The following is a 1,064,716-nucleotide window of genomic DNA, read 5'->3' as shown; positions in this document are numbered from 1 at the left end:
ATGGCTAATCCTTTTGGAGCGCTTCCTGTAATCTGATATTTTACTTCTTTACGTCGCTGATCAGAGGCCAACAGTTCTTGGTTAGTCAACTTTCTACGTCCAGCAACACCATTGCTAATCTTCGTCTGTTTTTTCTTTTTTCTTGTTGTATACGTTTTTCTATGTTTATCAATGCAAATCTCCCTTTGCTTTTCTTTACTTGTTAAGTAGGTCTGATGTTTTAATTCTTTACGTCGCTGTTCAGAGGCCAACTGTTCTTGGTTAGTCAACTTTCTACGTCCAACAACACCCTAGCAAATCTTCGTCTGTTTTATTTTGCTCTTCCGTTCTTGTTTAATACGTTTTCTACGTTTATCAATGTAAGACTTCCTTCGCTTTTCTTTATTTCTTAAATATGTCTGATGTTGTAGTTCTTTACGTCGTTATTCAGAGGCCAATTGTTCTTGGTCACTCAAGTTTCTACGTCCAACCCCACCCTTACAAATCTTCGTCTGCTTTTATTCCCTTCTGCTCTTATTGAATACGTTTTTCTACGTTTATCAAAGTAAGTCTTCCTTCGCTTTTCTTTATTTCTTAAATATGTCTGATGTAGTTCTTTACGTCACTGTTCAGAGGTCAACAGTCAACTTTTCACGTCCAGCCCCACCCCTGCAAATATTCGTCTTAAAATCGATCATAAAGTCAGTTTTCATAATAGTTTTCGTAATCGTAATATATCGAATGAGTATCAGTTTACCTTGTTGGAGTACTTCAAATACTTGATAACGTCTTCTTTCACTTTTATGATGTTTTAGGCCAACTGTCAGTCAATATTCAAGAATGCTAAGTGCTCCTTCTGGAGCAGTGATAATACGACTGGCTTGATATTTTTTAATTTCTTTGTTGTGAAGCGTTATTTGTTTACTCGGCATTGTTGTGTTCCACAACAATGCCGAGTAAACAAATATCTGTTAGCATTGTTGATGACGTCATTTTTTGATGACAACGAGGAATCACAAATTTTTATTTCTATATAACACAACACAACAATTCAACCCCTCCAAAGAAATTTCGAACATAATCATAGGCAAATATAATCATGGACATTATCTTTTAAATTTTGAAACGAATTGTGCTGATATACAAGAAGAAAGTCACTCTTAGTGACGCTTCTGGTGTCGACTTGTAACATTTAACGCCACAAAGGAGTGGCGACCAACTCTTTAGTAGAGAGCATAAGCATATCCCAACCGTATATAACGCAAAACCGAACATTACAATAAAATAACTTGAACATTTTGTAAAACATTGGCCTGCTGCGTTTTCTGTTCAAGAGAATTATCATTTGACTACATTTATGAAATGTCAATTTACATAATATTTAATTCCACACCGGTGGCTGTTCACTAGAACTTCGATTTGTATTATTCCATACGTAAAAAGTTCTGTTCGCATTAATACACTATTTAATTAATTAATCTTGTCCGTCTAATCACAATTTAAAATTTAAAATTAAGATAGTTAAAATACCATGTGATGCTACTTATCGAAACATTCGATTTACATTTGGAACATCAATTTCTCACTACATGTTTCGGTTCTTAGATGAACCATCTTCAGGTGTGTAAAAATTACAATTATATAAACTTAAAACTTAATCATAATTTTTTATATGCACCACTAATAACTGATAAACAACTACAAAAAAGTTGCATATAAGAAATTATGATTAAGTTTTAAGTTTATATAATTGTAATTTTTACACACCTGAAGATGGTTCATCTAAGAACCGAAACATGTAGTGAGAAAGTGATGTTCCAAATGTAAATCGAATGTTTCGATAAGGAGCATCACATGGTATTTTAACTATCTTAATTTTAAATTGTGATTAGACGGACAAGATTAATTATTTAAATATATATTTTCACAATATGACGCAACTCTATCATCTTATTAATACACTAGTCAAATTTCGTGCCAACTTTACGTAAGCCAAGGAATCAAGACACTTGTAAGGAAGCACAAAACTCAATTAATGCTTCCTGGCAGAAAACCACGTAACATCTGTTTGACACGCATTTGAAACTAAATGAATACTGAAAATGGGACAGTAAGGGCCGCATTCGACCGGCGGGGTCGAATCTGACTTGCCTACGTCACCAATTATTTTAAAGAACGGTATAACACGTCTTATAATTGCATGGAAAATGCAATTCTACATAGCGGTCCTTTTGTGTTGTAAGAAGAGTTCTGGTCGTTTACGGATCTTAACCCAGTGGCTTTGGAGCCGTCTGGTTCAAGGGGAGTGAACACGGCCATGTTATTAAAATTGTTAATTTTTGCAGTTTCAGAGACCCTATGACTTCACCTCTAAATTAAATATGGAAAATGCTAACATAGACTTAGGCCTGAATTTATTGCAGTTAAGAGGCAATGGGAGGGCAGGATTTTTACGTTTGCAACAACGTCCACACCGGATCTGGGACCCACTCAATTTCCTAATCAATGGGTACCGGGTTCTTCCCTCAGGGGCGAAGCGACCGTGGCGTATAGCTGTCCACTCACCTCAATTTAGTACTGAGGATAAGCGTAGATCTATGCTTCCATTCCCCCATAAATATACGTAGTGCTTAGTTAAGTGCCAGAGACAACTTTAACTTACCAAAAAATAAATCCTATCAAATTTACGAAGGCGAGTGGCGCGCAGAGATAGGGCGAAATAGAAACTGCGATGCGCTTCAAAATCTTATATCGCACGTTCCAGAAGTTAGCTCTTGAATTTGACAATGTTTTGACTGACATACCGGGTCTGATCTCACGCTTGAAGTACCTGAATAACTGATAGCCAACTACCCGAAGCTGATTGGCTGACAAGGGCACGTGACAGCAGATGCGCAGGCGCGTTCAAAACCCAGTCGCCATGGTCTGTGTCAGTATAGCTCACAAATGAAGCCAACATAAAAATAAGCGAAATTCTCATTTAGAACGTAGCGTTGATTGTATTGTCACGCAAAGTGAAAATGTTTACTTACTATATGAGATCTGAGGTAGCGACAGCGAAGATGTTGATTGGTATTCTGGGTAATAACATCTTACGTACTTGCAGGCAGATACCAAAATTTCGTAGAAGACCAGCATCGATACATGTACTTACTTTTTTCAAAAAATATGGATGTTATTTGAAAATTACATAAGTGTCGGTTTAGTTCACCAGTCAAGACACATATTCCACCCCCCAGACATCTCTGAACAAGTGGAACTCCGCAGTGTAATTACAATTATTTGCGAAAATTGCATTGCACTGTTTCCAATGAAGTGTTCAGGACAGGAAACAAACTTGACACATTGAGCATTGAGACACGTGACTGACAACACGTGTAACTCCTGCTGTTCTATAGGATTATAGCTCGCTCTAGAAGGCCAGATTTTGTCGAGTTCGTAAAGTTCTGGGAGTCAGTGAAACAGCAGGTCCCTACGTTAAAAGACAAAGCTTTGTTTCGTACGTACACTGTAGTTAGACGAGCAAGAAACTTGCCCCTTGAAACTTTCCATATTCTTTTCGATGCTAATCTTCTGGGTAGTAACGCGGCGCCAATTTGTAGGTACCCACGTTTCAGAGAAACAGTCCTGAAGATGGAGACTGGCAAGACAGTCCAGTCCCTGGCATCTTTGAGGATGCATCGCACATTATTATTTGCTCTGCAAACATTCGCATCATGGCGTCAGAAACCACTCTCTAGCAGATTCGAAGGGATTAAATAATGCACGGCCAGACCAGAGAAGTAATTTTCATGTAAGGGGAAATATCACGAGGACCTCTTCTTTTAAATTAAGTGAAAAACGGAGTTGCTGAAAGAATGGGCATTTCTCGCGTTAGCATGCAGCCTACATTATGCTTGCTGTCACTCTCAGGTGAGATTGCTTTGTCAGAATAGGAGTCCACAATTAGACAGTATTGATTTTTCATGATACACCTTAAAATTCGCGCCATTATAACAAGAAGAAATTTGTATTTAGCTGGGAGAACTACATTTATACTATTTCTCCACTATCCAACCTTGAGTACGGTTTCAGATTCTGGATTTACCACCCTAAGATTGCACTCATCGTCTCATCCCCTTTCCGCCGACAAACTTTCAAAGCTGTCTGCGGCAAAATATAAAGTAATGATCCTAATGTTCGTCTGTGCATTAAAAAATTCTAACAGTGCTATGGTTTACTACTCCCCCAAATTCATCCACTGCCATCCCCTCACCACTGGCGAATTACAAACAGTCAGAGCAGCAAACTACAAACACATGATGTAGAATACTTTCTATATTAAAAAATGCTTACAAAGCTCTGGTCTACCCCAAAAATCACTGACCACCTCATCCGTTCACCGCTGGCAAAGTACAAGTACATGAGTGAAATATTATTTATATAGGCATTTTGAGTATTCCTTCTACTGTACATTCAGATACCAATGTCCAGATCTTGAATGAGCGTGACATCATGTCCACGTGATTATCTTTAAAAATAATCTTCGCATGGTCAGTAATGATTAATAAATCACATCTGGGAAGTATAGGTCAATACTCTACATAGCTATGGCCAATATTACGATGTCAGAACTGCTATCAAATTGCTATAAATAAATGCCTTCTTTTGAGGTACTCTAGGGCATATGTAAAGCTCTAGGACAACGCAAGTCCAGATGGAACACGCCCAAAATGTGCGATACACGGACTATGTAGAAAATCATCGGCCTATCGTATCGTTTTCTTTGGCTAATTATTATGCGTTATTACGAGATTTGTTTCTGGCGCATTATGCGAGTTTGTATCATGATGGTTGTTTTCATTACTGGAAATATGTTATTTATAGAAATCGGTTTATTGAAGTTACACATCGCTGACACTGCCCATTAGACTCTTTGACTCAACAAAATACGATATCTCGAATGTATCCGGCTTCATGGTAAATACGGACATTGCGGGATGCGGTGAATGTTGTTTTTGGAATATGTTAGTACATAGAATCGTTCTGTAGATTAGTTAATAATATGAATGGCAGAATCGATTGGTAGAAGTTGTGAGTGTAATATAAAAATGGAACATTATCACGTATGCCAGTACATTACGTAAACTGTAAAAGTATGATTTTGGTTATGAAATAATGTGCCTGAGAAAGGCGCTAGGAAATTGTAAGATTGGTGTGCACAAGTGACCAAACTGCATTCCTTAAGCATAGGGTAAACCATAAAATGAGAATTTATTTCTTCCAGCGTTGCTTCCGTCCGAAAATTTTGGGGTCCTTATTTTTTGCTTTTACATGTTTCACACTGTTAAGTGAAATATTTAGATGGCGAAATACGTGGAATTCGCCTTCAATGTTGCATTCATCTCGCCACAATGCTGTCTTGCCCAGTGGAGAACGCTTCACATCACGAATCCCACCACAGGTTCCTAACCATACCACTTTTGTACCAGGACAATTTCTCAGAGGTATGTTCCCCCAAAATGAGAGTTACTGCCAGTTTAATTATGGGGCTCCAGAACATTTTAACTGGACGGATAATTACATTGCCTTTAGTCCAGAACTTGGTGAGATGGGGCCTTTTCGTGTTATCTACAATGTTATCAAAGTATCTGATAATATGGCAAGCAATGGTCCAGTTACAAAATTTGGTGTTACTTACTGTACACATGCCACACCAGAATTTCTATACCATATTGTTGAAGTAGTTCAGCGCTGGGATGGGCCAGTGAGTTTGGCTGTATATGCCCCATGCACAGATGCAGGGCTCAGCCTTAAAATTATGCATCACCTGTGTCGGTGCCTTCCTGAAATGTCTAGACTATCCATACATTTAATTTTCCCAATAACACACCCTCCAGTTTTCACATCAACTGCCTTCCCCAGTTGTTATGATTCAAATTCAAATGTTCATCAGTACCCAACTTTCACTGACTGTTCAGCACCAGAAGCTCTGCTTGACGGGAAACTCAAAACTTTCCGACAAAGGGAGGGTCTCACTTATCCTGTTAATGTGGCACGGAATGTCGCAAGGAAGGCAGCCGAGACCTCCCATATCCTGGTTTCTGACGTGGAACTTCTGCCAAGCCGAGACTTAGTTTCCGCTTTCCTTTCAATGCTGTCAAGATTCCAAAAGCAACATGCTGAAGGTGATGAAGATGATTTTGACCTTAATCGCCCATTATCAATCATGCATGAATTTCACATGAAGAAATATGTGTTTGTATTACCTGTATTTGAAGTGGATGATAGAGAATCAAATGTGCCCAGTACAAAAGAAGAACTCTTGGAGCTGTATACACAGAACAAGGCTGTATACTTCCATCGCTGGATCTGCCTTCATTGCCAGAGGTTTCCTGGAATACAGAGGTGGCTCCAACAGAAACCATCTACCGAAAGGCCAAAAGTCATTCAGGTTTTGTTTGTCCTCTTTCTGGCTGGTCAAAATGCTTTTGCTCAAATGTTTACTTGTTCACGGTGCTGTATCATATTATTTTGTAGCAAAGTCTCTTAATTCTGTAAAATAAACGTTTGTCTACAATGTGTAGAAATGAAGGAACCATTTTATCTTCTCACAGTTTTGCATGCCTGCAATTTTTAATGTCATGGAATGTTTGTGCAGCATGAAGGTCTGTGTGACACAGGAATGTTTTGTAATTGGAAGTTATTAAATAATTAATCTAATAAAGATAAACCACTTAAGAAGCATGTCAGCTCTAAAGACGAAACAGGCAAGAAGACGGCCATCTTCGTATTTTCCACAATTAAAGCCCCAAATCCTGCTTATAGAAGGTTGGTGGTTTTCAAGAAGAAAATAAAAAATGAATACAAGAAAATAGTGAAGAAAATAACATACTGCAGTAACACCCTAAATACAGATGTGTAGCATGAATCTCTTGTGATTATAAATCCATTTTTAGGTGTATAGTGTTCTCAGTTTTTTACTTAGAAGTAAAAAGTGGAGGCTTGACTGGAAAGGAAAAACATTTGGGTCCTTTAAGATTGTATTAGAAACAGGTTTCAGTGTTACTAGTTTTGAAAATGAAATATGATCAACAGAACAGAATCTACATTTCATAGGCAAAGGATGTCGAACATGTAATAGCACAAATACAATACTTCTTTCTAATACAAATATAAATTACATAGTTATGACAGTAATTTACAGATAGCTACAGTATTACCACAAAAATAATTACGCAGGAAAGTATAACCACTATTGCTTAAATGTATTTATAATAGCTGAGAATTTTTGGTTGAGGTAAATTCTTATATCATATGGCATATCAAGATTTGAAAGTTCAATTGGTGAGTGAGCCAATGTCCTCTTCCTATCTTTTCTTTCTTTCACCACTCGGTTCAAAATTTTGAAGCAGTCGTAACTATTTAATTTGCATACTATTTCCTTCCAACTCCTGACAATTTTTGTCAAAAGTCTTTGTATTAATTCTTGATAAAACATTTTTACATATCTAGCTTCAAACTGTTGTAGTTATAACTGCATTTACTTTAATACAGAATGAACCGTGTCATAATATTGTCAGTAAAGCCTACCAAAGAATCCAGAACATTAGGTAAACCCTGATCCAGTGCGGGTATTTCCCTGAGAATGGCACATTAAATAAATTAGCATAGATCAGACTTAAAGCTTTATGGACTAGATGGACCATGTGAACGTGTTTACATAAAATCTGCCTTTGTTATCAACGTTTGTAGAATATTTATATACACGTGCATGCATACATGCATGAATACACACGTGCTAAACACAAATGAATATTAGCTCTTCTGCCTCCATCTCTCGTATCATGAAACCCTTTCTGTCCACATTACTTTGTAAGCTCAGAACTTTCTTCCTGAACTGTGGAAAAGCCCATGGAATTGTACATGACTTCTGGCTAAAAACATTACCAGCATGCATTCATAATAAATGTTTCCACTTCATTCCATGCCATTCTGATAACATGAGTGCAGTCTTTGATGTTGTATGCTTTCCAAAACTGTTTTAATTTGTCAAAACATCGTCTGTAGTTTTAATTGCATACCTGTAGACATTTTGAGGCAGTAATATATTCAGACTTACTGCATTTGAAAAATAATTGTTTGCATTAGTTCTTGCATGCATAAGGAAGTTAAGAGAAGGCTAAATGTGTTTGAGAATGGTGCTGAGGAGAATATTAGGATCTAAGACAGATGAAGTCGTGGGAGGCTGGAGAAAACTGTGTGATTATGAGCTTCATAGTTATAGTTTATCAAATGTTAGGGTGATTATCGAAGAAGGATGAGATGGACAGGACATGTAATGTACATGCTGGAGATAAGAAATGCATACAAAAGTTTGGTTGGAAAGCCTGAAGGAAGAGACCATTTGGAAAACCTAGACAGAGATGGGAGTATTAAAATGGACCTTTGAAATAGAGTTTTGGGGGTGGAATTTCTTAACTAACTGAGCATACTACTCTGCTTCATGGAATTTGTGTTTAGGTGTACACACAAATCCATGTTGGACAAATACACAATGGACAAGGGTTTATTTAATTCCTTTTAATTAGAGTAAGAGATGTAAGTGGGGGAAAATGTCCTATTCTTTTTGTTGGGGAAGAAACCATAGTTTTTTTTGGAGGGAATATACTAAACTTTGTAATTATAATTATTTTCACATTAGCAAATTTGTAGGACTGCTTGTACAATTTCCAGGTCAGTTCTGGGAAGGTACATATCTGCATTAATTTCTTGTATGATACCTCACTATTAAGGTAAGAATTAACTTATGTCACTGTATGATTCTGAGGGCACACTTGAAATATATTCCAATGTAACTGACTGACTCATTAATTGGAACAGTAATCCTTGAGAAGGTCATAGTATGCTCAACTATTCATGAAATTACCCATCATTTATGTAATCAAAGTGTTCGATACTGTGTTCAAAAGACCCCACCACTGGCCCCTATCCTGACCTGTTGAATCCAGTCTGCATCCTCCAATCCTATTTCCCTAAGTTTGAAGGTTATCCTCCCATTTATTCCCAATTCTTTAAAGTGGCTCCTACTCTTCAGGCTTTCCAACCAAATTTTTACATATTTCTCATCACGCCCCACATATCTGATCCTTCTGAATTTGATCATCCGAGTAATACCTGGTGAAGCACACGCACTCTACAACAAAAACCAGGTGCTTGAAGTTTTCTAAGTCCCAAACCAGAAATGTTTTAAGTGTACAGCTGGCATCATAATTCATTTTGTTGTGTCGTGTTGGTATGTGGCTTTTTTCTGCCTTCCATTAACTATGATGATTTATGCCAGCTGTCTATTAAACAAGGGTACCAATCTCTGCCCAATTTTATAAAAAAATAGGATTAATGTTAATGAATGCTACGTATTGCTCTGTTGGCTGTGTTCTCTCGTAGGCAAATACATCAAAAATGGGAAGTACGTCAGACAGACCTATAGGAACTTTAATAAAGGTTTCAAACTCATTTTACTTAGCTGAACTAGTTTCACAGGTAGCATAGCATACTGACTTCAATGAGAATGTTGTGTAATAATGAATCAAGACTACTTTAAATTTACAAATAGCTTCTATATTACCTCATTTGACTTCCATTTTTTTTAAGCATCTGACAAATGCAAATTATCTGATCAGAAACAGTTTTGCTGCATTGAAATCCACACTGATAATATCCAGTAATTTGGTTTGCATATGGAGTTTACCTTGACAATTTTGTATGGAGTTAGTATTAGTGACATTCCTTGATAATTACCACATTTCATTTTTTCACTTTTCTGATGAATAGATACATTAGATTCTTTCCATTGCACATGTCCCTGATATTTTTGTTCTTACTGTTTTTAAAGCCCATTAATTTGGTCTTTCAGATATTTTCTTTTTCTAGTCATGAAAGTTCTACTAGTTTCATGTCTTGCATTGTCCATATTATTGCCATTAATTTGATTTTTGCATTCACTGCATTTTAACCTACTTCCTTCTGTCTAATAATTTTGAACATTCTTTGTCAAACCATGGTTTATGATGCTTCTGTTCACGATGACCTGGACTCATATTTGCTAAAATTTTGATAGTCTAATATTTTCGTAAGCCCTATCGACGTCCACGTTATTGTTCAAGTTTTCCGGATCTATGAACGTGTTTGAGCTGACAGTCCCTGAACTAATGCGCCGTATAGATTTTTGGGATAAAATCACTGCATAATATTACATTTACTGGATGAAGTAGCGTATCCTCCCCCCCTCACAGTGGTGCCAGTATGCTGAATTTAGATATGTTCTACAGACAGAAACAACACTCTTTTGGGTCCTTGCTGTAAGCTCTTTGAAAATCATCAAACTTTGGAGAGGGTGACAAAAAGCTGTACTTAGCTGAGGAATGGATCTTATCCCCATCACTGAACTTCCATTTTGTAAATGTCCTGACATTGGACTGGAAAATTTAAATGCAGCTTATAAAAGTTTGTGCTGAATTACATGTTCAGTAGGTTTGTTACAGGAGAGAATCCAATAATGTTTTGGGTCAGAGTAATGGAAATATCTATTATGACTTACTGTAATTACTGTCTGAGGCATCTGATGTATTCGCAAGGTTTCCAGATTCCACAGTTGTCTTCGGCTTCATAGTTTTCTTGGACTGTAGTTTTCCTCATCCCAGCATGGTTTCTAAAACCAGTAATTTGTTCATTGTTAGAAGTTTTGGATAACAGCAACCCCTTGATTGGAACTTATTATCTAAGAGTTTTTGAATCTTAAGGGATGAAATTGGCTAAGTGTTTATACTCCGGTGGAGTCCACATATTTTCCAAATGAAATGTTTGGAAGTTGTCACACTGGTGTATGTGAATTGTGATCTTCTGAATTAACATTATTTAATTGTATTACATGGTTACCAACATTTTGTAGAAACATATTGCTTCCATCTGTGGGGTGGGAGTAGATATGGAAACATTGGCAACCACCCGCAATACAGCACAACATCAAAACTCGGAAGATCACAAACAAAGAAACATTTTTTGCAGTTCTATCTCAGTGGCCTTGATGTTCATTTATTTTGAGACAAATCTAAAGATGATCAAATTACATGAAATAAATAATTGTATTTCTTTGTACCTTGTTAAATATTCACCTTATTGAAAAATTCTGTAGATCTTAAACAAGTTTATGTTTTGTGCTGTACCAGTCACTTTATATGATTATTATCAAAATTGACATCTGTCAATAAAGATGCCTGTGAAAGAGGCTTTCAGAAAATGTGGGTATCCTACAGAATAGAAGCAGAGAACAAGATGTGTAAATAGTGAAACAGTAATGCAGTTCCAGCTTTTAAAGAGAGAAACATTGGAATCTGTTCATAAAGACAATGATACCAACAATAACTTTAACTCATTTTCGTATATGTTTCTAAATATATTTGAAGCTAGTTTTCCAATTAAATATAAAAGTATAGGCAAAATAAAGAATGACTGGATTACACAGGGAATAAAAATATCTTGCAAATGTGAAAAGAGTGTATATATCTACAGTAAGAACAGTAATGATAAGAGCATTTTGTATTAAGTATTGTAAAATCCTGAATAATGTTATAAAAGAGATTAAAAATCAGTATTACAGTAGACTTATAGGAAAATCAAACAATAAGATAAGAACATGGAATATAATAAAAAGGGAGACAGGAAAAATACATTTAACTGAACAAATGCTGTCTGTTCTTACAAGCAATGAAAAAGTAAAGGATCGAAGAGCAGGTCAATTTTTTTTCTAACAATTAATAAAAGCTTAAATTTACATCAAGTTGGGAGAGAAGATGCTATTTCATTTTTAAAAATGCATTTTCTTGTAAAATTTCATGTTATCAAAATTATTCCAAGCATTGAAACAGATAAATATACTACATTCCCTCAAATAAAAAAATTATAGTGCATTCTTTACCCATATCTTTTACGCGTGTCTTGGCATTGCACATTTTAATAAAATGTCTAATGATTGCTTAATATGTGATATATTTAACGAGGTTTATCAACTACAGTAAGAAGGAAGAAGAGAAACATATGAACATGAGCTCTGTAATCTGTATTCTTAGCACTTAATAGCAAGGAGATTGAGATGAGTGAGGCAAGAAATACATTAATTTAATGTAATTTTGTTCCCAGCCCTTGCTGGTGGTGCGACGTGAGTTCCCATATCATCGCTGGGAACCTGTTTACATTGGAACCAATGAAGAACCTCTCTACAGTGAACAATTGACATGGGAAGGGCAACAGGATAAGATGACTCAGGTGATTACAGATTGAACTGGAATCCATTTGTGAAATTAACAAATGCATATTCTCTACCACTTCAGCTTCTCGAAGTTGGTTATATTACACTAAAACTCATAGTAAATCTGCATGTACAGGATGGAACGAAATTCACGCACAAGATCTCCATACTGAGCTTCCTTGTTAAGAAATAAGTCGAAAATGTTATACAACGTATGTTCTGAGATTAACTTCAAAGGGTTCTTTCCCGTGGAGACACCTGAAGGAGCATGTTTACGCAGCACCTCCGAGGAATATTGAAGATCAAATGGAAATACTTCAAGTAGCTCTGACAATGGTTGATGCTAACATGTTAAGACGTGTTGCGGAGAATGCCATTTGGCGCATTGCCGTCTGATTTGAAGTGGACAGAGGTTGCTTGGAACACCATTGTAACTATGACGCACTTATTGTCTGATCGTTTGATAGCTGGCGCCATTTGACGCTGTTGTGTATCATGGAAACTAAGAATGATGGAAGAATGTTCCCAAGAATTAAATTGTTTGTTTTGATGAGGAGATTACAGGAACAATGGCCACAACCACAAAAAAAACTGTCCTGGTGTTCGAGTCCTGTGAATGTTTTCTGTAGCTTAGAAACTAATAAGGGAATGGTTCAGTTTGTCAGGTTGAAACCTTGCCTGAAATTTTGCTTGTATACACAGAAATTTTTGTAAACAAAATTTCAGTAGCACACATAGAAAGAAAGAATTGTAGGAAATTTTGTGATGATTTTAATATGTGATTTTTGTTTCAACAGATGAATGAGATGTGCCTTCAAGGTTACCGGTTTGTGATTTTGGATGGAGCATTTCTTGTTCACGTTCCTGGGATCAAGCGTCGATCAGAAATTACAGTGGATCGAACTGCCTGGCGCCGTCCTTATGAACATCATAACACTAAAATATATCATTCAATTACTATGAAAATGATGCGCAAGTATAGAACAAATACACGCTGCAAATTATAGCGTAGCGGGTTTTATTGTGTACTTTGGTTTATGTTGGTAATTAGTTTTATTGACTCTTTCCTTCATTTTATCTTATTAATAACATCGTTCATTAACTTATGGTATTCTTTTTTACTTATTACTCATGCCGAAACTACTGCTGCTGCTACTGCTTATTCTTTATCCTATTTTCCTCCTTCTCAGGAGACTCAGAATTACTTTCGCATTCATTGAGTTGTTATTCTCCCCTGAGGTTTTTAATTATGAACTTTTTTGGCAAGTCTTGCATCTTCCATCCGTACTTTTTACATATTCCGTCCACTGTACTGAGTGTTTTCCATTATCTTTTACTGTGGTTCTTACTTTCAGTTGTTGGGTTCTTTAACCTTTATTGTAGGTTATAGTATATTTAATTGCCCTCACCACTAGATTTGGAGCCAATGAGCCGGGATAGCTCAGTCAGTATAGTGACTAGCTACGGGCTGGACGACCGGGGTTCGATCCCCGACGGGGGCAGAGGATTCTTCCTCTAGCCTCTGCGTCCAGACCGGCTCTGGGGCCCACCCAGCCTCCTCTACAATGGGTACCGGGGTCCTTTCCCGGGGGTAAAGCCGGCCGGGGCGTGATGCTGACCACTCACCCCCATCTAGTGCCGAGGTCAAGGAAGAGAGGAGCTATACCTCCACTCACCCCAAACGCCTACATGGCGTGTAGTGGGACAAACTTTACTTTACTTTACTTTTACTAGATTTGGAGCCAGATTTGGGGATTTAACTAGTAACGGTATTAATATTGACAAAATGTGTATCTATGAAACTGTTACTCCTACGTTAGTGTAGTAAAAGTTTCTTGAAAGAAAATATATTTCCCAGTTCTTTAGTTTTATATATTAATACTATAAAATAGATTTTTTTCTAAAACAAGTTATAGATTGCTAAATTAAGTATAGAATATATAAATACAAATGTTCTGCACTTGCATGAGTAAGTGTTCTTTCCACAGTGTAACAGAAGGTTCATTTAGACTGTACTTTTGTATGGAAAATATGAAAAACACAGGTCTATGTGCAAGTGCACTGAAAATTTGTAATTTTTCTTTTTATCTTGATTGATAAGGGAATGGTGTGGTTGGTCACATCGAGACCTCATCTGAAAGATTGCATGTTTACAGAGCTCGTCTAGTAATGATAGACAAAATTTCAGCTGCTCACGTGCTGTGGAAGGGTGTGAAAAGATTCTTTGAAATTGGAAAGTACAGTTAAGATGTGTGCCATCACACCTGGTGTGTGCACGTGCGCATGTACACATGTTTAGAGAGAGAGTACATATATACACAGGAACCGTACATAATTTTATATTTGAAACCAAGCAGGGCTCACAGAATGTTTAGAAACAAATTATGTACAAAATTATGTTGTGTAATTATCACAGAAGCATATATTCATTTTACACCAAAAACATAAAATTAAAATGTTTATTTGCACGTTTCTCTAATTTACAACCTTGTCTTTTTGCGCACGTAGGGAACTATGCTGGTGTTAAAAACACTTGAGATAGCAGATCGATGTAAGGGATAAGCAGACGTGACAAGCTCATAAACTAGAAGGATGTGCCAAATATACCGTTGATTCGACGTTCACGATACAAATTGAATATATGCTCGAAACATTCATGCTCAAATTTCTGTGACAATCGTGTATAATTTTATACATAATATTTCATGTACATTCTGTGAGCTCTGCTTTGATTCCTAATGTAAAATGTCTGGTTTATATTTATGTACTTATTCAGTATAAGAAGATACGTGCGTGACGTTTCTCAAGTCTTTCGTATCAGATCCTGGCCCATAAACTCTGCACTGGTAAATACCACGCCTTTGATGGGCATTCTGCCATCTTGTGCATGTCACTGGCACAAATTTGATCTTTAATTTCCAAATATAAGTAATTTTCTTGCACCCTAACACAACGTACTGGCAGCTGAAGTTTTCTGTACAGTCAATTCTAGATGGGCTCTGTATATTAAAGCTAAGGTTTTGACTTAACCGACCAGTCCGTTCCCTTGTGTGCGTTACGCGTTATCGTACAGCTGGCATTTGCCCGTTGCGTCAAGTTTTAAATTACTGCCGTCAAGTTACCTCACACTCAGCATTTACGTCACCCCATTCGAAATTTAGTGTCTTGTCGTCAGAGTCCCCCAGTATTCCGTCACAGATCTTTCTGACAGTTCCACAAAAGTTGATAGCTCTTGTATGCTTATAATTAAATAAATATGGAAAAAATCAAAATTTGTCTGTGTGAAGTTTATGTCCACGCCCTTCCCCTCTCCTGTTGAGTAGTTGTCATCTGTGTTACATTTTTCTGTCCTTTCTAAACTAACCAGTTTGTAAATCTTCATATTAAAGTGTTTATCTTTCTTGGGGATATTTGCTTGAAAGTTACTTTCTCTTCGAACGGCAAAGTGATTTTGCCACCGTTACTCGTTCAGGTCCCTCACAGGGGCGTAGAATCTTTCCTCTAGCCTCTGCATCCAGACCGGCTCTGGGGCCCACCCAACCTCCTATCCAATTGGTACCGAGGTCCTTTCCCCGAGGATAAAGCGGGGCTGGGGCGTGACGCTGACCGCTCACCCCCATCTAGTGTCCACTGATAACTCAAATGAATGGACGAATACCACCAGAATTATGTGGATAATGTGGTCTTCACCTTACTTTATCTAGGCTTCGCGTCGCACTGTCATCACCCACTTCATCAAGATCGGTTTCACTGTCGGATGACATTTCTTTATCAGATTCAGTGTCCGGAATTAGCGCCTGTTCAGTTTCTGTTGTTCCTTAAACTTTGATTTATTATTACGAGGAGAAAATTATTCTGTTGAGGGAAATAACATTTTCTACTAGTCACTACTGGAATATACAGGGTGAGTCAGAAGTATGTTTAAAAACTTTCTGTACGTGTTCCAGGATCAAAAATGAAACATCTGCGGCTCGATGTTCATAGAAACATTTTTTCTTATTTTTGATCCTGGAACGCGCACACGAAGTTTGTAAACATACTTCTGACTCACCCTGTATAATAGAATATATGTCAGCTTCTGCATTTAGAATTTGTAATAACGCTCTCGTACTGAAAATACCCTCTACCTCATACCCTCGGAGCTGTCAAACTACAAACACGGGATGTGGCAGTCTACGGATATGATGTAAGTAATTTTCTTTATTCATAACTTCTACCAGTTCTCTGGTATTTCCTCAGACACACCCAGTGCCTCAGCCCCTCACTACCAGCAAACTACAGATATGAGTAGAATATTATTTATTCTGCGTGACTGGAAACAGACAGTCTTTATGTGAAAGTAATATTCTTAGAACTGCACAGGCTTAGGTTAGGTTTGATGTCTTTGGGAGACACCCATTTAAAATTTGTCTCGAGTTTTCCGTCTATAGGGTGATTCAAAATGTTAGGGCCAAACTTAAGGAGCATATAGAGGGACTCAAGAGAGAACAACTTTCGAATAGGAATCCACGTCCTCCGAAGTTATCCTGAGTCAGTCGAGGCCATTGAAGGTAGGAAAGTCTGATAACATATCGCTGAAATATACTTTGCTATTCTCCTACCAGCTTAATTTTGTTTTTTAATGTACAAGGATTACATTAGCAATCTTAGAAACCAAATTATTACATTCTAATGAAGCAAACAAATAATGTTTTAAATATGCACGTAAATATACTAGTAGCAATAGCAAAGCATCATCTATGAAGGTAAGTCATTAAATGTTTTAGTTACTGCAGAGTCGTGTGAGCAAGAATGGATTAAGTGACACTGTGTGTCTTCCAAATGGTCTCTTCCCTTGAAGATTTCAGGATTAAAATTTTGTCTGCATTTCTCTTGTGCGTGCTACATTTCCGCCAGATTATATTCTTGGTGAAGAGTTCAAATTACACATCGCTGACTCGGTAATTGAACAAATTTGATCGTATATGCTACTCTGCATGGCTTGTGTGAGTGTCTGGTTAATCTTAGGGGATACATTACTAGTCCCCCTTTGCAAATAATGATGGCAGTTGTGAGTGTCTGGGGAGCTAATCATGCCGCGTCTGTTTAATGCGAAGTACACGCACCAAGGAGATTCTACATCCGGCAAACTTTATCGTATAAACACTGGCGGGCCTTGAAGGGATCTGAACAGGTGTTAATAAATCACTTGCTGTTATGAAACCCCGACTGTCAGTTGTAGACGGCACAACACTTGTTGCTGGAAATTGTCCTGAAGGATTTAAATTAATACACTATCGAGTTTCCGCTTATCAATTTTAATATTACCATCCCGTCAGCATGTCTGTCTATCTGGTATTGGGAAATTCTGTGAGAGGTGGTAAGACTGTAACTTTGAAGTTCAGGCAAACTGCCTATTTAACATATTCGCAGATAACATCCTTCTTTGGAATAGATCAAATATTCTTTTTAGTAATTTCCTTGACACTTTAAACTGCTGACATATTATATGAATTTCCTTTCTTTTTTGAAGACCCAAATTAATATTTTCCTCCCATCTCCTTAGTTTTCCAATTACAGAGTTTGATAAAATTCTACATGCATTCCTGTGGCTCCCCACGCTAACCACACGTGAAGCCCATCGCTTGACTTCAGCGCCCTAAAACACCGTGTCCAACATGGAAACCAATGTTTTCGTTATACATTATCATAATTCACTCATTCAGAGTGAAAGGCCATAGCAGCTAACGTCGCCGGAATGGAAACAAGTCTCCACACACCAAAGTATGCGAAAGTTTCAGATAAGTTCTGTTTTTGTAATAGAAACGAAACACATTATACAGTGTACGCTTAATTATTTTATAAACTCTCACTATATTCTTAAGTTCCGGTTACTCTTGGCCGCTGATGTGACTGCTAATTTGAAGTACTTAGTTTGAGTGACGTCAGCCCTAATTATGGTCATCACGTGAAAGTTTTAAAATGCTTTTTCGTCATCTTCCCTTTCATGTAGCGCCATGATGACGTCAAGTGGTGACGACTTTATTCTGTTCCTGGCTGACGAGTGAGTACAACCACGAAATTTATCCTGAAAAACATGTATTGAGGACTGCTTAATCTGTACGTTTAACCTGAAATCGTAGCGAAAAACAGAAGAATGAGACGTGTCCCGCGTAAGGGGAAACGAAAAATACTTTTAAAAATTTTGGTTCGGATATCTGTTACACAGGCTTATATGTGAGGATAATATTGAAGTGGATCTTACAGATAGAGATTGTGAATGTGTGGAGTGGTTTAAACAGTGCCAAGACAAAGATCAAAGGTGGGCTCTTCTGAACAGGCAATAAATATTTGTTGTTCAGTGAACCAGTTCTCTCTCTTTTGAGACAAATTACTGACTGGACGAATAGGTTCTTTTCAGTGACGAGACATGCATTATGGAGTTGGTTAAACATTTTTAAACGATGTATAAAGTTACACGGTAGAAACGTGGAACTTCCATTTTAATGGTCTGCTACATGGCGTATGTTGAGGGCATGGAGATACGAGTACAATTTTAAGATTGAGGTTGTAGAATGTGTTGTGTGGATGCGAGTGGTTCAAGATCATGTCTAGTAACGGGCTCTCTGTATTGTCAGTTATCTGGTGATAAAGGCAGAAAGGACCTCTGAAACGTCGGTAAACTTCTACCAGACTACACAGCGCAACAACCCAGAATACAGCCATCTTGAGACTCACCGCCATGAAAACTTCAAATCCTACTATAATCACAGCCTTTCATTTGAGAGTTAATGGAACTATATACAGCCTGTATTCAGAACTACTAAAATATATGGATTAGTTACGATGTTGCTCAGCTGTTAAACAGATTCCACCTTTTCGTGTAGACATAACTCAAGGGTTCATCGCCATGTTCATGAACTCCGCTATAGCCTGTCTTAGCATCTTCATTCCAGTCCGAACCCAAACAATTGTTTTACTAAGATATATTTTAATACCTTCCTATGCACATCGAGATACCCTAAATTAGAACTTCCTTTGAGATTTTCTAACCAAATTCGTATTAACATTTATCACTGCCTCCATATATGCTTCATGTCCCACTTCACTCATCCTGCTTCATTTAACCACTTCTAACATCAATTGAAGAGTACAAATTATGAAGTTCCACACTGAGTAATTTTCTCAGTTCACTTGTTATTCTCTGTTATTAAAACAATACCAGCGCAGAAAACATATTTCGCATGCACTTTAAAGTTTCGTGATTCACCTCTAGAACAGTTCATTGTCTGTCGTCACATCAAACATCGTGTATACTAACCTCGGACCAGCACTGCGGTGTAAATGTCTACAGAAAGAAGCATACATTGTGTACTTACAGTTCGGAGACAAACCGTGTAGCAGCGGTGCAGCTCGCCTGAGCACTGATCAGTGTGTGAAGATGGAAGACTCATAACAGGCCTCGCCGGAAATACGTCAAATTACAGTTGTGCTATCACCAGGATCAACGTCCTTGATTTGTGCTTTAGCACTCACACCAAGAATTCGGAAGCGTTCCTACAGGGTGAATAATAACTCAGAGTAACAGGTTGATATAACATCGCTAAATTACCACCAAGTAACCTGTTCAGTGAAGTTCACACTCTCACAGTTCGTGTTCTTTCGTCCATTTCCGTTCTTTGTTTTCGTATCAGTGGAATTAAAATGTGACCGAACAGTACATAATCAACCAACCATCTACAATAGCATTTATAGACAGGCGTTTAGAAATTGTTGTTTACTCTCCACAGAATTCTATTCAAAACATTGTTAATTCGTCGTTCATTGTTGTCTTCCTTAGATATAAGTTACATTTACGAGGCAAATTCCGGCAACAGTGCATAGATGAAATGCTACGAAACCGTGGTTTATCGCTTACTTTTTCCTCTGCAACTGCCAGCACGAGTCGATGAATTATCGAGGCCAGAATCCAATGTCCGCCATCACGCTAATAATGATAATGAAACAAATAAGGAACTGACGAAACAAAACAGGGCTGTACAATGCTGACGAAAGAATAAGGATAAAACGTTTAAGTGGACCAACAGCCCGCAAAGATATGAAATATTATACTGAAAATTGCTGATGTTTGACAACTTAAATATTTTTAATTTTTTACAGGAAAAGGAACAAGTCTTCTGCAAAACATTTACAGCGCGCACTAGACCATCTGCATATAGGTCACCAAAGAATTGATGACGTTTATGACAATCAACTCAAATTTAATAACTTAGAGCACAATAAAAGATATAGGATTTGAGGCGAGTACAATCAATAACACAGGCGACTTCCGAGGTATCCAGTCACATCAGAACCCTGATGATAGAGACAGAATTAGTTCCCAAAACGTCGGTTTACTACGATAACCAGTTAACGCGGCTGATCGCCCGAGAAGATCTTATTCACAATAAAAGAGATTATAAAAGCCGAGTAATTTCAAACGATTAATCGATGTGACCTTCCAGCTGACTAATTAGAAACTACTTTTTATACATCATTACCAATCTGATTCGTCTATTAACAGAAGCCTATTATGCATTTACTAATAGATTATGACTCTCCTCTGACTGATAGTCTAGAATTAGCTACTGTTTCGAAGGGAATATTATTGGTAATTCAATACGATTTTATAATAGCCATCTATGAAGTAACGCTAGATGAATTTTTGAAACAAAATTAAGAAGCAGCTCATATGCACTGCTACCTCAGAGCCTTAATAATATTGAGAATTTAAGAGTTTCTTCCTCCTTAAAGGCGATTATTATTTCTAGATACACTAGGAGAACTTATACCTAGACTTAACACCTCAAAAGAAAATATTCATTCTTTAGCTGCCACCAGAAGGTCATTTAGTTCACATTTTATGAACGTAATTGAGGGGTACACAATTTTGATTCTACAATATTTTGGGAGCAGAAAGGAGCCGGTTTTGAAGAGTAGGCTACAAGTGACAAAATGGCGGACATTTAAAACAGTTACCTAGTTAATTCTCTTCTTCTGCGTTTGCAAAATCTGACATTTTTTTCGTGTGTTTTAAACAAAATTCTTGAACGTAGTTTTTTTTACGCAATTAAAATGAAATAATTTCGAACGTAACCCAGGGTTTCCATTTCTGTGGACGGCGTAAAACCACGTGACAGAACGCAAAGACACAGAAACGGAATAAATATTTCGACATAATGAATTCTGTAAAGAAAATATACAAAGTACGTTTCTAAGAAACTATTTGAAACCAAATCATTAATTTACCTTCATGTTTGTGTAGCACTGAAGAAATATAATTTTTTTACGAAATTCAACTCATACAAGTTTAGTTGTACCTTTCCTGAACAACGTATACGAAACATAGTCCAATTTTGCGATCGCATCTTCGAATGTGCAATGCTGAAAAACTATGACTCAGAAGACATCAAAGGAAAACTTCGTTTGGAGTTACTATACAAACAACATGTCTACCACTTTTGAACAGACGTATAAAGTGGCTAATTTAGTTTGCATCCCGTCGAACGAAGTTTCTCAGCCCACCAAAGATCAGCCAGGAAAAAGATTGAGTCATCTCTCTCTGTTTTAAATGAAGAAAGACTTAGTTACAGACTTCAAGAAGACAAATATCCATTACCAGGTCACAGAAAGTTCACGGTAGTGGACAGGAGAGCAGTTCCATTTCAAGTAATCAATAAATATCAGGTAAAACTTTCGAAATGAATTCTCCTGTGGCTGGATAATGATGTACGTTTATGGTGTTTGCACGTGTTAAAAATAATTTGAGATTAAATTACTTCATAACACAACAGCAGAATAACAATAACCAAAAAAATACCTGAGCATCATAGAAAAAACACTTGCGAAAATTTAATAATATCGCATTTACACATGACCAAATTTGCAGACAAAGATTTGCCACTGGATTACTTGCACGAACCAACGTTTATACACGACGTGATAGATTCTAGAAATTAATAAAGGTCGTGTCAGATATCATCGTCGATAGATATTAATGGATGCTGATTAAGAGCAGGTCTATACATCATCAGGTTTTCACAGCGGTGAAAATGTGAACTATAGTGCTCTGTGTCATGACGACGTCAGACTCGTGGCTTCGAGAGATTTAAAATTCTCACAGTGGCGATTATGAATATGTTATGTGTTTTTGTAGCGTATAATCTGGTAGAAATTTATAAAACATTTTAGATATGTTTACTGCCTCAGTCATTAGGGTTCTGATGATGGAGACAGCCAAAACCTCTGAAACGTCAACAAACATCTACCATCCGTGGCATCCCAACAATTACTCCATTCACACATAGAAGAAGGCAATGGCAAACCACTTCTGGATCATCTGCCAAGAGCGTATATGAACATGTCCCAGTCCGAGAAAAGGATGGAAGGATCCTGTTCATATGGACCTGTCGTCAGACAGAACACTAAATAAATAAATGATGGCCACGGTGGTCTAGCGGTTAGAACGCTGGATTCGGGTTCGATTCCCGGCGGTGCCAGAATTTATAACTTGTGTTGGGCAAGGCCGTGGTCTAGGCAACACGGAGTTTTCCTCCGGGGGCTTCCCCGGTTTCTCCGTGGCATCCCATTCACACACAGAAGAAGGCAATGGCAAACCACTTCTGGATCATCTGCCAAGAACGTATATGAACAGGTCCCAGTCCGAGAAAAGGATGGAAGGATCCTGTTCATATGGACCTGTCGTCAGACAGAACACTAAATAAATAAATGATGGCCACGGTGGTCTAGCGGTTAGAACGCTGGATTCGGGCTCGATTCCCGGCGGTGCCAGAATTTATAACTTGTGTTGGGCAAGGCCGTGGTCTAGGCAACACGGAGTTTTCCTCCGGGGTCTTCCCCGGTTTCTCCGTGGCATCCCAACAATTACTCCATTCACACACACAGAAGAAAGCAATGGCAAACCACTTCTGGATCATCTGCCAAGAACGTATATGAACAGGTGCCAGTCCGAGAAAAGGATGGAAGGATCCTGTTCATATGGACCTGTCGTCAGACAGAACACTAAATAAAATAATAACAACAAGGCGCAAGAACCGAGGAGACGCTAACTAAATCATCTTCAAACACGCAATTGGTTAGTTACCTTATTCCCACTGTCGTTGCAACAGGAAGTTGTGACGCATTCCGTGTATTGAAATAATTGTAACCATGGTGACACGTACAACGTAACTCAAATTTATCGTTTTTATGATGTCCTAAGGTACATGACATTTTATAAAAAAAAGACAACTTCCTTATTCACAGCGACCTTTTATATACCGAGCTCCTCATTAGGAAAGTATTCTTTGTTTTCCGTTCTGTTTTGTAGTAACATTCAAATTAGCCATCATTTGAAGAAGTTGCAAAGGAGATATGAATGTCAGGTGGGTGTAGAACCAAAATTTCAAAGCGATAATTATAGCGAGGATATTTTAGTTAAAAACCAGTGACAGATTTGCAGTAGTATTGAACGCATATATATGTTACACGTATTGATGAAAATGTTTTCCAACGACTCTGTAACATTCCGTACACGTTCTAAACTGATTCTGTCTCACTCTCTCTAGTTGTATAGCTTTACGATGAATGATTTACTGAGTCATTTCGCATGCGAGATTGGAATTTTTTTAAGACTTAAATTTAAATTATCCCCATTCACTGAAGATGTCTGTCACAGAGCTGAATTCTGTCTACTGAACCACGTGACTGTAGCGAGTGGACTAATGTGGTTTTGTATAATAATTTTGTAACTTTTCTCGATGTCCCTTTTTATACTCCAATTTCTTATGCAAGACGCTTTCTAGGCGAGTGTTTAAATCGAGTTCCGATTTTATCCAAAATTTCTTCAGTTATTATTAATCGTTGAAACCTTTGTTTCTTATCTTAACACGCCAGTTGCTATTACCATTTTATGAAGATCTTGAATATCGTTCCTGTTAGGAAATCTAACGTCGTGGAGATTTTTTTTCTTAATTTTATCTGATCTTTAGTTGCGGAGTTTATACTTCACATAAGAGTTTTACAAAAACATAAAACATTTTGGTGTGATCTTCTTGTACACGAAGGTACCTCGAGCAGCAATGTGCCACGTCCTTGCTGACTCACAGCGACTCCTGGCAACCGACGGACTGACCACACATCGCGGGAAAATCCTGATTCACTGTAGCCACCAAAAATCCTCTCTGTATACATTTTCAGAGCGTGGAAAATGTTGACCACTTCAGTCCGCCCAATTGACCTCGTGCGTGTATCACGTGTTTTTTTATGAAATATATGGGTTCTCTAAAGACGTTGTAGTAATTTATCTTAGAATGAAACGAATTTTTGTGTACGATGAATTGATTTATTTAAAAAATCCTTTACATTTTATTAAGTTATCTGACGTAAAATTATATGATATTTATAAATGATAAATTGGTAAAATGTCAGTGTATTTGCTGACACACTGAGGATGAAACCAGTGACGGGTTCTTTGTCAGCGATGTTGGAACTTCGGGTTTTATTTTCCAAAGATGATATTCCTATTTCACACTCCTGACATCTGTTATCGTTAGAATAAACCATATTATACATACTCTGGATGTCATAAACGAACTCACTCTGTTTGTGAGATTAATGCATGATTGTAAATATAATGAATGTGATATGACACTGAAATTTTAACGCGTGTATCCAAATGAGCAATTACTTTTGAACATTTTCATACTAGCTTTTATTGAGAGTAACGTTTTCTTGTTGATATGTTCCAGCTATAAAGTATAGGTTAATTATTGTAGCTTATAAGTTAATTTTAACTTGGAAGTGTTTCAAGATGGCGGGACACATGTTTCATTGTTCTGTTAGAATAGCAAATAAATCCATATGAGAATCCCCAGTGACTCAGTCAAATATACCAAACGTGTCATGGATTTGTGTTCCGTACCCTTGCAAATACTGGATAATACTTCCAGCTTATTAGACACAAAATGTGTAACAAATGAAATAGCTGACGATGAAGGAGGATAACTGTGAACATATTGAATAAGCCTACAAGGGGTGGTACTCCAGTTTGGGTGCATTACTTCGCCTTGCCCAACACAATTTATAACTTGTGTTGGGCAAGGCCGTGGTCTAGGCAACACGGAGTTTTCCTCCGGGGGCTTCCCCGGTTTCTCCGTGGCATCCCAACAATTACTCCATTCACACACAGAAGAAGGCAATGGCAAACCACTTCTGGATCGTCAGACAGAACACTAAATAATAATAAGATGAGGTGGTCTAGCGGTTAGAACGCTGGCCTTGTAATCCTGGGGTCACGGGTTCGATTCCCGGCGGTGCCCGAATTTATAACTTGTGTTGGGCAAGGCCGTGGTCTAGGCATCACGGAGTTTTCCTCCGTGGCATCCCAACAATTATTCCATTCACACACAGAAGAAGGCAATGGCAAACCACTTTTGGATCATTTGCCAAGAACGTATATGAACAGGTGCCAGTCCGAGAAAAGGACGGAAGGATCCTGTTCATATGGACCTGTCGTCAGACAGAACACTAAATAAAATAATAAATACAAGACCAACACGTCACGAAATGTTACGCAGGGCCTCGGGACTTTTAGAAATGTTTTGGAACGACATGTACGCAACTGGACATGATGTTTGAAAACTGGAAAGTTTTCTTTCGAAAGCTGAGGGTAAGGATCGGTGGTTGGTTTTTGAGACCACGATAATGAACATAAGGTTTCGATAAGAAGCGGGAATTACTTCACTAGCTGAGCGACTGTCAGCTTCTCAGTATGGACTCTGTTTCATCGAATTACGAAAAATGTATAAAACTGTAACGTTACTGGTGCCTGTTTTATAAGTTAGAGTTAATTACTAGACTGAGTAAGGGAAGAAGATATATTGAGCTTGTTTAAAGATGAATCTCTGTACCGAAAAACGGGAATTAACAGAAAAGAGGGAAATCGTGTACAGCGAAGAGCTTCGTAATTTATACACTTTGCCAAGTGCTAGTTATTTTCGTTCGATATGAGCCAAAATTGGAGCATGGCGATACATTTTAGTATAACTCAGCAATATGAAATTCTACAGAGTTTTTTTTCTAGTCAATCCACAGTTACTACATACGGATAAGGAACAAACAGATGGACTGATACACCTTGACAGCTGTTTCACAGGGATGTCTGAGACGGAGGTCATACGGCCTCCGTCATCAGAGTATGAAGATTTCTGTCTTCTGGGTTGTTGCGCCTTGTTGTATGGTCGATGTTTACCAATGTTTCAGAGGTCATACTGCCTCCGTCATCAGGGCGATGAGTATGAAGATTTCTGTCTTCTGGGTTGTTGCGCTGTGTAGTCTGGTCGATGTTTACCAACGTTTCAGAGGTCATACTGCCTCCATCATCAGGGCGATGAATATGAAGATTTCTGTCTTCTGGGTTGTTGCGCTGTGTAGTCTGGTAGATGTTTACCAACGTTTCAAAGGTCATACTGCCTCCGGCATCAGGGCGATGAATTCATCGCCCTGATGACGTTGGTTAACATCGACCAGACTACACGGTGCAACAACCCAGAAGAGAGAAATCTTCATTTAACAACCAATTTTTCTAAACTTTTAGTTTAGTGTTAATATAATCTCATTTTATAAGGAAAAACGGGCTTTCGGAATACTGTCTTTAATGATAACACCTTAACCTTGAGTGATGCACAGTGTAAGGACCTAAGGACGCTAGGTAGGTCACAGTTTATGTCGAATTTTATATCCAGACCGAACCCTTTGCAGGGACAGAAGACAACATACATTCATTCATGATCTTCTCGTTTCTGGTTTAACGTGTCTGATTCTGAGATTGAGCATCGTATCACGAAACCGTATAGCTCTCGCGGAAGAGACATCACACGGATTTGAAGGTATCTCTCGTTACTATCAAATTCTCTGCTACCAACTGCATAACCCATAGCCAATTTAGATGCCATCGTCGGAAACTGAATCTCACCCTTCGATTCCTTCCTTTGACAGATTGACCTTAGGTGATTATTATGATCTCTCACACCTGTAAATCATTATGGTTTTTCTATCTATCGCTTCTCACAAGCTCCACAGACAACTAAAAGTGGTCTAGCAAAACCGAAGGTTCACCACCATTTATAAAAAAATCATCCATTGGATACGATCTAGAAACAATTCCACCCTCAAAACGTCTTTTCCCAACATATCTATGATGCTACAGGGTGTCTAGTTTATCATGAGTCCGGGTCCCATTTGAAGGCCGAAGGCGATTTTTCCTCCTACAGTATAAACTATCTCACTTTAAAGTAGAGCTTCTAAGTACCGTCCTTCTACGTCTATGCAGGTCCCACATCTTGAAAAGACGTTTCTAGAAAAAAATGGTGAAATTGATATCTTGGAACAACGGAAATTTTCTGTTAAATATAATTCTCTTCCAATTCTAATATTTAATGAGAATAATTCATAGACGCTTAATCTGTTAGCTTGACACACGAATGAAAACAAAAAGAATTTAAATCGGGTGAGCAGACAGGACAAAGTCCTTGACTTATCTATCAAGTACTTCATATCAGCTGTGTGGGTCGAAGTTCTGTTCTGCTGAAAATTCGTCTTCAGTCAACTGATCAAGAAAGGGTGTCAAAATTAAATCTTATATATCGTTTGTAATTTGATGTTTCGTAAAGAAATTGACCATTTAATACTCCGACTACTAATTGCAGTCAGATATTTATATTGTGTTCAGTCAATTCTCGAACAGCAAAGGAATTTTCTGTGAACCAGTTTCTAGGCTACTGTTCTGACTTTCCGCGTACTAACTCACGGTAAACCATCTACTCTAAGTTCTGCGTCAAGATGATCGTTAAACATGGATTCCTGAAACCACCTACAGTGTCGAATTCTTGCTTCGCACTCTGAAGTCAGAAACTATGCACAACTGTAGTTTTGAAAGGCCGTAACTTTAAAACAATTTCGTTGTAACATCAAGTGAATTTTCTAGACATTCCACACTAAAGATAAAAGAGATGTAACATCCTAATCGAACACGCGGCCTGCGGACATCAGTTTATTTTTTGCGACTCTGTAACTAATTTCATTTCAACAATATAATGTGACCTGGCTTGATGTCCACGAATCTTTTTATCTGAAGAATTATAAAAGATTTTGTCGCTGGCCGAAAAAGTTCGAAAGTTTTTTTTCTATCTCTGCTTCAGGGACGTCGCAGCTGTTCTATCAGGTCTCAGGTAGAAAAGGACAGAGCGCCGCGAACACGTGTGAAGGAAAACGACAGAGGGTTAATGACCGCGGCTGAATGTTTTTAGAGGCTCTTTTTCCTGATTCCTCGATGCTTGAGAGCAAAGAATGAATAACATAACATTGTGTTAACACCACAGATTATAATACATATTGGTCAGAATAATTGATACGCCATGCAAAGCGATATATAACACATTATGCAACAGGACAAGGCTCGTTTGGTAACCGTGTCTTCTGATATTCGCTGTTACTCTCTTCGATCTAGACTTTCGCTGTTATTCTCATCGGTCTAGTCCAGAGGTTCCCAAAGTGTGCCCCCTCCGTGGGGGCTGTTGTTTGTATGAAAAACTTTTTTTAACGAAATATGGAGAAACATTTTTAACATCCTTCGCTTGATTGAGGCAGTTCAGCAGTGGCAGCCATCAAAACAAAGTATCGTTCTACGATGAACCCGGAAAACGACCTTTGAGCGGTCATTTCAAAACTCCAAACCTCGGTATGATAAATTATGTTCACAGAAGCAACCACATCCCTCCCACTAATCCTGGTATGAAGCTTATATTTTATTACATTTTTTTAAAGTAAATGCATTGAATAATATATACTAAATTATAACAAAATGTATACTCATAGCTAAATTTTATGTCAAATCTGTTTGCTTGCACTTGTTCTGGAAGGGGGGCGTGAAATTTATGAAATGTTTTAAGGGGGGGCGCAAGGTATAAAAGTTTGGGAACCTCTGGTCTAGTCTGTCAGATAAAGTCTCATTTCTCAAATGAGTTTTGTCGTGTTGCATGTTGCTGTAGAACCTGCCTTAACAGGAGCTTTCGTCAACCTTACCCCACGAAACTGTCGCGAGATTTACAGATTCATTCATTCATCCTGTCATCTCGTTTTTGGGTACGCCGTAGGTTTGGGCGAGTTCACATTCCGGCATTGCTGCACAGAGGGGTGTTTTTGGGTTAGCTACGCTCCAATTACTGACACTGTCGAGTTGTGGAAAACATTCGGTCGCTTTTGAGATGAAGGCAAAGTTATTCAGAGCAAAACACGAGACGTTGAGGTAAATGTTTATAAACTCCTGAAAAGAGATGCTGATTTATGAATTATACTTGCGGCTACCACCTTATTAGCCATAACTAAATCAATCTTAGTAAATTTTAATAAGTGGCGTTCAGAATGGAAGACGTAAGAAACTTGAAGATGAGAAATGTATTTCAGCCAGCAAAAACGACTTAAGAGCAAAGTATAATCAATGTTGCTATAGAAAATCTATAGGTCGCTAACAAATTCCTTTTTGACGAAGATGAGGAAAATGTTGTTCTTGTGAGGGATGGAAGTTTTGAAAGTGACAACAATTTGGACACGAGGGAACATGGAAACAATGTACCTGATTAACATGGTGCTGGTTTATAATCAGTAACTTAGGTACCTCCTAGAAATTCTGACAACAGGGAGACCGACCAATAATGAGTAGAGTGTCTTGAAGAGATCTTATTACAGCTGCACTAGAGTGCGTTCGATAACCCGGAGTTATTCTTGCGTGTCTGGGACGTACGACAGATTATTTCATTGCACACTAGCTGGCCTTGTAATCCTTGGGTCTCGGGTTCGATTCCCGGCGGTGCCCGAATTTATAACTTGTGTTGGGCAAGCCCGTGGTCTAGGCAACACGGAGTTTTCCTCCGGGGGCTTCCCCGGTTTCAATTACTCCATTCACACACAGAAGAAGGCAATGGCAAACCACTTCTGGATCATCTGCCAAGAACGTATATGAACAGGTCCCAGTCCGAGAAAAGGATGGAAGGATCCTGTTCATATGGACCTGTCGTCAGAGAGAACACTAAATAATAATAAGATGAGGTGGTCTAGCGGTTATAACGCTGGCCTTGTAATCCTGGGGTCTCGGGTTCGATTCCCGGTGGTGCCCAAATTTATAACTTGTGTTAGGCAAGGCCGTGGTCTAGACAACACGGAGTTTTCCTCCGTGGCATCCCAACAATTACTCCATTCACACACAGAAGAAGGCAATGGCAAACCACTTCTGGATCATCTGCCAAGAACGTATATGAACAGGTCCCAGTCCGAGAAAAGGACGGAAGGATCCTGTTCATATGGACCTGTAGTCAGACAGAACACTAAATAATAATAAGATGAGGTGGTCTAGCGCTTAGAACGGTGGCCTTGTAATCCTGGGGTCTCGGGTTCGATTCCCGGCTGTGCCCGAATTTATAACTTGTGTTGGGCAAGGCCGTGGTCTAGGCAACACGGAGTTTTCCTCCGGGGGCTTCCCCGGTTTCTCCGTGGCATCCCAACAATTACTCCATTCACACACAGAAGAAGGCAATGGCAAACCACTTCTGGATCACCTGCCAAGAACGTATATGAACAGGTCCCAGTCCGAGAAAAGGATGGAAGGATCCTGTTCATATGGACCTGTCGTCAGACAGAACACTAAATAATAATAATAATAATAATAATAATAATAACACTAGCATGTCGAAGCTTCTTAAATTGAAAGATGGAAAGATTGAAACTACGTTTCTAACCAAGAATACCACTGCACTATTTCAGCCAATTGATCAGATCATCATTCAATACCGGGAAGACTACAATCGCGGTAAGCTTCTTCGTGGTCATACAAAATCTGAACTGCAGAATTTCTGAAGATATTAACGTTAAAGGATGCTACAGACAGCACTGGGTTTTCTTGGGGTAAAATTATGTTAACTATTATTAAAAACTGCTGGGGAAAAAGTGTTCTGGAAACGATGACGTCATGAGAGACGAGACGAAGTTAATTAAATTTTTAAAACAAGGTTTGAAAGCTGAGTGTTATGTATTGGATACTAATTTGCAACGACCTGGAGGCTTAGGTCGTGGTACATAAGGAAACTCCATTCGTGAAACATCTCTTACTAAAGAGGATATCGAAGCTTCTGTGACAACTGACGAAATTGGAGTCATAGACTCAGAAGATAATGGTGATGATCCCTGCGAGGCAGTAAAAAGTAAAGTAAAGTTTGTCCCACTATACGCCATGTAGGCGTTTGGGGTGAGTGGAGGTATAGCTCCTCTCTTCCTTGACCTCGGCACTAGATGGGGGTGAGTGGTCAGCATCACGCCCCGGCCGGCTTTACCCCCGGGAAAGGACCCCGGTACCCATTGTAGAGGAGGCTGGGTGGGCCCCAGAGCCGGTCTGGACGCAGAGGCTAGAGGAAAAATCCTCTGCCCCCGTCGGGGATCGAACCCCGGCCGTCCAGCCCGTAGCTAGTCACTATACTGACTGAGCTATCCCGGCTCATCCCTGCGAGGCAGTGATCTGGTTAATAAAGTAATTTGTTCTGAAGAACGCAAACATCGGATCCCACAAACTTTGCATAACTATAGGAATCATAAATATAAGCATTTCCCAGTGGTCTATGCCCCAGTAGCACTGGTCTGACATGTTCCATGAATGTAATGTATAAGTGACTTCACTTGTAAACGGAGGTAGCTTATGACGCGAGTACAGTAGCTCCCACCCTCAACGGCGTTGTGTCGTGGTTGGGCTACACTAATGAGGTGGGTTGTCACAGTAATGGCAGCATGTCAGTATGAAAGTGTTTTTATGTCAGCTGCTAAATTTCAAAAGCAGCATGTCCGTAAGGGTCTCGTTTAATGATATTATATGGTTGGTAGGCCCGCAAACCCTTTTGAAATGTTGTATAAACAGTTTACTGTTGGCGTTCTGCTTGTTGATGGTGTTTCTATTATATATTGACTCAAGAAACTTCAGTTTCAATTAATTGTCTAGCGCCGTCGACAGTATGGACTATTAAAATATTGTAATTCTTAAAAATGCGAAGTAAGATGTTTTCAAACTTCAAAAACTTTTAATTCAATGGTATTTATATTTTTAAAATATCTGAAATTTTGAAAATTATGAGTGTTCTCAAATTTGAAATTATTTTATTTTTGTAATTCTTAAAAATGCGAAGTAAGATTTTTTCAAACTTCAAAAACTTTTAATTCAATGGTATTTATATTTTTAAAATATCTGAAATTTTGAAAATTATGAGTGTTCTCAAATTTGAAATTATTTTATTTTTGTAATTCTTAAAAATGCGAAGTAAGATTTTTTCAAACTTCAAAAACTTTTAATTCAATGGTATTTATATTTTTAAAATATCTGAAATTTTGAAAATTATGAGTGTTCTCAGATTTGAAATTATTTTATTTTTGTAATTCGTAAAAATGCGAAGTAAGATTTTTTCAAACTTCAAAAACTTTTAATTCCATGGTATTTATATTTTTAAAACATCTGAAATTTTTAAAATTATGTGTGTTCTCAAATTTGAAATTACTTTATTTTTGTAATTCGTAAATTTTACTTTTTTTATATTTGTGTAGCCTTTGGTTAGGTTATGTGAGTTTTAGGCACGTTAAACTAGGTTAGGTTAGGTGAAGGTTAGGTTAGTCTAAGTTGGTTTACTTTAGATTAGATTAGGTTAAGTCAGATGTCAGGAAGAGATAAATCGTGAGCTTACCATGGTTACGATGGTTAACATGGTTACTGGAAGGATTTCGATGAAATTTGGTATTGCAACCTATAAACAACGCTGCCATGTTTCTATTGGTAAATACGAGTGGCGGGAGGAAGCCCGCAGAGTGGAAGATATTACCTCTTAGTTCTATTAGGTAGGGAGCTTAATTGGACTTACATCACGTTAGTTCGGTCAAAGGTCAGGTTTGGTTTGGTTAGGTTGGATCGGGTGGCTTTAGCTTGTGTTTGGTTATCATAGGTTGGGTAGGTTTTCATAAAGTTAGGTTATGAGGGGTTTAAGTTTTGGTAGGTTTAGATTACTTTTAGTTTTCGTGTGGTGGATTAATTAAGGTACCTGAAACAATCGAATAGAGCTAATTTTCTGTAGCTAGAAAATTTTTGGTTATATCGGGGGGGGGGGGGGGGAGGGCTAATATAATATTTTTTATGTGTGTGGCAAAGAACGCATGGGGAATTTCTGTGTAGTCCGGTAAGAAGTACACTTTACTGACTTTTTGCCAACCCCTCCCCCTCCCCGGCTATCAATATCGCCAATATGCGTTTTCCAATAAAATTTGAAATAAATTCTCTGCCTTACCAACTTTGGGATTTTAAAATAATTGTGTCACGCAGTAAAAACTAACGGTTGTAAATATCTGGATAATTTTATTTTCTTCTGTTTCATTCTTGGATTTCAGACAGCTTCAATCCAAAAGGCAGAATTATTTGGCACATTTGCGTTGTAAATAAATATCCGTCACGTACGCGGCCTGGTAGTATTGATGTGCGCATGCGCAACTCCGCTTTACGTAGCTGAGAAAATTCGTCTTTAGTGCAAAGATATTTCTCTCAGGTGTTTCTTGTTTTGTGCTCCTCCACCCTTCGTAGTATCGTTATTCATTTGTTTTTGCAATTACTGTTTTAATTGAAAACAGTAAGAAGCTGTCTCACTATACTCCATATAAGGTATCCTACTAATTCTTAACCTCGGCACCAGATGGGGTGTGAGTGGTCAGTATCACGTTCCGGCCGCTCTTTACCCCCGGGAAAGGATCCCGGTACCCATCAGATAGGAGACTGGATGGACCCCAGAGCTGGAGGATAAATCCTCTGCCCCCCGCTAGGGATTGAACCTCGATCGTCCAGTCATTAAATCGAATAAATAAGACGAAAACGTCTTGCGTAGTAATGCATCACGTGACTCTCAAGGCTGTATACGTCACAGATACTTTACTCTCGCGAACAGTACTACCAAATACGGTTGAGCTCCAAAAAGAAAATTACTAACCTCATGATTAAAACTTGTCGTTAATCGCTTTATAATACTTCACAAAGAAAACCTACATAAAGACGCATTTCTCACTGTAATATATTTGAAATAATGAAAGTACTGTGTACGTGTTCTGCACCGGTAAGAGGTTAATCCCTCTCCACCGATCGACCCTCCCCGTCGTTATAATGTTTGCCTCGTGTCTCAGGTGTCTGGGAATCGCGTGTGAGTAACCAAACAACGCAGTTGTGTGTTGTCTCTTCACCGAGCCCTTCTCCGGTTGTTGACGTGAGTTACAAACTGAATTTGACTGTTTAAGAGACCTTGTATCTTCGTGTCTACATAGAAGAGGTGGAAAACATATATATATTTTTTTTATTTTGTGAAAATGTTTCTCAATGTCAGTGTCAAATTGAAGAGGAAATTGAAATACGAGGGAAATGTATTTAAAGACAAATGGAAAAAAATATTATTTATTTAGTATAGTTCGAGATAAAATAGATTAAATCATTTGTAATAGGAGAATCTGTGACTATGGAGTAAAATAACATCGTAATTATAAAACAATGCCCACAAAGAAATTTGGTAATCTCAAATTCAACGTTTTTAAATCAGATCTGCAATTGCAACGTAACGCATTTACTGTGGCTAATGAATCAGGAGGATTATGTAAATTGTAAATTACTGCAAAATAATCGAAACCATTTAGGGACGGTTTGTTTGTGAGGGGATGCAAATCGTGGGCAACAGAAACTGTTTTTCTCGGAAACAGCAGCTTTTTAAATGTATCAGTCTGTCTGCAAATACATTACCAGTTCGTGTCTATGACTTGACGGGGGTACAAATTATCAGCTTAAAGAAGAATGTAAAAATTTTGTGGCTTATTTAATTGAAATTGATAAGAGTAAAGACAGTCAACACATTACAACTGCTTGCTGTTTGTATTGGAGGTGTTACAGTAGAGGAGGAACTTTTAAAAAATATGTGGAGTGTTATACCATATTTAATAAGGAATGTTTTGAAACGAAATTTCATTAACTTCATTCTTACTTGACAAAAATAAATTTCACGAACTCGGATGTCTTGTCAAATCTAAAAGTTCTTGAACATGGTAATGAGTGATTTGAATAAATTTTTTCTTGGATATTATCCATCGTCTAGTAAAATATAAAACGTAAAACGACGTCAATTAATTTGAAATATACAAGAACTTGTTATTTCTTACAGATTCAATGCAAATTATAGAACACATTAAACTTTAAACGCACTAAAATCTTTGCACTTTACAGGTTTGGGTGACACATGGAATTTTACACATTGTAAAAAACCCTGCGTTATTCTTACATTTGTGTTCTTAAAGCGAATGACTGACATAACCTTACTATTACTTTGGAACTATAGAGTGATCGATTGATGCATTAAACTGTTGCTAAGCAACGTAACACCAGCGCTTACTGGTCAGACGGACGCTTAGGGAAATGCAGGCTACAGCAGATGAAATTTCTCCTTTCAACTTATTTTATTCAATTTTCCCTCAGTCCCCTCTTCGTGCGTCACAACATAATTTTCCAACCCTTCCCCAAAGATGTAATACAGAATGAACACTGTTCTACGTGGGTGCAATTCGTGTTATCTATTTTCATGTAGCATATACCACTTATTTTTAACTTCTCCCCCAATCATATTAGGGCGGTGCCTCGTGTTCTAATTCCTTATTGGACGGTGCGAATTTTCCCCTCGTGGTCTAGTGCGCATGCTCAGTGGTGCGTAGGATTTCAACTCGAGGCTGCATATGGGTTTAGGGGGGCAGTAAGGTTGGAGATATAAACCCGGCTCCCGGCCAACAGACCCTACGCAGCCACTCGACGCCGATCAAGACGAATCAACACCTGTTGGAAAACCATGAGGACGTATCTTTTTGTTCTGGCCTGCGCTATTCTGATCCTCGGGCAGTTCGTAATGCCAACGACCGCTGGTCCGTATCTGGAAGACGATGGTGAGTCATTGTTTCTATTATTTTCTCCCCATTCGTATGTTTACACATTACGCTTCTCGTAGTTCAGGCGATTTTAGACTTTGAAATTTTCCAGCTACATCTGGATTACTGAGAGACTTTTTATAAGAATTACTTTCAAAATAAACGCCACAGTGCTATTACATATCGAATTCAACTATTTATGTCTACAACTTATTACCACATACTGGGGTTTGCGTTGAAGTCGTTTGCTTTGAAAAGTTGTCAAGCATGTTTAGTGTCAACGAATGAGGTTATGTCACTGTTGGTTTTAATTTAGCCTTAATGTGCGTAAACATTTCTGTCACAATCTTCGTAATTCTGTGATGAACTTAAAATGCTATTAATATGAATACAATACAACGATTAATATTTTATTTCATATGCTCTTTTTTTGACGTTAGTATATATATTTTCTTAATTATTATAATTACTTGAAACAGAAACTTGTATACTTTTACAAAAATTAAAAGAAAATCAACAAAATTATATTACGATTTTCAGGCAAGAAGGAAGGGAAATATATATATTTTTTTTAACAAATTAGTGCTTATAAAGTTTAAGTACTGACTAATTTACGATGTCAGTAAGGTTTACTGACTATTGACATTGAATTAAGTTTTGGAGGGAACCGCACTGAACTTCACTAAGTTACAAGAAGGCAAGGAGTAAACTTCTTACACACACTCACAGTTTCTATGAAGTTTGACGGCAATATAAATTGTAAAACTAATTAATTTAAAATTCGTTAATGAAATAACACTAATAAACGATGAAAGAATATTACTGAAGTTTATAATATTTATGAAATTAATATAATTATGATTACTACACCCATTCTTAGAATTTTAACCAAACTGAATTGTTATTGAAGCCAAATTTTTAATAACAAAAATTAATCATGACAGTTACAGCAGTAATATCAGCTTTAATATTATTCTATAATTTACGTGTGTGTTGTTTTAGATTTATCATGCCACTACGCAGGTGGTTGTTGGCTATATTATGAAAATCCGGTTTTAATTCCTATAAAATTATACAAGGCCATTTCAAGTATTAAGCGTCTACTTATCCCATTATAATAACAATTAAATGTAGTTTATTATTATAAAGTTTTCCCTTTATACTTATTGAGAATTTCTGCAGTATGTATCAGTAAAATCTGTTGAAACGGTTTTGAAATTAATAGCAAATAAAAGCCTTTTTGGAATGTAATATTTTGTTAGAGAAAATAAAAGAGACATAATTTGGAATTTCTTCACACTAAAATTTATAAATTAATTATTTTCAAACTACGTACGTAATTAACTTCATGGGGAAGAATGCTTCTTCAGAAATAAATAATGGCCGCTGTTTTGACGTTTTCTTGAGCTGTATTCAATCAAATTCAAAAATGAACTACAAGATAGTTGATGATAATAATAATAATAATTACAATACTTTTGCAATTTTTCTTAACACTTACGTGAATTAAAAGAACGAGTATAATATCAGATTTGCTGAAGATGTTTGTGAGTTCTGGAGCAAAGATTGACAGAGTCAGTTAAATTTTAAATTAAAATAGACTAACGTGCTCCTTTAAATAACTGACATATAATACACGGCGAATTGTCAGATATTTATGATTTTTATTTCACTTCTTGTGTAGACTTTATTCAAAAAATTATGATGATTCGGGATTATGTGATAAGTAGAACGTTTATTAGACAAATTATATTTTGTCTCTCAAATAATATATTATTCAAATATGTTAACTTATTTATTTTGAGAATCTGGCTGCTATCGTCTGGTATGCTGCACCCTGTAATCTACTAGATATAGACTGACATTTCAGAGCAATTTTATGCCTCCATCTTCAGGACGATGACAACGCGGTACAACATCCCAAAGTGTCTTCACGATTAACCTGATTTTTACTGTATTCTAACAACACGAAGTCTTGAGAGATGTATTTTATGGCTCCACTTTAAATGCCTTCCACTCCAAAATTAATAGATTTGTTTACAACATCTGCAAATTAAACTAGATATTCTTTTAATACATAGTGACGTTTTAATTAAACCTGATGTTAATTTTGCACACTCTTTTAACATTTGCTTCTTGAATTTGTATCACCGCAAATGATCCACTCCGACTTGCAATTGCTCTAATTAGAATGCGTGAGGTGTGCCCGAAGACGCTGGAGACCTTCTTCCAGCGATGAAAGCAAGAAAGAAAATTAAAGTTAATAGGTGCTTTGGTATTTGCAGTCTGTAGCACAATCGTCCACACAAATTTGAATATTTAATTTGTATCAACATCGACTATTCTCAACTTTTGACTTTGTAAAATTACTCGTAAACAAAATAATGATTTACAAAAGGGGTTATGAGAACATGATGTGGTTTGAAGCACTATGACCATTGAAATAAATGAACATGACACTTTTTATCTTGAACCACTCAATAAAACAACGAAAAACTTTGTCCGAAAGGAATTCCTCTTGTATGGAGACAGATCATTAACACAGATCGGCCTAATAATTCTGTGTGTAACAACTTTGATAAATATGCAAGACTTTACATCAAATTTAATAAATTTCGAAATATTTCTTCTCGTTAACATATAAAAGACTGTTTCACACAGAATGTTTTAATATTACCTTTCCATGTCTTATTCAGCCTCACAAGCGGAGATTTTCAAAGTGGTATCACTGACAAAATTATTATGTATTTCTTGTTTCTCTCAAACAATTAAGATACCCAAAACCTCGTACTTTTTATTTTATGTACTTATCACACTAAGTGGCGTAAATATATTACAAAATTCCTTTTTCCTTTAAGGAACAAATATTTTCTTGTGTAGTCTGTGTCTGTACTTGGTAATTTATTTTACTGTATCAATATAAGACTACGTTTAACATCCATGAAAAATAACTCTCTAACTTGTTCTCATCTTCAACATTTCACAAAGCGGATGATAGTTAACTGTTGTGAAAATAATAATAATATGTAGTCATCCCTAACAATAAAACTATATAATACGTGTAGCACGTATTAAAAACAAAATGCATTTCGAAAATAGCTATTTACCTTAGGGACAAGGTCTGTGTCGGGTACATGGAAGTAAATACCATATAAAGTTTTGAATAGATGAGATAATAATAATATATTCTATTTAGATTTTTATTATGAAGTTATTTTTATTTATTAATGTTCTTTATAGACACCTAATGCTAAAACAATTGTGCTTAGTTCTTACGGCTTTACGGTAACTTTGATTTCGTGTTATGTCCAAATATTCACCTATCTAAGTAGCATATTAATTTGTGACAATGCTATTATTATTATTATTATCCAAAATAGAATGTTGCACTACACATTTTTCCCACAGGTTTCTATGTCTGCCTAGGTGTATTGTGTTCTAAATTAAATTGTGGAGTTCCGCATTCAACGACTCGCTCGCATATCCCATACCAAGACCTTGTATCGGGCTGTAGTGTCACTTCGTTATCGCTACTGCGTCTTGTCACTCGTCCACTCTTCAGAACACTTTCCAGGAAGGGGCATCGTCGCCCACTCGGGTCCTCGTCCTGCACACACAATATCGATCTCGACGCCGCGCTCTGCCTATTAGGGTCCACGTCTACTTGTGGTTTCCAAAACTTCCCTCTGCACCAACCCCTACTAATTACGAGTGCGAATAAACTGAACAGTATTATTTTCTGGCAATGTTACAGAAGACGAAGATGTCTGTCTTCTGGGTTGTTGCGCTGTGTAGTCTGGTCGATGTTTGCCGACGTTTCAGAGGTCATACTGCCTCCATCATCAGGGCGATGAGTATGAAGATTTCTGTCTTCTGGGTTGTTGCGATGTGTAGTCTGGTCGATGTTAACCAACGTTTTAGAGGTCATACTGCCTCCGTCATCAGGGCGATGAATCGCCCTGATGACGGAGGTGTAACATGGAGCACCGATGGACATGTAAACTATTAAAGGGCAAAAATCTATTAGGTCAAAGGTGAAAATAATGCATAAGATGTCAGCGTGGACCTGACCTATCCTTTTTGTCAGATATACTCGCCATTTCGTTTTGCTATTCGAAACTGTCTCATATGCGAAAAAGCGACAGACGTTGGCTGAAATTTCTAGTGCTTTAACTATGAACACTTACAATTATTCGAGAAATCAAATTATGAGAACATGCAAGAGTTAAACAGAATTTAACAAATTTCACTAGCAGTATGTGCTTATAGTGTATCTATGGAGGCTGAAAGTACAAGAACAAATTAAGCTCCTAATTTACAACTACTTACATTTTCTATAAATACACGAACTATAGATCGATGTTGTGATCCATATAAGATTAAATATCTATAAGATAAAAATTAACTGTCTTCAAGAATATAAAAATATTTATGGAATTAATATGTCGCAAACCTCTGGGGTTTGATTTATTTCAACAGCGTTGTTATTTGGTAAAATTTGTCAAATAACTTATAAGAATGCATAATTCAAAACACATGGCAAATATTTCGAATTTTACAAATGTGAACCACGAGGATGTAAAGGAAATATGCGAAACGTTGGTTTTTTTGTATTAATAACACATTATAACGTATTTGTAGAGCCTGAACGCAGAGGTTTACAGACTGGGACACTAGAGGCGCTTGAATGCGGCAGTTAAGAAAAGTAGGGTTATGTCAGAAATACTTAATAGCAAAGACGAGATGAAAGTTAAGGAAAATTAGTGATGAATTATAAAAAGGATACGAATAATGTGGGTAATAAAAGAAAGACGAGATTGAAAAAGGGAAAGAACAAGAATAAGTTACAACAGGAGACGAAAAATGACGAGGAGAAAAAGAAGAAAGATTCGTTCAATGTTTTTATGTTGTTTCCAAATTTTAATTTTCATTACGTCACGCTTTTATTATATGGATCTGAAAGGGGTGATTCATTAATTTACAACTACCCGCTTCATCCACAGCCCGATGATTGCTGAAGTGATAACAGAATGACAGGGACGTTCCCATTTTCACATTGTACCTTGCGCTCCTACTCCATATTTCGTAAACGTTCTCCGTAGAAACAGGTCCGAGTTCTAGGACTGAATATGCAAAATAGCTTCCAGTGGAGCGAGGGTATACGCGTTGTTTGTTACGAGTTAATGGAAACTGACGCTTCTGTAATTAAAACAACGACGAATCCTTTAATCAGAACTACATCACATCACGTCACAATGAATGGACAGTGCACATGTGATCAAAGTGTTTGTTTGTGTTGACGGTAGAGTGCGTGCCTGCTTGATTATGAAGCGAAACACGTCTATTGACGGACATTTTTTAATGTATAAGAGATTTTATTTAGCACAATGCAACTCGCTAATTTATAAGAAAAGAGCTTTGCGGATTGGTCTATCCACCATTAATTTTGAGCCATGTTTCGCATATTCATGGGACGTTGCTCATTTGCAGAAGACAGTAATGAAAATCTTTATTCCAGTCGCTGGAGAGATAAGGCAATAACAGAGAATAAGAACTATGGACTAAGACACACACAAACTAATGATTTGAACGTTTAAAAAAATTGCTCGTATTTAGTAACATCTACGCGACGTAGAGACATCAAACTTCCAGCACTGAAAGGAAAACTTTAAATAGTTTTTGTAGCATGCAGGATAATTGATGTATCTCTAACGGGTAATTCAATAACTGACATTATATTTGACATTAGAGATACTTAATTTGACGCGAGATGAAGAGACTGTTGAGCGTTGGGACTGATGAAAAGTGACATGCATTATGCCGTGAGCTAAAGAAACAAGTTGAACATGGTTATGTCGGAGTTTTTAATTTTAATTTAGACCATAGGAAGGACAGAATTTGGTCGAATTTTGATGTGAAGAGGGAAAATGACTTGGCCCAACTTAGGGAAATTCATTCAGGGCAGAAAAAACTCACGGAAAACCTTCATGGAGTTTTCAGTTGGCGGGACCTTCTCGATACAAACTAACTTCTACCAACGATCTTTTTTTTTTTATAAGGCCAGCGTTCTAACCGCTAGACCACCTCATATTATTATTATTTAGTGTTCTGTCTGAGGACAGGTCCATATGAACAGGATCCTTCCATCCTTTTCTCGGACTGGGACCTGTTCATATACGTTCTTGGCAGATGATCCAGAAGTGGTTTGCCATTACCTTCTTCTGTGTGTGAATGGAGTAATTGTTGGGATGCCACGGAGGAAAACTCCGTGTTGCCTAGACCACGGCCTTGCCCAACACAAGTTATAAATTCGGGGACCGCCGGGAATCGAACCCGAGACCCCAGGATTACAAGGCCAGCGTTCTAACCGCTAGACCACCGTATCAGACCAACGATATTTCCAAATATTTAACAGATTTGTTTAACACACGTTTGCTGTTTGTGTATGATTCGGATGAGAAACGAAAACCAATCATAAATCATATGTACCCAGTTTGTCCTTGGTGGTTATCTCCATTTCTTTAGATCCGTTGATGTCACCGCCTGCGGCCTCGATCCTCAGGGATTCACCCAAAATTTGGCTGCATGTAACGAGATCTTCAGTCAGTCTGATGTTAAAATGTTTCTGAGCGAGTGAGAATTTAAGAAATAGTGTGTTTCGAGGTTAGGTTAGCATTTGGGAACTGCATTATGAGTTCTATTCTGACAGACTTAAAAACAGATGACTGCTTATGTATTCATAATGGTTTGCCGGATCAGTTATATTAAAATGACAGTTCGTGGACGTAGATATTCATCACTGACGAGACAAGAGTGTCATCATTTTTGAATTTATCGGTTCTCGCTGCTGACCGACTGCAGTCGCTATCCCCATGATACTATTTTTATTAATTAAATTCCATTCCGCTTGTGTAGAATGTTTATTGATTTTGCCTTATGAAATTTTGTTATTGTTCTGATGCCTTTGTTTTGAAATTCCTTTGATTTATTTATGTAAACTTGTTCAGAAAGTTTCAGGAGGGGGGCCAGTGCGTCAGCGAGGACAAGAACAGTGATTTATAAACTAAATATAGATTTACATCAACGGTGGAGGATTAGTTTAATATCGGAAACATTTACCTAAGACTGACGTAAGCTTCACAAAACATGCAGAACATGTTAATTATTTTGGTTCATTTGTCAACGTTACGTTTTCATTAAAAATCTTTACTGGATGAAAGTTATTGCAGTGTAAACAACGAAACTGTTTTGAAAACAAAAGTTATAGTGCATTTGTGTGTGTCAATCTTTAACCTCCGTTTATGAAACCGCGATTCTAGAAGGCCTGTTTGTTTGGTTTAATTTTGCATCAGCTGCTGATGTGTGACCAAACATTAATATTCGTGTCATGAGGATAGACTGAAATGCCTACGTTAGAATCATTTTAAATAGATGAAATATCAATAATGTTTTTATAACGTGTGGGGCCCGAATGAGTTTCCCTTGGGAACTCCCATGCGTAATAGAGAGTGATCGATTTTTGGGATAACTATGAATTATACATAGTAGGCGAGACTTAACATTGCCTGTAATAACTTTTACAATTAGCCCTGTGGTCAGTATTTTATCAAAATCTCTCCAGTATGTAGAACATTGACACTGTGGCTTTGTTATTGTCGAGGACATGAGTAATGCGTTCTATACTTCAGCAATGTATGTTCTGGAATGTTCTCTTTTAAAGCGATATTTGTTACTCCTAATAATTTGGAATTCCAGGAGCTTAAAATGTAATATTTTCAAAACGTTTATTTCTCAAATGCTTTACCGAGGAAGAATTGTGTGTTTATTGGTACATAATTCAATGGAGAAGCGTGGTCATTGCCCTCTTTCAGGACTACTAATTTTTTTCTCTCTATTATAAAGGGAAATACTGTAATGGTAATGACTTATAAATAATTTTTTTGCAATAAATTTGAAAACTAGAAGCAGCTGACTTAAGTATGATGTTCTAAATCCCATAACGCTGCAGTGATCAGCCGTATCGGGTTCAGAACCCTGATGATGGGAACAGAGATAGTCACTGAAACGTCGGTTTCATCGTTTAACCGTCTAACGCTGCTGATCACCAGAGAATATTTTATTGAAATATCGACTGGTTTTACTAAAGTCTGCAAAGTGTTTAACCGCTACATCAGTTTAACTAATAGAGAAGTTAGATTACTTACAACATAGTTCTTGTTAAATTCTAAGTTTGCTTCACTATAGATAACATTTGCTTAACTTATACCACTTTTGATGGATCACGTAATTACTAGGTTGTGGTTGTGGTCGGATGCAAAGAATGCCTAGTTTACCTATGAATTACTGGGGAGTTTTCAACGTTGCTGATAAAGACGACGCCTAGGACATCCGCGTCACTCTGTGGGGAAATGCGTGGGGTGGAATATCAGCAGATATCGGTCGATGAAGTTAATTTATAATAGTTCGATAGAGTTTACTTGGCGGTATAGTTTTTCCCAAAGTTCCATAAGACGTGCTTGGCGCTGAAGTCACTTCAACTATTACTATTACCAGTAGCAAATAGGAAGTCGAGGTCTCGTTCTGTAATTCCTATTGGTGGATTATAGAACGAAATTAAAATATGGATTCCTAATTAATTTTGAGCCAGAAAGCTGTCGCTTCCACACGTTGCAGATTAGGAAGGAGACGTTCAAAATAAAGATTGCTGTCTTGTGGGTTGTTGTAGTCTGGTAGAAGTTTACCGACGTTTCAAGGGTCTTTGCTACCGCCATCATCAGGGCGATTATATATAGTTAAAATAATATCGCTTAAAAATTGTTTCAGGAGAACAACAATTAAATATATGAACCAAGATACATATTACATAATTTAAATGTCTCCGCAGAAATCCGTTGTCATTTAAATGTATCCTTTATGACAACAACATGCAATGACCATATATCTTCAATTATCTCGCACTCATAATATAAAAATGAAAAAAAAAACATAAAACTCCAATAAGTTTCTAAAAAATAACGAGTTTTATAAACAATGTATTATTAAGCCAGCGAACGTTTAGAATAATGCAGGCTAAGTAAGAACACAGGTTCGTTCTCCCAACATAAAGTCAGGCCAACATAAATTCTGAAGCTCAGCTACTGAGATACAAATCACGTGACGGGCAGAAGAACGTGCAGTGAGAGATAAGATACGTATTAAAAAGATCAGTGTAATAAAATATAATTACAACCTACAAAAGGAAACAATGTATTTTATTCATATATTGATTAACATTTTCATATTAATATATTCATTCATTCACTACATATCCAAATGCAATAATAAAATTTTAGGGGCCCGGAAGGAAATAGATTTGCCCGTTGACAGGATGCAAATGAACGGACTGCCAACATTGCTGATGAAGTACAAACCGACTAGAATATGACTCCAATTCTTATTACAGTTAAGGACACTGTAAAACAATCACGGCCTTAAGGACCGACAATGAACTCAACTCTTTGACAACTTGATGATTAATAAATTGGTTTACTCACGAGAGTTTTTCGAAAATTACATTTTTATAACTTTCTTTTTTTATTGACGAGCTGAAAAGGTTAATGTAACGGTAACATTCTTAGGAACCAAGTTGAAATATATTCTTGGCTACTGGCCATCTTGACAAAAATCTTTTCTGATGTTGGTTTGTCCACGACTGCTGTGACAGTATATTCTGGCCTCTCCTTTCAGATCCCTGTCGAACGTGTCATTCATGATTTCCGCGCTATACATTTGAAACAGTGCAATTACGTCCTTGCTCAATTCAATAGAAGTTGCGTGTAAGTAATTCTTAAGAGAACGGAAAGAAATATATAATTCAATTAATTTATTCATGTGCATGATAACAACCAAACAAGGAAAATTATATCCAAGCAAAAATAAACAGTAATATCAATTAATACTGTGTGAAGACAAACAAACAATAATAAATCAGAAAAATTGTGCAAAATGAAATACCACAAAATACGGACACAAAAGAAATATTTTAAATATTATAAATACCTGAATTCCACAAATCCTTTATTAAATTGTTTGCCACCAGTAAAGAGCCAATAACAGATAAACACTAATGAGGGGCGGGGGGAATTAAAACCTAGGAAATTTAGCCAATACCAATATTAAGAGCAAGTAATAGTAACTGAATAGGATACTGTCAACTCAGAAATTAGATATAAGAAATGAGGTATAAAATTGTGATACGTAAAACTAACCATTACAAATAATGTTACGAGATATGTCAGCAAAATAAAATCCTTATTAAAGAAGTCGATGTTTCTGCAAATAGCTTTGGCAGCAGAACCACAAGGGAAAGTAAAATATAACAAAGTTAAATAACGGTACGAATAATTTAAAAATTAGAAAACTTGCGTAGAGTATTTTTAGAAACTTAATAACAAAGAATTACCAACTTCAGTTGGCAGTCTTGAGTCTAAAATAATTGCTGATGTGATTACCAAGAACTTAATGACTAGAGTCGAAACTGACTTCTTTGTGAGCCATTCTCTCTAATTTGAATTAAACAAGAGTGGGTTGAATAATAAGCTTATTCCTTCTTTTCGAAATTTTACATATTATAAAGTTCACATTTTAATTTCGTCAGGAAGTGGAAAAGTGCTGATTAAAAACGCCAGAGTTCAAACTGGCGAATGCAACATCAATTTTATTCCATAAACTAATATAAGAGATGTGTTCAGTGGCAAACAAGCGGAACCTAACACACTTAAAAATCTTTTCCAAAAACGAATAGAGCTGTTTCAATTTTTAGCAAATTTATGCAGTTTAATGTAAAAGTTTATGGGTTTAATAAAGAGTATTTAAATTAATTTTCTTTACGACAAAGTACAAATTTCTTTTTTGTCTGACATTCCAGAAGTTATTTTACACAAAACAGTACATCTGCCTTTTATTTTGGAGGTCCTTGGTTAGGTTAGGAACCGAGAGTCGATCAAATTTAAGTTTTTTGCAAAAATTCTGTTAAGTGGGTTCGCGTGTTATAACATGAACATTCGACGCATGGTCGAACACCATACCCATGTTAATGTTCAGCGATTAAACAAATAAAATATTTTGCTGTTGACTTGGGTTACCTGAAATTTTGGTTTTATTTCACAATTTTAGTGTAGCTATTATATACGTTAATATAGGTTCCAAATTCAGCCCTGCATTCCGCTTAGCCAAAAATAATTCGCTTTAAGTAAATCTAAAACTTTTCAGCTTTTATTTTTAATTACTTAATTTCGCTGAACCCTACCCCAAGTGCCCCCATCACACTGCTCATTTCCTAAGTTGAAACACTTCTGTCTCTCGTTCGATTTTCCTTCGTTCCTGTAGCAAATGCACGTGACGTCAGCAAACTACACAAAACATGTCTGCCGGTATTTAACTCGAATACATTTCCCGCCGGTGACAGCAGGACAATTCGCCCCCACCATCTTCATCTTGTAGTGTGAGGTCCACGTTGTTGCTTCCGACGTCACCAATCTCCACATCAGCTGTTGCTCGTTACGTCACTGGTGTTCCATCGTCTTGTTTTGCTTTCCTTACTTGATGTGACGTATTTCCGCCCTGGTCGGCTTCCCTCTTCGCCCTTCCTACTCGTGAAATTCTTGCTTTTGTGTTTGGATCGAACTCTTGACTCAATTTCTGTACCTTCGACACGTGCGAGGCTGTCCCGTAATTGGCGTCTCTTATTGCATATAAAAATTCTTCTTCAGGTATTCTGTTCCATCATTCTGTCCTTTTCTAGAAATTATATATTTGCCTTGTCACCTGGCATCCTTCATTACCTCGTATATTTATTTCATATAAATTTTTAGTTCCTTTCAGAAGTTTTACTTTTTTTATTATGAAGTGAATCTTACGGAAAATCGCTCCAGAATATATTTTCATTCCTATTTTAATTTCGCTGTTTAAGTGTCAATTCATTATATATACCTTAATTTTCATTCAGAAAAAGTCTTCAGTAATTTTAAGCTTGTCAAAACATGATTCATTTTGGGTTCGCCTATTGCAAATATCAGAAAATTGTTTTTCCTACGCCAGTCCACCATCAAACTTCTATTCCTTTCTGGTACACTTCTCAACAAAACCAAAATTTTTAATCCTATTTGTCTTTTTATCATTGTTTTTGCCGATCCACTCAGTACCAAATTACTTTATACTCATTTACAATATCTTTAAGTTAGTCTTATTTTTCTCTAATAGTTTTCATATAATTGTATCTTCTTCACATCGTGCCATGAACTAAGTTTTTCCTTCGTCTCCTCCATTTTTGGACCGAGATTTCTTTAAATTCCCCAGTAACAAACGTCATTGCTATCAAAATTGCAAAAAAAAAAAAAAAAACCCTCCCAAATTCATTTCACTTTTCATCTTAATGCCAGCTGTACCTCAATCCTGTTTCCCTGAAGAGTACACTCCTGGCTTTATACACCCCTAAACAAGTGACTTTTACTAAAAAGTTTCACTTTCGTCTGGACAACATCGTCTGAATTGCAAGTCCATGTGATTTTACTATATGCTTCAAGAACTGAAGGTCGTAACACTTTGACAAATGATAGTCTTATTAGACTGCTTCTGAATTTGAGTATATATCTTTTATATACAATACGTAGGCCGTGTTAAATTGGTCATTTCTCAAGACGTCATGGCACGTCCTTAAGTTCCGGATATAGAAGATGGCCTCATGTATAGAGGGTAGCTATAATAACATTGAATAAGTAATCGAGGACAGGCAACACGGAGTAGTCATTCAGCTTGGGGATTTGGAGGGTGTCTAACAACTTCCCATCGTAAAACTAGCTTGTTACGAATTGTCACTCGAGTCCTCGAGATTCAACGAACGAATAGATTTGGAATTTTTGATGTCAGGTGTGTACGTTGATCAGTTTCTCTGGAAGAATTGGAAAGAGAAGTATTAAAATGTTATATTAAGTGGTAGTCAGATGAGACAAGGTTGGAACCGAACGCCCAGATTATTCATTCAAAATGTAAAGGAGGTTAATAAATTCTCTGAAAATATAACAAGATACGGATAATTGAGAACGAATTTAAAATATTACAGTTCCATTCACAAAGAAAAATTCAGATCAGATAAGAGTCGGAAAGTGCTTTTCACAGTGTATTCGGGGGTTTGGAGGTTCAAGTGTCTAGCAAGAGATCGGCTGTCCTGATAAGTTTTTCGTCAGTCCCTCCAGGAAAATACGAAGATTTACATTAAGTTAGCTCACGACTATCCAGTTCCTAATTCGTTTTAATTTATTAATCATCCAATCATTCGACGATATTAAATCGCGATTAAAAAATGTAATTATCGACACAAACCAATGTTGGGAAAATTTGTCTTGAAGAAGGAAACAACCAGGTTCTCCGAAACGACTGCACGTTACTCCATTACAGCATTTTATAATCACTAATTTAAAATAAACAATATTCGTCCAAAATCGTTGTGAAAGTCTGAGGAACTACGTAAGATGTTTATTAAGCGAGAGATGCCTTTAGTTAGTTAATTACTTAGACTCTTAATAGGCTAGCATAGACGTAGATGGGAGGATAATCTCAGGCGGGATCTATGGGAGATAGGAGTTGAAGGAGACTGGATTTTGTTGGCCCAGGACAGGGTCCGGTGGAGGGCTTTGGTTAATTCGGTGATGAACCTTTGTGTTCGCTAAGCCATCTGGTTGGTTGGGTCCACTATTTGGGAAGCCTGAGGGGAAGAGACCGCTGGGGAGACCTAGACGTAGATGGGAGGATAATCTCAGGCGGGATCTATGGGAGATAGGAGTTGAAGGAGACTGGATTTTGTTGGCCCAGGACAAGGTCCGGTGGAGGGCTTTGGTTAATTCGGTGATGAACCTTTGTGTTCGCTAAGCCATCTGGTTAGTTAGTTAGTTATAGGCTAGCAAGTTACAGTGACTGATGCAGTACGTTAATGAGGTAATTAATGCTTCACCATTATAGGAAGAGACATGGTATAGATGAGAGATATTTGTGCCCCTGCCTGGAATTAAAGCCCGGTCATCCAGTGAGTAAGCAACCAGTTTACTGAACCTGGCGGAGGTGAAACAGAGAGTGACCATTTAATTAGTGGAGCAGACTTACGTGTCCCATTTCCAAACCGCAGAGCTGTTTCATTTGACCTTTAGTTTTTCCCTGTTTCTCAACATTACACCACAAATGCAGACACCTCAACTTCTGGTATTCTGAGGCGTCAGGGTAATTAAATTGCAGCTCTGACCATCGTTCCTCGCTGGTCGGAGGAAATACGCGAACTGTAATCTAATGAGGGGCTCGCTACAAGCTTCTAGGTCGTGGTTTGCTTCTCTTTTCGTGCCCTCGACAAAAAGGAAGCTTTGGAATAACGCGTAAAAGTCCAGCCAACCGCTGTTGTCATCCACAGTTTACGCCTCCTAGTCTGCAACCCGCCCGACAGTAGTGTCGCTTGTGTCACGGGGCTCGCAGGCGCGTCTGAATAATATCCCCGTACGACTACTCCGTCGATTCTACAAAATTTAACCGTACATCTTAACACAATCCAGTCACGACTCAAACCTGGGAAATGTCTAGCCCAGAAACGAATGCTTGTTAGCTTCCTTTGCCCTGTGTTGTCTCGTAATGTCAGATGAAATGGTCCTTGTAATTTTAATTGCCTCTGGAAGTCGTAATTGCATATTTTAACGTCAGCATTGCGGTAGAACTCATGTTGACTCTTCAGGGACTCTAGAAAGGTTAAGTGTGGTTACCATACGGAAGGAGCAAACACTTGTCTACAATTGTTTTAGGTTTTGACAGCGTTCAGAAAGAAAATATATGTCTTCTGGGCTCTAGTGCCGTGTAGTCTGGTATAAATTATAAAAACCTTTTGGTTTATATAAAACACACGAAGTTAAAAATATGTGTGTGGAGACAATTGAAAAAATTATCTTCAAAACTGTAATCTTCATCAAATATTATTAAAATGACCAAATTAAAGGAGATGAGATTGGACAAGGATTGAAGTTTGCATGGGGGAGACAATACATGCATACAAAATTTTGGTTTTAAAGCCTGAATGGAGGATACAGTCGGAGGACTTGGGAGTCGACGAAAGGACAATATTAAGATGACTATAAGAGGAAAAGTGTATTAAAGTGTGGAATGGGTTTATCTCGCCGAGGACAGGAGCATTTTGTTGTCAACACGGTAATGAACATTTTGGTTCCTAAACGACGTGGAATTTGTTCGCTGGTTGAGTATTCTGTTAGCTTTTTAATTTTTATATATATATATATATATATATATATATATATATATACACATAGAGAGAGAGAGAAAAAAAAGAAGAAATATAACATGAATGGAATCGTAGACTTTCAAAATGCTTTTATAATAAATCAAATCAAAAATTGTTACAACAGATGTGTATTCATCCATTTCGGTTCAGTTTAATAAGTGCATCCAGCTACAAATTTCTGTCAAGACGAGACACTGTATTCAACTGTCTCCTTCCTTGCCACACCCAGCTACAAGAGACATAATCGATAGTAAAACAGCTCTTGTCACTTGTAATCTCGAAGTTCCCAATAACTAAACCAAACAAAACTTTACCACAACCAGTATTGGAACTAATCATCGTCTAGCTGAATGAGTTTTATAAATTTACACATCTCAGTGGTTGTATTCCGATGAACGAAGAAAAGTAACTGGCATACTTTAAGAAGCATTTTTTCATCATATAATTTAATTAATCACATTAATTATTTGTTCAAATTTAATATGTCATAACATCAAAGTTTCACCGGAATAGAAACATTTCAAAATAAGAAAATATTCATTCATTAGTTTCATAAAATTAATCTAATTTCTTATGTGTAAAAGAAATATTTTTATTTAAACTTTTAAATTGCTTAAAATGTTCTTTTTTGTAGCAACAAGAAGGAATATAACCAATTTTTATAAAGATATTTTTGATGTTAGCGTCTAATAAAATACCTACCAAAATTTGACGCGTACGAATGTAACACTCTGGTGTAGGCAACACTTTCGTCTGTGACGTAGGTAGTCAGCTACAGGACTTCACGATGTCATAATCCATAACGCAAAAATTCAGACAGTCAGGGTCATGAGAATCTAATATCGCATTTGTTAACTGTTTCATATTGTATCCAAGTACAGACTTCGCGTGAAAACATAAGCGGCATATGTCTGAAAACAAATAGCAAATTATTAGACTACTTTTATATTTCAGAGATCCATCGTTAATACCTTGATTTAATTACTTCGTTTAGTGCAGTTTCGGGACAAACCATGGCTTAAGCGAGAGGAATGCATCTAACACGTAAGAACAAGAATTTGAAGTAGATGGTTCTTATAAAACGTAAATTTTTAAGACAAAGAGAAATGTGTAGGATAATGCAGATTCTGATATTAGAACGTAGAAGATGACTGGAAAAATGTAAAAGAAATTCTTGGATACAAATCCATAGGAAGAGTAATTGGATTAGGTCTTGGAAGAAGAAATGGAATCGATAAAAGATGAAAAGAAAAATGCATACAAAAAATATTTTCAAGGCAGACTGTGTTATTTAACGAGCTTAAGTCTGGAAATTATCAAAGAACCACAAAAAGACAAGATTGTGATGTGTTAGGTAAACCAATGGAATAAGAAATAACTGAATAAAAATTTACTTGGATATTATCCATCGTCTAGTAATAAAACGTAAAAAACGTAAGACGACGTTTCGGAGATGGGGCTCTATCTCTATCCCTATCTCCGGAGATAGGGATTAGCTCTATCTAGTGGGCCCAACTGAGTAGGAACCTGAAGACGGAGATAGAGCCCCATCTCCGAAACGTCGTCTTACGTTTTTTACGTTTTATTACTAGACGATGGATAATATCCAAGTAAATTTTTATTCAATTGACTCTTCACCATCGTCAAGAAGTTTTAGATAAGAAATAACTGGTGTACAAGGAATAGGATTTAAAATATTTCAAAAATTAAAATGGAGGGGAACGTTGAAATAAAATTAAATTTAGTACCTAAAGACGCCTGGAAAATACATTTGATGGAATTATGGAATACAGAAACAATCAATGAAGAAAGCACAGAAGAAATCAAGAAGAGTTAGAAATAGTAACAGTTGACGGAAAAGAGGCTTCAAATAGGAGACGAGTCCGCCATTACTAATCTATTCAACAATCACGATTATTCTCCATGCACTGCGAAGTAGTCTCTGCATTTGAAAGCGCCATTTACGATCAAGCAAGTTGCGCCTTCCTGCTTGGTAAAAATCAACTGTGGTAAGGTGCAGAGGCACTAAACAGATTTGTACCGCAAGCTCGTAATTCGGTTCTCTTGAGATCTGAAACTGGTTCGCCCGCTCCTATTCCAGGACGTCGTACTTCAACGGTTCGAAGTCTCTCATGACTGCAAATGACGTAGCAATCAATGGAGAGCTATCGAGAAGATGGAATCACGTTTCATTGCAAGTTATCTCGCATTTCGGTTTGATCTCAGATGTCTTTAGACGATCCTCCTTCTTACCCAATATGAATACCAACTACATCAGACCTCATTACAGACATGAAAAAATAAGACACTTTCGTCCTACGTTTTACGATACCTACTACGTCACTTCTCGGGTTCTCCGTATCAAACCATAATCAAAGAAGAGTTGTTGAAAATAAGTTAGGTTTCTTGTATTCGTTATAAGCCAGGAGGCTGCATTGGGGCAGACATGTACAAAGGACGGGGAAACAAGGAATGCATGAAGAATTTTTGATCGCAAAACTCTTCGAATCCTTGTATGATTTGAGGTTTTCACAGCGGTGATTATGAAGATTTCTGTCTTCTGGGTTGTTCCGTTGTATAATCTGATATATCGCCCTGATGACGGAGGCAGTATGACCTCTGAAACGTCGGTAAACATCTACCAAACTACACAGCGCAACAACCCAGAAGACAGAAATCTTCATACTCATCGCCCTGATGACGGAGGCAGTATGACCTCCGAAACGTCGGTAAACATCTATCAGACTACACAGCGCAACAACCCAGAAGATAGAAATCTTCATACTCATCGCCCTGATGATGGAGGCAGTATGACCTCTGAAACGTTGGTTAACATCGACCAGACTACACAGCGCAACAACTCAGAAGACAGAAATCTTCATACTCATCGCCCTGATGACGGAGGCAGTATGACCTCTGAAACGTCGGTAAACATCTATCAGACTACACAGCGCAACAACCCAGAAGACAGAAATCTTCATACTCATCGCCCTGATGATGGAGGCAGTATGACCTCTGAAACGTTGGTTATCATCGACCAGACTACACAGCGCAACAACCCAGAAGACAGAAATCTTCATACTCATCGCCCTGATGACGGAGGCAGTATGACCTCTGAAACGTCGGTAAACATCTATCAGACTACACAGCGCAACAACCCAAAAGACAGAAATCTTCATACTCTGATGACGGAGGCAGTATGACCTCTGAAACGTTGTTAAACATCTACCTGACTACACAGCGCAACAACTCAGAAGACAGAAATCTTCATACTCATCGCCCTGATGACGGAGGCAGTATGACCTCTGAAACGTCGGTAAACATCTATCAGACTACACAGCGCAACAACCCAAAAGACAGAAATCTTCATACTCTGATGACGGAGGCAGTATGACCTCTGAAACGTTGTTAAACATCTACCTGACTACACAGCGCAACAACCCAGAAGACAGAAATCTTCATACTCATCGCCCTGATGACGGAGGCAGTATGACCTCTGAAACGTTGGTAAACATCTACCAGACTACACGGCGCAACAACCCAGAAGACAGAAATCTTCATACTCATCGCCCTGATGATGGAGGCAGTATGACCTCTGAAACGTTGGTTAACATCGACCAGACTACACAGCGCAACAACCCAAAAGACAGAAATCTTCATACTCTGATGACGGAGGCAGTATGACCTCTGAAACGTTGTTAAACATCTACCTGACTACACAGCGCAACAACCCAGAAGACAGAAAACTTCATACTCTGATGACGGAGGCAGTATGACCTCTGAAACGTTGTTAAACATCTACCTGACTACACAGCGCAACAACTCAGAAGACAGAAATCTTCATACTCATCGCCCTGATGACGGAGGCAGTATGACCTCTGAAACGTCGGTAAACATCTATCAGACTACACAGCGCAACAACCCAGAAGACAGAAATCTTCATACTCATCGCCCTGATGATGGAGGCAGTATGACCTCTGAAACGTTGGTTATCATCGACCAGACTACACAGCGCAACAACCCAGAAGACAGAAATCTTCATACTCATCGCCCTGATGACGGAGGCAGTATGACCTCTGAAACGTCGGTAAACATCTATCAGACTACACAGCGCAACAACCCAAAAGACAGAAATCTTCATACTCTGATGACGGAGGCAGTATGACCTCTGAAACGTTGTTAAACATCTACCTGACTACACAGCGCAACAACTCAGAAGACAGAAATCTTCATACTCATCGCCCTGATGACGGAGGCAGTATGACCTCTGAAACGTCGGTAAACATCTATCAGACTACACAGCGCAACAACCCAGAAGACAGAAATCTTCATACTCATCGCCCTGATGATGGAGGCAGTATGACCTCTGAAACGTTGGTAAACATCGACCAGACTACACAGCGCAACAACTCAGAAGACAGAAATCTTCATACTCATCGCCCTGATGACGGAGGCAGTATGACCTCTGAAACGTCGGTAAACATCTATCAGACTACACAGCGCAACAACCCAAAAGACAGAAATCTTCATACTCTGATGACGGAGGCAGTATGACCTCTGAAACGTTGTTAAACATCTACCTGACTACACAGCGCAACAACCCAGAAGACAGAAATCTTCTTCGAATCCCTCTTTGATGATAACATAAAACGATGGTAGAAGCCATCTTAAGGAGTGATTTTGAGGACCGGAGGATGGTAAAACCTCCTCAGAATTGTGTCTTACCGCTACATTGAAGTTGGAGAGGCCATCTACACCTATAAAGCTTAATAATACACAGTTAATATCATTCTTGCATATTTAATTTTAACTGTCCGAAGATTACAGCTCCGACCGTCTTAGCCATTCCACCTTCTTTCGACGTTGGTATTGGCCATTGAAAGTCGTTCTTTCCAAATGTTTAACGGGTGTAGAAAGATAAGTTATTTGTGTTCTGCTGCTCGCGGGTGCAATAGACAACTGGATTAGTGCATAAATGGCCGGAGACTGGGTTCATACGAAGTGGGAGGTTATTTGAAAGGTTTGTCGGGTAGGATCTTGTAAGTGTTGGTTCAGCGGCCTCGTATAACGACACAACGACACGTAACGATGTTTTGTTATCATCTCTTAAGGTATTATTTATTTATAGACACTGTAATATGTCTTACTTCCATTCTTCGGTGATTGTTCGCGAGACGACAGGCGATGTAAGGACGTCAACACCTATGACGCTCTGTCGCAGTTCGACGCTCCACCGCTGATAAACGAAGGGTGTCATTGGCCATATCTACTAATTTTGCCCCGACATGAACCTATTGTTACGTTATTCAAACCACGTTTAGTGATTATTTATTATTTAGTGTTCTGTCTGACGACAGGTCCATATGAACAGGATTCTTCCATCCTTTTCTCGGACTGGGACCTGTTCATATACGTTCTTGGCAGATGATCCAGAAGTGGTTTGCCATTGCCTTCTTCTGTGTGTGAATGGAGTAATTATTGGGATGCCACGGAGGAAAACTCCGTGTTGCCTAGACCACGGCCTTGCCCAACACAAGTTATAAATTCGGGCACCGCCAGGAATCGAACCCGAGACCCCAGGATTACAAGGCCAGCGTTCTAACCGCTAGACCACCTCATCTTATTATTATTTAGTGTTCTGTCTGACGCAAGGTCCATATGAACAGGATCCTTCCATCCTTTTCTCGGACTGGGACCTGTTCATATACGTTCTTGGCAGATGATCCAGAAGTGGTTTGCCATTGCCTTCTTCTGTGTGTGAATGGAGTAATTGTTGGGATGCCACGGAGGAAAACTCCGTGTTGCCTAGACCACGGCCTTGCCCAACACTAGTTATAAATTCGGTCACCGCCAGGAATCGAACCCGAGACCCCAGGATTACGAGGCCAACGTTCTAACCGCTAGACCACCGTGGCGGTATTTAGTGATTGTAAATTCCACCATTTTGCTATGAGTTTCTAGTTGTTCCATCCCGAGAAGCCTAATTTGTTCTTCGGGAAAAAGAAAGACTTTACGGAGTCTACAAGCGGCATATGTTTTTTATAAAATCTTTGCAAATTGGTACTCCGTGCCTATCAAAAACTCTAATTCAGACAAGCCTGTTATAAACTGCGTAATTCATAAAGATTTCTATAGCGATGTCTATAGTTAGCAACAGTGACGTGGATCTTGGATGATCCCAATCTGAATGAGGCGGATCTGTGACTTTGCCTTTAGTTAACAAGCACCAGTTTCATTGACTGAAATTCATACTCTTCATAAATGTTTATCCCTAACCACATATATTTATAAAATTATGAAGGCTCTCGATTACACAATGATGATATTGTATTTAGATACGTCTACATTTATTGAATATTCTTTTGATAAAATTATGTCGTCAGCTGTCAGTTTCGGGGAATTTTCTTGAAGTGAGAGTTATGAAAATTTGCTGGAAATATTATTTTATTTTTTACTTGTTCGTAATTTATTAACGACGAAATAGACGTTGAAGAATTTCATTGCAGGCAGACTTTTAAACTGCTTTGAAAATTACCGTGTACTTGTATTTTTGTAAACATACCCACACATACGTATTGTTAAATTTGTCCTTTAAATTACATGATATGCAGATGATTATTCATAATATTACATTGGTAAATACATTACATTTATGTCTAACGTAACTGAAAGTATGTATAGCAAATAATGCTTTAATTTAATATTAGACTTAAAATGTCATATGTTACTTGTACCTGTTTTGTTTACGAAACTGACTAGTGCGTCGTTGATCCACACCCCCAGTGCCAAGACGTAGGTCCTCTAAAAGAACTTTCTTTTCATCACGTGAACGAGGTTCGGGTTGGCATTTGAATGTGAATTTGCGCGTTTCTTGATAATGCGAACAGAAACTGACAAGAATGGGGATACACGAATTAAATTATTTCATTTCTCTTTGAATTCTGCAGCTCAGGTGGCAGAAACGTATTCCGTGCTTTCGAAAGTGGACTTCCTCTTGCGACTGTCAGCACATGAAAAATTAAGCTGACACTGAAATAAATAAAAAATGTAGAATTTGAGGTTTTTACAGCTGCGAGTATGAAGATTTCTGTCTTCTGGGTTGTTGCGCTGTGTAGTCTGGTCGATGTTAACTAACGTTTCAGAGGTCATACTGCCTCCGTCATCAGGGCGATGAGTATGAAGATTTCTGTCTTCTGGGTTGTTGCGTTGTGTAGTCTGGTAGATGTTAACCAACGTTTCAGAGGTCATACTGCCTCCGTCATCAGGGCGATGAGCATGAAGATTTCCGTCTTCTGGGTTGTTGCGCTGTGTAGTCTGGTAGATGTTAACCAACGTTTCAGAGGTCATACTGCCTCCGTCATCAGGGCGATGAGTATGAAGATTTCTGTCTTCTGGGTTGTTGCGTTGTGTAGTCTGGTAGATGTTAACCAACGTTTCAGAGGTCATACTGCCTCCGTCATCAGGGCGATGAGTATGAAGATTTCTGTCTTCTGGGTTGTTGCGTTGTGTAGTCTGGTAGATGTTAACCAACGTTTCAGAGGTCATACTGCCTCCGTCATCAGGGCGATGAGCATGAAGATTTCCGTCTTCTGGGTTGTTGCGCTGTGTAGTCTGGTCGATGTTAACCAACGTTTCAGAGGTCATACTGCCTCCGTCATCAGGGCGATGAGTATGAAGATTTCTGTCTTCTGGGTTGTTGCGCTGTGTAGTCTGGTAGATGTTTACCAACGTTTCAGAGGTCATACTGCCTCCGTCATCAGGGCGATGAGTATGAAGATTTCTGTCTTCTGGGTTGTTGCGCTGTGTAGTCTGGTCGATGTTTAGCAACGTTTCAGATGTCATACTGCCTCCGTCATCAGGGCGATGAGTATGAAGATTTCTGTCTTCTGGGTTGTTGCGTTGTGTAGTCTGGTAGATGTTAACCAACGTTTCAGAGGTCATACTGCCTCCGTCATCAGGGCGATGAGTATGAAGATTTCTGTCTTCTGGGTTGTTGCGTTGTGTAGTCTGGTAGATGTTAACCAACGTTTCAGAGGTCATACTGCCTCCGTCATCAGGGCGATGAGCATGAAGATTTCCGTCTTCTGGGTTGTTGCGCTGTGTAGTCTGGTCGATGTTAACCAACGTTTCAGAGGTCATACTGCCTCCGTCATCAGGGCGATGAGTATGAAGATTTCTGTCTTCTGGGTTGTTGCGTTGTGTAGTCTGGTAGATGTTTACCAACGTTTCAGAGGTCATACTGCCTCCGTCATCAGGGCGATGAGTATGAAGATTTCTGTCTTCTGGGTTGTTGCGCTGTGTAGTCTGGTCGATGTTTAGCAACGTTTCAGATGTCATACTGCCTCCGTCATCAGGGCGATGAGTATGAAGATTTCTGTCTTCTGGGTTGTTGCGCTGTGTAGAACTCACGCAGAAGGAAAAAATAATCCCATGGGATTCATTTTTATTCTTAAGAGAATGGACGAATAACACAAAATAATGTGTCTTTTCTCTTGTGAAAATTCGTCCTTTACGCTTACGTCAGAAGTTGCAGTGCTTGATTGTGTTCATTTAGAATCTTTGTTGCTGTTTGGCGTCATTTATATTCTACAGAAATGTCTGGCTCTGTCAGATTTTTTAGTTCTATCCGATTCTGTGCAAGACAGGGCCGCTATTTTTGACCGAGCTGGGTATTTTTTTTTGGGGGGGGGGCAGCGTGCGTTTAGTCAGTTTTTGATATGTGTATCAGACTTCTAAGAAACAAAAAACGATCAGTACCGGACTAGAACAAGGCAGAAGATTCAACGAGCAAAAATTTATGACTCATAACTGTAAAGAACAGGAACGTAATCTTTTTTCAGTCATTTTGAAATACGGAAGTCCACATTTGAAAGAACCCAGTGAGCCTAATGGTGATATCTGTCACAATAATTTTACAGTATTTTCAACTGAAGAATGTCCAAGAAGGAACTGAGACCCACTGGTCTTTATGCCACAATGTTAAATTAACAGCGTCGGTCAATTGTGGACAGGGTTAAATCGGTTCTTAAAGAACTATTTAACTTCACAAGACAATAAATTTGAAGGATTTCAGGTTCGTTAAAATATGCACGGTTAGGTTCTGTTTTCAGTTTAAATTTCGGCTCAAAATCCTGATTTTTAAACACGTGGGATCTAAATTCACATTTGTCCGTCAATGTACGAGGTTGTGAGGTACTCGTTAGCTCAGAGCGGTTAACGTGTTTCGTTTATGTTAGCGCAGATTGAGTTTAAAAAAACTCTTGTGTCTGCTGGCTTCATGTACGAGCGCGTCCTCAAAGTAAGTTTCCCACTCGTCCCACAGCTAGCAAACCTTATATTGCGCGAAGCGACTGTGCATACGTGATAGAGCAATGACGTAGCATGGCGCATGCACTAACGGTACTTCCCGCGTTCTCACAGTAGCATTGTTGCAGCTGTTGAAGATGGAGGTTCTTATTCCAGCTCCCGCCGACTGTGAAGTGCGGTCAGTGATAACGCTAGGCCGCACACGGCTCGACGGACAGCAAGTCTCCTGCAGGAGTTCAGCTGGGAGGTGTTTAATCATTCACCCTACAGCCCGGACCTCGCTCCCAGTGATTTCCATCTTTTCCTACACCTCAAGAAATTCCTGTCCGGTCAGCGTCAGCGTTTTGAGAATGACAGAGAGGCGGAGATGGTTGTCACACAGTGGTTCCAATCCCAGACGGCAGACTTCTACGACACAGGTATTCCCACGGTATGACAAATGTCTCAATTCCGGTGGCGAATATGTTGAAAAATAGCTGGACACTTGCTGTATCTGTTGCAATAAATATTTCCATGAAATTGTGTTTTGTTTCTGTAAACGGCCCCAGGGAAACTTACTTTGTGGACGAGCCTCGTAGAACCGATGAGAAGTTATGACCCTCTCCCTTTTAATCAAATTTACGAGACGTTAACGCGAGGTTCAGACTTGTTAGGAATTTGGTTCCGTGGAGCCTTTTCTGTAGCTCGGAAAATGGATGATTTCTTCTGCGTCTTTTGCTATTGCCTTGTTAATTTTACATGCATCGATACATATAATCTGAATCATTCTTCTTACCTGCATTTATTCAGTAGATTATTAAGAAATGCTTAATAAGATTTATTACATCGTGTAGATGTGTAATAGATCCTACCGACGCCCACAATCGACGTCTCTCATTGTTTGGCTTGTATTTGTCTTCTTGTGGCTGTATTTACTTTTGGATATTTTCTTATTCTCGTAATCTGCATTGCCTTTCTTTCAACAACAATATTTTACTTCTCGAAGAATATTTATTTTAGCAGTAAATAATCCCCTCCGAATTAAGCTGGAATATTAACAAATCTAAAACTTCTTGACGATGGTGAAGAGTCAATTGAATAAAAATTTTCTTGGATATTATCCATCGTCTAGTAAATATAAAACGTAGGGATTAGCTCTATCTAGTGGGCCCAACTGTGTAAGAACCTGAAGACGGAGATAAGAGTCCCATCTCCGAAACGTCGTTTTACGTTTTATATTTACTAGACGATGGATAATATCCAAGAAAATTTTTATTCAATTGGAATATTAACGCTTTATTGCAAAGGAAATCTGACTTTCATTGGTGGTATTGAGTGTTTCTGTAAGAACTTTGTACTTCAGATGCCCTGGTATTTTGAACAGCGCGTTCTCCTGGCGATTATTTAACACAAAAATTATTTTACGAACTATTCTAGGAAAAAATGAGAAACATTACTGTGATGATAGATAACTAATTTTCTCTCGTCCTTCAGAGATTTTCGTTTTTGGGAAAACAGACTTATTTGCAAAACAATTTTCAGTTTTCCTTAAAAGGACAGCAGTATTTTCAGTTACAGGGATGACATGAAATATGACCCATTTACATTTGTTTTATTCGTACTTGTCTTCATATGTTTTAATGGTTAGTGCGTGATGTTTCGCTCCCACATTTCCTTCGTAACATGGCTTACTCTCCTAACGTGATAATGGCCACCAGCTGTTCTATTGTGGTTTTATTATGGTTGCCTACTGTTGTCGTGACATAACCCTCCTACTCCAAGATGTTTTAATGTTTGTGGTTTGTGTTCATGGGAACTAATTTCAGTACAAACTGTTTCTCCCTTCCCTACTTTGATCTTTTATGTTCTGTGATGATTACCATTATCTCTTGTACTTCTGGACCAAACTCTGAGACCAAAAACTTCGTAAAACTTGATGAATGTGCCCTGCTCACTTAAGGAGACGTCCGATGTACAAACTTGACGTAGAAATTTAAAAATTAAAATTTTATTAATATAAATGTGTACTGGAACAATTTCTGAGACTAAGGGATACCAAACTTGAACATAAAATTTCCCATAACGCCACTCCTATGAAGCGCGACCAAGCATTTCGCTCGACGGCTGAAAACTTCAGCGAAAACAAAACATACACGACCACGCGCAGCGATGACATGAACGTCGCGTGATGTGAAGGTGTGGAGCTCTGAGTCTCTTCCACGTAATTCTGTGCGTTCTGCGGAAGACAACGTGTGGCACGCACAGCACGACACGGCACGTACTAAAACCTGAAGCAACAGTCAACAGATTCAATGTAACTTTACCTGGAATCAACACCACGTACCTTTCCGGAAGTGAGTTTGAAAACGCGACATTTCGAAGAAGTAAACGTACAATAATAAAATTTTATTTAAACCGTGGAAAATCAGCAGCTGCTGCTATAAAAATGAGATTTTTGTCCGGTTAAATTCATAAATCTAATAGCTGTTTGTCTGTCGTATTATTTGGTCTAAGTCGTGGATACTTCGCCCGAGAGCACGTGACTTTTTACGTTCTGCCCCTCAAAGCTTGTCTAACGGAAAAAATCTGCCGTTCATCTCCCGTTCACCTTCCTCTGAGGAGAATCCTAATAAATTTAAATACGAGGTGCGATCGGAAAGTTTCAAGACTGCGCGTATAAAAACCCGTACACTTATCTCAGGTATTAAATTCATCCATCACCCTCGAAGTAGTTCCCCTGGGAGTGAACACAACGATCCCAGCGCCGCTGCCAAGCCTGGAAGCATCCCTGGAAATCTTTCTTTGTCAGCCTGTCAAGCACCATCTGCGATTCTGCCTGAATCTCTTCTATCGTCTCAAATCTCCTTCCCTTTAGCTGAATTTTCATCTTTGGGAAGAGGAAGAAGTCACACGGAGCTAAGGAGGGTGCGGGATGACGGCCATGGTGTTTGAGGCCAAAAACTGCCGAACTTTGAGGGCGGTGTGCGCTGGCGCGTTGTCATGATGCAGCAGCCAGTTGTGGTTGCGCCACTTTGACGGCCGCTTCCGTCTCACATCTTCACGCAACCGCCTCAGGACCCCACAGTAAAATTCAGCATTGACCGTCTGACCTGCAGGAAGAAACTCCCTATGGACGATCCCCTCCTGGTCGAAAAAACAGATCAGCATTGACTTCACATTACTCTTGACCTGTCTTGCCTTCTTCGGTCGTGGTGACGATGGGCTCTTCCATTGTGAAGATTGCTGCTTCGTTTCCGGACTCCCCAAATGCTTGCTTTAGCATTTCATAGGTTTCCGTAGCCGTTTTTGGCGAGTCTTTGGCAAAATTTGATGCACACGCCATTCCGAAATCGCAGGAGGGTCGGTGTAATGCACTATCAAAACGCCCGTAACTAAGAAACAAATGCTAATTCGATGATGCCGGCTGGCACACTGATTCACTATGAATGTAGGCCGCACCCCCTAGCGGCAGAAGCTCGTACTACATCCGGTTCGCCCTCTATTGACACAGTCTTGAAACTTTCCGATCGCACCTCGTAGGATCGAACGTCCTATAGTCTTCATTCTTGGTGTGTGGATGAGTGGATTTACCTTTCCTTTCTCTGGCTTTGATTCTGAGTAAAAGTGTTTGCCGAAGAGAGAAGCTTCCTTCTGGGTTGTATACGTCCCTTAAGTATGCCCCTTTTCATTCGTAGACTTCAGGCCTCTAGTGCTGTACAGGAAGAAACAATTACGTTTTCCGCACTGGCAACTTCTTGTTTGTGGGGAAACTAGATTTACTTCATTTGGTGTATTCATTGGAATTCGAATCGAATGTATAAAGGTCGTGACAGCAGACGATTGCTGTCTTCTGGGTTGTTGCGCAGTGAAAACCTCAAATCCTACGTCATGATACCATTTGATAACTTCATCGCCAAGTATCGAACTACTAAGGTTTCATCCTCATGATCAGGAGATTCTCGAGGGACAAGTGATGTCTTAGACAACCGAAGATCCCCTGAAGTTCATCCTTAATAAAATCTACTCGGAATAGGGAGAGGGGGGGGGGATAAGTTCACCAAGTTGGATAACACGACTTAATTCAATCCTTTAAAGGTGAACATCGTTCAAATACACAATACGTCTCCATGTCAGCGATTCATTGGTTATTACTGTTTATGGAAGTATTAGCTGTTTACACTGAACCACAGAAAAACCACAAATACAATACGCAGATTTACTGAGCTTTAAATTAAGACAATACATACATTTTTCTCCAGGTTTTAAAGGTTTAATAATGACAGATCACTATTATTTTATGTATTTTAACGAGTTAAATTTTTTTTAGGAATTCAAAGACATTAAAATATAATTATTCGTGCTTCTTCCGTCTAATCACAATTGCATATAAATAAAATTTGTACATAAGATATTAAAATATCATTTACATATTTGGTACATCTTTTACTACATGTTTCGGTTACATTGAACCATCTTCAGGTGTAAAGTTAAAAGTTAAAAATTATAATCTTATATCTTATGTACCAAATATGTAAATGATATTTTAATATCTTACGTATAAATTTTATTTATATACAATTGTGATTAGACGGAAGAAGCATGAGTAATTAAATTTTAATTCACAATGTGACGCAATTATATCAACTCACATTAAAATATGTTAATTAATACAAAACAGAATCTCTCTAGATTTTTCACTTTCGATACTTCTTTCGAAAAATACTCTTGTGATTATGAGGTATATTAAGTTCCCACTATAATTGGAATTCCACGCTTATTTGGTTATTACTTACATAGGTCACGTATTCAACAACTTCAGAAGACAATGACAAACGTTATTACAATTTATATAGAATATTGTTACTTTAAAAATATTCGAACAAATTTAACTTGCGTTATGTTTCTCATTGTCATTGCAAAATAAAATAAAGTGATTCCAATATACAACTACATTTTTTATAGCAGTGTCTATTAATACGTAGTACCAAACGGAATTGAACAGAGGCCTACGCGAATGAATCACAGTCTATTTCCCAGAGGTCGCTTATTTTGAAGGGAAAAGCTCGTGTTATGTTCCGGTAAATCACGTAAACGCATACGATCTGATTGTTTAATACAACATTAACAAGATCATTCTTCTCGCGAAATTTAATTACCAACTCTGATGACTGTTATTCAGAGAGTGACCAGAATCAAATTGTATCTGCAATACGTGGTGTTTGCCCGTCCTCTGCGCGTCTCTACTCAGTTTACCCTTGCAAATCCCTTCAGGGCCATGCCGAATGCAAGAATTGTGCTTTGAAAATACAGAATGGGCCACTGAGTACGAGGCCCTCGCATGTTCATGTAACCTGATTGTGTGGAAGATTCTGTTAAGCCTGGGGCATTGAAGCCCAGGATTGTTGCATTCTGAAGGTCAGAGGTTATAGTTGATGTGGTCACAAACTGTTAACACATCGAACAACCTGCCGAGTAAAACGTGCTTTATTTCTTTCTCCGTTGAGCAGATATTACTCAGTAACCAGCTGAAAACCTAGATATCATTCAGTAATTCACGGAAAACCTAGATACCATTCAGTAATCCGCGGAAAACCTAGTTAGAACTCAGTAATCCGCGGAAAACCTAGATACCATTCAGTAATCCGCGGAAAACCTAGATCTCATTCAGTAATCAGCAGGAAACCTAGATATCATTCAGTAATTCACGGAAAACCTAGATACCACTCAGTAATCCGTGGAAAACCTAGATATCATTCAGTAATCAGCGGAAAACCTAGATATCATTCAGTAATCCGTGGAAAACCTAGATACCATTCAGTAATCAGCGGGAAACCTAGATACCATTCAGTAATCAGCGGAAAACCTAGATACCATTCAGTAATCCGTGGAAAACCTAGATATCATTCAGTAATCCGTGGAAAACCTAGATACCATTCAGTAATCCGTGGAAAACCTAGATATCATTCAGTAATCAGCGGAAAACCTAGATATCATTCAGTAATCCGTGGAAAACCTAGATACCATTCAGTAATCAGCGGAAAACCTAGATACCATTCAGTAATCAGCGGAAAACCTAGATACCATTCAGTAATCAGCGGAAAACCTAGATACCATTCAGTAATCCGTGGAAAACCTAGATATCATTCAGTAATCAGCGGAAAACCTAGATATCATTCAGTAATCAGCGGAAAACCTAGATACCATTCAGTAATCCGTTGAAAACCTAGATATCATTCAGTAATCCGCTGAAAACCAGCAGAATTCCTTCATCACGGAATTTCGTGAAAGTATTAGTTTAGTAAAAATAGCGCAAGGCTGTCCCACTATACTCCATGTAGGCGCTTGGGGGAAGACGTGATATAGTTCCTATTCATTTTGACCTCGGCCTTATATGGGGGTGAGTGGTCAGCGTCACGTCCAGGCCGTGGGGGATCGAACCTCGGTAATCCAGTCCGTAACCAGTCACTACACTGACTGAGCTACCCCCATACATTATATCAGCTGAGTTACTTTTACAAAATATTTGTTTGTCTAAAATGAATTGTGCACGTTTAATAAAAAACAAATTAGTAGACGAGAAAGCTCTAAGTTCCTGTTGGCTTTACATGTATTCATTGTTACTAGAACAATTCCTCGTTAGATTGAAGCGTGCTTTTACTGTATGAGATTCGAGGGTAGAACGTGTATCGTGCTTAACACTGTTTCCACTTCAAATCCACTTACTGTCCTCCTGTATTTCAGTATAACTGTGCCTTGTGATAAGAAGCAGGTAAAATGAACTTAATATTGTTTGTCATCTTAAAATGGACCAGTAATCTTATTGTATTTATCTGTTTCTTCTATACTTTAAAAATACTTTGTTCTACGCTGAAAATTTTATTTCACAGTTTTGTCAAACTGACTAATATTTGTATATTACACCAAGTTTTATTTACATACAAAAGTGTGGTAACAGCCATGAACCATTAAAATTTCAAACTGTCACTTCTAGTAATATTTCTCCTTTTTAATGTTCTTTCATTAAATACTTTGGAACGGTGCTTGATATTCCATAATAAATTGTAAATTTAAGCCAGTTAAAATGTGGATTTTTTTTATTAAAATGTAATTAAAATCACACAATGAATTAGAGTTTTTATTTTGGTAATTATTTACGCTAATAATTCCACGCGTGAATCGTTGTCCTTTCTATTTCAGAAAATAGTTAATTGAGGTTTAAAAACAACCTCAAACGTACTTCCAAGTCTTTTATAAGAATAATTATCCTTGGCTGTTACGCATTTCACATGAATGGTCGTTGTTTCCAGTTTGCATACTGCGGTGGTGTAAGGAGAAATTCGTATCTGTCCATCTAAGGTCGAATAAAAAGTCTTAATTATGTTGTGTTGGGAGGAAAATACTAAAAACTGTTGACAAACAGTAATTTTTCTTTTTCTTGGTGCAATCCAGTTCCCTAACAGTTTTCTAAAATACGGCTCATCTCTCCATCATACAAAACGTTTCTACATGACATAAAGGAGACGTAACTCAGATATTCTGTATTTAATTTTAACAATTTTCGTTATAGTAAACACTGAACCAAAGTACAAGGAAATCTGCTTCGTCTCTCTGTCTATTGTCATAGGTTTAGTGTGATTACCTTTGTAACAATAGATATGTATCTTTTATAACTGAACGTGAAGACCAATTCTTGTTATACACATGATATTTTAAATTTAATTTTGTTTTCGCTTTGATCTCAGCAGGGCAGAATTTTGAAATATTTAAAATGGTCCATGTAGGACTTGAGGTTTTCACGGCGGTGAGTCTGAAGATTGCAGTCTTATGAGTTGTTGCGCCCTGATGATGGAGGCAGCAAGGACCTCTGAAACGTCGGTAAACTTCTACCACACTACACGGCGAAACAACCCAGAAGACAGCCATCTTCAAAAACTGAATTCCCCTGATTGTCCAGTATTTTTTAATTAAGCTTCTTAGAAACAAGTTGTCTTGTAATTGTACGAAGTTCCTTACAAACTTCTCGAGTCTTCGAAGCTTCACCTTCTCTCTCAATCTGTAGTCTGAAGACCAAAGATGTTTTCTTTGCTACTGTAAGCTCGTAAGAAGATTATTTGTCTTTCCATCATTACTGTTAAAAATTCTTGCAACCCACGTGATTGTGAAAAGCTGATGAAATATCTACAGAACATTCAAGTATAGAAAACAGGGGTAGGTAAACAGAGAGAAATCCAATACGACCCCTGTCTATGTTTACGTGTTAATATATCGGTTCTATATAACTCCTTATAAATATCGTATAAAGTAACCTGATCACTTAAGTATATACATTATAGAACATTTTAAGTTAAGTTTTCTGCCAAAACATTACATTCTTCTCTTATCTTTTTGATTATTTCCATATTTTCTTTTTTATTCTGTTAAACTGACCAGCTGAATATTCATTGGCTACCATTTCTAAGCAGCATTCATTTAGAAATAAGTTCATGAACATAGAACATAATTTATTTTACGTAATATCTGATCCATTGTGACATGTTTTTGGGCAAAGTTGCCCATCTTCAGACTATTTCCAGTGAACATTTATACTATTAGATAATATGTTGATGTGTCGTTCTACCATACACAATTAAGATTATTAGAAATTAAGTACAAATTAAAATGATTCTTCGTTGTGTTACATGTACGATTGGGTTACCTTATTCTTTATCTCCTAATCAATTTTGTTTGCTATCATTTGGTTTATGTTACTGAGTAAATGTTTTCCTGTTGTCTGTGTCATTAAGGCTACATATTCCACTAATTAGCGTCAGTAAAGCTTTGTTATTGATATTTATATCTCTAGTAAGTGCGCTAATTTGTACCAAGACCCACTCTTAAAATGTGGCGTTATACTTATTATATTTTATTTAGTGTTCTGTCTGACGACAGGTCCATATGAACAGGATCCTTCCGTCCTTTTCTCGGACTGGGACCTGTTCATATACGTTCTTGGCAGATGATCCAGAAGTGGTTTGCCATTGCCTTCTTCTGTGTGTGAATAGAGTAATTGTTGGGATGCCACGGAGAAACCGGGGAAGCCCCCGGAGGAAACCTCCGTGTTGCCTAGACCACGGCCTTGCCCAACACAAGTTATACATTCGGGCACCGCCGGGAATCGAACCCGAGACCCCAGGATTACAAGGCCAGCGTTCTAACCGCTAGACGACAGTAAAATTTATTATCGAAGGATGATAATCCTAAATTTAAATAAACGATAATAAGAAATGTAATTAAAGCAATGCAGTGCCCCTCTGTAACAAATAATACGATTGGCTCCCCGATATCTTTACATCCATTAAAATTATAATTTATGGTGCACGTCTGTGTGATTGCCTAATAAGCGTTCAATTCTTGTATATGCTGACATTTTACCACGAAAGAAAGTTACATTTCTTGCCACATATTTGCATTTCTCAATACGGGAAACGCAACATTAAACCGGTTTAGCTGCGACCAACGAGTGCAGTTATGCGAAAATTATCACATCATCATCATCGTTTTCTACCAAACGACGAGTTAGGCCACTTTTTTTACATATTCCAGCATTAGTCGTAGTCATAGGAAACAGCAAGGCTTTGAATTGCGTTAAATTTTGTGTCTTCATGTACATGTTACATCACAGTACTCTGGAAGGAACATTTTTTTTGCATAAAAGTGTATAATAAATTCCGTCTTGGGTAGTTCCATATTCCAGACGCGACACGTAAGGCATGCCTGCTAGGAGGAGCTTTGTACACCTGTCATGTACATACTGTGACGTAGACACGAACGCAAAACTAAAAAAGGGCACATCTAACAGTCTTCAGCTAGTAATAGTCGTTCACGTGTCCCAGAAAGTCCCTGTTTTATAGACTCCGAAGGATCATTATACCATATTCTTAAGAGCCTGTAAATTGAACGTATCTTGTGCCAATTTAATGAAATCCAGACCTTGACACTTAACGCCAAGATGAACTTCTACAGATGTACAATCTTTCCATCTACTTCTAAGTCTAAAAGTGGTTCTTTTCCTTTAGGTTCCCCGGTTAAATTATGTTTAAATTATCAATATAATGAAGATTTCTGTCGGAGACAGTGTGACATCTGAAACGTCGATAAACTTCTACCAGACTATACGGCGCAACAACTTAGAAAACAGAAATCTTCATACTCGCCGCTGTTAAAACATCAAATCGTACATATCATTATTTCTAAGTGTCCAGCCAATCTTGTTTTTCTTGATTTTATCTCTGAAATACTATTTGGTTTTGACAATAAAATTCTAAACTCCATTTTGTCCAGCATCTTGATTTTTTCCTCTTAGGCCAAATACGACTACGACGTTACCAGTGGCTTTCATTGAACGCTCTAGAATAGAAAAAAAAAATAAAGCCGAACTGTAAACAGAACATTTTCTACGCATCAGCCCTTAACGTCGTCTCGTGTAGGTGCAAACAGAGTGACATTAATTATGTAGACCCGTGGGGTATTTATATTTCTGTCTGTTTTGGTTTGGTGTGTCGGAATCCATTCTTAAGGGATGTTTGTCGACGTCTGTGCTGAACAAAAACTTGTTGCCTTATGGAAGAACGCCTGTCATGCACTGTTTAACGGGCTGCAGAATACAAAAGTGAAACTCAAACTGATTGGAGAAGTTTTTCTTAAGTTATGTGCTTCTGGACAAGGTTCAAAAATCCGCCCGTCTGTCACATCGTAACGGCCAACAAAGTGCTTCACCAGTTTCGACCAGACTTGTTATGATACAGGCATATCTGCACTAAATTTTGTCGAATCTCTTTGCCTTGCAGGAGTTAATATCGTTTCAAGGACAACTATTTTCGAGGTGATACATTATTTCGCAACTCTCATCAACATTCAACATAACCTAAAACTTCTGAAGAATATATTCAAGCTAGTATCCCCACTGCAGTTAATAGTATAAATTGCGTATTTTCCCATTATAAAATAGCGAATTCGATCAAAAAGGACGCAATCCGTGCACTTGCACTGATACTGAACAAATTATCGTTGATTCTGAAGACGATTCAGGCTATAGGGGCGAGACTGGTTAGGTTAGGTTAGGTTAGGTTAGGTTAAGTTAAGTTAGGTTAGGTTAGGTTAGGTTAGGTTAGGTTAGGTTCCTTCAGTGATGAGCCAGTTAAGAAGAGACAATTTATAATTGACTAGACAATTACAAGACCACCACGGTGGTCTAGCGGTTAGAACGCTGGCCTTGTAATCCCGGGGTCTCGGGTTCGATTCCCGGCGGTGCCCGAATTTAAACTTGTGTTGGGCAATACCGTGGTCTAGGCAACACGGAGTTTTCCTCCGTGGCATCCCAACAATTAATCCATTCACACACAGAAGAAGGCAATGGCAAACCACTTCTGGATCATCTGCCAAGAACGTATATAAACAGGTCCCAGTCCGAGAAAAGGAGGGAAGGATCCTGTTCATATGGACCTGTCGTCAGACAGAACACTACAAATAAAAAAAAAGACAATTACAGTTCTTCTAATAGTGACAATGAGATGATTCAAACATAAATATTCTATGGTCTGATGTAAAGCCTGGGTTCCAAATATGGAAGTCTGTACTTGCAAGGAAGTTCGTGAATGATTATTAACCAGCTGATTGAGATTTATTCAGATTTAGACTCATTCACGAAACAGTTACTATAGAGTTCATCGACATCTTTATTTAATAATAAACGTCTCAAGAGTAATTAAGCAAAGAATAATCAATAATGTCTCATAACAAATGCTTATGAAACCATACCACCTGTGGAACAACCCTTTGCATTGCGTTCCAATAGTCTTCCACCAATCAACTTCCACTGCATAAGTTATCGAAACACTGAAAATGCTAATTCGCTACGGAAAAGCTAGTTAACGTCTCCCAAGATGGCTGCACATCTCGCTAGTTACTTCCGTGAAATTTTAAGCTGGTGTTATCGACTGTGATCGAAGGATCGTAAATGGCATCGACCTTCTCCGACGTTTCGTTCGCTCTATTGAAATTGGGCAGTTATAAAGGGTGATTCCAGATTGGACGTAAATACTTTTAGTACTGAGTTGTGCCCCCAAAAACAGCGATATAGTTCACATGGGTTCGAAAATCCTTATTTTTTTAATTTAGGGACCTTCCTGCATGTTTCAATTTGACAAGCAAAGGACCTGGTAATAATAAATAGTGGCCGTACACCGGCTGTACGATATATATTTTTTACCGTACAGTGGTGGCTTAAACAAGGCATCATAAATGTACCAGGTGGCGCCGGTCACAATCTGGTAGGCAATTCTAGTACAACCAAGCGTTAGATATGTTTACGAGCAGTATTTATGCTCACCACGTGCTTTGTCCATGAAATATTAGCAAGGAAAAAGGGCCCTAACTTAAAAAAAGTACCTTCGGACACGTGAATACCTACATGATTGTTGTTGGATGTACAACTCACCACTAAAATTTGTACGACAAACATTCAATTACTCTGTACATGCGAATTGGTTGTAACCAGTTGTGTCGACAGCTGAAGTTGATAGGCGGCAGCTAAGGAGACAAAGATTCATTGTTAAATTCATTACGTGTTTATTGAAACCTAAATAGAACAAAAATTTGCATTTGTCTTTACAGAAATAATTCCGTATTTGGAGACGGAGCACAGTAAGTTAATTACTCTTGACTATTGTTACTATTGTCGTCAGAAGTAGGATTGTAATTTGATCTAAAATTATAAACAATTATGGATAAATTACATAAGATGCTCGCCGGCCCAGAAGAACTTATATATGACATGATTACTAGCTAAGGTTAGGAAAGGAACGCACAAGAACTGTAAGCGATATACGTAATATCAGGTATGATGAGAACAAAATTAAAATAAATTACGTAGACTAAATAAATTTGTGCGAATTCGTCTGTTTCGGTTCCGAGAAGCCGTTCGCCGCCTTCAGGCTTTCATCTAGTCGCTACTTCAACGTCGTCTCACTCGCCCTAGTCCTGGCTTGTGGTTCCTCAAATCCATCGACTCCTTTTATGTTACACGTTGGCAATAGCTGGAGGGTTGATATTAATAGAACCATTTAACCTCATTTAATTGAATTAAGTCTATCAAAATTATATTAGAAGGAAACTTATGTTAGAGAAGATTCAGTGAACTTAATCATGATTAAGACTGAGAGATATCGCAGGATGGTTTGCGTTATTTGCATTTTAATTGAATCCATTAAAATTCGCTGGATAGTAAATTAAAACTGGACCAAGAGGTCTATTCCGACTGGCTACATATTGATTAGTAATATACTTGGCGCTGTATAGCATAAAAAACACTACCCTAATTATACTGTACACAGCAATCAGAGACCGGCGCTCGAATACTCTGAGAGACGAGTTTGTTACTTAGCCTGAATGTTACATTAGGACTGCTTGAGAATCGTAATGTGTTACCAAACATCTCCACCTCTGTGACGAGTAGGATAATACTGCAGTGTGCCGACATATGAGACTTACCGGCTCGCCACGGGTCCTCAACTTCCAGCTCATCTGTGAGGGCCCAAAGTCCTTCTATAATCGTAGTCGGTCATAAGGGCGAAGGTGGCGCGTCATGCATAAACCACATACGGGAACGTGTGTCTAATGGAATGTCATCCTGAGTTACTGAAGTTCTGTTTGTAGGAACTTTAAATAGATAACACCTGTGATACCAGCGGACGAAATGAGAGCAGAATGATAAGGTCACTCAGATGGCCTGCCTATCCACAGAGCAACTCAGGGATGATGCTCATGCCTTGCGAAATTCGTGATGTGTTGGATTTTCTCCTCCGAATTGTGTTCACTGCTCTAGTCCACTGTCCCATCTCGTCCAAAACTTTCCTTATCTGTATGAGCAAATCTTGTTTTCACACTGCTGACAGCCGTCAACAAAATACAGCTGACAGTGGACCGTCCGTCTGTCACAAGAAACACATACATATTTATTTATTACATTACATGAATCCACAAGTTAGTAATAAGCCAAAAGGATGTGGAATACGTCATGATAATACAATTCACATTTTCAAGCATAAGTCCGTATAGTGACTGGCTACCAGGGTTCGATCCCCGACGGGGGCAGAGGATTTTTCCTCTAGTCTCTGCGTCCAGATCGGCTCTGGGGCCCACTCAGTCTCATATCCAATGGGTACCGAGGTCATTTCCTGGGGGTATAGCGTGACGCTGACCACTCACCCCCATCTACTGCCGAGGTTAAAAATGAGTAGGAGCTATAATTCCTCTCTCTCTGTTACAAATAAATTAACCCGATATATACAGCAGACAAATGTTACTACACGCATGTTCAGATGATGACATCGAGGTAGCTTTTATAGAAATAGCCTGTTTGATGCACACGTGAGTGGGTGTAGAGGTGTGCTCAGGCACTAGACAGACAGTTGTGAAAAAGGCGAGCACAAATGTAATCGAAAAGGAAGACAGAAAACAAATGTTTCTTTGTTTTTTTGTGAAAAGCGTATTTGTTATGTTCAGGAAAACACCACTCCACGAAAATGACTTTTCCATGTTACATGCGTCTGAAAGAGTTATAAGCTTCAGCAATTCGTCTTTGCTATGAGACAAATAAAATATTAGACATACAGTTCCTTGACCCAACCCCGTGAAACAACTTTCTCCTTACATATAAATAACCCTCAAATAACATACATACACCAGTTACAGATTATCTTCACCAGCTATCAGACGTAAGTCACTCCGCACAACACATCTTGGTATGTTTTCGTTATATTTTACATTTATATTTTCTATTTATTTATTTCCTATGTCAATTCCATACTCATTTTCATGATAATAATTAAACATTAATTCCACAGAAAATAAACGTCTGACTACAAAACAAACAACTCATCATGAAAATAGAAAATCTACAAACAAACCACAGATCAATATAATACATTGCATAAAAATATCTAATAATTTTAAAATATTATAAAATTGATATAAACCTGAAGATGAGGTCTTATCCATCGAAACATGTCGTTTAATAAATAAAAAAGCGCCAAAATATAATATTTTATACTACATAATGTTTTAATATTATATAATTTTAACAACATCATTTTAACTTCAACGTTTGTGTATAGACTGTGAAAATAAATATATATGAAAAGTTGTTATTATTTACGAAGTCAGATTTCAGAAGGTTTGCATATTATATCCGATCATTTCAGGTTAGCTGAATTAATAGTTTTTTATATAACATGTGTTCTTTAAATTCATAGTCTCGTACTAGCTACTGACACCTGTGTGGGGCATAAGACATTATACATTTACTACTTGAAGAATCTGTAACCTGGGATTGCGTTGTTAACCGTCTGTCTCTAGAGGTTAAAAGTCATTCAAATGATCGATGCTGGCAGCTTGGAACAGTAATATGTATTAGTTTAACCATCATAAGTTATAGTTTTCACCATATGCCAAGCTCAGGAAGCTTTTACGTTAACCGTGTCAGCCGTGTTAGAATTGCTAACACGTCGAAAATCAAAAACAAATGTCTCCTGTCTTATTTTTGTAGTTCAGTCGTACTCTAAACCCTGGAAGACAGCAGACCAATTCATACAAAACGTTAGATGGCTAGAGCTGGCTAACCACGCAGAGGACAGAGGACTTTATGTTTAGTTTTTCAAAGTGTTGGTCTGTCTAACACGGTTAACACGAAAGCTAAGCCCCTGTACATGAAACAGTTATATTTGACGTCAGCTGTCTACCAATGGGAAAATTAACTACAAAAGTGTTTATTACCAGGACCCATTTTAAATAAGAATTCAGAAACAATAAGTCATAGCAGACTAATTCTTTAAACGAATATCTGAGCGTGATATAAGCCGAAGTTTGTAAAACTTTAAGACAAAAAGATATTTCTGCTTTCGTGAGAGTCAAACCTATCCACTCTAATTTTTTGGTATACTCGTATGACTCCACGCGAAAATCAGTGGAAAATATTTGAATGTCTTCAGGCCTTCATAACTTATCAGACCAGTGACACTCCATATTCATGTGTGTGAGTGAACAACAACATTTTTAGCATTGTAAAATACAATTTTTGCACAAAAAATTGCAAATTAAAAAAAAACTACGAAAAATTTACGTTTTTATATTAAAACCGCTGACTTCCAAACAACAGCTGAGTATCACTTCGTCACTTAGCAGCATTAGATAATTCTTCCCTTTCGATATATTATTTTCTATCTCAAGAGGTCCTAAACTATTACATTTCCCCAATAAATCCCTCACTTGCGAGATACCTAAGACCAGACAATATGAGTTTATTTATTTATTCAGTGTATTGTCTGACGACAGGTCCGTATGAACAGGATCCTTCCATCCTTTTCTCGGACTGGGACCTGTTCATATACGTTCTTGGCAGATGATCCAGAAGTGGTTTGCCATTGCCTTGTTCTGTGTGTGAATGGAGTAATTGTTGGGATGCCACGGAGGAAAACTCCGTGTTGCCTAGACCACGGCCTTGAACAACACAAGTTATAAATTCGGGCACCGCCGGGAATCGAACCCGAGACCCCAGGATTACAAGGCCAGCGTTATAACCGCTAGACCACCTCATCTTATTATTATTTAGTGTTCTGTCTGACGACAGGTCCATATGAACAGGATCCTTCCATCCTTTTCTCGGACTGGGACCTGTTCATATACGTTCTTGGCAGATGATCCAGAAGTGGTTTGCCATTGCCTTCTTCTGTGTGTGAATGGAGTAATTGTTGAGATGCCACGGAGGAAAACTCCGTGTTGCCTAGACCACGGCCTTGCCCAACACAAGTTATAAATTCGGGCACCGCCGGGAATCGAACCCGAAACCCCAGGATTACAAGGCCAGCGTTCTAACCGCTAGACCACCGTGGCTATCACAATACGAGTACTTACCAGTAATTATTAGACACTGATAAATTTAAGAACGTAACTAAAAAGTCAGTCAGTAAAGAGTGGCTAAAAACCGCGTTATCTGAGGGACTGGACTGTTACAGGTACCCAACAGTGGGGCATGACCGAACACAAGACTCTTTTACAAGAACGTGTAAAATCTGATTCGTTGAGAAGCAAACTTGGTCCACAGATCAAACCATTTTGTTTATATTTTGTTTTCCTCGTGTATAGATCATATAAATGTTACAAATACACACCAAGGCTTAAATATCACACGACAATAAATTATAAGCGGCGCGAATGTAAATTTAAATGCGTTCTACTCTTCGACGCAAAGTGGAGGTGAGTTATCAGCTTCATTTCTCGTCTGACTTGTGGAACGCTGTCAGTATAAAATATAAGCCGGGAGGGAGAGCACGTGGAAGAAATCTGGAATTGGCAGAGAGGAGAAAGTCCTGTAACCTTATCAAAAATCGAATCCCATGGGAGTTAGAGTAAATAACCTGACAAAATATCGTCAAACTTAATTTCTTGCCTTACGTAACTTTCGAAGAGATTGAGTGTTGGGTAACGCCACGTGACAGAAAGGCTGTTCACAACGCAGTTTAATACTTTCGTGGTTGCAGATCCCAGGAGGTTCCTAGTAATTTCATTTTATAGGACAGAAAATACTGTTTAAGCTCTTCGTATGGATAACTGTCATGAATATTGATGATAAAACGCACAGCTTCGAGGGTTCCGTCCCTGTTAAAATCTTCTTTCGCCATTAAAGCAATGAAAACAATATTCATGCCTGTACTGGACCGTTCCAGTTTCCGCGTCTCAAAATAACAGATTACTCAGAATTGCACAGATGTTCGTGTGGTAAGGTCAGAGAAATATTTGAAGTTCGTGACATGTCTTGGGATTTGTATATAGAGGATACTAGTCTCTTGTGTATTCACTGGTTATAAATACTACGTATATCTGCCTTCCTACTTCATGTTTATTATGCGTCATTTCGCACGAAGACCAAAAGGTCGCACACAGGCTGGTCGGTCCTGTTTGTCTGTCTCTCCTCATGATTCAACTCCAGAACTGCTAGATAGATTTGGATGAAATTTGCTGATGAGCAGTCGTCTAAAATGGTTTTCGGCTACTGGATAGGGCAGAACCCTCTTGGTTAGATGGGACCCGAAAAAGCGACGTGTGTGGGGTGCAATATAGGGTGACCCTGGTACAGCTGAACCACTGACCGGAGGAAACATCAGTAGATGTCTGGGGTCAAAGCCCCTATTGGGGCTGAGCGCCCAACAACATCAAGATATTTTTAGAGTGATGTCTCAAGGGTGGGACAGTTCCCCTTTGGTGGGGTGCAGGCCACCTGGTGGGACGGAGGCCCAAGAGAGGAATATGCGTTTGGGGTGGTGCCCACCGGTTTGAAAGGAGCCGTCATGTGGATTAGGTTAGGTTAAGAAGCTCTAGGCTAGACTAGGTTAGGTTAGGTAAGATAGGGTTAAATGCATTTAAAATTCTCCACGAACACATGCGGAACCTTTGTGTATTCCGGGTCGTATTACGCCTTTACGGACTTCTCTGTTCCTAGTAGTTCTGCCGCAACCGTCGACCTCCGCCCTAGATCTTAAACTAACCATGTCTACGTCATAAGAATTACGGAGAACTGAAGTGACGCCCGAGTTATTTAGATGTGTTTCGTCCCGTAAAATGAGATTGGAAGGAATTCAGAAGTAATAAAACTTCATTATTAACTCTGCACACAGTTTTCATTAGCAGGGCCTACACATTCCCGTTTTGTTAAGTTTGTCAGTTATAATCCCAAGATGTCGCGCCTTTGATAATTAATTCATACGGGAATGCGTACCCTGTCATCTACTTCCTCACCTTATTTAATATTCATACCTGCAGTGGTTCATTTGTTACTGCGGCCGAACTCAATTAAAATACAGAATTTTCATTATCGTCATGTCTACATTATACGGAAAGAATTATTTTCACTGTAGTTCCATGGGTTTTGAAGGTACACAAATACAAATTTTCTGGATCGCAATCCCATGGAGATGCTGTCGTTCAAACCTCGGATGATGGAACGGCTGCCATATTAGTAAAGTGCTTTGTAGGATATTAGTAAAGTTTAGTAGCCTACAGTCGAATGATATTTATACCAGACACACAAATTTGTGATATTCTTTATTTGCACCTAAACTAAATATTGGATGATTAAATGATATATGCAGCGTATTGTAATAAACTAGTTCACAGTGAAGTATAATGACTTTAGTGACCAGGATTTATGGTCCTTCCAGCATACAAAGTTTTGTAAGAAATGTGTTCCTTTGTAGTTAGGTTAGTTACAGAGAAATAATTTAGAGAGTTAATTGTTTGTTTATTTTAACCGTCTAATCACAATAAAATATTTTATTAAATATTAAAATATTATTGTTACAATTAACATTTAATATTTAAATATTTAAAATATATTAAAATGATGCTCTTTCTATCGAAATGTTCGATTTACAATTAGAGCATCATCATTTTCACGACATGTTTCGGTTTTCAATGAACCATCTTCAGGTGTATAATCGATATAAATTTAAATGTAATGTTCTAAATGCAATCCTTCGTCAGATGTCCATTAAATATCGGAAAGTTATCCTCTTCTAGATCATTTGTACTTTGTTATCACATTCAATGTTGTTTCGTAAATGTATGTCGCGTATAGCGTGATCTTGCGTGGGTGAAATGTTTGTAGTGGTTTTTTATAATCGGCCAGATATGAAGAGTGACGAAGGATTGCATTTAGAATATTACATTTAAATTTATATCGATTATACACCTGAAGATGGTTCATTGAAAACCGAAACATGTCGTGAAAATGATGATGCTCTAATTGTAAATCGAACATTTCGATAAAAAGAGCATCATTTTAATATATATTTTAATATATTTTAAATATTTTAAATATTAAATGTTAATTACAGTAATAATATTTTAATATTTAATAAAATATTTTATTGTGATTAGACGGTTAAAATAAACAATTATAATCATCACAATATGACGCAACAATATCACCTCATGATTAGAGAGTTAAGTGAAATCTCGTTGTTATGTAATCAATACAATTATATATAACTGCAAATTCAAAAAGACATCATGGATGCACTTTCGTTCATGGTGATTTGCCTTTGATGACGTAGGCCTATGTTAATGTGTGTCGGTTTGCTCTGTTACAGACGAGGGCCTGGAAGACTACAGTGAGAATAATCTGGAGAGATTACTTCAAGCCCCGGCTCACAAGTGAGTACTTCGAACAATGTCACCAGTCCTACCACTTCCCCTATCTAAAATAATAGAAACATGGCGGCAGTCTTTAACTACTTAACCAAAATACTATGTTAATAAATAATTAGGCCCATGAATTTAACGTACTGAATAAATTACACCTCATTTGTTGAAGTAATAATTTTCGTAAAAGTCCACTTGGGCCCCTGCTCTGAGCTAGACAGACGAATGTAGTCTGCATGCTCCTACCACTTTCATTATCATTTTAATATTAACCTACCATCTACTCCTAAGTTTTCCAAGTTGCCTCTTCCCGTCAGGTTTTCAGACTAGAATCATGTACAATCTGTGTAACAAAATTCAAGCGCTTGAAGTTTTCCAGACCGGAAGTGACGTAAGCTTAGTTACTGGCGTCATTATGACAGTAATTTATAATCCCCTTGTGTTTGTCCCAACGTGAATTTTATTAATTCGCATTACCTACCAGCAAAGACTACAATACACCTGACTAATATGAAGAAGCACTTGAATTAATGTTAGGATACACAGCGAAATGAAGGTTATGTCTTCAGACGGATGTAATATTCGTTGGCGGACGAGTTGATAGTTTGATATGCAGACCATACGAAAGTTCGTGACCTCGTATGTTTATTTTGGATGAAATTTTATATTCTCGAAAGTATTCATTTCAACTACGCACATGTGTTATTTGCAAATAATTGTCTAAATTTTAAGTATGGAACTTATACCACGAGAAACTTAAAATACGAAAATATTTACACAGCGATGTTCGAAAAAAAAATAATATGTGACTGTTATCGTTTGTGAATGATACACAGTTCAATAGTTTCTGTTATCAATCATTAAACAATCATCGTTTGTATCATCAGCATACTAAGAGTGCTTCATTGGCGACGCTGGAAGTGTCGTGGCAGCAGATATTTATTTTATTATTCCGTGATGTTTTAAACGTCCCAATTTCAGATTTTACTGAACAAAAATTGTATCTGTAAAAACAAAAAACAAAAGAAAACACTTTACAACCGTTATTATTTCGTGATGTACATCAGTTACTTTAAAAAAACATGAACCAACATGTTGGCACTTGGAACAGCTGTTTTAAGGACCTGGCATATTTAGTAAGACGTCAGAATTTCTGACTTTCAACCAGGGACCTGATTCGTCTCGGCATGGAAACAATTATAGATCGAGCACAACGTTCAGACGAGGAGACTTCAATGTTAATGAACCTCGTATTAAGCTCTTAGCGACTTTGGGTCGATTTATGTAACAGACACTCGGAGATACGTTCATGGTCACAAAGAGTACTCGTTTGTACACGTCTTAAAGCGTAACGGTAGGTTACATAATCCTTAGAAGGGCATGCCCTCGATTAGGGTCCCGTTCTGCAGTGAATCAGTGGACTCTACTACAATTTCCTGGCCAAAAAATTAAGTGTCGAACTTCCGTTGCTTCTTTTTAAATACACAGTTTCATTTTAATTCGTCCACCTTTAGTTCTAAATTCTCCTGACAGCTCGCCTACTTACGCTGTCAAATATAATTCATGTATGACTTAAGGTTCTCACAGCGGTGAGAGATTTCTGTCTTCTGGGTTGTTGCGCTGTGTAGTCTGGTCGATGTTTACCAAAGTTTCAGAGGTCATACTGCCTCCATCATCAGAGTATGAAGATTTCTGTCTTCTGGGTTGTTGCGCCGTGTAGTCTGGTCGATGTTTACCAACGTTTCAGAGGTCATACTGCCTCCATCATCAGGGCGATGAGTATGAAGATTTCTGTCTTCTGGGTTGTTGCGCTGTGTAGTCTGGTCGATGTTAACCAACGTTTCAGAGGTCATACTGCCTCCATCATCAGGGCGATGAGTATGAAGATTTCCGTCTTCTGGGTTGTTGCGCCGTGTAGTCTGGTCGATGTTAACCAAAGTTTCAGAGGTCATACTGCCTCCATCATCAGGGCGATGAGTATGAAGATTTCTGTGTTCTGGGTTGTTGCGCCGTGTAGTCTGGTCGATGTTTACCAACGTTTCAGAGGTCATACTGCCTCCATCATCAGGGCGATGAGTATGAAGATTTCTGTCTTCTGGGTTGTTGCGCTGTGTAGTCTGGTCGATGTTTACCAACGTTTCAGAGGTCATACTGCCTCCATCATCAGGGCGATGAGTATGAAGATTTCCGTCTTCTGGGTTGTTGCGCTGTGTAGTCTGGTCGATATTAACCAACGTTTCAGAGGTCATAATGCCTCCGTCATCAGGGCGATGAGTATGAAGATTTCTGTCTTCTGGGTTATTGCGCTGTGTAGTCTGGTCGATGTTAACCAACGTTTCAGAGGTCATACTGCCTCCGTCATCAGGGCGATGAGTATGAAGATTTCTGTCTTCTGGGTTGTTGCGCTGTGTAGTCTGGTCGATGTCCACCAACGTTTCAGAGGTCATACTGCCTCCGTCATCAGGGCGATGAGTATGAAGATTTCTGTCTTCTGGGTTGTTGCGCTGTGTAGTCTGGTCGATGTTAACCAACGTTTCAGGGGTCATAATGCCTCCGTCATCAGGGCGATGAGTATGAAGATTTCTGTCTTCTGGGTTATTGCGCTGTGTAGTCTGGTCGATGTTAACCAACGTTTCAGAGGTCATACTGCCTCCGTCATCAGGGCGATGAGTATGAAGATTTCTGTCTTCTGGGTTGTTGCGCTGTGTAGTCTGGTCGATGTCCACCAACGTTTCAGAGGTCATACTGCCTCTGTCATCAGGGCGATGAGTATGAAGATTTCTGTCTTCTGGGTTGTTGCGCTGTGTAGTCTGGTCGATGTTAACCAACGTTTCAGGGGTCATAATGCCTCCGTCATCAGGGCGATGAGTATGAAGATTTCTGTCTTCTGGGTTATTGCGCTGTGTAGTCTGGTCGATGTTAACCAACGTTTCAGAGGTCATACTGCCTCCGTCATCAGGGCGATGAGTATGAAGATTTCTGTCTTCTGGGTTGTTGCGCTGTGTAGTCTGGTCGATGTTAACCAACGTTTCAGAGGTCATACTGCCTCCGTCATCAGGGCGATGAGTATGAAGATTTCTGTCTTCTGGGTTGTTGCGCTGTGTAGTCTGGTCGATGTCCACCAACGTTTCAGAGGTCATACTGCCTCCGTCATCAGGGCGATGAGTATGAAGATTTCTGTCTTCTGGGTTGTTGCGCTGTGTAGTCTGGTCGATGTCCACCAACGTTTCAGAGGTCATACTGCCTCCGTCATCAGGGCGATGAGTATGAAGATTTCTGTCTTCTGGGTTGTTGCGCTGTGTAGTCTGGTCGATGTCCACCAACGTTTCAGAGGTCATACTGCCTCCGTCATCAGGGCGATGAGTATGAAGATTTCTGTCTTCTGGGTTGTTGCACTGTGTAGTCAGGTCGATGTCCACCAACGTTTCAGAGGTCATACTGCCTCCGTCAGAAGACAGAAATCTTCAATTATAGTTCAGTTGGTAGTTTGTTTACCTACGGGACGGGAGGTTAGAGCTTAAGTTTTAGTGAAGTAGTTTTTGCTTGAGGAGCTCCAACAGCTGCCACTTCACCAGACATCCAAACAGCAGAGAAGATCTCCCTCAGTCCCGCAATAACAAGTCGTCAAAGTCGACTCCGATCCGCTATCTGCGTGTGTGTTGATGTGAAAAGGCGTTATTTACAGAGGAGACGACGAAGGAGAGTTGATGTGGGATATATTTATGGCAATAGTTAAAATTTTATCGAATATGGGGTTTTATTTTTCTGTGTGCATTGCTACAAGGGATCTAGGTGTTTGCCATTTCTGGCTGTTTTTTATGACGTGAATGTGTTCCTGGTACTAATTTTAAAATTACGGCCAGTGCTGCCTATAAACTGCACCTCGTTTTGGGTATCATAAAGATAGAAGGCGTGTATCAGCTGGAGTAACACTGGTTGGGATGAATGAACTGTCACGATTTATGAGAAATAAATTACAAAAAAGAAATCAGGTACTCCACAAGGTTTGTTATTGGATCGTTCGATGAAACTGAACATATTTTAATTCTTGAATCACACACATTTCATTACAGACCCATTGAGAACTAGAGATGAATGTTCAGAAAATTCGATATTAACAGCTGAAACAATCTTAAAATGACGTGATCAGAAATTAAAATATTTTTATTTGTGGTATTAAAATATTTGTACAATAAATGTTTATCTTCACGTTTTGTTCCACCTCAGCTTGGCCAGACCTGATAACACTCTTGTCTATGCTGATTTTGTGTTGGATGAAACTTTTCATATATTACATTTTAATAGTATTAAATTATATGGACATTTGTTCAACTGTTATTAAGTTTCGGGACATGTAGAGACTGATGTTAAAACAGAACAATTTAGTAGACGCTTTGAAGATTTGAAAACACGTTAATACATAGTAATAAAGTAATTTCTTATTCATAAGTTGATATACTTGCGTCATATTGTGAATTAAAATTTAATTATTCGTGTTTTTCCGTCTAATCAACCAAATATGTAAATGCTATTTTAATATCTTATGTATAATTTTTATTTATATACAATTGTGATTAGACGGAAAAAACACGAATAATAATAAATTTCTTATTCGTTAAACGCAACATTTTATGTTTTGAAATATGCAGTGTCCTTTCAGAACATGTGGTTGCTAGTTTCGGCATTTTTAATTAAATAATCAGACCATAGTTTGGACACGACGTTTAAGTAAATGTGCTTACTGTAACGTTTTTCCACATTTATATGGTCTATAAATTATGAAACAAAGTTGACAATGCGTTGGAACGGTTCACCACAGCCTGAGACCACAAATTCAGTGCCACACAATAGATGGCCATAAAGTGCACTTCGCCTGTAATAAAAGAAGCCTTCAGAAATATAAACACTTGCTGAACCATCTTAGCAGGGACAAATATAAAATGTTAACACCTAAAGAGGTTCAAACTTCAGCGTCTGCAATGAAAAATAAGAATAAGAAATCCCAGACCTCTTACGAGTAATCTCTCCGAAGGTCTAGACCTTTACGTGGGAAGTATCTACTTGGAGTCTTTATATAAATGTCTACTATCCGTACCGTGTTTTCATGCTGGGGAGGATTTTAAATAGGCCACGACTTTTTCCTTCCCCGTCTTTTCCAATTGTATCGTTTGGCATAAAAGGTTGCCCACACTTGAGTCGCCACCTCTAAATGATTGTTATGCCACGCCCTTCATGACATTCGGCACAAAATTTTGCGATGCTTTAAAAAAATATTTTAACCATTAAAAGTAACCAACAGGACACTTTAACATATCCACAAGTAGTGCGGACTAATTAAACTATTTTTACTATTATACTGATGACGCCATATCAGAAACTGTTTTTCATTCTTGATCATTCGGGTCCTTTTGAAGCGAACGCATGATCTGGAGGTCCTATCTTCCTGTCCCTCTCTGCGTCTTTCGTCCGCATGTTTCATATCCGAAGCCACTGAATGGATTCCAATTAATTTAGAATTCTACACAAGTTACTTCGGTTATAATGAATCCAATGTGTCACTTGCTTTATATGAAGCTTAGTCGAAACGTTATTACTTTTGTCGATAACTGTTCGTATCGTTACAAAACTTAAATACATACATCGATTGGGACAATTTTCGAAAATGTAAATATTTTTGAAAAAAATACGAAAGAATATTTTTCTTGTAACTATGTACTGTGATTAGCTGCCCAGAATTGAGGATTTATCTATAGAAACACGTGACCTTCAAGACCAGCAATATATGAAAAATCACAAAGAATATTTTTTCCCTTTGTTTCGTAAAAAAAAATAATAATAATAAAGTTAACTTCGGTCTGGCAGGAGATGTCGATATTCAGCACGCAAGAAGGCAATATAAAATATCTCATAACTCATCTTCTTTGTCATAAGGGTATAGCGGTCAGACCACGTATTCTGTATATCTGTTTCATGTATTTTCGGAAGGAAACACAAAGAGCTTTTCTATGGTTTTCTATGGTTCATGTAATGACATTGGCAGAACTCTGGGGAACCTTTGTGTTTCGTTATACGAAATATGAGAATCAATGTCGTACAGTATATACCAGTGGTGGGCAATCCACTTCTTGCAGAATTTCGTGGGCAAATTCCATGACAGCGTCTCTGAAATATTGTCAACAGATAAAAGTATATTGCGAAGATATTTAAAACTGAAAGTCATAGGTGTGTTCATTATACATTTCCCTTGCTTCTACATAGATATTCCTTTTTAGCTTAAAAATATTTTGTTGAAGAAAATTAAACATTTATTGCTGTATTTTCTGCTACGTTCAGATAATTATTTTGTAAACTGTAAATTGCATCTGATGGAAATGATTTCTCACCACTGGTATGACCAATGTGTTTCTTAACTATCACAGATAATTCTAATTTCCTTGCAGACGTTCTTCTCTAATTTACCTTTTCAGACGGGCGTGTGTCAGACGAGGTGGAAACTGCGATCACAGGCCGAAGGACTGCTGTTACAACAGCTCCTGCCGTTGCAACCTGTGGGGCGCAAACTGCCGGTGCCAGCGCATGGGCCTCTTCCAAAAATGGGGAAAATAAGTGGAGGAATTCGTGCCAAATGTCGCAGCGAGCAACCTACATCTCACCTTCCACAAATTAATGGTCGTCATGTTGAGAACACTGGACAATAATGCATCGCTGCGATTGACAGACACACGATGTGATACTTGATGATATCTCAATTTTAATTATGTAAAATTAAATCATTTCCTTCTTTATTTTAGTTTCAAATTGATTAATCAGAATTATTTCATTTATCTGCTTTGCTATACGGAATCAAATTTAACTCTATTTTTTGTTAAAATAATCCACATTATTTTAATAACAAATAAATTAAATATATTAAAGTAATTTTTCCGTCTACACAAATTTTTATCTTATATACCTACTAATTATGTACTAATTAGGGCCACTAATTGATTCTGTATCTTTTACAACCATTATCAGGCAGAAAACAATGCATGATGAAGTGATAATAATTGAACTGAATGGCAATGTTTTGATTTGAACGTTTAAAGAGAAAAATAATAAAACATCAAATCCTATCGTGAATTTGATGGGTAGTATATTTAAGTTTAATTTACATAACGCTATAGATACCAAAAAAAATTATAGCTGGATTCGATGTTTACTTATTTTAACAAAACATTCAAATGAAAACATTGTCATACGTTTCGATTTATATCGCGTATTTTATGTCATCTGAAGATGGTCGTGAAAAAGACCGAAATATTTTGCGGCCGTATTTGGTATATAATTAGTATACAATTAAAATGTACTCTGTAAAAGAAATTAATTAAAAACATATTACGCAACAGATGTCTCATTTCAAGATAAATATAAATTAAATTATACAAATATCTAGTTTGTGAAAAGTCTCAGTATTATCTTGTCACTTGAAACTTATTTAAAACTTTAATTGTATGTTTAGATGCTACAAAACTTAGACTCTTTTACAGGTCTGTTGTTAATTAAACAAAATGGAACTTTCACCAGCAATGAATCTTAAGTTATATAGAAATCGTAACTATCCTGTGCTTGAAGTAATATTAATATTTGTGTTTTAAAAAATTGTATTATTGTAAAAACCGAGCGTAGATTAATTTTAATTTGTACACATCTGATTAAACTCAAATGTAATGCGAAATAAGCAACATATTTACATAATAGCGCTCTGTAATATATAACATTTGAATAATTGTGTCAATTAAATCCCCAGTTAAAGAAATAGCAACTGAATTGTTTTCCAGATCTGAGATTCTCACGGCCTTAAAGATGTCGCGTGATCTTGTAGGCGATTACCAACGTTCAGAGGAACATACGAGGCTGAAGACAGAAAAGATACGTTTCTCCGTGGTAGATCTGTAAATTATAAATGGGATGGACGCATAACCGACCCATGCACCACCGCCATTTCATCGTGTTCCATTCCAACTTTCACCTTAACCTTCTAACAGCCTTGTACCTCCCATAAAGTTCAGTGTTTTTCATAGCTAGATGCATTTCAATCGAAGAACTATTTTATTGGTGGCCGTAATTAGGGTCTCAAGTCTCGTAGCGTTCCTGGGTCATATTTAACTAGGGCATTGCCCTCAAACACTGGTCTTTTAGGCACCATGGTCAGGGTCTCCATAGACTTTGGAAAGGCCATGTATTCCTGGTGCCATAAGCCCTCGGTAGTAGTTTTTGTTCTTCGTGGTTTTACTCTCCTCCTAACCCTTCCTCCTTGGTTCCTTTGTAACCATATACAAGTACAATCAAATATATCGCGACCGACAACTAAAATGTGGTACATATATATCGACGGTAAAATGTAATGAAATTTGCATAATTATATTCATACAAACATAAAATGAAACGTGTAGAAATTAGAGAAGGCCTATAACATGACCGTTGTTTCTGTACGGTGGACGTCCTTGCATTAACATTTATTTCCTTTTTAAAAATAAATTTTATTTTATACCAATTGTGTGTTAAACGTGGGCACGAAATGTTTTGGTCACACACGACAATCGTTACGTGGTTTAAAATCAGTATAAAAATAAAAACCTGAACTGTAATGCAATGTTTTAAATATTATTAAATGTCAAACAACAAGTATTAAAATATCAAAATCTCGTCCACAAGCCACATTTAACACACAAGTAATGTACAATAAAATTCATTGTCAAGACGAAAATAGTATTTCAACAAATCATATAACACAATACGATGTCTCATTTTAAGAAGGATATTCCCTTAAGAAGGACGTGTGTCGAATTGGACTGGACAGTTCTTCACAATTACATTCTTACTTCAATAAACAGGTTATGAATTTTCAATAATCTATAAAATAAGTTCAGTTATGGCATTATTTAATCTCAGATTTGTTTCAGAATATGTGGAAAAGGTTCTGAAGACGGGTATAATTTTTCAGTCAAAAGAAAATAAACGAATATACTTTTCTTTAAATGAAAATTTCTTGTACCATATGCCAACTCATATTTTAAATTCTTTTAAAAGGGCTTTCCGCTATAATTCTGGTTTATTTTAATATCTTCAGACTTCAATATGCAATTATAAAGCCCCCCCGAATTGACTGAATCTCAAAATACCATCCTTGTCGCGTACATGCCAAGATTTTCAATCAATGGAAGGGCTTTGTACATAAGAAAATAATTTTTACATAAATATCTAATTGCCCATAATACGCTCTGATCAAACATATGAGTACTATGACTATCAGAACAGTAATTGGTTTATCAAAATAGATCACGGATCATGAATTAGAACAAAGAAAATATTAAATAAAATAGAGTTTTATATGCAACAGGTTCCTTCTGACTTGAGATTAGCCAATCAGATGGCATGTCCGTTGCGTACAATAAATTCAATTATATTTGAGATAAAAATAAAGACAGTAGATATGTATGTATATAATTTACAACTATATAACCTGTGTAATTACAGGATGTGTCCTGTAGTATATGCTAATAAATGCTTCAATATAATTCTAATACTTGAGCACTGTCTGTATTAGCAACTATTTTCCAGTTTTCATAACACATTAAAGACTTCTGCCTATTTAATTTATATAATACGTTGTATTTAACGTAATCTGCGGAGGCTCGAGACCTACGTGGTGGGAGCACTCCTTTTACTCGTCTGCCTTGCATTATGGACCTACCAACATACTTCATAAAATGCGATTAAATTGAGTTAACCAAGCAATTAGTCTTAACCATTAATCACGTAAATTGCCGTCAGTCATTTAGAACATTTAATACAGAGTAAGTAAATTATAGGCAGTCAGGTGTCATGGTGACGCCCTGGCACATTTCATAGAACGCTGACGTCAAACACCGTCGTTAAATATCACACAATCCATCAACTTTATTACTTATTAAGCTCACACACGTCTGTAGTCCTAGAAAGTTTTAGTATTCCTTTGAGTTCATTCAACCTAATTGAGGATATCACATGTTCCAAAGCTCTTTTGTTCGTAACATTCATCTCTGGAGATGTGTCTTATTACTCAGTGGCAGACAGTCGAAAGTCTAACGGTGGAACATCGGACTTACAGATCAATATTAAACCAGGTACATCATTCAAATAATCTATTTCGTATGGGACATATGTACCTGTCTCATTACTCCAGCCCACAAGCATTCAGTGAGCTGAGTTCAGTTTAAATGTAACAAGAAATTACTTGGCACCAAAATTACTATCATTTCGAGTATATTCACGCAAACAGGATTTTCATCGGACTTTTGGAAATCCCTTTGAACTGTGTACACGCGCTTGTGGAATGGAACTAAAGCTTACAAAACGCAAACCAAATAGAGATAATGGAAAGACAAGTACACAGAAGGGAAGATTTGTATAATAACCAGGCCTGGAGGTGTAATCCGTCTCGTTATTACATCTCTACATGCGTCTTTTGCAACTCGGGTTATAAATTAATGCATGAGGTTAGCCCTCCGAAATAAATTTGTGCAAAAACGTCAATATTTGTAACTTAACACTCAATGTTTTCTGACCTCTTCAAATCTTGATCCGACTTACCCAATCTGGCCCATTCTATACTGACCTAAACCAAACCCTACTTAAACACACTAACTTATCTAACAAACAGGTAAACCCCAGCGCCAAAATTTAAATTTAATGGAACCTAACAACAGCTAAAATAACTCGACTTAACCTCACCCATTTTGCATTGATTCGTTCTAACCTAACCTAAACAAATCAGTTGTTACCTAACCTAAATTTTACCGAAGATAACCAAACTATCATGTCAATCCCTAACTTAACCTAACCTTACATACCCTATAACACGAATAATCAAATTAAACAGTCCCTAATTTACCTGATCATCCCAAATCTCACCCCACATAACCTAATCTAACCCCTCCCATGCCAAAGTTACCTAGATCATCCTACGCATGTAAACTTAACGCAACCTAACCTAACCTAATCTAACCTAACCTAACCTAACATAACCCAGACTAACCTAATAAAAACCCATCTAGCCTCCTTACCTAAACCAACCCAGAGGTAATCTCCCCTTATCCTGTGGGCTGCGTCTCACCGCACGTCTTAACCAAGGTAAAGATGACAACCTTGATTATGATGTCCAGTCATACCAATTTTTATCTAAATCCGTTCAGTAACCATCGTGGCGCTGGATACACACTTTAAGAAGGCACACAGAGATCCGATCCTTGCTTAGGTGTGTAAGGTTACATTCGAATATCTGCTGCCACTATGTTTGTCATCGTAACAAATGTCTTCTGCTTACTTTTGCGTATGTGTGAGGCGTCGATAATATGTTCTTAAGTGTGATGACAAAACTACTTAAGGAATTATTCTCTTCCTAAGATATGTTAAATTGTGGTTGAACCTTAATCTTATTTCCTTTTTGCATGCCAAAATTTTTCAGCTGCATTTCTATTTCCTAATCGATTTAGTTGTTAAATCCTCATCACGTGGTTTTATTTGAGGACTCGTGACTTCCTTTATGGGTTTCGCTAAGAGCACGAATCCTCTCGACAGTTTCAGAGAAAAAATTTGACCTTGAATTATTTATATTATTAAAACTGACCCTTTCATGGAACCCAGCCTAGATTGCCGGATAATCTTAATTGTATTAATTATAGATTATCCAATTTCGTTAATCTTTATATATCAAGGGAGGCGTCTTTAAAGATTTTGAGTAACTTTGAACACGTCGTATAAATACTTCGGAGGTGTTCCAAGGGTCGTTGGCATTTTGAACTGAATAACTGAATTCATGTCAAGTAATTGGAAGGAGTTTTTCAGTGTTAAATGAACAACAAACTTAAGTAAATTGAATTATTCGTGTTTTTTCCGTCTAATCACAATTGTATATAAATAAAATTATACATAAGATATTAAAATATCATTTACATATTTGGTACAAAGTAAAAAGATGTACCAAATATGTAAATGATATTTTAATATCTCATGTATAATTTTATTTATATACAATTGTGATTAGACGGAAAAAAACACGAATAATTAAATTTTAATTCACAATATGACGCAATTATATCAACTTAAGTAAATTGACAAAATTCATTTAGATTTATACCGAAGAGCTTCCTAAACTTACTGACCATATGTTCTTGAAGTCAATGACTTTGGTCACGTAATTCAAAAAGTAATAAGGGGATACTCAGTCTCATTTTCGTCTGAACTCGTCCAATTAAAATCGAATTATACCTAAATCCAAATGCAACTTCACTATATACGGTGTTCAGAAAATCCATTTATTAGATCAGTTTAATGACGCCCACACGTTGCTTTTCTAAATCAAATTGCAATATTGTCGTACCTCCTACGCCTTCGAGCACCAAGAAGAATTCCTTAACATTTTTCCTGTGACCAATTCCCTTTATACATTACTCTTGAGCCATAAACCTACCGTCTATCCTGTTTTACTATATTTATTCTTCCGCGTATACCACAATAACTATAATTAAACATCCCGCAGTAAATACACAAGAATAGTTTTCTGATGAAACTCTATCGGTCTCACCGACCTCTCGTGTTCCTAGCAAGTATAGGAATACATTCGTGTTTAAAAATACAGTTTATAATTCCGTTGTCATTGTCGACCGTCCATTACATACATAAAATAAACTTCTCACACGAATTCTCCTACTTGTCTATTCCCTCTATAAATTGACATAAATAATATTTTAAATATATTTATTTCTGTGACCACAAAAGTCGAAATGTATCTGGTTATAAATTGACTGAACGGCAGATGACACATTGAGAGTTATAAAGTGGATGCATTCTACCACTTAACTCTTCACACAAAGCACGTTTCGTCATAGGCAAAGATTACATTAATAGCACAAATGGGAGAGACAAGACAGGGACACAAAATTTTAGTCAGGAAATCTGAAGGGAAGGAACAACTTCGGAGATCTAGGGGTAGATTTTACGATACTTTTAAAATGTGTATTGAAGAAATAGCCTCTGGACCGGATCAACTGACTCTGAAAAGAGCTGCTTTATAAATTTTCGGGTACCGGAAAAGGGAACAATTTGAAGTCCATCTGAGCGATTATCAACTTCTCAAGAAGGATTTTGTTGCATTGATTTACATTGTTCACCCAACAATTCCACTGTGGAGTCTGGACATCGTAATATCCGACAAAGTTTAATATTATAACAATTAAATCAAAAAAAAATATATACAAGAGAATCGATTAAATAGGATTACCACACCACAACATTCATTTCAGTTTTAATAACATGACGATCGCCCTGATGATGGAGGCAGCAAGGGCCTCTGAAACGTCGGTAAACTTCTACCAGACTACATGGCACAACCCAGAAGACCTCAAATCCTACTCAGTTTTTAAGCTTTATACAAGAGGCAGAAAGAAAAACTATTTTGAATTGAATGGCAGCCCCAATCTTCAAGCTTAAACAATTCTTGTTTCCGTCAACGCGCCTCGCCCACGCACAGGACGTGACGTCAGTATGACGCCAGGCGTCACATGATTCGTTTGAGCGAGATCCCACTCAGGTTTCGAAACAATTGTATCCGCACGCCTCATATTTTATTCAAACCCGCCTTGTGTTTGTGAAAGCTTTCGAAACGAACCACTAACATCACGTAAAACATTTTAGACTAACCGTATTGATTGGACGTGTCTAACACGTTAAATGGTTATATAATAATACCATGACGTCATCGCATATTTTTTTTCAAGTATTCGCAGACACGTTCTTCAGTCTTCGCGGAAAACTTCGTGGGCATGGAAATTTTTCTTGGCAAGTGAAAATTAACATGAAATATCTTGGATGACGTTAGGTAAGTTTTATTATTATTATTATTATTATTATTATTATTAGTGTTCTGTCTGAGGACAGGTCCATATGAACAGGATCCTTCGATCCTTTTCTCGGACTGGGACCTGTTCATATACGTTCTTGGCAGATGATCCAGAAGTGGTTTGCCATTGCCTTCTTCTGTGTGTGAATGGAGTAATTGTTGGGATGCCACGGAGAAACCGAGGAAGCCCCCGGAGGAAAACTCCGTGTTGCCTAGACCACGGCCTTGCCCAACACAAGTTATAAATTCGGGCACCGTCGGGAATCGAAACCGAGACCCCCCAGGATTACAAGGCCAGCGTTCTAACCGCTAGACCACCTCATCTTATTATTATTTAGTGTTCTGTCTGACGACAGGTCCATATGAACAGGATCCTTCGATCCTTTTCTCCGACTGGGACCTGTTCATATACGTTCTTGGCAGATGATCCAGAAGTGGTTTGCCATTGCCTTCTTCTGTGTGTGAATGGAGTAATTGTTGGGATGCCACGGAGAAACCGGGGAAGAAATGGCAAAGAATTTTACTCCAAATTCTGCACCAGTGAGGGAGAAAGTCTTGAATCTGTAAAAGTTCACTCCTTACTAAGTTATTTACTGACTACCTCTCTGACTCTCTGACTTACTGTCTTACTCAGTCACTCGCTGTGAGAATTACTCACAAATGGCTCACAAACTAACAAACGACTAATTGATCAACTGATCGTCTCATATAATCACCAAGTAACATTTGAACAACTGAAAACTTCTACGTGTTTTACATTCAAAAGGGGCCTATTTGTTTCCATAAAGACAAAACAATATTTAAAGATTCAAAATTGACAAGTTCTGTATTGAAGCTTAATTTAGTTTACGTACTGTTAGTTTTAAAATTATTCGACACTTCGATTAATTCTGTATTACAATGGAGCAGTGCAAGTAATAAACCAAGTTGCTAGACTCAATTTGGTTCAGAAACATTCAAGCGCCATGAGTATTTATGGCAATGCATCTTGGGCTCTTTACAGATGACGTAAAAGCAGGATCATGGCGATAAAAATGAACCTATGAGAGAAATTTAGATATAATAAATTAAGATAGTGCAGTTGCGTCATATTGTGATTTATTAAATTAAAATTAAATTATTTGGTTATTCCGTCAAATCACAATGTATTTAAAATAAGATAATTAAAATAATTAAAATATCATTCTGTGTTCCATATCGAATAATCGATTTACAATTGGAACATTTACAACATGTTTCGGTTTTATTAAACCATCATCAGTAATAAACCTTGTTTGGATACGGTAATACTTCTGGATCACCTCCAGACACATTATGCGTTGTCTACTATTTCATCTCTGACCGATGTAAACATCAAAAGCATCACTTCAAACAATAAAGTTGATCCATTATATGAAAATATCTAGACACGACCTCCAAAAAACTACACTACGAAAAAATTGTAAAAAATTATAATTGAGTTTTAAATTTAATATAATTTTACACCTGATGATGGTTTAATAAAACCGAAACATGTTGTAACTGTTCCAATTGTAAATCGATTATTCGATATGGAACACAGAATGATATTTTAATTATCTTATTTTAAATACATTGTGATTTGACGGAATAACCAAATAATTTAATTTTAATATAATAAATTAAGTAAATATATAGCCCATCATGAAGTTTAGGTTCTCACGTTAGTGAAGATGATAAAGTTTTTGTGTGATGTAACTCCGTGCAGACTCCTGAGAAGATGGATCTTCAGTAATCAGTCAATACACAAGAATAAAACTGTTTAATACCACTAATACAACACCAACTTCATTAAAATTTCTTCTAATGCAAAACAGTTATACACCATATGATTCCCAGCACATGTTTCGGTCCCTATAAACTGTCTTCAAGGGGGAATTAACTCAAACATGAAGCACACTGTGTAACGTATTACGTATGTATGGTGTGCTAGTTACTGATGATAAAAAGTACTGTTTTTGATACACTAAAATATAAAATAATAAAAACTTACTGAAACCAATTTAAGTCCGTTAAGAACGTATTATGAGGTATTTGAAATATAAAATAAACACAGTTATTGCATACTAGAGACAAACCGGTGATATTCCATTAATGTCACTAATCTCACGAGTATAAACTCGACTCATTTTGACCGAATAGGTTACATCTGAAGTTAGTTTCCTATGGAACACTAAACCGGCAATCAACAAAATTAAATGCATTTTGAGAATCACCAGGGCCCATGAGCAATTGTAATTTAGGATTTACAGAAAGTCCAAGGCTATCCAAATTCTGGTTCATAAGAATTTTTGTCATCCTACTGCCGGTATAAACTACCCGTATATGATCAATAGAATAAGAACTTGCCCTGACTTTAACCACAGAAACGGAAAATAAATACAAGCAGTAGATTACATTCTTAACGATCAACAGTTATCACCATATTAGGGTACTGGATCAAATTCAACGTGACCATGAACATAAACGTAATTAATCAACGAACAAAGACAATATACCTGATAAACTGGTCACCTTCAACAAATAGTTCAAAGGCGACAACACAAAATATCATCCCAAACTTAATACACACTAGAAAATAATATCTGACCTTAAAGAAGAGTTAGTTATCCATACGATAATATCAAAATTAAAAACTGGGCATACTTTTAGGATTACGTACAATAAGTAAGTATGGGCTTTAATTGCAACGAAAGGACAGAATATTCTGACCAGATTCTGAACGCGGGTCATCAGTTCAATAATTACAAGATACGAGGTGCGATCGGAAAGTTTCAAGACTGTGTCAATAGCGGGCGAACCGGATATAGTACGAGCTTCTGCCGCTAGTGGGTGCGGCCTACATTCATAGTGAATCAGTGTGCCAGCCAGCATCATCGAATTAGCATTTGTTTCTTAGTTACGGGCGTTTTGGTAGTGCATTACACCGACCCTCCTGCGATTTCGGAATGGCGTGTGCATCAAATTTTGCCAAAGACTCGCCAAAACGGCTACGGAAACCTATGAAATGCTAAAGCAAGCATTTGGGGAGTTCGCAATGGGTCGTGCACAAACTTTTGTGTGGCATTCACGTTTTAAAAATGGCCGAACCTCTGTCGATGATGACGAGCGTTCTGGACGACCATCTTCGAGCACAACACCCGAAAATGTTACGAAGATTCGGCAGGCCATTCACGAAGATCGACGTCGTACCATCAACGACTTGTGCGACATTGTTGGGATAGGCTATGGGACTTGTCAGCTGATTCTAAAGGAAGAACTCCACATGCGACGCATCGCAGCCAAGTTTGTGCCAAGGCTCCTGTCTGAGGACCAGAAGCAGAATCGACTTCTCGTTTGTCAGGAGCTCAAAGATCTTGCAAGAACCGACCCCAACTTCCTTTCTAAGCTCCGTGTGACTTCTTCCTCTTCCCAAAGATGAAAATTCAGCTAAGACGATAGAAGAGATTCAGGCAGAATCGCAGACGGTGCTTGACAGGCTGGCAAGAAAGATTTCCAGGGATGCTTCCAGGCTTGGCAGCGGCGCTGGGATCGTTGTGTTCACTCCCAGGGGAACTACTTCGAGGGTGATGGATTAATTTAATACCTGAGATAAGTGTACGGGTTTTTATAGGCGCAGTCTAAAAACTTTCCGATCGCAACTCGTATATTAAAAAATATCAATTTCTGACAAACAAGTCAATGTCTCGATACATTGGAAACGTTTAATTTGTATGACTACAAAACAGGTACGCTGCTTAATAACGTTTACGCCGACCTCTATAATTCAATATATGAAATACAAATTGATCGTTCCCAGTCGTAGTTCTCGCATTACTCCGACTCAGTTTGTTTCCGACAGCTGTGGCATGCACTTCGTTTAGGGGTAAGTATTTTGCATTTTCTATGTAGCACATGCCACTTAATGTGATTTTCCGCGTTTCCAACAGCCCTCAGTTATTCAGTATACATTACGTACGCCGGCCACGTGTAAAACTGTAAGAAATGTCACTAAACTCCGCACATTTTAACCTTTTCAATTCCTTTGTAATAAGTTATTCATGAATTTTTGTTAAGTTATGTCTACACGTTTTCCAATACAAAGAACACAGGACTAAAGCACGTAATTAATATCTCATAATATATGCTTACAGCTGTTTCAGACTTTTAAGTTGTAGGGCTTAGTGTATTTTATTTGGTTTTAATATTTTTTTGTTCATATAAAAGTTTATCTTAAATAATACCATTTACTAGTGAATACAACGACTGAATTACGATACACAGAGAGCACTCGTGACTGAGTTCATTGCTAGCTCAAGATATTCTAAAGGGGCCGAAATATTAGGTAGTAATCACATGGTACGTTTATGGTTTTTATCATCAGAATTTAAATAATATTGATGTTACTGGTATGAAATGTGGTATTGCTGCTTATTTACGCACTACTAAAGATACTTTTTAAACAGGATACTTAGGTAGAAATTTGGTATGTGTGAGGCATCACCATTTCAGTGACCTCAACGTGACATGAGTACATTCACTCAGATACTTACAGTTCGGAAGAAATTTGGAGGACAATAAATGTGCAAAATGTGATTTTGAAAATTAAACTTCGTGGACCTGACCAAACCTAACCTAATGCAACCCATACTGATCCGATCTCACAAAATTTAAACTAACCTAAATTAACTTAAACTAACCTAACCTAACCCAATCTAACCTAAAATAACCCAAGCTGACTTAACCTATCCTTACCCAACCTAACCCAACCCACACTGATCCGATCTCACATAATTTAAACTAACCTAAATTAACCCAACCTAACCTAACCCAACCCAATCTAATCTAATCTAATCTAACCTAACCCAACCCAACCTAACGTAACGTAATATATCCCTATCTAACTTAGCCACTGTGTTTATATTGTGACCTTCGTATGACCTTGAATTATCTGTGACCTCTAAATGACTTTAGGAGTGTCACTCAGATTCCTTCAGTCCTCTACGTATATGCGTGAGAGAATATTACTATAAAATAACCTTGAAATATTTCAGGCCTTTAACTCTCAAACGGTTTGCGTGATCTTGTCGTGGTCTCGACATGATCTTGGCCTATTAGCGAAATAATTATGACATGAGTATGACCAAAATGTCACTTACGGTTTGGCAGAAATAAGCGTGATAACAAATGACCTTGAGAAACTTAAAGACTTGTATCTCGCAAACAATTCGACTGATTTTGTCGTGACTTCCATATGACTTTGACCTATACGTGACCTATTATATACATGAGTATTGTAAGTCAGAGTCTCACTACAAACATATGGGCTCAAGTGGAATATTTCAGAAGCTGATGGAAAAGACTGGAAACGTGTGTGTAACAATTACAAGAAGTATAAATAAGGACTCTGTAGAGCAGGGGGGTCAGTTTGTGTTGAACAAACTGCGATAAGTTAAGTGCAAAACCGGTAAGCAAGAATGTTCAATTAACAGCGTGGCAATGCCGTGTGAAATCAGTGTGGGCAGTGGAGGAGTGTGTGACTGGGAGTGGCACAGCAGGCGCGCAGTACCGTGTTCGATGCTCGTGAAGTGAAATAATCTCCGATGGGAGAAGTTTGTTGACTATGAAGTTCTAAGCCAAAGCCCCAAATTGGTCAGATTTAATGTGTAATCAAACCACAAATGGTTGTGAGGAAGACTGTGGTTATGCAAACTGGATGCATCTGGATGTTAAAAATTTAAACAGCATCGTATTCTCTCCTGCAGGCATATATTAGACTCCAAATTAAAAATATAATGTAACCTAAACCGTGCTATGGAGTAAGAGAACTGGTGACATCATCCAATTAAGAGGGAGTCCAAGAGGATATCTCTGGCGAATTTTGTATGTGGTGCAAAAGCCACTGCAACTTTTCTATTCCGTTTCCGAGATAGTGACATCCCCTTCAAAGACTCCGCTGCGAAATCTTCGCTCTTTCCCTCAAAGTACTTACGCTGCTAATCCTCGTAACTTCATAGCTTCTGATCGCCTCATTTCTTGAAAAACATCGAACGACAAAAATAAACACAATTTTCGCGGAAAACAGGGAAGTGAAAAGTGAACTCCAATGCTGCACACTATTTTTATTTATTTAGTGTTCTGTCTGACGACAGGTCCATATGAACAGGATCCTTCCATCCTTTTCTCGGACTGGGACCTGTTCATATACGTTCTTGGCAGATGATCCAGAAGTGGTTTGCCATTGCCTTCTTCTGTGTGTGAATGGAGTAATTGTTGGGATGCCACGGAGAAACCGGGGAAGCCCCCGGAGGAAAACTCCGTGTTGCCTAGACTACGGCCTTGCCCAACACAAGTTATAAATTCGGGCACCGCCGGGAATCGAACCCGAGACCCCCCAGGATTACAAGGCCGGCGTTCTAACCGCTAGACCTCTGTGAAACAAAAATCAAGAGCTCGAAATTTCGTACGTCTCAGATCAGATGTGACGTAAGTGTACAGATGGCATCATTAAAATTATTACTGTATTATTTGTGTTGCATTGACGAGGCTAGAAGTGAGAGGGAAGTAGGTTTTTCTGGAATTCTCCGTGAAATTTTGCTAATCAGCATTCTGATTAAAAAATTCGTGTTCCAATGTTTCCACAGACAAACGATTTTATTTGTAAACACACATATTTCAGAATTTATTGCAGCCATCAATAAATACTTCGTGTAATTTTTCTATCAGCCAATAATATCCGTACAAAACTAGACGTCTGACAGTGTACTTAATCAGAAAACATTCAAACAGAAGTTGCAGAAAGCAATCAGCGAGTACGTCATCAACTTGCGTCTGTGGGCTTTGCGAACGCGACCATTCTCCAGTGTCTGGAACCGAATTCACAGGCAACTATAAAATATATTCCCAATATCTTCGACTCTAAATAACTGTTGGGCGGGCTTCCGTCTGGGTTAAATCGGGTAAAAATTTCATTCGACTAATTTTTACAAATTACTTTTCGCTTCTTCGGGGACTACCCTCTTGCAGTGGTCGGCCGATGCGACATCCACCAGATAATTTATACGTTTTCCCCCCTATTTTTGTTTTTGGAGGCTGTTAACCCAGATTTTTGATCGCATCAGCTGTTTTGAGGGTTTATTTTATTTCTTATTCTTCCCTGGCATTAGAACGTGTTACAGTTATTTTACTTATATTCTATTAAATTTCATAATATGTGCACACTTTATTTGTTAAATTACTTTCTACTTCATTTTCTAAATAATTTTGAAATGGTGGTTGATTCCTTTAGATACACGAACCAGTCAGAGATGGTACAATTTTTTTTACAAGTCCTATGTACGAGGAGCCATTTCTGTAAAAAGTCGATAAAATTTGGTATTACCTTCGTGTAACATGAGAGTTATACTGAATCGATGTTAAACAGCATTAAATGTTAGCACAACTTGTAGTGTAGACCACAAAAAATATGGGATTTTCTTTTTCGAATTTCTTTTAGTGGATAAACCAGAATATCTGATTCAGCGTTACTCTTGTACAACTGAAAGTAAGTTTTATGTATTTAGGGGACTTACCCCTTGGGATCTGTGAACAGAAGTCGGTCTGTAAGTTCGAACTTCATTTCTACGTCACTCAGTACCTTAGTTCTGCAGTCTCTCAGCGCGCATGCCCAAGGGACTGAAATATCGTATTAAGGGAAAAAAAAATATATCCATTTTACTTGTTACATTTATTCAGCGTCATGTAACTTTAATCTTCACAAAAGTTTTTGTAACTTTTAAAACATTTCCTGTGCCTCTGAAACGAAAAAAGAGTTTAAAAAATCTTGTGGTTGCAGATAAATGTACCTGTTGTATACTTAAGACTTTTGGTGACCTGTTCTTTTTAGAAGTAATTACAGAAAATTAAAAAAATATATACGTGAAATTAATCTACCTAAAGCGTGAGATTGGTGATGCGGTTATACCTAGCATTTATAAACTTGTGTTACGTTGTTTAACAATTTTTAGCCGCATAATTTACATACTGAAAGCAGACATGACATTTGAGAGTTCCTCCCAAGAGAAATTAAAAGCAAGTAAAATCTCGAAGATATTCAACCTTCTTTCGAGCTTTAAATCTGGAACCGACTTAAAACAAAGCCATTCGTGTGACGTTCGATTGAAAGATATTGATTTGGATTGTAAGCAAATAGTGGATTAGATCCATCAAGTTCTTCCGAACACAGAATAAAGAAACGAGAAATGTCTTCTTGGTCGTTGTGTTCAAAGGATTATATATAGGAATACATCATTTCTTAACCGAACGTCTTGGTTTAATTTGGTTCAAGATTGACAGTAAATTGTTATATATTTCATATATAAGTCTTATACACAGAGACAATCATATTTAAGTCAGAAATTTCAACTTTAACAAAAAGTAATAGACAAGTGGGGCTAGAAGTAAATTCAGAAAAAACTAAGTACATGTTAGTATCTCGTCATCAGAAGACAGGCGGGCAAAATTATTTTAGGGTGGCTAATAAATCCTTTGAAAGGGTTACAAAGTTCAAATATTTGGGAACAACAATTATTATTATTATTATTATTATTCAGTGTTCTGTCTTACGACAGGTCCATTGCTCTGCCCAAAAAGAGCTCTCCAGTTGTCCCTATTCTCGGCTTCTCATTTTAATTCCTGGAACGTCATATTCTTTCCTTGAACAACAAAATAACAAATCAAAATGACACTCATGAGGAAGTTAGGAGGAGATTAAATTCCAGTTCAAAATATTTTGTCTTCCCGTCTGATTTCTAAGAACCTGAAAATTAAAGTATACAAAACAATAATTTTGCCTGTTGTTTTGTATGGGTGCGAAACATGGTCTCTCACTCAGAGGGAGGAACACAGATTGCAGGTGTTTGAGAATCGGGTGTTGAGGAGGATATTTGGGCCTAAGAGGGAAGACGATGGGGCGTGGAGAAAACTGCATAATGACGAGCTTAAAAATCTGTACTCCTCCCCCAATATTGTCAGGGTGATTATGTCAAGAAGAATGAGATGGGCGGGGCATGTAGCGCGCATGGATGGGACAAGAGGTGTGCACCGGGTATTGGTTGTGAAGCCTGAGGGGAAGAGACCGCTGGGGAGACCTAGACGTAGATGGGAGGAAAATGTCAGGGGGGATCTATGGGAGATAGGAGTTGAAGGAGACTGGATTTTGTTGGCCCAGGACAGGGTCCGGTGGAGGGCTTTGGTTAATTCGGTGATGAACCTTCGGGTTCGGTAAGCCATCTAGTTAGTTAGTTAGTTAGTTAATGCTCCTTTCTATATCCGAATTGCTATCAGAAATGTTCCATAGCTCTAACTGAAAAAACACACGTAAATTAGTCACGTGTTAATCCGTACTAATTAACATAAATTTTCACCGTCTCCATTAATACTGGAAGAAAATCTGTCACGTTTTCATTTAAAGGAAGATTCCTACAAGATACATTAAATAAATCACGAATTATATTTTTAAGGTCCGAGAGACCTTCGTTCTTGTTATTGCAGAAGGTCCTGTGTAAGACAGAATAGGTCGTGACATCTTCCTCGACGCCTCCAATACGCGACATTTTCAACTAGGGAGTCCTTACAACCTAACTTGTCTTTAGCACTACTTTCGGCTCAAATTAAAAATATATTACGAATATTATTTTTGAGACTTAAATATTTCCGTTTAAAACATTTCATATTAATTAAAAGTTGGCGCACTATATATATAACTTTGAATGACCCAAACACGGCATATTTAACGTCAAAGCAGGTCGTAAAAATGCCGTGAACTAATTTATATATGAAAATTAATTGTTCTGTGGATGGCAATAAATAATGGAATTGAAAAAATTACAATCGGAATGCTACAATATAATGTTTTTATTAATGGAAACTGAACTGGAAGAATTCTGTCTCACGAGTTGTTCCATGCATGGTGGTGACAACAGCGTGTGTTTCCTTTTAAAAATAATTTGTGGCCAGTGATATCTAAAAATTTGCGATTTTCCACACATATTTGTTCTGTCCTCTACATGTGTTAGAACTTACGAGAAGTTTCTCGCAAGGAGGCTTAATTTCTTCAGCAGATGTTGGCGACACAAATGCTGTTTGATTCTCCCCTCTACCGGCCGTTTTCTCATTCAACATGAATCCACGTCTCACCACTTTTCCAGTCATGGCGTCCTGCAGTCGCTGAAAGTCCACAAACTCGTCTGTAGAAAGAAACTGATATTTCCATCACAGGAGTAAGAAGGCACTTTGGCATATTTTCTATCACAGTGATTTTAGTTTAATATTTCACAGCAATCTCCTTATCTCTAACATTTCGCAGGTAAGTAGCATCAGCAAGATTACGTGTTGGTAAATATTTGTCAGACCTTCAGAGAGAGAAAGACGTATGTTTACTTTAAGTTTGTCACAAGTGTCCTATTTCGGTGCTTTTATAGTAAATGTTAGATGTAAGAGGATTTATAAACTATCTACTGACTGTTCTACTGTTAATGCATAACTTCTTGTACCGTTCAGACTTGTTTGGTTAAGAACATAATAAGATGGCGGTTCAATTTTATCGGACTGAGATTTAGTGTATTATTGTAAGCGTCATGATGGTGCCTGTGGTCACCACCACAGGTTGTTCAAGAAAGTGAAGCCGGTGAGATCATGATAGTGATGAAATTGAGAGGCTCATCCAGAATTTTCGAAAAACTGTTTTTTTTAATCACAGAAATTTATAAACGTTGTTTTTGCCTTGAAACTACATCTTTTCTATGTGAGAATCCTGAATTTTTAAGTAATATTTTAGAAAACGTTCTCTCCTTTCTTACATTTTCATTTACGTATTTGGTTGAATTTTCTTCCTTCGACAAGTTTCACCTCCTCCTGTTCAAGGTTATCCCATTTTTTTATGGTTTGGTTAACAAAAAATTGAAAATAATATTAAACTTCTGACGTCAATCATAACGCGACTTCTATTGCTTCTAACCACTGCATTAGTTTCTTTAACACGACAAAGGAAAGAGAAGAGCAGCTGAATAATAATTAACAGACAAAGAAAACTATTATTAATATATTTAATTAACTGAACTGCGAGTTCCAATTATTTGTCTGTTCGTCTGAACAGTGTGCAGTGCTGCGCGCTGACGACGACTCACAGAACTACCTGGTGACTTCACTGGGCCGATCGCTACTCCACATATCTGGCTTGAACCTTCAACCGACATATTTTTGCCCCGTGATGCATTGTTCCATTCACAGCTAGACCCCCCCCCTCCACCCCAAGGTCCGACGGTCCTTTGTTTCTATTTCGCATCTTCTTCAATATTTCCCTTTTGTCATTTATTTCCCTCATTTCCCCTCCAAATACTCTTGACAGGCTGACTGCAGCCATCACCGATGTTTTCCGCTCCTATATACATGTCCTCTGAGCTGGACTGAAAGTAATAAAGATAAGAGAACAGTAGTTGATCTCCCTCTTTAGAACTCACTATTGCACTCGTCCTCAGGAATTACAGCGACGGGATAATTAGTCTTATCACATCACAACGGAAACCTAGCTTCGTTACAAGCAGTTTTAATTAAAACAAAGCACTAATGGAATGACAGAACACAACAACGCTTCAGCACCGGAGGGACTCGTTTAATTTCACACTTAACAAGAATCGAAGAAGTCAGATCGATTAGATTAATTGAACGCGACAAAGTGATAGACGTGGACGTAGAGAGAATGTTTAATCCAATTTGTGACATCTTCAAAGCTTATATAACACAAGCTTCGTACGTTCTTGCGCTTTGGCAACATGGTGATATTACGTGTTGACGTCTCTCCACGCTTGACGTAAATTCATACATCAACTACACGAGCGAGAGTACAGAAAGTGACTGGAGCTGATTGGCTGACAAAGTCACGTGACAGTATATGCTCAGAAGGAAGTGCAAAACACAACATTGGTGAAATTTTGCGGTCGCTATACACTCATAAAGGGGGGGGGGTGAAGGGGTGGTTGAAGTGGGCCTCACACCTATATTTGCTTGTATCGGAGTTGCCTTTCTTTCCTTATATTGTTGGCTTACGTATATTTGTAGCTGATGTTGTCAGCAGTGGAAAAGGAATTTGTCAATTTTTCTATGAAAGCCAGTGGACAGGAAACGACAATATAAACGACTTCCGGATTCTGTTGTTGACGGCACAATCATTTCGTACTGCGCCAACAATGATGTTCTATTCGGAGTTCAACCAGTGGCGTTGTCGTTTGGGTTTATATGTTCATGTTATGTAAATAAGACACAGTTTTCTCGAGACTGTAGATGCTCTTAATTTAAATATGTTTTTATTATTGTAGGACCAAGAAACTTGTGGGGAAGATAAGTCAGTCGCAATTGAGCTGTGGTAGTTAGAGGGCTGTGTGTTTTGTTCAGTGCGATGTTGTGTGTCAAACAGGATTGTGGTTTCGGAAGAAAATTTTAAACCGGTGAGTTTAAAACAACAGAGCGTCTGAGTTCAAGCAATAATTAAGGCTGTAACTTAACAAATGACAATCATGAATAGGTATGTCGATTGTGGAGAGGAATTTTTCAAACCATTAGAATTATAATAATTTAAATCACATAAAATGCTTTACATGTAATCTTTTCTTAAGGGGCCTCGCTAATTAATCTCGCCCATTGGTTCCCGCTTCACTGTGTGCATTCCATTTTTATACGACGTAAAAAGCAAACAGTATTCTAAGAAACAAATGAAAAATACTGCGTATTCGAAGTTTATTCGCAGGAAGTTGAGAAAGCCCGTCGGCTATAACAGAATTCTACAACATTTTTTAACCCATGGCAAACCTTTATATGTCAAAGACACAACATAATTTCACTTCACGTTAAGGAGGTACGAAACTTCAAAAATAAGACACAAGTAGAATTCTCATTTGAACAGAATTACTTACATGACGGAGACAACTAGAAAGATAAGTTAGCCCACATAATATATTCATCACAAACGTGCATACAAGTTAAGCAGAACTAAGGTTGAAATCCCGAATGATAGGTCAGACTTCACACACAAAATGACAGATGGAATACACTTCAATCTCAAACATCGCAGAATCATTTGTAAACAACTCCAACACAAAACCGAGCCTCAGAGACTGGGTCGTATGATATCGACGAAGGCTTCAACCTGCTTCCCCGTCGGCCCTAATCAAGGTTAATTGTTCCTCTCCTTCGCACCCAACGCTTTGTTCTCGTGTCCTGCTCATCCCTTGTCTTTCATTCCACTTTATTCTATTTGTACGAAGTGTGCCTCCTCACAGCAGTAGCTTAAATGCTGCACCTCGAGGGAAAGCAGACTGGAAACTAGTGGTTGCAGGATACGAGAAAAAAAAAGCAAGTTTGTCTGAGTCTCTCAGGGACGTTCCAGCCGCATGCGTGGAGAAGGTCATGGTTTTCAGGCTCAAAGGACATCTAACCCTTCGTGGTGGAAGTCACGAGAGAGCAAATATGTTTACAATAAAGAAGTGGTCTTGCGGACACAGACCCTGAGTACAAACATGCTGGAGGATGCCCACAGTGTTGAAGCCCAGTCACTAACTAACTTACTAGATGGCTTACCGAACCCGAAAGTTCATCACCGAACTAACCAAAGCTCTCCACCGGTCCCTTTCCTAGGTCTCCTTCAACTCCTATCTCCCATAGATCCCGCCTGAGATTATCCTCCCATCTACGTCTAGGTCTCCCCAGAGGCCTCTTCCCCTCAGGCTTCCCAAATAGTGGACCCAACCAACCAGATGGCTTACCGAACCCGAAGGTTCATCACCGAATTAACCAAAGCCCTCCACCGGACCCTGTCCTGGGCCAACAAAATCCAGTCTCCTTCAACTTCTATCTCCCATAGATCCCGCCTGAGATTATCCTCCCATCTACGTCTAGGTCTCTCCAGCGGTCTCTTCCCCTCAGGTTTCCCAACCAATACCCAGTGCACAACTCTTGTCCCATCCATGCACGCTGCATGCCCTTCCCATCTCTTTTCTTCTCGACGTAATCACCCTGACAATACTGGGGGAGGAGTACAGATTTTTAAGCTTATCATTATGCAGTTTTCTCCATGCCCCATCGTCTTCTCTCCTAGGCCCAAATATCCTCCTCAAACACCTGCAATCTGTGTTCCTCCCTCTGAGTGAGAGACCATGTTTCGCACCCATACAAAACAACAGGCAAAATTATTGTTTTGTATACTTTAATTTTCAAGTTCCTAGAAATCAGACGGGAAGACAAAATATTTTGAACCGAGAAGTAGCAAGCATTTCCGGAATTTAGTCTCCTCCTAAGTTCCTCGTAAATATTATTTTGATTTGTTATTGTTGTTCCCAAATATTTGAACTCTACTACAGGACCAAAACGTCCTACAGGGAGCAGACGTGGAAAGCCGTATCACGCTGTCCTCAAGGGGGCGTAGTCCCGTGGTTATGCCCCTAGGGAACTCTCTCAGTCCTTCACATGTGATCTAACTTGAGATGTTGGAATCGCAGAGGTTCCAAGCCCGCGAAGTTGTCTTCGGAAGGGGTTACGGGCAAAGCAACAGGGAGCTCTCCTGTGGTACGTTCCCTTTGCACCTTAGGGATACCCACTTGACTTGGACGAGCCCATAAGACACTCATCTTTCAATTGGATTTAGTGTACCAAAGGAATTCTTCAGGCTAATAAAATATGTTTTTATGAATTCGCATTTTAGTATCGTCGGTGAATCAAGCCTCCGCGTCTCTCCGGTAACTGCAAGAGTGCGGTAGCAAACTCGCTGACCTTAGGAGACCGGAGTGACAGGATCAAGGGCGAAGCTGCACAGTGAGAAGCATCAGAAGTTTTACTGTTCATCAAATATTATCTTGATAATGAACTCGAAGAATATGAAATGGGCGGTGAATATAGGGCACATGGGGAGATGAGAAGTGCGTGCAGAATTATGGATTGGAAACTGTATTGACTTAGTTGCAGGATAATATTAAAATAGATCTTGAGGAAATCATTTTGGACGTCGTTGACTGAATTCATTTTGACATAGACGAGCCTTTGGATTTCGTAAAATACAGAATTTTCTTGACTAACAGAGCGTAATCGGATCTTCCGAAAAGGCTCTGTACTCCATGGAGTTCGTTATTTTCCTATTAAACTTAACACCACGTGGCGGCCGTGTCGCTGTCGGACGTGGAAGATTGGTAAAATGTTTCGTAATGTGTGGCCCCTCATAAATTTTCGAAAAAAAAGGCCATCTTTCCATCCTTATTTTTCGTGGTACCAAAAGAAACATGTCTGCCGCGCGAATTCTATAATTCGGTGTCTGTTTATTCGTCATATATTTCGATCAAATGAGACTAGAAATGAAAAAGTTTGTGTGGAGACACGTATTAAACGCACGTCCCTTTCAATTCTCTTTGAGCTGTGCTTTGAATGTTAAGAATTAAAACTTTAGATTTTACGAAACTTTTGATTGACATTTGACTGATTTAAACTTATAAATAAGTGTGATGGTTAAATACAGACACAGCGTAGTACAAACATTCGTCACTGAATTGCACAATTATTAGTTTGAAATGCGTACCAGCGACAAGATGTTTATTCAAGCATCAGAATTAATTAAAATAAAAGACTCCTTTCTGTACAATTTTACGTTCTAGAGGGTATATATTTTTTTTTATATATTTTAAATCTTGTCCGTCTAATCACAATAAATTCTTATTAAATATTAAAATATTACAATAATTAACATTTAAAATATTTAAAATATATAAAATTATGTTCTTTATCGAAATATTCGATTTACATTAGACCATCATTTTTCAGTTCAAACACGGCAATACTTCCAGACAGATGTAACTCCTCTACAACTTACATTTCTGGCTGATACAAAAAACACCAAAAACGTTCACCCACACTAAAGTCATATTGAGCATGATGTACATATACAGAACAACATCGAGTATGTTATTAAAATGGAATAAAATCTGGAAAAGAATATCATTTGATATCTGATAAAATGTACGCTAAAATAATATATAGAAATTGTATTTAAGTTATTATTGATTTGAATCTTTATATAATTATATTCACCTGAAGATAGTTCTTTTAGGAACTGAAACATGTCGTGAAAAATGATGGTCTAATGTAAATCGAAAATTTCGATAAAGAATATCATTTGATATATTTTAAATATTTTAAATATTAATTATTGTAATATTTTAATATTTAATAACAAGATTTAAAATATATATTTATTATATCGCAATATGACGCAACTTTACCATCTCATGTTCTAGATGGTGTTAATATATGTTGCAGAATCATTATAAACTTTCACTAATTTCTGTTTTTAATGAAAAATTTTTGTCCCAAAAGAAAACTCACAAAATAAAATTTATCGTCTTGTTAACACGTCACAAGACCCACTAGTTGCAAACCCCGGACTGGGTGTTATACGACGTCTTTTCTTGGCGTGTGGGATAGGGTTAACAGGAGGTCACGTCCACATGGCATAACGTGACTGTTTAGGGTCAGGAGGTCATCGAGTAGTGTGAAGTGGATTGCCACTTGAACCTGCACTAAAGTCAAACACTTGTTCAGCTTTGAAATAGGTATTTGAGCTCTCTGCAATAATTCTGCCTCCTTCTTCCCACAAAGAACATGACGTGAGCACGTGCACAGTGTTTCGTTTCCGTCCACATGTTGTGGCCAATAAATCACTCAACAGATTTCCATTAAATTTGGCATTGAACCCGAATTTATTTTTATCCGTATCGCTTCAATACAGGGATCAAAACCTTAATATTCAGAGCAAATTAAATTTGTTCTTGTGACGAAACATCACGTTTTGAAGACGTGTTAATGGAGGGAGATCTCTGGGTGTTATTTGTTCTCGGAGAAATCTCCGACGGGTTCTTCAAAAGAGAACTCAATAAGCTATCTCTAATTTGTAAGAATATGAAGATTCCTGTCTTCTGGGTTGTTGCGCCGTGTAATATGGTAGATGTTTACCGACGTTTCGGAGGTCATACTGCCTCCGTCATCAGGGCGATGAGTATGAAGATTCCTTTCTTCTGGGTTGTTGCGCCGTGTAGTCTGGTAGATGTTTACCGACGTTTCGGAGGTCATACTGCCTCTGTCATCAGGGCGATGAGTATGAAGATTTCTGTCTTCTGGGTTGTTGCGCCGTGTAATATGGTAGATGTTACCGACGTTTCGGAGGTCATACTGCCTCCGTCATCAGGGCGATGATTATGAAGATTCCTGTCTTCTGGGTTGTTGCGCCGTGTAATATGGTAGATGTTTACCGACGTTTCGGAGGTCATACTGCCTCCGTCATCAGGGCGATGAGTATGAAGATTCCTTTCTTCTGGGTTGTTGCGCCGTGTAGTCTGGTAGATGTTTACCGACGTTTCGGAGGTCATACTGCCTCTGTCATCAGGGCGATGAGTATGAAGATTTCTGTCTTCTGGGTTGTTGCGCCGTGTAGTCTGGTCGACGTTAACCAACGTTTCAGAGGTCATACTGCCTCCGTCATCAGAGTATGAAGATTCCTGTCTTCTGGGTTGTTGCGCCGTGTAGTCTGTTAGATGTTTACCAACGTTTCGGAGGTCATACTGCCTCTGTCATCAGGGCGATATACTCACCGCTGTGAAAACCTCAAATCTTACGTTGTATGAAGCTGTTTCACATAGAGGGGGGAAATCATTAATGCCTAAAAATGTTATATCTTAAGGTAGACAACCAGTTATAATTTTTTTGTGAGGGTAAATATTTAACGAAACAGCGGGACGTAATCATTTGTGATGATGAAATGTTACCAGCAGCGTAAATAAACTTCAAGGACGTGTATGATTGGCATTGCATCAATACATTTTTCACGACAGACCGTCTTTGCTGAAGTATATAATGGGTTTTGCAACTTGCAGGAAATGACCATTACTTCCCTATAAGAACAAATTTCGTTGTCGTGTTGTTAACATTGCCGCTTCAAAATTGGAAGGTCGCCTGTTCAAATCTTGGCACGGAGACCAGGTGTCCTCAGTGACTTTCATGTGAATTTTCTCACACAATGTGGGAGGGGGTTATATATTGAATCGTGCCTTTCCAATTATTTCTATCTTTCATAGCTATAATTTGAGTTGCTGGTAGTATCTTCACGTAAATCATAATTTATAAATGACGGTAAGTTACGAAAAATTTATACTTCAATCACTCAACAAATTGGAAACCAAACAAAAACAAGGAACCAACGTAATTCTGTTATAGTGTTGTGGTCTGTGAGTACAAAAAGTGACACGAGAAAATCTCGTCTAAAACAGAGCAGAATAGAATACGCAAATTCAAGAATTTTTACATCGCGAATTCTTTAAATTTACACGTGGAAACATAACTACTTTTAAAGTTTGTTCAATGAGACATGCCAACATACCGGTATACAATATCTGTAAGGAAATTGTGTCGTAAAAGGCTTTGTTAAAATTCGTTAAGAGGTCCGTAGAATCGATTTTAATTAAAATTTTCAATGTGTGCACACAATGTCGGTAAGAAGTTGTTCGTTCATCGTTTACCCAACATCCCCAGAGATGACGCTGTAAGATATTAAGATGAACGAGCCATGCGTTAAAACGTAAAGAACCCCTTTCTATTCTCATTTACGTAGGAAAGTTTAGAATATTCTTCTTGAGATGATAAAGTTGCGTCATATTGTGATAAATATATATTTCTTTAAATCTTGTCAGTCTAATCACAATAAAATTCCTATTAAATATTAAAATATTATCATAATTAACATTTAAATATTTAAAATATATTAATATATTTTAAATATTTTAAATATATTAATATATTTTAAATATTTAAATGTTAATTATGATAATATTTAAATATTAATAGTAATTTTGATTAGACTGACAAGATTTAAACAAATATTCTTCTTGCTTTATCGCTTAAACCTACTATTGTACCAGATTTATTGTCGTGTATCTTCCATATTTCTCCGCAGAGAATGATCGAGGTTAGTATTAACAATTCTGAAGCATATGCGATTAACTAAATATGAATTAACACATAAATATAGAACGAATTTTTTAGGTGCTAAAAATTTAAACAAATATTTAATTCTTTAAGATTAAAAGAAATAAGCAGACATTATTTTTAAAGTACCCATGATTGTACAAATTACTCAGGAAAAATTGCTGTTTTTTGGGTTGTAGCACCGTGTAGTCTGGTAAAAGTTAACCAACGATTCAGAGATCTTTCATGTCTCAATCATCACGGCGCGATCTACCTGATTATGGAGGCAGCAAGGACCAACCAGAACCCAGAATACAGCTATTTCTGGACTAACCGTCGTGAAAATTCTTCTCACTAAAAGCCTTCAGTATCTCAGACAGAAAGTGAGTCTCTTTTGCAGAGAACCACGAAAAGTCATCTTCAAATTGAATCGTAAATCTGTCAGTAATCACGGAAGTAATTTGTATTTAGAAGAATTACGTCGTATCAGCCTTGCATACATGTAACAGATTATTTAACTAACATTAAATTCTTTCCTCCCAAATCTGTCGCAAAAGTTACAAAATTGCAAATTGCTGAAGAAGAATTTGCAGCAGAATGTGTCGAGTGGTCATTACGCAATCAGTAGCAGTTGTTTTGTTTGCCATCCGGATTAATTTGAAACGGCAAACATTACACGGAGTGTCACTTATGCTCTTCCTACATTCAAATAGCTGGAGTTCCCAGCGTCATTACAAAGCGATGGGTATTTATCGGAAAACGTATCGCGAAACTGAAAGTGCTGAAAACAGCCCACACAGACGTGTGGAATATCCATTTACACAGTATTCAGGGTGTGTGTAATCCAAAATATTTATTTGCATAAATAAATGTAGAAATAATGTGTTTTAAGTGGCGTAAAACTCTATAAGTTGTAACTTGAACATTCTTGAGATTTTATATCTGCAAAGATTTTTTCCAGCTAGAAATACGTTTACTCTATTAACTAACAAATTCGTTGCTGTTGACACGAAAGCCATGATTTCATAATTCTAGGACGGTTCATTGGCTGCTAGGTAATTAGTTTCTTGATGTCCTGGTAATTTGTATGGTAATTTTACATTTGTTTGCTGAGTTCGTTGTTGGTTGGATGGTAAATTTGCGTATTGACCGCTTATTATGGTTTATTTTTGTGATGGTTGGTAGCTGGTTGTTTACTTACTGTGTTATTTCTCACTGACAGGTATTTCATGTCCTAGTCTTTTGTTGGATTGTTTTGTTGTTTATGTTTGTTTGTGGTTCAACCTTTCCTTCCGAGTTCCAGGTTTTTGTCTTATAGCAAGAGTTTACCAAGTGATCTCCATTTTCTACGCACTTTGGAACGTTTCTACGCTCCCCCAATTTAATTTTGAACTTCAGAACAAAGTCATGTAAAAACCAACGTAGTTTTCTACCTACATAAACAAAGTTGTTAACTTCAAAATTGAGTGGTCTTTTTCTGAGCCATAAACTTCTCTTACGGAAAACAACACTGTGTTTGTGAGACTGAGGGGAAACACATATCGTACACAAGGAAATGAGCAGAACAGAGCAATTATAATATTAATTACATTATAATTACTGCTTTTTCAAGGTAGAGGTAAAACTTAAGACAATAGGTTGAGTTTCTTAGGATTTGAAGTCTTCACGGCGGTGAGTCCGAAGATGGCTGTCTTCTGAGTTGTAGCGCCTTGTAGTCTGGTAGAAGGTTACCGACGTTTCAGAGGGTACAATCCATAAGACCGAGCTTCGTTTGGGAGCTTTCTGCCCAAAACGGATAGCGCACCGTCAGGTTAAAGATAAAACGACCTATAGATGTCTTGAGTAACTGTAACAACTGACAAAGGACTTTAGACGCTGCGGGTAGCGTCGGAAATAGACGGATATGGTCCGACGGCGGGTTAACAAGTTAATGAACATTAACCTTCTGCCAAAATAGTGAATTTTTTTATCAGCTGAACTATTATCCGTTACCAAATAATGACTGTGCTCCATGAAGTTAACATTGTTTACTATGTAATCTAATTAGTCACGCTGGCCTTGTAATCCTGGGGTCTCGGGTTCGATTCCCGGCGGTGCCCCGAATTTATAACTTGTGTTGGGCAAGGCCGTGGTCTAGGCAACACGGAGTTTTCCTCCGGGGGCTTCCCCGGTTTCTCCGTGGCATCCTAACAATTACTCCATTCACACACAGAAGAAGGCGATGGCAAACCACTTCTAGATCATCTGCCAAGAACGTATATGAACAGGTCCCAGTCCGAGAAAAGGATGGAAGGATCCTGTTCATATGGACCTGTCGTCAGACAAAACACTAAATAATAATAAGATGAGGTGGTCTAGCGGTTAGAACGCTGGCCTTGTAATCCTGGGATCTCGGGTTCGATTCCCTGCGGTCCCCGAATTTATAACTTGTGTTGGGCAAGGCCGTGGTCTAGGCAACACGAAGTTTTCCTCCGTGGCATCCCAACAATTACTCCATTCACACACAGAAGAAGGCAATGGCAAACCACTTTTGGATCATCTGCCAAGAACGTATATGAACAGGTCCCAGTCCGAGAAAAGGATGGAAGGATCCTGTCCCAATTTTCGTTGGCTCTGATCTATAGACATTTGGTAGAACTCCTTCGATGAGTGATCGGCCCGTCGCAAGATAATCAATACATTCTCTTAAAAAGGATTACAGGCTTTAAGGATGTAGTCACTTAAAAACAAAATTTTATTTTGGAAGCGTAAAGATTAGAAATCATTGGGAAGAATTAGGCACGGGTGATAGGATTACATTAAAATGTATTTTAGGGAAATCGCGTTCGGATTTATTGGTAGGGACTACTGAACGAGGTAATGAACCTTCGAGTTCCATACAAGATGGAAAATTTCTTCACTAGGGAAACTTGTTTTCCACGAAATTAACTCCAAAAATGTTAGCTTAATAGATGACAGAAAGGCTCGCTTGAAAATCATTTCCTATTCATGACGTCTTCAGTTGAAGAACAGATTCAAATTAAAATTAAAATTATTATGGAACTTCATTAAGTGATAAGTACTCCCTACGTATGTGGCAATTCAGTGGGTTTTTTTTTCAGTTCCAAGTATGCAGACGTGTTATGACCTAATTTTTTTCAATTACTCTTGATTGTTAACGAAGCGTATTCAAAGAAGGTTACGGATGGATGTCATATAGTTCATGCTCTCCTTTCTTACTAAAGAAGTTTATCTAAACGTTTTCAAATCTCTGTCTGATCGGAATAGCGAAGTGACACGACTTTGCCTTAATCTTTCTGAACATGAATTCATTACGCTCTCTTTACAAAACATAAAATTTTGTGATGGTTGATTCTGACCGCGTAATATTTGCCTAAATAAATAGATTATGCACACTAAGTGAATTTTGTTCAAATTAGGTACTTACTGCTAGGTCTACACTAAACTTTGATGATCTGAATCCCTCCTCAGTATAAATATAATACTAACTTCGAATTACAATCTTCCATTCCTTATTGTCTTGTACGTGGTTATCTACGTTTCTGAAGAAACTATTGCCTTCATCTCTAGGGTTATTTCTACCGTGAAAATGGAAGCGATACACAGCGCCTCAAAATCCTCAAATCTAATCCATTTTCTTTAAGAAAACACTAAAATACACAACTATAATATTTAAATAGTATTAAAATATATTAAAATTGTCCGTCAATCACAATAAAGTAATATAAGATAATTAGATGGTTAAAATATTATCCTTTGTTCCGTATCGAGTACTCGATTTACATATGGAACATTCTCGACATGTTTCGGCTTTCATAGAGCCGTCATCAGGTGTATGTTATAAACTCTTAATTCAATTACTAATTTTTAAGAGTTTATAACATACACCTGATGACGGCTCTATGAAAGCCGAAACATGTCGAGAATGTTCCATATGTAAATCGAGTACTCGATACGGAACAAAGGATAATATTTTAACCATCTAATTATCTTATATTACTTTATTGTGATTGACGGACAATTTTAATATATTTTAATACTATTTAAATAAAATCACAATATAACGCACCTACAATATCTTATAACTATAATATTGTATCTTTGACAGTTTTTTATAAGACATAATAACTTTTCTTAAAACTATTGTGTGAAATCGTGAAAAGAAAAGTATTTAATGAGTGTGAATGGATATCAAATATTATATCTCACTGTTAAAATATAAATTGAGTTCCGACACTCACTATCTGTTAAATTATAAAAGTTTTGAGGATGGCTGTCTTCTGGTAGTCTGGTAAAAGTTTGTTGCGTTTATAATATTTTTTGTTTTTAACTCAAATTCCTTTCGCTTCTCGATATCACTCGACGAATGTGAATTTACGGCCGATCTAGGATTATTAAATAGCTTACACATCAACAGAAGTAAATTTCTACCGGAATATATCGTGAAAAGTTCCTAAGTCGGCCACATTGTGGTTATTTAAACCAGGTTTATTTATCTTCATGTTTTCAAATTTGTTTTCGATATCTCACACCACATCTGAATCGTGAGGCTGTCTTAAAGCCCACATATAGTATAATTTAGTAGGAAAATATACATTAAGAGAATCCTCTCTTTCTGTATTGGTGTATCTCGTAAAGAGACCCATCTTATATTCGCTTGAAAACTATTAGAAATTTTTATTACATTTGGAAAAAAATTTACTTTAAAGATAATGTGTCACGTACACTGATTTTATGGAATTTACCTAGAAATGGCAGTATGGGTATGAATTAGGAAGGACACAGAATCAAGGTAATTATCGTGACACCAGCCTAATGCATATTGGGGCTTAGGGCAAAATTATCGAAATACGAGAAATTTTTACAGACCTCGAAATTATTCGCACAGGAACAGTTAGTATTTGCGTAATTGTAATTGATGGTTATTTCTGGATTACAACTTCCTAAAATGCTATAAATCTATGAAAGCAACGATAAATTATTTGGAATAATTTCGAAAATCGGCCATGGTACAGTAAAAGCGAACTGCACTTTTATATTGCTTGGCTGGCAAATGATAAAAAAATGAGGTAACTTCGAAGATTTTCTTACGCACTCTTCGATTTGGACTGCGCAGTTGAAATCCCTGCCAGCACAGTTGAGATTAAGAAAAACTTTGCTCGTGTAAGCCCCTTTAGAGCAGTGGTATTCAACCTTTTTTGTTCTCGTACCCCCAGATATAATTTCTCTTCAACTTTGTACACCCAAAGTTGTTGGTGTATAATTCAAGTTATACATAGTATATAATCTACATCTAAAATAAATTAAATAAATTACATTACTGATTATTCAGTGTTTATCATAAAATATATATATTTTAAAAAATTTCATGTACCCCCTAAGATGTCTTCGCCTACCCCCAGATATAATTTATCTTCAATTTTGTACCCCCAAAGTTGTTGGTGTATAATTCAAGTTATACATAGTATATAATCTACATCTAAAATAAATTAAATAAATTACATTACTGATTATTCAGTGTTTATCATAAAATATATATTTTTTAAAAAATTTCATGTACCCCCTAAGATGTCTTCGCGTACCCCCAGATATAATTTCTCTTCAACTTTGTACCCCCAAAGGTGTATAATTCAAGTTATACATAGTATATAATCTACATCTAAAATAAATTAAATAAATTACATTACTGATTATTCAGTGTTTATCATAAAATAATATATTTTTTTAATTTCACGTACCCCCTAAGATGTCTTCGCGTACCCCCAGATATAATTTCTCTTCAACTTTGTACCCCCAAAGTTGTTGGTGTATAATTCAAGTTATACATAGTATATAATCTACATCTAAAATAAATTAAATAAACTACATTACTGATTATTCAGTGTTTATCATAAAATAATATATTTTTTTTAAATTTCACGTACCCCTTAAGATGTCTTCGCGTACCCCAGGTTGAATACCACTGCTTTAGGGTATTTGCTATTAAGTTCCCATACACTACGCTCTCTTTCAACAGTTGTCCGGATAATTCTGCGCTGTTAACACTGCTAGTGAGTGGATGGACCAAAAATGATCCCTCCCAAGAAAATACATGTTTGAAATCTGGAACGAGGAAAGTAAAGTGAGCTTTATTCTTCGGTGCATGTATCTACCGGATACGGTACGAAGGCAGTGTGTGATGTCAGCCATTGTAATATTTCTGCCACGCGTTCGTCTCTTGCATCATGTAACGTTAAACCTTTCGACGCAAAGTCTGAGCCAGCCTGTTTCTAGCTCGTCTCCGGCGAGTGGAATTCTTGTCGTACCAGCTGTTTCCAGAGAACACTGCGTTTGATAAGTCGTGTTTTCTGTATTCATTAATAGTAGAACACGGTAGGGTTCATACTCGAGTTCATTCTATAAAATCTCGTCTTTGGAGAATTGAATAAGTGGAACACAATGACGAGCTCAAGAGAGACTGTGGATAAATTATGAGATGTTCGTTTTCCTGCCATCTTCTGGATGGCCTACAGTTGAATATTCTGTGCCAGGTAGTAAGTACATTGCCCCTGGATGTACGGTTTCAGAAATGCATTTTGGATGTTGTCCAATTTCGATGCAGGCGGATTATGAAGTGTGTCCGAGAGGAAAATTGACTTAACCTTGAAGCCATGATGTCATGCTGAATGCTATCTTACGCACATTTTCTCTCACTAAAAATGTTCCAACTCTCGGAGCAGTGTGGATGATATATGATACTAATGGGTACTTTACCCCATGTATGATGAGGGTCCCTCTTACCACCGCATATCTCCTCCTCAGGTTGTGGATAGAGGGACGGCCTCCAGGTAAGGAGGTTATTGAATGAGCAGTCGTGGACAGTGGTAGAGGGGTGATCCTCCAGCTTGGGGGTTGGGCGTAAAGATAACAACCTTTCACCGTAAAAAATCATTGTTACGAACACATTAAGCCTGGGAAGGCTTTGGTTAATTCGGTGATGAACCTTCGAGTTCGGTAAGCCATCTACTTGGTTGGGTCCACTATTTGGGAAGCCTGAGGGGAAGAGACCGCTGGGGAGACCTAGACGTAGATGGGAGGATAATCTCAGGCGGGATCTATGGGAGATAGGAGTTGAAGGAGACTGGATTTTGTTGGCCCAGGACAGGGTCCGGTGGAGGGCTTTGGTTAATTCGGTGATGAACCTTCGGGTTCGCTAAGCCATCTGGTTGGTTGGGTCCACTATGTGGGAAGCCTGAGGGGAAGAGACCGCTGGGGAGACCTAGACGTAGATGGGAGGATAATGTCAGGCGGGATCTATGGGAGATAGGAGTTGAAGGAGACTGGATTTTGTTGGCCCAGGACAGGGTCCGGTGGAGGGCTTTGGTTAATTCGGTGATAAACCTTCGGGTTCGCTAAGCCATCTGGTTGGTTGGGTCCACTATGTGGGAAGCCTGAGGGGAAGAGACCCCTGGGGAGACCTAGACGTAGATAGGAGGATAATCTCAGGCGGGATCTATGGGAGATAGGAGTCGAAGGAGACTGGATTTTGGTGGCCCAGGACAGGGTCTGGTGGAGGGCTTTGGTTAATTCGGTGATGAACCTTCGGGTTCCGTAAGCCATCTGATTGGTTGGGTCCACTATTTGGGAAGCCTGAGGGGAAGAGACCGCTGGGGAGACCTAGACGTAGATGGGAGAATAATCTCAGGCGGGATCTATGGGAGATAGGAGTTGAAGGAGATCTAGGAAAGGGACCGGTGGAGTGCTTTGGTTAGTTCGGTGATGAACTTTTGGGTTTTGTAAGCCATCTAGTTAGTTAATGGGTGCTTTATTAGTGACTCGACAAACAAAAATTGTGTGGAACTATGGAATACTAAAAATGCAAGAATGATACGAATCACCAGAAATATATAATGACGGAGAACTGAGATTAAGCCGATGTTTCTGCACCGCGTAATAGAACGGTTGTGCGCCTGCGCAGATGGGTACTGCAGACAGTGTTTTCCATCAACTGTCCCTGAACAGTTGGGAATAGCCCAAATCTTTTCAAGCCTTCCGCTCATACTCGGTGCTGGGAACTGAATCGTTCCTTCCTTTATATATTCTTAGTTGTGGAAGATGAAGGGTATCATTGATTGATGATATTTTTTTAGCACGATAGCCTTGAGGGTGAATCAATAGTGCTTTCGCTCTTGTCAACGCCAGGGCCTCGTGGCCTTTCCTGAAGGAATGACGTCTACTCAACGGTCTTCATCGAGAGCTCGTCGTTGTTCAGGGCCTCAACGTCATTCCCTGCAGCAGAGACGCGATATGTGCGATGGTGTATTACAAAAGTGAACAGTCTGCTTGATGTCTAAGAAGCTGAGGATGACGTCAATTGCAGAATCCAAAACAAGCCCAAGATATTGCTGAAAAATTGATGATTGATGTTTTGTTTGAACGTGAATAGGCGTACAATATTACGTCTCGCCAATGGCGGTGAACCTAACCTCTCTTAAACACTAAAAAAATTATGACCTTGATGTTCAACCGATAATGGAACTTCCGGTTGAACAGATGTCAGTAGCCTTAACAATTTAGCAACTCGTGTCCTGTTACTTCTGCACTTGGCCCTAATACTGATTGTCAATTTTTAAATGATTAGATATATTTTTTGTATAAAAATGCTTGTTTTTATGACAAGTTTAATTTATTGTCTCATTAATACATATAGTTAATTGAGATTTTTACGTATATCTGTTCCGAAAGAAAAAAAACAATTACAATGTCGGTCACTTGTCTACTTTCATAAAATTTCTTCTCAAGGTCAAGGCATTTTAATAATAAAATCCAATGCTTGCGGAGAGATTTTATTTTCAAATCTTAATTTATGCTGATGGCAAACAAAACGTAACATCACAGTAAGTCTTTAGTGAGGTATACAATTGCCATCAGCAGTGTTACCAGTGACAGTAGTTGGAACTATGCTTCTTCAGCCATTCTTAAGCAATGAAACGAATACCTGAACCAAGTCTTAACTCGTTGACAAGGTTTAAGTGGGAAAACTAATTTAATTTCATCAACTAATCCTTGTACCACACTGAACAACTGTTTTTTTCATTCGGGAACAAATACCACAATAGAATCTAGCTACTCTAACTGACGTCAATAAACGTGGTTCTCCTCAGTCTCTTGAGATAAATACCTGTAAATAGGATCTGACTCTTTGCTTTCACACCCTTTCTAATCCATTATTCACTAATCATCTGATCATTTGACCTGAGATATTGACAGCGTCGTTAAATAAAACATAAATAACAAGGTATAATATTAGCATTTGATAAAGTGTTCAATAAGCTAAGAAACAACCAGACACGTCTGAGGTCAATTTCTTCATAAAAGACGATGTAAAATATACTTAGTTATCCATCCACTGCCTCTGGTTTAATTGTCATTTGAGTCAATTGGTTCAAACAGCCATGGTTAAACAGACAAGGACAAAAAGAAATCAGTACGAATTCAAAGTTTCTGTTCAAAGTGTGCAGAAAACTAATGAACAGAGTTCGTTTCATTAATCCCTCAGAATATTATTTGGGAGATGGATGACATCTGTTACTTAAACCACGGAATGTAAACTGCACAAGAATTATTACGTCATCACAGAAGGCCGGATGTCGGGACCTTGTGCTAAGGCGATGGTTGGATCAGACCACGACCCGACGACCTGCTCTGCTGGCAGTTTCTGTCTGTGGCTCTCCTCAGTTCATCCAGACGAAATACCTGGACAGAACCACACCATTCGATAAACATGTGAACTTATTTTTCATTAATCATCCTATCAGGAAATGGAGACGATTCAATCTTTGAATTTTCACCTGTAAAACTGGACGTAGTCGGAAATGGATTACTAAATCAGTCTTACCAACAGTGAAAAGATTTTTCCATAGTTAAAACAAACTTTTTTAAGACGTGTCAGTTCATTGATCTTCAACATCAGATAAATTCAAACCCGAAATCGTGTGGTAAGTATGGAAAGGAATGTGAAATATGTAAGTTTATTAACTTTTCTCTGTTATTTGTTGCTTGAATTTCCGATCACCGTAGGGAAATCGACAATAACAGCTAGCCTAGGGTTGGACAGACTGAGACGTAAACAGCTGAATCGTCCAATGAAATAAAACTACAAAACACCAACAATACACACGCAGTTTCTCTTACTGTTGAGTAAAAAGTGAAAAATAACACATCTGAGGCTCGACTTAGTGTTTACCTCGAATACAAAACAACGCTGAAGTTGTATAATATTTTGTACTGTTGCGCATGGCAACTAGCCGTCTTGTGATGTGTTTCAAATAGTCAGGCGCCCGCCAAGAGGCTAGACCAGGTAAGCTGTCGTGTGGAAGAGTGGGAGGTTAGGAGACGGATGCGAAGCTAATTCAGTGTGCCATGACAACATGGCTGCTATTAGAAATATCCCGTTTCAGAACAGTTTTGGGAAATATGCCAATTTTTGTCATCCAGATTATCTCTTCGTAAAAACAATGTTTTATTGTGCTGTTATAACAGAGTGAGAAACATCCTGATTAAATAGATAGGGATTAAGTACATTTTATAAGTTGTAAGAATGGACAATTGTTTGAAATAACATCTTATCTGTACCAAAATAAGAACCACTAGTGTACGCTCCATTTTGCACATTCTGCATTCAGACACTCGTGCGTACTACAGAGGGAGGTTTTATTTTGCACTGAAATAACAAAGACGTCGTGAATGAGTGGCAAATAAATACTTCCTGGGAGCCTCAAATCTTAAATGAGTGTTTTTTTGAAGAAAAAAAACATAAATATACTAAACTTATATGTAAACATCATTCAAATTAACATCTGAGACATGAAAAGTCACCAACACACGATAAAAGTGGTGAACTTACAATAGTTAAATTAATAAAATAGATCGACACATTAATACAGAATTATGTTTACATCATGGCGTTGTTTACTAAATGTGTCTTGAGTTGAATGAATTATAAATTGATTGATGAGTGGAACGTTAGATAGGCTGTATTAAAGAAAAATTGGATAATAACGTACATTAAACCTAAGCAGTGGAGGAATAATGAACACATTGATAAAAAATTGTATGAAGTTTTCACTTGAAAGGAAGACTGATTAAGCATTAATAAAAGTATAACTAAACTGGCGTCAGTTGGTATCGTGTCTTGTGAAGCGCACTCTACCTACAGCGGGACTCGATATAACTCAACATAGTTATATTCCCCTTACCCCTTCTACTATGTCTGACTTCCCCACCTCTCCAATACGTCATGCAAGGTGGTTTCAAAACTTGGTCCTCTCTTGTTTGCCAGTTCATTACGAGACTTTTGCATAGACGGTGTAAGTAGTAATTGCAACGACGTTGATCGCGGAATGGCGGCAACTCGCTGTCACTTGTTTTTAGTTTGTTTACCATAGAGTGTTTTTCGTGTGTCTCTACGCGTGCTGGTGTCACAGCAGTGTGCTAAGCACGTTCTGGCAATCTTACACTGAGGAATGTTTTTCCAGTAGTGATGACGTATGACTTACGTTCTATAAGTATTTTAGAAGCACACGGGAAGGACGAGAAATAAACATCACCGAGGCTTCGCTAGTAGTTAATTTTCTGCAGCGCTCAACAATCGGTGTACGTGATGACTATGTTTTCCCTCTTCTACGTCATTCGCTTTGAGGAACAAAAGTTATATATGCGTATGAACTCAAAATATTCTGTCATCAGCAGTTTGTGTTAGTTGAATTGTGTAAAACAACTGGATACATTTGAGAAGCTCGATTGTTTTATAACATTGCAAGGAGACTTGAAGTGATTCAACGATGAAAGTTCTAGAACTAAGTCTTTCAAGTGATCTGTGACTGCAGGATATCTGGTTCATTGCAGGAAGTCTGGTTCTAGAACCAGATTTTCTTTTTCAAATTTAAGTGTGAAATGTAAGAGACTTGGTAACTGGATAGTATACTCTTAGGTGCTATCAGTTTCCCTTTTATGTTCACAAACACGCCCATACTCTTTCATTTGTTTTGTATTTTACCTTTCCCCCGCCCATCTTAGTAAAATAGGCAACATATGGCTTTCCGGATAAAATTAACAGCTATAGTGAAAACGACGCAAGTAACAAGTGTAGATGTTTCAGTTATGAATGAAATGCAGCAAACTGGTTGTCTTTCCTGTTAGTTTCTTTTGTGTACAATTTATAAAAGTGAATTGGAAACTCATTTTCTGTATGCATGTGTTATTAATCGAAATGAAAGTCAGCCCATATTGTTATTGCCTACTCTTTGACGAGAAGGGCAGTGGTTTGTGTCTGCGGTTCAGAATGCATCATTGGTGAGAGACGAAGTGGTTTTCCCCACATTTGCAAATTGTGCTTCGTTTGTTTTGTAATAAAAACACATCATAGGCGTTGTTGCCTTCACAAAAGCAATTGGTTATGTTTACCTTGACGTGAACACAGACGATCAAATTCGTGTTGCATGGCAAAACAAGATTCTCGCAGAATTGGAGTGATTCAGTGCATCTCTGAAGGGTTTCGTACTGTGTGATGTGATATGTGAGTGCTTGTGTTTTACCTTCAGCATGAGGTTTCAATTATGGCCGATCAGAATAAAAAGAAGGCTCTGTACTCTTCTGCGGTGGCCTGTTTAGGTTTCATCTGTTTTGCTGTTGGCGCTGCAGCTGTTGGACTACCGACGTGGGGTTACTTCAACAATTCACAAGGTTAGAATACTGTTTTTAACACATTTCTGAAATGTTATTTTTTCAGGTGAAACTCGAAACTGGTGTGACTCTTTTTTTACAATATATTCAGTTGAATGTACTTTGGAGAATCATGTCAAGTAGTTCAGTATTTTGCTTCTATACTGTATCGTTACCAAGTTTAGACTGTGATTATTAATTCATGTTGTATGTTTTCTTCGTAATCTGTGCATATTAGAATTTGTAGACTTTCCTATAGACGCCGTGGACTTTGCTACTACACAGCGAGGTGTTTGTTAAATTTACGTTCTTAAATATCGACCAAGAAATGAACATATGCATCACAGAGGTAGAATCGGTGAATCACTTTGTAACATCTTCATTCTTTGAGTAGTCCCCGCGGAAATTAAGTTGACACGTGTTGCAATGAAAACCACTTACAGACAGACTGTACATCGTGAACTTGCCGCGGCGCTAGTGAAGTAGACTCAACACCTAGCCTCCAAGTAGCTGGATTAAAGGAGTACGCTAAAGATTGAAATTTTAACAATATATTTTTGGAAAGCTTGAAGGAAGATATAGATGTAGATAGGAGGATAATACCAAAATGGATGTTAGGGAAGGTAGTTTGAAGGTTGTGGGTTGGATTCGTCTGGATTAGGATAGTGATTGTTTTCACGCTGTAGTAGCAATCGAAACTTTACACGGGGGTGGTCAAGGTGAGATTTGTGACGACGATGTATTATTTAATTCTGGGAAGTTGATTTAGGAAGAATTATACTGTCATCTTGTGGAGTTTTGAAACAAGTTTCTTAGGAAACCGGATTAAACATGAAAAAAAAATGTTTATTTGTGTTTCCTGGGGTCGGTATTACAGGATGAAAATCAATGAACGTTTCTGTTCTAAATAAAAAAAAGCTATTTTACCCTTAATTGATGAGAAAAAACAATGACGCAGCGGTAATAATCTGAGTTAAGCGTTGCTTTCTGTTTCAGCCTCTTTCGTGATATTTGTGTGGTAAGGAACGTTCGTGTCACAAATAGGGAAGCATTAAGCCAGACAGTGGAGTAGAATAAACAGAGAAAGACACGAAGGAAGGTAATGAAAGCAATTCCGGTGAGGGGGGAACATCAGAGAAGGGAGGTGAGACGAATCAAGAAAGAGGGGTGGTGTGTGTTTTGTTCACCGTTGCGTGGTAACCCTGTGTCGCACGCGTAAATGCAGGGAGATTGTTTTGATGTAGCAGCTCCGTAAACTGGTTGGAATGTTCTAGGCCAACCGTGTTATGCGGGTGAACTATCTAACTGGAGAAAATGTTCGTTGCATCAGACTCCCGTTGTAAAAAAATGTTGGTATACCTGATTTGTTCTTACTAAAACAACTGCGCACAGCTTTGCGCTTTGATAACCTTGAATTTAACAATAATGGAATCCTTTGCTTGCCTCTTATACGTACGTTCTCGATTCGTATCAGTATTTTTATAAGGTATCTAACAACAGAGCTGTGATTAATTTTTGTGTACGTATAAAAACTAACGGATGTGTGAAGCCAGGTTTTCGCTTGTCCGGATGTGACGTTACATCAAGGCTTCTCAACTGATACATTTATGGACCGGGCGATTCTCGACGTATAACTAGAAATTAGACACGGTGATCGGTAGTAACCATTTTCTCTCACTCGTGTTTCATATAATAAGCATGAGAACTAGGCGGATATAAAAGATGTGTGACAGGGATTGAATATGACTGATTGTTCTCAAAGATACGAAAACGTCATTAACGTAAGATAGTGCTGATTTGTTTAATGTGTAACAACTGAAGTAATTTGTATTTTATATGATTGTTCCCAGTTGTGTGTGTTTAGCTTATGGCATCGCATATAGAGGTTTATAATGAAATTAAGAGAAGAATTTATTTTGAAAATGTTTCTGTTTATGATAAAGATTATATTAAAATATTTTTAACCCGTACAATTTCTAAAACGCAGATCAGAATAGGGCCCTAACAAAGTGATTTTACGAGTTGATTGAATTGGTGTGAAACAGGATCTCCTGCCATGGTAGAAAATCATACATTGCCGTTGATATTTCAGATTCTCACGGTAACGAAGGTGATATGCTCACCATCAAATAATTCTGACATAAGTTTTACATTAAAATTCGATATAATCCTTATGAGTTCCCCGTTTTACGCGATTTTATTATACGCGGCGATCAGCATAACGAGAGTCGCCTGTTCAGTAAGATGGAACTATTTTTCCTTTGGCCTTGTAAGCAAAACATTCACGAACTTAGCTCTTAATTCTGCTGTTGACGAAGACCCAAACGTAGAATTTCGTAAACTGTCACTTTGATTTGAACAACAGAGACGTGTTAATCTGTGAAGAGTAGTAACTAAGCAGCTACGTGTTTCGGTCTGTGTAGTTGCGTCTTTTGTGTTGGTTAAGCAAATAAGACAGTAGTGGGGAAGCAGTGACGGAGTTAGAGGAGCGTGCGGTTTCGTCCTCGCTGTACATTGAGTGACAGGTTGCTGGAGGAACGCGTAAACTTTTAGTTCAGTGCAGAGTTAGGCAGAGGCGCTAGTGTAACTTTGCAGATGCTAACAGAGACTTTTGATGCCGATGCTATGAAAAAATAGAGTGTCTCTGAGTGACTTAAAGGTGACGAAAAGGCACGCATGTGACAAGCCCAGGTGAAGACAACGAAATTTTATTATTTTTTTTTGGTCACAAGGGTATTGTTCGTTTTGGGTTTGTTAAACAAGGTAGAACAGTGAACCAACATTGTCATTTGAAAATATTAGTTCACAACAAGAGACACTATTGAAAAATACCACATACAACAAACATTCAAACAAAATATTTGCTTAAACGACAATAATATTTATCTTAATAACCCTATCTTTAATTCCCTTCAAACACTTAACTCCACCCCCAACAACCTACTTTCACTTACCCCACCTACAAACAACCACGATCAATAACGAACCTATTCAGTTCCAACACAACATTACTTCTAGACGAACCTCCTCAACTCTTCATTTCTGGTATGTTTTTAAAATTAAAATTCCTCAATATATTATTTTGTTTTCTATCTCTAATATTCATTTAGTCTTTATAACAATTATTATTTAATTTACAGACCGATTATAAAAAAACCACTACAAACATTTCACCCACGCAAGATCACGCTATACGCGACATACATTTACGAAACAACATTGAATGTGATAACAAAGTACAATTGATCTAGAAGAGGATAACTTTCCGATATTTAATGGACATTCTGACGAAGGATTGCATTTAGAATATTACATTTGAATTTATATCGATTATACACCTGAAGATGGTTCATTGAAAACCGAAACATGTCGTGAAAAAGATGATGCTCTAATTGTAAATCGAACATTTCGATAGAAAGAGCATCATTTTAATATATTTTAAATATTAAATGTTAATTGTAGTAATAATATTTTAATATTTAATAAAATATTTTATTGTGATTAGACGGTTAAAATTAAACAATTATATTAGAAGGGTTACGTGAGGTAGTTCGACGAAGAAGGCATGAAATTTGGCTTGATACTTGGATCTTGCATCATGACATGCTAACTGTACGGGAGTTTTTGGGCCAAGAAAATCGATTTTAAAATTGGACCATCCACCATGTGATTGGCTATTTCCAAAAGTGAAGATCACATTCAGGGATATGCGACTATCATCCTGAATAGGAGGTCTAGAAATGTTTTGAGCAGTGCATGCACCTTCTTATTAAGAGTAACGAGACTGCTTCAAAAGTCACAGCAACCATTAGTGTTGAAGTAATTAATTACTGGTCATTCCGGGAACTTACTTGTCACACCCCGCGTACACTGAATTTATTGATCAGTAATACAAAGTCAAATTCATCTGTGCTGTTCCCCCATAAATCAGTTTTGGATAAAATTTGAACCATTAGAGAAAAATAAATAACGTTTAAATTTACGTACATTTTGGAACGTATATGCATTATGTGGCAGTTCGATCGTCTTTTGTTGTTAAGCTTTAATAAGGAGATAAGGTAATAAATATTACGTCGAAAAGATATGCTTGTGTTTCTGTGAGTGATAAACTGATGGTAACACTAGCAAGGATTACATAATTTAATAAGGATTTCGACAGTTAGTTGCGGTTCACGCCGCCAGGACTCCATAACCTATAAAACGTACGGCTATAACAGAAAAATGTCCAATTTTCCAATAATTTGTTTTCCTCCGATAGTGAAGAATTGAAAGCATCCAACATATCGATATACATTTTTTTACACATTTTGTGGAGGGCGGGGGCGGTGTCTGTCCGTCCATCTGTCCGCTTCAATGCGCATCTTATCTCTGAATCTATCGAAACGTCGACTGATTTAATATTCTTCTTGTGGTCCCTCCTTTTCAACTACGATACAAACTTACAGAATATACATAAAAGGATTTATCATATAAAAAATTGCATGAAATATTCAATTTTTTTACATCGTGCAGTGATAACACGAAATAAATAAATTCATTACTTAGTGTGAGATTTACTTTTTGAATTAGGCGAAGGTTTCTCAGCATCTGGGTACTTCAACCCACTTCTGGTTGCCAGGTTCTGCAGCCTCGTGAAAAGTGTGAGTACATTTTATCGTAGAGGATGGTTCCAACTGTTTCTCGTCAGTATACAGCGGATTTGTTGTAAAAATAAGCGACCTCCATACAAAAAAGGATTGTTAGTTTCAGTTACAAACATTTGTTTAGGTTAGGTATGAACTCAGTGAAACGCGGTATCGTTGAGGCCTTGAAGTAGTGGTTAGTCGACTGCGCAGCGGCTTCTGCGCAGAAACCTATGCGCAGAGATTTCTGCACAGAAACTTTATGCTAGCTCACAGCTCCAAACACCTCAAAGTACCCAGTTTATTGCCTTGTTTATTAGTCTGGTACATTTACGAAATGAGAGTGTAAACACGTCTTTGTAGAAGAATTACAATTCTGATAAAAAAATAATACGTAACAAAGTCTAAAACAGCTTTCAGATGTGGAAAGGAGAGGTTAGTTTTGCATAAAAGACAACTAACATTTGGAAGCGGCACGTAAGCCCATTGCTGGGATTTTCAGAATTGAATAATCAAAGAAATATTATGTTAAGGGGAATGCAAGTTCAAAGTCTTGTGAAAGACACGTGATTACCAAGAAAACTGAAAAATGTTGTAAAAATAATGCAAATAAATTTTAAGCTGGCACTATAACACGAAATCCACTGGCAATGTAAGTAGTAGGATTAAAAGACTGTCTCCTCGGAGCGAGGAGATAACGAGAAATATATTTTTTCTGAGGAAACTAGAAACAGATTAACACCTGCTAATAAACATTTGTTTTTGGTTACTTACGTTAATAACCTTCCATTTTTATTTTTAAACACTGCAAGCAGAATTTGCAGAACACGTTTGTATGCCAATGTTTGAAAAATATTGTAACTGACAAGTAATTATATTTGAATACAAATTGGATGTAGTGGAGTGGAAGCAGATTAAAACAAAAAAAAGCTGTCCCACTATACATCATGTAGGCGCTTGTAAAGGACCTCGGTACCCATCGGATAGGAGGCTGGGTGGGCCCCAGAAATGGTCTGGACGCAGAGGCTTGAGGAATAATCTCCTGCCCCCACCGGGGATCGAACCCCGGTCTTCTAGTCTGTAGCCAGTCACTATACTGACTGAGCACATTATTTGTATTAAATTTAGTTTTCACGTGTCATTATTTTAACATGTTTGTTAATTCTGTCATGTATTAATTTCGGAATAACCTTCCCAGCTGAATATTTTTTTACATCCAACCGTTATATCTTTTTTAACAAAAATGTGTAACACAGGCAGTCTGACGTTTACATGGGAACATTTTTGGAACAAATCCAATATATTGCATTCTCTTGCAGTATTCATTCAGTGAAAGGCTGTGATGAGAGTCCACCAAATTCCGCAGGTTATCGCTGGCATATGAAGACGATGTCTTTTTTATTCTCGGACTAAATGGTAATTGATGATCACAGTGGCTGCGAGGTCTGACACTGGGACCACGGGTTCGATTCCCACTCAAAGCATGGATGTTTGTCGGCGTCTTTGTGTCGTAGTGTCGTGTGTCCGATGGGCTTATCACTCACCCATGGAGTCTTACGAAATGTCTAAATAGATTGAATGAATGAATAAATACCTCGACACCTGAAATAAAGAAAGAATAAATGGGAATCTGCCACCCTGTAATTTTTTTTTTTTTGGGGGGGGGGAGACTTGATAGGCCGAGATAATTGTGCCTCGCACAATTTTTTATGTATTTTACGTTGCTTGGTATCAAATTCTGTTCCCAAGGTCGTATATAAGACGTGAGGCTTTTTTTCTCGTACCTTAGTTGGGTCACCATCTGATCTCTGAAGCCAACGTGCAGATGGTGATTTTAAAGTCAGCATGACAACAGCGTTTTTTCAGAACATTCCGTGGTCAAAAACAGAAATCAATTTACCAGGTTTGGAAGATGCAATAACATCAAATCACTATTCGGGATGGTAGAATGATGATGTTTTTTTCTGTTTCGCCCATTCAAGGCGAAGTCCCTTTCACAGGGCGGGAAACTGGTTAGTTTTGCTGAAGAGTTTTGAGGCTGATAAATACTGGAACAGACAGCGTGTTCCGGTTTTTTTGTCTAGTACCAACTACAAGTGTTATTTCTGCCGTCCAGGTGGCAGCACTTAGTAACATATTAAGGTATTTCCGCTGAGCCTTTTTTGTAAATTCTCATGCCAGAAACACTTAAGTGCATCATTCGAATTTGTATCGTGAATTGTCAGGTTGTAGGAAGAATACTTTCTTTGATAAAATACTGATTAGTTGTTACGGTGAAACAGAAAAGAATTTGTTGGTGTTGTATAAAACGATGTACCTTCCATTTCGATTTGTCATTTCTGTATCTTCTACTAAGGGGCCTTGTATGTCGCGTCATCTTTCATATGATATAATTTGTCCTGAGCCTCAATATCTGTGTACTTTCTTTCAGTGTCTGATAAAAGAAGATTAAGATATTGTAGGTGCGTCATATTGTGATTTTATTTAAAAATAGTATTAAAATATATTAAAATTGTCCGTCAATCACAATAAAGTAATATAAGATAATTAAATGGTTAAAATATTATATACGAAGAAATGATAAGAAAATTAAAAATTAGTAATTGAATTAAGATTTTATAACATACACCTGATGACGGCTCTATGAAAGCCGAAACATGTCGAAAATGTTCCATATGTAAATCGAGTACTCGATACGGAACAAAGGATAATATTTTAACCATATAATTATCTTATATTACTTTATTGTGATTGACGGACAATTTTAATATATTTTAATACTATTTTTAAAAGAAGATTAGTGAACAGTTTCTTATTAACAGTTGAAAATATCTCTATAAGTATTCTTGAAGCTCGCAACATTTGGATGTATTTCTTTCAATTTGTCGAACAGTGTAAGAAAATATCCCGCGAATTTACCGTACTACAGTGGATTTTATATCTTGAAAGTGATTTCGCGTGTTTTCTGATGGCGTCGTTAGCGGCGCTAGGAGCAACTACCGTGTTTTACTCGCTCGTCGTATAATTCTCCATCCCCTTTAATTTTTTTTTGCTATAGTTTTTAAAGAGTACGAGACGTTACGTGATATACGTCACACGATTTTTTTAACGTAACCTGATACGTAGTGGAATTTGACGTAAGAAAATGTCTGAACTTGCACTGCATGCGACAGACAGCTTCATTGACGTATTTTAGATTTACGTATTCGAATTTCATGCAGATATACCCAAACAGCGTTGTCTAGTTGTATTAGTTAAACTTATAGGAATGTTGGAAGTTTTCTGGAATCAAAAATAATTTGAACAGCTGTAGAGTGGAGCCTATAAAAGTATAAAGAAAGTCTTAATTATTATAAATGTAACATAAGTGAAGTTAATTGTTTTCTATACATGGGAATACTTTAAAGTTAAATGTTCTGAATTTTACTGTCATCTGAGATATTGAACCGTGTAGTTTGGTAGTTTAATGATGCTTCAGAGGTCTTGCTGTCTCCATCATCAGGGCCTTCATAATGGAGAACCTGAAATATCGCCAACGAAATGGTTTATCTCCTGGGTTACAGCCTTGTTCTGTTCATTCGCTTCATTTGGCTGTAACTTTCCAGCATTATTCTTGCCCCCTCCTTGAAATATAAGGATTTCGAAAGTCTCTGAAGGCTTTCGGTTTCTGATCTGCCTTTTTCCTGTCTTACGTTTTTTCAATTCTGCTGCATACAAACACTCCTCGAGTCTTCCCCCCTCCCCTTCACTTTTAGGGACCCAAGGGAAATGTTTGGAACGAGGCCCCCCCACGAAAGAATGAAATATTGCATAAATAAAATGATCTTCATACAATTTCAGTTTTCATTTTGTTCAGTCTCGTTCTGTAAGTTTGACTCCAGAATCCTCCTTAAGAAGCTAACACTCGCTAGCTAGTTTATAAAGTCGACTTCAGAGACGTCTAGAAATGAAAATTAATCGAGTTATTCTTTTATTTAAAGCATGTTGGAATTTTACCAGAGATAATTTGATTTTTGAAGCAGGTTGTGGAGTATGATCCACAGTGCATGTCAGAGGAATACCAAAGATTTCACACCATTTAACTGAATCTTCTAATTGCATAGCACAAATTATGTTTATATAATATAAAGACGTTTGTCATATTCTAGAAGTTGCAGATGTTATGCAAATTGTTTAAAGAATACACTTAGAAGTTGAATAACGCAAAGTTTCTGAGCAGTTAACGTTCAAACTCAGTTGACAGTTGGCATCATTGAAATAAGCTCAAAATTAAGTATGCCGGTGCGCAAATTAAGAGTTTTATCACCAGGAGGTTTTAACGACATTGGCGTTCAGTGTAATAGAAAACAAAATTTCGTGAATATTCACCAACATTACATTTACAGGCAACTCTCGGTTAACGAAGTTTCGATTTACAAAAATTCGCTATAACGAACGTCATAATTCATTCAAAATTTCTTAAATTCGCCAATAGATAGAGTTCCTTATAAAACGAAATGGCAAACGTATAGTGAACATAAATGTAAGATTTAAATACACAAACTTTTTAAAAAATGTATTTATTACAATGATTATCATAGAATTATTACATGGTAATTATACTGAATTGTTCTTGGATATTAAAACTAATCATGTCAGTAAAAAACACTGGTTTACATGCCACGCCGCGTAGAATGTTTTCTCGTGGGAAAGAAATCTGTGATTTCCCCTATTATAATATAATAGGATCATCACTTGCTTTGTCTAGGTTATCTTAGACGGTCAATTGTAGTTCTGCATCTGGTGACTTAAATATATATTTTTAAAAATTTAAACGGTCAAGGGTCCAATGCGCATACATACATTATAATAAAAAGTATTGTATAGACCATTCGATGTTTAGTACATGGTTTTAATGCTTTAAAATGGCTGCTAACGTATACGATACGTATCGTAAGAGCTCAGGAATGCAAGATACACATAACGAACAACGTCTTGGAACGGAACTCGTTCATAAACCGAGAGTTGCCTGTATTTGTGTGGTTTCTTGTTGAGTGAAATCGTATTAATTAGTTCATTAATTACTGATATTTTTAACATATTGTGTTTATTGTGCTGTACTAGTTATTTATGGCCACGGTGGTCTAGCGGTCAGAACACTAGCCTTGTAAGCCTGGGGTCCCGGGTTCAATTCCAGGTGGTGCTCAAATTTATAACTTGTGTTGGGTAAGGCCGTGGTCTAGGCAACACGGAGTTTTCCTCCGTGGCATCCCAACAATTACTCCATTCACACACAGAAGAAGGCAATGGCAAACCACTTCTGGATCATCTGCCAAGAACGTATATGAACAGGTCCCAGTCCGAGAAAAGGATGGAAGGATCCTGTTCATATGGACCTGTCGTCAGACAGAACACTACAAATAAATAAACTAGTTATTTATGTGTCGATTTATTTTGTTGTGGTCAACAATTAGTTTTGTTTCCTTGAGGCCCAAAGATATTGATGTGTCATCTTTGGCTGATCCGGAAATTAAGTTGCTGAAAATTGTGGGTTTTAGCCTTGTTCTCCTTTAACGTATAATGCGATAGTTGCATTCCTGGAAAAATTGCATTATAGAAACAGTTGATTCGGTTGAAATTAAGGGGCTACGAGTAGAGAGTTCTTGTGCATTCTTTTATATTAAAAACCATCACCGGAAATCGTTCCATGTTTTATTAATATGCACCACACGAAGTTACAGTGTTAACCCAAAGCGAAATGCTGACAGTTCCCTGACATTAACTAGAAGTCAAAAGACTTTAGTATTTGTGTATTCGTAGCGAAGTCAGAAGAATTTGAACCCTTTTTCATACTTTAATTGTTTATATCGATTTTATATCATATCCAGTATGCAGCCGCGTTGTGGAAGCTGATTTCTTCTGTTATGAAATTACGTATTGTAGGAAAATTGACAGTGTTTAATTTTTTGTGGACAGAACAGTTTTTGTAAGCCAAAAATTTGACTTGTTAAAAGACTAGAACGAGCAGGACATTTGGACAGACAAAGGACACATTGAACAACTCGATGGCTGAGTGCACTTAAGATTTCGAAGGATTGGAATTAGTTCTTAAATTTTTAAACGATATCGTCTCAAGTTAATGTGACTGGGAATTATGTGAAAGGAAGTAAACGTGACCCTTTCGAAGACACCAGTTTCAAGAGAGACCTGAAGATACGCTGTGAAGACAGCCATCTTGAGGAGAGTCGAACCGGGATCTCACGAATACGAATCAGGAATGCTAACTACTACATTGTGATGGTATTTTAGGATTTAAATAAACTTGAGAGCTGTTAATAGTAAAGGTATCGTTTCTTCTAAGCCTATGATTTAGATATTTGGGGTTATTTGGAAGACGGATTATATGCAAAGATAATATTTATTAGACGTACGATGTCGAATCGATTTGGGTTGCTAAAGATGAGGTCCTGTAGTCGGCTGTGTTAAAAAAACGGCAATGATTCTGAGGGTTCCATAAATGATGGTGATATTTCATCATCAACCGAGTACAATCAACTTCAGGTGTTATTTCATTAAGACAATGGTGTTTATTGTGATCTTATGGATTGTGATGGCTTGGGTTTCATAATTTTGGAGGAATATACTGATTCTGTCTTCAAGTATATCTGAGTTATGTAATTACACAGGTTTCGAAGGTCAAGTTACGACACATTTATAATTTTCGTACTTCCTTGAACAAAATACATTCAGAAGTTTTATATTTAACATATTTTTGCATCAGATTCGATGGCTCTCGTAGCTGAGTTGGTGAGGAGAATAATCTCTGTCCGTACCGGGATTCAAACACGACATTGCGGAGTGCACTAACTGAAATCTCGAGGCTGAATGGATATAGAAGTGAACATGCATTACCCTCTAATCACCCATAGAGTAAATCCAATTTACTGTGAAAGCAATGCCAAGAAACTTTCAGCTTGAAGATGATTTGAGCTTCGTGCAGCCAATGAAACGTCATAGGATTACGTGGCTCTTCTAATTACAGAGGCACTGGACGTTGCGTAAAAGGTCGGAAGTGGTTTATGAGATTTTGAGCTAATGCAACAAGGGGAAGGCAGTACAAGGTGACGAGAAATATGGATCACTTTGGAGGAAATCGAAATTCTGATTGTTTGATTATTTATTTTTTTTTATATAAAACGATGTTTATGAGGCGATAAACTCGAGAGATATTAAATATACGAACATAGGAGAGAATAAAGAAAATTTACTAAGCTTTAACGAAGACATTTATAATATTTACTTCTCACTAAGGATTTTTACGGAGATTGAATGAAAATGGTTAACGTTTAGATAAGGAATACGTATGGAATTTCGATTGGAACAGGTCATAGAAAGAGTTAAACCCGGAAGACAGACGTAGACAGGAGCGTAATATTGAAGCGTTTGTTAAGAAAATGCGTTAGTGTCTTGCGAGCTTAGACTACCGCATTGAAAATACCAATCAGAACTAGCAGATTATAAATGTTGTCTCTCCATTTTTAATCGGAATAGACAAATCCTATCAAAATGTTCGAGGAAATTTCCGGCTATAATTCCTTACACACTTTGGTCTACATAGTTCATCCCCTCTTCACACTAAATTGAAAAAAACTAACTCCTCCTGTGAAAGAACGCGGTAATTATAAGCCTTACGCACATGATTATTTTAAAACTAAAAAATTGACACCGTCATTTCGTCATGAAGAACGCTGTAATCTGTGTAGCGCCATGTAGTCAGGTAGAGGATTACCAACTTTTCAGAGGTCCTTGCTGCCTCCGTCATCAGGGTGATCATATTCCCCGCTGCGAGGACCTGAAATGCTACTAATTTTATTATTTACATTCATTTGTTATGGAAAAATATAGGGTTATGCAAATATTAATAAAATCAATGTTTGGTGAGCGATAGGTTTTCTTGTTTGGAAGTGAAATTAATTTTTTAGTCGTCTCTTTGGCCCTGAAATTCTACCCTCGTGGTATGAATGAGCGTTATAATTGTTAAATTCACTGGCTGCGTGTCTGTGTAGTAGTAACTAGGCATATATTTCGTAGGAATGCAGATTTAAACATGACGTTTTAAACTAAATTTGTTGATGGGATAGAAGTTAAGTCTAAAAGGCGCTCTCTCGAAGTACCATAATATGTCTTTAGTCGAAATCCAGTTAGTAGTTTCGGAAATCAAACACTGGGTTGGATTCACGAGACCTCCACACTTTTTCACGTACAAACTTCATCCAAATAAAATAAAGTAAAATATCCAGATCCTACCTCAGTTAAAACACGCCGAGTATCCAATACAAATATAAATTGGTTTATGCTGTTAAGGGGAATTCATGTTTATTCTTTGAATAATACGAAACTAATTAATACTGACTCTTAAAGCCGGATGGCATAGTTAGTACTATGAGTTAAATATTCCATTGGTTCACTGGTTACTTACTAAAGGTGAATTTAACTTGAACGTGACACTCCTTAAGACTAAAGTTACGGCAGAGATAAAATGGAGCTCTGTTAAGCGCTTAGGTTGACAGAATTGTCAGCACAGATAACACACTACAAGTACGTCAAATCAGCCATTATGGGTACATTATGGGCCGAAAGTGCTGTTTGTTAATACAGACTGATCACAAAGTAATGCTACGCATATTAAAATATTTGTTGATGCAATTTAATACAACTAAATTTTATTTAATAAGCAACTGCAAGCAGTGTCCATTGTCGAACACTACCTGACATCTAGTTATTAATTAACTTGCCAGAATGTGTTCAGGGACACAGAAAAAGAGTGACATTTTCAAAAATTTTTGTAGAATTGATTTTTGTTTTCTGGTTTCAATGTTGTTTATATTCTGACAAATAGAACAGATTACCAATCCGTTGTCGGGACTGAAGTAACAGCCTCAGGGCTGACGAATGACAACTCCATAAACCGATACGACAAAACGGTCTCCTGTTAAGTTGCTGGAAGAGATATCTCAAATTATTAAAGTCCTGTCAGTACTCCGAATTTAGTCAAGTCCAGCAGTAATAACTTTTGTTTTGGAGGTCCTGGGTCTTAATGAGACGGATAGAAATGTTTAACAAAGCGAAACATACAAATTAAAACCATCTCTGCTTAATTACGAAAGTTGACGAAAATTAACACGTAAATATCTGTGAACAATAATTTATTTCAGTTCCCCCTTTTTTTACAAAGCAGTATGTACAAATTAAAATTACGTAATGCTGTATATTATGAAAACATTAACATCATTACTTAACTTTGCTTAATTAAAAAGTATAATACTAATTCATGTACCGCAAACACAAATATGATTGTATAACGAGTTTTTAATAATTGTGCTACGTTCTAGTACAGTAATAGGTCTTTCGAAACAGCGTTACCACGACAACGGTTATACCGAATCTCCTCAGATTTTAAAATTTCTGTAATCCGAGTGCATCTTACATTTTATCACGTCTCAGAATTTATATAATGTCTTTTTCCCCCCTGAAAATCGGCTACTAAATCGATAGTGCGTCTTACAATCGATGACGAGGAATTTCTGTAATGTAATATTTTATGGCCCAAAATCCCGTGACATCGAATGATGATGACTATGCCATGTCAATGATTATTACTCACGTTATTTTATGACATTTTCAGTAGGTCTAATATAAATAACAGGATTTGTCACTTTTTTAAATGTTTATTTCAGTATTCAGGTATTAACTTTGTACAAATTTTCAATGCAATACTGTACACGGACTAATAACTCTTTTATCACAAGCGGAAGATAATTTAAAAGAATATATAAGGAATTCTATCAAATAATAAGTACGTATAACGCATATAAACTTTATTATTATTATTATTATTATTATTTAGTGTTCTGTCTGACGACAGGTCCATATGAACAGGATCCTTCAATCCTTTTCTCGGACTGGAATCTGTTCATATACGTTCTTGGCAGATGATCCAGAAGTGGTTTGCCATTGCCTTCTTCTGTGTGTGAATGGAGTAATTGTTGGGATGCCACGGAGGAAAACTCCGTGTTGCCTAGACCACGGCCTTGCTCAACACAAGTTATAAATTCGGGCACCGCCGGGAATAGAACCCGAGACCCCAGGATTACAAGGCCAGCGTTCTAACCGCTAGACCACCGTGGCGAATTATGGTGTAATGTGCTAAGAAAGAAGCAGTTAGATTCCCGCAGTGTTTGTCGGACAGTCATGCATGAAAACATTATGATATTCATTACAGTTCTCCGCACAGTGTGATGTTCTCTTCGGAATGTACTCCCAAGAGCAGAAAACCGTTACGCTGAAAGTCACTCTGACCATTCAAACAGCAGCGCTTTGTTAACAGAGTTCACTCGTGCGTTGACAGTATTCGCTATTTGCTTTGCGTTTGTTTATTTGTAGTATTCTGTGGTGATAATGGAACATTATGTACAACGGATGTTTATAAACCCGCCCTCAGGGTGACCATTGGTAAATTTGGGCTCACCACCCAAGTCACCAAGGGCAAATAAATTCCGCTCGAAATGGAAATATTTTACACACATTACGAACTACACAGAGGATAGTCCTTTTTTGAGAAGGTAATTACAGGTCGCTCACTTAATCAAAACAATGCTCGTCTTTTATGGAACTCTTAGTGTATTACTGGGTTTTTTGAGAGCCCGCCAGAGGACATTATTGTGAGCTGAGTGTCTACAGTTCACATCCTCAGGCCATGATTTTAAGGTGGGTGGGTCTACATTTTAATATTATCCACGTACCTACTACCAGGTCTTCTACGTGATACATTCCCTGTTGAAATTTTGAATGCTGTGGGTTCCTTTTCTCCATACATAGCCTCTCGTTTCTTCCTCATCGAAATTGATCATCCTAATAACAGGTCTGTTCGGAAAACTAACACTTCTCATTATATATTTTCTCCATCGTAAGAAGATTTCTGTCTTCTGGGTTGTTGCGCTGTGTAGTCCGGTCGATGTTAACCAACGTTTCAGAGGTCATACTGCCTCCATCATCAGGGCGATGAGTATGAAGATTTCTGTCTTCTTGGTTGTGACGCCGTGTAGTCTGGTCGATGTTAGCCAACGTTTCAGAGGTCATACTGCCTCCATCATCAGGGCGATGAGTATGAAGATTTCTGTCTTCTGGGTTGTTACGCCGTGTAGTCTGGTCGATGTTAGCCAACGTTTCAGAGGTCATACTGCCTCCATCATCAGATCGATGAGTATGAAGATTTCTGTCTTCTGGGTTGTTGCGCTGTGTAGTCTGGTCGATGTTAACCAACGTTTCAGAGGTCATACTGCCTCCATCATCAGGGCGATGAGTATGAAGATTTCTGTCTTCTGGGTTGTTGCGCTGTGTAGTCTGGTCGATGTTAACCAACGTTTCAGAGGTCATACTGCCTCCATCATCAGGGCGATGAGTATGAAGATTTCTGTCTTCTGGGTTGTTACGCCGTGTAGTCTGGTCGATGTTAGCCAACGTTTCAGAGGTCATACTGCCTCCATCATCAGATCGATGAGTATGAAGATTTCTGTCTTCTGGGTTGTTGCGCTGTGTAGTCTGGTCGATGTTAACCAACGTTTCAGAGGTCATACTGCCTCCATCATCAGGGCGATGAGTATGAAGATTTCTGTCTTCTTGGTTGTGACGCCGTGTAGTCTGGTCGATGTTAGCCAACGTTTCAGAGGTCATACTGCCTCCATCATCAGGGCGATGAGTATGAAGATTTCTGTCTTCTGGGTTGTTACGCCGTGTAGTCTGGTCGATGTTAGCCAACGTTTCAGAGGTCATACTGCCTCCATCATCAGATCGATGAGTATGAAGATTTCTGTCTTCTGGGTTGTTGCGCTGTGTAGTCTGGTCGATGTTAACCAACGTTTCAGAGGTCATACTGCCTCCATCATCAGGGCGATGAGTATGAAGATTTCTGTCTTCTGGGTTGTTGCGCTGTGTAGTCTGGTCGATGTTAACCAACGTTTCAGAGGTCATACTGCCTCCATCATCAGGGCGATGAGTATGAAGATTTCTGTCTTCTGGGTTGTTGCGCTGTGTAGTCTGGTCGATGTTAACCAACGTTTCAGAGGTCATACTGCCTCCGTCATCAGGGCGATGAGTATGAAGATTTCTGTCTTCTGGGTTGTTGCGCTGTGTAGTCTGGTCGATGTTAACCAACGTTTCAGAGGTCATACTGCCTCCATCATCAGGGCGATGAGTATGAAGATTTCTGTCTTCTGGGTTGTTGCGCTGTGTAGTCTGGTCGATGTTAACCAACGTTTCAGAGGTCATACTGCCTCCGTCATCAGGGCGATGAGTATGAAGATTTCTGTCTTCTGGGTTGTTGCGCTGTGTAGTCCGGTCGATGTTAACCAACGTTTCAGAGGTCATACTGCCTCCATCATCAGATCGATGAGTATGAAGATTTCTGTCTTCTGGGTTGTTGCGCTGTGTAGTCTGGTCGATGTTAACCAACGTTTCAGAGGTCATACTGCCTCCATCATCAGATCGATGAGTATGAAGATTTCTGTCTTCTGGGTTGTTGCGCTGTGTAGTCTGGTCGATGTTAACCAACGTTTCAGAGGTCATACTGCCTCCATCATCAGATCGATGAGTATGAAGATTTCTGTCTTCTGGGTTGTTGCGCTGTGTAGTCTGGTCGATGTTTACCAACGTTTCAGAGGTCATACTGCCTCCGTCATCAGGGCGATGAGTATGAAGATTTCTGTCTTCTGGGTTGTTGCGCTGTGTAGTCTGGTCGATGTTTACCAACGTTTCAGAGGTCATACTGCCTCCGTCATCAGGGCGATGAGTATGAAGATTTCTGTCTTCTGGGTTGTTGCGCTGTGTAGTCTGGTCGATGTTTACCAACGTTTCAGAGATCATACTGCCTCCATCATCAGGGTGATGCATCAGACTACACAGCGCAACAACCCAGAAGACAGGAATCTTCATACTCGCCGCTGTGAGAACCTCAAATCTTACACATTTTCATTTGTCCCAATGTTATGAATTTGCATAGGCAAATAGTTACGCCAACTGCGTCCTTTTCTTTTGGTCTTTATCTGTCATCTGTTGAAGGTTTTCGTAAGTCTTCTAAATTAAGGACGGGTCTGCGTTCGTCTTCTTCGGCTGCAGAAAGAGTCGCCTGCTTTGTTGGAATCGGGCAGAACGAGTTCTCGATCTGTGGACGAAATTTTCAGTACTCCAAAATAATGGCAGCAGTAATATGATACATTCGTCACAGACACCCCAAAAAATAAAGGACTTATTTTTTTCAGTTTTAAATGAAAAATGATATTTTCTTTGAAGATTTAAAATTATTCATTATAATTTCAAGTTATACGAATCGAATTTGTTTCGATTGTTCAAATTGGTTAAAATTTATCACAGTGTTTGGTGAATAACACTAGTTTGTCGTTACTTCTGAAATATCCAGATATCTACGTAGTTCTTATTCTTGTATGGATGACGTTCCGTTAAGCTCCGACGTCTTAACGGAGTCTGAACGCCATTAAAACTGTCATCTGCTTCAACAAGTTTGCTCATCAGACACTTCAACTCCAGAAGTGTCTGCTTTTCGCTTTTGTGCATCTCGCTCGATTTTCTGAGTTAATTTCATAATTGTAAAGCATAATCTTGTATCTTTCTGACAAGTTGAAGGACGAAATGTGACAAATGATACTGTGGTGTCAACTGTTAGAAGCAAACATAAAATTAAATTGCCCGAAGACAGCCAAAGTTCCTAACAGGACTATAGGCGTAAGTGTTTTGTTTTCATGTTAGACCGAGTTAGATGAAACATCAGACTGGAATAGGGCTTTGGCAATATGGATGCTGTGGATAAAGTGAAAGCACTAGAGACGATGTAGGGGAGAAATCGAACTTCTAACCTCGGCCTTCGCCCTGCATAAGAATGTCTGAGCCCATCGCGAAAAGGTCTTTCAGCAAGATACTAACATTTTTCATATTTGAACTTGGTACGAAGCAGTAGATCAAATCTCACTTCAGGCAGTCAAAAAGATGAACTGTGTTATATTTAAGTAGAAGGTTCGTTGTCTTGTTCAATACGAGGTGCGATCGGAAAGTTTCAAGACTGTGTCAATAGCTGATTCTAAAGGAAGAACTCCACATGCGACGCATCCTGTCTGAGGACCAGAAGCAGAATCGACTTCTCGTTTGTCAGGAGCTCAAAGATCTTGCAAGAACCGACCCCAACTTCCTTTCTAAGCTCCGTGTGACTTCTTCCTCTTCCCAAAGATGAAAATTCAGCTAAAGGGAAGGAGATTTGAGACGATAGAAGAGATTCAGGCAGAATCGCAGATGGTGCTTGACAGGCTGACAAAGAAAGATTTCCAGGGATGCTTCCAGGCTTGGCAGCGGCGCTGGGATCGTTGTGTTCACTCCCAGGGGAACTACTTCGAGGGTGATGGATGAATTTAATACCTGAGATAAGTGTACGGGTTTTTATACGCGCTGTCTGGAAACTTTCCGAATGTTAAATAGAGTCGCCTTGCGAACGTTAATTTGGAAACGACGCTTAAAATAATATATTGAAATTCCGTGTGGTATTACGTGCTAACGAACACGCGCTCTGACGTTCGTATTTTTCTTACAATAAACATAACCGAAATAACTGAAGATATTTTCCCGTTGAACCTTCCAAGATGTGGTTCTGAACGTGCCCGTATTTCGGCTGTGGATTCTTAAAAAATATCGTTTTAAAAACGGAAGAAGTGATTTGATACTTCCCATCATGCCACACAGTGATGGCTGCCAACCGTTGAACAGTGACTACTCTTACGTACTGTAAAATAGTTTATGGTCGCCTAGCAACTATAAGAGATGCGAGCATGGAAGATAACTCGATAAACGAAAGGATTTTATACAGAGTGTTTCACGAGTCCATTGTCTTGTAGACAAGAAACAAGAAATGCTACACTTCCCGTGTATTGATGTTTTTACGGGAGATCGTGCCAAATTATATACTTATAATACGATACAAATGTCAGTAGCACATTTATTTTGATGTTTTTTTTATTTATTTATTTATTTAGTGTTCTGTCTGACGACAGGTCCATATGAACAGGATCCTTCCATCCTTTTCTCGGACTGGGACCTGTTCATATACGTTCTTGGCAGATGATCCAGAAGTGGTTTGCCATTGCCTTCTGTGTGTGAATGGAGTAATTGTTGGGATGCCACGGAGAAACCGGGGAAGCCCCCGGAGGAAAACTCCGTGTTGCCTAGACCACGGCCTTGCCCAACACAAGTTATAAATTCGGGCACCGCCGGGAATAAAACCCGGGACCCCACCAAAAGTCCTGTCCTATCATATTTAGATATTTTTCACAACAGTTGTAACAAATTCATGAGACATTTTGACGTCATGATGACCCATCGTGTAATGTGTATATATTACTGTCACGCCCAGACTGAAAAATGTTGAAAAATGTTCGGACTTGCAAACTTAACGTTCGCTCGATGTAAGAACTCCGCCAGGTTCCGAAATCGACCAAAAAAATTTGAGACAAGATTCCGGAAACATTATCCCATGTTTCAAGATGGCGTGGCGACTGCATTTTCACTGTGGCAATGAATGTACCGAGGTGAGATTCAGTCGGCGCCTCGTGACGTAACAAATTAATAGAAGGTTTGTGAAAATGTTATTGTTTCGTTTTATAGATGTCGTATTCTTGTCTCTAAATCGAATACCAAAGACTTTTACCAATGTTTAACTGTGTTAAAGCTACAGTGTGCCCCAACTGAACAGGTGGTGTCTCACGTGGGACTTCTAAGTTCCGCTTCTCACAACTTTCTTTCGAGACATTAATAAATCCCTCAGCAACTCGTCGACGTTTTTGAACACCAGAGGAGAGATCGGTCTCCTAGTTACAAGGTGTCGGAAATTGAACACGTTTAATATCTAATGGACAATTAGTTTAATAAGTCTGTGTTCTCTTCAAAATAATTGTTACGTTTCAGTTTAATAACGTTAATATAATGAGAGATTTTCGTCTTTTGTGTCGTAATCACTCATTATTTAACTTAAACTTTACTTTGTCTTCCTAATATTTCTTATGAGTTTGTAAGTAAACCGGAGATGAGTAATTGAATTTAAAAATAATGAAGACTTCTCCAGTTCTAAAAGGCAAGTTAATGACGGAGTCATTCCAAAGGAATGGAAACTATCCATTCACTGAAAAAGAACGAGTTCTTCAATCCTGAGGTATCTTCTGCTCAGCTCTTGTGTCACACAATTCCAGTAGCACACACCTCACACCGCGAATTAAAGATCAACTCCAGCACAGATAATTCCAACCGCAACTGACAATCTTTGCCGGAAGCTGGATTCACTTTGATATAAAATCAATTCATTGAAACTTATTTTTGGCTATTATTTCGAAAATGAAACATTTGCGACCCCATGTTCATAGGAAATTTTTTTCTCTTATTTTTAATCCTGGAACATGCACACTAAGTTTGTAAATATACATCTGACTCATCCTGTATAGTCTGAGCTACTGAAAAACGTCGTTAAATAAACTACAGATAATACAAATACAGTTTAAGAATACGAGTTCCTGTAGAATTCTAATCCTTGTAAATTTTACCAACAAAGTTACTTAATCAGATTATAAGTGACATCATCAAATTTATGCTGGAAGTGTGTGCAACTGAGGAATTATGGAACGAGTCTCTGGGAATTCCTCATCTATTTTTTTATTTAGTGTTCTGTCTGACGACAGGTCCATATGAACAGGATCCTTCCATCCTTTTCTCGGACTGGGACCTGTTCATATACGTTCTTGGCAGATGATCCAGAAGTGGTTTGCCATTGCCTTCTTCTGTGTGTGAATGGAGTAATTGTTGGGATGCTACGGAGGAAAACTCCGTGTTGCCTAGACCACGGCCTTGCCCAACACAAATTCCTCATCTACCGGAACGAAATTGGGTGTACTAGTTCCAACCAGAGAACTAGTCGGGACCATCAATATTCTAAACAGAATGTGCGCCTGCTTCTTCTCAGCAGACCCTTGCGCTGATTGGACCCTCGCAAAGAGCATAACTCTACTCCTTTTAAAAAACACTTCAGAGGAGTGTCGTGTCAATTGGTTACACAAGGTAGGTATCGTCTGTGGTTACAAGCAATGGTAAAGCAAAGGTCACTTTCTGTTTACATGCCATCACCCGAACAAAACACATTCAAAAACTTTGGAATAGAAAAAGTTTTAAAAATAATACAGAGTATTGATTTGGAACTAGGGAACCAATCTCGGAGAATGACGAAGAAAATATGTTGCGCGAAGTACTTCCGTTGTCATCGAACTGGCTGAGGAGAGGAATGTGTTGAGATCCGAACGTAAACCTATGTCTTCGTAAAGTCAGTACGTAACTGGTCCCTGCCTCAACTTCCCCTCTCACTGAACCCACTTGTCTGGTACTATGAGACTTAAGGGCGGTATCGCACTAGGATGCCATGGCAGCGACACCAACAGCGATGCCATGGCGTCCAGCTGCCAGAAAAAGACGCCAGACAAGCTGCCAGCTTTCGACGCCAGTCGAGCGAACAAATGGATCAACATTATGAGATCACGAAATGAAGGGGTATTAGCAAGGAGAAATGTCCACTTTTATCACTTTTGAGAAAATGAGATTTACCTTTATCAAAACTACATACCTGGAGTGAATTTCAATTCTGTAACAAAGAAATAAGTAAGAAAAATTCTCCATACACACACTTTGCACGTCCATACCATTATTGAATTTGAAATATTTCAGTTCTTGCAAATCACATGTAATATTACATGAACAAACTTTATTTAATAAAACATTATAAAAGCAGGTTTCTTCTTAATTCACATTATTTGTGATATATAGATAGATATATAGATTGCTAAACAAAAAAACTTAAAAATCAAGTTGCCATATTGGAAAGCGGCCCCACAAATAAAGCAATAGAAACACTTCTTAGCTAATTCTTTCTTTTCTACTGTAAATAAATCTCCTCCAAATATTTCCACAAGTTCTACCCAGTGTTTTTTTTCAAGTCCCGGTTTGCGTATTCAATAGCAGATGAATCCCATAGTCGGGACTGAATTTCAATTATCAATCTTTCGGTGTCGAAATTATCCACGTTTGGAAGAAACAGAAATACACACAAGCACATTCACGCACGGACGTCAATGGACTGGCCAGACTGTCATGTGATGTTGATTTGGCCTTGGCCGTGGCAGCGATGCCAGTAATATTTGAACTTGGCATCTTGGTTGGCAGCGATGCCACGTTGGAAGCGCTGCCAGACGGATGCCAGGTGCGTTATATGACTACTAAATTAATGCATTGAGTTTGGCCGAGATGCTGGCAGCTGCGCCATGGCCTCCCGTTGGCATCCAAGTGCGATACTGCCCTTAGAGGGAGGTTAGGGACGTCAATCACACGGGAGTGGACCTGATTTTGATTTTATTTTTTGTGTCAAAGGACATTCTGTGCAACAAAAGCCAAGTTCTTGAAATTCTGAGTCTGAAACTGGAAATTATGTTACCACTGAAATGGAGAATATGGAGTTTTGGTGTGTTTCACCGTGCCCGTCACGAGTGGGTAAGCGGATCTGTATGGCGAACAAGTAGGTCCTTGGAAGACACGTGTGTATGTGACTATTCATTTCGTATACCCTCGTGCATACATTTAAATTTCGAACTTCAGTGTTGATTCACACAAAGTCGTTAATTATGTGATAAATGAGAAAGTCGAGATTTGCTAATAGTGTTGCAGTTGTAGACTTGTAGTGTAGAATGTGACACAGATAGGTACGGCCTACGCAAGTGTATCTGGCACCCTAAAAAATGAAAATAATATTAAGTGCATCGTCACTATTCTACACTTTAAACAAATATGTACTAAAGGAATACATATCACAAATCAGAAGTTTATTCACAGAGGAACCATCTTGTTTCCTTCGATATCTTCAGCTTGTCGTTTATGATATTGTTCCACAGAATGTTTTTTTTTTCCTATCTAACATGATTCTGCGTCAATTTAAAGAGGATTTTACATTTCTCACGCCTCAGGGATATGCAGTAAAGTTCTTCCTTGAGTTTCTACAAAGCAGTTTTATCTGATACAATTCTTCGTAAATGTACGTGCATCCATTTGTTTGCAACATTAAGTCTGTTAAAAAAAATTAATAATGCAGATGGGTTACCGGTCCCTCAAAAACCGTTGCTATCTGTAAAAAAAGTGAACCATGCCAATAATAAAGTATCTTCCTTGAAAAGTCAATAATTTATCATTTGTACAAAAAGTTCCCATGACATGTGAAATATGAAAATTTATCACCGAATCCGTGGCATCCCAACAATTACTCCATTCACACACACAAGAAGGCAATGGCAAACCACTTCTGGATCATCTGCCAAGAACGTATATGAACAGGTCCCAGTCCGAGAAAAGGATGGAAGGATGCTGTTCATATGGACCTGTCGTCAGACAGAACACTAAATAATAATAAGATGAGGTGGTCTAGCGGTTAGAACGCTGGCCTTGTAGTCCTGGGGGGTCTCGGGTTCGATTCCCGGCGGTGCCCGAATTTATAACTTGTGTTGGGCAAGGCCGTGGTCTAGGCAACACGGAGTTTTCCTCCGGGGGCTTCCCCGGTTTCTCCGTGGCATCCCAACAATTACTCCATTCACACACAGAAGAAGGCAATGGCAAACCACTTCTGGATCATCTGCCAAGAACGTATATGAACAGGTCCCAGTCCGAGAAAAGGATGGAAGGATCCTGTTCATATGGACCTGTCGTCACACAGAACACTAAATAATAATAAGATGAGGTGGTCTAGCGGTTAGAACGCTGGCCTTGTAATCCTGGGGGGTCTCGGGTTCGATTCCCGGCGGTGCCCGAATTTATAACTTGTGTCGGGCAAGGCCGTGGTCTAGGCAACACGGAGTTTTCCTCCGGGGGCTTCCCCGGTTTCTCCGTGGCATTCCAACAATTACTCCATTCACACACAGAAGAAGGCAATGGCAAACTACTTCTGGATCATCTGCCAAGAACGTATATGAACAGGTCCCAGTCCGAGAAAAGGATGGAAGGATCCTGTTCATATGGACCTGTCGTCAGACAGAACACTAAATAAATAAATAAGAGGGTAAAGTTTGGAAAAGCCTTTACAACGTCTGTTCCTTCATTCTTTCCTGTATTGATAACGAACTTCCCCAGAATTTGTAACATATTCACATATTTTCTGATGCTTGCGTAGGCGAGATGAATGAGTGACCCCGTTGTAAGGTTCGTCCTGGCCGTCTAAGCAGGAAAATTAGAAACACTAAGTCACTACTTTTCCTTAAGTGAGGATATAAATAAATCCTTTCTGTCAGAGACTTTACAGGAATGAATAGAAACTCAAATTAGCTGATGATGTTACACTGTGTGACAGTGTGTCACTTCCGGGCAAGAAAGCCTATGACTGTCATTTTCCAGGAAGGTCGCTGACCTTAGAAAGATGAAGAATTGCATCCCTCAGGAGCACAAGGAGATCTATAGCGAAATGCTACAGTGACAGTAGCAGATGATGAATGATACATCAATCCATCCGTCCAGAGGCCTTTGCCTTCTCAGTTTTCTGGCTCCATGTCGCTCTATCCTTTGAAGCCATTTCCCAGTTAAGCCACTGGATCATCCCGACAGCATCTCGTCGGGGTCATATCATTGGAAAAGATGTTGTCATAGGCTTTTTCAAGTTCTTGGAGGAAACTGGCATTAATCAATTCCTGTTTATTCCCCGTGGGGGCGTAAGAATTGATTATAGATTAACTGAAAAATTTAGTTTTAAGGCGTAATATGCATATCGTGTCATTGATTGTATTGAAATTAATTATAGTTTTTTCATCGCTTTGTCGCCTATAAATGATATTCCTGCTTGTTTATTTCCACTGTTAAAAATCGTGCTTGTTTTAATGTCCCATATTCCATTAACTTGTCTCCTGCATTGCCATGACTTTAAGTATTTCTGAATTTGTTGGATTAACGTCTTCAGGGCTCTTGATCTATGCTCAATATCCATATTCCTTTGCCCGTGTCGTCCGAAGCTTATCTTGAGATTCTGTATCAATTTTTGGTACGTTGATCTCATTTTTAAAACATCAGAATTCATAAAGATTTGATTTGACGTATGAAACAGGGGGTACATTTAACCGATGCTGACCAAAAGTAGATTGAATGTGTAACTTTGGTTTTCGGAAATGAGCTGGGACGAATGTTTTAGGTTATTAGACGTTTCGGTAAACGTTGCACTCGACTTCTGTGTTGTTCACAATGTAAACAAAAATCATGTAAATGCTGAGGCTGATTTTGGCCATGAACAAGTCTGGTCGCCTACAATTTGGTACGGATGGTCACCAAACATTACCTTATGTATAACATTAGTAAACACAGTTAAGTCACACAAAGATGTTTACACGGCAGCTGGATTGTGTACGAGTCTGCGGCCATTTTGTAAAGACGGTGGTCATGCATGTTTTTTCCCTGATCTGTGCTCGTACTTTCGAACTGCATTCTTTGTGATTAATTATTTGAAAATCTGTCGTTTTAAACAAAACTGATATCACTGTAGATATTACACGTAATACAGCCAGAAAGTGAATCTCGTTATATTAGAACACCCTTCAAGCGAAGTAGATATTACATTAGACTGAAACAAACCAAAATTAAATTCGATCCAGAACTTTAGTCTAAACTTTTAGTAACAAATTTAATGACAATTTCAAGAAAATATTTTGACAGGTACGTGAGCTATGCCAGATAAACGAAAACAAACGAGTAACCTGGTAGGTCTGATTGTCACAACACCAAAACCAAAGACACAGAGGGAAGGTTTGACAGACGTAAACCTGTTCATGGTAAACCTGTGACGAAACAGCATTAGAAGTGAGAATGATAAACAGAGAAAACAGCAGTAATCTCCATCTTTAGTAACATAATTATAGACATGTGTTAAGGTTATGCTCACAGTAGGGGAACTTCTCTTCTGGTAGCCATGAAGACAGCGAAAATTGATTTATCATTATCCGAGCTGCCAAAAGATTGAATACCTCAAATATAAATGAAGTTCCACAGATCAATGAATGTAGTGGGGTTATTTACAGAGCTGAATATTAAAATATTTCATAGTACCTAATTCTGAAAGCTTAATTAAGAAGAACGCTGTAATTGGTCTTCATATTCAAGCACTCCAGAGCTAATCAGCACTGGACTCTTACAAATTATACTCTTTGCTTATGGTAGAATATTTCTTCGTGGTGGTTTCCTTTGAGTTTTGATTAACATAAACTGTAAAGATAGCTATATTTTTGGGATGTTTCTCCGTGTATTCTCGTGATAGTGCCCTAGGTTTTAGAGTTTCTTACTGTCTGGATCATCAGGGTGATAAAGGCAGTAAGCTCCTCTGAAACGTCCGCCAATATATACCGTATTACGCGGTGCAACATCCCAGAACACAACTATCTTCATATTCGTCTTCTTGAAAATGTAAAAATTTACCCTAAAATGCCCTAGGTTTTAGAGTTTCTTACTGTCTGGATCATCAGGGTGATAAAGGTAGTAAGCTCCTCTGAAACGTCCGCCAATATATACCGTATTACGCGGTGCAACATCCCAGAAGACAGCTATCTTCATATTCGTCTTCTTGAAAATGTAAAAATTTACCCTAAAATGCCCTAGGTTTTAGAGTTTCTTACTGTCTGGATCATCAGGGTGATAAAGGCAGTAAGCTCCTCTGAAACGTCCGCCAATATATACCGTATTACACGGTGCAACATCCCAGAAGACAGCTATATTCATATTCGTCTTCTTGAAAATGTAAATATTTGCCCTAAAATACGCTAATTTTTATGGAGTAATAATTTGAATGATGGCAGGTATGCCTATTGGAAGTGAAATTCACTGTAATCATTACAGCAAAGGACTTTTTTGGGATCCATGAAAGCAAGGCATTTCTTAACCGGGCGAATGACTACGAAACGATCCGAAGTATATAAATCATTGAGTAGCTTAGTCAGAAAGGGAAGGGTGCCAGATTATTACACGCCGGCCAACAGAGAGGGAGGTGTACACGTACAGTCCGCAGACCAGGATAAAATCCCTGCTAGGAATTTGATATACGCGCATGCGCAAGATTTTGCGGTGAGTGACGACCCATCCTAAAAGCATTCGTTCCACAACCACTGAACGAACAACAGACAACAATCTTTCATGTGTTTTAATGGCTACAGCTTTAAGATTACCTCACAGTGGCACAGTGATTTAATCTAGAATATTATCGCAACACCCACAGAACACATTAAAAGTGCGCTCACTATACGCTACTCTTAACGGCTTGATGTTTTCAGTCTGTGTAGTAGCGTAAAACTCTGACGTATCACACTTCCCACCAATAGCAGCCCTCTAGGCCACTTGGTCAGGTAGGAAGGAAAGCGGATAAACAGACTAATAACTTACACATAGATTCACAGAGACAAAGGCGCTTTTTATGTGTAGTAAAGAGTTTCTAGGATTTAGTGGCAAAATGAAAACAGCTACACAAAGTTTTCGTCGTTCACAGTTGTGGGTATGACCCAGATGAGAACACGAAATAAGTACTTCCTGTATTCACGGTGGTACCGTTAGGTTGCCCACGGCTCACTTACGTCGCTTGTTCTTCGTGTTAGTGCTTCAACTGTTCTATTTTAAACTGTCGTAAACGGGCAGTCTCTCATTTCGGTAAATGGAAACTTAAGAAAAATGTCTCGTCTGATGTTCTGTGATGCAATTCACAAAAGTTTGCCAAAAGCTGTTATTAAGTGCCTTTCATCTACGCTAACTGTAACTGTCGGTATTTTAGATCTCCACACTGAATCATGCCAAAAAGCTTTAAGAAATGAGAGATGAGGTCCATTAGCTCTCTCTGAAAGCTTCAGTAATTGACCGTCAAGTATTTACTGTTCCGTGTGGCTCTCGGGGTCTGCAGTGGCCGCGCTGTCGCTGGGACCGTGGGTTCGAATCCCACTCAAGCCATGGATGTTTGTCCGCGTTTTTCTGTGTTGTGTTGTCCTGTGTACAGGTAGAGGCCTCGCGACGGGCCGATCCCTCATCTAAGGAGTCCTACCAAAATGTCTATAGATCAAAACCAACGAAAAATTTGGGACCCGCAGTGCTCAGGCACTTGAAGAACGGGTCGTTCCCAATATCCAAGCTATGTGTTCATATATGAATGTTATTGAAATGTACACATTTTTACCAGTCAATAATATAACAATTTTTTTATATTAATCAAATTAATTTGCGACAATTTACACAACATGAAGAGGATATTTGTGTTGGTACAAATAGTGCTGTTGTGTTCACTGTAATTAACACAATATAGTAGAGATGTGTAACAGCAATAATTAGTAAATGTTTATTAAATTTTGCGAAGTTAAAAATATTTTGGTACTACAGTTATTTTATTTAGTGTTCTGTCTGACGACAGGTCCATATGAACAGGATCGTTCCATCCTTTTCTCGGACTGGGACCTGTTCATATACGTTCTTGGCAGATGATCCAGAAGTGGTTTGCCATTGCCTTCTTCTGTGTGTGAATGGAGTAATTGTTGGGATGCCACGGAGAAACCGGGGAAGCTCCCGGAGGAAAACTCCGTGTTGCCTAGACCACGGCCTTGCCCAACACAAGTTATAAATTCGGGCACCGCAGGGAATCGAACCCGAGACCCCAGGATTACAAGGCCAGCGTTCTAACCGCTAGACCACCGTGGCTTGGTACTACAGTAACATGTCAAAATGTATCTATTATTAAATGAAGAACCTATTGGAGTCGGCCACGTCACAAATGAAATACAGATGTGAATTGTAAAGTTATTTTACTTGTTTGTGCTATATATATTAAAAAAATTAGGATCTTTGAAAAGAATTAAATATTTTAGCATCGTAATTCCTCAAGAAAATCAGCGATTTAACGTAATATGAAATAAATAATTTGTTTTTAAACGTATTTTACATTTGAATTAACTGACGTTATATAAAATATTTTAAAATGATGCACGTTTATTTTCGGGTGTTTACTGTATTGGTTCAATGCTAGAATCTTTTCTTACATAGTGTGATCTCCTGATATAATGACATTCTTTACTTATGACTGAAAACCTCGGTATAATAGAGTAATATCTATATTTTAATATTTTCCGTCAAATCACAATTTTAATAAGATAATAAAATATATAAAATATTTAAAATATCATTTCACGTTCCGCATCGAATGATCGATTTACAAATTGGAACGTCTCTTACGACCTGTTTCGGTTATATTTAACCGTCCTCAGGTATAAATTAGATTGGTAAAATTTAAAACTCGAATTACAATCATTTACAATGTTATGCAATTTATTGAAATGTTCTTATCAGATTACTCTTATATATTAGAACGAAGGTATTGTTTTTTATATGGCTTGGTTCATCTGATGTTCAATATTAGGTCTGTAAAGCAATGATTTAAATAAATACGCGAAATGATATTTTAAATATTTTATATTTTATTATCTTATTAAAATTGTGATTTGACGGAAAATATTAAAATATTAACCTAATTCACAATATGACGCAAATATACTACCTTAAGAGTAATATCTGTTACAGAGTGGGTCGAAAGCCTAATGCGTGTAACAAAACAAGACACTTCTCAGCTTAATTCTGAATCCGTTTCATACATTTTTACCACGTTTGTGCGTGCGTCCATTCGCGTGTAAGGTTGATACGAGGGTGGGACTGTGTTACTCCGTGTGACTACGTACTCTTCTGTGTTATTTGATTCCTGGGGTCGTGGTATTATTTCCCAGTACCAACGTCATAATGTCGAAAACAGCTGTGACATATCCTGTCTTCTGTGTTGTGGGAACCTCAAGACTTCTCTGTGCCGTAGGGAGAGGAAGTTTACTGGCGTCTGGTACGGACATTAAGAACAACTATAGCTTGTCCTCATTAGCGAAGTGACGCTTCTTTGTCTCCGCTGTAATCTCAGCTACGTCTTAGTCAAATTTATATTACGTGCGGTTCGTAATGTTTTTTTTTTCTCATCGCTTTGTTAGCCTGGTTTATGAAAGCGAGATCAAACAGTAGATTTGATTTTCATATCCAGACTGTTCCTTTGTTTACGTATTTAGACTTCTCCAGTTATGGTGACGGGTTATACAGGACTACGCAGTCGTAATTTCCGCCTCTTCTGAGAAACTGTATTAATAAAACAGGGAAAATGCCGGAAACTTCTGATTGTGAACTTAATGGTTATTAATTAAACTAATTAAACCTCTCCTAAGAAAGCAGATGTCATCGGTGTCGCATTTAAGAGGAGATCCGAAAATGGAAAGAGATTATGAATCATAAGAGAACGGAATATCGCAGCCGAGTTGTGATCACTTGTATGTCGTATTCAAGAGGCCCTGGGTTTGAATCCCGTTACGGAGGTCGGCTATCGTGACAGTCTGTTCGTGGTTATCCTTAAGGTACAATTTGGCTGCACGCGACAGAGACAAGCGACCGAGGCAGGCGACAGAATTGCGACACCGAGACTGGTCACTTGTCTCTGTCTGCTCTCTGTACAATCGTATGAAGTACAATTACGAGCGCGAGACAAAGACAGGCGACAGAGACAAAGCACAGGAGACCGCTCTCGGACCAGTAGTGTCTCGCGACGGGCTCAGGCAGCACGTGTGTTGTTGAGTAAAGTATTGGCGGAAATTAAATTTACTGGTGACCAAGATGAGCAATTGGTAGAATTAGTAGCAGAAAATGATAAATGATTCTCTATTAACAGACAGAAAGATCCTTCTTTACGTCTGGTTTTGAATATTGAACTCGTAGGTTTTCTTTGTTTCTTTCGCAACAAATAACACAGCAACACATCATCTTCTTCTTATTCTTCGAGTAACCTTTCTAGAAGCATTTTTGTACTTATTTTTCACAGAATATGTGCACTTATGTCTCAACAAAACAAAGAAAACAAACACTTTGCCGCATGTCTCGGTCGTCACCTCAAAAGTGTGTGGCGACAAGCTGCGATGTGTCCGTCTCCCGTCTCGGTCGCGTGCAGCGAAATTGTACCTTTAGTCCTGTCACGAAAATGACCGCCTCTGTTCAAGCCAATTCTGATTCATTATTAATTATTCATACTGTCATCCGCCACTGTCAGAGCTGCTAAATGACAGATAAAGTAAATAAATAAATAAATAAATAGACATGGAACAGTAGTGACTTATTTTCGAAACCGACCCTTCCTGCTAGGAAGCGTTGGTTCTTTGTTTCAACGAGAGCTGAGAACGTGTTCATGACGTAAGCGTCCCGGTAGGCAAGTGATGTGCGCATGCGTGACGTGTCCTGTTTTCAAGTGATATGCGCATGCGTATAAAGTTACTTCTCATTCGTGTTTGTTGTTTTCCGTTGTTCCTCTTTGCGTAGTATTGTTTATACATTTGTTTTTGTTGTTGTTCTTATTTTTAATAGTTCCAGTGTCTATGTCGCGTGTTCGTGATGAGATTATTGACAAAGTGAGATAACTTTTTAGGAAGACAATTCAGTGTTTTTTATTAGGAAGCGTCTAATATGGGATTACTTGTTCCTACAAGCTGTCTAATATGCAAGGCATGATGACAGAGTTAGATAATGAAATTTACGAGAAAGACCAAGAACTGGGTACGCCTGGGAAGAAAATGGGTGATACTGCCGATAACTTTGACCACGTGTTATAAGATACAGAATTCAAGAAATGTATGTGGGACAGAAGACGGTGCCATTTTGTAGAAAGCTGCTTCCAGCTTGCTATGAGCTGCTCTAAACTGATATATATTACGCGAGTAGTGTGCGCATTCTTTGCACAGAGTCTTTGAAACAGTACGTGTGTTGTATCCAAATGTAGACAAGTTTGTGGATAATAGAAACAAAGCTGGAGTCACATCAATCCCTCCAAATCCAGAAATAACACGTTGGGTTAACTGGCTCTATGCCATTGTTCATTATGTAGAAAACTTAAAAATCGTTTGTTCCTGTTAAATTAGCTTGGCAGGCAGGATGGTTCCTTTTCGGGACTGCAAGACATATTCAAGGACTCTGATGAGTTGAAGGCGCTTTGTAACTGACGGCCTACATTTATGGAGTTTTAATTTTCTGTCGTCCTCTGTAACAAAGTTGGAAAAGGCCTTACATTTGTTGTCAGAAACAATCAGAGAAATGAATGCCACGTGCATTTTACTTATCTGTCGCAGATAAGCATATTATAGGCCAGTGGTATTCAACCTGGGGTACGCGTACCCCCGGGGGTACGTGAATTTTTTTTTAAAAAAATATTATTTTATGATAAACACTGAATAATCAGTAATATAATTTATTTATTTTATTTTAGATGTAGATTATATACTATGTATAACTTGAATTATACACCAACAACTTTGGGGATACAAAGTTGAAGAGAAATTATATCTGGGGGTACGCGAAGACATCTTAGGGGGTACGTGAAATTTTAAAAAATATTTATTATTTTATGATAAACACTGAATAATCAGTAATGTAATTTATTTAATTTATTTTAGATGTAGATTGTATACTATGTATAACTTGAATTATACACCAACAACTTTGGGGGTACAAAGTTGAAGAGAAATTATATCTGGGGGTACGCGAAGACATCTTAGGGGGTACGTGAAATTTTAAAAAATATTTATTATTTTATGATAAACACTGAATAATCAGTAATGTAATTTATTTAATTTATTTTAGATGTAGATTGTATACTATGTATAACTTGAATTATACACCAACAACTTTGGGGGTACAAAGTTGAAGAGAAATTATATCTGGGGGTACGCGAAGACATCTTAAGGGGTTCGCGAAATTTAAAAAAAATATATATTATTTTATGATAAACATTGAATAATCAGTAATGTAATTTATTTAATTTATTTTAGATGTAGATTATATACTATGTATAACTTGAATTATACACCAACAACTTTGGGGGTACAAAGTTGAAGAGAAATTATATCTGGGGGTACGCGAACAAAAAAGGTTGAATACCACTGTTATAGGCTACTGGTGGATGGTTCTAATAGTTAGGCTCGTTGATTGAAGTTGTCCCTAAGCACCATGACAAGAAGGCGTATAGAAGACCCGAAAGTGAGGAATATAAATGCAAATATTTCGGTCGCTTCATCCCCAGTAATTCTTGAGCAGGAGGTCGGGAGGTCCCCAGAGCCGAGTTTAACCCGGCGATAAGTAAGTTGTCAGGTAAAGACTGCTATGTACCGGGCTGTAAGTCGATATGTGACTTAGGATGGGGCATAACTGACGTCCGAGGCGGGATATCAGAGGCTACTGGCTGGTCGGTTCGAGTTCGATTCCTTGCAATTGCAACGTCGTCCCATATTACACGGCGCAGCGTCGCGGAAGACATTTATCTTTGCAATCGACACCTTGAAAACCTGAAATCTCCGTTGTAGAAGTTTTGCTGTTCCTTCAGACTCGTTGAAAATCATTCGCTTATCTAGAGAGTGCCGGTGGCAAAGCGATCGGAGCGTGAAGGTGACCGACCCCTCACCTCGAGAGGGTGCCGAATGCATGGGAACTTCCTTCTGGCCTATTGTGAGGATCTTGAAGATGTTTTTTCCAGCGTCGACAGATTCTTAATGGAAACATTCCGGAACTGACGGGGCAGCCTTTCAGAGGGGAGTTCGCTGAACATTCCGGAGTGCAGGATATGGCTTACTAGCACAGGCAGTCTTGTTTACTTTACCGGAGTGATTCTCCTTTGTTTTGCTTTTATGATCCATCTCTTTTTTTCTACAGATTACATCAGCTTCGCGACATCGCGTCAGACTTGTTTGTACTCTGACAATACAGATTTTATGTCTTCTTCAGGAGACGTTAGGTTAACCTATCTCACAATTCTCGTAGTTTTTCATTACTTCAGGCATTTATGGGGGTTATTCTTTGAAATAAGTCGCATGATGTGGAACCGAAAATGTCCGATTCACTATTTATAATCGTTCTCCCATGTCAGATATTGTCTTGGGTTTTCACAGCGTTAGGAAATAACTACATCCCTTTTGTAGGATGTTTATCAAAGAGACCGCGTTATTCGTTCTTATCAGCTTTTGTAACAGCGCCATATTATACGATATTAATCTATTCTGTAATCTTATTTTTGGAGCACAACACGTACAAAGTTTGGAAATATATTTTGTGCCCTCATCTCCTGTTAAGTTGTATCTTAACTATTTCATTAGTTGCTTGTCAGCTGTTCGCAATCGCTTGTTACATCCAAATAACGTTGAAAGTATTACAACCAGGATTATCAAATAGGTTAGAATGTGATAGGCGGAACATCTAACGTCCAGGAGGGAGATGGGAAATTCATGCAGTTGATTTGCTGTATACAGAAAGCGAAAAGTCTGTTCCAGATACGTGGGCGTATAAATGAGGATAATATTAGAAAATGATCTTGAAGAACAGGGTGTGGTAATATGGATTGGGTTTACCCGTCTCAGGATTGGCGCCAGTGGCGGTCTCTTTGGAAGACGATAATAATAACCCAGTGGGGAATGTTTTACCATCAGAGTGACTGTAACGTATTCGAGAAAGACATTGCCTTAGACAGTTTGTATTCCGATGTGCACACGCGACCTTACATGGCGGGTTGAAGAAAAACTGACACGGACTGTGTACGAACGTTCTTATGTAAAGCGAAATGATGCTTACCATCAATTTTACTGCCCTCATTATTCATCGTCTCTCCCTTCCTTGGGTCGTTTACCTCGAATTTCCTTCCACCACTTCGCAAAGCAGCGGTGAATTTCCAGACTTTTATTTATGATTAGACCGGATCAAATCTCTACTGGGTTTCCGGCTATCCTGACTCGGTATTTATTGTTTCCTCTGTCTACAGGCGAACATTGGTAGAATGCCTTAAAATGTATCCCGAAGGCTGTGGCCACCTCGCGCACTGATGGGCGATAAAACTGTAAGGCAATGTCCTACGTAAGCGATAACAAACGAGCTGTGCGAGCTGCATAAGCATCGCTTGTTGTGTCCTACGTGAGAGATTGCAATAGAAACACACGGTCTTTCTGCGCATGCCCATTCCCTGTACTGCAAAGTCAGAGCTTCCTTGCGCATGCGCCTTACTGGCCAGCCCAGCGACCTGCGCGAAAATATCAAAATATTAGATCTCGGACGTTTTCCGCTGACCGCTTCGCTGTAACATAGGACAGCGCCACACAAACAGCCAGTTTGATATTTCCGCTTCACCCACGCAACTCGCACCGCTCGCATTTAATCGCTCACGTAGGACACCGGATAAAAGCTGACCACTCACTATCCCCACTGAAATTAATCCTATAAGAGAATCTGATAGTCGCTTAGTTAGTCAAGGTATTTCCCGTTTGATGTTGTTATCATGTTCACAAGAGGCCTCCACTGCATCCTGTCACGAGCAAGCTTAATCCAATCTAAATCCACCAGACTCAATTCCCTTAAGAATTATTTTAATCCTCCAATCTATTCTCACCCAGGACAGTCGACATTGCACAAAGAAGCAATGGGACAGGTTTCTTTACGAGTGCTTCGGTTTATTAAGCCAGAAAAGAAATCAATGCTGCTCCATATTTACTCATGCATAATCTGGGGGGTGACCGACGGTGGTCTAGCGGTTAGAACGCTGGCCTTGTAATCCTCGGGTCTCGGGTTCGATTCTCGGGGTGCCCGAATTTATAACTTGTGTTGGGCAAGGCCGTGGTCTAGGCAACACGGAGTTTTCCTCCGGGGGCTTCCCCGGTTTCTCCGTGGCATCCCAACAATTACTCTATTCACACACAGAAGAAGGCAATGGCAAACCACTTTTGGATCATCTGCCAAGAACGTATATGAACAGGTCCCAGTCCGAGAAAAGGATGGAAGGATCCTGTTCATATGGACCTGTCGTCAGACAGAACACTAAATAATAATAAGATGACGTGGTCTAGCGGTTAGAACGCTGGCCTTGTAATCCTCGGGTTCGATTCCCAGCGGTGCCCGAATTTATAACTTGTGTTGGGCAAGGCCGTGGTCTAGGCAACACGGAGTTTTCCTCCGTGGCATCCCAACAATTACTACATTCACACACAGAAGAAGGCAATGGCAAACTACTTCTGGATCATCTGCCAAGAACGTATATGAACAGGTCCCAGTCCGAGAAAAGGATGGAAGGATCCTGTTCATATGGACCTGTCGTCAGACAGAACACTAAATAATAATAAGATGAGGTGGTCTAGCGGTTAGAACGCTGGCCTTGTAATCCTCGGGTTCGATTCCCAGCGGTGCCCGAATTTATAACTTGTGTTGGGCAAGGCCGTGGTCTAGGCAACACGGAGTTTTCCTCCGTGGCATCCCAACAATTACTACATTCACACACAGAAGAAGGCAATGGCAAACCACTTCTGGATCATCTGCCAAGCACGTATATGAACAGGTCCCAGTCCTAGAAAAGGATGGAAGGATCCTGTTCATATGGACCTGTCGTCAGACAGAACACTAAATAATAATATCATGAGGTGGTCTAGCGGTTAGAACGCTGGTCTTGTAATCCTGGGGTCTCGGGTTCGATTCCCGGCGGTGCCCGAATTTATAACTTGTGTTGGGCAAGGCCGTGGTCTAGGCAACACGGAGTTTTCCTCCGGGGGCTTCCCCGGTTTCTCCGTGGCATCCCAACAATTACTCCATTCACACACAGAAGAAGGCAATGGCAAACTACTTCTGGATCATCTGCCAAGAACGTATATGAACAGGTCCCAGTCCGAGAAAAGGATGGAAGGATCCTGTTCATATGGACCTGTCGTCAGACAGAACACTACAAAAAAAAATCTGGGGGATGGATATTGGCAGATATCCCTCCTGTACAGAAACATAGTCTCATCCCGTTGAAACAATAAAAACACGTTTAAAACTCTCTACTAATCCCTTCCCTCCAGGTTTTGCGTCTCTCCCATGCATGCTACATGCCTCGCCCCGTCGCATCGTAGCTGACAACATCATCGTCCGTTGACGACGTTCAAAATCTGTAGACTTTTACACCCACGCTCTGTATTCGGCTTCATGGCTGCCTGCAATAGCACGAGGTGAACCTTGAATAAGAAAGCGGTTTTAGGTGGTTCTGAATTCTGTGTAAGAGTGAACTGAGTTTCTGAACCGTGTTTGGCCGTCAGAGGGGTGGAGCTGAGAGCCGAGCTTGGAATTTTATTACGAGTAAGAAAGCTGGCGAGGTGCAAGCTAATAAAAGCTGCTCAGTGACTTGGGTATGTCCAACCGCCTCAACCGGTTTGTAAGGCGCGCAGTGTTCGTGATGCGTGTCACGAGGCTGCTAGGGGCAGAACTACAAGTATCGACTGTTCGCTCCCCGCCAAGACACGGACCGTAGCCTCTCTGCGAGGTGCATTATATAATACGCCTGTAGTTTTCATTAGCAACAAGCAGACAATGCGAAGATGGAAAGACGGTGACTAACGGAAAGGTGTGATGAGGACTTTGGTAATTCTTATTCGTCACCAAACAGGCCCGTTGTTACAGCGTGACGTATCGCGAATGAGGATCATGAAAAGTGCTTACACGATACTGTAATAGTAGGAGAGGTCTGAAAGGAAGAGTTATCTTGGGGTAAAAATATCAGATCTGTCGTAAAGAAAGCCCACAGGTTCTGTGAACATTAAAATTTGAGTATCAACTATCTATTTTAGTTGGAAGATGTGACGTTGCAGACCAGGGATCCTTCATACCCAGCCCTTTGAAATATATCACACCCACCCATTCTCTCGTATCATGGGGGGGGGGGGGGGGAATTATAACACGACCAGTTTTTATGTTTTATTCTTTTGTGACGGCAATTCTCTGTACCTAGATTTATGGTCTTGTGGAACCCAACTTGAATCTCGACCTGGTTATTGGCTTGTGTTTTAGCTTGAATTTTCCACACCCGATTAGAAGGTTAGGTAGGCAACGTCATTTAGAGCTGTCACTAGTGTCGCGAGGCACTGCGCCATCTTTAAATTTTTATAAGCCAATGACAGAAAATCGAAGTCAGTAATCGGGTTTTTTCTGGCTCCAAGCTGTCTGTTTTTTTTAATTAACATTTTTGCCACTTGGTGGGAACTATTATACATGTACCAACTGTTCAGTAATAAACAAATCTGAGTTTTACCCACGATGTTTATTTGTCGATTTCATAAGATTTACAGAGTAAATAATTGTTATTTACTTAAACAGCATTAACCACTTGACCTTTTCGTGTTTTCTTTGCGGTAAGGACTGAATTCTTAAATAGTATTTTGGCGAGTTTTAGCTTCAGGAGTTAATGAGAATGTACTGTTCTGGGATTACAGTGAAATCTATATTTTAATATGCTTGTATGTGGGATCTGGATATTGGCTATGAATGAAATTGCCGTAGGATCGTGTTCACTGCAGAGCCGTGACACTTATGATGTGTTGAACCTTCCACTTTTCTTCCTGGAGTTAATTATCTCCCTGAGATTGCTTGTATTTAATTAGAAGTCCCAAGAGATTTTATTTAAAGAACTGTTAAGAACTGTAAAGAAACTTGGTACGTCCTATGGAGTTATTAAATCTGAGTAAGTTAAAGGTGATAGGTCACTAAGTGGGGGTTCGATTCTCGATTGATTCGTCGGGGTTTATCTGTTAAGTGTAACCAGAAATGTCGTTTGCTTCTTCAATTCTGTAGTGATATTAAACGTAGGAGCACGAAATTGTTACTAACTATTCAGAATGTTGGGAGCCAATTCAATTTTCACATTTGATTGAATTTTTTCGCTGTGAAAACCGATAAGCATACATCCAATCACATAATTTCTGTCATTATTCCAATCAGATAACGACCAGTAAGGTTAAAATTATAAAGAATGTAAACTCTCGGAAAGTCACAGCTACCAAGTTTAAAGTAAGGTCAAAGGTCGAGCATTACCATTACAGAACTGCGAAACTTTAATCGGTTTGTTACGTGGGTGTTACATGTCTCTACCCAATGATATATGAGACTGCAGTGTAGATATATCTTAGGAAATGCGATTTGAGGACGGAGAATAAGTGTAACACGTGTAACCTTTTTTGTTATTGGGTGAGGCTATATCCCTGTGAAACTACTGCACTGCAGTTGCCCAAATTTCTCTTGGTGTTCTGTGAGTGAGTGTGGCGTAGTAGTGGGAAATCGAAGGACCGTGCTGAATGTCGCTGTGTCTACCACAAATCCCACATGGACTGCAGTGACAGCGAACACCAGTCCGACGTTAAAAACCAGCGACTATCTTCCTGACGGTCACAAGCAACCTTCGGTCGAATAACAACTCTGCTCTCTGGAGTTAGTCGCTGAACCTCATAGCTTCTGCCACTAGCAAAGCAGAACGTGGACTGTCAGATAAGAAAGATCGTTGTTTCTCCCCCATTAAAGGGGAAAACGCCTCTGAAGCATTTTAAAACTCGGTGCTTTCGTCAGAGGATCTCGCCGTATCAGAGCTAACTATCTGCAGTGACATCTGTTACTTATTCTGAGAACCAAATGAAATGTACAGTCCACTCTTTGAGCAAAGGCTAAAGAGTGATCTGTCCGTTCCTTACTCAAAAGAGGAGCTTTAACGTATTCAGATATAATCGTTGCTGAATAGGATCTGAGACAGGGAGTTAAGAAGTACTGTCGCTGGGGAATACGAGGTGCGATCGGAAAGTTTCCAGACTGCGCGTATAAAAACCCGTACACTTATCTCAGGTATTAAATTCATCCATCACCCTCGAAGTAGTTCCCCTGGGAGTGAACACAACGATCCCAGCGCCGCTGCCAAGCCTGGAAGCATCCCTGGAAATCTTTCTTTGTCAGCCTGTCAAGCACCATCTGCGATTCTGCCTGAATCTCTTCTATCGTCTCATATCTCCTTCCCTTTAGCTGAATTTTCATCTTTGGGAAGAGGAAGAAGTCACACGGAGCTAAGGAGGGTGCGGGATGACGGCCATGGTGTTTGAGGCCAAAAACTGCCGAACTGCTTCTGGTCCTCAGACAGGATGCGTCGCATGTGGAGTTCTTCCTTTAGAATCAGCTGACAGGTCCCATAGCCTATCCCAACAATGTCGCACAAGTCGTTGATGGTACGACGTCGATCTTCGTGAATGGCCTGCCGAATCTTCGTAACATTTTCGGGCGTTGTGCTCGAAGATGGTCGTCCAGAACGCTCGTCATCATCGACAGAGGTTCGGCCATTTTTAAAACGTGAATGCCACACAAAAGTTTGCGGACTCCCCAAATGCTTGCTTTAGCATTTCATAGGTTTCCGTAGCCGTTTTGGCGAGTCTTTGGCAAAATTTGATGCACACGCCATTCCGAAATCGCAGGAGGGTCGGTGTAATGCACTACCAAAACGCCCGTAACTAAGAAACAAATGCTAATTCGATGATGCCGGCTGGCACACTGATTCACTATGAATGTAGGCCGCACCCCCTAGCGGCAGAAGCTCGTACTACATCCGGTTCGCCCTCTATTGACACAGTCTTGAAACTTTCCGATCGCACTTCGTAATGTTAAATGTATGATTCGTCATCTGTACTCTGTACTCTGTTTCCGTGCTGTTTGCTTGTAATGGACGTTGGACGCACGTTTTCGTACCGACAACTGTACCTTCGAACTGATTGATTTTAGCATTCCTTTAACGACTAAGTTCATGGTCAGTTTAGATTCTATTTTTTTTTTTTTGCTGAACTGAACCAGAGGCTTCTATTATCAGATGGACAGACAGATGTTCACGACTTCCCCATTGTCCGTTTATCGCACACGCTGAATGTAAAAAAAACGTATATAATTTATCCTGTAGAAAGAAAAAATGAAATTGTAGTTCACGTTTAGAAATCTTCCTTGCAGGGTTACAAGTTTACAGAAGCCTCTGTTCAGTGCTTGGCTGTGTATCGATTTGTTGTGGAGTTGAATCTGTTCCGAAGTTGGTTGATATTTATAATCGGTTGAAAGTACGTCCTTTCTCCTTCTGTAGTCACAGCGGCGCCACTGTCCAATAATCCAGATTCTTAAATCTGAGTTTCTTGAGGAATTGTACCTTACTCCAGTCCTGATTACATAAACGTTGTGCAAGGAGTGGATAGGGTAATCGTTACCAGCGAAAGCTGAGATAGTGAAGATACTCGCAAGTACACGTAACTCGTAGTTTCATGAATTTTCGTTGAAATAAATCCTCACGTTAACGAAATGGAAAAGTCAGTGTCCATTTATCGGTCATCGGTGAAATTTCATTTCAAGGAAATAAGCCAACCTTAATCTCCTTTCGTATAAGTTGATGAATCACCATCTCCCGTTGATGTTGACGGTTTCAATTAGTCTTCCATTTTTGTTACCTTTTGCTTGTTTCACTGTTCGTGTGGTCCTCGTACCAGATTAAGTAAGATGATTATTATTATTTAGTGTTCTGTGTGACGACAGGACCATATGAACAGGATCCTTCCATCCGTTTCTCGGACTGGGACCTGTTCATATACGTTCTTGGCAGATGATCCAGAAGTGGTTTGCCATTGCCTTCTTCTGTGTGTGAATGGAGTAATTGTTGGGATGCCACGGAGAAACCGGGGAAGCCCCCGGAGGACAACTCCGTGTTGCCTAGACCACGGCCTTGCCCAACACAAGTTATAAATTCGGGCACCGCCGGGAATCGAACCCGAGACCCCAGGATTACAAGGCCAGCGTTCTAACCGCTAGATCACCGTGGCTAAGTAAGATGATAGGAGGTGTTAAACATGCAGCACGCATGTCAGATGCATGAGAATATAAAAACGGGGAACTTTGAATTGAGACCCCAACTTCGTAGACTTCCGCAGATGTAATGATAATATTAAAATGGGTTTGCGAGATGTAAAATTTGTGGTAATGGATTGTGTAAAGCGGTTTGGGATAGGCCAGTGGTCGGCACTTTTAACATTACAGTTAACCCTAGGTTTACATAAAATATAGATTCTCTGAGATGATAATGTTGCGTCATATTGTGTTGAATATATACTTGTTCAATTTTTATATCAGTCTAATCACAATAAAATATTATTATTAAATATTAAAATATTATTACAATTAACATTTAAATATTTAAATATATATTAAAATGATGCTCTCTATCGAAATGTTCGATTTACATTAGAGCATCATCTTTTACATTACATGTTTCGGTTCTAAATGAACCATCTTCAGGTGTATAATCCATATAAACTCAAATGTAATATCCTAAGTGCAATCCTTCGTCAGATGTCCATCAAAATATCAGAAACAAGTATATAGATTCTCTGTTGCCTGCGTCTCAAAGCGAAATCCCGGTTGAACCAGAGAAGCCACTTCGGTATTTCATCTTTTGTAAGAGGCATTGCATCACGTCTCTCCGACCTCTAGCCTTTTCCCCGTGCCAATAATTCCACTAATCTTCAAGAACTGATATTCTTAACTTTCGATATTGTTTTATCAATTAAAAATAATCTTTTGCCTTAAATATAAACGATACTTTTGATTAAATAAAGACGTAGGATGAGGCATATGACTTAAATAAAGTTATTTATTGTGTAACAATACCATCACTTCCTAGTTCGTACTTTATTTAACGGTGGTCTAGCGGTTAGAACGCTGGCCTTGTAATCCTGGGGTTCCGGGTTCGATTCCCGGCGGTGTTCGAATTTATAACTTGTGTTGGGCAAGGCCGTGGTCTGGGCAACACGGAGTTTTCCTCCGGGGGCTTCCCCGGTTTCTCCGTGGCATCCCAACAATTACTCCATTCACACACAGAAGAAGGCAATGGCAAACCATTTCTGGATCATCTGCCAAGAACGTATATGAACAGGTCCCAGTCCGAGAAAAGGATGGAACGATCCTGTTCATATAGACCTGTCGTCAGACAGAACACTAAATAATAATAATAATAATATGAGGTGGTCTAGCGATTAGAACGCTGGCCTTGTAATCCTGGGGTCTCGGGTTCGATTCCCGGCGGTGCCCGAATTTATAACTCGTGTTGGGCAAGACCGTGGTCTAGGCAACACGGAGTTTTCCTCCGTGGCATCTCAACAATTACTCCATTCACACACAGAAGAAGGCAATGGCAAACCACTTCTGGATCATCTGCCAAGAACGTATATGAACAGGTCCCAGTCCGAGAAAAGGATGGAAGGATCCTGTTCATATGGACCTGTCGTCAGACAGAACACTGAATAAATAATTGTTTATCTGGAGAGGTTATAGCCTACATGTTGCCGAGTGACCAATCGACCAGTCTGAAAACTGAAGACTGAGTACACGCACAAGCGAGAGACGTTTTCCCAAGCGAGGTTAGATCATTCCTGTGAGCAGAACCCATTTCTGGAATTACTAGCAGGACGCCTGGGGATGTCTTACGTTAACGGGGTTGTTATCTTCGCTGAGGACTCTGACATGTTCAGATTATGTGTGGAATTTTTCTACTGGTGGGAGTTTAATCCCACCAGGCAGCTTGTCCTTTGCGAAAAGAAGTGTGGTTGAACTCAGAAGTGTTGTAATCTCTTGGCCTGAAGGCCTCTGCGACTTGAGGGCAGGGAAATTACTTTGGCTGAAGGTCGCCATAATCAGGAATAGGCGGGCTATGACCCTTTCGAGCACATTAGCATTTCTTTTAAGGCTGAGGAAAGGCACGGAATATGGTATCTCGTCTGGAGTGTAGTTGCGTGACGTGGAAGACCGTGGATCTCTCTGAAATCAGCCTCGGGGTAGCCGAATAGTGTTAGAAAACATTGGGTGCTTTGATTTGGCCGCCCTGTGAGAGGCAGCGTCTACTGGTCCGCTGAGCGTCGGTCCTCATCGGTAGGCAAACGTTCTTTAAAAGTTTCCGAAAATAATTTCTTCCTCACATCAGCGAACTTTGAGTCGAAGCTGTCAGTTAATGATCTGATATGCAGGCGTAAAATTACGTCCACAGGTCCTCGTTAATTTGCCTGTTACTAACGTATCTAGGTACGTTGTTCGCAGTGAAAAGACGCTTGGATTGCAATCCTTGAAGCTACCAGCGTTCTTTGAAATCGGACACGCATAGTCAATCGTAGGATGCTTCATTTGCTTCTAATACAGCACAGATTTCCTGATGACCAGGGCGCTTATATTAAAGAGGGCCCAATTTTTTAATTGCCTCATACGTGTTTGTCGTCTACCGTGTTGGCCAAGGTCACTCCAAGATACCGGACTGCTTAGACCCTGAAGATAAAAACTGCACGGGTCTTGGCTTTCGGATGCGTCATGTGTTAGCAAAAAAGGACTCCGGTCCTATTTGAGACATCGATAGGAATCCTCCAGTGCTCAAGTCTGTTGACGGAAGTCTCCAGATAACCGACGAGAAGCGTGGCTAAGGGAGACTTGCCGAGGGATTTCGTCGTAACCAAGAAGACCGCTCTGGTTAATCTTCTATAGTCGCTTGTTTAATTTTACCATGATGGTGGGACGCGCTGTCTGCGGAGGTCTGCGTTGACCACTCGCGTAGGGAAGGTGTTCTTGCCCTTTGGTAGATGCCTCAGGACCGTGTTCGGACCCGGATCACTGTTAGGCTTGATTCCTTTGATGGCCCATAGGACCGAGAGGAGGTTGACCTGATATTCCAGAACGGGATCCTTCGTAACTTTCCATTGCCTCTTCAAGCGCGTTTCATCCTGAGTACTAGAGGAAGGGGCTTTTGGACGGCGTTGATAAGTTGCTGAAACCACTTGCAGTTTCTCGCCTTGTCGTTTTCTACGGAATTCTTCGGAAGTCCCTCTTCGTAGGCATGTAGATATTGATTCTCCGTCTTCACAAAATAGTTTGTAAATAAATAACTTTACTTAATTTCGTTATTTATTTGATATTATTCGGTTGTTATGAAATGTTTCTGATGACTACACGTTATCATATCAGATAACTTTTACCATTTTCGTTACACATATATAATTCATGCTCCTTGTAGCGTTTATACGAGATGATAGAAATGTCACGCAAGCGAATTCCTTACACATGTTCTATTTGTCGAAAAATAGATTACATTGATGTAAGAAAACAAAATACAATTTTGTTAATTGTAGGAAATGTCCAGAGAGTAACAGAGTTTAACGGTCACGGAACTGGTTCACCAGACGAGATAACGCCGATTTGATCAACACAGTCCTAATTCTAGTGTTGAATTAATAATTATATTAGTATAATAAATCTGTCTTTTGCAAATAACGCGCCGTGTAACCTTTATTTACGCGGTGAAATACGTGGAAAGATTTATATTTATTAAAATAATATAATGCCGTGGTAAATGACTTATAAAGGTACTGTTACGTTATTAAAAGAATTAAAAATGCAGTCATGAAGTGTCTCATTGCTGTTGTTACAAATTAAAATGTTGTAGGATCTTGCAATGAGTTTATCCTCAAAGCGTTCACCTCGCGTGATCCAACTGTTCGTGTTGTAACGTTACATCATTTTGATGTGAACTTGAAACACGCAATTTGGCTGCAATGGTTCGATATAAGGTGTCAGGGTCGGAAAATAATTTTCATTGATTCGTGACAGTCAAACGGGGAAAGGAAGAGGATACAATCGCTTTTGAACTGAGTAGATCCTAGTGAACGTCTTCACCGCTGCCAGGAACGTTCGATTTTATGAAGATGACGTAAAATTATCGGAATAGAAATTCTGCTCTGTAATCACACGAAATGAACTGTAGTTCGGTCTTTGAAACTGTAATCGGCGATTGATGAAGTGTCTTTAGTTCATCTAGAAATACTTTGGTAATAGTTGCAGTGACACCGAAGTCAACCAGCTGCTCAGAAATGAGTGATGTATAGATACTCTGGTTAATTCAAGTGAATCCTCCTATGCACCCATACATGCTAGAAGATTTATAAAATTTCTGGGGTCTCGGGTTCGATTCCCGGCGGTGCCCGAATTTATAACTTGTGTTGGACAAGGCCGTGGTCTAGGCAACACGGAGTTTTCCTCCGGGGGCTTCCCCGGTTTCTCCGTGGCATCCCAACAATTACTCCATTCACACACAGAAGAAGGCAATGGCAAACCACTTCTGGATCATCTGCCAAGAACGTATATGAACAGGTCCCAGTCCGAGAAAAGGATGGAAGGATCCTGTTCATATGGACCTGTCATCAGACAGAACACTAAATAAATAAATAATCACGTTTATTAAAATAACGCCACAAGTACAAATATAGTCAAGAGTCCAAAAACATGTTAGTTGTATGTAAAATGTTGTACATAAATGTAAAATGGATGCTCTTGGTTCGAAATACTGTCTCAAAACGTGAGAAAGCAAATGTATGAATATGCATTACGTGCTAGGAATGTTGTAATAACGGTATTCATATCGTGAAGAGCACCAAGCAGGTCGCAGACTTTAGATATGTAGTGTAAGCCCAGAGTAAGTCAAGGAGTGTGTGTATTGAGATAACAAACGATCCACGACAGCTCAGTTAGGTCTCCAGGTTCAGTAAATCATCTCTTTGAGACTTGTTGTTGTTCAGCCACTTATTCAATTGATTTTTGTCATTGGTTCAAGAATGAAATTATCATCCGTAGACCACGACATTTGTTTGGAATAAAACATTGTGGGTGGGTCTGTAAATTTGTCATTAACCAAAGATTATCTTTCATAGTTGTGAAGTGTGCTGAACAGAAGCCCTCATAACTGATATAATATGACAGAGTTCATATTAGAATTCTATTCTTAGGCATTTCAAACAACGGAATGTGGACTTTTGTCAAACTTCAACCTTTGTAGTTAACAAAACACCGTTTATAGAAAGAATATTTATAACAAAATAATTTTAAATCAGATTAAATTAATAAAATTATAAATATAATTAATTAAATAGCATGTTATTGTGTTCTGCAGCTTTATTCAGCATTCGTATTGAATTTGGTAAATGAATTAAACTATTTGGGCTATTTAAATTTGCTTAAAGGAATCCTATGTTCAAAATTGTATATATAGAAATTTATCTGATGCTATTAGGAATGTACGAGGCTCGTCCACAAAGTAAGTTTCCCTGGGGCCGTTTACAGAAACAAAACACAATTTCATGGAAATATTTATTGCAACAGATACAGCAAGTGTCCAGCTATTTTTCAACATATTCGCCACCGGAATTGAGACATTTGTCATACCGTGGGACCAACTTTTGAATACCTGTGTCGTAGAAGTCTGCCGCCTGGGATTGGAACCACTGTGTGACAACCATCTCCGCCTCTCTGTCATTCTCAAAACGCTGACGCTGACCGGACAGGAATTTCTTGAGGTGTAGGAAAAGATGGAAATCACTGGGAGCGAGGTCCGGGCTGTAGGGTGAATGATTAAGCACCTCCCAGCTGAACTCCTGCAGGAGACTTGCTGTCCGTCGAGCCGTGTGCGGCCTAGCGTTATCACTGACCGCACTTCACAGTCGGCGGGAGCTGGAATAAGAACCTCCATCTTCAACAGCTGCAACGATGCTACTGTGAGAACGCGGGAAGTGCCGTTAGTGCATGCGCCATGCTATGTCATTGCTCTATCACGTACGCACAGTCGCTTCGCGCAATATAAGGTTTGCTAGCTGTGGGACGAGTGGGAAACTTACTTTGTGGACGCGCCTCGTACAAGAAAACCAGGAGGGTTTGTAATTTAACGAATATGTTAATAAATGTCATAAAGACGAAAAAAAAAACAGATTTCTATTCTCTACTACAACAAACTACATGCCTCGTCAGCAGAGTGAATGAAATCACGTGTTGTTTTTCTAAGACGAATTCTAGACTCCGGAAGGAAGGTTGTAGCAGATTCAAAATTGGAGTTAGGTCACTCGACCGCGCTAAGAAGCCTAGATGAGATGTGTGGAAACTTCCATTGAGGATGCTTTGGTTCAGCTTGTATCCTACAAAGTTTAACAGCGTCTTGGAAACTTCGAGACGTGCGCAGTGAGCATCATTATCCCGTTGCGATAACGGATTATTGCCAGTCAATAGGAGACTGATTGCTCTCGCTTGAACTGGTTTGTTTATTCAAAAAGTGGAATAAGTCCCAGTCTGATTGACTGATTACAGCGTCAGTTTTGAATTTCTTTTCTTGAAAGCGGGCAAACGTTGTCTTGGCGTAACTCTAAAACAATTTACGGGCCAAAAACTTTACAGGACACACTGAACTTCACGTCGCTGTTCATTATAGATTTTTATAAAAATAATAATTAGGAATTCAATTTAAAAATTACGCTTTATGTATATTTACAATAAGTAAAATGAACTAGAGCAGTGGTATTCAACCTGGGGTACGCGTACCCCCGGGGGGTACGTGAAATTTTTTAAAAATATATATATTATTTTATGATAAACATTGAATAATCAGTAATGTAATTTATTTAATTTATTTTAGATGTAGATTATATACTATGTATAACTTGAATTATACACCAACAACTTTGGGGGTATAAAGTTGAAGAGAAATTATATCTGGGGGTACGCGAAGACATCTTAGGGGGTACGTAAAATTTTAAAAAAAATATATTATTTTATGATAAACACTGAATAATCAGTAATGTAATTTATTTAATTCATTTTAGATGTAGATTATATACTATGTATAACGTGAATTATACACCAACAACTTTGGGGGTACAAAGTTAAAGAGAAATTATATCTGGGGGTACGCGAACAAAAAATGGTTGAATACCACTGAACTAGAAAATCCCTGAGAAATTAAATATATCTACCGCCTCCCACCTGACTTGAACAACACAACAGTTCAATGCGTGTGCTAACAACGTCAATTTTGTGTACTGTAAAACCTGGCCGTGTATTCGGGGTTTCTATGTTACTATTAATAATAAAGATTGTGATGATGTAGGCAGAAAGAACCTTTGAAACGTCGGTAAATTTCTACCAGACTACGCGGCGCAACAACCCAGAAGACTTACCGACGTGAAAACATCAAACTCTACATTAATAATAAACAATATCATCTCAATTATTACTCTGTATCTGAAATCCGTGTTTCCTGAGATGCTCTCATGAACTGACTGCTCTATAGCAAGCCCTAATCTTTAACATTCTCTTCTGACCGACTTTTACAGGGAAAACGACAAATCAGCAACCGTTTCGGTATATTATTAAAGTAGTGAGAAGTTCAGGTGGTTTTTTTTAATTATTATTTAGTGTTCTGTCTGACGACAGGTCCATATGAACAGGATCCTTCCATCCTTTTCTCGGACTGGGACCTGTTCATATACGTTCTTGGCAGATGATCCAGAAGTGGTTTGCCATTGCCTTCTTCTGTGTGTGAATGGAGTAATTGTTGGGATGCCACGGAGAAACCGGGGAAGCCCGCGGAGGAAAACTCCGTGTTGCCCAGACCACGGCCTTGCCCAACACAAGTTATAAATTCGGGCGCCGCCGGGAATCGAACCCGGGACCCCAGGATTACAAGACCAGCGTTCTAACCGCTAGAGAGTTATATCATTTTAGCATGTGACACAGTTCAAATGGTTGGAGAGTTGTCACTTGAGAACTGCATTCACCAATAAAAATACAGCGGACTCCAGTTCAGAATCTTTTATCTTCCCAAGGACGCAAAAATTAAGATGTATAGAATATTAATTTAAGTTGTTGTTTCTTAAGGGCGCGAAACTGGTCTTCGGCGTTTTTGGAGTAGAGGTTCCTCAGGAGAATATTTGGACCATTTGAACCTAAGAGAGGTGACGTGATTGGAGGCTGTAGAAAATTACATTATGAGGAGCGTCATAGCTTCTGTTCTTCTTAAGATGTTATGGTGTTCAAATCAAGCAGGATGAAATCAGCGGGGATTGTACCGCCCACGAAGACAATGAAAATTTTGGCTGGAAATCCCGAAGATCTACGAGAATATGAAAGGGTAATATTAAAATGGATCTTAGGGAAATAGGAATTGGGGTGATGATTGGATTAATCTAACTCAGGGCAGGAACCCGTGACGGGCTTTTGTAATGTATTTTCGGTTTCATAAAAGTTGAGGATTTTTTTTGAGTAACTGACTGTACAGGCAACTCTCGATTTACGAACGAGTTCCGTTCCTCGACGTTATTCGTTATACGTTTTATTATAATGTATGTATCTCGCTTTGGACCCATTATCGCTCAAATGTTTAAAAATACATATTTAAGTCACCAGATGTAGAAATACAATTGACCGTCTAAGATAACCTAGACAAAGCAAGTGATGATCCTATTATATTATAATAGGGAAAACACCGATTTCTTTCCCACGAGAAAACATTTTACGCGACGTGGCATGTAAACCAGTGTTTTTTACTGACTTGATTAGTTTTAATATCCAAGAACAGTTTAGTATAATTACCATGTAATAATTCTGATAATTATTGTAATAAATATATTTCTTTATAAATTTATCTATTTAAATCTTACAATTATTTTCACTATTCGTTTGGCATTTCTTTTTATAAGGAACTCTATCTATTGGCGACTTTAAGAAATTTTGAATGAATTGTGACGTTCGTTATAGCGAATATTTGTAAACCGAGAGTTGCCTTGTATACCCGCAGGTTATCGGAAAAGTCTTCCTAGTGGTGATTCTGTCCGGTTGCTTCAAGGTGGCGCGAGCAGGCGTTGTGGTGACTGTTCAGAAAACATCGGTCGAATGTACCCTCCCCTTACGTGCTGTGTTTCTCTTTGTTGAATATGCTTCTGATGGTGTTAGATGTTGACGTAAATGTCGCTACTGTGAAAAACTGGTCGAAGGATCGAAGCGTACCAAACTTGTACAGAAACATTTTTCGTATTCGAACTTACTGCCCGCTCGTTCGGAGATTTTAAACCCTTTACTCGTGACCCTGATGTTGGAGGCAGCAAATATCTCCGAAAGTTTGACATTCCGGAACACATTGCTCTAATGAAATGAAGAGTTGGAATAACTGCGTTGATGAATTGTGTAGATATTAAAAAAACAAAAGAAGGAAAATATGCGTGACATAATTCTTCAATACAAGTGATGTTTATAAAATTCACAGGACCTTCTTCCCTCGTCTTCAGCTTTCGTTGTTTATCATTACCTTTCCATTACCAACGTTCATAATCAGTGCAGTTCAGACAATGCCTTTAAGTAATACGAGTCCGCTATAAGTTTGATGCACCACAACTGAGAAAATCTTTACCCGTCATTCCCCGTTCTGTGTTCCATAAACGACATCGAATGTTTTTTCTACTCACGTAGTTTAAAGTGCGCACAGTGGCATGCGTGTTCAGCATCGGAGCTGTCTCCCCCCCACCCGCGTCGTAGTGGTGTGTTGACCCGTGTTCTCCCGACATTCGTGCCAACATTCGAGTCCCAAGTTGAAGGAAGTTCATTCGCCTCTGAACCTGGTTCCCGTGAACATTTAAGCCAGCGCAGGTGTAACTAAGAGACCAATTAATTTCTCATGAACACAGGGCAGCAGCTTCGATGTTTCTCTAGCCGGATTCTTGTACCAGAAAGCTTATAAGCTTTCGGAAGAATTGGTACTCATTCAAGCTTTGTCTTCTAGTGTGAGGTTAAAGCTGACTCATTATGAACAATAGCATTTGTAGGAGGAGAAACCTTCGACAATCAGCAGGGACGCAGTTCAATATAACTGTGCGTTCGGCGACCGTCACAGTCTGTCTGCTGCCGACGTGAACAGTTGGTAATATTCGACAATAGACTGCTCGCTCACGGAGTTACAAGACGTGAACACCGACTGACTCAAAAAGTTTGTTCGACTTTAGATATGGAGTCTTGTACGTTTGATGGTCCCTTTGCAAGGCCCCTACAGGGGAACACAGGCCCACTGGAAATGCCTTTTGGTTCAAAGCAAGACAATTTTTTACTGATAGACGTAGGTAAAATACGTTATTTAATAATAACATTGTAAAGGATATAATTAATACAGGACTAAACTAATGCCATAAAGACATCAGAAACTATCGGCTGGTGTTTAGCAAGAATAACTGATAAAGAAGGCGAAGGTTTTATGACGTAATTGATAACGTGTATGAGAAAGAATTTAAGTGAAGACACACGAGCGAAACGGAGATTATGGGGATTAGAGAATGGATGAAAATAAATATTGTACGGGGGAGATTTTGTAGCAAAGAATGAAGGACACGTAGATTTACTTCGAATGTGATAGCCGAGCTGGAGATTGGAAGAGGTAGTGGGCGACTGGGGGGGGGGGGGGCTTTTTATTGTATTTGGCTGTGATGAATAAGGAAGGACAAAGTATTATGAATGACGGATAATTTAAAATCTGCAAGTTCATAAAATAAATTGAAAGAGGGATTAGATGAAGGGAGATTTTGACTTATTTGGCAAGATGAACAGAGTAATGTGATTAGGACATTTAAAGTACGGTATTACAGACAGACGTAATGATACAGAACGATAATTTGCTTGCAAATATGAGTAATATACCGTTAATACTTTATAGTAAAATTAGGCTGGAGAGGGGTAAGGAAGACTACAGAGTTTTTCTGTGCAAGAAATGAGAGAAATTGGTTAGCACGGTTTAAAACTGGTGTTTACAAATTGGGAGGTTTGAAGTGAGGATCTGAGAACGACAGGAAAGAGGAAGATGTTATATACGTAGTATTAAAATGTTCGTAAACCAAGAAATAAGCCAAAAGTTTTTGAATAGTAAATAGCTTGATATGTAGGTTATAAGAAGAATAATTTGTGGTAGTGTTGGAGATTTATGAAATAAAGGAAATACTTTTAAAGACAGATGTTAATGGGAGAATTTAATTGGATAGAAAATCACGAATTTGGGCGGGGGGAGAGTAGAATAATGGTTATAAGAGTTGGTATTGTGATATTAGGCGAGTAGCGTTTGGTGCTATGAGAGGTGTGGACGGCAAAAGCTGAGTGTTAAACGGACTCATGTCTTTTGTGTAAATATTTTCAGATTAATAAGTGATTTGATTTGACTCGTTCTGATTTGCCTGCACTCGCTGTGAGATCTGAAAAAGTGCACAAATTCGAGAGTGCAGTTTAGACTCACAGAATACGAATTTAGAATGTTTACAATTCGTGCTATTAAAATTAATTACGGTCAAATTAAAGGACGTATAGAGTAGTGAATTGAACAACAACAAAAAATTTAATATAAAAATAGTACTGCAAACATTTTAGTACTTCGCCCAATATACGTACATTAGATCAAAAGTGCGTATCACAACTTTCATTACTAATTGGCATTTTTGAGTCAGTGGACAAATTTAATCGTTCAATAAAACAAATGAATAACAAACCGAGGTATTCAATTGATAATTTACAAAGAGCCAGTGGAATAAGTGGATCACGGAATCGAATGAATGAATTCAGTGAAATGTAAAACGTGCGTTAACTCTAAACTGAACATTCCCTCATGTGCAGACATCAGCTTGCCTTTGCTTTTGCCATTTGAACTTGATATCTACTCTTTGCCTTGTTTGCCTTTCCTTCCGACCATTTCCGATGGCGATGTAACTCCAAGACATTGGTAAAAACAACTCTGATGATATTTGCTCCTTTGGCCAAGAAATTTCCGCTGGATTAGCGAGCATAAGGACCACAAAGGCATTCCATCTGGCGGTATTCTGAACCATACGGATTCAGTTTACTCGTCACTTCTCTAAGATCAAATATGATACGTAGGTATTTTATCTCAAATCTAAAACTTCTTGACGATGGTGAAGAGTCAATTGAATAAAAATTTTCTTGGATATTATCCATCGTCTAGTAAATATAAAACGTAAAACGACGTTTCGGAGATGGGGATTAGCTCTATCTAGTGGGCCCAACTGTGTAGGAACCTGAAGACGGAGATAGATTCCCATCTCCGAAACGTCGTTTTACGTTTTATATTTACTAGACGATGGATAATATCCAAGAAAATTTTTATTCAAATATTTTATCCTTTCATAGATTCGAATTTTTTCCAGCGTGATCATTTTCATTCATGTTTTCGAAGAAAAAAAATTGTATGAGTGATAAAATATTATTATCTGAATGATAATTGTTCCCCGAATTGTATTTTGTCTTAATATCATAATAAAAAAATTAGGATTTTTTACTGTTCTTTTCTAGGACTTGAAATTTGTCAGTTTTTATATTATATGAGGGATTTGGGGTAATATATAATAGTGAGATACCCTTCTATTTAATGTACATCTGAACGGAAGTTGAATAAATAATCAGAGATGCTATCCTAGAAAGTTCTGAAAGGTCCTTTCAGCACGATGACGATCAAAGGACATCAGAAAGACAACAAGAAGAATGTTACGGATAAATATGACGACGTAAAAACTGTAATGGTCCTTACAGGCGCCTACGAGCGCTGACCCTCGGTCTCAGTGGGCCCTGTACGTCGTAAATTCTGTGTTTGCAATAAATATTTTAATTTTGTGTTTTTTATTCAGTTACTAGCAGTGTACCGACGGTGCTGCTACGGGGAACTTGACAGGTTTTCCACAGACGTGACCACCATTCGATACGCGCTGCTGAATGTCACAGGCGGGGAAAATTATCACGACTCAAAATCTTTACCGGGACACGCACCCAAACATATTTCGGATTTGTGACCTTAGATACTTCAATATCCTGGCCTAAACAAACTACAAGCGAATATAGTCATATATACATACAGTCATGTCAGTTATTTCTAATCTTAATGTTATCTTATAGTATAGGACTGTAAGTTAAAATGTGTGGACGTGCCGATTTGGACCAGACTCGGTTTACTTATTCTTTGAGACTAGGAAGAGAACTCACGGAGGCCAAAAGTGTCCTGAGTTTGATTCCCGGTGAGGGCGTTTTTTTCAGCTCGGAAACCAAGCACGATAGACGAACACCGCTTGGAAGAAGAGGTTTTAGAAACAAAGACCAGATCCGAAAAGCTGTACTGGGTTCGGTTCCTGGTGAAGATCGTTTCTGTAGATAGGAAAGTAAGCACTGTACAAGATCGACGTTACGAGAAAAGCTGTTTGCTTCGGCGAGGAGACCGCAGAAACAAAGGAAAAGTGTCCTAGGTTCGATTCCCGGTGATGGTAATTTCGTAACTCGGAGACGACGCACGATAGAAGATTTGCATCAAAACCAAAGTTATATGCTTCGAAGAGTAGATTTCAGAAACGGTCAGTGTGCAGGAAAACATTTAGTTTTATTCTCTCTGAAATTTGTTTTTCTAGCTCGGAAACCAAGCACGATACAGGAACTGTACGAATATTAAAATATTTGTTTTGAAAAGGCGATTATAGGGTAGAAGGGCACAACATGGGTTCAATTGTGATGATTTCTGTTGCTGATAAACTCTGCACGAGAGAAGAAGGCGAAATTTATTTCGACGAGGAGGTTATAGAAAAGAAGTTCGCAAACCCGCAAACCATCCTGGGGTCCAATTCTGACGTTTGTTTCATTAACGCGGAAACTAATCGCTAAATAAATTACCTGCTTTAACGATGATATTACAGGAGCTAAGGTTAAAACTGCCTTGGGGTTCAGTCTCGGCGAAGATGCTGGATTTAGGGATAATGATTTTTCTGTGAAAATCTTTCCTGAAATAACAATTTGTAATAAATAGAAGTATTTGTCGAATTTCTCTGCAGTAACACTGGGAGCGCTCTGCTACTGTAAGGAAGGAGAATTGGAGGTCCTCTTTCTGACGTCATCTGGACCCGTACAATCCTCGCTACGGCCATATCTTAATCGAATAAAGCTTGAATAGGGCAGTAATTGACACTAACTAGGAACAAGACGGCATTGCAGCAACTCGATATTATATTGCCTTTCTTCCGAAAATTTTATAGGATAAAATTTCTTTTTATTTTCTAGGGGAAATAATATTGTATACACTGGAATCCAAGAAGACGGCTGAAGAACGGGAGTTGGGGAATCCTTTCTGTTGCCAAGGCAGATCTAAAGCTGAAGGGACATTCCGCGTCAGTGGCCGATCTGAATGTTTATCTATTTTCTTTTGTTACGATTTCTAAAGTTAAAGGATATTTTCTGAAGAAAATGCAGTGTCGAAGTGTATTGTGTGGATATAAGTATTTCTGGCTTGAATATTTTTCAGTTAGTTGATATAAATATAATAATGAATAACAGCTGCGATATGAAATTTAGGAACTATGTTATTGTCCCAAGACACACATTAGTGTTCTGCATCCCGGTGATGAGACATGATGATGATTAGACCCGTATCTTAAGTAGGCTACTATGAAAAATAAGAACAATATCAAATGTTTCATCATCATATGGATCTATATGTTACTTTACAAATAAACTTCCTAACTAATTAACCAATCACTCGTGTGGAAAATACTCTGAAGGTTCAAAGCACATATTTCCCAGCCTTCTCTCATCTTCATAGCAGAATATATCCTAATATCTCTCCATATGCTTCTTGGTGTTTACAAATTTCTACAGATCAAGAGTAGATGAGTTTACCGCATCCAATAGACTAGGTGATCCTAAGTCCTTTATGCATGTTGAGAAGGGACGATCGATTCTTCGAAACGTATTGTTTTAAATAATTAAAATTTAAACTGAAGACAGACAGTGTCTCAGATAAAGATATTAATAATACAGAGACGTCTGCGAACGAACTTGAAGAACTCGTGATTGGTTTTACAAGACTCACGTTCTTGGCAAATTTTTGAATTTTAATGAAAGTTTACATCAGTTAGACAATTTTAGTTTCAAACTGTGCATATCATGTGGTCTTGATATCTGCTCTTAACAACCATAAATCAACAACTCTGCGTCACAAGGCGTGTTATCATTCTGGGGGCATACCAGACTCATAAGATCGAACTTCTTTGCTTTAATTTGTCCGCCATGTTGTTATTTCGCATTGTACAAAAATCTACAACCATACACCATTACTTTGCAAGTGGCGCTGTTGTCGATTCAACATCACAAGTTTGTTCGTGCACCATATTTGTATTACCCATTCGAGGAAATTGAAAATTACGATTTTTCGGTAGTGCCTAACCAAACTAAATTTCGTCCAAATGTGTTCAGCGGTTCTCGATTTGAATCATAACGTGAGGGCTGGTGTATGCAAATGGGTTATGAAGGAAACGAAGGTAATGTTGGTATAACCTGAAATTTGTGTTGGTAACGATTAAATTACGATGTTCTCCGGAGCACATTTTGCCCCCTTAATATACGTCATGCCCTTCGTATTTTATTTTATTGAAACCTAATGAAACAAACAGTTCTGGGAATTAACTTCTACCTGCCTTCGATTTCTATCAGTTACAGTGTATGTAGTTAGGCAGCTTAAGCTATAAATTGAATATAATTCAGTGATAAATTTCTGTGCACAATTCTGCAGGTATACATTTCAGCTGTATTCAGTTTGATTAAATATATTTATTTTGTACAGTCTATACACAAACGTTTGAAGTTTATTGGTGTTGTAAAAATTATATAATATTAAAACATTTTGTTGTGTAAAATATTATATTAGCGCTCTTAATCTTAAATACGATTTTACATTATATTTTAGCGCTTTTATTAAAACGACATGTTTCGACGGGTAATACCGTCGTCTTCAGGTTTTTATCAATTTAAAATATTTTAAAAACTATTAGATATTTGAGGCAATATATTATGTTGGTAACGATTAAATTACGGTGTTCTCCGGAGCACATTTTGCCCCCTTAATATACGTCATGCCCTTCGTATTTTATTTTATTGAAACCTAATGAAACAAACAGTTCTTGGAATTAACTTGCACCTGCCTTCGATTTCTATCAGTTACAGTGTATGTAGCTAGGCAGGATAAGCTATAAATTGAATATAATTCAGTGTTAAATTTCTGTGCACAGTTTGTTACATAATTCCTCAGAGCCTCGAACTCCCTATGGTTCTGCAGTCTTTAAACCGAATGGATTTCTCTCAGCCGCCATCTTCTAGTTTTATACAAACTAACAAAGAATTTAATAGTTTTCGGAGATCTAGCAGTACGTAGAGACCGTTCATTATCTAGCGGTAATGACATTTCGAAATTGTAATTGTTAATAGCAAAGTTCAGAGTTGTTCGTATTAGTTATTTGTAATATCTTCTCTGCAGGAAGTTCATAAAATGAATACAAAATTCGAAGGCCGTGTCGGATCTACCGTTCATCCGCACGTTTGACTTTCCAAACCACTGAACATGATTTGGTTTGTGGGTGATTAAGTAAATAAGAATGAGATGGGCTGGGCATGTAGCGCGCATTGATGGGACAAGAGGTGTGCACCGGGTATTGGACGGGAAGCCTGAGGGGAAGAGACCGCTGGGGAGACCTAGACGTAGATGGTAGGATAATGTCAGGCGGGATCTATGAGAGATAGGAATTGAAGGAGACTGGATTTTGTTGGCCCAGGACAGGGTCCGGTGGAGGGCTTTGGTTAATTCGGTGATGAACCTTCGGGTTCGGTAAGCCATCTGGTTGGTTGGGTCCACTATCTGGGAAGCCTGAGAGGAAGAGACCACTGGGGAGACCTAGACGTAGATGGGAGGATAATGTCAGGCGGGATCTATGGGAGATAGGAGTTGAAGGAGACTGGATTTTGTTGGCCCAGGACAGGGTCCGGTGGAGAGCTTTGGTTAGTTCAGTGATGAACCTTAGAGTTCCGTAAGCCATCTGGTTGGTTGGGTCCACTATTTTGGAAGCCTGAGGGGAAGAGGCCTCTGGGGAGACCTAGACATAGATGGGAGGATAATATCAGGCGGGATCTGTGGGAGATAGGAGTTGAAGGCATTGGATTTTGTTGGGTCAGGACAGGGACCGGTGGAGGGCTTTGGTTAATTCGGTGATGAACCTATGTGTTCGCTAAGCCATCTGGTTGGTTGGGTCCACTATTTGGGAAGCCTGAGGGGAAGAGACCTCTGGTGAGACCTAGACGTAGATGGGAGGATAATCTCAGGCGGGATCTATGGGAGATAGGAGTTGAAGGAGACTGGATTTTGTTGGGTCAGGACAGGGTTCGGTGGAGGGCTTTGGTTAATTCGGTGATGAACCTTCGGGTTCCCTAAGCCAGCTAGTAAGTTAGTTAGGAAGTAGTAGTTTACACTGTAAGTTTTGATTCATTGAAGTCATTAATTTGTAAGAAATTCAAACTAAAATTAACAGAAATGGCAATCAGGGGTTCCCGCGTACATTATTACAACCCAGAAGACAGAAACCTTCATACTCACCGCTGTAAAAACCTCAAATCATAAACATTAACGATGATGTTATAACTGCGAAGATAATGCGGATTTTTTTTGTAGCAAAGGTGATTAAGACTCTGGAGTAGGAGATTCTTTGGAAAGTGAACTCTGAGGTTCTAACTCAGATGATGATGTCGGTATTGATCATCGGGGTTGTAACGCCATTTGAACTTTCTGGTAGAGTAATTCTAATACTTGGTTCCTATCAACGATTCCACACGGCATTACTACTCCGAAGATAAATACCGACGATTGGGTAAGAGTTGGTCATGGCCCAATTCAAATTGCCATCCACACTGGGTAGTCTCGAGAGACATTCTTTACTCTGTGTGTCCTATAGTTTGACGGGAAATCGAACCAGGTACCTCCCTACTGTAAGTCCCACTCTAACTATACAATAGGTAAAGTCCGGTTATAAATAATATTTCAGTTATAATTTATAAAATATATAATTTTATAAGAATCAACTTTAATCTTGGCACATGTTATCGTGGGTTCGCGGTCCAGGGTCTTGGAATTACTTTGTAAGACTTAATTACGACAACAATAAACAATATACGAATTACAATCTTGTCTCTGTTCAGACTTCGAGAGAGCTCATTAAATGTGCATTTTATAGTCTCCGCACTAGATTAAAGGTTTTGATTTATTAACTTGTTCGTGTAGATAGGTAATACAACACAGTCTTCGCATCGATTTTGTAATAAATATGGAATCCCTGTTACCTTACTGAAAGAGCCTTGCACAATTTGAATGGATAATAACGAAAGTTTATACCACAGATATTATCCGTACCAGCGCAGGCACGAAACAAATGGGGGATGGGAAGATTTCAATGGACTCTGTGGATACGAGGAAGTTTCACATCATCCATAACTTCTGGCGTAAGTCTTCTACGACTACCCCATGCATATTCAACAGTTAAAATATTATTACTGTCTTGCACATTGCACAGGTCTTAGACTCGCACCTACGGAATATGGCAGGGCTCCGCAGACCAGCTGTCAGAGACGCTCAGGCAATTTTTTTTATTTTCATTTCAGTTATGGTGGCACGCGTGTATCCGTTTAGATAAAAAGTATTAATTATTTCCAATTAACCGCCTGTAAATAAATACGAGCTAAATGGTAACATATATATGCCACGGTGGTCTAGCGGTTAGAACGCTGGCCTTGTAATCCTGGGGTCTCGGGTTCGATTCCCGGCAGTGCCCGAATTTATAACTTCTGTTGGGCAAGGCCGTGGTCTAGGCTTCCCCGGTTTCTCCGTGGCATCCCAACAATTACTCCATTCACACACAGAAGAAGGCAATGGCAAACCACTTCTGGATCATCTGTCAAGAACGTATATGAACAGGTCCCAGTCCGAGAAAAGGATCGAAGGATCCTGTTCATATGGACCTGACGTCACACAGAACACTAAATAAATAAATAATCTAGCGGTTAGAACGCTGGCCTTGTAATCCTGGGGTCTCGGGTTCGATGCCGGAATTTATAACTTGTGTTGGGCAAGGCCGTAGTCTAGGCAACACGGAGTTTTCCTCCGTGGCATCCCAACAATTACTCCATTCACACACAGAAGAAGGCAATGGCAAACCACTTCTGGATCATCTGCCAAGAACGTATATGAACAGGTCCCAGTCCGAGAAAAGGATGGAAGGATCCTGTTCATATGGACCTGTCGTCAGACAGAACACTAAATAAATAAAAATAAATATGCTAGATTGCAGGATCAGAAACCAACAATAAGTCTGAGATTACGAAAAATTCACATCGTTTTGTCTGAAACGAACCAGCTGTTATGATTTACATAAAAGGTTGTGTTTTCGAAATGCATTCTTTGTGAATTTTCACACCTCTTTGACAATGATGTATATTTATTGCATTACAAATTAATGTCTTCGTTTATTTAATCTTAACTTGGTATAGTTGCGTCATATTGTGAAGATATATATTTAATTAATTATTCTTGTCCGTCTATTCACAATTTAAAATTTAAAATTAAGATAATTAAAATATCATGTGATGTTCCTTATCGATACATTCGATTTACATTTAGAACATATTTTTCTTATGTTCTAAATGTAAATCGAATGTATCGATAAGGAACATCACATGATATTTTAATTATCTTAATTTTAAATTGTGAATAGACGGACAAGAATAATTAATTAAATATTAATCTTAACTGTTTTCTGCAGAAAGAGCCATTAGGTTTAACGACCATAAAAAATAAAATTATGCTCTTGTCACAGATGTACATAAAAATAGTTTAATAATTTTTCTTTTAACTTCAATGATTATTTTGACGTTATGAATCCATTATAGTTACAGCGGACTGATTTTAATTTGAATGTGGTATAATATATTTAACAATTACCATTTATTTTCGAATTTGTCTAGGCCATCACTCCTGTGACGAAGGCAAGTAATATAAAATTATCCTGTCTTGTTGAAGATTATATAATTCTGTCATTGCATTTCGTTACAGGCCTGCCATTTCAATAAATATTTAAAACAAACGCTGTAGACTTTAATAAGGTTATGTTAATTTTTTCAACATTTTATATCGCACCTTTTTAAATTACTCCGAGGCCAACGTATTTTAAATTACTAATTAATGGAATTGTATTAAAAGTGTAAAGACGTTCACATATAACAAAGTAACGTGCCTTAACAAGTCTGTTGACTTCATGAATTATTCACTTGAAACTAAATATATAAATTAAGGGGAACGTGTCAGTACTCGGGAAGAAATGCAATTTCTGGACCGTAAAAGATTGCAGATGATATTTTCTTAATGATATCTTACATATTCATCTCAGAAGATCGCACTTGGAGGTCAGATTTTCTGTTGGCGTTCTTCGGCGTCGTGTACACTCGTCGGAAGAAGAACATTATCATCGTCTTCGCTGCTGAGACAACTCCAAGTCTCACAAAGATTTTCTCTCGTATAAAAATGTCCCAAGCACATTAGGCAACATAATATGAACTGGATGTAAATTTGTTTTATTTATTACACTTTGCAGTTTTCTCTATTTCTTTCTATCAGTTCGTTTTTTTTTCATTTCCTCTGTCTTCACCCTTTAATCACGCCATTAACGTGGGCCAACGATGTTCTTCGTAGAGGGTTTCATTAAATACTACGTTGAATAACAGCATATGACAGCATTCCAGCGTCGTATTCTCGACTTTAGGGTTTCGATTATCGACCTTGTTTGTGTTCACTGAATTGTCGATTTCTTTTGTTTATTACCCCTGTTACTACTACTCTTACTACCATTAATGTTATTGCTGAGACTACCACATAAATTCAGCACCATTTTTGTAACCCGAAGATACATTTCCTCGTACACAAAAGCCTCCAAAGCTCGAGCACGTCTTGAGTTACATGAATTCGGTTCAACTCCACAATCTGTTTCTTAAATACCCTTATACTTAGGTTTACGTATCCAAGCATTTTCTTCGTGTCATATTTTTTAATTACGAGGGTGAGTCAAATGAAAATCGTAAAACTGAGATAAAAATTCGAAATATCGCGCCATTGTCCTATAAGTTGGCAGACATGTTACCAATGCTATAAAGAGTATCCTATAGGTGGTAGTATAATGCAGACAAACATAACGCCATCACAGTGCCAGTTTGAAGATGGCTGCTCCACTAGTTATATGCACGAAAGGAGAACAACGTTCTGTAATTCGTTTTTTGATCAGTGAAGAATCTTGAAGAATCATCTTCGACCTGCAGTCAGATCAAAGCGACGTGGACTTTTGACTAGAGGTGTCCTTGACATGACAATGCTCGGCCCCATACTGCCCGTGCAACAGTTACAAAAATCCAAGACTTGCACTTTGAGTGTCTTCCACATCCGCCATAGTCACTAGACCTAGCCCCAAGTGATTACCACATGTTTGGGCCAATCAAAGAGGCGATGGGAGGAAAGAAGTTCCGTTCTGACGAAGAGATACAGCAGGCGGTGCATGAGTGGTTGCGCAGACAACCACAAGAATTTTTTTCTAGAGGAATCCATACACTTCGTAAACGCTGGAGGGCCTGTATTGAACGAAATGTAGACTATGTAGAAAAATGATATAGTTGTGTACCGCTTTCACTAAATAAATTAAATTTAAAAAAAAATTACGGTTTTCATTTGACTCACCCTCGTAAGTTTCTGTTTTTTGCATTTCCCTCCATTGCGTGTTCGATGGTCCACCCATGTCACGTTTTGTAGCTTGAGCATTCTAAAATTTTTTTATGAAAACTAGGTCCACGCCTTGTCATAGGTCAGGCACCTAGACTGTGGCTTCCCGATTTCGGGTTCAGTCTCGTGGTAGAGTTTCAGAGTTCTTCGGTTTTACCATGGCTTCATCTCTGATTCTACACTCGCCTAGTCACAGAGAGAAAGTAGTTTAGTTTTCAGTGGCATACAAAGTAAGAAGTTCTTCATTTTGAATTTTCTATATTCTCCTATCACTCATCGTTACAGATGTTTTACTCTGTACCCAGTTCTCAAAAACCATCTCTTGTATGAGACTTGAAGTTTTTACTGTGATAACGTTGTCAATTTTGGTCTTCTGGGTTGTACCGCTGTGTAGACTTTTAATTAAATACTAACTTTTTTGAACATGAAGATGGAGGCAGTTTTAAATATCATAGGTTACTTTTATGCGTCCAAAAAGGACGTGTGACAAAATATACATCACGAGATTCAGTATAATTGTTTCCAGCACGCAGAAAATTAAACCTTAAATTTGTTTCAACGTACCCCGGATTCCCCTACTGCCCCACATTAACCTTGTTATTATGAGAATTATCTTTGTACGTTGTTGTTCCTAAGCTCCTGAAATAAGGCTAGATTTTTTTGTTTATGTAGACTACGTGCTAGGCCAGACAAGTTTAATGGCGGCAATATAATTCCCTGCAGAGACGTATTTAAATTACGCTGATTACACGTCGCTCAGAATTGCTTCGCAAAATGAATGCCAACATTTCCAGTTCCGCTACACTGTTAACACTTTTATTGGCGAAAGGGTAGCTAATGTTTAATTCTTATAACATATATTTTAATTAAAAAAATTCATCGTACGTAGATAAGTGGAGATGGGCTACATACATATAGTACCTTCGCGACCACGTACTAAAACATCTGAAGAATGTGTGCGTTCTTTTTTTTTGAATTTGTCTCATATTTTTAATTTCTGGTATATTTTTAATTTATTTTTTATATTTCGTCTCAATGTTTCTCATTTATTCCCCTCTTTGTATGTCTTCGTCCTTACTTTTATTTGTCTCTCCTACTTTGTGTTTCCGTTTTATCGCGTGTTGCCTCAACATCACACGAGTAAACACGTGCAGATGATGAACTAGATGCTTCATGTAGACACCGTTTACTGTTATTACATGCAAAAAAAAATTTAAACATACCAAAACCTCACCCGTAATTTTATAAAAGCGTGTTTAATATACGCTTCAAACACCATTAACAAATTTCATCCGCGTCTTTTTTCTTTTGGGTAGGAACGGAATTTTTATTTAAAATTCTGGTTTCCACAAAACATTCACAAAAATGTCTGTTCTCGTTGCTAGTTTATTTTATGAGATGATAAAGTTGCGTCATATTGTGATAAATATATATTTGTTTAAATCTTGTCAGTCTAATCACAATAAAATTCCTATTAAATATTAAAATATTGCTATAATTAACATTTAAATATTTAAAATATATTAAAATGATGCTCTCTATCGAAATGTTCGATTTACAATTAGAACATCACATTTCACACGACATGTTGTAATTGTAAATGGAACATTTCGATAGAGAACATCATTTTAATATATTTTAAATATTTAAATGTTAATTATAGCAATATTTTAATATTTAATAGGAATTTTATTGTGATTAGACTGACAAGATTAAACAAATATAGTTTATTTTATGTTTTAATAAAACGACTCGCGTTCACTTGCCGGGTAACAAAAATTTTCTCAGTGGCTTCGCCATGTCTGTCCATCATCATCATCAATAAGTTGACAGTCGCAGAACGGATTACAATGAAATGTGTCCAGTGATTCAAAATTTGGTTAGAAATGGACAATTACAGTGGACATTTTGAAGGAAGAGTTGCATGCCTTCGTTGGCTTGTCTTGAGCGTAACACGAAAAATATTTGTCGGAGATAGAAATGTTTTGATTCAGCGTTCTAGAGAGAAATGAAACGGAAGTTTTATATAAGTCTTGCAGTTTTCCAGATAAAGGAAACGATGTCATTATAAAAGTCGTCTTATAACTCGGGAATCGTAAGACTGGCTTTGTCCAGATCTTATATTGAAAGTCTTTGCGTCCTTAGTTGTCCGCCTCGTCTGTATATAGCAAACCAGACAATTGTGACGTCACTAACACAATTCGTACGTGTCATAAAATTATTTATATGAATTGCGATTTTCCGAGGAAACCACTGAAACTTTTGTAAAATGTACCAAATAAAAATATTAATTTTGCAGGTATTCTGGGAATTTGCTATGTGATCGTTGTTTATGCAAGAAATTTAGCTTTTTTACATTTTTGACATTTAATTTTAATGTTTATTCAGCCATTTATACAACTATTTTCTCTTGTATTAACTGATATAATTTCAAAAGAGCATTTATTCTATCAGGTAATTTGGTCGATAAAACCTGCCCGGTCCTAATGGCAATTAAAATCTTTGAAAAAGTTTAATACATTTCTCTATAGAGTTTTAAATATGTAATTGAAATCAGTTCGTATATTATCGTGTTGTTACAAGCGTAAGGAGATGTTTAAGATGCTCGTATTTCAGTGATTCATCACACTCGATCATACTCGTTCAGAACACAGACTAAAATTCACGATAAGATACGATTATTTATTTATTTAGTGTTCTGTCTGACGACAGGTCCATATGAACAGGATCCTTCGATCCTTTTCTCGGACTGGGACCTGTTCATATACGTTCTTGGCAGATGATCCAGAAGTGGTTTGCCATTACCTTCTTCTGTGTGTGAATGGAGTAATTGTTGGGATGCCACGGAGAAACCGGGGAAGCTCCCGGAGGAAAACTCCGTGTTGCCTAGACCACGGCCTTGCCCAACACAAGTTATAAATTCGGGAACCGCCGGGAATCGAACCCGAGACCCCAGGATTACAAGACCAGCGTTTTAACCGCTAGACCACCGTGGCGTTAAGACACGATTAATAAGACAAAACTATGACATCGTGGTTTCTAGAGTGTCAGGTTATGTACCGCATCGGTTCCTATGAACTCGCTGTTAATATATGAATTTCCAGAACGTAGAAGTCAAACACGCTTCTCGTGAAAATGAAAGCCAGCCAGGAAATGTACGCGAGATGCAAGAGTTCTGGCGCGTTCGCCAGATGGCGAGTGGCATTCGACTTATGTCAATGTCACCAGAGACGACAGAGTTTTCTGCCGTTAACCTGTGAGCGGACGAGATGTCTGGCTGGATGATGGCGTCATCGCGAACATTCTCCGCGAGTTTGCCCCGTTACCTGGTACATGAGAATTTCCCGCCCAGTTATTTCGAAAATAAAAATGCAAAAAGTGAGTTATGCAGTGTCTGGTATTGTACGATTTGAATAATAACTGGAATGTGTCGACAGATTTTATTAAAACTCACGTCTTTGCATACTAGGACCATGGTACCAGCGCCTGAAAATAGGATCTACACCAATAAAAAATGTAATGGAAATTCTTCAACAGTTATCGAGTTGTTACATGCTTACAGATGGACAATTAGATCGACTCGCCTAAATATACATTTAAAAGAACGTTTATCGAATTTGGTTGCTATCAGTTTTTATGTATTTTATACACACAAGAGATCCCAATAAATGGAACCGTAATTTCACAGTTCAGTTCATTTATGTAGGCACAAATTACAAAGAAATCTTTTGGTATGTCCTGTGCATCACTTTCAAACACAGTGAGAAAATAATTAGGGCTTCGTTGGTACTTTAGATGTTCAGACTTTGGTAAACATTGGTTAGTACAAATAGTTCATGGAATTCTGTTCACGTAAATCAAAACTGATTTGAATCTTTGGTGCTTTGTGACAATTTACTGCTGAGGTTATAGGTCGTGCAAATAGGTAATGTAGTCTGCGTATTGAATAAGGGACTGATCATTCCAATGACGAGTAGACAGACAATCTTATATGATTAGAGGTTTTCACAGCGGTGAGTATGAAGATTTCTGTATTCTGGGTTGTTGCACTGTGTAGTCTGGTAGATGTTTACCAACGCCCTGATGACGGAGGCAGTATGACCTCTGAAACGTCGGTAAACATCTACCAGACTACACAGCGCAACAACCCAGAAGACAGAAATCTTCATACTCATCGCCCTGATGACGGAGGCAGTATGACCTCTGAAACGTCGGTAAACATCTACCAGACTACACAGCGCAACAACGCAGAAGACAGAAATCTTCATACTCATCACCCTGATGACGGAGGCAGTATGACCTCTGAAACGTCGGTAAACATCGACCAGACTACACAGCGCAACAACCCAGAAGACAGAAATCTTCATACTCATCGCCCTGATGATGGAGGCAGTATGACCCCTGAAACGTTGGTTAACATCGACCAGACTACACAGCGCAACAACCCAGAAGACAGAAATATTCATACTCATCGCCCTGATGACGGAGGCAGTATGACCTCTGAAACGTTGGTGGACATCGACCAGACTACACGGCGCAACAACCCAGATGACAGAAATCTTCATACTCATCGCCCTGATGATGGAGGCAGTATGACCCCTGAAACGTTGGTTAACATCGACCAGACTACACAGCGCAACAACCCAGAAGACAGAAATCTTCATACTCATCGCCCTGATGACGGAGGCAGTATGACCTCTGAAACGTCGGTAAGCATCTACCAGACTACACAGCGCAACAACCCAGAAGACAGAAATCTTCATACTCATCGCCCTGATGACGGAGGCAGTATGACCTCTGAAACGTTGGTGGACATCGACCAGACTACACGGCGCAACAACCCAGATGACAGAAATCTTCATACTCATCGCCCTGATGATGGAGGCAGTATGACCCCTGAAACGTTGGTTAACATCGACCAGACTACACAGCGCAACAACCCAGAAGACAGAAATATTCATACTCATCGCCCTGATGACGGAGGCAGTATGACCTCTGAAACGTTGGTGGACATCGACCAGACTACACGGCGCAACAACCCAGATGACAGAAATCTTCATACTCATCGCCCTGATGATGGAGGCAGTATGACCCCTGAAACGTTGGTTAACATCGACCAGACTACACAGCGCAACAACCCAGAAGACAGAAATATTCATACTCATCGCCCTGATGACGGAGGCAGTATGACCTCTGAAACGTTGGTGGACATCGACCAGACTACACGGCGCAACAACCCAGATGACAGAAATCTTCATACTCATCGCCCTGATGATGGAGGCAGTATGACCCCTGAAACGTTGGTTAACATCGACCAGACTACACAGCGCAACAACCCAGAAGACAGAAATCTTCATACTCATCGCCCTGATGACGGAGGCAGTATGACCTCTGAAACGTCGGTAAGCATCTACCAGACTACACAGCGCAACAACCCAGAAGACAGAAATCTTCATACTCATCGCCCTGATGACGGAGGCAGTATGACCTCTGAAACGTCGGTAAACATCTACCAGACTACACAGCGCAACAGCCCAGAAGACAGAAATCTTCATACTCATCGCCCTGATGACGGAGGCAGTATGACCTCTGAAACGTCGGTAAGCATCTACCAGACTACACAGCGCAACAACCCAGAAGACAGAAATCTTCATACTCATCGCCCTGATGACGGAGGCAGTATGACCTCTGAAACGTCGGTAAACATCTACCAGACTACACGGCGCAATAACCCAGAAGACAGAAATCTTCACAGATAATCTTATTTACGAAAAAAACATACTTTAGAAACGATTTTTGTAAAGAATACAAATTTCTTACACAAAATACGACGTAATATGTTGGCACTTAAAAGGGCTGTTTTAACCTGGTGTCCTTATTAAGATGTCCAGAATCCATGAGCTTCAAGGACGAATCTCATACGTCTCGCCGTGGACTCCGTTACCCACGTAACACAAAGCGACTAACGGAAGACGAACCAATTTCGATGTTAATCGATCCTGGATCATCGACGTCAGGACGCGGACCGTAGATGTGCCGAGTGGATGCTGTTTTATTCAGGTGGTCGTAACGTGTTGGAAATATATTGAGTTACCCTCGGGATCAACACCCTGTTATTTTTTTCTCTTTTTAATAAACACGGAAGTGATAACCACCGGTCTGATGGAAAGTGTTTATTTGTCGATTTTGTCCGCGGAAACACAATAAACGTTGATGTTTATTCCCAAAGTATGTTTCAAACAAGTGGTTCGCGATCAGGGTGGGACAGAATAGTTTCAGTGGAATAAATTGTTTTGTGTTACGTTTCAGAATATGTCTATAAAGATGTATAATTGTGAAGCTTATGAAGTTACTTATGACAAAATTTGTGATAATTAATTTTAGACATTTTGATGTGTGAACTAAACAGAATGGGACGATTGCAAGGGAGGGTTAGAAGGGCCGAGGAGTTTGAGGGTAGAAGAAAATACGGGAGAATGGACGGAAGGAGATAAAAGTATGGAAGATATAAAGAAAGGAAAAACGAAGATGAAGGATTAAGATACGAAGTGAATAACTTCACGTTCAAATTTTCGTTTTACACTATTTTATTAACATTTTTTTCTTTAATCAGACAGGTTCAACCAAGAGTGTTAAATTGAGTACAGGATTTTAATTCGAGTATGTAGGTTCAGTCGGTTCGAATCTCGACCGGACAACAAGCTACACTGATTGCAATTTGTTGTGTTATTTTATTGTCAAATAGTTCATAATGTATTTCGTTATAATCTGGCAAATTATATCATTCTAATAAAAGTCACGATGGAAACTGTCGAATGATACATTGGATAGTTACATTCTATTTATTTGTTTGTGGTGTGTTTAATAACGCTCTCTTTAGCTTCGAAAGGATAATTAATTGGAAAGAATTTGGAAGGAAGCAATCTTGGTATTTGCTTGGAAGGACTGAGGAAGACCAGGAATCTAAGTCGTGTCAACCGGTCTCTCAGAAGATTTTAACCTCATACGTAATGAATACGAAGCAAGAGTGCTAACCACTCGGCCGCGACGCTCTGTATTCGATAGTACGATTCATCGATTTATTTTCGTGTACTCGAAACACCGTCAGTCATGCTTGAATTTCAAATCGTATAAACTGCAACACCCTGTAGCAAAGAAATATTTTGAATCTATGTTTTAATTCCTTCTTCACACACCATTTATTCTCGCCCTCATAGATGAGATTTCTGTTGCGATGTTGTAATGCAGTAATTACAGCTTAAAATCTTGGATTTCATGGAATGCAGCAATTCCCAGTGCCGTGGACATTCATGTAATGAGAAAAGTTTCACATGCTTTAGGCCTAATTTTGTGTCAAGTAGCAAGATTCAGTCCTCAGCTTGTGGTATGTGCACTCGTCAGAAGCGGATTCTTCTCTGTATTTCGAGTAGGTTGTATGTGTTTGTAACAGACCCACGCAAGATGGCATGTAGTCCTACACAGACATATTTAATGTACGCGGGCAGCTAAATTCGTGATGTTCTGGAACTTGTCCGAGTGTAGTGTCACGAACGTAGTTCTCTGGTTCAGTTTGCAAACGGTTGCGTGTGAGAAACCTCGAATGAGGAAAGTTGTGTGCTGTAGAAGCATCGCCTTTTCGTATGCAACCTGCAGTAAGTAGTTTTTAAGACACGTGACTGCGCCTGCGCGAGGTGACAGCAAAGAGCAGTGGATTTCCTTCCATATGCAAGTGTCGTGGGAAAGTTGGCGATACGATCGTCAGCCATTTCTATGGGCTGGCCACATTAAACTCAGGTAGCGTATTGATTTTTGGACATTGTCCATCGTCTGATGTAATAAAACGCTCCGAGAACTGGATCTGTCCTTGTCTTCATGTGTAATCAAGCGGGAACGTTCTCTGTGGAGCCCGTTAGAATGAGCTACAGTCCACGACTGTAATCTTGAGACTTGCGGGGTGAGGAAGTGCCTTTAACGCTACGGATTTCCTGCATTCCTTGCAAGTCTCAAGATTACTGTAATCCCAATCACTGGATTACATTTACAGACTGATACATGGAAATGTAATGTAAACTTATTAAATACGAGCTCAGTGCCACACTTTCTTAACATAATTGGTTTTTATTTACGTTACATGATAACATGAGAATTTAAGATAGTATGCAGTGTTTCCAAGCTACTGGTAGTGTGTAGCATAAACAGTGCGTATCATTACTGATTGAAGATATTATGAGTGATGACGTCTTCAGATAACGTCCTGTAACTTTGTTCATGTGACCAATCACAGATGGCACAGCTAATTGTTCCAAGGGCGAAGTTGGGACAAAGTGAAAGAGTAACAAGGACTACGCCCCACGAAGCAAAGTTTCAGGGCGGATTAGGTCTGTGAAGCCCCTGGGGTGTTAACCTTAGTTTGGATCAGGATTGGTGGGCCTAATCCCTTGGGTGGCCAAGTCCATCGAGAGCGGTTCCGATGTGGCCCAATCCGTTGTAATGGAAGCCTTGGGGTGTCTAAGCCCTGCGACGGCAAATCTTTTGATTTTTAAAGCAAACGTAGGAAATGGAATCTTGTGCTTCTCTCGATATTTAGCTCAAGTTCAGGTGATCTATTGTTTCAGCTGGTCCTGGAAGTGAGTCTGGTTACTTCGGACCCTGGCAACTCTGCAAGTATTTGCTCTACGGCAGAGAGAGATGCGGCCCTTCCGTCACCAGATTCAAGCCCGTCTGTAAGTACAAATACAGTCTGAATATTCTCATGGTTCTTGCGCTGCTAGTCTCTGGCTTGAAGTTAGCTGCGCGGTAGTAAGACTTTTGACGTCAGAAGAAACCTAAACAGTCAGCGCCATCCATATTTCAGTGGGGCCAAACGACACTTTCTCTCGCACCTTCGACGATCTTAATGTGACAAAGATGAACATGGAAAAACAAAAATTTTATATGTTGTTTTGTGTGGGCATTTCATTTCGCCTCTTACGTTAACAGAACATACGCTGAGGATGTTTAACTCAAGGCTATGCAGGAGAATATTTGGAACTAAGAGGAATTAAGTAAAAGGGAGCTGGAGGAAATTTCATATTGAGGGTTTTCGTAAATTGTACTTTTCACTGAAAGAAAATTTCATGGGCGTGGCATGTAACGTGCATGGAGAAGATAATAAATACGTGAAAATGTTTGGTTGGAAAGCCTGAAGCGACCGCTCAGAAGACCTAGTCGTTTGTGGAAGGATAATATTAAAATAAATCTGAGTGAAATAAGTTTTGAAAGTATGGTTTGGATTTTTTATGGTTCAGGATAGGGACCGTCGGCAGGAGGTTGGCAGAGTGAAGGACGCCTCGATCACGAGCTTGCCCATAAAATATTTCACTTCTTTCTACTTTCTCTGATTGCATTGTGTTTGAGGTAGAGGCAGAATTGTGTTTTTGGTTTTGAAAGGCTTGCAATCTCCAAAAAAATTTCTACATTTTAGCATCACAGTTGGTGCATTAGAATGAAATTTAAACAGAAGACACTCAGGACAGAAACAATTTAGGTCTGTCTCAGCGCCACAGGTAAAGTTTGAATCAAGTCATATAGACAGGCAGGTATAGGACACGCGAGTAGTCGTGGCTCCTAAATGCGCGATGTGTAAGCCGAGAGAGGGGAGTTTATTAGTAGTGGGGGTCGCACAGTCTCAGCTGCGGTGACGCACCGAACTAAACACAGCTAGAGCTACAATCCAACTGAAGCTGACACCCCTCTAGCGCGTGCTTTGGACGGGTCCATCTCATACGACCAAAATCAGTCCTTTGCGCATGTGCCAGCACTTCTCGCTCGACCTATACATGGTGGTAATACTGGTGAGGGGAAAGAAGGAGAGTTTTGACGTGAAAACGTATTTAAAATCGATGCCGGGTGTGGGGAGGCAATCGCGCCCAAATGAGCGACACTTTCTGTCGAAGTAATTTAAAACTTATATAACTCGGCTACAAATAGACATAGCGCCGCCATCTTAGTCTCGTTTTAAAGAGGAAGGATGAAAGTTTGTGCCAGTACCGCTTCGACATTCGTGGCGGCCGGACGTCGCGAACTGCGCACGCGCAAAGTGAAGCCACGATTTTCGACTTTCCGGATTCGACACGTGTCCATAAACGGGATCATATCTCAGAGACTAATTATCCGATCCGAGCGAACCAAGTGTTGTTTTGAAGAGGAGTGCATATGTTACAACTCATCCTGGCCTCCAAGTGTGTATCTCAAAAACTCAAAAAGATACGAGGCTGTGAATTTGAAAAAGTTTGAAAATTTCCTGATTTTCTTAAAATGTCGCGATATATGAGGGCAAAGTACAACCAGAATTACAAAAATCGGGCACGAATGCGTAGAGCACAAAATTTCAAAGAGAATGACACCGAAAACGCCGGGCCCGGACCCAAAACCAACGCGCAGTACCGCCGCGAATATGGGCAACGTAAGCGCGCTCGGACAACTCAGGCGGCATCTGACGAGCCTGGGCCAAGTATGGATGTGTACCGATTAAGAAATAATCATTTCCTGTATTCAATAAATGTAAGTTGAAAATGAATTAAACGATTCAAAACAAAAATTTTGTTTAATTTCAATATGCTATACACGATTGACGTTTTCACGAAAATAACTGCGGCAGTGTCCGACACTGATTATCAGTTTTTTTAATCTTAACTTTTTCTTATGCCAAAGTACGTAAGTGGTTTTTGGAGTCGAAAGCTGTTTGGTAGAAATAATACACTGTATTTTGTCGTTTCGTGTTTAACATACTGCAATGACTTTGATGTTTTAGTGGCAGTATGGCTGGCAGGATTGGTGGCGGTGATAGCAGTAGCCATCTTGGGCGTGTTCTGCGTGCTCAGCGTGTTTCAGTTAGCCATGGTGATGTCACGGGAGCGTGTTGTGATGTCATACAGCGTAGCGGTGATTGCGAAACTAGCTCTTGTTCTCTTGGCCAGTAAGTATTCATTTTGTTACGTACTTTTTTTCTAAAAGTTAGAAAATTATTTTTGTGTCTACCTTAATTTATGATAAAAATCACTAAAATATACACGTATTCCCTGTTAAATTTTAATTTCTCATCCATTTATCTATCCAAATTAGTTGTGCTGCAATCTTGCGACAAGAATGAACTCAGAAGTTGGAAAACTGTCGTACAAAGCTGATTTAGTTAATTATTAAGAATTGATGAAACAATTTTGCATAAGTAGCTTCTTTAAGTAGGAAAATTTGCCCAAACCCAGTGTGGTCTATACTTTGATAGCTGATTCACGCGAAGAGAAACACGGCCGTAGGCCCGGTGGTCAAACCCACCGCCTCCACGGGCGAACAATCCGCGTCTACCGACCGGCACAGCCACCCTGAGGTTGGCGCTGCGAACGCCGGGGTAGTGGCCGGGCTACCGTTTGAAGGATTGAATGACGTCCTTGACATAGTACATGACAAGGTCTTCTCATTCTACCGGTGCATCTGACTCACCGTTGGCACTCACCTCAGAATACTTCCTTATCCTGACCGAGACAGCATCCTTTCAAAACCTACCTGACCTCCCGAATGTACTCGGATGCATTATAGGCTTACTTTTAAGACAGACCCCCAGGGAATCTCGTGGTAAATGAGAAGGCAAACGATAGGACCGTCGAGGAACTGACCAGCGCCTTCCAAGAGGTCTCACATCTGCTCCCAAGAGTGGAACATCGGCCCCCTTGCTCACTAGTATTCAGGATGAAATACGCCAGAAGTGGCCTATGCCTCATCTTTGGTACCCCCTAATTTATGATTTAACCCCTCCCCACTTTTCATCTCTGACCTTTTTCGTTTCTCTTTATATTTTCTTAAATGTAATCCGACTTTCTGGCTCGCTACTATTGAATCTTTTGTCTACAAGCTCTGCTCTTCAGGTTACAATTTTCTGACGTGTCAGCATCTGGCTTCAGTCTTGTTTCATAGGACACATTCCCTGGTTCGTACACCCCAAACAGTCCTGGGTGGATGATTCCCAATTACTCTTCAATCCATTGAAGTCTTCACGAGCAATCTGCCGAGTCAGGTCGCAATAAAACCGACGTCTTGAAAGTCGTCTTGGCCTTCATCAAGGATACGAGGTGCGATCGGAAAGTTTTATCAACTTCTTAAAATCTTTGCCGATATGTAAGGCCTGTCAGTACAACTTTTTCTTTGTTATTTGTTCTTTGTAGTCTTCTTACACACCCATTCACATTACTCGTTTACGAAACAACTCGTGGAATTTCCGTTTCCTTCTAAACATCTTCCGGTCCCCAAATTTCCACCTCTGTCATGATGCTGAACTCTACTAGCAATTTATATAATTTCTCTAAAACTTTGACGTGAATATTATCCAATTCGCTTCGTCGATTCCTCTCTCCCTAAAGTCCATCTTAATGTTATCCTCTCACCACTTACGTATTGCAGAAAAATACGTAAGCACAATCAATAACTGGTTCCACATATTACATCAAGAAATACATTTTTTGACCAGAAGTAATGATTTTAAATGAGACGAAGTTTTTAATTGTCTTGATGAACAGACAAGGACATACAAATTGTACATTCTTATAATCTCTGAAGATGAAGAACATTTTCTTTCGTTGTCTGAGTCATATATAGTATATTCGTGATTATATTCTATTCCGTAAAATCGGTGTGAATAATTGCATTCGATCGCATTGCTGTTGAAAACTTACATGAACAGAATTTCATCCTACACTCTTCATGTTGACGCGAGATATCAGACACTTTTAAGCCCAAATTCTGTTGCCGTTGCACGAACGCTATAAGTGTTCAATTGAGTTATTCATGTTGTTTTAAGATTGAAAGTTCCTGGACACAGTTTTCTAGCGCGGTCCATCTAGATATCTTCTAGGACTGTTTTGAAAAGAAAAACTTCGAAATCTCAGGACTGAATTAACATATTCACATGCAGATAGTATAAAAGTTCACTGAATGCTGATAAAATATTGAAAAAAGAGTGTTTACTCTTTCGTAGTCTCTCATATGACGCGATGGAACAGAATCTTATGTGTTAACGCTCGACAGTGTTAACTCGAGACAACTTTCTTAAGTCTTATCGCAAAAATTTATGTTCACACAAATACCGAGACTATTTTCGAGTGCATATTTCCGTATTAGCGGTCTCGTTAATTTGCAATTTTAATACCTTACAGAATTTTACAGGTGTCATTAATGATTTAGGAGCTTTAGGACGTAATAATGAGATAAAGAGGTCTCATGAACGGAAGTACGTAAATGATTCTCATTATCAATAAAATCTTCTCGGGAGAACAGCCGCGTCAACTGGTTACTGTAGTAAACCGACGTTTCGGGAACCAACTCTGTCCCCATCATCAGGGTTCTGATGTGACTGGATACCTCGGAAGTTGCCCTGATCATGGGGACAGAGTTTTTTTCCCGAAACGTCGGTTTACTACGGTAACCAGTTGACGCGGCAGATCAAAACTGGAAAAAAAACAGCCAGAAATATGCAAAACAGACAAGCTACCTGGACGAACAGAATAATTTCAATATGGCTATAGGGTGTTTCCAAAGGACGTACAATAAATGATACGAAAGCTTCAAGTTGTCAATATGAGTCAAACGTCCAACGAATTTATGTCATGAATTGCTTCTGTAAAAAGTTACAAACGAAATTGTTCAGCATCTCCGAAATTAATAACGCTCAATTGAGTTAGGATTTACTTCAATTATTTATTTTAATCCGTCTGATCACAATATAATTTTATTTAAAATTTCTTATAATTAATATAATAAAATATCATTCATGTTCCTTATCGATTGATCGATTTACATTTCGGAACATTTACACAACATGTTTCAGTTTTTATAAAACCATCATCGATCAATCGATAAGGAACATGAATGATATTTTATTATCTTAATTATAAGAAATTTTAAATAAAATTATATTGTGATCAGACGGATTAAAATAATTAATTGATATAATATTCATAATATGACGCAATTACACTATCTTAGGATTTAATTGTTACATATTTTGCAACAAATGGCCGATATTCTCCTCCATGGTCATCTAAGACATACGTCACCACGATGTCGAAACGAGGCTCGGAAGTGCTCGAACACCCTAGGTATGGTAGGAAACTCGTTTAATCAATCCTGTATGCGATGTCGAAGTTGCTGTCTCGTGTCATTTTTGTTGGCGTAAACCGCTCTTTTTATGGAACCACAACGCAGGAACTTTGGGACCACGACCGATCCAACATCCAGGGTAATGCATGACTAACCACTCCCTTACAGACTTGACTGTGCTGGAGTACCATCATGATAAATGGACACCCGTCATCCTGTGCTTAAGAAAATATATTTCGACAGTTGAGGTGAACGTCTACAGAGAAATCGCAGACACCAAGTACCACTGAGTTTTTTTTAAGATACAGGGATCAGTGAGACCAGGGGTGGCCAACCCGCGGCCCGCGGGCCGCATGTGGCCCGCCTTGAACATTTTTCCGGCCCGCGAGATTCATCACAGTTTTACAAAATATATTTATTTTATAATATTATCTATGTTTACATGTAAGAATAATAGTAAACACAATAATAATAACTCATTATGTTTCAATTTTTCACTCCAAAAAAATGTCTATAGTGTATCTAAATCTAATATGGGGATATATAATTTTATATGTGGCCCGCGGAGTTATGATGCATTTCCAAAGTGGCCCGAAAGATCATTTGGGTTGGCCATCCCTGAGTGAGACGGTCTGTTGTGTTTGTGGCCCACACGTTGAACAACTTCGCGCATCCTACTGACTGAACCAGATTTATAAAATAACATGCTGTTCAACATTTATCCTCTGTGTATTCCAACAGAAGGTTTTTCAGACATATTTTCAATGAATATTTTGACTCATATTAAAGTCCTGAAACATCGCTGTCCTAAATGACACGTAATTAAAATTTTTTTTTAACCCTTTAAAGCTGCTGTAAAGCGTAATATTAAATTCCTGTCAGTTTTCGGTATCGAGGGAATTTTTTCTCTGCCGGCACGTGTAAAAAACCTGGGGCCCCACTCTACATTCTCCACGCCCACAACGGGTAATTTGTTCTTTGTTTTGATTTCATTATCTTGATTTATATTGGCTGAAGAGAGATGCGGAGGTAATACTGGGTTAAATAATTCGAAAACCCACATATCTGCATGGCAACGAAGTCTTCTCGTTCGTATGAGGTCTTCGACTAAAAATGCTTTTCCCACAAATTCGTGCTGACACGATGAAACAAGACGTCATTTAATCGTTTTAGACGTCCTTAACGTCATTTGTGGTTAACTGTGGAAATATTTGTCGTGCAATTACGTCGCTTTACTTGGTTATTGTATTTGTTGGTCGAATTGTTAGCTCAGGATGTCTGTAGTCTCGACAATCCGCGTTCATGGACGGTGATTGTGTTTGTATCAAAGGCGATGGCTTTCTTTACCGATAATAGCACGCTTTCTGGCTCAGTCACCTCGAAACTTGGTGAATATCTATCTCTATATATTGTTGTACCAATATTTTATATATTATAATAGAACACAACAATCAAATTGGTTGTTTATAATAGAACACAACAATGGCGAGTAAACAAATGGCTACAAATTGGTTGGTTATAATAGAACACAACAATCAAACTGGTTGGTTATAATAGAACACAACAATGGCGAGTAAACAAATGGCTACAAATTGGTTGGTTATAATAGAACACAACAATCAAATTGGTTGGTTATAATAGAACACAACAATGGCGAGTAAACAAATGGCTACAAATTGGTTGGTTATAATAGAACACAACAATCAAATTGGTTGGTTATAATAGAACACAACAATCAAATTGGTTCGTTATAATAGAACACAACAATGACGAGTAAACAAATGGCTACAAATTGGTTGGTTATAATAGAACACAACAATCAAATTGGTTGGTTACAATAGAACACGTCATCAAACAAACATTTGTTTACTCGGCATTGTTGCGTATACCAACACAACAACACTGTTGTACCAACACAACAATGCCGAAGTCAAGTGTTTTAATCCCCCATTCGGAGGGTTTGGTTTAGTTTCTTACACAAGATTTTAAAACGCAACCAACCCCCCGAGGAGCTCCGAAAGGAGCGCTCTGCTCTAGTATTATTAAAATGGTTAACCAACTAAGAATGACAAAATAAATTCCACTGGTTTAGATTATCCCGTCAAGCAATTTGTCCTTTGTGAGAATAATTTTGGTTGGGTGGTTCTCTGGGATTTTGACGCTGAATTGTTTTCTATCGTTTTCCTTCATGGTCTCTGGTACGTACACTCTGCCATTTGCCTTACAACTGAGGAAAATAACGGAAAACCTCGGTCAGGGTAGCCAAATAGATAGACCAATCTTTGCGATAACTTGGTTGTCTTTTCTATGACGGCCTCGGCTGGTCTCCTGAACGTCAGCCTCCTCTCGGTCGTCCGTGGGTGACCTCAGTCAGCACAGGTACGAACTAATTAATAATTATGGAGAAATTAATAACATATATTTGATATTCCTGGATAAGATTGATCAGATTTTGCTACAATGAACGTAAATTCCAACAGACCCAACTGAAAATGATGTGACTTAAAGCAGCAGTGATGTAGTTTAACATTGAATTGCAATACCTAAGTAAAATAGTGAGTGAACACGAGTGACGTAATAAAATATAGTGCAGCGTTCTAAATTGACAGCTTTTGGTAATTTAATAAGTTATAACATGCTAAATAATACGTTTATTTAAACTTGATATACGGTGAGATTTCAACGTATCTAAGTCTTTAGATTGTTTGGTGATGCGTTGACAGAAGACGATAATTATGGCCTGTGGACGAAATACGTTTGTGTAAGTAATTTGACAACCAGTGCGATTGGAAGGTGTTAGTATATGAAAATGTTTTGTAACTTAACTTAGCCTACGTCATTTCAGACATATTCAAATTGACTTTTCGCTTTTCAATCATTACGCTCTACATAATTAGCTGACGAGGACGATACATTGAAAATACGAGGTGCGATCGAAAGGTTTCCAGACTGCGCGTATAAAAACCCGTACACTTATCTCAGGTATTAAATTCATCCATCACCCTCGAAGTAGTTCCCCTGGGAGTGAACACAACGATCTCAGCGCCGCTGCCAAGCCTGGAAGCATCCCTGGAAATCTTTCTTTGTCAGCCTGTCAATCACCATCTGCGATTCTGCCTGAATCTCTTCTATCGTCTCAAATCTCCTTCCCTTTAGCTGAATTTTCATCTTTGGGAAGAGGAAGAAGTCTCACGGAGCTAAGGAGGGTGCGGGATGACGGCCATGGTGTTTGAGGCCAAAAACTGCCGAACTTTGAGGGCGGTGTGCGCTGGCGCGTTGTCATGATGCGTCGGATGTGGAGTTCTTCCTTTAGAATCAGCTGACAGGTCCCATAGCCTATCCCAACAATGTCGCACAAGTCGTTGATGGTACGACGTCGATCTTCGTGAATGGCCTGCCGAATCTTCGTAACATTTTCGGGCGTTGTGCTCGAAGATGGTCGTCCAGAACGCTCGTCATCATCGACAGAGGTTCGGCCATTTTTAAAACGTGAATGCCACACAAAAGTTTGTGCACGACCCATTGCGGACTCCCCAAATGCTTGCTTTAGCATTTCATAGGTTTCCGTAGCCGTTTTGGCGAGTCTTTGGCAAAATTTGATGCACACGCCATTCCGAAATCGCAGGAGGGTCGGTGTAATGCACTACCAAAACGCCCGTAACTAAGAAACAAATGCTAATTCGATGATGCCGGCTGGCACTGATTCACTATGAATGTAGGCCGCACCCCCTAGCGGCAGAAGCTCGTACTACATCCGGTTCGCCCTCTATTGACACAGTCTTGAAACTTTCCGATCGCACCTCGTAGAGGCTGTTCTGGTAGACGGAATATTCTAATCACTCTGAACGACTCAGTTTTGTGATAAACGGGAATTCGTAACTAGGATAATGCGAAATAAAGTCATTCTGAAAGTTTTTTTGGGGGGGTTGGATATTGATACATGCCCGATTCCTTCCAGATTCGTTATTAAAAATTCGTTTATTCGACGTTTTATGCAGTTGTAAAAGAGTCGTTAAGTAAAGCAAGACTCAGTTGTGACATTTTAAGAAAATTGTAGTGTCACGTTTGACGACATTTTCAGGAACTCAATAGAGAAAATGGAAGTTATTCGTCGAAATCCATCCTCAGTGCTGCTTCAGGCTAAAAAAAGACGTCGTTCTATTTCCACTCACACGCAATTGTCACCAGAACGGATTTTAATTTCCTGTCTCTTTAATGGCTGGTATATCCAGTCGCTTGATGAAGGAGGCGTTAGCTCTAGAGTACGTCCTGTCGATACAGTGTTGATGATAATGCCGTAAGAGCGCACTACGTTCTTTGTGTAGCGTCTGGAGGCCGGGCGTCTGTAGAATTCCAGCGATTGCAACACAGTTTATTTTTATCCCACGAAACGTCGTGGTAGTGATTAACATTCTTGCTTGATTATCGACGTATTATTTAGTGTTCTGTCTGACGACAGGTCCATATGAACAGGATCCTTCCATCCTTTTCTCGGACTGGGACCTGTTCATATACATTCTTGGCAGATGATCCAGAAGTGGTTTGCCATTGCCTTCTTCTGTGTGTGAGTGGAGTAATTGTTGGGATGCCACGGAGAAACCGGGGAAGCCCCCGGAGGAAAACTCAGTGTTGCCTAGACCACGGCCTTGCCCAACACAAGTTATAAATTCGGGCACCCCCGGGAATCGAACCCGAGACCCCAGTATTACAAGGTCAGCGTTCTAACCGCTAGACCACCGTGGCTTGAAGATTATCGGCTATAACGACGAAAGCTGTCACATATAATTACCCTGGCGGTTAGTTAAAACAGGCCACGACATTATTATTCTCAACGTCTACGGGTAATCAATATTTGGTGCTAATAAGTGCGAAAAATGTGCTAACTATTCTGTACTTTGCGTTTATGATTAAATCAAAGGCTTTAATATCTGCTGAGCTGGTCTGATGAAGTGAGTCATGCTTTTGCAATGTTGAACCCTGAAACTTTTAGACTTCAATGACGACACGTTTTGAGAGACCTAGGCTCACGTTGAAGACAATGTTACACGTTAGCAAATACATGCATAGCATGACAAAAATAGCATGTGATCGGAAATTTGCCAGATGTTAGAGAATGCCGAAAAGGAATAAATAATAATTTAAGTTTACTATTTATTTTTATTTTATAATTGTTACTCGATCCGGTGACGTCAGTAAGAATGTCAGTGATGTTAAGAAAAGTAACTATGGTATCTAAAATAATTAACCTGAACATGACAACATTGGTTAGCACTAAGAGGCTGGTTTGTGGGTTCTTAGGCCGTGTAGTCTGGTAAAAGTTTACCAACGTTCCAGAGGTTCTTGGTACCTCAGTCATCAGGGTGACGACTTATCGCCTTGATGATGGACGTAGAAACACAGAATACAGCGATCTTCAAGGCGAATAATTAATAAATATATAAGATCTAAACATTTTGAACATTATCGAGGATCTAGGAGCTTAGCTCCTGCTTGCGTCCTTATCTTCTATCCTTCCATCAGCTTTATTGTATTTTCCTGCTTATAGAATTTAGGGACCAAAAATGTACATAAATCTGAGTAATAGTTTGTAAGCTGTATCTGTTGAAATAATGTGTCAGGGTTGTTCGTTAGAAGTAAACCGGTCTACGAAATACCCGATCTTTGACGGTACGTCTCTACAAAGACCGGGTTAGGAAAGACCGAGTCCGTCAGAGACCGGGTGACACAGACACCGAGTCCGGTGTGCAGAGACCGGATCTGAAAGAGACCGGTCCTGGAACGGATCGTGAAGGGAAAATTTTGAATTTTTTTTCTTCAAATTCTGCGAAATTATCGAAACATCAGAATATGTTGGAAATTTTATAAAACGAACAAAACCAAAAAAATTTCGAAGTATTTTTAAAAATTTTAGAAGTTGAAATTTTTCTTGAAATTTCAGTTTTTGCGCTCTTTGGACAATTTGAAGCATTTTTTAATTAGAAAATTTTGAAAAAATTGATATTTTTTAAATTCTCCTCACCCGATATGCCAGAACCGGCCTCCGCCGAACACGGTCTTTGCTAAAAAATTTCTCTGCCGGATTCTGTACCTGCATGACTCGGTCTTTGAATGACCCGGTGTGTGACGGGACATCTGTGCAATGTCCGGGTCCGGCAGAGACTGGTGAGGTATAGACCGAGGCCGTCAGAAATCGGGTGAGGCAGGGACAGAGGCTTCCAGAGACGGAATTAGTCTGACACCGAGTCCGACATTCAGCGGTGAGGTACAGGACGAGTCCGTCAGAGACCGGCTAAAGAGAGACGGAGTCTGGCTAAGACCAGGTCCGGAAGAAACCGGTTCCGGATGGGGTAGTGTTGGGATAGTTTTCAAAAAAAATTTCAAATTCTTCAAAATTTTCGAAAAATCTAAAAATGTTGTAAATTGCCTACAAAGCGAACAAAACTTAAGAATTTTGAAAAATTTTAACATCAATTTTTCAAAATTTTCGAACAATTTTGGTCTTTCACGCCAATCAGAAAATTTCCTGCAATTTTTATTTTTCGACAATTTTTAAAAAATGATTTTTTTCCTTGAAAATGTACCCACCTGTTCCACACCAGAACCGGTTTCTAGCAAACCCGGTTTCAGACAGACACGCTGTCTTTTCAAACTATGACTCAAGCGCTCTGTGCTAGAAACGGTCTCTGCCTGTCCCGGTCTCTCTAAGACTCCGTCTCTGTGTCACGTTTTCTGCGCCACACGCCCGATGCCGGACTCGGTCTATGCCACACCCGTCTTTTCCTGTAACGGGTCTGAGTATAGACGGCCCGTTGGAGACAGGCTCTTACATAGACCGGGTCTCTCTGACACCGAGTGCGTCGGAGGCGGTGCGCGTAAAAGCCGACGTCCAGCTGGAGAACGTTTGTGGCAGTGGTAGGATAAGGTCATATTTGAAAAAATTTCAAAATTTCCAAAAAATCGAAATATGCTGGAAATTGTCCAAAAAGCGCACAAAACTCAAAAAGTTTAAAAAAAATTGCCTTCAAAATTTTTATCAATTTTTTCGAAAATTTTCGGTTTTGTGCGCGAATCAGACAATTTCCTGCATTTTTTGATTTCTCGATGATTTTAAATTTTTTTGTCAAAATTGTACCCAACTGATACACATCAGAACCGGTATGTAGCAAATGCGGATTCAGACACACGCTGTCTTCTCAGACTGACTCAAGCGGTCTGTGCAAGACACGGTCTCTGCCTGTCTCAGTCAATGTAAGACTCCGTCTCTGTGTCACGTTTTCTGAGCCACACGTCCGCCAACGGGCTCGGTCTATACCACGCCCGGCTTTTGCTGTAAGGAGTCTGTGTATAGACGGCCCGTTGGAGACAGGCTCTTACATAGGCCGGGTCTCGCTGTCACCGAGTGCGTCGGAGACGGTGCGCGTCAAAGACGACGACCAGCTGGGCACTGTTTGTAACAGTGGGAAGATGGGCACATGTGAAAAAATTTCGAAATTTTGAAAATTTCCAAAAAAATCGAAATATGCTGGAAATTGTCCAAATCGCGCACAAAACGCAAAATTTTTGAAAATTTTTGAATTTAATTTTTTTTCAGTTTTTTCGAAAATTTTCGTTTTTCTGCGCGAATCAGACAATTTCCTGCATTTTTTTATTTTTCGATAATTTTGAAAAATTTGAAAATTTTTGTCAAAATTGTACTCACCTGTACACACCAGAACCGGTCTGTAGCAAATGCGGATTAAGACAGACACGCTGTCTTCTCAGACTGACCCAAGCGGTCTGTGCAAGACACGGTCTCTGCCTGTCTCAGTCAATGTAAGACTCCGTCTCTGTGTCACGTTTTCTGAGCCACACGTCCGCCAACGGGCTCGGTCTATACCACGCCCGGCTTTTGCTGTAAGGGGTCTGTGTATAGACGGCCCGTTGGAGACAGGCTCTTACATAGGCCGGGTCTCGCTGTAACCGAGTGCGTCGGAGACGATGCTCTTCAAAGACGACGTCCAGCGTGGAACTGTTTGTGAAAGTGGCAGGATGGGGACATGTGAAGAATTTCGAAATTTTGAAAATTTCCAAAAAAACGAAATATGCTGGAAATTGTCCAAAAAGCGCACAAAACTCAAAAGTTTTGAAAAATTTTGACTTCAAAATTTTTATCAATTTTTTCGAAAATTTTCGATTTTGTGCGCGAATCAGACAATTTCCTGCATTTTTTGGTTTTTCGATAATTTTGAAAAATTTGAAAATTTTTGTCAAAATTGTACCCACCTGATACACATCAGAACCGGTATGTAGCAAATGCGGATTCAGACAGACACGCTGTCTTCTCAACTATGACTCAAGCGCTCTGTGCTAGAAACGGTCTCTGCCTGTTCCGGTCTCTGTAGGACTCCGTCTCTGTGTCACGTTTTCTGCACCACGTGCGCTAATGGGCTCGGTCTATACCACGCCCGGCTTTTGCTGTAAGGGGTCTGTGTATAGACGGCCCGTTAGAGACAGGCTCTTACATAGGCCGGGTCTCGCTGTCACAGAGTGCGTCGGAGACGGTTCGCGTCAAAGACGACGTGCAGCGGGGCACTGTTTGTAACAGTGGGAAGATGGGCACATGTGAAAAAATTTCGAAATTTTGAAAATTTCGAAAGAAATCGAAATATGCTGGAAATTGTCCAAATCGCGCACAAAACGCAAAATGTTTGAAAAATTTTGAATTTAATTTTTTTTCAGTTTTTTCGAAAATTTTCGTTTTTCTGCGCGAATCAGACAATTTCCTGCATTTTTTGATTTTTCGATAATTTTGAAAAATTTGAAAATTTTTGTCAAAATTGTACTCACCTGTACACACCAGAACCGGTCTGTAGCAAATGCGGATTAAGACAGACACGCTGTCTTCTCAGACTGACCCAAGCGGTCTGTGCAAGACACGGTCTCTGCCTGTCTCAGTCAATGTAAGACTCCGTCTCTATGTCACGTTTTCTGAGCCACACGTCTGCCAACGGGCTCGGTCTATACCACGCCCGGCTTTTGCTGTAAGGGGTCTGTGTACAGACGGCCCGTTGGAGACAGGCTCTTACATAGGCCGGGTCACGCTGTAACCGAGTGCGTCGGAGACGATGCTCTTCAAAGACGACGTCCAGCGTGGAATTGTTTGTGAAAGTGGCAGGATGGGACATGTGAAAAATTTCGAAATTTTTAAAGTTTCCAAAAAACGAAATATGCTGGAAATCGTCCAAATCGCGCACAAAACGCAGTGTTTGAAAAATTTTGAATTTAATTTTTTTCAGTTTTTTCGAAAATTTTCGTTTTTCTGCAAGAATCAGACAATTTCCTGCATTTTTTGATTTTTCGATAATTTTGAAAAATTTGAAAATTTTTGTCAAAATTGTACTCACCTGTACACACCAGAACCGGTCTGTAGCAAATGCGGATTAAGACAGACACGCTGTCTTCTCAGACTGACCCAAGCGGTCTGTGCAAGACACGGTCTCTGCCTGTCTCAGTCAATGTAAGACTCCGTCTCTGTGTCACGTTTTCTGAGCCACACGTCCGCCAACGGGCTCGGTCTATACCACGCCCGGCTTTTTCTGTAAGGGGTCTGTATATAGACGGCCCGTTGGAGACAGGCTCTTACATAGGCCGGGTCTCGCTGTAACCGAGTGCGTCGGAGACGATGCTCTTCAAAGACGACGTCCAGCGTGAAATTGTTTGTGAAAGTGGCAGGATGGGGACATGTGAAGAATTTCGAAATTTTGAAAATTTCCAAAAAATCGAAATATGCTGGAAATTGTCCAAATCGCGCACAAAACGCAAAATTTTTGAAAATTTTTGAATTTAAATTTTTTCAGTTTTTTCGAAAATTTTCGTTTTTCTGCGCGAATCAGACAATTTCCTGCATTTTTGATTTTTCGATAATTTTGAAAAATTTGAAAATTTTTGTCAAAACTGTACTCACCTGTACACACCAGACCCGGTCTGTAGCAAATGCGGATTAAGACAGACACGCTCTCTTCTCAGACTGACCCAAGCGGTCTGTGCAAGACACGGTCTCTGCCTGTCTCAGTCAATGTAAGACTCCGTCTCTGTGTCACGTTTTCTGAACCACACGTCCGCCAACGGGCTCGGTCTATACCACGCCCGGCTTTTGCTGTAAGGGGTCTGTGTATAGACGGCCCGTTAGAGACAGGCTCTTACATACGCCGGGTCTCGCTGTCACCGAGTGCGTCGGAGACGGTGCGCGTCAAAGACGACGTCCAGCTGGGCATTGTTTGTAACAGTGGGAGGATGGGCACATGTGAAAAAATTTCGAAATTTAAATTTCCAAAAAAATCGAAATATGCTGGAAATTGTCCAAATCGCGCACAAAACGCAAAATGTTTGAAAAATTTTTAATTTAAATTTTTTTCAGTTTTTTCGAAAATTTTCGTTTTTCTGCGCGAATCAGACAATTTCCTGCATTTTTTGATTTTTCGATAATTTTGAAAAAATTGAAAATTTTTGTCAAAATTGTACTCACCTGTACACACCAGAACCGGTCTGTAGCAAATGCGGATTAAGACAGACACGCTGTCTTCTCAGACTGACCCAAGCGGTCTGTGCAAGACACGGTCTCTGCCTGTCTCAGTCAATGTAAGACTGTGTCACGTTTTCTGAGCCACACGTCCGCCAACGGGCTCGGTCTATACCACGCCCGGCTTTTGCTGTAAGGGGTCTGTGGCCCGTTGGAGACAGGTTCTTACATAGGCCGGGTCTCGCTGTAACCGAGTGCGTCGGAGACGATGCTCTTCAAAGACGACGTCCAGCGTGGAACTGTTTGTGAAAGTGGCAGGATGGGGACATGTGAAGAATTTCGAAATTTTGAAAATTTCCAAAAAAACGAAATATGCTGGAAATTGTCCAAAAAGCGCACAAAACTCAAAAGTTTTGAAAAATTTTGACTTCAAAATTTTTATCAATTTTTTCGAAAATTTTCGGTTTTGTGCGCGAATCAGACAATTTCCTGCATTTTTTGATTTTTCGATAATTTTGAAAAATTTGAAAATTTTTGTCAAAATTGTACCCACCTGATACACATCAGAACCGGTATGTAGCAAATGCGGATTCAGACAGACACGCTGTCTTCTCAACTATGACTCAAGCGCTCTGTGCTAGAAACGGTCTCTGCCTGTTCCGGTCTCTGTAAGACTCCGTCTCTGTGTCACGTTTTCTGCACCCCACGTGCGCTAATGGGCTCGGTCTATACCACGCCCGGCTTTTGCTGTAAGGGGTCTGTGTATAGACGGCCCGTTAGAGACAGGCTCTTACATAGGCCGGGTCTCGCTGTCACCGAGTGCGTCGGAGACGGTTCGCGTCAAAGACGACGTCCAGCGGGGCACTATTTGTAACAGTGGGAAGATGGGCACATGTGAAAAAATTTCGAAATTTTGAAAATTTCCAAAAAAATCGAAATATGCTGGAAATTGTCCAAATCGCGCACAAAACGCAAAATTTTTGAAAAATTTTGAATTTAAATTTTTTTCAGTTTTTTCGAAAATTTTCGTTTTTCTGCGCGAATCAAACAATTTCCTGCATTTTTTGATTTTTCGATAATTTTGAAAAATTTGAAAATTTTTGTCAAAATTGTACACACCTGTACACACCAGAACCGGTCTGTAGCAAATGCGGATTAAGACAGACACGCTGTCTTCTCAGACTGACCCAAGCGGTCTGTGCAAGACACGGTCTCTGCCTGTCTCAGTCAATGTAAGACTCCGTCTCTGTGTCACGTTTTCTGAGCCACACGTCCGCCAACGGGCTCGGTCTATACCACGCCCGGCTTTTGCTGTAAGGGGTCTGTGTATAGACGGCCCGTTAGAGACAGGCTCTTACATAGGCCGGGTCTCGCTGTAACCGAGTGCGTCGGAGACGATGCTCTTCAAAGACGACGTCCAGCGTGGAACTGTTTGTGAAAGTGGCAGGATGGGGACATGTGAAGAATTTCGAAATTTTGAAAATTTCCAAAAAAACGAAATATGCTGGAAATTGTCCAAAAAGCGCACAAAACTCAAAAGTTTTGAAAAATTTTGACTTCAAAATTTTTATCAATTTTTTCGAAAATTTTCGGTTTTGTGCGCGAATCAGACAATTTCCTGCATTTTTTGATTTTTCGATAATTTTGAAAAATTTGAAAATTTTTGTCAAAATTGTACCCACCTGATACACATCAGAACCGGTATGTAGCAAATGCGGATTCAGACAGACACGCTGTCTTCTCAACTATGACCCAAGCGCTCTGTGCTAGAAACGGTCTCTGCCTGTTCCGGTCTCTGTAAGACTCCGTCTCTGTGTCACGTTTTCTGCACCCCACGTGCGCTAATGGCCTCGGTCTATACCACGCCCGGCTTTTGCTGTAAGGGGTCTGTGTATAGACGGCCCGTTAGAGACAGGCTCTTACATAGGCCGGGTCTCGCTGTCACCGAGTGCGTCGGAGACGGTTCGCGTCAAAGACGACGTCCAGCGGGGCACTGTTTGTAACAGTGGGAAGATGGGCACATGTGAAAAAATTTCGAAATTTTGAAAATTTCCAAAAAAATCGAAATATGCTGGAAATTGTCCAAATCGCGCACAAAACGCAAAATTTTTGAAAAATTTTGAATTTAAATTTTTTTCAGTTTTTTCGAAAATTTTCGTTTTTCTGCGCGAATCAAACAATTTCCTGCATTTTTTGATTTTTCGATAATTTTGAAAAATTTGAAAATTTTTGTCAAAATTGTACACACCTGTACACACCAGAACCGGTCTGTAGCAAATACGGATTCAGACACACGCTGTCTTCTCAGACTGACTCAAGCGGTCTGTGCAAGACACGGTCTCTGCCTGTCTCAGTCAATGTAAGACTCCGTTTCTGTGTCACGTTTTCTGAGCCACACGTCCGCCAACGGGCTCGGTCTATACCACGCCCGGCTTTTGCTGTAAGGGGTCTGTGTATAGTCGGCCCGTTGGAGACAGGCTCTTACATAGGCCGGGTCTCGCTGTAACCGAGTGCGTCGGAGACGATGCTCTTCAAAGACGACGTCCAGCGTGGAACTGTTTGTGAAAGTGGCAGGATGGGGACATGTGAAGAATTTCGAAATTTTGAAAATTTCCAAAAAAACGAAATATGCTGGAAATTGTCCAAAAAGCGCACAAAACTCAAAAGTTTTGAAAAATTTTGACTTCAAAATTTTTATCAATTTTTTCGAAAATTTTCGGTTTTGTGCGCGAATCAGACAATTTCCTGCATTTTTTGATTTTTCGATAATTTTGAAAAATTTGAAAATTTTTGTCAAAATTGTACCCACCTGATACACATCAGAACCGGTATGTAGCAAATGCGGATTCAGACAGACACGCTGTCTTCTCAACTATGACTCAAGCGCTCTGTGCTAGAAACGGTCTCTGCCTGTTCCGGTCTCTGTAAGACTCCGTCTCTGTGTCACGTTTTCTGCACCACACGTGCGCTAATGGGCTCGGTCTATACCACGCCCGGCTTTTGCTGTAAGGGGTCTGTGTATAGACGGCCGTTAGAGACAGGCTCTTACATACGCCGGGTCTCGCTGTCACCGAGTGCGTCGGAGACGGATCGCGTCAAAGACGACGTCCAGCGGGGCACTGTTTGTAACAGTGGGAAGATGGGCACATGTGAAAAAATTTCGAAATTTTGAAAATTTCCAAAAAAATCGAAATATGCTGGAAATTGTCCAAATCGCGCACAAAACGGAAAATTTTTGAAAAATTTTGAATTTAAATTTTTTTCAGTTTTTTCGAAAATTTTCGTTTTTCTGCGCGAATCAGACAATTTCCTGCATTCTTTGATTTTTCGATAATTTTGAAAAATTTGAAAATTTTTCTCAAAATTGTACTCACCTGTACACACCAGAACCGGTCTGTAGCAAATGCGGATTAAGACGGACACGCTGTCTTCTCAGACTGACCCAAGCGGTCTGTGCAAGACACGGTCTCTGCCTGTCTCAGTCAATGTAAGACTCCGTCTCTGTGTCACGTTTTCTGAGCCACACGTCCGCCAACGGGCTCGGTCTATACCACGCCCGGCTTTTGCTGTAAGGGGTCTGTGTATAGACGGCCCGTTGGAGACAGGCTCTTACATAGGCCGGGTCTCGCTGTAACCGAGTGCGTCGGAGACGATGCTCTTCAAAGACGACGTCCAGCGTGGAATTGTTCGTGAAAGTGGCAGGATGGGGACATGTGAAAAATTTCGAAATTTTTAAAATTTCCAAAAAAACGAAATATGCTGGAAATTGTCCAAATCGCGCACAAAACGCAAAATGTTTGAAGAATTTTGAATTTAATTTTTTTTCAGTTTTTTCGAAAATTTTCATTTTTCTGCGCGAATCAGACAATTTCCTGCATTTTTTGATTTTTCGATAATTTTGAAAAATTTGAAAATTTCTTTCAAAATTGTACTCACCTGTACACACCAGAACCGGTCTGTAGCAAATGCGGATTAAGACAGACACGCTGTCTTCTCAGACTGACCCAAGCGGTCTGTGCAAGACACGGTCTCTGCCTGTCTCAGTCAATGTAAGACTCCGTCTCTGTGTCACGTTTTCTGAGCCACACGTCCGCCAACGGGCTCGGTCTATACCACGCCCGGCTTTTGCTGTAAGGGGTCTGTGTATAGACGGCCCGTTGGAGACAGGCTCTTACATAGGTCGGGTCTCGCTGTAACCGAGTGCGTCGGAGACGATGCTCTTCAAAGACGACGTCCAGCGTGGAATTGTTTGTGAAAGTGGAAAGATGGGGACACGTGAAAAATTTCGAAATTTTGAAAATTTCCAAAAAAACAAAATATGCTGGAAATTGTCCAAATCGCGCACAAAACGCAAAATTTTTGAAAACTTTTGAATTTAAATTTTTTTCAGTTTTTTCGAAAATTTTCGTTTTTCTGCGCGAATCAGACAATTTCCTGCATTTTTTTGATTTTTCGATAATTTTGAAAAATTTGAAAATTTTTGTCAAAATTGTACCCACCTGATACACATCAGAACCGGTATGTAGCAAATGCGGATTCAGACAGACACGCTGTCTTCTCAACTATGACTCAAGCGCTCTGTGCTAGAAACGGTCTCTGCCTGTTCCGGTCTCTGTAGGACTCCGTCTCTGTGTCACGTTTTCTGCACCACGTGCGCTAATGGGCTCGGTCTATACCACGCCCGGCTTTTGCTGTAAGGGGTCTGTGTATAGACGGCCCGTTAGAGACAGGCTCTTACATAGGCCGGGTCTCGCTGTCACAGAGTGCGTCGGAGACGGTTCGCGTCAAAGACGACGTGCAGCGGGGCACTGTTTGTAACAGTGGGAAGATGGGCACATGTGAAAAAATTTCGAAATTTTGAAAATTTCGAAAGAAATCGAAATATGCTGGAAATTGTCCAAATCGCGCACAAAACGCAAAATGTTTGAAAAATTTTGAATTTAATTTTTTTTCAGTTTTTTCGAAAATTTTCGTTTTTCTGCGCGAATCAGACAATTTCCTGCATTTTTTGATTTTTCGATAATTTTGAAAAATTTGAAATTTTTTGTCAAAATTGTACTCACCTGTACACACCAGAACCGGTCTGTAGCAAATGCGGATTAAGACAGACACGCTGTCTTCTCAGACTGACCCAAGCGGTCTGTGCAAGACACGGTCTCTGCCTGTCTCAGTCAATGTAAGACTCCGTCTCTATGTCACGTTTTCTGAGCCACACGTCTGCCAACGGGCTCGGTCTATACCACGCCCGGCTTTTGCTGTAAGGGGTCTGTGTACAGACGGCCCGTTGGAGACAGGCTCTTACATAGGCCGGGTCACGCTGTAACCGAGTGCGTCGGAGACGATGCTCTTCAAAGACGACGTCCAGCGTGGAATTGTTTGTGAAAGTGGCAGGATGGGACATGTGAAAAATTTCGAAATTTTTAAAATTTCCAAAAAACGAAATATGCTGGAAATCGTCCAAATCGCGCACAAAACGCAGTGTTTGAAAAATTTTGAATTTAATTTTTTTCAGTTTTTTCGAAAATTTTCGTTTTTCTGCAAGAATCAGACAATTTCCTGCATTTTTTGATTTTTCGATAATTTTGAAAAATTTGAAAATTTTTGTCAAAATTGTACTCACCTGTACACACCAGAACCGGTCTGTAGCAAATGCGGATTAAGACAGACACGCTGTCTTCTCAGACTGACCCAAGCGGTCTGTGCAAGACACGGTCTCTGCCTGTCTCAGTCAATGTAAGACTCCGTCTCTGTGTCACGTTTTCTGAGCCACACGTCCGCCAACGGGCTCGGTCTATACCACGCCCGGCTTTTTCTGTAAGGGGTCTGTATATAGACGGCCCGTTGGAGACAGGCTCTTACATAGGCCGGGTCTCGCTGTAACCGAGTGCGTCGGAGACGATGCTCTTCAAAGACGACGTCCAGCGTGAAATTGTTTGTGAAAGTGGCAGGATGGGGACATGTGAAGAATTTCGAAATTTTGAAAATTTCCAAAAAATCGAAATATGCTGGAAATTGTCCAAATCGCGCACAAAACGCAAAATTTTTGAAAATTTTTGAATTTAAATTTTTTCAGTTTTTTCGAAAATTTTCGTTTTTCTGCGCGAATCAGACAATTTCCTGCATTTTTGATTTTTCGATAATTTTGAAAAATTTGAAAATTTTTGTCAAAACTGTACTCACCTGTACACACCAGACCCGGTCTGTAGCAAATGCGGATTAAGACAGACACGCTCTCTTCTCAGACTGACCCAAGCGGTCTGTGCAAGACACGGTCTCTGCCTGTCTCAGTCAATGTAAGACTCCGTCTCTGTGTCACGTTTTCTGAACCACACGTCCGCCAACGGGCTCGGTCTATACCACGCCCGGCTTTTGCTGTAAGGGGTCTGTGTATAGACGGCCCGTTAGAGACAGGCTCTTACATACGCCGGGTCTCGCTGTCACCGAGTGCGTCGGAGACGGTGCGCGTCAAAGACGACGTCCAGCTGGGCATTGTTTGTAACAGTGGGAGGATGGGCACATGTGAAAAAATTTCGAAATTTAAATTTCCAAAAAAATCGAAATATGCTGGAAATTGTCCAAATCGCGCACAAAACGCAAAATGTTTGAAAAATTTTTAATTTAAATTTTTTTCAGTTTTTTCGAAAATTTTCGTTTTTCTGCGCGAATCAGACAATTTCCTGCATTTTTTGATTTTTCGATAATTTTGAAAAAATTGAAAATTTTTGTCAAAATTGTACTCACCTGTACACACCAGAACCGGTCTGTAGCAAATGCGGATTAAGACAGACACGCTGTCTTCTCAGACTGACCCAAGCGGTCTGTGCAAGACACGGTCTCTGCCTGTCTCAGTCAATGTAAGACTGTGTCACGTTTTCTGAGCCACACGTCCGCCAACGGGCTCGGTCTATACCACGCCCGGCTTTTGCTGTAAGGGGTCTGTGGCCCGTTGGAGACAGGTTCTTACATAGGCCGGGTCTCGCTGTAACCGAGTGCGTCGGAGACGATGCTCTTCAAAGACGACGTCCAGCGTGGAACTGTTTGTGAAAGTGGCAGGATGGGGACATGTGAAGAATTTCGAAATTTTGAAAATTTCCAAAAAAACGAAATATGCTGGAAATTGTCCAAAAAGCGCACAAAACTCAAAAGTTTTGAAAAATTTTGACTTCAAAATTTTTATCAATTTTTTCGAAAATTTTCGGTTTTGTGCGCGAATCAGACAATTTCCTGCATTTTTTGATTTTTCGATAATTTTGAAAAATTTGAAAATTTTTGTCAAAATTGTACCCACCTGATACACATCAGAACCGGTATGTAGCAAATGCGGATTCAGACAGACACGCTGTCTTCTCAACTATGACTCAAGCGCTCTGTGCTAGAAACGGTCTCTGCCTGTTCCGGTCTCTGTAAGACTCCGTCTCTGTGTCACGTTTTCTGCACCCCACGTGCGCTAATGGGCTCGGTCTATACCACGCCCGGCTTTTGCTGTAAGGGGTCTGTGTATAGACGGCCCGTTAGAGACAGGCTCTTACATAGGCCGGGTCTCGCTGTCACCGAGTGCGTCGGAGACGGTTCGCGTCAAAGACGACGTCCAGCGGGGCACTATTTGTAACAGTGGGAAGATGGGCACATGTGAAAAAATTTCGAAATTTTGAAAATTTCCAAAAAAATCGAAATATGCTGGAAATTGTCCAAATCGCGCACAAAACGCAAAATTTTTGAAAAATTTTGAATTTAAATTTTTTTCAGTTTTTTCGAAAATTTTCGTTTTTCTGCGCGAATCAAACAATTTCCTGCATTTTTTGATTTTTCGATAATTTTGAAAAATTTGAAAATTTTTGTCAAAATTGTACACACCTGTACACACCAGAACCGGTCTGTAGCAAATGCGGATTAAGACAGACACGCTGTCTTCTCAGACTGACCCAAGCGGTCTGTGCAAGACACGGTCTCTGCCTGTCTCAGTCAATGTAAGACTCCGTCTCTGTGTCACGTTTTCTGAGCCACACGTCCGCCAACGGGCTCGGTCTATACCACGCCCGGCTTTTGCTGTAAGGGGTCTGTGTATAGACGGCCCGTTAGAGACAGGCTCTTACATAGGCCGGGTCTCGCTGTAACCGAGTGCGTCGGAGACGATGCTCTTCAAAGACGACGTCCAGCGTGGAACTGTTTGTGAAAGTGGCAGGATGGGGACATGTGAAGAATTTCGAAATTTTGAAAATTTCCAAAAAAACGAAATATGCTGGAAATTGTCCAAAAAGCGCACAAAACTCAAAAGTTTTGAAAAATTTTGACTTCAAAATTTTTATCAATTTTTTCGAAAATTTTCGGTTTTGTGCGCGAATCAGACAATTTCCTGCATTTTTTGATTTTTCGATAATTTTGAAAAATTTGAAAATTTTTGTCAAAATTGTACCCACCTGATACACATCAGAACCGGTATGTAGCAAATGCGGATTCAGACAGACACGCTGTCTTCTCAACTATGACCCAAGCGCTCTGTGCTAGAAACGGTCTCTGCCTGTTCCGGTCTCTGTAAGACTCCGTCTCTGTGTCACGTTTTCTGCACCCCACGTGCGCTAATGGGCTCGGTCTATACCACGCCCGGCTTTTGCTGTAAGGGGTCTGTGTATAGACGGCCCGTTAGAGACAGGCTCTTACATAGGCCGGGTCTCGCTGTCACCGAGTGCGTCGGAGACGGTTCGCGTCAAAGACGACGTCCAGCGGGGCACTGTTTGTAACAGTGGGAAGATGGGCACATGTGAAAAAATTTCGAAATTTTGAAAATTTCCAAAAAAATCGAAATATGCTGGAAATTGTCCAAATCGCGCACAAAACGCAAAATTTTTGAAAAATTTTGAATTTAAATTTTTTTCAGTTTTTTCGAAAATTTTCGTTTTTCTGCGCGAATCAAACAATTTCCTGCATTTTTTGATTTTTCGATAATTTTGAAAAATTTGAAAATTTTTGTCAAAATTGTACACACCTGTACACACCAGAACCGGTCTGTAGCAAATGCGGATTCAGACACACGCTGTCTTCTCAGACTGACTCAAGCGGTCTGTGCAAGACACGGTCTCTGCCTGTCTCAGTCAATGTAAGACTCCGTTTCTGTGTCACGTTTTCTGAGCCACACGTCCGCCAACGGGCTCGGTCTATACCACGCCCGGCTTTTGCTGTAAGGGGTCTGTGTATAGTCGGCCCGTTGGAGACAGGCTCTTACATAGGCCGGGTCTCGCTGTAACCGAGTGCGTCGGAGACGATGCTCTTCAAAGACGACGTCCAGCGTGGAACTGTTTGTGAAAGTGGCAGGATGGGGACATGTGAAGAATTTCGAAATTTTGAAAATTTCCAAAAAAACGAAATATGCTGGAAATTGTCCAAAAAGCGCACAAAACTCAAAAGTTTTGAAAAATTTTGACTTCAAAATTTTTATCAATTTTTTCGAAAATTTTCGGTTTTGTGCGCGAATCAGACAATTTCCTGCATTTTTTGATTTTTCGATAATTTTGAAAAATTTGAAAATTTTTGTCAAAATTGTACCCACCTGATACACATCAGAACCGGTATGTAGCAAATGCGGATTCAGACAGACACGCTGTCTTCTCAACTATGACTCAAGCGCTCTGTGCTAGAAACGGTCTCTGCCTGTTCCGGTCTCTGTAAGACTCCGTCTCTGTGTCACGTTTTCTGCACCACACGTGCGCTAATGGGCTCGGTCTATACCACGCCCGGCTTTTGCTGTAAGGGGTCTGTGTATAGACGGCCGTTAGAGACAGGCTCTTACATACGCCGGGTCTCGCTGTCACCGAGTGCGTCGGAGACGGATCGCGTCAAAGACGACGTCCAGCGGGGCACTGTTTGTAACAGTGGGAAGATGGGCACATGTGAAAAAATTTCGAAATTTTGAAAATTTCCAAAAAAATCGAAATATGCTAGTAATTGTCCAAATCGCGCACAAAACGGAAAATTTTTGAAAAATTTTGAATTTAAATTTTTTTCAGTTTTTTCGAAAATTTTCGTTTTTCTGCGCGAATCAGACAATTTCCTGCATTCTTTGATTTTTCGATAATTTTGAAAAATTTGAAAATTTTTCTCAAAATTGTACTCACCTGTACACACCAGAACCGGTCTGTAGCAAATGCGGATTAAGACAGACACGCTGTCTTCTCAGACTGACCCAAGCGGTCTGTGCAAGACACGGTCTCTGCCTGTCTCAGTCAATGTAAGACTCCGTCTCTGTGTCACGTTTTCTGAGCCACACGTCCGCCAACGGGCTCGGTCTATACCACGCCCGGCTTTTGCTGTAAGGGGTCTGTGTATAGACGGCCCGTTGGAGACAGGCTCTTACATAGGCCGGGTCTCGCTGTAACCGAGTGCGTCGGAGACGATGCTCTTCAAAGACGACGTCCAGCGTGGAATTGTTCGTGAAAGTGGCAGGATGGGGACATGTGAAAAATTTCGAAATTTTTAAAATTTCCAAAAAAACGAAATATGCTGGAAATTGTCCAAATCGCGCACAAAACGCAAAATGTTTGAAGAATTTTGAATTTAATTTTTTTTCAGTTTTTTCGAAAATTTTCATTTTTCTGCGCGAATCAGACAATTTCCTGCATTTTTTGATTTTTCGATAATTTTGAAAAATTTGAAAATTTCTTTCAAAATTGTACTCACCTGTACACACCAGAACCGGTCTGTAGCAAATGCGGATTAAGACAGACACGCTGTCTTCTCAGACTGACCCAAGCGGTCTGTGCAAGACACGGTCTCTGCCTGTCTCAGTCAATGTAAGACTCCGTCTCTGTGTCACGTTTTCTGAGCCACACGTCCGCCAACGGGCTCGGTCTATACCACGCCCGGCTTTTGCTGTAAGGGGTCTGTGTATAGACGGCCCGTTGGAGACAGGCTCTTACATAGGTCGGGTCTCGCTGTAACCGAGTGCGTCGGAGACGATGCTCTTCAAAGACGACGTCCAGCGTGGAATTGTTTGTGAAAGTGGAAAGATGGGGACACGTGAAAAATTTCGAAATTTTGAAAATTTCCAAAAAAACAAAATATGCTGGAAATTGTCCAAATCGCGCACAAAACGCAAAATTTTTGAAAACTTTTGAATTTAAATTTTTTTCAGTTTTTTCGAAAATTTTCGTTTTTCTGCGCGAATCAGACAATTTCCTGCATTTTTTTGATTTTTCGATAATTTTGAAAAATTTGAAAATTTTTGTCAAAATTGTACTCACCTGTACACACCAGAACCGGTCTGTAGCAAATGCGGTTTAAGACAGACACGCTGTCTTCTCAGACTGACCCAAGCGGTCTGTGCAAGACACAGTCTCTGCCTGTCTCAGTCAATGTAAGACTCCGTCTCTGTGTCACGTTTTCTGAACCACACGTCCGCCAACGGGCTCGGTCTATACCACGCCCGGCTTTTGCTGTAAGGGGTCTGTGTAGAGACGGCCCGTTGGAGACAGGCTCTTACATAGGCCGTGTCTCGCTGTAACCGAGTGCATCGGAGACGATGCTCTTCAAAGACGACGTCAAGCGTGGAACTGTTTGTGAAAGTGGCAGGATGGGGACATGTGAAATATTTCGAAATTTTGAAAATTTCCAAAAAAACGAAATATGCTGGAAATTGTCCTAATCGCGCACAAAACGCAAAATTTTTGAATTTAAATTTTTTCAGTTTTTTCGAAAATTTTCGTTTTTCTGCGCGAATCAGACAATTTCCTGCATTTTTTGATTTTTCGATAATTTTTAAAAATTTGAAAATTTTTGTCAAAACTGTACTCACCTGTACACACCAGAACCGGTCTGTAGCAAATGCGGATTAAGACAGACACGCTCTCTTCTCAGACTGACCCAAGCGGTCTGTGCAAGACACGGTCTCTGCCTGCCTCAGTCAATGTAAGACTCCGTCTCTGTGTCACGTTTTCTGAACCACACGTCCGCCAACGGGCTCGGTCTATACCACACCCGGCTTTTGCTGTAAGGGGTCTGTGTATAGACGGCCCGTTAGAGACAGGCTCTTACATACGCCGTGTCTCGCTGTCACCGAGGGCGTCGGAGACGGTTCGCGTCAAAGACGACGTCCAGCGGGGCACTGTTTGTAACAGTGGTAAGATGGGCACATGTGAAAAAATTTCGAAATTTTGAAAATTTCCAAAAAAATCGAAATATGCTGGAAATTGTCCAAATCGCGCACAAAACGCAAAATTTTTGAAAAAGTTTGAATTTAAATTTTTTCCAGTTTTTTCGAAAATTTTCGTTTTTCTGCGCGAATCAGACAATTTCCTGCATTTTTTGATTTTTCGATAATTTTGAAAAATTTGAAAATTTTTGTCAAAATTGTACTCACCTGTACACACCAGAACCGTTCTGTAGCAAATGCGGATTCAGACACACGCTGTCTTCTCAGACTGACTCAAGCGGTCTGTCCAAGACACGGTCTCTGCCTGTCTCAGTCAATGTAAGACTCCGTTTCTGTGTCACGTTTTCTGAGCCACACGTCCGCCAACGGGCTCGGTCTATACCACGCCCGGCTTTTGCTGTAAGGGGTCTGTGTATAGACGGCCCGTTGGAGACAGGCTCTTACATAGGCCGGGTCTCGCTGTAACCGAGTGCGTCGGAGACGATGCTCTTCAAAGACGACGTCCAGCGTGGAACTGTTTGTGAAAGTGGCAGGAATTGGACATGTGAAGAATTTCGAAATTTTGAAAATTTCCAAAAAAACGAAATATGCTGGAAATTGTCCAAAAAGCGCACAAAACTCAAAAGTTTTGAAAAATTTTGACTTCAAAATTTTTATCAATTTTTTCGAAAATTTTCGGTTTTGTGCGCGAATCAGACAATTTCCTGCATTTTTTGATTTTTCGATAATTTTGAAAAATTTGAAAATTTTTGTCAAAATTGTACCCACCTGATACACATCAGAACCTGTATGTAGCAAATGCGGATTCAGACAGACACGCTGTCTTCTCAACTATGACTCAAGCGCTCTGTGCTAGAAACGGTCTCTGCCTGTTCGGGTCTCTGTAAGACTCCGTCTCTGTGTCACGTTTTCTGCACCACACGTCCGCCAACGGGCTCGGTCTATACCACGCCCGGCTTTTGCTGTAAGGAGTCTGTGTATAGACTGCCCGTTGGAGACAGGCTCTTACATAGGCCGGGTCTCGCTGTCACCGAGTGCGTCGGAGACGGTGCGCGTCAAAGGCGACGACCAGCTGGGCACTGTTTGTAACAGTGGGAAGATGGGCACATGTGAAAAAATTTCGAAATTTTGAAAATTTCCAAAAAAATCGAAATATGCTGGAAATTGTCCAAATCGCGCTCAAAACGGAAATTTTTTGAAAAATTTTGAATTTAAATTTTTTTCAGTTTTTTCGAAAATTTTCGTTTTTCTGCGCGAATCAGACAATTTCCTGCATTCTTTGATTTTTCGATAATTTTGAAAAATTTCAAAATTTTTGTCAAAATTGTACTCACCTGTACACACCAGAACCGGTCTGTAGCAAATGCGGATTAAGACAGACACGCTGTCTTCTCAGACTGACCCAAGCGGTCTGTGCAAGACACGGTCTCTGCCTGTCTCAGTCAATGTAAGACGCCGTCTCTGTGTCACGTTTTCTGAGCCACACGTCCGCCAACGGGCTCGGTCTATACCACGCCCGGCTTTTGCTGTAAGGGGTCTGTGTATAGACGGCTCGTTGGAGACAGGCTCTTACATCGACCGGGTCTCGCTGTAACCGAGTGCGTCGGAGACGATGCTCTTCAAAGACGACGTCCAGCGTGGAATTGTTTGTGAAAGTGGCAGGATGGGGACATGTGAAATATTTCGAAATTTTGAAAATTTCCAAAAAAACGAAATATGCTGGAAATTGTCCAAATCGCGCACAAAACGCAAAATTTTTGAAAACTTTTGAATTTAAATTTTTTTCAGTTTTTTCGAAAATTTTCGTTTTTCTGCGCGAATCAGACAATTTCCTGCATTTCTTGATTTTTCGATAATTCTGAAAAATTTGAAAATTTTTGTCAAAATTGTACTCACCTGTACACACCAGAACCGGTCTGTAGCAAATGCGGATTAAGACAGACACGCTGTCTTCTCAGACTGACCCAAGCGGTCTGTGCAAGACACGGTCTCTGCCTGTCTCAGTCAATGTAAGACTCCGTCTCTGTGTCACGTTTTCTGAGCCACACGTCCGCCAACGGGCTCGGTCTATACCACGCCCGGCTTTTTCTGTAAGGGGTCTGTGTATAGACGGCCCGTTGGAGACAGGCTCTTACTTAGGCCGGGTCTCGCTGTAACCGAGTGCGTCGGAGACGATGCTCTTCAAAGACGACGTCCAGCGTGGAATTGTTTGTGAAAGTGGCAGGATGGGGACATGTGAAAAATTTCGAAATTTTTAAAATTTCCAAAAAAACGAAATATGCTGGAAATTGTCCAAATCGCGCACAAAACGCAAAATGTTTGCAAAATTTTGAATTTAAATTTTTATCAGTTTTTTCGAAAATTTTCGTCTTTCCGCGCGAATCAGACAATTTCCTGCATTTTTTGATTTTTCGATAATTTTGAAAAATTTGAAAATTTTTGTCAAAACTGTACTCACCTGTACACACCAGAACCGGTCTGTAGCAAATGCGGATTAAGACAGACACGCTGTCTTCTCAGACTGACCCAAGCGGTCTGTGCAAGACACGGTCTCTGCCTGCCTCAGTCAATGTAAGACTCCGTCTCTGTGTCACGTTTTCTGAACCACACGTCCGCCAACGGGCTCGGTCTATACCACGCCCGGCTTTTGCTGTAAGGGGTCTGTGTATAGACGGCCCGTTAGAGACAGGCTCTTACATACGCCGTGTCTCGCTGTCACCGAGGGCGTCGGAGACGGTTCGCATCAAAGACGACGTCCAGCGGGGCACTGTTTGTAACAGTGGTAAGATGGGCACATGTGAAAAAATTTCGAAATTTTGAAAATTTCCAAAAAAATCGAAATATGCTGGAAATTGTCCAAATCGCGCACAAAACGCAAAATTTTTGAAAAAGTTTGAATTTAAATTTTTTTCAATTTTTTCGAAAATTTTCGTTTTTCTGCGCGAATCAGACAATTTCCTGCATTTTTTGATTTTTCGATAATTTTGAAAAATTTCAAAATTTTTGTCAAAATTGTACTCACCTGTACACACCAGAACCGGTCTGTAGCAAATGCGGATTAAGACAGACACGCTGTCTTCTCAGACTGACCCAAGCGGTCTGTGCAAGACACGGTCTCTGCCTGTCTCAGTCAATGTAAGACTCCGTCTCTGTGTCACGTTTTCTGAGCCACACGTCCGCCAACGGGCTCGGTCTATACCACGCCCGGCTTTTGCTGTAAGGGGTCTGTGTATAGACGGCCCGTTGGAGACAGGCTCTTACATAGGCCGGGTCTCGCTGTAACCGAGTGCGTCGGAGACGATGCTCTTCAAAGACGACGTCCAGCGTGGAATTGTTTGTGAAAGTGGCAGGATGGGGACATGTGAAAAATTTCGAAATTTTTAAAATTTCCAAAAAAACGAAATATGCTAGAAATTGTCCAAATCGCGCACAAAACGCAAAATGTTTGCAAAATTTTGAATTTAAATTTTTATCAGTTTTTTCGAAAATTTTCGTCTTTCCGCGCGAATCAGACAATTTCCTGCATTTTTTGATTTTTCGATAATTTTGAAAAATTTGAAAATTTTTGTCAAAACTGTACTCACCTGTACACACCAGAACCGGTCTGTAGCAAATGCGGATTAAGACAGACACGCTGTCTTCTCAGACTGACCCAAGCGGTCTGTGCAAGACACGGTCTCTGCCTGCCTCAGTCAATGTAAGACTCCGTCTCTGTGTCACGTTTTCTGAACCACACGTCCGCCAACGGGCTCGGTCTATACCACGCCCGGCTTTTGCTGTAAGGGGTCTGTGTATAGACGGCCCGTTAGAGACAGGCTCTTACATACGCCGTGTCTCGCTGTCACCGAGGGCGTCGGAGACGGTTCGCATCAAAGACGACGTCCAGCGGGGCACTGTTTGTAACAGTGGTAAGATGGGCACATGTGAAAAAATTTCGAAATTTTGAAAATTTCCAAAAAAATCGAAATATGCTGGAAATTGTCCAAATCGCGCACAAAACGCAAAATTTTTGAAAAAGTTTGAATTTAAATTTTTTTCAATTTTTTCGAAAATTTTCGTTTTTCTGCGCGAATCAGACAATTTCCTGCATTTTTTGATTTTTCGATAATTTTGAAAAATTTCAAAATTTTTGTCAAAATTGTACTCACCTGTACACACCAGAACCGGTCTGTAGCAAATGCGGATTAAGACAGACACGCTGTCTTCTCAGACTGACCCAAGCGGTCTGTGCAAGACACGGTCTCTGCCTGTCTCAGTCAATGTAAGACTCCGTCTCTGTGTCACGTTTTCTGAGCCACACGTCCGCCAACGGGCTCGGTCTATACCACGCCCGGCTTTTGCTGTAAGGGGTCTGTGTATAGACGGCCCGTTGGAGACAGGCTCTTACATAGGCCGGGTCTCGCTGTAACCGAGTGCGTCGGAGACGATGCTCTTCAAAGACGACGTCCAGCGTGGAATTGTTTGTGAAAGTGGCAGGATGGGGACATGTGAAAAATTTCGAAATTTTTAAAATTTCCAAAAAAACGAAATATGCTGGAAATTGTCCAAATCGCGCACAAAACGCAAAAAGTTTGAAAAATTTTGAATTTAATTTTTTTTCAGTTTTTTCGAAAATTTCCGTTTTTATGCGCGAATCAGACAATTTCCTGCATTTTTTGATTTTTCGATAATTTTGAAAAATTTGAAAATTTTTGTCAAAACTGTACTCACCTGTACACACCAGAACCGGTCTGTAGCAAATGCGGATTAAGACAGACACGCTGTCTTCTCAGACTGACCCAAGCGGTCTGTGCAAGACACGGTCTCTGCCTGCCTCAGTCAATGTAAGACTCCGTCTCTGTGTCACGTTTTCTGAACCACACGTCCGCCAACGGGCTCGGTCTATACCACTCCCGGCTTTTGCTGTAAGGGGTCTGTGTATAGACGGCCCGTTAGAGACAGGCTCTTACATACGCCGTGTCTCGCTGTCACCGAGGGCGTCGGAGACGTTTCGCATCAAAGACGACGTCCAGCGGGGCACTGTTTGTAACAGTGGTAAGATGGGCACATGTGAAAAAATTTCGAAATTTTGAAAATTTCCAAAAAAATCGAAATATGCTGGAAATTGTCCAAATCGCGCACAAAACGCAAAATTTTTGAAAAAGTTTGAATTTAAATTTTTTTCAATTTTTTCGAAAATTTTCGTTTTTCTGCGCGAATCAGACAATTTCCTGCATTTTTGATTTTTCGATAATTTTGAAAAATTTCAAAATTTTTGTCAAAATTGTACTCACCTGTACACACCAGAACCGGTCTGTAGCAAATGCGGATTAAGACAGACACGCTGTCTTCTCAGACTGACCCAAGCGGTCTGTGCAAGACACGGTCTCTGCCTGTCTCAGTCAATGTAAGACTCCGTCTCTGTGTCACGTTTTCTGAGCCACACGTCCGCCAACGGGCTCGGTCTATACCACGCCCGGCTTTTGCTGTAAGGGGTCTGTGTATAGACGGCCCGTTGGAGACAGGCTCTTACATAGGCCGGGTCTCGCTGTAACCGACTGCGTCGGAGACGATGCTCTTCAAAGACGACGTCCAGCGTGGAATTGTTTGTGAAAGTGGCAGGATGGGGACATGTGAAAAATTTCGAAATTTTTAAAATTTCCAAAAAAACGAAATATGCTGGAAATTGTCCAAATCGCGCACAAAACGCAAAATGTTTGAAAAATTTTGAATTTAAATTTTTTTCAGTTTTTTCGAAAATTTCCGTTTTTCTGCGCGAATCAGACAATTTCCTGCATTTTTTGATTTTTCGATAATTTTGAAAAATTTGAAAATTTTTGTCAAAATTGTACTCACCTGTACACACCAGAACCGGTCTGTAGCAAATGCGGATTAAGACAGACACGCTGTCTTCTCAGACTGACCCAAGCGGTCTGTGCAAGACACGGTCTCTGCCTGTCTCAGTCAATGTAAGACTCCGTCTCTGTGTCACGTTTTCTGAGCCACACGTCCGCCAACGGGCTCGGTCTATAACACGCCCGGCTTTTGCTGTAAGGGGTCTGTGTATAGACGGCCCGTTGGAGACAGGCTCTTACATAGGCCGGGTCTCGCTGTAACCGAGTGCGTCGGAGACGATGCTCTTCAAAGACGACGTCCAGCGTGGAACTGTTTGTGAAAGTGGCAGGATGGGGACATGTGAAGAATTTCGAAATTTTGAAAATTTCCAAAAAAACGAAAATGCTGGAAATTGTCCAAAAAGCGCACAAAACTCAAAAGTTTTGAAAAATTTTGACTTCAAACTTTTTATCAATTTTTTCGAAAATTTTCGGTTTTGTGCGCGAATCAGACAATTTCCTGCATTTTTTGATTTTTCGATAATTTTGAAAAATTTGAAAATTTTTGTCAAAATTGTACCCACCTGATACACATCAGAACCGGTATGTAGCAAACGCGGATTCAGACAGACACGCTGTCTTCTCAACTATGACTCAAGCGCTCTGTGCTAGAAACGGTCTCTGCCTGTTCCGGTCTCTGTAAGACTCCGTCTCTGTGTCACGTTTTCTGCACCACACGTGCGCTAATGGGCTCGGTCTATACCACGCCCGGCTTTTGCTGTAAGGGGTCTGTGTATAGACGGCCCGTTATAGACAGGCTCTTACATACGCCGGGTCTCGCTGTCACCGAGGTCGTCGGAGACGGTTCGCGTCAAAGACGACGTCCAGCGGGGCACTGTTTGTAACAGTGGGAAGATGGGCACATGTGAAAAAATTTCGAAATTTTGAAAATTTCCATAAAAATCGAAATATGCTGGAAATTGTCCAAATCGCGCACAAAACGCAAAATTTTTGAAAACTTTTGAATTTAAATTTTTTTCAGTTTTTTCGAAAATTTTCGTTTTTCTGCGCGAATCAGACAATTTCCTGCATTTTTGATTTTTCGATAATTTTGAAAAATTTGAAAATTTTTGTCAAAATTGTACTCACCTGTACACACCAGAACCGGTCTGTAGCAAATGCGGATTAAGACAGACACGCTCTCTTCTCAGACTGACCCAAGCGGTCTGTGCAAGACACGGTCTCTGCCTGCCTCAGTCAATGTAAGACTCCGTCTCTGTGTCACGTTTTCTGAACCACACGTCCGCCAACGGGCTCGGTCTATACCACACCCGGCTTTTGCTGTAAGGGGTCTGTGTATAGACGGCCCGTTAGAGACAGGCTCTTACATACGCCGTGTCTCGCTGTCACCGAGGGCGTCGGAGACGGTTCGCGTCAAAGACGACGTCCAGCGGGGCACTGTTTGTAACAGTGGTAAGATGGGCACATGTGAAAAAATTTCGAAATTTTGATAATTTCCAAAAAAATCGAAATATGCTGGAAATTGTCCAAATCGAGCACAAAACGAAAATTTTTGAAAAATTTTGAACTTAATTTTTTTCAGTTTTTTCGAAAATTTTCGTTTTTCTGCGCGAATCAAACAATTTATTGCATTTTTTGATTTTTCGATAATTTTGAAAAATTTGAAAATTTTTGTCAAAATTGTACACAACTGTACACACCAGAACCGGTCTGTAGCAAATGCGGATTCAGACAGACACGCTGTCTTCTCAGACTGACCCAAGCGGTCTGTGCAAGACACGGTCTCTGCCTGTCTCAGTCAATGTAAGACTCCGTCTCTGTGTAACGTTTTCTGAGCCACACGTCCGCCAACGGGCTCGGTCTATACCACTCCCGGCTTTTGCTGTAAGGAGTCTGTGTATAGACGGCCCGTTGGAGACAGGCTCTTACATAGGCCGGGTCTCGCTGTCACCGAGTGCGTCGGAGACGGTGCGCGTCAAAGACGACGTCCAGCTGGGCTCTGTTTGTAACAGTGGGAGGATGGGCACATGTGAAAAAATTTCGAAATTTTGAAAATTTCAAAAAAAATCGAAATATGCTGGAAATTGTCCAAATCGCGCACAAAACGCAAAATTTTTGAAAAAGTTTGAATTTAAATTTTTTCCAGTTTTTTCGAAAATTTTCGTTTTTCTGCGCGAATCAGACAATTTCCTGCATTTTTTGATTTTTCGATAATTTTGAAAAATTTGAAAATTTTTGTCAAAATTGTACTCACCTGTACACACCAGAACCGGTCTGTAGCAAATGCGGATTCAGACACACGCTGTCTTCTCAGACTGACTCAAGCGGTCTGTCCAAGACACGGTCTCTGCCTGTCTCAGTCAATGTAAGACTCCGTCTCTGTGTCACGTTTTCTGAGCCACACGTCCGCCAACGGGCTCGGTCTATACCACGCCCGGCTTTTGCTGTAAGGGGTCTGTGTATAGACGGCCCGTTGGAGACAGGCTCTTGCATCGGCCGGGTCTCGCTGTAACCGAGTGCGTCGGAGACGATGCTCTTCAAAGACGACGTCCAGCGTGGAATTGTTTGTGAAAGTGGCAAGATGGGGACATGTGAAAAATTTCGAAATTTTGAAAATTTCCAAAAAAACGAAATATGCTGGAAATTGTCCAAATCGCGCACAAAACGCAAAATTTTTGAAAACTTTTGAATTTAAATTTTTTTCAGTTTTTTCGAAAATTTTCGTTTTTCTGCGCGAATCAGACAATTTCCTGCATTTTTGATTTTTCGATCATTTTGAAAAATTTGAAAATTTTTGTCAAAATTGTACTCACCTGTACACACCAGAACCGGTCTGTAGCAAATGCGGATTAAGACAGACATGCTGTCTTCTCAGACTGACCCAAGCGGTCTGTGCAAGACACAGTCTCTGCCTGTCTCAGTCAATGTAAGACTCCGTCTCTGTGTCACGTTTTCTGAACCACACGTCCGCCAACGGGCTCGGTCTATACCACGCCCGGCTTTTGCTGTAAGGGGTCTGTGTATAGACGGCCCGTTGGAGACAGGCTCTTACATAGGCCGGGTCTCGCTGTAACCGAGTGCGTCGGAGACGATGCTCTTCAAAGACGACGTCAAGCGTGGAACTGTTTGTGAAAGTGGCAGGATGGGGACATGTGAAATATTTCGAAATTTTGAAAATTTCCAAAAAAACGAAATATGCTGGAAATTGTCCTAATCGCGCACAAAACGCAAAATTTTTGAATTTAAATTTTTTCAGTTTTTTCGAAAATTTTCGTTTTTCTGCGCGAATCAGACAATTTCCTGCATTTTTTGATTTTTCGATAATTTTTAAAAATTTGAAAATTTTTGTCAAAACTGTACTCACCTGTACACACCAGAACCGGTCTGTAGCAAATGCGGATTAAGACAGACACGCTCTCTTCTCAGACTGACCCAAGCGGTCTGTGCAAGACACGGTCTCTGCCTGCCTCAGTCAATGTAAGACTCCGTCTCTGTGTCACGTTTTCTGAACCACACGTCCGCCAACGGGCTCGGTCTATACCACACCCGGCTTTTGCTGTAAGGGGTCTGTGTATAGACGGCCCGTTAGAGACAGGCTCTTACATACGCCGTGTCTCGCAGTCACCGAGGGCGTCGGAGACGGTTCGTGTCAAAGACGACGTCCAGCGGGGCACTGTTTGTAACAGTGGTAAGATGGGCACATGTGAAAAAATTTCGAAATTTTGAAAATTTCCAAAAAAATCGAAATATGCTGGAAATTGTCCAAATCGCGCACAAAACGCAAAATTTTTGAAAAAGTTTGAATTTAAATTTTTTCCAGTTTTTTCGAAAATTTTCGTTTTTCTGCGCGAATCAGACAATTTCCTGCATTTTTTGATTTTTCGATAATTTTGAAAAATTTGAAAATTTTTGTCAAAATTGTACTCACCTGTACACACCAGAACCGGTCTGTAGCAAATGCGGATTCAGACACACGCTGTCTTCTCAGACTGACTCAAGCGGTCTGTCCAAGACACGGTCTCTGCCTGTCTCAGTCAATGTAAGACTCCGTTTCTGTGTCACGTTTTCTGAGCCACACGTCCGCCAACGGGCTCGGTCTATACCACGCCCGGCTTTTGCTGTAAGGGGTCTGTGTATAGACGGCCCGTTGGAGACAGGCTCTTACATAGGCCGGGTCTCGCTGTAACCGAGTGCGTCGGAGACGATGCTCTTCAAAGACGACGTCCAGCGTGGAACTGTTTGTGAAAGTGGCAGGATGGGGACATGTGAAGAATTTCGAAATTTTGAAAATTTCCAAAAAAACGAAATATGCTGGAAATTGTCCAAAAAGCGCACAAAACTCAAAAGTTTTGAAAAATTTTGACTTCAAAATTTTTATCAATTTTTTCGAAAATTTTCGGTTTTGTGCGCGAATCAGACAATTTCCTGCATTTTTTGATTTTTCGATAATTTTGAAAAATTTGAAAATTTTTGTCAAAATTGTACTCACCTGTACACACCAGAACCGGTCTGTAGCAAATGCGGATTAAGACAGACACGCTGTCTTCTCAGACTGACCCAAGCGGTCTGTGCAAGACACGGTCTCTGCCTGTCTCAGTCAATGTAAGACTCCGTCTCTGTGTCACGTTTTCTGAACCACACGTCCGCCAACGGGCTCGGTCTATACCACGCCCGGCTTTTGCAGTAAGGGGTCTGTGTATAGACGGCCCGTTAGAGACAGGCTCTTACATACGCCGTGTCTCGCTGTCACCGAGGGCGTCGGAGACGGTTCGCATCAAAGACGACGTCCAGCGGGGCACTGTTTGTAACAGTGGTAAGATGGGCACATGTGAAAAAATTTCGAAATTTTGAAAATTTCCAAAAAAATCGAAATATGCTGGAAATTGTCCAAATCGCGCACAAAACGCAAAATTTTTGAAAAAGTTTGAATTTAAATTTTTTTCAATTTTTTCGAAAATTTTCGTTTTTCTGCGCGAATCAGACAATTTCCTGCATTTTTTGATTTTTCGATAATTTTGAAAAATTTCAAAATTTTTGTCAAAATTGTACTCACCTGTACACACCAGAACCGGTCTGTAGCAAATGCGGATTAAGACAGACACGCTGTCTTCTCAGACTGACCCAAGCGGTCTGTGCAAGACACGGTCTCTGCCTGTCTCAGTCAATGTAAGACTCCGTCTCTGTGTCACGTTTTCTGAGCCCACACGTCCGCCAACGGGCTCGGTCTATACCACGCCCGGCTTTTGCTGTAAGGGGTCTGTGTATAGACGGCCCGTTGGAGACAGGCTCTTACATAGGCCGGGTCTCGCTGTAACCGAGTGCGTCGGAGACGATGCTCTTCAAAGACGACGTCCAGCGTGGAATTGTTTGTGAAAGTGGCAGGATGGGGACATGTGAAAAATTTCGAAATTTTTAAAATTTCCAAAAAAACGAAATATGCTGGAAATTGTCCAAATCGCGCACAAAAAGCAAAATGTTTGAAAAATTTTGAATTTAAATTTTTTCAGTTTTTTCGAAAATTTCCGTTTTTATGCGCGAATCAGACAATTTCCTGCATTTTTTGATTTTTCGATAATTTTGAAAAATTTGAAAATTTTTGTCAAAATTGTACTCACCTGTACACACCAGAACCGGTCTGTAGCAAATGCGGATTAAGACAGACACGCTGTCTTCTCAGACTGACCCAAGCGGTCTGTGCAAGACACGGTCTCTGCCTGTCTCAGTCAATGTAAGACTCCGTCTCTGTGTCACGTTTTCTGAGCCACACGTCCGCCAACGGGCTCGGTCTATAACACGCCCGGCTTTTGCTGTAAGGGGTCTGTGTATAGACGGCCCGTTGGAGACAGGCTCTTACATAGGCCGGGTCTCGCTGTAACCGAGTGCGTCGGAGACGATGCTCTTCAAAGACGACGTCCAGCGTGGAATTGTTTGTGAAAGTGGCAGGATGGGGACATGTGAAAAATTTCGAAATTTTTAAAATTTCCAAAAAAACGAAATATGCTGGAAATTGTCCAAATCGCGCACAAAACGCAAAATGTTTGCAAAATTTTGAATTTAAATTTTTATCAGTTTTTTCGAAAATTTTCGTCTTTCCGCGCGAATCAGACAATTTCCTGCATTTTTTGATTTTTCGATAATTTTGAAAAATTTGAAAATTTTTGTCAAAACTGTACTCACCTGTACACACCAGAACCGGTCTGTAGCAAATGCGGATTAAGACAGACACGCTGTCTTCTCAGACTGACCCAAGCGGTCTGTGCAAGACACGGTCTCTGCCTGCCTCAGTCAGTGTAAGACTCCGTCTCTGTGTCACGTTTTCTGAACCACACGTCCGCCAACGGGCTCGGTCTATACCACGCCCGGCTTTTGCTGTAAGGGGTCTGTGTATAGACGGCCCGTTAGAGACAGGCTCTTACATACGCCGTGTCTCGCTGTCACCGAGGGCGTCGGAGACGGTTCGCATCAAAGACGACGTCCAGCGGGGCACTGTTTGTAACAGTGGTAAGATGGGCACATGTGAAAAAATTTCGAAATTTTGAAAATTTCCAAAAAAATCGAAATATGCTGGAAATTGTCCAAATCGCGCACAAAACGCAAAATTTTTGAAAAAGTTTGAATTTAAATTTTTTTCAATTTTTTCGAAAATTTTCGTTTTTCTGCGCGAATCAGACAATTTCCTGCATTTTTGATTTTTCGATAATTTTGAAAAATTTCAAAAATTTTGTCAAAATTGTACTCACCTGTACACACCAGAACCGGTCTGTAGCAAATGCGGATTAAGACAGACACGCTGTCTTCTCAGACTGACCCAAGCGGTCTGTGCAAGACACGGTCTCTGCCTGTCTCAGTCAATGTAAGACTCCGTCTCTGTGTCACGTTTTCTGAGCCACACGTCCGCCAACGGGCTCGGTCTATACCACGCCCGGCTTTTGCTGTAAGGGGTCTGTGTATAGACGGCCCGTTGGAGACAGGCTCTTACATAGGCCGGGTCTCGCTGTAACCGACTGCGTCGGAGACGATGCTCTTCAAAGACGACGTCCAGCGTGGAATTGTTTGTGAAAGTGGCAGGATGGGGACATGTGAAAAATTTCGAAATTTTTAAAATTTCCAAAAAAACGAAATATGCTGGAAATTGTCCAAATCGCGCACAAAACGCAAAATGTTTGAAAAATTTTGAATTTAAATTTTTTTCAGTTTTTTCGAAAATTTCCGTTTTTCTGCGCGAATCAGACAATTTCCTGCATTTTTTGATTTTTCGATAATTTTGAAAAATTTGAAAATTTTTGTCAAAATTGTACTCACCTGTACACACCAGAACCGGTCTGTAGCAAATGCGGATTAAGACAGACACGCTGTCTTCTCAGACTGACCCAAGCGGTCTGTGCAAGACACGGTCTCTGCCTGTCTCAGTCAATGTAAGACTCCGTCTCTGTGTCACGTTTTCTGAGCCACACGTCCGCCAACGGGCTCGGTCTATAACACGCCCGGCTTTTGCTGTAAGGGGTCTGTGTATAGACGGCCCGTTGGAGACAGGCTCTTACATAGGCCGGGTCTCGCTGTAACCGAGTGCGTCGGAGACGATGCTCTTCAAAGACGACGTCCAGCGTGGAACTGTTTGTGAAAGTGGCAGGATGGGGACATGTGAAGAATTTCGAAATTTTGAAAATTTCCAAAAAAACGAAAATGCTGGAAATTGTCCAAAAAGCGCACAAAACTCAAAAGTTTTGAAAAATTTTGACTTCAAACTTTTTATCAATTTTTTCGAAAATTTTCGGTTTTGTGCGCGAATCAGACAATTTCCTGCATTTTTTGATTTTTCGATAATTTTGAAAAATTTGAAAATTTTTGTCAAAATTGTACCCACCTGATACACATCAGAACCGGTATGTAGCAAACGCGGATTCAGACAGACACGCTGTCTTCTCAACTATGACTCAAGCGCTCTGTGCTAGAAACGGTCTCTGCCTGTTCCGGTCTCTGTAAGACTCCGTCTCTGTGTCACGTTTTCTGCACCACACGTGCGCTAATGGGCTCGGTCTATACCACGCCCGGCTTTTGCTGTAAGGGGTCTGTGTATAGACGGCCCGTTATAGACAGGCTCTTACATACGCCGGGTCTCGCTGTCACCGAGGTCGTCGGAGACGGTTCGCGTCAAAGACGACGTCCAGCGGGGCACTGTTTGTAACAGTGGGAAGATGGGCACATGTGAAAAAATTTCGAAATTTTGAAAATTTCCAAAAAAATCGAAATATGCTGGAAATTGTCCAAATCGCGCACAAAACGCAAAATTTTTGAAAAATTTTGAATTTAAATTTTTTTCAGTTTTTTCGAAAATTTTCGTTTTTCTGCGCGAATCAAACAATTTCCTGCATTTTTTGATTTTTCGATAATTTTGAAAAATTTGAAAATTTTTGTCAAAATTGTACACAACTGTACACACCAGAACCGGTCTGTAGCAAATGCGGATTCAGACACACGCTGTCTTCTCAGACTGACTCAAGCGGTCTGTGCAAGACACGGTCTCTGCCTGTCTCAGTCATTGTAAGACTCCGTCTCTGTGTCACGTTTTCTGAGCCACACGTCCGCCAACGGGCTCGGTCTATACCACGCCCGGCTTTTGCTGTAAGGAGTCTGTGTATAGACGGCCCGTTGGAGACAGGCTCTTACATACGCCGTGTCTCGCTGTCACCGAGGGCGTCGGAGACGGTTCGCGTCAAAGACGACGTCCAGCGGGGCACTGTTTGTAACAGTGGTAAGATGGGCACATGTGAAAAAATTTCGAAATTTTGAAAATTTCCAAAAAAATCGAAATATGCTGGAAATTGTCCAAATCGCGCACAAAACGAAAATTTTTGAAAAATTTTGAACTTAATTTTTTTTCAGTTTTTTCGAAAATTTTCGTTTTTCTGCGCGAATCAAACAATTTATTGCATTTTTTGATTTCTCGATAATTTTGAAAAATTTGAAAATTTTTGTCAAAATTGTACACAACTGTACACACCAGAACCGGTCTGTAGCAAATGCGGATTCAGACAGACACGCTGTCTTCTCAGACTGACTCAAGCGGTCTGTGCAAGACACGGTCTCTGCCTGTCTCAGTCAATGTAAGACTCCGTCTCTGTGTAACGTTTTCTGAGCCACACGTCCGCCAACGGGCTCGGTCTATACCACTCCCGGCTTTTGCTGTAAGGAGTCTGTGTATAGACGGCCCGTTGGAGACAGGCTCTTACATAGGCCGGGTCTCGCTGTCACCGAGTGCGTCGGAGACGGTGCGCGTCAAAGACGACGTCCAGCTGGGCACTGTTTGTAACAGTGGGAGGATGGGCACATGTGAAAAAATTTCGAAATTTTGAAAATTTCCAAAAAAATCGAAATATGCTGGAAATTGTCCAAATCGCGCACAAAACGCAAAATGTTTGAAAAATTTTGAATTTAAATTTTTTTCAGTTTTTTCGAAAATTTTCGTTTTTCTGCGCGAATCAGACAATTTCCTGCATTTTTTGATTTTTCGATAATTTTGAAAAATTTGAAAATTTTTGTCAAAATTGTACTCACCTGTACACACCAGAACCGGTCTGTAGCAAATGCGGATTAAGACAGACACGCTGTCTTCTCAGACTGACCCAAGCGGTCTGTGCAAGACACGGTCTCTGCCTGTCTCAGTCAATGTAAGACTCCGTCTCTGTGTCACGTTTTCTGAGCCACACGTCCGCCAACGGGCTCGGTCTATACCACGCCCGGCTTTTGCTGTAAGGGATCTGTGTATAGACGGCCCGTTGGAGACAGGCTCTTACACAGGCCGGGTCTCGCTGTAACGGGGTGCGTCGGAGACGATGCTCTTCAAAGACGGCGTCCAGCGTGGAACTGTTTGTGAAAGTGGCAGGATGGGGACATGTGAAGAATTTCGAAATTTTGAAAATTTCCAAAAAAACGAAAATGCTGGAAATTGTCCAAAAAGCGCACAAAACTCAAAAGTTTTGAAAAATTTTGACTTCAAACTTTTTATCAATTTTTTCGAAAATTTTCGGTTTTGTGCGCGAATCAGACAATTTCCTGCATTTTTTGATTTTTCGATAATTTTGAAAAATTTGAAAATTTTTGTCAAAATTGTACCCACCTGATACACATCAGAACCGGTATGTAGCAAACGCGGATTCAGACAGACACGCTGTCTTCTCAACTATGACTCAAGCGCTCTGTGCTAGAAACGGTCTCTGCCTGTTCCGGTCTCTGTAAGACTCCGTCTCTGTGTCACGTTTTCTGCACCACACGTGCGCTAATGGGCTCGGTCTATTTTGCTGTAAGGGGTCTGTGTATAGACGGCCCGTTGGAGACAGGCTCTTACATAGGCCGGGTCTCGCTGTCACCGAGTGCGTCGGAGACGGTGCGCGTCAAAGACGACGTCCAGCTTTGCACTGTTTGTAACAGTGGGAGGATGGGCACATGTGAAAAAATTTCGAAATTTTGAAAATTTCCAAAAAAATCGAAATATGCTGGAAATTGTCCAAATCGCGCACAAAACGCAAAATTTTTGAAAAATTTTGAATTTAAATTTTTTTCAGTTTTTTCGATAATTTTCGTTTTTCTGCGCGAATCAGACAATTTCCTGCATTTTTTGATTTTTGGATAATTTTGAAAAATTTGAAAATTTTTGTCAAAACTGTACTCACCTGTACACACCAGAACCGGTCTGTAGCAAATGCGCATTAAGACAGACACGCTCTCTTCTCAGACTGACCCAAGCGGTCTGTGCAAGACACGGTCTCTGCCTGCCTCAGTCAATGTAAGACTCCGTCTCTGTGTCACGTTTTCTGAACCACACGTCCGCCAACGGGCTCGGTCTATACCACGCCCGGCTTTTGCTGTAAGGGGTCTGTGTATAGACGGCCCGTTACAGACAGGCTCTTACATACGCCGTGTCTCGCTGTCACCGAGGGCGTCGGAGACGGTTCGCGTCAAAGACGACGTCCAGCGGGGCACTGTTTGTAACAGTGGTAAGATGGGCACATGTGAAAAAATTTCGAAATTTTGAAAATTTCCAAAAAAATCGAAATATGCTGGAAATTGTCCAAATCGCGCACAAAACGAAAATTTTTGAAAAATTTTGAACTTAATTTTTTTTCAGTTTTTTCGAAAATTTTCGTTTTTCTGCGCGAATCAAATAATTTATTGCATTTTTTGATTTTTCGATAATTTTGAAAAATTTGAAAATTTTTGTCAAAATTGTACACAACTGTACACACCAGAACCGGTCTGTAGCAAATGCGGATTCAGACAGACACGCTGTCTTCTCAGACTGACTGAAGCGGTCTGTGCAAGACACGGTCTCTGCCTGTCTCAGTCAATGTAAGACTCCGTCTCTGTGTAACGTTTTCTGAGCCACACGTCCGCCAACGGGCTCGGTCTATACCACTCCCGGCTTTTGCTGTAAGGAGTCTGTGTATAGACGGCCCGTTGGAGACAGGCTCTTACATAGGCCGGGTCTCGCTGTCACCGAGTGCGTCGGAGACGGTGCGCGTCAAAGACGACGTCCAGCTGGGCACTGTTTGTAACAGTGGGAGGATGGGCACATGTGAAAAAATTTCGAAATTTTGAAAATTTCCAAAAAAATCGAAATATGCTGGAAATTGTCCAAATCGCGCACAAAACGCAAAATGTTTGAAAAATTTTGAATTTAAATTTTTTTCAGTTTTTTCGAAAATTTTCGTTTTTCTGCGCGAATCAGACAATTTCCTGCATTTTTTGATTTTTCGATAATTTTGAAAAATTTGAAAATTTTTGTCAAAATTGTACTCACCTGTACACACCAGAACCGGTCTGTAGCAAATGCGGATTAAGACAGACACGCTGTCTTCTCAGACTGACCCAAGCGGTCTGTGCAAGACACGGTCTCTGCCTGTCTCAGTCAATGTAAGACTCCGTCTCTGTGTCACGTTTTCTGAGCCACACGTCCGCCAACGGGCTCGGTCTATACCACGCCCGGCTTTTGCTGTAAGGGATCTGTGTATAGACGGCCCGTTGGAGACAGGCTCTTACACAGGCCGGGTCTCGCTGTAACGGGGTGCGTCGGAGACGATGCTCTTCAAAGACGGCGTCCAGCGTGGAACTGTTTGTGAAAGTGGCAGGATGGGGACATGTGAAGAATTTCGAAATTTTGAAAATTTCCAAAAAAACGAAAATGCTGGAAATTGTCCAAAAAGCGCACAAAACTCAAAAGTTTTGAAAAATTTTGACTTCAAACTTTTTATCAATTTTTTCGAAAATTTTCGGTTTTGTGCGCGAATCAGACAATTTCCTGCATTTTTTGATTTTTCGATAATTTTGAAAAATTTGAAAATTTTTGTCAAAATTGTACCCACCTGATACACATCAGAACCGGTATGTAGCAAACGCGGATTCAGACAGACACGCTGTCTTCTCAACTATGACTCAAGCGCTCTGTGCTAGAAACGGTCTCTGCCTGTTCCGGTCTCTGTAAGACTCCGTCTCTGTGTCACGTTTTCTGCACCACACGTGCGCTAATGGGCTCGGTCTATTTTGCTGTAAGGGGTCTGTGTATAGACGGCCCGTTGGAGACAGGCTCTTACATAGGCCGGGTCTCGCTGTCACCGAGTGCGTCGGAGACGGTGCGCGTCAAAGACGACGTCCAGCTTTGCACTGTTTGTAACAGTGGGAGGATGGGCACATGTGAAAAAATTTCGAAATTTTGAAAATTTCCAAAAAAATCGAAATATGCTGGAAATTGTCCAAATCGCGCACAAAACGCAAAATTTTTGAAAAATTTTGAATTTAAATTTTTTTCAGTTTTTTCGATAATTTTCGTTTTTCTGCGCGAATCAGACAATTTCCTGCATTTTTTGATTTTTGGATAATTTTGAAAAATTTGAAAATTTTTGTCAAAACTGTACTCACCTGTACACACCAGAACCGGTCTGTAGCAAATGCGCATTAAGACAGACACGCTCTCTTCTCAGACTGACCCAAGCGGTCTGTGCAAGACACGGTCTCTGCCTGCCTCAGTCAATGTAAGACTCCGTCTCTGTGTCACGTTTTCTGAACCACACGTCCGCCAACGGGCTCGGTCTATACCACGCCCGGCTTTTGCTGTAAGGGGTCTGTGTATAGACGGCCCGTTACAGACAGGCTCTTACATACGCCGTGTCTCGCTGTCACCGAGGGCGTCGGAGACGGTTCGCGTCAAAGACGACGTCCAGCGGGGCACTGTTTGTAACAGTGGTAAGATGGGCACATGTGAAAAAATTTCGAAATTTTGAAAATTTCCAAAAAAATCGAAATATGCTGGAAATTGTCCAAATCGCGCACAAAACGAAAATTTTTGAAAAATTTTGAACTTAATTTTTTTTCAGTTTTTTCGAAAATTTTCGTTTTTCTGCGCGAATCAAATAATTTATTGCATTTTTTGATTTTTCGATAATTTTGAAAAATTTGAAAATTTTTGTCAAAATTGTACACAACTGTACACACCAGAACCGGTCTGTAGCAAATGCGGATTCAGACAGACACGCTGTCTTCTCAGACTGACTGAAGCGGTCTGTGCAAGACACGGTCTCTGCCTGTCTCAGTCAATGTAAGACTCCGTCTCTGTGTAACGTTTTCTGAGCCACACGTCCGCCAACGGGCTCGGTCTATACCACTCCCGGCTTTTGCTGTAAGGAGTCTGTGTATAGACGGCCCGTTGGAGACAGGCTCTTACATAGGCCGGGTCTCGCTGTCACCGAGTGCGTCGGAGACGGTGCGCGTCAAAGACGACGTCCAGCTGGGCACTGTTTGTAACAGTGGGAGGATGGGCACATGTGAAAAAATTTCGAAATTTTGAAAATTTCCAAAAAAATCGAAATATGCTGGAAATTGTCCAAATCGCGCACAAAACGCAAAATTTTTGAAAAATTTTGAATTTAAATTTTTTTCAGTTTTTTCGAAAATTTTCGTTTTTCTGCGCGAATCAGACAATTTCCTGCATTTTTTGATTTTTCGATAATTTTGAAAAATTTCAAAATTTTTGTCAAAATTGTACTCACCTGTACACACCAGAACCGGTCTGTAGCAAATGCGGATTAAGACAGACACGCTGTCTTCTCAGACTGACCCAAGCGGTCTGTGCAAGACACGGTCTCTGCCTGTCTCAGTCAATGTAAGACTCCGTCTCTGTGTCACGTTTTCTGAGCCACACGTCCGCCAACGGGCTCGGTCTATACCACGCCCGGCTTTTGCTGTAAGGGGTCTGTGTATAGACGGCCCGTTGGAGACAGGCTCTTACATAGGCCGGGTCTCGCTGTAACCGAGTGCGTCGGAGACGATGCTCTTCAAAGACGACGTCCACCGTGGAATTGTTTGTGAAAGTGGCAGGATGGGGACATGTGAAGAATTTCGAAATTTTGAAAATTTCCAAAAAAACGAAAATGCTGGAAATTGTCCAAAAAGCGCACAAAACTCAAAAGTTTTGAAAAATTTTGACTTCAAACTTTTTATCAATTTTTTCGAAAATTTTCGGTTTTGTGCGCGAATCAGACAATTTCCTGCATTTTTTGATTTTTCGATAATTTTGAAAAATTTGAAAATTTTTGTCAAAATTGTACCCACCTGATACACATCAGAACCGGTATGTAGCAAACGCGGATTCAGACAGACACGCTGTCTTCTCAACTATGACTCAAGCGCTCTGTGCTAGAAACGGTCTCTGCCTGTTCCGGTCTCTGTAAGACTCCGTCTCTGTGTCACGTTTTCTGCACCACACGTGCGCTAATGGGCTCGGTCTATACAACGCCCGGCTTTTGCTGTAAGGGGTCTGTGTATAGACGGCCCGTTAGAGACAGGCCCTTACATACGCCGGGTCTCGCTGTCACCGAGGTCGTCGGAGACGGTTCGCGTCAAAGACGACGTCCAGCGGGGCACTGTTTGTAACAGTGGGAAGATGGGCACATGTGAAAAAATTTCGAAATTTTGAAAATTTCCAAAAAAATCGAAATATGCTGGAAATTGTCCAAATCGCGCACAAAACGCAAAATTTTTGAAAAATTTTGAATTTAAATTTTCTTCAGTTTTTCGAAAATTTTCGTTTTTCTGCAAGAATCAGACAATTTCCTGCATTTTTTATTTTTCGATAATTTTGAAAAATTTGAAAATTTTTGTCAAGATTGTACACACCTGTACACACTGGAACCGGTCTGTAGCAAATGCGGATTCAGACAGACACGCTGTCTTCTCAGACTGACTCAAGCGGTCTGTGCAAGACACGGTCTCTGCCTGTCTCAGTCAATGTAAGACTCCGTCTCTGTGTCACGTTTTCTGAGCCACACGTCCGCCAACGGGCTCGGTCTATACCACGCCCGGCTTTTGCTGTAAGGAGTCTGTATATAGACGGCCCGTTGGAGACAGGCTCTTACATAGGCCGGGTCTCGCTGTAACCGAGTGCGTCGGAGACGATGCTCTTCAAAGACGACGTCCAGCGTGGAACTGTTTGTGAAAGTGGCAGGATGGGGACATGTGAAGAATTTCGAAATTTTGAAAATTTCCATAAAAACGAAATATGCTGGAAATTGTCCAAAAAGCACACAAAACTCAAAATTTTTATCAATTTTTTCGAAAATTTTCGGTTTTGTGCGCGAATCAGACAATTTCCTGCATTTTTTGATTTTTCGATAATTTTGAAAAATTTGAAAATTTTTGTTAAAATTGTACCCACCTGATACACATCAGAACCGGTATGTAGCGAATGCGGATTCAGACAGACACGCTGTCTTATCAACTATGACTCAAGCGCTCTGTGCTAGAACCGGTCTCTGTAAGACTCCGTCTCTGTGTCACGTTTTCTGCACCACACGTGCGCTAATGGGCTCGGTCTATACCACGCCCGGCTTTTGCTGTAAGGGGTCTGTGTATAGACGGCCCGTTAGAGACAGGCTCTTACATAGGCCGGGTCTCGCTGTCACCGAGTGCGTCGGAGACGGTTCGCGTCCAAGACGACGTCCAGCGGGGCACTGTTTGTAACAGTGGGAAGATGGGCACATGTGAAAAAATTTCGAAATTTTGAAAATTTCAGCATTATTTTTTTTTGATTTTTCGAATATTTCGACCTTTTTGCGATCCCGGATTACATTCGCACTGTAACTTGAACATGTGAGAAGCGATTTTTAAGTTTATTCCCATTAAAGGAAACTTTGCATGTCTTATCCTTGAAACAAAGGACTGGCGATTACGCGTTTATGCCTGCCATATAGCCCAGTTTTAATCAGCTATAAGCTGCATGTGAAAAACACTACGAAGGTGGAAAAAAGTAATGCCAACCTCTTCTTTCCAGCACTACTTACCATTGTGGCTGCCAGTCTGTTCGCGCTACAGACGGACGACAGAGAGAACGGCTTTCAGGTCAACCGAGGAGAAGCATTCTACATCCAGGTAAGCTTATCAATGCCACAGCCAAAATTTTTTGGGACACTCTGAAGTGGAAATATAAATGGAATTACATACTTCGGAGGTTCAGAGTGGAGATTGATAGATAGACCAGTTCATAATTAAATCCAGTAAACGCATTTGTATTAACGGTGTGGTACTTAATGTTAGTGTTCCATAACAACAGTCATTATCATGAAGAGCTTTACGTATAGTACATAAAGGCGACAATGTAATCTTGTAAGTTATTTAACCATAGTAACTGAATTACGACGTTAACTATAAACAAGCATTTGCTGGAAACTTATTCCGACAGTAGAGTTTGCTAGTGTCGACATGCCTGTAAACAGGTTAACGGGCACAACGTAAACTCGTTTAAAGTCACGAAATACGTTTTGCATTCTTTGAACGTGAGCATACATCAAGTCCACTCTCCTTTCATTACCGTGTTTATGAGAGCCTGCCCAATGGTCCCTAAGATAAATCCAGTTTATGCCCTTAAAACTTGTTTTGTAATGATCTATTTCAGTATTATCTTTCAATCTGTGCCTAAGTCTTCCCAGTGCCGTCTTTCGTGCATTCTCTATGTAATCCGTTCATCTTATCCTCCTTGATTTTCTTCATGCAAATAACATTTGGTGAATAATACAAATCATGCAACTGATATGTAATTGTCTCCACCCTCCAGTCCCTTCACCCCACTTAGGTACAAATGTTCTCCGAAGCACCCGCGGATATGTTCTTCCCTGACGTGACGTCTCGCCCATAGCAAAGGTGTTGAGGTTTGAAAGCTAGAAGACCAACGCACGCCATCTCTGAACTAAAACCTGATCTATCTTTCTTTTCTGTACCCATGATTCCGTTTAATAAAACATGTGAGTGTGTAAGGGAAACATGGCGACTCCACTTCAATCTACGACAGAAGGCTACATTAAATTTTCGTATGTTTTAATGTTTACGATCTTAGGTAGCAGGTTTTGAACTAAACGATTAGCAAGCATTCTTCGAATTTTTAACATTCTCGTCAATGTCAGATAACTTACTATGTAACAGTTGACAGACAAATCTCAGGGCATTATTCTTAAAGAACGTCTTTCCTCGAAAACAGTTGTACGTGGTAGCAAGGGCCGAAACGTTTCAGCTCTATAAAAATACTTCTCATGTCCAACAAATCCTACAAGTGGAGAATATTGCTGAATAATTCAGACCAAGAGCGAATTTTCACGCTTGTCGAGTGTTAACTTCTCTGTCTGCTGTGAAAATGTTATATATGGCGCGGCAGTTCACTTATCTTTACATTAGTTCATGTCACTGCCAATACAGGGCGAAGCAGGTTACATAGCTTTGAGTTTTCGACGTTTCGGGTTACAGGATACCCAAGGAGGTTAACGGGCCAGAAAATGTTCGCGGGCCCATTAGTTCATACCTTCCCAACAGATGGCGTGGCAATTCACTTATCTTTACATTAGTTCATGCCCTCGCCAATACAGGCAACTCTCGGGTTACGAAGGAGTTCCATTCCAAGACGTTCGTTATGTGTATCTTGCTATCCTGAGCTTTTGAGATTCGTATCGTATACGTTAGCAGCCATTTTAAAGCATTAAAACCATGTGCTAAACATCGAATGGTCTATACAATACCTTTTATTATAATGTATGTATGCGCATTGGACCCTTGACCGCTTAAATTTTTAAAAATATATATTTAAGTCACCAGATGCAGATCTACAATTGACCTAGACAAAGCAAGTGATGATCCTATTATATTATAATAGGCTAAATCACCGATTTCGTTCCCACGAGAAAACATTCTACGCGGCGTGGCATGTAAACCAGTGTTTTTTACTGGCTTGATTAGTTTTAATATCCAAGAACAGTTCAGTATAATTACCATGTAATAATCTGATAATTATTGTAATAAATATATTTCTTTATAAATTTAATTATTTAAATCTTACATTTATGTTCTCTATACGTTTGGCATTTTGTTTTATAAGGAACTCTATCTATTGGCGAATTTAAGAAATTTTGAATGAATTGTGACGTTCGTTATAACGAATGTTTGTAAAACGCGTTTTCTATATTATGGTGCATAAGATTGTAGTAATACAAAGCATTGCCGTTAGGTGGCTCCTTCAGTAATAGTGATGGTGACAAATTCGACCGGCAGATAGCTCTACCAACAAAGAAATGAAATGTACAGTCCACAGACCAGGAGAAAATCCCTGCTAGGAATTCGATATACGCGCATGCGCAAGATTTCGCGGTGAGTGACGACCCATCCTAAAAGCATTCGTTCCACAACCACTGAACGAACAACAGACGACAGGCTTTCATGTGTTCTAATGGGCATTGCTTTAACATTACCTCACAGTGATTTAATATAGAATATTATCACAACACCCGCAGAACACATTAGAGGTGCACTCACTACACGCTACTCTTAATTGCTTGATGTTGTCAGTCTGTGTGTAGTAGTGTTAAACTCTGACGTATCACACTTCCCACCAATAGCAGCCCTCTAGTCCACCTGATAAGAAACATTACCTCTGCACCGCACCAGAAACGACTTCCCCCCTCAGGGCTTTTTTCGTGGTCGGTGGACAGTAATTGTAGTGCTTCAGTTTATGGCAACCAGGACTATAAAGGCGGTGGAGGAAATTGGACAGACACGCTGGTGTTAAGTGTCCATGTGAGTAGTAATAAACACATTCCATAACCGTAAGTTCTCTGTAGAGTTACCGGCAGAACAAGTGCCTCTAGTCTCTGCTTATTTTCGAAATAAATTTTAACAAAATCTACAAGAACAGGTACCGGGTCTACAATTTATGAGGCTGCGGTCGTGCTTACATTGCGTGGTCGGCCGGCGCTCTGTTGATGTGGGCGGGAGTCGTGCGCGTTCTTCCGGTGGGTGACCGGCGAATCAGTTTCAGTGCCGCTGGTAACAGCGAACTACGAATATTTCTCGTCATTAATACATGTTATTACATTAATTGTTCTTACCTTAAATCACAAAAGATGTTCAAAGTGACTTCCTTGTGCTCGCAGGCAACTTCACACGTCGTTAATCGAAATACTCGACTAAGCTCTTCTTGGGAAATTGCCGAATATTTTCTTTAAGTGCTTCTGCAGTGTGCGGATAAATTGTGAACGTTGTGTAAATTTAATACTTAGACCCTTTTTCCAAGAAATGACCGATGAAGAAAAGACTTACGGTTTCTTCATGCAAGACAGTTCTACAGCTCGATGTTAGCATTAAGAGAAGTGTTTGGTGAACAAGTAATCGATCAGTGGCCTCCGCGTTCCCCAGACTTAAACCTGTGCGATTTTTACCTGTGGGTCATGCTGAAGAACAGGGTTTCTGTAAACAATCCGCACACTGCAGAAGAACTTAAAGAAAATATTCGACAACTGATTTCGGCAATTACCCCCAGAAGAGCTTCGTCGAGTATTTAGAAATATGTTAACGAGATGTGAAGCTTGCCTGCAAGCACAAGGAAGTCACTTTGAACATCTTTTGTGATTTAAGGTAAGAAAATTAATGTAATAACATGTGTTAGTGACGAGAAATATTCGTAGTTCGCTGTTACTAGCGGCACTGAAACTGATTCGCCGGTCACCCACCGGAAGAACGCGCACGACTCTCGCCCACATCAACAGAGCGCCGGCCGACCACGCAATGCAAGCACGACCGCAGCCTCATAAATTGTAGACCCGGTACTGCAGATAAAGGAAAGTGCACTGTGGTGGTTCATGAATCCAAGTACAAGGATAAGTTAACCTTAATCATCTCTTGCATCACATCTTATGTTCAGTGCAGTTTCACGTGTGTTGCAGTAGCATGAAGTTGAAATCTGGTTTACACCTTTTCCCTTACAACAAATTGAAACACTTTGCTACAGTCTGGAGTTCATAAACACTTGACCAAAGTTCCCATAGCTAAAGTTCAGAGGCAAGTGCCATAACTTCTTTTGGATCACAAACATGGTCTTTAGTGCAAGCTAAATCTTATGGATGGTCACCATATTGTAAACTTGTTCCATAAAATGTAAAAATTGCACAATTTTATGGTATTAGTTGGCTTAATGCGAAGACAGCTGTACTGATAATTCACAACTGCAAACCCTTTAGAGCAACCAAACATTTAAAGTTACTAAATTTTGGTACCTGCACCAGAATTAATGGTTGTGACACCAATTCATCATTGCCAGGGACTCATTAGTGAAATTAGGAACACAATGTAATGGGGAGTATGGCCTTAAAGTATTTATTTAAGAATGCTTTATACCTGGTACTAGGCAGCAAGAAATGCATATAGAATTTTGGTGGTAATATCTCATATAAGGAAGTCATTTGGAAGACTGAGAAGGGGATGATATGATAATATAGGATCCATTTTAAAATACATATTGTGAGGATTTAAACCAGGGGTGGCCAACCCAAATGATCTTTCGGGCCACTTTGGAAATGCATCATAACTCCGCGGGCCACATATAAAATTATATATCCCCATATTATTATTAATATTAATATTATTTTAAAATCAAAGTTAATTTTTTCTCATAATTTCGACAGATAATTTTTGAATATATGGATGCACAAATAATGTATTTTTTTTTAATAAATTGGTTTTCACTACTTTGGCCATTATAAAATAAATATATTTTGTAAAAGTGTGATGAATCTCGCGGGCCGGAAAAATGTTCAAGGCGGGCCACATGCGGCCCGCGGGTTGGCCACCCCTGATTTAAACCATGGCGTGAGTAACCACAAAACTGACGTGAAGCTGAAACTAATTTTTCTTCTGTTCTGTGCATTTTCTGGCAGGTTGTATCAATTATCCTCAACTTTCTCGCCTTCATAATGTCTCTGTATGATATCATCATTTGGCGAAACAGTGGAGATCCAACAATGCCCCATGGTCATGATCCTACAGGCGAGGATGCTACCACTTTCAACAACCCTGGTTTCCGAGACCGACGCATCAACAACTCTGGCGGAATTTCTATGACGGATGCAAGTGGTAAACCGTATGTCCACTCACCTGGCAGCAGTCATCAGCAGAATGCAGCAAATGGCAGTATCATCTCGATGACCACCGCAACATCCTCAAACGGCTCTACAGGTGGATCGGTAACGAGGAGTCCGCTGAGATCCAGTCTCAAGAAACCGAGACCAAAACAAGATGGTATGGGAATCCAGAACCCAGGGTTCAGTGGACATTCACCAACTCTTTCAAGAAATGGCAGCATGAAGAAAGTTCGTATTCAGACGCACAGTACAGCTGTGTGAAATAAGAAAGTACTTTCAGAATTTATGAGACTCATGTGCATGAGATAATGAACTTAAAGTTCATATGTACATAAATGCTTATTGGCAGAAGAGCACGTCACTTTTGTTATAGCACTTTTTAAAGCAGCCGATATGGCAGCAGGTGTGGGATTCTGGGAAACATTCATCTCGTCATTATGATGTCTTATCGGGTGTCACGGAACAAGATCATTCAGAAGAAAGTGATTTAAAAATTCATTTATTCTTATATTGTCATTTGTAGGGCTCCAGGTATAGAACTAGTCCCTTAATAAAAGCTACTGACAACATTGCAAATATTTTTAATTTCCTTTCTAACTTTACACATGGCAGTCAGTCAACTCATTATTAATTATATTTTACTTTACTTAGATTGACGTTAAAAGTGTACTTATAATAAGTCTGTGTTATGTTTCCCACAGAGAATGCATATTTCTGGAGCTCTGATCGCGTTCCAGACATTTAATCCAAAATTAATGGGGCTCATTTTTAACTGTAGAATTGAATTATTGTTGTACAGAATCGTATGAGTGTGCACAATGTCAAGGAATAAAATATACTACCAGTATTTCAAATGAACTTGCTGCCTCCTTCTGCAGGATCAACTCTGTTTCCTTGATTCAACATTATACTCATAGGATGTCCAGATGCAGTTATATTTTGTAGGTTCTAATTAGACTGCATATATCACTGATTGTTAGCGTCTTTACTAATGGTAATGGTACGTAAAGTAGAGAAGCCTTATATAAATTGTGTATGTAGTGACTGTGTCTGTGCCAAGTTCTCAAATTCCAGGATGAAGAAATTAGAATGGTAAAGCAGCTGAGTTAGTATTCTCTCCTCTGCAACCAATGAAAATGTTTTATCAAAAGGCGATATCAACTAAATAATGAATGTAAACACTTGTTAACACATTTACTGCCATGCACTAGGGCCTTGTGGCAGCCATTTTTAATTGTGGGAATGTGTTTAACGTGATAGGAAAAACCCAAATATCATAGAAACTATTTGAAGTAACCGGACGACATTTTCAGGTTACCTTCGATACCATTTTAAAGCGCGATATCTCGTGTAGCTATTCACTTCAACATAAATATTTTTCTTTTCTGCACTCCACATCAGTCATCTTTATATACAACGCAACCACAAAATTTCAAAGGAACAGGAAGTTATTTTGTGAGAGAATATTGCCTGTAAATAAATAAATTGACATATCAAAGCTTTCTGCATGATCTGACGTGGTTTGTATTTGACAAACGTCTGTACGAGATGTAAACAGTTACGTGTGTATCGGCACTAAAACATTGGAACACTTGACTTTGAATGCAGAACATGTGTAAACTAATTCAGTGTTTTGTGGTGAAGGAGACTAGTTCACAAAGTTAGAGTTCTGTTGATAAAAAATTATCCCTTTTTCCTTGTAGCCAATCTGAGATTCGCTACAGCCACAGCCACTAGTCACAGAGGCAAATTTTTTTTTTTCTAAATTGCTTTTTAAACCTTTCCATGCTAATTATTTTCGATGGCAGGACTCTTTGTCCTTAAATCACATGTTGGCATGGAAATGGTTAAATACCACAGCACAAATTTATTAAATTTTGACACCTTTTTATCTTATAACAAAACTAATGGTCTCAGGGACAACATTAAAATCTCTTTTATGATTTACTGGGTTTATTCCCAAACTGGTTGTGAATATAGGCGTTTCTATGCACATTGCACATAGTGAAATCTTCACTTGTGTTTTAAGAGTTTATAAATTTGGAATGTGTCAAGTTTTGGTTTCCATGTTAAGCTCTGGGTAGGTACACTGTGGCCTTTATCCTGGATATAGCACAATGGGCTCCTTTTCCTCACCTGGTTGAGCATAGGCCAAGAAGGTATACGAGTCTATTACTATAGGCATTTGCCACAAACTTGATAGGTAACATTTAAAATATGATAGCCTTTTCTTTGTGTCATATAAGATACAATTTTCAAATATATTCAAGCTGTTACTATTGCATGCCATTTCCGCAATAAAACATGTGTACGTAAGTGACACCAGATGGCAGGAGAGCACATCTGAATGAGAAAAATAATAATTTCCTATTCTGACACAGGAAGTTTCAAGATAGTCTTTTTATAATTTGAATATCTTAATCTAATCAAGCAAAACTTAATTTTTTTTAAATCTGTTTCCTACATAATCAAGTTTTGTTATCGTGGAATAGTTTTCTATCACAGTGTAGTCTTGCAGTATAAGATGGAGGTAATGTGACTGACATGCCTAAAAAAATTTAAAATTCACCACATTCTTTGCTTAGTAGGAGTTATCCAGAGTAATTTTAAAAAAATATATTATATAATGAAGTTTCATCAATTGCTAATATTAAAAATATTATACTATACCGACTGCAAAATGCATTCCCTCGAGAAAATGTGTATATTTTCTGCAAATACATTCCATTGTTATTTTTGCTGTAACTAATAATTGTAATTACATGCTATGGAATAAGGTAATGGTGAGGAAAATCACAAATAGAAACAAAAATGCTTGCCAAAATTTAGCTGTTGTAGATGTTAGCACACGCTGGCAAAATGCATGTTAAAAAGTGGTACTGTATATAAATAACAAATCATGTCACCATCTCATTACAATGTTGTGATGTTTATTGAGAACTTAGATGTTAAATTGAGAGCTACATGTGGGTCTTCAGGCTCTGAATATACATAATGTAAAAGTTGAGTATTTATGTAACACATACGTAATAGCAAACTTAACTGCTTTCTTAAGTGTCGGAGTATTAAATATTATAAGGTAAAAGCATCAAATAAAATTAAAAATTAAAATTGAATGTTGTGGAAGCAAGTCTGATGCTACAGACATGTTATTATGTAATGCTATAAGGAATTTCCATTGTCTTGTAGTAATTTTGCTCTGATATGGCAAGTTCTTCGTGATGATTGAAGCCTCGCCGTGAGAGAGGATTTAAACATCTAACACAGGATTAGATGGAAAGTCTTTTCACTGAGTAATGTGGATGTTCCTCTCACGAACAGTCTACACTGCTAGCAAAGCCATGGAGATCAATTAACCAGAAAGGCAGAAGCCTAGGAAGAGAAATGCAACGTCTAGACGCAGTGAATGTGAACGTCGTGGGCGCCTAACTGACCATTTCCTGATATTTTATGCTCTCCAATCCACTAGTAGCCCCATACCTCCAAAGATATACAGAAGATTTTGCAGTGGATCTCACGACAGTAACCTGTTTTCATGATAATCTTGCCCAAATGATGGGTTTTTAATTTGGTTTAAGGCCCTACAGTCACATAGGATATGTGAGCCTGTTTCTATTTCATCATGGCGACTTACTGTTGGGGGGGTGTTTGCTATCCCCAGTTTGAAGAGGTCTCGTTTTAGATGATAGTGCTCTATTAACAGTCCTGTCACCTGTCTTGCCTCAATTCAAGAATCAATAAATTTTTCAGCGTTGTTGAAATAAAACAGCCACACTGCAAGGATATTGGGGTTGTTGAAAATACAATGAGGTGGGCCCATAATTTCAAAGTCACCCAGGTGCTGTGGTTAAAAATTATGTGCAAATGATCCTGCTGTGGTTACTACAAGGAAAAACCACAATATTATGCAGCCGTGGGAATCGCACAATGCCACTGAAGCCAAGAAGAGGAAACCGACCGAATCATACACTAGCACCAGTTTGCAAACCAGAGGATTTACCTCTTCTGTACAGTGTGCCATTTTATATTGGTAAAGAAAAGAAAGCCAATCTGCCTTGATATGTGCAGTTACCTGCCAGACAAATTACATGAATTTTATAGGTGTGTGCCCTCCGATAAGTAACATTTTAATTTTTACTTCACCTAGTTTGCATAAATACTGCCATGGTGGTCTAGCGGTTAGAACGCTGGCCTTGTAATCCTGGGATCCCGTGTTCGATTCCTGGTGGTGCCTGAATTTATAACTTGTTTGGGCAAGGCCGTGGTCTAGGCAACTCAGAGTTTTCCTCCGAGGCTTCCCCGGTCTCTCCGTGGCATCCCAACAATTACTCCATTCACACACACAAGAAGGCAATGGCAAACCACTTCTGGATCACCTGCCTAAAAAAACTTATATGAATTGGTCCCAGTCCGAGAAAAGGATGAAAGGATCCTGTTCATAATATGCCGCCAACCTCCTGTAAAGGAGACGGCGTAATAAAGAAGTAGTCTGCATAAGTAATATCTTAATATTACAGCCTCTCTACATTATGTATGTTGCCATATTAGGGCTACTGAACATTTGATTATGAAGGGACACGTTCAGATACCTCCCACGCCAAACTGCGGCATACGCTGGTCCCTATGTGTCAAAGCATAAACTGGGGTTCAATCCCTGATGGGTGCAGAGGATTTTTTCTCTAGCCACTGCGTCTAGACCGGATCTGGGGCCCACCCAACCTCCTACCCAATGGGTACCATGGTCCTTTCCCTGGGGTAAAGCGCAGCCGGGGCACGATACTGACCACTCACCCCCATCTAGTGCTGAGGTCAATAAAGTGTAGGAGCTATGCCTCCATTCCCCGCAAACGACCTACATGGCGTGTAGCTGGATGGGTTTACATTACTTTATAAAATATAAAACAGACCTTATTAATAAAACAGAACATAACAGCTCACACTTGTGACATCATACGTGTGCAACTTGATTCACATGTTACATCTGAATTTTTATAACGAGGCCATAATACATTTCATAGGTAAAATACAATTATTATATTCCTTAAGAGATCCCTATATACCTTTATAAACAAATATTATACATACTTCCACAACATTCAGTTTTAATTTTATTCATTGTTTTAATCTTTACGTTTTAACACACACACACACACTAATAACACTAATAAGAAATCAGTTATGTTTGCAATATGTTATGCAAACACTCTGACCTCTGATTATGCATATTTAGAGCCTTAAAATACACAGCAGATTGCATGAGATTAATATTAAAAAGTGGATTTTCAGAATGAATGAATGAATGAACAGTCAAGATTAAGGAAGAGATTTCCTTTAAAATGTAAAGTTACAATTAAATGCAGGTTTAAACTTGAAGAAGAAAATTTGTCATTTGACATAATGTATGTCTATCAGCGTCATTAGTAATAATTCACATTTAATATCTTGTATGCTTTAAATTGTACATTTCAAGCTGGATAACAGTACTAAAATCTTTTCCATGCTGACTTTTCAAGAAAGCAACACCTTCATTATTTACATATCTCCATGGTAAAGACCTATTAGCCTAAGAACACGGCAGGGGTTTGTTTTTACCGACAGCACTAAATAAAAAAATTTTGATGGACAGGAGTAAATATTATTGAACAGTGTGCATTATTTTAATTTTTCAGCAGTTAATTGTACATAAGGCTATGGCTACCTGAAAAAGACAGGGCCAACAAGTTATCAAGTCTAATGTTTTTCTTTTCACTATGGCCATGATTCAGGCAAGGATTAAAGTATGATATGAGGTCGTGGCAGAGATGATCAATAGAAAGCAAGAGTGATAGTAGTTCCCCCTATGTATACATCCAAGTGAATTTTTTGAATCAGTATTAACTGTTGGTCTCAAAATATTTCTGTGTATTCGTATGTATATTTTCTATCACTCATATTTCATACATACATAAACATTATCTTCAGTTGTTTTCTTTAATTATTTTTTTTGAAATGTGTTATCAATGTAGCGAGGTTCACTGTGAAGGATTAATAAGTATGGGCATATGCATGCCTGCATCATGCTAGGCACAAACCAGATTTTATCAGGTTTATTAATTGTGTTAAAACTTTGCATACCGTGTAGTGTATTAGAATATCAAATAAGCAACAAACAACTATTAACACTATAAAAAAGACACTATCATGATGATGACCTCTTGAGGTTGAAACACATATATCAATAGTGTCTTTTTTATAGTGTTAATAGTTGTTTGTTACTTATTTGATATTATTAATAGTGGTTCATCTTTACAGAAATACATACAGTATGTTGAAAAATATGTATTTAATTGAAATCTGTAATTTCCGTCCAGAACATTGTTTTATTTTGTATATGTTTAATAAAATATGAAAAGTAATACAGCAATTAGTGTGGACCTTCACTGTTGAATTTCAGTCATAACAATCAAGAAGTTTCAGAGATAAAATGTGCAGGCCCTTTCAAAACATTCATCTTATGAACTATGTGTGGAATTAAACCAATTTACATCCAGGGAAAGTGAGAGTTTAGAAATCTTGTAAATTTTGAAATTGAGAAATCTTGTATTACTTTACTGAGAATCTCATACTGTAGGGTAGTGATGTTCCTTGAACCTCAAGTAAGTGCTAAATTAAAGTCATTTATGGGCAGATTAACCAAGGTCTGTCTCGTTTAAATGAAAATAAAAATAATTAATTTTGAAAAACTGTTGTAAAACTTGTGTGTGCATGTGCACACACACATTTTCATCACACTCAAAGCTAAAGGAAAATAAATACCATAGAATACAAGATTCTCTGTTGGTACCAACAACATATATATTTTTGAAACATAACAAATTAAATGAAAATGTAAAATGTAGGATTTGAGATTCTCATGACAGAAAAAACAAAGATGGCTGCCTTCTGGGTTACTGCCTTACTGTCTTGTACAGGTTTAATGAAGTTTCAGAGGTACTTCACTCATTACCCTGACAAGGCAAATATTTAATCAGACTTTGACACCCAGCTTCTCACCATTTAAAAACAAAAAGAAAATTTAATGAAGAATACTGGAAAATAAAGTTATCACAGAATTTTGACTTCTCTTAAGGGTATAAGAAATTTTCAACATGCACTGTCTATGCAAATTTCTTCTGTCAAACAGGATACATTAATTATCAAATCATAAGAGTTTCAGATATTGGTTCGTCTTTTGCAGAATATACTATTATTCTGCGCAATTAGGTAAAGTTGGAATGTTTACATTAACTATACAGAAATGGTGTAAGTAAGAGTTTAAGGTTTGTAGTGTGTACCAGTTTTGGTCAAAGGACATGTTCATGATGATGATAAGAAAAGGATTACTTTAACCCCTAAATACAGAGGTGAGGTCTCTCAGACCATGTGCGAAGTTAACGATTCCATTTTGCCACATTTTATCCTTTCATTAGTTTTTCACACATATCTTACCTTGTTTCATTTGACACAACAGTGATTGAATCAGAAAAGATAAAAAAAACATGAGATCACAAGAACATTACTTGCTACAGACAGCACTGGGATGAAAAGAGATTTCAAATACTGACAGTTCTTCAGGTTGATAATGCAAAAAGTCATAGTCTGCAGCCCCCGTCTCTCAGCTCAGACGTTTTTAAATAACTGTCATACAGTATATACTCTATGGGCAGTTGTGCATGTGTTGACAAAATGTTGGGTGAGCTTCCATGGACAATGTCAGTTCAAAGCATTTATGCCAAGTGATAATGACCCATGGCACAAAAGTCATGTGCCCCACTGATGCAAAAAATTCTTACAATCGGTACATTTATGTTGGCAAGGATTCAGATGGTACAAACCAAAATCTATTTGTGATACACTTTCTCTACATTTACAAGAACAAACTTCAATATAAACAAGCTAAACCCCAAGAACTGTTCTGGGTTCGAGTCTTGTGAAGAGACACGTATCTATATGTATAGTGTGATTAGTTTTCATGCAATAAAATTTATAAGAAATGCAATCATTATCTACGATACAAGTACGCTGCTGGTCATGGATAAAGGCAAAGAAAACAATCGACATACCATGCCGGATTCCTGAGACAGCTGAAGAATTTCATGTCTGCCCCTGGATTCACTTTAATCCAGAGATGAGGCATTTTTAAAAAGCAATGCACAAATCACGAACACATTGTACCTAAAGGCAGACTAGAAACTCAGCACATAAAATCAAAACTTACCTTCCTTGTAAATTATCCCGATTTATTGGAAAGCAACTTCAGCCAACAGTTTCTTTCGACCACTAAATAAGTCAATTGATTCACTCGTCTACGGTGAGAATCAAATACGCAGCTCATGCCAATATATGGCGCGGCAGTTCACTTATCTTTACATTAGTTCATGTCCCTGCCAATACAGGGCGAAGCAGGTTACATAGCTTTGAGTTTTCGACGTTTCTATGCGGGTTACAGGATACTCAAGGAGGTTAACGGGCCAGAAAATGTTCGCGGGCCCATTAGTTTATACCTTCCCAACAGATTGCGCGGCAATTCACTTATCTTTACATTAGTTCATGCTCTCGCCATTACAGGCAACTCTCAGTTTACGAACGAGTTCCATTCCAAGACGTTCGTTATGTGTATCTTACTTTAGCTTTTACGATTTGTATCGTATACGTTAGCAGCCATTTTAAAGCATTAAAACCATGTACTAAACATCGAATGGTCTATACAATACTTTTTATTATAATGTATGTATGCGCATTGGACCCTTGACCGCTTAAATTTTTAAAAATATATATTTAAGTCACCAGATGCAGAACTACAATTGACCTAGACAAAGCAAGTGATGATCCTATTATATTATAATAGGCTAAATCACCGATTTCTTTCCCACGAGAAAACATTGTACGCGGCGTGGCATGTAAACCAGTGTTTTTTACTGACTTGATTAGTTTTAATATCCAAGAACATTTCAGTATATTTACCATGTAATAATTCTCTGATAATCATTGTAATAAATACATTTAAAAAAGTTTATGTATTTAAATCTTACATTTATGCTCACTATACGTTTGGCATTTCGTTTTATAAGGAACTCTATCTATTGGCGAATTTAAGAGATTTTGTGACGTTCGTTAAAGCGAATGTTTGTAAACCAAGTTGCCTGTATTATGGTGCATGAAATTGTAGTAATACAAAGCATTGCCGTTAGGTAGCTCCTTCAGTAATAGTGATGGTGACAAATTCTACCGGCAGATAGCTCTAACAACAAAGACATCAAATTTGATTGTAGTGCTTCCAGTTTATGGCAACCAGGACTGTGAAGGCGGCGAAAAATTCTATTGGTAAATAGCTCTACCAACGAAGAAATGATATGTAATTGTAGTGCTTCAGTTTATGGCAACCAGGACTATGAAGGCGGTGGAGGAAATTGGACAGAGACGCTGGTGTTAAGTGTCCATGTGAGTAGTAATAAACACATTCCATAACTGTACGTTTTCTGTAGAGTTACCGGCAGAACGAGTGCCTCTAGTCTCTGCTTATGATTGAAATAAATTTTAACAAAATCTATCAGAACAGGTACTTACAGATTCTAAGGAAAGAATTCTCAAGAAGGGTCTAAGTTTTTCTGCAAGCAAAACACACCTCCAGTGACTTTCCCATGAGATGCTGCTGTTAAAAATAATCAATAAAACCTAAACAGATGAAACAAACACCAAATCGCTGTTATGGTACAAATCAGGACCACGTAAATGTGGAAACCCGTGGAGAAATTTAATTTGTAAATAGTGCAGATTTACAAAGGGAGGTATTACTTGTCTAGGTACAACATATCTTGCAGCTTCTTAGTGACAGAAAGGTGTCATGAGAGAGATATTACAATATCATGTGTTGGTTTGTATTTGTTAAATAAACTTGAAATTAGCTGTATCATGTTTATTTATTGTGAATTAAGTCAAGAACATGACATCAAGAATGCCAAAGAAATTAGCATGTACCTGTGGGGTACATAATGCACCCCAGTGGTAATTTAAGGGCTAGAAGAAAAGTTCAAAGGTAGAAAATCTTTCAAACCCAACAAAGATATTAATGTACTACAGGCAGATAAAGTAAAGTTCACTGTGGTGGTCCATGAATCCAAGTACAAGGATAAGTTAACCTTAATCATCCTTGCATCACATCTTATGTGCAGTGAAGTTTCACGTGTGTTGCAGTAGAATGAAGTTAAAATCTGGTTCACACCTTTTCCCTTACATCAAATTTAAACACTTTGCTACAGTCTGGAGTTCATAAACACTTGACAAAAGATTCCATATCTAAAGTTCAGAGGCAAGTGCCATAACTTCTTTTGGATCACAAAAATGGTCTTTAATGCAAACTGAATCTTATGGATGGTCACCATATTATAAACTTGTTCCATAAAATGTAAAAATTGCACAATATTATATTATTAGTTGGCTTAATGTGAAGACAGCTGTACTGATAATTCACAACTGCAAACCCTTTAGAGCAACCAAACATTTAAAGTTACTAAATTTTGGTAGTTGCACCAGAATTAATGGTTGTGACACCAAATCATCATTGCCAGGGACTCATTTGTGAAATTAGGTACACAATGTAATGGGGAGTATGGCCTTAAAGTATTTATTTAAGAATGCTTTATACCTGGTACTAGGCAGCAAGAAATGCATATAGAATTTTGGTGGTAATATCTCATATAAGGAAGTCATTTGGAAGACTGAGAAGGGATTGAGATTATAGTATAGGGTTCAATTTAAAAGACATATTGTGAGGATTTAAACCATGGCATGAGTAACCACAAAACTGACGTGAAGCTGAAAGTAATCCTTCTTCTGTTCTGTGCATTTTCTGGCAGGTTACGGCATTTATCCTCAACTTTCTTGCCCTCATAATGTATCTGGATGAGCTCATCATCGATAATCGACGCCGTGGAGATCCAACAATGCCCCATGGTCATGATCCTACAGGCGAGGATGGCACCAATTTCAACAACCCCGGTTTCCGAGCCCGACGCATCAACAACTCTGGCTGAATCTCAATGACGGATGCAAGTGGTAAACCGGATGACCACCGCAACATCCTCAAACGGCTCTGAAGGTGGATCAGAAAGAAGTTGTCCGCTGATACATGACCAACCCTAAATGCATTCATTTCATACACATTATGTTAAGAACACATAACAAGATATCAGAGTTATGTATTGTTAAATTACACTGGGCTGTAAATGGCTGATGTTACCAAGAATCAAAATAAGAATTGTACAGTGAGATATTACTTTACCTGTACTAAGTGTTTGTACAAATGTCTTTCGGTTTGGTAACCTAACTCAATAAAAGTAATATCTATTTTCTTGCAAAATAATATGAAATAAAGTCTTAACTTTCAATGTCTTCTTCTTGGAAATGGAAAAAAAAAATTTCAATTCACACTTTCCTTAAAACAAGTTATGTGAGTCACATTTGTATGACATCACGTTCTCATTATTAATGTCCATCTTCCCATAAATCACAAATCTAACAAATTCTGGGCTCTGAGTAATATAAATTAATTTAAGGATTCAGTCATTAAATCTGTATTTTCATATCAGCTTTAAATACACACTTACTTGTAAGTGCTGGCCAAGTGATTAAAATATACCATCAGTGAAGTAAACTGGAAAGGACAAAAATATACTGTAAGAGACGTTTAATTACGCTAAACTTAAAGGACTATAATGAAAATAGATCCCACTACCTTTGGAATTAATTTTAGATAGACTATGGTAACTCTGCAAACACTCATTACTTTGTTCTCACCTCTGTAAAAAGAATCTTCCCACTAGTGTTATTAATCAGAAGATTGAAGAAGGCTGTCTTCTGGGTTGTTGCGCTGTGCAGTCAGGTAAAAGTTTACATCCTTTCAAAGGTCCTGGCTGCCTCCATCATTGCCCTGATGATGGAGGCAGCAACGACCTCTGAAACGATAACTTCTACCAGACTACACAGCGCAACAACCCAGAAGACAGAAATCTTCAAACTCATCGCCCTGATGACGGAGGCAGTATGACCTCTGAAACGTTGGTTAACATCGACCAGACTACACAGTACAACAACCCAGAAGACAGCCATCTTCAAACTCACCACCGTGAATACTGCAAATCCTACAATCAGAAGGTTGCTGTCAATTTAAAATCTCAAAAATTCCATACATTAAATAACATTACTTTTTTAAGAAATATCTTGCTTTCATAAATTCTTATTTATCTTAGCTAGGTTTATAAATGTTTGGAGCAAATGCAAGTCTTAATACATTTTATTAACATCATTCATGTGTGTGCTCATATTAGGACTTTGATTTTAACATTGAGAAACAAAATTAAGGGTCTCTGGTACACAGACAAGTTTGTTGCATGAATATGGTTCTTAAGAAGAAAAGAGGCCTACAGCAGAGGTTATAACATTACTAGAATGAAACTTATGGGATGCACACAGCCTAGGGTTGCTTTTGAAAGCTACAATTGGGGAATTTACAAAAAAATATATAAACTTTTTTATGATTAATTAATATTACTAATAAATTCTCTATGCATAGCAGTTTATAACTATATATATATATATTAACTCTTATTTATATATTTAATCAAATGCATTTTCACAGTGTTCTTTAAATATACATTTCTCTTATTAAAATTCATTATCAATAAAACTTATTCACTAATTTGTTTGTTGCTAGCATATGTGTTTCATCTTGCAAGCCGTCATTAATATTTTCCCTATGAATGTGTTTGGCAAGAAAGGCTGTAATAAACAAATATTATTATCTAAATTGTCTTTTTTTATATATAATTTTTAAAATCATTTACTCATTTTTATACAATAATTTAACATAATAAATTACATATAAAGTCATTATATCTAAAAGTTTTCAAACTGCTTGTACATTACACGTAATTTATTATTTTAAAATATTGTAAAATAAGAGCTGGATTTAATGACTTAGACTTACGAAGATCATGATCATTATGAAATTATAGTCTTCAACATGTTCATATATTATGTGACAGATTTTACACATTATGTAATGAAGGACATTGTACAATATGAAATTTACAATGTACATATTGAGCTTTAAAACACTATTATGTAGGGCAGCTTAGAAGATGGCTAAATAAATCCCAGGTGCCTAGAAATGTCATAGTACCCCATATTTTTTAGAGCAATTATGTTTAGTTCATGTCTGTTTTGCTCTTATGAAACCCCAGCTCAAATATTATTCCATCACATAACTGCTCGTCGCAGGTAGCAATTTCAACACCAAAAGCTTTGTTTATGGTCATCTGCAATCATACGTATGATGATAAATAGATGGTAGACATCTGACAAATTTCTTTCAAGTTCTATCACAAAGAAGAAATTTTCACTGTTATATGAAATCAAACAGGAAAATACAAATGAGTAATCAGAAAATACAAGTGCAGTGAAACTGACTAAAATATTGGCAATTGAATTTAATCACAGCACGGGTTTTGCAGTATTGCAGCTTAGAATTTGAAGACTGAAATTTTTGCTTTGACATGAATTTACCATCAGTGACGATATTTATTCTTCATTTCCAAATCATCAAGAAATGTTCATATTCAGATGAAACCATACCAGAAATACTGGACTTGAGCATTGTACCAATGCCCCTGAAGAAGCTTTAAAGTCTGATGTTTCCTTCCTATGAAACTAGAGGATTATGAGAAACAGGATTTTCTTTACACATGTAGTATTACAGTAGCTGTACAGCAGTGTTGAGTCATTGGAGGAAGGAAGAACAAATTTAATTTTTATGTACTCCTTCAAAATACAAATTACTTACTCCAACGGTTTGAGTGGGGGAGATGAAAAATTCACAATTAAATTTATACCACTATGACAATGAGCTGCTAGAACACCTATAACAAAATTACAGTACTATCATCGAATATATTTCTTTTTCCTGTACACGGTAAAACGTTAGCATGCTTTGTGAAGTTTCTGTAATTCGAAGTATCAACAAGTGACAGTAACTGGCTGTTCCAACAATATTGGTAATAAGGTACCTAAATCTGCTTGTACATGACCGTCAATGACGTAACATACAGTAATTACGCTATATGAGGTTATGATATGAGTGAGTGCACGTTGTCAATACTGTAAAAGACAGATGACATAAACAGAGTACACATCAGCAATGATAACGAGAACGAAATTAAGAGAGACTGTTACAATTACAGAATGTATCAAACGTGAATGTAACCAAGAATGGGTACGGAGTTACTGACGCAGCTAATATGATTGAATCTGAGACATCTTTAAATTTATTTTATTCTCTCTCTCTTTTTATTTCAAAACTGAGGGGTAAGAAAGAAAAAAACAAAGAGAAAGAATCTCTGTGTAATAGAACATGATTAGAAAAGTAGTTAAAATTTCCTAACCTAAATGAATACTAAATTGGCGCAAAACAAGTTCATAAAATTCTCCAGTACTAAATTTTATTAATATCAGATTATTCATTTTCATGTGCATGAGCAGACAGATTGATGAAGTGAATTTAATAGGTGCTTCATACAATCTTGTTCACCTGAAAAGGCAATACATCCCATGCATTAGTGGCACGCTGAAATCCTTTTGCTTGTCATTAAAATATAAAATCATGATGGTGAATAATCATCTGGTTCCTAAATTTTTTGGGTTTGCTCCTAGTTCACAAGACAAATTGTCATACCCTGACTTAGAAAGCTTAACAACAAATAAATTTGCGAGTAAGTGTTGACAGTAATCAGTTGTAATAAAAATATTTTAGGTTATGTATTGCAATGAACAGTTAATAATAACAAAAGAGATAGCATTTGCTGCAAGAATTATGCCACCTATCATAGAGTGTTCAAGATCAAGATAAATTTATGTCATGCAGCATCCAGTTCACATACATAATCACCCAGTACAAATATTGGAGTTTAGTGCACACTTATGATCGTGATTTCGTAAATTATGTTAAACCATCATAGACAAAATTCTTCCTGGTAACACTTCTTTGTAATTCAACCTTTTCCTAAATATTAGGGGTCTAAAACTTAAAGTTATCGGAGAAGCTTTTAAGATAATTATCTCATATTCTAGTGTTCTGAGACAGCTATAAATTTATACCTCTGCTGCTGTTCAAGAGGCTTTGCTTCACTGATGTAAGTGAATGACAAGGGACAGGTTTGATTCGCAACAAAAGTGTAACTTATGACATTATTAGTGCAGATAAAATTTAGGATAACTGCATTTTTTTTATTCTGGCACATACAACAAACCCCCAATAATATGACACAAAAACAGACCATTTATCTGTGAGATAAGACGTTTGCTGCAGTTGAATGTAATTTAATATGGAAGTAGGGATACCAGAAAAAATACATTCCACCAAATGTGTTATAACTAAAGAAATAGGTTCTTCTATGCGACAGAAATTGCTCTCCTGTTCACTCTTAATGGAGGCGGCTCATAGGAAATCACATGTTTGAGACCCCCAGTCTTTATCTCCAGTTTCAAAAAAATTCTGCATAATGAAATTATGAAGTCAGCAGCTTGCAATTTATGTTTGCAGAAAAACCTTTATGATACTTTAATTCAATCAATTTATGGTACTCTACAGGATTTACAATTTATAATCTTTGGCATATATAAGAAATATTACATTTATATAACATAAGCCTATATACAGTTTGACAATGGCATAATATTAATTACATCAGAATAATAAAAAAAAATGTGGCTGTTGTTTTAATGTTGTAGTTTTACACATCAGAAACATGAATGTGTTCACCGTTCTTATCAGCATCTCGTACTAATATGTATTACGATAACACTGTTTCATTTTCAACTTGATTCATGAAGTTTAAATAAAGTAATATCGGTTTAATTCATCCTAATATTCTTAGTTCATTTATCAAATTTACTCTGTTTATACAGATATGCGCACACACACACACACACACACATACATGTACACAAACTGTATACGAGCCGGCAATATACATGATCACAAATTAATTTCAATCAGCTATTCACACATGAATGTTTACATGTTTTAAGAAGAGACTGAACAAAACAGGCAGTAGTTACAAACAACTATGCGTTCACATTTTAAATAGTAAAATATTCACTGGAATATTTCACTGAAAATAAAAACCCATATTTTTCAATATTGCAGTGGATCACACATCCCTTAAAAAAAAACACCCTGTGAACATTTGGCACTGTGCACAGTGGTATATTTGAAAATAAACCATGACTTCTGGGCCATCTGGAACATGGCAAATTTAATTATTATTATTATTATTTAGTACAGTCTCTCCCCTCATAGCTGGTACAGCAATTCACATTCTTTCTGAGCTGATATAATAAGCATACATGCCACTCTGGTAAAAATAAAATTAATTACTATACTAATGCATCCTTCTCAACCACTCAGTAGAGACTTTTCAATCCAAGCCTTCTTTTGCTTACACCGAGACTTCAGAATGTGACAGGAGCCTTGATTTCTGAATCTGGAATAACGCTTTTGTGTTGAATGTTTTGCTAAAACGTATCTTATTACTAACGAGTCAAAATTTAGTCTACTGAAATCATTATCGGAAGAAACAATACATCTACAACTTTTAAAATTATATGTAGGACAGCGTTAATACCGTGTTCAAGATGCCACTTCTCACTTTGTGCAGCTATAATCAAAACAACTACATAACCTTACTTATGGGAAGATGAGAATAATTAGTAAATTCTAGCTTGGAAATTTGTTATGGCACTACTAACATCATGAAGCAAGGATTTTCTTGAAAAGTCGTGCTCAGTCAGTCAAGAAGTGCCTCGCACAGGTTTATGACTGTGTTCGAAAAGGCCTGCCATCGGAAACTATCCTGAGCCACGATCACAGAAATTCAGCAAACCTCTTTCTTTGAACTTACAACTGTTGCAGTAACTCTTCTAAGATGAGATCCAAATTCTAACTTGATTGTTTCAATAAAATCAAATAATATATTAGTAGTTGCTTTCACTTCAATACAACGAGAAACTGAGAGTGCAATCGGCCACTGTGAAGTCCTAGGACTATGGAAACTCAGGAAACAAGGCTACAAATGCCAATTCTTGTGGAGTGCTACGCGTTATATGCGATTATTTGCTGTTGCTGAGACAATGTTTCAATACAAGCACAGCATTAACCAATCACAATAACATTTAATACCAACTGATTAAAGTTAATTCAGAAAATAGAGAACACTCCATTGTTCCTCTTTCATGCCTGTACCTCTAGCAGTTCCAGTCTTCACACAAATTCTTCATTATTTCATTGTGTGAAGTAAAGTTTAAATTAACCTATCATAAATGTTTAACTTCACAAATTGTGTTTCAACTCTGAGGTGACAGAGATGATATTGTGGACAGCAATGATTGTTATGAGCTGAGATGCTTTCAAGGAGACAGATATTGCGGAGTTGGTAGAACCAGTGACAGGGTCAGCATGGATCTTCTCAGTGGAAAATGACCTCTCCTGCGTGTAGTCGCTGAATCCTGCCGCATTCCAAGTTGCAACACGCACAACATATTGTGTGTTTTGGCTGAGGCCAGAGAGGATGTATGGTGATTCAGCTATGGCAAAAAAAATTAGTTACCAAATTAAATCAAACACCATTCCTGTTAAAAAAAATGTGAACCTCCTTATGGCAACCATAATTGGATTTAATATGTTGTTGAAAATATGCTTTACGTTTGTACATACCATTTATATGAGTGCACAGAATTAACACATCATAGAAATATTGTCTGTCTGTCCACCTGTTAAACCACGTTTCATCTCCGAAGCTACCTAACTGATCCTGATGAAATATGGTATTGTTAGTACATAATAAATAAAACACATATATAACAAATATTATATGAATTCCACACCAGATTTCTAAATATACTCTTCAAAGAAAATCAAACTTTATATTTGTTTGTATTTATCTGATTATTGTTACTAACTGTCCAGGGCAAGGGGTGAGCACTGAAATAAGTAGTAGTAGTAGTGGAGGCCGAGCGAGAACTGCTGGCACATGTGTAAAGGACTGATTTTGGTCGTATGAGATGGACTCGTCCGAATCACGCGCTAGAGGGGTGTCAGCTTCAGTTGGTTTGTAGCTCTAGCTGTGTTTAGTTCGGTGCGTCACCGCAGCTGAGGCTGTGCGACCCCCACTGCTACTGAACTCCCCTCTCTCGACTTACACATCGCTCATTTAGGTGCCACCACTACTCGAACGACCTCTAGTAATATATCAGTCTTCTTCTTCTTCACTTCAGGGATTAGGCTAAAGCCTGTTCCAACTTCACTCATAATATATCAGTTTTTAGATTAAATTTACAACATAGCAAGCGAAAGGACACATCAACAAGTATCAAAGAAAACATGCAATTAATACAGTTATTATCTGATCAGAAACGTGGAAACTTACCCTTATTAAATTTCACCTCCTGTGCTGAATCCCACCCTTTGTGCATTTCCTGTCTCTTGAGGTACTGGACACGGTACCCAAGGGTACCGAGCTCCTCATTCTCTGGACCTTCAATGTCAATCTGGACAGAGTCATGTCTTGCTCCACGGACAGACATCTTTGGTACTGCTGGCTTTGAGACTTCAATAAGTGTAATCACTTGCTCCATCTTACCCAGGCTGTTAGATGCTTTGCATATGTAGTCTCCAAAGGCATTCTTACTGCTGACTTGTACCTATACGGCAGCAATAATAAACACAGTACAATGTCTATCTTGTATACAGGCACTGTTTATAATAGCAGGGGTCCGCAGTGGCCGCGTGGTCTGAGGCTTGAGCCTTGTGCCGCTTGGTCGCTCAAGCCATGGATGTTTGTCAGCGTTTTTCTGTGTTGTGATGTCCTGTGTACAGGTAGAGGCCTTGCGACGGGCCGATCCCTCGTCAAAGGAGTCCTACCAACTGTCCATAGATCAAGCCAATGAAAAGTTGGGACCCGCAGTGCTCAGGCACTTGAAGAACGGGTAGTTCCCAGTATCCCAGTTTATAATAGCAAGCATTTTTAATGAGCCAGCCTTTCATTACCAAGAACAAGACGAATCCAAGATTATTTTAAATTTTAAAATTATAAAATATTATTTATGATAATTCAAATAACAAAAGGAAAGTTGTAATCAGTCATGTGGCTTGAAAGCCTTACTTGCCTATATGTACTTTGCTGCAGGAGTAGAGGAAGGAATTCCTCAGGAAATTTGTTTATTTGATTTGTAGAGTTGTTTCCTAAGCGTAAATAATGTTATAACCGCCCAGCTTAGGTGATTTAATTTAGGGTTTGTGTAAATCAGTGAGCTGAGTCCTTTCCGGGAATATGCGTGGTTGCACCACTAACGGTGCGCGGTTTGAATAAATAATTTCACAAATGATCTTTGATGATATTTGGCTGAAGTTTATTTTATTTAAAGTTGATTGCAGCGGTTGCTGAAATCGGTCTAATTTTGCGAAACAATTTGGAAACGACCGTCAGTGAAACGTGCCTGCACCCTCCAAACTGTGCAGACAAAGCGTCGATCCAAGCCAACACACACGTGTGGTGGAAAAATGACATCTGGAAGTCATGGCGTACAAACTGGAAATAACACCAAACATCCATTTTTTGTCTATCTTGGGCACCCTGTCCGGAATTGAAGTCAGGACTGGCAGGCACAATGTATAATTGATTTTAATAATATGGAAGGTGCTTGGAATTTTGCATTCTTGTTATATTTATAGTCATTTCTATTCTTGTTATTGTGATCATTAGTAATGACCAAAGCAGTTAAAACAATTAAATAACTTGAGACAAACTTCAAGCGTACCATCACATAAGGCAATTTTCTTTCTGGCTACTGTAATGTTTTTAACAGTAATAAAATGTCATTAAATAAAGGATTTCAGATTGTTAGAATGAATGACAGGAACTTTGTAATCCAGTACATCTTCTGTGCTTTGATGATTAAAAAATATTATTTTCTGTTTTATTAAGAGATATACCTGCAATATAGTGCGAAATTCCTCCTGAAAGATGGTGGCATTTTCCTGTGATTTCAGTGTTTTACTTCCCTTCAGCCATTCAAATTTAGGTTTCGGTTCTGCAGTAACTTCACATGTTAGGTTGGCAGTACCAGAAATGAATGCGTAAGACTTCTCATATCCCTCCTCACCACGCCAAACTGGCTTGTCTGTCAAAGATACATCCACATTTTGTATTTCAAATTTAATTAAAGACACTCAGTGGTACAGAATAACAACAAGGGAAAGTAATAATATAAATACACGTAGACTGTGGGTAGTACGTACAAATTGAACCTGTAAAGCTTAGTCTCCCATATCATCAAAATAAATCTTATCAATAAAACCTACAAAAACACAAAGTACATTACCAATACTTACGTTCGATGTTGAGAATGATCGTACGAACCAGCACGTTGCTTTTGACACTAGACAGTTGGTATGCACGACATTTGTATTCACCTTTATCTTCTAATGTTACATTTTCAATGCACAGGCCATCTGCGACCACTTTGTACTTGGGCCCTGTAAGATTCATATTTTTAAGTTTACAGTGCTTAACTACATTAAATTAATAAATTCTTGGCTCATGGGTTCTCCAATTATGAAATGTTGTTTCTGAACGCGTGGCAAGATTTATTATTTATTATCTAACATATTCTTGGTTTTATCTGCAAAAAAAGGATGAGTATTTAATTTCATAACAAATGCCAAAAAGATATTACATCCTTTTTTGATATTCTGATACTCCTGCTCTAAATTCTAACTGCGCCCACAACAAAATCATCTCCAGGATCATAGCAAGATAATCAAAGAAGCTGCAAAGTGGCTGTCCTAAATACATATCACAGCATCAATATTTCTGTACTTTCCAGTGCCGTAATTAAATTCTTTCTTTAATTTGAACAATTTGTCTTCAAATACAAAGAAAGCGATCATTAAGAAATGTGAGAAAATCATGCAATGTCAATAATCCATATCATAAATCTGATCTATATTAAAATTACTCTCAAATTACTTTTGTTTCAATTTTAATTATGGAACAGTGAGCATGTGCAAATGAAACAATGAAAGACAGTAATTTTCTTTAAAATGTAACCAATATTAAAGTATAACAAATAGTAAAAAAATTGTGTTAATGACAAATGTTCATTATAGTCTGCCATATCGACTCCTCACAAACTGCAAAGATGAATAAATAATATCAAAAACCTTCACTTACCTTGAGGCAACTTCCCATTAACAGTCCAATTTATTTCGGGTTCTGGATCACCATCCACCTCACACGGCACAACCACGTTCTGGTATTCGCTAACAGTCTGCACTGTTGCAGTGTCCGCAAATTTGATGGGCTCTAACACGATACAAATAATCGCTATTAGCCACTGTATCTAGTTTTGGCTAGTCTCTCTATAAATTTAATTCTTTGTTATTTAGAAAGAGGAAAGGGGAAAGATAATCCAATCAATTAACAGTTTTAAATAACATAAGCCCCACTTAATGGTACCTGCACCTTGGGGTGGTGGGGCTTGAGTACCTCAGTGACCGCAAGAGCTACTGGTAGGGCCTCCCTAGCCAGATTGGTCGAGGGGGAGAGGTCAGACTAAGACAGGTACCCTGGTCCTCCAGGTTGGGGGTTGGTCGCAAGGCTAACAACCTTGCACCGTAAAAAGGAAGATGTTTTGAAACCTCAACCAAAGCCTCGGACAGACGGACCTAACTGAAGACTGAGTGGAAGAGGAGAATTGAGGAGGCCATGGACCGAATACGGACCGGAGAGCCATAGAAGAAGAAATAACATAAGTCATAAATTTTACAGATAAACTAACATAAAAGTAGAAAAAATATTAAATTACGAACATAGATAGCAGTTTGTACACTTTATTTGAGGTAAACCAATGAGATGATGTAGCAATCACAAGGGGGGAGAAGAGAAAAATCAACATTACTGCAAATTACAGAGGAGAGTAAATAGAGAAGAAGAAAAGTTATGAGACACTGCTACGACATGATATATTCATTCTGAAGATATACGAATTCCTTTTAATATATTCTGATTATCTGGATATATATACTCTTTTCCACACTGTACTGCTCTGACGCTGGTCAGCGTTGCAGCCACTCTCCTGCGATGTACGCAGTCACAGTGACGTCTGTACATGTGCAATGCATTTGATTAATTGGATAACTCTCTTAAGGTACAGAATAGAATTTATTTATATTCCACAGATCCTTCACAAAATATCGTAATAAAAATACACTAATTAATATTAACATAAAAACAAAAAGTTATTGTAACAAGCATCTAGATATATCATAAGTATGTTATATTATACACATAAAAATAATTATGTCAAAGGAAATATTTTCTTTAGCTATGGTGACAAACTACTGAGTAAAAGACAAAATATTTATTTAAAATCTATTTCAATACTGTTAATTGTAGTCTTTTAGATTGTGATGCAGCGTATTATTGTGTAGTTTGTTAAAACAGTCTGTGGTGTTTCATTCCATCGCATTACTACAAACCGTGTTCAGGAAAATGTTATAGACAGCTAAAATGTTAGGAAAACTTACTTATGACTATGAGCACGAAGCTAGCCTGAACTTCCTTGCCATCCACCATTGCTTTACAAGTGTAGTTCCCCTTGTCTTTTGTCTCTATAGACTCAAAGACGAGTGCCAAGCCAGGGCCTGCTCGAGACTCCTCTATATGGATTCTGAAAATTAAAAATTTAATTATTACTTTTACCCAATATTAAAAATAAACAATAGATTGGATAATAGAAAAACGTTTTGCTTGAGGACAATGTAATCTTATGCATTCTACATTTTATTTGCGTTGAATAGAACGAGATTTAGTCTTGTAATGTGTGTGACACCCTCGACACTTGACCTAAGGTTCGCGGGTCGATGGATTTTTAAGGGTGATAAAAATCCGTAGCACAAATTCCTTCGGAGGGGAAGTGCACGATCCCATGTCGTACATTTACGACATGCAAAAGAACCTTACGAGCATGAATTATATGTTTCGTAAGCAAAAAAATTCAGCGGCCATTTCTCAACCCAAAAAGTTTCCTGATGTACTGCTAGATGGCTCTGGCAGTCAAATCAGGATTGAGTAGAAATTGTGTAGATGGAGTGGGCTGGTCATTCGCTACTCACAGGTGCACACTTCAAAGACTAGGAAACCTCTGAAATGAGGCGGCGAAGACCCACAGCTGGGTTGTGGAGCCACAGGAAGAAGAATGTGTGTGACACCGGCACATTTATTACGCGGCTTCTGGGGAATCATGAATGATATATCTGTATAGTACAAAAAGGCTGTTGTGCACTAGTCTAAGAAATCCAATATGCGCAGAAAGTTATATCCGTGGACAAAAGTTTGTGTTCAGGCTTAAAGACTGATGAATGTTCGTATCACGACCTTCACGTGAACGGCATACGAGGTGCGATCGGAAAGTTTCAAGACTGTGTCAATAGAGGGCGAACCGGATGTAGTACGAGCTTCTGCCGCTAGGGGGTGCGGCCTACATTCATAGCGAATCAGTGTGCCAGCCGGCATCATCGAATTAGCATTTGTTTCTTAGTTACGGGCGTTTTGGTAGTGCATTACACCGACCCTCCTGCGATTTCGGAATGGCGTGTGCATCAAATTTTGCCAAAGACTCGCCAAAACGGCTACGGAAACCTATGAAATGCTAAAGCAAGCATTTGGGGAGTCCGCAATGGGTCGTGCACAAACTTTCGTGTGGCATTCGCGTTTTAAAAATGGCCGAACCTCTGTCGATGATGACGAGCGTTCTGGACGACCATCTTCGAGCACAACGCCCGAAAATGTTACGAAGATCGACGCCGTACCATCAACGACTTGTGCGACATTGTTGGGATAGGCTATGGGACCTGTCAGCTGATTCTAAAGGAAGAACTCCACATGCGACGCATCCTGTCTGAGGAATAGAAGCAGAATCGACTTCTCGTTTGTCAGGAGCTCAAAGATCTTGCAAGAACCGACCCCAACTTCCTTTCTAAGCTCCGTGTGACTTCTTCCTCTTCCCAAAGATGAAAATTCAGCTAAAGGGAAGGAGATTTGAGACGATAGAAGAGATTCAGGCAGAATCGCAGATGGTGCTTGACAGGCTGACAAAGAAAGATTTCCAGGGATGCTTCCAGGCTTGGCAGCGGCGCTGGGATCGTTGTGTTCACTCCCAGGGGAACTACTTCGAATTTAATACCTGAGATAAGTGTACGGGTTTTCATACGAGCAGTCTGGAAACCTTTCGATCGCACCTCGTATATCGGAGAGGTGCACAATTGGGATGAAATCGCGGACTTAAGAGAGAGAAAGAAACTACCGGTACATTTGCTGATTCGATGGAGTTGAAAGACTGAGCTTTTAACTCCCTCATGGGCGGCGACTTGTCGACAAACGAAACCCACTCCCAGACCGTTCAGGTGAATGCGCTAATGTGCGGAGCGGTTGTGAGTAACTGAAAGGTGTGGTCTCCAGCGTATGGCGGGAAATGAACATCGGAGAAGACCAGGGGTTGGAGGATCAAATCATTGAGTGATGACTGAAGTTTGCAGACACACAGGCAATAGTGTTTCCTGATACTGAGGGACGACAAACTTGATACGTCACCGGACTTAAGCGGTGTTTGACCTTGAACTTTTAAGATCCGAGTTCTGCAAAGGCAAACGGGGCGTGGCAGATCACAGTTCAGCCCTTTGATCTCTAAAACACTCCGTTGACGTTCGGTTAACTCATGAGTTCTGCGGGCATCACGACGCCTACCTGGTGGACTTGTCTGATATCGTTAACAGCCGGATATTTTCCGTGGCACACAGCTAAGTCGCTGCCAAGTCCTTAAAAGATTCACTGTGTTCTGTGTTCCGCATCTGTCCCAGAATACTACACGGCCCTGATGTGGCTACTTTGTTAAGAAAGACCATGGAGGACGACATCGCTTTGTCCAGGGCATTCTGGGGCACAGTCTTGCGTCCTCCCTGCTGGTCGACACAGCATCAATCAACGAGACTACAAGAGCCACGCCCACCATCATGGTGTTCGGGGGTCGGGGGTGGCTAATTTCACGAGATTGTCGGATTGCGACTAAGTCTGATTTTACTACAGGAGCGAAGTCTCCTGAGCCCGAATCATCCTCGAAGGCCGACAAAGCGAACACCCAGATTCTGCCATGCGGTCTGATAGTTCCATAGATATCCTAGGACAAACAGCCTGAAGGAACGAGCAGCCATGAAGCACGGGGTACGTTGAGTGAACGAGTATGCGCGTATCTTAGTGTGGTACGAATTCTGACGAGCGGAATTCACATGATCAGTTTATTTCACGTCTACGAATTAGTAGGAATTGCTGACGCTTGGACAGTTCGTAGCAGAGATCGAAGTAGAAGGCGCAGTGTGTCTCTAAAAGCGAAGAGGCGATGCGAACTGAAGGCAAGAACGATTCATATCACTGCGCAATCTCTCCGAACTGACTCAGATCCTATTTAACAACGGTAATGAACTGAAGCAAGGACATAATTAATTATAATGCTTGAATAATAAATCTAAAATTTTAATATTATCAGTTCTTTTACATTATGTATTATTCCTGTAAGCCCAGTCAAATAAGGATTTTGAGTCTGTTGCAAACAAAAGAGTTGGATCATATTTTCGCTTTCTTATGAGAATATCTCGTTTAAAATAAAATGGCCACGCACTCAAAGAGTATTGAATAACTTGTCATACCTGCCCTTGTTTGCTGTGATTTCTTCTGTGCCATTTCGAGTCCATTTCATGTGAACTCCTCGTGGACTTTTACATGACACGATGTGTGAAGTGGACAGGTAGCTCTCCACTTCAGTGTCCGGGGGCGACAGAGTAATAGATGCCTCCTTTTTCTGGCTAACAACACCACCTGAAAGAGAGATGCGTCAGGATTCAGTTTGTCAGTGTTTATAATTCATTCTCCACATCCAAAGTATTATAGTATTCTATGCAACAGGGTGCAAGCTTTCTTTACACTACGATTTTCACATATTCATAACTATGGGACTAGTTTTCCGAATTTCTATGGCATGTCACAATCATATTTGATTAACCTCCATTAAAACAGGATAAATAAAAAAAAAACGATAATTTTAACACTTCCTTTTTCGATTTCCAACAAAATGGACGTTGTCTTTAAAGTTAATTAAGAGTGGAATATTTTTAATTAATGAATCAAACGACAGAATAATAACTTTTGTGTTTTAAATGCGTCGTTGCGATGAATTTACACACAAAGTAATAATCAGAAATGTTTTCGTTTACAACACAACACGTTCCTCAGTAAGGAATAAAAAATAACACTGGAAACACTTGTCTAAGTCTTGGTTCATGAATGTTATGTCCTCCTTTACTGAAACCACAGAAAAAAGAGATTTCTCTTACCATCTTAACACTTTACGTACTGCTACAAACCATGACTGCACTAATATATTGCAAAAGTTGCCTTTACCTAGACTGTTCTGTGGCGTAACAACAACTCACTTCATAAATTCAACATACATGACGTCACGCTCTCAGGGCCACGAATCAAACAACACCGTGGGAAGAGGATCCATTTTGTTGACGGGCGCCTCGAAGCTTCCACTGCTAACACTTGTGACACTGCCCTTTTAAGCCTGATCGTCCCAAATAGTACCTAGATATGGCGCCAAGTCTTTGAAAGTGTAACACCATGATCGTCGCCCTCGTAACTATACTGTTGACACAATGCTAGTAGATGGGATTTCTCTCGTTCAAATCTCTTTGGTGCGTCGGAAATATGCGTTGCTCAACTGTCTTCACATTCTGTTTCACTGCGCCACCCGACAGAGGGCAGGAGATTCAGAGGATAAAATACCTGTTGCATTAGTGTGGTGACTATGCCGCTCTGTATGGACACTGATATATAACACGTCCGTCTGTCACAGGGGCATGAACTGCTGTTGCCTTTTGGTTGTAGTAAGTTTATGCCTCCGGCCACTCAGTGAAGTACTCTGTGATAATCAGAGCCCAACTCAACCCAATCTAATTAACCTCACCGAACCAAACTGCCTAACCTAATCCAGTCTGTCGTGACCTAACCTAACCTATGCTAAACTAACACAGATTAGCATGACCTGGCCCAACCAAACTCAACTGCGTAACGTAACGGTGGGGGGGGGGGGAGCTACGCTCAAACATGGGGCTTCTGTAAAGCGTGTCCGCCTATTTTAATATACGGCATATGGAGTTATTTAGAGACGCTTAACAAATCGCTGATTGATCCTTATATATTTAATGACTCTCATAATGTAGGGTTATAGAGCGTCGAACGAGATGGGGAATATTATCGTGACTAGTCAGTAAATAAGGATTTGGAAGGAGTAGTCCGAGGAAAACTTTCATATTCTATTTAATATTCGTCCTGGTAGACTGAGTGAATCTACGAAATATCTCAATCAAATTATGTATCAACCCAGTCGAGATTCAAACAGGGTGTCTATCGAATTAAGGCCTAAATTTACAACAATGATCGATTGACACTCGAAATTAATCGATAAGCCTATTCATGACCGCAAATATGAAGAACATATCGATAATGGTCTTGTGAATCAAGACGCCGTGTAGTGGTGTAAGTTGTTACTAAATTTTTGCAGACAGAAATTGTCGCATCGACTTTCCACGTTGAAGATAGAGGCGATACCTTCCTGAACGCTGTAAAAATCACAAATCGACTTTAATAATATCCTTCCACCTACACACAGTTTCCTACATTGCTAATATTTCATAACATCGTTTATATTTCCAGTGTGCGCTTCTGAAATGCGGGAAAACAAGCGATCACTCTATGGAACTGCCAGAATTCAAAACGAAAGGGCTTAATACCCAAAGATAATACCAGACACAATAAAACTATCCGCAGAACAGTCGACGAGTTGGTAATTCAGAGCGTGTCACAGTAGACTGAACAAATAAGATACTCACAAATGTTCAAGGTGTGAAATTAACTGATTTGAAGCGTCCTCTATAGCTTTAATATGTAATTGGAAGCATGGAAAATGCACAGTAACTTCCAGGTTTAACGAACTGAAATGACGAACGAGAGGGTAATTTTGTATAGTACAGAATCTTTCAGTGATTTCGTGTTTGGTCTAGAAACAAACTTTGGAATTAACTGGCACTGACGAAGTATGCCGCCTGTTTCTAGAAACGTACGTACTCATCAAGGAAATGCGCATTGCACATGGCAATATGGAGTTCATCTCCGACATCTTGTTCAGAACCTACATTAATAGGAAGTTCTCAAATGTTGAATAATTAATTTGATCCATTAAAGGCTGGCTCTAATTATGGTTTTAATGTGTGCAGTTAGTATCATCACATCAGATTACCTGATGATAACAAATTGAGTTTATACTTGTCGGTGTACACTCGCAGAATCAAATTTTATGAAGACAGAGTAATAAATATCTTATGTTAATTAGTCCTAAAGATGGCTGTCTTCTGGGTTGCAGCGCTGTGTAGTCTGGTAGAAGTTTACTGACGTTTCAGAGGTCCTTACTGTCTCCATCATCAGGGCGATCATTATTATATTCACAATTATTTCGTGATTTCCTGGGAAATATAAGTTTTTTTTTAAAAAAGCCGAATTAAATGCCAGTCCCAACCTCACACACAGTGGGCTTTTTCGGTGCAGTATCTTGTAACAAGCCAATACGATTCAAGAGGTGTATTTCAGGACCCAAGCCATCCTCAGAGGGGCGCAAGACCCTGGGCGAAGAAGTCTATTGGAAGTTGTAAAAACAATCAAAGCCTGTGACCTGTCAACGATGGAGTCTGCACTGCAGAAAATACTGGAAGGATTGCAGGAGTTGAAACAGCTACAAGACAATCTAAGCGCCCTGAGGTGCAGCCAGGATCACCGACAACTTCGACAGACAGCTAAAGGGCGTGATGTCGGTTTTGAATCAGAAGACCGAGGTCCTGAGCGACGAGTTCGAGACACGGCTGCAGGCGGTGGAGGCCCGAACACGGCACGGAGGGGCCGGAACGTTCGTGGGTGGCACGGACCGTGTGAAACCGCCCAAGTTCGACGGATCCACATCTTGGACAGTATTCCATCGGCAGTTTCAGGCTGTGGCCAACCACAATGGCTGGACGCCTGACGAGAAGGTCACGCATCTCCTTGCCGTACTTCAGGGGCAAGCTGCTGACATCCTGCATGGCGTTCCTGTTGGGGCGGCCTACGACGACATCCTCAACGCATTAGAAGGCCGTTACGGGGACCATCAGCTGGCGGCGGTCTACCGATCTCAGTTGAAATCAAGGACGCAGAGGAAGGCCGCTCACGCTTTCGTCGACGGCCTGGGAGACCGGGAGATTAAGCAACACCTTCTAATGGGCGGGGACCGATCCCTCAATGAAGCACTGGGACAGGCCCGGAAGCTACAGGCAGCCGCAGGATCAAAACTAACGATGCGTCAAATACGGTCAAAGGAGTGCGGCGCCCCCGGCCATCTGATGAAAGAGTGTCCGCAGGTCTCCGCGAGGACCGACCAGGTCTTGGGAAATGAGTAATGACCGGCGTAAGGAGGGGATCGCCGGCCTCATCACCCCCTTCCCCTCACTAAAAGGAGTCACGACGGTCTGATCACCGAAGACTGGATTCGGGGAAGGCGCTGTAATGTGACCATCGCTAGGCCCGACGTCGTAGCGGCAGCCGAGCAGACCGTACGTGCTGCAGACAGCGTCCGGAGAAACCATCCCCGTTTTGAAAGAGGTGTTAGTTGGGCTAACGCTGGGGCAGAGTGTCATCCGCACATGGATTTTTGTAGCCGACATCACGGACGAGATCATCCTGGGGCTGGACGTCCTGCGAGCTTACGATGCGACGGTGGACCTAGGACGCCAAGTGCTGCGACTGGGCCAAGAAGAGATATCTCTGTGGGGCCCTCGGAGCAGACCCCGATCCACACGCCTGACATTAGCCAGCGAGGAAATGATACCGGCGCGGTGCTAGAGGGTGGTGATGGCACGGATGAACGGTCCCGTGGGAACGGCGAGCGGAATAATAGAACCTGGTGTGGACCCGTTACCACGAGAAGGACTATACGTAGCCAGGGCGCTAGTCCGCACCCGGGGCAGCGTGCCTGTGCGAATCGTGAACGTCGGGGATGGCGACCAAGTGCTGGCGGAAGGCACAACCCTCGGCCTGTGCGAACCGGTCACGTGGGCGGGCCCGGCTGGCAATACAGAACCTCCGTCGCAAAACAGAGAGCTGTGCAAGCCACTGCAGGGCATGGTCGCCGATGCTATCCCGAACCTGACGACAATGGAAGCCAGAGAGCTGAAGGCATTGGTCCTCGAGTTTCATGATGCCTTCGTGACAGAAAACAATGGTTATGGGCGGACGGACAGAGTGCTCCAACGCATCAGCACAGGCGATGCTCGTCCGATCCGTCAGCCTCCTCGAAGACTTCCGTTAGCGAAACAGGAAGAGGTGGACGGTATGTTAAGGGACATGGGGGAACGAGGTGTGATCGAGGCATCAGACAGCCCGTGGTCGTCGCCCGTCGTGCTTGTGCGGAAGAAGAACGGGGAACTGCGGTTCTGCGTTGACTACAGGAAGCTGAACAACGTCACCAAGAAGGATTGCTGCCCAGGATCGACATCGTGGTCTCTTACAATCCAACCAAGTTTACAGTCAGATCGAATTTGAGGTAGCATATCCCAGAATAAATCAAGGGTTGACAATCAAGGTCGTAAAAACCAACCCACGCGACAATATGTTTTAAAATACAAATTACCCGTCATGGTCGACACCAAGAGACAGCAAACAAGTGACAAACATTGCCGCGAAACCTTTTCGTTCGAATCAGGTTTATTTAAATATCAGCAGCAATATTGGAGTGTCTCTTAACAGTGCCAGTAGTCATTACACGCGTTATTAATTAAACATGAAAAACATTTTTCCAAGACTTCGATCACAAAACATTAGTAACTTTCTCGTCCTAAATACTTTTAGGCATTGTCACCATTGTGTCACAGTGTTCGCTCATAAACTACGCTGTTGTCAAATTGGGCAAAGGGGTTGGGGTCTCGGCCCGACCCTGCATGACCCGAGGCCTCATAAGTTTGGCATCCGATATATTTGTACCGTTCCTCATTAGTCAAAATAATCTCACGTGGTCTTAGAGTGTCATTAAATAATTCATTTAAGTATTACTAGCATTTACGTATTAAAAGAAACGTGTAATAATGATAAATACTCAGGGCAGATTGTAAATAGATCGGGCGTTATTTGAGTTCGAAAAAACGGATGTGGGGTCAAATGCTCTTCGGCAGGGTGCAATTCTAAAAGTTCGACCGGTACAGACCTCTATGAGAGGGGGAATGTGTCTCCCATCTCCGCTAAGCAAAAAAAATATTGGGCGGTGTACGTAACCACGTATTTAACCAGAAAATAGTACCACAGTTTTAATTTTTTAACACTGGGGCAAAATCTGCAGAGAAATCGCTTTCAATGGCAATTGCTGGACTCGTGAAATAATCTCCTAGCTGGTCTTGTATTATATTCACATCATTATGCGTTCTTTACACTATCTGCATAAAAATAACGCATGTAGAGATGATCGTGTCTGTCTGTCCGCATGATTCGACACGAGAACCAATGAGCGGATTTTCTTTTTTTGGTACATTTATACAACATTCGCGTGGTGAAACAACTCAGTCCCACTATGTTTTTATATCAGTAGTTGACGCAAGAAATATTCCCCAATCTCCACAAAAATACCACGTAATATAACTATATTTAATGATATCTGCCACTAGCTGTCAGATGATGTCGGATTTTGTTGAATGAATTTTAATTAAAAATAGTTGTATTAGATTGTAAACAAGTGATTTACTATGTATAATATAAGGGCATGTCCTTCAACTTTAAATCTGTTTATTTAATTTTATTTTTCCTTTCCTACATATTTTGATTTGAAAGAGATAAAGATAGGTTTATGAACGAAATAGACTAACTAAAAGAACTGGGAGAATAGATTACGAAAGTGTGAGCACATAAGAATGAGAGGAAAAAGTTAAGGATGATGGTGGATCCTATTAACTGATTCCCCAGCTGAATTTTATCTCTGCATTCGTCACGATTTGAAACTCACAGCTAATGTCTTGCAACATGGAGATTATTATTATTAATTAGTGTTCTGTCTGACGACAGGTCCATATGAACAGGATCCTTTCATCCTTTTCTCGGACTGGGACCTGTTCATATACGTTCTTGGCAGATGATCCAGAAGTGGTTTGCCATTGCCTTCTTCTGTGTGTATGGAGTATGGAGTAATTGTTGGGATGCCACGGAGAAATCGGGGAAGCCCCCGGAGGAAAACTCCGTGTTGCCTAGACCACGGCCTTGCCCAACACAAGTTATAAATTCGGGCACCGCCGGGAATCGAACCCGAGACCCCCAGGATTACAAGGCCAGCGTTCTAACCGCTAGACCACCGTGGCATACATGGAGATTAAAAAGCGAAAATTATCAAAACGCAATACGAAATGAAATGTCTGGAAGATCAAATTAACTGTGTTACGGGAATTACATAACTACCAAGTTACAAAGCCGACAAAAGGAACAGAATCATATTTGCGAAGACAAATTGTATGTCTCTAATTACTCGAGGCAGTTCTGCGATCCCTTCTACATATGCTTATAGTTCAGAATCAACGTTGTCTCTATTCTACGAACGTAACAAAGAAGAAGGGAGTGGGTACGAGAGACGACATCTAATTATGAATTCTGTTACGAGTAAGGAAATACATTAACATTGAGAAGGGGATGTTCAGTAGAATATTTAGATATGACATACAAATAAATATAGTGAATTAAAGAAAATTGTACCAATAGAATGCATAAAAATCAAATTTAATTTGTTGTTTTTGTATGGACATAATTTAGGTACGAACAATTTTTAGATTATAAAACGACGATGTGTTTCTACACTGGCATTGCAGATATTTTTTCACATCACATCACGAATGTGGACGTCAGCAGGGCAACTAAAGAAGGTCATAGTTGAAACAGTGTAAACAAACAATGACATCAGTTCGTAAAATAGTATTTAAACACTTAGTAGTTTGAAATTTTTGCTCAATTTATTCTACGGTGACATCTGGTCCCATTGTTCCCACACTGTGTTTATAATGACGTCGGTTTGTGTTGTAAAACAATGTTCTTCAACAAGGTGTTGTCTCGTTCTCAGGAAAATAAGACAGACACAGACGGGTCCATTAAATGTTCTTCCAGATACACCGGAACACATAATGTGCTCTTTCCTTGCCACTGTAAGTCTCCATTTTGTTTCCCACAATTCACAAGCGCTCTCAGCGGCAATGTGAAGAACTACAACAAACAAACGAAACTCGAGGTTACGCTCTACAGATATCTGCTGATATCAGCACATTTTGGCTGCAGGTAACACGGTTACAGTTCTCCAAATTTGTGCAGCTACTTTTGACTTATCCTGTATTATTTCACCTATTTTATATAAACAATTTCTATATCAGCTTTGAGCTTATGTAACGTCTCGGCTAAACACGGGATATAAACCGTTTTGAGTGCGGGGAAGATTTGTATGCATCCTTCAAATATTAAATATTATTATAATTATAAATTAAGCATGTGTCGACGCTAATATAATTCCGGGGATATTAAATAACTGAGTTGGTTATCATACCTACCCTACACAGACAGACATAATGGCGGACTTTTTGTAAATACTGATTCACTATTAATGTAGGCCTCACCCCCTAGCGGCAGAAGCTCGTACTACATCCGGTTCGCCCTCTATTGACACAGTCTTGAAACTTTCCGATCGCACCTCGTACACGATCGTTACATCAGGTGTGTTACAGGTTAATTATATATAAAAGAAGAGTTGTTTATAGCTTTTATATATATATTTTTTCTTGCTTAGCGTTAGACTAGTTATACCTTGTTTGAGAGCTCAAATACCGGGGTCGATTTGGGGCATGGGCAAGGACTCATATGCCATAGTCTCTGCTCCAGTATTTCTCATTACCCTGATACAAATTACGTACGGTCTAATTAAAACCACATGAGTGTAGTTCATATGTTTTTGTTATCCTGGAAGCCATTTAATTCGCCAAACTCGTCGTTCTATAGCAGCTGACTGCTGTGGGCCGCGTCTTCAACTTTGTGCCATTCATACCAAGCTTAAAAAGTTTTAATGAAATTGCGGAATATCCAGAATCCAGTGTCTGAGTGAGGGAGGAATTCTGTTGACGGGAATAACGTGGAACTGCTGCCACAAACATTGTGGAGATCAACTGTTCGTTCCTAGGAAACTGGAATGTCGTTATTGGTTGATCTGCAGTCAAACTTTCCGAATATCGAAAGAGATTGAGTCCTCTAGTTGTACAAGAATTTCAAAATGAATCTGCATGAATCAGTCACTGCGTGGTTACGGACTTCCATGTAATGGAATCTCAACGGATTAAAACGTTTTATTTTTTCCTTTTACTTACTATTTTATAAAAGTACTGTTCAGTGTATTTTCCAAATATTTATGACGCAAATACAAATAGGCACATCATATTAACGCGTGTATACTGCACTGTTACAAATTTTTTATCTTTATTTTTTTAGTGGTCCATTAAAGTGTTCCGTTCATAATTAGCCGGCTTAAAAGATCAAAAATGTCCATGAACATAAAACTAGGTATGAACCTTCGAGACCTCTCCTTTCCATTAATCTCTTAATTAATGACAAGCATTTTTACATTATCTTTCACCGCATAACTCCGGGACGGTACGTACATTCTGCTCAATGTAGACGTCGATTTCGCGTTAAAATTATTTCAGTAAACAGCGTTTGGGAAAACATATCAGACGATGTCTTCCCAAATTTTTTTTTCGGCGAATTGTTTTCTGTGAATGGTTTCAGACGCCGCGTCTGCCTTCGAAACGTCTTTAATTTCGTGCTAATATTGAATAAAGTCCAATAAAAATCTTCCCCCAAACAGCTCTTAATATTTGTGTCAACAGTGGAGAAACCACGGCCATGGTAAAATCTTCTTGGGCTATCAGTCATGTAAATTCCAGAGACTTTTGCTTCTATCAACAGGTAATAGGATGGTCATTATGTTGTGAGTTTATTTTCTGTTTGAATCTCAAAAGCAAAGTCCCTAAGAGTGTCTCTTGTTTTTAAAACTGTCCCAAGATTGTAGAGTTTCCTCATAAGTTAAACTTTTCAGAAATTCCCTCCATAACTAACTAACTAACTAGATGGCTTACCGAACCCGAAGGTTCATCACCGAATTAACCAAAGCCCTCCACCAGACCCTGTCCTGTGCCAGCAAAATCCAGTCTCCTTCAACTCCTATCTCCCATAGATCCCGCCTGAGATTATCCTCCCAACTACGTCTAGGTCTACCCAGCGGTCTCTTTCCCTCAGGCTTCCCAACCAATACCCGGTGCACACCTCTTGTCCCATCCTTGCGCGCTACATGCCCAGCCCATCTCATTCTTCTCGACTTAATCACCCTGACAATACTGGGGGAGGAGTACAGATTTTTAAGCTCATCATTATGCAGTTTTCTCCACGCCCCATCGTTTTCTCTCCTAGGCCCAAATATCCTCATCCACACCAGATTCTCAAACACCTGCAATCTGTGTTCCTCCCTCTGAGTGAGAGACCATGTTTCGCACCCGTACAAAACAACAGGAAAATTATTGTTTTGTATACATTAATTTTCAGGTTCTTAGAAATCAGACGGGAAGACAAAATATTTTGAATTGAGAAGTAGCAAGCATTTCCGGAATTTAATCTCCTCCTAACTTCCTCATGAGTGTCATTTTGATTTGTTATTGCTGTTCCCAAATATTTGAACTTTGTAACCCTTTCAAAGGGCTTATTAGCTACCCTAAGATAATTTTGCCCGCCTGTCTGCTGACGACGAGATACTAAAGATTCCCTCCATATAGGGGATAAACACAAAACAAACGGAATATTTTCCTGGAATTGAGAGCTGAAACACTGAACATCGGGGGTTTAACCACTGAGCTGAAAATTACGTCTCAGGTTATAAATTTAATCCGGCAGGTCTTGTTGATCTTGACATATGGAAGAGGCTCTAGGCGTTGAATCATCCCTCCTTTGACATCCGGTGGATGATTCGATTCAAAGTTTAAGTAACGGTAGTGTGGGTTGGTTTTCTATGAACCCTGGAAGTAAATTACATCCGTTTTCTGACGACAGAAACGTCCAGAAATGGAAACATTCTGTCCGATTCTATTTTAATGTCGAACTCATTGGAAGTTCTCAGACTACTGTGGTAGTTTCGGTGATACGATATATCCCAGAAACCGGACCTCGTTGAATGTCTGGTCCTTTTCTGAGTCGAGTTTTAGTCGAGCCATTTGGAACCTCCGAAATGTTATCTGCAGTTATCAACCTGTCCGGCCGACGACGACGACGACATCGCCCGGTTCTCTCAGTCAGTTTTCCTATGCTAGGCCCCCAGAACAGCCGGACGTTGCCGAAAGACATAAAGGAGAATTCCTACAGCCCCTCATCTGAGAAGAACGGTGTTCCCTCTTTGTCTCGGTGATGTAGGGACACTTCCCAGGTCCCTTCAGGTCCAAAGTAAAAAAATTGTTCATGCGAGTGAATCTACAGAATTGCTGGTCATCGATAGTGAGGAACAAACCTTCTTGGTGATATTATATAGCACCCTGTACTCCACGCAGAAGCCAAGATCAAACTTGTTCCTGCAAACGAGCACGACTGGATACAACAAACTGCTGTCCGACTCCTCGAGTTCTCCGGATGCTTCATCGACCATTCGGGAAAGTTTTATCTTACTAACATCCCTTGTATTAGATAATTAAAAGTTAACTTTACCAAGGTATTATTATTATTTAGTGTTCTGTCTGACGACAGGTCCATATGAACAGGATCCATCCATCCTTTTCTCGGACTGGGACCTGTTCATATACGTTCTTGGCAGATGATCCAGAAGTGGTTTGCCATTGCCTTCTTCTGTGTGTGAATGGAGTAATTATTGGGATGCCACGGAGAAACCGGGGAAGCCCCCGGAGGAAAACTCCGTGTTGCCTAGACCACGGCCTTGCCCAACACAAGTTATAAATTCGGGCACCGCCGGGAATCGAAACCGAGACCCCAGGATTACAAGGCCAGCGTTCTAACCGCTAGACCACCTCATCTTATTATTATTCAGTGTTCTGTCTGACGACAGGTCCATATGAACAGGATCCTTCCATCCTTTTCTCGGACTGGGACCTGTTCATATACGTTCTTGGCAGATGATCCAGAAATGGTTTGCCATTGCCTTCTTCTGTGTGTGAATGGAGTAATTGTTGGGATGCCACGGAGGAAAACTCCGTGTTGCCTAGACCACGGCCTTGCCCAACACAAGTTATAAATTCGGGCACCGCCGGGAATCGAACCCGAGACCCCAGGATTACAAGGCCAGCCTTCTAACCGCTAGACCACCGTGGCGGTCTTACCAGGGTGCTAATATATAATTATTTTCTGAGAACACAATTATAAGAATTAAAATTTTCATGACCGTATTTGTTATAAATGTTTTGCCGTGCAGTAGACTACACCTAACATCTGTGCTATGTTCTAAGTAAACTATGAGCTGTGAGAAGGGAGATTTTAAGATGTTACAAAATAGAGGTCTGTTGTGCGGCTGTGGACTGAGGATGGACTGAAAACTTGGAACGGACTGCCTTAGTTAAACTGTGTCCCGTTTATCTTCTTTCGCACAGGACAGCGTTGTTATAAAACGTAAGTTCTTCTACGTTCAAACACTCTGTTGGTCGAATTATAATGAGTGGTTATAATTGATAGCAGTCGAATGGATGAGTTGTTCAGATCATGAACACGTGTATATGTGTATGTAGCAATGTGTGTTTACACATAAATATCATCATATTTCGTGCTTTAGAAGGTATCATGTTGATAATATTTGCAAAAAAAAAAGGCAAATTAAGGATATCCGGACCACAAATGGAAAATCAGCCAGTACGTCGCGCATAGTAGGTAAGACGTTATCCCCACCCCAATGTTTTTATGACTGAGCCTTCATCAATAAATCGTATCACTTTTGCATTGCGATTGAATTCCAAAACACGGAATTATAACCTCATGTACCGGCTTCTTGCTAACCAGCCCGAATCTATACCATCTCGCTCCGTCCTCATTTACTTGAACACAATATTACAGTTTTAACATCGTATCATTAAGAAAGAAGCAATATTAACTATTAATACAAACAATAAGTCATTTGTATTGTACGAGAGAGTTTGTCTGTTGTGGTCTCTCTTTTTAATGACATAAAAATACTTTATATAACTCGAATATAATTTTTGAAACTTGTCTAGGCTGAAAATTGACTGAAATTTTGCTTAATTTTATGTGAAATATTTTATGTTCTTTAACATGGAACAATAACACCCTTTATCTGGTACTAATACAGTTTTTTTAAACAAACACTCCTCTTTTTTGGATTAATTTATTTTGAACGTATTTCAGCAATTCATTTACTGTATAATTGTAATTCGTTTGTAGGACAGTTCATATTTATAAATGAAATCGTGTAGAAATTATCGTATGTACCTATAAGTTGAGAACTGTAGGCGTAATAAATATCTGTTTATTCGCTCGAGTGGTTTGGAAAATTAATCGCTGACTGGCAATGGCAGCTTAATATAATTCCTTGTATTGTGTTTGCTTCAAATAAATTGCAGTTGTCCGATTGTGTCAGCTAAACTCATGATACAGAACGATAGTCAAATGGATTTCACTGTCAGACCATTCAATCTTCGCCGATTTCTCTCGGGTCAACAGATCCTGCAAAAGTGGAGACCTCGCGATGAACTGATCTCCCACCGAGAACATAAAAACGTGCCGGATGTTTACAAATTTAATAGCACAGGAACCACAACAGCAAAAGAGAAAAACACAGCGGAATAATTAAAGAGCGAACACAAGAAAATGTATACAGTTAGCTGCTTCAAAGCATCCAGCTTCAAAGGAGTAATTTATTTAAATCAATGAAAAAAAAATCCCTTGAAATACGATGAGGAATAATTTATTTCGTTCTACATCTCTTAACTCGTTTCTTACATTCCTTTATCCCTTTCGTACTACCATCTTCTTTCCCATTTTCTTCTCCAACCCCTTCCAAATTCGAACAACAACGAAAACTGTCAGAAATTACCTTATTTCAAAGCAAGCCTATTCGTCACCCACATTAATAGTCCAAAAAGTTATCTAAAGGTAGCAGCACTTATAAAATAGCTCAATGTGTCATGCGTGACTGACACAGTCAAATGCAAACCCTGCAGATAAAGTGTCAACAGTTCTAACGACGTCTTCAACGAAATCAAATCCCACACGACGACTCAGAATGGAATAAATCTTCAAGCGTCTTCAATATTGTGACGTTGTGTCGTCTTAAAGGTAATTACAAGCCTTTTGTGGTAACATGTCACCTACAGTTTAGGAGATGGTTACCACCGACAAGGGGCACATGGCGTCTCAGCACAGAAGAACACGACCAACAATTTTCACTGAAGTTAACGCCTAAAAGTCCATTACGTCATTATCATTTCGATTACAAAAAAATATTACATAGCCGTGTCTCTTTAGGCACACTGAGATAGGCTTCTACACTTTCAGGCTTTATATGGCGACTGCGAAGTCCTCTTACAGACTAAGCGTTTTAAGTACCGATATGAAATAATGTCTGCCTTCTTTTGTTTTCTCTGTCTCGTCCATTTTCACAAATTCTGTCAGCGATTTGTCCTGTGGCAACTTGAATGTTGTAATCGATTTCCTCGTCGTTTGAAATGGAACTGAACGCCCGAAGGAAGTAAATGAAACTCATTACTGAAGCGGTGTTTACTCTGAGAGAGCGATATCGCTAGAATTGCGTGGCTTGCAAATGTCAGGAGGATACGTGGCAAGTCTCTGATGATCGAGCCAAATGTAGTATCGAACCTGATCTCTTTTCCTTACTTAATTCCCCATATAAAATTATAATACTAAACACTTCGAAATTACTTATTTAGTAAATAATGTGATTGATGGAACATGTAGAACGCCTCCAGAGATAAAAAAAATTGCTAAAATTTGGTCGGAATGTAACCAGATTCAAAACCCACGCGATGAGAGATGATAAAATAAAAACAGGTCTTGTAAAAACTTATTTGAGAGTGATGATTTAACTTATTTATTTATTTAGTGTTCTGTCTGATGACAGGTCCATATGAACAGCATCCTTCCATCCTTTTCTCGGACTGGGACCTGTTCATATACGTTCTTGGCAGATGATCCAGAAGTGGTTTGCCATTGCCTTCTTCTGTGTGTGAATGCCACGGAGACACCGGGGAAGCCCCGGAGGAAAACTCCGTGTTGCCTAGACCACGGCCTTGCTCAACACAAGTTATAAATTCGGGCACCTCCGGAAATCGAACCCGAGACCCCAGGATTACAAGGCCAGCGTTCTAACCGCTAGACCAGCTCATCTTATTATTATTTAGTGTTCTGTCTGACGACAGGTCCATATGAACAGGATGCTTCCATCCTTTTCTCGGTCTGGGACCTTATCATATACGTTCTTGGCAGATGATCCAGAAGTGGTTTGCCACTGCCTTCTTCTGTGTGTGAATGGAGTAATTGTTGGGATGCCAAGGAGAAACCGGGGAAGCCCCCGGAGGAAAACTCCGTGTTGCCTAGACCACGGCCTTGCCCAACACAAGTTATAAATTCGGGCACCGCCGGGAATCGAACCCGAGACCCCAGGATTCCAAGGCCAGCGTTCTAACCGCTAGACCACCGTGGCTTGATTTAACTTAGGATAGGGAAAAGTCAGTGGCTTTTATGCACACGGCATTTTTATATGATTCAACAAGGAAGGATGAGTGCTTTACCCAGGCTGACTCACCTTCCACGGTGTCATTCTGAATGCGTATAAAAGAATAACGAGTTCAGAAGTTAATTTTGAATTACGACACGCCGTACGGCCTCATCCACAAGACACAGAAGGATAAGTTCTTTACCACAGTGGTAACTGTCCTTTTAGTTTGAATATTTAAACTGCTGTCAAGCATTTACGTCACGAAATTTTGGGGCTTTAATAACACCAGCATTCTTGCTGAAGTATCTGTAAAATGAACATTAAACACTCTGCGCAGAAGATATCTGGAAGATTCTAAGTCTGGTTACGAAGTTAACAACAGTTTGAATTTTTGAGGTTATTTAATATTTGCTTCCTAAACTCTACACAGTAGAGCCCTCCTTCAGACGCAAACAGTCGGTCAGCTAACCAATAATCTCTCCTCTTTTTTGCAAAAACCATAAGGTGCTAGTCCAAGTCTTCTACCAGATGAATCTAGTCTACGACCTCGCAAACTCTTTAATATTATCCTCTCCTCACATTTACTCTTAGGCCCTTCATTTGTTTTCTCACTTGACATTTCGCCAACAAAATTATAAAGGCCTACATATTTCTATCTGTCTTATGAGTAAAACGTGGCCAACGGTGGTCTAGCGGTTAGAACGCTGGCCTTGTAATCCTGGGGTCTCGGGTTCGATTCCCGACGGTGCCCGAATTTATAACTTGTGTTGGGCAAGGCCGTGGTCTAGGCAACACGGAGTTTTCCTCCGGGGGCTTCCCCGGTTTCTCCGTGGCATCCCAACAATTACTTCATTCACACACAGAAGAAGGCAATGGCAAACCACTTCTGGATCATCTGCCAAGAACGTATATGAACAGGTCCCAGTCCGAGAAAAGGATGGAATGATCCTGTTCATATGGACCTGTCGTCAGACAGAACACTAAATAAATAAATAAATGATGACCACGGTGGTCTAGCGGTTAGAACGCTGGCCTTGTAATACTGGGGTCTCGGGTTCGATTCCCGGCGGTGCCCGAATTTATAACTTGTGTTGGGCAAGGCCGTGGTCTAGGCAACACGGAGTTTTCCTCCGGGGGCTTCCCCGGTTTCTCCGTGGCATCCCATTCACACACAGAAGAAGGCAATGGCAAACCACTTCTGGATCATCTGCCAAGAACGTATATGAACAGGTCCCAGTCCGAGAAAAGGATGGAAGGATCCTGTTCATATGGACCTGTCGTCAGACAGAACACTACAAATAAATAATAATGAGTAAAACATGTCCTGTGCATGTAATTATTCTTGATCTGATAACCCTATAATAATACTAAGTGTTTATCACAAATTGTGAAGTCATTTTTCTAACTTCCTATTTATTCACACACCTTTAACATTTCTTATCCCCTTCGTAAGGAATCTCCTAAATGTCTCAATTTGAACGCTGTACAATGTGTTACGTCGTTTCGTAATGTACTTCCCTGTATTACGTCAGTCTTCAGCTATACGACGTGTTCTTGGGTCACGTGGATACTTCACATCTTGTGCTATGGTAACAGAGCAACGCTATAAAGAGAGAGAGAGAAAAGCTGCAGAAAGTGTCTTGAGTTACGGATCTTGATGGTATAGGACGTCTGAAGTAGGAGCCTCCACCCATCCGCCATCTTCAACCCACACAGCACTTTACACTTTACACTTTGAGCAGAGGAATGCAATTTCTGTTATATCAAAGTAAAGATTTCTCTCTGGAGCTGTTCCTTCTCTCGTTGCCTAGCAATAATATACACGAGTTGCCACAGCAGCAAACCTATCACTGAATGCAGAAATCCCCTGAGATGGGTGGATGTTGCTCGAAGCACACGTTCCAATATTGAATTCTGATAAAGGTGTTTGTGGTAACTTGAATTGCTCTAAAAAAATTTTATCTGAACTTTGATGTAGTGGCAGAACTTTACGAGAAAATTAACTTATTTTCTTGTTTATTCACGTTGAAAATGATTCTCAGTACTTCACATGAACTCATGTTTGCAGATATTTATGCTAGCACAAATAGAAGTTTTTATAGGAAAGTTAGGCCGCCACGGTGGTCTAGCGGTTAGAACGCTGGTCTTGTAATCCTGGGGTCCCGGGTTCGATTCCCGGCGGTGCCCGAATTTTTAACTTGTGTTGGGCAAGGCCGTGGTCTAGGCAACACGGAGTTTTCCTCCGGGGGCTTCCCCGGTTTCTCCGTGGCATCCCAACAATTACTCCATTCACACACAGAAGAAGGCAATGGCAAACCACTTCTGGATCATCTGCCAAGAACGTATATGAACAGGTCCCAGTCCGAGAAAAGGATGGAAGGATCCTGTTCATATGGACCTGTCGTCAGACAGAAAACTAAATAAATAAATAAAAATAGGAAAGTTAAAAGAATTCATATTAAATTGAAAATGTTTTCATTCCGATTTAAATTTTTACAGAACATGTTCCTACATTACCAAAGACGTTCATACAATTTTTAATTTCTGCCAGGATTATGAACACACCAGATTTACAAGACGTGTCGAATTTTGTATTTTAATGCATTCGTATGAAATAAAAAAAAAACTTGCGGACTGCTTACTTGTATGAAATCCGAAAAGTACAAATTTCCTTGTCCAAACGTTCCTCGTCTGTCTACGTTCACAGTAATTATTCAGGGCATGAAATCTTCTTAATATAGACGTAACAAATGAACAACAATAATAATAAATATCTAGAAAAAGAAATCAGTTCTAAATCTGACGTAATATTATATAAAGACAGTGACCAAATCCGTACGTTTTAATCGAATGAACACGAAGTCTTCCTACGACGTCTTATCAGCTCAGATTATGGCTCTCTGCTCGAAATGGAATATTTTGCTTGGAGTCTTGAACTGCATACCTGGGGCACATAACTTTAATGCATTCAAATAGCTTCATTTTATGCTCTGTGTATGCGTGCGAGAAGAACAAAGAATGGAATTAACGTGTCAACTCTTTATACTTCCCGTCTGTTAATCAGGGTTTGATAAAACTTGATGTGAAAATCCCAAGGATATGAAGTTCTGCTTAGCCTTAAAATTATGACTGACAGGTTGGCGAGACTAAAATAAATGTGTTTAAATTTTATGTCCTGTTAGAAAGAAAACAAATAATTCTTCAACGTTACTGACACTAATAAGCGTAAAACACGTATTTAATTGTAATGACAATTATGTTTTTTACTTAATTTTTATTAGGGAATAGTAATACCACAATATACTTTCTACTTTTAACATTCATCAATTCTGAATTTCTCAAAGAATATCAACCGACTGATCTTTGTAGTACAGATGCATTGTGTTATCTTTGAGATTAGAAATTAGTTTTTTTAAATTTTATTTAAATCTGCTTCAATATTCATAAGGCTTATCAACTTAACTCTTATTGTAAAATCCCTTTATTTTGTGGTAATTACTCCACGGAGTTTAATCTGTCTAATTTCAGGGAGTAATAACCTGGTTAAATACATACAACTGATAAGGATTAAAATTATATAGGAAAATGTAAATTTAAACAATGTTTTATTACTGCGTCTACAAGAAGAGGTGTCGATAGTCTAACCTTAGATTGCGCCATCAAAGTCTTTGGAACAAAAGAAAATTAAACTGTAACATAAAAATTTCCCAACGCCATTAGTAACGGGTAACAAAAATCCTTTGTTCACAGCACAGAAAACAAAAACTCACAGAAACACAGTATTTTATTCAATGTCTTCATAAAAAAAGAAACAAGGTATAAATTCAACGTTATTTGACTGGTATTAATATCGTACACTTTTTAGAAGTCAGACTGGAAATGCGACAGTTTTAAACAGACAACTCACAATAAAGTACAATTTAATTTAAACAGACTTCACCACATCAACATCTGGGGTAGAAAACGTAGGGTTGCTGGTTTCTTGTCTAAAGAATTATGTCATTTAAATGATGGATATTTTGTGCGAGAGCTAGTGATATTTATTTACGTCGCCCTGGTTAGCGTGTTCGCCACTGGACACAAGATTCGCGGGTTCAAACCCAGACGAGGTCGATGGATTTTTAAGGGTTATATAAAAATCCGGCGGTCCCATGTCGTAGATTTTCGGCATATGAAATAACCTTACGAGAATGAATGAGATGTTTCGTAAACAAAATTCAGATGCAATTTCTCACCCAAGTCTCTCCTGATTCACTACCAGATGGCTCTAGAAGACAAATCAGGATTGAGTAGAAATTGTGCAGAGGCAGTGGGCTGGTCGCTCAATGCTCATCAATGCACACTTCGAAAGACAAAGAAACCTACCACATGGGAGGAGACTTGCGTCATAGAATAATAATAATAATAATAATAAGCAATATTTACATTATGCCCCTCAAAGCGAGCCGTCGTAATTCTTTAAATAGGCAATGCAACACCTTTCTGGTTGGTTTCTGCTCTCAGGATGACTATGTCTGAAACGTCAGGTGGTGTGAATAATCTTATATTTCTCCCAAATTCTAGCTATTTTGATAGAACTCACAACTCTACTTGCAATTATGACCACGTCCATTTACTGAAATCATAATAAACTAACTACCTAAAGGCTTCCCCGATACAGAACAGCATGGAATTAAAGCATCACTTAACAGTGTAAGAAAACGTAGACATAATCACAGTCAAGTGTATGAAGGCAAGATCAAAACTCCTTCGTTTTGTGATTAGATAACAAGCTGGCAAATTTTTAGGGTTGTTTTTAGAGAAGATGGTTTCGAATACCCGAATTCCTCTGACCAAATATCACAAAATATTGGTCTCATTTGCTACAGCCTATCGCTCAAAGCCAAACAAAAGAAAAGCGAACTTTCACACTGCATGTAAGAAATTCTGTTTGTGACTCCTTCATATTTATAATAAATAACTTAATACATAACCCACTTAAAACATAGTGGGTGTTTAGTTTTGTTCAACATAATGTCCGTAAAAGAACAAACACGGTAAAATGATTAATCATCACTTTTGTCTTGTCTATTGTCTTTTATCTTACGAGCATTTTATGAGTAGTTCCTGGTATTCAAGCTACCAAGCTGAAAGACCACCTCTTGTCAGCTGTCCGCGTCTGCTTATTCAATACAGTAATAACATTCCATAACGCACCAACAAAAGTAATACGAGGTGCGATCGGAAGGTTTCAAGACTGCGCGTATAAAAACCCGTACACTTATCTCAGGTATTAAATTCATCCATCACCCTCGAAGTAGTTCCCCTGGGAGTGAACACAACGATCCCAGCGCCGCTGCCAAGCCTGAAAGCATCCCTGGAAATCTTTCTTTGTCAGCCTGTCAAGCACCATCTGCGATTCTGCCTGAATCTCTTCTATCGTCTCAAATCTCCTTCCCTTTAGCTGAATTTTCATCTCTGAGAAGAGGAAGAAGTCACACGGCGAATAAGGAGGGCGCGAGATGACGGCCATGGTGTTTAAGGCCAAAAACTGCCGAACTTTGAGGGCGGTGTGCGCTGGCGCGTTGTCATGATGCGTCGCATGTGGAGTTCTTCCTTTAGAATCAGCTGACAGGTCCCATAGCCTATCCCAACAATGTCGCACAAGTCGTTGATGGTACGACGTCGATCTTCGTGAATGGCCTGCCGAATCTTCGTAACATTTTCGGGCGTTGTGCTCGAAGATGGTCGTCCAGAACGCTCGTCATCATCGACAGAGTTTCGGCCATTTTTAAAAAGTGAATGCCACACAAAAGTTTGTGCACGACCCATTGCGGACTCCCCAAATGCTTGCTTTAGCATTTCATAGGTTTCCGTAGCCGTTTTGGCGAGTCTTTGGCAAGAGATTCAGGCAGAATCGCAGATGGTGCTTGACAGGCTGACAAAGAAAGATTTCCAGGGATGCTTCCAGGCTTGGCAGCGACGCTGGGATCGTTGTGTTCACTCCCAGGGGAACTACTTCGAGGGTGATGGATGAATTTAATACCTGAGATAAGTGTACGGGTTTTTATACGCGCAGTATGGAAAGTTTCCGATCGCACCTCGTATACATATGATGTGTAGTATATTTTACTTTTACGTTTTTTTTAGGTACGTGGGCTTTAGAATAAAATTTATCCGATCTGACTTGGCTCGCAATTTTTCGCATTTGTATAAAACCAGAACACGTGACTATCATATTTAAAGGAAGCCTTAACATGTGACCATATACAAGGTATGATAATCTTAACACACGGCGCGGTTTGTCTACCTTCTTGATATATGATACACTGTTAAGAGGAAACAAGCCTCTGGGGGGGTCATCTAAGTTTCATACTGATGAAACTTTAGCAGTTTCCACTTATGTTTTATAACAGGCGTTTCTACATGATGATGTATGAATCTTATGTCCCTGAGGGACGCAAAGAATACGGGGCAGACCTCGCCGGGGGCATCATGTGGTAGATGACACACTTTACACGTGTCGTCATCACTTAGTTCTTAGTACCCTCGCGGACCTGCAGAGCAAAGATCGGATGCTCTGCAGAACGGCTGTTAGCAGCGTCGATTGAGATGGCGTGTGAGCACAAGATTGTGTTGTAGAGCGGCGCGAAAAGAAAATTTGTATTGGGCGAACACAATGAAAACTGTGATTTGTGCATAGACACTTTTAATCAAGAAAATAATTAACTCTTATCAGTGTGTGACATAATTCATATTTCAATTTGAAGAACCCACAGTGTGATTACTGATAATCCATTACATCTGTCTGTATCTTGGTATGGAACCCTGCGTAGGATGTCGGAAACTTGTCTTTGCAGAATGACGAGAAGATGAGTGACCTCACAGGATGTCTGCTGTTGTGAAAAAGTCACGGTCTCGAAGTGGTGGTAGAATACTGTCCATCAACCAATGGAAGATTCGCCGTGCATTCGCTGGTTCCTGCGGCCCTACCACCTCAGGAATTTATTTGGATGTTCAGTGACATCAGGCGCGTCTGTTATTTCCGACGTCTCTAGTCTCTAGTCCAGTCGCTGTCCCTTGCAGTTCATTTCTAAACTTCTGGGCCTTCTGTTTGATCACCCTTAGAACGCCCTGTCACTGGTTACACTTAATTCGTTTCCTAATTCTTCAAGGACACCAGTCATTCACATCAATTTTAAATCCCAATTGTCCAACTCATCTTGGCTTCCTCTCAGATTTAAATTCTCCATTTTATGTTGCAATGTCGGGTTCATTTTCCTTGTCGCTTTTGACATCAGATGTAAAGGATTAACAGTGAATGCCATTTACAAATCACAGTATAATTTGCAGAAGCCAGACTTCACACCTATTTTTCTGATATTGGTCCAATATATCCATCAAATTGTAACAAGTAAAGATGTCAAATCAATGATTATACAAAAATTTCTCTTCATGTTTTGGCTATAAATAACCAGCTTCTGGTGTTAAATAATTAAAATTGACGGTGATTGCAAAACAGTCTCGAGGCTATATTTTATATCATATTTCATTCGTCCAGTGCTTAAGCAGATGCACACATTTATAGGTGACAATAAATATTGACAATATTTAGGTGGAACTACACATTTATATAAGATAAAAACTTATATATTTTAATTTTAATACGAAATAAGACAATACACAGACAGCGCTGAGCATCCAACCCCTTTGATGTTTACAATGCTTTGCACGTAACGCATCTGGAACAAAATCTGGGAATCAGTACTAATATTGATGTAGATTTATCATCCCTTTCACTGAAATTCTACGATCGAAAGTTTGAATCCTGTATCGATTATTCAGCTGTTCAAATCGAGAAAAGTGCGAAATAGCAGAAATGTTTATTTCCATTGGCTGATCACGAAATGAATAGATCTGAACAATGCAGCACATTCGTTGCCATTCCGGCTTCTTATTCTAGAACAACCGGGTTCAAATCTCGACACTGAGGCGGGCCATCCTGACAAGTTCTTCGTGATTTTTCTCAGCCCCTTCAAGCAAATGCCCTTATAGTTACTGAAATTTCACCACGACCTCTTAGCAATTTATCTTCCAATAACTGTCCTGTCAATACATCAACGGTGTTTGATAGGAGCTTTAGAAAGCGTAGTTAAATACACAAATAAAATAACACAGGAATACATTTACAATATGAATAGCAGAAGTCTTAAAACTTCAATTTTATATTTAAACTGAAAGTACTGTGTTGGTTATTTTAGACTGCGTAAGCCGAGGAGACAAGTGGATGAGAATAAATCTTTAATTTGGTAAGCTTGTTCAAAACTATCGGTAAATTACTTAAATTTCAATTAAATCTAAAGTGAATTCAAAATACGGACGGTGGATTGAGCCTTATTTATTTATTTATTATTTATTTAGTGTTCTGTCTGAGGACAGGTCCATATGAACAGGATCCTTCCATCCTTTTCTCGGACTGGGACCTGTTCATATACGTTCTTGGCAGATGATCCAGAAGTGGTTTGCCATTGCCTTCTTCTGTGTGTGAATGGAGTAATTGTTGGGATGCCACGGAGAAACCGGGGAAGCCCCCGGAGGAAAACTCCGTGTTGCCTAGACCACGGCCTTGCCCAACACAAGTTATAAATTCGGGCACCCCCGGGAATCGAACCCGAGACCCCAGGATTACATAAATGTTAAAGGAAGCAGAAGAACTTTCTGGTCCTGCAACTCGTATTTTGCTAACAGCAAATTTAGACATTTCATGTCAGCAACAGAATAATACATTCAATGTATCTGGTGGGTTCCTCCATAAATGATCCCATGACCAAATTTCTACTGCGAAGATTTTTATGCATTGACGTTAATATGTTGTCGGAGTAAAAATAAATAATAACAAATAATATTCGTGTACTGACCTATTCTACCCACACATTTCGTCGTATGGAATATATGTTCTGAATATATGAGGAAACCTAAAACGCATTACGTGTGTTATCAGTTTAATTGTTGATAAACTTATAAAAGTCACGGTGCGGTGGTTAGAACCACAACTTCGTACTCCGAAAATCTCGGGTTCGAATTTAGGCCGCTCACCGCCTATCCGTCATCTGTAGGCCTATAATACATTCAGGTTAATCAAAACTGACATGAGTTTTAGAAGCGAAACAACCCCCATAACACAGAAATGTTGGGAAACGAGTAGAACCAACGTTGATTACAAAATTCTTATAATTAAAGCTGTCTCAGAAAGCTCACTGAGCCAAATTTAGCTAAAATTAATAATAAAATACCCCATAACTAAGTCACTGAGTACAGTAATCATGCAGTATCAAAGTAAAATGGACAATTGGCGTGTGACAAATTAGGCAAATTTGAAGTCAGAAGTCACAAAGAGAATTCTTCGTCTGAGGTCTACACCAAACGCACGTAATGACAGATGTTAGACGAACACGAGGATGTAGCCACGATGACAACCGGAGAAAGTTTCTGGTGGCCAACAGTCTTTACCATCGTTCATAAGAGAAACTGGTATGAAAACGTGGGCGGGAGCCACACCGCAGGTAAAGACGGGAGTTTAATTCTGTAATAAAATCAGCCATGAGTATTGTGCCACGAAAATGGTGTATACACAAGTGGGCAGGAGATTCATTTGGTTATTCTGCGATCCTGAATTTGCCTCACACAAGACCAGAGACAGATGACGCAATCGTTAATAAGTATATTTCAGCTCTCTGGGGGTGAATAAGCGGGAGAGTTCGAATTGTCCACTTGAAAACTCCCCAGTCTAGTCACGTGAGAACAAAAATGGCAGCAGTGATGCTTGTGTAATCGGCCACTACACTACAAGTTATATAAAGTGGCAGAACACAAAAACTCCGTCCGAAACAAAGACCGACAGTCTTACACAGAAGAAAATACGCACAGAAATTGATCACGAAGTTGTATGATTATTATTTTGTAGTTCTCGTTGCAGTAGCTTAACGATACAGACTGAGTCACCTGAAAAAAAGATGGTTTAAGGACGTTTCATAACTGTCTCTTTCCACTGAGATGAAATGTCAATAAATCGCCATGAGGCATCTCGGTCAGCTCGTGTGTAAGGCGACCGGAATGTCACGCAACCCCACAACGACATGTTAATTGTTCGTTGCAATTCAATACAATTCAATTCAATTAATTTATTTACGTGTTTGCCAACAGCAAGAAGCCAATAACAGGCAAACACAGATCATTCAATTCAATCCAATTCAATTCATACAATAATAATAATAATAATAATAATAATAATAATAATAATAATATCGCCCCGACCGTACAAGAGCCCACTCAGTTGGCATCATGTTGCAACCTTATAGCACCAGTTCGTCAGTTGTCCTTCAACATTCGAAGTGCAAGGATGTCTTTTTCACAAGTGCAACGTGTATTCATTGCTTAAAACAATATCAAGAGAATTCGTTGTGTTGATGAAGAACAATTGCAGACAAAACGGACGTGTCCTCTAAACCTCATTTCATCAATTTCGTATTCTGCATGAACGACATTGGCTGCCTCTTTCCTCCACTCCTTGTCTGTCAGTGGATGAAGGATTGCTGTACTCATTATTCACAAAACCCTGACAACCGATGATGTCTCCAGTCGAGACATCGAAAACTGCATCATTCTAATGATGCATGTATTAGAACTGAAATATTCGATGACGTATTTCAATTTTCATCAAATTACTGTAAAGACTAGTTTGTTAAAATCGCAACGCGTTTTCGTCGTAAAAAAAACGACTGTATAAATCTGTTATTTCTGTTGGGATTTAGGAAGAATCATTTATCCAGACTTATAAGTCACGAAACTTCGCTACCCTATGAGGAATACATTCAAATACTTGATTATAAAAACAAAAGATTGGGCCTATAAATGCTACACAGTACTCATCATCACGATCAATAAATGTCTGATAGACGACGTTATCTTTATGTGACGTAGTCAGTATCATAAGCGCAGTTATATTATTATAATTCCTTATAATGTATGTGCCTATTTTCGAGATAACACAAAATGTTCAACCGAAACTATTCATGGTCTACCCACATCCCACTTTCCTCGAGATCTGTACCTGAAATCCCTTCTTTTATAGTCTATAGTATGGCATTGTGGTGCTACGGTGGTCTAGCGGTTAGAAGGCTGCCCTTGTACTCCTGGGGTCTCGGGTTCGATTCCCGGCGGTGCCCGAATTTATAACTTGTGTTTGGCAAGGCCGTGGTCTAGGCAACACGGAGTTTTCCTCCGTGGCATCCCAACAATTACTCCATTCACACACAGAAGAAGGCAATGGCAAACCACTTCTGGATCATCTGCCAAGAACGTATATGAACTGGTCCCAGTCCGAGAAAAGGATGGAAGGATTCTGTTCATATGGACCTGTCATCAGACAGAACACTACAAATAAAGTATGGCATTATCTAACTACTTATCATGACATTCCTTAATGTCATCTGTCATTTGTTTAACCTAAAATAAATTCTGTAAAGTACAACCGCCCTCAGATAGTGTTAGCTAATTTGCAGTCGATTATATTAGGATCACAATCGATGACAGATAATGTTATATGGAAAAATTAAGGTACCAATAAATGAAAAACACAGCACATTTCCTTAAAGAAAAGTGTTAGATTAGATTAAATCAAGTTAGGTTAGTTTAGGTTAGATTAGAGAAAAATTCCTTACAGGTACGTAACAATTCGTCTCACAGTTTTTCCAACTACAAACTCCATATGTGGTAAACAACTCAATAAAATAATTATTTCACTAAAGCATCCATTTATAACCTTAAACAGTACAATTAAATCATTGCAGTCATTTTTCTGACGTAGCAATTGGGGTGAATTTGACAATTGGGAGCAGATAGGCCCCTTACGTTGCTAAATGTGGTGTATAAAGCTCACATATGGAACATACCAAAATTTAACAATTCAGAATATAAAACTGTACAACTACTAGCAAAGTAACATGTAAATTAGACATCAAAAGTATATAAGATTGATAACATAATAAATCTCATTATGAAAATTAATTAAGAGATTAAATTCCGCTGTGGTGAGCAGTTAAGACAGCTTCACTACGCCGTCTCTCTCTCTCACACACAAAGTTACAAAATTTAATCTAAATAAAAATCTTATTTGTGCTGCTTAAATCTTCTGTTTATCTTTAGATGCCAGGTTCCAACATTAGTTTCCACATGCTACACTCTTTTGTGTGTCTTCATTATGAAATGTCAATTAGACTGCCTTACATATTCGTCTGTTATAATGTATTATGATTCCTCAAAATAAGTGTGACAATTTTTATTAATTATACCCACGTTACTTCGGAAGCTTGTCCATGAACTGAATTGTATCTGAGATAAACAAAAATTTCCGAAATTTGTTCTGTCTCAATTTCAGGCAATTGGCTGTCAATAGTCTTACAAGCTTTTATATTATGACAAACAGCGATAACTGGGATCGAATCCGACGTCTTCTGCATTTTTTTTTTATTATTTAGTGTTCTGTCTGACGACAGGTCCATATGAACAGGATCCTTCCATCCTTTTCTCGGACTGGGACCTGTTCATATACGTTCTTGGCAGATGATCCAGAAGTGGTTTGCCATTGCCTTCTTCTGTGTGTGAATGGAGTAATTGTTGGGATGCCACGGAGAAACCGGGGAAGCCCCCGGAGGAAAACTCCGTGTTGCCTAGACCACGGCCTTGCCCAACACAAGTTATAAATTCGGGCACCGCCGGGAATCGAACCCGAGACCCCAGGATTACAAGGCCAGCGTTCTAACCGCTAGACCAATCTTAAAATAAAACGAACGTATAAATACAATTACAAAAACTGACCTGGAGGCAGGAACACATCAAACTCGTGAATCATGAAATAGCCTGTAATTTACACACAGAGCAATGTAAAGCAAAGAGCAGTGTTTGTATAATAATTCAACATTAAACACGGGACCCATCAAACCACTGCTGTGAGGGTTTTAGGGGTTGTATGTGTATACACCGATATAGAAAAAGTTCGCTCTCAAAATTTTATACTTTAACGACTAACAAAAGAAATCAGTTTTCCGCTAATGAATGTGATAAACAACTTTCAGGTACGAGTAACCGTGTAAAGTACCTAATAAGAAACTTCATCCGTCTGTCTGTCCATACGAGAAACTGAAGTAAGAGTACCGATTTTGATTATATTTGAAGTTTGGAGAATTTTCCAGACTTTATTATGCCATTTAACCTTAATTTAGATCCAGTAAATCAGTTCACTTCATTATACACAGACATAGACAGAGATTTTGCCCCTTATGGCTTCATTCGCCAATGTGGAAGGGGGGAAGCACTCATCCTTCCCATTCTTACCCCAACCCCCTTTTTAAGGACTTACGGCCTACAAACTAAATAAATCAACATAAAAAATTAACAAAACCAGAGTTTAACTCACGTAAGCTACAAATCCAGAAGCCCATAACATTTCTTAAATTCATTCACATTTGCTACACGCTATATTTGTAATAATAATTCATGATCCAATTCCTATTACCATCCTCAGTATTCCCGCTTCTTCGTCGTCTTTTGTTTTTTTCCTAACTCATTATTTCTCCTAAAATAATTACACTCAGGATGATTACTGTTGTTTTTACTGTTCGCATAATTAGGTCCCCTACCACAACTAGCAAAATAATCCACCGGCTAACGTTTGGTATTACCATAAGCTCATGCAGAGTAGTGACATAATTTTCAAGGTATAAAGTGAAGAGAGAGAGTTATTCTAGGCATCACAGTACTTATTATTACTGCCAGAATCCTGGCAAACCATTTCTGTATTCAAATTATATCAATTCTCTCGCTCACTTATTCAGCCTAGGATGGAGGCAGACCCCAGGGATTCCCCAAAGGACAAAGTGAATCAAGGAGTAATCAGTTAGGTTAGTTTATCCCAACTTTAGCTTGCGTGTCTTCTGGGCTTTACCCACAGGGTTTTCTCCCATTCCCACACCGAGACTAGATAACCCATGCGAGGGACTTTGCCATCCAGGGGGTGAGGCTAACTCCAGAGACTACGTACCCTGTTGAAAGTCAAAGTTTTTTCACAAAACCTGCTCCTTTTAGGTTTTCAACCTCTGCAGGTTTAGCGCCCAGATATTTCTCCGGCAGAAACTGAAGGAAATTTCGATTACAAGATCCGGTACCGGTACCGGTACCAGTACCGGATATACCGGTACACAAATTTACTCTTTATTTGCAATTACGAGGCGCGTCCCAAAAGTAAGTTTCCCTGGGGCCGTTTACAGAAACAAAACACAATTTCATGGAAATATTTATTGCAACAGATACAGCAAGTGTCCAGCTATTTTTCAACATATTCGCCACCGGAATTGAGACATTGGTCATACCGTGGGACCAACTTTTGAATACCTGTGTCGTAGAAGTCTGCCGCCTGGGATTGGAACCACTGTGTGACAACCATCTCCGCCTCTCTGTCATTCTCAAAACGCTGACGCTGACCGGACAGGAATTTCTTGAGGTGTAGGAAAAGATGGAAATCACTGGGAGCGAGGTCCGGGCTGTAGGGTGAATGATTAAACACCTCCCAGCTGAACTCCTGCAGGAGACTTGCTGTCCGTCGAGCCGTGTGCGGCCTAGCGTTATCGTGCAGGAAGGCAATACCGGCACTAAGCATCCCGCGCCGCTTGTTCTGAATGGCCCGTCGGCGGGAGCTGGAATAAGAATCTCCATCTTCAACAGCAGCAACGATGTTACTGTGAGAACGCGGGAAGTACCGTTAGTGCATGCGCCATGCTACGTCATTGCTCTATCACGTACGCACAGTCGCTTCGCGCAATATAAGGTTTGCTAGCTGTGGGACGAGTGGGAAACTTACTTTTGGGACGCATCTCGTACATTAGGTTTGTTCTCAGTCACTACTGTGTACCTCTGTTCGTGCAGAATATTCCTTACATTACACGCACGCACACACAAATATCTTTGTGTGTGTGTATATCAAGTGCTTGAATTTTCTAATTATTCTGCAGGACGCAGTGTTCTGATATTAATTTTCTTCTGAACAATTACACAGGGGCATTAGCACTGATGTTCTACGCAATTACTTCCAAAATGTCATGTAATGAGAGAAAAGAACGACGAAACAAAATATGTCGCTGTGGAATAACAGCAAAAGCACCATTGTAATTCTCGCCACAGACTCGTAATGCCGGCCTGTTACACGGAGCGAAGAATTCGGGACGTAGCGTGGGGGTTGCCTACTAGAAAATGCAAAATGTAGCAGCTCCAACACAACGAAGATTTTCCCTTACATATTATGCATATTGCACGTCTGAAATACATAATGCCAATAATTTATGTTGCCAGTATATACCTACAACAGTTATATATTTGGTTCTATATATAGATCATCATGTCTGAACTTTTGTCTCTACATTCTTTTAACCCTTCTTTTCGGCTATTACTTGTTTCCGGTTCCCAACTGGAATGAATTTTTAAGACAATAATCCCAAGATAGTATAGTGTTTAGGTTATTATATAAGTAATAAACAAGCAGTAAAGTATTAAATAATTAAATTAAGATTTCTATCTTGGTTAACATCTACCAGACTACACAGCGCAACAACCCAGAAGACAGAAATCTTCATACTCATCGCCCTGATGATGGAGGAATTATGACCTCTGAAACGTTGGTAAACATCGACCAGACTACACAGCGCAACAACCCAGAAGACAGAAATCTTCATACTCATCGCCCTGATGATGGAGGCAGTATGACCTCTGAAACGTTGGTTAACATCTACCAGACTACACAGCGCAACAACCTAGAAGACGGAAATCTTCATACTCATCGCCCTGATGACGGAGGCAGTATGACCTCTGAAACGTTGGTAAACATCGACCAGACTACACAGCGCAACAACCCAGAAGATAGAAATCTTCGTACTCATCGCCCTGATGATGGAGGCAGTATGACCTCTGAAACGTTGGTAAACATCGACCAGACTACACAGCGCAACAACCCAGAAGACAGAAATCTTCATACTCATCGCCCTGATGATGGAGGCAGTATGACCTCTGAAACGTTGGTAAACATCGACCAGACTACACAGCGCAACAACCCAGAAGACAGATATATTCATACTCACCGCTGTGTAAACCTCAAATCTTACACGAATTAAATGCTCAATACTACACTTACAAACAACTCTTTATAACCTCGACAGAAGTGTAAACATCGTGCTAATTAACACAAAATTATCAACAAAGTGGTAGAAATTTGTTATTTGCGTTACAAATTCAAAAATTTAAACTACATAACATCACAATACATACCAAAACAATATATTTTATGGCTCAATGATCTAACTGGAATGGTGCAATAAATGAAGAAGCTTGTACTCTGACGCGTACTAAGTAGAATTTTGCAACAGAGAATCCGTTAGGGATTTCCGACTACAGTAGAATTTTTCAGGAACAAAACTAAGTCTTCGTGAATACGGGCAACAGTGGACTATCGGGTGTATCTTAAAGTAAAGCCGTACTTTTAATAGCACCATCACGTTCCGAAAACCTTTAGAGTCATAGCCTATTCATTTTCCCATAAAAGTTGTAAATGTAAACAACATATTTATGGCACGTTTGCACTTCTGCTGAGCTCCTATTAACTATAACAAATTTATAAATTGCCTTTAAAATTGCTTTAGATGTTCTAAAATCAACCAACTGTCTTTGGTAATACCATGTTCCATTATCAGGGCGATCGCCCTGATAACTGAGGCAGCAAGGACCTCTGAAACGTCGGTAAACAACCCAGAAAACAGCCATCTTCAGACTCACTATCGTGGAAACCTCAAATCCTAAATAGGAAAACACAAATTACACATGTCTGGTTATCGTTTCAGAAAGCTACTCAGAATAAAAATAACTCGACGTGAAGACACTACGAATAGATCCGTAGTTTCTTGGAAAGAGATTTAATTTAGGAAATATCTGACAACCTCATTTCAATTACTCACATATTACGAATTAATTACGATCGCTGAAAATTGAATTGCAATCTCATTAAAACCTAAATGAAGTGGGTGTGAAGATCGATTATAAAGGATCGAGTTAACTCGCTTTCGCCCCCCCCCCCCGTCGGCTTTGCCCGTTATTCTCGCTATTTTAAAAAAAAAAACATCAGAACTTACATTAAAAACATTTCTTTTACACATGACTTCCATTTACGAACCAATATAATTATTTTTCACTCCCAAATTCTTATTTTTATTTTCTGTTTCCTTAACAATTTATTGCCCCAAAAATTCTAGCTGTCACCTTTCTTTAACTATCGTTTGTCTTCTGCTGTTGTTTCTATACGCCAAGATCTTCTCAATCTGAAATCGTTGTACCCTTTCTGTAGGCGACCTACATTTATAAGTCAGACCAACTTAATGTCATCTGTTAGCACATCTCTGTTCCTTTACGCTGTGCCCGTGTGGGGGTTACTTTCGGGCTAACATTCTTTCCTACGCTCCAGCGCAGATGCTGGTAATTACAAGTAATTACAAACATGTTTTAATTTGCAACCAGAAAGAAGCATTTCAACAGAAACCCTGAGGAAAAAATGCATTAATACAGCACAGAAGATTTTTGTAACACGTGTAACCCAGTAAAGAGATGCTCTCTGCAATGAGATGGAACGTCCAGGCTAAAGGAAATCTGATGATTTTATTTTTTGTGCGCTAGAAACAGCTTCATTTGAGAGTGTCAGAAATAGAATTCGCGGAAACAGATCAAAGTGTCAAGTGGGTTGGATTCTCAGAAAAATCTGTCCTTTAGATTAAAGCCAAACGTTCTCTCAGGTTTGGGAATAGTAACTGCCTATCTTGGCAAAAACTCTATCTTGAAGGAAATGGTGATATGTTTCTCAATTTAGAGCTTACTATTGCAGAAAAAACTATTTAAGTATATTCAATTTATTCCATTCAACGCAAAACACCAAATTATTTCTCGCTTAGATTTTCTACAGTAGAATCAAAATTGTGTTCTGTCTGTCCAAGGGTGCTACTTCTTACCAAATTAACGTGTACACTTTTATTTAACTCTTATAAGATGAACGTAAGAGCCACGGTGGTCTAGCGGTTAGAACGCTGGCCTTGTAATCCTGGGGTCTCGGGTTCGATTCCCGGCGGTGCCCGAATTTATAACTTGTGTTGGGCAAGGCCGTGGTCTAGGCAACACGGAGTTTTCCTCCGTGGCATCCCAACAATTACTCCATTCACACACAGAAGAAGGCAATGGCAAACCACTTCTGGATCATCTGCCAAGAACGTATATGAACAGGTCCCAGTCCGAGAAAAGGATGGAAGGATCCTGTTCATATGGACCTGTCGTCAGACAGAACACTAAATAAATAAATGATGGCCATGGTGGTCTAGCGGTTAGAACGCCGGCCTTGTAATCCTGGGGTCTCGGGTTCGATTCCCGGCGGTGCCCGAATTTATAACTTGTGTTGGGCAAGGCCGTGGTCTAGGCAACACGGAGTTTTCCTCCGGGGGCTTCCCCGGTTTCTCCGTGGCATCACAACAATTACTCCATTCACACACAGAAGAAGGCAATGGCAAACCACTTCTGGATCATCTGCCAAGAACGTATATGAACAGGTCCCAGTCCGAGAAAAGGATGGAAGGATCCTGTTCATATGGACCTGTCGTCAGACAGAACACTAAAATAATAAATAAAGATGAACGTGTGGGCGAAGTGTGAGAACCTTATAACAAAATTACAATCTTTCTTTTATCCACTACTTTCACTTTGCGCCTACGTCATGTTTTATTTTCCATACTTTCTTTTCCGGCTTAAAAATATATAACAGATGCCATTTTAATCCATCAAAATTCATAGAATTCATCTTTATCCAAAGGTGAATGGCAATCTATGCGAGCTTATTCTGACAATTCTCGTTTAAATTTCGCACGGCGCGTTTTGAATAAAAAATAAAATTTGTTACAATTTATCCCTCGCCATTTTCCTTTTGTAACTTTCAATTATTTACAAGGCTTAATATTTTTACCAGTAATAGCTCTGTCAGAGTTCAGAGGATTTTAAGACGTAACACATGAATTCCAATTCAATGTACAACAAAAATTTAATCACACTTTTCCGTATCAGACAAATCTAATAAAACCTAGGGTTTACCAGACAAACCTAGGTTTTACCAAAGTGTTGGTAAAATTCCGAAAAAAAATAAATATTCGCGTCTTATTTCGGGGTCTTACTAACGGGTGTTGGTAAATGTTAGGATATATCATAAGTAGTAAAAAGTTTGGGTTAGGTTAGCAAAAATGTGCTTGTGCAAATCCTCTGGTATGTTATGCAATTTCAAACGTCATAAGAGCTCACCTTGTTGCAAAAAGTAAGTCTCGAAACAGTAGTAAAAAAAAAGTACTTTGATGATTGAAATATCAATTTGTTTATTTCATAATTTTTCTATTTCTTGCAATGTTTTTATCCATATTTTGACTTGTGTTAAACTTTTTAAAAATACAACTTAGATAAGGAATGTATGTTTCTAAACCCCGAAAATGGGGTTTTACCAACAGTGAATATCAAAACCCCAAAATAAGACTCGAATAGTTCCTTTTTCGGGTTCTTACCAACACCGTTTGGTAAAACCTAGGTTTGTCTGGTAAATCTTAGGTTTCACCAACATTTGGTCTTTTAAATATATAAATAAATGAGATGATAATGTTAATTTTAGTAATATTTTAATATTTAATAGGAATTTTATTGTGATTTGACTGACAAGATTTAAACAAATATATAAATAAATGTTTAATACGTAGTTATCAAGTCATGACAACTCATAATTTTCGGTGTAAATTATTTGTTCGTAATTTCAAACTGTTTAAAACTGAAATATCTATGGATATTAATATTAATGTTGAAAAGTGGTTGAATGGTTCCTGTCATAGTTCTTTCCGAAGAGGAGGCCAGTGCTGCAAATGGAGATATTTCGTGTGTAGAATGGAAAGGGTCAGCACTTTGATTAGATTAATATCTGCTGTTGATGGAACGCAGAAAATGACAAGCACTGAACAGAAGACTGATGTTTGCTTTGTTTTATGATGTAATGTGACTCCCGCCCACGAAAAACAAACAAAGTGACACATGAACTGCAAATACCCAACTGTCAAAACGCTCATAAAACATGGCCATGCATTCAACATTAGTTATTTCAGTTCGATTTCACGTGTGGGAAATGCAAATTCGTAGATTAGTTGATAATATACTAATATGCAATTTGATGTTTAATGAAATTTCATTTCATTATCGAGTATAATTTAAATTACACGTTTATCTTCACTCGGTAATTTGGACAGGTACTTCGGTGCGGATTAGCAGTAAATTATTTACGCACATTCATAAAGTCCCGATAAGCAACCATATTTAAACGTTTTCGTAGATTTGAATATATTCAATATTTAAACACTGCTGTTGTGATTTGCATGAAATATTTCGAGATTCTATCGGCTGTACGGTGATCGCCTGTCGCTGGACGTTTATAACAGTAAAAATGCAGTCTTATGATCTGAACATCGAAGTACTGATGAAGGCTCTATCGGAAGTCAAAAGCGACTGATCACGTACACAAAACCAAAATAATATGGAGTAAAAATCACTGTTCCTGTACTATTCATTTTCCTTTATAGCTGCAAAGTAAAAAGGGTTTTAAGATAGTAATTGCAGGTGTTTTATTATAGTTTGTAGGAGCCTAAAATTAGTTACCATACGAGAAAGTGCATCTGTAAAATATTTGAATACTTATTTCCAGTCTGGAAGAAAATGCAACATATGTCGATTATAGGAGCCACGGTGGTCTAGCGGATAGAACGCTGGCCTTGTAATCCTGGGGTCTCGGGTTCGATTCCCGGCGGTGCCCGAATTTATAACTTGTGTTGGGCAAGGCCGTGGTCTAGGCAACACGGAGTTTTCCTCCGGGGCATCCCATTCACACACAGAAGAAGGCAATGGCAAACCACTTCTGGATCATCTGCCAAGAACGTATATGAACAGGTCCCAGTCCGAGAAAAGGATGGAAGGATCCTGTTCATATGGACCTGTCGTCAGACAGAACACTAAATAAAAAAATAATAATGCCGATTATAAATATGAATTTGTTGATGTTCTTTGGGAAAGGAATATCTTTGGATACTTAGGAGCATCTGCACTTTGATTACAAAATGATTTAATGTTAAATCAGGCGAAACAAGGAGAACTTTGCTTTAAACGGTTTCACCTGCGAATAAATTTCTGAGTAGAATATCTGAATACAGATAATTAAGCTTGCGTAACAACTTTTGCCTAGTATGAAGAAAATATAGAAGACCTAAGCGTACATTGTATAATACTAAAATAGACCAAAATATCGCAGCCTCATAAAAATAAATTTCTGAAACAGATGGAATAATATCACGTGTCAGATGACCACTTTGTATCATGGAGTACTCCATCCACCTAATTTACAGCTTCAATATATTTCGAATAATGTGACGGCCCATATGACCTCAACAGGAAACCCAGGATTCGGGTTTCTGGCCGTCAACTTCTGTGCTCTCTGACTTTGTTATTAAGAATAATCCCAGAATTCTCTCGGCAGAAGACAGGCCGTGATCTCGTCACACTGTCACGCTGTTCTGACATTCCACGGGAACCACAAAAACCCTTACTCAGACAAGTTCCGTGCGCTATCAACACTTCATTCCACACAAATTGCTGTGCACATACTTGAGATTCCTTTGTGGGCGAAATTAGCCTCCGTGGGGGATCTAGCAGAGGCAGGAATTTCATACTGTACTTGGGAAAGGAAAGTTTCTTAAGTTGGCACATTAGTCAGCCACATGAAGTCGTCTTCCCATAAGCAATTCCTCCTATTCGTGGTCAGAGCTCTCAAAGCTTCAAACAGGGTACAAAGCAAGATCAGCTTGCCTTTGAGGCGTCTTACATGCTTAAACGTGTTTGCAGTATGTAGCTTCCGGTGGGAGGGAAGAAAAATGAATTTAGGACGGAGTAAGCCTACGCGCGGTTCACAAAACCAAAATATCTCATAATCTTTTAACATCCTGTACTTACTCAGCTAGTCAAGAAATTCCTTGTCCTTTATGGAATAGTAATTAGCGTTTCCATAATATCTCGTTCCTGAGCAATAGGATCCCAGTGAAATACTTCAAGCCCTGATAATCTAAATAATTTTATCAGTGTCCTCCATCCTCCATGTTGTCTCTTTCCATCAGATTTTGGGGCTAATAATCGCCAGTATATGGGTTTAAAAGTCAAAATCACAACAAAAGTTATGCTGTTGCTTTGGGCCCATATTTCACATTTTGTGTGTCCATTTCTACAAAACTAGCACTTCTGACTTTAAATTTGTGTCTAATTCTACAATCATAATTTTATTTTTTAATTAATCATTGTGACAGCCTTTCATTTAGTTTTTTCATAAAATATGACACACATACAAATTTCTCTGGTACGAGAACAATTACGAACCTCGTTCTCACATATTACTTCATCCAGCCTAATGTTACTCCCTTTCTCCTAGATTTAAATAATCCTATTCGCTTCAAGACCCTGCATTCAAATTCAATATTTGCTTTTCCTTAAAGATACATATATCCATAGGAACACGTGGTAAAAATTTAGTTCTCAATTTCACCGCTTCTCGTTCCTCATCTGTTACCTTTCCGTCAGGTGTGCGATGGCATTAGCCAAGCGACATGTTATCACACTCTGTATCGTAAGTAATGTCATCCATTTCTGAGCGGAACTTGGCTAGGCACAAAGAAAATGTATATTTTAAATTATCTGTTCTGGGATAGTAGGCGGTAAGATACAGGACTTACACGATTTTAATCTGCCCATAATATCTTCCCAAATTGGGAGTCATTTTGATTAGTTGGTGCCATTAAAATGTATTTGAATTTTCGATATTTTGGAAGTAAACTTATAAGATATTTTGCATTATGATTTTTTAAAATCAAGTTAATTAAATTTCTTTGCATTTATTTCAAGCCCAGTCTCCTTATGGTAAAGAAAGCGTGCTGAACATTTTCCGTTTTATTGGTACAAAAATAACCACTCTTTACATCGAAGAGACTGCAATTCTAGTCTCTGAATTAAACTCGCCACAGTTTATGTAGTATTGTGGTGATATTTACCCTGATTGAGTTTAATGTAGCTGCGACTTCATGTCCTAAGGAGAAAGTGGAAATCACAAACATTTGTTCAATACGTAAGTCGCCTTTTGTTTGTAGGAAATTTCTGTTTGTGACCGTGGTTTTGTTCGTGGATCGGCACCGGGTAGTGCCTGGGAGCAGATACCGATTGCCCACTCTTCAGCTCCTCGAGAAACTTTTCAATTTCTTTTTCCTCGTTTACCTTGGGATTGACCGCCACGGTGGTCCAGCGGTTAGAACGCTGGCCTTGTAATCCTGGGGTCTCGGGTTCGATTCCCGGCGGTGCCCGAATTTTTAACTTGTGTTGGGCAAGGCCGTGGTCTAGGCAACACGGAGTTTTCCTCCGGGGGCTTCCCCGGTTTCTCCGTGGCATCCCAACAATTACTCCATTCACACACAGAAGTAGGCAATGGCAAACCACTTCTGGATCATCTGCCAAGAACGTATATGAACAGGTCCCAGTCCGAGAAAAGGATGGAAGGATCCTGTTCATATGGACCTGTCGTCAGACAGAACACTAAATAAAAAAAAAATAATACCTTGGGATTCCCTAGGAGTCTTTGTTTAACGCAGGAGTGGAATGAAACCCAGTTCATTCCCGTGACATTGAAACAGAACGAACACGACTTTCCTTTCCTTAACTTACCATGAAGGCCTAGATAAATTTCGTAACTGCATTTTCTCTACGACCTACTATCATTTCGGAGTGTGAACAGCTGAAGAATACAAAACATCTCGTGCAACAAAGATAAAGAATTGGATATTTCCAAAAGTAACTTGGAAACATTCCAAATACTTCTGTCGTGGAAGTGTTAAAAATGGCCGAGTTAACGTCAACATTTGCTAAACTGAAGCCACGGATTTTTGAACAGTCAGAGAGGTCGTCGTATGTTTTAAGAAACTTCTTGTATACGTTCTCTGACATGCGATTCTTACTTTGTTTAAAAGTTTCTAAGGCGGCTTGGATTTCCTGTTAGTAGAGAGTCACATTTCACACGTGATTTGTGTGGTACTGTAGCGTACGTATCAGTTGTCTGAATTCATAGATCGGAAAAGGAGTCACAGATTTCTCATGATCAATATCCTTAATTCTATTCCTTTCAAGGACAAGTTTGCAAAATCATAAAATACCATATACAAACATGTAGATTAGCATGTAATAATTATAACCTTAATGCAATATTAAAATAAAATGGCAAGATTATTAACAATATATTTTATTAATTAGAATTTTGCAAAAGTTGGTGAAAAACAATTTCAATTGTCCTCCGAGGATCTGGGGTTGGCAACAGTGGTCCGTCGAAATATTTCCGATTTGCAGAGGCCAGCTCCTACACTTCGTATCTCCTTCCATTTGAGTGATCACTATATTAAACATGACAGAACGTAGAAAGTGTGGTGAGGTGATTCAGGCGAAATATGGGTTGTAATTTTTATAGCGGACATTGAGTAAGGTTTATTCTCGACGGAAACTGTTTTATCAACGGAACAGTAGGTCGAAGATGAGGACACGTTTGTTCTGTCGACTTTAACCTAAAAAATATGTAGACACTGACGACGGTGGATGCAAAGATAATCACTTTACTGTATGGATTGTTACATATACTTCATACACAATGATGTATACTAAAATACTTAACAGGGTTTATATTATTATTTAGTGTTCTGTCTGACGACTGGTCCATATGAACAGGATCCCTCCATCCTTTTCTCGGACTGGGACCTGTTCATATACGTTCTTGGCAGATGATCCAGAAGTGGTTTGCCATTGCCTTCTTCTGTGTGTGTGAATGGAGTAATTGTTGGGATGCTACAGAGGAAAACTCCGTTGCCTAGACCACGGCCTTGCCCAACACAAGTTAAAATTTGAGCACCGCCGGGAATTGAACCCGGACCCCAGGATTACAAGGCCAGCGTTCTAACCGCTAGACCACCATGGCCATCATTTATTTATTTAGTGTTCTGTCTGACGACAGGTCCATATGAACAGGATCCTTCCATCCTTTTCTCGGACTGGGACCTGTTCATATACGTTCTTGGCAGATGATCCAGAAGTGGTTTGCCATTGCCTTCTTCTGTGTGTGAATGAAGTAATTGTTGGGATGCCACGGAGAAACCGGGGAAGCCCCCGGAGGAAAACTCCGTGTTGCCTAGACCACGGCCTTGCCCAACACAAGTTATAAATTCGGGCACCGCCGGAAATCGAACCCGAGACCCCCAGGATTACAAGGCCAGCGTTCTAACCGTTAGACCAACATACATTTCTGGTGCGTGAATACAATCAGTCCACCGAGACATTTAACTATTTTGAAGCGGTTATAATGATGTATAGCCTTGAATTTGGGTTAGCTTGACTTGTAACTAGTAAACAGATCAGTACACAAAGCAACTTCCTCTAAACTTCCTTCGTCCAAGTGTTTTCTCGGGATGATTCCTAATTAATGGTTACATAGTGGACTTATTATTTCAGACTGGTAAAATTGACTTTTTCCTTGATTAATATCTGATGACCCACGAATCACAGCCATGACAAGGACTCAAATGTTCTCTTAATTATTTACGCCCTGAAATAAAGTGGTCATTAAAATTGGGCACTAGTGTGGTTCAACATTATTTCGTAATCTATTTATAGTTTTAAATACCATCCAAACTGTTTACCTCATCTCCGGTTGATTCCGGAGTAAATATAGACGAACGGACAGACAGAAAGAGGGAGCAGGTTTATGAACGCGTCTAAGAGAGACTCCTACTTTGTTTTAGAGTTATCAATATGTATGCACACGCGAGACCTCTCGTTACCACAACCACAAAGGTTGTCCCCGCAACTTTGGCACCGGACGGAGTTCTAACTCTATTTTGGGAGACTCCAGGCTTCGAGGGTATTTAACCACATGAATCGGCTGTTTAATTCTGAGATGCGTCACATGTCTGATCCTCTATAACTCCATATTTATCACACCTGTGGATGTTTAATGCATTACGTTGCAGGATAAAATTTAGGCTATGCAAAAACGTTGTAGTTAAAATGTAGTAGAAATACAGTTTTTTTTAAAATAAAATGTATATGTTCTAACGGAGAGAAACTAATTCTGATAAGAAACTTTATAATTAATTAATATATTTTATGTCTATCTTCTTTTATAATATAAAGATGGTACTTTCGAATTCATGACATTTGCAACACACATTTCAAACGTACTTTCTTCTCACCAAGTTAAATTCCATGGATCTAAGGTGACTGAAAGTATGTATTGCAAGTTTTCTCTGAAATTTTACAATATTAAATGATTAAATTTCTTTAAAATCATTCAAGATAAATCGATATTTCTTCTTCTCTTCTAAGCAGTTATTATTCGCATTGTTTCCTACACTGAAATTCCAGTTATCATAAATCTTCTTAACTAACCTTTTACGTAAGCTATTAGAAGTATAATATGTGAAACAATTCAAAAATAAAGATGGCTTTCTGCTGGGTTGTATCGCCGTGTAGTTTGGTAGAGGTTTAGCAACGTTTCAGAGGTCCTTGCTGCGTCCATCATCAGGGCGATTAGTAAGATTAATGAATATAATTGTTGATTGTATCTGGATAAGTTGTGTATTGCAGACTGAATCCTCGAATTCCTTGTCGGAATAATTAATTCGTGTAGTATATTTAAATTAGAGCTCGTACGCTTTGTGACTCCGCTGGAGATTTTCAGCAAACGAGTAGACGGAATGGGATATAAGAAAAGACTGTAGGAGTTCGAAGACATTGTATTTTGTAGCGAAATACTGGCCAACTTCAGTTCATACGGAAAATTAAAGATTTGGTTAGTTTGTTATAAAAGACAGATAATTTAAAATTTGAAATCTGAGCAAATAAATCGAAAGCGAAAATTGACTAATTAAGAACAGACAAAATAATGTAACTAATTCTAGGGGTTTCCACAATTTATAAGTACATTATTTGGGTTTGGGCGCCAGAGATATAAATTACACGTTGAAGGCTATGAAATAGATCAATCAGGTGATAAATGGTGTACTTTTCGACCAGAACTGGTAGATCGAGAAAGGATATCGTTGGCCGATGCACAATTGAATTAACGACATCGGAGATACTGATGATTGTGGAGCAATGCGAATTATTGGTGTTTACACACAAGAGTTATCCCGTTGACGATGCTGTGGTACAGAGTATCTAATGCCGAGTTCGCTAAAACGATGACGTCGAAATGCCAGATTAAAAACGCATTGTGGAGTCTTCTACGCGATTTCGAAAATTTTGTAACCCTTTGCTTTCCACTGGCTGGTCATAGTCAAAGACAGAGAGCTCTGATTGGTCAGCTTAACATCAATTTCAGGGCATAACATTCTCAGGCCGCTCGCCGGATATTTTACATATTCATACCTCCGAAATGGCGACTGTCTATTTGGACCTGCAATATCTCTATGCCTTTGTCGTGTGAGCAATTAAACGACACTTAAACTGAGAGATACACATCCCCTGAATGGTTGCAATTTACGACAACTAGTAATTTTCAGAAAGTGTTTGACCGATCGTACAGGCAGATAGACTATGCAAAAGCATCTCTCTAGAAGAAACTTGTGTCGACATTAAAGTCATCCAGTACCCTTGTGTTAGAACAACAAGCTAGAATTTATGTTAAAATGTTGTTATTCGGCTAAAATAAACAGATAACATAATGACGTCATGACGTCCTGATGACAGAGGTAGTATGACCTCTGAAACGTTGGTTGACATCGACCAGACTACACAGCGCAACAACCCAGAAGACAGAACTCTTCATACTCTGATGATGGAGGCAGTATGACCTCTGAAACGTTGGTAAACATCGACCAGACTACACAGCGCAACAACCCAGAAGACAGGAATCTTCAGACTCACCGCCCTGATGACGGAGGCAGTATGACCTCCGAAACGTTGGTTGACATCTACCTGACTACACAGCGCAACAACCCAGAAGACATAAATCTTCATACTCATCGCCCTGATGATGGAGGCAGTATGACCTCTGAAACGTTGGTTAACATCGACCAGACTACACAGAGTAACAACCCAGAAGACAGAAATCTTCATACTCTGATGACAGAGGCAGTATGACCTCTGAAACGTTGGTAAACATCTACCAAACTACACAGCGCAACAACCCAGAAGACAGAAATCTTCATCTTCAATTTACATTGTAATATAGTTCTGTTTCATTTAGATTCCGTAAGATATATGTGTGTATGCAGTAACATTTATGTGAATTGAATTATGAAATGATGTACGAAATTCAATATAAACCTATTAGTATGCGCTATATATTATTAAAATATTTTGCAAAAAATGTTTTCTCACAGCTACCAGTGAAGTAGACTGCTCTAATAACGCATATTAACCCCTTAATTTTTAACGCTCGTATATAAATATATTATCACAATAGTTCGTGCATTATACATACAAGTTTATCAATATATTGTATTAATATATTACAGAGTAAAGAAGCTTTAATTAAATCTGAGTTGTGTGGGCGGAGAATTCGAATACAGCCTCGCCCCTATTAAATGTCTAATGCTTCAGTTTTTGTATAAATTTCTTTCTTGTAACAGAAGATTTATGATCAATATTTTTTAGTGCCTGAAGGATGTAAAAGATGGCTTTAGTTCAGAAAGTTCTTTACGTGTTCCGTGCTTGGAATAAGCAGAGCTGGGGCTTAGAGTCCCCATTAATAATATATTGCTTTAATTTTATTTAAATATCTCCGCCTTAATATCTGCTATTATTACACATGTTTTCCGTGTTCAAGTACTTGTTATGCGGAAAGCATGTAATACGAGGCGCGTCCTCAAAGTAAGTTTCCCTGGGGCCGTTTACAGAAACAAAACACAATTTCATGGAAATATTTATTGCAACAGATACAGCAAGTGTCCAGCTATTTTTCAACATATTCGCCACCGGAATTCAGACATTTGTCATACCGTGGGACCAACTTTTGAATACCTGTGTCGTAGAAGTCTGCCGCCTGGGATTGGAACCACTGTGTGACAACCATCTCCGCCTCTCTGTCATTCTCAAAACGCTGACGCTGACCGGACAGGAATTTCTTGAGGTGTAGGAAAAGATGGAAATCACTGGGAGCGAGGTCCGGGCTGTAGGGTGAATGATTAAACACCTCCCAGCTGAACTCCTGCAGGAGACTTGCTGTCCGTCGAGCCGTTTGCGGCCTAGCGTTATCACTGACCGCACTTCATAGTCGGCGGGAGCTGGAATAAGAACCTCCATCTTCAACAGCTGCAACAATGCTACTGTGAGAACGCGGGAGGTGCCGTTAGTGCATGCGCCATGCTACGTCATTGCTCTATCACGTACGCACAGTCGCTTCGCGCAATATAAGGTTTGCTAGCTGTGGGACGAGTGGGAAACTTACTTTGAGGACGCGCCTCGTATGATGGTATTTATTCCCCTTGGGCAGTAGTTTTAAGAAATGGGACACAGTACATCATGTAGTCTTTCAGATGGCAGTATATGTGTCTCCGAAATATTGTTGATCCAATTTCCATTCTTGTTTTCGTGATTTCAGTCTGATTTTTCAGGCTACAGACATATTACTGCAATAACTTACTAAGAATGACGTAAGATAGTGTAGTTGCGTCATATTGTGACTTATTAAATTAAAATTAATTATTTGATTTTCCGTCAAATCACAATGTATTTAAAATAAGATAATTAAAATAATTAAAAATATCATTCTGTGTTCCATATCGAATAATCGAATTACAATTGGAACATTTACAACATGTTTCGGTTTTATTAAACCGTCATCAACCATTTTACACCTGATGATGGTTTAATAAAACCGAAACATGTTGTAAATGTTCCAATTGTAAATCGATTATTCGATATGGAACACAGAATAATATTTTTAATTATTTTAATTATCTTATTTTAAATACATTGTGATTTGACGGAAAACCAAATAATTAATTTTAATTTAAGAATGACGTATTTTTCACTCTTTGTTTCATCAAACTAACTACCATCCTTCTTCAACACTCAGAAATTCTGAATTTGGCTCACAAAGTGTATTTTAATTTTAATCTCATATTAAAAAGCTATAATTTCCTTTAACAGCATTAATCAATTCAAGTATGGCTTTATATAATTTGCCACGCGTTGTTTTAAGGTAAGAAATGAATCTGTAAGTATTCGGCCCATATGATGGAGGCAGCAAGGGCCCCTATAACTTAGGTAAACTACCAGACTATACGACGCTACAACCCAGAATACAACCATCTTCTATCTTCATTGTTGTTATCCTCAATGATTTACTGTCAAACTGTTCCTCGCCTCCGAGCTAGTCCATTTCGCTTCTATCTTTCACTAAAGTGTTATTAAAGTGAGGTTAGGATATTCTCTTTATCGTGGTATCCTTGTTGACAGACCTTAAACACAGATTTTGAGGTAGGATGAGATATTCCCTACGCAGAGAAGGACCTATCAAGGCTGAATTACTGAATCTCGCCACAGCAGACACATCCTTAAGGAAGAGGTGAGATATTCTCATTAACAGTAGATCACCCCTGACTATATTAATGTTGATTTTTAGGTTAGGGTTGTCCTCTCATTCATTCAGCCTCATGCTATGAAGTTGCAGGTCTACATAATAATTTTAATTGCACTAAAAAACACAGCACTCTAACAGAAATGTGAAATGAGGACAAACCAAGAAAAATAATGGAAAATGGCGAAGAGGATTAAATTGAGTAGGAGAATTTGAAAGTGAACATTCGTAAAATGGTAGGATATGAAGATTAATGAGGCCTGAAAGTGACGTTGTCTGCTGCTGTATAAGAATTTGCATATTCATAAGGAGTATGATCACAATTTCCGGGATAAATTTATGATAAGGCAGCGAAACTCTTTGCATTGATATTAAGTGACATACTTGGCAACTCTGATGATTTAAAGCTTCTAGCAATGACTTGTTATGAAGCCCCAGTCGATACAGCAAAGCTTATGCGAAATTACTGATTCTGAAATAGTGCACGAGACAAGGGGAGTCAGCAGAAAACCTATCAAATACTAACAACTGCACTGTAGATGAAACTATCAACCTTAAGATTACAATGGCCAATGCAATGAATTTGAACAACCTATCTGTTCATAAAATTCATTACCTGACTGAGGTCAATAACTCGTACGTTCAGTGTAAGTGTCGTTAAAATTTAAATTATAATTATTATATGGAAGTATATATGTTCGTGACAATTCTCAAACACCTGTTAATTGAATTAAACTATACCTCTTAAGTACATGATTAGTGGTCCATTCAACTAGCCCAATACTTGTAATCTGATACCTATTCGGATAATCAGAGACTAGCGATTTCTGTGTTCAAATCTGTACTGTAACCGACAATTGTTCAAAAAATATTTTAAGCAGGCGGAGATTATCCGCACACGATTCCCTTTTTCGGCAGTCAGTGCAGAAATTCCTACACGCATTATCGATTTACAAAGGCTATTTTAACAGACCTGCGCTATTTTGGTATAGAGAATTAGTTACGATGTACCAGTCCACGCAATGCGGTGGATTCTCTTTTAGCCAAATCACCAGAATTCCTCTGCATATCCATCAGGCTTTGCTATTGTGTTTCATTCTTTGTGCTCGGACTTATCTGGGTAGGGTTCGGTATACGTACGTACTTTGTCTGACGTCGTGTGACTCGTATAGTGCCGAATGTCGAGCTGTGGGAAGTCAGCGTTTCATGTAGGAGGAATTAGGCTCATTTTGCACCGGTAAACTCCCTTTCATAACGAGAACAGAGAAATTAGGAATCCACGTCATTCAAGAAGGATTTAAAAGCTGATATAAGAAGCACATCTTCTCTTTAACATTTCTGTGTTGTTCGGAATATAAGTCACAAGGCTCTTAGGCAAATCTATGAACACGACTGACACCGAACGTGGTGGTTGAGTGGGTAACACTCTTGCTTCGTGTTCGGGAGGTCCCGGCTTCAAATAACCTAACTGGGGGGGGGGGGGGGGGGGGGTTCAAAGTTTCTCTCAGTCTCTCCATGAAAATTTCGGGATATTATCTCAAAATTATACCACGACCGATTCCTTACAGATCCTTTCCTACGAATTATTCACTGACATCCTCTCATTCGACAATAAATTATCTGAGCTACTAAAATGCGTCGTTAATTAAACTATAAATAATAATATAATATGACTGACATAATTAAAAACAATGACATACAAAACTGGATATGAGTCCATTGTATTTTTATAAAGAGCATAACAAGTTAAACTCTGTAAGAAAATTGATGTTTCAGAAAACAACAAAATTTAGCTGTCCTTGGCATTGGATGCAAATGGAGAAAATTTCTTGTAGCCTTCCAGAAGCTACGAAGGTTTAAGAGGGCTTGTTGGTTTTATCTGTGGTGAGCTGGCATCTAACTGCCGGTCTGATAGAAGGGGCTGTCTGAGCCTCCGCCACGAATCAACGCGTTTGTCTGTTAAATCTCTCTCCAATCAACAATTCAGTGTCGTACAACATAGCACGGATTACGTATGCATCTGAACAGCGGGTATATTTTCCGCGGATCTGTTTTGTCTGGGAGAAAATTTCACAAAACAACTTCAAGGCCAATTTCCAGGTTACATCAAGTCGACAAAATTTCCATTAGAAAATTTTTCAATTGGAGAATAACAGTCATTATATCGTAGTAAGATCATATAAGAAATCAAACATTGGACCGCGACGACCCTTTCCACATAATATAGTGATTTTAATATGTTGGTTAACTCCTAAAACGAAGCTTTATTTGCATAAAATATCAAATAAAATCGAGCAGGAGCGGTTGGACACGTAGTGAGTAGAAACTGGAAACATAAAAGGTGTTACAAGAGTTAGAACGAGTACAAAATAAGTGAAAGTCCAGACGAATTGATGCTGAATGGAGAGGAAACTGAATTAGAATGAACAAAGGAAAAGGTACTTAAATATCAAAATGAGATTTCACTTAAAATTAAGCAGGATTTTTTTTTTGCAGACTTTGAAGAGAACTCCTGACTTCGCGGAAAGCAAGAGAGAATGTGAACTCGCATATTTCCACACTTGTAGATCCAGGCTTCTGTTTCAGAGAACTGAAATAAGATATTTTAGGAGTGAAAACTGAACAGGTTCAGAGTCAGGTGACTGTGAGTTTCAGCATTATAATTTAAGGACACGCCATCTTCTGTTGGCGAGAACCCAATAACCTATACAGAACCTATGGCTGAGCGGGTGTTCTATACCACAACGTCACAAAAGGATATTGCACAATTTCCCTCTTCTGAAGAAGATCGCGATATTTATATCTTTTTATTTTTATAGTATTTCCTTTACACTTTCCTTTCACAAACATAAACTGACTCACAGTTTATTATCCTCAATTTCTTATATTTTCTTCACTGGCGTCCTCTACCTGTGCGACTTATTCGTTTTATTTTCCTACTGAACGGACTACAATTCTCTATAACTCTACGTTTCAACAATTAATTCTTGCACATCGTATTATGTGCCAAGTAATTAACTTTCATTCAATTTTATCATCATCATCTTCTTCTTATTTTCACGAGATCTCCTTCCAAATTTTCAGAATTTGATTTTTATGGACAAACCCGCCCTCTTGAAACTATTATTTAATTTACTCTGTAGAATTGGTTAATTAGCAAATCATGTGATGACCCGCGCAGGGTCAAATGCGGACCGCAGTTTGCTAACCGCTAGCATAGACTGACGCATATTTCAGTATAATTTCGCTGAAAACCTTGTTTGTAGTTGCAGATATTTAAACATAAAGCCACAGGATAATGTATTTGTATTCGAGGTATTAATAATTATTAATACCTTAAATAAAAATACTTTATCCTGTTAATTATAATTAACGCCCAGCGAATGTTATCGTAGATTGTTTGCTATGGGCTGTTTGCAGCATTTGAATACCACACACATCTGTCCAATAAACATAATTTCACATTCATTGATGAACTATGTATAATTTTCTGATTTTGTCATTCATACGCGGATGTCAGTGAGGTTAAGAATGTCTCAATATTGGGTATGCTTTGAATTTTGATCAAAGGAAAGCTTAAACACGCCAGAGCAAGGTAGAAACATAAATTGTAGCGTTACATATACAATATAATTTTTTAAAACAATTACAGACTGTTCTTTCGTGTTTCAGGCAAATAATACGCCATTTTCTGTTCCACACTTGCGATGTATTAAATGCCCCGCGCTCACAGACAAATTTAGAACAGAACTATTTTTCGAGGCGTAAAATTATCGGATGCGTACGTCCTTGTTCTTCATTACTGACAAATGCAAATTAAATGCACTGAATTGTTTTGTCAAACAATTCACTGGCTGCGCCATAATTAAAATGATTCTTCCTGCATGGACTTTTAATTTAAATTCGACGAAGATGATTAGAGCTCTGGCGGATATTGATTTCTCGTAAAAGACAGAACGAGGTACTACATTCTGGATCGGATGATTTGCTCTAATTTGTGCGTAGGCTACAAATTGCGGACGTATACCTCCATTCTATCAGACATATCAATTGACCCCTGCAAAACGTTATCCTTGTTTTTACTTGAATTAATGACTTTTATTGAATTATTTAACTTTTATATGATCCTGAGATGGTAGTAGAAAAGTTAAACGCAATTCTTTGGTTCGTCTTCAAGTGGATATTCAGGAATCAGAATATTTATTCTAACTGAACTTGAAGTGGGGTAATTGTCCCTCAGGACAGAGGTGAAATGTTCCTCCAGAGCGTAAGTAACCCCACCAGATGATAACATTAAGATTTGTATTTTATGTAACGCGTACTTACAAAGTATCGAATGACGTGCTCTAAACATTGTGGGATACTGAGTACAGAACATAATGGCCTTTGGAAAGATATTAATCCTTGAGCCACGCGGAAAATATGAGGAAAATCACGAAATGCCTCAGTCAGGGTAACCAGAATTCGGGTTAATACTATGAGTTCCTCCCGATTACAAATTCCGAGCATTAACGTTTAGCTTAGAAATTTATTACTTTATTTAATTAATACTAATAAAAATGTTTTAAATTACATAAAATATCTGTAGATACCAGGTTTCACTCATACTGCTTTCTACATTACCACGAATGCTATTAGTTATTAAGTGTTTTCTCAGTTCAGTAAAATCTTCTGGGGCAATGATTCACGTCAATTGACTGCACGAAAATACCGACGTTTCGGGAATCACCCCCGTCCCAATCACCAGGGTTCCGATCAGGTATTTCCTGAAACGTCGGTCGCTTCGTGTAACCGATTAACGCGGCTGATTGCCCCAGAATATTTTACTGATTTTAGTCGCCGCGAAAGTTTCAATCATGTGTGATCTTAGTTTTTATACGCGGCGTTAGATCGATACGTAACACACAGCGGAGCATGAGATATTCCTGAAAATATTTCGTCCGAAACATCAACAGAAGAGAAAAATTGAGGTCCCTGTGTACAGATATAGGAAATGATCCCGAAAAAGAATATCTCCTCGCACGCACGCACGCAAGGACACAGTGGCCGCGCGGTCTGAGGCGTGGGACTCGGGCGTTTAGACACCGGGACCGTGGGTTTGAATCTCACTCGAGGCATGGATGTTTGTCGTCGTCTTTGCGTTGTGCTCTCTTATGTACAGATAGACACAGGCTTTGCGACTCGTCCAAGGAGCCATACGAAATGTCTAAATAGATTAAGTAACCACCAAGAGAGGCGACCAAGTTGCAGCGAAACAGATGATGATGATAATAAATATATACATAGAATTTGCTTCCTAAGAGTAAACTAATTAACAGTGTTGACATAAATGTTAAGCTAACGCGAGTACCAGCCTCTATCTGTTGGGAAATCTAAATGATTCCAAAGCGCTAAAGTCGAACTAAGTCCTTCGGTTCTTGTCGATCACACAAATTTATAGAAGATAGAGTTGCGTCATATTGTGAAAATATATATTTAATTAATTAATCTTGTCCGTCTAATCATAATTAAAATTTAAAATTAAGATAGTTAAAATACCATGTGATGCTCCTTATCGAAACATTCGATTTACATTTGGAACATCACTTTCTCACTACATGTTTCGGTTCTTAGATGAACCATCTTCAGGTGTGTAAAAATTACAATTATATAAACTTAAAACTTAATCATAATATTTAATATATGCAACTTTTTTGTAGTTGTTTATCAGTTATTAGTGGTGCATATAAAAAATTATGATTAAGTTTTAAGTTTATATAATTGTAATTTTTACACACCTGAAGATGGTTCATCTAAGAACCGAAACATGTAGTGAGAAAGTGATGTTCCAAATGTAAATCGAATGTTTCGATAAGGAGCATTACATGGTATTTTAACTATCTTAATTTTAAATTTTAAATTGTGATTAGACGGACAATATTAATTAATTAAATACAAATTTATAGAATAAAAAGAAAAGTTCAGTGCCCGGAAAGGTACATTCACAGCACGAACGTTTCAGTGCCCAAAAATTCAATTTTGACGCCTTCTAAGACTTCAGGAAAGGTTATTTTTATAAGTGGTAAAAAGTGCACCATTCGTTGGTTCAATAAGTACCAATTCCTTACACTTCCACCCTTAACATTCAAATTATTTTATTTTTTCGTTGGCTGGGTTCATTACCCTTCGAAACAAATCTTGTTAAACAAATCTTCCATTTTTCGAGGACTCAAAGTTACGAAACCCTTTTCTCCGGCAAGGAAAATATTAGCTGAAGAAGTTCAATAATTTGAAACCACTGACCGAGTCAACGATGAAAATATCAAAGTTCTCCAACTGGAAAGAGACAGTTAATATCAGGGGTCTCAGGTTTTGACACTTGGATTTGTCCCATAATAAAATGTAATTGAACTCATGAAACTTGAGCTCATTCATACACAAGATGACTGATTTGTTTGCATCAACGCGAGGTGTGGGGTGGTTTCAAATTTCAGCAACTCTTGACTGAAACATTACTCCAAAAAGATTAAATCAAAGTTCAATGACGCAGATATCTAGACAATATTACGTGCTGCTAAAAAAATGTAATTCTAATGCACATTCATGCATAAAATTATTGTGATTTTTTAACGTTGGTATCGAAGGGATAATCTAATATCAAACTTCAGTGATATTCGACTAAAACATTCCTTTCCAAAAGACAAATCTGATATCAAAGTGTAACATCCCACACATCGACACTTGGATCTGCATAGCTATAGAATATAACACGCCGATTCTTACATAAAATGACATCGAATGATAAATAGCCTGTTTCCACTTTCATCCAAGCAGAAATGAGATGCTGACGGAAGAGGTGGGTGGTGAAATTTGTGAGAAAGGGAGAGTGTGTGCGTTTATAATATGGAGGGCATATCAGCTGAGTTACTGATTCTCAGATGTCCAAATTCTTACGATTATTTATTTTGACAAATTTACGCCAAACATACGAGGTGCGATCGGAAGGTTTCCAGACTGCGCGTACAAAAACCAGTACACTTATCTCAGGTATTAAATTCATCCATCACCCTCGAAGTAGTTCCCCTGGGAGTGAACACAACGATCCCAGCGCCGCTGCCAAGCCTGGAAGCATCCCTGGAAATCTTTCTTTGTCAGCCTGTCAAGCACCATCTGCGATTCTGCCTGAATCTCTTGCCAAAGACTCGCCAAAACGGCTACGGAAACCTATGAAATGCTAAAGCAAGCATTTGGGGAGTCCGCAATGGGTCGTGCACAAACTTTTGTGTGGCATTCACGTTTTAAAAATGGCCGAACCTCTGTCGATGATGACGAGCGTTCTGGACGACCATCTTCGAGCACAACGCCCGAAAATGTTACGAAGATTCGGCAGGCCATTTACGAAGATCGACGTCGTACCATCAACGACTTGTGCGACATTGTTGGGATAGGCTATGGGACCTGTCAGCTGATTCTAAAGGAAGAACTCCACATGCGACGCATCATGACAACGCGCCAGCGCACACCGCCCTCAAAGTTCGGCAGTTTTTGGCCTCAAACACCATGGCCGTCATCCCGCGCCCTCCTTAGCTCCGCGTGACTTCTTCCTCTTCCCAAAGATGAAAATTCAGCTAAAGGGAAGGAGATTTGAGACGATAGAAGAGATTCAGGCAGAATCGCAGATGGTGCTTGACAGGCTGACAAAAAAGATTTCCAGGGATGCTTCCAGGCTTGGCAGTGGCGCTGGGATCGTTGTGTTCACTCCTAGGGGAACTACTTCGAGGGTGATAGATGAATGTAATACCTGAGATAAGTGTACGGGTTTTTTTTTATTTTTATACGCGCAGTCTTGAAACTTTCAGATCGCACCTTGTACCTATTTGCATGTATGTGTACAGCTGCAACAGACATAGGCCCTTCTAGCAAGACATCCATTCCACTATTGTTATATTCTATTTGCATAACAATTTTTGGGACAACAGGGAGATTTATACTAATTATCTTGAACAGAGTTAAGAGAGATCATTGCTAAAACACGCTATTACAACAACTGACCACACTATCGCACCTTTTAAAATGGATACCAGCGTTTACTTTGAGATCATAGTTGTAAAGTTACTTCTTTAAATTAAAATAAGGAAGTCCGCAAATTCCTTTGAGCCGCGGTTGTTAGCGAAGCAAATGTTGACGTCAGCTCAGTCAAGTTGTGTGACATACACTTTCAGAATTTAAGTGTACTCAAAGGAATACACGTATGAAAGCTTGTTTCTACAACAGACAGGGTAGGTACGCAATCAACGAGACTTTAATTTAAAGAGTAACATTTTAAAACTTTATTATACGAAATTTTTATTCTCGATGTACCTCGCTGATAAAACATTTGTAACATTACAGTTATTACTCTAAGGGTAGCTAGTGAAGAAATTTGTATTAAAAGAACGAATACAAAAATGTTAAAAATCAATATTAATGTATCAATTTTTTATTCTATACGCTTATGTTTTTAACAATTTATTACCATATGTGATTAATAAACACGTTACTTCCTACGAGCCTGTAAAATTAAATCATTTTTGCATGAGTATAGTTTAATTAACCTCAATTTTATTTGCATTGTAAACGAGATTTGTTTTATTTTTATTAGGAATATTTCATTTCATTTGCACGCATGAATAAACACTTCCATTAACTGAGCGTCTTTTATGTGATAATCGTTACGAGGCAACGTTTTCCCATACTTCAGTTCGTGATGAACACTGGAATAAAACGTAGATTTCTAATTAAGACAGAAAAGTTTGTACCACAACTGTCGCTTTCACACGTTTCAACATCAACTACCATTTCATTTTAAAATGCTGCATTGCGTTACTAACAAACATTCTAAAAATTCCAGACACCTAAATATATCATAAATTATTTTAAAAATCTTCTAATTTTATATAAAATTAAAAAAAACAGTTCAATTTCATAATTTATGGGAGATTCACAACCTAGACTACTGTCAGGTTTTCTCTCTTAGGTATAAACAATCATAACAAATCACCTCACCTGATATTGTTAGACGATTAAATCGAGGATGATGATGAGCTGGACATATGGCACGCATGGAGGAGGGCAGGATTGTTTATAAGGTATTAGTTGGGAGGCCTTAATGGAGGAGACCGCTGGAAAGACGAAGGCGTAGGTCGGAGGATAACGTTAACCTTAGGGAGACAGGAATCGATGAAGCGAACTGGACGCAGCTGGCTCAGGATAGAGTCCGGTAGCGGGCTTTTGTGAACACGGTGATGAACCATCGGTTGTCATAAAGAAAGTGAGCTATCCTCTCAAGCGCCTACATGTCGTATAGTGGGACAGCTTTACTTAAGACAATTGAGTTCAGGTTAGGTGGTAGGTCAGGGCACACTTTTTACAAATCGTGTTGTCCCCTTTCTTCCGTTGTATCTACTGTATTCCTCGATGAAATTTAATGTAATTCCCTTTTCACTTTATTCTCCTTCCTGAGCCCTCAAAACGCGAAAGAACTTCATCCTAATTTTCTGAGCTGCTATACATTTTCATCTACCTCCTGACTGCTTTTCTCGTCCAATGGCGTCATAAATTTGAAAATATTCTTACTTGCTTTAGTTTTCATTTTGTTTGAAACAGTTTAATGAATATGCGTAAGAAAGGAAGGATGTATAAAAGTAGAAAGAGCTCCTCTACTATTCTCTCAACGGGGCATCTCTCTCGTCTTATCTGTGCCCCCCACGTCTTTTCACAGTAAACTATGCCTGTTCCTTCGCCTTTTAAATTCTTCCCACTCTTATCTCTTCTGATAGCTGTGAATCTCTTTTAGTTGTCCCTGGACACAGCGCGACTATCTCCGGGCCACTGTGAAAAGATGTTCTCATGTATCAGGGTAACCTCACGTTCTGCATTTTGGAGAGACGGACATTATAGTTGCTGAATGCCATTAAAAATGTGACAAAAGTCTTTGGGTGAAATCAGCATTCCTGTTCTGATAGAAAGGTTAAAATAATATAATTACGAGTATAAATATATCAAAATTAATAAATTACTCAAATCGCAAAATGATACAACGTAATGGTTCAAAGACAATTTTTGGCCGTCATTATATATTTTTTTAATTTCTGATACGTTAACGAACACTTTACAAAAATATTACTTAAAATCAAAACCAACTGCACGGAACAGATTTATTTTTTAAAAGATGATAGTCGGTGAGCTGATCAATAAATTGAACTCCCTTCCCAACACGTGTTGAGACATTTTTGTTCCCAAATTTCCGGACCTCACTCGAAGAGAAATTTGTTATTTACAATGATAAATACGGATATTAAACTGCGTGACCATTCACTAATTCCCGAGGTATGGGAACTAGTTTAGGTATTTCTGGCATAATTACCTACGGATGTTCGGTTTCAACCTTCATCATATTCTCTGTCAATGAAATAAAAAAAAGTACTTGTATAGATTTATCAACAGTGGTCAAAAGTACAAGATGCGATGTTTCTAAAACAAGCAATTATACGGAAGAGAATTACCAATATTCTGTATATACATCCTGCCCTGCAAACGTGTGAATTTAGAACATACATATGAACTTGATAAAGCAAGAGATTCATCCCGAGTAATACGGATCAAATTTTACTAGAGCGATGCAGAGGTTTTGCTTCGTCAACGTCACACATTTTCAGCTTTCTTGTATACTCCAAGGGAAATGTTGCTGGAATATTTACGTTTCAGTCATATTACAAGACATTCTCCAAAAAGAACGTCATTGTACTTATTTAAAAAAAATACGTGAAGTTCATTTCAAAATATGCCATATATGCCTAATTTAAGATACTATCCCGGAATTAGCCTGGAGGGACTGAGTAATACCACGGAAAATCCTAGTCAGAATAGCTGGTGTCCGGGCCAAAATTTGAACCCGTGATCTCCCGAATACAAAGCACAAATTATTAACCACTGTACCATGGCCCTCGGCGATAATTACTGTTTGTCCATAAAAACGCAGTTAATTAATATTTTTGCTAACGAGCAAACGCTAGTCGTCAGCATCATCAATTGTTTACATTATGACCTTATTATTTTTGATGCATTGGCGAGGTTAGAAATGAGAGCGATGCAGGTATTTATTTTTCTTTTCAGATATAAATTATTTTGTTTATGGAGACCAACTTGTTTTAGTTATTTTCGTTCTGCTCAGGAAATATGATAGTAGCTTTAAGACCCCACGAACTGCTGAGGGAGTTTTATTTCTGTAGCCACGCTGGCCTTGTAATCCTGGGGTCTCGGGTTCGATTCCCGACGGTGCACAAATTTATAACTTGTGTTGGGCAAGGCCGTGGTCTAGGCAACACGGAGTTTTCCTCCGTGGCATCCCAACAATTACTCCATTCACATACAGAAGAAGGCAATGGCAAACCACTTCTGGATCATCTGCCAAGAACGTATATGAACAGGTCCCAGTCCGAGAAAAGGATGGAAGGATCCTGTTCATATGGACCTGACGTCAGACAGAACACTAAAAAAAAAAACTAAACTGTGGACACTAAGATTCAATGCCGCCTACTTTGCAACGAGAACATGTAACAGAGCTTCAACTTCATGGCGACTAAAAGTACCTCCCGCGGTAATCTAGAGACAAAAACGAACACAGAATGGTTCCATAATCATACGTCAATTATAGGAGATTTGATAATAACGTGATGTCCAAACACATCACCCCTACGTTATGACGTATAGCTTGCTGCTACACTTCTGAACGTAAATATTTTCGAGAACGCACAATCACCAAAGTGTGCAAACCCCTCTGGGTCTCCAGGACATAAATACAATAATACGCTTGTCCATTTCAAATAACATGACAAGATAACAAATGAATCCCATGATGAGTTTAGTAAAAGGTCCATTAACGATGACATTGCTTCGTCTGAACTTCGTGTTTTATTCGTAATTGATTTCGTATAAAATATATGCCATACCTCGAAATCAGCCCTTAAAAATACAACCACGGTAAATAACCGTCTGTAATTGTCCTTGGGACGGATAAATGTTGGAAATTCCAAAACACCGTGTCAGGTATTACCATTTAAAGAGCAGGGGTGTAGTACAATTATAATACTACAGCTACGGAGATCTTGGAGCAGAAGTACGAAAACTTTTTGGGATCGAAGATTGCTGTCTTCTGGGTTGAATTCATCGCCCTGATGACGAAGGCAGTATGACCTCTGAAACGTTGGTTAACATCGACCAGACTACACGGCGCAACAACCCAGAAGACAGAAATCTTCATACTCATCGCCCTGATGACGGAGGCAGTATGACCTCTAAAACGTTGGTTAACATCGACCAGACTACACGGCGCAACAACCCAGAAGACAGAAATCTTCATACTCATCGCCCTGATGACGGAGGCAGTATGACCTCTAAAACGTTGGTTAACATCGACCAGACTACACGGCGCAAGAACCCAGAAGACAGAAATCTTCAAACTCATCGCCCTGATGACGGAGGCAGTATGACCTCTGAAACGTTGGTTAACATCGACCAGACTACACAGCGCAACAACCCAGAAGACAGAAATCTTCATACTCATCGCCCTGATGACAGAGGCAGTATGACCTCTGAAACGTTGGCTAACATCGACCAGACTACACAGCGCAACAACCCAGAAGACAGAAATCTTCATACTCATCGATCTGATGATGGAGGCAGTATGACCTCTGAAACGTTGGTTAACATCGACCAGACTACACAGCGCAACAACCCAGAAGACAGAAATCTTCATACTATCGCCCCGAAGACGGAGGCAGTATGACCTCTGAAACGTTGGTTAACATCGACCAGACTACACAGCGCAACAACCCAGAAGACAGAAATCTTCATACTCATCGCCCTGATGACGGAGGCAGTATGACCTCTGTAACGTTGGTTATCATCGACCAGACTACACAGCGCAACAACCCAGAAGACGGAAATCTTCATACTCTGATGACGGAGGCAGTATGACCTCTGAAACGTTGGTTAACATCGACCAGACTACACAGCGCAACAACCCAGAAAACAGAAATCTTCATACTCATCGCCCTGATGACGGAGGCAGTATGACCTCTGAAACGTTGGTAAACATCGACCAGACTACACGTCGCAACAACCCAGAAGACAGAAATCTTCATACTCATCGCCCTGATGACGGAGGCAGTATGACCTCTGAAACGTTGGTTAACATCGACCAGACTACACAGCGCAACAACCCAGAAGACAGAAATCTTCATACTCATCGCCCTGATGACGGAGGCAGTATGACCTCTGAAACGTTGGTAAACATCTACCAGACTACACAGCGCAACAACCCAGAAGACAGAAATCTTCATACTCATCGCCCTGATGACAGAGGCAGTATGACCTCCGAAACGTTGGTAAAAATCGACCAGACTACACAACGCAACAACCCAGAATACAGAAATCTTCATACTCATCGCCCTGATGACGGAGGCAGTATGACCTCTGAAACGTCGGTTAACATCTACCAGACTACACAGCGCAACAACCCAGAAGACAGAAATCTTCATACTCATCGCCCTGATGACGGAGGCAGTATGACCTCTGAAACGTTGGTTAACATCGACCAGACTACACAGCGCAACAACCCAGAAGACAGAAATCTTCATACTCATCGCCCTGATGACGGAGGCAGTATGACCTCTGAAACGTTGGTAAACATCTACCAGACTACACAGCGCAACAACCCAGAAGACAGAAATCTTCATACTCATCGCCCTGATGACGGAGGCAGTATGACCTCTGAAACGTTGGTTAACATCGACCAGACTACACAGCGCAACAACCCAGAATACAGAAATCTTCATACTCATCGCCCTGATGACGGAGGCAGTATGACCTCTGAAACGTCGGTTAACATCGACCAGACTACACGTCGCAACAACCCAGAAGACAGAAATCTTCATACTCATCGCCCTGATGACGGAGGCAGTATGACCTCTGAAACGTTGGTTAACATCGACCAGACTACACAGCGCAACAACCCAGAAGACAGAAATCTTCATACTCATCGCCCTGATGACGGAGGCAGTATGACCTCTGAAACGTTGGTAAACATCTACCAGACTACACAGCGCAACAACCCAGAAGACAGAAATCTTCATACTCATCGCCCTGATGACGGAGGCAGTATGACCTCTGAAACGTTGGTAAACATCTACCAGACTACACAGCGCAACAACCCAGAAGACAGAAATCTTCATACTCATCGCCCTGATGACGGAGGCAGTATGACCTCCGAAACGTTGGTAAACATCTACCAGACTACACAGCGCAACAACCCAGAAGACAGAAATCTTCATACTATCGCCCCGAAGACGGAGGCAGTATGACCTCTGAAACGTTGGTTAACATCGACCAGACTACACAGCGCAACAACCCAGAAGACAGAAATCTTCATACTCATCGCCCTGATGACGGAGGCAGTATGACCTCTGAAACGTTGGTAAACATCTACCAGACTACACAGCGCAACAACCCAGAAGACAGAAATCTTCATACTCATCGCCCTGATGACGGAGGCAGTATGACCTCTGAAACGTTGGTAAACATCTACCAGACTACACAGCGCAACAACCCAGAAGACGGAAATCTTCATACTCATCGCCCTGATGACGGAGGCAGTATGACCTCTGAAACGTTGGTAAACATCTACCAGACTACACAGCGCAACAACCCAGAAGACAGAAATCTTCATACTATCGCCCCGAAGACGGAGGCAGTATGACCTCTGAAACGTTGGTTAACATCGACCAGACTACACAGCGCAACAACCCAGAAGACAGAAATCTTCATACTCATCGCCCTGATGACGGAGGCAGTATGACCTCTGAAACGTTGGTAAACATCTACCAGACTACACAGCGCAACAACCCAGAAGACAGAAATCTTCATACTATCGCCCCGAAGACGGAGGCAGTATGACCTCTGAAACGTTGGTTAACATCGACCAGACTACACAGCGCAACAACCCAGAAGACGGAAATCTTCATACTCATCGCCCTGATGACGGAGGCAGTATGACCTCTGAAACGTTGGTAAACATCTACCAGACTACACAGCGCAACAACCCAGAAGACAGAAATCTTCATACTATCGCCCCGAAGACGGAGGCAGTATGACCTCTGAAACGTTGGTTAACATCGACCAGACTACACAGCGCAACAACCCAGAAGACAGAAATCTTCATACTCATCGCCCTGATGACGGAGGCAGTATGACCTCTGAAACGTTGGTAAACATCTACCAGACTACACAGCGCAACAACCCAGAAGACAGAAATCTTCATACTCATCGCCCTGATGACGGAGGCAGTATGACCTCTGAAACGTTGGTAAACATCTACCAGACTACACAGCGCAACAACCCAGAAGACGGAAATCTTCATACTCATCGCCCTGATGACGGAGGCAGTATGACCTCCGAAACGTTGGTAAAAATCGACCAGACTACACAACGCAACAACCCAGAATACAGAAATCTTCATACTCATCGCCCTGATGACAGAGGCAGTATGACCTCTGAAACGTTGGTAAAAATCGACCAGACTACACAGCGCAACAACCCAGAAGACAGAAATCTTCATACTCACTGCCGTGAAAAACTCAAAATCTTTTTGGGATAATTTTTGGCTCGCGACATTAAACAATTTTAATTACGTAAATTAAACAATTTTTAACACTGATCCTGGTCACAATTTTAAATTAGAATAAGACCGGTCATATAAAGTTAAATTGGATGCGAGTGCGGCCAAAAGTCATTTTACATAAAATATATCACAGGTCTCAGACGAGTCATTAATATAAATTAGTTTATCATCAAATTAGGCAGATATATTGGTGTCCGTACTTTATATATATATATATCTGGCACAAATAACTAATTGCAATTAATGGAACGTAGTAAAATATAACATACGGACAGAAGGAAATTATAAAATATTTTTAATATGACGTCAGGTGCACGATTACATCATACCGGCTTCTTAGAAAATTTTAAGCTCTTGACTTTGTTGCACAGAGTGTACCATTCCAGTGTTTAGCTTGAAGAATACAAGTGTAGGCAGTCACAGCTACGCCATCTCGAAGTAATGTCTTGGAGACGTCCGGATGCGTTCGTGCTCGTTTCACTTCTGTTTTATGGTGTCAGGGCCATTCTTTTTGCTGCCATGTTTCTGGATTGGTGCGCCGAGTATCACTTCTGCACGAATATTTTTCTTTTGTTTCAGTTTCGAATGGGAGAAATACGTTTCACAAGTTCTCTTACGTTTTAGAAAATGCTCGATGTTATTTTGGGAACAAAACCAGAATTAATGTTTTAAGACGAAAACACGTCAAAATATATTCAGAATAGAAACATGAACTTTAAGATATAAAAAATATTAATAAATTAAAGTCTTATAATAAACTTCGTAAAGAAATATAATAATGTCACTATTACTGTTCACTGTGCTAAACGGATTGTTTCAGAACACAGTTAATAAATTCACGCATTTAGAAATACACAGTACAACATAATTATCTGAGGTTCAGTTAATTCTCCAACAACTTTATCCTTAATATAGAGTGGTAATTAAACGTACATATATGATTTGCTTTAACAGTCATAAAATGCATTATTCATAGAGATGTACTTAATTTTTTTTAATTCTTACGTATTTCAGAACTGTTAGAACGCTGGCCTTGTAATCCTGGGGTCTCGGGTTCGATTCCCGGCGGTGCCCGAATTTTTAACTTGTGTTGGGCAAGGCCGTGGTCTAGGCAACACGGAGTTTTCCTCCGGGGGCTTCCCCGGTTTCTCCGTGGCATCCCAACAATTACTCCATTCACACACAGAAGAAGGCAATGGCAAACCACTTCTGGATCATCTGCCAAGAACGTATATGAACAGGTCCCAGTCCGAGAAAAGGATGGAAGGATCCTGTTCATATGGACCGGTCGTCAGACAGAACACTAAATAAATAATAAATAAATAAATATTTCAGAATAATCTTTACTTCTCTTAACAGCATTAATCGATTGGTGGTGAGAGTAAAACTATGTTTTCTTTTGAACAAAAATAATTCATAAATGATATTTCCAATGCCTTCCTAAATTCAAAATTGAATATAGACTGTATATTTCAAGTAAAATGGCAGCTCATTATTTATTTATTTATTCATAAAGAGGACCTACAGCTAAAGCTACTCAACGAATTTTATCTTAGAATTTTATAGATGAGACAGAAAATAATATACATTAATCAAATGTCTGCAAGCACTTCCCAAATTTGTATTTTACTTTACCCCGTTGTGACTGTCGTTTCGAACTGACACGTTCGTTCACAATTAGACTACCTTGAAACTCAATATTCATCCTACATTCTTTACAAGACCAAAGCTCATGCAATCCAGAGCACTGGATTATAGTCTGAGTTCTGCGACATACAAGTGCAAATCTCACGAAATTATTATATTATTTCCAAATTAGATTTATATTTATTCATTTACCTGGTAAATAATTAAAATGAAAAAGCAACTGTAGGTTTTAAAACTTCCAGGGGCAACAATTTAACAGACACTGGCTTCAAAACTGTTCACATAATATTTCAGTTTGCCGGAACTACACGTTTCAGGTCACTGTTTCGACCTCGGATGAAATAGTAAATCAAGCAAAGCCACGTATGGGTCGTGACCTACCATTTGTTCCAACTCGTATAGCAGCTCGCGATGGTTAGAGTAAGAATGGACCTTAGGGACAGGTCCGTACTGTCACTTGTTTCTAACTGACCAGAGTTTAAATTTAAAAATTCTAGCCAATCAGGGACGTTCTCTGAAGGAAGGTATTTTAACTGTAAGAGACTGATTGAAAGTCATCCATCATGTGTGAGGGATTTCTAACCAGACCAGAAAATATGAAGTCGAGTTCGACTCTGTGGTCAACAAAGATTTTCTAAATCGCAAACACTAGGCTACCATGAATTCAACAGAAGATACGTGTCCCCGGAAGTCAGCATAAATTGTTATCTAAGATAATTCAGTATCAAAAAAGTATATTGTTTGTATGAATATTTTATAAGAATTTTTTTTATATAATATTTCGATTTTTTATTATGTTAATTTGAAATAATTTTGGCTGTAGCAAATCGAGTGAATATTAATCTGTTTCTGAAGGACTTCGATTTTAAAGATGTGCAATCTTTAGTAAACCTTGTGACCCGAAAATTTTGTGATCAGGCAAGAAGTAATATCTAGTTTCTGGGTGTGACCTAGTAACAATTTTGGCGGATTAAATATTTTTTCGTTGTAATTTATTTCTGAACAATCATGGCAGTATCTTCATCCAGTATCCACACGTCACCGCGTAAAATCTGAAGTTCATTTGTCCCATCACTTTCCTCACTATTGGACATAATTCTACCTTAGCGAAACACAAGGTTGACAGTCAGTTACAACATTTTTGACAAAACATACGTAGACTATGCTTCAAGGTTTCATGAGTTCGTGTGCAAACATTTTATATAAGCTTAATGGCCCCTCAATTTGAATTTATGTTAAGTATCTCGACTTTAATGTGTGCATTACGTATGAGAAAATGTACATTGATAAGAGAAAAGTTAACTTATATATAATAAGCTAATAAAGCCGCGGGCCGCACTGAATTTCCTCACGAACAGAATCTATATTAAAACAACTGCAGGCAGACTACGGTTTACTACAAAATGCAGTAATAACCAAGTTCTTACTTCAAAGACTAAAGCACAACTCTTATTAAAACAATATCTTAGCAAGACAAAATATTTAAGTTATAAAAAATAAATTTTTTCTTAGATTAAAGTCGGTTTTCCAAAAGCACTAAATATATTTTGTATGGCAGGATTCTACCCCAAATGATGGATTATAAGTTCCTACTTGAAAACGAGACATAATTATAATATTACACTCAAGATCAGCGGAAACAGGATTTTTGAAAGAAGTTAGTTCGTGTAGAGAAGCCGAAATTCTGTTTTCAAATATTATTATTCATAAATGATGACTTATAAAGAATCGATCTTCAAACCAATTTTTAAATTAATTGCAGAATGATACTGTTGTTACGGATAACAAGTTATCAATCCGTTCAAATAATCAAAGTACCGAGGTTAGTTTCAACAATCTTTAAAACTACCGAGTGGCTAAAAAAATATATAACTTTTTCAATATCGAATCCAAAATTTCGTTTTTATGGTTCGGTAACAGAGTGCTCGAAAAAATTATAAATCGTATATTCAGGAAAAGCAGTTTGGCCATAAATTCTTCAGTCTACCGACCTCATACTACAAATATAATCCAACAAAACTAATATGGGCCCATAGAAATAATAATGTTAAAGCAAGGAATATTTAACGTTTAAGCAGCGAGGGTTTGGCTAATGTAACTACTGGGAAGTGAGGAAAATGAACAGAAACACAGAAACACTGCAGCAAGAGATTTCGAAAATGAAACTGCGAGGACCAATTTAAGGAACGAATAATTGGAAAACCGGCCGATGAGATAAGTTCCAACAGCGACAGGAGCTGAAATTGAAATAAATTGACAAAGAAAGGCAGGTGAAGAGTACGTCCACGTTCTGTTCATTGTCGTTATTGTTTAATGCTGACAATAGAAACACTGCGCTATCTTAAGTTGAACCAACGACTAAATCATTATATGTAAATTACTTCCGTAATAATTAATTCTTCTCGGGCTATTAGCCGTGTCAGGTGATTTAATGGTACCCTGAGGAAGAAGACGAACATGGTTCTGAAAAATTGGTGTTTTCTCCATTAAACTACCTTAAAGGGCTGGTAAACCGCCGGTCTAGCGGTTAGAACGCTGGCCTTGTAATCCTGGGGTCTCGGGTTCGATTCCCGGCTGTGCCCGAATTTATAACTTGTGTTGGGCAAGGTCGTGGTCTAGGCAACACGGAGTTTTCCTCCGGGGGCTTCCCCGGTTTCTCCGTGGCATCCCAACAATTACTCCATTCACACACAGAAGAAGGCAATGGCAAACCACTTCTGGATCATCTGCCAAGAACGTATATGAACAGGTCCCAGTCCGAGAAAAGGATGGAAGGTTCCTGCTCATATGGACCTGTCGTCAGACAGAAAACTAAATAAATAAATGATGGCCACGGTGGTCTAGCGGTTAGAAAGCTGGCCTTGTAATCCTGGGGTCTCGGGTTCGATTCCCGGAGATGCCCCAATTTATAACTTGTGTTGGGCAAGGCCGTGGTCTAGGCAACACGGAGGTTTCCTCCGGGGGCTTCTTCCCCGGTTTCTCCGTGGCATCCCAACAATTACTCCATTCACACACAGAAGAAGGCAATGGCAAACCACTTCTGGATCATCTGCCAGGAACGTATATGAACAGGTCCCAGTCCGAGAAAAGGATGGAAGGATCCTGTTCATATGGACCTGTCGTCAGACAGAACACTAAATAAATAAAATAAAGAGCTGATATCCCGAGAAGATTATACTTAGCCGCCGTGAAACTTCAGATTATATTTCTGTAAGGCGTGCAACTGATCTGTCTGTAGCAATGACTCCTGAGAAGCTGGTAGTCATTAAGATTTGAATATGATGTTCACAACAGCCTATTACTGAATCTTACCTCATATCCAATCTTTCTAAGATGACTATTAATAATATCCTGCGATCTAAGCCTACTTAGAGACCGCATTTAATTTTATCACAAATATATACTTTTCCTTAAGGAGAATTTTACTCCTTTATTATAATATTAACCTCAAAATCTGGAAAGCTGTAGGATGCGTCGATTATTACAAACCTAAATGACAAATGTATCAAATTATTTAAGTATTCTTTTAGCAGTGGTGTTCCTGAGGAACGTTTAAGAACTTAATAACATTATATATACCTCATATAAAGATTAAAATTTCTGCACAGTTAACCATTTTGAATAAAATAAAATGTTGGGCTTTAATTCTATCCGAAATGGATATTAAATTGGTCCGAAAGGAACCGAAATTAAATTATCTCCGAAAACCACGGTGTGGAGCCCAAATTACCAAGTTTAACCACGAAGTACTACGCTCATAAATAATCCTTGTAATATTATACTGGGGAACTTCACACACCAATGAGAGGGAAATTTAAAAACTGAATTTTTTATTGAATCAAGAACATTCTTTAACATAATAAAGAATGATTTTTTAATATTTATTTAACAAAACACAATTTAAGAGCAATCAAACACAAACACACTCTGTAGGTACTGCAGACTAATCGACATCATTTCACTTTGTTCTTCGGAGAACAACACAACATCGGCCGAAAAGGGGTGTTGCAGTGTGAGAAACTCTCGAGCTTTGCGTTGTTCTTCACCTCACAGAAATTCTTGGGTGAGTTGTTTTATTCAAACACAGAGTTGGTATTGTTAACCTACGTTGATTACAACCAATGATCATTTGCAGACGACAGCCAAGAAAATGTTTTTGTCTTGAAATTCCTTTCCCTGTTTGCTGAAGTATTACCATATAAATCACTTCGTTGTCCCCTCATTGTAAGAAATAAATAAAGACTTACCCAAGGGTCTTCATTTGAAATCAATAATTTCTTTTGCAATATACTGTGTATTTCTTCTCAAGGTTTCAGCCATTTTAACTTGTTGCTATGAAGTGCAGATGATGCAGAAGTTCTCTGTGGTTATGTTCCTGTTCCTTCAATGGATCGGTTTTGCAAAATCCTTTATAAAGTAAACAGGAGGTATATAGCCATCATGTGCGTTTATTCCTACATATGACAATTCAGATACATTAAAAATGCTTTAATGTTGTGTACCATGTCAAGTTTAATCACACGCTTGTCTGCTTTTATAAAAATACACATCATAAAATTCCATCTCCCACAAAATGCAATCGGCTGCTAATCAATTGTACTGCATTTTGAAGGATGTACAAATAAGTGTACATAATGTTTCCATATTGTTACAAAAACAGCCTACGAGTACAACAAATGTTAAGAGCGTGTACTATACATATTTTTCGTTTTCCTTTGTTTTTGTAAAGTTGGCGTGTAAAAGGGAGGTAACGACTGTCAGTCCGCAAATTTCATTTTACAAACTAGTGAAGTGGTTTTTTTCAAACTAATTTTATGAACTGTTTCCTGTCTTCCATGGAGCCTATGGGTGGGAGGTGGGATGGTTTTTAGACTAATTACATTTAAATAATTTAAAATTTCACTACATTTCATGAAAATGTAACTCTAACTATGTGTCAGAAAGCAATCGTCAATGACAAATTACACATTTGGGTATTTCATTACCTGATTCACTTCATTTGACTTTAAGAAATACACGAATTCTCAGATTCATGCCTCTGGACCTCACTAAGACTGAATTTAATCCAGTTTCCAAGTTATTATTCTATATTACGAAAATCATTTGTAATTTACCAATCCCCTTTCGGCCTTGGCATCTCAGAAGGGTTGGCCGAGACTTGGGGTCAACATTTTTGTGTGCATATCACATCTAAAAGTTTACAATTTAAACATATTTACAATACTAGTTTCAAGATCAAATTTTAAGCTCTTGATTGTATAATTTCCTTCGCCCCATTCGTAACTACCTCATTATTAGGTCCAAAAATTTTCCTATGCATTTTCTTCTCAAGCATTCAGTGTATATATTCACTTCATAAAATCTACTGGATTCTCTCCACACTCCACTGTCCGTCCACAACTACTCACCTTCAAATGTTACTCATTCACAAACCAGAATACAAAGGTTAACAGTACAACAATAGAAAGTCCTGAAAAATTACTCAAAATAACATTATTTCATAAGAACATTACGTCAATCTGCGAGACTGTTTTGCGACATAGAAACACTGAAACAAACACTACTCAATTTTCTCTCAAATGACTTGGCGTTAGGTTTCTGTTCTTCAAAGCGAGGCGTTAAGGAGATGCTGAGATGGTAAAGACGGCTTTACATTCACCCTTCTCTCTTAGGAGAATATATTGTGGAGGTATTTATTTACAGAGATACGCTGAAGATTTCAACGTACATAAAGACGACTGGTCTCAGAATCTAAGACGATTGTCGGCTTAACCCATCTATCTTCATCCCCGAACTGTCGACTCCAAACAGACACCTTATTCTCTCAATGCGCTAAAATGTCATGATTCAAACGAGGGTTAAACAAAATGAACACACAAAGCCACACTCTAATAAATGTCTTAAGGATTTTAGTTAATTCACACAAATCTATAAGATATATCTTGAAAAAAATGTTTAATATTGATATTGTTAATTCAGCATATCGATATTTCGATGTCTTCGTAGAATAAGGTTACTCCGATTCATTCTAAAATACTATAAAACTGGAAGAATGCCCATTGCATAAAATTTGGAGGGATCTTTTAGACGGCTGTTAAAAAAAAATATTATAGGCCTATGTAAATAACAGTGAAAGTTGTGCGTAATTAAAATTAAAGCAGTGCACATTTGCTTTAGATTGAATTTTATTAGTTAAAGAATTTGAAAATATTAATTTTTTTATCCCAACTTACCAGTGAAATTTACATTAATCACAATAATTCCTAATTCAAATACATGCAATATGCAACGTTAAAGTCTGAATCTAATTACGCATTTAAGCGATTTAAAACCACCGAATCGATAACAGATTCGACATCGATATAAACATTTTTGGAAAACGTTGCGAAATTTCGTATTCATTCATACCCCTAATACGTTGCTATACATCACATAGGGATATTAATGTTTGTTGTTAACGTCACGTTTACACAGATGTTATTGTACCATTTTATGCATTTGTTGGTGTTTCTGTATTATTTACTTTGTATACACAACAGGAAACACAAAATATATCCATAACATCACCAATGAAAGTAACACTCATTAACCCGTAGAAAATTTTCACAATAAAGATTTTAAATTAAGCTATCTAGCACATATTTTATCCCAACTTCATTTTATTAAAAAAAACATGAGTTATATCTGTTTCTTACCAAGGTTCAGTGACTATGGTCATAAAATGAGATTGGAGACGAGGATATACTGCTGAAATATGTAGTTCGATACAGAAATAAATTCACAAAATAGCGGAATAGTAACAAAAAAAAATCAAGTGTCCAAACGAACACTCGGGATGATACATCACAGAATCACACAGAAGAAATATTTTGTCGAGTGCTTACGGACTGTCCATCCGCTCTCCGCCTTAGCAATGCAAAAAATATTCTACGCGTGCCCGCCCTCTGGAAACCACTCAGCTGTTATAACCGGTGCTGTCTGTCGACGCCGGATTAGAAATCGGTCGGTTAGCGTCGGTAGTTCTAGAATTGAGTATCAGAACCGTCTCTGGCTAAATAAACCGAAAGAATCAGATATCAGGTTATTGGCAAATGAAAGCGGCGGTCATGGAAAGTGGAGTCTGCATTCGTGCGCCGACAGAAAGCTGTATTACCGACTGGTGTCAGGTAGACAAGTAATGTGATTTGTGAGGCGACCACAATTTATCCAGGTAATAGAAAATAACTTGTGTTGGGCAAGGCCGTGGTCTAGGCAACACGGAGTTTTCCTCCGGGGGCTTCCCCGGTTTCTCCGTGGCATCCCAACAATTACTCCATTCACACACAGAAGAAGGCAATGGCAAACCACTTCTGGATCATCTGCCAAGAACGTATATGAACAGGTCCCAGTCCGAGAAAAGGATGGAAGGATCCTGTTCATATGGACCTGTCGTCAGACAGAACACTAAATAAATAAAATAGAAAATTATATTTTTTGTGAAACAAATCCGTCTTGAATTTCTAAGCAGAAAGCAAACTGCATGATTATCGACTAAGTTATAACACGAATTTCGCAACCACCTCACCAGAATTAATTTAACAAATCCCCAAACACATTACGTACATGTAGATATTCTCAATTATTGGCCACTTCTTTGTAATATTTCTAAAATTCTGTTCAGATCAGAATCGAGAAGTTAACAGCCCCTCATCTAAGCAATATATTTCCCGCTATTTAAGGAAGTTGGAAAAAAATCCCCGCGATGTTTTCTAGAACGTGTCACGTGACCTCATACTGAGCTAGACGAAACTTCTCCACATCTCCAAAACATTTTTCTCCGACTAAATATTTTAGCGTTATTCATCCAGCTTAGACTAGATCAATTACGAACGCTGGGAAATTCAACATTATTAAATTCCGACAACAAACAAACCGCAACGCTAGGGTATGACATTATTAATCCGGCGTTGTGTTGTATAGTAAAATATTCCTTTTCTCCAATTTTAGTAGTCTGGCGACGCACCACTAGCATTCGCCACTGGCATAGACCTCCCAGAAAAATATATTTCATGTGATTATCATCTTCACCATACGTGCTACATCCTTCCTGATTTTATTATATCAATGCTATTTTAAATTATGTTATTGTACCGGAATGGTAATTATAAGTTTTGATAAAACGTATTCACAAATGGAAGAAATGTGAATTTATAATCAGTTATCTATCCACAAAAACACAAGAGTGTGCGGTCTGAGCTTCCCTGAGTCCTAATATATGATATATTTGTTTAAGGCTTAAGATAATCAGGGACAGTGTATTCTCATTGCTAATAGATCTGAATAATTTATACTCGACGTCAGGAAAACAGAACATTACATGCATTAACATTGCACGCGAGGTCTTCAAATAAAATTACAGATTAAAGGACTTGAAACTTTTTATTCAGGTCACATACTTAAAAATCAAATAACTTCACATTGGTGCTCCAACGCTCGAGTCTGAATTCATAAGAATTCGTTTGATTTCAATGCATAATAAGATACACGTCCCATCTGAATGTAACCTCTTCCCATATTCTTCGCAAAAATTTGTACTGTTATCACGGATTGCATCCGATAACGGTTTTGACGGAAAGTACCATATGACACTTGATATCTGTAGTAAAACAACGTTATGTTTTCTTAGAGTAAGAACTCTGCAATTACCGAATTCTTCAGTTTAATATCACACGTAAATTAAAATTAATTATTTGGTTTTCCGTCAAATCACAATGTATTTAAAATAAGATAATTAAAATAATTAAAATATCATTCTGTGTTCCATATCGAATAATCGATTTACAATTGGAACATTTACAACATGTTTCGGTTTTATTAAACCATCATCAGTAATAAACCTTGTTCGGATACGGTAATACTTCTGGATCACCTCCAGACACATTATGCGTTGTCTACTATTTCATCTCTGACCGATGTAAACATCAAAAGCATCACTTCAAACAATAAAGTTGATCCATTATATGAAAATATCTGGACACGACCTCCAAAAAACTACACTACGAACAAAAAAATTGTAAAAAATTGTAATTGAGTTTTAAATTTATTAATATAATTTTACACCTGATGATGGTTTAATAAAACCGAAACATGTTGTAAATGTTCCAATTGTAAATCGATTATTCGATATGGAACACAGAATGATATTTTAATTATCTTATTTTAAATACATTGTGATTTGACGGAATAACCAAAAAATTTAATTTTAATTTAATAAGTCACAATATGACGCAAATACACTATCTTATCACACGTAAATATAAATTGATTTTATCTACTTTAAATTTTAGAACACTCTATTCCAGACGATAACATCTCGATGCTCTATTTCCTCTTAATGTTTTTGGGTACCCTTACATAAGAACGCGTATTCAAAATGTGAACGAATTCAGAATTTCCTTGCTTTTTAATAGTTTTATTGCAAACTACTGTAATGAATTTCACGCTAAATTAATTGAACCATGCAATACGATACTTCTCACAGCCCCGAATGTAGCGGGAGGCGATATATCATTGCTACCACTTCTCATTGTAATGAACGCGATTTGTACAAATAACACGTATTGCCTGTTGCCTACTGACAGTTCCTTGTTGCTAGATGCTTCGGTGTGAATGCTGCCTTGCGGTTTCTTGATTGTCGTATTCGATTTCCTTATATACATTCATCGTAAGCGAAATATAGAAGAGATTCCGATATTAAAAAATATATGTATGCTGAATCCAAAGAAAGATGGTGTAACCAATGCCATATGTCGTAACCGTTGGAAATATATGACAAATTCACAGAGCGCGGGACAGAATCAAGGCTTCATATTAAATTTGTAGTACAACTGTTATACATTTATTTGCCGATAAAGATGGAACATGTGTTCTGGTTTTCAGCACTATTAATTATAAAAACAACACAACCTATCTGATGCCTTTACCAACGATATATCCTGCGTGCCAATAGAATTAATTCTTTTATGAAGTCCTTGCTCACAGCTTTAAGCATTATTCATATCAAAAATGTATAATTATGGCTGAGAATAGGATATTTTTAATCAGTATATTTCCTTACAAATTTAAAATACTAATTCATAACATCAAACAAGGTCTTAGTAAATACTTCGCAGGCGTATGTCCTATATTCTACTCAGGCACTCTTACTTTTTTGATTGTGTAGGATTTATATTTTACATTGACAAACCATATTATGAATGGTCTGTCTCTGTATTTTAAGAAAATATATTGAATAAAAATTTTCTTGGATATTATCCATCGTCTAGTAAATATAAAACATAAAACGACGTTTCGGAGATGGGACTCTATCTCCGTATTCAGGTTCCTACACAGTTGGGCCCACTAGATAGAGCTAATCCCTACGTTTTATATTTACTAGACGATGGATAATATCCAAGAAAATTTTTATTCAATTGACTCTTCACCATCGTCAAGAAGTTTTAGATTTTATAAGAAAATATATAATTCGTTTGTAAATACGACTGCAGTATCGTTCAGCTTTCTATTGGAAACATGTGTCACTTTTGCCCTTATTACGTGCACTGACAGCACTTACTTTCATTGTCTTCCGCCATTTTATCATCAATCCACACCCGCACTTCGACGCTTAAAATGGCGATGACGTACAACAATATGTCACTGTCAACTGCAACAATGATCCTCGGAATTGTATTGATAATTTTAAGCAAACATATCCGACACATCTAATTGTTTTTATTTCAATTCATCTCACTCCAACGTTACTCTCTGTTCAGTGCTGTATCCATTGGGTGGTCTTTGATGGCGGGAGAGTGACGTGGCCTACAAACAGATGTCAGCACTGCACTCAGCTATCAACAATTCTTGAAAGTTCCACACTTGCATTCGAAACTGCATGGTCGAATAAATACACTTCACTTGTCAGTGAGATGTGGTCCATCACAACGCTAAACCATGAGGAAAATCTCAGTTTAATTTATAGATTATAACTTATGTTGAGTACAAATAAGATTGGAAATATTGTGAAATATAAAACTGGCATTGTTTGTCCTGCCCGGAACTCCTCGATATTTTTGTATACGAGGTGCGATCGGAAAGTTTCTAGACTGCGCCTATAAAAACCCGTACACTTATCTCAGGTATTAAATTCATCCATCACCCTCGAAGTAGTTCCCCTGGGAGTGAACACAACGATCCCAGCGCCGCTGCCAAGCCTGGAAGCATCCCTGGAAATCTTTCTTTGTCAGCCTGTCAAGCACCATCTGCGATTCTGCCTGAATCTCTTCTATCGTCTCAAATCTCCTTCCCTTTAGCTGAATTTTCATCTTTGGGAAGAGGAAGAAGTCACACGGAGCTTAGAAAGGAAGTTGGGGTCGGTTCTTGCAAGATCTTTGAGCTCCTGACAAACGAGAAGTCGATTCTGCTTCTGGTCCTCAGACAGGATACGTCGCATGTGGAGTTCTTCCTTTAGAATCAGCTGACAGGTCCCATAGCCTATCCCAACAATGTCGCACAAGTCGTTGATGGTACGACGTCGATCTTCGTGAATGGCCTGCCGAATCTTCGTAACATCTTCCGCCATTCCGAAATCGCAGGAGGGTCGGTGTAATGCACTACCAAAACGCCCGTAACTAAGAAACAAATGCTAATTCGATGATGCCGGCTGGCACACTGATTCACTATGAATGTAGGCCGCACCCCCTAGCGGCAGAAGCTCGTACTACATCCGGTTCGCCCGCTATTGACACAGTCTTGAAACTTTTCGATCGCACCTCGTACGTTCGTACAGATTTTTTACACTTCTTATAAAATCCATTTTCTATTTACCTTACCGAAGTATCAGTATAAAATAAAAGTGTTAGATTATCTTTATTTTACAGGTAGGATTTCAGTAGGCTTTTCCCTTATTTTAGTGTCCAACATGTACGAAAAACTAGTAATATTTTAACTACAAGAAATAAACTAGCCACTGAATATTAGTCCTCTACGAAAACCAATTTATACGCTTTATTTTAAAAAGTTAAAAATTCCCTAAAATTGTTAAAAATTAAAGTTTATACAGCTCTTACTAGTCAATAATAAATACCATTTTAATGAACTATTGAGGTCGAGTCCCTCCTGCCGGACATTCAATTTGCCTTCCATCTGTTTTCCAGGGCAAAATATTTCACCACTCTGGAATCTTTTTCTCCGAGGCATCGAAGACTCTCAGACGGAATAGAATCTTAATCAGTGTCGCCGCGTCCAATACGGGAAAGGCACAGATAAACACGTGCTTTAACCGCCTCCTCGATATTATTTTCCACGACGTGAAATTAAATTTCGTCTTTCCCTATTTAGACGCTTTGGTCATCCGTAGTGAAGACTTTAACCAACACCTCGACTTCGCGTTTCAGGATTGATTATTAAATCGTCTAAGGCCCCCAAGATATTTCGTTTAAAGGCCGTCATGATCGTCGTTGGGGATTTTAATTAACCCCGATCGTATTTAGTCTATCAGAAATTTCCTTCCCCGAAACATGTTAGGGACGTTGCTCGTCTTGTCGTGCTGAATTTCTATCATAAGTTAATTCCCCATTTTGCGAATTTTTCTTACCCAATATATAAAAATTTCGCTCTTAATAATTTGAATGCCTACATTTCGCTCTCCAATTGACTGATCCAGCCCGCAGAATGATACGGGCAGGGTAGCTCCGTTAGGTCCACGTCTTGTCTCAATATAAAACTGCACACGCTTATACGCATATTTCAATTGCGCACGCCAAAGCAATTGGTGTTCGGCTTACGAATTGAAGCAAAATGTAATCGTTTTGGCGTGAGAATCTGTCAATAACACAACCGTTTAATTACTATGAGGCGCATTATGTTTTAAGTAATGAAATATAGTCACAACAAGAAGTTATAAAAATGCGCTAATTTGCGTCATCATGTCTAAACTGCCTGTCTCAATGCAGACAACAGAAACCTACATGCGATGCAGATTAACAACTCGAGAACCGGAGATCTGATTTCCATAAAATTTCGTATTGGTCAGTTTGATTAAAATTCGTGTGTAACTTCCAGTTTTGGTCAACATCGGGCGACCATAACGGACAATTTCCATATCTTGAACATGACCCGCAACTTACTATTCATAGCAAAAATGTTTCCTATAAATTTTGCATAGAAAATAACCACATTTTATTACCACTGAATTTCATTCCTAATTTAACTGTTTTCGAGACAAGTATGATCTTACAATTCTATAACCGATTGACTAATTTTTAATAAAGTATTGATTTGAAATTCTTGAAACTATGTCTCAACTGTTTCGTGCTATTTGTGGCAAAGTTTCAAGATTTATCATCCATCAATTAAAAATGTAGACGCTGGTTACCATAAGCTCGCATTCCCTTACGTGGTGAATTTGCAAACAGTTCTCTGCAGATAATGAAAGACTCTCGGGTTATAGGCCGCGTCAGGTAACTGATTGGTGAATAAACCATATCGTCTGCCAAACGTTTCGAGAGCAATCTCTGCTCTCATCCTCAGGGCTGCTGCGTAACAAATCTGGTCCTTTGTAGCGCGCTCGCCGATTGGAACTGACGATGAGAGCAGAGATTGTTCTCGAAACGTTGGCAGAAGATAAGGTTTATTCAACATTCAGCCACCTGACGCGGCTTAACCCGAGAGTATTTCAACAAATTCAGCTTCACTTTATACATCAGTTATGTGCAGAATTACTGCAGGCAATTTTCCAAGTAGCAGCGAACACTTTCTACTACCTGTGTGATATTTTTGTCATGTTTTCTGTATGGAACAGGTAACGACGAACAAAATAAACTTATCCTACAAAATGGTACAAGTCAGTGCTTCCATTTTATGTGTAAAAAATGTGCCAAGTAATTATTTCAGATATACTTCCTGACTTTTAGCGTCTAAACATACTTAGAGTCTTTCAATGTTTGACGTATAATTTTTAGGGGTCGGTTCTACATTAAGAAAATGACCGTATGGACATGGATCCGTAAATTCTTAGTTTTCATGTTACGATCCTTTGTACATGCTGTAAAACGACCGACAAAGCACCATTTTTATGTAACTAGAAACCGTGCGTACATTCTTTGTCCGTACGCCAAATTGCCGACCTATGTCTTCCTTACGAGGAAACACATATCATAATCTTGCCTTCCAACATCTTTAACGTATAAACCCAGAAGACAGTACATATGGCCCCAAAATGTGGTTATATACACTGAGCTTTCTAAATGGGGTACGACATTTCTCTGCTATTTCAGGCAGCAAACGACTGGTTTATTCAACCCTGTGAACCTGGGGTAGTTCTACCCTACATAATATATAAAACCCCAATACCAGACACGTGAGATGCAAGATATTGTAATTGCGTCATATTGTGATTCGTATATTAAAATATATATTAAAAGTTACAGTCACTCACAATTATAATAATAAAATAATATTAAAAGAAAAAATGATGTTAAAAAAATGATGTGAAAAAATGAAAAAAATGATGTTTTAAATCTTTTAATATTATTTTATTATTATAATTGTGAGTGACTGTAACTTTTAAAATACGTGAGATGCATATCATACGTTTTCACAGTCCGAAAGTGCCTATAATTAAATGACAATTTCAGATTACATTTGAATTTTCCTACAACGAAGAAGTCTTTGTATTAATTTCTTTTCGTTTTACAATAAATTTTTTAAAGTAACCTGACGTAAAATTAATTAATATTTAAAAATGGATACAGTTAAATACTTATATGTGGACACAAAGCTGTCCAGAAACTCTGATTTGGACGAATCAGTCTATCAGCTTTAACGCAGTCGGTCGTCAGTAGCGTCACAACCAGCGTCAGAAAAGCCGGACGAAATGTGTGCTCTGTTTGCTTCATACATTATTCATCACGGAATATTGAGTATGGGTGTTTCTGCTCGCGAATGCCATAGCAGATTCATTTATCAACACTTTATTGTAAAATACAATGGGACTGAATCCCCTTCTGTTTTCAAAGACGTTTGGAACTGCGTCATGTCTTCGAAGAGCAGAGACTAAGCCGAAAGTCTGTGAATCCACACACTGAAACTACACCAGAGACCCTCACGTTATTGGAAAATACATTACTTCGTTTTCATCTTTCCAGTGAATGATTGCGAAGAGGAAATATTTCTAAAGTAAATATGTCTAAACGACAATGCTCTCTCCTTGGTTTAATGTGAGTTGCGTCCTAAGGGCAGAGCACAAGACGTTCATCTGTTTCGTATTATTTTCTAAAATAATAAAGGTCTCCTTCGACCAAGGACCTGAAATAATAATCCAAAAATAGGTCTAAAAAATCGCAAAATCCTTTAAACGAGATAAATGGAAGCATATAAATATTTAATAGTCTGAAGCCCCTAAGAGAAAAAGACAACATGCGGGCAGTTGTAAGAATCGCTACACTTGACCGGATAAAGGGAAATGTTCTCGTCTGTGAAAGTTCCCAGGTAGTGCGCGTTCGTCCTTCAAGTACAAGGGTCTATTTATATAGGAACGTAAAGATACCGACACGAGCCCTTGCCGATTTTTCAGAAAGTATTATTCAAAGTTTTTCAATGGAACTGTTTATATTGACTCCGAGCTCGTCCGTTCCACGGACGAGTCTCGCCCAACTTACGTCTCCAACGATATTTTTCCTAAACAGTTCCATTGAAAAACTTTGAATAATACTTTCTGAAAAATCGGCAAGGGCTCGTGTCGTGCTCGTGTCGTTATCTTTACGTTCCTATATAAATAGACCTTAAGTGAGTTAAAGTCAAGGTAAAGCGATGAGAACTGAAGAATACAGAATGATAAAAAGTGAACTGGGTAGATTCTGATGTTTTCAGGGCTGTGAGTCTGAAGATGGCTGTCTTCTGGGTTGTTTCACCGTGTAATCTGGTAGAAGTTTACCGACGTTTCAGACGTCATTGCTTTATCAAACATCAGGACTCATCGTCCAGATAATAGAGGCAGCTGAAACGTCGGTAAAGTACACGGCGCAACAACCCAGAAGACAGCCATCTTCAAAAGTTGACTGCTCTAAGTTATGAACAAAGGAAAGATTTTACTTCACTCTATCGGAATTCTGAATGTTGATATTAGCTTTCGAAGCTTAAAAAAACAGACTGCTTCAAGACGGAATTTTTACAATTTCATATAAATAAAAATATATCTCCTCGTCAACACTTACTGTGTTTCTGATTGTTAAATTTAGCGATTTATGATGATAGGTTACATCAGCGGGCCGGTCAGGGAAGTAAATTCTAAAGCAGAAACTAAATTGTATGGCGGGAATTACGTTCCTAAGAAAAGGACATGAGAAAAGTTTGGTACTACAGAAACGCCGGACACTTGTAACACTCTCCAAACAGTAAGATGTGTGTTTGTTCACTGAATACAAACAAATATGCAAGATTAAAACTGGCAAGACACAAAATCTAGTAAGTAAGAAACTCACGTTGGCATCAAACCAAGAAGGGAACGCTTATGTGTTTCTTGTTGACAGACCTGAGATAAAATATTCGTGGTAAAAAATTTAAAAACATCCGGTTTGCTTTCTGCTCATTTGTATGTGTGTATATAATTAAGAATGTGCGGTGTAGGGATATTCGGATTGTTTGTTACTCTATCTCCTAACTGCCAATTTCCCAAGAATTTGTACGCGCGAAGTCTCAGAGCGAAGTCAAACGGTGAGTATTTGTTACCTGGAAGTGGCCTACGTGAAATCCGTGTAACTGTTCTCAATAATTATGATATTATTATAATAAATCAAGTTTCTTAAACTCGCATATTAACACAGGTGTCTAGATTCTCCCATAGTAGTCTAGACCAGCGTTTATCAATCCATGGTACGCGTACCACTGGTGGTACGCGAGTCAATGTTGAGTGTTACGCGAACTAAGTTTTTATTTTTATTTGTAGTGTTCTGTCTGACGACAGGTCCATATATTATGAACAGGATCCTTCCAACCTCTTCAGGTTGTCAGGGACCTGCTCATACATATATATACATTCTTGGCAGAGATGATCAGAAGTGGTTTGCCATTGCCTTCTTCTGTGTGTGAGTGGAGTAATTGTTGGGATGCCACGGAGAAACCGGGGAAGCCCCCGGAGGAAAACTCCGTGATGCCTAGACCACGGCCTTGCCCAACACAAGTTATAAATTTGAGCACCACCGGGAATTGAACCCGGGACCCCAGGCTTACAAGGCTAGTGTTCTGACCGCTAGACCACCGTGGGCGAACTAAGTAAGAAAATCAAAAGATAATATTAACACAAATAAGTTTTCCCTGAACGAATTTGGTTAGTGGTATATTTAACGTGTTAAATTAGAATTAGTGGTACGTCAGCGAGCGGTTGAGAACCCCTGGTCCAGCCCTTGTGAGTATGAGGCTGTGTTGTTCGTAATCTGTTTGTGTGAGCTGGTTAAGTAGTTTTTTTAATCGTTAGGAGTTTAAGTTTGTAAGATACGCACGTTCGATCTGAAGGTTCGACAGATCTGTACAAGGATCTCTAATGTAAAGCACTTAAATTCAGAATTCAATTCTTTACTTTCCTTTAAAAATTACCTTCATTTTATGAACATATGTTTAAGTACAATTTTTGTTTCTATTTATTTATAAACATTTAAATCATATATCATTTGACAAGCTATTTATTCATTTCACGCATTTTCTTTAAGTGTGCTTTTCCCTAATTTCTTCATCTATCTAGTTTAATTTTACTTTCTCCTGATTCTATTTATTAATTTCCAACCCCCTGATATACGTCCATTAATTTTTCATTCCCTGTTAATCGTAATGCAGATTCTCGCTCGGTAATTAAAAATCTACCTCCACAACGAGAACGTTTTCTACATTCACGAAAATCTAAGTGCTACAAGAAATAACTTACAGATTTAAACACCGCACAGCGACCTGTCTGCCTTTAACGAGTGCATGTCTTGGTTACGATTGCACAGAACGTTCGAGACGTAGAACTGTATTGAAATATTTAATTTACCTTCAGTTTTATTGGATTTATCTTACTAAAAAACATTCATCGTCGATTTCTTTCGCATATCATACTTAGAATAATTTACATTCTCAGAGATATATTTTTTATGAAATTTTTTTTAAGATGGTAAAGTTGCGTCATATTGTGATATAATAAGTATATATTAAATCTTGTCCGTCTAATCACAATAATTCTCATTAAATATTAAAATATTACAATAATTAACATTTAAAATATTTAAAATATTAAATGATGTTCTTTATCGAAATATTCGATTTTACATTAGATCATCATTTTTCATGTTTCACGACATGTTTCAGTTCCTGTATATATATATATATATATATATATATATATATATATATATATATATATATACAGAACAACATCGAGTGTGTTATTTAAAATGGAATAAAAATCTGAAAAAGAACATCATTTGATATCTGGTAAAAAATCTGATAAAAATGTACGCTAGCATAATGTATGAAAATTGTATTCGAATTATTTATCGTTTTGAAGCTTTATATAATTATATACACCTGAGGATGGTTCTTTTAGGAACTGAAACATGTCGTGAAACATGAAAAATGATGGTCTAATGTAAAATCGAATATTTCGATAAAGAACATTTAATATTTTAAATGTTAATTATTATAATATTTTAATATTTAATAAGAATTATTGTGATTAGACGGGCAAGAAAATTTTTTTGTTGAAAAAAATATTCTTTTCTTGTCTTCAGTGTCGTGCAGCGTCCATATATCCACGGCATAAAAATTCCCTGTAAGATGTCAGAAGCTACTTGTTTATGATCATAGCAACTGCTACCAACTTACACCCAAGGAACATAAGTGACATTTCACTTCACGTCCAGGTCACGCTCCAAATCACTTGTATAATAAATAATTTCGATGACTCCAAATATAAGAAAAATGGTAATCGATTAGCCCTTGTTAGATTCTACTCAGGCACCTTCTGATACTTTCACATCATCTTTCATGACTTCTACTTAAACTTTTCGTTTAAAATAAGCAACCATTCACTTCGTACATCGCCTGTGTTTTGAATTCGCGTGTGTTGAACAAGTAGGCTGTTCGTACTGAAGACGGGATGATTTGAATTTGCAACTAATGCTTTGGGATTGATTCGTTACGCTTGTGGAATGTCAAGTGATTGGTGAAAGTAACCAGGTCACGTATGTGCAGAGTTTCTGGATATCCCAAAAGTGTTTAAGTCAGGTTCCGACAGAGGAGTGCTTAATCATGAACATGCCTGTGAAATACAAGTTCGTGTCTGGGGCAGACGAGCTAGGCAGGTTACAACGGCCACGATTTGCTTTAGATCAGTTATTCTGTGATGTAACTCAACGAATTTAACAATTCTGTTTCACCAGCATTCTTATTATCCAGGAACAGACACACACAAGAACGTAATTCAATTAACACGTATTATTTTAAATTATAAAAATACTTCCTCTATCACGAGAAATATCAAAGCCTTTATGACGGAGGCAATAAGAATCTGAAATATCGGTCAATTTCAACGAGACTACACTCCTCAACGCCCCAGAACGCAGTACGTAATCTTATATATAAATTGTGGATATGTAAGTTTTATGTACGAGGTGCGATCGGAAAGTTTCAAGACTGCGCCCATAAAAACCCGCACACTTATCTCAGGTATTAAATTCATCCATCACCCTCGAAGTAGTTCCCCTGGGAGTGAACAAAACGATCCCAGCGCCGCTGCCAAGCCTGGAAGCATCCCTGGAAATCTTTCTTTGTCAGCCTGTCAAGCACCATCTGCGATTCAGCCTGAATCTCTTCTATCGTCTCAAATCTCCTTCCCTTTAGCTGAATTTTCATCTTTGGGAAGAGGAAGAAGTCACACGGAGCTTAGAAAGGAAGTTGGGGTCGGTTCCTGCAAGATCTTTGAGCTCCTGACAAACGAGAAGTCGATTCTGCTTCTGGTCCTCAGACAGGATGCGTCGCATGTGGAGTTCTTCCTTTAGAATCAGCTGACAGGTCCCATAGCCTATCCCAACAATGTCGCACAAGTCGTTGATGGTACGACGTCGATCTTCGTGAATGGCCTGCCGAATCTTCGTAACATTTTCGGGCGTTGTGCTCGAAGATGGTCGTCCAGAACGCTCGTCATCATCGACAGAGGTTCGGCCATTTTTAAAACGTGAATGCCACACAAAAGTTTGTGCACGACCCATTCCGGACTCCCCAAATGCTTGCTTTAGCATTTCATAGGTTTCCGTAGCCGTTTTGGCGAGTCTTTGGCAAAATTTGATTTGTTCATGAAAATCCGCCATTCCGAAATCGCAGGAGGGTCGGTGTAATGCACTACCAAAACGCTCGTAACTAAGAAACAAATGCTAATTCGATGATGCCGGCTGGCACACTGATTCACTATGAATGTAGGCCGCACCTCCTAGCGGCAGAAGCTCGTACTACATCCGGTTCGCCCTCTATTGACACAGTCTGGAAACTTTCCGATCGCACCTCGTATGCTTATAGCTCGCGAGCGGACAAAAGGATTTTTACCAAACTCGGTATGTTTATTCATTCAGACCAATAACAGAATAGAGGTAGGTAAAAAGTTTATCACGAGTTCGAGTGCGGGTGAGGGCGGATTCTGTAACTCTGAAAAAGGTATGATAGATCGAGATTACCTTCTACGGGGCCCAACGTTGTCAGTTCACCTGATGGCTGTGGAAGACACATATTCCGAAACGCAGTGGTTTCAGAAAACACAATGACTATTGAAAAAATCCAGAGTTTTAAAATTGGTAATGTGTACGTTTATTACAAACTGTAGAGTAAATCACCAAGCTAATAATAAGATGTGGTAAACTGTCAACACCATCAACAGGAACACGCGGTCTCAATGGCTGAAGACCTATACTTCAGATTCAAGGACTTCTATCAATTAATCCTGACGACCCTTCAAGTGGACTGTCTCTGACTGGACACACATTCAATTTCACTTTAAGCTATTCCAGTAATGGCTTCCCCGAACCTCAACAACAATAATTACTTACAATCGCAGTTAGAATATTTAACAGAAATGTTATATAAATTATTTCTATTAATTTTACTGAAAATATATCCTGAGATTAACTTCCATAGACCATGAACACTAAGAAACTGATTATTTCTTGAGATTACACGAAGTCAACCGGGAATGGTGATTTATACTTTCACAACACACATCTTCAGCCACGCTTAAATGTACGTATCTGACACAAACTCTAGAAAGTCGTGGTCTATTATAATAAACTACCCCAGCGCTTTCTTGAAGTGACTGAGGGAAGAAACAAAGATTAGCGTATTTAAGGGCTCTGAGTCGCTTAATCCCGAACAAAGTGCAGAATATTAATCCCGTCCCATCTCTGCATTATAAGGGTCTATTTATATAGGAACGTAAAGATAACGACACGAGCACGACACGAGCCCTTGCCGATTTTTCAGAAAATATTATTCAACGTTTTTCAATGGAACTGTTTATATTGACTTCGAGCTCGTCCGTTCCACGGACGAGTCTCGCCCAACTTACGTCTCCAACGATATTTTTCCTAAACAGTTCCATTGAAAAACGTTGAATAATATTTTCTGAAAAATCGGCAAGGGCTCGTGTCGTGCTCGTGTCGTTATCTTTACGTTCCTATATAAATAGACCTTAATGTGTTGCCATGAAGTGTAGTGAGCAGACAGAGTAACTACAATTTGCATTATTCTAAACTTCTTGTGAGATACGTACTTTCAAAACATCCTGTACCATACTTTAGCCTTAAATTTTAGCAGACAAAGGATGGGAGTAGATTAAACTTGTTAACACTGATCCCACAGCAGGTATACAAGATTGGATGGCGCTCCCTGGAGTATTCCTATAATAGAGTACACTTAACTCGTCTAGTTTTGGTGTAATCATTTGTGGGCCCATTAACTTTCAAACTTGAAACCGTCAAAACTTCGCAAGACTGGGCAGAACTCCCAAGAGCGATGGGCAAATACTGTCTGTTCCCTCTGCTTCACCAACAACCAAAGATTATATCTTCCATTAGCTAGTTATTATGACAGATAAGAAATACAGAAAAAAGAAAATGAACAAAGATACACGAAACAAAACGGAAGAATAATATCATCGAAGGTTATGTGGGCCTTATAATATAAATTCGGCAAATAAACATAAAAAAATCAATGTTATAAGGACGTAAATTTGGGTGACAGTAATTATTACTGACAGACTTTTCATTACTGATCCAAAATAAAAGTAACAAACGACTTTTCCGCTGCTACATATTTTCCATACGAATAAAATATAATTATCACACGTACATGAACGTGACAAATTAGTATGTCCCATAAACATAAACATAATACTAACGTATGTAATGAACGTGTATATATATTGTTAGAACACTCTGTAGAACGCCATGATTTGACGTGTGTCCGTCCTGGACTCTGTGACTGAAATCTGAGTGTTTGAGAAGCGAGGTAAACAGTGACTCATACCTTGGCCCACGTGTCGATGTTTCTATGCGTTCTAAAACACCCTAAATGGCTATGAAACTGCTATGCAAGCAAGACTCGTTGCACAATAACTAAACATCAGAACACCGTATCACCACAGCACACGGCACGTTTTGGTCGGAATGATTCAAATCAACGTACGAGGAACGACCAGTGCGAGCCTTCGCCATTCCAAGATGCAACCGCACCCCCTGAGACCTAAAATATATAAAGAAAGCTTCGCTCAGAAACGAATATTAATAAGATTGTGACTAACAGTTGAGGTTAATAAATCTATTTAGTATCTACCTCGCCCAAAGGACCAACACAGACACATTGATTATTTGACATATTTAAAAATTGTTGTGTATTTCGTTCGGTAGGACAAGCGATGCTGTCTGCTAGTGGTAATAGCAAGGACGAGAGTTATGAACTTTAAAGTAGTCCCTGAGGACGTGTTATTGTGAACATGGCATTAAACTTTGTTTCCACGAAAGGCTGAAAATTATTTATTTGTTATTAATTAGGTCTGCTTCAGGACGTTGCTTGGAATAAGTTACTATACTTTTTTTTAAAAAAAGCGTGTGTAGATCTAATATTAACACCCACATAAGTTATATTCTTCTGTCTATACAGGCATATTGCACATAAAACAATTGTCTCCACTTTCAGAAACCTCGATGCCAACAATATTTCAGTTTCAAAACCGTTTTCTTTGTGTGTTCGTACGTGAACCTACCGATATTTGTCTCACTTTCCTCAAGCAATGGCATATCTTCATACATAGTCCTTATTTGTAGATTATAGAGCGTGATTTGTTTGATTGCTGATTATATCTAAGAAATCGCCCATACTAAAATAAAATATATATGAATTTGATTTTTAATAGCCCTTAACCTCACTTTAGTACAGCTCATTACGAAGCAGCCGGAAAGAATGGATCTTCCGATTTTAAAACCAAACATGACGAAAGTTCTACTTAATGTTCCGATCTACTGCGTTCTTAACTCTTGGGATCAGTAAAATAGGTTCTTTGAAAGTAAATTAACTTCGTTGAAGTGTAATCTACTTTACGAGTAAATTATGAGCCCGAAATACTGCCTCCAGGATTTTATAAGAAGCCAAAAATAATAAAGCACTTCCGTACTGAAGCAGAGATTGTCTGATTTAGGCGTGGCCTCTGACAACAGAAAGAATCGTTGAAATCTTTTATTTACTTTCCTAATAACCAAAGTTTCGCCCACTTTTCTCCCGTAGGTTGGAACTTTTTATTCAACTCGAGATCAATTATTCTCGTGTGGTACTCAACACGTCGCGTGACTTCACGTGCATTCACAGAACTTATTCAAGTACAATCAGCGAATCCAAACTTGGTTCGCAGAGAAATTTGATTAATCTCCGAATGCGAATAACATTTTTTGACGATGCCAGTCATAATTTTAAGGCTGAAAGTTTTGTTTATTGTTCTTTTAATGAACCTATTTTTTATCTTCTTTCAGGGTTACTGAAGACGTACGAGGTGCGATCGGAAAGTTTCTAGACTGCGCGTATAAAAACCCGTACACTTATCTCAGGTATTAAATTCATCCATCACCCTCGAAGTAGTTCCCCTGGGAGTGAACAAAACGATCCCAGCGCCGCTGCCAAGCCTGGAAGCATCCCTGGAAATCTTTCTTTGTCAGCCTGTCAAGCACCATCTGCGATTCTGCCTGAATCTCTTCTATCGTCTCAAATCTCCTTCCCTTTAGCTGAATTTTCATCTTTGGGAAGAGGAAGAAGTCACAAGGAGCTTAGAAAGGAAGTTGGAGTCGGTTCTTGCAAGATCTTTGAGCTCCTGACAAACGAGAAGTCGATTCTGCTTCTGGTCCTCAGACAGGATGCGTCGCATGTGGAGTTCTTCCTTTAGAATCAGCTGACAGGTCCCATAGCCTATCCCAACAATGTCGCACAAGTCGTTGATGGCACGACGTCGATCTTCGTTAATGGCCTGCCGAATCTTCGTAACATTTTCGGGCGTTGTGCTCGAAGATGGTCGTCCAGAACGCTCGTCATCATCGACAGAGGTTCGGCCATTTTTAAAACGTGAATGCCACACAAAAGTTTGTGCACGACCCATTGCGGACTCCCCAAATGCTTGCTTTAGCATTTCATAGGTTTCCGTAGCCGTTTTGGCGAGTCTTTGGCAAAATTTGATGCACACGCCATTCCGAAATCGCAGGAGGGTCGGTGTAATGCACTACCAAAACGCCCGTAACTAAGAAACAAATGCTAATTCGATGATGCCGGCTGGCACACTGATTTACTATGAATGCAGGCCGCACCCCCTAGCGGCAGAAGCTCGTACTACATCCGGTTCGCCCTCTATTGACACAGTCTTGAAACTTTCCGATCGCACCTCGTAGCTCTTAAAATGTATGTAAACTAGAAGATGCTGGACAGAATAAGTTCATTTTCTTGGAGACAAAAACCAAAAGACAATAGATTTGCTGGGGTAAGAACCAGGTGAAATATTAATATTATTTGTTTAATATCACGTGACCTCGGAAGAGAAAAGCAACTTAAACAAGTTTTGCGTGGAATGTTAAAGCATTTTCTAGCAAATGTTTGGTGTAATACGAAATACTTCAATTATATTTCGTCCGTTGCAGATAAAATATCAGCCCACTTCGGAAACATTTCATATTACCTGTAATTTTCCAAACTAGCTTTTCCAGACTTACGCTGATGTCAGAAATGTACAATTTTATTTGAACAACATTTTTTCAAGACTTAATAAACCTGCCTTTTAAGGACTCTCCGGAATTATTTTTCGTTTGACGAACTTTAAATATCTGTATCCTTTTACCTTTAAAACTGGAATTTTTCAAGGGTTAATTCTGCAGTAAAAAAAAAATAATTCTTACTGTGACGTTACGATGATACAGTTTGCAAATCTTGTAACAATACAAGGCAATTTAACGTCCACTGTACAAGGAGAGTCACCTAAGTCTAATTTTTGCTGATATCACGTTAATTCGACTGATCTCTGGGTGACATAAGATCTAACATTTTCGGGGTGAGGTTACAGTTCAGATTTCAGATTTGCGTTCTACTGCAGTGGTAAAATTTGTTGCAACAACTTTAGCGCTGACAGATTCGCGGTTTGCTTCAAGCTGAAATATGGTTTCATGCCAACTGAAGGACTATCAAAAGGAGGGATTACACACATTTTGACATCCTCGCTATTAAGGCCACAAGTTAAAAGGGAAAGAAATTACTGCCGAATCGGTTTCCGTTTGTCGGCTGCATTACTCGACCGCCAAGGCGCCATTACGTGGTTTAATTGTAAATTAGACTTCTCGTGAGCTCCTTGCATCTTTAATTACTCCTATTACAAGGGTTAATGCGACCGAAAAGGAAATGGTATTTTATTCTTATAATTAAGAACTTTATGAGCCAGAAAACAGGAAAACGAAAACGCCCCACACAGAAATAAATTGTGATTGCTTTACTGACTTCAGTCGGCACGAATTGTGTTCAAAAGCAATTATGCCTACCTCTAATGCAGTTAAATATATTCATGGTGTTAAATTCCTCGAGAACACGAGACAAATTTGTATTTGCACAAATATGTAGAAATTTTTTTCTATAATATCATTTGATATTAATTTAACGTTTCCAGTCCTAATACACTGGAAATTAAAACAGCAGTAGATCCGTCTATCTCCACGAGAAGATCTCTTTCTTGTCTGTTGTACGCGTAGAAAATATTTGCCTGACGTTACTATAACTTTTATAATTTGTAATACAGGACTAGTCTAAATGATGTTCCCGATTTGAACACATGTTACTCACGTTTAATGAAATTCAGATGCACAAAATTGGTACCGATGGAAAGAGATACTCTCTAGGACACAAAAGGTTCCCCTGTCTTCGATGGCAGCCATTTTCTTTCACATCGCCCCTGGCGGCGAACAGTGTTACTACAAGGCCGCGAAGTATACCAACATAAACTTGGAGAGTTTCTCTTTCCATCGATACCAATTTTGTGCATCTGAATTTAATTAAACGTGAGTGACATGTGTTTCAAATTGGTAACAACATTTAGACTAGCCATGTATTATCATAAGATACTGTTCAAGGTCACATTTACAAAATTAACTTGTTCCCACGCCACGCTGTGTGTTTCGTAGGCATGATTGTTTTAACGTAACAAGGGGTGATGGTCACACTTGTGCAGACCCCGCCATTAGTTTATTCTTTTGGTTGATTGGTTGATCCGCAGAAACATCAGATCCCTAATGAAGAGGATAGATACTGCTCTCGAAACGTCGGTTTTTAACTACAGACTCAAGCTGCTGATTGTTAGTGAATAATTTATTAAAGTCTAAAGCATTTTTATGGGTCTGCAAAAACTCACAAGTGGACTCTCATTGAATAACATTTTAACAGTGGGAACCACCATTCAATAAAATTTTAAATCTGTCGTGTTCCGGTTTAGACCATATCCAATTGTTTTCTCGACAGTTATCAGCAAAATGTAGAACCAACAAATGGTTTACCCTGCAGACATAGGTCCACAACGAATTTTATTGAAAAAGGGAGACTGACAAACCAACGCAACTCTATGAATCAACAAGTATTACCTATGGTACATCAGGTAACCTTATTCAGCCATCTGCTGTTTGCGCCAAATAGCAGAAGAAAGAATGCAAAAATATCATTCAACTCGTCTTGTAAGTGGATGGCGTACTAGGCGTTGCTGAGATTTCAGAAGAAATACTTGAAGATGAAACGCTGCTGCCCAGTGGAGGATTTACTCTTCGCAAATGGCGTCCAAGTCATCGTAAACCTGTAGAGAAAATATCAGATGGAAACGGAGAAACGATCTCGCAGCTACGAAAGTACAATGAATCTGGAGACACCGCGCCTCCTGTGGCGGAAAAACGCAACTACAATGTTTCAAGTCGAGAATCGTAAAAGATATCAAACAGACGAGCATCATCGTAACTAGCAGCAGTCCTGGACCACTTGGGACTTGTAAGTCCAATTCTAATTATGATATATTTTATTTCTATAAGACCTATCGTTGACTAAAATGGAACTGCATGATACATTTCCTCCAAATGTAACGTCATCATGGAAACAACTGCAGGCTACACGACGTAACAACCCAGAAGACAGCCATCTTTAGACTCGCCTCTGTGTAAACCTCAAATCCTGCAAGAAGGAAGTTCACAGTATCAGGAAGATAAATCTTCTGCGATCAGCTCTCACTCTTAACGCCAACCTTCACGAACATTATTATCCGGTACCTTACCTACCACACAATTCAAAACATAACAAAAACCGAATTTTAATTACGAGGTGCGATCGGAAAGTTTGTAGACTGCGCCTATAAAAACCCGTACACTTATCTCAGGTATTAAATTCATCCATCACCCTCTAAGTAGTTCCCCTGGGAGTGAACACAACGATCCCAGCGCCGCTGCCAAGCCTGGAAGCATCCCTGGAAATCTTTCTTTGTCAGCATGTCAAGCACCAGAACGCTCGTCATCATCGACAGAGGTTCGGCCATTTTTAAAACGTGAATGTCACACAAAAGTTTGTGCACGACCCATTGCGGACTCCCCAAATGCTTGCTTTAGCATTTCATAGGTTTCCGTAGCCGTTTTGGCGAGTCTTTGGCAAAATTTGATGCACACGCCATTCCGAAATCGCAGGAGGGTCGGTGTAATGCACTACCAAAACGCCCGTAACTAAGAAACAAATGCTAATTCGATAATGCCGGCTGGCACACTGATTCACTATGAATGTAGGCCGCACCCCCTAGCGGCAGAAGCTCGTACTACATCCGGTTCGCCCGCTATTGACACAGTCTGGAAACGTTCCGATCGCACCTCGTAAAGTAAGTTCGAAGAGCTTAAATTCAAGACAGTAATGGTTGAAGCGTGTGAAACCAAATACGCATGCAGGTACAGTATTAATTTCAGGATTATACAAAAAATAGATGACGATGGTCATTCTGAACTAAAAGCTCCAATGACATCAGCAGGGTAAACCACTAGAAATATCTATGTGGCCCACGTATCGTGGCTCCCAAAAGCAAATAAGTTAAAAGCTTGCAGCTGCCTCCTGATGAAGAGTCTGAAACATCGAATGGCTGTGATTGAGGAAGAGTACAGAAGTTTTCTAAAATTCTGCAAGGAGAAGAGCGAATTTAATAGGAGAGAATTGGTAAAATAGTGAAATTTAATTTATTAAAGTTAATTATTACCTCCTTTCAAAATCAGAAGAATCTTAACACAAAGGAAATGTATAATTCATTTCTGAAATTACTACTGTCGAAACGTCATTGTATTTTAAGCTACTCTCACAGAACATCGGAGTCAATCGTGCTTTGTAATCTGAAGATCCTGTAGACCAGCAATTCTGATAAATAGTTGTTTTCCTTAGACTCTCTTTGTAAATGACGGCGTTACCACTAACATAAATATATCTTAATACTTGTAATTTCTGTCTTTCAAAGTAACTTGTCTGTAAGTTCAGTAGTTTCCAAATTTAAAATCAGAAAACACAAAAAATATATATCGACATGGAATTTACAGATATTGAGTTAAGGGTGCATCAAGGTTGTGAAATATATTTACCTTAATTTACTTCTTTTTATTTGGTATTTTTAATGGTTAAATCCCCAGCTAAATTTATACAGATTTTATAACTGTTAAAATACAAAGCTTCTACTCCGATTACTGTCCAAATTCCCTTCTCTTAACAGAGAAATTCAGCTATTTGTAAACACGTTACAAGGCAGGTACCATGAGCTTGAATTCGTGAAATCGTATTAATTAGTAAGATTTGAGATTCTAACTGCATGACATGAAGAATTACTTCTTCCGGTTTGTAACGCCGTGCGTAATTGTAGGTAGACACCAAAATTTGAAAATGGTGACTATATTTCTCTGAATCCTTGATATCTACATGCATACAGCGTTCTAACCCAGTACACCAACATCGAAACATCCTAGAAGGTTTAAAGTTCATTCGTTCGGAGTAAATGCGACAATTATGGGAATGGTTTGTCCAACAATTTCAAGCACTAAGTTTGCTATTGATACAACCGTCTGAACCAGAAATTACTGCAGATTACAGCCAAACTTCGTACTTTGACTACTCACATTGCAAAGCAGACAGCTTAATCAGACCAGGGAGTAGAGGACAATGAACATGAAACAGTGGAAAGTAACTTCTGTGTGTGATGGAGACAGAGAGAGGTAGACAGAGAGGATCGTAGAAAGAAGGAAGGCAAAGATGTAAGGTGGAAGTTTAAAATTATATTCTGTTCAGCTGAAGAGACATATGTTTGTCTAGAACAACGAGGGAGTCTAGATCCGAGGTGGACCTCGCAATACAGCATTAATGGCATTTGTAACGACTCAGACAGTTACCACAGGAACGTTTTCCCAGATATCCCCAGGTGATCAGATCTGGTACTAACGAATCCGGTGCGACAACGTGACTATACTACGCAGTTCGCATTTTAGAAGCGGTCTTGAACACTTACCGCCCGAGGGTGTTTAAAAAACCTACGTTAAACATCAAACTGTTACAATCGAACCCAACTTTTCAGTATGCCTCAATGGAGAGGAAAATGAACGGGGATTTTTTTGTGTACAAATTTCGCATTGTGATAAAATGTTTGATTATTTTACGGTGTTGTCTCCGCTAACGATATTTGGTTCGCGTGGAATAACATAAAGCCATGAATATGGGTAGTGGATAAGTAAGGAAGAAGGACAGACATGACAGAAACTTTCAGACACAACTTGGTAATAAAAGATAAACGAGTGTGATGGGTCGACACACCAAAATGTTTGAAGTACTCAAATTATAGGAAGAAAATGTCGATTTCACATAAATTTTTTGTTCTCTCCTGTGTAAATGATCTTTCTTTTCGAGAAGTTTAAGTTGAAAAGGGTTTTATCGAAGTCGTCTCTGACATATCAGGTTGAACCATTACCTCCGAAAGTATTGGTCCAGTCGTATCAAACAGCATCTTTTACTAGATCCTGTTCAATTTCCTCTTGCCAAAGACAATGACGAAGGTCCACGGTGACCCTACTCAGTGAGATCCACCTGACACATAACCCAACTTTTTCAATCAATCTATTTCTCTTGTCAGCGATGTATTTGCCTGAGTCGACTCATAATCTCGGGTTTAATAGCGTGGTACTGGGCGGAATGTGGATTAGATAACTGTTTTAATATCATGATATTTGAGGTTATCACAGCGACGAAAATTTCGATTATGATCTTTCAGGATATGACGCAGTGCAGCGTTGTAGGTGATGTTTCGGTGGAAATTATCGACTCCAATTTCAGGACGGATATTATTTCTAGTCTAGTGGTCAGAAGACTGGCCTTGTAATCCTGGGGTCTCGGGTTCGATTCCCGGCGGTGCCCGAATTTATAACTTGTGTTGGGCAAGACCGTGGTCTAGGTATCACGGAGTTTTCCTCCGGGGGCTCCCCGGTTTCTCCGTGGCATCCCAACAATTACTCCATTCACACACACAGAAGAAGGCAATGGCAAACCACTTCTGGATCATCTGCCAAGAACGTATATGAACAGGTCCCAGTCCGAGAAAAGGATGAAGGATCCCGTTCATATGGACCTGTCGTCAGACAGAACACTAATAATAATAATAATAATAATAATAATAATAATTCATGAAAATTAAACAGATGAAATTGTCATGTCGATAATCATTGTATCAGACACAATGACGAAGCACATTTAACACTAAACACATGTGTGACTTCACTAATGTTGTTTAATAAATAATATGAATATCAATTTAACTTTCCTTCCTGATACCGATTAAATTATTGCGTGGGATGTGGATGATAAAGACAGGTGTCAAGACAACCCCTTATTCTTCCAAAATCGAACAGAGTAAGAACACTATTTTAGCCAATCGCAGAAGAGTTACGCCCAGCTTACTGTGCAGCGTTACTAGCTGTGCTGTGTTGCGAGTTCTGAGCTGTCGTCATTCGCCTGAGCTGTGGTATGGGCGATATTTGACCAAGGTCATTCTTTAAATTCGGCCAAGGCCCAAATTTGGGAATTCGCTGACAAAGGCCACTTACACACACATCTGATTGAGGAATAACTGGAGCGAAATTAAACAATGTCGAAACTCATATTTACGTAAACAGATCAATGATTCCCCAGTTAAATAAATAAATATATATATTGTTATTTTACTAGAAATGTTATTTCTATGTACAATATTTTATGTGGGTTAAGAATTATAACATTATTTATGGCATTTTGGGTGAAAACACAACACCCTACAAAGCAATTGACCATGCGTGTTACAAAACACTCAAATAAATGAATTGCGTGATGCGAAAATTATGCACAAGAGTAAATATTTGAATTTTAGAATTTTGTAGGTTAGATCAAAGTGTTGAATAAAGCACGGAAATTTTCACTAGTTTGATGATTTTCGCTTTGCTACGCGATTCGTAAGATCAAGATAGAGAGTGGGACGAGAAACGAGAGTAAGAAGAAATGTTTTCCAGAAAGAATATATTTGGCACGATTTCTTTGCTGAAGAATATTGAATTATCAGCGTCAGGCTTTCCGAGGCAGACTGGTTTGGTCTGTAACCTCATTACTGAACCACAGCTGAACGTGTCTGCTCCCAACTGTAAGTGCTGTGACATTAATAAATATTTTAAAATTGAAATAACTCGAGAACAGACAAACCGATTTTCATTAATTCTAAAACTGAAGAATTTTAAGAAAAATTGCGATCTTGTTTCAGTTTCCAATTAGTCAGGATAATTTTAACGAAAACTTTACATAAAATCATAAATACACAATCTTATCTCAGGCCATCCTACATTGAAAACTAATCCTTCGTTCGTAATAGAAAAACCATTATAGAGTACACATCGCGTTGAAACCGTCTTATATTGATAATTTAAAGTTCTACTACAATTTGGCTTCCGGACAAATATCTTATTAGACAAGTTAAGCCAACAACTCTCAGAAGATCTGGGTTTAAATGGACGATAATATTTAATCACCGATGACGTTGATCTGTGTTGTAAAGCCGCGTTGATTTGTGGGTAGACAACTACCAACGTCCCGTAGGAACATGGCACCTCCATTTCCAACTCTGAGAAACTCTGGCGTCTACGAGAACCTAAAATTTCAAGCGCTTCATTGTATATCATACATCGAAGAAGTGTGCACTGTTTCCATGTTGGTAAGAATATGTACCGTTAGCGAGTATTCGTAAACACAGTAAGGAATCATCGGGTCACATAAAATGGTAGAAATTTATGAACTAGTCAAGTGACTAGCAGCTTTAAATAAAAGAACTCTGCTCCATGGTATCACAGTTTTCCATCCACATAACAACCAATTATTTTATTAAGATGGCTGTCTTATAGGTTGTTGCACCATATAATCTAGTAGAAGTTGACCAACGCTTCGGAGGTCCTTGACTATCGCCCTGATGATGGAGGCAGCAAGCACCTCTGAAACGTTAGTAAACTTCTATCAGATCCACCGCCGTGAGAAACACAAATCCTACAACTATATTATTGATAGCAAACCAATTTTTTGTTACAAACAAAGGATTCGCTTATTCTGACGTCACTTAAACTGCACACGGCACTGAACAAGACGAATTAAGAAACAACCCACAGATTCGCCTTTGCTAGGAGTGACTGAGGAAAAATACGAAAAGGCCGCAGGCAAGACATAATGTAACTCAGCCGAGATTTTAACCAGGTAAGTCTTGTATGTAAGTCTAGACAATTACCGTCACAACTAACCTGTTCGATAATAACGCTGCTTTATTAGAGCATAGTTTTCATCCAATCACTTTTTCTTTAAAGGATAAATGTATGGCGAGATTATTCAGCGGCTGTGCCGCTGTTACTAAGAAAATCTGCAACCTACGCAGCAGTTACTCAGAGCAGAAAGACCGTGGTCTATCGGCAGTACGGCCGCTAAATTCTGTCACAATATAATCAAATCGATACCGACGAATAGCATGTTAATTCATTTTAAATTAAATCAATACGCTGTCAAGACAAAGATGTTGATCTTATTTACAAATTCGCCCTGATGACGGAGGCAGTATGACCTCTGAAACGTTGGCTAGCATCGACCAGACTACACGGCGCAACAACCCAGAAGACAGAAATCTTCATCCCCCTGATGATGTAGGCAGTATGACCTCTGAAACGTTGGTAAACATCGACCAGACTACACAGCGCAACAACCCAGAAGACAGAAATCTTCATACTCATCGCCCTGATGATGTAGGCAGTATGACCTCTGAAACGTTGGTAAACATCGACCATACTACACAGCGCAACAACCCAGAAGACAGAAATCTTCATATTTTTAATCGCCCTGATGACGGAGGCAGTATGACCTCTGAAACGTTGGTTAACATCGACCAGACTACACAGCGCAACAACCCAGAAGACATAAATCTTCATACTCATCGCCCTGATGACGGAGGCAGTATGACCTCTGAAACGTTGGTTAACACCGACCAGACTACACAGCGCAACAACCCAGAAGACAGAAATCTTCATACTCATCGCCCTGATGATGTAGGCAGTATGGCCTCTGAAACGTTGGTTAACATCGACCAGACTACACAGCGTCACAACCCAGAAGACAGAAATTTTCATACTCATCGCCCTGATGACGGAGGCAGTATGACCTCTGAAACGTTGGTAAACATCGACCATACTACACAGCGCAACAACCCAGAAGACAGAAATCTTCATACTCGCCGCTGTGAAAACCTCAAATCTTACAAGGATTCGATCCCTTCCCTCCATGCTTACTAGTCACCATCCCACCACAGATCTTCAGGTCCTTATGACGTATTATTATTGACTTACGGTACAAACAGAAGATTTTGAAACTTAAGTTTTCAATACCAGATTATTAATGCAATCTTTTATTGACAATTCATAATCTGCAAAGAACGCATTTGTGTATTCCGGAAAGGATTTTTACCTTTCCATCCTTGTTACGTTATCCTCCCATCTTCAAGTTTACAAATTAAAATTCGGTGAAGTCTACAAATTATAAAGTTCCTTATTGTGCAACTGTGTCTATATATTCTTCTCTTACATCTAAATGCTTTAATCGGAAATCGGTTCTAAAACGACCTCAGTTGACGATTTTCTTCATTTAAGGCAAGAAACGAAGTTAAACAACCACACAAAGTCAACAAGAAAAATTATGATGTGGTACATTTTAATATTTTCAGATTTTAGAAGCAGTCAGCACCAGAAAAAAATTCTCAAACAATATCAAAATTTAATCAACTCTTCCTTTTTTCGTGAAAACTGATTTGTTTTCTTCGTTCTTAGATATTTGATCTTCGAAACATTTTAAAATGATTTATTAGCTTTTCCTCTAGTATTACTTGTTTCTAATTATGTTAACGTTTTAGTACTTATAAAATGGCCTTCTCACTGCTGTCTAAAAGATGTCTTCTAACCTGCTTTACGGTATGCATGTCCCCCCCCCCAAAAAAAAAACTTTTGCAACAAGTATTCGAGATTATCATTTTATAATATTCTCCATTCTCTGCACACTCTTTCTTAGGCATGAATATTTTATCTGAACGCTTCATTCCAATATGTCTATCGTACGCTCTAAATTGTTTTTATAAATAACCGCCCGACGATGTAATATTTTTCAAATTACAAGCAAAAAAATGATCATCGCAAGTGTAAAGGTTTTGCATGGGATCAGCTTGTTCAGCGCTTTAGAATGCATTCATAATCAGGTGCCGGAAGCGAACCGGATTGGATCCAGAGAGTTTATACAGAATTCATAAGCATACAAGCTCTCACTTCCAGTGCGTAGCATAAATTTGGCTGAGCTCGCTGAGTAGCTATACCCCTGGGACATCTGTTGCCTTGCTTCACAGGGAGTGGATGAAGAGAGAAGGATAATAAAGGTTAATTTACTTAATGGTTTGAGAGAAGATGTGTTTCCTTCTATAAAGTTCGTGTGTTCCGGAAGGAATACGGCCTTCTGCAAGGATTAGTAGTCAATAACGTAAATTTTATTATATGCAACAAGAATATATAACCTCGATCTAAACTACTAATTTGAATTTTATAATAAAAGTGAAAACGTCAAAAGGCTAGGTATTATAAAATGTTCTTTAACAATAATATCTCCCTCACCATTATTTTTAATAATATGTGAAAATGAGAATATAAATATTAATTAGGTGGATCTGAAATTCTCAAGGCGGTGACTTTAAAGATGGCTGTCTTCCGGGTTGTAGCTCCTTGAAGTCTGGTAAAACCATCCCAGAAGACAGTCATCTTCATATTAATACGTTTTTTTGAGTTATGGTATTTTTGGTTATAACACTGTGAATATGACCTTGAACACAGAGGCCACATCTTCTTACTCCATCACGTTTGTAACCACTAACAAATTCATACGAGGTCAGATCTCAGGAGACCACAACCCACACATTCATCGCCGCGGAAACCACAAGTCTCATACATGATTTTACTCGAGACGTTATGAATCATACTGGAGGGAAATCACTGCATTGCACATTTATAAATAATTGCGCTGGATAACCGTGTGTCCATCTGCAATGCATGGGTGTTCCAAAATGGATTTCATATTAATAAGTGATTATATTCTGATGGCCGTGCATGTCACTGGAATGCGTGGATAAAACCCGGAGGGTTGCATACCCACAAGTGATAAAACTAGATTATCATGAATCACCCTGAAGTTCAAGGACTTACCAAAGTGAATGGCTCGTTCAAAAGAGATTACACTCCAGAAGACATGCGTGGTACTGAAGTGAAAATACATATCCGAGTGGACTGAGCGTTCATAAGTGATATATTCGTGTATCCGTTCATCAAATTGATGTACAGATATACCCCAATGGAATATATATTAACATATTTTTAAATTCGAGGACCGCACATCACATCTGGAGTATGAAGAGGTACCCCAGTGGAGTACACATTTATATTTTCCAATGTATATGACCGACTTACGTGTTCGTTCATTCATTGTCCATAAATGTTAGTTATTTTTTTAAACTAGTCGTAATCCCTGATAAAGAATTACACACGTTTAGTAAAGTATTTCTTTGTAGGATTTGAGGTTTTCACAGCGGCGAGTCTGAAGATTTCTGTCTTCTGGGTTGTTGCGCTGTGTTTACCGACGTTTCAGAGGTCATACAGTCGGCAGCGTGACCTCTGAAACGTTGGTGGACATCGACCAGACAACCCAGAAGACAGCAATCTTCGAAGTATTTCTTGTTATTATTCAAGACAATTGCACACTTTACATAAAATTTACCGTGTTTCTTTAATTATACTGTTGTGTTTTACTGGGACACAGATAGTTTAACGGAGCAAAATATTTCGGCAAATGTCTCCCACGAGGTTCACCTTTCAGATTCTGCACTAACTCAACAAACACTTTGACTTAAATTATTTAAATCAATCGGGTTCTTCTGTTTCTCGCTCTTTGATCGTCATTTGTTTTAACGTTATTTTGTTACTAATTGTTCTGTTCAACGAGATACGTTCTTTGTTGACTCATTCATTACACTCTCTGTTTTCGTTACCCTGTGTAGTGAAACGGTGTCAGTTCTTCCTTTCCGTCATCGAATTATGTTCCTTGATAAAGTATCCTTCTGTTCCGCGGTCAATCTGTACTTGGTAGAGATCACGTGTATGTGACAGTCTTCTGTGATGTGTAGTGTAACAGAAACTGACCGAAGGTTCAAAGCTACTTCCAGCCTTCAACTTCAGTTAGATGATGATGTTCACGGTTAGAATCTCACCAAAGTCCTTAAGTTTTCGTTGTTCTGTGTCTTTTAATTACGAATTCTACAATCTCCTGCAACACGTCAAGCCTTTTATGTAAATGGGCCACTGTTTTCATTACTAAATGTCAAAAACATTACGACCTATATTTCTTTCTGATGAATGACATTTTAGTAAATTAAATTTTACCAATCACGATGTGGTGATTATCAGGTAATGACGACTCTAATAAAATTCAGTGGCTAAAATACATAAAATTCAAAGGTAACCTGATTCAGATTAAATTATTATTTTATTCCTTTATTGTACTGGGGATACTGGGAACGACCCGTTCTTCAAGTTCAAGGCTTAATCTATAGACATTCAGTAAGACTCCTTGGACGAGGGATCGGCCCGTCGCAAGGCCTCTACCTGTACACAGGACAGCACAACACAGAAAAACGCGGACAAACATCCATCCATTGTACTATGTGTGATGATTTAATTTGCTAAGTGTTAGACCTGGTAAATATATTTATGTTTATTTATTCTCTTGCTGGAGCATCTCCGAGGTCCAGAAGGTCTGTACAAGTCTTACTGAACTCCCTAACTAGACCCTTTTATCAGTTAAAATCGCATATTGAAGTGGGCGTAACCAGCTTAATATACAACAATTTTCTCACTTCGAACGTTGGCATTTATCCAATACATTTAAATACATTACATTATCAGCGTTGTTATTATAATGGCGTCACTGCCATTCAGCTTCTGATAATATGTATTAACGACACATCATCAAACGATTTCCCATAAATTTTCAACGTTAATAAATTTATATATCTAAACCACATACACTTTTGTTAGAGGTGGTGAGCTCTTCCGAAATGTCGTTACAATGCAGAAACCAGAATCGTGTTGCGTTATATTTCTTTACCAACCACAATTAAAATCGGTCGAAACGATACCAGATATTATTATTTGTTGTATGAAATCGATAAAAACGTTAAAACGTGGGTTTTATTGAATGTGACAGCATATTTTGATTTTAACATAATTTCAGTAGCACATGAAAATAAAGAGACTCATTACAAATAATTTTGTATCACAGTGTGGTAAGTCTCCTACGTAGTGAATTATAACAGGAAGTGGAACACGTGGATAAATTTAAAAAAAAATTGCTATATATGAAAAAAAAAAATATATAGTCAGACATCAATTACCTGAAACAGGCCGTACCTACGTAATGCACTATCGATCGGTCGAATGATTGCGTAAACCCTAAAGTTCGAAATGACAGAATTTCCTGACAAACGTGGGTCTTCTCAAGTAATTTCCTGAATAGCAACTCAACACTTCGTAACCATCCAATCCACATCAACCCTGAACCATTATTCAAATCCAGAGAGATGTCTGTCTTCTGGGTTGTAGCTCCGTCAAAACCTCAAATTCTGCAACGCCAAAGGTATTCTGAGGTTACATGAATAAAACAGCCTATATTTTAGCATAGAGGCTGTTGGGTCCGTATGAAGAGGCTTGGACACAGGGGCGTAAAAACAACGGACAGATATTAGTTGTAAGCGTTTAAATAATCGTGTCAAATTACTTACTAAGGTTTATTGTCTCTAATGGATATTTTGAACTCTTCGTAAAATCCTTACTTTGCTCTCTAATATGCGACAGAAAATACTAAGTTGATAAATATACTTAAAATAATTATTATATTTGTTTACCGCCAAATCACAATAAAATAGTAAGATAAGATAATTAAAATGATTAAAATATCATTTTATGTTCCATATCGAGCATTCGATTTACATCGGAACACTTTTAAACTCAAATTACAATTATTTATAGTTTTTACAATTTTATAATTTTATCATCTTTCTCAGTATATTTTATGAAAGTTGTGTCTAGATATTATTAATATAACATTATTGTTGAGGTGGTGTTTTGATGTTTTACCAGTCATATATGAAACAGCAATCGGTTCAGATGTGTTCAGAGGAGAGATCCAGAAGTGTTACCATCTCAGAACGAGGTTCGTTATTGACTCAATGTAAATCGAATGCTCGATATGGAACATAAGATGATATTTTAATCATTTTAATTATCTTATCTTACTATTTTATTGTGATTTGACGGTAAACAAATATAATAATTATTTTAATTAATATCACAATATGACGCAACTATACTATCTCATCAAATATACTTAATTCTTATTTAATCAGAAATATATTTAAGATATAATTTTATAAAATGTAGCAGGCTACTAGGCCACAGCACAGTATCCTACACCTATGGCTAACAAGCAAGGGCATTGAAGAATGTTGGTGTACACATTCTCTATGTTAAAAATTCACGTGGATGAATAAACAAGTACATGAAGTTACAAAGAAACACAAGCAGCTGAATGAATTTTTAATTCCGGTACTGTACTGTGAATTGTGAATACAAACTGCAGACAAAAGCACGCTGATAGAATTTTGATCACATTTTACGAACCCATCGCAGTTCATTTCAGCAGCAGCTAACGATAAATATCTTACGAATGACGTTCATACTAAGCTGCACTCCGTGAACACTCCTCTTCCCAAAATCTAAACTCTCCCACATCGCTAATGTCAAAGTAGTTAACCCTTTGGATCACGTAGCAAGTCTTAAACGACATTTAAAACTAAGGTCGTACCTCAAAGAGAACAACGAAAGTCTCGCGTATACTGAAACGATTATCCGGTTATAATGTGTAGAGAAATATCAAACGACAGCCACAGATATTTTCTGCAAGTACAAGGAACAATTATTAAACGCTCAATTGGATGATGCAAATAGTTACAACTTCGTTTTCAGAAATCACAATCTCAGAACCAATACGTGATAGGGAAGTCTATTTGTGTGTGCACAGGACATAGTGTAAAATGTAACTGACCATTTTCAACTGTACAATTCAATCAACTCGAAAAAGGACGAATCGATTTTAATTAAATTCAACACTGCTGAGTTTCAACATAATTATTTAACAATTTCCATTTTGATTCATTTTTTTTTTCGGGACCCACAACTAACTTTTATTTTTACAAAAAAAACGCATGGGAAACCATTCACGACGATGGAGCCTTGCGCGCTTAGCGTTCAGAACAATAAATTAATATCGAAGAGCTTGATGATCTTAGATGAGATTTCTCTTGTTGTGTTTGCCTTTCTCCTATTACATTTAAAGTAATCGAATTATGACACGGTGTTTCCAGCGACACAGAATTTAACCGCAGACTAACGGACTATATTTCTATTTCTTATTTATTTATTTATTTCCAGAAGGAAGATACTCAATCCGTGCTCATAACTGATCAGGAAGTATTCATATCAGGCGACTGGTACACTTGGACAAGCATATTTACTAAAAGAATTTAAATATTCAGATTTATTTAGTATGACCTTGAACTCGTTTTACAAATAAATAATCTGGCTCGGTTACTCTACCCAAAAAAGATATGAGACAACTGCATGATGCGATTTACATGATGACACAATGAATTAAAAACTGTAGGTCCTATTTAAATTTATGCAAATTTGTTACAGTAGTCAATTTGGGCGCGTTCTCATCAGGTTGGAGCGCCTCTAAAATCCCACTGTTCGTTCGTCTGCACATATTTATAAACTACGACGTGACTAGGCAGGAAATTCCAAGCCCTTTACAAAGGTCAAAGGTGGTCTAATTCCCGCTTGGGGGGATCCCCGGCTGTTCACAAAAGTCAACCGCTGGTGAATTTTCACGTAATGAATTCCCAGCCCTCAAATTTAGAATTCTCCGGCCATTTACAATAGCAAAATGCAATATTATGGCGAGGTCGTCACAATTATTACGCTATGCGTACATTTAATGACATTTATTAAACAAGATGTAATTATATTTTAATCTGAATATGTAAGCATAATATCATTATAGTGTTAGGTTTTATTATATATATTTATTCCGCATATTTGGATAGACGTCATGACAGTTTTCATATATCGGCCACAACATAATCTGCCAGTTATCATTCATTATTTGTTGTGACCTCTGTCTCTCCTGTTCATTCATAAGATTCACACCAATGTAAAGCAAACATACGATAAATATAATATAAATAAAACACGCTGTTTGACGTATTTGTGAAGTCTGACATTATTTCACTTCGGTAAGCCAAAGTGATAATAAACCAACATGTAGGCCTTTCCTGTTTCATCCGTTTTTGAGAGATATTTGAAAACAGTTATATACAAAATGCAATAAGGTAATTAAAATAAAAAATTCAAAGACACCTAAAAGTAAGAAAATAAAAGGATTTGAGACTTTCGCGGCGAGTACAATCAATAAAATCTTCTCGGGCAATCAGTCGCGTCAACTGGTTACCGTAATAAACCGACGTTTCGGGAACCAACTATGTCCTCATCATCAGGGTTCTGATGTGATTCATTGAATCACATCAGGAGTTGGTTACCGAAACGTCGGTTTACTACGGTAACCAGTTGACGCGGCTGATTGCCCTAGAAAATTTTATTGAAGAAAATAAAAGATATATATATATATATATATATACGAAGAATGATGGAGAAATATTGTAATAACCATGGCAAAAGTGAGCAAACCGCTTGTTATATTGGGAAAATTAAGTTGGATAGGGAGGGTGGGAGACAAAGAATCGGAGAATCCGAGGGAGAAGTAATAAAACAATGAGAATAAGCGAAGGGACAGAAGGAGATTGTGGAGACATAAAACACGGAATTTAACAACCCGCATTGCATCTCTCACACAACAACGCGATCTTCGGTACGACAGATCCTGAGAGCACTCCGCGTTGAACTCGCAAGTGGAGGAGTTTCCGATGATCCTTACAGCATTACAACATCCCGTATCGACCGCGTGGGACTGCTAGTGCGAAAATCATGCACGCTGCGGGACGAACTGGGGAAAAGAATGACGCAAATTGCAATTCTGTGCTCCGCACCTGCGAACTACAACAGCTTCCTTTACGGTTGCCTTAAGGAACGTCTGAAAATTGGAAAACGTCTGTAACTATCGGAAGCGTCTTCCTGAAACCGATATTCCGTGAGGCTGTAGTTGACTTCCAAACAAGGTTTGTTATCTTTAGTTCTAAGGGTCAAACTTTATTGTATTAATTTATCGTCTGCTGGGGACATAACTCTCGCTAATAATCTTACTTCATTTAGTGAAATACACTTTCACGTTTAACGAAAATCCAGACCTTAATTAACCAAACTGCCTTCAATGTATCGTACTTCTTAATGTTATTTTTCGGAGGATGCCATAATTTGGGTTACGTTTTTAATACGATGTGTGATAAAGGTTTCTGAGTAGGAACGGAGTTATCTTATTACACATGAAGTAGCCTGAAGCTCTGGAATTATATCAGGGAATCTTAAAAAATTAAGGACCCCCATTTAATTACGTGTCTTTATAGGACACAATTCGGGTGTAAAAAAAGCCATCTACCGGTTAGCGGCTCTGTAGACTTACGTGACACATTTCGCAGTGAACACATTTTTTATGTCCAGTGGTTACACTTTAAATAAGATAGCAACCGATAGAATGGCCTGACGAGTGTCGAATTGTGAACAGTTACTAAATCAAATAAATTAAATCTAAAAATTGGCGAAATATTCGCTCAAATTAATTATAATATGAAATATATATAAGTAAGTTTATATGCTGAATTTAATAAAGTGTATAGTTAGGAAATGATCAAGGTCTTTCTGTAGTCTCAGGTAAAGTTAACAACTACGGGATAGCCTATTTATGTAGCAAATTCTCATTAAACTCGAAACTTGCCCCAAATAGGGATACAAGCTATTATGTAACAGTAACTTAACATGCAAATAAATCCGTAATGAATTTCCTGTCAAAGACAATTTTTCATCATAAGCTTTTTGAACCATAGGGATGTGACATGTAGCACTACATAATAGAAACAGACGGGCAGAGATTCCTATCTTGGATGAACTGAATCGAGGTTCTTTGAGTCGAGACTATCAATGCAGTATTGAACACTGAAATCCTATAACACGAGGAGGCTTTGCTTTTTGAGATTTTATCTAATGATGTCTACTTGCAGCATATTATATTGATATTTCTAACCACAAAAGAGGAAATGAAATTGATCAGGATGATATCTTGGAAACGCAATTAGGTTAAGCTTTGAAGCAGCTTTTAACGTTTGATTGGATATTAATAATAAAATAAGAATGGAATGTTTTGCTCACAATAAATAAATTGCTATTACGTAAGCGTTCATTGTAATTTTTCATACCTTTTTATTATGATATCCGCCGAACCCCTTACATTCGACAATAGAAATGATTTCTACCACGAGTTACAATAAATCGTTCAAGGTCGATTTATTGAACAGGATATTCGCAGTGATGCACAATTCGGTACTCTGCTTAAAGACGTTTACAACGCAAAGCATTTTGAGAATAAACTTCACTTACATACGAGCATTTTCCGACGTAGTTACTTATAAAACGAAACTTAACTATGAATGTCTGAATTTCTGTCCCCCTACATAAATTACTTACCTAACTGTGACTCCTAATGCAAAAATAAAATTTTCAAACAGGTCAAATGAAAGCAAAATTTCTTCGTCACCAAACCACATTCTGGGCGGCTTACTCATCGCCCTGATGATGGCAGCAAAGACCTTTGAAACGTCGGTAAACTTCTACCAGAATACACAGCGCAACAAACCATCAAAAAACATCTTATGTTCACAACGTTTTTCCACGTTCTAAGAAATATTCCAAATTTAAATTTAAACTCTACATTAGATGACAGAAAAATTCAGTGCTGAATTGCATATTTGAATCGCAGTGTTGACTCTCCGGCTAGTCTAAATTTACAAATGAAAAGTCAGAGTTAAAATTAGTTTCATGCGTCTCAGTAGTTATTAAAGTGAATAGTTTAAATAAATTAAAGAAAAAAACCTGATATCTGCATTAGAATTTAATGCATAGAGACCATCCATTTACCTATATGTGGGTCATATTTTGTTACAAAAATAGTCCTGTTTACATCTGAAACTTTAAAATATATACAAAATTAACCAACGTGAAGTCAAATTTAGATGTACTGTTTATCAGCGGACATAGTGGTACATAGATGTCAGAATATCTGTGTATATTGGGACACAATTTTGCACGAGTTGTGAGACTCGGACCAGCTGACGGTTCATAGGTTTGAATTAACAGCAAGCTCTGGATCTCCGTAATTACTGGTCTACTGTGTGTGCTGGCGAATGCAATTAGCTTATATTAATACGGTTAGCAACATCGTGATTTTCTAACGCGCTCTGTATTGCTATTGCGGTATTATTATTTCATACTCGTTAGGATGAGACGAAAAGCTACACTGACCCTTGATGTTTGTGAAGTTTGCTTGTTTACGTATTATATTAATGATACTACCATGATAAAATCCAATCCAATCATACGATATAATCGAACCACAAAAAACAATTTAAGAATAATTGGGAATACATAACGCTACGAAGAAAATACTTAAATTGAGGTAAAATAAATATTAAGTCATTAAGTAAGAAGTGAAAAAATTACATATTCAAAACCTGGTTGCCCAAGTCACAGCGGAAGAACACATTTCTTTGTATCACAAAGGGAGAATTTTGCTGTCTCGAACTGAGTGTATCACATAGTATGATACAAGGAATCTTGGGTATTACAAATGACACTAAATGTAGAAAGTGCCTCATCCAGCCTCCTAACCAATGGGTACCGGGATCCTTTCCCGGGGGTAAAGCCCGGTCACGGCGTGATGCTGACCACTCACCCCATCTGGTGCCGAGGTCGAGAATGACTAGGAGCTATACCCTATCTCCCCCAAGCGCCTACATGGCGTATAGTGGGGTAGTCTTTTGCGCCTTAATAAGCGTCAGAGGCACTTTCTAATTCTGGCTGATGATAATATAGTATCTTCTACAACACTGTGCCAAATAATGGTAACGATAACTAATACATTCCTTATCCATATATATTAAGCAATTTAATTCATACAGCGGACTATTGTCTTTTATAATACAGTAATTTCCGGTTAACTGGACCATCAGTTAATCGGGGCAGCCGTTTATTTGGGACACATCTTAAAGAACAAACAATTTTTAACTCATTACGTGGAACTTCGCCTGATTGGGACAGCTGCTTAATTGGGCCAAAGTTTTCTATTCCCGATGTCTCCCAATTAACCGGAATCCACTGGAAAATTAAGTGCGTTGTTTAGAGGTGAGAAAAATGTTGAAGAAATCAGGCAAGAGAGTAGCAGAAGTCACTCTGTATAAAAACTAAAACTTTATATCTGAATATTAGATGAAAGTCAATTTTTATTGTGCACTAGATCACACCCAATTACGGTTCAATTTTCACAAATACCTTAGAGGAATAAATTACAGTTCATACACCCTGTGAGTGTGTTTGTTTATTGAAGTCTCAGTTTAATATTCTAGGAAATATAAATAAATTAAAGAAATGTTCAAAAACACAGACACTCCACAAATCTGTATCAAAGCAACTCAAATTAATCTGGAATCCAGTACCACACAGAACAATACACATCGCTTCGTTTCTAAGTTCTTAGCGTAATCACATCCGTGCTGTAAGCAGCTTAAGGTTCGTGTGACAAATTGCATTTTAAGCCCTCTGAAAGATATACAGATGTGTTCTCATAGAACTGTGCTAGAGGGCAATGTATCTCTCAGTACAAAATACATATAAATATTTTGTTTGCTGTACTTGTGAAATCAATTTAATTCAATTCAATATGTAATTCTCGTTTATCCGGAATTTCGTTGGTAACATTAGCAAATGGTGAATGTTACAAAGGTATATATTTAGTGAAGATTTCCGTCTTCTGGGTTGTTGCGCTGTGTTGTCTGGTCGATGTTTAACAACGTTTCAGAGGTCATACTGCCTCCGTCATCAGGGCGATGAGTATGAAGATTTCTGTCTTCTGGGTTGTTGCGCTGTGTAGTCTGGTCGATGTTAACCAACGTTCAGAGGTCATACTGCCTCCGTCATCAGGGCGATGAGTATGAAGATTTCTGTCTTCTGGGTTGTTGCGCTGTGTAGTCTGGTCGATGTTAACCAACGTTTCAGAGGTCATACTGCCTCCGTCATCAGGGTGATGACGGAGGCAGTATGACCTCTGAAACGTTGGTTAACATCGACCAGACTACATAGCGCAACAACCCAGAAGACGGAAATCTTCATATTCACCGCTGTGAGAACCTCAAGTCTTACGTATTATTTAGTGTAATGAAATAGAACAGAGACAATACAATTGTTAATGCGTTATTAAAATATTAATTGCTGTTCGTGTAGTTTTGTTTTCTGTCCTTATGATTCAAGGCATTTTGATGTTTTGTGGGAAATGACATCTACAATAAAGGCCACTGTAAGAGTGTAATTGTAATTAATATCATTGAAATATAACTCCTAGTTTGTGTAAAGTCAAAATGCGCCTTTATAAATTTCTTAAAAGTGTAGGAACCTGAAGACGGAGATAGAGTCCCATCTCCGAAACGTCGTTTTTTACGTTTTATATTTACTAGACGATGGATAATATCCAAGGAAATTTTTATTCAATTGACTCTTCACCATCGTCAAGAAGTTTTAGATTTGATATTCTGAAAAGTAGCTTATCGTACAAAAATTATTAACGTTTTTGTAGGTTTACTTTTCGATTATAATCCACAGTAATAAATTTTATTCCTCTCGTTAGTGTAGAAATGCAATAACACTAGTAAATATTCACCGATCAAATAACATTCATCCCACTTTCAACGTGTATATTTATCGAGTTGCGCTTAAAACGGATAAATGTTATGCCGAATGGTACAATGAAGTAAATTAATACTTTTTTGTGCAGAAACATTGCGAAACATAACAATAAAATACATTAAAGTAATTTATCAAATATATTTAGTTGTTTTCCTTTGTTGGATGAACAGATAGACCAGACTTCCTTGCGCTCTCTTAAAATTTGTTACTTGAATAAAGAAAAATATATATAATTATTTTTCTAGCGATGGCTCACATTTCCCACAGCTACTGGTAATATGAGCACGATAATGATTCAGTCTGTTCTTGGTTGTAAAATGAGGTATATGACGTCAGTGGATATCACACTGGTACTGGAAATACGTCTTCATCTAATACTTAAGACTTAGGAATGTGAATCTTATCTGCCGCCTTCTATCTGAACTGAATGTCTGATATTTTAACCACCACCCCTTAATTGTGTTCGTATTTTATTCAGTTCCCCTGTAAATTAAAGTTAAGATTAATAGACTGTGAGAAAAAGTCAATGAATGCAATTTGAAAACATGAACTAAATTTGAGAACATATTTATTGACTTTTTACTATGAAAGTGATTCTATTTTCTAGTGCATGTACGAGATTAAATATTCTTCTTGTATCTTATATGCGTCATGTTTGTGTTTGATTAAATATATTTATTTTGTACAGTCTATACACAAACGTTCGAAGTTTATTGGTGTTGTAAAAATTATATAATTACTCTACACAACATCTCTTGATAAATATAACGTCTGACTACAATAAACAACTTACCATGAAAATGGAAAGCTACAAACAGAACTACGGATCATTATAATATATTGCATCAAATATCTAATAGTTTTTAAAATATTTTAAATTGATAAAAACCTGAAGACGACGGTATTACCCGTCGAAACACGTCGTTTTAATAAAAGCGCTAAAAAAATAATGTAAAATCGTATTTACGATTAAGAGCGCTAATATAATATTTTACACAATAAAATGTTTTAATATTATATAATTTTTACAACACCAATAAACATCAAAAGTTTGTGTATAGACTGTACAAAATAAATATATTAAATATTCTTCATTATTGTTATCAGATCTGAGAAAAGTAAATTACATGTTGTTACAGGTTATATATACATTGTAAAATTTCAATTCATGTTATGCAATCTCATACGATAGTCGCTTTATACTTGAGAACATCGGTACAACAGGAATTATATTTTTCCTTTCTATCTGCTCCCTTAATTCCGTGGCATAATCAATGCCTTCATTTCTGAATATAACTGTTAGTCACTACAAAGTTTTTAGAAAGGCGATACAGAATTAAACTAGGAACTGACTCCCATTGGTTTAATTCACAGTAAATATTACGGCAGTGCTAAATTTCCATATAAAACTCTCGAAAGAAGACACATACAAAAGACTGACAGGCTGTACAACATAACAGAATAGAAGGAACTGTCTGAATATTCACCCAATATAACATTCAAAAGCTAGGGATTTATCAGAAATGTTTAATATACCGCGTACTATATACGTCATACTCTAAAGTTCTAATACAGACAACCGAGGCCATATCATTCTCATATACGACACAGAATGATAACATTTCGTCGGGATGTCGACTGTTGGTATAATGAACTTTTATATCACACGTGATACACGATAAACATTGTCGGTGCTTAGTGATCTTGTATATTAATGCCCTATTGTCTTGAGGAATTACAACCGGAACAGTGCAATTCAAAAGAACGTCTCAGCTGCGTAGTGGATTACGAGAGATGACGTCAAATGGATTACTTAACGTGGGAGAAATATATACAGAAACAGTGTTCATATTTGAACAGTTATCTTGCAAAAAAAAAATACAGGGCTACCAATCTTGAAACGCTTTCGTATGTTTGTGGTGACGAAAGCTGGAGCTAAAGTCATATAGAGATTTAGTTTCGATAAGACATTAACTAAGTTAACTTAGAACAATATTCTTCTGTTCTTTTGTTGTAGTTTGTTATTTATTTGTAGGCATATGTAAATCATTTACATTTATATCAAAAGGAATGCTGCATGTTAATCGGTTCGAAGTTCTGAAATACAAATGTTTTTTACTGGAAAAGATTAAAGGAATTAAACAGAGCAAGTCTTAACATTTGTGCCAGGAACTCTTCTGAGGTAGCGTGCGGTTAAGACAGAAATTTCCTGATAAACTCTGGGTTTAAGCCCAATAAAGATATCGCGATTTGCAAAACCAAAGCCTTATAAGACACTAGAGGTTAAGTAACCTGTGACCGCTATTCGCCTAAGGAAAGCTAAAATAAAAATACGTCAAAAGATCAAAGATACGGGCTAATTAAAATCCCCTTTGACAACTTTGAGTACATGTTTAATGATCATAAACAAATAATCAGTTCTTATACACAATGACCCGGAGACGTCTGTGTTTACATCAACTTTAAACGTGTACGTATTAAAATAATTCTCGGTTGAAAATTTCTTGGTTAGTATGGAATTTGTCTGTGTTGGTAATATACTGATCACTTGTTTGTTATGTTTTGATATGGTGTGGGAGGTAACTCATATATGAGAAATGAATAGAAACGTATGATTTTAAGGTCATTGTACCTCGGTCTGAATGTGGAAGTGAAGGGGAGTGATTCTACGAAATTAACTACACAAACGAGAAATATGCAGATATGAATCTGATGACTGGTGAGGCACGTTGGTATTCAACTGAGTCAGGAGGGTTGTTCTCTGAAATGTTCCCCAAAAGCCTCATACCCTTTCGTCCCAGGCGTCATGCCATGCATCAGTGTTAAGAGACACTGGAATATTCCAAAAAAATGTAGCAGACTGTAGCATTGAATTTATTGCGGAAAAAGACATCCTTAATTACTCCCGAAATAGCACGAAGGGAGTTTCTTCGGTAATTCAAATTTTAAATTTATAGGTGGGGAGACTACCACATGAATTTTACCCCTATGATTTCCAACGTGTTAGAAACTTTACAATCAGAGATCTACATCTGCATCACGATTCTGCAGAATCCTGCTGAAGCTTTAAGAAGTGTACTTCATTACTACACAAAACAATTCGTTTACGATGGTTATTATGCCCATATTAATATATGCTGCTACTATCCTGACGAAATTAAGTGTTTCCCGAGCGATGAAAAGGAGGGCGGTGTCCTGTTCCTTGGCCATCACGATCGCCCGGTCTCAAATTCAAAAATTTTCTTCTGAAAAAGCGTAAATTTTTGTGTACGTTACCGAAATAGTCACCTGGGGATTTATGGGAAAATATTTACAATGCATTTGAATGTCTCTGTACACAATATTTTCGTTCTTGTACTGGGATTTATGTTCAATGTTGTTCAAATGGATTTTACTGCTAATTGGATGGATGACACTCCGGCTAGATGTCATTAGGAGTTATTACGTAGATTTGACAGCTAACGGAAATCATTCCAAACAACAGCTGTGAATAACTATTATTTCCCTATGGAATAAATAAATAATAAATTGTTTTTGTCATTTTTACTGTGTGTAATACCTGTTCTCAAAACATCAAAGCCTCTTTTACAGAACTGAGAAATTACACTGAAACAGGGCACAAACATGGAGTTATGATATTGTAGGATTACCTGTAGTTCATGTCGTAGTTAGGAGATTAATAATAATCCACACTTTCTACGCGTGGTTAGCACCAAAGCAAGCTCTAGGGTGTAATATACAGCCTTCGCATCCTATGTGCAAAAGACGGTTACATGAAGGGTGGACACATTTACGTGTACGCGCTTTTGTACGGTACAAGAAATTTGAGTCACGTATAAAGTTTAAACGACTGTACGAAAATCAAAATAGACTAACATTTCGTGACAAATATATTTTAGCATTTCTTAGTTGTTTATGGTTATACAGCAATACCCAAACTAGATACTGAATAACAGTGCATAAAATGCGTCTAAAAATATTGCAACTGTAAGATAGAAAACAGGATTCGAAAGTCATTACTTCAACGTCCGAACCACATATAAATAAATATCTTAGCACGACAGGTATCGATTTCCTTCCGTGTGTGCATAAGTTAAGACGTTGAATAAATAAAATACAATACCGCGGATAACAAAACTGTACAGGAATTGGAAACTGCGGGTGATGAAACCGTGGATGTCGAGAGAACACTATGTATAAGGAGTTTCGAGAGTATAATCTGCTGCCTTCTTCATGTTATTTGTCGTCATAAGACAAGGGCACAGGATTATTCCTTTGCGCTACGCAGTACAATGCCGATATTAAGGCCAACTCCCGAAACGTAGTCAATATCAAATATACACTGCAATATGAACGATGTCTAACACAATGGTGTTACAATGAGCTACGCTATCACAAAAGTTTAGAATAGGTTTATCACTATTACATCTGGCGAGATTTGAAAGGGAAAATTTCCGTCTGATAAGTGTGACGCATTTCGGTTACCAATTTTTGGCGACTTGGAGAAATCAATTGGAATTCTATTCGTGCCTAATCCCACACATTCTCTCTTTTGTTCCAAATCTATGATGTTCACATACACTCACGCCTGCAAGAATGACATTATACTACACGTAAGACAAATATGTCGTAGCGCTGCTGCTCAATAGGCCGTCGCTTTCCTCAGGTACACCGTAATTGCATGTGGGCCGTGACAAAGTTCAAGTGGTTTTTCATCTGCTTTTCATAACTCAGATTTTAATCGAGTCCTTTGTTTGTGTCATTCCACTGCTCCTCCATATTCACTTATGTATAGGTCGCGCGAGTAGTCGTGGCTCCTAAATGCGCGATGTGTAAGCCGAGAGAGGGGAGTTTATTAGTAGTGGGGGTCGTACAGTCTCAGCTGCGGTGACGCACCGAACTAAACACAGCTAGAGCTACAACCCAACTGAAGCTGACACCCCTCTAGCGCGTGATTCGGACAGGTCCATCTCATACGACCAAAATCAGTCCTTTGCGCATGTGCCAGCATTTCTCGCGCGACCTATATCATGACTTGGATGGACAACTGTCCTGTTGGAGGCTAAACTCCATTCAGATATAGTATCATCCTACAGCAGCGATAAAATCAACGCAGTTCCACTAAGCTAAGTAAAGTGAAATTATCCCATATAGGGTTGAAGATACAGACCACGTTTCTCGAAAACGGTATCTACATACAAGCCCACACTACGTCACAAACCAGAAGAAAGACATCGAAATGACTCATCTTATTACATGGACGAGTTCATAAAATTGACTAGAAAAGTTCACATAAACAATATAATTACAACAGGTTCATTCTACTGCGTATTTAGCCTATTATAAACTCTGTCGATTAAAGTTTTTTATATGAGGTATTGCGTAATTAAAGAAATCCAAATTTAAAATTTCATTTCAAAATTTCTTTTGTCAGATGTGGTCTAATAGCACAGCCTAGGTCGCACTTGTACCAAAATATCCAGGAAAGAGGAAATACATTCTAATATTGATTAGTACAGCACTCTTCATAAAAAAGGACACTTCATTTTATTAGTGCCCACATATATTTTCAGTGAGTATTGCAGTGATACAATATTTTAAATGAAATATAAGCACGTCTAATACGGTTAAGACTGAATAGAACTATTTACGTATGTGAAGCGCATTTAAACGTAGAAGTTTAAAAAAAAAATGACTACACCCCTGTAGGCAACATCAAAGAGGAGATAATAACATTTCTTTACCTTACGAAACGAAAACAAGCAGAATATACTCTGATGTGACTAAAAAAGTTTTATTTAATAAAACGTGACTAGGTTACCTCGTGTCTGATGTCAAAGCTTTGCATACATCTAAAGCGTCTGATGTGATGTCTCATACCTGCAAAAACAAACAAGAAATCATGTCATACAAAACACAAAGGCGGTGTATAATCTGCTTAGTGTTTAGTGACTGACAAGGAACGGATTACGGAACGTAAAATTGTTAGCTTTCTGCATTAATTCAGTTTCATTCTGTAAAGACATCAAAATATAGGAGAACAGCGACTATTAATCGGACACAAGTGTTAGTAAATAATATCGGGCATATATGTAATGAGAGGTGAATGTGGACGTTTTTAACTTCACGTGAAATTTCGACAAATAAATTTAAATAGTATTAAAAATATATTAAAATTGGCCGTCAATCACAATATAAGATAATTAAAAGATTAAAAAATCATTTTACGTTCCGTATCGAGTACTCGATTTACATGTGGAACATTTTACGACATGTTTCGGCTATATATAGCCATTATCAGATGTTATGTTATAAACTTTTTAACTGAATTACTGATTTTTACTGATTTTTAAGATTTTTAGTTTTCATTTTTCTTATCATGTTCACGTCCTTCATATTGTATCTTCATCCATAGTTATGTCACTAATATGATTGTATTTCGTAGTGATGCCAATGTTGTGCATATTGGACTGTGAAGTAAAGGTTTCAATACTATTAATGAAAATTGAATATAGAAAACAAAATAAATAGCTGAAAGTAATCATGTAAACTTACCCAAGAAGTAATATCGTAGCAGTATTAGGAGAGATTGGAGTTATACTGTATCGGATCGTGGCTGGTTACCGACTGCGGTGCTAGTGGGTGAAAGGTGGTTTGTCAGGGTTGAGGTCAAGGTACTGGAGTGCATTAAAAATGGGGTTGTTAAGTAAAATATTATTATCATTAAGGCATATGTTTTGTTTATATATATATATAAATAAATTTAGGATATACTAACACTACAGAGAGTGGTATTCCTTTGGGTGAAAATAAAGGAAAAATCACAAAAGGAAATAAACATAATTTGAAATAAATAAATATGTGGAAATTGAGTAAAGTTAAAAATGATAGTTTTATTTTTCATGATACTGGTAACAACACATTTAATAGATTATCTGAATAAACAGAGCTGAGAAACTTTCTAAACTGAGCGCTGACTATTTTATATGTACAAAATTCTAATTTCGATTCTAACAAAAACTTAAAATTTCGTGATGCATCCTTTCGTCTGGTTCTGTCGTCTTAGTAATGTAATGAATTAATGTATCCAGGATTTGTCACTGTTCTTCTAATGTGTGAGGGTTATTTTTGCAAAACATAATTTAAAAATCCTCTAAAATATGTAAATGAAGATAGATTTTGTATATAGGTGAGCACAGATTCCAAAAATAATGTAAACTTCACAAGATTACTGCAAATCACGATTTTGGTGTACAACATGATCTGGTGGAACTAACATTGTAATCCCAAACTTCCAGAACAGAAAGGATTGCCCGATATAACTGTTCTGCATTGTAGTACTAAAGGTGTCCATTCACACACAGACTGGGCGGAAGGCTACAGCCTGTCAGGCACAGACCGAAGGACTGAAGTTTATGATCAAAAGAGGACGAAGTCCGGTGCCCGAAGGCCCGATATCGGCAACTAATTTACTCAAGGCGATGGCATCGTTGACCACAAACTAACGAAGTATTGCACATAGTTACAGTGGTAAAGAGCAAGGCAAACGATATGAATGAACAGTGTTTGTGAACAACGTTGACAAACACTAAACGTTCTTACCAAAACTTCCTTTCAGAAACATTTATTCTCAAATATTCAGTTAGACAAACACTTTGTTTGAATTTTACAATCATTTACATTCCATATATTTCCCATAACGCGTAATTTTCTACTGAATGTAACATTTTTCCTTTGAATTATATAACATTCAAGCATAAATTAAGATATTAATAGGCTGCATTATTAAAATACAAATGAAAACAATTTCTTAACTGAAGACTGGATCTGCGTAAAATAATTATCAATTATAAATTACCGTTAGTGATCAGTAATTTACTGAATTATGTTCTGTTAACAAACATGGTCTCTCACTCAGAGGGAGGAACACAGATTGCAGGTGTTTGAGAACAGGGTGTTGAGGAGGATATTTGGGCCTAAGAGGGAAGACGATGGGACATGGAGAAAACTGCACAATGACGAGCTTAAAAATCTGTACTCCTCCCCCAGTATTGTCAGGGTGATTAAGTCGAGAAGAATGAGATGGGCTGAGCATGTAGCGAGCATGGATGGGACAAGAGGTGTGCACCGGGTATTGGTTGGGAAGCCTGAGAGGAAGAGATCGCTGAGGAGACCTGGACGTAGATGGGAGGATAATCTCAGGCAGGAGCTATGGGAGATAGGAGTCGAAGGAGACTGGATTTTGTTGGCCCAGGACAGGGTCCGGTGGAGGGCTTTGGTTAATTCGGTGATGAACCTTCGGGTTCCGTAAGCCATCTGGTTGGTTGGGTCCACTATTTGGGAAGCCTGAGGGGAAGAGACCGCTGGGGAGACCTAGACGTAGATGGGAGGATAATCTCAGGCGGGAGCTATGGGAGATAGGTGTTGAAGGAGACTGGATTTTGTTGGCCCAGGACAAGATCCGGTGGAGGGCTTTGGTTAATTCGGTGATGAACCTTTGTGTTCGCTAAGCCATCTGGTTGGTTGGGTCCACTATTTGGGAAGCCTGAGGGGAAAAGACCTCTGGGGAGACCTAGACGTAGATGGGAGGATAATCTCAGGCGGGATCTGTGGGAGATAGGAGTTGAGGGAGACTGGGTTTTGTTGGCCCAGGACAGGGACCGGTGGAGGGCTTTTGTTAATTCGGTGATGAACCTTCGGGTTCCGTAAGTCATCTGGTTGGTTGGGTCCACTATTTGGGAAGCCTGAGGGGAAGAGACCCCTGGGGAGACCTAGACGTAGATGGCAGGATAATCTCAGGCGGGATCTATGGGAGAGAGGAGTTGAAGGCGATTGGATTTTGTTGGCCCAGGACAGGGTCCGGTGGAGGGCTTTGGTTAATTCGGTGATGAACCTTCGGGTTCGGTAAGCCATCTAGTTAGTTAGTTATGTTCCTTCAACAACAAATTATGCATGTGGTAAGAGGACAAGCAATGTTCGCCTCTAACAACAACTCTTTGCTAAGAACATCAAACGTTCACAGGGACAATGTTCTCAAATCAGTAATTGTTCACAAGAAACGCCAATCAACGTTAATCTGATAAACAACGCTTGTGAACATTGTTCGGATCTGAGGTTCTCACGTCCGTGAATCTGAAGATAGCTGTCTTCTGGTCTGGTAGAAGATTCAGAGGTCTTTGATGTCTCAATCATCAGGGTGTCCCATATGTCGTTAATTAGAGAACGTTGCATTTAAAGTGAGGATTATTTTAAAAAATATTTAAGAATGAGCAATGAATATATTGAAATATTAATTTAGTTTACTCCCAAGAGTTTTCGTACTTGAACATGGATCAAACGTTTTATAATAACTGAACTGAACTAAACTGTCAGTTAATCGTATATCATACATCCTTTACTCAAGTCAGCTGGAAGGAGGTCGTACTTTCAAAAACCAATTTTTTTATATTTGTAACATTAATTTTAATTACAAAGTGTGCAGAAAGTGGAAATTAAACTGAAGTTTAATCAAGTGGATATGGAATTCAGTATGACGCTTTTGACTAAATCTAAACTAAAACCCTGCCCTAAAAGAGAAAACTTGTTGGCGTTATCTATTATTAGAATTTAAATAAAACATTCCTCCTGAAAATGATAAACGGTGTCTTATAAGCTTTAACTGGGAATATGCTTACGCTAAAGGCATTTATGTTGTGGTGGAAGGCCTCGACATGTTCAGACTACGGATTATTGCGACTGGTGGCAGAATTATCCCTTTACAAAACTTGTCCTTCACAAGAAATTTGGTCTGATTCACGTCTGGGAGTTGAACCCAGAATAGTTGTGAATTTCACGCTTTTGTTACAAGACAGAAATAGAATTTTTGACATGCCAGTTATTTTTAAAATGATCGAAAAGATTCAAGCCGTTTCTGAAAACGCGCAGACAGCGTTGTGTCTCACTGTTTGTAAGTCAAAGAACTGAGGACCTTCTTGGATGGGTTCTAAGCAGCAAACAGGCCTCACTAATGGGGGATTATTTGCGACCGGGAACGTCGTCTCATATCTTACGTCCGCGACGGTACTAATATCATAGCATTTTTACGTGTATCAACTGCTTACATCGGCGAAGAATATATGACAATATGGAGATGGCAGATCATAGAAATCTGTAAACGAAGACGGAAGCCATATAAGAAGCTACTTAACTCATTTGATAGTTGATCCCTCTCAGCAGGGATTCAGCAGTTACTGCTTACCACCTCGGGGAGTTGACACTAGCAGGCAACTTGCGAAAGCTGACTAAACAACCCGGAGCAGGGGTTAAACGGTCGTTAAAAAATCTTTTTGGGAGGCAGCAGTTCGCGCGCACTACCACAGGGATCTAACGGATGTACCAAACCTGAGGACTCGGTACAAATAGTTCTGGCATACCAACACGGGGAGCTATGGTTTCAGAAACTAAGGACGAAGACGACCTACAACCAGTGGATGCTCGTGAGTCTGAGTAGTTCTGCGCAAGACGGAAAAATCAGAATACAATTTCAACACATAACAATATAAATAAATGGAAAGTAAGTTTACACCAGGAGAAAACCCATACGTGCTCGACGATGTTTTAATTATTTGTAATTCCGGAAGGGGGCGGCCATGATTCTTTACATCATTTTTCACTCAAAGACAATTTATAAAAAGTAATTTGCCGTAACTATGACACACTTTCCTTTGATCATTATCAGAAGAAAAAATAGTCAGCGCACATAATTATTGAACACTCTACCAATAACCACGAATGTTTGTGATACAGAAACACATGGTACCGGGCAAATATGTTTATTATAAGCCGGCTGCGGGGACTGCAGCTCCGATACGCAATCTACCAATGAACTGCCCGCTATGCTCTCCTTGCAGCCGGGTAATATACCCGTCTGCTTAACACTCCTCGCCCGTGGTCTTACTATCAGTTCAGCCGATTAATGGATAATTACAACGTAAGGGGCAATATTAAAATAAATTTTCCAATTTTAGAAAAATTATAGGGGGTGCTGCATTTCTGCAGCTCTTATGGACGGACCGCCACTGTTTACAAGTCAGATTGACTTTTGTGGTACAGACCAAGTATCTGGGCGTGGCAGGAGAAAGTACATTAGTTTCAGGGCTAACAAAAACAGGGGATACAGTACTAAGTCCACGGAGGTCTGTCCAAGGCTCTCATAGGATCCAGGTTTGAGGACAGTAACCTATTTAAAGTAGCCAAACATCTCCAAGGACCCAAGAGATTCTTTGAAATAAGGCACAAACACAATGACTTTGATAACGACCGCCAATGAACGAGCTCTCTAAAACATAGCTTCAATCAGAATATTGATTTCTCTCAGCAGAGAGCCTAGAAGATGCTGAGAAGAATACCGGATGCAGGCACTGACCATGGTTCCTATCAGGCACAGGTCTCAGAACAGCATCTTAATTAAAGAAGCCAAATCTTCCAAAGAGACCAGGGACTCTATAAAATCAGGGACTTGTGTGAAAGGATTCTCCAAAGAAACAGAGCTTAGGACGTCGTATAAGACTGTAAGGCTTTAGCCGAACCAAGACTTCGTCACATGCGTAACCACCTCGTGAAACCAAAGGATAACTTCAAGATCCTGCTGTGTGAATTACTGTACTTTTTTGGATGTTCGGGATAGTCGAAGATCATAAAATGGCCGACGTGTAATAGTCAGTGGGATTGCCACTCCACTGACATGCATTCATTAATACCATCAGTTGTTGCGAGACTTGAAGTTATAAACACCGCGTATGTTTCTGCCTGTCACTGACATGGCTGCCACTTCTACACACAATTTATTGTAATTTTCCTCACAGCTGTTCACTTTCTGCATTTCCCTGAAGGAAACAAGGCAAATCCCATTTTGCTCGAGGTTTTCCAACGAATGTCACTTGCGTTCCCCAGGGATACAATCAGAATCACTCATGCAGAATGTTATGGAAAATTTTCAGTATTACTAATTTTCAATAGCAGTGTTGCGTAAAAATACCAATACAGGCAAATTTATCCACTTATAAGCCATACAAAAGCAAAGACAAACAGCTAAATGCTGTAAAATGTTGTAAAATAAACAACGCAGTACTCGAACACGAGACAAACAGATCCAACATCCAGTCAGAAGATAGTGGAAGCTCTTATCAATGATAAGCTTTCGTTCTTACTTTTAAATAGTAGTGTTTAGCTGTAAATCATGAATATGGTTGGCAAAGTCGGAATTAAGTATTTCCATAAGGCACAGTACTTTATTAAAATCTAACATTTACTCAGCTAGTCAAGAAAGTTTACAAAGTCTACAAAACAAGAAATTTCGTTTCTATGTTCAAATGAGCCCGCCACAAAACTCCATCCTGTCCCTGATTAATGAAGTCTGCAATCTCCCACTTGATTTGTTTGAAATCAATTTTAATATTATCGTCCCAATCAGACAACGTTTTTCGAACTCCTCGCTTCTCTCAGTCCACATTATTTAATCGTCGAGCTTAAGGCACCAAGTTTTGAGACCCATGGAAAGAGTAATGTAAGTTAATTCTCCCCGTGATTTGTGATGCTACAAAATTTAGACTCTGAAGTTAGTAGCACGAAAACAGACATAACTGCTCTCAAAATAAGAGATGTAAACAGTTTATTTACGCACTGGAGTAAAATGTCCTTCATGTTTACATATATATTTTGATCTATTATTATGCAGAATAAAGTTAATAAAATGTAAGATTTGAGTTTTTCACGGCGGTGAATCTGGGTTCTTGCGCTGTGTAGTCTGGTAGATGTTAACCAACGTTTCAGAGGTCATGCTGCCTCCATCATCAGGGCGAAGAGTATGAAGATTTCTGTCTTCTGGGTTGTTGCGCCGTGTAGTCTGGTCGATGTTTACCAACGTTTCAGAGGTCATGCTGCCTCCATCATCAGGGCGAAGAGTATGAATATTTCTGTCTTCTGGGTTGTTGCGCTGTGTAGTCTGGTAGTTGTTAACCAACGTTTTAGAGGTCATGCTGCCTCCATCATCAGGGCGAAGAGTATGAAGATTTCTGTCTTCTGGGTTGTTGCGCTGTGTAGTCTGGTAATTGTTAATCAACGTTTCAGAGGTCATGCTGCCTCCATCATCAGGGCGAAGAGTATGAAGATTTCTGTCTTCTGGGTTGTTGCGCCGTGTAGTCTGGTCGATGTTTACCAACGTTTCAGAGGTCATACTGCCTCCGTCATCAGGGCAAAGATTATGAAGATTTCTGTCTTCTGGGTTGTTGCGCCGTGTAGTCTGGTAGTTGTTAACCAACGTTTCAGAGGTCATGCTGCCTCCATTATCAGGGCGAAGAGTATGAAGATTTCTGTCTTCTGGGTTGTTGCGCTGTGTACTCTGGTCGATGTTAACCAACGTTTCGGAGGTCATACTGCCTCCGTCATCAGGGCGGTGAGTATGAAGATTTCTGTCTTCTGGGTTGTTGCGCTGTGTAGTCTGGTAGATGTTTACCGACGTTTTAGAAGTCTTTGCTGCCTCCATCATCAGGGCGATGAGTAAGCCGCGAGTATAGAAAACGACTGACTCCAAGATTACAAATCACACTGATGGTTCATACAAAGTGATTAACCATCGCTTCATGTAAGCAATGAAATTACATATGTGTTCTTCACGACATATTGCTACTGTAATTAAGGAAAGATCTGCGGAAAGTGTAACATGATTGGAGCAAATGTGTAGTAGGAAAAAACTTGAGGGAAGAAAAATACCAATTTCATGGAATAGACATAGATAGGTAATAAGAAAAGTGGATCTTAGACAAACAAGTTAAGAAAATGTTAAGTGGATCCTATTTTCTCGGGGCAGGAATTGTCACGGAAAAGAATCTGCTGCTCCAAAAGAAAGTTGGACGTTTTCCAGATGGATAAAAATAAATTTCTAAGGTAAGATCTTACATCGTCTTTATGGAAGAAACATATATCAATATGAACAACGCGCCCCTCGAGGAAACGGAGAATGTAATTCTGGAGACCATGAAGGCAAACCTCATATAATATTGACTAGTTGATAAGCAGTCTTCTACATATAAATATATAAAACCATGCGTACAAACAAAACTGTTTACACTTTGAAAAGACACTTAGTGCCGTACGCGTTACGACCTCAAGAGGTCATCATCAGTGGCACTAATTGTCTTTTCAAAGTGTACACAGTTTCGTTTGTATGCACGATTTTATATATTTAGATTTCACTCCACGTTATGTAAGGTTTTAAGACTCTTCTACTTATACTATAAATAACACATCATACTGTGACTTAAATTTTGCACGCTCATGGATGACATTTTGAGGACTCCATGTTAAATTCTGAATCTGAGAGCCGTGAAGTAATGACAATATAAATCGGCTTCAAAAATTTTGTACAGAAATGGCTTGCTTGCTTGTTCGATAATACCTTTAAGAAAAAAATTATAGACACACATTCACATGTTCTTCTTTGTATTGCTTTGATGTGCCTAACTTATCCTCTTATTATATTCATCTTTATGTTCCACTATATTGCTTCCACAGATAAAAGTCCAATGGAGTCAGGTCCGGTGACCTCGGTGGTCATGCTACTGGGCCACCGCGTCCAATCCATCGCTGAGGTTACTGTTCATTGAGATGATCTCTGACATGACAGGAAATATGTGTTGGGGCTCCGTTGTGCACAAACATTTGCCTTCTTGTATTCAGTGGTACATCTTCAAGGAGACGTGGCAAGTGTCTTCTTAAGAATCGCCGATATGAAGGTCCTCTTAAGACGCGATGGAAGCATGTGTGGACCAATAAACATGTCGCCAACAATTCCTGCCCAAACTTTAATTAAAGAACTTTGCTGGAAGCTGGATTCACTTTGATATAAAATCAATTAATTGAAACTTATTTTTGGCTGTTATTTCGAAAATGAAACATTTGCGACCCCATGTTAATAGGAACATTTTTTCTTATTTTTGATCCTGGAACACGCACACGAAGTTTGTAAACATGCTTTTGAATCAACCTGTATATATATATATATATATATATATATATATATATATACACACACACAAAAAAAAAATCCAGTCCCTGTGAATAATTTACATTTAACTGACCAACTTCATGAAGCAAAGTTCCAATTCAAGGTGGCCCAAAAATTCTCTGGCTTTTATGGAACGCGAAGTTCCAATCTTAATTTTTCTCACTGACTTTAAGGCGCGATCTTTTCAAACGAGTCCCTTTTAATCGGCTTTTCCGCCCACCAGAAAGTAAGTACCGTTAAGTTGTCTTCAATTTGTGTAGCCGCCAAGCACGTAGGAAAGAAACAAAAGAGAAACTATTGTGCGCAATATTCAGTCCATCATCCAAAGTTCTGAACATTTCCAGCAAAATAATTTTTTCCCCAATATATTATTCCTGCAACCTTACGAGAAGCGATTTTAGTGTTGGTGATAAAAAGTCTCAGTTACAATTAAACCAAACAAACTCCTTGTGTGTAACTGACCACATCTAACCTAGAAGATTTCAATGACTATCCTTAATTTTTAGTCTTCTGCAGAGGGATAAAGTAGGTGTCAGTAAGGCTAATTAAGTACGGTAACATCTAATACTTAATTCCAAACCATAGGCCGGAACAGAATACAAGGCGTATTGCTTCTGATGATATACGAGGCGCGTCCCAAAAGTAAGTTTCCCTGGGGCCGTTTACAGAAACAAAACACAATTTCATGGAAATATTTATTGCAACAGATACAGCAAGTGTCCAGCTATTTTTCAACATATTCGCCACCGGAATTGAGACATTTGTCATACCGTGGGACCAACTTTTGAATACCTGTGTCGTAGAAGTCTGCCGCCTGGGATTGGAACCACTGTATGACATCCATCTCCGCCTCTCTGTCATTCTCAAAACGCTGACGCTGACCGGACAGGAATTTCTTGAAGTGTAGGAAAAGATGGAAATCACTGGGAGCGAGGTCCGGGCTGTAGGGTGAATGATTAAACACCTCCCAGCTGAACTCCTGCAGGAGACTTGCTGTCCGTCGAGCCGTGTGCGGCCTAGCGTTATCACTGACCGCACTTCACAGTCGGCGGGAGCTGGAATAAGAACCTCCATCTTCAACAGCTGCAACGATGCTACTGTGAGAACGCTGGAAGTGCCGTTAGTGCATGCGCCATGCTACGTCATTGCTCTATCACGTATGCACAGTCGCTTCGCTCAATATAAGGTTTGCTAGCTGTGGGACGAGTGGGAAACTTACTTTTGAGGACGCGCCTCGTATTTCATCCCCTCTGTTTTATAATTCTTGTTTCAAAAAAGAACACGACTAGACAAGATCCCTTCGGAAAAAAGCGAATAAAAGAATATGACTTTCAAATGAGCTTGCGAAATGTAAAACCGAAAGAGAAAATGCATATTCTTCTCTCGCTCTTCTGCTACGTTCTTTCTTTTTCTCATTTATGTATTTTATTTTCGTTTATTTGTGGTTTTAACCTCCGTCTCTCTCATTTTCCTCACCTTTGCTGTCAATTCATTGATATCTCCGCTCCTCTAAAATCTAAGGTACAAATATCATATGGCAAAACAGAAAAAGATTATATTTTTTTTATTCAATACGTGTAAAGGTTTTGTATTACATAACGCGGTTATGATCCACAGCTGCACGTGTTCCATGCTTTCTGATTATATTCTGAATCGGAAGAGCGAGAAATGAGTCCCTGTTTCATGTAACCTGCCAGAGAAACTGTCGAAGAATAAATGGAGACGAGACGAATACAATTATAACAGAAGATTCTTTTCTCTGGATAACATATACATATACGTGAGTTGGAGCAAATATTTTTCCTGAATATCTTACCATATCATTACCATAACAAAGCGAATACGTCTGTTAGGATTTTCGACTTAGGATTTACAATTCAGAAAATTTATAAAAATTCCAAGGATGTTACTTCAACGCCTTCTATGCGCTTATTAAAATGTAGGTCATAAGTACACGTTTTTCTTAAAAGTGTAATCAATTTTTCTATATTACAATAAAATCTGGAAGAAAACATCATTTGAAATCTGATAAACATCTGACTAAAAGTTGCATTTAAGAAATTATATTTAAGTTTATATAATTTTATACATCTAATGATCTAATGTAAATCGAACATTTCGATAGAGAACATCATTTAATATATTTAAAATATTTAAATGTTAATTATAGTAATATTTTAATATTTAATAGAAAATTTTATTGTGATTAGACTGACAAGATTTAAACAAATATATATTTATCACAATATGACGCAACTTTATCATCTCATGAATTTTTCTAATTATATCACGAATTCAACAATAACAGTTAATAAATGTCTTGATAACGTAAAAAATAAGAGAATATGTTAACCTCTTATCTGAGAACTGAAAATTAGTGTGTTACAGAATAAGTAGGCCCTAAATTACAATAAATTCGTTTATTATTTAATTCCGGTTATAAAATCGAAAGGAAAATTTATAAAATATATTTCCCATTATTTACTATCCTGATGATCCATGCATGTGTACAGGTTTGATAACTAAATTCTCTGTTTAAACGCATTAAATTAAATATCATTTCTTACATACACAGCACAGATGGGCATAAATATATTGTTACACACTATACCATAATGGAATCTGGTCAAAAAATTATTGCCCTGATGATGGAGACAGCAAGGACCTCTGAAACGTTGGTAAACATCGACCAGACTACACGGCGCAACAACCCAGAAGACAGAAATCTTCATACTCTGATGATGGAGGCAGTATGACCTCTGAAACTTTGGTAAACATCGACCAGACTACACAGCGCAACAACCCAGAAGATAGAAATCTTCATACTCATCGCCCTGATGACGGAGGCAGTATGACCTCTAAAACGTTGGTAAACATCGACCAGACTACACAGCGCAACAACCCAGAAGACAGAAATCTTCATACTCATCGCCCTGATGACGGAGGCAGTATGACCTCTGAAACGTTGGTAAACATCGACCAGACTACACAGCGCAACAACCCAGAAGACAGAAATCTTCAAACTCATCGCCCTGATGACGGAGGCAGTATGACCTCTCAAACGTTGGTAAACATCGACCAGACTACACAGCGCAACAACCCAGAAGACAGAAATCTTCATACTCTTCGCCCTGATGATGGAGGCAGTATGACCTCTGAAACGTTGGTAAACATCGACCAGACTACACAGCGCAACAACCCAGAAGACAGAAATCTTCATACTCTTCGCCCTGATGATGGAGGCAGTATGACCTCTGAAACGTTGGTAAACATCGACCAGACTACACAGCGCAACAACCCAGAAGACAGAAATCTTCAAACTCATCGCCCTGATGACGGAGGCAGTATGACCTCTCAAACGTTGGTAAACATCGACCAGACTACACAGCGCAACAACCCAGAAGACAGAAATCTTCATACTCTTCGCCCTGATGATGGAGGCAGTATGACCTCTGAAACGTTGGTAAACATCGACCAGACTACACAGCGCAACAACCCAGAAGACAGAAATCTTCAAACTCATCGCCCTGATGACGGAGGCAGTATGACCTCTCAAACGTTGGTAAACATCGACCAGACTACACAGCGCAACAACCCAGAAGACAGAAATCTTCATACTCTTCGCCCTGATGATGGAGGCAGTATGACCTCTGAAACGTTGGTAAACATCGACCAGACTACACAGCGCAACAACCCAGAAGACAGAAATCTTCATACTCTTCGCCCTGATGATGGAGGCAGTATGACCTCTGAAACGTTGGTAAACATCGACCAGACTACACAGCGCAACAACCCAGAAGACAGAAATCTTCAAACTCATCGCCCTGATGACGGAGGCAGTATGACCTCTCAAACGTTGGTAAACATCGACCAGACTACACAGCGCAACAACCCAGAAGACAGAAATCTTCATACTCTTCGCCCTGATGATGGAGGCAGTATGACCTCTGAAACGTTGGTAAACATCGACCAGACTACACAGCGCAACAACCCAGAAGACAGAAATCTTCATACTCTTCGCCCTGATGATGGAGGCAGTATGACCTCTGAAACGTTGGTAAACATCGACCAGACTACACAGCGCAACAACCCAGAAGACAGAAATCTTCAAACTCATCGCCCTGATGACGGAGGCAGTAGGACCTCTGAAACGTTGGTTATCATCGACCAGACTACACAGTGCAACAACCCAGAAGACAGAAATCTTCATACTCATCGTCCTGATGACGAAGGCAGTATGACCTCTGAAACGTCGGTTAACATCGACCAGACTACACAGTGCAACAACCCAGAAGACAGAAACCTTCATACTCACCACCCTGATGATGGAGACAACAAGGACCTCTGAAACGTCGATAAATGTCTACCAGACTACACGGCGCAACAACCCCGAAGACAGATAACTTCTGTTAAAAAAGTTTATTTTTTTTTCTATTCGGTGCTTCAGTGCCTGTGGGACATTCCACTAAAGCGGTTATGTTCAACGCAGGTCCTATTATAGGCGTGAAAATAAATGCGAACAATTATTTGCGGAATGTGTAAAATTCAAATAAACGAGGTCTGCCAAACACGCTGTAGTAACATTTAAAAAAACCCTCTGTTATTCAAATAGCTCAAGACGGTTTAATGCCTCTGTATGTATTTATATAGCAAGCTTGTTTGCTTAATTCAGTTTATGTAGGCGTGCAAATATTCAGCTCAACTGTCGTCCCGGGACGTCTTCCCCCCCCTCCCTCACACCCCTTCTTCGTCATAAAAGCTACATGCAACCGTGGCCTGTTTCACTAAAGCTGTTACCGTGTTTTTTTTGTGTTGAATTTCTTTCCCGCATTTTATTGTTTATCATATAGTCCTTGAGCAGCATCGTGAAATCAAGGAGAAAGCTTAAAAGTGATACTAAAGCTAAGGCAAATCGTAATGTTACATGCAAATAAAGATCATATAGAACTTACGTGGTGAAATGAATACAGCTGCAGTTAACTTAACACTCCTATAAAGTAATATAAGATAATTAAATGGTTAAAATATTATCCTTTGTTCCGTATCGAGTACTCGATTTACATATGGAACATTCTCGACATGTTTCGGCTTTCATAGAGCCGTCATCAGGTACTCGATACGGAACAAAGGATAATATTTTAACCATTTAATTATCTTATATTACTTTATTGTGATTGACGGACAATTTTAATATATTTTAATACTATTTTTAAATAAAATCACAATATGACGCACCTACAATATATATTAACACTCCTGCTTAAGTTTCAATACTACTTCATTACATTACACAATTTTTTAAATAAATTATATAATTCAACATAACTATGATTTTTTTTATTTCCATATTTGTCAAACGTGGATTCCCTGAACGCGCTGAACTCACCCTCACCCCCAAGTTATATGAGGATTTACCCGTCTTTAATCGCTTAGTATGTGCCTCAGACTTACTACGTTGTCTCTAAACCAATATTTGTTAGCCTTCCACGTTGCAGTATTATACATCGAGTATATCACAATATTTCCTATGCTTTTGTGTAGGTTAGTATGAATTAATAAGACGTATCGAAAACGGTCACTGTTCAGAAGCCTCATTTCACAGCATCGTTACTTTAAAAATTATAATTTATATGCATTATATTCCAAATATTAATATTGTTATGACCTAAGGTTTAGGGTAAAAGTGTATTCCGTTAGGGATCCATTACCTCCACACTCCTAATCCTGTAATTAAGTCATAAGCTTTCCTTAACTACTTTAATAATATACTAAACAAAATAAATTTTAAAACTTCTTGACGATGGTGAAGAGTCAATTGAATAAAAATTTCCTTGAATATTATCCATCGTCTAGTAAATATAAAACGTAAAACGACGTTTCGGAGATGGGACTCTATCTCCGTCTTCAGGTTCCTACACAGTTGGGCCCACTAGATAGAGCTAATCCCTATCTCCGGACCACGTTTTATATTTACTAGACGATGGATAATATCCAAGGAAATTTTTATTCAAAATAAATTTTACTTTAAAGGTTACATTCCCATTAATATACCATGGGTTCGAAATACAAAACTAATATTTAGTACTTAATACCAATACAAATTACATCGGTTACTCACTTATAACTTATGGCCCAAAGGATCAGTCAGCTCTCTACTTACGTATATACCAGAATCTTGATAGTTACGTAATTCTGATGCCTTCTACCTTCATCTCAACACCAGTCCATCGAGCGCAAGACTAACGCAGACCTCCCCTAACGAAGATCACAGTGTCGTCTCTAGTAGTTGACGAGGATCAGAGAGTTTCCTCATCTCTTGGTAAGATTATAAAGGGTTTCTTTGTCCCGTGACTGGACATTTCATATTACACAATAATTTGGTACAAAACTCGCTATTGTAAATCCATCTTAAATTTCATTCCTCAAACTACGCTCCCAGTAAGATCAGACATCGTCTATGAACGTGGTTGTGATTCAAGTTTGGGTCAATTGGCCAATCCTCGATTGGTTCTTGGAATTATTTTTGTTAATAACTAATGACCACCACGGTGGTCTAGCGGTTAGAACGCTGGCCTTGTAAACCTGGGGTCTCGGGTTCGATTCCCGGCGGTGCCCGAATTTATAACTTGTGTTGGGCAAGGCCTTAGTCTAGGCAACACGGAGTTTTCCTCCGTGGCATCCCAACAATTACTCCATTCACACACAGAAGAAGGCAATGGCAAACCACTTCTTGATCATCTGCCAAGAACGTATATGAACAGGTCCCAGTCCGAGAAAAGGATGGAAGGATCCTGTTCATATGGACCTGTCCTCAGACAGAACACTAAATAAATAAATGATGGCCACGGTGGTCTAGCGTTTAGAACGCTGGCCTTGTAATCCTGGGGTCTCGGGTTCGATTCCCGGCGGTGCCCGAATTTATAACTTGTGTTGGGCAAGGCCGTGGTCTAGGCAACACGGAGTTTTCCTCCGGGGGCTTCCCCGGTTTCTCCGTGGCATCCCAACAATTACTCCATTCACACACAGAAGAAGGCAATGGCAAACCACTTCTGGATCATCTGCCAAGAACGTATATGAACAGGTCCCAGTCCGAGAAAAGGATGGAAGGATCCTGTTCATATGGACCTGTCCTCAGACAGAACACTAAATAATAATAATAATAACTAATGGACTGATGTGCAGTCAGAAAAACTGATAGCGCCACATGTCAGAATATGTAAAAATAAATGTTTTCGGAATATGTCAACGGCGTGAAGATTTATGTCTTCCGGGTTGTTGCGCCGTGTAGTCTGGTAGAAGCTTACCGACGTTTCGGAGGTCCTTGCTGCATCCATCATCAGAGAACAACCCAGAAGTCAGCCATCTTCAGACTCAACGCCGTGGAAACCTCAAATCTTACGTAAATGGCGTGTCTGGAAGAATTTGAATTAAGAATTCTGCCCTTGTATTTCTTGAAGCAACTGAAATGATTTTTCTTCTTAGTTGCATTACTTCCATTACTCTTGAAAGCCAATTGATTATCCAGGGATTTGTAAAAGGAAACCTGCTGATAAGGAGAATGGAATGGGAACTGAAGACAAATAATAATTTTCTCAGTTATAGGCGCACAGATGAATTCTTTTGTTTTCGATCGGCTTGATTACGCAAGACCCACCCATTACTGGAACGTTAACAGCGCAAGAAGAAATATCTCTTGCATAAACAAATTTTAACGACTTAAAAGAAATAAACATCAGAAATATTAATTAAACTTAAGTTTATTTTCTTTTAATTAATCTAAAGTTTCGTATCTTATGGTAAATTGTGAAAGAATTGTCATGGAAACAAATAAAATATATCTACTATATTTACATGAAGGATAATTTTAATTAATATTAAGGTTTCTTATGTTAATTAATCTTTAGGTTCTTACTGTATGGTAAATGGTGAAAGAATTGTCATGGAAACAAATTTTATCTCTTATATTCCCACCGCGATATCTTTCACAGTTCTTATCGTTTCTGTGGTAATTACAAGAAATTCTATCTACAGTATGGATGCATAAAGCATGTGAGATTAAAATGAACACTTAAAAACTGTAAAAACTGCTAAATTTTGTCAACGGGCTTACGGTATAACAGAATAGTAATAATTTAGTAGAGTTTGAGGTTTATACGACGATGATTCCGAAGACGACTGTCTCTTAGTAATGTTTAAGTGAAGGAAATTTTTAATAGCTCTATGATTTATCGGTCTGCATTTATAATATACGAGGTGCGATCGAAAGGTTTCAAGACTGCGCGTATAAAAACCCGTACACTTATCTCAGGTATTAAATTCATCCATCACCCTCGAAGTAGTTCCCCTGGGAGTGAACACAACGATCCCAGCGCCGCTGCCAAGCCTGAAAGCATCCCTGGAAATCTTTCTTTGTCAGCCTGTCAAGCACCATCTGCAATTCTGCCTGAATCTCTTCTATCGTCTCAAATCTCCTTCCCTTTAGCTGCATTTTCATCTTTGGGAAGAGGAAGAAGTCACACGGAGCTTAGAAAGGAAGTTGGGGTCGGTTCTTGCAAGATCTTTGAGCTCCTGACAAACGAGAAGTCGATTCTGCTTCTGGTCCTCAGACAGGATGCGTCGCATGTGGAGTTCTTCCTTTAGAATCAGCTGACAGGTCCCATAGCCTATCCCAACAATGTCGCACAAGTCGTTGATGGTACGACGTCGATCTTCGTGAATGGCCTGCCGAATCTTCGTAACATTTTCGGGCGTTGTGCTCGAAGATGGTCGTCCAGAACGCTCGTCATCATCATCGACAGAGGTTCGGCCATTTTTAAAACGTGAATGCCACACAAAAGTTTGTGCACGACCCATTGCGGACTCCCCAAATGCTTGCTTTAGCATTTCATAGGTTTCCGTAGCCTTTTTGGCGAGTCTTTGGCAAAATTTGATGCACACGCCATTCAGAAATCGCAGGAGGGTCGGTGTAATGCACTACCAAAACGCCCGTAACTAAGAAACAAATGCTAATTCGATGATGCCGGCTGGCATACTGATTCACAATGAATGTAGGCCGCACCCCCTAGCGGCTGAAGCTCGCACTACATCCGGTTCGCCCTCTATTGACACAGTCTTGAAACTTTCCGATCGCACCTCGTATCGTACACTAGTGCAAGCAGTCACGAATACATCAAAGCAACATGCATGAACGTGGAAATTATATAATAATAATTAACATGCATGTGATTTCCAGAATTATCCCTGCGGTAATATGAAATATTAAAATTTATACACCAACCCCATCTTGTTTTGTATACTGCGTAGTGAATGTTTTGTGGATTATGAAAGGATGAATGAATACCAAACACATTCACGTCACATAATTGAATTTCGTTAACAGAGCGATCCAACTATCCTTGCTTACGCATCCAGAAGTCTGACCTCCAGGCTAATTGCTACAGTCGTTAGTAAATAGTTAAGGAAGGCACAGCGGATGTAATTTTCAAAACAGCACAATTCTTTCCCAAGAAAGATTCAGATACATATATTCTTACCTCTTGGTAACACTGAGTTGATAATTATTCCACTGGATTTTATTAATCGTCTGAATATGTATAAACCGAACCTAAGTTTTGTCTTCCTATTTTCAGATGATTAGAGAGAGAATAAGAGCTTAGTCTGTTGGGCCCTCTAGTTGAACTTCTTCCAGTATTGGAACACTTCAACCTCCTCCCATGAGTGTAAACGTTTGTGATGCTTCTGGTCATGTTAAGATAAAAGTTTAACAAACGTAAGAAAGTTTAGTTTAAAACAATTCACACGATCGATATAGCCCAAGATCATAATTATACATACAATAACAACAGGTGAATATATTTTTTTATATATTACTTACATGTGTATTAAATGTCTTCAAGGCCGATGGATTTCTGAAAATCCTAAAAACGAATCTGGGAAATCTTTCCAAACATGATCTTCATTTTATTGACAACTTGTTCCTCTATAATGCTGGAAACTACCTATAAGAATAGATGGTGTCACAACTCAGAAGACCATAATTAATCTCGGTCGTGTGAACCACAAATCTGAAATTACGAGGCTCGTCCACAAAGTAAGTTTCCCTGGGGCCGTTTACAGAAACAAAACACAATTTCATGGAAATATTTATTGCAACAGATACAGCAAGTGTCCAACTATTTTTCAACATATTCGCCACCGGAATTGAGACATTTGTCATACCGTGGGACCAACTTTTGAATACCTGTGTCGTAGAAGTCTGCCGCCTGGGATTGGAACCACCGCCTCTCTGTCATTCTCAAAACGCTGACGCTGACCGGACAGGAATTTCTTGAGGTGTAGAAAAAGATGGAAATCACTGGGAGCGAGGCCCGGGCTGTAGGGTGAATGATTAAACACCTCCCAGCTGAACTCCTGCAGGAGACTTGCTGTCCGTCGAGCCGTGTGCGGCCTAGCGTTATCACTGACCGCACTTCACAGTCGGCGGGAGCTGGAATAAGAACCTCCATCTTCAACAGCTACAACGATGCTACTGTGAGAACGCGGGAAGTGCCGTTAGTGCATGCGCCATGCTACGTCATTGCTCTATCACGTACGCACAGTCGCTTCGCGCAATATAAGGTTTGCTAGCTGTGGGACGAGTGGGAAACTTACTTTGTGGACGCGCCTCGTATTTCACACACTTCTTTCCTACACACGAGATTTCGAAACATCTTACTTTTTACGGTGGAAGGTTGTTAGCCTTGCGACCACCCCCAACCTGGAGAACCAGGGTACCTGTCTTAGTCGGACCTCTCCCCCTAAGACAGTTACCCTAGTCCTCTAGGTTGGTGGTTGGTCGCAAGGCTAACAACCTTCCACCGTAAAAAGTAAGATCTAGAAGGTAAATTAATTTTAAACATCCTGTAGTATTATGTGGTGCTTATCTTGAAAGCCAGAAAAGTGCTGAGTAATGCGTGAAACAGGGGTCGTAAGGCAATGGAGCTTTCGGAACTGTAACTGACAGAAAGAGGTCTGCGTTAGTGCTGATACCACGGAATCTGACATTACCGAGGGCCACACAAATCCCCATGCGAAGTCTCTTTCCAGCTCAAAGCTGTCTGATTGATTGATTCATTCATTCAGACGCATGAATGCGACGAGTAACACTTTCCGTCTATCAGTTCCTAATACAAATTCAAGTAGATTTCTTGTAAGCGATCGCGTCAACGTGCCTCGATTATTACGAATCGATATAATTATAGTAAATGAGACTTTAAACTTACTAAAGAACACCTGTACGTAATGGAGACGAAGTAACAGAAGACATGAAATACAAAAGCTGTAAACCGAATCTTCCACTCTTGAAGAAGTGTTATTAAATTATCATTAAGTTTGGGCCACCTGATGCGGCTGATAGGCAGTGGAATCTTCAGACCACAAATCCAGAAACGTGTACCGTAATCTCTTGAAGCAAGAGATTTGCAAAAGAAACGACATTTCTCTCCCAAATCTGTACTCACCTGACATTGAACATCATTTATCTTATACAAAATCAGAGACCTTAGTCAAAATTTATAAAAATTAGAATGTTTAACTTGTGAGACATTTTAAATACGTCTTCAAGGTTCTTAACAGTTCCATGAGTTTCAAGACTTTTTAATATCTCCATTCATCAGCCATTCACCAGTTACAGGTGCACCCACGATATTCCTAGTTGTTTTATTTCTTTAATTCTTGAGATGATAAAGTTGCGTCATATTGTGATAAATATATATTTGTTTAAATCTTGTCAGTCTAATCACAATAAAATTCCTATTAAATATTAAAATATTACTATAACAAAAAACAACAAATATAATTTCTTAAATGCAACTTAATTATATTTAAGTTTATATAATTTTATACACCTGAAGATGATTCTTTTAGAATTGAAACATGTCGTGTAAAAACTGATGATCTAATGTAAATCGAACATTTCGATGAGAACATCATTTAAAATATTTTAAATATATTAAATGTTAATTATAGTAATATTTTAATATTTAATAGGAATTTTATTGTGATTAGACTGACAAGATTTAAACAAATAAATCTTTAATTCTTGTCAATTTTTGTCAAAACAATTCTCTGTTTTGCGGTAGTCCAGATACATTACTGCTCAAAATTCGACATTATGTCAATATTGATTATTTCACATTTTTCAGTTTGTGTAAAACTTCAAACAAATGGTATTTTAAGCTACTACACCATTTTATACATTCTTCAAAAGATGAGCACGAAATGAACCCCACATACAGCTAATGTGCCCGAATCCTCCAATATCGAATCGCTTGAAGAATCTTAATGGAACTTCGTGTGCGAGTTACGCCACTGTTATCCGCATTATATACATACCTACAAAAGCTCTACGGAGTGCATACAGCGACGGATGCATCCATTCTCAACTACACATTAATATTACCATGACAACTGTATTTGCCTGGTTTTACGCAGAGATACTCTGAAATTTTAATCATAAACATGACTGCAAATATGGCGACCCACATAATTTTAATCAAAGACGTGTTTATTGTAATTGAAATTTAGCAGCAACAATTTCTAAGTGACTTTTAATTCACTTATTTTAATTTTGTACTTTTATATGAACCAAATGAAGTGGCTTTACATATCTTATGTGACCTTAAATATAAATTCTTTACAATCGGAATCAAATTGTTTAACAAGAGTGTAGTAATACGTAATCAGTAATGCTCTGAATATGGTTTTATCACCAGAAACATGTCGTTACAAGTAAACCGAACACAATAAATAAACCGAAACTTGTATATACATGGATTATAACAATATTTTAGATAATTCTCACAACGTGACGCTCATATAGAAAACAAACGTTGTTTTAAGAAAGAACTTTTTCTTAAATTAAGAAGTTAAGAGAAATCACGGCGTATTGGGACTATATTTCACGCATTCTGTATGCATTGAATGATTTATAATATAGAAATACGGACAAGGCAATCTACCTAAAATTATTTTGTCAACAGTCAATTTCTGATAAATAAACGAAGTAAAGTTAAGAACGTTTGTCCGTGAACTGTAGTCATAATAATGGAGCGTTTCTCGATTGACTTAAAATGTTAAAGTTTTTTCGTGAATAAGTAGTTCATAGATAAATCTTATCGTACGTTCAAGACATGCTCCTACGTTTTTAAATCACTAACAATATATTGTTGCGACATATGGGCGCTACACTTGGTAATAGCTTCAAAGAAGTTATATTATTTACTGTAGTTTCCCGTTTCAGCTAGGAGCATTCCCAGTTTAAGGGTTAAAAAGATAAACGTAAACTGAGTACATATTTCCAATCTAGTCTTATCTACTGGAAGCCTGCATTTCATATTGTAACACGAAACTGTTATTTTAAATGAATCTCTCATAGATTGACAATGGCCATAAATTTTGTTGACGCGAACTTAAATTATGAAGGAAAAAAGTGATAATGGAACCACGGTTCCGGAGAATTAGACGTAAATACGTCTATACGGAAAGGAAGTTTATATATTGGCTTTATTCTAAATATTTCCTTTATGCATGCTTTACAATTGGGTAAAGTTTGATTAAGACATTGCTTATTTAACCTGAATTAGTTACGCTTAAGATGGGTCTGTGGTAGCTGAATGTAATGTAAAGTAATGTAAGGTATTGTTTTATAGGTAACAACAATGCCGAGTAAACAGATGACGTTTCCTAGGTAACAAAATGCTTGAATGCTTAACTTGAATTAGTTACGCTTAAGATGGGTCTGTGGTAGATGAATGTAATGAATGTAAGATAAGGTAATGTAATGTTTTATAGGTAACAACAATGCCGAGTAAACAATTGACGTTTCCAAGGTAACATAACAATGCAGTTACACTTTTTCGTTTCACTTTTTGCCGAATGACACTGACCCGAAAATATAGACGTATTTACGTCAAAACAGATTCTTACATTTATTATGCTCACTCGATAAGAAACGTTATCCCAATTAAACAGTTCACTTAAGCTTAGAAATCTGCTAGAAATCGAAAAACGTAAGTATGAGATACAAAATAAGTTAGAGGCAAAACTTATCAAAATGAAATTAATGAAAATATATTCAGCTGTCCTCGCGTTGTTTGAAGCATACGGACAGACAGAAAGACAGACAGAGTGAATCAATAGGCCGTCCACAAATACCATGAACGCACCTAAAAGGACACTTTGCTCAAGTACGCGACGAATGATAACGAACTCTATGAATAGGTTCAAGAACAAAAGAGTCTGAAACGCAATTAGAATGTTTCCAGCTCGACAAAATGGCGAACTTTTCAAATTATATAAAGCTTATTAATTGAGTTACTTCACCGTTCACAACATGCTTTTAACAAACAAGACACTGAAAACCATTCCAGGTTTAAAGCTTTAATAGAGCGGCCATGTCTTCTCTTCTGCTGTCTCTGCTATTATTACGGATGAAAGAACTCACTTGTTTTGTGGGGTAATGTTTATCGAAGCGACCCCCTCTTAAAACAACTTTTCCACTCAGCACTGAAGCATCACGTCCGGACATTCGACCGCTTGATGAATCGATGTTGGTTTGGCTTGATTTTAGCTGACTCGGAAACGAATTTCTCCCCCTCCCCCCCCTTCAATTTTTAAACCGTCTCTCATTTTAGTCAAGCAAACCGCAGCGATAAAACTGAACCTCTTTTTACCTGAGCTACGGTTTGGCTTTCTGCCCTGCAGCTAAACTAACTTACATTTTCTGTACCTGCTCAAATTCCAGCATTGACCGTACCGAATGTGGGGGTTCAGTGGTCGTCACTCCTACCGCATGATCGGGAGATCGTCGGTTAGATTCTCGTCCGGAGTCCGGATGTCGTAATCGAATTTTCCCGCGCACACTACATCCTCCAGAAAACAAATATAGTAGTCAGTAATAAGCACTGGTACGTCAACACGACTATGAGGTATAATTTTACTGATTAAAACAAGAATATACCGGCATACCTCGCTTTATCGCAGATATTGCGTTTTTTTACAAATTGAAGCTTTGTGGCAACCCTGCGTCGAGAAAGTCTATCGGCGCCATTTTTCCAACAGCACGTGCTCACTTCGTGTCTCTGTGTGACATTTTGGTAATTCTCGCAATGTTTTTGTAGACATAACGCTATTGCACACTTAATAGACTACAGTATAATGTAAATATAACTTTTATATACACTGGGAAACCAAAAAATTCGTGTGACTCGCTTTATTGCGGTGGTCTGGAACTGAACCCGCAATATCTCCGAGGTATGCCTGTACTACAATTTGTTTCGTCGTCAAAGACCCGGTGATTAAATATTATTTGGAAGACTGGAATATTCATGCATTCAGTAAAAGTAATGCAATTTTTATCATTAAATCAACACGGTTTAATTGCAAATAAAAGATTTACATGATGCCCTGGATATTTTGCTTCCAAATTCGTTGTATGAAATTTGGTGTAGATCTGTATACAGATCTGATTGAGAAAGCGTAATGAAATACACCTCGAAACAACAATTTGATAAGTTCAATATACACTTATTATCAATCTGAGCTATCGAAACTTGGTTGTGATGATTGCATTTCAGAATGTTGCGACAATTATATTCTGTTTATCCACAACGCACGAAACTCTTACAATTAGTGACAACAGAGATCATTATTTTGGAAAATATCCATTGCTATTTTTTCCTCTAGCCTCCTCCCATGTGGGAGGTTACTTAATCTATTTAGACATTTCGTAGGACTCCTTGGACGATTGGTCAGCCCGTCGCAAGGCCTCTACCTGTACACAGGACAGCATAACATAGAAAGACGCTGCCTTTAGTGGGATTCGAATCCACGGTCCCAGTGTCCAAGAGCAGGAGGCCCTCGCCTCAGGCCGCGCGGCCTCTGTTCATTGTCATTAAACATAGGCAAACTCGTTTTGAGGCTATAACCTTGAATCTTCTTGCTTAGTAAATATTCGGCCCTTGTACTATGACCATTTATCACCAACAAAAGCTACTAATTATATGTATCATTGTTTCTAGCGATAGTTTTATCTTAAATATTATTATTTTGAGCATTGCCGATCGAAAGAAGATTTTGTAAATGCGACGCGTTGGAAGACACCTATTTGTGTCATCAGATAATGGGGGTAGGAAGTTTCCGACTTCTTATACGCAAGAAAGAGCAAATCTCGAACCAGGAAACCATTTCTCTCTTTTACCTGATAACGGAAATCTATCCAGTTCCGAAACGTAACGTTTGAAAAACCAATATTTCCTCCTACCTGCTCCTAGGTTCTTCAACGTAATCTCTTGACTTGAAACTTCACAGTCCAAAATTATATTTGCATTTCTCAGTCACTTTTCGCGGTGCATAAATTTAATTAGCCGAAAATGTAAAAAAAATAGATGAGTTGGCGAGATTCTGGGGTTTTGGGAGTTGTAAACGTTTGGCTCTGTATAACTTCATTATAACTATTCACTTCAGTCTTAATAAAGGAGACAGTATATTTCGCCGAAACGGTATATATCCGAAATATTACATGATAAAATAACCCATAAGTTCATCATATATACTACACTTCTGTGAAATCTAAAATCCTTCAACATGGAAGAACTCAGAGGACAAAAGCACTGAAGTGCTTAGCGGCTTCATTATGAAGTACAGGGCGTACAAAGAGACACGAGTAGGCAATATTCTTGATCACGTTACTCCTAAAATTAGTCTCCTACTTCAATGACAAACTCTGTCGCCACAAATGATCCTTTCCAGTCTGGCTACTTTATTAAACCCAGTAAGACACGTGTCTTCTAGTGGTATCGAAAACCATGAAAAAAAGTAATCAGTACTGTTAATCGCGAAGCCGCCTTAATCAGAAAAATGAAAAATTCAGATTTTGCATTGCCGAACTAAATTATTATGAATGTTTAACTTTTACATATTCTTCTACTTTCGAAGGGCAATCCTAGAGGCCTATTCAAAGTTCAGTCAATAGTTTACATTGTCAATCAGTGGCCTCTGACATTCTGTCCAGATAGCCTGTCCAATTCTGTCTGTAAAAGTTTAATTTTTCTGTTATCGGAAATGTATTTAGTTCTAATAAATTCTTCTCGGGTGGTTTTGTTGAAGAAAACACAAACGTTTCGTCCTCAGATTACTGAGGACGGAGACGAAGATGGAGGTCGAAACGTTGATGTTTTTTTCATCAAGCCACCTTACATGGCTGGTAGCCCATGAAGAATATTATACTTAGTCGCCGTGAAAGCTTCATAAATATTTAGTTCATTTCTAACATCATCCGAACGAGTACATTCTTAGATAATTCTTAAGCTGTAATTTCAACAAAAAGGATCGTAATTTAGTATTTCTTCAAACTCAAGTTTTAATTACGTAGGACAGAGTAGGGATAAATTCTTGTATACACTCTTCTTTAGTGACATTTTATCGACTGCAAATTTCATTTAGTATCGATACAGTTTCTAGCTGTGATACGGAATAGAAGTGCCCGAATTTATAACTTGTGTTGGGCAAGGCCGTGGTCTAGGCAACACGGAGTTTTCCTCCGTGGCATCCCAACAATTGCACAGAAGAAGGCAATGGCAAACCACTTCTGGATCATCTGCCAAGAACGTATATGAACAGGTCCCAGTCCGAGAAAAGGATGGAAGGATCCTGTTCATATGGACCTGTCGTCAGACAGAACACTAAATAATAATAAGATGAGGTGGTCTAGCGGTTAGAACGCTGGCCTTGTAATCCTGGGGTCTCGGGTTCGATTCCCGGCGGTGCCCGAATTTATAACTTGTGTTGGGCAAGGCCGTGGTCTAGGCAACACGGAGGTTTCCGCCGGGGGCTTCCCCGGTTTCTCCGTGGCATCCCAACAATTACTCCGTTCACACACAGAAGAAGGCAATGGCAAACCACTTCTGGATCATCTGCCAAGAACGTATATGAACAGGTCCCAGTCCGAGAAAAGGATGGAAGGATCCTGTTCATATGGACCTGTCGTCAGACAGAACACTAAATAAATAAATAAATAAATACTATACCAACATCGAAGTACGAACCTTCCGTTCTATATCGTCACATTCCTTTTATATAATTCCAGTAAAATATAAGATAATATGAATGCGACATATATATATGGTCCACGTGGAATGTGGAAGATGGAATTCTGCATATTGCATGAAGCGAGCAAATTCTTAATGTGTTGTTGAAGTGAAAGTGCGTCGGAATGAGGAATTTGTAATTATAATATTTTCATGTGCGTGCGTGTTTTTGTAGGCCTCTTGTACTTGAGTACTCTTTGATCGAAACGGTTACTTAGATGCGTGCGATGTTGATGCGTGGAAGTCTTCAGATGAACTGTATGCTGGGAAAATTTGCAGATGGAAGTGTACGTAAGTGCTGCCACCTATCACTTTGTACGGTTGTGTCGAAAGTAGTTTTTTCATTTGGAGCATATATGTCGTTTGGGGTGTTGGCACACGTCCTTCTGTTTCATAAATGCGATATTTCTCTCGTGTTCACCTCCTTATTTGTACGCAATATATGAATGGTATCGTGTATAGTCCCATTAGAATGTCTGTTATCTAGAAGGTGATTGATTAGATTTATGGCATTGACGTGTTAGTCTTGTTTCTTGTTGGTTGTAAAACCTACGTGAACTAGATTTTTCTGGTCGAAATCTTTATATTATAATTGATAAATCTCACAGATGATCAGGATTTTAAGGTTACGTAAGTAATTTTGTATTATATTCGTAGTTTCAATTACTATTTTCAACTTCGTAATTTTAAATATTTTGGTTGTAGTCTTAGTCTTTTTATTATGTCTTTATCGATGTTTTTCTGTTATATTTAGTTATTTTAGTACTAATTTTATTTAAAGTGTGTTCAGGATACATATTTTTAATGATATGTTTTATTATATTAAATTTGTCAGTCTTTTTCTGTGTGAGATATGTGTTCATGCCATTAGTTAAGTAAAACTTTCGGACTGATATCGTCTGACCTTGACATGAGACTGGTTTCTTCGCGACTTCAAACTGGCATGCATAATATCATTCAAATTCCTACAAATCGGCATTAATAAGCGTTTGAAGAAATGACTTTCGATGACCTTGAAACTATAAAAGCCCTCTATATATTGTTACTGAAATGACCTTGACCTGTCTGCGACCTCAAGAATACGTGTTTTTGTTTAAGATACTTACGATTCGGCAGAATTAAGTGTGAGAAAATGTCGAAATAAAATGACCTTGAAATTTTTAAATGTTTTCATTCGGCAAAAAACTATTGTTGATATTGTCGTGAACTTGATATGACCTTGACAAGTACGTGATTTGAACTGATATATCCCATAATAACAAAACTAAAACAAGACAAACCCAAACCATACAACGCAACGTAAGGTTACGTAACCTTGTATTATAATTTACAATTAAAAATTATTTCGTCATTTATCATTTTCAGACAGCACTGGAGAACATCTGTAAGACTTAGGCCATCACTTGCACAGCTTGCAACGTGCTATTACTGTGAAGAAGCACCCAACTTCAAGATCATAAAAAATGAGCAATGTTTGTCGGTTGGGTTGTAGCGCCGTGTAAACCTCTACCAGAGTACACGGCGCTACAATCCAGAAGACAGAAATCTTCATACTCACCGCCCTGATGATGGAGGCAGCATGACCTCTGAAACGTTGGTAAACGTCGACCAGACTACACAGCGCAAGAACCCAGAAGACAGAAATCTTCATACTCATCGCCCTGATGACGGAGGCAGTATGACCTCTGAAACGTTGGTTAACATCGACCAGACTACACAGCGCAAGAACCCAGAAGACAGAAATCTTCATACTCATCGCCCTGATGACGGAGGCAGTATGACCTCTGAAACGTTGGTAAACATCGACCAGACTACACGTCGCAACAACCCAGAAGACAGAAATCTTCATACTCATCGCCCTGATGATGGAGGCAGTATGACCTCTGAAACGTTGGTTAACATCGACCAGACTACACAGCGCAACAACCCAGAAGACAGAAATCTTCATACTCACCGCCCTGATGATGGATGCAGTATGACCTCTGAAACGTTGGTAAACATCGACCAGACTACACGTCGCAACAACCCAGAAGACAGAAATCTTCATACTCATCGCCCTGATGACGGAGGCAGTATGACCTCTGAAACGTTGGTTAACATCGACCAGACTACACAGCGCAAGAACCCAGAAGACAGAAATCTTCATACTCATCGCCCTGATGACGGAGGCAGTATGACCTCTGAAACGTTGGTAAACATCGACCAGACTACACGTCGCAACAACCCAGAAGACAGAAATCTTCATACTCACCGCCCTGATGATGGAGGCAGCATGACCTCTGAAACGTTGGTAAACGTCGACCAGACTACACAGCGCAAGAACCCAGAAGACAGAAATCTTCATACTCATCGCCCTGATGACGGAGGCAGTATGACCTCTGAAACGTTGGTTAACATCGACCAGACTACACAGCGCAAGAACCCAGAAGACAGAAATCTTCATACTCATCGCCCTGATGACGGAGGCAGTATGACCTCTGAAACGTTGGTAAACATCGACCAGACTACACGTCGCAACAACCCAGAAGACAGAAATCTTCATACTCATCGCCCTGATGACGGAGGCAGTATGACCTCTGAAACGTTGGTTAACATCGACCAGACTACACGTCGCAACAACCCAGAAGACAGAAATCTTCATACTCATCGCCCTGATGACGGAGGCAGTATGACCTCTGAAACGTTGGTTAACATCGACCAGACTACACAGCGCAACAACCCAGAAGACAGAAATCTTCATACTCACCGCCCTGATGATGGATGCAGTATGACCTCTGAAACGTTGGTAAACATCGACCAGACTACACGTCGCAACAACCCAGAAGACAGAAATCTTCATACTCATCGCCCTGTTGACGGAGGCAGTATGACCTCTGAAACGTTGGTTAACATCGACCAGACTACACAGCGCAACAACCCAGAAGACAGAAATCTTCATACTCACCGCCCTGATGATGGATGCAGTATGACCTCTGAAACGTTGGTAAACATCGACCAGACTACACGTCGCAACAACCCAGAAGACAGAAATCTTCATACTCATCGCCCTGATGACGGAGGCAGTATGACCTCTGAAACGTTGGTTAACATCGACCAGACTACACAGCGCAAGAACCCAGAAGACAGAAATCTTCATACTCATCGCCCTGATGACGGAGGCAGTATGACCTCTGAAACGTTGGTAAACATCGACCAGACTACACGTCGCAACAACCCAGAAGACAGAAATCTTCATACTCATCGCCCTGATGACGGAGGCAGTATGACCTCTGAAACGTTGGTTAACATCGACCAGACTACACAGCGCAACAACCCAGAAGACAGAAATCTTCATACTCACCGCCCTGATGATGGATGCAGTATGACCTCTGAAACGTTGGTAAACATCGACCAGACTACACGTCGCAACAACCCAGAAGACAGAAATCTTCATACTCATCGCCCTGATGACGGAGGCAGTATGACCTCTGAAACGTTGGTTAACATCGACCAGACTACACAGCGCAAGAACCCAGAAGACAGAAATCTTCATACTCATCGCCCTGATGACGGAGGCAGTATGACCTCTGAAACGTTGGTAAACATCGACCAGACTACACGTCGCAACAACCCAGAAGACAGAAATCTTCATACTCATCGCCCTGATGACGGAGGCAGTATGACCTCTGAAACGTTGGTTAACATCGACCAGACTACACAGCGCAACAACCCAGAAGACGGAAATCTTCATACTCACCGCCCTGATGATGGATGCAGTATGACCTCTGAAACGTTGGTAAACATCGACCAGACTACACAACGCAACAACCCAGAAGACAGAAATCTTCATACTCACCGCTGTGAGAACCTCATATCCTACTTAAAATTATGTTCGGTAACTATGACCAGTGCAATAATTTTACTGATTGAGGGGTTAAATCTCTCTAGGGTTAATGTCCGGAGTGCAAGAACACGTATGTTTACATTCTCTTGTGCAGGGTAACACAATTTTTAGGGTGTATGTACTCGTATTACAAGCCCGAGAAGTCTTTCAGCTAACTGAGTCCTCCTTTCTGTTTGCAACGTCAAGTACAAAGACTTTTGTTGCAACAGATCTTACGTCCACACTACAATGTAACAAAACGTGTTTTTAGCAGAGTTAATTAAACTCTTCCTTTATCTACCACCTTTCTCGGGCTATGCAGGTGAATTCTCTGACACACAAACTTGTTTCTTTTTAAACGTACACTGTTTAAAACAATTACAATTTTTCGAGTCTGTAAACTTACGTTATGTGAGAGACAGAGAGCTCCATAATTCTAGGAATTTGTAATTTTATTGTATTCGTCTCCAGGTTGTTTTTCTCTGACGTCACATCAATTTATTACAAATATTTGTGTTAGATATCAATTAGTCAAAGGCTTATATGTCTGCGTAATTTGAAGAAAACATGAAATAATGATAACATTTCTTCCACGACAAAACGAAGGTGTATACTTCGCTCGGACATCCATATGTGTTCTCTCTAATGCATATATTGTGTTCATACAAACACTGAATTTAATCAGTGCATTTGCATGTTAGTCAGTTATTTTTAAATTTTCCATGTGGAAAGCATAACAAGTGTAATCTAAAATGGATACCAAAATATGAATACTGTGCAATACGAAATGGAATGTGTATACCTAATTATTATTTGTAAATCATACGCAATCCATTTCAGTAATTTTAAAAGCAATGGACGGTGTAACCATCCACATTATTCGTGAAACTTCTACAGCATTACTAAGGCTAGAGCGCATATATATTATTTTTAATTGGCTTTCTGATTTAACCGCCCCAGTTTTAAATCTCACAGTAGACCAACAGGTTTATTTACAGAAGAGATTTAATAAGTTTCCTTGCTTCTTAAATTAAAAATTTATTTATACAAAATATTAATTAATATGTTTGTCGCTCAATGGTAACTGTAATAACGAATAAGACCAATGGTTAAAGCTGAGGCATTCGGGACATTTTATTACAAATGCAAACACACTAAATTATATTTTTTATAAGTAATAGGTGAAATTTTGGGAACAAAATCGCTCGTAAAGCTTGCCTGTTGGAAACATACGTGCTTGCTTACAGTCAAATTGGAACATGGGGCCATGAAATGAGAATGTCAATAAACAAAATATCAAGGAAAAATAACTATCTGCTTCCATTCCATTCCTAACACTGCCAGTGCAACATAGATAATATATCGTTAATATTGTTAATAATACATACACTCTGAGGCCTAGGACAGAGGTCCGGTAGACCCCACATAGCTCAATTATATCTTGGAGTCCTCCCTTCCCTGAGCCTAAGCCAACGGCATTCCGCAAAGTCCGAGACATCGGGAAATATAATGCGTTAAATCTGGAATAATATAAAACAATAATACAACACAGGCGAAGTCTTGGACGAGGAGCCCGTCGCAAGGCCTCTACCTGTACACAGGACAGCACAACACAGAAAAACGCGGACAAACATACATTCCTTGAGTGGGATTCGAACCCACGAACTCAGTGACCGCGCGGCCACTGAGACGGCTTCAACCACATTATAAAAAATAAATATTCTAATACATGTGCACATCGTTTTTGATTTATCTTCAGTACTTAACTGAAATTATTAAACCTTAGACGTTTAATATGAATATTATTTTTCTTTCAGTAACTCGTGTTCTGTCGGCAGTCAGCTCTCGTCTAATTTTTCAGGCCTACGAATGCGTAGGGTCGTATGTAAAAGGGACTTTCACGCGGAGAATCGATACATGAAGTGATACATACTTTTACTTTGTTGGAAGGTTCAAGAGCGGTTGGAAGGACAGTATAACAGAAGAGAGAAACTCACTTATGGAGGTAGAAAGAATATCATTGAAACAGATGGTTCCCAGGCTTTGCCCGCTCATCCTTCCGGTAATGATACGAGGAGACCTAATACCTTTGGGAAATAAGAAGTAGAATATTGGGGCAGACACAACGGAATTTTGATCTTCTGACAAATGTTTTCTGGGGGGAAAAAAAAATTTAAGAATAAAATAAAAGTTTTGCGATTAAAATTCAAAAATATTTTTCTGTTATGTCAGAAATCAATTTTCTCCGATGCTTTGCATGATTTTTGTTCACACCAGGTGCAGTTCCATCAATGTTGATTCTCCAGTTGTCACAGATACGCTGATATATTTTATATTTAATCTCAAATCGGGCATTATTTCGTATTTTTCACTCTTTTCTAAACTTACCCCTAGCGCACAATTTTATCTCATCACTGACTGTACTGAATACAGTCTAATCACAAAAGTCAGTTCATAGATCATTGTCACTGGACCACTCTCTAAAACGTGTAGTGACACCACTAAAAATATTTTCAGTACGAAATAGGTAGAACCAGGAAGGTTTGATATTTCTTATATCCAATATTTTTAACGAAGGTAATAAGGTTTAGGTAAATTTATCTTGCCTTCCATTTCTTTACTTGTTTCCTATAAAAATATTCTTTTTTATAAGACTGAGCATTTGGTGAACGAATTCATGAACAGAATACAAGATAGTGAGGTGTTCTGACTGAATTTAACATTGAATGAATTACGAAATTTTTAAACTCAATAAATTGTTTGGTTTAGTACCAATTTCATAACTTACGTCGTTATTTCTCAGAAGTATAATGTGCAGATACTGAGGTCACCAAATTTTCTGACAAAACGAACTGAGGTTCGCTCTTGACTAGCTGTTTGGGACGCGACACATCATTCAGCTGTCGATGCAGCGGAACTCAAGTTTCCTATTGTCTTACCCAGGGGAGACAACGCTGCAGATTCATTCGTCTTTCAGCCGCTAGGAGCGTATCTGCCTCGGTTCTATGCTCTCATCTTTCACACGAACAATAAATCATTTTTGTTCCCCTTGTTACATTTTGTGCTTAGGAAATAAGATCAGTATATTATTTTGAGGTCTTCACCAATCCTTCTTATGGTACCAACGCAAACGTTTAAGACAAAGACGGCTGAACCCCTGTATAAATGCGACCAAACACCAATCGTCTATAAAAAATGTCTTCCCTCATTTTCTGACCAGTGTTAGATGTGCCATTTTGAATCGACCGATGGTAGTCATAATCAAATTTGAAGGGACACAAACTTCATATTGCTCAAGGTTTAATTAATTGCGTAGAACTCTATAATATAAAGCAGAACGGCAGAATCAGAAGGGCAAAGATGTCTGAAAATAGAAGATACTGTGGTGTGATTTAATGAGAAATTACAAATTAGTGTAGGTCGAGCCGTGTCATATAGCTCGGGAGGTTAGTTGCCGGCTTCTCACGGCGAAGATCAGGGTTCGAAGTCAGATCATTCGACCAAATGACACTGGGAATGTTTATCTCCAAACCTTCGGTGTTCCCCTGTCAATATTATCCCACCGATTCTCCATATCCACCCGTGTATCATTTGAGGGATGAACGATGAACCTGTTAGTGACCCAAATACACGGAGATGTGGTCTCCCTCCATCGTAACAGCTATAAGAGTGGTGTGAGCTGGCACCGTCTCTTGAGTATGACACACGATGGCTTCCATAACCCGTCTCAACTAGTCTCCGTTCAATAAATGTCACTCCGTGGGTAATATATAATACGTTTAAGTTACAAGCATAAGAATTTAATATTCGATACTTATTAAAATGTTAGCTAGTTTTGTTTGTAACTAGTCTGACTACAGGTAGATGGCACATTTGTGTGCTTTCAATATTATCTGTTTAAATAAGCTCTTTTTAATTATTGTCTACATCTGGAACAATATTAAATAGTATTAAATATTATCGACGACTCGGAGAAACACCCTTCTTCATTGTCTATGTGATGAAAAAATAGTGTAGGAGGACTGGTGCAGTTCATATAACAGACAGTTACGAGTTTAGAGTGGTTAGAACCATGCGAAACATAATAAACATGCGTTTGATTTTAAATGATTATCCACTCAAATTATAAATTTTCTAATGTTGCTGCCAACGTAGCACGGCAGGTCGTAAAACATTATTTCATCTATTTCGCAATTACTTTGCTGTACCCCCCTCCTAGGCAATGATTAATGACTGTTGTAATGTTGTCAGAGAAACTCTATTTCCCATCAATTCATTTAATTGAACAGGGCCTCAATATTGTACCTTACATCAGGTACACATAGTTTCGTGTTGAGAGTGTGGTTCAGTTTGAGTCCGTTTGTGTCGCGCTAGGCATGTGTAAATATGGCTACTCCAGTATAGGTTTGCACAGAAGTCGTGAAATATGCAGCATGCTGTAATTGGTCTTTTGTGGTCTGTAGAATTGAAAGGGTTAGACGATTAACGACGATTAGGTGGCCGGTATGAAAAGAACTGTTAGCTAAATCGATGTGTATGCTCGTATCGATATACCTATATCGAAAAAAAAATCGTCTCTCTTTGAGATAGTTCAGTCCAGTCGAATACAATTTGACATAATAAAAATTTCTGTGCTCACGAGACAAGTATCTTTACGCTCACAAACTTAGCACAAACGACTACAGCTGAACCGAGTATCAGCTTTCCACAGCGTGACCTTGAACAAATGTTTGACCAAGACTCACTAGTATTTAAGTAACAAAATTATATGTTATGAAGCTAATATTTTAAGGTAAGCCAAACCATCGAGATTTAAATATTAACACATGTTAATCTTATAGCTTAGGCAGACAAACTGTACCAAATTGCAATTTCTTGCTATTGTTAGGTTAGGTTAAAATTTACTCAGGTATTCTGGCTGGAGGTGATTAACGTATAAGAAGCTAATATTTGGATCTCCTCACATTTCCCCACATTTTTCGTAATAGGAAGGTTTATATTGCATTCACAAAACCCTTCCTACCATTTCGTATCCGGACAGAGACGAATTCAGTCCAAACCATCAACCCATCAGATAGTGATATCATTTCAGTTATATTTTTGGCATAGTTTTGTCGTTCGTACTCCAGTGGGAAATTCAAAATTGCTGAGATAACATTTGCCTACTTTCATCAGATGACAGATGGAATGTGGGGCACCATTATTCATTACTATGAAATCGTAAACACATACATGAAACTTTTGTTTATTCGTTACGTTTGTTATACTTATTAGTGCCCTGTTATTTTCATTTCACGCAAGTATTTCATTACTGAACCACAACGTATAATTTTAACTGTTGTTTTTATGGATTTTAAACACAGTACGAGACAGCGTGCTGAAGGAGGATATATGAACTTAAGTGACACGAAGCTGAAGAAATTTGCATAATAATGAAGAGCATATTTTATGCTTGTCATGAAACATTATTAAGATGGTAAAATCAATGATGAAATTGGCGGGACATGTAGTGTGCCTGGGGAAGATGAAAAATTAATACAAAATTAGCGAGAAAGGAAATTACCACTCGGAAAACCTAAACGCATGTGAGAATATTAAAATAAAACCTTTGGGAGAACGGGTTTGAGGTATGGATTGGATTCACATGGCTCAAGGTAGGGGACGGTGGCGAGCTGTTTGTAATCGGTAATCAACTATCTGGTTACAAGAAAGGCGGGTCATTTCTTGAATAACTTAGAGTAGTATCAGCTTTTGTGGAAGAACTCTGATTCATGTTGTTACTTCTGTTGAACTCCATTTTGCAATATATTATATTAGAAGACAGCCATTTTCAGACTCACCGTCATAAAATCCTTAAATCCTGCAATATTATAATACAATTGCTTATCATAATGAAGTTAAACTGAATATGCAATTATACTACCATTACATATATGATGATTCGTGCTTCTTCCCATAAAAATTTCTGTGTGTTTTGTATTTCGAGTGATCACAACACAGTGGTAGCGAGCTCCTGTTATGTTTCTAGGTCGCATCACAAGGGAATATTCAGATATATTCTTAGAAGGACCACATCTTGCGGTGGTTGTGAGTACAGAACGGACGTGTGAGGTGTAAGAACAGCTATGCATTAGTAAAGCCTTCAGGGTCATGAGTTCGTATAAGAATCCTCCTTGATCCGTGGATTGTATACTAGTCTCTTAGAATATTCTAGAAGGAAAAATACGTGTTATACCCAACCTATTTTGTTATAAATCACGATAAATAACAAACCCCAGTTCTTACAAAGCAGAAATAAGCGATGAAGGCGTAAAGGAATATCAGAGGTGAAGCTCTGCGCGTTCTTACCCTTGGCTGATAGTTTTCAGTGAAAAGTTAATTCTACGTTTGCCTTGTTCTTATTCCGATGTGAAAAACTATCGAGGCCTATTACACAGAAGACTAGAAGCAACATCATGATAAGGAAATAAAATACAAAGCAGAATCGATATCAAACTAAATTATATGAATCCTAAAAGTCTGGGAAACGGGAAAGAATTTCGGATGACCCTCAAAAAACTAGATTAATGCCTTCCTTCAAAAATGTATGCAGGTATCACATAATACAGACTTGAAGTTATGGCTTACTTCATTGTAACTGATGCTGCCTGTCTGCTTTTATGAATTAATATCAAGCTGTTTGTCACCATAAAGTCAGGGCAAATCAGAGAGAATATTAACGTGACAAAGTTGAATCCGCAGTGCTCATATAACACGTACGGCTAGTAACTCGCCAAAACCTGACTAATTCTACCACACGGAAACTGAGTTAATTAGTCCTCTAGGACTGAGATTCTGTTCATTAGTCGGAATTGTGTGCAGAACGTATAGAAATGCCGCCATAACCATGTCTCAATGCAGCGGCGTAATATACCGTCAATGAACCAAATACCAGCGAGTCCACTATTAATATTAAAATTAACTATTAATACGTGACCCTTCAATACAGACCGACCATAGAAATGCGTGATTCAACATGACAACTAGAGGAATACCGTGCCACATACAACATAGCACAGAAATATCTAGTTTTCGAGTAACATGACTTGTCTCTTAAAAGTAACCGAAAGCCGAACGTATAATGCAGCGAAATTTTTAACCAGCGTAACCGGAGTTGAAGGGAGGGAACGGAGTCTTCCACCCGAGAGGGCGCCAGCAAAAATCATCAATCTGTGTTACATCATCAGATTTAGGGAAGTTTAAAACGCAAATAACAGTAAAATATTAAATAAAATCGCGCTTAATATGATCTTACATACATCGACATACATTACGAAACAACCTTGAATGCGATATTAAAGTACAATAGGTCTGGAAGAGGAAAACTTTCTGATATTTGATGGACATCTGACGAAGGATTGCACTTAGGATATTACATTTGAGTTTGTATGGATTATACACCTGAAGATGGTTCATTTAGAACTGAAACATGTAGTGTAAAAGGTGATGCTCTAATGTAAATCGAACATTTCGATAGAGAGCATCATTTTAATATATTTCAAATATTTAAATGTTAATTGTAATAATATTTTAATATTTTAACATTTAATAATAATATTTTATTGTGATTAGACTGATAAAATTGAGCAAGTATATATTCAACACAATATGACGCAACATTATCATCTCATAATATAATTCCAGTTCATAAGAAAGTATTAACAAACACGTTAAGGAATAGGGATCTTCTTACGCGTTTAACGTAATCTGAAAATATGAAAAACCCTAAGAAATTACACGTACAGAAACAAAATCCTACAAAGAAAATGGCAGGAACGCAAACAAGAAGCCACAAGACAGTGAGACTGCATGTAACACTGATACTATCAGAGAGTCAGAAGACGACCTCAATGTCGTCTTTGAAAGTCGAACGGACGCAGTGCCAGAAGTGCAGAATATAGGACCATAAAACCACGTGCTGGAGCAGCCCGTAGGAAATATTAACTCATCGGAATAGCCCTGGAAAAAATCTTGACAACAAATAATTTTAAGTATAAACTACCGTCGTCAAAACCCTTTAGAATCGAATAACCCTTCCACTGATCCGAATTGACGTGCCATTTTGTAGAAAATTCCAATCATCATAAAACAGATAATTAGTACTTCAGCAAAAACAGTTCAATGTTTATATTTTTCGGGGTTCGACCTCCGACAGGGGCAGAGGTTTTTTCCTCTAAGCTCTGCTTCTAAACCGGCTCTGGGGCCCACCGAGCCTCCTAACCAATGGGTACCGGGTCCTTTCCCGGGGGTAAAGCTCGGCCGGGGCGTGACGCTGACAGCTCACCCCATCTAGTGTCGAGGTCAAGAATAAGTAAGAGCTATACAACTCTCCCCCCAAGCGCCTACATGGAGTATAGTGGGACAGCATTTACTTTGTAGGCGATAGCTGAAAGGTTTTGTAGCAAATTGAATGTGATGAAATGCATTTTGAGTATTTTTTGTTTGAACTGTAAATGACAGGAAAATCCCCGCCTTCTTCTACGTATATCAACAAAACAAAGTTTGCGATTCTGTATGTCTCGCTGAATTACGTAATAAATATTTGAAGAATAAATAATGCAGGCTTTTAGACTCCCGCCGAACAACTGACAAAACAAGGTCAGTATCAGAACTTTATTACGTACACCTGAAATCCACATTATTTACATATAACATGGGACGTATTGCAGCAGGAATTCCATAATTCAAACCTACAGATCGTCCGCCTTCAACAACTTAGGCCACACGGAATACACACAGCGAAATTCGCTGTCATTGTCAGCGAAATGCCAAAACGACTAAGACAAATCCAATTTGCTAGGTTTTACGCGGGGATGTTCTAAAATTTCGATTACATGCAAAGGAAATAATTCTTAACGCATTTGAGTCTACTACGTAACGAATCGGTCTATGGCGTGGAGTAACTGGGATTAGAGCTTACCCTCCCCACGCCCTAAAGTCAAATGAAGGACATTCCACGTTCATGTGGACAGAATTACAGGAATTCTGACTCTGCTACAGCGGCCAAATATTAAACTAATTTGGGTAGAATTGGCTGTGTTTAAATGTATGTTCCCTTCTTCCACCAAGTGTAACCAGAGGATCGGTTTAGAATTAATATCCAGTGGTTAACTGTTCGTGAATTTATCAGCCTATTACATTATAAAATTGGGTTACTTATATATTTATAAATCGTATTCCTTATGCCAGTGGATATACAATATAATGTATTCCTCTGTTATTATTTTTATTTTAAATTAATAAACATGTGTATCCAAAAAAATTTAACTTGTAATCTTTCCACAAATTCATTTGTTGCTTCAATTTTGTAAATTCCATCAGCGCATTTAAAAAGACTCATCAGAGCTTTTATTTGTTCTATCGTGACACGAAATTCATAAATTAAGCAAAACCCGAGCGTGGCATAATTAGACTATACATAAAACATGTAAATCTCGGTTCCATACAAATTTCTAGTTTGAAACAGTACGTGTGTGGTGAATATTTAACGAAATACAAGTATGAATAATTTATGGACCAGTAAATGAATGTAGTAGTGATACTAGCATAACAAAACATTTATATGACATAATATAAATGTATCTGAAAATTGTATCTATAAAAAAAATGAACAACTAGGCCACCATAAACTGAAAATGGCACACATATGACAAAAACAACTTCTTTACTTGGAATCACCTTTCTATTCTGTCACCTCATCCGAGCACAACTTACTCACACTCAACGATGAAAATGGAGCCCTATTTTACAAGTAACTGTCAACATGGCGTCGTCCTGATTATGGATGCAGCAAGGACCTTTGAAACGTCGGTAAACATCTATCAGACTACACGGCGCGACAACCCAGAAGACAGAAATCTTCATACTCATCGCCCTGATGATGGAGGCAGTATGACCTCTGAATCGTTGGTTAACATCGACCAGACTACACAGCGCAACAACCCAGAAGACAGAAATCTTCATACTCATCGCCCTGATAATGGAGGCAGTATGACCTCTGAAACGTTGGTAAACATCGACCAGACTACACAGCGCAACAACCCAGAAGACAGAAATCTTCATACTCATCGCCCTGATGATGGAGGCAGTATGACCTCTGAATCGTTGGTAAACATCTACCAGACTACACAGCGCAACAACCCAGAAGACAGAAATCTTCATACTCATCGCCCTGATGATGGAGGCAGTATGACCTCTGAATCGTTGGTTAACATCGACAAGACTACACAGCGCAAGAACCCAGAAGACAGAAATCTTCATACTCACTGCTGTGAAAACCTCAGATCAAACAGAATAAATACTAGTGAGATAAAGTAAACTAATTAATCCAATACTACATAATTTTCTTGACAGACAATTACCATCCCGAGCTTCTTAGTCAATCCAGTGATCATAAAAAGAACCCTCCTGCCTTAAAACGCAAATTCTACCACGTTGTACCGAGGCAGCTTATTTTATTTACAGACTTCTCAGAAATTCTACAAACGGAACAGTAGCGCATAAATAAGGAATGTGGAGAAAAATGATTCATGATTCTCAAAAGATTTGTTTTCTCAAACGCACTGGGGAATTTACCTCCATCTTTTGGGAAAGCAGTCGTGAGTAATTTGTCACATTCATACGAAAGCACATCACAAATTAGTCATAAGAGGAAAATCACTATCTGTGACAGGAACATCAAGATAACACCATGACTGAATTGTTTTCAAAAGACTGATTCGACGTGATCCAAAATATTTTTTTAAAACCGCTTGTATTTTATTCCCCACTTATCTATTCGTGAAACAATTATTAAACATCATCCGAATAATTCTTTGAAATCACAGTCTCACTTCTTTTTCACTTCCGGTTATTCAGTTCCATGACAAAAGCCCACACGAAAATTCCACACAGTAAAAACCCCACAGTCATAAATGCTCAGATTGAAAATGCTCACACGGATAAATTCTCACATTCACAATACTATCAAGTAATACACTCTTAATAAAGCGTTATGTGCATGCTATTAAGTAAAGACCAAACATACTATACATACTAACCTAACCTAAACTACCCTTGGCCCCGTTGGCGTTTTGAAATATGAAATAATTTGTTATTTGTAATCTAAAAATAATGTGAAAATTATCCTATGTGCGTATTATTCTGTATGAGCATCCGTCCGTGTGAGCAATTTTCCGTGAGGATATTTTTCATGTGAGCATTTATGACAGTGGGCTTTCTTCATATGCGCATTTATCTGGTCACCAGCTTATTCATGTAATTCTTTGTTCCACGTACTTTCATGTAGCTAGTTCACAATTCTCCTTTCCTTACTTTATTTGTAACTTGGCTGTTTTAATTCCAATTCTTCGGATAGGTGTCCCCGAATTAAAAAATTACAAGAAAGCCCAGAACTACCCCCCAAAAACAGAATCCTAATTTCTAAGACTCATAAAATTTATTTATATTACTTTTTATTGTATTCACGACCGTAAGAATCTCAAATCCTACAGAATGAAAGTCTTTGAGCACAGGGTCGCCACTTCAGTACACTCGTATGGACGTCAGAGTGATAAACCAAAGTTGAACCAGAGAAATTTCATGATGAATAACTCCATAATTTTCTCTTCAATATTAATATTATGACATTAAGGAAACTGAGATTGGCATAGCATGTAGTAGGCACAGGAGACATTCAAAATTCATGAGACGTTTCAGCTGGAAACCCTAACAGTACTTGGAAGGAGTAGTAGACGATAATATTAAAATGTATCTCAAGCAAAACGGTAGTGTGTGGATGAAATTAAAGTGTGTTAAGATGGAGGCCAGAAGCTGAGTTTGTAAAAATGACAATGAACTGTTCTTTTACATGAAAATTCGTGAAAGATGTTAAATACTTGAACTGTTCTTACTCTTCTCAAGAATGACTGCCCATCGTGTTAGTTTAATTGCGACAGTCTGAGGCTAGTTGACATTGCGAATAAAACAGTAGTGATAGAACAGAATTTTGCCTACAGATAACTCAGAACGTCTAACATCCCTTCAGAATCTCCTCTAAACTCGTCGGAAAATAGAGGAAAATCAAAGTCTGAAAATGAAACGCCTGAAGGCACAGGGAACAGGCACAAGGGAATCTGAAGCCTGAATTGCTGACAAGAATGACGACAATGATTGTCGTTGAGAAGAAAATATTTTTTGTGGCGAAATACTTTGAAAGCGATCCAGACAACCGCTGACCGATGCGTTGAAAAGAATTTAAAGAGAATTCCGACAGACCACTTCCAAGCTCCGTTCTTCTGTCAATGTGGACGAAAATACTGGCTGCAGGGGATGTTCCAAGAGATAATTAATCACTGCTCCAGGAACATTCCACTAGCAACGTCGTCGAAGGGCCTTCCATCACCCGGAACAATCAAAGTCAGTGTATTAAAGGAACGCGCTTGCAAACACAAACAAACAAATAAACAAGGTATCTTATGTCACTCTCCGTAACAACCGGTGGACTTATTGAAACGGGCGACAAATTACAAATTCCTGATATTTTGCGAGTTATAACCTGAAGAATGTGAAACCTTGAGGTCTGTGACAGATTCTTACTATGTTACTATACCTAGTTACGAGGTGCGATCGGAAAGTTTCAAGACTGCGCGTATAAAAACCCGTACACTTATCTCAGGTATTAAATTCATCTATCACCCTCGAAGTAGTTCCCCTGGGAGTGAACACAACGATCCCAGCGCCGCTGCCAAGCCTGGAAGCATCCCTGGAAATCTTTCTTTGTCAGCCTGTCATCCATACTTGAGTTACAATTATTACCTAGTGTTCTGAGATGTATCTGCTCCAATACTCGATGTTCCGGTAACTCATCTAAACGCGAAGAATGTACAACCAAGAATTAGGCACGAGAATTGTATGACCTGACCTGACCTGACCTTGTGTGACAGCGCTGTCAAATGCCCGGTTTTCTGAAAATTACCAATTCCCATCCTTGTCGGTAGTAATGAAAGTCGTGGTTTTCAAAACGGTGAAAATATATTCTTGTGTTTTTCCGGAATGTAACACTACTTGATAGCCGACGTTTCCGAAGAACGCCTAGCATTTATCTTTATCAACCTTGAAGATGGAGGCAATAGTTTCCTCCTGAAGGTTCGTAACCAAGTACAAAACCGCGCGGGGTCATAACACAGAAGATTACAATCCAAACTTTTGACATTAGACTTCTTAAAACTTAGAACTTGGGTCACAAAAGTATTTATTAAAAACTCATAAGATGAGAAGAGTGGAACATACAGCACAAATGAAGAATATGAGAAGTTCGTAAGGGGATTTAGTCGAAAAATCAAATGGGAAGATGCCATTTGGAAGATCTAAACGTAGAAGGAAAAACGTAATTAAAATTTATATTAATGAAACAGGGTGTGATGATGTTGAATGGTTTAGACAGAATACGTTCAGTGACTGGCTCTTGTGAACAAAGTGTTAATAATAAACCTTTTGGTTCCTTAACAAATCAGGCAATTTTTTAACTTACTGTGCAACTGTCGGATATCAAAACAGACTTTTCTTTAAGTTACAGCTTTACTAACAAAAAAGGACCGTCAGCTGTTGGATTACCAAATAATTTCGGGTTATAATTTCTATTTTGTGATAAGGACTAAACGTGTATTTGAAGTTTAGAGATTGTCTATAACTCTCTGTGTATTTTACGACATTCAATTAGGAATTCATGGCATCGAATCATGAAATATTAGTGAATAACTATTTACATATACTGCGGATTTAAGAGGTAATGTCTGAAGAACAGAAAAGAAAGATTAACCTTAACCAGCTTAAACGGTTCCTTAGTCTTCCTAAACATCTCATTCCCCTAGTCTTGTATGCAAAAAATCTGTTTTGTCGTATTTATTTACTTAGTGGTTTATTTAAGGAGTCTGTAGCTCAGGCTACGTACAGATAAATTATAGGATGATATAGGAAAATGAAAATTAGGAAGGAGGCGGTCGTGGTATAATTGAAGGCAATATCCCGGTATGAAAGACTAAGGAAAACCACGAAAAATTTAAATTGGAATATTTGTCTTTTACCGCCACGGTGGTCTAGCGGTCAGAACACTAGCCTTGTAAGCCTGGGGTCCCGGGTTCAATTCCCGGTGGTGCTCAAATTTATAACTTGTGTTCGGCAAGGCCGTGGTCTAGGCAACACGGAGTTTTCCTCCGGGGGCTTCCCCGGTTTCTCCGTGGCATCCCAACAATTATTCCATTCACACACAGAAGAAGGCAATGGCAAACCACTTCTGATCATCTCTGCCAAGAATGTATATATGTATGAGCAGGTCCCTGACAACCTGAAGAGGTTGGAAGGATCCTGTTCATAATATATGGACCTGTCGTCAGACAGAACACTACAAATAAAAATAAAATTTGTCTTTTAGCCGAGATATGAACCCGCGACATCCCGAAAACAAACAACTAGTGCGAACAACTCGACCACAAAGCTGGTATGTTTTGGAACGAAATTGACTTTAACAGATACAAGGTATAACAACATTCGTCTCTGCGCACTTACAGATTTAGTGTAAAATACATTCCGCATCTTGGCGAGGCGTATAGAAGCTGGTGACAAAATCCGGGCCACTCGTGTGGCGGAAACCAGAACCAAAATTGCGATGAATGATCTTGGGAGCGTCGTACCGCATGGAAATTGAACGCACTCACATCTTGACAGTCTGTGTGCAGACTTCATTAATGCCAAAGGTTCCCGTCGTATGCTTCACTTAGGGTTTTGTAGGGGTGACGCTATTGATTCAAAGCCGGAATGGACACAGCGGGCGTCAACAGGGCGTGGCCCCATTACACTGTCGCATCTGATCTCAGCAAACCACCCCTAACTAAAAATATTCTGCACTAGTGAGCCCACGAACATATACTACTATCATTGCTGTTTCTGGATGGCCTGAGGAACATTGTAAACCCTTCTACAAGAATAACCTTCCCTGGGACCAAAAATCGAAAACCCGAGTTTCCGAAAACCGACTACAATTTTGTTTATAAAAAAAAATTAAAATGGCTCAACAGAAGATATTGTTCACTTAGTTAGAATTTCATCCAAAATGTTCCGTAATTTATTCACATACTTCCTTTGAAAGTTTTACAAAGTTCAAATATTTGGGAACAACAATAACAAATAAAAATGACACTCATGAGGAAGTTAGGAGGAGATTAAATTCCGGAAATGCTTGCTACTTCTCAGTCCAAAATATTTTGTCTTCCCGTCTGATTTCTAAGAACCTGAAAATCAAAGTATACAAAACAATAATCTTACCTGTTGTTTTGTATGGGTGTGAAACATGGTCTCTCACTCAGAGGGAAGAACACAGATTGCAGGTGTTTGAGAATCGGGTGTGGAGGAGGATATTTGGGCTTAGGAGAGAAGACGATGGGGTCTGGAGAAAACTGCACAATGACGAGCTTAAAAATCTGTACTGCTCCCCCAGTATTGTCAGGGTGATTAAATCGAGAAGAATGAGATGGGCGGGGCATGTAGCGCGCATGGATGGGACAAGAGGTGTGCACCGGGTACTGGTTGGGAAACCTGAAGGGAAGAGACCGCTGGGGAGACCTAGACGTAGATGGGAGGATAATCTCAGGCGGGATCTGTGGGAGATAGAAGTTGAGGGAGACTGGGTTTTGTTGGCCCAGGACAGGGTCCGGTGGAGGGCTTTGGTTAATTCGGTGATGAACCTTCGGGTTCGGTAAGCCATCTAGTTAGTTAGTTAGTTACTTGTAAAATTGTCGTACACATTAGGGTGCTCAAGGATTTTGAAAAGTGGCTGATGTCATGAAACGTACGCTAAACTGTGATAGGATATTTCGGGCAGGAAAACACAGATTTGAAAAATGATAAAGTGAGTGGAATGAAAATCCGATTCTTTGTCAAAATATAAAATTTCATTTTGGCTGTCAAAGAAGCAGAACGTGTATAAATATCGGAAAAGGTAGCTTAATTATAAATTTCTATGCAAGAGAATAAAACCAATTGATACATACAGCGTTTCCGAAGGTAAGCCCTCTCTGCCATGTGAAAGCGCGTTATTATTATACACCCACACAAAATCGATGAAAATCCAATAGCTTTTTAAACATTCACTCGAAACTTGTCAAAAATCCATAAAACAAATAAGAATCATACAGAGAAACGGATAAATATGACCTCACACTTGCATAGAACGCGTGATGAAGTCAGAAGTTGCAAGAAAAGACGTAGTTTGTTCAAAAAGGTGCCCGGAAACCGACATATACTCTTAGCGAACGACAGTGCGTATTGCATCATGGGACAGCTTGCGGAAGAGCTCATTCAGCAGCTGACGCCACCCTGACGCCCGGAACAATATAAGTTTTGCGACCAGATTAAAGAAATCTGTGAAATTGCTTTATTTCGAGTAGCCACTATTGAGAGTTTTACTTACATCGTAGGCAGGGATAAGAAAAGTCTTCTGTTTCAATACATCGTTTCCATTCTGTGAGTCTTGCTAATATTTACACGTGATGTTAGTGTTTATTTTGAAATGCTATTTAATATCAATCTGATTCTTATTCTTCCTATTCGTTGTAAGGAAAGTGAATTTGTCTATAATGAGGAACAGCTTAAGTTCTATTAGACTAATATTCTTATTGATAGACTATTTTAAGCTCGTTGTTTGCAACATGCCCTTTCATAACGCCTTGAACACACAGATGTTGATGTTAAAAGAGAAGAGTTAGTCCCTCATTTCACACAGACTGTTAGCTTTACCCTACGACCGCAAGCAGTCTTGTGGGGATCTGAAGTTCTCACGGCAGTGTTTACAAAGATGGCTGCCTGGTAGATGACCAACGTTTCAGAAGTCCTTGCCTAATCATTATCAGGACGATAATTATGGAGGCAACAAGGACCTCTGAAACAATATTAAACTTCTAAACTTCTATTAGACTACACGGAGATACAACCCAGCAGACTTGATGTTCAGGTGTCCATGAATTCCTACTTACTGCATTCTGGCTATATTCTCATTACCAATAAAAATATTAAACTGAAGTTAATTTTATAGTTCCACAATTTTTATAGTCTTTTGTTACCTAAACCTCTTACATCTCAAAATTCAATTTCTAAGACTTGTGATATTTGACAAATTCACGTGTGATTTCTTATCCCTTTGGTTCGGAAGCCCTCACTCCACACTTATATTTATAATAGCATTTTCAATGACGGACCAATTCTGGTCTGCTACCTCTTCTGCTGGAATCAGAAAACGTCGATCACAATTATCACCGGAACACATCCATGATTACGCGAAAATCATCACTAGTTATAAAACAAGATGACGGAATGATTGTCCTCAATGTTTATTTTGCGAAATAAAGGCTGACCGCCAAAGAAAGGCAGACCAATATTTTCCATATTTATTTCTCGCCCGATCTGCTCGCGACATTCTGGATTATTACCCCGCCACTTAACTGTATGCTCTCGAAGACTGTCACACGTGTTGGCAATGAACACGTTTTTAAATTCGGAAACCGTGACACTTTTAAGCGATTTATTTAAGTGGTTCAAATGGGGAAAAAAACAGACCACACAGTAAATTGTTCTTGGATTGTTAAATGGGAATTTTTAAAGGGATTACGTTGTATTTTATTGGGAAGAACGATGATTTATTTTATTACAAATTTCTGAAGCACTGTGGGCGATATTATTATTTTGGAGTACATTTACAACCGTACTTTAATGTACAAGGCATTTTGTACGTCGCATCAGGTGCGTATGTACTTGGTTCTCATTAAACAAGCAAACGTACAAGTTAAATTAAAGTGTGGATCTGATTTTTCTCACTTAATTTCGGGTATTGCTTCTCAACGGGGCGCCGAAGAATTGGGAGAGTGGCGTCAAGGATATGAAAGAAGTTTCTCGACTACCTGTCTTTTCCTGGAGGAACTGAGTGAAATCACTTAAAGCCTTAAACAAGTAGTCGGCCCCTGGAGCGTCGTGGATGGTACATGCGACTTTCCTAAACAAAAGATTTGATACCCGAAAAAAAAATGGCTTCTAAAACTGTAGCGCAGCTGACACTCGTAGACTTGACAAATCTTAACAAATTTTGGAGGGAAGCGACTGAGTAAAATCATAAAACCAGCCCAACAAGACGGCCAGAATGTAGGATTTAACCCTTTGAAGCCGAAGATCGTCTGAATATTATTTATGAATTCAGTCCGTACCGCGAAGAAAACACTACACCTCACCATTACGAAAATCAGCTGGTTAACCCTTTGAAGCCGAAGCTCGTCTGAATATTATTTACGAATCCAGACCGTACCGCGAAGAAAACACTTCACTTAACCATTAGAAGTCGAATCAGGCGGTACCACATAAGATTTAACAACAGAACATCCCGGTCAAAGCCTTAAGGTTTTCACGGAGGCGACTCTGAAGATGGCTGTCTTCTGGGTTGTTGCGCCGTGTAGTCTGGTAGAAGTTCACCGACGTTGCAGAGGTCCTTGCTGCCTCCACTATCAAGGCGATGAGTCATCATTAAATGCGTATATTCCATACAAATAAAACAGATATTAAATAAGGAAATGTAGGAGAGAAGGCACGATGTTTACCTCCCACCTCCTCCTTCGTCGAGATTTAATGGAAGACGAAACAGTTATTTGTCCCGTTTAGAATAAATAACATTTACTTCATTAAATATAAATTTCTAGAATATCCGGGACATGAAGGTGAGCTAACTTCTTGCAAGGCTATTTTCTCCTGTCTTCTCTACAAACTCGATCTATTTATACAGATGGCCACAGAATCATTTTTTCACATAATAATTCTTGTAAAACTCAAGAAACAAGAAATACAGTTCTGGCTTCCGGTAAGCCACGGGGCCTTAGCAATTCTTAATAGCAGCACCACTACTCGCCCTATTGTCTTATCTTCCGTTCTGTTCTACTCAGAAACAGATATCAGAACTCTCGTCACGGATAAACACCATTACAAAAACTGAGAAATAAACCCGTGTTTATGACAGTTATTTCATTTATGTAAAAGGGTAACACATTAATTGATGTTGGTTTATTTAACGGCGCTCTATCAAACACTCATGCTATAATATTTAAATACAGAAGAATTACGGTGCTTTACAGTAGATTTGTGACAGTTTTTAGTTCACTGTGAAGCTGATGTTTTTGAAACTGTCCGTATCTGATTCATTTTAATCTATACGATGTTTCTAAAGGTACTCTTATAAAATGGATTTTAACTTACGTTCCTCGAGTCGGGTGAGGAACGTCTTCAAATGTTCCCTTTAGTTTTTTCAATTAATTTAATTTTTTTATTAGGAAATTAATTTTTGTAGGATTTCGGAATCAAAAATATTTACTAAAACCGGTGACTAAGAACCTTTGTCATTTTAAAAAAAGATGGAAGTCAGTTATCTCAAAAATTTCGTGACTGCTCGTAACAGCACGAGAAAGTTTGTTTGTAACAAATAATTGTTATATATTAACATTTTTATGCATATCGCATCTTATAATTCACATGTAATTATAAATATAATTGTGATTGTTGTCTCTTTATCATAGTAAGTGTTAAAATTTTCAACTTTCGTCTTTCTAACTTCCCTAGAGCCTGTTTGTTTAACCAGCAGTTCTGAATTCTGTCCTTGTCGGTATTCGTTTTACTCTTATGAATTTCGAGAATAATTCTGCGCTGCGGGTTTCGTGATATTGGTCGAAAGTAGTTTGGGGGTGGGGTGTCCATATGTGTCTATTGCTGCAATGAAGGTTTTCCACATTGAGCTTTTGCCAGAGGTTTTAGGACATTGGCCAGCAGCTGGTGCGCTGTGCTGTCAGAGCTTATAACCCCATAAATATTGTTGTGCCATTAATTCTGTGTGGCCCCAGCAAGAAAGATATCAAGTCGCTTACTTACCGGTTAAAGAAATAAACCATCTTCCTATGTGAATTCATAATAAAATATTTGCAACAGATACTTCAGAAGATAAGTCCTGAAAAATAACTGCATTTAATATTATATGTTTCTCTCGTTCGAAGTGACGCGACGAGTTGACAGTAATAATTATTTGGTTAATCAAGTCAAAAACAAAACAAAAAATCTGAAACGTCTCTTTAACACTGGATTACAATAATTAAACTCGGTGCTCAGTTACGAATCGTCTTTCGAGGTATAAATAAGCTTTAACATGGTCCAAGGATCAGCTAGTCATAAAAATTTGCATTTCACAACGAATGGTTTGTATTCAGCGTGTGAGAAATATTAAGGAACTTTAGCATCGTGGAGAAACTAAGGGGGGGGGGGGGGTTACAACAGAAGGGGCTTCTAGTATGACTAGAAATAACACAAATTTTAAGGGTAGAATTAGGAGAAAAAGTGACAGACAGAATATCAAATTTTACACAGAACTTCATTCTATCACCCACCCGCTGTCACTCTGAGGAAAAACTTTTTAGTTTGAACATGTTCTGAAAGTTGTTGTGTCAGTTTCCAACTTTATTTGACTTCATGGACTTTATTATCACTGTTAAAACAAGTTTTATCGAAAAAAGATACTGAATATGCAGACAAATTATACCATAGAAGTCCAGTGACAGTGTTAGGGGAGTGATAAAAATTTCTTAGGCTTCGAGGCTACAAATATAAAAGACTATAAATGAGAAAGGCAAGTTTTTGGCTGAAATTATTGATGAAAATGTCTTCGAGATTTTGTTTTGCTGCGTGATATCAGCCACCACAGAAATAACAAATACCAAACCTCAGGGTGAACGGAAATTCATTTCTAGTACTTTGGGCTATCACAGCTTTTAAAGTGAAACAAACTCTTTCGAAAAGGGTTGTAAATTGTTAATAAGTGCCATTTCATGCCATTTGCGTCATAAGGTTAGATGAGTAAGTATTACCTTTTCAATTGCCCGTGCTGCAGAAACAGTTGATGCCTGGCTGAGAATTTAGAAATGAAATGAAATTATTTTCATAGGATATTTTCTTTAGGAAGGTCATTTCCATTACACACATATATTTATCTATATTTTAAACTGTATCTTTCAACTGGCCATTTTGGCTAAAATCCGTGCTGCACCTTTGACCAGTTAGGGACTGTTTGCCAGCGACACAACTACGCATGCAAGGGTAAGGATACTGAAGGAAGCGGTCGTAGGCTACTTTAAAGAGGCTCTTACTTTAGATAGTAAACGAAATCATGAAACTCCTCAAACACAAGCCACAAACGAAGAATAATTTAGCTGGACCAATAACGGCACTCATGATAAAATCATATAAATTGATTGGTTTTCGCATAGAACGCACCACGTACCTGTTAAGACGTGTAAACGGATCGACAACATAGCATCATCAATTGTGGTCACTAACAGTACGAGTTCAAACTTCAGTTATGAACAGATACAATGAATATGTATGAAAGCACTTCTAATATTATGGTAAAATAATTTTGCCCTTTTATAACTTCAAAACGTGAACGAAATGTGTTTGTATACGTAATATCATAGATAACTTAGAAAAATCTGTTTACTGGTTCTTATCTGAAAGATATATATTAAGATAATTAAAATATTTGTAGAAATAACCCAGTACGGTCATAGGTTAACACCGTCTTGCTGATATAGCGTATCTGGAGAAACGTTTCTAATGAGTGGTGATGAATTGTTTAAAAAAATTAAACCAAAATAAACAGGACAATACCACAGAATAATGTTACAGAAGTTGTTACTGCAGTTTAACGAAGTGTCAAACAAACGAGCGCCGATTAATTTCGAGAAAATTATTTTTAATTAATTAATCTTGTCCGTCTAATCACAATTTAAAATTTAAAATTAAGATAGTTAAAATACCTTGTGATGCTCCTTATCGAAAAATTCGATTTACATTTATGTTTCTTTCAACGAAATGTCTTCCTTTTGTGTATCAACAGTTTCTAGGTCTTAATAAAACCATACTAATTAATAAAAGTACTTGATAAATATTTAATTTGTATGCAGTGTAAAAAAACATCCTGTTAGATTCTGAGATGTCTATTTATTCGAAGATGTGGATCCTTTCCAACCTTAAACTTTTAAGTTATTTCCCCAACTTATTTTACTTCAAAGTCAATCATATTCCTTCATTCTAAATACATTCGTTGTTAACGAAATTACAGCACTCCATCTGAAGTAGGAAAAATTATAAAATTTTCCAAAACGTAAGATTTCCTTATTTGATCAAGAAACATTAATTGTTAAATAATATCAAATGCCTCAGAAGGGTGACTCTCAGTAAAGGAATTTATCTTACTGAAACCTCTGAATTGCCTTCCTTACTCTCATTTTCTGAGATTTTTATGCTATCGTTTCGTACATCATTCTTGTTTCAGCAATAAAGTACCACGAAGGTCTTTCTTATGGGTATAGTACTAGAGTGAGTTCTGAACAGTTAAATGGGGAACGTTTAGGTCCTTAGGGCCCAAATCCTAATACAGTGCATCGCCAATCTGTCTTACTGGAATACAGGGCTTTTCACACGACTATTTACACATACAAAATGTAATTTTCAATTTGTATCTTATATGCGCCATGTTTGTGTTTGATTAAATATATTTATTTTGTACAGTCTATACACAAACGTTTTAATAAAAAGCGCTAAAAAATATAATGTAAAATCGTATTTACGATTAAGAGCGCTAATATAATATTTTACACAATAAAATGTTTTAATATTATATAATTTTTTACAACACCAATAAACTTCAAACGTTTGTGTATAGACTGTACAAAATAAATATATATAAAATGTAATTTTCATTACTCAACTACGTCTCCTTACAACAACTATGTTTGTCTGAGAGGCATTTCTGGGAAAATGCTAAATATAATAGTTAACGGCAGAAAGAAACGATTACCCAGACACTGAACCTCTCTTCGTACTCAGGGTACTTGCATGTAATGAACAGACAGGGTAATTTACATTAGTAACACTTTAATAGGTGGATTAAATATGTCTCTGTATCAACTACATTGTTAGTAGCCAAAGTCTTTCTATCGTACATCACAGACCTAAATGTCTCAACCAAGTCTTAGAACAACTGAGTATCAAACAAAGGAGTAAGAGACGATGTGTCATGACGTTCAAATTTCTCGTCTATTTAGCGACTGCCACTACAACTTCAAATAACCTCGTATAGCAGAGTTTTATTTATTTATATTTATTTAGTGTTCTGTCTGCCGACAGGTCCATATGAACAGGATCCTTCCATCCTTTTCTCGGACTGGGACCTGTTCATATACGTTCTTGGCAGATGATCCACAAGTGGTATGCCATTGCCTTCTTCTGTGTGTGAATGGAGTAATTGTTGGGATGCCACGGAGAAACCGGGGAAGCCCCCGGAGGAAAACTCCGTGATGCCTAGACCACGGCCTTGCCCAACACAAGTTATAAATTCGGGCACCGCCGGGAATCGAACCCGAGACTCCAGGATTACAAGGCCAGCGTTCTGACCGCTAGACCACCGTGGCGGCAGAGTACTAACTGAAAATCCAATAGTCTTCTGTTAGTCAAGAAATTCTGTAAGCTTTATGCTATCCGAAAATTTATTAAAGTCTTGAGAACAGTCCATCTGTTGACCCATATAAATTCAGACGTCTTCCTCACACAGCATCTGTTCAAGATCTGTTTTACGTAATGTGTCTTCCAAGTTTCCTCTATCCTCCACATTTTCTGATCAATATTTTTAATATATTTAGCATAACTCACATTCATACTACATGCCCTGACCATCCCATCCTCCTTGATTAGATAACCCGAACAATATTAGGAGTTTTTCCATCTTGTAATGTCCCCTGTCTTACGTCTAAACATTCTCTTCAATACCTTCGTAAATAACAACAAACATATTTATAATTTTCTGTATTTTATTCTTTGTTTCTTTCGAATAAAAATCGAAAATTTCTTAACCACACGGTAGCAAGCACTTCCGAAATTCAATCTACACTTATATGAAATTTGAGGTTTTTAAGGCGGTGAATTTGAAGATGGCTGTCTTCTGGGTTGTTGCGCCATGTAGTATGGTAAAAGTTAACCAACGTTTCAGAGGTCCTTGCTACTTCCATCATGAGGGCGATTTAAGTAAGTGACATTTTATATAACATTATATAAAATTCCTTGTACAATGCAAAACAAAAGCACATCGGACGCAGGAAAGCTCTGTTTTCATCTTCTGGTTTGATGACGACCTAAACATGTGAAATATCTTATAAAATATCTTTATATCTTAATAATTAGAAACATGATTAAGCACATGGTGATAAATTAGACAATGTTAAGACAGTCTAAATCTGCAATAGTGAAAATTATGGGGATAAGTCGATCATTACTTTGTATTTTCTGCTTGATAACTTTTATACATTCCTATAGACTGAAACGTGTGTGAGGTAAAGCAGGGGTCGTAAGTTCTTAAACAAATATTCTTGTTAATGGACAGAACAAATAAGTCAGTTGTAGCTAATAAAAACTTCTGCAAGAACTGACGTTAGCACCGACTTCTGTTTAGATAAGTCGAAAGAACGACAATAGTACAACGTAAATATAAATTAGTGACACTGAACTTTTACGATCGGAAGAAAATACCATTAACTAACTGTGATACGACATTAATAAAATGACATATCCATCAGTTAAGATAAACGGGGAATTAAGATGGAAGAGATAAACATTTATTAAGCTACTCTTGCAATCATGACTTGTCTGTTGGTAACGCTGCTTTCATGCGTACAGTTGCTACTTTTGCGGTTTAACCATTGCGAGTATAGCCTGAATCACCTCACATAGCTGTAAGATACGAGGTGCGATCGGAAAGTTTCAAGACTGTGTCAATAGCGGGCGAACCGGATGTAGTACGAGCTTCTGCCGCTAGGGGGTGCAGCCTACATTCATAGTGAATCAGTGTGCCAGCCGGCATCATCGAATTAGCATTTGTTTCTTAGTTATGGGCGTTTTGGTAGTGCATTACACCGACCCTCCTGCGATTTCGGAATGGCGTGTGCATCACATTTTGCCAAAGACTCGCCAAAACGGCTACGGAAACCTATGAAATGCTAAAGCAAGCATTTGGGGAGTCCGCAATGGGTCGTGCACAAACTTCTGTGTGGCATTCACGTTTTAAAAATGGCCGAAACTCTGTCGATGATGACGAGCGTTCTGGACGACCATCTTCGAGCACAACGCCCGAAAATGTTACGAAGATTCGGCAGGCCATTCACGAAGATCGACGTCGTACCATCAACGACTTGTGCGACATTGTTGGGATAGGCTATGGGACCTGTCAGCTGATTCTAAAGGAAGAACTCCACATGCGACGCATCATGACAACGCGCCAGCGCACACCGCCCTCAAAGTTCGGCAGTTTTTGGCCTCAAACACCATGGCCGTCATCCCGCACCATCCTTATTCGCCGTGTGACTTCTTCCTCTTTCCAAAGATGAAAATTCAGCTAAAGGGAAGGAGATTTGAGACGATAGAAGAGATTCAGGCAGAATTGCAGATGGTGCTTGACAGGCTGACAAAGAAAGATTTCCAGGGATGCTTCCAGGCTTGGCAGCGGCGCTGGGATCGTTGTGTTCACTCCCAGGGGAACTACTTCGAGGGTGATGGATGAATTTAATATCTGAGATAAGTGTACGGTTTTTTTTTTAATATACGCGCAGTCTTGAAACTTTCTGATCGCACCTTGTATACTTGACATCAATCGTGCGTTCGGCTCTGTAAAGCGACGAGGCCGAAATCGACCGAATTCGGCCCTCACACTCCGTTACACGGCCAACTCTGATTGCATTCTACCAAGCTTCAGTGACAAGGAACGCAGCGTAGAATAGAGGTTATTAGAAGGACAGAAGTTTTCATAAATTGAATTTTAGAACAGTAATTGATGTATATTGGCAAAGAAAAAGAAGGAAATGCAAATTTTATCTTCTATCTTCATGTCGACGTGTCTTCGGGTTCAATATCGGCCGAGTACGTCTTTAAAAGATCATTAGCATCCTATAACTTGTAGAGATGAGATATCTTATATCAATATAAATAAGTTTAATTTATATATTTCATCAGTTTCACATGTCCTAAAACAATTTCCTAAATGTTTAGAATACAACACATCGTAGCAGCACATGTTTCATCGTCTCCTTCCCGATATTTATTCAGAAACATTCAAACGCATTCAATAATTATTAGATTATTCTGGCATAGTACACGTCTCCGCAACTTACGAATCGTTTATGTTATTCTGATACGTTAATAATTGTATTTAGCGTGTATGCATGGCCCTAATCAAAATTCGCTAACTGGCTTAGCTTCTCCGTTTAACATGCATGGTCTGCCGTATAACGTGTGATAAATGATCAAATGCATGAGGTTTGATGCTAATGGACTGATGAAATGGAAATTTGAGATCTACGTATAAAGAGGTACGGACAGCGAGCGACATAATTAAATTTTAAGAGTTAAAATACAACAGGAACTTCTAATTACCCCGACCATCACATCGGTACCAATGCGGACATCGTATTGTTACGTAACTGCACATAGTGAAGCAAACTGTGGCACGTGAACACAGAACGGTATGGCAATAGGCCTACTGATTCTCGCGTTCCTGAGTTTGATTCCCATACGACAGACTGTTCAGTGCGTTGAAAGAATTCTAACGTTTTAGAAATTAGAACAAGCTACTACACAGTTACGTGTGCTTTATATTTGGGAGGTCCGGAGTTGAAACTAGGGAGGAGACCGAAAGTCGTCACTGAAATTTTACTTTAACACCACAGGCAAATACTGCGATATTAGACATACCTTAACTAGACCACAATTGTTCCTTTTACATCCTTCCATAATCATGGCTCATGTCTCCGTACATTCAACCAAACATAACTAATGCTATTGAAAATCGTCGTTAAATACATGAAGAAGAGACTCTAAGACACGCAGATACTAAAATTTCTGTCAACATAAAATATAAAAGTTGTAGTGGAGACTTCTGTACACTATTTAAATTCCATATTTAAGTACTGCGTCTTGCGTTCAACAAAACTGGAACATCACTAATTTTACCATTTCCGATGCATATCAGTTTCTTGAAGCACGATGTCGCTTAACACTGATTTCACTTTTCGACAACTGAACCAGCTGAACAAGGAAGTGATCCTATGGTTCGAAGACAATTATTCATATTGGAAATTTTGATAAACGGATAAGATAATTTGCATATTTTTTTACGGCAGAAGGAATTTACAACTTTTATTCCTTTCTTGGCATAAACTCCTCGATCCCAGACGAGCAGCAAACAAAAGTTAGTTTCAGAAAGCATCTGTATTAGACACACGTGTAAGAGTAAAATATTATCCAACTCATTTCATTATCTGTGGTGTCAGACAGTTAGGCATCACGCATTAGAGGTCGCGCGAGAAGTGGTGTCACATGCGCAAAGGACTGATTTTGGTCGTAGGAGATGGACCCGTCCGAGCACGCGCTAGAGGGGTGTCAGCTTCAGTTGGTTTGTAGCTCTAGCTGTGTTTAGTTCGGTGCGTCACCGCAGCTGAGACTGTGCGACCCCCCACTACTACTGAACTCCCCTCTCTCGGCTTACACATCGTGCATTTAGGAGCCACGACTACTCGCGTGACCTCTACACGCTGCATTGTACTCATTGTGACGTTTCATCTTCTTCCAACAGTCTGTAATATTATCATCCATCATCTTCATCCGGGCCATCTTACCATCCGTCTCCCATGTCAACTAGAATACCATTTCGTTCTTGAAAAATTATGTTTCTGCAAAATGCAGCTGTGGGTGAGAATATGGCGGCATGTGTCACGAAAGAAATACAACTTCACGCAGGTACAGTTTAAGGCATAAATAATGGCATGAGCTCAAGACTATATTCCGAGTCAACTTAGTTGGGACGACGGCGTAGAGACATGAAGGAGCTCAGTGTGCTGCCTGGCTTTGAAAAGAACGAATCATTTGAAAACGGTTAACTATTTCAGACAACCATTACCCATAGCGAGCATGCCCTTCCATCTTCAGTTCCCTCTTACTGTGACGTAAGAAAACAGGAATATGTAGCACATCATAGCACAACACACATTTGATTAGCTTGGCGGTAAATTCCACAGTGCCCAAATACAAGCGAGAAACATTGATTTCCAGGTGCATGTACCACATGTTAATAATCCTTTTCCGGTTCGAAGCTGGAGAGAGGATATAACAGAGTAATGAAGTTCTCGTTGTAATCAGCAGTGTCTTAACGCAACGCCAAGACGTTTTAAAACACGCCACGACAAACCCCTTCTTTCACAACATTTCTTCTATTATTTCTGCTATCACCACGAAAACCAATGATGATTCAATTCAATTCAATTAATTTATTTACGCGTTTGCCAACAGCAAGAAGCCAATAACAGGCAAACACTGATAATATATGCAATAATAGTGAAATAATAATGGATAATATTACACAAACGGATTAACTAAACTTATACATGTACAGTATTAAATATAACTGCCAAGTACAGGCAAACCCAAAATAGAAACAATATTAACACAGAGCAAAAAATGAAGAAATATAAATAAAAACAAATAATCCACCTAGGGAACACTAATATAAATGTACATCGTTAAAGAAATACAAAAAAAAAACAGATAACGAAGCTAGATCATCTACAAGACAACCTATCTAGATAATTTCCCTTGTTGAGAACGTTCGCTCAAGGGAGACAATGTTTATGCTAAATACGTCCAAAGATTTACATACGTCATTTGCAGCGATGACGCACCTCGCTGAAGGACTATATCTTAGCGCACTGCTCACACTAAAAGTAGAAAATTCTCTTATTTGCCTCGCCGGCACACGTAAACCAACAGCGTCCATAATGGAATGGCAATTTATTTTGCACTTAAATACATTAATAAGAAATAACGCATCGAGATGTCGTCGTCTGGAATAAAGTGTTCTAAAATTTAATGTATATATGATCAGTTCATATTTGCGGTGGATATTAAACTGGAAAAATCGGTAATTGCACAATAATAACAGACCTATTAATATTAATGCAATTCAATTCAATTCAATTCAATTCTTTATTATTTGTGTGCTGTATCAACAGCCTGGTGGCCAATTACAGATACAGCACAGAGATAAACTCACAAATACAGTAATAATAATATAAATAAGAAAAGTGAGGTGAACATTGTCAGGAAATTAAATCGACCTGTCGAGACACAATGTTTATAAACGTGTATTAGATATTATTTAAATATGATTTCTTATGTTTTGACATATATTTACAAATGTGTTATATTTAGTCAATGTTGATCTCTTTACAACGAATTCTACTATAAGCTGGTCATTGCACATAAATCGGAAAATTAGCGTAGTAATTTTTGAACATTAATTTTGAGAATGATTAACTCCCAGTTCCTTTTGTTAATCGCAAATAGTTTCTGATGAGCGATCCATATGAACAACGCAATCATTGTCTGATAATTTTATCTGACAACAGTAAAGATTTAGTGTGACTTTGTCTGTATTTTTCGCGGCTGGAGTTCAATGTATAACTTTGGCTCTTATCCACACATTACACACGTAGCATGTTACTGATGATCGATATATCGAAATATTATAACGTGAGGAAGGCAGGGAAATTTAGCATTTGTCTATCCTGAGACCACGTAAATAATTCCCATCGACCTGTCTCCCCCTCTAACTGTTAAGTTTATTCTGAATTCCCTGCATTCGCCAGAAAAAGCGATTTGGTCTCACTGACATTGGCGGGAGGGGAATAGTACATAAAGAAGTGAGAGGGGGGGTACCTCAAGATCCATTACTCGAACTATCAGTGGTACCACTTTACACTTCCCAAATATAATAATCCAACACCAACATGGCAACACATAACAATTTATGATTTGAAGATGGCTGTCTTCTAGGTTGTCGGTTGTAGGTTGTAGTCTGGTAGAAATTTATGGACGTTTCAGAGGTCCTTTCTGCCTCCATTATCAGGGCCATCTTGAGACTCACCGTCGTGAAAACCCCAAATCTTACAATTTATGATTTATTGGCGATAAGATTATTTCAGAGCTACATGATTTGGCGATACAGAACCACATTCAATCACTTTTAGATGTTTAAATTTAATAGAATATAACTTTTAAGTACACATTATGGCTTAAATTACCTAAATATTTTGGATTAGAGTATTTAGATTAATGTATTGCAAGTAAGCAAAAATAGATAAAAACATATGTTGATAAAATGTTCTCTGTTATATTATTAAAGACTTGATGTTAAATTTAATTTTCAATATAATTAATATGGCGTCATAAACATCCTTGTTATGTAAATAAAATGAGTATAACATGTAAAAAATACGTGGTTTGAAGTGACTATATTTTATTATTTGCAGTTCCCTTTTTATACATTAAACTTACTCTATATTGGTTTTGCGTGTTCCTCGGTCTAATACATAAAAAAGTAGAAAAGCAGGGAGTGAATGGGTTATATTGTATCGTTTTATTACATGGTGTATTGGACCTACAGTTACGTACGCTCTGATATCGGTCAATACATCGGAGGCAGAAGGCGTATATGGTACTGTGGTCCATGATGGATTAGATCGCTTGTGTATACTTTCTAGCTGGAAACCTACGCACGTGTAAGCTGCAAGATTATCATATCTGAGGTGTGTTTGAATTTATAAAACGTGATACAAGGTAGCACGGTTGTTTTATTCATATTCTATTGAATTTTTGACTGCCATATCCGGGCACAATTGAACGGGAAATGTCAACAAATTAAATATTAGTCTTCCCGTGCTCCAGCATCATTTGAAACTCTATATTAAATTTGGGGGTTTCCAAACATTAAAGTTTAAACTGTAATCATAGCCATACTGCAATGGTATTAATTAATTACGAGAAATATAATGCCTAAGATGCGTTCTTATAGTAAATCTTTTCTTTATTTATAAAGAACTCAGTTCAAAGTTTTTATACAAAATAAAATAATATGAGTCTTTCGTTTTGTATTTGTACTTCGATACTATAACAATATTTTAAATTCCATTTCATGCACAAGAAAATTAAGAAATTGTCACATAATTTTAAATGGTAAACCTAAAGGAAGCTCACTTACGACACCGTGTCATATCTAAAGACAGAAATCTCATCATATATCACGAATAAATAGAAGTCGAGGAAATAGATTGCATTCAACTGGCTGCAGTTAGAGTTCAATATGATTATGCTACAGGGAATATGTTTTATGTTATATTTCGTTCGATAACGCTTTGTGTACTACACATCACTAAAACTGTGATACGTCACGCAGGATTCACACCGGAGCGACAAACAAAAAAAACAACAATCAACAAGAATTATGATATCGCTTAGACAAACAGGAGTCAGGCGTTTCGAACGTCGACGTGGCGAGGCCTAACAAAGGATACCTCGATACTAAATTGCCATTGAAATACGCAGGACCTACAGCAAAGCCACAATGGATGTAAATCTGGTTGCAGACCTCTACCGGAACATACTTAGGGAAGCCTCCACTCGATACTGGCATATTGAGAGCCAATATGGTTTCCAGAGGGCTGATTTACTTTGTAGGAGTCAGTAGGGGAAAGCGGTGCAATAGGGGATAGTTTGGTAAGAAGGGGTACTTCCCCTATTTCAGTCACAAATTGCTGCATTCAATTGTTAGTGCCTGGAACTTGTCACCCACTTCAAATTCCTTGCGCGAGAAGCAATTGGAGATGGCGAAAACGCGTTCACATAATTATCAGTTCGATTTCTTTAATTTTTAATTTGGCTGACCTAATACCAAGATGCATTTTAACCAGCGCACTGAGTACTATGTTGCCAACTTACAAATATTTGACTAAATATTTTAAACGTGGTGTAATTGGTTGTGTGAGGATGAGCTTTGAACCGAACAGCTGCAGAGGATAACTATATTTGTCAAGGGTGTGCTGGGGGAACGATACAACGGGATATTATAAAATGTCATATAATATCCTGCGGATTTCCTGTCTTGTCAATAAACCTTTTCATAGTCGTATGAGCGTTTTGATTTTAACTTGATTTTTCAAATTCCAATAATATATATTACGAAATTTAACTCATATTTAGCATTATATTTGTTGCGAATATCCAAATAAAAACAAATATTTGAATTGTCTCTTTAATTAATTAGGGCAAAATCAATGTTAACATGGCAATTATAATATTATATTTACATTTGACTTGTTTGTAATTATATCAGGAACAATCAACGCATAAAGTAAGGAAGCAATGGGCCATGTTCCTGAGGAGTGACAGAAGGATTTATTTTCTATAAAAACGTATCTGTTGCATTCTTGATACGTCATACTACTCTAAAAAAGAAATTCAAATGTTCTAAGATTAATTCAACAGTTAAATATAAAAAAAATATTTGGATATTCAGTTTGATGTTATCCTTTGCAAATCCCTTTAAACCTTAACATTTCTGAAGATGGCTGCCTTCTGGGTTGTTTCGCCTTGTTGTCTGGTAGAAGTTTACTTACGTTTCAGAGGTCCTTGCTGCCTCCATCATCAGGGCGATGAGTCATCGTCCAGATGACGGATGTTACGAGGACCTCTGAAATGTCGGTAAACTTCTACCAGACTACGGCGAAACAACCGGGAAGACAGCCATATTCAGACTCACGGCCGTGAAAACCTTCAAATCCTACTTAGCACTCCTCTTTCCCCACCTTCCCCTATAGTTTGGGACCAAATGCATAAACAAGCAGGAACGTTATCGATTTCAGAACTGTGAGATTTTCAGACTCGTTCAACCAGCTAATTGCAAACCCAAACTGTTACATCGAATTAAAAATAAATGTAGTTTTAGTCCCACGAGCAATCAGCGTCAAATTTCTGCTTTCTAAATCGACAAACTGCAACCAGAAGCTTGTAGGAAAGCCACGGACAACACACGGGATCGTATTATAATTTTTAAAGTTAAGCTATCGGAGTTCCATCACTGTTTTTGTGGGGAAATTGAAAAAAAATATTAACACATTTTAATCAGTTTTTCCAAACGTTAGCCTGTCTTTAAATATGATAAAAAAAATATAATTCCTAAACCCCAGAACATTTGTCTTTACAATATTATCCAAAGTAATTAGTTTCATCACGACGCGTCGCTACTGCATGTATACAGCAGTTTGGCCCGTTCCAGCTCCTCATGTTAGTTGCAAAAGAAATTTGTTAAATTATAAAATTCATGCAAGATTTGAGGTTTTCAGAGCGGTGAGTATGACGTTTTCTGTCTTCTGGGTTGTTGTGCTGTGTAGTCTGGTAGATGCCTCAGTCACCAGGGCGATGAAATCATCGCCTTGATGACGGAGGCAGTATGACCTCCGAAACGTTGGTAAACATCGACCAGACTACACAGCGCAACAACCCAGAAGACAGAAATCTTCATGCTCATCGCCCTGATGATGGAGGCAGTATGACCTCCGAAACGTTGGTAAACATCGACCAGACTACACAGCGCAACAACCCAGAAGACAGAAATCTTCATGCTCATCGCCCTGATGATGGAGGCAGTATGACCTCTGAAACGTTGGTAAACATCTACCAGACTACACAGCGCAACAACCCAGAAGACAGAAATCTTCATACTCATCGCCCTGATGACGGAGGCAGTATGACCTCTGAAACGTTGGTTAACATCGACCAGACTACACAGCGCAACGACCCAGAAGACAGAAATCTTCATGCTCATCGCCCTGCTGATGGAGGCAGTATGACCTCTGAAAAGTTGGTAAACATCGACCAGACTACACAGCGCAACAACCCAGAAGACAGAAAACTTTATAAAATTCATTATTGCTACAACCACCATCTCAGAAAAGAGAGTAATTAAAATTTCACGTGGTAATCTCATTTATGAAATTAATTATTAGAATGTACAAAGCTAGATGCATAAGTCTGAATAAGATTTTAAATTTACAATTTTGTAATTCTTATGCTCCACACAAAAACTTAAACTCGTTGTTCTTGGGAATGCGAGTGTTCTAATGTCATTTCTTAGATAACTCCTTTATTAAATACAATAATTTATTTTCGCCTGTGTGCTGATGATGGAAGCACCAAGCACCTCCGAAACGTCGTTAAACTTCTACCAGACTACACGGCGCTACAACCCAGAAGACAGCCATCTTCACTTTACCTCTTGATGGCTTCTGGGCCGCATTGAGAGAGATCGACTGTTCTGAATCAGAAATTCTAGATTATTACGGCGGTAAAATGTGGGTTCTGGCCTTCCGAGTTGAGAGGCCGTACAGTCTTGCAACTGGTTACAAACCTTTCTGAAAACATCATCTTCCTCTTAACATCAGGACAGGGCACTAAAATGTTAGTTACCACATACGAGAACACATTCGTCCCAACACGTACGACTACAATCCATAATTCTAAATGTTTTTTGTGGTTTTTCTAGTCATCTATCACAAAGAACAACAAAATGGCTTCCGAACATCCTTCAATGACAGCGAAGTCTGGTAAATATTTTCGTATATACATAATATATACCATTTAGCAGTAACTATCTAGAAGAAACCATTTTTTCAGTTATTACTATACCTTCTCCTTTATTTCTTCTTTAAAAAAAGATTTTTTTTTCATTGCTTCACGTTAAGAAAGTGTTTTTCTTTATTTTTCATTGTTTTCCACCCTCCGTTTCTCATTATATTCACTCTGGTAAATAAAAGAGAAAAAACAATTATTTTTTCATGTAGAAGCGTATTCCAGGAAGCATAATTTCTCTAGTTACAAAGTACCACGGGAGACTCCAACGTTACAGTTACTAAAAATCTCTTAGAAGTAAATTAAAAAGAACGAAGCTGCTACGTTTTACATGTATATTACAGAAAACAAAGTAGTTATGACGTTTCAGAATTCCAAAACTAATCCCATTCTATGTAACCCTCAAGTAAATAAATATTACTTCCAGAGCTATAAAATTTTAAATTTGACGCATTTTTTTCAAACTTAAAGAGTCCGATATCAACGAACGTCGATAGTGAGTTTATACGTTGATATTACGAATAAAATATCTATCAGACCTCGCAACACCTCGCCTTGACATACGGAATGTTGTTACGTACGAAATTGGTAACGCTCTGTTACAATATTTGTAGCACATAATAACCGAAGTTATAACATGGAATGAGAAAATCTAATTAATTGTTCACGAGTAATATCATATGTATTCAAATTATCAGTGTTTATGTGATTTAAACATGCGCTATTTCAATCAATGTCAGATTTGTGCTATTTGCTTTATGAACACACTATTACGAAAAATGTAATAATTAATGTTTATTCTCAATGTACACTAATAATTACGAATAAACACATGAGTAACATACTACAGAAATTTATTAAAACTGTGGATGGTAATAATGAACTTTATAAACATTAAGAAGTTTTATTTGATTTAACAAAATTTAATAATCAATTATTTGTTTTAATACGTCTGATCACAATATAATTTTTATTTAAAATTTCTTATAATTAAGATAATAAAATATCATTCATGTTCGATATCGATTGATCGATTTACATTTCGGAACATTTACACAACATGTTTCGGTTTTTATAAAACCATCATCAGGTGTAAAATATATCTAAGAACTTAAAACTCAATTATGATTTCTGTAGTTTTTTGGTGATGTTTCATTACGTTTGTTTTTCCATTTTGGGCGAAGGTGTTGTTTTTCTTAAATGTTATTAGATGTACATATCGGCCAAAGATGTAGGAGTGAGTGTCCCGATATGTCCAGAAGTACTAGTGTCTTCGAATAGGTGTGGGTCAATTTAATAATAACCATCGATAATTCAGCTTTTGATATTCTCCCTTATGACAAGAGAAAGTTTTGTAAGTATGTAACAACTATTCGGTAGATCTAATGTTGAAGATGGACGATATATCGTCTTGTAGCAACAAACATGAGGGATGGAGTGATGTGGCCACTTCCAACACTTTATAAAACAAATGTAATTTAAATACAAATAGAACATTTGTAAGTATTCGGTTGCGTGACTTTTAGAACATCCTGTATTACTTCGTCGTGAAGAATGTTCCAATAAAATCTAACAGAAACGGTCAGAAAAACCTAGAAATAAATATATGTGACATGCAGTAAAATATCGCACGCATGAGAAAAAATAAATGCATATGAAATTTTGGTTTAAACGTTAAAGTGTAATTTTCACTTTGTAAAGAACACATAATGAATGTCCACACATAAAACACATGTTTTCACCATAAATCCACAAACTTGTGCATGACGTGTCATTAAACACTGGGCTGGCGACACGTTTCGAATTAATCAGCCCACTTACGGCCCCTAAATTTCAGCGAAAGTACACTGTTGTGTCGATACAAGACACGTGTTAGCACAGTTAGTTAATGGTAGAATATTTGAATGTGACAAAGTCTGCTCAGATTAACGCCTTCTTATAAAAAAAAATACTGCTGTATTTGTAAACAAAGCTAAAATATATTTTGTTGAATTAATGTTTCAGCACATAATACGTAAAAATATAAATGGCGTAAATTGAAGAATAAATTCAATTATCGAATACGAGGGTATGGCCAGGAATGAATTGCTAACAAAATGGTACAATGACGGACATTTGTATAATCGATTATTAATTCTCTGTTTCTGGTGCAAAAAAAAAAGTTGACAGTTTGATAGTCAAGCCTGGATGTGATTTACAGCGACATCTTCCGTCGACGACAGAAATGAGTTATTGGCTGAGCTAACTCTCTCCATAGAAAAGAACATGGATGAACAATGATTTCACATGAAGCATTTAAACAAGTTACGAAATTAAAAAAAAAACGATTAAAAATTCTTGTTTTGTCACTCTGTAAATTCCTCTAGATTTTAATTTTGCAAATTCTGACGCGTAATTACTCCTACTTCAGTTGCTTTTCAACGCCTTCTTTGCACTGTACAATTTATTCATAGCCTCTCCTTTGGTTCTTAGCTTAAGAGATGAGGCAGTATAAAACCACTTTTCTCTGTTTTCTCTAAAACCACAAGACTTAATGGAAGAAATGTAACGGACATAAAATATGTGTTTTATTTTTATAAACTTTTATCCAAAACACTTCACTTTGATAAAGAGCGAGAATAATGGGAATTTTTGCAACTTCCTTGGTAACTCGCCCAAAAAAAGGGACTGAAATATTATGTATTGTCCTATGTGAGTAATGCAGTTGAGAAACTAGATAAGATATTTTAAATGTAGGCAACAGGTTTGTACTCTAATTTCCAACAAGCTTATAAGAAGCGAAATTCGTCTCCATTTTAGCTCCCTTGGTAATTATTTAAGGCATTGCTGTAATATTCACTGGCATTCCTCCCCTAGCACCTAGCATTGCAATTCAAACCCTCAAAGCATTTAGTTACAGGCTAGTGTTACACGTAAAAGCCAGATCGTAAACCCGGTTGCAAAATAATACATCTCCGGGGCATGTAACTGACATTAGTAATGAATAACAAATGTTAATTTAATTAAGGTTTATGTTCCCAAATAAAAACGTTTATACAAGTATTACACTATTACTTATTGCTTACAAACTATACAATTGAAACCTACTCAATTTATTTACAATTTTTTTAAAAAAAGTATTTACGAAGAACGTTCACATGAAAGAAATAAAGATGTCGTATTACAGTAAAAGTACCATTAGTAAATTACAGTTAATGTTTCTGAAAAGACGTTTTCCGCATGGACATTAAGTATTTGTTAATGTTCTTCACAATTTTCAAAAACTTCATTCGCAAAAAATTTTCGACCAATTTTTTTCGCTAACATAATTCTCCTTGATCTGTATCGATTTTATTTCGCGAAAAATGACAGTAAGTTGACTCCATAAAATTTAAATCGCTTAATGTACGTTTCTAAAGCAACACAAAATACATCGATGGTACATGGCTACTCTTTGAATGTGGATATGTCTTTGGTTCCCGGTAAAAAAGACTTAAGTCCACATGATACCAAATACATATAACTATATTTTACTTAGTAGTAACATGCCTTTCATAGGTTTCGTGTTACAATAGTGGATGAACGCTCAAAGACAACTCACATTAAAATAAATTTAAAAAAATCGGTCCTCAAAATGAAGTCTAAACTTTTCCTAAAATTATTATAAAGACAATACTTTTAACGGTGATGCTATGGTAGACATCATAAATCCTGTTATGTCATGAGATCCCGGTTGCATGAAACTGTTTGAATAATTGAGCATGATGTACATATACAGAACAACATCGAATATGTTATTAAAATGGAATAAAATCTGGAAAAGAACATCGTTTAATATCTGATAAACATCTGATAAAAATGCACGCTAAAATAATATATAGAAATTGTATTTAAGTTATTATTGATTTGAATCTTTATATAATTATATACACCTGGAGATAGTTCTTTTAGGAACTGAAATATGTCGTGAAAAATGATGGTCTAATGTAAATCGAATATTTCGATAAAGAACATCATTTAATATTTTAAATCTTAATTATTGTAATATTTTAATATTTAATAAGAATTTATTGTGATTAGACGGACAACATTTAAATAATATATAATTAAAATAAAGCTAAATAGCAATTTCTCTTCGTGTAAGGCAAATCGACATTTTTAAGTTCGGTTCTGGGAGACTTACTATAAAATATATCTGAAGTCACATAAACGAAGCGCATTTTGGTTCGTTCAAAATTTCAGTCCTATAAAGTTTCGCCATAAACTTAAAGTAGGGGACAAAACCTGCAGAGCTACATTCTGAACTCGTGACAAAAAGTCCTCTGAAGTTTAATGCCCTTGGGTACTGTAACAAAGTTGTTTGTGCAAGCAGTGGATAAAACGCTGTTACCAGAAAACTACCACACAACACAAGGAATACTAAATCCAAACATTAAAAAAAGACTAATGACGAAAATCGCAAGGAACTGATTAAGCAATACGACCTAAATATAATTTATCGAAATTATACAATCCATAATACTCATTGATACCAGTGGAAGAATAATACACAAATTTTTAAAGTCTGCACTAAGGAATTCTTGGTTTATCTTCACGTCACCTTTCAAACATTTTGTCATGTCTCAAACCCAGTGTAAACTTACGTAGAGTAAAATCAAAAACACGACTTTTGTTACCTGTAATGAAATTGTTTCACTTAAAATTTGGAACAACCGCTTGCCTTAATCCAAAAAAGTCCACAAAAGTATCAGAATATCTACTGCATACATCCGTGGAGGGCCGTTAGCTAAAGATGTAAAATATCTGACATTAATTATCCTAATCAGCTCTTATGGATTAGGCTGTGTTCTGTGTCAATTCATAATTTCTTCTGATATTATGTATCATTTCCGGCATTTCAGACAGGCTTTGGTGACATCAATAACTAGACACACTAATTGTCTTTTAGTATTTACTTGCTAGGAAGAACTTTCAAATGAGCGTTACAGCAGATGTTGAATGTTAACACCACTTTCTGAGAACCTTAATGTACAGAAGTAATGTAAGCAGTCTGTGTACAGTGATTTTTTCGCAGTCCTTATGTCTTATTGCGTAAACTTTCTTGTCAGGATACACATTGCCAAACTCTTCAGGAAAAGCATATGATTCCAATTCGAAGCAGTCTTAATACTCGAGAATGAATACACGTTTTGTTCCGGAATATAAGTTTGCACAATCGCAATTTGCATTCGACTGGCATGAACAGCTGACTAGCAACACGTGTGTCCTTGATTGACTGGCATGAACAGCTGACTACCAACACGTGTGACCTTGACTGACTGGCATGAACAGCTGACTAGCAACACGTGTGACCTTGACTGACTGGCATGAACAGCTGACTACCAACACGTGTGACCTTGACTGACTGGCATGAACAGCTGACTAGCAACACGTGTGACCTTGACTGGATTGTAACGGTGGCACTAGGGTGGAGTCTATTTCATAGGCGAAGACCTGCTTCTGATTTGAATTTTCTGCTAAAGTACTTTTTTTGTGTGTGTGTGTGGGGGGGGGGTTATATTTGAATGGTACATCTGTAAATGGAAAACTCATAATATTTTCTAGAAATTTAAGTAAACCTGTGTCTGTCCTCAATAATAAACTGTGGTTTCTAACACAATCTGTCGCAACCACGTACGGCACATGAACATTATCTCTGTCATTAAGCATGCTACCAACATACGTATCCTAAAATATCTGTCTTATTTGTTTCCACTCTTTGAGTGTCCTTATTTAAATCGCACCGTCGTGATAAGGCCCACACAAAACATTAGACATTTGCACCACACACATTTTTGCTATTGTATTTCCGTGTTGTAAATTCCACAGATTAAGCACGTCTGTGAAAAATGTTTTATTTCATCACGCCTAAGATAAACATGCGAATAAAGAAATAAAAGAGTTAGCTTCTTTTATTTATTCTCCTCAAAATTTCAGGCCGAAACATTCCACACAATTGTAATAAGTCCTTGAAAAATAAATTATTCTCAGTCATTACATATTAACATAGTACATCAAAATAGAATACGAAATAATTTCTTCATGGCCTTAGAACAAATTAAGCTTGCCTACATGAATTTAATAATTTTCCTAAGCTTCACGATCTATGAAAAATACACTAACAACGATTATATTATGTTTGTGTAGGGGTCATGGGTACTAGAGACGTGTGCAGTTCTATTTTTGGTACATTCCGCTAGAGTGGGTGGCGATACTGCCCAGAAGACCAACATCGACATCTTCAAAACAGCGAGGAACTCAAAATTGAAATTTACATTAAATGCTTACCTCTTAAATCGAAACATTCTTTGAACAGGCTACTGGCTGCAGAGTTTTAAATCGGCTGCAAACACCCACTTACCTAGAATTACAAAAAACAAAAATAATTTAAGAACAGCTAATATTTACTGCAGAGAAATTCGAATCCAGGAGAGAGGAAATAACAAGGAGATGAAAAAAAAACTGAATGATGGTGAACTTTAATCAAATATTATTAGAATTTACAAGATAGTGTAATTGCGTCATATTGTGAATATTCTAACAATAATTTATTTTAATCAGTCTTATCACAATATTTTAAAATTTCTTATAATTAAGATAATAAAATATCATTGATGTTCCATATCGATTGATCGATTTACATTTTGAAACATGTAAATCGATCAATCGATATGGAACATCAATGATATTTTATTATCTTAATTACAAGAAATTTTAAAATATTGTGATAAAGACTGATTAAAATAAATAATTGTTAGAATTTACAAATTACAGGGGATATGATAAAAAAAATCCCATAGATTCATAGTCGGGAAACTCAAATAACCTTTCAGAATCCGGAAGGTTTATTACCGTGTTCACATCAGCTTGATGCTAGAATTAACAAGCATAAAAACTTGCATCCCATTCTTTAAGATCAAGTTCAATACTGTCGATCAAGGCAAGGGTTCTCTGCTTGATAAAATTATCCCAGACTTAAAAATATCGAGATCTATTTGTAATAAAGGGACTGTCGAAGTAATTAGTTTTCTCCAGTCGCGAGTATTTGTAAATGCGCATTGCTCTTTTGAGTATGAAAGTAGTAATACTTGCTTCTGGTATTCAAATTACAGGTTAATACTAACCACAGAATTATGTTTATATCTCTGGTTATTAGATGCTGACTTCTCACAGTAAACAATTGAGTTTTCTCCCGCGTAATTTCACGTGATGTTAGTGGTGGACAAAATAGCAACAGAGCAGGTTTTTCTTCGAGCATTTCGGTTTTCGTTGTCGTCATTCCATCATTGTTCCACACTCGTCTATTAGTATATAGCCCCCAAAAAGTTTCTGGTAGCCTGGAGTAAACAAAAATATTACCATAATATCCTCGCCTTAAGTTAATCCAACAGTGACCCGGAATAAAAACAAATTTTCTCAAACAAAAATATTTAGAAGAACAACCGTCAGTAGAAATTTGGATCTTTGCAAAGAAAAATCATGTCTGCATTGAAAGATTCATTTCGGCGAGAATTATAGAAACTTTCACGAAAGAAAAATGGCTTTATGACTTTCCTGTTTACAAGACATCTGCAAGCACAGCGACAATACGGTAGTCCAGTTTAAGATACTTTTCTAATATAGGCTGATTCCAAAGTTGCTTTCCAGTATTTAACACTTGTCGTTCCCCGCGCGGAAGTCGACTATCCTAAGTCAAGATCTTTATACATCTTTCATCAGACATCTACGTGCAGAACATTAACATAGATCAGACCATCCTTGACACATCTAGAATCTTGTAACCGTGTAAACCATAGTCGAAATTTGCAGAAAACGATCCTCACAGAAACATGGTTTTCCAACATGACGGTGCACCGTCAAACTTCAACGCGGATATACCTGAATTTGTTCGTATTTCCAGTTCCCAATTCGATATATAGGACGAGCTGTTATAATTTCGTGACCACCTTGTTCACCAGACCTCACGTCGATGAACTTCCTCGGGTGGTTCATTAAGCATCATGTTTACCAGTCACCATTACTAAGTCATCTTAAGCAATCAAAAGACTGTATTAATGCAGAAACTGAGAGGCTAGCCAGATATGTTGCAGCGAGTATGGCAAAAATACTGGCCACAGCTACGATATCTTACTTATATCACAGCTGCGTCACTGGTTGCAGCTGTATTGAATTGATGTTATCGTACAACGTCCAATAAAACTTTAGACTTCTACCCACAACATCGCTAATTAAATGATTCGAAACCCTTCAAAATTGTAACGCTTTTTCGAGTTATTCCATAGACAGTTAAAATGGCATCTTTAAACAATTGAAGACAAGATACGAGGTGCGATCGGAAAGTTTCAAGACTGTGTCAATAGAGGGCGAACCGGATGTAGTACGAGCTTCTGCCGCTAGGGGGTGCGGCCTACATTCATAGTGAATCAGTGTGCCAGCCGGCATCATCGAATTAGCATTTGTTTCTTAGTTACGGGCGTTTTGGTAGTGCATTACACCGACCCTCCTGCGATTTCGGACTGGCGTGTGCATCAAATTTTGCCAAAGACTCGCCAAAACGGCTACGGAAACCTATGAAATGCTAAAGCAAGCATTTGGGGAGTCCGCAATGGGTCGTGGACAAACTTTTGTGTGGCATTCACGTTTTAAAAATGGCCGAACCTCTGTCGATGATGACGAGCGTTCTGGACGACCATCTTCGAGCACAACGCCCGAAAATGTTACGAAGATTCGGCAGGCCATTCACGAAGATCGACGTCGTACCATCAACGACTTGTGCGACATTGTTGGGATAGGCTATGGGACCTGTCAGCTGATTCTAAAGGAAGAACTCCACATGCGACGCATCCTGTCTGAGGACCAGAAGCAGAATCGACTTATCGTTTGTCAGGAGCTCAAAGATCTTGCAAGAACCGACCCCAACTTCCTTTCTAAGCTCCGTGTGACTTCTTACTCTTCCCAAAGATGAAAATTCAGCTAATGGGAAGGAGATTTGAGACGATAGAAGAGATTCAGGCAGAATTGCAGATGGTGCTTGACAGGCTGACAAAGAAAGATTTCCAGGGATGCTTTCAGGCTTGGCAGCGGCGCTGGGATCGTTGTGTTCACTCCCAGGGGAACTACTTCGAGGGTGATGGATGAATTTAATACCTGAGATAAGTGTACGGGTTTTTATAGGCGCAGTCTTGAAACTTTCCGATCGCACCTCGTACTTTTAAAATCAGTGTCATGTAGTATCAAGGAAATGCGACATATTTCATTGTAAGCGTCCACTTCACATACGACGTCACAGCATACGTACTAATTAAGCATCGTGGCAAGTTTACCTTTCACCTCTGCCATTTTTGGCTTGCATAAGAAACATTACAATCTTTATTCCAAAAATGATCCTTCAACCGTCCTCATATTAAGTCACGGTGCAGAATGTAGCGTTCGTGGTGAGTAAAGTTATTCCAACTTCTAATTCTGTTCATGTAACTTTCTTTCGCCTTATATTCGTAATTCAGTACGTTAACATTTTCATCTTCGTCTCTCTTTTGAATGACTTTCACATTTGTAATATCAATAAAAGCATTTGCTTTCTTAACTCTTTGAAAGCCCAAAATGTCTAAATAATATTTGAAACGCTGTTCTAATTCAAGTTCTATTTTAAAGATCTGCAGTAAACATTCTTCTCCTTATTCTTAGAACCAAATAAAACATAAAAATACACTCTGTGGGCGAAAAGTTATCACCTATAAAAGGGTTTTTCTTTCAATCTTTAACATCATCATTTCGATAGTGTTAAAATAAATGTTTATCTCCTGATAAATATCCAAATAACATCGACACAGTCTACTTTAATAGAGTTTAGATCGTACTTTTACGTGGGTTTCTTTCTCAAGAAACGGAGTCACCACATTTCAAGAAGTCGTAGTTTACGTGATGAATTTATAGCAAGCAGTCAATGAGATTCTGAGAGGTGTAGATGTTTCACCGATTGAAATTCATCGGTGAATGAAAGCTATTTGGTTGATGGTTCCGCAGACAATAATACGTTTCGATGTCTGGCTGCACGTGTCTTCCATGGTAACTTCCCAATGCCAACCTGAATGACAAACAGCGTTCCGAACAGCAATCAACGAGGCACACCGAAATCTCGCTGATAACATGATCAAGATGATTAGCAAGGTACAGCCAACAAAATGTTTGACGTGAGCGAGTGAAGTAGATAATTATTGATCTCGAAGTTGGAATCCCAGATTGATCACTGAGGAGCTAAAACAGATGTGGCTGGAAATGTGTTGACAACTGTTCCTAAAAAAATTTGGTGGACCGGAAAAGTAACTATGTTGAGAAGTTATCGTATGAAATCACAGAATGAAGTTCAGGTAATTGAATAAAAATTTTCTTGGATATTATCCATCGTCTCCGGTCCGGAGATAGGGATTAGCTCTATCTAGTGGGCCCAACTGTGTAGGAACCTGAAGACGGAGATAGAGTCCCATCTCCTAAACGTCGTTTTACGTTTTATATTTACTAGACGATGGATAATAGCCAAGAAAATTTTTATTCAATTGACTTTTCACCATCGTCAAGAAGTTTTAGATTTGAAGTTCAGGTAGATTACCCATGATTGTTCCAATTATATATCCATGTCTGTTAGGAGCAATTTATATTCAGCATGCCTTCATAAGAAGAAGAAATATACTTCCACACGTTGTGGCTGAGCTGTGAGGTCTTTTCACAGACATAACCTCAAAATTTGCGCTAATGCGTTTTGTTATTTGAATATCAACCTTAAAACTCACTGTGGACATAGTAACATACTGACTGGTACGTGGTTATCACTTCTCATGTTCGATCGACTGTTAATCTGGTATTCTTTATAAATTTTGTTGCATCTCCCTCAGAATCTACACTTATTTCTTTCCTCACAGCCTGTGTTTAAAGTCTTATAACTGCCTATTTCATTCATCACCAGAGAATAGTTTCAAAATCTGTTCAGGCAACTTTGGTTCGTAATTCCTCCCAGATCCTACAGAATTTTAATATTTAACATATAACTTTGTTACATGAATCTTGGCGTTCTTTAATGAGTTCCAAACAAAAAATAGGACAAATACACAGTTGATGTGACAAAAAACTGTGAAATTCTCCACCTGATATCTACGTTTTCGTAAATCACTTTAAATCGAACGATCTTGAGCTACATGACAGGGTGATAGCTAGAATTTGGGCCACATTTTCGAAGGAACACAATTAACAGGCTTGAGTTCTGTTGATCACTCTCCAGAGGCAACATACTTTTCAGGCTATCGAGGTGATATTCAGAACTTATGAAGTCTTTGCACGGAGTACATAAAACCAAAAACGTCTAAAGGTAAACACTTTTTATCCATCAGCAAGCCTGCATATCGAATCAAAGAACAGCAGCATAGATTCTGGCGAAATTTAATATGAACGTTATGCTACCCCAAAACACGCAGACATTTTAACTTAAAATCAGAAATAGCATGCCACCGATGATATAGTACAGCCTGCGTATATTTCCCTTGCATGATAGACAATAGTTAAGTAACACCAGAGAACATGCTTTATACTCAACATAAGTATTTGGCAGTACTTCTCGCTATGACTAAGTAATCTAGAGAAAAATGCCAGTTTAAACCTGTCGATCAGCACTGATAGCATAGCATATTTATTTTTTATTTGTAGTGTTCTCTCTGACGACAGGTCCATATGAACAGGATCCTTCCATCCTTTTCTCGGACTGGGACCTGTTCATATACGTTCTTGGCAGATGATCCAGAAGTGGTTTGCCATTGCCTTCTTCTGTGTGTGAATGGAGTAATTGTTGGGATGCCACGGAGGAAAACTCCGTGTTGCCTAGACCACGGCCTTGCCCAACACAAGTTATAAATTCGGGCACCGCCGGGAATCGAACCCGAGACCCCAGGATTACAAGGCCAGCGTTCTAACCGCTAGACCACCGTGGCTCTAGCATAGCATATAAATGGCAGAAACACAAACTGAACATGGCACTGAAACATTACTCAAAAATAGTGTTAAATATCCCATTTCACGTAATGTTATCACCGGAAAAATCTCGCTGGTCTGTAGGCTCAAATTGCAACCTTTCACATTATCACATTCTCCTCAGATACAATTCTGAGACCTTTATTTCAGCTTGAATGTTCAATAAACTTCCAGAGCTCTGTATTTCTTCTGGTAAACTACGCTTGACCTAAGCTATGCATCACGTACCAAAGTTCACTGAACATCACTCGAGGCAAATCGGAAATATTGTCTTCCCACGGTACCATCCGGTTCCTCAGAATAAGGCAGTATATAACCCCTGCTGAAGTAATTGTTTTACATAAAACAGCTTATAAAATTCGACATTAGACATTCTTGAAAGAGTTTTGATTTTAATAAAAATCGACAACACAAAAATAGACTGTACTTAAACTGACACTAAAAGTGTATTTGTATGTGTAAATGTGTATTAATATTTAATAAAAATTTCAAACAATAGTCCTTTGTCCATAATTAAACAATAATCTAAATCTGTATTAGAGCATGTTTACAGTTCATGACAGCATAGGATTCCGTCAATAAATTCAAAATCTTAACAGAGCTTGTTCACATAACATTCCAATTAATTATTAATTACTGTATGTCCAATTAGTAAATCCAACACAGCAAAATTCCGAGTATCAATTATATCTGTCTATAATCATCGTCTGTACCTCAATGCGCCTAAACGTTTGCGTCCTAGGCTCGTATGTAGATGATCATAGGAACGAATCCCGCTCGAGTTACACTTTATATATTTCCAACTGTAGGTTACAGAATGTTGCTGATTTTTATTCATTTTTCAGATTTAGTTACCCTCAGTGTTTTTGGTTTTATGGTAACTTGTATTGTGAAACTGAATTCCTAATACTTTCTATGTCACTGTCTATACCTCAACATCTCATTTAATAACTTATTCAATCTTACAACTTATTCTGTAATTTGTTTAATACTATCTTTGAATTTTATATGCTGATATTATCCCCAAGGAACGCAATGGTTTTGTTCCACATACCTTGAAATTATCTCCTATTATGATAAAAAGTAAATTTCTATATGTTATTTTAAATATAAAGAAATATGAGAATTATAATTCAAAAAATATATTTCTCAATTACTTCAAGAGTTGCCCGCGTGTTTTCTGGTCGATCAATCTATAACTAAGAGCTACATATGGGCCTAATCTGAGGGATTCACTGTATCGTTAAATTATAAATCTTTAAATAAATTTTGTAACAGCTTATCTGCTAACAATTACGATTGATAAACTGATCAGATAATCTAAAACGGTTTATTCATGTACACAGATTCGAATGCGTTGAATATAATGGTAATTAACCACAAAGAGAGTGTTGATAAGGATTTGGAAGGCGATGATCTTTGCTTATTTACAAGCTACTACTTTATTAATCGCTTTGGGAGACAGGAAAATTAGAAATTCCGGAAATGTGTCCGTTGAGCCAACCGCATTTCGAATCGGATACCTCCAAGTATACTTAAAGAGTTTTACCGCTACATTAGCCTGCTCGATCATGTAAGAGCCTGCTTACGAATGACACCACACAACACCTATCAATTTAGTTCCAAATACATCTCATTCTTTCAAAGTCTTTTAAAATGTGTGTAAAGTTTACTTTTAATATTTAAAAAATATATATATGGGGCATCCAAATCATAACTTGGTTAATAATGACTTTCAGTTAATAATTACACTATTCTCGATTTAGGATTTACTTATGAGCTGCTGGTAACAACTTACTTGATGATTGGTTCACAGTGTGACTATGACAAACGCCGATTTAACTCATGAATATTTAAGCACAAAATCTGTTGGTACTTCAGACCACTGACTCACTAAGACGCTTCTGCAGAGAGTGTCTGACGTAACATATTCTACATATTACGTTAATAGACAGAATTTTATGTCCAAGAAGTAATTAGAAGAGAAGATGGTATCACGTTTGATGCAAAGGTTAACATTTAACTATGTGCACGTTCTATACTCCATGGAGATTAAGGAACATGTTTGCGTCAAAACAGAGAAACTTAAAGCAGTTCGAATTGTGAAAGAACAGTAAATCTAAGAGTCTGTATGGTAAACGTTAATGTCACTCTGACGTCGGAAAAATATATTTTTGCGACCAGACATAGGAAAACTGTGAAATTGTTTTATTTCAGGAAAAATAAATTGTTTATCAAGAGGATGTGAAAATTATTCTTTTGCTAAAATTTCAGGTTCTAAAGAAGACTATTATGAGGATCGATCTCATCTTGCTATACGGCGAAATATAACATAAACAGTTGGTACGTTTTTTTATATAGCTGCATTGTGGGTCATGTGCGAGCGAACGGATTTCCGTTTCACTGCATTGCTTCAATTCTGCGATTGCCGATAATATTTGGATATGAATATGTGAGATTAGTGTTATCGTCGGATGGAATTAAATTGGAAATCGTTGAATGAAAATAAAAATGTCCAAACAGACCAGTTCGATAAAATTGTATCGATGAGCTCTCTAATCTAAAACCAACAAGATAACTCAAATAAACATCTGATATGTACTTAATACAACGACATTAAAAATATTGAAACAACATGAATTCACGTCTCAAAAAATATAGGCGTTACACACAAAGGCGATTTGTTCTTACGAAAGAAACGTGTGAAAGAGGTAGGAATTCACAGTATTTTAGCTTCTCACTATTATGACAACCTGTAACCTGTTTAATAATGGCCTAAAAACAGTGACAGATGCAGTTCCCTAGGGACGCCTTTTCACAAAAAGCAGTTATGACATGCTGGGAAAAGTTGGGGCCATGATTATATAAGACGAAGGCTACAACACGATTAGATATCAGTCACGATTTAGCTCATACAAACGTGTAAGTTATTTTTGGATGCCAGGATTTTTGACAGAATGGCACATGTGCAATCATTTGGACATAGCTCTAGTAACATATGAGGTGCGATCGGAACGTTTCTAGACTGCGCCTATAAAAACCCGTACACTTATCTAAGGTATTAAATTCATCCATCACCCTCGAATTAGTTCCCCTGGGAGTGAACATAACGATCCCAGCGCCGCTGCCAAGCCTGGAAGCATCCCTGGAAATCTTTCTTTGTCAGCCTGTCAAGCACCATCTGCGATTCTGCCTGAATCTCTTCTATCGTCTCAAATATCCTTCCCTTTAGCTGAATTTTCATCTTTGGGAAGAGGAAGAAGTCACACGGAGCTAAATCCGGCGAAAAAGGAGGGTGCGGGATGACGGCCATGGTGTTTGGGGCCAAAAACTGCCGAACTTTGAGGGTGGTGTGCGCTGGCGCGTTGTCATGATGCGTCGCATGTGGAATTCTTCCTTTAGAATCAGCTGACAGGTCCCATAGCCTATCCCAACAATGTCGCACAAGTCGCTGATGGTACGACGTCGATCTTCGTGAATGGCCTGCCGAATCTTCGTAACATTTTCGGGCGTTGTGCTCGAAGATGGTCGTCCAGAACGCTCGTCATCATCGATGTAGGGGAATATTTCTTCGAACATGTCATCATTCAAAATGAGACCCGTACCCAAAATTCTGACCACAAAGAAAATACAAGTGATTTCAATGGAAAAACCTAGCATTTTCTTCATCGAAGAAATTCGAAACGCTGTCATCAGCTAGAAAATTTATGGTTACAATATACTACTACTACCAAGGTCTTGACGTTAAATATTATCAAGAAAGGAAAACCATTTAACAGTTGCAAGATATTGTGATACACTTGCGGAGATGAAATTTATGGCACGACATACTACTACCCACACAAAGGAATCCCTTCAGGAAATGAAATTTGAATCTGTGAACCATCCACCTTACAGTACAAAACTGCACGTTGCGATATTCATTTGTTTGTATCCTTGAAGGTTTTCAAAGGTCGCCGATTTGCGATTGATCGAGTAGAGGAGGTTGAACGTGATTGGCTCGTACTCGACCAATATTGGTTACTCTTAATGACATGAGAAAACCTGTGGACAGCTGGACTAACAGTATTCAGAATCAGTTACAGCGTGTACAGAAGTTATAAAATGTGCACATCCAAAACAAATAAATTATAAAGAAAATAATCATTACGGATACTGAATTTTGAAACGCCCTCGTAAGACTAAATCATTGCGTTTTTATCCTACTAATTGCATGAATGACTATACAACATCACAAAAATTAACGTTTTCCATATGAAACAATTCGGCGAGCCACCAAATCCCTGGACAGTAATTTCGTTCCGAGCTGCATTCTTGATATTTAGAGCGGAGGGTAATGGCTATCCCTGGAATAAAAAAATCTCAAAAATACGTCCTGACTCGTTGTTTGGAACGGGTCGGTCCCCCCACGTTAACATATTCCTCTTTATGTTCTTTCTACAAAAAACATTACACACGCACACTGAATTCCAGCTCATGTTCTATGCTTTGTTTATAAACACGTTTGTAATTAACGGGGGATATTTAAAAACAGAGTTAACCTGGAACTATAATTAGATATTTATGCATACGTGAACTCAAGAACACACACGAACGAGGCTCGTCCACAAAGTAAGTTTCCCTGGGGCCGTTTACAGAAACAAAACACAATTTCATGGAAATATTTATTGCAACAGATACAGCAAGCGTCCAGCTATTTTTCAACATATTCGCCACCGGAATTGAGACATTTGTCATACCGTGGGACCAACTTTTGAATACCTGTGTCGTAGAAGTCTGCCGCCTGGGATTGGAACCACTGTGTGACAACCATCTCCGCCTCTCTGTCATTCTCAAAACGCTGACGCTGACCACACAGGAATTTCTTGAGGTGTAGGAAAAGATGGAAATCACTGGGAGCGAGGCCCGGGCTGTAGGGTGAATGATTAAACACCTCCCAGCTGAACTCCTGCAGGAGACTTGCTGTCCGTCGAGCCGTGTGCGGCCTAGCGTTATCACTGACCGCACTTCACAGTCGGCGGGAGCTGGAATAAGAACCTCCATCTTCAACAGCTGCAACGATGCTACTGTGAGAACGCGGGAAGTACCGTTAGTGCATGCGCCATGCTATGTCATTGCTCTATCACGTACGCAAAGTCGCTTCGCGCAATATAAGGTTTCCTAGCTGTGGGACGAGTGGGAAACTTACTTTGTGGACGCGCCTCGTACATACATAAGTACGTACAAACATACATAATGCACACAGACAGACAGATAGACAGAAGAAAGACTTTTCGACGTGTGTAAAATCTGTAAATGTGTGAGTTGTTAACAGACGTTGACATTTTATGATGACAATTTACTGTTAAGGAATTTTGGTTGTTTATTTTATAATACTGTAATCAACGCAATGGCAACACTGCTAATAGAGGCCTTCTAAGTAACGTCATTACGAATTTAAAAAATTATATTCGAGACTGTTTAATATGAAAACGCATTATGTACTTTAATTATTTAAAAATAAATAAAAATACTAACGTTTGATTATAAACATCGGTTAATTCTAATGTTTATATCTTCACCTGTGGTCGTCCTTGTACGCACATGCAGGCTACCTCTGTATAACGCAGGAACACATGGTCAAATGTTAAAACTTTTCAGCTTTCGTAATCAAACAATGATAAATAATGATTTCAATCATGATACACTTCTATTATATGCCATTCCATAAAAATGTTCTATTTAATATTTCCCAGTTATTCTCGATGAAAATTCTCGATGAAATATAATAACCGACACAAAACGTGAATAACTTTGATCGGAAAATGTAACTGAAGGTTTCGGTTTGTTCTTCACATCAATTCACGTCATTTGGTCAAATTCCATCCATACTTAATTTAGCTCGGACACCAAATCAACGCATACAATTTTAAGAATCAAATCACGTGTTCAGGCTTTCCATAACAACACACGCTTAGAACACTCAGCGTCTGTTAACGTAACAAATTCTGATCACTTAATATTTATAAATAATGTTAGTCCCTTTTGTTCTTGCATGATCTAATTCTGATTATTCCCAAAGAAGAAATAATGTAGAAACACAAAAGCAAGATAAATTTAATAAACCAAGGAGTACATAATTTTGTAACGACTGTGGGGCAGATGGTGGCTCACATGCGTCTAATCCTGATGACGTCAGTGCGGTAGTTCTCTACTGGACCACTGCAATCGATAAGCGCTCCCCTTCCACTGAAACCCGAGATTCAGCCCGAAAGAGAACACAAAAGAAAGAAAGAATGAATGAAAGGAGTTCACGTGATCAGAATAGCTGGTAAGGAAGAGCAGTGATTTTGTCTTGTGTATTTCGTTCGTCGCGAAGATTCATTGATGACAACGGGCAATGAAACCGCTGACCCGTCCTTGGAGAGCTTACACAAGCGATTTTCAAAGTTTCTTCAGTCAAGAACAGCCCCCACAAGATCTCTCTCGTGACATTTCACACCACTCTTTTTCCTTCTGGAGTTGAAAGAGTGTTTCAGCCGGGATCTAATTTTTTTTAGTATCCGAAAAAGTAAAAGCGTATTTTGTGTTACTGGCGAAATAGAAACATACGAAACTCACGGCGCATTTAATTCAGTAGGAATGATATGGTAAAAGTGTTAGAACAGCGCAATAAGCTTAATGCTAGCTTTGTTTTTTCGTAATTCATCAAAGCTACAACAATTGTTTGTGGACAGAGCAAAGACCTTAGACCCAGCGGTGAGTATGAAGATTTCTGTCTTCTGGGTTGTTGCGCCGTGTAGTCTGGTCGATGTTTACCAACGTTTCAGAGGTCATACTGCCTCCATCATCAGGGCGATGAGTATGAAGATTTCTGTCTTCTGGGTTGTTGCGCCGTGTAGTCTGGTCGATGTTAACCAACGTTTCAGGGGTCATACTGCCTCCATCATCAGGGCGATGAGTATGAAGATTTCTGTCTTCTGTGTTATTGCGCTGTGTAGTCTGATCCATCGCCCTGATGATGGAGGCAGTATGACCTCTGAAACGTTGGTTAACATCGACCAGACTACACGGCGCAACAAGCCAGAAAACAGAAATCTTCATACTCATCGCCCTGATGATGGAGGCAGTATGACCTCTGAAACGTTGGTAAACATCGACCAGACTACACGGCGCAACAACCCAGAAGACAGAAATCTTCATACTCATCGCCCTGATGACGGAGGCAGTATGACCTCTGAAACGTTGGTTAACATCGACCAGACTACACAGCGCAACAACCCAGAAGACAGAAATCTTCACCTCAGTGTAGACGACAAACAACATATGTGGTCTTTCTAAGCTCCAATAGGAAGGTTAGCGTGGCGTATACAGCTCACTTTATCGATCGTTCCACGTAAGCCCAAAGTATTCAACAATGTCGACAGGACTTAGCTTTTTACGATCTCACTTAGTCGTCCAAGCTCTCGATCACTACCTACAGTAATGACAACGTTCTGGACTTGAACTCAGAAGGCACTTAATTTAAAGTGCTTTACAATATGCAACCACCGCTACTAAAGATACTGTAACATCCTCCTCTAATATTCATCACGAGTTCACAATCTGGGCACTTACACGTCAATTTAGGATCAGTTTATATTTTAGGGTCTCCTATTGGCACCGTGTAAGCAAATGTGATTTGTAAAAGACGAATTAAACATAAAAGAAAGTTGAAAATCACGAAAGTCCCAGAAAACAGATTATCTACGCTTTAGTTTAAGGAAATAATTGGAAAGCGATTTCATTGTTCAGTTCACTTTATGTGAGACTTGTTCACGTGATAGTGGAATAAGTCGATAGTCGAAAATTCGAAATGATTTAATGATTAATTTGAAGCCAAGTGAGAAGAATTCGCAATCTCTTATTATCGTACAACTAATAGTTATTAACTAAGAGTTACGTGAGCACAGCATTATTTAGCCTCTATAATTGTTATCCTCCCACTGTTTCATGGTCTTTCAGGAAGACGATTTCCAAGAGTTTCTGCACCAGAGTTCAGTGACCTATTACACATCAGCAAAATCTATTAGATCATTAAGTGCAGTTTCAGAGCATCTGTAGTTTTTTTACAATCCATGTAATTGTATTTACCATTGCATATGTTGCCTGTGCACGTTACAACAAAATCACAATATCTCCAGTCGGCTGATCTCTATGACCCAGTGTTGCTGATTCTGCTGATAATCTGTGAATTTCTGATTATGGCTTATGGATTATGACTTAACCACACATCATTTATTTATTTAGTGTTCTGTCTGACGACAGGTCCATATGAACAGGATCCTTCCATCCTTTTCTCGGACTGGGACCTGTTCATATACGTTCTTGGCAGATGATCCAGAAGTGGTTTGCCATTGCCTTCTTCTGTATGTGAATGGAGTAATTGTTGGGATGCCACGGAGAAACCGGGGTAGCACCCGGAGGAAAACTCCGGTGACTTTCCCGTAGAGCCCTAAAAGTACATAGGAAAGTATCTACAAACTTAGTATTAAACCTCATCCGCCTAGTTCTGTAAAACATAATCTCAGTTACAAAAGTTCTATCACCTGAGTCTCATATTTTTTTGTTCCATGCACATTTACGACGATTGCAACGCAACACCGACGCCGAATGATAAATATGACGTCGTATTTATGAACAGTTTGGAGGCTCAGTAAGCCTATACTGAATCTTGTTGTATGAAACTGTTACAGAGACTAAGAAGCAAGTTCGGTCTTCGAAGTTTTACTCTGAAAGCAATTTCCCAGCGACCCATGGATACGAGAAGCAGATTCTCCGAAACAAATCAGTTTTGGATCTCTATTTTACTGAGAAAATTCTCATTTGTTATTCCAGTTTTAAAGAAGAGGTTGTTTTACTGTTGTTTACATATATCTAAATCAAACTGCGGTTAAAATAAAAACTCCGGATTTTGTTTTAGCCCTCTTTTGATTAAATTATTCCCGTAACTTTAACGTACAAGACAAAGTTATTTCGGGCATCTGAATATGGAAATTTTGGATTGATGCTTTGGTTGAAGAAGCTCCCTCTGCCTACTGAAAACTTGCGGGTTAGTTGCTATGTTCTTGTGCCTCAAGGGGTGTTCTTTCACCCTCGGAAAGGAGATCCAGGGGTAGTTATTTACTGCTTCTAGGCCTATTTATGCTTCCACATTATTCAAACTGCATTCTTATTTGGCTACATCATACACATCGTTGAACCGTCTAACCCAGTTAATGGAATTTTTATTATGATAACTTAAAATTTCAAAAAAGTATGAAAAATGAATTTCATATCTGGCGTCCTTGGCAGTAATGGGGCTATTATTAAAACACAATCCACTGATTGCTTACATACATACATACATACGTCTTAATTAAATAACTAACTAGATGGCTTACCGAACCCGAAGGTTCATCACCGAATTAACCAAAGCCCTCCACCGGACCCTGTCCTGGGCCAACAAAATCCAGTTTCCTTCAATTCCTATCTCCCATAGATCCCGCCTGAGATTATCCTCCCATCTACGTCTAGGTCTCCCCAACGGTCTCTTCCCTTCAGGTTTCCCAACCAGTGCCCGGTGCACACCTCTTGTCCCATCCATGCGCGCTACATGTCCAGCCCATCTCATTCTTCTCGACTTAATCACCCTGACAATATTGGGGAAGGAGTACAGATTTTTAAGCTCGTCATTGTGCAGTTTTCTCCACGCCCCATCGTCTCCTCTCCTAGGCCCAAATATCCTCCTCAACACCCGATTCTCAAACACCTGCAATCTGTGTTCCTCCCTCTGAGTGAGAGACCATGTTTCACACCCAAACAAAACAACAGGCAATATTATTGTTTTGTATACTTTAATTTTCAGGTTCTTAGAAATCAGACGGGAAGACAAAATATTTTGAACTGAGAAGTAACAAGCATTTCTGGAATTTAATCTCCTCCTAACTTCCTCATGAGTGTCATTTTTATTTGTTATTATTGTTCCCAAATATTTGAACTTTGTAACCCTTTCAAAGGATTTATTAGCCACCCTAAGATAATTTTGCCCGCCTGTCTTCTGATGACGAGATACCAACATGTACTTAGTTTTTTTCTGAATTTACTTCTAGCCCTCATACGTCTTAATTACATTTCATAAATTCATGAATTAGTCAAATGACACTAGAGTGTTCAATAAGTGGTGATAATACAAATATATATTATACACGTTATAATACAATTCATTTTACTGCAATATTTAATATATTATAAAAAAAGTGTTCATATAATTAGTGATATGTTACAAATACATTTACCCGTAAAATACAGTGGATAAATTAAATTACACATTTATGTTGTACGAAAAGAAGATCATAGGTAGGCTGGCGAAATTTCGTTGTGATCGAGCTGAAGATAGAAGAATGGCTTAAATATGCATCACTTACCAGTACCTCTGAAGAGCTGACAGTGGACAGAGCAACGGCAGCTAGCCAAAAGCCACTGGGAGCAGCGAGAGGTCGCTGAGATCGTAAATCTTTCGTTTCATAATACATTAAAGAGCGTACAAACAAACTGTCAAAAACATCTATATGAAGGGAATGAACATAGCCATTTAATTCAACCACGTAATACGTACCATGGCTTACACCATAAGAATATTATTTGTTTCTGATTTTTTATGGTAATATATTGTGATTGGTAGCTGCTAGTTTTTCACGCCCAAGAGGACGTCACGCACGACGATTTAAATACAATTCAGTGACATAATGAAACTCAAGAGTCCCCTACATTATTTCACAGGCTTCTAAATTTATTTTTCCCCATGGAAATTGATGTTTGGCTACTTAGCCCAATTTCTTCGTTAACAACCCAGAAAATATGTTTCAAAAGTTAAAACTGGTGTTTAGAGAACATAACCCGTGAACATTTCGTTTAGACTACGCTCTATTGATTTAGGATTTGAGATTAAGTTATCCAGGCCAGTAGTATCGATTTTATTAACGTTGCAACTAGGTCGAAACGGAATGTTAACTTGCGTTCTGGCGTCTTCGTAACAGTTCATCCGTTGAACTTTTACCACAGAAATACGATTTCTGTCTTGGGAAAACTGAACATGCTTTATATAACTAAAGATTCCAATCTATATGGAATTTCGTATCGATATCAGAGGTGATAATATCGGTATGGAATATTATTTTGAGGTCTTACCAATGGGTGTTGGCAAATGTTAAGATTTACCATTAGCAGTTGGTAAAAGTCAGAAACGCATTTCGGGGTATTATCAATGGGTCTTGGTAAATGTTAGGATTTACCATAAGCAGGTAATAAAAGGTTAGGTTAGGTTAGGTTAGGTTAGGTTAGGTTAGGTTATATGTCTAATAATTTTTTATTTCACAATTTTTAAATTTCTTGCAATTTTTTTATCTATTAATTTGACTTCTGTTAAACTTTTTTAAAATACACCTTCGATAAGGAATGTATGTTTCTAAAGTTGTAATTTATGGAAAACGAAAATAGAAAAAAATCATGGATTACAAGAGTGAGTTACTACATTTATACTCTTCTCTTTACTTTAACCGTCTTCTCGTGGAATATGAGGTTTTACCAACACTGTTTGGTAAAACCTAGGTTTCACCAACATTCGGACTTTTACGGTAACATATACACCAAGAGAATATAAACACGGAACATTAGAGATTCGCGGTGTAATATTTAGCCTATTACAAATAGGCCTATAGGGAAGTAACACGTCTGAATGATCGATACGTTCCTATATAAATTATGCGATAAATCACAGATCGTCCTAAGACCGATGAGATGTTGGTACGGTTTCAACCCACGCAGTCGAAAAACACGAATCGATACACAGAGACGAGATGTTTACGTTCGGCGACACATTTATTACTGCTTATAAATGTTGCAAACGTAGGCGCTGATATCGGAAATGATAAATGATGCAACGGAACGAGTCCACGGCGCTGGAACGAGCAATGCTGAAAACAAATATTCACTACACCTCAACGAAAACACATCGTGTCTTCATTACAAACGGCAAATGTTGTGGAAATCTTTGCTTCATAGCTGTTTATTCTGAGTATCACAACGAATCTCACAAGAAACATCTGTGTGTATACTCAAGAGTAACCGAACTGCTGAAGCAGATGGTATAATATATACTTTACAGCAGTGGTATTCAACCTGGGGTACGCGAAGACATCTTAGGTGATATGTGAAATTTAAAAAAAAAATATATTATTTTATGATAAACACTGAATAATCAGTAATATAATTTATTTAATTTATTTTAGATGTAGATTATATACTATGTATAACTTGAATTATACACCAACAACTTTGGGGGTACAAAGTTCAAGAGAAATTATATCTGGGGGTGGGCGAAGACATCTTAAGGGGTATATGAAATTTAAAAAAAATATATTATTTTATGATAAACACTGAATAATCAGTAATATAATTTATTTAATTTATTTTAGATGTAGATTATATACTATGCATAACTTGAATTATACACCAACAACTTTGGGGGTACAAAGTTCAAGAGAAATTATATTTGGGGGTACGCGAAGAAAAAAGGTTGAATACCACTGCTTTAGAGAGTTAATACTGTTTGAAAACTCCAATGGAAAGTTCTGGGAAGAACTTATAAAGCCTATTTACCGCCAGATGCTTCCGATAATATTGTGAGTTCAACAGGAAATTGCTGGCTTGCCGCCATTAACAAGTGAAGAATTCATTGATCTATTTTCTGGTTACGTTTAAGTACCTCGCTGGTACATCTGTGAGACATAACATCAAAGGTATGAATCTTACCCATATTTTGTCATATTTAACATCTAACAAATTATGCTTATCGTAAAATACGCCTCGCTGTAATACGTCATGAAATATCGTAGTAGAACAAAATATGGAGGTCAAGGGAAAACTGAAAGCAACAGAGACAAAGCTAAGGAAACACGAAACAAATGAAGATAAAAAGAATCCAAGAAAGAGAGAAAGTGGTAATCGAAGACAGGAAGAATATAAAGAAAACATAGAAAAAACATAGATGAAACATAGAAAAAACATAGAAAAAACATAGATGAAACATGAGATGATAAAGTTGCGTCAAATTGTGATAAATATATATTTGTTTAAATCTTGTCAGTCTAATCACAATAAAATTCCTATTAAATATTAAAATATTACTATAATTAACATTTAAATATTTAAAATATATTAAGTGATGTTCTCTATCGAAATGTTCGATTTTACATTAGATCATCACATTTTTACATGTCATGTTTCAGTTCTAAAAGAACCATCTTCAGGTGTATAAAATTATATAAACTTAAATATAATTAAGTTGCATTTAAGAAATTATATTTAAGTTTATATAATTTTATACACCTGAAGATGGTTCTTTTAGAACTGAAACATGTCGTGTAAAAAAGTGATGATCTAATGTAAATCGAACATTTCGATAGAGAACATCATTTAATATATTTTAAATATTTAAATGTTAATTATAGTAATATTTTAATATTAATAGGAATTTTATTGTGATTAGACTGACAAGATTTAAACAAATATAGATGAAACATACAAATATGTAAGAGACCAGTACTGTTCAGCCTACATATTTAAATTATCCGTTACGTTTAGGCTGCTTGTATAAATCTGAAAGCTATGTATGTAAAGTTGAAGTACTCCTTGTAACCTAAGCAACATATCGTATAGGCGAAATGTAGGTACAAATCCAGGCATTCTCAAAAACAGTCAGCATTACGTCATAGGCTGATTAAATCCGAAAAAAAATGCAGGTCTCAATTTAACAGTAGGCTGCATTTGACCTCAGAACCAGTGTGGAAGTGGCTATAAATAAAAGAAAAATCCTGTCAATGTCAAGAATCTAACTCCGGCCTTCAAGCTAGTCGACAAATTACTTTACTTATTCCGTTGTTTCAGCTCACAATATGCATTTTTTATTTGAATTTAAACCCAGTATTTCTTAAAAATTTTACCTGCTCTAGGCCTAGAGTAGTCGTGTGAAACTCATATCTAATACTGGCAGCTTACAAAAGAGTTTACCTCCAGGCGACATCACGTGCATAGAAAAAAATCACAAATGCCTATTTTTACCAATTACAATCTTAAGCTTCGAACATTCTTGTTTCGTTCCTCTACTTAACCACAAGAACAAGAAAATATTAATTCCACTGGAACACATTTTCTATTTATTTATCTGAAATATAAAACATCTGTTCACAACCAGCTGTTTGGGATGCAAATAAAACATAAAATATATTATTTTATTTAAATCTTGTCCGTCTAATCACAATAAAGTCTTATTAATATATTACAATAATTAAAATTTAAAATATTTAAATATTTCGATATTTTAATATTTAATAAGACTTTATTGTGATTAGACGGACAAGACTTAAATAAAATAATATATATTTATTATATCACAATATGACGTAACTTTACCATCTCATAAAATATATTAAAAATTGGGTAGTTTACAATCGAGAACTGACTCGATCAGTATAAAATTACGAATTTAGCTACAAGTTTGACTCATTTTCCTACTTTGGTTTCTTGCTAAATTGGTTATAAAGCGAGGAATATGACGTGGTAAAATTTTGATAAACGAGGCTTTAGGAGGAAAAAAGTCGTGGCCTATTTTAACGTATTTCCTAAAACATATAGACTACTTAAGTCAGGATACGAGGTCACTTGGTCGAATCCTTAACCTCCCAATACAAATGACTGCTGAGGATTACTCCGCGTTGTTCTTTGCTGTGAAATGCATTGAGGTTGAAATTTGATAAGCGTTTCCATCTAGAAGTTACAAAAGTGCGGTAAATTTTAATTTCTTAAATGTACTTTAATCATACTCAGATTATTAAAACTGGAATCGTAAAGATCAGTTAGGAGCTTGTGTTATGACAACTATTTTCATACCGCAAAAATTGTAAACTAAGGTTTCAAACACCGCTCGTTGCACGATGAACCAAATTCGAATAAATTAATCAACTTTAAAACAAAACAAAGGCGAGAGGCACACAAAAGCAGAATTCGAGGCGCTATATTGTCGAAGACGAAACCGAGTCGGTTAACTGTATCAGACAAAAGGAACATACCGTCTATACGTACTAACAACTGTTCTATGTCGCTCACAAAGCAATTTAATCTGCGAGCTGCAACCTAATTAATTACAAAGGATGTTGTTCTCCACAGTTAGAATGTGAAGACGCAACGGAAAGAAAACGCAGGATGCAGGGAGTTCGAAGGTGTAGGAGGGGTTTACGTGGGTGGAAGGAAGCGAACATGTGAAGAGAATAAATGGCGAACCTAAAATCCTACTCCATTAGTAGCGTAGAAGCCCAGCCATTCGAAAAAGCCTTCCTTAACACGGGGATTTGCCGGTCAATGGATCGGTATTACATCCAAGAACCACCGTCCGCCCACTTTGTCCTTCTGTCTCCGTTCGATCGAAGTACGTGGAACAGCTATTATTTCTACTCAAGGACAGTTGTCGCCACTGTAGGAAGTTCTTTCGAAATAAAAGAGAGTGCAATGCACGTTATCAGTTAAACAAGAGTACAGCGTTACACACGGATTGTATGTCAAATTGGGTTTCATTTGTAGCCTAACTTTATGAATGTAAATGGTGTAAATACATAACAGAGTAACGCTACACGGAAGACGTCTTAGAAACGGGAGAGTTCTTCGTCTAATCAAGGAAATTTCTGACTTTTATGGAAGGCCGGTTATTACGCCACTGAACTATATCCTCAGCCAGATGAATCCATTCCAAACCTACTACCGTATTACATGAGTGAGAAAATAGTACTACGAATGACCTTGAAAAGTTTGAGGCCTCTTATTCTCAAACAGTTTGCGTGATCTTATCGTGGTCTTGCCATGTCCTTGACCCATCCGTGACCTCATTTTAACATGAATATAGTCAACCAAGTATTTACGGTTTGGGGAAAATAAACGTGAAAAGATATGACCTTGAGAATTTTAAAGATCCGTGTCTCGCAAACTATTCGGCCGATCTTGTGACTACCATGACCTTGACATATACATATACATGGCCTCATTTCAACATGAATATGGTTAACCAGCTATTGACCGTTTGGCAGATACAAGCATGATAATATATGACCTTGAGAAATTTAAAGACCTGTATCTGGGAAACTAGTGGGCCGATTTTGTCGTGACTTCCATATGACCTTGACCTACACATGGCCTCATTTTGACATGAGTATGGTCAACCAGGTATTTACGGTTTGGCAGACATAAGCGTAATAATATATGACCTTGAGAAACTTAAATACCTATATCTGGGAAACAAGTGGACCGATCTTTACGTGACCTCATTTTGACATGAGTATGGTCAACCAAGTATTTACGGTTTGGCAGAAATAAGCGTCAAGATATTTCGGCAGTATTAGGTTGATATTTCAAAAAAATTGCATTACAATGATAAAAATGTTGGTTTGATTCAACATACTTAACTGCAACATTCATTAACGAGTAATATTATTTCGTATGGTTAACGACATAATGTGGCAACGAGGATGCGAACAATGAAGATAAATGCTGATGAACGTTTTGGGCAAACAACAGCTCTAAAAAAACCACCGCGTTAGTATAATTTTCACAGAAATTACTGATTAACAATCACAAACAAACTTATGAACACATTTCGAAGTGCTGCATCTACTTTATATTCCTAGAAACAAAATTTGCAGTCTGAAATTGTAGATGATCCCCTTTAAAAGATTGTGGAAGCAAGTCACGTTTCCATTTCGTTGACTGTAATCGCTTTGCTCCATAAGGGGAACACAGTGAGGATAATGGGTCTGTAATGCAGGCAGAATTAACTGAATCAAATATCTAGCAAAAACATCCCGATTCCGAACACAGTAAGTAGAAAATCAGTTGGTATGTGCCACGTATACAGATCAAGAGAACGGGTTCCTGACCTCTGACCTCAATGCTGGGGATCAAATGCCAGTACGTTTTGTAAGGGTTTAGAAATAATTAGAGACAGAGTGATTTTCCTTTTCACTAGGTATTCTCATATACTTCTTCTGAATTTATAAACACAAATAGAGCGGTAAATATAAAGTACAGAAGGCTTAATCAATAAAATCTTCTCGGGCAAACAACCGCGTCAACTGGTTACCGTAGTAAACCGACGTTTCGGGAACCAACTCTGTCCTCATCATCAAGGTTCTGTTGATGGAGACAAAGTTGGTTCCCGAAACGTCGGTTTACGACGGTAACCAGTTGACGCGGTTGATTGCACGAGAAGATTTTATTGATTGTACTCGCCGCAAAAGTCTCAAAACCTATATAGAAGGCTTATTTAACATTATATTAAAATGGGAGAGATAAGGAATGCAAACAAAGTTTTGGCGCGGAAACTTTCACTTCGAATGCCAAGAAGGAAATTATAGGGTAACCTCAGAGAAATATGTTGTGATGAGTAAATTAATTAGGTTAGAATAATTTTTATTAGCGGGATTTAGTGTTATCGGCGTTTGTCATTCGGGTTAAGCGTATGAGTTTTGGTTAAATTTAAATCAAGGGATATTGATGCTGTATCCCACGAGAACGGATAATAATAAATGTACTTACAAAGCTAACCCAGGAAAAAGGAAAATAAAAGGGAGTTTGAGTGTAGAGCGCTGAAGAGTATTAAGGACCACTACGGTGTAAATTTCTATACATTCATTGAACAGAGTGTTAGAGGAGCATACGTTGAGTACTTCCATGTTCACCAAGCACCAAATTTCAACTTCCCAACTAATCAAGAAATTTAAGTTAAATTTTCCATTGGTCCGTCTGCATACGTATAGATTAACGTGTCGTAAAACGTAAGGATTTATCGTTGTGAAACAATATTTGATACAAACCGCACACAAATATATATATTGTGACTAAATTAATTGGGCCTGAACGTGACCAGGTTGCGGGCAGGGTAGACTTCTTAATAAGAGGCCAATAATTTCCACAACAACTCCGAGGTGATGATAATTAAATCTGCAGTAATCTTTGTATTCAGTTCATCAAAGTACTGAAATCATTGAACATACAGAATGTACTTCACAAAAACCCACAAAAAGTAATTCTGCGGAGTTACGTCCGGTGAATCTGGAGGCCAAGCATTAGGACGACCGCGAACACGACCAGATGATGGTCGTGTCTTTCAAGGATTTCTATCTTTTACCCGTACCCGACCTAAGCCCGATGTGCCCTGACTATCGTTTATCATTAATACACGTTTATTTTAATGAGTATATGCAGTAACCATTGAATTAAATATTAAAGGACGCTCTAAGAATATCTGAGATTATTTTGGTGTTTGAGAAAAAGTACAAATGTATCGGATAAAAAATTCGTAAGTTCCTATCCGATTTGTTTTTCAGGAGACAAATACGAAAATCCTCCAGAAAATGAAGTTGTTGGAATGTTACCGCAGCGAGAATGAGATTAGCGCAACTACGAATGAATTTCTCTTTGCTGAAAAATAATGTCCCGAGAAAGCCAGAAATGTTTTATATGTCGTTTGGTCACTGTCATTTGAACCAGGCCCGGACACGAACATTATCTCTGCTAACAAGCCCAGCACCAGGCCAATGCAGACGTCTCGTCTGCAATGTAATCTTGTTATGCATTCGCCGCTGTCTTCGATTTCTCATTATGATTTTCCGCGCATGCGCTGTGGCTACCGCGTCTCAAACTCTTAGTGTTTACATAGATATACAAGCAATAGGGTTATGCCACTTCACAACAAGGGAAATGATCTAGCTTCGTTATCTGTTTTTTTTGTATTTCTTTAACGATGTACATTTATATTAGTGTTCCCTAGGTGGATTATTTGTTTTTATTTTATATATTTCTTCATTTTTTGCTCTGTGTTAATATTGTTTCTATTTTGGGTTTGCCTGTACTTTGCAGTTATATTTAATACTGTACATGTATAAGTTTAGTTAGTCCGTTTGTGTAATATTATCCATTATTATTTCACTATTATTGTATATATTATCAGTGTTTGCCTGTTATTGGCTTCTTGCTGCTGGCAAACACGTAAATAAATTAATTTAAATTAATTGAATAAATAAATTAATTTTTATCCTGATCGGACCAAAATAACTCAAATCAAACTGTTTTCATTTACACACATACGATGTGGAACTCTTCAATATGACCTAAAACTTGTTTAATGTGCACCACACTTAACAAAACACAGGCAGATAGTATTACTACGTGGCGTCGGAAAAATAAATCACTTACCTAAGCCGATAATAAAAATACATCAACAGAATTACGTCACACAAATTATCAATGAAACTCGTGTGAAATGCATGAATTTTTCGTATTGGAGCATAACTAAAAATAACCGTGAAATCTTGAATAATTTTAAGATGGCTGTCTTCTGGGTTATTGAGCTGTGTAGTCTGGTAGACGTTTATCGACGTTTAAGAGGTCCTGATGGTGGAGGCAGCAAAAACCTCTGAAACGTCGGTAGACTTCTACCAGACTACACGCTGCAACAACCGAGAAGATATCTTCAGACTCACGGCCGTGAGAACCTCAAATCCTACTTGAATAATTTGAACGTTTGTAATTTGTCTGTTAAACATGTCAAAATAGAGGTGAAACTAACGTTTGATTTTAAATAGTTTATATTGTATTTAATTTCCTGTTTCTTATTCTTCTTCCTTCAAAGTGTAGACATTACTTCAGTCAAGCGATTATATGATTTATAAAATTATCTTCTTCCTCGTCGGAGATTGTTCAAATATAGAATATGTTAATAATCTTTTATCTTGAATTCTGTTCAGATGTTTTGTCCACCTCTGCTTCTAAATTCAGTTTCTATCCCATCGGAAATATATTCACTTCTTCTATGAAGCTACTGTTCCTTTTCCAATTTATCGAGTACATCCTTTCACAGCTACTTCTTGTTCCATAATTCATCGTGTTCGTTCTTGTAACTACAATGGTGAAGAGATATGTGTTTTATTTTAGTGTCGGATGGAACTAAATCGCCTTTCTCAAAGTAGCTTCCGCCTAAGAGTAGACCTGAATTACCGCGTCACACAGGGTTTAAAATCCGAGTCGTATTTCAGCAAGCTACTGAGCTTAATACTACTGGAAACGATTTGTCGGAAACCACAGAGCATCGAATCACGTCCATATTTCACTACTCAGATTGAATAACTTTAACACTCGTGTCTTCATCACTGTTAGATGGCCACATTATAAATCCTAAGACAGGTTAATATATTGTTTTCGTATTGTTCCCTTCGATTTAAACTCTCGAATTTCGATAGAGTACATAATATATTACATCGATAATACGTAGATCTCCAGGAGCTAAAAATTTCAATCGCGGCCTACTGGATAAATACTCCAAGTGGTCACCAAATGTTCGGAGAAAAATATAATCTCCATCACAAACCAAAATATTACATGTTTAAGGAAATTGTTATAATATAAAACTGGATACTATGAACAATTACCAACATGAGACTTCGTGCTGTAAGTCTTAAAAGTTTATTTACTACTCAATAGACCAAAGATGTTAAATTCGTTTATAAGGGAACACAAAGATATTTTACTTCCTTCTGAAATTTAGGACTTGTGGAGTTGATGACCGAGCACTGAAATTACAAAAACAATGTTTAACAACCCTAATTCAAAATATAAAGTAAATGTTTGCTTGTGAGATTTCAGGTTCTCATCTGAAGATGGACGCAGTAAGCACCCCGAAACTTAAGCATATTTCTACCAGATGGCAGTCATCTATATGCTCTGGTCCCCTCTCACATGCATGAACCAGAAACAAATCTTTGAAAGGAATTTCCTTTTCTGAAAATCTACCACGTCTTCACAATTTCAGATAATTTTTTACACATCACAAAGTGAACAGGCCTTCAATATGTCGTCATAGAAATATAAAATAAACCAATGTCTTTCTGGTATAAATATTAGTATAATAATGAGAATTTAGAGATACGTTTGTTAATTAATTATTCGGTTTTGGTCCGTCTAATCACAATTCAAATTTAAAAATTTACAATTAAGATAATTAAAATATCATTTGATGTTCCTCATCGAACAATCGATTTACATTTGGAACATCTTTTTACAACATGTTTCGGTTTCTATATAAACCATCTTCAGATGTAAAAGTTAAAATTATAAACTTAAAACCTAATTACAATTTCTGATGAATCATGATTCATGAATCTGGAAGTGAACATCACCAAAAAAGTTTCATATCAGAAATTGTAATTAGGTTTTAAGTTTATAATTTTAACTTTTACACCTGGAGATGGTTTATATAGAAAACCGAAACATGTAAAAAAGATGTTCCAAATGTAAATCGATTGTTCGATGAGGAACATCAAATGATATTTTAATTATCTTCATTGTAAATTTTTAAATTTGAATTTTGATTAGACGGACCAAAACCGAATAATTAATTAATATATGGTATCACAATATGACGCAACGTTAGATACGTTTGTGTTTATTTTTTGAAACACGGACATGATAACTCGAGTATGCGCGCTGCACATCTCCTCTACCTATATTCTCACCTATCGAAACATTTTAAAATGTTTTCGTAATCCTGGTGGCAAAATCGCGACGCTTAAAGCAACACAATCACATCATCGCACACACTTAATCTCTGAACGTGGTGATGAAGTTTTCTCTTTAACGCTCTCAGACAACAAACACAATGTAAAGGTTTTGACTATCCCACAATAAAATCCAACTTAATTAAGACGAAATGTGTGTATTTCTGCGCGCGCAGTTTGTTTTGAGGGAAACTTAAAACAGCTAAGCATCAGAGCCAAACGTTCTTGTGTTTCAACGTGCACTAAACTTTTTAACGACATGGATGATCTGCGAGCAAAACCAAAATTAATTACAAACGAACCCAACCCAGCGGACGAAGGCGTTAAACAAAAGGAGCCCATAAGAGACGTGGAACTGTTGGCGTTGTCTCTGACAGGATAAACAACAGACGAGAAGGGGAGAATCTAGATGTACAGTTTGCTCATTCATCTATGTTACCCACTGTAACATTCACTGCTCCAGAAATTATCTTCTTCGAATATAGACTGAGGACTTTTGTCATCAGAGAGCTCAGAAAAATATTTAAATGTAAGAAAGGAAAAATGACAGAAGTTATAAGAAAATGAATAACATGAACCTCATATAATTTGTTTAAATCTTGTCAGCCTAATCACAATAAAATTCCTATTAAATATTAAAATATTACCATAATTAACATTTAAATATTTAAAATATATTAAATGATATTCTCTATCGAAATTTTCGATTTACATTAGAACATGTTCTAATGTAAATCGAACATTTCGATAGAGAAATATTTAAATGTTAATTATGGTAATATTTTAATATTTAATAGGAATTTTATTGTGATTAGACTGACAAGATTTAAACAAATATATATTTATCACAATATGACGCAGCTTTATCAACTCATATAATTTGCAAAATTCAGCAAATATTATTAGAATTATAAAAAGCAACACGGAATAGGCGGGAGGACACATGAGAAACACATGCAAAATTTGAAAAATCCTAAAGGGAGAAGACCTGAACGCAGATGGAAGAATAATACTAAAACGGATTTAAAACTAGGATGGATATAAATTTAAATCGTGTACGTTTTGCACATCGACGCCAGTCTTTAAACTCTGAGATTTTAAAAAAAATGTTAAAACAACCTTAATTTTTTATAATTTTCAATAAATTTTAGTACGATGGTCAAAGATGGTAAAGTTGCGTCATATTGTGATATAATAAGTATATATTAAATCTACTCCGTCTAATCACAATAATTCTTATTAAATATTAAAATATTACAATAATTAACATTTTAACATTTAAAATATCTAAAATATTAAATGATGTTCTTTATCGAAATACGAATATTAAATGATGTTCTTTATCGAAATACGAATATTTCGATAAAAAACATCATTTAATATTTTAGATATTTTAAATGTTAAAATGTTAATTATTGTAATATTTTAATATTTAATAAGAATTATTGTGATTAGACGGAGAAGATTTAATATATACGATGATCAAACGAAAAAAAAGGATGGAATCAGCAAGAAATGTAGTACATGTAAGACAAATGAAAACTGCATTTTAATTTTAAGTCAGGAAATCTGGACCACAAAACAGATAAGGACATAGGAGATAGTTCAACAAATAAAATAAATCATAATAGATAGAGTTTTAAGTTGTCCATTTCAATTCATCTGCCTCAGGATATGGTCGAATGGCGGTGTCTGTTTGACACGACAATGAACCTTCGTGTTCCATATAAGGTCGCGAGCTTCTTTACCAACTGAGCGAATGTTACTACGAAATCGGCTTCCAAGAAGTTAGGTTTGAAAGGATATTCTTATTTAGACTAAAAGATTCATCTTATACGAGGCGCGTCCCAAAAGTAAGTTTCCCTGGGGCCGTTTACAGAAACAAAACACAATTTCATGGAAATATTTATTGCAACAGATACAGCAAGTGTCCAGCTATTTTTCAACGTATTCGCCACCGGAATTGAGACATTGGTCATACCGTGGGACCAACTTTTGAATACCTGTGTCGTAGAAGTCTGCCGCCTGGGATTGGAACCACTGTGTGACAACCATCTCCGCCTCTCTGTCATTCTCAAAACGCTGACGCTGACCGGACAGGAATTTCTTGAGGTGTAGGAAAAGATGGAAATCACTGGGAGCGAGGTCCGGGCTGTAGGGTGGATGATTAAACACCTCCCAGCTGAACTCCTGCAGGAGACTTGCTGTCCGTCGAGCCGTGTGCGGCCTAGCGTTATCACTGACCGCACTTCACAGTCGGCGGGAGCTGGAATAAGAACCTCCATCTTCAACAGCTGCAACGATGCTACTGTGAGAACGCGGGAAGTACCGTTAGTGCATGCGCCATGTTACGTCATTGCTCTATCACGTACGCACAGTCGCTTCGCGCAATATAAGGTTTGCTAGCTGTGGGACGAGTGGGAAACTTACTTTGTGGACGCGCCTCGTACGTTTCTACACATACGTCAGATATATCCTGATCATATAAATGAGTGTCAGAGACCCGTTCCACATCAATTCGACAGATGAGATAAAACAAAACCAATTTTGGTTGTGTTTACAACTGCACTGGTATGAATATTTTAAAACGGTAATATATTACAGGAATAAAACCAAGAGCTTAAAACAAAGTAACATAATTTACGTTTTAATAATGGAATTTCCTTTGCATCGCATGTAATAGTTACGCCGACATGACTGTTACCGTCTGGGAATTTATCGAATTACGAGTACAAGGCTTGTTCGCTAGAGCATACTTTGTGAGAAATTAAACAGATACTAGGATTAAGAAGCAGATACTCTTACCCGTTACATCGCGACAAAACTTTACATCGTAGCTTTGTAACTGCGTGATTTAATTCCGTTGTAATGTGGTGGATATATTCTGAAGTTTATGCTGAATGTTAAAATTTCTCAGACTTTCCGTCATGTCATTCGCTTTCAAATACTTCCAGATTCCATTATGATGAGATGAGTTGTAAACTCTACACTCTTTTGATTTAACGTATTTCATAGAGTCTCGTTTTCACTTCTCTTATTCGACGCATTATTTTTCAGCCAATTTTCAAAGTCTGTGGTTCCTTGAAACAAATTTCCTCCACTTTTTCTACACGAAATATGTAAGAACTTTCATATTTTAAAACCAGATCTTGAATTATATTCTTCTAGTACTACGACAAGCAAATAATTTTAGTCTTTCTCACTTTTCCAGTTACTGAGGTTTGCCAGATAAATCATAATTGATGGTAGCCATGTTTGTAAAGTTGACACAATTTTCAACTTTTTTCTGTGGAGACCAAAGGATTGACTCGGATAGCTTAGAGGCCTATCGCATATTTTTTTACCTATGACCGCCATCTTATATTTAAACTGAAAAATTTTAAACTACAAGATACGTCAAAATGTAAATGAATCTTTTGTCTGCCTGTCTGCAGTCTACAAATATAAAATACAATATTACCTGTTGTTTCGTATGGATGTAAAACTTTGTCTTTTACTCTCAAGAAAGAACACAGAATGTTGGTTTTGAGAACGGGGTATTTTAGAAAACATTTGGATCTACGAGGGATAAAATAACGAGAGGGTGGAGTAACCTGAAGAATGGGGGGGACCTTCATCAGATATTATCAGAATAAATCAAATCAAGGAGGATAAGATTGGCAGGACATTTAGAACGCATGAGGAAGATGAGAAATGCTTATACATTTCTGGTCGTCGAGCTCAAAGGCAAGAGATAATTCGGAAGACCCTGGAATGAGTGCAAGGACATTGTTCAAAGGATCTTAGGGAGAGAGCTGCAGAGTGTAAATTTGATCCATCTCACTCAGGACAGGAAGGAAACGGCGAAGGCCTCCTGTATACATTTTATCCGTTTCTAAAACTCTTTCCTCCTTCCCCCAGAGAATAAACCAGGCATTTCTTCCCCCTTCCTTGCAGTGCTACCACTGTTACAACAGTAAGACTCAGGAGTAATGTTAATTTTAAGATGTGCGAAGATTCACCATCTGAAATGGAATTGAATGAGGGCTTTCTAACTTAAAGAGGATTATAGAAATGGAACCTGTAATGCTTACAGAATGCAGATTAAACAACTATGGTCTGCGCTAACACGTATAATAATTTAGAATGAATGTCTGTTTCGGTATTGCCAACGTACACAAAACTACCCTGAAGAAGATTAAATAGGTTACAATTCGACATTGGAACGGATCATGTTACAGAGATATTATGCAATTTGTGTACAGTCTTAAGAAGATATAATACATTTCTCATGGGCTACCAGCCGTGTCGGGTGGCTTAACGGTGAAAAAACCAACGTTTCAACTACCATCTACGTCCTCGTCACCCTGAAGACGAGGACTAAAATGGTAGTCGAAACGTTGGTTTTTTCCTTCATTAAGCCAACTTACATGGCTGGTAGCCCGAGAAGAATCTTGTATACTTAATCGGCGTGAAAGATTCAGATGATTTAATTTTTACTAGCAAATAAAATTATGTTAAACAGACAGTTTAGAATATCAAAATGTTGGATATGTGCATTTTGTACATTATTCACAAGTTTAAATATATTATTTACTCCAAATTTGATGGATATGATATCACTTATAATGGCTACAGACAGATGACATCATAATAGCATGATTGCCGCTACAGACACACGGAGAGGACGTATAGTAAGCTTGCATGGTGCTTGACAGGCTGACAAAGAACGATTTCCAGGGATGCTTCCAGGCTTGGCAGCGGCGCTGGGATCGTTGTGTTCACTCCCAGGGGAACTACTTCGAGGGTGATGGATGAATTTAATACCTGAGATAAGTGTACGGGTTTTTATACGCGCAGTCTTTAAACTTTCCGATCGCACCTCGTATGTGATAAATATCGGGGTAATGAATAACTTTATCAAAGACGACAAATTTTAGCGTCCTTAATTTAGGTAATACTGTTTGCAGAAATTTATGAAGTCTGAGTTACAAGTAGCAGTTTCGAATGGCATAATATATGTAATTAAAGTCCATTAAGTCAATTTCAATGCATTTGCTTACATAACAACATCGGGGCGATGACATCATCTTTGGCGATGGCACGGAATTAAGAGGATTAAGAAATTTCTTATGACCTAAACTAATGAAACTTAAATATACATACCTACAGACTATTTAAGCTGTAAAATGACCATTTATGGGATGCGTTTCATCCTGGACCGAAAGACATCTTGTAATTTCTTCCTCATAACACATATAAGTGGGCTGATTGAGTGTTTGGTGGTTAACTCCACCCTACCATGGATAGATATTGATTTCTCCAAAGAATTTAACATTCTGGCTACATGCCAGTTAAACGTAATTAATTCAGACGTGTATAGATGACAGTCGAGAATTCAGGAGCACATACAAACATCCTTCGTTATTTGTTAAGATAAATAAAGACAAACCAAATTTGTGAAGTTCAATATGTTACCCACAGATACGTAACAAGGACATAATATATGTTCTTCATTATCCCAAACATGCGAGTTCTGGCAATTAAATAAGTAGGCTAAATATACGAGGTGCGATCGGAAAGTTTCAAGACTGCGCCTATAAAAACCCGTACACTTATCTCAGGTATTAAATTCATCCATCACCCTCGAAGTAGTTCCCCTGGGAGTGAACACAACGATCCCAGCGCCGCTGCCAAGCCTGGAAGCATCCCTGGAAATCTTTCTTTGTCAGCCTGTCAAGCACCACCTGCGATTCTGCCTGAATCTCTTCTATCGTCTCAAATCTCCTTCCCTTTAGCTCAAAGATCTTGCAAGAACCGACCCCAACTTCCTTTATAAGCTCCGTGTGACTTCTTCCTCTTCCCAAAGATGAAAATTCAGCTAAAGGGAAGGAGATTTGAGACGATAGAAGAGATTCAGGCAGAATCGCAGATGGTGCTTGACAGGCTGACAAAGAAAGATTTCCAGGGATGCTTCCAGGCTTGGCAGCGGCGCTGGGATCGTTGTGTTCACTCCCAGGGGAACTGCTTCGAGGGTGATGGATGAATTTAATACCTTAGATAAGTGTACGGGTTTTTATAGGCGCAGTCTAGAAACTTTCCGATCGCATCTCGTATATAAAAATACCAAAAATTCTTGACTATGGTCAACTTCAAACTTCTCAACTTAAGACTATTTAATAATCCCAGTTTCTCTGCCACGCATGGAGATAATAATAAAGACTTCCTCGAAGTGTGGTATCCACAAACTGCTCATAGACGTAACTGTTCCTTTGTTTAACTACACAGAAATTTACCATTTGCTTTTTCTTCGTAATCTTTCAGTTCCTCAGATTATACAGCGTCGGATGATAAGATTAATGGAGAAAGATGAACTGCAAGGAAGCTGTCGTGGCGTAATTAAATTTACCATACGGAAATTTGTCTGGAAGGAGCGAACCAAGATAATCTTAGTTAGAGTGGGTTTTCTGACCGAGATTTCGACCCAGGAGGTCCAGAGTGCAGGAAAACGATAGTGCTGCCGCGTCGACCGCAACATTTGGTGCCTTCACTATAGCGTTTCTTGCAATAGGTTAGGTTAGGTTAGGTTAGGTTAGGATTTAAGCCATGGCATGATGGCTAAGAATTGTGAGATCGATTCTGACTGTCAATTTCTCGTGACGTGCGATCGGAAGGTCCACAAAATAACCGAGTGACATTATAAACTAGAAAGAAATAAAGTAAAAATTAGTTCATTTTCTCTTATGTTTTGCTGAATGTTATTTCTGAAGTGAATTATTTGTGGATTCCGTTCTTGATTATCAGCGAGAGAGATGAGGTTGTGTTGGAAAAAAAAACCTTGTTTCTTGGGAACTGCGTCTTAATACTTCGTGCACTTCGTTAACACGAACACGTTTTTCCATCCATTCAAAAGCAATCTACATCCAGAAGCCACATATTCACATGCTCACTTTTTTTTATTATTATTATTAGTGTTCTGTCTGACGACAGGTCCATATGAACAGGATCCTTCCATCCTTTTCTCGGACTGGGACCTGTTCATATACGTTCTTGGCAGATGATCCAGAAGTGGTTTGCCATTGCCTTCTTCTGTGTGTGAATGGAGTAATTTTGGGATGCCACGGAGAAACCGGGGAATCCCCCGGAGGGAAACTCCGTGTTGCCTAGACCACGGCCTTGCCCAACACAAGTTATAAATTCGGGCACCGCCGGGAATCGAACCCGAGACCCCAGGATTATAAGGCCAGCGATCTAACCGCTAGACCACCGTGGCGGTCTACATGCTCACTACAGTACAAAAATGTAAGAAATTGAACGTTAAAAGAGGATTAGTGTAATTATAACAGATAACAAAGATAGACATAATTACCGATTTTAGAACGTAAAATGTTATATTTACAACAATTAGTAATCACTAGACTTCTAATTGAAGTAATTAAATAATAAATTACGTAAACCCTTTAACCGAATAATTCAATTAAACTACGAGGGTCGCTCATTAAGTAATGCCCCACATTTTTTTCCTCAGAACATATTTATTCAAGATGGCTCAAATTTAGTGACAATATAAATCAATGTTTCCTTTACACATACTATTTTTCCACATAGTCCCCATCAACTTGTACGGTTTTACGCCAGCGTGGAACAAGTGCATGCATGCCTTGCCGGTACCAGCTCTTGTCCTGTGCACGTAGCCATGTCCTCACTGCTTGAATCACGCTCTCGTCATCTTCAAATCTTGTTCCGCGGATAGCATCTTTAAGTGGCCCAAAGAGATGGAAGTCGGAGGGTGCCAGATCTGGACTGTAGGGTGGATGGGGTAGCACCGTCCAACCCAATTTGGTGATTTCTTCCCGGGTTCTCAGACTTGTGTGAGGGCGTGCATTGTCGTGCAGGAGCAAAATTTCTGCTGGATGCTTGTGAGGCCGAACTCGTCGAAAACGCTTCTTGAGGGTTTTCAGGGTCCTGATGTACGCGTCTGAATTGATGGTCGCACCTCTTGGCATCACATCCACAAGAATGACCCCATCACTGTCCCAAAAGACAGTCATCATGACTTTTCCGGCGGAGGGAGTTGTCTTGAATTTCTTCTTTCTCGGTGATTGAGGATGATGCCACTCCATTGACTGCCTTTTTGTCTCTGGCTCAAAGTGGTGTATCCAGGTTTCGTCACCTGTAATGATCCGGGACAGAAAGACCTCTCCCTCAGCATCAAAACGCTCCAACAATTCAGAAGAAATCGTTTTCCTTTGAATCCTGTGGTCTGCTGTGAGACTTCGTGGAACCCATCTTGCGCACACCTTCGAATATGCGAGAGCCTGGATAATTGCAATCACACTTCCATTGCTGACTGAAAGCTGTTGGGCCAATTGTCGAGTTGTGATGCGCCGATCCTCACGAATAATGGCATCCGCGCGGTTCAACATGTCTGGAGTGGTGGCTGTGGCAGGACGCCCAGAGCGCGGCAGATCACGGAGCTCGGTTTCTTCACTTCCTGAAGCTTTAACTCTCTTAGCCCAGCGACCAACGGTGCTCCTATCGACTGCACAGCTTCCATACACAGCACACAAACGTTTATGAATGTTCACCACCGTTTCTTTTTCAGCAACAAGGAATTCAATTGCTTGTAACGAGAGTCGTTCACAGACGCCATTTTAACAGTTCACTACAGCTCCGCTATCGGTTGGAATCATTTGAAACTCCGTACATGAACGCGGGAAACATCAAATCTCAAGCATGTAAAAGTGCACTTTTCTATCTTCATTATTGGCTGAGAAAAAAAATGTGGGGCATTACTTAATGAGCGACCCTCGTATATGAGAGATTGTTGCAATAGGCTTATTACTATTTTAATATAGTTTATTTCCCTTGATACAAAACCCCAGGAAAGCGATTTAGTTAATCGTTGATCTGTGCTTTCACTGGTGCAATGGCCAGAGCTTTGCAATTTTAAAATTTTCATACACGGTTCTGCTTTCGAATTGGCCGATAATAGTAATTATGGCACACGCAGCTGTATTATTAAGCCTACTGGACCCGTTAAAATAATCCCTTTAGACGACATTATGAACCGGATATCAGAATTGTTAGTTTGGGATTAAAATCCTCCATATTCCTTTTGTTGAGTCCATTATAAACAAGTCTTAAGCGAGAAGAGGATTAAAATATTTACACCTTACTCGCATATGTCACAGGCAACATTAGTGTAACATAGATTTCGAAACAAGTTTTGGGTGCTGTAGACCAGTGGTATTCAACCTTTTTTGTTCGCTTACCCCCAGATATAATTTCTCTTCAACTTTGTACCCCTAAAGTTGTCGGTGTATAATTCAAGTTATACATAGTATATAATCTACATTTAAAATAAATTAAATAAATTACATTACTGATTATTCAGTGTTTATCATGAAATAATATATATTTTTTAAAAATTTCACGTACCCCCTAAGATGTCTTCGCGTACCCCAGGTTGAATACCACTACTCTAGACAAATTAAAGAGTGAAATTATGATATCTTGTCTAAATTGAAATGGTTTCATGTAAGTAAGAAATGTTTCAGATATTGAACCATGAGCGAGGAAGGGAAGCCCGTACAAGGTATTTGTGCCAGTTGTAGATTGAATTGCAATCTGAAATTTATAGTAATATTCTGTACATAAATTGTTGTTTAAATGTATTTTGTCAACCATCTTCCTCAAAGCACAGTGATAACTTCCATGTATCAGCAACCTCAACTTTCAGCAACTGCTCATTTTCAAGAGTTTATTTATGGGTTTCCCATATTCTCAGAATGAACAGCGATTTTCACTAACCAACTTTAATCAGTTTATTTATATTTGTGACGGAAACGTGTTGCGTTTTTCCTCAGGAACTACATTTATAAGAATTATTAGCGGTTAGAATACAGCTTTTCTTGCTTTATTGGCTATAGAGTGAATGGTTACGTCACCAAAATAAACTCTGTTTGCTGCATAATGTTCATCATAATCTATGCACAGGGCTGGCAGTCGATTTTCGTATACAGGGTGATTCAAAAGTCGCTGTGGAGATCTGAAAAGGTCCTGGAATGAACCTCGAATCTCGGGCCGATCTGACCCGAAGGAATGGCCTCGGTCTGGTACCACATAAATTGTTCACGATCGGGTCTGGCTCAGGTGTCAATAATCAGACTTTACATACAACATTTCGGACTTTCTAAGGGAATTTTCGTATCGCTACCCTATCCCCCTCAGTAATAGTTCGATGTAACACCTTACAAGCCGGTCACAGCGGCCGCGCGGCTCGGGCCTCGTTCACTTGGGCACTGTGACCGTGGGTTCGAATCCCACTCAAGGCATGGATGTTTGTCGGCATCTTTCTGTGTTGTGCTGTCTTGTATACAGATAGAGAGACCTTGCGATGGGTGACCACTCATCCAAGGAGCCATTCAAAATGTCCAAATAGATCAAGACACCTCCAAATTGAGGAACACATGCTCCACATAGGAGCAAAAAGGGTATATATATATATATACACACCTCACAAACTTGGAATTAATTGTCTTTGTAACAAAACAACTGCATTTTATTTAAAACTCTCAGTTAATTAATACAACACGAACACTTGGAAAGGGAATAAACACTTTCATTCTAATGTATTAAGTCGCAAGAAGAAGATTGCCACAGGTTAAGATTTTTAAAATATTTCCGAAATAGGTTAACTACAATTCGAAAGCGCTGACAGCCACACACAAATCCGAAACGGATTTGAATTTTTGTTTCTAAGTCATTTACTCGGTGATTTATATCAGATAGCAATGCAAAATACAAAAGCCATTTTTCATCACTAAGTGTACACACAACTTTGCCTTCCTCATTCTACCTTCAAAGTTAAAGAAAGTTTTAAAACTGTCACACGGTTTAGAAATCGATGTTACATATCGTACAATACGTCTTCATAGCCAGCAACAATTTCCAAAGAATAAAATTTAAACTGGAAATTGTTAAGTCCATGTGGTCGACTAAAGTTCACAACTTTTAGAACATGTTTAAACTAAAATATTTACTTTAACAGAGTTATGGCGGATGTATGATGCAGTGAAGTTCAAATTTAAATTTGCGACGACTTTTTGTCCAATTCTCGCTTAATTCTACATATTTTAATATTTTCCGTCAAATCACAATTTTAATAAGATAATAAAATATTTAAAATATCATTTCACGTTCCGCATCGAATGATTATTATCTTATTAAAATTGTGATTTGACGGAAAATATTAAAATATTAACCTAATTCACAATATGACGCAAATATACTACCTTCATTTTACATGTCAAACCTATTTTCTTTCTAATTATATTGGAACCCAGTCTGTTGCCAACCTTTCAATTCTGCCCATGGTCGCTTCATGTTTTGTTATACTTCTACGTACTGTAAAAATACAATCTACCCTTCTGCCCCATCCATACGAACCCTTTAAGATTAACTTATTCTTCTACACCTAAAAAATTGTTTTATGTCTATATAATTAAATAATAAACTTTGTGGCTTGTGTTATTACTGTCATTGAATGCTAAACAAAAGCTTTTAAAGTATGATTTGAGGTTTTAAGGGCGTTTAGTATAAAGATGGTTGTCTTCTGTGTTAGAGGACTTCATCGCTCCGAAGATGGAGGCAGTAACGACCCCTAAGATGTTGGTAAACTTCTACTAGACCACATGGCGCTACAACGCAGAAGACATCCATCTTCACCAGCTTTCAAATTCTTTTTTTAAATAAATCACTAATAATATGTACAATTTTTTCATATTATTGTGGCCTAAGACAAACTTACATTATTAAAAGCAATTTCTTTTTCCAGACAAATCTCTTGTACCACGTTACGAGTATTTTCATACGAACTCCATCTTAAACTATTTGCTTTGTTTAGCCAACATATGAGCAACACTTGCCCGCAATGGAAAGAAACCATCAGCGCATTGTTTACTGGAAATATTTTATTGTGATCGAAGCCTCGTTTTTAAAACAACCAATTCTTCTCTTGTTTAACAGTCGACACAATTCTTGTGCGTTTGTTTGTGCTTGGAATTGTGATGCCTAGCAATGTTATATGCTTTTAAAACACATATTCCTTCACCACAAATAAACACAATTTATTTCCAAAAAATTGGAAAAAAAAATATTCGTCTGTCCACATATCCTGAAACTTTTCTAATGAGGGTTCACTTCAGGGGGTTTAAGATTAAATTTTTGTTTAATTCTGACCAGTTTTCATTATTTGTAGAGAGCCCAAAGTAGTTAATGCTGGAGAAACGTACTCCCTGCTTAAACTTCGTGCCACAGAACAGAAGAGAACTCTTGAAAAGTTTCAAATAGAATTTGGTTTTGTATGTCAAGGATCTGTCGCATTTCTGTCCAAACGAATACAGAAATAAATTAAATCGCTTCAATAACTTAGATTGGGAAAAGTTTGACATTTACTACAGTTGGCATTAACTTTACCACAGCCATACATCTAATTCTGTAATAAACACAACATAGACGTCTGGTTTATGTGGGCTAATCGATACTTTAAGAATACAACACAACTCAAATTTCCAAACAATGTGGAGTTCGCGAGTGTTCTGAATAGAAGTTTAGTGTCAATGTTACCGGCAAACTATAAAATCCGTCAATGTACAGAATGCCTAAAGTCAGTAGGAAAAGAATGAAATTCAGGCATTCTACGGAATTCCCAGGCATTTCATAAAATGCCTAGAACGTTTAGGCAGTGTATGAAACTAACAGTTTATTTTGTACTTTGCCTAGGTATTCTATAGAATACCTAGGAATTTTATAAAATGCCTCAGATTATTTAGGCAAATTATATAACAAAGAAGTTTCTATAATACGATTTATACAGTTTTATTTTATATTTGTAAAAAACATAATATAAAACTTCTTTTTTTTAATCTCAAAACGTTTGTTATGTTCAGATTGGTGTTTTCGTGACTATTTTGCACAACCTCCATCTTGACAGCTTACCCAATCGACTCTGATTAGATTAAATTTACACAACCAAAAAATAAGAACATTATAATTTATTTTCTACTTTTCATACTGACTTTAGGCATTCTATACATTGCCGGTAACATCAGTACTAAGTACTGAAATTCTGAAAGAGAATTGATAAGCAAATTCCTTCTCCAGAAGCTAAGTGGAATGTGTTGAATAATTAATCATATTTTTGGATTGTTACATTCCTATAAGGTAACTTACCACAGTCATAACAGAGTACTGTGGGGTCCTAGTCACGTTTTTTTGGTAACTGTAGTTGACACCCTGCCGTACCAGACACTGACCAAAAAATTGTATTGAATGAAATCACACAATCTAGTGCAGTGTTACCAAATTGAAAGATCTGGGTAATGAATCTAAGTGTGTTTCTTTATTTTATTTGAAATGTAAACCCTACTGAAAAATATAAGAAGAAAATATGAAAATCTTTTACGTTTTCTGGAAAATTTTTAAACTTCACAATTTTTTTTATAAACTTATAAAGTAATACTTCTAGATGTCTTCCGCCAGACATGTCATGTCTCTATCAACTCATCACCGACTAATATTGAACATCAGATGAACCACGCCATATAAAAAACAATACCTTCGTTCTAATATATAAGAGTAATCTGATAACAACATTTCAATAAAACTGCATAACATTGTAAATTATTGTAATTCGAGTTTTAAATTTACCAATCTAATTTATACCTGAGGACGGTTAAATATAACCGAAACATGTCGTAAGAGACGTTCCAATTTGTAAATCGATCATTCGATGCGGAACGTGAAATGATATTTTAAATATTTTATATTTTATTATCTTATTAAAATTGTGATTTGACGGAAAATATTAAAATATTAACCTAATTCACAATATGACGCAAATATACTACCTTATAAACTTATAAAATTATATAATTGATAATAAACCATTTGGGACCAACATTAATATTATTCATCAACACTTAACGCAGTTAAGAAATACAAATTTCATCGAAATCTTTTGAGTAATCTTGAATAAACATTCTGACAGACGTAAATCCAAGGTTTTCATAACCTTCAAACTCGTTTATTTAGTTTAAAGCACAAAACACGTTATTTCCTTCGTTTTGACAGATGATCTATAATTCCTCGCAACACTTACAACGATCTCTCATTCGTCTTTCAAAGGTCACTCGAGATTAGACATCTCTAACATCATCCAACCGTCACTACTCGTACTTTAGCTTGTGTGTACACAAGCTGGTTGCTTTCGAAATTCAATTTCCTTGTGCGCGTGTGCAGTCCCTAGGGACAACCGTCCCTTGTCGACTGACTGCGAGACAGCTGCATCGTCCAGGGGCTGCCCCGTCAGAATGTTTCCAAAACTATGGTTTCACTTCTCGAAAATATCGTGTTGCTTCCACAGGATGTATCATTTAAAAATGTAACTCTAACCTAACATTATTAGTAAGATTTAACACCAATAACAGAAAAAAAATAGAGTTTATGTTTAGTTTTTGGGGTTAAGAATAATAACTTACATTAACAGCTTCATTCGCTATTTTCACGACTTTTCAAAGTCTTTCTTCATCTCTGTTAGCAATAATGTGTTTCAGTTCCTCAATACCACGTGGGTTATTCCACCAAACTCTTTCTTTGAAAAGAATCTCTGGTGGGGTAAAATCTAGCGATGGCTGTGGCCAAGGGCCACGCCCAACAAACAGCTCACAAGAGAACACTTGAAATATCGTGTTGGCGGTGCGGGCGAACTCTCCATCATGTTTAAACCAGCAATAAATTTAATTCTCTTCAGACAGAGATATAAATTGGGTCAGATGATTCTGATACCGTTTCGCGTTGTCTTCTCAAAAAAACAAAAATTCTCTAGTTCTTATCGTAGACTCTGCGCACCAAACACCCAAATTCCAGTCACTAAAGACGAGATCTGTGCATTATCTGTGGGCTTTCAGCAAACTGGTTCAAGGTAGTATCTGATGAATGAATCTTGTGAACACGGTAACAATTTCTTGCTTTTATAAGTCATAGGATTTACTGAAAAACTGATGAACTGTCAACTTGTTATGAAAATCTCTACTACATTGGTATGTGCTCGTCTATAAGACGCGCCATGATTTTGAAACATATGTGCAAAACAAAATTTCTGTGGATAATTTATAGGCCTGCGCTAGATCTAATTTATTTACTAATAGTAAATTACTGCAATTTTACTAAGGGAAATTTGACAAAAATTCCATTTATTATAAATTTTCATTGGCCGAAAGTTTTTAATGGTCCTGATCATTCGATACGTAATGTTTTCATGGGAAATTATCTTCATCAAATTTCTCACTCAGGACAGAATTTCTCGATTACGAACATCCTCCATGCATTTTCCTTGCCAAAACAAACAACTTTCCAAAACCTTATCCTCGTTTCAAGAAAATAAATATTCCAGATCTGGAGGAAAGTTCATGAATAACCTCTTGAGCTATAAGCGAACCCACATACAGACCCACAAATCCAATTTTATATAGACTATGAGATTTACGTCTTCTAAAACGGAAACAAGCTTCAATAATAAAGAAATTATAAAGAGCAATGCATTTTAATTACTGAAAAATATTACGTTTTACTTATTCATTTACACATGGGCTTGATATATTATTTGGTTTATCTCAAGAGCGGGCAGTCAAATTTCACACCAAATCTCAAATGTACCCACTAATTGGGATGCTGACGGTACTTACATCACAAACTTTAAATGTGAAGAGGGAGGATTTCAATTTACACGACGTAAAATTTGCTTAACCATTTACAATAAAAAGATAGGTTAGGTTTATTCAACTACCCACATCTTTGGTGGTAACAACAGAACTCCTGGCGAAGAACACTTAAAACGAATCAAAACCAAACTTCTGCTTCTGTTAAGCCACAAGGTTTACCCGAAGATACAGTTATCGTACATTTTCCCTTTAACTGTAATCCTACCAGATAGCACTTCAAATAAATGGCGATTTTGGGCTTAATTTAAATCCTTCCGTCTTAAAATACAAGCTGACATAAATCAGAATTGTCCACACAAATTAGACACCTAACTTTACGCAAATATTCGACAAATCATGACTTTTCGCTGCCCAAGATATGTCAGAAATAACTCAAAATTACAATTACGAATTCACAAGTTATGAAAAGTTTTATGCTAATAAGATTTGATGTTAATATTTATTATTATTTAGTGTTCTGTCTGACGACAGGTTCATATGAACAGGATTCTTCCATCCTTTTCTCGGACTGGGACCTGTTCATATACGTTCTTGGCAGATGATCCAGAAGTGGTTTGCCATTGCCTTCTTCTGTGTGTGAATGGAGTAATTGTTGGGATGCCACGGAGGAAAACTCCATGTTGCCTAGACCACGGCCTTGCCCAACACAAGTTATAAATTCGGGCACCGCCGGGAATCGAACCCGAGACCCAGGATTACAAGGCCAGCGTTCTAACCGCTAGACCACCGTGGCTATGATGTCAATATAAAACATGTTATTTTCCATCATATACTTCTTCACCAATTACTCTGTCAACGGAAAAATTAACACACATTTCATTTCGTCGTCGTAGTTCCACACGAAGTGGCGTTAATTGTATATGTGTTGAACCTTTAAAGTACCAGGCTTTTAAATCCCTATAGCCCCTGTTTGCCAGATTTAAATTTCAGTTACGCTACGCTGTCCGCGTTTTTAGATAAAACAATGCATCTTTCTTAAAATTCCACATACAACAATAAAATAATTACATTGTTCAGAAGAGTTTACTTTACCAGCTGGAAAAAATACCTCAAGCTGCCATTCAACAAGATTACTTCTAATTTAAAGAATATCACACGTATTTACATTTTGTGTTATCATCAGATTTATGTTTTGAAAAATATTGTGATAAATTAATGCACTTGCCTTAAATATGAATGACTTGTGCATACGTTCCTCTGTCAAACGACTAAAGAATTCTTTATTCTTGCTATATATACACAATAACAGGATCTACCAACTTGTCTCCTCCATAATGCAGTCTACCACTTTCCAACACACTGAAATACACCAGGGACCTCCCAACAGTAAACACTCACTGGTTAGTGTTTCGTGTTAGACTTGGTCTATCTCGTACTCCCTTTCCAACGCAGTGAAAAGTTCACGGAGAAATCGTTTCCTGTACTGAAAGTGGGCAATTTCTCTTCATACGGCTTCTGTATTATAAAATAATGTACCAAACCAAGTGAATATCGTGTTATTACTATGATGTCTACTTACAATAGAATAAGAATGGACCTTAATATCAGGTTTTACATTATGGGCTAATCTAACGCTGGGTCTTATAAATCTTTGTACCTGTCTAATACAAATTCTGATTCCCATGTCCCAACATCTGAAAACTAATCTAATAATTTCTCTTTTGAATAAGAAAAGAACGTATTTTCCTGATCAGCAAATTCCTCTCCTGAATCATGTTTTAGATAGAGGTCATACCATATTTTCTTCACTCAAAATGGAGAATTTCCAAGGGATCTCCTAATTATTTATTAATAAAACTAAAGAAAACTAAATAAAATACATAAATGGACATCTAACCATAATTGCAGAGCACACACAAATGATAAAGGTATGGTAAAATGAACCACAAAATTAGAGCATGCAAATTTAGCGTGCCAGTAACTGACATGAAACTTCCTCGAATTTTTTTTGTAAACTAAACACGAAATTGAACAGTAAAATTATTAACAACAGCATTTAATAGCGTATAATCTTTAAATAAACAACAAATTAAAAATAAATACAAAAATGTAAATTGAAATGTTTCATGAATAGATATTTGTGCCCTTTCAGATTAAGTTGTTGAAACAATTTACAGCCGTGTACTCAAATGTTTATTTGAAAGTTACAGTCTACTGGCAAAACTAAGAATTAGCTGTTATTTGGTAAGGGAAGACGTTTAAAAGTATTTAATAAAGAATATAAAGGAATCTTTTACCAAGAGAATCTATTAAGGTCATAATATCGTCCTTCTAGAGTTCATTGGCATTGTTTTCGCGTACTAGAACTGAACACAATGACCACAAAATCATGTTACGTGACGTGATGCGAGCGGTTTCTTAAAGTCTACTAGCGACACCAGTGTCGAGTCTTGAAACACTTTTGTTAGGTTATGTTGACAACCAAATTAAAGCCACAAACAGATTTTAAGTGACATGCAGAGTTATACACGGAAATGTATCTGGCATACTTAGTAATCACTGACCTGTTAGCATGTTTGTATTCCATTAAACGACCTTACGTTAACTTTGCACCTGCTGTTATTATAAAACTTACACTAATTTCAAACACCGTCGCGAACTGACTGACAGTCACCACAATTCTCGAGATAATTCACGGCCGATCAACACACTACTGCTGTCTGGTGGCAAGCCATCGCACTATGAGAAAGTTCAATTGTTAATTTGATACAAATGGAGGACGTTCTTTAAATTGTTTCGTTCTGCAAAAATTTAATTAAAACAAAACGAAGAACATAAAACGACTCTCTGAAATTCCCTCTCAAGTTTCAAAGGTCAGACGCTCACTCAGGCAGCCAATGTAATGTTCGAGCGATAAGACGGCTCTAGATGTAATTTGATGTGGTTCGAATCTCAGTACAGGCTATCATGATTGGTGTTAGTCTTTTGTTATAGTAGCTGCAAAAGAACGCTGTAATAAAGCCTGCAAATTGATATAAACCGCCAACTACTTAATTATTTACTACTCACCATTTATTTCAAAAGTCTCATGAAGCTATATAAATTTTTCAGCTGAAAACTGTGATAAATAATTCAAAATTTAAAGAATAATTAAGCTTATATTATAGTCTCTCTTCTGGAATTTCTCTGTGAAATAAAAGTTTGACATGGAATAATCTGAAGTCTAATTCGAACAAATTGAAGATGTCATGATTAATTACTTCTTAATACTTTGATTTAATAAATAAAACCTGATAACATTTATGTTTCTTAATCTCGTTCATCAACTTTACTCGTATCTCCGACCAGGTCTAAACTCCAACCTTAAACAAGCAAACTACGTTGAGGTAACTTTGATGTAACACGAGATTTTTGGGGTTGAGTCCAAACTGGGTCGACACATCCATTATGCCCCCAGCTAACGGATACAGAAAAGTTTGTCGGTCGTTCATCATAACGTACGGTTATAGTTAGCCGTATCCCCCACCCCCACCCCCCGCAGGCGAATGTCTCAAAACTGACCGCAGCGCATTTTATGTTCTAACATTTAATGTTTTATAATTCTCCCTTCATACAAAAACCCTTTGTGAGACTGTTGTGAAAGAACATGTGTTTGAAATTTATTACGCCTGGAGCAAACGTAAAGCCATAAAGAATTGGATTCTAGAGTATTTGACCGTAGGGTTTATCGTTTTACATGAAATCAACTGCAGATAGGTTCAAGGTTTGGCTCTTTAAAGAAGTTTCATCACAGCGTTCCATTACTTAGAGCAGTGGTATTCAACCTTTTTTGTTCGCGTACCCCCAGATATAATTTCTCTTCGACTTTGTACCCCCAAAGTTGTTGGTGTATAATTAAAGTTATACATAGTACATCTAAAATAAATTAAATAAATTACATCCAAAATAATGTATTAAATCTCTCCCTGATTATTCAGTGTTTATCATAAAATAATATTTTTATTAAATTTCACGTACCCTTTAAGATGTCTTCGCGTACCCCAGGTTTGTTTATCACTGACTTAGATAAACATGCCATAAAATTTAACAATGTCTGAAGTATATTTGAAATTGTCGATAGAACTCGGACGATGTCCATCATAATATTCATAAAATTCAGTGGTTAATAACTGGAAACTAATTTAACACGCCAGCTCTAACAACAACGTGACATAATCTGATTAATTTTAAAAACGTACAGATTTTATTATGACAAAGAATTACATACAGCAGTCGGTTCGATTCCCGAAAGAGGCAGCAATCTTCCTATTTGTCACAACTGAGCCTATATCGGCTCTCAGATCCTCATATCCAATAGGCGCCTGGCGTTCTTAATCGTGGGGTAAAACAGATGGACACTGGAGCTGATTACTGACTTCTTTGTTTTAATTAATAGAGTCCAACCTTCCAGTCCCCAGTCCATCAGATCAAGTGTGAACTTCTTGGCACCTTTTCACGTTCCCTTACTTCTAATAAATTCAATAAATACTTCACATATGTGGGTGATGGACGCCAAGCTCCAGTGTGGTCAGCATCTCACTTTAAGCTGTAGATACATCACATTCTATTGGCCCTCAAAATTACTCTATCGTCGTGTGATAAATTGCGATCCAACTTAATGGGTATCCGTGTATAGAATGCATATTCTCCCTAGCAAACAGAGTAGAGGCTGTGTGGTCTAGGACCATAGCAGGAGTTATAAGCATAACAAAAATGTTACGTGGAGAGAGATTGTAATTTTAGGACTGATTATAATTTTTTACGAGTGAATTTTACGTTTGAAATATGGCAATAGTTGGGCAGTTTGACAAACATATCTGCACAATTTCAGTTATTACACAACAAAACTGCACACTAGTGAACATAGACACGCATAATTATTGTATAATTATGGATACAGGCCTATAACATCTACTGTCCTTTGTATACGGATGGCTAACTAGGCTGTTTAAGCGTCTGAAATTCTTGCTTAAACTTTAAAATATTTGTGCGTAAAGATATTATTGGCATATACGAGCGTAAAATGAATAAAACACAATATTTCCTTTTGAAATTTTTGAAGCAGTAGAATGACTCGCAAACATTAGTGACAATAACGTTTATTTCCAGTAATTTTAATAACTTCAAAACAATTACATTAAAGTTTGATTTGAACATCTATTTCTTATAACCAGAATTAGAGAAAAATCTAACAAACTAGCTCCCACCTTCAGTTCACCATCTACACACGACACACGTCTGATGGTATCGGTTAGCAATATTTCTAAGATAATTCAGATCTGCAAAATTCTAGTGGAAGATCACGATATTATCTTTGTGTAGTCAGTATAACAGATCTGTAGTTCGCGTATATTTATCACAGTTCAGTGATAAATTTCACAGGTCTCTAGATTGTTAAAAGTAATGTAGGCCAAATGAGTGTCATTTGCATCCTAGCTTCGATTTCTATAATCTACCTACACAGTCCTTTAAGGACTTTGTAACTTTCAACTGTTACTGCTCTATTCATGGATGTGATATCAGTGCCTCTAACAGGCACACTAATAATAAACTTACCCTTCTAATATATTCAGGTAATACGAAATGTAGTATTAATATTCAGATAGGAAAATCCTGCCTATGTGTATAAAATCGAAAATATATTTTTACTTTTAAACAACTTGGAATAGCTGATTAAAATAATTACAGAATAGGATTCTAAAATTTTTCAGGTATTAATAAAAATATGCTTATTAATTTATTTATACTTTTTTTATATGGCTCACTGAAGTTTGATTAATAACGAATATTAGGTGAAAAAATACATACGGGGCAGATTTAATCCATCAGGCATTGTGAATCCGCGTTTTTGTGAACCGCTGGACCGATATGTTCGCGGATTTATATAAACTTTCTACATTACTTAGCATTTGGTTTTATACGCTCTCAGCCCTGCAATGCATTTAAAGCTAACAACAAAATCATTTTTTAATGTACGATGTTTTCTCATATCCAGAAAATTCACACGCATTCCACCAACAACACAGTTTTCAAATTTCTTCCAGACATTAAATTGGGTTTAAGCGTCGACTAGGCTTAAAATAGGACGATGAGATAATGATAAGAGGAGCACCGGACAGAAGCCTGCAATTTTAATATCAGCTTGAGAGCATGTTCTACTAACACATAATTTAAAACCAATCGATAACTGCAAACTGCAATTTTAATGTACGACGCCAGTGCAACTATCGATTTGGTTCTTCTCGCCGTATATATATATATAGAATTCTGGAATTGACGTCACTTAGAAGTCTACGAAAATAGATTTCGCGATCGGACATACAAAGCTGTTAAATTACGTTACCACTGATTACCGTCGTCCACAGCCTTTAACACGAATGAATCTGCTTCGCCGCGTTGTATAAAAGTATATAATAACTTAGACCATAAATAAGGAAAAATATTCATTGCCTCAACGTGTTGTCTCCATTTCTTGATTGTTTGTGGATTGCAAAATGTGAACTTAACGACTGTCATGTAATTTGAACTAGGCCCCTATATATCCAAAGAGACCGGTTCAGTAAAGTTGTGTCCAAAATATTTTTAATTTAAAATCGTTAGATATCTAATACGCAGAACAGCCATCTTGACGTAAAAGTGTTTTGTTAAAATTACAGTTGATTCTGGAGTCTTTTTTTATTTATTATTAGTGTTAAAATATTCTTGTGTTGTATAACACCCATTTAGCAAAGTATTGTGTGTACATCTTTTTAAGTAATATCGCATTATTATTATTATACTACACAGGCATACCTCGGAGATATTGCGGATTCGGTTCCGGACCACCGCAATAAAGCGAGTCACACGATTTTCTTGGTTTCCCAGTGCATTTAAAAGTTATGTTTACATTATACTCTAGTCTATTAAGTGTGCAATAGCGTTATGTCTAAAGAAACATTGCGAGAATTACCAAAATGTGACACAGAGACACGAAGTGAGCACATGCTGTTGGAAAAATGACGCCCGATAGACTTGCTCGACGCAGGGTTACCACAAAGCTTCAATTTGTAAAAAAAACGCAATATCTGCGAAGCGCAATAAAACGAGGTATGCCTGTATAAACAAAAATTCGAAATTTCGATCATTTGCATCCACCTTTTTCTAACATACGGAACAAATTCTCTTTTGAGAAGCTTATTGTCGCTGAGGTAGTCAAGAATTTGCATATCTTTTATGGGCATTACTATGTTTACACAGCCCACCACCGATCCTTACCCTGAGCTACTTTATAAAAATATATTCAAATGTTATCCATCCAACTGCTTAAAAGCTTTAAGACCTTTACCGGAAAATTCGACAGCCACGCCCACAAAATCCTCAAACAACGAGTACCAAATTCTTCTTTCTCTCGCATTGTTTGGAAGAATGACTAAATCAGAATATCGCTAAATTTTGAAAAAAATTCAGCTTTAGGTGAATATAAATTTTTATTGCTTGATGGTAGTCGTTTTATTTACATGTGTGTGCAAATATTTCACCAGAAAATAGCTGCTTAGGCCTCAGTCTTTCCATCTGCCCCTTTACACAATTGTACTTACGCAGAACGCTTGTAATCGGTATTCACCAATATTTGAGGGAATTATTTTGTCGAATTGATTAGGACGGACGGCGATGTCTCACAGACGTAGGAAGAAAGGTCTGCAATGCCCTAGGCCTGGTACCACAGACAATTTTCGGGTTGGGGCCTAGTTTAAATGACAGCAATCAAAATGTTCTAGCTTATCAGTTGCGCTTGTCTTGTGCTCCTAACACATTGAGACTCCGGAAACTAATCCGAGCGACTTCATTTCCACGGGGATTTCCGAATCTGCCCTCCCCGAAATAGTTTGAGAAAATTTCTTAAGAACTTAGCTTACGGTGAAGGTTTACGGTTCCCCAAAATCCAAAATAAATTCTAATGTTCATAGAACGTCTTCAAATAATTCTTTTAAGAAATACTGACATTTGTGCATTATCAAAATTTTATTAACTGTGAAATTCTAAAATTTCAAACCCGGTCAGACCTCTAATATCAGAGACAATAAGTTATATTGTATATTTTAAATAAAATTATAAGTCACAACTTTTAACTAGTTTTATTATATTTTACATTAGTCTTATAATGTTCTAATGTTAACATAACCTCTGTCGGGATAAACATAAGAATGTCTGTACAAAAATTTAGCCTCATTTTGACATAGCCCTTAATAGACGCTGTAACATAAAGTTCACATCAATCAATAAAATGACACAGGCTAATTGAAATGGTAATTTTTAATTTAGTTTGAACCGTAAACATAACTATATGAAATATATTGAACCAGGACTGCATATAAAAATGCTTTGTACATGAAATGTTATTATTATTATTAGTGTTCTGTCTGACAACAGGTCCATATGAACAGGATCCTTCCAACCTTTTCTCGGACTGGGACCTGTTCATATACGTTCTTGGCAGATGATCCAGAAGTGGTTTGCCATTACCTTCTTCTGTGTGTGAATGGAGTAATTGTTGGGGTGCCACGGAGAAAACGGGGAAGCCCCCGGAGGAAAACTCCGTGTTGCCTAGACCACGGCCTTGCCCAACACAAGTTATAAATTCGGGCACCGCCGGGAATCGAACCCGAGACCCCAGGATTACACAGATAAAATTATAAAGGTGTTAGTTATCAAATACCTCAGCATCGTCCACATCAGGTGACTTTACAGGTTTGATGAATTATTTCAGGCTGTTCTAAAAGGTGTGGTTCACTGTGATCTAGATTAAATCCTATAGTTCAGGAAAGATTTTATGTAAAAGAGTTTTATTACGTGGTCGACCACATTTCTTAAATAGATTTCTATGACATCTCATTAGACGCGTATTTCAAATACATCGTATCTTGCTTTATCTCCTTGAATCTTAAAGTATAGTACTTCTAAAACAAAGGCTTTTCCCAAGGTCACGTATCTTTTATGTAATAAAACTGGTAATGTACGCTTACAAACAAAATCATAGCTGTAAGATAAAATTATTTTCTTCAGTTGCACCTGAATACACTCTAACGCCACTGAACTGTATAATAAACAGCCTGACTCGGATTCTTTGAGAATTTCTCAAATGTTGCCATGTCACGATCATATGATAGGTCACACTCACAGATTTGAAACCAATATGTCACGTGCGTTCCAGTTCTTTTTCTGTCCTGGGCAGTTATCAGACTACGTGCCTGTACGAATACGCGAGGGCGAAGCTTCTATGAGCTGTAAACGAGAAGTCTGAGAGACGAGATTGATATATAGCGACTGAGAGTGGAAGAAGATTGGGGCTTTTAAGAAACTTTTAGGGATATCTAGATTTTCAGAGAACAGGGTTGCTAAACTAGAGATGGACAAGGTAATAGGAAGAAATGGTATTGTGTTTAGTTGTGAAATACATGTTAAGAATTTTACATATGGAAGTATGAAAAAAAAATCATTGGGGGAAGAATTTATTAAAATAGGACTGGAATGTATTTGACAAGACTCAAAATGGAGCAGTGTGAGTAGGATTTAAAAAAATAAAGAAACATATATTTGCACAGAATGACAGAATGTTTACAAATATGAGAGAGAATAGGTCATTTTTATTTTACTGTGGGGTGAATCTATGCTTGGGAAGAACACAAAATGTTTTGAACAAAGGATGTTAAAAGTGAATCCGCAATGTTCAGAATTGTTATTTGGAAGCTCATAGGAATGAAGAAATAAATTCAGAAAGGAAGATGCCTTCTGTGTGTCGAGAATGAAGATGATTTATATTTTGGAATAAAGAGATGGAGAGAGCTAGTCTTGAATAGAAAATGGTTTATTGTTATAGAAGAGTTAGTTTACAAGAAAATAAATTTTACTAATGGTGTAGAATCTAGACATGAGGAAACTGCTTTTACAAAATTCAATGTAAACGTGACAGAACACAGTAAGAAGTTTATAATTTAAATTGGGGTAGAAGGAGTAGAATTATGGTGATAAGGACAAATACATATGCGGGATAGTGGTGCAATTAGAGCTGTGTACCGCAACAAAATCGGGGTTACGTGGACAAATCTTTTGTACAGAGATCTCTCAACTAAATAGATGATTTTATATATGAATTTGTGCAATCCTGGGGAATAACTTAATAGATTTAAGATTTCGGGTGTTTTATCACTTTTTCTGTTCGCAGTTGCTTCGTTCCACGTAACTACGTGCCACTTACCAGACATATTGTTCTAAAATGCGTATACTGGTGTATGTAAGTTTTTCTTGTGCTGTATTATTAATAACATTCTGCCACATTTGTCTACATTCTTTGATATATTAACATTCTCATCATACAAAGGTGCATGTAAGTTGTACTTGGCTTCTGTGTTCAGCTGTAATTTGTTTGTAAAAAGACCGCTACAGGTTTTTCGGAACAACTGGTCGGGTGGCTGATGGTATAAAATTGTCACTTGTATTGGAGGAATCTTGTAGACATCACACATAAAACCTTGAATCCTTGAAATGACGAGTGCATTAAGATGAACTTAAGGAAATGAAAGACCGACTACATTCGCTTATTTATTTGGAAAGGGCGACTTTAATCTAAGAAAATAAGGAACATGGACGCGCCGCGCTGGGATGGCAACTTCTCTGACAGGCGAAATACGCGTGTAGTCTACCGTCACTCAACAGGCGATTGTATATTTCACAATTAACCCAATGCAGTATAAGTTCAGTCGACTCGTTTCGCCGCAACTCTAACCATTTCACTATAATATTCAACCTCGAGTATTATTTCGTATTACTGTCTTGTTTTCATGAAGTCAGTCCAAACGTTCCGTGCCAAAGTTTCAGTTCAGAACTTATGAATAATTCATATTCGAACATTTTCGTAGTTTTGTTCGGTATTTCCAGAACAGAATCACCTATCAAATTTCTTCCCAGTTCGTCATTTGACCCCTGTCATTCTGCGATGTTGATAGACCATGATTAAAAATATACAAAAACTTAACAAAACAATTCAAGTTTGTTTAGAGTAAACCCTGGCCTGTAGTACATTGTACTGTTTGTGTTCATCATCAACAATTTAAAGTAAGTAGACTTTTTTCCAGAAAGTAGTTTGTATCTGATACAGAGTCGTCGAAAAGTCACGCAACTCATTCCTGGCATATCTTCTGGCAAAAATATGTTACACTAAATTAAAAAATGTGTTATTAAGTGCTGAAAACGTCCTTAGTGTTCAGAGATACATTTATTCCTATCCTCATGCCTGATGCAATCGGTAAAGAATTTCTGTAATTACGTTTGAAATTCACAGCTCAATGTTTTCTTTCAATTCTTCTAATGGGTCGTTTCTTAAAAGAACTCTTTCAAAAAACATCAAAGCAGAAATCCTGTGGCGACAATCGAATTGTACTGAATAACAAACATTAATAAACATTTGAATATGAGTTGCGTGATTTTACAGTCACCCTGTATGAACAAGGGGGTACGAAGCGCACGCAATGGAGACAACCGGAAGGCACAGAGACTGCAACGAATGTACTGGACCCCAGCCAACCAAGCTAAAATAATTAATGGTACACAGAGGAAGCGTACTCTGCTTAATGACGCATATTTTAACTCTTAGACAAATATACAGACCATAGTAAATGTCGCGTAAACACCCTACTCTTAAAAATACGAAGTTCCTGAAACCTCAAGAAAGATTTGGCATTAAGTACTATATACAATAATCCTATTATAGTTATGTTGAATATATTTTAATCTGTACGTATTTCCATAGTGGGCGGGAGGACTAAGTAAAGATTCTAGAATAAATTTTATCAAGTAGGCCTATTTTCTGAATATAATACGCTCGTAAATTCTCGTCAATGTAATTTTCATACTTTTTTCGATTTCCTTCATTTTACTTCATACATACAAAATCAAGCTCCAAACAGGATGGCATCTGAAGGAAGTCAATTAAATCTCGTACACCGTGAGTATGGCCACGGTGGTCTAGCGGTTAGAACGCTGGCCTTGTAATCCTGGGGGTCTCGGGTTCGATTCCCGGCGGTGCCCGAATTTATAACTTGTGTTGGGCAAGGCCGTTGTCTAGGCAACACGGAGTTTTCCTCCGGGGGCTTCCCCGGTTTCTCCGTGGCATCCCAACAATTACTCCATTCACACACAGAAGAAGGCAATGGCAAACCACTTCTGGATCATCTGCCAAGAACGTATATGAACAGGTCCCAGTCCGAGAAAAGGATGGAAGGATCCTGTTCATATGGACCTGTCGTCAGACAGAACACTAAATAATAATAAGATGAGGTGGTCTAGCGGTTAGAACGCTGGCCTTGTAATCCTGGGGTCTCGGGTTCGATTTCCGGCGGTGCCCGAATTTGTAACTTGTGTTGGGCAAGGCCGTGGTCTAGGCAACACGGAGTTTTCCTCCGTGGCATCCCAACAATTACTCCATTCACACACAGAAGAAGGCAATGGCAAACCACTTCTGGATCATCTGCCAAGAACGTATATGAACAGGTCCCAGTCCGAGAAAAGGATGGAAGGATCCTGTTCATATGGACCTGTCGTCAGACAGAACACTAAATAAATAAAAAACACCGTGAGTAACTGGCGATTCTGTTAACGAAACCAGTGATGGAATTCCATTAAAGATCTTTAGACTGTCCAACATATTGTAGTCTCGATACTAAGTCGTTTTTATGTACACAAAATCCAAAGTGGCCTCTTCTTGGAAATCCACAAAGACAAACTGATCGGCCTCTGTAAATGTTAATAGCTGACACAAAATCAGTATTCCCTTTTTACAGAGAACTTTATCATCTACTTTTATTGAAATGGAATTCAAATTGTATTGAACAGTGTATTTAAAATCGACGAACAAACTGACAGTACTGATTCAAAGCTGTCGGTATTTTAATACATTTTTAGTACATCAAAGAAAATTTAAATTAAACGTTCTGGATCACAGGCCGTAATTAAATACTTCCCACACCGCAAAATAGCTAAATTATGTAACCGCAGATGGGAGGACAGTATTAAAATTAATCTCAAAAACATAATTTTGATTGGCGATGCCAAAACTCCGTCCAAGAACTTTTTTGTGACGTTTCGTGACACACAAGTTTCTAACGGTGGGAAGTTCTCAGCAGCGCCAAACACTTCTTGCTGACTGTCCACAGCTGCGTATTTAATGAAAGGCAATTGGATTGTTTTCTGCATCTGGAGACAGTCTCATTTATCCACACTCTAAAAAGCGAAAGTAGTTGATAAAAATTGAAAGTGAGAGGAAAAGAGAGTGATAAATGGAGAGTAAGAGGAAAATTTTGGCGAGAGAATTAAGAAGACGGAGAAAGTAACAGGAGTAGGAGAGAATTACTTAATGAGGAACATCATAACCTTTATTCTTCACAAGGCATTATTACGGTGGACAAACCAAGTAAGATTGATCGGTGTGACATCTATTACGCTTGGCGGAGATTACAAAAATCATAATATCTGAAGGGAAAATTAGTTGTCTAATCCAGGCGTAGAGATCGCGCGAGTAATGGTGGCACCTAAATGCGCGATGTGTAAGCCGAGAGAGGGGAGTTCAGTAGTAGTGGGGGGTCGCACAACCTCAGCTGCGGTGACGCACCGAACTAAACACAGCTAGAGCTACAAACCAACTGAAGCTGACACCCCTCTAGCGCGTGATTCGGACGGGTCCATCTCATACGACCATAATCAGTCCTTTGCGCAAGTAACAACACTTCTCGCACGCAGTCTAGAAGCGAGGATATTATTAATATTGAAATTAAAGAAATGTAGTGTGGAATACATTCAACTGGCTCGGGATGTAATTTAGTAGCGGGATCTTGTGATCACAATAATGAAACTTCCTGTTCAGTAAAAGGCGGTAAATTTCTTGGTCAGATGAACAAGCTCACAAGAAAGGCTTCGCTCTATGAAATAAGTCGGTTATCTTACTTAATCAGTCCGATAGTTGACTTCTTGGCTAGAATCCCACGTACTGAGAGTGTTTTTGTAAGTTATCTACAGACACTAGTGAGCAGAAATATGTCAGTCCATGACGAATACAGACCTGCGCTGTAGACACATTCGCATTTGTGATTGCACTACACACCCTGAAGCTATTCAGAAACTTAGACTTGACCTAAATAAATTTCAAATCAACTGTCACTGTAGGTACAGACTCACGACATGAGGGGTAACTGTGGCATTCTAACAAATAATCTAAACCAGCCGGAAGTAGACCGAGACAATTGAATATATAGGATTTAAGGTTTTCACGGCGGTGAGACTGAAGATTACTGTCTTCTGGGTTGTTGCGACACGTAGTCTGATAACGGTTTTCCGACGTTTCAGAAGACCTTGCCGCTGCCATTATCAGAACGGCGCAACAACCCAGAAGACAGCCATCTTCAGACAACAGAATTTTAACAAATTTCTTCTAAATCTTCGGCGTCTGTAAACAACATATTTTCTATTTTTTAAATTGTTAGGATAAGCAATGAATATCTCTAAATAATCGAGGTTATAATTAAGAGTTAGTTCTCTTTGTATGGAACAATAAAACCTTCTTAAAATCTAATTCTAATGACTGTAATGTAGTCATCTTTGTTATTATAACTAATTAGATTAAGGAAAGAAGATCATATATTTAGAATTTTACAGTAAACACACCGTGTGGCAAGTGCTAGAGAATTTTTATTATTTTGCTATATTAAATTTCTCGAGGGCATTAGAACAGAAATAACTGAAATTTCCAATTTTATCTATGCCTGCGATAAGACTACCGGGTCACTATGGCAGCAAGGCTCCTGTTAATCGTCATCGCACAGGGTAAGTGATGATTTTGCTTTGAGGGTAATTTGATGTTATTTGTAACATCTGCTTAATGCTGATAATGGTAATTCAGATTTGTAAACTGATTTTTTAAATAACGTGTAACGTTACAAAACTTGAAGGAACATTCCATAGTTACTATTAATTTTAAAATTTCAATATTATTTTCTTAATTTTGTTTATTTCTTTACATGTTTGTTTTATCACTGAGTTGTTTCAATAAAAATATTAGTGATTTTTTCATGAAACAGGTTTGTTATGAAGCATGATTGCAGAGTGTCTAATTAAATCCCTAAGCAGCAAATTTCTCACCCGCCAAACCCAGCAGAGGGACGGTTAGTAAAGGTAAAATTAATTTCAGAATTCGTTCCCAAAATACCACTGGCTTCAAGGCGGAGGCCATTGGAAAATCAACCTTTGGAAATAAATATAAAGTTCTTTAGAAGCGTAAATTGTAGCCTGGTGCTGTAAATAGGCATACTGAAAATGAGTTGGTGACCAACACCTAACCTCGCTACGTGAGAGGGGCATTCACTTGACGGCAGAGGTCGTCAGTTCGAGGGCAATGATTTAAGACCAAGGCAAAAATTCCAACCCCAATCATTACAATGTATGAATGGAACGAGTGAAGGCGTTGTTATTAAATTAAAAATATTAACGCCAGTTTTTTAACTTGGAAATAGCCCCTACACTAATTTGGAAATGAATGCCAGACATAAACACCATTGTGAAAATATTTCAGACTTTAGAAGTCTTGGAAACAAATAAAACACAAACAGTTCGAAAACAACTGAAAACAACCAAGGGAAGGCAACTGAAACCATTTGAATCGAACTCACGTTAATTCAACTCAATAAAATCCAGAGAAAATCCAACTAAATCTAACTGTAGGAAGTAAAAAAAATAAAATAAGTTACCTGAATGCAACGGAACAAAACAATTCAACCCACCACAATCGAAAGCATCGGAAAGAACACCAACACAGAAAATCTTCCTAACTGAACTCCTACCGATACAAGGAAACTCGACTATCAACCAGAAATCTAGCCAGCCAAATCTAACTGAATTGAACGGAAAATGAACTATTTCAACCCAACTAGTCCGTATTTTCAGCCAGACACATAAGCCATTCTTCCATTGAACTGTCTCTATTCGGTTAGAAAACCACAACGTTCATAGTTGTATGTCCTATCAGCTGAAAAATATGGAGGCAAGGAATATAATGAGGAAACTGAGACAAAATTATAGTATTATATCTGAAGATAGAACCAGAAAAAGGCACAATTGTGTAATTCAGACCTTGTACAATTAAAACCAACCTAAAAATTGGATACCCAGATCGACTATGCTGAAATTGTTCGTTAAAGGTTCCAGTCTGGAACTACGGGCATATAAGACCATCGGTCAATGACCACGTTCCATCAGTTCCCATCTAGAATTTGTTCCAACTCCTTAATTATTTAACGGGATCCATTTGGTCGAAATTTTTGAAATCGATTGGCTAATCCGGTTTATTACCTGGACAGATTCCTTAAGTTTTCTATATGTCTTTTGATTTTAATTTACAGAATTTCCACCCCTCTTCACCTTATCATCGTTCATAAGTGTGTTTGGCTATTTTAGATAATTTCTCCGTTCAGACCTTCTCTAAGGTTTCCGTGTCTTCTTGAAAGAGCACGTCTGATGGTCTCTAGTTCCACTTCGCTCACATAGCTCCTGCTGATTACAAGGAAATATTTGGGCGAAATTTGTTGCTTAAAATTTCCTTCGTGGTCACATGAACGAATTCCTTAAAGTATGTTTTGATTGAATTCTGCCTGTTGTTTTGTATGGGTGCGAAACGTGGCCCCTCACTCTGAGGGAGGAACACAGATTGCAGGTGTTTGAGAATCGGGTGTTGAGGAGGATATTTCGGCCTAGGAGGGAAGACGATGGGGCGTGGAGAAAACTGCATAATGATGAGCTTAAATATCTGTACTCCTCCCCCAATATTGTCGGGGTGATTAAGTCCAGAAGAATGAGATGGGCGGGGCATGTGGCACGCATGGATGGGACAAGAATTGTGCACCGGGTATTGGTTGGGAAGCCTGAGAGAAAGAGACCACTGGGGAGACCTAGACGTAGATGGGAGGATAATCTCAGGCGGGATCTATGGGAGATAGGAGTTGAAGGAGACTGGATTTTGTTGGCTCAGGACAGGGTCCGGTGGAGGGCTTTTGTTAATTCGGTGATGAACCTACGGGTTCCGTAAGTCATCTGGTTGGTTGGGTCCACTATTTGGGAAGCCTGAGTGGAAGAGACAGCTGGGGAGACCTAGACGTAGATGGGAGGATAATCTCAGGCGGGATCTATGGGAGATAGGAGTTGAAGGAGACTGGATTTTGTTGGCCCAGGACAGGGTCCGGTGGAGGGCTTTTGTTAATTCGGTGATGAACCTACGGGTTCCGTAAGTCATCTAGTTAGTTAGCAAGTGTTTTTATTGAAAGAGAGTTTTGACGTGTAATTGGTCGCTGATCCATTTGAATATGTTCTTAATTCTTTCACACATGGGATTAACACAACAGTAGAAACAATTTTTATGAAGCAATTATCAAGTTCTACCATAGACAATCAGCGATCCTACAAATAGACAATACGAGATGTGAGATTGGACAGGTTTTTGAAGGAAAATTATATAAAGTATATCTCAATACCAAAAGTTTGCCACTACAAGAAAACAAATGTCATCTTATACGTCTGAGCGCTTATTATACAAAGAGTAGAATGTTCCTCTCATCAAATTGTGCTGACTACGCGGTTGCCATTTGTAGAATACTCGTTGCTGTATATTAAATACGATAGTACATAACGAAACTTTAAGTGTACTCATTCGACAAATAATCTCGCAGTTTTGAGCTCTCTACTATCCTACAATGCTCAAAACTAAGTAAAAGTTTGTACGTGTCCAAATACTGATGGCGGATTACATTCTACTACTGGAGCATTAGAATAATAATCTCACGTTTTGAAACGTGATTAAATTTTCAAAAGAACTAAAACGTGCAATAACACAATATATCGCACGAACACGAATGTAAAATATATTTTATAAATTATATTTCGCGTTGTTTAACAAGTCGAACTCAAACTGATAATCACACATAAATAAAGACGATAAATATAACAATTATTAACTGCTTTAAACAAAAAATATACGTCGTTACCGAAACTAAAATAGATACTTGTGGGTTATCGGGACACGTCGCTTTAAAAATAGGTTAGGTTAGGTTAGGTTAGGTTAGGTTAGGTTAGGTTAGGTTAGTTTAGTTTAGGTTAGGTTAGGTTACATTAGTTTATGTTAGTTTAGGTTAGGTTAGGTTAGGTTAGGTTAGATTATGTTAGGTTAGGTTAGATTAGGTTAGGTTACATTAGTTTATGTTAGTTTAGGTTAGGTTAGATTAGGTTAGGTTAGGTTAGGTTAGGTTACATTAGTTTATGTTAGTTTAGGTTAGGTTAGATTAGGTTAGGTTAGGTTACATTAGTTTATGTTAGTTTAGGTTAGGTAAGATTAGGTTAGGTTAGGTTAGGTTAATGTGTGTGGATAAATGACATATACTTAAAAGTTATTATATTTTATTTCAATAAATGACAACTAACCTAACCTAACCTAACCTATTTTTAAAGCGGTGTGTCTCGATAACCCACAAGTACCCTAAAATATAATTTCCATATGTAGCAGTCTAATAGAGAGCAGAACTTTGAACTTTATTTACGTTCCTTCAATAATATATACGCTTTCTGAGATACGTTTACCTACGTGACATTTACAGGTAAAATCTTTCCGAAATGAAAGATAAAAAACATCATCTGTCTTGGTTTCACGAGCCGGTAGCAACCAACCACTGGCACAGATCAATAAACCCACAGACCCAGGCATAACAGCACACTCGTATGTTGGTGGAAGGGAAGTTCGGTGATATTTCGTTGACGTGGAAGCAAGTAACACAGTAACACACTTAACTTGGTTTATCCATTTTCACAACATCACTAATTCCGTTATTACATTAGTTTCTGTAATTGAACTATGAAACAAGCCGTTCTTCAGCTGACTGAAACCTTTCATGTCACGGTCAAAGTTCCAGGAACGAACATGGTTTTCACAAAGGCCAATTTATTACTAAATATTATAGATTAATAAACTTTAAAACTTGGACGGTTGCTCTCTTTCTGCATCAAATCTAATATGACTTCAAATTTCTGAACAGTTAACAAACCGTAAGCAATTACGAAGTACAAGTTGACCTTATCAAACAGACCCAATTAATTTATACAGCTTCAACTTCTCCCCAAACACAAGTTATGCAAGTATCTTCGTCGTTGAAAAGCGTATAAGCCATTATAAACAAAACACAGCTCCAGAAATTCCAGCATCGAAGCCCTTCCTATGAATTTGGTTAAGTTTCTTTGTACTAGATTTCAAAGCCATAGGAAGATTATATATGACTTGTGTGCGTACAAAACTTCGCATGAAATCTGGCAATCAATTACGGTAAAGAAACAAAAGGGATCGAAGTCAGGACGTCCAAAACCATTCCTGCCAACATATCTCTCTTAAACAGCACGAAAATAATTCGTGTGCTGACAGTTAGCAAAACAGACCTATCCAGTGGCGGACAACAACTGTTTTAAATTATATTTAAAAATGGAAAAAAAAATCCTTGCTAGGTGAAAACATGCTTACATACACACGCACACATATACATATATACATCGTAAACACTTGATTAGAAGTCTTATCTCATATTATTATTTATTTATTTAGTGTTCTGTCTGACGACAGGTCCATATGAACAGGATCCTTCCATCCTTTTCTCGGACTGGGACCTGTTCATATACGTTCTTCGCAGATGATCCAGAAGTGGTTTGCCATTCCCTTCTTCTGTGTGTGAATGGAGTAATTGTTGGGATGCCACGGAGAAACCGGGGAAGCCCCCGGAGGAAAACTCCGTGTTGCCTAGACCACGGCCTTGCCCAACACAAGTTATAAATTCGGGCACCGCCGGGAATCGAACCCCAGACCCCAGGATTACAAGGCCAGCGTTATAACCGCTAGACCACCGTGGCACGCTTATCTCATATTACACATTATATTTATGGACATAAAGTTTTCAGTCGGAAACAACTTCATTAAGTTTAGGAAAAAAAATATGGTTTACGCAATTATCATTTAAACATTTTAACGGGGCAATTTCGGTGGAATATGGTTTGTTTTTACGGAAGCACATAACAAAATTAAAACAAAATACAACGCGTAATTTTTAAAGCAACTTTTTCCGAACAAAATTATATGTGTTTCTGTATTTGGTGTAATTATTTACGCTGACACCGCCGCTAGAATAGGATGATTGAAATTTTACTGTTAACCTGTAATTATTTACATTGCATTCACTAGTTTAATTGATATACTTTCTGTTTACTTGGTGCCTGACAATGAGAGTTGCACTACCAAGAACGTAATTAAACTGAAGTTCATGACAGCCGCTTGCATTACTGCACGTTCTCCGATGTTATATCACTAATAATGGCATATATATATATATAAATATATATATATATATAGGTTAGTTATTTCCTTCGTCACTTTATGTATACAGTTATGTCAAAAGCTAAAGCAGACGTATATGGTATAACACACGTAGATTGTGGTGGTAGGATCTGACAATGGAGACACTATAAACGTAGAATGCCAATAGTAAATTGACTTGTGGTCGCCAAAAGCTCAGTCTTGATGTACTTTTTCTACATAACAGTGCTGCTGCAGATATATATCAAAGACACTATAGATCCGCCATGCGAACAATCAATTTCAAGTGTTAATGGTCTTAGACCTCCTGAGTGATAAAACGCTGAATGCATTAAACGAAAAAGTGCACCGACAAATAACATTGTTTCATTATATACACGAACTCAAGAAATGCCATCCAAAATTTTCTACAAATTAAAACGCTGGCCTTGTAATCCTGGGGTCTCGGGTTCGATTCCCGGCGGTGCCCGAATTTATAACTTGTTTTGGGCAAGGCCGTGGTCTAGGCAACACGGAGTTTTCCTCCGTGGCATCCCAACAATTACTCCATTCACACACAGAAGAAGGTAATGGCACACCACTTCTGGATCATCTGCCAAGAACGTAAATGAACAGGTCCCAGTCCGAGAAAAGGATGGAAGGATCCTGTTCATATGGACCTGTCGTCAGACAGAACACTGAATAAATAAATAAATAAGGTATTTATAAAATAAGATGAGGGGATATTTGCCTGCAAGTTATGGGAATTACTTAAAAATTTGTGTAAACAGAACAAGTTAACCGAATTTGTTTTGCAAGGTGAATTGTAACAAATGCAGAGTTAATTTTCGTCTATTCTCTATAGTACTGATCTTATAAATATGAATAACGTATTTTTCCCATTGTATTCAACCGATTTGAGATTGTTATATTTATAATTATGCTCCTACATTCTATCTATGATAATAGAAATACTGACGATATCAATAGTATTGTATCATCAATGTCATTGTTGTTTTATAATTATTACATGTACTCTTGCCAGAGATTTGGGTGCAATTATTTCTCATCTTTAAGCACTGGTGAACACCGACACACAATGGTTTAATTTTATGATATTAGCCCTTTCCTTAAATTGTGAGATGTTTCTACCCCAACCGTTTTCGTAGGGAATCTATTTAAGGATTTCCTGGTATTGTTTCCGGATATGTTTCTTGTCCCTAATTACAATTCCTGTGGCTCCAATGATTACCAGTGTGGTAAACCATTTCGTGTTTCGCATTCGCTAAATTTCTATGCTTAAATTTTTGTATCTTCATTTCTTCCCAGGCTCCCGTATTTCATCCATATTCGACAATTTTGCTACAATCATCAGTAAGCAAATATGTTTCTTCCTTTCAAATATCATGTATCACTTTCTTGTTCTTTTTGATGCCAAATATTTTGCATATTGAGGAATGTAGATGTTTACAGACTTTATAATGTCTTATTACGTATTCATTCTTTGTCAGAATGAGATATCCTTATGTCCATAATCTTTATACAGTCCGCTTCTATATCCAACTTATTCTTCCAAAATATTCCCTTACAATATTTTGTATTGAATGTCTGAACCTCAGTTGCCAAAATTGTATATTATGTTTGTCCCTTTAATGTCTCCAAAATTCATCCATCAGTAAGATTATTCCTCACCCATCAATTTTTCATGTAAGATGCTTGGAAATTTTCCATGCATTTTTCTTTCGTCCTATTTTCCTTTTATATTATTTGCTTTTATGTTTTTTTTTATTTTGTTGTTTTGTTCAACTTTGAAAGATTTCTTAAACTTTTTATCTCTTTGTAGCAACGCTGAGTTCGTTACGTAGGTATGTCCTTACAATTTGTAACCGAAGACCTTCTCTACTTCCTACATATTGCACCAAGTTCGTAGTTTCTGCCATGTAGGATTATTTAAACTACATCAATAAATTTCCTCTGTCTTCCTCTGGAAACTCATAAGAGATCAATACCAGCTGCTGGGTAACGCAGTCCAAGAACTTTTAGCTGTTTTCTTGTTCTTGTATTAAGTTTTCGTATTTATTCTAGATAAAAATAGAATCCAAAACTACATCTTTGTACCGGTACTGCTAATTATTCAGTTGTTTGCATTTTGTTTCTTGTTTTCAAAATAAATCTTAACCTCCTCACATAACTCTCCCTCAACTTTTCTTCTTCATATTTGTGTTTTATATCATGGCTCTCTTGTAAAACCAATTGCTTATAAACTTTCATCGTTTACAATTCTTTAATTTCATTATTCATTGTGTTTGTTATGTGCTGTTTTCTGTAAACTCTGTCATTTTTAAAGATATTTGCACAAAGTTTTCTAACCCAAACCCAATACTCTGTCATTGCAAAAAAAAATTAAATTTTTATTTCATATCTTTAATTATTTCTCACTTCTCCCAAGCGCCTTCCTTTCAGTCCCATATACTTGGCACACAAATTTAAATGTACTTAATTCATGAGTTAAGAAAATAAACTCTATACAAAGACGTGGCGACAATGATTCACCCTGCAATATTCCTCTATATATTTGGAATAATTTTGATTTCGTCATTTAATGATTTATTGTCAGTTCAAGCATTTCGCTTCATTTCTCCACAGACAATTTGACCGACTTAATTTTATTGTTCACTCATATCAGTTTGATTGGCGTTTTTGTCCATCAAATATTGAACACTACCAAATGCTGTCTCGTAACCAATCCATGCTATATTTAAACCATCATTCCTCTTCTTGGAGTTCTCCAGTAATGCTCTTGACATCAACAGTTAACACTACGTTCATGTTATCCAAGTTTTCTTCGTCAATGCTCACAATGTTGTTGTTCTCTTTGTCTCTCTTGTGATTCCCTTAATTATCCCGCGTACGTCTGATATTTGTTTTCTTCTACGTTTTTTCCTTGGTTTAACAACACTTTATTATCTTCTTTTCAGAAATGTTGAATTCTCTCTCTCCATAATCAGTATACTGCTTTAAAATTTTGTATTATGTGACTGTTTTTATGTGCATTAAACAACTTACAATTTTTTATTCACTTTCTCCTGCTCCGTGGGATCCATTTATTACATTTATTTCCTTCGTGAGTTCACTATTAGGTTAGGTTAGGTTAGGTTAGGTTGTTAGTCTATCTGCGTTTCCTCTGCGTAGTTACGAGGTTTCCCGTCAGAGCATTGCTGTCGACCCCATGTAGTAATGTGATTATCTTTGGTTCCATTCTCATTGGTTTCGCACAAGTAGCCAAGGTAACAATCTATTCACTGTGGTATTGCCCCGCCTACCATAGTAAGGCTACTTGAAATCGTATTACCACTTGTTGGATTTCAACGTTCTTGGTCTCTTATTCTCCACCACAGATGTTTGTGGAGTTTATCAGCATAGTAGTGTACGCCTTGGTCTAGGGAATTTCTCCAAGGTTAACTCCTACTGACCCACCATGTTCTGTGAAGATGTTCAGCAGGGCTCCATCTTGTGGAATATCTGTTCATCACGCACGGACGGTCTTGAGTAAATAGAATCTGTATATTGGCATCATATTCCCCTTGTGAGGGTAAGGGTCACTCTCTTTCCCCAGCCCCTAAGATAACTATTATTATTATTATTATTATTATTATTATTATTATTATTCCATCTATTCGCCACTTTATGGGGTATTTACTTCTATGTACCCGAGACAACCTTTGCCCCTCAGATATATAGTGTAACAGCAATTTTCCGAAATATATTTTATTTTTAATATGTATTACATGTATTATATAGTTTTATTATAAGGCATGACTATATATTTTACGACAGCGTCTTTCGAATGATGAATGAAGATCCTAAAATGACAGTTTTCTAAAGTTAACGTCCTCTAAACTCATATATTTTATAATCTCTTTGTTGTAACCTTTCTATATTTATTAATGTATAATTGTGTTCCTCTCTTATTCTGTATTTGTAATTGTCCTTCTGGTTGTTAATATAGCAAACTAATAATAATTTAATTGTATCGAATCATCATCATTCTATATTTCTCATAGCCTCAAAATTTCGTATCAATAATAGCTGTATGTAATTTAAGTTCTAAAGAATGAGAAAATTTTGATATGTTCTCTTTGTTAGTAATAAAATACACTAAACGAAGTCAAGAGTAAAACTATCCATGATGATTAACTATGCACTACACCATGCAGATGAATAGAGACATAGTAATATAGCGTCACTGAATTTAAACCTCCGCACTAGAAGGCCGGCGGCCAGCTTCTTAGCCTCCCGAGGAGAATAACAGGGTACCCATTTTGTAGGAAGTTGGCTGAGCCTCAAAGTCTGTTTTAATCCTTCAACCCTGCAGGGAATCGAACTGCGCCAGTCCCTCCCATTGCCTACTAACTACATTGACTGAAATTTATGAGCTCAGTGAAAAAGTCCAGCCATTATTACCCTCATCGCTGAAGGACACCATGAGGATGTTCTAACTCATTGCGCTAAATGTGCAGAAATTTGTCAGCTTAACAGCCTCCCCTCCCAGTAAAATGCCTATCGCATGAAGAGGCAAAGCTCAGAACAGAAGACTCATCTTTGTTACTGTGTAAAACACCATCTTCATTTTTTTTTGTGACATAACTGGTATATCTCAATACAAATTATTGTTTAACAAAGTGTCGTAGCCTCGTTATTTGTTTCTGCCAGGCTGTACAAAATTTCAATCGAGTAACAAACAATTTCAGATATTATCTCCAGCTAATTGAAATAACTGACAGCTTCACATTAAACCTCGTTTCTAAAATCTTGAAGGACACGTGAAAGATTAAATGAAGACAGATGAGTTAAAAAATGTTGATTGAATTTCACTGTCACTCGTCTGTAATAATTAAGCAAGCCACCACGTTCTGTCATATTTTCAAGATATAAATCCTATATTGTCTTCCACTTGATATTCTTGATCTTGCAACGTGTATTGCATGTGTGGTATTGAACACACTTGATTCTGTTAACACTTTTGCTTCGACTTGGTTTTAGGGACAGAAATGACACAATATATCTTCAAGTATTCAGAAGTGTTCAAACAATCCTGAAACTGAAGATTTCCGTCTTCTGGGTTGTTGCGCTGTGTAGTCTGGTCGATGTTTACCAACGTTTCAGAGGTCATACTGCCTCCATCATCAGGGCGATGAGTATGAAGATTTCTGTCTTCTGGGTTGTTGCGACGTGTAGTCTGGTCGATGTTTACCAACGTTTCAGAGGTCATACTGCCTCCATCATCAGGGCGATGAGTATGAAGATTTCTGTCTTCTGGGTTGTTGCGACGTGTAGTCTGGTCGATGTTTACCAACGTTTCAGAGGTCATACTGCCTCCATCATCAGGGCGATGAGTATGAAGATTTCCGTCTTCTGGGTTGTTGCGACGTGTAGTCTGGTCGATGTTTACCAACGTTTCAGAGGTCATACTGCCTCCATCATCAGGGCGATGAGTATGAAGATTTCTGTCTTCTGGGTTGTTGCGACGTGTAGTCTGGTCGATGTTAACCAACGTTTCAGAGGTCATACTGCCTCCATCGTCAGGGCGATGAGTATGAAGATTTCTGTCTTCTGGGCTGTTGCGCTGTGTAGTCTGGTCGATGTTAACAACGTTTCAGAGGTCATACTGCCTCCGTCATCAGGGCGATGAGTATGAAGATTTCTGTCTTCTGGGTTGTTGCACTGTGTAGTCTGGTCGATGTTAACCAACGTTTCAGAGGTCATACTGCCTCCATCATCAGGGCGATGAGTATGAAGATTTCCGTCTTCTGGGTTGTTGCGACGTGTAGTCTGGTCGATGTTTACCAACGTTTCAGAGGTCATACTGCCTCCATCATCAGGGCGATGAGTATGAAGATTTCTGTCTTCTGGGTTGTTGCGACGTGTAGTCTGGTCGATGTTAACCAACGTTTCAGAGGTCATACTGCCTCCATCGTCAGGGCGATGAGTATGAAGATTTCTGTCTTCTGGGCTGTTGCGCTGTGTAGTCTGGTCGATGTTAACAACGTTTCAGAGGTCATACTGCCTCCGTCATCAGGGCGATGAGTATGAAGATTTCTGTCTTCTGGGTTGTTGCGCTGTGTAGTCTGGTCGATGTTAACCAACGTTTCAGAGGTCATACTGCCTCCATCATCAGGGCGATGAGTATGAAGATTTCTGACTTCTGGGTTGTTGCGCTGTGTAGTCTGGTCGATGTTTACCAACGTTTCAGAGGTCTTTGCTGCCTCCGTCATCAGGGCAATCATCGCAGATACTATTAATCAATAATTCTGAGTAATTTTGTACTTTATTTTCAGTCAAGTCATGCAAATTAGCACCCGAAATCAAGTTTCACATTTTGATTAATAGTAATATCACAAACTGTATCTATGTCATTCGCTCCAGCGAACAAAATTTTATGACGGAAACTCTACAAAGATTGAGCCTTGCAATTTCTCATGTCTGTTTCTTAAGACATGAGCAAACATCTTATGTCATGCAATATCAGCCTTTCCTGAGTTGAAGTTTATATCTTTTGTCCCTGAACCTACTGATTTCACTAGACAAAAGGTCATTTCACTGTTCCAACTGTTTCAGCAAGCAGCACAATTCCGAGATAAATATTTGGGTTTGACAAAGTTCCTATCCAAGTCATTAATATTTAAAAAATTATAACTGTGTAATTTCAGGCTTTGAACTCTTGTTGAAGTATCCTAATTAACCATCTGTCTGAATGAATTGTAAAATAATTGAAAAATTACGCAATTTTTTCTTCTGTTGTGTTAAAATGTCATCTTCACCCGAATTGTCAAAATCACTACGTTATGTTTTCCTTTCAACTCCTCCTTTTACTTTATTGAATTCTTGGATACTTCATTCGCGAATTTTTCATTGGAATCTAGTTATACTTGTAATGACTTCAAACTCTCTTTCAGGAAAGAAAAAAGTTGATTTTCTCAATTTTAAAACTGTGCTCAACTTAATTATTGTTCATGTCTCATAGTGAGCTTAAAGAGGCAATTGCTTCGTCTTCAAATATTCTGGGCAAATATGCAACAGTTTCCCTACAATCATCTTTATCCGTACTAACACTTAGAAATCATTTTTATCATACAGTCCAACACAGATATCAGATTTTCTTGAAACGTGCACTGTGAACTGAAGTTTACTCATCGCCCTGATGATGGAGGCAGTATGACCTCTGAAATGTTGGTGGACATCGACCAGACTACACAGCGCAACAACCCAGAAGACATAAATCTTCATACTCATCGCCCTGATGACGGAGGCAGTATGACCTCTGAAACGTTGGTAAACATCGAACAGACTACACAGCGCAAAAACCAGAAGACAGAAATCTTCATACTAAGAATCGCCCTGATGACGGAGGCAGTATGGCCTCCGAAACGTTGGTTAACATCGACCAGACTACACAGCGCAACAACCCAGAAGACGGAAATCTTCATACTCACCGCCCTGATGATGGAGGCAGTATGACCTCTGAAACGTTGGTTAACATCGACCAGACTACACAGCGCAACAACCCAGAAGACGGAAATCTTCATTATCTTTTAATTTATATTATATGAATTAACTTTCTGTGCCACTGATGATGACCTCTAGAGATCGAAACGTGTTTGACATTAATATCCTATATAGTATAAACAGTTTTGTATGCACATTTTATATTGTTTTATTTCAATATTAGCTAGTGATACTTTTGTTCATAAATGTACTCATATTATCGCCGAAGTTCCTAGCAGACCATTTTTAAAGAAAACCTCTGCGGATATAATTTTCTTACAAAAGTAGGTACAAAAAATTTGTCTCCACAGTTATAATATTCTGACTGAAAACTAACACAAATTAAAACTTATATTTATCTCAGACTGTGAATAAGAACAGGTGAACGTTGAGGAAATGAAAACGTCATCTCTTACAAAATCTTATTTTGTCTGCAAACTTTTGAAGTCTTTCACTGGGTTCCAACCAGTGGAAAATGCAGAAAAATAAGAAAATAACGCTCAGACTTCATAAATATAAAAGACAGGTATATTCTACTTCCGTCTTCAACATATAAAGAGCATAATTTTTACGTATCATTACTCACTTCAGGAAAAATGCGACGTGTATATTTTATTCCTTTCATCTACAAATCTAAGCTCTTTTTCGCGTTTATTTCAGGTTTCTTTCGGAATGATAACATCAACGAAATGAGCTAGATGTTTTGTGTAGTTGTTCCAAGTATATATGAGTCTACGCAAGGCATTTAGTAAACAAGATTTCGTCGTGATATTCCATCGTTTATTCACGCCCCATCACATAGTAGTAATTTCTTAGTTTAGTGGCTCTAAGTTCATCAATCAATTTGTAGGAGAATGAAGTTTACCTTTCATGATATGATGCCATGATCATCCACCAACATAAGGGCCAGAAGGAGTAAAACCTAGAAATTGCCTGTCCTCGGAATGTGTAAAGTTCAAATTCTGAAAATAAATTGCTTAGTAGCCACAGAATATGTATGATCTGAAGCTTCCACGGCGACTATTATTTAGTGTTCTGTCTGACGACAGGTCCATATGAACAGGATCCTTCCATCCTTTTCTCGGACTGGGACCTGTTCATATACGTTCTTGGCAGATGATCCAGAAGTGGTTTGCCATTGCCTTCTTCTGTGTGTGAATGGAGTAATTGTTGGGATGCCACGGAGAAACCGGGGAAGCCCCCGGAGGAAACCTCCGTGATGCCTAGACCACGGCCTTGCCCAACACAAATTATAAATTCGGGCACCGCCGGGAATCGAACCCGAGATCCCAGGATTACAAGGCCAGCGTTCTAACCGCTAGACCACCTCATCTTATTATTATTTAGTGTTGTGTCTGACGACAGGTCCATATGAACAGGACCCTTCCATCCTTTTCTCGGACTGGGACCTGTTCATATACGTTCTTGGCAGATGATCCAGAAGTGGTTTGCCATTGCCTTCTTCTGTGTGTGAATGGAGTAATTGTTGGGATGCCACGGAGAAACCGGGGAAGCCCCCGGAGGAAACCTCCGTGATGCCTAGACCACGGCCTTGCCCAACACAAATTATAAATTCGGGCAACCCCGGGAATCGAACCCGAGATCCCAGGATAACAAGGCCAGCGTTCTAACCGCTAGACCACCGTGGCGTATTCCACGGCGACTAAGCGTAATAAATTGTCACAACCACAGTACCCTGAGGACGAGGACGAAGATGGTTCTCGAAACGTTGATATTTCTTCATCAAGCCACAGAATAATTATTCTCTAAACGAGTGTTATAATTGTTAAATAATTATAGGAATATTATTTTTTTTCAAATGCTTGTTGTCTTAGTTACACGTCGTTTCTGAGGTTGGCTGTATTACCGTCTTCATAATAACATATTTGTTCTACTGGTTACCGCAATAGCCGTGTGTTCAACAGTTCACACATTTGATCCAAGTAATTTTAATTTCGGTAGCCTATTGGTTATCGTAATTGCCTAGTATTATAAAGGTTTCAGGTGCCAACCATCGATACTAATATCAATACAAAAATCACGTATCTGTCAGTATAATAAAATTCATATAAAGGCGGAATTATAAATAATTTCCGAAACGTCGTGTGTGTATTTTTGCATGTGCATATCTGTTCTGTCTCTTCACAGATGTGTTTTATAGGTCACGTATTCTACTGTACATAAGACTCACTTTTCAAATAAAATATTCCGCTTGAACAAGCCTGCATTTCTTGTATTGAAAATTTGTGATATATTTAAAGCACGTATGTTTAATATCACAAAAAGCAGTTTCAAGCTTCTCCATAACTATGAACTGTACTACGAACTGCATTTACAAAATAAACAACTCATTAAGAACAATTCTACAGGAATTGTTTATGCATCTGACGTGAAGTAATGACGACTATTTTACCATGATCGTGTTCTGCACCATAAATCACGGCCAGTCTACATGTTTTGATGGACATACAAACACCCACACACAAAAATTGAGAACTTAACAACAGAGTTCAAGGTCAGGCATCTAAATCTAATCGCGTACGTCTGATAGCGATTAAAGTACATAAGACACAGAAAATAGGTATTTGTGTTGGCATTCTTTCTTAAACAACTTCAAATGCGAATTTTGGCAATACACTAATATGTACTTCATTCCACGAAGCTAACAGTCAGTCAGCTGTTCAAGAAATTTCCCCACTTTTTATGGAACACGCAGTCTCATTATTATGTTCACAAGATCCTATCAATGACCAAAAAACGCACGCTTTAGAAATTGCGATTAAATTCAGTTTGACCGAATATCGGTAGATTAAACATAGTTTCAAACGAAATTTGTAGGTAAGGTTATAAAATATCACGATACAAAATTTCACATTTTAAAATATTCTTCAGTTATCACCATGAGTACAAAATTCACGCTACAAGCTTGATATTTTATTTTTAATTATAAAAAACAATTTAATGTAAATCGCAAACTTTTTATAAAGTAAAAAGTTTTTTGGATATTTTCCATCGTATAATAAAATAATAAAGTTGAACGACGTTTCGGAGATGGGTCTCTATCTCCGTCTTCAGGTACCTACTCTGTTGGGCCCAATATATAGAGCTAATCCCTATCTCCGGAGACACGGATTAGCTCTTTCTAGAAGCCGCATACATCCTTTATTTCCGTCAACACCAATGAACCTTACATCTCGTCACACAAATGCAAATGACTGTGATTACGCTAACGTTTACATGTGTGTACCTGACTGCCATAATTTGTGTCGTCCTGAGATTGTATTCTGAATAGAGTGCGTTTGCATACGGTGTGTTGGTTAAGGAAGATAAATGGAAGACACTTTCATTAAAGATAGATTCGACTACACCTGTCAAACAGTAAAAAACTGGGTGAATCTCTAATTGTTCCACGAGAATTCTCGTAACTTTATTTAGTTTAATCTCAGTAATGTTTCCGTTTTAAATTAACAGTCCTACCAACATCAGGTTCATTTATTCCTAACTCCCTAGATTTGGAGGCTCGCCACTTACATCGCTGGTCGAGAATAACCGACCAGAAATTTTCTGAGTCGCCTTACGTGGTTTCTTACTGGAGTAAATCGAATTTCTTAAAACAGAAGTCAGAGCACGGCATTCTTACAACTAAAAATCCCAGGGATCTGTTTGCATACCGAGTAGAAGGAAAATAACATGACGCTATTTAGCTTGATTATATTGCTCGACGGTGCACTTGAACTGCCATAGATGTTGGAGGACGGTAGTCAGAAGGGATGGCGCTTTGCAGACAAAGCCCTTCTGAAATTACATATGGAATTTCCGTGCGAGGGTTGCTATGTGTCGGGGTTTCGGTGTAAATGAAGTTCAGGTGAATTAACATAATCACATTCTCTCTCTTCTAAATCTGTAATTTATTTTAATTTAAGCCATATCAGGCATATAGGATTACTAAAAACAATTACATCGCAGACGAATTACGAAATAAATCACTTGTATAATTGATAATATTACCTTGTTTATAAATCCCTAATTTAAATATTGAAATTAAAGACTTCAATTTTATGTTACTTTTCTTGTTGAGTGAAAACATAAATGCATTATGATTCTCATAATAAATACGCAATCCATTATTTCAATACAGACTCTTTTATTAAAAATTCGAACGGAACGCAAAATTTCGTTAAAATTTATCAGGTTTATCCTGTACTCAGAGAAATAGTTATTTTAAATGTAAATTATCATTGTTTCCTACAACAGCCGTCTCATCAAATACAAATGATGTTTGTTTCGAACCAGACATAAGCCACTTTCCCAATGAAGAACTTTCACTCTCATAAAAAATATGAAAGCAGCGAGATAGTGATAAAATGGATATCGATATTGAGAGAGACCTATCGATTGTTAACTGTCAGCTTCTTACAACAGTCATGATTGATTATCACAGGATGTCTAAACTACTTGTTCTGAGGGCATACCGTCTGCTCCAAAAAAAAGTAATTTGTTCAATCCTAATTTAAAGATGCAAGCAGTTTTCCTATTCCACTTCCTGAAAGTAGCCCTAAGGTTGCCGTCTTCGCCATATTAGAGGAGAGGGGAAGAGACTGGGGAAATATGGGACGTAGAATAACGGAGAAACAAATGCAGAGAGGAAATGAGGTCTTCCATTCAGTCATCCCCCAAAATAGCTGGTATTCTATTGTAACTGAAGTGACTACCGAGACCTTTATGACAGTGCTCTATATCAACTGTTAAGTTCTTATATTAGAACTAGTAGTTCTGGGAATAATTCGTGACATATACTAACTTCAAATTTTTCAAGCCAATGCAAGTCATCCGTCTATTTCTGTGCAGAATTTATGTTAACAGCAATTCATTCTACATCAGATCTAAAACTTCTTGACGATGGTGAAGAGTCAATTGAATAATAATTTCCTTGGATATTATCCATCGTCTAGTAAATATAAAACGTAAAACGACGTTTTGGAGATGGGACTCTATCTCCGTCTTCAGGTTCCTACACAGTTGAGCCCACTAGATAGAGCTAATCCCTATCTCCGAACCCGGAGATAGGGATTAGCTGTGTAGGAACCTGAAGACGGAGATAGAGTCCCATCTCCGAAACGTCGTTTTACGTTTTATATTTTATATTTACTAGACGATGGATAATATCCAAGGAATTTTTTATTCAATTCATTCTACGCTATAACTTCAAATTTTCGCATCGTCGAAATGTCTGTAAATTTTCATATGAACAATATTTTCCAAATAAGTTAGATTTTTCTGTGATCTTCTACTGTTCAAACCTCAAAGTATCTAGCTAACATAATTATCAGTCTAAATGACAAACAGATTTATCGTGACCGCCATGTTCTTTTATACATTATACAAAACAATGACTTCATGAATGTTCCACAACTTTTTAAGATCTATTATAACACAATATTTTAAAACTTTATATTAAGATGAGATAGTTCCTAAGATCGCTCTTAATATAAGTAACAATAAGAATGTAAAATAATAATAGTGGAGATTTATTTCGTCACATACTATAAGACGTAGTCCAGTAAACTTCAGTTCATTGTTTGAAAAGTCTTTAATGGCGGCAGACAGAAACACGATAATATCACAAGCCTGTCTTTCCTCATAAACAATGAAATCTGGCTAAAACAAGATAATTAGATTAATACAATTGTACATTGAGAGGATCCAAGGGTTTAATTAATTTACGTCTAAGAAACAATTGTAATTACATCCACCGTGTAATAAATATTAAATAAACATTCCTTCAGACTTTGTAGTGCTTTGAAAACTTTACTCAACCCGCCACAGTTGGTGCTCGATGCGTCATCGAATGCCCGGTCTTAAGCCTTCAAAACTAACTTTCTTTATTCTTCATATCAGTTCAAGATGCATGATGAATGTTTCTGCAGATCCCCTGTTCAAATCGAACTGTCAGTTGTTCGATTATTTTAATTACTTTCATCACGTTCGTGTTCGTCCATAAAACAATATAAAAAGTAAAGTTTGTCCCACTATACGCCATGTAGGCGCTTGGGGTGAGAGGAGTATAGCTCCTCCCTTCCTTGACCTCGGCACTAGATGGGGGTGAGTGGTCAGCATCACGCCCCGGCCGGCTTTACCCCCGGGAAAGGACCCCGGTACCCATTGTAGAGGAGGCTGGATGGGCCCCAGAGGAAAAATCCTTTGCCCCCGTCGGGGATCGAACCCCGGTCGTCCAGCCCATATCTAGTCACTATACTGACTGAGCTATCCCGGCTTCATATAAAACAATATATCTGTATTGAAATTTCTCAGAAATTTTAATTACTTTAATTACATTATGAGAAGTATTATACCTATGAGTTACATAATTGATTCGATAATTTATTATTTCTTTATGTTACACTTGAATAAAACACCTACTGTGTTCGTTTTCTTATGTAATTTGTTGTAAGTAAAATGAATTAAATTATCAGTATAGGAAAGTTTCGTTGCTAACACTTGCTGAAGGTTACTTGAAGCGTAAATATTAAGTTAGCAAAACTTTAGTCGTGTTTTCGGTACCACTGACATAAAAGCTCAAAAATATGGAGAGGGTTTCTTAGAAATTTTATTAATAGGCATTTCAAAAGGAATTTTGCTTTCTTTCGCGTTTAAGTACCTGGAAATGAGACGTCGAAAAATGGTCATATTATGATGTTACTGCAAAACCTACACATGGACAGACGCTATTGCTCATACATTAGCAGAAAGAAATTCATATCATTATTTATTTACATATGCAGAGTGGCCCTCAAATATCTGGTCAAGCTTTGGGAAAGTGTTCTACTTACTCTAAGGATGAAAAAAATGTCGTTTGACGTAGGTCCAGAAATGCTTCCCGCCCTTCAGATCTGCACATCAGAGAAAGTGTTCAACTTCGAATGCGGAACACGTAAACACATCCCCATTAGACGACAGCTGACAGCGAAAACAGTTGCAGTACTAATGTTCACTTTTTACCGGGATCATGAATCGTCATTATTCGAACGCTGTGGTGGCACTTTGAACAATTCATCTGACGTGCAGATTTGAAGGGCCTTAACTCGGACTGGAAGAATTTCCGGACCTGCGTCCATACGAACTTTTTAGTTTAAGAAGCAACGAAAGTTTATCCAGACATTTCAGGACCTCGTATGTATACGTATTCAACGACGCTGTCAGTAGTCTTGTGTAGGTGAATGATAGAATGACTGACAATGAACTGTAAAACGTACGTAAAGCAGTGGTAATAGCCCAGACCAGGTCCAACCAGGTTTCCTTGCCAATTTTTCATCTACAGACGGAAGAAGGATTCAGGTTTCGAAATGTCGTAGTTTTGTATAATTTAGACGATTGGAAATATCCCAAAAAACTATTTTAATTGAATATATTATAATGAACGCTAAAAGATATCTGCCTACAAAATTTTATCCAACAATCTTCTGGGGAGGTTGACTCCATGTTCCAATGAAACTATTAGGAATTACATGTGTGGGTTCCATCGTAATAGATCGGAAATCGATCAAATTTTCTACATTCGTCAGATAATACAGAAAAAGTGGGAGTACAATGGGACAGTACATCAATAATTTATAGACTTCAAGAAAGCCTATGACTCAGTGAAATTTGGTGTACCTATGAAGACAGTCAGGCAAATACGTGTAGGTCGTATTTCCCATTTAGAATGGCCTGAAACAGGAATAAGCTTTATCGCCGCTGCTTTTCAATTTTTTCTTAGAATATGCCATGATGAAAATCTATGAAAATCAGGGCGGTTTGGAATTGAATAGAACACATCAGCTTTTAGTCTATGCTGGTGATATTCATCTGGTTGGAAAAAGAACATAAATACTATAAGAGTGAACACAGAAACACTCTTAAGGGCTAGTAGGGAATTTGGTCTAGAAATAAACACAGAAAAGACAAAGTATATGATCATGTGTAAGCATCAGAATTCAGGACAAAACCAGAACATGAGGATAACTAATGAATCGTTCGAAAATGTGACAACATTAAAGTACTTGAAGACGACACTAACAGATCGGAATGGCATTCATGACGACATCAAGAACAGAAAAAAATTCAGGAAATGCTTGCTATCATTCATTCCAAAATCTTGTGTCCTCCCGTCTCATATAAAGAAAAAACTAAAGATTAAAATAAATAGACGAGTAATTTTGCCAGTTGTGCTGTATGGGTGCGAAACGTGGTCCGTCACTTTGAGAGAGGAACATAGTTTGAGGGTCTTTGAGAACAGTGTGGAAAAAGATATTTGGACCTAAAATGGAGGGAGACGGGTCACGGAGAAAATTGCATAATTATGAGTTTCACGGACTTTACTCCTTACTTGATATTCTTAGGGTGATTAAATCGACGAGGATGGGGTGGGCCGGACATGCGGCACGCATAGGGGAGGGTTGTTTGCAGGGTATTAGTTTGGAGGCCTAAAGGGATATGACCGCTGGGAAGACGAAGGCGTATGTGGGAGGACAACGTTAAGATGGACACAGATACAGGAATCGATGAAGCGAACTGGATGCTTCCAGCTCAGGACAGGGTCCAATGGCGGGCTTTTGTGTACGAGGTGCTGAACCTTCGGGTTTTATAAATAAAGGGGGCTATTCTTTAACAAGCCGAGTATACAATCGACTTTTCAAATAATTTTCAGCACCATAGAGTGAATGGGCGAACGCAAAGAGAAAAGTGTGCATATGTAATATGAATGCCTGAATTGAGATTTGCATGAGACAAATTTGTGATATGCTTCATCTGAAAATAACTTTTTTTTATATATAAGAAAATCTGTCCAAAACAAAAAATATCATTTTAAAATTCCATTAAAAGTTAATTTAACTGTGACGACTACTGTCTTCGGGATTGCTGCACAGTTTAGTCTAGAGTCTGCATAGCAAGGAGCTCTGAAACGTCGGCGAACTTCTTTCAGGCTACAAAGTGCGGCAATCCAGAAGACAGGGGGTCACCCTCGTCGCCGTGAGAATTTTTAACATAAAATTACTGATATATAATGAGCACCGATTTCATTAATTGTCTCTTTTAGCAAATGCACTTAGTAATAATAGACTGAGAAGTCTATATTCTCGCATTTGTTTCCTACAAATGTAATGGAAATAAAGATGACTTGTTTCAAAACAATAGGCAGTAATAGATGTAATTAAACCACTCGTAAAGAAATGTCCCGAATGAAGAAGGATAATTAATGTGTCTTAATAACAGTCCCTGGATGACTGTCGCCGTGGCCACAATGCGTGATAAAATCTGCCTTTAATTAACTGACTACCAATTAAGTAGAACCGTCTCTTGGATACAGCGACAGAACAACGACGCAACCCGCATGTCCCCTTTGCTCCTCTTTGGGAGTCCTTACGTGACGTTACAAAATTGAAGGAGATCCTTCCAAGTTGCATAAACGACTTATATTACGTCCAACTTTCATAAAACTTTGATTATCTTATCGGGTGGGAAAACCCTTCAGCAGTTTATATTAATATCGGCCTTTAAACAGTTTACACACCACCTACTGAACACTCAAATTCAGATAACTAATTTTATAAAATACATAAACATTGCGAGTCACTGAGATTACATATCTTACGAAGTTGCCAACATGAAAATTAATTTTCTTAGAATTTTTCATACCACGAGAAGTTACATACTTTTCATATTGGTCTTAGTTTTCACATATATACCTATAAAAGTTATTACAGTGGAAATTCTTTTAACCGACTTATATTTGGGGGGGGGGCATAAGTCGGATAAGCCGATAAGTCGATTGAGAGAGGGGAAGGGAAACATGGACGTGGATATGTGAAAATAAGTAGGAGACAAATATATAATAAGCAAAGTTGAAACATAGACGTGTAAATCATTGTTATAAATACTGAAATATACAGAGATTCAATACAGATTTTCCTCGGCAGACGATGTGGGTGTACAAGCCGACGGTAAATGAGTCACTCGTGAGTGTTCTTCGAGAAAGTCCCTGTGTTAAAATAGTGAATTTATCAGTCATTCTGAGTCGCTGTCCATCACATGAACTGGAAGTTCATGTGATGTCATTTGATTTGCTTGCTATGTTTTCCTGAAGTAGTAAAGGTTCAGCTTCTACGAGAACCAACAGGTTTGAAGAAGCTATGTATTTTCAACTGGGTTTAATTTTTGTCTACGCCTGCGAATAACCTATTATCTAAATGTCCTGAAGTGTTCATAATAATCAGCAAAACCTGGATCTGAGGTTAGATCAATGATAGGTTCAACACTTCCAGTGTCGGGACTCAATGCTTCACCATAAATTCGCTGATTTCTCATGTCATATCTGTTTCTGAATTTCCAGAGCCATCTTGCGCTGAAATTTTCATATTTCAGGTGCTTGGCCAAGCGTTCAACAGCAGTTTGAGTTTTAACACCTCGCACAACCACGCCAACCGATCGCTGCTGAGCACACCCTTGTAAACTGCTTCATCTAAAGTCACTGAAGCTGGAATTTTTAATATTTTCCGAGATAACTCTTGCCTCTTCCCTGCCCTTGTATCAACTTGTATTTCCATGTCGAATTTCGTTATAGACTCCTTATTCTTCTTATATCCTTTACACCGATAACATATTCAGCTGTTAGCTTAGCTATCGTGACACCAGAATCAAAACTTTAATTTGCCAGCAATCGAAAACACACCACGTTTTCTTTTAACCTCTCCACCCTTGAAAGAAGCCATTTTATTAGTTTATCGCTTTAAAGTAAACTGAAGACACGCGTTGGTGGGACGGTCGCTCGTAAAACGTGGGTCTCGATTTACCGACTCTCGCTGGTAGAAACCCATCGCGACCGATCTGGTTGAAATTCGGTTGGTTAATGAAGGAGTCGGATAATCGAGGGTCGATTAACAGAGGTTTTACTGTATTTGATTTACAGTTTCTGACGTTACAGGCGTGGTAAATATAAGTGAAAAGACAATCAGAGACGTGATGCCTATTTAAAGTAATACGACGGCTCGCTTTGAGTGGCATAATGTATCTAAATATCACTTGCTCTCGCACAAAATATCTACGATACAGACCAAATAATATGTTAGATAAGAAGCCCAGAAGATCTCTTAACGTTCTCAAGAAAACCACGTGTTTCTATGTAGGATTTGTGGTTTTAACGGCAGGTTGGGGTTTTCTAATGATGGAGGCAGCAAGTACCTCTGAAACGTCGGTAAACTTCTACCAGACTACACGACTCAACGTCCCAGAACACAGCCATCTTCATTTGTTTCTAGCTACAATACGTAAACTGCTATGTCTGTTAAAATCAAATCGTACATTATCATTTGTTTTCAATTTCAGATTGTCGCATTTCCAGTCTTACTTATAGAAAAATGACACATCATTAACGCAGGATAAAACAGTATTCAATTTGTAGTTTGTTCTTTGTAGGAGACACTGGTTCAAGGAGCATGTTTATAGATTAATTTGTCGTACTTGTTACTGGTGTCTTGTGTGGCACGTTCCCTGATTTTCGTACAACAGAACGCATAGATTTGCATAGAAAAAAGCTTTGAGCTTCACACCTATCAAAGCACTCACGGTTTCAAACAAATGACTTTGGTTTTCAGTACGCACTGCCGAAAAAGGGCTTTATCTAGCCTGCAAGGAATGGCGTCCTGGAAATTACTCTCTTACAGTTTAATACTCTCCTGTTACAAAGATAGTGCCATGGTACTTTAGTGTTAATCCACAGTTAATTTTCAGAGCTAATTACTAAGTTATTACACCGGAAATATCCTTAAGTAACCAAAGCAAAGTCGGTGATACCAGTAGTGGTGATAAACATAATGCATAATGAATCGAAACAAGCTTCTATTATGTATGCAAGGTAAGTCACGACGAAACTTCACAACATACGGAGGTTATAACTGAGACCATTCCAGGTCAAAAACGTATCAACATATGTGCGTTCTCAACGGTTATGGGAATACGGTTGTTTAAATGTTATTAAGTCACGAGAGCAGTAATAGTTTTTTTTAAATAAAAATTCGTGATTTGTCGCCTATCAAAAAAAGATGTCATCAAACAACGTTACGTTATATTTGTTAAAAACTTGACCCCCCCCCCCCAAAGGGGGGTTGGAAAAGTGTTTTAACCCCCCATTCGGGGGGGGGAGTTGGTTTAGTTTCTTACTCAAGATTTTAAAACGCAACCAAACCCCCGAGGAGCTCCGAAAGGAGCGCCCTGATCTAATTGTTTAAAATAACTGTAAAAACGGCCGCCAAAGGTATTATTTATTTATTACAGTGTTCTGTCTGACGACAGGTCCATATGAACAGGATCCTTCGATCCTTTTCTCGGACTGGGACCTGTTCATATACGTTCTTGGCAGATGATCCAGAAGTGGTTTGCCATTGCCTTCTTCTGTGTGTGAATGGAGTAATTGTTGGGATGCCACGGAGGAAAACTCCGTGTTGCCTAGACCACGGCCTTGCCCAACACAAGTTATAAATTCGGGCACCGCCGGGAATCGAACCCGAGACCCCAGGATTACAAGGCCAGCGTTCTAACCGCTAGACCACCTCATCTTATTATTATTTAGTGTTCTGTCTGACGACAGGTCCATATGAACAGGATCCTTCCATCCTTTTCTCGGACTGGGACCTGTTCATATACGTTCTTGGCAGATGATCCAGAAGAGGTTTGCCATTGCCTTCTTCTGTGTGTGAATGGAGTAATTGTTGGGATGCCACGGAGGAAAACTCCGTGTTCCCTAGACCACGGCCTTGCCCAACACAAGTTATAAATTCGTGCGCCGCCGGGAATCGAGCCCGAGACCCCAGGATTACAAGGCCAGCGTTCTAACCGCTACACCACCTCATCTTATTATTATTTAGTGTTCTGTCTGACGACAGGTCCATATGAACAGGATCCTTCCATCCTTTTCTCGGACTGGGACCTGTTCATATACGTTCTTGGCAGATGATCCAGAAGTGGTTTGCCATTGCCTTCTTCTGTGTGTGAATGGAGTAATTGTTGGGATGCCACGGAGGAAAACTCCGTGTTGCCTAGACCACGGCCTTGCCCAACACAAGTTATAAATTCGGGCACCGCCGGGAATAGAACCCGAGACCCCAGGATTACAAGGCCAGCGTTCTAACCGCTAGACCACCTCATCTTATTATTATTTAGTGTTCTGTCTGACGACAGTTCCATATGAACAGGATCCTTCCATCCTTTTCTCGGACTAGGACCTGTTCATATACGTTCTTGGCAGATGATCCAGAAGTGGTTTGCCATTGCCTTCTTCTGTGTGTGAATGGAGTAATTGTTGGGATGCCACGGAGGAAAACTCCATGTTGCCTAGACCAAGGCCTTGCCCAACACAAGTTATAAATTCGGGCACCGCCGGGAATCGAACCCGAGACCCCAGGATTACAAGGCCAGCGTTCTAACCGCTAGACCACCGTGACGGTCCAAAGGTATATAATAAAGTTATTTTCAAAACGTCATAATAACTATTCAAAATGACCATCGTCGCCATCAGCACACATCTTGGCTCATCTGTGAATCGAGCGTGTGTACCGCATTTGTTCATTATGTTTGGCATTTAACAGAACAAAGCAAATCGTTTTGTGATTTTCTATAGTACACAAGCTCTTTCATTCGCCGCCCCCCCCTCCGCCCATGGATAAAATCTAGAGGATTCACGGCCGTTAATCCGATTTGCCAGTTTTGTTCACCACCACGACCGATCCACAGGCCAAGAAAGCGATACTCAGGGTGTGTTTTCAGTGCACGGATAATATGGACAAGTTCCGTTGTGTAAGAAATAAATTACCATCCGCATTGCCGTAGGTACGTCGTGTAACAGTGTCGAATATTTGTCTGGTAGATCGCGCGTAAGGCGACTTCAGAATATAACTGGAGCAGTCCGCTGATTGCTGAAAATACCACGCCACACACTGACCAAGATAGAATTTGAGAATTACTTTCCAGTGATATTAGGTTTACGCTGGCCTTGTAATCCTGGAGGTCTCGGGTTCGATTCCCGGAGGTGCTCGAATTTATAACTTGTGTTGGGCAAGGCCGTGGTATAGGCAACACGGAGTTTACCTCCGGGGGCTTCCCCGGTTTCTCCGTGGCATCCCAACAATTACTCCATTCACACACAGATGAAGGCAATGGCAAACCACTTCTGGATCATCTGCCAAGAACGTATATGAACAGGTCACAGTCCGAGAAAGGGATCGAAGGATCCTGTTCATATGGACCTGTCGTCAGACAGAACACTAAATAATAATAAGATGAGGTGGTCTAGCGGTTAGGACGCTGGCCTTGTAATCCTCGGGTCTCGGGTTCGATTCCCGGCGGTGCCCGAATTAATAACTTGTGTTGGGCAAGGCCGTGGTATAGGCAACACGGGGGTTTCCCCGGTTTCTCCGTGGCATCCCAACAATTACTCCGTTCACACACAGAAGACGGCAATGGCAAACCACTTCTGGATCATCTGCCAACAACGTATATGAACAGGTCCCAGTCCGAGAAAAGGATGAAAGGATCCTGTTCATAATATGTCTCCAACCTCCTGTAAAGGAGACGGCGTAATAAAGAAGAACATATTAGGTTTAATCTAAGACCACACACGTGATCTTTGAGGTTTGTTCACACTCTCGCGGGTAACTCAAGCATCACAAGACGAATCTATTCAACAGGTGGACGGCAATAAACCAGTTACAAAACTCCACCCATTGCTTAGCATGATATTCGGTGTCGAGCTGTTGAACACATGCAAGTTTTTTGCATGAATGCATTCTCTGCGTAACGTTCTACGTAGTCATGTTTCAGGAACATGAACACCCGTGAAAATCCTCCGCGTACCAACGCCAGGAATTCGTTTTACCATCTGTTTAACGTTTTCTTCAATCAACATCTTCCTGTACCGGAATCTAAAGTGAAGTACAGATGCTAAGAAATCAACCCCACTCTCGCAATCTTGATCAAATATTATTAAACGCACATCGGTCCAGAATTATTCGAGTTGTAAAATAACTTTCGTATTCAGAGACAACAACTATATTAATTCCTTTGCAAAATACGTAAACATTCACCACATCGTTACATTCAGTATTTAAGAACTTAGAAGGCATACTAAAAACCACATAACAATTAATGCACGTTGTAAAACACACAAATCAAATACGTTCCAAATGAGGTTCGCTTAATAACTGAAATTTAGTTTCAAGGTCACGTATAGATATGCTTGAATTTCTAATAATGTCTTCAGTTTTCATTGATCTAAACACTGAAATATCAGGATCTCACGGCAATGAACATCAAGTAGGCTGTTTTGTTGAAAGTTGTGCCGTGTAGTCTTTTAGAACTTTACAGAAGTTTCACACGTGCTTGTTGCCTTCATCAGGGAGATCAGGTACCATCGCCCACGAAACACCTCTGAAACGTTAATAGACTTCTACTGGACTACATAAAAGTATTTTTCTACCAAAACAAAGCGGACTGAGTTCCACCCACATATGCGAGTACATGTAAATTAATCAGCATTTCTTTTTCGTTACCTGCTCATAACGTATCTTGGCTCTGTCGTTCAATGTCAGCTTTTAATTACTTTGATGTATTGAAGTCCTTGTCTAGCATTCAGATGATGAGATAGATTCTACAGAACATTGTTACAGCAAGCAGAGGTAGGAGGGTCACCTCTACATCCCATGGCTTTGTTAATACTCGTTACGTGTTCATATCCCAGTAACAACACAAATAATAAAATGGCTTACTTCACATCGCGCCAGACAATGATTGAAAGCCACAAGAAAACTTTCATTTGAATAAATGTTATAACAAAATTCCTCCAGTACTCTGGTTCAACGTTCGACTTACCTGTCGGCATTGACAGCTGCTGTGGAAATTATAAATACATTTCTGTCCCCTTTATCATGGAGGCGGTGTTCAACGTTTCACAGTAACCTGAAGACAGAGGCAAGGAATTTATCCGAAATTTTAGGCACAGTAAATATGCCTACAAGGTGCGATCGGAAAGTTTCAAGACTGCGCCTATAAAAACCCGTACACTTATCTCAGGTATTAAATTCATCCATCACCCTCGAAGTAGTTCCCCTGGGAGTGAACACAACGATCCCAGCGCCGCTGCCAAGCCTGGAAGCATCCCTGGAAATCTTTCTTTGTCAGCCTGTCAAGCACCATCTGCGATTCTGCCTGAATCTCTTCTATCGTCTCAAATCTCCTTCCCTTTAGCTGAATTTTTATCGTATGTTGGTCTTCTAGATTATAACGCCATGGGGACTTGTAGGCAGACATAAACATATGTTTTCAACACTAAATATTAAGGCAGTGTGATCCCCCGAAACGCTGGTGTTTGGCTACAAGTCAAAACTGCATTATAACCCAGAAGGAAAACACATTTCCGCCTACGAAAATTTGACACAACTGTCACGTACAAGATTTTAAGGAGTCACAATTCTACTACATTCTAAATTGCTGAAATCGTAAATATTGCCTTTGGGATCAATGTTAGCTTTCTTTGTTCGTCGTCAAAGAAACTTATGTCTGTTGGTTATACACGACCCTCAAACGTTAGAAGGAATAACATAAAATGTAGCGGTTGAACGATGTTTTCCACGAGAGACGTAGATGGGTACATCTGAGGAATGTAAACAATTTTACACTGGCGTCAACGTTCTGATAGAAACTTTTTAATAACGTCAGAGTAGAAACTCCTTGAATTCATCCCATTGCCTCAGGGAACAAAGATATGACTTTTTGTCACTCGGATAGCTTGCCTCTTACTTAGAAGTCTCAAAATCACGACCCTCTGCTTTTAAACATGCTTCACATGAGGAAAACACGTTTCTAGACATTCGTCGAAGTTTCTCTACGTTACTGTCAAAAATTTAGTACTTAATATTTGTTTTAATTCCTCCAAAGTGTATGGATATTTCGTATACACTTCCACTTTTAGCGTGCCCCAAGGGTTGGGTCTTCGCGGAGGCCACAATCCTCAACTTACTACTCGTTCATCGAATACTTAAACTATGTAACCACAGAAGTATCCTTCTCAAAACGCCCGCATGGTTTACCTCCAACAAACAGTTGACCAAAGGACAACAGTCTGTGGTAACGTTCAGAATTAATTATTCCGTTGCAAATAAGGACTAAATTGTCTTCCGCGCATAAATTGCTTACGAAACTAATTTTTTTATATCATGCAATGGCGATTCATTACCAGCACGAGAATTTTTTGTGCTCCACTATATTTTAATGTGACTGTTTACGTAACCACTTAAACTGAACGACGTCTCATCAGAATAAAATCTAAGTTCTGGCTCAAAAGTACCTTGAATACCGATTTCTGAAGCCATTTGCAATATCGAATTCTTTCTTCGCAGTCTGTAGGCAAGGGGCTATGTACGAATGTAGTTATGTAACTCTGTGACTTTAAAAACGTTGTTCCAAACCGACTTTACATTCTGAACAGCCAAAACACATAACAACTTTTTCGGTTATGCTAATGATCGAGCCCTGATGACATCAAACTTTTTTCAGCCATTTTATGTCTTGTCTAGATTTTATTTGCCCAGAAATTATCCCATAAAACGTCCTGTCACGATGCTTTAAATGAAACTTTCTACATCATTTCCTCCATGAATAACGCTGTACAGATATATCAAAAGTGAATAATTTCTTTCCAGCAGTACATTTCGTTTTGGAACATTAATTTTTACAATACCATAAATTGTATTTGTATGTATTCGAAATATTAACCATGCTAAACATACAATCCAAGTGTCTAAGCGAACGTATGACGGCCAGCATTGGCCCTACGTGGGCGAAATAAATTTCTAGTCGGCTAATCTAAGCACAAATTCAATTCATTCATAATGACAGACGGTCGCACTTAAGTGGTTTAGCTTTCATTACATGGCAAATGAAATTTACGAAATTTCCTATCGTCATGGCTTCTTTACGCGCTGTACAAGAAATGGACGCAGATATATGAGCATGGTCATCTGTCTCCGCGTGTTTAAACAATATAACTGGACGGATTTTAATTAAATTTAGTGTGAAATTTACTAGACACGAACTGCAGACAGGAACGTCACTATCTCCAGTTAATACGTAACCACTGAATAATATATTTCAAGAGAAACATGGAAAAAAAATTTTATGCAATTTTTGTCGAAAGCAAAATAACAATATGACGACTCCGTAAGTTATAGCCTGCATTTAGCTTTTGGTTCGTAGCAAAATCTAATAAACAACTGAAGTTAAGTATCTGAAAGTTGATATGGAGATAAATAACAAGCACACCTGTAAATTATGTGGGAAAGATCAAGTCTAGAATTAAGACATGACGACGGTCAAATCCCTGAGATAATGTCGACAGAATCTGTATTTCAAGTTATGGGAGAAACAAAATAAATAATGATGATGACGATGATAATTATAACCTGCAAAACATTTAAAATTGAAAGCAACAAATACATTTTGACTGAACCACGTTCTACGGTGCAAAAATTAACTCAGAACCAGGTCCACTCCCCATGTAACAGAATATCCCAACCTATCACGTGACTCTCGAGTTGCAGGTGCAAAGATGATATCTTCTTGAGGGGAACTTGTCTTCATTCTCCAACATCACTTCCCATCGAACATTCAGCAAACTTTACCTACAAGGAAATACCAAATAAGGCAGCAACACACCTGCTGACAACAAACGCTCGGGACACAGGAAGTGTTCGTCTGTGACAAGCGCTCACCTTTAACACGAGATACAATTGCAGGAATGTAATATTTCCATTAATTTCATGATTTTTTTGGTGAAGGGCTGTTGGGTTAGCCTTTCGATTTAAACGAAATCCCGAGTATATAAACAAATGCATTTTACTATTTGGTAGTGTATTATATATATATATATATATATGGCTTACAAAACCAAAAAGTTCATCACCGAACTAACCAAAGCTCTCCACCGGTCCCTTTCCTAGGTCTCCTTCAACTCCTATCTTCCATAGATCCCGCCTCACATCCTCCCATCTACGTCTAGGTCTCCCCAGCAGTCTCTTCCGCTCAGGCTTCCCAAATAGTGGACCCAACCAACCAGATGGCTTAGCGAACACAAAGGTTCATCACCGAATTAACCAAAGCCATCCACCGGACCCTGTCCTGGGCCAACAAAATCCAGTCTCCTTCAACTCCTATCTCCCACATATTCCGCCTGAGATTATCCTCCCATCTACGTCTAGGTCTCCCCAGCGGTCTCTTCCCCTCAGGCTTCCCAAATAGTGGACCCAACCAACCAGATGGCTTAGCGAACACAAAGGTTCATCACCGAATTAACCAAAGCCCTCCACCGGACCCTGTCCTGGGCCAACAAAATCCAGTCTCCTTCAACTCCTATCTCTCATAGATCCCGCCTGAGATTATCCTCCCATCTACGTCTTGGTCTCCCCAGCGGTCCCTTCCCCTCACGCTTCCCAACCAATACCCAGTGCACACCTCTTGTCCCATCCATGCGCGCTACATGCCCTGCCCATCTCATTCTTCTCTATTTAATCACCCTGACAATATTAGGGGAGGAGTACAGATTTTTAAGCTCATCATTATGCAGTTTTCTCCATGCCCCATCGTCTTCTCTCCTAGGCCCAAATATCCTCCTCGAACACCTGCCATCTGTGTTCCTCCCTCAGAGTGAGAGACCATGTTTCGCACCCATACAAAACAACAGGCAAAATTATTGTTTTGTATACTTTAATTTTCAGGTTCGTATAATATATAGTAGTAACTTAAATTAGTTTAAGATATATAAATGATACAATAGAGCACAAACACCAAATTCATGTGAAGTTTGTGACCTTTTTGTGGTTGTAACCGTGGAAGAGGTTTAATTTCTTCACCAGAACCGCTTGAAACGAATGAACGAATTCAGAATAAAAAAAGTTTAAGATCGAATGTGTCAATTCTGTAAACCGAAATGGATTGCTTTGCAGTACTGTAAACTACATTTATGATGTGTTATATGTTGGACTGAAACGATGTAATCTGACTAGAGTATAAACTGTAACAAATTGTTTTATTTGAATCGTGATATCGAGTGTTTTCCTTACTATAAGAATCTTTTAAATAATTTCAACATGGAAAGACACGAATTATAAATATGACTTATCTAAGTAGGAGTTGAGGTTATCGCATCGGTGAGTCTAAAGATGGCTGTCGTCTGGGTTTCAGGGCAATTTAGCCTGCTACAAGTTTACCGACGTTTCAGAGGTCCTTATTACCTCCATTATCATGGCGATCGCACTTCGTGATGTGACTACATTACACTACATGTTAAATTGCACCCCAAACGATAATGGGAAATCGATGATCTTCTAATACCATAAACGGTCATAAAACTATTTACAAGGTACACATGGGAAAGTATAACAAACATTTCTCTGTAACGATAAAACACGATACCGCCTGGAATGAGGTATATTATTTCTGTTTGGATTGGCTGGACTGCAAAGGCCAGAGATTAATCTGTGATCGCTGTATTTGGAAAATAACCAAGTGTAATAACCATGACGTCGATATAACCCATATTCATTGCTACAGAACAAAGACAAAGTAGAATTTTAATGATTTATGTTATAGTCCCTTATACGCCATTAAATTCACTGTTAACTACAAGTTTCATCTTAACATTCCTGTGTTTCCATAACTTGGAAGGTTATTTATAGGTACGTAACCCTTTTGCGTCTGTACATTTTTCAGAGTACTACACCATTCTTTACGCCTTAAATGTGTCAGACAAAGAACAAAGAATGAAGTGGCCATAATACAATTTTAAAAACTTCATTTCAGTAAACTTTTGTTGAAAGTACAGAGCTGAAACAATATAGAAGACACGGCAAATCGAATTTAGACGGAAATCGTTATTAATTCACTGCATCTCACTCGAAACACATTAAGTATTTCACCATGTCCTGATTAATGTCTCATAAACAGAGCTTTAGATGTTTCCAAACGCTAACAGGGCTGTTCCCCCCCACGTTATTAAATTGTGTATTTAGTGATAACACAATAGCTAGTCCAGAATAATTTACTTCATAAAAGTACGTATTCTTCCCATGATATCCACTTCTGATTACGAAATTCTAAACATTATAACAAGCCTACTAATTTTTTTCCCTAAAATTAATATCGGTACCATAAATTTTTGTTCGGTTTACAGAGTGAAGAAAGAGGTAATACCATTCTCATTAAATATTAAAATATTACAATAATTAACATTTAAAATATTTAAAATATTAAATGATGTTCTTTATCGAAATATTCGATTTACATTAGACCATGGTCTAATGATAAATATTTTGATATATACATTATAATGATAAATAGAATGGTGTATGGATTATAATATTATTAGGAAATGTAATTTTGTATAAGTTGATTAACCATGGTCTAATGTAAATCGAATATTTCGATAAAGAACATCATTTAATATTTTAAATGTTAATTATTGTAATATTTTAATATTTAATAAGATTTTTATTGTGATTAGACGGACAAGATTTAATATATACTTATTATATCACAATATGACGCAACTTTATCATCTTAGGTAATACCATGTCAAAAAGCTAAAATTTCCGATTTTAATGGCCGTATTTAACCTAACTGTAGCAAGTCATAAGGTAGTTTTATTTTCGTCACAGAGTTAACAGTCGACACTGACGAATACAAATTAACTACTTGAATCTTTCAGTGTAGTAGAAGTGTTTGAAATTTCTAAGGGAACAAAATGTCTTTTGTGATAATAGGAACGCATTTACTGTACACGAGAATTAATAACTTAATTGTAAATAATTTCACGCCAATCTTGATCAATGTTACTTGTTCAGGAGGACGAAAATGGCGATCGAACTGGTAAATCTGTGACGTTGTGGACTTGAATTAGGTTTGACCTTAGCCGTTTGCCAAGACTCCTCTGTCGAACACAGAAAAATTGAAAAATATGAAGTTTTAACAGTATCTTCAAACAGCCCATGAATAACACAACCTAAAACAACATTTCTGGTATGTTTCAAAAATTATCTTCAATATATATTACTTTGTTTTCTATTTTACTAATATTCATTTAACCTTTATGTTATTTACATTACAGACTGATACAAAAACAACAAAACGTTCACCCACACTATAGTCACATTGAGCATGATGTATATATATATACAGAACAACATCGAGTGTATTATTAAAAATGGAATAAAAATCTGAATAAAGAACATCGTATGATATCTGGTAAAAATATGATAAAAATGTACGCTAGCATAATGTATGAAAATTGTATTTGAATTATTTATCGTTTTGAAGCTTTATATAATTATATACACCTGAGGATGGTTCTTTTAGGAACTGAAACATGTCGTGAAACATGAAAAATGATGGTCTAATGTAAATCGAATATTTCGATAAAGAACATCATTTAATATTTTAAATATTTTAAATGTTAATTATTGTAATATTTTAATATTTAATAAGAATTTATTGTGATTAGACGGACAAGATTTAATATATATTAAATATAAACATATTGGTTGTTTTCCACAGCCTTTTCAAGCAAATGCTGATATTATCTTAAAATAGGCCACTACCGATTCTTCCTAATACCCTTCCAAGACTTCAATCTCATATTCAGTAAAGAAACTGAATGAGAAACAGGAAATAAACGAGGCATCTACCAGAGAAATGATCTGAAATTCTTTATTGTACTCTGTCCGTCCGAAGTGTCTCTGTACGTTACATAATTCATGTTCTCAGTTAATTTCAACGGGCCTTTACGTTTGATATTCCCTCACACAAGTTTTACATAATTTGTCTCCGTTCAGTATGCGCCTTGATCACAACATTGTTAATCGTTTCTCTTACAAGTAGAGTACCTGCTACAGACACATGAACAAAGGCGAATCGCTAGTGCGGCGAACTGGAACAGAGAGTGCTTTTGGGGCGGGGCTACCAGGCGTCGGCACGGTGCCAGAGAGGGCAAGACGTTAGTGCGACTGAGGTCCGCTGGCGCCGGACAAAACATTGATCTCTAGCCCGGCAGCATCCGAGGCAAACAAATCCAGCTGCCAGAACCTCTCAGTCCACAGACATGCCATTATTATTATATTATTATTTTCCGACGCCAATTTACGTGGTAGAGGGGCATTAACTGGTATTTCAAGTGTCGATCGGACGTGGAATTTATTTAATAAAATGTATATAAGATGGTAAAGTTGCGTCATATTGTGATATAATAAGTATATATTAAATTTTGTCCGTCTAATCACAATAATTCTTATTAAATATTAAAATATTACAATAATTAACATTTAAAATATTAAATGATGTTCTTTATCGAAATATGGTCTAATGTAAATCGAATATTTCGATAAAGAACATCATTTAATATTTTAAATATTTTAAATGTTAATTTTTGTAATATTTTAATATTTAATAAGAATTATTGTGATTAGACGGACAAGATTTAATATATACTTAAAATGTATATATTTAAATTACTATGGCTGATGGCTTCACTTTACGCAACGGTAAACCTATTTTCAAAATGATGTTAAGGCAGAAACTACAAAGACATGAAGATTTTATGAGCATCTGCATTTGCTATCTGTACCTGTTTTCAACATTTTTGTTGCGTAATATTTTGTGTTTAGTGCCTGGTCTTGTGTTGCTATAATCTGACATTCAGTTTCCCCTTTCAGATCTCCTCTTGTTAGCCACAGAAATGTGTCTTCTTTGCTTATAAGTTCTTTGTCCAAACTTCGGAGATACTGTCCGTGCTTTATTTTGTTCTCACATTTTTTTTTTATTTACTTTCTTGAATCAATGTCATAATTTATTTTCCTTCATTTGTGTCATTGATTTCAACTTCAGAATTCAGTTCTTATTTAATTTTCGATATTTGTTTAAATCTTGTCAGTCTAATCACAATAAAATTCTATTAAATATTAAAATATTACAATAATTAACATTTAAATATTTAAAATATATAATTTTTAATATAATTTTATTGTGATTAGACTGACAAGATTTAAACAAATATATATTTATCACAATATGACGCAACTTTATCATCACTTAATTTTCGATGCTGTCTTAGTTATTGAATTCCTTATTACTTGAGACCTGTCGTATAATTTTAGACCATGTTTCGCACCCATACGAAACAACAGGCAGAATCATTGTTTTCCATATTTTAATCTTCAATTTCTTAGAAATAAGATGGGAAGATCTTGTCCACTGTTACTCCACTTTATTCTGTCACGAGAAGTCTTGTATCTGCGGTACGTATTTTAGCCCCACAAGTCAACAGGGATATAAAGGGTCTCAAACCGCCCAAGCTTGTTGCCTCACGTGGTATTCCATTCTTTTATTATTAAGGGTTGTTCTGACATCTTTATTCTATTGTTAACATGCATTTTTAACCTTAGAGCAGCAAGTTAAGATTTCCCATCCTTGCGGAAATAGAATGCCGTTGTGTCAGGAACACGGTTACAAACCGGTACTGAAACGTAAGAGATTTTAATTTTTTCAAATTTATCATTTACAACTATATTTATTGTTTTTAGACACAGATTTCATTATTTGCAATATGACCTTTATAAACCTAACTCCTCCACCTTAACCAATTTGGTTACCTTAATGTTAACATGGCTTTAATAAGAACAAACTGGTTCTAAGTGTTGTGATTAATAAAGCTTTGGACACATTCCCCATAATATTTATTTATTTAGTGTTCTGTCTGACGACAGGTCCATATGAACAGGATCGTTCCATCCTTTTCTCGGACTGGGACCTGTTCATATACGTTCTTGGCAGATGATCCAGAAGTGGTTTGCCATTGCCTTCTTCTGTGTGTGAATGGAGTAATTGTTGGGATGCCACGGAGAAACCGGGGAAGCCCCCGGAGGAAAACTCCGTGTTGCCTAGACCACGGCCTTGCCCAACACAAGTTATAAATTCGGGCACCGCTGGGAATCGAACCCGAGACCCCAGGATTACAAGGCCAGCGTTCTAACCGCTAGACCATAATATACTACCTATTAATCATATTAACTTTGGGATTTCGTTTAACTGTGCCAATTTCTTTTGTAGCTGCCTGACCAACAGAAAATCTTCTGTTCGTATTTATAAAAACCTTCCGCGTCATTGTTAAACGATCGGCAGTTGTTCCTGGAACTTTTTATCTGCCCGTTAATCACATCATTATATTTGTCATAAATACCAAGCCGTGTGTTTGTGTGTAGTAGATATTAATGAAATTTTCCATTAATATTATAAAATCAGTAACTACCTTCTCATTAACCACACACAACGTGCTCCAAACGTATCGCTTACAAGATTGTAAATGTAATCCGTACTTGCAGCCTATGATACACCAACGGTGTCACTCTACAAAATGATTTTGCCCTATATTGGATTTAATACCATCAAACACTGGTTAAGGTAAACCACTTTCCTTCCTTGCGTGGAGTCGCCATGTTGTTATTTTACGTCATAAAAAAAATATTATTGAAAAGTCGTGTATTTTTCTAAAATCTTTCACAATGCACGCTCATTGCAAGTGGCGCTAGTGTCGATTCCATCTAACAGGTTCGTATGTCCGCCATACATAATTTTATCCAAATACACCCAGCGGTTTCCAAGTGGAATCATGCGAACAGACAGACAGACAGGATCAGCGCTACAAGCGTTAATTTAGCGCAAAAAGATCAGAGAATGCGCTATAAACAATACTGATTTGTCATCATTTTTTTTTCTTCAGGGATGGGATATTTATAAATGTGTGTGCTGTTACAACCGTCAGCATGGTAGTAATTAATTTCTATGCGTCCTTGTAATCACCAACCTTGCAAGTTATTAAATGGATAAGTTGGATTAAAATCAGTTCAATATTTTGAAATAAGTTCGTCAATATAGTAATATAATTTATACTTAAATCGCACTTGCATTGCGCTATCCATGGTCCCGATATTATGAAAATTTGACGAGAAATGTTTGGTGGTCTAGACACTGCAGCTAATATAATTTATTTGGGGCAATATTAAAAGAAACGAAAGTGATTTAGCGTTATTTAAATTATAACAGGTGTTAGAATGGGGGTACGAGTAGTCATAATTATATCGATATGAACATAAGTAACTTCTAGTGAATGCATGGGTTCTATATAGGATACGGAAGGCAAAGTTTAATTGAGGCGAGAGGAGTTTAATTGACCCAATAAAATTTAATTAAACACTGAATTAAAAGGCCACTTTACTGTTATTAAATCCATTAATATAATTCAGTGTCAACAAAAATAAATTTAGCACGTTTAGCTAATCAGATTTCTTACTTAACTTAAGAGCTTATCGTAAATTTAAAAGCCTTAAAATTATGTTATATTTCCGGAGAAATATTCCGAGTGTAGTTTGTTTTCAGAACAATCGTCATTTTATCTGAATAACTGGCAACGTAGTTCAAAAACAAATCAGTACCGTTAACTAAAATAGCTTCCTTTCTGATCTCTTCCAGTGACATGTAATACTAGTCACAAGCTATGCTCAGGGTTTATTTCAATGATAAAATTTGAATAAAAACTGTATAATTGCATCGTCGTTTGCTAAATTAATATAAGACCGACATTCATTGTGTTTAGATCGAAGGTACTGCCAATTATAAACTACGTAAACATTAATTACATTAATTATTTTAATTATTTTCATTTTCTTGACTTCACACTAAAATAGGAAAACTGTCGAAAAAAATTCGCGTCATGTTTTTGACCAAATATATTAATGAAAAAGTTTAAATGTTTCGAAATTCTAAAAATGAGTGAGCCTGTTAAATTTAATTTTGTTTCAGAATCACACGTTAGTAACACCCAGAAAGATAAGTCATTCTGAATACGGTCCATCGAATCGCGACTCAATATCGAAAAGTCTTCGTATAGACAATCAACAGAGTATTAGACGAGCATTTATGGCAGATGGTTTCATGACGAGAATTTGCTATAATGTTCGCTGGTGAATACATTTAGAGAACAAAGAGCCATCTGCCAGTCTAGCTACGTGCTGCATTACCGACACATCACGTGCCTGATAGGCATAGACCAAATGAAGAATTCCATAATTTATACTCCCCACAAAATATTAGAGGAAACAAGTTGAGAAATACGAGTTGGTCGATGCCTGTAGCACGCATAGAGACATGATAAATGTATACAACAAAAAAAGGAGGCCATACAGAAGTAGTAAATAGGACGATCACATTAAAATTAAACATTGGGATAGTTTGTCTGCCTCAACTGGATTCATCTGGCTTTTTTATTTTATTTTTTTATTTGTAGTGTTCTGTCTGACGACAGGTCCATATGAACAGGATCCTTCCATCCTTTCCTCGGACTGGGACCTGTTCATATACGTTCTTGGCAGATGATCCAGAAGTGGTTTGCCATTGCCTTCTTCTGTGTGTGAATGGAGTAATTGTTGGGATGCCCCCGGAGGAAAACTCCGTGTTGCCTAGACCACGGCCTTGCCCAACACAAGTTATAAATTCGGGCACCGCCGGGAATCGAACCCGAGACCCCCAGGATTACAAGGCCAGCGTTCTAACCGCTAGACCACCTCATCTTATTATTTATTTAATGTTCTGTCTGACGACAGGTCCATATGAACAGGATCCTTCCATCCTTTTCTCGGACTGGGACCTGTTCATATACGTTCTTGGCAGATGATCCAGAAGTGGTTTGCCATTGCCTTCTTCTGTGTGTGAATGGAGTAATTGTTGGGATGCCCCCGGAGGAAAACTCCGTGTTGCCTAGACCACGGCCTTGCCCAACACAAGTTATAAATTCGGGCACCGCCGGGAATCGAACCCGAGACCCCCAGGATTACAAGGCCAGCGTTCTAACCGCTAGACCACCTCATCTTATTATTTATTTAATGTTCTGTCTGACGACAGGTCCATATAAACAGGATCCTTCCATCCTTTTCTCGGACTGGGACCTGTTCATATACGTTCTTGGCAGATGATCCAGAAGTGGTTTGCCATTGCCTTCTTCTGTGTGTGAATGGAGTAATTGTTGGGATGCCCCCGGAGGAAAACTCCGTGTTGCCTAGACCACGGCCTTGCCCAACACAAGTTATAAATTCGGGCACCGCCGGGAATCGAACCCGAGACCCCCAGGATTACAAGGCCAGCGTTCTAACCGCTAGACCACCTCATCTTATTATTTATTTAATGTTCTGTCTGACGACAGGTCCATATAAACAAGATCCTTCCATCCTTTTCTCGGACTGGGACCTGTTCATATACGTTCTTGGCAGATGATCCAGAAGTGGTTTGCCATTGCCTTCTTCTGTGTGTGAATGGAGTAATTGTTGGGATGCCACGGAGAAACCGGGGAAGCCCACGGAGGAAAACTCCGTGTTGCCTAGACCACGGCCTTGCCCAACACAAGTTATAAATTCGGGCACCGCCAGGAATCGAACCCGAGACCCCAGGATTACAAGGCCAGCCTTCTAACCGCTAGACCACCGTGGCACGCATCTGGCTGAGAACTGGATAAGTTACCGAGAGATTTCAAATCGTAAAACCTTTTATATTTTTACCCTTTAATGTTTTTAACTCTTAGCATCTTACGAATACGTATTTATTTCTTTGACCTAATGATTGAAATATAATTTCAGAAACATGTCGTCTTAAGTGAAAACCATTAAGTAACATTAACTAGTTGCATCAGACTGTGTTTTATTCGAATAGTTTTTATACTAAGAGGTTCTTAACGCGGCAATGAGTGAACCATGGTCCCTCATAAAGACGAGGAAATATATGAATATTTGAGCAACGATCATAATTTCAAGGAAGACGCTTGGAGAATAAATCTAATCAGCGTTGTCGCTCATGAAAAATCTGAACTAGGTGCCTCTATTTTACCGAGAATTTCGAATTAAATTCTGAATAAATTTCTCATTTCCGCATGTGTGCTTCATACCTCCCCGCCTCATCCTTATCACTTTGAACACTTTCAAGTCCAAATATTCTTTGTTGAAAACCGATACAAAAGCTTCGGGCGAGCCATAATGTAGGCTACACACAAATAAGCCTTTTATCATTATAACCATTCACAGTCTAGTTCTAACTGTATGTACCACCTGCTTTAACAGCCAATAATTTAACATTTCGCAACTCATTTTTATGTTTTATGTAATCCTGAAAGCGAACAGCTATTATTTCCTCATACAACATTAACTAATTTACCTTTTTAATGGTTAAATTTTTTTTTAAAAGAGCTTTGATTTCGAATAATTAACGAAACAGATTATACCACATATCTACGTTCTACAATTTACAAATTTTAAAGATCTTTCTGCGTTTAAATCTCGTAACTTTCACTCAAGATTGGGTTTCAGCATACGTTTTCAGGAAATGTGCTTTTATAGACACCGAAATATGTAATTATCTGTTTGAGGAATACTTACTTAAGACAGTTCAGCGTACGGTGATTATAGGCTACATGTTGTTCCACTGCTGTCACGGATTTAGTCATCTTGCCTTTTTAGATTCATAGTTAATTCACTAATAAATAATCCCTTATATAGACATACTCCATTTCGTGGGCGCAGCACAACCCATTGCAACCTGTAACCTACGCAGCGCAACATAGTCCGTGTAATTCTACACAGGATCGTTTTCTTTGGTCTGATTCTCGCTCCCACTCAACTCCATAAAATCACTGCTCCCCTCCCTCTCCTATTTTCTTTTTATCAAAGCGTCCCCCTCCCTCCAGCCATCCAATTCCAACACGCTTCATTCTCTAATCCCAGTTCTCTTCACCTCTCTATTGCTATTTTGCCTGTTCATTGCTTGTGCATCACACACGTGCAGAAAGACTATTGTTTGCAAGCTTCTTCGCAGTTAACCAAATTACAGAGCAATGCCTTGCCAACGTCGAAGGCTCTTGGAAAATCATTGCTAATGGCAAGACTATTCTAATGAGAAAATGAGGTTAGGGTAACGGCGGCCATTGTTAATACCCATAAGGCACTACGCAAGTCGTGTACTCCATCACCAACACAACAAATATGTAATAATATTAATCAAAATAAAAAGGAGTTTTGTAAAAAGACGCTCTAAAATTGTACTCTGAAAGTTGCATATTCTTTTCTGTGTAATTATTAATTCCTACTTAGCGGAAAGATACCAACGCTTACACACAGAATAAGAACATTAAAAGATAGGTAGCCGCCATGATTTTAATTCACGTTTTGTTAAAAAATCTGTGATATCAGTGAATCATTTAGGCAGTACGTGTTGGGCATTTACATAAATTTTACGAACAGATAAAAGGTGTAGAATATACAATTGTCCTTTCGCGTCAGATAAATGCGTACACGTATATCAAACATTTATGTATAAATTATTTCCGAAACACCGAGTTCATATAAACACTCGAAACGAAAATTTGAGGTAGTATATTTTAGTACTGGTTAAGTTATTAAAAATAAAATTGTGTTAAATTAACACTTCGCTTTAAATCGTCTATTCAGAATCCTGTGATTAACTTATGTCTATATATGACCCTTTGGCATCGATAAACGCTTCAAAATGTAATTTCTGGTATTACATAATCTGAAATTGAAGAACCTTGATATTATTCATCTTACTGATGAAGACTAATTATTTGGGTCTACTAGAGAATTAATAAAAATAAGTGCTGTCGTCATAGAGTCTAGCGTCAGATAATTTCATTCATCTTTTTTTTTAATTTAGCTTCAAAGCGAGTTTCAAAATGTTTTCTGTAACCACCAACTTACAAGCAGCAGAATTCATTTTGAGGCGTTTATAACCGACCGACCCCTGCCTCGCGTATAACCTGGAAGATCATGACCTTTTTCTCAATACTGGGTCACTTAACTCTACCCAGAGTCTCTGAATATAGTCCACATAATTTGCCCCACTTGTTTCGGCTAAAATCGGTTCAATGTAATTATCACTTCCACGCGGCCCCTTCCATCTCAGGTATTTTAACTAAAATTTTACATGCACTCTTCCCCTCTCCCTTGCATGATACAATCTCCGTCCATTCCATCCTTTCTGATTTCGTCGCATTAATACACCGAACGTCGTGACCGAGTGGTTCGTATTCCGGAAGGTCCGAGGTTCATATCTCAGCCCGGAAACCGGCTATTCTAAAAGATATGTTTTTGGTATTCCTCAGTCCCTCCTGGAAAACGCTGGGGTAGTACTTTAAATTAGGCCACGATAGATTCCTTCCACATCTCTTCCAATTCATTTTTCACTAATTTTATGTCGCATAATCTAAGCCACTGAAAACGTCGTTAAATAAATACATACATAGTAGCTTTATGTAGAAAAGTAGAAATTATGAAGCTCTTTATTGTGCAGTTTTCGAGGCCTCCTGTCACTTCATCCCCTTTAAGGCCAAATATTTTCCTCAACACCCTAATTCATGTTCTTTGCTTCATGCATAAAGAATGAAACCCAGATGTGGGGCTCGTGTTTCTAACACTTAATAGGAAAATACTTAAAGTTGGCAGAGTATATTAATAAAATTATTTAAATTTCCAAGAACTTCATGAACGTTGCATTGACATAATACCAAGTTCATTTTCAGACTCCAGCGTAGCTTGACTGTAGTTTCTGCCGTTTAGAACTTAATTCTACAAATCTGTATTCATGAGTGGATAGAAAGTAAACAAACTTTCAAAACACTGTTTTACGTAATATAATCTCAGTAGCTAACTCTTGTAAAGTTCAGATTCAAGGCACTTCTCTTTCCAAGTTTCATTAATACCAGCTAACTGCACGATTCACATAACAACACCCGTAGCTCCAATTTATAAGTCGGTTCTGATATACTAAGTACACCTACTCATATACAGCCGAAAATATACTCAAACTCACTTACATTTTCCATTACATTGCGGATTTTCTTATTTATTCCACGTTCGTACGAAAATGGTATTTGGGTTCATCGGCGCTTAGTTGAAATATACATCTGCATTGATTCCCTCAAAAATTAACACTTGTATTAATCTTGACAGTCTGACAAACATTAATCCCCTCTCCCAAACCCATCCAGACACATTAAGCCAACCAGTTACGCTAATTCCTTCGATCTGTGCGTTAACATTCATTAACTGTGTATTCTACGCACAAATGTATTATTTGCCTTTCGTATGATTATTTTATTTATTTAGTGTTCTGTCTGACGACAGGTCCATATGAACAGGATCCTTCCATCCTTTTCTCGGACTGGGACCTGTTCATATACGTTCTTGGCAGATGATCCAGAAGTGGTTTGCCATTGCCTTCTTCTGTGTGTGAATGGAGTAATTGTTGGGATGTCATGGAGAAACCGCGAAAGCCCCCGGAGGAAAACTCCGTGTTGCCTAGACCACGGCCTTGCCCAACACAAGTTATAAATTCGGGCACCGCCGGGAATCGAACCCGAGACCCCAGGATTACAAGGCCAGCGTTCTAACCGCTCCTTAACAGCGTTAACGAACCAATAATCATAATGGGGCGTGTTATGTTTTCTAAGAGGTAAAAACTTCACTCTTAAATACTACCAGGGGCTCCATCCTTGCTCGCTTAGTACGGCAGCCCCGCCGAAGAGGGGGATCCCCTTCTCCACAACATTTCCCTTCCAAACCATGATGTTCCCTTCTCTTGCTTATCCTTTCCGAATTTAGAGACTACAAAATTGAAGAAATGAACAAGAATTATGATCAGATTTAAATTCTACCCTCCACAGTGTTCACACACTTTACATAGTTAAACTACGCCGATTAATAAAATCTCACCATCATCAAACACATTTTCTCCGGAACGTCCGATAACTTGTCCCCGTGGACGAGTTGTTCGCCGTCGTTCAGAACTTCACTGACATTCGTCACACGTCGAGAAGCCAGCCTCTGAGTTTTATTCAAATTCCCTACATACAGTAATTTTACCAGCTTCGAAATTTCGTCGCTGGTACCATCATTTAAAATCGCGATGTTTCTATCGTAATTCTTCTACCACATTCATAATAAAGGTGAACTTACTCATACCACAATCAATAACTAATCAAAAGCCCATCAGATTGTAGTAGAAAACAATAAACATTTTTCCTTGTAAATTATTCGTCATGGTAACGCCGTTGTGATAAATAAAAAATAAATTCAGAATTCTGCCAAATGGTAAATGTGACTTCAACAAAACAGAGTTTCTACTCTCTTCCCTTATTCTCATTCACCCGCTCACTTTTCCGGTGTTCTGTTTCGTTATAAACTATTCCTCTAATTCATGTATCTCTTTCATCTGATTTCCAACTTCTGTCCTTCAATGTATCTTCAGTGTCTCCTGCAAAGTGCGAACGAACTCAAATACCGCTTCGCTTAGTACATGTGTACTGCAAACGGAAAATTACCCAAAACAAAACAAGCGACAGCTTCGCTGCGTGAGTTTGCTTTGCCTACGCAAAACATTATGACTACTGAGGAATAAGGTTGGCTGCACTTCTCGCAAGCAACGATCATAGGCGGTTGAAGTAAACTCTTCTAAACAATATGTAATTAATTTAATTGATGTATGTGGGTTTTAAGAAATATATATTGTATCTAAAAACACTCACAGCGTAGAATAACTGTGGAATTAGAATCAGGGTTGAAAGGGATTTAAAATCGTGATACGTAAATGTTAAACAGAGCAAAGTAGCGACAATGCCCTGAGCTGTGGGAAAATTCTAGTTTCTCAGGGACAATTTAATAACTCTTTTGCGATACGTAACTAAACTGACATCTAGAGTCAAATACGTGTTTCAGTTGCGGTAAAACTCACCAGGTTGGATTAGTCACACTACTTAAGCATGTGTCTGAGACTTACCTGGAAAGAAAGAAAGAATTATCAATACAAATAACCAATTCAACAAATAACATCTTTTGTAAAATATTCTGCCAATATAAAGGCCACCACTTATAACTCATTAAGTACATTTATTTATTATTTATTTAGTGTTCTGTCTGTCGACAGGTCCATATGAACAGGATCCTTCCATCCTTTTCTCGGACTGGGACCTGTTCATATACGTTCTTGGCAGATGATCCAGAAGTGGTTTGCCATTGCCTTCTTCTGTGTGTGAATGGAGTAATTGTTGGGATGCCACGGAGAAACCGGGGAAGAAGCCCCCGGAGGAAAACTCCGTGTTGCCTAGACCACGGCCTTGCCCAACACAAGTTATAAATTCGGACACCGCCGGGAATCGAACCCGAGACCCCAGGATTACAAGGCCAGCGTTCTAACCGCTAGACCACCGTGGCAATTAAGTACATACATGGGCATAAATATTTAAACACAAGTTGCAATAAAATAGCTCACAATTAACAACGCCTAAGTATATCTATTTTATAAATACATATCACAGACAACAAACTTTTAAGGAATTTAATATATATATATATAATATTTATATATATATTAGGAAACATACAGGCACAGATTTATCCTTCTTCAGAGTCGATACCGAAGGCTCTGTGTTGAAACAGGCGAATGCATTTAAATAATAGCCAGACGTGATCTGTAGTGAAGTCTTCTCGGACGATCAGTCATGTGAGAAAGGGGGTTAGAACCCAAGGTTCCAGAGATTGTCTTTACCTACGTCATTGGGGATTAGAATGAACTGCATTCAGGAGCCGTGAAAGATTTGAATCCTTAAAGGAGATGTTATGTCCCACACACAACAAAATATTAGGAGAAAAATATTAAACTAATTAATGGAGTTATTAAAGTTTGTTTTATTAGATCAGAACTAGAATTTATAATCAGAAATCTAATTAGGAGAAAGATAGAATTAAGATAAATTATAAATAGATATAATCCCAGACAGAATTTCAGGGTAGAGGAATGTATTCCGGTGTCCGGAATGCATTATAATTACAGATTGACTTATGAAATATTTTAGTGGGGTCGGAACAGGCTTTCGGCCTAAACAGTGAAGTTGTGCATTTGCTGTTACGAAGATACAGAATCCACGGAAATCCAGACTATCAAAAATAAAAATTAATAAAATACAGATAAAGCTTAAAAAAATATATATTAAAGACCATAATTCTTATTTACGTTCAATATAAACTCGAGTCCGGTTTTTTAGTAAGACAGCAAGAATACGGTTCAGTTTAAATATCATTCCGGATGACCAGAATTTGTAAAACGATGAATCAATGTCTGACATTCCCACATCTGTGGAGTTAGCTATTCATTTGCAGGCATCATTTTCTTTTCCCACTGTTGACACGCAGAATTTAGCTCGCCTGTTTCAGCCCCATTCATCAAACAGAAGAGACACTGGGGATAACAATGGGGTGACCACAACCCTACATCGCCCCCTCCCCTGCCTATCCCAGCTGTATTGACATGTTTGAAATTAGTCGTTATTGATTATTGTAAGGCTGGCCTCCGCTGACCATATATCACAGAACCAAAACACATATATTATTACATAACTGTAACCCTTAGAATAACACAAATAATTGGATAAACTGAAGTACGAGTACTTCAATATGTTTCAGTGTGGAAATCCAGTATTGAGGAATTAAGTCTCTGATTCTAGTCTGAAAGAACAAAAATTGTTATAAAGATTTCTGTCTCCTGGGTTATTGCGCTGTGTAGTCTGGTATATGTCATACTGCCTCCGTATTCAGGACGAGTATTAACGAATCTAGAATGACCCTGTACGACTGAGTTAATAATAAAAAGTTATTATTCTACTGAAAGCGTATTTATCGAAGTAACCTACTTTTATTGCTTTGAACGTCTTTGGAAGAAGAGACATCTATTATCTTTCCCTTACAATATAGTAAAAGTGAGCCGCCACGGTGGTCTAGCGGTTAGAACGCTGGCCTTGTACTCCTGGGGTCTCGGGTTCGATGCCCGGCGGTGCCCGAATTTATAACTTGTGTTGGGCAAGGCCGTGGTCTAGGCAACACGGAGTTTTCCTCCGGGGGCTTCCCCGGTTTTTCCGTGGCATCCCAACAATTACTCCATTCACACACAGAAGAAGGCAATGGCAAACCACTTCTGGATCATCTGCCAAGAACGTATATAAACAGGCCCCAGTCCGAGAAAAGGATGGAAGGATCCTGTTCATATGGACCTGTCGTCTGACAGAACACTGAATAAAAAATAATAGTAAAAGTATCGGAAAATGCAAGACTTCAGAGATATTAAAACGACATCCAAAATTCAAATACTCAAAACGTATTTAAAACTCTTAATATTATGCAGTATGGCTTATTAAAGATTCATTCCACGTTATAGCTTGACGTAATATGAAATAAAAAAACCCATTAAAAATTAAAAATATATTAAAAATTTACCGTCAATCACAATTATAATAATGTTAAAAGGTTAAAACATCATTTAATGTTCCTCATCGAGTATTTTGATTATATAGGACTTCACAGTCCTACACAAAAAATATTGACATCAACACGAAGTACAAAAAACAAACCTAATAGTGACCAGTGATAGTGCAACGAACCAAGAAATAATAGAGAACAAGAACACCATCAAGAAATGAAGACTGTGAAACATAGAGAACAATAAAAATCAGTAAATAGTAATAGGTTTATACTACATACACCCGTTGATGGCTAAACTTGTAGACGAAACTAGTCGTGTAGGTTCCTATATAATCAAAATACTCGATGAGGAACATTAAATGATGTTTTAACCTTTTAACATTATTATAATTGTGATTGACGGTAAATTTTTAATATATTTTTAATTTTTAATATTATGAATCACAATATGACGCATTTACAATATCTTAAAAAAAAAAACATGATAAGCCAATGTTTCTGCGATGGTTATATTTACACAGTCTCGCCAATATCTGGCAATAAATAATGACAACGACGTCTTAAAACTGAAAAACCCTCAAAAGAAATAGGACATAAATAGGTGGGTAGACACCCGTAAAAGTATCTAACAGCGTTCGACATTATAAGGAATTTTTACTATCTGATTCCCTATGCATTCTGTTCACCAAATTAAATCAAATGAGCTCACACCAGAAAGTAGTGTTTTATGTTTCATATCCATAATTTTTCGACACATATTTATTTATTTGTGGCTTATTTAAATTCGCTGGTAATAGATCAGATTGCACAACGTTAGAAGGTAAGGCGATTAATGAACAGTGAATAGGGAAAATGTAATATCCTAGTATTTTATTGGAGGTACTGAAGATAATCACAAATTCCCAGTCAGTATTTCTGGTTTATTGACCGAGATTTAAATCCCGAAACTTTGCGGCTGTATTTATTTATTTATTTATTTAGTGTTCTGTCTGTCGACAGGTCCATATGAACAGGATCCTTCCATCCTTTTCTCGGACTGGGACCTGTTCATATACGTTCTTGGCACATGATCCAGAAGTGGTTTGCCATTGCCTTCTTCTGGGTGTGAATGGAGTAATTGTTGGGATGGCACGGAGGAAAACTCCGTGTTGCGTAGACCACGGCCTTGCCCAACACAAGTTATAAATTCTGGCACCGTCGGGAATCGAACCCGAGACCCCAGGATTACAAGGCCAGCGTTCTAACTATTTTGGTTTATATCGGTCAATATAACCTCACTTTATCTGCAAGTTCAAATTGATGTTAATAGAATAGTTAAACGCTGTACGTAGCATGCAGATATCTTTACATTCAAATACCTGAGGCGTTCTCCTTTGAGCATTATAATGAACCTTCGATTGCATGAGAGGAAGGAAGTTCAAGACTTACTGAGCGTAATGTTAGGTTCTCAAGGTGGGCGTTCTAAACAGAGCGTAGTTAATTTCTGCAAGTTCTGTTGAACAAATGTGAGATGCGTTGACTGGTTGATCCTTTGAAATAACAACTGTGTAAATTTAATAAATAAACATGAAAGGTGCTATTTATAGAAAGGAACTACTCCAAAGATATGTCTACAACATCGAAGTTCATATTAAATTATTATTTATAATAAAGTATAATAGAAAATTTATTCCGATTTAACTTATAATTCTCGACACATTTTCAGATACACAAAAATTCCTACTACAAATGAATGGTAGAAAGTGTTTATCAATTCCAAACTACTTATTCCGGTTTAATTTCGAGTTTTAATACTTTTCGCAGTGTTTCCCAAAATGTGGTAATCGTACCAGAGTTGGCACGCAAAAGGATTTCAATTCCTATGCGGCAGAACATTTGATATAAATTGCTGCAGAGTTCTATTTGCTTTAAGATAAATCAGAATATAAAGTAAATTGAAAAAGAATTATTTCTGCCTGTCGTGCTATCAAGTGAAAGATTTTGTAACGATGGGTCTTCATTCAAAAAATATTTTATGCTGTGGATATTTTACATGAATCAAAGACAACCATAGATTATTTTAATTAACGTACGTAACACTGACAATATTCTTGATTCACGTGTTTTCAACTGTTTCACGTTCACACAATTCCACTGCTTTAAGAATTCTTACAAATAACAAAAAATTAGGAGGTCATGTCTGTGTATCGGTGACCTGGCGGCTGTACGATTTAGCCTTACATCAAATTCTGGGGATTGTCGTGAACTGGCGATGAGTGTTAACCTATTCCATCATGTGTCATTAGTTGTAACACACTTATATTAGACATTAGGAAACCATCCAGACTCAACCGCCACTTCGACAATAAAGATAAAGAATTTCATAACAAACCATACGAATTCTTCTAAACCAAGAGGAATAATATCTAATAAAATAATAAATTCAGTTCCTACACAACATTACTTCCAGACGGACCTCCTCCACGCTTCATATTTGACCGATTATAAAAAAACCACTACAAACATTTCACCCACGCAAGATCACGCTATACGCGACAAACATTTACGAAACAACATTGAATGTGATAACAAAGTACAATTGATCTAGAAGATGATAACTTTCCGATATTTAATGGACATCTGACGAAGGATTGGATTTAGAATATTACATTTAAATTTATATCGATTATACACCTGAAGATGGTTCATTGAAAACCGAAACATGTCGTGAAAAAGATAATGCTCTAATTGTAAATCGAACATTTCGATAGAAAGAGCATCATTTTATTATATTTTAAATATTAAATGTTAATTGTAGTAATAATATTTTAATATTTAATAAAATATTTTATTGTGATTAGACGGTTAAAATTAAACAATTAAAATAATAAAACAATTCGCAGTGTGGCGGCCTTCTGTCCAGTGGGTCCTTTCCCTGGGGAGTGACACAGACCACTTATCTTCAGAGAGGTAACGATACCATAAAAAACCCGTCACTTGGACTGATATCGCAGCGTTGCTTAAAGCAGAGACATGAGAATTGCAAGGAAAGATTTCGCATTTATCCGTTGCACTGGAAGAAAACTCGATTTACTATTGTTTGCATAGAGAAGCTCGTGAAGATTTCTGCTGATCTATGACGGGAAGGTCAGAGATTACACCCAACTCATACTTCACATTTAAGTAGGGCGGGGTTCTGCCTGCAGCACTGCGTTAGGAACGTTGAGATTTTCTGGATTAATCCACTATCCTGGGAGACCGCATGTTGGACTAGAAACGCCTATGTAATTAAGCATACGTTGCAGACATCTCGGCTTATTTGAAAGCTATATCTGTTCTTGCCATATCCTGAAGATTTCAGTCTTCTGGGTTGTTGCGCCGTGTAGTCTGCTCGATGTCAACCAACGTTTCAGAGGTCATACTGCCTCCGTCATCAGGGCGATGAGTATGAAGATTTCTGTCTTCTGGGTTGTTGCGCTGTGTAGTCTGGTCGATGTTAACCAACGTTTCAGAGGTCGTACTGCCTCCGTCATCAGGGCGTTGAGTATGAAGATTTCTGTCTTCTGGGTTGTTTCGCTGTGTAGTCTGGTCGATGTTAACCAACGTTTCAGAGGTCATACTGCCTCCGTCATCAGGGCGATGAGTATGAAGATTTCTGTCTTCTGGGTTGTTGCGCCGTGTAGTCTGGTTGATGTTAACCAACGTTTCAGAGGTCATACTGCCTCCGTCATCAGGGCGATGAGTATGAAGATTTCTGTCTTCTGGGTTGTTGCGCTGTGTAGTCTGGTCGATGTTAACCAACGTTTCAGAGGTCGTACTGCCTCCGTCATCAGGGCGTTGAGTATGAAGATTTCTGTCTTCTGGGTTGTTTCGCTGTGTAGTCTGGTCGATGTTAACCAAAGTTTCAGAGGTCATACTGCCTCCGTCATCAGGGCGATGAGTATGAAGATTTCTGTCTTCTGGGCTGTTGAGGTGTGTAGTCTGGTCGATGTCCACCAACGTTTCAGAGGTCGTACTGCCTCCGTCATCAGGGCGATGAGTATGAAGATTTCTGTCTTCTGGGTTGTTGCGCCGTGTAGTCTGGTCGATGTTAACCAACGTTTCAGAGGTCATACTGCCTCCGTCATCAGGGCGATGAGTATGAAGATTTCTGTCTTCTGGGTTGTTGCGCCGTGTAGTCTGGTCGATGTCAACCAACGTTTCAGAGGTCATACTGCCTCCGTCATCAGGGCGATGAGTATGAAGATTTCTGTCTTCTGGGTTGTTGCGCCGTGTAGTCTGGTCGATGTCAACCAACGTTTCAGAGGTCATACTGCCTCCGTCATCAGGGCGATGAGTATGAAGATTTCTGTCTTCTGGGTTGTTGCGCCGTGTAGTCTGGTCGATGTCAACCAACGTTTCAGAGGTCATACTGCCTCCATCATCAGGGCGAAGAGTATGAAGATTTCTGTCTTCTGGGTTGTTGCGCCGTGTAGTCTGGTCGATGTCAACCAACGTTTCAGAGGTCATACTGCCTCCGTCATCAGGGCGATGAGTATGAAGATTTCTGTCTTCTGGGTTGTTGCGCCGTGTAGTCTGGTCGATGTCAACCAACGTTTCAGAGGTCATACTGCCTCCGTCATCAGGGCGATGAGTATGAAGATTTCTGTCTTCTGGGTTGTTGCGCCGTGTAGTCTGGTCGATGTCAACCAACGTTTCAGAGGTCATACTGCCTCCGTCATCAGGGCGATGAGTATGAAGATTTCTGTCTTCTGGGTTGTTGCGCTGTGTAGTCTGGTCGATGTTAACCAACGTTTCAGAGGTCGTACTGCCTCCGTCATCAGGGCGTTGAGTATGAAGATTTCTGTCTTCTGGGTTGTTTCGCTGTGTAGTCTGGTCGATGTTAACCAAAGTTTCAGAGGTCATACTGCCTCCGTCATCAGGGCGATGAGTATGAAGATTTCTGTCTTCTGGGTTGTTGCGCCGTGTAGTCTGGTAGAAGTTTACCGACGTTTCAGAGGTTATTGCTGCCTCCATCATCAAGGCGATCCGCCCTGATGATGGAGACTATATGACGCAACAACCCAGAAGACAGTAATCTTCAAACTCACCGCCGTGAAAACCTTAAATATTACAAGATGATATTCATATTCCATGTTCAACATAACGTAAACTGCTCAACCGTGAAATATTTTATCCCTTTCCAACTCTTCCTGATTTCACGGTCAAGTCAAGCAAAGACCTCGTGTCTGATACCGTGCAAAGTGTGAAAAAGCACTTAAAGGCTCGAAGAGGTCTTCGTAAGTACTTTCCTAAATCGGACGACGGCTTCGAGTGGATAAGAAATCCTTCTTTCGTCACAGTCCAAACATTTCCAGCTGGTGATAGCCGTTACTATATAAACATACACTCACACACATGTTTAGGGCCTTCGAATTTTCGTTATGCAGCCATATGATCAATCATTTACCTTCAATTATGATCGAGACTAATCGATTTTAATGCTTTTACAAAGAGTGTATCCATAATCAGGCCACCAACCGGCTATTAGTCGACTAACCAACACCACATGTTATGGTATGCCTGTATTTTTAACCAACCGATAGGTTTCAGTATGAATACACTATAAAAATACTAAGACGTTCAATATTCACCATGAATAAAGATGGTTGTATTCTGGGATGTTGTACAGTTCATTCTCGTCAAAACTGAGGTATTTACCTTTCAGTCATCAGGGCGATGCTTAAGCCGAGGGTGAGAAAGTTATTTAGATTTTGGAGCATACATGACATGTCAGAAGATTGGCCTACATTTCAACCAACATTTTTACGGTCTGTTTATTCATCGCCCTGAACTTGATAGCAGGTAGAATCTCTGAAACGTCTGTCAATTTCGAAAATACCAGAAGACAGCCATCTTCATACTCGTCGTCGTGTGAAACTAAAAACTCACTCACTCACTCACTCACTCACTCACTCACTCACTCACTCACTCACTCACTCACTCACTCACTCACTCACTCACTCACTCACTCACTCACTCACTCACTCACTCACTCACTCACTCACTCACTCACTCACTCACTCTGTGTGTATACTCATTGTAAACACACACAAAGTCATTGTTCCACCTTCCTTGGTTTGTTTCATCTGAGAATTAAGAAGGGATAATCCACTAATCCGCTCTTCATTTATCATTATAGACCTCTGAGACCTTTCTAAGACACTCGATAGCTTCCATCAATCATAACCTTTCCCGTCGAAAAAGACGAATTGGCTGGAGAAATCAAATCGTAATGCCCAGTAGCACATGCCTGGAAACACAAAATGCTTTTTCTCCGTTTTCCTGATTGCCTTGTTCCGGGTCTCAGAAATACGTCGCTTTTATAACAGAGGATTCTGACCTCCATTGAACGAGACGAGTTTTCTATTTCGAGTCCGTGTGCGGTTATGTGTAGAGGGCAGTATTGTGTGATCCTCACACAATGAGACTGAAGAAAGTTGCAGATTTCTGCACGCTTGACACCACAGCAAAAATCACTTCAGCCACTTCGTTTTCCAGTCCTACAAACCTGACAGAACCATACCACACCACTGGGGTACACGGACAGTCAATTCATTTACGAACATTGCGTTATAAGTCAACACGTTACGAAATGCACGCATCTAGCACAAATCCTGGTGCGTTCGCCTTAGAATTTTCAGATTGACTTCCTCTTTAAGTGTGTTTTATTATCATTACTAAATTATCTTTTCTTAGCCAATCTTCATGAAACTTACGAAGACTTGACAAATATATAAAGAAACGTCTAATATAGAATTTTATCAAAATGACGTAGCAAAAGTGTATTTTTCATAAAAAATGTGTTTAATTTTTTATCTAGAGAGTTTGTTCCATTGTTTTACAGCACTTTCAAATATCTAACTTTACGACAATTCGTTCATCGATTTTCGAATTGCTACATACAGGCTAACTAAGGGCTAATCTAATACGAATTTTTGAAACATTTCATTATAAACACGCCCAAAATGAAAGCTGAAATATGAATAAAGCTGGAAAATCAATGATCCCGTCATAATTAACCACATACGCTGCAGGGTTCAAATATTCAGATGTCTCCCTGCGTTCTATCCTGCTGACAAGCTGGCTTCATGATTCTCAGAACACAAGCAATTATTTTCCTAAACAGCATTAACCAACTGATCTCTTAATGGAGACGCCTTGGGTTTTTTGAGGTTGAAAATAAATGTTTGTATATTTAGATTAACGTAATGTTTCGAAACGTTAAGGGCCAAAACCGATTGGTGGCAGTCTGCTTTAATGTTGAATAAGTTGGCATTCCATCCAAAGAGCATATTTACCTGTTTAGTTCGCATTTCAAAATCAAGAGCTATTAATTTCCCCAAAATAAGTCTGAAACGGAGAGTTTTTCTTTTTAAATCGTTGCAAACACGCCCAACCTTTGCTGGATAGCATTTCACTATTCATTTCTGTTACGAGTGATTTGAGTACAACACCCAAACGATAACTAAACCAATACAAAGAAATCAATCTAGTAAATAACATATCTTCACTAATCGGACGAGAATGCCTCTCTGTTTAACTTACCAACATATTTTTCCTCCTAAGCACAAAGTGACAACACACGAAAATTGGCACTCCTGCCTCGTGTTCACGAAGCCCAGGGTACTAACCTCGGTTTCAAAAACGAGAATTAATATGTTTTTGCCTCGGTTCTGAAAGACAAACACTGAAACAGAGACTTGAAACAGGTCTCGACCGCTCCCTTCCAAATCTTTCACAATTCCTCGTCCACAATTATCCTACATTTATACACTACATACCTTATTTAGTTGAAAATATGTAATTAATTAATGAATTATGTCCTTTACTGAGCTGCTAGATAGCAGGGCCGATTAGTGAATAATATATTTTGGATGCTAACCCGTTTTCCACATCGATTGGTTCTAATGTCCCATACAGTCGTTCATCTGTGTCCCTGATATACACACAAACCCGATGTATCTCGAATACAAAACATCAAAACAATAACCTAAAAACTATATTGCAGTCTAATGAACAGCGTTTCTCTGTGTTCGTATGTTCACAGCTAGAAACATAGCACACACACAAACAAATACAACTTTTAGATTAACTTTTCAATTCAATAACGTTCCAATTTGAAACGAGATGCGCACAGGGCTGTTGGTTCCCTACGTCACTTTGTGTCTGGACGATGTCGTATCAAATTAAGACAGAGCGCTGGAAGTTATCACATTAATTTAATTACTCGCAGTCTGGTTTCAGTAGGTTGGCAGAACTGCTATCTATTTATTTAATAGCGCGCCCAACCTCCCATCCACATCCCATTTTCTCATCTCTGTACTTTATTCTGAATACAAAGGCCGAACGAAATATGAGCACAGTTTAATCTGTCGTCTCTTGAAAGCCATAATTATAATAAAAAACACTGTTAAGCCAATGCCACAACAAAAGTTGCCTTGGATTTGACTAACTGTACAAAATTCATCAAGGCATCATGGACTGTCCGTTTTGAAACCGAGCAGTCAAAGGTCAGCCCAGCACAAGATGTGCTAGTGAGGAATTGTGACAACTGCTGAGCGAAGCAGAAACTTACTTTCAGACTGCAGGCAATCAAAGTGAACATACAATATAATATAAACTTAAATATAATTTCTTAAATGCAACGTACATACTGAACAACTTCGAATACGATATTAAAAATACAATAAATCTAGAAGAAAACATCATTTGAAATCTGAAAAACATCTGACTAAAAGTTGCATTTAAGAAATTATATTTAAGTTTATATTATTTTATACACCTGAAGATGGTTCTTATAGAACTGAAACATGTCGTGTAAAAAGTGTTGATCTAATGTAAATCGAACATTTCGATAGAGAACATCATTTAATATATTTTAAATATTTAAATGTTAATTATAGTAATATTTTAATATTTAATAGGAACTTTTGTGATTAGACTGACAAATTTAAACAAATATTCATCTATTTATTTAACGCTTACACATCATTTTCTCCCTGCCAGAGCAATATTAGTTTTTCTTAATGTTTTCCGAAAGAACTAAAAATTGCTGTCCACGCAGACATCGACAGCTGGGTACATTACGCTATAATTTTCGACCAGAAGGAACTAGTTTAAAAATTACTTTCACATCTATTCGTACATTTCTCACTCATCTGTCGGCCCAAATCTCTTTCCAACCGCACGAACTCTAGACAGAAGTCTGCCAGGGTACGTTCGTTGTAAAGTAAACGCTTTGAAGCGAAATCGGACGTGAGTGGTTGAGTTTCCTGTTCTCAAATCTCAGAGTCTAGCATCCTGATTCCGTTTCTTTCATAGGGATTTCTTTTACCTTTTATATTTCGGCCTAAGTCAGAACAAACGAATACAATAATTTTACATCAGTAGTCACCTATTATCTCGATTTGTCCAGAAATTGTTGCCCAACATAACAGGTTCTATCGACTGAAGACCTTGAAACGTTGTGGCTTCATTTTAGTATCACGAAAAATGAATTTAGCCCCAAAACAACAATATTAAAATAAAAAGTGATTGGCGGTCCTAATTATTTTTTCGGAAGATTCCAGTTTCAAACCCCTACCCGTTGGCCAGCTATACTGATTTTCGTGGTCTTTGTGAGTCACTCCAAGCAAATATCGGGATAGTGCATAAAATTAGGCTACGAATTCCATATAAATTCTTTCCTATTCATTATTGATTACTTATCCAACATTTGACGTTCTTTGGTTTGATCTGTTAAGAGCATCGTTAAATGAATAAGCAGAAGTGCAATTTATATTTATTCCGATAATATACAGGATTTACAACATAGTTTCAAATTTTGATGACAATTTGAAAGTTAACTGAAGTGGCTTATCCCTAGGCATAAAAAAATATTATGCAGAGGTAAGTAATTTAACCTCAAACATCAGATTCTAAGAATTCTATGAAAGTAAGGAAAAGAAATACAATTCTCATAATTACAGGAATACTGGGAAAATAAACAACAGCATTTAGTGGAAAAATAAATGGCAAAGAAGGAAACATTCTGCTGTACAAATATAGTACACCCTTTCCTCCAGCTAGGCTAGTGACTTAAAACAAATATATTAAATTGTATGGTCAGTGATAATCAGGAAAGTTAATTTTTTCTGTCACGGAAATTGCATGGCATCGTGCAGTTGTTCCGGCCGCCCCGAAATTCCGAAGGAACAGAAAAGCGAGAACGTACAATGCCGAAAGGAAGTGGTAGGCGAATTATTCAAACTCATCACACGAATTTCCTCAAATAGAAACAAAATTTAGATTAAAATTAAGATTTAGGTGAATTATCGTAATGAACAGCTACATTTTTATATAAAAATGTATTAAACACTATTAGAACAAAGTTCAAAATCCTTAATTTGTGTTAAATCAAATTCTTAAAATTAAGATTTAGGTGAATTATCGTAATGAACAGCTACATTTTTGTATAAAAATTTATTAAACACTATTAAAACAAAGTTCAAAATCCTTAATTTGTGTTAAATCAAATTCTTAAAATTAAGATTTAGGTGAATTATCGTAATGAACAGCTACATTTGTTATATAAAAATTTATTAAACATTATTAAAACAAAGTTCAAAATCCTTAATTTGTTTTAAATCAAATTCTTACGAAATACTAAGGTTATATTATTAGACATTAAACAAATGAAATTCATATAATTAATATTTAAGAACCACGTTCCCGTCCTCAGGGAAACAGACCTGAAATTAGAGTTCATCCTTTGTACGAAATATGATTGAACTCATATATACCAAAATCTTTGTCAGCATCGGAGTTTAACTAATCAACCAAGGAATTAAAAATCTGTAAAGCAACAATTTAAGTTACTTAAGTTACATCATACGTCCCAACACGGGTGTTCAAATATAAATAAAACATTACATTTCTTCGTTTACTTTAACTAGTTAAGATAAAAATTTAATTCAATTACACGAAACCCGGAAATGAATGTGGTCACCATGGAGACCCCTCTCTGTTATTCTCCGTGTGACAGTGTCTTCAATATTGATCCCATGATCTCCCATCTCTCAACGTTTGCCGTAAAACTCTCGCTGTCCATTTCCTGGCAAGGTACGGGTAATGCACTCACAGCGATTTACAGAGTATCACAAAATGAAAGACGTTGCTTTCATGGAGGCCAGCGACGCTGCGTGTTTAAAAGGGCTTTTGTAACTCCTGACAACGTTACGCTGACGTAATTAATTTAAACTTCGTACGTCCTGAAAGACCATTATCTTTCTGAAATGAAGGCCTAAATACTAAAAACAGAGCGGAGTTAATAGTACCGCTTACGTCCACATGAATTCTCCACATTATTTATAATAGACTGTCACAGTTACCGCGGGGTTTAGGGTATCCGGACACTAGACTATGGGTTCGAAACCCGCTCAAAGCATGGATATTTGTACTCGTATTTCTGTATTGTGCAGTCTCGTTTAATTACAGCAGCAGTCCTACCAAATGTTACATAGCGTAAGAAACTTCCCACATGCCCTTCAAGTCACTTCAAGGACTATGAAGCCAAGGACGACGTAATTATTACAGGATAATTAATACGTTTTCATATTAGATGAAAGACTAATGACAAATAATGAAGTCTGTGTTTGATTGTGTGGTTATGGGTTATGACGTGGCCAACATACTCACTTAACATACAAGCCACAGATTGCTTTGAAATGTTAGTAATCATTTATAACACTACACTCATCATAACACAGAAGACCAACAGATTCTCCCAGTTACGAAAATTTCAAATTCATGTTGATAATGACGATAAAGCTCGGCTCTGTGAATCATAACAATTGTGAGAGGCAAATCATCTACAGCTTAACTCGCGGATCGCATTGGCCGTGGGATTCCCCTACATAGCGCAGACACAGCAGGATATTGTGAGGTTCTGGTAGTGTGAGTGGAGGTAGCCATCAGATAAGAAATTCTGCATTCTCTTCCAGTGAGTTTTACAAAGACACCTCCTGAAGAATTAATTGTATTTAATGAATGGTGTCATTCAAGTTGACTGCCAGCTGCCATTTTAAATCCGATGTACAAATGTAAAATCTTACATAAGTTAAAAATAACATGAATTCAGTGGTAATGTTTATAAAAGAAATAAACATGCAGCCAATACAAATTATCTTTGCAGTGGAATCTTAAAATATTTAAGGTGTTTTTATAGACGAAATTTAATCATTCTAAAATTCAGAAAAATTATACACCTACTTTAAACGAAGACACGGTAAATCCAGTATAAGCCTTCTTGAAAATTTAGTGGTAAGTGTACATACATTTCCTGCTTTAGCATTCAGTAACTTATTGTTTTGTATTTATGGGGCTTCAATAATTGGCAGAAAGAAACAACGATTATTTCTTAAATAACATATACCAGCTGGTAATTAATTATTACATATTATTTAGACTAGCTTCGCGTTTCAAAGGGTTAAACACGTTATACCCAGCCGTTGTCTATTTTCGCCTGAAATGCTAGCTAGCTTTCTGCATGAATACATCGACCAACAAATAAATACAAATTTCACAACAGCACAGATCAGCAAATTTAAAACACATTGATCGTAAGCATATTATAATACCACGTCTACAAGCAGTATAGTACTTGTATTTATTCAATGGGTTAACATGATGTAGCGAAACCACAGTACCCAAGTATCTGCTTCAAGTTTTATATTTATTTTAATTGACTGTTTATATATCAGGTGGTATAGTTTAGGTAATGGCGGAATAAAACTTCAAAATTTAATTTGTATCTTAAGTGCCTCATGTTTGTGTTGAATCAAATACATATATTATTTTCATAGTCTATACACAAACTTATTTAATACTTGGAAATTAATTCCACAGATAATGAACGTCTGAATACAAACACCAGATCATTATGAAAACAGAAAATTCTAAAAACATACTACAAGATCAATAAATGCAATGCATCAAAATGTATAATAGTTTTTAAAATAATATAAATTGATAAACCTGAAGATGATGTCATAAAACATCGAAACATGTCGTTCAAAAATAGAAACGCTGAATAATGTAATGTCGTACTACGATAAAAAAGCGCTATAAATATAACATAATATACTTTATACTATAAATGTTATAATATTTTAACAACATCATTTTAAATAAGTTTGTGTATAGACTATGAAAATAATATATGTATTCAAAATTTAAATTAATTTTTCACAGACACACACCAAGAACAGCTCTAAAAATCTAAAGCAATTACAAAGACCATCTCTAATTACAGTAACGTCTAATTTAAAGCTATCTCTTTCTTCAGATCGTAAAATATTTTTGCGGGAATAACTTACGACAAAGCCATCCTCCATCTGCTGGTTACACGTACAAAGTGCCCCAAAAAAGCTGTATACACATTACAATACGGAACACTAACCTTGTTATTGATCCCAGTGTGTTATATTTACGGATGACGTGGGAGGTGGTAATTTTTAATACCTACACAAAATCCACTAATTCACCGAGTAAAATTACCGACGTATGTAATGGTTTAGTTTGTTAAAATATCTTATTTCATTCATTGAATGTGTGTATATCTTTTTTTCGGGGAAATTCTGTATATAGATATGCTGTCGAGTACTATATATTAAGTACACTTAATCTTTACATAATTAATATTTACTGTCATAATTTACAAGTGGTTTAGACTGTCAGAAAAACTATAGCTTATATTTACATATTTTCTATGTTTTGGAAACAGATTATTCTGCTTAGAACTAATTCGACATATCGTCCAAGAAGGTTCCGTTACATTACCACTTCTTGGTATGTAAAAGAAGTTCAGACATATTTTAGATCTATCTCAATAAAAATTTGATATGAGCATATTTATTTCATTTCAGTGAAAATATACACAAATGTAGTCCTAATACAAACTTTCTGTTCGCCATTTCTTGTCAGTGCCACCATTTTGAAGTGAATTGTGCTGGACAGACGTAAATAGAGCACGTGAAGTGGACCGATAGATGGACTGAACCACGAAGTTTAATATTAGCCTGACTCTTCCGAGTGCGTCATAAACTTCGTCCATAAGCGATTAATAATGCCTTCACTCTGATATTATCGATAATAAATCCTGAATCGTAGTTTAGATTAATTTCGAGCCTTATATAATCACGTTTCTCGATCATTTAAACCAGGGATCTCAAACCTGTAACTCGCGGGACGCGTGTGGTTCACTATACCTATTCATGTGACCCCGTTAATGTACTACCAGTAATAAAAAAATTGCCCGTTCTCAGGGAAAGACAAACGGGGGCAAACACCCCCAGAAATCACAATTCGGAATTTTATATTAATTAAGTTTTGTGGTTTTAATTTCGTGTAACTTTAAACCATTACGAAATACAAAAATCTTTCACAATTTAAACTTCTGGTACAGCACAAGAAATTTCAAACACTAAATTATTTTAGTAAAATAAAGATTAGTTATTTCAGAGGTGTGTATAATAGAAGATTTGTTATACATATTTAAAGTATCGGTCAGCTCGCATCAACCAAATGTTTGTGTTGTGTTTATTACATAATTCAGTTTGTTCATGTGGCAAAATTTCATACCGACTGTAACAGATGTCAAGGTTTTAGCAATGCAAATTTTGATGCAATTGAGTTCACTTCAGTACATTTTTAGATAGAATTGCGATAATTCCTTAACTGACTGAAATATCATCGACTGGAAAATTTATTAAAATACTGTTCTTTGACGTCTAGTGTAGTGTTGCATTCGTTGATTTTGCTTATCTTTAAATAAATAAAACAAATCTAAGTCTATATAACATATTTAGCAGAAGAGTGTGAGGTATATATTTTTTTTTTATTTAGTGTTCTGTCTGACGACAGGTCCATATGAACAGGATCCATCCATCCATCCTTTTCTCGGACTGGGACCTGTTCATATACGTTCTTGGTAGATGATCCAGAAGTGGTTTGCCATTGCCTTCTTCTGTGTGTGAATGGAGTAATTGTTGGGATGCCACGGAGAAACCGGGGAAGCCCCCGGAGGAAACCTCCGTGTTGCCTAGACCACGGCCTTGCCCAACACAAGTTATAAATTCGGGCACCGCCGGGAATCGAACCCGAGACCCCAGGATTACAAGGCCAGCGTTCTAACCGCTAGACCACCGTGGCTTATATTTAGACAAAAATTAACTGGACCATAATCGCAGCATGCCATGAACTGATCTTGAGCTACAGTATAACCAAACCTCATACAACAAAATTTTTCAATACTGCAGATACATTTTAATCTCTGTCGTAATATTGCTTGGTTTTACGATTCGAAGAACAAAGAAAAGCCAAGAGCCCTGTCGGTATTCAGAGAACAGAAGATTTTACGGCTTTAGAAATGGCACTTGAATCACAACAGAACGTATTCATGAAACAATCTAATGATAGTTCCTCAGCATTGTGGGCAGGTTACGTGTTGTTCACGTGTTGGCTAACGTAAACAGGTATTTTTTCCGGTCGGGAATTCGTAAGTATATCTTTGCAACACATAATGCAGATACTAAATTGTTTGTAATACTATAAGTTTGTCTCGTTAAGCAATGAACCAACGTGTTGAATATATCAGTAGTGAGTTACTTATGAAGCAAAAATTGTCGGGTTTCATCCTGTCGTGTGCGGAAGGGCGGTTGCATTCATATACGTGTTTACAAGAATATTTTATTGGTCCCTATCCAGAGTCATATGAATCCAATCCACGGCCTCGTATCTTTTTCTTGAAAATCTACTTTAATATTATCCTCAGAATTTATGCTTAGGTGGCCCAAATGGTTCTTTTCGTTAGGGTTTCACGTAGAGTCCTGTGCACGTATCTCATATACCCTATACATGCCAGAAGCCTCGTTATCTCATACTGACCAGTCTGATGAGAGTAACAAGTATTTTGTAAAGGGTATAATTTATGAAGCTCCTCAACACGATAATCTACATTTTCTGGATTTCACATGTTCATTGCACGGAAAAAATGTTTTCGGAAGTATTTGTAAACTTATTTGGCTAAACGAGCAACAGTTCTCTCATCGTTACTCTGGTATATCAAGATTCAGTTTTCTGTCGTTAGCATGAAAGAATTTAGGATCTATGTTGGTAAATTGCATTTCTGAGTAGAAAACGATAAACATTTTAACTTTAATACGTTTATTTCATATAACGATCGACGAACTTGTAAAAATAAATTAAAATAAGTAAGTCTATGAATTCATTACCGAAATTCTATAAGGATAAATATATAAACATTTGTTCGGTTCGTATTTGTTGAAAATATTTGAAACTCCGATCAGTTGAAATGTACGCTTTCTCTGAGGTCTCCTTCCAAAACTCTTGTACGAAAACGTATTAACCAGAAGAACTCTGCTTTCTTCCTTGTAGTCACATACAGGCCTGGTCTTTGAAATTACAAAGTTGTAAGAATAACACGGACGCATATTTTCCGTGTCGAAAATAAATTCCATGATATGACTTCAGTGAACTTCACTATAATGTGAAAGAAAGTTACTCCAAGAGTTGTTATCTCCATACCACACTACCCCCTTTCTGTTTCACCCTGCAATCAGGGAACATACATAATGGACACATGTACCTATAAACTACACAAAAAATCGATAACACTAGAGCGGCGAATCGAACATTAGGGCGTAATTGCATGAACTGTACGTGCAAGACAGAATTATAACCCCTTTCGGTTTACCGATATGGGTCAAACAACCAACTAGGGAGGAACACATTCCAAAGGTTCCGATAAAGAAATAAGTTAACTTGTTCTATGAACTACGCGACAAAGTCTCTCTCTTTCTGGCCTCCTTGTCTGAGTTTAGCTTTCCACTTTTACTTCCAACTAGAGTCCGTTCTGTTCTCATCCTTTACCATTGTGGCGAATGTATGCAGACAGTCCTTCAATCTTAACCGCTGCCGTCACAGTGGGCCTTGTGCCGCTTGGTCACTGGGACCGTGGGTTCGAATCCCACTCAAGCCATGGATGTTTGTCCGCGTCTTTCTGTGTTTGTATAGGTAGAGGTCCTGCGACGGGCCGATCACTCGTCCTGCGAACTGTCTAATAGATCAAAGCCAACGAAATTTGGAACCCGCAGACGCTTAGGCACTGAAAAACGGGTCGCTTAATTATCCAAAGTACTTTGATTAATTCAACCTCCTCCGTCCTCTTGCACGTAAGCCCTTTCTCACATTCTCTACCCAAGAAACATTACAACTTCTTGTGAAATAAAATCTCTTCTTATTTAAGAAGGTGTTAATGGAACATTATTCTGTGTTCACAAAGCTCCGTTCCTTTTAGGCGAATTGGAGACGCGAAACTTCACTCCAATAGAGATAATAGTGAGTGATTAGCTCCATGCTCAAACAGTTTCAACTCCGTTACTGAGCGTTATGTTGGCTCACCTGGATATATCACCGAAGGCAAACATCCTGGTGTAAATCACATAGACCTTTCAACTCTGATGTAAGAAACACATTCATTATGAACAAAGGCAAAATTCAAAATATCTAAAAGTTTATAATATGAGTGGCACAGAAAATATTTTACTCTCCAACTACATCAAAATACTAACAACGCAAATCATAACAACATTAATTCTTTATATTATTTCTATAGAGAAACTAATTCAGGTTTCTTTAGAAATTTTCATGTGTATATAAAATATGAGGTACTTTAGACGTAATCAGGCTGTTACAAACAGAAACTCCATAGGAGTTAATTTTGGTTATAGGGAGATAGTTTTCATGGTTTAGTGACGAGTTAAATAGCCCAGTATCATTTAACAGGGCACTTAGTAATTATATTGTGTTTCTGTTTATTTATTTATTTATTTAGTGTTCTGTCTGACGACAGGTCCATATGAACAGGATCCTTCCATCCTTTTCTCGGACTGGGACCTGTTCATATACGTTCTTGGCAGATGATCCAGAAGTGGTTTGCCATTGCCTTCTTCTGTGTGTGAATGGAGTAATTGTTGGGATGCCACGGAGAAACCGGGGAAGAAGCCCCCGGAGGAAAACTCCGTGTTGCCTAGACCACGGCCTTGCCCAAAACAAGTTATAAATTCTGTATATAAACTAAATTCACTTTGCACCTTATTACGTAATAATTCAAGGTTATATGTAACCCACGATACGTGGAGGCTTCATTTCATTAAGAAGCTGTTACTGTGGGGTGAGGAGATATTATGTATAGAATCTTAATATCTTATTGTACAGGAAATTAAAAAAATCATTACTTAAACATTGCATCTGGTCCAGCCAATTAGCCGCCAAGAGACAGGAACGTGCACGAACAAAGCAAACTGAAGATGACGTAAGGACTAAGTAAACTAAGCTAACCACTGCCGAGCTAAGGCACTTAAAACTTAAAACTCAGGAATACGCTTTCAAAACAACTTAGTTTATTGATTGAATAAAAATGTCCTTGGATATTATCCATCGTCTAGTAAATATAAAACGTAAAACGACGTTTCGGAGATGGGACTCTATCTCCGTCTTCAGGTTCCTATACAGTTGGGCCCACTAGATAGAGCTAATCCCTATCTCCGGACCTAATTTATGTAACATCACCGAGGTCTCTCTGCCCGAAATCGTTTGAACGCAGTTCAAAAATTTCAATTGCTAAGATCCCCAAATATAGGTCGGTCGAGATAACTTCAAAGGTTAGATTATTCGAATTTCAATGTCTTCATTATTAACAAATAGTTAAAATCCATACTCAGATTCGGAGTACCGGCGATAAATTCAAAACTTAACGTTATATAATTAAGTCTTACTATGAATTAATACTCGGATGTCAGCATGTAGGCTTATATTATTGGTTTATGATCATCCATCAGAAGTACATTAAGTGTCTTGGAGTTAAAAATGTGTGTGAATTATAAAATCTATGTTATATTTTGATTTATTCGAATGGTAAATAAATTACACAACAAAATCAATAATTAAAAGTGTTATGTGACAAGAAAACGCAAAAATATATCAACCTACGGTCTCCACCCCAGCTCCTGCATCCATCTAACAGAGAAAAAATGTTCCCACCTTAAACCTGACACAACAGATCGTATACACTAACCAATTCCTGTTTACCCATCCACGTCTGACGTACCCACTAACCAAATTATCACTCACCACAGCAACTGCCACAGCGAGGGCTAACACAGATGCGGCCTCTGTCGGAGACTGGGGCTGGAACGTTTCGACATTTTACAAACATTTCGCTCCTGGCTGTCCAATAAAAAATGTATGCGTGGTCCCTGGGTTGCTGTACAGCTGCGGATGCTATCGAAAAACACGAAAAATCAACACGCATTCTCATTCCGGACTTCGGGTCAACAGATCGCAAAATCAACGCTTCTGAAAACCAAGTTTCCTGATTCATGACTTCGCTAAACTGTAATAGATAAACTACTAAACTCAAGCTGGAACTGACAATATTTCTAAGTTGATATAATTCGTCATATTGTGAATTAAAAATTATTCGTGTTTTTTTTCCGTCTAATCACAATTGTATATAAATAAATAAAATTTATACATAAAATATTAAAATATCATTTACATATTTGGTACATATTTTTACTACATGTTTCGGTTACATCGAACCATCTTCAAGTGTAAAGTTAAAAGTTAAAAATTATAATCTTATAAACTAAAACTTAATTACTGTTGTTGTGTAACTTCTGATGATGTTTACTTCCAAATTCATTGGAGTGAGGGTATATTTTGAAGTGATAGTGGTTCAACATTGGCCTGTAACGTAAATAATTTAAATATTTTTAATTATTACTGAACTTGAAAGAACGCTCTTCCTCGATATGTTCATTTTTACATTTTACCTTTCAGTTTTATTTATTTTTACCTTATTACATTTTGTCTTCTATACTCGTTCTTTCAAGTTCAGTAATAATTAAAAATATTTAAATTATTTACGTTACAGGCCAATGTTAAACCACTATCACTTCAAAATATACCCTCACTCCAATGAATTTGGAAGTAAACATCATCAGAAGTTACACAACAACAGTAATTAAGTTTTAGTTTATAAGATTATAATTTTTAACTTTTAACTTTACACCTGAAGATGGTTCAATGTAACCGAAACATGTAGTAAAAAGTTGTACCAAATATGTAAATGATATTTTAATATCTTATGTATAATTTTATTTATATACAATTGTGATTAGACGGGAAAAAAACACGAATAATTAGACAATAATTCTCTTAGTCTCACGTCAAAACATTTAAATTTTATATCAGCGCTACAATAATTAACTGCAAACTTAACACTAAAACGTCTTAGCTGTTGGAATTTATTAACGTACGCTACACTTCGTATGTATAAAGTTTTATTGATGTTACTATCTACACACGCATTCATATATTACTCACTCAAAAATTCAGTAATTTATAAATTGTTATTTATCCGTCAATATACGCCGCTCCATCTGAGCTTCGCCTGTGAATCCCATCAGTAGGGTTTATTACTTTAACTGTTAATTTAAAATTGTTTACACCCTGCAATGTTGTCTTGCCAGATTAAATACAGTGTACGAGGTGCGATCGGAAAGTTTCAAGACTGTGTCAATAGAGGGCGAACCGGATGTAGTACGAGCTTCTGCCGCTAGGGGGTGCGGCCTACATTCATAGTGAATCAGTGTGCCAGCCGGCATTATCGAATTAGCATTTGTTTCTTAGTTACGGGCGTTTTGGTAGTGCATTACACCGACCCTCCTGCGATTGCGGAATGGCGGATTTTCATGAACAAATCAAATTTTGCCAAAGACTCGCCAAAACGGCTACGGAAACCTATGAAATGCTAAAGCAAGCATTTGGGGAGTCCGCAATGGGTCGTGCACAAACTTTTCTGTGGCATTCACGTTTTAAAAATGGCCGAACCTCTGTCGATGATGACGAGCGTTCTGGACGACCATCTTCGAGCACAACGCCCGAAAATGTTACGAAGATTCGGCAGGCTATTCACGAAGATCGACGTCCTACCATCAACGACTTGTGCGACATTGTTGGGATAGGCTATGGGACCTGTCAGCTGATTCTAAAGGAAGAACTCCACATGCGACGCATCATGACAACGCGCCAGCGCACACCGCCCTCAAAGTTCGGCAGTTTTTGGCCTCAAACACCATGGCCGTCATCCCGCACCCTCCTTATTCGCCGTGTGACTTCTTCCTCTTCCCAAAGATGAAAATTCAGCTAAAGGGAAGGAGATTTGAGACGATAGAAGAGATTCAGGCAGAATCGCAGATGGTGCTTGACAGGCTGACAAAGAAAGATTTCCAGGGATGCTTCCAGGCTTGGCAGCGGCGCTGGGATCGTTGTGTTCACTCTCAGGGGAACTACTTCGAGGGTGATGGATGAATTTAATACCTGAGATAAGTGTACGGGTTTTTATAGGCGCAGTCTGTAAACTTTCCGATCGCACCTCGTAGATGTAAGCAAGAAAGTCTTCTCAAAAATATATTTAATTACCTGGTATTAAATATCCCTTTATTACAGACAGCACAAAGAACAGTACGGAAAATATCCAAATTGATTGTACAATGAGAAGTGTTATTTCTCTTTAGAAGAGGAACACGGGTATCAGAAAGCATTTAATGCAATTTGAATTATTAATTCTAAAATCCTTTATGTTTTAGTTTAAGAATCCTGAAGATTGCCTACATTTTTTGAGTAGCGGTGAACAATGAAAAGTAATAATTTAATTGCATATAATAAACCTAAATAGGATCAGAATATTCCAAAATTTAAAATGAGAAACATGAGAAACAGATACATAGTTTTAGTCACAGAATCTGAATGAACAAAAGCTCTTGGCAATGCATACGTCGATGGGATAATAATATTCAGATAACGAGAAAAGAAAATGTATTGGTGTGGACAAAATGTAACTGGCTCAGGGGATTACGAAAAAGGAAATTAATCCTCTGGTTCTACACGAGCAATTATAAGCTTCTCTAAGACTCTCTTTTATGTCGACACAACGTACACTGAAAACTACTAAAAATTTACAGACTGTGATACGTATCGAATTAAATATAAAGTTTATAATTCTTTACAGGGACAGTAAGAAAAAATTGTTTTAAAATCGCACAAACAATGAACAGTTCTCATTAATTCTGGGGGACTATTTATTTATTTATTTAGTGTTCTGTCTGTCGACAGGTCCATATGAACAGGATCCTTCCATCCTTTTCTCGGACTGGGACCTGTTCATATACGTTCTTGGCAGATGATCCACAAGTGGTTTGCCATTGCCTTCTTCTGTGTGTGTGAATGGAGTAATTGTTGGGATGCCACGGAGAAACCGGGGAAGCCCCCGGAGGAAAACTCCGTGTTGCCTAGACCACGGCCTTGCCCAACACAAGTTATAAATTCGGGCACCTCCGGGAATCGAACCCGAGACCCCAGGATTACAAGGCCAGCGTTCTAACCGCTAGACCACCGTGGCTACTTATAATTTATAGGCAACAATAATTCATAATGATGTTGCATATATTTTTCCGTTCTTGATCTCGCCAAGAAAACTGTACGTAACGCAATTATGTACACAGATTTATTTAATAAAATCTCAGAGGACATCATATTATAAAACTACTTTACTCCACATTAAACTTTACACAAATTACCATAAAGAGCTCACACCAAGACGTACAATGTCAGTAACTGTAAATAAATCAAAGAATATAACTGAAATCGGCTGGATGGAGGGATATCACATTCTGATTAATTTGTTTAAATAGACTCTACGTGGTAAAAAATACTCGATTAGACATAAAGTGCAATGGAGAAATCACTGGAAATGGGCCAGTGGGCTCATATTTTGACGTCGATAAAACAAGCATTAATCTGTATTCTGTCTCGGTTTCTGTTGGTACTCTCCACAGCACGAAATTCCACGGATATTTGTGGGTGGTTACTACATCAAAGTTCAGTGACCACCTACTACAGGGGCACACTGTTTAAATTTATCAATAACCAAATCTTCTCTTCAACTCATGTCAACAGGACCAAATTTTTGAAAGACGTATTTTAAAGCGACAATTGAAATGGGTAGAGAATTTTGGCGTTGTTTCTTGCGGACGGACGACACCAACAACGATCCTCATCGCTTGCCGCAATACCACAGAATCGGCTTCTGCATACCCAAAGGAAGTATAGCCGCTTATCAAAAATACTTTGATTTCGCGTAATTAATTTGCATATTCAGATTTTTATACCCATATATAACTTGAATACTTTTGAAACAGTTTTAATTTCATTGATTTCTGTAGGACTTTACATCTTATAAAATATGAATTTATGCAGAGATACATTTTAAATTGTTCACTTTAATGCTTTCTATTTCTAATGTGCTATCACCTTATTTTCAACGTGAGAAAAAAAATAATATAACGATTTACTTGTTCTATTATTTAAGTATAGAAACCGGTGTTTTGGTGAAATTTATTGCGTTATATACCACTTATGGAGTTGGTAGTTGGAAAAATTGTAAAACGAAGTATTTCACATGTTTAAGCAATTTTCCACTGTTATTCAAGGGAATGGACAGTGTACGTCACCTAACCCAGGGCGTAGAGCCAATATATCTTGTAACAAATTTCTTGGTTATATCTTACAACTCTGTCAACCATTCGGAAGCAAAAGATTTACTGGTACTGTGTCTTGTTGACACTGGCAGAACATTCACGATACTCTTCAAACATCTTTAAAGAAGTAGTCGCAGTGATAACGCGGCTCCATTTAGAAATTATTTCAAAAATTGTAACCTAAAATAATGAAGTGTCGATAGGAACATCACATGATATTTTAATTATCTTAATTTTAATTTTAAAAGTAAGAAAAAGATGTTCTAAATGTAAATCGAATGTTTCGATAGGAACATCACATGATATTTTAATTATCTTAATTTTAATTTTAAATTTTAAATTATGATTAGACGGACAAGAATAATTAATTAAATATATATTTTCACAATATGACGCAACTCTATCATCTTATGAAGTGTCGTGAAGTTTATTTCTACGTATATCAACATACTATTGTAGTTTAAAAAAATAAGTACATCATATGATCGTCATCATGGATATATATATACCTAAAAGTTATGTAAAATATACGTGAAATGCAGTAATTAAGCGGTATCTTCTACAAAATATTTCGTAATTTATTTATAAGCTAGGTACAAACAGATCATAAACACGACAAAGATAGACTTCCATCCAACAGCACCTACAAATCTCAACCCGGAGTTAACTTTATAACGCATTCATTACTGCCTTAACTAATCGCATGTAATAATAATGTTATCAATCGTGAAGCTGACACATTCTATTGTAAGCTAGGGCTCACCGCAAAGGGCAAAGTAGAGTGAATCGTTTGTAAAAGGGGTTTTTGAACCTTTGAAGACCTGCGAACACATTCATCCTTTGTTACCGGATAGTGGACTGCCGGTTTTTAAATTACATCTTACTGAAACTTCAAGAGCTTATTAGTCTACTGACTTCCTACAACAGACGGGTTTACGTATCAGCCAACTTATAAATTCACTTTTACAAATTCAACTTATTTATTTAATAGAACATCGCAATTTCTTAATGTGCGTTGTAATTAAGTTTGCATTAAAGACATTTGTACGACATTAGAAAACGTCAGTGGCACATCAGATAATCGCTGGCTCGGGACCCGCGGGTTAAGAACCCCTTACGGTATACGGTGAAGAATTTACAGTTCACTTGAGATGTCTCAGATTGTACAACGTGTGCAGCTGTGACTCGCCGTAAGGGTCTCTTGCCCACGGTTCAGAATGAAATCATCAGGAGAGAAGGCGATTAGAGAAATATTTGTCTTCGCCAACGGGGCGGAAACAGCAACCCTGTGTTACTAATTCGCCAGAGAGCTTTGAAATGGCGGTTGCACAAATAATCGAAGTTCACGCAATTTACAGCAGTTGTGGTTGTTAGTTCACAGCTAAGGACCTTCTAGAAGCTTCGTGCTAACCTACATAACAAAGAAAATCTGGAAATAGAAATACGTAACTTGCCTGTCGCCATCTCTCTTTTAATATGTGTATTTCAAAATGTTACAAACTGGAGTTAAAGCCACCTTGCTCAACTTATTTCTGTTTTCCCTTGTGTTCACATAGCGCGTACGTTAATTCCAGATATTCAGTTTATTTTTAACGAAGCAAGAAACAAAGAAAATAACTCTCTCTAATTTGAGATTAAACGTGAAGAAGATAACGGAATGGAAATGTTATAATGTATGTATCCCTATCAGAAGCACATTTCTTGCCAGGTTCAAAGCAAACATCTTTGTCAAAATTATGAATTTTTATGTGCGTTAAAGTTCAATTACCAATAAATAATTTAAGAAAAATAAATAACCTTTATTAGCATGAACTATTATGACTTAAAGTGGTACAATCTGTTTGGTAAAACAAGTAGTTGGTCTCCGGGACGAGATTAAAAACCACCAACTCCAGAATGTGAAATGAGGTTATACGACTTTCAGTCTAAACAACTGTAAGCAGCCCAGTACATAAAATATCTGTCATGTTACATTTTACAACTTCCTTTGAATTCTTCATGGTTTTACCTTAAACCTGGCTACTATATTCAGTTACACGCACTAACTCCGCAAACAGGGCTGTTACCACTGTCGTTGTCAGTGCCGCCGTGCGCCCAAATTTTTCAAATTAAATTATTTAATTACATCGCCCTGACGACGGAGGCAGTATGACCTCTGAAACGTTGGTTAACATCGACCAGACTACACAGCGCAACAACCCAGAAGACAGAAATCTTCAAACTCATCGCCCTGATGACGGAGGCAGTATGACCTCTGAAACGTTGGTTAACATCGACCAGACTACACAGCGCAACAACCCAGAAGACAGAACTCTTCATACTCATCGCCCTGATGATGGAGGCAGTATGACCTCTGAAACGTTGGTTAACATCGACCAGACTACACAGCGCAACAACCCAGAAGACAGAACTCTTCATACTCATCGCCCTGATGATGGAGGCAGTATGACCTCTAAAACGTTGGTTAACATCGACCAGACTACACAGCGCAACAACCCAGAAGACAGAACTCTTCATACTCATCGCCCTGATGATGGAGGCAGTATGACCTCTAAAACGTTGGTTAACATCGACCAGACTACACAGCGCAACAACCCAGAAGACAGAACTCTTCATACTCATCGCCCTGATGATGGAGGCAGTATGACCTCTAAAACGTTGGTTAACATCGACCAGACTACACAGCGCAACAACCCAGAAGACAGAACTCTTCATACTCATCGCCCTGATGATGGAGGCAGTATGACCTCTAAAACGTTGGTTAACATCGACCAGACCACACAGCGCAACAACCCAGAAGACAGAAATCTTCATACTCATCGCCCTGATGATGGAGGCAGTATGACCTCTGAAACGTTGGTAAACATTGACCAGACTACACATCGCAACAACCCAGAAGACAGAACTCTTCATACTCATCGCCCTGATGACGGAGGCAGTATGACCTCTGAAACGTTGGTAAACATCGACCAGATTACATAACACAACAACCCAGAAGACAGAAATCTTCATACTCATCGCCCTGATGATGGAGGCAGTATGACCTCTGAAAATTTGGTTAACATCGACCAGACTACACATCGCAACAACCCAGAAGACAGAACTCTTCATACTCATCGCCCTGATGATGGAGGCAGTATGACCTCTGAAACGTTGGTTAACATCGACCAGACTACACAGCTCAACAACCCAGAAGACAGAAATCTTCATACTCATCGCCCTGATGACGGAGGCAGTATGACCTCTGAAACGTTGGTAAACATCGACCAGATTACATAACACAACAACCCAGAAGACAGAAATCTTCATACTCATCGCCCTGATGATGGAGGCAGTATGACCTCTGAAAATTTGGTTAACATCGACCAGACTACACATCGCAACAACCCAGAAGACAGAACTCTTCATACTCATCGCCCTGATGATGGAGGCAGTATGACCTCTAAAACGTTGGTTAACATCGACCAGACTACACAGCTCAACAACCCAGAAGACAAAAATCTTCATACTCATCGCCCTGATGATGGAGGCAGTATGACCTCTGAAACGTTGGTTAACATCGACCAGACCACACAGCGCAACAACCCAGAAGACAGAAATCTTCATACTCACCGCTGTGAAAACCTCAAATCTTACATATTTGATTTTACATTTATATAAACATTTCTCTATTATTTACTGCAGTTCCTAAACTGGTTTAAAGAGGTTCTAATCGGTTACGGAACCAATTCAGCCATTAAAGCGCTGAACCGAAATATAACCGAACGTGAGAGAGTGTACTCTTCGAATCTAACCTGAACCGAAGCTTCGTTTGAAATGGTTCAAAGCCTGGGTCACACTAGAATCGATTAATTCCATCGCATGACTGAAAAATATGGAAAAACAATACGCCTATGCCTTGCGGTGGAATGGGGTAAAGGCAGGTGGCCTTAGATAGCAATAAATTATAAATTTGCATGGCAATGGAAACAAGGATCCAGTGGAAAGACAATTGCGAGCCTGGTACAGCCATTGAAATGCTAAACAGTAACGACCAGAAAACAATGCCAATTCCTGAAACTTCTGTTTTATTAAATGCAAATTATATCGACAAAATCTTGATGAAAGGAAACAACTAACAATTAAATAGAATTTATTATTGTCAGTTTATATTACAAGCAATTAATTAATTATTTTAAACACACGTAATATCATAACATCCATTTTATCAGTTAAGTCTTCGTATTCAATTCAATTCAATTCAATTCTTTATTATTTGTGTGCTGTATCAACAGCCTGATGGCCAATTACAGATACAGCACAGAGATGAGCTCACGAACACAATAAAACATAAAAGGTAAAACAAGCAATATATAAAATACATTGATACGGAAAAAATACACAAAAAATTACTACTAACTACATTAGGATATTTGTAAAAATAACATGAATCAATTAAGTAACTTATACTATTATAAAATGTAAAGAAGTGTGACAATTTTCGTCTCGAATATGTCCAAATCCCTGCAGACAACATTAGCAGCTGATGCGCATCTAGCAGAAGGACTGTTTTTGATCAAGGGGCTAAAAATGAACATAGAAAAATCTCTCAGAATCTGAGCAGGGATGCAGAGACCGACAGCTTCCAGAAGGGAAGGACAGCATTTAAAACCGCGGTAAACCTGCGCAAGGAACAGTGCATCACTGCAATGCCTTCTCTTACGCAGGGTCTGGAGTTTTAAAAACTCTAACGCATCAGCGTAGCTGTAATGCACTTGGGGGGAGGAAACGATAGTAGCAAAGGGCTGCAAACTTCTGCTGAATACGTTCCAGTTTGTTGGCATCAGTAGTCGTAATAGAATTCCAAACGACCGAGGCATACTCGAGCTTGGATCTAACTAAGGTTACATATAACATACACAGGCAATCGAGAGAAGAGAACGAAAAGGTTAATGTGCGAACAAGACCCAGCAACTTAATACAATGTGAAAATATGTGGTCAACATGGTTGTGAAATCGGAGTTCAGAGTCGATAAATATTCCCAGGTCTTTAATGGTATCGGTACGTGTTATGGAGGACTGAAAATGTTTGTAATCAAAGATCAAAGTAGTGGTTTTCCTGGAGAAGGAAATTACTGTAGTTTTACTAATATTGAGTTTCATGAAGTTAGCAGTCAATGTCAGTTTGAAGTTCATTGCACCACTTCTAATAAATTCGTATTTAAACTTTAGTATGTGACGTTATAATATTAGAAACTGACACATCAATAACTCGAATATTATTTTTTCCTCTGGATCCCTTTTCTAAATCAATTTAAACACAAGAGTGTAGTTTCACAGAAAAATCTTACAACGCTACAACACGAATAGCGGGACCCATTCGAGTAAAGACAGCTTAACTCGCAGCGTAGCAAATCCAGCAATGCTGTACGGAGACGTAAGGGCCTCGCGGTAAGGGAGTGAAGCCCTTCTGTGGCTTTGAAGCACTAAATTTGCCAAAACAACTCATCACAGTACCAAATTCTAGGACATCACTACAGAAAATATTCCACTTAGAAACATGAATTCAAAATTAGAAATCTTGACAGTTAAAAAAATAACTATCGAACGTGATTACTCTCTGTGGTAAAATTATTTTGCAAATTTTGGACCAAACCAAAAATTCCGTCATTTTGACATATAAACGTAATGAAAATCAGTTCTGAACTATCCATCTTTCTTTGCGTTCCACATCAGATGTCTCTGAAGACCACACACAAACTTTCTCGCCGTTTTAACAATGATTAATGCAGATTAATCCATCTCACATCAGTCGGTGATACGAAGGATTAATGTTCCACAAGTCTAATGAGTTTGTTCTAAGATAATAAATGGCAGGAGTGTACAAAATCTTTTCACTAAGTTAGCTTTACGGAGAAATTTAAACGCTGTCCGGAACTTAATACTTTGCATGTGTTCATTGCTTACATAAAATAAAAGGATGAGATAGATGTTCTGTTAACAATATCTCATAGAGTAAGTGGCCTCCTGTCTGTTAAGCATAAAATTATCAGGATACTAACCGTAGTTTAATCATTTCTTAAATACTGAAATACGGGACCTTAGAAGTTCTAAATTAAAATTCTGATCCAAGTGGCGTAATTTAATTCCATCCGAAGATTAACAGAACTCACTAAAGATACAAGTGAAGACGAAACATAATTTACAACAAATTTGTAATAAAATATAGGAAACGGATATATACGCCAGTAGGAAGGAGTTATTAACATTTTCTACACTCTCACGAAAGCGCTCAGTTTAGAATAAATAAATCTTGTATTAACTGAGAAACAGAATGCGAGGTTCTAAGGTTAAACAACATAACTCTTAAGTTATTTTACACATCTAATGAAAAAAAGTAACTATACATTGTCTAATAAATTTAATAATTCTGAATAATTACTTCTTTCTACTCATCAACAGCTTCCAGAACATTTTAGTAGGCAAGATTAAGTGACACGAGCTGTGGTTGGAGGAAGGTAACGACCATTTGACACGCCTTGGAGTGAAACATTATTCATTCGGAGTTTGAAGAATGAAAGATTTTTAACTGAACAGAAACATACATTTCTCGAATTTGAACTGTTTTGAAAATAATTGTGAACATTTTTAATTTGCTACTGTCTTTCATCGCTGGCCTTGTAATCCTGGGGTCTCGGGTTCGATTCCCGCCGGTGCCCGAATTTATAACTTGTGTTGGGCAAGGCCGTGGTCTAGGCAACACGGAGTTTCCCCGGTTTCTCCGTGGCATCCCAACAATTACTCCATTCACACACAGAAGAAGGCAATGGCAAACCACTTCTGGATCATCTGCCAAGAACGTATATGAACAGGTCGCAGTACGAGAAAAGGATCCTGTTCATATGGACCTGTCGTCAGACAGAACACTAAATAATAATAAGATGAGGTGGTCTAGCGGTTATAACGCTGGTCTTGTAATCCTGGGGTCTCGGGTTCGATTCCCGGCGGTGCCCGAATTTATAACTTGTGTTGGGCAAGGTCGTGGTCTAGGCAACACGGAGTTTTCCTCCGTGGCATCCCAACAATTACTCCATTCACACACAGAAGAAGGCAATGGCAAACCACTTCTGGATCATCTGCCAAGAACGTATATGAACAGGTCCCAGTCCGAGAAAAGGATGGAAGGATCCTGTTCATATGGACCTGTCGTCAGACAGAACACTAAATAAAATAAACTGTCTTTCATAATTATTTAATATTTGCAGCATTTTTCGAATGACGTATTACCGGACATGATTGTTTTCTGGTGAACATTCAGATGTCAGTGAATTCGTATTGTTAAAGTTGATTGTAAAGATATGAAATGGATTCTGTAAGCTCGAAATCCTTAAATTTGCGTGGTTCTGGATAACTGTGAAGGAAATTCGAGTTCATTTGCAATGACATTTTTTTAAACAGCTTAATTTCTCAAGATTAAATGATATATCACGGAGATATTCAGTTTTAATATTATTGGTTAATACACGAAACCACGTAATCTTGTTACCAAAGAAGACAAAAGCGATACATTCCTCCGAGGCGTCGTAATATAGAAGACTACGATCCACGTTGGCTTTTCTGGTTATTTAGTTTCTTTTTTCAGCTACTCAGGCATTAATCATTTACTTCGTTTGGATTCAGAATCTGTGTGACTACTGAGTGTTGCTAAAAATGTGTTGATAACTCCAATTTCCTTCAAGACTGGTAATTTATGAAGAAAATCTTCTGGGTTCTAAAGCCATGTAGACCGTTGGTAGGTTACTGACGTTTCAGAGGTCCTTGCTGCCTCCATAATCATGGCGATCTCCTTGATGATGGAGGCAGCTAGGACATCTGAAACTCTGGTAAACTTCTACCAGACTACACGGCGCTACAACCCAGAAGATAGCCATCTTCTGCCTCACCGCCGTGAATACCTCAAATCCTACGTAAGACGCTAACTTTGTGTTGGATTGGAACCCGAGTCGTTTTTTTCACAAATCGCTCCCAAACTCCTCTTATCAGTTCTAATTAAGCAGCTGTTCAATCTTTACGTCACGTGATCTAGATCAGTGACAGGGATATTCGGCGCAAGAGTGGTTCAAGTCTAAATTATACTTTTATGTGTTCCTCGTGTTGGAACGTAACGCCGCCAGAACTGGCAACTTTGTAACAAAATGTAACATTAATTGTGTATCATTACGTACTTTCTGTTACTCAGGACAAACTATCTGGCCTTGACAATGTGGACCCAGACAAAAGTCGGCTGTTGGTAAGTCTTTGGTTAGAAATTCATCAGTTAAAATGTATTTGTTACGACACTAAACTCTCAAGAGTGACAGCCTTATATTTGGTAAGTCTCATTTCCCCGTTCCGTTTGTGTTACTAAAATTATGGGGTGTTTCACCTCTTGTGAAACTGGAACATATTCAACACTAGCATTTTTTTTTGGTCATACATCTATAGAAATTCCATTTTCATTAAACCTCAGACCCTTCCAGTAGGCCATGTTGATGTCCCAGCTACTGAAATGCTCGTTATCGTACGTAGTGTCAGCCTTTATAAAATGTTTTTTTACTGATAACACTTGATTCATTAGAAATATCGTCCAATGCACGCCTCGGCTACATTTTCCCAATGCGGTCTCTGAAATTCACTATGGCTGTTATTTGAAACATTTGCGTCGATACCGAATTTCATGTAGACTGTGTTTGTGCTGATGGTCGAATCATGATGCATTCCGCTCAATATATAGAAAATCATTGCTAAACCACGCGCCTCGAACTGAAGAAAATAGAGAAAAAAAATATATTTCTTTGATTAATGTTTCTCTGCCTCCCACAAATGTATTATTAAAGTTTTCGTATTTTACTAAAATGTGAGCAGTGTCACACACTACAAAAGTTGGCTAGACTGACAATGTATAATGTATTGGATGCAGTCTCACTGCTGCCGCCTGCACTGTACTCGTTATTAGCCCTGAAATTTCCCGTCGGGGCTGGAAGCTGATTTATTACTTTGTTCATTTTTCCAATACCGCGCTCGTTTCTCCAGAAATGTATTCAGTCGCTTAAACATAGGAAGTAGTTCTTCTCTCCTTTGCGATATTTTTCACAGTCGAAATGATTCCGGGTCCATTCTGATGCTGATTATATGTAATAGAACATAACCTCACTCATCGACAGTTTTTCCATCTACAAGCCTTCTCATTGCTGTTGCTAACGAAATTTTCTTTAAAGTTAAAAGTTAAACGAGTATAATTGTACCTCTCTCTTTTCTCTTGTATATTTGCCTGGTATATTACTGGTCATTACTTCTGAATGATAAATTACATTCAGCCACCATTTCCTGTGCACGAGACAAATAAATACTGAAGAATCTAACACGAATTAATTGTTTTTGTAAAACTTCGAAAATTTCAAGTTGCTACTTCTAAGACAAATAATAAATAAATATATATATATATATATATATAATATTATTACCCTGGAGAGAGGCACTTCAACACAAAAACATCTTCACACAGAAAAGTAACAGTGTTGGAAAAAAATTGTACCAATTTCATTGAACGGGAAGTTTCGATACTTTCCACTTTAATGACGATGAATCAATTTTAGCCACAAAATTAGCATTTTGTGTTCCTACTCACAGTTCTGTGTAGCAGCAATGTGAGAGTACATGGTTACTGCGTCTTCCTGCTTACTTGAATAACTCAGATGGTAACTCACTGTACGCCTAAGTATTGTTGAAACCGCTTCCCTTATGCGATGTTCCTGTTAACAACGAACATACATTTCCCTCACGACGCGGTATTTTGGCGGTGTCACAGTAATAGACTAACGACTCGCCCATTAATCAGAAACCGCGTCGCCCTGTGCTGCGGCGTGGCCTACATAAAGGCGTTCACGCTGCAATGCGTGTCACATCGTCCCGTATACAGGAATATCAGATCAAAAAGAAGATGGATGTCTTCTGGGTTGTTGCGCCGTGTAGTCTCATAGATGTTTACCGACGTTTCAGAGGTCATACTGCCTCCATCATCAGGGCGATGAGTATGAAGATTTCTGTCTTCTGGGTTGTTGCGCTGTGTAGTCTGGTCGATGTTAACCAACGTTTCAGAGGTCATACTGCCTCCATCATCTGGGCGATGAGTATGAAGATTTATGTCTTCTGGGTTGTTGCGCTGTGTAGTCTGATAGATGTTTACCGACGTTTCAGAGGTCAAACTGCCTCCGTCATCAGGGCGGTGAGTATGAAGATTTCTGTCTTCTGGGTTGTTGCGCTGTGTAGTCTGGTCGATGTTAACCAAAGTTTCAGAGGTCATACTGCCTCCATCATCAGGGCGGTGAGTATGAAGATTTCTGTCTTCTGGGTTGTTGCGCCGTGTAGTCTGGTCGATGTTAACCAACGTTTCAGAGGTCATACTACCTCCATCATCAGGGCGGTGAGTATGAAGATTTCTGTCTTCTGGGTTGTTGCGCTGTGTAGTCTGGTCGATGTTAACCAAAGTTTCAGAGGTCATACTGCCTCCATCATCAGGGCGGTGAGTATGAAGATTTCTGTCTTCTGGGTTGTTGCGCCTTGTAGTCTGGTCGATGTTTACCAACGTTTCAGAGGTCCTACTGCCTCCGTCATCAGGGCGGTGAGTATGAAGATTTCTGTCTTCTGGGTTGTTGCGCCGTGTAGTCTGGTCGATGTTAACCAACGTTTCAGAGGTCATACTGCCTCCATCATCAGGGCGGTGAGTATGAAGATTTCTGTCTTCTGGGTTGTTGCGCTGTGTAGTCTGGTCGATGTTAACCAAAGTTTCAGAGGTCATACTGCCTCCATCATCAGGGCGGTGAGTATGAAGATTTCTGTCTTCTGGGTTGTTGCGCCGTGTAGTCTGGTCGATGTTTACCAACGTTTCAGAGGTCCTACTGCCTCCGTCATCAGGGCGATTAGTATGAAGATTTCTGTCTTCTGGGTTGTTGCGCTGTGTAGTCTGGTCGATGTTTACCAACGTTTCAGAGGTCATACTGCCTCCGTCATCAGGGCGGTGAGTATGAAGATTTCTGTCTTCTGGGTTGTTGCGCTGTGTAGTCTGGTCGATGTTAACCAAAGTTTCAGAGGTCATACTGCCTCCATCATCAGGGCGGTGAGTATGAAGATTTCTGTCTTCTGGGTTGTTGCGCCGTGTAGTCTGGTCGATGTTAACCAACGTTTCGGAGGTCATACTAACTCCATCATCAGGGCGATGAGTACGAAGATTCCTGTCTTCTGGGTTGTTGCGCTGTGTAGTCTGGTCGATGTTTACCAACGTTTCAGAGGTCATGCTGCCTCCGTCATCAGGGGAGGACCACTGAAAGGTTGGTAAACTTCTACCAGACTACACGGCGCTGAAATCACAAACCAGCCAACTTTGTCCTTACTGAGTAAACTTTCTCGTCGGAGTGGGTTATCCTACGAAGTTTTTAGAATTTCATCCATGTCATGTACGGACTCAAGGTAACTCATGGTGAAAAAAAGTTCATTACTGCATATAATTTACATCATTTGGTGGTGTATATGCATTTTTGATACAGTTTTATTTTCTTGTGAAGTTTGGTTACATCTAAATTGATACGTTAATAGCCAAAACATTAGAATATTGAGTAATCTGTTCATTGCAAACGTTACTGCAGAAACTCTTCACCAGTTTTTATCAAACAAGAAGAAAAATGTGAATTAATGTGTCGCTAAACGCGGTTAATATTTGCAATACTTTGTATAAATTTATCTCGTTCACAATTTTAATTTTTTAATATCCTAGGACAGATATTAGAATTTCAGTAAAATCTGCCTGAAGGTAAGCAATCATTATTAGAATTTAGCATGTTCCTCTTTGAATCTCGGATTTATATGAAAATCGCAGACGTTCAAATAACCATTTTCAAAACACCTGGACCACACGTCTCAAAACTGAATTCATATTTTAAGATTACTTGTAAAAATATAATTTTTATTCTCTTCAATTAAACTTTTCCATTAACACTATAATCAGAAAATGTTGACAAATGAAGTTCTAGGTTTCGTATATAATATATCGCGAAGTAAATGTATTATAAACAGCTGATTTGAAATTCCAAAAGATACGATTAAACATGTATACACAACACAATGTTTCCTTATGAACTCTTATGGACTAAAATTACGAAAAATAAGTGCTCTTGTATTTTACCATTTTGATTTTGATCCGTCGTTTTCACAGAATTATATTAATCGACTATGCAGCATCTTGGTCGATTGTAGATATTAAATTTGTATCCGAGCAACGCATTATTAGCCTTCCGAATAATTAATTTTTTCTTCTCTTGTGGAACAGTGGCGTAAGTCATACAAAATTTGATAGCGTGAGAACAAGAAATTTACTGTACTGTCTGTACGCATGCAAATTACTTAGTAAATTATTATGTTAGAAGGAATTAAATATGTTACCTGAACATCAGTTCGTCCGTCTACAAAAACACAATTTATACGAGCCTTTATGAATCTGGTAAATGTGTGTTATAATAACCAGCAATTCTGCTTTTTTTTTCTATAAATTTTAAATGCTTCTTTACATGACTGTCAGAATAAACAGAGATTATATCCTAAACAGCATTTACCAGTTGATAATTGTAATGGTGATGTCATGTGATGATTCTTGTCAACACGTGAATGAACATTTGAGTTATATAAATCACCGAGAAATTATATTTTCACCATCTTCCTATCAGTGATAGTCATAGTTCCCTTATAAAACCAATAATTCAGCTTTATATAAACAACTTCACCTAGATTATCAGTATGAACTTAGACTAACTTCCGGAGAAATATAACATAAATTTAACAAATTTAACTGCTACGTAAAGCTGCCTTTCACATTTTCGAGTTTGGTCTGTGGACTTCAAATAATTCATACCGCGAAAACAACAGACTGTTTGTCCTATTGGTGAAAAACTATTTAATGTTATTATTGGGAGATCTTCAGAGCAAGGTCTACTAAACTTATTCCCGTGGGAAGTCCACGTACCCTTAAAATGCTTCACATTTTCCACGTAGGCGTGTTCCCATGAACCCATTTGTGGACTGCTAGATCAACTAACTGAGTAGACAGACTGACAGTCAACAGCAAGACAACGTAAATTTATTTATGACCTTGCAGGAAAATAGGTTAAATAGATTTACTCGGAGGAGACCCCTACATAGCAGACTGAACTGATTGGAAATCGATGTAGTCTTTTCGGCTGAAAGTATCGACAAACAAGATGAGTCGACAGTTGAACCGATGACGTAAGATCGAAAGGAAGACTGGTAAGAATAAGAAAAACAAAATAAAGGAGTAAGTGGGATAAGAATGGACACACGGCAAATCAACTTTCACATTTTCAGTTTATCACAGCTTCGACAATCTTAAAACGTGATCACGTGGGAAATGTTTGTAAAATATCTGCAAGCTACATTTCGCCTTCAGAAATGCCTTTGGCTTCCCATGAGCACTTTGAAATACTCTTACACAGGCGACGTTCGAGGTAACCAGTCACATCGGAACCCGATGGGGAAAGAGTTAGTTCCCGAAACGTCGGTTTACTACGGTAACCGGCTGACTGCCCCAGAAGATTTTATTCATTTACTCGCCGCGAAAGTCTATCCTAAACTTATATTTTCTATTACAATATGAATATTGTGTTATATCAGAAGATTTTTTGTAGTTAACCCTCACCATGATTGTCTTATTTTATATATTCATTTGTCTAAACTGATACTTATTTTGATAATTAATGATAATTAATAAATAATTGATGTTTCGCTTCAATTACTTAATTGCTAGGGGAAACAGGAAAATAGTAATTTTACGGGTTGATTATGCTTAAAAAAAGGCATCGAAGCATGTAGTCGATTATACGCACGACAAAAAAGGAGTTCTGATGACTGAAATTATTACTATCAATTGGTTAGTTCAATTAATTTATTTTGTTTCTTTGACAATTTATAACGTAAGATATTGTAGGTGCGTCATATTGTGATTTATTTAAATAGTATTAAAAATATATTAAAATTGGCCGTCAATCACAATATAAGATAATTAAAAGATTAAAATAAATATGAAGGATGAGAAAATTCAGTAATTCTGTTAAAAAGTTTATAACATAACACCTGATGATGGCACTATTGATAGCCGAAACATGTCGTAAATGTTCCACATGTAAATCGAGTACTCGATAAGGAACGAAAAATGATATTTTAATCTTTTAATTATCTTATATTGTGATTGACGGCCAATTTTAATATATTTTAATACTATTTAAATTTATAACGTGTTCGACACATACTGTAAACTGTTGCAGTACTCGTCGCCCGAATGTTCCACGAACCCAATTTACAATAACCTGGGTCAAATACACAGCATAAATTCTGTTCAGAGCATCGGTGCTCACTACTGCGTTCTGTATAATTAGAAGTTCTGGAATCTATTTAATAGACACGACAACTGAACGCCGAACTAACCTTTTGCAACATTGGCGCGGTGGCTCGTGATTAATCACGTGACTACGTGACGTGATATGTGGCATGAAGTCGGGATTTAGTACATTTTAACTTTGCGGCAAGTGGCTACAAAGAACAAAAAACATTTTGTACTTTCGGTCAGAATGTTAAAAGAACTTCAAAGTTTAAAATATGAACTCACACATTCTGTGGCTCGGTCTTCCAGTAAGACCAAATAACAAAATGTAATGGAGTCTAATTCAAAAGTCCACACTCCCCAATTTTTAATTTGTAACGTTAGCAATAGGAACATCGTTGATTTTAAATCGTAACCAACAACTTAAATAACACAAAATTGGTTTCCCCACAAATATTAACAATCTCTAAACTCTAAATAATAAAATTTCCTACCAGTCAAAGCTTGCAACCCAGCTGTAGACACGTAGGCCCATTCTGAAGGTACGAGGTTCGAATCTCAGCCAGGTTACCGGCTATCCTAACTAAGGATTAGGCATACATTGATTTTCTTCAGTTTTTTTTTTTTGAATAGAATCACGACTTTCCCCTATTTACTTGTTACTCACTCACCATTCATGATCATCTTTTCATATTATTTCATCTTCGGCTGTTGAAACAGCGTTAATAAATATTCTAAATATCAACCGTCCATATTAACATAAAAGTTGTAGTGAACTAAATTCATACAGAGTTGAGACATCTGGAAACGTTCTCGAACGAGACTAACTCTACTGAAGCGACATGACGTAAGCGACAGTTTCCCCTTGCGTTTTATCGATTACTCGAAGATTCTCACAGACAGATCCAGACCCAGTTCGACCTTGCGTATAAAATTTCAGTAGTCTTGAAGGACACTGCTCATAGCTTATTTCCACCCCCTCTTAACCACTGACTGTAAGTAACTGAAAGTCCAGTCTTGTTCTTCACTGTAAATTTAATCTGTGCATAATTTCCAAAATAATTTTTCGTAATGCCTTAAATGCTCATTACGTCAAACAGATTTTTTAAATACATATTTTATTTGGTTAACAGTTTACGAGAAAAATAGGGTGGAACAAAGGCAATATATTTTTTTAAAAAAAAACATACAAACGAAAATGTGTTACTAATTTAAAACAACCATGTGAGATCGATTTATTTATAAATATGAAAAAGATACAAATAGTGAGTCATGCTTTTTACAGGCCTGCTGAGATATGTATTGTTATTTGAATTCTCGAAAACAAGGAAATAGATACAACAAAGCTTTTCCGTCTCAAACAAAACACTACTCCGTGTAAGAATGTCACAATTCACTTCAAACTTTCACATCTTTGTAGGCCACCAACTACAACAAAATCTACTCAAGTATCTGTAGAAATTTAATTGCGTATAATTACCAAACTCCATAGCGAATATCACTCTATTTGATGTCAGTAGTCTCGGGAGAATGTGTTTGCCCCTGGTGGCCATGTCATGAAGCAGCGGTGACCAATATGGCGTAAACAAAGGAACTGCGCGTGTTCTTAGTGGAAATATTTTACCAGGCAGTTAGTGCAATTAAACCTGGGCGTCTTCTTATAAAGATCCTGTAATAGTGACGAACTAAAAGGACTAGAATCAATCAAGGATCACAATGTCATTAATCATAAGTGCTGTTTCACACTGTACTGTCAACATCAGCCAAAAAAGACATATACACGACCAACAATGATTTCTTTAATGCATTGGCAATGGAGATATTCGTTTTGTACGTCATCAACACGGACTGTCGCTGACCAGCGTTATCGACGAGAACGTTCTACCGTATCTGTACGTGTTTGTATGTCTACGTGCCACTCCTGGAATCGCTCCAATTCAGCATCATTTCTCATCAGCTGCCTTTTTACTTTAGTTCTGGTTTAAATAGCAAAAAAATAATTTTATTAATTCAGATTTACTAACTTTTACTCAATGTGTGTCACAAAAGTTACAGCGACAAATCGAATCAATAAAAACTCAAGAAATAAGATGTAGAAGAATTAAAATATCAAAAAATATTGTAGTTGCGTCATATTGTGATTTATTAAATTAAAATTAAATTATTTGGTTATTCCGTCAAATCACAATGTATTTAAAATAAGATAATTAAAATAATTAAAATATCATTCTGTGTTCCATATCGAAGTATCAATATAAGTATCAGAAACTTATTTTACAACGTTAGCATCCAACAAATAAGCTGTGATTGCATTGATAGGGCTTTTTGTATAAAAACTTTTACGTTATTCTGTTACTTCGATTATATCGATTACAATCATTGCATCTATCTTGCCTCGGAATATCAAACATGTCTATACGTGTCCTGCCCTCTGATGAAGTTAAGTAAAATAAATATACTTTGAAAAAAATTTCCAGCATTATCTGCTTTAGATTTCAGTTGCCTCTGATATATCTGAAATCGTTGCGTGAGAATGCCAAAAACAAAAAATTTAAAATTATTTTCTATTCTTTTCCAATAATTTCCGTTTAGGAGCGGCGTTATTAATATTTTATGATCTCTATTAAAGCCCTGCATACTTCCAATATTATATGCCTGACTGTTTAATGGTCCAATCGATAGCTGAAAGCGATTGTAAGTATGGAATCGACGTAACCAGGAAAACGAGAAATACAGTTTTTATATACAGTGTCGTATTGAATACGACTACTGTTATGATGTACAGTAGTTTAATTTAAAAAAAGAAGTAAATTATACTCGTATTTCTTGAATGTTCAGTTTGTAAAACCAATTGGTTCACTTAAAGGGAACAATATCGAAGTACAGTAAAATTTAAGACAACGAACCTTAACAAGCACTGAAAAAACTTCCGACATACACAATGAAAACAATTGATTAGCAAAAGTAAATTAAAGAAAAGATAATATAGGCATTCCCACTGAAGATGTCACGCATATACAGACGAAAAGAGTTTAAAATCAGCAATCCTGAAACTTTTAGAAGACCAACAGAACCAAAATTTAGACTAAAAACATCTAATGAGACTCCTTCGATATTAATGAAAAATATTATCGAACAAAATAAAAACTCTCCTAAATTAAAAGATTTTTCTCTCCAGTATGGCGGAAAGTGTTAAAATTTTCACCTCACATTACCAAGACACAGATGAATAAAGCACATTCAAAGCAGTTTCCAAACTTCAAATGGGACTTATTACGAAAACACATCCTCAACCAGACATCAGCCAGCATCCAGATTTTCGTTATTAGGATCTCATAATCAGGAGCATTTTATCACGCCCCAAACAGGTTTGATATTTAATAATATAAATTGGATGTCTGTTGATAAAACACTTAATTAATATTTCGATAATCGGAAATATTTAATTTCATCATACAATAATTTTCCTTTTGATATAAAGTATTCTCCATTACTTCCCTTCGTGCAACGACTTGTCAATCCAAATTCGGTTTCCTTTGCTTTCTTAGAAAACACTTCTTCTTGTCCAGTAATAACGTTATTACAGCTAAATTTTCATTATTATATACTTTAAAAAAATTATTTTCTCTTAATAAAATTTCACTGTGCTAACTGCGGTATTACTCTGTTGTCTGTGAATCAACCTCAATGTGTATTTCCATATAAGCCTACATATGTAATACAAATGAATTTAATGATGCATTTTGGTGTCTGGTGTTTATAATGAAAAACTCAAAAGATGAATGTGATATTATATCAAGGACATCATGCCAGAAGGGCGTACGGCATTACTCTAAACACGACGTACAAACAGCTACATTTAAATGTACGAAGACTAACAAAGCGCATTTTTGAACCAGATAAGCTTAAGAACTAATCTTCTGCAAATCTGTAATATTGATGTACCTTCTAGCTAATTAATGGCGAATTGAATATTCTTTTACCATTTAGTCGCCTGTACATGACATCAGATCAGATGAAATGAATAGAGAATATTTACCTATTTTATAAGAAATACACATCTGTCTACACAAAAATGTCATTCGTAAATATTATTGAAGAAAATTAATTGTTTATGTTTGTATTGTAGGCGTGATGTCAGTGAAGATGATTTTGTTTGTACAAATTTAAGTGCAGTGGATTCACTGAGCAATTACATTTTAATATTACGAAAGGTAAACTATGTACTCGAAACTTCCTTTTGTGGTAGTAATTTAGATAGTATAAATTTTCAAAATTTTCAATGTTCTTGTCATGTTTAAAACATCGTCCTATATTTTAGTTACGAGACATGAATATACATTAATTTTCTGTGAATTTACTAATTTTCAAACCTTCCCACTAATACACTATCAGCATTTCCTTACGGTATCTGCCGTTCAGCCTACTAAATTAACATCATCTGCACAATATGGCCGTAGTACACGAGTTTCCTTATACATGTATACATCTTTGAGTGAAAAGCGATAACTTTGACAAAGAAGCACGTTAACATGTCTTCTGCAAGCATTCGTGCCTTTGTGTGTGTGTGTGTGTACGTGAGTGGGTGCGCGCGCATACCTTAACTACCATGGTGCTTTGCGCCTTGTTTTTCCCTCTGCCACGTATTTGTCAATTTCAGATGTCTCTGGCGTGCAGAGCGTTCTGGCAAACGACTTGTCTGTAGATCGTTAAAGTGGTATTAAGGTAAATGGTGTGTAAACCTAGCCTAAGAAATAGATTAAGAACAAAACCTGTCCAGTAGACGAATCTAGAATACGGAAAACCATTTTGTAAGTTTCGTGTGGAAATCATTCACACGTTACCATCGTTAGATATATTTGCTCTATCATAATGTAAGTTAAGATAAAATAGTTAGGCTTACATTTGGTATGGAAACGAAACGTGGAATTTCCTGCCTAAATACACGAAATTTTCCACCATCCTGTTCAAATATTTATAAAAGTGCCAAGATGAATTCAAGGTATATGGATACACACATCACAATCGCCTTCTTTCGAACACGTAAAAAACCACAACGTCTACGCCTATGCGATAATATTAAAACGGATCTTAGAGAAACAGGTTTAGATTATAAACTGAATTAATTTTGTTTATCAAATGATGCTGTAACAGGCTGTTGTTAACATGATAATAAACCTTGGGGCCTCGTGTAAGGCAAAAAATATATTGGCCAACTAAAAAAACTACCAAATTATAAAGAGGAACACAATTTGATGAAGTTGGTGGTTCATTAGTATCATATGCATAGGAAGATTCTTCTAATGATGGCGCTGTCAACTCTAAACACTCTTGAGAATTAACCGTGGAAGTCAGAAGCGATAAAAAGTTTTTATCCTAATAATTAGACTAAGCAGCAAAGCACAGAAGCTGGCCGCTTAAGAGAGGTGGAAAACCTGGAACGCTGGGATGTCATGGTGAATGAGATGTCAAGGCCTTATCCACAGAGGAAAATAATTGCCAGATTTAAACCTTGAAGGAAAGTTCTAAAAGTTCACTGTACAGCTTAACCCTAGTACATTCCAGATCTACCGCTTCTAGAAGAAACTTAAGTGAGACTGCAGAGTCTAACGAGAACATCGTGTTGGCCCTCACGGTCACAGGAGGTTCAATTTTATTCACTGTTTACTTTATTCTAATTACTTATCTGTACTTTAATTATTTTAAATAAATCTCCGTTATTTCTATAAAATGTTACTGACAAGTCTCTGTTACTTTTCGACAGTCTCTCTAGGCGTTTCTGAAATAGGTCTCAGCCGCCTATTTTCGAATCCAAATGTATTTACCAATATTTTATCACACTACCAAATACTTTGTTTTCGTTTAATATCTTTGAATAATCAGGAAATAAATTAACATTTCCTTCCAAAATCTCGCAGATCTTATGTATAAAATCAAAAATTCTATTCAAGCAGAAATTTAAAAAAACTTAAATTTATAAACACTTCTATTATAAAGTAAAGTTTGTCCCACTATACGCCATGTAGGCGTTTGGGGTGAGTGGAGGTATAGCTCCTCTCTTCCTTGACCTCGGCACTAGATGGGGGTGAGTGGTCAGCATCACGCCCCCGGCCGGCTTTACCCCCGGGAAAGGACTCCGGTACCCATTGTAGAGGAGGCTGGGTGGGCCCCAGAGCCGGTCTGGACGCAGAGGCTAGAGGAAAAATCCTCTGCCCCAGTCGGGGATCGAACCCCGGCCGTCCAGCCCGTAGCTAGTCACTATACTGACTGAACTATCCCGGCTCATAAACACTTCTATTATACAGTTCGGAAAATTCTGTTTAAAACTTTAAAGAATAAACTATATAAAAATATAAATAATATTTGGTCTACCCATTCTTTTATACGGGCATGAAAACTGGTCTTTCGCCTGATGGAACGTACGTATATGGTCTGTTCGTGTTATTAGGATGCTGAGGAGAGTTTTCGGACACAGGAGAAGAGAATCTAATAGAGATTCTACTAGACATTCAAAGACATTTGACTTAAGAAATTGTAATACTTGAATAAAAATATAGCACTCTTTGCAAAGAAGACGAAATATCAAAACGCAAACAAAATTTTCATCCAATTCACACTACGGACTCAACTGCACAACTTAATCTGCTATATATGCATCTGATAATGCCCTTGGCTTAGCTAACCCGTCGCGAGCTTTACGAGCCGCTAGTAACATTCACTCACGCACCAAGAATTAGTTTGCCCATATTTTTATCTATGGAAATAAAATAGGATTTTTATCTTGTCGGAGGACTCTGACGAAGGCATACTGTATACCAGTAGAAACAACTCCTCTTCAGACGTGTATTTTGATTGTTTGACATGCATAAGTTATTCAGTAAAGTCAAGAAAGTTTCAAATGGTCACAATGTTTACATTTGCGGTAAAACAGATGTCATGAAAAACTACTTCCTTTAATTACGTATTTAAATGCATTTCACTAAATAGCGCCAAATACTCTAATGTAAATTATTATTTGGAAATAATGTGGAAAAAGTGTGCATGGCTTATTTTAAGGTAATATCCCAACACTGTATTAATAGGATCAATAAAAACACATAACTCTCCGTCAGTTATGACTGTTAATGGGCAGAGATTCAAAACTGAGAAGTCCAATTACTAAGTCTGAAAGCTGCTCATTGTCTTAAACTTTACTATCATGACCATCGCGCAAACTGCGAGTGGCCGCTCAAATATTAGGGTCGTGGAAGTAAATCCCAATTCATTAATTGATGTGCGTTTGCTTTGTTCTCTCCTACGTAAGCACAGACACTAAAGATGTCTAATTTTGACGTGAAATAAGTGGTCATTAATTTTTATAACAACCAGTTTATAAATTTTGTATACTTTTACACAGTGGCCAATAAGGTTATACCCGACTGGAAGATTAAATAAAAGCTTTAATATTTATATAATGGTATATATATATATATATATATATATGAATGGCCGCCACGATGGTCTAGCGGTCAGAACACTAGCCTTGTAATCCTGGGGTCCCGGGTTCAATTCCCGTTTTGCTCAGATTTATAACTTGTGTTGGGCAAGACCGTGGTCTATGCATCACGGAGTTTTCCTCCGGGGGCTTCCCCGGTTTCTCCGTGGCATCCCAACAATTACTTCATTCACACACAGAAGAAGGCAATGGCAAACCACTTCTGGATCATCTGCCAAGAACGTATATGAACAGGTCCCAGTCCGAGAAAAGGATGGAAGGATCCTGTTCATATGGACCTGTCGTCAGACAAAACACTAAATAAATAAATATATATATATATATATATATATCCTTCATGCCATTAATGTGGGCAGACGTGGCCACTCAATATCAAAAACATAATCCTCTGCAACTTATTCCTCTTGGGTTACCTGAACGAAAAAATGTTTCCAAAGAAAAATAACACTCAGTAATGCATATCAGGACTTCGGTTGTTCTAATGGTTAGTGAAATTACGGATGATGTGTGTCGTCTAGTGATCACGAACGTAGCTGTTCCCGTTTCGAAAGTTTCACGACAGAAACGTGGTCATGTTGATCATGTAATCCATAAAGTATAAAACTCCAAGACTTGTTCTTTGTCTTTATGGTCGAATATGTACCATTACATGAATATTAAAGCTTTAAACTTTGAATTTGGTATCATTTCGTGGGCCACTCTGTAGAAAGAAAGAAAGAAAGAAGGTTCTAATTTTCTGTTAGAACCTGTCGTTGACGTCATAGTCTTTTCTGCCCTCCAAATAGTAATAAGGGCAAATAGATAAGGGGGTTATGGGAATAGTTCTGTAACAAAATTTCGACGTTTCAAGAATCCTGCTCTTCGAAGTGACGTGAGTCTCGTAATCCATTGTGACTGTTTTCCACTCAACATGCCAACGACTACTAGGAAATTCTGGAAATTTCCATGTTCCGCAGTTGGTGCCAAACCATAGAGAACGCGTTCTCTGAATATTTCAGATTTACAGAGAAATTCCTCTGGGATCGCAGACGTACACTAGTATCCTAAGCAAAGGGATCTGGTACTGCGGTTCCTGAGCTGTGTTTATCCGCAGTCTCCCTGCAGACAATTTCATCAACACCGTTTTCTGTTTATTCATTTCATTAGCTTCAAGTTCCTCTCCTGTGTCCCCAGCTAACTGCTTCAGTCAAGAGAGCAGAAGCACACTTACTAAGGAGCACAAGGAAAAAGCCAAGAAGGGATTAAGTAAAACATCATAACAACTGACTTACAACTACACATCTGACATTTCTGCAGTCCCATGAACCACACTTCTAATGTTGCGACTGTACTGACATAGTTTACAAAACGTCCAACAGCGTAGAAATAGGAATTAAGGCAATTTATTTCTGAGAAATCTCAGAAAAATCACATAAAAACTTATACTTCATTTGGCATTGGGATTTCATTCTGAAACTTCAAATGTTCGCGTTACTAATATTGACTGCTTCATTTCAAAACCATATAAATTATATGATATTTGAAGATTTCCGTCTTCTGGGTTGTTGCGCTGTGTAGTCTGGTCGATGTTAACCAACGTTTCAGAGGTCATACTGCCTCCGTCATCAGGGCGATGAATGCCCTGATTACGGAGGCAGTATGACCTCTGAAACGTTGGTTAACATCGACCAGACTACACAGCGCAACAACCCAGAAGACGGAAATCTTCATACTCATCGCCCTGATGACGGAGGCAGTATGACCTCTGAAACGTTGGTAAACATCGACCAGACTACACAGCGCAACAACCCAGAAGACGGAAATCTTCATACTCTGATGACGGAGGCAGTATGACCACTGAAACGTTGGTTAACATCGACCAGACTACACAGCGCAACAACCCAGAAGACAGAAATCTTCATACTCATCGCCCTGATGACGGAGGCAGTATGACCTCTGTAACGTTGGTTATCATCGACCAGACTACACAGCGCAACAACCCAGAAGACAGAAATCTTCATACTCATCGCCCTGATGACGGAGGCAGTATGACCTCTGTAACGTTGGTTATCATCGACCAGACTACACAGCGCAACAACCCAGAAGACAGAAATCTTCATAATCATCGCCCTGATGACGGAGGCAGTATGACCTCTGAAACGTTGGTAAACATCGACCAGACTACACAGCGCAACAACCCAGAAGACGGAAATCTTCATACTCTGATGACGGAGGCAGTATGACCTCTGAAACGTTGGTTAACATCGACCAGACTACACAGCGCAACAACCCAGAAGACGGAAATCTTCATACTCATCGCCCTGATGACGGAGGCAGTATGACCTCTGAAACGTTGGTAAACATCGACCAGACTACACAGCGCAACAACCCAGAAGACGGAAATCTTCATACTCTGATGACGGAGGCAGTATGACCTCTGAAACGTTGGTTAACATCGACCAGACTACACAGCGCAACAACCCAGAAGACAGAAATCTTCATACTCATCGCCCTGATGACGAAGGCAGTATGACCTCTGAAACGTTGGTTAACATCGACCAGACTACACAGCGCAACAACCCAGAAGACAGAAATCTTCATACTCATCGCCCTGATGACGGAGGCAGTATGACCTCTGTAACGTTGGTTATCATCGACCAGACTACACAGCGCAACAACCCAGAAGACAGAAATCTTCATACTCATCGCCCTGATGACGAAGGCAGTATGACCTCTGAAACGTTGGTTAACATCGACCAGACTACACAGCGCAACAACCCAGAAGACAGAAATCTTCATACTCATCGCCCTGATGACGGAGGCAGTATGACCTCTGTAACGTTGGTTATCATCGACCAGACTACACAGCGCAACAACCCAGAAGACAGAAATCTTCATACTCATCGCCCTGATGACGGAGGCAGTATGACCTCTGTAACGTTGGTTATCATCGACCAGACTACACAGCGCAACAACCCAGAAGACAGAAATCTTCATACTCATCGCCCTGATGACGGAGGCAGTATGACCTCTGAAACGTTGGTTAACATCGACCAGACTACACAGCGCAACAACCCAGAAGACAGAAATCTTCATACTCATCGCCCTGATGACGGAGGCAGTATGACCTCTGAAACGTTGGTTAACATCGACCAGACTACACAGCGCAACAACCCAGAAGACAGAAATCTTCATACTCATCGCCCTGATGACGGAGGCAGTATGACCTCTGTAACGTTGGTTATCATCGAACAGACTACACAGCGCAACAACCCAGAAGACAGAAATCTTCATACTCATCGCCCTGATGACGAAGGCAGTATGACCTCTGTAACGTTGGTTAACATCGACCAGACTACACAGCGCAACAACCCAGAAGACAGAAATCTTCATACTCATCGCCCTGATGACGGAGGCAGTATGACCTCTGTAACGTTGGTTATCATCGACCAGACTACACAGCGCAACAACCCAGAAGACAGAAATCTTCATACTCATCGCCCTGATGACGGAGGCAGTATGACCTCTGTAACGTTGGTTATCATCGACCAGACTACACAGCGCAACAACCCAGAAGACGGAAATCTTCATACTCTGATGACGGAGGCAGTATGACCTCTGAAACGTTGGTTAACATCGACCAGACTACACAGCGCAACAACCCAGAAGACAGAAATCTTCATACTCATCGCCCTGATGACGGAGGCAGTATGACCTCTGTAACGTTGGTTAACATCGACCAGACTACACAGCGCAACAACCCAGAAGACAGAAATCTTCATAATCATCGCCCTGATGACGGAGGCAGTATGACCTCTGAAACGTTGGTAAACATCGACCAGACTACACAGCGCAACAACCCAGAAGACAGAAATCTTCATAATCATCGCCCTGATGACGGAGGCAGTATGACCTCTGAAACGTTGGTAAACATCGACCAGACTACACAGCGCAACAACCCAGAAGACGGAAATCTTCATACTCTGATGACGGAGGCAGTATGACCTCTGAAACGTTGGTTAACATCGACCAGACTACACAGCGCAACAACCCAGAAGACAGAAATCTTCATAATCATCGCCCTGATGACGGAGGCAGTATGACCTCTGAAACGTTGGTAAACATCGACCAGACTACACAGCGCAACAACCCAGAAGACGGAAATCTTCATACTCTGATGACGGAGGCAGTATGACCTCTGAAACGTTGGTTAACATCGACCAGACTACACAGCGCAACAACCCAGAAGACAGAAATCTTCATACTCATCGCCCTGATGACGAAGGCAGTATGACCTCTGAAACGTTGGTAAACATCGACCAGACTACACAGCGCAACAACCCAGAAGACAGAAATCTTCATACTCATCGCCCTGATGACGAAGGCAGTATGACCTCTGAAACGTTGGTAAACATCGACCAGACTACACAGCGCAACAACCCAGAAGACAGAAATCTTCATACTCATCGCCCTGATGACGGAGGCAGTATGACCTCTGTAACGTTGGTAAACATCGACCAGACTACACAGCGCAACAACCCAGAAGACAGAAATCTTCATACTCATCGCCCTGATGATGGAGGCAGTATGACCTCTGAAACGTTGGTAAACATCGACCAGACTACACAGCGCAACAACCCAGAAGACAGAAATCTTCATACTCATCGCCCTGATGACGAAGGCAGTATGACCTCTGAAACGTTGGTAAACATCGACCAGACTACACAGCGCAACAACCCAGAAGACGGAAATCTTCATACTCTGATGACGGAGGCAGTATGACCTCTGAAACGTTGGTTAACATCGACCAGACTACACAGCGCAACAACCCAGAAGACAGAAATCTTCATAATCATCGCCCTGATGACGGAGGCAGTATGACCTCTGAAACGTTGGTAAACATCGACCAGACTACACAGCGCAACAACCCAGAAGACGGAAATCTTCATACTCTGATGACGGAGGCAGTATGACCTCTGAAACGTTGGTTAACATCGACCAGACTACACAGCGCAACAACCCAGAAGACAGAAATCTTCATAATCATCGCCCTGATGACGGAGGCAGTATGACCTCTGAAACGTTGGTAAACATCGACCAGACTACACAGCGCAACAACCCAGAAGACAGAAATCTTCATACTCATCGCCCTGATGACGAAGGCAGTATGACCTCTGAAACGTTGGTAAACATCGACCAGACTACACAGCGCAACAACCCAGAAGACGGAAATCTTCATACTCTGATGACGGAGGCAGTATGACCTCTGAAACGTTGGTTAACATCGACCAGACTACACAGCGCAACAACCCAGAAGACAGAAATCTTCATAATCATCGCCCTGATGACGGAGGCAGTATGACCTCTGAAACGTTGGTAAACATCGACCAGACTACACAGCGCAACAACCCAGAAGACGGAAATCTTCATACTCTGATGACGGAGGCAGTATGACCTCTGAAACGTTGGTTAACATCGACCAGACTACACAGCGCAACAACCCAGAAGACAGAAATCTTCATACTCATCGCCCTGATGACGAAGGCAGTATGACCTCTGAAACGTTGGTAAACATCGACCAGACTACACAGCGCAACAACCCAGAAGACAGAAATCTTCATGCTCATCGCCCTGCTGATGGAGGCAGTATGACCTCTGAAACGTTGGTTAACATCGACCAGACTACACAGCGCAACAACCCAGAAGACGAAAATCTTCATACTCACCGCTGTGAGAACCTCAAGTTTTACATATATGATATTTATTAACTGAAATTAGTTCATTTTTCGAAATCAGTTCCATCGAAATTTTCGGACGTTTCTCCCATCTAAACGCTGTTAACTTTAAGGCTACGCTGAGTAACATGTGGTTGCACACACACACACATACATGCATATACACAAACCATGATGTTCCATGAAAGCAATTAAAAGATTATGTATTTCGTTTTCTGCATACTTAGATTTTAACCTAAACACCATATTCGAATTATCTTAAAGAAATAATGTAAAGATGTGACTGAATTAAACTGGCTTGGGTTACCGACGAGTGAGGGGATCTTGTGTACATGATTTGAGCCTCCAGGTTCCATAAAAGTCATGGAATTTCTTAATTAGCTTGCCACCTATTAACTTCTCACAATGGACTCTGCTACACGGAGTTGATTTGTTACTTAGTGTCTGATAAATTCCAGTAAACACCAAGTCGTTTTAAATTCCAGAGTTTACAGTCTTTCACTACCTGGCAACCAAGACAGAATCTGCTAGAGGGCTGTGTACGCCTGTTTAATCAAAATTCCAGTCAGTCTGAATGGCTACGAATAGATATATCTGGAAATGAAGCTTAAGCTTAAATTTATTTTGTATTTCTGTGTACGCATGAAGTACAATTCTTTAAAGCGAAACATTTAAAGGCCATGAATGGTAACTTCTTTAGGGGTAAAATTGAGCGTTTTAATGAAATGATACACTAAGAACGAAACAATTTATAACAGACCTTTATGACTTCCTGTATTAAGTTTAGGTGGTTAATTCTCTCTGGATAATTCCTGGCCAAACTAAACTGTTTCCTTTTCACGATATGGGTTCAAACGGAAACATTTCACATAACACGTAACGCAATATTTACGCAGTTATTACAATAACAGAATTTACACTTTTTACTGAAAATGGAGACAGGCTGTAAAAAATACGTGGCTACGTGTTCTGTTTCTGTACACCCACAGCAACCAAAATCAAACACTAAACATTTTTTAAGGAATAAACCGGATGTGATGTAACAGTACATCTTGCGTCATAATTCCGGTGGTTCGCGATCTCTTTGTACTCGTCGGAATGTGGCTATAACTTCCATTAATTTTAATTATTTATGTCAGATGTGTATCAAGGAACGACAGCAACATCTTTGCCTTATTGTAATTCATTAATTTTATTTTCACTTCAATGAATGAGTCATGGTCCTTGCCGGGACAAGCATATCCTTACTTAGTTGATTAAAATTTGAATTAATGCTAATAAAACTTTCTGGAACGTGAGATGCAGTCCCGTGGTAAAATGAAACCGAATACCACTTCGCCTGGTGTTGTACGAGGTGCGATCGGAAAGTTTCAAGACTGCGCCTATAAAAACCCGTACACTTATCTCAGGTATTAAATTCATCCATCACCCTCGACGTAGTTCCCCTGGGAGTGAACACAATGATCCCAGCGCCGCTGCCAAGCCTGGAAGCATCCCTGGAAATCTTTCTTTGTCAGCCTGTCAAGCACCATCTGCGATTCTGCCTGAATCTCTTGCCAAAGACTCGCCAAAACGGCTACGGAAACCTATGAAATTCTAAAGCAAGCATTTGGGGAGTCCGCAATGGGTCGTGCACAAACTTTTGTGTGGCATTCACGTTTTAAAAATGGCCGAACCTCTGTCGATGATGACGAGCGTTCTGGACGACCATCTTCGAGCACAACGCCCGAAAATGTTACGAAGATTCGGCAGGCCATTCACGAAGATCGACGTCGTACCATCAACGACTTGTGCGACATTGTTGGGATAGGCTATGGGACCTGTCAGCTGATTCTAAAGGAAGAACTCCACATGCGACGCATCATGACAACGCGTCTGCGCACACCGCCCTCAATGTTCGGCAGTTTTTGGCCTCAAACATCATGGCCGTCATCCCGCACCCTCCTTATTCGCCTGATTTAGCTCCGTGTGACTTCTTCCTCTTCCCAAAGATGAAAATTCAGCTAAAGGGAAGGAGATTTGAGACGATAGAAGAGATTCAGGCAGAATCGCAGATGGTGCTTGACAGGCTGACAAAGAAAGATTTCCAGGGATGCTTCCAGGCTTGGCAGCGGCGCTGGGATCGTTATGTTCACTCCCAGGGGAACTACTTCGAGGGTGATGGATGAATTTAATACCTGAGATAAGTGTACGGGTTTTTATACGCGCAGTCTTGAAACTTTCCGATCGCACCTCGTATATCCCTTCACGTCGGTAGACTTAATGGCTGAATATCACATTTGCAAGTTGGATTCTTCATGTTATGTAATATTCTACATGTTTCAACATTTTCGTGTGTAATTCATACAAAGAGCAAACCCGAAATTTACACCAAAACATGTAAATTGTGACAATGGAAACAGAATGTGTAATTGTTGTTTGTAAATCACGCAGTCCACTAACGTTTAATTAACGAGTATTATATAATAGACACTATTTTCATTTACTCTGTCTGCAGGGGCGAGGTTACAAGTGTCAGTGAATCATGTATGCCTTTATCTTCCCGTGGTTTGTTGATATATGGCTTCCAAGTTTGAATATAACTGTAGGTCAACTTTTTATTCGCCAAACATGACTATTTTCGGGACATGACAACTTTAATAAAATGTCTGGAAACCCTGAGCTTCAACCATAGAACCCTTTCGTCTCAACATGGACTCAGAGATTGAACACAATGTTAAAACGACTTATCTGCAAATCCATCTTTTTCAACTTCATCGTGAATTTAATTTATTACTAATGACTTCTTATTTGACATAGACATCAGTACCATTGATGTGTGTAACGGAGACTTGCAGACAATTTGATGGTCACTTAGAGTAGGCCCTGATCGTGTTTCTCTACGTCTGAATATTTCTTTATTTGAATTTGTAGTTTAGATGCGTCATGTTTGTGTTGAAATTCAGTATATATTTATTTATTATTTCAGTCTATACACATACTTAATTTTTAAAATGTTGTTGTTAAAATTAAAATTAAAATTTAGCGCTTTTCATCGTTATTACGACTGACAAACTGACCAAAAATATACAAAACATTACGAAGATCAAAAGTAATACCTACAAAAAGATATCTACAAAACAAATAAATCAATAAATGGTTGCATTAATAAATATATATTAGTTTTAAAGATGAAAATAACAATAAAAACCTGAGGATGATGCAATAGCATCGAAACATGTCGTAAAATAATAAGCGCTGAAATGTAACATCGTAATAACGATGAAAAGCGCTAAATTTTAATTTTAATTTTAACAACAACATTTTAAAAATTAAGTTTGTGTATAGACTAAAATAATAAATAAATATATACTGAATTTCTTTATTTATTATAGTATATTTAACGACACTATTTCAGTAGCTTAGGCTATATGGAGTAGATTTAGAGGATAATACTAAATAATGAATTGGAAAGGATATGTGAGAAAGCAATCTTAAACTAATTTAAGATATTATCCAGGCATTTGCCTGGAGGGACTGAGTAAAACTATGAAATCCCCAGTCAGAGATTTGAACCCGGAACCTCGCGAATAAGACCCGTGGTTGAAGCACGGGTATTCCTGGTCAGGTACACACAGCGGCCCGTTTAAGGGCTAACGCACTGAAACATATTTTGTTTTAATAATTAGCATCGTCTTCGAAATAAAAATTATTGTAAAGAATGTGTTTTTTATAAATAAAAGGTTTCTCTACAAGTGGCATTCGAATACGGAAACTTTAAATAAAAATTCCAGTGAAAAACAAATCATGAAGAAATAAATGACATGTCTCATTCCCTCGCTGTTCTGACCTCTCCAATGCAGCAAAAATATTTCAGTGCAAATGTGTATGTTAATATGTGATATCCTGTAAGATTTGAGGTCTTCACGGCGGTGAGTCTGAAGATGGATATCTTCTGGGTTGTAGCGCCCTGTAGTCTGGTAGAGGTTTGCCGACGTTTCGGAGGTCCTCCCTGCCTCCATCATCAGGGCGATGATCTGAGATCAAGATACTCATCTTTATCAACAACAGATACGAGTTAATGTAACATATCATCGAAAAATGTCATTGGTATTCTTCTCTCCCATGTTTCCAATTTTCTTTTGAAGCCTTCAGTCTTTTCAGCCATTCTAAGACCAGAAGACATCTGTCCTTGCAAGGAAATATTTAACTCGTTCAACATGAAAAAATGTGACTGAAGTATCCCAGTTGACAACCCATTTTTATCCTCAAATAATTTTGCTAAGTCAGGTTATTACTCTCCAACAGAGAACAGCAATAAATGGCGAAGTTCAAACACTCGAGACAACGCTTCACCAGAAATCCAACGTGCGTCTGCACGTATTAAAACCTGCTGACGTAAGGACGACATGTTTGCAGACATCAAATAAAAGTAAGCGGAAATGCAGGGGTCAAACTTCCATAAAATTCATGATTTTTACGACTTCATTGAGAGCACTGTCAAATTCAACTTTTATTCGCAAGCTTTCAATTCGCGGTGAATAATGCAATGGTTAGCTTTGCTGTAGCAAGCAACACCACCACCACCACGGTGGTCTAGCGGTTAGAACGCTGGCCTTGTAATCCTGGGACCTCGGGTTCGATTCCCGGCGGTGCCCGAATTTATAACTTGTGTTGGGCAAGGCCGTGGTCTAGGCAACACGGAGTTTTCCTCCGGGGGCTACCCCGATTTCTCCGTGGCATCCCATTCACACACAGAAGAAGGCAATGGCAAACCACTTCTAGATCATCTGCCAAGAACGTATATGAACAGGTCCCAGTTCGAGAAAAGGATGGAAGGATCCTGTTCATATGGACCTGTCGTCAGACAGAACACTAAATAACAATAAGATGAGGTGGTCTAGCGGTTAGAACGCTGGCCTTGTAATCCTGGGACCTCGGGTTCGATTCCCGGCGGTGCCCGAATTTATAACTTGTGTTGGGCAAGGCCGTGGTCTAGGCAACACGGAGTTTTCCTCCGGGGGCTACCCCGATTTCTCCGTGGCATCCCATTCACACACAGAAGAAGGCAATGGCAAACCACTTCTGGATCATCTGCCAAGAACGTATATGAACAGGTCCCAGTTCGAGAAAAGGATGGAAGGATCCTGTTCATATGGACCTGTCGTCAGACAGAACACTAAATAATAATAAGATGAGGTGGTCTAGCGGTTATAACGCTGGCCTTGTAATCCTGGGGTCTCGGGTTCGATTCCCGTCGGTGCCCGAATTTATAACTTGTGTTGGGCAAGGCCGTGGTATAGGCAACACGGAGTTTTCCTCCGGGGGCTTCCCCGGTTTCTCCGTGGCATCCCAACAATTACTCCATTCACACACAGAAGAAGGCAATGGCAAACCACTTCTGGATCATCTGCCAAGAACGTATATGAACAGGTCCCAGTCCGAGAAAAGGATGGAAGGATCCTGTTCATATGGACCTGTCGTCAGACAGAACACTAAATAAATAAAATAGATAATAATTCTCCGTCTGTGCATAAGCCAACGTAACATTTCCAGTCCAAACAATTTTCAATGTTTATCAAGATAAATGTCGGAGGCCACGCAGTCTGAGGCGTGGGTGTCGTGCACTTGGACACTGGGACCGTGGGTTCGAATCCCACTCAAGCCATGGATGTTTTTCTGTGTTGTGCTGTCCTGTGTACAGGTAGAGGCCTTGCGACGGGCCGATCCCTCATCCAAGGAGTCCTACCAAGCGTCTAATTATGTCAAATAATTCCAAAAGAGGCCCCTAAGCTCCACATAGGAGCTAAAAGAGTAAGTTCAGTGAAACACGACATTTATTCTGACATCATACGCGTGTTAATATCGCACGTACGCCAACAGAAACGCCATATTTGTTATGTTTGTAGATTCATCAATTTGCATTGATCAGTAACTTGATACCTTCCTCCATATCTTGTCATTTCACCAACTCTACGAGTGACTGCGTCGCTTAACGACAGAACGCAATTAACGTTATTACATGTTGGCTCATCCAGCATTTCAAAACAAACATCTTCCATGCAGGGTATTATTAATTCTTCTGCGATGGCTCGTCAGCTTCGACAGTACACAGAGCCTGTTTTGTACAAAGCTTTTCACGCAGCTTTGAAAGTGGTTGTAGCACTTCACACGAGTTTCTGTTCAACTTTAAATTCAAAATATTTCTTCGGCTTCCTGCCTAGTTCACTGTGTCCGATATTTAAACGTCGTCTCACTTTGTCTGTATCATTGGAAACTACTCCGTTTCACTGTCACGCTTTTCAACAAAACCGGACGCAATGCAAGAATAATCTCACGACTCCAGATGTTCCGGAATCGAAATATCCTACGCGGTGTGGCTTACACCAATGTCGTATACAGGAGAAAAGTTATTTAGTCACAAGATTTCTTACAATGTTGCATTAAACTGTTCTACTGGGTTTTGCCAATCGTGTGAATATAAAATTACAACTTAGCGTTTATACGATAATAATTTAGTCATCAGATTTAAATAATCTCCTGGTTAAGCTAGTCTCAAACGTGGTTAGCTAAAGTTAAAATAGCAGGTCTAAGACCTACTGACTACGACAATAATATGGGATATTAACCCCAGACCAGCTTACAGGAGAAAAAGTGATAGTGGAACCACGGTTCTGGAGAATTTGATGTAAATACGTCTATACGGAAAGGAAGTTTATATATTGGCTTTATTCTAAATATTTCCTTCATACATGCTTTACATTTGAGATAAGTTTGATTAAGACATTGCTTAATAAACTTGATTTAGTTACGCTTAAAATGGGTCTGTGGTAGCTGAATGTAATGTAAGGTAATGTAAAGTTTATTTTGTAGTGTTCTGTCTGACGACAGGTCCATATGAACAGGATCCTTCCATCCTTTTCTCGGACTGGGACCTGTTCATATACGTTCTTGGCAGATGATCCAGAAGTGGTTTGCCATTGCCTTCTTCTGTGTGTGAATGGAGTAATTGTTTGGATGCCACGGAGAAACCGGGGAAGCCCCCGGAGGAAAACTCCGTGATGCCTAGACCACGGCCTTGTGGTAGCTGAATGTAATGAAATGTTTTATAGGTAACAACAATGCTAAGTAAACAGATTCCGTTTCCTTGGTAACGTAACAATGCAGTTACACTTTGTCCTTTCACTTTTTGCCGAATGACACTGACCCGAAAATATAGACGTATTTACGTCAAAAAAACAATATTCTGATGTTGTGAATGTTTATATTGTGTGTGGATGTTGTGCAAACAGCCAGAACAAATACAAAGTAATTATAAAGCAACAGGTAGCACAATTGTTTTAGTAATGGTACGTTTCGGACATATTTTAGTAACGCTTTAGGTAAGGCAGTCGATAGCAGATCAGTACGAAGTCGAGGCTCTATGGACTCGGCTACTAGGTCACTGAGGAGGACTATAGATGTTTCAGTAGAGAATGTTGTATGAGGATTCCAGACTTTCCACGTAGAGGATTACACAGGATTATGAATACAATACAGAGGTTTCAAGTCAAGTCGAGGTCACACGAGAGGAGATCAGGGTCGCTGAGAACAAGGAAGTCATGAGATAAAAAGAAATGATTATGACCACGCAAAATTTCATGAAAATGATTCAGTTTCTTCTAAAGCAGGGGTTGGGAACCTGTGGCCTTAAGGCCTCATGTGGCCTTCTAGGTCCTTAAGTGCGGCCTTCTGACAGTATCCAAATTTTACAGAACAAATCATTTTATTTTTATTAATACATGCTGCAACCAAATATTCAAATGCTTTCCAACAAAAAGCAGACACAACAAAGTCATTAAAATATTAGTTAACTTTAAAATTAACAAATAGTTTTCATTTTTTGAAATTATTAAGTACATAGTAGTTAGATTTTTACAAAATAATGTACATTTTAAAGTATATCTAATTGAAGTTTCTTGAATGCGGGCCTTATTTGATTACAGCTAAATTAATGCGGCCTTCCAACATGAAAAGGTTCCCCACCCCTGTTCTAAATTATTAAGTGGCAGACACACGCACGATTCACTATTTTAGTCCTTATTAAGAAAGTTAGTCCGACTTTCGCCAAATTCAGTTTTCGATTTTCCCACAGAAAAGTTGGCGTTTCTCAAAACACAATCTCGTTTTCTCCACGAATACGAATACCCACTTTGTCATAACGACGAACTTGGTCTTAAACACATGGTGATTAGGGGTCGATAAGCCTTAAGTCGATAATTGATTCCAATAGCACTGCAGTGTCCCTAAACAACCCATTCAGCCACTTACCCGTGGTGACAGAGCATTGACGTTTCGAAGTGGCATTTTCAATATGGCAGATCGAACAAGTAGCTCAGAGAGCAAATTACAGGCTCCAGGAACCACAACGAATAACGAACAAGCAACATGAACACCGAAACTGTTTGATCGGTTGTCAATATTAAAAATGGCAGTCGATCGTTTCGTTTAACGGAAAGATAGTCTGAGGACGCCATGCATTCTGTAGCGTCACTCCTTCGAAATGTCGTCATCACCCGAGGCACATCGCCCAACAGCTACCAACCACGCAAATACATTTCTCCGACTGGTTATCACGTAGTGACGAAGACTGGGATCGTACCTGGGACCTTCTCAATGCGGGGATAATATAATAACCAACAGAGTACGGGCGTAGGACCCATTGGTCTGTGGGGCAGGTCCGTCTAACACCGACCATGAGCCCCCATCTACCGTACAACAGACATGAGAACAGTTGAGCCAACCGCAGGGAAAAATACGAGAAGTTTTTTTTACGCTTTATCTGTCTGCTGTGTATTTCCCACCTAACGACGTCTTTACTCAACCTGACAGGAACCTGATAGCCTAATGACTGTTCTGAATGAGACAACACAAAATCATTGTTTCCTGTTTTATAACAGCAGAAGGTTTAAACTGGCAGCTGTATAAGACCATGATTTATTTTGATCCAATTCAGATGTCCAAAATATGTTTCCTTATAATCAAATTTAATATAATATACGCTTAAATATTATGTTTGCTGGACTTAAAAAAAACACCTTCTGTCATGACACGAAGCCCGTCACTTCAACTGTGCTGAGTTACAGGGAAATTTTGTTCCCGTAATTAAAATTCCACAGCACACGTATTTCCAAAAGAGCTTTAGTAATATATGAATGTGAAATGAGGAATGGGAATAATGAAGAGACAGACAGATCTAGAATTTACAGTTCAGCGATCACAAACAAAAGCTGTAATAAAATTATTCTGTCGTATTATCCAGGTATAATACAGTGGAAATTAGGATATGTAAGAAATTAACGTTTTAGCTGTACCGGAACTTAAAACTTTGCATACCGCGTAGTGTATTAGAATATAAAATAAGCAAACAAACAAACTAACGAAACGCATTTGGCATTAGTGTATTTTATAGTGTTAATAGTTTGTTTGTTTGTTTATTTTATATTTTACCGGAACTGCTAAGATAACAACAATCAAACACTGCGTTTAAAATTTCGGTCTTTTCCCGACCGTTCTTTTTCTCAAAAAAAATGTTTTATGGTTATGCTCAACTTAAGCTCATGGAACTCCGGAAACAAATCCCACAGGCATGATCTTTTCAGGATTATTAGCTGTTTCCTCTCCAAAAATTATTTAGATATAACGTCTTTCAAATTTGGCATCCGATAATTTTGACCCGTTCCTCAAATTTGGAAATAATCTCAGGTGTTCTTAGGGCGTCATACAAAAATTAATTCAAGGATTAATGATATTTAAATATTAAGTGAAAAAAATTGTTGATGATAACATGGTAATTGCAGGTTGTAAATACATCGGGCTTCATTAGAAAGTCGAGCTTAGGAGAAATACCGGCAACATTTCTGAAGATAAACTTCGGTATAAGGCCGAATGCTCCTTTGGCCGGCCCGGGTGAAATTATAAAATTTCTCCCAGTTCAACTCCGGTCGTCACTAAAAGCAAAAAAAATTCATAACAGCTCGATTTGATAGTCTCGAGTTCTTGTGGTTGTTCACCGAGGACAATTACATTGTTCACCAGGTGTGAATTTCTTCATCCAACTGCATTTGAATCAGCCGAGGTTTACATATATCTCGAACTTTCAATAAAAACGTTCCGGGACCATCTGACTGCTCATGATAAATTCAAAACTCTGTTTTGCCAACGTTTTCCCTGCTGGTGGTTCACGGACCACTGACGGCCCGAAACTTTAATCTTTTCTATCTTCATAGGCTTCACAAGTGTTTGTGACAAATTACTTCCTCTATAATCTCATAACTGTATCAAAGTCTGTTGGTTGATTTCTCAATATTTCTTTGAAATTGAGGATTATGTTAAAGTACACTTCTTTTAATATTGTGTTACATATATATATATACACACATTTCCTTACAACAGAACATTTTGCTCGTTATTTCCGATGATTCCATTTTACGAGTGAGGCTCTCAGTCTCCGACCACGATGGCACACATTTCGGGATGCAAAACAACAGCAATTATGTTACCAGGAAAATGAAATTTATTGTGGAATCTTCTACAAGTTGGCGTCCGGTGTAATAAAGCCCAATTTAAAACAAGGAACCCAGGAAGTTAATTACTGAGAATATTTCCCCCCGAAAAGTTGATAACCACCTACAAGACTAGGTGACTCACAATTCAGATGAACACAGTTTACAATTTCACCGCAGTGGTAACCTAAATTCGTTACCAAATTACTGGTCTTCCATTTCGTATTTTAATAGAAGTTTGATCTATAACCAACAATTATTTATTTTAATCCGTCTTATCACAATATTTAAAATTTCTTATAATTAAGATAATAAAATATCATTGATGTTCCATATCGATTGATCGATTTACATTTCGGAACATTTACACAACATGTTTCGGTTTTTATAAAACCATCATCAGGTGTAAAATATATCTAAGAACTTAAAACTCAATTATGATTTCTATAGTATTTTGGTGATGTTTCATTACGTTTGTTTTTCCATTTTTGGGCGAAGGTGTTGTTTTTCTTAAATTTTATTAGATGTACATAACGGCCTATAAGTAAAAGATTGAAAGAAACACTAAAGAATTTGTAAGAATTTATAAAAGAATTTAGAGAATAAAATGCAAAATATATAAATTATAGTTAGAAAGTATCAATAAAATAAAAATAAAAATAAAAATAAAAATAAAACATACCAAAGACACTCATCAGCGTTTATTAGTGGTCTATGGCGTGCCTACTTAATTGTGGATAGTGCGTCATTGTAAGTGCGTAAGAAACTGAATTAATAAGTTGTATTAAATCTTTTGAAAAAATACTACATAAGACAGCTTGGCCTCATAAGAAAATATACTACGTTATTCACATAATGAAGTAAGAAATCAATCACGATATGAGAAAATGAGAAAGGGATTAGCTCTATCTAGTGGGCCCAACTGAGTAGGAACCTGAAGACGGAGATAGAGCCTCATCTCCGAAACGTCGTTTTACGTTTTTTTTTACGTTTCATTACTAGACGATGGATAATATCCAAGTAAATTTTTATTCAATTGAGAAATTACTTGATTTATAAACTTCACATACTACTGCTAGTATACTCGTAGTATACTGAAACACAGAAAGCCAATATGGGCCAGAAGCGTAACTTGGATGAGGCACTTTAAAAATTTAAAAGAATAGGTGTATAATTTAGGGATGAATGAAATGATATAATGGAGCAAATCTTCGATAATTTAACATATATATTTTAAACGTTCATTATGAGAAACCTGTAAATATTATCAACATCAAATTGCACTAACCATATTAAACAGAAATAACCAACCATTAAAAATTTGTAAATAACTTGAGGTTAGAAATAAAGTCTGCAGTATTTTGATGCCAATTACTCCCATGAATAGAAACTTTCGGAGCCAAACCGTAAAAGGCAGTTTGAATTAACCGAACTTTTATTGTACCGTTGCAGATAACGAAAGATTTGAGTGGTTGTAAGCACGCTTCATTGCAGAGTATTTAAGGAGCTGGTTAGTGTTCAGATAGTCAAAAATGGGTTTCTGTGTTAACACTGCTATATGAATGCACAGTAATTATTCTAAATGTATATCATGATTTATTTCGCGATAATGTTTTCCGTCCACTTATACCGTTCTCATCCGAATGTCCCAAATAAATTATATGTTAAAATGTTTACGAAAAAATTGTTATTAAAACTCTTTATACAGAAGCATTTTGGAACATCCACATTCCAACGTGGTGAAGTTATGGAAAAAGATTTTACCTGTTCCCTATCAGCATTAAAAGCCTAGGAGGAATTAATTATACAATTTAGAAACGCATTTTTGTCCACAATTTCCACTAGTAAATATTCTTTATTAAACTTATGAGTGAAATGGAAAATTTCACATAAGTTTTTGTTCTAATTATACATAAAACTACACTAGCCAGTTTCCAAAAAAATGATTCAAACGTATGGCCGCCATGTTGTTTTATGTTCTTCGAAACGCATCCTTAAAAAAAGTCATATTTTACTACGATTTCTTGCCATACAAAATATCCTACACTTTGTAGAACTAGTTCATCTTATACAAAATTTTGCACGGTACATATATACATATTCTCGATAACAGAAATTAAAAATTTGAAATTTTGAATAACATCTACTGGCTGGACGATCGTATGGAGTTTCTTGTAAACCCACTGACTGGTCCAGGCACGTGGACAAAGTAATAATTAATAACATTAATTGTATAGTTCTTCATAAAACAAGGAACTGTGCTAAAGCGTCTCAGATTCCCCTGTTCTCACCAAATCAATTTATATCATGGCAAATGTGGCAAAATAGTTATTACGTAATAATTCATTTCTAATTCGAGGTCAAAAATTATTTTATAATGTAATTTATGACATCTAATCGCCTGAAAATAACGTTAATATGTACACAAATAAATTACAAACCCTCAAATCTAGTTCCAGGAAGGTTCAACCAATCCGTTATTACCGTCCCATTTGTTACATAAAATTCCTACCGGCAAGCAATTAACCCGCTCTGTAATTACTGTGTGTTTGCATTCACGTAAGCCTCGACAATGAATAGGTTTAATTATTTCTGGTTCATCATTAGTGTATGTTTTTGACAGGAACTGTGACATTCACCAAACGAGACATTCTCTTTTATTCTCAGCATGCTATATATATATATATCGCTTATACATCCTCTAATCCTGATTAATGTTAACAATATATGCGACTATAAAAATAATTAAGAAGGAAACATTTAAGCGATGTGTTTCGCTAAGCTATTTCTTGTAAAAATGCCATGTTCATGATATTATAATCACTCTTCATTAGGAATTAACTTTGAGAATGATCTCACAAATGCAAAAATGTAAGTGGAGAGATGTTTCTCAAGGTAGCCAACATAATACAGTGCTCATAGAAGTTTCTTAAATTACGTAACACATTTATTGGGCGAAAAGTAGTTTAATTAGGTCTGCGTTTATTGAAATTCTAAAAAGTGACACACAGTTATTAAAGCAAAATGTAACAAGTTAATCTTGTCTGAACAGCAAAATTAAGACGCTTTTTTCGTAGCCAACACATTGAAAAATGGTAAGTTTGTTGATTACATTAAAACCAGGTAAGAGGGGAAGTGTAACGTACAACCAAACTCACCTTTCTCTCTCTACTTTCTCTCCCACTCTCGCCCACGTGCTACCATTGGTCCACTCCCATACCTGCTCCCATTGGCTCGGGGCAGGCTACACCTTTCACTTCCCGACCTATAAATCCAGCTCCTCACACCCTATTGGCATATTCATCGCCCTGATGACGGAGGCAGTATGACCTCTGAAACGTTGGTTAACATCGACCAGACTACACAGCGCAATAATCCAGAAGACGGATATCTTCATACTCACCGCTGTGAGAACCTCAAGTCTTACAAGTGTAACGTAATTTTTTTACAAGTGGTGTCATCAGAAATGAAATCGCAAAGAACAAAATTCTCTTTTAGGATTCTTTTGATCCGTGTAACTGCGTGTTATATTAGGCCTAAATAAAATGTCGGTTAGTCCATTCTGAAACTGAAGCATTCAGAGTGGTTGCTGGATTATTATTACACACGAACAGACCAGACAGCATACACTCGGGTTCACATGAATGTCGTTGCAGCTCTGCCAACCTTCCAGAACATCACTAGGAATTCAAATCAACAAAACACAATTTAGTATGGTGCATTCCCTGCAGTAATTAATCTAGCTTTTCGGAATTACTGTTCATAAAAACACGACTGTCTGAACGAGCATTTATGTAAACAAACATACATCTATTTGTAACCAGGATAAAGAATGAAGAATCTTTCAAAGTCCGAGATATATCGAGATATTAATCTTTTAGACAATTCTATAATGTAAACTCTCTTTCATTATTCCTTCAAAATATGACATTACATAAAATATTTTCTGCTTAACTTACACTCACTTTGGACTAGATAATAGTGGCTTCTAATCTTTCCTATGCATGGCAGAACACAAACAATTTATTTTATAATAGGCAGCGTCCACCTTTCTAAAATATTTACAAGAACAAAGCAAAAATTTCCCTAAATAATTTGTAATCGCTTGTTTTATTATTCCATCATTATCTCTGGTGTACGAGACACATGAGGACTGGGATAGTAGCTTAAATTAGACCACGATCGCTTCCTTCCACATTCTTTTAAATCCACAATTAGTTGTCCTTCACGCCCTATCGCTGTCATATTATCCCTATCACCGCATGAAAACCTTTAATCTTATTATTATTATTATTAAGTGTTCTGTCTTAAGACAGGTCCATTGCTCTGCCCAAAAAGAGCTCTCCAGTTGTCCCTATTCTCGGCTTCTCGCTTTAATTCCTGGAACGTCATCTTCTTTCCTTGTTTAAGATCGTCGGTTAGCTGTATCAGTCTTCTTCCCAGTCCTCGCTTTCCTTCAACCTGGCCTTCGATGATATCACTCAGTAACCCATTCCTTCTCATAATATGTCCCAGCCAGTTAGCTTTCCTTCGTGTAATCGCCTGCAGAATGTTTCTTTGCTCCTCTAATCTTACAAAGAAATAAATCCAATCTTCTTTTATTTTTTAAATAATAATGAAGGAAATCAGGCAACATCTCTGTTTTCCCCCTCACATGTTTAAATGACGCACTTTAACACCAGTAACAGCGTCCTCATTAACCAAGAAAGCAGCGATTCCACGATTTATCACACGAGACTAATTGTCTGATACGTTAAAACATACAAAACACACCAAAAAAAAAATCAGCATTGTATATGTCTGTCTGTTGCTAGAAGTAAATATAGTGTGCCTATAATGCTTATGTAATATTACATATACTGTAGCATCCACGAATCTGGAATTATGTGTTAACATGCAACATAAATAAAGAATTTGGTAGAAAACGTATATTATATTCTAACAATTTCGTGAGATATTACATTCGAACTGCAGACGCCTACTTATTTACAGAATGTGATTGCAGTATTTATCGAAAAGCAACACAGATATCGTCCTCAAACAAAATTTCATCCAACACTTTTCTGTCAAGCTTGCCTCCATATTTAAACGAAATTATTCGGTAAACATCAAGTGAGGTCTTCGACGTAAAAAATCACATCAGATATTCTGCGTTCGTCGAACGCTGAATAAACATGTTGTGAACTGTACGCACAGAGCAACAATTTTGGCTCATTCGTCTGAATTTCCACTACGACAGTGACATCAACTTGTTTGGGGTAGGCCTGGGTGAGTTTTCTAGCTACGTGATTACGTCATCACTATTTGCGTTTCCCATGTCATCAAGCCAGTCATAGTAGCCAGCTATTTGAACACACGAGAATTGTTATGGGCCTACTGTAATTAAAACAGAAGTATGAACGGTAAGATCCTCATTCAACTAAAGTGTCTACGGACTGTAGTCTGACATTTTAAACTGCTTTACGTGTAATAAAGTTTTAATCCCATTTAAACAGAAGCATGATATAAAAGAGAGTTTATCCATTGCTTCGTTGCGTGTGAAAGTGAGACTGCTTCAAAACACTTTTTTGTACAGAAAATTAAGTAATCATTTCACGAAAAGTGATCTGGTTAAATCTAATTCACGTGAATTCCAGTTTAAGCTAGCTGACGTCTGTGATGATCTCCATAGTGATTGAGAATCCGGAAATAAAAACAGTATTGATGATAAACCCACAAGAATATGACAATCATATATACTATTTAAATCTTGTCCGTCTAATCACAATAAATTCTTATTAAATATTAAAATATTACAATAATTAACATTTAAAATATTGAATGATGTTCTTTATCGAAATATTCGATTTACATTAGACCATGGTCTAATAGACAATATCTTATTTTTTTTGTATTAAATGTCAGAAATTCTATACCAGAATCGGAAATGGAACATCGGGATTCCTCCTGGTCGTACGCTTTACCGAAGAATTGTTGATAACACTACTCCTATCAGTCGCAGACTGCTGGAACTGTGCTGCAACCCAGCTGACGCAACGTCCCTCTAGAATTTAACTCCAGAAGTCAAGGGCCCACAAAGTGCTAGACCTGATGCCCGTACGTACAAAGTAGGTACAGCGGCATCACATTTGGATATCGAAGGCTTCAGAAGGCTTAACGAAGTTCCTGAACCTCTTCAGTGAGATCGAAAACCATCTCAAGTTGAGTTTCCAAGAGATTGTACGTTTTAACCCCCGCTAAGCCGCACGGTAGCAATTTAGACCCTGAGGGACTCCGGGTTCTCCAGACTGGGAGATAAAATGAATTCCCTTTCTGGAAATAACAATTTCTTTGCAAGCTCAGATGTGGATGCCGATTAACTCACTAATTTCGATAACATTCCTTTTTATATTTAACACATTGTTTACTATATAATTTAGTTAAAACCAATTAAACAGCAAATAAAGAAAGAAACAACTTTCGTGTGTGTGAAAAAAATCCCTTTGTTTAGTATCTGTGTTAGTAACAAGAAATCGCCGTACACAGGCCTACATTTCAAATTTAAAATTAATTTACTTTCAAAATAGCGTTATTGCAGTCTTTAATGTGGACACGCCCTGAATATTATAAACGAGGATTGCCCAGAATTTATTGTATGAGAAGTTCATAATTTATAGTGAGTTCCGTATAAATCTACCATAAAGTAGAACAGGAATTTAAATAATTACGTAGACTACGAAAAGTTTTGAAGATTGTGTTCACACATCAAGACACTTTGAAGAAAATAATTTTGGTAGACTTTATCAAAAATAACTAAAAATCTAACTTTCTTATAGAATATGAACTGTGGTGTGTGCTGTGACCTCAAGAAGGCCCTGTACCTGTAGAAGCAACATCTTATTCCAGAATATTGGTAAACACCTACAAGACTATAAGAATTCACAACACATAAGGCCACTGACCAGTACCTTGAAAACCTAAAATACTTCACATTCTTGTAAAATGTCTAGGGTTATAAACATTTTAAAATTCTCGCGGTCATCCATAAGTACTTCTGAGTCGATATCACCAAGATGTCCGCGGGGACTGCTTAGAGCAGTGCAGACGCAGTTAAAATTAACCCAATGCATATAGGCCTATAATAATACGATAACATTGCTAAGGAACATTATAAACAGATGAAGATTCTTACTTTGGTAGTATGAATAAATTATTTTCTCTAGAACGTGCAGTAGGTAGTTTACGCAGTGCGGTGTGAAAGTAAGACTTTTGTAGTCTTAAGCAGGTTATTTAGAGGGGCGGATTATTTACGAGGATGGCGTAATGACTGTCGAAGAATGAAGCGTATGCCACATACACGTCTTGAGGTACAGTAAAAGCAGAGAATGCACATTTAATACGGCATCGTAATGATAACGGCTTACAGAGAGAGCTTTAAAGAAGGGTCTTCTAAATTGGCTGTGATCCTACCCGTCTGTCTGACTGACAGAAGAGGCTTCAATTTGTTTACTTCAGCGTCTCACGTCTTAAAGCCTCACTTCCTTCAAACTGTTAGATTCCTTACTTACTCAAGTCAGAGTATTACAGAACTGGCGGTAGTTAAAATTTATTTAATATTCATTGTAGTTCACGGTTCTGACTTGGCTAGGAGATGTAAATATTGTACATCCAGAGTAATGAGTTCATAACTCTAAAACTAGTTTCAGATGGAAGGAGTGTAAAATTTAGTGTCCTGCAAATGGAATGAATCTTATTAAGGATTTATCTGACACGTATCGAAAAGAAGCGAAAATATACATGTGGCAATCAAATTATAAAATGAAGATTTCCGTCTTCTGGGTTATTGCGCTGTGTAGTCTGGTCGATGTTAACCAACGTTTCAGAGGTCATACTGCATCCATCATCACCAGGGTGATCTGTAAGTTTTAGATTCGACTACTTCATAATACAATCCGTCTCTGAGGTTCTGCCAGTGTTTATTTAAGAATCTCCGACTTTCTGGTCTTATAAAAATATATGCATAACATACTCTCTGAGCTCATTTATAAGCAAACATATAATTACCGTTGTAATTAAGAATTGCAAACATGTAAGACTTGAGGTTCTCACAGCGGTGAGTATGAAGAAGACACTCTTCTGGAATGTTGAACCGTGTAACCTGGTAGAAGATTTCTGTCTGTTCGATGTTTACCAACGTTTCAGAGGTCATACTGCCTCCGTCATCAGGTCGCAACAACCCAGAAGACAGAAATCGTCATACTAAGAATCGCCCTGATGCCGGAGGCAGTATGACCTCTGAAACGTTGGTTAACATCGACCAGACTACACAGCGCAACAACCCAGAAGACAGAAATCTTCATACTCATCGCCCTGATGACGGAGGCAGTATGACCTCTAAAACGTTGGTTAACATCGACCAGACTACACAGCGCAACAACCCAGAAGACAGAAATCTTCATACTCATCGCCCTGATGACGGAGGCAGTATGACCTCTGAAACGTTGGTTAACATCGACCAGACTACACAGCGCAAGAACCCAGAAGACAGAAATATTCATACTCATCGCCCTGATGATGGAGGCAGTATGACCTCTGAAACGTTGGTAAACATCTACCAGACTACACAGCGCAACAACCCCGAAGACAGAAATCTTCATACTCATCGCCCTGATGACGGAGGCAGTATGACCTCTGAAACGTTGGTTAACATCGACCAGACTACACAGCGCAAGAACCCAGAAGACAGAAATCTTGAGACTCACCGCTGTGAGAACCTAAAGTCTTACAAATTATAAAATCTTCTGACGATGACAGGTCTGTATGACAGTTTCTGCAAGATATTACTGGGTTTCTGCACTGTGTCCACCGCCTAGCAATCGAGAATACTAGGCATTGGACAAGTCGAGATATACCACTAAAACCAATTATAAATGCGGCCATATTACGCTGTACTAAAAGTAAACTAGACTTTAAAATAGTGCCATAAATCTTTTTCCCACTGTTTTAGTAGCCGCTCTGTTATTCTAGGTGGAAGGACTTGTTAATTAAAATTGGGAAGTTTAACTCCACAATAAAACTGTACTTTATGAGGCCATCTACAGGTACGTAAATATTTTGAAACTTCAAATAATGAACAAAGTTGCAGAATTCGTTTCTGAAATGTGCCTACATGAAATTGCATCCCACGGGCCGTATTGTATACACCATCAACAGCTGATGGATGTCCGTGTGCATTACAACGAAACTCCTTGAGTAGGAAAGTACTAGAATAATCATGATAATAATTAAAACCTGGACATAAGCAATTTACACACCAAAATTCCCAATATTGAAAGATATTTACAATCTTGTGCCATCATGAAACAAAATTACTTTAATTCTAATTATTTATATGGAAACACGTAGACTGTGTGTCAATGGGTTCGCGTGAATCTAGCAACCTACTCGAAACATTTCTACAATAAATGTAAAACTAATATTATCATAATTTAATAAAAACATATTTCTTTCTAGGTACGTATATGACATTTTAATTACTTTTCATGTGGCCAACACCATGACTAAATCAATTTTAAAGGATCAAAACGCCATGTACCAAAAAACAGAATATAAGTTTATATTAAATTAAATATTTTAAATGTTAATTATTGTAATATTTTAATATTTAATAAGAATTATTGTGATTAGACGGACAAGATTTAATATATACTTATTATATCACAATATGACGCAACTTTACCATCTTAAGAATATAAGTTATAAACGAAAACTAACAAATAAATTGGTTTTTCATCTCAGTATATGGAGAACGTCTAATTAATTTATATTTTGGTATCTGAAGAAAAAACACCAATTACACAGGTTCAATATTACCAGAATCTTCCAATGATCCGAATAATCGTAAGCAGGTGATACACAAGATACTTATTACTAATAATAATAATAATAATAATAATAATAATAATAGAGATAAGGAGATGGAACAGATAAATACGATAGCAACAAATAATGGGTAAAGTATCGATAAAATTAATAGATCATACGAGAAGCTAAGAAAGTAAACTCCATTATTAATACAGATATCTCCCCAGTTGATACCAAAATATGGAGAAAAAAATTCACGTATCTTTTCAGTAATATCAGAACCCTTACTAAAATATTTAAAAATTCTAGTTTAAAGGTGGCATACAATTTTAGTAACAATATTAAAATACATCTAAATCAAGAGCAAAATATGACAAATACAATAATAGTGGTGTTTTAACAACTGAAAAGTCTGAATTTTGATCCGGTCAGATTGGTAGATATTTTAAAACTAGGTTTCATGAACATACTAGAGATACGTGTCGACAGAGGCTGCATCTGATACTTGGAAGAACATAAATAAATTTATAAAACATGGAACCGAAAGGCCATTTTAACTTTTCTCTTAACTTTCTTGTTAAAATTGACTTTGAAATTTCTTAGATGCTTTCACAGAAGTTAAATTAGATTTTGAAACGCCTACAAAGCTAAATTACTTCGAGATGTGAATATTCATTAAGAGGAATTACAAGGAAAATTATCAGGAATTACAAACTCCACGTGATAACAACTAAGGACTCCCACTGATGAGAACATTCTTTACGAATTTAAAGGAGTTGGTCTTTAAAAATTAGAAAACCAATCAAGAACTAGAAACCTTTGTGACTTATTCTTCGTTTCTGAGAATTGGGGATGTTTGGCTGAACATTTGTCAGTCTCAGTTCTCATCCACGCCACTCTGATTTCTAAAATCGACATCAGGAATTTACAAATGAAAAATATAACCTTAAAAAATTACTACTTTCGAATAGACATGCCGGTATATACACTAAATAACTTCACAGCTTAAGACTGGACGTCGCTTGGTCCGAGAACTGTTATAAGAGATGATTTGAGTTTGTCAACTACAACAAAAACGAGATAAAATTTTCAAATCAATCAAAATCTGGTGTCATTTAAATTCAAGCGTCTGTTCTGCTGTCATTAAATTATCATTTAACAAATAAGCAATCCACTGGCGTCCATAATTACCAAATAAATTCTACGTATTCAGTCATTCTTATTTCATTACGACGATCTGAAATAATACGTTTACCACACTTACTTTCTGTCAAAAACATCTTTTAATAAAAATTCGCATCACCGCCAAGAACTCGGCAGCGACTATCAGCGTAACCGCCGCCAATCAACAAGAGTGTAGCGCCCCGTTTATGATGATGAAGAAAATTTGGAGAAAAACGAGAGATGTTTCATGTACGATCAAGTTATAAATAAAATACGTTATTTAGGAGTAACCCTAGGAAAGTACGTAAGGATGGAACAGCAAAGGACTAATGACAAGAAGAAATGAGTCCTTTGTACCTACTGAATGAAACAACTGATAAGAGGATGCAGAGTACAGGAAAATGTAAATTAAATTGTGTGGGAGTGGAGACTGGTGTACGGAGTAGAAATACGAGGATGAAGGGTGGAAGCAGTCTGATGAAATTCATGGAATACTTTTTGTGAAAAATTTGAGGGGCTCTATATTTGGAGCGAAAGGGGTTGCTGGGAATAAATAGTAGGAGACCGGAGGTATAGTTTGGCTGTGAAGTATTGCGTATAACTTTATATATGGACAAGGTAGAACTAGTGAATATTAGTCTGGTTGTGTTATAAATAGTAAATAATTTACGATTTGGGTCCCGTGCCGTAGCCGCGCGGTCTGAGACATCATGCTTCGGACCGGCGACACGGAATGCGCGCTGGTTCGAGTCTCGTGGGAGAATAAATTTTCTCATGAGCTTTCGACCAGTGTATGGGACCGGTGCCAACCCAGCATCGTGAGGAAAGTGGGGGAGCTACAATGAGTAGAGTAATCCGGTCAGGAAAACTAGCAATGGCTGGGGGTTCGTCGTGCTGACCACACGTCATCCTATATCTGGTTGGATGATCGTTCACCTCTGCTTAGGCATGTGAACGTGAGGCCAGCAGCCAGCTAGTCGACTTTGGCTCTCAGAGGGCTGTTACGCCAAGGATTTAATTTTTTAATTTACAATTTGGAGGTCGGACGAAGGAAGTGAGTGGAGAATTAAACATAACAGGATTTGGATAATTTGGCACAATCGAAAGGAGATTAGAGTACACAGGATATGTAAACAAATGAAGAAAACATTGGGTGACGGAGAACTACAAAATCGGTCTGCAAATATAAGAGAAAACATGGCATTAAGCAAACACAGTAAGACCTGAGATTCTTACGATTGTGAGTAAGAAGATTGTTGACTTGTGCCTACATCATCAGGGCGATGAGTCACCGCTCTGATGATGGAGGCAACAAGGACCTCTGAAACTCCGGTAGTCCTCTACCAGACTATACGGTGCTACAACCCAAGAGACAGCCATCTTTGAAGCATGAACAGTTCGCTGTAAAAGGAAAGAGAATTAGGTTAATGTGAACTGAGAGGGATAAGGAGATGGTTTGAGAAAAGAAAATTCTCTTTACGTAGACAGGAAGAATATGTGGAAGGAGCAGTTCCTGAGTATAAAATGGCTTATTTAAATGACGAGATAGTTTATGATAAAATAAACTGTACTAAAATGGAATAATTAAGGAACTTTATAAAATACTTGTATAAAATTAAATTTATATCAGAGATAATTGGATTTTGGGAAGAAAGGAGTCTAGAAAAACCACAATAATAAGAACGAATATCTATAGTAAGACATTTAGTTACAAACAGACTGTGTCAAGCACGTCTTATCTGGATCGCTGTCTTGCACTCTGACGTCTGGCGTCCCTTAACGGTCAGTTGTGGGACCTTCTTTAACCTTTTATTAATGATTTATGTGATGTGATCAATCACTCAAGTTGCCTTCGTTTTGTCAACATCCTAAAATTTTTCATGCCATTAAATCTCGGAGTGATTGAAGATGGCTGTCTTATGGGTTGTGGCGTGGCAGAAGTTTACCGACGTTTCAGAGGTCCTTACTGTCTTTACCATCAGAATGCTCAAATCCTACTTACACTGATTGTATCCTTCACAATCCGATCTTTCCAAAAAATAACAACTTAATGTGAAATTTGATTCCGAGGTTAAGGTGTGGACTAGACATACTCCGCTAGCACACAGTGTGTCAAAATGTCACTGATTGTGTCGAAATTAAACAGAAAAATATTCTGTCAGTTATAAAATACATGCTGATACAAGACACTTTTCCATCTTCCCTTCCCCTCCTACAGTGACGTAGCTGAAGCTCACAGTTACTTTGGCGACGAACGTGATATCGGCCGAACATTGGAGTCGATTCCGTAATGACGTCACACGAGCCTTGCAGCGATGCGAGCTAGCTGACGATGGGTTCAGGGTTCGCAGCGACAGAGATGCGATTTTAAAAACATATGATTACAGTTCACTACAAGCTCTGCAATTACTGTAGATTCTCTGTAAAATTGTCTTTTTATCTTAAAAAGATGATAGTGGAGGACGTAATTAGGCGAAAATGTCCGCTTTGTTTAGTATTAATAGAACTTGTGGAGGGAGGGAATTACAGCCTAATGCGTGTCCTCTGGACTGACCTTCAGAACTGGTTTTGTTTCTTTTTCGCAGTAGTACTTTGTATTATTCACATTGTTTATGTATATCAGGCATTTGCATCCCATGAGAATGGTTTTTCTCCACATTCTAATTGTCATTATTAAAGCAAAGAAGCCGACTTTAGAGGGATATCTTTGATGTCATAACGTGAACTGGACGTAGTAATACCTTACAAGGTTTCAAAGAGAAATCGGAATTACTATTATAAAACGGAGTTTCACGTGCAAAAACTTAGGACACATTTGTTATGTTTATAATTCATTTTCAAATCTTTATTTGGATATTTAGAAAATAACCTCTTAAAATTAAAAAAATATTTTACTATTATGAAACTGAGTTTCATGTGCAAAAACTTAGGAAAGATTTGTTATGTTTATAATTCATTTTCAAATCTTTATTTGAATATTTAGAAAATAACCTCTTAAAATTAAAAAATATTTTACTATTATGAAACTGAGTTTCATGTGCAAAAACTTAGGAAACATTTGTTATATGTATATTTATTTTCAAATATTTATTTGAATATGTAGACAATATCCTCTTAGAATTAAAAAAATATTTTACTATTTTTAAACTGAGTTTCATGTGTAAAAATTTAGGAAATATTTGTTATATGTATATTTATTTTCAAAATATTTATTTGAATATGTAGACAATATAATCTTAGAATTAAAAAAATATTTTACTATTTTGAAACTGAGTTTCATGTGCAAAAATTTAGGAAATATTTGTTATATGTATATTTATTTTCAAATATTTATTTGAATATATAGAAAATATCCTCTTAAGATTATAAAATATATTTTAAAGTACCCATTTTTGACAAAGTACTCACCAAACACCGTCAGTGTCTCAGAACGAAAGTGAAAAACAAGGTCGTAGTTAACCACGAGAATCATCTTTAATCTATGCTTCGAAAAACTGTGCCATCTATCACGGAATTGATTTATCCTTAGAAAATATTCCTTACATACCATATGATACTAGTCTTACATTCTTGTAACACACGAAGTCACTAACACTCAAGTGATTCAGGACTCCAGAATCAACCTGAACTTCTTTCCCTCACATTGTTGCAAATGTAGCAAATTTGTAAGGCTCAGAAGAACTTGTAGCAGTTTACTCCCCAATTACAGACTGCCTACGAGCCCGATCGTTTAAACGGGCAATGGCGGACACATGTTTGATCCACTTAAATGTTGTGCATCGTTCACAACCCTGACAGAAGTAAACTTCACCATCAGAAGAAACACCTCCTTAAAGCCATTACCATACAGACGTAATCGGAAGCTAGCACAAATTAAACTTTCTCATTCTTGTAAAATAATCTCAACCGCTTAGCCACATTTCAATTATAAAACTGTAGCATTGTAATATTTTGCACCCTACAGCATGTAATCATACACCCATACCCTACCTGAATGACTAAATATTAATATTATTTCTTTATTAACATTAATTGAATTATTATTATTATTATTATTATTATTCAAAATTCTTCATTTTAACCATATTTTATTGTATTTAATCTTGTAAGTCTTTTCTAGTTTTTTATTGTTCTTTTAGTAATAATGAATTGAATTATTATATTTCTTAGGTATATTAATTAGCCCATTTTCTTTTGAATTATCACTCAATAAAGGAATTGAATTTAATTATTATTATTATTAATAATAATATGATAAATTTTTATATTTAGTTTCATTTGTTTGATTTTGTATTTGCAATGTTTTACTTTTATTATTATTGAAATGAATGTAATCATTGTATTATATTTCATCCTGTAATGTTGTTCAGTGCTTGACTGCTATTGGCCTTACCTGGCTGTTTTCATGCACTTAAATAAATTAATTCAATTGAATTGAATTGAATATTTATTTCAAGTCACTTGTCAGTTTAGTTCATTATGATATATAAATTTAGATGTAAGACTTTTTCGTAGTTGACAGGTCTAGGTAAAAGCTGCATCCAACCGTAAAATAACAAAGATGAAAACCTCTAAGTTTAGTAAAATACATAATTGGAGCTGTTACATTTTTTCATGTCTTAAATGTAACATTGACGTTTACTGCATTATTTGTCACCGGAGTTAAACTAAAAATTATGGGATTCTTTTAAAACTGGGCTGCTCCCAGATGTGGAACGGAATTAACAGAAATAACAAGAAATTACATATTCAGATACAATAATCAACCTTAAATTAAACAATAACTTGTATCCGTTAAGTTCATGTACCTTTTCTGCATTATTATCAATTCAACCATAAACACGTCCCAGAACAAAATCATTATGTTCAACCAGCAAAGAAAGCTGAAACCATCATTTGTAGATCCTATCATCAACTGGCGTTCAAATTGACACAATTAGCTTAACACATTAATCACCACCTACGATAAACAGCAGTCAATAAATCCTCACGAACATAAAGAACAGATTGCAACCATCAGCGTAGCCACCGCCATAAAACTGATGAGCTACCAATAAACTCTTACAGACTACAGGCGATGGTTATAATTGCTCTCCTAATCTCCTAATTTACCAGACATAACACAGATGAGTTATTCCCCGTAAACCAAGTGTCACATATGCCCTTCTTACACTTAAATGTCCAGAAACCTGAGCTGGGGATCCCCGAGTGTAAGCAGACAACTGTACTTAACCAATCACACGCGTCGCTTAGGTAGACAGGCTGAATAAGACTGCGCAGATGCGAGAAAGTATTCATTTATGCAGCCTTTAAGATATATGTCATTCAATTATATTTGTATATCGTAAAATATTTACATACCCCGGATTACCGAATTCTTAGACTTTTGTCCATCGTCTGTCATTCAAAAGAATACGACGTTTTGGAAAATGGATGTTTCCGTCCTGAGGTGAAAATCGAAGGTTCACCAAAACAGTTGGGTCCGTTACAAAGAACTAACCTCGGCAACCAGTAACTAAGGTTTGATTTTTTCCCTTTTCACGCGAGAACAAAAACAGATCCAGTTTCCGAAACTCTGTTATTGTAGACGAACCTGCTAAGATTTCGTACTCCCTGTGAATAAAAATGTAGATATTTAAAAAGTAATAGCCACGGTGGTCTAGAGGTTAGAACGCTGGCCTTATAATCCTGGGGTCTCGGGTTCGATTCCCGACGGTGCCCGAATTTATAACTTGTGTTGGGGAAGGCCGTGGTCTAGGCAACACGGAGTTTTCCTCCGGGGGCTTCCCCGGTTTCTCCGTGGCATCCCAACAATTACTCCATTCACACACAGAAGAAGGCAATGGCAAACCACTTCTGGATCATCTGCCAAGAACGTATATGAACAGGTCCCAGTCCGAGAAAAGGATGGAAGGATCCTGTTCATATGGACCTGTCGTCAGACAGAACACTAATAATAATAATTTAAAAAGTAAATTGATAAAATCAAATAACAAACGCGAACGATCAGCAGTAGCACTATTTTTAGCATGCGTCATATGCACAAAGCTCTGTTCATTGTGAGGACAGCGCGCAGTTATTCCACAACTCAATTCCAGAATGGTGTGGTTATTCAGCGAACCGTGAGAACGCCAACACATGCAATATGACGATTCTGACGCGTCAAGTTTCACGACCACGCTCTTCTGAAACGTCTATTTGGCCAGTCCATGATACCACGAGCAACTCCCTCTCAAAACAAAGCTGTTGTTTACATCCGATATAAATTCGCGGTAATTCATCGTTGATTTATTTATATCCCAGTGATTGTACAACAAAATGTAATTGCACTAGTGTAAATTTGTTAATTAAAAACTGTTTTTATGCTCGTGTCATCACATTTTACCGCAATATTCAGAACGCATATCGCAAAAAAAAAGTCCGTTTAGATGCAATTATTTAATTTAACTACACGTGTCACTCAACATGTTCATGACCGTGTCACATCTAATTAATTTATTGTCCGGTGTGGATCGCGATTCTGTATATTGCGAAGCCTTGTCAGCTGTGAGTGGTTACCAACATTTCAGGGCAACCTTAAACTTAATACTTCACGTCTACCTTCTGCAAGATCACACGACATAACAACCCAGAAGCCCAAGGTCAACACTTCACCGCCGTGAGAACCTCAAACCTCAAACAAATTAATGCAAAATGGGCACATGTGACGGCTAATTCAATACGAACACGCCATTTTCTAGCATTACGACAGAAATCTTCGTTTCACTTTTTCCTCTATTGACTTCTCGTAAATTTCGATGTTATTGTTCGTCACAGGCGACTTATTACCCCTCCTGCTTCGTATTCTGGATGTCCAGTGCCAAAATCTCAGCCCGGACACCGTCTATCTTCACCAGAGGTGTCCACGGTTTTCCTCCGTCCTTTCCAATTTGTTGTTCGTTAATTATTCCATCATTGGACGCTATTTAATATGACACAACACAAAGTAGATTCGTCAAGTACTCAATTGCGACCCTCCGTAAAGAACATTTTAGAAAATCATGACTCTCCAGGTTTTCACATGCATGAATTGATTGACTGGAACATTTTGCTTCGTGTCGCATGCAGGAATGTTAACAAGAATTATGATGCAAAGTTTCTTTTGCTCCCGTTATGACTTCATTGCGTGCACAGCTGACTTTCCCTATCTGCAAAATATTTGTCTTACAGACAGACAAATCGTCTGACTTCACCAATTAAAATACTTGTACAGAAGTTTCCAGTGTCCAGCAATTTCGGGACGGGTGGGGAAATTGGGGGAACCAGTTGGAAGCACAGCGCATGTTGTCGGCCATTTCGTGAATCACCGCATGAAACAAAGTTGTGGCAAACGGTTCTTGTACGTGCCTGGGAGTAAACGTAGCTACGGGCTGCATTTTACATTAGTTATATGTCGCGCATTCTCCGTCCCGTTCCTCTATTCTGTAGCGCCTGGAATGAGGATTTTATTAAGAAATTACTTTTCTGGGCTTTATTACCTAACCTCACTTTTTAAAAAAAACGTATTTTACTTCGCTTTATCAAAAACCAAGAGAGAAATATGACTTTGTGGTATAAATTACATACAATAATGTTGTTCTTCTGGGTTTTGGCTCCATGTATACTCCACAGATGCCAACATACTTTATTAAACTTTATTCCGGTCTCCATCTTCACTACTGAAATGGAGACAAAATGTTTCTCCGAAACGTTGACACTATCGACTAGTCAATACAGCGCCGAAGACCAGATCATCATCATAATCATTATCATCATCATTCTCACCGGCGATAAAACTCATATGACATAAATTACGTACTGTTTTTCGATATCTCGAACACTGGCTTAGGTTCGATATCGCAACAACACAGTATCGATAGTTGCGATGCTAAGTCATATACAGACGGTCGGAAGGCCACAGACTGAAAGTCTGAAGGTCACGATCGAGAGAGGACACGTACGAATACAATTTTACAGTCTGTTGCCTGCAGGCAGGCCAAAACTCTGCAGTTAATTTACTGAAGGCGATCGCATCGTTCACCACATAATATTGGAATATTATCCACAATTACATTGTAGAGACCAAGGCGAACGATGTTTCTGAACAGTCTATCTGAGAAATGTTGACAAACACTCTATATCCAGACGAAATCTTTCAGAAGAATTTAGTCTGTCAAGTATTTAGTTAGCCAAACACGTGGTTTGACTTTTATAACTGAAGATTATAATTACATAAAAATTAAGAACTTATTACCTTTACTGATGAATAACATTTCGAATTTATTTTATAAGTTTTATTTAACAACAAAGCATCAATGTGATAAGTAAACTAACACTGTTCGCTTTTAACTTTACAGCTCAGCTACCAAAATCAAATATTCTCACAAACAATATTCTTAAACCAGTTCGATAAAATCAATTCTCATTGATCTCTACACAGCTGAGGAAATTGTACTTTGATGGTTTTGCTTAATAAAATGAACAGAAAAGAACGTTATAGGTTTAAGGACTGACTGCAAAGACAAGCCAACATGCCAAGTAAAAATAATTTCAAAAATTATTTAAGAATCGTTTTAGTGTGTTACACATGTTCACTACCAATAATTTCCTTCGCTGAAGATGGATCAAAAATTCTATAATAACTTAATAATTCCACGTATACTTTTCGCGAAGTTCTTTATTCGCTCACAATTTAATGTTCTATTTTCATAAACATACGTTAGCTCTACAAACGCCGATAAAAATGTGTTAAAATCTAAGGGCTATTAAACTTTGTATACGCCATTTTACGAGTCCATGACCATGTACACAATGCAAGCAAGCAGTTTGATGCTTAATTGAGGAAAATATCTGACAAGACTGTCTGACGGACGTTGTCAGCAAACTCTATACTAATGGACACCTCAAGGGCGCACAGCCCCATTGATTCTTCAGCACGTACAACAACAAATGTACTCGTACATACAGCTCCAGTCACACACATATTTCCCCGGTTTCAACGATCGTATATTATTTTAATATAAGTAAATGGAAATAAAATACATCTAGATAATATGCATTACATTAATTCTACAAACATGCAACAATTATCCTTTTATGTTTTTCTGTCAGACTGAACTCAGATGGGTTTTTGAGGACCAGCGCGCTGTGTAAACTGCAGTTTATCAATGCATTTTAATTTCAGTATACAAATTAGTAGCCACGCTGGCCTTGTAATCCTGGGGTCTCGGGTTCGATTCCCGGCGGTGCCCGAATTTATAACTTGTGTTGGGCAAGGCCGTGGTCTAGGCAACACGGAGTTTTCCTCCGTGGCATCCCAACAATTACTCCATTCACACACAGAAGAAGGCAATGGCAAACCACTTCTGGATCATCTGCCAAGAACGTATATGAACAGGTCCCAGTCCGAGAAAAGGATGGAAGGATCCTGTTCATATGGACCTGTCGTCAGACAGAACACTAAATAATAATAATACAAATTAATGTGTTTCTATTTGTTTAATTACGCGAATGTACGCGACGTAGCTCAAATTACGTAGGGTCGAATATATAATCACTTGGAAAAAAAATATGGAGTGATACGGTCGGGACCACATTTAAGGAACTGTCTCGGTATAGCCTGAATAGACTGAGAAAAACCACGAAATACTTGTCATGCTTCCTAGTATCTGGAATGAGATTTAAACCCAGGGCGTATCGGTAACGAATTTGGATTTCCAACCGTTTGGCCCGGGATATTCGGTAGCGTTTGTGTGGCAATACAATCGAAGACGTCAGTACCAACCACATTGTCATCTGAAATGCGCATTTATTACAAACAAGGACGTATAAAATAATTCAAGTAATTAGGACCTGTGGTCTGAGGCATCATGCTTCGGACCGGCGATACGGAATGCGCGCTGGTTCGAGTCTCGGGGGAGAAGAAATTTTCTCATGAGCTTTCGACCAGTGTATGGGACCGGTGCCAACCCAGCATCGTGAGGAAATTGGGGGAGCTACAATGAGTAGCGTAATCCGGTCAGGAAAACTAGCAATGGCTGGGGGTTCGTCGTGCTGACCACACGTCACTCTACATCTGGTTGGATGATCGTTCACCTCTGCTTAGGCATGTGAACGTGAGACCGGCTTTGGCTCTCTGGAGCTCTTACGCCAAGGATTTAATTTAATTTAATTTAATTTATATGTACTTACGAAAAACAAATGAAGCTTAAAGGAAATAGCTTGTGCTTCGAAGTAATTTCTTTCGGTTGTGTTAAATTGTGGGCCTGTAGCTACTCGATCACCGTCTGAGTCCTGTGACTTAACACTGCCGACACAGCTGTCAGTGTATCAGCCGGCCATAGAGGGGGGTTAAACCACGCGACAGATAAAGGATCAGACTTGGGACGCCATTCATCAAATTTCGCACGAAAGCGTAAGTAAGATAATACATAACGCGAGAAATAAGAATTCTTATCCTTCTGGAGCGTTTTATCACAATGATTTACAATGCAGCACCTCACTTCATACGTGAGTTCACGGTGTTGTGAATAGCAAGGCAGTGGGAACACTTAATCTTAGAAACATGCACATCAGTATTAATTAGTTTCTTTAAGAAAGCTTTCTTAGCTATAGGGTGTTACATAGGGGATTGACTTAAGTATTTGAATGCCTGTTTAAATAAAGGCCTAATATCCCAGAATTCCTCTAAAGAGACTGAGAAAGACCAACAGAACTATTAAGATAATATCTCGATCCAGACACTGAATATTTAATACGTACGTACGTACATAGAGCCTTACAGATGTTCAGAGTTTGAACTTTGGAAGGTAAGCCTATGACAGATATGCTCTCAGCTCACGTTCTCTGTTCTGTGTTCATGCTCGTTTTTATATCTTCAGATCTGTAAGTTTTAGATTCGACTACTTCATAATACAATCCGTCTCTGAGGTTCTGCCAGTGTTTTTTTAAGAATCTCCGATTTTTTGGTCTTATACAAATATATGCATAACATACTCTCTGAGCTCATTTATAAGCAAACATATAATTACCGTTGTAATTAAGAATTGCAAACATGTAAGACTTGAGGTTCTCACAGCGGTGAGCATGAAGAAGACACTCTTCTGGAATGTTGAACCGTGTAACCTGGTAGAAGATTTCTGTCTGTTCGATGTTTACCAACGTTTCAGAGGTCATACTGCCTCCGTCATCAGGTCGCAACAACCCAGAAGACAGAAATCGTCTTACTAAGAATCGCCCTGATGACGGAGGCAGTATGACCTCTGAAACGTTGGTTAACATCGACCAGACTACACAGTGCAACAACCCAGAAGACAGAAATCTTCATACTAAGAATCGCCCTGATGATGGAGGCAGTATGACCTCTGAAACGTCGGTAAACATCTACGAGACTACACAGCGCAACAGCCCACAAGACAGAAATCTTCATACTCATAACCCTGATGACGGAGGCAGTATGACCTCTGAAACGTTGGTAAACATCGACCAGACTACACAGCGCAACAACCCAGAAGACAGAAATCTTCATACTAAGAATCGCCCTGATGATGGAGGCAGTATGACCTCTGAAACATCGGTAAACATCTACGAGACTACACAGCGCAACAGCCCACAAGACAGAAATCTTCATACTCATCGCCCTGATGACGGAGGCAGTATGACCTCTGAAACGTTGGTTAACATCGACCAGACTACACAGCGCAACAACCCAGACGGCAGAAATCTTCATACTCTGATGACGGAGGCAGTATGACCTCTGAAACGTTGGTTAACATCGACCAGACTACACAGCGCAACAACCCAGACGGCAGAAATCTTCATACTCTGATGACGGAGGCAGTATGACCTCTGAAACGTTGGTTAACATCGACCAGACTACACAGCGCAACGACCCAGAAGACGGAAATCTTCAATTGCAAACATGTCTTACGTAATTTCGGAATTTCTTTCAGTTGAGATTGTACAAACGAAGACAATCTGGCTTTCGAATAATACAGTTATTTCTGAGGACAGATATTTACAGTCTTTACGCAAATCAGTATGTTGTTACAGCAGAATATTATGAAATATAGTTGCCATATTTTCATGCATAATTTCCATAACCTCATACTTTAAAATCTGTCTGTCTCGGATACTTGCCACTGGATGTCACGTCACACACATTTATTTTACTACCATAATACGCCCTCATTGCATTACATTACCATTTGGTATGAGGTATAAACTGCTCACTAAATAACACAATGTATCCGGCATCTCCACAGGCTTCATGAAATGCTAATGGGAATCTTTTGATAAAAATGGATGAATACTGTTCCACTAAAATGGGCATTCATATAAAATTGTTATCTTTTTCCAACTGCATTATGATCGAAGCAAATAGTTTTCTGAATATTATACATCTTCCAATAAATAAGATCAATATATCCACGACTTTCCGGAGATGGGACTCTATCTCCGAAACGTCGTGGAATTTATTGATTTAATTTATTTTATTTATTTGACGATGTAAAATATCCATAAAACTGTTTACTCCAACAACGCACCATCGTCACAAACTTTTAGTATTCAGCTGTATTATAATCACTGAAAGTATTTCCAATTATCAAAGATTATGCCATTAGCTTGCATTTAGAAGGATAACAAATCCATATACTGTGCAATTCAAAGATATTACTGACACAGTTAATGAGCAAACCAGCTACAACGTAATGTCGCAGGGAAATAGTGTTAAATGCATGGACAATATGCTACCATATTCGCCAACCCTCTAATATCCTTGCTTTTTCTTCCATTGGACGTTGAACGCACATATTTACCCCGATTATTGTACGTGATAACAGTCATGAAACCGGTCACAAAGACTTCTGAAGCAGGTGGGACTTTGAGTTTAGATGCAACTTCTACTAGTCTACACGACGCAACAACCCAGAAGACAGCCAACTTCAGACTCACCGCGGTGAAAGCCTCAAATCCTACAAACTACGTACTATAACATATCGAGTAAAACCATCCCTGAATGCATTATAGACCTCATATTAAATGGGTATGAATGGTCAGCTTCACGCTTTGACCCTCTGTATGTTCCAATAAGACCTACATTTGCACAATTTTATTTTCAGTAGCTTTTACAATAACAATACACAACTATTTTTTTTCATGGGTTGGCCCACAATTGTAATGTCCCAGTTTCTTATTAACATATTATATTGTGACTAGATTAAGACTTGATAGTTCTACGTTAATCTAATTACATGTTGTCACCTGCATCAAGATCTCAAAGCACATAACAACTTTATCCGAACACGAAATAAGACGTGAAGAAAACATCAGTGATGTATGATTACGTGGGGATATGCTTCAAGGCCACGCAAGTCTCAGACTGCGTGCGTCCTCTGTGGAATAACAGCGGAATAGATTGTGATTTGTCGCTGTAGAAAATACACAAGCAGCTGCTGCCACGTCTCAACCACCAATGGTTCAGGGATGACGTCACAGTGTGGAACACCACTCACGTGACGGCGATACCAACAACCCTGTAAAATCTCCTTTAATGAAGTAGGGTTTCCCTGCCATCTTTGATGCTTTGTCAGGGCTATTCCAACGGTACGTCACACTACACATTGTCTTATAAAATAAATTCTATAAGAACTTATGGCCATATTATTTGTTATTTACAGCATCTAATAATTTTGTGTACCATTTGAATGACTGATAAGTTACTTAATGACAGTTTCAAACACCTAGACTGAATTTATATTACAGTCTATCGACGTTTCGATGGAAAATCCTGCCTCCATCTTCAGGTTAAATATGATTGTGAGTTACTTTTCTGAAAGTGCGTGATGTGCCGGTCATGTCCTCTACCGATTAAGTGTAGGACAGTCGGGAGGAACTGACGAAAAACGCGCAGGACCATAGTCTGGATTGATTACCTAGCCCGGAATCTAATAAAGAGCTCCCGGACCCGAATATAACCTAGAGTGCTAACCACGCGGTTTCTGCAGTAGCTTACAGTAGGCCTGTAGAATGACAAACTTGTTTAACTTCCTTTATGTGAACCTTGCTGCTCTGAGCTAATTCATTGCAGGGACTGGACGTAAAATGTGGACGCCATTTCGTTAATAAGTAAATGCTATTACGATGTTCCGCCGAGGGATTCCGGGCACATATGATGCGAGCTCGTGTTCAGCGTCATGGCGTGTGGTTACCTACTTGTACTCTACCGGTGTGGACACTTACACCGACATCGTACTTCAGCTCATGTGACGTCACTCTTTGGGTGTTGGGAAATTATTTCACATCAGGATTCGCTATTCGAAGTTTCATTAACTCAACCATGTCAAGACGTTTTATGTCTCTTATGATTACTGTTACAGTATTTGGTTTTGTTACGTTCTCAGAGCCCATCTGACTTAACCAAGAAATATGGACGTGTTAAACTATAAGATTCCCCTATGCCCAAATCTAGAACAATACATATCATTCTGTAATTCAGATAGCTGTCAGTTACTGTTCACATCTGTAAATACACATTATTACAATTTCTAATTTCCAATACATATACTACCCTATTTGATCGTTTCACTACATAATCCTAATTTATTGTTTATTCTCCGTATTATCAGCCAGTATTAGTTAAAAACATGTTTAAAAACCAAAAGTCAGATCTCCTAACCTTTTAATGAGGTTGACATTATACTGATACAGATTTGTGTTGAATGTTTTGTGTGTGTGACCGAGTATTACCATTAAACAGCAAATGGACCCTGACTTACTATCTTGTACAGTATTCTAGAAGCTTCAAAACTGTGAGTTAGACCTCTGAGTGCGAATCTTAAAAAAATGTTCCCACCCATTTCTTTGGAACTCATCTTTAGAACATAAGAAGGAAATTATTACATTTTACATCACTGTCAAGAAGAAACAGACTGGAGTCGACATATGCGCCCGACGTACATGCATTCTGTTGAACTGACGAGTACGATATGTTGCCTACCTTCAGGGCACATCGCCCTTGCTCACAGATTCCACATTCTGAAATCACCTCACGTATATTTCGTTTCCTCCTCCCTCCCCAAGAAAAACAAAAATTTATCTAATCTATAACTTGAATGTTTACTTTTCTTTCCAAAAGTTTCTTTCTTTCTTTTATAGATATATGAAGTAGAGTCATTTGCTTCCCTGCTGCTCTCTCACCCATTGTATCACGAAATTGCCTTCGCCTTGCGCCATCTTAATACGTTCAGTCAACAGCGGAACTCTACAAGCAGTGTTCAATAGGCGATACGTGACCACCCAATGTCAGCAATCAATGAGGACGGTTACAACGTTGAAATCGGAGCAATATTCAAAGCTCTGTAGTCTCGTTTGTGATAGGATACTTTATCTTATTATTGTAAATGACCGGAAAATCAAGGTTAAAGGCATTGCATACTTGATTAATGTTCAGAAAACTCCAGGTTCAAATCTCGGATTGGACATCGTCTAAACTGAATTTTGATTAGGTTTTTTTTCTGAGATCCTTGGAAGAAATTCACGGGATAAAATGAATCACAACCTATTCACAAATTCGGTAAAATCAAAAGGAAATATAATTTGCATTACTCCTAAGTTCAGATAACTAAGAAAGTTAGAAAATATCAATGTCACTTCAGATGGAAAGTAAGCCATTTTGCAGACACTTAACAGAGTAGGAATCAGTCTGGAAAGAACTAGTGAATTTCATCAGCAGTAACGAATACAGAATTAACTGTTCTGTAAACCAGTGGCTTGATATCTTCATATCACAGTTCCACATTTCACTATAGACATATCTTATTAATTCATTGAAAAAACTAACAGTCGCTCAGTCGGTCTATTGATTTTATTAAACCCGAAGGTAGATTACCGTAAACTCAAAAGTCCTTCACTTCAATGCCTATCCTAACCTCACACCCTCTTTCTCTATGACATGTTTAGATTTTATTCTTCCATCTTCTACTGCATCTACAAAGTTGAATATGAATTAATTTTCCTACCAAAACTCTACATGTATATCTCATCTGAACTCGTGCTACATTAACCGCCAATTCCCTCTTTACTCAATCACTATAAAGGTAAATCAAAACTTAAAATGGTTACTTTGCGTGATTTCAAAAACTTACCTGGATGTAGTGAAGGCAAGATCCAACGTTGCTTTCCCCAAATGTCTGCACTCTCATTAGCGAACAACAGAAGATAAAACAAGTTTTAAATGATCATCTTTCTTCACACACAATTTTTATCAACTCACTCGTCACTGTACGTCGACTTGCCTGTTGAGTCCTGCACCTGTCTTTGTCTAACTTAACCTCTCAGTGAATGGCGGCTATGAGATGGCATGTCCATCGCCTCATAATCGTTTTACCTGCCATCTGCTGGTATGTCCCAATATCAGAGCAGCCAACCTTTGAATCGTGACCTCCTGTTCCCTGCATGGGCGGTAAATATTCAGTTACACTAAGAAATGCTTCTTTCAGTAAGCTCACGAGCGAATACAGAATGTTGCTACTAATATTTTAACTCTTGAAATAAATTACAGAAGAATGGTTGGGTTAAAAAAGAGGTTACTACAAATAATACTGTTACAGACACTCAGAAAAACAATGCTTAACTCTTTCATACAAATACATGGAGCAAATTCAATTATCTGTGACGTCAGCGAATGCGACTAATTAAGACTGACACGACGATACGGCTTTTGTTTGTAAATCTGCCGTTAACTTTTCAGCGAATGGATCTAAATCAAGAACTCTGAAGTGAGAAACGATATTCACTGAGGTAATACAGGACAAATGACGATGAAACCAACTGTTTAAAGTAGCTAGTTACTCTGTCTTCAAGACACTAAATAACGCTTTCAAAATCCAGAGTCTAGGGGTTTTGTGGATTTCGGCAATGCTTTCGGGCCACTAACGAGATATGACGTTGAAGTAGGCCATGGGAGCTTTTTACCGATCTCACGATGTCGACACTAAAACGGCTCAGAATAAATAACCTACACACCAAACATTATCCGATTTTGACAGTCAATGTTCATTGTGAAAGGTGCGTTTAACGCACACGACGTTTCGGAAGTTATCTATATTCCTGTATTGTCTTCTTGTCATTACTTGTCTTTATGACTACCAATACAATTTTAATGCGTTGCTAACTCGGCTCGGCGCTGTTAATAGCTCATCATTTGAAATTCAAAACGTCTAGGTTAGCGGTCGCAAGCTTGTGGTGGTCACGGTACGTCTAGCCTTGGTGTCGAACGGCAATGCGCATGGCAAACACGTGATTAAGTCGTGTTTTGAGTTAGACGATGCTGAGTACTGATTCCAGAAATCATCACCAAACTACAACGCGACCATAACAGTATTATAGTCAGTGCAGTAGATTTGGTCGGTGGAGAAGCTAGCGGAGCTGGCGGACGGGCCTACTCTGTGTACCTGAGGTGGCACGGTCAGTGCATTTCTTTTGTTTGGGCGTTCAGTCCGATAAGCTCCTCTGTGCAGTCAGCATTATACCATCGCACAAGAGACTCGCTCCTAGCCTTCCCCTTGAAAAAAACAAATGACGTAACATTGTTTGATGACGTAATTGTTTGGCTACAAATTGTTTGACGACGACGGGGAATCAGAAATTTTTATAGTAGAAGAAGACTCGTAGTCGATTAAATATCGAATAAAAGTAATACGACAATATCCCGCTATTAATATAAATTCTTTTAAACTTCTACTGTGAACAGCACTGACCGTACTCGACTATCAAGTGCACTGTTTCTTTACACTCAGAAGTTTGCAATGAGGAGGGACATAACACGAATTTGTCCTCTTTAAGAAGGCGTTTGCCAGAATTATAACATAAAAATGGAATAAGGAAGACGTTTATTGCCAAACAATAATATATCATAGAAGTCCAGTTTAATAAAATTCTAAAAATGAATTAACGTAAGACTTTATTTAGGCCATGAAAAAAAGATGACTTAAGAATATATTTTAAAAAAGTCACAACGTAACACGTATATTGATTTGGTGTGCGTTAAACCAAAATAAATATTTAGGGCATTGGTTTATCGTAACGACTTTAAAAAAATAGCGCGGTTTTAGAGATTTTTCTTACGAACAGACAAATATGTCGAAACTTATAAGATTTTTTTAAAACCTACCTACAAGAAGTTCTCCACAAAGAAAATTATCAGACTGCGTGACAAAATCTAGGTGCAATTTGGTGTACAATTTTTATAGAACAAAAACATCGACGTGGTAATATATTTATTTAATGAAATACATAATTTATACCTCTTAGCTTTGACAGGAACAGAGTCGTGCCCGAAATAAATAAGCATCAGGACCAATGTCTGTATTATGAGAAAAGGGTAGAGATAAGAAAAATACTGGGCCCTGTACACTGTTCATCGTAATCGGCTCTCCATTCTCTTTGCTGATTAGTTGGATTTCCTTCATCGCAATGAAACCAGCAAATCGATCGATCGAACGACCGCAGACCGCATAGCATCCAGTAGGAAGCATGCCTAGAACTGGTCCAGGACTACCCGATTATAAATCAAACTGTTAACTGTTCTGGCCAAAACGCTCTTCATAAACTATAACACTTCCCCTATTCTAATTCTCTCCTGGTTCAGCCGTTCTATATGCAAACAGGAACATGACTTCACTGGGATCCATGTCGTCCCGTCTGCTCGCCAAACCAATTGCAAGTAGAACCATCGTATTTGCATTTCATATCATGCGAGAGATTCACACAGAAATTTATCAGGATAATTTCATTTTTGATCATATCGGTAGATTGAAACACAAAATGTACGTAGAAGCTTGATGCAGCCTTTAAAGAATTTCAAAAAGAAAAATACTGAAACTGTTTTTAGTTCTTTTGAAAATAAATACACTGGATGGAAGTAGCCAGTCGCGGGTTGTATTATTGCAACTATTTAATTTGTCTGATAACACGGAATACCATAAGCGTCTTTGAGAAGAAGCTCCACGCATTGCCACTTCCGGCAGTAGAAACAGGTGATTCGAATGGATCATGATATTGATTCATTAAAATCCACTGCAGTAATCCCAACACTTGTATTTTCTTATTGTTACGACATTTCAAATCGTTGGTTGTTACGAGTATCAATAAATACGTGTGTAAGACTGCGTATGTTTCTAAAACACCCGGTCCGTGGAGCCACTGTCGTTAAATCTGACAAACAACCAGCGCCTCCTGCTACTTCATTCGATAAACGCACGACGCGCGAATCGAGAGATGTGTCGAGAGCTAGAATTTCAACTATAATGGCAATAACATTCACGTGTTTTTATTGGTCAGCTGGTATGTTGCGTTGTATCATTTCACGCCAACATTCCTGCGCAATTTTTAAAAATGCACATGAGCATCAACAGTGCAATAAGCCGTTTAACCGTCAGAGATCAAAAGCATATTTCATGCTGACTGAAAATCTGTGGTTCTGACTGAAAAGCATACGACCTACAGAGCCTTCTCTAGGGCTGTAACAGAACTATTACGGACGAATATGTTTACGAGAAAACCGGTTGTCTGACAGCATTTTCAAGTATTCACGCGACCTTGTACGTGACTTTCTCGACACCCATGCCACAGACATATTACGGACTCCTTTCTCCTCACCAAACACAAAATTTATGTAATAACACGTTTAAAAAATGAAATAAAATGTGTCACAAATCGTCGCTCCATATCAGTAAATTGGAATCTATATTACAGGTCTCCGATGACAAGACAGGAAAAGCCAACGGCCAACCAAAATGTCTGAGAGAGTCTTCAAAGGCTCGAATGTTTGTATCGAATTAATCTCGGAGCACGGACGTGTTCTGTCTTTCTGTACTGCGTTGATCTGTGTAGGCTGATGTGAGGCGATATGTCGATTCCTCATAGGAGTCATAAAAATTGAGTAAAGGATTTCTTTCTTCAGAATTATTTCTAGCCAGAATACGGGACCTGTCAGCTGATTCTAAAGGAAGAACTCCACATGCGATGCATCCTGTCTGAGGACCAGAAGCAGAATCGACTTCTCGTTTGTCAGGAGCTCAAAGATCTTGCAAGAACCGACCCCAACTTCCTTTCTAAGCTCCGTGTGACTTCTTCCTCTTCCCAAAGATGAAAATTCAGCTAAAGGGAAGGAGATTTGAGACGATAGAAGAGATTCAGGCAGAATCGCAGATGGTGCTTGACAGGCTGACAAAGAAAGATTTCCAGGGATGCTTCCAGGCTTGGCAGCGGCGCTGGGATCGTTGTGTTCACTCCCAGGGGAACTACTTCGAGGGTGATGGATGAATTTAATACCTGAGATAAGTGTATGGGTTTTTATACGTGCAGTCTTGAAACCTTCCGATCGCACCTCGTATTCGCGAAACAAAGAATGATCACACTGCAACTCTCTTTTGGATGTGAGTGAAGTCTCTTTGATTAAAACTGCTTCATGTTCAAGAAGAGACGATGAGTGCTCACACGCCGACGTAAGTAAGAGTCCAAATTAAAAAGGACTCAAGATATTGAAGGTTTTAACAGAGATACAAGAAATGTATGTCTGGACGACGCCTAGAGGGCGGACGGAAGACTTATACAAAGCACAGAGGTTCCATTCGTACAAACTACGAATATCAATATTCATGCCATCAGCTTCTTCTTTCAGATAATGTTTCTCTTTATGCCGATGATGGGTTTTGTCGTATCTGGCGCCCTTTTTCGGAATAGAAGCGCTGCACGTGAATAGTAAGTAACAAACAGTTGAAATGACTCTCGAAGAAATTAGGGAGAGTGTCGATGTGCTTGTATATTACTGAAAGCGAGGAAGACATTGATCCTGTTGCAAAGAGAATCTGTCAAAACAGACTCCATTTTCTCTACACACATAAGTAACTCTCAACTTTTAAGCCATAGTTCGTAGTTTTTACGTCACATGTATTATTATCAAGAGTACAAAGGTGTATTCGAGTGTAATATCCAAATTTAGTTAATTTCAGTCTGCAGAGGCCTACCGAAAGGTAGTTATTGTTCATAAGAGAACCACGTAACAGGACCTTCGACCTTGTTATCATATCGACGAAATATTACAAATAATTGTCAAGGATATCGATTTTAGCTATATTTCATTTTATCGATGTTATAATTGTTTGTGTGGTGATCTGATTTAGAAAAACTCGATTCAGTACGATGAGAATTTCACGAATATCAGAGGTTATCCTGGGCCGATATGTATTAAATTAGCTAAGTATTTCACCTCTGCTTAGGCATGTGAACGTGAGGCCAGCAGTCAAGCTAGTCGGCTTTGGCTCTCTGGAGCTGTTACGCCACGGATTTAATTTAATTTTAATGTATTTTATGTAAATTCCCAAGGCTACATTTAATGTCATTGCATTCTCAAATGTGCGGATGGATATATAGGCTCTTCTAATTATATTTCGTTGTAATCACTTCATGCCAGGAACACACACACTCGAGCGTCGCAGGAGATTGGTCAGAATCTTGCATCGTATTCAGGGGGTCCCAGATTCAAATCTCGGCTTTGGAACTGACTATCCTGACTAAGGATTTTCGTAGTGTTCCTGAGTCCTTATGGGTAGGCGCCGGTATAGTAGTTAAAAATAAAGTAGATCTATACAACGATCGATTCCTTCTAAATCCTTTCCGATGTATTATTGATTAATCAGCCTATCGTTCGACGTAATCATCTGAGGTAGTGATTGCGTCTTTAAATAAGACATAAATATAAATATAAATAGCGAATAAGTGAATATTTGAATCCAGATATTTGTTGTCCGGTCAGAGGTAAAAAAAATTAACTGTGGATCGAAGTGTTGATAATGTTCTGGCTGTTTATGCATGTCTCGTGAACGGTAACAAATTAGTATGGAGCATCCGTGAAGTGATGATACCTACACATTCACTTCCTCAAAGTTCTCACTTACGTGAAACTGTCGATTGTGGTCTTCTAAATTGTTATGCCGTGTGAAGATAAATGCTGTATTTTCGTCCAAAACGTTGGAAAATATTTATTCGTGTTAATAGCTTCTGGAAATATTTCCCATAAGGCCTTGCTCTTGCCAACTGCAGTATTATTTTTCTTTAGAAACGTACCCCCATCCCTCCCAATGGTTCGCGAAGGGGGTGGGGATTACTATGCACTGAAGCACTTGAAGTAAAGTTGGCAGTAGAAATCTTCTGCAGTGCGCCTTGATCCATAGATAGATGGAATTACTTCACTCCGTTACTTTATGGAGAAATGGAGTTAGCGCGTCACGATGTCTATCCAGAAGTTACATTTTATTACAAAATTATATAATTAGAAAACTCTATATGTATATATTAAAGTACACAGTAAGTTCATAAGTTCTTATTTTATAACATGGTGTAATCTCTATTATGTGTTTCTGCTTATTCAATCTTTGACCTCTCGATTAATAATTATACATTAAATCTTGTCTATAACTTATGATTTACTTCACTATGTAAGAATAACGTGAATCGGGCCTTAAGTAGAACTTAAGACCTTCAAAACACTGTGTTACGTCACTCTATTTGGCGACATGCGACATCCAAATGTAATTAAATTGTACTAATGTTAAAATTAAAATGGATGTAATTCTGATGTTTAGAGTAACATAAGTTTACAACAAATTCGCGTTTAAAATAGCATAGTTTTAAATTAAATTTCAGTTCGACTACTGAGGCTAACAGTCCCATCCGTTACATATTCTTTTAACAATCATGTGGAATGTTGTGGGTTGCATAAATAGCATGGGTTCCGTTCGTTCATTTCACTTGGAACTCGGGGAATGATTCTTGAATATTGTGTAAAGTAAACGGAGTAGTGATGTTAAGTTGTCGAAGTTTAAGGTGAGGTGAATGGCGAATCTGAAATTATAATATAAATCATCTGTGTGTGTGTTTTTGCAAGCTTGTACTTGAGTAAAGTGGGATGGAAGTGGTTTGTATTTACATAAGCGTGATGTTGAAGTACAGAGATCTTAGGGCAAAATGTTTACTGAAAGAGTGTTGTCACCTATTACTTTGTATAGTTGTAGATAATTTTTAAGATGGTGTATTTGGTTTCGGAATAAGTGCCATTTAATAGGCTGCAGTAGATTTTTTCTATTTTTAAAAATACGCCGTCATTCTATCGTGTTTACATGTTGCTTACGTATTGTCATAATTTTGCTAAACCATTTTGTAGAATACATTTTCGTATCAGCCATATTACAATTTAATTATATCTAAACTCGTAGTTTCCGGAATATACAAAGGTTGACCTGAAGATGGTGTAATTATACCCGAAACATGTCACGAAATAAAGGATCATTAAGTAAATTTAGAGCATTAAAGGTGTTGAAGGTCTGAAGTATTACATAATTCAAATAGCACACCAGAATGCTTACATTTAATATTCTGAAGCACCACATCGCGAGGTGTGACTAATAGTTCCATCGTTTCGCACTCCCGCCATGGCTTCGCAGTAGATTTTCCATCTAATTTGCATCGAGCAGGTACAGCTAACGGCAGCCATATGTGAAGACGGGGAGGGTAAGAAATTGAGAAACCGGGTCGGATGAAGCACCTCAGGTGCTCCACCCGACATCCTCTACGAGACATTTCCAGTCGAAGAGAAGGTGGGTAGAGTTACTGCAATGTTATAAAGATAAACGCGTCACATAAGGACGACATACACAAGAACATCATCTTATGTTCTCTAACAATACTGCTTAAACCACAAAGAATATGAATATATGAGAATTTTAAGGGAGATCGCGCATGGCCTATTTCAAGGTACTACTCCTGCCTTCGCATTAATGGTCAGACAATAGCACAAAATACACAGCCAGGATAGCGAATAGCCAATCAACGAGTAGAACTGGGAAATATTAAAATCTTACAAATGCAAACACTGTTCTTTATAAACGTATAAATGCAGCTCTATACTAAACAAATTTAACTTTTCGGAACCACTCAAGAACAATTTTTTCGTTCGATTCTGTACTTTTATGATTTTCTGTTCAATCTGTACAAAATAACTGCCACCTTAATAATCCCCCCCCCCAAAAAAACAATCCCTTTTAGATTTATAATCTTGCTTTACTTTAACATTATTGAATTAAATTATTCAATAAGCAAATGCTTCTATTAGAAACAAATTATATGTACCCTTAAAAGTTATTATATTTCTTACAGGTAAATTATATATGGAAACAACTTCTAATCGTTTAAATTTTAAAATGCATTCTAATTTTGTAAGAAGAACGCCAGGCATGTACCTTCACATAAAAAAATGTAAATCTAAACCGCTACGCGCCATATAGACGCTTAGGAGGAGAGTTATATGATTAAAGTTTCCCCAACTATCGGACTCACAGTCGCCCATTTGAACATCAATAGTTAATCAGTACGTCTATATGTGTTTACCTTTTTACCAAATAATCTATTTACTTTTTTATCTTTTAGTTTTGTGTACTGTATCCTTAAAACGTCAAAAGCCTCTATTAAAAAGAATACTTTACACTAATATAGAATTCAAAAATTAGTTATTATGCTACGTTATTATGAAAGGACTTGCAGTAAATCATTGTAATTTTCTTTCAAGGGTCGTATTAATGTACATAGATAATGTTCATTAAGCCCTGAGTAATCGCCACGAATAAATATCTACCTGAAAACGGAAGAGAGTTACATGAAAGATGGATACGAACCAAGAAATATGCAACATTTATCAATTTTAAAGAATACAAAATAAAAATAAATACGTTTCCGGAGTGATGCGTAGTTACTTATACACGTTCATACAATATATCCCCACATTTATAACAGGTAATACTGGATCACATAGCGAATGTGGTTAATAGGGAGGCATTTTGGGAGTTAAAGTATATTGCTTCTGGTAGAGGTCGCGCGAGAAGTGTTGTCACATGCGCAAAGGACTGATTTTGGTCGTATGAGATGGACCCGTCCAAAGCACGCACTAGAGGGGTGTCAGTTTCAGTTCGTTTGTAGCTCTAGCTCTGTTTAGTTCGGTGCGTCACCGCAGCTGAGGCTGTGCGACCCCCACTACTACTGAACTCCCCTCTCACGGCTTACACACCGCGCATTTAGGTGCCACGATTACTCGCGCGACCTCTAGTCAGTGTATTGGTGTTTAGAATGGAATTGTAATTATCGATATGAATCTCACTGAGATACATACCTTGCCTATGGGTGCAGAATTCATCTTATGTGCCTTGAAACTTAACCTTTATAGCTGATTTTACAGCCCCACACAAGGTCCTCTGCTGGTCCACAGAAGTGTCCTGTGTTTCAAGTATGCTAAACATATCCGGATTAATCTCTACTGATGTGTATTGTTACAAAATATTCCGTGTATATCAGTTTAAATGTGCGGTATGTTTGAAATGCGTAATAAAGTGGCCAGCCTCGCATTTGAGCTCCAATACTCAACTGTTGTGAAATTTATTTATTTTATGTGGTTTGAGTTGTAATTATTTTAAGCTTGTGTAATTAAAAAATTTAGTTACTTTTTGAAATTCTTCTCCTGTATGTGTGAATCTCTCTTACCTCCCTGTTATTATCAACTATTTATTATATTGTTTTGATGTTTATGCGTGGATTGTGAGTGAGACCATAATTACTGAATTTGTTTCGTAATATATGGATATTAATGCAACTGTTGTACGATATTTGTCGAATGTCTCTACATTTGATGGATAGTGGTTATGTGGTTTATACACTGAAGAGAGAGTTCAATAAGCCAGCTTACGTTCTGTAGTGTGGCATGATATATGTTGTATTTCTGTGCTTGTTAACAACGGTTGGCAGTACATACTGCCAGACTACATGGCACAAGAACCCAGAAGACAGCCATCTTTCAGACTCAACGCCGTGAAAACCTCAAACCCTACATAACGAAAGCTGTCAAAATTATTATCTTTCTGTATTTCCTCATATTAAAAAAACTTCCCCATTTCTTACGGATCCATGAAGCTTAGTGCCATGGTAACAACCCACCACCGGACCATAGCCTGAGCTAGATGTTTCTAGTTCACTTCGTACGCCCCATTTATTTAAGATCTTTAAACATTGTCCCCCATCTACGATTAGATATCCAAAATTGTCTCTTCTATCTCGTTTTTAAGCACAATTTTTAAGGATTTCTCAACTTCTCATTCTTACTGCATGTCTCAATCACACAGATGTATGATAATTTAAACTTTATATTGAATTCAATATTTGTTTAAATCTTGTCAGTCTAATCACAATAAAGTTCCTATTAAATATTAAAATATTACTATAATTAACATTTAAATATTTAAAATATATTAAATGATAATCTAATGTAAATCGAACATTTCGATAGAGAACATCATTTAATATATTTTAAATATTTAAATGTTAATTATAATAATATTTTAATATTTAATAGGAATTTTATTGTGATTAGACTGACAAGATTTAAACAAATATATATTTATCACAATATGACGCAACTTTATCATCTCATTGAATTCAATGTAATCCAAAATGGAGATAGGTTTTAATTATGAATCTCAAAAGAGTTTATATACTTGTTCTGTATAATTTAGACGAATATTATGATTCAGTTTACATGGATGCAAGGAACGGCGCTTATAACAACCGATTTAAATAAGTTACTCAAGTGTAACTGTAAACATATATAAACCGGTCGGGATCCAGCACATTTGTGATTCTGACTGTTAAAATTAGAGAAGGCGTGAGATTGCAACACGTGAAATGTAGGCAAAAAAATAATCCCTTCAGAGGAGTAGCGTGGCTAAGTAATCTTTATTTATTTCCCAGTCCACAGCGAGAGCTGCGAATTTGTGTTAACTGCCTCGGTAGAAAATTCTCTGATTCTGTTTTATGCTTGGAAAACAACAAATTCCAATACACCAAGAATGGAATGCTCCAGTAGCTGAAATGCTTATAAAGCGTTTTCATATTGTTTATATATATATATATATATGACGTGTTTTTTCATAGGCACAGCATAGATTTCACTGGAATCACGAAGTAGTTTCAGCATATAAATATTAGTACATTTTTGCCTTCACAGATGCAATACATACACCGAGGCTAGAAAGAAATGAATGAATTATTATACAATACAGTTGTAAATTTATACGAACCAATCGAGGTTCAGACTAAATTTGTCAAAATATTACTTATTCTGTGTAGTAATGAGGCAATGTTTGAGAACATTCTGTGTAGTAATGAGGCATTGTTTGAGAACATTCTGTGTAGAAATGAGGCATTGTTTGAGAACATTCTGTGTAGTAATGAGGCATTGTTTGAGAACATTCTGTGTAGTAATGAGGCATTGTTTGAGAACATTCTGTGTAGTAATGAAGCATTGTTTGAGAACATTCTGTGTAGTAATGAGGCATTGTTTGAGAACATTCTGTGTAGTAATGAGGCACTGTTTGAGAACATTCTGTATAGTCATGAGACAGTGTTTTGGGTTCACACGTTCGTGAATTTGTACAACTATCATTTCTCGGTGGCAGTCGACCCAGATCGTAGTGTGAAGAAGGGTCAGGGTCGTTTAAAAGCAGTAATATCATGTGGGATAAAATTCATCACAGCTGATGGACCTTTTTTTTTGAAGTACCTTGAAATGTTACGAGATCGTATAGAACCAGTCATCTCTAAGTGGGATAGCACCACAGCACTTCATTTCATGCAGAATGGGACACCCCCTCATTTGTCGCATACCGTCCCGTGAATGGGAGGAAGTAAAATACATTAAAGGTCTCCTCGCATCACACACTTGATGCATTGTGACTTTTTCCTGTGGAGGTGGGCTAAGGAACAAGTAATCCTACATAACGCGAAAACCAAGAATTCTGAGAGAACTGGTGGAAAGAATAAACAGTGTTTTTACCAGCATCCCTGGCAACATGACGTCTTCAGCAGCAGCGAACGTGCTAGTTTGATTAACGGATGTGTTGGCATGAGAAGAATTTATATGTTGTGAATAAAGCCGGTTGAATAATGTATCATTTAAAAATATGACCCATTAAAGTCAACTCAAAATTAAAATAAATACAACCGTCGATATTTGGTAGTTACTTATCTTGTCACTTACCGTTAAGTTCGCCTTTCTCGACCAGGTACATGAAACTTTTGCTTACCTGTTAACAAAACCAAAAATGTCATTAAAACAGTGGCTGCCTTAATACCATCCTGATATCCCGTTATTGTTGAGAGGATATCAGATTTATTTTTAAATTCAATCAACATTCACGACTCCACATGCCGTATCAGAATCACTAACGATCTGTTTAAAGTCAATTCACGTCAACGAAACGAATTGTGTGCCAAGTCCAATTCACTCTGAACTTTGTGTCAAGATGCGTGACTTCATGTAATATTTACAGTTCTGACAGTCTATGGTACATGGAAATTTATAATTCGATTTGATACCCAGAGAATTTACTACTTTCATCTTTTTAATCTTTATACGTCTAAGGATAATACAACGGACGAGGTCGTGCAGATACTAACGTTGTATTATTATTTAGGATTTTAAATCGGGAGGAATTTGGAAGGAAGGGATCGTGGTCCACAATAATTCAACATATGAGACTTGAGATCTTTCCACAGCGGTGTGATTACTGGCTACAGTTGAGTGGTTGACTACGCCGTGATGTCTTATGGTATATGGGAACGTTTCGAAGTAACATTTTGCTTCCATCTTTAGTCCACTTTAACCCATTAGAATACAATTCAGAATACCATAACCTGTTAAGTATTTGTACATGAATTTGACACTGTATCAGGTAGAAATGATAGTATAAATTTGGATAGTTACAAGAACTTATTAGAATAACCCAGTCTTCCACGGAATTCAAGCCGGGCAACTTCTAAGCTCGAGTCATTGGAAATTTTATTGAGAAACTAGGTAGTCGCGTATTGTGGGGTAGTAAATCGCGGGTCTTTTGATTATAATTAGTGAATGCAGTGATGTTTTAGATAGGACCACACGTCCATGCCAAAATATGAATACCATTACTCAGAACGAATTTTCGAAAGGCGTTATGATACTTTCTCGCTGCTGTTTCACAAGTTAGTTACCACGGTGTTACCTGTCATCCGCTAAACGACGGAAAAGTAGTGATAGCATTAGTAAATTTTATTCCTGAAAATGGGTGGAATTTATTCCTCCGAAACATTTATAATCACCTACAAAATTACAGGGTGTCACACACCAGTAACTACAATCGAATTATAATAAATTCTTCTCGGGGTAATGAGCAGTGTAAGGTGGTTTAAAGAAGAGAACACCAACGTTTCGAGAGTCTCAGGGCTTCTCGTCTTCAGGGTTCTGTCAGTATCCTGAGAACGAGGATGAAGCAAGGTGTTTTCTACATTAAGCCACCTGACACGAGTCGTAGCCCGAGAAGAATTTATTGTACTTAGTCGCCGTGAAAGCTTAAGATCATACAATCGACTTCTTCATCTCAAATATCAAATAGTAATATTTACAAACTTTCTCTTTTCTTTGCGTACTAAGGATAACAGTTTATGTCAATAAATTGAAATACTCGGGAAATGCACTAATCCTAGTACGGGAACGATCACGTTGTTGAATGAAAAATATGAAAGTTTTGCATAGTCATACCTGTAATATTAAATAAGGTCGATTTTCATAGCAGGATCAATTGTCTGGCCACGTCCCATTTCAACGTATTCTTAATTTCCTGAAGGAAAAAATATTACGTTCCCTTTGAAGCTAACCTAACCTCAACTTGAATGTTAGTTTGTTGCGTAACTGAATCACACATCGCAAATAAATCTTAAGAAGTTTCCTACTGTAACCACAGGCTAACTTCCAGATTTATTCACTTTAATGCGGTTTATGATTCAGAGCATCTGCTACAGTGCAACTACAGTGGAAAAAACTCTGGATAACAAACTTAAACCAAAGTGCAGGGTTATTTTTTTAAACTTTCTTCTTCAGTTATTCCCCGTCTTTTATAGATAGTGAAGTTTTTCAGTTCACAAAGAGTTCAATCTTGATCCCTACGCTGAGTTCGTTCAGTATAGTTCACACTCTGTCAAAATATTTCTCGATTTTAATATAATAAAATTAAAATATATTAAAAAAATTTTCCGTCAATCACAAATATAATAATGTTAAAAGATTAAAACATCATTTAATGTTAGGATTGTAATCGAGTACTCGATGGGGAACATTAAATGATGTTTTAATCTTTTAACATTATTATATTTGTGATTGACGGAAAAAAAATTTAATATATTTTAATTTTATTATATTAAAATCGAGAAATATTTTGACAGAGTGTGAACTATACTGAACGAACTCAGCGTAGGGATCAAGATTGAACTCTTTGTGAACTGAAACTTCACTTTCTATAAAAGACGGGGAATATATACAATCCTATTGTAATCGAGTACTCGATGGGGAACATTAAATGATGTTTTAATCTTTTAACATTATTATATTTGTGATTGACGGAAAAAAATTTTAATATATTTTAATACTTATGAATCACAATATGACGCATTTACAATATCTTATAATAAAATTATTTATACCTAGATACACCGAGCGTCAGTCCTTAAGAACTATCGACAAAAAATCTTGTATGAATTTCATATCCCTTATATGCGTGCTGCAAATCCACTCCATCCTCCTATATAATAACCAAATATTTGGTAAAGCGGAGGCTACAAGTTATGAAAATCCACATTATGTACTTATTAAATTATTATTTAATTTTCTGAGGCCTCCTACCTACCTCAAGTACCCTCACTCAGTGTTCCTTACTTCGAATAAAAGACTAACTCTAACAGGAGTATAAAACTACTACAGCTTAAAGGTTAATCTAGAGTAGTGTTTCCCAAACTTAAAATATTTACGTGCCAAATTCGAAATCTGGGCCTTAAAAGATGAAGGAGACCTAGAAGGAGACACCGATTATCGCAGCCAATAAAATAACACTTTAATACAGAGCTTCCATTTCCATTGCCAGTTCAATCTTCTCAGCAGTAAGCCAACATTTCTAGAATATTTGTATCTTATATGCGACACAGATTCTCTTCACCAGCAGTCAGACGCACGTTACTCTACACAACACCTCTTGATAAATATAACGTCTGACTACAATAAGCAACTTACCATGAAAATGGAAAGCTACAAACAGAACTACGGATCATTATAACATATTGCATCAAATATGTAATAGTTTTTAAAATATTTTAAATTGATAAAAACCTGAAGACGACGGTTATTACCCGTCGAAACATGTCGTTTTAATAAAAGCGCTAAAACATATAATGTAAAATCGTATTTACGATTAAGAGCGCTAATATAATATTTTACACAATAAAATGTTTTAATATTATATAATTTTTACAACACCAATAAACTTCAAACGTTTGTGTATAGACTGTACAAAATAAATATATTTCTGGAATACTACCTCGAGGAGACACGGCATCAGGAAACCCAGGAAAGCTGGGAATACAACTGTTCCACATTTCCCAAGAAGCAAAACCGGAACACAGCAAATCGAACACAGATGTCAGAGAGCACACAATTAGTCCTCAGACACAGAATTTCCATCTAAAAATTGGTTCCCAGTAGATAGCCGGCAGTGCTGGTGTACCAACTCACGAAACTGTCAGTATCAGACAACGAGGAATGCTGACAAGACAGGAACATAATCCTGCTTTGTAAATTACTGTACATCACGTAAGGTGCGATTTGCGAGCGGATTAACTAAAGGGATTGCACAAAAGATCAATAAACAGTCGTGATACAAGAGTCGGTTTGGCGCCAACACGTTTACATAATGCATTCACGAACTCGTACATTCACGCGCATTCATAAACGCATCCATATTCGCACGCATACAAACGTGAATGCAAGCAAACAGGCATCTTTTCGTCCTTCCGTCCTTCCGTACATTCCTTATTAGGGGAGACTGGGGCTAGTTCTTACAATTTTCAAATACGATTTTTTTGTACATTTATTCTTAAAATTTACAAAGTTAGCAATTATGGCGTCAGGTACTAATACTATTCGGCTATATTAATAACATTTTTTCAAAGGCCTATTCATTTTTGTTTCATCACAAAACTTATTTATTTAAGAGAAGACGCTTTGTAACAATATTCCCTGTTATGGTGCTAGTTGCTACAGTGAAGAGAAAAGTTGTTACAACACACTGTATTAGTAAACATAAGGAACAATTCGGACCTTTATTACGTAATTAATTACAGGCACCATACCAATTAACAATTAATTGCAGAAATTAACTTCAAACATTTTCACCATGTATTAGCAGTTTGCCTTAACGAGATTCTTCTAGAAGAGACTTCATCAGCTGCTAACTTAAACGTTTCCAAACTTATATTACCTCTATTAGTCTTCCTATAACAAAACAAACACAACGAAAAAGTTGTTATACACAAGGAAGACTTTCTGCAGTGAACAGTGAATCGAATATTCATCTTTTTTGCACTTCTAGAGCAATCCAGCATCTGCAATATTTGCACTGTCTGAGCACAAAACTGACTCGACTCTGAATTTCTGATGTGATGTTGAGGCTGTATTTCGAACATCGCCATTTACTGAAAATGTTTCCACTGTTGAAGCAGTCTGCATATTTGATTTTTTGGGTGTGTTACTAGTGACTAAAAAATCTATGAAATACAGAATACACAATAAGACGAAACACTAGGAAGGTAGGAAACATGAAGAGCAAAGAGCCAACCATTTTGTCAAACATTAGATTGGTTTTTAAAGTCAAGTCAATTTCCCGCTCAGACAATACTCACTGTTGACATGACAGAATGTGAGAAGTTGCAAAGTTAAAGTTGTCAGCGTCCGTTTTTTTTTTTTTTTTTTTTTCAGAAATCCGGAAGTATATTCAAGCCGCCGTATTTTAAAAATAGAAAGGCAATTAAATATCTCCTGAGCTCCTGGCAGAAGTGAAAGGACTACTGTTATACGCAGGAACCATAAAAGAACTTTATACTCTTAAAACAATATATAAAAAATATGTGGCATACTTAAAACTTCACACCTACACCAGTCGCTGGACAACACTCAAGTTTTGTGCACAATTCGCAGAGACTCGAATCCACGGCAGACGTCAAGACGGTAATCCAACTCGTTCCAATCTTCGTGCAGTGTCCCTTGGGACGTCAATTGTGATACGCTGCCTCAACTCTGGCAAAGATTGCGGCGTAAATGGATACTCCGCTACGTGGATCCATGTCAAATTGTTTGCGAAATTGAAGTTGTCCAGCTGTTACAGACTTTTTCTTCGCTAACCGCAGAAGACATCAAATCCCCTGTTGTAGTTGTGACCATTCTCAAAATCAGTGACATCTAGCGGAGGTGCGCAACAACACAATCGTCCGGGTCACTTGAAAAAAATGCTATTTTTTTATATTGATTGTTGTGGGTGTTGAGTGCTAAGTATGCCTAATTTGTTTTATGTATCATTTTGAAAGTGTAAAGTTCTTTTGTGCTCACCCTGTACTTTGCAAAGCCGTGCAAATAAGCATAGTAATATAGGACTGGGCAATTATTTCGTCTTTCCACGGAATTCTTTACATCGGAAATTCTATGTTTAATCCCCTTGCTGGAAAAGTAGTTTCACAGAAATGTGCTAACAATGTTTTATATTTTATAATAATATTGGGGAAAAAAGACTGCTTCGTGGAACATGTTTTAAACAACACGCATTTGCAAAATACGAAGAAACAGATTTTAGACTTTTCCCAAAATGTATTTTTTGTATCAAAATATTTATTTTAACGAATTCTATAACTATTATTTTTTTTTATCCATCTGAAAAATGTATAATATAAAAATAATCAAGGTTTTTATATTTATGTAAATTACTGGTTACGTAAATCCGATTTTCAAGAAACTCGCAACTGTTCGATAAATTTATGTAAACTTCTTAAAACTATTTCATAGAAACAGATCAATCCAATCCCGTCCCTCATACTAGGTCACGGACAGACAACCACATTTTCTTCACATCAGGCAGTTTTCACTTTAAAGAATACCAAAGACATTAAGAAGAAATGAACGTAAAGAAACTTAAACACGTGAATCAAGAATATTACCACTCGTACGGATGCCAATTAAAATAATAAGCCAATCAAAACCTCACAGCACACAACTTACATTACAAATGCTCTCGCTAAATAGCAATAATATAAGACACGTAACTCGTTCCCTAATCAATCCAAAATTATAAGAAATGAATGTGTTCCACTTTCTTAATTTTGAATTCGTCTAACAGCAGACAGAATCGCGGAAAAATTTTCAATTATTTTTCTACAGTTTAACTCTTAACAATATTGTTCCCACTTGTGTTATATATACCACACTTCGTTAAACACTTTTCCAGACATTTTTATAAGAAGTGTGATAAAACAGTGATAGCAAATATTTTCTGGATTAAATTCCTCTATTTATGAATTTCAATAAAACCTGGTATCAGACAGTACGCAAATAGTTTTTTATACGGCTAGAATTAACACGTTCTCTTTATTATTAATCTGTTTAGGTCTTACACTGAGAGGGATCCCCTCAGTTGTGACTGATATTCACGGCATTACTGTTATATTTACGACCCGAAACAGCTTCTACATACTGACCAGCACATTTAAGTACGCCGCGCATACACTTCGATATAATTTGCGTTATAAAGATGACAGTAAGCCGGATTATATCCGCTTACATTCTTTAAAGAATCTGAATGGAGAAAGTATAATGGCAAAAAAGTATTGTATTTCTGTTATCCGTATTCTACAGACGTCGACAGTATCAGAAATACTATTATTAATGACGTATGTTTAGAATGTTCAAAAGCTGTAAATTACAGCGTAAGTTATAATTCGTAACCCGAGTCCAGACTTTCAATGTTCTTTGGTAGGGAAATGTTGTTCCACATTTTGTTGTTACCAAGTCAGTAGCCAGTAAATATTAAAAAATTGGAGCTTTAAAAGTTCATTAATAAAATTTAAGTACTCGACTCAAAAGTACTGGGTGGATTGAATATGGATGGTTATGGAGTGAACTGAACTGGCTAAGTAGACTGTGGATGGTGCACAATAGTAAATGCGATAAGGATGTTTCCGGTTTTATAAAAAGTGAACCTTTTGGCGATTAGCAACTTTCGATTAAGAGTCTCTAATATGGACTTTAATTTAAAAACCGCTTCGTTCCTTTCGAAAGGCCATTTTTAAGAATTTTGTACGTGTAAAGTATAGAGAAAGATTCCACCCTACCGCGTGCCTACCTATTCGACTTACAGTCTTGCATAATTATGAAAACAATGGATTTCTAAATGAAAACTATCCTGTAACAAACAACGCACATGAACATCTACATAAGTTTCTAACCTGGAGTTAAATCGGGCAGAATCTCGCAGAAAAGAAATCGAAGCTGCAACTTCAAGATTATAAATCACCTGACATTTTCTGATTTGTAATAATTTAAACCAGAAATATGAATACGTGTGTACGCGCGCACTTTTAAAGAAAAGCTGAAAATAAAAAGATGTCAAGTGCCACACACGATTTGTCTTTTATTTGTGTTTATTTAACGTGTGTTCGGGTAACTCGATTAACGTCAGGGCACAACAAAATCTATTTATTTTACAAAGTTGAAGTTGTCAGAATTTAAATGGACAAATATCAACTGCTTATTTGGCGAAACAATTTGTCAGCAAGAAGCAACTTCTTTGTTACAATTTCATTGAAACTGCAGATGGCTGTCTTCTGGGTTGTTGCGCAGTGTAGTCTTGCAGAAGTTTACCTACGTTTCAGAGGTCCTTGCTGCCTCCATCATCAGGGCGATGAGTATGAAGATTTATGTCTTCTGGTTTGTTGCGATGTGTAGTCTGGTCGATGTTAACTAACGTTTCAGAGGTCATACTGCCTCTGTCATCAGAGTATGAAGATTTATGTCTTCTGGGTTGTTGCGCTGTGTAGTCTGGTCGATGTTAACTAACGTTTCAGAGGTCATACTGCCTCCATCATCTGGGCGATGAGTATGAAGATTTATGTCTTCTGGGTTGTTGCGCAGTGTAGTCTTGCAGAAGTTTACCTACGTTTCAGAGGTCCTTGCTGCCTCCATCATCAGGGCGATGAGTATGAAGATTTATGTCTTCTGGTTTGTTGCGCTGTGTAGTCTGGTCGATGTTAACTAACGTTTCAGAGGTCATACTGCCTCTGTCATCAGAGTATGAAGATTTATGTCTTCTGGGTTGTTGCGCTGTGTAGTCTGGTCGATGTTAACTAACGTTTCAGAGGTCATACTTCCTCCGTCATCAGGGCGATGAGTCATTCTTCGCCCTCTGAAACGTTGGTAAACTTCTACCAGACTACACGGCGCAACAACCCAGAAGACAGCCATCTTCGAACTCACCGTCGTGAAAACCTCAAATCCTTCAAAGACATTGCCTGGTTGTTGAACGTTTCATCGCTGCACCAGGTTACATTGCTTGACTGTGGAGTTTATACCAGCTACTTGGGCACAAGGAACTTATTTTTACATTTAGAACAATCAGTTTTTGAAGGTTGTAAAACGTCGTCTCTTTGAACGAAAAAAACTATGGGTCTTTTTGAAAAACTTCCCAGAAAAATACGAGACCTAGGCGATTTTAAAGGAAAGAATTATGAGGACCTTCAGACATTGGACAAAGAAGAATTTCGTGGTTGGATAAGCACGGGTCACATACTATTATGCAGCCAAGGAGGCTGTGACCGGAAGACGAGATCTGTCTGCAGAATGTTGGTGGAAAGTGAACTCAGAATGCGTGGAGACATATCTCCACTTCGCCACACGTCTGTATAGCGCCGTGCTTATTTAAGCAACAGAGAAAATTTTACTTCATTTCCTCTGGATTAATCTACGTAAACCGTGTATGGATGTAAGACTGAATAATTAAAATCCTTTACATATTCATTGAAGTCTCTACAAACCTCAGTTTTATTTGTAAAAAGCCTCCAGAACTGTTTAATTCTGCTTTATAGCTGAAATAAATTTTATTTTCATTGATTCACGTTTCCATCTGATTGTTTTGTTCAACTACAGCACAGTACAACAAACAAATAGGCCTCCCCTACCTAACAAAATTCGTCAGCTATTTATGATATTTCGATACTCCAATGTTGACATAAAGGAATATTTACTTATAATAAATTCAGCGCCTAATAAATTCAATTAATGAAAAACACATTTAAGTCATTTTCTGCATTCACGGAGCTAAATTATTCATTCATAAAGGAAAAATGTTTGGAATTCGTTGCGGTTACTAAATTCCCTAAATTCCTTACCGTGAGCACAAACGTATTTTCTCGTCCAAGAAGTTACTAAGATCTTTTAAGGCATTTTGAATGTGGTTGGGAAAGTCTTATCTGATTCATTCAATATTTGAAATTTTTAACAAAAAAGGCGAAGGGACATAACTTGCAATAACGACAGAGGACGAGCAAGCGAAATAAATTGTTCAAGTCGTCTAAAACAGTGGTGCCCAACCTGGGGTACGCGTACCCCCGGGGGTACGTGAAGACATATTAGGGGGTATGTGAAATTTTAAACAAAATATATTATTTTAAGATAAACACTGAATAATCAGTAATGTAATTCATTTAATTTATTTTAGATGTAGATTATATACTATGTATAACTTGAATTATACACCGAAAACTTTGGGTGTACAAAGTTGAAGAGCAATTAGATCTGGGGGTTCGCGAACAAAAAAGGTTGGATACCGGCCGCTCTTTACCCAGAAAAACAGATACGGAATAGAAATGACATTTTTATCATTTAGCAGTAAAGTTAAGTTCTTGTTAGATTTGAGGTTTTCACAGCGGTGAGTATGAAGATTTCTGTCTTCTGGGTTGTTGCTGTGTAGTCTGGTCGATGTTTACCAACGTTTCAGAGGTCATACTGCCTCCGTCATCAGGGCGATGAGTATGAAGATTTCTGTCTTCTGGGTTGTTGCGCCGTGTAGTATGGTCGATGTTAACTAACGTTTCAGAGGTCATGCTGCCTCCATGATCAGGGCGATGAGTATGAAGATTTCTGTCTTCTGGGTTGTTGCGCTGTGTAGTCTGGTCGATGTTTGCAAACGTTTCAGAGGTCATACTGCCTCCATGATCAGGGCGATGAGTATGAAGATTTCTGTCTTCTGGGTTGTTGCGCCGTGTAGTATGGTCGATGTTAACCAACGTTTCAGAGGTCATGCTGCCTCCATGATCAGGGCGATGAGTATGAAGATTTCTGTCTTCTGGGTTGTTGCGCTGTGTAGTCTGGTGGATGTTTGCAAACGTTTCAGAGGTCATACTGCCTCCGTCATCAGGGAGATGAATATGAAGATTTCTGTCTTCTGGGTTGTTGCGCTGTGTAGTCTGGTCGATGTTAACCAACGTTTCAGAGGTCACACTGCCTCCATGATCAGGGCGATGAGTATGAAGATTTCTGTCTTCTGGGTTGTTGCGCTGTGTAGTCTGGTCGATGTTAACCAACGTTTCAGAGGTCACACTGCCTCCATGATCAGGGCGATGAGTATGAAGATTTCTGTCTTCTGGGTTGTTGCGCTGTGTAGTCTGGTAGATGTTAACCAACGTTTCAGAGGTCACACTGCCTCCATGATCAGGGCGATGAGTATGAAGATTTCTGTCTTCTGGGTTGTTGCGCTGTGTAGTCTGGTCGATGTTAACCAACGTTTCAGGGGTCATACTGCCTCCGTCATCAGGGCGATGAGTATGAAAATTTCTGTCTTCTGGGTTGTTGCGCTGTGTAGTCTGGTCGATGTTAACCAACGTTTCAGAGGTCATACTGCCTCCGTCATCAGGGCGATGAGTATGAAGATTTCTGTCTTCTGGGTTGTTGCGCTGTGTAGTCTGGTCGATGTTAACCAACGTTTCAGAGGTCATACTGCCTCCGTCATCAGGGCGATGAGTATGAAGATTTCTGTCTTCTGGGTTGTTGCGCTGTGTAGTCTGGTAGATGTTAACCAACGTTTCAGAGGTCATACTGCCTCCGTCATCAGGGCGATGAGTATGAAAATTTCTGTCTTCTGGGTTGTTGCGCTGTGTAGTCTGGTCGATGTTAACCAACGTTTCAGAGGTCATACTGCCTCCGTCATCAGGGCGATGAGTATGAAGATTTCTGTCTTCTGGGTTGTTGCGCTGTGTAGTCTGGTCGATGTTTACCAACGTTTCAGAGGTCATACTGCCTCCGTCATCAGGGCGATGAGTATGAAGATTTCTGTCTTCTGGGTTGTTGCGCTGTGTAGTCTGGTCGATGTTTACCAACGTTTCAGAGGTCATCCTGCCTCCATCATCAGGGCGATGAGTATGAAGATTTCTGTCTTCTGGGTTGTTGCGCTGTGTAGTCTGGTCGATGTTTACCAACGTTTCAGAGGTCATACTGCCTCCGTCATCAGGGCGATGAGTATGAAAATTTCTGTCTTCTGGGTTGTTGCGCTGTGTAGTCTGGTCGATGTTAACCAACGTTTCAGAGGTCATACTGCCTCCGTCATCAGGGCGATGAGTATGAAAATTTCTGTCTTCTGGGTTGTTGCGCTGCGTAGTCTGGTAGATGTTAACCAACGTTTCAGAGGTCATACTGCCTCCGTCATCAGGGCGATGAGTATGAAAATTTCTGTCTTCTGGGTTGTTGCGCTGTGTAGTCTGGTCGATGTTAACCAACGTTTCAGAGGTCATACTGCCTCCGTCATCAGGGCGATGAGTATGAAGATTTCTGTCTTCTGGGTTGTTGCGCTGTGTAGTCTGGTAGATGTTAACCAACGTTTCACAGGTCATACTGCCTCCGTCATCAGGGCGATGAGTATGAAAATTTCTGTCTTCTGGGTTGTTGCGCTGTGTAGTCTGGTCGATGTTAACCAACGTTTCAGAGGTCATACTGCCTCCGTCATCAGGGCGATGAGTATGAAGATTTCTGTCTTCTGGGTTGTTGCGCTGTGTAGTCTGGTCGATGTTTACCAACGTTTCAGAGGTCATACTGCCTCGGTCATCAGGGCGATGAGTATGAAGATTTCTGTCTTCTGGGTTGTTGCGCTGTTTAGTCTGGTCGATGTTTACCAACGTTTCAGAGGTCATACTGCCTCCATCATCAGGGCGATGAGTATGAAGATTTCTGTCTTCTGGGTTGTTGCGCTGTGTAGTCTGGTCGATGTTTACCAACGTTTCAGAGGTCATACTGCCTCCGTCATCAGGGCGATGAGTATGAAAATTTCTGTCTTCTGGGTTGTTGCGCTGTGTAGTCTGGTCGATGTTAACCAACGTTTCAGAGGTCATACTGCCTCCGTCATCAGGGCGATGAGTATGAAAATTTCTGTCTTCTTGGTTGTTGCGCTGTGTAGTCTGGTAGATGTTAACCAACGTTTCAGAGGTCATACTGCCTCCGTCATCAGGGCGATGAGTATGAAAATTTCTGTCTTCTGGGTTGTTGCGCTGTGTAGTCTGGTCGATGTTAACCAACGTTTCAGAGGTCATACTGCCTCCGTCATCAGGGCGATGAGTATGAAAATTTCTGTCTTCTGGGTTGTTGCGCTGTGTAGTCTGGTCGATGTTAACCAACGTTTCAGAGGTCATACTGCCTCCGTCATCAGGGCGATGAGTATGAAAATTTCTGTCTTCTGGGTTGTTGCGCTGCGTAGTCTGGTAGATGTTAACCAACGTTTCAGAGGTCATACTGCCTCCGTCATCAGGGCGATGAGTATGAAAATTTCTGTCTTCTGGGTTGTTGCGCTGTGTAGTCTGGTCGATGTTAACCAACGTTTCAGAGGTCATACTGCCTCCGTCATCAGGGCGATGAGTATGAAGATTTCTGTCTTCTGGGTTGTTGCGCTGTGTAGTCTGGTAGATGTTAACCAACGTTTCAGAGGTCATACTGCCTCCGTCATCAGGGCGATGAGTATGAAAATTTCTGTCTTCTGGGTTGTTGCGCTGTGTAGTCTGGTCGATGTTAACCAACGTTTCAGAGGTCATACTGCCTCCGTCATCAGGGCGATGAGTATGAAGATTTCTGTCTTCTGGGTTGTTGCGCTGTGTAGTCTGGTCGATGTTTACCAACGTTTCAGAGGTCATACTGCCTCGGTCATCAGGGCGATGAGTATGAAGATTTCTGTCTTCTGGGTTGTTGCGCTGTTTAGTCTGGTCGATGTTTACCAACGTTTCAGAGGTCATACTGCCTCCATCATCAGGGCGATGATTATGAAGATTTCTGTCTTCTGGGTTGTTGCGCTGTGTAGTCTGGTCGATGTTTACCAACGTTTCAGAGGTCATACTGCCTCCGTCATCAGGGCGATGAGTATGAAAATTTCTGTCTTCTGGGTTGTTGCGCTGTGTAGTCTGGTCGATGTTAACCAACGTTTCAGAGGTCATACTGCCTCCGTCATCAGGGCGATGAGTATGAAAATTTCTGTCTTCTTGGTTGTTGCGCTGTGTAGTCTGGTAGATGTTAACCAACGTTTCAGAGGTCATACTGCCTCCGTCATCAGGGCGATGAGTATGAAAATTTCTGTCTTCTGGGTTGTTGCGCTGTGTAGTCTGGTCGATGTTAACCAACGTTTCAGAGGTCATACTGCCTCCGTCATCAGGGCGATGAGTATGAAAATTTCTGTCTTCTGGGTTGTTGCGCTGTGTAGTCTGGTCGATGTTAACCAACGTTTCAGAGGTCATACTGCCTCCGTCATCAGGGCGATGAGTATGAAAATTTCTGTCTTCTGGGTTGTTGCGCCGTGTAGTCTGGTCAATGCTAACCAACGTTTCAAAGGTCATACTGCCTCAGTCGTCAGGGAGATGAATATAAATATCACCCTGATGACGGAGGCAGTATGACCTCTGATACGTTGGTTAACATCAACCAGACTACACAGCGCAACAACCCAGAAGACAGAAATCTTCATACTCATCGCCCTGATGACGGAGGCAGTATGACCTCTGAAACGTCGGTAAACATCTACCAGACTACACAGCGCAACTACCCAGAAGACAGAAATCTTCATACTCATCGCCCTGATGACGGAGGCAGTATGACCTCCGAAACGTTGGTAAACATCGACCAGACTACACAGCGCAACAACCCAGAAGACAGAAATCTTCATCGCCCTGATGACGGAGGCAGTATGACCTCTGAAACGTTGGTAAACATCTACCAGACTACACAGCGCAACAACCAAGAAGACAGAAATTTTCATACTCATCGCCCTGATGACGGAGGCAGTATGACCTCTGAAACGTTGGTAAACATCGACCAGACTACACAGCGCAACAACCCAGAAGACAGAAATTTTCATACTCATCGCCCTGATGACGGAGGCAGTATGACCTCTGAAACGTTGGTAAACATCTACCAGACTACACAGCGCAACAACCCAGAAGACAGAAATCTTTCTGCATGATATGCCTAAAGATGTCAAGTCCTGTTATCAAAATTTGCTGAATGTCAGTATGGTTACCTGACATGAGGACAACTGGGGATACTGGAAACGACCCGTTCTTCAAGTGCCTGAGCACTGCGGGCCCCAACTTTCCGTTGGCTTGATCTATAGACATTCGGTAGGACTCCTTGGACGAGGGATCGGCCCGTCGCAAGGCCTCTACCTGTACACAGGACAGCACAACACAGAAAAACGAGGACAAACATCCATGGCTTAAGTGGGATTCGAACCCACGGTCCCATAGACCAAGCGGCCCACGCCTCAGACCGCGCGGCCACTGCGAACCCCAATAACATTACTCTCCCTTTTATTCTCTAAGGGTGTATCATGACTATATTTAGCTTACTAGACTTTCTGGGACATATAAAAGTCAAACACTTCCTTTTGGTTATAAAAACAGGAATAAACAATTTATTTGTAATTCTACGCGGTGTGTAAGAAATTATTTTATGAGATTTGAGGTGTCTCGGTGGTGAACATTTAGAATTTATCTTACTCTGTGACATACTGAAAACGTGTAGGTAGCTACCAACACTTCTACCCTAACGATGGTATCCACCAACGTTTATTAATATTTCCTCAACTTTCTGGATGATAAATAGGTGCCGACGAACGTAATTTATTCATGAGTTTCGTGACAGAATGAGAACAACTTTGAAGTGGAACAGGATTATAACATTGTAGGAAGTAATGAAATATACAGACGCGGAACTACAGTCTATCATAGTTATATGAAACGAAGTATGTCAACATCCGAACCTAAGCACAAGTAATGTCGTAAAACTTTCTGAGTTACTCCACCGTCAGATTTCTGAATAAATTACTGCCATTATGTATTGAGGTCCTCTGGGTTGCGACATCATACAGAAGTAGGTGTTTACCAAAGTTTCAGAAGAACATTTAGTCTTCCTTATCTTCAAATAGATGTTTACCCAAAGAAACCTATCTGCTACTCTGAACGAGTTAGAGATACGAGGTGCGATCGGAAAGTTTCCAAACTGTGTCAATAGAGGGGGCGAACCGGATGTAGTACGAGCTTCTGCCGCTAGGGGATGCGGCCTACATTCATAGTGAATCAGTGTGCCAGCTGGCATCATCGAATTAGCATTTGTTTCTTAGTTACGGGCGTTTTGGTAGTGCATTACACCGACCCTCCTGCGATTTCGGAATGGCGTGTGCATCAAATTTTGCCAAAGACTCGCCAAAACGGCTACGGAAACCTATGAAATGCTAAAGCAAGCATTTGGGGAGTCCGCAATGGGTCGTGCACAAACTTTTGTGTGGCATTCACGTTTTAAAAATGGCCGAACCTCTGTCGATGATGACGAGCGTTCTGGACGACCATCTTCGAGCACAACGCCCGAAAATGTTACGAAGATTCGGCAGGCCATTCACGAAGATCGACGTCGTACCATCAACGACTTGTGCGACATTGTTGGGATAGGCTATGGGACCTGTCAGCTGATTCTAAAGGAAGAACTCCACATGCGACGCATCATGACAACGCGCCAGCGCACACCGCCCTCAAAGTTCGGCAGTTTTTGGCCTCAAACACCATGGCCGTCATCCCGCACCCTCCTTATTCGCCGTGTGACTTCTTCCTCTTCCCAAAGATGAAAATTCAGCTAAAGGGAAGGAGATTTGAGACGATAGAAGAGATTCAGGCAGAATCCCAGATGGTGCTTGACAGGCTGACAAAGAAAGATTTCCAGGGATGCTTCCAGGCTTGGCAGCGGCGCTGGGATCGTTGTGTTCACTCCCAGGGGAACTACTTCGAGGGTGATGGATGAAATTAATACCTGAGATAAGTGTACGGGTTTTTATACGCGCAGTCTTGAAACTTTTCGATCGCACCTCGTACCCTTAAAACGTTTTATTATTAGACGAATTTTTATTATTTCTCTAACAGTCCACGTTTTCTAACAATCTTGTGTAGTCACTGGAGCTAGTGCCAATGTAATCTCTCATTCAGGAATCCCAGTGCTTAATATTTTTTCTGAGCGTCTCCTGCCCATGTTTTCCCTTATTTTCCCCCTTTCCGCGCCTTTTAACTCAGAATGACAAAATAATTTATATACTATATTGTTAGCACGTTTTAGTCTCTCGTGTAAAAACCTCTAAAAACTTCTTAGTGGTAGAAGCACATTTGAAACAGAAAGTAACGATATCTAGCGTCATTTTCGAGAACTTTCAGGCGTCGGTGAGCACAACCTAGCAGACATAAAAAGAACTAAACATCAAAATTTGTTTTATATAATACAGTTATTTATCGCAACTTAAAGGGTGGAGTTTGTTGAGTAAAAGATAACAAAAAATGCATATAAATAAGAATTCAGTTTTTCTTCAGGACAGACATAGGGTGTTAATGTTTTGTAAGCATTCCTAGACCCCATAATTTAAAATTAAAGGTATCCAGGGATCTTTGAGTGGATTCCCCGTTCTCTGAAGCTACTAGAATAAGCATGTGTTAAAATTAATGAAATTCACTTTCAGCATGTCATGTTAGGACTTTAAATAAATGTTTTGCTGCAACTAATGTTGTTTAACGTGGTAAGTCAGCGCGTCTTAAGGAAACAAAATTAGACGTGTGTTCAAGTGGGGTTTCTCTGGAAATAAGGAATGGTGTTGAACGCAGATTATGACACCCATTTTTGATACACCATTCAGTCTATAACAGTTTGTTACAGTTATAAATAATTCTGCTAAAATGCTAGAAAGTGGTGTTTGGAACTTAAACTCCCGATGTTGACAACGACATTATCCAATAACGTGACGTGTTGAAACATGATACAAGATGGCTGTTAATGTTCGTAAATTGATCCTGATGTGCGAAGCGATCAGCGTTAACAGATTCGAGTTTGTTGTTTTGAAATTTCGCTACTTTTTAAATACTAAATTTTCTGCAGTATTACGGGTATCCCTTAGTATGCTAAACTGCAAGGAATTATAATTTGGAAGCAAACCTACGTGCGAATTAGCTAAGAAAATTTTATAGAACTTTTGGTCCTCGTGCGCTTAGACACTGTGACCGTGGGTTTGAATCCCACTCGAGGTATGGATGTTTGTCCGCGTCTAGAGGCCTTGCGACTCGTCCAAAGGAGTCCTACCAAATGTCTAAATTAGATTAAGTAATCTGAAAGAGACTGCCCTATGCACAAAGTATGAAAAAAGAATTACCCTCATCATCGGGGTAATTTCGTCAAATGCGCTTTTGCAAATTTTGTTAAAAAAATCACACGTAGAGCAGAAATTAATACAAAATCATCTTGTGTTGTCTTCATGACAAATTACTGTCTAAGATTCAGCATTTAGTTTCTGTAACCAATGTTCATGGAGCCAGAAAACTAAATTTTCCCCCTCCCTTAACCCCCCCCTTCCCTAAAATTAAATTATTATTTCCTTCTTTGCTTTCGAATGAAATTTCTCCTTCCATGTCATGTTTTAAACAAAGGTGAAACCTATTTAAAGTTTTTATAGCACATCAAGAATATTTCATTTTCCACCAAAATCCGATGAACGTCCATCAAAGAAGTTTCTTCTAGACACCTGAGCCCTAATTATGTAATTCATAGGCATTTTGTTTACACAATATATCTGGAAAAAATCAATATTTAAGGAAGCCTCAAAAATTATCACGTAATTTGAATTGCCTGTGGAACTTCCAAGTGAATGCCTCAGTTAACCTATACTCAGTTTAGTTGCCATCCGAAAACATCTGTGGCAATTTAAATGTACCTTTAAGCTTTATCATGATGTCCGACACACTTCGTTACATTTTCTTCTACCAACTACAAACAAAATTTCCTGTAATATTCAGTTGCAAAAATACTAAATCTAAAGATTTGTGATGATGGTGTATTCTTAAAACAACTAGCTCTCTATACATTATCCATCGTCTTGATTTTTTCTTAAAAAAATTCGACGTTTCGGAAATTGGAAACTTTCTCCATCCTCAGGTAAAAACCTATTCTCTTAAGCCCAATCGACAGAACCAGACCTTATCTCCCTAGTCCGGAGAGATAATTCCTGTCTCCGAAACGTCGAATTTTTTTAAGAAAAAATCAAGACGATGGATAATGTATAGAGAGCTAGTTGTTTTAAGAATACTTTCCGCCACCTAAGCTGTGTAAAATAATGGAACCTACTCAGGTATGAAAATAACATATAGGGACCCCGGCGAGGGTGTGTCACTTGGGGGTCACCTATGTAAATAGCGATATTTAAATTCTAATAAATTAACAGTAAATGATCCTGCTACTGGGAGGGGCGTGGATTAAAAACTCGAGACATTATCCAGAAAAATTCTGAAACAACTATTATAAACGTACCTTGGTGACTTCCGAAATGAATATCTTTTAAGGTGGCGACTGACTTGTAACATTTGCCTGTAATGTAACGTGTTACAAATCGAGCATTACACAAGTGAAGACAGCGAACGGAGCCGCTCGATGCGAGCTGCTCACGCTCGCGGGCGCTCCATCGTGTTGTCGGTTTTTTCGCGAATCCCTTTGAGTGTTACATTACAAGTCAGTCAGTCAGTCGAGCGGCGTCGTAACGAGCATTCACGAGTTCTTTAGATAAGAGTAGCGTATTAAATGAAACAAAGATAACACAACCTCCACGTCCGACATATTGAATGAAATGAATGGAGCACACATGAGCACAGTCGAGCCGAGCGTTCAAAACGAGCATTCGATGCGCCTCACCAGTTGTGGTGTAATGTAACATGCTCGCCGCGAATGTTACATTACGAGTAAATGTTACAAGTCAGTCGCCACCTTTACAAACACGAGCAACGAACATATAAGATGCAAACAAATATTACCTGACTAGTGGTACAGTCAAGTCCTACAAATATACAAGTGCGTACCGTGTAATGCTATGTTTCATATAGGAAAATTGTCACTGATGTGTGTTAATAAAATTATCGACGTGTGTACCTACAAAAATTACACCTCGGTGCAAGATGGTAAAATTTTCGATTTTTTCTCTATTTCTTGTGGGATAAATCTCATCAGTTGTCGCTATGTTTAAGATATTCTGAGCTACAGAATAATTCGTTTAATTTTAAATCCACTGTGGCTTTAACCCCAATATAGGTTTTAGATAAAATATGGCGCTCTAACAGAATTTGTTTATAAGACCCAGGTATCCATCTGTTTCGCCAGTATTTGATTTCTTACGCAACTCTCAGTGTTGATCGACTGGAAACAACATTTGATGAAAATCACGAGGAAACAAGGCGCGTTGTAGGTTGTCTTTTACTGTTTTCTTGTACATATTCTAACCACTATATCATGCAACCGCTCGGACTATTTTCTGAGGCTCAAATGAAGTTTCGACAACATTTCTACATTCCTTCGTCAGATCTACGTCTTCCTAATCACACGCAAGCTGGACCAAGGATCTATAAATCGCAGCATTACTGTAATGATCGCAAACTAATCACCTTCCCTCAGCGGTCAAGGAATGCCAATAGGTTAATGACGTTAAACTGTAGAAATCTTGTAAAGCTGAATGTAATGATGGTAATAAACTGTGCTTTCAAGCATTACGACAGCGCACTCGAGAAAACTGAAGTTAAATGTAGAGATGAAAACGTTCAAATTCACGCAGAGTAAAAAAATGCACGTAAGCGAACACATAAATGAAAGTCGTGTCCGTCCGTCTGTGACTTCGAAGTTGATTAATTTATTTCCAGTACGGGTTGGCAGGGTACATAAATTTATGAAACAAATGCAAATGTATCTGTGAATCTATAACGTCCAGTTCAAACAAAATTTAAAGTGGAACTGTGGATTTTATAAAAGGCAGCTAATCGTACAAAAAAAAATTTAAATGTATTTGAACATGGTGAATATTTAACAAATTGCAAACAAAACGATCCGAGTCTGTGCCAAAGAAAATGCTTTGTAGCAAAGCAATTCTAGTTGATTCTAGAACCTAAATTCTCTGCACTGAATATTTTATAATATTTCCGGCTTTTAAGAACAATACTTGCTGCCTATATTTGTGTCTGCAATAAATAAACATCGATGTCAATGATGCATGGCGAATGGCAAATACCACGTTCAGAAAATATAATTTACTTCAATGTGGTGCGTTATTGTGATTTTGAAGAATGGCAGGTTTAAGCTACATTCCCATATACAGACTATTAATTTTTTGAAATAAATATAACAGTCATGTTATACTCGTAAAATAAAGCAAACAATTTTCCACGTGCTTCTCTCGCAACTCCTTTTTTAATCGAGATGTGGTAACACTGCACAGCGAAGAGGAATGGGTTTGCGATTAATTAATGTTTGTGCGGAAATAAATGGTGATATCATCGAAGGACCTTCTGCCTTAACTTTCAGGTGCCTAAAATTTAAATCTTTTAACCGAAGAATTACCTCAAGAACTGGCAAAAGGACAATATGTGCGGTTAATGCATAATAGAGCAACTCCTCATTTTAACCGCGACGTAAAGCTCCTTTAGGACTCTCTCCACTCAGATCCATGGATAAGACAAAACGGACCGATTTTATGGCCACCTCGAACGCCTGACCTCACACCTGAGGACTTTTACCTGTGATGTCATATGAAGGGCATACACACACAAGACGAACCTAGACATTTATTCAAGTGGATGCGAGAAGAAAATGACACATGTCTATAATTTATCAGAACACCACGAATCTTGGCGTCACAGAGCCTAATTATGCATTAAATCTAAATGATAACACTTTCATAAACTTGCGTAAAAATATTGCAAATATTCTGTGAAGGATGATACACTGTTATACTGAAAACTTGGAAATAAATGAGATACTAAAATACGAGGTGCGATCGGAAAGTTTCAAGACTGTGTCAAGAGAGGACGAACCGGATGTAGTACGAGCTTCTGCCGCTAGGGGGTGCGGCCTACATTCATAGTAAATCAGTGTGCCAGCCGGCATCATCGAATTAGCATTTGTTTCTTAGTTACGAGCGTTTTGGTAGTGCATTACACCGACCCTCCTGCGATTTCGGAAAGGTGTGTGCATCAAATTTTGCCAAAGACTCGCCAAAACGGCTACGGAAACCTATGAAATGCTAAAGCAAGCATTTGGGGAGTCCGCAATGGGTCGTGCACAAACTTTTGTGTGGCATTCACGTTTTAAAAATGGCCGAACCTCTGTCGATGATGATGACGAGCGTTCTGGACGACCATCTTCGAGCACAACGCCCGAAAATGTTACGAAGATTCGGCAGGCCATTCACGAAGATCGACGTGCGTCAAATAGTGCCAGATGGTTTCCTTCCATATTAGAACAAGGCACCTACTTAAATATGCTTTTACTTGTGTTATGAGAATAATAATATTGAAGTACCTGTACACGATATTATTGTGCACAGAAAAAATATGTGCACGCCAGGTAGAAATTTATTTTGATAAAGAATAATTTAAAAAAAAGTCTACTTGTCTCATGTAATAAATTATTTCCAATAAAATTAAATTTACTCGTGTATTCCTTTCAAACTGTTCATTTACGAACATGAGTGAACCGACTATATACAGATAAAAAAAAATTGGTGACATCTACCTCATGGAAGCATTTCTGGTATGACGTGAAAATTCATTCTACGAAGGAAGAGTTCTGTAAATTTTTAAATCATTTCAATAACCATCAGTTGTCAGGAAAGTCTCTGGTTGTTCTGGATGGACATCGTAACCACTTGGACATCAATTGACGTCGCTGAAGACCTAGAAATCCAGCTGTGACTACCAGTACATCGTAGTCATAAATTACAGCCATTGGACAAAGTTCTTTCAAAGCCCTGAAGTCATATTGGAATGGAGAAGCATACAACTGCCGAAGACAACATCTCAGAAGGCCATTTGGAAAGCTCCAATTCCCAAAATTGTTCACACAAGTATGGACGCGTGCTGCCACCTGTAGCAATGTTTTTTCTGTTTCCATATCTTATCGAATCCACCCGTTCAACCCAAGTGTCTTTCCAGAGACATCATTTTCTCCAAGTAACGTCCCAGATCGGCCGGTAGAGCAGGCATCATCCAATCCAGTGTCACTTTTCAGAATATGTGGCAACAAATGATGTGTCCATTCATAACCTTCTCCAGACACCCAAAATAACGATAGACTCAATGAAATATCGACGATCTTTGAATAAAAACTTATGCTTGTTAATCGATCTCTGTTACCCACAGAGGAAGTAACTGTTTCATCAGTTTGAGACGAATATAAAGAAATCTTCAGCCCTACAAAATATACCGTTGATTACATACATACTTACATAGATATTGTAAAACATGCTTGTAAAATCAAACCAAAAATTTTGTATAGCATAACTTCGCGGAATAATGCCAGTTTATTAATTCGAGATTAGTTTTTACATTTTTTGTGTTACTGTGTTCATATTTAAACTATAGAAATCGACATTTTTGGATGTGATATATTCATCACGTTTTTAATATAATTACGAACATTTATTTATGTATAAAATAGTTTCTTGAAAGGTGTCCAAATATTTACATTACCTTACAGTAATTCACATAACGTCAGGTATATATTTTGACACCGTTGTTACATACCAAGATTTTAAGTCCCTTAACATTCAATGATATTCTTTAAAAAAACATAATCAAACATTTAAATCTAAAAGAGATTTCAAAGACTCGATTCTTGAGCTTTCAACAGAAAATATATACATTGTACCGTGGCGTAATAATCCTGATCAATAGATAACTTTCCCCTGTGAACTAAATTATAAACTTGAAAACAATTGCTCCGAACGAATAACGATTTAGTAAACGTTTAATTTGGTAAGGCAACAAACGTATACAAAAATTTTGAAGCAAAAATTACGTCACTCTCGCAAGCACAACCCTCAACACATCAATTAAACAAACCATACTTCAGGATATTCCCTACGTCGAAATTCTGTCGATACCGGAGTTTACACTGAATCCAGTCCAGTTTGCATTCCACCTGCGTCCTTTCTCGCATTCACCGAACGATATTTTCTTACCGTTAACGCTGACCTCTATAACTTTTGTTGTTTTATTTTCTTCAGGATCCCGTGTCTTTGGAGACTAGCAATTGTCTTAAGTGCATTTGTGGATTTTTTGGTAGTGTGTTATTTTATGAGCAAATGCAGAGTTGCCGTTTGGTATGTGAGTTTATGTAACTTTTGGAAAATTCATCATGTTTTATTCAATTGCTACAATGTTTCATTACAATCTAAACATTTAACTCCATGTTCCTCTTGGGTATCTACAGACCTACAATATCAACAACGCAGAACAAATATGTCTATAAAGAAAGGATCATTAATTAAATAAATTTTAATTTAAAATTTAAGGAATAAAAATTTAAACTTTTATCATTTACATTATATGGACTTGGCCTCAGTCTGATATAGTGTTTTCGACAGCAAAATACCGAAGAAAATAATAGGACCTATGAAATAGTACACCTAATAAGAATTATATTTATTTAGTGTTCTGTCTGACGACAAGTCCATATGAACAGGATCCTTCCATCCTTTTCTCGGACTGGGATCTGTTCATATACGTTCTTGGCAGATGATCCACAAGTGGTTTGCCATTGCCTTCTTCTGTGTGTGAATGGAGTAATTGTTGGGATGCCACGGAGGAAAACTCCGTGTTGCCTAGACCACGGCCTTGCCCAACACAAGTTATAAATTCGGGTACCTCCGGGAATCGAACCCGAGACCCTAGGATTACAAGGCCATCGTTCTAACTGCTAGACCACCGTGGCGAACACCTAATAAGAAAAGTACAAAAAATATCACACTGGAGAGTTTCGTAATCTGTAATTTTCACTAAATATTATTAGGGTGATTAAACCAAGAAGGATGAAACTACTTGGACAAGTAGAACGCATTGGGATTATAATTCATGTAAATTATTTCATAAAGTTCTTAAGAAAATAGACTACTTGCTACAACCTATGTTTGTGTTATAATAATATTAAAGCAGATCTTGGAGAAGTAATATTTAAAGATGTGGACTAGAATTGTATCATTATAGGGTCCAGTATTACAGATATAAAATTAGGAGTAATTTTCAACTATTCGATTGAAACTTTTAATCATCAATTTGATGTAGGCCATTTATGGAAACAGAACCACATCTTCGCAACTATTTTTCCTCTTAAATGAGATATTATGTGTATTTCTGCCGTCTCATATCTCTGGAGTTGAAAGTTGGATAAGATGACGAAATGAAGTTCTATCAGATGTTGGGAACGCAAGATAAAAGTAAAAAAGTTTTAATTTACGAGATGAAATGTCTGCCAGCATTTGTAGACAGTTCGCGCCGGACGTAGTGTACTGAGATATTGCAATCAAGAGATGTAATTTTATCATTTGTCACTTAGAAGTATGGAAACGTTTCATGAACTGACTTTAATATTACATGAATTCTAGAAAGGTTATACTTAAGATTGTTTGCACTGAATTAGATTATAAGTGTCTGAGAAAGTTGACGAGAATAAAACGACTAAATAGTCATTTACCCTCAGGCAAGATACGAGGTGCGATCGAAAGGTTTCAAGACTGAACGTATAAAAACCCGTACACTTATCTCAGGTATTAAATTCATCCATCACCCTCAAAGTAGTTCCCCTGGGAGTGAACACAACGATCCCAGCGCCGCTGCCAAGCCTGGAAGCATCCCTGGAAATCTTTCTTTGTCAGCCTGTCAAGCACCATCTGCGATTCTGCCTGAATCTCTTCTATCGTCTCAAATCCCTTCCCTTTACCTGAATTTTCATCTTTGGGAAGAGGAAGAAGTCACACGGCGAATAAGGAGGGTGCGTAATGACGGCCATGGTGTTTGAGGCCAAAAACTGCCGAACTTTGAGGGCGGTGTGCGCTGGCGCGTTGTCATGATGCGTCGCATGTGGAGTTCTTCCTTTAGAATCAGCTGACAGGTCCCATAGCCTATCCCAACAATGTCGCACAAGTCGTTGACGGTACGACGTCGATCTTCGTGAATGGCCTGCCGAATCTTCGTAACATTTTCGGGCGTTGTGCTCGAAGATGGTCGTCCAGAACGCTCGTCATCATCGACAGAGGTTCGGCCATTTTTAAAACGTGAATGCCACACAAAAGTTTGCGGACTCCCCAAATGCTTGCTTTAGCATTTCGTAGGTTTCCGTAGCCGTTTTGGTGAGTCTTTGGCAAAATTTGATGCACACGCCATTCCGAAATCGCAGGAGGGTCGGTGTAATGCACTACCAAAACGCCCGTAACTAAGAAACAAATGCTAATTCGATGATGCCGGCTGGCACACTGATTCACTATGAATGTAGTCCGCACCCCCTAGCGGCAGAAGCTCGTACTACATCCGGTTCGCCCTCTATTGACACTGTCTTGAAACTTTCAGATCGCACCTCGTATAGGCCTAATTTAACGATATTCCCTGCAAAGTAAGTGCAGAAATAAGAATAAAAGAAGAAATAAGGTAAATAAGAGAAACGAGAGAATTAAACAGGAAAAGGTTTAACTGAAAAAAGACGAGAAATTTCGACGTGCGCTGTCTGCAACGAAAAATATGAATATCCACCGCTTGAAACCTTCATTCAGCGATCCGTTTTCAAAAAACTCGGAGCCTTTTTCATCCACGAAGTCGTGTGTTTTAATGTGATTATTGTTGGGTCACTAAATAAAACTAACAGATGTCATCAGCTTCGTAAATTGTGGCGCAATTAGACGAAAACAATTTTACATTTAGTACTTTAATACTGGCAAATTAAATATAATAAAGGTCCTGTATAGTACATGTATGATGCTTCCTTCAATAACTGAACTTACTGCGATAAAATGATTAGTTTAATGCTTCCACTGTATATCACATGCTAAATTTTTACAAATATCCTTAGTACTGACAATTTGCCATTATATACGCTCAGAATGTTTCTTATTCTCTTTCTTAACTTTGGTGTTATTCCAAATTTGTAGTATTAGGTCGTTTGAACATTCAGTTACAGCTCCGTTAAGCCAGTGGTATTTAACCTGGGGTACGCGTACCCCCGGGGGCACGCGATACATCTTAGGGGGTACGTGAAATTTAAAATATATATATATTATTTTATGATAAACACTGAATAATCCGTAATGTAATTTATTTAATTTATTTTAGATGTAGATTATATACTATGTATAACTTGAATTATACACCAACAACTTTGGGGGTACAAAGCTGAAAAGAAATTATATCTGGGGGTACGAGAACAAAAAAAAAGGTTGAATACCACTGCGTTAAGATATCACTTTCTACACAACTTCTATCAGTGTTTATTGAGTTAAAAGCTTGTATTATTTCACTGACGCTCTGGGGTCATACTTAAACAACATGTTTCGACAATCACTGGGTCGTTATCAGAATCACAAGTGTTAAATTACACGTAACGACATTTATCCTGTAAGGCACGATAAACACGTCACACCAAAGAACATCCTCTCTATGTGGCAAGACATATTAACCTCACCTGACAAATTGATGAATATTAATACACATAATGGTAACAGCGCCCGGAGCATTTAGATACCGCGTGTGCCAGCAACTAACTCTTCGACATTTGACACCTGTGTCTTCCGTACTTCCCATATATTCGATGGAACAGCTTAAGCTGCGCGCAAAACCCACACACAAACACAACTTATCATCATCATCCTCTGTTTAGGTTTAAGCGGCTGCCTGTTGTGAATCCATCACTTCCTAGGTCTTCCCGATCTCACTCCCTTTGGCAGATAATTAAATGATTCTCTGGGAAATCTTCCATTTTTTATAAATGCTCCACCCACCTGTCAAAATAATCTTGAATTTTTTCGGAAATAATATGTATTTTCTGATTTCTTCATTTTTTATTTTATCTTCCTTTGTACAGCCTTTAACTACTCTTAAAATTTTCATTTCTGATGCTCGTATTCTACTTTTATCCCTTCAATTTAATTTAAAGCGCAGTCCAAAAATAACGTTTTTCAGAACAAAAATTAGATATCAAGCAGATCAGTCCTTGCAATAGACTCTCCCAACATACCCCAGCGACACTTGAGTTAAGGTGATCCGGGTTGCTAGGCCTCTGCTTACGTCAGCTGCGCAAAAGTTGTGAAGATACGAACACTCGTCACGCATTCAGCAATACCAACCTTCCAATAAAGTACAGAATAAGATGGCAATATACCGACAAGTAACAAAATTTCCAGACACAAGACATGTCTGAAAAGTTGAAAAAATGTCTGTAACCTTTTAAAACATAGCATCGGCAGCACCAAACGGAATTCGACTCCAAATAATCGATATCGCATTTAACAAACACTGAATCAAGTACGTGTGTTAAGTAGGATTTTATTTTCTCACGGAGGCAAGTTTTTTTATCTGCATAAACTCGTAAATAACTGGAATTCTGAGCTCTTTTTAGTTTACATCCAACTTTGATTTTACGTTTCTTCGGTATGAGGACATTTCAACAGACTGTGTAACAACTTTTCGAAAGGAAATCCCACATTTCATGGAACCAGAAGATTCATTACTGTGACCACAAGACAACACCAATGGACCCTATCATCAGTCGTATAGAACAAAGCCATACGCCCACAAATTGCTTTTTAAGATCCGTTTTAATATTATCCTTCCTCTCACACTGTCATAACCCTTTGATTTTTATTCCTGTTGGAACAGCAATAATTTTGAAAGATATTTCCTTATTCATAGTTTTGAATCATATTAGTTTAACTTAAAACCTTTATTTGAAGTTATTGATAATTGTGCATATTATAATGCCAAAATTCCCAAAAAGCTCTCTTCTTTCAGGCTTTAGAACTAACAATTTCTAATGCAATTTTCATCCATCCTCCTGTTATTTATTCTCTCTCTCTCTCTGTTCGAGGACCTTGTTCTCACTCTTTACCTAGTTTACATAGTTCACTTTTGGGAAAAGACCAAGTTTCATACCCAGACAATAGAACGTGTTAAATTATAGCATTACATATTTTTCTCCCGTGTAAAATGAATGTGGTGCTTTTCGTAAGATGATTTTACAATTCAGCACTGGGAACTTCACACTGTACGACTATACAAGACCCCGTTAGACGATACCCCAATCCATTCGAATGGAAACGGTAATCGATGTAACAGGGATCCCCTGGCTATGGAATGCAACACGCTAGGAGCATAAACCCAGTAAAGTATTCTAGTTTACGGCACAGTGACCAAACCAATAACTAGGAATGAATTTTAATACATAAATCCCACAATTTTGGCTGTTGGCATTTTGTCCTAACTGCCATCCTCACGACGCGGTTTGTATCATGCAGCAACATATCTAAGCCGCCATTATTATTATTATTATTATTATTATTTATTATTGACTGCAAATGGGTTTATACCCGGTGGCAGTGACCTACAATAAGATACAAAACAATGAGATACATCACCACAATGAGACAGAACAAAACAATAAACAAAAGGACACAACAAAAACAATAAGACACAACAAAACAATGAGATACATCAACACAATGAGACAGAACAAAACAATAAACAAAAGGACACAACAAAAACAATAATACACAACAAAACAATGAGATACATCAACACAATGAGACAGAACAAAACAATAAACAAAAGGACACAACAAAAACAATAAGACACAACAAAACAATGAGATACATCAATACAATGAGACAGAACAAAACAATAAACAAAAGGACACAACAAAAACAATAAGACACAACAAAACAATGAGATACATCAACACAATGAGACAGAACAGAACAATAAACAAAAGGACACAACAAAAACAATAAGACACAACAAAACAATGAGATACATCAACACAATGAGACAGAACAAAACAATAAACAAAAGGACACAACAAAAACAATAAGACACAACAAAACAATGAGATACCTCACCACAATGAGACAGAACAAAACAATAAACAAAAGGACACAACAAAAACAATAAGACACAACAAAACAATGAGTGCCATGTTACATTCGGTGAGTAAATTCAGAATTCTAACGGTCACAGACACCACGTGACTCAGTAACTGCTTGAACTTAAGTGTCAGACAGACAACGTGACTTATGTAGGTTATCACGTTTTGCGTCGGAGTGCTGTCTTCAGGACATCAAAATGCCGCCAACGTGGGATTCACACGTCTACACGTGACTCCAAAGTCTCATCGCGTCACGATAAGACAGAAGACTACTTCATGGCAAACGGGTTTCATCCACTTCGTTGTGTCTTGCTTTATTTTAAGACGCCTTAAAATTGTGAAGGTTCTTAACTATGAACCTTGTTTTTGGAAGACTGCTGGAGGAAGAGGGCAGGGACTGAAGAAAACTACGAGAAATATCATTCGATGTCGCAATCCAGAAGAACATGTCTAAACTTGGTCCGTCCTCAGCCAGAAGAGTGAGCCTCTGGTTTTATCCAGAACTTTGCTGTGGTCTAATTAAACACGAAGCTAGAATGCCAACTGTTGAGTGCGACAGTCACTAGTCTACATCCAAATCATGATGCTCATGTAATTAATTCAGATCCTAGCGCAAACGAAGTATCTTCATTAAAATATAAATTAATTAATTAGGCTTTGACGAAATAATCGCTGTCTATGTATTACTTCGGACACCGAAAAAGTGTAAAATGCAAAGTGTAAAGTGTTTTGTTGTGTCCTTTTTTTATTGTTTTGTTCTGTCTCTGTGTTGATGTATCTCATTGTTTGTTGTGTCTTATTGTTTTTGTTGTGTCCTTTTGTTTATTGTTTTGTTCTGTCTCTGTGTTGATGTATCTCATTGTTCTGTTGTGTCTCATTGTTTTGCTGTGTCTTATTGTTTTGTATCTTATTGTAGGTCACTGCCACCGGGTATAAACCCATTTGCAGTCAATAATAAATAATAATAATTTGCCAAAATGATGGTTAACACCAAATATTAAACGCGGCCATCACCCAAAGTTACGCATTGATCTCCAATCGCAGAAACCAATTTACAAGATTTACAGGGGACTTGTTTACTCTGACGCGTGTCCAAAGCGAAATTATGCTTACAATTATTACATATAAACCGTTATGACCAATACTGTGTTGAGTCGCATATAATATTATACGTTACATATTAAAATTATAAAAATAAAATTATGAGGATAAAATAATTTGCAAATACAATAAAATAATAGTCATATTTAATGAGGTAAAACAGCGTATGATGAAATTAAGTTGAATCATATTGTATTAATCACATGTTTCGCGGAATGACGTATTATCAGGACGTCTGTGGATTGAATTTACTATTCCTGACTTTTCGCATTCTTGTGTATTTTACTCCTGCTGTCTTGATGAAGTCAGACTCGTAGGTAAATACCGATGTTTCTGAGAAACACCATTTCTCCATTTTTAGTCCTAAAGACACCGGATGGACGATAAACAAAATAAAGTTATGCATATCTGAATATGTCAGACACAAAGCAATACAACTTTGACCAAAATGTTATTCAATCTTTTTCCATTGAGTTTAATTTTAGTAAGTTAATTTTGAAACATGTAGGATTTGGGGTTTTCACTCCCTGATGATGGATGCAGCAAAGCTCTCCGAAACATCGGTAAACTTATACCAGACAACAACCTAGAAGACAACCATCTATTCTTTTCAAATACGTGCATAGTCGTGCCGTGACTCAAACACAAGAATATGTACGGAACCTCACGATTATTAGATCCTGTTAAAAATAGATTGCTTAGAATCAACTTCCGAAAACACCATTAAATATTGTAAGAACAGTTATTCAACAGACAAGTGTTTCAATATGTTTCACCGAAACTTTTGATTATGCCTACAAGTTCACACGGAGTCAAAAATGACATCGCCAAATCTCACATTCTTTGATGTTCATTTTAATATTATCGCCCTACTTATACCTAAGGCTTCCGAGCGATATCTTCAACTCAGACTCTCCAACTACAGTCTTGTACACATTTCAAATTTACCACAAAAATTCCACGCCAAACTCAACGTTCTTAATCTGATCACATGAATAATAATTTTCTGAAGGTTACAAATTATTCACCTCATCATTACGTAATATCCTTTATCGTTCTGGAAGTCTCCTCCGTCCCTAATATATTTTAATAACAGAGACTAAAATCTTTCTGCGAAAAAATGGCCTACATTTTCACCGAGACTTCAAATGCGATTTCTACATTTTTAAAGCCTAAGATAGAAAAGAGGAAAATTATACAGGCCTGTAAATCCCGTAGCAGCGATAAAACGTGATTACAATATTTCCCCCATCATATCACACGTAAAAAAAAAATGCGATGTGTCTGGACTGCCAAGTGTCGCATGGAGATTGCAGGGTGTCAGAATGTTAATAGTGCAGTTGAGATCGGGCAGGAAGCGAATCATTGTGCCAGTTCCAAAAGGGGGACATGAGAGAGAGAACTGAAGCGCAGAAACGGGAAGACCCACAGGGCAGATCAGATAATATCCAGACAGTGGCGTTATTACAGACCCGCATCCTTTAACAGGTGCCACAATGACCACGGCGGAAGATTAGGCCGACGGTGTCACCCTAAATACTCGCGTCTTAATTAACATACATAATTCTGTTGCCAGATTTGAAACGAATTTCGGTTGCGCGTGGACTTCAGTTGATAATTTAAAACTGGTAAATTTTCAGCTCTCCGGTTTTTGAACTGCTCTTCCGAAATGTGAGCTTCAATTTTTTCCTTAATTTCCATTCCATTTCATTACTACGATTCACCTGTCAGGCTTTCAAAATAACATTTTTTATTATTTAAAAAATTTACGGTCGGCTGAATTTCATAAAACTGTCATGGGAAATCAGTAGCGTTAGTGTTGAGTCAAATGCTACAGTTTCGAAGACGATCTCTGTCTCCATCTTCAGGGCAAATTACTTTTTACACGGCTGATACCCCGAAAAAATTTTATAACATCCCTTTTTAATTTTAATTCTTCAATCTGTTCGCCACACTCAACTGTACAGCAAAATTGCACTGTTATGCTTATGTTTTGATTCGTCAAAAATGCTGGTCGCAAAATATGATTAATATCAGCTTGTTGGAAACTCCTTAAATGAATTATACCTTCACGTCATTAACAAGAGACAGGATCTAATCGCTTTAAAAAAAATTAATTGTCTGTAAATTCCAGAAAGGGTTCTCACCAGGATTCCGATGCAAATGGATGGAGGACTTACATTTGTACAAACTGGTCACTTCTTGATGCAAAAATAGAAATGTTGGAATATTTACAAATGTGAGAAGTTGAACAAAATACAAAAAAAAAATACAGATAGTCAAATTTAAGATGGTCGGTTACAAAAAACTGATATAATGTTATCTTTTCAGTAAAATTTTTGCCAACAACTGCACGCGACCAAATTACAGGGGTAACCAAATATTCACGTTTCACTCTATTATGGCGAAGGTTAAAGGTAAACTTAACCCTGTGATTAAGGGCTACGATATATAGGAGTATGGGGGGAGGGGAGGTATCAATGCCATTCTAACCGCTACAGCAAATGAACTCACGCGTTCTTACAAACAAAAATTAATGGCTACGAACAGAATACTGTTCAATGGTAAATTTAGGTTCGCAACCAGCGAATATTAAATCCAGTTCACACCAAACTCGCGTTTTAACGCTACGTAGTTCGGGAGCGTTCACCAGAAACATTTCTGTAAAACTTACAGACACAAGGTTACCACAGCTCACCAAATGTAATCAATGCGTGTGTGTGTGTTTTTTATACCAGAGAGTGAAACCGCTGTTCTACATCGATCCAGTGGAGTGTTTCATAAATCATAAAACAATCCAGATATCACAATTTTACCACATACTCCCAGCATCGCGCCAGTGTGTATTCGATCTTGGCCCCAGGAAGAGACCTCACGTATTAACCACGTTCTTCAACCACGCTCAACTTACACACGAACAAAATCATTAAAAATACCACAAATCACAATATCCAAGGTCTGGAAGATAAAGTAGACAGTACGCCTTAAGCGTATTGATTTGAGTCAAGTCGATTCAACTTGAGTCGAGTCGAAAAAGGCAGAGTTGAGCAGAAATTGACAGTCACTTACATTATTTTATTTATTTAGTGTTCTGTCTGACGACAGGTCCATATGAACAGGATCCTTCCATCCTTTTCTCGGACTGGGACCTGTTCATATACGTTCTTGGCAGATGATCCAGAAGTGGTTTGCCATTGCCTTCTTCTGTGTGTGAATGGAGTAATTGTTGGGATGCCACGGAGAAACCGGGGAAGCCCCCGGAGGAAAACTCCGTGTTGCCTAGACCACGGCCTTGCCCAACACAAGTTATAAATTCGGGCACCGCCGGGAATCGAACCCGAGACCCCCAGGATTACAAGGCCAGCGTTCTAACCGCTAGACCACCGTGGCGGTTCACTTACATTATGTGGACTAAATGTCATGTTGCACGCTGTTTGCGACAAACAAACACTTTTACGAAAGCAGAAATACACGTGTAATAAGATTTTATATTTTAGTTCCACAAACGTGTGTTATTTCCTAATTTAATAAAATAAAAGTAAATTCTCCAGACAGCTACATCCATTTGTGCTTCTGTGTAGGTACTTTAAAAAATATTTTTGTAGTAATTCACTTATAGAGGCTACAGAAGGTAAACCAATAAATCTAGAACTATTACAAAATACGTCCTTTAAAATTTCCCTTGTTTTTTTTAACCATAAAAATTAGCTGTCGTTCAAAATAATTAGGTATCTGAGGGGTTAAGTATTTGTGTTCGAATGTTTTGGGGGTAGAGCAATATTTCCCAAAAATGTGGTCCGCGGACCACAAGTGATCTACGAGCTTCGTTCAGGTAATCCGAGAAACAAATGCGATTTCAAAACAGAATTATTAAAGAAAATTAATAAATTTGTAAAAAAAGCTAGGAGAGTTCCAAGATGTTTGCAGAATAGATTAAAAACAGTACTTGCTTCTTTATTTTTGCCTTTAGAATCGTACAGCACAAAACTGTTAGACAACATATACAGGATGATTCAAAAACTTTATAAATAGGTAAATCACCTAAAGGAACGCATTCGAAATGCAATTACGCGCATAATACCATATGTGTTAAAGTGAGTTCACATCCGTAAGTGTTTTCAAAGGAATGGCAACCATGTAGAGCATGTTTTGTTAATAAAGTGACAGTTTGTTTAAAAAATCACCATTTTCGCTATGTATGGAGACTTTTGAATCACCCTGTAGAAGAATCCTCTTGGATAGACTTAAGGTTTGGTTGTGAGATTGGCCTTTATGTAAGGAATGTTCGAAAAAACATAATTTAGTTACGTCATTGTTCAAAAGCCAACAAGTCTTGCTTCGTATAACACAGAGAACACGTGAGTTTAGAGATGGGAATAACACTGGCATATAAGAATAATAATGAAACTGTTAATTCATAGGCCGTTTTGTATAACGTCGTTATAACACAGGTTTTTAGTCCTACAGTAGAGTTACTGCAAAATGCATTAAATTTGCAGCAGATATAAAGAAATTTCTCAGCACCACGTAGACAGGAAAATCATTCAAACACACTGGAAAACGTACAGAGTGACAGCAGAATTCCTGTCTGTGCCCTGGCAGAAAGCAGGATCAGAATATCAAGTCAGATCTTGAATCTGACCACTCACGTGGATCAGATGCCCAGAGTAAGAATAAGAGGTTCTGCGTACCTCCACTCCTCCTGCAGTGCTAAGGCAAAGCCACAAATTCTTTCTTTTATCTTTCCTTCTTGGATGGGGGGTGGGAAATTGTCGGGACCTAACAAAAGGGAGTAACGTGTAGGCAGAAACTTACGTGAAGTTGGCAAAAGGAAGAGGTACATCGTGCATGTAGCACCCTCAGAACAGACGATACGAGGTGCGATCGGAAAGTTTCCAAACTGTGTCAATAGAGGGCGAACCGGATGTAGTACGAGCTTCTGCCGCTAGGGGGTGCGGCCTACATTCATAGTGAATCAGTGTGCCAGCCGGCATCATCGAATTAGCATTTGTTTCTTAGTTACGGGCGTTTTGGTAGTGCATTACACCGACCCTCCTGCGATTTCGGAATGGCGTGTGCATCAAATTTTGCCAAAGACTCGCCAAAACGGCTACGGAAACCTATGAAATGCTAAATCAAGCATTTGGGGAGTCCGCAATGGGTCGTGCACAAACTTTTGTGTGGCATTCACGTTTTAAAAATGGCCGAACCTCTGTCGATGATGACGAGCGTTCTGGACGACCATCTTCGAGCACAACGCCCGAAAATGTTACGAAGATTCGGCAGGCCATTCACGAAGATCGACGTCGTACCATCAACGACTTGAGCGAAATTGTTGGGATAGGCTATGGGACCTGTCAGCTGATTCTAAAGGAAGAACTCCACATGCGACGCATCATGACAAAGCGCCAGCGCACACCGCCCTCAAAGTTCGGCAGTTTTTGGCCTCAAACACCATGGCCGTCATCCCGCACCCTCCTTATTCGCCGTGTGACTTCTTCCTCTTCCCAAAGATGAAAATTCAGCTAAAGGAAAGGAGATTTGAGACGATAGAAGAGATTCAGGCAGAATCGCAGATGGTGCTTGACAGGCTGACAAAGAAAGATTTCCAGGGATGCTTCCAGGCTTGGCAGCGGCGCTGGGATCGTTGTGTTCACTCCCAGGGGAACTACTTCGAGGGTGATGGATGAATTTAATACCTGAGATAAGTGTACGGGTTTTTATAGGCGCAGTCTTGAAACTTTCCGATCGCACCTCATAATGTATACAAAATTTTAGTCGGAAACCCTGAGGAGGAGAGACGCCTTAATGGATTCAAATGGCTCAGGAAAGGGTCCAATGGCAGCCCCATGTAATCACGGAAGTAAACCTTCAGAAAAGTTGGAGAATTGGCAAGCTTCACTAAGGGCTATGTCTATAACTTATAGGCTTTTTAGTAAATAATAAATCCGTGAAGTCTATCACTGTCCATTTCGCTTAACCACAGATTACTTTGATTTTATTTATTCATCAGTTAACGCGCGAATATTTATATTCTTCCTTACATCTACGTTTTGGTTTCGTTTGATCCATAACATCTCATAACACTTCATCAAAATATAATTTCCGTTGCCTGATTTCACTAATTTGAGATTCTCACAGAGGTTAAAATTTTCACCCTGAAGATGAAACAACGTGACAACTACCTCCTAGAATAATGGCGAAAAAATCATTAAGACTTCAATTAACATTAATTCCTCTAATATTCTTCTTATTTACTTATTTCGAATGCCCGATCTATTGGTTCCCTTTGTTCATATTCCTATTTATTATATAAATCTTCCTTAAAATTCTTTTATCTTTTCGTCGTAAATTTCTGTTTGTTCATCTTTCAGCTGCTGCATAATTACTTAGTTTGCTCTGAGCACCGAAATTTTCTCTTCGGTAAAATTCTGTTACGAATGTTTCCAGTTTCTTTCTTTCCACAATATATTACGTTACAGCCCGCAACGTCAATTTTCCTTTTCTAAGGCCAAAATATTAATAAGGCAGACATTCTCTTCGACATTTTTCACAGTGACAAGTGGGGAGGTTCAAGAGACTACTTTCTTGTAAAATGAAATAAGGAAACAGTAGGAAGGCGAACTCCGATAGCAGGAGATCGGAAAAACACGGTGAATCAAGTGATTTGACAACTGGTCGCATTCACCGATCCATTTCGTGTGGAAGACATATATCTATTTTCAATACTGCAACATCCTGCAACGGCATAGCCCATAGAATCGTTCGGCAGTTTATTATTGCTTACGTTAGATGTTCTCATAGCACGAGAGCTTGGGGCCTGCACGAAAAATGTCATTATTTGTTGTGCGGTAAATAATCTAACAGACGTTATCTATAAATATTTATATAATATTTGAAAATGAAATTTCGCTTCTTCTACAAGACTTAGAGGTGCCTTTATCAAGTACAATCCCTCCACTACAGTGAATGGATATTTTTAAAATCGGTTAACGTAATAACACTACGCTTAGTAACGCCAATTTCAATTCCAATGACGTTTTATTGGTGTGTGAGTAACGCAGCAGGGCACAAAGGCGTTATAAAATGAACTCTGGATGATTCAATTATTTTATTTGCCAGAACATATTAATGTTATCTATCATGAAAACATTGAATTGGATGCAACGGATAGTTTAGAGAAATGTACAACTTTTTGTACAAATGTCTAGTACTCGAAACAGAACTGCAGACATTACCAAAAATCCGTTCTTTGAGAGTTTACTTGCCTCATTGACTTTGAAGATCACTTATCAAATATCCGATTTAAATTTAAACTTCTTTCTTATTCATGTCGTAATATCTATCTCATTTAATCTTATATATAGCAAAGGGGTAGTTGAACGAACTATTTTATTTCAATTGAATAAAAATTTACTTGAATATTATCCATCGTATAGTAAATATAAAACGTAAAACGACGTTTCGGGGATGGGACTCTATCTCCGTGGTCCGGAGATAGGGATTAGCTCTATCTAGTGGGCCCAACTGTGTAGGAACCTGAAGACGGAGATAGAGTCCCATCTCCGAAACGTCGTTTTACGTTTTATATTTACTAGACGATGGATAATATCCAAGTAAATTTTTATTCAATTGACTCTTCACCATCGTCATACTCCACTACCACAACACAACTTGCTACTCGAACATCCATCCCGATCACTCCCTGCAGCACAACTACCGGACTTGCCCAGAGCTGTAATCTTTATCCAAGAACATTTCTGATACTTCCTCCACACTCCTGCACCATTGGGCACACTCGCCTAAAAACCGGAATGTCCTGGTAATAGTGCGTAAACACTCGGCCTCGGGCGACTACGACATTACAAGGGGATAATCCTGAATCATGCAACCCAGAGGGCAATCGCTGGCTGGCGTAATGACAAGCCACTATTACGAGTGCTTGCAATACAACTCTCTCCTTGAGGCTGCCCGTCCCGAGCAGTCCACATGTTTGTTGTGCGTGTACCGAGACGGGCTGCCGACATATTTTGTCCTCGTACGTCGGTGGATCCAGTGGCTGGAACTCAGGCGACTTTCCGATGGTTCTGCGCGGACGGCAAAGTCAGACTTCACCACCTTCACGAAATCCTGAGGAATTTGCCGGGCGGTCACAGAGGCCCTTCATCTGATAATCGTACACCTTCAGATGCTGACGGTCGTGACGACAGACGTCATGCAACCGATCCACGAGGTCAGCGACGTAGTCATAGAATCCTCTTTGTCGGGGGTAGCCAAGAATAACAGATAGCAGAGCAGACGTAGGGTTTCCAGAACATAATGATGGCAGGTTTCATGCCTGTGGTCTAATGGGTTGATGTTCCGTAGACCACAAGAAAGGCTCTCGTCAGTGTCTCCGGTGAGATGAGACTATCTTCTTCATGTGCTCCCCAACTGTCTTCATTTTCTATTCCATCACTTCATAACACTGCGGGTAAAGACAGTGGGCCTTCCCCTGTTTAGTCCCAGGATCTGCAACACCTCTAAGAATCGAAACTCGAAGTACTGGCCAAGCTCGCCTTCGCTATGATTGCTAGGTCGACAAGCTGATTTCCATCGGTATGCGTCAGACATTACCAAATTCACTGAACTGGTGCTCTCCATGTCATTACACCGGGTATTAGACGCCGGTGTAAAATATTTTCAGGGCGGATAATAGTAGGGACCCGAACTGTAGTCGGCTACAAAGTCCCGGCATTCCCGCATCCTGTTTTAGACGTGATGTTGTTTGCTTTGCGTATTTTTAAACGTCAAAAATTAGAAACTTGTAAATCCTGTGCATTTTTTTATGAAAGTCTACTAAATTACTCGCTGTCCTGATGATGGAGGCACCAAAAACCTCCAAAACGTTGGTAAATAATCAGACTACGTAGAGCTAAAACCCGGAAGACAGCCATCTTCGTACTCATCGCCGTGAGAACCTCAAATCCCATCTGATAAATCAGAATATAAACAGGTGTAATTATCACATTTGTTGGAAACATAATTGTTTAAAACATGCGACATTGTGTTAAGATGCAGTATATCTTACCACGTGTTATTAGAGCAGCGAACAATTCAATTTCAAGTGTGTGTGAATTCATTACACAAAAGATTTACGACAGATTCAAGTATCCAGGTGACATCATAACCATGTTTGGTGGGTTCCTGTCACCACGGAATAGCGCGTCCACAGGTTGCAGATGGAGAAACAACCTCCAGTTATGGAAGTTAGCTGTGAATATATTGAGTAGGTAGTCGTGGACAGCCGACGAGGGATGGTCCTCCAACTTGGGGGTTGGACGTGAGGTTAACAACCTTTCACCGTAAAACTGTATTGTTACGAAAAATCATACCAAGCCTCGGAACCGGATGGATTCTTTGACACGACCAAGGCAATTGAAAAAGGAATGAAAAATTTGTACTCCTTCCCAAATATTGTCAGGGTGATTAAGTCGAGAAGAATGAGATGGGCTGGGCATGTAGCGCGCATGGATGGGACAAGACGTGTGCACCGGGTATTGGTTGGGAAGCCTGAGGGGAAGAGACCGCTGGGGAGACCTGGACGTAGATGGGAGGATAATCTCAGGCGGGATCTGTGGGAGATAGGAGTTGAAGGAGACTTAGGAAAGGGACCGGTGGAGGGCTTTCGTTAATTCGGTGATGAACTTTTGGGTTCCGTAAGCCATCTGGTTGGTTGGGTCCACTATTTGGGAAGCCTGAGGGGAAGAGACCTCTGGGGAGACCTAGACGTAGATGGGAGGATAATGTCAGGCGGGATCTATGGGAGATAGGAGTTGAAGGAGACCTAGGAAAGGGACCGGTGGAGGGCTTTCGTTAATTCGGTGATGAACCTGTATATCACTCCAGTTAGAACAGAGTTAAGAAATGCAAACTTCGAAGGAGAAATAGCAACGGAGAGTAACCAGATTTGAGGGTAAAGTTGAAATTCACACACTTGACAAAGCCTGTACAGGCAGGAAGTGATTTGGCAGGAAGCAACAGTCCTGAGGCTTTGTTGAAGAGACCGTAGGTATACATGAGCTTCCCCTTGCCTTCTTAAGAGTCCTAGTACCGAAGGAATCAAGTAGTAGTACCCATCCACAACGACAGGTTACACATAAAGCACAAATAAAGTATCCCATGTAAATTTGGATTAAACAGGAAGAATATTTTAAATCCCATACAAAAATCTGAAAGCATCGCAGTTCGAAGAGAAAGAACACTCACCGAATGAGGACCATAGAATGCAATGAGATAAATAATCCACAAATAAGGCTGGATCAGTTTCGTTCACAACTCAGAAGAGATAGTCACCAAATCCGGGAGGAAGTTACCAATTGGCTCGTAAAGTAAAGTTGCCAGAACCAAACAATTACCAATCACTTTAAGACGGGCGATCAGCTAACTCCCGAAACGTCGTTGGCTTCAAATATACTTCGGACAACGGACTATTTAAGATATAATATTTGCTGCCTTTTATAACCCAAAACAACTCCAAAGTTCGTCGAGGGGGGGGGGGGGATTGTGAGAAGGGGCCCGTTTTAAAGTCTTCCGTAAGGACATTTCTCTTTAGTCGGTGTCATAATCGATCTGCTCTGATTCTTCATGTAACAACGCTTCGTGGACCGCAGAGGTCACACAGTGTCAAAAGTGAGTGCAATTCTGAACGGACGTGTCAAAAGTGTCGTGGCCTATTTAACACACTGTCTCAGTAGCTTATTTGCCTCAAGGGGCTGAATAAATTCTTGAAAAACCTTATTCAAGGCTGATATTAGAACTCGGGATGTCTCGAAATCGAAACATTTTTTCCATCTGTTCCGAATTTCCATGGAAAGTCAGGAAACTTTTTGAACAATCCCGCGTCCCATGAAGACCCGAATTTTGGGATTTGCAATCATTAATGATGTGCGTTGCATGAAGAAGGCTTGTTACACACGGATCGCTGGGTGACGGCGACACCTTGAGGCAGATCATTCTGTTAAATGAGCGCAGTCACACGACGCTGATTTGGCCGAGCGGGTCATTTTAGTGCCCGGTATCAGCACAAAGCCGCGACACAGGAAGTGGCATGTTGCACAGCAGACCATTGTTTTAAACGAACATGTCCACACGTGACACTATTCAGTCTCCACTGAAATAACATTAGCATGAGATCTTATTGAAATTACGAGCATGTTCGAGTGTACGTTCACTTCTAGCTCGAAAATGTTTACCGCGATTTGCAATAAATTTGGCATGTTCAATCCATGAGATCAAGAAGAGAACGTAGTAGGGTAAGATTTTGGGAAGAAGTGTTCTGAGTTCGAGTCCCAGTATGGGCAGTTCCTGTAGTTTAAAAGTTAAACAATTAATTACACCGAAATCAAAATTATTTCGAAACAGAAACAAATCCACTACAACACAAATCTGTCAAAATTTCGATTTCAGGTAAAGATGTTTTCTGTAACAGCTCAATCTTTAATATGATTAAAATTTGGTACCCCTCATTTCGGGTTTTGCCGGGCCATTCTCTTTTCGTAAAGTAGATGTTGTTCGCAACTGCGCAATCTTATTCTAGTTATATAGACAGAAACAAATACCAGGGGATTTTCGTAGATTCCCTGTTCCAGAGGCAGTTGGAGATTAGGGTACATTTTATAAAAACTTCACTTCAGATAGAAAATTTTCTGAAACCTCAGAACCTCAGATCATCTTAGAACTTCGTTAAATTGTTCATACACGTATTACTCACATTTACCCATTAAAAAAATATAAAATAAACTTCCGGCTTCATTCGGGCTGTAATAAAAGGACATAAGTCTACGGGTAACATATCTGAAGATGAACTGGTTTTGGGTTAAATGCTCCTCGGACCGGGTAGGGTGAAATTCCAATTCGTGCAAAGCTCTGTCGTCTTAATTGCTTAAAAATTTTGAGAGATTAAACTTACCTTAACATTTTTTATAACTATAACCTGCTAACTTCATTCTAAATTATGCCTCCTCAGCTAAGTTCAAAATTATAAAGCGTATTATCAGTATCCGTTACATTATACAATTATATCTTATTACAATAGCGAGACAGTGAAAGAGATCGAAACTTACAAATTAGATTTAATCAATCGGTTATCAACGCCTAACTATTTAATTAGATAATTACCGTTCATCTTCGATCACTGCAGTGTGTCATACTGACAACTTTAACTCGCACTTAAATCCAATTGCAATAAATCGCCATGAAGAAATACATACAGTCTTCCTCATTTGCCATCAGAGTAGCTACACCGACGATCGACTCAGAAGTTATCTCGTTGTCGTCAATGTGTAGCTTCTCTATAAATATTTCCTGGGTGCAATCTCTTGCCTGTTACTGAGTAAATCCAATCAAAAGTACGTTTAAAACAAGCGAATGTGAAACAGATGCGATGTGGATTTAATCAATGTTGGACTTCCGATTTGTCTACATTTCGATATCTGGTTTACTATATTAATCGATATTAAGAGAGTAATTAAGATACTACTGGAACAAGTTCAAATCACAAGAAAAATTAGTAAAAGGTAATGTGAGACCAAACAGGCATTGTGTTTTAATTATTTTTAAATACTTGTAGTATTTTTCGCAAGTGTGTTTAATTCACATGCGTCAAATCAAAAGAAGCAGTAATCGGTAAAAGAAACGTTAATTACAATACTGATCCCGAAGTAAAGTCATTCATCGTCCTGATGATGGAGGCAGGAAGGACCTCTGAAACGGCGGTAAACTTCTACTAGACCAGACGGCGCTACAACCCAGAAGACAGCCATCTTCCAAAGTAAAGTTTTTCGAGGCTAAAAGAGTTTTGATAGGAATAATGTCCCCGCCCACACGAGAAAAGTTTACCAAATTTCAAAAACCAAAATGTGGCGACCTTTCCCTGTTCTCCGACTACTGCGAACAGATGGGAGAATACAGCAGTCGGGATAAAGAAATCCGAGGATCCATGTGGAAGCATTGGGTTTCTAAGACAAAAGACGATTAAAAATTTAAAAAATGGATAGCATGGCTTCTTATAACGAAACCTTATATAATCCGAAAGGCAGAAAAATGTTCGGTTACATGCAAACATATAAGTGAACCACGTACAAAATACACTCAAAATATTATTCTAAACGCAAAACTTCTTAACACTTTATAGATAAATTTTAATTATATATTCTCCTGTTTTATATTTATAATTATTCACGTCGTTATAAAATTCTATTTATGTTTTTAATTCAGTTTTAAGAATAAAGATCAAAAATATTTCTAAATGTCAATTAAACACTGTTTTCTTCGAGGTAAGAACTACATTTAAAACCATTATTTGGTTTAGATTTGTTCAATAATCAGGGGTTATCAGAGTGGGAACCACGGACCGCCAGGGGGCCGTGAAGCTGTTTTCAGTAGTTAAAGTTAATAGCCTAATTAAAACACATATAATTTAATAGAAATGGAAAAAAGCTGTTTTTGTCATGCTCATTCTTAACCTCGGCACTAGATGGGGTTAGTGATCAGCGTCACGCCCCATCCGCTCTTTACCCCCGGGGAAAGAACCCGGTACCTATTGTATAGGAGTTTGGGTGGGCCCCAGAGGCTAGAAGAAATATTATTCTGCCCCTCCCGGGGAATTAACGCCGGTCTCTCATTAAGGTGCATCATTAATTTTGAAATTGCTTTGTCGTATTTTTAAGACGTTTCAGAGGTTGTGTACTTCGAGTGTTCATATTCACTCAGACAAGAAGGATTTGGAAACCACTGCCTTAAAGGTTAGCATACAGCCACGTTTATAAAGACTTAATACAGAATACAGAAAAATCAGTTCCAAAACAAAATTGAACAAATTTCATATTTGAAAAGTGAGCTTTCTTTAATCTTTCCGGCACCCGCAGTCGATATAACCACTAGGCAAACTAGGAGGTCAGAAAACAGAAAGGGAGGAACAAATGCTTTCCTTCGTCATTCGTAATATATAACCAACGATATTTGAGTTTGTAGTGAAGTTGAAATTTCGTCACGAACAGATTGCCTCGTGGCTCTGCATCGCTTATGTCCAGAATTCTTTTTCTTCTTTTCTACAGACATTCTAATTATCCTAATATATATTTATATTAATGACCTAGATTTTGTGAAAAGTATTTATTTGTAGTACGAATTTGAAATGGTGCAGAACGTAAGACACTGAGTAAAACCACTTAAAACCTTAGTCAGGACAGCCGATCTCCGGGCCGATATTTGAACCCAGGACCTCCCAAATACGAATACAAGGAGTAATAACCATTAAACTACTACGTTCAGTTGTAAAGCATAGAACAATGACAATGTACATCCAGTATCATATTATTCTCCTTTGTCATGTAAACTGAACAAAAATAACAAATGCAGAATTTTGATAAATGCCGAGTCACAATATTTTTTTTTGGAAATTATGGGGGGGGGGGGTTGGCGGCGTAAGGTTTGAGGTTCGCTAGGGGTGTGAGATGACCTTTCAGGCACTCTGGTCGAAAATGATTGTTACGATACACCACAATATAAACAAGCAATGAGAAGAAATGTTTTTCATGCCTTATTTGAAAGCAGGCTTAAAGTGACTCAGTTAAAACACAATCAACTTTTTTTTTCATGTCTGAATCGTTAGTTTCTAAACTCAAGTCGATATGACTCGTTGCGTAATAACAACGATAATTCGATTAAACAACATTTCCATAAAGTAACACAATTGGAATCGATAAAACAAATTTTTACGTATAATTATAATAATTTATAATATATATAGGCAGAAGCTACCTACTCACAATTCATAAACATGTTATCAAGATGACGAAAATCCGTCACTTAGTATACAAAACCCTGAGATTAATCTTTCGCCGGTAAGTGAACAAGGGCAGGTTTCGAAGAGGGAACTTCGATAATGGAACGTAGGACAGATTTTCGTTGAATATCCTTGCAAAATCTGCCGGGTATAACCTCATTCACGCCCAATCAGATATCACACGCCTTCAGGATTAAATGTTCCAGTTCACAAATACATTTACACGTTCAGTAAACTCATGCAATTGATCCAGACCGTCCCTAGAACTTGTTGTATTCCTTCCTTAAGTATTCTTATGGCCGCCCCACCTGATTCACGTTTCCTTAATGACGTGTTATGTCCATCGTGATGAGTAAACCAGCTCACATTGTACATCTAATAACGTAACATAAACTGCCTCATATTTGGGTTAATTAAAGGACTGCAATGCAGTGCTTCGCCACAGGCACTGATCCAAATATGGAAAACACTTTCGTAGTCCTTGGTCAGACTAGCAGACGACGCAGCTAAAAGAAATGTGCTGGTTTCGATGTCATTGCATTCATTAAAGGCTATGCCGTCACGCACTTCGTATGTTGCCTACAGAGCATCATACATAATAAGTTAAAATGGGCAAATTATCTGTGTGATGTCATGTGGTAAAAAGTTAGTAAACTGCGTACTTCATGTAACTATGTGGTCGAGTATTTGAACTGGGTAGAACTGCAAAAATTTTTCAGTAAAATGGGTACTATCTTAGTCTGGTTAGAAAACTCCGTTCTGGCGAAATAGCTTCACACATATTTGTATTTCTCTCACGAATCAAGTGGAAAATTCCGCTCAAAAGTAAATTAAAAGTTTTATAATCCATTCTTACGTGTATACATCTCTCCTTAACCACCAGCTTTTGTTTTTGTTATCTGAGCAGAGCTAAACCAAACACAAAATAAATAAGCCCTTCTGTGTTTCCGCTGAAAAATGCCTAAGCTGTGTTATTGTACACTAAAAACAGAAACCAACCTTCGTCTTAATTAATTAGTTCCAAACATAAAAAACACTATTCTAATTTCTCTAACGCAGACATCTGTTATAAATACAGCAGTATTTAACTATTTTACCACATAATTTTGGGCACTGGATGGGAAATACTATTATAAAATGATGCGTTAAAATGTCATAATCATTACCTGTTACGCCGATGATACCAATTATAAGCCATAGCTTCCAGTGTGTAGTTCCGATTGAAGAAGAAATCATCGTAGCAGCTTCTCCGACGATGAACACCTTCGGAGTACACAAACAGACGCAACGACTTCAATTTCGAACACTTCTCCAAGCAAGCGCACTGCGTATCACTGTCTGCGATCTAATTTATATATCACGGTCACTGGTTTTCTCAATTATTCCTATCTGTTTTACTTTTTTTCCTTTACAATTTTAAAATCGGCCTATTGATCCTACCGTCTTCCCGCCGAATGTATGCCTGTGGTGTCAGCCAGCACACGACTAAGTACCAATGTGAACCGCACAGAGGGAGACACAGTCGCGCACTGCGTCAGCTGACGCAGTAGACTTGCACCGAAAAACGGTCGTGGGAACTGGAAACGCCGATAGATAAAGTCTGCTGACAGCATATCGAAAATCTGTTCACTATACGTGAAGGACAAAAGCGATGTAAGGTAATGGAGAGTGTAGTCCTGGAATCTCCCTTTTTGCAGTTTTTAATAAAAAGGCCTTACAATCAAGTGCATGTACAAAACTATAAGCAAGTTTACAAGAATTTAACACTGTATAATTCAATAAAACTTATTTGTGGCTTTGCTTTTCGCAGAACCACCTGACCTAATTATTGGCCAATGACATTGACTGGAAAGCACGTAGATGTTACTGACCTATCGGGAGATAGTTTGACAAAGTTAAATACATTTTGCCGTTATTCGTAGTAAGAGGGTCCTTGGGAAAGTGTTCACTTTGCCCCTAGGATAAAACGGCATTCGATATACCCGCAAGTACGGAAATGAACAGAAAGTTCTGAAAACACCAAAAATTTTATAAATAATTTTAATGTGAATGGGCCAGTAATTACAGACGTACCTTACGTACGTTGTTTGTGATTCAACGCAGTCATAATTTCGTGTTGTTTCTGCGTGGTGTTACTGCATTAATTGAACCTGTCTCGAACAGCGAAATACGTAAACATTTAAATAACAATTCTGAACTAAATAGTGTTAGCAGAGTGTCACTTCTCTTGGGTTATGACGCGATGGGTATGTGGTTTCCTACGCAACGGAGAAATGTGTGGCACCAGTCTTCACAGTTGTTTTCAGTGTCTGTCGTTAGATGGCAGAGCTAACCAGTGACTTTCCGTCCACGTGAAGAATTCAAGGCACATTTTCATTGCAATATTTTAACTCGGCTGTGATAAAACTGAGGTTATGTTACATGCTCTTTCAACGGTGTCATTATCTAGCCTTCTTTTCTTTTGAATTTACAACGGGTTGGATGTGTAACTTGACTGGGAAAGCCAATTACAAAATACAGCATTTTTGTACGAAATATTTTAGAAAGTGGTCTCTTGGAACACCAAGGAGGTGGATATGACAGAAGATATATCTCATCTTAACACATTTCTTCAATCACCACTTTCTTTGTTGGTCATGCTGCAATGTAGTACTTTCATCGCGAAATCGTGGTTATTATTGTTTTCACGTTAAACTGTGGTTTGTGGGAGCGGACGCCGGTGATCGCCTTGACCTGCACAGATAACATGGCCTGTGCATGAATTTGTATATTTACAGAAATCAGAGTGGCCAGCATTTGTCATGCAGTTATCTTTACTTTTTTTGGGCGCGGTCATAGCTGACGCTGTAAAAACGCCCCAATTCCGTCATCATACTTGTCAGCCTACTTACATGGCAGAGCTTTAGAACTGGTACACGGATTTCCACATTTTATATTGGAGAGATTCACGAAAGTTTGGCACAATCTAATCTTTGCAATATAAAAAACGTACACTTTGCATGTGTCTACGCGCACAACTGTGAATGTAGTAATTACATGCACAATGAATTCAAGAAATTCTTATAAGGTAGAGAACCGTTTCCAAACACATTCAAGTTTGTTGAAGTTAGTTCTGGTTTTGAGAATTTCAAGCAAGAGAAATGTATCCTAAAAATAAATAAAAGGAGTTTTATGTGACAATATAAGTCTCTGCATTGCAATCAGTGGGGTCAAAGTGATAATGATATGGAGGTAACATAAAATTCTGTGCTCATGTTAGTGGCTTATTTTATTAAATTTAGTCACTTTACAGTCATTCTGAAATACTGACTTACCTCACAAATGTTTTTTCTCCCAGTGGTTGTGCCAGTTCTCATTTCTTCGAATCTGAGTCAGTCACTTTCCCAGTATTATTGTTCCAGCATTCAAATATACTTACTCAAACCTGCCCATCTTCGTTTGTCACAGGCGTGATTGCAGTAATACATATACACATTCCTTGGATCCATAAGATAGTCAGATGACAAAGGATGTGGAGAAAGTCATCATAATAATAATACAATACATATCATAAAGTACAATTCAAACTATTATATAAATTTCACACAATACAAAGTAATGATCAGTTACAAATAAATCTACCCATTACACACAGAAGATAATTCATCACTTATTTGTAAACAATAGAAATTCATCGACAGAGTTAAGGGAGTGTGTAATTAAGTATTTTTTAATTCTACCTTAAATTTCTCCTTTTTATTCACAAAACTTGTGAGACTTGATGGTGGACTGTTGAAAATTTTGATCCCTGCATAATATGCACTGTTCTTAAAACATGAGAGGTTGGCAATTGGTCTATGAAGCTGATTTTTTATTCCTTGTGTTGACACTGTGTACAGCAGAATTAGTTTGGAAAATTTCTTAGTCAGTATAGTGAATGGCTACGGATTGGACGACCAGGGTTTGATCTCTGACGGGGGCAGAGGATTTTTTCCTCAAGCCTCTGCATCCAGACCGGTTCTGAGGCCCACCGAGCCTCATATCCAATGGTTACCAGGGTCCTTTCCCGGGGGTAAAGCACGGCTGGGGCGTGATGCTGACCACTCACCCCCATCTAGTGCTGAGGTCAAGAAAGAATAGGAGCTATACCACCTCTCCCCCAAGCGCCTACATGGCTCATAGTGGGATAGTTTTACTTTTTTTACTTATTTACAATAAAGTTCATTAATGAGAATATGTATTCACGAAGAATCTCTTAAATAGACTTCTACATGAATTTCTAGGTTTGACACCAACTATTAATCTGACAATTTTCTTTTGTAAAGTGATTATCTTTTTTCTGTTTGATGAATTACCCCTAAAAATTATTCAATAATTCATTAATGATGCATTTCTAAAGGCACAGAAAGCATGGGTCATGGCCTATTTCAAAGTACATCTGAATTTACTTACAGGAATTTGGGACAGCTGGTCTTGGCAATAAAACCCCAAACCTACCAAATATGAAGCAGAAGTAAATAATCAGTATACTGCAACATACAGCCATAATTTATTATTTCTTAAATAACTAGATGGCTTACGGAACCCGAAAGATCATCACCGAATTAACCAAAGCCCTCCAGCGGACCCTGTCCTGGGCCAACAAAATCCAGTCTCCCTCAACTCCTATCTCCCATAGATCCCGCCTGAGATCATCCTCCCATCTACATCTAGGTCTCCCCAGCAGTCTCTTCCCCTCAGGCTTCCCAACCAATACCCGGTACACACCTCTTGTACCATCCATGCGCGCTACATGCCCCGCCCATCTCATTCTTTTTGACAATACTGGGGGAGGAGTACATATTTTCAAGCTCATCATTATGCAGTTTTCTCCTAGGCCCAAATATCCTCAATGCCTTATTCTCAAACACCTGAAATCTGTGTTTTTCCGTCAGAGTCCGAGACCATGTTTCACACCCATACAAAACAGGCAAAAATATTTTGAACTGAAAGTAGTAAGCATTTCTGGAATCTGGTCTCCTCCTAATTTCCTCATGAACATCATTTTGATTTGTTATTCTCACACTTTCAAAGGATTTATTAGCTACCCTAACATGATTTTACTCACCTGTCTGCTGACAGGATACTAACATGTCAGCCACTCCCTCACACTTGCTACTACCAGATAATGGTCAATGTCACAATCTGCTCCCTTGAATGACCTCACATCAATTACATTTGTCTGCCTTCTCTTATCTACTAAAACATGATCTACTTGATTGTGCGTGCTGCCATCTGGAGAAGTCCAAGTGTATTTATGAATATCACGGTGTGGAAATTTTGTACTTTATACAATTAAATCTTTTGACGTAGCGAAGTTTATTGCTCTAACACCGTTATCATTACTAAGTGCATGCAGACTTTCGCTGCCTATTGTGGGTTTGATGATATCCTCCCTTGCAATTTTTGTACTGAAATCTCCCAACAGAATTTTCATGTGATACTTGCCAAATGTATCAAATACTGATTCTAATTCTTCATAAAAGCTATCCTTGATATCATCACTTCTATTCTCAGTTGGGGCATGAACATTAGGGGTAATAATGTCGCACAAACATCCTTCCAGAATTATGTAAGATAACCCATCACTAACAAATTCTACTCTCCTAACTGCTGCCCTAATTCTGCTATGAACAAAAAACCTGTCTCTAAACGATGATTATCATTCCCCTTTCCATAGAAAAACGTGAAATTTTCCACTGGGATCGTGCCCTCCCCCTCCCATCGCACTTCCTGCACTCCCACTAAATCTAACTTATAATTCCCTAATTCCCTACTCACTGATTTAAGTGCCCCAGTCCTATAGAGGCTCCTAACATTCCATATTCCAAATCTCACATCCTTTTTTCAATTGCTATGGTCCAGAAAGAGTCTGTCTGGATACAAGGCTTGGTAAAAAAATTTATGACAAGACAGTTTTTTATGGTGAAAAGTTGTTATCCTTACGCCCAACCCCCAAGCTGGAGGACCGCTCCTTGTCGGCTGTCTGCGACTGCTTATTCATTATACAGAGTGTCCGGATGAAAGGTATCCAAAATAAAAAATTTATATCTCGGAAACTAATTGTCAAACACGTATCCGGTTTATGTCATCGGAAAGGAAAACTTTGAAAGTTTTTTTCTGAGTATATAACTTCCTCAGTAAATTTCAATGTGGGCTCCCCTGGCGGCACGACAAATCAGAAATGTGGCGGCGCCCCATCTTGTTGGAGGATAGTTTGAGGTGGTAATTGGGGCAGCGCATACAGCTCCAGCACGTCCAAGTATGAACGTCCGATCACGGTCTTTTCTGAAAATAAAAACGGTCCAATCAACTTGTCGTGCATTAAGCCAGCCCACACGTTCACTTTGGGGCTGCCTCTCTCCAACTCAAATGTGACATGTGGATTTTGACTGCCTAAAATCCTGTTTACAACTCCATTGCCATGGAACGTCGCCTCGTCCGAGAAGCACTGACGCGTCAATTCTTTCTAGCATGTCCACAGCGAAGTTTGTGCGTGCTACTTAGTCAGTCGGTTTTAGCGCATGAATCATTTGAATCTTGTACGCTCTTAGGCGGAGCCTTTTGTGTAGCACATCATGCACTGTTGAACGTGGAATTTGTGACTACAAGCTAGCAGCACGAATTGATTTGCGCGGACTTCGCTGGAATGCCTCTCTAATGCGATTGGCATTTTCTTCAGAGGTCCATGTCTTTCCAGGAGATTTAACACGCAACAGACTACCTGTAGTCCTCAGTTTTTTGTCCCAGAACCGAATGCTTTTCCGTGTAGGAGGTAGATGTCCATACTGCGTTCTAAAACGACGCTGGACAGCCGTAAGAGATTGCAACTCTGCTAGCCACAACACGCATTGAACCTATTCCTGTGGTGTCTACATCGTTACTGAGCTCGCTGAAGGTCACCAGCTGGCGCATGCGCATAAGCCGGGCATGAAAAAAACTTTCAGAGTTTCCCTTTCCGATGACATAAACCGGATACGTGTTTGACAATTAGTTTCCGAGATATAAATTTTTTATTTTGGATACCTTTCATCCAGACACTCTGTATTTGCAGCCAAGCTCCATAACTGGAGGGTGTTCCTGCATCCACAACCTGAGGACGTGTCATGCCGTGGTGGCCTGGAACAACCATTTAAAGAAAATGAGAGAGCTTTCTTACATGCTTCACTGCTACATATGTTCTACCAGAAAAAAGCACCCTATTTTACACAGGAACTGTTACATTTAAAAGTATTTTTTTACATAAGTGCATTTTTTATGGAAACAATTTTCACCATACTATTCAATCACATGCATCATATTCTGCTCTTCAAATGCAGGTATTTCAAATACACTAATATAATATTAGTTCTATGATATATCTACATAACTAGTATGTTCATCTGCACAATTAATAAATAATGAATAACAATGGCATTCTGCTGATCAGTAAATTCTGAGATCAATTACTTGGAAAATTTGAGTACTTTATTGTCATTAATAACAATATACTATACATAACTGATATTTAATACTGCAGCCCCTGTCACAGACCCTTTAGTGTCATGAAACTGGAACTGAACTGATTATTATAATTATCATTACAATTTAATTATCACAAAAATAACAAAGAAATGGTTATATAACACTAATAATAAAACCATTATATCATGAATAAGAGCAGAGCTAATATGTAACAGATATACCGTGGTGAATTCCTTGGAAAATTGAATTCCTGGTCTGTCTGTAGGTTGATTCACACCCACATGCAAAGCATGTTTTAACAGGTGCCATGTTCTGGAAGAAGCAAAGCATGATTCACAACACATCACACCTGAAAGTAAACTAGAAACTCAGGATATAAAAACATATATTTTGTATTTCATGTCACTTTCACACACTTTTCAGTGTTCAATGAACTACATGTTTCAGATGCATTCACCCACCTTCAGATTTAATGTCTATGTACTTATTGCACTCAGTATAAAAACAAAGAATTCCGACAAATCCTGTTGGTCACTTGACAGTGCAAAGTTAAATAAGACATGTCAACTGAATAACAATAATGATTATATTACGTCTGATTTGTGATTCTCACGGTAGCGGGTAGGATGATAGCAGTCTTCTGGGCCGTAGTGTCGTGTAAGTTTATCACCATTGGGAAATGAGTGTGAAAGTTTACAATGTTTCAGAGGTCCTTGATGCCTCATCATCAGAGCTATGAATCTAGAAGAGTCTGCAAGGGCCTCTGAAACGTTGTGGTTTCAAACATCATGCAGTAACTACGTAGAACATGAGAATGGACACATGCGTCCGAATTAGTTATAATGTAGTTAGATTAACACTTAGAAAGTAGACATCGGAATACTGCACTACAGATTAAAAAATCAAAATTTACCTCCTTTTAAATTATCCTTAGTTATCAGATCAGATTAAAAGCGCTACCAGACCTCTGTTGCTTCCTTATTGTTTGTATTATCTGCTACTGCATCCATAACCACACATTTTCCCACAGTTAATAACAACATTTATCGGCGTATGCAGCTTCGTCCTGGTTGGTTCCGAGAAGTGACGAGCGATGGCGACGTCCTTGGAGACTAGCGACATCTTTCCTGATCAGGTCATACTTCGTTCAAGTACTTCAGCTACAATAGATGTAGATGTCGCGGATGTTTGTTGCTCCCTCCCCCTATTTTAGATGCTTTCATCGCATAGTAGGAAGATGGTTTGTGTATTGTTTGGAGGGATCCGTATTGTACTTTTGTAAAAGTTGTAGTTCGTCAAAAATGACACGAAGTGTATTATATTTTCTTATATTTCTTTTCCGTAAGTATGGCTGCTCGAAATATATTTACAGTCATAATAATATTTACTTTACAACATATTGAAATGTATTTAAATTTAAACATGTTTCCGCCGCCCCGCGTCATAGCGGAAAAGAAGTTGCGCTTTCTTTAATTTGGAGTATTGTGTGCCTTTGTTCAGTGGTCATTGTAGTCCAGTAATTGCAGTAATGTATATTGTTTCATTATTTATCCAGAAAGAGCAATAATCCGTACTTGTGTAATGCGTTTATTGTGTCCAGGGGATTCAAGTGTAAATGATGTACAAGAATTATTAATGTTTCAGAAATATTAATGACATTATAAAAACTTTTTCTTTAGTTGCTTTAAGTTCAGTTCATGGTGGAAGCAAAGCTGATAGCAGTAATAAAAAAGATGAGTACTACAGAGGGGTAAGATCATATGGAGATCAACAGAAAAGATCTAATTTCCAAACAAACGAGAAAAGTGTATCAGGTGAGTTTTATTGATTTTTAGTCATGACATTTGGTTAAATAGCACTGTATATACAAGTGAAGCACTCTCAAATTACCATAAAAGTTCAAATTTGAAATTTGTGTTTCTTAAATTGATATTATTACATGTTCCATTTTAGCACCATCTGGGAAGAGTTCTGGAGGTGGCTTGGGTGCATGGGGCTACATGGTCATTATTCTTACAATAACTGGTATAGGAACTGGAATTTACTATTTCAGTCTATTCTATCCTATCCTGTGTAAGAGAACGAGGACATATGATGTAATGGAGATTTCTTCTGTATGAAGGAAAGTCAGCATGCATTGTATTTATGGAAACCACTGTGTTCTGTCATGATCAAGAAATTGAAGTACATCTATTTTCAGATGTTTGATTGTCATGCATTATTCAGAGTTGTGTAACTATGGAACTGCATTACTTTATTAATTTTCTACAAGTAACTTTTGTACAGAAAGAACAGGGCATATAGTAGCTTTGATGTTTCCAATATTTGTAAACATGGCTGTAAATTGTCCACATTAATTTATCTACCAGTGTATTTCTATGAGAGTTTACAAGGCATTTCTCCACAAAACTTAGTTTACATAAACTTAATTTATGAACTGCCTATAGTACTATCTTAACATGACCATGTGAACTTGTTCCAAAAAGTAGGCATTTTTGATTGCTATAGTTTGGGTAGTAACTTAAGAAACTTCTGCAGAAGTTATATTTGTCAATTATTAGTAATTAATAATATGGCTTCAAGACTAACAGCAGTTTGGCATTGTGGCCCTTGGAAAGGGAAAGGTTCTATATTTGTGATATAAATATAGACCCATATTTGTGTGGGTCACTACCCTTTCTCCAAACGCACAGCATGAGGTAATAGTTTTTGGTTAAATAGACTTTGAATGGAAAGGCTTGTGATGAATGATGAAAGTCCTGGGTTCAAACCTGTCTAACATGTAAGCTACTTTAATAAAGTCTTCTCAGGCTGTGTTAGTTGGTGATTGATTGATCACCAAATAACACGGCTGATAGCCCGAGAAGACTTTATTAATGAAAGCTGCAGTGAAAGCTTCAACATCATATGTAAGCTACTGTTCACGACTGTAATGTTGAGACTTGCAAGGAATGCAGGATGTCCGAAGTGTTAAAGGCAGACGCTATTTTTCCTCCTTCACCCCACTTCCTCACCCCACAAGTCTCAAGATTAGAATTGCGAACAGTAATGCAGGGAAGATCTTGCGTGAAGAAAAATTGAACACACTAGTATTAAAGTCTTTAGCAGAAAAGTGAGTTGCAAACAAAGGTTCATAGGTTACTTCCTAGCTGCAGAGAGCATTCATGTTGTCCAAGGTTCCGGAAACACCTATAAGTCTGCGTCTAAACTAAGCTGGCCGTATATATTAGCATATTAATAACTCATAATTAGCAGTAATCTCTACAGATATGATAATTTGTGATTATTACATGATTATCACAGACATTTTCTACTTGGTGTCTTACACATTATTATCGTTCATGATTTATTTAATGATACTGTGTCAAGTAGAAAAGTTGTATAGTGTCAAACAATAAAAGACTAATTAAGAATAATTAGTTTTTATGGGTTTGTAAATAAGTAATCATGGCCTATATTAAGCTGCACTCTCCTATAAAACCTCAGTCATGAAGACTAGTGACTTCCGGAATGTGGCAAGAGCAATAACCACTACACTGAAATGTTCAACTCTTACACATTACGTGAATGCTAACCGCCTACCCTGTAGGGAAGGTCCCTGGTGAGAAGACTGGTACTGCACAATGTTATCGTGTAATAAGGGAAGTGTGTTCAGTAGTCTGAGGTCTGCATGGTATGAGGATGTGACCAAACACTATTTTATAAATTAAAGCTGCCTTAATGTCATTACCCATTACCTAGACTTTCTAGGACCAAGAACTAATTAATTTTCCATAACATACATATTATCATACTGTTGCCATTATTTCTGCCTATATACTTCGATAGGTAACATATCAGAATTTAATATAATATTTTATGTTTATGTATAAGGAGAAATAATAAATATAATTTCTCACTAGGCCTTCCATGTAAAATGTAATTAGAATCCAACAAAGAGGTTTGTAGTTTCCAGCCTTTCAGATGACAGGAGAAAACTCGGCTTTTGACAATAAGTATCCAGAGCATCTTTATGTGTGTTATATTTTAACATTACTAGGGCAGAACGCTCCTTTCGGAGCTCCTCGGAGGGGGTGGTCAAGTTTTTAAAAAGCAACCAACCCCTCCTGGGGTGGTTGGTTGCGTTTTAAAATCTTGTGTAAGAAACTAAACTAAACCCCCCCGAATGGAGGGTTAAAACACTTGACCAACCCCTCATTCGGGGGGGGTTGGTTGCGTTTTAAAATCTTGAGTAAGACACTAAACTCGGCATTGTTGTGGAACACAACAATGCCGAGTTTGTTTATAGTTGACCTTGTTGATGACGTAATTTATTGACGACGAAATCACAAATTTTTATAATAGATTGCATTTATGTGAGAAACCAATGTTTAATGGTTTTTCTACCTAATATAGGAATATATATTGGTAGTTTATATCGTTACCAAATTTCTTTCCATGCATACTTTGTAACGAGTAGCACGAGCTTCTTTGCATAGTATTAATTACATTTCTGTGTGAAATAATACAAAAATCAGACACTTGCTACATAAATGATGAGACAAATTTCTGTAAATTTAATTTCATATAAAACACTATTTTTCGAACCGAGTCTGTATCTTCCTCCTGCAATCATAGACATGACTAGAGTGTAACTTTTACACTGTGCCCTAAAGAGAGTGTAATTTTGTATTGTTTGTTTAAATTTGTATGAACGTCTCTATCTCTAATATTTATTTAGTTGTGCTTGTGGCAGCATTGTAACTACAATATTTGTTACTGATTACTTTTATTTCACTTTGTCTTCCAAAATATTGAAGGTCATGTGTGTAACAGTAAAGAAATGCATACTAATTATTCTAGCTATGTTTATAAAAATATGCAGTATAAATTCAGAGTGTGTAATAGCTTAACATGTGTAACAAGACTGACACTTTAGTATAGTTATAAAATAATAAAATATAGTTTTCAAAGACATTTTATTTTATTTTAGCAGTAAGTTTCTATATGGAATGAAATTTCTATGTTTTTCAGTTGATAGTTTCAATAATAAAGTGACATGTACAAGAGCTTTTCAGAATGTGTTCAAGGTTTATCTAATTTATAATAATTACTCTAATAGAACAACAATGAACTCTAGGCCAGTTGTATCACGAGCACAGATTAATATGGCCTTGGCTGGGATATTACACCATTAAAATGATCTGCGCTTGGATCCACATAATAACCTTAGGGTGGGGTGGGGTGGGGGTTTACAGGAGTTAGATTTATATGTAAATATAGTGCTTTAAACCAGAGCAAGATAATTTCACATAGTTTACATAGGGTAGTTATTTCAGCAAGGTTTGATTGATTAAAGGATTATGCAATTGAAAATGAGGCTCTCTACATTACAGAAATAGGAAGTTATTGTTTATTCGTTCAGAATTACATATTCATATAAATTATATTTATTCTAGTAATTCTGCTGTTGTCCATGTCATCCCTAATTCTGAGTAAAAAGAGATTTCTTTCCATGCCTTTATAAGGATGTATTATTATTGTCAAGTTTAGGTACATAAATAAACTTCAGTTTGAATGCCGCCCACTTAATAGCTATGGTCAGAAATAGAGTATTTCTATAAAGTTACGGTATAATTATTAAGCTGTTTTATAACAATTTATGTGAGAAAGTTCTCTTGTTGAAGTTCAATGTGAGGTCCATTCATTGCTTTGCACACTAAAGAGTTATGATGGATTCAACAGTTTACCTGAATCTTTGCTTCAAATTGTCCATGTCACATATCTCCAGATACTCAGTCAGGAGTATCAAGAATTATAATACTGTGTGTGAAAAGCAATTAATGGGGCTGACAGTGAATGTTATTAACGGTTCAGGTAAACTTTCATGTTTCTCCATTCCGAAACCTGATGACATGATTTGTTTATTAATAGGAATTATATTAAATGATGTCAGATGCTGTCTCGTGTATTGTTCTTCCTAAATAAATCCTGGTCGTTGGTCTCAATGTTGATACTGTTTGCAGTATGTGAGGTATATTCCTAGTAAAACTACTTTCCATTTTCTTTTTGCAGTTGCCTACAGTAATTGAAATGAGACAAAGAAATATGGTTACACTGTTCTGTCTACAAAATTTAGCCAGAGGGGAGAAAATACACACAATTACTCTTCTCCCACAATAGCAAATGGCTTTTTGGAATCGGAAGCTGGTTGAAATAAAATATGTGACAGTGTTTTATACTAGAAATTATCAATAAGATTAATTTCTGTCATCACAGTCTTGACCTATTTGTTCAATAGAAATATGATACTTCATTATATTTGTCCATAGTAATTATTGTAAATGTCTCTCACCCTGAATACCCAATGAATTGAAGCACTCAATTTCTTACGAGGGAGCATTCCACTGTACCACTTTCATCATGTCAGACAATACGAGTCTTCACATTTCCAGGAGAGGTTAGAGGTGAGGGCATAGAAAATCTGGTGGACAGAATGATGTTCACTTATTCAGCTTTATAAAACTGTATCAGCTGCTGATGTTGGCATCAAATAAAATATGGTATGATTATGGATGAAAAGGAGTATGTATGGAGGCAGCCCCAGTATTTGCCTAAGAGACAACTATAAAACATCAAACACTGTCAGAATAACTGCTCTTGGCCAGGATTCAAAATGGGAGAATCTCTTTACTGTGAAGCTGGCGAGTTAATGATGTGCCAGTCCACTCAGTGGTTGGGAACTGAACGATTCCCTGTGTCTCATCCCATGCCCAACAGATCTTGAAAGTTGTGCGATACAGAGCTCAATTTCAAAATTAATGTATATCAGAACCATTAAAACTAACTTATCTTTGTTGTTTTCAACACAGAAGTGACTCTTTCTTCTGTAAAAATAATCAAGTACCATAACAAAGCTGCTAGTGTTATATGCCTTAAATTTTATATTCTACTGCCCTTACACATCAATTCTTTGATGAAAAAATATTACCCTGCTTTGTATGTATATCCAGACACTGCTTTACACACTAATGATTAGGATAAGAATGGCACATTGCATAATGATTCTTATATTTTAGGAGGGTATAATGAAAAGCACACATAGCAGACAATTCACACCTGAACATGATATTTTACTCAGCACATCACTCACTGGTTTCATCAATGGTCATTTATCACTGTCTTTTGTGAGGCATGAGTAATAAAGTACTGACTACTAGTATTCAAATCAATGTGTACTTGTTAGAAGTGGCAAACTGGGCGTCTGCTCCACTCCACCCCAAATTTAAAAAATAAGCATTAAAAATATTAAAAGAAAAGTACTAAAAATTGAAATTACTTAAAACAATTATTCTTCTATCCTGAATACGCAAGTGTTTAACAACTTACCACTTAAATGAAAATCTGCAAGTGATCTTGACATACACAGCCATTTTAAGTTACTGGTGTGTATGCAAATTATTTCTTAATATTTTCATTTTCAAATGTACCCAGAGCTGTCATTTATGGAGATAAATTATTCTTATCGCATAATCAACAAGTGATTAATGTCATTTGTAGCAAGGAATAACATTATGCACATTAGTTTTATTACAATGTAGATATATAGACAAAACAAAGCAATATAAAGGCAGTTGGAGCAGCTGTTCTGAGATCACGGGTAATACAGAATGATCAAATAGTCACACAACCCATTCCTGACACACGTTACATTGAAATCAAAAAACATGTCCACCAATGGTACTTATTGGATATGAGAAATTGAACAGCAGCCACATGACAGTCAATCATTCCTGGTTATAACAGTGTGTGATAGATGGTACGTGTTCGCAATAAATGCAAGTTCTGATTCAGGAAAAAAAAGAGCAGACAGTGTACACAACCCAGGCTTCTATTTGTGTTAATACTGAATGAGTGTAACGACTACCTAATAATACAATAAATTTTCAATGTTACAGGATAATTTGATTCTATACTTTAAATTTAAGAAAATATGTGGAAGCATATTCATCCCATTTATTGCACACAATGAGTTACAACATTCTTGCGGGCAGTCCTTATAATAATATTAAATTCAAGTGATGCTTTCACACACACTCCATTTGTTTAGCATGTTATCCACCTTTAGAGTGTGGGTGAAAATGTGTAAAATACACCTATTACTATATCTGAAAATAAAATAAGATAATTATGAAGCTCACAGCAATAAAGAATTATTTTCATTAGGTTCAGATATTGCATCTTTCATGTCTGGACCTTTATCATACCGGAACAGAGGATTTAAACCTCCATGCAACGAGCCTGCCAGCCAGACTAACTGCAGAGTTAACAGTTTGCTATGTGACACATGCCCAGCTGCACTGTGGGTAATATGCAACACATGGACGATAACAGTCAAGCTGCAACGAAATAACATTAATTGAGGAATAATGTCTGAAATAATATCCATACATGATGAGTTCATACTGCATGTAAGTGACATTAATGGCCACAAACTGTTCTCGCAATTACTTGTTACATACCGTGTTACATTACACAAAATACCACCATCGGGAGCAGCATTCCCATGTCACAAGCCCAGTGGCCTGCTACGGTAAACAAATTATACGAAGTTAAACAACTGGAATGCCAATTAAATCTGAAGAAATAATTAGGCATTTAATGATATATTTTAGAGGTCACATTAAATAACTATTAAACCCAACCAGAAAATACACTGAAGTGTAATGTAATTTTAACTTCTAAATAACAAAGGTTTAATTTTCTATGAACTGCAGCAATTAATCAATTTCCACAAACCAAATTTTATCAAATGTCTTATTTTTTAAATTAAATTTTAAATAGTAAATTAAATCATATGTTAAAATTCACCCTCATCATGAATAATTACAAAATCTGATGGAAAAAAGTCTGTTAAACCCAAAATACAATTTTATAACAGGCATAAGAAAGTCAGGCACCATCAACCCTTCAGCAGCATTACACTAGAAGCAATTATGACTTCGAAGTAAACTCACTACATTCCTTACTGTTGTCTTATGTGCTGTGAATGTCTTATAGACCATCTTCATCTCCATTCACTCAAGAGTGATCAAAAAATGTATTTCTGATGAAAAATCACCTGCAAGTCAGATTCCACTACTCTCACATGACCAAAGACAGCAAGAATGAAGTAAGCAGAGTGGCTTACAGTTTGACGTGAACACCGAATAGCTGCATGTGGGAAAAACTACATGTGTTCAGTTGGTCTTGAACCTAAACCTTCAGCACAGGAAGCATGTCTTAACCCTAAGCAATGTGCGATTGGGACTGAAGATGAAGTAGACACCATATGGCACTCGGCAAAGAAAAGGTTCCAGACTTCCTTAAATATCAGATGTTTATGGAAGAATAAGTAATTTATTGACAACAAATGGGTTTAAAAATGCAAAAACTTGCACGAGGCAATTATGAACTACATTAACTGAAGATTAGCAATTCAAAATTAATTAACCTGTTATAAAGAGGTATCGAGGTAAAATATAATTCCTGACAACAAAAAATTCTCCAGAGTACTTCTACGTGTATAACACATAAATTGGAGCATGATATGGCCAATAAATTCAATCAAATAATGAACAGCCTCTACAGCACCACACTGAAAAATCTCTCATCATTCTTATTCACTTCATTATTTGTTCTTTTGTGTCGCAATTAATTCTGTTGAAACTGTGATCTCATGTACATTTCTGATCCCTCCATTCTCTTTTAGCGCTTACTCATTTTCTGGACCACGGTTGTTGAATCTAAGCAGCTATTGCTGCATCGATCTTCACATATATTGTTATTCAATTACACACACATTTAAACATGTATCACTTATAACTCATCCTTATTGTCAGCGTCATCTAGATCAATGTCCGAGAGATCTATGTCCTCTTCAGGTGGCAGCTCTCCATCCTTACCATCCCACGGTTCTGTAGGATTGATTTTTGGCAGTGCTGCACCTTTAACTGGAGATGTGGATCCTCGGCCAAATGACAGATCCCTGAACAAAGAAGTAACAAAATCTGATTAAATCAGTAAAATGTAACAGTGAATCAGTACAGTAAAATAATGTGATAATATATGAGAGGAAGTCAATTGAACATGACCTGGTATAATTTTATAGAAACCTGACATTTATTTAGAAGTAATCTCAACTGAGTTAAGGCATTTATCCCGCTGTTTCACGAGCCCATTGATGGTGTCCTTAAAGAAAGATTGCAGTAGTTGGCATATAGTATCCACCAACTCTTCCTGGATTTCATCACTTGATGAAAACCTCTGACACTTCAAGCATTGTTTAAGCTCTCCAAATTCAGACATTGCATGCTACTGCACCAGCAGAGGCAAGAACTAGTCACTGACAGTGGTACCAATGCACATCATATTTATTATACTGGGTAGCACAGGCAACAATTCAACATGAGAAAATCTTTTGGAATATTGTATGTCATCAAATCTAAATATTCAGAGCAGATATAAAGAAACAGCCTCCTGGACTTCAGATAGGAAGGAAGAGACCAGTTGAGCAAGAACCTTCGTAGAAAACTGATATATGACGGATGACACACAACTTCTGAATCAGAGATAAAATTCCTTTGACTTTAAGAATTCAACACCAAATATGAAAATATTTAGGCACACAAGAGGGCTTAAAATCTCACAAGAACCTAAAAGGAACTCTTTGAGGTTTTACGCGTAATCTTTGCTCATTGTTAGCACCTGACCTATTGTAACAGACTGTTCTCTCATCCTATTAATAAAATTGTTATGCTAAGCTACCCACTCAACAAAGAAAGTTTCTTGATGGAGTAAAGAGTTGAGGGCCCTTACAGTTAAAACGAAGCCACCTATTCAACACAGTTAAATGAACAGGCAATCGGGACACGTACAATGGTGCACGTTCCTGTTAGAGAAAGGAGATATGGAAAGCCAAAACATCTTCATGGAAGAACATCTGCTAAGGGACCGAACATGTATACACACTAAATGCAAAAATAATTGCTGAAACTGTGACCAAGAAGTTTCTGAAGAGAGCTTTACTGCTGATGAAGGCAGTACTTCAAGCTAACTTTACAAATTATGAATTGACTTGTACTTGCAGGACAGAAACATTTAGATATGAACACACAAAAACAAAAAATAAATAGGCATGACCTATCTGGGATACTGGGAACGACCCGTTCTTCAAGTGCCTGAGCAACTTTTCATTGGCTTGATCTATAGACAGTTGGTAGGACTCCTTGGACGAGGGATCGGCCCGTCGCGAGGCCTCTACCTGTACACAGGACAGCACAACACAGAAAAACGCGGACAAACATCCATGGCTTGAGTGGGATTCAAACCCACGGTCCCAGCGACCAAGCGGCACAAGGCCCACGCCTCAGACCTTGTGGCCACTGCGGACCCCATGACCTATCAGAAGGATTATTATTACCAGTCAATCAAAAAACAGACTGGTAACTGATAATTGTAAACCATTTGAATCAGCAGGAATGGATGGAATTATATCTTATTGCAAGTATTCAAGTATGAAGAGAAAAAATTGAAGAGCTGTTGGAAGACACAGATAGATAAGCAGGCTTGATTGTCAGGACATCCACATAAAGTGGAAACATCTTAAGAATATGAAGAGGACACATAACCCAAACACGTATTTGCTTTCTGGTATAAATTGGACTGCAAAATGGCAATGGCCATGCATATACATATTTTATTACATTCCATGGATCCATAAGACAGTCAGATGACAATAGGATGTCTAAAAAGTCATAATAATAATACAATACATATTATAAAGTACAATTCATGAACCACTGACTAAAAATACTGCTGTACACATATCATATTTTTTTATACATATGACTTACATATGCTTCTTCTGGACTCTTATTAAATGCAGTTAATATGCAAATGGATTCACAGACTTACCGAAGGAATTCATTGATTCCATCATCTGAAAAGGAACCTCGTAGTATGGAGTACTTCATTTTTTTTGTATTCATGACAGCCATAGCAGGGTAGCCAAACCCTCCAATCTCCAGCATTGTTTCCAATTCAGGTTGTGCACCAGCTTCAGCCCATACCCATCTGTGTACAATACAAAAATATCACTATACCCAATTCCTTTAAGAAACATAACCTGTTACAATACAATTTCCCATCTACAACTTGTTACAGCTGCCTAAAATTGTCTGCACATGATTTTGTAGAAAGAAACTACTTTTTACAATTACTATACAACATTTCTGTTACTGGCTTCAAAACAGGATTGCTTCAACTCAGATTTGTGTTGGTAACATCCTGTAGTCTTGCTGAAGTTAGCATGATTCCTCTGAAAACACTGGAAATCAAGATGACTACTATAATAGCCAAGGAAGTTACAAAATAAAAACAGAAAACGAAGAAAGTGGCCACAATTTACAAGAAGAGTCACTTTTCAAATAGTGCCCAAGCCAGTTATTTATTATTTGTTTTTGCTCAATTTTTCACAGTACTAAGCAATGGATATTCATCATCAAAGAGTATGCTCAATAATCTGAAAGCCCAGAAAATGTCAGAAGTGAGTTCCAGATAAAAACTAGTGTCAAAGTTGGATTCAACAGGCACACAATTTTAAATCTCATCAAGAAATTTCACAAGACAAGCTCATTTTTGGATGATTACTTTCAAAGAAGCAGGCCTTAAACAGCAAGAAATGAAACCGATGTTCAAGAACTTTGAGGGCAAACACACTCAACACATCGTGATACAAATGGCTTGAGATGCTGATTTTAATGGTGTCTGAATGAGATTTTTATGCCTTATTATTGAGATGAAACAAAGTATTAAACTCGGTAGGTACGCGAGTAAGGACAGTGATGCGCAACTTATAGGCTCTCCTGACCAAAACATTAACCTCACTTTCAAGTGGTGTTCCCTGTTTGCACTAAAGAGGGTCTGGTGACCCAGGTCACAGCAGTGCAACTGTTCCACCAGCAGCGAAGGAAATCTAAGCTGCATAAGGCCTGACCAGAGCCTACAGCTAGCAAACCTACCACCAGCTTTAGCCACCGACGGCCCAGTCAGACATTCATGAATGAACAAATATCAGAACCAATTACAACAAATCAAGGTGTAAGACAAGGTTGCAGGCTATCACCAACTTTGTTCAACAAGGTGATTAAGGAATGGAAAGAGGAGGTGAGTGGGGAAAAATGGCATCCAATTAAACAAAAGAACAATAAAAACTTCTTTATGCAGATGACCAATAGGCTTCCTTCTAGACTCTCCCACAGTTTAGACAGGAACACTGTCATACTTTGGATAAGTCAATGAACACGAAGTGTGTATCTTTGCCTACAGCCATTCTCTTCTCTATAACTTGCATGAAGCAAAAAATATTATCAACACGTGACCATCCTGCCCTAAAGCCATTCCGTTGCTCTAACTGAAAAGGTTGGTACTCTTCCTCTAAGACAGTTTTCAGTACTTCACCATATAATCTACTCGTAGTACCTGTGACAGATAAACTCCTGTACTTGTCACATAGGTCCTCTCTACCTCTTTTATGTACTGATGTGATCCATGGTGTCTTCCATTCAGTAGGTACATTGTCTCCATTTACATATCAGTTAAATAAAGCCATTAGCATGACGATTAATTTTTTGGGACCATATTTTTTTTTCAATTCTACCGCAATACAGTTTTTGGAGGACTCAGAGAAGTCATTAACATTAATTTATATTTTTTCTTCAAAACAGGCAGACATATTGGTGTCTTTGATTAACACACATTTTACAAAAATCATTGTAGTTACTGACAGGTATAGAAAAGCCACATATGGACAAATACAAGGTGATTATAAACGACAAGAATTATGATTCCAGCCGCACGTTCACATCGCTTCCAGTGTAGGACTTTTGGCCACCTTTTCTTCAGAAAAACTAAAAATGTTGAATAATGGTTAATCAGTTATTCCTCTTCCGAAGCTGGAAAACAAGACTGCTGGTTCCTACAGGATGAAGCATCAGCTCACACCACAATCAAAATGTTGCAAGAATTTTTTTGTTGAAAGCACATTTCTAAAAATGTGTGACCTCCCAGATCTATACATCAATTGTAATCTGACATTTACCTTTGTGTATTTTAAAGAGATAATGTGCAGAAAATACATGTCACATACTGAAAGAACTAAAACAAAATAATAAGGGAAGTACTTAAAAAATTACTGAAGCAATTCTTCACTTTCTTACATCAAATGTGCAGAAAATATAAAATGTAATGTTTTAATGAAATAAACTGTGTCAGCATGGGTTTCATGATTTTTTAAGTGGCATATATTAGTACTGTAAACAGTATTATATATATATATATATATATATATATATATATATATATATATATATATATATATATATATAACACATTTCAGTTCTAATATTTCATGAGCAAATTACAAATGAATACAGGAGTTTTGAAAATGAAAATACTGTCCATGACACATTCTACACTTTTAAGACTTCATCACATGCTCATCCTATTTATGTAAAACTATTTTCTTTCCCCCCCAAGTCAATTAAATGTGTATGGCTGTTCAATAAGTGTTTCATCTACTACATAATTACACTTGGAGACAATGACAACAGAAAAATGGTTATATGGAAAGCAAATACAACACAACAAAATATACTTACCCCCACATCTTCTTCTTGTATTTGTCTCCCATTTTGTTGAGAACGTCAAGGTAGCCATTACGGCAATTAGCCTGGCAATCTAGTATATGAGGCAGAACAGACACGACACAGAGCGGATGCTGTTCACATGCCTCTTTCAAAGTATCTTCATCAATAACCTGGTAAGAAAAGACCATTAACCTGTATACTGACAGAATATTTTCATCTGTAAAAGTTTCAGCCAATAATAGAATGGTAAACATATTCACACTTTACACAAACATAACCTCCGTACATCCACCTAAACTCCCACTACTTCCATCTAGTCAGATATGACGATGCCCCCTGCACACTGATTTTTAAATATTTTAGCCTCACTGCTTTGAAATAACCTTGAAATGACCTTCGATCATATTGTTGCAACAATGACCATGGATATCACTGTTGCTTCTGACATCAATTTTGCATTTGTTATGCCATAAAATCACATCAGACATAAAATTGTTTTATTAACGAACTATATAAACCTTCTAATGTCATAACATATCGGAACAATGGTATCCTATTTGGCCTCTTGCACTTACATGTTATGAGATATATACATCCCTTTTCGCTTTTAAAGTTTAAATAAACGCGGGATACAAGTGATGGTAGGGATGGAAGTAGAGAAAGATAGACACAACAGAATTATGTACAAAATAAAGAATAAAGCAGGCACTGTCATACACTCACTCATCCTGATGATAATATGAAAGCTAAGGAAAATATTATTTTAAAACAAATTCCTACTGACATAAAACACTTCAAAAAACTGCTTCTGGAGTGTCAGTTTAACTGTTGCTTTAAAACACTAAAAGATCTAGACAATGTGTCTCCTGTTATTCATTACACTGAAAAATATCACACAATACAATTCTTTCTTGGCAATATATGATGTGAATACCTGTTTGATTTCTGGAGGAGGTACATTCTCTGCTAACTTCTCTAACGCCCAATTGACAATATCACTGCCAGTACGTCCACCATTATACTCAGCAGCGGAACTGGCATCCTTCTTTCCAGGGGGAAAGAACTTGATGGTTGGGTAACCTTGAACACCATACTGGTTAGACTTGATAGTATGAACAGTAGCATCCACAGCGCCCACTTTAACCTGTAACAGATAATGTATAATAAGATTCTTACAGATCTGTTTTCACATCCATATTCTCTTACTGACACAGTCTGGTGACAAATTACAACGTTACACCCCAAATTAAATTAATATTCTAACACTAAAAAAAATCTTAAAACAAAACTAAGAATATTCATATTTAAAATCATGAAACGAACTTGGATAGTTTGTAGAGATTAATATTGTAAGGATGGGAAGTGTGTGCGATACATTACGCACATATACAGACTATTTCAAAAAACTGTATACACATTTTAATAAAGAATATCTATTCATGTATTCATGGTTGAACTAAAATTTAATGTGCTTCTAAGTCGTGCAGCATACACTTAAGAGATAACATTATTTTTAATTAAAAACTGTCATAAATTACCCATGATTCAGGGCATAATACAAAGAGGTGGAGATTCGCCTGACTTTAAAGCCATGCAAATTAATTTTGAAGTGGTACTGAAAATTCAAGAATGTGTGTGAAGTACAAAGATGGCAGAAACACATATTTGCAATTGAGCCATCAATATAACTAACAATTACAAGAATTTGTGATAAATTTAAGAATGACTGCACTGGGAAAAACGTGTACAAGCAACAATCTGGGAGACCTAGCTCATCAATATGTGGGAAATTTCCGCTATGGTGTTACAGCAATTCACACAATCACCAAAGGAATCTGTGCTAAGGACAATGGAATCAGCAGGGCAAGTGTACACTGGATTCTCAAAACTGCTAAGTGGAAACGTTATGTGCTGAGGTTGTAACGTGCAATGGTAGAAGCCAACCCTGATCACAGAGGTGAGTTCTGTGAATCGTTTCAAAGAAAGGTCAATGAGAATGCAAAATTTGTAGACACGAATGTTGGTCTGATGACTCAAGCTGAGTGGTACAGTGAAATGACATATTTGCACATACTGGTCTCTTTAAAATCTGAACATTCATATTGACAAGGCAGTAAATTTATTAGGACTTACAGTCTGGTATGGTGTGTCATCCAGGGGAATGGTGGGACCATACTTCACTGAAGGGTCAGTTACTAATGGTGAGTACCTCAACATGCTTGAGGTATCCAGTGTGCTCACCATTCATCAGCTGTATGGAGATGAGGAAATTTATTACCAATAAAATGGGCACCCCACATCAACATCATGATGTCAGGGTCTATCTTGATGGTAATGTCCCAGGCTAACGGATAGGGCAAAATCGTGACATAGAGATAGCTAATGTATCCACTGGAAATTTGGCAAAGTTCAGATAGAAAGAATTCGGAGGACTGCTGGTAACCACCTGTAAGACTACAGAGCCCAAAACATTACAACTGACACCTTCACCACCACGAGAATCAAAAAACCCAAATTAAGATCAGGTCAAATTTCGGGAATGCTTGCTATCATTCAGTTCAGAGTATTCCACACTTCGGCATCTCACCATAAGTGAAGAACAGAAACTAAGGGTATATGAGAATGTGTTGAGAAGAATATTTTGATCTGTGACAGAGAAAGTAATAGGAAGATGGACAAGCTGCATGAGTAATATAAAATTCTGTTCTCTTTAAAGTGATCAAGCCAAGGCGGATGAGATGGATCGAGCATGTAGTCACATGTGGGAGAGATGAACAACACAGGCAAGATTTTAGTTGGAAAACATGAAGGAAAAAACCCCACTTCGGAGACCTAGGCATGGATGGGAAAATTGTATTAAAATCGTTATCAAATAAAGGTAGGGTTTAAACCGTATTGACCTACTGCAGGGCAGGGTACAGTGTCAAATTTTTATGAACATGGTAATGAACCTTCAGATGCCACAAAGGCAGGTAAATTTGATGACAAACTCCACAAAATAAATAATATTATAAAATCTCATTGGGCAATCAGCCACGTCAATGTTAAGTTAAAAACTATTTTTTTAAAGACTAGCTCCTTCTCACATCAGAGTTAGAGTAATATTACTACACCTTACCCTTCCTTTAAGTTCACTGGCTGCTTGAGCCCAATGAGGAGCTAAGTTCTTACAATGACCGCACCAAGGTGCATAAAATTCCACCAACCACATGTCTTCTGAATTTAGAACTAACGAATCAAAATTTGAATCAGTCAATTCTATGACATCCTTAGGATCACCCTGAAACATAAGAAAAAAATGAATAGTTTCAATTTGTAGAACATTTAATTATACTGGACAGAGATCATTTATCAATGAAGTAGAAGTCTTCTGCTTGAAAGCCTAATTAACCTCCCTTCTTAGCCTGTTACACTACAACTGTGGTGACTTGATACAGTAATGATTTAATAAAAGTCTTCCCAATTAATATTTAGAAATTGGACAACCTGCTGCAATAATGGCAACCAAAGTAAATGGTGGAATTCACTGTTGAAACAATTTTAACCAAAGTCACTGTTGTAACTGTGACTATTTTTGGCTCAAGATGGCCTTATCTTATCAATTGCCTTTGATACTGTTGTTGCAATTATTCCTGTTGAGAAATACTGAAAAAGTCATCAGTCCCCTTGGACAATGATCATCAATGAAGCAACCTGCTTATGTACTCCAAAGAGTACACACCCTTTGAATTTTGTTTTAGTTTTCCTCTGTCCCTCCAGGCAAATACTACAGCAGTACCTTAAACACATTTTATGGATGCAAAAAGCCTTAGAGGCTGACAATCCTCTAAACACACACACACAGGTATACACACTTTAAAACAAGCCATGAATGCTTTCCACATCCTTTCCAGTTAATAATTCATGATCATCCTACAACTCAGTTCAACAGCAAAGGTGTTGTTAAATAACCAAGGAATGTAAAAATTCCAAGGGACATAACATGTTTCCATTTCAGACAAGTTTCAATAAAACATGGTGTTTACCTCTGGATATAATAAGCTGTATATACATATGATACACACTTCTGAAATTATAGTCCAAAACACTATTTCAGAAATTTATACTACACTGTTAATATACACTTCTACTATTTTCTTTCTTTCTTTCCTTCCATTAAATTCTTCAATTCTTAACTTTTCAGCTTTGCTGTTGAAGTATTCTGCAAATATCTGAAACTTGGCTGTAACATTCAGTTTGATAATGATGAAAATGGACAATATAATGCAGGAGTCAGCATTTGTTTTTTATGTTTATGTCAAAAACAGGAGATGGCACTAAAATGCAGTATTGACAGACAGCAATATAGCAAACATTCAAAATCTTCAGTGAAATATTAATAATGTGTTTAATAGGCCATTTGGCTGTTGATGCAGCACTTTAATAATAAAGAATTATTTTTATTTTTTATTTTATTTGTAGTGTTCTGTCTGACAACAGGTCCATATGAACAGGATCCTTCCATCCTTTTCTCGGACTGGGACCTGTTCATATACGTTCTTGGCAGATGATCCAGAAGTGGTTTGCCATTACCTTCTTCTGTGTGTGAATGGAGTAATTGTTGGGATGCCACGGAGAAACCGGGGAAGCCCCCGGAGGAAAACTCCGTGATGCCTAGACCACGGCCTTGCCCAACACAAGTTATAAATTCGGGGACCGCCGGGAATCGAACCCGAGACCCCAGGATTACAAGGCCAGCGTTCTAACCGCTAGACCACCTCATCTTATTATTATTTAGTGTTCTGTCTGACGACAGGTCCATATGAACAGGATCCTTCCATCCTTTTCTCGGACTGGGACCTGTTCATATACGTTCTTGGCAGATGATCCAGAAGTGGTTTGCCATTGCCTTCTTCTGTGTGTGAATGGAGTAATTGTTGGGATGCCACGGAGGAAAACTCCGTGTTGCCTAGACCACGGCCTTGCCCAACACAAGTTATAAATTCGGGCACCGCCGGGAATCGAACCCGAGACCCCAGGATTACAAGGCCAGCGTTCTAACCGCTAGACCACCGTGGCACAAAGAATTATATTGAAAAGTATATCTGAATAAACCTGCCCCTTTGCAAACTGACAGGGCTTCAAGGTTGGTCTGATAAATATCCATTCTGGTTCATATGTCTTAATGCACACATAACAGCTGTTTACACTGGGATAAATTTTCATTGTAATAATGAGCATAAACAGGTCATAAATTCCCCAAAATTAACTTACCTTTTTACCATCTGAACCAGAACCTCCACTCTTCTTGCCTGCCATTTGAGCTGACACTTTGCTTCTCAATGCATCGAAACCAGCATCCACCAGTCCCTGTGCTGTCCTTGGTCCATTGTACTCCTCTGGTTTATTCTTATTTCCACCAAAGATTTTAACTGTTGGAAAACCTTTTACACCATACTGTCCACCAAGTGATTTGTGTTCATCAACATTTACAGCTCCAACTTTTATAACACCCTACAAAGAAAATAAAACTTCTCAAATTCTAAATTTTTTTAGAAATTCATCTCAAACTCTGTATATTAAAAATCGGGTGATTATAACACAATTTTCATATTAGACACCAATCCATTATCTTTAACCTAAAACAACCATCAAAATATAAATGAGTATATTAATAATTTATTTATTTTGCTCCTGATATGTTTCAGCCACCAGGACCATTATCAAGTGTGTGTGTTTGTGTGTACCCATGCATGAGTGCATGTGTATAAGTTCTTCTTCATAATGATTTTCCTTTCATGCCCTGCATATGTAAATGTAGCCCCTTTTTTACTGTTTCCCTGAGGGTTACTTTTTATTTTTTGTGAATATGAGTGTGTTTTTATTGGTTATTTTAGAGGATTGTTTTAAAATTCCTAACTCTTTATCTTCTGCAATTTTTGATACTGGACATCTCTGTAATCTGTTTCCGATAATAGATACTTGCTAGTTGGGATGGCATGAGCTGTGCCATAGTTCCTTTCAATCTATAAATGCAAAAGTTTTAAACTAACTACATACTTCAGCAAAAAAATTATCTTATTTTAGCTACTGCTGTTCCTATTCATATTGCTATTTCCATTCCTATTATTGTCCTTATTTCTATTTTCATTGTAATTCCTACTTTCACTGTTACTGGTTTCTCCCTCTAGCTTTTCCCCCTCTTGGCCATGCCTCTGCCAGGACATCCCTGGGCTTCTACCATCTCAGGTTAGCGATATTTCAGGTTCTCATTGTGGTGAATGTAAAGACAAGTTCTGGGTTGTTAGACCATATAGTCTGGTAGAACTTTACTGACCTTTCAGAGGTGCTTGCTACTTCCATCATCATGACAATAAGTGGCCCTGATGATGGAAGCAGCATCTCCACATAGTGTCAGCTTCTATATTCTGTAAGTGTCAGAGAAGTACAAAATATTTAAGCAATTTTGTTTGTTTATTAAAGCAGATATCAAATTTACCTTCAATGCTGTAGCAGCTTTCGTATATTCCGGAACCAACTGCTGACAGTGACCACACCATGGTGCATAAAACTCTACTATCCAAAGGGCATCACTCTGTATGACGAGCCGATCGAAATTTGCTGGAGTTAATTCAACAACTTCAGAACTTGAAGGATACAAGGCATAAGAGCCAGACACAAACAGCGCAAGAAAACCTGTAAGCACACCAGGTAAGAAGTAAAACATAATAATATATTAAAGCTTAAACTAATAATGCGCAACAGACTGAAACGATGTGTCAAACGCCGACATTAAAAGTGCATGTTATAATGAAAGTACTCACCAAATAACGCAGTCATGACTGAGAATGTATTGCTGAACTGTATCTCCAGTTTTTGATTAATTCTTTACTACTATATCAAGCAAACATTACATGAATATTCCTACGTTTGCACAGTATCTACTTCCAACCGCAAACAACACCCGCACACATAACCAACCTCTCCATTATAAACTGGGAATCATATAGTGAATTTCGTGGTAAAATCTCATTGGTTGGTGTCAGTACGGTATGAAAAATACAGCAAACACTCTTTCGCAAGAAGATAGTTTCTCTCCATGATTTGTATTATAGAGCCACGTAAGGATAAGGGTGGGAAAGGTTACAACTTGTTGCAAGGAGCTTCTCTTGATTTAGATAGACTTGATTTGAATCACCACCATAGATAGTTCAGGGTCCTATTTTCTACGTTTTTCTTTTCAGTCATTAATAATTATGTTGTATATACGATATTGTTGGGGGTAACATAAATACAAGAGAGAGAAAACATTTGCTTAAAATGATGCTCGTAAGGAGGTTAGTCTAGTAACAAACAGTTAAAACTGGTTGTATGTTAATGTTTCGTCACCAAAATGCAGGGGAAAATCGCAACATAAAGAAATGCTAATGGATCCTTTGAAAATGTGGCAAAGTTCATGTTTGGGAGCGACATTAACAGATTAAAATTCGATTCATGTAGAGGTTAAGAGCAGACTGAATTCCGGTAATGCTTGCTACAATTCAGTTCAGAAACGTTTGACTTCTGTCTGCTGACTAAAAACAAAGATTAAACAAAACTATAATTTTGCTTGTATCTTTGCAAGGGCGTGAAACTTCGTCTGTAACACTATGGAAATTAGATTGGCGGTGTTTGAGAATAGGGTGCTTAGGAAAATATTTGGACTAAGCAGGATGAATTACTAGGCTGGAGAAAGTTGCACAGTGATTTAGGTGGGAGAATAATAGTAAAATGGACCATGGAGAAATAGGCATGGGTTGGTATGGACTGGATTTATTTTGCTTAGGATAAGTACTAGTGGTAGCCTTTTGTGAACACTGCAACAAACCTTTAGGTTCCATAAAATGTTTGTAGCTGAGTGACTGTTGGCTGCTCAGGATGGACTTGGTTCCATAGAGTAACTTTAAATATGTCGGTCCAACAAATATTTATTGAGTTTTCTATGCAAAATATCTCAGGAAACTTCCGAAAATTAGGTTCCACATGGTAAAAGTGTATATCGAAAAACTCCGATTGAGAAAACAGAAATTTCAGCTTCTGTGCCAGGTATCCGAGTGGCTTCTACAAATACAGATCACTGAAGAGACCTATAATTTATTTGGACAAAACCTATGTACATACTTCCCATATTGTTGGATCCTGCTGGCAATCTCCAGACAAAGTGGCAAGGACTAAGCTAATTACTGTATACATAGAAGAGACAGGCAGGTTTTATTAGTATTCAGGTCAAGTCAGAAGTCTGGTGACTATACAATGATATGAACTTAACATATTTTAGCAGGTGGAAAACTTTTGGCCAATCTACCTCAATATTCTGTTATGATGAGCAGAACATTATTGTATTCACATGAACAAAAAACCAACTGCTGTGATGCAAAAAAGAAAAAGACATAACAAAGTGGCTTGCAGATAGCAATGTTGCTTGTGAGGGGAATTTGCTAAAGGCAGAATTACTTGAATTAGTGAAGATGATGCTAAATAAAAAGAACTATCAAAATGATGAGATGATTAGAGCTCAGGGACATGATGTTGAGCACATTCCTCCATACTATGCAGAACCTGAATCCAACTGAACTTGTGTGGACTAACATAAAAGGCGACGTGTCAAAAGATCTGTCATATAACTATAAATGCAAAAAGGGTTTATGTTGAAGAGTTCTTTGCAAAATCACTATACAGAAGTGGTTAAACTGCTGTAAGCATATCAAAAAATCAAACAGTCATACTGGTGGTCTAATGCACTGATGGAAGAAACTAGAGACAGGATCATTGTTACATGAAGAATTGATTCTTATTCTAGTGACAATGTGGGTAACACCAGTTCTTCAGAATGAGACTAGTGTAATGACCTGCCTTCTAGTTCCTCCCAGCTTTATCACGTACACAGCAGGTCTTTTTCTAAGTTGTGTAATTACACATAAAATGTTCACATGTATTTGCATGTGTGAAATGTAGGAGCAAGAGGAACGTCAAATTTTGACTTGTCCAGCATACAAAATTTAGCATTATGCTAATACACGTCATGTATATGCTGTACATGTTAATCTGAAAGAGTATGACATCTGACCTCAGTATTTGGATACTGAGGATCACTACCACTAGAAACCAGGGCTGTGGAGTCAGTGCACAAAACCTCCGACTCCAGCTCCTCAATTTTTAAATCTCCGACTCCTTCATCAAACCTCAATATGTATTAATAATGGTAAATCTATTAAAATGGTAAATAGTACCATAAGATATATTTCATCACCACGTGAATTATCACGCTACTTTTTAGACTTACAACCTATATTTAAAGATTATTGCAGAAATCAGTTGATTTGTAGACAGTCTGAATTCTTAAGGTACCGGAGCCAAGTTACAAAGCATTATTCCTACACCATGTGGCTCAACGCGTCATTGAATCTCTCTAAGCGTGAGGCAGCCGGCAGCTCACATGGTAGCAAAAGTATTAAAATAGTATTTTCTTAAGATTTTATATCGAGGTCGGAGTCGGTACATTTTTACCGACTCCACCTAAAATTGCTTCCGACTCCACAGCCCTGCTAGAAAGTACAGAAATTTTGGAATTTTCCAAATTCAGTAAACACACGTTAGAATGTACTTCATGGCATTGCTTTCCCTACTCTGTTCTTTTTAGATGCTTCAGTGAGTTATCAAAATGTCTGCTGTAAGTTTGAATAGAGCAAAGAGCATGCCTTGTCATTGACTGCTGAACACATCCAAAACTACATGGGGAATTGTAAACTGACTGCCATATTCAACTAACCAACCACTCAGGAGTTGCTATGTCATTGATTGGTGTCATACAAACTTCAGTTATTAATCTTATGTATTTCATTTCATTTAGTTTCATACCATAGTATTACATAATATAAAATTCAAATTATGGTTCACATTAAAGTTGCAATTCATAAAATGCTATAAGCATCTTGCCAAACAATATCAAAATTTCACTTCTAATTATTAGTCTTTCTAACCACTGTGCATTGTCTGGTGGTGATAAATTATGTTCCAGGCCTTTTTCCCAGTAAATCTATTAATAATTTGTCAAACAGATAGCTAAAAACAATGGTTATAATACACATGAAAAAATAAATACTAATACCCATAATTAAAAACAGAAGAACAGGATTAATAAAAATAACAGGATACGAAGAAAACATTGGGCAAATTTAAATCATTCAATTAAGATATCTGCATACTTAAAAAATATTCAGTAACAGCAATGTTAGGGAAGCATATGAAGTTAAAATATTGTGAAAAAGATGACAATCACAAAAACACCAAGAAGACAAGTTTGATAAGAGTGGAGAAATGTGTCAATTGTGAGTAAATGCATATATAGCAAACCTGACAGAAGTTTAAAACCAGATAAAAGTAACATTTTAAAGACACTACGCACAACTGTGATAAATCCAAACATAAAAACACTTCTTAGATCCAAATCATGAGTATAAATCAATATATTATGTGAAAATTTTGGCAATTGTATACAGAGACTTAACTGTATACATACAGAAGAAGTTTCACAACCACAAAATTAATCGAGTAGTGAATTAATAGAGCATTATAAGCCACAACCTTTATTTTAACTCCTCATAAAACAGAATGATAATGAAACACAACAAGAAGTGGGAATTTTGAGAACTAAACAAAAGTGAGAACTTAAAAACCTATTAAAGAGAGAGCATAATAATACTATAGTTGGCTACAAAACTAACAATAATATTAAATTATGAAGCACTGGAATCAACACAAGCAGACCAGCTACACAACAATGACCAAGTGACATTTACAAATGTTGCTGTATCAGTTATTACATAATATTTAGAAGTTTAAATGCAGCTTATACTTCATATAAGTAAAATTTACCAACACAGAATTGAAGTTATCAAGGGTTTTCAGTATTGTAATAACTGTGCTTGACAGTAACATGAGTAATACAAGTGAAATAACCAAATGGACAAACAATGATGCTAATACATTATACTCCTTGTGCATCAACCAGGTGTAAGATAATTTTTTATTGTAAGTGTTACTTTTAATTGAGTTTTAAAGTGTCAAATGGCCATATACTGAAAAATTTTAACCAGATGACAGCAAAAAAGGGGCACCAACCAAACCAAACCTTGCACTGCAATCACTAACTGATATTTTGTGCATCCCTGTTCTCTTAATCTGCTAGTACTTACTATTAGGCAATGTCCTACGTAAGCGATAACAAGCTGCACAAGCAGCATGGGGTGTCATATGAAGCGGGGAATCGCTTGTTGTGTCCTACGTGAGAGACCACAATAGAAGCACACGGCCTTCCTGCGCATGCACCTTCCATGTACTGCATGGTCAGAGCTTTCTTGCGCATGGAGCCTTACTGGCCAGCGCAGCGACTCGCGCAAAAATATCAAAATATTTGATCTTGGACTTTGGCCGCTTCCCTCTCCTGACCACTTCGCTGGAACCTAGGACAGCGCCACACAAACAGCCAGTTTGATATTTCCTCTTTACCCACGCAACTCGCACCGCTCGCATTTAATCGCTCACGTAGGACACCGGGTAAGTGTATTGGTGCACAAGGAGACTACTTTGAAGGTGACAGCAACAACTGGTGTGTAAGTAATTAAATTCAGCTCTTATGGAGGCATTCTGGGGACTTCATTGTCATACCTGAAAATTTAAAACAATACATTTTAAGTTGATTAACAAGTAGAACATCCACTGCTCTCAGATGGTTTACATGTGAACAGGGGAGTGGCACAGTGGGCAGCTCTGGCGCACAGTAATGTCTTGGTCTGATGCACTGTGCTTACAAACTGTGCAAGTCCATGCAACAGACATGTTCATGAGAGGACGCCCGGTGGCAACACAAATTGGAAAACGGTTGCCACAGCTAGGGCATACACCGCACCTGCAGAACAAAAACAACATTTTCTCTAAATGGCAATTTATTTATTACTAGGAAATTACCCACAAAAAATAACAGGAAAATCTGAATAGTACTTAAAAAAATAACATTTTTATTGAAAAATCTAACAAAATAACATACAAATTAAAATCATTACTTATATTTGCTTAATTAAAAAATTAATATTATTTAATGTAGTACAAAAGTGATTTTAAACAATGATCACCGACAAACACATACTTCAACATACATCATAGACTACGCATTCCATTATTTGATCAGTTTGTAAGACAAAGTCAAGGCCCTCTGAACCTACGTTGTTTTGCAAACAACCAGTTTCTGGTAAGCAAATGATGAGAGAAAGAAAACAATGTTTAAAACATACTGTCATGGACTTTTGGACTCAAGACAAAATGGTGTCATACTTACCAATCAGGTACCATAGTCTCACAACTTGTGCACTCAGAACGATTGCTGCGTGCATCTTTTGGTGTGTTTTTGGTGAAAATATCCATTGCCAATGTTTCATATTCCTGTCTCTTACTTTCAGGAATCTGCCAGTAAGAAATTCATTTACAGTAGTTAAATAATTTTTTAATTACTTTCTTTAATTAATATTATATCCTTAATTTTAGCATTCTGTCAGTGTGTTACACATTTTACTGTGACATTCTGTTCAATAAACTAACCAGTTTTCATGAAATTTGGTAAACTTTAAAAATATATCTCAGTCTTTTCCTGTGGTTACAAATGCCTACCAATACTTCTAAACCACCAACAAATTTGATTTCGTTGTTTTGATAAACACGCAGAAAACAAATAGTCAAGCTCTATTATGATTTATACTAAGAACTGCATTCAGTTCACAAAACCCCTTGACAATAGAGACAGATTCTTCTTGTATTCTTATGCATCAACTGTACAGGCAGAGAACTTCTTCAAACATATTTACAATGTAATACAAATGCCACAGGAAAATTTAAGTGTGACTACACATAAAAACTGGAAGTCCACACATTTCCTCCTTAATTTTGTACCAAAAGAATTAATTTAGATAAAAACCAATAATTCAAAACAAAAGCTGGATCTTACACCTGCACTATTCACCTTGTGAATGTCAGACAGCAACATCTGACAGAATGGCTGACATCCAACAGTGCTGAAGGGTTAACACAAATTAATAAATTCCTTAACAGAAGGGGAACACATTCATATATAACAGGTGTCAACCAATCTTTTCACACACAAAAAATAAAATAAAATTACTAGAAAAGTAAGAACAGCGTTATGATGCAAATAAAACGTGTTCTGTCACTTACTTTTTCAAGTGATTCAAGCCTGATGAAAGCCTTTGAGCAAGTTCCAAATGCTCTGCTGGCACAACTAGCTAATGCCAGAATACAGTAAATATCTTCTGCCTCTAGAATATCTTCATATTCCCGCAGGTGGAGAGCTGTTTTCATGGCTTCATCTACATCACCTGAGAACGAAGTTTCTGACAGGTTACGTAAGGTCACAGTCACGAAACAGTTTCAAAAAAGCTTTTGGTGTTGAATTCTGGGAGATGATTTCCAGAACTGAAAGGAAATAAAACTAATATATGAAAAATAGTATAAAATTGGCATAAAGGTACCTTTATACAGTTGTCTCTGGGCTAACATAAAGAAATGATAGGCTTCAGCACCTTTCCACGCGTTGTCTATTATCTTGGTATTGAAGTCTAATGCATCATCACTCTCCATCAGACCCATCATCAGTGCTCTACTTTTTCCACCTTAAAAACAAACCTACATGTTAATTACGGATTAAACATGTCACAGAGAAGATGGGTTTAAGATTCAGACCTTCTTCCATCCAAATATCTGGCACAATATAACAATAAGTTCTGAGAAGAACTAGTAACACCTATTTTTCCTTCAAAAGCTTCAATCTATATGGAAAGTCTCAAAGAACAATAACTCAATATTCATACAATTCTGAGATCCATTTATATGCATAATTTATACTCATACATATTCCTACTGTGTTAATTTGTCTGGTACAACCTCAACATTTCACATCATCACCATACTTGTAATTTATAAAATCAAAATGTTTCTATATAATTTGTAGGTATGTTTATGATCTCCACACCATGACAAATGCATAACTCTTGTCATTCATTAGTTATATCCATCAAAATTAAACATATATACACATTTCATGTAGCCATGTTGTATTAAATTCTGCAAAAGTTACCTTAATAAAGTTGTATATTTTTAATATGTTTCAGGACACTACACAAAGCGATGCCTATTATCACTACCAATAGTGGAATGACGTTCATGGATATCCATTGAATGATTGAACAGTTATTGGAGATGGGAACAGATATTAAGAGTAGTAAGTTGTGAATATATGAACTGGACTCAAATGTCTCAGCAACAGACCCAGTGATGTGCTTTCATATTAATGATGTTCTGAAACTTTGCTTTCTAGAATTATGATGGTGGTTCAAACTTGATCCAAAATGTTGTGGAAGGATTCCTGGGTTACAAGCGTGTCAGGTGGCTGAACGGTGAATAAACCTTATCTTCTGCCAACGTTTCGAGAACAATCTCTGCTCTCATTCTCATGGCTGCTGGGTAACAAATCTGATCCTTTGTTGTGCATTTGTTGATGGGAAGAAAGATGAGACCAACATTGTCGACAGAAGCATCATGGGTGATATCATCACACATGAGGAAGGGATCATGGGTAATGGGACTGTCAACCGCCCCCTCACAAATCTGACAATCGTCATGCTGGTATTAACAACTGAAGGATATTAGGATGTATGATTTTATACTTGGCATCAGTGACACAATATCAATACCAAACTTCAAAAATGAATAAAAATACGTCCAGTCATTCTTGAATTATTGCATAAATACACAGCCAATTCACAATAAATTTAAAATTATAGTAGCACTATACAAGACAATATGTAGTCTTGACCATGAAGTCAAATTAGTTTCTGATACTTCACATGAAAGTTCTGCCCTAGATGATCTCATTCAGAAGTTGGATAATCTCACCTGCTGAGCCTTGCACTTGTTGTTTGAGGTGCCGCTGATGTTCTTCTACGAGCATTGCAGAAAGCACATACAGTTTCTTCACTCTAAGAGGATGTGACTTTTTCTTGGCTTCAGCCTCAGATAACTGGAAGAAATAACAAGATCTGCATATAACTTATAAAGCCTATACTTTCCTTCAAATGCTTCAGTCTGTATCATGAAGTTATCAATAACTTAATGCTCCATTTATGTAAACAATTTATACTACTACAAATTGTCAAATTTCTCAGCTATAATCAAAAATGTTCCACACCATTATTATGTTTGTAACTGTTAACATATAAAATATATACCTTCATACAAAATTTTACATGTGTAATGGTTCACTAGTTACTGCCTGGAACAAAACCTAAATATTGTGACGTGTCACCGTGAGTGCCGCAGACTCGCGCTGGAGGGGAGGGGCCGCCTGACTTCCAGGCTGCCTGGTCTGGATCTTTCAACATCTTGGGAGGGGGATTATAAACAAAGTCGCATTCCTGGCCGCGGCCATGTGCAAGCTAGACCGAGCGAAGTGTTTAGCGTGTGAAAAGTGTGTCGGGTCGTATTCAAGGCAGCAGACTCCAAAAAGCAAGGGCTGACAATAAAGGGCGTAATTACCAACCTACATCACCATATAGATTTACCGCTCTTAGTATATATATCACCTAAGTGATGTTTTGTATTCCGCTCATATAGTTACTAAAGTATTTGGAGTAATAGTCAAAAAGAATTAAACAAAAACAGAAAACTGAGTACACAGACTGCTACAAATATGAACATTGAAAACATATATAAGATTTTTTATGGTATACAATGTTTGAGAGTTACTGGCATATTTCTTTTAATTTACTATTTGAATCCTGCACTCCTTTAAGTAATAACATAAAGTAAATACACTAAATGGGTGCATTATATGATGTTTGTTATGTCCTTATTAATTGGACCTGTGATGTACACACGCTTTAACAGCAACTGACACCCTGGAGAGAGCATGTGAAAGTAATATTGCCCTCACTTGATATATACAATTCTGAGGTTACTGCTTGGGAGACACCAGCCGTTGAAACATTTTTCCCTAATAATATATTGTTTTAATAAAATAAATACTGTATGTGATAGGATCTTTTTCCTTTTATACATAGTTTTGTACATTTTAATCTTTATATTTTTAGATACCAGGTGGGAAGACAGAAAGTTCTGTCTTCTCTTAATTTCATCATGAATGCAATTCTAATTTGTTAATGTCATTCACAAATATTCAAACTTTTCAAAATTTTCAAAGGATCTATCAGCTACTTTTATATAATGATTTTCTCCTGTAATCTGGTGTCTTTACTTCTAGACCACATTTGTTAGCAGCATTTTTTTCTTGATAATGTTTAAATGCATATATATCTTACATACTTTTCACATAAATATATGTTTTGGTAGGGACCCAGTTTATAGAAACACAGGTCATGTATAAAAAATACTTACAAAATAATAACTCCTAAGTGTCCTCATTTAAATTTCAGATTCACAGTGAAGCTTGATATTTGAAGTACAAACTCTGTAAATAACATCTTAAAATTAACAATGTAAACACTCGTATTTCATAAGCAAACACAAGATGTATGTTATAAAACATGACATACCTGGTACAAAAGCCTGGCAGCTTCCAGGAAGTGGTTAGCTTTTCGGTATAATTTAACGGCCTCAAGTAATTTACCTTTTGCCAGTAAGTGACTAGCATACTTAGCTAACAGACTGCTAATCTCAGGCAACTTAAACTTCTTTGCCAGATCTACAGCTTGATCCCACTGGTTCAGATTCACACAGGTGTCCACAGCTGATTTAATCTGTCCACACTGCAAATCCACATTACTGATTAACAATTAATCAACTACTTCACAGCATTAGATGCTAAATGTTCAAGACCGCTTTCATCAAAGCCTGGCATTAGATACCATGAGCAAGTTCATTAAATTCCATATTATAAAAACCTATTTTATAAGACCTAATCTAAAATTATCCTCCACCTTTCCTCAGTCTTCCAAGCTGTTACTTTTCAGTTCCCTACCAAAATGGGGTTGAGTTAATTTCTTAGCCCTTCAAAAACCTATATCAGATTCTGGCAATTCCAGCCAGCCACTGAACAAAATTCACTTCCATACAGTCTCATGTTATACTTCATAAAATACTTTTAAACATGAGATTTGTCACCACTAACTAGTTTATGGCTAGTGGATATGCATATTTCTAGACCCCCTGATCTCAACAATCTTAAAACTGAAAAAGAATAAACCGACTGACACTCATGGTTTATCATTTGTTTAGATTAATGGATCTCAACAAACTTATTTTAAAAAGCATGTTCTTGATTCATTCAGAAGTCAGTAGTTTTAAAATATAAACAGAATAAATTGAACCTCATGGAGTGTCATGTCAAAATTTATGGATCTCATAATGCTGATGTACACTAATATCCTAAGAAATAAAGTACAAGAATCCTGGATATTTCGAACCATATTTTTATGTAATGTACCAATTTATTATATGAGGAAAACAGCAAATTCCCACTTGCACTTCATGTAAAGTAGAAGTCATATTGAGTCAAAACCTCACACAGAACAAATTAAATTTGCCTGAATTTCCAACGAAAACCTACAATACCAAATCATCAAAATTCAATGAGTAGTTTTGGATATGATATATGAATGAATGCAGAGACACAGTCTCCCTATTATGCATTCATTTCAAGATTTCTGTGCAAATAATATACAAAAATTCTTACCTTGATATACGCTGTAACAGCTTGAGCACACATTCCTACAGAAGCAAACATCTCACCTATGGATAGAAGCAAGTTATGATTTTCAGGTAAGCTGGTGACAGTGTTCTCAAGTGACGTGTAGTCTTCTAGCATGTAGTAGCAGTGAACAAGCTGCTCCTGGTTACGTCCTTTTTCATAATAGTCTCTTGCACCCTCCCAGTTCTGACGGTCAGCCAAGTAGTCTCCTATTGAATTCCATGCTACTTCCATCTGGATGTCAGAGCCTCCTGATCCCATCTTCATCAGCTGTACTACTCTGAACCAATCCCCCAACTTTTCACGTAAGGAAATGGCTAGGTCCCTGCAAGTTTCAGATACAAGGCATTATCTAGATTAAATAGATTGTGTTCTAAAGTTTGTTCTATAAGTCTTTTGCTAGAAGTCTGCTACATATGTTATAAATAATGGTTAGGCTCCAAAATGAGCCCACAGGACCCAATTTAGGTCATAATTCTACTGCTGCAACATTCAGCTTCAATCGAACGTCTGCAATATCATACACTGCAAAATTCAACTTCGGTCCACATCAAAGAATAATCTTTTCCTTTTGCTGCAACATTCAATTTTACTCTCTGAGATATAAGAAACACATTTTTGTTTGATCTCTGTCATTCTGCCTTCTAGTTTGAAGAATCTGAAGTTTCACACAAATTCCATGTGGCTGCAATACAGTTGAAAGTTTTGTGTACTAAGCACGATTTTCACACTTGCGGCAATGTCTCTTAATTTTAAGCAATTATAAGACTGTAAGAAAGTGTTCATAAATAAAACATTGAGTGTCCGATGAGTGTTTTGGTAATCTTTTTGTTTTTTTATGTATACATGTACATAATAATTTAATCCAAATAATTAGTTCAGATGTTTCCTGAACTCTTTAAGACACACAAAATACTGTAATATTTTACCTATGGGCACGCTAAGTTTAGATGCCCCACACACAGTTGCACAGGCACAATTAAATGTCTAGTTATGTGATTATGCACCTCCTTTAGGGAAAATAATCATATTTCAATAACTAAGATATGGCAGTGCAACCTAAAGCATTATGTTCAGTTTGATGATGTCATATCTATGAAATAATTAGAGGTGTAACAAAACAAAAATGAAGCCTCCACTCCTGACCAGCCCGATTCCTACGTGACTCACCTTCTGTCCACCTCAAGGTAAAGTTTCTCTGCTTGATCAAAATCCTTAAAGTAAGCAGCTACTTCAGCTTTTTTCAGTGTATCATTATGTATGTTATGCAATCGCTTGACAAACTGAATTCCTGGATAGTCATTGCAGCGAACAAATGCAGCTTCAGCTGTTGGCAGGTCCAGTTTTTTAACGGCTGCTTCAGCTAGCAGTCGCCTTGGGAAAAGAGATCGGAACATAAATCAATATATGTACATAATCTAAATACTTACCTACTTACTTACTCCATGGAGCCAAATCTTTTCTGAGAAGCCAACAGTCAATCAGCCACTCAAGAGATTCCAAACATTTTATGGAACCTGAAGGTTTGCAAGGGGGGTAAGAAAGCACAATCCAAAAAATCATGATATACCTCAAATGGTAAAATGGCAATGTTATCCCTGTGCCTAAGCACCATATTAAAAAAGTAAATAGAATGAGTGGTGATGAACCTTCAATTTCATCATTTATCAGCCATGCTTTATGGCTTACAAGTAGTCCAGCTGGTCATTTGTTGCACTAGCAAACTACTAAACCATTAACTCCAGAGTTAAGTGTGACCTCCTACACTAGATGGAGGTGAATGGTCACCTTCACATTCTGGTCATGTTACCTCAAGGAGAAATGCCCAGACAATGTGCCAGATGGGCTCAAGTCAATTTGGATTGCAGAAAGACAAATATGTACTCCTTATCACTAGAAACTGAGCTGCACTACTTAAACTCACTTTAATTACTCAGCTATTCACCCAATATGACCCCCGATCCTAGCAAAATATAATTATAAAAAACAGACAGCTATCACCAGAGCTAAAAAAATTAATGAATGTACCTATAAATTACAAGCGACCTAATAAATCACACTGCTTAAGCCTACCCCGGTACCATATTCATTTTTTCTGCGTATAACTTTAAATATTAGAAGTTTACCAAAGTCTAGGATGTGGATTCTCTTCAATGAAGGCAGTTGCCTCTGCAATGCCAACTTTTTCAAGCAAGTTGTGTGTGTCCCTTAGAGACTTCACCTCTAAATCCAGCAAATGTTCTGCTGTTGGGTGTTCCGGATTCTGCATTATCTCATCTAAGAGCACTGCTCTGATTTCAAGTTCCTGTGGAATTTCAGACAAGTTATGATTAACAAAGATACAAAGTTGCAGTGAAATCTCAAGGTTACTTCAGCACATTTCATACGTCATGTACATAAAAATTCTTAATTCTTTTGAATACTGGTGATGGAAACTCATACATCTCAAATAAGCTTTCAGTTTTAAAATCTACAATAAAATTCCAGTTTAGTTCAAGTTCTTACAGTCCTTACTTCAGATATATCTCCAAAATGTCACCAACAGATTAGATATGGTACAATATAGTGCTAAGCATAACTTATTTCTTCTTCATTTCATTCTTCAAATAAGAGTGTCAAAACATCATTCTCATGCCAGTTTCAATTAACTGTGGCATAAAATAATATGGGACCCACATTCTTGCTGTGAAATAGGATTTAATGAATAACATGACAATTTTCAGTATAATTTACAATGAACAACCACTGTTCAGTACTGTGCCTCATTATGATAAGATAAAAACACTATGAGAAAGTTGAGATGTCTACCACAAGATTGACAGAACTGACATTATTTAGCAGGATTCTTGTGATAGACTGTGTTTTACTCAGATATAATATCAGAAATATATAGATACAAACTGTCAAGTTATGTCTAACTGTATGGAAGCTAGGACACTATGAACAGGCACACAAACTGCCACTTTCCCAAGGTAAGACACCACTGAAACATGCTGTTGATTAAATGTTAAAAGTTTCTCAAATCTGGTGTAAATTTTCACACAGAGAACTTACTATAAAAATTCAGTAACTTTGTTATAATGCATTCAATTCTACGTATGAATGCCAATTTTATGACGTCTCACAAAACAGTGAAGATGGATGTCTTCTGAGTTGTTGCAACGTGTAGTCTGGTAGAAGTTTACAGGCGTTTCAGAGGTCCTTGCTGCCTCCATCATCAGGGCAACCTGGCCAATAGTCTACTGCAATGTCCTCTTCAGGACACCACCCAACCCTGGCCAGTTCAGTATTTCCTCTCTCTGATCTGTGTTATTTAGTCCATTTTCTTTCCTGTACATTTCCTTTCATTATTCTCCTCCGTCTGTCCACCCCCACTTCCTTATGTCTTCAAATATTACACAACAGTGCACACTTTGCTTTACACTGGATTACAGCTGCCATTTCTGTTTCTGCACTAAAGTCAATAGAATTAATCCCTGTCTATGCCAGGGTTTTGTATTTTTCTCTCCATATCTGAATGTGCGTTGGTTTGGGCTGAATAAATGTCAAACTTTGAATACACAACTCTGTATGTTTAATAGTAACTGGGAAATAATTTGACTCAAGACTGAAATAAACAAGAAAAGTAGAATAATGGAATTTAAGTGAGATTTCAGGTTCTCACAGTGGTAAGTATGGAGATGACTCTTTTAGGATTTTGTTCTACGTAATCTAATGATGGAGACAGCAACTCTGAAATGTCAGTAAAATTCTACAAGATTATACAGTGCAACATCATATAAGACAGTCATCTTCAATAACAGTTTTCTATTAAGTACTGGAAAGGGGAGAGGGATATTTTATATTCCAATAAATACATATGTACTATTATATTATTCATCTGAGCTCTTCAAAAGACAGCACAATTTTTCACAGCAATAGGTATGTGATGGGTATTAAATGCCAGAACTTATTGACATTTTTAGAGGTCATTACAAACATCACCTTCATTTTGGTTTACTGTATAAAATTTGTAATGTCCTCATTACTTCATCATCTTACCCGAAAGGAACAGATGTAGCCTGAGCTTAGTATGGGCTCCTCAGGTTCAAGACCTCGCAGAACGTACATGCGTGTCTTTTCCATAATAGCAAGCAGCTCGGGATTATCAGAAGCCCATTTCATAGCCCACACATCCTTTCTTTCAAACTTGGACAATTCTCTCTTGTTGTTATTGCCCATAAGTGAGATATCCAAAGCATCTCCTGACATTGCCAATGAAGTGGACGAAGAAAGCAATGGAGATTCCAGATCCAGAAATGTCAGTATACCCGTCACATCAATTACAGATAAACACCTGAAACATATAAACATAAATGTTGCACTGTCTAATTCTGATTTTATCCAAAATTGAAAACACAGAAAGGAATCACCATGCATCAGAGTGAGTGATTCTTATGCTAAATACAAAAACAATGATTCTGTTTCAACAGGAGAGGTTAACTGCAGCATTTAGTGAGATGATCAACAGTAAGTAGATACAAATTTGGAAACAGGTAAATATGACCCATCTCAGCAGTCACCTCAAGACAGAGAAACATAACAAAAAACATGAGTAATGATATCTAACTAACTAGATGGCTTACAGTACCCGCAAGTTCATCACCGAATTAACCAAAGCCCTCCACCGGACTCTGTCCTGGGCCAACAAAATCCAGTCTCCCTCAACTCCTATCTCCCATAGCTCCTGCCTGAGATTATCCTCCAATCTACATCTAGGTCTCCCCAGCGGTCTCTTCCCCTCAGGCTTCCCAACCAATACCCGGTGCACACCTCTTGCAACATCCATGTGTGCCACATGCCCTGCCCATCTCATTCTTCTTCACATAGTCATCTTGACAATATTGGGGAAGGAGTACAAATTTTTAAGCTCATCATTATGCAGTTTTGTCCATACTCCATCATCTTCTCTCCTAGGCCCAAATATTCTCATCAACGCCTTATTCTCAAACACCTGCAATCTGTGTTCCTCCCTCTGAGTGAGAGACCATGTTTTGCACCCATATAAAACAACAGGCAAAATTAATGTTTTGTATATTTTAATCTTTAGGTTATTAGATATCAGAGGGAAGACAAAATATTTTGAACTAAGAAGTAGCAAGCATTTCCCTAATTTAATCTCCTCGCCGATCTGAGTTCCCATCGGCGAGTGCAATACAAAGGACAAGATTTGTTATGCAGCACCCCTGAGGATGAGGGCAGAGATTGTTCTCGAAACATTGGCAGAAGATATGGTTTATTCATCATTCAGCCACCTGACACAGCTTCTAACCCAAGAGTCTTTCATCAACTTCAGTCGCTACGAAAGCTTAACTTTAAATAATTGTTCTGTTGCCACACGCTGTGCAGTCTGTGGCATGACCTTGTACTGATGCAAATGTGACAAATGAGAAACATGATGGATGATCATAATGCACCCCAAGATTCTGGTCACAAAATGTCACACTATTCATTTCAGAAGGCATATACATTATTGCATAAGCATTCATGGTGATAACTGATCTGCCATTCACAAAACAATTCATTTTCTGAATTTTTTTAAATTATAACAAAATAATAAATACCTAAATGCAATAACAGAAATATGCATCAAATTTAAAATTACTAGAGCAGGGCGCTCCTTTCGGAGCTCCTAGGGGGGGGGTGGTCAAGTTTGTAAAACGCAACCAACCTTGGTTAGTCCCAAAGGGGAGTTAGTTTAGTGTCTCATCCAAGTGTTTTAACCCCTGAGTAGGAAACTAAACTAACCCCCCCGAATGGGGGGTTTAAACACTTGACCAAAACACCGAAGGGGTTTGGTTGCGTTTTAAAATCTTGAGTAAGACACTAAACTAACCCCCGTGTATATACAAATATAAGGTAATATTGTTGATGACGTCATTTTTTGACAACGATGGCTAATCCTTTCGGAGCGCTTCTTGTAATCTGATATTTTACATCCTTAACGTCGCTGATCAGAGGCCAACAGTTCTTGGTTAGTCAACTTTCTACGTCCAAACCCACCCTTGCAAGTCTTCTTTTTTTCTATTCTTTTTTTTGTTGAATAGTTCTGATGTTTTAGTTCTTTACCTCGCTGTTCAGAGGCCAACTGTTCTTGGTCAGCCAACTTTTTACGTCTAACCCAATCCATACATATCTTCGTTTTTCTCTTCTACTCTTGGTGAATAAGTTTTTCTACGTTTATCAATGTATGTCTTCCTTAGCTTTTCTTTATTTGTTAAATAGTTCTGATGTTTTAGTTCTTTACGTCGCTGTTCAGAGGCCAACAATTCTTGGTCAGTTAACTATCTACGTCCAACCCCACCTTTTCAAATCTTCGTCTGATTTTTCTTTTTCTTTTTTTCTCTTCTCTTCTTGTTGTATACGTTTTTCTACGTTTATCGATGTAACTCTCCCTTCGTTTTTCTTTATTTATTAAATAGGTCTGATGGATTAGTTCTTTACGTCGCTTTTCAGAGGCCAACTGTTCTTGGTTAGTCAACTTTCTACCTCCAACAACACCCTAGCAAATCTTCGTCTGTTTTTCTACGTGTGTTCTTAATATGGTCTCGTTTAACAATGTAAGTCTTCTTTCGCTTATCCTTATTTGTTAAATAGATCTGATGTCTTAGTTCTTTACATCGATGTTCAGAAGCCACCTGTTTTTGGTCAGACAACTTTCTACGTCCGACCCCACCCTTGCAAGTCTTCGTTTGTTTTCTTCTGTTCTTGTTCAATAAGTTTTTCGCTTTTCTTCATTTCTTAAGTATGTCTGATGTTTTAGTTCTTTACGTCGGTGTTCAGAGGCCAACTGTTTTTAGTCAGACAACTTTCTACGTCCAACAACACCCTAGCAAATCTTCGTCTGTTTTTCTACGTGTGTTCTTAATATGGTCTCGTTTAACAATGTAAGTCTTCTTTCGCTTATCCTTATTTGTTAAATAGATCTGATGTCTTAGTTCTTTACATCGATGTTCAGAAGCCACCTGTTTTTGGTCAGACAACTTTCTACGTCCGACCCCACCCTTGCAAGTCTTCGTTTGTTTTCTTCTGTTCTTGTTCAATAAGTTTTTCGCTTTTCTTCATTTCTTAAGTATGTCTGATGTTTTAGTTCTTTACGTCGGTGTTCAGAGGCCACCTGTTTTTGGTCAGACAACTTTCTACGTCCAATCCCACCCTTTCAAGTCTTCGTTTGTTTTCTTCTGCTCTTCTGTTCTTGTTGAATAAGTTTTTCTGCGTTTATCAATGCAAATCTCCCTTTGCTTTTCTTTACTTGTTAAGTAGGTCTGATATTTTAATTCTTTACGTCGCTGTTCATAGGCCCACTGTTCTTGGCCAGTCAACTTTCTACGTCCAATCCCACCCTTGCAAATCGTCGTCTGTTTTTCTACAAATGTCGTTAATATGGTCTCGTTTATCGATGTAATTCTTCTTTCGCTTTTCTTTATTTCTTAAATAGTTCTGATGTTGTAGTTCTTTACGTCGCTGTTCAGAGGCCAATTGTTCTTGGTCACTCAACTTTCTACGTCCAACCCCACCCTTACAAATCTTCGTCTGCTTTCTTTTCCTTCTGTTCTTATTGAATACGTTTTTCTACGTTCCTTCGCTTCTCTTTATTTCTTAAATATGTCTGATGTTTTAGTTTTTACGTCGTAGTACAGAGGACAACTTTTCTAAGTCAGTCAGACGTTTTAAAATCTTGAGTAAGACTCTAAACTAAGTCCCCCGAATGGGGGTTAAACACTTGAACAATGTTTTAGGACAACTGTCAGAAAATTATCAATAATGCGATTCCACGTGCTTCTTCTGGAGCAGTGATAATGCGACTGGCTCGGTAGTGAAGCATTATTTGTTTACTCGGCATTGTTGTGTTGTACTCGGCATTGTTGTGGAACACAACAATGCCGAGTTTGTTTATAGTTGACATTGTTGATGACGTAATTTATTGGCGACAACGAGGAATCACAAATTTTTATTTAAAATTATTGGAGAATTTACTCTAATGTATTGGAACTTAAGACGAGACAGTAAATGTGTATAAAGTAGAGAAAAGATTAATAAGAAATTATATTTAATTTTATTGATATAAAATATCTCTTTCTGCAGAATACTGCCATACTTCTAGGATCTGCCAACATACAGCAGGAAATACTTAGTTCAATGTGATATCATCACAGACAATCAATTATTCAGTAAAGACAAAATACACATCTCTCTCTACAGACTTAAATATTACTGACATTTCTTCAATCTTAATAGATTACCTTCATATTATAAAACAAACATAAGGGGCACTAGTTGATAGCAGGCCTAACTAAACAGTAATAAGTTCATCAATCAAGATTTGTACTGTCATTTAAACAATTATGTGATCTGACTGTTATGCAAAGAAGGAGATGTTTCATCACCACTACTTTGTAACTCTGCTATAGTTACATGCCAATTTTTATAAAATGAACCAAATTTTAAGGTTCATTTTGAGCTTCATGTAAAGTAGATAAAATAATAAACTATAATAAAATAAAATTAAACTCATCTGACAACTTACATGACCCCATTAGCATTCATTTATAGCAATTCATGCAAAAAGAAGTCATAAAACATGACATTTACGCCAATTAATATTCCACTTTTAACTAAAGCACCAAATTTATCTTGCAAAAGTAAAATTAAACTTATTTATGAAAAGCACAATGTAATTTTGTACTTACGTAGTATTGCAGTTGATAGAAAGCTTGTATGGGCGAGAATTAAGGGTGTAACGATTAGTCAGGGCCACTTGAGGCAAGGAATAACGCTGCACTGACCCAGATTCACGTCCAATAACCAGTGCCTTCTCTGATGCAGCCAAACAGCAAATTGGGTCAGCAGTTGCTTGCATATTAGTTGTAGGCTACTTGCAACAAACACATTAATATTATGAGTACAACTGCATATGGGAAATTTTCAAAAACATGATGAAATGAACATATCTTCTTATCATCATTATTGGGGTAATAATGCAGCAAGCACCTACACAAGCACAAAACATTTTTGAGGGTTTAATGAAATTAAATTTAAGTTACAGAAAACTGTAAACACCATTAAAAATCTAATAAATGTAAAGGGGGTGGCTGCGCGGTCTAAGGCGTGGGCCTTGTGCCGCTTGGTCGCTGGGACCGTGGGTTCGAATCCCACTCAAGCCATGGATGTTTGTCCGCGTTTTTCTGTGTTGTGCTGTCCTGTGTACAGGTAGAGGCCTTGTGACAGGCTGATATCTCGTCCAAGGCGTCCTACTGAATGTCTACAGATCAAGCCAACGAAAAGTTGGGACCTGCAGTGCTCAGGCACTTGAAGAACGGGTCGTTCAAGTATTCAAGTAATAAATGTAAAATATGCCAAATATGTGATCTTAATTCTTTCACTGCTTCACTCAGGATATTCCAGTTTGTAACAAATGTAATCTCTTTTAACTTTTCTGATAAGACATTTATGGCCAGCGACAAATTGTATATACTCTGTCATCATTTGACAAACATTTGGAAGGACCTGTACATTTCTTACAACATACAGTCAGTGAACTAAGAAATACTCAGGAGTCAAAAGGTTAAAATAAAGAACAGAATATACATTAGAGTTCTGGAAACCTTCATACATACAGAACAAAAATGTGTCACGTTTTTACTAAATGTAAATGAAAGATTAACCTGTAGAAGTTCTGTGAATTCAGAAGATAAGAGACTAGATTACTGGTTTCACGAACCTCATAGGATCTGTCAAGGTCTTGTATCACTTCTGCAACTCCAGATGGTGTATCATCAATATGGTAAAGTCTCTCCTTGCGTTGACGTGAACCTACGTTCACAAAAAGAATTTCCAGCAAACCTTATACTAACCTATATGTTACTTTATTTCATAGGTATAAATTTTTAATCCAATAAAATTTCAGTTAAATGTACATACAGTGGATTCCGGTTAATTGGGACACATCGGGACAAGAACATGTAAGCTACACCAGCATGGATCCTCTCAAGTACAGTTCCAAAAATAATTGCTACTTTCTAGAGCTTAAATTGATTATTCAGTTAAATAATAGTACAACAGAGGCATACCTGCCATACTAAAAGTAGATCGGGATTTTGGTGTCCTGTAGTGCCACAGCAAAAAGTTGTCTCGTGAAGCAGCAAACACATGAGATGAGTTCATTGCAATCCACAAGGGCTCAATATCCATGTACTTTGCTGTAAATTAAATAACGTAATCATAAGTGCATTTTATTCAGTTAATTATGATAAGTTCGTTAAATATTCCAATGACAATTACAGAGTGCATAATAATTTTTTTAATGCCACTGCCATTACCCAGAGTAAAGTAAAATAATTTTGCATATAAGGCTTCGCTTTTACTCCTGGCATATTTACGTGAATATTTCAAGCATTATTTCTTTCCCTCTGAGTCTATTGTTTATAAAATTTATTTCTGGAAAGAGCACTGTAGTGAACTGCAGCTTGGTATAGCACTGGCTTTCTGTTCTCAACCATAACCCTAGATTGTATGCTTCCAAAGTGTTTTGATTCACTGCTTGCAGAAACAGCTTATGTCTTTTGTGTGTCAAAATAATGTTTTGTGCTGCCACCTGAAGGCTTTCCATATTATGTTATGAAACACGAGTTTCTGCTACCCAAGAAGCAAATCTGCACATTGAAATTCTGCATTCATTTTATTTTATGACAGTTTTACCAAAGAAATGCATTTATGGGGCCTAGGTTAGAACGCTGGCCTTATAATCCTGGGGTCTCGGGTTCAATTCCCGGCGGTGCCCGAATTTATAACTTGTGTTGGGCAAGGCCGTGGTCTAGGCAACACAGTTTTTTCCTCTGTGGCATCCCAACAATTACTCCATTCACACACAGAAGAAGGCAATGGCAAACCACTTCTGGATCATCTGCCAAGAACGTATATGAACAGGGCCCAGTCCGAGAAAAGGATGGAAGGATCCTGTTCATATGGACCTGTCGTCAGACAGAACACTAATAAAAAAAAATACTTAGTGCCCCTAAGCGCGTAGCAAGGTTTCTTTTAAATATCCTATAACACCTAAAGATTAACAAATCTGTATGGTGAAGAGGTGGATTTATAATGCAGATATTTGTACACAAATACATATAACTTGAATAACAAATACAGAAGTACACTAACAAGTTCACAACTGCATCTGAGTTTCGCCACGTACTGGTGCTATGTACAGACTACCATGTCCAAACTAGGTAAGATAGTAACATGCTGTCAAAAGACAAAAAAGTTTCTTTTAGAATGAACTTCAAGAGGATGTTTTCCTATATCAATAACAGTGCAAAAGGCTACCGTTTACTTTTCTCTAAGTAAATACAGAAAGTTTGTCATTCATTTCTTTACCATTTTATATTGCCAACTGTCCGTTCACTATTACAAATACCTGGGCCGACAGGTAAGCCAGTAGCTGTGTTCCTGGGAAATGAAGAGTTAAGCTTGCAGAAAGAAAGTCTATAAAGTTTTGTTAAATTACAAGACAAATACCAAGAGAGATGTTATTATTTCAAGTCCCTATGGTTGATGTAAATATAAATATTTGTTGCGCCATTTAATATTTTAGTCGTGTGCCAAGCTTTTGGGGGAACATACAGTCTTCATTATCAGGGTTAAGTGAGGAATCCCAGTCTGAGTCCGAGCCTTTCATTGAGTCAGTCAGTCTGTCTGTCTTGGTGATGAACCCTTTTAATGCTCATGACAATATTTTAGTCCCTGAAATAAAGGAATGATGGGTGGTAGATGGTTTATATAGGGATAGGATTTGGAGGCAGGTCATGATAATTGGTCAATAAAGCCATGGGATGCAGTCATGTCCAGGACAATACGAAAGAGCACTTTTAGGTTACAAACATAGTACATACTGTCAACTGGAGTGCTTATAGCATTGCAGAGAATAAGCCCATACTGCCCACTGGTGCCTGAGTCTTCTGCTCTGATTGCCAGCACACAATGTTCTCCTGCTGATGCCACTCCAAGTAACAATTTCACTGGTTTGTTGTAGCACTGTTGACATGGCAAATTAACTTGTATCTACTGATTCTTCAAAACAGCAGTATTAACAACAATAATTTAACTTAATATTAAGATAAGTTTTAACTATTACATGAATAAAACAATGATACATGGAAGACTGTCATGGGAAGACACAGAGATCTATGTACACAAAGGCAGATATAATAAAATAAATAAAGATAAATACTATTCAAATTAATCTTGATAAACAAGCTGTATCACTTCAGGCAGTATAACAAGATTGTGCAGACTTCATTTTGCCCACTTGGTAAGTATATATTTAATAGAATGGGTCTGAAAGCACTATAATATTCATTATCAAATCTGCCATTAAGAAACATTGACACAATTTTCTTACTCTCTTCTCCACCCTTAAACATTAGGTGCTGTCATATGTCTGAAGTATAAATTGAAACTTGGAAGACATTACAAATACAAACATTTGACATTTCAACATCTCCATGTCTCCTCAGTTAAGTACTTCCATAGCAACTTGATTTGCTTTAATAAAATATTCTCTGTCGACAAGCTGTTCCAAAATGTAACCATAGTCCAGCGTTTCAGAGACAGAGAATGTCTTTGGTCTCTGCAAAAGCCTCAAGTCTTACTTGATTTGTTGTGTCAACTAACCTCATTATTTTTAGTATCCCAGAATGTTACAGTTGTTCCAGGCCTGTCCGGTCTGTTGTAGCAATATACAACAGTGTGTTCCACATAACTCCACCGGTAATCTGGACGGATATTGGCAAAATAGATGTATGAGTCTACAGCAAGGGCCACACGCAGGGAACCACCTTCCCACACACAACTCGTAACCTCCCGACCAGGAATCCTCAGTGTCCGCAAGCGCTGCCATGAAAGTATATTGAATATCGTTATATTATGTGATTCACAATGAAGAAAAAATCAAGTAAGGAAATATATCAAAATAAGAAATTAAAACTATGTATTGCAGTGGTGAAGCATATGATGTGTTACTAAACAGTGTAAAGAAGAAACAGTTTCACAGCTTCAAAAGTAGTTTTTGCAATTTTTAAAAAAAAGTGATCTAACAAAAACAATTTGTCCCTGATCAAATGCAGGCAGGAATGAGTAGGAGCTAACCCCCCCCCCCCCCTCCAACACCTATATGGGGTGTAGCAGGACAGCTTTACTTTTTTTATTCTATAAGAAAAGCCTGACAGCACACTTTACTATTTCTGATCTCCTTGTATTATAAATGAAATACTGAATGTACCTCTCCAAATGGTGTGTAAAACTGTATGACATTACAATCCTTGTTGTCTTCAGCAAGTTCCATTACACCAGTAACAGCAATGACACTGCCATTGTGATTCCATCGGCAGCATACAGCAGTCATGCCCGTGTCAATTAGCACTGGTACTGGGCAAAAAGAAAGGTTGTCATACAAATGTATTTTAAATGTGGTTAAAGACTTCTCATTACACTAAATAATAAGGAATTCTTGCAAATGTTACTTGCAAGACACAAGAACATATAATGTGGACTTCAAGGACATTTCAGTAACTATGTACTCCAGTGCTGATCTCACATAGCTGTAGGGTCGAACAATAACAGAACTGTATTGAAATTGTTAATTTCTAAATGTCAAACTCTACAATAACCAACCATACCAAAATATCAGTCAGCCATTCAGCAATTTTGTTTTCCACTATAACAAATTTTAGAGTATAAACATGAAATAACTTGCAATGACATCATAACATTGTTTGAGAGTATCCTCTACAGATCAGTCGTTTTTATGTTTTAAAATTCATGTATTATCACCTGACATACAACCAAGACATCATTGGGGATGAATGCTGAGTTTTTCAGTATGAAACAAAGCAGCAGAACATGCAATGGAAATCTCCAGGACCATCCTGCCCCACACATGCCAAAATCAAAAGTCATAACAATGTTGATTTTTTCTTTGATTGCAAAATGGATAATACAGTGAATATATGTTTCACCAGGTCAGACTCAACTAGAAATTTTATGTCCAAGTTCTGGAAAGTCTGAGACAGCAGGTTTGTTGTGAGGCCTGAATTTTTTGCCGACAAGTGGATCCTGCACTGCGCCTTCACATACAGCACTTTTCAGCAATAAATTTTTGGTGAAAAAATCAATCATGGTCCTGGTTCCTCACCATATCATAGTCTGTGTGTCTGCTTTCCCTTCCCTACCACGAAGAATCATCTCAAGGGATTACATTTTGAAATCATCAGAGAGATTCATGTGATAATGGCCATTCTAAACATTTTACTCAGTATTTTGACAGTTTGAAATAATGCTGAAACTCATGTATAGCTGCAGGAGGAAACTACTTTGAAGGAGAACACTGCACTTCAGAATGAAATTTAATATAGTGTTACCTGTAATAGAGTCTCATTATTTGTCAGACCTCGTACAAGTGCTACATAAACTGCAATGATTACTTACTGTCATCATTTTCACCACGCATAATTTGCATGCAGCCATTTTCATAACAGATGGCAAGTACAGGACAGTCTTGTTCCACAAATCCCTGTCTTCCATCATACCAGTGCATACCAACCACCTGTGTTGGGCTCAGCATGTTAGGCACACACTGGATGCTCAGCTTCATCTGAATACAGAACCACTTGTTAGTGCTGTTCTGAATAAGACATGAGTTTGACATAATTTAACTCTCATTACATTGTAAAGGTTAATAATTTGTTGTGACTACATAATTAAATAACTTTATAAAGCATTTATTCTCAGTTATTTAGATTATTTTTCAATGTTTTAATCAATTATTCTCCGAATTTATCCCCATACTGCATATTTATGATGGCAGAAGTTCTTGGGGTTGACTGTATTTGGCTTAGAATTGATATACGGAAGTTTGGTCGGCCAAGCCTCACAGTGAAATGGATATATGATTTCTCGGATTTCTTTGTCAGTGGTCTGATTACAGAAGTCTTCACAAAAGGACAGAACACGCGTGATCACAGTAAAGCACTTGACATACAAGGTAAAAGGACATGAACTTCTTTTCCTCTCCTGACTTATGTCAATCTGACTGAACATAAAATCAACTGCTGTGGAACAATACAACCCGAGACAAAGGGAATACCACATGACACGACCAAACAGATGACTGACTGTGGAGAAATTTCGTCCAGGACAAAAGATGACTTGACAGCAAAGGTCTGGAGAGATAAACATGATGTGTATGTACTATCAAATATGCACAATCCACCAACAAGAGAAGACAACTTTTGTGACAAATATGGAAATGCCTTGAAGCCACAAACTGTACAGTATTATAACCAGCATATGGGATACTTCTTTGCCAACCACATCAGAGCACTGACTGAGAGCTTTGACTCAAACTTAACTGATGTGGGGAACCCCTTAGTTCAGGAACTTGGAAGGCACCTTTGATGAAAAAGGGCTGACTGAGGTCACCTACGGGAAACTGAGGGGGGCTGATGTTCAGCAGGCCAACCAAGGCTGTCCCTCAAAAGACGGTTAAGTCGGCACAACAAGTGGTCTGACCATTTGATTACCCTGCCTGAGGTTTTTCCATGCTTTTTCTCAGTTGTAAGGCAATTCAAAAGGGTCATGGCCTAACTTCCTCAAGTATGGAGGCCTTCAGCTGAAGTGATTCCCCCCCAAGTCGCAGAAAACAGAAAATGTTATTTCATTCTTCGCCTGTACTGACATTTAATTGCATACAACTCACTTCTTTACAATATGTTTGTAATGTTACAAAATTCTTTACATCACTCACTGTAAAGCTTCCCTGATTATCATAGGCATGAATTTCACCACTGCGGAGACTGAACAGCAGCATTTTACCATCTGGGGACCATTCCACTCCAGTCAAGGCACTTCCTTTCAATTCCTTTCCCCAGATACGATTTCCATCCACTGAACCAACAATCACAGCTCCTACAGCAAAGAAGAAGCTAATACATTTTGTGAAATGACACTGCAATAAAAAAAAATATACATAAACAACAATGCCATACCGTAGCAAAGCCTGGACTGTACAAAGGACTGGCGAGAATCACATTTTTATGTTCACATACTTTTTCACATATAATTGTGTATGTTTCCCTGAGAGTTTATGGCCAAAATAAAGATTTTTTGCTTTCACAAAAGGGTGAGCATGAGCAAGAGAAAGACATGACATAAAATATGTTCCTTCTTTATGCATATGATCTGAAAATATTAGACTAAAATATTTTTGCATGCAAAATTAAATAAATTTTGTATTTTACACATTAACATCAGCTAAAATAAGTTGTATAAAGATGGGAATCATATCACATCCTTAAAGAAATAATAACAACTAACATAATAACAGCAACAAATTTCACAAATGAAAGACTTTATATAACATTATATAAAAGAATTCAAACCAACATTCTAAATAAATGTGCTCTGACAGAATAATCAGAAATCTTACAGACTACCAATTCATAAAAATAAGACACTTAGAAAGACTTTAAGACACAGAAAGATAATGACAACAAATAAATTTCTTTTGTCAGCTACAGAGGAAAGTAACCAAATATCAGATATGAGCCTAATATCATAGAGCAACATTCTAGCTATAATGACTGCTGTTTACCATGTTCTTGTTTTATTTTATAAACATTTTCTCAACTGAATATCTTAGTGTCAAATGGAAGACTGACTGAGAATAATGAATTGGGTAGGATATCAAAGGAAACACATACCACTTACTCTAAAGTACTATCCCAATACAGTAGGGCACCGCTTATACGGCGGGTTAGGGACCAGACCCCCGCCGTAAAGCGAAAATCGCCGAAAAGCGGATCTTTGCCTTATTTCACTTGCAAATGCATATCAAAGCCTAATAAGATGTTACACTATCATATAGTAAGTGCACAATAGCGCTAGGCCTAAGAAAATGATATGAAAGTTAAATGAATATCAGTAATACACACATTGTCCTCAGCTTATAGTGATTGGTGAATATAAATTTGAAAATTGATATGCTTATAGTAGGAAGGATGAAGGAGATGGCGCATCTTCATCATCTGACTCTTCAACGAATCTTATTCATTTTGGTGATGGTTTGGAAGCCATAGACATGCCTTGTTCACGAAGTTTAATCATCTCTAACGTGGCATTTAAAGTAAGAGGCTTACGACTCCTCTTTTTATCGCTACTACCCTTTGACGCCATTGTAATTACACTGTAGTAACACAAAAATATTATATAAATATACAGTTTGTAATAACTAAAAAAATTGCCAGAAATACAGAGAGACGCGGAGCGCACAAAAGCTGTAAACAGACTGAATCAGCGACGAGAAAATGGCGCCGGACGCACTTCTCTGACTCAGCTGTTGAGCGCCGTATTAGCGAATCGCCGTAAAGCGGAGCGCCGTAAAGCGGGGCCCTACTGTATCTGCATAAAGGAACAGTAATTTATATACCTAAAATGTAATATTTCATTCCAAAAATATATCTGATATACTTGTACAGCATTAATGATACAAAACACTAGCTGAAGAAATATGACCTTGAGTAAAACATAAAATGTTAAGATGTTATGGCTCAGGCCATCACTTAAAAATTAAGTATCAAATAAATTGTTACTTATTCTCACCATCTTCATATACAATGCAAATCTTTTGCCCATCTGAATTCCACGCCATTCCTTTCACTACTGACTTGTTGCGATTGTTGATCATTTCCTCATACCATGATCCCTGTAAAAATTCAATAAATCTGTTCATCGTTAAGTACCAAATTACAGTTCACGCAAAGAAATATAAGAAGCCCAGCAAAAAGAAGAGCTCACTATGGTGAAATACTAGAGCTTATTCAGGTTCAAAATGTGTGGATTTTTACCACCACATAAATATCAAAACAATATTACACATCTTTCCATGTGGGTTGCAAAATGTTTGCATCAACAGTTTCAATAACAGCAACAATTCTGGACTTCAAATCACTCACGCTGGCCACCAGAATTGTGTATATGCAGTATGTTATGTAACCCATAAAAAAGTCACACATTATCTGGTGTCCTGACCAGCAAAGAGATGATTCCACAATGGCCAATCCACCAATTCAGGATTTGGTGGTATAAGGAGTCACATACATGCAATTTCTAACGTATTGGTGCACCATTTTGTCAGAACAAATAAGGCTGCAGATGATGTGTAGGCAATTCATGACTGTCACTGTCAGTTCAGCAAATATAATGGGGCAGATCACATGACTGTATAACAACACACACCAAACATTCACTTCCGCACTGTTTCCAATGTGTTCCTATGAGGCTGTTCTACTCCCCTGATTTTTAAGGTTTGTTTGTATACAGACACAAGAAATGTTGCTTTATTCGAGAACATAATTTTATTCATGAAATCACTGTCACTGGGCAACAGCCAGACTAAGCAGTGGTGAAATCTACTGGTATATTACTCATTAAAACTGTATGACATTCCCTCACAGATAGAACAAATCTTGTAAAATTTTTCTGAGGTTCTGTGAGATTAAATTTTTAAAGATAATTCGTATATTACATATTACTATCACCACATATGGGACAAAGAGAAACATATGAGTAAAAGTGTGTTCAGGTCTTCTGCTTTATCAATGGGTGTTCAGTCTTTCACAATATGACAGTCTCAGAATTAAATTTTACATCAAAATCACCAATATTTGCATTTTATAACCAAATAATTCTTAGATTATTAACAGATGTTTAAACCACACAGATTATATAGCACCAAAGAGACAAAAACATGGTCATTAATGTTGAGAAGGCGAGAATATGGAAGGAGAGACTGCAGCCATTTTCATAACTGATTCTCAGAAACTTTAATTATGCTGTTTCAGCTGTCAATATATCATACTATATCAACTGAGATAGAATGACATACACGACATATGCAAAAGGATTTGTAAGAAGAAACAGTCATGATCTATTTCATGACATTCACCTCAGAACAGCCAATTTCCCAGTTACTTTAAAATGGATTCACACTAGTAGGAAAAGCACAAACCAAAACTTTAAAAGAAATTAGGAAATTCAGATGCATTATGACTTGTAAAAATTAAAACTATGAAGTCATACCTTGTATAGCATCCACACAATAATAAGGCCATACTGGTCACTAGTGGTAAGCTTCTGGTGAATTTCATTCCAAGTAATAACTTGAATTTGTCCACTGTGACCTTCCAAAGTCTGATTCATTGACAAATTTGATGGAGCTGCCAACCCTTTCACCTTACTATCAGCCCCTGATAATTTAAAAAAAAGTTGAATTACACATACCAAACATGTAAAAACTAGAAACATAACAAATTAAACTGAATTAAAGAAATTTCCATTACCATCAAGGATTTTCTTACTTCTACCTAACACCCTCCTCTAATCCCGTAATATATGGAGTCTCCTACGTTTTTGACAAAGACTGTGCTTTGAAATTTGCATTCACTTCCAAAGACTATTAGATGTTCAATGCACTGAAAATAATTCAAGTTCAACATATTATGAAAAACTCTATTTTCAAGAAAATGTACAAACTTCTGCAAAAGATCATGACAGGCAATTTTAAATAAGGATCACATCTTTATACAATTACCGCAGAACTCTATCTAGCGGGCACAATGTACAATTATCTCTAAATTGTTGGCTGATCTACACATCAAACAGACAGATTTCACTTCTTTTGGCTTATTGTAACATAAAAAACAAATACAACAGAAAGAGACTGATAACAACAAAATATACCAAGATCAAAATCTTGAAAAAATCTGTATTCCAAGCTGATTATTCAACTTTTGACTTCATAAAGTAATCTGACAATCTTCTGAAAAGACATTCCATGTCAAATCAACATAGGTCACAACCCAACCCCCTCAGAAGTGAACAGTTCTTGTTAGACTGTAGTCCTAATGGAGATAAAAAATTCCTGCAAAATGTTATTGCTTTATGGCCAATGAATTTTCTACATTTTCTACATCTGCCAAATAGTAGAGAACAAATGGGAGTACAATCAGACAGTACAGCAATAATTTACCGGCTTCAAGAAACCTATGACTCAATTAAAAGAGACAATCTTTACAAAAATTTAATTGAATCTAGTATACCTAAGAAGCTAGGCAGGCAAATTAAAATGTGTTTAAGTGTAACCTCTAGAAAAATGTGTGTAGCTAAATATATGTCCAATACATTTCCTATTCAAAATGGCCTGAAAGAGGGAGATACTGTTTTTCAATTTCACCTTAGAATATGCCATCAGGAAAGCCCAAGACAATCAGGACGGTTTGGAATTGAATGGGATATATCAGCTTTCTGGTCAATTTGTTGAAAAGTTGTTCGGAAAACACACACAGACAGCATCGTACTCAAATAAACCTACTTTTTAAGATGGTGGGGAAAGGTAACAAGCAACATTCATACTCGTATGACTCTCACATGCATGCAACAAAAGTTCTGATTACCTGGTTGAAGCTTCAAAACTTTCAATAATCCTTCCTCTCCACCACAAGCAAGATATCCCTGTTCTCGGTTCCATGCCAGGCAATTAAGTTTGGTGTTGTTGGGAATAGCAATCTGGAATTAGTTCCACTGCATATGAGAAAGCTGTAAGAACTGAAGTATCAAGAGACACTACTGTGACACACATGGTTACCATATTGTAAAACTGTTACTTAAGTTTGCTCTTTATAACTAATCTGATTTATAAGAACAAAATCATCTGCTGTGGAATATGACTATTTTTCTTTCAGTCTTGTATATCTGTACTGTAACCATCTGTATCAGTTAAGTTACAGGAATTTATGTTTGGTTCAGCAATTGTAAATAAACATAATATTCAGACATATATCAACAGGTCACCATATTATATTATATTATGAAATGTGAGATAAGGTTTTAATCAGGATAGTTAACAGCCATATTCTGATATAGAGTAATATTTCTTTCTGATAGCTAATTTGCTGTTGTTCATAAAATGAGCCTGAAGTCATGTATTTAGTCACACACATACCTATAATACTTCACAATCTTTACAGTAAACACATATTACTCTAAATTATCATATTCCCCTGACTTGTCTCTGAATTGAATTCAGCTTTCTGATGCTAATAAATAGTTCTAACACAACTTGTTACTGTTTTGCAAATATTGCATAAAAATTCATTTCTTTTAGCAAAATGTTTCTGATTTTGTTATGTCATTTTGAAGTTTTGTTACGTTTGGAAAAAAATTAAATTACTTAAATAGAATAGATTCCTTCAGAATTCTGTGTTTTATAAAACATTTACGTTACATAACCTAGCACATCATCATTTTAAATTTCGTCAGTTTTCTTTTGGGTAACAAGGAATACAAAAATTGTCCCTGAATTTTATTACTTTAGTTAGCAGTGTTGGGTGAAGTATATGACATGTAAATGAACTGTTGAAGTTAACATACCTTTTTACTTAAATAGATAAACATTTTGCAACCATTTTATTATTCAGCTAAAGATATATATACACTCAACTGCTTCTAGCAAATAAACAGTATAAACATTACTGTTAATTTCGTACTATAAAGAAACCGCTTTCGACTTTAAACGATTTCAAATCATTTTTGTTTGCTAACTAAACCGCAATCCGATCGACTGAATACTGTCCTGACATCTCATTGTTAATGAAGACTAACACTCCAATCGGCCACGGTAACTCAATCGATAGTCACACATTACCATGAAAATCCCGTCCTATATTTCGTCGTGGTATTTACTTCTATGTACCTGTGACAAAATTTGTCCTTGAGGTACAGTGCAGCAGCTATTTCTAAAATACATTTTGTTTTTGACGTAAATACGTCTATAAGGAAGGGTCGTTCGGCAAAAAAGGGGAACGAAAAAGTGTAACCTGGTTACCTAGGAAACGTCGTGTTTACTCGGCACTGTTGCACCTACATGCCATATACTGGGAAAACTTTTTTTTGTCAGTAAATCAGACAATAGTCAGATGATAGGCTAATTAATGAATAATGCACTGGAAAGGATATGGAAGAAAGTAGTCATAGCCTAATATAAGGTACTATCCCATGAGGAACAGAAAACCATAAAATATGACAAAATGGCCAGTCTTTGAAATTGGAACTCCTGAATATGAAGCAGGAGAGATAACCACTCAGCTACAATAGTCAGTATCTTACAATGAATCCTGTCATACATTCTTCTAGATGTCCTTTACTTCCCTTCACACAGGAATTTGACATTTTCATTCTTTCATGATTCCTACTGTTACCCATGTACAGAACATGTCCATTTGTTACTAGGGCAACAATATATGCAATTTTTCTGTAAGAGCTCCATTTATCTCATAATTTTAAATTCAAGAAAAACTTTAACATTTTTCATTAAACAACTTTATTATTCATAGTTTCCCTATAAGTGATTTCAACATTCAAAAGCTTACCTTCACAAATATGTTAAATTATGAACAGAGTACCATATTTAATTATAAGATTTTAAAACCAATGCTGCGACAATATTGAAAGCTAGAAAAAAAATATTCAGAAAATACTCTTTCACAGTGGAAATATAACAAAACTACACATTCACCTTTAATCATACTCCCACTGCCATATACACAACCCCCCTCTAAAAAACATTCCCTTAACTTTTATAAAACAATATGAACTATATTGTGCTGTTCCTAGTAATAGAAAATAGTACAGACAACAAGAATCAGGATATAACTTGGAAGTTAGGCATTTTTCGTTCTGTAACTACCCTAAACAAAAATGCTTACTACTACTTTCAACCCACTCATAAACCGAAGCAAATCATGGCAAGTAAACAATATTATGTAAAATGCAACAGTAAATATGAGCACAGCACAGAACCAAGTGCAAATGAGATTCAAGATAAATATTCTTGTTTCTTTTGTACCAAATGGTAATTTACATTAAATTTTTACATCATAAATTTACATTCAGGAAGACGACAAATTATGAACAGAATGCATTCCAAAATACGCCTTCGTTCTGAACTTCTGCCCACAGACACAACATTATAAATGGCGCTTAGGATCCCAAGCCAGACCACAATTGCCCATTTACCAGTAACTTATAATTAAGGTAATATAATGAACATTTTTAATAATAATAACAATACTGTTCTAATACACGTATTGAAATATAGCAGAATAATAACAAAACTGGGTAACAAATTTCTTTCATTGTTCCCTTTAATCCTGGCAGTTCCTTCCTCATTAGATGTGGTGTTTCAGTAGAAACAAGTTTCGTTATAGGATGACGAGATAAAATTTTAGTGGAAGTAGAGGTTGATGGCATTGGTTCCTTGGGAACCTGTCTTCAAATGTTTCCAGAAAAATTTTGACAGCGTCTTCTTTACCTCACAGCAAACTGCCCTTAAACATTTAAGGGCATCACAAAGCAATGAAAATCGAAGAAAAATTACCATTTGCAGACTTGTATCTCAGCAGTGCAAATCCCCACCAATCATACTTCACCATTGCAACTAATTTTCAAGAGTGTGCATATGAAATGGCATTTATATAACCAAATTAGTGAAATATTAAGGCAAATAATAACTTCAATCCCATGTACAAACACTACAAAGTCAGAAAGTTCTAACATGATGGCTTCCTGTACAATTTTCTACTTAAAAAATCGTGTCAGGAATCTACAATATGAATAAAATGCCAACGCCAATTACGGGAACAATGATGTTTTCAGTTTCTTTGAATGTAAAATACCTTTTATATTACTAATTTTGGAAATTAATAGATAAGTTCTGCAGAACATTTTTCATAAAACACTTTTCATTTGCACCACTGAGTTCAATTAAAGTAATAAGACTTTTGTTTCTTTGTAACAAGTTTGACTTCTGAATCATCCAAATATCAACTGTATATTCTACTTGTATCCAATGTTTATTCCTGCCTTGAAAATTTATTCTTCCTTCCCACTTAACAGGTATTATAAGTTGAGGAACAGCAGAGATCAGTGATACAACTCTGCATCCTTAACATTTCCTTTATATGCACCCAATACTGTCTACTACAACAACTCACCTGATGCTACTAGTTCCTTGTAGTATGTGGTACATTTTATAATGGTAAAATATATTTTATTATCCAATTTTTTCAGTAAAAATTATATTAATAATTAACTGTTGTATGTTTGCTTTATTCTAACTTGCTCAAACCATAGGGAAGCGGCCATGTTGATTCACATTTGACTTAAATTACATCAGATTAAGAACAATAATTTTTTAAAGGAAATGGTATTATGGGTGCATATATTATTATACCATACAAATACTAGCTAAGAAATAAGGACAGCATCTCAGCACTTGGTCCAATCTGTCAACAGAAATATTTTTTTGAATTAATAAGACGGGCAACTGTTTCTACATATTCCACCTAACAAACTTCATTCTTCTTAAACAAATAAAACTCTGTCTTTGTTCTTTTGACCACAGTTTTCAAGGAATATTTTGTCAATACGACTGAAGACATGTGCTGCTGATTCAGCAGCATCAATACGATGATGAATACCTGTAATGAAATGAAAAGTATACCCCATAAGTCATTATACACACAGCATTAACAAAATAAAGCCTTATGAATATGAAGGTATCCTTTAAAAAGAAGACTTATAAAGATTAAACAAAGCAGAAAATTAAAAATACAATGATATTTAGGGAATGCTAGGGGGGGAAAAACAAAAAATGCTAGCAATATAGTTAAAAGGATGTCTTGTAAGTTTTTCACTATTAAATTAAATCCGTGGTGTAACAGCTCCAGAGAGCCAAAGCCGACTAGCTTGACTGCTAGCCTCACGTTCACATGCCTAAGCAGAGGTGAACGATCATCCAACCAGATATAGAGCAACGTGTGGTCAGCATGACGAATGCCCCAGCCATTGCTAGTTTTCCTGACCGGTTTACGCTACTCATTGCAGCTCCCCAATTTCCTCACGACGCTGGCTTTGCACCGGTCCCATACACTGGTCAAAAGCTCATGTGAAAATTTCTTCTCCCCCGAGAATCGAACCAGAGCGCATTCTGTATCGCCAGTCCAAAGTATGATGCCTCAGACCACATGGCTACGGCGCGGAACTAAGTTTTTCACTACATATATATCTTACAAATAAGATATCTGTAAAGTATTCACATTCACCAATAATGGTTCTCACAGACTGTAATATATTTTTAATATGAAGATAAAATAATGGTAACAGTGCTTAGAAACCAGTCACATGACAAACACAGCAATGAGTGCCATAAATAATATCTTATACACAAAGTGAAACAAATCGTGGGTATGTATGTTTTTTGAAACTTGAGAAGGGATAAATTGATTTGCAGCAAACTTGGGATATTTATTTCTTGAGACCAGAAAGATAAAATATGAGAGTCAAAACTCTGGAAAAATATCCAGAGTTTGATTCTTGGAGAGGGCAGTTCCTGTAGCTTGGAAGCTAGGTGCAACAGAAGAATGGTGCTAAGACCAAAGTTGTTTGTTTCAAACAGTGGATTACAGAAACAAAGACTAGAACCGCAAAAACTGTCCTCCTAGGTTTGAATCCCAGTGAAGATTTTTCTGTAGACTGAAAACTAAGCATGATAGAAGAATTATATTAAGACCAAGATTTTTTTATAACGATGAGATTACAGAAATAAAGGCCACACCCTGAAAAACTGTCCTGGGTTTGATTCCTGGTGAAGGAGTTTAATTCATCCATCCATCAATTGTTCTTCCATTAAAAATATCCTGATTGTAAGTTTTATGAAATGTAAATTTGGGGGAAAAATGTATGACTTATATTCAAATAAATATTGTAACAAAAAGGAACAGTGGCTGCAGAAAACGTATAAAAGGAGAGAAAGTGTGCATACAATACAGAAATAAATTTCTCAGAAGTGTGAAAAATTGTGATAGTGTTCGTTATACAGTACTGAGAGCTGTTAGAAAAATATGGTGTATATTGTTTCCCTACTTTTAGTTTTAAAAAAAGTTATAAATAGAGGGGAAATAAGTGGATATTAACACAAATAAATACAGAATACTTGGTCTTCAAATACCATGGTACGGCTTGTTACAACATCTACTCTATAGCCATTCACCCAATGCATTTGTGCAAAAAGTAAATTATGTGGAATTGAGAAGTGCACAAATGAAATATGACTAGTGGTAGATCCTATACAATTTACCTCTAAAACTGTAGTAGTCTATCAAAGGTTTGGTCTGCTTGTGATATGTTTCAAGACGTTTCTTTAAAGCATCAGCATTGTCATCAGCACGCCGAACCAGTGGCTCACCAGTAAACTACAAGGAACAAATAACATTGATTAATAAGAAACTGTCTGACAAAAACATAGGGGTGAGTTCCACACACTAAAACAACTAGCAAAGTTCATACGAACATGAATCCAGAATAACATCCTTACTGAGTTAGTCCTGCTTTCCTTTCTAAAATTTCTGAAGTCAAAATTTTGTTGCTTTCCCGCCTCGATAATAAGGGTTATGGGCAATGTATGTCTTCAGGACCACAGAGCTATCACAAAGTTTTAGCAATTCACATCTGCTCCTCTGAATGACCTCACATCAATTACATTTGTCTGCCTTCTCTTATCTACTAAAACATGATCTACTTGATTGTACGTGCTGCCATCTGGAGAAGTCCAAGTGTATATATGAATATCATGATGTGGAAATCTTGTACTTTTTACAATTAAATCTTTTGACGTAGCGAAGTTTATTGCTCTAACACCGTTATCATTACTAAGTGCATGCAGACTCTCGCTGCCTATTGTGGGTTTGATGATATCCTCCCTTGCAATTTTTGTACTGAAATCTCCCAACAGAATTTTCATGTGATACTTGCCAAATGTATCAAATATTGATTCCAATTCTTCATAAAAGCTATCCTTGATATCATCACTTCTGTTCTCAGTTGGGGCATGAACATTAGGGGTAATAATGTCGCACAAACATCCTTCCAGAATTATGTAAGATAACCCATCACTAACAAATTCTACTCTCCTAACTGCTGCCCTAATTCTGCTATGAACAAAAAACCTGTCTCTAAACGATGATTATCATTCCCCTTTCCATAGAAAAACGTGAAATTTTCCACTGAGATTGTGTGCTCCACCTCCCATCGCACTTCCTGCACTGCCACTAAGTCTTACTTATAATTCTCTACTTCCCTACTCACTGATTTCAGTGCCCCAGCCCTATAGAGACTCCTAACATTCCATATTCCAAATCTCATATCCTTTTCCAATGGTCATGCCAAAGAGTACATCCTGGTCCAAGGCTTTGGTAAAATTTTTCATAACAAGACAGTTTTTTATGGTGAAAGGTTGTTAGCATCATGCCCAACCCCCAAGCTGGAGGACCACCCCTCATCAGCTGTCCACAACTGCTTATTCAATATATTCGCAGCTAACCTCCATAAATGGAGGCTGTTCCTCCATCCGCAACCTGAGGACGTGCCATGTCCAGTGACAGGGACCCACCAATCATGGAAAAGCAGTTATTAGGAAAACCAAAATAATAATATTAAAAAGTACAAGAAGAAAAGGGAGAACAAACCATACAAATTGCAGAATGAACTTGAAGTAAAAACACAAAAACATTAAGTCATTAATCAGCAACTTCACAATTACATCCAATGGCCTGTTTGAACTCCACTGGTGTCTCTAATTTATCTGGACAGACAGGAAAGCTACAAAATACCTCAGTCAGGATACTAGGGTTTCTAAACAAAGGTTTGAACCTGAAACCTCCCAAATACAAAGCAGGACTGCTAACTACTCAGCCACAATGCACAGATTGTTAAAAAATAAATGTTTAATGTGATAAGCATGAACACGCACATTAAAATTCACTCCAACTACAATACCTAAATACAAATTGGTATTCTTACATCATCCTTCATGGGTGTCCGTGGTGGGTGGAATTCCTCGTGGTATGAGCGTCCACTGGCCTGATGAATTAATCTTCCTGTAATGCGGCGTAAAAGAAGGCTGTCATCAATTTTGAACTCAATCACAGCATCAAGATTTTGTTTCCTCTTTTCAAGAAGCTTGTCTAGCTGTGAAATGCAAGTACAATATTAGTAACACATCCTTCTTATGTGGTCTTTGCATAAAGTTCTTAAAAGTAACATGAGCCGGGATAGCTCAGTCAGTATAGTGACTAGCTAAGGGCTGGACAACCGGGGTTCGATCCCTGATGGGGGCAGAGGATTTTTCCTCTAGCCTCTGCTTCCAGACCGGCTCTGGGGCCCACCCAGCCTCCTCTCCAATGGGTACCGGAGGTAAAGCCGGCCGGGCGTGATGCTGACCGCTCACCCCCATGTAGTGCCGAGGTCAAGAAAGAGAGGAACTATACCTCCACTCACCCCGAGCGCCTGTATGGCATGTAGCGGGACAAACTTTACTTAAAAGCAACATATCAAAAGGATGTGTCTGCGAATCTTTCGGTCTGCATGTTTTACCCTCAAAACTAATGAACGGATTTCAATTTGGTACCTGAAAGTATGTATATTCCAATGAGTTTACTATTACATTATGACATGGAATACACCCTATGTATGTCTATGTGTGTGTAAAATTAATCAAATGACAGTCCCCAATCATTTCAAATGTGTATCCTGCATAAACTTCAATTCTTTTAATGTAAATGCAAGTACATATACAGTCTATGTGATCTGTCCACACAAGAAATAATTATTCTGATGCCAAACCTTTTCAGCTTGTGGTAAAGTTCTAGGAAATCCATCTAGAAGGAATCCATTTTTGCATTCTGGTCGATCCAAGTTTGATTCCACCAGACTCACAACCAAATCATCATTTACTAGGTGTCCTGTATAAATACAAAAAAAGATACACTGCACAACAGCACTGCTTAACCTCTTCCTGTAAGTCTTGTCACCAACCTACTAAAAATAAGTGTTCCATATAATAAGATCATGAGTTGAGTTATTGATAATAAATTTGTATACGTAAATAAAAAGTTGTCAGTGGAACCACGGTTCCGGAGAATTTGACGTAAATACGTCTATACGGAAAGGAAGTTTATATATTATACATTGCTTATTCAACTTCAATTAGTTACGCTTAAGATGGGTCTGTGGTAGCTGAATGTAATGTAAGGTAAGGTAATGTAATGTTATTATTATTATTATTTAGTGTTCTGTCTGACGACAGGTCCATATGAACAGGATCCTTCCATCCTTTTCTCGGAATGTAATGTAAGGTAAGGTAATGTAATGAAATGTTTTATAGGTAACAACAATGCCGAATTAAACAGATGATGTTTCCTAGGTAACAAAAATGCCGAGTAAATAGACGACGTTTTGTAGGTAACAATAATTCCGAGTAAACAGATGACATTCCCTAGGTAACCATTGTTACACTTTTTCGTTCCACTTTTTTGCCGAATGACCCTTCCTTACAGATGTATTTACATCAAAAACTCCCCACTTAATGGTACCTGCACCTTGTCGTGGTGGTGGAGCTTGAGTACCTCAGAGATCCCAAGAGCTACTGGTAGGGCCTCCCTAGCCAGATTGGTCGAGGGGGAGAGGTCAAACTAAGACAGGTACCCTGGTCCTCCAAGTTTGGGGTTGGTCGCAAGGCTAACAACCTTGCACCGTAAAAAAGATGTTTCGAAACCTCAATCAAAGCCTCGGACAGAATGGACCTAACAGAGAACCGAATGGAAGAGTACCTCCCCTCGACTGCTTATTCAATATATTTGCAGCTAACCTCCACACCTAGAGGCCATTCCATGCGGTGGTGCGAGGCATCCCACCATACATGGGCCATGTACGCAAATCAACTGCAGAATTAAGTCTGAAATTATGGTGTAATATCCCAATATTAATGAGGGCTAAATGCCAGGTAATTTACTGATTGCCCATTGAGATTCACCACGAAAATTTTGTTGCAGTGAATATTATAAAGTATGTTCAGCAGCTGACCTACATATGTATGTTCTTACTTCAGGTAATGATTTACATAAAATTACTCTACTTATTCAGAGTACCTGCATCCATTTCTTTTTTAATCTTTCGACCCAGAGGAGAGCCCGAAGATATCTCAGCACGCAACATATCTCCTGTTGATAGGTGACATACACAGAATTTATTTTTAAGCAGTGGAGCCTGAAAAGAAAAGTTTATTACAGATCAGCACAAAACATATCTTACGTTGCTAGAAGATATACACATAACTTATTTATAACTCATACTGCTTGAAACGATCATTGCAGACCAGCACTCAACATAACTCCTGTTGATACGTATCATACACAAAATTTTTACGCAGTGTTCCCTAAAAAACATAATATATTGCAGATCCCACTCTTTAACCATAAAATTAATTACCTGCGTTCCTTTGCCTGAACCTGGAGGTCCTAGAAGCACAGCATTTATTCCTAAAGGTTCATCAATTAGTTTAGGTAATGGTTGTGCAGGAGATGGCATGTTTCAATGATGTACATAAAGTCACACCACCTTAAAAATAACAAGATATTCAGACGAATTCCAAACGAATACTGACTGAGCAACGATTGATGACGCTAACGCTTAGTTTGTTTGCACACACTATCGATAGAGGGCACAAGTATTATCTGTGCCAGATAGCCCTTGTACACCAGCTGGGTGGTCAAGCATCGGAGCGGCTTATTCATTAGGTATGTTATGTAATGAGGTATGACGAGAGCAACGGACAGAAGGTTACATAATGTTCAAGGACAGTACCTTGTAATATAAAAACATATTTATCTATATATAATAAAACTATAAAATCATTTGTATGCGAATTTACGATTACGTCACTAAATGATTTAGAAAACACTTATTCACGTACAATTATAGTTTGAGCATAATAAGCAATGAACTGGCATCGAGCAATCTAGGTCACACGCACCCGCGTTTTTGCTCAGCTTTTATTCAAGGACGTCATATCATACACGTTGACAGTAAAAAATTATTATTCATTTATTAATTTATTTTTACAATAGTTATTTGTTCAAAGTAAATCTAGTTGTTCACAATTTAAGTTCATTTATTGACAATTCCCGTCCGCCGCAGTGCGTACAAGACACGATCCTTCAGGTATCGCTTATTTCTCAGCGAGGACAGGAATGCGCTGCAGTGCTGCAGGAAAGTGAGAAGAGGCGGCAGGTTAATTTCGGTCTGTAAAATGGATTGGCTTCTTTCGTCATTAGATATTTTATTTGATTTTCCAAGATGGTATGTAGGTGCAATCGTCGGAACAGGATTTTTTACATATTATCTGCATGAAGCGGTGAAGGTAGGTTTAATAAGATATTGGCTAACGTGACTTGCATTTTTAAAATTTTGAGTTGTGGAATACACATTAAACATAGTTTCCATTATAATTAGATCATGTAGATATAGTGAGGAATATGAACATTTGCATATGATTTATGTGAACATTAACATAGTGTAACGTAAATTTTTACTTCCTCAAATTGTGGGTAACACATTCCAAAGGGTTTTTTTTAAAAAATGAGGACACAAAATTGTTCAAATTTTGGCGAGGGGGTGGTAGGGTTGTCACTAAATTATATCATACCTAGTGCATGAACCATCATTACGTAATAACGGATAAAAAATCACGGCAGAAATTTCTAACTCCAGAAAGTTGTACTGTAGATTCTTAGTACCTCTAGAATTTTTCAAACATAAAATCGAATACTAGAATGACCAGTGTTTTAATTTATTTGCGTATGAATATACATAGGAACTTTTATTTTTTACACAGGAACAGAGGAAATACTTTAAAACAGGATTTATTTTCTGGTTCCGAATTTGGAAGTGGATATACTATGCACCGTATTTCGTAACATTGTTTAAATTAAAGCCACATGAAAGGATTTTGATGAGTCTGATTTCAGTTTTACTAGTTGGCATCTGTATAATAAAATTTATAACAATTAATTCATAATTAATTAGTCGTTTCGAGAAGCAGTAGCAACGTGTGGGACATCTATTCAATAATCGAATATGATCGACTGATCGATTGGTAAACACTCCTGCTTCGTATTATGAGGTTCCGGGTTCAAATTTCGGCCCGGAGACCTGCTGTCCAAACTGAGGGTTTTTTTTTTCACAGTCTGTGGGGGCAAATGCTGGGATAGTACCTTAAATAAGACCACTAACGCTTCCTTCCACATTTTTTCCTGTTCACTATTCACTAGTATCCTCTGATTTCATTATATATAATTTGATCTACTGAAAAAGCATTGTTAAAGAAGTAAGTAAATATCATCCTTACCAGTAATCATTTCTGGTCTTTATTTAATTGTATCATTACATGATACTTAGACTTACAGTTTACATTTTCTTAGTTTTATTCATAGCCTGAAGACCAGCTATCCTGATAGAGGGTTAGCGTGGTTTTCCCATGTCGTCCAGACAAATGCTAGAATATTACCTAGAATCAGGCCACATCCTACTGTTCGAAACTACACAGCCAGTGTAGTTGATAAAGCGATGTTAAGTAAAGCAAATAATAGGAAATATTTTGTTCTTATAAATTAGGCCTGTGACATTGTATTTTATGGTCATGTCATATTTGTAACATGATGTGACATATAAGACATGAAGATATATTTGTATAATGTGTAAACTTAAAATAGAAACCTAGTTTTGTAATAAATGCATTTGTCTTCTGTAATAATTTTAATTATTCTAATTAGCTTCTGAGCCATCCATATATGGACATGTATATAGTTATTTATTTGGTATATTAATTTATTAATAAATATATTTTATTTGTAGTGTAATATTAGCCACTTTTAAACATAGCTACTAGGTAATTGCTGAGGGATTATTATTAATGTAGTTATGAGTGTGATTAAGTCAGTTGTAGTGTAATTTGTTCTTGGGATATCTCTTTGTAACTGTATTATATTTATAGGTATTGTTTGAATGTCACGTGTTTTAATTTGATTTGTTCCACATCTTGCATACTAACATCTGCAGGATGCATCTGTCAACCATGAAGTCTGTTTTGACCAGTGTCTTGCAAAAATGTAAAAATAAAGCAAAGCCACATGCACAGAACTGAAACAGATTGCCATGAATTTCTGTGCCACATATGTTTTCTTGACAGTTGTTAATGACGGAGAAGTATAAACTGATTCATTGTATTGCTTCCCACTGTCATATAAGATTTTAAATGCCAACCCAATGTAAATTAATATTTTAAAATTTTGTGACATTTGATATTGGAATATAACAGGAATAGACATATTTATAGCTTTCATATCCAATTACACCATAAATTTATTTTAATTCATTATACTTATGTTTGAATTGTTATACCTTTGGGGGTCTATAACATTTCATTGCCAGTGTTCCTTATATTGGTGACTGGAAGAAAACTGAAAATGATAGGTTGGATCCATTGTGTAAGATTTTATCTTTTTCTTCTTCTTCTTCTTCTTCTATGGCTCTCCGGTCTGTATACGGTCCATGGCCTCCTCAATTCTCCTCTTCCATTTGGCTTTGATTGAGGTTTTGAAACATCTTCCTTTTTACGGTGCAAGGTTGTTGGCCTTGCGACCAACCCCCAACCTGGAGGACCAGGGTACCTGTCTTAGTCTGACCTCTCCCCCTCGACCAATCTGGCTAGGGAGGCCCTACCAGTAGCTCTTGCGGTCACTGAGGTACTCAAGCCCCACCACCACGACAAGGTGCAGGTACCATTAAGTGGGGAAGATTTTATATTAGTATCTGTAAATTATGGCAAATATATATATATATGTATGGTCTAAGAGTTCATCTTTGTACAAGAGCACATGAAACAGTGCTATTGTAAAATCTGTTCCCTGAAATTCAGTGTTAGTAACCCTTTTTAACAATGAAACCAGGGACTGAAATTTGAAACTGACTGCACATTTCCATCTTATGCTGTGATCACGAATGCATGGTGCATTACTGCCATGCTCTTTTTGCATCCGTGGGGTAATACTTAGGTGTAGGGACAAATTTATTTACCTTTTGTCAGTGAAGTTTAATTTGTGGCTTTACATGTAATTATTGAAGATTTCTGTCTTCTGGGTTGTTGCGCCGTGTAATATGGTAGATGTTTACCAACGTTTCAGAGGTCATACTGCCTCCATCATCAGGGCGGTGAGTATGAAGATTTCTGTCTTCTGGGTTGTTGCACTGTGTAGTCTGGTCGATGTTTACCAACGTTTCAGAGGTCATACTGCCTCCGTCATCAGGGCAATGAGGATGAAGATTTCTGTCTTCTGGGTTGTTGCGCTATGTAGTCTGGTCGATGTCAACCAACGTTTCAGAGGTCATACTGCCTCCGTCATCAGGGCGATGAAGATTTCTGTCTTCTGGGTTGTTGCGCTGTGTAGTCTGGTCAATGTCAACCAACGTTTCAGAGGTCATACTGCCTCCGTCATCAGGGCGATGAAGATTTTTGTCTTCTGGGTTGTTGCGCTGTGTAGTCTGGTCGATGTTAACCAACTTTTCAGAGGTCATACTGCCTCCATCATCAGGGCGATATTCATCGCAACAGCGCAACAACCCAGAAAACAGAAATCTTCATACTCACCGCTGTGAAAACCTAAAATCTTACATGTAATTATTGGTTGCGCCTAGAGTGCACCTAATGTGTGTGTGACATAGGCAGTTTGTAAACCACACTATGACCCATAAACCATACTGAAATATTGTATAGCAAGGTATTTCTTAAGCAGTTTCACAGACATATGCTTCAGGTATCCTCCACTGTATTCAATATATTTTTTACATCACTGTGCAGATTTTCAAACATTTCTTTGACAGATGTTTTCTTTCAATTGAATAGTGCCATAGGTAACAGGAGGTGTGATGTCAGGTGAATTGAGAGGGAAAGGGTAGTCAGTTCCACTTGAAATGAACCACTACAGAAAGTGTCAGTGGAGATGCTGTAACAATTGTTAGGCAGTAAGCAGTGTGCTGCTGTCTTTCTTGAAACAATTGTTCCTGCAACAGTAAGTTTCTAGCATGACAGAATATCTGAAGGTCATGAAGAAAGAGCATAATAATTCTTTCATGCTGGATAAGAAAGGCTGAAGTCAAATATATCAGAGGTGCAGTGAGGATACCTTATTGCTTTTCTGACCATCCAAGTGACCCTTGTTTGACACTGTCGGTACAGTCTGTACTTGCTGAGAATGTGGTACAATGCAAAGTTTTGATTGACCAGTTAATCTGTTGTGATTTATGTTTAACTTAACATGGCACCAATTTAGTCAAAAATACATTCAAGAACTCTGGGAGATCAGAGCTGGGAATTATTAAAAAGATATGTGAATTTATGAGTGACAAAAATATAATGGAGTGACTACCAAATTTCTGTACAGAATTACACAAAATCCAAAAGAGGGTCAAGAAAGGTCTCAGAAAGATTAGAAAATAAAAATAACAACATAAAAATCAAGGACTCTCATTTGGAATCCCTGTCAGGTTAAAGTAATTTTGAGTTATCTACCTACTTAACTATACGAAACAATTTTTGTAATATTAGTTTCAACAATTAACTGCATTACAACTTGTTTTTTATTTGTAATTCTTAACTTTATATTAATTTTTTAAATACATAATCCTAGACAATGGCAAGTCACATGTAACTCTGCTTCAGAATAAGAAATATATCCATGAGGACCTGAAGATGATCCTAAGTGACTGAACCATGTTGTCCAGAATTGAATTCTACAGTGTTAATAATATAAAAATATTATGTGTGACTGAATCTTTTTCCTTTATATATGCTAATAAACCTTTAGGTTCCGTAACAGGCAGGGTATTTCTTGACCTGCTTGGTGACTATCAGCTTTTCAAAGAAACCTTTCACCATGAAGTTTCTTGTGTCAGTAGCATGTAGAATTTCTTTTAACTCAACAAAAACTACATTTGATTGTGTATATCCAGAACTTAACTGTGCTGTTCATATAAATGTAGGCCCTTCCATCACCTTATTTTTTCCCCACAAATTTCTGAAGAAAATAAATCTTTATTTATGTTGCCATTAAAAGATTGGTGGTACATGAACTCATAAAGTACTTTTTAAATGTGGCTGTGACATATATGCTCGCATTATGAAACAGTAAATTTGGTGCTATTTTGAGGGCATCAAAAAAAAACAAGTGTATAATTTTTATGTCACTTCAAATGCAAAATAAATGTTTTATTGAAGATCTAAACATAAGTAAAACATTATATTATTCTTTCAGCAACCTGTTCTTGCTTGTTCGAATGGAAAATTTAAGGATTTCTTGCTTGCACATGTACCAATACTGCGAGAAAAGTATTGGCCAACATTTTGGTGTCTTGAATCGAGAGCACAGACTGTATTTGCAAGTCTACTTCGGTCGAGGCTTCTTCCTAACATAAAATACCAGAGGTAAGTTTTTACTGATGCACTGACAAGCACAACTCTGCATTATGGTAGCATGCGCATGAGCCTTTTTACCGTGCAGTCCGGTTGTGTCACCATACTGACAAATTGGTGTTTGTTTATTGCAAGCATGACATAAATTAAACTGATCTAATCCAAGTCACAAAATTTATGTTGTTGAAATATAAATGTACATGAAAATGTGAAGATATATTTTTTTTTTTTCAACTTCAGAAGTAAGGCATATTTTCAGTAGATGGTATAACTATGTAACAATGTTGTGCAGGCAAAAGAGTAATAAGAAACTAGTAATTTTAATTCAAAGTATATCCATTTTAAGCATGCTCACAGCGAAGACCAAAACGGTGCCTACTAGCGTCACTACATTTCTGCCTGTTTACATGTAGCAACATGTGAAGCACTGATTGAATTTTAGTGAAATTTTATAATGGAAGTCTTACTAAAATTTGTTGACAACAATAATTGTAAATTTTCATGGAGACCCAAAGGCATTTTTATGCGAATCTTCGGTGTAATTTGATAAATATTTGTTTGAGCATAATATATTTTGGACAGTAGTAAATTAAAATATGTGTTTTATGCCCAGTACACTTTTACACAAGTCTTACAGTTTTAGATATAAATGACATTTTTTTTTATAACTCTATTACTAGGACTTGCTGATTATGAAAAAATTTTGCATGAGAGGTTCTTGCTTAACCACCCTGCTAATTTTTATGCTATTTGTAAGAGAGCAACAGAAGTGAGCTGAAAATCTAGACACAATAATAGAATGAATGAACTGGAATTATTATGCATATTTCCTAATTTGTTATTTGAATAAGTGCTTCTATAACCATTGTATCTTAGTTCAACAATGCAGTATTTAGACATTATCAGATACAAACAAAAGTCAATATAAAATTATCACATCTGATTTTCTTAAAATACTCTGATGTGTTTTATTTTTTGCTTGGCTATCATTTGTGGTTGTATCGAAACTATCAAATGTTAACCATTCCCAATGTTAATTCAGTGGATTCTCTACAGTTTTCTGAGATTTTAAAATTATTGTTACAGTTGTGACATGCATAATATTACTTATATCATAAATATCTTTTTAACATTGAAATATAAAAACAAAAAATATGTAATTTACTTCCATTTTTGGCCAGTATGTGTACATGCAGCAGTATATTCCATAATCTAATGTTTTTCAATTTTTCCATTTTTCTACATTCAAGCGATGCATTAATATTTCACCAACTAACTCCCCGGTAGCAGAACCCGCAGATCAAACACCAACAACACCAAAGCCCACCACCGGCCACTATCATGAGCCAAGTCCATTTACCATTCTCACAGCCCACCTCCCTAAGATTCACCTAAATATTTTTCTCTCATCTCTTTCTTGGTCTGCCCAGTGGTCGTTTTCCAGAAGGATTACCCACCAAAACTCTCTATGCATCCTTAACCCCCAATGCATGCTACATGTTTAGCCCCCTGGAGCCTCCTTCATTTTACTATCCTCATTATGCACTATTATAAATTCCTCACATTTCATCTTCCTGAGCACCTTGTTTTCAAACACTTGTAATCTTTGTTCTTTTTTCAAAGTAAGAGACCATATTTCACATCCATACAAGACAACAGGCAAAATTATAGTTTTGTATAGCCTGATATTCAGTGTTTTGGATAGCAGTAAAGATGATAAGCTTTTGAATTGAATAAAACAAGCGTTAAGCGAATGTATTTCTGTATGTATTGTTGTTCCCAGATACTTAAATTTTTAAACATTTTCAAATGATGTTACTTATAATTATGTTGCTGATGTTAATCCTGTATTACGCCCATGTATTTGGTTTTGTCTACATTTACTTCTAGGCCTATTTCCTTGCTGTCCTATAGGAGAGTTTCTGCATTCTTGGTTATGGTACCCACACCATCCCCCAGCAAATTGACATCAGCTTCTAACCGAGTCATGTGCCTTCCTAAAGTCCACAAATAGATGGTGTATTGACCCATTACACTCTCACTTTTTCTCTAATATTTGTCGAATGCAAAATATCTGATCAATAGTTGACCTATTATGGCAAAATCCACATTTATCATCCCCAATAGTTTCATTCTTAAATGGCGTTGACCGTGCCAGAAGACTATTCGATAAAATTTTGTGTAACGTTGACAAAAGAGATATACCTTGGAATTTACTGCACTCAGTCACCTGATTTATGGGTAGGGAGAACAATTAATTCTTTCCATTGTTGTGGTAGTACTTCCTGGTTCCACATCGAGACTCTCTGTGTGCAGTCCTATCACCTGTATTGATTAGTTCCGTTGGAATTGCGTCTATACCTGGAGATTTATAACTTTTTAATTTCCCAACGACAATTTCATCTTCATTAAGGCTCGGTTCCGGGATGAAGGGCTCTGCTGTATGTACTTATGTTCTTTAAATTGATCAGCTACGTGAACGTTTAGTAACTTACTGTCTGTGATGTCATGTGAGTCCGCGAGCAGATCCCCAATCTCGTCCTTGATCAAATGTATCCTAGGTTTTTACCCCTTCTTAAATTCACATATGCCTCTCTTCAACTCTCTGATGTTTTTATTTTTGTTGTTAGTTTCCAACTGCCCTATCTGATATTTGAAATTTTCTTATTCCTCAAAGTTCTCCTGGTTTCGCGCCTTACGCTGATATACCTATTCCTCTATATTCACGTAGCTATTTCAGTCTAGCGTGCTACCTCCGTCTTACGAAGATAGAGAATTTTTAATCAAACCATGCTTTATTTCGCGAAATTTTATTATACCCTACACTCTCCTCAGCTGAAATTTTCATGTTATCCCATATATTTCCCTGTGCCTTTTTGACGCCTACTTCCCTATTATCTGTATTCTCTTCAACGTTCTCTACGATTGCAAACTATTCGAAATTTTTACCTGATATTCTTGCATAGTTTAAACATCGCTCATTCTTTTGACGTTGAAATTATCAATCATGTATATCTGCCCACCTGTTTTCTGGTCGAGAGTTTTGCTATCACTAAATAATGACCACTATCAGAGTCCGTTCCCCGATTAGATCGCACGCCTACGATGTTTGTCTCCACCGATCCATTAGAACGTGATCGATTTGATTATGGGTTATCCCATCAGGGTAAGTGCAGTTGTACTTAGTGTAAGTCATTTTTACCATTTCGCATGGTTTTATACGCCTGACATGTTCATCTAATTTATGATCCCACTTACTGATTAAAATTGGATTTGGGTTTTAGTAGTGCTGATCTAGAGAATGCACAGAGCTTTATCTCTAAATCCCCTGCATATCTTTACATAATTATGCTTAGGCATTAACTTTTACTTTTATGAGATGGATGAGACATGTAGCATGTATGAGGAACTTGGAAAAATATTAATTTTGATCAGAAACAGTAAAGTAAGTAGCCACTAGGTAATCTTAGAGAGACAGAAAGAAAGAAAAACAAAGTTTTTAGAGAAATAGGGTGCTGTGGCTCACTGTCCTGAAGATGGAAGCAGCAAGTACCTTTGCAACATCAGTAAACTTGGTGAAAGACTCACGGGTTACAAGCCGCGTCATGTGACTTTGTAACCCGAGTCTCTTTCATCAACTTCAGTCGCCGCAAAAGCTTCACTTTATACAATGTTTTCTACATTTTCCGGTACCCTTTACGGGTCCCCAACTTTTTAGTTGGCTTGATCTATGGACATTTGGTAGGACTCCTTGGACGAGGGATCGGCCCGTCACAAGGCCTCTACCTATTTACAGGACAGCACAACACAGAAAAACATCCATGGCATGAGTGGGATTCGAACCCACAGTCCCCGCGACCAAGCGGCACAAGACCCACACCTCAGACCGCGCGGCCACTGCGGACCCCCAATTTATATTCTGTTCCTCAAATAATGTGCCATTATGACAAGAAAACATTGATATTATGTTGAGAGAAGTTCTATTTTCTGCTAGTTCCTAATATAGTTACTAGAATACAAATGTCACTTCCTGTATTCAAACGTTCTTACTTAATCACCGCAAACACATTATGTCATGATCACATGACTTGAACTTGACAGCGTTTTGGTGAAAGTGCATAACATTCATAGAGGCAATAATGATAAATAAGTCACAGCTGGAAAGCATAATGGAACAATGTACAGAGCAATGAACAAACTTACAGTGATCTAAAATGATTCTAAATAGAGGTCTACATTATCAGTGTGCTAAGGTGATGCACATCTGGCTTGAATGTACTTCACATTTCAACACATAGGTGATAAAGCTTTATTGTGCCATAGATATTGAAAGTTAGCTTACTTTTTGTGTCAAAATCATTAAAATGTTTAAGATTATTTGTCCTCAAGTTATTTGAAATTACTGTATAGTCAAGTGTTCATTTTACATTATTTTGGCTTATATTGGTGACTTTTTTTTTAATGCTAGAATCTTTGTTTTCAGTAGTTAATATATCCATGTTGAATTTCTTTGCTGTTTGTAGTTCATTCTACTAAGTAGTCGTTGTTATTACATGGTTACCAGCAAACAGTAAAATGTTCAAATTTCTGTCTTCTGGGTTGTTGCGCTGTGTAGTCTGTTAGAAGTTTACCAACGTTTCATAGGTATGTAAGACTTGAGGTTCTCACAGCGGTGAGTATGAATATTTCTGTCTTCTGGGTTGTTGCGCTGTGTAGTCTGGAAGATGTTAACCAACGTTTCAGAGGTCATACTGCCTCCGTCATCATCGCCCTGATGACGGAGGCAGTATGACCTCTGAAACTTTGGCAAACATCGACCAGACTACACAGCGCAACAACCCAGAAGACAGAAATCTTCATACTCACCGCTGCGAAAACCTCAAATCTTACACGGTAAAATATTCAGTTGCCCTCATTTAGTCAATTCTTATTTCAGGGAGATCTTGAAGTTGAGTGATGGTGGACAGGTGGCATTGGATTGGCTGGAAGAAGGCTGTCCTACCAATGCACCAATTATCATCATTCTTCCTGGTTTGACAGGGGAAAGCCAGGCAGAGTATGTTAAGTGCCTAGTAAATTCAGCCAGCCGCATCAAGTTAAGAGTGGTTGTCTTCAACAATAGAGGTCTTGGTGGGATTTCTTTGAAGGTGATATAATTAAGACAGCTCTTGCAGATGATGTACGGATGATTTGATGGTCTTGTTGGCTCACAATATTTCATATAAAACAATGAACAGTAACAGTTATAAGAAGGCTTTGGTAGAAAGATATGAATAAGAGTATGTCAAAAAGAACCTTATGGAAACTGAATGTGACTTGTTCAAATTGATGGTGTTCAATGACCAAGTTGTATGGACGTTTCCAGAACAACAGAAAATTATGTCATGAAACTTAATGTTATGATGTAACCACATCACAACGCATTACTCAGAACCAAAATATTTTTGATGCACTTTACTTTTCTCTCTACCCCCTGTATTGATATGACCAGTAGTGTGACCATTAGTTATACCAAGTTTCATATACCTAGGGGATGTGTTTCATTTTCGTCATCAGGCGATGCTGAACAGCCAGAAATTTGATTCTGAAGTTGAATATCCAAGAAACTGGTGTCTGCAAAATTATGTCAAGTTTTACTCTACATAACGGACTGTTTCCAATTATATCTCAACAGAAAGCAGTATTAGTTGGTTCATATACATTGCTGAACAATTTGGTTGTTGTTGTTGTGTGTGCGCACGTGCATGTGGGTGTGGTGTATGCATGTGTGGCTTCTTGTAATATCTTTTCAGAAGTATGATTTTCCTTTGTGAAGTGTTTTATTTTGTAACACATGGCTGGGCTACAGGAACTGTGCAAGCTTAATGGGTCTTAATGTGGTAACTGGTCAGGGAAGTTATCTACATCTTAACGAGTACTTCTGGGAAGAACTTATAATTCCCATTTCCCCTCAAATCCTACAGTTTATATGGTGACAGTAGTAAGATGTAGAAATTAGTAATTATACAGTTTTATGATCCATTTATGGGTGTAATTTACACTAGTACATAACCATGATAAAGAGGTTACATATAACCTCAAAATTTTTTATATACAGTGTCCCAAAAGGATGCCTACACACAAAGTTAATACTCTATATTATAATGTGTGATGTATAATTTTTGGTACATCTTGTATATTTGTTTTATTAGTTTTAGTTTTATTTTAATGAGGATATTCCTTTGTTATTCTGATTTGATTTTATTGTAAATTATTTTATTGGTTTTGTATTATTACCTGTTTACAAAGTTAACATCATATGAAACAAATAATTTCATACAGGATTTTTGGTATGTTGATTATCTGTATTCATCCAAAATCATGTTGACATTGACAAAAGGATGTTTAAGAAGTACATAAGTGGAGTGATCCCAAGTGGCTTGATATTCATACCAAGTATTATGAAAATTTGTCTGTTTGTTCAAAAGATGATACAGTTGAACAGGCACAGTGATGAAAATGCACATGGCTGTACACACATAACATGATGTCACTGTAAGAAAATTAGATTTTCTTTTAAAATAAGGAAAGTAGGCCAAGAAATAGATTAGTATTTTTAGACAATGTTCATGTTATGTAAAGGCCCAAAAATTTAAAAAGTCTTCAAGTTGTTGATATTGAAATGTGATGGATTGTTTGTTGTTATTGCAGACACCAAGAACATATTGTGCTTCAAAGTGTGATGACTTGTCAGAAGTTGTAAATCATATTAGGTCTCTGAATCCAGGGATCCCCCTTGTAGCAGCTGGTGTTTCTATGGGAGGGTATGTTGATTTTAAATGCATGTTGTGATATTAAGTACATAGAATGATGAAAACAATGTGGAAAATTCACCAAATCATTTCTGTCAGTATTACAAATAAATTTGTATGTATATAGAAAGGAATTGCTGTTTTGGCTGCCAGTGAATCTTAGAAAAACCTAACTTTGTACAAAATGGCTGCCACTTTTTTTATTGTAACCTGAAACTTTCTTATGTTTGGCTTGCTGAATCTTCTCAGCAGAGGAAAGTGTAGGCATATTTGTAATATTCCTTCACACACAATTTTTCATGCACAGCGTACATGCTGTACTTTGAAGACAGAAAAGTTTTATGAAATCTGTTGATACTTTTTGTGTTTTATGGTTGATTTCTTGCAGACTTATATTGGGCAACTACTTGGTATCACAGTTTTCTAAGCCAGACAAACCAATCTCAGCTGCTATGGTAATATCAGTACCCTGGAATGTATTTAAAGGCACAGAAAGCATTGAGAAACCAGTCCTCAACTTATTGTTGAATAGACATCTTGTTGGAGGTCTCTGTAAGAATATTCAAAGGTAATTAATACAATGTAATGTGGAATTTAAAAAGTTAATTTAACCATTTTATCCTTACTAGAGCAGGGCGCTCCTTTTGGAGCTCCTAGGGAGGGTTGGTCAAGTTTGTAAAACGCCACCATCCCCGAATGGGGGGGTTTAAACACTTGACAAACCCCCCCTTTGCGGGGTTTGGTTGCCTTTTAAAATCTTGAGTAAGACACTAAACTAACCCCCTTCGGAAGGGTTAGTTTAGTGTCTCATTCAAGTGTTTTAACCCTTGAGTAAGAAACTAAACAACCCCCCGAATGGTGGTTAAAATACTTGACGAACCCCCCCTCCGGGGGGGTTGGTTGCGTTTTAAATTCTTGAGTAAGAAACTAAACTAACCCACCCGAATGGGGGGTTAAAACACTTGACAACCCCCCCCCTTCGGGGGTTAGTTGCGTTTTAAAATCTTTAGTAAGACACTAAACTAACATCCCCTTCGGGGGGGGGGGGGGTATTTAGTGTCTCATTCAAGTGTTTTAGCCCTTGAGTAAGAAACTAAACTAACCCACCCGAATGGGGAGTTAAAACACTTGACAACCCCCCTTCGGGGGGTTAGTTTAGTGACTCATTCAAGTGTTTTAACCCCTGAGTAAGAAACTAAACTAACCTCCCGAATGGGGGGGTTTAAACACTTTAAATTCTTGAGTAAGACACTAAACTAACCCCCTTCGGAAGGGTTATTTTAGTGTCTCATTCAAGTGTTTTAACCCTTGAGTAAGAAACTAAACAACCCCCCGAATGGTGGTTAAAATACTTGACGAACCCCCCCCTCCGGGGGGGTTGGTTGCGTTTTAAATTCTTCAGTAAGACACTAAACTAACTCCCCTTCGGAAGGGTTAGTTTATGTCTCATTCAAGTGTTTTAACCCTTGAGTAAGAAACTAAACTAACTCTCACCCCCAATGGGCGGGTTAAAACACTTGACTAACTCCCCCTTCGGGGGGTTGAATGCATTTTAAAATCTTGAGTAAGACACTAAACTATCCCCCTTCGGGTTGTTAATTTAGTGTCTTATTCGGAGCACTTTCTCTAATCTGATTTTTTACTTCTTTATGTCGCTGTTCAGAGGCCAACTGTTCTTGGTCAGTCAGCTTTCTACGTCCAACCCGACCCTTGCAAATTTTCGTCTCATTTCTTTCCCTCCTGTTTTTGTTGAATACGTTTTTCTACTTTTATCAATGTAAGTCTTACTTCGCTTTCCTTCATTTGTTAAATAATTCTGTTGTTTTAGTTTTTTACCTCGCTGTTCAGAGGCCAACTGTTCTTGGTCAGCCAACTTTTTACGTCTAACCCAGTCCATACATATCTTCGTTTTTTCTCTTCTACTCTTGGTGAATAAGTTTTTCTACGTTTATCAATGTATGTCTTCCTTAGCTTTTCTTTATTTGTTAAATAGTTCCGATGTTTTAGTTCTTTTCGTCGCTGTTCAGAGGCCAATTGTTCTTGGTCAGTCATCTATCTACGTCCAACCCCACCCTTACAAATCATCGTTTGTTTGTTTTTTGCTCTTCTGTTCTTGCTGAATAAGATTTTCTACGTTTATCAATGTAAATTTCCCTTCGCTTTTCTTTATTTGATAGATAGGTCAGATGTTTAAGTTTTTACGTCGCTATTCAGAGGCCAATTGTTCTTGGTCAGTCATCTATCTACGTTCAACCCCACCCTTACAAATCTTCGTCTGCTTTTTTTCCCTTCTGTTCTTATTGAATAGGTTTTTCTACGTTTATCAATGTAAGTCTTCTTTCGCTTTTCCTTATTTCTTAAATAGGTCTGATGTTGTAGTTCTTTACGTCGCTGTTCAGAGACCAACATTTCTTGTTCAGTCAACTACTTACGTCCAGCCCCACCCCTGCAAATCTTCGTCTTAAAATCGATCAAAAGTCAGTTTTCATGATACTTTCGTAATCGTAATATATCGAATGAGTATCAGTTTACCTTGTAGGAGTTGTTGGAGTTGGTACTTCAAATACTTGATAACTTCTTCTTTCACTTTTCTGATGTTTTAGGCCGACTGTCAGTCAATATTCAAGAATGCGATGTGCTGCTTCTGGAGCAGTGATAATGCGACTGGGTTGATAATTTTTGATTTCTTTGTTGTGAAGCGTTATTTGTTTACTCTGTATTGTTGTGTTGTACTCGGCATTGTTGTGTTCCACAACAATGCCGAGTAAACAAATATCTGTTGACATTGTTGATGACGTAATTTATTGACGACAACGAGGAATCACAAATTTTTATAGTAAGATAAGATAGACCACCTTACCCGAGGCCCACCCAAGGGGGCGAAGCAGGCCTCTCACCTAAAAGTAGTGTTGAAGTTAAGAATGAGTTTTACCTCCACAGATGTTGAATGCCATCGTGGCATGGTGCTTAGTCACAACATAGTGTGGATGATTCATATGGATAATACACTTTTTTTTCTAAGGAAGTCACACATTTTAGATCACATTCAGACCTTTTCATCTTTATTGACTGCACATCTTGGCTTACACACAATCTAGCTAGCTGTGCCTCTAAATTGTTAAACCCAGAGTAACGTCCAGCCAGTAGCCCCATAATATAGTAGTGAAAAATTTCTTGTTCATGTATAATAACAGTCAAATGTTTATAAACTCACAGTTTATCCTTTGTTACATCTAATTTAATGTAATGTAGTAGTGTAGTGAATTGGCCATGTTTAATTAGGAAAGATTATATAAAATTGCTTTATTAAGTAGAACATGTGTACATTAGTATAAGTAGCAAACATTACAATCTTATAATCTCGAAGATTTGTTCTCAGTGGCAGGTGAAGTTGGGATCAATTTTTGGACATATCTTAACTTCCCATTAATCTCCTGGCATTGTGTTAACCACCACCATGAAACGTAACACTGATTGTAAAGTGATTATAAAGAGATAATGTTATGCGTCTATCTTGGTTCATGACTGTAACAGGTTAGTTACTTAGTATAATTGTGTTGAAATATGTGGAATATTTTTGTGTAGTGAAACTTATGATACAAGCACAAATTATAAATTCTGAACAAAATCATGAAACACTGAGAAGTGATCAACTTCAGAATTATTAAGTGACTTAGAATTCCTTCTAAAACCTGATTAATTTTATTGGTTATATTTATATTTATATATATATATATATATATATATATATATATATATATATATATATATATATATATACAGTAAAAAACCCTCAAGTTGGACACCCCTTTATATTGGACACTTTTAATTGGAACCAGTGAATGTCCTATAATTTTACATGTCCACAATACCCTATATCATGGACACCCCTTTTGTTGTAAGTTGGACAGGTTCGTGCACTTCACTTCGACGCTTTTCAAGGAAACTTTTTCAGTTGCATATTTTGTTATTTTGAATTTCTGACTGATGAATGCCTCATCTCTAGAGGATTATCTTATGGACATTGAACCCATCATTGGAATGCATTGCAAGTGTTTAACTATTCTTTTCCTGAACCCTTAACTGGACTACAGTTTTGCAGAAGACACAGTTTTAACTCCGCTTGCGTTTGAGTTCAGACTGTGTTAACAGGAAAGGAATTTTTCTTTTTGCGATGGGGAAGCGAAAGTTGGTGGAATTAACTTTAGAAAATGTTATTGAGGCTGGGGTGTAATGCGCAATGCATGGGAGTGGGCTTCAAAAGATTATTATTAATAATACTATTGTCATTAATTCTTAATTCAAGTAGTTAGTGCATGTAAGTAAACAGATTATATTTTCATTAGACCACAATCTGATTTTTCTTTTTCCCTCTATCTTGGACACCTCTGTAAGTTGGACACATTTTCGTGGAACCCCAAGTGTCCAACTTAGAGAGGTTTTACTGTATATAATTTATTAGTTGTATGAATAAATAAATAAAAATCAATAACGAGAAGCCTGATACTCTATTGGCTTGTTAGTTAACCCAGAGCCACATTCAGATGTAAGTGCAGAGTGGCAAGATAAGTAGGTTAGGTTAAGAATTGTTCCATTCTTTTCCTGCAGAGGATTTCCTATTTTTTTTAAAGTAAAAACTACTCTCTCAAAACTCACTTTAATCAATCACGTTATCAAGCCATCGCCTTAGGTTTATGGACAGATTGGTCATGACATAGTTTCATAAGGTCAAAGTTACTACAGTTACTAAGACCACTTGACTATGTCGTGGTTGAGATGATTTAATCCTTCTCATGGTCACTGGCCAAACTTACAAAGAGTGATTTATTGTTTGTACTCTGGCCCTCCTCAGGTCACTGGTAGAATAAATTACCTGCCATAAGATAAAGTATTTGGGAGTGTTAGCATTTACCGTAAATAATACAGCAAAAGATAAAGAATACAGGTTAGCTTAAAAAGCAATATTGTCACCCAATGAATTTGAATAGGAAATTACTTACAGTTAGAGCTCAGCAAAACTGAAATTCTTTCACTGAATCATTTGTGATTTTGTTTGTTTGTCAAAGGTTAATCTTTTTGGTGAAGATTCTGTCAGAAACCCTTTGGGGATTTCTGGAGCATTAGGTCTCTTGCATTTCTATCAAACAGAAAATTACATTTGCATCCAACCACTATATGGGTATTCATCATGGTTATATCTGGAAAGTCCTATATCTGTTCCTGCTACACGTCAGTACTAGTTATAAAATAATGGTTATGTGAAATACTCCCAAACTCTAGTACATATGATGGAGATAGAACATATATGTGCATGTGTAGTCCTCAGAAGGTTAAGAAGACCACAAAATAAGGTGAATTAGATAATCATCTAAACAAAATATATGATATGAAAAAATTGTCCATTAATAACTTTTTTTGCCATCTATATGTGTACTTGTTGTCCTCCACTGCAAAACAAATATCCATAATCATAATAGATAAATTTAAATCTTAATAAAAGCAGCGATGATAATGCATAACACTTTTCTTCTCTTGACAGATTAAAACGTGATAAAGTACCCCAAGGACCATGGGATCTGGAAGAGGTTTTGAAGGTAAGAATGCTGCTGTTTATAGATAAATAATATGATTTTTCATTTTCTGTTCCTTTACATTGGTTAGTTAGAAAAATTTATTTTTCTTAAAAGTACTATAAAAATTGGGGTGTACATATTTTCTAGATTGCATGTAGTATTTTGATAAATATGGTACTTGAATGTTTGGAATGTCAAGAGAACACATTTTCCATCAAACTATATATGTGTATGCAATCTTAGGACTACAGTATGAAAAGGAGTAGTGATATTGAAACAGTCAATAAAGATTTCTTTTAAATTCTTAGGTGTTTTCTTTTTCCATCAGTAATATTAGCATGGCAGCCATGCTTACTTGTTGGTTGTAGCAACACATTTACCACTTAATATCCTTAGAGTACAGACACTCTGTGTGGTAAATGACCGTCACAAAATTTAAACTGGTGTTGAGGTAATTTTTTGTAGCATGTAAAACAACATGGCAGTTACAGTCAATCTATATTTGGCATTTTGTTTCATGGTGGTAATTAATTCAAAAATTGGAGCTAGGCATGTGAAATGTATGGAAACATATGATAAACATATGTACAAGTTCTGTTAGGAAATTCGTTTTTGTTATAAACATCGAAGACCCACGATCTGAAATAATGAAGATACGTAATGTTACAGTCACCCTCTATATTTATATAGAGGCAGGCTAACCCAAATCTTAGATTTTGTGTCTTTTAAGAGACCTACAACATGGAGTAACCATCTTTAACTTTATCTTGGTTTTAATATAAGTGTAAGTTAGCCCATTGTTGCTCCGAGGTCTTCAATTACAGACATGACGATAGGACTAAACTTTGAGGTTATGTAATGATACACAGATCTGTTACTTTGTGGTGGGCCATGGGTTTTGGCTGCACAGTGTAAACTTGGTTGAGTCCACCCATAGACATATAGTGTTCAGGGGGTGTATGGGTTATTTTGCTGATAGCTGCAAGTAAGACAGGTCAAGTACGTAGATCTTGGTGAGGTTAAATTACCAAATGCCGAAAGAACATCAGTCCTGAGTATTCTAATTATAAAAGTAAACTACAAGGAAAAACCCGGCAAAACCTCAGCGGCATTGACAACGGAATCTACAAAGTCCAAAAAGCTTTCACTGACGGACTGAAATCGGCAGAAACTCCATGCGAGATTAAGTCTCGAACAATCGCCCATCGTTTGCATTACCCACCCTACTGTTTTAGGAAGGAGAACCAAAAGGATTTCGTCCTTCCTGACTAGGCCCAATTTAATCAACGAATTGGCCTTCATCAAAAAGGTCAGTAATGCTTTCGGAGATATGACGTCCACCGTATTAATGGACCTAACCAATCCTAACACCACGTGCATATGAGGGCTGTGAATGGAGGACGTTCCAGGTTGGTTCAAAGGGACTCTTTTACCCATTTTGTCGGGACGAGTAGGATTCTGTACGGGTATTAGCTCATCAGCCGAAGGGAGATCACCAGTTTGAACCTCAGCCAATTTAACGTCAACCGGAAATCCACGTCCCATTACCTCCACATGAATCGTCGAAATTTCCTGCTCCTGCTGTGTTCTCAAAAAAGGCCACGAAGCTCGGACAGCGGACCGGTCGCATTTACCCGAAACTTCTCGCACAGCTTCACTAGGTCCTCCTTGCACAGGTCCTAGATCCAACCAACCGTCGAAGCCATGAGAGAATAAAAAGGGAAACAAATTAAAATATACAGTTAAACAAAATCACCTCAGTAATATCTACAAGATAATCCATCAAAACCGCAACACCATGCCCCGTATAGACCAAACCCCCGGTGTCCTACTGTCGGGACGCATTCAACGCCCCCACCTGACAAGCTTGTCCCCTAGCTCGGTCAAGTATAAACAACAGCTGACGCAGGCAAGGTCGGCAGGACACTAGACGACCTGTCTGTGCCACACCCTGTCCCAACAGCACGTTCACCACTTCACTCCTAACAACTTCTGACTCTTTAAAAAAATTAGAAATACCAAAAGACAAATCAGGAGCGGTCACAAGACCCAAAAAACAAAATTTATGAAACTACGCTCTGCTACCAGTTTGCGCCCTACAGGCGATCGTGACAATAGACTGAAATAACACCCACAGACCCGGAGGTGGTACGGCCGTAGGATTACAGAGGTTAAAAGCAAAATAATATAAAAGCAGTTCCAAATAATCAAAATACATTAAAAGTATAAATTAAAAAAATACATACAGGATGAAGTCAAACAACGAAACCAACAGTCAAACAAAACTCACTCTTCTCAGGCTCCGGCTGGGTTACGGACCAGCAAATTTCGACATATCCAAAACCAAACGCAAGATCAGACCTACCTTACAACAGGCAGGAAAATTTAGTCTTCAGGCTCTCCGGCGAAATACTCTGCGCGGCGAACACACACAGACTGCCCGTCGCACTGCCTCGTAAAGGCATCGAAGCCTGTGGCTCCAAAGATCGCGGTGATGGGGGAGATAAGTCACTCCGAGCCATAAGGCATGGCTCAGAAAGTAACCACGTGAAAGGTATAAAAGTATTTAGGTAATATACAGGGTGAGTCAGAAGTATGTTTACAAACTTCGTGTGCGTGTTCCTAGATCAAAAATAAGAAAAAAGTCTTCCTATGAACATGCGGTCGCAAATGCTTATTTTTCAAAATAATACCCAAAAATAAGTTCCAATGTAAGCTTTTATTACCAAGTATAAGGACAGGGATGTTTCTTTATAACAGATGCTCAAAGGTTGCTCCTCCATTCTCCACACATGTACGAGCACGTACACAAGACTGACCAATTCGTTCATACACACCAGGGTTTCCTCGAATCATCTGGCATGCATTCTGCACACATTCCCATAGGTCGTCTTCATTGTTTACGGGTGTTGCATAAACGACGGACTTCAAGTGACCCCACAGATAAAAGTCCAATGGAGTCAGGTCCGGTGACCTCGGTGGCCATGCTACTGGGCCACCTCGCCCAATCCATCGCTGAGGGTACTGTTCATTGATATGATCTCTGACATGACAGGAAAAATGTGTTGGGGCTTCCTTTGTGCACAAACATTTGCCTTCTTGTATTCAGTGGCTCATCTTCAAGGAGAAGTGGCAAGTGTCTTCTTAAGAATCACCGACATGAAGGTCCTCTTAAGACGCGATGGAAGCATGTGTGGACCAATAAACATGTCGCCAACAATTCCTGCCCAAACTTTAATTAAAAATCTTTGCTGGAAGCTGGATTCACTTTGATATAAAGTCAATTCATTGAAACTTATTTTTGGCTGTTATTTCGAAAATGAAACATTTGCGACCCCATGTTCATAGGAATTTTTTTTCTTCTTATTTTTAATCCTGGAACATGCACACGAAGTTTGTAAATATACTTCTGACTTACTCTGTGTATTGTAAGGTAATATAATTTAAATGGAGCTGGTTTAGGGTCAGGTCCAATAGCAGGCTTTTTTGGTTAATCTTAAACCTTTTGGTTCCAATCTTAGAGAGCGGGTCAAGGTATTCTACCTTACGAATGAACATATTTATATTAGATATACGAATATGCTGACGTAGACTTTATATTCTGTTCTGTCTGCTGTCAAGTACATATGCAGTTTCTTGTTCAGTGTATATTTCTTTCATTTAGAATTTTCAGCTGTATGATACCGGAGACTTGATTATGGTTAGAGAGACTGATTTGGTTTTATTATTAATTTAAGCATGGTAAATCACCTTGTTCAATACTGTAATAATCACATGTCACTTTCTAACCATTCATCTCTTACCACTCTAGAGCAAGACAATACGGGAGTTTGATTCATCTTACACCACAAAACAGTTCGGCTACAAAGACGTAGAATCCTACTACACAGATGCCACTATCCATGACAAACTACACAAAATTGAAGTTCCATTATTGTGCCTCAGTGCAGGGGATGATCCATTTCAGCCTTTGGAAGGTAATTTTTTATAAAGTAAAACCCATTTTCTCTAGACAAAGTCTAAAATAACACTAATTAGCAGTGTCATTATTGATTATTGTGATGGTAGGTAAGTCTACAATCTTTACTTTCACTTATCATTGAAATATCAGTGGATTTTCTCTCGTCATTTGGCCTGAATAATAGTATAATAATAGTAACGCAACTGTTACAGGAATATGTAAACATTTTTTTTTCTCAGTATAAAAATTTCAATTTTAGAGTATATATAATCACTTATTGAAAATCCGGAATTATTAAAAATTGTGATCGAGGGTGTTAAATAATTTAAATTGTCAAATACTTCCCACATTGTCGGGTGTGCGCAACAGAAAGAAAACTATACTTGACGTACCTAGTCAGACTTGTGAGGAAAATGTATTAATATTCAGCATAAACTAAAGGAAACAAATATTAATGGAAATGTTTCCAGTTGTAAGACACTAATTTCTGCAGCTGTGGTAAAAGGGAGTATGTAATATAATACCATATTTTATAATATAAGTTATTTAATTCCCATCATTACTGTTTGTCAACAGCAAAGAGCTTACAATAGGCAAACGGTAATAAAAATATTCAACACTGGAAGGAAACAGAATAAAACAAAGTTAAACTAAACCAAGTAATCAATGTGTACACTATCCCATTTTGAGAAAATGTCCTCAAAGGAGAGAGTGTTGTTGCTGTTTGCCCAGAAATCTGCACGTGTCATTTGCAGTTCTCGCACACGTAACTAACTGAAGGACTATACGTGTGGGTGTTTGCACATGTGCCTATGTAACACAGCATAATATAATATAAAGATGATTAGAATATGTGGACTAGTGTAAGTTGTGGTGTGAAATCCACCAATTATAAAATGTGAAACTAACCACAATCAAATTTTACTGATGAAAAAGAAAGAGTACAAATTTATGTCAGTGGATGTTACTGAAGACCTACTGTAGCATTGCGCTAGGGTGATACAAGTTCACATGGAATGCGCTTAATAGCGTGATGCATGGATGACATAGGTTAAAAAAAAATGGTGATCCATGGTTCAATCTAAAAAAAATTGTTATACTCAATCTACTATCTCTGTCTTAATAAATTTCAATTTTTTTCAGCAATTCCTCTGGAGGAAGCGAATAAGTCCAAATATGTTGCTATTGTTGTAACAGCACGTGGTGGTCACATTGGGTTCCTCGAAGGTCTTTTTCCTCTCTTTCATGAGCAGTACATGTGTCGTTTCTTCACACAATATTTCACTGCTATATTTGCAGATGGCTCAGATCTTTTTGCTGCAATCGAGAAACCTACAAATACATCGTGTATAGAGCAAGTTTAATTTATTGCATCATAATGTAATCATGTAATTAACACAACCACATTCCAGAATGTACTATAGTCATAATTTGTAACAGCACCGCTTAAAGTGGCTAGTATTATTTCCTTTATTTTATAAAAACAGTTGACAATACAACATGATGATTGTATTGTAATAACAGAAGTGAGTTCCTCATTTAATGGAAATGTCGTGTATGCAGTTACTTTCTGAAAGGACAGGTCTGTAATTTAAAGATGATCTGTCATGTTTGATGTGATGATGCTGTAATGCTGAAGGTGCTAACCTTGGATTAGGAACAGAGGCAGAACTATTGTAGAGTGATCAGAGCAGGTGTCTTGGCACAGTTGGTAATGGGCATTGGCTACAGGAATTCATTTTTAAATTTAACAAGTCTGAAAAGATTGAATCCATACTGAAGTACAGTTTTATCTGTAAAAGCAACTACATTTAATCAGTTATACGGTAGATTTCGGTTAATCAGGGCAGCCGTTTATTTGGGACAAATTTTAAAGAACAAACCTTTTTAACTCTTTATGTGGAACTTTACGTAACTGGAGCAGCTGCTTAATTTGGCCAAAGTGTTCTAGTTCCGATGTGTCTCAATTAACCTGAATCCACTATATTAAATTTTAAATCTGAAGGCTTTCTGTTCTCAATTCTGGGCCTAAGTCTCTCAATATGAATGTCTTAAAAGTTACTACCACACTTTTGCTTCTTGGAGAATGGGAAGAAGCAGGTTTCTAAACTTACCCTGGATACCAAAATGACAAACCCCACATGTAGGAATAAAGGTATCATAACCTAACTTAGGGTGCTGATTCAAGTTCTGCCTCACAGGACTGATGATTATTGTTGTTGAGTTACAATACCATAATGTGGAATGGAATTAGAGTCAAGTTTCTGAATTTGAGCTGAGTGTTGGTTTGATGTGATCTGGATTGCCTTTATTCCAGTGTAATTAAAATTAAAATTAAAATTAAATTTCATTGTAAAATAAAATTAAATATATATATATATATATTGGTGGTGGTAGTCTAGTGTTGATGGCATAATTGTTGATATACCAGTTTCATCACTTGTTAAGGATCCTTCATGGCTCGTACAGCATCATTAAAATCTACTGTTATTCAGGAATCAGTTATTCTAGGGGAGAGACAGTTTTGGAATAGCTAATAAGGTACCTTCGTTTGTGCGTGCCTCTTAAAGGTTGAAAGAGAGTCACTTCTGATATTACTACAGGCTTGTAACCAAGAGTCTTTCATCAACTTCAGTAGCCACAAAAGCTTCACTTTATAAATCAGAATCTTTTTCTGGGAGAAAACATTAAAACCTTATACGGCTTCTAACCCGAGAGTCTTTCATCAAGGAATGATTTATTAGGTAACTGAGAGAACAGTAAATTACACACTTTATATCTATTAACCCTTTGCTATAAAATGGGTTATAACATTGGATGGCTGTGAGATTTGTATAGATATTGTCAGAATCAAAATGGAATCTTAAAAATATGAAACAGTTTTGCAAAATGTAGCTAATACTGTTTCATTCTGTCAGTATTAGAAAGTAGGTTCTGTTTTGCACCATTCCTGGCTATCTTTTGAAATTCAATATGTCAAATATGCCATTATTTATATTAGTATTCACTTAATGTTTCACATGATGTTACAAAAGGTATAGGTTATAAATAAATGTTTTATGTTTCTAGAAACTGTGAGTATTAGCAATAGCGTGGTTGAAAGTTTATAGTTAAAATACAGTACAGATCACTGTCTTTCATTGGCAATAATGTAACTTTTAATTTGTTTTTATATGTAGATTAATATTATTTTAGGATCTTAAGGAAACTGATTGTTTACAAAAGGTCCAAAGAATAAAAACAAAATAATGAAATGACAGCTGCAGTACTAAGCCACGTGAATGTGGTAAATAATCAGATGATAAAACATAAACAATATAAAACCCTGGATAATTGAAATATATCAGATAATTACGTGAACCCTTAGGAAAGCAAAATGACATTTTTCTGTCTCTTTGTCTTGCCCTCTTTCTTCATAACCTTACCTGTTTGTTAAATTTTTGTGAAACCTTTTGTTATTCAGAATAACAAATCTGTGTTTCAATGGTTTTGGAAATCCATTTCAGATATTACATGTCTGAGGGTTATTTAACACTGCAAAGTTCCATTTTGTATTATCAGTATAGCCTTTTTTTAAGTTAAGTAAGATTTGAGGTTCTCACAGCAGTGATTATGAAGACGGCTGTCTTCCGGGTTGCAGCACCATGCATTCTGGTAGAACTTCTTACACAGCACTACAACCCAGAAGACAGCCATCTCTGTGTTTATATTGTATTATGTTTAATAGACAGACCATCTTAACAGCCAAGCAATTCCTGCCTTAAGTGAACTGAATTGTCAAATTGCATGTGATTGCAGCGTAAATGCCTTTATTGTTTAGTTTAGGCAATGAGAAGCTGATCGCTGTCCGGAATTATTGAGTCATCTTGACCTGTGACTTGTGCAATCATATTGGCTGGCTGTTTAAGGTGTTGCAAGAATCTGAATGTTATAAATCATGAGTTTTCATCATACTGCTTAAAATGTTGTAGATTATTTTAAAATATAGTGCACAAGGACATTGTATATAGTGATACGGAGGGGCAGAAGTATTGTTTGTTTGGTTTGTAGAAAGAAGAGCACTCTATAATTTAAATAATACACCTTTTGCTCAGAACTACAAACTTTTCTTTAACTCCAAACTGGTCATGTAACACTTCATGCTCATCATTTGAGATGTGTAATTTCCTTAAAATTCAGAAGGCTAATGTATGCATTCTTATGGTATAATATGTGGCATTTTCAGCAGTTTAGCTGTTCTTGGTCTGGGTGTAGTTTGTTGCTGTTATTATACATACATAGGCCTTAAATTTTGCTGCAAGAAGAAAATCATCATTTTAAGCAACATCATACTTCACATTTGCTTTGTATCCATTATCATACATCTTCCTTGGGCACATCTTTTAGAGCATGATTTCATAAATAAGCATAGGTCATGTACTGTGTGTGATAGTTAAGCACGTACTTGTGACATATTTGACCTAGGAAGTCATGTGCTGCATTACTATCAGACCAAAAAATGTCATGTCAAATTTGATATAAAACTTTACTAGTAATACTTCATAACAGTGGAATTATTATGAAATACTAACAGTAATAACAAAACAAATAAATTAATTATAACACCATGAACAGTGGAGCAGTAGAAAGCAACAAAGATGTGTGAGAAATACCTTTGTACTAGATCACAAGTATTTAATTAACTCTCGTGTACGGTATATAGTAATAAGTTATCTCATTTTAACCATTTTAGGTTGTTGGTTGCTACGCTTTCTGCTATTTGAAATTACCTTTGTCAAGACAAGGATGGCATGTGAATGTATTCTAAGTTTAGTGCAAGTTTTAATATATTGTCTATAGATAAGAACCTAGAAAGATTAATCTTTAATATATAAAATGTAGAATAGCGTGCAAGAGGCACATTTGTGTGTCTGCTTCACAGCTTTATTTTATAAACAGGCCTAGCAAGGAACAAGAGCTGGTTTTACTTAAATGAGCTGTTGTTACATTAACTGCCACAGTTTCCTATTGTCCTATATTTTACAGATATATTCAAAGGCCATGTATTTTTGGACCATTAAATAGAAGATAACTTTTATTAAAGCTTATAGAATCCCATGTCATAAGGCTGATGATGATAGCAGAATCAGGCTTCTATTCAGATGAAGTAAGGTGATTATAACCATGAATGTAAATATGGAACAGTTGGCACTAACATCACTTGTAGATTTAGAAAGTTTCTTTAGAGTAGAATGACAGATAGTTAACCTCTGCATTATTTATTCTGGACAAGTGTCAGATGTCAGTTGTTTGCTGCGTTAAGGTTTGTAATATAACCACACTAGTCCAATCTTTTTAATGTTTGCTGTTTTGCTTTTAGAGGAATTTACCAGAAATTTATAGATAAAATATTGCTGTTAAAAACTAAATCATGCTATTTTATACACTGTCATTTTTGTATATACATCATTCTGTTAATGTAGGGCTGGAATAGAGGTCAAGTTACAGCCTAGTTTAACAAAGAATGCTAGTCACTATAGTTATAAACAGCATGTAATTCCAGGAATGGAACAATACATACTTGCTTAATAAAACTTCTAATTATTAAAATTAATAGATCTATCCAATTATATAGATACCCAGTGAATGATGTATTAGTTTCAGTATTAATATATTGAGCATTTAATTATTTATACATATCGAAGAACAAATCATATTGAGATGTGCTACCTGGCTACACTGATTTTTATCGGGTGAGGGAAATGCAAAACTAAAAATGCACACTTCACCATAATGAAACAACTGCATTTATTCTGTATCCACAACACCAATGTCTGCATCATCATCTTCTCAGCCAAAATTTTTATTTTATTTTAAATTTCCATTTGACTTTTCTTTATTGAAGAACTGTAGCTTTGTTTATAATACCATGACCCTCAAGGTAAAAAAGTATGCCTGAATTTTGTTTCTGAATTTGAAGGCATTGTCAGGATAGAATAAAAATACACTGTATAATGTACTCAAAGAACACACAACCAGATACAAGACAGTAGATGAAGCACTGGTCATTTACTGTTCACCACCTGAACTGTTCCTTCTCCTGCAATGATACTTCAAATGAGTTCACATACTTTCTTCATTAAAATTGGTGTAGTCAGGTAGCATTACATTTCTTTTGTAAGGCATGAAGTTGTAGTTCATTTAAGCCTTTTTTTTATATATATATATATATATATATATCTTAATTGCGTCATGTTTGTGTTTTATTGATACAATATTTTATTTTCCATCTATACACAAACTTAAAATAATGTTGTTTAAAATTACTTAAAATTATAACATTCTCAGTAGATACTGCATCTTGTAACAAGTTTGTGTATAGACGGAAAATAAAATATTGTATTCATTTAAGCCATATATTTTGTTAATTTTCTAAAGTGTGATATGTAATTTATACATTATTTTAAGTTTCTAGATTTTTTTTTGTTTTATGATGAGAAAAGTGAGAATAAAGAATAGTTGCTTTTCCTTGCAGATATGGTTTTTGTTCTGTATATGCTGTATGGATGTAGGCATTGGATATATGAGTACTTGACCTTCTAATCCAGCATTTATATAGTTATATTTACTCTCTCTGTTTTACGCAGATTAAAAAAAGTAGACATATCATATAATTAATAGAACCTAGATGTAGTAGATTGAACAATTTTGGTAGTGTCTCTTGATATGGACACAGCCAATTTTAATAGTCTTTCATATTTTAGGTGAACATCAGGGATAAATATTTATCCTAGATATAGATCTATTTAAGATAAAAGGTGATTAACACAGAAGAGATTCTTATATTGTTGCAAGAATTTGTTGTTATTCTGTTCATGTTATATGTTTCTCTTATCAGACATGACTGTTACCAAAATATACTTCTCTTACTTTGTTAGTATCTATAGTCTGTTCACAAGTATGTCCACAACAGTAAGTTGCTATTCTTATTTGTGTAATATTAGAGTGTAGAGATCATTGTATATTAATTCCATACTAGCAAGAATGTTCTGCCATGTTGGTGACATAAATTATCATAATACTTAATATTAGATACTGGGGACATTATACCTCCATAGTCATAGCAGAACATATAACTGGTAATTGATTAATTGAGTCTTGTGTCTGTGAGATAATTCAGACGCTGCCAGCATCATTACCTTGTATGTTACGTTATATAACAGAAATGCAACATGAAGAAACTTCTCATATGACCCTTTTAATATAAAAATTCATAGCCATTAAACACTGTGCATGGTTCATTTGCGTGTCATTTATTTCTCTGTATATATATGTTTGCTGAAATTTAAATTATGTGCTTGTTGCTTGCATGTGGAACTATTACAATTTCTATTTATTTTCAGAATTATATTACACTAACAGGTTTCTTTGCAATATTATTCAACTAATTTTAAATGATTTACAAAAACCACTTAAAAAAAATAAAGCTATCCCGCTATGCACCATATAGAGTTTGTAGCTCCTCATTCTAAAACTTGGCACTAGATGGGGTTGACTGGTCAGCGTCATGCCCCGGCCATGTTTTACCCCTGAACAAAGGATCCCTGGTACCCAATGGACAGGAGGCTGGGTGGGCATCAGAGCCAGTGTGGATGCAGAAGCTAGAAAATAATCCTCTGCCCCTGTCAGATATCGAACCCTGATCATCCAGCCCATAGTGAGTCACTATTGACTGAGCTAACCAGCTCTTGCAAAAACCACTTCCAAAAAAAATCACATTAGAGTCATTTGATTCTTAACTTCTGTCAACTTATCTCATACATTGCCCTCAGTATTCATAGTACACAACTTATTACATTTTTGGAAGCATTTTTATCATGTTATAGATTAGTTACTTGTCAGAATGAAGAATGAATTGGACATGGATCACATCTGCATTTTTTCAAGCTATGTTTTCACTTGACATTTTAACAGTTCAACTTCTATGCTTTTAAGATTCTGGTTTTATTATAAGTAGTGAAAAGTCACATTAGAGGTACACTAGTAATGCACTTGGTATTAGCTGTGCTTAATTGAATCTATCATGTTTTATTGATTTCTGATATCAGTAAATATATTGACATTGGAATTAGTTTGGAAGAACTACAAATGACAGTAAAAGTATTAATAACTAGGTTTCTATTCAGATTTAAGACCTTGATTTTTAATAATCTCTGCTGTGTGTCTGTTCTGTATACACTAAGATGCTGACTTTTACTTTTGAAAAAGAAAAGCCTATTCTGTTTTTCAAACATAAGAAGTCCAGTTACAACAGAAGAATTTCTCTTATACTTTACCTGCCAGTATATCTATTCATCAGGGAACTACATTCCTTCTAAACATATAGAAATGATGAAGTGCATTAATATTAGTAGTAAATATTAAATGATTCAGTCATTACATGCTATATAAGTTGAACTGATAGTATTATTAAATACATCATAAATAAATAAATAGGACACTCAGTTCAATTCTTTATTTTATATTTTATTAAAACCAGTTATAGTCTCAACAAACTGTAAACAGCTGGAGCATTATTCCACCACCACCACTGCATCAAAATATCGAAATACCATTTTTGCTGATTCATTTTTATTTCTTTGAAGCTTCAGACACCTCACTGAAGGACCATATTTTCCTAACTTTCTTCTGTGTTTACTAACATGCATATTTTCATCCGTGTTTCAGTTGAATTGACAAATCTTTTTCAGTCGTAATGCCATTATGTCAGTTTTATAAAGAAAAGACTTGTGACAGATCTTTCGATCTGTGAGAATATAAAACCTTTCGTACTGCTCAGCTGTCATAGCCATGAATATGGACATTCCAGTGCAAAACAAAGAGACAAGTTTGTAAGCCTGATTTGCATTTATGGTATTATTATTGCTGGATGTTACTGTAATTATCCCTTAATTATATTTTGTTAGCGATTGTTTTTCCTATTTTAAAATGCTTTCCTTATATATAGTTTGCTTTATATAGACGCTTAAATTGAAATTTAATTACTTGCTCTTGTATTTTATGGATTTATTGTTATTTTTCCTTCAGGAAGTGTTCACTGTTCTTTATATTTTTATAAAGATATTTGAGATATTAGTTTGGAAAGTTCATATTATGTCAACAGTTCGTTTGTAATGTTGAATTTATCAGTTTTCATATCTGGATTTCCAGTGGCATTTAATTAAAAAATTAATACAGCTTTCCTTGTATGAGATTTTAGGTTCTCATTGGTTAAGATGTAAGTACTGATCTTCTGGGCTTTAACACCATGTGAACTTGTAGGTAGATACCACTGTTTCTGATAAACATACTGTCTCCATCTTCAGGACTTTAGAAGGAGATGTATATTTCTCCAAAACGTTGCTATCTAGCTTTGAATCTGCATTGTGTTACAACCCAAAAGATCAACAGCAACAATTTTCCTAATGTATTTGTTTTTAAATATTTTATTACCACAGAAAGAACAGTATTGTAATTCAACACTCTTGTATGTGTTTGATGTTGCTTTTGTATTAATTTATAAACACACTTAGTTATAAAAGAACTGTGTCTGTATCCATCATTATTTGGGACAATTCTGTGCTGACTATAATGCGAGATGTAACATAATTTCCCAGAGTGACAAATTTTGCTGTTTTATGAATTAAAATAGATTGTGTGAAAACTAAATGTTTGTATAGCACATGCTGGATGCAGTTGCTAAATGTGCAAACTGAAAATAATTGAGTGTGGAGTTGTGTATTTTCACTGTTCTGAATAGAAATGAATACATAAACAGAGTTACAGATGTTGCTTAGAACATATGCTGAAATTTTCTTTTCCAGGCATGTTTGAAGGGATATATCATTGCCAACTAAAGCTCAGTAAGATTTGTCAGGATGTGCCATTTATTTGTATCAATATGAGCCAGATTTGAAGAAGCTGTTATAATTACAATAATTTATAAGTTATCAAGTCTCAAAGATCTTAATTTATCATTTTGTAAATACAGTTCAGGGAAGGAAGTGTTAAGATTACATAAAAGGCAGACATTCTGAAGGTTATGATATACATACTTTGTGAGATAATTAGGTTTTATTATTTTGGCTGCTTTGCCCTTTCAACCAGGATATATGCTTTGTAACACAGACTTTAGAAATTGATTGTTAATTAAATTACCATAATGTGTAAATTTTTGGTAATGGTTATACCAGATTGAGATGTGGGAATGGTATATTTTAGGTAATGGTTATGAGATGACTAGTAATAAAATGTATTCATTGTTTTGTTTTTTGTTTTTTTTTCACAGTACAATTGTTCATTATCATGATTGCTACTCAACAATCTACCCAGGACAAGTTGCAGCTGATATTTATTTTTTTATCATCCCTGATTATTTACAATCTGTCCTACATGGACTTTCAGTAAATCTTCTGACATTGTCTAATGATGTGCGGAATACATGTCCAGTGACAATCTTCCTTAATAATTAACTTAACGGTACATTACTTGTGGCTTGAGTGGGATTCGAACCCACGGTCCCAGTGACCAAGCGGCACAAGGCCCACGCCTCAGACCCCCTGATATTTATTTAGAATGAATAAAATGATGTATAAGGAATATCACTTATAAAAACTGATTTACATATGCAGTAAAACAAGTCAGGATGGTAGTCTGATATATGTGTAAATCAAGACTGATTCCACTTTCACCATTTTACACCCTCCATAATTGATACAGAGCCTTTAAATAAATCTGTAGTCTATCAGCTGTAACATTTGTCAAAATGATGGTTCATACTCAACATTTGATGTGGCTCACACCCAAAAGCCAAAGTTATACATTACAAAATTCTTAAGTACAATATGCATCATGCTATTATTAAATTGTAAAAAAGTGACATTCTTAAATATTTTTTTCAGTTTGATTTTTATGTAATGTATAGTATGGTTCCTGTGAACCAAACTGGATTCTAAAATAAATTCTCATTACACTTTCAAGTTAAATCTTTACTAAATTTAAATTCATCAACTGTCAGGACTTGAAAATTTAGATAGGCAGACATGATTTCCACATAATAAGTTTGTGCCTTTTATGGACATAATGATGCTGGCCTTGTAATCCTGGGATCCCGGGTTCGATTCCCGGCGGTGCCCGAATTTATAAATTGTGTTGGGCAAGGCCGTGGTCTAGGAAGCACGGAGTTTTTCTCCGTGGCATCCCAACAATTACTTCATACACAGAGAAGAAGGCAATGGCAAACCACTTCTGTATCACCTGCCTAAAAACATATATGAACAGGTCCCAGTCTGAGAAAAGTATGTAAGGAACCTGTTCATATGTCGCCAACCTCCTGTAAATGAAACGGCATAATAAAGAAGAAGATGGACATATACATGGAGATAAAAAAACAAACAAAATAAAAACTTAAGAAATGCAATTGCAGCTATAAAGAGCCCTGAATTGATTTTTCTGATCTACTTTCCTCCCCTCAGAAATCAGCCAGTTAAACAATTCTTATGTTCAGGATATGCATATTGTCAATAATTTTTCTCCCCCCCCCCCCTCGCCAGAAGTAGCGACATCTTTCGTGATTAATGTGTACTTTGTTCAAGTAACTGTAATCCAGTGCTGCTAGATGGCTCCCTATATAACAAAGGGTTCAAAGTACTATTTAGAATCTGAACCTTGCGTGAAATTCACACCAATCTGAGACGCCTATCATGCAATAGGTCCGTGTTTCGAACGAAAGCTGTATTGAGTTGTACGTCGGTTACGTAAAAATACAGATAGCGACCCGGTCTACTAGACATGAATGACTGTGGATACAAGACGATATCGTCCGCGCAATATCTAAGAACTGCTTAAGATTTAGAATTTGAGTTTTGTTTTGAGAGTTTGGAGGTGAAGGGGCTTTGAGGTCGTAGTACATAGAAAAGTGTTAGCGAGTGACAGCTTGGTGTGAAATCTGTAATATGAATTGGATTACATCGCCGTTGGACTTTTTATTTAATTTATCCGAATGGTATGTCAGTGCAATCATAGGAACTGGATTTTTCACTTATTATCTACTCCAGGTAGTGAAGGTGAGATGTTAGTATAGTGATAAGCTACTGGAAATTCAGTACAGTACAACCCCGCTATAACGCGTGTCGCGGGGGACAGGGGTAGACCCGCGTTATTACGGGATTGCATCAGAAAAATCGGTACAAGTACTGGACGTACTCTACGGTACGTACAGTATTCATAAACTATCGCCATTTAATAGTATACATACTTATTTGACTATGTTACGATTGATTTTTAAGTAAAAAGTATTAAATAATTAATTTGGCTTGCATTTTAATATACCGTACTATATTATACTACTGTACTGTATTTTTTTATTTACAAACAAACACTATGTAAACGCTATTTGTACACTATTACATACTTTTTATATATCACTGGTCCACCAAAACCAAGATGTGTGGTATTGTGCTAGGGGCTGCATGGCACTGGGGTGGTGATAGCAATGTCATTAGTCATCCCTTTGGGGCACCAAGCAACAACCCATTGCATCAGTACCTTATACCCATATGAGGCTCTGTACTACTGGGGGCTCATAGAAATTAGGGTATGGGGCACTAACCAAGTCTGGGGAGGCCCTGACCAGGATGCCTAAAAGGCCTAGGTCTGAGGGTAATACCCAAATTAAAGATATCAGTTCTCTCCAAGGACCCAGGGACCTGCAGGGCGGCCTTGAGTATTTCAATCAGGATGGTAAGGAGGAAGGTGAAATACGTCATGTCTTCTGTTTAATCGTGCTATACACTAAGTATAGATTTTTTTTCCACACTGATTATATCAGTTCAACGAATTGAAACATTTTAATTGTAGATCAAGAATTAATGCCCCTTTTTAGCCATGCTACAATATATATTTTTAGAGTACCATACCAGGAGTCCTTTATTCCTTTGAACACGATGGTATGCCACATTATCAGAAAACAACTACAGAATTTACAAACAATTTTTCATATTGTTGCTCCTGAATACATCTCAAAAAGTTATCAAAATTAATTTTGCCTTGGTAATTCATAGTTTTTATCTTAAATTTTAAATTAATAAAGCCCTTTCAATACCAAGGACATGGTGCCACCTCTTTGTTAACCTTCCAGCATGATGCAACAATTTGCTTGTCTTCACTTTCAGATTTCTTCAAAGCCTGCAATACCTACCTTTTCATGCAGTTATATCCAGCTTTTCCACTATAAATTATCTATTCAACTGAAATTTCTTCCGCTTGAACGTCATTTTTGTTATTTTCTTTTGGAGAAACACTTGATGCATTATACTTTTTTTCCCAAATCTTACTGTATTTTGTTGAAGGCTGTCAAATTATACAAATTTCTTTTATGGATCTTGCTTCTTTTGAGACAATAAAAATGTAGGATCTTCATGAGAGTCTGTCTTGCTTCTTCCAGGATTCCTTTATAGACAAGATGGGCACACCTGTAACTTCACTAGTTGACCGAGAGACATTGTAATCCAAATTATAATTTTTTAAATTTAATTTTAAATATTGTATTGCTGATTGGAATTTCTGGTATGGAACTGGATTAGATTATAACTTACTGAAGATTGTTTTGATGATGACTGACGATATTAATTCCCTAGCCTGGCTTTTAATCAGTCTGCCAGATGCGTTTTTCAATGTTGATTGCAGGATTAAAAAAAATAAGCATAATACATTCTTCCTCCAGCGAATTGAATGACGACAGTCATCATCATGTTACTTTGTGTGTAACATAGCTTGAAAATTGTAAGCAATAAAAATGTACTTATTCTAACCGTATTCAATTCTCGTACATTGCATTTTCTTGTTGAAATATACACTTACAGTACCTAAATATGGTATTGACATAAGATTTGTTGAACTGGAATTATTATTCTTCTTTCTCATCTCCCTTTTTGCCTTTATAACGTCAGGGTTGATTGCTCGGTCCACCTCCTTTAATGGAAGCTGTCCGGCCGAACAATCTTTGTTTCTCTGAATCATATTAAAAACCAAATGTGGGTGATTGGCCCAATGACTGGTTGCCATGTTTGGAGGGGCTGCCTCCTAAGCCACCTGGCTGACCGTCCTCTGTGTTGAGGCTGAGGTTGGTCATATCCTACCACCTCTGTAGTTCTGGTTTTCCTGCCAGTACTCGGGTGGCTGATTGCAGTGGTATCCCACTGGGCGATGGGGTCGCTATATCCCTACGCCAAGTTGGACTGGAATATAAATTAAAAAGTCTTTAGGTAATCAATATTATTCCTAATGAAATAGGATTGTTATGATCTCTGCCCAGAATTTGTTTATAATTCCTTTCACCTAAAACTTTTCAGAAATGTGGAGTAAGTATCATATGTGTGTGTGAATAACCCTTATCTTGTTTTACAGATCTTTAAATGCCTTCTATATGGTACATAACACAATATCAACAAACTGTTCTGTATTCATCATTCAGATAAAGTGTAGTTTGACCGTAATTTTTAAGAAAAGAAAATTGTTTCATCTATGAAGACCTCAAGTCATTCTGTATATTAGTGATAGTTATATTTGTGATAGAACTGATAAGACTTGAAGATGGGAATGGCAGAAAGAGTTAATTTCATGCCCCAAGACATTTGAGGTTTCTGTAAGAATTTGTTGTCTTCTGGGTTATAACATTGTCTAGTTTTGTTGGTGGTAACTAATATTTAGGAGGGGTGGATAGCTAAAGGTAGATGTAATAAAGTCTTCTGAAACATGGCAGCCATTTACAAGATTACAGTGTTATAATGCAGAAGACCACAATCTAACTTAATGGTCTAACTATATGGAGCAAAGTACTGATTGACGAGCTGATAATCACTCAGCTACTCAATTGCTGCCTTTATGAAATCTGAAGGTTCATTGCTGAGTTCACATGAGCCAATCACAAGTCCCTATCCTGAACCAGATAAATCCAGTCCACACTCTCCCTCACTATTTTATCAATATCCATGTTATGTATGCTTAGGTCTTCTGTAAGTGTCTTTTTCCTTAAGGTTTCTCAACCAAAATTTCGAAAGCATTTATTCTGTCCCCCCACATGCTACATGTTTTTCAATCTCCTTCACTTGACCATCTTAATAATATCAGATTAAGAGTAAATTTTTTTACAATGTTTCATCCATCCTCCTGTCAGTTCATCTCTCCAAGTCCATATATTCTCCTCAGTATCCTGTTCTCAGACACCATCAATCTGTATTCTTCCATTATGTATGAGGCCCATTTTCACACCAGTAAAATTGTAGTTCTGTGTTTTAAAATTTATGTTTTTTGATAGCAACCAGGAAGACATGATGTCATACTGTGTGGTAGCAAGCTTTTTGTGAATTTCTTTGTGGGTACTGTTTTGATTTGTTAATTTTATTCCCAAATATTTTAACTCTGCCACATTTTATAAGATTTTTTACGTACCATTATATTAGTTTTGTCTTGCAGTCCAGTGACAAGACATAAACTTCATACTAACAACATAAAAAGTAATATGGTATAAATAAATAATTTTATCAGAGATGAATTTCAGTTTAACTTTACATACAGAATAATGTATGTCACTTAAATGCACTGTGCATTTCTGTATATTTTTACTTATTGAACCTGACATAGACTACCTCTTTGACTTTACCACCTATGGCCTATCTAGTGGTATGCTCATGTGAAGCTTTGGGTCCATAAATGGCATGGAATATCTCAGCCATTTGAGAGACCATCAGTTTCTAAAGTGCTCCAGGGAGTTGGTTAAAAGTTCTGGTACGAAAAGATAGTACATTAACAGAATTCCTTGTTGAGTTCATTCTTGTATGTGAGATATGAATATTTTCCATAGCATTTATTTTGAAATACTTGTAGTGTTATTCCTTCAAAATATCTGCAGTGTTTAGGTTTTGCATGACGTGTACTTAATGAACAAAAATCTGTTTTAAAGCTGAAATGATATTATTCAGGAAAATGTTATTCATTTCTCAGCAGCCAATTCTTGTCTGCTCAGATGGGAAATTTAAGGATTTCTTATCATTACATTTACCAATTCTACAAGAAAAGTATTGGCCAACGTTGTGGTGCTTTGAATCCAGACTACAGACTGCTTTTGCAAACGTGCTCCGATCACTTTATCCTAAAGTTGAATACTGGCGGTAAGTGCTGGTTTGTACTTCAGGAATGTTTAATGCCTTTGGCTTTGAAAAGTCTAAAAGATGAGTGAATGGGGCAGCACACCAACGTGGTTTGGATTTGGTTTGGTTTAATCTGGCATAAAAATATGAATCCTATGTTACTAAAGCAATACCTGCGACATCGATTTGGTTTGCGTTTGTGCCACATGGCTGCCAGAAGGGATATGACTTATGTGGTTTCTGTTTGGTATCAGTCAGCATTGGAAGTGTGAGTTTAATCCTTGAAGTTTGATTGCTGATAGGGCTTTTGATACTATTAAATTATGGACAAGAAATGAAAGGTTTCCATATCTGTACAGCCACAGTCTGCCTGAATATTCCAGGAAAAAATGTGACAAACAAAAAACAAACTTCTCATTGCATGCACGTCTTGCAGGTTGAAAATGAACTGAACAAACCAAACTACTTTGTGGTGATTTACCAAGTAGAATCCGTGTGGCAAAATCATATCAAAACCAAACCAAATCTTAACAATGTTGGTGTATGGTCCCTTTGATAGTTATAGTTCTTGCACAGATTAAATGTCAGCATCGTCATAACAGTTTTTCAAGCTGTCAAGTATTTCTGCTACCTCCTACTTGAAGTTAAAACATTTAAGGCGTTATAATATCAGTGGGACATTGTTCCACCAACACTTGAAACAGTCTTGAAAATTGTTCACAATTAACCCTTTAAATCCCAACAGAAACTATATGTCTTATCTTTAGTAGTCAGTAACTTTTAATTTTATATTTATGGGTTTTGTATGATTCTCACTGTAAATAGCGATTAGTTCCTTAAACATATTTAACTACTTAATCGTTGTAATGGTGAAGTGTATTTTCTTTATGGTATGGACTGAATGATTGAATATTATTTAGACAATTTCCAGCTTCAAGAGGTTAATTTACTTTGTAAGATCACAGATGAAGGAAATAAATACATTAAAACTGAAAATAGAAAGCATTTTCATTTCAGGAAGTAAACAGGTGCCACTGTTGTTAAAGGTAATGCATTGAACCAGTTAGATTGGCTTGACATGCTCGGATTGTTCAAACGTTCTGAATCCTTATGATTACTTGAGCAGACTTTCTGCACATGGTAATAAGGGATTGTGATTATAAATGGTAAAAACCAATGTGCAATACTGGACAAATTTCAGTCACTTACACATACAGAAATACATATACTGTTCACGACTGTAATCTTGAGACTTGCAAGGAATGCAGGAAGTCCGAAGCATTAAAGGTTGACGCTATCTTTCCTCCTTCACCCCGCTTCTCACTCCGCAAGTCTCAAGATTACAGTCGCGAACTATAGATCTTCATGTAAAGTGTCTGTTATCAAATCCGATATTAACTAATAGTGGAATGTTTAAAACAAATTTGCTAAACCTTCGTAATATCAGTTTGCTTGAAAATCCATTTATAAATTTTTGCGTTATGACACGGAGACAGACATTTGCGGCAAAGCTAAATAGGTGCATTTTTGCAACTGTTAGCTGCAAAGACATAGAAATAGCAGATATGTCTAATGTTAGACATTTGATGAAAACAATGATCTTCATGATTGAGTTCAGTGCATAATTTTTACTGACTCTGTGTTGTTAGGGAGACCCTGAAGCTGAGTGATGGTGGACAGCTGGCACTGGATTGGTTGGAAGAAGGCTGTCCAACCAATGCACCAATTATCATCATTCTTCCTGGTTTGACAGGAGACAGTCAATCACAATATATTAGATGCCTTGCATTATCTGCAAATCGCATGAAGCTTCGAATTGTTGTCTTGAACTACAGAGGTCTTGGTGGGATGTCTTTAAAGGTATTTTTTAAAGAAAACCTTTTTAACAGAATGACATTAGTTAGATATTAATTCAGGATAATTTACTCAGCACATATTCCTTTCCAAGAGTTTCTTTTTGTGTCGATTTGTGAACCACTAAAGCCATTTCTCTTGTCCTGTGTCACCGTCTTCCTGTGTTCTGCATATCATAATGTGAATGTAATATGGCTTTTATATTTATTAAGCTTATTTCCATTCTCCAGACCTTTTAAGAGCATTTATACTTCAGTCAGTAAAGTGACTGGGTTGCATAACCTGTGCTTACTTTCTTTTTGCCACCATATCCCGATAAAACCAGCTCTGAAGCACAAAGAAAACTGTGAAGTCTTTCCCTGTGGGAGATCTACCGCACTTCCTCAGTACACTTTCATGGCATTATGCTTATACACAGGGACTTCTTTACCTTTACCGACCCTTTCATTTATGCTGCTTGTCGTATTTTCTATTACGTTCTGCTGATTGACACTTCATGTCCATCTGTATACGTGTTTGGAATCTAATACCAGAACATGAACAGTTAACCTACAAACTCATACAAAGCGTACTTTTGTGATTGAGTTTCCAGTTGCAACACGTGTTCGTGTTTCCTCATCTAAGAATTTATCTGTAAAATTTAGTCATGAAATCCCCACACGAACATACAAAAGCTTTTTAGGTATGAATCTTTTATCATGATAATGAATGCTTCCAACTTTGTTTTTCACTCAATTTAAATTTAGGGGACTCGGAATATAACAACCTTAAGTAGTTCACAGACTGAGTTTTCTCCTTCGCACTACAGTTGGGTGATAGTTATGTTATCACTCACAAAAGAAATTACACTAGAATCTAGATCATATATACCATATTTGATTCCACGGTAGATAATACTTCTCATGCATCTTTAAATTATAAATATTAGTAATTTTTGACTCTCGTCAGTTTTGTTTGAAGCACAGACAATCACAGGTATGACAGCATATAATAAACACCAGTATTTTTGTAAGATTTGAGGTTTTGACATCAGTGAGTCTGAAGATTGCTGTCTTCTGGGTTGTTGCGCTGTGTAGTCTGGTCGATGTCCACCAACGTTTTAGAGGTCACGCTGCCTCTGTCATCAGAGCGATGTGTACTCCAGTCTCATTGCTACTTATGATGGCAACTTTCTTAACTAGCTTGACAATGAGTCACTCAGTCAGTTTTTTGCTGATGGTGGAATTACACATTTTTGTCACACTTTTGGGTTGTTTGTTCCAGACACCTCGAACATACAATGCTGCAAATTTTGAAGACTTATCAGAAGCTGTGAGACATGTGAAAATATTAAACCCTGGAATACCTGTAGCAGCTGTTGGTATTTCAATGGGAGGGTATGTTACACTTTATTCAAAATTTGGTTTTTACGTACATTGTGTTCCCTTCTTTAATCAGTGGTATGGCATAGCAGTAACTGTCTGGCCTTGTATTCAGGATATGCCTGGTATATCTTGGCTTTGTTACAGAGTATCGTGGGTGAGTTTTTGTGTGATTTTCCTCAGTCTCTGAAGGCTGATTTCAAGATATCTGCTTCTTTCCAAATCCTAAGCTTTATGTCATTTACGACTGTCTTGCCATCTCATCCAAAATTGTGCCGCATAATAACAATTAGAAGAACTAGATAAGATCAAAACAAAATAATTTTCAAAAGGAACTACTATTCTACAACAAATATTTACTGAGATATTATGGTATTAATTATTGTCAAATGGGGCATGAATTGCGTTGATCATTAAAGCTAAAGCATGACCTAGTACAGTACTGTATTATTACTTATAGCACTGAATACTGTATGCACAGTAGGTTTGACAGCTAAACAAGCATTTATTTTTGTTCTATTAAACATTCCCCTTATGTTTCTTGTTGCTTTATTCTCACATGTACCTACAGTCAATCTCAGTTATAACGTCATCCAAGGGACTGGAGAAATTACGTTGATATAAATGAGGGTCATACTAACTGATGAAGAGATTAAATCAGTTTTCAAGAAGAAATTAGGATCATTTGTATAGCACTGAAATTCACTTTAAGTGTAATTAGAACACATTTTCCATATCATTTGAATTACGTAAACCAAATTCCCGGCACACGTAAGCTTTCTCCTTCCCACTCTGTTTTATCACATTAATTTTGTCCTCCACACTTAACACTTTTCTTTTCTCTTCACCTGCAGCCATTTTCTGTTTTTAAAGCCTGTTTTTTGCAGATGCTGCTGTTTTTTTCCATGCATTTTCTGAGGGTATTGAGAAGTTAGAGCATTTAAAGTCACTCGGTATTGTTTAAAAAGGTTCATTGACACAGAAGGTAGGAGCAATTCCCGTTAAACCTTTTGCTATTCAGAGGTGTAGTACATATCCATGCAAAGAAGTGGGCTGAGAACAGGATGCCAGATGTCATTATGAAAAAATTGGTTATTCAACGCATATCTTTGTAAGAGAGGCAGAAAAGCATGTATTGTATGGAAATTTAATTATTACCATTCAATATTAGATGCTATACCCAGGGTGTCGCTATAACCAAGTTTGACTGTACTTTGTTTTAAATTATTAGATAGCAAACACTTGGCTCAGGACTTGAACTGAAGTTGCTCACTTAAAAATCAAAAAACAATTATCTTATGTCATGCAATGATGTCGCATTTTCTAACTTTACGGGAATTTTACTCAGAAAGTAGGCATTGGATACAATTTGATCACAAAACATTTTTGCTTTATGGGTGTTGGTATCTGGAGACGCTGTGTGCTTGCATCGAACAGGTCGTTGTTGCCTGTCATCCTCCTTAACACTAGCCATACAGTTCTTCATGGAACTGGTTTTGTGGGTAATGACTTTTTTTTTTAATGTCATTCAGCGTGGATTAATTAATGTATTTTGGTTTCTAGACTTGTACTGGGCAACTACTTGGCATCACAGCAGACTTTGTCGGAGAAAACGCTTGTGGCTGCTATGGTGATATCGACGCCTTGGAATGTTTTTAAAGCTATGGATAGTCTTGAGAAGCCAGTTCTCAACTTGATGTTAAACCGATATCTTACATCTGGATTTTTTAGTTTTATTAATAGGTAATAATTATTTGAGTTAGTATAAATATCATCATTATTCAGTCATTGGTAATGGGTTTGATTAATGAGCAAGGAATGTACCAAATGTGTTAAAATAAATATGTATAAATTTGCATATATGCAGTTTATGAAAAGTATTGAACTACTATATAAAGTACAAGCATTTTCATTGCAATGGAATTATATTGTTTAAAAGCCTATTGGCTATTTATCACTAGTATTTTTGGCTGGTTTGAATGCTTCTCACGTAATTCCACACACCTTAATTTTAAATTAATTTGCTTACTTTTGTATGTATTTTGGATAATATGGCCAGTTGGTAAGATAGTATCTTTTAATATGTTTTAGGGTGAAACATGACGATATGCTACAAGGACCATGGTGTATGGAAGATATATTGAAGGTAGCCTTGCTTGATTTTTCTGGTCTGTATTCTTAACCATATAGAATTTTTTGTTTGTGAAGGTTAATGGTAGCAGTATGCTACTGCAACATATCTCCAGCTGGACCATGTATAAACATGATGAATTGCTAGAAAAGGTTATTCTCTACTTCATTCATGATTAACAGACAACCTTTGTGGTTAGGTTCTAATGCTATTTATTTCAGGAAAGCTAGAATGATGTTCACATATGTGAACTTTGCATTCCTCTTTTATATGAAGTGATATTCGTTACACAGGTCCGCAGTGGCCGCGCAGTCTGAGGCGTGGGCATTGTGCCGCTTGGTCGTTGGGACCGTGGGTTCGAATCCCACTCAAGTCATGGATGTTTGTCCGTGTCTTTCTGTGTTGTGTTGTCCTGTGTACAGGTAGAGGCCTTGCGACGGGCCGATCCCTCGTCCAAGGAGTCCTACCAAATGTCTAAATAGATCAAAGCCAACGGCAGTTGGGACCCGCAGTGCTCAGGCACTTGAAGAACGGGTCGTTCCCAGTATCCCAGATATTCATTACATGAATTATGTGGTTTTTCAAACTTAATTCATTAATTATTCTGTTCAGTTTATTAATTTATTGGCTGACTGGAATATATCCCCACCTAGAAATCTATGTCAAAGGCTGTGAAACTTGAGTAAAACCTAAATATTTAATTTGTTGAGTAATGAATATAGTGTAGCTATAAGAAACCTTGGTGACAATTTTGAGACATGTTAAAATCTTTGAATAACAATTAAATAGATTAACTCTGGGTTAAATGCCAGTTTTTAAGATTCATTCATGTTATTACACTTTTAATAACTAAGTTCCTTATAATCTAAAGAACATCATGTGAAACTTTAATAACAAGTAATTTTCTTCCTAGGATGCTCAGTCATTTTAGTGGAATTCTGTAATATTTACATGTCTGTAATCCTTATTTAAACATTCCCCATCCTAAATGTCACCTTGAATCGCTTGAAACTTGTAGTGTACTTTTTGCCTGTGTAGTGCAAGACAGTCCGTGAGTTTGATTCATCATACACAGCAAAACAGTTTGGATATAAAGATGTCAGTGACTATTATGCTAATGCTAGCATCCACGACAAATTGCATAAGATAGAAGTTCCTATGCTCTGTCTCAGTGCAAGAGATGATCCTATCCAGCCGTATGAAGGTAAATTTGCTCTACAGGTCTACGTTTTTCGATCTGTAATTAAAGTAATAGGAGTGGAAATGTGTACTCATATGGAGCAAACAGTTTCAAAATACAGCAGATTCCAGTCAATTGGGCCTTCGGTTAATCAGGGCAGCCGTTTATTTGGGACACATCTTAAAGGACAAACCTTTTTAACTCTTTACGTGGAACTTCACATAATTGGGCAAAAGTGTTCTTGTCCCGATGAATCCACTGTATATTGTTTTTATTCCTTATTGACAGTGACATTCAAGTGTTCGTGTATTGACGATACAAATCTAGTATTGAAAAGATAGTGCCAATATAGATCCCACACCACATAATCAGAAATATGTTAAAATATTGAAAATACTGATAAATGTTTCAAAGGAAAAATTTATATCTTATATCATGTTCCAAACTTTTTATATGATCGATCGTCTTTTTGAGAAAATTTATAGTTTGATTCGAGTTTCAGGTACTCTAAGTGGTACATATTGTATAGTATACCATTGTATCTTTCCAGTTTAAATGATATTTAAATTATATTTTTTTGTATGTAACTAGTGAAAAGAGAATTTGTTATAAATCCCTCTTTGTGCTATATATACATTTTAATTAATGTACTTGTAATCAGTAATTACATGTATATGTACATCTTAGTTCACCATGTAATGCTGGTAGTAATGAAATATTAGCCGTAAGTACTGATAAAGCTACTTTTAAGATATGACTGTGCATTTTAATTTGTATAATGCACTTTACAGGAATCCCAGTGGAAGAAGCAAGTAAGTCAAAGTATGTTGCGATTGTGATAACACAATACGGAGGCCACATTGGGTTCCTGGAAGGATTATTTCCTGCTCGTCGTGATGAATACATCTGCCGTTTATTCACACAATATTTCAATGGGATATTCACATCTGGTTCAGAACTATTAGCTGCAATTAGCAAAAGTGATTAAAAATTGTTAATCTGTGCGTCTTAAATAGGTTTTGGTAGGCCAGCTCATTAATAATTAAAGGACTGTTGCATTGAGAGTTCCATTCCTGTGGAAGCCACAAACTTTCATGTGTTTTTTTTTAATTATTATGAACACAATACAGAATTGATTATACGTGGAGTATGATTTGTTGTTGTAATGTACAGGCCAATAAAATTATCATCATAACCATAAAAATTAGTTGAAAATCTATACAATTATTTTGTGACATTTTAGAAAATACCTTGGTGATTTAGCTTAAGCTGGAATGCATTCTCGGCAAAATTCTTGGTAAATGATGGAAATAAGCATAAATATGAGAACACAATATTATATTTTAGTACATATTCAATTACATGACAACATTGTATTACTGCCATTTGTTGAATTTTATTTTTCCAAAGCTTTTGTATATCCCATATTGTCTTAGAAGAAATTATTTTAACCATCTCATTGCATGCCAATGTTGGCACTTAGAGGAAAGAAGGTATGGCTCCTACTCATTCTCAACCTTGGCAATTTAGCCTGTATCATCTGTGCATCGTGGCTTACATAGTCCAGCTGGCTGTGTTGCTGTGGCGTACTGCTATGTTGTTAACGAAGAAGTCAAAAGTTAGCTGGAACCATGTAGAACTTTGGTTTAAAATCCCCGTTACTTTGTGTCACAGGTTAATAAATACAGGGAACATAACCCTATTGTATAATAATTCTTATAAAATGATTTCTAAAGCCAATCATGGCCTGCAGTTTTTGACTTGCTTAAAACATTTATTCAGAAATGGTTTCAGAATATGTTTTCAGTTGGTGGGACTTAAAGAGTCATTTAATTCTCCATGCTTACATTGTTTGTATAATTAGTTATTGTTCCTTGGCTCTACAACCAGTTGTGGGTCTTCCTGTATACAGGACAGCACAACACAGAAAAACGCGGACAAACATCCATGGCTTGAGTGGGATTTGAACCCATGGTCCCAGCGACCAAGCGGCCACTGCAGACCCCAATGGTCTATAGTAGCACAGAAAATATTGTGCCTAAGTCTGCCACGCATATGGTAAACAAGTTGGTATGAATTTTCTGAGCAAAAAATTGTTAATGTAGCTATAAAATCCTCGAGTGATCAAGCATGTGAATGCCGAGTTAAAAACCAACATTTCACAGACTAGCTCAGCATTGACACCGCTGACCACCCGAGAGAAGAGGATTTTATAGCATTCATTTGCCATGAATGTTTCAAATCATACATGTTTTATGTAATTTTTGTCAATTTTGTAGCCCAGGTGGGTAGTCTCTCGCTTCATACCACAGGGGTCAGGGTTCACAGTCAGTCAATGTGGGATTTGTGGTGGGCAGTGGCAATGGGACAGGTTTTTCTGCAAGTCCTTTGGTTTTCCCCTGCACCTTGTCGTGGTGGTGGGGCTCGAGTACCTCAGTGGCGGTAGCATAGCTACTGGTAGGGCCTCCCTAGCCACATTGGTCGAGGGGGAGAGGTACCTTGGTCCTCCAGGTTGGGGGTTGGTTGCAAGGCTAACAACCGTAAAATGGAAGATGTTTTGAAACCTCAATCAAAGCCAAATGGAAGAGGAGAATTGAGGAGGTCATGGACCGAATACGGACCGGAGAGCTATAGAAGAAGAAGAAGAAGAAGTATCATTCTACTACTGCTCCATATTTACACATTTATCATCTGGGGGATGGACAGTGAGCTCATTACGGGTTCACTTCTATAGAGGCATACATAGTCTTACCCTGTAATGACAATAAAGCATGTTTTGGTTTAGTGATCAACTGGTATCAGTCATTAATTATAAATTATAAATACTTGTGTTACACCTAGAATTCTAGTCGTACATAATTCACAATTAATTTTATGCAAACTGGAGTGTTTACTACACTTGTATGTTAATTCTTTTCACTTATTCTCTGGCATGCATAATTTCTTTTCTTTTTCTTTTTCAAAATTCTCCCCACCCGTTACCTGCTAGAACCTAAAAGAAACACCTGCTTTCCTCAAACTTCAAGCCTTGCCATGCACCACAAATTATATTGTAATAATATGAATGATAAAACTGGCAATTACTTTGTTCATTAACAAGTGGTTACTGGACTGCATGCGCTTTACAAACAAAATACATATTTTTGTTCAATAACATGTACATCAGAATTTGACTCGCAAACATGATAGTTGCATCACAGTCTGCTGTACTGACCGGTCAATGGAACATGGGCAAATCAACCGAAGTATAGCTTTCTCCTGTTTTGCTTTTGGAGAAATTGGAAAGGTAATTAATGTTTTTCTTAAAATTAGGCAGACATATTGGCATCTTTGTTTAACATATGTCTGACAAAATTATAGTTAATGCAATGTATAGAAAAGGCACGTCTACAAAATACGAGGAATTACGTACGAACGACTGTTATTATGATGCAAGCTATAAGCATATATCACTTCAGTATGGGACTTCAAGCACTTGATTTTTGTTGAACTCAGTGTATCATCCCACGGAGCACCTATCTGTGATAAAAGTAATTGTCCTTTGCAAGGAACGTCTGTTTCCGGGCAGCGTACCAAAAAGACGTACAAGATATTCGACATTTAAATCTACAATCTCTGCTAATCTTCGAGGTTTACACGACTATAGCTTACAAAGTAAATTAGCATATAGCTATCAACGCTGATCCGACACCTACACATCATACCACAATGCAGCTTTGAAGAAGGGTGCTGGTCACAGGCCGTACATGGATAATTAGGGCACTTATATCTCCTGGCCTAATCAGTGACCTCTACAAGATGAAAGCAGAACAGAAGGAATGCCCCAAAATTTCAGTTCCAGTGCACTGAAAAGGAAGAAACAGGATATTAAGAGACCACAGCAATATTAGAGTAAAGTGCTGGAAATACATGAGATGGAAGAACATCACATTCATCTGCAGCTGAAGGAAGTCTTTTATATAAATCATGGAATGCTCCGACGCTAGTAGTGAAACGCTATGACACCCGGAAGCTACGTTGAAACAAGCGACAGGATGGGCGAAAGCTCCGATATAAGTCGCAAACTCCAAACGAACAAAAAAAAAATACTTTTATTTAGTTGCCATACACTGTTTCCTAATATAGAAGCTATATGGGGTAAAATTACCCACTTGAAATTCTGGGAACACTTTATGTGATGACGTCCTTGCAGCAGAAAACATGGATGTACAAGGAAAACCAAGCCGAACATCGTCCCAGTTGTCACACCTGGAGATAAAGTACATGAAACATTGTGGTGAGGCCCATGGTGTTGGGCTGTGCTACGAGAAAAAAACACCCTCAAATGGTATACTGTATTATAGAGGAAAAAATTTGTTGAACCTTGTTTGTGCATGCGTGCACGCATGCATCTGTGTGAAGCAGGAACAAAGAATTCTAGTCCTTTGTCAAGAGACAGAAAAGAAATATGCACGATGACTTTACATTTCCCAGCAAACACGACGATAAATTCGTGACATTTTCAAGATATACGAAATTTACTGATAACAGGAAACGTGTAATATTCCTTTCAGTCAGAAATATTTTTGCACAGTAACAGCTTGAGGAAAGGTTCCAAGTGGGAAAGTAAACTTTCTGAATAATGTGTAATTTATTTCATTGCTATCTGTGGGTTTTTAAGAAAGTTACATTGTTTTATCAGAACACGTGCACAGCATAGTGTAACAGCGGGATTAAATTAGGACAGCAGGGAAAATGGAGATTTAAATGCATGGTTTTTTAAAGGTTAATGTTCCAGGTAGTCTTCTTCCTCCTCCTCCTCCTCTTCCTTTTAGACATCAATGTAGTATATTCAAGCCGAGATTTAGAAATTTTTCAGTTTCGGTTATACGTTGCATTATCATGTAGAAGACAAAATGTACTCGTCAAATGTCACATCAATACAACAGCTAAATGGAGGAGTATCAGTGAGAACATACATTTAGTTACCCAACATACACTGGAGCATACATGAAGTTGCTGAATTAGCAGACACACCGTTACTCATTCTGTTGTTCCAATTGCTCCGTCAATATGCGGGAAGTCTGTCAGCTGTACGGCATGCATATATTAAGGATCATACTTGAAATCTGCAAATTTTTACCAAATCCAGGCATTCTGTTATTTGAAACATTCAAATTTATATCAAATGTGTGTGCAATATTACTGAGAATATATGCACATAAACAATTTCTACGGAAGTTTAGCTATCTGATGATGGTGCAGCATAATGTCTATAAATACTGATGATTGCTGTCTTCAGGGTTGCTGCGCCGTGTAGTCCGGTAAATGTCCACCAACATTTCAGAGGTCACGCTGCCTCCGTCATCGGGGTGATAAAACAGCGGACATCTAACTGACTACACGGCGCAACAACCCGTAAGACGGCGATCTTCAGACTCACCGCTGTGAAAACCTCAAATCCTCTATAAATATTGTTTCACTTTATCCATCACGTAAGTATTTCGTAATCAAAACCACGATGTTTAGACAGTTGTTTGTACTGCTGTCATCAGGAGAATGGTGGAACACAACACAAACTCTGCAGATCTCTCTCATAAAGCTAGTCTCAATGTTGAAATAAAACTTAACGTGATTTTGATTAAAAGCACTCACATTGCGGATAAGCCCAAAACAGTAATTATACACAATTAATAATCATGAGGAGGACATTAACATCAATTTAAACTGATAAAATATAACATTTGTTACAGTTTTGTGATTAGTCTTTCATAATAAGGACTTGATTAAAGAAACAAAATAGTACATATTAATTTCTCTTTTATTCATTTTATTTGCCTCATTTATTCAAACACTGGATTGATATCTGCTTCATACTTTGGAAATGGTACTCTTCTTGTGCATGTGATAGTCTAATGTCTTTCAGCATACTCTCGACTTCAGTTTAATTAAACGAAAAAAATATATAAATCATATAATAAACTTTCACAATTAGGGACTAGAAGCATGAAGAAACCAGAACAAATTCACTTATTTTTAATATATATTTAGAATGAATACATAAAATCCCAAATTCCGTATTGTATACGTGACTGCATGAAACATAACGTAAAGGGGAGCAGATGTGTTTGGGTGAACAAGCCACAGCAAAAGCCCAGAAAGACGTAAGCATCCGCTCGAAGAGTAATCATCCCAATCCGGGCAAAAGGAACTATTTGGTACGCATTTCATCGTACAGGCTGTTGCGCTATTTTAATAATAAACATGAAATACTGAATCACTCTGACTAGAACAGACAAATGTCTGCAGCCATTGCAACCTTCTAGCCCCCCCTTCTAGTTTAAAACATAAGCAAGAGTGAAATCTTTTAATTTCTGTTTTCATTTTAACTATCGCGATCTACGTCTGAACACATCTCGCAGCCCACATCCTTGAATTAATATATCAGATTCTGCAACACCGAAAGGCATAAACGAACTTATTCTGAGGGAAAGTATTGAAACAAAAGAACACTGTAGATATAATAGATCAAGAAATAATATCCATTCCCTTCAGTCATTTGAAATCGCAGAAATATCGCCGTCACAGACAAACCATCCCAAGAGCAGAGTCGAGACTGTACATACATATTATTACCGTATCGACAGATTCGCAGCTGCTCGTTACAATTATAATGTCTTTACACAATACTGATTAGCGTCATGAACAATGTCGTCATGCTTTTGTAACAGTACTCAAAATTGGCTCTCGCACAAAATAAGTTTCCTTATCCATTTTTTATTTCTTAAAAATCAAATACTGGCTTTAACTGAATACACAGTAAAAAGATTTCTTTCGAATCAAAGATACAGACAAATTAAGAAAGAGGAGAAACAGTAATTAAGTTAAGAAGAGGATATGGGTAGCGGACTGGTATTTCTTCGTTATAAATTCTTGATTCTGGCCACTTCCCTTGACTCGAGAAACAGCCTTATAATGGATATTACAGTGTATTAGACAGTAATGGTGGTGACATCTTGGTCCACAATTTAGAGGGAGCTCTCGAGTTTGATGAGCTCGGCGATACCATCGTTCATCTCCTTCACAGCTTCATATTCTGTGAGGCCCATACGCCGCTTGTTGGAGATGTCGTACACACCGCCCTCAGCCTCTGTGTGTTCACCACGTGTGCCACGGACCTGTTAACATTTCAAAACGATGTAAAATGGCTGCTTTCAAAACCAATTAAGACAGACATAAAAATAGAGATATATAAAGATAATCTTACAATACCGCCATGCCCTTGTGCCTTTTTCGCCATCGTAATAACTTTTAAAATGATAACATCATTACATTAGAGAGGTTACACCACCTTCGTACAGCATCTGTTCTGACGCACTTACATACAACAGACACATCCCAGCTACTGGCAGGAACTCCATGACTCACAGCAATTGCCACTAAATTTAATCACATAAGAGTGCGCTCGCGTCTAACATCAAGTTAAGTACTGGTTATGTGTGTGAATTTGATTCAGTATACTATTTTTTTTAACAGCTTGTTTTTCTGTACAAATCGCATGTGAAATGTGGTTCTGCTGGAATGTCCCAGAGAAGATTTTGTCATAAATTTCCTAGGAACACAGTTCCAGCCACAAAAGTCATTCATAAACTCATAAAGAAACTCAGGTCCACTGGGTCACTTCTGGACAAGAAACTTGCTTAAAAAACATTGCGTGCTTACGAAGAAATATTAAATGGAACAGGGGCTAGGTCTGTTCAAAATGTATCGGACCTTAATTTTTCCCACGGAAACAAATGAATCACGGGAGGTGTAATCCGGTGGGCGGTGTAGGGGATCTTCATGCGCATGCGTGAATTTTTTCCTGCCCGCAGAGAGCGTCAGTCAGCCTGCGAGCGAGTGATTGTAGTGAACGCCCGTCGGATTTTCATTTACCGCGAATCGGGTCCCTTTCAGCGGCATTTTCAGCTTGGGGAACAGCCAAGAATCACAAGGAGCCAAGTCGGGAGAGTAGGGAGCCTGACGAACCAGAGGAATGTTGTGTTTGGCCAAGAAAACCTGAATCAGATACGAAGAATGGGCGGGTGCGTTGTCATGATGGAGCTGCCAAGTTCCCGCTACCCACAGGTCCAGCCGTTTGCGCCGCACAGCATCACGAAGGCGACGGATGACCTCGTCCGCAAGTTCTCGGATGGTGACATGACAGTCCAGCATGACCAAAGTCCGCACTTGGTCGGTGACCTCGTCATTTCGGCTTGTTGAGGGCCTACCAGAACGTGGTTCGCTCTCCACCATCATGCGGCCATCTTTGTTGTACCAATCCTTAATTCGTGTGATGCTCATGGCATCGTCGCTGAAAGCCTGCTGAATCTTCCGAATGGTTTCCACCTGGGTACCACCAAGATTTTGGCAAAATTTGATGCAATACCGCTGCTCAAGTCGTTCCTTCATTTTGTGGTAAATGAAAATCCGACGGGCGTTCACTACAGTCACTCACTCACTCACAGGCTGACTGCCAGCGACTGACGCTCTCTGCGGGCGGGGAAAAAAATTCAGGCACCTCTTATATAATTGGCAATTTGATTTTACTATTTCATGAAGTGATGCCCGACTCGCATCATGGCAATCTTGTGGTGCTTGGCAGATCCGATGTTCTTACTTTCAATTTCCACCACCAGGTATACAAACTAACAACAGAGCCAAGATCTTCAAATTTTTTGTGGTTATACAAAATCAGGTAGTGTTCATTCATCATTTTGATGTACGCAGAACTCCAACAGACCCAGGGAGGGGAAAGAAACTAAATGCACTACAGCGTTCAGCTTTTGAAATGTGTCTTAAACAGACAAGAGGCAGAGAATGACGAACCTACTTACAGAGTTGCTCGGCTGGAAGAAAAAAACTGCTGACAGTCAAGATCAAACAAAACACTGGTAACAATCCAAAATTAGGTGTGACACGACATTCGCAAGTCTTGAGTGGGGCACTGACCTGCAAGTTGTATTTGCCAGCAACCTCCTCTAGCTTGGCTTTGTCAGCTGCCAGCTTGGGTACCTTGATGTGCACAGATGCACGCACTGTGGTGCCCAGGTTTGTGGGGCAGAAGGTAAGGAAGCCCAGACGGTCATCGTGTGAGAAGGGAATGCGCTTCTCAATGTCATTCACGGCTGTCACAAGGCGACGGTACACCTGCAATTACGAAAAAGTCAATCACGCTAACTAAAACTACACCGCTAATCGTATAGTGAACTTCAAGACAAAAATTATTATAATTTTTTTGGGAAAGATGCAATCAGCAAGCAAAATATTTATGTCAGCGCGACCACTGGTGTGTAAGGTACTTTTTCATTTTAAGTTCTCTATATCTATACCTCATCCATCAGTCTCTTTAATTTCTCAAATATTTTAAACAGAAATTTCCCATCTTCTTCGTTGCTCTCGATCTTCACATTCTCCATCACAAGAATCCCTTATATACACTTCCACGGAATAATCAGCTCAGAAGGGAAATTTCTCTCAGTGACGTCCAAGCAGAGCATAACAAACTACGATGGATATCGTCCAAATTATGTCACTTCACACTTCAGGCTGACTGAAATGACGTCTGTCCCACATGCTTCCTGTATCATGGAACTGGTTTACCAGACATAATGTCAATTTATTTGGTACAGAAGAATTGGGAAACTCATTCTGGCAAGTCAAGTAAGAAAGAGACGCTCTTTGCTCTTGTGAAAAAGACGTCCTTGAACTTCTGGCACAAAGAGGTTAAAATTTGACATGACCTCAATGGGCTCTTCTATGGTCACAGAAACAAGTACATTTATTAATCCGAATGAACTGTACTGAATTACTACCACCAATATACATTTTAATACTGGGTACATGACTTTCGAATCATTCTGTATGAAAGTCAGGATGTGAGACGCACGGTTTGTTCTTCCTATTAATCTACAGCTTCTCAACTCACAAGGCCACAGAACTGAAACATGAATCCGAAGCAAAGGTATTTTAATTATAGATTATAAACAAAATATTAGTAGTCCCGGATCATACCTGTCCCAAGTCACCGCCCATCTGCATGGAGATGATTCGCAAATGATCTTCCTCGTTGGCCCAAACCAGGAACGTTTTCGCATCATTATGATATATGCCTCGTCCAGTGGGCCAAAAGCGGCATGCATTGGCAGCCTACGACGCAGTAATAAAAATATAAAAAATATATTAGAAATTAGTATTTCAACGTAAACGAAATACTTCCTTCGCATATAAACATCTATTGCTGCAGATCTAACGAAAATACAAGAACACTGCTCCTGCTTGAATTCCATTAATTCGTCATACTGAAAAATATCTCAAACAAGACGTTTCACGTCATATAGTTACTTCCTTTTTGTGCATTTTAAATAAAATAAATGAAATGAGTTTCATGTAAATTACACGTTACATTGAATTAATTCTGACCAAATTAAATTTTCTGCAACTCTTCCCTCCAATACCAAATTTCATCCATATCCATTAAATAGTTTCAGAGATGAAACAGATGAGATGGCAACATGAGGTCACCACCGTGCATTAACTGGAGCAGAGAATGCATATCTCTGATCTTTAGCGATGCCCCGGTATTAACGTAAGCACAGAGGCCACTCAAAGAGAATGAATGCAAACCTCTCCCACCTCAGTTTAACCAAAGCCACTGAAAGGATTGAGAAATTATTTCAGTTCAGAGGCTGGATGACCTAAGGCTACGGAAAAGGTCTGCAGTCACGAAATTGCTAAATACTTACTAATTTTGCTAAATAAACATACATTATATATCAAAGTATATAAAATAATATTTTTAACAATAATTACAATTGTCAAATACAGCGGATTCCGGTTAATTGGGACACATCGGGACTAGAACAATTTGGCCCAATTAAGCGAAGTTCCACGTAAAAAGCTAAAAAGGTCTGTTCTTTACGATTTGTCACAAATAAATGGCTGCCCCGATCAACCGATGGCCCAGTCAATCAAAATCTACCGTACTTGCCGCGTCTGAAAATTGAACTACATACAATTACGTCACACAGAAAACTGACGAGTTCCTCGCAGCGGTTACGATGGACTAACAGACACAAAACATAAATTTAACTTACGATTAGGGTCTACCATATGCAAAATTTTATGGGAATACGTTTAGTATTATCAGAGATAATACGTAAATGAGAGTAAGCAAACACCGAATTCCCACAACGCGTTTACTTTAAGCAGTTCATGAAAAGAACACAAGAATACATGAAATAAATATTTTGTTTCAATAGAGGCTACAGTATTCTTGTCTGAAGCATAATATTTACCAACAAGTACATAAAACACATTTAATCAATTAAATAAAAAATTATAACCCACGTCGTATAGTTTTAAAGAAGATAACAGAAATGTATATTTCGCAAATCTTTTGTAGACTTTCGTTATCAGATTTCTGGAGAGAGACCGTCAATTTGCTGTGATGGATTTCCAGGTTCCTACCCACCTGTAGGAAGCGGTCACCCTCCTTAAACAGGAAATGGTCGTCGATCAACTTCTGCTGAACTTCCTTCGTCATACCAGTGAGGGGGTAGAACTGACCCTTCAGCTCACCCTCCAGACCAGACAGCGTACTGGAGACCTTGTCCTCCATCTCCTTGTACTGGGCTTCAGTCAGGCAAGGATTGAAAGGATAGCCCTGCAGCGAGCGGCCACACCGTACTCTTGTCGAGATGATGTATTCACCCTGCGAGCGTCGATAGCAAGCCTCTAAATTAACCCCAGTTCCTAAACTGTGGGCTGTGACTTTGGTCTAAAATCAAGCTTCTTTCCTTGTGCAATGGCTTTTTATTGTAAATGTCGACAACTATTATTATCCCTTCTTATTTTTCCCATCCCCCCCCCCCCACACAATTTCATGTTTATTTAACATCGATGTAATCTTTTAGACATATTATGACAGGAAGATCAAATCAAAGCACATGAGATGGATGCAGCGTGTGGGAGAGACGAGAAATATAGGAAGTCGGTTGGAAAACCTGAAGGAAAAAGACTACTTAACAGACTCAGGAATAAATGGGAGGAACACGTTCATCTAGACAGATACCAGCGGTGGGCTGTTGTGAACACAGGAATAAACCTTGAGGTTCCATAAAATTTAAAGTTCTTTAGACAAAGTGTCACTTTTGTCCAATAATTACAAGAAATTAAATGCGTGATCATATTTTGGTTGAAGTTCTCTGTACTAAATTTCATAAAAATACATTCAGCAGTTCTCGAGTAGTTACATGCAGATATGACAAAGCTGAGGGGTTCCATTACACAATTTTAGGTTATGAATGACCCTTAACATAAAAGCATTATCTCAAGAAAAAGGCATTTGGTGATTTCAGAAGATTACAAAGGTGTCAGAAGGTAAGAAAATGTTTAATGAAACTATTTTAAACGCTAACAACAGATGCCAGATTTAGAAACAATTCTTCTGCACTCAAGAATCTCCCCTCTCATGACTTTGGATATTAAAACAATTAACAATCATGTAAACTTTTAGTTATTATGGAAAAATATAAACAAAAGAAGGAATTTACTTTCGTATCTTACAGAGTTTTGTATGGAAACATGTTCTTGGATGTACCAAGTTTACAATAAAACCTCAACAGACTTTTTCTGCTGCGTTTTATTCTTATTTCGTCATCTTAAATCATTATAAACCAAATCATGGAAAGAATACCCAAGGCTACTTCTCCATTGTAATAATTTACTCATCAATCAGTCAGACAGTGACTGAACCGGTGTGGTAGAAAAGTTGAAATTATTCTGAATATTACAATTGCACTTACAGCAGGGTCCAAGTTTCCTAGAGTGTCCACATCACCCCAGTCCTTGGGTGGATGTTTGTCAGTCTTCTTGAAGCCACCATGGTAGTCCTCAATGATGGGATCAAACAGATCGGCGAACACAGAATAAGCCTCTGCATCTGGTGCGTAGATACCGACTCCAGAGTCGTGGTTCTCAAGACCTGCACAGGACCACGTGAAAACATGTAAACCACGAAGAAAGTACAAATTAGAGTAACAAAGGATATAAAGCGCTGCTATCAATGAGAACGGCTACACAATTTGGAAAGAATGCTCTATCAAACAGCTTAAGGGACTGAAGATGCTAGGGGTGCAGACAATGCATGTAATCCAGGATAAAATAAAGTCGAAGTTCTTTCCACAGCTAACAATTCTTAAGTGCCGAACGCTATTCCTGTGGCAAAGCACAAATATATCAGCGAAGGAGTTCAGTTTGATTCGCTACTTGAATAAACTATTAAAACAAACATCCTACAAACACATAAAAATTTCAGTCCCCTTAGATGGACTCTTTCTCACAAACTTACACAATTAAACTCAACATACCGGAAACATTTTCATTTTGGTGCAGACGTTAGAAACAATATGGCTGATTGCAGCATGTATACTGAGGCGGTCATGACGTATTTTAACGCATTGTCCAAATGTTTACGTGGGGGGACTGGGAAAAGGCACAGAAGAGTCATTACAGCCGGCCTCAGAGCCGAGAATAGAACCAGAAATCTCAAAATGAAAATGGTTGCTAACCAGTCCACAGCAAAGTACTGGTAAGTAGCGTTGCATTAAATATTTTATGTTGGCTGTGGTTAGTAAACAAGAGATCAGAATGGCTTCAATTCACTCTATCAGGACCAATCGGAACTCCTCCAGAAGGAAGATCTTTGTAGGATTTGAGGTTTTCACAGCAGTGAGTCTGAAGATTTCTGTCTTCTAGGTTGTTGAGCCGTGAACTTCTACCAGACTACACGGCGCAACAACCCAGAAGACAGAAATCTTCAGGAAGATCTTTACTTATTACACTTGTTACACCAACCATACAGGAATTCTAAGCTGTTTGAGGAAACAAGCTATGTTACACGAGTTCCTTGCACAAACACCTTCACGTAATAGAGTATTATTATACCAACATAGCATTCAGATCGTGTCGGTTCGATTCCAGACACAAACATTTTGTAAAATAAAACTTTATGTCACAACCAATCACTTTGTAGAAGTGGGTACAGCCGAATCTCAAACTCCTGTAGGCCTGCCTCGACAATGCGGAATGTAAGACGATATCTCCTAAAGGTTTGTACATTTAAGAGAATTACTTGACAGACGAAGAAATTCCTCATCGGAAAGATTCTATAGGGACTTAGCCGTCTGCTTTCGGCATGCTCCAGTACACATTAGAACTGGGGGCTTCTCGAGTACAGCCAGATGCCCTATCACCGAAGAGTTTGAAAATTCCCATTATGAATATAGCAAATATTTCGTGTTTCAAACATAAATTCAGGTTATGAAGTAAGCAGACTACAAGGTCAGGCGAATTTCCGAAAAGATAAATCTGCTGGAAAAAAAGTCCCTGAATCACACACCGAGAACTACGAAAACTCGTATAATTTTATAGCTTACTCGTCAATTTCCACTAACAGAGATTCGGAAAACAAGTACCATACATACAAGATCACAATTTCGCCGTCGCAATGTTTGTAATCGTAACACAAAAAGACGATTTCACAGTAAGTTGGTCGGAACAATAGATCTGCAGCGGCCTTCATGCAGTTTTACGTTCTAGAAAGAAACAAGGACAGCTTTTTCGAAGATCTTTTACCATGACAGACGTTTTATCTGGCCTACGTCACAAGTTCGCACGGCTGCCATCTGGTGCGATTCGTGGTAAGCACTTCATAAATACAGAGATGGTGCGGTGTCCAGTGGCATGACCTGAACGAAACGCCATATTCACGCTCTCCTTAAAAACGAGGCGTTGGTGAGAGGACACAAACAGCTCGCTTATCTTGGAACATGCTGTATTACGGTCACGTGATTTTTTTTTTTAAACACGGCTGAAGGAGAAAATCTGAGTGTGACGTTTTCCATTCATTCAATCTTCAACAAATTCGACTCAGCTTCGGGCAGGGAGAAAAGATTTCTCTATTACCGACTGCCAGCAAAATCGAACAGCCGCGCCCCTGCTAGTGATTACAGCTCAGAATTCGCAGCGTAGCGAAACCAGCAACGCTGAGATGACAACTTTAAGCGCCACGTGGTAAGGTGCGTGTCTCTCTCTGCGCGTGCAAAGTCCTTCCGTGGCCTTGAAAAATGAAATCTGGTGACGGATACTGTGGTTACACTATCCTCTTAGTTGTCACGAATAGCAGATTACGTGGCTTTGCAACACTCGACACTTTAGAGCGACAACGGAAACAATACAGAATGCTCAATATTAACAGATTCGAGGCAAGACGAGATATGAAATGCATACAAATTTTATTCGGAACACTCGGAGGGGAGAAGAGATTATTACTGACATACAAAGGAGGATAATATTAAAAAAGGTTTCAATGTGTATTTTACTTAACCGTCTCAGATCCAATCGCAGGCTCTTAAACACAGTTATGAACCTTGAACAGCTGAGCTGTCAGCACTAGAAAGACGGTATCAGGATATTTTGATGGATTCATAAATTTGAGACTAAAACCACAAAGACGTAGAAATGCAAAAACTTCTCAATTTTGTCTCACAGCTCTTTAAAATTTATACGTGTTGGAGATTTCTTTTGACGGTACAGAATTCGCTTGTACGCAAACATGCAGTTGCCTTCCGTACGCATGTAGCCAAGAGATTTTTTTTCTGTAGGAATTTCGGGGGAGGGGGGGGTACCGAATTTCGAGTAAAAAGTGATTCCAACATAACCATCGTCACTCACACTAACACGACTCTAGAAAATGGAGTACTGCTGTTGCTACTACAAGTACTACGATACAATTATCTCATTTTAACCAATATTTTCATTTAACCCACGTTCCCGTAGCCCCCCAGCTCGAATTGACGAAGGAGAGCGTGTAGTTGAGCATTTCCGGTGACTCATAGTACAGGCATCGACAGAGGAAAGCAAGAACCCCACCGCCTCGAGGTACGAGTCACTGCTCCCGCAACCACGAGAATGCAAGCCAGCTTCAAATCCAGCATTTCACAGCAACTGAACTAAACCCAACGCAAAACAGAAGTGGAATTGTGCAATAAATAAAAGATGATTGGTGATGGTCATAACGCAGACATCGTGATTCGGTTTGTAATCACGTTTCCTAATGTATTTTGCTTTCCAGAATGTGTTTAGATTGAAATTCCTAAGATGATATACAGAACAACATCGAGTGTGTTATTAAAAATGGAATAAAAATCTGAAAAAGAACATCGTTTAATATCTGGTAAAAATCTGGTAAAAATCTGATAAAAATGTACGCTGGCATAATGTATGAAAATTGTATTTGAATTATATATCGTTTTGAAGCTTTATATAATTATATACACCTGAGGATGGTTCTTTTAGGAACTGAAACATGTCGTGAAACATGAAAAATGATGGTCTAATGTAAATCAAATATTTCGATAAAGAACATCATTTAATATTTTAAATATTTTAAATGTTAATTATTGTAATATTTTAATATTTAATAAGAATTTATTGTGATTAGACGGACAAGATTTAATATATACTTGAAATTATTGTTAATGTTGTCTGTTACTTGTAAGTAAACACCTAAATCTTACAACAAATCGATTTAAATTAATTCTAATTCCTTGGAAATTACGTTAGGTACGCAAAATTTTCGTATACTAAACGGGTTTTAACTTCCCAAGTTAACTCGCATTACTACGCCAAAAAAATCTCAAGTGGTGATATTTAGAACACCTCGTGTTACCTCGGATTTCATCAACACAACTTCAAGAGGAAGTTCACCGTTGCCATTCCAAATTTCCCCCCCCCCCCCCCCGAGTACAGTCGAAAGTGAGTCCGACCGCCCCATTACCGTGCCTACATTCGAGGGTTTCCTCATCCTCCCATAGAGACATTTACCCTGAAGACGGCAATTACAATATTAGTCATGACATCGGAACACCTTAAATACATTAACCAACCGGTACATAATTTTTAAATACTGTCAACTGCGTACAATTTCCATACCATTCGATGCGATACTCACACTGACGTTGAAAACGCATCTGGGAAAAAAGCACGGACTATAAACGTAATTTCATACGTGAATCACTGTCATCTAGAGGCTAGTTCCAGGGCGTTTATTAACGTGCTTGTTAATAGACCAACATCCTGTAGTTTGTAAACAGGACGGGTCCTCCCACGAGATCCTGCCACTCCCACAAATGGCCTACACGCTGGAATTGGTGCCAAATTATGTTATTATCGAATCTTCAGAACCTAACGCCCACAGTTTAGTTCACACGTACGTATTTCATTCGTGGTAATTTTGTTATGAAATTTCAAGGAAAAAGTCGAGACTACTATACCCGACTTCGACTGCAGGAATCCTCGATAATCGATCTTGGAGACTATAACAGAACACGTGACGACCTCCAGAGTAATCATCCAACCGCGACTATGGCCTCCGATGGCGCAGAAATGGCTAATGCAAAGAACGACTATGACGCAAAGCAACTCATTCTGTTCAATCTCTGGTTATCGATATTTGGAGCTAGCACAGCTTCCTAGTAGCACACTCGAAAAAACTCACAAAACACCTATTTTAAAGTAATATCATTTATTTACGCAAATACAGAATAATAGTAAAACTAGAAGATGATGAAAAGCTGTCCCCCCGAAATCAAGCGTTATATCGATGTTCCACTGTAATACCTTAATTAGATTTTAATGTTCAAAATCTATACATTTTACTTTCCCATGAATTAATAACAAGTACCAAGATTATATAAATAATTAAATTGTGTGACTAATCAAACTCTAATTTCCAATCACTTTAAAAGGAATGTTTGATGCAGAAACGAGCAACCTTTTACAAAGCGTGGGGCTACATTGTAGTGTCTTACCTACTTCTGCATATTAAGTTCATAATATTGGGGACGGATAATGTGATAATTAAACAAAATTATTATTGTATTCAAAGCCTCGCGACACGCTGTTGGTAGGATTTGACGTTTTCACGGCTGTGAGTCCGAAAATGGCTGTCTTCTGGGTTGTAGCGCCGTGTAGTCTAGTTTCAGGAGTCCCAACAACCCAGAAGACAGCCATCTTCACAACATTTCGGAGACGTGTGGCATACCGAGGACCGTTTAAGACTAATTAGAATTGAATTTGTAGTTCAGATGCGTCATGTTTGTGTTGAAATTCAGCATATATTTATTTATTATTTCAGTCTATACACAAACTTAATTTTTAATTTTGTTGTTAAAATTAAAATTAATTAATTAATTTTAACAACAACATTAAAAATTAAGTTTGTGTATGGACTGAAATAATAAATAAATATATACTAATTAGAATTGATTCGTTTTGGAGAAAATGCACATTACATGTCTCAATTTTAAAGTTACCCTCCACACATGTGAACAAACCATGAAAACTCCGACAGTCAAGATACGCGATGTATATACAAACATAAATACGATATCAATAATTTAATTTTGAACCCAGGGGTGTCTAGTTTTTCACAGACTTGATTTACGTTGCCATACTGTGTTCAGCTTTCGACCAGCCTGTACTGACGTTCAAGGCCAATTTCAATTGAAGCCTGGTACGCTACTAGTGTGAACACATTCCATGCTGCACCTTCAGGAAACATTCTAATCTGTATAACTCCGCGACGTAGAATCCTTCTGCAGATAATAGCAACTCAGTCCGAACGTTTATAATCGTGTTCCCACTGGACCCTATCACGAGCCATATAAGTCAACAAACACCTTGTAAGTCTACTTTCAGGACCCAACTTAATATTATTCTCCCATCTACACCGAGGTCTAGAAGTTGTGTCTTAACTTAAGATTTTACGGGGTCTATTAAAGTTTATGGTACAATTCCGAAATAAAAAGCTACCGATTTTTTTTTTTAGTAAATATGTAAATTAATCCGAGGACGTTATTAAAATACTTGAAAAGTTCAGTAAGTAACAGTTTAGAACAAGAAATTTCAAGCAGAAGCCACAAAGACTACATCCAGTTATGGCAACCTTGCGTTGCTAAAGCGATTATAAAATTCGATTGTATTAAAACTTGGTGAAAATCTGTCGGTTAATTGGTTCACCCACACACACACGAAGATCTTATAAACCTATTACTTAATTCAGAAAAAAAAATTGTTTTAAAAATATGTATTTGTGACAAAATAAACATGAGTCCCCGCCCAAATTTACGTCGATGGAATCGAGTGACCTTTCACTGAAAGCAAATCGGAATTTGACAAAAAACACGTGTCATCCTATGGTAACCTTGAAGCAAGAAAAATTGTTTTGGATAACATTACGACCAAGCCCAACGAGTTTGAACTTCTTGTGGCCGAAGAAAGGGGCCTAGTATCGATTGCTTACTATAACTGACAGAAATAATACGAAATATATTTAACGCTTTGATAATGGCTACTGAAATTACATTTCTTTCGTTTGCCTTTAAAACCAGTTATGCCCTGAAAGTATCGACTTTGGCTGGAACCTGACGGTGAGTAAGACACAGAGGCAGATCATAGGCACACGAGAACTTATAAACTGAAAACCTGAAAGTCAACAATTATAAATAAGATATTTTTAATATATTTTAAATATTTAAATGTTAATTATTTTAATATTTAATAATAATATTTTATTGTGTTTAGACTGATAAAATTGAGCAAGTTTATAAATAAAGCAACGTTGCGACAAATATTAAGTGAAATCTATATATAGGATAAGTAATAGGTTCTTGAAAAAAAAAACACTATTATATTCTGTTCAAAATTACTAATAGCACGAAAACGTAACCCAGTACCCTCGTTCATGACGAGCTCGTTGTCCTGGAGTTCCTTTTGCTAACAAAATTTATATATTTTTTCTTTAAAATTGGACCGTAAATCACATTTTGTCCCGTGCGACTTTCGGCTATTCCCAAAACTTAAGTCCGCTTTGAAGACCCCACAGATTTTCAGACACTGTCGACATTCAGGGGCATACGACGGCCATCCTGAAGATCATTCCAGAAATGTTATGAGTAGCAGAAACACGACAAAATGTCTTCGTACGCGAGGAGACTACTTCAAAAGTGACAGCAACTATTAGTGTTGAAGTAATTAAATATAGCTTTCGCGGAGGCATTCCAGGAACGTAATTGTCACACCTCATGCATATGGGTTCGTTCATTGATATCACCAACCTTACATTGAATGGCATGACTCCGATATTAAATACACGTCAGCCAATTACACTTGGCTGTGACACCTTCAACACGACAATACCACGAAAGAAGTATGACATAATTTAACAAGTGCGTTAATTATTAAAGCATTTCCTCTACACAATTTTCCCTGCAACACGTTTTACGTGCTTGCCAGATGATCTAACATTCCACATCGTCGTCGTATATAACATTTCTTCGTATACAATTTACACGCACGCTTGTTAATCTCCAACCAAGAGCACAGTGGTCCATTAGTTAACACTTAATTCGCAAGTCTGCTTTCCTTTAGGTGCGTTCGCAGCCTTGCAGAGCATGAAATACTTCGAACGGAAAAACCGATTTTGATAAAATCTGATATCGGAAAATTTTACGCAAATTTGTAAACAGTAAAGAAACAATTTTAAACAAGCACATGTTGGAAATACTCATTTTTGGTGTCCGTTTGGAATTGATATATCCTCCCAAACCTTCGCCCTTGAAAGGTAAATCATCATTACTATAAAATGGTCCCACTGGAACGTCTCCTAGGCCAATTAGCCGGCACAACCCCAGCTACCAGCTGCGAAAATTCTAACTCAGCTCCACGTTTCCGTGTTAATAGACACGCCATACAAAAGTTCATTACCTACACTTCATTCTTCAGAAGCTGATAGTCGCTTACTCATTCAAGAAAACCCCCGTCTTTCACAGAACCCTAAGATTCATAACGGCGTTCACGAGGGCCATATCCTGAGTCGCTGAATACACACCGAACTGTCGTGACCACTTTCTGGATTTTTGAACCACGTAGTCTTCTCGATTACTATCGTTCTGGAAGAACATCTTCCGAGCATATTCCTCCGAAACGTCGGTACGCAACCGAAGACTGCATGAGGCAATAATCCGGAAGCCCGCCATCTTAACCCACATCACCGTGGAAACCTCAAAACCTTAACAGAAAATTTACCTCCACGGAAGAAAGTTCGGAAATGCACGCACACCAAAACAATTCTGACGTCAAAGTTAGGGGATTCCGTTTCGTGGGCGCCCGTCTGGCTGGATGATGTCATCAGTGGGGCTCCTTTACGTTATGAGGGCGCCTGTCTGACTGCGGGTTTCCCCACCCAGTCCCTTCAAAACCGCAAGTCGGTCTTCATATAAGGTGCCAGTTACAGTCTGACTTCAACCTTGATGTAATGTGGAAGTAGCCCAAGAAAATCCTTAAAATCTCTTTTCCTAATAAATAATCCAGGTTGGAACATAGGTCGGCCTCACCAATCAAACTTCCATGTGAGATTTGAATTCTAACGTCAGTTAAGACGTCGATGGAACGCCATTTCGAGTTGTACTCGTACACGAAAGATAGGAAGTCCCTGTGACGTAGGCAACCTGACAGGGCAGTGAGGCGCGCAAGCGTTAACTCCCTTGTTCCTGAGTGGAGACACTGCGGTGTTTAGTAAAAAGATATTTCTCACAAGCCTATGTGTCCTTATTCATCTATTTGTTACAACTTCTAATGTTACAAAGTTTTTTCCAGTAAAGTGTACATCAAATGAGAACAAGAACAGTACGTGACTTCCCAGATCAAATACGTCACCAAGGATTTTTTGTTAACTCTCGTGTACTCTATACAGGTGATAACGGTTCGGAGAAGCATTCTGTCGGGGTGGGGGGGGGGGTTTCCCTCCGATTATCGGTGGCCTGATAAGATAACGTACCTTTGCAGCAGGGAGTAAACTTCCACTTATCTATTCTACATGCATTGCATTCTGCAAAACAAAATTTATGTGGGTGACGTCACAATTCTAGGAATCTCAAAGTGATTTCGCTAACTGGAAATGTAGCTGACTATGGAATCGACTGCATGACTTGTACCGGCAAATACTGCTACAGAATCTTAAAACAGGCCACTTCACAATACGCCATCCAAAGATCACCCAAGAATCTACGGTATGAGACCAATACCAGTTGATAAAATAAACTATCTATCAATAAATCCACCAATCAGATGGAAATAAAATTGTTAGAGACTTAGGTATGATACGGTTTATCTTAAAATATAGATATTTCTTACTTCAAAGACGCTTTCTCAATTGAGAATTTTGCGGCTAGATTATCGTGAAGTGTGAATTGGTGCACAAACCGTCCTGGCCGAGAACACGAAGTTGGAAGGTGCGAGATCTTCGGTTCTAAAAATTTATACGCTCTAATACATTATCAGCCAGCACATCAGCAAGACTTGCATTACGAAAGACTCATGAAGCGAGTATTTAAATTATCGACAGGGCTATCTCATTCAGAAGTGTGTCTGACCACTGGCTGAATAGCCGGGTTCGATTCCAGGTACCACGTATCGGGACATGTCCCTACAGCAACCGGTCAACTGGGCGTATAGAAAAATGGACCACTCCCCTCCATCCACTGGCCAGGTTAAGAATCAGTTGTTAAAGGCGGGCACAAATAATTTCAAATTTAAAAGTAGAAATTGAAGTCGATTCGACAGAATTAAACTACATCCTTAATACGAGTGGGTAGGGCCATGCAACATACGCCCATTCGAAGAGCATTTGATGCGATCTTCGACTCACACCGAGGACTGAGAAGACCAAGTAACTGGAGCGGAATGCAAGCAAGACGGCATCTTGCGGGTGATATTGATCTATACCTCGCCCGGACCAAAGCCACTCGGCCGGCCAAGGCAAACTGCAAACCGCAGGTCAACTTCAACTCCACTTCCAATCCACAACTCAACCAGAAGATACTCGACATGTCAATTCGATCAAAACTGAGTTCCTGTCCAGTTGTACGGAAAGAAACAATTTGGAGGAAACATTTTATTTGTGAGATAGTAAAGTTGCGTCATATTGTGATATAATAATATATATTGTTTAAATCTTGTCCGTCTAATCACAATAAATTCTTATTAAATATTAAAATATTACAATAATTAACATTTAAAATATTTAAAATATTAAATGATGTTCTTTATCGAAATATTCGATTATGATGGTCTAATGTAAATCGAATATTTCGATAAAGAACATTATTTAATATTTTAAATATTTTAAATGTTAATTATTGTAATATTTTAATATTTAATAAGAATTTATTGTGATTAGACGGACAAGATTAAAACAATATATATTTTATTTGTTGAATTAAACGAACAGAAACCTTGCTCTCTCTTAATTTGAAGATGAATTCGAGGGTCAGGAGCTCATGTCAGCCATTACGCCGATAAATGACATCGTAGAAACAGACTGAGGTGACAAAATTCAGCAGATTTATCGGAAATTAAGGTATTAAGGTATAATAAAAATCTTTCCTACGACTGCAATATGTTGCTGCTGTGTCACTCTCTACAGTAAAATATTTCTTTTACATTCCTCCAGTTTGTTTTCTGGCCGCGCCAGACCGGAGTATTCAAATTACAAAATATGGTATTCGTTATCAACTTTCTCCCGTCACTTCGCCCTGTTATCAACCTCAATCAGTGTTTTAGCCTTAATGTGAAGGATCAACTTTCAAGCCTATATAAAACAAATGACGTCATAACAGTTTAGAATATTTTAATCTTTACGACCGCAGAGAATACAAAAAAAAAATTAAACTGCATAGAATGAAGAAATCCACAAATTTAATCACGTTTTAGGTTCAAAATTCTGCTTTGTATTAAATTTTTAATCTTCATCGCGTCAAGTCATTACGGGTTATTAAAAACATTAATTTTTAATGTTTTTACTCACGTTTTCAGGGCAGAAATTTCGATTTATTGTCACTTCCAAATATTTGAACTCGGCTACGTTTTCTTAGCAACGCTGGATAAAAAGACGTAATAATCTTATCACGTGCATGTTTCATCCGAAGACATATTCATTAACTTCATCTTACCAGACTGGATTACATCAAGAAGTGTAGAGCCAAAGGAAGGGGTCTTCTTGGTCTTCAGGTTGTCGAACACTTCCTTTGTTAGAAACTTCTTCAGCAGAGACTTGCTGTCAGAGGCGGCCAACTTGGTGTAGCCAGCCTCCAACTTCTCCAGCACTGCTGCGTCCACCATTTTGTCTTCACTGCAACAACAGAAACAATGACATTTATTTACACACTTTGAAAAAGTTTCACACCCCCCGTGTAAAACATCGCGTGCCGAAATGACCCTACAGAATTCGGTTTAAAACGACAAATCCGTTTTTCATTGCATTATGAAGCCAGAATATGAAGGCGTTTCGTGTCTGCCAGATCGCGTGTATAAAGTTAATGACATAATGATTTGAGGTTCTCACGACGATGAGTATACGTTGCGTTGCACCTTAGTCTGGTAGATGTTTACCAGTTTCGGAAGATCTTGCTACCACCATCTTCAGGGCTACTTTTAAGCCGCGTGCCGAAACCACAACCAAACAGGTAAGACATCGTGCCTTGCTAGGTTAACACTGCGTACGACAAAGTGTCTCGGTTCTATAACGGGGTGTGAGTACGCGAACGGGAATTTGGTCGTGGCGGAAGGCAGCTAGGGGAGAAGAACATCCCCTGTTCTGAGGAAGGATGCAGTGCAGAGAGTACGACGAGTCAACCCTAACCTGGTCTTGGTTGGAAGGTTCTCCACAAGATGGTCAATACCCTCGAGCGGAGATACACTGGGGAGGGAGAATAGTGAGTAGGCCTTTCAGGAACTTGGTAGCTGTGAATCCACCACCGACACTTCAGGACAGGCGGACTTACATGGCAACCTACAGCTCCGTCCGTCTTCCTGCGCTAAGTGAAACAGGAGTAGATTTCGGCATAGCCTGAGACCAGACAACGAGGTCATCTGAGATACGTAGTTCCATCCAGAACCCAGTTCCTCCTGTTCGAGAAATCTGAGCGTTTCTCACTCCAGAGTTGTACATAGGGGTTTTATTCCGTAGCTCCTCTGGGGGAGGGTTGGGTTTGTTCCCATGGGCGATGGAAGTAGACATTTGGCGCGAAACTCAGCGACCCCGAACACGTCACCGTGTGCTCCAGCGGATACCGAGGCTGTGGGCTTGAACCTCAGCGTAGCTGATATGCAGGCCGCTTGCCGCGGCTTGTATGCCCGTGTGAGCGGTGGCTTTAACCGCCAGGCCTTGGGCGTGGTTTCTCTTTGCCTGTCCAGGCAGAGGACAAACCCGTCTCCGGGCGCCTTGGGGCAAGTTCCATCCAAATGCCCGGATCGGACGAGTCGAACTCGTTAGATCTATACTTCCCTGCGGTGTCTGAGGGGGGCCTTCATGGAGACCGTAATTTCCCTCTACCACCCACCGATGGAGCCGGACTGGAGCCCACTGGACTGCCCAGTTGGTCGTCCACCAAACTCTTTAGCCTTGGCTGACATATCTCCTCATTTCCACTCGGTTTCGGATGCATGAAGCAGTCAGTCGGAACAAAACCTTAACCGGACCAGCGTGCATTAAGATGAGGATGATATGATGGCAAAGGGACCAATAAGAGACCAGGGACATACTACAACCTGGCTAGAAAGTTCTCTCTTCTGACTGGTTCCTATATCTCAAACCAATTTCTAGAGCACGGCTTACTCATCGCCCTGATAATGGAAACAGCAGTGACCTCTAGAACAATGGTTTTCACCGGACTACAGAGCGGGTGTACCCAGAAGTCAGCCACCTTTGATTAAATAAGACTCTTAATAGTGCAAACAATTATTCCACAGATAGTTTTAGTCAACAGTACCAGAAACAGGCACGTACAGACAGTAAAATGGCAATGTTTGTTCACCAAGCTGCTACATAATATGAGATACGGATCTTGTCAAGATCTGGAGAATTTTAACAAAATCCTAGGACTGTAGTGCGACTAATTTGGCAGCAGCAAATCTGAGTCTCGGATAAATGAACACAGAGACGAGGTACGCAGAACGGTTCTGGAAAACTTTCCACTCTCTTAACACGAGACACTTGTGCCTACGTTGCAGGAAGTAATCAGCTGGCGTCAGAGAGATAACGGACCATTTCGTCGAGTGCATTGTTAAGTGTTAAAGGAATGCATTACATAACACACTTATTATCTACGTATGTCACCACAGATTAAAATTAAGTCCCGTTGAAAAATATACGACTTGAAATCGTTTGAGTTTGTCCCGAGCAACTGTATGCTCCTGGTCTCCTCCTACTCGTCCATTAGCCATTTCATTCTTTTCCTCAATCTTCCTAGCTTTCCCTTTAGTCTCTTCCCACATCTCGATAACTTAATATACGGTAACTGCCTCAAACCCTCTTTACAAGATCTTCACAGTGGTTTATAATTGCATGCCAACCTCGGCTGCCTTTGTGCATCAAATTTCTTCCTAGAGTCTTGAAATACACGCGTATTAAGCTTTCCACGTCAATATCTTAATTAAAATGAGCTCGTTTCATCCAGCCCCGGTCTTCACAGTCTGTAATCAGTGTTATTAATTACCAAATAGGATTTCAGCCAGTTCTGTCCACGTCCAATCCAGTTCTCACAAAACATTTCCTTAAAATCCATCTACATCAGGCATGCCAAACTCGGTGCCTACTAAGGAGAGATTTAAAAGTTGGTAACAGTTCCGGTAGCGATCAAATGTGGGTAAAATCATTACCGCCTTGTTTTACAAATTCCAAGCCAAACATTAAGATACGTTTTTGCTCCTGTTTTCACAGACACGCAACTGAAACACAAAACATCGGTACAGCACGAACACGCAGCTATGAAATGCATTTTGGGCTCAAATCGCCGTAATTCGAGAACTGAGGAGGGCCGCATGCGTCCCGCGTGTTTAAAAATGGAACCTTGATCAGTACACAAACACCTCAGGTCCTTTCGCATCCCTGAGAAGCATTCATAGAAATTTCTTTGTCCTTACGTTTTTAAGCACGTAACTCGAGAACGACTGAACAGAAATTGGCGACTACTGAAATGTGTAGACAATTCGAATTCTGCTCACGGAAGTTGGTGGGGAATCCCCCGTTGGGAATTATTCTGCTCACGGAAGTTGGTGGGGAATCCACCGCTGGGAATTATTCTGCTCACGGAAGGTGGTGGGGAATCCGCCGCTGGGAATTATTCTGCTCATGAAAGTTGGTGGGGAATCCACCGCTGGGAATTATTCTACTCACGAAAGTTGGTGGGGAATCCCCCGGCCATTTACAATGGCTAAAGGTCAGACAATTCTATTTTCTTCAGCAAAGGGCATCTTTGCCATCCACAGAGAAGAAAATTAACTCTGGCATAGGGACTCGATCAACAACCACTGAAATTCTTTGTCATTCTCACCAAACGTTCGGCGTGTGGAATCGGTAGCCGGCAAATTCCCCGACCACTCACGAAGGTCAGAGGTCGAAGAATTCCATGAGGAAACTCCGGTAAAATCATAATAAAAACTGGTTTCACAGCCATACGAAACTGCTAACGTTGTTCTAGTAGCTGAAACCTCAGTTGAGAAAACAAGATGTAGGCTATCACAAAAAAGCAAGAACCACGAAATCCCAGTTTCCAAAGCACATGCACTAATTGCGCTAAATCGTCTTGCGCTGTCTTCGTGAAGAATGGATCTCAAAAAACATCAGCGTGTCTAGATCGACTGCGACTGAAGCTATCAAAGCCAATTTGTAAAATAATCTCCCAGCAATGTCTTTTAAAAAATCGGAAAATCACAATAACCAGTCCGAGTGACTGAGGAAAGCATCAGGATAACGGCCTCGAGCCGATAATAGGAAATGGAATTCCAAAAATCAGTAATGCCAAGTATACCACCACTAAAATATGAACGAATGCTTTACTTTCTGACACTGCTACCAACTGCACCCATTAAAAATCAGGAAAAACATTCATTTTCGACTAAAATTCTGAAAATACAAACACAATGAGATCTAATTATAATTAATTAAAAACGTTTCATATTCTACACAACATTCTAATGAAGCGCGTAAAATATTTACGAAAATTGGCGATTTAAACTCCTCTTCACAATTTTTACGTAAGCTGCCTGCAGTCACGATATTTTAAAATTACCTACCGTTGAACGTATACGTACTTTTGAATTATTTAAGAGAATGGTACGAATGCAATTGTGCGCAAGACCAACATGGCAAAAAGGGAGTGGCCCATACACAATCACGCAGATCAATGATAACTGAACGCGCGGGAAAAACCAAGAAAAGCATGAAGAATGCGAAGCGGAAATCAGCAGATACTAAATATATGACATGGAAAGGGTGCGGAGGTTCTGAGGAAAGTAAGATTTCTCATCCGGGATAAACCGTTTCAGAAATACGTAACAAAGATAACTGCCATTATTTGAACCAGTAATTACAGTTGGAACGCCGTAAATTTGAAAATTCGTTACTCAAAAATAAGTAATTATATACATCGCATGCTATTACTTTGACATTTATTAAGATATACGTTTTTAGACTGACTTGTATAGTGGTAATCGCCTCGCAAAGTATTATATTAACCAGTTAATTAGTGATGATTAGCGGGAAGATTAATTACAGAAGTTTCCGTCACTAAAGAAAAATACCTCACTACTTTTATTCCCCAGTAGCAATTAACAGCGTGGGTAGATAAAACTTCGATGCAGCAAATGGTAAGAAATTTCAGGTTCCTACTCCACAACTATCAACGTTATAATTTTCATCAAATTCAAATTGGTATTACGTTGAAACCAGTACTCACAAGATCACAAAACCAGAAGTGGTTTTCAGTACGTACCTTTCGCTGTCTGAAACAAACAACCGAGTTTATAAAGGCGCCATGTCGAAAATCGATAGTTATTGGTGAAGTACACTCCCCATTATACCGGTGGCCTCACACGCCTACAAGTACCATTTGCACATTACAATTTCACTTAACTATAAACTCGAAATACCACGAAAAATCTGTTTTAAAACTGAAACTTTGCTTCGACATAACCTACTCGTTACATTAGTACGCTGGGTATGACGAAAATATCAAAATGCTTACCAAACGTCAGAAGTTGAATGTTAAATAACAGTGAAAAGACCGGATATTTTGTACATCCTACTTTAAATGTAATTAATATTTCAGGACACTTAATTAAGCCATGCAAACTTACAAGACAAAAAAAACTGCTCTCATAATCTACCACAGAATGTAAAAATATAAATTAACACGCAAATTCAGTAAGATATTTCCTAGTAATCAGAAACAATTATTTACCTCTTCAAATCGTCTTCATTTGTTGCTGGTGCCGGAGTATTAGAACCATTAGCACCCGGAGCCTCCGTCTTTGCCTTATCTTTCGATGCACAACCACCCATTATTTATTACAAATATTACAATTACGATATATATATAAAATTATAAAAATAATCGTATAAAAAAGCTTCTTATCCGAGAATAATCGATTTTATATATACGAATATAAATACAATAAGTAATAAAACTACACAGCTTACAATATAAACCAACTACACTGAGCTACGGGTGAAACTAGGAGACTACAAGGTGTGACAGAAAAAATATATAAAAATATTTGGTCTCACGACACCAGCATCCGTGCGTCCATACTAACACAGCGACCCCCACACCAACTAACAAACTAACTAACTGAGCTGCCCCGGCTGGATGTAAGTAGCGTCTGTTGTACGCACGCAGTGAGACAGACGGACAGTCAACACACCCCGACGACTCCCGTAACTGAAAGGATCGATACTCACGCGGGGAGCCCCTAAAAGCGGGATCCAATGGACAAACACTTCACAGCGAAATCGTCCAATCACGTAATATCACTTTTATTACCATGCTCAGAAGACCGAATGACGAATGCGACAAATATAGATAAATGTTCTTTAAATTCTTATCTGATTCGCGTGTTCTTAAAAGTTAGGATTACATTTTATCTACTTTGGTACGTGCTGATAAGATTCGCAGAAGTCGCCCGATACAAGAACATACCAAGTCACACGTCAGTTGGCATTACGAGGGGATCCATAAAACCTTAAATTTTCTTCGGGACTTCCTCCAAAAAACCGGTGGAGTACGGCAGAATTCTTTCAAATTTTAAGTGGCGACTTCAATCCAGAGAAGATATTTCTAAATGGAGTCGAACATAACGTCAGAATGTATTCTGCAGACAAACGTTCTATTATATGATGGATTTCATAAATAAAGTCTTCTTGGGCTATCGGCCGTGTTAGTTGGTGGTCAATCCCCGACGTTTCGAAGACCATCTCTTCGCGCTACGAGCCACACAGTCAACAGCGTTGAAAATGAGGAATTTTTTAACAAAGCAAAGTATCTCCACACGAAAGCTCAATCTACCCCACAAAACAATCTAATTTAACCTTACAAAACCAAAGGTAACCAAACTAACCACAGCCGATGCAACATAACCCCATTTCTAACCAAATCCAACCTTAACTAAACTATATTAATAGAACCCAAACTAATATAATGTAAACTCATTTTTCCTCCCTGCCAACTCCAACTCAGAAGTATTATCTCTGAACCCGCGGGCGTCCTCACACCATTATTCACCAATGTAAACATGGCAGCCATACCAAATTTAATCGAAATCCGTCCAGTAACGTTAACTATCGTAACCGTGGTAACCCCGTCTCCTCATTTCCTACTCATGGTTACCTTCGTAACTACAGCAAATATATGCTGACATGACATCACCTCGCCTAACCTAACCCAACAAAACCTAAATTAAGAAAAACATTACCTAACAACACCTCACCGAAAGCAAGATTCACAATTTCAAATTTTTCAAAAATTCAAATGCCTTAAAATTAAGAAACTGTCAAAATTTCAATACCTTCAACATTCAAAATTTTATTAAGTTACCATCAAAATACTCGCACATTCATAATTTTTAAATTCTTAAAGATTTCGAAAAGTTAAAAATTTGCGAACGTTTGAAAATTTTGAAATTTTCAAAACTTCAAAATTTAATTTTTTTTAAAACGTATAAAAAAAATTAAACTTTCAAGAGTTTTCAAAATATCACAATACAAAAATGAATCACACTAAATACACATATCCAAACTTCTGAGATTCAAAATTAATATGAGTTATCATAACCCATTCCTTAATAAAAACTACAAAAAAAAGTCTAACCTATCCTAACCTAACCGAACTTAACTCAACCTAGACAAACCTAACGTGGACCAACCTCTCCTAACTTTGCCCCACCCACCAAAACCTAGTGAAAGTGCCCTAACCATTTTCTCAGACTTCGTAATTTTCAATTATTCAATTTTTAATATTTCAAAAATTCAAAAACTTAAATTCCTCAAATTTAATTTTTTTTAAAAAAATCTAAATTTTCTAAGTTTACATCATTTGAAAATGATAACAATTTTTAAAATTTAACAATTCTTAAATCATATATTCGAAATTCTAAGATCCAAATTTAAAATTTAAACATTTTTCTTAACCGAAGCTAACAAACCTAGCCCAATGTAAACTAACCAAACCTGATCTAAACCAAACATCATCTAGCACAACCTAACAAAACCTAACCTATCCTAATCTCATCTCATCTAACCTAGATTGACCCATCAAAACAAAAAACCTAACCTCACGTAACCTGCATGACCATTGTAATCACTAAACAAATTCGAATTCCGATAGTTCCGACTTTGGCCACCAGGGTACAGCACCTCACTGGCTTACTGTTGGTCTCAAAATTTCCTCACCCGCCATTTTGTCATCACCGATCACAGGATATTCGAAAGTACTATTTTCAGGTTGTCCCAATGGCATCTCTATACCAAATTTCATCCCAATCCGTCCCGTGGTTCTCGAGTTTAATCATGAGGGCAGACAGGTGGTTGGATAAATCGAGAGGACGAGCCCATAATGCGTTTTCCCAAAGCACTTCCTCCAAACAGAACTGTTATGAAAATGAAATTTCTGTAGGAAACCAGCTTATAAAGGAATCACCAGGGACCTGTACCTTTTTATTCCAAAAAAAGTGCCCCTTTAATACACATTTTGATAAAACTGCAATGTTAAAACAATGTCTAATCGAATAATATCTAGAAAGCTAATATTGCCTTATCACGTAACACGTTAAATTATTTTTGACATATTGTTGCCAGTTCGTACGAAACCTTTTTATCATCTGTGACAAAAGGAAGGGCATTATGGAACAACAACAACAACCAAGTCTCAACACCTTTTCCATTAATCCTTCGCTTACCTTTAGGTTTCGATTTAAACAGTTTCCATTTTGTAACAAAATTTCACACTGAGTTTTCCCCTATATTCAACAAAGCAGAGGCAGATTAGACAGTCAATAAAATCTTCTGGTTACCGTAGTAAACCGACGTTTCGAGAACCAACTGTCCCCATCATCAGGGTTCTAATGTGACTCTCAAATCCTAGATTAGACAGTGTTTACTTCCTGTGCAGAATTACTAAGTCCCTACAGATTCTGCCCCCATTTTAAGTAGTGATGGAGGCAATAAGGACCTCTGAAACGTCGGTAAACTTCCATCAAACACGGCGCAACAATCCAGAAGACAGCTTCGAATCGATAACTCAATCCTTATCGATCTACACTTATTTACTTATCGAACTTTAAATATTTAAACGGATAGTTGCGAAATATCCCGAGTATTTGCGTTAGATTGTTAAACTTCGATGAAAGATCGATAATTACGGACTTTTGCAAAACTTTTATCTCTGACTCAACTTCCCACGTGCAACAATATGTCTAAAAGGGCTAAGGACCCGAATAAACCAAACGATCATTTCCTTTGCATGTTACTGATGCTCATCGAACTTTTGTAAGCTCAATTCTTTTTTTGAGGTAGACGAAAGTTAATTTTTAAGTTCATGTTATCAGTTCATCTTTGTGCAAAGAACACAACACACGAATATATCAGCCTTCTGAGATAAGCCTCGTAAATAATTATCGACCTGATGAAGGAGGCAGTACGTACCTCTGCAATGTCAGCCAACTTCTAAGAGACTACACGGTACAATATTCCAAAAGACTCTCATAATCACCACCGCGAGAACCTGAAATCTCATTGGATATTCAGGCTTTGGTATGGATATAAAAGATTTTCGTACGTGAACTACGCACCTGGCCTCCTGGTGCAGGCTTCCTTTTCAATAACACCGAACCCTAAGTTTTCTAAAAATGATTTGGTTCGCCTCAATACCATCGCATTCCAACCTCGAAGACTACCTGAACAGAGCTACAAACCTACCAAACAAACATCAGCGAATACAGCACAAAAAATCCATGTGAATTTCGTTGTTATTCGTATACGAACAGCAGAAGTACAGTTTATTCAAGAAATAACACAACATTCAATTAATGAAATTAGGACACGTTTCTACCCCATGGGGCTATCTTCAGTGTCAAAATGTTTTGATGTTAAGAAACTGGTAATTACTTTTCCCTGTGTCACGTAAAAAATCTCGTAAAATAAAACCTACATAAATGTTAATTAGTGATAAAAATAGTTGGTTTCTTGTGTTATAGTTCCCTTATTCCCTTAAACATTCAACAACAACAAAAAGTTTTTAAAATTAATATTAACTCCACGTATTAATCAGTAATACGCGTACTTAGTTCTTTGCTGATAACGATATTTACTGCCAAATATTGCCCAGTAACATGTTTTCGGATGTCGCATAATTATTGTTTATCACATAGAATTACATGTTAATAAAAATTATCTACGCGGACCTCACAAACCACATCGGCGTGCTGCACGCGGCCCGTGGGCCGCGGGTTGAGAACATTTGGAGTAGGATGATCCCCTCACGAATAATTCGCGTTCTTGCCCCCATCAACTCGCCACCACGTGCAGTGAGAAGCCAGCTTATTTACAGAGACACCTGGATGTCCGCTGGACCTCCAAGACACAATGCAAGATAAAAAAACATACTTTTAATAAAGAAATCGACGAAAAACCGTAACCAGTTGAGATGATCCTTACCACCCCAGTTGTAAGTTACATGAAAAACGTAGGAAGAAATATGTTATCTGATGTTCGCCTTTCTGCCGGTCTTTAGAGTCAAATGCCAGGTCCTAGGTTCAAAAATCTGCCCGGATGCCGGTTACCCTTACAATAATTCCGAGGATTTCCTCAGTTCCTAAGAGAAAAAACTGAAAATGTACCTTAAAATACAATTCGGACGTTTCCTCCCGCGTTCTTATCAAATTCATAACTCGCGCAACCATCGTGCACCATTCGACATTATTTAACAACGTTGTTTTTGAGGACATGCAGCGTCTAACATCAGAAGATATCAATTCTGTATATGAAGGATATGGAGGAACCAGCCGTGGCCTATACAAAGAGAATGCATCCCAGTGTTCGCTGAACAAACGAAAGCCACGCTGTCGGCAGGTGGCAAGCAGATCGAGGGTACGTCTCGAGGTTCAAATGTTGCGTCATTCTGTTCAGACACACGAAGTTCCTGCCGAGAGTCACGCAGCTGTCGCCCCTGTTTCGTAACCACGGCTCGGATCTTCAAACAAGGGCCTGACTTCAGTTTCCAACTGGAGAACAGATGCCAGGTCATCAAATAGTTTACGCCAATCAATAAACCCGTAAATTCAAATTAAAAATATGACGTTTACGAGAGTATCTCCATCTTTGTCATGTTAGAACTGAAAATTGGCTAAGTAATTTTTCGTTGTCTTGAAACGAAAAATTATCCATACTGGCAAAGATTAAGGAAAAGTTTCCTTCGTAATACGCCCCATTTCCAAGCGCTCTCCTACAGATCTGGCTGACCGTGGGTGAGGACTTAGTTGCATTTTGCAGCCATGAGTTAAGTAAACTTCGTCGTGGTAGCCAATGACCGATACAAACTATTTTTAGGTAAAACAAAGTAACTTTCATTTGAATCATACGACGTCCGAACACAGTATACATTATTCAAGAAAGAAAGAAAGGAAACACGAAGAGAAATCAATTACATTTCACTTTTCACGGCTGTGAAAATGTTGAATGCGGTCTTTGTGAGGCCATAAAGTCTGCTGGGTGGTCGAGAACGTCGCTGCTTCGCTGAATTCAAATTCCAATCAAAGCAGAGTGACGTGAGTGAAAAGTCGTCTATTTGTGTTTGCTACGAATTTTCTATAAATTGCTTCTGAAATTTTCAATAACCGACACAATAAAAAATAAATGGCAAATTATTTTCATGTTAATTTCCCAAAAAAACACCGCTTGTGGCCCGCACTGCTAGCCACAAGGCAGTATATCCCGATAACCACTCCTACAGAAGTGCACTTTAATTAAATATTTATACATTATGATACTTGATCTGACGCCATAGTTGAGATCAGAAGACTTAACTCCTTTACAGAAATGTCGTAAATTTCCTTGGGAGGGAAAAGACCAACACGTAAGATATTGTTAGTAACAAACCCAGGTTATAAAAATCGCTAACAATATAGTGGTTACAATTACACTGTCTTTCACGTAACCTTGTCGTCCAGTGTTTCGTGATTTTCCATACGCATCACTACTAGCCCTTTAGCTTTGTGACTGTCTCTAAATTCGAGAATCCCAACTTCTCGTGCTCTCATACAAGTAACGAAGAAAGGAGAACCTCTACTATGAATGTCTGTGAAAATCCGTCTAAGGATTCTCGAGTTACGAGATGACAAAAAAAAATCCCTTTGTCTCGAAAACCGTTAAGACTAACGAAAAAAAATGGTACTGGGAACAAAATACTTTATACTTTTCCGTACGACTACTGTTAGAAACATCCCACCAGTGTAAATATTTAACGAATTACAAAAATTAGGAGTGTAGATGAATTATAGAAGTGGCCACCATCATATTTCACAATAATCGATTCAGCGGTTCTCGAACTGCTTCGTGTGGAAAAACATGGCGGAACAAACACGCCCGAACACACTCGTAATTCACAATTCGAGAATGTATTATTAATTTCGTACCATTCTTAGACCTATTACATATACAAAATTATAGTATATTAAAAATAGTCGCTTCAATATTTCATTCTGTAGTGACAAAACAGATACAACAAACGTTATCCACATCGCACGATTTAATCATCTTTTATAAGACGCGATAAATGAAAAATATCCCTCTTTAATATTTTTCTTTTCTCCGTGTAGGCTACTTTTGTTCGGAGCTGTTTCTCGCAATATATTAATCATCTGTCACGCTTGAAAGTCGACAGAATACGTGCAAAATACTTCAAGAGCAACGAGAAACAGTACAATGTGCGTATGTACCATTGATTTCGACTGTAAACAATTTGTGGTACGTCTTGTACTCTTGTTGAACGGAAACTCGTACGAAGCGGAAAGTCCTGGCCCCTTGTTGTTCCAGCGGTACTAACTCGTGTCTACCCCCGCTAATGCTAAAATCTTGCCACACCGGACACCCTACTGCGACTACAGCCTTCTTTATCACGTCTACAAGTTTGTAGCACACCTGACCAGGCTAGACACACCAGCAGCCAATCATGTGGATGAAAATATCCCCCCCACCCGGCTTCAGAACACTTCATCGTGTGTTCAGGGTGTGTGAGCGTTTGTAAATACAAGAAACCTAATGGATAAAAATTCCCACGACACTCACCAAAGATCTCGTTTCGAAGTACAATAAGTGTGAACTCTGCCAACATCCCAGTTCACACGATCAAGGTACAAAAGGTTGGAATATTTTCGTGCTAAACTGGATCATGTGACTGTAATACGAACGTATCTTTGTTGTTGAATAAAATTTCATCAACGATTTCGTCGTGCAAGTTGCTGCATGACGGGACACTGCTTTGTTCGACCCTTACAAAGCAATACGATACTGTTCATTGCACTGTCCACCATCACCGGCCAGAACGCAGCACGAACAGCAGACGCCCCAAGGTGAAACGCGAGGCGAAATGGTCGCTTGGCACGTAAGCACATTTGATGGGCCGCCATATTTCCATATGAAAGCGCGAAGTCTTTGCAAGTACAAAATAAATACAGACGTCCCAAAAGATGTATACACACGTCTATTACGTACGTCAGCGTTTTGCATCTTCTTAGGATACCTGTACATCCTTTACCCTTCTCACGGTCACCCTTTTACCAGATTTGCTGATGAGAGAATCTATTTGAAACTACGTTTTATTGAGCTCTGATTGCCCGATCGATATTTGCTGTTCTCGATTGTACATAACCGTTATTTTCAAACGCTAAACTGTGTTTAAACCTGACTTCACAATAATGTCGCTTTTACTATCAAAGAAATAAAAAAACATTCAGGCGAATGGAAGAGCTGATCAAAATGGGCAAACAATTCTCTGAACTTTTATGGTGGACTGAAACAACATTTTTGGAACAATTCACGTATGTTTCGATACGCCGATGTTAAACGGTTCGCCATCCTTGACCGATCCATGACTCGAGCGGGGGATCGTCATGAAAGTGACGCCAGCATATGTTATTACATCATTTCACGACATTGTATCAAATGATGCGCACTACGAATTACACGTCGCAAATATTTCCGCCACTGCTGATATGAGCCGCTCATGCGCCAAGCCGTTTGCCCTTAAACTTTATTGCAGTCGTACTTTTTCTGATACAAAAACATTCTACCGTGTTACTTTTTAAATGTGTTTACATTCTCTTCAGATACTTCTACGTAATTAATTTCATAATTTAGTAGTCTTATAGAAATCGTTCCAATTACTCCATTGATTGGAGGTATTTGAGAATAAGACGCTCTGAAGAATACGTGGACGGAGACAGTAACGTCCATCGTCCACCGTCAATTGTTAACCTAATTCAATACGTTCTGCTTAATGGATGATTCTGAAACAAATTACTCTACAACAAATGAACAAGACTAACTAATATAATAAGCACGGTTAAATCGCCTTAAAATTTATAGGAACTTATGAAGTACACCAGCTTTTCCTGCATTGCGGTACAACACAGCGCTCCACCGCGTACGATCACTGCGCGTAAGAAGGAGCTAAGGACAAAAACCATCACCGGTCTCACTCAAGTGAAAGCAAACCGGTTATAAGAACAGTGTAAAAGAACGAGAAAATACCAAGCTGGCCCAACCTTTCCTACAACTCAACTGATAACTGCATTGTAAAGATGAACCGGTAACCTGCGCATCACTTTATGCAACTATCTTTGACCTTCTGTTGAAACGAATTAGCTTTTTAGAATTTACGGGATTTTTTTAAATGAACTCCGGTATACCGCGAGATTTTGCCAAATGCGCAGAGAGCCTTAAATTTAAAATTAATAAAATTAAAGATCAAATTATAACATTATTTCCGTAACCGTGCACATTTTTTAATTAGTTAAACCACGACAATAAACTTATGCGCAAAACTTGAAACAATTTAGTAGCAATGGCTGTGCAGTTATTGATGACGGTGGTCTTACAACAATGGCAATGTTAGTACCTCACACCACCTTTTGCAGCAAATGGGTTGACTCCATTTGCTGACAGTGTCACCAACAATACGTTTCTACGTTCGTGTACGCAAGGTTCTTTGTTGTTTAATTCTTACTCAAGTTGTGTTAAGTGTCGTGCCTTTGGTTGAAAAGAGAATTAAAACAAGTAATCGCCCCTTCCAAGAAAATTATACAGCGAAAAATGGCTTAAAATGGGTCTTTGATGCATTTGTTTTCTATTCAAATTCAAGTGTTCAAAAAAAAATCCAGGTGCCACAAGAACACCATAAACTTCTCTACGCTATGCAACTCGTATATATATATTAGACGGCATAAGAAAACTTATTAAATTGTCATCATGGAAAGGGAACGAAAACAGAACCTATAGCACAGCCGAAGTATCGCTATGAATCTTTAAAATACGGTAGCAAATTCCGGGGACCAAACTAGTCAAAGGCCACTTAACCGTTGAAGAACTAACGTACTTGTATCTGATACAGGTATACCTTCCCAGAAATGATCGCTCATGACGGCATCTCAAACTGCAGATACCAATAATAAACCAATATACCGGCACAAACTCTGATAAGAGTCCCACGTAACTGGGCAACCATCTGCTAACATGCAACGGTTATTACCCACGTAGTGATTAAAATTGGCTGATCAATTTTAATCACTACGTGGGTAATAACCGTTGTGTCCGCTCAATGCTGGTGCGGTATGATGCCATGGCGGGTTTCACGTTAAATGGGTCAGGCTCTATACAGATTACTGTTGAAACTCGATACAGAAAAACATTCGAATGCAAGAAATTTCTCTTCCTACAATACACCGAATACATAGAACACCTTGTAAATATGTCTAAAATTAGAATAGTATGCTCCTTATTAATTCAGGAGTGACGGAATGAAACGTTACGAACTCTGGTTCAAAACTGAAAACGTTTTCAATCGCCTTAGTACACTTTATCCAGCAAATCAATAATTGTTCCAACAGTACGAGAGAAAAAAAACTGGAAATTTCTTCTTCTTCGTAAATATGCGCGCACTCGTTGACTCTTGATGAATTTAAAGAGTAAGGAATTATTTGTTCATGATTATAAATGACACCGGCGTATTTAACCAAACATTGGAGAAGCCTCCTCGCTGGCACAAACACGGTCAGCACGCAGACAACAGTACAGATTTCACGATAAACACAAAGATTTAAGACACGTCTTGGGAATGTCACCGAACGATAGACGAACTGAAACAATAACTACTGACTCACCTTATTCAAGTCGGAGTTGTGAGTTGGTAGTCTTCCCTTTCGATCCAAAGTCCTATCGTGGTCCACACACAAGAGCGAGTGCCGCGCATACACCGAGAGACTGCTAGCTTGCAGCACCGTATGACGTCACGACCGCTCTCCCGGTAACATGCCGAACCCACCAATCACGTTCCACAACTACGCAAACGCATCGCGGAAGAAGCACACAAATGACAATTCCACGTCTGTAGTGTAGCATCCCGGTGTCTTATGTTAACAATACCACTTCTACCCCTCCATCCCGTCAGTCTTCAAACAAAAAGTTCATCTGGCTCCAAGCAGAACATTTTATAATTTCCATGGGCGTGTTGAAGCATTTCTTGAACCGTCGCCATTTCACAGCAGATGTTGAGAGTCTCAAATATCTTCAATTGAAATTGTCCTCTTGTGTGATTCTGTCTGATTTTAAACATCATCCACGAGATATTAAACTTACCACGTCAAAAGAAATTTCAGTACCAAACACAAACACTTCGATTTTTGAATCTGATTTATAAAACACCGACTATCACACTCTTCAGTATTTCATTATATCATTATGCTGATAAAATCGGGCGAGGTTAGGTTAGGTTAGATAAGGCATGCATACAACACTTCAATTCGAAAACCCGAAAGCAAGAGGCCTGTCAGGTAACACAGGTGTAGAAATAGGATATCGACCTTGTATATCTATGATGTGAATTTGAATTTCTGAACGCGAAATCAGATCAACCACAAGGATCTCAACGTACTTGTGACCTTTCTCGAATTACATTCAGCGAAACTGACAGGTATAACTACAGGAACTGCCGTGATGACAAAACGTTACATTGATGAGCCGGCGTAGTTCAGTCAGTGTAGTGGACGCCCGGGGTTCGATCCCCGACAGGGGCAGAGGATTTTTCATCTAGCGTCTGCGTCCAGACCGGTTCTGAGTCCCACCCAGCCTCTTATCTAATGGGTACCTTTCCCGGGGGTAAAGTGCGGCCGGGGCGTGATGCTGACCACTCACCCCCATCTAGTGCCGAGTCCAAGAATGAGTAGGAGCTATACCGGCTCTCCCCCAAACGCCCGTATGGCGTATAGCGGGACAAGTTTACTTTTACTTAAGCCTAACGAATCTTCGTGCAAGAGACTGACATATTATCATCGACTTCAATGACCGGAACAATTTTGAGTTTTCATTTCTAAATCCATTCACGTTTAAAAGGTTTAAGGTAAATTCTTTAACAAGTAACCGAATTAAACAAGCTCGGAAGGTGTATTCAGTGCCGGAGTACACTTAATATCCTCATTCCCACTTTGGCCACCAGATCGCAGCACCTTAGTGTCTACTTCACGACTTTCGTCACCCGTAATTTTGTTATAACCGATTGTAGGATGTTCAAAAGTACGATTTTGAGGTTATGAAGAACAGCACAACCTCCACGTAAAATTCCAACCAATCCATCCAGTGGTTCTCGAGCTGTATCGATTTAACAGACGAGTGGAGTAGTGAAGCGATAGCTCCACTGTTTCTTGACCTCGACACAAGATGGCTGTGAGCGGTTTGCTTCACGCAAAGGCCGCTTTACCCCCGGGGAAAATCCCCTGGCACTAGTGCATTAACAGTTGAGATTTAGCAAAAATATTTCCTTGGCATGTCATGCGGTTCCTCCTCTCCTCGCCTGGTTGGAGATGGCTAACGACTCATTTTATCTGATCGGCTGTGCTGTGTTCCAGTGTATAGAACACCACTGAACCACGAAAGTAAGACATTTTATTTTTCGTGTTTCAAATTGTTAGCCGGTCTTCGTCTCTGCGTTGGAAGCTTCTCTGTGCAATCGTTGTTTGAAAGAATGTCAAAGAGAATATTCTAACAGATATCCCACTAGCGCATAGACTGTGAAATTACGCTGTTTTTGAGGACTGGAGGTAGGTTTTAGAGGTTAACTAGCCAGCTCCTCAAATATCCTGGTAAAAAGAAGGGAAATATATTGGAGAATATGGATCGCATTACAAATATTGAATTACAGTGTATACTTCGGCAGATAAAAATGTTTTTCTCGTGAAGGTGACGATCTGAAGAAGGCACGACGGATCTACAGCGCATATAGTCGGCGCAGTAGTGGAATTTTCAAGGGAAAGGCTAGGAGCGAGTCTCTTGTGCGATAGTATAATGCTGACTGCACCGAGGAGCTTGTGTGACTGAACGCCCAAACAAAAGAAATACGCCGACCGTGCCACCTCAGGTACACAGAGTAGGCCCGTCCGCCAGCTTCTCCACCGACCAAAAACCACTGCGCCGACTATACCCTCCGGTACTAACATTTGTATCCGGAATATACCTGGACAGATTCTCCAGTCAGGTACCAGCTGTTCGGTCTGTTAATGTTTTCCTCAACCGTCCTATACAAATGCTAAGACTCCACCTATAAACAGTCCACGACTGTCTCTTTCAAAATCCTTCATTGTAATTTTTTCAACTCGTTTTAAAAATCTTACTAAAGTACATGGAAACTTAGTTCATTTAGCAGCACGTGGTCAGGATTTAAACTGAGCGTCGATTTACAGTATACATAACAACGCGTGTGCATGAAGCCTTAAGACAAGATGGAAACGAGCTCAACCGAAAATTCTCATTTGATAAAAACTGCATCTCGGATCACAACAAAATCGAATGTGAGTTTTGTCTCTTCAAAGACGGACGAGCATCTTGGACACCCTTCAACCAGCTGAACCGGTAGCTCGCGTGTGTGATTGAATACGCAATGACAGAACAAATGGCTGAAGCCTTGAAGGTGGAGAAACTCCGGTTCGAGCCCACACGGCGCCACAACCCAGAAGACAATCATCGTGATATTCACCACCGTGAGAACCTCTATTTCACCTAGTTTTATTCAATTAAGAGGATTCCGTTCACCATAAGTAGCTTCACGTGGGCAAACAATTAGCTAACGTGATGTTGAGACAATCTCCCTGTTGTACCCATACGGCTACTTGTAATGTCTGTTCACTAGCCTGAAGGAAGCCTTGAAATGCAATAGAGTTAATGTTGTAGAGACAATTGAGCATCAACTTAGCAGATGTTCGCGATTCAAAACTTGGGTCTGAGCAGAAACAGAGCGTTCCTTCCGAAGGACTTAAGTATTACGATGATGTTTTGTACATTACATAAATTCATAGTCGTTAAAGAACGCCAACTTAAATCAGATTTACAAAAAAATATACTTTACTGCAAGCTAGAGGTAACGTGCAGATATCATCACGACAACAACACAGTGGAAACAGAAATCGCAGGTTCAACAACATTAAAGCCAGAAATTGGATACGATTCCTAACTTGTTGTGTTTCTAATTGGACATTTTAACAAGACGTTTCTCCAACAAAATTCTGCGTGTTTTCTTGTCTCTCGTATCACCGTCAGTTCTCAGTACTAGGCAACGTATATAAATCACGAAGTTCCTCATTAAGTAATTTTCACTGTTCACTATATCGTAACTTCTTCCCGAACGAGCCTCTCTCATCGGGGTGATACATGTAATAAATATATATTTATTTATAATTGATATAATGAAGCTTTTATAGAAGTGAATTAGAAAGAGTGTGAAAAATCCTCAGTCACGATCGCCAACCACCGGGCCTAGATTTAAACCCAGGACCTACCGAATACAAAACAGGAGTGATAACCACTCTAGCACGACTTTCGGTTTCGTCATATTTCTCATACGTAGTCCGTAAAATTCTGTAAATAAAAGAAACACACACACATTGAAAAGGAAACTGACAAAAAATAATTCTTACAGAGCACTACAAAGTATGAGAACTGTTGAATCTTGCCACACAATGGAGAGTGTGAAGAACTTACAGGTAAAAATTCCATCACTTGAACGTAAAAGTGCTTTACTGCGTTCCAGGTAAGACGAGAGGCGATGTAAACAAAGTCAGGTAAAGGGAAGGTCTCTTACCCCTTCCTAACCTTGTCTCTCATCCGGTGTCATTTCATATCATTGTTAATTCTTTTTAATAATAATGCAATAGCAATTATATTATTCTTTGCAGTGATAACGGTTTGGAGCGTCATTTTAGTAAGAATTTATTACATAAATAGTGATAAATGTTACAGTTATACATGCTACTTCAGTTCTTTCTGTACAAACGATTTGGGGTGGGCGCACATCTATTGGAACAGCGCGTTGAACAGCCAGTTGACGGACTACCCATGAGGAAAACATTCTTTCGTACGTTCTGTGACTTGTAACGGTGAAGCCACAGTTATCTAGTATGAGTTTATTTGTTCCTAACTTAATTTTATTTAATTACATTATACGTTAATGTAGTAGGCAAAGAGTATTACAGTAACAGAGAAAGTATCAGAATGATATAGCAGGACAGACTGTAACATCGCTACCACGTGTTTCAAAAGGAGTGAGAGGAGAGAGGAATTTGTTTTGACCGTATCTCATCTTAGTTGAAATAGCCTATAGTAACAGACAACTAAAAAGAGACACCATCACAGATGGCCCTAGGTTTATTCAAGTCACTTTCTTCGTTCTCAATGGGAGTAAACTTCCTGTTAAATTTTCTCAAAAATTTAGACTATGTTACATCTCACACACTCGTATATTGTTTGTAGTCAGCGGGAAATATATTTCAGTACGTGCTAAGAGGCTCTACAATACCTGTTTTAGAGAAAATAATTTGGTTATGAAAGGCTAGTATTGTTTATTGGATTGTTATGAAGAGATACTTAGAAGCACAATGTGGAAAAACGGTGTGACTACAGCGTTGCCACATTTTTTAAGAAACCTCGTAAACAAGTTATACTAAATGTAACTAATGCAACAGTCAGTGGAAATCACTGTTTGTCCATTAGAAGGCGACGTAGTTCAGTTTACTCGCTAAAGAAACTAATTAACTCACGTCACTCGTCCAGCCACCTGGCATCTCTAACAAACACACAAACAGTCTCGTACTTACGAAGTATTATAAGTTTTTGTGTTGCGTTTGAACACGACACGATTTGAGTTACATACATTTCATAAAAATTATTCAAACATCACAATTCTAATAAACGTTGAAGACGCCGTGGTTTCTGGGTAATATCAACGTTAAATTAAGTTACGGATTGAAGTCCATGATACATAACATTACTTTCTGTGTCGTGGATAAACAATTAGCTGAAAGTCTGGACACAGATACATGTTAACAGTAATTACATGTATACTCGATTAAGAACAATTATCGATGTCTTTCCATCAAAGTCATGAAGAAGGTCGGACCATGTGATTAAATGTGGGAGTACTGGATTATAGGCACGGATCTGGGTATTTTAACAGTTCCGCCACTGAAATTTTCTCTCTCGTTTGCAAAGCTGTTCAGCTAAAAATTGATAACGGTTCATATCTTAGTTCTAACAAGGGGTGTGTGTTTGACATACGTCATACGTAATACCTACCGTCGTGGCCGAGTAGTTAACACTCCTGCTTCAGAGACCAATCATATAATTGAGGTTTTCACGGTCAAATTCAATCCTCACATTTTGTTAGTTAACATAATGGTCCTACACGATCTGACAGTACTCTCAGCTAATAAAGGAGTTTCCAGTTTATGTAACCCGAAGTTTCTCTGTTCACAAGAGCTCATAAAGTTCCAGGCTCCTTGAAATGCTTAGTTACGTGCTGGAGGGTCATTATTCATCGGCTTACAGCGACTGCATATTCACTATATTCCCAGCAACCCTCCACATCTCGAAGCCTTGTGTTCTATCCGCAACCTGAGGATGCGTCTTACCGTGGTCACAAGGAATCCAAGTCGTAAGGATTACAGGGATTATGCCTTAAAGTAGGTCACGGCTGTTTAATTCCACACCTTTCACTGATCATCATACCATTTCTTGTTATTTGACCTGAAAAATGAAAAAGTATGAGCTGACTATGGACTAGACCAGTGGTATTCAACCTGGGCTACGCGTACCCCCGGGGGTACACGAAATTTAAAAAAATATATATTATTTTATGATAAACACTGAATAATCAGTAATGTAATTTATTTAATTTATTTTAGATGTAGATTATATACTATGTATAACTTGAATTATACACCAACAACTTTGGGGGTACAAAGTTGAAGAGAAATTATATCTGGGGGTACGCGAACAAAAAAGGTTCAATACCACTGGACTAGACTATCTAGGTTCGACCCCTGATAGAGGAAGATTTTTCTTCCAGCGATGGGTGGCGTGGCTAGGGCGTGATGCTTACCGATCCCCCATCTAGTACCGAAGTCAGTTATGGGTGGAATCTATGCTTTCTCTCCCCATAAGCGTCACCATGGCGTGTTGCGGGACAGCAAACCTGACGATCTTCTTGAGCTTAAAAGAACTTCCGCAAATGTTTCTGAAACTATTTTTCGGCTTGAATAGACGCGTCCTTGCGTGTCTATTGTACAACTTACTGACTACCGTACATTCTTCATGTATCACATTGCGGTTCCAATTGGATAACAAGCACACTCTTACGAGCTTTTTAAAATCCTGACTTTTATTCGATGGCGATTTATAATGTGTAAAATTGTTCTTTTGGACTTTGTCTATCTTATTTAATATATATTATTTATTATTTAAATCTTGTCCGTCTAATCACAATAAATTCTTATTAAATATTAAAATATTACAATAATTAACATTTAAAATATTTAAAATATTAAATGATGTTCTTTATCGAAATATTCGATTTACATTAGACCATCATTTTTTCACGACATGTTTCAGTTCCTAAAAGAACTATCTTCAGGTGTATATAATTATATAAAGATTCAAATCAATAATAACTTATATACAATTTCTTAAATACAATTTCTATATATTATTTTAGCGTCTATCTTCTTAATTACAAAATAATAGAGCCACGATGTTTAAAAACTAGATTCTCCTTTCGTCTTCCGGTAAAAAGTGAGAAGAGAACGGAAAGCTACGCTCAGACCTGGACTAGGTTGAGCTCTGAGGCCATTTTTAGTGCCAGTGAATCTAAGATAAATTTACAACTAGGACAGGGGGCAGATATCACGAAGAGTACATATATTCTCCTCATATCGTGTCGCTTTATCGTTATTAACTGACAGTCCCTAATCGAAATCCGAACCGCAAAGAACATAAGATCAAAAAGAAATGCCGAATGAACAGAGCCTTGTGACTATTTTAATATGGTAATAACTTGTATTTAAGTTGATACAATCGATTCATTTATGTTTACTATGATCTGTCCTCAAGCAAAATTTCCATATTAAAAAAAACAAAGTAAAAATTAGTTTAATAGCAAGGCCATGAGGTACACACAGCCGAAAAAACACGTTCTTTGATTTAGTTTATTATTTCGAAATTTCTGTATCATCCAGAGAGATTTTTCTAATATCTGTTCTTAACGTTACGAGGTCAGAGTTTTAGCTTTGAGTTTACGTGATAGCCGAGAAGGCTGTGGATATTAACACAAGTCTTAAATTTCCAACACACTTTGTATGTTTAAACGTAAAAATACTATTGGACAAACTTTCTTTAAAATGTAACTGTAAACCTATATAAATTCAAATAATCGCCATAAGAAAATTAAAAATGAAATGTGATATATATCTGGGTATTTTATTTAAAGATACACAGCCATCATAATGATAACGTTAGATTAAATAATATCTATAGCCGTGCACAAATACTAAATTTAAATCCGAATTTAAGTTTCGAAACAGGAAAAAACGTTTTCTGAAATCAGCTAATGCAACTCTTATCAATCTCATGAAGTTTCGTATTTGCAGATCAAGTCGTTTCTTTTGTCAATAAAAGATAAAATACTAAAATAAGGATATCAATCAATGCATTTGTACGGTATATAGGACAGGTGCGGATTATCGACCTTTCAATGACAATATCGATAACATGGATTTCTAAATTAGCCTATCACAATACTTACATAACTACTGAAGCCACGAAGAGAAGACGTTTTAAGGCCCTTCTCCAGAAGAAAGAAACAGAACACTGACAATATTAAAAATTATTCATGGTGTATTTAATTTTTTCAGGAGTGTCAAATTATGTAAGAATGTGTATAATTAAATATACTATTGAATTTGACTAATTCAAGTAATAACACTTATTTACATCCTTAAAAACAGTGACGTTTCGGAAATATGTTGTGAGATTTAAGTTCATTACATCAGAACAATAAAAATGTATGTACAACACTATACGTGTTTATGTTTCACCCGAACGTCATTTTCAAATAAATATATCAGCATTACATACCAAAATATTAAAATATAATTTGTTCAATATAAAGAAATTACCAACATTTTCATACATATTCTGTGGAAGTATGCATATCTCAGTCGTTTTACACTTAAAATATCGGCCAGAAAGGCAATCTCTAACTGGTAACTCTATTATTACAAGTTTGTCTTCAGGACCTTCCGAATTCGTAACAGATCTGTGGAAATTAGTGCAGAGCACTGTTTCCGAAGACGTAGATTACCACTTTTTAAAATAAATAACCAACACAGACACCATTTTCTCCAATTTCAGTAGTTACACGGTGGTTAACCTGGTTGGATGTCATTGTGCACGATACACAAAATTTGCATATATTTTGTTCTGTGGTAAATGAACTTGACAGGAACGGTGCTGAACTCTATCACAATATTTAATTACTAAAACAAATTAAAAGTACTAAAAAGTGACGGTTGGAAAATTTACGCAGTAAAACAAAAAATTCTGCTCATTTTTCGGTAAGAATAAAAGTTCTAAAGTCGTATGAGATATTTCATATGTATCAGAGAGTGAAGACCAAGTTACTCTGAAGACCGAAAGACTTGAGTATTAGTGGAATCGTGGAACATACATTTCCTCAACATAAATCGATCTTCCGTGATAGTCGACATAGATTTACGACGTACAGTTCAAACATGGCTCGTGCAAAAGTGCATCATTTTCTATTAGAGTCACTGATGATTTTCATGAATACTTTGTGTAAACGTGGGTACTTTAAAAAAACAGATATTCTGTACTTTTAGATCAAATATGTTACTTTTAAGGCGCATAAAACAAACCTATACTAAATTGTAACACAAAAATATTCTTTCAGTTTTAATGATAATACCACCAGAATTTCGTGGACTTCCTGGTCGAGATTTGAACTCGAAACCACCAAACCTGAGTATTCTGTACATAACTACATTTTGAAATGTTGAAACTGCTTAAATAAAACTGGCAACAGTCTAGCCGAGAATCGATCGAAGGAAGCCATCTGCCAGTCAGTACACACGGATTAGATTAGCAAACCTGCAGTAGAGATTGTGCCCTGTAGACAGAAATCACTAAGTACTTGAAAATGCAACAGTGACGTCCTATCCTGTTAACAGGAAATTGTTGTTGGTAAACTTTTTTGACTAAATAGATAAACGTAAATGAAGTTTAGAATTTTTAATTATTGTAAAATGTAAAGAAGTTGTAATTATTGGTTAATTAATTGTAAGATATTGTAGGTGCGTCATATTGTGATTTTATTTAAAAATAGTATTAAAATATATTAAAATTGTCCGTCAATCACAATAAAGTAATATAAGATAATTAAATGGTTAAAATATTATATACGAAGAAATGATAAGAAAATTAAAAATTAGTAATTGAATTAAGAGTTTATAACATACACCTGATGACGGCTCTATGAAAGCCGAAACATGTCGAAAATGTTCCATATGTAAATCGAGTACTCGATACGGAACAAAGGATAATATTTTAACCATCTAATTATCTTATATTACTTTATTGTGATTGACGGACAATTTTAATATATTTTAATACTATTTTTAATTAATTGTAGTAGATGTATTAGTCAGCTGTTGTGATGTTTTTATCTTCTGATCGTTATGGAGAAATGTCGGATTAGAAATTTGTCGAGCAGAATACCATAATCTAAGTGAAAAGAGGAATCAGGAGTAGAGAAAGAAATGAATAGCGAAATTTAAAGTGTCATAATACATGTACGTACTCTCCATTTAGGACTGTTAATGTGGTTAAATACGGGATGACGATGTAAATAGGGAATGGAGAAATGAGAAATTCATATTCAATCTGAACGTGAAATTTCAACGGAAGATGTGGGAGATATAGGTGGAGATGAAAGTGTTGTATCCAAATGGATCTTTAGGATGTAAGGCGTTGGGTCAAATGCAAGGATTTTTGTGAACACAAAAATTCATCTTCAGGTGCAATAAACGTAGGAAGTTTTGGACCAGCTGTGTGGCTATGAACACCACGGTGTGTGTGTTTTTAAGTTGAATATATGATTTTCAAATTGACCATAACAGAAGACATTTGATTTATCATTAAATTTCCAGGCATTTGAACTAACAGCAAAATTCTGCTTTTCCAGTTTCTAAAATACAGATCGCCTACCTTTTGGGGTGGCATTTGAAATATGTTTTAGGTGTTTACTGCGAACATTTGTAACGCTGGATTATTTGTTTTAAGACAAATAAATACAAATATATTAGTAATGCTACTCAAATTATTTCTTTTACAGAAATGTTCTTGTATTTCTGTTACATGATTTTGATGTAAAATTGAAGTAGAATACTTTTATTTAGAAATAAAATTATTTGTATCACGCATTATGAGGAGGCTAGGGCTCGATTTTGGGCTGTTACGCCATAGTAGTAGTAGTAGTAGTAGTATCACGCATTATAAAGGTTTATTTGCATGGCGTGTGGAATTATAAAAGAGAACGGCAAGACAGTCAAGGATTTTAAAAAAATAGAAAGTGAATCATTTAATTTTAAATACTCGTTCGTAGAGTTATAAAGTTTGGAAAACACTGAAATCTAATCTAGAAGGAAAGCAAACTTCAAGTACAGTAGATATTATAGGGATTTTGGACGTTGTCCACAGTCCAATTACTTGAAAGCGTTATATGAGAACGCAAATTATTATTGCAACATCTATTACAGTTGCTAGTCTCAGATAAATAAGTGCTTTAAAACGTTAAGAAATTTAAAATTAGAAGAGTTTTTTCAGGGAAATAAACGAATAACTCTTTTATTATACATACGAAGCAGATCGCAATGATTTAGGTCTTCGATTTGAATAATGGCTCTATTTTAGATCTCGGATATTTCAAAAGTTTTTATTGGAAATTTTGAGCTTTTATTTTTGGGTCGAAGTATAAGGCCGACATCTCGTTGTCAGTCTCTATTCAGATTTTTCATGCAATATGGCTGAATTTCTTTCTGTTCTCATTTTTTGCGAAACGAAACTTAATACCAGTGACTGTCTGGCACACAATTGCTGAATCATGAAGTCATGTGACCTAGCTCTCAGAAACATGAATCCGGTAAAATAAGTCTGACTTGAAGGTAAAACTCAGTGTTATAAAAGTAGGCTATTCTCTAAGCATAATTATTTATTTTAACCACATATTTTAGTCTTGGTTAATAATTTAAATATTTTAGATTCATGTCAATCTAAAGCGTTATAAGTTGCATTCACATTTATACTACGCAGAACGAAAAACACTTAAAATTATTCATTGTCAGGACTTTTTCCATCGTCTGTTCTTTAAAATCACGACGTTTCGGAGGCTGGTTCTGTCACTGGAGTGACAGAGACTAGTTCTATCTAACGGACCCAACAGAGTAGGAACCTCTCACATGAAGACGGAGACAGAACCAACCTCCGAAACGTCGGTTTTAAAGAACAGACGATGGAAAAATTCCTGACAATGAATAATTTTAAGTGTAAACTACAAGTCGTCAAAACCCTTTAGAATTGAATTACACGTAAAAGCTCAACACTGCTTTCAGTATTGGAAAGTTTCGGGATTGAATTAGAAAACCCACAGATATGTCTGTGAATATTTGAATAGGAGTTTGATAAACGCATATCTACAGACATTTCAGCCAGACCATCATCGCCTACGACATTTTCTCCTTATTTATTTTATTTAGTGTTCTGTCTGACGACAGGTCCATATGAACAGGATCCTTCCATCCTTTTCTCGGACTGGGACCTGTTCATATACGTTCTTGACAGATGATCCAAAAGTGGTTTGCCATTGCCTTCTTCTGTGTGTGAATGGAGCAATTGTTGGGATGCCACGGAGAAACCGGGGAAGCCCCCGGAGGAAAACTCCGTGTTGCCTAGACCACGGCCTTGCCCAACACAAGTTATAAATTCGGGCAACGCCGGGAATCGAACCCGAGACCCCAGGATTACAAGGCCAGCGTTCTAACCGCTGGACCACCGTCAAGTCCTCGTTTATTCGTCTTGCCCACAGGTACAATCACAATCTTCATTCACACTCTGGACAAACGTCGACCGAGTTTAAACCTCAGAATGGAGCAGAATAGGACAGGATTAGACACGCAAAAGTAAAATTAAGAAGAAAATATCAGATTGTAAATGAAATCAACCTTCGTGCGAAAAAACACTGCATATACTTCTGTAAAATACTTTTGTTGTTCTTGTTCATAAAAGACGCACAAAAGAACAAATGAACTGCTCTTTTTAAGACCTGAACAATATCTACGAAGTTGAGGTTAGATACGTCGTGTTGTATTCTGGTTGCCCACCAGCGTTTCGGAAGAACAGCGTTGAAGTGAGGTAAGGAGGTAAGGAGTCCCCATGTCGCCTTCCTAATTCCTGTTGCTCTACAGTTTTCAGATAACCTTGGCCGCCTTCTAACGTAGGCTACGAAACCGTTTCTCCGACAATTGGTACGACTCGTTGGACGCAGAGCATCCCCGTCATCAGGCCTCTGTCTACACAGGACGGCACAACACAGAACAAAGCATTCAGACCTCAAGCGGGACTCGAACCCCAAAGTCCAAGCGATCAAGATCATGAACCAGGGACCACGGTGTAACTGAGATCTGCGATACAGACTCAACAACTAGTTTTGTTTCTCTCCTGATGTTTTATAATGTTTTGAACGTCAATGATAACTTCTGTCTGACGAGAGGAAGTTTGGTCTGTTTTAGTCTGCATACTTTGCTGTACACTAAAACGAACATGTATGTCTTGCCCGTAGCACTAAAGGGGTGTCCTGCAACGATAACATAACCTAACATTATTTGCACTTTTTCATTTCATAATATACAGCAGTGGTATTCAACCTGGGGTACGCGAAGACATTTTAGGGGGTACTTGAAATTTAAAAAAAATATTATTTTATGATAAACACTGAATAATCAGTAATGTAATTGATTTAATTTATTTTATATGTAGATTATATACTATGTAGAACTTGAATTATACACCAACAACTTTGGGTTACAAAGTTCAAGAGAAATTATATCTGGGGGTACGCGAAGACATCTTAAGGGGTACGTGAAATTTTAAAAAAATATATTATTTTATGATAAACACTGAATAATCAGTAATGTAATTTATTTAATTTATTTTAGATGTAGATTAAATACTATGTATAACTTGAATTATAAACCAACAACTTTGGGGGTACAAAGTCGAAGATAAATTATATCTGGGGGTACGCGAACAAAAAAGGTTGAATACCACATATACAGTATACACAGAGGCCGACTGTAAGGGCAGATCTGCACAGCACGTTATGTCGTAACGTACATTACATAACACAAATAGTGTAGAAATGAAGTTACTTTTGTGAGATTTGAATGCGCTACAGCGGTTGTTTGAATATAGTCGTACCTGTCCATCACCAGTTGAAGCATTTTATATTTCCTATAATTGCCTTGCCTTGTTCGCTTTCATGCATTTCGGAAAGTAAGAGAGAGAAGGAAAATTATATAAATGTGTTACACGACAAAGAAGTTTTATTGAAAGATGCCATACATATTAATTTGGAAATCTATTAAACCCATGGGTCTTTGATGGCAGTAATCTTTTATATAACGTTAGGAACGGGAGGTGGGAGGGTTTTTTAATCCGTCGTAGTCAGCAAACCGTGGACTCTATCTAGCCTCCACCCGCCGTTCATGGTCACAGTGAAACAGATAATGCCGTGTGAACAGGTTTTCTGAGCACTCCGCAATGGTACTGGCTTGATCGATCGGATGGAATGTAAGGTTTGAAACATGAACTGCAGTTTATGGCACTTGGGAAGGTGGCTGTCGTCTGGGCTGTAGCACCTCGTAGCCTGGTAGAAACTTATCAGTAGGATTTGAGGTTTTCACTGTGGTGATTTTAGAAGATTGCTGTCTTCTGGGTTGTTACGCCGTGTAGCCTGATAGACGTTTACCGTAACAGACTAACCCAGAAGACTCTTCAAACCTACCAGTGTTTAGAAACCCTTGCTAGCTCCATCATCAGGGCGATAATCATCTGATGGACTTAGAAGACAGCTATTTTCGAACTCACCGCTGTGAGAACGTCAAATTCTACTAGACATTTTTCCCACCGTTAAAGAGAAAATTTCCGTGTCATTCTTGTAAGAGCTGTAGTCTCCCAGTTGTCACTGACGTTTTGCAACCTGGATCCCGGTTTACATACCATAATTTCTAGGCCTCTTATTATTATAATTTAAGAGGTGATCCCAAAGCGTATTTTTTTTAGCCGACAGTGATTTTTAACATTTTATATCCGTGATATAAATTACGGCAAAGGTGTCTTAAAATAAAAACCTTTCACGCCCACTTGGAATCAGAAAAAATATACAAGGGCATAATTATCTTTTCTAACAAAAAAGTACTGCACAGATTTACCATCCATTTATTCACCGTTTCTGGTGATAACCGCCGAGTGGTACAACAAACGTATGCTTCAAATCGAAATCAGAGTAAATTTGATTAAAGATTTTGTAATTATACCTCTAAAAGAACAGCCTATTAGCAGCAAGATTCTCCCTGCGAAGGAGATTACTAAAAACGAAATTTTGCTGACTTCCTTCAAGCTTATTTTTTTATTTGTAGTGTTCTGTCTGGCGACAGGTCCATATGAACAGGATCCTTCCATCCTTTTCTCGGACTGGGACCTGTTCATATACGTTCTTGGCAGATGATCCAGAAGTGGTTTGCCATTGCCTTCTTCTGTGTGTGAATGGAGTAATTGTTGGGATGCCACGGAGAAACCGGGGAAGCCCCCGGAGGAAAACTCCGTGTTGCCTAGACCACGGCCTTGCCCAACACAAGTTATAAATTCGGGCACCGCCGGGCATCGAACCCGAGACCCCAGGATTACAAGGCCAGCGTTCTAACCGCTAGACCGCTAAAAAATCTTTCTTCTTCATAAAAAGAATCTATCGACAGTGGGGCTAATACCACGGTCGACGAGTTGCAAAACAAAAGCTTTTTTAAATATCTGTCGATAAAATGTCAACTAATAGTCAAATTATGCTAATACTCTTAGCAATCCAGTTAAATTAGAACAGCGATGAAATTTTAATTCGAAACCCAGATATTAAGAACCATTGCTATAGACGCTGACAATTCACCTTTTTATCGGTTTCTCCAGAAGTCACCTTCTATTCTAGGTGATATTATTTCTGAGGTGTAGCTCTGAAACAGCTCCCAATCTGTGAATTTTTATACAGCGTTTAAAATTAACTATTTATAACATGATCCAGTATGATGAAAAAGATTTGGTAGATAATCCTATTTCAAGTTGTGAGAGACAGAGGCCTCTGACAGTAGAATATTCTGATGAACCACAGTGCTCAGGACATAACCACTCTTTAGTAGTACATCGCGTAGGGTATTGTAGTACAATTAATTACAAGACGGTAATTAGAACAAGTCTAAGAGTTTCAAATCTATGCCCGATCGTTTCGTCCCTTAACCTTATAATTTGTATTAATGTTAATAGTCCGTTCTTCAACGTTTGACGTGGTCTGCTCGACTACAAGAACCTCTACTCCGAGTTCATGTTCCATAAACAGTTTGCTTAATGTTATCCACCATAAGAACCCATAACTTGAGATCCATTTACCGAAAGGCAAGTGGTGGTAATTCCAACAACCCTGATACTTTGGAAAAAAGAACCTCATATAAAGGTTATACGTGTCTGAGAAAAGAGTCACGTCTATGTTTAATTTTTAAACTGTTTTCGGAGCTCAAAGATCTGTTTCTTAATGTCATTAGCACTAAATTCTTTCAGAGACCGTTGAACTGTTGCAGACTTATCCTTCAACAAACTAAACATCGCTTTATTTATAAGAGAAACATTTTCTTCTTCAGAGGCAGAATCTGAAAGCACTGTAATTAACTGTTTCACCATAATAAAATGAATAAACATCTCTTCTTATGCTTCTTAGATATGTAAACAAATTTAAGAGTGGACTTAGAAGTCCTTGATGTTGTTTATGAGTATATGGAAAACTAATGAACAAATGCAATGTACAATCCACAATATATGACGAAACATCTCCTGGCCGGTTAATTCAAAAATATTCATAAAATGTCTGTGTTCTTACTTAAACGTCTTTAGCTTAAGGTTCAGCGTGCTAATGGTCTCAGTGTTCAATCCTCTAATTCTAAATTAATTTAGGTATAACCTCAAAAATTTGCATCGCCTTATAATAGTTGACTCGTGAATAATATTTTTTAAATAATTTGTAGGATACATTTATTATTTTCGTTATAAATATCATATACTGATCCCCAAAGTCTCAGTAGTTATCACGCGATATATCGATACACTAAATTTATAACGATAACGAATATTATTTCACGATATCGCATCTTACAGATTTATCGATATAAAATGGCGTCCCTAATATGACGTGGCATTACTGTACCGCGCGCCATATTGTTGCTACCAACTGTAAGAATTTAAAAGTTACTGGATTGTGTTGGAAATGTGTCAGTGAGTTTACAATTTCAATGGGCACACATACACAAGACAGTGATCTCGTAAGGTTACTTTTCTTACTTAAGAAAGAAACAACAGGTGAAAATGTGAAAAATAAATAATAACATCACAGGCATAAGTTATTTAAGAAATATAGAGACATAATGATTATGGTCTTAATAACAACACATACTATAGTGCATGATGAAAGTGACAAATACAGCAGAGTAGAGGACCCAAGAATCCATCCATGTGCCAAAAACAGCAAATATTCCTTTCATCACTTACGTCACACTGACGTAGTAATATAAAACACACCGAGAAAGCCTGTTATGCAACTGAGCAAATAACACGAATTTGCGTAAGAATGGAGCACGTTCTTTGAGTTCAGATGACGCACTTTCATGATATTCATCCCGCCGAATAATTTATGACGAGTTATGCAACAAGCAGATTGTTCTGCATCACGAAACAGCTACTGAATTTCTTCGTTTAGAAGTTACCCTTCGTAGCCTCTGAATCACGAGAATTTGCTCCACTGGATCCAGTTTAACCAGTACAAGGTTTCAAGCTTGCAAATCTAAATTTATCGCACTTGAAAAAAAAAAGGGGCACGCTTTAGCAAACTTAAGGTCGCAGAAACGTATAAATGTGAAATTTTGTCAGTTTGCCCGTTACAAACCATGCAAATTTCTGACCTATTGAGAAATTTAACATAATCTGTCGATAACTCGTTAATTATAACACGTTTTCCCTAATTTCAGGACAGTCCACGGCCACAGGAATTCTAGTTTTTTGTTCATGTAATTTATCGCATTTTAATATCAAGAATTAATTTATTTTCAGGCAAAAATTCAATTCCACGTGGATTGCATTAACGTTCCGTATCTTTTTTGTCGTGCATTCACGATGTACGACGACGGAAAATTAAGTTTTCTGTAACAACACTGCAAAGTATTGGATCACGTAAATATAATTCAGCAGTTGCGTGAAAATAACTCGTTGAAGTTAATTTAGATTTGTACAATATTTTTATTTTCCGTCTATACACAAACTTAAAATAATGTTGTTTAAAATTATCTAAAATTATAACATTCTCAGTAGACACTGCATCATGCATGATAAAAATAAATGCAAATAAAAATATTGTATCAATAAAACACAAACATGACGCAATTAAGATATAAATTAGATTTGTAGTTATACTGTGTCGACAGTGTGTTTGCTTTAAAAAAAACGAAAATGCGAATTTCAAAATCTAAGGTCAACTTCAAGCTGATCTGCTTTCACTTATCAAGTAAATTATCTGATAAGAATTTTATTTCTCCAAAGTATGAGTCAAAAAATCTTCCATCTTCAAGTTTTAGAATATTTACTGTACCGCAATTATTGGAAATACCAAATAATTTACATAATAAAATATTTTAATCATAACAGTGCACTGTACCTTCTCATTAAAAAAACTTTTGGTACAGTAACTTCACAAGAAAACAAATATTGGTGTTGAAACAGTCACCACACTCGCTTGGTTTGGTCCCATGTGATTTGTTCATGTTCCATAAACTATAAATTTCTGTTAAAATTTGGATTACGTGAAAACACTCATAGCATTGAAAAATATTATACCTACAGAAATATTTCTAAGTCCGGATACTAAAATACTTTTAAGCTCTCTTAATGCATAAAACGACTTTATTCAAATTAATTCTTGATTATTCTGATATTTTATTATTCGTAATGAAACCGTGGAACAACAGAACATAGCATCGTTTGACGAAAAATGCTTAATATTATTAAATAATCAGACTAATTCGCGATTATTTCTCAACTATGCCAAATTAATGGAAATAATTTTAACAACGTTAAGACGTAAAGGTCATGGAAATTCCCAGGAAAAATATTGAAACAAGCAAACAGAAATTTTCGAGGTGACTAAACTCTGTTCAGAACCCTGAAGTTGCGGACAGAGAGGGTTCCCGAAACGTTGGTCTCTTCGTGTAAAAATGTGATGCAGCTGATTGGCCCAGAAGATATTATTGGCGTCCTAAAAACTTGTATGCTCCGCCCTCGAAATCCAGTCGTCGTTACGAATAGTTTCAGGACACACGTGACTTGTGTTTTTCTATTCTGAAACTCCAAATCTTCCTTTTGGTACTGCGTAGCTGACGACAATTTTTGCTCGCAGTTTTCTTGTGCTGTTTGAAAAAAGTTTTCCTTCATGCAGATGAATGCAGTATCTCTCGTGTATCTTCCTCTGCGCTGCGCTAAGTTCCGTTTCATAGTACCCAACTACCCAGTGTGTTGAAGAGATCAATTTGACCTCATTGTGACTATTAGCGTTGTACAGCCATGCTCATTTAAGTTAAATGCGAACAGTCTGAGAAGTGTGAATACACTTTGACCCATCAGAAGCTCTAATTACCGTTTGGCGCACCACAAAAACAATTTGGCGTGCATAAACCAAACCAAATGACGCAACAGTAATGCATGTATGACTTCCACACAGAAGACATACAGCTCGAGTTTTTGCTCAAGTAATTTTTTTCAGGACGAACTGACTAATACTGGGATTGTACTTGAAATAGGCCACGACAGCAGTCTCCCTTTCCAGAGCCTAATCATTATCATAACATAAATAAAAAATAGAATAGTAATATAACAAGAAAAAAAGCATGTCTTATTGATGTCTTCCATGTCGTCTCAGAAACGGAGCTGGTTGACATGCATTCATGCATACATATACAGAGTGAGTCAAAAGCATGTTCACAAACTTCGTATGCGTGTTCCAGGATCAAAAATAAGAAAAAATGTTCCTATGAACATGGGGTCTCAAATGTTTCATTTTAGAAATAACAGCCAAAAATAAGTTGACTTTATATCAAAATGAATCCAGCTTCCAGCAAAGATTTTTAATTAAAGTTTCGGCAGGAATTGTTGGCGACATGTTTATTGGTCCACACATGCTTCCATCGCATCTTAAGAGGACCTTCATGTCGGCGATTCTTAAGAAGACACTTGCCACGTCTCCTTGAAGATGTACCACTGAGTACAAGAAGGCAAATGTTTGTGCACAAAGGAAGCCCCAACACATTTTTCCTGTCATGTCAGAGATCATCTCAATGAACAGTACCCTCAGCGATGGATTGGATGCGGTGGCCCAGTAGCATGGCCACCGAGGTCACCGGACCTGACTCCATTGGACTTTTATCTGTGGGGTCACTTGAAGTCCGTCGTTTATGCAACACCAGATGATTCGAGGAAACCCTGGTATGTACGAACGAATTCGTCAGTCTTGTGTACGTGCTCGTACATGTGTGGAGAATGGAGGACCAACCTTAGAGCATCTGTTATAAAGAAACATCCCTGTCCTTATACTTGGTAATAAAAGCTTACATTGGAACTTATTTTTGGCTATTATTTTCAAAAAAGATCATTTGCGAACATTTGTTCATAAGAAAAATTTCCCTAATTTTTGTTCCAGCAACACGCACACAAAGTTTGTAAACATACTTTTGAATCACCCTATATACATGCATACACATGTTTGTAAACAGGGTTTATCCCCTCTTTTTTATTCTTCCTGTGGCTGAACAAGCCAGTGTGGGTTTTGGTCGCTTCTTGTGGAGGTTTCTTGAACTATATTTAAGCATTTGGTAGGACTCCTTGGTCGAGTATCCCCTCTTTTTCAGTGTGACTTAATTATCAAGTTTATGGACTTCGACGTTTAGATACATGGAGTGCAATCCAGAAACGAATTTAAGGGATTCGTCCTTCAAGTTGGTACATTACGAGACATCAGAAATGCACGGTCACCAGAAACCCCAAGACTCGAATTTCTTTAAAAATACAGATTTCTGACGTACTATGTTTATTTTTTCGGTGACAGTACTCTTCATCGGGAATTGATATGCCGTTGTTAATATCTGGACAGACCTATCAACGTGGACCACAGCGTCAGCCACTGGACACAGTTATGATGAAGACGAAGACACCTTCAAATGCCAGGAACTCGTCCATTCAAACCTGAAGCCACTTCACTGACCGAACTATCGCAAATGTTCTTCCACTGAAAGATGAAACTCAAAAAGACTGTGGATAACATTTTTGTAAGAAAATACTTCCCGTTAAAGTAAACCATTGAAACCACACCCTCTGCGTGTCCGTTTAATTTCGAAAATATTTTAAAGTACTTAAATTAAACTTGGTATCGGGAACCTACCCAAAAAACTTTACACTCAAGTAGTTAATACAATTCGTATTTCTATGAAGCTCAAATCTAAATTCAATATTTTCCCAGATATTGAAAAATTTAACCAGTCATTTCGAAAAGGCCTTGATATATTTTTGGTAAACATGAGTTCTCAAAGCCTTCCTATTCTACGCACACAGATACATGTTTCTGCAAAAAAAAAAAAAATGAAGGGCGAATTCCACACATTGAAGCAGGGCTACTGACTGCTCGCCATCTGAAACCGCTTTTTACAGGGCCCTATTCTTAGAGCAAGGCCGTTTCTAAAATTGCGCGCATGACTCCTGTTGTATGCATTTTGAACATCTTGTGTTAAGTCGAGTAGCTATCAATATCGATAAGTTGGAGCACACGTCTGGTCTTCGAGTGACAGCAACACCTGTTGTTATGTCTTTAGGGAAGACTTATCTAGAACCTAGGAATGAGATATATCCATCGTGTGGTGTCCTATATTCCAGTAGAACACAAAAATAATTACGATAAAATATTAGCATGACGTTCATGTCAATGATGATTGTAATTGAAGACATATACTTTAGGGATTCTTTCAAATATTAAAATATGGTAGATATTATTGGTCTATAGCTGGAAAACTAAAATAATATATAATATACACACAATAACATGTAAATGGTGATAAAATGGAGGTATGAAACGTAAACAATATTGTTTGTGATTCAGAATATTACAACAATTTTCAACAAGCGCTTCAAATACTGCTGATATTTTATTTATTTAGTGTTCTGTCAGACGACAGGTCCATATGAACAGGATCCTTCCATCCTTTTCTCGGACTGGGACCTGTTCATATACGTTCTTGGCAGATGATCCAGAAGTGGTTTGCCATTGCCTTCTTCTATGTGTGAATGGGATGCCACGGAGAAACCGGGGAAGCCCCCGGAGGAAAACTCCGTGTTGCCTAGACCACGGCCTTGCCCAACACAAGTTATAAATTTGGGCACCGCCGGGAATCAAACCCGAGACCCCAGGATTACAAGGCCAGCGTTCTAACCGCTAGACCACCGTGGCTATACTACTGATATAACTAAGATAAATTTTAATTATGGCTAAATTATGGCAAAGTATCACAATAACATCATCGATTTAAAAGAGTTATAAAATATTACCTTCCCTAAAAAATAAAGCTCTTTCTTCAAGGTCAGACAACCGTGGTCAATGCAGAAATAGAACTGGAGGTTTAACGTTAATATTGCTTTATCCGTTTTTCAATGGCCTGCGATATTTTGCTTGGCTTAACAAGCTCAGTAAAAATAACGTTTCTTTCTTCCTGGAAATCAATTATTCAATTAGAATGTATCTTACCGCGGTCTGAGAGACTGCATTTCCCTATCATCCATCTAATCGCGAACAAATTAAGAATGAGTCATCAACATGGGGGCTGGCTCTCAAGTACGTAGTAGTTGAAGCTGAAGAATTAATGTTCAATAATGCATGTAATGAAGTCATTAAATATTCCAAGGATCGTGTTCAGTGCGCTGCATGAATAATGATAACAGTAGCTTCCTTTTATAAAGTTTAGTTTCCGATCTGCGCTCTAGAACAATGGAGGAAAGATTTGATCAGATGAGGTACACCTCATTTCCAAATGTCTTTTTTCGTGTGCTATTTAGCATACCCAACTCCCATAGATGATTACGAGGTGCGATCAGAAAGTATCAAGACTGCGCGTATAAAAACCCGTACACTTATCTCAGGTATTAAATTCATCCATCACCCTCGAAGTAGTTCCCCTGGGAGTGAACACAACGATCCTAGCGCCGCTGCCAAGCCTGGAAGCATCCCTGGAAATCTTTCTTTGTCAGCCTGTCAAGCACCATCTGCGATTCTGCCTGAATCTCTTCTATCGTCTCAAATCTCCTTCCCTTTAGCTGAATTTTCATCTTTGGGAAGAGGAAGAAGTCACACGGAGCTAAGGAGGGTGCGGGATGACGGCCATGGTGTTTGAGGCCAAAAACTGCCGAACTTTGAGGGCGGTGTGCGCTGGCGCGTTGTCATGATGCGTCGCATGTGGAGTTCTTCCTTTAGAATCAGCTGACAGGTCCCATAGCCTATCCCAACAATGTCGCACAAGTCGTTGATGGTACGACGTCGATCTTCGTGAATGGCCTGCCGAATCTTCGTAACATTTTCGGGCGTTGTGCTCGAAGATGGTCGTCCAGAACGCTCGTCATCATCGACAGAGGTTCGGCCATTTTTAAAACGTGAATGCCACACAAAAGTTTGTGCACGACCCATTGCGGACTCCCCAAATGCTTGCTTTAGCATTTCATAGGTTTCCGTAGCCGTTTTGGCGAGTCTTTGGCAAAATTTGATGCACACGCCATTCCGAAATCGCAGGAGGGTCGGTGTAATGCACTACCAAAACGCCCGTAACTAAGAAACAAATGCTAATTCGATGATGCCAGCTGGCACACTGATTCACTATGAATGTAGGCCCAACCCCTTAGCGGCAGAAGCTCGTACCACATCCGGTTCGCCCGCTATTGACACAGTCTGGAAACTTTCCGATCGCACCTCGTATTTGCTGCTCATACAAAAATGCATTGTTTCAAAGCTAATCGAAGTAGAGATAAAACTTTTCACAAAAACAATGGTTATCTTTCTTTGTACGTAATTTGTAATATGTCAATTGTATAAAAATATTAAAATACTGAGGTGTGTACTATTGCGAAAGTCGATAAAGTTCGATTTTAAGTTTCTTTTAATAAAGCTCCCATATTCGACCCAGACTCGTTTTTGAGTAACTGATATTAGCCCAGCTAGAAAAAAATCCCCTGTGTGACGTCAGTTTTCGGGAGTGAGCCGAGACAATTATTGAGAGTTATCCAACGTTTCGGCAAACATTATAATTGCCATCTTCAGGGCGTCCGTGATGTGGTTAGATATTTCTGTAAGCCTTATGTGGAAAAGGTATTTAAAAAAGTCGCGAGTAGGACACGATGGCTCTGATTGGGAGAAGATGAGCTAAGCCGAAACATTACAAATTCACCCTGAAGATAAAACTGTAACGTTTGTTGAAACTTTTGATATCTCAACATTCGATACAGCTGACCCCCGAAATCCGAATTAACACATTTAACTCCAGAAGCGAAAACCTGAGGTGAAGGACATTTCTTAACTATATGGAGCTCGAAAGTTCATTACTGTATTCATAAGAGTCATAAAAATCCTGAACAAGAACAGTTGAATGGGTCCTTACAAAGAATCTGTCAAATTCCCAGACCCTGTGTAACAATTCAGCCACCAAGATGGTGTTCGTAATCAGTTTTAAGGTTAGACCATATATTTCGGATTCTGTTTGAAGATACTGAAAAAGGATACAGGTTTTTGCACCTTCGGAAAGCAAAATTTAAACTTTATTGGAAACCATTTACTTGTGAATGTTAATCAGCTAACCCCGTACATAATTTCATTCATTATGAAGTTATAAAGTCAAATTTTTATCGAAGTACGATATACAAACAAATGAAGTTATATAAGATTTGATATTTTCGCGACGATTACAATCAATAAAATCTTCTCGAACAATCAACCGCTTCAACTGGTTACCGTAGTAAACCGACGTTTCGGGAACAAACTCTGCCCCATCTTCAGAGTTCTGATGTGACTGGATCCTCGGAAGATTTTATTAAATGAAGTTACAGTTTACACCTAAATTATATATATTCTTGGTTAAATATCTCGAACATCCGACAAAACAATTTTATGTACATCCTCACTAATGTCTGCGCATGTCAGTGAAGATCGGGCAATGTAACCAGAACAGCTGTAAATGGTATGATGGATGACTTCTGTAACCAATGGGCTTGAAAATGAGGATGATGACAATAGCTTAGCGGCTCTCGTAATTTGATTAAAAGTGCGTGAAGCTTAGGGTGCTATCATCGACTACTGGAACATAATAACTTTTCCCAATTTCCATTATAATGATTGATGATGCAATCTGAGTGACAAATTGATCAGAACAAAAGCATTTCTTTTTCCAGATTTAGCACACACTCTTTGTTCATAAGGTAGTATATTTGCGTCATATTGTGAATTAAGTTAATATTTTAATATTTTCCGTCAAATCACAATTTTTAATAAGATGATAAAATATTTGTGATTTGACGGAAAATATTAAAATATACACACTCTTTAATGATTCAGGAGAATTCTTTATTTATTTACGTGTTGATTCAACAGCCAAGTGACCAATTACAGATTCAGCACGAGTACACTAACAAACAATATGAAGAACAAACAAACAAACAAACGATTCAATAATCCTGAAATCAGCTAATAGTTAAATTAAGTTTCCCAAGATTTCTACACATTTTCAGACTACATTACTAGGAGAGGCAAATCTAATAGACCAGTGATTGGAAGACAGATGAACATAGATCAGGTATGCTACGATCAGAGACACAAATGCAGAATGCTTTGAGAACAGATGGGCTAGAGAAGAATACATCCAAGTGGTACATAACGTCTGAAGACACTGTATTCAAATATATTATCACGATGATATTAAGTGTAATGAAATATCTGTTGCAAAAAATGACTGCCAAATTTCTATGTCGGTCTGTCCTTTCATTTGCCAGAGTTAGGTGTGGTTATAAGCGTTCATAGCAACTGAACATGTTCAACAAAATGTTTACGGCTGGAAAGGAAAAGGCGATAGTACACAACATCAAACAGTTTAAATAAAATATAAATATTGTAATGAAAATACACTTTACCTTCAATATTCACGATTGAATACAGTCGGTTCATAATACAGGAAAATTAACAGGAGTAAAGTTCAGAATGTTCGTTATCCAAGTAGGAGAAAGAATCAAGTTTTTAGTTCAGTTAAATTTAATTAATTAACAGATTGTAAACGCGTAGAGTCAACATCGGATTGCAAATGAAAACATTCACAGGGATATTTAATGGTAGAGAAACTGTTAGGTCCTCAGCTAGACACTGCACTTCGTACGCGAAAAATGTAGTAACTGACTTCAAGGTACAATATCTTCCTTGAAAAAACTGATATTTATTAATTTGCTCGATAAATTCTACGCGGTAACATTAACACAAAATTTTACCGTCCAATTAACTAAAGCCTGGAACCTTACCATAACTTCACATTTTCCTCTGAGATACGATAGCTCAGTCGAGAAACCTAATTAATGACTGTTCGATTCCCGTCAGGTGCATTTTTCTGTTCCCCATCGCGACCCTGGTTTCTGGGGCCCTTCTCTGGGTATGAAGTTACCAGAACGTAAAACTGGCGACTCAGATTCATAATAAAGTTTCGCTATTCCCTCATACGTCTTCATGCATGATGCTAAGTACTGGAACAACTATTAAATACAATATTAAATTTAATATTATTCTCCTATCTACGTCCACGTCTCCCAAAAGATCTTTCCATTTCACGTTTTTCTACAATGATTTTCATACACTTATCATTTCCCCCCAGCCGTAAAAGAATTACGTCGATGAACAATTAATTACCAACGCATGTGAATACCAAATTTCCAAATCCGTTAATTCAATTTTAGTTACTTACGTACAGAAGGAATGAAATATCGACAAATCTAATCCCAAGCAATAATTATACCTATTTTTTAAGAGCAGACTTTAAAGTTATGCATGGATCTTTTAGTAGGTAGATTGATAAATAAGTATATAGGTAGGTAGATATATAGATTAGCACATAGATATATAATGGACAACCGGTTAGATAGATGTATAGATGTGAAAGGAAAGACATAAAGATGGATCTCGCATTTTGAGACACTCTGAGCTACCGATGCTGGTTTAATTTTCGATGAAGGTCATTCTGTTGAATAGCGTATAAACATGTAAGAACAGATGTTCTCGTGTCTGAACAAAACTACAGTAGACCCCTCTCGTCTGAGACCAAGGCTGCGGTTTGGTGGTGCAGAGAGAACACCATTGTGTATACTAACAGGAAGTAACTTTGGATTGGATGACGAAAATGGACGTCAAACAAAAAGAATGTTACCAGGAATTTAGAGGATTCTATGTCATTTTAACCACATTACAATTCCACGAGTTTGTCACATTTAAAGTGATCGATGTTTTCTAAAACAACTCACAAATTACATAGAATAACTTTTGGATATAATCAAAGATGGCTGTCTTCTGAGTTATTGCCCTGATGATGGATGCAGCAGGGACCTTTGAAACGTCAGTCTCTGAAAGGTGTCATTTTTTATGTTTATTTATTATTTAATTACATACAATGGATAATTTCCTACCAAACAAACATCCTCAGGAGATAGGCTTGAAAGTGTAATATGAACTGATTGTCTGGCTTAATAACGCCAAGTTGACGCTTGGTAAGTGATGGCTGTATAAACAGCACACCTTAACTATACAAGAGCTCAGGTCTGTATGTTCTAAAAGCAGGCACCTTCAAGAAAGGAGCTACAAGATATCTAGAGACACGAGAATTGGCACTCGCCCAAAAATGTTTCTGTGCACAAAAGTAGCTCGGGGGAAGGTATTTCGGAACTTGTAGAGATTAATGACGTATATTCGAAAAAATAACTGCTAGAAATAAAATCAAATACGTCAGTAATAATCAAAATTATTAGCCACCAAGTCATTAGTTCTCAAATTAATCTGAGTTTCTTAGGTAATAGACTCGTGTTATAGAACGTGTGTATGACACAAGAAATAAATACAAGATTTTTTTTAATTACTTGGACAGTGCGACGATCTTATCGGATAATCTGTTACATTCTTCATTTCACTACTCTTTTACTGCAGTAACCGTGGTTTTGAAAACAATCAAATGTTGGTAAACATTTTTCCTATTTATAATTTCGCGTAAACTCGAGACTGCATTCCACACCGCAAGTGTATATGATGACAGTTTCTTAAATGATGATAAATAAGTTTCTTGAAATCCCTTTGAAATGTTGTACTGAATCATTTTCACTGATTACCCAACCACGTTAGCAGCTTCACAATTTTCACGAAAGTCCGTCAATGCTAATTTAGTCTTATTATGCTACATTTTATTTATATTCCAAGCTGCATATTTCCACGGCATTAACTAAAATGTTATTGGATTTCACACGTCTACTAACAAAAGTCAATTGTCACTGTAACACTGTTATGATGAAATCAAATTCGAATTGTAATCATTCTCATTATGAAATTTTCACTATTCTACCGTTACTCTTCCTATATAGCTTTGGACATCTTGTATAATCTGAAGCGTCCACGGCGACCTCAAGAGGACGAAGACGTTGATGTTTTCTTCAATAAACCACATTACACGGCTGGTAGCACGAGAAGAATTTATTATATTTAAAAAATCTTCCTAAGCAACTTTAAATAAACGTTATTTCTGTATATAATGGACATAAACCACATGCAAATTACATAATTTACATAGTTTAGTCATAATACTTACGGGACGGGAAGATCATGACCTGGTGGTAGCAAGCACCTTGTTTAACGTCATCGTTAATTCAAAAATCTTGTCGTTTTCAAGTACGTGATCTACGACAAATGTAAAGGTTTATTAAAAAGCAGAGTTAAACTACTGGCACAAATATGAGTTGATAGAGGACGAGACTTTGAAGGAAGGGCTTGCACAGGTTTTCCTAAAGTACGTTATTTTATATTTAGTGCGGAGAAAACTAAATATGTCCTAATGTTCAGGTCTCGCCAGTAGAAAGACTGACAGAAATCTCGAGACAGACATTTCAACCTGTCAGATGTCGCCAAAAATAAGCGTTTGGAAAAGAACAGTTGTTATTTGTCTCTAGGCGAGTGGTGTGATTCCATGCAATGTGTTATGTTTCGTGGCGAAACGTGACACATATGGTTTAACAATTGTTTATACAGAAATGTCAAGAAACTCCAAACATACGTAATTGATTTAAGTTCCTGCAGACAGATTTATTAGCCGTATGGAAGACGCCACCACCACGGTGGTCTAGCGGTTAGGACGTTGGCCTTGTAATCCTGGGGTCTCGGGTTCGATTCCCGGCGGTGCCCGAATTTATAACTTGTGTTGGGCAAGGCCGTGGTCTAGGCAACACGGAGTTTTCCTCCAGGGGCTTCCCCAGTTTCTCCGTGGCATCCCAACAATTACTCCATTCACACACAGAAGAAGGCAATGGCAAACCACTTCTGGATCATCTGCCAAGAACGTATATGAACAGGTCCCAGTCCGAGAAAAGGATGGAAGGATCCTGTTCATATGGACCTGTCGTCAGACAGAACACTAAATAAATAATAAATATGGAAGACGCCATATCCACTGAGAACTAACTCTAAGGTGCGTTATTCTTTGCTTAAAGCTGACAATCTCCCAGCTTATCAAAGAATTTCCTGCTTATATGAAATTCTAAGACTCATTACTAACTAACTGACTAACCAGATGGCTTACCGAACCCGAAGGTTCATCACCGAATTAACCAAAGCCCTCCACCGGACCCTGTCCTGGGCCAACAAAATCCAATCGCCTTTAACTCCTATCTCCCATAGATCCCGCCTGACACTATCCTCCCATCTACGTCTAGGTCTCCCCAGCGGTCTCTTCCCCTCAGGCTTCCCAAATAGTGGACCCAACCAACCAGATGGCTTAGCGAACACAAAGGTTCATCACCGAATTAACCAAAGACCTCCACCGGACCCTGTCCTGGGCCAACAAAATCCAGTCACCTTCAAATCCTATCTCCCATAGATCCCGCCTGACATTATCCTCCCATCTACGTCTAGGTCTCCCCGAAGGTCTCTTTCCCTTAGACTTCCCAACCAATACCCGGTGCACAACTCTTATCCTATCCATGCGAGCTACATGCCCCGCCCATCTCATTCTTCTCGACTTAAATCACCCTGACAAGAAGACTCATTACTGTGTTCACAAAAGCCTGGAATTGGATAAAATCTTGAGCAAATATCATCTGTTCCACATCCATATACCGCATTATTTAAGGCATTTTGATGTAATTCTCCTATCTGAGCCCACCTCTACGTTGTGGTATTTTGTCTTCAGGTTTTTCGTCTAAAATATTTTACAAGTTTCTCATAGCCAATCTCATTCTTCTTGAGTTGATCATCCTAATAATATTTTATGAAAATTATTACTACGTAATTGTCTCCATTCCCGGAGTACTTCCTTTTTCTTAAGGCAAAATATTCTCCTAAGCATTCCTTCCTCAAACATCCTCAATCTCTACTCTTTACTCAGAAGAAAAACTAAACTATATAAACCAAGTAAATCTATGGAGAAGAATCGATTTTGAAAAATTAATAGTTGCTCAGCTAGTACAAAAAATTTCACGTCTTTTATGGACTGAAAGATTCATTTTCGTATTCGCCGGAATCAGTCACTGGTCGCTCCCCAGAGCCAAGTGCATCGTCCACATCTGTTCCTCCTATATCTGCAAAGACACGTGTTTAAACTATGAGTGTACTTCACGTATGCTCAGAACTTCACTTCAAGTTTCCTCCTAAGCTTATGCATACATTCCTCATCTATTCAGTTTAAGAAAGAGGTAAATAATGTCTGCATGTTACAATCCAGATGTTTATTTGTAAATTTATTATTTTTAGGAAAAAGTTATTACCGTATTTCCTCGATTTTAAGACGCCACAGATTATAAGACGCGATCTTCATTTAGTAATGGATTTTTAAAGGGAAATAACGCTATCGATTTTAAGATTCGACTTTGATTTTGTAATAGGTTTCCAGAAAAACAAAGTAACTGTCAATATTCAAACATGAAACTTATTTGTATTAATACTTCCGGAAACTTCTCTTTTGATCTTTTTGTGTTTACCCTCTCATATCTAGTGTTACGGACATGAATATTTTACCAAATTTTTTTAAAAAATGTTTTAATTAGCCCGGCCGCCTTGTGTTTCAGTGGGCCAGGCCAATATTTTATTCTAACGACTGGTGGCAATTTTAAAACAATATCTTAATGTGCCCAATTGTATTTTATTTATTTATTTAGTGTTCTGTCTGACGACAGGTCCATATGAACAGGATCCTTCCATCTTTTTCTCGGACTGAGACCTGTTCATATACGTTCTTGGCAGATGATCCAGAAGTGGTTTGCCATTGCCTTCTTCTGTGTGTGAATGGAGTAATTGTTGGGATGCCACGGAGAAACCGGGGAAGCCCCCGGAGGAAAACTCCGTGTTGCCTAGACCACGGCCTTGCCCAACACAAGTTATAAATTCGGTCACCGCCGGGAATCGAACCCGAGACCCCAGGATTACAAGGCCAGCGTTTTAACCGCTAGACCACCGTGGCTGCTCCCAATTGTGCTAAAGAAAATTTACTAGTAAATTACAGGTTACTGTTCATTTCATCTTTTGATTAATTATTCTATCAATATTAGAGAAACATATTATTCGTAATGCCAGGTTTCCAGCCTCAGTGGCTTTCCTCAGTATAACAGAGACCGAAATAGAATCATTCTAAATTATTTCCAATACGTCATTCGTAATCATCAAAGCATTAGACGCACACTATCGATGTAGTTAAGAAACGTCGTTAAATAACCGAAGAATCAATCTTCTTCATGTCGAAACACAAACAGGCACACACACAATATGCTCTTCGCTCATATTTGGTTTACAAAATAATTGTTCCTTGTCATAAACTTTCTCAATGTTTATCCAGAAGACACGTGACGTGATGACAGGTAAGCAAACACTTCTGTTTCTGAGTTGAGGTCTAGAGGACCTTTTCTGGGAAAGGTGTCGCACTGCCAGCGGATCAGGTTCTACACTCTCAACCAAGTCCACGTGTTTTGATTCGTTGGATGTTTAACGGCACTTTTCCATCTACACAGATTGCGTCCGAAAAGTAGGAAGATTGTAAATAATGAATTTGAATGAAACGCCGGTGGTTATCTGAAGAAATCATCGTAGCATTTTCATTGGTCAATTGAAGAATCCACCAAAATTTCAGTCTTGGTGTAATAAATTCTTTCTATTAAAATATCTTGTCCTTTCAAATTCTCAAGTCGCATAGTCCTACAGAGCGGATATTTAAATGTCCTTGTAAAATAATTTAAGAACAAGGTAAGTCATAGTAAGGAGATGACAAATTGTTACAAGGTGGCCGATTTGTAAATATTTCTGTTGAAATTTAACATTTGTACTTTGATCCCTTCAAATCCTGGAAATATCACTTAATCTCAAATGTTGGTGCAAGTTTTTATAAAAACATCAACAATTAAGTGATATATTTGTTTAAATCTTGTCAGTCTAATCACAATAAAATTCCTATTAAATATTAAAATATTACTATAATTAACATTTAAATATTTAAAATATATTAAATGATGTTCTCTATCGAAATGTTCGATTTACATTAGATCATCACTGTAAAAAGTGAATATTTAAATGTTAATTATAGTAATATTTTAATATTTAATAGGAATTTTATTGTGATTAGACTGACAAGATTTAAACAAATATATATTTATCACAATATGACGCAACTTTATCATCTCATAATTAAGTGATATGTTAAAAGGTTCTTTGCACAGTGTGAATCTACTGACGTTTTAAAACAGCGCAAAGTATATGTTGATAGGTATCTAGAATATTTATGGGCACAGAATGAAATTAATTTTACTCAGTCCTATATGATATGCCGCATTTCGATTCGTTTCTAAATTGTAATAAACGAACATAAAATACAACTAAACATTCAAAACAGAAATAATATATTTCTACAGCCCTTTGTAAAATACCTTTCTACTCTTCTTTACATATGTCTAATATTTTGTATCATTACATAAGACCATTTACAACATTTAAATTCAACCAAATTTTTGATGCGAATAAGATTTATAAGCTACGCTGATAATAATATTTTGAAAGGATGACAATTTTTATATTCATAAGACAGAAGACAGTCTGGAAATAGAATTCAAGAGAAAAAAGACGATGTGTAACTTTCACTTACTGCTGTCAATGAAACTCAATCACACGTCAAGAACTGGAGAGTACTTAAGAAGGTGAGCCCAAAATCGTATTTAATTACTTAGATTTTGTTTTTTAATAAATTAAAATGAGTGATACTTGTACTCACATAACAGAAGTGTTTTATATGAAACTGAATCATAGTCTATAAAAGGGCCTCGAAAGACGATAATAAACCAAAGGAAAGGAGAATTGTCAAAACAGCTTGGATAGTGTTTAACTTAAATCTACAAAACCGAGTTTCATCCATATCGGACTCGTAATTTGGGCGGACGCTGTTATTTGCGGACAGACAAACAGAGATATAGAAGAAGGAATACATAAATCATGATTCGAGACGCATCTAAAAACAGTAGAGCACTTGGACATACCAATAACAACAAGAAAAATATTAAGTACTGTAAACAACGCGTGTCAGTTCCAGTTAGTGATTGATACAGCGATATTTTCACCATCGAGCAAACAAATTATAATTTCTGAAAATGTTATCACTTTTGACAGCTAGACACCAAACAGTCGTCATAATTCAGTCGAGATGACTGTCAGTTTCGTTTCAATGGGGAGATAGACAAGAGATTGGTCATGAAATGAAAATATCCGTCCATTTCTCAACTAAATAAATCTTATATATTAAATCTTGTCCGTCTAATCACAATAAATTCTTATTAAATATTTAAATATTACAATAATTAACATTTTAAAATATTTAAAATATTAAATAATGTTCTTTATCGAAATATTCGATTTACATTAGACCATCATTTCATGGTCTAATGTAAATCGAATATTTTAAATGTTAATTATTGTAATATTTTAATAAGAATTTATTGTGATTAGACGGACAAGATTTAATATATATTTATTATATCACAATATGACGCAACTTTACCATCTCATAAATAAATCTTGTACAAACTCGTAACAAATTAATCAAACAACCAACCAGCAAATGTTAGTTAGCCAGATGTTCAAGAAATTCCGTGCCGTGGTCAGATGGTCTATTGCCGTCGCCAAGTCCTGGGCCACCTGAGTCCAATCCACACACTTGTATCCTATATTTTACGTGTCATTATAAATCCATTGTGCGCTCAGACTTTTCGTTTTACTTCACGTTTTAAATATTATATATTTCCGTGATAAAAATTTAAGTTTTCGATTGGTTGTAAGTGTTGCTAGCGTAAGTGCATATAACGCAGTTACGAGTTTAGATTAAATGTTGACATTGATCGAATTTTACTTTCAATCCGATGCAAACTTTAAATTCGCATGAAACTCAAACGAAACATTTTTAGATTTTATCAAAAACTTCTCGGTTCAGTAACACCTGAAACTATTATTTCAAGCAAATTTTTATGTGATCAATATTTATGCAAATACGAAAGAAGATGTCCTGTTTCTATCTACACTGAGTGAACAAGATGGCAAAAGATCTATTCAAAACATAAACCTTTGATTTCTTCGTGCGTTGTCCAGCTCAGCTGACGTGGAAATTCTCGCATGCCTATATCGTAAACCTCTGAGATACTCAATGCATCTTCCTGGCTCCATTATAACTTTCCTTCACTTGTTCTTTCTATATCATTCTATTTATAATCCTGTTTCATTTAGTAAACTAAGTTCTTTAAATATGAACGCAGTTTGAAAGTATCTATTTAAAAGTTAGTTCAAATCATTAGAACTTTCAACAGAGTAGTGAATCGCTATATTCTGTAGCTAACAAATTAAAGTTAGGCCTATACGTGGAGCAGAGAGAGATAAACCCAGCGTTCTAGATATAATCTTACCGCAAAGTTTCCGCTTTTAACTGTCGTATGAATATGTAATGAAGACGTTTCTCGTTTCGAGCTAGAAGTGTTACGCAAATAGACACGCGTTATGTATAAACCACTTCTATATTTCGTTTGGCCATATAATAATAAATGCTGTTATGGGGTTCTGGGAATTATGTTTCTATGGTAATACTATTAAAGGAGGCCTGTTATGTTCATGAGCTAAAAATCAGTAGCCTTATTTGGCATGAAGTGCATGGGGAGAACGCATGCATGTCAGTGTAATTCATTCTACTCGAAAACCTCTGGACTGATTGGGATTAAATTTGGCATTGAGGTTGTGCCATTCTACATGGGCATTTTTAATAATAAAAATGGCTGACGAAGAAAATCGTGAGGTGGACATACAGCATGCCAATGGGTCGCTGCGATCTGGTAGACGAAATGGGAAAAATGTAGGTTTGAACATCTTTACATTATTTACAATTGTTATCCAGGTAGAATTACTTAACTCGAAAACCATTAGGTTAGGTTAGTTTGGGTAAGTTTAGAACAGGTTAGGTTAGGATGGGTTACTTTAGTTTCGGCTAAGAAAGTTTAAATTTGCATTTTGAATGTTGGAATTCTGAATACGGAATTGTGAATTCTTTAATTTTTGATTTATAAATGTCTAAAAAAAATTGAAAATTGTAAAATTATGGTAGTCAAAGTATTGTTATACCCAAACAAATTTAATTAAGACTCAGTATCAGATTTAATTCAGTTTCGTTCGTGGCCTTGTCCTTAGAATAAGGAATTTCTAATGCAGAGATGAAGGATGGGAGTTCTATGTGAAGTGAAAATTTCGAAGCTTAAAAAAATAGATCTACTTAGGTACTCCGGTACATCTCCCTTAAAGAAGGAGAAGGCGGGTCTAGTCTGGCTGTCTCGCACTGGGATCGTCGATGTGGCTCTGGGCCGAAAAGTGTTCCAACTCCGAGGTTCGTGTTGGATCGGGTCAATACTGGTCCCCTTCATCCGTGACCTAGTCTGGCAGTTCCAGTCGTGATATCAGAATGTGTGAGAAGCCATTTTGGAAACAACGATTACACAGGGCAACAATTTTTCACTTTTTCCGGTAACCTGGACAATTTTCAGTGTTCTTTACTAATTTTGGGGCGCTGATTTCAAATATGACCTTGAAAAACACCTAACACGTAAGATTTCTTTTGATACGATAACTTTTACTTTTTCTCGTTTCCGTACACAGTACAAAGCTTAGCCTACTATTAATGTCATTTGTATGGGTTTATTTACAAAGCTACTGGTAGTTTTCTTCATTTCGATTTCCAAGGAAACCTTTCACCACAGATACAAAAGATTTCCACGCTGCGAGTTATTTAGCAGAAAGTCTGGCTTCAAAATTTCCATCGTCCAACAGTTTTCTGATCTGAGGCCCGACAAAAATTCCTTTTTTCAACTTGGCATCACTGAGATTCGGAAAAATTCCCCTCGGATATTTGAATCCTTCTCCTTCCTTGTCCATTCCTTTAACACAATTTTTGATAAGTCATAGTTTAATATGAAGAGGTGGTAAGAGAACATTTTGTGGGTTAACCAAAGGCTTGAACTTGATGTTACTTTCTCCCGGAATTAATTAATTTCTTCCCGGCCAGTCTTTTGTTTCATATTGCCTCTGTGTTGCTTTACTGTCCCACATACAGAGGAACCAGCAGTGTTTAGCGAATTCCCCTTGGAGACCGAGTAACACGCTATGACTTTAAAATCACCGCACTTTTGATGATTCGTTCAATATTTTCATAGGATTCTTTTAGGCCTACAGAATGTGCTACTGGAACTGAAGCCTTTTTCATTCCCATTGTGTAACAGCACGGCCTTCAAGCTGAACTTTTACGAATCTATAAATAGTCGCCTTTCTTTTGGATCATAGACGACTCATATTTCTTTCAAAAGACCATTAATGTCATTACTATAGCGTGTGCTTAAACGTCAAAACTCACACATAAAGTGAGGTTATGGGAGACTGCCAGTGTAGCCAACCCGCAAAAAAATATATCCCTATGGAATCAAGAAATTCACTCATTTGATAGAAGTTAAGACAAAATAACACAAAAATGGTACGTGATGAAAAATTTTCAAGGCCATATTTGAATGTTGCGCAAAAAACACAATATGAAACACATATTTTCAAACATCTTACTGTTGACCAGTGTTATTGATTGTTTCCTGCCCCTGAAAGATTACAGTATCCTATTACACAGAGAGAACTAAATCAAACCTTTCCACGACTTACACGAAGTAAGAAATAATGGTGTGACCGTCAAACCATTTGGTAAATTTAGATATAATTTGGTACGGACAGGCAAATTTAATTTTAATTCTTACTGATGGAAAACATAACACACCTGTACATAAGGAGTTGTCAATGAACTCGCTAGCACAACGATGTGGAATCAAGCAGTGGCTATTCTACAGAATGATTCGATATTATATTTCCTAAATTACAGGATATATTGCATGGCATAAACAATTGAAATATTTTGATACATATTGGTCCGAAAACGTCTCTATTCTTATTCACTGGCCTTTGAAATTTGTGGAAGTTACAAATTTCTTCAACCGTATAGACCACGCGTATACGCAAAAAAGTCTAATCTTCACGCAGCTGTCTTCCGTCTAAGGGCAATCAAGAGTGGGTATTTCTTTCGAAGCCATTACTAGGGGTAATTCACCCACACGAGGAATGATATTCCGACATAACCATCGTCACCGTACACAAATAAGGCTATTGAAACTGGATGATTCTTAAGCACTACAAATAATTTCTACTGAAACATCATATTTCAGTTCTTGAATAGTGTATCAATGTAATGTCTACGTTTCTTAGTACAGGCCTTTGAAACATTTGTTTAATTATTTATTTATATTTTATTTAACGATCCTCTAAGTAGATCACACTACACAGCGTCGAATGATAGGCTTATAAGTGAATTCGAAAAGATACGAATGAAACCATTTGTGGTCTAATTTTAGGTACTATCTCGGCATTTCTTGGAGTGACTGAGGAAAAAAAAGGAAAATCCTCAGTCAGGATAACCGGTCGTGGGGCCAGAACTTTAACCTGGGAGCTTCCGAATACTAAGCAGGTGCAATGTCCGGTGTATTATTTTAGCAGCATTCATATTTGATAACAAAATATACCTGCTTGTTCTTGCATTTTACCATTAACCAGGAACAGAGGCCTACAGAGTCTCCAAATGGTTTATTTGCTGTGTTGAATATCTCACTGGTCTTGATGTGACCGGACAATAATCGAGGCCGATTTATCCCACGGACAAACTGGGCAGTTGCCCAGGATCGTCTGATTTCAGGAGCCCCCAAACGCAAGAGCATTAACACAATGTGCTTAAACTTCCCAAAACTATTTTTGAATGTGTCAAGAATAGAATACACTAACGGCCTTCTTGCTCCAGGGTCCACCACTGCATTACAACGCCCCTGCGTACAATAGCATGTCATCATATAACAAATTTTCTCTTCACACTTACTGAGTAACTAACTCTCTAACTGACTAAATAGTGGGCTTACCGAACCCTGGGGTTTATCACCGAATTAACCAAAGCCCTCCACCGGACCCTGTCCTGGGCAAACAAAATCCAGTCTCCTTCAACTCCTATCTCCCATAGATCCCGCCTGACATTATTCTGCCATTTACGTCTAGGTCTCCCCAGCGGTCTCTTCCCCTCAGGCTTCCCAAATAGTGGACCCAACCAACCAGATGGCTTAGGGAACCCGAAGGTTCATCACCGAATTAACCAAAGCCCTCCACCGGACCCTGTCCTGGGCAAACAAAATCCAGTCTCCTTCAACTCCTATCTCCCATAGATCCCACCTGAGATTATCCTTCCATCTACGTCTAGGTCTCCCCGGAGGTCTCTTCCCCTCAGGCGTCCCAACCAGTACCCGGTGCACACCTCTTGTCCCATCCATGCGCGCTACATGTCCCGCCCATCTCATTCTCCTCGACTTAATCACCCTGACAATACTGGGGGAGGAGTACAGATTTTTAAGTTCGACATTATGCAGTTTTCTCCATGTCCCATCGTCTTCTCTCTGAGCCCCAAATATCCTCCTCAACACCCGATTCTCAAACACCTGCAATCTGTGTGTGAGAGTGAGAGACCATGTTTCGCACCCATACAAAACAACAGGCAAAATTATTTTGTATACTTTACGAAGTTTCATGAAAGGCGAAAGCCTAGTTACATTAGGCCCCGACACGAACGAAAACAAACTTCCAGTGCAGATTTAAATCCATCCAGTAGCTCCGGAGGTAAAGCATGTGGACAGATGTCGGCTTTGTGCCTTCATGCCATGCACGTTCTGCAAAAGAATGCAGATTTTTTTCCGTGCTTGTCTCGATGGACTTTAGCCTGCCAGCGTACCTCGTTCACTCCCTAAATTGTCCACATCTTCCATATAAGTCCAACTTCAGAACCAATTTCTTGTTCACTTTATTTTAACATCAAACTCTATTGCCTTTTCGAGTGGCCAAATCCCGGTTAACATGTCTAGAAAAGTCTGCCTCCTACTCATTCCCTACTTAAACTTGTTTTTAATCAAGAAACGACACTTCTAATAAGAAAGGCAATGTGAGCAGGAGAGTAAAATAGAATGAACTATGTGGTTTATCAAATCTAAAACTTCTTGACGATGGTGAAGAGTCAATTGAATAAACATTTTCTTGGATATTATCCATCGTCTAGTAAATATAAAACGTAAAACGACGTTTCGGAGATGACACTCTATCTCCGTCTTCAGGTTCCTACACAGTTGGGCCCACTAGATAGAGCTAATCCCATCTCCGAAACGTCGTTTTACCGAATTTGAAACCGATCATGAACAACGGATAGGGTGGAAATGTATTGATTGTTTAAGCTGGCTCAAGATAGAGTCCAGATATGAGCTTTTGTGAACACGCCGATGAACATTTGGTGTCCATATGAGTAAGGAATTTTTGGAGAACTTTTAAAGGAAGACCACGTAACATGGAGTTGCTTTATATTTAATAATACTGAAGATTTTCCCTCGCCAAATGAGTACAACATGCGAGTTGTGGATTGGAATGGCTGGACCTTTTAACACAGACGCCTCACGTGCGATTGGGAATTCTATGTCGTATTATGCACGTCTTCTTACTATAAACAATAAATGACAGCAGTTCGGGCAAGCCTCTTCGTCGAAGAAATGTAAGTAATTCTTATGTAATTATAAACTGCGATCGAAGGAAAGAAAACAGAATTGTCAGTGCCGATTAAGAAGATAAAATTTATAGTACCACTGCTGTCCTCTGTGTTAAATATCATTCAGATTGCTACAAACGGTTTGAAAGTCATTCGAGCGGAATTTAAAAATCCAAGGCAAGATAGAGTAAAATGTTTTACTTGAATAGGTATTATTCTGTATGCTATTTGCACTGGTACCGACCTGTAATGTAAATTATTACTGATAAGGCTTTATCAGATTTACCAGTGTAACTAATTGAAGAATTTAATAACTGGAGACGTAATTTTTTACTGTTAATATAAGATGGTAAAGTTGCGTCATATTGTGATATAATAAGTATCTATTAAATCTTGTCCGTCTAATTACAATAATTCTTATTAAATATTAAAATATTACAATAATTAACATTTCAACATTTAAAATATTTAAAATATTAAATGATGTTTTTTATCGAAATATTTGATTTACATTAGACCATCATTTTTCATGTTTCACGACATGTTTCAGTTCCTAAAAGAACCATCCTCAGGTTATCAGATATTTATCGTTTTGAAGCTTTAAAAAATGAAAAATGTTGGTCTAATGTAAATCGAATATTTCGATAAAGAACATCATTTAATATTTTAAATATTTTAAATGTTGAAATGTAATTATTGTAATATTTTAATATTTAATAAGAATTATTGTGATTAGACGGACAAGATTTAATATATACTGTTAATATAGTATATAAAATATATAGTGGTTTTCAGTATTGCTATTCTTGTTATGAGTTGGATTTTATCTGCGTGGTTATTTATAATATAATTACTATAAAGTGGTATAAATGTTAATAGCATATAAAATATGAGTTTCTTCTCTATTTCCAATTAAAAATCTAGTACGACGTAACAATTATTAAAATGTGTAGATTCTTTATCTTCGTCAGCATCGATATTATAATAATTGAAAAGCGGTATAAATGTAGAAAATTATGCAGAAAGAATATTACAATTTACCTATCAGGGGCCTCCTAAGGACTTATTCCCAAATTTGAAGGGCGTTGAAGAGGCCCGGCCATGTAGCACGCATAGGGGTTAAATGTATATAGAATTATGGTTTTATTTGAGTATTATAACAAAAGTAAGTCTGTAAAGATGACTCAGAATATACAGGACAAATTATGAAGCTCGTCATTCCTTACCTTGGGAGTGAATACGTTAGAACATTAACATCTGTTATGAATCTGTTTGCATATGAAGTTTGTCCACGGTCATGTTTTTATATTTTCTATATATACCATGGAACAAATGATGTGTAAATAAACGAAGGCCAAGAATTACGACACATTTCTGGACGTCTCGATTCTTGGCTGCTTCTAGTTCTGAAGGTGTGGACCCCACCTCTCCTTGACAAGCCCAAATTTCTAGTTTTAGATAGACCAATCACATTACAACGTTCCATTCTGCCGGTCGTCTTTCATCTACGGTGGGGGAAAGCTCAAAGTTTAAAAATACAAAATCTGGATCGTCGCCCTAGGGTTCCTACTCCATAAGACTAAATAAAATTGAGACGAACCAAACTCTGCCAGTAAAAGAAACACAGGGAAAGAATTGTATAATAAACAGCTGATCTGTCACTCTAGCTCTCTCGGGCTTAACATGTATGCAAAAGCTGCTTATGTCAGACGATTTACATTTAATAGATCCAGAAAAACATCCCAGAACACCAAGAATATGAGAACGAAGTTACAAGAAAATTAAAAAAAAATGCAAAATTACGTAACGGTCAGCTTTATAATTTGCATTCTGTGCATTACACTGGTAAGGTTATTATACATCATGAAGGATAATATGGTAGGTACATATACTATGAGAATCACCAAATTTTTGTCATACATCCACAGGTAAATTCAAACTATGAAAACAGTCTACACTTATTTAAAGAAATAAATGGAGGATACAAGCTAAAATATAGATCATAAGTACAATCATCTTTCGTCATTTTTATTGTATACTAGCGAATTAAAAATTTTAATTCTGTATTTAAGATGTTTTTATCATTTTAAAATCAACATCTTGCTCCCAGGGAGTACGTTACTGTGACAACATATTACGTTGAGTTATATGACAGTTCAATACTAAAACACTGAATTGAAAATGTCGTTATCAGGTCAAAACATCTAATAAAAAAACAAAAACAGAAACAAGACTGTCAAGTTTTGCTGCCGATAAAATTTGAAAGTTAAATATTTATTCTGGTTATGAAGGTAGCTGAAGGCGCGGTATAACGTCAGAAACACACGGTGTCACAATTCAGAGGACAACAACCAATCACCATTATCACCATAAAAACCAAAACTCTCAGTCAGAGACAAGACTGTCGAATATTTCCAAATTTTCATTCTTAAAGTACTCGTTCGAATCCTAGCCGGGGTCAGTTGTTCCTTCTTGGATCTTCTGTGTCTTCCTGCATTCGTTCCAGATGAATTAGATTATCTGGAGACAACTTTTTAGTTCCAGATGGTACAGAAAGACGATAATTAATTTTAAATAGATAATAATTTGGATAGAATAAATTTTGGCCCATTTGAATACACTATCCTGAAATTCACTTGGAGATATTGAGAGAAACCAAGATAGTTAGTAATTCGACCAATATTAGAACGGGGTTCCTCCGGAAAACAGCCTAAAGCCGTACCGCTACGTAACCTGCTCGGCCAAGTCTTACCCTAACTCTCGCATCTAGTAACAAATAAAAAGTAATCAAGGTAACAAATTCTGTTTGCTTCTCACCGCGCAATATACTGAGATCCTTCCAGAAGCTTTGAGGAAAACGATTCACTTAAATAAAGATACAGATGTGGTTTCAGCGTGTTCTTATTTCCTGAATAAACTGTTATTATTATTATTATTTAGTGTTCTGTCTGACGACAGGTCCATATGAACAGGATCCTTCCATCCTTTTCTCGGACTGGGACCTGTTCATATACGTTCTTGGCAGATGATCCAGAAGTGGTTTGCCATTGCCTTCAACTGTGTGTGAATGGAGTAATTGTTGGGATGCCACGGAGAAACCGGGGAAGCCCCCGGAGGAAAACTCCGTGTTGCCTAGACCACGGCCTTGCCCAACACAAGTTATAAATTCGGGCACCGCCGGGAATCGAACCCGAGACCCCAGGATTACAAGGCCAGCGTTCTAACCGCTAGACCACCGTGGCTTCTGAATAAACTGTATCTAAAATAAATGCATTCAAAGGTTTAGTTTTGTTCCATAAATAGTCATTTGTCTAGTAATTTCTTCAGTAAAGTCAGACTGCGTTACGGTAGAGATGTTGGATGCGCTGAAGATCTTAAAGACACAACTAAATGCAATGATTCGCATGAGAAGAGTAAAATCTATAGGCTTAGGCTAACGGAACACACATAAAGGCTATTCCATTTATACAAAACACAACCGTAACTACTCTAGACCACTATCCTTTTAGCAGAAAACGACGAGACCAATGGCAATATCGAATTCCTGCAGCTGATGAACTGCTTGAAATAGGCGTGGTAACACTTCCTGTGCCCCAAAATGTTGTTGCCAGTCAGTGAATTGTTGTCTTGTTCGGTACGTCCTCGTCAGGGCACGTACTGCCACATCCTTCACTGACATCACCAAATGATTTCGACGCGAACAAATTCTTGAGGCAACACACGTTCTGCCCGTGGATTCACCACGTTCCCTCCTGCCTAGCTCTGCAAAACTATCTAGTAAACCTGTATTTTCACACGCGCATTTGCTCCATATAGGCTGCAAGGTTAATTATATATATCATACTCCATGGTCAGAAGTTATTTGCATTTTATATAACTGAATATTTACTGTTTTGAAAAAATCTTGCAAACAAGGACTATCGACCTTAATAAGGTACGCTTTTTCGATAAATCGATTTGTTCCATTTTAAATTCATGTAACCTGTAGTGTATTTAACAAAAGCTAACCAGAAACTATATTTGTTCGCTTACTCTTAATGTAGAATTGCAATACTAAATTTTAAAGAAATTCCTTCAATAGTTTCGGAGCTAAATATTTATATCATACTCCATGGTCAGAAGTTATTTGCATTTTATATAACTGAATATTTACTGTTTTGAAAAAAATCTTGCAAACAAGGACTATCGACCTTAATAAGGTACGCTTTTTCGATAAATCGATTTGTTCCATTTTAAATTCATGTAACCTGTGGGGTATTTAACAAAAGCTAACCAGAAACTATATTTGTTCGCTTACTCTTAATGTAGAATTGCAATACTAAATTTTAAAGAAATTCCTTCAATAGTTTCGGAGCTAAATATTTATATCATACTCCATGGTCAGAAGTTATTTGCATTTTATATAACTGAATATTTACTGTTTTGAAAAAATCTTGCAAACAAGGACTATCGACCTTAATAAGGTACGCTTTTTCGATAAATCGATTTGTTCCATTTTAAATTCATGTAACCTGTAGGGTATTTAACAAAAGCTAACCAGAAACTATATTTGTTCGGTTACTCTTAATGTAGAATTGCGATACTAAATTTTAAAGAAATTCCTTCAATAGTTTCGGAGCTAAATATTTATATCATACTCCATGGTCAGAAGTTATTTGCATTTTATACAACTGAATATTTACTTCAAATCTAAAACTTCTTGACGATGGTGAAGAGTCAATAGAATAAAAATTTACTTGGATAAAAATTTACTTGGAGATAGGGATTAGCTCTATCTAGTGGGCCCAACTGAGTAGGAACCTGAAGACGGAGATAGAGCCCCATCTCCGAAACGTCGTTTTACGTTTTTTACGTTTTATTACTAGACGATGGATAATATCCAAGTAAATTTTTATTCTATTGAATATTTACTGTTTTGAAAAAATCTTGCAAACAAGGACTATCGATTTTAATAAGGTACACTTTTTCGATATGAGCCGGGATTGCTCAGTCAGTATAGTGACTAGCTACGGGCTGGACGACCGGGGTTCGATCCCCGACGGGGGCAGAGGATTTTTCCTCTAGCCTCTGCGTCCAGACCGGCTCTGGGGCCCACCCAGCCTCCTCTACAATGAGTACCGGGGTCCTTTCCCGGGGGTAAAGCCGGCCGGGGCGTGATGCTGACCACTCACCCCCATCTAGTGCCGAGGTCAAGGAAGAGAGGAGCTATACCTCCACTCACCCCAAACGCCTACATGGCGTATAGTGGGACAAACTTTACTTTACTTACACTTTTTCGATAAATCGATTTGTTCCATTTGAAATTCATGTAACCTATGGGCTATTTAACAAAAGCTAACCAGAAATTAAATTTGTTCGGTTACTCTTAATGTAGAATTGCAATACTAAATTTTAAAGAAATTCCTTCAATAGTTTCGGAGCTAAAACACGTAAACTTCCAAGAAAGCTCTAATATATGTTACTATCATGCAAACATGTATAACAATCATGATACATGTAGATACATGAATACTGATATATCCGTAATAAAGTAGTTAATTCTTAACTACATTTTGTCAAAAATAGCTTCTTTTCGCGTTCAATGTTGGAACCATCTGCCTCGACATGTGACTAACGTAACTTTTGCTACAGTCTAGCAGCGAAAACATCTGGTAACCGTTCAAAGCGTACAGATTGGAAACGAGGGACGTGAACCATCAACTGATTTGATGCATTCGTTGCTCGAAGTGTGTAAATTAAACACGTATTAAAACACTTTCTCTGTCCGTCCGTGCATATGTTTAATCGATTTGGCCTACATGATACATGATTAGAAATACTGGGATATCTGTTAAGAAATCTTTCGTGCAAGTTTAGTTTCTTTCCCCATTGGCGTAATACAGGCGTTAGTTTAGAAGTTCAAATCATGACTCCTCTCAAAAAGGACACATGACAGGACAAGGCGGTGCCCGAATTTATAACTTGTGTTGGGCAAGGCCGTGGTCTAGGCAACACGGAGGTTTCCTCCGGGGGCTTCCCCGATTTCTCCGTGGCATCCCAACAATTACTCCATTCACACACAGAAGAAGGCAATGGCAAACCACTTCTGGATCATCTGCCAAGAACGTATATGAACAGGTCCCAGTCCGAGAAAAGGATGGAAGGATCCTGTTCATATGGACCTGTCGTCAGACAGAACACTAAATAATAATAAGGAGAGGTGGTCTAGCGGTTAGAACGCTGGCCTTGTAATCCTGGAGTCTCGGGTTCGATTCCCGGCGGTGCCCGAATTTATAACTTGTGTTGGGCAAGGCCGTGGTCTAGGCAACACGGAGTTTTCCTCCGGGGGCTTCCCCGGTTTCTCCGTGGCATCCCAACAATTACTCCATTCACACACAGAACAAGGCAATGGCAAACCACTTCTGGATCATCTGCCAAGAACGTATATGAACAGGTCCCAGTCCGAGAAAAGGATGGAAGGATCCTGTTCATATGGACCTGTCGCCAGACAGAACACTAAATAATAAAACTGAAGAAAAATATAAATTATTTAGAGTTCTAAGCAATATATCTTTGTAGTCGTATAATCACATATCAAGAACAAAAGAATATATAAAATTCATTTAAAATCAGCAATTACTTAACATGTGTACACCTTCGCTCTTTTATGACACCAACACAGAGAATCAAGTGAACATGTTCATTAGAATATATGCTGGGTATTGAACATTGTATGGGATATATTAAAAAAAACAACGTTTCGAAACTGGCTTTACATCCTTCTTCGGGTCACTAAGTTGTCTTTGTATTGGCAATTTCTGAACGTGACAGCCTTGAATTGTATATTAATAATTAAGGAAATCAAAATGAGTTTTACTGGCCCTAGTTACGTTAGCAACAGAGTTGCTTAAGACTGTGAAACAGCAGAGAAACGGAAATTTCACTGGCAGTGATGCCACAACCAACTGAATAATGCGAAATACAAGGAAAATAGTTTAGGGATTTATGCAACAGGCCTTAAGTTACAAAACGTTGCAACAGACGATCTCGCCACACCCTTATTAACCTGGCAAATGTCGAATTTTCTGGTGAATCAGTTGATATCGCATGATCTGAGGAGTGAAATTAAAGAGTAAGTGAACGCATTTGGATTTCCGAGCGGACTGGAACAACTGGTTCTCATTATGAAGTTACCTAGTTTGATTTACTGTCTGGGATCTCCTACTAAAAATCATAATATAATAGCTTATTTTGCCCGAACATAGCGATGTAATGTAACCGAATAGACAAATTGCAAATGTGAAAGTACGAGGATTTAAATAAATGTTTTTAGTTCGTCGTTTACGATATTTTACTATTAAATGCTTTTATGGGTCATTATTAAATTCTGTGTACACTATTCTTCGATTTGGGGATGGCATCAAGTATTATAAAGCTGATGAAAACAAGAAGGATTATTCAATTCGCAATTATAATAAATTGTGCAACTACTCATATGAAAAATACCGCACAATTTAACGTTATATATCCCGATATTTTTTTACTGTGTGTTTCTTGTTTCGTTTAGTTCACGAAAGGAAAAACATAAATTACCTTCTTAATCACTGACGGATAAATCTTATTAAAAAACACATTTTGAATAATGTGTAGATGATTTAAAGTGACTAGCTTGAAGCAAATGCTTAGATGGTTCCAAAGTTAAGCCACCAACTTATTTGTCTTTCAAATATATATTATTTAAATCTTGTCCGTCTAATCACAATAAATTCGTATTAAATATTAAAATATTACATTAATTAACATTTAAAATATTTAAAATATTAAATGATATTCTTTATCGAAATATTCGATTTACATTAGACCATCATTTTTCATTTTTCACGACATGTTTCAGTTCCTAAAAGAACTATCTTCAGGTGTATATAATTATATAAAGATTCAAATCAATAATAACTTAAATACAATTTCCATATATTACTTTAGCGTACATTTTTATCAGATGTTTATCAGATATCAAACGATGTTCTTTTCCAGATTTTATTCCATTTTAATAACATATTCGATGTTGTTCTGTATATGTATATCATGCTCAATATGACTTTAGTGTGGGTGAACGTTTTTTGTTGTTTTTGTATCAGCCTGTAATGTAAATAATATAAACACTAAATGAATATTAATAAAATAGAAAATAAAATAATATATTCTGTCTTTCAAAATTATCTGTACGAAAATAAAAATCCTGGCCCGTCTAAACTATTACTCCTTACCACCGAAAAGTCTTCACCTCATGCGATCCTTACCAGAAAGCCTGGGAACCTTATAACGAATTCAAAGTCTCTCATTTTACGTACACTTCTAGAGACGCCTATATAATTAAAATTGGGTATGCAAATATAGTATTAGAAATATATTATGCTTTAAAAACATTTGAAAATTTGTTATCGTAAATTTTCTGGGATCATTTTACTTTATAGGTTACACCATGGAACAGAATTATTTCTAAAAAGCTACGTAATTTAGCTAACAAGAAACTTTACTCCTTTTATGGAACCCTAAGGTTCATAACTGTCGCGTTTCCATGTCCTGAGCCACGTGAATCCACTCCACAATTTTTCATCTCACTTATTTATATGAGACGTGAACACAAAAGAAATTTACACATTGAAAATGATACAAGAAACAATTGCGGCTTACTTAGGAGTTCGTCTACTCCTACACCAAATGGAGATTCGATATGAGATCGGCGAGTAACATGGCAGATGTCCAGACGATAATCCAAGTCGTCCCAAATTTTGTGCAGTGTTCCTAGTGATGGAAGCTATGGCAGCTGCAATTCGCTGCCTCAACTCTGGCAGAGACCGGGTGGCTTCATGAGAGATGCACGTTCAACAGCTGTTACAGACTTCTTAGCTTCACATTCCGTCTACACAACAATTCTTGATTATACGAGGTGCGATCGGAAAGTTTATAGACTGCGCCTATAAAAACCCTTACACTTATCTCAGGTATTAAATTCATCCATCACCCTCGAAGTAGTTCCACTGGGAGTGAACACAACGATCCCAGCGCCGCTGCCAAGCCTGGAAGCATCCCTGGAAATTTTTCTTTGTCAGCCTGTCAAGCACCATCTGCGATTCTGCCTGAATCTCTTCTATCGTCTCAAATCTCCTTCCCATTAGCTGAATTTTCATCTTTGGGAAGAGGAAGAAGTCACACGGAGCTTAGAAAGGAAGTTGGGGTCGGTTCTTGCAAGATCTTTGAGCTCCTGACAAACGAGAAGTCGATTCTGCTTCTGGTCCTCAGACAGGATGCGTCGCATGTGGAGTTCTTCCTTTAGAATCAGCTGACAGGTCCCATAGCCTATCCCAACAATGTCGCACAAGTCGTTGATGGTACGACGTCGATCTTCGTGAATGGCCTGCCGAATCTTCGTAACCTTTTCGGGCGTTGTGCTCGAAGATGGTCGTCCAGAACGCTCGTCATCATCGACAGAGGTTCGGCCATTTTTAAAACGTGAATGCCACACAAAAGTTTGTGCACGACCCATTGCGGACTCCCCAAATGCTTGCTTTAGCATTTCATAGGTTACCGTAGCCGTTTTGGCGAGTCTTTGGCAAAATTTGATGCACACGCCATTCCGAAATCGCAGGAGGGTCGGTGTAATGCACTACCAAAACGCCCGTAACTAAGAAACAAATGCTAATTCGATGATGCCGGCTGGCACACTGATTCACTATGAATGTAGGCCGCACCCGCTAGCGGCAGAAGCTCGTACTACATCCGTTTCGCCCTCTACTGACACAGTCTTGAAACTTTCCGATCGCACCTCGTAGTTTCAATGCTTATTAAGAATCCATTACAAGTCTCGACCTTAACTGGTCATCATCAGTAAGTGCTCTAAACTAATATATTAACTTCAGCTCTACACCTAGATAGTCCAGTCTACTGAAGACGATAAGCTGCTTAAGACACAGTCCATTACATGTTTGACGTCAACAACAGAAAATTTGTATACAAGTTAGCAATTATATCTATTATTTTCGAATATTTCTAGAGAACCACCTGAAGATGACCTATTAAAACCGAAACATGTAGTGGAGTGTTAACACACAACAGGATATATCCTTAAATCTGTTACAGACCCTTTCTTCGGTAACTGCAGAACATACCGAGTTCTCTGTTGTGGGGTAGCCATTTTAAAAACTAGTGGCATCTAACGGTGGCCCGCAAAACCAACAACCAGAGTAATTCGAAACAGAACATTGAGAGATTCCTATCAGCTATGTAGGTGTGAAGTTCTATGTATGCCGTATAATTTTCTATTCAGCCACGGTGGTCTAGCGGTTAGAACGCTGGCCTTGTAATCCTGGGGTCTCGGGTTCGATTCCCGGCGGTGCCCGAATTTATAACTTGTGTTGGGCAAGGTCGTGGTCTAGGCAACACGAAGTTTTCCTCCGGGGGCTTCCCCGGTTTCTCCGTGGCATCCCATTCACACACAGAAGAAGGCAATGGCAAACCACTTCTGGATCATCTGCCAAGAACGTATATGAACAGGTCCCAGTCCGAGAAAAGGATGGAAGGATCCTGTTCATATGGACCTGTCGTCAGACAGAACACTAAATAAAAAAATAAATATTTTTCTGTGTTTGACTGCACACCAGTCGACAAAACTAGAAAGACTTATCTTATCCATCTTTCTTTGGATCTGACTAGTTATTTATGACGAATTGAATTATATCCAGTCGCGTACCTTTGCTGCTATACTACCAATGTTTTATTTAGCATTTATCCTGTCGTGAGAAATGAAAGCTTCCCTTAAGCTAACTTTCGTATCAGAGCAGATAGGCTTAGAGTATAGCACGATAAATTTAACTGTTGTTTTATAATCGAGTAAAATTTCATTTCTAACCCTAACGGTAGAATAAACATTGACAGGTTTAATAACACGCACATAAGAAATGAAAAATCTACAAAAAAAATTTAGTCAGGATACTTAAAGGAATTAGACTACTTAGGATACCCAGACGAAGAAGATACGATAATGTTACAGTGGATCATAAGAAATGGATGTGATTTGGTCTGTGTTCACCTGGCTGAGTACAGAGACCAGATACGGATTCTGAGAACACAAGGAAACATCTGCGTCCATAAACGAAGACAAAATTTGTTGACTAGCTAAGAACTTATTTATTTGTAGTGTTCTGTCTGACGACAGGTCCATATGAACAGGATCCTTCCATCCTTTTCTCGGACTGGGACCTGTTCATATACGTTCTTGGCAGATGATCCAGAAGTGGTTTGCCATTGCCTTCTTCTGTGTGTGAATGGAGTAATTGTTGGGATGCCACGGAGAAACCGGGGAAGCCCCCGGAGGAAAACTCCGTGATGCCTAGACCACGGCCTTGCCCAACACAAGTTATAAATTCGGGCACAGCCGGGAATCGAACCCGAGACCCCAGTATTACAAGGCCAGCGTTCTAACCGCTAGACCACCGTTGTTGTTAGCTATGTTTTAAAGTTAGTTTTATAAAGTGTTCGAGAAATATGTAAATTTTATTATTTTGTATAACTATAAAATCTGTAAGTTTCAACACCGGTAACTATTGAGTCATTGTGACCAAAAATATATGTAAAAATACCTTACAGTTTGTAACTATATATGGATAAAATCAGCAGCATTAAACAAAAAATACTTTAAACTAGCCACACACTTGTGAAACCAAACAAATTATAGACTGTCGCTAATACGCTACGACAACATTAATATAACAGTGCCCTGACGTACCAAGTACGTTCTAAAGAGATTACGCTGTTTTCTGAATCCATTCATTACGAACGAATGTTTCGACCATCTCATCTGGGTACTTATCACAAATCGTGTTGTATTGTACACTATAATTTTAACGACTTAACACAAGTTACAATGAGACAAACGGTGGCGATATAATGTGAAAGTATTTGGTGAGGAACGTGAAAAAGTGTTGAACTTTGTGATGCTAATGTAATGAAATGTTAAAATTATTGAATATTCTTTACGTACTTATCACTAACTTCCTGTGATATCCTCTCTCATCTCTTTAAGTTCAAACATTCTTCTCAGAAATTTGTTCTTATACAGTATCAATCTATGTTCTTCTCTTAAAGCGGGAGACGAAATTTTACCCCGAAAACTTATTTTCGATTTTAAAGCTGTAAATCACAATTTAGGAGACCACAACTTTAAACTATCACAGCTATAGAAACCTCAAATCCCATTCAGTTATAAAAATATAAACTTCATTACATGACAAGTGCCAGACCATAGAACGCGTAGTACAAGACAATAAACTGAGATTCTGAGCGAAATTGGTACAGTGTAGTGTAATTATATACTTGAAATTTTTATAAAAGTTCATGTTTAAGGAAGACGTGTGAATTCTTCCACCATTCCGTGCTATCGATTCTGTTGTCTGGTGGCTTAGTTGAGTAGACGTGTAGAGCAGAGTTCTACACAAAATACGGATGTTATCTGCTGAGAACCTCCTCTCTCAAGACAAGAACTGGTTTGTCTATTGCTTTGAACATTATCATTTAGAACGTATTTAATGGAACAAGTGTAACAGGGGAAAAGAAAAGATAAAACAGACATTTATATGAATGAGTTTCTTCATCACCTTCCATTACTTATGTTCGGTTTCTTAAAATGAACAAAAACAGGGACCATCCTGTAAGGTTTTAGAATGTAGGATTTGAGGTTTTAAGTCGAGAAGAATGAGATGGGCGGGACATGTAGCGCGCATGGATGGGACAAGAGGTGTGCACCGGGTGTTGGTTGGGAAGCCTGAGGGAAAGAGACCGCTGGGGAGACCTAGACGTAGATGGGAGGATAATGTCAGGCAGGATCTATGGGAGATAGGAGTTGAAGGAGACTGGATTTTGTTGGCATAGGACAGGGTCCGGTGGAGGGCTTTGGTTAATTCGGTGATGAAACTTCGGATTCGGTAAGCCATCTAGTTAGTTAGGATTTGAGGTTTTCACGTAGGTGAGTCTAAAAATTGCTGTGTTCTGGATTGTTGCACAGTGTAGTCTGGTAGACGTTTACCGACGTTTCAGAGTGCCTTCATGCCTCCATCATCAGGATTGTCCAAGGACCTCTGAAACGTCAGACCCCGATGATGGAGGCAGCGTGACCTCTTTAACATCGGTAAACTTCTACCAGACTACACGTCTCAACAACCCAGAAGACAACAATCTTCATGGTTTTAGACACTTTTGCTTTTCAGGGGAATATCGTACGATTTAAAAATATATATAAAAAAAATTGTACGTGTTTCCGTCTCTGATTTTAACGATTTCTTTTAGTTCACAGTAAGAAGAACATGGCGATGTATTTCCTACCGTTTAACAAGGGGCTCCCCTACTTCCGTTGCAGAACTGGGGTAATTACTTTAATTGTGATGTGCGTTGTACGGGTTGTATCAAGCAACTAGCTCTTGCCTTACTGTGCCTCCAAATAAACGAGATGATTGGAAGCGAGGGCGGAGGTCTAAATACTCTAACCAACTTCCGGTGAGAGAAGATTTCTGTCTTCTGGGACGTTGCGCTGTGTAGTCTGGTCGATGTTAACCAACGATTCAGAGGTCATACTGCCTCCGTCTTCAGGGCGATGAGTATGAAGATTTCTGTCTTCTGGGTTGTTGCGCCGTGTAGTCTGGTCGATGTTAACCAACGATTCAGAGGTCATACTGCCTCCGTCATCAGGGCGATTCTTAGTATGAAGATTTCTGTCTTCTGGGTTGTTGTGCTGTGTAGTCTGGTCGATGTTAACCAACGATTCAGAGGTCATACTGCCTCCGTCATCAGGGCGATGAGTATGAAGATTTCTGTCTTCTGGGTTGTTGCGCCGTGTAGTCTGGTCGATGTTAACCAACGATTCAGAGGTCATACTGCCTCCGTCATCAGGGCGATTCTTAGTATGAAGATTTCTGTCTTCTGGGTTGTTGCGCTGTGTAGTCTGGTCGATGTTAACCAACGTTTCAGAGGTCATACTGCCTCCGTCATCAGGGCGATGAAGATTTCTGTCTTCTGGGTTGTTGCGCTGTGTAGTCTGGTCGATGTCCACCAACGTTTCAAAGGTCATACTGCCTCCGTCATCAGGGCGATGAGTATGAAGATTTCTGTCTTCTGGGTTGTTGCGCCGTGTAGTCTGGTCGAAGTTAACCAACGTTTCAGAGGTCATACTGCCTCCATAATTAGGGCGACTACACAGACTACACAACGCAACAACCCAGAATACAGAAATCTTCATACTCACCGCTGCGAAAATCTCAAATCGTACAACTTCCGGTGCATATACGGAGTCATCAAACAACTTGGGGGGGGGGGGGACAGGTCGCCTTCCTCAATCATTCATGACATGTGGGTTAATATAATTCTCGGAATATGTAACATTTCCTACACAGTCACTTTTCCTCAATCTTTGCATTCAATCATAAAATGAACGCATAATATTAATGTCGTGTCTATCTTCTTATGCGGCATTTCGAGCAAAAATAGCATAAAGCAAAAGTAGCAAGGCAAACATTCAGAGAAGCTAATAAACTTACGAAACACGGGCTTTGTTATTTTGCATTACCTACGTCATGGAGCATGAAGTTAATTTATTGCACAAACAAATTTACTGTCGCAATGAAAATCACTTTGTGGGTAAAACTACACACGGATCGTCGTATTCCTTAAAATTTTAACCATATCATTAATTTATTTTCATTGCTTATTTAACGACGCTGGTCAATAGCTCAAATTATATAACGTGCAAATAACATATCGAAAGGCGGCCCAAATCAAAATGCGTTTCAGATAAATGTTGAAGGTCTTAACGACGCCTGCGTTTTCTATTGCGTGACATTATCTTATACGTTTTATGCATTTAGTGAAGTTAATTTGGTCTTTAGGTAAGGTCGGAGTAACAACTAACATGCAGCGACATAAACTTGGATCACCAGTACCAAATGTTATCTGAAGCCGCCCGTTTGGTTTGATACGAATCACAGCCTTCTCATTGTGAGTCTATTTCTCCTCCTCCTCCTCCTCATTCTTCTTCTCCTTCTTCCTCTTCTCCTTCTCCTTCTTCCTCTTCTTCTCCTCCTCCTCCTCATTCTTCTTCTCCTTCTTCCTCTTCTTCTTCTCCTTCTTCCTCTTCTCCTCCTCCTCCTCATTCTTCTTCTCCTTCTTCCTCTTCTCCTTCTTCCTCTTCTTCTCCTCCTCCTCCTCATTCTTCTTCTCCTTCTTCCTCTTCTTCTTCTCCCTCTTCCTCTTCTCCTCCTCCTCCTCCTCCTCATTCTTCTTCTCCTTCTTCCTCTTCTTCTTCTCCTTCTTCCTCTTCTTCTCCTCCTCCTCCTCCTCCTCATTCTTCTTCTCCTTCTTCCTCTTCTCCTTCTCCTTCTTCCTCTTCTTCTCCTCCTCCTCCTCATTCTTCTTCTCCTTCTTCCTCTTCTTCTTCTCCTTCTTCCTCTTCTCCTCCTCCTCCTCATTCTTCTTCTCCTTCTTCCTCTTCTCCTTCTTCCTCTTCTTCTCCTCCTCCTCCTCATTCTTCTTCTCCTTCTTCCTCTTCTTCTTCTCCCTCTTCCTCTTCTCCTCCTCCTCCTCATTCTTCTTCTCCTTCTTCCTCTTCTTCTTCTCCTTCTCCCTCTTCCTCTTCTCCTCCTCCTCCTCATTCTTCTTCTCCTTCTTCCTCTTCTTCTTCTCCTTCTTCCTCTTCTTCTTCTCCTTCTTCCTCTTCTCCTCCTCCTCCTCATTCTTCTTCTCCTTCCTCTTCTCCTTCTTCCTCTTCTTCTCCTCCTCCTCCTCATTCTTCTTCTCCTTCTTCCTCTTCTTCTTCTCCCTCTTCCTCTTCTCCTCCTCCTCCTCATTCTTCTTCTCCTTCTTCCTCTTCTTCTTCTCCTTCTTCCTCTTCTTCTCCTCCTCCTCCTCCTCCTCATTCTTCTTCTCCTTCTTCTTTCTTGGCTCTACAACCGAGTAGTGGGTCTTCGCCACCTTCGTTTTGGAGGTTTTCCTAATCTTTTGAAGTATACATTTATGAGTAGTGAGCGACCAGCCCACTGCCTCTGCACAATTTCTACTCAATCCCGATTTGACTGCCAGAGCCATCTAGCAGTTAATCAGAAGCCTTGGGAGAGAAATGGCCTCTGAATTTTGCTTACGAAACTCGTATCATCCTCGTAAGATTCTTTTACAAGTCGTAAATCTACGACATGGGACCGTGTACTTCCCTTCCAAAGTAATTTGTGCTACGAATTCTTATCAGCCTTATAAATCCATCGACCTCGGCCGGGTTTGAACCCGCGAACCTTGGGTCCAGTGGCGACCACTAGTCAACCGAGGGCTACGAGTCTATTACATTCCGGTAGAAATAATACAGCACGGAGCACGCACTCTATTAAACAGATGACCGGATTGAACCGGCTTAGCGCAAGATAGTGAAACCGGTGACATACCGCTTCTGATTCGGCGAGCAGACGAATGGTTCTGACCTTGGTGCCTTGTTACTTCTGCCTTTCAGGACATTTGTGTCCTATTTGACCGATTAACTGTTAAAGAAATGAACCAATATGACAATGTTGGCTTAGGCAAAACTAGATATACATCGTCACGATGATAGCATTTTAAGGAAGACACTAAATAATATATATAACATATATATGTAGCTTTAAATGATTGGATGATTAATGCATTAGAAACGATATTGAAGTGGTTGTGGCCTGATTTAAATTACTGTCCTACATTTGCCTGGAGGGACTGAAAAACATCACGAAAAATTTTAATCAGGACAGCCGGTATCCGGGCTCGAAAATCGAAGTTGCTCTATGTGGACTCGTACGTAGGACCAACGTTCAGAAGAAACATGTCTCCATCTTCAGGCTAAACATCAACCCTGAAGACGGAGATATTTTGTTTCATCGATATGTTGGCATCTACCTAAATCATCGATATCTTTAGAACAACAAATTCCACATGTTCAAACAGAAAATATGAACTTCGTTCATGTGTTCTCCTCCGAACTCCAGACATTATATCATCGGCTTTGTTTCCTAGTAGAATGAAGTGACAACCACGTGTTAAGTGAAGCTATAGTCCTGCGATTAACACAATTAGAAGAGATCTTATTTTACGTCACACAAACCATCATGAGCGAGGATCGGTTTCACGGTTACAAAAAGATACAGAATTCCCCTGCAACTATGACTCCAAAAATTTACACCGCAGAGATTTTATTAAATTTCTCGAGCTCATCTAAGGATGTAGGAGACTCGTCCACAAAGTAAGTTTCCCTGGGGCCGTTTACAGAAACAAAACACAATTTCATGGAAATATTTATTGCAACAGATACAGCAAGTGTCCAGCTATTTTTCAACGTATTCGCCACCGGAATTGAGACATTTATCATACCGTGGGACCAACTTTTGAATACCTGTGTCGTAGAAGTCTGCCGCCTGGGATTGGAACCACTGTGTGACAACCATCTCCGCCTCTCTGTCATTCTCAAAACGCTGACGCTGACCGGACAGGAATTTCTTGAGGTGTAGGAAAAGATGGAAATCACTGGGAGCGAGGTCCGGGCTGTAGGGTGAATGATTAAACACCTCCCAGCTGAACTCCTGCAGGAGACTCGCTGTCCGTCGAGCGGTGTGCGGCCTAGCGTTATCACTGACCGCACTTCACAGTCGGCGGGAGCTGGAATAAGAACCTCCATCTTCAACAGCTGCAACGATGCTACTGTGAGAACGCGGGAAGTACCGTTAGTGCATGCGCCATGCTACGTCATTGCTCTATCACGTACGCACAGTCGCTTCGCGCAATATAAGGTTTGCTAGCTGTGGGACGAGTGGGAAACTTACTTAGTGGACGCGCCTCGTACTTACGAAATCGTTGGTATTTGGGCAGGAACTAAGAGACATTTCTTTTTTAAGCTGTGCATCGCAAATATTCATCCCTCTCTTCTTGATGATATCAAACAATGCACTAATAATTACGAATAGTCTGTCTTTTATACGTACAATTAAACTAATTTCCGTAATTGTATTATTTGAGTACAAATCTTGAGTTTTCTTTCAACTTATTTCCCATTAAGCCGAATCTAAATAGCCAAAATTGTTATTCATGTACCAGTACATTTCACATTCTCTATAAACTTTTAATGAAAACGCGGTAAGTTATTCTGTACAGTTACCGGACTACGGCCTGGACAACCGAGGTTCGATTTCCGGCGAGGGCAGACATTTTTTCTCGCCACCACGTCCAGACCGCATGTTGGTTCCGCCTAGACTACCCATTGGCACCAGGAGACTGTTTCAATGTGAGTAAACTGACCGGGGAGTGAAATTGGCCACTCACCTCCATCTACAACCAAGATTAAGAATGTATGGAGTAGCATCTCCGCGCCCCCATCTGTCTTCATAACGTGGTGCCTCATTAATCATCAGGGTTAACTTCTATAAAACTTTATATATCAAGTATTAAAAATATATTAAAATTAGCCGTCAATCACAATATAATATTATTAAAAGATTAAAATATCATTTTACGTTCCCTATCGAGTACTCGATTTACATGTGGAACATACACGACATGTTTCTGCTATATATAGCCATCATCAGGTTACCAGCCATGATCCAATACAGTACAGTACATCTCCGATCTCTCATAAACCTGATACGATATTACTTCTTGGTCCATATACAAAACATTGACATCAATACGAAATACGAAATACAAACATATTAGTGACCTGTGATACCACAACGAATGAAGAAACAATATAAAGGACTAGAACATCATAAGAAAAATGAAGACTAAAAATCATTAAAAATCAGTAAAAAATCAGTAATTCAGTGAAAAGTTTTAATACATAACACCTGATGATGGCTATATATAGCAGAAACATGTCGTGTATGTTCCACATGTAAATCGAGTACTCGATAGGGAACGTAAAATGATATTTTAATACTTTTAATAATATTATATTGTGATTGACGGCTAATTTTAATATATTTTAATACTATATAAATCACAATATGACGCATCTACAATATCTTATATTTTATATATCAACTTATAAGGTAGTATTTAATATTTTATACAAATAAAATTATGTATCTTTGTTTCTCTTATTATTACCATAGCAACGGGATACATTTCCATAGACGTGATGTTAAAAGAGACTTGTAACGTTGTTGAATAATATGTCTTAGAATTACCAAATCGTTATTTTTAATCACAGTAAATATGATGCTTATTTCCTGTATGCATTGACATTATCATAAAACAAGATTTTCTCCTTTCATTACATTTCTACTAGCCATGTGCCAACAGTCTTACTGTAGAGGAGTTCAAAAAAAATTTAAAATTTTATTGTCAATCTTTCTTGCACCAAAGCTTATTACAGGCCTGATCATCCGACACTTAGGTCCGTCGTTGAATATTAAAAAAAAATACGTGATCGCTAAACCCAAGAATGTTTTTGTCTTTACAGTAACACGAACCCAGGACACTTCTTTCAAAGACTGTGGCGTTTGGTAATGCAGTCTCCCTGCCGAAACAAACAATGCCGTTCGGGCGACGGGTGATGGAAACAGCAACGACCTCCGAAACGTCGGTAAACATCTATCAGACTACACAGAGCAACAACCCAGAAGACAGCCATCTTGAGACTCGACGCTGTGAAAACCTCGAATCCTACTTAATGTAGTTCTTATATATCTTCTTCTGTCATCATTAGTTTCCTATGTGTAGAATATATCTTCACTGGGATTCGAACTCAGAACAGTTTAATCGGGTTTGTTATCTCTATTCCGTTAAGATCCTAGTAGAAGCAAATAATGTTTTTTATCTATGCTCTAACGTTTTAAGTTTCTAAGGTATAGAAAACATTTTCACCTAAACTCGAACCCAGAATCGATTTCTGGGGTTGTGGCCTTTGTTCCCTGTAAAAACCTCATAGAAAAAAAAAACATATTTGACTTTGAACCCGTTATTTTATCGTGCTCAGTTTTTGAGCTACAATAATTGCCCTCACAGGGACTCGAACATAAGACACTTTTCCGGAGTTCTGACCTTTACGAAATCCCTTTCCAATCTCAAGGAATACGAATCACAAGTTTGGGTGCAAATCGTCTCATCCGATCTCGAGTAATTTCAGTTTAAATGCAATGTTTTATTAATCGTAAAAACAAGCCGAGTTAAACATAGCATTTACTGATTCTTTCAAAACCTCTGCAATATACAGAGTGATCGAGAAGTCACGCAAGCCATATTACAATGTTTATCGATTGTTGTAATTCGATACAACTAGACTCGATTACTAAACAAACAATATCGTTATGACTACAAGAACCGATGGAGATAAAGTCAAGTTGATTCTGGACAATGAACACCTTCTGTTTATGTCTGTCTGCCTCTTCTAGAGAATTTATTTTTCACGTTTTGTATTTATAAAAGTTTACATCTTGTTTAAACCCTTAGAGCGCTGTACATAAGGACTGAAACACAAGAAGGATTTCTCTTGTCAAAGATTCAAAAATCTGATTAAATATTGATAAATTCTTCTCGAAAACAGTACCAAAATTGTATCTCATTTGATGAGGAGTATTTCTTCAGATACCTGGTAGTTAAACTTTCTTTTTCTTCCAAGATTAGCAAATATGATATTTCTTCAATGCGTTATACGAGGTGCGATCGGAAAGTTTCAAGACTGTGTCAATAGAGGGCGAACCGGATGTAGTACGAGCTTCTGCCGCTAGCGGGTGCGGCCTACATTCATAGTGAATCAGTGTGCCAACCGGCATCATCGAATTAGCATTTGTTTCTTAGTTACGGGCGTTTTGGTAGTGCATTACAACGACCCTCCTGCTATTTCGGAATGGCGGATTTTCATGAACAAATCAAATTTTGCCAAAGACTCGCCAAAACGGCTACGGAAACCTATGAAATGCTAAAGCAAGCATTTGGGGAGTCCGCAATGGGTCGTGCACAAACTTTTGTGTGGCATTCACGTTTTAAAAATGGCCGAACCTCTGTCGATGATGACGAGCGTTCTGGACGACCATCTTCGAGCACAACGCCCGAAAATGTTACGAAGATTCGGCAGGCCATTCACGAAGATCGACGTCGTACCATCAACGACTTGTGCGACATTGTTGGGATAGGCTATGGGACCTGTCAGCTGATTCTAAAGGAAGAACTCCACATGCGACGCATCCTGTCTGAGGACCAGAAGCAGAATCGACTTCTCGTTTGTCAGGAGCTCAAAGATCTTGCAAGAACCGACCCCAACTTCCTTTCTAAGCTCCGTGTGACTTCTTCCTCTTCCCAAAGATGAAAATTCAGCTAAAGGGAAGGAGATTTGAGACGATAGAAGAGATTCAGGCAGAATCGCAGATGGTGCTTGACAGGCTGACAAAGAAAGATTTCCAGGGATGCTTCCAGGCTTGGCAGCAGCGCTGGGATCGTTGTGTTCACTTCCAGGGGAACTACTTCGAGGGTGATGGATGGATTTAATGCCTGAGATAAGTGTACGGGTTTTTATACGCGCAGTCTGGAAACCTTTCGATCGCACCTCGTACACCCCCTGTTTATTTTCGTCACACACGTCTTATTATATCGTATTCTGTTTTTTTACATTTTAGCAAAGTGTTAATATTATTTTATGTGTGCAGGAACTCGTAAAACTTCAATGTATTCCATCTCTCAGTATTTACCAATCTCGCCAAACTTTCCATGAATTTGTCTCGTGTTTGTTTAGCGTAGTTTCATTATTCATTTCCACACAGACCATCCAGACCAACATATTGACACAGAGGTCATGAAAATAACACAATTAATGAACCTCACGAAATGTAAATATACATTCTACATCAGGGAAATGGAAATTACTCTGCATTCAGCCTTTCTGATTCATTATTCATAACACTTCTACCATTTGAGGTTATATCAAATAACCTGCGGTTTTGAAGCAGTCTAATGTGTCCTCTTTCAATTTAAGACCCAGTTAACCGATAATTTTTGGAAATTTGGTATAGACGTTAAGTCACTGGATGCCACCCCAACCGCGTACTTATTAATTTTCCATTGGTCTAGCGGTTAGAAGGCTGGCCTTGTAATCCTGGGGTCTCGGGTTCGATTCCCGGCGGTGCCCGAATTTATAACTTGTGTTGGGCAAGGCCGTGGTCTAGGCAACACGGAGTTTTCCTCCGGGGGCTTCCCCGGTTTCTCCGTGGCATCCCATTCACACACAGAAGAAGGCAATGGCAAACCACTTCTGGATCATCTGCCAAGAACGTATATGAACAGGTCCCAGTCCGAGAAAAAGATGGAAGGATTCTGTTCATATTGACCTGTCGGCAGACAGAACACTACAAAATAAAAAAAATAATCGTAATAACACCTGGGCAATTTCAAACTGATACCAGAACTCTTCCTAATATATTTAACAAAATCAAGATTTTTCCTCCGTTGTAAGGAAAATGCCAGGGTATAATTCGAAAGGAGCACGGCCCGCCCTCCCCAATCATGGAGGACAAAAGCTGAAGTCATCCCCCCCATGTAGAAGAAGCCTTCAGCCAAAGCGATCCAGCCCCTCCTGGGTTCAAACCCAAGGGAACCATCAAACCAAATTTCTTTTCACGAAGGACAAGATTCTTGACGGGATAATCTCTCATCAGCAGCAACAGACCCTAGTTTGAATAGTCAAGGTTTCTGCCGAGACAATACCCCCGTTAGCGTAAACACACCCCCATTATAATTTACCATTTTAAGCAAAGCGTTTCGTAAACTGGAATCGTGTTACCTAAAAGACGATGTCTTGCGATTGGGCAGGACTTAGGCCTTAGTTAACTTTTTGGTTGGTTGGTTGGTTCAAAGCACAGCAGGCTAAAACGTTCGTGATCCCAAACGACACTAAGAAGGCACCATTAACTATCAACAACTACAAAAAGGATAGAACATCTACAATTGAAAACTATTATTTAGTGTTCTGTCTGACGACAGGTCCATATGAACAGGATCCTTCCACCCTTTTCTCGGACTGGGACCTGTTCATATACGTTCTTGGCAGATGATCCAGAAGTGGTTTGCCATTGCCTTCTTCTGTGTGTGAATGGAGTAATTGTTGGGATGCCACGGAGAAACCGGGGAAGCCCCCGGAGGAAAACTCCGTGTTGCCTAGATCACGGCCTTGCCCAACACAAGTTATAAATTCGGGCACCGCCGGGAATCGAACCCGAGACCCCCAGGATTTCCACTTAAGTGTAATTGAGATAACACAAACTATAGCAGCATGATTGTGAATAATTATGACGATGACGTAATATAATCTGTTTTTTCTTTGAGTGTTTTGACTTTGTCTATCGTCTAAGAGAATTATTAAACATCAGCGCTCGAACTACGTTACTAACGTTGACAAAATTAAATTCAGTCCACAAATATTGATTTTTACTTATTTACGAAATGTTAAATGTATCTTCTCTTGGTTATTTGCATAGAACTTCATATATGACAGTTCTATTAGGCTTACAGTGTAAAAGTGTTATCAAGTATTTTGTGGACCTAAATTAACTGTTGAACATCGGGTTAACTTTCGATTTATTTTAAATGATTTAGTACACGACTTTAGTACAGATGTGTGAATTTTGTGTGAACGGAGGAATGTATAAGCTGGCAAACGTTCCCTTAGACAGCTCACATAAACAACAAACACATTTCTCGACACCCCCAAATCCTTAACCCAGACCTTGCTGCTCCTTGGGATTAAAAATACCACAAAGCAAACTCAAGGGTTCCCGGGCCGCTTTATTTCGGGAGCTGACAGGAGTCTGTTAGGGAAGGGGGTATTTTCAATACCGTGCCTCTAAATAGACTCTCACGAGACCATAGAATTCCTTATACAACGGAACTCATTTGTGCATCTCATGTGTCTATTGAAAAAAATTCGAAGCCACGCCTTGAAGACACGACCGAACGGTCATGGTACAACAACTAACTAAATCCATAGAATCTAGAAAATTTACGTCGTTGTTAAGCAGTTACATTCAAAATTTTCGAAACGATGGATCCTGTCACTTTTTACAATTCGGATAGTACCATGTGCAAAGGTAAAGAAAGACTGATCCGTACTAAATCTGCAATACAAACTCCATGGCAAACAGTTTTTCTTAGAAAAATTAAATTAAATTAAACTTCTTGAAAAATTACATTGAATTAAATTAAATTAAATTTCTTGAAAAATTACATTAAAGTAAATTAAATTAAATTTCTTGAAAAATTACATTAAAGTAAATTAAATTAAATTTCTTGAAAAATTACATAAAATTAAATTAAATTAAATTAAATTTCTTGAAAAATTACATTGAATTAAAATAAATTAAATTTCTTGAAAAATTACATTGAATTAAATTAAATTAAATGTCTTGAAAAATTACATTACATTAAATTAAATTTCTTGAAACATTACATTAAATTAAATTAAATTTCTTGAAAAATTACATTAAATTAAATTTCTTGAAAAATTACATTGAATTGAATTAAATTAAATTAAATTTCTTGAAAAATTAAATTAAATTAAATTTCTTGAAAAATTACATTAAATTAAATTTCTTGAAAAATTACATTAAATTAAATTTTTCATCTGGTCAAGAAATTCTACGCTTCAAGGTTTATCAACGCGATTACAAAAGTCTGTTTTCATATCCTTTCTTGAGCCAGTTTAATCTAAACCACATTATTCTTCTTTCTCTAAACATTTTAATAACCTGATTGTCCTCAGACTTGTTACTGCAGCGAAATAAACACAGAAAAGACAAAGTACGTGAACATGTCTCGGCAACAGAATTCAGAACAGAACCAGAATATAAAGAAAATGTGACAAAATTCAAGTACTTGGGGACGACACTAACAAGTCAGAATGACATTCATGACGAAATAAAGAGCAGGGTTAATTCAGGGAATGCTTTTATGTTATTCAGTTCAAAATATATTTTTCTCGCGTCTCTAAACATTACAGTATACAAAAGATTAATTTTTGTGTCGTATGGGTCCGAAACTTGGTCTCCCACTTTGTAGGAAGAATATATAAATTGAGAGTTTTTGAAAACAGAGTGTTGAGGAGGATATTTGAATCTAAAAGGGAGGAAAACGGATCATGGAGAAAACTGCATGTTTATGAGCTTCACGGTCTGTAAAACCTCATCTGATATTGTTAGGGTGATTAAATCGACGAGGATGTGCTGGGCAAGACATGCTGCACGCATTGAAAGTGGGAGGGGAGGGGTATATAAGGTATTAGTTGGGAGACCTGAAGGGAGGAGACCGCAGGGAAGACGAAGGCGTAGGTCGGAGGATAACGTTATGATGGACAGGGAAACAGGAATCGATGGAGATAACTGGATGCAGCTGGCTCAGGATAGAGTACAGTAGCGGGCTTTTGTGAACACTATTATGAACCTTCGGGCTCCATAAATAAAGTGGGCTATTATGTGACAAGTCGAAAAAAACAATCGACTTTTCAAAGAATTTCCTGCTCCATAGAGTGAGTGACATAGTTCATTTATGTTCGTAAAAAATGTCTGCTAGGTGTACTAGCCTCTAAAGCCACACAGCGTGAAACAGAAATGAGGAAAGCAGGAAATGGTCATCAATGAATAACAAAAAATAACTACCGAAATTCTGTGTCGAACCTTCGTTTGTAGCAGCAGCGTTGTGTAACTGATACGAGTACTTATTTTGTCACGAAGTTCTCTGAAAACTCTTTAATACAGTGGTCTTGAACTTCGTCTGACATCGCTTCGTTGCCCTTCGAAATCTCTCTTCTCACAGCAAGAGCAGTGGCTAATGCAGTCGCTGTCACCAGGCTGAATGTTTCAAGGTCACAGCAAAATCATAGTGTTCAGCGGAGCCCAGGGGTGTAAACACAGCTCCAAACTCGCAACAGTATAGGCCTACTGGTGACTTGGGGGGTGAGGGGGTGTTTGAAGTTCTTCCGTGGCCTTGAAGCATGCATTCTGGTGTAATGGATTTAATATATACAATAAATCCCATGGTGCACCACCTGTGAAAATATTAACACGTTCTTCCAACTAAGGTCTTGTTCAGCCATGTACATGTCAATGAGATTGCAAATATCTTCTCTGGTTGTTTGCGTAGGCAGAGGTTTGCACACGAATCAACTTTATTTGTCCTGCACGAAAAGTAGAAAGACCGGCGAAGTTGGTAGTTTTATCAACTCGCATATGAAAACCCTGACTTCTACGTTACAGCCTACGTCCTCGATTATCCTCGAATTCGAAAGTGAAATTTGTTTAACCTTCACAAAGCAAACGTGGAACTACGTCACTTGCGAAGAATCAGATTTGATTTTCGACAGCCATTTGGGTTTAACTGCATTAAGTAGTATAACACCTCGCTTTGTATAAAGCTTCACACACATTTTCATGTTTACCTTTAATGTTTAATACTGCATCGTGGACTAAAGGCATTTTGCAAGGCCGAAGACAGAGACAGTAAGATTTTTCTCCTAGACACCTTCCTCTGACTGATACAGTCTTTTTGCCCTCAACATACGCTCGGGTTCACTACTCAGAAGAACAGAACAAAAAAAAAATTCCCCTCTGTTACGATCGTATAAAACATGGGTAGCAACATGATGATGTAGAAAACTACATAAGTAAGTTTTAATACTTTGTACCCTTCACAAAATATTTACGAAATGATGCGATCAAGGAAGCCGGGATGGGCGTGGCGTGAAACACGCACACAATATTTTAGATTATTTACATAATTGAATGAAATGATACCACTTGCGAGACATAGGTGGAGATAAATATTATTAACATGGATATACTAAATAAACTAGGTTTGAGGCCATGGAAGTAGCTCATTGTAGGGCCCAATTCAGAGGTCTTTTAGACACGATAATAAACATTCGGCTTCCATACAAGACGGCATATTCCTTGACCAACTAAGCGACTATTGGCTTTTTAAGAACAACTCTGAATCGTAGATTTCGCGTGCAGCATTTTAAGGTTATAACATTGAAATATATCGACTGAACCAACGTTGACTACGAGGCCCGTATCATGATTTTACTTCCTACCACCGCAGCGCTGCTATCCATGTAACATCAGCTAGAAAACACCAGTCCCTGGAATTTACTAGCAAATCTCTAATATTACAATCGATACTAAGGGAGTATAAATTTTACAGTCTGTGGTTTATTTATGTCTAGGATGGCATTTCGTCGGTATTAGTGTATACGAGAGCAGTACGTTTTCTCGTTGGATGTGCTACTAATGTTGTCCAGTCAAATGAATCCGAAAGTAGACTGCACAACGTCCTGATGAATCGTAAACAAAATACTGACAAAATACGCTCCGTTAAACGATGCTAGTCACACAAGTCAAATCAATTCAAAGCCGTGTTCACAAAGTCTGACAGGCGTTGGGCCCAAAATATAAATCTCCCAAAGTTCTTGAAACTAATGACTGTTTATAAAAATTACCAACAAGTAAGAAAGCGTACAGACTGAAAGGCATCTGTGTGTTGAAACCACACATTGCTTCAAATCGTCATCATGGCGGTGGGTGAGGAACGTAGCGATCCCTGAAACGTTTGTGAACTTCTACCAGATTACACGGCGCCACAACCAGGAAGACAGCCATCTTTAAACTCACCGCCGTGGAACCTCAAATCCTACTGTGCGTGACAGTAGTTGTATTGATTGCTTTTTGATGCATTATCAATTGAAAATATGAGAAATATGTAAAAGTTTACCTGTTCTGAATGTATTGTTGCCAACATGAACGTCAGGCCTGTTGCTGTTTACTAGTTGTATCCTGTGATGTGTGTTGCTTGTTGGATGCACTGTTCCCTTCTGTGGGCTGTTTGCTTCGCGCTATACGTACTGTAGGTGTGGGTATGTTATTCTCCCGCTTTAACTCTTTTGATTCTTTCCACGTGACATAGAGTCGTGACATTCGTGGTCATGACATCGAATTCCACGATTTATGCTACTATGGAAACTCGACGTTCCTATGCCTTGACACTGAGATCATCGTCGTGATTTTAACGTCACGCGATCAAACCGAGTTTGATTTTGGTGGAATTTCTTACTGTAGTGACTTTTCCACAGTGAAACTTAAGTCTCGCTTTGTCGTGACGTTGGTGGGAGTACCAGACAGCGTTTCGCTTTCTCGGGTTTTGTTTCGTGTGTGGGGAAAGAACTTCATTAATTTTTAGTGGAGTATTAAAAATATCCATGTGTATGGGACAAAGTTCATCCGGACTTCAAAGACAGGCTTGATAGGAGCGAATACCACCTCGCTTGAGAAATCCGTTTTCTATCGACAAACGTCACGACATGATTAAATATGAAAAATAGCCACACTCGCAAATGTCGCACCGAACATCGTAATCAAATTTTTTAACATTCCCGCTTTGTACTCGGGAGGTTCCGGGTTCAAATCTCGGCTTTCCTGAGTGGGGTTTTTCGTAGTTTTGTTCAGTCCCTCGAGGAAAATGCCTGGAGATTACCTTAAATGAGGCCACAACCGCTTCCTTCCACATCCTTTCCAATTCATTACTTACTATCATCGTCTCATTCGACGAGTTTGAGCTACTTAAAAATCGTCTTTAAATAAACTATAAATAAATGTCACATGGAAGCCTTCCTTATGTCTAGAGCCAAGTGGAATAAATTTGACAGTTTGTGCTCCTATTAGTTTATCCTATTTTTATATAAATAAATATAATGTTCTTTAATATTTATGTATATATAAGATTTTATATGATGTTATGGAATTTCAAATTACTTACATATGTTTTCACAGGTTAGGTTACGTTAAGTTAGGTTAGGTTAGGTTACGCTGACCAACAATAATGGGGTTAATACCAACATGACGTAGAAAATAAAGCCCTGTTCATTAATAAATGTCTACGTATATTTGTAATAATGGAAGAGAATTCATTTTTCGATACTCGTGATCATTTATTTTCTAATAACTGTCCCATAGTTATTTAAAAATAAGTATAATGTTATTAGAATTGTCAATATATTATTTTATTTTGAAGAACAATTTCTAATGCCTTTAAAATTCAAAAGTATAAAGTTATGGCCGTAAACCTGTCGCACTGCCTCTGTATGCTGAATGTCTCTTGTAAAATTCCTTCTGGTCTGAATATGTTTGACATTTTAATAGTTTAAACCAAAAACTATTGACTTTTCGACATCAAAAATTGTGCATAATTAAGGTAAATTTTCGATACGATTTCTTTTAATAAATGCTAGCATGTATCAACTTAATTCTGATGAAGTTCTGTAATGGTATTTGGAGATACAAAGAGAAGACAATATTATATAAGGAGAAACAACACAAGAATAAATAAAAGGAGAAACTGCTTTTTAGAGGACCCGAGAGTTCATTGTTGTTTAAAAGAGCTCGCCGTTGAGCTATAATGGCCAGCTTAATTTAGTATAGTCTGAGATATCCGTGGCAATAATAGCATCTGATCTACGCGTAAGTCTCACAAGTTTTTATGTTCTCTGATACAAATTTTGTTCGCGTTCATTTGCCCCATTCTCACTGTCTCGACATCGAAATTGATATATGTCATTTCTGAAACAAATCTGACATTTGGTTTGTTTATAAAAATATTAATTATAGCTCATTCAGACTATGTAACCTAAAACATCATAATTTACCTGCGGGTAACGGACAAAAATTGTAACATGAGTAATACCCGCAAATTTATTTATGGTTGCAACCACTTTATTAACGAGATATGGCAACGCAGTCTAGCGACGAGGCATCGACCCGACACGCAGCGCCGCCACTCCGTCCGTGGGAATAAATGACGATCACCTTACAGTACCTTACAAGCAACCACCCTAGACAGTCAGGGGCCACCTATTTACATTATTTAATGAAAAATTGTCTCAAGTAACACTCGTACGGCGACAGATCAAGTGGTTTATACATGATGGAGCTAGCGATCTTCACATTTGCCGATTTGTGGGGCCTACCCGAAAGAGCAAACACGTGGGACGAACTTTGATGTTTGATTCAAGTGGTTGCTACAGCAATATGACACATACCTGGAATTTATCAGGAATTATTAGAGTCGCAGGGCTAACGGACAGCATTTTAAGAAACTTTCATAAACTGCGTAAATATTAAGACGCTGTTATGTTTAAATATAATAAATAAACACACTCCCAAAACACAACGTTCTTCGCTAACAAAGTGTCCATATATTTACAGGGACATTATGGCAACAACATATTGTATGAAATTTAAATAAAAGTATTCCCTTTCATGTAGGATTTGAGGTTTTCACGGCAGCGAGTCTGAAGATGGCTGTCTTCTGGGTTGTTGCGCCGTGTAGTTTGGTAGAATTTTACCGACGTTTCAGAGGTCCTTGCTGCCTCCAACTCTGAAACGTCGGTAAACTTCTACCAGACTACACGGAGTAACAACCCAGAAGATAGCCATCTTAATTCCCTTTCATGTTCTCCGCCGGTGTTTAAAATACATGTTTACAGATGGAATAACTTAAAATATACCATTTTGATACATGTAGGGGCTCCTTTAGACTCCAGATACATTTAACGACCACCTGTCTGACTTCTTGAACTACTCTACAGATTGCCCCGGAATTATTCGCTTATAAAAAAACATTGCGTACAAATTACTGAAATGAGAAAAAAACAAAACATGAACGAAAGCAGGGGATTTTGTTTACTTCGGTTGGCTGCAGTGCAGAAACATGGCGGCGACAATCTAACATGAGGAAAGTGCGTGAGTTTACAGTGACGACAAAATGCACTCGGGTCGGCTGAGCCCAAAATTCAGGTTCGCACCGGAATTTCAAGACTTTTTGAACGCAACATCTGGCGGGAACTCATGTGGCCGGGGACTTCCGGTAACACGATCCCACCACTCACACCATATAATTTCTACCTGTTGGGTTATGTAAAATATTTTTTTACGGGGCCAACTCATTGCGGCTGTATTTTATTCAGTCATTCCAACATGCGTAACAATATGGCAATAAATAACTAAGTATTTTTGTAAGATTCCTCTTTTAACCATCGTAAAATTGTATGTCTCATGCATAAATCCTACTGTCAGACTGTTCTGTAAAACAAATAACATTTCTCATACTAAATTCGAAAGCTATAAAATTCGAGATAAGATAACAAAACAGATATTATTTCAATGCGACAGAAACAAACAATTCCAGAACTCAGTACCCACAATTCACCAATTTGTCATCATTCTGATGAAAGAGTTAGTAAACTTGTCTTCAACATCGGTTAATATCTACCAGACATTTCTCGAAAAAATTAAATATGTTATTATCTTGAAAGTTTCAGGCCGATGAGAGCAAAAATAATGTAGACTTGATCAAACTGTCGAGACAATTCATAATTAAATAACAGTGAAGGAAAAATTACACACAGAATTAGTATTATTATAAATATTTATCATATTTTACAATAATAACAACCAAACAAAGAATATGGCGTTCAGTTAAATTACGAATTGTCTGTACCAAATGATATGTACGTCACATAGTATTAAAAGATTTACTAAGGGGTTTAACAAATTCTGATAACGACCGAAGTGTTTGTAGACAATGTAACATGTTCAAACCGGTTTCTGTGCACCACGTTTCCAACCTCCCTTCCCCAAGCCAAGAGTCACGCAGAAATAGATCCTGCAGTATTTGGTACATCTAAAAATAATAGGTTCCGCCAACTTTTTAGGTTAGGATGCCATAGCACGCAACAACACACTGAACCAGAATCATTTTACAAACAATTATTTTCGTACTAATACTTACCCAATCTTCCTCCACGCTAAAAAGGAGTACCAGAGAGAAAACATGGCCGTTAATCTTCTAAACGAAGATAATTGCACCGGTCTGATGCAGTTCAAACAGCTGATGCTTCTGATGCACGTTGAATATTCCGGTCCATAAAATGACTCCAAGAAAATATTTACCTTTAGAAAAGGAATAATAAAACTTATATTATTTTAACAAACTATAACCTAATTTTACACCGAACGTTTATGACGAGAAACACGTACACATGTATAGGTCACGACACTACAGTCAATTTTCAACCACACGCATTTCACTTGTTTAGATTTCGTAGTGCGTTTGTCAACTGTTTCTTCTTTTCAAGGGCACCTGGACAGTCAGTACGTGATGAGGTTCAGTCTTCGAAATCACAATGTGTATGCATGTTCTCCGTACACTTGTTAATTGCGGCGTTAGTATTTAATGTGTATCCCTTCAATTAACAATGGGACTGTTATAATTTGAAATGAGTGCCACCTCCGTCGTATCCCTTCGCGAACTTGCATGCACTGAAGACTGTCGTGTACTATGATCTCTCCCTATTGATCGTGCGCTGGAACTACTACGCCAATCGAGTACGCTGAGGAGACTACATGCATGTCTACGAGCAAAGATGCGTTCAGATTTATTAGAAATTTTTATTGCCATCCTCACTGTCCCTCGTTATTGGAAGCAAATGATACGACTTTCTGGAGCGCATAAAAGAGGGTAAGGGGTTTGGTTACCCACTGCATGAACTGCAGAAATATTTCACACGTGGAGGCTTATGAATGACAACAAATCAGAAACAGACACTTTATGCCTTGCGATACGTCGAATTATTCTGTGGATCAGAAATTTAGAATTTTTTTCTGTTTCTATATGTAATTCAACTGGTCTAACTCGTGTCAAAATTTATTGCAATTTTAAATATGATACAGATTATTATTATTATTATTATTTATTTTATTTTTTGTTTGTTTTTGTATTGTTAGTGCTTGGATGTTATTGACCTTATTGGCTGTTGTTAAGCACTTTAATAAATGAATTGAATTGAATTATTGAATATTACCAGTCACTAAGGACGTCACGGCTTATTCGTTGTATTTTTAATTACCTTCTTTAAATATTTTAGTTGTTTTATAAGTTGCTTTAATTAAGTCAAAGCTGTAGTATGCCTCTGTATGGAATAATCATACATTTACTGAATCTAATAAAATAGAAGGCAATGATAGAGCTATGCCATTTTGTGTTATTGTAGTTTTTATTTGGTATTTACGTAATTATGATTTAATTTAAGTTCATAAAATATGCATACAAACAAAACTGTTTACACTATGAAGGACACTAATACCAAACGCGTTTCGACCTCAAGAGGTCATCATCAGTGGCAAATAAGAAGTTAAATCATATAATATAAATCACGGTACGCGAGGTTTTATGATTAATTTAAGTTGTTTATAAATTATAGAAAACTTTATTCCAAATGATGGTGATCTCTTAGCTTTATTATTTATGTATTTCTTAAAGGGAAAAATCAATTGTCATTGATATCCGCTTGACTACAAGGCAAATAAGAGAATTTTATACTTTCAGCATGAGCAGTGCATTGAGACGTCATTGCTGCAAATGACTTATGCAGATTTTTGGACATTTTTTTTGGCAAAAACCTTACCCCCTTTGAGGTCACGATAAAGTGATTAGATCAAAAATGTAGATAATTTAGTTTTTTTGTTCTATTTATCGTTTTGTTTTCTGTACTTCGTAGTTATTTTATTTTCTTGTTCTGACACTGTAATTGGCTCCTGAAGCTGTTTATTCAGCACGTAAAATAAATAATTTATTTTAATTATAATCTGAGCCTCCGTAGCGAGCGAACAGGTTTTGCAAGTGCGAGTAGCACGTGTTCTAAGATGGCTGTCTTCTGAGTTGTATTCCTCCATCAGGACGATGAGTAATCGCCCTGATGACGGAGGCAGTATGACCTCTGAAACGTCGGTAAACTTCTACCAGACTACACGGCGCTAAAACCCAGAAGACAGCCATCTTTTCACTCATCGTCGTCTTTCAAATTGACTGCACTCCTGCTTAGGTAGACAGCCATTCTAACACGCGATATAGAAACATCAGCTGTTATCAGTTCTCCATTAGTTATTATTAGTTTTGTATTTACTTTTCATATTTTATGTAGAATTTAGTATCTTAGTGATGTCACTGGTAACTAACCCACAGTATCAAAGACCATTTGGATTGCTCCAGCAGCGGGAACATTTTTAACAAGGGGCAATGTTTTACGACAACATTTAGCATTACGTCACGACTTCAAGGTCGACTTAGACAGTACAGGTACAACGTGTCGGTATTGTAGCAACCTGCAAGGTCTGCTAAAAAAAATTATGATTCGACCTAAAACAAGTACCGATTTGTACAGGCTCACAGCCGTTTTAATATAGGATACAGAAACGTCAGATACCTCTCAGTTCCCAATCAGTATTCTTGTTTTTTGGTGTTTCATGTTTCGTGTCTAAAGATGAGTGAAACTGAGTTCTTATATTTTGTCTGTCGGTGAGTCCACGTTTAAGTGTTTCGAATGTGTGAAAGACTTTCCAGGGAAGAGACCACTCCCAACCACAACAAGAGACATTTGATAACCTTGTTGAAAATTAACTTCAGAAGATCTGGTAAAACTTACTGTGGAGGTGAAAAACTTTACAGAAGATGACGAGTTTCTTAAATCTGTACGAATTTTATCGGCACAGAGAAGCAAATCAGCTTCAGCTAACGGCATTGACGATCCAATGTACAGAGCAACGCCATCTGGATCTACCGTTTCGACTTTTAACACGTCAAGGATTAAATCTTACAGGGACGTTTCGGTAGTTGACTTGCAAAGTAAGGAATTTTCAGGTCAGATGGTTTCACAACACTGAACCATAAAATAAACTTCCTTCCTTCAAGGAAGTCCTCCATCTCCACCATAAAAAAGTGACGTCAACCTCTGATCGGAGTACGAAACTGTTTCCCTGTCTATTGTATCAAAAAAGGAAAAGTTCAATACCCTTTTTTCTCACTTTTGCCCGGAGGTTATGACTGTTAAATGCTGAGACGTCATTGAAAGATAAATTGAACTGTAAGAGGTAGATCCGTGCTAGATTAATCTTTTCATTTTTTGGTCAATGAAGATTATTGTCCATTAAGTATGGCCAAAAGGGGGGCTTATTGGTTATCGCTTTTGTGTCAGAACAACTCAAGTTTGTGATCTGACTGTTGCTAATATACCACCTACGATGACCCTGGTTCGCATTTATTATAGTAAAGAGATAACTGTAATTACGATAATTTTTTTATTAAAATGTCGGAGGTGTAAAAACTAGATTTGGTGATTTTATTGACAATGATTTTGCTAGTAAGTTTAAAATGTATTGCATTACGGAAATTTGTCTTAGTGAAACTATATTAAATTATATTTATTTCCGTATTCACTTACATGTTCAGTGCTGACAGGAACTACTAGTATTTGACGTAAAAAGAAACTCTTAAAGATTACAATTTCCAAGTCATCGTGTGGAGTTAAACGGAGATATAATTTGGAAATTACTAAGAACTGTGTGTGAGTTGAAATACATACTATGACAATTTACATAAAGGGAATCATTATTTCGCTCCTGATTTTATGGTAAACATTATTGAAAGTCCTTGGAACTTCTTACAAGTAAATTTAAATTCACATCTACATTATTTTATTATGTTGGGTGATTTTAATATACATAAATATGGCTGATTTAATGATACCCCATTTTCTAATATTTATTACTACAGAGTCACGCAATCAATAACATTTATTGATGGTTCGAATGGATTAATAAACACACAATATGACTGTGGCTATATTTAATCCTTTCACTCAACATTTTCAATCGTAGTTCACAACCTGGAAGCTTTTTCTTAATATGGAAGCATAGTGCCTTTATTTCACGAAGACAGTGGCGCTTTAGTTGCTAATTATAGAACTATTTCGATTTTGGAATTATTTTTTCAAAACTGTTGAAAATATTGTACACGACATTTCCTTTAATTTAAAATTCAAGTTACACACATGCAAGTATGGTTTTATCAAATCAAAATGTACGATAATCAATTTGATTACTTACTTAATGAAGTTCTATCTTCTGTTCGTTCACAGGGAATGTAAGTCACTGTTTATTTTTATCTTAGCCAGACCTTCGATAAAGGAGCGTATACTCTTATTGGACAAGATCGATAATCTTGAACTATCTCCACTTTAAATTAAGTGGTTTCAAAGTTACATATCAAATATCTCTTCCTTCGTTCACAACTTATGTAAGTATTCTTATCCTTATTCTGTTATCTTGAGTACAACGAGACTCTTAATTCAGATCTCTCTTACTGAATGTCATTATTAACTATCATTGAGCGAAAATTAATTTATCTTATTTTCTGATGATTTGAAAATATTTATCGAGACATAGTCTGTTGAGGATTAAATATCTTCGAGATGATATTGATTCGGGTGATAACCACATCGAACTCAACATTCACAAAACTAAATTTGTCCTTGCAATTTGTATCATTGTATCTTCCCTTCTACCTACGTATTACACCAATTATTTTTCGATTCGTTTATATCGATCATATGTACCATTTGATTACGTGAAACCTGGATCTAAAAGTCTTACAATATAGAATGATTTACATTAAAATGCAAGTCTGATTCAATTTATAAACATTCTTCTATTTAACTAAGTACAAGGACGTGTTTGCATGCATGTATGTACGTATTTGGTATGGTTCTTTTGTACCTGGAATAAAGTAGTAAGCCGACGAGGAATGCAGAACAATGGAATGCATTTGGAAAGGAAGTGTAGACTCTACACATTCTCACTCTTGTTTCTTGTCAGGTTCGGTGAAAGATGGATAAATAATTGTCAAAATAACATAGGAACTACATGTTTGCTAAGCGAGGTATTTCTGCCGTGGAATTGTCCTATTTAATAAAAAAGTCGATTAAAAATACAATCGTTCACGTAGCCAATGGCCACTGAACGAGTTTTGGTCACTTCTGCGAATCTACTGTCACGTGACCACATGAGCCAATCAGTTGGTTTATAAAATACTCAGTTGCTATAAGTGTGAAGCAAAGGCTAATTATGTATTATATACATGTATGCGCCATCCACCTTCATTCACAAAGGACAAGTTACCTAACAACCCCTTTTTTAGTTTTAAGACACTGTTTACCATTTTTAGCAATGCGCCTCGTACGTAGAAATGATGAACCTAGCAGAGACGACTTGCGCCTGCGCTGTGAGTCCGCCCGCAGTCAACTTTTTTTGCATCGTTGGTTGGCAGCATTCATGTCGATCACATCAGAAAGTTCTTCGTCATGCTCACAAAAGAAAGCCAGTGTGTCCTATTCTGAACCAGCTGAATCCAGGCTTTTTTTCCCCTCGCATCTACGCTCTGGTTTCCAAAGTGGTTTCTTTCCTTCTGGTTTTGTGACTTAAATGTTATAAATATTTTGTATCGTCTTGATGCACGCTGCATGTCAAACCCACGTATTTTTAAGATGGCTATCTTCTCGGTTGTTGCGCCTTGTAGTCTGGTGGAAGTTTGCCGACAATTTAGAGGCAGTTGCTGTATCGATCATCACGGTGGAGAAAGCCATCTTCATTTGAAAGAATCCTAAGGATTCTGAGATTAGTATCTGGGGCCGAGTTAAGTTGCTGTTTCGTACAGTAAAAATTAAAAATATAGTGCATGTCCGTCTGAAAACAGACCTATACGAACGCATGCATTAAGATACGTGGTAGATATGTTGGACAAATACTGTAAAATAAGTTCGAGACTCTTCAGGAAATATGTAAATATCTACTGTCGGCAAATCGCGAATTTGAAGGCGCATTTAATCAAAAGTGTCTCTCAACCAATTTTAAGTATGATTTGCTGAGCGCGGAACATGCATCTCGGTCACTACTGAGTGAAAGTGTGATCTGTTACGCGGCCAAAGAGGGCCGGTCACAGCAGCCGCTTAGTTGTTGGAAACCTGAGTTCGAATCCCGCTTGTCCTCGTCCTTCTGTGTTGTGTTGTCCTGTGCGTAATCAGATATATCGGAAAAGCAGACAAACGAAAAGGGGAGAAAACGGAAATAAAGAATTACTAACACTTTTTAGGTCCCAAGTTCAAACTCCAGCAGAGACATCCCACCGTTCTCCGTTGTCCTCAGTTCCTCCAGCAAATGTGATAAAACCTTAATTTAGGCAACGGCCACCTCCTTCCATATCCATTCCAGTCGATTATTCATTATCACCCTACCATTGTCAGCTACTGACGTCATTAAATAAACCATAAATAAATAAAATCTTTGGATAGATATCAAATACAACACAGCCAACCGTAATTTCAAAACAGTACCTGCGTCTTTCTGAGACCAAGCAGAAAATTAAGAAGAAATGGCCACCAGCTGTGGTCCAGGGTTGATGTTGAAATAGTGATGCAGCAAGAGAAAAAACTAAAATTCGTATTACTTCTTAGAAAGACTTTCATTTCAAACCTGACTATTTCACCTCGTTCAATTCAAGGTGCAGTTTTACCACACCCATCAGCGAAACCTTTTATTTTCTTACAAATGAGAGCAGGATTCTTTTGAGAGCGTGGGAATAACGACGTTACATTACCAGTAGGAAGACCCAAGGACCACAGGGCAAAGCACGGCTAGAGCCGACACTGACGAGTCTTTTACATTCAAATGTCGATGGACGATATTGAAGCTGTATCGACATTTTGGAACGTATACGGCATTGCGAGTTAAACTTTATTATAAACATTATAAGCATAATATACAAGATATATAGTTAATACAATACATTACTTCACAGTATTTTAGTAATATTACCAAAAACTTCCACAGAAGTTACATTTATCATACACAGAAATATAAAAATATTAATTTCAAGATGTTCGAGGGAAAATTGCAAAATATATCTGACGGCAAATTATTTGAAATCAGTGTAAATATTTGTTTAACGCGTTAGTGAGGGCCAAAGACACGCACATTCATGGTCAGCAGCTTCTTCTTCTTCTTCTATGGCTCTCCGATCCGTATTCGGTCCAGAAGCAAATTGTAAATGAAATGCGTCCTGTTACGCTAATAACCAGTAAATTTATGGTCAGGGAAGAAAAAAGAAAGAAAGAAAAAGAGGAGCAGGTTCGACCTGCATGGTGTGATGGCTCCAACTGAGACCTTGGTTTCAGTAAACCTTAAATTTAAATTATTCTTTCCAGCTGCAGAGATTAAAGATTTCCTTCAGGTTTGTGCGTACAGGCAACTCTCGGTTTAAGAACGTTCGCTATAACGAATGTCACAATTCATTCAAAATTTCTTAAATCCTCCAGTAGATAGAGTTCCTTATAAAACGAAATGCCAAACGTATAGTGAGCATAAATGTAAGATTTAAATACATAAACTTTTTAAAAAATGTATTTATTACAATAATTATCAGGAAATTATTACATGTTAATTATTACATGGTTTTAATGCTTTAAAATGGCTGCTAACGTATACGATACGTATCGTAAAAGTTCAGAAATGCAAGATACACGTAACGAACAACGTCTTGGAACGGAACTCGTTCGTAAACCGAGAGTTGCCTGTACTGCACGGACTTGTATGAATATCATACATCTCTCGGAAACGAGTTTGAAACTTTGCCCTCTCCCAAAAATTTGGATTTATATAAAAAAAATAATAATTGGAACTCTCACAACTAGCGACCGAGGTGCTATTACTTTCTGGAACAACATTATTTTTTTGAAAAGAAAAAGTATTTTCAGAAATAGCAGTAATTAAATCAAAGTATCGTAAATGCCCTCAATTTGAAAGTGACTTGAAATTTGCCATATGAGGAATTCAACCAATTATGAGTCACCTATTTTCCAACACGCAGACCTATCCTTCCCACGAAGTACTGTAAGTCATTTTTACAGTTTCTATGGTTAGGGTACACAAAAACAGCGTGACTTTCTTTGGAGGCCATGGGAAAAGTCAAGGTTCAAAATTTAATGGAAAATAAATAATTTTCCAAAAGAGATGAACTTTTAACTCTTTTCTGAAACAAAGCTATGACAAAGACTTTTCCCGGGAAATCAATAATACATATGCATATCTTTAATTGGTACACACAGCGTTAAACTACACTAATAACAATCAACGTGTCCAAATAATTCCAATTTGGGCGTCGTACTGTCACACATGTCAACAATTACTGAAACAAAACTTCAAAATGTTATGAAAGATGCTCAGGTAACAAGCCGCGTCAGGTGGTCGAACGGTGAAAGAACCATTTCTTTCGCCAACGTTTCGGCGAGCGCGCTACATAGGACCAGTTCCGTTTCGCAGCTGCCATGAGGATGAGAGCAGAGATGGCTCTCGAAACATCGGCGGAAGAAATGCTTCATTCGCCATTCAGCCACCTGATGTGGCTTCTTACCCGAGGGTGTTTCATCAACTTCGGTCGCCGCGAAAGCTTCGCTTTATACATACAAAATGTTATGTTCTAATTATGTTCAGTGCGGTTATTTGTTCATTTTGCTCCTTTCCCTCAAGCATCACAGATATATTCTGCAACGCAGTATTTCTGTGTTATATGCTTTATACACGTCCAGCACCAACCTTCCAGTCTTACATATATAAAATCCCCAATTAAAAACAAAATGTTTATGTACGTGTCTTAACACAGACTTACCATTACATATTATGTTTCATTTTGAAAAAGTAAAAGCCACCTTGAATGTACCGGTTCTCAAAATCCTTTGATTAGTTTCTGCAGGTACAGCTCACGACACTCCATATTATCAGCTGGTCTGTTATGGGGAGTCCATACCGGTTCACCAATGAAAAATCTTTTAGCCTTAATGAAGTTCTGTAACAGAGTAACATATTTATAGGAACGCTGTTTCATAAAAATGTCAAACACTATCCAATTGCCTGTAAGAGTTGCGTTATTTAACAATTCCTAATCATTTACATAGGATATGTGGTATAAAATGGTGCGATGACCTTAAGAGTATGTGAAAGGAAGTAGTCATGCCCCATTTTAAGACACTATTTCAGCGTTTGATGGAGCGAATAAGGTCAACCACTGACGGAATAGCCCGCGGTGGAATAGTGGTTGGCGTGCTCGCCACTGGACCCAAGGTTTGCGAGTTCAATCCCGGCCGAGGTCGATGGATTTTTAAGGGTGATAAAAATCCTTCGGAGCGGAAGTAAAGCTGGCGGTCCCACGTCGTAGATGTACGGCATGTAAAAGAACCTTACGAGCATGATACGAGATGTTTCGTAAGCAAAATTCAGTGGCCATTTCTCACCCGTCTCCTGATGGCTCTGGCAGTCAAATCAGGATTGAGTAGAAATAGTAGAGTCAGTGGGCTGGTCACTCGCTACTCACAAACGCACACTTCAAGACCAAGAAACCTCCAGAAAAGGAGGCGGTGACAACCCACAAACGGGTTGTCGAGCCAAGAAACAACAACTGACAGAATATCCAGTCTCCAAACCAAGATTCAAACCCAAGACCTTCCAAATATGAAAGAGTGCTGAACACTATATCAAACTCTTCAGTAAATTCTTCATAAAGAATTAAAACTTACGGCTCGACTAGCTCTTTTGAAAAGCTAATAACTGCTCAGGTAGTCAATCAACTCTCCACATTTTATGGAACCTGAGGGTTCATTACCATGGTCACAAAAGTCCACCAATAGTCTCTATCCTAAGACAGATGAATCCAGTCCACACCCTTCCACCCTATTTCTTTAAGATCCATTTTAATGTCATCCCCCTCACATGTATAGGTCGGTCTTCCAAGTGTTTTTTTTTTCCTTCAAATTTTCATTAAAATTGTTTATGCAGTTATCATCTCTGCCACGGGTGCTACATTCCCAGCACATCTCAGCATCCTCGATTTGATCATGCTAATAATATATAGTGAAGAATTTCCTGTAACATATTGGTCTTTCATGGCAAAAAGTTGTTAGCTCGCTGCCAAACCCCAACCCGGAGAACCACCCCTATCAGCTGTCCATGACTGCTTCTTGAATATTTCTGCAGCATCCTCCACCCAAAACCTTAAGATGCACCATGCCATGGTGACAAGAGACCCATTTAAAAATATTCCATGCTCCATATGTTAAATACCACAATAAACTGATGTAATAGAGTGAAAGAGAATTCAAAAATGAATTCATCACACCAATACAATGTATAATTTCTTGGTACCAAAAAACTGCTATTCTTTATTTAAAAGGAAGGAAGCGGTCATGGCCTAATTTAAGGTACTATCACAGCATTTGCATGGAGGGACTGAGGAAAACCACAACAAACATCAGGTACATATCACAATTTTCATTAAGGGTATACTCCATTTCACTTACCCTTCCTTGCTGCCAATTCACTAATGATATGCATGCAATCATTAGGCGACTAATAGTGCATCGGATGACTACATGCTTTCCCCATTTGACGGTACATTCTGGGCCTCTTTCTTACTGACAATGACTTGCAGAGGATTTGGTCCCTCCGCACTTTGGCTCTGTTTTTCAGAATTACATGCATCCGTCATCTGGGTTGGCCATTTTTCCCCAAACCCTGTATAAGAGGAGAATATTAACCTTGGAATCCAAAGTGAAACGATGATATATTCCTGATGGAATCACGATCATATCCCCACGAACAACCTCAATACGTATCCATTCATCTTTGCCATCCCTCACATCAAAATAGCCAGATCCTTCCAGAACAAGTCGTATTTCTTCATCTGTATGGAGGTGTTCGGTGAAGAAACTGCGTAGCTGCGATACAAATTAAACACAAATACAGAGAAGAAATTGAAGATATTTATACAACTCTTGTGGTACGGAAAAAAATTGATAAATGTCATTAAAATATTCTACGTTAAAAACCGCAATGAATAAAATACAATTTTTTCAGAATCTGCCATTTTTAGCATCAAACGTCAATTTAGTCTGGCCATGAGGCTGTGAAGAAATTCCGATCGTTCAAAGATTAACTACAACTGCAGGCGTCAAACCCAATGCAGCATCAATAATATGACAAAATCTAGACCACAATAAGCGTTAATGAATGAGAATCCACAATTAACACTGGTTGTCATATGTTAAGCAAAAACAACCACAGCAAAGTAAGACACGTTGACCGGAAATCTACAATTTGAAGATGAAGATAATGTGTTTTAAATTTCAGCTTTGTCATATTTTATAATACGAGGGTGAGTCAAAAATTATTTGCACTCCGGTTATATTAAAACTTCTGTTGCCTGCACTCTAATCAGCACTTTCCGTTCAAGGTCACTGCTGTGCATGGGTGAAAATGTGTTACGTCAGTGCATTTGTAACTACGGTGCAAGAAAAAATTCGGATTAAACGCAGAGGACTGCTATCCAAGGGCGTTGTGATCTTGCATGACAATGCACGTCCGCACACCTCTGCCCACACTGTTGACACTCTGAAAAAACTTCGTTTTGAGGTGTTACAGCATCCTCCCTATAGTCCTGATCTTGCTCCATCGGACTTTCACCTGTTTGGTCCCCTAAAATCAGCCCTTCGAGGACGAAGATGAAGAAGTGAAGACAGCGGTGCATTCGTGGCTCGCATCTCAGCCTAAAACATTTTTTAATAAGGGAATACGGAAGCTTGTTGACAGATGGACAAAGTGTATTGAAAAGCAAGGAGATTATGTAGAAAAATGATGTATTTGTCTTTTTTTAAAAGTTGATTAAAATAAATTCTACAGCCAGAGAGCGGATAATTTTTGACTCACCCTCGTACTTTGAGTACCATAAATACCTTTTCATCATAATTTGGTAGGCATTCCTTTGAGCATATTATCTGATCTTCATACGTGTAATTTCTGTCAAGTTTTATTTTCTCCAGTTTCTCATCCTGCACTGGATCATCAGGATTCAACTATTGTTAACACAAATTCATGATAAATAATTATACCAGCAGTTATTTAACATTCTTTCATTAACTACCTATCCTTCTACGGGTAAAAAACTTAATATTCACAGGAAACATCAAGTGTTAACAAAAGCACTATTCATTCAACAACGAACATGAACCACAGAACAGTCTGGAAGAAACAAGCACCCTCCAGCCTCAGCAGTGCACGCATGTACACTCTGTGCAACAAAAAACAATTTTAAAAATCTGCGACTTGAGAATGGAAGTGATATAAGCATAATTGAGACCATTCTTAATTTCCTTGCAATTCCTATTAAAAATAAGTAAAAGTTCCACAACACGCCACGTAGGCACTTGGGGGGAGACATATAGCTCCTATAGTTCGCAAATGTAATCTTGAGATTTGCGGAGTGAGGAAGCGGGGTGAAGGAGGAAGAATAGCGTCAACCTTTAACGCTTCGGACTTCCTGCATTCCTTCCAAGTCTCAAGATTACAGTTGCGAACAGTACTCATTCTTAACCTCGGCACTAGTTAATGGTGAGTGGTCAGCGTCACGCCCCAGCCACGTTTTATCCCTGGGAAAGGACCCCAGTACCTGTTAGGTAGGAGGCTGGGGTGGGCCCTAAAGCCAGTCTGAAAGCAGTTACCCAGTTTGTTCGTACTTACTTTGAAATATTCAACACCAGTTGTTCTAAATAGTTCATCCAAGTCAATGAAGTGAGGTGGATCTCTGTGATGTTCTAATCTTTGGTCTTCTTCTGAAGAATCCATATACCATGCTCGAACCATTTTGACAGATCCAAGTTATCTGTGAAAATGTATTTTATTCATCAATTTAAACCAAAACAGGTTATGAAAATTTATTAATACTGTCAGCATGTCTCACCCTTTAATGATAATATTCAAACATTTGTATGCTGTTTTCAGGGCATCCTACATATGGCAATACATACAGCAAGATGCTTATTCATTAATGTGTTTAAGACAGAGAAAAATTGTATGATTCAGCACAAAACCTGTCAAAAAGATAAAATAAAAATAGCCAGGGCATAACCTAATCTCTGTCTGAAGAGTTCTGTCTACTGGGTTGTTGCGCTGTGTAGTCTGGTCGATGTTAACCAACGTTTCAGAGGTCATACTGCCTCCGTCATCAGGGTGATAAATCCAGATGACGGAGGCAGTACGACCTCTGAAACATTGGTAAAACAATCTCAAATCATATATAAACATAACATTTCAAAAATGGGTTATATTTTCATTTTAATGTGTCGTGTAAGAGGACAAACCACTATTAAGTAATTTTCCATGCCAAATCAACACAGCAGATGACAAGCATTTCAACAAAGTTTGTAAGCCTAAAAAGTCTGATGAGTAAGTAAAAAATATTAAAATCTTCCTTTGTATGTCAATTCATTTCAAAGTTACTGCATTTTGAAACTTTGATGTTTCCCTTTAACCTTTTATTCACTAAAATGCTTATAACACTGGTGCTAATTAAGATACAGAGCTCATTCTTATACCAAATGAAAGCTCTTAAGTGGGGCTTTCATTTGGTATGCCATTCATAACACAAGAAACTAAAAAGTCACACAACCCATTCCCGACATGTTCTAGTTGTCAAAAAATGAAATTACATTGAAATTAGAAAAAACGTTATATTAAATGTTGAAAATGTCCACCATGTTCAGCAATGCATACATTCAATCTTATCCTCTTAACTGAAGCAGTCAGGTGAACGGTTCCTGCGTCACAGAATCAGTTCATCAAACAAAACATTGTCAGAAATTAGGAAATGTATCCCTGAACTCATCCAGGCAAGTTAAGTAAGAATGAGATTCCAAGCAGTGTTTGACAATGAATACTTTTTGCACTTGTGAAATGGACGTCCTTGCACCTTGATTGTTGAAAGAAAACTGATGAACTGGTGCTAGCATGTTACCTACATGACATGACCTGCATGGACTTATGTTCGCCTTTCTTGCTAGCATTCTAATTGCTCCCCCCCACAAGAATCTACCTGTCCTCCAAAGTCAAATGAAGATGGAAATAAATTATTTTCTTAAATTCTGTATTTGTAATTAATAAACAAAACACTTACGTCCTAATTAATAATTATACACACTGTGTCACACTACTGTCGTATATCAATTCAACTTCAAAATGTCAAAATAAAATTATACTTCTAATTCTAAGAATATTATGGGAAACAAAACTAGCAAAGGGATTATTTAGTAAACAATATTATGTGATGCATGAGCAAAATACTGTTCACCTACCTACATTTCAAACAAGTGTATGAAAGATCATCAAAATATAGTGCAGGCTTATGCACAGTTACTAGAGTTACATGCAAGTTTCCATTTGTTCAACAGCAATTTTTTTCTTTTCCATACAAAAATGCTTTAGAAACACAAACACAAGTTAGGGATTACATTTTGGTTCTTTCATAAAGCTCGTTAGCAAGAATCTAATTACCTTAATCTTGAAGAAACAAAATTTACTGTGGAACAAAAACAATATATACATTTTGAGAAAAAATAGCCTAATGGGGAAACAAGTGATTTATATTATTCTCCTTTTCTTGTTTGGAGTATAGTACATAACACATGAAAGGGGAGACAGTTAGGTTAACCAATTTCAGAAATGTGAGAGATCTTCCACTGAAAATTGAAGAATCATATATAATGGAACATGGTTTAGATCTCCTTGAATTCCACAAACAGTACGCTAACAAAGCCAACACGAACATTTTGTGATGAAGAACTATATTTTGCATTTTATCCATAGAAAGTATTCTAACCTACTTAGTCTTTGGCTGATTTCAGATTACACCTGTGGTTGCCACATCCTTCTGTCCTGTCACTAATTTAATTTCTCCCAAGTTTCTAAACCAAGGATTTGCATATATTCCACGCATATAATGTTATTAAGTCTAATCTGGAGTCCAACAACGTAATTACTGACCCAACTTAAGTCACACACAATAAAGTAAGGACGGTGAGAACATAATAAACAAATGAATACTGAACGAACATTTCACAAAGGGCTTGTAACATGAATGTACGCACTCTGTGACTTCTCAGTAAATGAATTTTTAAAGCTTGTATCCAATATTGTACTTTTAGCTCACTTATATAATATGTGTGAACTCTTCAACGTGTGACTAATTAATATTAATAATAGATCTTTAGGATATGCAAGAGATAGGCTTACACTTACAAACCACTCACCTCGCAACGCACAAGTTATCTTAATACTGAACTGTATAATAAAAACAGTTTAATCAAGACGCATGGTAATAACGAGTTTGCTACTCTTCCAGGCAGACAATTCAACGACTTAAATAGCCAAAATTTGTTTGCTCATCTCAGCGAAAGTTTACAAATTTATGTCTGCAGACTAAATTTACTAAAACTGAACACCTTTCTGAATTATGTATCTTACGGTCTACTTACAGTATATACACCTCCCGTAATAATATGCTTTGGCTCTACTGAGATCCGACCAGTATTCTGAAACTTTGCAAGTAATGGTTTAAAGTATAGCTCACAGATGTTTAATAGAGATATCCCATTCGCTCAAGGCTATTAATATTGCTACGCTCCATGAAGGTCAATTCACACTTATTAGTTCCGTCCGTATGGTGTCCAACAAAACTGATTGCTAGAATTAACTATTCACTTATATTTTCTCCATACATTGTCTCTGCATAATTTAACATTGAAATATAAACTAATTCATTCTTATATTCGTTCTCTTCCTTTCTAAAAGGTGCATTTGTAACATGTAATTCTTGCCATAACCTCTTTTCTGTAGGTTATAGTGAACAACACACAGGTTTTTGTACTTCATGTTGACTAGTCTTGTTTTATCACTATTAAATGTTGAGATCATTGGTACAGTCTTCTCCAGTAGTCTACAGTCTGCTCTACTCGGTAACAGACAAGTCTTAATCTTAGTATTTTTTTTCAGTTGATATGTTTTTTTCTCTTCAACTGTGACTTTAAGAATCTAGTAACAGCTGAGAAATTGTAAAAGATGTTTAATCATGTCATTGCTAATCAGAGGGGACTATATATCCATGTATGCAATGAATGACCACACATAACTAATATGTCAGAATTCAAAATGTCCATACCCAACTGTGTAGAATTTAGAGGAAATAGCTTGAAAGAAATCCTTTTCATGAGGACAATGACTCATCTACAAAAGTCATCTAATATTGCAAGGATGGCTAAAAGGAGGATGAGATGAGCATGAAGGGGGGAAGCAACAGGTGCAAACAAAACTTTGGTTGCAAGGGTTCCAGAGGAGTGAGACCTACACTCCATGAGAGGATTTCAGGCAGGAAACTGGCTATGACTGAGGTTATTTATAGTATTCTTCAGTTTCTTGATGTTGGCCTAAATATAGGGACAGTACCTTCAAATAGGGCATGAACACTTCTAACACCATTCTCAACTCAACATACATAACCTCAACTGGTGCTGTACTTGAGATAATATCAGTAAAAAGATAATGTAGATAGGAGCTTTGGTATATTAATTTCTATTTAATGGATAAAACATATATCTAGTGCTGTGCAGGTAGTTATGATGCTGTCTTTAGTGACAAATCTATTTAATGTCCTTCTACCTAAAGCCTAAGACAGTCACAGGTAGCTAGGACAGTGAGATTTGAGATTCTCAAAGCAGTGAGTATAAGATGGCTGAACCATGTAGTGTGGTAGAACTGAACATTTGCCAGAATACATGGCACTGCAACCCAGATGACAGCCAACTCCAGTTGGAAAAGTGTCACTGTTCAGTATATGCTATACTTTGCCCTCCTATCTATTCATATTTGCATCAACTACAATGCACTTACAACACATCCACTTGCCCTATCAAGATATTTAATATCTGTAACCTGCACCTTGTCGTGGTGGTGGGGCTTGAGTACCTCAGTGGCGGTAGCATAGCTACTGGTAGGGCCTCCCTAGCCAGATTGGTCGAGGGGGAGAGGTCAGACTAAGACAGGTACCCTGGTCCTCCAGGTTGGGGGTTGGTCGCAAGGCTAACAACCTTGCATCGTAAAAAGGAAGATGTTTCAAAACCTCGATCAAAGCCTCGGACAGACGGACCTAACAGAGGACCGATTGGAAGAGGAGCATTGAGGAGGCTATGGACCGAATACGGACCGGAGAGCCTTAGAAGAAGAAGAATCCCACAAATATTTAGTAGAAAGCAGGGCTGAGATCCCAGCCAAAGTTGGGCTGTAACATCATTAGATATTTGAAGTTAGATATGTCTACAAAGCATGGAACTAAACTTTTAAACGCTGTGTGACATGTGAGATATAAATATCACACATTCATGTTAGTTATTCCCAAATGTCCACAGATTTGTTGTAGTTTACACACACACATATTTATGAACTCTTTTTTTAATTTTTTTATATTCTGTATTCAATTAACTATTACAGGGCGCCATTAAGTAATATATGCTTTGTGTAAATACAACTAAAATGGCTATGCCACACATCAAAGTAATGAAGAAATATAATTAATTACCTTTCAATATAAAATAAACAACAATCTATATTTTTTACATTTTTCTTCACTTTCTTGGAAATTGAAACTAATTTATTTAGAAAGTAAAGTGCATAATATAATATTTACATGTTTTCCATCATTCATTACATAAGATTTAACTACATTAAATTCTTAGCCTTGAAATTGTCTGAAATCACATTTACAGGAATACTAAACATATCTACTTATAATTATGTAATAAAATATGCCAACTACAAAACATGATATATCACAGACTAGGTACATGATATATAACAGATACATCAAAATGTATCAATGTTAAATATCTGTAAATCTATCCCAAAAGTGTACATCTTATGAGAGTGTTCATATATATTGCAAGTACTACCAGTAATTAACTTCCAGTCAGGAAAACTAGCAATGGCTGGGGGTTCGTCATGCTGACCACACGTCACCCTATATCTGGTTGGATGATCGTTCACCTCTGCTTAGGCATGTGAACGTGAGGCCAGCAGCCAGCTTTGGCTCTCTGGAGCTGTTATGCCACGGATTTAATTTAATTTTTAACCAGTAATTAACTGTCAAATTTTATGAAATATGTTTTCAGCATTACAACCAATTCAAAGCTGGGGTAGCTGAGTCAGTATCATGACTGGATACAGACTGTGGACAACCGGGGTTCGATCCCGGGGGGGTGGCAGAGGATTTTTTTCTCTAGCCTCTGCATCCATACTGACTCTGGGGCCTACCAGCCTCCTATTCAATGGGTACCAGGGTCCTTTCCCAGGGGTAAAGCACGCAAGAATGAGTAGGAACCCCCATCAAGTGCCTACATGGTGTGTAGGGGGACAGCTTTACTTTTAATTTATTTTACATTACAACCAAATCAGTCAAGACTGTCACAGATAAAACAAGACCCCCACCATTTCCTTAGTTCGTATGTTGAATCAAGTTTGTAATTTGTGGCCTCTCCTCAAGTAATGCTTCTCCCCCAATTGTGCCCTCAATCTTTTCCGCACAGCATTATTCCAGGGCCAATTTCAGATTTTCCATATGGTTACAATATCATTATGTAACTGTTATTCATAAGTTTGCTACCCTGGAATAATGGTGTATAGCAAAAGAAAGAGGGCAAAAGTCATAACGAAATTTCACCAAAAAAGTGCCATACAGCCTTATTAGGGTGGAGGGCCCCGATTTCTACAGTGGCTGGGTCAATGCCAAGAAATTTACAGACCAGTAGGTTTATGTAAATTTTGTCACGTGTTTTTAGTTTGTGTTGCCATCTTATATGTTAAACCTGCACTCATAAGGGGGCAACATTAGTGCAGGAAAAATCGCATCAGCCCAGAAGAAAATGAGTGGAGAAATGGTGGTGATTTTGGAGAAACATCACATGCCCAAAAGGCTTTCCTGACCACTGTAAATGCATTGAAAATGTGAAGAAATTTTCACTGGTTCAGATGCCAGAAGGTTTTCTTTTTGATGTCCCAAAAAGTTTAATTTTTTAGTAATGTTTTATTCGTAGAAACCCCTCAAATGTTGCTGGTATTAAAGTATCAGCGTACTACAACACCAATCAAATAAGTTACTGACGTGTTATGTTTACTGAAAGAAATTCTGAATGATTTGGTTAGTTTCAAAACAGGCAAGCTCAGAGCAATGGTGATAACGGCAACAAATTCTAAACATTATGGGGATTAATACTTGGCTACCCGAATGCTTGGTCCCACAACTGAATTTCTAAAAACAGAAAACATTACGGTACATACACCAACTGAAAAGCAAACAAGTATTCTATAATATTTATAGGAATAATCATGGTTTATCCCCAAGATTACACCATCACATTTTCTCATATAACAGAAAAAAAAACAACATTGAATATGCCTCCTACGAAACTTGTCCAAAGGTACATAATTGATTCTAAACATTTATATTATTTCTAAAGTTTATTTTTAGTCAAGAAACTTAAAATTCTCATCTTTTCACAGTCATGTTTCAGTACTGGCATATCTCTGTATTAAGGTACGGGTAATATTAACCTCTCTCTGCACAACAAATTTTAGATATTTTGTTTCATCACACAAAGTATTTTGCCACAGATCTACGTACAAATAAAAGAAAATTTGAGTGAGTAGAAGTAGCCATCCTGCATGTTCAGTTATTATGTCAGAAGTTTAGAGATATTACCAAGAAAGAATCTTTCTCCATTAAATCCAAGCTTGTTTACAACATCTGACTGATATAACAATTTTAATTGCTCTTATTCATCAGCTGCTTAGAACAGTTTACTTTTACCCCTGCCAAAATCAATAAATCAGTCTCTAATAGAACAATACTTAATGTTCACCATTTCCCTGAGAACTTACAGTGGGGTGTGTCCCACTTAATTGGTACTGGGGCTATTTCCATGACGTAAAGAGACGAGAGTGTGAAGTCTACCATTTATTGAGAATGACTGTGGGGTCTACAATGTCTGAATTGATTGAGTTCTTTCTGAGAAAGAAGAAACAGGAGTGGAAATAAGCAAACAAACAACTATTAACACTATAAAAAGACACTATTGACATACACGTTTCAACCACAAGAGGTCATCATCAGTGGCATCAGGGAAATTAATTCATTTAATCAAATGGTTTAAACTGGATTTAGAAAATAAATAATGAATAGGGTGTTTAACAAAAGTATTTCAAGCGACACTGCTCACACCCACGATTCTGGAGTTCACAGGTATGGACGACGCAACCCCAGCTCTCCGCAGACCAGCTACGGCCACCAGACCATCGGATCAATAGTTAAGTGCAGAGTTCAACTCCTGTGAATAACAACATCTGGTGCAGTGTCGCTTAAAATACTTTTCGTCAAATGTCCTATTCATTATTTATTTTCTAAATCCAGTTTAAACCTAAAACTTCTTGACGACGGTGAAGAGTCAATTGAATAAAAATTTCCTTGGATATTATCCATCGTCTAGTAAATGTAAAACGTCGTCGTCCAATTGTCAGTTTAAATCTTTTGATTAAATGAATTAATTTCCCTGATGCCACTGATGATGATCTCTTGAGGTTGAAACGCGTATGGCAATAGTGTCTTTTTATAGTGTTAATAGTTGTTTGTTTACTTATTTTATATTCTAATACACTACACGGTATGCAAAGTTTTAAGGAGTGGAAAGGTGACCATTTATCGAGATTGGCTGTGACTCTGTCCAGCTTCACTTCCATAAACCTTCACAGTGCAATGCTTAGACAAAAGAAAAATATAATATGATTCATGATGATGTTGCACTGAGAAGCTGTAGCACTGCCAGAACACTTGACAGTCTGTAGATGTCCCAATGGAAGCATATGCTACAGGTCATTTCTAGATTTTCCAACAGGTTTCCCCATCAAAATTTCATATGAACTCCTTGTCTCCAACATCTAACTGCATGTCTAAATCATCACAGCTTTCTACATTTCATCATTGCAATACTATCTGACATATAAATCTCACTATTCCTGTGTACGAAATATCTAACTGTTGACTTCTTGTTTCTAAGGTCCAAAAATTTTCCTGAGCACGTTAAAATATTTGTAATTTATGTTCTTTCCTCAAAGAGAACCCTTTTGGATTCTAACATTCTGTATCAATGAGAAATTTATAGATTCAATAATGGGCCTACTTTATGTTAAATTGTTTAGAGCAGGGGTTCTCAACCTTCTTCGCCGACGTACCACTAATTCTAATTTAACACATTAAATGTACCACTAACCAAATGTGTTCGGAAAACTTATTTATGTTAATATTATCCTTTGATTTTCTTACTTAGCTCGCATACCACTCAACATTGGCTCACGTACCACCAGTGGTATGCATACCATACGTTGAGAAACACTGGTTTAGAGAGCTGTCTCGGCAGAAAGGCCAAAAACCATGTGTTCAAGTTACAAAGCTACGTGCAGTCACAGTTGTTATTCTTCAATCTTCACAAAATAAAGTAAAAAAGTAAACATGGCTATAACTAGTCACCCACCACAACCAACAGAGCTTATTGTCCTTCTGTCTGTCTATAATTAAAATAAAGCCTGTTCACCATTTTTATCTACAAATAAAATGAAAATAAATGTTGGTTATAAGTTCCTTTTGATTCATGACACAATGTTTAATCTACATCTTTAACTAATGAAGCAATGAGAGACATATCACAAGATATACATATATTTAAACAAGTTTTTACAGATATTAAAAGTGATAAAGTACTTACTATTTTGTACAGAAAACTAACGTATACCAAAGTAGTCAGCCTTTTAAAATGAATTTTCTGTTAAGCTGGCCACACAATATCCCTTTTGCTTGTACATTGCCTGCATCTTCTTGAATTTGAAGGAAAGACGGAGTGTTAGTGGAGACGCAATCACAAATATAAAATGGTGGTCAGTTATTTGGCTCGAGAGACTTTTTCACAGACTGAGTGTAATCATATTCATACAGCGAAAAAGTTCCTGCGGAAAGTAAAATGCAAAGATCACTGTGTTAGGACCAAAAATATGCAACGTATAAACTATATAATGAAGCAAATACAGATAAACTTACTAAAAAATGTATAAAGCGAAGCTTTTGTGGTAACCGAAGTCGATGAAAGACTCTTGGGCAACAAGCCGCGTCAGGTGGCTGAATAGTGAATGAACCATTTCTTCCGCCACCTGACACGGCTTGTTGCTCGAGAGTCTTTCATTACTAAAAAAAATGTTTATTTTGCAATGGTATTAAATTACTGGGATGTGGTATGAGTTCTTCAACTGTTTCTGAATTCATCAAGTCTTCTTGCTTGAAACAATTGGAGATTAAAACCTGATGAGTGGTTTAATTATTTAAAAATGGAAGAGGATACTTAAGTTCAGGATATGAGTGCTTGATATGTAGCAGTTCCAAAATTTTACGTTCCTAATTTCATACTTACTAAATGATGGGGAAAGTCCCAGTGCGGCAACAACGCTTCATCTCCAATGTGCATAAGCAATAACTTCAGTGGTGTTGATGGCTTTTCTGGGAGGAGGTAAATGTAGTTAGTGGAGAAATTTTTCACAGAACTTTGTATTTCCAATTTCTCCACCATCCATACGATATCACATAAAATAAGTTAATAAAAAGATTAGAGATTTTCACAGTGGCGAGTACAAAGATTACAGTCTTCTGGGTTGTAAGGTTGTAGTGCCGTGTAGGTCTACCTTTATTTTTGTAATTCATGGAGTTACTTTCTGCAGCAGTTCAAGTTCCATCACCAGGTTCTGACCTTAATTTCTTTAATATCGGATGTAAGTCCTGAAGTCCAGAAGATGAGATATGCTTTCAAGTGCCATAGAATAAAAGAAAGTGGAATTGAGAATATTTATCCCGTGAATGCCATCAGTTTCCATAAAGGGTACAGTACATTTGCAACAGGAGGTTCTGATGGTTAAGTCAACATATGGGATAGATTCAACAGGAAACGGTTGTGTCAGTTTCAACGCTACAGTGCGCCCATCTCGTTGCTGTGCTTCAGCGATGATGGCACTGTCCTTGCAATTGCGTGCTCTTCCATGTACGAATTTGAGGAACCACCAGAGATTATGCCAGAAGGCAATGTGTTCGTCCGTCATGTCACTGATCAAGAGACGAAACCAAAGTAAAGCGTGAAAGTTGTTTTCTTGGAATACTGGCTGATTGATCAATCGACCGAGTGAGTCAACTGTTTAGTAATAAGACTGACTGCTGGTACAAATCTGAATTTTACATGGATATCTGTTCTTTTTTTACCACCTTTGTGAAGTAATTTCTGAAAGTCAGCACAAATCAAGGTCATCCTCCGTCTGTCCGTGTCCTCATCTCCAGTCACGAGTCGCTATGTTGGAAACGGACGTCATGCGGCCCAGGACTCGTTGGTTTGGTCTAGAATATCTGACTTTCTCCAGTGTTTCTTTTATATTACGGTGATATATCACTTTACGTGCCATGGTCTGTGTCCTTAACTACCTCCAGACTTTGTTTGCGCGCAGGCAAAATGTAGAGCAAGAGGAATGTGTGGCCAGCTTTACTCTTCATGGATTGTATCGCTGTTACTACACTTACTTTTGCTAAAAGTGATATAAGAAGAATATCTGAGGAGCTATTATTAACATCTTAAATAGATAATTTTATTTTCTATTACCCACCAGCAGGGGGGCAGTGTTGCAATTTCCCACATTTTACAGAAATATTAAAAATCAACTGGCTGACCTGCAACCTGAGAAACTTGTCCCTGAGCCCACAAAATCCAACATTCCTGAGTTAAACCAGGGTTTATCACTAAAAAAGACGGGTTGCTACTTTGAAATAGGCCATGACTTCTTCCTTATCAATACTTTTCTTTTCCTTTGTATTGATTTAAGAGGTTAAGAAAACAAAAGAAATGCTGCAACATGACTCATAAAACATGGCTGTAACACAGCCACAATACCAAATCATACATCACTGGTTACTTACACTTTATCTTTACATGTAATTTAATTATTCCACCACCAAATAATTGTAACCTCTTTTGAACCTAGTGCAGCACTGAAGAAATGTAGATTTAGAAGAGGCTAGTGACTTTCCTCCTTGGAGTTCAACGTAAAACTTCGGCTTTTAAGGATGACATTCGACATGGATCATCCCCGAAGGTCAATGTTTTACACTGCTCTGAATGTGTATGTGGTATTCTACCACAGAACACCACACTCTGTAATAACTTCAACATTATGAGAGTTTTAATATAAAATAGTCGATTCTTATGGATTAGGCCTTGTCACCAATTCCATTCAGAGTAATTTCTGAAATATGATCCATTATAACATTTGGCAGGACTCCTTGGATTGGTGATCAGCTGGTTTTAAGGTCTCTGCCTTCACAGATAAGCACGACACAGAAATACAAGGACAAATAAACAACCATGCCTTGAGTGACATTCCAACTACCAAGATCCACTGAGAATACCAACTGTAATTACTATTGCTCGAAATGAGCGAGAGATAGCAGAATCCCACTCGTTCTCTCCATTATTAAAAGTTAATAAGAATTTGAAATATGTCCTTAAAGTTTCACTGTTTCATTAGTAAGTGCTGTGGTGGTTCCCGTTAGCCTTTACTCACCATGCAGTCTAGCGGCCCATGTTTTGTAGCAGCAAACCATTAAATTATTAAACCTGGAATTAAAATTTAGCCGGCAACCCCGTAGTACAGTAGTTTAAATCCCATATTCCCACACAATAGCGGTCAATAAAACATTTTCAGCGACTGTTTGAAATTTTTTACCTGAGGTATCACATATATTCAGATTTACTAGAACTGTGTTATTTATAAAATTAGCATCCATCTGATTCCTCAAAGTATTCTAAAATATCTTATCACTGAAGAAATCACACACCTTCACATCTTTAATGACCCAAATGACAGACTGATGAAAATAGATCAAAATCTTTCAAACTATTTAAAAATGTGGCAGAAGCTTGTGAATATGTTTAGAAAAGTATAGAGTAATGCATTATAAGATTGTCATTTTTTAATTACGTCTACTCACCCGCACGGAGAAACCACGAACGCCGCAAATACATTAATTTGCAACGCTTACCATCACGTTGGCTGCGCGATCAAAAGCCTTTCAATGAGCAAACATTCCATCCAAAGAAATCTACCAAATGTCTAAATGTTTCATTATTTTAGAATTAATTCTGATTCGAAACAGGACACACACTCTGATCACTCTCAGTTGCTGGCGAAGAATAATAATTTGTAATATCTATTAAATTAAAACAATTAGTTTGTTAATAAAAACAATGTTTTGAAGTTTTTTTAAAAATAAATCTGTGAATTGTAATAGTAATAAAGTAAACTTGCAATATATTCTTCTTCTTGCAGACATAAATTTCAATCAGTTTCCAGCACAAATTAAATGCACGATCGTATTCCTAGTTGTATATACGACTGAAAGGAATGAAGGCAGCTAAAATTCTTTTAATTGTTCTGATCTGATTTTAATTCTAAGATTGGAGTAACTGTGTTAGTTGCTGGTTATGAGTTTCATTAGTGAGTCGTATGTTTAATTTTTAACACGGTAATGAATGTACATCTTCCATAAAAGGTGGGAAAGTTCTTGACTAGCTGAGGAACCAGTAACTTCGCAAGACGGACTCTGTTCTACGGATTAGTTGTAATAATTTTTGGAGTCCTGGCCATAATAAATAAAATTTTGGGAAAAAGACGTACTCATATTTAAGTATACTTCTTTAATCTTTCAAGATATGTTACTAGATATTAGGACAGATGTCTGTTTATTACCAGAACAGAATGCTTGATAGTAATTATATTTCTGAATTCTGATAAACAAATACATAATAACTTCCACCACTTTTCAGTTCTGTGAAATGCTTTAAGATTGTGATTACGATAACACCAAATCACAGCTTAGTATGCTTAACATTATCTGTCCAGTAGTTTTGGATCGTCATGGCTTCCAAACTATTGAGGAACGAGTCGTTATCCAAGCTGTACATCTCCTCAGAGTTCTCCTGCAAAATATAATTTAACAAAACTGTTTAAAACAGAAATAAGGGTGACAACAAGAGTATAAAAGAATTCATTAGTACCAAGGAAATTACATCAACAAATAAAGAGATACAGGTGAAATTTTGTGATATAAATTGGCAGTTCCTTTTCCTGTTATTTGCCAGTTCATGAACTACTGTCCAAATGCTGAAGATTACGAGAAAAAAAAAATTGCTAGTTGCTTCGTACTGATGCGAAGCATGGTTTGTTACTTTGGGGGAAAGATCATAAATCACTAGCATCTGAAAACAAAGATCTAAGGAGAAAACTCAGATTTAAGGAGGGTAAAGTATGTTGGAAATTTAGATTTACATAATGAGGGACTTGGTAATTTATTCAAGTCAGCTGGTTTTGTTGGGATAGTACAATCTAGGTAGATGAAATTGGATGGAAACGTAGCTACAACGGGCAAAGACAAGGAATGCATACATAATTCAGACAGGAAAACCTTTTAGAAAATTGTCACCTGACATATGCTGATGATGTTAATATAAATACAATAAAGGGGAACACAAAAATTTTACTAGAAGCTACTAGAGAGGTGGGGCTAGAAGTAAATTCAGAAAAAAACTGAGTACATTTTAGTATCACATCAGCAGACAGGCAGGAAAAATCATATTTAGGGTGGGTAATAAATCCTTTAAAAGTGTTACAAAGTTCAGATATTTGGGAACCACAATAACAAATCAAAATAATATTCACGAGGAAATTAGGAGACTAAATTACGGAAATGCTTGCTACTTCTCAGTTCAAAATATCTGGTCTTCGTGTCTGATTTCTAAGAATCTTAAGATGATTTGAGGGCAAAGCATCTATATGACACCTGAATTGATCTTTTACTTTGTTTCATCCAAATTACTCACCCTAAGTGTGCTATCGTCAATGTAGCCACTTGAGTCTGGATTACTGCACTTGTCATTCAAAGTCTGTGGTTTGTTGAGAAATCGACGGCGATACAGAACAAAACTCACTGCACCTGCAATATTCATAAGAATTTGCATCAAGTTATTATACAGATGTTACCTGTACATTTAGATTTGAAAGAAATAACTTACCAGAAAGAAGACATTAAAGACCAATATACATTTCTATAACCAACTTAAAAGAGAAGATATGAAAGTTCACTCTATAATAAATTATGTTTGTGTCCTCAATTTAAGTTACTTGACTAAAACCATGCTGTCTGTACATGTGTGTGTCCCCTTTGAACTTTTTAACTAATTGACCGATTTTCACAAAATCTGGTACGAACTTATTAAACTGGAGACCACCATAACTTATACTTCCTAATTTCACATGACACGTAATAAAAACGTGGCAGACACATGAGCCTGTGAGGTGGGAACCTTCATCAACCATGTATTGCCGCTTACACATCACCCAGTTGGCCACGCATCACAGCGACAAACACCTAAAGTGTAGCTAAAGTCCAGCTGGCAGTTCCTTAGTTCAGACGTTTAAATCTGCTATATCCAAAGATTTTAGTATGGTTATAAATTATGTACGATGATACAGCTTTAAAAACAAACAGCTTCGGTATTTCTTCCTGCAAAAGTAATTAATTTTTTGACACGCTAAGAGACTATCGTCTTCTCAAAAGGAATATTTTCCAGTAAGACTGTGATAAGTAGGTTTAATTAACACAGTTTAATGTTTACACAAACCCAATTTGCCAAATTAAATCAAATTTAGTTGGTTTAAATTAATTGTGGTCATTCTTTTAATAGAAGTTTATACAATTATACTAGATCAGTAATTAAACTGTAATTCTGGGCAGTGCCCAAGATGGGAATGATGAGCCAAGATGCCATCTTGCTTCCTTTCACGATGGCTTTACTTTAGAAATGGGTATCAGTCCTTTACTTTGAGAGAATAACCTAAGTTACAAATGCTTGAACATGAAGTACTCTAGAAAATATTTGGACCTTAAAGATCAAGTAAGTAGGCATTTAAACGACAAGGAACTTCATGATTTATAGAGGAGGCTACCAAGAGTTGTTTAATTAAAATTTAATTTAATCCGTGGCGTAACAGCTCCAGAGAGCCAAAGCCGACTAGCTTGACTGCTGGCCTCACGTTCACATGCCTAAGCAGAGGTGAACGATCATCCAACCAGATATAGGGTGACGTGTGGTCAGCACGACAAACCCCCAGCCATTGCTAGTTTTCCTGACCGGATTACGCTACTCATTGTAGCTCCCCAATTTCCTCACGATGCTGGGTTAGCACCAGTCCCATACATGGTCGAAAGCTCATGAGAAAATTTCTTCTCCCCCGAGACTCGAACCAGCGCGCATTCCGTATCTGTTTACTGCCTACGTTATCAGAAAGAATTTAACTAATTCTCTGTCCTGTTTTGTACCATTACTGATGGTAGACGCAGTCATATAAAATATTTTCAACCTGCATTTTCTGTAAACAATCCAATTTGTTATTCCACTGTCTTAGCCAGGCTCCAGCGTAGTTGCTACTTAAACCTTTTCAAATCACCGCCAAACACAGCTTCAAGATGAAACCTCAAGACTTTGGTTTTAGAGACAAATATTAGTTTTGCTTAGGTACCAACTATTGATGATAGTAACACAAAGTAAACCCACCAATTCCTCATTTTATAAAGCTAAATTAATACATTTTTTGAGTTAATAATTTTAGAAAGGAATACTATTCTTTTAGTAGGCACACCAGTAAAAAATGTTCATATGCTATTTGAACATTCCCAGCCATCTAATCCAGTGGTCCCCAACGCGGTGCCCGCCAAGGCTTTTTTTGGGTGCCTGCGTTGATATGGAAGGAGGTTACACTGAATAATGAAGGCTGTTCAACCAAGAACATTATAAGATCAAAGCACTGATCTCGACTTACTGACACCCATTTTGACGATCGTTTGCGAGCAGCAACATCATCCTACACTCCCAAATTTGAAAAACTGGCCGATGAAATGCAGTGCCAAACATCACGTTAACTTCCCACTTGAATAATAATAATTGTACTTATAAAACTACATATTTTTGATTGCGTGGTTTCTTGTATCATTAAACGTCGTGTTGTTTTGCGTATTATTTGGTGTCCATGTCTTATTTGTCCAGAGAAAAGAAAATTTGGCTTTGTTAATTGGTTGGTGCACGCCACGATCTCATAAACTCTCAAATGTGCCTGTGCGCACAAAAAGGTTAGGGACCACTGATCTAATCCTTTGCATTACCAGTTGCTACCTTAATCCATTTTACTTATTTCACACTAAATCAAAGTATTAAAGATCTTAGTTTTGTTATTTTTATAAGTATACGTTATATCAGTTCACTATTACTGCTTTCAATTAATGAGAAGTTAATTTTCATTTAATAAATTGTCATTCTATTAAGAATTTCGCATTTCAGGAGTTGGTAGGATGTCACAGAGCATATCTTACCCACAAGTGCTGCAAAGACAAGGATCCCCAAAGAGATACCAGTGATGGAGGCAGCGTCAAGCCCATGGTAAGACCCACTTGGGGCAGAAGCCGCTATTCTGCCATCACTGACTGGCATAACAGTCGGTGATAGCGTTATCACAGTTGTCTCATTATCTTCAATATCTTTAGCTGCAATTGTAACATTACCAACTTGTTTTAATCCTGGTACAATAGATGGCAGTGTCAAAACACTGCTTTCTGGATACAACGGGAGGCTTTGTCCGTCACTAGTAACTGTCGAGGAGTTGGCGTTGTCTGTCACAGATCCAAGTGAAGCGTTCCCATCTACGTTCTCTGAGTTTATAGGTGAAACATAACTAATTTTAGTCACGTTATCAGAATGTCTTCCACTCTGAGATGGAGTATTCACAACCTCGGAGCTGGTTGCCAACGGAGGAACTATTTTCGGTATTTCTTTACCTTGCCCTTTCTCCCTTGAGCCTGCAATGAGATCATCTGAGTCCAAAGGTTTGTTATCAGTCCCATTCTCTGCTTTATCAATTGGGAGATCCAGTGAAGATGCAGATGGAGGTTTGGAAATGCCATTACCAAAAGTCTGTATTCTTGAACCAACAATGGTAAAACTTTCTGGAGGGCTGTATGGACTGTCAGCCATTTCTGCATCATCAAGATGTCTGAGTCGAGCATTACTAGACTCATGTTCTGCTGCTGGTATCATCTTCCTATGGTTTGGTGGCACGTCAGTGACTTGTGATGTTGTGGAGATCCATATCACGCTACTGTCACCTTTCTCAAGTTGTGAGCTGTCTGAATCCTTAATTGCAACTACGGGGTTCAAGATCTCATCGCTATTCTTTGGTCCCTCTTTGTAACCACTCACGGTGTCACTTGGCGTCACATCTGGTTCAACTCTGGAGGGCGATGGTGAAGAAAGCACACGACGATGAAGCTGAGAAGGGAAATAGCCTGCAGACTTACCAGTTCGTGCTATCGGTAGATTTAGGTCCAGAAGTGGTAAATATAGGGGCAAAGGGTGATCATATTCATGACTAGTTACAACTGAAATTGATGATGATGTGGTGAGAGATGATTCTGAATTGCTTCTCAAGTCTCTGGTTATGAGGTGAGGGATATTCACAAGCGGCTTATCAATGCCTTGGCTATAAGAGTTTTTAGTATGAACAAGAAGATCGAGAGAAATATTACTACTATTTGACGAGATGCTTTCAGAACTGTTATACACAGATGGAGTTATGCCATTTGATGATGTCACTACAAAACTATTATCATTAGCTGCAGAGTTTTTTGCTACACCAATAATTGACAAAGTTGTATCTTCAATTTCAGAGAAGTCTTGGTTTTCAATTCCAGTTTCTGATATTAAACTTAATTTTGTACGACGTGCATCTTCTTTCCCGTCACTCACAACACTTTTTTTTCTGAAAACTTCAGTGTCACGGAGGTGTGAACTGTCTTCACTTGACACTGTAGAAAATATATTCTCTTCTGTAGCAGTTGGATATAACACGACACGACTTCCACTTGTAACAGAGCTGTCGAGGGAACGTGAAGCATACAACACACGTGGCGTCACAATACTATGTTCAATTCCCGACTGTAGATATGTACTAATACTAGGTTTTGTAATGGCCTTGGTGGATGGGTCTACCATTTCTTTCCTTGAGACACTTGATACTGTGGGTGCGGTGGATGAGTGGTACAAGCCCCGTGTACCCACCCACACATCTGCGTCATAGTTAGGAGATATGTGGTGTTGTGTTTGGAGAAGTTCCTCTGAGATATGCGATGGCCAATCTGTAATACTGGAGCCATCGCGAAGATCCAGTTGTTCAAGGCCTTCACGTTTGGTTGGCAACGTATAAGGTCCCACAGGCAGGGCAATTACGACTGCAGACACCAGCAGCAGTGCTGAAAATAAATAAGAGCAGATTCAGTGGCTGTTCTATAAGTTCGACTGCAGTTGTCAGGCGTCAGATGAACACGAATGGTTTCTAAAAGGTAAAATGGGTGTGATACAAAATGGATTCTTGAACTCAGCACTAGATGGAGATGTAGTCACCTTCATGCTTCAGCTGCTCTACACTCGCCCCCCTCCAAAACATATGGTACCAACTGGACAAATACAAATTTCCCATTGAATAAATTTTATGCGCTCTATACACAGTATTAAGAAACAATGATAAATCGCATCAAGGACAGAATACACAGATATGCATGTGGCACACTGCAGAAATAATCTTTTTCAGACTCGTGAGATGTCTCAAACATAACAATTCAATAAAACTTCAAGGTAATTTCTCATCGTCGTAATACATTACGAAGCAAAAATCTTACAGTGATAATCTGGGGAGATAGACAGATATGGGAGTGCCCACAATATATTCTTTGCTCAAGTTTGGAACATGACCTGAACAGGAAAAGATAATCTTTCACCACGCGATACAAAAATCCTTATTTCTGACACTTTCAACACATGTCCAAATCGCAGTACCCTTAAACTCACTAATTTGTGTTAATTCTATTTAAGTAATTCTCAATATCCTGGTTTTATATTTTATCCAGTCTTACTAATTTCTTATCACTTCATAGAATTAGTGAATATGCATTATACAAACTGTCTATAGCTGCCAAAATATCCATCACTGTCACGTAACTCCACAACTCATTAAAAAAGACTTTTGCAATGGGTCTCATTCAGTACAAAACTCATGGAAGATTACATTGTTCCAGAATCTTTATTTACTTTTAAAAGCATTTAAACGTGACATAGTTTTGTCAACAGACTGTGATGAATAATGGAAATTCTTAGAAGTCTGGTTTATGAGATGTTTGTTTTTTGCTATCATTTCAGTACTGTTTACCAAGATACCGTAAAACTTTAGGAGAGGGAATCAGAGTGAGCTGTAAATTAGCTGCAGACAAGAGATATACAAGTTTGCTTACGAATATACCACAAGATAACAATAGGAAACAGAGAGTTCTAATAAAACCTTATACTTTCAAGACGTACAAAACTATTCTGACCATAAAACACAGTTTCTCACTTTCAGGGAAGAACATAAAATACAAGAGTTTGAAAACAAAGGAAATATGTGCATGTAATAAGGACAAATTGAGTGAGAATACAGGAAATTACATAATGAGGAAGTTCATTATTATGATGTCATCTTGTGTTGTCAGTACGGTGAAATCTAGAAGCATAATGAGCTGAGCGTATGATGATTTATTATTATTTAGTGTTCTGTCTGACGACAGGTCCATATGAACAGGATCCTTCCATCCTTTTCTCGGACTGGGACCTGTTCATATACGTTCTTGGCAGATGATCCAGAAGTGGTTTGCCATTGCCTTCTTCTGTGTGTGAATGGAGTAATTGTTGGGATGCCACGGAGAAACCGGGGAAGCCCCCGGAGGAAAAGTCCGTGTTGCCTAGACCACGGCCTTGCCCAACACAAGTTATAAATTCGGGCACCGCCGGGAATCGAACCCGAGACCCCAGGATTACAAGGCCAGCGTTCTAACCGCTAGACCACCATGGCTGTCGTATGATGATGGAGACAAGAAATAAATACAGAAATCTTAGAAAATGTTCGCTTTAACACCAAGGAGATGAGAGGATAATATTAAAGTACTCGGTTGGACTCAATCCCAAGCCAGTTCCATCCACGTACAATCCTCAAAACCCTTCTTCTTTATACCAATCGTGGATTTAGCAATGTTTAACCTTTAACGGTATTTCATGCCATGAGGTCGTATAAGAGTTAGCTCAGTCAGTATAGCGACTGGCCATGGGCCAGACGACCGGGGTTCGATCCCCGACAGGGCAGAGGATTTTTCCTCTTGCCTCTGCGTACAGGCTGCCCCCCACCCAGCCTCCTATTGAATGGGTACCGGGATCCTTTCCCGGGCATAAAGTGTGGCTGGGGCATGACGACGGCCACTAACAGCAAACAAATATAAATATTCTTGTGCAATGGTACCAATATCAAAGAGGTTATAAAGTAATACAGCCTTAGCATATTGCATGTAGCATTCGTAACACTACAATAATGTTAGACACTACCCAATACCTGCTTTACTCCTTGTGTTGTACTTAACACGTCAGACAATGGACGATGACAATAATTAATGCAGGGTATTAAACACTGTCATAAATCTAGGAGGTTAACTAAGTGATTCAAATACCTTTTAATATCATAGTCAGTTTCTGAATCTTTATATCAGTTACGTTACCATAACAAATTATGCACAAACACTAATACAACACTTAAACATAAAAGTAAAATATACTAACACTTCTTCGTGTCTGAAAATACAACTGTGAATCTTGTCTTCCTGGAAAAACAACTAGGCTGAAATGGTCGTGTGACCAATTTCCAGCCAAGTCTGAATGTATTAACACGCCAGACAACTTGAAACAAAATCAATAAATTTAAAACGCACAAATGGGTTAGCAGGTGTGCAGAAAAACTTTCCTACCTTTCAAAATCACTTTCAAGGAACTTTCCTGCACCATCACTTCACAGTTAAAACAACAATCATCGTATAACACCCAAAGTTATCTCCTACGTAGGAAGTAAACAAAATATATGCTTACTTCCAAACAGACAAATGTGAGAAGACGCAGACAAAGAACCTAACTTAACGCAGAGTTTTCAAAGGTTTGAAACCTTTCATTTAGTTGGCTGTGAATCCTTTCAAGCATAATCCTCATAACGGCGACGTCAGAACGTGGAGGAGCTTAGTTTCCTGACGTATGTCTGGTAGGGTCTGCCCGTTGTATTGTCTATTTGCTTGCTACGGAAGGAGGGGCCATTTATCACCCGCAATATATCACAACTGCCCCACCAAACACTGACCAAAGATAACAGTTAATAACCCTTATCACACCTTGCTATTACCAGGCTTATCAAATTCTCCGCTGTAGAGAGATAACAAACACATACAGATACGTAGTGCAATATTAAACAGGTACGAGGTGCGATCGGAAAGTTTCAAGACTGTCAATAGAGGGCGAACCGGATGTAGTACGAGCTTCTGCCGCTAGGGGGTGCGGCCTACATTCATAGTGAATCAGTGTGACAGCCGGCATCATCGAATTAGCATTTGTTTCTTAGTTACGGGCGTTTTGGTAGTGCATTACACCGACCCTCCTGCGATTTCGGAATGGCGTGTGCATCAAATTTTGCCAAAGACTCGCCAAAACGGCTACGGAAACCTATGAAATGCTAAAGCAAGCATTTAGGGAGTCCGCAATGGGTCGTGCACAAACTTTTGTGTGGCATTCACGTTTTAAAAATGGCCGAACCTCTGTCGATGATGACGAGCGTTCTGGACGACCGTCTTCGAGCACAACGCCCGAAAATGTTACGAAGATTCGGCAGGCCATTCACGACGATCGACGTCGTACCATCAACGACTTGTGCGACATTGTTGGGATGGGCTATGGGACCTGTCAGCTGATTCTAAAGGAAGAACTCCACATGCGACGCATCGCAGCCAAGTTTGTGCCAAGGCTCCTGTCTGAGGACCAGAAGCAGAATCGACCTCTCGTTTGTCAGGAGCTCAAAGATCTTGCCGGATCGCCGGATTTAGCTCCGTGTGACTTCTTCCTCTTCCAAAAGATGAAAATTCAGCTAAAGGGAAGGAGATTTGAGACGATAGAAGAGATTCAGGCAGAATCGCAGATGGTGCTTGACAGGCTGACAAATAAAGATTTCCAGGGATGCTTCCAGGCTTGGCAGCGGCGCTGGGATCGTTGTGTTCACTCCCAGGGGAACTACTTCGAGGGTGATGGATGAATTTAATACCTGAGATAAGTGTACGGGTTTTTATACGCGCAGTCTTGAAACTTTCCGATCGCACCTCGTATAGTGCCGACAGAACCACTTCTTTGTTCTTCAGTAGTTATAAAATATTGTGCTCTCTCTCAGATTTAATCTCTCCAATTCTGTATTGGCTTCTCACAAAATTTTGGATTTGGGGCAAAATACACTTTTGCCTCCTTTTCCAAAGCCGGAATCAACAGGGGTAACCTACACCTCTTTCTGACGATACTGATGTTAAAATTACATGAAAAAAAGATTCTTATGGTTATGTTAGTGTGGATTTAATTAAATTTGGTTGAAATTAATTATAAAACAAACAGATAATAGTTAATTTTTATTTCAGCAATGCTGAAATTTCAGGTACTAACACTACAACATTAGTTTTCTGTAAAAAATGAAATCAAAAACAGATAAAATTAATTCTTTAACAGTAAATCTCAGTTATAATTGGATTACTAAAAACATATGATAAATGTGGCATAATATATGCACGTGGGAATCTTACATGCTGGCAGTTTAAAATTAAAAATGCCTCAGGTTCAAACAACTGTAGATTTCCCCCCCTTCTCAATATCAAATCATACTTTCCACAAATTTGACGAAAATAAAAAAGAAACAGTCTCAGAATCCATGCTGAACCAGACAGTATCATCATCATTCATCTTACCGAACATTGGAGCCTGTCTATAAATGAACCTGGTGCAGGAAACAATAGCAATTACCTGGTAATCTGGTGATCCAGAACCAGTGCATCCACCAGTGAAGCGTCATGTTGGTAATACCATCATACCTGGCCTACAACTGCTTACGTTGCATCTGAAAACAAGAAGAACAAGACTCAAATACACACCTGACAACCTTAAAAAAATCATAATCGTGCATTCTTTGTCTAGTGAAATGAAGGTACAATGGAAGGTCATATGTCTGTCAAAATTATTATTTTCTAAACTAACAAATAGATTTTGATTAAATTTGATGTTGGGAGTCTACACTAAAAATTATATCACAAATTTAATTTTTGTTCGTATCAATCCACTGTAACTGCATTTTACACAAAGTTAAAGTCAAACTTGAAACTTGTTCACTGAACAACAAAGTGATTATGATATAAAATATAAACCGTATTAAGTTCTGTAAATGTCTCTGAAACATTCTTTAATATAGCAAATATTCAAGGATTAAAAGGAGAAACAATTTATGATTCAATGATCTAAAGCTTTCATGGCAACGAAGTATAATAAATTCTTCTCAGGCTGTGTAATGTGTCTTTAAAAAGAAAACACCAACACTTTGAGAACCACCTTTGTCCTCGTCCTCAGAACTCAGTACATAGAATGAGGACGAAGATGGTTCTCGAAACAGTGTTTTCTTCATTAAGCCACCGGAAGAATTAAATATAATTTCTGATTCTGTGCAGTGATTAGCTTTGTATCTGCATCAAATATTATGGCCAATGAAGCGTGATATTCATCGCCCTGATGACGGAGGCAGTATGACCTCTGAAACGTTGGTAAACATCGACCAGACTACACGTCGCAACAACCCAGAAGACAGAAATCTTCATACTCTGATGACGGAGGCAGTATGACCTCAGAAACTTTGGTAAACATCGACCAGACTACACAGCGCAACAACCCAGAAGACAGAAATCTTCATACTCTGATGACGGAGGCAGTATGACCTCAGAAACTTTGGTAAACATCGACCAGACTACACAGTGCAACAACCCAGAAGACAGAAATCTTCATACTCTGATGACGGAGGCAGTATGACCTCAGAAACGTTGGTAAACACCGACCAGACTACACAGCGCAACAACCCAGAAGACAGAAATCTTCATACTCATCGCCCTGATGACGGAGGCAGTATGACCTCTGAAACGTTGGTTAACATCGACCAGACTACACAGCGCAACAACCCAGAAGACGGAAATCTTCATACTCTGATGACGGAGGCAGTATGACCTCTGAAACGTTGGTTAACATCGACCAGACTACACAGCGCAACAACCCAGAAGACGGAAATCTTCAAGGTAGAAACATGTTTACACTGAGTTACAATGCACAAAATCTTACAGAAAAGTTTAATACAAACTCATACGACACATCTTTCTGCACTAATGATACAGGATAAAAAGTGGAACATAGAGTAATCAGGAAGTTACAGCTACCGAGCTCATTAATGCCGGAGGAGAGACAATGACAAACACGATATCCCTTTGCATTTGCTTTTGTTAGTTCGAGAGATAAATATAACTTGCACATTAAGTAGTTATTTCATTACCTATTATGACACAAAACTAGAATTCAAGGTTAAATGGCTTTTTGCCAAATTGAAGAACAGTTTTGTATATCCTCCAAAATAACACTCAAACATTCAAGATTCCAAAAAGGAAGGTCACAAGCCCTTTTGGTGCAACTTTGAAGCTGGTCTTTAACACATGCCTGTGAAAATTTCTGAGGACGTAGCAACATAAGGAACACTAGCATTTCTGTTAAAGCGATACTACATTTTCGTGTAATTTAAAATAAGTCAATTGCAAGAACTTTCTCAAAATTATTTTTGTTTACTGAAAACATAGTTCACAACTTACCTTACCAATTTACACGTACACCAGTGATACAGGAAAATTTGCACATGCAAACTGCTAAAGCAGGTCTATAGAATTTCATATGATGGTAGACAAAAAACGTGTATAGCATTCTAAATTCTAAATCAAACAGAGCGGATGAATAGAGAAGAATGACAATTCGGAGTTAGAAGACGTCAATGACTAATAAACCTGTGTTTGTGTTTATAAACACAGCAGGGGCACACAAACATATAAAAAAAAACTGTTTTGAAAATAATAAAAATTAACGACTCTACGGATCTCATCTAAACTCATTTTAGCTGTAGCAGAAAAAATACCAAAGTATGAGCACATAAAGATTTATTTACTTTCGTTGATTCCATACACAGAAGACGTATTTCCCATTTTAAATTTTGAACAAAGATATTCTATATACAAATAGATCACAAGTTTTACAGAAATCGATGCTGAATAGGACCTGGTTCCTTGGAATTCGGCTTGAACCCGTCTTTTTTATCGATGGCGGATCAGATGTAATCTTGTGCATTTTAAATTACTTGTTGCAGTAATTCATGGGACTAAATAAGTTAATCTTTTCTTTTTTACGCAGTAACAGTTTATGTTCGCTTTCCTATCACAAGACAATACCCGATGACCCAAGACCAATGGGAAAGACAGGCTCGAGTCTAATCAAAGAAAACGTGGTCATATTCAACACAGATTCCGAAATAAACTATTTTTAACATTGAAAATAAAAAATGTACATATATATATATTCTATGTAACAAATCAACTTAACCAAACAAGAATTTCTCCAGACATACTTTTGTACATTCCAAAACTTAAATGAGTTTCGTTCAGATTCGAAAGCCGTTCATTTGTAAATCACATTCCATACTATAACTGAGATATTTCAGTCAACGATAACAGTAATTCTGAGTCAACTTCAAGTTCCATGTGTTACGTCGTCTGCGTCACCCGGTGTGAAAGCCGTATCACACCCAACGAGGGATGCATTGGGAAGTCCATGAACTTGGAGTCCAAAGTGGAGAACACATTTAAATTTTTGTTCAGTGAACAGATGATAAGATAACTGAGTATACAAAGTTGATATGACGTGCAATTTGATAACTGTAGTAGTACGAGGTGCGATCGGAAAGTTTCAAGACTGTCAATAGAGGGCGAACCGGATGTAGTACGAGCTTCTGCCGCTAGGGGGTGCGGCCTACATTCATAGTGAATCAGTGTGCCAGCCGGCATCATCGAATTAGCATTTGTTTCTTAGTTACGGGCGTTTTGGTAGTGCATTACACCGACCCTCCTGCGATTTCGGAATGGCGTGTGCATCAAATTTTGCCAAAGACTCGCCAAAACGGCTACGGAAACCTATGAAATTCTAAAGCAAGCACTTGGGGAGTCCGCAATGGGTCGTGCACAAACTTTTGTGTGGCATTCACGTTTTAAAAATGGCCGAACCTCTGTCGATGATGACGAGCGTTCTGGACGACCATCTTCGAGCACAACGCCCGAAAATGTTACGAAGATTCGGCAGGCCATTCACGAAGATCGACGTCGTACCATCAACGACTTGTGCGACATTGTTGGGATAGGCTATGGGACCTGTCAGCTGTTTGTAAAGGAAGAACTCCACATGCGACGCATCATGACAACGCGCCAGCTCACACCGCCCTCAAAGTTCGGCAGTTTTTGGCCTCAAACACCATGGCCGTCATCCCGCACCCTCCTTATTCGCCGTGTGACTTCTTCCTCTTCCCAAAGATGAAAATTCAGCTAAAGGGAAGGAGATTTGAGACGATAGAAGAGATTCAGGCAGAATCGCAGATGGTGCTTGACAGGCTGACAAAGAAAGATTTCCAGGGATGCTTTCAGGCTTGGCAGCGGCGCTGGGATCGCTGTGTTCACTCCCAGGGGAACTACTTCGAGGGTGATTGATGAATTTAATACCTGAGATAAGTGTACGGGTTTTTATAGGCCCAGTCTTGAAACTTTCCGATCGCACCTCGTATTGTACCACCGAGCTAATAGCACGTGTCTTCAATGCCTGAATGGCTATTCAATGCATACGATGACACACAAGTAATTGATTCTGAGGACACTATTGAAGCTGATTCACTTGATTAGATTTATGGAAAAGATTTTATAACTCAGATGAGACGGTGATCCGTTTCAAGATATTTCACAGGAGACAAGAAAATACAAACGAAACCCGGACTACGGTACCGATTCATGATGGATGTATCTATCCAACCAAGATGCTAAAATCCGGTGTTCAACACCGCTAACACCAAGGCCCGCCACTGGTCACAATACTGAATCAGTTCCTCGTACATCCATCTCTGATCTGAATGACGCTTGTACGTTCTGCTTCTCAGACAATGAATGTTACATGAAACAATAACAGGCTCACAGTGGAAGACCTCGCTGTTTCCATTCTTCTACAGTGTAAAGAACTCGCCATGTGCTCCCGTTTCGTTGCGTGATATCTCCTATAAACAATTAACTAAGTGTTGTAAACATGTCGTCCTACCAAATTAGAAAACTGTTTATCGTCTGCGGAAAGAAAGGTATGTTTTTTTAGTATTTATGAGAGAGTTAACCAACAGTATGACAGCAGAATTCTCCTCGCTCCCACAGTTAACGCATGAGTCGCGTTTTCACCAGACAACGAAACCTCAGTGAGCTCCTTAACTAGTTACATACAAGCGCCTAATCCTAAACTCCTAATTCCAAACAAATTTTCGTGACCTTCAAACGTCATCTAGTTAGACAGGATTTGACGTTTTCATGTCAGTAAGTCCGAATATGGCTGTCTTCTGGGTTTTAGAGGTCCTTGCTGCCTCCATCACCAGGGCCAACCAACCGACAGGTCACCGAACTCAGGCGAATGACCTGGGCTTTCAGAGTGGGGGTCCCTTGCGACCTGTCACTGCCTCCTCAGCTGGTTCTTCAGGCCTATTTCGTCTTGAATACTAGCGAGAAGAAGAGGCCGCTGGCCCATGAGGGGTCGATGTTTGGGAGCTGATACCGCTTGGATGGCGATGGTCAGCTCCTCGACGCACTTGACGATTGCCTCGTCGTCGTTCACAACGAAATTCCCCGGGAGTTTGTCTTCAAGGGAAGCCTGGAATGCAGCAAAGTCCATTGGCACGAAGTCGGGGAGGTCAGGTAGGTTTTTAATGGATGATCGGCATAGGCTAGTGATCCGAGCGAAACAGACAGTTAGATGCACCGGTAGGAAGACGTTCTTTACAATTAATATGTTAAGATCGTGTGGGTGTAAGGAGTCGTGGTTGGGGGAGTCCGGCCCAAAGATCAAGTAGTAGTTTCTGTTAGCGTAATCACGCAGGAGCTAACCCCTTGCTGTGATCAGCCTAGAATTCTAGTCCATAGTGGAATCGGTTTCAGATATATGATATTGCCAGTCAAGGAAGAGCCTTTGGTCTGTGTTGCTGGTCCTCCTTGACTCTGGTCTTGGTGGAACGGCCGGTCTGGCCAATGTAAACTTACTCGCATGGAACGCTGTATACACCAGGAGTCATGAATCCCAAGTCATCTTTCAGAGACCGAAGGAAGCCGTGGATATTCTTCAGGGGAAGGCTCGCAGACTTCATGTTATGCTTGAACAGCGACTCCTAATGTGGCTGAAGGTCGTGTTCTCGTAGGGAAGGAAGGCGACTGCGGAAGATTTCTCCGGGGGTGGTGCGACACTCGCCGGAACCTGTCAAATTTGTCGGTCGCTGCAGCCGTTCTGGCTGAAATAATCTTCAGCACTCCAGTTCACTACGATTTCCTGGTCACAAAGGAATCTGGCCTTGTTGATACGGCCTGTTTGTTGGAACAATGGTGGTGGTATTTAGGGTTCAGGCAGAGGCTAGTGTGGGTGAGTGGTCAAGTCTACATAGGGAAGACCAGATGTTCCATCGAGACCAGAGTCAAGTTGTCATCAGCGCCACATCCGGCTGGAGCATCCAGTCAAATCTGGCGTGACCAAACACAGCGTCAACCTGTGCCATCGCATTCACCTCGAGGTCACCACACTCCACCAAATCTAGATACATAAACCGGATGGTTAGGGAGAACACAGAGATCAAGCTACTTCCGAACAAAATGAACAGGAAGCCACTCATCCTCACGCTCAAAGGACGTAGAAATCATCTCATACAGTAGTCCCGGCCAATCCTTATCTCCACTGTCCTTCTTCCTCCTCATCGACCAGACTACACAGCGCAATAACCCAGAAGACAGAAATCTTCATACTCTGATGACGGAGGCAGTATGACCTCTGAAACGTTGGTTAACATCGATCAGACTACACAGCGCAACAACCCAGAAGACAGAAATCTTCAGACTCATCGCCCTGATGACGGAGGCAGTATGACCTCCGAAACGTTGGTTAACATCGATCAGACTACACAGCGCAACAACCCAGAAGACAGAAATCTTCATACTCACCGCCCTGATGACGGAGGCAGTATGACCTCCGAAACGTTGGTTAACATCGATCAGACTACACAGCGCAACAACCCAGAAGACAGAAACCTTCATACTCATCGCCCTGATGATGGAGGCAGTATGACCTCTGAAACGTTGGTTAACATCGACCAGACTACACAGCGCAACAACCCAGAAGACAGAAATCTTCATACTCATCGCCCTGATGATGGAGGCAGTATGACCTCTGAAACGTTGGTTAACATCGACCAGACTACACAGCGCAACAACCCAGAAGACAGAAATCTTCATACTCATCGCCCTGATGACGGAGGCAGTATGACCTCTGAAACGTTGGTTAACATCGACCAGACTACACAGCGCAACAACCCAGAAGACAGAAATCTTCATACTCATCGCCCTGATGACGGAGGCAGTATGACCTCTGAAACGTTGGTTAACATCGACCAGACTACACAGCGCAACAACCCAGAAGACAGAAATCTTCATACTCATCGCCCTGATGATGGAGGCAGTATGACCTCTGAAACGTTGGTTAACATCGACCAGACTACACAGCGCAACAACCCAGAAGACAGAAATCTTCATACTCATCGCCCTGATGACGGAGGCAGTATGACCTCTGAAACGTTGGTTAACATCGACCAGACTACACAGCGCAACAACCCAGAACACAGAAATCTTCATACTCATCGCCCTGATGACGGAGGCAGTATGACCTCTGAAACGTTGGTTAACATCGACCAGACTACACAGCGCAACAACCCAGAAGACAGAAATCTTCATACTCATCGCCCTGATGACGGAGGCAGTATGACCTCTGAAACGTTGGTTAACATCGACCAGACTACACAGCGCAACAACCCAGAAGACAGAAATCTTCATACTCATCGCCCTGATGATGGAGGCAGTATGACCTCTGAAACGTTGGTTAACATCGACCAGACTACACAGCGCAACAACCCAGAAGACAGAAATCTTCATACTCATCGCCCTGATGACGGAGGCAGTATGACCTCTGAAACGTTGGTTAACATCGACCAGACTACACAGCGCAACAACCCAGAAGACAGAAATCTTCATACTCATCGCCCTGATGACGGAGGCAGTATGACCTCTGAAACGTTGGTTAACAACGACCAGACTACACAGCGCAACAACCCAGAAGACAGAAATCTTCATACTCATCGCCCTGATGACGGAGGCAGTATGACCTCTGAAACGTTGGTTAACATCGACCAGACTACACAGCGCAACAACCCAGAAGACAGAAATCTTCATACTCATCGCCCTGATGACGGAGGCAGTATGACCTCTGAAACGTTGGTTAACATCGACCAGACTACACAGCGCAACAACCCAGAAGACAGAAATCTTCATACTCATCGCCCTGATGACGGAGGCAGTATGACCTCTGAAACGTTGGTTAACAACGACCAGACTACACAGCGCAACAACCCAGAAGACAGAAATCTTCATACTCATCGCCCTGATGACGGAGGCAGTATGACCTCTGAAACGTTGGTTAACATCGACCAGACTACACAGCGCAACAACCCAGAAGACAGAAATCTTCATACTCATCGCCCTGATGACGGAGGCAGTATGACCTCTGAAACGTTGGTTAACATCGACCAGACTACACAGCGCAACAACCCAGAAGACAGAAATCTTCATACTCATCGCCCTGATGACGGAGGCAGTATGACCTCTGAAACGTTGGTTAACAACGACCAGACTACACAGCGCAACAACCCAGAAGACAGAAATCTTCATACTCATCGCCCTGATGACGGAGGCAGTATGACCTCTGAAACGTTGGTTAACATCGACCAGACTACACAGCGCAACAACCCAGAAGACAGAAATCTTCATACTCATCGCCCTGATGACGGAGGCAGTATGACCTCTGAAACGTTGGTTAACATCGACCAGACTACACAGCGCAACAACACAGAAGACAGAAATCTTCATACTCACCGCTGTGAAAACCTCAAATCTTACAAGAAAAACACGAATCGAAGACGTGATCTAAAAGACGGTCTCCGTTTTTAACTTCGCGCCGACGCTATGCAGCTATACTTTAATTAAGTAAGGTACATTTTTAAACCGAAAATGTACTTCTTTAAACTCCGGGAACAATAGACTTTTTTGACGTGAAAACGTCTTTAAAATCGATGCCGGGTGTGGGGATGCAATCGCGCCCAAATGAGCGACAGTTTCTGTCGACGTAAGTTCAAACTTCAATAACTCGGCTACAAATAGACATAGCGCCGCCATCTTGGTCTCGTTTTAAAGAGGAAGGATGAAAGTTTGTGCCAGTACCGCTTCGACATTCGTGGCGGCCGGACGTCGCGAACTGCGCACGCGCAAAGTGAACCCACGATTTTCGACTTTCCAGATTCGACACGTGTCCATAAACGGGATCATATCTCAGAGCCTAATTATCTGATCCGAGTGATCCAAGTGTTGTTTTGAAGAGGAGTGTATATGTTACAACTAATCCTGGCCTCCAAGTGTGTATCTCAAAAACCCAAAAAGATACGAGGCTGTGAATTTGAAAAAGTTTGAAAATTTCCCGATTTTCTTAAAATGTCGCGATATATGAGGGCAAAGTACAACCAGAATTACAAAAATCGGGCACGAATGCGTAGAGCACAAAATTTCAAAGAGAATGACACCGAAAACGCCGGGCCCGGACCCAAAACCAACGGGCAGTACCGCCGCGAATATAGGCAACGTAAGCGCGCTCGGACAACTCAGGAGGCATCTGACGAGCCTGGGTCAAGTATGGATGTGTTTTTTTTATTTGTAGTGTTCTGTCTGACGACAGGTCCATATATTATGAACAGGATCCTTCCAACCTCTTCAGGTTGTCAGGGACCTGCTCATACATATATACATTCTTGGCAGAGATGATCAGAAGTGGTTTGCCATTGCCTTCTTCTGTGTGTGAGTGGAGTAATTGTTGGGATGCCACGGAGAAACCGGGGAAGCCCCCGGAGGAAAACTCCGTGATGTCTAGACCACGGCCTTGCCCAACACAAGTTATAAATTTGAGCACCACCGGGAACTGAACCCGGGACCCCAGGCTTACAAGGCTAGTGTTCTGACTGCTAGACCACCGTGGCGGTTGGATGTGTACCAATTAACAAATAATAATTTCCTGTATTCAATAAATGTAAGTTGCAAATGAATTAAACGATTCAAAACAAAAATTTTGTTTAATTTCAATATACTATACACGATTGACGTTTTCACGAAAATAACTGCGGCAATTCTTTTTGGTGTGTCGCTTAGGCACAGGGTCATATGATGCAATAAACTTGTCTGTCGGTATGGGACGAGGTCTGCTAAGTCCGAGGTCAGCGACTCCACACTTCGGGGTCTTTCAACAGAATAATAAATGCACTTTACTTCAAGCAACAAAAATTATACGCACACCTCCATGCATTCTTAATGGCCCGGGTTCTCATGGTCCATTGATCTTTGTGTTACTTAAGTCTCTTTCAACAACAAAGGTTAAACAGCGTCGAATGGCAGGATGACTGTGCAGGGACTGGAAAGGTAACAGTCGTGGTCCACTTTAAAGATATTACCAGGAAGGAACCGAGGAAAAAGACGGTAACATTAGTCATGTCGAGATTTCAAGTTCTCACTGCAACGAGTATGAGATGTTACGACGTATACTCTGGTAGATATTGACGGACGTTTCAGAAGAGCTTACTCGTCCATCACCAGGCAGTAAGTTCGTGTGAAATGTGGTCAATATGTACCAGGCTATGTGGCGCAACATCGCAGAAAAACACAATCTTAAATCAGTTACGACAGACTGTACCATGGTCGATAATCGAAGTCCCTTTGGGAATCAAACGCCGATTATCGAGACCGTAGGCAGTCCCTGTACTGAATGACCTGTCATTTAAAAATTTACATCAGCAATCAAAGTGATAAGCGCCGATGTTGCTGGCAAAACAGAAGTGGCCTGAAGTCGCTTGATGCTGCTAACCGGTTCGAGGCTATTCGATCAGACAGACCGACGCCAAGAACAGGAATACTACGGGCAGGCGGAAGTACAGTACGAGACTCAGCATGTGCACGTAGTAACCTTGGCAGTACTCAGCTTCAGACTACAAGCATACCTCGGAGATATTGCGGGTTCGGTTCCAGACCACCGCAATAAAGCGAGTCACACGAATTTTTTGGTTTCCCAGTGCGTATAAAAGTTATGTTTACACTGTACTGTAGTCTATTAAGTGTCTAAAAAACATTGCGAGAACTACCAAAATGTGACACAGAGACACGAAGTGAACACATGCTGTTGGGAAAATGACGCCGATAGACTTGCTCGAAGCAGGGTTGCCACAAACCTTCAATTTGTTTTAAAAAACGCAATATTTGCGAAGCGCAATAAAACGAGGTATGCGTCACGCGTAAAACGTTTCTGCTGTGCATTTAAACCAAGGGTGGGGAACATTTTCATGTTGGAAGTCCGCATTAATTTAGCTGTAATCAAATAAGGCAGCATTCAAGAAACTTCAATTAGATATACTTAAAAATGTACATTATTTTGTAAAAATCTAACTACTATGTACTTAATAATTTCAAAAAATGAAAACTATTCGTTAATTTTAAAGTTAACTCATCTTTTAATGACTTTGTTGTTTCTGCTTTTTGTTGGAAAGCATTTGAATATTTGGTTGCAGCATGTATTAATAAGAATAAAAGGATTTGTTCTGTAAAATTTGGATTCAGTCAAAAGGCCGCATTTAAAGTCCTAGAAGGCCACAGGTTCCCCACCCCTGATTTAAACACTGTCGGGAAGAACTAGCGTCACATTGCTCTAAATTTTTAAAATTACTCAAAATGAGAACCTTTCAAGATTTTTAAATTAGGGAACACGAAAATGTAGCACGGAGGCCAAAGAGTACGGTGGATGTTCAAATAGTCGTATTTGTTTCTGGTCAAAAATTTCTCGAACGAATGTCCTGTTCTTTTTAAGAAACAGTCGACTAAACATTAAACCTTGAATTATGGATTATTTATTCAAAAAAACCAACCGCACTGCATAGTATAAAGATTTGTAATGAATAAATTACACAGAATATGGAACCAGTCGTGGCCTCTTTTTTCATAAGCCTTAATGCAATTTTTTCTGGACATGCCGATTAAAAGTACGTAAAACGTCAATCAAGACAGCCGGCTTCGGAACGAGATTCAAATTGGTGACGAATGAAACACAAAAAAGCCGGCCACACTGGGACTGTGGGTTCGAATCCCACTCAAGCCATGGACGCTTGTCCGAGTTTTTCTGTGTTGTGCTGTCCTGTGTACAGGTAGAGGTCTTGCGACGGGCCGATCCCTCATCCAAGGAGTCCTACCAAAAATGTCTAGATACGAGGCGCGTCCTCAAAGTAAGTTTCCCTGGGGCCGTTTACAGAAACAAAACACAATTTCATGGAAATATTTATTGCAACAGATACAGCAAGTGTCCAGCTATTTTTCAACATATTCGCCACCGGAATTGAGACATTTGTCATACCGTGGGACCAACTTTTGAATACCTGTGTCGTAGAAGTCTGCCGCCTGGGATTGGAACCACTGTGTGACAACCATCTCAGCCTCTCTGTCATTCTCAAAACGCTGACGCTGACCGGACAGGAATTTCTTGAGGTGTAGGAAAAGATGGAAATCACTGGGAGCGAGGTCCGGGCTGTAGGGTGGATGATTAAACACCTCCCAGCTGAACTCCTGCAGGAGACTTGCTGTCCGTCGAGCCGTGTGCGGCCTAGCGTTATCACTGACCGCACTTCACAGTCGGCGGGAGCTGGAATAAGAATCTCCATCTTCAACAGCTGCAACGATGCTATTGTGAGAACGCGGGAGGTGCCGTTAGTGCATGCGCCATGCTACGTCATTGCTCTATCACGTACGCACAGTCGCTTCGCGCAATATAAGGTTTGCTAACTGTGGGACGAGTGGGAAACTTACTTTGAGGACGCGCCTCGTAGATCAAGAAACCTCCAAAAGGAGTGAAAAGGGTACAAAGAAGAAATACGTAAAACGACTAAGTCAGAACTTAGAAAATTTTTATAACAGAGGAGGCCAAGGTTCAAAATGACGGCCGTGCAGTGATAAAGGAGACGCAAGTTGTAACGGTGCCAACGCAACTTCGTGTGTATTTAACCTTCAAGCACAAACACGTTTTAATGGTATTTGCTGATGTGTAAGACGCATTCTGTTTCAAAAATACCTTCACTCATCCTCATACAAGACGTTTTGTGACGAAAATACGATAAATATTTACTTACTCTAAAATCAAGATAAAGTATTCTACTCCGGTGCGACTTAAAACCCAAGTAAATAAGCACGCAACTGTTTGTGCTTACGGCTTTAATCAGTGCTCTTTTTATTCTTCTAAAAACGTGTTTGCCGACAATCTAATGGGGGAAAAAAAAATTCAGGCAGATTTCACACTAATTTTGACATTCTCACATTAAACAAATATTTTACTGAATGATCCTAACACTCGTCGATTAATAACAGAATATTAAATTTTGATCAAATCATTTCCTTTTTTCATCTCTATGTTTCAGTGTTTAGGCCCTAGCACGCGCTAAACTCTTGGAGGTCAATTTGAGATTGAAAACAACTGAACGCGTTTTTTGGGCATTTCTCTGAGCTGTCCCAAATATTTTTACTGTAGTTCGTTATTCCCTTTAAAATGCTTCTGAGCAGACAATTCATGACGTTTTACTTGAGCGATAGTTCGGCGGACTTATGAGATGGATTGTTTCCATAAACGTATTTTTTATGACCGACGTCATCTGCCCCGTTTTATTTCTTCACGAAAATAAGACGCATGAATATTATTAGTGAAATCTTTAGACTGATTCATAACATGTTTTTATTTTCAGGTCCGAAGTTCCGTCTTGTCTGAATGTTACAGCTCTATTTATTTTTTGGCAAAATTGTGTATTCTGCTCCAAAGTCTAGCAATCAATCAGGCAGATCTACAACTTATTTTTCTCTCATTCTTTCGACTTCGATCACTTTCATTGCCCGGAACTTTTTGATGTCACTGTAGTTGTTTTATTTATTTTCTAATTTCCGTACTTTTTTGCTCGCGTTTTCAGACTTCTTAGCAGCCGAGAAAAATGAGTTATTCTGCTACTCATAATGGCCAACTACACAGTAAAGGGTAAAATCTGAAACTAAACTAAACTAAACTTGAAATTCACAATTACTGACCTCGAAATTCCTACCTATGTCCATATGCTCAATGCTAAATTGAAATGAGAAAAGAAAATATTTCATTTAGAGTAATTTGTTCTTAGAATGACAAGTTCTTCTTACATAACAAAAAGCAGCCATTTTTAAAAAGTGCAGGGAGTGCCAGTGACATCGTTGAATTCTGTATGTAATCTTTTGCACTTATACTTTAGTGATGCACGACTTCAATATTATACACATAATTTATATTAGAATAATAGTACAGGGAATCACTGGTGATATAAAAGCAAATAATAAAACAAGGATAAAATGTACGTAACACGGTATCCAACTTTCTAATAGCCATGACACACTTTACGTAAGAAGAATAGCACAGAAAGAGATGCTGACCACTTACTCTCCCCTCTACTGCCGAGGTCAAGAATGAGTAGAAACTATATCTTCTCCTCCCCTAAGCGCCTACATGGCGTATAGTGAGACAGCTTTTTAACTCTGAACTGAGATTTGAATCTGGGATCTTTCGAATACAAAGTAACAACGCTAACCATACGACCGGGATGCTTTCTTATGAAACATTAAAACCAAGTACTTGAATTGGAGCCACGGTGGTCTAGCGGTTAGAACGCTGGCCTTGTAATCCTGGGGTCTCGGGTTCGATTCCCGGCGGTGCCCGAATTTATAACTTGTGTTGGGCAAGGCCGTGGTCTAGGCAACACGAGTTTTCCTCCGGGGGCTTCCCCGGTTTCTCTGTGGCATCCCAACAATTACTCCATTCACACATAGAAGAAGGCAATGGCAAACCACTTCTGGATCATCTGCCAAGAACGTGTATGAACAGGTCCCAGTCCGAGAAAAGGATGGAAGGATCCTGTTCATATGGACCTGTCGTCAGACAGAACACTAAATAAAATAAATAAAACTTGAATTGGCCATCTTGCCTGTCTGTCAACTCAACTGACAGCAGACTCACGTACCAATGAGTTACGCTGTTTCTGTTCTCAATCGAGAATGTCTAGTTTAAAAATTCGAAAGAATGTACAGCTACCTTCATGGAAATGCATTTCTATCAGTAATTCAGATTCGAGAAAAGTGTCATTTAAGTTCTATCTGCAGTTATCTACTCAGGTAGGGGATGGCACGAAAGAGACATTTGTATCAGTGTAAAGAGCAGAAGAATACGTGTCTGAACTTGTTTGAGATATTCATTTCTCCTCGCAAGTTCAAAACAAACAAACCAGTTGTGTTTCTTTTGACAAGTTTGCCGCAACGCATACATTATATGCAGGTGTGTGTACAAGCTGATAAGAGTTTTATTTTTTGTTTTGATAGTTCCATTCTCTATTTATGAGGACTGTACGTGCATAAAGTCCGTAAATATATTTATTGGGCTTACGAAATTTCACAGACGAGGAACCCAGTTCTTGTTACCAAAATTACTGCCAGCGAGCGAAACTTCACTGGGAGCCCTTCAAGGCGCCCAGTCGTTTCGCTCTGCTCGGGGTGTTGCTTCAGGTACATTCAAAATCTGTGGACAAAGAACCTACGAATTGGAAATGGGAGCGCGAAATTTGTAATAAACGGAACCAGTACAAAGCTGCTGGCTTCACTATCATCTTCCCAAAATGAAGTTATCAAAGAATAACGGCACAAGAATGTGACTTACTCCGATTTCTTTATGTGATTTATTTATCGGTGCTGTCAGCAGTTTAAACCAGTGGTATTCAACCTTTTTTGTTCGCGTACCCCCAGATATAATTTCTCTTCAACTTTGTACCCCCAAAGTTGTTGGTGTATTATTCAAATTATACATAGTATATAATCTACATCTAAAATAAATTACATTACTGATTATTTAGTGTTTATCATAAAATAATATATACGTATATATTTTAAATTTCACGTACCCCCTAAGATGTCTTCGCGTATCCCAGGTTGAATACCACTGGTTTAAAGAATCCAGCATCAAATTATAAAACAAAAATTATGACGGAGTGATAAAAAAATCACGGAACCCACGTTAAAATATTAGTTGTAACCTGTACGCGCCAGTCCGTCACTTGTCTCCCAAAAGTCAAAGGACGCCTTTCTCACGGGTGCAACAAGTAGGATTTGAGGCTTTCAAGGCGGTAAGTTCGCGGATGGATGGCTTCTGGGTTGTTAACGCCGTGCAGTCTCCGTTATCAGAGCGATGAGTCGCTTCCCTGATGATGGAGGCAGCAAGGACCTCTAACACGTCGGTAAACTTCTACCAGACACATGGCGCAACAACCCTGAAGACAACCATCTTCAGGTACAAAACGTGTTCATTGCGGAACACAACCTGGCATCTCGTTTTCACTTAACTTGCCAGAATATATTTAGAGATACATTTCTCGATTCTTCCATGCCAAAGAAATTGGCGATATTTATTCGTCTGGCAAACCGTTTCCGTCACACTTCCAGCACTTAATACAATTTTTTTTTCTGATTTCAATGTAATTTGTACAATTTTACAAACAGAACGTGTCGGGAAGAAGTTGCTTGAATTTTCGATATAAATAAAATATAGAAAACGTTAAGTGCTAGATTTTTTACGCAGTGTGCAAGACGATGGCAGAAGGATCATACACAGTGAGTCGTAAAACAATAAGTGGGAGAGGCCGCAACCTAATTCCCAGCATTGACACTAGACACAAAAGGAAGACCACTCAAGCCATAAGTTACGTACAGACGCTACATCAACTTTACAGTCACTGAGATCATCAAGTAGGTAAGATGATGATTATGATTATACAGGCTAAAATTGAAATGGAAAATAATGGAAGATACTGTCGTAGCCTACTTCAGAACAGGCTCAATTCCCCAGCATTCACACAAATATGTGTCACAACAGTCTTGGCCAATACTAGAAGCAAGTACCTCCCGACTGACTGATTATTTAATGACACCGTCTCATCTGCAGATATACCACAGCCCCAAAGTCACGAAAATGAAGAATGGTGAATTAGTAAGGAACTGGTTGGAGGAAATAATGACTCATTTAAATGTTCTAGCCCGTTATTCGTGTGGATGAAATAAAATCTCGGATAACCTAAACCGAACCTCTAACAATATTCTAACACAGTTTCTTCTGGATACAAGTTGTCTTGTGGCAATTACGTGGGGTCGCGCGATGACTACATTACACAATTCGAAAAAAAATATAAATAAAATATTAAGTGCATTGGTTAAGTCGCAGAAAGTTTGTGGGAAAACCGATGAGTAGAAGATAGTCTAGAACAGTGGTATTCAACCTTTTTTGTTCGCGTACCCCCAGATATAATTTCTCTTCAACTTTGTACCCTAAAGTTGTTGGTGTATAATTCAAATTATACATAGTATATAATCTACATCTAAAATAAATTAAATAAATTACATTACTGATTATTCAGTGTTTATCATAAAATAATATATTTTTTTAAATTTCACGTACCCCCTAAGATGTCTTCGCGTACCCCCAGATATAATTTCTCTTCAACTTTGTACCCCTAAAGTTGTTGGTGTATAATTCAAGTTATACATAGTATATAATATACATCAAAAATAAATTAAATACATTACATTACTGACTATTCAGTGTTTAACATAAAATAATGTATATATTTTTTTAAATTTCACGTACACCCTAATATGTCTTCGCGTACCCCAGGTTGAATACCACTGGTCTAGAGGTATGGAGCGGTTAACTTATTCCGAATTCGTCTGGATACCTGAAAAACTCGCCTAATAAAACCAGCCTAAATCTGGCCTAGAGTTTCGATACAATAACCTTCATACAATCCTAAGCAAAGCTCAGAACCACTGTTGTATAGATTCTACCCCCTGTCAATCACTGCCTGCAATGCCGTTCTGTACACTAGACTTGATTGATCACAGATGCTTAAGTAAAGTCCAGATTCGTTGTTGTCAAACTCTGGTTGAAGAGGTTTTGTACACGGGCATGATGCGAGAGTCTCAAAGACACCGAACTGGCTTCATCACAATGTACCGGCCGCTGCACCAACAACTTTTTCACGTTATGAACGTCTTGAAGACTCTAGTCACGTTTCTCGTTCCTCGTCTTCTGGACCGGGGTTCATTGCCACGTCCGTCAACTTGACCGTATCGTCCGTTTACCTGGATAATGCAAGATGCGATCATCTTCAGCAGGAGAATCAGTGGATGATACTTGCAGAACATGTAGCACGAATGGGAGGGGAGATGATATACACGATTTCTTCAACAAAAGAGGCCACTTGGGGAAAAAAATAGAGCAGAATGCTATTAAAATGGGCCATGAATATATAAATATATATAAAAGTGGCTACACAAAAAATTTTCACACCTCAAAACAATAAAATAATTCAAAAAATTATTAGTATCTTTGGTTTTAAAGGAGTTACATTTTTCGGTCAGTTTACCCCATCTTCAGGCTGATGGACACTGTTTTATGTAGTGTGTAATAAAGATGGTTGCAAACAGTAACACCTTGTTAAATGTAAGCGTATTATAAGTTAAATAATTAAGTTAAAGTCAAAGATTTAAAAATTTAAATTTAAAATTTAAAAATTTAAAAAGTGCAACAACGATGGTCTTAATAATAAAATACTAGTGCTGCTACGTGCGAAGGATTTGATGTTATTAGAATTGTTATCAAGCACGTTCTAGCTGCTGCTCTTCATGAAGGTTAGGTACCAAGGTTGTTGTCATGTTGTCTTCTACGTTGCTTGAATTAAACTTAATATGACCTTGCTGCGGTTTCGTACCTATCTTTTGCGGTGGAACAGAGGATGCAGCGTTGGACTTCTGCAGTTTTGTAAGAGGTGTTTTGAACAGGCCCCACGTAGCTGAAAATTTCGGTGGCCTTCATGTAAAAGCATCGCATTTATAAATTCTGTGATTTTAACATGTTTTAGTATAAGATTCCACTTAAGTGGATAAGTATTTTTATACAGAATGTGTTTTGAAGTTATTGCATCATATTTTTGTTACAGTATAATATTTCGATGTTGATATATCAACGGTGTTTCTGTGTCATGGTTATTATATTATTTACAATTATGTTCTGCCGTTGATACTGATGTTGATCTCGTATTATGCCCATGTATTTGGTTTTGTCTACATTTACTTCTAGGCCTATTTCCTTGCTATCCTGTAGGAGAGTTTCTGCATTCTTGGTTATGGTACCTACACCATCCCCCAGCAAATTGACATCATCAGCATAGGCAAGTACCTGGTGCAAACCATTCAATTCGAGCCCTTCCTGATTCCCTGTGACCTTCCTGATAACATATTCTACAGTAAAATTAAAAAGCAATAGGGACAAAGCATCCCCCTGTTTGAGGTCATCGTGCACTGGGAAGGGATCCGATAGGAGGTTACCAATACGAACTCTACTAGATACCCCCGTCCACACATATCTTAATTAACCTAACGAGTTTCTTTGGTACTTCAAACTCAATCATAATACCATACAGTATCTCTCTTCTAACTGAGTCATATGCCTTCATAAAGTCCGCAAATAGTTGGTGTTCCGACCCATTATACTTTCACTCTTTCTCTAATATTTGTCAAATGCTAAAGTTCTGATCAATAGTAGACCTATTACGTCGGAATCCACATTGATCGTCTCAGATAGTTTCATTCATAAATGGCGTTAACTGTGCCAGAAGACTATTCGATAAAATTTTGTATAACGTCGACAAAAGAGATATACCTTGGAAGTTCCTGAACTCGGTTTTGTCACCTAATTTATGGGTAGGGAGAACAATTAATTCTTTCCATTGTTGTGGTAGTACTTCCTGGTTCCACATCGAGACTCTCTGTGTGCAGTCCTACCACCTGTATTGATTAGTTCCGTTGGAATTGCGTCGATACCTGGAGATTTATAACTTTTTAATTTCCCAACGACAATTTCAACTTCATTAAGGCTCGGTTCCGGGATGAAGGGTTCTGCCCGTTCGAAGGCAGTGGTCATTATTTCCTTTTCCATGGTGCAATATGTATTTCCCCTTTGTTAGGCTTCCATCATCAGACCTCCTGCAATCCTGCAATATCCAAACTATACTTCTCTGTCTCCACAGCTAATGCATCCCACGGCCCTGCTCTTTTTAGCTTCTCACATTCCACATTCCAATTCCCAGTTCGTTCAAACATCGCTTGGGTCGTAAATCCATACAATCCATCCAATTCCGAGTCATTGTGTTTGTTTTCGTAACATAAAACATTTTTACGGTGAAGGGTTGTTAGCCCCAAGCCCAACTCCCAATCTGGAAGACCACCCTTCGTCGGCTGTCCCTAAATCTGCAGCCGGATGACGCGCCATAACGTTTTGACGGGACCCACCTAACATTGACCTCAAATCCTACGTAATGTATGTTGTTTACCTACGTATGATGCTTACAGTTGTTTTGTGTAGTAGTTGAGGTACACTGTAATGTTGATAGAAAAAAGTTCACTTCCTGGAAAAATCAACTAAAAAACGCCTAACCAACATAATCACCTTGAGGAAGGCAACTACAATGTTGGCCGAAACGTAAGGTAACTTTCATCATTCGACGCGGAACATTCCCCGAAAGCCCAAGGAAAAGAATTGCATACTAACAAAAGAAAACTTGGGTACATCTGAATTTTGCAGATTCATAATCTCACTGGGTTGGAGTATTAACGTCAAGGCCCTCTCTCTGGAAAATTAGTAAAGTTATAATTCTTAAAAATCCAATAAAGAATATGAGGTTTGAGGTTATCATGATTGTTCAGGGTTGACGCCATGTTGACGTCTTCAAGGTTCGAGATGTGTGTTTCCCGAAAAGTTTCTATCTGCCTACGAAACGTCATAACTCAAAAGTATAACATCGTTAATAACGGAATGACGATGCAACAGCGAAAATAAACAATACGAAGGCAAGAATATATAGGATGAATAAATATTGTCCTTCATATTTTTCAGGATATGTTGTGTAACCACAAACAAATAGAAAATGAAACACGTTTGTTCGATAACGTCTATTTCGACATACCATCAGTTCGAGTTTATACATAACAAGTTCTGATGGATTCTCGGCTGAAAATTCCTTGATCAGAATGGTACTTGTCTGTATTAGTAATAATGAGTTGTGGTTTGTTATATTTTCGGATGCCAGGAGGTTTCTCAACTACGAGGAAGGGTCCGAGACGATTTGTACCTCAATTTAGATGTGGAAGTGAAGGAGAGTTGTTATACAGACTGCAAAATGAACAGCACAAACGAGAAATCTGCACCGTCACATGTCACACCGAAAGTGATTGTCGAATGGTTAGCACTCCTGCTTCGTTTTCTGGAAGTCCCAGTTTCCAATCTCGGTCCAGAGACCAGCTATCCTGACTGGGTTTTTTCGCGGGTTTCTTCCAAATAAATGCCGGGATAGTACCTAAATTAGGCCACGACCACTTCCTTCGTCATCATTCCCAATTCATGTTTCACTATCATCCTCTCATTCGATGATATACAGCCTAAGCCAGCGAAAAAGCATCAGAAAAGCACGTTACTGAATTAAGTTTCCTGACAATTCACGTCAATGCACTGAAAATTCAAGATACTTCAATCTATCTTATGGCCATACAATATATATTAAGTTTAAGTAACATCCACAACTACAACCTACAATCTACAAATACTGAAAAGCGTGCATTAAAAGATATAGAATAGTTTTAAAAATAAAACCTGAAGATGATGCTGAGACATCGAAACATGTTGTAATATATAGCGCAGATTGTAACATCGAGTAAACGATGAATAGCGCGAAATATTTATATCAATTTTAATTTTTAATTTTTAACATCAATATTAAAATAGTTTGTGTATAGACTTGAAGAATAAATATATGTATGAATATATATTAAGATTTATGAAAGTCAATTTTGAATCGTCCTGTACTTACATAGTCGACAAAGAGTTGATGTATTGTAAATAAGCCAGAAACATTCTGATGAGTGCACTACAGGAAGCTACTGGATGTCTAAAAATCAAGTGATGTAAATAAAATGGAACGTAAAATGGATAAATCTTAAATCACATGTCGCTCAGCGCAAAATAGAAATTTTGGAAAATCAATAAAAACGAGAAGTTTCATAATTTAATATCTCGACTGAATATACGAAATACAGTATATTTCTGCTGAGGTTTAGTAAGTACTCGCCTCGCCTAACTTAAAATATTTGAACTCATAACGCCTCTGACGTTCCCGGAAGTAATTAACAAAATCAATTTCAAAAATTGTTTCAGTACTGTTGTCACAATGCTCTGAATGTCTTCAACATAAGATTTGCCGACGGAGATATTTTCTTCCGGGGAAAATAAATCAATCACATGGGCCTAACCTAAGGCGTATTCCGTTGCTGTTCCGACACTTGCAAACTGTCCAAACACATCGCAGATAGTTCTGCATGGAATAACAAATGCTCATGATGCAGAAACTTTACCGACCAATGAGATGGCCTTTTCCAACTAATGCGCTGCTGTAAACATTATAACAATTCCTTTCCAATTTCTCCTTTCACACCAGAATGATGCATGAAAAATAACCGATTTAACTTTGTGGATAACCGAAGATCTATACTCAGCAAGTGATTAAAAATCGAACACTTTCGATGAGATTTTCAGTTTTGGGAACTTTAAATCCAATACTGGACTTGCATTCTGGAGGGGGAGGGGAGGAAAATATCCCTTTAATGAAAAAACTATCTGAGAAAACGTATTTTCATGACGAGATACGAGGTGTGATCGGAAAGTTTCTAGATTGCGCCTATAAAAACCCGTATTAAATTCATCCATCACCCTCGAAGTAGTTCCCCTGGGAGTGAACACAACGATCCCAGCGCCGCTGCCAAGCCTGGAAGCATCCCTGGAAATCTTTCTTTGTCAGCCTGTCAAGCACCATCTGCGATTCTGCCTGAATCTCTTCTATCGTCTCAAATTTCCTTCCCTTTAGCTGAATTTTCATCTTTGGGAAGAGGAAGAAGTCACACGGCGAATAAGGAGGGTGCGGGATGACGGCCATGGTGTTTGAGGCCAAAAACCGCCGAACTTTGAGGGCGGTGTGCGCTGGCGCGTTGTCATGATGCGTCGCATGTGGAGTTCTTCCTTTAGAATCAGCTGACAGGTCCCATAGCCTATCCCAACAATGTCGCACAAGTCGTTGATGGTACGACGTCGATCTTCGTGAATGGCCTGCCGAATCTTCGTAACATTTTCGGGCGTTGTGCTCGAAGATGGTCGTCCAGAACGTCCGTCATCATCGTCAGAGGTTCGGCCATTTTTAAAACGTGAATGCCACACAAAAGTTTGTGCACGACCCATTGCGGACTCCCCAAATGCTTGCTTTAGCATTTCATAGGTTTCCGTAGCCGTTTTGGCGAGTCTTTGGCAAAATTTGATGCACACGCCATTCCGAAATCGCAGGAGGGTCGGTGTAATGCACTACCAAAACGCCCGTAACTAAGAAACAAATGCTAATTCGATGATGCCGGCTGGCACACTGATTCACTATGAATGTAGGCCGCACCCCCTAAAGGCAGAAGGTCGTACTACATCCGGTTCGCCCGCTATTGACACAGTCTGGAAACCTTCCGATCGCACCGTATCTGCAAGTCCGGTAGAAATGTGAAATCTTATTTACGAATGCCACAAACATTCCGAAACTTGAAGCCAGATAGCTTCGTTCACTGGATTATTGTCTCGTAGCAACAAATTCCTGTCACTACTATTTCTACTAAAATTATAGAGCTGTTCGAACAATCTTGTCATGAGGTCCGAAGATATTTAATTATTCTCGTTTTCAAAAAAACTTCTTCAATAAAACACCGCAACCACAAAACAAACTCCGAAGACTGACACAGAACTGATAATCACACAGTCAAGTAATCGAAACCAGCATAAACTCTTCAGTAAAGTGACCAACTGCAAAAAAACTTCAGACCGGTCATTACTTGTCAGACTTTGTCCACAACTACTCATTTCTGTCCTCGGTCAGTAGCCTTCCCGTGGACATCAGGTCGCTGTAGTGTCTTACATCAAATTGATTTAAAATCTGATGCTTACAGTATAAAACGTACAAGTACATTCCCAAACGAGGCTTGAAACTGAACTATTCATTCGCCACAAGTTGCAATGCGACTTCACCATTCCAAGAACACTTCGGCGCCTTCACAGGCCAGACAACCACGGGCCCTTGAGAGAATAAAACGATAAAACACTTTCAATGTAACCGGAAAGCTATAACACAAGGGAATAAGGGTTTTACTATTGTGGACTTATCTAGTGCAGTGGTATTCAACCTGGGGTACGCGAAGACATCTTAAGGGGTACGTGAAATTTAAAGAAAAAAATATTTTATGATAAACACTGAATAATCAATAATGTAATTTATTTAATTTATTTTAAATGTATATTATATACTATGTATAACTTGAATTATACACCAACAACTTTGGAGGTACAGAGTTGAAGAGAAATTATATCTGGGGGTACGCGAACAAAAAAGGTTGAATACCACTGATCTAGTGCCAGTGTTAAGAATGAATAGGAGCTATACCGCCTCTCCCCCCAAGCGTCTACATGGAGTGAAGCGGAATATCTTTTACTACTGTGGACTCTCGACAAGGCGACCACTACAAAGTATAGGAACACGTAATGAACAAGGTTTTAGAAGAGTTCTAGATGACAGTTTTTGATCATTAAACTGTACATGCAAAGTAAGAAATTGCAATCATTCCTGTGTATAAAAAAATGTAGTGACCAAATACCATTTGTATCAATTCATGACATGTGGGGACAGATAATTAAGACACAACATGTCAGAATCTATGTAGAACGTGTGTATCACCGGAAGATGACGTCGACGTCGAAACTTTTCATTACTTCCCTTCAGGCAGCTGTTCTATAAAATATCGCGTGTGTGTGTTCATTTTCTTGTCTTTAAAAATATTTTCTTTTGTGACACATTCAGTGCAATTTCAAAATTTTATAACCCATAGTTTGACTGTACGAAAATGTTTATTCTGTTTAAAAAAATTCAGTTTTATTACAGTTTCCCCTTTTCTGTGGAAAGAGTCTGGATTGGTCGATAATTGACTCCACGTCCGGTTGTAAACGGAAGTGACATTTATTTCTTCTTGTAACGGTCTCCAGAGGTGAGGCAATTATTATTAATTGACAAACAGCACAAAATATTATGACAATATTCATGTCCCATATTTTAAAAAGCCACTTTAATTATAATTTTTAAATTGTAACTTACTATGAAAATATCTTAATTTTTTTTTGTTGGTTTTGATTGGTTGTCAGACAAGTGTTCCCGGGATGCAACTGATCCCAATGGCAAAAACTAATACGTATAGAAGCTTGCTTGTTTGATTGGCTGGACACTTTCTACGTACAAAACGTGGTTGGTTGAACACTTACTGGGACACAACAACTTGGGTTGGTTGCACAACAGAACAGGCAACAGATAATTATGTAATATTCATATAAAGAAAGCCATTATACGACTTTAAATTGTGCAAAAAAGAACCCACACAAACCGGAAGTGAACGGCGGTCTCCAGAACAGGTGACTCTTATTTAAGCTAACTATTGTAGAATTCAGTCAAGAGGGTAGGTGTGAAGCGGACTGCCACGTTGCCACATCTTCCGCCAAATGCATAAGTCATGCAACTTGGCAACATGTGCGCAGGTCCACCATTCTCCGTACCTCGTTTTAATAATGACGAACCTTACGAACTAAGAATATCAGACGTTAGGTTCTTGGTCTTCAAATTTTAGAACATAATATATCGTCACTGACACGCCTGAAACACGTTTATTCCACACAAAGATACTACGTCTAAGTGAAAGTCGCTAGAATTTTTTTTAGAATACATGTAACAAAGCCTGGCTAATTAGTTTTAACTCTCACCACGTGAAAATGCTTGTTACTTCGCAACTAACAGCGACCGACCTTCCGGTTATAATGTCAAAAAAGTACACGTGTTTCAAAATGAATAACAAGATTACAATTGGCTGTATTTAAAGTATCAGCGCAGTTATAAACAATCACATAACTTGGTGCGTGTACAGAACCACTTCAATGTTCAATGTGCTCACTATGAGTCAAACGTCTAGTCGATGGAAATTCCTTCCATGGGCGCTGTTACATCGACTTCATATCTGAACTCTGCAACAGGGTGTTTCTCGACTAGCTAAGCGTACTACATGCTGCCCAAGAAGAACTCTACACTATAGAGTTATTTATGTGAGATCTGAGGTTCTCACGGCGGTAAAAATGTCGATGTTGGTCTTCTGCGTTGCAACACCTTACACATTTATAAGCAGATACCATCTTCAGGATGAACTTCAACCCTGTTGATGGAGAGAGTATGTTTCTCCACAACGTTGGAATCTACCTTCAAGTCCAAACAGCGTTGCAGCCGAAGAGACCACAATCGGCAGTTGATTATCTATCAGTTCGGATTCCAATAAGCAAGTACATCAGTGTCATAAATGCCTATTCATTTAAACAAAGCAACAAGTCGGTGTCTCGCGGGGACAGTCAAACTGCTTAACCACTTAGTGTGGCGGGTTTTACATATTATAGTTTTATTTGTAGTGTTCTGTCTGCCGACAGGTCCATATGAACAGGATCCTTCCATCCTTTTCTCGGACTGGGACCTGTTCATATACGTTCTTGGCACATGATCCAGAAGTGGTTTGCCATTGCCTTCTTCTGTGTGTGAATGGAGTAATTGTTGGGATGCCACGGAGAAACCGGGGAAGCCCCCGGAGGAAAACTCCACGGCCTTGCCCAACACAAGTTATAAATTCGGGCACCGCCGGGAATCGAACCCGAGACCCCAGGATTACAAGGCCAGCGTTCTAACCGCTAGACCACCGTGGCACGGTATATTATAGTAAGTGGTAATAATCTTGGCCCTTTTTAATTACCAATACGAAAGAGGTCCTACTATTGCCGATCGGAGCAGGCCGGGGTTTGAAGTCCAACACTCAAGGGCTGCGTCTTCAAATTCCGCAAAAGGTATAGATAATTAAGTACAGGCAAGTCGATATCAAAACGTTTTCCCAGCGTCACCTTTGCCTCTCTTTAACTCCTCTACAACAGAGTCTGTCGTACTGGGATTTATGCTATGTCCTGTAAGGATACAACACAGTGGGTTTGGATTCTATGAAGTTATTGCTAGCTTTAAGGAAAACGTTCTAAGAAAGAAATCCTAACGAGGACTGGACTGAGCTGTTTCTACACAGGATCAGTAGTGGTGATGAAAGTACTGGTTCTATGCCATCCTTTCTACTGCATGTGTTATAGGTATCGGATGAAATGAACAGATGAATATGACAGGATTTGAAAGGAGAATGTCGTAGCATATTTAGAGGTTCCGCCCCGAAATTCGCAAATAGACTGAGACACGCCCAATAACATGATCGCAAGACCACATACAGTCGCAGACTGACGTATATAAACCAAGCACCGGTTATTTTCCGTACAAATATATAATAATTTTAAAGTAATGGGCCATGTATTTTAATACTACGACGGAGGCGGGTCTATTCCAGATTTCCCTGCTGACTTTTCAGTGTAAGTCAGTCAAATATGTGAATAATTTATATTTTTGAAAAGTCGCAATTAGCTAAATCGATTTGATATTTGGGATCACATGAAAGATTCCTTCACTGATCCCGTCAAACACCAAAATGAAAAATATTTTGAAACCTGACATCGGAAATCTTCAAACATAACGAAGTCTCACAGTAACAATTTGCATGCCAACAGAAAACGTGTTTTCGTTGCCGGCACTGACTGTCAAAAGAAAGAAAAAGTTTCCAATATACGAGGCGCGTCCCAAAAGTAAGTTTCCCACTCGTCCCACAGCTAGCAAACCTTATATTGCGCGAAGCGACTGTGCGTACGTGATAGAGCAATGACGTAGCATGGCGCATGCACTAACGGAACTTCCCGCGTTCTCACATTAGCATCGTTGCAGCTGTTGAAGATGGAGGTTCTTATTCCAGCTCCCGTCGACTGTGAAGTGCGGTCAGTGATAACGCTAGGCCGCACACGGCTCGACGGACAGCAAGTCTCCTGCAGGAGTTCAGCTGGGAGGTGTTTAATCATTCACCCTACAGCCCGGACCTCGCTCCCAGTGATTTCCATCTTTTCCTACACCTCAAGAAATTCCTGTCCGGTCAGCGTCAGCGTTTTGAGAATGACAGAGAGGCGGAGATGGTTGTCACACAGTGGTTCCAATCCCAGGCGGCAGACTTCTACGACACAGGTATTCAAAAGTTGGTCCCACGGTATGACCAATGTCTGAATTCCGGTGGCGAATATGTTGAAAAATAGCTGGACACTTGCTGTATCTGTTGCAATAAATATTTCCATGAAATTGTGTTTTGTTTCTGTAAACGGCCCCAGGGAAACTTACTTTGTGGACGAGCCTCGTACATCTAATCCACAGAACCCTTCATGCCTCGAGAAAAATTACACAGCTCGAAATTAAAGTTTCATTTTCCTGGAATTGTTGTCAGTTTACACAAAAACAGACAAATTATAATTTTCGTTTCAACTTTATCATTTTTATTTCTTTTTCTCTGAATGTTATCGGTGAATGTTTTGATCAAAACAAATCTTATAATAAAGCCGCGCATGTAACTGATGTGAAAAATACCAACACCAAGACAGGCAAGGGACGAAGCACATAGTTCATCGAAGGATTTGATATTTTCAAGGCGGCGAATATGAAGATGGCTGTTTTTTTCACTACATACAATTCATTCCTTTTCTTGTACAGCCTGACCTTGGCTTGGAAATACAACCAATCGCAACAGCGGAATGGGGAAAGCTTTAAGTTGCAATCTGGCAGTGGTACGACACGTATCAGTCCTCAGTAGTTCTATGAAGAGCAGCGTTGTCACGTATTACCGTTTGGACAACGCAAGACTCGTCTTAACCACCTCTGTCTGTTAGATATACTTGGCAACACTGCACCACAAGTCCCGACTGAAGCCAGCCGAGAAGCACACGGCCCACCCCCATAGTGTTCTGACTGGTTTTTACCCAACTTCACGAGAGAATGAAACGTACTTTTCCACGGAAGTGAGAACGAATGACCTCATGATGGCTACTTTTGCGTTTTGCAATCCCGTCTTATCGATTCACCCCCCCCCCCCCCCCCCCAACTGAGCACAGCGACCTGGTACGCCAGCTCAGTGCCCCCTGCAGTTATGCATTTCAGCCTTGCAAAGCAAAATTACCACTGTTTAGGATTCAGACCCTGATGGAGGTTTCCGAAGATTTCTTCCGTTCGTCAGCCACGACCACTTCCTTCCACATTCTCACCCACTCACGCACAGCGTCGAAAATCAAGAATAAAAGAATCCAGAGAAGTGGTCGTGGATTGTTTTTGAGATAGTCGAATTTTTCGGTACTGCCTGAACGTAGCAGAACATGGTTTTTCTTCTTCTGAAGATAGTCTACACATATAAAAACTTGATACATGTTTCTCGCAATGGACAGACAAGGAACAGGAAACAAAACAGAAATCAGGAACTTACTAGGTATATTGTTAAGGAGGGTACGACGGATGAGAGATAAAGCACGTGGGCGGGAAAACACAAATGTATATTACATTACAGCTGAGGTACAGTCAATCTGAAACAACGTAACAAGTCACAGGCAAAAACATTATGAACTAGACCTTACGGAAACAAGTCATGTTAATGCGAACTCACTGAGGTATAGGGGTTCAAGGTCGGGCTTCTATGTGAGGGCGACAAACCCTGGGGTTCCGGAAGACAAAGAATATCCTGTACCAGACTAGCTTTGGCGTTCAACCAAACAGAACACTAAACAATCTATGGTATAGCATACGCGAAGTTTCAGGATTTAGCTTTATTTACGTTTTAAAGTAACTGAGAAACTTCTTATTCCAATGCAAAACGACACTCGCTCGTCTTCATTTATCAAATTGAAAATTTCTACATGTTACACAGAGCAGTCACACACATGTGGAGTCTGTGAGACTGAATATTTTCGAAAACACTGCATCCTAAAATTCTGGACTCCCCGTGTTCTTACAGTGTTCTGTTAAAATTGACGATGTAAAACCTACATAATCAAGATGGGCACTTAACAGACCCTGAAAGTAATCAAATTGCGAATACGATCAGGAGGGAATCAAATGCAGATTCCGAAAAGTGACGGCTGTCTGCGATCGAATCTGAAATAATTTAAATATTTAACTCCCACACGGCAAAAACAGTCAACTGTTCATCGTCACAGACCTAAAAGGATTAAAACTGTAATTAAAGTGGCGGAGTACGTGCTGAAGACTAGAATGATTTCCGTCACCACGCCGAGACCGGCTCAGCGGTCCATAGGGAAAATTTCCCCTGAGGATTACTAGACGGAGGGTGAAGTTGACCACTCACCGATATAAAAATTACGTGGAACTTCAAATCCAGTTCGCCGTACGTCTTCATGGCGTGGAACTTATACGAGGTGCGATCGGAAAGTTTCAAGACTGTATCAATAGAGGGCGAACCGGATGTAGTACGAGCTTCTGCCGCTAGGGGGTGCGGCCTACATTCATAGTGAATCAGTGTGGCAGCCGGCATCAACGAATTAGCATTTGTTTCTTAGTTACGGGCGTTTTGGTACTGCATTACACCGACCGTCCTGCGATTTTGGAATGGCGGATTTTCATGAACAAATCAAATTTTGCCAAAGACTCGCCAAAACGGCTACGGAAACCTATGAAATGCTAAAGCAAGCCTTTGGGGAGTCCGCAATGGGTCGTGCACAAACGTTTGTGTGGCATTCACGTTTTAAAAATGGCCGAACCTCTGTCGATGATGACGAGCGTTCTGGACGACCATCTTCGAGCACAACGCCCGAAAATGTTACAAAGATTCGGCAGGCCATTCACGAAGATCGACGTCGTACCATCAACGACTTGTGCGACATTGTTGGGATAGGCTATGGGACCTGTCAGCTGATTCTAAAGGAAGAACTCCACATGCGACGCATCATGACAACGCGCCAGCGCACACCGCCCTCAAAGTTCGGCAGTTTTTGGCCTCAAACACCATGGCCGTCATCCCGCACTCTCCTTATTCGCCGTGTGACTTCTTCCTCTTCCCAAAGATGAAAATTCAGCTAAAGGGAAGGAGATTTGAGACGATAGAAGAGATTCAGGCAGAATCGCAGATGGTGCTTGACAGGCTGACAAATAAAGATTTCCAGGGATGCTTCCAGGCTTGGCAGCGGCGCTGGGATCGTTGTGTTCACTCCCAGGGGAACTACTTCGAGGGTGATGGATGAATTTAATACCTGAGATAAGTGTACGGGTTTTTATAGGCGCAGTCTAGAAACTTTCAGATCGCACCTCGTACAAACACACATTTTTCCATTTATATTGCAAAACCGCAAAATGTTCGACGGGAATGTGACAATCGCCTACTGCGCTCTGTCCGCGAATCCTAGGCTTCACAAAGCCGATGTGCCAACACATGCAAATGACGAACATCTTACGAAATCACATTCTCAAAGCCTGAAGATGTGACGGGTTTGAACAGTACACACAAATAAGGACGGTCAAGCGGCGAGGTCAAATCTGAGAAGATAAAACAGCAAAATACTTCCGAAATTTAATGCCTAATTATTAAAAGAATAGTCGGACAGGACGCACGAAGGAGTTAAGAAATACATATAAAGTTTTCACTGAGGCCTGGAAGCCATGCAGGACTTAGTAGTCGTAGATTGGAGAATATCAAAATGGATTTGAAGATAAGTAAGTTCTTTTGGAGTTGACTGGCTTAAAGTGGCCCGGGACAAAGTCGAGAGACGGGCTCTTCCGATGATGATTAAGTTTCGAGAAGATATAATGAAATAAAATTACGAAATACAAGAATGTTTAACTGAAATCAGATAAAAAGAATTTATACCAAGTGCTGAAAATGTCCACCGCGTTCAGAGATGCATGCAGTCACTTTTACTCGTGTTAGACGCAAACCGATAAAGGTCTTGAGTGAAGGAAGCAGTTCACCAGAAGAGATACAGTCGATTTGATTGGCACTTGAGAATCGGGAAATGTATCCCTATGCTCATTCTGGAAAGTTCAGTAAAATGAAGATGGCAGGTAGTGTTCGACAACGAACACTCGCACTTGTTAAGAGACAACTGATGGACTGGCGCAAAGAGGTTACAAAATGAAGTGCCTCCGTGGGCCCTTGTAGAGTCACAGAGATACTGCGTTTTTATCAATCCGAACGTATTGTATTGAACTGCAGCTATCAATAAATATTTTAATATTGGTTGCATGACTTCTCGAGCTTTCTAATTTTCAGACTGTGCAACACAAATCAAGCGTTAAATCTCTTAAAGTCTAAACCCAGCTGTGACTTAAAGATACAACTGGCGTAATGATTAGAATTAATCATAATTTCTTGTATTCGTCCGTAGATAGGGTAGCAACTAAGGCTGATCAGATTTCGAATCGAGAAAGCATGATTCTTTAAATTCGAATGTTGTATTCGAACAAATACTCATGTAATGTTCAGAAAAAAACTCTTTGAGATTTTCACCCACAGATGACGCTCGAACATTGTGTGTCTTTTAATCACGAATAAAGTTATAAAGATCATTTATATACATATATTGGACATCGCGATGAGAATAGAGAAGGAATGGTTCGAGCCTCTGATGTCAGTTATATTGCAATAGATGTATCAATGATATGAAGCGATTTTCGAACACCACGCCATCCAGTAATTGCAACTGCACTTTTAAGTTAAACAGGGATCGGTGCATGAGAATAACACACAAAGTATACGAATTTCCCTCTGAGTCTCTGTTATATAAATACAACTGTATTAATCCCCATCTCAACATGTGAGAAGAACAAATGCAACCTACGACGAAGTTAATATGAGGATGATTAAAAGCATAGGAGTTTTGTCTCATCGTTGTGTTCGATTTCTAAATGAGTCCAATTCTTGTACATAATGTATATGTTACCGGAAAAGTACGAAATCCGGCAATGTATAGAATGCCTAAAGTCAGTAGTATGAAATTCAGGCATTCTATTGAATGACCAGGCATTTTATATAATGAGACAATTAATAACACTGGCCTAGGAGTTACATGGGCTATAAAACAAATTTGACTACTACTTGTGTGTACAATGTTATCATCCCTACACTTGGAATATATCATTCATTATACCCGCATTAATTACACGGTATCTTAAGTTGCCGTCTGATTTCCTTCATCTTCTGATGTACCTCAAATACGAACTATTTAAATATTCTATCATTAGTTTCAGAGAAACGCTGGCTGTATTCACGTACTATTTATTTATGTACGACTAAACACAAAGAACATTGGCTATCATACTTACGTCCCTTATGAAAATAGTTTAAACACGATCTGTAAAACACGTTTCACGATTTTCCGTGTTAGAAATACGTTTCCATAAACAATACGTATAAACGTGTTTCCGCGTTCCACAACAACAAGAAATTGTTAAAACCATATATATTCATATTTTGGTTATCTTGTATTTATCAGCTTTTTCATTAAGTTAAAGTTTGTCCCACTATACGCCATGTAGGCGATTGGGGTGAGTGGAGGTATAGCTCCTCTCTTCCTTGACCTCGGCACTAGATGGGGGTGAGTGGTCAGCATCACGCCCCGGCCGGCTTTACCCTCGGGAAAGGACCCCGGTACCCATTGGATAGGAGGCTGGGTGGGCCCCAGAGCCGGTCTGGACGCAGAGGCTAGAGGAAAAAATCCTCTGCCCCCATCGGGGATCGAACCCCGGTCGTCAGCTTTTTCATACTTTCCTATTTTCTTAATTCTTCTGTTTTATATTTGGACATTATTTCAAACCCTTATCAGTAAAGGCTGTTTAGATGTTTATTTAATTAATAAAAACGTTATTAAATAATCAATTATTGTACGACTTCTGAAGAAAGCGACGTTGGCATATTTTCTCCTCACTAAACCCACGTAAACCTCAGCTTCGATCGGCGTTGTGAGTCGAAACCGCTATCTCCTACGCGCAAAGCAGGAGTGCTGACCTCAACTAGTCTCTGGTAGCGTCATAGGTCATACACATAATGAATGGAGCACACATGCACGATCCGTGACGTCCTACAATCAACAGGACAATTACATATTAAAGGCCAAGGAAATTACATATCACATACGTCATTCATCTGACGTACACAATTCATTCCGTGTCTTAGTCTTCTGACGTCATCAGCATGTAGGTCGCTGTCCACCGTTTAGAAAAAATAAAGTTCCAAACGGGATATTGTCCCATAGAACGTTTTACCATTCGCTGCTAAAGGCGAGCATATGCCTTCTCGCACTGTACGTTCGCCAGCTAGGATATTCTCCAAACTGGGGAGTTAGGGGAAGAGATTCATTCCTACTAACTAACTACTAGATGGCTTACCGGACCCAAAGAATTCATGATTTTTAAATCGTACAATTCAACTGGAGGACAGCTAGACAACTGGATTAAAACTATTATTAATAGTGTGCCACTGGAGGATATTCAAAACTCACACTTTAGGTTTTCTGCAATCGACGATAACAACACAGCGGACACACGAAATTCGGAGATTTAAGAGACAATAGGAAAATTAATATGAGTACTGAAATGATCTATAATAACAGATATTTGAAAAATATGCAACATTTGTAAGATTTCTTTTCGTATTTGATAGCGATAAATAAAACACTGGAACGAGGAATTTAAAATTTGTTAAGGAAATTATAATGTACACACCCACAAATTTTGTATGAAATATTATCAGTCAAAAAGTAAAACATGGAGACGGTGTGACTTTTTGAAGGTATGACCGACAAATTTAACAAAGACAAAATATAAGTTATATATTTAATATATATTTATTATCTCAGTCTATACACAAACGTATTTAAAATGTTGTTGTTAAAATTTATATAACACCATAACATCTGTAGTATAAAATATTACAAAGCAGTTGCTATTAGCTAAACAAAATGCGCAGGAAACATTTTTACGGACAATATTAAGAAATGAAGGTAAATGCTGGACTGATTTCTACAAGTATGTAAAACGACGTAAAGGAAACAGGGAAAATATTCCGGCGATCAAGGATGGTAATGGACGGCTCATTACTGACTCGATAGAAAAGGCCAACTCCCTTAATTTCTATTATTCTTCGGTATTTAGCTGCGAGCGTAGCATCCCGCAGATACAATGCGCTAACTCAGGCGAACCCTTCGCCATTAGTACTAAAATCATTAGAAAAAGGCTAGCAGGGATGGGAAGAAGCAAATCAGTAGGGCCTGACAGCATTTCTGGGGAAATTCTAAAACTGGGTGGGGAAGCCATGATTCCATAACTGGCGCGATTATTGGACGTAACAATTAATAATGCCACTATACCAAGGGACTGGAAAAAAGCCATAGTGGTTCCTATTTACAAAGGAGGTGATCGATCATTGGTCACAAATTACAGACCGGTCAGTTTAACATCGGTGGTCTGCAAACAAATGGAACACGTTATAGCATCGTACCTGAGGAAAAACTGGGAGGAAAAGAATTGGTTATTCGAGGGTCAACATGGGTTCAGGCCGGGATATTCATGTGAAAGTCAAGTAATCACGGTTTGTCAGGACATTGCAGACACACTGGATAACGGAGGAAGGTTAGACGCGATTATAATCGATTTTTCGAAGGCCTTCGATTTAGTTCCTCACGATCGACTGCTTATGAAAATCGCGGCATCGGGCGTGGACTCGAGGATAGTCGTATGGATAAGAGAATTTCTTTTAGGCCGAACGCAGAGAGTTAGAGTAGGAGGGCAATTATCAGAGGAAGTCAGAGTAACATCAGGAGTACCGCAAGGGAGTGTATTGGGTCCACTTCTATTCCTCGCGTACGTAAATGATATTTGGAGGAACATTGAATCGACTATTAGACTTTTTGCAGATGACTGTATAATATATAGGAAAATTATAAATAGTAAAGATATAGAAAAGATGCAGATGGATCTAAACAGTCTGGGGGAGTGGGCGGTTGAAAATGATATGAAAATTAACCCAAGTAAAAGTAAGGCAGTTAGTTTCACGAGAAGTCGGGTGAAGGAACCACTAAACTATTCGTTACGGGACCAAATAATTCCGGAAGTGAGCAGTTGTAAATACTTGGGAATTATCTTAAGCAGCGATTTAAGCTGGGCTGATCAAGTAAATTATACGGTGAAAAAAGCCTGGAAGGCACTTCATTTTACAATGCGTGTTCTCAAAAAGGGGAATAGTAACACTAAAAGTCTAGCCTACACATCACTAGTGCGTCCGATTCTGGAATATGGGGCGGCGTGCTGGGATCCTTACAGGGAGGGGCAGATAAATGCGTTAGAACGGGTGCAAAGGAAAGCATGTAAATTTGCATATCACAGGAGCGATTCGAACTGGGAAACCCTGGCACAGCGTAGAAAGATAGCACGAATATGTGCTCTCTTCAAGGCGTACACGGGAGATCGGGCATGGAAAGCTATAGGTGACAGATTGCAAAGGCCATACTACCTGAGCAGAGTCGATCATATTCGGAAAGTTAGGAGCAGAAAACAAAGAACAGATATCGGAAAATATTCCTTTGTAAATAGGACCATCCAACTCTGGAACCAGCTACCTGCTGAGGTTTTAGGGACTCTCTGCTGTAAACCAAGTACGTTTAGGAAGAAGGTTAGGAAAGTGATAAATGAGGTGAAGTAAAGGGACTACATGGGTGGGTGCAGTGAAGGGGGGTAAATTGGGGTGAGGATGGGAAGGCTTCATAAGTGTAGTGAAGTGAAGAGAAGGTCCTGATGAAACGTGTGATTCATTACTGTTACTGACTTATGTCTAGTTGGTATTAATTTTTAAGTTATGTACTTTAGGTTATACGGTTTTGTAATATTATGAGTTGTTTTATTTTGAGTGTGGTGTGTTGTTTTGTTGTGTCTTATTGTTCTTGTTGTGCCTTATGTTTTTTGTGTCTCATTGTTTTTGTTGTGTCATGTCTTTTTGTCTTACTGTATTGTTGTGTCTCATCGCTTTGTTGTGTCTTATTGTTCTTGTTGTGCCTTATGTTTTTTGTGTCTCATTGTTTTGTTGTCTTATTGTCTTTTTGTCTTACTGTTTTGTTGTGTCTCATTGTTCTGTTGTTTCTTATTGTTATTGTTTGTGTTGTCTTATGTTTTTTGTGTTATTGTTTTGTTCTGTTTCATTGTTCTGTTGTTATTGTTTTTGTTGTTTTATGTTTTTTTGTGTCTTATTGTTTTGTTCTGTCTCATTGTTCTGTTGTTTCTTATTGTTTTTGTTGTCTTATGTTTTGTTGTGTCTTATTGTAGGACCACTGCCACCGGGTAAAAACCCATTTGCAGTCAAATAAATAATAATAATTATAAGTTTTATACTACAGATGTTATAGTGTTATATAAATTTTAACAACAACATTTTAAATACGTTTGTGTATAGACTGAGATAATAAATATATATTTGATTTCAACACAAACATGACGCACTTAAGCTACAAAAAAAAATATATATATATATATATATATATATATATATATATATATATATATATAAGTTCTCCGAAGAAGAAAATTTACTAAAATGATGACAATAATATGCGATTTAAAAATTCAATGCAATAAAAATGCCTGTTACAGTGGTTGCGAGGTTGAATACTTGTACCGTGGGTTCGAATCCCACTCAAGGCATGGATGTTTGTCCGCGTTTTTCTATGTTGTGCTGTCCTGTGTACAGGTAGAGGCCTTGCGACGGGCAGATCCCTCGTCCAAGGAGCCATACGAAATGTATAAATAGATTAAGTAACCACCAAAAAGAGGCGGTCAAAATTCACACTGGGTTACAGAGCCACAGATGATGATGCAATAAAAATATTCCAGCTCAACCAGAATTAAAGCGCACGATCATCTGTGCACATGTCCAACACGCTAGCCAACGTAATCAATCGAAATACGGACTACCTAAATATAATGACATCGCAAGATCTGAACATTTTCAAGTGAAGCTGTCTGTCGAATTAAGATAATAATGGATTGTGAATATTTTTCTCTAGCCTTATTATATGTCAAGATATATTTCGACAATGTTCCACCATTCGGGTGGTTACTCACTGGCTGAATAAAATTTCAGCCGTCACGTAATTTTGATGGATGATAAGTTAGGAAACTCAAAGAAACGTGTAGGTTAAAATATTTTAATCTACAAATCAATCAAGACAATAGAATGGTACAGTACTCAATGTTCAATGTACGCTGATACGTATAGTACATACTTTCTTTTCGACTACGGGCTATGTACAAGCAAGCTCGTTTCAAAAAAACACGCGATCCTTTCCGTATGCTTCCACGAGTGTTCCGTGCGAGAGCAGATTCGTGTATAATTTCATCTCGTGTCAGCGATTTACGGCGAACAGGATGTCCGTACGTGGACATCCACAACCTGTAAACGGAAATGAGGAGGAACGCGGTTACTTCGCAGCCACATGATTAACGGGAAATGCAACTAGCAGCGTGCTGCTGAGCGTCCCTTGAGAACGAATGGCCCAATTGGCTGGTCGACGATAAGACCTCAACACACATGCGAGTGCTTTAGATGGTGGTGACACAAGGAATACATCAACCAACTGCACAAAAGTTGAGATTTCGACCCATATTTCACTCAAAATCAGCTAATGAATATCCATCGGATGTTTGGAAGAAGTTTCGTGGGAAACGGTACGTATAAACATAAAGTCTAGGCCTTCTATTATAAATTATGCTATCAGTTTAACAATAAGTTTCTGAAAAAAACAAATTTAACAGAACAGAAAGATCGTAATTAACATTTAAAACAGCCAGGTCTCACACACAAGAACCCAGCTGCATTGTTCCATGCAATGTCCAATCCAAACAATTCCTTGCTGATCAACACACAACCAAAATTGAGGATCTCGATGTAGTGAAAATGACGGTGTTAATCTTCCGGAGTTAAGACACAGTGCAGAGCTATACGTAGATAGCAACGTTTCGAAGAAAAAGTGCCTTTCCATCTTCAGGGCTGAATATGGCAGCATTCTCAACGAAACTAAAATTGTGAAAAAAAAACGGTAGGCTCACTTTCGTGGTACAGCAATTGCGTTACAAACGTTTCATGACTATGATTTGTGACTTTCCAATATATACTTTCTCGTAAATGAGAATGACACTTTTAATTTACTGTAGTGTCCTAGTTAAAATGAAACCGATGCAACTAGTCTCCTCTGTGAATGACCCAGCCTTACATTAATGTTCTTCCAGTAACATAAATGGTAGAAATCACGTAAATTAGATTAAATTTATTTCACAAGAATATTTTATTGTTCTAATCAGGCACGACCGCCACGGTGGTCTAGCGGTTAGAACGCTGACCTTGTAATCCTGGGGTCTCGGGTTCGATTCCCGGCGGTGCCCGAATTTATAACTTGTGTTGGGCAAGGCCGTGGTCTAGGCAACACGGAGTTTTCCTCCTGGGGCTTCCCCGGTTTCTCCGTGACATCCCAACAATTACTCCATTCACACACAGAAGAAGGCAATGGCAAACCACTTCTGGATCATCTGCCAAGAACGTATATGAACAGGTCCCAGTCCGAGAAAAGGATGGAAGGATCCTGTTCATATGGACCTGTCGTCAGACAGAACACTAAATAAAATAATAAAATCAGGCACGCCAAAGTTTTTCGCAAGTGGTCCTTCCTCCACAATCTCTCCGACAAACGTTCTATATGATTTTCTCATCTTCGCCATTCGTACTGCATGTACCACCCATCTCATTTTCAATTCCTTCGCCCTAAGAAAGTTATGCAGACAGACAGGCCGACGAATCACATAATGGAACGAATATCAGATTATGTTACAACCGTAATGCGGATGTGATATCAACACCAGCTGTCGACCTTTGCATAACCGTATCCGCTGGGCGCCAAATTACACTTGTTTCATAACGTGAATGAAACTATAAATGGAATATAACGTTACAGGAAAAGGAGGGCAAAACTCAGCTGCGCATCAGGACTCCCACACAGCAAAGCCACGGTCGTCGAGTTACAAGTTCTTCCAGGGATCTCGGTTGTACAATGGCTGACATGTGGCGCACTGGGCAAATCAATATTCCAAGCGAGAGCTACACAAATATCCACTTTCCATCTAAGCAATTCGATTACGTTTTCTTCTACAAGGGCAGAAACTCCCTATTTTTATATCTTCTTTTCAATTTCTTCTTCTAGCAACACTCAAATCACTGTCCGATACCTTTAAAATTTATTTTATACATTTAAAACACCTTTGTGTGTTGTCAGTCTCATAGATAAATCTGGGCTACACAGGAAAATTATATAAAAGGAGTCGTTACTTGCGATGTTGGCCTCCGACGCGAATCAGCGAATGGCACCGCGAAGGAAAATCCTTCCTGAAAATTTCTGTTGAGGACAACATTTTATAACGAATTTCATATTATAATTACGTGAAATGTAACATGGAACTTTAATATGAATATGCAAATAGTAAAATACATTAACACCAGTCTGGGAAGTTTAATAAATAATTAAAACACAAATTAGGTTTTATATATTGATGACGACACTATAAAATATTGTTTTACCTTAACTACCCGGCCGTATTGAAATGTATCCACAGTATGAACGAGGTATCTAATTCGGAAATGTATGCCAATGTTATAATTCTGTTTAAGTTCAATTAAAATACCCCCTCCCGCATTACCTAGTCATCTAAAGCAGTGATATTCAACCTTTTTTTGTTCGCGTACCCCCAGATATAATTTATCTTCAACTTTGTACCCCCAAAGTTGTTGGTGTATAATTCAAGTTATACATAGTATATAATCTACATTTAAAATAAATTAAATAAATTACATTACTGATTATTCAGTGTTTATCATAAAATAATATATATTTTTTAAAATTTCACGTACCCCCTAAGATGTCTTCGCGTACCCCCGGTTGAATATCACTGATCTAAAGAATAAGAAATAACTACCAAAGAATGAGAGAACGGCCTAACCTGCTTCTCTATATTAATTATTTAAAGCTCGGCGGGAACTATTATGTACTACCTGCTTTAACAATTAAGTCCGCATTTCCTATTTATGTATCTCATGATTCTTGTTGATCGTTTCCGTAAACAGCATTAACCAGGCGACCTTTGCAATGGCAAAGTATTTTTTTCTCTGCGATGCGGACCACATTTTTGAATATTATTTAGACGAACTTCGACTTCAATTGGTCAAAAAATGTAGTTGCCTGCTGTTGTGACACCCCAGTGATTTCCCTATGCGTTACCACATCCAGTTCTTTAATCCGACGACAGACACAACGAATTTTTCTTAGAAGGCCAGTCCACTATCGTAATTATTAGCTTCCTATAATCAGTACTAACATGGCGGACACCCGAACTTCTGAGGTATTAACGACACTAGCACCAGTTCATTAATAACTTACACGGTCTTGAAATAATATTATGTTAAATATATAAAAAATCATGCATCATTTGTGAAGGTGTTTTTATCGTAACTAACTAATTAACTAGATCGCTTACGGAACCCGAAGGTTCATCACCGAATTAACAAAAGCCCTCCACCGGACCCTGTCCTGGGCCAACAAAATCCAGTCTCCTTCAACTCCTATCTCCCATAGATCCCGCCTGACATTATCCTCCCATCTACGTCTAGGTCTCCCCAGCGGTCTCTTTCCTTCAGGTTTCCCAACCAATACCTGGCGCACACCTCTTGTCCCATCCATGCGCTCTACATGCCGCGCCCATCTCATTCTTCTCGACTTAGTCACCCTGACAATATTGGGGGAGGAATATAAATTTTTATATAGTTATTTATTATGCAGTTTTCTCCAAGCCCCATCGTCCTGTCTCCTAGGCCCAAATATCCTCCTCAACACCCTGTTCTCAAACACCTGCAATCTATGATCCTCCCTCTGAGTGAGAGACCATGTTTCACACCCATACAAAACAACAGGCAAAATTATTGTTTTGTATACTTTAATTTTCAGGTTCTTAGAAATCAGATGCAAAAATTAAAACATTCTGGCCGAACTAGAATTCGACCGAGTCAAGTCTGCCGACTCGCGGATTAGAAATTTATGTTAAATAAATACAACATAATAATTCACGATACGTAGTACAAGTGTGTGCAGTAGGAAGACAGGCCTTTATGAATTCTGCACCGATCTCTTTGTATATGTACAGAACACAATTAATAAGCAGCTCTAGAGGAAGGAACTCTGTTAGAATTTGGCACGTTAAGTTTCCGTGATTGTATTTTAGTAGAAAGAAATTTTGCAGTTTGCACAAATTTATATGACGGGGGCTACAGCAATAGACGCTTAACGCAACAAACTGTTTTCTGCGTTTGGATGTCGCGTGGACACACCGAGGTTATGTTTTTTCAGATGTCTTCAAAAAAAGAAAGAATTTGATACAATTTTATATTTCACGTTTAGAGCTTTTCGTAATGACTCGTTCACGGCACAATAAATGTGTGGGCAATACCAGGGAGATACATTGCATTATATATTTGAAAATGACATATTTTGAATTCTTCAGAGAATTCTAGCAGTATTAATCACGTTACTATCGCACACAGCCTATATATAGATTGCAGGCATATAATATCTGAAAATTTGAACATTTTCATTCAATGGTATTTGTTTAACGACGCGGTCAGCAGCTCAGACTATATAGTGAATAATGAAAGCTATTGGAGCGTAGTGTCAGGAAAATCACGATAAACCGCAAAGAGTATTGCCCGACTCCCTGCCGAGATTTAAACCTGCGATAGCCTGAATACGAAGCAGTCAATGTTATCATCCTGTTTCTAGCTTACTAAACAGATCTTTATTGACTGTTCTTTTAGCCGTCGAAACCCAGGATCACTGAAACAATACAGAAGGAAACGATCGTAGATTGTTTTAAAGTACCATACCAACATCAAAAGAGTCTGTTATCAGGCCGAGATTACAAATTGTGTTATCCCGAATACGATTTAGATCGAACGTAACGTTCGGTAGGTCTTGTATTCGGACACCAATTAAATCTATCGTAAAAAAATCCTTCTGCCACCCCTCTGGATAGATCTATATCCACACACGTTCCGTGTTACCGGAAGACTTACGCCTGGGAGAGCAAACATTCCGGAAATCCGGAGCGTGTGTGGTGAATTCGGTCGGAAATAAAAGTCTACAAAGCTGAACGTGTGTGCGATTGAGATGAGAAAGATCCTGGACCATAAATTCATCTCCAAATTAATCGAGTATTCCAACAAATTGAAAACTCCAAGCCACTTCGAAGCGTACACGTAGGTTGCCTGCTAATCCACCGGCAATAGACCTATTTCATTCAGCACATTTATATGAGAAAGTTTCAGTCTATTTACCCACATTTTGGCTCATTTAAAACGTTTTACCTTTCTTTCTTCAGCATCAGAATACAAGCTACGACTCACTGGAAGGATTTCCTTCAAAGGTAAATTCGAACGGCAAGACTCAAACCTCTGACAGCCCACACACGTACAAACTTCTTCCCAGTTTTATGGCCAGTCTTATATTTTTCAGTTTGTGCAACAACGCGATCAGTGAAGAGGATGTGAGTTCAGTCTTGATGTTACATTAATTCAGGAAGGAAAGATAAAACGTTATAAGTGAATCAAAAATGGGCTAGATAGACCAGAACATTTCCATATAAAACTGCTCAATGTAATTCGGTTAGAGTCGACGGACTGACAAAGTTGTGAGCAAATACATTCGAAGTAGATTCGTTTATGGAGAGTTTCTAAATTATCGTGGCTACGAGTATGAAGATGACTTTCTGCAATTTTTTGCGCACGTGTAATCTGGTAGAAGATTTCTGGCTGATGGTGGAGGTAGCAGGCAACTCTGAAACGTCTGCACGGCACAAAATCCCAGAAGACATCTTCATAGTTTTTCAACTATTTTATAGTTTGTTAACGTTAGCTGAAAGACCTAAATGGAGACTACTTGTAAGACCTAGGCATAGATGGAATGATAATAATGAACATCGTGTTAAAGTAATAAGGTTTGAGGATCTGGACTGAAATCAAATGGCGTATCGTAACTTTCAGTGATGGACTAAAAACTTTGGGATTCCATAAAAGGGGACATTTCTTGGCAGTGTGAATTCCAAATATTTTCCTCACTTCTGGACAATTACGTTTTTCCTTTAAGACGAGATACCGAAATGAGCTGGTCTTAGACAGGATAGGCGAAGGAAAAATCTTACGAGAAGAAGAGATAGGATGGAGGGTCACATTCTGAGGCACCCAGGATTGGTTAATTTGGTAATGGAAGGAACAGTTGAAGGGAAGAATTGTAAGGGGAGACAAGGATTGGAATATGTGACGTAGATTTTTGAGGATGTGGGCTTCAAAAAATATGTGGAAATGAAGAGATTGGCGCAAGATAGGCGAAAATGGAGGACCGCATCAAACCAGTCGGAAGACTGATGACAAGCAAACAAAAAACAAACCAAATTTCACAACCATACTAAAGAGTGCTTTATAGTTAAGTTTCTTTTAATCCTTCAGCATAAAGGTCACTTGTTTACCCTTCATTCCAGTTTCCAATGCATGTGCCTGTAGTGTTCCATAATCGAATGAAAGACACCTAATTGTAACAGCCTACATTAACGGTCTCTTCCTCGAAAGAGTGGTCACGATGTTGGTAGGCTATGCGACGTGACGCGACAACGAGTTCAATGGCGTGACGTTATCACTGTCTGCTCCATTTTTATTTCTTTCCAACTACGACACCATTTTATTTAGAATGGTTGGTTGACCACTGCTGCACTGACGATATACAGTCCGAGCTATTGGCAGTGTCGTTAAATGTACAAGAGACAGACAGACAAACAAACAAACCACTAAGTAAGATTTGAGGTTTTCAAGGTTGTGAGTCTGAAGATTGCTGTCTTCTGGGTTATTGCGCCGTGTTGACGCAGGCAGCAAGGAACTCTGAAACGTCGGTAAACGTCTACCAGACTACATGGCGCAACAACCCAGTAGAGAGCAATCTTTCGACAAACCACTGTTCAGGAAATTCACGATCAGAACTGTGACCCAAAGAACGGCAGTCTGACAAAAGTCACAGTAAGTCCTTCAACTGTTTAAGAAAGTTTCAAAATTTAAATGTCTGAAAGCAAACAGAATTGAAGTTCATGATTGAGTTAGAAGATTATAAACGAGGAAAATGTTTCGTATTGTTAGGTTTGAAATTTGTAATTATTCAGTCTATATTTCAATGTTTGACTCTTGTAAGTTGTTTTAATATGAGAGTCAAACTTGGAGTCTCACTTTAAGGGAAGAACGTAAATTACAAACGGAAGGAAACAAAGTGCGATTTGTTCATATCAGGTCAAGCCAGGTCATTGGATAGTGAAATCTCGGAGGCTGAGACGGGCTGGGCGTGTGGCTAACATGGGGAAGACGAGGGACACATTCACAATGTTACTGGGAAAAATTTAAACATTCCAACTCGGTAATCGAAGCGAAGTAACTGGGAGAATACCACTGAGACGGATCTCGAGGATAGGAGTTGAATGAAACTGGTGTTGGATAGTGTACAGTTGGCGGGTTTTGGTCTTTAATCTTCTGGTTTTGCTACGAGTTCCAGAAGTTTCTGGCGTGCATGGGGCATATCGACAGGTCAGCAGTCCGTCTGCATAAATTAGAGAGTTTTGGGAGACGTGAATAGTGGCTGATCCTAAAGTTACGTGAGAAACAGCGTAATCTGTATTATGGAGATCGGTACTGAGAGGTATGCGCTCGTGGCCCGGTAAGAGTAAATAACACGAAAAATATCAGTCGGCATGCCAGGCTTCAAATCGGCTTCTTGAGCGTTTCCGCTACACTAACCTGCTCTTGATATGCAAGTCGTAATCTATGCAATGTATTGACAAAGAGAAAATATCATGCATAAGCTGACGAAATCCTTAGAATAGTTGATTACCCGGTCGAGATCTACCGTAAACTTCTTTCTGCAAGTCTTGTGGGTTACTGATGTGTAAAGTTGCCTGATTTCAGACGTAAGAAGGAGTTTGATCCGACAGTAAGAAAACATAACAAAGAATTGACAAAAGATCAGTCATCTTCAAATTTGCGCTCTTAAGCTTCTAAAATAAAGGTTCACACGCGCGAATCGATTAGAGGTAACAAGAAATCAATTGAAAGATAAAAATAGTTGGTGAAAGGATAACATTAAAAGTGATATTACGAAAAATATGTCACGGTAATATGACCTGGCTGAAAAGAGAACAACGAAGTGATTTTATGGTTACGAAAGTCAATGAGAGCAGAACAGCAGAAGACCGTGAAGTGTTTCGCCTTGCTTAGTTACTGGTCGGCCACAAGCACTTCTAATGTGACGTCATCCACTTGCTGCACTGCACTGTCTCTTTTGGCACGGTGAAACGTGCTTCACGCTCCGACAGCTTTATTCCCTGTGAGTACTGCTGAAAAAACTGCATTCCCCTGACGGTAGGTAAACGCGATTCAAAACACGTGGTGAAATACGTTTTTCGAGTCCCTGATACGTCATTATGAAGCGAATTGTGGTGTGTGATTCAACTGCTCTCACTTTCTGTGAAGAAAAATGAACACGCCGTGGCGCAATTCCAAAGAGAAAGTGAAACGCAAGATAAGGAAGTTTCATTGTCCAATGTACTGGCGTCATAATACCTCTCACTTATAAGGTTGGAGGTAACGCAGATTGCATTAACAAGTTCTTCAAACAATGAAAAGTGTATCGAGAGGCTAGCAGAACATCAAAGCAATAATTATGAAATTTAGTGACGCACATTTGTAAACAGTGTCCACTAGTACAGATTCCAAGCGCATTCAATTTGTGAAGAATAAAACCAAAGTTTTTCGTCATCCATATGTTTGTAATCAACATATTAAGAACGGTTCTGTGTATAATTTAGCAGACATTTTTAATCATATGTCACCAAACGCAACTTCATATGCCTGACGTCAATAAATCACGAGTTATCAAAATCGATTGGGAAATCACCGTAAAGAGAATTGTCGAAACGTACAAATCTAATAAACCTTAATAATCTGAGAATTGAAATTCCTTCATCTAACATAAAGGTACGACATTCATATTTTCGTAGCCAGAGGTCTACGACCCATAATAAGGAGTGAGAAAAATGTAAAATGATTATCTGATACACGCGGTTTATCGAGAACAAAATTTAACTACAGACCACTTCTTACTAGCATATAAAGTACAGGGCTAGTCTAAATGATGTTCCAGATTTGAAACACATGTTACTCACGTTTAATGAAATTCAGATGCACAAAATTGGTACCGATGGAAAGAGAAACGCTCCAAGTTTATGTTGGTATACTTCGCGGGCCGCGTAGTAACACTGTTCGCCGCCAGGGGCGATGTGAGAGAAAATGGCTGCCATCGAAGACAGGGGAACCTTTTGCGTCCTAGAGAGTTTCACTTTCCATCGGTACCAATTTTGTGAATCTCAATTTCATTAAACGTGAGTAACATGTGTTTCAAATCGGGAACAACATTTAGACTAGCCATGTACATGAAAACAGGACGGCATGCACATAAAAATAAGGTAGAATAAATTATGTAAAATTAATCTCTTAGAATAGACCTCATTAAGACATCTATACCAGGAAAATTTTAAACTTTACAAAAATCAGGGATCAATAAACAACAGTACAATAGAAGAATGGAAAAAAAACGCCTACAAACTGTTCGGAACAAAAGCAAAGGTAGGAAGAACAAAGGAAAACATTTAGAATCAAGAATGAAAACTGGCTACAACAAAAAACATTTGCACTTAATATAGATAAGCTGAACAACGGAAACAAACGAAACTTATCAAACTCAACTTAAAGAAACAAACATAATGGTAACTGAAACACATGGATATGGCTGGAATAGGTACATTTAAAATGCGGAAATGGAGATACGCGGAGGACAAACGTCACTAAACTGATAACAAACGTAGGTTAAATTAGGACTTAAATATACGTAATAGGAAAACCCCCCACAGGAAAGAACTTAGACAGAACAGAATACGGGGAATTACAAAGAGCAAAGGAGGAAAGAACAGAGGTATTAATAACTGAAGTACGAAGCTGGTTGCATTCGTCTATACAGAGTGATTCAAAAGGTACCGCTAAAATAATCGTACTTTGCTATTCTCCTACAAGATTAATTTTGTTTCTTTTATTAATGTACAAGGATTACATTTGGAATCTTACAAACCAAATTTACTACAGGTGTTCAAAGTGGCGTCCTCCACATTCATTGCAGTCACTATCAACTCACAAACACAATGTCAACAGCCCAGGGGCCTCTGTAGAATCTGACGGGATACGTGTGATTCAAAATTAAGCTAGTAGGAGAATTGCAAATTAAGATTATTTCAGCGGAATGTCATCAGACTTCCCTACCTTTAACGGCCTCGACTGACTGAGGATAACTTCGGAGGACAACGATTCCTATTCGAAAGTTGTTCTCTCTGAGTCCCTCTATACGCTCCTTCAGTTTGGTCCTAACATTTTGAATCACCCTGTATATAAAACGCATTAAATGGGGAAATATGCCAGTCAATTTTCAAAGTGATAACAGCATATGCAGCTTCAATCTGCGGTCCATGGAGTCCAAATAGTGGAGTGTCAGTGAAACTACGCGTATACCTAAATGGGTCTGCGTGTCAGCGGATCGGATATCGGATATTGATAATCCTTAAATAAAACGCGTACAACGAGAGTCACCTGTATTGCCCGTAGACTACTGGTAGTTTTAAACATTAATGAAAAATTTCAAAAAGGAACTTTGTCTCTCATTATCTATCAAATTAACATACGATAAAGTTTTTACCTACGATAATGTGTAAAACAATTACCCAACATCGCAGCAAATAAATATTACTTGGAAATATCCAACAAGAAAACGAAGTCAACAGTTTTAAATGGAGACACGACTGTAAATCAAACCTGGATCTAGACAACGAAGTAATTGGACAAGATCACACATTTTCTCCGTATTTACCCGTCTTATTACGGCGAAGTACGTCGTCAATCATGGAGAGAGAGAGAGAGAGAGAGAGAGAGAGAGAAAGAGAGAGAGAATGTGAGGGACAATAAAGCGTACACGGAAAAACATAATAAGGACGGAAAATAGACTTCAGCTTTATAATAAAAATGTCAGTGGCAGAATATGTGTGTGCTACGCTACTGAATTATGGACAATGACAGGAAGACATAAGACCCGTCCACAAACAACAGAAACGGGATTCTTAAGATCAGCTTAGGAATAACAAGAACAAAGAACCCGAGACTTGAAATGGTTTTACCGAACTTCTTTTTTAATACAGAATTATTATTATTATTTAGTGTTCTGTCTGACGACAGGTCCATATGAACAGGATCCTTCCATCCTTTTCTCGGACTGGGACCTGTTCATATACGTTCTTGGCAGATGATCCAGAAGTGGTTTGCCATTGCCTTCTTCTGTGTGTGAATGGAGTAATTGTTGGGATGCCACGGAGAAACCGGGGAAGCCCCCGGAGGAAAACTCCACGGCCTTGCCCAACACAAGTTATAAATTCGGGCACCGCCGGGAATCGAACCCGAGAACCCAGGATTACAAGGCCAGCGTTCTAACCGCTAGACCATACAAGATCAGCTACAAAGAACAATTCAATAATATAGACCAAAGAAACGAACAGAGAAGACCTGATATAAGATTGATATATCAGAGTAGGGTCGTGACGGCTAATCCAACTTTTTGAAGAGGAAAATGAATTCTCTTTGTAGTATATCTACAGTTCTCCATCATTTACACAAACGTCTACAGGACACCAAAAATCATTATCTCAAATTTTGAGTCGATTATCGAATTATGAGCGATTATACACGACTGTCACCCTCAGTTGTCCAAAGTCATAAACTGAAACCAAAAGATTAATAAATATCAATGTCAATGTCGCCTTGACCAGATACAAAGTGTGTAAGGGCGGTATCGCACTAGGATGCCATGGCAGCGACACCAACAGCGATGCCATGGCGTCCAGCTGCCAGAAAAAGACGCCAGACAAGCTGCCAGCTTTCGACGCCAGTCGAGCGAACAGATGGATCAACATTATGAGATCACGAAATGAAGGGGTATTAGCAAGGAGAAATGTCCACTTTTATAACTTTTGAGAAAATGAGATTTACCTTTATAAAAACTACATACCTGGAGTAAATTTCAATTCTGTAACAAAGAAATAAGTAAAAAAAAATTCTCCCCACACACACACTTTGCACGTCCATACCATTATTGAATTTGAAATATTTCAGTTCTTGCAAATCACATGTAATATTACATGAACAAACTTTATTTAATAAAACATTATAAAATCAGGTTTTTTCTTAATTCATGTTATTTGTGATATATAGATAGATATATAGATTGCTAAACAAAAAAAATTAAAAATCAAGTTGCCATATTGGAACGCGGCCCCACAAATAAAGCCATAGAAACACTTCTTACCTAATTCTTTCTTTTCTACTGTAAATAAATCTCCTCCAAATATTTCCACAAGTTCTTCCCAGTTTCTTTTTTTCAAGTCCCGGTTTGCGTATTCAATAGCAGATGAATCCCATAGTGATGGTCGGGGCTGAATTTCAATTATCAATCACGCACGGACGTCAATGGACTGGCCAGACTGTCATGTGATGTTGATTTGGCCTTGGCAGCGATGCCAGTAGCATTTGAACTTGGCATCTTGGTTGGCAGCGATGCCAAGTTGGAAGCGCTGCCAGACGGATGCCAGGTGCGTTATATGACTACTAAATTAATGCATTAAGTTTGGCCGAGATGCTGGCAGCTGCGCCATGGCCTCCCGTTAGCATCCTAGTGCGATACCGCCCTAAAAAGCTACGTATCTCAGCCGTAGAAGCCAAACGTCTCAGTTGCGTGGTAAGAACTCAGGAGGCTCCTATTTGGATTTGGGCCACAACCTAACATTTCTATGGTTTTCTCCAGTCCCACCAGGCAAATGCTGGAATAGTACGACTTTCTTCGAAACAACCTTCGTTCAGAATTGTCGAATATCTTATTCGACGTGAACTTGCTAGTTGAGCAGGTTTGTAAAACAGAAGCATAATTTACAAATAAAATAATTTTGTGTCAGAATTTTCCAAAATGTTTGCCATTCTGGAAACAGAAATCAGCTATCGGTCCATGAATCAAAACCCGTAAAATTCTTTTAGACGCTGCATGTATAAATTACCGAGAAGTGGCATGGAACTCTCCGTGCTGTGCATTCCATTACGTAAAGACAAGGCAACACTTATTCTCCATCAGACCGAACACTGACGTTCTATTTGGGTGACGGTTGCCAGGTGACCCACTGCAAATATTATTGTCTCTGCTTTAAGCTGGCGTCATTAAAGTTAGATTCTACTGTACAGAGACGGAACATTAAGTTTCTTGTCGTAAAGAGAAAATAATAATAATGATGATGTTAACAAATCTGTTTCCATTTTTAACACAAGTATAACTAGAAATGCCCTTCCACCAAGACGCAGAAACATATTTACACACGAACTGTCAAACCTAAAGTGTTCGACTTTAATCAATTTTGGCACGTGTTTCAAAATGTACAACATACGACAACCAAATTCAAATGCTATTTAATATTTACGGAAATGAAAGAAAATTCTATTGAACTCAACTACATGTATGAGTTAATTTAAGAATTTTATAAAAATATGTCAATACAAAATTAAAATATGGCTAAAACCTACATTTAATTTAATGAACATTTTATTATGAAATCATCTTATATCATTCAACGCATGAAAATGTATTCAGTATGGATTAGAGTCGTCAAACAGGCTAATTAAAAGGACGGGAGAAACTTTACGTTCTCACGGCTTGCTCCGTCCATCAACAAGACGATGATGGAAAGAACAAGCACCTCTGAAACGTCGGTAAACTTCTACCAAACTACACGGGGTACAGTAACCCAGAAGAGGGCAGTGATCAAACTGGTGCGTAGAAATAACTGAACTTGCTTCAATATTTAGTTGTAATTAGTTTCGTACTTAAAACATAATTTGAACACTAAATAGTTTTTTCAAAGAAAGTTACCGCTATGAAAACCTTCAAAATCTAACTTCACCAGACTTACGAAATTATCCTGGTCGTGTGTTTGACATAAGATGGAGCCCTTTGTAACCCATCTTCACTCCGCTATTGCGAATTATAACACACGACATTTTGATTCAAACACTTGGTGTAAACAAAATGTTGTTAGTACATCGTTTTATAAACTCTAACCCGTGAAATCTGTGTAACCGCCCACAAGTTGGGAGTCATATCGGCCTCGTGGCAATGCGGATTATGAGTTCCTTCTACATCCCCAGTTCACCAATTGAAGAATTGTGAAATACTTAAATAAATACGTAGATAAGAAGCCGATGCTTTAGCATACAAAACATTATTCCTTCAATTTTAACATTTAAAATTTTCAACTAACCCCGACGATAATAAACTAGATTAAAATTTCAATCTTGGTATTACATATTTAAGTGAAAAATAAATTTCTCCTAAATTCAACAACATGCATATTATATTTAATGCAGCACTGCTTAACGTATTCTCACGTTTTTATCCATTCTTAATTTTGTCTGAAAAATTTCAAGTTTTCTCTATGCTTTATCAAAAGCGAATATCACCTTTTGAGTGCGTTCTCTCCGTATGTCTGTTGTCCGTCGATCGCTGTCCTTAAGCACAGATCGTACCGTCATCCATCAGCAGTCACACGTCCTACTTTCTGCCATATAACAACTCGAGAACGGCTAAGCGGATTTTCATGGAATCTGATATCGAGGTTCTGACAATAGAGACTAGTCCAACGTGACAGATGTTGAAAGTCGTGAGGTGGAAGGATGACGTACTCATGTCCAACTCATGAATTTTGTTCGAGAACAGATGAAAGAATATTCAAGAAATTTGGTATGGATGTTATACCATTGGAGGCCACTCCAAACTCGAACATTTTCAGTTTTCTACAATCCGTAATATCAAAGTGACGGATGATCCAATTTGTGGGATGGGTTGATTGCGTCTGTAAACTCATGTGCAGATAGTGCTGCCATTTATCAACTGCTGGTGCTGTTCGTATTGACATAAAAAGGTGGATCAACAGTTATTATTACGGACATAATTGTGTTCGATTTTATTTCTGGGACGACTAGATATGCCAAACCCACATAAAAGAAAGTCGAATAGTGCCTCTCGAACGCAAGATGATTTACAAACCGCTTATTATTTACGTCCATGAAAAATTATGGTACCTCAAATGGATCTCTGACAGTATTACTTCCGCATTCTACTGGCAATAAATCGATTATTTTAACAGCTCGATTTATATTAACAATCCTTACAATCACTAACCCTAAAGAGTATTTAATAATACAATCCGTATCGCATAGAAAACACAGCACTTCACCATTAGAGAGACCAATTCGTTAATGCGGTTTGGGGAAATAATCTCTCCTGTTTGTACACTATATATGAAATGAAAGTATATTGGGCTGGTCATGTTTGTCTGTCCGCATGATTCAACTCGAGACGCGTTGGATGGATTTCGATGAAATTTAATGCGGAATTCAAGCCACTACGACTACCCAGAAGACGTAATTCATAATTTTCTACAATTGGTAATATCAACATGGCGGACATTAGCACCACTTGCTGTTATTATTTTATTTAGTGTTCTGTCTGACGACAGGTCCGTATGAACAGGATCCTTCCATCCTTTTCTCGGACTGGGACCTGTTCATATACGTTCTTGGCAGATGATCCAGAAGTGGTTTGCCATTGCCTTCTTCTGTGTCTGAATGGAGTAATTGTTGGGATGCCACGGAGAAACCGGGGAAGCCCCCGGAGGAAAACTCCGTGTTGCCTAGACCACGGCCTTGCCCAACACAAGTTATAAATTCGGGCACCGCCGGGAATCGAACCCGAGACCCCAGGATTACAAGGCCAGCGTTCTAACCGCTAGACCACCTCATCTTATTATTATTCAGTGTTCTGTCTGACGACAGGTCCATATGAACAGGATCCTTCCATCCTTTTCTCGGACTGGGACCTGTTCATATACGTTCTTGGCAGATGATCCAGAAGTGGTTTGCCATTGCCTTCTTCTGTGTGTGAATGGAGTAATTGTTGGGATGCCACGGAGAAACCGGGGAAGCCCCCGGAGAAAGACTCCGTGTTGCCTAGACCACGGCCTTGCCCAACACAAGTTATAAATTCGGGCACCGGGTCGTATAATGTTGTATGGTTACAGATTTTCGGAAAGTAAGAAAAAAAATAATGTAGCAATTCTCTGAACAATATAAAATAGTAACATTGAGGCTGCTTGCAAAAAATTCGACTTCACGAGCAGAGCACGAGTCCAATACAGACCTTTGACGCACTCACAGTCTTCATTACTTAAACAAGACAGGAAGAACACATCATTTAACAGCTGGAAACTAAGTTTGCCTAAGACAACTAACGTAAGTTTATTAAAAATGACAATTTGTAAGGAACGCATGTGTGGTTAAATTCAATATCAGCTCATGAGACTGCCAAACGCTACTATGACGTGCAAACACAACAACGTTCATTGTAGTGACTTAAAAACAAGCAGTGATTTGAACGCCACTCACGTGTCATGAACCAACGTTTGGCGTTACAACGCGTTGTTTTGTGTAACATTCCTCAAGAAACGTACAAGCATGAGATAATTCCTAGCGTACTACATTTTTAAATGATTACTTTACTGTCTTCAAACCTGTATGAATGGAGGTTTACAAACAAACGTTTGTGAATTTCTCCCAATGGCTACGTAAATCGCGTACTACCATAAATGCGGAATACTGGATTAAGATAACGTGTAATATTATTCCACATTATCACTTGGAATATCAGAGCATAACCTTGTTAATTTGAAGCGTTACGGGCCGAAGGTAAGAACTTCGAATTACATTTCGAATTATCTCAGTTTTCGCTGTCGAGTTTGCTTTAACATTCACTAACTCTGGATTTTGGTATTTATTAATTTCATATGATCCTCAGATTTCCGTGTTTTCTTTGAGGTACCAGTTGAATTTAAAATGTTATTTCGACGAATTTCAGGCCACAGGTTAGGTTTACTTTAAAATTAAAAATAATTCAAATATATAAGACTTGAGGTTCTCACAGCGGTGAGTATGAAGATTTCTGTCTTCTGGGTTATTGCGCTGTGTAGTCTGGTCGATGTTAACCAACGTTTCAGAGGTCATACTGCCTCCGTCATCAGGGCGATGAATATGCCAATAGGGTGTGAGGAGTTGGATTTTATAGGCAGGGAAGTGAAAGGTGTAGCCTGCCCCGAGCCAATGGGAGCAGGTATGGGAGTGGACCAATGGTAGCACGTGGGCGAGAGTGGGAGAGGGAGAGAAAGTAGAGAGAGAAAGGTGAGTTTAGTTGTATGGATAAAGGCCCTGAAAGGGGCCGAGTTAGTGGTCTGGTTGGTTCTGGCGGCGCACTCTTGCTCGTTCTCGGAGTCCTCGGAGTGTGTGGATCAGAGGCTTCCAGGACAGGCTCAGGTGAAGTCCATCTTCCCTGTTAAAGTTATCAGGATGAAGTTCGATCTCGATGGCTCCTCACACCCTATTGGCATATTCATCGCCCTGATGACGGAGGCAGTATGACCTCTGAAACGTTGGTTAACATCGACCAGACTACACAGCGCAATAACCCAGAAGACGGAAATCTTCAATTCAAATATACTTCACATTAAACGACACAGCAAAAGAAGATCTTATTCCACATCACATTTGACTTAAGAGAGAGAACGTGAATAATAAGGGATTGTAGAAAATTAAGCAATGCGAAGCTTCATAATTTGAAAGTCTAGCCCAAACGTAATATTGTTAGGGTGGTTAAACAAAATATATGACGTGGATTATAGATATAACACGCACGGTAGAATGATAAATACACACTTCTGGTGGTAAAACCTAAACAAATATAACTAAACTGGGGAATAATATTAAAATATATCTCAGATATAGAGCGTGAAGGTTTGGAATGGATTCAGTTAGCTGAGGATAAGATCCAGTAACGGCTGTCTCTTCTGAACGTCGTAATGAACATCTGTATTTTATAAAGGCAAGAAATTTATTGATCACCCTACCAACTATCAGCTTATCCAGAAATATTATATCAATAACAGCATTCAAGAAGCTGGAACAGAATAAGCTACTAGCAACGACATCAGAGAGCACGCTTGCAAAATCCACGAGCATCGCATTTATCACAAACAGATTCACATTAGGCGTCCGTCTTATTAACTTCGTGCAAAGATGGCAGAAACGTTTTATAGGGTTATGCGTTATTCTGGAGAAGGCTGAGCGTTTATAAGAACAATATGGCGTCACGAACACAAGGACACTGAGTCAGGCGACTCTAGCTTTATATTTTAATCGAAATATGGGATAACAAGCCTTCATTATCCTCCTCCTTTCCACATTCCAGACGTCAAACTCGGCCTATACCCACGCAAAATAACCAAATAAAACCCTACACTATTGTCTCGAGGTATGAGATGAATTGAAAGATTCATTACTCGACTCATGTATCCTCTTCGAAGATCTCGGGTTTCATTATCGACCGTAGGTTGTGTGAAAATGTCCCCTGTCTCTCCATACAAATGTTGAACTTGTTACCTTAAAATATCCACAACCACAACGGATTCCTTCCGCTTAATTACTTCATAGTGCCCGAATTTATAACTTGTGTTGGGAAAGGCCGTGGTCTAGGCAACACGGAGTTTTCCTCCGGGGGCTTCCCCGGTTTCTCCGTGGCATCCCAACAATTACTCCATTCACACACAGAAGAAGGCAATGGCAAACCACTTCTGGATCATCTGCCAAGAACGTATATGAACTGGTCCCAGTCCGAGAAAAGGATGGAAGGATCCTGTTCATATGGACCTGTCGTCAGACAGAACACTAAATAAAAAAAGTGCAGGATATTCAGGAAAGTACATATTGATCTGGTAAATAAATTATTTTTAAACACGTCCGAAGTTTCGATACGGTGGTACCAAAATCATGCCGTTGGACCATACCCTGAGACAGTTAAATCAAATCACACCTTAAGATCTACTCTGTATTAAACTCGTTTAGATAACCTGTCCACAACGTATTCGAGATAAATTCTGTACTTCACCCAACGAGTGTTAATGTCACACTGATTGGCATAATGAGCGTAACAACAACAGATAAAAAAATAAAAATTAAAAACCTGCTCACTGTAATTTTATCCGTCGAATTCCTGTTTGTGCCTCGCCCTTAAATACCAAAGTTCTCCTAAGGGCTTTGCTCTCAGGCACATTAAATCTATGTTAGTATGAAGATGGCTGTCTTCTGGGTTGAAGCACCGTGTATTCTGGTATTAGTTTATCGCCGTTTCAGAGGTCCTTGCTGCCTACATCATCTGGGCGATACTCATCGCAAGGACCTCTGAAAGTTTCGTAAACTTCTATCAGACTACACGGCGCTACAACCCAGAAGACAGCCATCTTCGAACTCATCGCCGTGAAAACCTCAAATGCTACTTATGCAAAGCATGTTTCTCCCTTTCACCAAGTTCCACACCCATAAGAATAATAGTTACAATTATACTTCTTTGTACGCCCACTTGAATCTGTTGGTTTCTAGACAGGAGATGGGAGATACAGGAATCTGAGCTGAAGCAAGCACTTCCCCTTATCTAACGTGCTATTAATTCTGACATGAAGATCGCATCTTCTCAGTTCACGTAGCAGCAAAGTACTGGCACGCGCAGAGTGTAGCATTCTGTGTGGGCGATCTCGCGACCTGGCCAGAGGAAGTTGGAGTTGAGATCCTAACGCTGTTCATATCAACAGATACAAAAATTCCGATGTCACCATGCATAAGATTTTATCTCCAACTATATTTTTTTTATTTAGTGTTCTGTCTGACGACAGGCCCATATGAACAGGATCCTTCCATCCTTTTCTCGGACTGGGACCTGTTCATATACGTTCTTGGCAGATGATCCAGAAGTGGTTTGCCATTGCCTTCTTCTGTGTGTGAATGGAGTAATTGTTGGGATGCCACGGAGAAACCGGGGAAGTCCCCGGAGGAAAACTCCGTGTTGCCTAGACCACGGCCTTGCCCAACACAAGTTATAAATTCGGGCACCGCCGGGAATCGAACCCGAGACCCCAGGATTACAAGGCCAGCGTTCTAACCGCTAGACCACCTCATCTTATTATTTATTTAGTGTTCTGTCTGACGACAGGTCCATATGAACAGGATCCTTCCATCCTTTTCTCGGACTGGGACCTGTTCATATACGTTCTTGGCAGATGATCCAGAAGTGGTTTGCCATTGCCTTCTTCTGTGTGTGAATGGAGTAATTGTTGGGATGCCACGGAGAAACCGGGGAAGCCCCCGGAGGAAAACTCCGTGTTGCCTAGACCACGGCCTTGCCCAACACAAGTTATAAATTCGGGCACCGCCGGGAATCGAACCCGACACCCCAGACCACGAATTAATTCAGTATCTAAACGCATTCACAATAACAGAAGCTCGTAACAAATAGTCAAGTAATCACATTACAAAGAATAATGAAATCATATATACAAGCTGGAAACGAGAATAAGAAATAAACATATTCATGGTTAATTTGCTTTCAGGCTTCCTATTTGATAGCTAATCAAATAATTATACAAATATTTCGGTTTTTTGTTCAATTGTTAATTATGTCACACATGTTTCGATCCTAATAGGATCATCTTCAGGTAGTTACGTATAGGATACTTCTGACTGCTGAAGTTAATGTGGATATGATAATACATTAATAGTTAAAATGGTTTTCAATTGGACACAAGTTATTAAGGTAAAAATAAAATTAAAATTAATTCAACAAAACAGTGTAATAACAAAAACAGATAACGATATTTGTTTAAATTTATGTGTATGTTAAAAATATTATATTACATTATTATTTTGCTCTCTGCTGCTGTATGTCTCGTATGCTGTGCCAAGGCTGTCTTCTGTATACAAATTTTTCTTCTTCGAAATGGGGTGTACTGTGTCTGAGCGTCGAATTCTGGACGATTAAATCTTGCGAATCGCAGAGTGAAATGGGAATTTTATCAAAAGCCTTTGTCGTTGGGTGGAAGTCCGTATATATGTATGTGAGTCGATATTTTATACGTTTAAGTCTTTCAAACTGTAAAGTGAGAGGAGCATCATACCGAAAAGGTGGCTGTGGATAAATCTAAGCAGATGTGAACGTGTTTTCTGCTGTAAAAAGACTCTTTTGGACACTACTGAGTACTTATTTACATTTCATTTAAATCTAAAACTTCTTGACGATGATGAAGAGTCAATTGAATAAAAATTTACTTGGATATTATCCATCGTCTAGTAATAAAACGTAAAAAACGTAAAACGACGTTTCGGAGATGGGGCTCTATCTCCGTCTTCAGGTTCCTACTCAGTTGGGCCCACTAGATAGAGCTAATACCTATCTAGTCCGGAGATAGGGATTAGCTCTATCTAGTGGGCCCAACTGAGTAGGAACCTGAAGACGGAGATAGAGCCCCATCTCCGAAACGTCGTTTTACGTTTTTTACGTTTTATTACTAGACGATGGATAATATCCAAGTAAATTTTACATTTAATTTGTTTATTTATTCTTCCTGTTTTTTTCCAGCTGATCTGATCACGTACACGACAACACTACATAGAAAGATGAGAAGAAATATCCATGCCCAAAGCGGGATTCAAACCCATAATCCCAACAACCAAGGTGTCTCAGACCTGTTTCAATCGACCTTGTACGAAAAGATTAAATTCGAAAAATTCTCGCAATCATTCGGTTAAGAATCTTATATCTTCCTATGTAATATCTAAAACTCCGACGATTAAAATACAGCCTATAGAAATATAGTTTTATCTTATACTTTGCCTGGGTGTGAAATTTGATCTCTCACCGTAAATGAGAGCATACACTGATAACGTTTGAGGACAGGGAGGAAGTAACCTGTGGATGGAATAAATCACATAGGGATAATAAAAATACATAATTTGTCCTAACAAAATTATTAGACTCAACTGATAGGGAAACCTTATTGGGGGGGGGGGTCATAAATTAGGCGGAAAGAAGTGAGAATTGTTAGTGTATAATGAAACGTACAATGGTATCAATTTTTGTATACCGCGCGAGACGATGAAATGACGTACTTTGTTGAAAAAAGAAGATGTTTAACACAACACTGTAGTTTTAGTCCCTATATGTTTAATGCTTTTGTAGATGATTTATTATTCAGTAAAGGTAATGTATATACGAGGCGCGTCCTCAAAGTAAGTTTCCCACTCGTCCCACAGCTAGCAAACCTTATATTGCGCGAAGCGACTGTGCGTACGTGATAGAGCAATGACGTAGCATGGCGCATGCACTAACGGCACCTCCCGCGTTCTCACAGTAGCATCGTTGCAGCTGTTGAAGATGGAGGTTCTTATTCCAGCTCCCGCCGACTGTGAAGTGCGGTCAGTGATAACGCTAGGCCGCACACGGCTCGACGGACAGCAAGTCTCCTGCAGGAGTTCAGCTGGGAGGTGTTTAATCATTCACCCTACAGCCCGGACCTCGCTCCCAGTGATTTCCATCTTTTCCTACACCTCAAGAAATTCCTGTCCGGTCAGCGTCAGTGTTTTGAGAATGACAGAGAGGCGGAGATGGTTGTCACACAGTGGTTCCAATCCCAGGCGGCAGACTTCTACGACACAGGTATTCAAAAGTTGGTCCCACGGAATGACCAATGTCTGAATTCCGGTGGCGAATATGTTGAAAAATAGCTGGACACTTGCTGTATCTGTTGCAATAAATATTTCCATGAAATTGTGTTTTGTTTCTGTAAACGACCCCAGGAAAACTTACTTTGAGGACGCGCCTCGTATATACACCAGTAATAGGAAAAGTGGAAATTTGTTGACGATATTTATCCACTTAACTTACTCCTGAAGCAGATGCTCGTCCAAATAGTACTGGAATGGTGTAATTAGTACCGGAATATACACACGTGTTCTTCGCAAATTCTGAATTATCAATAAAAGATTACGTAAGTTGTCTTAACTTAGACAACTTCAGTTTCCAACTATACAAATCCGGATCGAATCCGGGACAAGTGAGGATTATTTTCTTTTATGGAGCCGTCATGTTGTAAGTTCTGTATTTTCAGTAAATATTTCACCACACATCACTGCATGGCCTTACTGCAAGTAAGGTAGTGTCGATTCCACCCCACAGGTTAGTCCGCCATGTTGGTATTACCGTCTGTATAAAACTGGAAAAGCATAATTGAAACTTGGAAAGTACATTGAGTGTGAAAAGCCAAGAACTGAAAAGTACGATTTTAGGGTAATCCCAATGGCGTAACGTCCATACCAAATTTCATCCAAACCCGCCCAGCGGTTCTCGAGTTGAATCATGCGGGATGACTGACATTACCAGCCCCCATGTGCGTCCATTTTATGCACATCGTGCAATGAATGCATAATACTTACTACTTAAGAATTCAGCTCGTACCGCAAAGAAAACATAACTCTTCATATTTACAGGGATCAACTTCTTAATGGCGTTTAAGGAAATAATCGTGACTGAATGACTGGGGTTCGATTTTCGGCAAAGGATCGAACCCATAACTTTTGAATCACAGCCTAAAAATACTTCTGACAATGAGCATATCTCTGTATTGGAAAATCGGACCAGACAGAAAAGTAATTTATCCACGACACAGTACATAAGACGTAGAAAGTTGTAGGCTCATATCAAGACATACCTTTATACAAGAAATTCGGCAATGCTTCTTATCTTGTGTGTAGATTGGAAGTAGACCATCGTAAGGCGAATGGATCCACCTGCCAACAGAAATAAAACTCACTACTAAAATAATAAACAACTACGTATCTACAATATATTCCCAGTAGGTGTCACAGCCCAATTCAAACCTTGACCTTCCCCACTGCATACGGGGGGGTGGAGGATCGAACCACTGATAGGCAACACAAACACTGACAAACATCCAAGTCCAAAGTCGATTGGAATCAATGTGTCGCCCACTAACTAGACTAAGCAATGACTGGTTTCGGAAAATGTGTTTTTCGGCGTGCTTCATGTATTAACTACATCGAGATGGTGTGACGATTATTTCACTTGGATCCAATCTCCCACGAGCTGCCAACTGTAGTAAAGTTCTTAGCAATTTTCCTTACAATCTCCATGAATGCTTGAACAGTGCGTAAAAAGACGGTGGTTGTCTCCTTCTAAAGTATTATTCGCACACTATTCAAGTTCATCAACATGTATCATAACTACTGCAAAAGAAACACATTTTGAGTACAAGGTTTAATGATGAAGATTGCCTGATGACGGAGGCAGTATGACCTCTGAAACGTTGGTGGACATCGACCAGACTACACAGCGCAACAACCCAGAAGACAGAAATCTTCATACTCATCGCCCTGATGACGGAGGCAGTATGACCTCTGAAACGTTGGTTAACATCGACCAGACTACACAGCGCAACAACCCAGAAGACAGAAATCTTCATACTCATCGCCCTGATGACGGAGGCAGTATGACCTCTGAAACGTTGGTGGACATCGACCAGACTACACAGCGCAACAACCCAGAAGACAGAAATCTTCATACTCATCGCCCTGATGACGGAGGCAGTATGACCTCTGAAACGTTGGTGGACATCGACCAGACTACACAGCGCAACAACCCAGAAGACGGAAATCTTCATACTCACCGCTGTGAAAACCCGGAATCTTACAAGGTTTTTATGATGTTTGGAGGATGGAAAGTACAAAAGACCAATTTGTAGTACAACCGGGCTTTAGTTGCAGAGATACAAGTTGAAAATACCAATCCTAGAGAAGTGTTTTCTTCATGTGGTCCAATTAATTCAACCCACTCTGTGTAAAGTTGGAATCGACAGCCGCTCAGCTAGTCAACACATTGCCGATGGATGATTTTCGTGTTTTGAAGAACCCTCACAGAATCCCTTCGTCTCCAAGCTGAATTCAGTTCACATCTTCGCGCCCTGTTTCTCCAAAAACTTTCATATTATCCACCCATTTCTGCCTGAGACTATCGACTAATCTCTTATTTTGTGTTGATTTGGAACCAAAATTGTGTAATTTTGTCATACTTTACAACGTGACGCGAGAAAAATAATGGGATCGTACCTTAAAAATCCCACCAGCACATCCTTCCAAGTCTTTACTAATTGATAATTCCGAGTCGTCCAAACATTCGACGCCATAAAACCTGCGCAGTTCAATAAACGTCGATCAATAACCCAAGAGCAATTAGACTATCAGGTCACACAGAACATTCCCTGACAAAGCATTATGGTGACCCACAGTCCGTTCTAATACAGACCATGTTTCCTGAGTGTTTCGTGGCGTTGGTCTATAACGCAGGCAAAAAACATCAGGCAACGTGTGTTGCCTAGACCACGGCCTTGCCCAACACAAGTTATAAATTCGGGCACCTCCGGGAATCGAACCCGAGACCCCAGGATTACAAGGCCAGCGTTCTAACCGCTAGACCACCTCATCTTATTATTATTTAGTGTTCTGTCTGACGACAGGTCCATATGAACAGGATCCTTCCATCCTTTTCTCGGACTGGGACCTGTTCATATACGTTCTTGGCAGATGATCCAGAAGTGGTTTGCCATTGCCTTCTTCTGTGTGTGAATGGAGTAATTGTTGGGATGCCACGGAGAAACCGGGGAAGCCCCCGGAGGAAAACTCCATGTTGCCTAGACCACGGCCTTGCCCAACACAAGTTATAAAATCGGGCACCTCCGGGAATCGAACCCGAGACCCCAGGATTACAAGGCCAGCAATATCGTTTTAACTTTATAATTAATAATTCTGTCGTCGTCATTTGCCTGTATAAAATCATAAGACAGCGACGGTGTTGATAGAGGTTGAAACGATGGCGAAACATCGACTGCCAGTCACCGTACGGACACGTGATAAACACGCATCATGAAAATCAAACAGGACGATCCAAATGCATTTATATTTCAAGAATCCTGAATGCGGAAGTTGGTCATTTTCCATTGGCCGGCTAAACATTTTTCAAGAGAATTTTATTGCTTAATATAACATGGTATTCCCTGGCAACAAACACAGTACGTATTCCAAGAAATTGTAGGATCGCGTGTACTGGAAATAGACCGTTAGATGAATAATATGTTGGGCATTGAATCTATCGTGTACACCTCAGAAAACAGGTAATTCCCTACAAACAACATTCAAATACATGATCAGAGCATCAATTCATTTGCTAAGGCATGTTCTTCATCAAAAAAGAAACAATGTCAAATTACCGTAGGATTCCGCAAATTACGTCACTATCAGTTAATGGGCGATCGTGTAATCCTGAGGTTATCTGCTGCATGCATTTCCCACTGCCCGATGCGTGTTATCTGCACACCACAGAACATTGCTGGCTCACTCTTTGGTTATTTAAAAACTCTTTATCTACCGCATATGTTGTTTAGCATCGAATGGTATTTCTATGAATGATTAATTTCGAAAGCATGTGAAAGAAATTGGTCGCGTCCCATCACAAAAATTCCGTCCTCTACGTCAGTGGTATTCAACCTGGGGTACGCGAAGACATCTTAGGGGGTACGTGAAATTTAAAATATATATATTATTTTATGATAAACACTGAATAAACAGTAATGTAATTTATTTAATTTATTTTAGATGTAGATTATATACTATGTATAACTTGAATTATACGCCAACTTTGGGGGTACAAAGTTCAAGAGAAATTATATATGGGGGTACGCGAAGACATCTTAGGGGGTACGTGAAATTTAAAAATATATATATTATTTTATGATAAACACTGAATAATCAGTAATGTAATTTATTTAATTTATTTTAGATGTAGTTTATATACTATGTATAACTTGAATTATAGACCAATAACTTTGGGGGTACAAAGTTGAAGAGAAATTATATCTGGGGGGTACGCGAACAAGAAAGGTTGAATACCACTGGTCTACGTCACGCAAGTATAAAAACAGTTTCGTAAAGGGCACTAGTTGCGTTTCCACCCCCTTCCACATAACCTCAATTCCTTACAAAGACAACTTCACAGCAAATATCACAGCTTTAAGGAAAAAGAAAATTAAGTTTAATAAACATGAAATCTAGAAAGAGACATGTAATTAATAGTAGCTGAAAGCATTACAACTTATACTCATCTGCTCCCATTTTAATATTATTTGGGTGTCTTGGAAATTGTAACCCCGTTCCATCTAATGCAGTCGTAATTTTGGAAAAGTTTATTTCATACGACAACGAAGTGATTGTACTGCATTGCGAGACGAGACTACTTCAGAGGATTTGATAAAATATGTCATTTTAGTTACACATTAGAAGCTGTTATACAACTGATTCCCATCGGTCCAATCAAACGCGAACATCAAAACTCGTTTTTTTTTAACTTGGCATGCAGCAGAATGCAGACACACACTCAATAACAACCCACAACGTTTATTCCAAGCACTTTTTATATAAATATTTAACGAAATTCGAGGGAAATTCAAAAAGTATTACTGAAATTAGTTGACTGGCAACACTGCCAAAATTTGGTCTTACTGTAGCTCAGTGGTATTCAACCTTTTTTTGTTCGCGTACCCCCAGATATAATTTCTCTTCAACTTTGTACCCCCAAAGTTGTTGGTGTATAATTCAAGTTATACATAGTATATAATCTACATCTAAAATAAATTAAATAAATTACATTACTGATTATTCAGTGTTTATCATAAAATAATATATATATTTTAAATTTCACGTACCCCCTGAGATGTCTTCGCGTACCCCAGGTTGAATACCACTGCTGTAGTCCATTTTTGCGGAGAGAGTGTGGCGTAATGATCGATGCTACACCAGAAGTTTGTAACAAGGACAAAGAACATTAATGTCTTGCAGCAATCTCCGCAATAGTTACTCTACAGTTTTCAAGAATTATTGCTTGAACACGTTCCAGGTTTACATCGGTAGTGAATGTCGATGAGCGTCCCTACCTGTCTGCTTCAACAACACTGGTTCGACTGTAAACTCTTCGACTCACTCGTACAAACTTCAATCTGTCCACTCTTCACAGCCAATTAGTGACAGATCCCTAACCATTTCATTCTTCAAACACACAAACAAACAAACAAACAAACGCACTATTGAATGCTCGATGCAAACATCTACTGTAGAAGACATTTTACGCCAATCTCACTAGGAAAACAAGGATAACTGAACCACACTCTCACCATACCATCGTCTGGCATCTTGCTACAGCATGACAGGCCTAAGTAGTGTTGCCAATCATACAACGAAAATATTCCAATATTGCCCTTAATTTCTAAATGTATTTCGTAGAAGGAAACTAATTCATAAGTTTGTGAATTGTAATCTGTTGCATGATTAACTCTGGAACTGTTCGTTTCTATCTGCAATAAACGTACACCAGGACAGATTAAATATGTAAAAGTAAAGTAAAGTAAGGTTTGTCCCACTAGACGCCATGTAGGCGTTTGGGGGGAGTGGAGGTATAGCTCCTCTCTTCCTTGACCTCGGCACTAGAGGGGGTGAATGGTCAGCATCACGCCCCGGCCGGCTTTACCCCCGGGACAGAATCCCGGTACCCGTAGAGGAGGCTGGGTGGGCTCCAAAGCCGGTCTGGACGCAGAGGCTAGAGGAAAAATCCTCTGCACCCGTCGGGGATCGAACCCCGGTCGTCCAGCCCTTAGATAGTCACTATACTGACTGAGCTATCCCGGCTCCAGATTAAATATATAACATTTCAAAATACCAGGAAATGCACATTTGTTTAATTAAACTAGTGTCATTTTCTTATTATAGACTATATATTTTTTTTTGTAAGTCAGGATTTATTCAGCTGTTCGCCGTGCCAGGGTCTGAGCATTACTGTTATACCACTCTTGCACCCAAATTTGATTCAATTCCAGCTCTAAAATAATTCGTGCCTTGTGGACCGTATTCTCTGCTCTCGGAATATTTACTGGTTTCACACTGCTTCTTGGCCTATGCCCAATGAAAGTTAATGGCTACCGGAATGGGAGAAGCCCCCCTGCCCAACCGGCATTAATCACGGACAGGGTTCCCACCCTTAGAACCAATATACCGCTCTGTTAGCACGGTGGAACGGCAGGGGTGTTGCAGAGATATTGATTCAGAGAAACTGTGGGCAGAAACACCCTGGGTTCAAAGGTTTGTTTCAGTAAACAAACAGTATTTTTCCCTGATATCCATTAACACAGAAGTATTCATGTAAAGCCAATCGCAGTACATTGCACTAAATAGCGCGTGAACGTACAGAATATTACTCAGTGTTTTATTAAATGTACAACACATCGAACGTACCAAATTAAAGCTGCAAACTTTAACGACGTCTACATATAATGCCACGTAATTTTGTTTTTACAAAACTAACCATTTTTAAAAATAAATATAAACAAAGTGGTGCATAATAAAGACGGAAACGGGTAGAAAACATAAAAACGAAATAAAACGTAAAAGGAAAATTTCTCAATTTTTTTTTTTACGTAAATACGTCTATACGGAAGGGTCATTCCGCAAGAAAGCGTCATGAAAATGTGTAAGATGGTTACCTAGGAAACGTCATCTGTTTACTCGGCATTGTTGTTACCTATAAAACGTTACATTACATTACCTTACCTTGCCTTACATTACATTACATTCAGCTACCACAGACTCATCTTAAGCGTAAATAATTCAAGCTGAATAATCAATGTCTTAATCAAACTTTACAAAAATGTAAAGCATGTATAAGGGAAATATTTAGAATAAAGCCAAAATATAAAATTCCTTTCCATATAGACGTATTTACGTCAAATTCTCCGGAACCGTGGTTCCACTATCAATTTTTTTACACAACAGTCAAATGGGGCGAGTACATTAATTAATGTGGGATAATCAAGGGTCGCATTCGACGTAGAGCACAGGAAATACGAAGGAGCTCCCTGTGAGACCCCGGTCGACAGTGACCAACACACAGCAGTAGTCTTACTGTTGTGTTGTGACTATAGTAACCAAACCTAGGTTGTAGTCAGAGGTTATGCAGAAAGGTATTCGGCACGCCACCACGTCGATGAGCCAGACTTGCAAAGTCCCACCAACAAAAATGGATTGGGGTCGACCGAACACTCATCGGACACCAAAACTCGAACAGATGCACCTGGATTTGCCTAAGGTTTGCCGGAGGATTCTGCTGATTGTGATTTGAGAGTGGATTGTGAATGGATGTTCATTTTCGAGTGGCGAGTGATGGAGGGTGTGGTTTTGGAGGTGTCATTGGCAAATAAACAAGGAACACTGGTGAACAGTAAATAGAAAGTACGAGTGCTAATTGGACACTGTGCTTCACAATCTGGGACACTACTTCGCCCATAAATGTTTGCCTCATATTAAGTTAAGCAAATGTGCATTTTCTTTTATTTTGCGATTATACATATTTAATCTTCCTAGATGCATTGTCAGGGTGATTAAGTCGAGAAGAATGAGATGGGCGAGGAATGTAGCGCGCATGGATAGGACAAGAGTTGTGCACCGGGAAACCTCAAAGGAAGAGACCGCTGGGGAGACCTAGACGTAGATGGGAGGAAAATCACAGGCGCGATCGGGAGATAGGAGTTGAAGGAGAATGGATTTTGTTCGCCCAAGACAGTGTCCGGTGGAGGGCTTTGGTTAATTCGGTGATAAACCTTCGGGTTTGGTAAGCCATCTAGTTACTTAGTTAATCCTCCTTTATGTACGTTTATTGCAGATAGAAACGCATAGTTCTAGAGTTAATCATGCACCAGATTACAATGTACGAACTCATGAATTAGTTTCCTTCTACGAAATACATTCAGAAAGTAAGGGAAATTTTGAAATATTTTCGTTTTATGATTGGCAACACTACTGTGGCCTGAATATGCTGTACAAAAGGCGAAACGGTGCTATGCTGTGAGTGTGGTTCAGTTATCCGTTTGTGAACAAACGGACCAAATCCTGTTGTCCTGCCTGTTTACGTACCTGTCAATGTGGAACCATCATCACTCAAGAAAACTGTATAGAATAACTTCCTTCCATACTCGAAATCGCCTGCAATACTTAAGTTCCTTGCTTCGTCCGATGATTCAAGTTCGTGGACCGCGTGAATTCGACAGCCCTATACGGTCTAGAATACGTCATACGCGCTTGAGATGCCAGTTTCCTAAGAATTTTACCAGAAAATTGCTCTGTCCACGAACATCGCCCGGTTCTTCTTGGATTAACACGTCCGGCCGACCAAACCACTTCCCGTCATTTACACTTCCATTCTAATAAAAAGTCAACCAGTTGTGCAAACGTCCAAGAGAAAGGAGCATAATATCTTCAGAAATACTGTTCCCGCTATTGGCTACAGCTACTGGTGCTTGGTGACTGCGTGGTACTACGGTAGGCGATTGGAGTTTTCGCGACACACAAATCGTATCAACAGTTGAAAGCAAGAAGCTCTAACTTTGTCACGGGCTACCAGACACTTCCGAGTTGTTTTGCGCGAATTTTTAACCATCTCTAAATATCACTACGGTTACGGAATTCAAAAACAGGAACCTCCAGACGAAATAGTCCTGTGTGGAGATCAAATGACTCCCACTTCTGCTACGGGAATGAATACATCTACCAAAGTTGCTTAGAACGTCAGATTTTCTACCTCTCGTCTTTATATGATATGGACCAAGTCAACTCACAATCTGTGCACATCATATAAATCATTGTAATTCATGCCGATCTGATAGGATGTTGAAGACTTATTGATGGTAACACGCAATGGATGGTAGCTAACATGTTTTAAAGGTACCACAGAACCCATAAGAAACTGATATTCGGGTAGACAAAATCAGAACATCTTGACATGATGCAATGGTTGCTTACAATTCAACTGCAACGCTCAGGATTCACCAGCCCGTATGAATTAGTTCCTCCACTATCAGTAAGTCTACATGGGAAATATAAACAAAATAAAATATTGTATTATAATTCTGGACCCCGTTCACCGGAATTAATGCACTTAAAAGAAGATTCGAGAACCCAAGAAAGTCAAATTTCGTTTTAACACAATGAAATTACACTTCCTTTGTTTAATAACTAAAGATTATATCCGCTTAAAATACGAAAATGCTAATTTTTATAGATTACTCCTATGCATTTTAAAAATATTGACATGGTTTCATTTTTGATGCATTCGTTTAATCGGAATTAATACTGGCGAATATCAATGATTTATGTACATGGGGCCAGTTACAGTTTCCGAAATGGTGTTCTGTTCAGAATATTAGACGATGGATAAGTCAGGACACCTAGTAACATTAACCGTCAGAACTGCTTTCCACTCATTATCACTCCGGGTATATCCGGTTCCAGCCCCAGTAATTTAGCTCCGGTTCGATGCACACGTACGAACAATACTTCAAAAAGTGGCCATGAACGTCTCTCCTTAGTCGTTACTTTTAAAAAATATTTTAATATGTGTCGCTTCTTCACAAATAAAGTTTCAAAACTTAAAAGTTTCCCATATTTTATCATTAGTTTTGAAAAGACAATGAGGAAACAGAAGCCTCCACAGTGAATGACAAATTGTATTTTCTAATTTCACTCTGATTTTAATTTCACTTTGAATATTCTTGTATCCCTCGGAATACTTTTCAGATCCTACCGGCGATGTCGAGACGGCAGACTTCTGATTCCTCGTTGCCTTTCAAAACCCCAAAGTATAAAATGTGGGAAACTATAATTCAGTATGGCAAGCACATAATTCAGAAACTACGACGACAGGGCCAGACACGTGTCTTTATTTTCCGTCTACTTTCCACTGATTCCAACCCTAATCTGATGACCTCCCACCACCACTCACCACCTTCTAGTGCCGAAGATGAGAATGGGTAGGAACTACACCACCTCTCCCCTAAGTTCCAACATTGGTACATAATGGGATTTCTTTACTTTATCCAACTGAGTAAACAATTTATTAAATAACAGAATGGCTATTTTTTAATGTTCATTATATAAAATCCCGTCTGATTTGTTTGCGTGTTAAAATCGTGTTTCAAATGATGAGATATTAACATGGGCGAGGTCTTAGGCTAGGGACCCACTGGCGCGACTAGCCGCCTGCGGCGTGTCGAGTGTTGTCGCGCGCGGCTGTTATTTGTATTGCTTTTTATAGGTGCGAAACCCAGTGACGTGGCGCGGTTGCCGCGCCACGTCACTGGGTTTCGCACCTATAAAAAGCAATACAAATAACAACCGCGCGCGACAACACTCGACACGCCGCACGCGGCTAGTCGCGCCAGTGGGTCTCTAGCCTTAGACGGTTATACAGACTTGTTAGTATTTACAGTGGATGTCAGAATATTCTCTACAATACCAAAAAATGTAATTTGCAGTGTTCATGGTTTCACGACACTTCGACAGAACATGGAGCATAATAGTTTTCATGTAACCGGTTCTGTGTGACGAATATTGTAGTATATATTATTACGCTATGAATGATGGGATTAATCCTGTCGTGAGTCTGTGAAGATAGTTACGGAAGAAATGTGGTATATTCACAAAACTGGTTTTAGTCATTTATCGTTTCAACAAAAAATTCTGTGTATATTTTTTATATTTACAAACTGAGGATACAATGGTGTTTAATGTGACTTTTTGAGCTTACTTCAGAAATTTTTTATATATTCAGGCAATTTGTTTTAGATAATGTAGCGTGATATGTTAATTGAAAAGAGGGATATAGTAGTGTATGAAGCGTGAGAAAAACCGAGGAGACTGAGACATGGAAGGGATAGGAAAGAAATTTGGGAGAAAGGAGATGAGATAGGGTACAAAAGATATAACAGAAGAAAGGATGAGGGATTAAGATACGAAGACATTACTACTCTCTAACCGAATTTTGCAGAGCTTTTAAACTAAACACTAAGGAACGAAGGTACATTCTTCACCTTTGTGAGTGGCCAGATTCAAGCTTCCAGCGGGAAGAAATGGTACCAATTGGACAGGAGGCTGGATGGGTTCCAGGAACGGTCGGGATGTGCCAAAGAGGGAAATTACCGCCCCCGCCGGGAAACGAAACCCAGCAGTCCAGTCCGTAGCTGACTGAATTACAAACTCCATGGAGCAGACTCCTTCATGAGATGCCGTCAGTAGCTCAGAAATTAGTGTTTTTTTATAGAAGGTCAAAGTTCATTTTCGGCCAATCCTGGGCCAGTTGTGGTCTCCCATTTGCATTTACATTATCTCTCCGACCAACAGACTAATATGTTTGCACCGTCATTATGAACATAATTATCACTGTTTCTATCGGTGCGCAATACAAAAGAATGCCTCTCAACAGTTGTCGTGACTTGTCTACGATGATTAGTGGAAGGAACTTTCCGTCAGGTGACATGTGCCAACCAATGACGACGAGTCGGTTCTATTTGCGTTTCCAGTGCATGTTATGTACTGAATACATTATAAAAGCATGTGGATTTTAAAGCACACTATGTCAGTACATCTAAAATATTACTGTTCCTGTACTTTCATTCAATTATTCGTTACAGTACATAAGAAAATGTAACAGAGTAGGAAACTCCGAATGTAATGCGTGACATTCGAATAACATATTACGTATAACTAGAAGTTCGGGTAAACATCACAAAACATGCTCTCCTACTGCTACAGAAATCGTGCACAGATGCCTTGTTTATGTAATGCAATTCAGCAACAAAATACAACTCATGGATTAGCGAGTCGGACTCGCGCGCAGGTCATACGAGTGAATAGCAATACATTCCGACTTCTTTAATTGTATGGAACTGTAAATAAGTTAAAGACAAATACTGACACTACCAAAATACTTTGTTGCAGAAATAAGGGTCGTCCCTAGGAAGATGTTGGGTCCCTAGAATTTTAAACTCGTGAAAAACAAGGAACTTCTTTCGACGTTACCTGCAGGATGAATATACAAGGCACGTAGAGGCTTCCAACCACTCACTACCTTCCATTATTTATTTATTTAGTGTTCTGTCTGACGACAGGTCCATATGAACAGGATCCTTCCATCCTTTTCTCGGACTGGGACCTGTTCATATACGTTCTTGGCAGATGATCCAGAAGTGGTTTGCCATTGCCTTCTTCTGTGTGTGAATGGAGTAATTGTTGGGATGCCACGGAGAAACCGGGAAAGCCCCCCGGAGGAAAACTCCGTGTTACCTAGACCACGGCCTTGCCCAACACAGGTTATAAATTCGGGCACCGCCGGGAATCGAACCCGAGACCCCAGGATTGCAAGGCCAGCGTTCTAACCGCTAGACCACCTCATCTTATTATTATTTAGTGTTCTGTCTGACGACAGGTCCATATGAATAGGATCCTTCCATCCTTTTCTCGGACTGGGACCTGTTCATATACGTTCTTGGCAGATGATCCAGAAGTGGTTTGCCATTGCCTTCTTCTGTGTGTGAATGGAGTAATTGTTGGGATGCCACGGAGAAACCGGGGAAGCCCCCGGAGGAAAACTCCGTGTTGCCTAGACCACGGCCTTGCCCAACACAAGTTATAAATCTGAGCACCTCCGGGAATCGAACCCGGGACTCCAGGATTACAAGGCCAACGTTCTAACCGCTAGACCATTACTAACGTACTTTGTATTTTGAGCAGTACAAATAACAGAATAAAAGAAATACATAAGATTTATTAGAATAAACTAGTCGATTTCTACCAACCCCCGCCGATGACGTGCCGGAAGTCGTCGTTATTCGACAAATCACAGCATGCTCCTAATTTCTGTGCTGGTCTCCTTTCCACCAACATTCATATCGTCTTGTCCAGAAGGAAATATGATCCCCATTGATCATGTCGCGTTTTCACCTTCATTTGAAACAGCTCTGACACCAGAATCATATTTCAACTGTTGGGTTACCACGAGCACAGTTCGGCAATTCAGCACACTCCTCTAAAGCCGCTTCCAAAAACGTTCCCAGAGAATCCTTCAACGTTTTAATGAATCTTTCTATTGTCTGACCTTCTTCATCCGCCCATTTACACTTTCGACATCTGTCCCTCTCCCTCCCTACTTCGTGCACACTCATGCATGTCTGTCACAACCGAATATAAGTTTTGCAATTCTGCGCAGTTTCACAGAAAGTTACTGTCTGACATTAATCACCATCGAGAGTCCGCACGTCGTACATTGCGCACAACCTAGGGCCTTGAATTATTTCCCAGCGATGTTTTCACTCACGGGTTGATTACTGATCCTTTCAAAAGAAAAGAATACAATACAAAATGAATTAAACACAGCCGCTTCTGAACAATGACGGTAACAGGTACGTAGAGATTTCAGCTCAAAAAAGAACTTGTTCAGGAACTGGATGAAATTCAACCGAAATCTGAACAAAGATTTTATGCGCCAGTTTGGAATCAAAAACATTTTTTGAAGTTCTACTGCCATAGATCATTTCAGTATCATATATTACGTGACTCTAATGTTGTTCCCACCTCATACGTTTGCTCGTTCGGCATGTTATTGCCAGTTGATATTACGATCATACTAAATTTAGAGAAAATCGGTCAGCTTGTTTAAAAGTTCGAAGGGGAGGGGACACACAAAGAACATAAGTGTTCTCATAATATACTTCTATAAGGAAAGGAAACAAAAGTAGGCTAGAATAATTACTGTAGGGTTTTCCTCCGTCACTCCAGGAAAATTCCGGAATAGTATCTTAAATCTGGCCACGAAGCCAACTTCCACACCCTTTAAATTTATTATTTATTCACAATCCTAACATCCAACGCTGTATGGCCTAAGCAACTGACAGCGGGAGTACACTAAACTATTTGGCCATGGCTGCTACCACTCCGGTAAATCGGAAATTAGGGACGATTTGTTCAAGGTTCGAAATTAGGCTATCCTGACTGACGCTTGTTTTGATTGTCCTCAAGACTTTCCTGATGCAACACAACTTTAAATACGCCATGCTAGGTTCTTACTTTGTTACGGACGCTTACGGCATCTGAATTTGAGACTGTCGTTACATAACATGAACAGCAAACAACACGTACTTAGCCCTGCTTAATCCAGTCTATTCACCAGAATATCACTCCAACACCTGCTTTAGTGAAAGACAGTAAGATTACTTTAACAGTCTGGAAACAGGCAATTTCCCACCCAAGAAACAAGTCTCAACTCGTATAAAAGTCTGCTGCTTACCAAGTACGGAATTTTCTGCCCATGCTGTTAACAAATTATTTAAAGATGCTGCATTATCTGCGGATCTTGTTTAACGCTGAGTTTAAAATTACTGCGCGGGAAGCGACTGTAAAATATTTCATAATGCTACCAGATCTATCCCTTGAGTAACATTGAAAAATAACGAAAAATTTTAAGATACGTATAGTCGGCGCAATAGTTTTTGGCCGGTGGAATTTTCAAGGGGAAGGCTAGGAGCGAGTCTGACTGAACGCCCAAACAAATGAAATACGCTGACAGTGCCACCTCAGGTACACAAAGTAGGCCCGTCCGCCAGCTCCTCCACCGGCCAAAAACTACTACGCCGACTATACAAGGAAAGGATTTTAAACAATATGAACCATTAAAATTAGAATCAGCACTAAATAAATGTTACGTCACGCGAAGTGGCTTCAAACTACTTATCTCTCATCCATTAATACATCCATACCTGTTTCTTTCGGATTATTTTTAACACTACCCCCCTTTCAAGCCATGTCGCCCAACAGTCACTTTCATGCTGATTTTCAGATAAATTTTCGCATGCATTTTTCATTTCGCATGAGTGCTCCATGTCCAGTTCATCTCGCCCTCCTTGATCTTATCACCTGTCGAAAGATAAACAATTATGCAACTCTTCATTACCAGCATCCAATTTTAAACATCCTACTGCTAGTTCTTCCGTATCAGCTCCAAATATTATCCTCAGCACAATTTGTCTCAATGTCTTTCTCACGGATTGAAAAACCAAGCAGCTAAGTAAAATATTTGTTTTTATATTTTCATGTTTTTTTTTAAAAAAATAATTTTTAGATACCGGACGAGCTCTGAACTCAATGGTAGCAAACATTCGCCGAATTCAATCCGATGCGTAATTAAAACTACGGCTAAAGCGACAGGTGCTAGTGCAAATGCAAGAGTCGATCAATACCAGAGTCACGAACCCGTGCCGGCAGAATGCTTCTGGTTTCAGGGGCCGTTTGAACCCTCTAGCGGAGCCGACTAGCTCAGCCGACGGGTGGATAACTGGGGTTATGTTCCCAATAAGGGCAGCACATCGCAGAACCTCCTATTGATTGGATACCGGCGTATAGTTTTCGAGGCTGGGTTCCCTCAATACATTCTCTTCACAACACCTTCACATTTCGTTCTACACTACAGATGATACAGCGTTGTTACGTAACCAAACAACCGCCACCTCCCAGATCAGGGGTACCCCAAGTCCTGTACACGTCGGCACCTGTTAATTTGTATTCTCTACCTGATTAAGTAAAGAAGGCTGACATACAGAGGATATGAGAAACGTACACAGAAACTATCAAGGTGAAATACCACTTGTTGATGGAAAGACGGCATTAAACAGAGCTTGAAGAAGCACGGTATTCAATGAAATAACTTGACTCAGAACAAGGACCGGTGGCGGGCTCTTGTGGGCATGTACTGAATCTCCCCGTTCCACAAATGGCGGGAAATGTCTTGACCGGCTGAGTAACGATCAGCTCTTCAAGGACTCTCTACCATGATCACATCGGCGCCCAACCCAAACTCACAAGCTGCATGCAGAAGCTTGAAAAACAATGTAAGAATACAAATATCAGCGTCACGGAATAATATAAATAATTTGTCAGATGTAAGACTTAGGTTTTCACGTCGGTAAACTTCTATCAAACTACAAGGCGCAACAACACAGAAGACAGTCATCTTCAGTTGTTAAACGCAGAGATACAAAAACCAATAAAACCTTGAAGCCTAATTATATTTTTACTTTGAACCCATCCAATCATGACGCAAAGAAATGTTACATGGATGCTATCAGTAAGAAAGGATGACAGAGATTTCGTTGCATGTAATGAATCCATGATAAAAATCGGTTGGCGTGTCATGTTGAGAAGCGTATACATACATCATACATAGTCTGTGACCATTACAACTAATTCGCCTATCAAAAGCTCGTGAAATTGGGAGACTATCAGGCCATCCCTGTGCCTGGGTACGAATGTTGAAGTGCGGGTTAACGCATTCTTCATCTTCGAAGTTACAAGGGATTTTGAAGGTTATGGAAGAATATTGGGAAAAATGTTAACAATAACGGTAATCATCCTATCCCAACCTTACTCGTCCACAACGAAGTTAATACTAAGTATGTATGCACAGAAGTGCACAATAATAAAAGAAAATGTGTTTCCACAACCAAAGCTTTCTGTGATATCCTCGCACCTTCATAAATACAGAAGTGTGTTCGAGTGCTGAACGCTCTAAATGGTACAACATATCCGCAAAGGTGAAAAAGATCTCCTCATTCCGTTGCCAACAAACTACCTGTAATTACCAGTTTATGGGTGAAGGACGAAGTAAGGAGAGGGTCACATGCTGGCTGGTCAGGTGCGTCGCATACACATGCATATGGAGCATTAATGGAATAATGACTAGCACGGAAAACCTGGTTCAGTGCCACTTCACAAATCACAACCCCAATATGCATATATGTTTAATATGTGTGATATAACTGACATGTCAAAACATATCAAGAAACAATGGATATGAAATATAAGACGAACTATAATCATTCAGCGATCGAAATCTAATGTTATTGTTTGCAAATTCATGACACAAAAGTATGGCTTCCAAATTATGACACGACCTTGACATCTCAAAACCCTTTCCCAGATATTTCAAGAAATGAGCGAAAGCACTGCACACTTGATTCAACCCTCATAACATCCAATTTCCACCTGCACATGTAACAAATTCACGAAAGTCAGTCCACTCGTTTTTATACAAAAACAGCTCCTTAAACAATACTGTAATCACTTACCAAGTTCATCCAGTTGTCGCTGAGATCGGGTCCTGGAAACAATTGTGCTCAAATATATCCTATCTCTTGCAACAGACACAAACACAAACCTACTCTACCATTCCTCATAACAGACTGGCGACCATGGGTAAAATGCTGCTTACTGCAAACGATATCAGAGATGGAAGCACCCGTCTCATACTTGTTTTCAACATCAACATAGTTCTACTTACCAGTTGCAGATGGCGGTCATCAAAACGTCAAGGCCTGCACTCTGGTGGAAGTTGTATAACACTAGTTGTGCTGTTTGAAATGCAGAGCCCAAGAATAGTTCCAAATCTCATATCCTTTTTCAATTGCTATGGTCGTGCCAAAAGAGTCCATCCTGGTCCGAGCCTTAGTTAATGTGTTCGTAACAGCGCTTTTTTTTACGGTGAAAGGTTGTTAGCCTTACGCCCAACCCCTAACTTGGACGACCATT

General features: G+C 38.2%; 14 protein-coding genes and 5 long non-coding RNA genes across 47 annotated transcripts; 9 read left to right on the top strand and 10 right to left on the bottom strand.

Annotated features, from left to right (window-relative positions):
- The first annotated feature begins 4,708 nt into the window (after positions 1 to 4,708).
- Positions 4,709 to 15,537, top strand: LOC110835852 (beta-1,4-glucuronyltransferase 1). 3 transcript variants are annotated; one of them, XM_087351931.1, is made up of 4 exons: positions 4,709 to 4,985; positions 5,311 to 6,412; positions 12,157 to 12,282; positions 13,063 to 15,537. In XM_087351931.1, exons 1-4 carry the CDS (start codon positions 4,936 to 4,938, stop codon positions 13,270 to 13,272), a joined length of 1,488 nt encoding a protein of 495 aa, XP_087208057.1. In that variant the 5' UTR covers positions 4,709 to 4,935; the 3' UTR covers positions 13,273 to 15,537. The 3 variants fall into 3 exon arrangements, with proteins under 3 accessions (XP_087208057.1, XP_087208056.1, XP_087208058.1); XM_087351932.1 differs by having other exon boundaries at positions 4,710 to 5,465; positions 5,940 to 6,412; XM_087351930.1 differs by having other exon boundaries at positions 4,709 to 6,412.
- Positions 15,538 to 17,959: 2,422 nt separating this feature from the next.
- Positions 17,960 to 24,521, top strand: LOC110835854 (uncharacterized). 2 transcript variants are annotated; one of them, XR_015535960.1, is made up of 3 exons: positions 17,960 to 18,028; positions 18,258 to 18,308; positions 24,349 to 24,521. It is a non-coding gene; the product is annotated as an uncharacterized LOC110835854 (long non-coding RNA). The 2 variants fall into 2 exon arrangements; XR_002545038.2 differs by lacking the exon at positions 24,349 to 24,521 and adding an exon at positions 20,405 to 22,717.
- An 11,095-nt stretch (positions 24,522 to 35,616) lies between these two features.
- Positions 35,617 to 88,917, top strand: LOC110835856 (xibalbin-1-like). 2 transcript variants are annotated; one of them, XM_087351924.1, is made up of 3 exons: positions 35,617 to 36,316; positions 81,071 to 81,134; positions 87,563 to 88,917. In XM_087351924.1, the coding sequence occupies exons 1-3, from the start codon at positions 36,223 to 36,225 to the stop codon at positions 87,726 to 87,728; spliced, it is 324 nt and encodes a 107-aa protein (XP_087208050.1). In that variant the 5' UTR covers positions 35,617 to 36,222; the 3' UTR covers positions 87,729 to 88,917. The 2 variants fall into 2 exon arrangements, with proteins under 2 accessions (XP_087208050.1, XP_087208051.1); XM_087351925.1 differs by having other exon boundaries at positions 35,628 to 36,316; positions 87,590 to 88,917.
- Positions 88,918 to 94,943: 6,026 nt separating this feature from the next.
- Positions 94,944 to 266,342, top strand: LOC110835845 (uncharacterized). 2 transcript variants are annotated; one of them, XM_087351905.1, is made up of 6 exons: positions 94,944 to 95,019; positions 199,512 to 199,619; positions 201,689 to 201,853; positions 249,816 to 249,913; positions 254,734 to 264,396; positions 265,812 to 266,342. In XM_087351905.1, exons 1-5 carry the CDS (start codon positions 95,010 to 95,012, stop codon positions 255,196 to 255,198), a joined length of 846 nt encoding a protein of 281 aa, XP_087208031.1. In that variant the 5' UTR covers positions 94,944 to 95,009; the 3' UTR covers positions 255,199 to 264,396; positions 265,812 to 266,342. The 2 variants fall into 2 exon arrangements, with proteins under 2 accessions (XP_087208031.1, XP_087208030.1); XM_087351904.1 differs by lacking the exon at positions 94,944 to 95,019 and adding an exon at positions 125,378 to 126,789.
- Positions 98,863 to 110,059, top strand: LOC110835846 (uncharacterized). Its single transcript, XR_002545034.2, has 2 exons — positions 98,863 to 98,923; positions 109,769 to 110,059. It is a non-coding gene; the product is annotated as an uncharacterized LOC110835846 (long non-coding RNA).
- LOC147873314 (uncharacterized) lies at positions 254,151 to 263,315 on the bottom strand. The gene is made up of 2 exons (XR_015535958.1): positions 263,174 to 263,315; positions 254,151 to 255,190 (listed from the first exon to the last, which is right to left on the bottom strand). It is a non-coding gene; the product is annotated as an uncharacterized LOC147873314 (long non-coding RNA).
- Positions 266,343 to 267,229: 887 nt separating the features above from the next.
- On the bottom strand, positions 267,230 to 724,549 carry LOC110831017 (limbic system-associated membrane protein). 8 transcript variants are annotated; one of them, XM_087351902.1, is made up of 8 exons: positions 724,186 to 724,549; positions 280,769 to 280,937; positions 277,595 to 277,737; positions 276,240 to 276,371; positions 275,399 to 275,542; positions 275,000 to 275,187; positions 273,435 to 273,708; positions 267,230 to 272,592 (listed from the first exon to the last, which is right to left on the bottom strand). In XM_087351902.1, the coding sequence occupies exons 1-8, from the start codon at positions 724,253 to 724,255 to the stop codon at positions 272,339 to 272,341; spliced, it is 1,374 nt and encodes a 457-aa protein (XP_087208028.1). In that variant the 5' UTR covers positions 724,256 to 724,549; the 3' UTR covers positions 267,230 to 272,338. The 8 variants fall into 8 exon arrangements, with proteins under 8 accessions (XP_087208028.1, XP_087208029.1, XP_021922219.1 ...); XM_087351903.1 differs by lacking the exon at positions 724,186 to 724,549 and adding an exon at positions 665,756 to 665,959; XM_022066527.2 differs by lacking the exon at positions 724,186 to 724,549 and adding an exon at positions 514,926 to 515,013.
- A 1,720-nt stretch (positions 724,550 to 726,269) lies between these two features.
- Positions 726,270 to 731,606, bottom strand: LOC110828629 (uncharacterized). Of its 3 annotated transcripts, none has more exons than XR_015535948.1 (5): positions 731,467 to 731,606; positions 730,723 to 730,813; positions 730,064 to 730,156; positions 727,451 to 729,325; positions 726,270 to 727,118 (listed from the first exon to the last, which is right to left on the bottom strand). XR_015535948.1 is itself a non-coding variant. In XM_022061499.2 (4 exons), the coding sequence occupies exons 1-4, from the start codon at positions 731,542 to 731,544 to the stop codon at positions 729,216 to 729,218; spliced, it is 372 nt and encodes a 123-aa protein (XP_021917191.2). In that variant the 5' UTR covers positions 731,545 to 731,606; the 3' UTR covers positions 726,270 to 729,215. The 3 variants fall into 3 exon arrangements, 1 of the variants encoding a protein (XP_021917191.2); XR_015535949.1 differs by having other exon boundaries at positions 728,984 to 729,325; XM_022061499.2 differs by having other exon boundaries at positions 726,270 to 729,325.
- Positions 731,607 to 731,723: 117 nt separating this feature from the next.
- Positions 731,724 to 736,488, top strand: LOC110828630 (uncharacterized). The gene is made up of 3 exons (XM_022061501.2): positions 731,724 to 731,842; positions 732,181 to 732,315; positions 732,455 to 736,488. Exons 1-3 carry the CDS (start codon positions 731,803 to 731,805, stop codon positions 732,619 to 732,621), a joined length of 342 nt encoding a protein of 113 aa, XP_021917193.1. The 5' UTR covers positions 731,724 to 731,802; the 3' UTR covers positions 732,622 to 736,488.
- Positions 736,489 to 738,476: 1,988 nt separating this feature from the next.
- Positions 738,477 to 752,141, bottom strand: CaBP1 (Protein disulfide-isomerase A6 homolog CaBP1). The gene is made up of 8 exons (XM_022061498.2): positions 751,971 to 752,141; positions 751,646 to 751,842; positions 750,421 to 750,660; positions 748,286 to 748,447; positions 746,102 to 746,311; positions 745,180 to 745,337; positions 742,436 to 742,594; positions 738,477 to 740,507 (listed from the first exon to the last, which is right to left on the bottom strand). The coding sequence occupies exons 1-8, from the start codon at positions 751,984 to 751,986 to the stop codon at positions 740,339 to 740,341; spliced, it is 1,311 nt and encodes a 436-aa protein (XP_021917190.2). The 5' UTR covers positions 751,987 to 752,141; the 3' UTR covers positions 738,477 to 740,338.
- Positions 752,142 to 752,303: 162 nt separating this feature from the next.
- On the top strand, positions 752,304 to 760,148 carry LOC110828628 (uncharacterized). 3 transcript variants are annotated; one of them, XR_015535945.1, is made up of 3 exons: positions 752,304 to 752,483; positions 759,363 to 759,472; positions 759,569 to 760,148. It is a non-coding gene; the product is annotated as an uncharacterized LOC110828628 (long non-coding RNA). The 3 variants fall into 3 exon arrangements; XR_002542732.2 differs by having other exon boundaries at positions 752,304 to 752,941; XR_002542731.2 differs by having other exon boundaries at positions 752,304 to 752,945.
- On the bottom strand, positions 755,000 to 784,686 carry Oseg4 (intraflagellar transport protein Oseg4). 3 transcript variants are annotated; one of them, XM_022061495.2, is made up of 22 exons: positions 784,475 to 784,683; positions 783,499 to 783,610; positions 782,126 to 782,292; positions 780,647 to 780,749; positions 778,794 to 778,954; positions 777,476 to 777,641; positions 776,271 to 776,416; positions 775,664 to 775,882; positions 774,883 to 775,024; positions 773,065 to 773,193; positions 772,716 to 772,807; positions 771,685 to 771,866; positions 766,997 to 767,291; positions 765,082 to 765,260; positions 764,126 to 764,329; positions 762,941 to 763,280; positions 761,802 to 762,014; positions 760,147 to 760,270; positions 758,724 to 758,864; positions 758,410 to 758,570; positions 757,520 to 757,644; positions 755,000 to 757,093 (listed from the first exon to the last, which is right to left on the bottom strand). In XM_022061495.2, the coding sequence occupies exons 1-22, from the start codon at positions 784,496 to 784,498 to the stop codon at positions 756,919 to 756,921; spliced, it is 3,600 nt and encodes a 1,199-aa protein (XP_021917187.2). In that variant the 5' UTR covers positions 784,499 to 784,683; the 3' UTR covers positions 755,000 to 756,918. The 3 variants fall into 3 exon arrangements, with proteins under 3 accessions (XP_021917187.2, XP_087207983.1, XP_021917189.2); XM_087351857.1 differs by lacking the exons at positions 780,647 to 780,749; positions 782,126 to 782,292; positions 783,499 to 783,610; positions 784,475 to 784,683 and adding an exon at positions 779,756 to 780,408; XM_022061497.2 differs by lacking the exons at positions 755,000 to 757,093; positions 757,520 to 757,644; positions 758,410 to 758,570; positions 758,724 to 758,864 and adding an exon at positions 761,644 to 761,716 and having other exon boundaries at positions 760,148 to 760,270; positions 784,475 to 784,686.
- A 713-nt stretch (positions 784,687 to 785,399) lies between these two features.
- Positions 785,400 to 793,719, bottom strand: Ak2 (Adenylate kinase 2). Its single transcript, XM_022061491.2, has 6 exons — positions 793,427 to 793,719; positions 793,087 to 793,204; positions 791,783 to 791,901; positions 790,961 to 791,128; positions 789,240 to 789,354; positions 785,400 to 787,581 (listed from the first exon to the last, which is right to left on the bottom strand). Exons 1-6 carry the CDS (start codon positions 793,523 to 793,525, stop codon positions 787,466 to 787,468), a joined length of 735 nt encoding a protein of 244 aa, XP_021917183.1. The 5' UTR covers positions 793,526 to 793,719; the 3' UTR covers positions 785,400 to 787,465.
- Positions 793,720 to 793,793: 74 nt separating this feature from the next.
- On the top strand, positions 793,794 to 817,152 carry Hydr1 (abhydrolase domain containing Hydr1). 2 transcript variants are annotated; one of them, XM_087351855.1, is made up of 8 exons: positions 793,794 to 794,357; positions 799,306 to 799,475; positions 804,400 to 804,610; positions 806,154 to 806,266; positions 806,643 to 806,822; positions 811,794 to 811,848; positions 813,063 to 813,136; positions 815,639 to 815,724. In XM_087351855.1, exons 1-7 carry the CDS (start codon positions 794,247 to 794,249, stop codon positions 813,093 to 813,095), a joined length of 873 nt encoding a protein of 290 aa, XP_087207981.1. In that variant the 5' UTR covers positions 793,794 to 794,246; the 3' UTR covers positions 813,096 to 813,136; positions 815,639 to 815,724. The 2 variants fall into 2 exon arrangements, with proteins under 2 accessions (XP_087207981.1, XP_021917181.1); XM_022061489.2 differs by lacking the exon at positions 813,063 to 813,136 and adding an exon at positions 816,932 to 817,152 and having other exon boundaries at positions 793,796 to 794,357; positions 815,639 to 815,804.
- On the bottom strand, positions 809,543 to 815,641 carry LOC110828623 (uncharacterized). Its single transcript, XR_002542729.2, has 3 exons — positions 814,193 to 815,641; positions 813,376 to 813,506; positions 809,543 to 811,127 (listed from the first exon to the last, which is right to left on the bottom strand). It is a non-coding gene; the product is annotated as an uncharacterized LOC110828623 (long non-coding RNA).
- Positions 817,153 to 827,469: 10,317 nt separating the features above from the next.
- On the top strand, positions 827,470 to 842,772 carry LOC110828619 (phospholipase ABHD3). 2 transcript variants are annotated; one of them, XM_022061488.2, is made up of 9 exons: positions 827,470 to 827,871; positions 831,812 to 831,975; positions 833,604 to 833,814; positions 835,072 to 835,184; positions 836,733 to 836,912; positions 837,261 to 837,315; positions 838,339 to 838,504; positions 839,272 to 840,764; positions 842,049 to 842,772. In XM_022061488.2, the coding sequence occupies exons 1-8, from the start codon at positions 827,761 to 827,763 to the stop codon at positions 839,466 to 839,468; spliced, it is 1,197 nt and encodes a 398-aa protein (XP_021917180.1). In that variant the 5' UTR covers positions 827,470 to 827,760; the 3' UTR covers positions 839,469 to 840,764; positions 842,049 to 842,772. The 2 variants fall into 2 exon arrangements, with proteins under 2 accessions (XP_021917180.1, XP_021917179.1); XM_022061487.2 differs by having other exon boundaries at positions 831,809 to 831,975.
- A 1,490-nt stretch (positions 842,773 to 844,262) lies between these two features.
- LOC110828625 (Arginine kinase 1) lies at positions 844,263 to 950,243 on the bottom strand. Of its 3 annotated transcripts, none has more exons than XM_087351856.1 (7): positions 950,222 to 950,243; positions 862,573 to 862,751; positions 851,305 to 851,483; positions 849,972 to 850,211; positions 848,513 to 848,647; positions 847,451 to 847,648; positions 844,263 to 845,637 (listed from the first exon to the last, which is right to left on the bottom strand). In XM_087351856.1, exons 2-7 carry the CDS (start codon positions 862,739 to 862,741, stop codon positions 845,488 to 845,490), a joined length of 1,071 nt encoding a protein of 356 aa, XP_087207982.1. In that variant the 5' UTR covers positions 862,742 to 862,751; positions 950,222 to 950,243; the 3' UTR covers positions 844,263 to 845,487. The 3 variants fall into 3 exon arrangements, with proteins under 3 accessions (XP_087207982.1, XP_021917186.1, XP_021917184.1); XM_022061494.2 differs by lacking the exon at positions 950,222 to 950,243 and adding an exon at positions 878,330 to 878,487; XM_022061492.2 differs by lacking the exon at positions 950,222 to 950,243 and adding an exon at positions 867,862 to 867,993.
- A 6,797-nt stretch (positions 950,244 to 957,040) lies between these two features.
- On the bottom strand, positions 957,041 to 965,832 carry Adi1 (acireductone dioxygenase 1). Of its 4 annotated transcripts, none has more exons than XM_022085490.2 (5): positions 965,673 to 965,832; positions 962,884 to 963,025; positions 962,100 to 962,219; positions 960,906 to 961,085; positions 957,041 to 959,161 (listed from the first exon to the last, which is right to left on the bottom strand). In XM_022085490.2, the coding sequence occupies exons 2-5, from the start codon at positions 963,004 to 963,006 to the stop codon at positions 959,042 to 959,044; spliced, it is 543 nt and encodes a 180-aa protein (XP_021941182.1). In that variant the 5' UTR covers positions 963,007 to 963,025; positions 965,673 to 965,832; the 3' UTR covers positions 957,041 to 959,041. The 4 variants fall into 4 exon arrangements, with proteins under 4 accessions (XP_021941182.1, XP_021941186.1, XP_021941183.1 ...); XM_022085494.2 differs by lacking the exon at positions 965,673 to 965,832 and adding an exon at positions 965,448 to 965,577; XM_022085491.2 differs by lacking the exon at positions 965,673 to 965,832 and adding an exon at positions 965,022 to 965,175.
- Positions 965,833 to 975,998: 10,166 nt separating this feature from the next.
- LOC110840447 (uncharacterized) lies at positions 975,999 to 1,064,401 on the bottom strand. 4 transcript variants are annotated; one of them, XM_087351852.1, is made up of 6 exons: positions 1,064,257 to 1,064,401; positions 1,047,907 to 1,047,985; positions 986,316 to 986,409; positions 979,742 to 981,673; positions 977,196 to 977,308; positions 975,999 to 976,295 (listed from the first exon to the last, which is right to left on the bottom strand). In XM_087351852.1, the coding sequence occupies exons 3-6, from the start codon at positions 986,362 to 986,364 to the stop codon at positions 976,185 to 976,187; spliced, it is 2,205 nt and encodes a 734-aa protein (XP_087207978.1). In that variant the 5' UTR covers positions 986,365 to 986,409; positions 1,047,907 to 1,047,985; positions 1,064,257 to 1,064,401; the 3' UTR covers positions 975,999 to 976,184. The 4 variants fall into 4 exon arrangements, with proteins under 4 accessions (XP_087207978.1, XP_087207980.1, XP_087207977.1 ...); XM_087351854.1 differs by lacking the exons at positions 986,316 to 986,409; positions 1,047,907 to 1,047,985; positions 1,064,257 to 1,064,401 and adding an exon at positions 984,245 to 984,400; XM_087351851.1 differs by lacking the exons at positions 986,316 to 986,409; positions 1,047,907 to 1,047,985; positions 1,064,257 to 1,064,401 and adding an exon at positions 981,825 to 981,926.
- Positions 1,064,402 to 1,064,716: the final 315 nt, after the last annotated feature.

This window comes from Zootermopsis nevadensis, unplaced genomic scaffold (assembly GCF_977971745.1).
Source record: "Zootermopsis nevadensis isolate Lab colony 2312 unplaced genomic scaffold, Znev_1.0 Znev_ptg000020l, whole genome shotgun sequence".
Classification (NCBI taxonomy): domain Eukaryota; kingdom Metazoa; phylum Arthropoda; class Insecta; order Blattodea; family Termopsidae; genus Zootermopsis; species Zootermopsis nevadensis.
The sequence above is the reverse complement of the archived record's forward strand: the minus strand, read 5'-3'. Positions and strand labels throughout refer to the sequence as shown.

Coding starts and splice junctions, on each gene's coding strand:
- LOC110835852 (XM_087351930.1), top strand. CDS start 5,225: ATGAGAATTTATTTCTTCCAGCGTTGCTTCCGTCCGAAAATTTTGGGG. Junction 6,413..12,156: donor AAAGGCCAAAAGTCATTCAG/GTTTTGTTTGTC, acceptor TTTTGTTCCCAG/CCCTTGCTGGTGGTGCGACG. Junction 12,283..13,062: donor AACAGGATAAGATGACTCAG/GTGATTACAGAT, acceptor TTGTTTCAACAG/ATGAATGAGATGTGCCTTCA.
- LOC110835856 (XM_087351924.1), top strand. CDS start 36,223: ATGAGGACGTATCTTTTTGTTCTGGCCTGCGCTATTCTGATCCTCGGG. Junction 36,317..81,070: donor TCCGTATCTGGAAGACGATG/GTGAGTCATTGT, acceptor GCTCTGTTACAG/ACGAGGGCCTGGAAGACTAC. Junction 81,135..87,562: donor CTTCAAGCCCCGGCTCACAA/GTGAGTACTTCG, acceptor ATTTCCTTGCAG/ACGTTCTTCTCTAATTTACC.
- LOC110835845 (XM_087351904.1), top strand. CDS start 126,663: ATGGCCGATCAGAATAAAAAGAAGGCTCTGTACTCTTCTGCGGTGGCC. Junction 126,790..199,511: donor TTACTTCAACAATTCACAAG/GTTAGAATACTG, acceptor CTATTGTTTCAG/CTGGTCCTGGAAGTGAGTCT. Junction 201,854..249,815: donor AGCTCTTGTTCTCTTGGCCA/GTAAGTATTCAT, acceptor TCTTCTTTCCAG/CACTACTTACCATTGTGGCT.
- LOC110831017 (XM_087351902.1), bottom strand. CDS start 724,255: ATGATTTCTTCTTCAATCGGAACTACACACTGGAAGCTATGGCTTATA. Junction 275,543..276,239: donor TAATGGGAAGTTGCCTCAAG/GTAAGTGAAGGT, acceptor TGAATCTTACAG/GGCCCAAGTACAAAGTGGTC. Junction 273,709..274,999: donor AATTTCGCACTATATTGCAG/GTATATCTCTTA, acceptor GCTGCCGTATAG/GTACAAGTCAGCAGTAAGAA.
- LOC110828629 (XM_022061499.2), bottom strand. CDS start 731,544: ATGTTGTTATTAACTGTGGGAAAATGTGTGGTTATGGATGCAGTAGCA. Junction 730,814..731,466: donor ACAATAAGGAAGCAACAGAG/GTCTGGTAGCGC, acceptor TGCTTCTTCCAG/AACATGGCACCTGTTAAAAC. Junction 730,157..730,722: donor TTTCCAAGGAATTCACCACG/GTATATCTGTTA, acceptor TGGTTGTTCCAG/GCCACCACGGCATGACACGT.
- LOC110828630 (XM_022061501.2), top strand. CDS start 731,803: ATGACACGAAGTGTATTATATTTTCTTATATTTCTTTTCC. Junction 731,843..732,180: donor TTTTCTTATATTTCTTTTCC/GTAAGTATGGCT, acceptor CTTTTTCTTTAG/TTGCTTTAAGTTCAGTTCAT. Junction 732,316..732,454: donor AAACGAGAAAAGTGTATCAG/GTGAGTTTTATT, acceptor GTTCCATTTTAG/CACCATCTGGGAAGAGTTCT.
- CaBP1 (XM_022061498.2), bottom strand. Junction 742,595..745,179: donor TACAAGAAGAAGATGTGGGG/GTAAGTATATTT, acceptor TATTGTACACAG/ATGGGTATGGGCTGAAGCTG. Junction 740,508..742,435: donor GGAATCAATGAATTCCTTCG/GTAAGTCTGTGA, acceptor TTCTTTGTTCAG/GGATCTGTCATTTGGCCGAG.
- Oseg4 (XM_022061495.2), bottom strand. CDS start 784,498: ATGTTTATCTATTTAAGTAAAAAG. Junction 778,955..780,646: donor TTGCATTGTATATGAAGATG/GTGAGAATAAGT, acceptor TCTTTGCTGTAG/GAGCTGTGATTGTTGGTTCA. Junction 767,292..771,684: donor TCTATCAACTGCAATACTAC/GTAAGTACAAAA, acceptor TATATGTTTCAG/GTGTTTATCTGTAATTGATG.
- Ak2 (XM_022061491.2), bottom strand. CDS start 793,525: ATGCCATCTCCTGCACAACCATTACCTAAACTAATTGATGAACCTTTA. Junction 793,205..793,426: donor GTTCAGGCAAAGGAACGCAG/GTAATTAATTTT, acceptor TTTTCTTTTCAG/GCTCCACTGCTTAAAAATAA. Junction 789,355..790,960: donor GGACACCCATGAAGGATGAT/GTAAGAATACCA, acceptor TGTTCCTTGTAG/TTTACTGGTGAGCCACTGGT.
- Hydr1 (XM_022061489.2), top strand. CDS start 794,247: ATGGATTGGCTTCTTTCGTCATTAGATATTTTATTTGATTTTCCAAGA. Junction 799,476..804,399: donor CCTAACATAAAATACCAGAG/GTAAGTTTTTAC, acceptor TTCTTATTTCAG/GGAGATCTTGAAGTTGAGTG. Junction 804,611..806,153: donor TTGGTGGGATTTCTTTGAAG/GTGATATAATTA, acceptor TTGTTATTGCAG/ACACCAAGAACATATTGTGC.
- LOC110828619 (XM_022061487.2), top strand. CDS start 827,761: ATGAATTGGATTACATCGCCGTTGGACTTTTTATTTAATTTATCCGAA. Junction 831,976..833,603: donor CCTAAAGTTGAATACTGGCG/GTAAGTGCTGGT, acceptor CTGTGTTGTTAG/GGAGACCCTGAAGCTGAGTG. Junction 835,185..836,732: donor GTTGGTATTTCAATGGGAGG/GTATGTTACACT, acceptor TTTGGTTTCTAG/ACTTGTACTGGGCAACTACT.
- LOC110828625 (XM_022061492.2), bottom strand. CDS start 867,962: ATGGGTGGTTGTGCATCGAAAGATAAGGCAAAGACGGAGGCTCCGGGT. Junction 862,752..867,861: donor AATGAAGACGATTTGAAGAG/GTAAATAATTGT, acceptor CTGTTGTTGCAG/TGAAGACAAAATGGTGGACG. Junction 848,648..849,971: donor AGGGTGACCGCTTCCTACAG/GTGGGTAGGAAC, acceptor ACTGCGTCGTAG/GCTGCCAATGCATGCCGCTT.
- Adi1 (XM_022085490.2), bottom strand. CDS start 963,006: ATGGTTCGAGCATGGTATATGGATTCTTCAGAAGAAGACCAAAGATTA. Junction 962,220..962,883: donor CTGGTGTTGAATATTTCAAA/GTAAGTACGAAC, acceptor TGTTAACAATAG/TTGAATCCTGATGATCCAGT. Junction 961,086..962,099: donor TACCAAATTATGATGAAAAG/GTATTTATGGTA, acceptor TTTGTATCGCAG/CTACGCAGTTTCTTCACCGA.
- LOC110840447 (XM_087351851.1), bottom strand. CDS start 981,900: ATGGGAAATTTGTATTTGTCCAGTTGGTACCATATGTTTTGGAGGGGG. Junction 981,674..981,824: donor AGAGCAGCTGAAGCATGAAG/GTGACTACATCT, acceptor ATTTATTTTCAG/CACTGCTGCTGGTGTCTGCA. Junction 977,309..979,741: donor TGTCTTTGCAGCACTTGTGG/GTAAGATATGCT, acceptor TGAATATTGCAG/GTGCAGTGAGTTTTGTTCTG.